Source organism: Notamacropus eugenii, chromosome 5 (genome assembly GCF_028372415.1).
Source record: "Notamacropus eugenii isolate mMacEug1 chromosome 5, mMacEug1.pri_v2, whole genome shotgun sequence".
NCBI classification, from domain to species: domain Eukaryota; kingdom Metazoa; phylum Chordata; class Mammalia; order Diprotodontia; family Macropodidae; genus Notamacropus; species Notamacropus eugenii.
The window spans coordinates 457,773,691-458,912,173 of record NC_092876.1 but is presented as its reverse complement, the minus strand read 5'-3'; the positions used below and the strand labels follow the sequence as shown (position 1 = coordinate 458,912,173).

Sequence of the window (1,138,483 nt, the reverse complement as noted above, 5' to 3'; positions counted from 1 at the left end):
TTACATAAGTATGTGTGTAAATATATGTGGATATGGTTGGTTATGTAAGGATGTGTGGATGTGTGCATGAATTTGTGTATATGTGTGTGAATGAGTACATGTGCTTTTGTGTGAATGTATAAGTGTATAACTGTGTATATGTGTTCTGTGGGTATGTATGTATACTGTGTACAAATGTATGCATGTGTGTGTGTATGATTGTATGTGTATGTATGCATATATATGTGTGTGATTGTGAATGGCAAACATATTTACCTCATTGATAGAAGATGTATCTTCTACTTAAAAGAAAACTCTTAAATATCTGCCCAGTTTCTTCTATTGGTGTATTTTCAACCTGGTGGTCACTTTTTCTGCACGTGACTACTACGGCTTTCTGGATTTTCCCCTATAACTTGGAAAGCTTCTGGGATCATACCTTTAGAAGGGGAAAGGGCCTTGGAAATCATCTAGCCCACCTTCCTCTTTACTCTTGATGAGGAAATTGAACTCTCAAGAAGTTAAATGACTTGACTAATGTTACATTCATAGTGAGAAGTGGCAGAGTTAGGATTTGGACCCAAATCAATCCTCAGAATTCTCATCCAATATTCTTTCCATTATTTAGTGGCTTATATGAGAACAAGACCAACACAAGAATAATTTTCTATGACTAAGCAAACTCTACAAAAAAATCAAAATTGACATGAGTATACAGGTACTAAACAGTCAAAATCACGTAGGGAGAAAATGGTTTTGCTCAGTAGAATTTTGTAATCAATGCACAAAGATCTTACCACAAGAATGAAAAAATGTTCCTTTTATTGCTTCTCCCTCCTACGATGTTCTCACCTTTTTCATCACTTACTATATCTAAGAGAAAGAACAATTCAGTGAATAAAACATTAAAAATATCCTAATGGTATTTGTAAGAGAGCTGCCACCTGGAGCTGCTTGAACTTTATGATCAACAACATTCCTCCCAGTACTAACCACCCATAATCTATGTGTCAAGACAATCCTTGACCCTTCTCCCTCTCTCCAGTGGCAGTTTAACACCAACAAATCTGGATTTAAGCAATCCAAACACTAATAATGGTCACCAAAAATTCAAGTAGCCCAACCCCAACTTAATGACATCATCAGAATGATGCTCACCATAAGCAACCTAAGAAATGCCAGCCAGGGAAGTGCATCACTTGTGCTCAGGCTTTTCCTTATTCACCAGTATTGGCTCTTGAGGGCCCTAGCCTTGTAAGCCTAGGCTCCGTGGCTGACTAACTAATCCCTTAAGGAGAATTGAGCAGATAAGTAAGGATACCCAAAATAGAATCAAAGTTTCATCCAATACTTTATGTAAAAGTTGTTGTCTATCTAATAATAATAATAGAAGCCTGATCCATTTTATATACCAATAATTACATATCTTAAATGGCATTCACTTAAAATCTGCCAAATAAAAGTATTCTTTCAGAGATTCAGGCTTCAAAAACAGTTAGCTGGCCTAGTACGTAGAGCATTGATATTGGAGTTAAGAAGGTCTAAGTTTGAATCCAGCCTCAGACACTTAACTAGTTGTGTGGCCATGGGCAAGACACTTGACCTTTCTCAGGCTATTTCCATGTCTAAAAAGTTGGGATCATAACAGTATCATACCAGGGTTGTTGTGAGAATGGAGAAAGACAAATTATATAAAGCTCTTGGAACACCTTAAATTTAGCTCTCCACAAATATTAACTATGATTATCATAAGAGGTTTTTACAACCTCTCTTACTCCCCTAGGGGATGGCTTGTCATCTCTCATGACTAATAAGTCAATTACAGGAAATTCTCAAAGCAAAAAGGGGCTGCAAGTTACAACTTCCTATCTCATGGCCGTGTAACTAAGGTTTTTTTTTTCCTGTTCAATTAAAATCAGGTTAGCAAACATGTATAAGACACCAATTGTCCTAGAAGGGCTAAGGAAGGAAAAAATAATATGGCTACAGCCTTTACTCTTAAGCAACTGACATTTTATTAGTAAAATGCTGTGAATAAAATTTTTGTCTAACTAATCTAACAAAGTCTACTTAATGCATACTGGTAGCTGAACAGGAATACTCAAGAGTACCAAAATACTAACTGAAAACTGACGAAAAAATGGTAGTTCTCCAGTAGGTGATTTTGGCCACCAGAATTAACAAACCTCTGGTTTTGGGGATACAAAGTTAGAAAGGATAGTATAGTGAAGACTCATATCAACTGTAGTTGAAGAACTTTTCTGGCTAGAGTAGACTAGGACAAGAGCGTCCTTTGGGGGTTCAAAGGTATGGATTGTCTTTGTTGAATATTTCTGAATTTGAGATTACTATGATTAGGTATTATTCTTTTCCAAACCTTAAAGAACGTCACTTTGAAAATATTCTCTAGGTTAGGCTGCTATCGATAAGAAGCTATTCCTCAAAAATAGGTTTTCATCTCAATGTTCCTTCAATAATTCTGCGTGGAAATAAATCAGTAAGAATAAAAATAAAGAGAAAAAACTCACCACTCTCACTAGTTAGAGACTCTTCTGTATTTTCTGGTATTGGGCTCAGTGTCAATTCCCTAGAACAGCAAAGGTAAAGAACTGCACCACACATAAAGCATATATGGGAAAGGAAACTGTGGAACATGTGTAAGAGTAAAAACAGAGCCGTTTTAATACAATGGCCTATATTTGGACAATAATTTACAGTTGTCAAAGTAATTTCCCAAATATTACATCATGGGATCCAAACAACAAACCCATAAAGTAGTCATGGTAGGTATTAGTATGCCAATTTGACAGGCAAGGAATTAGAGAAGTTAAAACCACTTGGGACATAGACAATCAACTGTGGAGGCAAAATGTGAAATCAGGGAAACTAATATTCACAGAGGTCAACTTTCCAAAGGCCGTGATGCACAGCTAGGATTAGAACCCACATCTTTTGACTTGGAGCAATGATCTCGTCAGAACATGCTAATTTTGAGGACCATTTACAGAATGCAGAATTAGATGGATGACAGTCACAAAAAAAGTAAACAGGACCCTCCATTTGAAAAGAGTAAGAAAAAGAGTAGGCAAGCATAAAGAAAAATGTAATGGAGTCCCATTAGTAATATTTGGGAACCAGAGTTCTCACCTTTGGAATAAAGATCCGTTTCTTCTCTGCATTCACCTCCTGAAGAGTTTTCCTTAAGAAAATAACATGTTAACAAACTCCAAAGCTGTCATTGTCCCAGAAGTGGTAGTTAAATAACCAAATATATCCACATCGCAGCTCTGCCCAACCTGAAATATGTTCTTTTAACCTCATTTTACATTGTCAGTGTGAATCTCAATATGTTCTTTGAAGTCCCTTAAGTTCAGAACAACCTTCTCATAACTGGAAAAATCATGGAAGTCCTTCCTTGGCCACTGCTGCCCCTTTTTCACTGATCTTCACATTTATTGTAGTCTATAATCGTGGTGAAATCATTTATGTGAAGGACTGCATGACTGAAATAAGAATAGTGCTATCTTAACTGCTTCCTTATAGGAAGGATTTAAGCCTTAAGATAAAAGAGTGAAGCTCTACGAGAGAAGTTTAAATATAAGCTGTGACTTCTGGTCATACATTCTCAGTCTCACCATAGCCAACATTGATGTGGTAGGTGGGAGAATTACTGGGCCTGAAAACAGGAAGACCTGAGTTCAAATCTAGCCTGAAGCTCTTTAGTTGTGTTACTCTGGAAAAGTCACTTGCCTCTGTTTGCCTCAGCTTTCTCAACTGTAAAATAGGGACAATAAGTTACTTATCTAACAGGATTGTTGTATTACATAAATTAATTTTTGAAAACTATAGCACACAGCAGCTACTATATAAATGCTTTTTCCTTTACAAGAATGTTTCAACTCAATCTTCCATTATGAATGTCCCAAGACCAAGACTCCCATTTGATTTTGCAAAATCATGTCAAAATAGAATTACCTAAGCCTCCCAAACAAACCTTTCTATTCTTAGTTTAAGTGCAGCGAAATTAAATTGAGATAATTTGTGGAAATTATCATGACATTACCTTGGACAACTGTAAAATAACTGAATTTTCATAAAAATGAGCCTGCAAAGTAGGAGTGTAGACCACTTCAAAACCTAGTTTTTCCCCTACTGCATACTCAGAAAAGAGTCATTCTGGCAACAGAACACCTTATCCCATATTCACCGGCCCACTCCCTGTCTTCTCTGTCTAACAATCCTTAAATGTTATCATCAAATACAACTCAAGAACAGAAACCTTGGCTAGGGAGGGGTGGGGCCAAGATGGTGGAGTAATAGCACAGACTTTCTAGAGCACTCCCCCCAAGACCAGTCAAATACCTGGAAAAAATGACTCCAAACAAATTCTAGAGCTGCAGAAGCCACAGAAGGATGGAGTGAAGCAAATCTCCAGCCCAAGACAACCTGAAAGGTCACTGGGAAGTGTCTATTGAGCTATGCTGGGAGCAGAGCGAAGTCCAGCATGGGCCATGAGTGCACAGAGGGGAAGTAAGTAGGCCTTGGAGGAACTGAATCTCCAACACCTACGATGGTTTCCAGACTTCGTGACCCCACAAATAAATTAGAAGGTCAGTGGGAAAAGCCTGTGAGACCAGTGCAGGAGAATGTAATGATTCAGCCCCAGCCCCAGGGCAGTAGAGGGGGGAGGGAACAGAGGAACCTGAGGCAGCCACAGCAGCAGCAGGGGGCAGGTACAACCACTGTTTCTGGAGCTCAAAGCTGAAAGATTGTGGGGGGATAGAGCAGCTGACAGGACACCCTCCACTCCACAGGAAGCAGAGAACTATCTTGACCAAGAGCTCAAAAGTCAAGTAAATGGCTGGGGAAATGAGCAAAAATCGGAAAAATGATGAGACTATAGAATCTTACTTTGGTGACAAGGAAGACCAAAGCATGCAAGCAGAAGAAAACAAAGTCAAAGATTCTCCATCCAAAGCCTCCAAGAAAAATATGAATTTGTCTCAGGCCATGGAAGAGCTCAAAAAGGATTTTGAAAATCAAGTAAGAGAAGTAGAGCAAAAATTGGGAAGAGAAATGAGAGCGATGCAAGAAAACCATGAAAAATGAGTCAAATGCTTGCTAAAGGAGACCCAAAAAAATGCTGAAGAAAATAACACTTTGAAAAATAGACTAACCCACACGGCAAAAGAGATCCAAAAAACCAGTGAGATAAAGAATGCCTTAAAAAGCAGAATTGGTCAAATGGAAAAGGAGGTCCAAAAGCTCACTGAAGAAAATGATTCCTTAAAGATTAGAATGGGGCAGATGGAAGCTAATGACTTTATGAAAAATCAAGAAATTATAAGATAAAACCAAAGGAATGAAAAAATAGCAGACAATGTAAAATATCTCATTAGAAAAACAACTGAACTGGAAAATAGATTCAGGAGAGACAATTTAAAAATTATGGGACTACCTGAAAGCCATGATCAAAAAAAAGAGCCTAGACATCATCTTTCATGAAATTATCAAGGAAAACTAACCCGATATTCTAGAACCAGGGGGAAAAATAAATATTGAAAGAATCCACCAATCACCTCCTGAAAGAGATTCAAAAAGAAAAACTCCTAGGAACATTGTGGCCAAATTCCAGAGTTCCCAGGCCAAGGGGAAAATATTGCAAGCAGCTAGAAAGAAACAATTCAAGTATTGTGGAAATACAATCAGGATAACACAAGATCTAGCAGCTTCTACATTAAGGGATGGAAGGGCATGGAATAGGATATTCCAGAAGTCAAAGGAACTAGGATTAAAACCAAGAATCACCTACCCAGCAAAACTGAGTATAATACTTCAGGGGAAAAAAATGGTCTTTCAATGAAATTGGGGACTTTCAAGCATTCTTGATGAAAAGACCAGAGCTGAAAAGAAAATTTGACTTTCAAACACAAGAATGAAGAGAAGCATGAAAAGGTGAACAGGAAAGAGCAATCATAAGGGACTTATTAAAGTTGAACTGTTTACATTCCTACATGGAAAGATAATTTTGTAACTCGAGACTTTTCTCAGTATTGGGGTAGTTGGTCTTTCACAACATGACTTTTATGGAAGTCTTTTGCGTAACCACATGTATAATCCATATTGAATTACTTGTCTTCTCAGTGGGGATGGGTGGGGAGGAAGCAAGGGAGAGAATTTGGAACTCAGAGTTTTAAAAAGGAATGCTAAAAATTGTTTTTACATGCAACTTGGAAATAAGAAATACAGGTAATAGGGTATAGAAATGTATCTTGCCCTACAAGAAAACAGAGGAGATGGGGATAAGAGAAGGGAAGAGTGTGATAGAAAAGAGGGTAGATTGGGGGAAGAGGTAATCAGAATCCATGATGTCTTGGAGAGGGGGAAGGGGTAGATGAGGAGAAAATTTGGATCTCAAAATCTTGTGGAAATGAATGATGAAAACTAAAAATAAATAAATATTTTTTAAAAAAGAAACCTTGGCTAGTCTAATTCTAGTGGTGTCTATGAGCTTTCTCAGTTAAGTAAGAAAGGGAAAAGTCACCAGTAGAAATGAAACAACTGAAAAAATAATCTATCTGTTTAGAAAAGTAGCATTCTTTCCTCCTGAGAGAAATAAATCATCACAAAACATATCTCAAGGAATGAGATTTGAGTTTTGAAGTATTGTGCTTCAAATAAAGGACCACCAAGTTTACACTGCAGACATCCTAGGGAGGTAGTTTTGCAGTACTAAGGGTACTAGGTTTTCAAAGAGCCTGGGTTTGAGTCCTAGTTCTAGGAATTATTGCCTATGCAAATTATTTGGGCAAATTACTCCCCCTCTCTGGATCTCACTTTCTTTATTGGTAAATTCCCAAGGGTTCGAAATTCCTTTAGAAGTCAGATTCTACATATGTGTACAATCCATATAAGACTGCATGCTGTCTTGGGGAGGCAGGGGAGAGGGAGAGGGAGAAAATTTAAAATTTATGGAAGTGATTGTTGAGAACTGAAAACAAATAAATTAATTTTTTTTAAAAAGCCAGATTCTATTTTCCTATTATCCAGTTAAGTCCTGGTCTGTCTTCAACTGAAGTTGTTTCAGTCATCTCTGTGGTTAGTTAGTATAAGGGAGATAGCTTTAGAAGCAGCCTTGCCTGCTGAGTTGCTCTGAAGACACACAAATAGCCTTGACTTGTAACTATACAAAACACAGAATGTCTGCATCAACTGTCTAGCATTTATGACCTTTCAAGATGCAAATTAATCAATTAATAAGTAGTTTATTAAGCATCTACTATGTGCCAGGTACTGAAGCAGTTCACACTACAATGGGGGAAAAAACATATTAGGTATGTATAAGATGTGTACATAGTGGATGGGAAGTAAAATGAGAAGGAAAGATATTAGCAGGTAAGGTAGCTGGGAAAGGCCCCTTGTAGAAGGGAGTGCTCAGATAGTCTTGAAGGAAGTCAGAAATTCTAGAAGACCAGGGTGAGAAGGAAGAGCGTTCCAGGGGTCAGAGAGTCATAGAGGCACAGACAGGAAATGGAGCAGTATGAGGAACAACAAGGAAACCAACAGGGCTTGATCATCGAGGGCTTGAAGGGGAGTAAATATGTAGAAGAATGGAAAGACAGGAAGGGGCCAGGCTATGAAGAGCTTTAAATATCAACCAGGAGCCACTGGAGTCTAGAAGTGGACAATAATGAGATCAGAACTGTGCTAATGAGAGGATAGGTTTGACAACTCAGTGGAGGATGGATTGAGTGGAGAGAGCTCCCAGTCAGAGGTGGATCAGGCCTCCAGGTTGTGGCTATGTGAGTGAAAATGAGGGCAGTTTGTGAAGGTAAAAGCATCAGGATTGGAAGGAGGACTGGACATGAGGGGTGAATGAGAGTGAAGACTAGCGGATGACACCAACACCGTGCATTTGGATGACTAGAAGGATTGTGGTGGTTCCCTTAAAAGTAATAGGAAAGAGTCTGGAAGAGGGCTGTGATCTGGGGAGAAAAGATGATGAATTGCCTTTTGGACATGCTGAGTTTTGGATGCTTACAGGCCATTCATTTCTAAATATCTAAAAGGCATTACTGATATAGAAGTAGAGTTTAGGAAGGAGACTCAGAGTTATCTATAGATCTGGGAAGAGTATGTATAGAGGTGATAGTTGAACCCAAGGAAACTGATGAGATCATCAAATGAGACCGTAAAGAGAAAAGAAAAAAAGGGTCCAGGACAGAGTCTTGGACATAAACAGTTAGGAGGAGTGGCATGGAGGAAGATCCTGAAAAATATACTGATGAGTAGTCAACCAAGGAAGAACAGGAAAGAAGAGGAAAACCCAGAGAAAGTATCCAGAAGGAGAACATGAGTAATCGGGTCAGATTTTACAAAAGGCTGAAAATGAATGAGGATGGAGAAAAGGTCATTTGGCAATTGAGAACAATGATTATTTTGGAGAAAGTGGTTTCATTTGAATGATGAGATTGGAAGTCAGATTAAAGAGGGTTTAAAAGAGAATAAGAGAGAAACAGATGCACAGAGGGCAAGATGACTTTTTAGAAGAATTTAGCTGAGAAGAAGAGCAGAGATTTAAGACAGTGGATGTGCCACAGTTAGAAATAACTACTGTATGGCCTAATAGGGAAGGTAGGAGCTAGAAAAGATTTTTTAAAAGTATGGGGGAGGGAGAGCATTCTGGAAAGAGGGAGGTCAGAAAATTCCAAGCTCTCAAGATTTTTCCCCACAAAAGAGTTAAAATAAGACTTTAAGGTGAACAAAGTGTGGGTGGAGATAAATAAGAATAGGGGCACAACCAGAGTCTTCCTGGAACAATTTGAAAAAGTCAGAAGAAAAATCCCAGGACCAGGTTTGGTTCCTGTGAAGAGTAAACACCTCTAGGCTAGGTTCCCTTTTAACAACAAGCTGCAAGCTTTAGGGTTAGTTGGTTTGAGAGGCTGCCTTGGCCCCAATCACAGAAAAAATTGATACAGGGGGATTACATGGGGAAGGAGGGCTGGTAGTTCTGGTAACCTTCTTTCATCAGGAATGGGTTTAAAAGGGAACAATACATACCTATTTAGAAGAGTATAAAAGTCTTGTAAATTTAGAAGAAGTAAAACAGTAGGGGCATAGGGAGGGGGAAGAGGATGAGGGAGGGATCTTTAGAGGGGGGAATGGAAGGATAGGGATGGGATCCTTGGAGGGGGTAGGCAAGTAATAGGAGGACAAGGTAGAGGGTAAAAGTAGAGGAGATAGGAGGGATGGGAAATGAGATATGCACAAAAGAGAAAAAATATCAGGAGTAGAATATGTCTGGGAAAGTGTATGTCTATGTATGCATGTGTGTGTATATATGTGTATATATATACATATATACACACACATCTATAGCTACAGAGAAACATATCCAAACTTTATTGCAGCCTTCTGAGAGCATGGGGGGAGGGGGGAAAAGAACAAAGTAACGAAGTGCACAGCAGTGAACAAAAGAAAACTCAGAAGGAAGCAAAGAAAAAATGGACAATTTGCAACATAACAAGTATTATTTAGCATACAGGCTTCCGTGAAATGAAAATTTATTGTCGCATAATTTGAATCCTCTCATGTTCTGCTATGTACATGCCACACTTTTTTTCTTTTTAGCTTTGTATGTAAGTTTCAGTATTTAAGTTTATGACACGTTTTTGGTTCTTTATTCCATATGTGTTCTGGCATTTGAGTCTAAAATAAAATTTAAAAATAAAACAAAAGTACGGGGAGATTCAAGCATGTTTGATGGCAGTAAAGCAGCCATTAGATAGGGAGAGACTAAAGGCCTGATAGGCTGATTAGCATGGAATAAGATGATCAAGAACACGTGTAGAATGCTTGGTTTTGGCGATGAGAAGGACCATATCTTCATTAGAAACTGAGTGAAGAAGACCTAGTGAGGGACACTGTCCCTGGAGCATGAGGAAAGAGAAGGGACAGAGAAGGAAGTTCTCAGTAAATGGTCTCAATATTTTTTGAAGAGGTTTGAAGACAACTGGGTGGGGGTGCTAGAGCAGGCTTGAAGAGAACTGTCTTAGAACAACTGCTGCGGTGAATGGAAGAGAGAATCAATAAGAGGAACAGAAGGATTGTCTTGTGAAGGTTTAGTTGAAATAACATAAATTTGTAGTGGACACCCAGTCAACGTTATTTTGTGACTTTCTCCCACTTCTTGAATAGGACTGAGGAGGTGGATGATGGAAGTGATCCAGGGTTGGGATCTGACAAGGTAAGAGTTACAATAAGGCAAAGGATAGGGGACAAGAGAACATGGGGTGGGGGAATGACACTTGAGAGTAAAATAGATTAGAGAAATGCTGAACACATTCACCAAGCGGTTGAGATGTGAAAAGGGTAGGAGTAATGGTCTGGAAAAATCCTGAAGAGTATAGGAACTGGAAGTCACAGTGAGTGCAAAAAGTGAAGTTATACGTTGAAATGCATAAGGAGAGACAGAATGATGAAAAGATTTTGATTAGATAAATGGAATTTTGGAATTCTTGAATTAGTAGAATCCTTATAGGTGAGGATCCAGGATATAATAATTTTTATTTGTACCTGAGATGCAGTGAATCACGGGAGATGAGTAGATTGAGGAAATAAAAAGCTAGAGTAGTATTGGAAGGAACATAAGACAAGTATATTGAAAACCTCTAGAGGATGAAACAGGAACTGATGTGGGGAGGGGCCTCTGAGTCAGTCACAATTCATTAAGAAAGGAAGAATAATGTCTCTGAGGGATGACAGATATGACCACTACGGATCCAGATTCAGGTGATAAATTTTAATAGTTTGAACCTTAAAGGAGAAGAAGTGCTGAGTGAATGGTTGGAGAAAGAGAATATGAAAGTGGCAATGGGGAGTCAGAAATATTCCAGGGGGTATGAGAGAAGGCAGAATCAGTCCTGTAAAGAATTGCCAAGGCAGTGCCATCTAGGGGAAGCCAGAGCTCCGTGAGTACCAGAAAATGGAAGGAGCAACACAGAAAATGATTTAAAATGAGAAGTGTGTTCATTTTTGAGTGGGAGTTTCAGAGGGCAGGATAGAAGGGACATTTCTGGAGTGGGATATCTAGGGCATAAAGCTTGGGTGGATGGGAATAAGGGCATATACAGCTAGCACTAGCACTGACACATGGTATTCCATCAACAACCTGCAGCTAACAAACTTGTAATGTTCCCTGGTCTGAGAAATCCAATGTGGTAACACAACTTATTCAAAAAAGTAAGTCATCAAAACAAACACCTGCCTTATGTTTCTCAGAGTCTTGGGGGAATGGGGGGAATAGAGGGATCATATTCTGTGAAGTCCAGCAACGACCAGATGATAGAAATAAGTAGAGGCCTTCTAAGAAATTTGGTTTGTAGGCTTCCAGTGAATGCTTGCTAATTATTATTACTTGTGAGACCTTGAACAAGTCACTTAACCTGTCTGCTCCAGTTTCCTCATCTATAAAATGGGGATAATGAGTAGAATCAATCTCCTCCAGAGTTGTGAGGATGAAATGAGGTGGTATTTGTAAAGTTCTCAGTACAGTGTCTGGCACATAGTAGGTGCCACATAAATGGCAGCTACTGTCATCAGAATCATTATGTGAATAAAGAAATTGGCACGATTGCTTCCCATTTCTCCTAGTTTGAATTCCCTAATATTGTTTCAGGTTTGTATAGCATTTACCCTGCTCCAAGCATACCCCCTCACCTCCTAAATGGCCCTTCTGCACTGCGTCCCTCTTTTCTGAATGTAAGTTTTATGACAGCAAGGACTGTCTCTTTTGTATTCGTATTTTCATTTCCTTAGCACAGTCCTTTTTTTCCTAATATTTTCTTAAAGTATAAGGAGCCACTTTTTGGGTCTAGAGCTCTGAAATCATTGGTGTAGGGATTTCCCCAGGGAGGAAACTCCTTCATCTAATGCATACAGGCAAGTATCCTGCAATTTATACACTATAGATTTCTATCTCTGCTATGGCACTGAGAGTGGAAGGGATATCCCTAGATTTTCACAGCATGTGTCAGAGGCTAGGTTGAACCTTTCTCGGAATCTACTATGCAACAATGATGCTTTGTATTAAAAATCTATCTCTCAAAGTTAATTATTGGCCTAAATTGTAGTAGACCCCGCTAACTTTCTCAGCCAAAGTCCCACAAATTTCCCTTTCTTAAGGATCAATGAAGGAGATGCTCTGGCCTAGCTGTGCAGGCTGAGCCTGAAGGGAACTGATGAGTGCAACAACTAGAATAGATAACTTACTCACTCTCTGTTCCTTCAAGTCTGGTACTTGGCTCTCCCTCATTTTGGCTCCCATTCTCAGACCCAAGAAAAAGTCTAGCACATTGATCCCTGGGGAACTCTGGTGACCCTGACCCCCTTTATCCCTTCTCTTGCCTTGGTTTCAAAGGGCATCTCATTGGTCGGAGCTTCAGGTATAACAGGAAACACTGTATTTCAGAGGTTTGTAAGATCCGAATCCCAGATTCACTTCTACCTTGTTACCATGGTAACTATGCATCAACCCTGAAGGGCAGGCTTAGTTCTGATGAGTAAACATCAGGGTTAAAGCACAAGAGAAAAAAATCATCCAGAAGAATGCCACTGTCTTCTCAAAGGTCTGTGCTCTGGTGATGAAGGAAAAGCTAGGTGTGTGTATCCTCAGACACTACCTGCAGCCATCTCTGTACAACAAGAAACCTGAAGTCATTATGACACCACAGAGCACCAGCTAATCATGGCCCAGAGTGGTAGCACCAGCCAGTGTAGGATGAACTCAGAAATGGTTCTGTCCTGGGCAGAGGAAAAGCCCTGACTCAGAAACACGTTGGTCCTTTCAGCCAAGGGCTTGAACCCTTGACCCTTTAACCCCAATCTTGCTTCTAATCTCTTTTAAGGGGATACTTGTAATCCAATTATTGATAAATAAAATTACTGAAGGGATCTGTGGAGCCTGTGTTTTTCTACTACATGGAAAAATGAACATGTATATGTGTTTCAAATGACATAATATACCTTACATGGCAGTTATGCAGATCAAAGGAGATCATAAAAATGAAAACATGTGGGAAACCATCTTATCTCCAGGCACAGGTCCCTCTCCAATGAATTTGAAAGTTTTCTGCCTAACTGTGGACTCCTTTATTCTTGCTTGTACTGTTACTTACTGGTATCAATTCTTATTTCCTCCATGAGGACACAAGCCCTTGTGAGGCAGGGATTATAACTTGTTCATCTTTGTATTCCTCTCAGTTCCCAATCAAATACTATACACATATAATTCTCAATAAGATTTGCATTAAATTAACTATTAATAGTACTATTAATAACATATAAAGGCTTTGTGCTGGCTAAAAATCCAGTACTAAGGCAATTGGTCTTTGCTCCTGACAAATACACATAATAAAGGTAAGAATGCTATTTACCTTTTAGTGTGGATCAAATTCATTTTCAAGCTAAATCAAAGAGGATCTTGAGAAAGTTCCACTCTACAGTTATCTGTAAGAGAAGGTTTTCATCTTGTCCCCAAACACAGGAGCTTACAACGAAAATTCTCGATTTTAGCCTTGGGGAAGTCTGTTTGGCTTTTTTATTGGTGAGCGTACATACGTTTGTCCTTCGTTGCCAAAGAACACCATGCCATCAGAGAAATAATGACATGACTTGCCCTTGACTTTGTTTTGAGTGGGGGAGGACTGTGCAGGTCATCAGCCTCACTTCTCCTCCAGAGCCATCTGAATCCAGTGACCAGATATTCATCAGGATGACTGGAGATGACCCAGGATGAGGCAACTGGGGTTAAGTGACTTGCCCAAGGTCACACAGCTAGTGAGCATCAAGTGTCTGAGGTGAGATTTGAACTCAAGTCCTCCTGATTTCTGCACTGGTGCTCTATCCACTGCACTACCTAGCTGCTCCCAAAATTATGGTAGCATTTGGGGGGAAACTAGGGGAAGGGGAAAATGGCAGGTTGGGCCATCAGGGTGAATTATAAAATGTTAACAGTGGAAAAAGGAAGGGGAAGCAGGTGCAGGATATTAATTTATAGAGGTTAGAACTGGATTCAAACTGAACCACAGCAAAAAAAAACCAAACAAACAAAAAAAAAAACAGAGGTCTCACAGCATAGACAGCTGCACTGTTGCCAACCCATTTAATGACACTTTTCCAGGCTCTGGAGGAAAATACCTTGAAGGAGAATAAATAGCTTAGAAGAAAAATGATAAACTTTGTCCAAGAAAAAGACTCAAAATCAGAAAAGAGGAAAGGAAAATCACTGACTCTACAAGCAATAAGAATTATATTAGAAAGGCCTCATTTCTAAAATGTATGGAGAACTGAGTCAAATGTACAAGAATACAAGGCATTCCTCAATTGATAAGTGGTCAAAAGATATGAACAGGTAGTTTTCTGAAGAAGAAATTAAAGCTATCTATAATCATACAAAAAAATGCTCCAAATCCTTATTGATTAGAGAGATGCAAATCAAAACAACTCTGAGGTACCACATCACACCTATCACATCGGCTAACATGACAAAACAGGAAGATGATAAATGTCGGAGAAGATTGTTAGTGGAGTTGTGAGATGATCCAGCTGTTCTGGAGAGCAATTTGGCGCTACTTGACTTTCAAACACAAGAATCAAGAGAAGCATGAAAAGGTAAACAGGAAAGAGAAATCGTAAAGGACTTTCTAAAGCTGAACTGTTTACATTCCTACATGGAAAGATAATGTGTGGGGGAACAGCCAGCATCCCCAAGTGGTTCAATGAAGTGGTAATGAAGAAAAGAACAAAGGGTCAGGTGGGGAAAGTAAAGGACAATTCCCATTTATTAACCGAGGTGAAGGGTTTATGTAGACCCTTACAAGTAAGCAAGCAAGGTGATTCCCATGAGAACACTTTTAGTTTACTTTTTAGACATCCCATTCCCAGGGTAGATATCTTCAGGAACTCCTATCTCTTCACTCAAGGTCCTTGTACTCTGCATGATCTCTGGGTACCCATGGATACAACAAAGCAAGAGCTCATGGAGAGCTGTAACAGATATTTGTGAGCACAGATTATAGAGCAAGCTTCAGAGAAACTCTGGCATGGACTTTACCTGCACTCCACCTTGGCCCTCAACAATAATATTTGTAACTCTTGAGACTTTTCTCAGTATTTGGGTAGGTGGAGGGATTATACACACACACACACACACACACACACACACACACACACACACACACACACACACACATAGACAGAGAGTACAGGTTGAGTTGAATCGGAAGAGATGATATCCATAAAAAAATTAAATTAAATTAAATTAAGGGGTGAGAGAGGAAAATACTGGGACAAGAAAGGGAGAAATGGAATGGTGCAGGCTGTCACTCTTAAAAGAGAAAAGAAAAATCTTGTTCAATGGTGGAGAAAAGAGAGGAGGTAAGAGGGGAAAAGTGAAACTTACTCTCTTCACATATGGCTTAAGGAGGGAATAACATGCTCACTAAATTTGGTATGAAAATCTGTCTTACACTACAGGAAAGTAGGGGAGAAGGGGACAAGTGGGGTGAGGGGGATGATAGAAGGAAGGGAAAAATGGGAGAAGGGAATAAGTAGAAGTAAACACTTTTGGGAAGGAACAAGGTCAAATGAGAGAATAAAAAAAAGGGGGGACAGGGAAGGATGGAAGGCAATATAGTTAGTCTTACACAACATGACTATTATGGAAGTCTTTTGCAAAACGACACATATATAACCTGTATGGAATTGCTTGCCTTCTCAGTGGGGATGGGGAGGGAGAGAGAGAAATTGGAATTCAAAGTATTAGAAACAAATGTTGAGAATTATTATTGTATATAACTGGGAAGTAAAAAAATGGAGTACAGAAATTTATCTTGCCCTACAGGAAAAGAGAGAAGATGGGGATGAGGAAAGGGTGGGGTGTGATAGAAGGGAGGGTACATTGAGGGAAGGGGTAATCAGAATGCAAGGTACTATGGGGTGGGGGAGGGGAGAGATGGGGAGAAAATTGGAACTCAAAATTTTGTGGAAATGCATGTTGAAATCTAAAAATAAATAAATAATTATAAAAAAGAAAGAAAAAGCTTTTTCTTGCCTCTTTTAGGAGAGACAATTTGCCCCATTCCATTTCTCCCTTTCTCTTCTCAATGTATTCCTCTCTTACCCCTTAATCTTATTTTTTTAGATATCATCCTTTCTCATTCATCTCACCCTGTGCTCTCTGCCTATATGTGTGTGTGTGTGTGTGTGTGTGTGTGTGTGTGTGCATGTATTTATAATCTCTCCAACTACTCAAATACTGGGAAAAGTCTCAAGAGTTACAAATATTATCTTTCCCTATAAGAATGTAAACAGTTCAATTTTAGAAAGTCCTTTAGGATTTCTCTTTCCTGTTTACCTTTTCATGCGTCTCTTGATTCTTGTGTTTGAAAGTCAAATTTTCTTTTCAGCTCTGGTCTTTTCATCAAGAATGCTTGAAAGTCCTCTATTTCATTAAATTATCATTTTTTTCCCTTGAAGCATTATACTCAGTTTTGCTGGGTAGGTGATTCTTGGTTTTAATCCTAGTTCCTTTGACTTCTGGAATATCATATTACAAGTCCTTCAATCCCTTAATGCAGAAGCTGCTAGATCTTGTGTTATCCTGATTGTATTTCCACAGTACTTGAATTGTTTGTTTCTGGCTGCTTGCAATATTTTCTCCTTGACCTGGGAACTCTAGGATTTGGTTATAATATTCCTAGGAGTTTCCCTTTTCAGATCTCTTTCAGGAGGTGATTGGTGGATTCTTGAAATATTTATTTTGCCCTCTGGTTCTAGAATATAAGGGCAGTTTTGATGCCTAGGTTCTTTTTTTTTATCATGGCTTTCAGGTAGTACCATAATTTTTAAATTGTCTCTCCTGGATCTATTTTCCAGGTCAGTTGTTTTTCCAGTGAGATATTTCACACTGTCTTCTATTTTTTAATTCTTTTGGTTTTGTTTTGTAACTTCTTGGTTTCTCATAAAGTCATTAGCTTTCATCTGCTCCATTCTGTTTTTAAAGAACTATTTTCTTCAGTGAACTCCTTTTCCATTTGGCTAATTCTGCTTTTTAAAGCATTCTTTTCCTCAATAGCTTTTTGGACTTCTTTTGCCAATTGAGTTAGCCTATTTTTAAAGGTGTTATTTTCTTCAGCATTTTTTTGGGGTCTCCTTTAGCAAGCATCCGACTAATTTTTCATGATTTTCTTGCATCACTCTCATTTCTTTTCCCAATTTTTCCTCTACCTCTCTTACTTGATTTTCAAAATCCTTTTTGAGCTCTTCCATGGTCTGAGAGTATTGCATATTTATTTTTGGAGGCCTCTGTTGATAAGCATTGTTCTTCCTCATCTGAAAGAATGGAAGAAAATACCTGTTCACCAAGAAAATATCCTTCTATAATCTTATTTTGTTTGCTTTTGGGGGCATTTTTCCAGTCAGTTACTTGACTTGATGTCAAGAGGAGAGTATACTCTGGGAACCTGTAAATTCTCAGTTCCTCCAAGGTGGCACAATCAAGGGTGAGGAATTTATTCCTCTCCTAGCCTGCGCATTGGTCTGGGAGCAACCAAAAACTTTTCTGCCTAGAACTGGGAGTAGAATTTCCTCATCACATTCACCTCCAGCTCCTCCACCACCTCCACTACATCAGAGCTCCTCCTCACCCCAGGGCTGGACTCAGGGCTGGGATTCAGATCAGCGGCTCAATTCCCTCAATGGCTCCAGGCAGAGAGCTTCAAAAATGGACACTGACACTGCAGTGGTCAGGGCCGGTGGTCAAGACTGTGCTCCCCTCTCCTGGGTGAAGGAGCCCTCCCACTGTCCTCTGAAGTTGTCTGTGGCATTTGTGGGTTGAGCAACCTGGCAACTGCTGCTGCTGGTAGCTCCCTGAAGCCCATTCCAGGTCCTGTCCCTGCCACACCACTCGGCCCACACTGGGCTGCACTCTGTTCCGCATCTGGTGCAATAGATCCCTCCTGTCAGTCTTCCAGGTTGTCTGGGGCTGGAAATCTCCCTTACTCTGTTTTGTGGCTTCTGCTGCTCTAGAATTTGTACAGTCATTTTTTACAGGTATTTTATGGGCTATGTGGGGGAACTTCTATAGGTCCATCTTTCTACTCTGCAGTCTTGGCTCCATCCCCAGCAGTGTCTAAATTTTATATTTGTGTCTCTAGCACTTAACTATCCTTGGAATTGAGTAACCAACAATTTTCTTCAAAATGTTTAAATGGATATAAAATAGACTTTTCCTTGAATTGATAAAAAGCATTTATCTAACAGCAAACCTTATTTGTAATGGGGATAAACCAGAAGTCTTCCCAGTAAGATCATGTGTGAAACAAGTATGCCCACTGTCACTAATATTATTCAATATTGTATTGGAAATTTTAGCAATAGGAAGAAAATGAAATAGAATGAATCAGACTAGGGAAAGAGGTAATAAAACTTTTTGCAAACAATATGATGATATACTTGGAAAATCTCGAAGACTCAACTAAAAAGTTAGTTGAAACAATTTTAACAAAGTAGCAGAATACAAAGTAAATACATATAAATCATCAGCATTCCTATATGTCACAAACAAAGTTCTGCAAGAAGAGATAGTAAAAAAAGAATACTCCATTAAAAATTACTCCAAACAGTATAAAATCCCTGGTGTACATCTGCCAAACAAACCTAGGAACTATATAAACAAAATTATTTTTTAAAAAACTTTTTATACAAATAAAATCAGATTTAAATAATTGGAGAAATAATTGTTCATGAATAGGCAGGGCCAGCATATTAAAAACTGCAATTTTACCCAAACTATTTTACAAATTTAATGCCAACTCAATTAAATTACCACAAATTTTTTAACCAAATTAAAAAATAATAATAATAAAATCCATGTGAAAAAAAACAGAAAGTCAAGAATATCAAAGGAAATGATGAAAAAAAGTACAAGATGGAGATTTAGGAGTACCAAATCTTAAACTATATTATAAGGCAGTAATTATCAAAATTATCTAGTACTGGCTCAGAAATAGAACAGTAGATCAATGGAACAGAGTAGACATACAATTTACTGCAGCCAACAAACATAATAACCTTACATTTAACAAGTGTAAAAGTTTAAGATTTTAGGATAAGAATTATTTGGTACAAATTATTGGGAAAACTGAAAAGCAGTATGGCAGAAACTGGGCGTAGACCAATATCTTACACCTTTTACCAAGATAAGGTCAAAATGAATACATGAATTAGATATAAAGAGTTTTACAAGAAAATCAGATGAACATGGAATATGTTACTTATCAGACTTATTGACAGGTGAATAATTTATGAATAAATATGAGATTGGAAGCAAAATTAGATGTAAAGTGAGTAATTTTGATTACATTAAATTAAAAAATGTTTGTACAAATAAAACAAATGTAGCTAAAATGAGAAGGAAAGAAGAAAATTGGGGAGGGGAGAATTTTACAGACAGTTTATCAGATAAAGGTCTCATATCTAAAATATATAAAGACCTTTGTCAAATATATAAAAATACAAGTCATTCCCCAATTGATAAATGGTCAAAGGATGTGAACAGGAAGTTTTACCATGAATAAATCAATACAATTTATAATCATGTGAAAAAATACTCTAAATCATTATTGATCAGAGAAATGCAAATTAAATACCTTTAAGATATCCCCCTAAAATGAGAAAGGGGGAAAGTGACAAATGTTGGAGGAGATGTGGAAAAACTGGGACATTAATTTATTGCTGGTAGAACTGCGAACTGATTCAACCATTATAGAGAGCAGTCTGGAGTTTTTAAACTACCTATACCCCCTTTAACTCAGCAATACCAATACTTGATCTACTATTTCCTAAGATAATTAGGGAAAAAGGAAAAGAGCCTAATTGTTCTAAAATATTTATAGCAGTTCTCTTTGTGGTGGCAAAGAACTGGAAATTATAGGGATACCCATCAACAGCAGATGGCCAAAAGAGTTGTGGTATATGATTACGATGGACTTCTATAAGAAACGATGAGCTCAATGATCTTAGAAAAACATTGAAAAACTTGAAATAATGAAGAATAAGATGAGCAGAACCAAGAGAACATTGTATACAGGAACAGCGATATTGCTTTAAGAATGACCTTGAGCAAGTGAGCTATTATGATTATTATAGATGTCCAAATTAACTACAATATATATGATATGAGTTAGGATGCTATCTGCATCCAGAGAAAAAACTGATAAATAGATGTATAGAATAATTTTACATACATGCATATACATACACACATAAACACACACACACCTGTTTGTGTCTAACAATAGCCATCTCTAAGGCAGGAGAGGGAAGAAAAATTTACTCAATAATTTTGTTGTGTGTTTGAAAGGGATAGCAAGTTGTGCATAGTAGGTGTGCCATTTCATGTACAATCATCTTTTTTACCATACTGTGCTATGGAAATGCTTATTTTATTCCATAAATTAAAAATAAATTTTTTAAAAATGTCTTTACATTCATGTTCCAACATGTTAGGTATATTTGTACCCTGTTAAGTCTAAGAAGTAATACAGAACAGCAGAAAAATGGCCTCTGAGAGAGGAAGATACTATTACCACTTCTAAGATATTTGACTCTGGGCAAGTCATTTGTGTGGTCAGCAACTAAGACTATACAAGTTGCAAGCAAGGTGCTAATCTGCATTGATAGAGGGAGTTTTCCTTATTCAGAGTTCTATTTATCACTGAAATCACAAATGAGGACTTTGGCAAGAGGTTCCCTTCTCCCCTCCTCCTTATATCACTCAAGATACCTCCCACTATCTCTCTACTTTATTGCACTATAAAGAGATGACCCCTCACTAAACACCCTTGACCCCATTCCCTACAGTGGATTGTCCTTCCCATATATCCCACTTTCTCCCTTCTCTTGTAATCTCTCCTTTTCCTTTTATCTACAAATATGAGTATCTGAATAGACCTTGGCCTAAAAGGGCCAAGGTTTCCCGTTGCATCCTGGGCCATCTCCAGTCATCTTGATGAATATCTGGTCACTGGATTCAGATGACTCTGGAAGAGAAGTGAGGCTGGTGACCTTGCACAGCCCTCCCTCACTCAAAACAAAGTCAAGTGAAAGTCATGCCATCCTTTCTCTGATGGCATGGTCTTCTTTGGCAATGAAGGATGAACACAACAATGTCCATGTCTCCTCTATCCTTCAATTCTATGAAGAATGGAATTGTGAACTGATTAGGGAGGTGAGTGATTGCCATGCTGGTGTGAGAGTCCAGGGGAGATTACGTAACATAAATTTGAGGTTAACTCAATCAGTATAGTTTCATAATTTCCTTCAGTTATGTTCATTAGAATGTGAACTTCAGAAGCAAGGAAGGCAGATGATGATAATAATGTGGATTGGGGTTTGGCAAAGCATGATAAGTGATAGAACAAAGGAGAAAGGGACTGAAAATAGAGGATAGCTTGGAGTTGTATCAGTTCACCAAGGAGTTGAGATAGGGTGTGGAGAAGTGTGTGGGACAGAATTGGAAGGTAGAGGAAAGAGGAGTCAGAGAGGACTATTTCATTTTTTTTTTTATCTTTTGATCTCTAGCATAGAAAAGATCCTTGTATATGAATGTTTGTTAGACTGGATTCTATTAAACTAGAGCAGAAAACAGTTCCTGAGAAATAAGCTCAACCCTATGTTCAAGACATCTGTTCTAATTTTTTTTAAGTCACCATTTGTTTGGTAACTATAAACATGTAAGAATCTTCAAAGCTGACATGAACCGGGTTTGATCTTGGGAGTATCTCAAGGGAACTCATTGATAGTTCAGCCCTGCACACGGGCTATCAGCTCATCCCCCTTTCTGCTGAGCTCAACCCCACCTGACTCTCTCAGAGTCATTTTCCCAGTCTCCTGATAGGGTTCCTCCATTGTTTGCCCCTCAGGTGGATTCCCACCGCACCAAACCCACACAACTAGATACACCTACCTGACTCCCTAAACTTAGAATCATGTCCTGTTAAAAGCCTGAGGGCCCATGATGCCCAAGAGAGGTCCTACCTCTCATCCCTCATAGGAAAAAAGCACTTCTAGTCCCACAGGTATATTCCTCCCCCTCCCAGAGATCAGGTGGACATTCACTACACTGTCATAGCTATCCCCCTCAGCAGAAAACATTCTTCCCTCCAGCATGTTCCTCCCTTTGGAAGATGGAAATATCTCTATCTACATCTTTATATAGAGAGAGAAAGAGACAGATGTGAATATATATATGTGTGTGTGTGTGTGTGTGTGTGTAAATGCACATATGCATATATACAGAGATAAATATACACAGAGAGAGCAATATTTAAGACACATATGCATATATGACCTCGATATAAATATGTTTTAAAGTTATATTCCTCTCAGTCATTTCTAATCACATCTCATTGTATAGTCACAGTCCCTAATACAATGTGTCCCAAAAATCTCAGAACAGTTTTAAGGCACTGAAGCTTAATAATATTTGCTGGAGAAATGTGAAATTTCTCTTTGCATCTTCATCTTGAGTGGTAGAGGTTCAATATAGATAGAACCCCCAATCCCAAAACCCACTGGCATGAGAGTTTTTCATTGTCGGTAGAGATCAGTGTCCTGAGCCTTCCTGAGGGTTGGGGTGGTGTTGGGGAGAGGGGAGAGAGGACAGCTCTTCAGTCTTTTTTGAGTTTTCTGCAAGTCATTTGCTTCCAGCTTCCAAAGAGAAGATGAGCGATACCAACCCCTCTTCAGGTTTCTGAAGGAAAAGACTCTAGAAAGAAGCTGTCATGAGAGGAGCTGGCCATATCCATCACATTCTGATCCCCAGCTTGCCACACTAGAGACTTTGTGAAATTTTCCTTTGGGTGAAATCTAGAATTCTCTCTCTTGGTTGAGCTATTACCTCGATCACAATGGAACATCTCCTTTACTATGTAATCTCTGATATATGTTCTCCTTTGTATATCTTCTCTGCTTTCTGTTTTGTTACCAATTTGGATAACTGGGTTTCTGATTAAGTGCCATGTGTGCTAATTGTGGAATCTGTATTGAGTGGGAAAGGGGTTAAGCTTTAGATATAAAGCTTGGGGTCCTGCTTCCCCCCAATTATGAACACTGAGCAAAAGTTAACTTGATCCCCAGTTGAAAAATTGAGATATGAACAGGAAGTTTTCAGAGGAAGAAATTAAAGCTATCTATAGTCATATGAAAAAATGCTCCAAATCACTATTGATTAGAGAGATGCAAATCAAAACAACTCTGAGGTACCACATCACACCTATCAGACTGGCTAACATGACAAAATAGGAAAATGATAAATGTGGGGAGAAGATGTGGGAAAGTTGGAACACTAATTCATTGCTGGTGGAGCTGTGAGTGGATCTAACCATTCAGGAGAGCAATTTGGAACCATGCCTAAAAGTCTTTAAAAATGTGCATACCCTTGGACCCAACAATACCTCTTCTAGGTCTGTATCCCAAAGAGATCATAAAAATGGAGAAAAGATCCACGTGTACAAAAATATTTTTGGCAGCTCTTTTTATGGTGGCTAAGAACTGGAAATTGAGGGGATGCCCATCAATTGGGGAATGGCTGAACAAGTTGTGGTATATGAATGGAATGGAATACTCCTGTGCTATAAGAAAGGATAAGCAGGTGGACTTCAGGAAAACCTGGAAAGACTTATATGAACTAATGCTGAGTGAAAGGAGCTGAACCAAGAGAACATTGTACACAGTGCGTGATGACTGACTTTGATCAACATAGCCCTTTTCAGCAATGCAAGGACCTAAAACTCTTCCAAAGGACTCGTGATGAAAAATGCCATCTACATCCCGAGAAAAAACTATAGAGTTGGAATACAGAGTGAAGCCGACTCTTTTTCTCTTGTTTTGTTTTGTTTTGTTTCTCATGGTTTCTCCCATCCATTATAATTCTTCTCTGCAACATGACTAATATGAAAATATGTTTAATAGGAATGTATGTGTAGAGCCCATATTGGACTGTATGGGTCTTGGAGAAGGAGAGGGAGAAATTTAAAACTTATGAAAGTGAATGTTGAAAACTGAAAGTAAATAAATGAAATATTTAAAAAAGGACACACACACACACACACACACACACACATACACACACAAAGAAGTTAGTTTGAACTTCAAAACTTCATCCCCTAGCCCAGGCCTTCTTAAATTTTTTCCATTCATGACCCCTTTAGCACTTCAGCACTGCCCTATACTAACAATGTCTTTAAGGGAGCAAACAGATACAATTCTATCCTGGTACTCCCTCTCTCTGAGAAGAACAGAGTGGCCTCCAGTCCCATTCCTGCTTCACTTCTTGGCAGGAATTAATGTCTCCTTCTGGAGAAAGATGGGGGGAGAAGAGGCTAGAAGTGTTCATTCTGTTTCCCCTCAAACCACTCAGATACTGCCAGGCTACATGTGGGAGATGGTCCCTCCCCATGTGGGAGAAGGGCTCACATGAGCTTACAAGTAAGTCTAGAAATAAAGTCCTAAGGGTTCCCCTTCTTCCTTCCCTGTGGTGTAGGCCACTTATTTATAGAAAATACTCCCTCAGAATGAGATATAATTCAGCTTACCTTTATCTGGAGATTGAATCCATTATAAATGTATATATAGCAATTAAACAAGATTAGAAAGGAATATGAAAAAGTCCAGAGTGAGTGATAAGAGTTCTGCAGACAGTAGCAAAGCACTGAAAAGACATGCAGTGGAGAGGTAATAAATTTGAAGGTACTAGTATGGTAGTAAATTCTGTCTAGGCAGATCACTACTTTAGCAGGGCATCACTATCAATACTCTCCCATATATTGCACTCCCCTACCCCTCGCCCTAGAAAGAAAAAAAAAAATGCTTTCCTTGAGCTTTAGAGCAGCTGAATGGTAGAAAGACAAGAGTGCCAGGTCTGGAGTCAGGAAAACTGGAGTTCAAATCCAGCCTCAGACATTACTAGCTATGTGACTCTAGGTAAGTCATTTAACTTCTGTTTACCTTAGTTTACTCAGGGCAGGTAGGTGGTGCAGTGGATAAGAGCACCAATGCAGAAGTCAGGAGGACTTGAGTTCAAATCTCACCTCAGACACTTGACACTCACTAGCTGTGTGACCTTGGGCAAGCCACTTAGCCCCAACTGCCTCATCCTGGGTCATCTCCAGTCATCCTGATGAATATCTAGTCACTGGATTCAGATCGCTCTGGAGGAGAAGTGAGGCTGGTGACCTGCACAGCCCTCCCTCACTCAAACAAAGTCAAGTGCAAGTCATGTCATCATTTCTCTGATGGCATGGTCTTCTTTGGCAACAAAAGATGAACACACACCTTAGTTTACTCAACTGTAAAATATGGATAATAATGGCACCTACCTCTTAGAGTTGTTATCAGGATTAACTAAGATGTTTATAAATTGCTCAGCACAGTGCCTGACATATAATAGATGCTTAACAAATGCTTAATCCTTTCTCATTCCCCTTCATTTCTAGATCATCTCACTGTTAATAGATAGAAAGCATGATTCATCATTGGTCTTCTGGTCTCTCCAGCATTCTCTGAATGTACCTTGCTTCAGAAGGAGCTATTCTAATCTAATATCTATTAAGCATTTTTAATAATTCACACGGATACAAATAATACTGACAGAAGGAATATAGAAACTGTTATGGACTACAGCAGGCTAGTTGCCTTCCCTGCTCCCCACAACCTCTCTAAAAGAGAAATTATGGAGCCTCAGTTTAAGGTGCTGTCTGACTGAGCCAGGCAGTTGGGAGACTTGGGGGCATTGGCAGGAGCCACCTCCCTCCTTCACCAGGGCTGCATGATGCCTCACGTAAAGACAGAAGATGAAGTGGACATGTTTAATAAAAGTACAAATGAAGTTTGGAACAGCTTCTGAAATACTCCATTCGATGAACACTACAGTCAAGTGGAGGGGCTGAGAGATACCTATAAAGATTCCACTGAAGCACTGACAGAAAGAGTATCCACAAAGATATAAGAAGAGATCAAAAGCCTGAGACTTTCCTGTAATTCAGAAATAGCATGTGATTGACATCTAAAATAACTCCCAAAATCCATGTCCAGAACATGCTTATTCAAGAAAAACAAGATAACTTCTCAAAACTGGTTGACAATATACAAGACAATGAATGGGAAATGGAAAAGCTGGCAAAATATACAGAATCTTAAGGAATCACTGGATAAGAAAAAAGAAATTATTTCCACTGCTAACAAAGCCAATAAGAAGTTGAAAATGCTGCATGATTTGTATAAATATCACCTTGGACTGGAAATTCGAAAAATTTTTGGTGGGAAACTTCAATTTACATTCTGAAGTACTGACCCTAAAGCTCCTGAGAAGCCGTTTACCTTTTCCCTGCACACAAATGAAGAAGAGGTTATGAAATATCAGATAGTGCTTCTCATCTGGAATGCTTGGCAGAATTTAAAGAGAAAATAAGGAAAATCAACAATTTTTCAACTTTCCTTGCCAATGTTAGGAGAGCTTTTATTGCTCTAGCCTGTAATGAATGTGTAAACAGCATATAAAAATCATATTTTCATTTTTCCTTACAATTTCCTTTAAAGCTTGAAAATTATGACCATTTTTTGTCTGACTCTTGTTTGTATTTCTGGTGGCATTTTAGCTTGGCAGGAATTAACAAAACTATATGGAATGCTTTTGAAAGCAAATTTTGTCTAATGTTCTGTCACTGAAGGGAATAAAAAAATGGAATGAAACAGAAAAAATAAATAAATAAAAGAAATTATGCAATCAAGATGAAGCAACTTCAGTAGATTTGAAAGTCTAGGCCACTCAGAATTCAGAGGTGAGGGGAAAAGAACCAGTACCAATGGGGCCACCTTTAAAAAGATCAAAACAAAGTAACTGAAGTAACATAATACTGTGATTACCGAAGAAGAGGGAACCTGAAATTGAAAATCTTCTGCGTAGATTAGATTAATGCATTTAGGATAGAAAGGGAAGTGTTCAAATAGGAAAAGCAATATCTTTGTATCAAATTTCTCTAAGATTTTAGTATCCAAGATACATAAAAGATTAGCAAATATATGTCGCATATATAATACTTATGTGTTTATGTGAATAAAAGTCATTCTGTAACAGATGAATAGTCAAAGGGAATGAACAATTTGCAAAAGACTTGCAAGGTATTGATAACCACATTAAAAAAATGCTCCAGATTACTGATAAGACAAATGCAAATCAAATAGCCCTGAGGTTTCACCTCATATCCTGCCAACTGTCAACATATGACCAAAAAGTGGCTAAAGTCAATGATGGAGGGGTTGTGGAAAGATAGGCACCTAATACACTTGAATAATAGGTGGAGCTGTGAAATGGTACAGCCATTTTGGAAAGCCATTTGGAATAACACAAATAAAGTGACTAAAATGTCCATATCTTTCAAACCAGAGACTGCTTTACTGAACATATACCCCAAGGAAGCCAATGACAGATGCTCATCAAGTAGAAAATGGCGAACCAAAATTGTGGTACATGAATGTAATGGAATACTAGTGTGCTAGAAGACATAATGTATATGGTGAATACAGAGAAGCATGCAAAAATCTATATGCACTGATACAAAGTGATGTAAGCAGAGCCAAGAAATCAACATACACAGGAACTACAATGTAAATGGAAAGAACAGTGACATACCAAAAAATCAGATGTAAGTATGACAAATTCACAAAGATCAAGCGGGCCTTAAATGAAGAGATGAAAAAAACCCTCAACTTCCCACTTCATGGAGATGGGAGGCCCACAGGTGTTACACATCACACATGCATTAGGACTTTTTCAACAGAGCAAGCAATTGTGTTGACTTTTTTCTCCTCTCCAAAAAAATACTACTTGTTACATGAAATGACTCTTTGAGAGGGAGATGCCACCAGGCGCCCAGAGGCCAGGGCGTCATCCGCACGGAGGGGACTTCTCGCCCCTGGTTCCCCACCACGTGACAAACCGAAAGTAACAATGACTAAACTTGACCTGTTTTTAAGTCATCTACGTTAAAGGAATCAGGAGTGTATGTATACTGGGGTAGTGCTGAATAAATTTTCCAGAGTGTTAATTTTCCTCGTTCATATCACTAATGCTTTGAAAAAAATAATAGCTGAAAAGGAAATAGCATTTTACATCCCTTTTACATCATGCTACACAGGTTTGTCTTGCTAAAACAGTGGCAATTTCATTTATTCTATTTTTTTTTTACACTTGGAGTTAAAAATTGTTGTTGTAGCAGATCAATTTAAAATTCAACTTTATTTTGAAGTAAACTAGTTATTTCTGATGATACTTTGGCAGGTATGTTTCTTTGGAGGAAGACAGCCCCCCCCCCATAGGTCAGTATTTAACTCTGATTTATATATATAATTACTTTAAATATGAGGAGTAAAGAGCCTAAGCTAAGAGTGAAGTTCTGCGTGTTTGAATATAACTTATGAAAAGTCTTTAATTTTTCATTGGTATTTCCAAAACTTCAAATTCATAGGTATACAGTTCTTAGATTTTGAGTTTTAGAATCCCCGATTGCTGTAAGTCCATTTAAGCTAGCATGAATGTAGGACCTCTTCATTTATGTTTTCTAGGGGATAGGGAGGAGACAATTGGAGTGAAGTGACTTGTCTAGGGTCACACAACTAGTAAGTATCATGGGTCTGAGACCGGATTTAAACTGAGGTTTTCCTGGACTCCAGGGCCAGTGTTCTATCTGCTGTACCAATCTCCATTTATCTTAACAGTTTCTGTATATTATTCATTTTAGAGACTCTCCTTTTAAGGCTTCATTAATAGAAAAGAAATGTGCATAACCCCCTCTAAACAGAGAGTGGGAAATATTCCTCTCTCCTTTTCTCTTTTCTTCTTCCAGCTTGTTGGCATACAGCCAGTCAATAATCTGAATTTTTAAACATAAGTTGAAGTTATCTGAATGCTAGAAAGAAGCGTTTCCCCTTGTAATATTACCTCTAAAGAACAAAGAGAATGGTTCTTAGGAAATACACCTGGCCGATGGTCTCCAATGCCTTTTACTAATTCTCAATATCTATGAAGTTTTCTCCATCAAATGTGGAAAAGTGAACTCTAGTCATTGCAGTTAAAATAAAGTGACCTCAATTTTGTCATCAGGATGATAAAGCTTTACTTGAAGTGACCAGTACCTGTTGTGTAGCAATAGTGTCATTTGAGAATTTCTTAAGGTATAACACAAACATCGTCCTCAATCAGGATGCACACTTCTGGACTGTGGTTTTATTTGATTGAAGCAATCCTGAAGAGATAAAAGGGGGAAAGAATTTCTCATCCGTTTCACAAGATTTAACAAACCTAATGACCCACACATCACACATCTACTTATTTGAATGACATTTTTTGGACTGGAGTACAGATGGCTCTGTGACTTCAGTAAACTACCAGTGAACAGTCTCATCTTCCAGTGTAGTTCTGGACCATCTCTGAAGCTCAGTCTTAGAACACTGAGAGGTTAAGTGACTTGTCTACCCTCTCATAACTCGAGTATGTATGAGAGTCAAAACTTGATCTTAGTATTTCCTGGCTCCAAGCCCAGCACACAGAGACAGGAGGTGAAGTGCCATGTGTGACGAAAGAGAGAAGACCAATTTGACTAAATCACATAGTGTGGGAGGTTAGGGAATGAGAATGGAAATTTAGATTGGAGGACTGATTATAAAAGGCCTTAACAGCTAAATGGAGGATTTTTTTTGCCCTTAAGAAGCATGGAAGGTCCCTGAAGTTGATTTAAGTCAGGGTGTAACATATATGGATTAGGAAAATTACTTTAGCAACAGTGTGTAGGATGGGCCAGAGTAATGAGAGATTTGTGGCAAAGAGTTCAAGAAAACTGCTGTAATCTAGGTGAGAAGTCATGAGACCTTGACCTAATGAGATAGTTGTGTTTATTGAGAGATGTGGAAGTAGACAATTTGGCAACCTCTTGAGTATTGAGGGTAAAGGAAAATGAGGAGATGAGGATAATTCCAAGATTACAAAACTGGGAGATTGGAAGATGATGGATGTTGGTGTTTCAGGACTAGGGCAGTTTGGAAGAAGAGGAAAGGTTTGAGGGCAAACCTAAGTTTCCAGAGTGGTTGTGGAATCATGCTCAGCCCTGCCAAGGAAGGGCTATACTGTTTTCACTTGACTCTACTCTGTAAGCATGCTTGTTTTTTTTATTTTGACGTGGAAATGATTTTATTAATAACAGTGTTGAAATGTGTATATACCAATTTAATTACAAAGCACTTTTAACCTCAGCAATCATTACCCTAAAATAGGACATTTGAAGATCTTATTCACAACTATAGTAATAGTTTACAAAGCTTTTAATTAATATTTCCTCTGTTCAGTTCTCCTATGCCTCCCATTGCATGGGTCACACCTCTCTGTCAGTTAAACTGACAACCCTGGACCCCTGCTCTCAAATTCTGAGACTGAAGTCTAACTCATCAGAGGCTTAGGTTGACTACTGCTAGTACCTGCAGAGGAGCTGGATAGAGGATCTTGGCTGGTAGAAGGAAGATCAAACTCATCAGATGTCTGAACGGTCTCTTCTTCCTGCTGGCTATTAATTTCTAGACTGGCTTCTGAATTAATTCCTTCAAATTCTTTCTCGACAAATACTTCATCATCACCTGTCCCTTTTTCTTCAGTCATGGATAAATTGCCAATGGATGTTGTCACCATTGGAAACTACCGAGATGTGTGCTCGGAAGCATCAGCAGTAGTACAGTCAATGGAGCTGCAACTTGTAGGGGAATAGTAGGAGCACTTTGGCCACCAGATTCTTCTTCATGTGCTAGGAAGAGGGGTGTTTCATACATAACTCTAAATCTCCTTGATATGCAAGCTGACCTAGATCTGAGTGGCCAGAACTTATTTGTGGAATATCTTCAGGAAGTCCAAACTGGAATCTAGGAACACCAGCTACTTGAGGTGAATGAATTGCTTCTACAAATCTATCTATACAGTGTGGTATACTCTTTAAGCTTCTGCCTATCAAGTCTAGGCCTTTTTGTACTGAGATACCATTCATAGTTATCTGCATATCAGAACTACACCTAATGGCACTTTTTATTAGTGTTTGCCTGGCATACATTGGCATGATTTCTTAACTCTCTTTGACCAGAATGCTGACTAAGAAATCTGAAGAATCCTTTAAAGCAGCTCATTGAGAATTTTGGTTGGGAAAACTCATAAAACTTCAAAAACCATCAGGAGGAATGTTGGTTCACCTGGGATCTCCATTTTGGACACTCTAGAATGACTGGATCCAACAAAGAAACATTCATCTTTTGCTTCTAGTCTGTGATTCATTGTGTGGATTTTCAAAAGGTTGTCCATACAGATTAGGTGTGCTGCTTTCAGACAAATTTTACATGGTTGTATGGTTAAGTCCAGATATCTGTTGTAATTCAGTGTATATTCTGAGTATTTAAGCACAAGTGGACAGATTATTGGTGAATCTTTTATAATTTTGTTGGCTAGTAATGTTGCACACAGAGCCACAAAGAACATTTAGATGGAGAACTGCAACCTTTAAGTGACTAGGAAACCAAGAATGTTCTCCTAAGTGTTCTAGGTATTCCAGGAAGTTGTGAAGCACCTGTTAAAAATAAAATGAGACTGGGAAATCCTATCTTCAGAAAGTTATCTGAAGGCATATACCACTCTACAATTCCTGTTATGATGCAGTTTGAGGACTATATGTGGCTTTTGGATTATGATTAAAACTGACAACTTGGCATTAAAAATGAATAAAATATAGACTAGAAAATACGTCTTGAACAGAGATGTAGTATTTAATAAAAGAGTCTTCTAATATTTTCTAAAATTACTTAAAATCTCATCATAGTTTTCTTAATGTTTTTAAGTATTTTTGGTAATTTCTAACTCTTTAAACTTATTTTTTAAATCTATTTCTTTTTTCTTTGGAATTTTAATATCTATTTCTCTTTTCCTTTTTGATGTTTTTGAAGCATCTAACTAGAATATTAGGAAAATTCATTTTATTTTTTCTATAGTTCAGATTTTATCTTGCATATTTCCCCTTATGCCATTTTATTTTTCTTATTATGTGAAGAAGTCCTGGATGATGCCCTTATCATTGTTGGGTTTTTTATAATTCTGACTTCATACTAAAATGACTGTTTCAGGTAAAATAACCTCAAAAAACAACCTGGCTACTAATTAGTGTTTCTGATCCTTTTTCATCCCTGTCACTCTTCAACCTCAGCATTTTTCCTGGACTATATCTTGCATACCAAAAGAAGTTTTTGGGGATGTACGGAAGTTTATAATACACTGTTATTTTTTTTCCTCATAGGTCCATCTTTGCTGACACCAACAATCTGATGTGTTCCTATGAAACACTGTTCTAGTGCAGGGGTGGGGAACCTGTGACCTCGAGTCCATATGCAGTCCTTTGACTGAATCTAAACTTCACAGAACAAATTTGTTTTGTAAAATTTAGACTCAGTCAAAAGGCCACACACAAGGACCTAGAAGGTCACAGGTTCCCCACCTTTGCTCTAGTGTAAAGTCTTAGTTCCTTAGAAACAGTTTGAGAGGATTTTCAAATCATTGCTCATTGGAAGGACAGATCATACATCTGACTCACTGTAGAGAAAGTAACCCTTTTAATTTCTTGCCAAAGTGCACAGCTTCTTTCAGTACAAGGGACTGAAAGTATATGAGAAAAAAATAAATTGATAAATAAAAGCTTTATGCATATGAAAAACAAATAGTGAGGAAATTTTTTAACATCTTGCACTTGGACAACTCTGATGGATCACCTAATGTCTGTTCTTCACTGAGCAGCACTCCCAACAGCTAATGTTATGTGGTGCTTACATCACAAAGCACCTGTTTTGCTTGATACCCATGGTAACAGAAGTGCTCCCAGTTCTCCCCTGGAGAATATTGGGACAGGATGTGTGATGATTGATTCTTGAAGTATTTGGAGTCTCAGATTGAGAAGGGGACATTTTCTTTAAATTTTCTTCCAGAACTCTTTCTGGAATTTTAGGTAGGTACTGATGTCACTAATTTACTGCTGATACTATAGACTTCTCAAACTTAATATTTCTAAACCTGAACTCATGATCCTTCCCCTCCTGAATCTTACCTTAATCCTGACTTCTAGTTTAGCCCCCTACTCAATCAAGCCAACTGGCTTTCTAATACCACCAGGAGAAAGTTTATAAATCTATTTGGCATTCAAAGCCCTTCATAATCTGATTCCCCATGACCACCATATCATCAGGTACACACAGATCTTTCCAGGCCAGAGAGCCATTTTATACTGAGATGATAACATTTAGAGACAGAGGAAATGTAGTCCAATTCTCTCCTTTTATCTCTTAGCAACCTGAGGCTTAGGAAAGTTAAGTAACTTAAGTAAGGGCACGCAATCTGCAACATTGCTGTATCCTTCCTTGGTTCCACATATAAGACTGTATTTGATTCATAAGAAGATTGTTAGAGTGCTGCTTTCTTCATGTTGGAGAAAATGTTGATTACTTCAGGCTTTAGTACTTGTTTAAAAGTTTGAGAACTTTCACCTGAATAATCCAACTTTCCGATTTTGGGGCTTTGTTTTGTTTTATTGTTTGCATGAAGTGAGTTCCAAAATATAGGAGTTGTTCTCAGGCCCATGCTCTCTGACACAGAAAAGTTCACAATGTCAGTAGTCATGGGATATTTCTTATGCACCTATTACAGGGCCAGACATTGTGCTAGGTGCTAAGTAAATAAATAGGAAAAATGATAGTCTCAACAAAGAGCTTACAATTGAATGATAAACATGAAAACATAAACTGAAAGCAACCATAGAGACAGAAAACATTAATATTGAACATACAGTACCTGAGGCTCACTTAAGTCTTGCATACTCTAATAGTCATTCCTTTACAATGAGGTCAGTATCATCTTCTAACACTGGATTATTATAGATCTCATCATTATTCACTTAATGTTCATTTTTTAGATTCTGGAAAATAATTTCTAACAAACTTTTAAAGTTCCTTTTTCATTTGCACTTTGATGTCTATTTCTCTTTTCCTTTCAATTTATCTATTTGTAATTCTCAATTTTGGGGGCATCTGAGTAAAACATATTAGGATAATTTACTTTATTCCACAGTTTTGAGGATTTTACACTGCTTCTTATACTATTTGGATTTTTTCATGTTACGGAAGGAAATCCTGATTTCCTTGTTTTGTTATTTGCTAACAACATAGTTCATAATAGGATTTATGTAGACTCCACCATTCTGTCTCTATGTTGGAGAAATGTTCTTTAGTTCAGGTTTTCATTCTTGTGTAAAAAGTTCATAGTCTCCACCTGGATATCCTCCTCTCTGGCATTATGGCCTTTTTTTCAGATTATTTTTATTGTATCCATTTGATTCAGTTTTAAAATGCAGAATTGCACTCATCCTCTCAGACATAGAAAAGAACGAGACCTTATCCTTCTTGACAGTCAATTAACGAACACTTCTTATGTTCCCTTTTAGATGTAGAAAAGAACGAAACCTTATCCTTGTTGAGTCAGTTAATGAACATTTCTCATGTTCCCTTTTTGTGCCAGAAACATTACTAAGTGCTAAGCATATAAAAAGGAGTAATAAAAGAGAAACATGGATCCCAAAGAGCTTCCCATCTAATAATGAGCATGGAAATCATAAGCTCAAGGGACTCGGAGAAGCAGAAACCACTTGAATATTAAACATGCAACAACTGTGGCATACTCTATCTTATTGCAACCTCTCATGCTTTAGACTGATGTTAAGCCTGCTCTAACATTGCATTAAGATTTTTCATCTTTGTTCTCTTAATATCAGTATCATTTTATTCTTCTGTGTTCTTCTATATCTATACCTTGACCGATTCTTTTGTTTCTTTTTACTAACTTAATACTAAAAATACCATTTCAGGTAGTATTTCTTCAGAATAGAAACAGTACAGTCTAACTTACATCTCACTTTCTATAACATAGGGAAAGCCTAGAACAGTGCGTCACATCTAAAACAAAATTTTTCTTAATCTAAGAAAAATATTTTTGTATTTTTTTGCTTTTAGCTGGTTATATGAGTACATATGTGTACACATGCATATATGCATATATCCTTATATACATATTCATGTGTTATGTATATATAATATAAATACATGTATGTACATGTCTCATAGTATGAAATTCATAGTTGTCTATATGTAGAACATTGTGTGACTGTATACACAGTCATTGTTTAGTATTATACACACAAAGCAATAGAAAGCTCTATATTTTGATTTTAAAACATCAGTAGCAAACAACAAATTTCCTGTTATTTCTTGATCTTGGAACCTCTTATATTTGCTCCCATTTTTCAAGTTATGTTTCTTGAGTTTTCACCAGTTTGTCCTCTTTTAAAATATGAATACTTAAAGATTCTGTTATCTCAATATTTGAGATTTCTTTATTGTTTTATTGTGGTTATATATATATATATATATATATATATATATATATATATATATATATATATATATATATATATATATATAAGATTTTTTTGGCTCTGTTTAATTCACCTTACATGAATTCACCTTGAGCTTTCCCTGGTTCTCTGTATTTCTCATATTAATCATTTCGTACATATTGTAATATTCTATTATATTCCTATTCCACAATAAATGGGATTCTATTTGTTAACAATTATTTATTATGGCAAAAACTGTTGGGAAAACTGGATAGTAGTGTGATGGAAACTGGGCATAGACCAATGCCTGACACCATACACAAAAATAAAGTCCAAATAGGTAGATGATCTAGGTATAAAGGCTGTTACTATAAACAAATTAGGGGAGCAAAGGATAGTGTATTTGTCAAGATTTATGGAGAATGGAGAAATTTATGACCAAGCTAGATATAAAGAACATTATGAAGTGCAAAATGGATAATTTTGATTACATTAAATTGAAGTTTTTGAACAAACCCAATGCAATCAAAATTAGGAGGGAAGCAGAAAACTGGGGAAGAATTTTTACAACTAGTGTCTGTGATAAAGGCCTCACATCTGAATATGTAGAGAAATGAGTCAAATTTACCATAATACAAGTCATTCCCCAATTGATAAATGGTCAAAGGATATGAGCAGGCAGTTTTCAAAGGAAGAAATTAAAGCTATCTAGAGTCATATGAAGAAATGCTCTAAATCACTATTGATTAGAGAGCTGCAAGTCCAGAAAACTCTGAGGTACCACATGACACCTATCGGATAGGCTAACGTGACAAAACAGGAAGATGATAAATGTGGGAAAAGATGTGGGAGAATTAGAACACTAATTCATTGTTGTTGGAGCTGTGAGCTGATCCAACCATTCTGGAAAGCAATTTGGAACTATGTCCAAAGGGTTATAACAGTGTTCATACCCTTTGATCCAGCAATATCACTTCTAGCACCGTATCCCAAAGAGATCATAAAAATGGGAAGAGGTCCCATATGTAGAAAAATATAGCAGTTCTTTTTGTGGTTGACTAGAACTGAAAATTGAGGGAATGCCCATCAATTGGGGAATGACTGAATAAGTTGTGGTATTTAAATATAATGGAATACTCTTGTGTATAAGAAATGATGAACAGTTGGACTTCAGAAAAGCCTGGAAAGACTTATATAAACTGAGGCTGAGCGAAATGAGCAGAAATGGGAGAACATTATATTCAGTAACAGCTACAGTGTGTGAGGACTCTTTCTGATAGACTTAGCCCTTCATAGAAATACAAGAACCTAAAACATTCCCAAAGAACTCTTGAGGCAAAATACCATCCACATGCAGAGAATTATGGAATTGGAATGCAGAATGAAGCAAACTGTTTTATCTTGTGTTATGTTTTGTTTTGTTTTTTCTCATGGTTACTCCCATTCATTTTAATTTTTCCATTCAACATGACTAATGTGAAAATGTTTAATAAGAATATATGTGTAGAACCCATATAAGATTGCATGCCATCTCAGGGAGGGAGGGGAGAGGATGGGGAAGAAAATTTAAGACTTATGAAAATGATTGTTGAGAACTGAGAACAAATTAATTAAATTTTTAAAAAACCAATTATTTACTGACAAAAAAAATACTGCTTTTTTATGTATTTAGGGGACTTATCAGCACCTTTCTTAGACTATAAGCCCGATCATATAACCTCAGTCAGTATGGATGTTTTAGGCACTCTATTTGCCAAATTTAGTTTTTTTCCTAAAACGATTGTGCTTGCTGATTGTACTAGCTTGAACTTCCAGCAACAGTGTACCAGTGTGCCTATGTTCCCACAAGCCCTCCAAAAATCCCTTTGTTCATCTTTGAACATCTCTGCCAATTCTCAGGTTATGAGATGAAAGGTTCCTTTTATTTGCACTTCTCCCATAAATAGTGATTTAAAGAATTCTTTCCTGGATAACAATTTTTCTGGACTTGGGGTTCAGGTCTCTGAAGTGTCCTTTTTCATTTCTAGGAAGAAGGACTAGAGGGTCCTTGGTTAGCAGGGTGCTCTAGCCATGGAGATCTTGGAGCTAGAATTCTAGCAGCTGGAATTCTAGCTGAATCCCAGATTATCAGGGATCCTTGAGAAGTCAGGAAACCAGCCAAGGGGAACTTTGGAGGTGGATCTTCCTGAAATTGGGCTATATAGAACTGAAGAAATCCTCATCCACTCCCCAGATACTGAGTAGTGGAATTAAGCTCGTGAGGTGTTGGGAGAGAATGTTTGCATATCTATTCTTGTTATACCTTTGAGATCAGTATTACTCTGTGTTAAACTCACCTAAGTAACTAAATGGAGCTGGGGTGCTTGGTGATCCCTAAAATGGAAGGAACATAATCAGTGGGGCTTAAGACAATGGTAGACACTAGATATCCTGAGCTCCATTCCTAGTCCCTGAATGATACAGGAATACCTTTGAGGCAGGGATGAAATGATACCTACTTTTGCTGGGTGTCAAGGGAGTGGTGGGAATGGAGGCTGCGCAGAAAATCATTATAAGGTGATACTTATAGAACACTTTTAAAATCAGCTTTAGATTTACTTATTAACTCTTAACTTCTTTTGTCTTCCAATTTCTTTATCTGTCTTGAACTTTTATGAGGAGGGTTACATGAATCTATGTGTTAGTATCTATGTTTCTCATGCCTTGGCCACTTAATCCTCTTTCTCATGACCTTAGGATATTATTTTTAACACAGATAATTCCAAGGACTTTATAGGTATCTTATCGTCGTTTTCTTTTATATAATTTTAAATGTTTTGTATGATTTGTTGTTTGAGTCACCTCTTGTTTAGCATTTCATGATGAAGCTTTCATTTTAACATTCTTTACTTGTACTCTTTGAAGTATTACTTTGATTGTATTAAGGTCTTTTAATCAGAATTCATGCTACCAATCATCATAAAATTTAGAAGGGAACTTAGATCCCACCAAGAACAATCCCTTAATTTTACAGAGGAGGCAACTAAAAAAGCCCAAGGTTGATACCTCATGTAATGTTATACAAGTGGTAAGTAAGAGACATAGGATTTGAACCCAGGTATACAAGTGGTAGACCTAGTATTGTTTCTGTCATGTGACATTCCTGTTATGTCCTTATTGAATTTTTACAAGAGAGACAGATTAAGAAAGGGATAGAGACATTTTTTATCACAATGCCATATTTCACCTGCAGTTCTGTTGGTTGAATCAGTAGTGGACAGAATAGTGTGGTTATCACCCGTACACACACACTCCTCTCTCCCTTCCCCATTTCCCCATTAGGGAGTTATTACTTGATTAAATTTCCTATTTACTCCCAAAAGCATTTTTTCATCATCTAGGTTAGAATTAGGTTGGTTGGGGACAACATCCTAAAATTCCTAAAAGAGAATAGGATTTTAGTTTTTGGGCTAAAGACAGAGAGGTTAAATGAGTTAGAACTTTTCATATAGGAGCAAGGTTTAACTTAGAAGTTGTTAGATTCTTAGAATGTCTGCTTTTTCAGGATTTGTGTGAAATAACTTGAAGGAAAAATTTATACACATTATTAGGATTATCACTTAGAGAAATAAGGGGAAAATGCTTTTTATACAAAGTTTCAACTTATGTCCAGCTTTGAGGAATAAGGTACTTTAGTGATGTAGAAGCACCAGACCCATGATCCTTTGGAACTTAAAGACATCTGAGCATATAAAGACAGCCACTTCCATCTAGAATGTACTTTGACTGTTATATATTGCCATAAAGTTGGATCCCCTTTACATTATAATTTTGAGAGCTCCTCTAGAAATTTTACTTTTAATTTTCAAAGTCTTAGATTTTCTTTCATATTTATTTCTGTGGTTTTGGTACTATCTGAATGTGACATTTTTCATAAGCAACTCTTCCCTAAGTTAGTCACTGGTACTGCAGTAAGCTTTGCGATAAACTGAATTAGTTTATTTAAAGATTTGTTTTCAGTTTTATAATCTGTTTTCTCACACTGATATTTCACTTTTAAATTTCAAAATTCCATGGTGCAAAATTGATAAGCTCAGATTATCTCACCATGTAGAGAAGAGGGTAAACTGTGTGTCTTCAGGTAGTGTTTCATTAGTGCTAATATTAACTATAGTTTTTAAATATCATCAAGGCACAGTTCTTTTCCATATTGTTTTGTTAAATAGTTGACTGTAATCCACAGCATGATGCTATTTGTTTTTTCATTAATATTTTTTTCAGAAATACAAAAATAAGTTTCCCTCACAGAAAAAAAATAAAATAAAATGAGATCCCCTCTTATATTACTAATATTCCTTGACAAGGAGAGCAGAATTCAAAAGATTGTTTATAGTATAGAAGTGTTCTATAGTATGATTTATGACTGAAAATCATAAAGTTATACCTGGAATGGTATATATTGAAGTTACATCTTGAACCAACCTAGTCTTAACAGACTCCAGTCTTAGGAACCTAATTTTGGTTAAAGAGAGCACCTTCCCTTACTATAAACATGTCCCTCTTTTTCTTTTTATGGCAAGTTTCCATAATCATGGTGATCACTAGAATTTTCAAATATTATATCAGTCACTAAAATATTCAGATATAACACTTATTCTCTTACAGGCCAATACTAGAACACTTCTAAATTACAATAGTAAACTGCAAGTATGTAAGACCTAAGTTATTCCTTCTCAAGTTATAGTCCTTTCTATATCCTAAGCAACTTAAGTTAAGGAGTGGTTGAGATTGTTATCGGCTTTCTAATAGTTATATATTCATGTGCAGGGCTAAGTCCTTAAAAAATGCTCTGAAATGCAAACACATCACACAAGAGTTGCCTTAAATATATTCCTATTATTTAGAGGGTGTTAAAAAGCAGTGATCAATGTGAGTGTAATATCTATTCCATTTGAACATAGCTAATAACTAAACATATTTTACTACAGACAGCTCACTTGCTATATACTCTTCTCTGTATAAAATTTGGAACTAATTACTTACTATCCCTTCTCAGGTTTTTGTTCCAATTGGGGTAAAATAATCATCTGTTAGGTAAATTCATTTGTATTGCACCTAGGCATAGAAGTCACCTACTTTAAAAGAACATTGCTCATCCTCCTTGGAAGAGAATTAACCTGAGGGCAGAATTAGTTGGAATGGAAAATGAGTGAAAATATTTGAGAAAGCAATAAGAATGGATAAATATATGTCAAATGCAAATTATTCTGAAGAGATATATAGGCTTTGAGCATGCTCTAATAACAAGTCCTAACAACTAGGTGCACAGCCTTACATATATAATTTGTTATTCACCCTCTGCACAAACCAGACACTTTAAAAGGGTTGGTTGGGTTCTGATTTTTCAGTTGTTATTTGAATTCCCTAAATATATCAAATTAACAATTTGCTAACTTACATCACTGGGCAGTTACAGATAATAAAACTGAAGGGTTTTTTTCCCTTTGTGGGGCTTAAATCCAAGATCTAGGATGAAATAAATGAATGTCAGTCTGAGAAAATTAAATGATACTGAAGTCAATGCCAATATTAAAAAGCACTCTTAACCTTAGTTTACATGCTTACTTTGAAAAATATTAAATCTTTAACCAGAAGTGTTCATTTTAAAAATCAGGTCCTAATAGATTTTTAGATTCTTCCTTCAACTTGTTGTTGGCAGCGTCTAAATCAAGTACAGAGTTTAGGTAAAGATGGAAACAGCAAGGGGTATAGAAAAATTCAAATTCTCTGGAGTATGGGTTTCTAATTTGATGTTCTTATATAGCTCTGTCATTAGTAAGATAAGAGCCATAAAGTTTGAACTAGTTTTCACCTTTTGAGCAAATTATTAGCAAAGTAAAATGTAAGTGTACTAAATTTTATTGAGATTTGTTTTGCAAAAGATTTTGACAGAAACATCTAAAAATCTCTATAGGTGACCTGAACCAGAAAAGCAGATCTGCTAGGAGAAGCTGCTCTGGAAATAAATCTTTTCCACAATGTCCAAGTGGAGAGGTTTCCAAAAACCAGAGGACATCATGAGACATCTGATCCCTAAGATATGATGCACTGATGAAATGAACATTGGGAATGAATTACTAAGAAAGAGACTGAATGTTCACTCTCCTCTCTCATTCCTTCCCCATTTGCTGCTATCTCTGTAAGTAAGGCCTGCTTACCAAAGACTTCTGCCCCCGACCTTCTCTGTCATTAAGTCAAACAAAATTCTCTCTCTCTCCCTCTTTCTCTCTCTCCCCTGTCTCTTCTGTCTCACACTATCTTTGTCATGGTAGAACATCTCGGCTTCAAAATTAACTGTCCTAAATGAAGTATTTAGTGCCTTCAGGTTTTTTTGTATCTGAGTGAGTCATTCCTGACAGGCATATATATGCCTTATTCTCAGTGACTCAGAGGGAGGAATGTGGGAGATAAAACTTAACAGTACCTCTGATTTCTACTGTATTTATCTCATAATGTAACTATCATTTATCCTACATTGATTTTTAGTATTATCAGTATCTGCCTGAACTCACCTCACTCAAAAATATGGTCTGTTCTAGACAGAATTGGCTTAAAGCATTTGTCAAAAAGTAGTGATGCTGTAGATCATGCTTCCAGACATTTGCTTCCTAACCAGTTTAGCCTGGAACACCTGCTTTGTTTACCTGAAAACAGAAACCAATTTAGGCTGAACCCAGCTCCAAGGGACAGTTCTCCCCTTGTCTCTCCTTATTAAAAAAATAGGAGTGGTTTGGTCTTTCCAGGGGGAAACCTGAGTAATTCTGACTGGGGTAGTTTTGATTTTCTAGTCAAGGTTACAAATTAAAACAACTCTGAAGCCCCACCTCACATTTATAAAAAAAAAAAAAATAACAAGTATTGAAGCCACGAGGGAAAGTAGGTGTACTAAAGAACTATTAGTGGAGTTGGGAATTTGTCCAACCATTCTGGACAACAGTTTGGAACTATGCCTAAAGTACTATCAAACTATGACCCAGTAATATCACTACTAACTGTGCATCACTAAGGAAAACGGAAAGGACCTATATGTACAAAAATATTTATACCAGCTCTTTTTGTGGTGACAAAGAACTGGAAATTGAGGGGATGGTCATCAGTTAGGGAATGGCTGAAAAGTCATGATATATGATTGTGAGGAAATACATTAAGGCATAATGAGCAGGCCAATTTCAGAAAAACCTGGAAAGACTTACATAAACTTATGCTGAGTGAAGTAAGCAGAACCAGAAGAACATTGTAGACAATAAAAGCATTATTGTCCAATGACCAACTTTGAGAGACTTAGCAATATTATAATGATGATCAGCTGTGAAATATTTTGCTATTCTGATGAAGACAGTGATCCAACACAGTTCCAAAGGACCCGTGATTAAAAAATCTACTTCCAAAAAGAGAACTGATTAAACTCTAGGTTCAAATTGAAGTATGATTTTCTTTATTTTTCTTGCTTTTTGGAAATATGTTTTGCATGATTTCACATATGTAATTGATATATTGCTTGCTTTCTCAGTGGGCAGAAGAAAGATTGGAGGAAGGAAGAGAAATTTAGAACTCAAAATTCTTTTTTTATTAAATTTATTTTCAGTTTTCAACATTCACTTCCACAAAATATTAAATTTCAAATTTTCTCTCCACCTCCCTCTTCCTCCACACCCCAGAACAGCATGTATTCTAATTAACCTTTCCTCCAGTCTTCTCTCCCTTCTATCATCATCCCCCTTATCCCCTTCCATTCTATTTTCCTGTATAGCAAGATAGATTTTTATACCCCATTGCCTATACATACACACACATATGTATATTTGCATATATATTATTTCCGAGTTACATGTAAAAACAATTTTAACAATTATTTTTAAAACTTTGAGTTCCACATTCTCTCCCTTCCTCCCTCCCCAACCACTCTCATTGAGAAGGCAAGCAATTCGATATAGGTTATGTGTGTGTGTGTGTGTGTGTGTGTGTGTATGTATGTATGTATATGTACATCATATATATGCGTTACTGGGTAATTCTGATTGGGGTGGTTTTGATTTTCTAGACAAGGGTATGCTAAAGAACTATTAGTGGAGTTGGGACTGGCCCAACCATTCTGGAGAACAATTTGAAGCTACTCCTAAAGAACTATCAAAGTATGACCCAGTAATATCACTACTAAGTGTATCCCAAAGGAAAAGGAAAATACATACATTCACATATATATGTGTGTGTGTGTGTGTATAGATATAGATAGAGATATCTACACACACACACTTCTATAACAGTCATGTTCAGGAAGACTAACTGTATTTCCCTCTATTCTGTCCCACCCTCCATTTATTCTGTCCTCTCCTTTGACCTGTCCCTCTACCAAAGTGTTTACTTCTGAAAACCCCTTCCCCCAATTGGCTGTCCCTTCAATTATCCCCCCTGTCTTATCACCTTCCCCCCTGCTTTCCTGTAGAGTAAGATAAACTTCCATACCCAATTGAGTGTATATGTTATTCCCTCCTGAAGCCAAATTCAATGAAAGTAGGATTCACTTGTACCCTCTCACCTACCCCCTCTTCCCCTGTATTGTAAAAGCTCTTTCTTGCCTCTTTTATGTGAGATGATTTACTACATTCTACCCCTCCCTTTCTCTTTCTCTTAATACATTCCTCTCAACATTTAATTTTATTTTTTTAGATCTTATCCCTTCATATTCAGCTCACCCTGTGCCCTCTGTCTCTGTTTCTTGCTCTCTCTCTTTCTCTATCTCTCTCTCCATACACACACACACACACACACACACACACACACACACACGTGCATGTGTATGTGTGTGTGTGTATGTATGTCTTCCCTCCAACTATCCTGAGAAAGGTCTCATTAGTTATAAATATCATCTTTCCAGGTAGGAATATAAACAGTTCAACTTAATAAGTCCCTTCTGATTTCTCTTTCCTGTTTACCTTTTCATGCTTCTCTTGATTCTTGTATTTGAAAGTCAGATTTTCTACTCATCTCTGATCTTTTCAACAAGATTCCTTACAAGTCCTCTATTTCATTGAATGTCTATTTTTCCCCTGAAGTAGTATACTCAGTTTTTCTGGGTAGGTGATTCTTCATTTTAATTCTAGCTCCTTAGACCTCTGAAATATCATATTCTAAGCCCTCTTATCCTTAGTGTAGAAGCTGCTAAATCTTATGTTATCCTGATTCTGTTTTTATAATATTTGAATTGCTTCCTTCTGCCTGCTTTAATATTTTCTCCTTAACCTGGAAACTCTGGAGTTTGGCCACAAAATTCCTAGGAGTTTCCTTTTGGTATCTCTTTCAGGATGTGATTGAGGAATTCTTTCCAATTCCATTTTACAGTCTTGCTCTAGAATATCAGGGCAGGTTTCTTTGATAATTTCTTGAACGATGATATCTAGGCTCTTTTTTTTATTATGGCTTTCAGGTAGTCCTATAATTTTTAAATTATCTCTCCTGGATCTATTTTCCAGATCAATTGTTTTTCCAAAGAGATACTTCACATTGTCTTCTTTTTCATTCTTTTTGGTTTTGTTTTATAATTTCTTGATTTTTCATAAAGTCATTAGCTTCCATCTTCTCCATTCTAAATTTCAAGGAATTATTTTCTTCAGTGAGCTTTTGGACCTCTTTTTCCATTTGGCGCATTGTGCTTTTTAAGGCATTCTTCTCCTCATTGGCTTTTTGGACCTCTTTTGCTATTTGTGTTAGTCTATTTTTAAAGGTGTTCTTTTCTTCAGGATTTTTTTGGTTTCTTTAGCAAGCTCTTGACTCGTTTTTCATGATTTTCTTGTGTCACTCTCATTTCTCTTCCCAATTTTTCCTTTACTTATCTTACTTGATTTTCAAAATCCTTTTTTGAGCTCTTCCGTGGCTTGAGACCAATTCATATTTTTTGTAGAGACTTTGGATGCACAAGCTTTGACTTTGTTGTTGTCTCCTGGTTGTATGTTTTGATGTCCCTCATTACCAATGACTTAAGAAAACCTTTTCACTAAGAAAGTAAGAATCTATAGTCTGTTCCTTTTTCCCCCATTTGCTCATTTCCCCAGCCAATTACTTGACTTTTGAACTCTTTGTTAAGTGGAGGGCTCCAGAAGCTGCTGCTTCTGCAGTAGCTGCCACAACCCTTGGGCTGGGACTGGGACTGGGACTGTGACTAGGACTGGAACACAATTCCCTCTCAACCAGGTGAGAGACCCTTCTTACTGACCTTCAAAACTGTCTTTGGCATTTGTGGGTTGAGAAGTCTGAAAACTGCAGCAGCTGCCAGCAATCCAGTCCCCTAAGGCCTGCTCCAATTCAGTCCACACAGGTATGGCCCATGCCAGACTGTACCCTGCTCCCAGCCCGGTGCTATAGACCCTTCCTATCAACCTTCCAGACTGTCTTAGGCTGGAAATTTGCTTCAGTCTGTCATTCTGTGTCTTCTTCTGCTTTAGAAGAGTTATTTTTACAGGTTTTTTGAGGGAGTTGTGGGGAGAGCTCTAGCAAGTCCCTGCTTCTACTGCTCCATCTTGGCTCTGCCCCCTCAAAATTATTTTAAATAATAAAAATAAATAGTACATTTGAAAAAATAAGAAATCAGACTGTAGAACATTAAAAAGACACATTTTAAAGACATCCTTCTCAAGGAGTTTAGTCCCAAAAGGGGAGAGAGACATGAAATGATAGTGAAGATGGATGAATCAAGTGAATGGTTTTTGAAGATGGGAGCAACAAGCATGTTTGTTAACCATAGAGAATCAGCCAGTAGTCAGGGAGAAATTGAAGATAAGTGAGAAGGAGAGGATGACTGAGGGGACAATTTGCTGCAAATGAAATTACTGCATAGAAATGTCATTGATTTTTATAGTTTGACTTAATAGCCTTAAATTTTACTTAAGCTACTTAAAGTACAAAACCAATCAGCAGTATTCTGTGACAATTTAACATAGCTACATAAAGCCTTTCACAGGAGTAGTATGGGTAAAGAAAGAAGAAATCAATTATTCAAGGGAGAAAACAGAAATATTTGGAATGCAATTGGCAGGATTTATTATTAGAAAAAGGAAACTTTTCTGTTCAAGGACAGAAAAGGAGAAATGAGCTAATAGTGTTACAACTGTTAAGACAATTTAGGACAACAGAGTTAAAGTACTGTTAGGAGAAAACTATAGTTGTCTCTTATCTAAAGACAACAGATAGTTTTACATTAGTAGATAAAATCATTTCTTCTAACATTTCTTTGTATCTTTTTATTTTTTTAGATATTTATCCTTCAAGAGAAAGACAAAAACCCATGTGAGGAACATGTGTAAAGTCATATATAGACAAAGATCCCTCATGCCTCTGGAAACTTTAGAGCTACTAATATTTCATGGTAATCTCATTATACTGTGTTCCTGCCTACTACTATATTCTCTTGTTATCAATCCTCCTGAGCACTAGTCTCTCCTGTTCCCTGCTGATTATGGATCATATAGTTTCCTGCTGCGATGATTCCCCACATTTTTTGTTCCAGAAACTTGTTTCTACAACAAAAAGCAAAAATATGTTGTGAACACAGTCTAATTTAATATATTGCTCATAACACTCTTTTAGATTTACTTATTAAGTGCTTACAGTAATTAGTGATAATTTTTGTTGCCAAAAGCCCCAAATTAAATTTTCATATATAAATTAAATTCAAATTGTATGAATATAAAATACAAGATTTTTCTGTCTATAGTTGTAAAATCTCTATATTATCAAAATCTAATCATATGATAATTAGAAACATTTTATGTGATTTAATTAAATGAAGTACTCCAACAAGACCTCATGTGCTTACTATGAAAGACTTCATATTACAATTTTTGTTTTATCAAATTTGTTGAATTTAAAAATATTTTGATAAATAAGTTAGAACTTAGAAGATTATTAACAATATAATAAAAATAAATTATTTCAATGTTGAACTTTTTATTTAAACAAATGTTTATAATATTTAGCTAAAAATCATACAAATTAGTCTTAACTCTGGTTCCATAGTGAGTTTATTTCTGTATTTTGATTTAAAGCAAGAATACAGTTTAAAGCAAAAACATTACCCTTCATACAAATTTATGGTGAAAAAAATGGCAACTTATTTTTATAAATTCCATTGCTGAAAAATGGAAATTCATTTTTAAAATGTTTAGCCAAAAATATAGATGTCTGTCATTTTTGAATAGTGTTTGTAGTTCAAAATCCATTTACATGTCAATTTAATTTTTCCATCCATTTTTAATTATATAAGAGAAGTTTCAAATAGGCCATGATTCCAATTTAATTTATTGTAAATATCGGGAAAATTTTCATTAAAAGACACTTTTATCTTTCTTCACAGCTTTATCCAAAGATAGTTCATTTTCTTAAAAGAAAGCATGTGATATGACAAAGCACTCAATACTGTTCTTAATTGTCTGGTTCCAAAATTTTAGTTTCTTATGCATGGTTCTTATTTTGTCTTGAACACTGAATATGTTTGTATTTGTACCATGTAATGATATGTTGAGTTCATTAATACTTGAAAAACTGTCTACTATTGCACATGTAAAACCTATATCAAATTGCTTGCCTTCTCAATAAGGAAGGAAGGGAAAGAGGAAAAGGGGTAAGAGAATTTGGAATTCAAAATTTTTAAAAATGAATGTTAAGAAATTTTACATGTAATTGGAAAACAATTAAATGTATATTTTTAAATGTCTTTTAAATATAGTAATCTTTGTATCTATGTCATATCACTTGTAAATGCAGAGGAAAAGGGTAGTTAATGGAAAAGACAATTAACTAAATTTTCTCTCAATTCCAATATCCAGTATTTGTATTTGTTAGAAGTATGTGTTCCCTACCAAGCTATATACTTAAAATGATCAATAATCAAGAGTTAATGAGTATTCATTTTATGAAATTAAATATTTTGACAGCATAATCTAACATAGGAATGAGTGCGTGGGACTATCTTCAAAAATCCTTATGGAGTTCATGAACCACTGTGATTCTTCCCTATTAAGAGGAGGAATGGCTTTTCCATTTATCTTTCACTTTAAAGCCTAATATCTCTTTTAGAAAAGAAGCCCTTAACACACCTTGTCAGCCAATCAGGGAAATATGGCTTTCCTTCAATAAGGAGGGGAGGAAGTCTGTAAATTCTCATAGTCTGAGCCTTCTGGAGGCATTTCTTTTGGAAACCAGGACAGTAGTTCAGCCAATAAGAACTGCAAGCATTAAATCTATCTCTCAATCTTCTTTCCGTTGGCAGCAGAACCAATATTGCTTTCAAGCCCCTATTTCTTAAGTATCCTGTAATTTGGCACCTTTTCTGATTGTCAGAATGTACCTGTCTCACATCATTTCATGTATTACCTTCATACTAGCCAAAAAGCAATATCTGAAGTTAAGGTATTTTAGTTTGCTCAGCTCTCCAATGCTGAGTAAGCATGAAAAGTTAACAAAAAGGTAGGGTCGTTGTATTCCATCTAGCCCATTTTCCTACCTTCATCTTGTCTAGTTGAGTAACAAAAAGATGTGAGCATGGATTTATCTATCCACATACATTCCCAGGCTTAGTGTATATAAATGCCCAATGGTCCCAGGAGGACTTTTCCAAATTGAGACCTGAACATCATACCTGAAATAATCTCTCAGGGAGGTCACATGGCTTCATGTAATTTTGAAACCTCAAACTTAGCAGTATTTGTGTGTTCTGATAAGTGCAAAATGTCAGAATAACTATTTTGGCCACTTTTATAGTTATGTAGATTTTAGGGAAACATGCAAAGGTTATCATCCTTAAAAAACACACCTTAATAACTATTAGAAACTTTTCAGCAGCTGTTGGTGTTGGGAATAGTAAATCATTTTGAGATCTGTTCAAGTCAACAATAAAACAGGATCTCATACAAAATGGCAAAGGAAGGTGAAGTTAAAAACAAAAACATGCACTTGCTAGAACTTGAAAAAAATGGTTGTTGCCAAGTAGTTTAGTCTCCAGAAAAGAGGCAAATTGTTAAATTTCTTTTTTCTAAAATGGAGATATTTAAGTATTCTATTTCCTCATCTGTTAATCTGGGTAACTTATATTTTTATAAGTAATCATCCATTTCACTTAGATTGTCAGATTTATCGGCATACAATTGGACAAACTAGATCCTAATTATTGCTTTAATTTCCTCTTCATTGGTGGTAAATTCACCCTTTTCATTTTTGATACTGGTAACTTGGTTTCCTTCTTTCTTTTTTTAAGTCAAAATAACCAAAGTTTTATCTATTTTATTTTTTTTAATATAACCAGCTTAGTTTTGTTTATCAATTCAATGGCTTTCTTAATTTCAATTTTATTAATCTCTCCTTTGATTTTCAGGATTTCCAATTTGGTATTTAGTTGGGAATTTTTGATTTGTTCTTCATCAAGCTTCTTTTAGTTGCATGTCCATTAATCAATTAATTAATTGATCTGCTCATTCTCTAATATACTGATGTAAGCATTAGAGATGTAATTTTTCCTCTAAGTATGACTTTGGATCATTATGGTCATTCTCTTTGATGAAAGTATTGATGTTTCTATGATTTGTTCTATCAACCACTTTTTCTATAGGATTAAATTATTTAGTGTCAATTAATTTTTAAACTATTTTTCCATTGCCCTTTATTGATGTAATGTTTACGGCAACATGATCTGAGAATGATATATTTAACATTTCTACCTTTCTGCATTTGATTGTGAGGTTTTTATGTCAGTACATGGTCAATTGTAATTTTAAGTTAATCATTAGCTTCCATTCTAATCTTTAAGGAATTATTTTCTTCAGTGAACTTTTGGACCTAATTTTCCATCTGGTCCATTCTTCTTTTTAGAGCATTCTCTCCTCATTGGCTTTTTGGACCTCTTTTGCCATTTGGGTTAGTCTATTTTTAAAGGTGTTATTTTCTTCAGCATTTTTTGGGTCTCCTTTAACAAGCAGTTGAGTCATTTTTCACGACTTTCTTGAATCACTCTCATTTTTCTTCCCAATTTTTCCTCTACTTCTCTTACTTGATTTTCAGAGTCCTTTTTGAGCTCTTCCATGGTCTGAGACCAATTCATATTTTTCTTGGAGTCTTTGGATGGAGGAGCTTTGACTTTGTTTTCTTCTGCTTCATGTTTGGGTCCTCCTTGTCACCAAAGTAAGATTCCATAATCTGATTCTTTTTCCGGTTTTTGCTCATTTCCCCATCCATTTACTTGACTTTTGAGCGCTTTGTCAAGGTAGTTCTCTGCTTTCAGTGGGGATGGAGTGTGTACTGTCAGCTGCTCAATCCCCCCACAATCTATAGAGCTCCAGAAATAATAGCTAGTGCTACTGCCCCTTCCCTTGCTGCTATAGGCTCCTTCTCTGCTAGCTCCTCCACCCCTTCCACCACCCTAGGGGTGGGGCCCAGCCACTCTACTGTCTCACACAGGTCCCACAGGTTTTTCCACTGATCTTCCAATTTGTCTTCAGCATTTTGGGGTCATGAAGTCTGGAAACTGCCACAGGTACCCAAGATTCAGTCCCCCCCAGGGCCCACTCAGGTCCCATCTGTGCCTACATGGCCCACACTGGACTGTGCTTTGCTCCCAACATGGTGTGATAGATGCTTCCCAGCAAACTTCCAGGCTGTCTTGGGCTAGAGATTTGCTTTAATCCATCATTCTGTGGGTTCTGCAGCTCCAGAATTTGTTGAGAGTCTTTTTTTACAGGTATTTGACTGGCATAGAGGGAGAGTGCTAGCAAGTCTGTGCTGTTACTCCGCCATCTTGGTTCCACCCCCCACTTATTCTGCTCCATCCTTTTACCCTTACTCTATGTGTGTCTCTCTGTTTCAAGTGTATTTCTTCCAATTGACATATTGTAGGAGTCTGGTTTTCAATCCATTCTGCTATCTGTTTCTGTTTTATAAGAGAGTCCATCCCATTCACATTCACAATTATACACTGTATGTTTCCTTCCATTCTATTTTCCCTTGTTTGTACTTTTCCCTCTCTCTCTCTTCACCCTGTCCTTCCTCACCAGTATTTTGCTTCTGATCAACACCTCTTTCCATCTACCCTCCCTTCCAACAACCCACCCTTTTCTTGCCCCCCTCCCCTCCCACTTCCCTATAGGATAAGATAAATGTTTAAACTAAATGAATGTGTATATTATTCCTTCTTTGAGTCAAACCTTATGAGAGTAAGGTTCAAATAATACTTACTTTCCTCCCTTTTTCTTTCTGTTGTAATAGGTCTTTCATATCTCTTTATGTGATATGATTTATCCCATTCTGCCTTTCCCTTCCCTCTTTTCTCAATGCAATCATCTTACCCCTAATATTTTTTATATTATCCCATCAAAGTCAACTTATACCGACACCCTGTGTCTATATATACTTCTTCTAATTGCCCTAATAGAAATATAGTTCTTAGATTTGTAAGTATCATTTTTCCATGTAAGGATGTAAACAGTTTAATCTTATTGAACACTGTGGAATTTTTTTTCTTTCCTGTTTACCTCAAATACTTGAGGCTTGTGTTTTAAAATCAAATTTTCTATTCATCTCTGGTCTTTTAATCAGGAAAGCTTGAAAAATCCCCTATTTCATTGCATATCCATCTTTTCTCCCTGAAAGATTATGCTCACTTTAGCTGGGTAGTTGATTCTTGATTGTAATTTAAACTCTTTTGCCTTCCAAAATGTCATTAATCAAACCATTGATCCTTTAATGTAGAAATTGCTAAATCCTGTGTAATCCTTACTGTGATTCCTTGATATTTTAATTGTTTCTTTCTGGATGCTTGCAGTATTTTCTCCTTTATCAGAGAGTTCTGAAATTTGGCTATAATATTTCTGGGGGTTTTCATTTTGGGATCTCTTTCAGGAGGTGATCAGTAGATCCTTTCTGTAACTATTTTACCCTCTGATTCTACCTTAGGGAAGTTTTCCTTGAAAATTTCTTTAAAATTCTGTCCAGGCTCTTTTTTTCAATTATGTCTTTCAAGTCCAATAATTCTTAAATTATTTCACCTGGATCTGTTTTCCAGGTCAGATGTTTTACATTGTCTTCTACTTTTTCATTCTTTGAATTTTGTTTGACTGATTCTTAATGCCTCGTGTAGACATTAGTTTCCACTTGCTCAATTCTTATTTTTAAAGAATTATTTTCTTCAGTTAGATTTTCCACCTCCCTTTCCATTTGTCCAATTCCACTTTCTCCCCAAAATTTATTAATTTATTTGTTTTCAGTTTTCAACAATCACTTCCAGAAGTTCCAAATTTTCTCCCCTTCCTTCACCCCACAAGACAACATGCAATCTTATATGGGTTCTATGCATACACTCCTTTTAAACACATTTTTACATTAGTTATATTGTATAGAAGAATTAAAATGAATGGGAGAAACCATGAGAAAACAAAACAAAGGAGAAAATAGTCTACTTCATTCTGCATTCCAGCTCCACAGTTCTTTCTCTGGATATGGATGGCATTTTGCATCATGAGTCCTTTGAAAATGTCTTAAGCCCTTGCATTGATGTGAAGAGTTAAGTCTATCAAAAACAGTCCTCACACACTGTGGCTGTTACTGTGTATAATGTTCTTCTGGCTCTGCTCACTTCACTCAGCATCAGTTCATATAAGTCTTTCCAAGTTTTTCTGAAGTCCACCTGCTTGTCATTTCTTATACACAGTAGTATTCCATTACATTCATATACCACAACTTGTTCAGCCATTCCTCAATTGATGGGCATCCCCTCGATTTCTGGTTCTTGACCACCACAAAAAGAGCTCCTATAAATACTTTTGTACATGTGGGTTCTTTTCCCATTTTTATGATCTCTTTGGGATACAGCCCTAGACGTGGTATCACTGAGCCAAGGGGTATACTCATTTTGTATAGCCTTTGGGGCATGGTTCCAAATTGCTCTCCAGAGTAGTTGGATCAGCTCATAGCTCCATCAACAACATAATACCACTTTTTCAGAAGTTGTTTTCTCCAGTAGATTTTTGCACCTCCTCTTCTATTTGGCCAATTCTACTTTTGGAGTTGTTTTCTTTTTTCCAAGCTGTTGACTCTTTTTATGATTCTCTTGCATCACTCTCATATTTTTCTCATTTTTTTATTCTACCTCCTTATTTGATTTTTAAAATCGTTTTTGGACTTTTTGGGCTTGAAATCATATGTCTCTTTGAAGTTTCACATGTAGTTACTTTGACATTGGTTTCTTCTGAGTTTGTGTTTTGATCATTCCTGTCACCATAATAGCTTTCTATGGTCACAAATTTTTTATTTTTGCTCATTTTCCCAGACTATTTTATCACTCTTAAAGTTGAACTCTGCTCCTGGGGTACAGGGGGAACTGTCTCAAGCTTCTTGCACCAGACACTAGGGGCCTAGTCACTAGCTTTCTGTGCTAGGGCCTCTGGAGATGGCAGCTCAATTTTTGCACTGGGGTCTAAGGGCTAATGTTTGGCCCACTGCACTGGGGTCACCTGGGCCAGCCTAGTCAACCAAGTTACAATAGTTGCACTGAACTGCTTCCCTGCTGCACTGGATCTGGAGGCCTCATAGCTGGCCCTCAGTTGCTGCCAGTCTGCTGAGTCAAGACCTCAGGGGCCTCTGTTTCTGATGTGTGCTGCATCTAGGAGCCTCTCTCTGGCTTGCCTGAATGCCACCTGTGCTAGGGTATGCTCCCCTTTTTAACCAAGTGGTTAAAACTTGGTTGTTTAACCAAGTCTTTTCCTGCAGTCCTTCTAAGTTATCCTTGGCCAGAAAATTGTTTCACCCTGTCCTTTTGTGGGTTCAGTCATTCCAGAATTCATTCTGAGACTTGATTTAAAGTTGTTTCAAGGGAAATTAGGGAGAACTCAGACAACCTCCTGCCTTTTCTTAGCCATCTTGGTTCCACCTCCCTTTCCTCATTTCTTACAATACTGTGGTGCTTGGATACATTAATATTCCACAACTTATTCAGCCATTCCTCAATTTGGGGGCATCTCATTTAGGTTTCAGGTTTTTCTACCACAGAAATAGTTGTGGGGATAAAAAACTTTTTAATTTCATACAATCAAGATTCTCCATTTAATCTTCTATGATTCTCTCTATTCATTGTTTGGCATAAATATTTCTCCTGTCCCTAGATCTGATTGGTAATTTTCTCCATGTTTCTCTATTTATGATGTGACATTTTAATGGATCACATGCCCATTTGGAATTTATCTTTGTATAAGATGTCATCCCCTTTTTAATTAACCTAGATTCCAAATCCCCTAGAGACAAAACTATAAAATTTCTTCCATTTTGTACCAATAACCTGGTATGTATATATATATTCCCTTAGGTCAGTTAGGAAGTCAAATTGTAACCTCAGTAGCTTTGTACTTTCTAAACCTATTGCATTTTCAGATTAAATAGCTAATAGTGAAAGGGTGGGATTGCATGAAAGTGGTAATAGTGGTGGGAAATTTGTGGTTGAGAACCAACAGGAAACCGAGTGTTTGTTAAAGATTTCAAGTCAGGATTGCTCATTTCTGTTGTAGCAATACTGCACATAGGACCCCATCTTTTATTTCTCCCCATACTCCATCCTATAAAGTTACTGAATCTCTCCAGATATGGGTGAGGTAACTTCAGCTACAAGTTGACAGAAAACAACTACAGCTTTGTGATGTCAGGGAAATTTCAGGTCTCTTACCTGGGATGAATAATCAAAAGCTTCAGTCCTGCTAAAGCTGTTAAAGGAAAGTACCTCAGTTTTCTCTGCATCCCAGTACACAATCCTCTCAGGAGAGAGTGTTATTTTCTCAACTCACTGGTTTTAAATTTAGCTTCTTTGATGGATGTTCAATATCTTCCTGGAGAAACTTTCAGGTAGTGAGATCACAAGCTGGAATTTAGTTGACTCTGGTTCCTGATCCTATTAGGAGTATTTGAAATACCATGTTTATTGATCTTCTTGAAGTTCTTACAGGTAAGCAACCCTGAGGTACCAGCATTGTGCAAGGAGGAAGAGGTCAAGGTCAGGGTCACCAGAAGTTCCCAGGTACACATGGGATAGATCTTCCTGGGGCTTGTGTGTGGTTTGTCCTTCATTTTTGAAGATGACTATGACATCAGAGAGATGATGCCATGACATGCAACTGAATTGGATTTGAGTGAGGGAGTGCTGTGCAAAGTCACCAGTCTCACTTTCTCCTCCAGAGTCATCTGGGTCCAGTGGTGGGATATAGACCAGGATGACTGGAGATGACCCAGGATGCACTGAGAGACCTTGGCCTTTTTAAGTTAAGGTCTTTTTAAGTTATTGCATTGAGTGAAGCAACAGCAATTCAGTGAATAAGCCTCTTTAAGAAGTGAGTCAAAGGGATAGTCCCTTTAATCAAAAAAACAAATCAAACTGGGAAGAGAAGACCCTCATGGTTGCTGTCCAAAAGAGAAACAGCTACTATTTATATTCACTCTAGGCCAGGAGGGTCCAAAAAATAATCATTCTTGGGGCAAAAAATGGAAAAAGGAAAAAGCCAGTGTCTGAAGGCTCAACAATGAGAAGGGGACAGTTAGCTCAGGGGCAGACCGCAGGTCCCATTATAGATACACACACACACACACACACACACACACACACACACACACACACACATACAACTCCCATTCTTAGTTTTTAAAACTTCAGTGTCATCCCTAATTCCTCACTGTCTTATTCTACATAGCCATTTAGTGGCCATAGCTTGTCATTTCTACCTCCACATCTCTCACATCTGTCAGCTCTTCTGACCACCAACCATGCTAGTTCAGGCCCTTAGTCACCTTTCACCTGGACTATCGCTAATGGTCTTCCTAACTTAAGGTTCCATCCTCTGCTCCATCCTCCATATAGTATCCAAAGTGATTTTCTAGAAGCACTGGCCTGACCATTTCTTAACTAACAAATGGCTCCCTTATTCAGGAGAAACTCGAGCAACTTCCCTAATACTGCTAGGATCAACCATATAGGCCTTTAAAGTCCTTCTCAATGTAGTCATGTCACATAAGTGCCACTTCCTTTTACATACACTAATGGAACTTCTTTCAAAATGTTCCTCATATGCTGTACTCTCCATCTCCCATCTCCATGCCTCACATTTGCTATTATCCCATGAGTGCATTCCCTCCTCACCTCACCCTCTTAGAATTCAGTGGTATGTTGATTAAGGTGTTGGACTTGGAGCCAAGAACACCTGGGTTCAGATCTGCCTCTGACACTTGCTAGCTGTGTAACCATGGATAAATCATTTTATCCCTCTGAGATCCTTTCCTCAATCTGCAAAGTGTGAGGTGGGACATGGATGGTCTAGGTCATTGCAGCTCTAAATCTATGGTCATGTGACCCAAGGCTGAGCTCAATCACTGCCTTCAAACGTGAGCACCTGGTCTTCTAGCCCTTAGTATCTCCTCTTTGCCCGCCCTCCAAATTGTCTTATATTTGCTTTGTATGTATTTTATGTTTTTATGTTGTCTTCTTCAGCTAGGTCATAAATCTGAGGACAGGGATAATTTCACTTCTTCTTTGCAGCCCCAGTGCTGCCTACACAGTACCACGTACACAATAAGTACTTTACAATGCTTTATTACTTAACTGATTGCTAACTACCTGGTCTAAACTCAGCCATATAGTCTAAATTACCTAGTCTAAAGTCTAACATTCCCAGTGTCATTTGTGGTATTCTCAAATGGCTTTTTCAGGGTAAACGATGTCTAAGAAATTATAAACATGGATTTTAAAAGCCATCTTTAAACTGGAACAATAGTTCCATTCAGTTAGAAGAGGTGAAGGGTTGGCATGCTGGGAGAGTGGATCACCCCAAACACTGAGGAAGCCTAACACTAAAATTTTGTTATCAGTTGTATTCTCAGATGCAGTTTACTGTAAGCTCTCCAGGGCACTGTTGTGACTTATAGTCTGAAGAGTAGAGAGAAATGGGCAAGTTAAATCATGCAAAGAGACACTGCCTGTCCTCACAGAGCTTCCATGTTCTATAAATGAGATCACAGGAATTAAACTCTGTGCTTCTTGAGAGAAATATCGAGTCTTATTGAAAGGACATGAACGGGGTCATCAAATGAATGAAGAGTTAAGAATGAACAGGAAATTCCATTTTCAATATAGTTAAATGTTCTCCTATTGTTGTCCTATTTACCATGGAAACCTGGCATATAGTATTACCTCTAAGGCCAGACACTAATGAACAGGTAATGCTTTGTGATGTCAGAGTGATATCAGATCACCTCTCTGGGTTGGGGCCACAGGATTCAGTCCTACTGAGTATTTTTAAAATTGATTGATTTTTTTTATGCATCCTTTTATACAGGAGAAACTATTTCACTGGAGAGACCTAATTATTATTTTCTTTCTATTTAGTTTAGTCTCCACTAAATTGAAAAGAAGCACCTGAGGCCACTGGGTATTTGACTGATCCAGTGCCCCTGACCCTGGGGTATAGGGTATGCTTAGGGAAGTGTGTGAGGCTGCTGATACCATTGCAGGGCTACTTTTCCACCTTTGGTGCTCACCTGCTCCATCTAACTCTCACCTGTGACTCCAAGAAGCTGGAGCATGCACAGCGGCCATAGCCCAGTAAACCATTTCAGCACATGGGCTAAACCAGGTTGAGGGTAACTGAGGGGTGTCAAACCCATTGGTGACTTAGGTGGTATGTCTACCCCAAGCACATGAAGACTTCCCTTGGTGAGAACAATTTGTTCTAATGGCCATGAAGACAGCTGAAGCAAGTGCTGTGGACTGCTTAGAGCTTGGTTAGACATCAAAGACACCGAGGTCATCCACTACCTCTAGATCCATTACTAATCATATTGATTCTGTCCTGCCAGTGGACTGTGATTCTGCCTCACTTAATCCAATTTACACATGAATCAAAAGACATTCCCCCACCCCATACCATTTTACCATTTTTGCCTACCTCAAAGTCCTGGGGTGACAGGCAAGTGACAAAGCAGCAGATGTGGATACACAGAGCTGTAGTCACAATCCTGAATACAGTATGGCGGTCCAGGCCATAGGGTCGTTTCCTCACTGTAGGCAGCAGTGGGATTTGGCATACCCTGGGTATCTGAGCAGCGTTTTAAGAACTGCACTGCTCAATTATCTCACATAAGAGGCAAGAAGGAGCTTTTATATGGAGGGGAAGAGCCGGGGGAGATGAAGGGAAATAAGTGAACCTTACGCTCATGGGATTTGGCTTAAGGAGAGAATAACACACACTCAATTGGATATGGAAATCTATTTTACCAGGAAGGCAAGGGCGAAGGGGATAAGAGAGGGAAGATAATAGAAGGGACAGCAAATTGGGGAAAGGGATAATCATAAACAAACATTGTGGGAAGACAGGTCAAGGGAGAGAATGGAATAAATGAAGGGCAGGATAAGAGAGAGGTAAATGTGGTTAGTCTTTTGCAACATAACTATTTTGGAAGTGTTTTGCATGGCTACACATGTATGCCTATATTGAATTGCTTGTTTTCTCAATGAGATTGGGTGAGAAGGGAGGAAGGGAGAGAATATGGAACTCAAAGCTTTAATAATGAATGTTAAAAATTGTTTTAGCACACAACTGGAAAATAAGATATACAGGCAATGGGGTATAGAAATTTATTTTTCCCTTCAGGGAAATAGAGGAGAGAAGGATGGAAGAAGGGAGGGTAATAGAAGGGAGGACAGACTGGAAGGAGGAGTGAATGGGGTGCATACTGTTGTGGGGTGGGAGTGAGGAGAGATGGGGAGAAAATTTTGAATTCAAATTCTGGTGGAAGTGAATGTTGAGAACTGAAAAATAAATTATTAAAAAAAAATTGCACTGCTCATCCCCTGGTGTGAGGAATGGTCTAGAAAAGATGGCCTAAAGTCTGCTTTCCCAACCCTGGTCTGATTACCCGAGGCAGATGGGGATCCCACCTTGTGGCCAAAGTGCACGCACGCACACACACACACACACACACACACACACACACACAATTGTTTTGCAGACAGTTCCACTCATCACTGGCACATGGAATGTGTGCACACTTAAGGACAACACAAAATCCAGTACACCTGAAAGAGAACAGCTCTTGAGAGAAAACTCAGCAGGTATTGCATCCAAATAGCAGCCCTGAGTGAAACAAGGCTGGCAAATGAAGGCCAGCTTACTAAAGTTGGAGCTGGATACATGTTTTTCTGAAGGAACCGCAGCGATGGGGCACCATGAAGCTGGTATAGATCTTGAAATCAAGATTAATCTAGCCAACAGACTTGTATGCCTCCCAAAAGGAGTGAATGATAGACTCGTGACAACATGGTTACTGCGTGCAGGAAGATGTTATGCCACATCAGGACCTCTGTCCCCACCAGGATGAACCTTGATGAGGTCAGAGAAGACCTGGAGACCCTTATCATCAGTGTGCCAAAAGAGGACAAGCTCATAATTCTGGGTAATTTTAATACTAGAACAGTCTCAGACTACCAGCCTTGGCAGGGAGTCCTAGGAAGGAATGGAATTGGAAACAGCAACAGCCACGGACACTTATTACTGAAGACTTGTGCATCTCATGACCTCATCACCAGCATTTGTCTTCCATTTACCTAAACACAACAAAACTTCATGGATGCACCCTTGCAGCAAGCATTTGCATTTTGTAAGGAGATAGAATGTGAGAGTAACATAGGCCATGTGTGGTGCAGAGTGCTGAACTGATCAGAGACATCCTCTCCAAGCTATTTGCATTTAACAAAAGCAGTGTCCCCAAGGCAAAATGAGTACAAGAAGAATTAATGACAACAAATTAGACCTCGTCTCTAAGCGTGAACAGTTTGTTGCTAACTTGGAGGGAAAGTGGAGCCAACACACAGTTGGCAACAGTGAAGCAGAAAAGGAGCGGGCAGCTTTCAGTGACCAAAATCAGTGCTCAACTGGGTCAGAACACTCACAAATATCAAGAGTGGTTTGAAGAAAGTGATGGAGAAATTCAGAAGTTGCTAAATGAAAAACAAGAACTCCACGGGGTTTACCAGCAGAAGAGTTCATGAATCACTAAGCCAGCATTTAATTCCATCAAAAGTACAAGCAAAGCATAGAGAGAAACATGATTCTTGGCTCAGTAAGAAGACAGATGAAATTCAGTTTAATGCTGATAGCAAAATTCCAAAGTGCTTTTATGATGCCCTGAAGGCTACTATGGGTCAAAGATCTATGGTACATCACAACTACTCAATGCTGATTAGTGATAAGGACATGATCATAGAGAGAGAGGCTGAAAACTTCCATAGAGTTTTCAGCAGGTTATCAGCAATCAATGCTGAGGCGGCTGACCGTGGTTGAAGTTAATTCCTCCCTAGCTGAAGTTCCAACTGAAGAAGAGATTTTAAGTGCCATTAGGCTCCTTTTTTGTGGCAAAGCACCTGGTGATGAGTCTATTCCAGCAGATATTTACATGATAGGAAGTCCATTACTCATACAAAAGCTGACTGAAATTTTCCAGGTTATATGTTAAGAGGAGGTAATCCCCCAGGAGTTCAAGAACACTTCCTTGACTGTCCATCTCTATAAAGATAAAGGAAATAGATCATCCTGTGACAATCACAGGGGGGTCTCTCTCTTAATCATTGCTGACAGAACCTTGCCAGAGTCCTCCTTAATAGACTGATCCTTCCCCTGGAAAATGGTTATATACCTGAGAGCAAGTGTGGCTTCAAAAAGGGCCAAGTAACAGTTGATATGGTTTTTGCTGCCCAACTACTCCAGGAGAAATGCCAAGAGCAGAACAGAGGTCTGTACACAACGTTTGTATTATCAAACCAAGGCCTTTGACACTGTTAATTGTGAGGGCTTATGGAAAACTATGTCAAAATTTGGCTGTCCAGAGAAATTCATTAGTATTGTAGGTCAATTTCAGATGGCATGCTTGCCCGGGTTCTGGGTAATGGACAAGGCTCTCATGTTTTCCCAATCACCAGTGGAGTGAAACAAGACTGTGTGCTTATTCTCATGCTTTTTAGCATGATGTTTTCAACCACATTGTCAATGCTTTCAATGAGGATGAACATGTAATCAAGGTCAGTTTACTGTGCTGATGGTAAATTCTTCAACTTGAAAGGCTAGAAGTCAAGACCAAAGTGGAGGGAATGTTGGTACATGATTTCTGTTTGCAGATGATTGTGCACTCAGTGCAGCCTCTGAAACTGAAATATGCAACAAAGTATGGATCGTTTTTCTGCTGCTTGTGCTAATTTTGGCCTAACAAAACCAAGAAAACACAGATGCTCCATCAGCCAGTGTCAAACTACTCATATGTGGAACCATTGTTACAGCACATGGAGAAGTGGATAAGTCCACTTACCTTGGCAGTGTACTTTCCAGGGATGTACACATTGACAATTGACAATGAGGTTGCCAGAGCTAGCTCACTGTCTGGGAGGCTGGTATTAAACTGACTCTCAAAGTGAAGGTCTACAGAGTCGCTGTGCTGACCTCATTGTATGCCTCTGAAACGGGCAGGATAAGATACCAAACACTGAGATTCTTTCTTGAACTAAACTGCCAAGCGTTCAGGTGCAGAGAGTACAACTCCAATGTGCTGGTCACTTGTTTAAATGCAAAACATCCACTTGACAAAAGGACTATTTTATGGAGAACTCGCATAAGGCAAGCCCTCAAATGATAGTCTGAAGAAGCAATACCAGGGCACTCTTAAGGTCTCTCTTAAGAACTTTGGAATTGATTGTGAGACGTGGGAGACACTGGCACAGGGCCCTTGGTTATGGCACACCCTCATCAGAGAAGGTGCTGTGCTCTATGAGCAAAGAAAAAGTGAAGTAACTCAAAGGAACACCAGATGTGCAAATTTAGAGATTACACCTCAAACGTGCACGTGGACTTTCTGTACCCAACCTGTAACAGAACATTCTGAGCTCGTATTGCTCTGATCAGCCAGTCAGACACAATGTCCCTTGATTCTAGTGTGGCGCTGTCACTTTGATCCTCTTTGGAAACAGACAACAACCAACCAAGCCCCTGACATTGGGACGTTTGACCTGCTTTGATTCCTACTCTTCTGACTTTTCCTAGTAGGAGAAACCTTTAGGGGGACTAAATGAACTGGTCTGAAAAGGAGAAGATCTCTACTGATTTAAACTTGTGCCTCTGGCTTAATTTGTTTCCAAATTTGGTTCCAGTTTCCTAAGGGGGTGTGTCTCCAAATTTTCTGCAATTTCATATAAAATTCATTTCATTGATTCATTTCATTCATTCATATTCTCCTTTGAGAATATAAAATTATACACTGAATACAAATTAGTTTGAAGGCAACATGGCTGGCATTTGAACCTATTGGCCTGTGGGACCTTTTTGTGAAAGTACTTTTAGATTTGGAGCAGGTCTTAGAAGCCAAGGGAAAAAATAAGTATTATGATCATGAAAGAGATATGAGACATGAGAAGTTACTTTCCCACTCTTCTTTGTACAAGGAAGGATCTATAAATGTAGAACAAAACATATCATGGCAGCCCTTTTCAAGAGGCAGTTAATTTGACAGAACAAGTTTTGGGGGTTGTTTAAGTCAATGTCCTGTTATAAGGGATGGCTCTCTGGGAGAGCAGGTAGAATGAGATATACACTGGGAAATGTGTGTGATGATAAAAGACAGTAGAGCTATCTTGTAAAAATAGAAACAGGTTATGGGGGAGGGGGGGAGAAACATCATAGAAATCACTGAATACTATTTAAAATTCTAGACCTAGAGCGTCATTTTTAAATTTAAGGCTAAAATGACCCAGGAAAGCCGGTTCTAATTTTTTTCTTCAGTTGTTTATATAACCATAAAATTAGTGTTGGAGTCCCACCAAAATATGTATTTGATAATCTTAAGGGGGAATGTGCATGATGAGGAAAGAGGTGGAGAATAGAAAAAAAGAAGACCCTGGACGTCAATGGCTAGCTCCCTTTATGCAAGCTATTGCACTTCAGGTATAGTATGTCTATAGTAACTATCATAATAGTGAAGTCTGTATAGCACCTACGTGCCAGGCACTCATTTTTATCCTCACGATCTAGGAGACGGGTACTATTATTATCTCAACTTTACAGTTAAAGAAACTGAGGCAGTGACTTTAAGTACCTTTACCTAGGGAACTACAACTAGTAAGTGTCTGAGTCTAGATTAGAACTCAGATCTTCTTGACTCCAGGCCTAGAGCTCTGTCCACTATGCCACCTAGCTGCCTCAAGTATCTATAAAGCTGTAACAGCTCTATGTCTATTATCTATGTCCTGGGGACAGCAAGAAGTTGGTTTAAAACAGAGATTCTTAACCTAGGGTTCACAAATCCCTAATAATTCCATACATAAATTTCAAGAGATCCATGAGCTTGACTGGAAAAACATTAGATCTACATTTTCACAAAACTTGGAAATTTAGTATCTTCTAGAAAAAAATAGTCATTCTGAAAAGGGTTCCTTAGACTTCACAGATTGCCCAAGGGGGCCATGACAAAAAAAAAAAAATTAAGAATCCTTGATTGGAAAACAAAGAGGTGTTCCAAAGCTGTGTTCCGTGAGGGGTTGTCATCTGGTAGTTGTCCCTGGAATCAGTTGTTTGCCACATTTAATTTTAATTGATTATATTTTCAAGGAAATTTTTCAGTGAACAAATGGGGAGAAGATTCAGGACATATTCCAAAGGTGAGAACTTTGGTATTTTAGTCATTTCAAATGGGACTCTATCCCATCTCTGTGAGTGTGTGTGTGTGTGTGTGCATGTGTGTGCGCGTGTATGTGTGTGTGTGTGCGCGCGCATGTTTCTTATCCACCTGAACCCAACCTTCTACTCCTCACTACCAATATGGGGCAATGGAAAGAGCACGTGAATCAAGAAACCAGCAAACCTGGGTTCGAGTCCTCTCTGCCACTTACTCATTACGTGTCCTTGGGCAAACCCCTTCATCAGCCTGTCTTAGTTTTCTGGATTCGAATTTCGACTCTTCCATTTAAATATTAACCATACCTGCTGAATTCACTGTGCCATTCTAAAAAGACATGTACATAAATACTTACACTATCTGCCTCACAGGTTGCTTCAGAAAAGGAATTTGTAAGTGTAAAAGTTATTAGGTAGCTAATATAATAATTATATAAAGAGAGCACTAGACTTGGAGTCAAAAAGACAAGTTCAGTTCAACTCCATTTATCTACATCAGTTTTCTCATCTGTAAAATGGATATAATAGTACCTACTCAAAGTTGTTGTGAGGACCAAATGAGATGCCACGCCAAGTGCTTTGCAAAGAAATTAAAGCATAATATTATTGCTCATAATATTATGCTTGAATCACAATATGATTGCTTGCTATTATTATATATGCATATGATATTAACTGTCAAAAGGGGATAATAATATTGATCTGCTGTGGGTGTTAAGGGTTTCTTGTGTGAATGTTATAAAACAATATAGGTGAAAGTACAGGAATGTAAGACATTACTGCTGTTAGATCTCTGCCCATCATCCCCTGTCCTCATTTCTGTTCCATAGTCATCATTCCCATTCTTGTGGCAGAATGGTATCTTGTGCTAGGTGGCACAGAGAAAAGAGTATAGGTCTGTAGTCAGGAAGACTTATTTTCATGAGTTCAAATCTGGCCTCAGTCAATTAGTAGCTGTGTGACCCTGGACATGCCACTTAACTCCATTTACCTCATTCTGTCTTCATCTATAAAATGAGCTGGAGAAGGAAATAGCAACCCATTTCAGTATCTCTGCCAAGAAAACCCCAAATGGGGTCACAAAAAGTCAGACATGACTGAGCAATAACAACCACAGTAATTATAATAATTAATTCCTTTTCATTATGTCTTCTTCAGCTTTATCCTTGGTTCAGGTCCTACCAAAAGCCCTTCCTGAAAAGACCCAACCAGTGCTAATACCATGCCCACCACATCGGATTGCACTGTTATCAAAACAAGACCACCAGTCCAAGGCTGAGAAGATGGTCTGCCTCCGACATCATTCCTCACACAAGGTCTCCCCTGTTTGCCCTAAGACTGAGCCCACAAGGAAGCACAATGGCAAGAATAAGGACAAATGTAAGCTGCCACCATCACACTCTGATCACCATGGAGCTCACATTGGACCAGACCTGAGACATAAGACCACAGCTTCAGCTTCAGGAGACTTATTCCAGTGGGGAAAGGAGGCAATGAGCCACAACCAAAAGCTCTCCTCAGCTGTTGTGCCAAGAGATCAGGCCAAGGCCAAACATGGTCCTCATCCCAAGGTCAAACATACATCGGATTCTAAACAGCAGACCAAACCCAAACATCCTACCCAGCACCATCCAAAAACTCAAGCCACATCTCTTCCTATCATTTCCCAACCTGGCAGGACTCCATCACACTGCCAATCTCCAACTAAATATCTACTGATAAATATACACCCTGGCCCAGAGTGCCAAACTGCACCTACTGCACCAAATCCTGACCCAGATGGTCAAACTGTACCTACTACTCTAAAGCTGATGAATATATACCCTAGCCCAGATGGTCAAACTGTACCTACTACACCAAAGTTGATGAGTACACACCATGGCCCAGATTGTCAAACTGCACCTACTACACCAAAGTTGATGAGTATACAACGTGGCCCAGATGGCCAAACTGCACCTACTACACCAAAGCTGATGAGTACACACCATGGCCCAGATGGCCAAACTGCACCTACTACACCAAAGCTGATGAGTACACACCGTGGCCCAGATGGCCAAACTGCACCTACTACACCAAAGCTGATGAGTACACACCGTGGCCCAGATGGCCAAACTGCACCTACTACACCAAAGCTGATGAGTACACACCGTGGCCAGGATGGCCAAACTGTACCTACTACACCAAAGCTGATGAGTATACAACGTGGCCCAGATGGCCAAACTGTACCTACTACACCAAAGCTGATGAGTACACAACATGGCCCAGATGGCCAAACTGCACCTACTACAACAAAGTTGGTAAATACACACCATGGCCCAGATTGTCAAACTACACCTACTATACCAAGGTATGAGCACCACTCAAAGGCTCTACCAGATCCTGATACCCAAGACATTTGTCCCCCTAGGATATACCACCAAGCCCAAATGCTACCATATAAGGATTCTGGCATATTCTCAATACTCCTGAGTAATCAGGCAAGAGATCCAATAAACCAGTACCACCAAAAGATGGATCCCCCTAGTCCCATACAACAAGTTGAGAGTCCAGTAGGTGATTACAATCAGGCTGAGGGTGCACCCAGTTCTGACCAGCCAGATGATTCTCAACCTGGGAACCAACACCAGACCCACACTGAGCAGAACAGAGATACTCCCATCGAGCCTTACACCACTGAGGGGGTAATAACTCTTACTACTCCAATTGTTGATAAAATCATCAGCTCCATTCCTGAGGAGAAAATAAAGAGAGATATCTATAATCAGGTTCATCTGTGGCAGAGGAGGGGATGTCCCAGGTCTACTCCTTGGCCTAGACAATATATGTCTGCTAGTTATACAATCTGTTTAATTTGTGCCTCATGGGTACCAGATGGCTGTCCCCATGTTCATGGAATGAAATGTTCTTCTCTGGCACAATTGCTGGCCATACCAACACCTTTACCTGATCCAGAGAAGAAGAGTGTGAGATTTTACCTTAAAGTACCCCAGCAAAAGCCAAATACCATTTCCACCATCACAGACTCCCTTTCCACTAAAGCCATGCCCTCCAACCCTTCACCAGCCTTTCCATCATGTCCCAAAGCAAACTCTGATCCCCTCGTGCTTCCCAAACCCACCTGGCTGGACTTCATACTTGCAAAACGTCACCAACCAAAGGAAGAAAAATCATGGTCAGGCCAAAAGCCATGGGAATCACCCTTGACAAGCGAGACAAGTATGGAAGAAGAAATGCCAGTGAGGAAAAGGGCACAATTTAAGTCTCTCTTGGAGAAATTTCTAAGTAGAAGAGGAAACTAAATTAAACTGTTTATTTTTGGTAGTTATGGAATCCTTGCGTGTCTTTCAAGCTCGTGTCTGAGTTGTGTCCCGCCTGTTATTTTAAGCAGTTAGGTAGTCACCAAGCATTCTTTTCTTTCAAATTCAAAATTGAAACCAGGTATTGACCTCTTGGTCAATAAGTATTTATTAAGCGGTTGCTAAGGTGACAGATGCTGCTATGTAATGAGCGTAAAATATTGTCCCTGGCCTCAATGGCATCATATTCTAATGGCAGAAACTACAGGTAAAATAAATAAACTGAGAAAGGAAGGAAAATAAGCTTCCCTCACTCTTCTCTTGTGTCTTTCAGTCTCACTAGCCTCTAGTCAGATAGATGCTATTGAGGTTAAATGGTTCCTAAAAGGAAAAAAGCATTTGAGGCCTTCCCAGACACTTTATAGAAATTCAGTTAGTGCCTCCTCCTTATAAGACTGTCTTGTAAAGACTTCCATTTTATCAAATAATCATTAATTCAAGATTCAGTTACCTCATTGCAGAAAAAGAATCATGCTATTTCTGTACTTTGACATTTCAAAATATCAGAAAGTACCAACTACTTTTTCTGAGCTTTCCTGGTTGGATACACTGTGAAAGGAAGGACCCCAACATACACAGGAGGGCTTGCTATCACAGGTTCTTAGATCTCCTTTTCTGAAAGGAAAGCAACTTTTGAGGGGTCAACAGTCACTTTAATCAAGCACATGTATCTTTCACTTAGTTCAGGAGGAAAAGTCAGCACCCTGAACTTCAGAGAAAATACAGAGAAATCCAAATCAACAGACATGGCTTCCAACTATCTGACATAAGCAATACATAGATCATAGATGAATGGACAGATCCAACTGTCTGACCATTACATACATACACATAGTTACCAGAGAGAGAAGCACCAACATCTGGGCTTTCAAAGCCGGGGGTGCTCCTTAGCAGCTGCCCAGCATCTCATCTGGCCAAACAAACACTTCCAAAAAGTAAGCCCAAAAGTAAAACCTGACCTCAGAGTCTTTATACCTTTTCAGAGCCAGAGGGCATCACAATCCTTGGGAACCAGTGCTTCATTAACAAAAGGTGTGAACCTTCCTACAAATCTTCCCAGGCCCATTAATGGGTGGAGAAGATTTTCTGTAATTACATTTTTTAATCAGAGGCACTTGATTATGCTAAAACATATAAAAAAAATGCGTTATCCATATGTATACACACTAAGTCCTTTTCCTTCAAGGCTAAGCTCTTTGGTCTTTTTTCTCTCTCCACTCACTTAGTGATCTCATTGGTTCTCATGGGTTTAACCATGTTGACCAAATTTATGTCATATATCCAGCCCTTCTCTCTCTCTCTCTCTCTCTCTCTCTCTCTCTCTCTCTCTCTCTCTCTCTCTCTCTCTCTCTCTCTCTCTCTCTCTCTCTCTCATCTCCAGGCCTATATCACTGCTGGACACATTTAGAGCTGGATATACCATAGGAGTCTCAAACTCAACATGTCCAAGACAACTCACTATCTTTTTCCTGAAACCCAACCCTCTCCCATACTTCCCTGTTGCTGTCAAAAACACCATCTTACTAGTCACCCAGGTACATAATGCTATCTCCAAATGCTTACTCTTATTCAACCCACATACGGAATTTGTTCTTGAATCTTATTGGGTTTTTTCCACAGCTTTCTCATATGTTTCACATAGTTTCCATTCACAGAGTTACCATCCTAATTCAGCCCCTCATCACCTCTCACTGGGACTCCATCATTAGCCTTCTAATTGGTCTCCCTGTCACAAGCATCTTCCTTACTCCAATCCATTCTCCACTCAGCTTCCAAAGTGATCATAAAGCACAGTGCTGGCCAATTCACATCCCTATTCAGTAAATTCCAGTGATTCTCTGTTAGCTAGAGGGTCAATTGCAAACTCCTCTTTGTCATTTCAAGTTTTTCCCAACCTGGCCCCTTCCTGGCTTTCCATTCTTCTTGTACATCATTCCTATCCAGACCTATTGGCTGTTTGCTCTTCCTCACAGCATTCTTAATTTTCCATCTCTGTGTCTTTGCACTGGCCTCACCCACATCTGGAATGCTTTTCTCCTTTACTTTTGCCCCTTAGGAGTCCTGCTGTCCTTGAAGACTCAATCTAAGTACCACCTTCTTTTGTAGTAGAACTTTCCTGCACAGAATAGCTGTTAGTGTCTTCTTGTAAGGTGGCTTTCCATCTTTACCGTATTTATCTTGTATACAGCTATTCAGATCAGATCATTTTGCCCTTTGGAATGTAAGATTCCTGAGATCAAGAACTATTTGGTCTTTTTTCTTTATATCTCCAGAACCGTGTCTGATATAAGAAATGTTCAATAAATATCTACGTATTAATAATATATAAATAATAACAAGTGCATAGTGAGCGCTTAATAAATGCTTGTGGATGGATTGATTTGCTAATGGATATTGAGACATATTGAAAAGCCACAAGATACTAAAATAAATGGAAAGTCCATAAAAGCTAGCTAGTTGGTAAGGCCAATTCTGCGTAGTTACAAGTTCAGGACTAGTTATGTGCCTGCAGAGCAACACAGTCTCCTGAAGTTCATGTTATACTAATCAAAAGTATGGTTGGGACAACTCTGACTGTTGGTAGACCATGGCTAACTGGATCGTAGCATAAGAGATTTTAAATTATAAAAGGCCCATGAGGTCATCCAATTGAACCCCTGGGAATTTGCTGATTAGGAAACTGATATCCAGGGGGAAGTATCTTGCTCAAGTAATTTATATTGGTAGTAAGTAAATTTGGCACCCTCAGCTCTACAATATTGCCTTATTATAATGTCTAAGGCAGAAGGGTAAACCAAGGTCCTCTAGAGGCAGAATTCAAGGTTTTTGACAGGAAATATAGAGAGAGTTCTATGATGAAGCAGTATTTTCAGGAAAAGAGAATGCTACTTTTCTAAACAGACTAATTTTTTTTTCAATTGTTTCTTATTTCCTGGAAACTGTTTTCCTCTCTTGTGAAATCTTCCCTAATCAGGGAATCTTATGGATACCCATTAGAATTAGAGCAGCTAGGGTTTCCCATCCTTGAGGTCCTTTTGGTGAGAGCACTTTCAGATGAGCACATAGAGAATGGAAGGAATTCAGTCACTAGGTTAGTGCAGTCTGTGTGACACCTCTCTGAGGACACCTTGGATTTTGAAGAGGTCGAAACTCAGGCTTCTCACATCTAGTTTTGTGACACATCTCATTGCTTTGCAGCAGTTGGAAGGAGTGCCAGAAAATTCTTTACAAATAATCTCAAAAATGAAATGCATCTCATTAAATTTAAACTAAAAATAAAATGGCACAGTTTGGGATTTGGGTGATCCTGATTGGGGAGATTTTGTAAAATCAAACAAAATGAGATTGAATGAATCTTGAGTAATTTGTGATAGCAGGCTGAGAAAAGACAACTTTGAGACTAAGAAAGTACCACCTAAAATCACGATCTGGTCTTTTAATTTTTTGCCTAGAGGAAATTCATTCTTTTAGCTTAAGGCTTCAATTCCTGCTAAAATGCTACAGGTAGGGTAGCAATACTCCCAGTCATGCACTCCTCCATGTAAATGAGTTTATAAGTTTTCTTCTATAGAGTAGACCATCATAAAGATGGGGACCAATAAAGACAAGGGCAGCAGAGGACAATTCCCTGATTCTTCTAATTGTGAGAAAGTTCCAAAGTAGAGAATTATCACACTACATGAATATACTGAGATTTACGCTGACAATGTAAAGTAATTTTGCAGGAAAATCTTTTAAGCTAGGCAAATGTTAAAGTATAAATACATTTTGTTATTTAACTACCACTTATGGGACAATAGTAACTCAAGTTCTTTGTTAACCTGGTATTTTCTCAAGGAAAAGGATTTATTTTCTCACTTTCAAGAGACGAATGGAGAGAAAACAGAAGCTTTTTCCAAATGGTGGGAAATTTGGTTTCAACCATACCAGATGGCCCCCATTACATCTTTTCCCAACCTTGCTCGTCACTCTCCTTGTGAATGCACGTTGACTCTTTTTTGTGACTCATTCATTTGATACTGAACCTGTCAATGGTTCTCAGAATCAGTATGATCTGTTGGAAAGTTTTTCACAACCTAAAAATGTTGATTCGAATCCTGCCTTTGTACCATGGCCCTGGAATCAGGCTGAACTTGTTCTCCCAATGAGAGTCAGTAAACATTTATTTAACACCTTCTATGTGCCAGATAATGTACTAAGCACTAGGGATATAAATAAAAGCAAAGACAGTCCCTACCCTCGAGGTGCTGATGTTTGTCATTAGTTTTAATGGGAGAAAACAACAAAGGGAAACTGAGAACCAAGAGGTGAAGGGGGAAGGTCGTCAATGCAAGGGCATGTTGGAGAATTACAAAGAAGGCCTAAAACAGTGCAGCTGGTGGGAAATGGAGAGAAAAACCATGATGCATCTTGGGAATGAACGTAGACTTGTTCTTTATAGGAAGGTCTTTATTCGTGAGGACTGGGCCATGGTACTTATGCCTGGGTCCAACTTTAGTGTCCTTCCAAATTAGAATTTCTTGCATAACTACATCCTTTGGATGGAGAGATGACATAATCATTGGCTTTTGATTAGTTTGGGGAAACTGCACAACTGTGGGTGGATATAGGTTGGTACGTCTTGGCCATCCGTGTTGATGTACGGTATTGCCTCAGCCCTGGAATCATGCTGAATTTGTTCCCACAATGATCTCACTACATTGGACACCTGAAAAAAAGTCTGGTTTTGAACATTTTAGGAAAGTCTTTTTGAGGGTTAAATTTAAATTCCTTTTTGAATAAGACTTATGTGTCTTCCAGTCCCATATCCACAAACTGGTGGGATTTCAGCCTGGCTATTCACATATGGCTGGTAACTGTGCTGCAAAATCTTCCAGAGGTGCCCAGGGCCTAAAAGAGATACTATTTGGGGCCCATGGTCAGGGAAACTTGTGAATGGATGTCACTGAAATTGCCATTGTCAACCAGTTGTTTCAAGATCCCCTTTGGATTGATAGATACCTGTGCTTAAACAAAATAAAACCTAGGTTTTTACCTCAATAATGTCTACGTTGTGATAGGTTATTTGGCAGCAGTAACCTACCACATGACCTCGGCAGGAGATATTTCTTCTGTTAACCATAGGGAATACAGGCATACCTTATTTTATTGTGCTTTGCAGATATTTTCGTGGATTTTTGTTTGTTTGTTTTTACAAATTGAAATGTGGCAGCCTTGTATCAGACAAGTCTACTGGTGCCATTTTTTCAACAGCATGAGCTTGCCTAATGATTTTTTGTCAATTTTGGTAATTTTTGCAATATTCCCAACATTTTAATTATCTATTATGGTGGTGTAAAATCAGTGATGTTTGATGTTACTTTGGGGGGCACCATGAACAGCTCTATGATATAAGATGACAAGCTTAATAAATGTTGTACGTGTTCTGCCTGCTCCACCAACCGGCCATTCCCTCATCTCTCTCCCTCTCCTCAGGCCTCCTTATGTCCTGAGACACAACAATATTGAAGAATATTACATAGCAAAGCAGCAGAGTTTGAGAGGATTAACTCTGATTTTGAAAGAAGTTCTGCTGTGGATAAAATGCTAGCAACTAGCATCACATTCTACAAAGAAACCTTTTGTGAAAGGAAGAGTCCGTGGGTGTGGCCAACTTCATGGCTGTCTTATTTTAAGAATTGCCACAGCCACCCTAACCTTCAGCAATCTTCACCCTGGCCAGTCAGCACCAGTCAAGGCAAGATCCTTCACCAACATAAAGGCTCAGATGATGGTGAGCATTTTTAGCAATAAAGTCTTTTTAGAATTAAGGTATGTACATTCTTTTTTTTTAGACAATACTATTGAACACTTAAGAGACTACAAAATAGTGTAAACATAACTTTTATATGCACTGAGAAGCTAAAAAATTCAAGTGGCTTGTTTTATTGTGATACCTTGTTGTGGTAGCCTGACAATGAACCACAAAAATTACAAACATAGCCTTCTGCACTGAGACACCTCTCCCAGGGGCCCCCTACTTCTGCTTTTTTACTTCGTATTAAACTTCATTTCATTCATCTCCTTTGCCCTCTGGAGGCAACAAAGAAAAATACAGAACTTTCTGTACAGGCATCCCACTTTTTCTCATTAGGTGGATATCTTTAAACACAAACAAATAACCACCAACCCAAGGATTATTTTACAATGTTAGAACTAAAAGACCTCCTGCATTGTATAGTACCATACTATTGTTTTCCTGATAAAGAGACTCAGGCCAAGACAGGTAAACATACTTCTATGTTTAATTGTTTAATATGTTTAATTAAGGATAATTGGCATTTTTCCCAAGAAGACCATAAAAGGAACACTGGCTACCATCATTCTTTCAAAACAAGCCATGTATTCTCCCTTCCTCTATATTTTCAATTACTTTCTAGTGAAAAAGGAATAAAACACCATGAGGGGGAGAAAGGAGGAAGCATAGCCCAGGAAAATTAACTAACTACTAATGGGTGAAAATCAGTCTCCCCTCAGAAACAAATGGAGGTAGCCCAGGCCCCCAAATGCAAGAGCAGGGCCCCCAAAAATACTCTCCCAGCATCCACAGCCCTCATTGAGAAGAAAAGCTATAGTAGAGAAAAGCTTCATCTTTCTCCTCATCATCAGCCCCAGCTACTGACCAGCTACCATCAGCTAGGAGACAGAGAGGCACGAGTCCTGGGAAAGGTCCGCAACATCTTGGCATGTTGCTGGAAGCAACTTTGGCAGAGATGCAGCCTGCCAACTGTAGCCACAGCTGCTGAAGATCCAGAAAAGAAAGTTCTTGTTACCAAAGGACTTCAAACTGTCAAATACCTCAACTTCAGAAACAGATATGTTTTTTATCAGTGGAAATGATATTAAAGAAGAGACATCACTATCTGCTTTGTATCCTATCCTAAAGTACCATAACAACCTTGATCTTACCTGGCTTCCCCCACCTACATCTGGAGCAGTACTTCTCCCTCTCCTCTCAAAGCCATGACCTATACTACCCAACCTCAGTTACACACAGAGATGTCCATCCTCTCCATCTTACCCTCCAAGTTCAGGAATTCTGTTTCCTTTATCTGATCAAAATCTGTTGTCATTTTACCACCATCTCTTGAAAACCTAAATCCTCTTCTTCATCTTGAGAGGTTAATTGACTTGCCCTTAGACTAGTTAGAGACAAGACTTGAACCCAGGTCTGATTCCACAGCTTTCATGCTATTTACTGCTCCCCACAGCCTTTCAAAAAGTCCATAGTGAAGTAAGGACATTGTATGTCTAAAGCAAAGGGCACCATTGGTGAAGGAGAGTGGAGAGAGAAAGGAGATATTGAGGGCTCCAGAGACAAACCTCACACTTCATAACTTTGGCTAAAGCTGGCTCTGCTTCTATCTACTGATATTAAGAATGGCAAATACAAAAATGACTCCACCATCTGTCCACATTAACCAATCCTAGCATTTCTGTCAACTTTGACCCTGTGAAACATTTGACTTAGTTGTCCAGTAAGAGCTGCCTATAAATTTAACATGATTTTATTTAACATGATTTTAAAAACTGACTTCAGGGTCTGCATGGCTTCACATTTACACCAATGGTGGGGGGTAGAGGGAAGAGGAATTAGAGCATTCATTTTGTAATCCTTGCCAGATACCACTATGAAAGCATTACACAACACTGCCATGGAGACACTACATTAAAGTTAATATTTGAGTGAGATTTCCTTTTTATATATTGAATCTGGCTTACTCTCATGTTCTTTTGGGCCAGCAGTACAGAGTATTTGATGGGGAACTCCTGTTCTTGGTTCATTTGGTGGCAATAGTGATCTAGTGTCTGTATAAATTGTTCTTTCAGAATAGGAATAACCTTATTACAACAGGGCTTAAACTCATCAAGATCTCATCAGATCTTGAATATAGAACTATGAAGTTTGTTATCACTTGGAATTTTAGGCTTGTAGGCCAGTCACATAGAAAAGCTGTTTAGTTCCTTTTAAAGGCACATGCAATTTGGTGAGCTGCTAACAGCTGAGTGGTGATGCTTTGGAAGGTGGCCACATGGATCAGGGTGCACAGTCCTATTTCTGGTTTACAAGGAGAAATTTGGAGAAAGGAAAAGAAAAGGTTAGACTGGAGCTGAAGACCTCAGATGGTGATTTGGAACCTGTGGAATGGTTAAAAAAATAAAGCCTTGAATTTAGGGAGAAGAAATTTGGGAGAATTTGAAGAGAAGTTGAAAGAAGAGAAGGAAAAGAGCTGAAGAAGGAAAATGATTCAAGGTGAGGAAGGAAGACTTAAACAGAGGAATACAAAGATACAAAGAGAAGGTAAGGGCAGAACAAAATATGAAGCACCTGGAGGAAAGGAGAAGCAGCCACAACAGCAAAGCACTTGAGCTAAAAGAGAAGGAATAGAGGAGAACTCAAGGAAGAGAATTTAGCTAGTGATGATTGATGATGATGATGATGACAACAACTAACATTTATATAGGGCTAGGAATTTGGTAAAACTATGTAATCCTTACAACACTATAAGTAGGTGCTAAGGTAAATTCAACAAAATTAACAGTTGGTGAGATTAGGGTGGGAAAAGAGAGGATCACCAGACTGTGAAAGAGTTAATGGAACTGTTGTTGTTTGTTCCTCCTCCTTGAAGAGGACCATGACATCAGGGAGGTGATGCCATGACATGTAAGCGAATTGGATTTAAGTGAGGGAGGGCTGTTCAAAGTCATTAGCTTCACTTTCTACTCCCAAGTCATCTGGGTCCAGTGGTAAGATATAGATCAGGATGACTGGTAACGGCCTTAGATGCAGCAGGAGACCTTGGTCTTTTTAAGCTAAGGTCTTTTCCAGGTCTCAGTCTCCCATTCAGTGATTAAGGCTAGGTAAGAAATGAGGTAACGAATGGCCTCTTTTACCTAGTCAAAATCAATCTAGGAGGGGAAGATTCTCAGGGTTTCTGGCTAAAACAGAAACAATTGCTATTTACATTCACTCTGAGCCAATTGGTGTCCAAATAAGGACCAAGTGCGGCTTGGTCTGGGACCTATAATTGGCCAGTCAATAAGAGTCAGAGTGATTTGAGTTTAAGGAATGATTCTTAAGAAAGAAATATAGCCAGTAAACCCCAACATATCTTGGGAGGTTTCAGTGATCAAAGCTTACACTCTTTTGAGCAGAGGACTCCCAAGAAAGGAAAGAAGGGGAGAAGGGAAGAAGGAAGGAAGAAAGAAAAAGAAGGAAGGAAGGGAGTGAGAGAGAGAATTGTGTTGCCCAACTGGCCAGTTCCAGTTGGGTTCCAAGTGGGGCAGCTCCTACTACTCATAGAGGTTGCTGTTTGTCCTTCATTCTCAAAGAGGAAGTTATATATGTATAATCATGTAAACATATTTCTGTATTAGTCATGTTGTGAGAGATGAAACAAACCAAAAGAAAAAACATAATAAAGATAAAATGAAAATAGTATGCTTCAATTTACATTCAGACCATATCAGTTCTTTCCCTCGATGTGAATAACATTTTCCATCATGAGTCCCTTGTAATTGTCTTGAATCATTGTGCTGCTGAGAAGAGCTCAGTTATTCATAATTGATTATCACACAATGTCACTGTCAGTGTGTACAATTCCCATGCCACAACTTCTTCAGTCATTCCTCAATTGATGGACATTCCCTTAATTTCCAATTCTTTGCCTCCACATAAAGAGCTGCTATTAATACTTTTGTTCATGTAGGTCCTTTTCCCATTTTTATGATCTCTTTGGGACACAGACCTATTAGTGGTATTGCTGGTGGGGTGATGGGTCCTGGATCCCAAGAGGCAAAGACCACATTTCTGAAAGCAAACCAATATCTCAGTGAACCCCTGTGAGAATATCTTTTCTTGGTGCAGGCACTGACCTGACCCTGTAATTCCTCAGATAAAAACTATCAGTGCAGGCACAGGATGCCTATCCAAGGACTCTCTGACACCTGGAACAGAACTATCTTATCCTTTTCCCCCCAATATCTGGTATCAACAGAGCTATCTCTGTTGACTCCCTGAATTTTCCCATACATCCCTCTCCCTGTCCCTTTTCCTACATAAGCTTTAGCATCACTCTAGTCAGTTTGTAGTTCCCTAAGAACTATGCCTGCTTCTATAAGTGTCACAATAAACTTTGCCATTTGACTAGAAGACAATTTGAGTTCATGAATTTATTCCAGGCAACACTGCCCTGTACCCTGATATTTTGGGATTCCCAGCACCTCTAAACTGCATCATATTGGTGGCCCATATGGGGACCTGCCTGACTCTCAAGCCCTCCTCCAGTCAAGATCAGAAAGTATGTAAGCCTCCTCTTTCTCTTTCTCATCCTCTAGTCAGCGTTGCCCTCCAAGCACCTAGGAAGGTGTGGAGGAGCTGTGGAGCCTGTCACTCTTAGGTTCCAGTAGGATCAGATGGTTCAAAGTCATCTCAGACACTGGGCAGAACTTCTGCTGCATAGGTAACACCCTATCTGGAAGCACATGCCCGATTCTCTCTCATTCTCTAGAATGCTAGAGAACTGGGTTGACTACAGGAGCTTTTGGGGTTTTCTGAGGCTTACAGGCAAAGAAATGGGCAACTTCCCCTCTCACCCTTTTCTTCTGGTTTCACAAAGGGACCCTGTATTTGTAAGGTGAGTTTATTTGCTTTTTAAGATACGAGTTCCCAGGATCCAAGGCCATAAACAATCTACAAGTTCCCAGGATTTCATATCATAAACAATCTCACCATGCTTGCACATCATATTATAATAGTAAGATAATGTAAAGATTTGTGCTTACATTGTAGGCACCGATTATGCCTGAACTATGCTAACTCATCATGATATTGCTAAAGTTAATGTAAACTTATGAGGCTGTTGCTGGAAAATTACTTTCTTTGTGTTCTTCTCTATAAATGAAGTGAGCACCGGTCAGTAAGTGAGGAATGCATAAGGTGAATGTAAAGGGTGACCATCCCCCTCAAGGCTTAGGAGCAATGCTGATGGGGGATGTGAATGCTATGTGTGTCTACAGGGGATCCTGTAGGAGTTGTACTCCTATAATTCTTGGCTGCCCTTTTGAGAAGAGTAATGAGGGGATGCTATAGGAGTTGGTGCTCCCATTATAAGCAACCCCCTTGAGGATAAAATAAAATAACCCCTTATCATGTCTCTGTTGCTTTCTTTCTTGGCTGCTTGGATGAAGAGTGAACCTGCCAGAGATCAGAGCCCAAAAGCTCCTGTGTCTCATGACAGACTCCCAGTAGTCTTGCCTAGGACTTGCCTGCCAGATCCCCCTTCTCTTCTGGCCTTGCAGTCAAACTCAGCTTCCCAACAGCCTCTACCTCCTAGTTTTCCCCTTACAAAGAGTGGGAATTCCCCAAGATTTTATCCTGTTATCTTTTACAGTACTAGAAAAAGCTCAGTCTCTATGACCTTGAAAAGGAATGTCATGTGTGGCCTCAATATGATCTAGAGGACAAAGAAAAATGGTCTGATTTGTGCAGAAGATTTCTGACAACCCTCTCTGTGGACTTTCCCCATCATTATTTGTATCTCTGTCATGTTAATTTGTTGGGATTGGAAGCTCAATTCCATGTGGACAGTCTCGGGCGGGTAAAGGTGGGAGCTTCTAAATCTTAGAGCTCTCACGAGACCCCCCCAGGAAACGGCAGGGGATCGAGGTGAACCGAGCTATCTCGAGTAATTGCGCCTCTTCCCGTGAGAAACGTGATGGGAGAGAGATCTCCCCACCCTCGAGATTGTCCCGGATCTGGGCACACCTAGTTACCTAACAGCATGGTATTCAGATGCAAACTATGCGGCTGAAGGTTAAGTAGGATTGAGGAAGCCTGAAAGCTCTCTTAGCCATGAGGAGCCAAGAGGACAGTAGGCTCCGCTTCTCTTCTTTCCTCTCTCCCCTCCCCCTCTCTCCCCGCTTGTACTTCTACTTCCAATCCCTTAAGATCCTAGCCTCCTTAGGAAATCTCCCCCTCTTCCTCCTAAGGAAGACCTCCCTGCACTTGTAACCGAGACCCTGAAATAAAGCTCAACCCTTGTTCGACTCTGGAACGTCCTTTCTCTCATATGAGCATCCAGTTTTGGCCAACCGAAGACCTCAGAGGTGAGGTAAGAAGACTCGGGTAGCCCACACAGGCCTCTAGGCCTGGCATTAATTAATCTGTTTTGTGTTTGTGTCTTTGTGTGGTGCAAGTGAGTGTGTGTGTGTGTATAATATGACACCTTGTAAGATTTAAAATGTAGTCAGAAAAGAAAGTTTGTAAGGGCTGTACTTGGACTGGAAAAGAAAAAGTTGTTGTTAAAAAATCCCTCTCTCTCTCTCTCTCTCTCTCTCTCTCTCTCTCTCTCTCTCTCTCTCTCTTTCTCCCCATCCTTGAACTCTGGCCAAGTTCTGAATGTGAAAGGACAGTCAAAGGAAAAAAGGGGTGGTGGCAGAACCTTTTCACCTCAGATCAAAGACAGGCAGGTTGACTAGCACTTAACCATTTCCTGCCTCACATAAAGAGAAAAGTTTTTGTGTAACATGATTCCTACTAGGCAGTCTCCTGTAAAATGGGAACAAATTCAACTTACAAGATCTTCAAAAGACACACCTAAAAGTGAAGTCTTGAGCTCTCCAGTACCATGGAAAAGGGACTGAGTGCCAACTGGATCTTTTCTCAAGGTCCCAACTGACCAGTCTGGCAGGTTCAGTGCCCCACTCTAAGTTTTTAAGGGGTGGACACAAAAGTAAGTTTATCTGAGTAAAAGTTCATAGGAAATTCCTAATATTCTTTTCCTTGGGGTCTCCGCTCTAACAAGGCTAAGCCTACATTGAAAAGTTAGAACTGCTAAAAACATCTCAACATATTCTGGAGGTTTTGATATTGATCATTAAGGAGTTTTGAAATACCTCTTTACAAACCCAGAATGCATCTCTCCCTTCCTCGATTTCCTTCCCGAGACAAGAGGGTGTCTGTCTCAGTGCAGGGACTGCAAACAGCCCCATTTTCCTGCTAACTCCTCTCTCCTTAAGAGAACTTGACTTGCTGAGAATTTGCAAATGTATGTCGATGATGTCTAATGATTGGCTTTTGCACCAGGACAAATTTAAATTTGAGATGTGAGCTCTAGTAAATTTTTATGGCTTATTACAACTCCATGAGTAAAAATAACTCTCTAGTCCTAAACCGTGACTAGTGAAACTTGTCATTTGAGGCAAAAACTCTTGGGACTGTAACTGATTTTATTTTGCGTCTGAATTCAGGCATAGCTGTCTGACGGACCATAATAGTCCATCAATAATCAATAGTCAATGATTTATGATTTGAGAGAAATGCCACAAGCTACTCAGACGAAATGTGATACAGGTGGAGATCTGCATCTGGAAAAGTTGATAGGTCAACCTTCACTTCAATATAGGGTGGGATTCTCCTGACTCAGTTTCCCCATTGTGTTCCTTTGAAAAGGGATGTTTCCCATCAGACTATTCCTGCCTCTGGCTATGAGGTAGAATTGATATTTCATGTTTGGAAAACTCTAACTCTTATCTGAATTCAAGCAGAGTTAAGGATGATTTATCCTGTCATACTTGGTATAATCCTGTCCCTACTTTTTCCTTTTATAGCAAATTTCTATAATCAGAGCAAGTGGTCAATAAAAGATATGGGCACAATGTAAGTATGTGAGATCTTGCTGTTTTGATCTGACTTTGTAGTCATTCAATGGCCTAACCAAGGGTTAAATTAGTGTTTGAAGTTATCATATGTATAAGATTCAATTTCTGAAGCATTTCATTCTTCCAGAGAGAATTTAATTAGAGGATGAACAAGCCTGTAAAACAAGGATGTGAATCTATTAAGTTGTGAGGTTAAAGTCAGGAACGTCTTCTGCTTTATTTAAGGAAGAGGATTTCAGTACAGTTATGCTTGTTAGTGAACTCATGAGCTATCTTGTGTTATGGCTGAAATGTAAAAGAAGTTGAGTGATGGATTCGAAAACTTTAGAAAGGTGAATAAAGGCTTCATAGCTTCAGACAGCATAAGCACATGGGGAAGGTGTGAGGGAGTTTGACTTTATTTTAAGAAGAAAGGTTGAGAATGAAAATTATGTAGCTTGATTTGAAAGTTAATAATTCAATCAATTTGAGATGGCCCTATCAGAAGGATACTGACCATTCTCATCCCACTTCTGGTCATTTTCCTCCTACTCCTTTTTCACCCTTGTTTGTTTGACTTCCTTGTCAGATTTGTCTCCTCTAGGCTCCAGATCACCCCTTGAGATGATCGCTCAGGCTGGGTACCCATCACCCACTGGAACTGGTGTCAGCCAGGTTCCAAAGCCCCTTGAATGGGACCCTGAGAGGCAGGGACAGCTCTATATACCCTTTGCCAGCAGAAAGCAGTTTCAGAAGCCAAGACCTTCACCCCTCGCCCCAAAATATGTTGGGTCCCATTTGTTTGAGGGAGGGAATTATGGGGTGATGGTATCTGGATCCTAAAAGGTAAAAACCACATCTCTGGAAGCAGCCCAGTATCTTAGTAAGTCCCTTTGAGAAAATTTTTTTCTTGGTGTAGACACATACTGACCTGACCCTGTAATTCCTCAGATAAAAGCTATCAGTACAGGCACAGGGTGCTTGCCCAAGGACTCTTTCTCTGGCACCTGGAACAGAACTATCTTGTCCTTTCTCCCCTAGTCTCTGGTATCAACAGAGCTAACTCTTCTCTACTCCAGCTGAGACTTACAAGGTAGGAGATCCATTACTCATACAAAAGCTGACTGAAATTTTCTAGATTACATGGCAAGAGGAGGTTATCTCCCAGGAGTTTAAGGATGCCTCCACTGTCCATCTCTATAAAAGTAAAGGAAATAGATTATCCTGTGACAATCAAAGGGGAGGGGGAAGTGACTCTCTCTCTCTAGTTTCTGCTGGCAAGATTCTTGCTAGAGTCTCCCTTTATTTAATAGGCTAGTCATTCACCTGGGGCATTATCATCTGCCTATTTTTTCCTAGATTTTATGCATTCGGTAATTTATAACCTTGTGTGCCAATAAACATGTAGGCAATTCTTTTTGCTTTGTAATATTATTATTTTTGTTACTAAAAATGCAATTAATAAATTAATTTTTAATTAATTTTTTAAATCTAATTAAATAATCAAATCAATTATTTAATAATAAATCTTAAAAATGAATAATAGTGGGATTAATAAAAAATATTATTTTTGATTTGAAAGCCTATTTTAGAATAGAAATTCTCAAACTTTTTGTATGGGGAACACTTCTGGCGATCTGAAAGTCAATGGGCTCTTTCTCAGAATAATGTTTTAAATGCATACAACAAAATACATAAGATTACAAGGAAACTAAATCTCTTGATACGCAGTTATCAAAATATTCAGTGGGGAAAAAGGTCCTGAAGCCCGGGTTAAACACCCCAGATGGATTTTTTATCATTATTTTGTCTAGTTTTAGAAGCACGGATTCTCAGCCTTACTCTGAGTTACAGGATCTGCACCTGTAAGTGCGCAGTGTGGACCCTTTCTCCATAACGTAAGTAAACCTTAGCTCAAAGGACTGCTCTCTCAGCGATGGAGACTGATCAGTCAGTGCCCCTCAGCGCATGAGGGAGAGCTGGGAGAGCCCGAGAGCGGAGGTCCCGGCTTCTAGGACTTCCAGCTTTAAAAACAAAGGCGCCATTCCAGCTTCTCTTCGGGTCTTTGGGAGAGAAAAGATCTTGGGAAGAAGCAACACGTGGGGCAGCTCCCCCCGCCCTCCCTAATTTGCGGTACCAGCCGCGTAAGGGACCCCTCCCCGATGAGATCCGACACTTTCTGGGTCACTCCCGAGGGACAGCTCCTGCACTCGGGCGGTCCGGGCGCCTTCTCCTACACGCGCTTCTCCCATCTGTTCGCTCTCTGGATCAATCAGGGTTTGGTTTCGCCGCTTATGTTACAAGCGGGACTGGTGTTGGGAGGGATCCGGTTTTTGTAACGATCCGTGGGAGTGTAACGGACACGCTAACACATGCAGCGGGGCGGGGCCTGGAGCGGGGTCTGGGGCCAGGGCAGCCAAGCACAGATCTAGCCCCGGACACCGGGCCCCCGCCTGCCTCAGTGTCCTCACCTGTGAAGTGAGCGGGAGAGGGAAATGGCGAAGCCCTCCAGGATCTGTGCCAAGGAAAGCCCAGGTGGGCTCACGGATGGCCGGGCACCAGAACCCACCCCTCTGACCGGAGCAGTAAACGCCCCGGCCCCGGCCTCCTGCCTCCTGCCCCCTGCCTCCTGGCCCCCTGCCGGGCAGGGACGTCAACAGCGCACCCCGCGGCCACACAGAACGCACAGCCCGGCAAAGGAAACCGCAAAGTAGGAACAATAAAGATCCGATTGCCCCTCCCCCATCCAAGGTCACAGACGCTCCGACATCCAAGCGCTGGAGTCCGCAGAGAGAAGCCAACATGAGGACAGCCTCCCTTACTGAAGAGGAGCCGGCTGAGCGAACGTCCCGGGGGCGTGGCTGTGGCCATGGGGGTGTGGCTGTGGCCATGGGGGCGTGACGAATGTCCCGAGGGGCGTGGCTGTGGCCATGGGGGCGGGACGAATGTCCCGGGGGCGTGGCTGTAAGGGGGCGTGACGAATGTCCTAGGGGGCGTGGCTGTGGCCATGGGGGTCGTGAAGAATGTCCCGGAGGGGGCGTGGCTGTTGTCCCGGGGGGCGTGGCTGTGGCCATGGGGGCGTGACGAATGTCCCGGGGGCGTGACGAATGTCCCGGGGGCGTGACTGTGGCCATGGGGGCGTGACGAATGTCCCGGGGGCGTGGCTGTGGCCATGGGGGCGTGACGAATGTCCCGGGGGCGTGGCTGTGGCCTTGGGGGTCGTGAAGAATGTCCCGGAGGGGGCGTGGCTGTTGCCCCGGAAGGGGCGTGGCTACTTCCGTAAATGACTTGGATTGCTCCGCGGCCTCGGCGGCTCAGCGTGGAAGCGCAGTGTCGTCACTTCCGCCGCCGTTCCTTCCTCTCCCTCCTCCCCTGTAGAAAAAGACGCTGCGTCTGCCGCGGGCTCTTGAAGGAGACTCCGGACGCGCTAGGGTCCCTTCCGGCTCCGTCCGCCGCCGGCCTGCCTGCCGCCTCTCAGCCGCCGCCGCTCCATGCGAAAGATGCTGGCCATCGTCTCCCGCGTGCTGACGGGCGCCTCCCAGAAGCCGGTGAGGAGTTCGGGGAAGGAGGGCTGGAGGAGCGGCCGAGGCCCTCCGGGGCTGCAGCCCCTCAGCGCCCGGGCCAGGGGGAAGGTTGTCCGGGCCTCACGCTCCCCCCGACTCCCACTCTCCGAGTTTAAAGGGCCCGGGCTTCTCTCTCCCTCCTCACCCCCGTTGTCTCCATCCTGGACGGGGCCGGAGCCCGGGAGGCCTCGGGAAGGAAGCGGGGCAACCAGAGGGCTTCCGGGAAGGTCAGAGGGGTCGTGACCCGTCCGCACCCGGAGGTCGAGGCGCTGCCCCCCCTCGGGGCCCGCTCCCGGGGCTGCTGGAGGAGGCGCGGGCTTCGGGGGTGGGAGCCCTGCCCGGGGTCGCCAGGAGACTGGGAGAGCTCAAGTGGCTCCCAGACCGCGAAGGTGCGAAGCAGCCGCGCGCACACGCACTGACACAGGCACCCATCACGCACACACACACACGCACATGCACACACTGGCATGCACCACTCACACACACACACACACTGACACAGACAGACACACGCACACCACTCACACACACACACTGACACTGACACACACCACTCACACACACTGACATGCACCACTCACACACACTGACATGCACCACTCACACTTACACAGACAGACACACGCACACCACACACACACAGACACGCACATGCACACACTGGCATGCACCACTCACACACACTCACACATACTGACACACACATCACACACACTCACACATACTGACACATGCACATCACACACACAACATGCAGACACACACCACACGCACCACTCACACACTCGCTGACACAGACACACACATCACACACACTGACGCACACATTGACAGACACACACACTGGCATATATATACACACACACATCACGCACGCACTGACACAGACACACATTGACGTACCACTCACACACTGACGCAGACAGACATCACACACGCACGCACTGACACATTGTACACACATGCACACACACACTGACACACTTATACACACCCTGACACATCACACACTGACACACACACTGACACACTGACACACACACGCGGGCACACACACACACACACAGAGTCCAGCATCTTCTGGAGGGTGGGAAAACCTTCCTCAGTTTGTCCACAGCCTGTTCTTTGCCTACATTAAATGGTACAGGGAAAGGGGGAGACAGACTACTGCAGACAATTCTACCCCTTACTCTCCTGGCTGCAGTCTGAGGACCTGGGCCGGATCCCACCCAGGGACTACCTGTACCCTGGGCAGTCACCTAGCCTACTTAGGCTTCGAATTCCTCCTGTGTAATAGGAGAGCTCTCTGAAGGTCTCTGAGGTCTCTTCCAGCCCTGGATCTGGGAGCCTGTGATAGTGTTACTTAGAGGAACTATAAATATGTTTACTGGGGGGCCTGGGAGGGTTACGTCTCCATCTTTGATTTAGGCTGGAATTGCATCAGTCCCTGATCAGCCACAACCTTTGATCTTTCAGGGTTTTAGGACTAAGGCCAGCTGTGCCCACTCCTAGGTAGTCTTTGGTCTTACCGTATTTATGGAGGAGTCAGTGTAGACATCCAGGAGGCTTGGTGTTGCTGCAGTTCACGACTCCTGAGCTGGTTCTCATCCACCCGCAGGCTCCCCAGCAACAAGGATTACTGGCATTACATTTACTCATCATATAGTACTTTTATTTCTGTTTTTAGAGTAGTATCTCCCAACCTTCTCAGTGGGCAGCTGGATGCTATAGCGGGTAGAGAACTGGGCCTGGAGTCAGACCTGAATTCACATACATCCTCAGACACATTAACAGGATTTTACTGAGAATTATGAATTATGACTGAGAATTCTAACCTGAGAATTATGAAGCAGCAGACAAGAGACAAAGTGTCTGATTAGATAACCATTTAATTAGTGTCATTATGAGGAACACATTTGCAGATCAGGAATTCTGAGCAGAATTCAGCCTTGTTGAAGTGAAGACAGAGATTATATACATAAATCACAAGTGGAAAGGGAGGGAGGAACATGGATTACAGAAGTCTCACAGTACGACAGTTCCGAAGTCAGGTCTCTGGGGGCTTGTGACCACATCCCCTAAAGTACGGAACCAGAGTCTGTGATAGGAACAAGTTCTACAGCCTTTGGTTCACTTCACGTGAGCAGGCAGAAAGATGCCAGTGACTGTGAGCCTTGTCAAGGTTTGATCGATCAGTTCAATCTGCATTGTGAGTGTGACTCACAAGCTGGAAAAGGCAGCTCTTGAGAAAACTAAATTATTAGTATATTCATTACATATCATATAGATTAATAGGAAAATTATTAATTCCTTTCTCAGACACTAGCTTTGTGACCTTGGGCAAGTCACTTAACCCTGTTTGCCTCAGTTTCCTCATCTGTAAAATGTGGAGAAGGAAATGGCAAACTACACCAGTATGTCTGCCAAGAAAATCCCAGATGGGGTTTGAGTCAGACATGACTGAAAACGACCCAACAACAACAGATAATATAGCTGCAACATTCTGAGGCTTAGTGACCTGAAGACTGTCAGGAATGAGGCTTCAAAAAATTATATTGCCCTTTCTTCCAATGTGAAACCTTTGAAATAAGAAGAAATGTCACAAAAAGTAATAAATACCTTTTTTTAAAGAAAGAAACCTAAGGCCCTGAGATGTTGAGATTTATATGCAGTAGAGTGGTAGGAAAACCTCAAGTGGGGTCAGGAAGAGACCAAGCACAACTGAATGACTTGATGAGGACCACAGAGTGGTGGGGGTGGCACTCTACCTTAAGTACCTAATCTGTGTTTGCTTAGATGTGTACTCATTGCATCTACCCCTCAGTAAATTGTAATCTTGAGAGCAGAGACTTCTTTTTGTGTTATACCCTCAACTGTGACACTGTGCCTTGCATTTAGGATTCACCTTATAAAGGCTGGCTGAATTGAATTAAAATCCAAAGCTATTTTTCATTGATACAAATTATATTTTAGGAGTGCTGACATACACAGTATGATGTATAGTAGATTTCTTTGTAGGTATATTAACACTTTCTATGCTGGAGAGAAGAACCTTTTGTTTGTTGTTTAGTCATTTCAGTCATGTCTGACTCCATGACCCTATTTGGGGTTGTCTTGGCAAAGATAAGGCAGTGGTTTCCCATTTCCTTTTACAGATGAGGAAACTGAGGCAAACAGGGTTAAGTGACTTGCCCAGGGTCACACAGCTTGGAAGTGCTTGGAGCCAGATTTGAGCTCTGAAAGAGTCCTTTCCCTCCCCCTCTTCCCCTTTCCTTCTGGGGTGCTCTACCCAGGGGAAGGATCACTTCCATGGCCAAAAGCTGCATTTTTTTAGTTTGGGTTTACTGGTTAGATTTCCCACTCAAAGACCAAGCCTTAAAGCCCACTTCACTCTGAAACTCACAGATTAGACAGACTGCCTAGCGCCAGTGAATGTTACTAAGTAGCAACTGTTTTTCTTTTACTCACTAGCAACAGTGAATGTTACTAAATAGCAATTGTTTCTCTTTTACTCACTGACCCAGAGGGTCTTCCCCTTGGGAAGACTTTTTTTTGAGTCGCTACTTAAGAGTCCTGTTTGTTGAATGGGTGTATCTCACTCACAGTGAGAATCTCATGGCACCTTAGCCTAAAATGGCCAAGGTCTCCCACTGGACTGGACCATCTCCAGTCGTCCTGATGAATATCAGACCGCTGGACCCAGATGGCTCTGGAGGAGAAAGTGAGGCTGGTGGCCTGCACAGCCTCCCTCACTCAAAGTCAAGCGCAAGTCATGTCATCGGACAAACACAGGAAGCGTTGCCTTGATGAAAGCAAAGCATGCAGTTAGTGATAGCGGCATGTGATATTGATTATTAGCTTTTATTGCTAATAATATTAACCATTAGGGAACATGTTATTAAAGCACTAACAGAATGGCGCCATGGTACCGAGGAGTACTTTATTGTTAGATTGATAAAATTTTTGGTGTTTCTTTTCACAGTGATAATTTTAAAGCTGGTTTTGCTAACTTTAATACTGGGGAAGACTACTGTATACCCTTTGTAGATTATATGGTTAATATAAGAAACTTGTACTACTTACTTTCTTGTACAGATAACATTTTGTAAAGTATTATGCACACACGAAATCCAAAATATGGTATACTTAATCAAAAGTGATCGCCATGGGTCATTTTCGTTCCTTTCAGTTTTGTTCTGTCTTGTTGTGTTTTTTTTTTTATCAGGTAAAATAATTAATTTTTAAATTCTTTTTTTCTCCAACTACTGCTACTTTAGGGAGCTGCTAGTGAGGTAAGATCAATTTTTATTTTTAAAAAAACTCTTTTGAAAGTGTAAGAAAGGATAAGGGAGGGATTCTATAAAAGGGGGCAGAAGAGGGAGATAGTGGTCAGAAGTAAATCAGACGTGTGAGGAGGTATAGGGTAAAAAGAGAGGATGCAAAGGATAGCAGAGAGATGAGACCATTTTTATTCCAGTTTTCTGTTTTCCTCCTAATCTTGGCTGCATTGGTTTTATTTGTACAAATGTAATGGAAATTATCCATTTTTCATTTCAACATTTTCTATCTCATGTTTATTCATAAATTCTTTTCCTGTCCATAAGTTTTATAGGTAATATGTTCCACGTTCTCCTAATTTTCTTACCTATCAGATTTATGGATAGGAAAACAATTTATGAACAAATTAAACCAATGTAGCCAAGATTAGAAGGAAAACAGAAAATTGGGAGAAAATTTTTCTTAACAGTTTTTCAGATAAAGATTTCATTATATAAAGAACTTTGTGAGCTTTAGAAGAATATAAGTCATTCCCTAATTGATAAATGGTGAAAAGATATGAACAGTTTTTTGTGGAAGAAATCAAAACTGTATGTAGTCATATAAAAAATGTTCCTAATCACTATTGATTAGAGAAATGCAAATTAAAACAGCTTTGAGGTATTATCTTATACCTATCGTGATAGAAGGGAGAGAAGAACGCAAGATTCTCTCTGCATCAGTTTCTTCAAACTTCAGAATGAGGCATTTTGATTAGATGGCCTCTGATACCTTCCAGTCCTAGCTTTGATCCTAAGGATCTCTTCTGTCCAATGTAGCCCATTCTGTTTTTTCATAGCAGTGATTTTAAGAAAATTGAGCTGAAATGGGCCTCCTTGAAGTTTCTACCTGTTTCTTCTGGGGCCAAGCGGACCAATTCTCTTTTTCTACATTCATACCTTCAGATATTTCAGGACAAGTGTCATTTCTCACCTCCCTCCTGTTTATCTTCTCTAAGCTAAACATCCTCAATTCTTTCAACTGTTCCCCATATATATGGCCTGGTTTCCAGTCCTCACTGTCCTAGTCGACTTCCTTTGGGTGCAGTGTAGCTTACTAATGCTGTTTCCAAAACGTGATGTTCAGAACTGCATAGTACTCGCTCTCTGGTCCAGCCAGAGCAGTTGTGGAAATATGTGCTTCCTACAGCCTAAAATAAAAGCTCTTTTGACATCTGCATTATGCTCTAACCATGTCTTTTCTGTCTTTACTGGTGTATAATCAAATGTAGGACTCTACTATGTTTATTTGCACTAAACTTCACTAACTAGAGACTAAAAATATTTAATTCAGCTCCATCAACATGATTTAATGTAAAATCCTACAGATAGGTTAGATAGCCAAATATACCGATTTAAATTTAATGTAAAGAAATATGAATTTAATGGAAGGTGGCCCCAAAGTCTTAGTGTAGTTTTAACTATGTAATAAATCGACTGTAGCACAGACTTTAACAAATTGCATTTACTCAAATGCCAACAATCATTCACCTGTATGCCATGATGAGGCCTGGAAACAGGACTTGAACGGATGATTTTATATAAGCTCATTATGTCAAAATCAGCTATTAGGTTCTTCAAGACATACATGATATTTTCCTAATGGAAAACAGTTTGAAAAAAAACAGCCTTTTTCCTGATACTTTGTCAGTATATTTTTTAAAAGCATTTATTTTAATGTGAAAAGTAGTGATTTCTAAATCCTGGCTTGATATATTACATTAGATACAGCAGTATACCTATATATGTGTGTGTGTGTGTGTGTGTGTGTGTGTGTGTGTGTGTATACACACATATATACATATATATCAAACATGTATATACACGTAATATATCAGTGATATATTCAATATATCAATACATCTAAATAGAAAGTTCTAGTTTAACTCTCTTTGATGTTTAGTTACTAATTTTACTAATTATTACTAAAAGTAATAATAGGGCAGGCAGTTGTCTTCAAATCTTTAAAGTGTAACCATTTCTATTTGGGTCAACTTGTGATTCCATATCCCCATTTTTACAGTGCTGCTGGCATTTTGGTATGGGAGGGGAAAGCCCCACTGGCCTGGCAAAGGTGTGCCTGGAAGCCAGTGGCATTTCAAGACTGCTCTTCCCACCCACTCACTGTGCCCAGCTTAGATCTTTCACTAGAACTGAATCACCTCTCTGTTGTAGAGCCTACAACAGATTTTTAGTAAATCTCAGCCTTTATCTTTGAGGAGTTTTGATCTTTTGCAAGGTTCTTGTCCAGTCTCAAGATTAAATTATACTCAAGTAAAATGGACTCATTTGCTTGACTGGTGCTGATTCATTATCGCTAGCACTGTATCTGTTCGTCATCTTGATTTAAACTCATAGCAAAAAAACTTACTTGCATGAGGTCTGACCTGTATTTGATTCTTTGTTAAGTACTCTAAAGTGGGATAAAGTTGGAGATCCATCATTAGGACTTTGAATTTTTAAAATAATTTTTCTTTTGTTACTTGAACCAGAGTGAATTTTTAAAATGTTTCATTTTGTAATTTATCGATGTCTCTTGTGTTTTGTGCCTATTTAAATAGAGAACTAAATGGCCAGAGTGCATTTGTTTTCAATAATTTGCTGGTCAGAGATAAATCCACACTGACTTGATTTGTAGCTTCTTATGTTAATTTAAGTACGACCCCCTTTTTTGAACTGTACAAGGGCTTACCTTGCACTTTGGAGATCCCTTAGAAACCATGACACAACAGGAAAACTTAAAATTAGATTTATAGTAAATATAATCTTTGACTTTCTTGTCTCTTCTGCATATTCATCATCATTTCCTAAATTAGAATGGAAAGTGAACTAATTTAGCAGGATTTCTTCCAATTTGTAGGCACTTTATAAGTATTCTAGAGAACTTGTTCTAAAAATGATAGGCAAACATAGCTAATTCTGACAGATTTGTCTAGTTCAACAAATAGAAAATATTTAGAGATGGAAGGAACGTAGAAGCATCTGATCGAATCTTAAACTCCATTCAGGAAGTCTTATATTCTTTAGCAGGATAAGTAGGGTACCCTCTGTGTGGTACTGACATGGAGGTCACAGAAGTTTTCAGGGCCTTGAAGGCCTAACCCTTTAAGATTCCTGAGGCCTTCCACAGAAACTTGAAAATTTGTGTGATTGTTCTAGAAATTCAGTTCACAACATAAAAATGTTATTGGCTTCATAGATGCTTTAGTAGCAGCCAAAAATAGCCAGTTGTCGAGTTTTACTGCTAATGTAGTATTGTTATTTTTTCCCCTGAGTTGAACTAAAGGTTTGGTTGTTTTCAGTATTCAGACTCATTTATATTTAATAACAATTCTCATTTCTGCAGTACTTTTCCTATAATAACGTTGTGATATAGGTGGTACAAATATTGTTTTTGTCTTAAGGATCCGAGTTTAAGTGGCTTGCCCATGGCCAAGTTAGAAAGCTGGAAAGTTTTCAGAGGAGGAATTCTAACCCAGCTGCCTTGACTCCGACGTTCTTCCTGCTGCATCACAGCCTTTTACACTTTCGGCATCTGCTGATTTAATTTTGTTTTCACCTGTTGCCAACATTAAAAAGATTAGTCCTGTATTATTGAGCAGTTAATGGCATGCCTTCGTGTCCATTGTGCATCTTTCTCTGGAGGGTCAAGTCAGACAGGATCAACCCAAGCTGAACACATTTTATTATCTCCTTGATCCAACTCTATAATTTTGGTGGCTTAAAATATCTTTTTGTCTAATTCTGTAACATAGAAAGACGAATCTGAATATGATAGGGATTGATGATTCTGGAAACAAAGCTCTAGCTATTAATTATCTGTCCTGTTCGGGCAGGGAAAGCATGAATAAGTAAAAAAAACAGCTCTTCCAAATTTGGTTGCTTCCTAAAAATTACATTTATTGAATTTGTTTGTTTTGAAGGCTGGAAGAGTGCTCCTGGCAGCCCGCAACTTTGCGAATGATGCTACGTTTGATATTAAGGTAAGGAAGATGTTTGGCTGTGTCTTCATACTGAATTTTTGAGACATTTTTTCACCTTATTGGTATGGTTATTTTTCACCATTATTTAACTAGTATGTGTGCCAGCCCTCCCTCACTTAAATCCAGTTCACTGGCATGTCATGGCATCACTTCCCTGGTGTCATGGGCCTCTTCAAGAACTAAGGACAGACAGCAGCAGCATGTGTACCTCACAGAGAAGGTACTTAATCAAAGGTGGGTCAGTGAACAAGTGAATGAATTCTAAGGTTATCATTTATTCTCCCTATTTCTAGGTAGGACACATGACACCTCTCAGTGACTAAATAGTAAGAATGAAATCGTAGTAGTCAGTGTCAGAATCTGATTTGGTGAAGAAAGTGATCAAGACATTTCTGTGACTGTTTCTTTGATAGTCAATGAACAACTCAGTTTTCTTCGGTAAAAGTTGTATTTGGCAGGTCACTTTTCTTTCTAAGAATTTAAATCATTTTCAAATGAGCTTTAGAAAAACAGGAGATGAGATGTACTATGAACCATTTTGGCTATTTATCGGATTGAGGTCAATGTTAGAACATGCTGGGAGCATTTACACTGAAATAAATGAAATTTCCAGAAATGTGACGTTCATCGGCTTGAGGATGAACCTCCCACCACAGCAGTTCTCACCAGAGAGGAAGGACTTAAGTACTATAAGATCATGCAGACTGTTCGTCGGATGGAATTGAAAGCAGACCAGCTGTATAAGCAAAAGATCATCCGTGGCTTCTGCCACTTGTACGATGGTCAGGTGAGTGGAAATGTGGTAAGAAGACAGTATTTGGGTTATGTTTGTAAAATTTAATTTTAACACCCGTTACTATTGAGTTTTAAAGGTTTGGGATCAGCATCTGTTAGCTTACAAATTCAGTGAGGTTCTTCACATTCACATGGAAGGGTCTTTTAGGCAAAGTAAATGAATCAGATGATCATTAGCAATTTAGCAGCATTAACTGTTGAAACAAAGACCTAACAAAAATATAGCTCAACTTAGAAGTCAACTAGTAGGTAATGCAACTGAACCAGAAACCAAATAGTGGGGAACTTATTAACCTAGTATAAAAAAGACTATCGGGAACATTTTTAAAGTATCTTTTTATGTAAGAAACATAAATCAGAATTCAGTATGTCTATTTAGTTATTTCTCAGGCTGTACCAAAATTTCCACAGCTCCTGCCCCCCCCCAAGGGATGTGTAGGAGTGTGGTCAAGGCTTGCCTTGTACATGCAGCTCTCTATCTGCCTTTGTTCCCCTTGTGTACACAATTATGTAACTTCTGTTAGGATAGGTGCATTAGCTGAATGTAGAACTGTCCTGAAATGTGTCTGTGCCTTGCAAGTTCTCTTTGAAGCTATGAATAATCTGATGGGGTTACCAAGTAAAGTTCTTAGATTTGAAGCAAGAGTGAAATAGAGGAGGGTTTTTTTTTTTTAAATCCTGTTTTATATGTGCTTAATTTAAAAAACTCTTGTCTTAAAGTGCTTGACTCCTCAATTCTGTTCTGTAGGTTTGAGAATTTGTTACTTATGGACGTTGTGGGGGTTTCACATGTTTTAAGAACTATGTTGAGTTTGGTTACATAGTTTTAGTGTCATGATCAGCTGTGTATTTTGAGGGAGAAAGCATTTTGGAGGGCAGTGCTTGGTTTATGGAAGAGAAATTTTGTTTTCTGCTATTAATTGAAGGGTTCCTGTATTCTGGATCTGATAGTCTTAGAGAGAGAGAACTAGATATTTTAAATATTGCTTAGTGACCTCTTTTTTCTTTAACACAGGAAGCTTGTTGTATGGGGCTTGAAGCTGGTATAAATCCTACAGATCATCTTATTACAGCCTATCGAGCACATGGCTTTACCTATACTCGTGGACTTCCCGTTCGAGAAATTCTGGCAGAGCTTACTGGTTGGTTTTTAATATGTTTATGAAAAAGATATATTTTGAAATAATTGTCATTAAGACCCAGCTTCTGTATTTTTCCCCAGTGAAATAATTGCTGCTACAAGAATTAATATCAGAAACTTTTTTTCTTTAAAAACAAAATAGTTTGTTACAAAGAAAGGTTCTCCAGGTTAGAGAGTAGGGAAGGATATATTTGCAAATATGAAAAAACAAAAGATATATATCATTTTATCTTGCCCTGCATTTTAATGCACTGAAGGCTTTGACAGAATGTCCTAATTTTATCGCAAAATGTGAATTGTGGACATAATGTCAAGCATGCTCAAACTTTCTTCAAGTATGAAAACAGACCTTTCCCTGTCAGGAGTTATCAGAAGTTAGTCGGGCCCAGATGTTTCTTCTGACGTTTACGTCTCTGTAATTTTTCTTTGTCTTGACATCTCCTTTTATTTAATGTCATAATTTAAACTGCTATTTTTTTACATATGTGATTATGTGCTATTTTATGATGGAAAAATAAGTAACATTTCATCTCTTTTTCATGTTCTCTACCACAGTACATGAAACTGAATTACTTCCTCATAATTGTACATCCCTGTTTTTGACTTCAAAACTGGCATTAAAGGATTGATCTTTGAAATGTATGCTCTGGATTTAGCCACACTAACCCTCAAGTTGTAATAATAAGATTTTAATAATTTTCATCCTCCAGTGCCACATTTTGGCAAATATATGAGGCCCTTGAAAGCTGTGCCTTGGCAAGCCTATCTGGCTAAGAAACCTCTGAGCCATGACCTGGCAAATGTTCTGGCCAGTGTGGCCTAGCCATCAGCTCTTAGCTCCTAGCCGTCAAGCTGTAAAAGGTTAGAATGCACATTAGGGCAGACAGTTTCTCAGTGTCATCAGTTCAGAGCTGGAAAAAGCCATGTCCAACCACCTCCTTTTCTAGATGTAGAATCTGAGAGGAGGGGACAGAGAGATCTTGAACAAGTAACTTGCACAAAGTCACACATGACCATGTAGAGCACAGTGGCTTTGAGCACGGGTCTTTGGATTATTATATATCACATGCTGTGCACTGTACCAACCTGATTTAGAGGTGACTTTGAGTATTAGGAATAGGTTCTAGATGTTTGATTTCAGGCAGCTTCCTCTACTAGTGCAGGTTAACCCCTTCACTGCAGCTTATAGAGAGAATCTCCCAGAGCACAGTCTTTGGGTTGACTGACTTTTTCTAGGATTACACAACCTGTGTATGTCAGAGGTGGGCCCTGAACCAGATCTTCCTGCCTTTGAGGCCAGCTTTCTGTCCACTCTACCATGTTGAGGCTAAATTATTTTATTTGTATTACCCTTTGGTAACTGACAAGATAAGGTAGAAAATGCTAGATCTTGTCTGCTTTGTAAAGAAGTGGTAAACCATTCCAGTATCTTTGCCAAGAAAATCTGTTGGACAGTGTTAAAATGTTATATGGCATTGGAAGATGAGCCCCTCCGCTTGAAAGAGTCTGGTGTGCTGTGGGTTACAAGGTTATGAAGTCAGACACCACTGAACAATGACAGAAATGTCTGCTTCGGTACATTGCAGGAGAAGGAAAGTTTCTCATTGTTTAAAAGTCTGAGTTAAAATTAATTCCCCTTAAGGGCTCATAAATACGCGTGGAAATCCTGCTTCTGTTCCATGTGTTTTTTTTTCCTTGTTACCCTGACTTTAAAGCAGAGTACGAACAAAGAGAAATAGGTGGTGTTTGGAACTGGTGTGAAGTCCTGGCAGTCTGGGCACCTTCTGAGGCAGAAGCTGAAAGCAGAGGAGAGGAGCTGGGAGAAGGTCCTTTTCTTACCAGGAAATTGATGCTGAGTAGTTGGATGGAAAATGAATTATGCATAGGTTTCTAAGGAATGGAATCCTGTAAAGACTTGTTTATGTCTTTCACTTCCAGGACGAAGAGGGGGATGTGCTAAAGGAAAGGGAGGATCTATGCACATGTATGCCAAGAACTTCTATGGTGGCAACGGCATTGTTGGAGCTCAGGTATCTGGGATGGACCAAAGGACAGAATCATAGACCTTCTTCCTTGGCCTAATCTGGACGTGACGCTTTTCAAAAAGAGATTTGCCTTTGAGATCTCCATAGGAGAGCCTCAGGGTCTTCTCTCAAGTGCTCGAGGACCAGGGTTTTTTTCACATGTCACATGCACGTGTAGAAATTGTCTGCTTTTTTGTCTCCTTGACTCAAGCCATTCCTTACATCATTTTGTCTTTCTCAGCTCTCATCTCATTATTTCCCTTTTAACCTCTGGAATCAAATATAAATTGTTTGGCATTTAGAGCTCTTTGCAGCCTGGTTCCCCTGAGCTTCCAGTCTCCTTACACTTGACTCCCCTTGTCACACTTGACTGCCTTACCTGTGGCCTGTTTGCTGTTCCATCCCCTTCTCTTTGCCCTCGCATCAGCTTAGAGCAAAGGAGCTAGAGTCAAAAAGACGCAAGTTCAAATCCAGCCTCAGGCACTTTCTAGATGTGTGACCCTAGGCAAGTCACTTGACCTCTGCACCTCAGTTTCCTTCCCTGTGAATTGGGGATGATAATTGCACCTGCCTTACAGGGTTATGTTGAGAATCAGATAAGATATTGTTATTTGCACAGTGCTCTGCACGTTGCCTGGTATACAGCACATGCTCAAAGACACTTCCTCCCTCCCATGTCTGAAGTGCGCCATCTCAGCACCATGTTCGGGGATCCTCCAGGGTACCCCCGCCCAACCCCGTCTTATTTATGTTCTGTGTGTGTTCTCTTCCCATCGTCACGTAAGCTCCTTGAGGGCATAGATCATTTCACTTTTTGTCTTTATATCCCTGCAGCTGAGCAGTTCCTGAATGCAGTAAATGAGCACTTCATGTGCTCTTTATCGATTGATTAATGTATTGGATTTGGAGTCAGGACTTGATTTGAATCTGGCAAGTGCCATTGGTGACTTTGGGCAAGTCACTTGAAACTCTCTGAGTCTCTGTTTTCTCACTTGCAGGATGAGGGGATCGGAGTTCGATGAATCTTATGATTCCTTAAGTGGCAAAGCCGTCAAGTCAGCTCTCGATTTAGATTTAGTTTATTATCTGCTTTGAGTTAGTCACAGTAACCTGAGATTCCTTCCTGGTGTTCAGAAGCTGCTTGATACGCCCAGATCAGGCAAGGAGGGAGGGAAGAGAAAAAGAAGCATTACAGATTTTGCCTGAATGATTGATGAGCTTATCTGCGTATATTTCCAGAAATCTGTAAATGAGTTTTGGACTTACCTTAGTATATTCAGTGCCCTCTTCTCATCAGTGGGTATAAATAATCAAGAGGTGACGGCTGATCATTCTTTGTTGTGCCTGCTAAGTGTTTATTATAATTTCTGTTAATATTCACAACTGAAATAATGTTTAAGGAGAAAACTAGCATTGCATTTACTTGTGTTAAGTTTCCTCTATTTTCTGAAAATTATTTTAATTGGGTCAGAAGGAAAGTCTTGTTGGAATATTACGACTCTGACTCCGAACTTTGTGTACAAAGTACATTTGAGATACTAATTCTTTCTCATGGTTTGCTGTGGCTCAGCTCTGTTCTTAATTTTAGGTACCTTTGGGAGCTGGTATTGCCCTAGCCTGTAAGTACAATGAGAAAAATGAGATCTGTTTGACTTTGTATGGAGATGGTGCTGCTAATCAGGTTAGTTATATTTTCTTAATGTTATAGTAACATAATTGAATTAATTAATTGGGGTTTTTAAAGAAATTATGTTTCCATTTATTACTGGTAGTCACTAGACAAAATCTGACGTGTTTGTTTTTAATATTACTGGTTTGTTTGTGGTATTTTTTATTTCTATGGTTAGGAAAGTTTGTCAGGGATCAGACTGCAGTCACAACCTTTGCAACATCACTTAAAGGAAATTCTGTCCTTGGGGATTTGAGACCCTGGTTGTCTGACAGAACGTTTCTTGGGCCAGCGTTGTCCTGGGAACCAGTAGAATTTGGAATAAAGCTCGAGCTTGAGGAACAGCTAAACTTTCGTCTTAGATTTATCTTTTCTGCGATGGGCTCTTTGCTACCTTATTTGTGTAGCAGTGAAAGTACAAACAGTTCTTCCTTTATGTACATTCACCTTAGGCAAAATCAGTTACTGCGTTACGGAGCAGTATGGTTTTTGTTTTGAAAACTTAATTTAAAATAGCTGGGTTTTAATAAAGAAGGACTTTTATCCTGCATAGAATAGCGACTCCTAAGAATGTTAGAGAGGTAGTGTGGTACAGTGGATAGAGTCAGAAGCCTTGGATTCAGTTCCGGGCGCAGGCATTTACCAGATGAGTGAATCAGCATCACTTAGCTTCAGTTTCTTCATCTATAAAATGGGAATAATCGCTTCCTTTCAGGGTTGTGAGCCTAAGCTGAGACCATGGAAAGTGTTCTGCTGACTTTTAAGTGGTTATGTAAATGGGAGCTGTGGGAAAATGCAAATGAGAATGTAATGATCATACTTTGAACCTGTGCAAATGTTTTTAGGGTCAGATATTTGAAACTTACAATATGGCAGCTTTGTGGAAATTGCCTTGTATTTTCATCTGTGAGAATAATCGATACGGAATGGGAACTTCAGTAGAGAGAGCAGCGGCCAGCACAGACTACTACAAAAGAGGAGACTTTATCCCAGGAATCAGGGTAACAGCATTAATTCCACCAAGATCTGGTTCCAACATGCTCTTTGTCAATAGACGTAATTCTTGTTATCTTAACACATTAGCCAAGAAATGTCAAATTATACTGGATTTGAGACTTTAATTGTGCCTTTTTATTAAATGTTTATAACAGGTAGATGGTATGGATGTTCTGTGTGTCCGTGAGGCAACAAAATTTGCAGCTGCCTACTGTAGGTCAGGAAAGGTAAGGCCCTTGGATTCTTCTCCTTTTGTCTCATTATAGGCAAAACTAAAATTCCACATTGTATTTGCCAGCCTTAGCACTGGAAAGTAACCCTGTTAGTCAGTCAACAAATTATGACAAACATTTATTAAACACCTACTGTGTGCCACTCACTATGCTAGGCATTGGGGTACGGTTGTGGAGAATAAAATAACCTTACCCAACATTGCGCTTTTTTAATCAAGTTCCTGCCTCTCACTACTTTACTGGTCCTTTAGAGTCCTGGTAGGATAGTTGAGAATTTAAGATAAGCTTCTGAAATAGATGTGGGATTTGGCTTTTTGTTCTAGGCTGGGGGGGGAGGGGGAGAACCTGCAAATTACATGGGTTCAGTAGATCTGCACTTGTCAAAATAAAGGGCTTATGATCTTGAACCAGGTCTTGTTGCCGTGGTCCTTAAAAAATTATTAGGAAGAAATTGGGGAAAGGATGATTGATTTAAGGATTTTGCACACCCTTCCATGTTTGACAGTGGGCCCAACCCTTGAGTAAAGATAATACATGGCAGGAGATGGATTGGCCTCAGAAATTCCTCAAGCGCTTTCAGATTCAGTCATTGTTTTCCAGCATGTTTTTTTTTTTTAACCCAGTGGCTTTGCTGTGGAGCTTTACATTTTCTTTTCCTTGCGTGTATATTTCTCATATGTTACTGTAATAATAGTTTTCATTAAGATGAAGCGCTTTGCACACATTATCTCATTTGCTAACACCGCTGTGAGGTGGGTATTCCACGTGTTTGCACAAAGAAAGGTAACTTGTTGTTGTGCAGAGTAGAAGCACTGGCTACTTTGTTGTTACTATTACTGTATCATCCCCAGCACTGTGGGCAGATCCTTTCCTGTGGGCCAGCAGTGGCCAGCAGTCGCCATCCATCCGATACTGAATGAGGAGAAAGGGCAGGTTTTTTCCATGAATTATGGGGTCAAGTCCTCAGCATAGAGGGTGAAGGGAAGGCAGAGGCTTAAGGTGAGAAGTAAAGATTTATAACAGATGCTGTGAAGATGAGGGTGGAGTATCAGTAAGGGAGGAGTACAGTGATGGCCTTGCTACTGAAAGGGCCCAGTTGAGATTAAATAACCTAAGTTGTAGTCGACCCTAAAACACACTTTTGTGATTTTCTTTAGCTGTGTTCATTAGCATGCAAATAAGAATGAAGGAGGTGAATGGTAGAACTAATCCAGGGTTGTAGGCAGCAAGCTGTAGTCAGCTGTAGGAGAGGACACTGGAGAATTGCTGCACCAAGAAGTTAAGCTCTAGGGGAGGGAGGAGAGTGTAGCCAGTACAGGGTGAGGGGTGGAAAAAACCAGTCACAGGACCCAGAACAGGTATGAGGATTGTAATGCAGAGGGTATAATGAAAGGTTGTATAAAGAAATTCTAGAGCTCATGAACATGGAAATGAAACACCGGTAGCATGCGTGTGTGTGTGTGTGTGTGTGTGTGTGTGTGTGTGTGTGTGTGTGTACATGTGTACATTTTCAGGTTAGGAAGTTGGGTACAGAGAGACTGAGCCAATTAAGGAAACAAGGATATCTGGGAGATGTTCTTAGGTAACAGCCCATGCTAGGTAGGTGCTAGAGGAGCTCCTGTCCTAGGGCAGGCCAGCAACAGAAAAGACCTTGGACACCACGGAGAAGTAGGTGGATATTGTCCCTGGCAAAACCCAGGGAGAATGCCCAAAAGTGAAAACTTCAGAGCTGGGAGATGCCATGAGCCTGAATTTGCTGCTGTGCAGCTCTGCCTAAGCATGGCTAACATTTACCTTCCTAAAACACTGGGATTTTCTTTTAGATATGTTTTATGTACAGTGTTTTAATACAGTAGAACTGAGGGATTTTCAGAATACTTTCAAAACTGCTGATCAGTTTCTGAAATAATTGGGAGAATCATCTTAGTGCAGTGAATGCAGGCCTTATCTAAGCTTTCATTCACATGAATGACTTTCATATTAATATATCTGTAATACCTAACTTCTCCCTCCCTTGTTCAAAACAAGCTATAGCTGTATGCTTAAGTTTCTTAAAATGAATTTTTTCTTAAAACAATAGAAATGAAGTGTTAGAATTTAGAGCAGTTCCCCTAAGAACAATCATTCAAACACAATGAAATGCTCCTTACCCCTCAAGTATCAGGGCCTTATAAGGTCAATAAGAGTCAGGACTCTGGTAAACTAACCCCCCTAAAATGGTCTAAAGCTACATTGAGGAAAGACATAGGATCCTAGAGTAGGGAGGATAGTCCCACTACACCTTGTCCTGGTCAGATCAGATTTGGAGGGCTGTTCTGGGCCCCCACATTTGAGTAAGAAACATCCAAATCAGCATAACCAGACTAGTGAAAGACCTCCACATACTGACATATGAAGACCAGTTGAAAGTACTAAGAGTGGAAAGAATTCTGAACTTGAGGCCACAGGAGCCAAGTTCAGATGCTGACGCTGCCACTTAGCTGTGTAAGTCACTTGACCTCCCTGGACCTTAGTTTCTTCATCTGTAAAATGAGGGGTTGGACTAAATGACCTTGAAGATCCATTCCAACTCTGGTCTGTGAGCCTATATTTAGCCCATAGAAAGAGATTAGGGAATTGGAAAGACTATAGTTTGTTTCATATATTTTAAGATACTCCAGGGAACAAAATTAGGACCATTGGGTGGAAGTTGCCAAGAAGCAAATTTTAGCCTTGAGCTAGGGGAAAACTTAACAGTTAGCCCTATCCTAAAGTGGAAGAGATTGATTAAACTGTCAGTGGTTTCCCCCTTACTAGAGGTCTTCAGGCAAAGTCTGGATGACTCCTTGTTAGGGGTGGTCAGAAGTTTTATTAAGGAGGTAGAGGTGACTTTGGAAAGCCTCAGATATCCTCAGCTCTCATGTTTCTGTGACCTATATGCAAAAAGGAGTTAAGGTTATGTATACTGAGTTTAGAGAGCCCTCAGGCTAGCAATAGAACCTCCTTTATAGGTGAGGACACCAAGGCCCAGGGAGGTTAATACATGACTTGCTCAAGGTCAATGTTCATTGACAGGGCTGATAAGATAAATCTCTTCTGCATTTGAACCAAGAGATACTTGTAACACATTTCCAGTTCTCTTATTTTAATTATGTTTTCTTCATCTTGTAGGGCCCCATGTTGATGGAACTACAGACATATCGTTATCATGGACACAGCATGAGCGACCCTGGTGTCAGGTATGAGAGGGACTCTTTAAAATAGAAATTTGAGTTTTCCTTAGGGTTTATATCCCCACATAAAGTTTATCACATAGAAAAGTGAAAACTTACCATTGGGCTTTCTGATCTACAGTGCCAGATAATCACTTGGGCCTTTTTTGCCCCATGGAATTGGTCAGATAAGTTGTATCTTAGGGGTCTGATATTAGCAAATGCAATGGCTAAAGCTGAAAGTATAAAGCAGACATTAAACTGATTTAGTTGCAATAAAAAATCAGTGCTATAAAAGTTATGTATATAAAGTAATGAAAAACCAAAATTCCCTTGTGGAGTTCTTAATTTTAAGCAAAATCTGAGAAGGAAAGTTACCTTTAGGAGAACCTTATGTATATTTTTTTAATTGAACCTGATTTCATTCTTACCTGAAATTTCCTCTGCCAGTGTAGATTGGCACCTACTGTGCATCCTACAGACTTGGAACACGGAAAGGTAACTGTGACATGCCCAAGGTCACGTAGAGGCAGAACTTGAACCCAGGCCCTCCTGATTTGGACTGCCTGTCTAATGTGTGTTCATTTGCTCTGCCACAGTTGCCTCTCAGGGTACCTGCTTGTATAATAAAGATGTCAAAATAGGGAAATGATAATCTCCCAAATGAGCAATCCTTCTGGATCTAGTTCTGCAGTTCATTCAGAACTGAGGAAAGCGAAGTGACCAAAGCTTTTTTGTTTGTAAAATGGAGTCTGCTGCGTAAGTTTGGGATGAGGTTAAGAGTTCAAAAGTAAACCTGTTTAACCTATTTAAATCTCTTTTCCAAACAACACATTTAAATAATGTTAGCCGTTGGTCAGTGCACAGTGTATAGAAGGCCAGGGTTTAGAGCTCGAAGGGACCTTAAAGGTTATCTCGTCCAAATCCCTCATGTTACAGATGAGGAAACTAAAGCCATCTTATTCCAGCCACTTTTTCTAGTCTTATCCAGCACCACTCCCTCATATCAAATACTCAGTCAAACTCAATTTTGTCCCCCATCGGTCTCGATCAGATCATCTCTGGAATGAACTCCCCTCCCTATCCAGTCTTAATCTGTTGAAATCCCTTCTTTCAAGGCTTCTCTCCCACACAGGTAAAAATGATTTCTCCCCCTGTTATCATAGTTCCTGCATACATTTCCCTCACTGCCACATCCACCTCCTTTTTGATTGTGCCCTTGAGACCAAGGACAAAATCAGTAGCTTTCCAAACTCCTGATTGTTTCTGGGAATAGTTTTTGCTGTTTCAGGGGAAGAAGAAAACATGCACTTTTCCCTGTTTGGGGGTGCTGTGTTGCCCTCAGGGGCACAGAAATAGACACTTGTTTTTCTGCTGTTATGAGACACGTTTACTAATGGATCCTTTCAGTGAGTTGGTTGTTCTTCCAAAAGCATAGCTCATTTTTAGCCTCTATTTTTATTCCCTATTTGAGTACAAATTAGTCAAAACAGTGGGGGCAGGGAGCATGGACCTCTACGGTTCCTCCTATGCCCATAAATTCAGAACCATAGCCCTCAGGAACACTGGAGCACATAGAGATGACTGGGGAAGACCAAGATAATTGTCAGAATACATGTAGTGGTGGTCATAATTTTTATCCTTTCCTCAATAATAATAATGCAGTGCTTAGCAAATGTCAGATTCTCTTTCAAGGAGTTACTGATTTTTTCTGACAAATCAAAATTTTGTTAGCAATTTGAATTGTAATTCTTGGTATTTTTTATAGAAGACAGCAATATTTCTGATAATTTTTTTTGCCTTAATATATTGAGGAAATGCTGCATGTGAATTGTATTTTACAAATATTACCTCCTACCCTGGAAGAGGGTACTTTTTTCATTAAAAAATAATCTTTGTTTTACAATACAGTTACCGTACTCGAGAAGAAATTCAGGAAGTGAGGAGTAAAAGTGACCCTATCATGCTTCTCAAGGATAGAATGGTGAACAGCAACCTTGCCAGTATTGAAGAATTAAAGGTAAGATTGTGTCGCAGTAGAGTGTTTGTGAACTCTTAAAAGGGGAAAAGAAAAAGGACTTCCTTGGGCCCAAAAGAAATCAGGAAGTGATCCACCATTTTCCTTTTTTTGTTTTTTTTGAAACTGAAACACCTCAGTTAAAGTGACTGCTGTTGCTTAAAAGACAGTAGAACTCACTATTAAGAAAACCGTGGTGACAGAGCAAACGTTCAGTATCTTAGATTCTTACCTAAAATCATAAGGATATTTCAGCTGACTGAGGCTACAAACCGTGTCATTGAACTAGCATTAGTACAGTCTGCTTCCAGAGTCTCTGTGGGAAAGTAAACAATGGGCCATTTTCAAAAATTATTTGACAGACTAAATCTAACTGAAAAAGCTTGCTGCCTCTAGTGCTTGGCATATGCTTAATACCTTTTTTTTAATTTGTAGGAATACCAGATGTAAGTACTATTCACCATCTTTAGAACTCATAGGTTTCTCAAAGTGGGTGATACCATCCCTGGGGAGCACTGGAACTTCCAAGGGGTGGTAGTCTCAGGTGCAGTTGCGGGGGGAGGACATTGAGTAAAAAATAAGGGGGTGGTCGAAGCATAAGGAAAGACAATTTGGAAAAACGTTTATGCTCGTTTCATCTGTTGGGTAACAGTTAAAGTAGTGACTACATAATTTTCCAAATAAACACACAAATGCAAGTTAAAGCTGATCAGTGCACAAGTCCACCAGCAGGTCTTAACGAGCAAATGTTGGCAGGCAGGCCTATCGTGCATTGTTACGGAGTTCCTCATGCATTGGCAAGAGTGTGTGTGTGCGCGTGCGTGCGTTTGTGTGTGTGTGTGTGTGCGTGCGTGTGTGTGAGTGTGTGTGCGTGTGTGTGTGAATGGTTGTTTACAGTATGATACCGTGCAGTTACATGAGGTAATGTTGCATCATCACAATTTCAGTACAAGAGAAAACCCACGAATTTACAATAAATTATTGAATTTAAGAAAAAAAATGACAAACTTTTTTTAAATCACTAAAGGGTTAAAGAAAGTCGATTTCCAGGAGAGAGCTGAGTAATTTTTTGGGGGGAAAGGGGGGGGGTCACAGTAGGCCAAATAACTGCGTACCTCTGCTTTACATAATCAATGAGCAAAGCGAATGGATAGCACTCTGTACATTGTAAATGCTCAGTGAATATTGGTGTGATTGAGAGTTCAACTCCTTGACTTTTAAAAGGAAATCGATGTGGAAGTACGGAAGGAGATCGAGGACGCTGCCCAGTTTGCTACCGCTGACCCAGAGCCACCTTTGGAAGAACTGGGCTATCACATCTACAGCAGAGAGCCACCTTTTGAAGTTCGAGGTGCAAATCAATGGATAAAGTACAAATCTGTCAGCTAAAAGGAAGCGTGTTGAAACTTTTATAAGGCTTTTAATGGAACTTTATCTTGTCAACTCTAAGAAACGAATTGTTACATTCAAGGAAGGGATGAAACCTCCAAAAATGCTAAATACATACGTTATTCAAGGGTAATTGGTCACATCCATATTATATTTATACATTATGTTAATTGTTCTATTAAAGGAACAGAACCAGTTAATTCGTTTGTGTGGTCATTCTACAATTTAGGCTTCCTTTTTTAAAGATGGAGATTAGAAAGTGGGGGGAGAACTTGTATTTTCTCACACAAAACCCTAATTTGCTTGGTTCCCCCAAAAAGCTGATAAAAAATAAAATAAAATAAAAGCTGAGGGAGAAAAAAAATGTTTTTTGTTTCAGCCTGATCAAGATAGTGATGTCACTGTTGGGTGTTGGTTCTTACTGCGTAATTTAGAAGATTACAGTGATACGTTAAATGTCACCGTCCCTCATTTTATTAGAACAATTGTATCAACCTTTGTTTTTGGAAAGATGAAGTGTTGACCTGCCGTTCCCAACCAAATCATGCTTTTAAAATTTAAAAATATAACAAGTGAAAAAAATCAAATCATTTACTTTGGGTTTGTGTGTGTGTGTTGAGTGTGTATACACATGTAACACAAGGCTGTTTTTCTCTTAAACTATACATTTGCATTTAAATTTCAGGTTTTTAAATACAATAGGAATTGCTAGTTACTAATTTTATGCCAATCTTTGTAAAAGCTGCATTACTAATAATTAATGGTTATTTTATTATACCTTCTCCTTTCACTGTGCTAGAAAGTGCTATAAAACATAAATGTACGTATTTCAGTTAGTAAATTTAAATTGTTCTTTCAAAAAAAGCAAGGATAGCTAAGCCAGGATTCCTTTAGCTGGATGTGACACAATTTTATGTATTGTGTCTACGTATTTATTTCAGTTTCATAAATGTATCATTATTACATACGTCCTGAATGACATGCATTTTTGTAAAATATCTGTTCAGAGTTAAACTCCTAAACTGTTGATTGAACAAATAAACAATTGAACAATGTTGGGTAAAAGCAGGATTTGTATACATATTTACACGGAGTCTAACAAAAGAACGGTGTGGAATGTTGAACTCGCTGTTTCCACGGTTATTTATTTTTCTTGGTTTGTGTTTGGGTTTTTTACTGTGATTAAGCCTGATGCTTGATTTGCGAGGGTTCACCAGTCTGTTGTCTGTGCTTTGAGACTGTGCTCCAGATTCTGCAGAGAAGACCACCACTGTAAGGATGAAAGAAAGTTCCCATTAAGTTCTTTGGAAGCAAATGGTTCTCTAGGTCTGTCTTAGTTTTGACAGCTCCTTCAAGGCTGGGACCCTCAGCGTAATGTTGTGTTCTAAAACGTGATCCCTAATGTAGATATTAGTTAACATGCTCACTTATTGTAAATGATTGATCATCTAAAAGACTCATACTTTCCTGTGGAGGTGTAATCAATTTTCCCCGACTCAACTGTGAGAAATATGTATTTTTAATGACATCTGTTTCCCTCCCACAGCCAGTTCTGCCCTTCCTCCCACATACAGGGGGGACTAATTTAAGATTACACAGTGAAAACAGTCTTGTCTTTTATTTTAAATAATATTTGTGTCCCTCTGAGGTCTTTTCTCCCTCTATCCCTAAAAGACATATTCAGTGATGATTAGACTGGGAGTTTTCTTTTAAGACCCTAACTTTCTAGTTGAACCATTAATTGCTTCACAAAGTAAATAAAGGGTATAAGTACTTAGTCTTATGAAGGAAAAGAAGTTGTTCCTTACCCACCCCCCACCCAGTAGCATGATTTTTTTAAAAGGAAACGTAAGGATCCAGGGAACTCTAGGCTTGATGCCTCTATGAAAACCAACTATTTGAACTCTTCCTCATCCTTTGTCATAGCACAAAGAACGTTCGGCTGTTTGCAGATGTCTCCCAGATTGATAGGTCCAGCCCTAATCCCTGGTGCCCCAATGCCACATTAACTGCCTGCTAGACTGAATTGTCTACTTTTTGAACTGGATGTCCTATAGCCCTCTTGAACTCAGTCCTACTAGAATTAATTATCTTACTGCCAAGATTAACCCCTCTTCTGAACTTCCCCATTTGTATCACTTCACAACCTTGCAGTCATCCTGGACTTCTAATTCACCCCATCTGTCCAGTCAGCTGCCAGATCTTTTCCGTCTACTCTCTCCTCACATAGCCACCACCCTAGTTCAGGGCATCCTACTGCCTAGAGGCCTTAAAAATAATTTGTTCTGTAATAATAATAATTTGTTCTGTAAACTTGAACTTACTCAAAAGGCAACACACCGAAGGAGCTAAAAGGCCACATTGGCCTCTGCCCAGACAACAATCACTTTGTAATTGGGTCTCCCAGCCTCAAGTCTCTCCCCTTGAAACTCCTCCACACAGCAGGTCGGTCCAAACTCCAGTGACTTCTTGAGCTTTTCTTAGCCTTTTTTTATTGCTCCAGTCTTTTTAGCCCATGTGGTATTCCTCCACGATACTCCACTTCCTGTGCCTGTCTCTGCACTGTCTCTCCATGCCTCCTCACACCACCACCTCTTCAAATCCTAGTCTTCCTTCAAGAATCACTCCAGAGCTAGCTTCTCCAGGCCTTTCCAGCTACCTGGTGTCTGCCCTCTGCCTCTTAAAGCCACCTTGTAGCTATCTTCTGTGTGCCTATGGAGGAAGTTGTTGTTTCTACCCATTAGCTTGTAATTCTCCTTAAAGGTGGGGAACTGCCCTCCTTCCCTTGTATCCTTAATACAGTGCCTGGCATATAGTGATCAGTTAATAAACGCTTGTTCGTTGATGTGGTATGACCCCTACAACATCAAATATAATATGTGTGCAGTAGAAATTTAAAAGACAGGATACCTAGCATTTATATAGCCTGAGATTTGCAAAGTGCTTTACGTATTAAAGTTAAAGCTCTTGAGCCTGACGACAATCCTGCAAGGTTTTTGTTTTATTGTCCCAATTTTATAGACTGGGAAATTGAGGCTGAGCGACATTTAAGTTCCTTGCTAAGGGTCACCCAGATAGATATCTCAGGCAGAATTTGAATACAGATCTCCCTAACCCCATTAACACTTCTACTCTGCAGCATTCCCAGCAAACCTTATTATATCCTTTTATTAAGGGGATTTATTCTGTGAAGTTTGGATTTAGTCAACGGGCCCCACTTGAGGACTGAGAGGGCCACATGTGGCCTCAAGGCTCTGCTAAAAACCATTCCTCACTCTTAATTTATACATATTGGCCGTAGCTTTGACCTTTCTTAGGTTAACTGGTTTTCTTCCAAATTTGGTTTGAGGATGTTCTTACCGAAGTCCAAGATATCGTAGGTCTTCTTTAGTGATATCATTAAGAATGTTATAAAGTGTGTAACCCTCTTCAACAATCTGAAAGAAAAACCAAATATATGAGAGGGAATCAGCTGGTAAAGCTAGAATTTCCGTCATTTTGTGGTTATTTTACCTTTCCAATCGTACTAGCATCAGCTCCTTGTAGTTTCAACCAGTCTGTGAGCTCACCGTCTGCCCTTTGTACCTGTGATTCAAGAGGTCGTACTGGAGTAACCAGATTTTCTGTAAAAGAGTTAAAAATGATTTTTATGTACAAAGTGGAGCTTTTTTGAAAGAGGCCACAACTGAATGGAGATATAAAATGGAAACCAACTAAAGCTCTAGATTTTGTTTGCCATAGTAGTTACAAATCTGAATGGCAGCTCAGCTCATCAGTTGCTGTTATTAAGAGCCAATGTAGTACAATGGAAAGACCGCTGACTCTGGAAGTCAGAGGAGCTGGATTCAAATTCCATTAGTATGGACTGTTTAGACAAATGCTGTATCTTTCTGCCAAGAAGTTTACTTAGGCTGCAGTGGCAACTTAGCAGCACTCTGCCACAATAAAGTGCAGCCAGATAATTGAGAAACAGGAAACTGGGGCAGGGCAGAGGTATGTGTGTGTATGTACGTATGTATATGTACAAGCCTGAAGGAGAGAACCCAGCACTTAGCTGGGGCCAGTTCTGTCCCCTCAGAAGTCACTTAGGGCAAAGAACAAGGCTGGTGAATCATAAAAGTGCCCACTGTGAGAGGAGACTGGATGGCTCTGTAGTCCAATCCCCAGCGAAAGGGAAGGAACCAGAAAGTGATCAATACAGGACTACTGGGAGGGAGGGGAGAGACTAAAATGACCAAAAATCCAAGAGAACATAAGAAAGTAAAGCAATAATTGAGTGAGCGCTAGGACAGAACTGACCTGGTGACCCCAACACTTTGGCCACTAGCCAGAGCTAAAGACTGGCCTCTGCTTCCCCCTCAAGTGTTGATCACCAATTAAATATTATGTATTCTCTAAGGTGCATGATAAGGCAGAAGTCCCCGTTCCTGGCCACTATCCCCCATTTCCTCATACCTTCTATGTCCCTATCCCTTCTACACCATCAATCGGTCAGCAAACACTTATGTAGCATTTATTAAATGTCAGGCTCTGAACCAAGTAAGCAGTGGGCACGAAAAGAAAGGCAAAAATGGGCTCTTCCCTCACAGAACTTAGACTCTGCCAGGGGAGACAACATGTAAATAAACGTGCTCTTCATTCATTGTGCCCTTCGGATCCCCTGTTCGGTTGTTAACAGGCTGCCCTTCGTATTAGACATCTGTAACATGGGGATAGCATACATGTCCCAGGGGCGTGAGGAGCAAGTGAGCTAATATTTATAAAATGTTTTACAAACCTTAATGTGTTATATAAATGCAGTTATTACTGTTGCTGTTATCAAGCATATGATAACTCCCCTGGAAGTTACATATCTTTTTAGTTTAACTTTCCCACATACACAAATGTACTTATACACACGTGTGTTTGTGTTTCCCCCAACCCCCAGCAGAATAAACACCCTTGAGGAAGGATTGGCTTATTTGTTTTGTCTTGCATCCCCAGCATCTGGCATAGGGCCTCATGAATAAATGACAGGTCCTTCATAAGTGCTGACGGAACTGAATGGAATGACTGATTCCACTGAAGAAAAGAGGGCAGGCCCTTCTTCCTTCCACGCCGTGATTTCCTCATTGCAGTTTCAACATATTGGGGGTCAGCATAAGAAATTAAAATGGGAATTTGGGGAGAGTTTTGTGGAAGTCACAGATGGCATGTGAAGTATGGCCTAGACATGGAGCCTCTGACCAAATACTTATTCCAGATTTTACAATAAGGGAATGTAAACACCTCAGAAGAAAAAGGAAAAATTCAGACCAGTAGTATGAAGAGAGGGCTAAAAAATTTTATGTGGATTTTCCAGGTAGTGGGGGGCTATCCCCCAACCCTTGTGATATGCAACTGTGGTCTAAGGTGTTAAAGGAAGACCTCCAGGCCCAAATAGCCACCTAAATAAAATGGTCCAGTTACAGATTACAAATACATTTATTGTCTGAGAAGGACTTGCAAGGAAACAGGGAGAGAGTTCTCAGCTACTCAGTGGGGAAAAGGGTGAGATAATACAGCTTCTAGAGGCTTTGGGACAGAGTGGGGGTTAAGGAGCAGACATCTGTAAGTCAGGGAGCAGGATGTTTAGAACGTCCTGAGCAAGGTCTTGAGTCTAGCTGCAGCTCGAACTTGCCCTTGAGTTAGTCAAGGCTGCTTTTGTGGTTTCTGGTAGCTACAGGCATCTCCAGGATTGGCTAGAGTTCTCTGGCAAAAGATCATTGATTGGTATGTCAAGCACTCCTGGGCTTCAGAAGTCCTTCTGAGTGGCTAGGCTTGTGATACCGCAGTGCCCTGGGAAGCCCTAACATATCGATAGTCATTACAAAGCCCATGTTCACAAAAGAGACAAGTGTGACTGCATATTAACTTATTATTAGACAGTGTGGCTGTTCAACAAGTGCCCAAGTTAAAAGGGCATGTCAAAGACATGGGAACAGGCAAATTGAAGACAGATATTGATCAGTAACGGAGGCAAAGCAAGGTCCCCGAAGAGCAGTGGAGACTCGAGATGAATTATAAATTGCAAATAAAGAGGACTTTTTATAGCTATGGTTGTAGACAAGAGGATTGTCAAGAAAGGGATGGGATCCCTGAGTGGACTGATGGGAAAGAGGTAAATGACTGACAGAAGAACAGGAAGGTAGAGCTAATCAGCTCCTGTTTTGTTTTCTGTCTTTAAGGAGAATAACCAATAAAAAAGTACAGGTTGAAAATGGTGAAAAGGTGGCAGTGCAGGAAGGGGCCTGTCTTCAGTGAGTTCAAGGCCCCTGTCTTCTCCAGCTTTCAGAAAGAGAAAAAATGAGGTGCATATTTCAATCAATAGGCCAATGAACTTGACATCATTCCTCATAATCAGGGATGGATTATTAAAGAAAATTTTTGAGAATACTTTAAAAAAAATGGACAAGATTTTGAAAGCTCCCTACAAGTCTGCCCCCTCTAGCTGTGTTCACCTCGAGAGTCCCCAGGCATTCCAGATGTGCATTCCTTTAGCTTACACTGAAGTCTCAGTAAGTAGAAAGTTATCTTACCATTGGATGTGGACCGTAACTGAAGAAGGTACAGTTCTTGCGTTTTCTGTTCCAGAGTCTGCCGTAGGAAATTCTGATACTCTTTCTCTTTTTGAACCAAGTGCTCCAGAAGCCTATTAAAAACATAAAAATAAAGTCATTAACCAGAAAGAGAAAGAAGAAGAATATACACTTTTCATCATGTAGAGAAAAATTAAGAATGGCCTGACAGTAATAGAGGACAAATTAAGAAGGCAATCGAAACCCACATCGTGAGCCCTGAAATTACCCATTTCTCTCTCGTTTCTTTCCCAGGGTACATGGGTAACCACTCTCCCACCAAACTTCCAAATACATGTATATCTAGTTCCATGTTGCCCCAACAACTCTTTGTTACTTTATGATAACTTTTCTTAAGATAACAGAATAACTTCTGCCATCATACTCTACATCCTGCTGTAGAATCTTAAGGCCTTAAACCTGAGCAAAACCATCCTGGGATGATCTTCACCCCAGAAGTGTCCCTAAACCGCATCACTGGCTGGTCTCTCAGCTGCTCCCTATAATGTTATCTGCCCTAAAGTCAGATTTCCTACTTAGCCACATTAGGTTGAACAGACTGGAACAATGAAAAGTGCAGATTTGCAGACAAAACACCTGGATCCAAATCACAACTCTTCTGCCACTTAGTGTGTTTGTAACTGGATGACTCGTTTCCCTTCTTTGGGCCTTGGTTTCCTTATCTGTAAAATGAAAGAACGTCTGGACTGGATGGCCCCAAAGGTCCCTTCCAGTTTATCTCTGATTCTGTGAACCCCTGTCAATATACCAGGCTCCTGAGATCTCCTCAGTGTGAGATACCTTGCGTGGGAACTCCTGCCACCAAAGCAGTTCAGACATAGCCTGGCTACATGACCATGGTCACAGAGTTAATGTCCTCCGTGAGTCCCTGATTCTAAGCACAGTGCTCCAGTCGTTAAATCCATGATACTTCTTAGGCATACCTATACTTGGTAGCCTTGTGATTTTATCAGTCTGTGTGTTCCCTTCAATAACAAACATCACAACTCATCCATGACTGCTCATCTGATGTCTCTCTTGACTGTGCCCTCCCAGAACTTGGCCCCAGGGAGTCCACTCTTTGTAACAGTGCAAAATAAAGTCATTACATTTCACTCTAACAAAGAGCAAAAAAACCTTTCCCAGTGCGAAAATATCATGCAGCCTGACGTACTCAGAAGTGGTGCAGCCCGTATGAGGAAAACAAGCATGTAAGCAGTGACCAGTAAAGCAGATCCAGTGCTCTGCCTCTGCTTCGCCATCAGAATGAGTCACAAAATTTCAGACTTTAGGGCCATCAAATTACCCATAAAGGCTTCCTAATCATAACATGTATACCATAGGGTCATCCTATCTCTGCGTGAAGACCTCCAAGGGTGGGAACCCACAGTCACCCAGGCATTACATTCCATTTTTAGACATTTCTAAGATTTTCCTAGTATCAAAACAAAATTGGCCTCGCAACTTGCACCCAGTGCTTCTTCTACTGTCCTCTTGGGACCATCTGACAGTCTGACAAACTTCAATTTTATTCTCTGTCACATCCTCCCAAGGCATCTCCATGCTAAACGTTCCCCTCAAATGACCCCTTTACGACACAAATCCAAAGCTTTTCACATTCCTGCCTGCCATTCTCTACATACTCTAGCTTAGCCATGTCTGTGGCTCCCTAAAGTGAAGACGATCTACATGTGCTATGAGTACAAATGGACTGTATCTCTTCCTTATTCTTGAAGCACTGCTTATCTTAATGCAACCCAAGATCATGTGAGCTTTTCAGACTGACGTTGCATTGTTGACTTATCAAACCAATCGTTTTTGGGCAAACAAAATATATTCCCCCATCCTATACTTAGGAAGTTGATTTTTTTTTTGTGCCCAAGACTAAAACTTTACATTTATCCCTACTTCTTCTTAATAGATCTAGCCCAATGCCCTAGTCTATCAAGATCTTTTTTATATCATCCTAACTCTAGTCATCCAATATGTTACAACTTGTCCCTCCCAACTTTGTATCATCTGCAAATTTGAAAAGCCTGTGGTGCTTTTATCCAAGCCATTGGTAAAATGTTCAGTTTTACACAAGGCCCAACACAATACCTGGGACATTCTACTGGTGACCTGCTAAGCTGATAATTGGTATTCCTAATCAAATGGTGTTTTCATTGGGTAGACATAACTTTTCATCAGTTTTAACTAAACTTGGAATCACAACCCAAATGAGGTCATTAAAGTTGGACACAACAACATAATGTTAATATGGGACTACCTGCTAATAAAAAAGGTGGAATGCCCACCTGGATGGCTTCAGAAACACCTAAGACCTCTACTCAAGGCCCTTTGTTTTAATTTGTGGGAGGAGGATATAATGGGTACCTGGATGAGTCCAAGAAATTCAGCAAGCATTTATTAAGCTATTTTTAGTAACGCACTATGCTAGGCAGTGAGGATACAAAGATGAGACAGAAGCCCTATTCTCAAGGAATTTATAAGCTAACGATGAGAGAGACTGTGGTGACACGGCCTAGAGAGCTGAACTGGAGCTAGAAAATCCAGGTTCAAACCCTGTCACTGACCCAGTGAACTCCGCGACTCTAGATCCTGCCCTAGACAGCTCTCTAAACAAGGCTCTTACCCTGTGTGTCATGGACCACTCCCCATCCCTTAGCAGTGCAGTGAAACCTATGACCTCAAAATAATGTTTTTAAGTGGATGCTGTTGAAAAAGTTATCAAAATATTTTTTAAAATAAGTTCATGGACCATAGACATAGAACTCCTAAGACTACACATTGCAAAGAAGGTGGCAACCTGCATTTGTAGATAGGATTGTAAAGCCAGAAAGAATGTTAGTCCAACCCTCTCCTGAAGGAAATGAGGTGGTTAAGTAACTTGTGCAAAATCACACAGTCAGTAAGCATCAAGAATGAGATTGAACCTTATGTCCAGGACATAATGGATGAGTCACTGAAAAAGTCCTCTGACCACAGAGCCAAGTCTCTTTCCAAGGGACTGTACTCAAATCTCTTATAATAGTGAAAGCAGTGTCCTTGTTCCTATCTTAGCCTATGGGCTTACAAATGAATAAATCAGACCTTGAAGGCCTATCCTTTCAAAAATAAGCATTTTATTGTTTCCTCGTATACATATGTATGTATATATGTATATATACACACATACACATGTATACACACATATATATAGACATGCACACACTCACATATATACCTATATCCTTTTAATTTCCCAGTGGCTCCCACCCCCACTGTCATAGACACCCCCCCAAAAACCTCAAAATTCAGCCCTATCCCCCAACCACTATTAGCACTGTAATCTAATGTGCCCATGTTGGTTCAGGCAATTCTTCCCCCGGGGTCATGGCAGCATCTTCCCTTTGGTTCCTCTTGTCCATGGGTGACGTTCATTACCTGGTGGTTTCTTGTCTGAGCTTGCTCAGCTGAAGGTTAAGTTTGTGATGCTGCTGAGACTCCAGGGTTAATACAGAGCCAGCCCTGCTCACTCCAGAAGCAACAATGGGTTCTTCACTTCCATTTGGATCTCCTGGCTGGCAATCCTCTTCTACCTCATCTGCATCCTTATCTACTCCTTCCATTTCAGAGGCTGGCTCAAAGTGTGCTCGAAGCTCTGGCCAGACCAAGGGAAAAAGAAAGGACCAATGATGCTTAGCGGGAAATGTGAATGAGGAAGGAGAGTAGTAGAGGGGTGACAGAGCCCTGGGCTTGAGAATCAGAAAAGCTGCCCCGGACATGAGATGTGCTATGCTGGTTAAGTCAATCTTTCTGAGCCTCTGTTTTTTCTTATGCAAAATGGGGATAGGAACGATAACAGTATGTACCTCCCAGGGTTGTTGTGAGGCTGCAGTAATGCAGCACACATGGGGATTGACATTGTCCTCGCTGTCATTATCATTCTATTGGACATGGAGACTTCCTGAATCTGGCCCCATCACACTATACACTAAAGTTCTATATGGACCACTTAGCCAGAAGTGAGATGAGGGGCATGTGTGACATATGACACACCTCCTCCAGAAGTGTGATTCTGTTAGTGTGGGGATTCCCTCCATCAATGGAAGTCGCAACCCTTCTTGCTTCTTAGGTTGCTGCGGCAACCTACTGTCACTCTGAGACCAACTTAGTGATAAGTTCCCCACCTACCTCCATCCTCACCCAAACATAACTCACAAAGGATATATAGATCACCACAAAGCCCAAACTTGAAAGTCTAACAGGTTGGTAGACGGTTCCTTAGACTTGTCAACCCAAGAGTCACCTCCAAGACACAATAGATGAGTCACTGAAACAGGCCCTTAGTAAAAGTATGTCCTTTACATTATAATTAATTCTTCCACTGATTGAACTAACTATAACTTATTCACATTAGCATGAGGGAGGGGTGGGAATGTAATTAATGTAAATGCAGATGCAGATGTAATGCAAATTAATGTAAAACAGCATTAATTAATTTGTTATATACTGACTGTGAATTTTTGGATTTCCACTGGAAAGATGTTCTAGGAATTCATAAAACTTCGAATAATTAAAGAAGGCTTTCCGGACCTGATTCAGGAGATCAACCCATTAGAAAATGTTTCCAACATGATTCCCAAATCCTTCCTTCCCTCCACACTCCATGCTGAGGACTTCTCAGTCTGGCAGAGAATACCAAAAGAAGCCAAGCCTCCGCTGCAAGCTTTCTGTGAAAGTCTAACTCACATATTCTTTGGGGAAGGCATTATGGGTTGGAAAGGTTCTCACTGAGCTGTTTGCTGTGCATTCAGGGTAGGAGTAAAGAGATTAGTGTCTTCAGCAAGGAGTATGGACTCAATAGAAGAGGAGAAAGTCATTTCAGCCAAATAAACTCTCCTCCTCACCCCCAACTCCATCACCACAGATTCATGACTTCAAAGTTCTACTTTAGGGGCCAATCTGCCACTAACATTTCAACAGTAGGGGTTTCCAGAAAAAAGCCTGCTAAGAGATTTGTATAACCATCATGTGTGAGAATACAACAAGGTTCATTTGTTCACATTAGCAATTATTAAGGGTTCTGGACCAATCTTGAAACACTTCCCTCCTTACAACAGAGGCATGAAACAGTGTTGCATAAACAGTCATCCATCATCATTTTGTCAGTTGGTATTAATGATCTATATTGCTTTGTTACTAAGGAAAATTTATCAGCAAAATGAGACTGGTGTAAAAAACAAAAGGTATCGCAACTTTCAAAAAGAGTGGCCAGCATTTCCTGAATGGTTGTAAGGCATCACTTAGATCCAGAAGGAATTCCTTAGAGGTCATTTGATCCGACCTCCTCCTATTAAAGATAGAATTGAGGCCCAAGAAAAGGAGCCAACATGTATAAAGACAGCAAAAAAGGACCAGAAGTGGGAGTTAAATCCAACTCCTCTGATGCCCTATAATCCAGCGCTTTCAGCGTTCCAGGATAATCAACATATGTTGGATATGAGAGAAACAGCCGTGATGGTCCCTGACTTTCGTTTCTCTAACTATGAAGTTGAGAGTGTTGATACCTGACTCTCCTTTTCTAGTCAGTCAAAGATTTATTAATAAGGCATTTATCAATACCTACTATGTGCCAGTTACTGTGCTAAATGACAGGCGTACAAAGGAAGGCAAAGACACTCCCTGCTCTCGAGGACCTCACAGTCTGAGGGAGACATCACGCAAACAACTACGCATACATACGCCATGTCCAGTATAAACTAGAGATAATCAACAGAGAAAAGGCACTAAAACTAAGAAAGATCAGGAAAGACTTCCTGCAGAAGATGGGATTTTAGCTGGGAGATGGAGGAGGGAGCAAACACCCAACCCGATTTTAGATGTGATCCTGGACTATTGTGATAAGGAGCTACTGCAGTTGACTGAATGGAATGCCTTACTATGATAGTACTTTGGTCGGTGCCCACTCTTTCCACAGATACCATATTTATAGGAAAAATGGGCCCCAGGTTTGTGGAAGGTCAGTTTTGTAACAAATAATCTTATGCCATTTTAGTCAATGTTTTTACTATGGTGATTGTGTCTCCTAGTATGACTGATAACGGGAAATGCCATTGTTAGTAGGGGCTTGTGGGCCTTTGTACTAGAAGTACAAACCCACAGAGGCACCCCAAGAACTCAAAGCAGCAGCTGCTCTATAGGGATCCAACCTGTATCAGTTACAAGACTGTCCAGAGGGTTTAAGAAAAGATGGTAAGAGGGAGTTTTTGTTTATTGTATTGATGCTTCTTCCTTAAAAATCACAAAACTTCTAGAGGGTGAAGCCTTATTTAACATGATCCATCCACCTATCATTTATATAGTTTTACAGTCTTCATGTAAACTTTATGAGGATGAGTTTAGTTTTAGACACGTAGTTTTAGGTGCTGGCAGGACATTGAGGTGGTGATATCCAACAGGTAGCTAGAAAGGGGGAATGGGACTGAAGTAAAGGTTGGGAATGATAAATTGGATTAAGGAATCACTGAAGGCAAGGGAGATAATAAAATTGTCCAAGGGGCAAATGACAGAGCAGAGGATTGGGAATTGTGTTGGAAGCGTTTTCTAATGGGTTGATCTCCTGATCAGGTCCTGAAAGCCTTCTTTAATTATTTGAAGTTTTATGAATTTCTAGAACATGCTTTCCAGTGGAAATTCAAAAATTCACAGTCGATATCATTATATAACAAGTTAATCAATGCTGTTTCACATTATCACTACCATTGCCCACCCCCCTCCCCCATTTAGGGCAGGCTTGCATTAGGGAGCAGGAGGAGTCATTTCTGTACTTGTCTTATTCCCCCAATCAAGACTTCCAGCTCCTTAAGGGTAAGGACCAGGTCACTGTTTTCCCATTTTTATATATTGGCAGTTCCTAGTATATAATGCCTGGCACATGTTTGTTTGTTTTTTTAATCAGACCTGTAATTTAATCTTTTTTGAAAGGACCTTATACCAGTGAAAAATTACCTCTCTTGATTCAGACCAGCACTTTTTATTTCCAATTTACAGTCTTAGAGAATTGCCTTGAGCACCGAGAGTCGAGTGACTTGGTGAGGACAGTGTCACCAGAATGAATGTGGGTGACAGGATTCAAACTGGGCTCTTCCTGACACCAAAGCTGTGCGCTTTCCCACACTCCCTCTTGCCTGGTATAATATAATCAATAAACATTTATTAAGTGGTTTCTATGCTTCGGCATTGTGCTAAGTACTGGGGATACAGAAGAAGTAAAGAAAGTCCCGCAAGGAGCCATAGCGGAGGTTTAATAAATGTTCCTTGAGCTTAATCCGATCTTATAAATAACTATGCTCGTGGCCAGGGTATGGAAGAAATAACAACCAAGATGGAAAAAAAAGAAAGAGAAAAAAAAAAGAACCTTCCCAAGCTGTAAGAACTTTTAGGAAGACCGTGAGCTCCCCATTCAATTGTCTTTTACCTCTTTGTATATCGCCAGCTCTTAGCCTGAAACATAATGCCGCATTTAATAAATGTCGATTGATTGACCTTTTATCAAGGTTTTCACCAGCAGGCCGAAGCTCTGACTTGAATTTGGGTCTGGCTTTACCTGGAATGAGAATGGTCACAGCGGCCTGCACTGCTCGACGTATGATGTTATCCATCGCAAACATCCAATGGGGCCTGATTAAATGATGCCGCAAGATTTTACTCACCTGAAAATAATTTTGGGGAAAAAAAAGCAGAGAAGGTTAAAACGACCTCAGCCCAGCCTGTTATCTGGGTGGGAGGGATGAACGAACAGAACAATGATCCTCCCTTCAAAACACAGCTTGTTAGGAAAGACCCATTGGCTGTCATGACTTTTCAGAGGCTATTATTTCCAATTACGTATAAGTCTCATATTCAGACTACGCAGAGACATTAAAAGAGTGTGCTTCTTATACTTGTCAAGTGACACAGAAATCCAAGAGTTTGGGAAAATACAAAAACAGGAAGAGACAGCTACCCTGCAGGGAGACCTGGAAAGCAGCTCATTAAGATTTTCATGATATGGTTATTAGCTAATTGGGCTAGCTCATTAAATTTCTATAATAGTGGGACTGAGACAGAAGACTTACAGCATCCTGAAATCCAAACAGAACCAAGTGAATCTGATTGATAGAAGTGCTGTCAAAGTCGAGATCAACTTTTAGCTTAGATATAGTGGATGCCATAACTCTGTGCTCAGGGGAGCGGATGAAGTCCCTCAAAATCCCAATTATCTGCTTAATGTGGTCCACCGAGAGATGCAGCTCTTCAGAACTCTGACAAAACAAAACCGAATTAACTGCACAACCATGTCCAAGAAGAAAGGAAAAACATTTCAAGTCCTAAAAAAGAACCTGCACTAAATTCAACAGTATATTGAATCAAAAATATTTATTGCTACAAATTTGCATGCCCCGAAACAAATGTGCAATCCGAAATTGCTCTAGTTTTGACTACATCCAATTATATTGAGAGAAGCCTTTGCAAACTACTTCATCTTTAGGTCTAATCCGATGCAAGCAGATCTCTGATCTAAATTCTGGACAAAAAGTAATTCTGATGGATCTTATGGATTTGAAGGCTCAAGCATACAGGAATGTAACATAGAGTCCTAAGGAGTCAAACTCGTTTTCTAAGGTCTCCGTAAGACTGATGAACATGTCAGAGGAAAGAAGGGAGAATATTTAGGAGATGCTGCAAAGATGCCTTGACAACAGATTGGATCTGGGGGAATTAGTCCAGGATTTATTCCTAGGTTGTGAGCCTGAGGGGCTTCTCTAGTAGCAGGAAACGCAAGAAGAGGAGAGAGGATGGACTGGGAGAGAAGTGAATGGTCAAGGGATTAGAAGTCACCAGATGGATGAATGAAGAGGGTTTTGTAAGGGAAGGCAGAGGGAGAAAAGAAAAGTCAATGGATTATGGTGAGAGAAGATTTCCAAATTCTTGAACATAGAGGTGGTACATTTGTGAGTAACGGTAAGACCGACTTCGTGTGTGGCTGAATAGCTCATGAGAGACTGAGGAGCTAGAGTATTTGAGGGAGAGTCAACATGTATGTTGTAGTCGTCTAGTATCAGGGCAGGAGTCAGAGAGGAGAGAAAAATTGTGAGAGAAAAATTGTATGGAACTTATTGAGAAAGGAAAGGGAATGACCTGGGGATCTATAAGTTTATCCTCTTCAGGAAGATGCAAAGCTTCCCAGAAGCATCCTCAGTATACTTCATTCTCATTCTATTATGGCGTCAGCATCATCATCATTTTATTAACGTCTCACCCCTGTATCGATTTTAAGGTTTGCACAATGCCCTGAGAGATAGTCAAATTCTGTCATTTTCTAAATTAGTTGTGAATTCTAAGGAATTTGGGAAATCCTGGATTCATGCTCCCCAGATGTGCTGGCCTGCGATACCCCTTACAAGTCAGAGCAGATTTAATTAAAGAACTCCGGTCTATATTTGAAGTTCCCTCAAGAGGGTGCCAGCTCACCACCACAAGAGCAGAGTTCTCCCATCACTGTACCTGGAGCCTTTGGCAAATGACCTTATCTAGGGAGGAGGAAAGAAAAGGAGCAGGATTTGGAAATGCCACTGGGTTTATGGCAAATGCAGGGATTCTGATGGATTAAGAGCAAGCGGGCTCTACCTCTGCTCCCTGACTGCCCATACCGGGAACTGAAATCTGAAGGGATGTCCTTGGAATACATTGTCTCCCCAAAAGGATCTCCCTAAACCATCTCACCTGGGCCACACACTCCTGCAGGTTCGAGGCTACCTTATCTTGTTCCTCTCTGAGGATCTTATACAGAATGGCCCGGCGTTCACTGTCCTTCCTCAGCAGAAAGAGCCCAGAGTCTCTGTCCTCCAGGGAGGGGGACATGCTACGATCTTCAGAGATAGAGTTTTCATCAGGAACGCTGGGGGTGAAACAAGGCACAATCTTGAGCTCAGGCCTCTATGAAAGGGGAACTGAGAAGAGGAAAGCAGTCATGCAAATTCAGCAATCCTCCATTTCCTTCCCAATTATCAGAAAGAAATAGACAATTCTATTGAGTCATTATAATAGTAGCTCGGATTTACATAAGGTTTCCAAACTGCTTTAGAAGCATCTTCCCCTACATCTCCACTTGATGTTTACAACAACTCAGTGAAGCAGGTATATCCTTCCCCCATTTTATGGATAAAGTAACCAAGGCTCATTCAGAGAATTTAAGTGACTTGTTCACGTGCTAGTCAGCAGAATTTGAATCTATGCAGCCTGGCACAGTGGAAAGAGCACTGGCTCCAGAATGGGATGACCTGGGTTCTAATCTCCTCTCAGATACTTTTAATCTGACTATGAGCAAGTCACTTAAACTTCCCTCAGTTTCATTATCTATAAATGAAGAGGCTTGACTAGGCTACCTCTAAAGTCTTTTAGTATTTTGAAATTTCAGTTTAGCTATAGTAGATGCAATAATTATGCCCAAGGAAGAGGGGAAAAGTCTCTCAAAACCCCAATCACCTGCATAATGTTAGCGACACTATTCATTTAAAATACTACCCCTCGTACTTTCCTTTCCTGGACAATGCTTTTCCTAAAAGACAGTTTTACCATGTCCCTCCTCTACTCAATAAACATGAATAGCTCCCTATTACTGCTAGGTAATCTATCTGTCATTTAGAACACTTTACAACCTGGGTTCAGCTTACCTTTCCAGAATTATACATTAGTCCCTTCTGTAATACTCTGCAGTTTAGATCCAATCAAACTGTACTACATTTACAGCAATCCATCTCCAATCTCTATGCCTTTGTATGAGCTGACCCCAATATCCAGAATATATATTTTTTTCCTGACTCTCCCGCTCTTAGTATCTCTAGTTTCTTTCCATTCTCAGTTTAGGCACTATTTTCTACATCAGAGGTGTCAAAAACACTTCCCTGGAGTGCAAAACTCCCAAGTGTGGCCAGAACCAGATTAAAATGTAACTGGGAAATGCTTAACAAAGAAGATAAAAATATGATACAACACTGGTAATGTTAATTTGTGGTTTTCCAAGTCAATGGGAAGCCAGAAGGAATCAGTTTCTATTTGAATGTGATAATAGTTGTCCTAAGTGAATACTCTCCCGACCTCCCCACCTCTTAGTGCCCCATCTCTATCATCCCACATCTATTTTGTAGATACCTGTACATGGATCTTCCTCATAGACTATAAGCTCCTTGAGGGCAGGAACATTTCTACTTTTATCTTTAGCCTCAGCGCCAACCTGACAAATGTTTGTTGGATAATCTATCTGTAAAATAAGCTGGAGAAGGAAATGGCAAACCACTCCAATATCTTTGCCAAGAAAATTCCAAATAGGGTCAACAAAGAGTTGGACACCAGTAAAAAAAAGAAATGACTGAACAACATGGCAAATCGTAATAGCTAGAATTTATATGGTGACTTGAGATTTGCAGAGCACTCCAGGTATATTCTCATTTGCCTCTCACAACAACCTTTTGAAGTAGGTGTTATAATTATTTTACAAATGAGGAAAATAAAGCTGCAAGTGGGTCCTCCAGGGTCACACAGATATTAAGTGATTTAGGCAGGATTCAAAATCATGTCTTCCTGATTCCATTTTGGGCAATCCATCTATCAAGTTGCCTCAGCATTTATGTCTCTCCTATTCATCATTCAGTAGAGGGTCTGTTTACACAGTATGCTCTCAAGACCTGGAACGTATATGTGTTCTGCTCATACTGCCACAAAGAAAGGGAAGAAAAACCACTTAAAGCAAGTTAAATTTAAATTCGGAACCATTTGATTCACAATGATTCCATGTGCATCTGTTTGTCCACTGGAAATGTGTGAAAATGTCTTTGTTTCAGGGCACACAGTTCCTGGAAAGTTCCTTCATGGGAGAACAGCAGCAATGGGGACATTCCTACCTTAGTAACTGGGAGAGGTGATGCTTAGTTTGCACTTCTGACACTGACCGCTTCGTCTTCTCAAAGAAGGCATGTTGCACATCCGAGTCTGGGGAGATGGAGCCATGTTCACTGCTGCTACTACCACCAGCTTGTTCCCCTTGGACAGGCAGAGGAAGGGATGCACTCCTAGTGTAATCTAAATAGCAAAGAAACAGAGAGAAGCAAAGGCTTATCAATTGGATATGAACTCAGGGAAATAATTTAATTCTCACCAATTCGATGAGAATCTATTTAGTATCTACTACATATGAAGCATTGCGCCCAGTGTTAGGGACACAGACTAAAATGAAACATTTACCATCCTCAGGAAGTTTACATTCTACTTGTAGGCTACAACATGCAAAAAGATAAGCAAAATACAAAGTTATAGGAAGTAACATAGAGAGAGACAGAGACAGACAGAGAGACAGAGAGAGATAGACAGAGAGACAGACAGAGAGACAGAGAGAAACAGTGAGACAGAGAGACAGACAGACAGACAGAGACAGAGAGAGAGAGAGACGGAGAGAGAGAGGCAGAGAGAGAGACAGAGAAAGAGACAGAGAGACAGAGAGAGACAGAGAGACAGAGAGAGACAGAGAGAGAGACAGAGAGAGACAGAGAGAGAGACAGAGAGACAGAGAGAGAGAGAGGCTAGTAATTGGAGGGAAATCGAAACGGTCTCATGGATGATAATTAAACCTATGGAAGCTGATGAAGTTAATCATGTGATGAAGTTAATACAGTGAGAAGGTGGCCCACGACAAGAGCCCTTCCTGACTGTCCTCATTAAAATGTTCACCAGCTTCAACGTCCTTCCTAGAATGTGGCACTTAAACTCAATTAAATACTCCAGATGTAGTATGACCAAGGCAGAGTTTAAAGGGACATTTTCTCCTCTGAAGACTCTACGCCTCTATTAATTCAATCTAAGATAAGGTTAGCTGTTTTCACTGCCATATTGTACTGTTGACTCTTATTGAACTAATGATCCACTAAAAGCCCTCAGGTCTTTTGCACTATTATCTACCCAAGTTTTTCACATTGTTTACTTGTGCCATTGATTTTTTGAAACCAAGTATAAGACTTTCCATTTATACTCATTAAATGTCATCTAACTCAGAAAAAAAAAGAAAAGCTTTATATATGAGGAGGCACCTGAGACATATTCTGAAGGACATTAGGATTCTAAGCGGTAGAAGTGAGGAAGGCAGGCATTTCAGAAATGGGAACCCTCCAAGCAAAGGCAAAAGACAGAATTTCATTTATAGGAAACAGCTAAAAGTCCAGTTTGACTGGAACAACAAAGCAGGATGATAAGAAATAAGACGAGAAAGGTACAAAAAGGCTGCTTTTATTTATATTCACAAACACAAACAGAGCTGGGCCTGGGAGAATGCTGCTGATCAACCAATCAATATTTATCAAGTACCTACTATGTGCCAGGCAAAGTGTTAAATGCTGGAGAAACAAAAAGGACCAGACAACCCCCACCCTCAGGGAGCTTACAGTGGGAGAGACAGCTTACAAACAAATATTATACAAAGCAAGCTGTATGCCTGATAAATAGGAAATAATGAACAGAAAAAAGGCACTAACATTGAGAGTGAGAAAGGGTTCCTGTAAAAAAAATGAGACTTACAGGGAAGTCAGTAGACAGAACATTCCAGGCATGGGCAGTCAGAAAAAAATGCCTGGAGCCAAAATGAGCAAAAAAAAAAAAAAAAAAATAGCCTGTTATGCAAATTAGAAATAGTCCACTTGATTGCCTCCCTTATAGTAATCACCAAGAACAAATGCAAAGACTGTATGTGGATATTAGATGTTGACAAATAGTCAAAAATCTTAGTATTGTGACTTTTGACCTCATTCCTCCAGATGCAAAAGGCCCAATGATTACTAGTTGGAGGGAACCAACTGGACCATTTCAGAAGCTATTTAGAAATGTGTGCTCTCGAGGCATGTGGTGGGTGCACCTGCAAGAGGAGGCAGCATCCTATGGATGCACTCAGTTGATTCTTCAATCTAGGTCTGGCTCAGCAGACAGCCCGGAGGCTAGCTAGCCTCAAATAGAAAATGCTAAATCCTGCATGTGTACAAGAACCAAAGCTGCCCCTTTTAACCCAACTGGGCCTGGCTTTGGGGTCACAAATGAAAATGGAGCATGTTAATAAGGTAGGTTCAATCATCTTTGTGTTCCAATTCTGCCCAAGGATGAATGCACTTCTCTGTTATTAATGTCAAACATTCATTTGTTTAGATATTCAATAAACCCCAAACATACTACCCCCGGAACTCCAGCACTCTAGCTCTGACACAAAAATGGAAGCATTATGTGAAGCTCTGCATTTAGGGGATGTTGTGCAGCCCAGCTCCAGCTCTTTTCTTGGCATGTCTTTGATTCTGAATAATAGAGTGGAGCCTGTGGGTGGCCTAATAATTCACACGATTTCTTTTTTTTTAACATAGCATTTAACTGATATTCCAACTTGCCTTAATAGATAGGCACAACTCACCTGAAGGTTTGAAAGCAATTCGGTTTTTCTTGCCCTTGTTTACCTGCTTCAAGAACACGTCCTTGAGCAGGTCAGAGGCTGTGACTCGTCTGTTCGGGTCAGGTTCAAAACAGAGTAAAATGAAAGCTCTGGCTTCTGCTGAGAGCGATTCTGGGATCTCTGGGTGTATCTTGAACATGCCCACCTAGATTGGGGAGAGAAGCAAAATATCTGTTTTAATAAGATCTCTGATGAATTTAAGACAACTAAACGCTCTGCTTCCAACCTCATCAGGGTACCACAATGGACATCCCCATTCCCAATACGTGCTACCAAACTGAAAAGTATCCATCCCCCTTAGGTGCCTAGGACATAATAGGCACTTAACAAATATTTGTTGATTGATAGTCTCCCAGTTACATTTTGATCTGGTTCTGATGACATTCTGCAATGTTGCAGGTCACAGGCAACTCTCGAAAACCGTAAAGTTGCAGTAGGACCCCTCTGCATTAGCTGAGAAAGCTCCCTTCAGGGCCCTATGAACAACAATAAACTCTGTTAACTAACAGATTATTAAAATAGAGAGTGCTAGGAAACCAGTACGACACAACCTCCATTAAAAATCCTGCTGAAGTGTCTAGAATCCTTAATAATGATTCTAGAGAAGTTAGAAGTAATTCCTCTTAATGAAGTTTTAATAGGCGTAACCCTAGGTGCGTGCTCAGGGCTCAGAAAGAAGGGAATTTTTTCTCCTTGTTCTGTATTCTTCTCCAGAACAACAAATGTTTGAGAAATAAGAAAATTTTGACAACCTTCCCCTCTTGGGATTCTTGAACTGGTCTGGGTTTGCTCTTTTAGACTTGGCTCTTTCTTTGAGTCTACATAAGCCAATGTACTCTGGGTAGTTTCCTGGTTGTCCCCCAGTGGTTGGAAAGCTCTGCCTTTTCACCCTCAACTTCATCCCCAACCTTTCCCTGGCTTCCTTCAAGTCCTAAATAAAACCCCATCTTCTGCAAGAAGCTTTTTCTAACAGCGCCTTCCTTCTGTGAATTATTTCCTGTTTATGCTGTATAGAGTTTATTGTCACGTACTTCTTAGTTCCCCTTGGTCTATTAAAAGGTTAAGTTCATGACAAAAATTTAAATATAATAAACAAATTTATCAATAGTAATTATAAATAATTAATAAACAAAATAATTGTACAGTAATTTGCACGGATCACACTGACAAAGGATATTAGTCAGTCAGTCTGCAGTCAACAGTTTGTTTGCCTAATCATTTTCAAAGTTCTACCATACTGATGAGCAACCTGGCCACATGAGGAAAGGGGTAAGAGCTCTCTGTTTATCCATAGCATTCTCCAGACTTCACCATGATGCTTTCAGGGGCTCCTCCCACTGGTGAGTCCTTCCCAGAGCCCACACTGGAAGAACAGGCCTGGATCGGCCTTGCATCACTCTTTGCCACAGGAATTCTCTAACCCTTCCCATCCACTTTTCAGTTCCTTTTGATGTATTTTCTTCCCCTACTAGAACATCTTTCTTCTTGCCTGCATGCGTATCCCCATTCCTCAGCAGCTCGGCTAAGGAAGTGCTTAATAAATGCTCGCTGACATTTATTGGCAGCAGAGGTGCAGATTATTCACCTTAGATGACAACCTCAGAGCTTTAAGCTGCAGATTCAAGGGAGGTTAAACAAATGCCTCCAAATCTAACCACACACCGGCAAGAAAATGCAATTAAAATTAAGAGAGTTCTGCACTGACCTCAGGAGCCCAGATGCTTCTCCTTGCATTTGACGTTGTCCTGTTGTCTATTAGAGCCTGTTTCATGTAAAACATGTCAATAGGGCAGATGTTCTCTTATTTTGAATTCCTGGTGCTATGGTAACCCAGGGATGTTACTCCTAATGGCCACTCTTTGATTCCAACACTGCACTTAATGTCTACAGTCTCTACAAGCCTTGCATTAGGACCATTTGGCATCCACAGAATACTTTTCAAGCTCACAGGACCACAAGATTTCTGAGCTGGAAGGAACCTGGACAACACTTTGGTCCAAGCCAGGCTCCAAAACCAATCCCCACTATAACATATCCCACAAATGGTCCCGGAGCCTTTGCTTAAAGACCTTCAGTGAGGGGGAAAGTACTACCTCTCAAGGCAGCTCATTCTTTCCAGATAGTTTGAAATGTTAGGAAATGTTTCCACATGTCAAATCTAAATTGTCCTCTTTGCAATTTCTACCCTGTTCCTGCCAGTTCTGCTCCTTGGGACCAAATCCAACCTCTCTTCTACCTTTCTCTCTCTCACACACCCTCCCCCTGAAGTCTTCTTTCTCCACATTCTTCCCACATCTCAGTCTTGTTTTCTCAGAGATTAGCAGAAAATATTATAGTGAGTGGTCTAGCCATTCTGGAAAGCAATTAGAAAGTATGCCCAAAAAGCTATTAAGCTCTATATACCCTCTGACTCAGTAATATCACTCTATATCCCCAAAGAGATCAAAGAAAGAGAAAAAAACCTATATATACAAAGATATTTGTAGTAGCTCTTTGAGTGGTGGCAAAGAATTTGGAACTCAGGTGGTATTCATCAGCTGGTGAGTGACTGAACAAACTGTGGTATGAGAATGTGATAGGATACTATTGTGGTATAAGAACTGATGGAAGAGGTCACCAAGAGAGCAAGGTGATGAGAAGCAGAACAGCTGAGTTCTCCTCCAAACAGATCTAAAAAATGCACCAGATCAAATCCAGAAAAAGTTACAGGGCGTCCTTTGTCTGGTGCAGACAGAAGTCAGTGGGTGCTTGGGATGAGGATGAGACAGGAGCGTCCAAGGCAGAGCACTCCAGTGCAGGGAGGAGCTGGACACCAGGGCAAGAAAAATACTGCTGTGCTGGGAGAAATTCTGGAGAGGATTTCAGAGAGGAAATGTATGAAATGATGCCAAATGAAGTGAACCGAACCAGGAGAATATTTACAATAATTATTATGATAATATATAATAATATATTATATATTATACTACAATATATATTATGTATGTAATAATCATAAGAGAATGATACAAATATGGCAAAGGCAAACAACTCTGAAAGAATTAGGAACTCCCCTCAGTGTCATGACCAACGCCAGTTCCAGAAGACTAACCATGAAATCTTACTTCCCTCCTGACAGAAAGATGAAGGATTCAGAATGTAAAACGAGATAAAAAAAAAAATCTGGCCAAGGTCAATGTGGAAATTCGTTTTGATTGACTACGTGTTTGTAAAAGGTTTTCTTCTGTTCTCACTGCAGGGCAAGGTGGAGAGGGGAGTCTGAGAAGGTGGATTTTGGCTGATTGAAACGTTTTCTTTAAATGATGAAAGGGATGGTTTCAGAAAACCCTGGGACGACTTGTATGAGCTGATGCAGAGGAAAGTAAGCAGAACTAGTAGGAGAAATTGTACAAAAACAACGCTATTGTAAAGACAAACAACTTTTAAAGACTTGGGAATATTGATCAATGCAATGACCGGAGGATTCATGATGAAACATGCTGCTCATTCTAGACAGAGCCAGGGGATAGTCTCAAACCACTGATCAAGACTTTTTTTGGACACGCCATTGGGGAAACTTGTTTTGCTCTACTATACATGTTGTAACATGAGTTTTATTTTTCTTGCCTTTTCAATGGCGGTAGAGGAGAAGCGAAGCAGGGAGGAGAGAAGACAGCTTTTCATTGGTTAAAAAATTAATTTTAAAGAAAGGCTCACAGTTCGATGTGGAATTCAACACTTTCCTGAAAACTGTACTGAGATAGGAGAGAGCTGCTGAGCACAACACGTCATGGGGCCAGTACTTTCTGCATGGGTCCGAGACTTGTTGGCCTGAGTAAAACAGTTCAGGAGCTACAGAGCCAGGGCCCAGAGAGCAGAAGGTTTAGAACTCTGTTAAGCAGGAGTGTTCCTATCTGGCAGGTTTTTCTATGTATCTAGTTTCCAGTGACTGCTGACATACAGACCAAGCCACAGGAGCTGGTGAAGTTGTAGGGGGTGAGAAGACAGCTAAGTGGGGACTGAGCGTTGTTAGCTCAAGGCAATGAAGAAGGAGCTTTTGCAATCACGTTATATAACTAACCTGTGGCCTCATTAACCACAATTTGGTTTGTAGAGATCCAAGTAAGTTGGCTTTTCATGAGTGGTGGAAATGGGGCCAACTGTCTTAACAGATCACAAGGGGCTAACACACCTTCAGCGACTTTTCCAAGTCTTAAAAAGACACAAAATTTGTGTGTGTGTGTGTGTGTGTGTGTAAGTTCAGTGGAAGGAAGTTATCTTTTTTCTCATTAACTTCAAGTTCTGACTCTGTGGAATAGGGAGAGAAATGAAGGTCTGACCTCAGAGGAATGGCTCACATTTACCCAGCAGTAAAGATTCTGCCTCCTCACCAGTAAACCACAACACATGTTGGTCTGCAAAGTGCTTTGTCTACTTGTGAAGGTGCTTTGCCCTTCCAGGCAACATCTGGTGAGCACACTTTTTTGAAGGTCTTTGAAAAAAGAAAGCCCAGTTACCAAAAAGGTCACCCAAGGTCACAGCTACAAAAACCAAAACAGGAAACCCCTCCTCAAGATACAAAGTACAGCTAGTCTCTGGAACATACAATTGGTCCTTAAGCAAATCAAACCAGTCTTACTTTAAACATAGCTGCTTGAGGTTCCCCGAGCTCATGAAATGGAGGTTTGCCTGTTGCCATTTCAATGATGGTACAGCCCAGGGACCAGATGTCAGCAGGGGCACCATATCCTCGAGGACCTTTATCAATGATCTCAGGTGCCATATATTGTAGAGTGCCTGGTTTAAGGGGAAAAAACAGTGAGGGAAGTCACACTTCTTTTCCATCACATTAATTCATTGAGTGGTCTTGACATAAAACAGGTATATTCCAATTTCACTCCCCAAATAATGCCGGTTGTGATGCCATCCCTGGGGCTTCAGAGCATATGTGATTCTATCTCTTCTTTGGTAGAAGGTCCCAACTGGGAATTCCTGCAATGCTGGTGCTTGTAAAAGTCAAGTACTCAGAACTACAGAGAGGAATCGAGAACAAAGACCAAGTCTAAAGTCCAGAAAAGCAAAACTATAGGAATATGGAAGTATAATAATAAGCCATACTGAGACCAGTTAGGAAGTATGCTAGAAAAAAAAGATGCTCAGGGTTCCTGGAAAAATTTTGTAATTGAAAGACAAATATTAAGGAGGAAGGTAGCACTGGAAAGAGGGGGAAGGGAGTCAGCCATAGTCTGGAACCTGTAGCTTTTATTCAAATTGAGACCACTTCTCAATCCCTTTAAAAATAAAGGCGGACTTGCAAAAAGGCATGGGAACACATTTCAAATGCTGTATTCTATCCTATGATGCAACCAACAAAACTTCTATTTTATTTCTCTGATTTTTTTGAAATCTAGTGGCTAGATGAGTATCTGGAAGACCTGGGTTCAAGTCCTGCCTCAGACACTCTACTTGTGTGACCATGGACAAAGTTATTTAACCCCTTATTTCTCCAAAGTTTGGAAAGGGAATTTTCACACTAGGATCTTAAAGGTCCAGACCACCTCTGCACCCATCTCCACCAAAAAAAAAAATTAGATCAGTGAGAACTCATAAAAAGTGAGCTTCCATATGCCCCCAATTTATCTTGTAATATACCTAATTTGTACGTAGAGGTTTGCATGTCTCCCTCTTTAGTCTGTGAGCTTCTTGAGGACAAGGACTATTTTTTTTTGCCTTTCTCCACATCCACAGCACTTAATCCAGTGTCTGACCCACAGGGGACACTTAATAAATGCTAGGAAAAAAATGCTGAGAGAGCATAGCAAGGAACTGTTTAATCAGTTGAAGTGTTGAGCAAGACATAGTCTCACAAGGTTCCCTGCATTATTAAGAAATCCATGAAACCTCAGGAAAGGGAACATAACTGTGACATAATATCCTCTGCAAGCTTAACAAAAGCCCCGGTAACAACGTGTGAAAAGGTTTGGCCTGGAACAAAATGCTCCCTCCAACTAATCCAAAATTAATTGATTAAAGACAGATTATACAGGGTTATGCAATAAATGTTAAAGTTCAGTTAAGCCAAACAGGAGGAACAAACTGACCATGTTTTGTTAAAAAACATCCCACCTTGGGGCACTTTCTTTTGCAATAATAACTATGGATGTGGATATTAATGTTCACGCCAGAAAGGTAGTTTAGACAGGCAGACAGAGGCAATCTGAAGGGATTTTAAGCAGAGCACCTGAGGGGAGGTGACGGCAAAGGGAAACAACAAAATGGAAGGAAGGAAGGAAGGAAGGAAGGAAGGAAGGAAGGAAGGAAGGAAGGAAGGAAGGAAGGAAGGAAGGAAGGAAGGAAGGAAGGAAGGAAGGAAGGAAGGAAGGAGGGAAGGAAGGAAGGAGGGAAGGAGGGAAGGAAGGAAGGAAGGAAGGAAAGAAGGAAGGAAGGAAGGAAGGAAGGAAGGAAGGAGGGAAGGAGGGAGGGAGGGAAGGAGGGAGGGAGGGAGGGAGGGAGGGAAGGAGGGAAGGAGGGAAGGAGGGAGGGAGGGAGGGAGGGAGGGAGGGAGGGAGGGAGGGAAGGAGGGAAGGAGGGAGGGAGGGAGGGAGGGTGGGAGGGAGGATTGGCTCTCCAAGGATCAAGCAGTATAACTAGAGAGGAGGTAAGACAACACTTCAAATGGAAGGGCAAACTCATAGAATGTTTGCATAGAAGTGAAAATGACAACTACTTTGCACCACAGGAGGCAGAGGAAGTAGGCAGCTGGGCGGCACAGTAGACAGAGCACTGGGTCCAGAGTCAGGAAGACTCGTCTTCCTGAGTTCAAATCCAGCCTCGGACACTTACTAGCTGTGTGACCCTGGGCAAGTCATTTAACCCTGTTTGCCTCAGTTTCCTCATCTGTCAAATGAGCTGGAGAAGGAAATGGCAAACCACTCCAGGATCTTTGCCAAGAAAACCCCAATGGGGTCACAGAGAGTCAGAGAGAACTGAAAAAACTAAACCACAAAAAAAGGGGGAATCTGGGGAGGGGAGGGAGGTGGGGAGAGAGGTGGGGAGAGGGGAGGCACCAAGTAACACACCTTAGCTATAGGACAATCTTGCATTCCTATTTTTTTCACAGGAAAATGGTTCACTCAGAGAAGTCAAAAAGTATTCATGAGGGTGGAAGGAAACACAGCTACCTGTCTATTTCTAATAAATAGGAAAAAGTGTCAATAGCAGGTTTAAATCTTTTCAGATATGCCTGGGATAAGCTGCGGGAGTTCTGGGTTAGCTTGCCTTCATCTAATGCAACAGTGCTGCCCTGCTGCCACACTGGAGAAGAGGCCATCCATCGAGCTTGCTCTGCTCTCTCTCCCTTCCAAAGCTTCACAGTCAAGGTCCGTGTGAGCTCCTTGAATCACATGCCTCTTCTTTTTAAAATGTTTCATTGATTTTTTTTACATAACTCTCGCTGCTCAGTGACTATTCCACCTACCAGGCCCAACAGAACCTCCTGGTAACATACAAGTTTGATTGTTGAGTTGTTTTAGTTACGTCCAACTCTTCGAGGCCCCATCAGAGGCACCATCAAGAAAAGTAAACCAACACATTGGCCGTATCTAAAAACATGCGCCTCATTTTCCACCTGTTCCCAACCATCTGTTTGGCAATAAACAGGAGATCTGGTTCACCATCCGTCATCCTTTGCCATCTACACTGGTCGCTGCATTGAGAGTCTGGGGGCTTTCACTGTTGTTCACTAAATTATGTTTCCCTTGTGTGGCTAAGGTATGGAAAAGGTATCGATTTGGTCGTTGCTGGGCTTTTATAACTTTTCACATAGCTGTTATGTAACTGGATTGAACAATAAATATTTAAGTTATGCACAGCAGAGTCAGAGGATCTGAGTTCAAATCCTGCCTCCACCGCTTACTTCCTCTGTTGCCTTCAGCAAGTTAACTCACATCCCAGTGCCTCAGTTCTGTCATTTGTCAAATGAGGAATTGAGATGATTTGTAAGGTTCCTTAAGGTTCTAGATCTGTGATCAAGTATTTGCCATCAGTCCCCACATTTCCCAAGTGCCTGTATCTCACATTATAGGGGAAAGTCAATGAGGAGATTGCAATCTAATAGATGTCCCAGGAAAGTGCATGAAAAAGGATGAATCAGGATGAGTTGTGCTATCTGTCTTCCAGCAGAGAGGAAATGGACTCCTGCTCTGCGTGTTTTTGTACACGGCCAATTGGAGGACTATCTGTATTGTTACAAGATTTGGCTTTTCTTTTTTTTCAGTGTGCAAAGTGGAAGTGAAAGAAAAGATTTCTTTTTTAAATAAAATTTAATTTAAAAAAAAACTTGGAAAGGTCATAATAACAAAGAAAACACAGTGAGATGATTATATCCATGGACCTTCCTGTTATAAAATTCTATGATCCTAAATACAAACCAGTTCAAATGATGTGAGCTCCATAACTGTGTTATTAGGCCAGGGGATGCCTCTAAAGCAGTCACATCACAGAAAGGTTCTATCACATGTTATATTGTCTGAACGCTGAATGAAAGCTTGTGAAGATCAGCTAATGTGGCACAGTGGATGAGAGCTGGATTTCAAGTCAGAAAGTCCTCAGTTCAAATATAGAATCATATACTTACTAAATGTGTGAGTCTAACTTCTCTGTGCCTCAGTTTCCCTATCTGTAAAATAGAGATAATAGTACCTACCTGGGAGGACAAAATGACATATTTACAAATCCCAAAGCCCCAGTCATTCATTATGCTAGTACTTATTTTTTATTATTTATAAATAACATTTCTAATAATACTTATTATTATTATCACTATAATTATTTAGAAAACAAGAAAGAAAAGTATTTCCTGTGCTTGGATGATGATGGCTGCTTTTCCACCTCCCCTTTTCTGGGCTTTATCAGCACAGAAGAAAATGCCTCTTCGGGCTCAGGTCTGTAAATAGGCTAGCGAGTGTTCCATCAGCCAATTGGGATTTCTTTGAAGAATTCTTCTGTTGCACAAAGAGTGAGCGAAAATTATCAGTGCGTAATAACAGCTAAAATGTATGGATCGTTTGCTTTGGATTACGTATCCTTTGGATAAAGGACTTGTCTCTGATGTGAAAGCTCAGTCACTGTACTGTAACAGCTATCTCAGGGAAACAAACTCTCTGTAATAGGATGGTGATGGTGATAAAAGCTAACATTTCTGTATAGTGCCTACTATGTGCTGAGCAAATTTATTATTTCATGTAATCTTCACAACCAAACTGGCAGTAAGTGCTATTGTGATTCCCATTTTACAGACAAGGAAACTGAGGCAAACAGAGGACTTGCCCATGGTCACATTTTGCTATTAAGTGTCCAAGGCCAAGTTTTGACTCATGTCTTCCCAACTCCAGACTGGGCATTCTATCTACTGCACCACTTAGCTGCCCCCAATATCCCAAATGATCTTTCCCATAATGACAGAAAAACAAAATGGATATATTATGGTGTAATGAACCTCTCAAAGAGGATTGGAGAAGACAGATTCTATCTCCCTTGAGAGACAAGCAATGGCCTGAACCCATGTAGCCTTCTGAGTTAGTTTTTGCTTATTTCTTAGACCAAGGACATACTTCATGATTTGGGGACCTGGAGAAACCTGAGAGAAAGAGACTAAGATATTAGCAAGCTACCTCTTTTGAATGAGAATTCAGGTCTAGCCCAGCACCTCTGGAGTCATGAGGTCTTCTACTCCAAAGCCAATGACAAGACATCCTGTCACCACTCTGTCCCAATCTGCAGTTGCTCAGCTAGAAACTGACTTCATTACTGATCAGAGAAATCCAAATTAATACAACCTTGAGATATCATTTTACATTATCAGACTGACTAAAAGGATTGAAGGGGAAGGGGACAAATATTGGAGAGGATGTGGAAAAATTGGGACATTAATTCACTGTTGGTGGAATTGTGAACTGATCCAATCATTTTGGAAAGCAATCTGGATTTGTGCCCAAAGAGTTATTGAACTGCCTATACCCTTTGACCCAGCAACATCACCATGTTCTAAAACATGTACAGCAATTCTCTGTGGTAGCAAAGAACTGGAAATTGCAGAGATGCCCTTCAATGGGGAAATGGCTGAACAAGTTGCAGGATTGATTATGATGGAATACTTTTATGTTATAAGAAATGATGAGCATGATGATCTTAGAAAAACATGGATAGACTTACACTAAATAATAAAAGAGGAAAATGAGCAAAACCAAGAGAACACTGTATACAGTAACAGCAATGCTGTTTTAAGAACAACTCTGAGTAAGTCATCAACTACTACAGATATCCAAATCAACTGGAAAGGACATATTAAAGAAGACTTTATCTGCACCCAGAGAAAGAACTGATAACTAGAAGTATGTATAGAATAATTTTACATATATGCACAAATTTGTGTCTAATAATAGTAGGGTGGAGAGGGGGAGGGAAGAAAAATGGGGGAAAGTATATTTAAGGGATAACTATTCTATATTTAAAAGAAATAGCAAATTGTACGTTATAGATCTGTAGTTTCGTGTGCAATCACCTTTTTTATCGTGTTGTTATGCGATGCTTGCTTTATTACATAAATTAAAAATAAACATTTTTTTTAAAAACCGACTTCTCAAAGTTCCATGTTTTGAACTAGAACCAAGCAGGGAATGCTCTGCATAACTTGCCAGGAAGGAAAATTTGAGCATGCTTTAAGGACAGGGTTCCCATTAAGGAGTTCCCCTATTATAATAGTCTAAACTAGGAAATAGCAGTGAACGGGGAACTAGTGTTGGCTTTATCACTAACTGGATGTAGACTGAGAGAAAGATTATTATTGGTCTAGGCCTTTAGATAGAGCATGGGACTTGGAACTAAAAACACTTGAATGCCTCAGATACTTACTAGCTGTGCGATTTTGGGCAAGTCATTTAAATGCTCTGTGCCTCAGTTTCCTTGTGTGTAAAATGAAGATAACACTGGAGAGGGTATTTCTGAAGATCAAATGTGATAGCACACGTTAAGCACTTTGCAAAGCTCAAGGTGTTATATAAATGCTAGCAATTATATATTTATTATTTTTCAACTTTTTAAATTATTTCTATTTTTTAATTTTTATTATTTCTATAATACTATTACTAAACGAGGAATTTGGACCAGCCACCCTTTAAGATCACTTCTGACCCCAACATTCTATAAGGTTTTGCTCCATATACCTCCTGTGTGTTTAGCAAAAGAAATGTTGATATGCTTTTAACTTTTTAGACAATTATTTTATGACCAGGAAAAATCTTTAGTTACAGACAGCATCGTTTTCAAAGGACCTGGATTCTTTAAATGTTATTGTTACGTTATTCTATATTGTTATTATATTTGTTGTAATTATGGCATCATTACAAAGCACTTCATATTTTTTTAAAAGCCTTAGATGTTTCATTAATTTTCCTTCATAGGGTAGAGGTCACCCTGGGTTTAAAACACTGCCAACTGAATACAACCTCCGACAGTTTGAACCAAGCTGGAAAGGCTTCAGGTTCAAGTCTGGCAGGGGATAGAATGTCTGCTGCCCAAAGACTGGCCTCACTCAGTTTGGACAGGCTTAGTACCAGAAGGATGCCCACCGGGGATGAAGCTTTTCAGCCACAGTCACTCACAGACAATCTCTGAAGACACAAGAGGGTCTGTGCTCTGCTTTGGAGCATCCACAACTGAGGGCATCATGAACGTCTAAAGTTCTAGAAAGTCTTCTCATTGTCTTGACTTGAGGTTATCTACTGAACCACTTGCTCTCAGTGCTTATCGTCTTCACTGCATGGAAGAGGAAATCCACTCTCTCAAAATACTCAGAATAGAACACATCTCACGAGGAGCTGACTCCTGGGGGTGCGGGGGGGAACGATCGTTACAAAACACCAGGGACTAGGAAAAATGATGGTAACATTAATCAGGCTTATTTTATGAGATTTTTTTTAGTTACAGAACAATAAAGCAGCTAATGATCTGGGGAACTGCTATGACTGAGTTAGCCACAAATTTGAATGATTTGTGGGGACTTGTTTTTTAATAACAGAATCTGAGGGCTCAGTGGGACTCTCAAGAGCCAGCAAGCTCTACTTGCTATACCTGGACAAGACTTTCTAATCATGATAATAACAACATAGCTAGCACTGGATAGCACTTATTATGTGCCAGGCACTGAGCTAAGTGCTTTAGAAATATTACCTCAAACTCAGATTCTTATAAAAAGGAATGCTAAAAATTGTCTTTATCTATAATTGGGTAAAAAAACCAAAATACTATTAAAAATAGTATCTCATTTGAGCCTCACAGCCTCCCTGGGAGGCAGACATCATTATCATGCTCATTTGTAAAATGTCAAATTTGTAAATTTGTAAAAAAAAAAAAAAAATTGAGGAAACTGAGGCAAACAGAAGTTAATTGACTTGCCTAGGATCACACAGTTATTGAGTGTCTGACACTGGATTTTAATTCAAGTCTTCTTTACCCCAGGCCTAGGATTCTATCCACTGCATCACCTGCTGTCTAATTATACCTAATCTGCATCACCCTTATCAAGGCATTATACAGTCTTTGCCTGACGGTGTCCCACCCATGGGAATCCACCCAGCTGGTTCTTCTCACTTCTGGAGAGCTCCAATGAGTAACTCTTAGAGAAGTTATTTGTTTGGTCGATGGACTATAATTTTGTTCATATAAAGAACTCCTGGATAGGAAACTCTCTCTTTATCAGTGTCTATGTACACATGTTCTGCAACTTACATTCTCAGAGAATTAAGTACTAGTGGTACTATTTAAGGGACCTGTTCAGGGTCACACAATCAGTATATGTCAATCAGAATTTGAACCCAAGACTGAGGTCAGTTCATGATGCCTGTGTAAGAAGTTTATAGAGGAAGACACTGGACCTGTGATTTCATTCATATAGGGAACACACAGGACCTTCTCTGAAGCGTCTAATCTTAGAGTTATCTAGACTCAAGTTAAGTCAACAAGCCTTTGTAAAGTCCCAGTGTACTTTCTGGGTATGTACATATTGGCAACAAGATTGATACACACGCATTACCAGAGCTAGCTCAGTGTTTGGGAGGCTCTGAAGAAAGGTTTGGGAGAGTATTAGACTGACTACCAAATTGAAGCTCAACAGAGCTGTTGTGCTGACCTCATTATTGTATGCCTGTGACACATGGACAGTCTACCAGCGCCATGCCAGGAAACTGAATCGCTTCCATTTGAACTGTTTTAGGAAGATTCTGAGGATCACCTGGAAGGATAAGGTGCCAGACACTGAGGTCCTTGCTTGAACTAAACTGCCAAGCATTCAAACTATGCTTCAGAGAGCACAACTCTGATGGGATGGCCACGACGTTCAAATGCAAAATGTACGCTTTCCAAAAAGACTATTTTATAGAGGACTGGCATGGGGCAGGCAATCACATGGTGGTCAGAAGAAGTGATACAAGGACACTCTCAAGGTGGATTTGATTGTGCAACATGGGAGACACTGGCACAGGACCGCTTAGCATGGCATGTCCACATCAGAAAGGGTGCAATGCTCTACGAGCAAAGCAGAATTGGGACAGCACAAAGGAAACATAGGATGCACAAATTTGGAGTATCCACCCCAAATGTTCTCGCGGACTGACTATCTGTACTCAATCTGTGGTAGAGCATTCTGAGCTCATACAGTTGGACACCTTGAAACTTGAGTTTATCATGATGTCATTTCAGTCCTCTTTGAGAACGAAAAGCAAAGACAGTCCCTGGCTGTAAGGAGCTTACAATCTAATGGGGAGAGACAAAATTCCAACAACTGTGCAAATAAGATGTGCAAAACGAACTGGAGGTCATCTCAGAAGGAAGGCACTAATATTAAGGAAGACCACAGAAGGCTTCCTTCAGAAGGTAGAATTTTAGCTGAGAACTGAAGGAAGCTGGAGCAATGAGAGGTAAAGCAACTTAGTAAGGTCACACAGCGAAGACGTGTAAGAGGCAGGATCTGAACTCACATCTTCCTAGATCCAAGGCCAATTGTTTAATCACTACACCAACGAGAAGCTTATGGGGACCACTATTTGCTTCACAGCATACATAATGCTGAAAGACTGAGAACACCCTCACAAGACCTCAGTGTCAACAAAACAAAGGCTCAAGTGGCTGAAAAGGATGAAAATCAGGCAATTTGCATGCAGCCAATGACCATGTGACAGACTTGAGTTACAAGGCAAAGAGAGAACAGGGCTTGCTTTATAAAACGAACCATCCACTTGCAACATCACTCCACCTACTCTTTTTCCAGAAGGCCTACCTACTTTCCATGCACAAAGAAGTTTCCAAACAGCGACGTCTGCTCATGTGACCTTCACATCCTTATCACAGATGAAACCAAGGTACTGGAATCTTCTAGAGAAACCTGATTTGAGTCTACTCACCTGTGAAGGTCTCTGTGCATGGATTCACTCCTGCAAGTCTTTTGGAGGTCCCAAAGTCAGAAATCTTCACCACTCCACTATAAGTATTTACTAGAACATTATCACCCTGAAAATAAGGAAGAAACAGACATTCGTAAGCCATCTCAGACCCACATGCCTCTTTCACAAGTTTCTGGGAAGATGGGAAATAAAATGGTGGGGACAGTTACTACAGTGGCAGAAGATGGGTGATGTATTGTTGGTGTGTGGATGACTATGAGTGTGTGTGGGTGTATTACATGCTCACAACCAGTATTCTTGTCAGTTCCTATTATTAGAGGATGAGGATAAAACTTTAATAACCCTAGGGAGGGGAGAGAAAAGCCAAAGTACCTTTATATCCCTATGAACTATCTGGTTTTCATGGAGATATTTAAGGCCCTCCAGTATCTGTTTGGTATAAAATTTTATTGTAGGCTCCTTCATTGGGCCCCACTTGGATCTCAGAAGGGCAGAAAGGCTTCCTGGAAGAGATGAAGTGCAGAAAACATTCAATTTGTGTGCTAAACACATTTAATATCCCCCTCCCTATCAGCAGCCAACTGGGGAAGTGAAGAAAGCATACTTTTTATCCAGATTAATTTCCCCTAGGCTGTTTTTATTTATCATTGGTAGCAATTCTGTAAGAGCAATTAATGAGCTGTGCACAGTGCCTAATAAAAATGTATTTGCCAAAAGCTAGCCCTAGATTAGCATGGATTCATTCATTTATTCATTCAATTAAAGAAATGTATTAAATGTTTATTCTCTGCTAGGTGCTGAGGAAGTTTAAATAAGACCAAGATGTTTATGTCAATTTGGCCACTGTCAAAAGGGAACTATTAGAACCAAGAAATATAGCAAATATTTAGAGCTGGAAGCCAAATATAGCCTGTATATAGAAGTCATGGGATATGAAGGGCATAGTTCAAAGATCTAGAGATGGAAGACAGAGGCCCTAGTGCAAGCTCTTCCTTTACAGAGGAGGTGCTACAGGCCAGTGATACCGACTTGCCTGAAGTCATAAAAGTACGAAGTGTCAGGGTCAGGATTTGAATTCAGGTCCTCTTCCTAATTCTGTACTTTTCCCCTCTACTAAACACTTTTCTTCTTCCCTTTCATTTTTTTCTTTCCTTTTTGTCATTCTTCAAGATCAGAAAAGTCAATGTTTTTCACATACAGAATTTTTCAGTCGTGTGGTATGATGCTCATTTGAATCTTAGCTCATCCCTTACTGCCTATGTGACAGGGCGAATTGCCTCCCCTCTTTGGGCCTCCCTTTCCTCATCTGTAAAATGGCAGGGTTGGACTAGTCAGTCAATGAACATTTATTAAAAACCTACTATGCGCTCAGCACTGTGATAAGTGCTGAAGATCCAAAGAAAGGAGCTCCGTCTAATGAGGAACTCATTAGCTGTAGTTCGGCAATTTCAGTCGTGGCTGACTCTTCGTGACCCCATTTGGCAAAGATACTGGAAGGATTTGCCATTTCCTTTTCCAGCTCATTTTATAGATGAGGAAACTGAGGCAAACAGGGCTGACTTGTCCAGGGTGACACCGCTAGCATGTGTCTGAGGTGGGATTGTCTTCCTGACTCCAGGTCCAGCACTCTATCCACTGTACCACGTACCTGCCCCCAAGGAACTTCCTAGATGATGTCTAAGATCCCTCCCAGCTCAGGATCTATGATTCTAAATATAGCTCATGATCACCATAGTCTGTAATGCTAATGACAGTAATAGCTGAGGTTTGTGCAGCATTTCAGGTTTATAAAGCGTACATCAATCCCATAATGTGGACAGTACAAAGGTTATCTTTACAGATAGTGAAGGCTCAGAGGTTAAATGACTTCCCCATTGGGATGTGGTTATTATTGCTAAAGGTAATTAATATTATTATGTGTGTGTGTGTGTGTATCAGCTAGGTTACACGGTAGAGTAAGTACCAGACCCAGAGTCAGGAAGACTCATTTTTGAGAGTTCAAATCCAGTCCCAGACTTTAGTATAACCTGGGCAAGTCCTTAACTTTGTTTGCCTCAATTTCCTCATCTGTAAAATGAGCTGGAGAAGGAAATGGCAAACCACTCCCTATATTTGCCAAGAAAATTCCAAACGGGGTCACCAAGAGTCAGACAGGACTGAAATGCTGAAACAACCAGGTTTGTTGTGATAAACAAATGAGATAATGGGAAGCACTTGGGACTTGGGACATAGGAAGCACTACATGAAGGTTAGCTATGAGCCACTATTCTGACACGTGGCTCCTTAAGGTGTGCAAAGCACTTTATTTTATCTGACTTGGTCTTCACAACAACCCTGGGAGGAAGGAGCTACTGTTATTCCCATTTTACAGGGGAGGCAGCTGTAGCAGTAAGCACCCTGGCACATACAGGAGGGCCTGCGGCACAGTTCTTAGATCTCCTTTCCTAAAAGGAAAGCAACTTCTGACTGGTCAACAATCACTTTAATGAAACACATATACGAACATGGAAATGCAGGCAGGACCAACAGACAGGGCTTCCAACTGCCTGACCTTAGACAATACATACAGCATTACCAGAGAGAGAAGCACCAGCATCAGGGGTTTCAGAGCTGGGGGGCTTCTCAACACACCTGCCTAGAGTCTCAACTGGCACACGAACCTGCTTCCAAAAACTAAGTCTCAAAACAAAACCTCACCTCAGAATATACTGCCAGAGGGCATTGTGGCCCTCTTGACCCAGAGCCTCGTTACCAATCGCCAAAAGGTGTGGGCCTTTATAGGAAACAAACCTCCTCTACTTAAGCCTCCCTCCGCAGGGATTTGTGCTTAACATTTGTGCTTCCTACCACATAAGATGACTGTGAGGAAATGTGTTCTATAAACTACAGTAATGCGAATTATAATTATTAAACCCACACACCAAGCATCAACCGAAACCTGAAAAATTCAGACATCTGACGGCCTGTGAAAGGTTTGTATTCTGTCAGCCAAAGAGCCAGATATTCAAGTGATGTTTTTAAAATGTATTCATCTATGCGTCTACCACTAAAATAGTTCTAGCTCCTGGTCCACCCAACTGGACAGAACTATCCTTCAACCTTAGGTTATTTTTTTAACCCTTTCAGAAAATATTCCTCCCAATGATCCCATGATCTACAAAAAAGCCGTACTACCGGTCTGCATAAACCTTGCATCTGAAGGAAAAATCATGAAGCAGAGAGGAGACACACATGTTTTATTCCACCTTTCAGAGCATTGGAACAGTAGTGCAAAGTCACAAACCTCCAGGCACCTGCTCCATAAAGATTTTAATGTAGCCATCTTCTGAAACAGAGCCGAGATACTGGACAATGTTGCGATGTTTCAGATACTTGTGCAAGGCTATCTCTTCGTGTAAAGGCTGAGAGTACCTAGGATGGTGACAATAACAGTGTTAATGGCATTTATACAGCACTTTAAGGTTCACAAAGCACTTTACAAATCCTTTTTCATTTTATCTTCACAGTCTAGGAGATAGGTGCTGTTTTCTTCCCCATTTTACAGATAAGGAAACTGAGGAAGGCAGAGGTTAAGTGACTTGCTCAGGGCCACACAGTGTATGAAGAAGGTTTGAACTTAGGTCTTCTGAATCCCGGTCAAATACTCAATCCACCAAAAACCCACTAGCCAATAGAAAAATCATTGACTCTTGAGAGCTGAAAGTTACTTTTTCTTACTTTGTTGAGACATTTCAGTCGTATCTGACTCTCCATAACCCATCTGAGGTTTCTTGGCAAAGATTTTGGAGTAGTTTATCATTTCCTTCTCCAGTTCATTTTATAAATGAGGAAACTGAGGCAAACAGGGTTAAGTGACTTGCCCAGGGTCACATGGCTAGTAAGTGTTTGAGGCCAGATTTGAACTCAGGAAGATGAGACTTCCTGAATGCAAACCAAGTGCTCCATCCACTGCAACATTTAGCTATCCCTGGAGGGACCTTGGAAATCATCTAATCTCTTCATCTCTAAAGCAGGAAAATTTGTACTTTTAGTGACTGGTAAATTCACTATGCTATTTCAAACCATCCCATTCTGTTATTGGACAGCTCTAATTATCTGAAATTTCATGACTACCTATCAAGGTAAAAATCAGCCTCTTGGAGATTTTTGCCTAATAATCTTAATTATGCCCTCTAGAATAATAATGAACGAAAACAAGCTGTCCATAGGACTTTCCTTTCTTATGATCTAAAGCTAGCTTTCATTCAACATCCCCAGCCTCACTGATAAGGGCTTGAGAGGTAGAGGGACGATAGAGGAACCCCTGCATGGGCCACCTGGAAAAGAATTGGTGGACTCAGGAATTCTCAAGGTCAGGGTAAAGATTTATTACATTTTTCAGCAAGCAAGAATTCTTAGGGAACCTGCGATTTGAATGGGGTACAGGTAAAGTTTATATAGTATATTCTATAGTAAGATTTGTGTCAAGTGTGGTCACTGATTTGGGGCAGGATTAGGGACTAATTAGGAAGGTAAGGAGTGGTTAGTTCTTAAAGGGACATGCACTTTTAGTCTCTACTGCACAGGTATTTTATCCAGAGTTCACTGGGAAAGAGCCCAAGGGGAGGATACATGGAGCTGTGGTTTTAGGCTTGAAATATCACTGAGTCAACTAATGATCAGGACAGACTAAGTAATACCAGGCTGTTCTCATCAATGTCTTGTTAGACAAGAGAAATGTAAGGGAGTATCTGTATGTCTAAGTCTAGAATACATATGATTGGTCATTGAGGAGTAATGTTGTTATGACCCAGTACACAGACCATTCAGCCAGTGTACAACTGGGTCAAATTAATAAATTCTGTAGGTGCAGCTGGCTGCTGCATCAGGAAGGGAGATAACAGTTGTTGCTGGGGCAGGCTGTGTCCTTGAGCTGGGGAGAAACTGCCTGGGACAGTGTTTTGAGGCTAGAGGGAAATGTGATTGATTTTAGAAGTGGGCCCCAGCTCTCCATCATCACCAGCATCTTTTTTCCTCTGAATTAAATGACCTCAGTTTCATCAATTGCTCCTCATGACACAGGTAGGGAATTGCTTGGATAGAGTGCTGGGCCTGAGACCTGAATTCAAATTTGACCTCAGACACATACCACCTATATAACTTTGGGCAAGTAATTTAGCCTCTGTTTACCTTGGTTTTCTCATCTGTAAAATGGGATTAAAATTAACACTTACCTCCCAGGATACTTGTGAGAATTAAAACAAGATATTTGTAAAGCACTTAGAGCCTGTACAGGTTAGCTGCTATATAAATACCAGTAATTATGATGATGAGGATGCATGGTTTACAAATGCCTCACCATCCTGATTGTCAATGACATGACATTCTTACAAAATCATGCCCATAACTTATATATTTGAACTGTGGTTCAATTTGCACAGAAAAGGGGATTGTCATGTGCCATGATCATGCTTCTGTTAACACCTACCTCCACACATGAAAGGGAGCATGTCATGGTGGTTGAAGAGCTCATCTCAGAGTAAAAAAGACCTAGGTTCAAGTCCTCCTCTTACACCTAGAGGCTTTTGGACTGCAGCAGGTCATTTAACTCCTTAGTGCCCTAGACAACTCTTCAAGACCATGAAGATATAATGCAGCTGCTGACCTGATCTGGGCGGTAGATCTGGTCAAAAATACACACACACACACACAGCTTTGGGACTTACATACTTCTTCAACAACGATTAATTTGAAAAGATAATCAGGAAAACCACTGATAGGAAACTAACCTCAAACAATAGGCATAAGTTAGGAGAAGAGAGGGAAAATATGATTATTATATTTTTATACTATTTATTTCTATGATATTCTAATGTATCTTAACACAATATTTGGCACATACTAAGTACTTAATCAATGCTTTTTCTTTCATTCATTCATAGTACTGAATTATATATGTATGCATGTATTCTACGTATGTAAATGTATATATTGCATATATGCATATATACATGCTCACATAATATTTCAGATATAAAAAGAGATTCATCTGAAAAATTGTATGGAGTTCCATTCTATTTCAGGGCATACTCCTTGTGAAATAATCTCATGCTTCTGAATTCACACTATTCCAAATTATAATTACATAAAATATAGCTGTTGACTCCAGTCCAATGGAAACATACAGTGCAAATTTGAATTGTATAGCCACTTCACAGGATTAATTATTTGCACTGATTGGGACTTGGCCTTAATAGAATCACTTTTTAAACAGGATAATTTGCCTTCTTTTTTGACCATCCCTATGATTTCATTAGTTATAAGGGGCTCCAAGGGAGGAAATCCCCTCTACTAATGCAGATCAATACCTCTGCAGCTAATGAATTCTCTCAGAGAGTTGACTGGAATGCTAAAGAACTGAGAGATTTGCACAAGCTCCCATTCTATCAACCTATCCACCATAGGACTCAAACCCAGGTCTTTGAGGCCAGTGTTCTATCCACTATGCCAGATTACTTCCAAATTTCTTAACTGTGAAATTTTACAAATCAAATGTCACTAAGATACCTTCCATCATTCCAATCTATTTGAATTACCCAGTAATTACCCCCAATAAAATTTTAGACAATATCCTTATTGGTAATAATTATTCCTTACCTGTCTGAGCCACCTAAACCAAACATTGTCTTGCAGATGCCATCCATCAGACGACTACATGTGACTCACTTACCTGCTGTCTCTTTCAGGGATCTCTTTGATAGCTATTCGAACTTGATTGCTAAGATCTCTCCCAGCATACACAATTCCATACGTGCCTTTCCCCAGGACTACTTTTTCACCATTCTCATCATAATCGTATTCATACTGGGGGGAAAAATCAGGGAGACAAAGAAAAACCATGCTTGGGGCAAAAACTTCTTTTAATACCAGAATATAAAAAAGATAATCAGCAATGGTGGCTTTTAAATTTATATTTCATATGTATATATATATATATACATATGTATATATGGAAAGACACACATAGAGAGCCTTATCTGAGCACAATACCACCAATTATGTCTTAGAAACTTAATTTTTAATTATATAATTATTCCAAAGGCATGGAATTTTTAAATTTTATTATTTTTATTATTTTATCATTATTAACACACACATCTATTACTTTATTCTGTAAGCGAACTTGTATTTTTACAGGTACGTTTTTTATCAACTTCAGGTCACTTTTGTACATTTAATTCAGTCAAGAAACATCTATTTAAAACTTACTATATGCAAAGCAAATTGTGAAAGGTATAAAGGTCTGACCTTGAAGTAAGGAAGACTTGGGGGTTCAAGGCTCACCTCTGACACATATTGTATGACTATGAGCAATTCACGTAACCTCTAAATATGAGCTGCTAATCAATATTGACAGAGGGAGTTTCCATACTCGGAACTCCCTACAGCAATGAACTCACCAGCTTAACTCCCAAAATTGGCTTTTTAATGTTTAAATATGCAAGACACTGGGCTAGGTGCTAAGGAGGAATGCAAAGAGATATGGCACAGACACAGAGTCAAGAAACTGCTGATCCAATGGCAGAGAGGGGTACAGAAGACAAATACACAAATAAATACGCTATGAGGGAGAAGACAAGTTGAAAATACATCTCAGAGAGATGACAGAGAGATAAATGATGGATAGATGGATGGATAGATAGAGGAGGGAAGGAAAGCAAGAAGGAGGGAGGGAGGAAGACAGGCAAGAAGGGGGGGCGGGGAGAGATGTTCCTATCACTGAGGCATGCAGCTAGTTGAGCTCTAATGAATTTGAAATCCAGAACTTTCTAAAGAGAGCTTCCATCTTATTAATTTCCTTATCTCTAACAGACCGTTTATTCATTTTTCTAGTATAGCTGAGTTCATTAAAAAAAAAAATGATTTAGCTGCTGGGGATATTCCCTCCTTGGGTACAGATCACAACCCCTCTAGCTGAAACAGTCAGTCTTTCTGAGTTGTGATAGCTAAAAAATTCATTGTCCGGCAGCTGCCCCCCTAATAAGTCCTTCCAAACTTAGAATCCCAAACCCCAAGTCCAAAAATGACTCCTGTTTGGAGTCTTTCTGGCTTGGCCCAGTATGCCAGACTTTGAACTTCAATCAATTTGGATTTAGAAAAATCAGGGTCACCTCCATGAGGCACTGAGAAGTGCTTCAGGGAAAGGCTTAATTAATATTTATCATTTAAAAACTTCTCCTAAAGCAACCCAGAGGTATAGCTTCAATATGACTTGAAAGCACAGTAAAACTTCATTAATTATAAATAATGCAGCTGGGAAGACTGGTCTAAATTACTGGCAAATCTGGTTAATTATACAATAGTTCCAAATACATACAGTAATGTGAAGAGCAGGCTGACTTAGCGTTGCCAAGGAAAGGTCTGCATTGGGCTGATCTCTCAATAGATAAAAACTCTTTGTATCTGGTAGCTAAAGATGATTTAAGAATGCTTGGAAAGAACTGCTTTAAATTGTCTAACCATCCCCCCTCCAAATCTTCCACTTTTAGCTTATCAAAGACTTTATTCCATTAAATTAAGAGCATGATGTTAGATGGAGGAAGAGATATAAAGATTTTTTGAAAGACCCAGACCACATTCTAATGCAGTTTATCATCTAGTTCTTAAAAATTATATATGTATAGACAAATTATTATATTTTCTAAGAGACTGGATAGTTTGTAGGATCACAGAGCCAGGGCTAGAAAGGACACCAGAGGCCTCTGAGTCCAAACCTATCACTTTAGAAATGAAGATTCTGACGCCTAGTGCAGTTAAGTAAGTTGCCCAAGGTCACACAGCTAACAAGTATCTGAGACAGGCCTTGACCCCAGGTCTTTCTGACTCAAATAAAGTTCTCAATCCATGATGCCACAGGGCCTTAAGATCCTTTCAACCTATTTTGGGGAAAAACTTGAGATGATATCCGATATAGCTTTCATTCCCTGTGTATATCTTGGTGGAGGGCAGTCTGGTTGGCCATAGAAGACACAAACCAGACTGGATGATGAGAGACCAGGGTAGGAATTACAGGTATTATTGTTTCGACTCATGGCCACAGCCTAGGAAGTTTAAAGGATTGTACACTAGTTCCTAGTTTGGGTCTTTAGACACTTGCCCTTGAATGTCAAGTGGAAGGGTTCCCCACTGGACATGAAGGACATTATAGAAAACATGAAGCTCTGGGGTTTTATCCAAACCTAATGTCTTGGAGCAACTCTTTTGCTCTGGTCATCTGCCTAGATTTCCCAAGATGTAAGCCTGGACTAGCCTATTCTTTCTAATTTCCCTTTCCTTTCAGTCTTTATTGTGAAGCTTTCTTTGTTAAGAAGATTATTCGTTTAATTCTGTTTGTAGTCTATGAAGAACTAAGGTAGGAGACTCTCTGTGTGTCCCACGGAGGGAAGCTTAAACTCAGTCCAGATTGTCCTATATTTGACTTCATGATATAGAGAACATACTTCATTGACACTGTGAGGAAAGATTATTCCTGATAACAATAGCTATATTATTGGTAATTGTTATAATCTTTAAAAAAATAAATTATAAACCATTTTATGTGAAAAGCAATAGTAAAATTCCTTGTATTCTTCATTATTCATCAAAAACAGTGAAGAACTTTACTGAAGTTCAATCAGAGGATGAAAATGGGAATTCTCAATTCTTGCTCCTCTCTAATGACACCAGACTTACCTCTAGCGTATCCCCATCGATCTCCCCTTCTAATTCCACTGTACAGCCCACCACATCCGTTATAATCTCTTTGACTAAAGAGCAAAACCTGGAAACAACAGATGCCATCAAAAATTCACCAATTTGTAACAACTGTATTCTGCCATCTTCACCTTCATACTTTTGATAAATTCATCACAGGTGAATGAGCATTCAGTGGGTGATGTTTGGAATTTGGGGGGGTGGGGGGAGGAAAAACCTCTTCTCTGAATGGCAAATGTTTGGAGTTTGGGGGTAACCAGCTAACCATACTTTTCACCTGAGAGTTTTAGTCTCACATAAATGACAGCACAAAGACTGGAGCACTAAAAAAAAAAAGGAACCAAAAAGTAAAGCTCGGACAGGAAAATAAGGAAAACAAATACATACTAATGCATGTACTAAGTAAACATAGAAATAATTATTTGTTAAATAGCCTTATTAACTATTCTTTATATAAATAATCATAACTCTCTGGCCAGAAGTCATTAGAGGAATAATTTTTGTGAGGAACAATTTTCACTTCCTTAAAGTTTGAGATTACCAGGGAAAAAGGGGGTGATAAGGGATATTTACAGTAAAGTCCCTAAACGAAGTTGGAGAAACACACCCCTGAAAATGGACTTCCACTGGGTTTTCAACTTTTTCTATATCGTGGACACCTTTAGCAGTATAGTGAAACTCTTCTCAAAAACGATAAAAAAGTGACCCCTTTTCAAAATGATATTTTTAAATGCATACAAGAAAACACATAGAATTGTAAAGGAAACTAATTATATCTAAATACAGTCAACGAAGAATTTTGTCTTTAATCTCATGAGGCAGGTTAAGAATTTCTGTGCTACAAAGATATGGCAGGAATTCAGAGAAACATGGTAAGACTTTAATGAACTGATATAAAGCAAAGATGTAGTAGCTAAGAGGTGCAGTGGATAGAGCACCAGGTTGGGAGTCAGGAAGACTTGAGTTCAAATCCGACCTCAGACACTTATTAGCTGTGTGACTCTGGGCAAGTCACTTAATCCTGTTTGCCTCAATTTCCTCATCTGTAAAATGAGCTGGAGAGAGAAAAGACAATCTACTCCAGATTCTTTGCCAAGAAAACCTCAAATAGGATCATGAAGAGTCTGACATAACTGAAACGACTCAATAATGACAATAAAAACAAAGCAAAGAGAACAGAGCCAGGAGAGCAACGTACATTGTGACTACAATAACACAAATGAAACGATAATTTGAAAAAACTGAACTCAAGATTAATTGCAATGACCCATCTGGACCCAGAGTAGAAGTGATAAAACAGATTTCTCTCTCCTCAGGAGAGAATTAAGGGACGATGGGAGGGGAGTGTTGCATGTGTTGTCAAGCTGGTCAGCTTTATTTAACTGTTATAGCTGCTAAAAGGGAGAAATCAGGAAACGCTTGTGATATAAAAACATCCAGAAAACGTTTTTTTTTAAAAAGAAAAGAATAAAAGGTATGGTAGCAATGATGAGTTTGATAATCTATCTGGTATTACTGCTTGGAGACCTGGAGAGCCCTGCTCTAGACCAGAAAACAAATCAAATTATAACTACATCCCAATTAATGCAAATAAAGAATTCCCTTAATTCCCTTAAGGTTGCCAGAAGTCTGACTCTTGGATAAGTAGATTATTATCATATTATGTTTGAAACATACGATTACAGATTCATTTATAACATTTTAAGAAAGCAAATTCAACAAATGCAATTTTCTTTTGGACCACAAGCTGTAACTCTTTGGGGGGCCCTTTAGACAAGTTCACCATACTTCAAGAAAATGAAGCAGAAATGGAATTAACTCACCTACTGCACTGATCTTCGGTCGAAAAGTAGATTTGAAAGTCATCAGAGTTATCATGGACATAAAGAAAACAACATCGTTCATCAAACTTGGATATGCTGGAAAATGTTCATTAAAAAGAAATATTACATATAACTTAGGGCATAGGGGTCTGAAATTTACTGGAGAATGAAATGACTACAAAACTGCTTCCATTTTAAAGACTTTGTTTCCCAAAATCAGTTTTTGATTTCCATATGAATAAAACTAAATAAACGAGAAATGTCTCCCTTGCCATTCTGAATCTGTGTTCACCAATTTAATTCAACATTGCTTAATTACATCTCCTATATAGAACTGGGCAAGATATTGTGAGGGAGACAAAGGGGCACGTGCAGAGAAAAATCACAAATAGAGCTTTTGTTTCCATTAAAAATGAAATGAAATGCACAAAACAGTAAATAGCTGTCATTTTTCATTCATACTGACCTTATTCCCCTAATGGAGGAGGCTGTAAAATTCCATTCATGAATTTGTTTCTGTAGGAACCAAAGACACAAGTCAAGAGTTCCATGTTTGACAGAAAAGCACAGCATAACAGGGTCATTCTAGTTTTCATTCAATATTCAATTACATGCTAGTTTTCTCAGCATAAGATACAATTTTACATTTTTAAAAAAAAATTTGTATTTTACTATAAAAATAAGCAACACAGAATAATGGAAATATGTTCCAGAAAATCACAAAAATTGAGTTAGATCTATTTTCCAGTTATAGCAGAAAGTCTCTATTTTGGTGTAATAGAAAACTCCTCTCCATGAAGTATATAATAACACCATTCATCTTCCAGCAACACGTCAGAAACAACAGAATAAGACCAGAATTTATTAATTTAACAAAGCAGTGGCAGCACAACAAATCTAGACTGATGATTGGAGGTCAGTGCTATGGGAAGCAAGCACAAAGCCCCAGAACTACACCCTATGATGAGAGGTCAGTCCTATGGAAAGTAAACACTATGCCCTAGAAAGCATTTTCCTTGAAAAGAATTCTTTTTCTTTTCCTCTTCTCTCTTATCCCTGATATGCCAAATAGAAGAAACAGGTAGAATGGAAGGGAGATCTAGGGCTAGGCTGCCAAAACGGGTCTTATTGCTTGGTAGGTCCAAGCAGGCTCCTATGAGACTTCAAGATTCACCTCACTTTTGGAGGCCTCAATTTTCTCAGCTACAAAATGAGGGTGTTCAACTGGAGGTCATCTAAGGTCTCTCTCAGCTCTAAATCTTAGACTCCCTTCCAAGGCATTAAAAAGGCTTTGTTTGGGAAGGCACTTTGTGAGCCTTGAATGCAAGTTGTGCCAGCTCTGTGTGTGTGAGCTCTAGGCAATGTGTTTCAGGCCATCTTGGATCAAGAGGGAGAGTCAAGAGTAAAATCAGCCCACTTTAAGAGAGACTGATTAAATTACAAGGAGGGAACTAAACTAGATCCAAACACAGAAGAGAAATGTTAGCACTAGGACGATTCTGAGAAAAGGAAGAATTAAAGCCTTATTCCACCTTTGGGGAGACAGCGTTTGATGGAATTGAGTCAACCCAAAGATTAGTGCAGGCTTATAGCGTACCTATAGAACTCAAATACAAGGCAATAATATGTACCTATTCTTCAGTATCCCCCAAAATTTTTTTGAAAATGTTGAGGGGAGGACCTATTTGCATAAAAATATTTATAGCAGCTCTTTCTGTGGTGGCAAAAAATTGGAAATTGAAGGGATGTCCATTAAATGGAGAATGGCTAAAGAAGTTGTGAGGTATGACTGTAATGTAATACTACTGAGCTACAAGTAATGATGAGCAGGATGCTCTCAGAAAAACCTAGAAAGATTTATATGGATTGATGCAGAGTGAAGGTAACAGAACCAGTTAAACATTGTATACAGACAGCAAAAGCAATATTGTACAATGAACAACTTCGAATGACTTAGCTGTTTTCAGCAACAGTTTCAAAGGACTCCTGATGAAAAATGCTATCCACCTCCAGAGGAAAAAATGGCCTGAATGTAGACTGGAACATACTATTTTTCACTTTCTTAATTTTTTATTTTATTTGAATGTTCTTCTACAAAAATGAATAATATAGAAATATGTTTTACATGATTTGACATGTATAACCTATGGGAGGGAGGGAGCAAGAAGATCTGAAACTGAAATTTTTTTAAATGAATGTTAAAAATTGTTTTATATTGGGAGAAAAAGAAAATATTTAAAAATACCTATTCTATTAAAAAAAAAAAAGCAAAAAACAAACAAAAATCAAGTCCTTGCCTTTGAGGGATTTACATTCTCCTGAAGGGATAACAACACTCATATGAGTAAGTAAATACAACAATGATAAGGGATGGAAAGAGAGAGAGAGAGAGACGACAGAGAGAGAGAGAGAAAGAGAGAGAGAGAGAGAGAGAGAGAAGGAGAGGGAGAGAGAGGGAGAGAGAGGGATAGGGAGAGAGAGACAGAGACAGAGAGAGAGACAGAGAGACAGAGAAAGAGACAGAGAGACAGAGAGAGAGACAGAGAGAGAGAGAGAAACACGGAACGCTAATAACTGAGGGGATCAGGGAAAGTCTCATGTAGGAGGTGGTCCCTGAACCTTGCCTTTAATGAAGGTGGGGATACTACCAGGTAATAGAGAGGAGGAAGATTCTTCTAGACACAGGGGATCACTTGTACAAAGGCATATGAAATGTCACAAAGGAGGATGTTACTAGGATAATAAAACAACATTACTCAATACAAATATATCACTCACTTTACAGTACTTAGGAAATGACCCAATTAGGGGTCAAACCCCCCAGCATGGGTAAACATTAGAGGTTAATCAATCACTGCAGAGGGATCAGGTATCTGGATTCTCTAAGAATAAAGTGGGAGAAAGAGGGACAACGTGGCTAATAATTCAGATCTCTACCCAAATGGCCCTGGGTGGTGAAAAGGGAGGAAAGGGATAGAGATCTTGGGATGCCCCGGGGTCATTTTGGTCAAGGCGGGGTGGGGGGAGATGATGTCAGGGGAGCTGACCTGGAACGCAGAAGAACTGGGGCAAGAGAAAAAGTGTATTATATGTAATAATAATATATATAATAATATATAAATAATATCTAATAAAAATGAATACTACTAAGCTAATAATACATAATATAATTAATAATAACTGTACGTTAATTACTCTTCATAGCCAGGTGCTAAGCTCAGTTGTCTCTCTCGTGGTGAAGGCATCCATAAGCTGCATATAAATTTCAGTGGCTTGGGGCAAAGTTTTGGTTGCCAGGACACGTCCTAGTTACAACTCTGGAGAAGCACATCCTGGGCAGGAACAATGTTATGAAAACAGAAATGTGTGCAGCATATTTGGAGAGCGCTAAAAAGCTTTGACTGGAGTGTGGCATTCATGTTGGGCTGTGACACAAGGGCCAGGCTATAGAGGCTCTTGCTGAATGTCAGGCTTCTTAGATTTTAACTTAGAGGCCAGTGGTGTCAAACATGTCTGTGAGCCTCATATTGATTTAGAAGATCAAAATTAACTTTATGTGTGTTTTACTGGGCACTAGGTGGTACAATGGATAGAGCACCAGGCTTGGAGTCAGGAAGACCTGAGTCCAAACACAGCCTCAGACACCAGCTGTGTGACTTTGGGTAAGTCACTTAACCCTGTTTGCCTCAGTTTCCTCATCTGTCAAATGATCTAGAGAAGAAAATGGCAAATCACTCCAATATCTTCCCAAGAAAACCCCAAATGGGGTCACCAAGAGTCAGACATGACTGAACATGTCAAACAAATGTTTTATTGCTATTTTTATTTGTTTTGTTAAACATTGTTCAATTACATTTGGCAAACTCAGGGTCAGTTTGCCATCTCTGCTGAGGTATTGGGTAGCTACCATCCATTTTTGAGCAAAACCACATGCACCAATTAACCCATGTGGCAGATTATTCTGGAGGGAAAGTTGGAATGGGGGTACACCCTCCTTGGAGCCCATCCAGAACAAAATTCTGGCTCTGAAATCCTCTCGCTTTGAACTGTACCACTGCAAAGGCATCATTTTAATCTTTTCAGATTCTCTCTAATTAGTACATTGACAGAGAAACACGTCCTTGCTTACAAAAGGCAAATTCTCTTGAAAAACTGGCAACCACACGTGAGCTTTTAAGAGTATGAACAGAAACGATGAAACTGAAGGAAAACATCTTTCCAGAAGGAAAAAAAGAACTATTGCGTTCTTCAGGGCTTACTCTAAAATATTGCCTCTGAGGAAAAGTCTGAAATGGTTCCTTTTCACCCCAGCCTTATCAAGAACAGCCTCCAGCATTCTCACAAAGAAATGGTCAGCTATTTTCTTTATCCATCCTTCCGATTCAAGGCAAGAGACAGCTAGAGAATTCAAATGATTGGGGCAGGTGGATAAAACAACTGCACAAAACCTGAAGTAGTTTGCTATGACTATTTTATTAGTAGGAGTTTTTGGGCAGACCCTTCTCAATAACTCACAACAGACGCTTAGCAGCTGTTTTGCAGTTCCACCAGAAATACCCAAAATAAAATGGCGATTTCAGTAATCACAATCATACCAGCATACATTATACCAAATGAGGCACCGGGTGGGTTTCCTCGCTGCTTACAAAACAAAAAGGACATAAAGTCCATTTGCTCCGTAAAAAAGGCACATCAAATAAAGGATGGTGACGAGCACTGTGTGCCCACTAAGGCATCCATCTACAATTTCTTCACTTCCTTTTTTAGAATGTCCAGTGCATTCAAAACAGAGAAAACTTGAATGACACAGCACTCATCATTATCAACGACTGTGCTGACTACATTCTGAACCATGAGAGATATCAAACATTGGGTAAAATTATTGTTCTACATTTGAGATGTTCATGACTCCATCTATTTCTGGGGAGATGTTTCTATTTTAGATTTGGGAATTTGTTTACTTGTCTTTATATGTGCTTTGTTTCTGAAGGAATTTGTTTATACCTGCCCTTGTTCTAAATCATGTTCAATTTGCATGCTTAAAAACTTTATGCCTTCCTCCCAAGTTCAGTAAGGAGAGCGGCTAACATATGGTTGCTTTTGGCTAGAGGACAAATACGTAGTAAAACGGAATCATTTTATAAAAGGAAAAAAAAGAATGAAACCTTTTTAGGTGCAAAGGGAAAATGTAAACCTGTTACCTCTAAAAACACACAAATTTGACATTCTTATACAAAATATGTATGACAGTCTACACAAAAGTTCTCTCCAGTCTATAGTTTTATTATTTCAGTAGTTAGCAGAATTCAGAAGTTATCCATTTTAATAACCAATCTCTGCTGCCCCTCACACCACACACTCCATCTCCCATTTCCAGTCATTTTCACTGGCTTTCTCCCATTCCTGGACCTCTCTCCCTCCTCATCTAGGAGGGCTGACTTTCCTGGGTTCCTTCAAGTCCCAGCTAAAGTCCTGGGGGTTGGAGATAGCCAAGGGGATGTGCCTTGCTCTTCTTGCTTTCCTGAGTACACCTAGTTAAAATGCGGATATTTGCTTAAAAAGCATTGAATGGTGTGAAAAATGGCTGTGATTTATTTTTCTTACCATTTCGGTGGGTGAGACATGCCACAAAGAGACAGTTCTCTCCTCTGCTTCCTTGTTTATGGAAACATAAGAAGGCTGGTAGACTTTGGTTGGCTCAATCACTAGAACCTGAAATAAAAACAAGTATTTGTAATCTATTGGAACATACAGCAACAGTCATTATACTTCTATAATTGTACATACATATAATATGTACTTATACATTATAGTAAAAGGCTTCAGAAGAATCTGTTGTTCTAAATGCAGAAAATAAGGCAGGAGCAATCACTGATTTTCAGGTATTAAGCAACTGCCCTTATGACACAAGCTAGATGCTAAGACTTATCCTACGTTGTTGTTTGGTCCTGTTTGACTCTTGGTGACCTTGTGAACTTCAGCACTCCGCTGCAGTCCATGGGGTTTTCTTAGCAAAGATATTGCAATGATCTGCCATTTCTTTCTCCAGTGAATTGTATAGATGAGAAAACTGAGGCAGAGTTAAGTGACTTGCCCAGGGTCACACAGCTAGGAAGTATCTGAGGCCACATTTGAACTCAGGAAGATAAGTCTACCCGAGTGCAGGCCCAACACTCTATCTGCTGCACCAGCTGGCTATTATTACTGAACCTCTTCAGGGCTCCGTCTCCTCATCTGTAAAATGAGGGGCTGTAATAGCAAGGACCCTGACATACAAAGGGCGAGGGGGGTCTGATATACAGGTTCTTCGATCTGCTTTCCTAAAAGGAAAACAGCTTTTGACAGGTCAACACTCACTTTAATCAAGCACGTAGATCATTCACTTAGTTCAGGGGAAAAGTCATCACCTTGAACTTCAGAGAAAATGCAGAGGAAATAAAGACCAACAGACAGGGCTTCCAGCTGCCTGACCATAAGCAATACATACATCACAGATCACCAGGCAGATCCAACGGTCCGACCATATACACATAGTTACCAGAGAGAAAAACACCAATATCTGGGCTTTCAAAGCTAGGGGGCTGCTTAGTGGCTGCCCAGAGTCTCACCTGGACAAACACTTCCAATGAGTAAGCCCCAAAACAAAACCTCACCTCAGAATATATATGCCCTTTTGAGAGACAGAGGGCAACACAACGCTTGAGAACCAGTGCCTCCTTAGAAATTAACAAAAGATGTGGGCCTTCCTACAAAACAAATCTCCCCTAATCAAACTTCCCTTAATGGGCAGGCCCAGTAATGGGTGGGAAAGATCTTTAACTCTCTTTAACATTACACGGGCTTAGACTAGATGACTTCTCTAGCACTTTCTGCCTCTAGATCTGTGATACTATGTTCTAGAGAACAACGTCAGTGAGGAATTCTGAATAAATGTACCCAAAGGCACAGGTAAAATCGGCAAGGTGCTGATGGATGTTCAATAACTGACCGAAAACACAGGATACAAGTTTAAGTTTTTATTAACATTTTCTTCATCTTATTAAGTCTAGACAATTAACAAAACAAGAAATCAAACCCTGATTTGTAACCTTTGCTGATTTCCAAGGTTGTAAGTACTCAAATCCTTCAGAAATCAGAATTCCATCTGACTCCAGGACACTTCTGGAAAACAATCAGTCTAGAAACACCGTGAGGACAGGGGGCTACCCCACCTTAGCAGCTAAAACAGATAGCTATAGTGTCATAGAAACTTATTCTTTTTTAAAGTTTGATGAAGAAGCTTTAACACTTTTCCTCATTATTTTAAAGCATATTCTTGAACACGTCTTTCAGAATTTTTCAAGTGGCAACCCCCTCTCCTCAATCCATGTGAAATGTCTTAAACCAATGGATTTTAGAATATCATACCGGAAATCTCAATCCATTTGTGATTTCCTTTGTCGCTTCAAAAATTATATCCAGCCAGAAGTTGAGCAGCTCCTGTCTGTGAGAGTGTTCAATGGTGAGTTTCTTAAAGCGCTGAATTAGTTGCAGATTCTGAACTAATGACCGCAGATACCTAGAGGAAGAGACACATAGGGGGATTAGACCCCTCAAGAAAAAGGATTTAATTCTACCTGAAATTTGATTTTTACTGAGTGGTGAGTCCATCTGAACAGTCAGCTTCCTGGTAAAAGTCTTATTTTTCAAGAGATTTCATAAGGATGATCTACGTGTCTTTCTTGGTGATAGGACCAAAAGGAAAAGCTAATTGTAAATTCTCTGACCTTTTAATGAAACTATGATCTGAGAATAAATATTCCCTAGGTAGATATCCTAACTGCCCTGTCCTGGTCGAGTATATAACCTACTTAAGTAATTCTTTGTCTCTTTACCTATGGAAAATGGATTTTTTATTTTTTTGCTAAAGGGAAGATGGTGGCAGTTGTTGTCATCCTTCATTCCTAAAGCGGGCCAATGATATCCCAAGGGTGATGTTTTAAGAGGGGGGGGTAGAGATTCAAGAAAGGAAAAATACTTTGAAAGGTCATTCTGGTCTAGAAAGGAACTCTGCAAGTTCTCAAAAGTTTGAAGAAGCTGGTTTGGCTCCAGAACCAAACTTTGGGACACTTAACCCTGCTTCTAGACTGGCCTGTCTTGTACAAGAGAGGTAGGGGAGGTTGCCTCATTTGTCTTAGTGTGTCTGTTTACCTTGTCACCTCTCTCTTCTCAAATGCCCTCTTCTGTTCTTAAGGCTCTTTACTTTCACAGGCCTGGTGAGTTTGGAAAGGCCAGTAGTTTAAGGGTCCAAAACTGAAAGCACAGAGGGCCCAAAAAGAGCAAATTCACACTTCCCCTTAACCCAGGGGTGGGGAGTCCACAGCCTCAAGGCCACGTGTGGCCCTACAGAACCTACAGGACCACATATGGCCTTAAGGTTGCAGATTCTCAACCCCCGCCAACCCTTTCCAAAGTAGATCTTAATAGAAAGACTGTCAGAATTGGTTACACTGGCTTCCATCTTCCTTTAACAAAGAACTCAGAATGCCATACCAAAGATGCAGCATCATTTCTCATGACTGAATCTTTCCAAATAATGATAATAATTAATAATAATAATAACTAAGGTTTACACAGGGTCACACAGCTAGGAAGTGTATGAGGCTAGAGGTGAACTCAGGTCTTCCTGATTCCAGGTCCAGCATCCTATACAAATCAGAACATCATGAACAAAGAGAGTTGTCTACAGGTCTATGGCACTCACCAGATGGGAGGCTTGAGTTTAAATAACTTCTCTGCTGCCTGCACCGCTTTCCCTATGTCATTGGCCAACATGCTCACGTTGAAAAACTGACCAACATCCCAGTAATTGTTCATTTTCTCCAAGCTTCCTTTTCTTCCCAGCAAACTATTCAGCCGGACACCTTAGAAGTGTGAATTTTAGTCAAGGTTAGTTCATATAAACAGACATCAAGTGAACAGAACACTGGGTTTTGAGTCAGCTCAGGGTTTCAGTTGGGATTCCACCTCTTAGTTGTTAACTCTGCGATCCAGGGCTAAGTCTCAGTTTCTCATCTGTAAAATGAGGACAATAATATTTCCCCTGTACAATGTTGTTGTAAGGATCAAACAAGATGATGAAGGTAAAAAATATCTTTATGGTAAACTGTCAGTATGAGTTACAGCTACTACAAAAGATAAGATAGGGATGGAACTAGTGATTTCACTGCTATAGGGAACTGCTAGGTGAAGAAACTCCCTCCCTGTCAGTGTTCAGGCTCTGGGTCATTTAATTCAATAAGCACTAAAGCACCTACTATGTGCAAAGTCCTGTCCTAAAGCATTCACTAAGTACCTACTGTGCACAATGCACCATGCTAAATGTTGGGGATGCAAACACAAAACTAAAATCATCCCTTCCTTTATAGAGGAGGAAGGACAGGGCAAATAAATACACATGCAAAAAAATAAATAAATACAAGATGATTTTAGGAGGAGAGAACCCTAACAATGGGTTTCTCATAGGAGAAGGCCCTGAAATTATACCTTTTAGAATTCTAAAAAGTCCATGCACTGGTGAGGAGGAAGTACATTCCAGTAGCAACCTGTACAAAGATCCAGAGGTGGTAGATGCAATTTCAGTCTCATGAAACAGTCCATGGGTTAATCTGACAGAAACTTTAAAAGCTTAAAGAGAAATAATGTGAAATAAGTCCGTAGAGGTAGGCTGGAGTCAGTTTACAAGGGGCTGTAAACATTAATTTGAAAAGTTTACATTTGTTCCTACAGAGAAGTAGAGAGCCACTGAAGGTTCTTGAGAGTGGCAGTGTCAGAGGCTGTGCCGTAGAAAGAATGGATTGTAGAAGGGTGAAACTAGAAACCGAGAGACTGAGTAAGAAGCTGTTTCTTAGTGAGAGGCGATGAGCAAATGAACTGGAGGGAGGTGAGTAGAAAGAAGGAAACGGATTTGAGAAATCTTGTGGAGGCAGACTTCGCACCTGATTTATGTGGAGGAGTGGGATGGGAAGACAGTGAAGAATGACTTTGAAGTGGACCTGGACAAATGAGATCTGAGTCACAGATCAGACTGCGGAAAAGCAGTTTTTAAACTGCAGGTGACTGTTTCTGCTGCGGGGATCGGTCTGTTGTTCAGTCATTTCAGTCTTGTCCATCTCTCCCTAAGCATCCTGGGTCATCTCCAGTCATCCTGAGGAATATCAGGTCTCTGGATCCAGATGGCTCTGGAGGAGAAGTGAGGCTGGTGACCTGCACAACCCTCCCTCACTCAAAACAAAGTGAAATGCAAGTCATGTCATCATGTCTCTGATGGCATGGTCTTCTTCAACAACGAAGAATAAACACAATCTCTTTATGACCCCATTTGGAGTTCTCTTGGCAGAGATACTGGAGTGGTTTGCCATTTCCTTCTCCAGCTCATTTTACAAACGAGGAAACTGAAGGAAACAAGGTTAAGTGACTTGCCCAGGGTCACACAGCTAGTAAGTGTTTGAGACCAGATTTTAACTCAGGAAGATGAGTCTATTTATTCTATCTACTGAGCCACTACTATTGGGTTACTAAAGAGCAAATGATACAACACTTTCTGTAATACACAACTGGCTATGGGTGAGTGATTTGTATTTTTTTTAACTTCAAAAACCGACTTACTAAAAAGCATACCACAATAAGACTCATAAAGAGCTTTACCGATTTTTCTCAGTTCCATAGAAGTTTCAAATTGTTGGCCAGCAACTATTAGCAGAACAGCCAAATTAATTCCAGAGTAAAGAGATGACTGGAGCTCAAATCCTTTCCGGTACCTGTTACAATAAGCACACCAGTATTAGCCACAGCATTTTCTCATACTTCACTACTGACTAGAAAAAGCTTAAGTAAAGATAAAGGTCAGTATCACTCGTCAAACATTTCCTCCAGCTCCTTCTTCATATTAGCCAAGTAACAAATCTATTAGTGTCAAACGCCTTTCATATCTTCAAAACTCTGGTAAACAAATATTCACAAGCAGCCACCAAAAATCATCCTCTTCAAAGTTAATTGGTTGGAGTTTTTTTGCATAAATGATGAACTCACCTATGCCATCAAGCCCAGCTGTCTACTACAACAATAAAATACAAAGCAGCTTCCCTTTTAACAACATGGACTTGTGTGGGGAAGGGAGGGTTTCCTCCACGTGTACAGAATACAATGGCTCAGTTGGACAGGATGTATATATCAGATTTTTTTTGTCTGGGTCTACTCTAAAGAAAGCAGTTAGGAGACACAGTGTATAGAGTACCTGGTCTAGAGTAATGAAGACTCATCTTTCTGAGTTCAAATCCAGCTTCAGGCATTTCCTAACTGTGTGACCCCAGACAAGTCACTTAACCCTGTTTGCCTTAGTTTCCTCATCTGTAAAATGAGCTGGAGAAGGAACAAACAACTGCAGTATCTTTGCCAAGAAAACCTCCAGTGGAGTCATGAAGAGTCAGAAACAACCGAACAACAAAAACTCGAAGTACTTGGAACTACTACGATTACATTTTCAAAATGCTTTCTCTTGTGATTATCATGGAGATAAAGCAGAAGGAGACCTAAGGGACCCATCTGGTCCATTTTACAGAGGAAAAAACTGAAGCTGGAAAGCTAATCATCCAGCAGGTAATAAGTGTCAGAGGGGAGCTTTAAAAGCAAAAGTTGGTGTTCTGAGTATCCAAGGCAACCCAAATGCTAGGAATAAGCATTCTCCAAATAACATTTTTTAAAATTTGATATAAGCAAGTCTGAGCAAGTCATGTAACTTCCCAGTTTTACCCCCAGACAACTAAGGATAAGCTGGAAGCATCTGAGGGAGTTTCCATGCCAGACAATCATTGATGACAACACAGGTCTGCACCCCACCCCACAAAACTAGAAGCACCTTATGGAGGGATGAAGAGAGAGGATTGTTCTGGAGATGCGTTTTTGAAGGTCATCTCCCCCCTGCCCCCACCACAGTATTCACATTATACACACTTCGGGAGCAGAGCTAGCAAAGGTCTTTTTTAAAAAGTCAGCCTAGACACAGAGAGAGTTGGGGAATCCAGTTTTCTTAGAGCCAAATTGGTGATAGCAGAGACTGTAGTGTTACTTTAAATACAGGCTTCTCTCAGGAGAGCTAAGGATCAGGCTTGGAAGTTTGATGCGGTGGTAAGAGAATTGGTTCTGTAGTCAAGTGGACCTGAATTCAAACCCCTCCCTTGCCGTCCACTGCTGTGCGATTTTTGGCAAGTCATTTAACCCTTCTGGGCCTTGGTTTCCTCATCTGCTAAAAGACAGGGTTGGCCTCTGAGTCCCCTTTGATCCAAGATCCCACAAGGGAATGAATAGATCAAAGGTTCTTAGATAAATTTCAGGGAGAGGGAATGGACTTGGCAGAGGGAAAAAATGACATCTTTATTTTCACTACCCTCTAATTTGAATTGAGCATTTCCTTCAATTATATTAAAATAGTACTTTGACAAAGGGTCCATTGGTTTTACCACGCTGCCAAAAGGGTCAGTGAGAAAAAAGAGCCGAGAAAACCCTAGAATAAATGGATAAATGCTAGGGCTTCCACAACCTGACCACCTGGGGGTGGAAGATGTGCAACCTGAATTCAAGTCATGTGTGATCTCCAATCCACTGCACTGAGGATCATAAGAGAGACAGGTATATATACCTGCTACCTCTGCTTTGCCTTGTATCTGTCTACCTCCCCAACTCCCAGCCTAGGCTCCTGCAACCCTGTGCACACACACACACACAGATACACACACACACACACACAAACACATATACACACATATATACACACACTTATACACAAACACACACATACACAAACACACACACACATATACACATATACAAACACACTCTGCCAAGGGGCCTATGAGAAAAGGAAGGAAAGAATATGAATCCTGAATCACCTGAATGGAAACTGGGGGCAAAAACCAGAGGGTGTATAGTGATCCTTTCCTTCCCACAGTACTTAGATGCAAAGACTCCAGTTTCTACTTCTGATAATGAGGGTTTTTTGAGGTAATGAGGTTAAGTGACTTGCCCAGGGTCACACAGGTAGTAGGTGTCTGAGGCCAGATCTGAACTCGGGTCCTCCTGAGTCCAGGGCTGCCCTATTCACTGTGTCACCTAGATGCCCCATTTTTGCACATGGTCAATGAAGGTTTTTATTACCCTTAACCATGCTTATTTGATACTGGGTTTTGAATCTTTTTTCCAGTGGAGGAGAAATGAGAGAAAAAAATGGATAATTAGAAAAAAATATATATATAAGTATTTAAAAAACAATCAATAAACTGCAAAAGTGGAAAGCAGGGGAAGAGGGAGGGATCACACGATTTCATTGCTGCAGATTCTCCCTCCATGCCTTAACAAGTTGACATGCATTATCATATGCACCCAAAAAAATGACCATCTGGTGGTCACTCTAGCCAAAACGAAGCTGCCCTGGCTTCTGGCCAGTGGTCTTTGGAGAGATCCTTCAGATCTCTTTCTCTTCAAGAACCAGGGTCCCCTCCACACCATTGGAGGGAATCAGAGTGCCCTCAGGTTTTACTGGAGAAGTACTGGTGAAGTAATAATTCTCCTTCACATCTACATGATGCTCTACATTTCTCAAAATATTTTCACATTTTCTTCTTTAGAGCAGGGGTTATCAACCTTTTCTGTGCCATGGACCCCTCGGGCAACGTGGTGAAGCCTCTGAATCCCTTCTCGGTATAATGTCTTCAAAGACACAAAATAAAACACATAGGAATACAGAGGAAATCAATTATATTGAAAAGTCATTTAATATCAAAATATTTAAAAAGCAAGTTCCCAGATTCTGTGGAGGTCCATGCACCCTAGATTAAGAACTCCTGCATTAGAGCTTTCCAATAGGACTTAATGAGCTCCACTGGGCAGGTGTCATTAAATTCCATTTGACAGATGGGGAGATGACACCACAATGAGTTTAAGTAACTTTCCCAAGGATGTGCACAGCTAGTTAGTGGTGAAATTGGCACTAAAATCCAGATCTTCTGACTCCTAATTAAAAGCTCTCAGTGACAAAACATAGTATGGAACTGAATGCTGTGAAATAATAATTTTTAATATAGTAATAGCTAGCAATTATACTATGCTTTAAGGTTTGCAAAGGGCTTTATAAACTATCTCATTTGATACTCACAATAACCCTGGGAGATAGGTACTATTATCTTTTCCCTTTTCAGATGAGGAAACTGAGGCATGAGGAGGTTAAGTAACCTGCTCAGGATAATTTAACAGCTAGTTAAGTATCTAAGGCTGAGATTGAACCCAGACCTTCCTAATTCCAGGCCCAGAACTCTTTCCACTTCACCACCTTCCTACAATGATCAAGTTTGGTCCTCCAAAAAAATAGAAGAAAACTTCTCCCTCTGGCTGCCTTGCAAAAGTTGAGGGGGTCAAGGAAAAAGGGAGAACTCATAACTGTGGAGTATTGTATATACAACATTTTATTTTTTTATATGTTGGGTAATTTTGTGGAACGTCTCTGTTCTTTATTATCAATCAGGGCTCTCTGGAGATAGGGTACAGATAGAGCAGGAAACATAGCAGATATAAAACACAAAAAGGACAAATAAAAAATTATTTTAAATTACACAAAGTGGAAGTTCATTTCATGTGTTATGTGGTATCATACTTAAGAACCTTAGATCACAAGCAGTCATTGCTGTTCATCATTTAAAAGTATGAGACTCAAGATACTACATAAAGGGAGATGAAGGATCTCACCTTTAGAAATTTATATCAGCTTGTTGTCATATAGAGCCATCTCTGCATATACATTTGTGCCTGCCTCTGCAGGATGCAGAGCTCTCTACATAAGGGGTCTTCTGCCACAACACAGACATCAGCAGAAAAGGAAGAAGGTGCTAATTGGTAAATGAGGGGCAGGCAGCCGCAGCAAGCTCCAGACCTCATCCAACATCATTCCCATGGCACTGATTTAAGGTTAGAGAAGTCTGATCACGCAGTAACTGTTCTAGAGGTCTCAGCTTTTATTACATAGCTAGGATGTATGACAAGACAGGAACCTCTCAAAGGACATAGATACATTGTCAGGGAGGACTCACCTTTAGGTCCAAATTGTAGTTATAGCCCTACTATTAACACCCGCAAAATAGAAGGGGGGAGGTGTCACTCTTTTGTGATTCAGTTTCCCCCAATGACAAAATGCCAATACCAGCACTAAGGTGCATTCCTTAAATTATTTGATCACCCAAATTATGATGATTGGAATTACTGGATTAAGTCACAAGAGAGTCAAGTTTAGTAGGGATATAAATGAGGAAGATTTTTTTCTTGTGGGTGTAATATCTCAGAGAGAGACAAAAATGTGGCATAGGGGATAAAGGGCTAACTTTGGATACCAAGGACTTGGGTACAAGTCTTGGCTACGACATATACCAATTAGATAACTGTAGGAATTCACTTATCTGCTCAGCACCCCCCCTCCAATCCTAAAACTATAAAGTATAGCTGCAGGGTGGATGGGGAAGGAGATATGCCTTTATTAAGCACCTACTAAGTTCCAGGCAGTGCAATAAGCATTTTACAAATATTATCTCACTTGATCCTTACAATGGTTCTAAGGAGTAAGTAATATCCCCCTTTAACAGCTGAGGAAACTGAGGCAGAGGATGTGACTTGCTCAGGGAGGTTACGCACTGAGGAAGTTTCTGAGGCCACATCTGAACTCAGGCACCTCTGATTCCAGGCTCGCATATAGCTGGAAGAATAAGATTCCTAAGACTGTGTTTGATTTCCAGCTTTGCTTTGTATTATATAGTCTGCGGGCAGGACACTTAAAGATGCTGAGCCTCAATTTCCTCATCTTCCCATAGAATTTTTGCAAAAGAGGATGTAAGAGAATCAAATACACAACTTTCTTGGAAGCCATGATGGACTGCATGAGCTGATAGGATCATAGATTTAAAGACAGAAAGCACCTGAGAGATCACCTAGGCCAGTGGGATTAAATTCAAAAAAGAACAGGGGTGACCCAATTGTACAGAAGGATCCCTGCTGGCCTCATATTGAGATACAAAACCACATATTAACACTATCTAGGTTCTACTATGTCTTTTATTTACTTTGTTAACTATTTCCCAATTACATTTTCACCTGGTTCCAGCAATACATGGGCTGCATTGTTTAATACCTTTGAGAAAACTGAGACAGAAGTGAAGTGACTTGCCTAGGGTCACACAGATAATAAAATTCAGAGCTGGATTTTGAAACTAGATCGTCTGTCTCCAGACCCCATCATTCTCTGAACCTTAAGCAGCTATGGACAATAAAACCCACAGATGTTGTCGTTTTTCAGTCGTGTTTGACTCTTCATTCTTGGCAAAGATGCTGGAGTGATTCACCATTTCCTTCTCCAGCTCATTTTACAGATAAGGAAGCTACAGTGGATTAAGTGACTTGCCCAGGGTCACAGGCTAATAAGTTCCTGAGGCCAGATTTGACCTCACAAATATGAGCATTCCTGACTCCAGGGCTGGCACTCAATCCACTGCACCGCCTAGTTGTCATACCTAGTTTTGGCGAATTTATGCAATTCTGTCACCTTACATGTAAAATAGAAATTGATTTGAAATAGAATTTAATCTCACCATTCAATGGCAGAGTCCCTGCTTTCCATGTCCTTGCAGTCTGAATCAAGGAACATATCCTTATAGATTCTCCCACACAAGCAGAACATATCTGGAGCAGGATGATCACATGTTTGTAGAACCTGAAGCATCACTTGGAGTGCCTTCCCTCGGTCCCCGGCATGATTTCTCCTGAAACACATTCATGTGTCCTTATGAGAGGCTGGTGGCAAACAAAGAGGCTATAAAACCATGCACATCCTTTGATCCAGCAATACCACTACTAGGTCTATACCTCAAAGACATAAAAAAGGAAAAAGAACCTATTTGTACAAAAATATTTTTGTGGTGGCTAAGAATTGGAGATGGAAGGGGTGCCCATCAGTTGGGGAGTGGCTGAGCAATCTGAGACACATGATTGTGATGGAATATTATTGTGCTATAAAAAATGAGAAGCAAGATGATTTCAGAAAAACCTAGAAAGCCAAAGACAGTAAGAGCAATATTGTGCGATGGTGAACTGTGCATGACTCAACTGTTCTCAGCAATCCAATCCCAAAAGACTAATGACAAAGCATACCACACGCCCCCAGGGAAGGAACGGATATTGTTTGAATACAGGCTGAAGCGGGCTATTTTTCCACTTTCTTATTTTATTTTTCTTTCATTCAAGACGTTTTGTACAAAATGACCAACATGTAAATGTTTTATGTGATTGTACATGTTTGACCTGTGTCTGATTGGGGGAGGGGAGAAAGGGGAGAGAGAAAAAGGATAGAATTTGGAATGAAAATCTTATTTAAAAATGTTAAAAACTGTTTTAACATGCAATTTGGGAAAAGATCAAACATGTTTTAAAAAATTCTGTCCTAGAACAACAGTTTTGGTCTTCTGCTTAAACAAACAAACAAACAGAGCAATAACCTGTTTTCCTTTAAAATATATCAAGTCCATGAAGACTGAGATACTTAATAAGCAGCTGTGTTACAGTGTACTCCACAATGGCGATCAAAGAAGAAAAATTCAAGCTTCTGTCTTCAAGGGACTTACATGCTAAAAGGAAAGAAATTTATACACACACATACATGTACACATATATAATTGTACATAAGGTGACTTTTGGTATTATTACTCAGAGTTCAGTTTCCCAGGATCCATGGCCATAACAATAAACAGTTCTCATGTATTAGATATGAGTTCCCACAATTATGGTTCAAAACATCTCCGTCATGCTTGCACATAGTTATATAATGGTAAGTAACATAAGCATCCGCTGCAGCTGCGCAGTGAGATGCAGGGATGAGGTGATGTAAACCTGTGAGGCTATTGCTAGCAATATGCCTTCTTTGTCTGTTGGTCTATAAAACAAGTGGTCACTAGACAGGGAATAGGGAACCCTTAGGGTTGAACGCATAAATGCTGTGTGTGCCTCAACTGGCCCCCCTTGAGGCTTGGGGATTCAGGAGATACACAAATTGTGACTGTCTCGATTGACCTCCATCAAGATGTAGGGGTAGTTGCCCCCCCTTCTCATTGACCCCTGTAAGAAGGGTGATTAGGGAATACGTAGGAGTTTGTGCTCTCGCTATCAGCAGCCTCTTCTGAGAAAACTAGACTAGAATCAAGTAAGATTATAACCCCTTTTTAGTGTCTTTCCTGTCTGACCAAATCAAGAGTGAACCTGTGCTAGCAGCCCTCCCATGTGCTGTGTTATCTGTCTTACAATAATATATAAAATGTTGTGGTTCAGTTGTTTCAGGAATGTCTGACTCTGCGTGGTCCTGTTTGGAGTTTTCTTGGCAAAGATGCTGAAGCAATTTGCCATTTCCTTCTACAGCTCATTTTACAGATGAGAAACCTGAGGCACACAGGGTTAAATGACTTACCCAGGATCTCACAGCTAGTAAGTGTCTGGGGCCAGATTTGAACTCACAGAGATGAGTCTTTCTGACTCCAGACCTGGTGCTTCATCCATGATGCCACCTCACTCCATATATGTGTGTGTGTATACATGTGGGTAGACACATATTTTTCCCAGAGTCACATAACTCATGGCTGAGGCAAAATTCCAACTTGAGTCTTCTTCCTGACTTGGTGGCTCTATCCATTGTGATACCTAACTGCTTCATTCTAATGAGATTATATGACCGCTGATTTTCTCCATACTCTTCATTTGGATACTTCCCAATGCACCTGACGCTTCCTTTCTCTATTAGTCTACAGATTGCTTCCCCTGATGAAGAGTCCGTTTTCTCTGTTCTCCCTGCTGTTCCTCCAGTACAGGAAGCTAACCCCACCCCCAGCTGAATCAGTTTTGCTAAACATTTTTAACAGATGACATTTATCCTCAAGCTAATCTCTGGATCCTATGGAGAAAAAAAATGAAAGAGATTAAACACTTAATGAGCTACAAAATTTCTATATCTGCTATGAGTCAATTTTATTTAAGGTGTTTAGTGTTCAGATTTATGAAAATCTGCGTTAACCTTCCTGAAACTCTTAGTTGTGAATGTGATTTTAAGCCTTCGGGGGCTAGTTACATCTAGATTTTTCCCACATTATTTCATAATTTGAAACTTTTTCTTTCCATTCCCAACAAAAGGTCATTTGAGGTTGGGCAAAAAAAAATGTACACACATACACACATACACATATCAGACATGTGCAAGGGAAAAAGCAAAGAGAACTTTTCAGTTAAAAGTCACTTTAAGGAGACTTACTAAATAGTCTAATCCCCTTAGAGACCAACAATCCTCTTTGCTTAACTGCTTATGATTTCCAGATCCCAAGGTATCCAAGAACAAGTATTTCAGAAATGTTGTGTTTAATCAGTCGCCCATGTGAGCAGTAGCTAGCTGCCTGCTTCTGGTAACATGAAAATTTTGTCAATTAATAGAGACTGATGAACTAAGTAAGGTCTACTCTATTGAAAAGTGGTTTACACAAGCTCCTGAGCCACCTCTTTTTCCCTCTAGCTTTCCCTCATTCACCACCCAACAAAATGCTTAATAAAAGTTACTGACCAACAGGAGGTAGGTGATTTGTATTCCGCTTATATGGGGAAAATGAGGGGGAAGACAGAGAGGAAACTAGAACTTTTCAAAGTTTGGTTTTATTGGGTGTCTTATAATAAATGGCCCAGGAGCCAAAAGACCTGAGTTTGAGTTCAGCTGTGTGACCCTGAGGCAAGTCATTTAAATTCTCTGAATTCCAGTTTCCCTATTTGTAAAATAAGATAACAAAGTCAGCCCTTTCCCTCTTCCATGGGGCTCTTAGAAAAATCAAATGAAACACTTGGAAGCACTTCATCAACGAGAGGCTATTTGTAAAATCCATGGAAGAAGAAAAGGAGAGAATATACCTTTTGTTTTTATTTTGCTTGCATTTTTTTTTGCAATATGGCTAATATGGAAATATGTTTTACATGACTTCACGTGCATGACTGATATATTGCTTGCTTTCTTAATTGATAGGAAGGGGCCAGAGGGAGGGAAAGAATTTGGAACTCAAAATTTTTAATAACAAATGTTAAAAATATATATATATAATATATTTTTTAAAAAACTAAAAAAAAGAAATGGATTCCGTAGATTTGGGGTCCAAATCCTACTACGACTACTTACTACCTGTGAGATCTTAGGAAAATCACCCATCTTCTAAAAGTGTCATTACCTGGAAAAATGAGAGAAGCTAGGTGGCACAGTGAATAGAGTACCAAGCCTGGAGTGAGGAAGACTCATCTTCATGAGTTCAAATCCAGTCTCAGACACTAACTGTGTGACCCTGGGCAAGTCACTTAATCTCTGCTTGCTTCAGTTTCTCACTTGTAAAATGAGCTAGAAAAGGAAACGGCAAACCATTCCAGCATCTTTGCCAAGAAAACTCCAAATGGGGTTATGCAGGTTGGACATGACTAAACAACAAAAATGAGGGGGTTAAACTCAATGCCTTCTAAGGCCCCTTTTAGCTTACAAGCCAGAAAACCATGAGGGATACTGTCTACAGGAATGAACAAATTCCCAGATGAAAATCCATGGTCATTCAACTCTTTTCCAAAATTATAAATTCCTAGAAGTCAGAGACCATGTCCCCTAGAAAGTCAAATACGATGTCCTTTAAATGTATTTGCAGTTGTCTCATTTGTCAGCTGATGGAGTGTTACGTTCAATTGCAGGTCTGTCGCAGGTGGTCATGCAGGCCTCCTGAATTCTGCTTATTTACAATACTTCAGATGATTTGTGTGGATATTTTAGCCTCTTGATCATCAAGTCTTGAGAGTAAAATCCATGCCTGATCCAACTTCAATGGAATGTGACCAAACTATTGCTCCAAACGCAGGTAAAAGATACCACCCAAAATCAAACTCCCCTTCACTCTTTAGAGAGCAAAGGAATGAGCTCTGGATGGTTTTTAGCAAATACTGTAAAAGGAGCTGGCTGTTAGAGGAGAAAATCACTTCCACTGCCTAAATCTACATATGGATAAGAATTTTATACTAATGTATTTGCAAGAGTCTAAGAAATCACCCAGTCACCCAAGGGAGACTCTTTCCCTACTCCACTAATGAGAGCTGGCTAAGACCACAGGATGCAAATATTAACAGAAAGTTCTGCTCATGACGTTTCAATTCCTAGAACTTCTTCAGCCTGAACTTAAATGCACGGCTGTTGTGGCCGAAACTGTCTTCTGGCTTTTTCAAGACTATTCACTACAAAGAGTGTATTACAGTATAAACATCTGCATTAGCATGTTGATCCCTCCAGGCACCCTTTGTGCCACGCTCTTCTAGGTCAGCTTGGTGGAACCATGGTGGATAGAGCTCCCTGGGCCTGGAGTCAGGAAGACTCCAGAGACATAATATCAGGCAAAGCTAGAAATCAAAACTCAGGCCTGACTTCCTGAAGTCAGGAAGACCTGAGTTCAAATCCTGACTCAGACATTTACTAGTTGTGTGACACTGAGCCAGTCACTTAACCTTTGTCTATCTCAAGTTCCTCAAACGTAAAATGGAGATAATAGCACCTATCCACATCCAGAGAAAGAACTACGGAGTCTCAATGCAGATCAAATCATACTATTTTCTTATTTTTTTATGGCTTTTCCCCTTTGTTCTGTTTCTTCTTTTACAACACGACTAACGTGGAAATAAGTTTAACAAGACTGTACATATATAACCTATATCAGACTGCTTGCCTTCTTGAGGATGGGGAAGTAGAGGAAGAGAGAGAGAAAAATTTGGAACTCAAAATCTTATGAAAAATGAATATTGAAAACTATCTTTTCATGTAACTGGAAAAATAAAATACTATTTACTTTTTTAAAAAAGAAAGAAAAGATAATTTTTAAAACACTAGTTCCCTGGGGAACTGAGGCATTAAATGACTTACTAGAATATATAGTCAGTATCTTATCAAAGATGGGATTTGAACTCACACCCTCCTGATTCCCAAACAGTTCTCTATCCACCTCATCAGTGGGGTCAAACTCAAAGGAAAACAGAACATTAAGGGTTACATATGTTGACTTAGAAAATCACAAATTATCATTGTCTGTGCTAGATTGTATTCTTAAATTTTATTTTATTAAACATTTTCCAATCATATTTTAATCTGATTCCAGCCCCAAGTGTTTTCTGGGCTGCATGGAGCCCAAGGGTCAAGAGTTTGACACCTCTGCATCCTACTCTTCATGGCCCTATTTGGGATTTTCTTGGTAAAAATACTGGAGAGGTTTGCCATTTCCTTCTCTAGCTCATTTTACTGATGAGGAAATGAGGCAAACAGAGTTAAGTGACTTGCCTAAGGTCACAAAACTAGTAAAGTGTGAGTCTGGATTTGAACTCAGGTCTTCCTGACTCCAGACATGGCACTCTATCCACTGTGCCACCTGTCTGACCCACTGAACCATATTATCTCCACTATGTATTCAATCTTTTGTAGTATTTTTGTAGTTCCAATTTATATTTTCCTACAACTGGAGGAGGAATTTACTGCTGGATGTCTATACTCCTGGCCAATGGTTCACTTTATCTAGCCTTTGAAAACAGACATATGAGGAGGAATTTTTAAAAATAGAACTTAGTGTAGTTTAATTGAGAATTTTAGTCTTTTGCCACCCTTCTTTAGTAAAATGTGTGTTAAACATAGTGAAGGAAACCAGATTATTTTTTTCTTTCGCATGATCCTAAAAATGGCTCAAATCACCTAACAATTTCCTTATGTAATCCAGTGCGATATCCTCTTATTTAAAAAAAAACTTCCATATGCAAAATGACACCATGAGGCATATTCTAGTTACATACCATAATCTAGGCATCGCGAATTTGCCATCCACTTGGTTTTTCTTTCAAATTATTTGCAATGTAAGTGAGAAAGCCTTTTAGCGTTCTCAGATTCAATGAAACTAGTAACATGCCATCTGCAAAAAGGAGAATTTAGAGAATCTCAACAATGACAGAGAATCCTTTCATCACTTGGTATCACCCAGAGCAAGACATTCTCTGTGACACTGATGAAAACTTAAGATGTGTTGATGGTTATACTCCGCAGGTCACTGAACAAAGCTATCCCTGCAGCCTCATCTGACAAAAGATCGCATGTGATTTTAACACAGGTACGTGAACGGCTCTGTTGGAGGAAGATTTTTACAGTAGGATTTTATTCTACTGGGTCAAACTTTTTTTTATTCTGCAAACAACGGACCCACAGGGATATTAAATTTTCTGTATCTAATCTCTCGGGCAATTTTGTGGTCTGCTGCAGAAAGGAGTCTGAAATACTGCGCGCTGGCTTGTTATCACCAAGAACACCCTCAACGTGTCCATGAACATTCCTCATAAAAACTTTCATACTAATGAGAAAGCAAGCATTTGGCTTAGTGGCAAATGATGTCCTCTCAGACGCCTACCCACCCTTTTGCTGTTGTAGAAATAGGAATCACAGCGCTAACTGGCTAGAGGCTGGAAGAGCCCATAATACCAATATTCTTCAATAACGCCTTTTTGGGGGAGGGTTCAGACCTATAATTTCATTGGCATTATAGGGACTCCTATTGAGAAACCCACCTCTTCCAATACAGGAAAAGGAAATTTTTTCATAATTATGGATGAGGGAAGACTTTCCAACCAAAGAAAACAAAGAAAGGAGATAAAACAGGTGTTTCTGATTACATAAGATTGAAAAGGTTTTTTGCACAAATAAATTGGTTTAGAAAGGAATCAGTGAACTAGTGAATAAGTCTTTGTCACAAATTTCTCTGATAAAGGTTTCACATATTAGGTGTCTAGAAAATTCATACACATATATAAGAACAAGAGGCATTCCCCAACAGATAAATGGTCCAAGGATAGGACAGGCAGCGCTCAAAAGAAATGCAGTCACATGAAAAAATGTTCTAATAATAACATAAGTAGAACTAAAAGTTTGCAATGCACTTTACATATTGTCTCATTTAATCCTCACAAAAACTCTGGTGTAGATACTATTATATCCCAATTATAGATCAGGAAACTGAGGCTAAAAGAGGGTAGGTGACTTGCTCAGGGATACACAGAGAGAGTTCAAATCACTCAAAGTAAGAGAAATGCACATCACAATAACTCCGAGATTCCGTGTAACAGCAAGGAGAGTGGGACTTGTTGGTTTGCAGTTGTTTTCCAGGCTCAGGCTAGATCGGGAGCACTTGAGGGTTCAGTCCCCTTCCAAGCCCTGATGGTCTGCAGCCGTGCTAAGTCATGAGGTTTCATGCCAGCTGACTGAGCCAATCAGGAGCTGCGTCTTCGTTATATATAGTGGGAGGCTAGTATTTGCTTTGGAGATTCCCTTAGGGGAAGGATCTTGTTGTTGCCTGGTTGAGACTCTGAGTGGCCACATGTTCAGACCCCTGTCCCTACTGCTCAGATACAAAGTCTCTCTCGATCTAGAGATGTATGTAAATTGTATGGGAATATTGCTTTGATTCAGGCAGTAAGAGCCCCGGCGGTCTTTATCTCTCTGCTTATATTTTTCTGCATGTTGAACTAATTAAGGGAGATGGTTAGCCCCTCAAAAGTTGCCCCTCCTTTTATAAATGCATCTTTAAGAACCTGTGATAGCAGGCCCCCCTGTGTATGCTGGGGTGATTACTGATACATTCTGCCTCACGCTTAGATTGGCAAAAATGAATGAAAAGGAAAATGACAATATTTGGAGAGGTTGGGGGAAGTCAGGCACACCAATAAGCTGGTGGTAAAGATGTGAACTGGTCTAACCATTCTGGAGAGCAATTCACCTCAATTCAACCCCAAATGCCACTAAAGTGTACATGCCCTTTGGCTTAGCAATACCATGACTAGACTTAAGCCAGAGATGAAAGACAGAGGAAAAGGACCCATATTAACAAAAATATTTGCAGCAAAACTTTTTCATAGCAAATAACTGGAAATAAAGTGGGCATCCATCAACTGGGAGATAACTGAATGAGCTGTGGTAGACAAAAGTAATGGGATATTGTTGTATTATATTGTACCTTAATGACAAAAGAGATGGATCCAGAGAAACTTGGCTAGAGTTGCACGAACTGATGAAGAGTGAAGTGGACAGAACTAGGAGAATTTGTACAATGACTACAACCCTGTAAAGGATAACTGCTCTGAAAAACTCAAGAAAGCTGATCAAAGCAATAGTCAATTATGATTCTAGAATGGAGAGTGTGTCCTGCCTCTTGGTAGAGAGGTGATGGCCTGTAACAGATACAGAATGTGACAGACGTTTTCAGACAAGATCAATTCAACATAAATTTGTTCATGATCGCCCATAAAAGAAGGCTTTTATGGGGAAGTGGGAGGGTGGAGGGGCTGGAATAGCATGGGCAGAAATGAGGGCTGGAATAGTAACCAAAAAGGATCAGAAAGAAGACAGCCTTGACAATTTATAAAAGAAGAGAAGGAAGTTCAAATGATAATACGGACAAGGAAGGTATTGTTGGCACAATCAAGTTGAATTTCTTATATATGTATATGTATGCCTATACATACATATACCTTTAAAATTCTTTCTTCATTGCATATGGAAATGTTCCTGTCTACTGATAGCCAGGTTTAAAATTTTTTTAATTAATTTTAAAATGCAACAGATGATCACTTTTTGGTATCATTCCCATTTTGATTTATTTTGAATATTTCTCCTTGAGGTGGCCTCCAGCACTGATTTCTTCTGAATGTATTTGGTCAGGTTCAGAAACCTTCTGAGGGGCCGTTTCCATTGATATAATATACTATTATCTATACTATAATATACTAAAGGCCAAGGTTTGTTGTTCCAACTGTCACTAATGATCAAAACCAGATGTTATAGAAATATTAGCAAATTTGTTCCTGTTTGCATTGACTTGTCCTCTTTTCAATTTCAAGGTGATCACCAAATTGAAATGTTCAATAAAGCAAATGAGGCCTCTAAAACCATGTTAGAGCCATGTAAAAATAAAAGTTTTTTTTCCTATCATCTACTTTAAATATCAGTGCAAAGTTTAGCTTAAGATAGTCAAAAGAAATTTTAAGTAAGAAATTATTTGAAGGGAGAATTTCAGAGCTGGAGGAGAACTTGTAGATAATCTTGTTCAGTCTCTTCATCTTACAGATAAACCCAGAGGAGTGAAATGAATAGTCGGGTTGCTTTTTTTAAAGAGTAAACATCTCTTAACTCAAAGAACTAATTTGAGAGTTTTGCCATATTTGTGCAAGCAGATTTCATGAACTGTCAAATTCTAGGAAAAGAAAGTAAAATCAATTCATTTGCACCAGCTATTGCAGTTGCATTTACCTACTCCAAAACTCCCTATATGACACTGAAATTTCTTTAAAGGCCCAGACTTAGTCGCATGGTTGGTTTAAATATGTATTCTCTACTCTTCCAATTCTCTCCATATCTCACATAGCCCATATTTTTTCATGAATACACCTTGGAAATAATCTCAATAAAATCATCATTCCTTCTATTCCTCTTCTTTTACTCACCCTAACGCAAGTTATGGATTTCCCAAAGGATTCAACCAAATATTTAGCTGTATCTGTATCCAGTTGACTAGTCATTCATTCAACAAGCATTTTTTTAAGGATCATGATAAATACAACACATTGTGACTAGCCTCTGGAAGAGACACTGCCATTCAACAAACATTTATTAACCACCCACTGTGTGCCAGGAACTATGGATGCTAGGGATACCAAGACAAGAGATGGATGGACAGACAGACAGATAGATAGATAGATAGATAGATAGATAGATAGATAGATAGATAGATAGATAGACAGACAGACATAGGTTGTTATTCTTTGTTCTCAAAGAGGACCAAAATGACATCACTGTGCTAGAGTCAAGTTTTAATGTGTCTGATTGTGACTGATCAGATCAATAAAAGCTCAGAATATTCTACCATAGGTCGGGCACAAATAGTTCATGTGAACATTTGGGGTGGATCCTCTAAACCTGTGTATCCTGCATTTCTTTTGTACTGTTTCGATTCTGCTTTGTTCATAGAGTACAGCACCCTTTCTGATGTGGGCATGCCATACTGAGCGGTCCTGTGCCAGTGTCTCCCATGTCACACAACAAATTCCAAAGTTCTTAAGAGAGACCTTGAGAGTGTCCTTGTATCACTTTTAACCATCATGTGAATGCTTGCCCTGTGTGAGTTCTCAATAAAACAGTCTTTTTGGCAAGAGTACATTTTGTATTCAAACAACATGGCCAGCCCATCAGAGTTGCACTCTCTGAAGCAGAGTTTGAATGCTTGGCCATTTAGTTCAAGTAAAGACCTAAGTGTCTGGTCCCTTATCCTGCCAGCTAATCTTCAGACTCTTCCTAAGACAATTAAATGGAAGTAATTCAGTTTCCTGGCATGGCACTAGTATACTACTCAGGTTTCACATGCATACAACAACGAGGTCAAAACCACGGCTCTCTAGACCTTCAGTCTGGTAGTCAGTCTAGTACCTTTTCTCTCCCATACTTTTCTTTAGAGCCTCCCAAACACTGAGCTAGCTCTAGCAATGTGTGCATCAACCTCATTATCAATGTGTACGCTACATGGGTAGTACACTACCAAGATAAGTGAACTTATCCACAGCATTCAAAACTTCTCTATCTACTGTAATTGATGTTTCCACATATGGATGGTGGTGGCTGATGGAGCACCTGTGTTTTCTCAGTGTTAACTATTAGGCCAAAATTAGCACAGGCAGCAGAGAATTGATCCATACTTTGTTGTATCTCAGCTTCACAGGCTGCACTGAGTGCACAATCATCTGCAAACAGAAAATCATGCACCAACACTCCCTCCACTTTGGTCTTGCCTTGTAGCCTTTTCAAGTTGAAGAATTTATCATCAGTGTGGTAACTGACCTTGATGCCATATTCATCCTCATAGAAAGCATTTGACAACATGGTTGAAAACATCACGCTAAAAAGCATGGGAGCAAGCACACAGCCCTGTTTCACTCCATTGGTGACTGGGAGGGCACAAGAGCTTTGTCCATTATCCAGAACCCGGGCAAACATGACATCATGAAATTGACATACAATATTGATGAACTTCTCTGGGCAACCAAATTTTGACATAATTTTCCATAAGCCCTCACGACTAACAGTGTCAAAGGCCTTGGTCAGATCCACAAATGTTGTGTACAGACCTCTGTTCTGCTCCTGGCATTTCTCCTGGAGTTGTTGGGCAGCAAACATCAAATCGACTGTTCCTTGGCCCTTTCTGAAGTCACACTGGCTCTCAGGTATTTGCCCATCTTCCAAGTGAAGGATCAGCCTATTAAGGAGAACTCTAGCCAGAATCTTGCCAGCAACGACTGAGAGAGAGATCTCCCCTATGATTGTTGCAGGACAATCTATTCCCTTTACCTTTATAGAGACGGACAATGGAGGCATCCTTGAGCTGCTGGGGGATAACCTCATCTTGCTATATAACCTGAAAAATTTCAGTCAGCTTTTGTATGAGCTATGGTCTCCCTACCTTATAAATCTCAGCTGGAATAGAATTAGCACCAGGTGCTTTGCCACATGACCCTCAAAACCTCTTCTTAAGTTGGAAGTTCAGCTAAGAAAGGACTGACTTCAACCTGAGATTAACCATCATTGGCCTCAGCACTGATGACAGTCTGTTCAGAATGCTATGGAAGTGTTTAGCCCATCTCTCTAGGATCATGTCCTTATCACTAATCGATGTGGCTCCATCAGCACTGAGTAGTAGTGATGCACCATAGGTCTTTGGTCCATATATAGCTTTCAGGACATCATAAAAGTGCTTTGGATTGTTACTATTAGCATAAAACTGAATTTTATCTACCTTCTTCCTGACTCAAGAATCCTGTATCTGTCTAAACTTTGCTTTTGATGGAGTTAAATCCTGCCTTCTTAGAGATGGATGACTATCCTGCTGGTAAACCCAGTGGAGTTCTCATTTTTCATTTAGCAGCTTCTGAATTTCCCCATCATTTTGATCAGAACCAGTCTTGGTGTTTGCAAGTGCTCTGACCCAGATGAGCAAATGCAGTGCTATACACCAAATCTCTGAACGCTGCCCACTCCCTTTCTGCTCCACTGTTGCCAACTGTGTGTTGACTCAACTTTCTCTCCAAGTTAGCAACAAACTCTTCCCACTCAGAGAATATCTCTGACATTAATTGTTGACATTAATTCTTCTGGTGGTCATTTTGCCTTGGTGGCAGCACTTTTGATGAATGTAAATATTTAGCTTGGAAAGGATAAGTCTATGATCAGTCCAGCACTCTGCACCACACATTGCCTTCGTCACTCTCACATCCTTTCTGTCCCTTTTCCTTACAGTCACATAGTCTATTAAATGCCAATGTTTGCTGCAAGGGTGTTTCAATGAAGTATTATTGTGTTTACCTAAACAGAAGAAAATGTTGGTGATGAGAAGGTCATGAGACTTGTGTACCTGAGACTTGTATACCTCACTTGATAGACAATGGATGAATGACTGGATAGACAGATAAATGGATGAATGGCTAGACAGATAAATGGATAAATAGCTGGATAGATGACTGGGTCGATAGATGATAGACAGACAGACAGACAGACAGATAGAAAGATAGATAGATAGAACAGTCCTAGTTCTCAAGGAGTGCACAATCACAAAAAAGGCAAGGTCCTTGGCTTCAAGGGATTTTTAATCCAGCTGGGGGTGACACAACATACACTGAGATCATAAAGACTGTTTATTCCAATCATCTCATTTTACAGATGTAGGAACTAAGGTCCAGAGTAATTAAGAAATTTTCCCAAGATCGATGGTTAGTGAGTCAAAGCCAGGAATGTTGTCTAGGTCCTGACTCCAAATCTAATATTCTTTCCATTTCTTCAATGGAACTGAGATTTCATCAAAGTGGGCAATCCTTCCACTAAGACAGATTCCAACCTATCCATGCCTTTTCATCCTTCCTCATATTCTCCCAAAGAGGCTTCATCCAACATGCTAGAGGTCTACCTGTAGGTCTTTTCATATTTTGTGGGTACCAATGTAGTCCTCTTCATGTGTTACCTCTTACATCCGCCAAACAGAAGCTCATAAAATATCAGGTAACAGACTTTTCGCCTTTTCCAAACAAACATATCCTCAATGGTATTCCTAAAACCACTTCTTTTTTTATTTCATTAAATATTTTTCAATTACATGTAAAAGGATTTTTAACAGTCATTTAAAAAATTTTTGAGTTCCAAATTCTTTCCCCTTCTTTGAGAAGGCAAGCCCTTTGATTTCAATTATACATGTGAGGTCAAGCCAAACATATTTCCCTATTAGCCATGTTGCAAAAGAAAACACAAACAAAATAAAATGAAAATAAAGAATGTTTTTAAAAGTATACTTCAATCTGCATTCAGAGTTCATTGATTCTCTCTCAGGAGATGGAGAGCATTTTTCATCAAGGGTCCTTTGGAACTGTCTTGGTCAGAGCAGCTGAGTCTTTCACACTTGATCATCCTTAAAAAATATTTCTGGTACTATACAGGATGTTCTTCTGTTCCTACTCATTTCACTTTGCATCATTTTCTATATGTCTTCCGAGGCCTAAAACCACTTCTCACTGGGTTATGATATATAGGATACTGAAACCTGCTCATGCTCACTATGGATTTCTCTATTGTCCTCACTCCTGCTTAGCCATTTGAATCTTAATAATGTAAAACATAACTCAAATTAGATTACAAAGTAGACATAAGAGTACAGAAGGCTGAAAGAACAGATAACAAAAATCACTTTCAGTGGAGAGTGGGTTGGGAAAGACTTCATGGAGGAATTAGAATTTTTACTAGATCTTGCAGGATGGGTAGGATGTCAACCTGGAGAGACGCAGGGGTTGTGGGAGAGGTTGGAGAGAACATGCCAGGACTAGGGCATAGAATGAGCCAAGGATACAATATAGGAAAGTGGTACATGGATTTGGCTCCATTCTAGAATTTCAGGGAGTTGAGTGCCCATCAAATAAATTATTAATTCCAAAAAAGAAAAATTCCTTCCCAACAATTGCCTTTTTACATTTTACTTATGAAATTTAGTCTGTCACCTGCCATGGTTAGGTAAAACCATGTCTAAATTCCTGCTGGACTGGAAAAGTGATTCTGCAACCAGGGACCTTTTCTTAGGAAGGCAGTAATGCTTATAGGAAATAAGTGCTTAGTGATAAGTAGTAACAGAGTACAATATTAAATCAGATAAGTGAAAACAGCCAATAATTACTTATTTTAAGAAGATTAGGGTGGGGAGGCAACTAGGTGGAGCAATAGATAGAGTACTAGCCACAGACTCTCAAAACTTACCACCTGTGTGATCCTGGGCAAGTCACTTAACTATGACTGAAGGAGAGGAGGAGAAGGAGGACTAGGGGCAAAAGGAGAAGGAGAGGAAGAGGAGGAGAAGAGGAAGGAGAAGAAGAAGAAGAAAGAGAAGAAGGAGAAAAAAGAGAAAAAAAGCAGAAGAAGAAGGAGGAGGAGGATCCTCAAATGAGGTTTTAGGGATTCTAGTTTACAAAGAGGAATGTAATTGGGGCGGGGGATTTTCAAATTTGATGATCTTATAGCAGATAGTTGTCTGGGATTGTGGTCTGCACATCAACACCTGAACATAATAGTTAAAAGAACAGTCCCGGCTTAGGAGCTTTCTCCTTTGTTGGCTTATCTGGCTAAAATATGGTATTTCCCAGCCTCTCCGGTGAATTTAAAGAAAGTCAGCCTGACTCTAGTCAAGGAGAGAGGTTTTCTAGCTATTACTCCTCAGAAGATGGGAGTACAGAGACCATCATATGGCCCTGAAAAACTGAAGCCCAGAAGAAAGCAGCAGAGATAGCTGAGGGTTAGAGACCAACAAGGACTGCCCGAATAGGTCAGCATATTATAACACATTACCTTGGATGCTGGAAGTCCTCAAGAATCAGGACCTTGAACCTCCACAGTCAAATGCTATATCCCTCCAAAAGTATATGACCTCACACATGGGCCCTGACACATTTCTGGTCTATGTCTCTTCCATATGTGTACCATGACCACAGAAACTCTTGATCTGAGTGTCCTGCACATGTGTGCCTCTCCATGCATGTTGTGGCAACCTAAGTAAGGATGTAACCCATGAGACAGGGGGGTAAGGATGGGGGGAGGTGCAGGGGGGAGGAATTTTTTTTTTGTCTTGTTATGCTATTTGAAGAAATGTCTTTTGTTTCAAAATAGTGCATCCTCTCGCTGCCTGGTCAAATTAAATACCTTAATGGAGGCTCTGAGTGTGTGCTGACCAATAGAATATCCTGAAGCCATAGTAGTTAGTCTGGAAACTCGAAGGATTAGCCACCAGCTGAGGAATATTTTAAACCTCCCTAAAACCACATGGAGGATTTGTGGTCTCCCTCTATACTACTTCACTTGGTAATCTCATCAGCTCCCAGGATTTAATTACCATCTCTATGCTGACAAGTCTCATATCTACCTATCCTGATTCAACCTCTCAGCAGACCTCTCTTTTTTTTAAGTAATAATCAGTTTTTTTAAAAAATTTAATTAATTGATTTATTTTTAGTTTAGAACATTCAGCTCCACAAGCGTTTGAGTTTTAAATTTTCTCCCCATCCCTTTCTGCCCCTCCCCAAGAGGGGGTGCAATCTGACTCCACATATACATTCATCAGAACTCCTTTCTTGCATCAAAATTGCCTGTTCGATATCTCAAAACTGGATGTCCAGTAGACATCTCACACTCAACATGTCTGAAAATGAACTCATTATTTTTCCCCCTAAACCATCTTTGAAACATTCCTATTACTGTTAAGGACATGACCATCCTCCCAGTCCCTCAGGCTCACAATGTAGGTATCATCCTAGGCTCCTCACAATCTCTCAACTCCCCCCCCCCCATATCCAATCTGACACAAAGTCCTCTTGATTTCACCTTTGCATCATCTCTTGATGCCACCTTTTCTCTCCTCTGACACTACCACCAGTCTGGTGCAGGCCCTGCTCACCTCATGCCTGGACCATTGATGGGTCTGCCTGCCTCGAGTTTCTCCCCTTTACAATCCATCCTCCATTCAGCTACTAAGGTGATTTTCCTAAAATACAGGTTACACCCATATTAGACACACACACACACACACACACACACACACACACACACATATGCGCCACCCCCACCCCACCCCCAATACACATACTCTATAAACTCCAGAGGCTCCCTGTCACCTCCTGGATCAAAGAGAAAATGCTGGTTGACATTGAAAGAACTTCATAACATAACCTAGCTCCCCCTTATTTCCCAGTCTTCCTACACCTTGCTCCTGCCATGGATCCAGTGACATTGGCCTCCTGGATCTTCTGCAAAACAAGACACTTTCTCTGGCTCTTCACTATGCCTGGTGCACTCCACCTCATCTCTGCCTGCTCAAATCCCACCTTTCACAAAAAAACCTTCCTCAATCCCCTCTTTATTCTAATTCCTTTCCTCTGTAAATTATTTCCTATTTAGCCTGTTTACCGACCACTTGTACAGCTACCCGCTTATTTTCTCTCCCATTACACTGTGAGCTCCGCAAAGTCAGAGCCTGTTTTTTACCTCCCTTTGTATCCCCAGTGCTTAGCAGTGCCTGGTACAGAGTAGGTGCTTAATAAATGCTCATTGACTGACTGACTGTAGTCACAAATACTTCAAATGACTTGATAGAAGTATTTTTCTTAACCTTTGAAACTTCCCTGACCTTTAGCTGCACCTTACCAATTATGGACAATAACGAGCTCACTGTACGAAGAGTCAGTAAAGATTACTCATACAGAGCCATCATACCACAAATCAAAGACGGACTTTACTGTGGCCGAGCACAGTGGAAATTTTAAGTAAATGGAAGGCAAAGTCAATCCAAGAAAATCTTATCTTTGAAAATTCTGCTAGAAGCAGCAGAGTGGACGTTAACAGTAAAAACCACACAGGACTGAACCAGTCCCTGCCACTAACACAAAATCACTGCCGTTCATGGGGCAGGCATCATTCATTACGAGTCACCTTTCCAAATTAATTCATGACTCTGTCTTGCTCCAGTTCACATGAGTTAAAGGTCAACAATAACTCATGAAAATTCCTCATTCATCTCCAGCTGAGTAACTGGATGGTCCCGTCTTTCTCTTTACAGAATACAAAGCAGAATACAAAGTCCCAGAATCTGAAGAGTGGGCAGGAAACTTAAGGGCCATGTCATTCAAAGCCCTACACCATTTCCATCCTCCACACCAGACTGCCAAATGGATATTCCTAAAATACAAGTCAGACCACATCATTCCCCCGCTCAAAAATCATTAAAGATTCGCTATTGCTTCCAGAATAAAATACAGGATCCTAACCTGGCTTCTGAGTTCCTCCATGGGTCTTTCTCCCACACCCCTTCCCCAAATTATTTCCACACTCTACATTCCAGTCAGATTGAATTACCAGCTGTTCCTGAAACTTCTCATTCATGCTCCTTCCCACAATCTGTCCCCACAATGCCCCCTTAATCCTACTGCCTTCCGTCCCTTAGTTACTTCCTATTTATCCTGTACATAACTTGTTTTGTGTTTACTTGTGCATTCTGTCTCCCCTTTGGATTGGAAGCCCCTCAAGGGCAGGGACTGTCTTTTGCCTCATTTTGGATGCCCAGGGCTTGGCCAAGTGCTGTGTTGATCGACGGGTACACACTGCCTCTGCACCTAGGCCTGTGAGGATCCCTAGCTTCCTTCAAGGCTCAGCAGCTACCTCCTAAGTGAAACCTTCCTTTATCTCAGCTGGCAATACCATCTGCTGCTGTTTGATTGTTACTGACTCTGTGACCTCCTTCGGGGTATTCTTGGCAAAGACGCTAGAGCCGTTCGCCATTTCCTTCTCCAGTTCATTTTATAAACGAGGAAACTGAGACAAACAGGATTAAGTGACTTGCCTAGGGTCACACAGCTAGTAAATGTCTGAGGCCAGATTTGAAGTCAGGTCTTCCCAACTCCAGTGCACCCCCAAGCTGCCCGTTAGAGCTCTCTGCCTCCTCAAATCACCTTGATTTGCTTATCTGTGTACATGTTGTATAGTCATAAGAGAATCGAAACTCCTTCAGGACAGCAACTGGTTTTTCTTTTCCTATAAACAAACTGCTCTTTCACAGCACTTACTTTGCACAATTCCTTTCACATAGGGGTACTTTGAAAAATGCTTCTTTAAAATAATTGAAAGAAAAACAAAATTCCTTCCACCTTTTGCACAAAGACAGATCCCTGAACCTGGTGTTCAAGGGTCTCTGAAATCTAGGTTCACCTTGTCTTTTTTCACATTACTTTCTTTTACTCATTATATTTCAACCCCAACTCAGCAAGCCATCTCCCATTTCCATGGATTTACAAAGACTCTAAAACATTCCTTCCTCAACTCTGCTTCTCTGAATTTCTTACCCACTGTGAGACTGAACAGGCTGCTTACCTAAGAAGCCTTCCCTCATCTCCTCCTCCCTCCTACTTATCAGGAACATACACATTCACAAAGAGGCTGACACACGTATTGCCAGAGCTAGCTCTGTTTGGAAGGCCTTATTGTTGTATGCCTGTGAAACCTGGATACTATACCAGTGTCATGCCAGGAAACTGAACAGCTTTCATTTGCATTGTCTTAGAAAGATTCTGAAGATCACCTGGAAGGATGAGATACCCGACACTGAGGTCCTTTCTGGAACTAAACTGCCAAGCATTCAAACTCTGCTTCAGAGAGCACAACTCTGATGGGCTGGCCATGTTGTTCGAATACAAAACATACACTTGCCAAAAAGACTTTTATGGAGAACTCACATAGGGCAAGTGCCCACATGGTGGTCAGAAGAAGTGATACAAGGACACTTGCTCAAAGTCTCTCTTAAGAACTTTGGAATCGATTGTGTAGCATGGGAGACACTGGCACAGAACTGCTCAGCATGGCATACTCTAATTAGAGAAGGTGCCATGTTCTATGAGCAAAACAGAATTGAAACAGATCAAAAGAAATAAAAGATGCACAAGTTTAGAGAATCCACCCCAAAAATTCCCATGGGCTGTTTGTGCCTGACCTATGCCCACACATTCTGAGCTCATATTAGTGTGCTCAGCCACAGTTGAACAGACTCTAACATTGTGATGTCATTTTGGTCCCCTTTGAGAATGAAGGACAACCTCCCTCCCCCCACTCTAGATCTCACTTCCCTGCTGTAAATGACTTCAACCCTTCACAACCTGATCCTTTCCTACCCTACACTTTTCTCCCCTCCATATGCTCTGTGACAAAGAAACACTAGCCTTCCAGCTTTTCCTTGAACATGACATTCCAAACTTTATCTCCATGCATCTTCTTCCTGGCATCTTCTCCCTCCTCACCACTACCTCTGAGCTTCCTTTAAAACAGCTCAAATCCCTGTAGGAAGTCTTTCCTGGTGGGTTACCAGCCTACTACCACCAATGGCTTTCCTCTCAAATTCCATACATTCATGCATTCACATGTATGTACTTAGAGATCTATATTTACATATGTTATATGTGTGTATACACACACATATGCAATTATTTACATTTCCTTTGATTCAAAAGTGTGTTTCCTGAAGACAAAATCTGCATTTCCACCTTTCTTTACATCCTGAGCTCAACACAGTGCCTGACACACAAAACGCTTAATCAATTGCTGTTGAATGACAATAGTTTTTCTCTGTGTACATATTATACCTTATTCATAGGATGCAAACTCCTTAGGAACAGGGATTGTTTCATGCTTGTCTTTGCTTCCCTATCTAGAACCTTGTCTGGCCCACATTAAGCACTTAATAAATGCTTATTGAATTCAATTGAAGCCCTTCTGTCATGAGAGTCAGTACATCTCTAGTGGAAGGAAGGAAATCTCTCTATATGTGTGTGTATGTGTGTTTAAATGCCTATTACATGTCAGGCACTGTGTTAAGTGTTTTACTAACATTATCTCATTTAATCCTCACAACAACCCTGAGGTAGGTGCTATCATTATCCCCATTTTACATTTGAGGCAACTGAGGCAAACAGAGATTAACAGGGTCACACAGCTTGTGAATGTCTGAGGCTACATTTGAACTTGGGCCTCACCCACTCCCAGTCCAGTGTTCTATCCAATGTACCACCTAACAGCCTTTGCAGCTTGGTGAAAAGTAGAGTTTGTGGTGTGCAGCCACTGCTCTGAGAGTCCAGTAGCATCCTCACTTGGTTCAAAAGCCGCCAAGTCAAAGAAAAACATGGTATCAAGTCCACAACTCAAGCTAACCCATATTTAATTTTGTCCTATCCCACTATGGGCTAAGAAAAACATTTTTCATTTGAGAAATCATTTCACCTCTTAATTCCTTGGGAAAAAAAAACAATTAAAGCATGTGATAGTAATTACCTAAATTTGCCACTTGAGGGGAACAAGCCCACAGATTATATTTTATAAACTTTCCTTATAAATGATCATTCTTACCTGTTTAGTGCAAAGGCGTAGTGGAACTTGATATTATGCTGATCGGCCAAATCACACGTAGGCAGCATCTCCAGGGTTTCCACCAGTTTTACCATGGCATCATAGTCCTATCACCCAATTGCCATAGTGCAGGAAAGGAAGATCGTCAGGTATTTTTATAAGGTACTGGTTTTTAAAGGTAGAGATTTTTTTTAGGTACAAAAGGACCTCAGTGAATCATTTTGGCATATGAGTAAGGAGGAAGCCAGAAAATTAATCCCAACTGGATATGCAAATCCAGAGAGAGGAACAAGCACTTATTCAGTATCTACTAGGTGCCAGGCACTGTGCTGAATGCTTTACAATTATTTTCTCATTTAATCTTCACAACCACCCTGGGATTTAGGTCCTCTTATTATCATCATTTTATACTTGAAAAAAATGAGGCAGACAGAGGATACCCAGCTAGTAAGTATCCGAGGCTGGATTGGAATTCAGATCTTCCTGACTCCAGATTCAGTGCTCTATCTACCGCACCACCTAAGCGCCAGCAATGAGGCAAAAATGGCAAGCCATTAAACATCAAATGAAGACAAAGGGAATGAAAACTCTCGTTCTCGGCCATACATAAAGCATGGATCAGAAGATGAAAGGAAGAGTATAAGAAAAACAGAGGAATTATTCAGCAGAAACATCGACGGGAACGCTTATGGCCCCTTCTCAAGCAAAGAACATAACTCAATTCTCCTCAATTTCATGGGACAAGTTAAGGACACAACTGGATGTCATGGAAGAAGAGTCAGTGAACTTTGAGTCACAGGACATGCGTTCAGATACTGGCTCTATTTTCCTTCTCCCACCTATGGCTTTGGGCAAGCAACATCCTCTGAGTCTCAGTTTCCTCATCTGAAAAGGAGGTGGACTAGCTGGCCTCAATGGTCTCTTTTAGCTCTAGGTCAATGATTTATAAGTTCCCTTTTCCATAAGTAGGTGAGGTACAAGTGTTACTGTGATTCTGTAGATTGAGTGGGCCACTGCTAAAAATCCCACCTGCTACTTTCACTTTCTCCCCCCTCTTAATTTCACCATACCTAGGGAGAAGCTAATATAGTCCTATAACTACTGGTTTTGCTGTAAACTAAAGGATTTCATAACAGTATTATGAAAAGAGGACAGATTATGTCACCCTGGGTGTGGGTGGCAGGGATGGAGAAGCCAGAGAAACAAAATAAAACAAAACAAAAACCTTGGTAGCAAAATGAAGGAAAAAAATTTAGGGAGAGATCACAGCACAATATTTTTCTTATCTGTTCAGATATTTCTTTACTAGTCAAAAGTTTTAAATGTTGTCCATTATTTAAAACTGGATGAGTATATCTCTTTTACTTCTGTGACTCATTTACCATTCTGATTGGGAATTCTCCAGTGTCTGGAAAAGGACACTATACACAACAGATTCTTCATTTATATTCAATTTAGTTAAAAATTTCACACCAACAAGGAAGTTGCTAAGAGCCTAACTGCCATGCCCTGGGAGGCTCAGTCTCAACTGTAGTCGTCCTGGGACCCATACTCTCCTGACTGGGTTAGTGCATGAACTCAAATTCACATGGTCCACCCTCTATAGCCAGCCAGACCTAGACATGCTTCACTTTCTGCCCTGCTTTGTTCTTGCTACTCTGTTTGCAGCTGGGCTTATATTCTTCTACTTCATTTTGCCTTGTTAGCGTAGTCTGTATAATACAGGTAGAAAGGTATTTATGCATCTGAATGCATTGCTACTATCCATCAATTTCGCTATGGCTTCACTCAATATCCCTGTGTTTTCCCAAACCAAAACACCCTTCCCTGGCTGCCACTCCCTTCCATCAGACACTAAGCCCTTTGAAGGAATTATCTTACCTTTGTATCTGTATTCCCAGCACTTAGCCAACTGTTTAGCATAGAGAGAAATGCTTCATTCATGCTGTCTATTGTGATTGAGGGAGATAAAAAATGTATACATGACATGGGACCACCCTGATGGAGCTTGTCATCTAGCAAAGAGATTCAGCACATATCCAAATAACTAGGATGCTTAAGAATACATTAGAGAGCAAAATGCTTTGTGAAGTCTGAGGAGGAAAAAGTACTTAATGATTGAGTGATCGTGGAAGGTCTTCATGAGGGAAGTTGCCTCTGAGTTGGACTTTACAGTATGAGGAATAATTCAATAGAGAGAGAAAAGGAGGGAAAGCCTTCTGGGCACAGGAAAAAGCATGAGCAAAGGCCCATAACGAGAAAAACATAGTACAAAGGAAATGAGCTTACAAGCACCATGGACAGAAGCATTCATAAAGCGTGAGCAGGATGTCTTACCTGGGTTCTACGTGTATCTATGACCACCAGGTTTATGGAATACTACACAGACACCCACCTGAGCTCCCAGATTGGGAGGCTAAAATTGTACAGTGTCACAGAATGTCATGGAATTTGATATCTTGAAAAAACCCTAAAGATCATCTAATTCAGGGTTTTTTTAATTTTTTCTGTGTCACGAACCCCTTCAGTGATTTGCCATAGGGCAATTCTCTCTTCTGAGAATTGTTTAAAAATTTAATTTGATCACTCTAGTTCTTTTCCCTACATCATATTGACTCATACCATGTGAAAAATGAATCATTCAGTAATATAAAACCATGCTATTGAAGAGTTCTTTTACCCTCCTGGCTCCAAGGCTTATGTCAGTTGTGGCCTCTTTACTGCTTACCCCAGAAAAATATCTGTGCAGTCCTAAGGTGAGCTATAGCCTCTTACTAACCCTAATTCTACCTCCCCTTTACATAAAAGAGGATTCCGATCAAAACAGAGAGTTCTGTGAGTTTAAAGGACCACACTCACACACACACACACACACACACACACACACACACGCACACACACACAAGACTTCTTGTCCCTCTCACCCAACTGCATCATCTCTTTCAAGGGACCTCCAAGAAAAGCAGCACACATCATCACATCTTATATGGGCCCCCTCCAAGGCTACCCTTGGTATGACAAGTCCCTTCCTAGAGCACTCTTTCTTTTATGACGTTACAACTGGCTCTCAACCCCTCTAAAGACCTAAATTTCTTCTTCTATAAAATGATTCCTTCATCTACAAAAACATATGATTGGCCAGCCCAATAAGGAGAGGATTTCACAAGTTATTTAATGCTGCATACTAGCTTACCATGTATGAGGGTCAATGATTACTAAGAGGTCAGTCTGTACCTGGATATCACGGTAGGATAACAGCAGATTAATGACAATGTCTGATGTCAGGACTTCAGTATTATCCATACGAAGTTTAATTCTGGCCAGTTCCTTTGCCAATTCATCACCCTGATATTTTTCTCTGGCTTTCCGAATGTCATTTAACAAGGTTTCCTTGTAATAAGCACTGGTGAAGGAAAAAAAGGAAAGCGATGTCATATTTAGCTTTATGAAGACTGTTTCTGTAGCAAGGCAAAGAAAGAGTCCTGTTTTGACAGGAATTTAATTTAGTCATTGAGCCGCTTACACCAGGAAAGAGTCTGACATAATTTGGAGACAGTGCAGCAGAAGGTGTGGGTTCAAATTCTACCTCAGACAAACACTGTATAACAGAAAGCAATCTCTCTGAGCCTCAGTTTTCTCAATTAGAGGAAAGGGATAAGAGCACTTGCAAGTAACTTTCCAGAATTGTTGAACAAACTTTAAAACACCCTATGAATACAAGCTAAAATTATATATTATAAAGGAGACAACCTGTTCATTATCAAATTATGAGTCACACAAGTACTTGGCACATAATAGGCACTTAATAAATGCTGGTTGATATGCCACAAGCAACAGATACTAAGAAACAAATCAAGGAAATTATGAGCAGTGCTTTACAGCCTTGAAAAGAATTTCAAAACAGTTCATTTTTCTTCAGGAAAACATGATTTCATATACAACTCAACCTGTCCCCATCAGCTTATAGACTAAAGGAGCAAGAAAAATGAGTGGCGCACCTGAATACTTCTTTTCCCACAAATAAGAGTAATACTGAGCCAATATACCTTCCCTAAGTCACAAGATTAAATCAGAACTTCTATTAAAAAAAACAACTAATTTCTATATTGTGGACCCCTCAGTGTGAAGTTCCACCAGGATAATCAAGGACCATATTCCCCGTAGTTCATTAGCTTCCCCAATGGCACCGTTATTTTTTTTTCAGATAAGGATCAACCAACCAACTAATTAACAAGTACTTACTGAGCACAAACTATGTGCCAGACAGAAATGCTAAGGATATAGAGACAAAAGCTAAACAGCTCTAGACCTCAAGGAACTTATATTCTGAAATGGAAAGACAGTAAGTACACAGAAAAGTTAGACCCCATGGCTGTCCAAAACCAAAAACCACCTCCTGTTTTCTCACCAGGGTTCTAGGCTGCTCCTCTTATCCTTTCCTGCCTCTTTGCCCAAGACCTGCTAAGACACAAGATCCACTGCCTCTTAGGCAGGCTTCTGGACTCACTGAGAGCCAGGGGACTATGAGGTCCAACATGTGCCAGGGATACAGGTCCCTTCCATTTGTGACTGCTGGGGGGCATTATATTCCCCAATGATGATCCTATTCCAGTGAAACTGATATCACACCTGCTGACGAACAAAATTTCCTCCCCAGCTGTCCACTCTCTCCTTCCTATCCACCTGGAACCTCCCACCACAGATCTCTTGCTCCTGCTCCACAACTGACTAAACTCCCTTTCATCTTACCCCCTTCCTCTTGCTTCTTCAACTTTCTGGCAGTCATCGAGACCCAATCCATTCTGGATGTCACTGTATCCCTGGCCATTCTTTTCACTCCTATCTTTCTCCACCCCACCCCCAGTCAGTGGTCAAGATAGGGAAATACTCCTTACTGCCCCCTGCTTCTTCCAGATTCTTCCTCTGTTGTCATCTTTTAGCAGCCTCTCCTGCTTTAGATTCATGCAGTGAAGATTTACTACCTAGTCCAGGTTCTGGGCGCCATTGCCTGCTGACCCCAAGGACATTTTCCATGACAGATGGTTCATTGCCAGGATCACAGTCTACCCCCTCTACCTTGTCTCATAATAGAGAACTTCAGAGTACATGGTAATATTTCCTCAAATATTCCCACTTCCTCCATCTGGTCAGTTCCCATGACCTAGTTTTCTACTTCATCTCAGCTACACACTGGATCCTCTTGATCTTGTAATCACCCACAAATGTTCTTCTGTGTTCTTTTTTTTTCAGATCATAACCTTTTGGCTTTCCATCTTACTTTTCCTAAACCTATACTTCATCTTCACCATAATCTGCAGTGCCTCCATGTACTTTGGAGTCCCTCAGTACTTTGCTAGGCCATCACCCATGCACTGGCTACACCACCTTCCCAGTTCAAGCATGGTGAACCAGTTCAGCTCCACACTGTCTTCTGCTCCTTGTTCCCTTGTCCTATCACTAACCACACCTTGTGAAACCCCGATTCATGATTAACCCTACTATCTCCCTCCTTTGCTTCTACTCACAAGTTGTAGAATGGAACCGAAGAAAATCACAGAACTATACTTACTAGGTCTACCACAAAAGTATGCTATTTCACTGCAGCAAGACAATCACCCACAATCCATACCCTATACCCTTCACCAGGGCTTTTCTAAATCACATTTCTCCTCAAGCCTCCCACATTCCTGCTTACCCTCTCAGCTGAGGTCTTCTCATACTTCACAGAAAAAAATGAGACCATTCACCAAGAGCTCCCTCTTCTCCCTTCATCCCACATCCCTCTGATATCATATCTCACTATATTTCCTCTTTCACTCCAGTCTCTAGTGAAGAGGTGGACTTTCTTCTTGCCAATACCTCAAAAGGCCCCCTTGGCCCTCTTTTCTTTCATCATCACAAGCACCCTCACTACTTCCCTAATCTTCAGTCTCTTCCTATCTATTGATTCCTTCCCTGCTCTCTCCCATCTCCCCATCCTTAAAAAAAACCTGCACTAAGATCCTACCATACCTGTTATCTATTGCCCTCCCTCTCTTTCCCCTCTCAGCTGTTGTGTTTGCCCTTCATTCTCTAAGAGGATCATGACATCAAGATGATGACATGACTTGCAGTTTACTTTGATTTGAGTGAGGGAGGGCTGTGCAAGGTCACCAGCCTCACTTTCTTCTCCTGAGCCATCTGGGTCCAGCAGCCAGATATTCATCGGGATGTCCTCCAGTTTCCCATCATCCCCTCTCAGCTAAGCTTGTTGAAAAGGCAGTCTACACTCCATCCCTCCGATTCCTTTTTAAGCCCTCTGCAATCTGATACCAACCTCATAGTTCAAATCAAACTGCTGTCTTCAAAATTATGAATAATAATCTCTCATCTGTCAAATATCATGTTCTTTCCTCAGTCTTTTTTTTCCCTGACTTTTTCTCAGTCAATAAGCATTTATTAAGTGCTTACCATGCATCAGGAAATGTGATCAGCACAAGAGACACAAAGAAGGGCACCACAGCATTTGACGCCACTCTTTCCTCTCTGAGTTTTCATTACTCTGCTTTTTCTTGGTTCTTCTCTTACCTGTCTGATAATTCCTCAGTCCCCTTCACTGAATCTTTAACTGTGTCATGCCCACTAAATGACCCCTCACAGCTATGTCTTAAGCCCTCTTCTCTCTTCTCTTTATATTCTTTAGATTAATGATCTCATAAACCTCCTTGGTTCAATGACCATCTCTACACATATAATGTCCAAATCTATACATCTCCAACCCTCTTCTCTCTCCTAAACTCTAGTCCTACATCACCAACTGTCTACTGGGTATTTTAAACAGTGTGTCTTGTATCTATTTCAAACTCAGTATATTCTAAAGAGAATATATTATCTTTACCCCTAAACCTTCCCCTCTTTTGAACTTCCCTGTTATTGTTGAGAGTACCACCATACTCCCAAACCATTGATATTTGAAACCTCATTGCCATCCTTGGTTTCTCACTATCACTTACCTCACATATTCAGCTAGTTATAAAATCTTATTTATTTCTTTGCAACATTTCCTTTATCCACTCACACATCCATGGTTCATAGATCACCTCCCACCTAAACCATTTCAATAAACTTCTAATTGAACTTCCTGCCTTAAGTCTATCCCCACTCCAATCAATCCACTTTTCCTAAGATGCCAATGTGATTTTCCTAAAGAGAAGATCTGACCATATCATTGCCCTTCCCCAATAAATTCTGGGGGCTCCATATTACCTGTAGGTTCAGCTACGAACTCGTTGACTTGATATTTAAAGCCTGTCACAACCTGGCCCTTCTTTTGTATTTTCTTTCTTTCATATTACTCCCCTCCACTTACTCTAAGGTCCAGTCATATTGGCCACCTTGTTCCACACACATACTGCCTCACTGGCTAACCTCCATGCCTGAAATATTCTCCTGTTTCCCCTTTGCCTCCTAGATTTCCTGACTTCTTTCAAGACTCAGCTCAAATGCTCCATTCTAGAGGAGTTCTTTCTCTTCCTCTCAGCTTCTAGTGCTTTCTTCTCTAAAGTTGCTATCCATATTTAATATATGCATATATATACATATACATACATATATACACACACGTGCATACTGTCCATAGCTGGCACTTAGCACAATATCTGACACTCAGTGATTGTTTCTTGTCCTTCATTTTCAAGAAGGACCAGCGACATTGCTGGTGATGTTCTCACTCATAGGTGAATAGGATTTAAGGGAGGCAGCCTCATTCTCTTTCTCAGAATCATCAAAGTCCAGCGGCAGGACAAAAGTCAGGACGACCAGAGATGGCCCGGGATGCGGTGAATGATCGTGACATCTTTGACCCAAGTTTTAAGTGCTCCACAGCACCTGCTTCAGCCACTTTCACAGCCATTGGAACAAACTGCCCATTCTAGAGTGGTTTGCCTTTTCCTTCTATCATCGTACAGATGAGGAAACTAAGGCAAACAGGGTTAAATGACTTTTCCAAGGTCACACAGCTAGTAAGTGTCTGAGAGAAGATTTGAACTCATAAAGATAAATTCTCCTGACCTCAATCCTGGCGCTCTAACCACTGTGCCACCCAGCTACCAACTTTTGTCTAGGGAATTGCTTAGTGAGGGCAAAGACAAGTGATTTGCCTAGGGTCAATCACCCAGTATTCCTCAGAGGCAGGACCAAAATTCAGGTGTTCACCTGAGTCTGTCACTTCTCTGTTGACCATAACCTAGCTGTCTCCTCCCAGGGAGCAAATGTGTTGATAACTACACATTATATAATGAAAAGATGACTGACCACAAGAACATTTGTGAGTCTTGTCATATTTGTGTAATAAAACACGACATCATAAAACTTTAAATACTTCATATACCTGCATTTTAGCTTCACGAACACATGAAAGGCAATTTTAAAGAAAATTGGGAATAGTGTGAAAATTAATATCCCTAAAACTCTGAGATGTAGCTGTGGTGGAATGTCTGGAAAGCTAACCTGAGTCAGAAAAACCGGAGTGCAAATTTCACCTATAACCTACACACTGTGTCTTCAGAGAACTCTCTAAGGTCAAGAGCTTCCTGCATTAGCAGAGCGGGATTTCTCACCCAGTGTGCCCTACCAATCAAACCACAGACCCAATTTTAAAAGGGGGGGAAAAAGAGAAAAATGATCTAACAATGTGACTCTTAAAAGTTGCCTGTGCTTCCCTATTTGCTCTACATATAAGATACAAACTCCGCGGCCTGGTATCGAAAAGTACTCCAACAACTCATTTTTCAGACTTATTCTCATCTAACTATCTTTCACGTGCCATGCATGTATCTCAGCCACACTGACCTATGAGGTGTTTGCTGAATTTGGGGTTCCGTCTCTTAGCTCTGTGCTTAGAATGCACTATCTCTTTCTCTCCCCTTCTCTCCCCTTCCCTTCTCTCTCCTTTTCCTCCTTCTGTTCTCTCTCCTCTCTCATTCTGCATTTTCTCTCCCTCTCTCTCTCCCCTCCCCCTTCTTTCCCCTTTCTTCTCTTTCTCTCTGTGTTCTTCCATTCTCCCCCACCTCTGCTTTTTCTTTTCCCTCTTTCTTTCCCCCTTCTTGCCCTTTCTTTCCTTTCCCCTCTCTGCTTTCTCCCCTATCTCTGCTTTCTCTCCTTCTTCCTCTTTTCCTTCTTCCTCCCTCTCTCTGCCTGCTTCCCTCAAACACATTCTCTCCCCCCCCCTTTCTCTGCCTCCAAAATAGTTACTTGTCAAATATTCCCTAGTGGAATGAAAACTCTGAGCACTGAAAATAGTTCATTTCTGTCTTTGCCTAGCACAGAGTTTTGCACTTAACAGAAACTTTAATAAATATTTACTGACTTGGTGGTTTCGTGGTCCCACATCAAACATCCAATGATCAAAACCTTTAAAGATGATATAATTCTTTCACTGCCATATTTGTAATTACAGTGGGTTGATTTAAGTATCTTGTCTATTTCGGAAAAATTACTTAGGGATACTTAGCATTTCTCAGATAAATAACACAGCCAATCTGGTAAGTAAATTAAAATAATGAAATTATTCAGGGCATCATTAGATCTGTTCATGGACTAGAGATATGATTATCTCCAGAGAAAGAGAATCAGAGGAATTGAGGTTCTTTGCCTGTAATACTATAAAACTATAGTAAATAAGTGCCTAACACAACCTAGGCACATTGGAGACCATTGAAAAATATTTTGGTGTTAAGTTTTTGTTTTGTTTTTACAAGATAATGTTTTCATTTTAAAGATTAACTTCTGATATTTTTGATCACCATTCATGAATTCACCAGCATGGATCATTCATCCACCAGTTTGGATAGGGATGCTTTCATGTCTTTTCACCCTAGGTGTGTGTCTAGTCCTGATTCCTCCATAAATCTACCAAGGAGGTTGTTTTGGTTTTTCGTTTGTTTGTCTGCTTGTTTGTTTCAAGTGGTAAAGAATTTGTTCTTTTGGTAGCTTCGGTGCACCCGTGGACCACTTGGACTGTCTGTCTGTCATCACTGATTGACAGGTCCAGCTCCTATACTCGTCCAATATCCTTGATGCTGTCATAGAGGGTGCTTCTAGCCTGCAAATGGACACTGAGAACATCCCTATTGACATCCACCACACGTCTATGGATTGTTGATAATTGCACAAATCATAGGACCATTCTATTAGAGATTTAATATTGGAAGGGATCTTATAGATCATCGAATTCAATCCTCTTCATTTGACTAAGGAGGAAACTGAGATACAGAGAGGTTAATCTCTTTGGCATCACCACAGCAGCTATGTAGTCCGGGACTTTAATGCCTTGTACAAACAGAAACAACTGAAAAAGGAAATCTCCTTTTTGTTTAGATCCCTTTCTATTGCATAATTATGTTAATACCTTGATTGATTCAACATTCAAGGAATCACTGAATAAAACAATTTCTTTAGTCAAGTTTCTAGTTTCAAGAAACTCACAGACTCTTGAATAACTTTGTTGCACAGGTAAGAGATGTCAGGGATCAATGAGCATATCAGCAGACTCTGTGTGGGCACTTGTCTTCCATCTACTAGGTGTTCAGAAGCATGACTGTTGTCCAAGTTTATAAATTATAAAAGCATTAAACATTATTTGAAAAGCCTGACAAAACTGTGGGTTTATTCTTTTGTTTTATATTATTATTTCCAAAGTAAATATATCCACAGCAAAAATTATCTCCATTAGAACCTTAGTCCATGGTATGCAGATGACTGTAGATTCTGTGAAATTCTAGCAGGGCTTAGAAGGTTAGAAGGACCTTGAGTTTTGACTTAATGGTGGACTGTTGCCCAAAGACCAGTCACATCAAGTTCACAAAGGCTCATCACCAAAGCAAAAAAAAGGAGTGAAAAATGAAAACAAATAATGATTTTTTAAAACATAGACAACTCGTGAAGATAATCTACCAAGGCCAAGAGCTGGTTGTGATCTGCATTAGTAACTGAATAATCATAGCGATGAAATAGTAAGCATGAAATCATTTTAATCTGATACATGTTTTAAATAAATGCGGTAGACCTCTGAAGAAAGGCTTATTTTTTTAATGACTGAAAAAAAAACAGCTCATCAACTTGGCCCATGAACTTGTTTTTTCAATATTTTGATAAATGTGTTTCAAAATAAGTGGTTTCCTTTGAAATCCTAAGTATTTTGTTTTATGCATTTAAAAGCATTATTCTGAAGAGGTTCTCAGACTTTATCAGACAAAGACTGGCAAATGGAAGTATCGCATACACACACTCACACACACACTCACGCGCACACACATGCACACATGCACGCACACATATTAAGAACCCCTCATCTACTTAACCTTAGGGTACTGTATCATATGCAGATATTTTCCCTGAAATAATATAGTAGTCAGGAAAAAAGGTAATAATGTTTTCCCTAAGATTTCACAAGTCAGCAGAAAAGCTCAGCCCCAAATGGCTATGCTGTATGTGGTGGAACACAGACATTATGAGATGATTTTGAAGGCACTCCATGGTCTCCTTTAGAGAGTCTCCTTTTCCAAATTTGTTCTCCCTTTAAAGGCAGCAGAAACTCTCGATACAGAATGGAAACTAAGCAACAAAAGAACTGAATTAGAGAGTTAATATGGCAAATGCACTAGGAGCACATTCTTCCAGTTTATTACAGGTTGAGGCTGCCAGCTTTTAGGATTTTCATTAGTGCTTAAGAAAACAGTACAAATCATTTTTCTTGTGACATAACTTACAGAGGCAAATCCTTCATAACTTAATTAGAGCCACAAATGTTGGAATCTGCTTTCTGCACCCTACTTTCATACTCCATAAGAGACAAATTGCAAGCAAAAGAACCTGATGTTAACAGGTATTTAGATGCTATTATTGTTGTTCAGTCTTGTCCAACTCTTGGTGACCCTGTTGGAGGTTTTCTTGGCAAAGATACTGGAGCAGTTCTCCATTTCCTTCCCCAGTTCATTTTACAGAAGAGGAAACTGAAGCAAATAGGGTTAAGTGACTTGCCCAGGGTCACACAGCTAGTGAGTCTCTGAGGCCAGATTTGAACTCAGGGATACAAGTCTTCCTGACTCCAGGCCCAACACTCTATCTACTGTGCCACCTAACTGCCCTTGATATTTAGTAAGATAAATTCAATTTAAAATAAATTTCAAGGGTATGGTTTGAAATCATGACCATTTCCATCCATTGTTTATACTTTCCAAAGTCATGGTACTATGTTCTCTCTCATTCAGAATGATAATCCTGTAGTCCTTCAAAATTCTCCACTCCCAAGGAGAGATTTAATCATATCCAATAGATTCTACTTAGCACCAAAAAATCTTAGGATTAAAAGGAATCTTAGACACCCTCTAGTCTAACACCTTAATTAGTGCTGAGGTGACTTGTCTAGGGTTATATCCAAATGGGGTCAGGAAGAGTTGGACAAAACTAATCAACTAAACAACAAAGATTAGACTGCAGATGTAGAGTCAGGTCCAAACTGATAGAATACAAATCATTTCTTCTCCAACGCTACTGCTAATATACCTGCATTACCTCACCCTTCTTGCTACCAAAGAACATTCTAGAATCTCAAAGGTCAGTGGTGATAAAAGAGGAGAATTACCATGAGGTAACGTGGATGTCCTTGAGAAGACTAATAAATCTGTCCATCAAGGGAACACACAGGGGGCCCAGGAGGTTGTCCCAATTGGGTTGCATATATTCTGAAGCTCTCCGCTGGGCATCACTTTCACAACAAAAGTAATCGGCACAAGGTGTGACAATGTATGGGATGAAATAATAATTCCCACTAGATGCCTAGAAGAAAGAAAAAAAATTTCAGAAAGTACCATCAATAAAAGTGGAGACATGACTCAAAGTGGTAATTGTGGGGAAAGAATTTCGAAAGCTGTGAATAGAACTTACTTCTTAGCAGTAACAATGAACGTAACGTTACTGAATTTCAAAGATTAAGTATAACACATAAGGACAACATACTATTTCACAGAATTTAGGCCATGAAAGCTTTAGATCAGTATATCTTTTTGTTTTAAAATGCTCAACCTGACAGTATGTGACGTAAGACTTCTCTATCAGTTTACTTTAGCATCTTCACATTTAAAAGTCACACTGTTTCAACAGTACATTTTTTAAAATGAAGTAAACTGAGCTAACTAATAAACAAAGGTTACCAAGTAAGCATCCTACTTAGGCTGATTTAACGAATAAGTAAATAAAACTCATTTGTAGTAAGCATACTGCCATACTATCAATGCAGGTGAGAAAACATTTATAATAATAAGTGCACTGCTATGATCACTGCTCAGTAGTAATCTTGGGGGGGGGTGTCCCCAAAGTTTTAGCACAATTTTAAGCTTTCAAAGCTTAAACTGCCTTAAGATTTTGGGGAACCCTGTATTTACGGGAAGCAGATCTAAGTGAGCATGACTAACTGTAGGGAAAGTTGAAATGATTACAAAAAAATCTATTTTAAAAATTTCTAGTGCATTACATCAGAAGCATCCAACACTCAGTCCATGCAAGGAATCAATTTATGTAATTGGGAAATATTAACAAAATAAATAAAAACACAATGAAACACAGATACTGTTACGTTTAAAAATGAAAGCAACGTTGTAGCCCCCAGGAATCCTCCCTCATATACGGGTACTCTGTTTCTATTTGAGTTTGAGATCACTGAATTATATGATTCTTAAATGCAGCAGTATATTTATTTTCACAACATAACATTAAGTATGAAATGGCAATTTTACGTGCATTAATTTTTAAAATTTTGAAGGATGTTTTGGGGGATGATTATACTTATCTCCCACCAGATTTAATGTATTACATTAAAACTAAAAATTAAATAAATAATTGAAACTAAAATTAAAAACTAAAATTTACAGGAATAAATGGAGTTTTCATTAAAGTGACAAGTAGTACCTATCTAAAACCATCAGCAAGCATTAACTGTAATGAGGATAATCTAGAAGCTTTCCTCATGAGATCGGGGGGATTGGTGGGGGAGAGGGAGGGAGAAACAAGGATGCCCATTATCACCATTATTATTCAATATTGTACTAGAAATGTTAGCTTTAACAATAAGAGAAGAAAAAGAAACTGAAGGAATTAGAATAGACAATGAGGAAATAAAACCATCACTCTTCACAGATGATATGATGGTATACTTAGAAAATCCTAGAGAATTAACTAAAAATCTACTTGAAATAATGAACAACTTTAGCAATGTTGAAGAACATAAAATAAAATCATATAAATCATTAGCATTTTGATATAGATATAGATAACAAAGCCCAGCAACAAGAGACAGAAAGAGAAATTCCACTTAAAATAACTATAGACAATAAAAAATATTTAGGAGTCTAACTGCCAAGACAAACCCAAGAAATATATCAACCCAATTACAAAAGATTTTTCACACAAATAAAGTTAGATCTAAACAATCGGAAAAATATCAATTGCTTGTGGGTTGGCCAAGTTAATATAATAAAAATAAAAATTCTGCTTAAATTAATTTACTTATTCAGTGCCATACCAATCAAACTACCAAAAAACTTTTCTAGAGTAAGAATAAATAGTAACAAATTTCATCTGGAAGGACAAAAGTTCAAGAATATCAAGAGAATTAATTTTAAAAATTGCAAAGGAAGGCAGCCTTACTGCACCAGACTTAAAATTATATTATAAAGTGGCAATCATCAAAACTATTTGGTACTGGCCAAGAAATAGAATGGTGGATCAGTGGAATAGGTTAAGGACACAAGACACAGTGTAAATGACTACAGTAATCTACTATTCTGAGATAAGAACTCACTACTTAACAAAAACTGCAGAAAAAACTGGAAAATAATAAAGTAGAAACTAGGCATAGACCAATATCTCACACCCTATACCAAGATAAGGTCAAAATGGGTACATGATTTAGACATAAGGGATGATACCATAAACAAATTAGGAGACCAAGGAACAGTTTACCTGTCAGATCTATGGAGAACAGAAGAACTTATGAGCAAGCAAGAGATAGAGAACATTGTCAAATGCAAAATGGATCATTTTGATTACATTACATTAAAAAGTTTTAGTACAAACAAAGCTAATGCAACTGAGATTAGAAGGAAAACAAAAACCTGGGAAACAATTTTTATAGCCAGTGTTTCTGATAAAGGCCTCATTTCTAAGATATGTAGAGAACTGAATTGAATTTATAAGAATACAAATCACTGCCCAATTAATAAATGATCAAAGGATATGAACAGGCAGTTTTCAGAGGAAGAAATTAAAGCTACCTATAGTCATATGAAAAAATGATGATATTTGTAACTCATAAGACCTTTCTCATTATTAGGGTAGTTAGAAGGAGTATATATAGAGAGAGGGCACAGGTGTGAGTTGAATATGAAGGGATAACATCTAAAAAATAAAATTAAGAGGTGAGAGAAGAATGTATTGTGAGAAAGAGAAAGGAAGAGGTAGAATGGGGTAAATTATGTCACATAAGAGAAGCAAGAAAAAGCTTTTACATTGATTCAGAGGGAATAACATACACACTCAATTGGGTATAGAAATCTATCTTACCCTGCAGGAAAGTAGGGGGGAAATAGATAAGAGGAGAGGGGTTGATAGAAGGGAGGACAAATTGGGGGATGGGATAGTCAGAAGCAAAACACTTTTGAGGAGGGATAGGGTGAAAGGAAAGAGAGAATAGAATAAATGAGGGGTGGGATAGGATGGAGAGAAATATAGTTAATCTTTTACAACATGACTATTGAAACACGCACAGTCTACCAGTGGCATGCCAGGAAATTGAATCGCTTCCATTTGAATGGTCTTGGGAAGATTCTGAGGATCACCTGGCAGGATAAGGTACCAGACACTGAAGTCTTTGCTCCAGCTGAACTGCCAAGTATTCAAACTATGCTTCAGAGAGTGCAACTCCGAGCTGGCCATGTTGTTCGATTGCCAAATGTACACTTGCCAAAAAGACTATTTTATGGAGAACTTGCATGGGGCAGGCTATCACACGGTGACCAGAAGAAACGATACAAGGACACTCTCAAGGTCTCTCTCAAGAACTTTGGATTTGACTGTGCAACATGGGAGACATGGCACAGGACTGCTCAGCATGGCGTGCCCACATCAGAAAGGGTGCTGTCCTCTTTGAGCAAAGCAGAATTGAGACAGCACAAAGCAGGATGCGCAAATTTGGGATAATCCACCCCAAATATTCACACAGACTATCTGTGCCCAAACTGTGGTAGAGCATTCCAAGCTCGTGTTGGTTTGATCAGCCACAGTCAGACACACTGAAATTTCACTTTACAGTGGTGATGTCACTTTGGTCCTCTTTGAAGGCAAAGGACAACAACCAACCAACCAAACAACCAATCATTAATGAAGTGTTTTGCATGACTACACATGTATAACCTATATCAAATTGCTTGCCTTCTCAATGGGAGGTGAGGGGTGAAAGGAAGGGAGAGAATTTGGAACTCAAAGTTTTAAAAATGAATGTTAAAATTGTTTCTACATGTAATTGGGGAAAAATAAAGTATTAAATAAAAATTTAAAATAATTTTCCTCATCTGTAAAATGGGGGTAATAATAAGCATCTACCTCCGAGGGTTGCTGTGAGGATAAGATGAAATATGTGTAAAGCATGCCACAAACTTTAAACTGCTAAATATAAATGAGAGTTATTATTATTATATTAATGAATATTTGCTGACAAATTTGGAAAAGCTCAGTCTAAATCAAGGATCTAGATAAAAGAATTTTTTAAAGTAATACAATCTAATTGCTTTCAAATATACCGTTACTACAACTAAATGATAAAGAACCCAAAGCAGAAATCCTTTTGGATCCTGCTTCAATAAATAAGTCAGGCTTTTTCTTATTTGAATAGAAATGCTACAGTACCAAAAACCACTGATTCTCTTAAATGGATTAAAAATTACCCCATAAATCTCTGATATGTTATGAATTTCCTCCACAAAACCATTCATGCTGGAAAGCACAAAGATAAACTTTTAGTCAAATTGTCACCAATTTCAAATGAGTAAACGTATGTAATAGACATACGAGCATACATGTGTAGGTGTGTGTGCATATATGTACACACATGTATGCTTTAAATATACACACATGACATGAGGTTATGTATTTGAATAGAAGGCTATATCCATACACATACCTGTCCAGACATATGCAGAGAGAAAGAGTGAGAGTGATAGAGAGAAACAGAGAGAGAGACACACAGAGAGACAGAAAGAGAGAGAATTAGGTAATTAGCTTCAAACTATTGGTATACTCCCAGGTACTGTTCTTGGTCGCCTTCTTTTTTCTCTTTGTAGTCTCTCAAATGATCGTATGATTTCATCACCTGCCACATGTTCAATTATTATCTCTGTGAATATGACTCCCAGATCTATATACCCAGCCCTAGTCTCTCTCCTGACCTTCAGTCCTGCATAACCTATTTCAAAACATTTTTGAATATTTCAAACTCAATGTGATATAGCCATTTAAAATTCAAAATGCTTGAATCAGGACTCATTATCATTCCCTCAAAACTCACTCCTTTTCTGTTATGCTTTTTTTTACTCTTTTTTATTTTATTTTATTATTATATTTTTATTTTATCTAATTGTTTTATTATAATTACTATATTATAATAATAAAATTATTATTTTATTATTTTTTGCATTTTACAATTTTATATTATCCAAATTCCAAACATCCTTCCAGTCAACCCACAACATCAGGGCCATCTTTAACTCCTCACTCACACTCACATGTCCAATTAATTGCCAAATTTTCTTATTGCTAACTCCATAATATCTCTTGAATATGTTCCCTCCTCTTCCCTCACAGGGCAGTCACCCTAGTTCAGGCTCTAATCACCTCTGAACTGGACTACCTCCACAGCCTTCTCACTGGTGTCCCTGCTTCAAGTCTTTTCCCACTCCAATCCATCCCACAAACAGTTACCAAAGTAGCTCTGACCATTTTACGCACAAGCACTCCCAATGGATAAATTCTAATAGACTTCCTATTACCTTTAGGTTCAAATATAAATTCCTGTATTTGGCCTTAAAGCATTTTCCACACTTTTCAGTGTTCTTATACACTACTCTCCTCCATGAATTTTAAGATCTATTTATATGGGCCTCCCTGCTCCTCCACTTTCCATACCACGGCACTGGTTGAATCCTACATCTGTAATATTCTCCCTCCTCACCTCTACCTCTTATCATCCTTTGCTTCCTTCAAGATTTCAACTCAAGCACTACCTGCCGCAGAAGACCGTCCCTGCTCCCCCTAGCCGCTGGTACCTTCCCCTATACGATTACCCTGTTTCTACTCTGCATAGTAGCATTCCAGCATAATTACAATTGCAGAATAAGCTCCTTGAAAGCAGGAAATAATTTTACTATTTCTTTACATACCCAGCTCTAGTGCATATTAAGCCCTTAATAAATGTCTTTACTGATTTATAGGTTGATAGACAGCAACACATGGAAATGATGGGTCAGGCAGAAAAAGTAGAGACTATATACTTAGGTGGAATATTCTACTATTAGATAAAACTGCCACATGAAAAAAGAAAGAAGAGGAATATGAAAAATCTAATATCATAAGACAAATTTTCTTTGGAAAGCACAACTTTCCATGGACCACCACAGGTTTTCAAGGTAGAAGATTTAGAACCTCATTACATCCACAAATCAGAGGATAGGTATTTGCTATCAAGAGTTACAAAGTAATGTTTTGGGAAATGAATTTTCCTTTGTTTCAACATATCCAAAACAAATTTTAGAAAGGAATACAGATAACGAGACATTTTGAGGTACTATTTTTAAACAGAAGAATAGCAATCATGAAGAAATACTTTAAGAAAAAGGAATGGATCCCAGAAGGGTTCTTTGGGCAGAGTGAAAAAAATAGAAACCATTCATAAATGACAACCTTGAAACTACAGAAATAAAGCAACACCATCTAGAAGATTAGGAAAGAATGGACTTTGATGAGTGGAGAAGGGAGAAAAATAATCTATAAAATTTTAAGGAGATATAAAAACAAACATCCTCAGATGAAAAATAATAGTAATCAAAAAATTAGAAAAAAATATACTTTCCAAATGAGAACGTTGCTATTCTAACCTAAAAGATATGAGAATAGCAAAAGCTTACGAAATTCTAAGAATCTTAAAATGATAGAATACACATTTAGATTTGGGGGATCAGGGGTTAAAGGTTAGAGCATATTTTTAAAGGTATCAGAATTCAGGTCAAGAATATATTACTCTAGTTAGACTACTTTTATACAGTGGTACATTGATCTAAAGAGGCATTTTAATTGTTTAAATATTTCAAGTATTTAGTCAGTTAAAACAAAGTTAATTTGATTCAGAAAAGGCAGGTTTGTGAATGAATCTAACTCTTATTACATTTATATAATACCAAAAATGGTCAGTTGCTGACTCAAAAGTTTACATATCCACAGCCATCTACACAATCACTCCATACTATGGGTGCTGATATGTTATCTCAGCGTTAAAAACCTAGCTAAGTTTTGAAGTATATGTTTTTGTTACTAGAAGAGGTGATGTAACTTCAGATCACAGTTAACTGTAACTCAGATTTCAAGAGCCCAAACCCTAAAATCAAAATGGCAGAGCTGGATATGATCAAATCTATCTTCAAAAGCAGATCATGAATGAAAAGTAAAAGTGTCATTTCTATGCATAAAAATTTGCCAAATGAAACATGATAGCATAGAGTTGTATAAATATTTCTTTCAGTGCTCTTTAATCCATAAAATGAATAGCAAATTAACGAGATCATCTACCTGAAATATCCCCTTCAATTTGGAATAAATTTCAACTAGCTGTTTCAGATCTCCCTATAAGACTGCCAAGGACCCAGTGACACCAAGATGGAAACACTGCTCAACAGGGCCAAGTGATATGACCTCTGACTTTTATTTACGGCTAGTGGCAGGTGGCAAAACATGGCAATGCAAACTCAAGGCTTATAACTGATTAGTTTGGGGTAAGTAAAATGTCCGTAAAAGGATTTATCTTAGCAATACCCTCAACTTGGTTTTCAGCTTGATGTTGTGAGACAGGTCAGGGGAAAAAGGAGAAGAAATTGATTTTAAAATTTTATTCAACATAACCTGTTTGAAAAGAAAAATGAGCACCTAGTGGATTCACAATCTATTTGAATATCAGCCCAGGATAAAATGATCATCATAAGTGAATTCATGAAGTATTGTGTTTCCTGTAAAAAATGTTGTAGTTTGGTGACACTTATAATGGAAAATAAACAGTATTCAATCTCCATAACAAATTGTACTAGACAAAATTCAGAAGCAGATCTTAAGGAGAGAATGAACAAAAATGGTGCGAAAACTGAAATAAATAAATCTCTGGCCAAGATAGTGATAAAAAATCAACCACTAAGCAAGGAAATACCTTTGGATATCCCAATAATTATTAGACTGTGTAAACCTGAAAAGCATAATTCTTTCTCTAGCTAATCAAACAATGAAGGGGGTTGACTGAGTATATAGTGATAGAGATGCAAAAAAGGGCATCAATACTTTAAAATATACAGAAGAAATTTTTAAATATATAGAAAAAACAACAAAGATCAGAAGGGGATATAAATTGGGCAATTTTGTCACTTCCATGTTAAATTTAACATACATTTTAAAATAAACCATATATATATTTAACGAAATTTCATATACAGCCTTTGGGGGTCTTTTCTGCACATCAAGATGTTTAAATTTAACCATACGTGTTAAGTTCATTATAAAACAGGTTTTTTTTAAAGTGAAGACATGATCTCACTAAGGCAACCCTTCAATAATCACTTAACTATTTTGAGACGTTATCATCTTGGTTAAAATGGCCATTACAGAAATCAGAATTTCTTGATGCTAAAAGAGCTCTTAAATGTCACGTGGTACAGTGATTCCTAATGATTTTGTCCCTCAAACCCCTTTCAACAACAAACAAAAAATAAAATGTGTTGTGAACTCCCAGGGTAATCTAACATATTGATTACCATGTCCTGTTAGATTTAGTTATCAAGTACTTGCAAAAACCAATGATAACTTGCCCCCCAAAATTCCAAATTAAAATGTATATTGCATAATTAAAATAACAAAATATGAAATTTTATTCCACTTAATAACTGTGAAAAGTCTAAATATAAAATTATGAAACAATAAAATAATTATGAATATTTCACATGGGGACATTCTGTAGGAATTCAAAGACGTCATCCATCAAGACATCATATGCTTACTATTTTATATTATAAGATTTCACATTAAATTGCTGCAGAAATAATAGTTCCAACATGCACATGCTTCAAACATGCTTGTTGTGGCGGAGAGAAAAGATGTTTCACATAGAGGGGCAATTATTTACTACTTAAGGCATCACAGAAGAATTTTTAGCATGAACCTCTTGGACCAAATCACTAAATGGGAATCTCTGATGTCATCCAACCCTCTCCTTTACAGGAAGGAGTATAAGGCTCTGAGGTAAAATGACTTGCCCAAAGTCACCCAGCTAGTTAGGCGCACTCAAACTACAACTGAGATCTCCTCACTTCCAGTCCAATGCTCTTTTCACTAGATAGCAAATACCATGATAATTCTAAAATACCTTTAAACTTTAATATGTTAGAGGATTTGCAGCAAACAAAAAAGCTGGCATCATGCAGTGTAATAAGTTTAAGCAATCAGCAGGAATAACTGGAATAAGAAATACATACTTTTCTTTTCATACTATCACTGTGGTACTCAGGAGGTACGGAGACAGGAAGAAAAATTTTGTTGTTGGCACCTTCAGCCTACTCCAAATTGAAAAAGAGCAAAAGAAAAATAAAGAAGCAAAACTACAAGGGTATACAAGTACAGACAGAAACATAGAGATGATTAAGATGGCAGAAATCCTAAAAAGCAAAAATACACAAAGCTACCATTTTTTTCTTGGAAGAGACTCCAACCCATCCAATGAATAATATATTATTTCTGCAATATGAATCAGTAGCATATGCAGCCATAGTATTTGAAATCCTTGCCCCCACTAATACAAATAATCATGGAATCTTGATTCAGCCTGGGTATGAAATAGAAATTCACCAATCCTTTCAAAAAACGGGAAGCAGATGTGTATTTTGCTCATCCTGGATTCTGTTCTGAAGTCCACCGTGAAAAAGATGAGATGACATAATGATAGAGAAAGAGATCTTCTACTTGGTGAAATCTTACCCATCCTTCAAAATCTAGCTCAAATGTGACCTCTTCCATGAAGCTTTTCCCGAGTCCCCTCCTCTGCCATGCCTCTTCTCCCCGGTGTTGTGTATAATATCTTACTTATTGGATCTCATCTGAGACTTAGCTTGCCTCTCTTCCACCCTTCTCATGCTCTACTTGTATAACAACCATGTGTTTGGACTACATATTTTGCCTAGGATTAAAAACTTCACATGAGCAGGGATCATCTTATTTAATCATAGTATCTCTCTCCTACTGCCTAGTGAAGTATTAAATGTAGGCAAGCACTTTACAAATACTGAATTTGTTGACTTGAGGGAATGCCAAGGATGGTGTCTACTGGTGTGAAATCAAACTCTAAACCAGAGGTTCTTAATTTAGGCTCCCAGGCCATGGATAGATTTCAGGAGATCCATGAACTTGGATGGGAAAAATATTTTGATAACTATTTCAATGGAATCAAGTTCTTTCGTAAATCTATGTGTTCTATTTTATATATTTAAAAACATTCTGAGAAGAGGTCCCTAGTATTTGCCAAAGGACTCCGTGACACACACAAAAGTTAAGAACTCTAAACATATTAGACCTAAAGTCTGCTTCCAGCTTAGATGCATCTACTGAAGTTTGTTTCCCAGAGGTGACCTCTTAGTTGCTATGGCCAATGGCCTTTTCCTCAATTCTTATCCTCTTTGACCTTTCTGCAGTATTCAACCATGTGGATCACCTTGACTTCCCTGATACTCTTGCTTTGGTTTTTGTGACAGGGCTCCCTCCTATTTCACTCTCTTCTCCCTCTCCTTGTCCCTCTCCCTCCCTCCCTCCATTTCCTGCCCCCCCATCTCTCCATCTCTCTCTCTTTCTCCTCCCTTTATGGTATTCATTCGTTTCGGTGATGTCTGACTCTTCGTGACCCCTTGTGCGGTTTTCTTGGCAAAGATACTAGAGTGGTTTGCCATTTCTCTCTCCAGTTCATTTTACAGATGGGAAAACTGAGGCAAACAGGATTAAGTGATTTTCCCAGAGTCACATAGCTAGTAAGCATCACAGGCCACATTTGAACTCAGAAAGATGAGTCTTCCTCATTGTAAGCCCAGTGCTCTATCCACTGAACTGCTTAACGTCCCACTCTCTCCCTTGGTGACCTTGTAAATACCAGCTAGTTCAGTTATGACTCCTAGCTAGTCACTGCCATAACTATAAACTTAATTGTCATCTCTCCCCTAAACTTCATTTGTTTAACTCCATTTAACTACTAGATGTCTACATCTGGATGTCCATCTCAAGCCCATCATCTTCCCTATTAAACCTGCCCTGCCTCACAAATTCCCTATTTCTACTGATGGTACCAACAACCTCTTGGATTCCTCCCTCTCCCTAATCTTTCATATCCAATGAGTTGCCAATTACTGTTAGTTTTTAATCTCCAAAACATCTCTTGCATCCTTTCTTCTCTCTTCCTTTTCCAGTCCATCTTTCACCCAGCTTCCATAATCACTAGTCTCCCCAGTGTAGAAGTCATGTCATGTCACTCAGTTCAAAACCCTTAAGGGGCTCCCTACAGTCAGTTTCATAAAATCCAAACTCCCTAAAATGGCAAGTAAAGGCTCCCTTTCATCCTTATTTCATATTATTCTCCTTCACAAGTACTGTATATGCCAGCCAAACATTACTATTAGCCGTTCCCCAGTCTTCTTCTGCCATCTTCCTCCTCGCCAACCTTACACATTTGCACAGATTATCTCCCACGTCTGGAATGCATTGTCAGATCACCTAAACCTGCCAGAATCTTTTACCTTCTAGACTCAGCTTAGGGATGGCATCTCTTCCATCCAATCTTTCCAGCTAGAAATGGTTTTTTTTCTTTCTCAAAGTACTTCCAAGTGTTCTTCCCTGAGCACTTGGCTTAGATCTTCCCTTAGTACCTCCATTATACTTAATTCTATATAGATCACATTCTACTCCCACCACATTGAATGTAAAATCCTTCAGGATGGGGTTGTCAATTTTTAAACTCTTGTTTCTCCAGTTTCTAGCCCAGTTTGCTCACATCTTGTGAGTGAACAAATGGGTAGATTTGGTAGGCATTGCTACAGTTAAAAAATAATAATAATAAATGCAAGCTTTCAAGGAAACATAGGGGGCTGAAATCAAGAAATCAGTTTTTATAAATCACCAGGTTAATAAGGAATCAATTTACAACAGAGAATCAGGTATATGGAATATCCACCGTGGAAACCACATTCTCTAACATCTAAGTGAAGGGCCTGAGAATTAGAAACCCAATTTAAAGGACAACAGTAATGACCTTTTAACCACATACCAAGTTGGCGCTAATCTGGAATTTCCTGACAATTCTCAGGCTTACAAAGTAAGTTTTTGCCTTGGCTTTAGAGAATGACATATGGAAACCGAGACCAAGCACAATTTTAATCACTAGCTCTTAAAGAGTCAGATAGGCTCTCTCATTTATCTGAAGATTTTTATCATGGACTATGAAACCCCCATCTGCACATTTCAGCCCAGGCATTGTTACAAAACCTGGGGCAGATGCTCCCTTTGTCAGGTTTACCTTGAAGGTGCTCGAGTACCAGGCTAAACTCCAATTTTACTCTACTTTGGGGGCCTACATAATTGGGGGCTCTATTCTTTGGCCCAGGAGAATTTACAATTAATGTCTTCCTTAGGAAAATACATTTACACAATATCAAACACATGAATATTTCCAGTGTTACACAGGCAAAGGATCCAAGGCTCTTCTATTTTGTTAAATGAATTTTTCTTTTGTGTGTGTGTGTCACGTCTACCCAATTTTTATCTAATTCTATGGATTGTATATAGTCTCTTTTTTCATTTTATAGTCTTAATTTTTCTAAAGTATTTTTAAATAGCATGAAAAGGAATGAAAATAAATTTAAAATAAACATTTTACATTTAAATATGTCTAAATGTGGACTTCTATTTATGAATTCAATTTAAACTAGTGGAATTATGTATCAAAATGCTGAATTACGACCCAAAACCACCAAGGAATATTTATGATATCTCAAAAAATATAAATAAATTGTGCCCCTTCAAACACATACATGTGTAAACATAGATACAATATATGTAAAGATTTTATGTATATGTGTGTGCATCTTTTTTCATAGCTTCAAGAATTATTAAACTTTCAGTGCTTTTATTAAGGATTGTAAATTGAAAATAGTGCCAAGTTAAAATGGCTCCATTTTGACAATTCTAACATTTTTGCCACAGTCTCAATAATCTTCCCCCATATTCCTACTCTGCTTTGTTCTGACATGATTGTGCAGGAATTGGGAGGGGGTGGAGGTGACAGTGGTCCTGGGTTCCTGTACACGATGTCCACAAGTCACAAGCTTTAACAGGCAAAGAGCTTTGAACAAAGGTTCAGTGACAGATTGTGTATCTATAACCAGCAGACCACATCAGAGTTTGAGAAGTTTATTGTTAGGAAACAGGTCACTAGGTAATGAATTATTTTGGCCACAGAAATTCATTCAATTATCTATTAAAGTGTAGGAAGGGCTAGGATCTGTGTTGGGGGAGGGAATGAAAAGAATTATTAATACCATTCTCAGCTGCCCTTGTGATTTTCCTAAAGTACATGACTCACCACATTGTTCCCTCCATCAGAAAACTTTGGTCTCCCTATGACCTCCAGGAGTAAATGTAAAATCCTTTTTTTGGCCTTTGAAGTCTTACACAACCCATCTCCTTCCTAGCTTTCCAGTCTCTTATACTTTACTGCCCTTCATCTACTTTACAATCCAGAGACTCTGGATTTATTTCTCACATAAAATAATCCATCTCCTGCCACCTGTATCACCAGCTGCCCTGGAAAATGAAGCAAGCAGGGCTAAGTGACTGGTTTTAGTGTCTGAGGTCAGATTTGAACTCAGGGCTTCCTGATGCCAGGCCTGGTGCTCCGTCCACTGCAGCACTCAACTCTCCTTCTGAGATTACTTTCCATTCACGGCATCAGGATCTTTTTGGTTTTTTTACATGTCGTCTCCCCTATTAGAATGTGAGCTCCCCGAGGACCAAGAGCACGGTTTCGTTTTTCTTTGCATCCTCAGAACTCAGCATAGTATCTGGCACATGTGCCAGCACTTAATAATAAGTATTTACTGACTTCATTCTACCTGTGGTTGTCTTGCCCAATCCCCTCACTTCATAGATGAGAAAAAGGAAGCCCACAGGGATGGAGTGACTTGCCCAAAGTCACACAGTTTGTAAGTTAGTTTCAGGATCTAAATGCAGGTCCTTAGACTCCTGAAACATTGTGGCCTCCCTCAATAATTATAATTGAAAATATCTATTTAACAGAAAAATAAGTATTTCAGCTATCTATTTTTGTTAGTGAAGAGGAAGAGTAGCTGGGATATAATTTTAAACCGAGTATTAAATATTTAAATTTTTTTCAGTTGTTGAAATATGTTTCAAGCCATTTGAGGAATGCATTTTTCCCCTACCCTGGCTATTACCCCATTAATTCCCTCATCTGTAAAACAGGGACAATGAATGGCACCGATCTTGCAAAACTGTGGGGATGAAATGAAATAATACTTGTAAAATGGTTTGCAAACTTTATAATGGCATATAAATGCTAACTTCATTATCACATCAGCATTATCAGGCATGACCAGTAGCGTTTCTCCAGGGAAGAGAGAAGAAATTTTTCTTTATTAGTCCTATTTATTTAAATAGTTTTGAATATACCCTCACAAAATACTAAATTAATGCTAATTTTAAAAATTAGCTATTTCTTCCGTGATGGGCAACAACCACAAAATGCTTTCACTCAAAGATTTCATTAAATTTATCACGTGTTGTTTAATAGCTGGAAAATCCATAATACAGAAAACTGGTTAAAAAATAACAGCCCTGAAGATAAGATCACCTATTACCTCAACATGTCACCTGGAAATTATTTCCTTTTTAATGCCACATAAAAGGGAAGTCACCATCATACGTGGTCTTTTATTTTTCAAAAAATTAGCTTTTAATTGTGTTTGTTATTTCTACAATCCTTTTGGTTTCCAGTTTATCTGTTCTACAATTTCTGAGGTTTCCTCTTCTGTGCATATTTTGGATTTTTCTTAAATGAATATCCAGCTTCTTCATCCTCTCCTTTTCTATTTTAATGTATGTTTTTAGAGATATAATTTTTCCCGAGAACAACGTCAGCTGCATTCTACAAATTTTAATGTTGTTTCATCATTAGCCTTGTCTTTCATTTAATTACTAATTCTATGACCTATTTTTGACTCATTATTTGTGGATTCATTATTAAATCTTCATCAAGGTCAGTATTTTTGTTTGGGCTCCCTGAAATTATTACGATTTTTTGTGTGTTTTGGTCTGGAAAGGATAAGTTTAATATTTTGGACTTTTTATATTCACATATAATTTCCCAGTGCCCTTCCACTTTATTTAAAAAAAATAAAAACAAAGTGCCCTTCCACTTTATTTAAAAAAAAAATAAAAACAAAAATTCCTCAGATATTTTGTGAAAATCATCTTTGAAAGCGAATGGACATTTTCAGTTCTGGAAAGGCATTAGGTATTTGCTTTGGTAGGCAGTAAAATAAAAATGTGCTTAAGCAGATACTAAAAATAAAAGGCCAAATAAGGCATATGAAGACATGCAAAGAGCAATATCACCGACAAACTAGTTAAGATAAAAGTGTGGCATTTCAAAGGCACAGCGAATACTTGGAACTACAAGGGACACAGTCCTACCTAAACCCCAGAAACCGGAGTGATGACAACTTGAAGGACCTTCTATTAATAAGGTGGTAACATCATAAATCTAGAGTTGGAAAGGACCTCAGCAGCCAACTAGCCTGACCATTTCCATTTACAACTAAGGAAATTACCGGCTTAGTGACTTGTCCAAGGTCACACAGCCAGTACCAATCCTCTAAGCAGAAACCTTCTGCCACTATCTCCTCCTTATTCCATATCTCACATGAAGAGGTAGCCAAGGAAAACCCCTCTGCATTCGCAAATAACCTCCATGCATCCCATCTCCTCCAGCAGATTTCCCCCTCTGCCATCCCCACTCTCTCACTCGTACTTAATCTCTCCCTGTCTATTGCCTACTTCTCTATAACCTACAAATATGCTATGTCTTCCCCATCTTCAAAAAAAAAAATCTCACTTGAGCCATCCATCTCTGCTAGCTATCATCCATCTTATCAGTCTTCTCCCTTTTGTGGCTAAATTCCTCAAGAAGTGCATTTCAATAAATGCCTCTACTTCCTTTCCTCTCACTCTTCTTTAATTCTCCAAAATCTGGCATCTGTCCTCATCACTCAATCTAAATCATTCTCTCCAAAGTTACCAGTGATGACACTTTCTTCTTTTTAGGTTTCCATGACACTTTTTCCTGGTTGTCCTCCTACATCGGACAGCTCCTTCTCAGCCTCTTTTGCTAGATCATTGTCCAGGTCGTGCCTGCTAAAGGTAGGTATCCCATGGGCTCTGTCCTGGACCTTTTTACTCTTCTCTTTCTATACTATTTTACTTGATGATCTCATCAGCTCTCATGATTTCCATCATCTCTCTGTGGATGATGCTCAGATCTACTTATTCAGCCCTAACTTCCATTCTCACATCTGCCACTGCTAATTACTCATCTCAAATTGGATGTCTGATGGACATCTTAAACTCAGCATGCCCCCAACTGAACTCATTAACTTTCCCCTCAAAAGTCCTCCACTCGCCCTCCAAATTTCCCTATTGCTGTTGAGGGGCCCATCACCCTTCTAGATAGCTAAGCTTACAACCTAGATGTCAACTTCAACTCCTCACCATCTCTCACCCTCCATATTCAATCTGTTGCCAAGGCCTGTTGATTTTACTTTCATAACATCTCTATCACATACCCCCTTCTCTCCTCCAATACTACCACCACCTTGGAACAGGCATTCATCATCTCATGCTTTGACTACTGAAATAGCCTGCTGTTGGTCTGCCTAAAGTCTCTTCCCACTCCAGTCCAGTCCATTCCCCCACCCAGCTGTCTGATTAATCTTCCTGACCACAGATCTGATCTAGCCTTTCCCATTCAGACAATTCCAATGTTCCCTATCACTTCCAGGATCAGATATAAAATTCTCTGTTCAAAGCCCTTCATAACCTGGTCCCTTCAACCTTTCCAGACCTCTTAGGCCTCTCTTCCCCTACCCCTCACCTTAACATATTATACGGTTACTGCTAAGAATTTTAAATGACTGCCCTTCTCCCCCAAATGAGAACATCTCCATTGTTTTTGAGTATACAGACCACTTCAGATAGATGACAGCTAATCTGTACACTTCACCTGATGCCTCTACCAGGGCACTTTTCAGCTCCAGAATTTTAACCCTAAAAGAGAGCTATCACTGATGCTGGGTTTACACCAAAGAGCTTTGTATACTTAGAAAACAGCATCTAAATTGACCCAAAAGTCATAAATTCATCACGCCAGGAGAATAGTTGGGAGATGATCTAATCCAGTTCTCTGTTGCTGTCTAGGTTAATCTAATTCAAATGAGACAGACAGCAGTCCATTACTTTCAAAAGGTCTAGGGGCTGGTTAAGAGTTCACAGGTCACCTTGACACTGTCTTCTAATGTTTAACCATCCTTCAAAGGAAGTTCCCTGGGTTTTTTTTGTTTGGGATCTGTTTTTGTTTTCTGGGGATAAGACCTTTGATTTTACTGGTACAGGGAACTCTCAGTACTGGGACTCTCTCAACAAATGCAGATTGGTACCTGCTCTGCAGCTTTTATCCTTAAAAGGGTTTCCTAAGGGCAATGAGACATAAAATGATTTACCAAGGCTGCATGGTTAACATATGAATCCAGGTCTCACAGACATTGAGGCTAATTCTCTATCCACTAGGCCAATGGTATCAAACTCAAATAGAAACAGAAGCCACTAACCATGCCCACTCCCCAGTTTGTACGTAAAGACCCCTGCAAAGCACATTGATTTAGTTTTTTAATGTATCGTTATTTATGTTTTATTCCATTTTTGTTTGTTTTGCTAAATAGTTCTCAATTATATTTTAATCCAGTTGGGCATGCTCTGGTATACAGAATATGGTGGAAAGCTGCCACATTAGACATCTCTCTTCTAGGTCATGTTGCCTTTTTCTTTGTATTAACTAACTTGAATCTCTCAGACACATTTTTAATTTGTCCTGTCCTAATGGAAATTGAAGAATAACTAGTGTCTACCTTACTTATAATCTCCCATGTACCTAAAAGCTGTCATTAAGCACCCTTCACTTGATCTTTTTAAACTTGTAAACCACAAAATCCATTACTCTGAAAATTTCCTCTTTGATCATCTTTTCCAACTTCATGATCATTTTTAATCCTTTAACTTTCTGAATAGTTTTTAGCCATCTTGACCCTTAGAAGTACATGGACAAAAGCTGGGGATACAACTCAGAGACAACACAAATCATCACCAAAGGATTACTTCACAATTCTTCCAAAATGTACTTCCCAAGAACTACATGGTATCTGCAAGGAGAAGGAGTCATTGTAAATGTAGAGGGAAAGAGGTCTGAGGAGAATCAGGCAACAGCCAGGCCACCCATAAGGCAAGAACTTCCAAAAGTTGAGATGTGCAGTAGTCAAAATTCAAAAACTTCCTTGGTGGTCTTTAGAGACCTTTAAAAATACTACCACTAAAAAAAAAGTTGTTTCTCACACTAATTTCCTCCTAAGTTCTACTTTTTCCTAGTACAATTCACTTAGAATTGTGGAGCTAAAAAGGGTCTTGGAGATCACTAAATACAATTCCTAGAGAGTATCAGTGATTCTTCCTAAATAACTCAACTAATTAATTAGTGGTAGTTCTGGAATTAGAACCCAAACATCCAATATTTTCTTTACTTCATTCAAGATAATGCTTCCCCCTCATCTAAGCATGTGAAGAGTTTTACTTCTGAAAACAAGAGTTAAATTATTGGGGGAGCAGGAGAAGCACCAGCAATTGGGTGAGACAATATGAAGACACACAGGACAATGGTTCTTCTCTTTAGAAGGTCCTGAAACCATCTTGAAACTTAAAAGAATAGATTTCCCTGTTAAAGCTGTAACATGAAGACAAAACTATCCAGTCTTTCCATCTCTCTGTAATGGGAGCAGGTGGAGGGTTGGCCAGTGAACCCAATCATTAGGAGCACACAAGAGGATGCTTTCCCCAAGTGGACTTAAAGAATAAGCAGAAATGCAATGATCAAAAACAATTCCAAATACTCATGATGGAAAATGCTTGGCCACACTTGAGGACCCAGAGGTCTATATGGGGCCTCCAGACCACAGCTTCCCCGTCCATGTGCTATCCACATCCAAAGAAAAAACTAGGGGGTGTGAATGCAGATCAAAGCGTATTATTTTCTCTTTTTTTGTCGTTTTTTTCTTTCTCCTGATTTTTCCCTTTTGTCCTGATTCTTCTTTCACAACATGACTAATTTGGAAATATGCTTAATATGATTGTACAGGTATAGCCTATATCAGATTGTTTGCCATTTAGGGGGGAGGGAAGGGAGGGAGAAAAATTTGGAACTCAAAATCTTATAAAAGTGAATGTTGAAAACTATCTTTACATGCAATTGGAAAAAATAAAATACGATTGAGTGAAAAATAAATAAATAAGTGAATAGACAGATAAATAAATAAAGAGATGAATGAATGAATGAGTAAAAGAATGAGTGGGTTTTTTTTTTCTCATCTGCTTACCACTTGAAGAAGAGAAGACTTTCTAATTTGCTGCTGAGTCAAAACTGAGAATGCTTACAAAAATGTTCCTTCCCAAGGGAAAACTGGTCAAATCTGTGACCAAGAGAAAAATGTGCTCCAAGGTGGGTACTTTCAGGAAGGGACAGTGACCTCAGACCTTAATCTCCTCTCTCAAGCCCACACACACCATGAATTTTGTCTTTTTATGATTGTTCCTTCTCTTAGGTGAAGACTGGGCTAACTGTGAGTTCTGAAAAGTTGAGAGATCAAGGTTCTGATCTGATTTTGTGGACAGCTGAAATTGGTGAGGAGCAAGGACTTGAGACCTGCCTGAATCAGCAGAGAAGCAGACAAAGCAACCAAGAGGGAGCAACTCCAGCTTCTACCTCAGCTAAGCCACATTCCAGGATGAACTTCATGTGGCAAATGCAGCCCCACTAACCCCAGGGACCAAGGTGGAATGGGAGGGAGTATGCTCCTGGATGATGAAGGGAAAAGTTTATATGTCTGTTCTTACTATATCTTCGGAGTAAATGTGCCTTTGTAAAAGCTAATTGATGGTAATTGGTTAGATTGGTTAAATACTGGGACACATAGCTGGAATGTATTAATGATATAAAGGAGATTCTGTCACTGGCAACTTATATCAGAGAAAATCAGGGTTTAACTGAGATTCAAGCCAATAGCATGAGAAAAAGACAATCCTTTGCTACTCGGGGATATCCATACCCTCTGGGTGAAGGGTCCCCTGAGCACTCAAAGTCATCAGTAAGAATGAGAGTTGGCCTAAGGAACTTCAGAACCTACAAAAACTACAAGCTTTCTCCTGATCCACAGGCTAGAGAACATATGTCCTCTATCATGGTCAAAGGAAAATAAAGAAATGCTTTAGCCAGTTAGTCACCTTTTGTAAGCATTCTCAGTTCTGGGTCAGCTGCCAATCTTTCTCACCGTGGTAAGCAGACCTGAAACAATACCTGTGCATGCTATGAAGTCCATGTGGGGACTGCTCATAAGAACTGTGACTATTGGCCAATCTCTCTCCCCCCAATCCCAATGCATCTCCAGAGAAAGATCCTACTTCCTTCATATCTGCATCTTCAAACATCAGGTAGCATTACATCAACAGACTTCAAAGTCCCACTAAGGCAGACCTAAAGAAAGTTTTGTAATGCGGATTTTATTTTACAATTGAAAATTCAGGCTAAAAGTCTAACGACTTAATACTTACTGTGTTTTTTTGAGTGACCATATCCTGAAAGAAATGAACACAAACAGGATAAAATTAAGACATGCTTCTGAAAAGTTAATTATAACGACAATTATGAGGGCAGCTGTTTACCTACCTGCAACAAGAATCAATAATGCAAACCTGCTTAAAAATTTAGAATATGACCCAGTAAATAATTTTTAGGTAGGATATTCTCATTCTTAACTGCATAGTTTTCGGACCAAATTGCTGGTTTAAGTCATTTAAGGGAGGTGAGAGGGAATGAGTAGCCTTATTCTCATCAGATTCAGATTAAGGAGGGAATAACATACACACTCAATTGAGGATCTTACCCTATAGGAAATAAGGGGAAAGGAGATAAGAAGAGGGGTGGGGATGATAGAAAGGAGGGCAGATTGGGGAAGGGGGTAGTCAGAAGCAAATACTTCTGAAAAGGGATAAGGTCAAAGTTGAAAATAAAATAAGTAGGGGATGGGATAGGATGGAGGGAAATATAGTTAGTCTTATACAGCATGACTATTATGGAAGTGTTTTGTGTCACTACACATGTATAACCTATATTAAATTGCTTGCCTTCTCAATGGGGGTGGGTGGGGAGGGAAGAAGGAAGAGAATTTGGAACTCAAAGTTTCAAAAACAAATGTTAAAAACTGCTTTCACAGGCAGCTGAGAATAAGATATATAGGTAATGGGGTATAAAAATCTATCTTGCCCTACAAGAAAGTAAGGGGGAAGAGGATAAAAGAGGGGTGATAAAAGGGAGGGCAGACTGGGGGAATCAGAATGCATGCAAAGAGGGGAGAGATGGGGAGAAAATCAGGAACTCAAAACCTTGTGGAAATGAAGGCTGAAAACTAAAAATAAATAAAGGAAAAAAATAAAGTCATTTAAAGTAATGGTAACTCCCCCACCCCTTTACCCCATTGTTTTTCCCCTCCAAGTTTTTGGGTCTCTGGCCTCATAACCTTTCCTCATAAAGTAGGGATATTTTGACGAAAGCTCAGCTTCTAGCATCTGATGGGAAGTCCTCCTCGAGAAGAACAGATTGGGGGTGGGGGGAAGGGAGAGAGGGGACAGGTTATTCCCCATTACAGTTCTAAGGGCTCTACCAGGATATACCTATTTTATCCAATTAATTAAGCAAAACGATTACATAGCACTTGAAACACATCATGTAAGCAGACGTGGAAACCAGCACTTACCTAGAGGGGAAAAAAAAGATGAATGGCCATTGTTCCCACACATTCCCTCCTAACCCTTTATGAAACATTATTCAAATGTCTTGAAATTTCTAGTCTCCAAAAGGAAGCTAGAAAGAAAGGACTAGAAGTAATTCCTGGCATCATAATTAACTACCCAAGCCCATTTCGTTAAAATGCACTCTTCTAGTTTTTATCCAGCTTATATAAATTTTCACTGAAATAGGGAATGAGAAATATTAAATTCACATCATTCCCTGTATTAAAAAACAGAAGAACAAAGAATGCTACCCTTGTATCTCCAGCTACTAAACTACAAATTTAAGAACCGTAAATGAAATCCAAATCTGTCTATATATTGGTGCCATTTGGACTAATTTGAATATGCTTCAGCTTCTTGGAAACCAACGTAGAATTGGAATTATAGAAATTAACTGGTTTCTTTGGTTACAATCATATGGATTACTTAATTGCTGAAAAGTTAACAGCATATTAATGTAGTTTGGACCTGGGACATGTCAACCTGGACATAAAATTTTTAAAGGAAAACTTTTTTTTTTTCAGTTTCTCTACAGATTTGTTTAAGTAAACAATGACATCTTGTGATCAGAAAGCAAGACAGAATCTTTAATTTCATGTTTTTTGAGAAGGGGAGGGTGGTATAGAAGAAAAACACCCTTTCCTAAAAGCCATTTGTCATTCTAAGTGAACATTAACACACTAAAAATGCTGAGATAAATCAATGGTGGCCCTGGATTAGTCTAAAAATTTGACACTGGCCAGCAGAAGCATCTAACAGGTGACCAGCTACCTGCACTCCTAAGAGTTCCTCCGAAGCCTCATCAAGGCAAAAACAAAAACCAAAAAACTAATTAGCCAATACAAAGCATGGCTGAAGATCAGAAGGGGAGAGGTCAGGCTCCTGCAGGGCAGTCTGGTGGGCCCCCAGGTCATCCTCCCAAGTTTGATACTGGTCATTTCCATCTCATTCCCCATTTGGGAGTCCTACACCTAAATTAAAAACTGTACTTACAACAAGGACTAGACATGGAATTCCAGGTTTTTTGGAATGACTGAATTATGGAAAATGAAAAAACGTGTTTACTTCAAACAGGTCCAACAAACTGAACAGGGGTCGTGCTAAGGGAGCGGGCTTTAAGAGCTCACTGGCTTCTCATCCATGGTGCTGAGTTGCTCTACAGCCACAGACATACAGGGAGGTTAAGACAGGAATTCACATGTTTCTCGGATCCCAGCTGCACCCACTCTGGCATCTGGTTTTGTTTGTGTTTGGTAAAGGCTTCCAAAACTAAACCCCAGGAACCCAGCAGGCCCAGACCCAGCTTGATTGTCACTTGTCCCAGGGTCACACTCAGCTGTCCAGAGTCTCACTTGTTTTGCTCAGACCAAGGACTTGAAATCCCGGCCTGCAGCTCATTCCTGGGCTGTGCTTCTCAGGACATACCTGATTGACTGTGTAGGCAAAGGCAGCAAAGCCCACTATGACAGACAGGCTGGCCAGAGTGCCTCCCAAGAGTCTGGGGTTGTGGTTGGCGGGCTGCAGGCCCAAGTAGCCGTGGCCAGCCACGGGCATGTGCTCGTTTAGATGCTGAAGCCCATTCTGACCATGGTGAGTGTTCTGGTCAAGGACTATCTATGGCAATGGGAGAGGCTGGGGTCGGCTACTGAGTTCATCTAGTGCCTCCTGTTTTTGTTTTATCTCCTCCACTTCTTCAGGAGACAGGTCACAAAATGCTTTGTCTTTTAAGTTAAATGCCAAGCTCTGTGAGGTAAGCTGTCTTTTTGTGTAGCCTGAAGTTTCTGTGCTGCCCAGTGTGGGGCCCTTCTCCACCATAAAGCTGAACAGAGCCATCAGAATTGTTGGGACTGACCAAGCTGGATTCCATGGGTCAGATGGAAATCAGTGTTTGAAAGACATAAGCTTGTATTACATTTAAATCTTCCATTGGGAGTTATAAATACTAGGAGCTTTAAAATATATAAATATATATATCCTAGGAGGTTTACAAGGAAATTCTCGGGGGAGAATTAGTTTTTCATGATAATAACCACCCTCATTAGGGGTCATCTCAGGTCCCTGGACAACGTAGCGCCATTCCAGAATGTTTGAAGGGAGGGGCTCAGCACACATGCAGGGCACTGGGTCTTTTTTTAATTCAAGGGTAGTCTTGTCTAAGGCTCTGGGCTGCTGTTATCGGGGCTCTCTTAATACCAGTGCTTCTCATCCAGGGCCAGGCCATGGGGACACTGCTGGAATGGGAGTGGGGAAGCCGGGCCCCACCTCAGGGTCAACAGTCATGTCATGTCTCCAACCATGGCAGGACTCATCTGCACAGCGGGAGAGGGCACGAGGGCCCCGACCCCCTGGGACCCCATCGATTGTCAAGTAAAAACATTCTGAAAGCTTACAACTATACTAGGTCACTGAGTAGGCAAAATATGATAAGAATATTTTAAAATCTTCACTAGTTTCTGAGTAGTGCACAAATTATCCACTTTATTGATAAAGCGTAGAATAAATCTAGCTTTTTTTCTAAACATGAGTATTGAACAGTGGTTTGGCAAATGGCAGAAGTGAGCATTTTCCACTTTCTTTTTTACAACTGCCTGTATCATTATCATCTAATTGGCTAATTTGTAGCTGGAGATATGGATGAAATCACATGCTAAAGAGATGATGCCATTTCAGGCGGCTGAGGCTCTGCTGTCAATTATTCACCTTAGTGAGGGCAGCATCAACGAGCGGAAGGTGTTGCCTCAAGCTCCATACCTTAGATCTCTAAACACTTCAGTCATTCAGTCAACATTTACTAAGTACCTACTCTGTGCTAGGCAAGGTGCTAAGTGCTGGAGACACAGAAAAGAGACAAGGCAGTCCCTGCTCTCAACCTAATGGGATACACAACATGTAAACATACATACAGGACAATAAGGAATACACTAGAATTAAAAGGGATTGGAGGAGGCTTGCTGTAGAAGGAGGGATTTTAGTTGGTACTTAAGGGAATCCAGGGAGGTCAGTAGTCAGAGTAGGGGTAAGAGAGCATTGGAAACAGTTTGGGGAACAGCCAGAAGCTGAGAGATGGAGTGTGCTACAACCAGGAGGCCACTTTCCATTGGCCTCCTTGGTTGTACTACATTTCCATTACATAGTTCCTAATGAGTCGACAAATCATAAATAATTTCCCTGAAGTTCATTTGCACTCAAGTGCTTTGAGTTTCATTGAAAGAACTTCACTCAGTGGCAATGAGAACGTGTTCCTCCCCAAATTTCTCACTATGAAGGCAAATTCTTTGTGCTAGGCACTGTGGGACTAAATTTCCATCTATATTTTTCCACATAGTCATTTTCCTTAACTACAAATGGATTCATCACAGTTCCCAGCAGAATCTCATCCACCTAAACTACGGTATACAGAAAGATCTGAAAACCATACATTACCTTGAGTGAGAGGGCAGTGTCTGCGTCAGTATCGTGGTAGAGGATAACGTTATTGGCCATGTCAAAGCTTTCCCGTACACCGAGATGATAGAAGAGCGATGGCTGTCTGGAAATGTCACTCATATCTACCACAGCGACATCTGAAATATTTGGGAATAAGGCAGGGAAAGAGAGGGAAGAACATAGGAAAGGTCATATAGCTTACTGACATAATCCAAATACATTTAAGAGCCACGTTCTGTAGGTACCTGCCTTCAGGAAGCTTGCTGTTGTCCAGTTGTGTTTGTCCATTTGTGTCCCTACTTGGGACTTTCTGTGCAAACATACTGGAATGTTTGCCATTTCCTTCTCCAGCTCCTTTTACAAATGAGGAACTGAGGCAAACAGGGTTAAGTGACTTGCCCAGGGTCACACAGCTAGTTAGTGCTTGAGGTTGGATTTGAACTCAGGAAGACGAATCTTCCTGATTCCAAGCCCAGCACTGTATTCACTGTGCCACCTGAAAGTTTATATTCTACTATTCTCTTTCTCAGTTTCTCACTGATTACAAAGAGTAATAAATTAAAATCTGTACTTTGGTTGTGAGCCACAATCTTGTAGAACTAAGGGATGAATTAGTTCAAATTTCAATATTAATTAGAATAGATAAATAGTAGTAAAACCATTTCTTAATAATAAAATTGTAGTAGCATTTTTGTGTGTGTTTGTTCTTCGTTGCTGAAGAAGACCATGCCATCAGAGAAATGATGACATGACTCGCACTTGGCTTTGTTTTGACTGAGGGAGGGCTGTGCAGGTCACCAGCCTCCCTTCTCCTCCAGAGCCATCTGAGTCCAGGGACCAGATATTCATCTGGATGACTGGAGATGACCCAGGATGAGGCAATTGGGGTTAAGTGACTTGCCCAAGGTCACACAGCTAGTGAGTGCCAAGTGCTTTAAAGTTTGCAAAGTGCTTTACACAGTACTTATCTCATTTGACCCTCTCAACAACTCAGGATAGGTTCTATTTTTATCCCCATTTCACAGATGGTGAAAGTGAAAAAGAATTTAAATGACTTACCCAGGGACATCTAGCTAGTAAATCTCTAAGGCTGGTATTGATCTCTAGTCTTCCTGGCTTAACTTCCTTTTTAGCATGCATCTAACCATGAAGAAGGCACTCAAAGATACAAATTAATTTTTGATGTTTACTTAGATGTAAGAATGAAAAATTGTCCTCTATTTTTTGGAATTCAATTAAATACTGGTTGCAATAAGTTTTAAGCCAATTGGAATGTATGCTCAAAATCTTGCCCTTACAAAAAAACTCAACGTTTACATGTCTACAAAAGAATCCAAGGTATCAACATAGAGCTTTAAGACCTAATCAAAATGTACTACTCTCCAGAAATCAGAGCTACCCCCTGGTTTTCTTCTCTGTTGATTCATATTCACCTTGAAGAGATATTAACATATTTTCAATTAAAACAGGATTTGAGATAATATTAAATTAATCCTATGAAACAGAGGGGTCAAATTCACAAATGCTGGGTTTGTTTAAAGAACTCTTAAAAGTTATTCATTAGCTTCTAGACTCCTTGATGGCAAGGACCATATTTACTAGAATGTGGGTAATATCCATTTTCATGGAGTCTGAATTTCTTACGATAAAATTAATAGCAATTAAAATAAAATCAACATTCTTTGCTATCAATCCTTTCCATCTTGTGTTAGCTATATGATGACCATGGAGAGATGAAATCTAAAGCAGAGAAATAGAGATGTCTTCTAAACATCTATAGTCTCTCCTATTTCAGAATGAAACCAAATTGATTTTGAAAATGATCATCAAGTAGTTTATGTATGGGGCAGGGGGAGAGGCACTACAGGAAGGAAGCAGTGTATTAGTCCTCAAAATTCGATACCTTAAGAGGTTTATGAAAGTCAATATCTAAAACTAAAAATTATGGATTTAGGATATATATATATATATAATACACACATATATGTGTATATATATATCAGACACAAAGTTTGTTGTTGTTGAGTAGTTTCAATCCTGTCTGCCTCTTCATGACCCTATTTGGGGTTTTCTTGACAAAGATACTGGAGTGGTTGGCCATTGACTCCCTAGCTCATTTTACAGATGAGGAAACTGAGGCAAACAGAATGAAGTGACTTGCCCAGGGTCCCACACAGCCAGGAAGTATCTAATGTCTAAGATGAACTCAAGTCTTCCTGACTCCAGGCCTAGCACTCTATCTCCCAAGCTACCTAGATGCCCTATACCAAACACATCATGATCTAAAGATATTAACTAAAATGAAAAATATATCGTTGTCTCATCATATGGCCTCACAAAACAAATAGCTGCCTACCAGAACGGCCTACCACTTTTAAACAGTTGGTTTTGAGTGGGGGGAAGAGAACAAGTGCTTTGAGTTTGGTTGTATAAACGCCACTGCAGAGAATAGAAATACATTCATTAGTGAGCTCCTTAAGGGCAGGACCCTGTTTCTGCATTTCTCTGTATCCTCCCAAGCTCAGCGCTATGCAGGGTGAGACTGTCATTGTTTTTGATTGACTGGTGCTCATGTAATTATCTGGTGTTATGCTTCATCAGTGATGCCTCAAAGACATTCAAAATTACAAACAAAATAGGGTGGCAGGAGGAGAAACGGAGGGGAGGGAGGAGATACAGAGAAGGAAGGGAGACTTTTTATGCCCTTTGCAATCCTGTGTATTTTATTCTACACATTTCAGATTTTTTTTTCCAGAAAGGGGGCATAGGTTTCAGCAGACTTCAAGAGGGACAAACAGCACAGAACAGTAAAGAACCCCTGATCTGGATGAGATGACCTCTAAGGTTAATTCTAGCTGTAAATTGATGAGAATGTACAAAATGCAAATATTGCCCCAGAGTACAGCTCCGAGCACTGCGCCCGGCACACAGTGAGCTCTATTTTGTTATTATTTTATTACCATCATCACTATTATTCAATGTTCAGGCCTTGATGTCAAGCTATTACCTTGCAAGGTCTAAAACAAAGCGTCACAACTTCAGCTACTCTGAACTGCTTTCACAAATAGTTAGAGAGTGGCAGGGACAGGGAAAGGAGGCCAGCAGCGGCCCCAAAGCCACTCGTTTGGGTCACCTTCTTAGGAAATTGTGGTTTGAAGGCAGCTCTAAGAGCGAGATACTATTTACTTTTTAAAAAAAAGGATGTAAGAGTCAGAAGACTTCGATCTCCACTGTGCCAGATACTAGTTCTGTGACCTTGGGCAAACAATTCCCCCTAAATCGCTGCAAATGTCCTGTTGCAAACATTTTACTAGAGAGGTCATCAAAGCTCAAGATACAACATTTCCTCAATGTGCCCTCATTCATGCATCATAATAGCCCTTTGGGGCTCAGACATTACCAAGGAGACCTATCATTTGCATGGACAGATGGAGAATGGAATTGGTACCCTAAAAGTAAAAAGACCTAGAGAAGGCTTCTAGCACATCGGATGACTCTCAGTGGAAGATTTATGGGAGATCATAGGACAAGAGTGGCATGAGATCAATAACATTATGTACAGTTTATATTAGGGAATCATGATTTTAGGGGCACCTAGGTGGCACATTGGATAGAGTGCTGGACATCTTCCTGAGTTCAAACCTAACATGATGCACTTATTAGCTGTGTGACCCTGGGCAAGTCACTTAACCCTGTTTGCCTTGGTTTCTTCATCTGTCAAAGGAGCCGGAGAAGGAAATGGCAAACCACATCAGTATTTTGCCAAGAAAACCTCCAAACAGGATCACTAAAAGTCAAACATGACTAAAAAAAGGATTGAGCTACAACAATTAAAGTTTTAGTTTCCTCATTTGTTAGAGGGTTCGGGGAGATGGGGTGGGGCCCTGCTAGAACTAGGATCTATGATTCTATGACCTCCTCATGGAATTATGATACACACATACACTACCCCCCTCCTATGATCATTATGAGCTACAGACTTCGAAAAACGCTGCAATAGCATAGTAAGAGCAAACTGAACTATTACTATTATAATGAGTCCAAAAGAAGATTCAGTTTTAACGTAACCAAAAGAGCTACTTCTTTTAAGTTGGATAATCATTGTAAAGCACTTGGCACAGTGCCTGCCACACACTAAGTGCTATAAAAATCTTCATTATTATGATCATTCCTTGACCTGCCTTTTTCAGACTTCTGAGTTATGACCTGTAACCTTGAAAAGGTGGGACAGATTCAATCAGCAGGAAGCTCGGAGGTCATCTATCCTATCCTCTCATTTTACAAAGGAAAAAACACGCCCAAGGTCCCAAAGAAAATAAATCTCAGAGGCAGAGTTTAATGCCAGGTCCTCTGAATCCAAGAACCAACATTCTTTCAGATCCTCTCCCTGACCTGTGCCCAACTAAAGCTCCATTTAGGGTAGGGATGAGAACTTTGAGGAATGAGATTGAGAAAGCCTGATACTTGATTATAGAATTGAGAAAATCCCAAGTAGTTCCTGCTATTGTCTTAAGATCTTTCATGTGAGGTCATGGGACAATAATCTAAGATTACAATTTAAAATTCAGCTTGAAGTTCCTCACAGCTAAAGCTTGTCCCCCCTTTCCTCAAAACAAAAGACCAAATTTAGCTTTGGCTGTTGGCAGCAAGAGCATCTTGCACCTTCTTTGGGGACCTCCCAAGAAGTCGATGTGGGAGCCAAAGCAACAGATTTGGAGTTGACAATTTATGTTAGAATGTTGAGCGGGCACCGATCCTGCACCAGCGCTCAGTTTCTTCATTTGCAGATAGAGGAGTACGGACCCCTTTGATTCTCAATTCTACTCCAATAATTTGGTATAAAACTTTAAGAGCTAAATAAAGTATCACATGACTATTAAGGTTCAGGATCCTTTCATAGAAGCCCATAATGACTATAAAACAACTAAGCAGCCAATGTAAAGCATATTTCCTTTCTGATTCACTTTTGTTAAAATAATCATAATAGGCTGCTGGAAAGCCACTAGAAGTCAAATTTATCAAAGATTGTTTTTAAAAAAAATCAGGATGATCTTTAAGCAGTTAGGAAACTGGTTTACACACCCATAAAACCTATACAGGAGAGATAAGAAGACCGTGTATGTAAATTGTACTTATACTCACTTAAAATCATATTGATAACCTTTAAAAGGAGACCGACTTATGCCTCTACATTTCAGAGAAAGATTCAGTGAATCTTCAATTCACCAAAGGCAGAAAAGTTGGCCACATGTGTAGACAGGACTCACTAGAAAAGACCCTGATGGTGGGAAAGATAGAAGGGAAAAGGAGAAGGGGATGGCAGAGGATAAAATAGACAGTGTCATGGAAGCAAATAACATGAGGTTGGACAGACTCTGAAAGACAAAAGAGAACAGAAGGACCCGGAACACTATGGTCCATGGGGTCACAAAGAGTCGGACATGACTGAACACTAACAAAGAAAAGCTTCTGAGAAACAGTCTTTTCTTCACCATCTTCACCTGCTGAGAAGCTTCCAACAACCTGATATTTTATTTTAATTATTTTTCTATTTGGAAAAATCTGCTTTCTCTCCTTCCCTCCTCTCCCTCATTGAGGAAAGGATAAGGGGAGGAGAAACAAGGGGAAAAAAAACTCTTTTTATTGATATGTATAGCCAAACAAAACAAATTTTTCATTAAATCTCCAAAAAAGTGTTTTTTGGAAGCAAGAATGTTGTGAAATATCATTTTACACCTGCTTTTCAGATGATAAGAAAGTGAAAACCTAACGGAATTAGTCAGGTTTGGTCAGTCAAGTACTGACTGAATGCCACACCAAGACCAGTCTGCCTGCAGGGTCCGCCCTCACCTCTCTGTCATTAGGTGGGTAGCTGGCTTCATCATCAGTCTTCTGGAGTCACTGTTGGTTGTTGCCAACCACTTGACTTTCTAAACTTCCTAAGAATCTGACTGGGAAAGGACAAAGTTCAACATTGGCACCTTTAGAGGGATTCTCTGTGTGGAAATACAGAACGCTGCAAGAGGTAAGTTGGACAGTTCTGCTACTTCCCACCACTCCAACCCACCCTTTCTCTCTTTTTTTCTTTTGTTGCCAAGGGTGACTTTATGGGAAACTGAGGACGGAGGGATATAGAGTGTGTCCCAAAAATCTTAGTGTAATTCTAAACTGGAAATAAAGGTGATGTTTAAAAAAAAAAAGTCAAGTTATCCATTAACAAAATGTACACTTTTTACTACTAACACTGTCCTTGTATCATAAACTCCAAGGATAGGTTGGGAATAATAAACTCCATTCTAGCTTGCAAAAATGCTGATGAAAGAGGTGCATCATCTTATTTCACCCCAGAGGTACTATATATAAATATTATTTTCCTTTGAACATCTCCCACATAAAATTATGCGTGCAACTTTTCCTCTTTCCATTTGTCAAATGATTATTGAGCTTCTAAAGCAATTAGGCAACTGAGGCGACTACGTGGTAGAGAATAACTTACCCTACTCTGAGACCATACTGGCTCACGCTAGTTTTTAAATATATTCAAGGCCATCTAGCGCCTTGCCTCATCCTCCAGCCTGTAATATATGCATTTACATTGACCTAATGGGAAGCAGTGCAAGGCACCGAAAAGTCATCCCAGACGTGGAGTCAGAGAATCCACCTTCAAATTCCACTTGGATGATGTTGAGGAAGCACTTAACTCTCTGAAACTCGGTTTACTGCAAAAGAGGGTTGCTACGAAGTTCAAACACACTTAACGTGCAATGAGAAGGTTAACTGTTGTTAGGGATCATTTGGTCCAACTTCCTAATTCTACAGATGAGTCAAGAGAGATTCAATAGCTAAGTGGCTCAGTGGATGGAGCACAGGGCATGGAGTCAAGAAGACCTGAATTCAAATCCAGCCTTGGACCCTGGGGAAGTCACTTAACCCTGTTTGACTTAATCCACTGGAAAAGAAAATGGCAAAGCATGCCAGTATCTTTACCAAGAAAACCCCATGGATAGGATGGCCCTCGGGGTGATGAAGAGTTGGACACAACTGAACAAGAATCATAACAACAAAACAGAGACCCCTTAAAGTTATGGGACTTGCTTCTTTTTTTGTATTTATTTAATATTTAATTTTTTCCCCAGTTACACCTAAAAACAATTTTTAACATTTGCTTTTAAAACTTTGAACTCTAAGTTCTCTCCTTTCCTCCCTCCCCACCCTCTTCACTGAGAAGGCAAACAATTCCATATAGGTTATACATGTGTAGTCATGCAGAACATATCCATAATAGTCACTTTGTGAAAGAAAACATAGAAAAAGAAAAACTCAAGAAAAATAAAGTGAAAAAAAGTGTTGCTTCAGTCTGCATTCAGACACCATCAGTTCTTTCTCTGGGGATGGATAGCATTTTTCATCGTAAGTCTTTCAGAGTAGTCATGGATCGTGGTAGGCTGATATCTGACAATATTGCTGTTACTTTATACACAGTACATTTCACCTTCCATCAGCTCATGTAAGTCTTTTTAGACTTTTCTGAGAGCATCCTGCTCACCATTTCCTATAGTACAATAGTATTCCATCATAATTCCATTCCACAGCTTATTTAACCATTCCCAATTGATGTGCATCCCCTCAACTTCTAATTCAGAAAAGAGCTGCCATAAATATTTTTGTACATATAGGTCCTTTTCCTTTTTGTTTTTTCTGTCTGTTTTGGGATACAAACCTAGAAGTGGCATTGCTATGTCAAAGGGGATGCATGGTTTTACAGTCCTTTGGGCACAGTTTCAAATTGCTCTATGGAATGGTTTAATCTATTCACAACTCCTGTCAACAGTACGTTAATGTCTCATTTTTCCCCACATCCCCACCAACATTTGTCATTTACCTTTCCTGTCCTGTTATCTAATCTAATAGGCATAAGGCAGTACCTCAGAATTGTTTTAACTTGCATTTCTCCCATCAATAGTGAGTTAGAATTGATTTTCATATGACTTTAGATAGCTTTAATTACTTCATCTGAAAACTGGTTATATCTTTTGATCACTTATCAGTTGGGGAATGGCTCTTATTTTTATAAATTTGACACAGTTCTCTACATGTTAGAGAAATGATACCTTTATCAAAGAAACTTGCCCTGTGCCATAGACCTTTTCTGTCAACCTTCCAGGTTGTCTTGGGTTGGAAATTTATCTCACTCTTTTTGTGGGTTCTGCGGCTCTAGATTTTGTTCAGTCATTTTTACAGGTATCTGTTAAGGTCAAGGGGAGAACTCAGGGAAGCCTCCACTCTTACTCTGCCTTCTTGCCCCCCCCCCCCCAAGGAACTTGCTTCTTAAATTGCTTCATGACATAAACAGTCAGGATTCAAACCTAGAGCTCCACCACCAAATCCATGGTTTCTGTGTCTACAAGCCGTGGACGTGAAAAAAAAAAAATGGTTTCCAATTCTTCCTCTCCTAATTAAGTTCTTATCTCCTTCCATTTGAGATCAGGTCAACAGGGCAAGAGAGTTGTTAAATGTCATTTTACAGTTGCTCGTCAAATTGTAAGGAGGGGAAACTTTAACAGAAATTAGCCAGGGTCAGTTGGTCAGTCAAGTACTGAGTGCCCCCTAGGGTGTCAAGGTCTGTGTTAGCTGCTTGGGATTCAGGGTTGGAGGTAGATCGTACTTTAGAAGCTGTTAGAAGTGCCCTTTCTCTGAAATCCTACTATCTGTTTTTGATGGGCAAGAGGAGAAAATACTAAGAACGAGGGAAGGCACAACTGGGTGTAGACAGAGGTAAGTCACTTCCTTGTTTTCAGGGCTAAATTTCAAAAATGCCCATGGGGAGGCAGTTAGAGAGGGAGGCAGCTAGAGAGGGAGGCAGCTCGGTGGCACGATAGATAGAGTACCAGCCCTGGAGTCAGGAGGACCGGAATTCAAATCAGGTTTCAGATACTTTCTAGCTGTGTGACCCAGGGCAAGTCACTTAACCCCAACTCTCTTCCCCCTCAAAAAAAATCCACATTGGATAGATGAAACTTAAGTCCTAAAAATTCAATTTTCTTTTAGAATAAGGCAGTAATATATTTAAAAGGCATTCAGAGATGTCAATTTTCCCCACATAATAAGATCAAAGAAAGTACATAGTGGATAGAGAGCTGGCCGCAGAACCAGGAAGACCTACGTTCCAGTTGCACTTCTGACACGTACTGGCTGCGTGATTCTAGTCAAAGGTGGGGAACCTGTGGCCTCAAGGCCACATGTGGCCATCTAGGTCCTCAAGTGCAGCCTTTTGACTGAGTCCAAGTTTTACAGAACAAATCCTTTTATTAAGGGGATTTGTTTTGCCAAGTTTGGATTCAGTGGTCTCCAGGTCAAAGGTTCCCCATCCCTGTCCAAGCTGACCTCTCAGTACTCTAGACCAGGAGTGTCACACAGTCCACAATACTCCTGAGTACCACTGGAGCCAGATTAAAATGTAATTGAGAAATATTTAACAAAATCAATAAAATACAGAAAAAATCTCATAACATTACATGTTAAAACTAAGTCAATATGCAGCCTGCCATAGGACCTGAAGTCAGGAGACCTGAGTCCAAATCTGGCTCCAGATGCTGATAGTGTGGGATCCTGTCTGCCTCGGTTTCCTCATCTGTAAAATGAGCTGGAGAAGGAAATGGCAAATCACTCCAGTATCTCTGCCAAGAAAACCTCAAATGGGGTCGTGAAGAAGACTGAAACAATTGAACAACAACAGTGGCTCCAATTCTATTTGAGTAACACCACCACTCTGGGAAATTCTCTAAGACTAAACTGCAGAGAAAGCTCCAGGCTGCACTGGAAGAACGTGTGTTCTCATCTGGGAGTTCCCTAATATCCTAACCAAGTTAACCAGGATGTGGAAGATCTGGAAAAGAATTTTGGTCTTTGGAGTGTTAGGTCACTGGTTGCAGCTGCTGGTGGAGCAGACAGAAGCATTGCTGAGCACAGGAAGCTTCCCAGGAGGTCAGGGCTAAGGCTTGGCTTTGGGGAAGACAGTACTCCAAGCTTAACCAGTGCCTGGAACCAGCGTGACGTGGTGGGGGAACCGAACTTAGTTAATATTAATTCAAATTCTGCCTTTGGTACGTAAGAGGCAACATGGTGCTATGGGAAATGGCTCTCACGTCCAAGCACTTTTCTGACATTATCTGTGCAATCTTGGATAAGTCACTTGGCTGCCTTGGGGATCAGTTTCATTATTTGTAAAATGAAGGGGTTGACTTTCTGCTTTCTGGGACTTTCTATAGCCACCTTGCTGAGATGTAATTACCACTGTCCCCCTCCCTCCTGGAACCACAATGACATCAGTTCTCAGATTATTGCTGGTGCTGAGTCTTCTCAGTCATGACCCCATTTGGGGTTTTCTTGGCAGAGATACTGGAATGATTTGCCATTTCCTTCTCCAGCTGATTTTACAGATGAGGAAACTGAGGCAGACGGGGCTAAGTGACTTGCCCATAGTGACACAGCTACTGAGGGTTTGAGGTCCAATTTAAACGCTAGTCTTCCTGACTCCAGGCCCAGAGCTCTACCCACTCAGCCACCTAGCTGCCCTTAGCTCTCAGAAGGGTATGTCAGTCCACTCCCCTATCGCCTTATTCCCCCGCAAAGCGCCTTGCCAGATACCACTCCTCAAAATTCTTCTCCCTCATTAGAACATAAGCCCTGTAAAGACAAGGACTGTCTTTGCTTTTGAATTAGGGTGGTCCTTGACCCATAAGTAAGCTGTTTTTTCATTCATTCACTCATTCATCCTCAGCTGCATAATCATGAGTCTGTCCAACCCTTATCTTAGTTGTCTCATCTGTGATTCTTTATGAGGAGAGAGAGGTTGGAGGCAGGAGTGGTGATTTCATTGTTAGGGGAAATTTCCAGTGAGGAAATGTCCACCCATGCAGATCTGCACCTGTGCTCTGCAACTCCCCGTCCTAGAAAGCTGCTTGGGGCATTGGGATGTTAAATGGTCTGCCCAGAGTCACATGGTGCATATATATGTCAGAGGCAGGACTCACTCAAGTCCAGCACTCTATGCTACAACGAGCTTCCTCCATCTGTAAACTAGGGATAACAAAACTTGTAATATTGACCTTAGAGAGCTACTGTGAAGATCAAATGAAATAATGTATGCCAGGTGCTTTGGTAACTTTACAGCACTATATCAAAGCTAGCCATTATTTTTATTAGGTCCTGGCATAGTACTATTCCAAAACCAAAGAGCATACTTCCCTGAGGGCATCCTCTCCCTGAAATTGAGGGAAGTAGAAAGGGAAGGGAAGGAAGAAGAAATAGAGGCAGAAGGAATTCATTCACATCTCAAATAGCCTATCGCTGTGGAATAATTCGGATAACAATATTTTTGAAAAAATGACAAAAGGCATAGTTTCAGGAAGCCTGGGAAGACCTACGTGAACTGATGCAGAGTGAGGTGAGCAGATCTGGGGGAACAATCTACACAAGGCCAACGACATTCTTTTAAAAATCTCTGGAAGACTTCAGAATCTAGGTCAAGGCAATCAGAGGACCATGATAAAAGTATGCTGCCTGTTTCCAGACAGATGGCAGATCCAAGACTCAGAACGTGACAGGTTTGGGGATACGACAATGCGCATGATCATGTATATCTGTTGCTGTTCTGTCATTTTTTCAGTCATGGCCAACCCTTTGAGACCCCATTTGGGCTTTTCTTGGCAAAGATACTGGAGTGGTTTGCTATTTCCTTCTCCAACTCATTTTCAGGTGAGGAAACTGAGGCAAACAGGGTTAAATGACTTGCCCAGGGTCACACAGCTAGTAAGTGTCTGAGGCCTAATTCTGACTCCAGGCCAGTGTTCTATCCACTGTGCCATCTCGCTGCCTCTTGCATATCTGTTACAAGAGTTCTTTTTTATTTTTCCTCATTATATTGGGGGCAGAAAGTGTGTATGTGGGGGCAAATGCTTGTTAATTTATTTTTTTAATTAATTAATTTATTTTTAGTTCTCAACATTCACTTCCACAAGATTTTGAGTTCCAAATTTTCTCCCCATCTCTCCCCTCCCCCTATCCCAAGACAGTATGCATTCTGACTACCCCTTCCCCCAGTCTGCCCTCCCTTCTATCACACCCCTCCTTTCTCTTATCCCCAGTCCCTCTGTTTTCTTGTAGGGCAAGATATATTTCTCTACCCCATCGTCTGTATGTCTTAGTTCCTAGTTGCATGTAAAAACAATTTTTAACATTCGTTTTTAAAATTTTGAGCTCCAACTCTTCTCCCTTCCTCCCCCCCTACTCATCCCCCTGAGAAGGCAAGCAATTCAGTATAGGTCATCTATGTGGGCTTATGTAAAACACTTCCATAACAAGCATATTGTGAAAGATTAACTGTATTTCCCTCCATCCTATCCTGGCCCCCATTAATCTATTCTCTCTTTTGACCCTATCCCTCCTCAAAATTGTTTACTTCTAAGTACTCCCACCTCCCATTTGCCCTCCCTTCTATCCTCCCCCACTCCACCCCCGCTTATCCTCTTCTCCCCTCCTTTCCTGTAGTATAAGATAGATTTTCATACCAAATTGAGTGTGAAATGCTTGTTAACTTAAAAACAAAATTCTAAAACTATTTCTCAAAATTGTCCTCTTTTTGGGGAGGAAGGGAGGAAACTAAGTCTCCCTATCTCATCTAGGTCGGAAGTACAGTAGCCCATCACAGGCTGATCCTGCGGATGATCTGTTCAGAAGCTTTAATCTGCCATTTTTACCTTTAACCTGGGCTGATTCACCTCTTTTTAGCCTGGGGGCTCAGCATATTAGTGCTATAGGTAACACAGACACTCAAATCACCTTTAGCCCTACTGGAGTTCAAAACTCCCAAACGCAAGGGATCCCTTAGTCTCAGCTTCTCCCAGTAGCAAGGATTACAAACATGAGCCACCACACCAAGCTTGAAAAAGGTCTTGATTTACGTTGACATTACTATACAAGTAGGTGCTGTTTTAGCTGTACCTCATCACGATTTACAACAATGCATTCTTGGGTTCAACCAGTGAAAATACAGGTGTATGTTCCCAAGAGAAAGAACCTCCTTAATTTATTGAGAAAGACTCTAGGGATGTCTGTCCAGATGTAGGGGCATTCGCAAGGCAGGTGCAGCCTACAGACTAAGGCTTCAACCACAAGATTCATGAGCGTAACTCCTTCCAGATCTCTTGACACTCTAGATGCAGCCAAGTAAAGTTATACACACGAGCCAACAATAAAGTATTCAAGTCCCCTAACTGGTGGAAATAGGGTCGTCATAATAATCTCTCAACATAAGGAAGTCCATCGGGGTTGGGAACAAGCAGAGATGTTTTTGTCTTAGAGAACAAAACAAGGTGGAATATTTATGTCACTCTTATACTGTCAAGGTAACAACACATTGGGTCAGAAATCAATACATTATTCAGCATAAAGTCAGGAAAAGATACTGAGCTTAAAAAGTTGGTAAAAGAAAGAAATGGAATATAGGAAAGCATTTCCCTTGTATATTGATGTTAGTCATCTGTTCCATGTCATATGAGTCGGCTGGGACCTTAGAGGTTAATAGACCCCTTCCCCCCACTTCAATGCTACCTAGATTATTATGGTACTTAATAAAGTATATGATTCTTAATAAAGGCATATAACCTTCACATATGGGGAGATACACTTCTAACCCACCTAAGAAAACCACATACTGTAGGCTATTTTTCTAGTAATATCAGTAGATTTGTATCGACCTATTCATCATTTCTTTTTTAGTATTTTTTGGAACCAAAGAGGTCCTTAAAGGGAAGAAGGATAAAAGGAGCAGCCAATGGCCCCTAAATAGGGCAAAGCTAATCTACTGACAGGTAGACCAACGTTGGGATTTTGGTCTTATCACTATAATACCTTACATGACTTACTGATTCACAACAATGGCTTCCCCATGGTGTGATTTCAACTTTTTTAATTATATCATCTAGATGAAGGAAAAAAATGAAGAGTAAAATTTTGCTTAGAAGAAAAGCCAGGGAAAGCCAAAACTCAATAGGTTTACAAGAAGGCAATTCATGCAGAAAAGTCCTAAGTAGCTATGCTGGATGGAAGGAACGGTTTTGTCATCTGGGCAGTTAATGAGTAACTTAAGTGGTTTGAGGCTTAGGGAAAAAGTTGGGGCCCCTCACTTAGATGACCATTAGCCAACTGGAAAAGTAAAGGAAACTGTAGGAAAAAGAACATCATTCATCATTCCTGTAGCTTCCTATCCAAGGTGAAAGGATCACACTTATTAGACATGCTCACTCTCAGTTTTGAAACACGATGCTAGCATGAGTCCACAGAGGGAAAGATTCTATCTCTAAGGTAACCAAGATCCAAATACATGGAAGGCTAACTGAAATCAGCACTTCACGGCCTTCGGAGGCAGAAAGACAACCAATACCAGTGAAAGGAGAGTTGATATAATATTACCAAAGGCTGCCAAAAAGAAAAAGGAAGAGGAAGAGAGGAGAGGGAGAGGACAGGGGAGAGGAGAGAGAAGGAGAGGAGAGGAGAGGAGAGGAGAGGAGAGGAGAGGAGAGGAGAGGAGAGGAGAGGAGAGGAGAGGAGAGGGAGAAAAGAAAAAAGAGAAAAGTCTGATTTTGTTTCCCCTGGAGTTGTGAGACAATCGAACCCACAGTAGAGTTCTAAAGGGCATGACGTGCTGCAGATGGTGAAGTCCACAATAACACTAATAATTCTCACTTACATAATGCTTTAAGGTCTAAAAATGCCTTCTTCACAACTCAGTGAGGTCATGAAGAGGCTGTGATTTTTCCATACAATAATTGTTATCAATCTAAATAAACAAAAAAGTGAAAAGAGCCCTGAGGGGGCTAATGAGCGTGCTACAGTGACCTCCAAAATCAAACCTGTATCTTAAATGAGAAGATCTCTGCCAGTAACGCTCGAGATTTGTAGAATTCAACTGAATCAGCTCCATGTCAACTCTTTGAACAGGAGCCTATCAGCTTTAACGAGCCTCAAACATCATCCAGGTACCATACATGTTATGAAACTTGGTAATGAAGCCAGATGTCCATTTTTCTTAAAGATATCTTATAGTGCCTTTAACACAAAGCAATACCAAGAAATACAAAACAAAAAAATGCATTGAAAATATAGTCTTGGTAAGCCAAAGTAACCAAGAAATGGAAAAGCTTATAGCATAAAAAACAAGAACAAATTGAGATAACTTCAGAGAATTCTCCTTTGACACTACAATGGAATCTATTTAACTTCCCTGAATCATTTTCCAGAGCTAAAGTAGCAAAGTGGCAGCTAGAGGGTGCTGTGGATAGAGCAGTTGGGTCTGGAGTCTGGAAGACCAGAGTTCAAATCCAGCCTTCAACACTTGCTAGCTAGGTGACCCTGGGCAAGTCACTTAATCTCTCTTTGCCTCAGTTTATTCATCTGTAAAATGAGCTGGAGAAGGAAATGGCAAACCACTCCCGTATCTTTGCCAAGAAAACACCAAAAGGGGCCATGAAAAGTTGGGTACAATTGAAATGACTTAACAACAAAGAAGCACAGCTGACATTGCCCGACTTCAAACCCTTCAATGAAGATGCCAATCATTAATGAAAAAGTCTTTACTCAAAAAAAAATAAGTCTTTGCTTTTTTGAGTTTTTAAAAGGCAGATATAGCCCAAGGCACTAGGCACTCTAGAAATGAGATATTCAGAACTGGCTCAAGCCTGTGTGTATTATAGATGCAAAAAAAGTATTTATTATACTGTCTTACTACATTTTGTTGGAGTTAAGTGTCAAAATGACAGTGCTTAGGGTGCAAAGAATTTGTAGATTCCTTGCAAAGTAACTCTGTGGACCATAGGCTGGAAATCCCAGAAGTAATCTAATCCTCTCACTCTACAAATGAGGAAACTGAGGCACAGAGAGGCTGTGTCTTCTGCAAGGAAAACTAAAAATTAAACTTATGTTTCTGACTACAAACCCAATACCTGTGAACACATATGCACATAAGTTCAAAAAATCCTAAAGTCTATAGAATATATGTGTATGTATGTATGTATGTATGTATATATATATATATATAAACACTATTATTTGCTGCCCAAAATACTTCATTTTTGTGTTTTTGTTTTCCTTGGCTTTCTTTTAATGACAGTCATTGCATTCTCTTGACTTGAGTAATTTGTTCCTTATTTCATCTTTCATATATATGTGTGTGTGTGTATGTATACATACACAACCATATACACAGAGACATATATACATATACATATATATGATAGGCTATGCATTACATATTATCATGTAGGAATTATAGAAATAGCATTTTGGCATTTAACACCAATAAAATGTAGCATGAATATGAACAAGCACTTGTGTGGAAGGAATGTCTCAAACAAACATCTTCCTATTTTTCATTTCATGTAGACACTGTATGACTAATGAAATACAATTCTGGTTAAAAGCATTCTGGCGAGTGTTTTTTCATCAACTATACATTTCCCATTAATAAAACAGTTACATAGCACTTTAAAATTTTCAAAGCATTTTACGAAAACTACATTAATTTGAGCCTCTCACACACGCACACACACACACACACACACATACACACACACACACACAACTTATGAGGGTGTTTTATCGAAATTTTGCAGATGAGGAATTAGGCTGAGACAGATTACGTGGCTTGTCCATGGTTACGTAGCTGGTAATTGCCGCAAAGTTATGATCAAACCCAGCCCTTCCTAACGCCAAGTCCAGCACTCTAGCCAGTATACTATATAATGATTCTACTTATTGAATACCAATCATACAACTGCTATGAAATTAGGGGACGTTAAACGGAGTTGTCCAACTCACAAAGGCTGAAAATCTCTGGACTAAAGGATCTCTAAGGCCCTTCAGTGATCCTGCTAACTACTACTAACTTACTATTTGAACTACTTAACTGAAATCTCCTCTGCAATGTCAACCAATGATCAAGTTTCCTTAGAGATAAAATTCAACTCATGTCATACATTCCAGAACAGGTGTAGAAATCCCTAACATCCCTAAAAGAGACTTAAAAACCTATTAGAAATAATATTGTCGATAATTTTTCATAAGGAAATTTAACTTGACACCTGGACATGTCCATGTAGTTTGGGACACTCAACCAAAATATCCATCTACGGATACATAAAAAAGAGGAAAACTGGAAAAAGTACAAATTTCCTTCCTTGAAACTCAAACTAGATGATAGCTTATTGTTGTTGTTTTTAATATTCATATAGGCAAAGGAACAAATCAAAATATTTTGCTGCACAGGGACAAGAAATAAGAGGCAATTAAAATGGAAGAAACAGAGCTACATACTTTAAAATGTTCTTTAACATGATTTGGACAAGGTCAATCCAAAGTCAATAAAAGGGGTAAATTCTCCATCTCCTGAAAGCCCGTATGAAGTTGACAATCCAAAAACATGGAATTCCAAACGCTTTGAATAATCAGGTGAAGAGCGAAGTAGCCAATCTCATGAGGCGGTGAGGTGGCTCACTAGATAGAATACTGAGCCTGGAGTCAGGCCACAGAGAAAAACCCCAAGACAATCCTCTCTGTTCTTCAAGATCCCTCATAGCACGCAATGAGCAGGATGGAGGGAACTGAGCTTTGTAGTATTTCATGAAAAAAGACTGTTTGCACATATAAAGCAAACTTTCTCTTTATCTCACACAGATGCACACAGGCACATACTCTTTCCACCAACAGGCAAAGCCTTCAGAGATTGCTGAAAGAGAGGCATTTGCCATCACAGAGATGCACTGCCTCAGAAATTAGGAGATGGATTACAGACCTGGTATTGTCACTAACTTGCTCTGTGAACAAAACTACACACGTTCTTTTCCCTCTGAGGATTTCAGTTTCTTCCTCAGCAGAACAAGTCAGAGTGAATCGAGAACATGTAAGCCCTCTGAGAATAAGATCCGTTTCATTTTTTGTCTCTATATCACCAGAGTCCATGTCTGACAGTGTCTGACACACAGTAGGTGATCAATAAAAGCTGACAGGTTGACTGATGAACAGGAAGATCATTAAGTTAGTCAACAAACAAGCACCTACTATGTGCTAGGGACTGTGTTAAATACTAGAGATCCCAATGGCAAAAATACAAACAAAATTCCACTCACTTCTTTCCTGGAGCTTGCAAGTCTAATGGGGATCAATTGGGGTGTGCCTTGAGGTACAACATGCAAACAACTGTACAAATAAATTATATACACCATAAATTGGAAATAACACACAGAGGAAAGGGACCAAGTATTAAGGAGAAGTCGCCAAAGCATTGTCATAAAAGGTGGAATTTTAGCTGGACCTTGAAAGAAGTCAGGGAGGCTAAGAAGCAGGGATGAGGAGAGAGAGAATTCCTGACCTGAGGACCAGCCTGTGAAAATGCTCCAAACCAGGAGATGGCGGGCCCTGGAAGGATTCTCTATCAGCTCAAACATTCAATGATTGTATGCCCACAGAGCCAGGACAGTCATCTGATAACCCACAAATAATCTGATGGTCTTTGTTTATACAAATACCTGAGATGAAACTAACTGAATTCAAGGAATCTGGAGAATTCTAGGGTTGCTTGGAGAATGGCTCCTCGACAGGGTTGGAGAGGATAAAGATTATGTTAAAGGGTTGTATTCCTAGGTCCAGACCTGTATTGTCAGGAGACTGAACCCAAGAGCCTAATCCAAGTTGTTTGAGAAGGCTTGGCCCTCTTCCTTTTCTGTAGAAAAGGCAGTCTCTGACAAAAATAGATCCAGTCCTTTCTGTTGGGCTCAGGATGTTTTTACATCGAGGTTGCATGGAATTTTGAGAGATGGGAAACTGATACATAGAAAACTCAGAGAACTGTAACTGCGAGAGTACCCCCTGACACTTGTTAGGGTGGTATCTCAGGAGCAACTGGATCCTTCCAAATCTCTGCTAAAAGAGGTTATAGTCTAACAGGGGAGACAACATGCAAACAACTGTGTACAAACAAGAAACATGCAAAATAAATTGGAGATCATTTTTGTTACAGTTGGACTCAGCTGGATGCCCACCACAGTGCTTCCATCTGTTCTCCTACTTCAGTAATGGGAGAGAATATGAAATCAATAACACACAACCACTCCCAATGAGAGAGAAGATGTTCACGTACACAGGTAACTGATACTTTGTGGGCTATGTTGGGAAAGAAGTTTATAAGAATACTTGTCGTAGAGAGACAGTATGATAGATAGCAAACAGGGCTCTAGGCATCTGTGATGTTTTGAGTAAAGTGTTGAATCTGTGGTCACCAAGAGTTCAAATCTGGCCTCTGATGCTGTTCGTATGAACAAGGCACTTAACCTCTGTTTGCCCAGTTTCCTCAACCATAAAATGAGATTAATAACAGCGCCTACCTCCCAGGACTGTTGTGAGGATCCAATAAGAAAATATTTGTAAAGCGCTTAGCACAGTCCCTGGCAAAATGTGGAATCATTTTTCAGTCATGTCTGACTCTTTGTCACCCCATTTGAGGTTTTCTTGGCAAAGACACTGGAGCAGTTTGCTATTTCCCTCTCCAGCTCATTTTGCAGATGAGGAAACTGAGACAGAATCAAGTGATTTGCTCAGGGTCACACAGCTAATGAGTATTTGAGGCCAGATTTGAACTCAGGTCTTCCTGACTCCAGTACTGGCCCTCTATCTACTCTGTCACCTAGCTACCCCTGTGACATAGTAAGCATCATATAAACATGTATTCCCTTCTCTTCCCTTCCCCTCCTAGATCCAATACTCTCACTAATTAGCTGTGTGATCTAGAATAAGTCACTTGATTTCTAGGAGGCTCTAGTTTTTATTTGGGAGAAAAAAGGGGGGGGGGTTATATCAGAGAATCTGCAAGATCCATTTCGGCCCTAACATGGCATGGTTGTCCAGGTAAGGACAAGGCATTCTTCTAATTATAAAGGGTGTGTGTGTGTGTGTGTGTGTGTGTGTGTGTGTATACACATGTATATGTATACATATATGTATGTATGTAATGTATGTTTATTGTATATATGTATCCATATGGAGAGAGAGAAGGGAGTGAAATGAGACATGCATTTGATCATGTATATATTAAGTGGAGGATGTTTCCATGTGTATTTAATATTTAAGAACATTAAATAAATGGGTATTAGTGGTACCAATTTCTTATCAATAAAAAGGAGATAATACCACCTTCCATATATTTTATAATGTAGTAAAGCGGGGCCATCTAATGTCATGCTGCTTCCTAAGACAACAGCAGAAATCACAGCTAACATTTATATTAACGCTTTCAAGTTTGCAAAGTGGTTACATCCGTTGGCCTGGGTTTGCCACTCAGTAACACTGGGCAAGTCGTATCTCAATAAACCTCCTTTGTAAAATGAGGGCATTTGACTGGACGATCTCTAAGGTCTCTTCCTGCTCTAAAAAGCATGCCTTTTCTCACAAGGCAACTTGAAGAGTAAACAAAATAATGAATACCAAGGCCCTTGGAAAACCATACAAGCTTTATCGAATAAAAAAATCCCTTAAATAGGAATCATGCATCTTATTCAAAATGATGTATGAGGCTTCCAAGCCTACAGTTATGGCAGGGAAGGAAGGCAGAGCTCTAAAGGCAAGAGAACCAGGACAGGTGTTGGGAAGGTTGAGAACGGCCTTGGAGTAGAACAGGAAATTGGTGTCAGGACCTAGATTAGAGTTCTGCTACTTCCTACCTGTGTGACCTAGTGAAGGGCACAGCCTCTCTGAGCCTCACTTTCCTCCTCGGTAAATGACGTGGCTGGATTATATAAGGGCACACTGGTGTCAGGGAAAGAGTAACCGATTTGCGGTGAAACGACCTTATTAAATCCTACCTTTGCTGCCTACCAGTTGCGATCTCGCGCAATGCCACTTCACCTCCTCAGGCCTCAGTTTCCTTATCTGTTAAATGCGGAGGTTGCACCAGAAGACCCATAGGATCCATTCCATCTCCAGAGCTCCCCACCTGCTTCTCACCTGCATCGTAGAAGGTGTCCAGCACCGCGGTTTCCCCGAAGTCCAGCTCCCCGAAGTTGACGGTGGCCAGGTGGGCCCCCTCCGCCTCGCATGCCCGCTGGAGGCATTGCAGCGCCCCGGCCTCGGGGCTGCCCCCCGCCCCGCCCTTGGGGCTGTCGTTCTGCACATAGACCGCCCGCAGGGAGCGCTGGCGGCCTCCAGACTGGCACCCACCGCTGCCCTCCCCTCCCTCGGGGGCCACCCCTGCCCCGTCCGGCCCGTTACCCCCCAGCTCCGCGGCATCCCCCCCGGGGTGAGGCTGCTGGGGGGGCTGCTGGGGCTGCTGAGGCTGCTCGGTCGCTGCCCCGAGGGGGGAAGCGCCGCTGCCCACTCCGCCGCTCTCCATGGGGGCTGCCCGGACCTCTCTGCCCCGCCGCCCTTACATGGACGTCCCTGGCAGGGCCGCCAGAACCCGGGCTGAGGACGGAAAGGAAGGAGGAGGGTGGCCCCGAGTGGAGACGGTGAGAAGGAGCGAGGAGGGTGGCCCCGGGCGTTAGGTGAGGAGCGCAAGAGAGAAAGAGGGAAGAGGAATTTTAGAGCGAGAGAGAGGGCGGCCGGACCGGACCGGGGGCAGAGAACCCGGCTGGCAGCGAAGCCCCGAGGCCACCACCAGCCGCTAACACTTGGAGCCCGACACCTGCCCCTCTCCCTCCCTTGGGCTGGGGCCAAACCGTGAGTGGGTGGAGAGTGTGCCCGGGGGCCGGGAGCTGCCAGCTGGGCTCTCCTCTGCTGTCCCTTCTGCTGTCCCCTCCCGCGGGGCCGGCCTCAAGGACTCGGGCGGCGGTCAGTCAGTCCGTCCTCCCGGCGGTCCAGCCGCCTGATTTCTACCAGTCCCAGCTGGCCGGGAGCAGGCGGGATTCCGGCGGGGGCCGCCCGCAGCTGGCAGCTGGTCCACGAACCTGACCCTGAGCCCGCGGGCAGTGCCCAAGCCTTCCCTGGCGAGTCAGCAGAGGGCGGTGCTGGCACATTCCGGGGCGCCCCTGGCCCGGCTCTGGGCCCCTAGGTACGCGGAGGTGCCCGAGGCTGGGGCTCGGGGCAGCCTTTAGGTGGGGGTCCGCGATCAGGAGCCCTGCAGTGCACAAAAGCCAGACCCTGCGGGGAAAGCGAGTCAGGGCCTTGGTCGTGTTCCCTTTCCCATCCCTGCTGCCAGCTGTTCTTTCCAGAACCACTTGGGACGTCGGGGAAGTTGCTGTTGGCGCATCCACGCTAGGAACTTATCAAGTCCCTGGGAAATCAACTTGACAGTTTCTCATGCAGACATTTTAAATTTTGAACACTGAGCCCAGATCTGGGTGATTAATGAAAAGACCTCTCTGATTTTAATATTCCCCCTCAGGCATGTGTCTGACTTTGACCACGACCTTGGACAGGACACTGGCCCTAAGCTTCCGAAGAAGGTCTTGCTCGTGCCTCGAACCCACTGAGACAGACCTTACTGCACAACCTCCTCCAGTCCCAGGAAACTAGAGTCATCTTTATAATGAACTTTTGTGCCGTGTGGTAGGAAGGATTTTAATTCAAATACTTAGAGATAGTATACTGGAAACACTCAGCTGACGCTCCTCTCGATAGTCCCATAGGAGCAGTACACAACTCTTTTTAATGAAAACGAACATTTCAGTTTTCCATTATGTTTTAATGATGACAAGCAAAGCGAAACTAGAAACCTAAGAAAAGCAATTTATGCCAAAATCAAACACCAGTGTGGAACTGACGGACATAATTCAGACAGAGGAGAAGTTGGGACTTTGTCTTTCCCAGCCAAAGTGTGTCCTTAAAGAGAAAACACGGATGTGTCCAATTAATTGAAAATGAATTGCGAAGGTTTAGTGTAAATTAATAAATAGAGGAAATGAGAAAATTGGAAAAGCTGGATGAACTTTAATAAGTTCTTTTTCCATATGTTATAGGACACAACATTTTTCTTTGCCATGTGTGCTCATGTTTTGCATAAGAACCTGTTCATTTCACTGTTATCTCAATGAGTGCTATGGATTTGAAAGGAAAAGAAAGCTTGTTCCAAAATGCTTTGTCATTAAGCCAAGAAGTGAAGCCTGGGTGCTTTTACCAGCACCCATTTCAGTCCTTTCTAACAGTTTTTCTTTTAATTCTCATCTTGAAACCTGCTGTCTAAGTATAATGAAACAGTACATTATGAAATTTTGCTTGAATAATTTCCTTCTCTTAAGACAAATCCTGCTGAGTAGAGAGATAAAACAGGACTTGGGCTCCTCATAAACGCTGTTCCCTCTACTTGTCTGTCACGTACAGTCCTTTCCTCTCTGATCTGCAGTCAGCAATTTGTACACCTGAAAGGTGTTACAACCCCACACAGCTGCTCCAGTTGATAGCAAAAATCTCACATATATTTAGCTGTTTAATTGGACTATTCATTATTCATTAGCATTATCAAGATCAAGTCCTATGGACTAAATTTGTTGTAATATAGATAGGAGCTGACCATCATAGGACTGCATGGCATGCAGGCAATAAGCATTTGTTAAACTCTGACTATGGACCAAGCCCTGGGGATAAAAAATACAAGGGGAGAGAGGAGGTAGACAGTCCCTGGCCTCAAGGACCTTACATTCTAACAGAGGAAGACAATAAATAGAAGGGGACTGAAAAGGGGGGCAGAGATAATAGGAAAATATCAGCGTTTGGGCTTGGTGGCAAAATCCAAGAGAGTCAAAAATCACAGCTGAGAAAAGAATGAAGCTTGGCCAGCCTGGCCCCATCTCCAGAATGGAGGCCTCCAGAAAGAACTCGCCAACAGGAGAAGGGAGCAGGGACCAACATGACAACATCTTCATTAAAAAATGATGAAGAAAAGTGTTTTTATGGTGATATAGTCATTTTTTTCTTCTCCCTCTACACTATTTCAATTATCAGTTCCTCTCTTTATACTGATGATTCCCAAATCTACATTTCCTGTCCCAATTTTTCTTCTGACCTCCAATCCCATGCCTCCAACCACCTTCAGATATCTCAAACTGGATGTCCAGTAGATATCCCCCTAAACCTATAGAAATGTTTACTATTATTATTGTTATTACTGCCTCATCAAACCAGGAGAAACAGTGAAAAGTGTGACCTGTGGACATACCTTTGGCTCACTCTTCAGACTGATTCATTCACCCAAACTGCTCATTCTGGTAGGTCTAGAATGACCACGGATGAGTATATCACATGGCTACAATTCAACTCTCAAGACCCTGGGGTAATCCTTGATGTGAGAAGTATATATTCCTACTACCTACCATTCTAGCCCTCACCGATGTGCCTCCTATTTGCACAAAATTAGTTACAATAACAATACCGACTCTTAAACATGAAACATTTACAAAATGAGGCAAAAGCAAGTGTTTTGATGGTTGGTTCATACTAGACCATGTAAAATGGCATCACCAATGTGGAAAATGTGGTCAACTTGATTCCAGGAGAATGGAAAACTGGCACATGTGTAGACATTCTGCATCAGGCTTCAGAGTGGATAAGAGTCGTCTTTTTCCATTGGCTACATTTCTGCATCTTCAAAACTGCCTAAGGGAGCACTATTGGGGCTTTTGTAGCATTTCTGTCTAAGAGTGCAGGAAATAAGGTGGAAAAACCCTAGGTCCTTTTTCTCCCCTGGTCCCTTTAGGTCATGTGACCCAAAGAAAAGGAATTTTGACTTTACTAGTTTGTTTTTTCTTTCCATTCTGGGTACAAGGAGTGGAGTCACTGAGCTAGCCTAGGATTTCTGATCAAGTTATAAGAATGCTGGAGTGCAAGAATCCAGGCTGGGTATTGCAGCTTGCCTAACAGAGATACCCTGAGGAATAAGGGTCAAGGATGCCAGCCCAGCTGAGCTTTGGAATTGACCTTGATTGGGATTAATACTATGTAAGAAGGAGCTAAATGGTGAGCCTAAACTCCCTCCCCTTCTGTTGTTCTTGAAGAGGAAAATGACATCAGGGAGGTGATGCCATGACATGTGAGAGAGCCTTCCTTATTAAGCTCAAGTTTTTAACAGGTCTCAGTTTAACAGAAGCAATACCCATTCAGTACACTCTACTTCCCTTTGATTGAGCAACCATAGGTCCCAGGCCCAGCCCCAACTTGGTCATTGGTTGTTCCATGATTAGCTCAGAGTGAATAGCAAGTGTTTCTGATTCGGGCAGAAAATCTGAGGGTCTTCCCCTCCCAGAGACTATAAGGAGAAAAGATTATTTCTATATTTATTCTTGCTATGTCTTTAAAGTAAATTTCTCTTTGTAAAAACTAACCTGATGTTAAGGGGTTAAATGGAATTGGAGTGCTAGTCACTGAACCTAATATGGAGGGAACACAGCCAGGAGGGGTTTACATTTATGGCAAAGAAAAGATACATTCCCCAACCACTTTAGGGCACCTGAGAACCCGAATAGGGATAAAATGTCACAGGTCTGGCCTTCAAACAGTAGGGTCAAATTCAAATATGCGAATAATCATTGACATTTAGTCAGTCAATAAGCATTTTAAGTGCTCAGTATTTGTTAGATACTGTGTTGAGCACTAGGGATACAAAGAAAAGCAGAAACACAGTCCCTACCCTCTAGGAGCTTATATTCTATTGGATAGGGTGACACAGAATATTAAAAAATTGTACATATAAGATATATAGAGTGTTGAAAGTAATTGAAAGTAATCTCGGAGGGAAGGTACCAGCAGTGTGATTTTTCTGTCTCTAGCATGTTCTATTGATCTCTCTGTTTTTAAAAATCAATGCCTCTAGACCAACATCTTATACCATATACCAAGACAAGGTCATAATGGTTACATGATTTAGAGATAAGGGGTGAGAGTATAAGCAAATTAGTAGAGCAAGGAATACTTTACCTGTCAGATCTATAGAGAATGGAAGAATTTATGATCAAACAAGAGATAGAGAACGTTATGAAATGCAAAATGGTTAATTTTGATTATTTTAAATTAAAAAGTTTTTCACAAATAAAGCCAATGCAACTGAGATTAGAAGTGAAGCAGAAAGCTGGGAAACAATTTTTACAGCCAGTGGCTTTAATAAAGGCCCTCATTGATAAAATATATGGAGGGTTGAATCAAATTTATAAGAATATAAGTCATTCCCCAATTGATAAATGGTCAAAGGATATGAACAGGCAGTTTCCAGATGAAGAAATTAAAGTTATCTCTAGGTATATGAAAAATGCTCTAAGTCACTATTGATTAGAGAAATACAAATTAAAACAACTCTGAGGTACCACCTCACATCTATCAGATTAGCTAACATGACAAAACTGGAAAATGATAAATGTTAGAGAAGATGTGGGAAAATTGGAACATTAATGCTTTGTTGGTAGAGTTGTGAACTGTTCCAACTATTCTGGAGGGCAATTTGGAACTATACCCAAAGGGCTATAAAACTGCACACCCTTTGACCCAGCAATACCACTTCGAGGTCTGTATCCCAAAGAGATCATAAAAATGGGGAAAGGACCCAGATGGACAAAAATATTTATTGTAGCTTTTTTTGTGGTGGCAAAGAATTGGAAATTGAGGGGATGCCCATCAATTGGGGAATGGCTGAACTAGTTGTGATAGATGAATATAATAGAATACTAGTTATTTAAGCTGTTTTTTATTTCTTTAAGAAGCATATTGTAATTGTATCTCTACAAGTACTTTTTGTGTTTTAGCAAATTGATCTCAAAATATTTTATGTATTTTATGGTTATTTTGAATAGTATTCCCCTTTCTGTAACCGCCTTTTGGATTTTGTTTTCACTATAAAGAAATGCTGTTGGTTTTTGTGGGTTTATTTTGTAGCCTACAACTTTGCTGAAGCTATTAGCTCAATTAATTATAATTTTCTAAGTAAACCATCATGCCTTCTATGGATAGTTTTCTACATCAATTATATCTTACAATGACAATGCTGACAAAGACACAGAACTTAAGACTGCACTGCATACATGGTTTATTGGCCTTTTTTTAAAGCTTTTTTATTTGGCAAGAGCAGCTAGATTGAGCAGTGGATAGAATGCCAGGTCCTGGATTTAGAAAGAGTCACTTTCTTGAGTTCAAAACTGGATTCAGACACTTGCTAGCTGGGTGACTCTGGGCAAATCACTTAATCCTGTTTGCCTCAGTTTCCTCATCTGTAAAATGAGCTGGAGAAGGAAATGGCAAACCACTCTAGTATCTTTGCCAAGAAAATCCCAGATGGGGTCACAAAGAGACAAAATTGAAAAATGACTATATAAAATTTGACAGAACAAAAATCTTTCAAGGGATCTTCCTAGATAATATGTTTCTACTAAAGACATTATAATTATATAAAATGATGACAGATGCAAATATGAAAATTATCAATAATTTGCTGGGGGTACTGAAAATTCAAGTGACTTATGTAGAATTATACAGCCAATATGTACTGGAGGCAGTTTTTGAACATGAATCTTCCTGACTCCAAAGCCAGCTTTCTATCCATTAAAACCACCCCCTCTTATAAGTCATATCATCCTATTTTTTAAAAAAGGAGTTAAAGTTATTCTGGTATGACCTTGTAATTGATGAGCCCATGCTAGGTTTTGGTGAACAATTCTTCCCTTTCTAAGTGTTCACAAACCATTCCCTTAAAAATATGATGTAGAATATTGCCAGAAACCAATCAAACTTCTGGTCTTTACCCACTTCCCTTTTGTGAAAAGTGTGACAACATTGATCCTTCTCCCTCTATATAGGCTTAGCTTAATTCTCCAAGATCTTTAAACCATGGACAGCAGCCCAGCAATCCCCTGCCAGCCCTTTCAGTTTCTTAGGGTATATTTGATCCATCAGTGGTGACTTGAACTCTTCCTTTATCTTGTGACTCCCTACTATTTTTTTTTCCTGTCCTTCCAGTTCAGTGATCATTCAGCCTGGAAGAGTAAACAGAAGCAAAATAAGAGTTAAGAAACTCATCAAATACAAGGTCATGCCAGAGTAACTTTAGTGTTGCAAAGGAGAAATCGACAGACTTTGACAACAGATTGGATATGGGGTGTGAGGGATAAGTCAAATGATAATAATGATAATAAAATAATTATTAATGAAAATAATAATAACTAGTTTTGTTGATCAGAATTGGGTACAGAAGACGAGGTGCCCTTGTATAACCTCCACCTTTTAAAGAATGAAATGGTCATTTATGTAAGTCATACATTTATTAGGCTCTACTTTTAGCAAAAGAAAACCAGGTGATATTTGGATAACTGAAGTCTCCTACCACTACAATAGCACTCTTTGTGCCTGGGTTTTGTTTTTCTATTTTCTTCATCTTTTTTATTCTTCAACTAATTCCTTCTTCTGACCAGGTAGTTTGTAGTACACCTCCATGATAATATCACTTCTGTATTTAATAAAACTAGTGGTCTCTATGATGGTTCTACCTTTCTTGGTGTGAGTATATCTTCTACTAAATATGGCATGCTACTGCCCCCCCCCCCATCCCTCACTGTTCTCTCTTATTCTTTGGAATAAGTTATATGTGCTTTGAGCACATAGTGGTGCAGTGCACAGTCTTAGCCTCTCACAACCTGAACATGGTGGCCATGGAATGCTGATGAAAGGTCCCTCTGGCGTCTGCACCTCCTCCACTGGGTTTATTCGCTGGTGGGGTATTCAGAGCACCAGGCCCAAACTCATGGTCTCCAGAGGATCCTCAGAGCCAGAGACGATCCTCACTGTACCAGTGAGGATGTTACTGGGCAAGAACGGACTCCTTCCTCAGGGTCTGTATGTGAACCCATCCTCAGAGAATTAGAAGCTGTTGAAGCTAACAGCCAGCTGTGTGGGAAGAGAGGCTGGCGAAGTTCTAGAAAAAGATAGGATAGATGAGAAGGAGGCTCCTAAAAAGCTGCCACCTGGGAACCAGAATAAAGAATGTCATTCTCTCAAACTCAACTCCCCAGAGATAGATTTTAATTCAGCCTTCACTGATTCTAAGAGTAAATCCTAAGGGATTACTACCACAAAAAGGCTACTGTAATTCTTCATCTTCCTCCTAATATCATCAAAAGCAATTAGCATCAGTTAGCCAGTTGATAATGCCTTGACTGTATTGATAATCAATTAATACAAATTAGCTTTTACAAAGGGATTTTTACTCCAATTTAGCAAGAGACTTGAAATACAAAAATCTCCGATTTGGAGCACATTCTCCTCTACCACTTCGGGCCCTAGGGCGAGTGGACTCATCTTAAAATAGTTGTTCCCAACATACCTCCAACCAAGTTCGCTTCTGGATACAGCATAGCCAATGGATGAATCACTCCCTTATTTCCAGGACACTGTGTCCTGGCTGCTGAGTTGATACATGGCTAGACCGGGTTCCACTGGCTCCTCAGCCAGTTGCTGCAGACTCTAGCAAACTCTATTATGGACTCTAGTTGCTAGACCTGTGATAGTTCTGCTGACTTTTCAAAGCTTACTAAATCAGGTGGGTTCGTATCCTTCATTTCCACTAGTCAGTCAATAGGAACAAGGAAAAATAAATACAACAGAGACAAAGATGTTCAAGGCCACATGGCAACCCATTTAGGGCGAGAAGGCGATAATTGCTGCTACCTCTTTCCTAAAGAGTGTTTTTTGTAATTTATTTATTATTAGTTTTTCAACATTCACTTCTATAAGATTTTGAGTTCTAAATTTTCTCCCCCTTTAAGTTGATGTGCAGTTTGATATGGGCTATTCATGTACAATCATATTAAATATATTTCCACATTAGTCATGTTGTAAAGAAGAATTAAAACCAAAGGGAAAAAAACAGGAGAAAGAAGAAATAAAAATAAAAGAGAGAGAGAGATAGTAAGCTTCCATCTGCATTCAAACTCTACAGTTCTTTCTCCGGGTGAGGATGGCATTTTAAATCATCAGTGTTTTGGAATCTACTTAGATCCCTAAGTCTATCACATTTTCCTAAGTCTCACCTTTCTTTTTCTTCTTTACTTGAGAGACACCAGAAAAAAGAGATTTTGTCTGCTTGTGTTTTTGTGCTCACTCGATTCTGGCTCAGCACCCAACACAAAGGCGTTTCGTTACCACACAGTTGTTCGTTCTTTGCTTTTGAAGAGACGGATGATATCACAGGGTGATGTCTGACTTGCAGATAAATTGGACATAAGTGAGGCAGAGTTGCACAATGTTATCAGCCTTACTCTCTTATCCAGAGTCATCAAAGTCCAGCGGCAGGAGAAAAGTCAATAATGATTGGTGACAGCTAGTTGCAGTGGATGACCTTGGTGTCTTTGATGTCTGACCGAGCTCTAAGTGCCCCACAGCACCTACTGTAGCCCCCTTCATGGCTATGGAACAAATTGTTATCATTCACGCATTCCCCTGGGGGACATCTTCACATGCTTTGGGTAGACATCCCCCTACTTCACTGAGATGTTTGAGGACTGTGGGTTACTCTCCACCTGGTTTAGCCCATCTGTCAAGACCAAAGAATTAATCGAGAGCATTCTCTGTAGCAGACTTAACAAACCTCCTTGAAATAGGCAGTAGGCAGAGAACCCTGTTCATGTTCCAAGAAGTGGCCAATCTTCTTTCTCTCCTCAAAATTACATTATTTATTATGTCTTCTAGTCACCCTGCCTCAAGCCTCCCCTCACTCCAGGCCATTTATTAGTTTGCTGCCAAACTAATTTCTCCTAAGCACAGATCTGACCATATGAGTGCCCTCCTTGATCAATTGCTATTGGCTTTAGGATCAAAAATAAACTCCTTTGTTTAGCTTTTTTTTAAGCCCTTTAAAATGTGTTCTCAACCTGTCTGTCTGATCTCTTTAGACGTGAATCCCCATTCTGGACTCTGCAGATCCAGCCAAATTAGCCTTCTCTCTGTTCCTCACAAACATCACTCAGTCTCTTGCCTCTGTATTTCAGTACCATCCATCCCACTTGCCTGGAATTCACTCCTTCCTTCACTCCTTCTGCCTCAAAGAGTCCTTCGTTTCTTCACAGTTTAAACATCATCTTCTACACAAATCATTTCCTAATTTTCCAATAGCTTGTGCCTTCCTTCCCAAACTCTTATTTGCTTTTATATTTATTTGCATTTATTCATTTCATATTTATGAATATATACTTACATATATACCTGTTATCTCCTTCATTAGAAGGGGGTTCTTTGTGAGTTGGAATTGTTATATTCCTTGTATTACTACCTTCAATATCTAATACAGTCCCTGGAAAACAATAGGTGCTTAACAAATGCTTGGTTTTAATAATAAATGAGGCAGGTAGGGGACATGGTGGATAGAGTGCTGGGCCTGGAATCAGGAAGACCTGAGTTCAAATCTGGTTTCAGATATTAGTTGTGTGGCTCTGGGCAAGTCACTTAATCTGTTTGCCTCAATTTACACATCTGTAAAATGGGAGATAATAATAGCACCTATCTCCCAGGGTTGTTGTGAGGATAAAATGAGATAATAATTGTAAAGCACTTAGCACAGTGACTAACACATAGTAGGTGCTATATAAGTGTTAACTATAATGATAACGATTTCCCTTCCCTCCCTTGTAGATTGATTGATTGTATTGGTAAAGGAGGCTCCCAAACTGAAGAAATCGCAAATCTTTCATATTTCACTTATTCTTTTTAACACATGTAAAGAATTCAAGGTTAAATCTGGGCAAGCCAGCCAATAGGCCACCATCATAAATCTCAGGAAAGGCAGATCTCTCAGGTAGGTCATCTCTCCTATGGGACTGTGACCCAGTACTGCCACCTGGTGACAACAGACCTAAAGTTTAGGAAGCATAATAGGGAGTGAGAAGATAAAGGTAGAACTGCTCTCAAGTGCTGCAACTGATATGGGGCAGCTAGGTGGTGCAGTGGATAGAGCATCAGTACAGGAGTCAGGAGCACCTGAGTTCAAATCTCACTTCACACACTTGACACTCACTAGCTGTGTAAACATGGACAAGTCACTTAGCTCCAGTTGCCTCATCCTGGGTCATCTCCAGCCATCCTGATGAATAGCTGGTCACTGGATCCAGATGGCTTTGGAGGAGAAGTGAGGCTGGTGACCTGCACAGCCCTTCCTTACTCAAAACAAAGTCGAGGGGGCGGAGCCAAGATGGCAAGCTAGAAAGACACACTTACATAGGGTCTCCCCCCACAGCCCATAAAATACCTGTAGAGAGAGACTCTCAGCAAATTTTGGAGCAGCAGAAGTGGAGAACAACAGAGTGGAGGAGATTTCCAGCCCACAGTGACCTGAAAGGCCCATGGAAATGTCAGGTGCGCCAGACGCAGAGCCAAGCACAGAGCCCAGCCCAGCCTTGGCCATGAGGCACGGCACTACAAGACTCTGGGAGGAAGACACCTGGGGGGGGGGGGGAGGGTGGAATCTCCAGTCGCAGCAACGGGTCCTCAGATCCCTCAACCCACAGGCGCCAAAGGTCAGTGATGGGGTTTTATCAGCTGGCCAGAAAGGGAGAAGGGTCTTCCCGTAGCTCTAGCAGAAGGCAGCAGCCACAGAGGCTGCACAGCAGCCCGTACAGACCACGCCATTGGTGGAGTGTAAAAATCCCTGGGGGCACTGAAGAGCTGAGTCTTACCTCAGCCCTGGGTGGAGGGTCTGGGAGAGCTGGCCTTTGTCTCACACTGAATGGCAGCCCTGCCCATTCAGCTTATCTGAAAATCAGTCCCCAGTACTGACTTGGCAGAACTGGAGGCCAGGTGGCTGTGGAGAAGTATCTGCTAAGATTCTGGACATAAAAATCCCTCTCTACACACAGACCAGTACACGCTTGATTGTGCCACCTTGCAGGAACTGAGATCTCACAGATTCCCAGAGTATATCCTACACTTGACAAAGGACCCAAAAGTCAAGTAACTAGTTGGGAAAATGCCCAAAAAAGGAAAAAAAAATAAGACCATAGAAGGTTACTTTCTTGGTGAACAGATATCTCCTCTCATCCTTTCAGATGAGGAAGAACAATGCTTACCATCAGGGAAAGACATAAAAGTCAAGGCTTCTGTATCCCAAACATCTAAAATAAATATTCAATGAGCTCAGGCCATGGAAGACCTCAAAAAAGATTTTGAAAATCAAGTTACAGAAGTGGAGGAAAATCTGGGAAGAGAAATGAGAGATGCAAGAAAAGCATGAAAAGCAGGTCAACACCTTACTAAAGGAGACCCAGAAAAATGCTGAAGAAAATAACACCTTGAAAAATAGGTTAACTCAATTGGCAAAAGAGGTTCAAAAAGCCAATGAGGAGAAGAATGCTTTCAAAAGCAGAATTAGCCAAATGGAAAAGGAGATTCAAAAGCTCACTGAAGGAAATAGTTCTTTCAAAATTAGAATAGAACAGATGGAGGCTAATGACTTTATGAGAAACCAAGAAATCACAAAACAAAACCAAAAGAATGAAAAAATGGAAGATAATGTGAAATATCTCATTGGAAAAACAACTGACCTGGAGAATAGATCCAGGAGAGACAATTTAAAAGTTGTGGGACTACCTGAAAGCCATGATCAAAAAAAGAGCCTAGACATCATCTTTCATGAAATTATCAAGGAAAACTGCCCTGAGATTCTAGAACCAGAGGGCAGAATAAATATTGAAAGAATCCACCAATCACCACCTGAAAGAGATCCAAAAAGAGAAACTCCTAGGAACATTGTAGCCAAATTCCGGAGTTCCTAGGTCAAGGAGAAAATATTACAAGCAGCTAGAAAGAAACAATTCAAGTATTGTGGAAATACAATCAGGATAACACAAGATCTAGCAGCTTCTACATTAAGGAATAGAAGGGCATGGAATGTGATATTCCAGAAGTCAAAGGAACTAGGACTAAAACCAAGAATCACCTACCCAGCAAAACTGAGTATAATACTTCTGGCGAAAAAATGGTCTTTCAATGAAATTGAGGACTTTCAAGCATTCTTGATGAAAAGACCAGAGCTGAAAAGAAAATTTGACTTTCAAACACAAGAATGAAAAGAAGCATGAAAAGGTAAACAACAAGGAGAAGTCATAAGGGACTTACTAAAGTTGAGCTATTTACATTCCTACATGGAAAGACAATATTTGTAACTCTTGAAACTTTTCAGTATCTAGGTAGTTGGTGGGATTACACACACACACACACACACACACACACACACACACACACACACACACACACAAAGAGAGACAGAGAGCACAGAGTGAATTGAATAGGATGGGATCATATCATAAAAAAATGAAATTAAGCGGTGAGAGAGAAATATATTGGGAGAAGAAAGGGAGAAATGGAATGGGGCAAATTATCTCTCATAAAAGAGGCAAGCAAAAGACTTTTTAGTGGAGGGAAAAAGAGGTGAAAGAAAAACATGAAGCTTACTCTCATCACGTTCAACTAAAGGAAGGAATAAAATGCACACTCATTTTGGTATGAAAACCTATCTTACAATACAGGAAAGTGGGGGAGAAGGGGATAAGCAGGTTGGGGGGATGATGGAAGGGAGGGCAGTGGGAGGAGGGAGCAATTTAAAATCAACACTCTTGGGGAGGTACAGGATCCAAAGAGAGAACAGAAGCAATGGGGGGCAGGATAGGATGGAGGGAAATATAGTTAGTCTTACACAATACGACTATTATGGAAGTCATTTGCAAAACTACACAGATATGGCCTATATTGAATTGCTTGCCCTCCCAAAGGGAACAGGGAGGGAGGGAGGGATGAAGAGAAGTTGGAAGTCAAAGTTTTAGGAACAACTGTTGACTATTGTTCTTGCTACTAAGAAATAAGAAATACAGGTAATGGAGTATAGAAAGCTATCTGGCCCTACAGGACAAAAGAGAAGATGGGGACAAGGGAAGGGAGGGATGTTAGAATATAGGGCAGATTGGTGATAGGGGCAATTAGAATGCTGTGTGTTTTGGGGTGGGGGGAGGGGACAAATGGGGAGAAAATTTGGAACCCAAAATTTTGTGAAAATGAATATTAAAAGTTAAATAAATAAATTTTTTTAAAAAGCAACAAACTCAAGTGCAAGTCATGTCATTGTTTCTCTGATGTCAGGGCCTTCTTCTGCGACGAAGGATGAACACACACACACAACTGACACAGCAACAACTTTGTGACAGATTCCATTAAAAACATTTTCTTTCAAAACATATCTCAAAAACTTTATTTCACTGGAATACTTGCACAAGAAGGCCAATATACTTACAGTTTTCCAGACTTTCCAAAAGATGCCCCAAATTGGAGAGACTAATCAACAAACTATTCTATTCAATTCAAAAACATTTACTAATTGCCTACAGTATGCAAGGCACTAATAGGTATGGGGGTGGGGAGTGATCCTAACAGGTCATTTCACTGGGGGAGGGAATTCCCAGTGAGGAAATCCCCTCTATCAGTGCAAATGGGCAAACTCTCTACAACTTAGAATCTTAAAAAGTTGCCATTATGAGGTTGACGTGCCCAGGGGCACACAGTGTAAGTCAGAGACAAGATCTAAACTCAGGCCTTTTCTAACCTCTGAGGTCAAGTCTCTATCCACTACAACCTGTTCCTTCTTGACGAAAGAGATACCAAGATGGCTCAATGGATAGAGTGCTGGGTCTGGTGGCAGGAAGACCTGAATTCAAATCTAGCTTCAGTCACTTACTTGCTATGTGGTCCTGGGCAAGTCACTTAACCTTTATGCTTCAACTTCCTCATCTGTAAAATGGAAATAATACTTGCACCTCAGGTTGCTGTGAGGACCAAAGAGATAAAGTGTTTAGCACAGTGCTCGGCACAGAGGAAGCACCATATAAACGTTAGCCATTAAACAGCTCCCTCATTTGCCTTCCTATCAGAGGGCCTGCAACCCATCCTTCACATGACAGTTAAAATAATTTCCCCAAAGTCTGACCCTAGAAGGAAGCGTGGAATAGTAGAAGGAAAGTTTGCCTGAGAGCCAAGAAAACCTCTCTGACACCCTGGCTGTGTGACTCTAAGCAAGGGACTTGACCTCTCAGTGCCCAAGGCTATTCTGAAGGCAAATGTTAGGTGCTTAATAAATGCTGATTGAATGATTAATTGATTCTCTTTTCCTTTCCCCATCCACATTTTGCCTAAATCCTGTCTATCTTTCAAGGTTCAGTTAAAATACTATCTCTTGTAAGCATTCTTCCCCAAATACTAATTACTGAGATGCATCACACAAACACATTATGATAAGGTCTAACTGGCTCAGCGATTTAAACATAATAACATTATTTACATATAAATAACAAATAAGATAGAAATAATATTAAACAAATAAGACAACGACATTTTTACATAACAACGACTACTGTTACCAATAATAACATACATATTTAAAACTATAAAGGGGAGAGAGATCTTTAAATTAATCAAAGATCCTTGGAGACAAAGTCAATGGCCCTGATTACACAAAGATACTAAAAAAATTTCTAAAAGCAAAAGGAGATTAAGAAGTTGGGAGAGTATAATTGCAATTTTAAAAGTATAGTATAAGAAGTAACTGAGGGTAGTTAGGTGGTGAAGTGGACAGAATCTGGGCCTGGAGTCAGGAAGAGGTAAATCCAAAATCTGGTCTCAGATCCTTACTAGCTGTGTGACTCTAGGCAAGTCACTTAGCCTCCATTGGCCTCAACTTCTTCATCGGCAAAATGGGGATCTAACAGCACCTATCTCCCAGGGTTGTTGTGACAAACAAATGAGATAATATTTTTAAAGCATTTTGCAAACTTTATAAATGTTGGCTATTTTTACCAGTTTCAGTAGAAATAAGTGAATTTATAAGAAACTGATACATATTTATAAAAGTAAACATCCCAATGGAGAATTGGCCAAATACCATGAACAATTTACGTGGGAAAAAACCTGGGTGAGGGAAAAAGGAGGAGGTGGTACTTATGAGCTGTGTGACCCTGGGCAAGTCACTTAATTCTGATTGCTTCCAAAAAACAAAGAAAACAACAACAAAAAAATCCCAGGGATATGGACTAGACTTGTGATTTCAGTATAGGGAACTTCTCGGCACAGAAACTCCATCTACTAAAGCATGTTGTCACCTTCTCCACCATTTGTAGTTTTAGAGAATTGCCCAGGACACTGAAAAAGTTCAATGACTTGCCCAAGGTCATACAGACAGTGTGTGTCAGAGGAACCTGAGTCTATCCCAGTAGCCCTTGGGTCATTTAAGCACTTTGCTTGTCTTATGAGAAAATACAGTCTGTAAATAACCAGAGGGAAAAATGGTTTGAAAGCCATCAGAGAAACGCAAATTAAGATGACATGGATATATTCCCTAGAAAGGCAAAAATAGAAACAAAAGATAAAATCCAACGTTAATGGCAGTATTGGCAAGGAGGCATTCCAATAACGTGTTTATTGGATGTAACCAGTGCAATTATTTTGCAGATTTATATGGCAGTATTCTGGGATATGCCAGAGCCAGCTGGTACCAGCTGGCAAGAGATGATGGTTAAATTTCCAGGGTGAGCATTCACAACTCAGAAATCTGCCAATGCTACAAATCAGGGCTTGATTTCCTCTACTGTAGATTACGTAGACTTAAGAAAGTTATAGAGAACATGTTGATCATGTAGATTAAACTTAAAAGTGTGTTATTCATACACTTTTTTTGGAGGCCTCATTTTTTAAACATTTACCAGCGCGGGCAACTGGCAATATGTAAATTGAATTCATCAAAAAAGCTGGAGGACCGTAACGGGACAAGGGTCAGAGGCAGAGTGTGGAGCAAAACCTACTGTGGGTGCTTTGGGCCGACTTTCTAGGAACCCTCCTAGCTCTAGGAACAATAGGTTCAGATTTCCCCCAAAGTTTATGGCTATTCATCCAACGAGTTGAGCACTGAGTGGGCACTTCGTGGACCGCTGGAAAAGGGGTGGCAGTGAGAAATGAAACCACTTCCTGAGACTCCTGGGTCCAGATTGTCTGAGGGAATCCTGGGGTCTGGAAATGGATGTTTGATTGTTTTATTAGGTACTCTTCATTTGCTTATACGTTGATTGTTAAGAGTAAACAGTGACAACAGTATCCAAGTACCTGACTTCTTAGTCTAGAGTTGAATTGAGTAGAAGTAGACTCTGGCTTACTTGGAATGGTTCAGAATTAAATGATAATTTGGTAGAACCCCAGCCTATCAGCCCCTTTGACAACATGTTGGAAAAGGCCATCCCGGACTCTTTGTAACCATAGAGAACATGGCTCTGAGCATTTCCACCCTCCTCGGGCATGTGCAAACCACCAGAGTGGGTGTTAGACGCCTGGGGAATGACTTTCCATGTGGCTATTTTTTAAAACATAAAGTGTATCAGAAAAGACCAGTGTGATGTGATGCGGAGTAAAGTCAGAGGAACCAGAACCACGTACACACGGAAGAAACCAGGCGGCACAGGAGATGGGAAACTGAACTTAGAGACCCGAGTTCAGATCCTGTCTCAGATACTATCTCACCTCAGTGAAGTCATGTAAACTCTCTGTGCCTCCATGTCCTTATCTGTAAAGTGAGGGGGCTGGATTTGATGGCCTCTAACATCCCTTCAGCTCTAAGGAATAACAGCTATCATTTCTGTTGCACGCACTTTAAGATTTGCGAAATACTTTACACATGTCAACCTATGATTTAGACAGAAGATCCCAAACTTAGCCTATGGCCTAAATCAACAACACATATCTATGAGGCTAAATCCAGGATCTGATGCCATGGAGGCCTGGCCCATGCACAGAATACCTCACAAGGCACATTGAGTCACAAGCACTTGGGGAAAGAGGACATCTCTCCACATGGAAGCATCTTCCAGGAGAATAGGAATGACACAGAAGGAAAGGAGAGAGTTGAAAAGACAGAACGCAGCATATGTAGGAATTCAGAAACTGGTTCTGATTGTCTTACCCCATGTTGAAGACGAAACTCTTTGACTGGCTGCAGAGGCCTTCAAAAATCCTGGTAGCTTCAGCTATTGATTCTGCCTGAGTGCTGGCAGGGAAGCTTAGCCCCTGGGGAGTGGAGTAGAGCTTACCACTTGGTAAATTGGGAAGGCCCAGAAGGCTCCTCTTCATCCAGCTCTTCCGGAGTTTGAGTTTGCAGCCAGAGCAGTCTAAGTGCCTTGGGTATAAATTGAGTAGAGCCTCTTCTGGCATACCATCTTTCTGGAGTCCATTAGACCGGGAGTATCATTGCCTAGAGGAGCAAGAGGCAAACTTTAGGATCTCAGCCTAACAGTAACTAAGGTACAGGCACATCTGGAAATCATGTTAATTGGTGGGACCAAAGCTATGGAGGAACTGAGATAAGTTTTGAGTCCATTTTCCCAGATACCAGAGTAGTACAGGGAAGAAATGTCTCTGCAGTGGAAAGGAAATACTTGTATGTTTGTTCTTGCCATAACTTTGAACTAAATATTTGTGAAAACCAAACAATGGTAAGTGATTATTCAATGGAACTGGGGTGCTGGTCACCAACGGGATGATACAGATGTTGTGACACAAGTCAAAGGTAGCAGAGAAATCACAGACGTCCATCCTGAGAACAAGAGGATCCTGAGGTGGTGGTGGTGGTGAGGAAATATGGCAGCCCATCCTCAGGGGATGGGTGCAGAGCACATGGGCTCAATGAGGATGTCCAAAAAATGAAAGCAGAACAAAAATGAAGGAAGGAAAGGAGAGAGAAAGGGGAGGGACCATCAGGCCTGAGACGTGCACAAACCCCAAGTACTTTTGCTATATGTTTTGTGAATTTATTTGGTTCTGTTTGGTTAAAGCCTAAGTGAAAAAATATACCTCATCTTCTATGTTCATTTGACTTATTATTGTTAAGTTTTTGTTCTAATAAATATTTTCAAAATAAAATTTTAAAATTAAAATGGGCCTTTGTGCCCCTTCTTTCTCTGGCTTCAGGGGCAGAGTGGAGAGAGGTAAAATCGGGCAACCCTTTGGCGTCCTCATGTGAGTCCCCTGTAATGTTAACTGTGGCTCTGAACCAAGTTTCTCTAGAAGCAGAATCCTCTCCTGGAACATCCACATTCGGACTTCTGCTGTCTTCTCTGTCTTGGAGCTGATGTCTTCAGACAGCTCAGACATTAGCCTGATGACAATCTCCACTACAATGACAGGCCTTTACATCTGCTTCTCTCGTCTTCCCAGGTTGGCCAAAATTTCTTTTCTGACGCCCTCTTCCACCTGTAGTATTTTGAGGATTTCTTTCGCCCTTGACTAGCTGATTTTTAAGCAGTTTTAATTTCTGAATTTAATGAACACCAAAAAAACAAAAAGAGCATTTCCATATAGAAAGCAGAACAGAAAAAAATTATATGTAAAATCATGAATTTCTATTTTGAATAATTTATTTTTTTATTTTTATAAAAAATTCAGTTACTTTCAAAACTCGTTTGTTTCTTTATGAACTTTTTTCTTTTGTCTTCTGTGCATTTTTAGAAATTTTTCGTCTCTCTTCTTCTTTGTTGGCATCCTTATTACTCTCCTTTCTTCCACCACCCCCGGTGAAAAATTTGAAAAACACAATCCCTATAACAAATAGGCATTTGACTCTAAGTTTTCATTTTCTTAGCATTCATCCCTTATACTCATTTCCCTCCTTTTAAATGTATCCCCCTTCAGTGTCATAAGATTAACTAAAATTGATTAAGATAATAATAATGATAATCATTAAGATTTATTACAGTTAAAGTTACCTTATCCCAGGGTAGCAACAACTTACATTTTATGGGTTCAAACCAGACTCTCCAGCCCCGTGATGTCCAAATGTACTTCTGGAGGCATCACCCATCTGGCATTAGTAAAATCTGAAGAGTTCCCAATCAGTGGGGAAAAAAAATGCTGGATTGTGTTTTAGTGGAGTATATCTTTCTGGATTAATATGTTCAGCCATTTTCTGCAGATTTTATTTTATTTGGATTCCTTTTGTTGATGCAAGTGGGCAAAAAACACAAGAGTCACAGAATTAGAAAAGTCATCAAGAAGACTGGCCAAGATGGCAGAATAGGAGGAAGCAAATACAACCCAACTACTCCTTCACAACTACTCCACAAAGATTTAGGAAATACATGACCATGAGTCCTCACTGGGAAACCCAAGAAAAAATTATAGTGAATCACTTTTCTGGTCCAGATTTGTAAAGGGAGGCAGAGTGGTCTTTAGCTACCTAAACATACAGATGCTTCCAACAACTAGGACCAAACAAGGGCCGATAGACAGACAGATAGATAGATAGATAGATAGATAGATAGATAGATAGATAGATAGATAGATAGAGAGAGAGAGAGAGAGAGAGAGAGAGAGAGAGAGAGAGAGATGATAGATTGATTGATAGATTAAAACAAGAAGAGATCTTAGATGCAGCTCAGGGTCCTGATACTGTGCAGGAAGTAGGAACAGGGGCCAAGTGGTAGCTCTGTAGCTCATACCCTACAGCTTGGTCATAGATCCATTGTGAACTAAGGAGGGAACTTGTACTTATGGGTGGTAGAACAGGGCAAGGAGAAGTTATGGGCCTGAGGTTGTATCTTGGGCATGGAGTCAGAAGAGAAGTAAGCCCCAGAAGTTGTTTGACTCTGACACCAATAGCAGAGCAAAGTCTCACATTTATCCTTCAGCCCAATCTGAAACTGGTTGTGGAAGAACCAGGGCAGGGCAAGAATCTTTAGCAATTTTGTTGGTATAAACTTGTAAAGCTTTCAAGATAGCTGATGTTAACCGAACCTAGCAGTAGCATACTGAAGCTCCAGTCAGGGGCAAGCCCACAGTCATGTTTTTCAAACCTAGGTCAGGAGCTGGTAGAGATCATGGCAGGTGGGAAGCAATCAGACTCTTCACGTTTGCACACACTGCTAGCTTGCAGGTAGCCAGTCTGAGCCATCTCTGAGATCCTTGAGTAACGTAACCCTGAATAGCTGAACTAAGCAGCAGCCAGACCTAAAAGGTCACAAAATTGGCCCAATACATCCTAGACATTCCATCCCAAATAATGCAGAACCTAGACCTAATATAAATTTTAAAGATAGAAGGTAAGGCTAGAATAATGAGCAAACAAAAAAAGAGGCGCACCATAAAGAGGGATTATGTTGATAGGAACACTCAAGACACAAACCCAGAAAAAGAGAATGGCGCCAAAATATCTCTAAGCAAAGTCTCTAAAGCAAACCACAAAAAACAAACGAAGGCTTGGGCACAACCTCAGCTAAAATTCCTGGAAGAGTTGAGCAAGTGCTTGTTTTTTTCTGAAGTAAAGCCATGGGTGCATATTTTTAATATATATTGAATGAATGAATGATTATATTCTAATAAATCCTCATGTTCAAGCCAAAACAAACTACCTATTATTTAAATTATGTCTTGTATTTTCCTGCTGGAAGTCTGAAAGACGTGAATATTGGAAAGATTTTTCGGGGCACCTCTATTTATTTACTTATTTTTCACATTAGCCATGTTGTAAAAAAGAATTAGAATGAATTGGGAGAAACCACAAGAAAGACAAAAACAAAAGAGACAGAGCCAGTAAATAGTATGCTTTGATCTGCATTCAGACTCTAGTTCTTTGTCGGGTCGTGGATAGCATTTTCCATCATGAGTCTTTCAGAGTTGTCTTAGATCCTCCCTTGCATTGTTGAGAAGAGCTAAGTCTATGAAAGTTAGTCATTGAACATTGTGGCTGTTACCGTGTACAATTTTCTTTGGTTTCTGTTCATTTCACTCAGCATCAATTCATGTCTTGCCAGATTTTTCTGAAGTCTGCTTACTCATCATTTCTTATACTACAACAGTATTCCATTACATTCATATACCACGACTTGTTCAGCCACTCACCAACTGATAGGTATCCCTTCAATTTCCAATTCTTGACCACCACTAAAATAGATACTGTAAATATTTTTGTATAAATGGGTCCTTTCCCCGTTTTTATTATCTCCTTGGGATTTAGTCCTAGAAGTAGAATTGCCGGGTGAAAGGGTAAGTGCATTTTATAGCCCTTGGGCATAGTTCCAAATTGCTCTCCAGAATATTTGAAACATGAGTTTGGAAAAAAACTTTAAAATTTTTTTTATAAATTAAATGAGAGCTCTAGAAGAGAAGAATGAGAGTCATAGAAGAAAACTGGAAAGAGAATCAACAACTTGAACAAGAGATACAAAACCCTAACCAAGCAGCAGACTCCTTGAAAATGAGAATGAACTAAATAGAAGTTATGAGTCCATGAGGCAACAAGAAAATTAAAACAAAGTCGAAAGTCTGAAAGAAAATATGCTACCTCAAAACAAAAACAACTAGCCTGGAAAAGACATCAAGGAGAAAAATCTTTAAATAATTTGAGTATTTATGGAGAGGGAAAGAAGAGAGAGAGAGAGAGAGAGAGAGAGAGAGAGAGAGAGAGAGAGAGAGAGAGAGAGAGAGAGAATATGAAAGTAGAGACATCATATTTCACGAAATACGAAATACTCATCTTTTGGAACCAGAAGACAAAGTGAAAATAGAAAGAACCGATCAGCTACTTTCTAAAAGAAACTTGAAAATAAAAACTAGCAGGAACATTATAGTTCATAAATAAGAATGTATTAAAAGGAAAGGTATAGAGGGGGGAGCAGGAGATATTTGTACCTCCCTTTCATCTGAACTGGTCAAAGAAGGCAAGAATATACACATAGAGTTGTGTAGGAAAACAGGAGGAAAAGAGGAGAAGAAGGGAGAGGAACCAAAGGGAAGGAAGGTTCAGGGAGGGATTAATCCTAAACAAGACAAATTCTCAGGTCAGAGGGGTCAAGAAGGGGATTTAAACAGAAAGGAAGAATGCAAAGCTGTGATTGGGCTCTGGGGCAAGGCTGGGGGGGAGGAGATGGGGAAGCTCAGCACACTCCTCCAGGCCCCTTCTTTAAACAGTGAGCAGCCATGATTCCTGAGGACTCTGAGTGAAGCATGCTGCTCATCTCCTGATAAAGGCTTAGGTATTCAGGATGCCTGTCACCACTTTTTTTTGGGAGGGGGGAATTTGAGAAAACTGAGGAAATTAGTTTTGCTTGACATGTTTGTTATAAAGACTTCTGTTTTTTCGCTCCCTTTCAATTGGGGTGAAGGGAGCTAATTTTTCGTTAGAAAAAATAAAGTTAAAACAAAGTGTGACAGAACAGGAAGATGACAAATGTTGGAGAGGATGTGGGAGAGTTGGAACACTCATTCATTGTTGGTGGAGCTGTGAGCTGATCCAACCATTCTGGAGAGCAATTTGGAACTATGCCCAAAGGGCTACAAAAATGTGCATACTTTTTGACCCAGCAATAGTGTGTCTAGGACTGTATCCCCAAGAGATCATAAAAATGGGAAAGGGTCCCACATGTACAAAAATATTTATAGCATCTCTTTGTGGTGGCCAAAAAGTGGAAATCAAGGGGATGTCCATCAATTGGGGAATGGCTGAATAAATTATGGTATATGAATGTAATGGAATACTATTGTGCTATAAGAAGTGATGAACAGGAAGACGTCAGAGAGGCCTGGAAGGCCTGAGTGCTGAGTGAAAGCAGCAGAACCAGGAGAACTTTGTGCACAGCAACGACCACAGTGTGCCAGAGTTTTTTTTGGTAGACTTGGAACTTCATTCCAATGCAAGGACTTAAAAAATTCCCAATGGTCTATTAAGGCAAAATGCCTTCCACATCCAGAGAAAGAACTATGGAATTCCATTGCAGAATGTAGCAGATCATTTTTTGTGTGTGTGCTTTACGTTTTGGTTTGTTATATGATTTCTCCCATTCATTTTAATTCTTCTACACATCACGACTATAGTGAAAATGTATTTAATAGGAATGTGTGTGTAGAACCTATATAAAATTGTATGCTGTCTTGGGGAGGGAGGAGGGAGAGAGGGGGAAAATCTAAGTTATATGGTAGTGTTTGTAGAACACTGAAAATTTTAAAAATTAATTAAAAAAATAAAAATGCAAAAAAAAGTTTTAAAAAAGTGTGTAGGTTAATGGCAGCTAAGATTAGATGGTAAAAACTGGTAAAAGAAAAACTGGTTAAAAAATATTTGCAACAAATTTCTCTGATAAAGGTCTCAGAGACCTTTCCCTCTGGACCTGGTTCAGGAACTATACAAGACTAATCCCCCTACTTCACAGTTTTTGACCAGAGGCAGTGTTCCTCAGTTTGACCAACCTGGAGATGATACTGAAGACTTTAAGCTAGTCTCAAAAATCCACTGCTTTCTAAAAGAATGCAGAGAACAGATGGGATCCCATTTGGGAAATTGCAGAGTACTTCAGGTGACCCCAGGCCACTTGTTTTCCTAAGAGTCCATATTCTCAACACCAGTATTCATCCAGGAATGCATCAGGGAAGAATGAATGACTTGACTACAAATCATGAAACTTCCTTATCTTTGAAGAATCAAAACTGCAGAAGACCCAAGGTAACAGAGAAATGTCTGGTGAGCCCTTTGTTTTCTAAGAAGACCAGTGACAACATGGTGTGGTACCTTGACTTGTAGATGCATTGGATTTAAGTGAGGTTGTGTTGCACAAAATCATCAGCCTCGTTCTTTCTTCCATTGTCATCCAAGTCCAGTGGCAGGACAGAAGTCAGAACGATTGTCAATGGCCCAGCATGAAGTGGATGCCCTTGGAGTCTCTAAGCACTTCGCAGCACCTGCTTCAGTCATCTTCATGTCCGTTTGGAACAAATTATTGTCATCCACCCATTCCCCTAGACGAAGCCTTCACAGGCTTGGGGTGGACATCCTCACTCATCAACCCATTTGAGACCTGTTGGTTACTAGCCTGTCCGCCAAAGTCGTTTTACTAGGATGTGGCCACTGTATATACTGTGCCTTCTTGAAGCTATGGGTGAAAATGTGGTGAAGGTGGAAACTAGAGGTTGATGAGCAACCCTGAAAAGGGCTCATCAAGCCCTTATACCAGAGGTACTAGTCTTCCTTGAACACTCCATATACCCTGGAAGATAATCACATGATGCATTCCAAAGCACAGTAGAAAAGATTTTTGTATTATGTATGGTTCTGGATTATCCCCATTACTGGGACCCCTCCATTATCAAATAAAATAGAGGATGTGGCTATTAGACTTATGGAATGTGAGAGTCAGAGGGGCATTAGAAACCACCAGCACCCTAACTAGCAACATTTGCATCCAGAGCAAGTAGCAGAAAAATGAGCCTGAAGAAAATGTCACCCAATTTCCTCTTCTCCCCTTTCCCCGATATTGCTAGGAAGGTGGAGAGAATAAAGGTGGGAGGGCTGGTAAAGAGGCAGGCTTAGGAAGAACTCACCTGGCCTGCAGCTACTGGTACATCAAGGGGCAGCTCCCTACTTTAATGAATTATTCTCACAACAAGGTGCTAAGCCCAGTTGTTTTTATAATGGAGAAAGCGTCGGTACTAATGGTCCCCTCTACATTTCAGCATCCTAGATCAATTTTCTAATTACCATGGCCTTGTTACAGCTCAGTTCATTGTCTACTCTAACCTCTCCATTTTGCAATCAAGGAATTTAAGACCCACCTAGATAAAGTGACTTGGCCAAAGTCACACAGAGAATTTTAACAGCACCTAGGACTCCTAAGTCGCAGGGCAATGTTCTTTGTATTAAGACCAAGCTGTGCCTCCTGATTATATCAACTGCACAATCAGCTAAAAAGTTCTCATAAACTACCAACTTGATTCCATGGATTAACAGTGGTTATTGTAGGTAGCAACCAGAGTAATTTTTATTTGATTTTGAAAGGCATTTTGTCCTTACGTTTAAATTTAAATGTTGTTGTTCAGACTAGTTGTGTCTGACTCTCCGGGACCCCATTTGGGGTTTTCTTGGCAAAGATGCTGGAGTGGTTTGGTCATTTCCTTCTCCAGCTTATTTTACCGATGAGGAAACTGAGGCAAACACAGTTAAGTGACTTGCCCAGGATCACACAGCTAGGAAGTGTCTGAAGTTGAATTTGAACTCTGGAAAATAAATCTTCCTGACTCCAGACTCAGCACTCCATTCACTACACCACCTAACTTCCCTTTTAAATTCCCTTTTAAATTTAAATCCCAATTTGATTCATATAGTCAGCATTTTTTAAAATTTGAAGACCTGGTTCAGAAGGAACTTCCCTGTCACCAATTCTTCCCTCTGTTCTTTGTGGCTATCTCCATTCTGGGCACAATGAATGTTGTTTCTCAGACTGATGCAGCTCCCCAGTCTATGTATGCAGAGCTACCCTCTTTCAATTTGCTGTCTGACTGGTTTACACTTTCTCCAAAGACAAGGTTCTTTACCTAACAGCTCACACTTCACAGGATTTTTCTGAGAGTTGAGCTGGCATGTAGGAAGAAAACTCAATTATCCTCTTTTCCAATTCATCTCTATTGGGGTGAGAATAAAGCAAGATTCTGCTAACCTCAATAAAGAAGTTAAATAAGTTGAGATAATGTTAAATAATCAAAGGCAGACTTTCTGAAGGCAAGCCACATACAGAGACTAATCATCTGAGAGTGCAGAGAACAGAATTTTTTTGTCAAGGAAATTACTCAGAGATGACACAGTTAGGTGAACATGAAATTATTAATTTGTCATTTATGTTTTTGCCTCTAGCGTAAAATATAAACTCTACGATTAGGTATTTAAAGTTCTTCCCATCTTGGCCCCTTCTTGCCTTTCAAGGCTTTACATACATTACTTCCCTCCACATATTCTACAGTTCAACCATAATGACCCACTTACTGTTGCACCTACAGGATTCTCCATCTCCTGGAACAAACTCTGCTCACCTTTGCCCCTTAGAAGCCCTGTTTTCGTTCAAGACTCAGTTCAAGCAGTACCTTTCCCCAAAAATTACCTTGTATTAATTTAAAATATATATTCTATATAGTATATGTATGTGTGTATACATATACATACATACACATACATATAGGTATGTATGTACATATCTTCCGTACCTATTTATCTGGTGTCCAGGGAGGACTAGTAGCTCCGGCATGAGGGGTTGCTGAGTCCCTCTCAGGAGTGTCCATCTTCACCCAACTCTTACCTGCGGCTCCAAGAAGCTGTAGCATATACCGCTTCTGTAAAACCACCTCTGCAGACAGGCTAAACCTGATTGAGGGTAACCAACAGGCCTCCAACCCATCGGTGAATTAGGAGCATGCTTATCCTGAGCATGTGAGGACTTCTCCTGGGGGAATGGGTGGATGACGATAATTTGTCCCAAATAGACGTGAAGACGACTGAAGCAGGTGCTGTGGAGTGCTTAGAGCTTGATCAGACATCCAAGACTCCAAGGTCCTCCACTTCATGGTGGGTCATTGCCAGCCATTCTGACTTTCGTCCTGCCATTGGACTTGGATGACTGTGGAAGGGAGAATGAGGCTGCCTCACTTAAATCCAATTCATCTGCAATTCCAGACACCACCCCATGATGGTGTCTTCAAAATGAAGGACGAGCGACAACGATGTAGGCATACGTTGTCTCTCCTGATAGAATGGAATCTCCTTGGGGAAAGTTTTATTTTTGTTCCTGTAACAACCTGGCTTAGCTCAGTGCCAGGTATACAGTAAGCACTTAATAAATGCTTGTCGTTTATATCTGTAGTTGCTCCTTGAATGCAACGAAGAAGCAGAAATCGTAGAGTGCTGAGCACAGGAAACCTGAATTTGAATTCTGCCTCAGTCACTAGCTAGCCGTGTGACCCTGGGCAAGTCATTTAACTTGTTTGCCTCGGTTTATAAAGTGGAGCCTCCACCTTGCAGAGTTGTTGTAAGAGTCACAGGTAGATGTAAAGTGCTTTGCAAACTTTCAAAGGTGCTGCATAAATGCTAGCTGTGGTTGCTGTCTTATTTTGTAGGATTTGCAACTGGAAGGATCTTGGATATCATTTCGTCTAAGCCCTTAATCCATGACGATTTTCCCCATCATGGTTTTGATACATAGCGGCAGCAGAAGAAATTAAATGGAAATTGGGGAGGAGTTGCAGAAGCCACAGAGGACACAGAAAAAGTTCAGAAACTCAGAAACGCATAAAATATAGGCATAGTATTGTGTAATATAGCCTATGACAAACCACCTAACCCAATTTTTACAACAAAGTATTGTAAACACCCTACAAAAGAAAAACAAAAAAATCACACTTCTCTGGTATGGAGGATGAAAATATTTTCCCAAGATTTTTCAGACTGCAGGGATACCATGCCCCTAACCCCATGATGTGAAAGGGTAACTGTATTTGGTAGGTGAGAAAATTGAGGAGTGGGGGGAGTTGAGGGACTTTCGAGGTTCTCCAACTCAAGATCCATCATTCTTTCCATTACATCCCATTGTCTATTTGAAGATGACGCCACGGATGGGGACAGTTGGCCGTCCCTCGTGCCAGGAATCCTTTATGCCTCCTCTGCTCCCTGGCTTCCTTGAAGTCTCCACTAAAACCCCACCTTCTACAGGAGCCTTCCCTAGCTCCTTCTGTTAACTTCTCCTGCTTGTCCTGTAGCTGGTTTGCTTTGCATGTTTGCATGTTGTACTCCCTACTAGATCACAAGCCCCTTGAGGACAGGGACTGTCCTCTGCCTCCTTTTGTAACCCAGGTGGTAGCACAGTGCCTGGCACATAGTAGGCGTTTTAATAACTGTTTGCTCATGGAGTCACCCAGGCACAGCTCCTCCTTTCTTCCCCAGGGCACCGTGTGATGATCATCCTTTTCTTGCCAAACATGACACTCTGAGCTTGCTGCTTTTCGTAACCTTAACTCTCAGATTCGGTCAATAGCTGCTAAAAATAGCCAGCGCACCAGCAGCTGCTGTTGGCCCAGCCAAGCTGTCTAATGACCACAAGAGACATTTTGGTTCAGCAGCCTTCCAAAACTGCAGAGAACGTTATTGCTGCCATTGGGTCATTTCAGTCGTGTCCGATTCTTCGTGACCCTATTCGGGTCTTGGCAAAAATACCTTTGCCATTTCCTTCTCCAGCTCCTTTTACAGATGAGGAAACTGAGGCAAACAGTGTTAAGTGACTGGCCCAGGGTCACACAGCTGGGAAGTGTCTCAGGTTGGATTTAAACTCAGGTTTCCCCAACTCCAGTCCTGGTTGGTGCTCTGTCAGGTGAGCTACCGAGCTACCCTAAATTGGATGCATAGCTTAGAATGATTGTAGGGTCAGACATCTAGAGCTGAAACGGACTTCAGAGGCCCTCTAATGTGGAAATGAAAGCAAAGGGAGGTTATTTGAGTCAGAGTAAGTATTAGTAAACATTAAAGACAAGGTTGGAACTCAGGGTCCTTTACTTCCAGTTTCACTGCACTGTGCTGAGTTGCTGTCAAAAGTATTATTATTGGTAATAATGATAATCAATAATACTCACTAGTATTAATAGCATCCACTGTTATTATTGGTAATCTGTTATCCTTCCTATAGGAACATCTATATTTATGCCTGTAGATGCAGATATAAACGTATCTATAGACAGTTGCATAAACATAGAGCTACACAGCTGTATATCAGTCTAACAAACATGAATGCCTCTGGTGCAAAGTACCGGCTTAGCTAAGGAAAACACAAAGTTTAGCTAAAACATCATCAATGCGTTGCCATCTTGGAGCTTATAGTCTAATAAATATTACACCATTAACTAATAACATTCATTATTACATGGTGAGTTTCATATGAAGTATGCAAAACAAAATATTTTGTGATGACTGTTGGGATCACAGTCATTACCGGCAGGAAGGAAGGATCGGGGAGGACTCATGAAGCCACATTTGATTTGGATTTTACAGGATACATAGGAATTCGATAGGTGAAGAGGAAAAGGAAGAACAGAGAGAATAACATGAGAAAGGACACAGAAGTGGGAAATTGCAAGGCGGGGTCAAGGGAAAGAGAGTGGTGTCTAGCTAGCATGTGAGTCGCATGATAGGAGATAATACGAAATGAGCCTGGAAGAGGAGGTGATGTCGAAAAGTGGAGGGTCTTGAATGCCGGACAAAGGAGCCCCCCTGTGGCAGGCTCCTGTGCTCTCCATGGTGGTGCAGCTTGGACGGGAGCCAGCCACACCCTCTTACCTGCCCCAGCTTTTTTTTCCTTTGCAACAAATAATAAATAATGATCACAATATTACCATTATTATTCATAGTAATTCATTGTTAAGTAAATGTTTGTTTAAATTATGTTTAATTTATTAAGTAATAATTAATTAATTTAATTAGGCATTGTTAATTACTTTTGTGGTTGATCATGATGTAATGTAGAATAGGGGTCAGCAAACTGCAGCTTGAGGGTCAAATATAGCCCTTTGTCCATTTTGTTTTTTAAAACTTAAATTCAGTGAAACTTTATTTTAAACTGTGTGAACCATCCTTAGCTTCCTGTCATACCAGACGGGTGGCCGTCTGGATCTGGCCTCCGGGCAGTCATTGGCCAATCCCCGACTTAGATTTCACTGAGGAGGAAATTCCCTTTACCAGCGCAGATCAGCAGAATCTGTGAGAGTTGTCTGAGAGGCTGTTACTCGTCCCGGGTCACACAGCCCATAGATGTCAGAAGCAGGACTTTCACTCAGGCCTCCTGAGGTGAGAGGCAACTTCCCTGTCTACTGTACCATGCTGCTTCTCAGTAATAATGGAAATGACGATGGCTGATATCATAAGGTACTTCAAAACTTCCAAAATGCTTTCCATGTGCTAGCTCATCGATTAAGAAGCAAAGATTTGCTCTTGTAGATCATCCCTCAGTTTGGAAGAGGACTGAGGACATCCCTGGGTGATTCTTGACTTGCGGATGAGTTGGATTTAAGTGAGGCGGAGTTGCACAACCTCACCAACCTCACTCTTTCTTCCAGAGACATTAAAGTCCCGTGGCAGGACAGAAGTCAGGATAACTAGAGATGGCCCAGAATATGGTGGATAACCTTGGAGTCTTTAACGTCTGACCAAACCCTACACCCTCCATGCTACCTGCTTCAGTCATCTTCATGGCCGCTGGAATAAATTGTTGTCATCTACTCATTTCCCCTACGGGAAGTCTGTACATGCTTGGGGCAGACATCCCCCAACTCCTCAGCTGGGTTTGAGGCCTGTTGGCTACCCCCAACCTGCTTTAACCTGTCTGCCACAGTGGATTTATGGGATATGGCCACTGCACATATTACACTTCTTGGAGCCACAGGTGAGAGTTAGGGGAAGGTGGACACCAAACATGGATGAGCAGCCCTGAAGAGTTTGGCAAGCCTTCACACCAGCAGAGCTAGGCCTCCCTGAGCACCCTATATATCCTGTATGTACCAGGCACTGTGCTAGGCATTGCAGGGTACCTAGACAGAAGCAAAAACAGGTCCCTGCCATTAAGGAAGGACAACACACACATATCGAATTTATGTGAAATATACGCAAGGTGGTTTTGAGGAAAAATCAAGAAAAGTTTCATGTAGAGGATGGCACTTATGTTTTAGAAAGGAACTAGACCTTCTCAGAGTCCTGGTTAATGAAGGATTGCATTCCAGGGATGAGGGACAGTCAGTGAAAAGCCCCGAAGGCAGGAGACCTCAGTAATATAACCTATATAGTAAACTTAGTGCCCAAATTAGTCATTAAATGATGCTGACTGAAACTTCATCCTATTTATTGTGTCATTCTTTACCTCTGGCCTGACACCCACATTAATGAAAATGCTACCACAATAAAGCAGAGCCCATTTATTCAGCACAGTCAGAGCATTCATAAGTAGATTTCTCAGGAAATTGAAGCTTGACCCTTTAAAAAAAATCTATCAAAAATCCTATCAAAACATTCTGCATTTAAATTTTTTTTCATCTCTTTCCTCTGCTTAAATGCTTGTGATTAGTTGACTGGTAGCTGTTGTCCTTTCTTGCTCAACCACCAGGTGGCAGGATTGTCTCTAAGCTGATCCTGTTCACTATCACAGCCAGGCAATGGGAAGTCCTATCCTCTCCCTGCTGGTTATGCATTCTACCCAATATTAGAGGGAGCTCCTGGGTGGGGGACAAACTCAACTATCCTCAGAAAAGCCACAATATCGCCTTTTTCTCAATTCTGCTTATTTCTCCATAGTCATATGGTTAACCTGAGAGGTATGGACATTATTTATCCAATCAGAATTGTTCTTGAATCTCTATCCACCAGGAAAACTCTTCTCTCCTCCCTGAGGCAACTGAGTTTCTCTGAGCTCTAGTCATAGGAATAGGGAGATCAGAGAAGAGTCTGCTTGCAAAGTAGTCAGTCAAGCATCACAACGGTGTAGAATCAGCAAGAATAATTAAATCATAACAAGTTCAACTACTGCCACACCTTTATCTTCAAACTTTCTTTAAGACCTTGGTTGTCTACAACCAGACTAGGCAGGCTCTAAGCTGGGGAAGGGGGTGGGTGAGAGGGGGTCCATGAACTTGTTCTAGTATTTTGATAACAATATTTCAATATAATTTGTTTCTTTTGTAATCCATCTAACCTTATTTTATGCATAAAATTATTCTGAGAATGGGTCCATAGGTTTCACCAGAATGCTAATGGGTTCATCACAGAAAAAAAAGTTGAGAACCCTCTGCTCTCAACCGAGGCGTTCAAGAAACAGTTTGGCTGTCTACTTCCCGCTGGGAGTGAGAGAGCACCCCAAATGTTAGATTTATCAAATATCCCCAGTGTGAGGATGAGCAACATTCTCCCATCTGTTTTTTCCCATCATGAATCCTCTGAATAGGCAAGGTCCAGTAGGATGAGGGCAAGGCAGGGGACCTGGGCTGCCTCTCAAGGCTGCTTTTCTCCTGTCTTGACATCCTCCAGCCCTGCCTTCCAGCTTTTCGTGGTGTCACTGTCTTAGCTGGGCTGTCTAGAAGTCTGATTCTTCCTGCCTGCTTGATGCCACTCTGAGCCTGGAGTCAGGAAGACCTCAGTTCAAGTCTGGCCTCAGACACTTCTTCGTGGGGAGTCAGTCACTTAACCTCTGGTTTTCTCAGTTTTCTCAGCTATTAAATGGAGATAATAGTATTTATCTCTCAGGGTTGGGTGAAGATCAGATGAGATGATATTTGTAAAGCACGAGGTACATAGTAAGTGCTACATTCATGTTAGCTATTATTATTGATATAACTATATTATTAATAACCACCATTGATTAAACAATAATTATTCATTTATACTTAATATTACTAAATGGCTAATTATTATTAGTGAAGTAGTAGTATAAACAGACTGATCCCTTTGCCTCACCCTTCTCTTCTGGGCCCTCCCCTTAACTCTGTGTGATTGATAACCCTAGGGTGTCCGCCCTCACATCTGACTGGCACAACCCTTCCCCCATCCCCTTGTTGCTGCTAAGTCCAGCTGCCTACCTTGTGAGGGAGGAGCCAAAGAATGAGAACTGTGCACTTCCCATTCCTGCCATAATTAATACAATTGCCTGATAGGGAAAGGGGTCCTGAGGGTAACCATATATCCCTGTTAGAGCAAGGCTTTGTCATGACAGAATAGGAAAATGATAAATGCTGGAGAGGATGTGGGAGAGTTGGAACACTCATTCATTGCTGGTGGAGCTGTGTGCTCATCCAACCATTCTGGAGAGCGGTTTGGAACTATGCCCAAAGGGCTACAAAAATGTGCATCCCCTTTGACCCAGCAATAGCGTGTCTAGGACTGTATCCCCAAGAGATCATAAAAATGGGAAAGGGTCCCACATGTACAAAAAATATTTATAGCAGCTCTCTTTGTGGTGGCTGAGAACTGGAAGTCAAGGGGATGTCCATCAATTGGGGAATGGCTGAATAAATTATGGTATATGAATGTAGTGGAATACTACTGTGCTATAAGAAATGATGAACAGGAAGACTTCAGAGAGGCCTGGAAGGACTTATGTGATCTGATGCTGAGCAAAAGGTGCAGAACCAGGAGAACTTTGTGCACAGCTACGACCACAGTGTGCCAGAGTGTTTTCTGGTGGACTTGGATCTTCATAGCAATGCAAGGACTTAAAAAAAAATTTCCAATGGTCTTCTAAGGCAAAATGCCTTCTACATCTAGAGAAAGAACTATGGAATTCAGTCGCAGAATGTAGCAGATCATGTTTGTGTGTGTGTGTGTGTGTGTGTGTGTGTGTGTATTATGTTTTGGTTTGTTATATGGTTTCTCCCATTTATTTGAGTTCTTCTACACAGCATGACTATAGTGAAAATGTATTCGATAGGAAAGTATATGTAGATCCTATATAGAATTGTATGCCATCTTGGGGAGGGAGGGAGCTGGTAGGGCATAGGGAGGGTGGTGGTGGTGGAAAGTAAGTAGGGGGGAAGAAGAAAATCTAAGTTTTATGGTAGGGATTGTAGAACACTAAAAATAAATAAAATGAATATATATATACATATATATATAGTAAAAGAAAGAAAAAGAACAGGGCTTTGTGATGACTTGGGACCTGCTGTCCCGACTGCTGAGTGCTTCACATAACTCACATTATAGTTGGGTTTTTTTTCACTTCTCAAATTAGGAAACAAATTCATAGTTTGTCATTTGCCTACACAGCTAGTAAATGGTAGAACGAGGACCAGAATCCAGATTTTCCAATTCCATATTCACAGCTCTTTCCACTGTACCCAAAAGGATCATATTCCTATATGATATTATAAAAATATTGGGGCTTTGTGCACACATAGAATGAATAACAAAATTACAGGTCTCTCAGGCAGTTTGTTATCGTAAATCATGCAGATTGCTGTCCTTAACGAGTTCAAGTTACCAGACTCAAACAAACTACATCCTAGTACTGAAACATGGAAAACGTGATAAATGTGAACCATTGTAAGGGATCTCTGAAAGGTGTTGAAGAGGAGAGATGTGGCATCATTGTGAAAAGCAAATAGTGTTCCCACTTTAAAAAAAAGCAGAGAGGGGAATCTGAGATAATTCTAGAATATATTATTAAGGGACTAGTTAGTGAATAGTCAGAAAAGGAAGTCACAATCACAAAGAATCAGCATGGCTTACCTCAAAGACAGGTCAGACCAGACTTCTTGTATCTCTTTCTGACAGGGTTCCTGGACTGGTGAAAGGCAGCACAGTGATGTGCAGAACCTGCTGTATCTGGTGTCAGGAAGACCTGGGTTCGAACATTGCTTCTGGCCCGTATGGGCTGTGTGACCATGGACAAGTCACTTAATATCTCTGAGACTCAAACAATTCTCTGAGGTCTCATTTGCAGGCAATCTGTGAGATCGACATTGAAAAGGAAGTTCCCTCACCAAAGAAATCATAAGTCTTGGGAGGACGTTGGAGATAGTTACCTGGATTAATTTAGCAAAGCTTTTAACTATAATGATGATGATGGTAGCTATCATTTATACAGTGCTTACTACATGCCAGTACTGTGCTAATCACTTGACAATGATCATCTCATTTGATTTTTACAACAACCTTGTTGATATCCCCACTTTCACAGATGAGAAAACTGAAGCAAACAGGAGTTGAATGACTTGCCCAGGACCACATAATGTCTGAGGCTGGCCCTGATCTCAGGTCTTCTTGACTCCAGATCTAGCATTCTGTCCATTGACCATCTAGTTGCCCCAACCAACAAACACTTTCCTGTTATTCTTAAGGACACAATGGAGAAATGTGAATTAGATGATTGGGTAATTATGTAGATTCAGAACAGATTTAAGACCTAAAGGACAGTCATTAATGACTTCATGTCAACTGGGAAAGATATATCCAGTGGAATGTCTTAGGATTCTGTGCTTGGCAAAACAAATCTATCAATGATTTGGATAAAGGCAGATGTGTCCAATTTATCAGATTTAAAGATGATTCAAAGCTGAAAAGTCTTAGCTAACACACTGTATGACTAGATGCCAAAGAATCCTGATGACCTGGAACAATAGGTGAAATCTAGATAAAACTTAATAGCAGCAAATGTAAAGTCTTACAGTTGGATTCCAAAAAATCAATTTCACTAGGACAAGATGAGGGAGGCACAGCTAAGAATAGTTTGTCTGAAAAAGATCTCAGGGGATTAATAGATTATAAGGTCAAGAGAGTCAAGAATGTGATGAAACTGTCAAGAAAGCCAATGCACTCTTAGAATGATAAAGAAAGGCAAAGTTTCCAGAAGCAGAGTGTGCTCGATCTGCCACACCCAATTTAGGGCATATAAATAGGAAGAAATTCTATTTTGTTGAACTCCTACCAGTGTAAGGACTAACCATGATTCCAGAAGACTAACGATGAAGCATGGTACCTACCTCCTGAGAGAGAGGTGAAGGACCAGGATGCAGAATGAGACAAAAAGATATTTTTTGACATGTCCAAAGTATGTTTTGATTAACTATATGCGTTTGTAATTGGTTTTACTTTTCTTGTGTTCTCAGTTGGTAGGGAGGTTGGGATTGAAAGGTAAGAAGGTAGATCTTGGCTAATTAAACCAAATACAATGTCTTTAACATTTAAAAACACCAACAAATCAACCCACAAAAATGGATTGGGCTTACTTTATCAGGCTCTCCTCTAAGGCAGAATGACACAATGGACAGAAGGCTGGCCTGGGAGACAAGAACACTTGCGTTTGAGTGCTGCATGATAACTACTCCGCCAGTCAGTCAGTTAACATTTATTAAGCACCTGTTATGCATTGGATGCTGTCCTAAGTACCAGCGCTAGAAAGAAAGGTAAGAAGCAGTTATTGGTCTCAGAGATCTCGCACTCTAATGACAGATGTTATGCCAATAACTACGTATGAACAAGCAACATATAGGACACATGAGTGGGATGGAAATAATCAAGGATTTAAGGAGATCAGCAAAAGCTTCCCATAGAACAGTAATGGAAATGGATCCCTGCAGCTGCAAACACTTAGAAAACCACAAATTAACATTGTTCTATTGCATTTTTATTTTGTTAAACATTTCCCAATTTTAATTTTGTTCAGATGAGCTCTGAAATTTTGCAGGTGAGTTGAACAGCTTTGCTGTATAAGGGTGCATTTTAGTTGGGACTTAAAGGAAGCCAGGAGATGGAAATGAGGAGGGAGACAATTCCAGGCAAGGTGGGGCATTGGAGGGTGAGGGGAGCAGCCAGTGATGGGAGCTGATGAGATCACCAAATGAAAAGACTAGAGGAAGAAAATAAGAGGCCCTATAGGACACCCAAAGGTAGTGGGTGTAAACTAGATGATGAACCAGCAAAGGAGACTGAGAACTGGTCAGATGGGTAGGCAGAGAAGCAGGAGAGAGTATCACCTAAAAAGCAGAGTTATCAGGGAAAGTCAAGGAGAAAGCACCAGTGTCCAGTGTCCAAGGCTGCAGAGAGGCCAAGGAGGATGAGGACTGAGAAAAGGTCATTAGCTCTGGAAATTACAAAATGGAGAGAGCAGTTTCATTTGAATGATGAGACTGGAAGACAGATTGTAGAGAGTTAAGAAGAGTTAGTGAAAAGTAAGTGAAGATCCGTCATAGGAGGGTTTCTCAAGGAGATTAGCCACAAAAGGGAGAAAAAGTGTGTGATGGTAGCTAGTGGGGATGATGGAACAAATGAGAGCTTTTTGAGAATGAGGGAGACATGGGTGTTGAGGTCAGATTCTGGAGAGTGATTCAGGTGTGAAAGAATTCACTTAGGTGATGCTCTTTTGGCCATTGGGAGCTTTTTTTTTTTTTTTTTTTTTTTTTTTTTAATGTGTAAGCAACATAGACCTCCTTAGCAAGAAAGCTGATGGAGACCCCGATACTTGAGGGAGTTGTCCTTATACAGAGGTTTCAGAATGATGATGTAGCTTTAGAGGTTTTTATGGAATTAAAGATTAAAGACAGGACAAGAAAGAATTTTATGACCTAGGATCAGGGAGACAAAGGGAATTCTTTATGGTTTAAAGATTTAAGGACAGGGCAAGGGGACACAGGTTTAAGATTACAGGACAGGGCGGACACAGGATAAGGGAGACAAAAGCAATTCTTTTGGTACAGGTTAAGAAGTTTTATGGTATTTCAAGATAAGAGGAGAAGGACTTTAGGACATCCTCAAGCTCAGAAAGGGGTCTCCCAAAGTACTGGGAAAGCAACCTTTAATATTCCTTTTAACCCTTAGGGTACCATTTGTATCCACATCATCGGGCATGTTTGTAGGTAGCAGGGAAGCACAAAGTAAACAGGGAGAGATTAAAGATGCGTGAGAGAGTAGGAATGATAGAGGTGGAAATCTGCAGGGGGGGATGGGATGGAATAGGATCACTTGTGCAGCTAGAGGGATTCTCCTTGACAAGGACAAGGGCCACCTCTTCCTGTGAGATGGGGGAAGGAGGAGATAGTGGAAGAGGTATTAGGGTGATGTGAAATGAAGAGGGAAAAAGAGGGAGCTCTTGGCAAATGATCTCAATTTTTTTCAGTAAAATATGAGGTCAGACTTTCAAGGTCATTTGTTATGTGACAATGGATAAATCACTTAACCCCTCATTGTTCCAGGTAACCCTAAGATTATAGAAAGGTATGGCAAGGCAAACTTTCTATGCCAATCTGCCAACCATATCACAGATTCAGACTAAAATCATTTTTCATCTGTTCCATAAATGTGGATTTCTGTATGTAGCAGGGGTGAGAGAGGGGAAATTGGCTCTTCCTTCCAGATAGTTCATTATAGAAAATAATGACAATAACACAGGCAATGAGGTGTTAATATGCTCACAAAATGCAGCTGTTCAGTAGGTGCAGTCAAGATGGCAGATAGGGGTAGCCACCCAGCTGAACTCTCCCAACATTCCTCTCCAAACAATATTAAAATAATACTTCTAATCAAATTTTGGAGTGGCAAAGCTGACAGAAGGTAGAGTTGAGACATTTTTCTGTCTTAAGAAAACTTAAAAGGTCAGCAGGAGAAATCTGTGCGGCGATACCCAAAGGCCTTTGAATTTGCAACCTAACAGCTATTTTTATACCAGTTATGACAATGCTCAGAATCAAATCTTGGAGGCTGTCAAGCCCAACCCCTCATTTTATAAATAAGGAACAGAAGAGAAGAGAGGTTAAATGACTTTACCTGAGTCATGCAGCTAGTATGGAGGAGGAGGATGATAATCTGTCATTTATACGGTGCTTACTATGTGCCAAGCATTGTGCAAAGCACTTTACACATATTATCTCACAGCAAATCCTAAGAGGCAGGTCCGATTATCACCCCATTTTATAGAGGAAGACCCTGAAGCAAATAGGTTGACTTCTACTTTCTTGTGGTTCAGTCACTTCAGTCACATACAACTCTTTGTGATCCCATTTGGGATTTTCTTGGCAAAGATACTGGAATGGTTTGCCATTTCCCTCTCCAGCTCATTTTACAGATGAGGAAACTTAGGCAAACAGGGTTAAGTGACTTGTCCAGGGTCATACAGCTAGTAAGTGTCTGAGGTCAGAGCTGATCTCAGGTCTTCCTGACTTCAGGTCTGGCACTATGAACTGCACTACCTAGCTGCCCCAATAGTATAAATATATATTATCATATCGTAATATGTAATGTATACCACACATACTTACATTAGTATATACTGCTGTTATTATTTAGAAGGTATCTGAGGTCATATTTGAAGGAAAGTCTGTCTGACTTCAAGCTTGGCACTCTATGCCCTCAGCCACCTAGTTGCCCTAGATGTTTCTGACTCCAAGTCCCACAGCCCATTCACTCTGCTATGTGGGTATTCTTCAAGATGGCAATGGGACTAGCCTATCTTGACATGACATGACATGACAATCTTCATGTTCCCCTGGGAGCCTATTACTGACCTTCCCATAGCAAGTGAAATAGGGAAGAGATCCAACTGTGGTAGCCTTGCTGGTGCCATGGATGTTAGGCAGGCTCTCTGGGCTCCAGGAAGGTTCTTGGACTATCAGCTGCTTCTCTGGAAAAACTGAGTTTGTCCTTGCTGAATTCCTGGTCCTCTGGTAAAGAGGAAAAAATAGAACCCTAGGAAGTTAGTTGAACTTCTAAAACAACCAGGGGCTGCCAAGGAAGGCCGCCTTATTGAGGACTAAGTTTCATTTGCACCTGCTGCAGCGACAGTGGCTAGTCTTGGGTGGCAAACACTGGGTCCTCAGCCAATCATCTCAGCGATATAAAGAAGAGAGCTGGCAAATGGCTAAAGCTGGGTGCCAGCACTTTGGAGTTAGTTCTGCCTAACTGTGCTCTTTAATTTTATCCAGGGCACACATCTCACCTGAAATTCCTTTCATATGCAATAAAACTTTTCAAGGAATGAAGCATATTCCAATATTTGGTATTATTCTTAGGCTAAAGAGCTATGGAAATGGAATACTGAATAAATTAACCAGTGGGTGAATCTATGCAATGTAGCTGAAAGACTTCAGGGTTGGGAAACAGGAGTTCTAGTCACAATCCAATTAATTTGCTGGGTGACCTTGAGCAAGTCCCTTTCCCTCTCTGAGTCTCAGCTACACAATTTATAGCATGAGGGGATGTGGACTAGATCTTTCCACCTCTTCCTACTCCAGGTCAACCAACCTTACTATTCCTGATGTGAGGCTTATCCCCCAATAGATAAATGTCTTTTCTAAATTCAGTCTTTCTCTGTGAATTCATGTACTTTCATACAAAACTCAACTTTTCCAGGAAGCCTTCCCTGATTAATCCTATAGGGCAAAAACCACTTCCTTCTTCCTATACAACTCTCTCCTTGCATGCAAAGTAGTCAATAAATCATACTCTGAAACTGAGTCCATGAGACACTATGTAAGCTGAAGAACGGAATACATTATATTTCTCGTTTGGTCTAAGTTATTAATTTGTTTTAAGAGCCAGACTTCTTCCACCTTTTTGTGGGTATCATAGACTCAGATCAGTAAATCTTATGGACCCCCTTCTCAGAATATGTTGTTGCCTCGTTCTTGGTTGAAGGAAAGCTAAGTTGATTCAGTTGAGGTTAATGAAAATAAAAATATTTTTTTTCCTATCCAAGTTCATGGTCCCCCTGAAATCTATCCATTGACCTTCTATGTGTGGGGCTCATGGACCCCACATTAAGAACCCCTGTTTTAGAGGAACATTATTAAAATGGTGGGATGGTTATTTTCTTGGTAGATTTATAATGTCTTTGATCAGTGGGTTAACTTTTTCACAATTCCATGAATGGGGACTTTGTTTTTGATTACTAGTAGTGAAAGTAAAACCCCATTAAGACCCTACTCAATGCTGCCTCATCATGGTTTTCAAAGGCTACTAGAGTGAAAACTCTGGCTGGTCTCACCAAGTTGAAAAAACTTAGTGTATAGGTTTGGTGAAGGATTCTATGTCTGTTGTCTAAGGACTATAAACTACATTTGCAAATAGGATAGCAACCTGAGAGAGACAGGTAATCCTGTAAGCACATCTTCTCTTCTTGGATCTAATGGTGGCCAAGAGATGGCAGTATCTCCTCTTTCAGTCTTACAGGTTGGTTTTTCCATCGTCATTGGACTCCATCCTGGCCTCAGACTTACCTGCTGTGTTACCTACAGAAGAAGCCATAAGTCCCTCCTTCACAAGATTAGCTGCTTTCTGCCAGGCCTCATTTGCACCCATTCGAATGGAAAGCTTCCCAGAGGGGAATCTTGATGCTGAAACAACTTGACTTTTAAATAAGTGTTAAAATGACTGGCCAGACCAAAGTGAATGTGAAAGCTATTGCAGTGATGCCAGAAGAGTGTGCCAAAGGCCTTTGAATCTGTAACCTAAGAGCTATTTTTGCACAAATTTTGACCACACTCAGAATCAAGTACACACTATGTGGTTTTCTCATAAAGAAGTTGGTTATGAAAAGAAACAAACAAAAGCCCACCCTTGGTGCCACGAGATGCAAATCCAGGGATCGAGATTGGCTGTCACTATAGAAAAAATAATCCCATATTCCAATGTACCTATTATTGGACTGTGTCTCAATGAAAGCAATTTTATATAATTCTTCAAAGAATATTTAATTATCACCACTTGACAAAGAATTCATGGCTCGTCTGCATTTTGTCTCTGAATATAAAAGTGAAAATTTCTAAAAATAGATTTTCATATCCGCAGATTTCAGTGAGTCACTTGAGTTCACAAGGAAGGACAGAGGGTAAGAGGGTGTGTGATTTCAGTAGTGTGTGCTTTCAAAATCATGTCCTATTAAAATAATAAAATGTAGAGTGAAGAGAAATAGCCTACATCAGGGGTGGGGGATCTATGGCCTCCAGGAAGGGCATCCTTTGACTGAATTAATTTGTTCTGTGAAGCTTGGATTCAATCAAAGGGCTGAATTTGAGGGCCCACAGGGCTACAAGGGGCTTCAAGGCTCCAGGCTCCCCACTAATGGTCTACATCCACCCCAAAAGCTTTCCTTCTGAACCATGAAAACTTGGAACAAAAATCATTTCACAAAATCTCATTTTAATAATCTTTACAAAGCACAATACTTAACACTCCTAAATACAATCTTATAAAATGAATTAAAAAAAAGTTCCATAGATGTCTGGTCAGTCCATGCTGAATGCAGAGAGATTTTTGCCCAAGTGACATTCCAAGCTTTTCCTTACATGTCAAATGAGGTTCGTTTTGTAAAGGATGAACATCAACTACTCAGCCATGTGTGGGTGCTACGCAGGATTCCAAAAGTATGTGAAGGAACATATATTTCAGTGAATCTTCCCCATCCCTTTCTCCCTCCTTTGACCAACATCTGCTTCTCAACCTCCTACACTCTGTTTCTATATAACAGTCAGCAAAAGCCTTTACAGAAATTAGCAGTTAGCTTAAAATTCTTTAAAAATCACATTCCTAGGGACCTAGGAGAGGGAGGGCTTTGGTCACTTCTCAGAGCTATTTAGACGATCCTGGAGATGGGCATACATGAAACTATATTAATGGGGACTTGGATGGGGGTGGAAGGCCAGGCATTTGCATGAAGCAAGATGTCAACATGGGTGAGCACCAATCAATAGCCACATGAAAGAAGGATGAAAGGAGAGACAAGAAGAAAAAAAAAGCAAGAAAAATCTACTTGTAATGATTTATATGATCGGTAATTAAATTATGGAGGTTTTGTAAAGTACTGTCCATTCTCACTCTTTGTGATTGTGCAAATCTATCAGTTTTTAGTAGTTTCCACATAAAACTCAGGAAAAAGACAAAGCAGCATTTAATTTCCAAGGCAATGGAGACCCCCCTCCCCAATACACACATACATATATGTATATACACATATATGGATGTCTGTATCTATAGATATTTCTTGCAATACAGACCCTTATTTTCAATCTTCATTAAGAAGGAGGAGACAGAGGCATCTTCTGGAGCCAGTTCATCCACTATACAGATAAAGCAGACAAGGAAACATTAGTTTCCTTTCAAAGGAAAAAAAACATCCCATAAAAGCTGGAAAGATCTAGCAGCTGCTACGATGTAATGACCCAAACCCCCCTCCCCTCTCCCCCCAATTTCATTCAGCCTATAAGCAGGATTTACAAGGGTGCAAAGGCAAGAGGCAATACATAAATGCAGTTTAAATGATGACACACCACAGAGAACCTTGTGCGTGAAAAAATACAACTTTTTTCCCCTTTTTTTATTTGCATTTTTCATTTTATTTGTTTTTGCTTTAGCAATGCATATTCTGTTCACTCAAAAGGTGCAAGGAAAGGAGGCAGGAGTTTAATTTGGCTAATGAAAAACAAGCAGAGATGAATTTTCTGGTTTCTTGAACAACCCAAACCCAGGACAGCTTAAAAAGACACAGCTGGTAAGACATAGCACTCTCAACCACATAGCCACCTCCAGGGACCTTTGGCTACTTTGAGAGGAGCTATCTATTAAGAGAAGGGCCTCTTGTGGACTTAAGTAATGGGTTATAATCATGGTAGTTGGATCAAAACAGCTCCAACCAAGAGGGTGGTGAAAAGAAGGCACAGATCATTACAAAGACCAGATTATCCTCTTTTTTTTTTAAATACAGTATTATACATAAGCTAAAATTTCTCTCCAAGGTGATAGTTTGTCTGGGGGCATAAAATTGCATATGTAAGAGAATCCTAAACTATAAGACAGAAATGAAAATTAGGCTGTTTTCTACCCAAGGAAAAAGAACAATAAACATTCATTCCTAACTATATGTAGTACAAACATTATAAGAATTTGTGACAAAAGACGATTAAAAAATCATAAAATTATAAAGCTTGTAAACCAATAATCTGAAATACATTTTATTTATGGAAAATATCATCAAAATAGTACCACTATGGACTAAACTGCCTGAGTTTTCATTTCACTTGTGGTCTTGAAGTAGAGAAGCTGTTAGCACAATCCACTCAGCTTTAAGTCACAACCACACCACAGGGGAGTCCTTCCTCTCGGATGGAATTTGTGCTGTGCTGTTCCAAACATCTTGTGCTAATCCTTCAACAGGGAAACGTCGAGGCAAACCTTACATCATTTGGCACAAAGTTATTTTGGCTGGGGCAGAAATCGGAGTCTCAGACTCATGATGAATAACGTAACATTTCATCTCTCAAGGGTTCACTTTGATTGAAGAACCTTCTTTATGTCATTAACTTCCATCTACAAAGAAAGGACCAGATTAATCGTGTGAAACTAAAAAGACCACCTGCTGCGAGAAGCCTTTTTCTAAAAAATAACAATATATGCTAATATAAGTATATATGGTATACGTTACATATTACTATATAATAATAAATATATGTTTATACCATTGGGGCAACTCGGTGGTATAGTTCATAGAACTACAGGAAGTCAGCAAGACCTGAGATCAAATCCAGCCTCAGACACTTAGTCGCCGTGTGGCCCTGGGCAATTCACTTAACCCTGTTTGCCTCAGTTTCCTCATCTGTAAAATGAGCTGGAGAAGGAAATGGAAAACCACTCCAGTATCTTTGCCAAGAAAACCCCTAATGGGAGCACAAAGTCAGACATGAGCGAAAGAACTGAACAGCAAACTTATACTATTAAATAAAAACGGTATGTACAATATCTTGGTGCATACATGTACACACACATATATAATACATGTATACATACGTAATCACATAATGTATAACATATTGGTACATCCATGCATATATGTAACAACATATGTATACACACATCATATATAATATACACTATGTGTACACATATAACGGTAATCACAATATACTTTAAGTTTGAAAAGCACTTTCCAAGGATGGTTTCCTTTGACCCTCGGAACAACCCTGGGACACAGGTGCTCATCTGACAGATGAGGGAATTGAGGCAGACAGCCTGACTTGCCAAGGGTCACAGAACTACTAAGCGGCTGAGGTCAGATTTGAACTTAGGTCTTCCCGGTTCCAGGTCTGGTGCTCAGTCTCCTGTGCCACCTTGCTGCCTTGTATGCTCTGACTGCCCCTTAATACTGGTATTTTCCCTCTGTCGATTATCTCCAATTTGTCCTATATCTGTGTAATCTGTAGTAGATGTCTGCCTATTGTCTTCCCTATTAGACTGTGAGCTCCCTGGGGGTAGAGATCCTTCCCCAGCTTTCACTGTATCCCCAGGATTTAGCCCAGTGCCTGGCACATAGCAGACATTATCCTGACTCCAGGCCTGGCACTATGGTGCCACTTAGTGGTCCACGTAGGATGTGCTGCAACATAATGCTGGACTTGAGTTGGTTCCAAAGGGTGTCAGCACCCCAGACATTTTGTCCACCAGTTTCCTCTTCATTTTTGGATTATCCTTGTTTCTAGCACTTACCAGAAACCCAATTTAAATCAAAGCTAATGAAGAGCTTGCATCCTTCCCTTAGAATTCCTCATGTTCTCTGTTAAACTTATTTTTTTATGATTTTCAGAGTTTACCAGGAGAGGGATTGAAGAAGTCTGGCCTAATACAGCAAACGTAAAAGAACTTCAAGCATGAAGGGACATATCCCTGGGGTCCCAAAGACCACTGTGACCAACACTACCAGGCTAGAACAGAGATTTCCCATTGTAATACTTTCCTGCCGTACCTATAAGAACATCACCTGAAATTGCACATTCTTTAAAAAAAAATTTTTTTTAGATTGGGTCTCACTATCTCATCCCAGTTTGTAAGTGCCAGGGCCACTCATGGGCCTAATCCTACTACTGACTGGCACAGGAGTTTTGGCCCACTCCATTTCCAACCCAGGGCAGCTCACCCTTCTCCTCAGACAGCCCAGGGACTGGGACCAGACATAGTGTGGACACACAATTGACCTTAGCCCACTCAAACAATCCACCAGCCATGGATTACAGGCTTATGTTTATACCACCATGCTTCACAACTGGGGAGACCTTTTACAGAACAGGCATCTAAAATGTCACTCGAAGGAACTGCAAATGAGGTACCAGAGTTTTGGGGGGTGTTTTGTTGCTTCTTCTAAGTCAGATTCTTCCAAGATTTATTCATTTCCAGAAAAGGAATTCTGTAATCTTACATTAATCTTAAAAAATTAATTGCCATCAGTAGAAGGAGACATTTTCTAGTTTAGAAAGAACAAACACCTTTTCAAATAAAAATTCTGGGGCTAGCCTTTGTCCAAATGCAAAGAACTTTTGGTCTGAGAAATCACCCAGTTTGACCCCCCCAGGCTGGAGGAAGGACACGCAGCAGCAGCCACGGTCAGAACCTGGACTGCCTGGCACCCGTCTTCACCCTCCCCAAGACGTCCCTCAAACCTCCCCCGCCAAGGCGTTGCCACACACCTGCAGTCGAAGGCGAATCTTCTTCTCTTCATCCAATTCAGACAATAACTGCTTAATTTCTCTTCTGAAAACGGAAAAGAAATGGGATTCTTAAAGAGTCTGGGCTGTTTAAACAGAAATATTTCTTTGCTCTGGAACATTTTAAATTCTCCCTAAATATTTTACAAAGAAACAACACATTTTCTTTTCCTTGGTTAAGTTTAAATGACATAGCCAAGAGTGACTTCCTATGCACCTTCGTAACGTACCTTTGACAACAACATATTTACCAAATTGTCGTTTAAATATTCATTTTAAAAGTATGTGTATTTGGAAAAGTACAGGTCTTTTCACAGCTACATCTTTTCCTCTCATCAATTTTTAACTTGAAAAAAGTTTTATTGGGGGCATTTCATTAATCATCACATAGTTCGTTATTAATATGTCAAAACAGAAGTATTTGTATGAGTGAGAGTATTGTTAGACTAAGTCATTCTCTAACTCGATGAGGCACCAAAGGACACAAATAGGCAATCTTTGGAAAAATAAATACAACTCTCCAAAAGCTCATAAAAATATTCTATATCTTTCATAATCACAAATAGTCATTAAAATCAGGCTGAGTTTCCACCCCCTTCAAGTTGTCAAAGATAACAAAGAGATGGCAAAATTCAATCCATGGGGGCGTACCACAAATATACTAAAACCAGCAGTATTTCCCAGTCTTTGAGGAGAGCAAGATGAAATTACACCATGAGAATGACAAAAGCGTGCCTGCTCTCTTACTCATTACCATCATTTTCACCGCTAGGACTATATTCAATGGCATTAAAACAGGGAGGGAGGGAATCCCCATCTGTGACATTGATATTCCTAGCAGGACTCTTGAGAAGAACAGAAAATCACGAATCCTGAGAAGAAGAGCCAGGTGACCCCGGAACACTCACTTTTGCTGGTCCTTCATCGTTTCAATGATGGTCCTCAGCTCTTTCACTTGTGTCCTAAGTTCTTCCACCGCTGACTGACCGTAGCTCAACGGCTCAGTTTTTGGCTTTCCTTCGACGCTGAACGGAGAAGGGGAGTTTGACCTGTGACTTGTTGTTCCCAAAGATGATGAATGAAGGGAAGAGGAGGAGGAGGAAGAGAGCGGTGTCTGTGTACTGCTCCCAACAGCAGCCATCCCCCCGGGCTTTGGAGGCAAGGAGGCTTTATTGTCGGAGACCTATCAGAAACCAAGAGAACAAGATCCAGTGATGAGATTCCACCCTGCTCAGGTGCACTCAAAAACAACCATCACTGCCATTTTCCACTGAATTGTCCTTTATTCCACCCTCTCACCTTTGCAGAGGTACACAGTAAAAGCATCCTATAGTTTTCTGATAAGAAAACTGGAAAGCCAACTGCACCACTAGATGTCACCAAAGGTATACTCAAAAGATCCAGAAGCGGCTCCCCCAGACAGGCTTACCTTGGTATAAATAAGCAGTAGAAAATTTGGTGGGATGAGGAAATTGAATTCTCTATTAGATTTATTACTTAAAGGAACCTTGAGATGGTATTTTGAATAAACTGCAAGCCTCCTCCTCTGTTTAACATGCAAATTTGCGATGTGTTCCATATTTTTCAGAAGTGCCTGGCAATCCAAGGACAGTCTGCTTCTTGCTTCCTCCATCTTTTGCTTCTGGGCATTTCCCCTGGCTGCACCCCCTACCCCCCAATGCCTGGAAGGTTCTCTCGCCCCATCTCTGCCTCCCAGCTTCCTAGGCTCCCTTCAAGTCCCATACAAAGTCCTATCTCCTGCAAGAAGCCTTTCCTAGGCTCTGGTAATCTTAGCACCTGCCCGCCTGTGTTGGCTCCAGCCTATCCTGACTATACCCAGTCTGGAGGATGTGTTCTCCCCATTAGCACGTGAACTCCTCAGAAGCAGGGAGCCATCTTTGCCCTCACGGTGTCCTCAGCACTGAGAAGAACACTTGGCACGCAGCAGTGATTAGTAAATGCTAACAGACCATTATTTTCATGATAGTGTATATTACATTAGATTGCAGCTGTTTCTAAAGATGCACATACCACAATCCTGGAAAATCCCTTAGAAATGTTCATTTCCTTTATATTCCTTTCCAAGATGCCTCAACATGCATGGTCATAATTAAATGTCTAATCCACTGAACAGAGAGCAACCTTTGGGTCCTGACTCTATTTTAATGAGTAAACATTTTACTTTTATCTGGTTCATCTTCCCAGGAATGCTGAAATGATTAGACCAGGTTCCCCTCTAGGTCCTCAAATGCAGCCCTCTGACGGAATCTAAACTTCACAGAACAAACCCCCTTAATAAAAGGATTTGTTCTGTAAAACTTGAACTCAGTCAAAAGGCTGCACTCAAGGACCTAGAAGGCCACATGTGGCCCGGAGGCTGCAGGTTCCCTAACCCTGCATGCTCTCCAGTCAGTCAGTCAGTCAGTCAGTCAGTATTTATTAAGAGCTTGCCATGTGCCAGGCCTACGCTAAGCACTGAGGACACAAAGAAAGGGAAAAGATGGCTCTCGAGGAGCTCATGGTATAATGGGGGGAGATAACAGGCAATATGCTATGTATAAACAAGTAATATACAGGATAAATGGGAAAAAATCAACAGAGGGAAGGACAACAATTAAGGAAGCCCAGGAGAGGCTGCCTGTGGAAGAATGGATTTAGTAGGAAACCAAGGAAGGTGAGGGGCCAAGATGAGGAGGGTGAGTATGGCAGGCATGAGAAATAGCCAGTTAAAATGCCCAGAGCCAAGATATGGAGTGTGTTGTCTAAGGAACAGTCAGGAGGTCAGCGTCTCTGGATCAGAGTAGGTGGCGCTATGGAGGGGGATGTGAGGTCGTTAGTCACACACATACCCTATTGGTTATTGGTCATTCACAGGGGCTACATCTGATTTCCCTTACTTCTCACAGATCAGTTGTTTTAAATAGCTCACACCATCTTAGCAAATGCCTATGTTACAGAAGGACCACTGAAATAAAAGGCTTAAAACCCACCCTAAACTATATCACTCTTTCCTGTCATGGGAATACTGGTTTTGTTTTCTTGTAACAGTCTGCCTTCTTTTTTTGCCCAGACCTGTGATTTTACTGATCAGAAATTGGAGTTAGTTACCTATAAGGAAACTCCCCCTACCAATGCAGATGAGCAAATGCTCTGAAATCTGCACGCGTAATATCTGAGGGCACTGAGTGGTTCCAGGCTAATTTCCCATGGTCACACAGTTAGTATGTACACAAGGCAAGCCCTGAACCATGGTATTCAGGACTGAGGTCAGCTCTATCCATCGGGAGTCCAAGCTGCCTCCCAGGAGAGCCCCTTACACTAATTTAAAAGCAGACCTTTCCAAAAACATCTCATGACCTGACACATATTTGCACACAAGACATTGTTTGGTCTCCTGGGAAAGAAACAAGAGGAAGGCACAGCATTTTATGTATTTATTCCAGGAGCTGCTAGATTGTAGTTTTTGAGGCTATGGAGGGCATTTAGAGGAAATCGTGTGGAAAACAAGTGACTGAGCTAAGCAATCTCAGGAATGCTGAACAGCTGGCACCTACTTATTATGAGTAAAGCTCCCAGGGGGTCAATAACATTGCACTGAGATGTTCTCTGCATTGATGAGTAAACCAATCGATGCTACTTGAGCATCTCCAAAATGCCTGCATTTCCTGTTCACCCCGATTTGTGTCTTTAGAGTCCTTGCACACACTCAAGGGTGAGGGAATGGGAACGCAAGGGCAGGTCACAGGTGCATGGACCCCTACCTGGGATATGGTAACAGTCTTGGCCGTCTTCTTGGACACGTCTATTCCTCGGTGTGCAAGGGAAGTGTGCTCCTCTTTATCTTCTTCTGGGCTTGGAGAGTCGAAGAAATCAGGACTTGAAAGGGAAGACTGGGTAAGGCACAGAGAACGTGAGGAAAGTCTTGTTAGAATCATGGATGCACCAGGTAAGGTCTGTCATGTGATGCTCACCATGTCCTCTGTGAGGCTAGGCAAGCAGGAGCATCCCCTTTTACCAGATGAGCAGAGGAAGACTTAGATCACATGGCAAAACCAGAACGATAACCCTAGTCTTCTATCCCCAAAATGTCTCTTATCTAAATTAGCTAAAGTATGTTGGTTTTGTGAATTATTCCAGTTTTACCTGTTATTTCTGATGCTTCGCTTTGAAATTTATCCTGTTTCTCTACCTTCTTAAGGTTCTGTAGTACCCCAGAGAGAACCATATAACACTTGGACATGTCACCTGAGGACAGAACCATGTCCTTGCTCTCTTCAACAGCATGAGAGAAAAGGATCTTTCTTATCATAATGGCAAACTCACATCTAATTGGATATACAGATTTAGAACTAGAAAGACCTCAGAAGCCATCTAGTCCAGCCATCTAATAAAAAAAATAAGGAGAACTGAGGCCCAGACAGACTAATGGATTTGCCCAAAGTCACACAGGTAGAAAGAATCAGAGGTGGTATTGGAACCGAGGTCCTCTGACTCTGGAGCTCTTTATATTGTACCGTACTCGCTCCCTAACCTTACATTTCTTTCAGTATTACTGATCTGGACATTTTGCCAATATAGATCGATCCATCATTTTGAATTTATTCATTAACAACATATTTATTTTATGTTTTAAGGTTTGCAAAGCACTTTTCTCATTTGATCCTCACAACAACCCTATGAGGTAAGTGCTACAGGTATTATTATCCCCATTTACAGTTAAGGAAACTGAGGCTTATCCAGAAATGACTAATTCAGAGTCCCATGGCTTATCTATGATGGCCCTAAGAGATCTAAATATGGACAGAGAGACAGAGAGAGAGAGGGAGAGAAACAAAGAGAGGGAGAGAGAGAGAGAGACAGAGAGAGAGATTCTAAGTTCAAATCCTAGCTCTTCCATTTCCTATCTATACCTTTCTTCAGAAAAGTCACTGTTTCCCTGAACCTCAGTTTCCTCATGTGTAAAATGAGAATTGTCCTAGATGATTTCTGAGAACTCTTCCAGTTCTAAAACTGTGATTCTATGAGCATATAGATATAGACATACATGCTTTCCAACTCAAAGCCACTCACCAATATAAGACATAAGTAATTGTCTTACACACTATCTATAGGTTTTCTCCCTAGGTATGAGTATATGGGCAATTTAGTGGTAGTAGGGTTCTAGAGGTTCTAGAACCATGATTCTCTAGGGCAAGCGTTCTTTACCTTTTTTATATCATGAACCCCCTTGGCAGTCTGGTTCTCAAAATAATGTTTTTAAATGCATGAATATGTAAGATTACTAAGGAAACCAATTACTGAAATTATTACTTGAAATTCAGTTACCAAAATTAAAAAAGAAAAAGGTTTCAGACCCCTAGGTCTGAAAAAAGGTCAGATCCTTGCCCTAGGCTTATGGCTGTAACCTCTCTGGGTCTCAGCTTCCTCACCAGTAAAACTAATGTTTATACCATCAGTAATGGTGGGGGTGGGTGTGCATGCACACACGTGTGTTAACTGCGTTTGGACAAGAGGGCCTCTAAGACTCTTTTAGCTCTAAATCTATAAGCCCCTTTTATTACTGATCACTTTTTTCATTCTGATGACATTCCTGTGAAGCGAACAGGGGAGTATGTGGCCTGGAAGAGGGCAGGCAGGAAAGGCGACTGTAGCATTTTTTCTTCATACAGATACACATAAAAAACCCAAAAATCATACACAGAAAAAGATCTGATTCAGCATGTTTCATTGCGCTTGTGCTTAGTTAACCCATTCTAATATGCTTCAGATAAGACCCTACCGCCCCAGTGAGAAGTCTTAGATCATCTCTTGTTTTCTAGGCAAAGAGGAGGGGCAGTTATGAAGAGGAGACACTTACAGATGTGAGAGACTGGGATGGAGGCCGTCTACCAGTGGCTTTGGGTCTGCTTGTCGTTGGATGACTGAGCTTCTCGGTAGAAGATACTACAGAGTCAAAACCTTCTAGGTCTAAAATAAAAGCAAAAGCAAAAACAAAACGTCTGTGACAGGGGAAAACCTTTAGAGAAAAAAGGAATCAGGGCACCTTCATGTGTCACAAAGAAACACATCTTCCCCCCATACAAAGGGAGCCCTGCTTGCTTCAGACTGACTCCTCATTCTCAGGACCTTCCCCACACCCATGGCGGCTGCCTTGCCCCTCCTGGCACAGGTACCTCTCTATCTCCATCTCACCTCTTTATGTGTTGTCTTCCCCATTAGAATATAAGCCCTTTTAAGGTAGAGAGGATCTGGCCTGCTTGTGTTTGTATTCCAGCGTTTAGCACGCCATCCACCACAGTCTAAGCACTTAAATGCTCTATCTGCTTATCTATCTACCTACTTACCCATAATTTATCTATCTAGGTATCCAGGCATTCACAAGGCCCTTGCAGCAAAAATATTACAGGGACAGAGTGAATTAATTTTCTCTCTCAGTTTAGCAAGCTATTGTGGGGAAAGGAAAGCACGGCATGAATTTTCCTTCAGCATGAAAGTAGCTGCTTCCATAAATCTTAGAATAGCTGTAGAAAAAAGTGGGGGCATCGCTCTTAGGAGCCTCTTTCTTTCACCACTAAAGGTAAAATTGAATAGATGAAGTGGTCTGGTTGCATCAATAGAAAAGGCAGCTACCAAAAGCTGTTACCATAGCAACGGGCATATTGATTACCAGTGATTGATTCCAGAGTACAAGAGGCATCCTCGTAGAAGGCCCAGGAAAGTCATCCGCTTGTGTTGTCATTAATGTCTCCCCAAGCCCATCACTCACTTGGTATTTTGTCCTACAATGTATTTTATTTTTATATAACTTTTCATGTATATGAGTCTGTTTTTATCTCCCCAACTAGACTATAAGTTCTTTGTAAACTGCGCAGATGGTAGGCACTCAATAATCTTGTGGACTGATGGAAGATGAGTGTGTGCGATCAAAGAATCAGATTCTTACTGAACATCTACTACGTGCCCAGCACAGACAGTCTGGACTAGATTCCCCTTCTGATTCCTAGAATTACGTCATCTTTCAAAACTAATTTGGGGTAAAGGCTTCAATGTAATTGAACTGACTTTTAAAAGTACCTACCACGCACTGTGCCAGACACTAGGGTTAAAATGATGACCAACGATGAAGATCCTGCCTCTCAAGAGCTTTCAGTTCATTGAGTGGTAGTAGTGAGACATAGCTAGCTAGCTAAAGACAGATAGACAGGTAGATAGATATAAACAAACAGCATACATTATACTGAGGAAAGGGGCATAGGAGAGGTGTAGAAGGCAAGGTGGATTGAGAAGGGAATGAGGGAATCAAGTCTCTGCATAGTTTCAGAGGGGAAAAAACCAACAGCAATGCCTGTGGATGCAGAAATGACTGGGAGAGAAGGGCCTAGAGGCACATTGTGCATCATGCCTGGGAACGCCATTTTGTTACCGGATGGGATATGGAATGCTCTAAGCTCAAATACGTTGATCAGACAAGGAAAAAGTTACTAAATAAATCTTTAACCCTCTTTTGTTGACAGTCCAAACAATTTGGCTTTGCCTATTAATGGGATACTCAGGTTGAACACCATGCTTGGACATCAGTTCCTGAGATGAGCCAAGTCGAGTCAGACATGATTCATTGGTTAACAGAAGCTGTAAATCAGAGACACCTGAACCTGATATTTGGTTAACATATTATTCTTGTACCTGGTAAGTGAATGATGAAATAATTAATTTATACAAACTTTTAAGGGCTTTGTGTAAAACTTAATATAGCCTCACCAACCCTTGGATGTGGAAAGAAGAGCAAACCTTGGATACTCTCAAATTCTTTCCAAGGCTGGTTCTCCCTTGAGGTGGAGAAGGTAAGTACCCAAGGAAGAGGTTCCACAAAGGCCTCCATGTTCTCCCCCCACCCCAACTCTCTCCTGCTGGTCCTACTAATATGCCTAAAACCTCTTATGCTACCCCCAACCCACTCTTTTGAATGAAATGTTTAAAATTCATCTGTAATACATTAACCTAGTATCAGAATCAACATTTGAAAATAAATGGATTTAACAGAAAAGTCAAGATAGTCACCTAACAGGGCCCTAAAGGAAAAAAACACGGAAAATGTGTTTTGATTGTTGGCTGTGATTATTAAGAAAGTCTAGATCTGGTTAGGCCATCACAAAAAGAGCCCCCAGGCAGTAAGAGAGCAGAATGAGGGGAAACGGAAGGGGGACAGGACACCGAGAGTAAGGAGGGGAGGCAAAGTTGGGACTGCAGGGGAGCTAGAGTGTGGCCCTCGTCCCAACTTTGCTGCTAAAGAGAACAGGAAACTTTGGAAAGCAGGATTCAAAGGTGAGGGACGGCTGACTTGATTTCTCTATCAAATTGTTCACAGCACTTTTTCAGGACTTTTCCATTTTCATTTATATTTTTATATCATAATTATCCTTGTACCTATCTTCCTCCAGGTCTCCATTCCTATCATAAGACTGTGAGTATCTTGAAAACAGGGCACATGATGGAGCTAACTACCTTTACCTCCTCTCTTCCCTCCCTCCTCTTCCTCTTTCTGTCCCTCCCTCCCTCCCTTCCCAACAGTGTTGGGTTCATAGTAGGCACGTGTTTGATTGAATTGAGCACCTCGTATATTCAAGGCACCAAGTTAGTTTGGAGGCCATTTGAGGCTTGAGTTGCCAAACAAGTAGAATCTACAAAGGTTGACTCAGAGGAATCTGGAACTTGGGTAGCAGTATAACAATTTAAGTAGCATCTTTTTTTTTTTCTAATTTGGGCACCTCTCATGTGAGTTCTTACTCCTCTCTCGAAGACTAGCAAGAATCCTTCTGTCCTGGATCTAGGGTGAGTTCCAACTGACACTTTTCCTACCTGCCCCATCCAATCTCCTCATTTCCCATCCAGCCTTATCTCCATTACGTTCTTTTGAGAGTTCAAGGACTTGTCATGGTTTGATGTGGCTCTTTACATAGGTTAAGCTTTTTAAAATTTTTCTTAAAGAAAAGGTATCTGCTACAATGTCAGTGTTTTTCTGCCTTGGTTGACTTCCATGAATGATGGCTTGGGTAGGTAAGACCTCAGAGCTGTAGCTTACTAATGATTCATCAAGTATGAATGTGACTAAAAAACTAGCTTGGAAAGTTCCTAGAGGTATAATCTATGATCCTCTCAATGAATTTTCAACATTCACACCACAATTTGTCTTCCTCATCTATCTTTCTAAATACAGAAGTCATGGACTTCCTATATATCCTGCATGGTTAGTTTGTAGAAAAGACTTTTTCAATATGGCTACTCTGTCTAGAGGACCCTTCTCCACTAAAGAGAAAAGAAGGGAGGGAGGGAAGAAGGAAGGAGAAGAAAGAAAAGAAAAAAGAAAAAGAAAATAAAAGAGAGGGGAAGGAGGAAGGAAGGGAGGGACAGAGAGAAGGAAGACAGGATGGAAGAAATGAAGGGAGGGAAGGAGAAGAAAGAGAAAAGGAAGGAGGAAGAGAGGGGGAGAGGGAGGAAGGAAAGAAGGAGGATAAAAGAAACAAAACTGGAGATGAGTAATTACAGAGCAGTCAGTGTGTGGGAGTGAGGAAAGTATTTGATTTTTGAGTCAGAGGATATCTGTCAGAATCCAGCACCGAATGTGGAGTCATACGACCCGAGTTCTAATGACAGCTTTGCCACTTAACATCAACGTAGCCTTGGACAAGTCATGTAGCCACTCTGCACCCCAGTTTCCTCATCTGTACCATGAGGAAGATGGCCCAGATAATATCTAAGATTCCTTTCAGCTCTCTGGGGCTTTGCTCTTTGTTACGTTGGGACCTTTGACAAGTCAATTCATCTCCGCCAGTCCCAGGGCCCTCATTCCTTCATTTGTAAAATGAGGGGGTTGGGCCAGATGATCTCCAAGGCATAGCTCTATGATCTATGATCTCATGATTGCATGATGGGGCATGGGCAAGCAGAAAAGGAGGCATTCCAAGGAAGGCAAGAGCACATGCAAACACTTGCAAGAGGGAAGCATATGGTATTACAAGAAGATATCCTTGGACAAAAGAATAGGTCCTGTTGTCCCTCCTGGCTAGTGTCAGTGTCTGTTATCTGACCTGCAGCTGAGGTCATCTCTCATCACCAATCCCCTCCAACCCTCCCTGAAAAAAGGAAAACCTTTTATCGTCACTGAATCAAATTATGTGAAGTGAGACTCACTCAGGGAGGGCCACTCCTGAATGCATAACTCATCCTTTCAGCATAACTTACTAGGGCTTTGGGTGCAAAAAACCCTTGCTTTATTTATGGCAGTTCAGCTTTGAACAGATGAAAGACTCATCAGGTGTAAGAACAAAATGCATTTGGGGTTATACTGGTATATTTCTATATACTACCAACTGCGATATATCCTCACTTCCTGAAATGCCGGAGGAGAAACAATCCCGTTGCACACCCAGACCCACATACACACATCTTTACATCACTAGAGCATAAATCACACTCCCCATGACTGGGTTATGGTAGCTCTAGTGAAGGCAGATTTTTCCATTACTAACCCTTTGTGGTGGAAGGGAAATGTTATACTTTTCATCGTGGTTTTGAAATGGATCAGGCTGAAATTTGATATGAAATTTTTTATCCCAGCTGGGAATTTTTCCTCTTAGTAAAAAAAAAAATGGTTTCAAAGCCTGTAAGCCATCCTGAAATTACTGAGATGCAGAACACTAGGGTGCTTTTTAAAGCTGGCTTCATCAGGATGAAAAGTCGTCAGATGAAACTTTTGTGACACTTGGGAGAAAAAAATTCTTGAAACACAGAAAATATAACTCATATTGAAAATGACAAAGTACGCTCAGAAGGGACCTTCCCACTCTGTGTCGTACGTTAAACTTGCTTGTTTTCCATAAGGTTGAAGTCTCGTTTACTTCAGCTGGAAAATCTGCCATCATTTTCCATGGACATCCCAGACCAGTCCCAATAACTACAATTACCACATGAAGCACAGATGGTAAAAACATGGAAAAGCGACTGTCACATGTCTGAATCAGGACAACCATCCTCAAAAGCTTTGTCCATGGAGCTCCTGGCTAGGGTTTTCTTCCCCCATCATACTCCCCATGGCTCATTTTTGTGGTCGAGCATCACAGGACCAGAAATGTTTAACTTAAGCAAGTCACAATTTTTCCTTATGCCTCAGTTTCTTCCTCTGCAAAGTGGATTAACACTTGTCTCTTTTCCTTCATAGGTTTTTCTTTAAAGGGGAAATAAGCTAATTTATGAGAATCTTTTGCAAAAGCACTCTTCACTAAACACTAGCAAAGCAGTATGCTAATCACTAGGGGAGATAGCAAGAAATATCAAGAAATTTTTCCCCCTCCAGTGCAGTAGAGTTCTTGGATATTAGTAGGAAAACCTAGAGAAGGGGATTGCTTACAAAATCTAACATGACAGTCAAGACTGCTTAAAACCTGAAGGATTCTCTGTTACACAATTAACCTCTTTTCCAATTTGTTGCTGTCAGTGTTCAGTTGTGTCTGACTCTTCAGTAATCCCATTTGGCGTTTTCTTGGCAATGATACTGAAGTGGTTTGCCATTTCTTTCTCCAGCTCATTTTACAGATGAGAAACTGAGGCAAACAGGGTGAAATGACTTTCCCAGGGTCACACAGCTAGTAAGTGTCTGAGGTCAGATTTGAACTCAGGGAGAGGAGCTTTACTGACTCCAGGTCCAGCGCTCTATTTACTGGCCCACTTAGCTGTCCCAAGTAGGGAAAAGGTTATTAAAGAAAACAGAAAGATTTTTATCTACGAGTGAACTGAATCCTACAAGGCTAACATCAGAAGAGATATCAGAGAACCAACCCTTTTAACAGCTGACTCCCAGTCCATTACACTATTCCACTGTATATATATCATAGTGTCTCTTTCAGGCGACAAACTATCCAACTTATGAAAACCCATCACAAGAGTACAGTACTACATCAAATGGGAATCACAGTGCTGGCCTTCTCAGTGGGTGGGCAGGGAGAATTAGAAACTCTAAATTTTAAAAAATGAATGCTAAAAATAAATTATTAAAAAAACAAAGTACGATGCTGAGCGCTCAGTAGGCATTAAAAAAACACTTGCTTATTTATCAAAAACAGATGGGGCCTGACTCATTGACTGAAAATTCTATTCCAGGAAATTATGAAGTTTCGAGGGCAAGTACATTCTGAACGCAGCAGGTTTATCACAGATTTAGAGCTGGAAGTCACCTTAGAAAACCCCGCCCGTGGCCCCCCCACCCCGGCTGTTTTACAGATGAAGAAACTGAGGCCCTGGGAGACAACGTGACATAGAAGATCACGAAGGGAGCCAGCAAGAAAGGTGGAATTTGAATCCAGGACCGCTCCCTTCAGATTCAGTGCTCTTTTCACTACAGCACAGTACTTCAATGAAGTTACGGACTGTGTGTTAAACTGTGGTCCATACATGGAGTTATCTGAGGAAGCCTCCGGAAAGGGGAGGAAACCATGGGAAATATCCTTCTACACTGCACTGCCCATTCTTTCACATCTGACCCAAGGAGTGTTTGACCCATCCCTGCTAAGACGGTACCAATGAGACCACATTTCCCCTCACAAGCTAGAAGCTCCATACAATTCAACGGTAAGCAAGGCAACGATCCATCTTGACTTCTCTCTGTAAGGATTACATTATGTCACACTTTAAACAATAGTATACAGTTTCTTCTACTCAAATATATTTTTAAAAATAGTTTTACTTTTAATAAGTCTAGCTATAAAGTCTGGTTATGTGTGTTTTTTAGGAAGCAATTTATTTTTACTTAAATTTTATATAATTACATATAAATTTCTATATTGTATTTTGTTTATAATTTACATATTATGATACATAATGTATATTACATAATTTTATATTAACTAGATTCTTTCCAATTTTAACATTATTTTTCCCCCAGTCACATGTCAAGAAAATTTTTAGCATTCATTCTTACAAGATTTTGAGTCCAAATCCTTGTCCCTCCCCGCCTCTATTCTGAAAATGGTGGGTAGAGTGATATAGTTTATATACGCGCTATCCTGTAAGAAATATTTTCACATGAGTCATAGTTGTGAAAGAAGAAACATAATAAAAAGCTGCAAGAAAGAATACAGTAAGTGGGAAAAAAATGCTTTGATCTGCATTTCGAGGCCAGGAGTTCTTTATCTGGACATGGAGAGCATTTCCTCTGAGTCCTTTGCACTTGTCTTGGATCACTGTGTTGCTGAGAAAGCTAAGTCATTCAAAATTGATTAAAAATTGTTTAACTTTTACAAATCATAACTTCTCACTGTATCTCAGACTAAATATTAGCTCCAAGTGAGGCAAAGCCACCAGCCTCACTCTAGAAGCAGGGTTTTCCTTGGACGTCTCCCATGCCTCGAATGCTCTCACTCCTCACCTCTGCCTCCTGGCTTCTCTGGCCTCCTTCAAGTGCCAAAAGAAGTCCCCTCTTCTGGGGGAAAAAAACCCTTTCCAGTCCTCCTTAATTGTAGTGCCTTCCCTTTGAGACTATTCCCAATTTATGGTGTATAAGTCTTTTTTGCACATAGTTTATACCAGACTGTGAGATCTTCCCAGGCAGCAGTTCATGGGTTGCTCCACGTCCTCTTCGTTGTATCCTCAAGGGCTTAGCCCAGTGAGTTGCAGTTAATAGGTGCTTAAGGAATGCTAGCTGACCTATTTTTGAAGAAAACTTTTAGCATATTAAATCTCATACCAAATGCAGTGAAACTGACCTAATAAGGAAGCCCTGGCAGCAGGAGTGGATTGACTTGCCAAAGATCTGCAGCACGAGTTCAGATGCCTGATGCAGGGAGTTCATCAATTACCCAGACCATCGATCATTTTCTCACTTTAGGATAATCACTCGCTGTTTGCAGCACACATTTCAAGAACAATGTATTTGTGAAAGAACAGACTATTAACAATAACAGATAGCTAGCACTTTAAGATTTGCAAAGTGCTTCACAAATTTTAACTTCACAACTCTGCTATCCCCATTTTACAGAAGGAGAACCTGAGGCACAGTGAGGTTAAGTAACTTGGCCAGGGTCTAACAACTACTAAGTGTTAGGGCCACATTTAAACTCAGGACTCCCTGACTCCAAATCCAAAGCTCTAACCACTGTGCAATCTACCGCATTTTACACAAAAGAGATAACCAAGTATTAGTTCAGAGTCCTCTTAGCAGGACTGAGATAAATAAGGGGGCAAGTCGGGAGAGCATTAACGAATATCCTCCCTTCCCCCCAACAGGTTCATTCGCAGCTAGGTGGAGAAGTAGAGAGAGAACTGAATTAGTCAGGAAGACCTGAGTTCTAATTTGACCTCAAAGACGTACTAGATGTGTGACCTTGGGCAAGTCACTTAACCTCTATCTGTCTCAGTTTCCCCATCTGCAAAAGGGTGTATATGGGGACTATAACAGCACCTATCGCCCAGGATTGTTGTGAGGATCAAATGAGATAATATTTTATGCTTTGCAAATCTTAAAGTTCCATATAAATGGTAGCTATCCTGATCAGCATATCAGAGCTTCTTTGACTATAAAATTCTGCCCAATCGGGCAGCACTTTCCACGTTTGGCTTTCTCCAGGGCCTGTGTCTCTCTCCCGTATTCTTCCTGGCTCTCTTCCCCCTGAACGGTAGGCTGGGGGTTCAACGATTTGCATGAGGTGACCCAGCTTCCTGTAGATCTAAATCAAGCTAGCCTCTTCCATTCCACCTTGACCTGAGCTGTCACCACTAGGTCCAATTACTCTCTGACGGACTGCACTGACCTTCTTTGCCCTGGTGCTTATTCCTTTCCTTCCTCATTTAACAAACCTAAAGGGAGTGGGTGGGAATATAGAGACAGAAGATTGCAGGCAGTCATTTTACAGGATGGAATGAGTCCTTGGCTAAATGGATGCAGGGACAGCACTTCCATGCCTATTGGAAAAACTGAGAAGAACTACAGAATTTCTTTCTCGAGAAGGCAAGCTTTGGTCAGAATACACACTCTTTCCCAAGGAAGTGGAGGATCCTTGCTGGAATGCTGAGTTATTTTTCTAGGTATTTTCTGGTAACTGTAACTTTATAGCAATGGCCTCCCTATGAGGGGAGATCATTGGTCACGCCTACTTGATGCTCTCAGCTGGAGGGGGTAAAGATGGCATTGCGAGCTACCTAAATGTCAGATGAAATCTGCATATACGTAAATCTCTCCCTTCGTGCTTCTATATGCAATTAGCAGGATAGAAGTCTTTAGTCAGTTTTGCTGATTATAACAGTAAAACCCTAAAAAAAGAGTTTTGTGGATTTTTAAAAAACATTTTAAATTCATCTTTTTCCCCAATATTTTTTACATGCTAAAAACATTCCAAGCATGTTTACATGATAAAGCAAAAGAAACTCAAACCTTTTTGATTTGGGGAATGCAAACACTCTTAGCCCATAAAATACTGAATAAGCTACTTGGTCTGCTTCATCTCTGGACCCAGCCTTTTGAGACACAGAACATGAAGAAAGAATTTGGTTCAAGGGACTTTGGCTAAAACATAAAGAAACCTTTCTCTCAGATGAAAGGGGATCACAGGCTAATGGAAAAAGAACATTAACCAGAGAGTACAACAGATGTTATCTGATTCCTGGAAGAGGCTCCCTTCATTGACTTCCTGACACCAAATTAATTATTTCTATGGCCAAACAAAGAAATGACTACATGTTCAAAAGCTTTCATTTTAATTACAGGTGATAAAAGTAAGGACATCTCTTCCAGAAAGACCTATACTTACACCTGCTTTATTTGTTAGTATTCGAGGCAGCTAGGTGGCCCAAGGGATAGAGTTACAGGTCTGAAGTCAGCCTCACACACATATCAGCTGTGTGATCCTGGCCAAGTCATTTAACCTTTGTTTGCCTCAGTTTCCTCATCTGTAAAATGGGGTAATAACAGCACCTACCTCCCAGCATTGCTGTGAGACTCTACATATTTTTGTAAATTTCTACTATATAGGGAAATTTATAAGGAGAACCAGAAGACTGTATAATTGATAAACTAAATCATTTCCATTTTCTTTCTTTTTTTTGTGAACAAAAAAAATGTAATGTTTGAAAAAAGGGACATGGATAAGTGACTGGCATAACTCTACAATTTTGTTTTCCCCCATTTGTGAAATGAAAATGACATGTTTCAAAGAGATCATACCAATGTCATCCATTGTGTTCAGTTGATACTCAAGTCTCTCTTAGGTACAATGGTATAGTAAACAGAGGGGTTGACCTTGGAGCTAGGAAGACCTGGACTCAAATCCTGCCTCTGGTACTTATCAACTGGATGACTATGGAAAAGCCCTTTAATCTCTCAGTATCCTCAAACCACTCTTTAAGACTTTCTGACAATCTGCACTAAAAAAAGGCATTTCCACGAAGAGAGTTTCCTACACTGATGAAATCATAATCCAGACCCAAAGAAAAATTTTCTTTACCTATACAGTTGTATTTACTGTGTACAATACTCTTTTAGATGTATTTTCTTCATATAGCTAGAAGCTGGTTTTATAAAAAAAAAAAACAACAACTAATAAACCACTGGTTAAATTGATTTTTTTAAAAAGAAAAAAAAACCAAATTATCAGTATCAAAAATGAAAAGGGAAATTGACAACCAATGAAGATGAAATTAAAGCCATTTTCCCCAACTACATGCCAATAAAACTGACAATCTAAATGAAACAGATGAATATTTACAAAAATATAAATTGCCCAAAATAACAGAAAAAGAAATAGAATGCTTAAATAATTCTATCTTAGAAAAAGATATGGAACGAGTCATAAATTAAGTCCGTAAGAAAAAACTCAGGACTAGATGGATTTACAATTTAATTCTACCTAATATTTAAAGAATAATAAATTCTAATACTATAGAAAATGTTTGAAAAAATAAGTGGAGACACAAATATGATTTTGATACCTAAACCAGAAAGAGCAAAAACAAAGAACAGAAAAAGAAAATCGTGGATCCATTTCCCTAACAAGTGCAACAATTTTGAATAAACCTATTAGCAAAGAGATTGTAGCAATACATACCAAAGACCATACACTACGACCAGGCTGCATTTACACTAGGAATGCAGTAGCAGATGTGGGGTTATTTTACTTGCATCAATCCATAGCCTTTCCTTTAATTCTTCATATTCATTACTCTTTGTCACAATAAAATTCCGTCATATCTATATGCGACAATTTACTCACCTACTACCCAATAAGGGGGCACATCATTCATTCTTAACTAGTTGTAGTCAGAAATAGAAATGCTACTGCTATTCATGAGTCATGCCTGACTCTTCATGACTCCATCTGGGGTTTTCTTACAAAAGATACGGGGGTGATTGACTATTTCCTTCTCGAGCACATTTTACAGATAGGGAAACCAAGGCAAACAGGGTTAAGTGACTTGCCCAGGGTCACACAGCTAGTAAGTGTCTGAGGCCAAATATGAACTCAGGTTTTCCTGATTCCTGCCCTGGCACTCTATCTAATGTGCCAGTTAACTGCCCAGGAAATACGAATAACACTCCTGTAAACATATTTTGTACAAATAAGTATTTACTTCAGTAGGCTCCTTAAGTTATACACTTAATAATGAGATGATGGGGTCAAAAGGTGAGCACAGTTTTGTACCTTCGTCTTATAGTGCGTTCCAAAATGGCCGGAGCAATTCAGAGCTCCACCAGAAATCTGTTAGCATGTCTGCTTTTCCAATTTCACTAACTTTGACTTTCTCCATCTTTTTCTATCTCTGTTAATTTGATGAGTATAAAGTGATACCTTAGAGCAGGAGTCAGAAAACTACAGCCAACCCCATGAGCTAAGAATATATTTTTACATTTTGAAATAAAGTTTCATTTTATTTAATAATATAAAAAACCTTCTTAGTTCCATCACTAGTTTGTGGACCCCCTGCTTCAGAGCAACAGTTCTCAAAGTGTGATCTGAGAACCCTCTTGGGAACCCAAGACCTTCCGAAGGGATCCAGCAAAGTCAAAACTAATCTTACAATCATACCATGAAATACTCTTTCCTTTTCCAGTTCCCGATCTGTGTGAGACCAGATTTTACGGTTAAAAGAAAAGCCAAAAATGTTTATTTACTACACGCTAAACCCTTTACCAATATTATCTCATTTGTCCTCACAACAATCCTGGGAGGTAATGCTATTATTATCCCCATTTTACAGATGAAGAAACTGAGGCAAATTGAGGTTAAGTGACTTGCCTAGGGTCACCATACACCAAATTAGTGTGTGAAGACAGATATGAACTCAGGTTTTCCCAACTCCTGGCTCAGGGTTTCATTCAATCAACAGACTGAATGCTGAAGTAGATATGAGAATCTAGCTGTCTACTATCTATTAAGCCAAACATTAAAGACATTTACAAAAATATGTAAAACAATGCCACTATTCTCACTAAATCTTTTATGCTTGGGAAAAGCTAGTTCATTGAAATATGTTGTATTAACACGTAACAGAGTTACATAAAATGAATTAATATTTTAGAAATCAGTTTTAATTTCAAGTAAAGTAAATATTCCACATAAACAAAAGCCCTCCAAAGTCCTTTAAGAGTGGAAAGGTGTCTGAGAGCTGCTGCCTCAGTTATTCAATTTTGTACTTCTCTGCTTATTATCAATTCTGAAGAATTTTTCATTTCTTTGCCTATAGCAGCTGTCAATTTCCTACTGATTTTGGAGTCCAGACTTTTGTTAGAGATGTCTAATGCAAAGATTTTTCCTAGGCTGTCATTTTTTCCTAATCTTGGCCACATTGCTATTTTTTAATGCAAAAGTTTTTATTTATCTCAAATAAATTTATAAGTATCATGCTTTGGATAAACATATGTATTAAAATAATCAATTTTGTCTTTAAATTTTCCTCTGTACTGTAACTGGTAAGAATTTTTATTCAGTCCATAGTTGTAAAAGATATCACCTTCCATTCTCCTCTAATTTCATATGGTATGACTTAGGATATTTTGAACTTTTATCCATTTTTCAGCCAAACTGCATCCAGATTTCCCAGGAGTTTTTATTTAATAATGGGTTCCTTCCTTGAGAATTTGTGCTCTTGAATTTCTTAAAAACTAGAGATCATCCTAAGCCAAGGGTTCTTAATCTGAGATCCACAGTCCCCCCCAATCTTCCCTTTCAAGAGGTCCATGGTTAGATTCAAGGGGATCCATGAACTTAGATAAGAAGAAATGTATCCTTGTGTTCATTAACCTCCAACTGCATCTTAGCATTTCTGTCAACTATGAATTAAAACAAAGTTGGGGGGTATCTATTGGTTTTGTCAGACTGTCCAAGGGATCCATATCCCAAAAAAGATTAAGAATTCCTGGGGTGGGCACTAGCTTCTAAGTCCAGCTTATTTAATCTATTAACCTCATGCACACTTTATTTAGTAACAGAAAGTTTTGATAATCTGATAATTAGATAATACTTTAATGTGAAACCTAGTTATGTCATGGCATTTTTTCTGTTTTTTATTGTTTCCCTTAACGTTCTTAATTTTCTTTTTCCATATGAATTTTATTATTTTTATTCTATAAAGTATTCCCTTAAAACTTTGTTAGTGTTAAATCTGTAGATTAATTTGGTTAGTACTGAAACATTTATTATAGTAACGATGCCCCAAAGCCCTGAAACAAGTTTCCAGTTATTTAAAACATCCTATATTCCCATAAACATTCCTTCTAAAGTCCTGTGTGATTACTCCTACACACATTGATTTCAAATGCTATTTAATCCTATCAACTTTTCTTGTTTTTTTTTACCAGCAATATATAGAAATGCTGCTGCTGATTTTTTGTGAACTTCTCTTGTATCTGTTGAAGCATCTATCTTAATTTTTTCTCAGTTTTCCTAGGTTTTCTAAGCTGTTTTGTGTCTCCTAAGCATTTTTTAGCCTAATTTTCTAGTCTTGTTATATATATATGTATATATAATTTTTTAAACATTATATTATATGTAAAGTATATCACAGTCATAGTAGACACCCTTGCTTCAACTTTGATTTTAGAGGACAAATGTCAGCATTTCTCTGTCGATCTCCTCTTTGCCCATTTCCAGTATGATTGATGTTCTAATGGGATTTCCTAAACAACTGCATTCACACTCTGTTTATTCACATATTTATGGGAAGTCAATAATCCTCATGCCTTTTACCAAGCTGTCTTTTAGCTCTGTTGTCGTCACTTTCTGGCATCACAATTTTCCTCCAGTTGTACTTAAAATTTTTTTCATAATATCTGTCTAGCTACCTCTTCATTTCTATCTTCCACTGGGTTCCGGAGGTTCCCCAGAGGATAGAGTCAGTGGTGTATGGATATCTTCACAAGTTACCAAGTCGTTGTTTCATTTTTTGGTCATCCATTTTAATTTAGATGCTCAGTTTTCTGGTTTCCCTCTTCCTAATTCTTAATGAGGTTATGAACCATTTGGAAGGCTCTCCCACAGACCCAGTGTGGCTTCTTGGGGGGAGGACCACCTTTCCTCACCTGTTCTTTCTTGCTGGAGATTGTTCCTCTTTATCCTTTAATCATAATTACTCCTTGCACTGGGGACTTTTTCTGGGTGTGGGCTTAGCTCATTTCTTCAGCTTTTCATTATTCTGAGGTTTTTGCTGTTCTTTTATTGTGAATATATACGTTACTACTTTGAGAGGACAAGAGAGAGCTAGGTTTGTGTTTACTTCTGCTGACCATGTTTCCTTGGGTTATTTTCTAGAAAAGTCTACAGAGTTTACAAGTCTCCACAAAAAAGTATTCTCAAAGATACTGTCAAAATCTCCCAGAAAAATCCCTCATGCATTCCATGACCCTCATAAAGGTGTTCAGCCAATCAGATGGCCAAGAAGACATTTGTTATACACCTACTATGTGCCAAACAGGGTTGAGTGCTGGGGATACAAGGAAAGGTAAAAGATAGGCCCTACTTCTCAAGGAGCTCTCAGTTTATCAACAATGGGAAGGCACTGGCATTCATGGGGACCAGAAACGGCTTCTCAAAGAATATAGGATTTTACGTGGCCATGAAGGAAGCCAAGAAGGTGGGAGGGAAAAGAAGGAAACAAGAACTTATTAATCACCTACTATGTGCCAAGAACTTCACAAATATTATCTAATACATTTGACTCTCCCAGTAACCCTCAGCGGTGGGTGCTGCTGCTCTGTTCATTTTATAGCTGAGAGCCTTGCCCAGGGTCACACAGCGAGTAAGCGTCTTCAGCTGCATTGGAGCTCAGGGTTTCTTGACCCCAGCTCCAGTGCTCTATCCACTATACCACCTGGCTGTCTTTTGGAGGAACAGATGAGAAGCCAGGGTATTCCAGGCATGGGGAACTACAGGTGAAAATGTCCAGAGGTGGAGTGCTTTGTTTGATGAACAACAAAGTTGAAGAGTGTGTGGTGGGGAGTAAAATAGGAAAACTGGAAAGGCTGGAATAGGTTACGTTGGGAAGGGCTTTGGAAGCCAACGGAGGATTTTATATTTGATCATGGAGGTCTCAGGGAGCTACTGGAGTTTACTGATTAGGGAAAGGAAACCAGGGAAAAGACATGACTAGATGTCTGAATTAGAATGACTAACATGACAGCTGAGGCAGGCAGACCCACCAGCAGGCTACTGTAATGGTTCAGGTTCAGGTGTGAGGTGATGAAAGCCTGCGCCAGGATGGTGGCAGTGTCGAGAGAGAAGGGCTATGTTCCTTCGCCTTCTGAAACGTTGCAGAAAAAGAGCAGTACTGATGAGAAAGAGAAGACTGAAGGCTGTACGGCTGTGTCATAGTAAATCAAATTTCATGTTACTAGTTACTATTTTGATTGTTTTTTATACATCTATATCTATCTATGTATTTGTTCTCATTTCTTTTTAGTCATGTTTAACTCCTCATGACCCTGTTTGGGGTTTTCTTGGCCATTTCCTTCTTGTATATTTCTTGCCATTTCCTTCTCCAGCTCATGATATGGATGAAGAAACTGAGGCAAATGGGGTTAAGTGACTCAGCCAGCAAACGTCTGAGGGCAGATTTGAACTCAAGAAGATGGATTTTTCTAATTCAGGTCTGGCATTCTATCCATTGTGTCATGTTATATTCTCTCTCTCTCCCCAGATACACACACACACACTTCCATAATATAGATACATATACACATAAACATATGAATACTTCCCTACCTATAATATATATACACACAAATACTTCTCTCTATATATAATATATACACACACATAAATACTTCTATATAATATACATATTTTCAAATACTTAAAATACTCTATATATGTATTTTAAAATATTTCCCAATTATATATAAAAACTTTTTTAATATTCTTCTTTTAAATTTTGAGTTCCAGATTTTCTCCCTCCCTCCCACCCTTCCCAGCCCTTGAGAAGGTAGGCAATTTGATATCATTATACATGTCAAGTCCCACAAAATACATTTCCATATTGATATATATTTTAAACATTGTACTGTACAGCAGATGGATATGTCATTTGTAGTTGGTTAAATATGGTATGTGTCATCATTTCTTTAAAAAGGATGGAAAATGATCATTGGTCATAAGCCTAAATCCAATCAAACAATTGTGTCTCCTGGAAAATCAGACTGGAATGACATCATTGCAACTTATACCTTTCCCAGGAATGGAAAGCATAGTAAAATGTGAGGACTGCTTGTAGTCAAAATTCCCTATCAATATTCTTTAGTAGAAGTTAAATATTTTAAATACATCAAAAGGGGCTTTTTGGTTATGGTTTTGTTTTTTGTTTTTTGTTTTTTTGCCAATTTGCCAATAAAGAAGCCAATTTTTAGTAGCTCTGAAATAATCTGTCAACCACATGTTTCAGTGGTCACTAAGCTGATAGAGAATTTTAAAAAATGGGGGAGCAATAGGGGAGGGAAAGTGGGGAACACAAAACAAAACTTCAGGAAATCTGATACCTTATCACATTTTTGCTACCCAAGTGGGCGTATAAGGGTGGAATGTTTCCTATTTACCTTATCTTTGACTTCCCACAAGAATCTCCAATGTCTCCCCCACTAAGGGCTTCTCTCTGACTGTCTACAAATAGCCTCAGTTTTACCAATGAGAAAAAGCTTCCCTTTCACCCTTCCACCCAAAGGCCCTAAGGGGCAGAGTTCTGCCCTCAGAATCCACACTGTCTCCCCATCTCAGCTGGTGGTGTAGTCTTTTTCCCTAATTATATTATAAACTCCCTGAGAGCAAAGATTATCTTTGCACGATACTTAGAATTCAGTAATCCCTTAATAACCTCTACCTTCTGAGTGTCCTACCTTCCTTCAAGACTCATCTGAAATCCCAACTTGTGCAGCAGGGAAGCCTTTCCTGGGGCCCCAACCCTATCCCTCAATTCCCATTCCAGAGTCTTCCCACCAAGATAATCTGAATTTATCCACACACAGCTGGTGTAGACAATTGTCTGCCCGTCCTTTCCCCCATTAGGATGTCAGCTCCTGCAGGGTAGGGACCGTGCTCCTGCCTTTCTTTGCATTCCTATGGACTAGCATGGTACCTGGCACACAGTAAGTGCTTGATAAAGGCTTGCTTACTGACTGGCTGACTGATCCCTGGGGCTGAAAAAGGAAAGTTGAGAAGAATTTTCGGTTTTTGAGGGAAGAAAAGGAGTTCATGAAAATGATTCAAATATATTTTCCCCCTGTGTTAGTAAGAAGCGACAAATTAGGGAACGATTCTGTGCTTCATAGAAAGTTTCTTCACTTTACAATAAGAATAATAAGAAATTTCTCACATATTTTAAATATAATTCAGATAGAGTGAAACATATCCTTTTATGGGTAGAGTTCAAAATCCATCTACTAACTAGGCCATCAAGGGTTTCTGGAAAACTAGTCCCCCGAGTTATTACATATATCTGCCCCCTCTTTGGTCCTCCAGTCTTTTTATAAATCCATGCCCAGAGGATTTTGTTCTTATAAGAGAGAGCTGCTGATGTGGCAATAGAGAATATTGAATTCCATTTTGTAGATCAGATTTAAATCTGAAGTTGGTACCTAATGTGCTTTTAACATACCTGAACTTGGCACATAATACAATATTCAGTCTATACAATCATGGATAACATTAACAGTAGAGGCAAGAACTCCTAACAAGAACATATGAAAATTTTATACCTTAAAATAGAACCAAATGACTGGAACCAGACAGAACACCCTAAAGCAAGGGATGGTCTATCTTGACTTAAGAAAACATGACTTCAAAAATTGAGATTTACTGAATGCATAAGTGAGAAAATTTGTATCACAAATAGCTCCATCACAGGTTAAAGATCACTTTTTCTCAGTGCAGTTAAAATATAAATCTGTCTATAAAAATTTGATTTTTATCCAGTCTTTCTCAAAAATACAAGAGTCTTATAAAGTGAGATTCACTGGTATTTCTAACCTTTTCCTTTCGAACTGATAAATTTTTTTTTAATCTTGGGGGCTTCAAATTCATTTACAAGTATTAATTTAACTAGCTCAGTCCTATTTCTACAAAACAGATCAAAGTGATTAAATCCCGTGGCACTAATGAGTAAACAGGCCCTAAGCCAGACACATTCCTTACAGAGCTGAAGTAGACATGGAGTTAGAAAGGAAAGCCATTTCACAGTGTAAATCCATTTATTTTCACAGCAGGTGATGTGTGGGTACCAAGACGGGTTATCTACATTTAAAGCATGGTAAGAAAAGACAGACTATTTTTGATAAGACTCAAAAAGAGATGGAATAAAAAATCCTTACCCTCATCTAGTGAAGAGGAGGAGTTACCCATGGTAAAGGGGTGGAGGTGAAGAGAGCTCGATGAGATGTGAATAGAAAGGAAAAGAAAGGCATCACTAAACACCAAGAAGTAAAGAAAAGTGGTGCAAGGTGAGGAGGAAAGAGTCATGGATTTTCTTGAATTTAATTTATTAAAATCAACCAAGATGCCATATTGGGAAAGCTACTTCTTCCCTGCTCATAAGAGAATAAGGAGCTCCATGAAGATGAGTTAGAACAATATGTAATAATTCTACGTAATAATCATTAAAAATTTAGGTATCATAAAAACAAATGTTACATTATTCAGCCCTACTCACTCCCATTCAGTCTGACCAAAGGTATTTCCTTTACCATGGGTAGCTAGGTAATTTAACATGCATTTCTACTCATTCACTAGCCCCACCAGAGACTTTGCTTGCTTTCTGTCCTGTCAAGTGAAATACAGCTTTACACCAAGAAACAGCAAACGTTTCAAGTAAGCTAAAAACTGTCAACTTAGTTTTGCACGAAGAGATTTTCCCCCTAACTAGAAGCTAGAATCCTTTTTTGGCTGCCTACACTTGGTCTGAAATAGCGATTTTCTACAATTTCACAAGGTAATTCTTTTAGAAGGATAGGTTAATTAAGAGAAGCAGTTTTATTTATCACAGACGATGGCGGTGTTAATGGGTTTTTTTTAAAGGGTGTATCATTACTCTAAGAGACGGTGGGTCACGAAGATGCAGCATGGTGTAGTTTAGATAGAGAGTCTGCCTACAAAGCAGGAAGATTCAAGACCTCCCTCTGATGCCTACTGTGTCACCCTGGGCAAGTCACTTAAACTAATGTGTTTTCTAGGCACCACTCTAAAAAACAAGAGGTACAGAGAAGGTGCTGACCTGCGCTGAATGAGAAGCGTTTCCTGAGTTGGTGGTTCCCTGGACCAGCTGAATCACAGGTGGAGATCTTATCCCTGTTAACAGTCACTCACTCCATCTGAACAGTTTCAGATGTCTAAATGACTTCTCACAATGTTATATTTTCCTAAATAAGGGAGTCATTGATGAGGAAAAGTCCCCCCTATACTACAAAATACTCATAGCAGCACTTTGGGGGATAAAGAATTGGAAACAATGTAGATACCCATCGATCAGAGAGTGTTTGTCCAAGGTGTGGTGCATTATGTGATGGAATATTACTATGCCATAAGATATGCTGGATACAGAGCATGAAAAATCTGCATGAGCTGACGCAAAGTGAAGTCGGGAGAGGCAAGAAGATAATACACATAATAACTACAAGAATATAAGTGATAATAATCACACACCAAGATATAAAGAATGCACGTGGCAAAACATGAAAAAGTCTGAGAAGACGCCCCGGTCCACACTTGTGGAGGGTGGAGGTCCAAACGTGGGCACACCTCCAAAAGTGGGCACACCGCACGGTGCTGAACTTCTTCAATGTACTGATGTGTCTTTTTTTTTTTTTTATCATTTGAAAATACTATTTGTTATATGGGATGGCTCTGTGGGAAGGAGTGGGGAAAAACTGAAATTGTGACGACACAAAACCCCCCAAAATGCATAAAAACTTATTTTGAAAAACCTAAATAAAATTGTAGTGAACTTTCCCTCAAATGATAACTTCCCCCAGGATCCAAAGCAACAACAACAAAAAAAATGCCACACAAGCATAAAATTGAAAAATAAAAGGGAAAATAGCGACCTTGGAGGTCTCCTCATTCTCCTTGGTTTCTTTGCTCTGTTTGACGCTGCTAATTCGATGCCTCCTTCTTGACCCTCCCACCTTCTTTAACCTACAAAGCATGGTTTTCCTACCTCTGACCCATCCTTTTCTGTCACCTTTTCTTTCTTCTATTCTCTAACGTGGAAGGAAACAAACATTTATTAAGCACCTACTATGTGCCAGGACCTGTGCTGAGAACTTTACAAACATTATCTCATTTGATGCTTACAACAACCCTGGGAGGTAGGTGCTATTATGATCTCCACTGCACAACTGAGGAAACTGAGGCAGAGAGAAGTTAAGAGATTTGTCCAGGGTCATGCAGCTAGTAAGTGTCTGCTTCCAGATTTGAACTCAGGTCTTCATGACTCCAGACCGGGCACTCCATCCACTGTGCCACCTAAATTGTTTAATTGTGTTACATACAATTAGCTGTTACAATAATTAATTCATTTTAAGGCTAGGGGGCAATACAACGGTCCTCAGCAGTTCACTTGGTTCCCTTCTCTTCAGCTTTCAGGATTTTGTTTTAAATGAAAAGTTCTGAATTTAGTCACAATAGTTCTGAACTCCAAGTTAGGAAAATTCCTAACCCCTAGGTAGAGGTCAGACTTACTGCCTAACCTAACATTCATCTCTACCTCTAGTCAATCCTTGGTTTCTGTTACTGAGGCAAAATTTAGTCTATTGGAAATGTCTGGGTAAGGAAACAATGGATTACATTACGGTGTCTGTGGACAGACAAGCATGTGAAGAGGAAGGTGGAGGAAAGAGTTGGTCTGTTCTTGGAACTTTCCTCAGCCTATGTCCTCTGCTCTGAGATGCCTGTAGAACCAGTGACTCCTCACTGTCTCCCTCCTGTAACCGCTCAGTCCTCTCTTTGATCCTCAAAGCTGCGCTAAAAATGTCATGCTTGCTTCGACCTCTGAAATCCAGGCCCTTTATTTCTGAAACTGCTTTTTCTTTTACTCAAATTCCTCAGGATAAAACCCCTTATTTCAAGGGGTATAGACCTTGTTCACACTGGGTTCGGACGGTCTGCTTCAATCAAAAAATGTTCTTTTGTAACAAAGAAAATTACTTATGCTGATGGGAAACCAATGGAACTGTCCTGCCCTCATATGAATAAGGCCTCATCTCTTCTTCGGATTTATTGTCTCTCAAGGATTCTATCCATTCTCCAGGTTTTAATTATCAGTGTTATGTAAATGACCACCCAATGTACATCTCCTACCCTGACTTCTTTTCCAAGTTCCCATTTCATGTTTTCAATCGCCAAATGGGCATTTTCTGTTATCCCTCACCACATCTCAAACTCTGGTTTAAAGCCAGATCTATCCCCTTTCCAAAACTAAGAAACAAACTGGTCACCTTCATTTCTTCTATATTTCCATCTAATCCAATCCAATAATTAATTCTCCATTATATATAGAGCACTGGAGATACAAAGATAAAACAAACAGACAAAAAGATTCAGGCCCTTAAGAAGCTGAAATTCCACTGGGACAAGTGGGAATAAAACAGGTGTGTATCTTTCTATCTATCTATCTATCCATCTGACGCTTAGTTTATAATCTGAGTACCTTTTCTCTAAAAGAAAAAAAAAAGGATATCTGATCAAGCACCGTATGCACTTCTGTAGCAGTTTGTGGAGCTGAAAAATGACATCTCAAGCCGAAGGATGGAGGCTGTGAAATGTAGCTGTTACAGAGCTGGCCTTGGAGTCAGGAAGCTCTTGGCTTAAGTACCACCTATGACAAATCCCAGCTGCATTACTTTGTGAGAGTCACTCTCAGGTCTCTTTGGCAACTTTCAAAACTGCAGGTTGCCAGTTTGAACTAGGAGAGGGAGTTTTCTGACTGGAAGTTCTCATACAACTGAAATCACAAGTCCAGGCCAAAAAAATGTTCAGGAAACCACGATTCTAGTCATTTCTAGAGGCAAAGAAAAGCCAAAGTTTCATGTTTCTGAAGAAAGAGAAAACTCCTGGAACAGTACATTGAAGATGAAAGGAAGCTACTCCATCAATTCCAAACCTCCTGCTTCTACTGACCACATGAGTGACCCATGGCACCCGCACGTCGACGTCTTCCTCCCTGCTTCTTTATTTATTTGAATGGATGATGACAGCAATGATCCTTAAGTATAAATATTATTAACCATAATATTAAATATTCATTATAGAATAGACATAATTAGGATTAATAATATTGCTAGCAATGATTAACGTGATCAACACCAATAGTAAGAGTTCACAACTATAAAGGACTTTAAGGTTTACAAGGCCCTTTCCTAACCAGTTGTGTAATTATTACTAACACTATTTTCTTTTAGTCTTATACAGTATTTTATTTTTTCCAATGACATGTAAAGACAATTTTCAACATTCATTTTTTTATAAGATTTTGAGTTCCAAATTTTTCTCCCTCCCTCTCCTCCCCCTTCTCCAAAACTGCAAACAATCTGGCACAGGGATGTATGTGCACTCATGTAAAACCATTTCCACATTAGTCATGTTGTGAAAGAAGAAACAGAACCAAAGGGAAAAAACATGAAAACAACTTTAAAAAGTGAAAACAGTACGCTTCCATCTGCATTCAGATTCCATGGATTCTTCCTCTGGACATGGATAGCATTTTCCACTGCAAGGCTTTTACTAACCCTATTTTCTAGATGAGAACATTGAGGCTCTGTGAGTCCATGTGACTTGCCCATGGGCCCCAGCTAGGACGGGTCAAAAGCAGGAAATAAACCTGAGCCTTACTCTAAGCCCTCTACATTACACTGTTTCTCTATTTCAACATGACAAATATATTAAAACTACAATGTTTTGACCAAAAGTCTATCAGGCTCTTCATTTACAATTCCTTTCCAACACAGCCCTTCCCCACAACACTATTAACCAGTTAAAATCCCACAGCAACCATTCTTCCTTACATGAAGGTAAAAGATTTAGTGCTGCTTAATGTTTTCCCTGTCAACTCAAGTCTATGCTTTGGCATTCAGCATCCCTCCAGATCAGCTCCAAAGCCTGTTACTTAACTGACAAAAAGGTGGGACTCTAGAAGGAAGCATACGAGAATAAGGGATGGTGAGGACGGAACATTTAGAGCACAGAATGCCTCCACCTCTTACAGAATCCACTTTGCTGCAAAATATGTGTTTCTATTACTGAGTGGGTGCAGCATGTGACCCTTGAAAGTTTCCATGTTAAATCAGTCTCTGAAACTAGGTTTCCTAAATGAGCTAAAACACAAGTCAGATCCTTCCACTTCTCAAATTTCCAGCAGCAGTACCACTCTCTCCTCCTCTTCCCATAATGTTTACTAGGTTTCAAACCTTTTCACTTAAAGAGATAAGATATGAACTACTTCCCTGTCAATCACATGATTTCTTGATTCCAAAATTAGAATAGACCCTGAATAATTTATTAATTCAAGCAGACTGGTATCTATCTACCTATGATGGTACCAAACTTGTGAATTCTGCATCACTCTCTAACACAAAATATGAACATTCATGCTGGTCTTCACCTTTTAAAAAAGGATTATCACCAACTTTCATTAGATCTAAAATCAAATTAATTCTAAATCAGAAAAGTAATGTTTTCCTTAAATATGAAAACCAGTCTCATTTCCCTCCTTCACAAAATTGGATAAAACCAATAAACACCATTAATCTTGGCCTATTATCTCCCATCTAACTGCTTGGAATAGCAGACCGCAGCAAAGCTAGTGCTCTAAAGTTATTTATAACTTTGCAAAACTATAAAATTGTCCTTACTTACCAATGTCATTGCTCCTGTCTGAGAGGTCCTTCTCTGAGGTGCTGGAGACCGTACTGACCACCAAGTCAATCTTTGTATTGTCACTCCTATATGAAAAAAAAAAAGTCCAGAGATTTAGTAACCTCGACTTATCTGATGGGTATCTCTGGCCATTTGTCACCTTTCTTGCACTGAACGCATGAATAGTGTGTTCGATGTGGGGTGGATGGAACTTTGTACTTCAATGAAATCACTGAGGATACGTAATCACTCATCAAAAGAAAGCTGCTGCCAACGAGTCTCATCGCTCCAAGGATTAGTTTTATCTTCATGCAGCCTGGTCGATGTACTGTACTCTTTCTCCCTGTGACACATAGTTCTGAAAGATGCCTATTTTGGGGACAAGTATTTACCAACGTACATAGCACTGTATCAGGAATGAAATTCTAAGCTAAAATAAATGGCACTCAACCATGAAAATCAAGTGAAATGTAATGGGACACGGACCAAAAATTTAATTGTCTTTACAAAATCAGAGAGATTGAACAGCAGCAGCTGAAAGGCCTCCATCCAGAAAACAAGCCTGGCTAGCCCTACTCATCAAAAGTTGGTCACTCTGAACTCTGAGTTAAGAAAAAAGTGTTGTTATCTCCTTGGATGGTTGGGTAGCCTGGGTCTGAAATATATTTTGACATGTTCACAGCTATATTATCTTGTGCTGATCTGACAGGCTACTAATCTGGCACCTAGTGGGAAAGGTTAGAATGCTCTTGGGGAAAAGTGGATGAGAATCCATGTGCCCATCATGTGGAGAAGTCATCTTCTGTCAGCTCTCGCCTCACAAGTAACACGTCAGTGCAGGGAAGGGCACACACAGCCAACTGCACTACATACTCACACTTCCACAAATGTCAAGTGTGGCACCTAAGTCTTTAGAGCCCCTAATCTGGAAGAAGCCAAAAGTTGGCTATGGAAACTAAAGGTTAAAAGATCCTCCTCTAATAAATTTAGAATCATAGAACTGAGAGGGAGCTTGGAGATGAGTTAGTCCTGTTTCTTTATAAATCATAAATCCCTCATACTCCTAAAGAGCCATCTTCCAAGCTCTTAATAAACCTGTCCTGTGAGGTGTCTGAGGGGCATGGAATACATCATGGATCCCAAACAGGCCAATCACAATCTATCAGATGATCTTAGAGCTGGTCGCTGCTGTTATGTCTCTCTTTCCTTGGTCCCTTGGTGCAAAGAGCAGAACGCATTAAAAAAAATCTTTTCAAAAGAAAGAAAAATATGCAATATTATTTTGCAAATGTCCCTTACAAATTCAAAGACATCTTAGTTTGGGAACATATGAATATATCTAAACTTGGTTTTGAAATGTGGAGTTTTGGCCCCAAAAGCTCAATACCTATATGAATTGGGGAATCTTTCTCCCCTCCTTTTTTTTTCCTTCAGAATGTTTAGGGAAGGAAAAATAGTCCTTGGGGTGGAGGTGGAAAGGGATTCCCTGCTGGGATATTTTGTTCTTTAACAAATATTTACATTTCTTTTCCTCATTCAAAGCACCTCAAAGATTGTATTTCCCAACCTATTGGGGGCTACGAATACTGGAGGTCTGGTAAAGAGAAGGATGGGTAAACAAGCAGAGGAAAATCCAGGACTGATATAAATGCCTGACTCAGCTAAGAAGCGTTGTGGTCAACATCATCAGAGAGTCCCAGGAGACCTCCCATGAGGAAGGGTCAAGAGGCATCTTGAAACTGTTGGTCTGCACTATGACCATCATTCCTTTTCCTACATTTGGCTCCACTGAAAGTCAGTTAGTCAATAAACCTTTATTAAGTGCTGGACACTAGGCTAAGCGCTGATGCTAACAAAGAAGGGAAAATTATAGTTCCTGCTCTCAGAGAGCTCAGTCCAATGGGAGAGACAAGATGCAAATGACTACGTACATGTGAGTTATACAGTGAGTCATCAGAAGCAATCACATAGGGAAGGAGCTAGAATGAAGGGCATTGGGAAAGGCCTCCAGCAGAAGGTGGGGTTTTAGCTGGGACATGAGGAAAAAGGAACTGAATTCTGAAGGAACAAAGATAATTACAAGCACAATGAGTTGAAAGCATGGGAAAGCTGAGCCATATCAGACTCCCAGCTCTTTTTAGTACGAATAATTATAATAACTGGGAAGCTAGATGGCTCAGTGGATAAAGTGCCAGACCTGAGGTCAGGAGACTCAAGTTCAAATCTGGCCTCAGACATTCACTAGCTCTGTGACTTTGGGTAAGTCACTTAACCCTGGTAACCTTAGTTTCTTCATCTGTGTGCTCATCCTTCATTGCCGAAGAAGACCATGCCATCAGAGAAATGATGACATGACTTGCACTTGACTTTGTTTTGAGTGAGGGAGGGCTGTGCAGGTCACCAGCCTCACTTCTCCTCCAGAGCCATCTGAATCCAGTGACCACATATTCATCAGGATGCCTGGAGATGAACCAGGATGAGGCAATTGGGGTTAAGTGACTTGCCCAAGGTCACACAGCTAGTGAGTGTCAGGTGTCTGAGGTGACATTTGAACTCAGGTCCTCCTGACTCCTGCACTGGTGCTCTATCCACTGCACCACCTAGCTTGCTTCTCTTTCTCTTTTTTTTCTTCATCTGTAAAAATGAGCTGGAGAAGGAAATAGCAAATCGCTCTAGTACCTCTGCCAAGAAAACCCCAAATGAGGTCATGAATAGTTGGATATAACTGAAAAATGACTAACCAACAACAGAAATTATAACGACTGGCATTTAAGGAGCACTCTAAAGTTTTCAAAGCCCTTTTCATACACCATGCCATCTGAAGCTCATAATCATCCTGGGATTTACTATTGTCATGTTACAGATGAGGAACCTGAACCTCAGAGAGGTTAACCATCCAACCTACGGTCACACAGCTAGTGTCAGAGGAAGATTTGAACTCAGTTCTTTCTGGCAGGGATGCCATAAACTGCCAGTGCCTTCTCTCTGAGACCATCTCCAACTGATCCTCTCTATAGTTTGTATGTAGTTGTTGAGCCACTGTCTCCCATTAGACTGTGAGCTGCTGGGTTTTTTTACCTTTCTCTGAATCCCCAGCCCTTAGCACAATCGCGGGCACATAAGAGGCACTTACATGCTTGTTGACGTGCTTGATTTGGGGACAAAGCTCCCTTCTGATTCAACTTAAGGCATTAAGCTTAACCCACGAATACTAAATTGTTTAGTCTTCAGTTACCTAATACGTACTCTAACGACGGCTAAGAACCACAGGGGAAGGGGAAGGAAGGAAGGAAAGAGTAAAAAAGAGGAAGGAAGGAAAGAAGAAAAGGGAAGGAAGCGAAGGAAAAGGTTTGTTTGTTTTGTTTAAAGGCTGGCCTTTTCTGAGATCCATTCATGGAAAAGGGTACCTCGTTGTGTTCAGATACTAGGGACTGACAGACTTCAGAGCGTGAGACAAACTCACTTGAGACAAACTCACTTCAAGGCTCTTCTTAAGATCTGGGCCAAAGAGTAAGCAATTGTTCGTTGTCTGTCTGTCTGTCTGTCTGTCTGTCTGTCTGTCTCTCTCTCTCTCTCTCTCTCTCTCTCTCTCTCACACACACACACACACACACACACACATCACAAAAAGAGGATGATTTCATATTTTCTGCATTTTAATTGCTGGGATGTGGTCATACAACAACAGTCATTGCAACAATCCAACTACTATCTACCATAGTAAGTGCTATTCTGGACCCTACATTTCTTTTTCTTTTTTTTTCTGAGTATGTCTTTATTCTTAAAATATATATTTTTTGTTAATAATTTATTTGTTTTCAGTTTCCAATAATCACTTCCATTAGTTTTATATTTTTCTGCCCCTCCCTTCCCACGAGGGCATGCAATCTTATGTGGGTTCCACACATACATTTGAATTAAACATATTTTCCTATTAGTCATGTTACACAGAAGAATTAAAATGAATGGGAGAAAACATGAGAAAAACCAAACATCACAGAAGAGAAAACAGTCTGCTTCATTCTGGGTTCCAGTTCTATTGTTCCTTCTCTGGATGTGGATGGCATTTTGGGTCGAGTCCTTTGGAAATTTTAGGCAAACTCTAGGTTTCTTAAAAGAGAATGGGGGAGGGGAAAGGAAGGAAGGAAGGAAGGCCTTCAATGTAGCCCTTAAAAATACATGGAAGGGGAGTTAGAGGGAAACACAAACAAGTGGGACAACTTTTCTGTGATGAAATTTTTTGTTGATTAGCTGTTTTCAGTCATGTGACTGTTTTCAACTCCATGACCCCAACTGGGGGCTTCTTGGCAAAGATACTGCAGTGGTTTGCTATTTTCTTCTCCAGTTCATTTTACAGATATAGAAACTGAGGCAAACAAGGTTAAGTGACTTGGCCAGGGTCACACAGCTAATAAGTACCTGAAGCTGGATTTGAAACCAGGAAGAAGAGTCTTCCTGACTCCAGGCCTGGCACTTTATCCACTGTGCCACCTGCCTGCCAGGATGCACTTAGTGTGCAATTACTATTTTTAAGAAAAAAAAAATCTCCAAACCAAGCTATATGCAATTTATGTCGTCATATACTTTTTCCTGCGTGAAAATGTTCAAGTTTATTGGTATTTGTCAAGTTCAAAAAATTTTTTTTTGAAAAAAAATTGCATTTTCTTTTAAGCAACTAATTTCCAAGCCAAAAGGCTAGAAATAATTCACTGAATATATTTTCTCAGTTCACTGATTTCCATTATGGCCTTATCACACACCAATTTGTACAACAGGTTTAGTCCTCCAAAGGAAATTTTTAGAAGGAACATTAATGAGAGAGAAAAACATTAATTTTTAATAAATTATCCCTTTTCTCCAGGGGTGCAGCTGCTTTTCCACTTTTATTAGTTTAGTACTGACTGAGCCTAAACAACTGGGTACTGTACATTCACAAAAGATATAATAGAATTTGCTTAAATTACATTTGTATGCAGGAAGTCTTATCTTTCTTTGAATACACTAAATACCAAAAGCTTATCCATAAGTAGAATTTATGTCTTGTCTAGACAGAACTATCCTAGGGTGCAGTGAATAGTGGGCAAGGCACCCTCAATCTGAGTTTTTGGTGTCCCCATGTTGGAAATCAGGCAGTGAAACAAGAAGGCAGAATAAACTGATATGTACTTAAAAGACAAAAAATAACTTGGGTCTTACATACACACATACATACTGTATAACCTACAATCACAGAGAGGCAGACTGGCAGACCCCTTTCTGAACCCCATCCTCCACCCCTGGGATCAACTTTCTGTGCTTTCCTTGTACCTTGAAGGTTTCCCTGGAGGTCCATTTTAACTGGATTTCACTTAGATAAAAAAGCATAAAGAGAAGCAAAATATGGGAACAGAGCTGGAACATGCCATTTGTAGACACCCCAGGCAAGGCCAGAAAGCTGTCTTTCATCTGAAGATGGTGTCTTCTCCCTCATGTTACTGCCCTCTTTTCTCCACCAGTGTGTAACACCCTGCTCCTGGCAGGCTGGGCGTTCTTTGAAGGACATCTCTGTGTGCAGGAAGATGTGCCTCCTGATGGCTGAGAGATCGCTGAGCATGGTATAAAGAAAAGGACAGAGAGGAGCGGGACTGGAAAGAGAGCAGGAGAGGCAAGGCACAAATCTTTGAATGGCAAATGGGAGCCCTGGAACTGCAGATGTGAAGAGAGCTGGTCCCCTCACATGTCCTGTAACTCCAGAGACTGCCAAGAGCCAACTTCTCTACCGAGATCATCCTCTTCTTAGCTGAGCTGAGATGTTATCTTGTTCAAGAGCCCATTGACTCTTGTATATTCTACTGTCTACCCTAACCTACATAACTCTCCTCATTTCTGACTTTATTGATGGTGTATATGTGGATATACACACATGTATGCATATATAACATGTATGTGCATATACATGCATATGCATGTGTGTATGTATGTGTGTATACAGACACATACATATACACACACATACGTGCATACATACTCACCATTCTTATTTCTTTTTTTGTAACAATCACTTGGCATAAGAGAGCGAAAAGCTGGCCAAGAGCCAGCTGTTGGCCTCCTGATCCAGGATGACGAGAGGACCAGGGAGAAAGCATTTATTCTGAAACCCAAGTGGAGCATCATCCCCCTAGAATACAAATATTCTAGTCTAATATGCCTCTGGGAGATAGAGTGGAAGAGGGAACATTGAGGAATCTCATCCCACTCAAGGGTAGAACTCAAAGTCTTCCTCCAAGATGTGAAATGGGGCATTCCAAATCCCAGATCAAACATTTGTCTGAAACATGGTCACCCCAAGTCCCTGCAGCCTGGATTTAAACACTTTTCAAGTTAAACAAATTTGACTTGACTTAGTGGAAAGAATGCTTGACTGGATGTTGAGTTTGAGACCCAAGTTACCACTTGGAAGCTGTGTGACTCTGAGCAAGTCACCTCATTCCTGAGTCTCTGATGACCTTATCTGTCAAAGCAGGGGCTGGACAAAGTGATAAGAAAAGCAACCCACATTTCTATAATCCTTTAAGATTTACAAAGTATTGTCTTCCCGGTAGTCCTGGGAGATAATTAATGCAAATAGTACGGTGGGTGAGGGAACCGAGGCTTTGAAAAGTTGAATGATTTGCACAATGTTACACAGAAAGTATCTGAGGCAGGATTCCAAGTCCTAAATCTATCGATTATACTATCCTGCCAGCTCTAATTCTAGGATTCTAAAATATCTACATGCCATGAAGAATGTCATTTTCTAGCATTAAAATATGCATTTACACAAAAAATATTAAAAAGTATCCCTTGCTGTATGTTGGTGGCCACCTTCATACTTTCCCTTGGTCTAAGTTCTGGGTGGGGCTAATGTATTTGGGATGTGATCCAAATTAGGACCAAACTCTCAGGAATGGTCTGTGCATAAGGTTTTATACCAAACCTAGATGTAATCCTCTAATGTTCCTATCCACAGGAGTTAGAATTGGACTCAGGGGTTAACTGGGCACTTACATGGCAAGCTTCACAGCACCCTGTCCTTTTCATGCCTTTAGATTGCTTGATGGCTTAGCCTCACGGGAATTTGTCTGTCCTGATTTTTGGAAGCAGTGTGACTTTGAAGCTAAGATAGGCATCTTAAGAATTGGAAACAAATTTCATTTTACCCAGTACAACTCTTCACAATGACCTAAACTGTTGACAATCAGAAAATGTGTGCTCCCCTTCACATTTTTCTAACTCTGCTGACTTATGATCCATTAAGGGAAGAGCCAGTCAGAAACTCTAGGCTGAAAAGATCTCCTACATGGGAGGCCAAAAGCAAACCTATTTTGAAAAATACTGTAGGTGTTTTAAAAAAGGTTCTGATCCTTCTAAGTAGGGCGACTACAGCTGGTGTTTTGACAATCATCAGACTGTAGGTGTGGAAGTGACTTTTTAAAATATCTATTTGCAAATTCCCTTTAATGTATTTATAGGATCTTACAACAATGCTAATGCATTCTTTTAAATAGAACTTCTGGATGTTTTTTTTCTGAAGCACATGTTTAGAGCTACTGACATTATCAATTAAGATGTAGTCCTTAAATAGTAGCCACAGACTCAGAGGCTGCCAAAACAAAATGCATTTCTGTTTACTAAATGGTATTACTGTTTGTGAAGGGGGAAAATGTAATTTAGGCCCTTTCTTGAGGGCAATTCGGAGGCAGCGGGTGGTAAACTGGAAAGAGGATCAAGTTTGGATTCAGAGGACTTGAGTCAAAGCCTTAAGCCTGTCTTACATATTTACCAGTGTGACATAAAAGTCATTTAATCTTTTTGTACCTTGGCCTCTTCCTCTGTAAAATGAGTAGCTTGCAAGATCCTTCCTGTGGGCAGCTAAGTAGTGTAGTGAACAGAGGTGCCAGGCCTGGAGTCAAGATCTCTTTCTGAGATCAAATCTGACCTAGCTGTGTGACCTTGGGCAAGACACTTAACTGTTTACCTCAGTTTCCTCATCTGTAAAATGAGCTGGAGAAGGAAATGGCAAACCACTCCAGTATCTTTGCCAAGAAAACCCCAAATGGAGTCAAGAAGAGTCAGACACAACCAAACAACAATAAAAAAGTCCTTTCTAGGAGTAACACTTATATGATTTATAAGTACTTTAAGGGCGTAAAAAAATTGAAGGGTTGACAAATAATATTTCTGTTGAAGCTTTTCAGTCAGGGAAGCTCCATGATGATTATAATTACTACTCTTGAAAAATGTTGTATGTTACAACATCGTCAAGGAAAATACCTTGAAAGACTCAAGAACTCGGGTCGATGCAATGACCAGTCATGATTCCAGAGGACGTGCGCAGTGGGATAAAGCATGCTGCTCACCTCCTGACAGCGAGGGGACATGTTCAAAGTGATGAACAAGACAGAATAAGATACATACACTTCTGGACATGGCCAGGGGTGGAATTTTGGTTTTATTATGCATATTTGTTACAAGGTCATTTCTTTTTTTTGCAATGGGGGAGATGGGACAAAGGCAAATGTTTGTTAACTGAACAAAATTTTTAAAATAATGTATAATTTTATGGAATTTTAATCTATAGAAGTAGGAAGTACATCCTGAAAACTATTTGATGATTTGGAGAGCTGAGACATAACATTCTCCTTTACAGGTAGGAAAAATGAGATGAAGGGCAGAGCAGGGACTAGCCCAGGACCACTCAAAAAGTCACTAAAAGAACCTGCAGTGGATTCTTAGTCTCCTAATTTCTAGTTTAGGGCTTAATACATAAAGTGACTACTCAAGGGCTGCAACAGGATGCTAGGGATACTCTGTAAATCAGGGTGCCAACATATCATATACATATGCATATATATACATACATACATATTTCTATCTGCATATATGGCATATATAATACATATATATAATATGCAGAGTGATATTATATCAAACTTATTACTTAATGAAAACCTACCCCATCCAGATGGTTCTGTTTCTCATAGTCAGAATTGATAAGTGATATGAGGTCCAAGGAGTATATACAGAGGCTAATGAGGAAGGTATAAAGTATTTGGAGACTTCGGGAACATATGCTGTAACAGCAGGGTCTCATCAAGCTTAAGTTAGCCCAAGCTTATGATATTTTATTGAGGTCCAAGGGGCAGCCCACAGCAAAGAGAATTCTGGAGATAAATGATTTAGCTTTCGTGGACATGGTTAGCTAGGTGATGGGGACATTGGATGAAGGACCCTATAATATGAACTCAATAACTCTTACAAAAATCAGAGCAGGCTTTCTATTGTGATGCTTCCATTAAATTCAATTAAATAACCACTAAAAAAAAAACACACACACACACACACACAAAAAACCCAAAACCCTAGCTCATTGGATCTGAAGTTAAAAAGAACCTTAGAAAGAGATGTCGACTAAGAGTGGCCTGGACAACTCCTGAGTGAGCCAGAACCAGATTAAAATGTAATTGGGAAATGTTTAACAAAACAAATAAGGATAAATACGTACAACATAGAAAATGTTAATTTGTGGTTTTCTAAGTCAATATGTGGGCCCTCAGGGATCAGTTTGGTACCACTGACCTTAGAGATCACCCCTAGTCTTACTCCATCATCTTAAAGCTAGAGAAACTAATCCCAGAGAGAAAAAGTGACCTATCCAGCATCCATTATCATGCCATCCCTTTAAAGAGAGGCCTGATATCAAGAAGACCATTTCTATTCAAAGTCCACCAAAAAGATGAGAAAAGCCCAGTAATAGTAAACTAGTGCCTTAAAGTTTGCCCAACACCTTACTTGTGTATCTCATTTTTGTGGAAGAAAAACAAACTCAAGTGCAAGTCATGTCATCGATTCTCAGATGGCATGGTCTTCTTGGCAATGAAGGACAAACACAGGAAAACCTCACAAAACCCTATGAAGCTGATTCCATGGAATTATTGTTCCCATTTTAAAGTGAGGGCACTGAACTCCAAAGAAGTTGAATGACTTCACTCGGCTAAAAAGATGCATAGGTTGGATCCGAATCCAGATCTTTCCAGATCCAATCTGGAAATGTACCTACCTGTTCCTCCACATGGCCTACTCTGCACAAGTCCGTGGGAGGACAAAGACAAAAGATGAAACCTTCTTGACCTTAAGGAGCTTACATTCTATTGGATGATGATTCTGTCCTTTTAGCATCTCCCCTTTTTAAGTGCTGGGCTGTTACTGCAGCCTGAATCTTCTCTCAGTTCTTATAGCTAAAAAAAAAGAGGTTTCTGTCCACAGCTAGCTATTCAGACGGAGTGACATGATACATCCTTCCCTCTTCATCTATTCCGGAGAAAAATTTTTATTTTTATTTCTTCTAATTTGATGGTATTTTTTTCAATTACACAAAAAAGATAGTTTTTAACATTCATTTTTGTAAAATTTTAAGTTCCAAATTTTTCTTCCTCTCTCCCTTCCCAAGACAACAAGAAATCTGATATAAGCCATACATGTACAATCACATCAAACATATTTCCATATTGTGGTTTTGTCCATAATTCTAGAAGAGAAAGGATCATGACATCAGGAAGATGATGCCATGACTTGCAAGTGAATTGGACTTAAGTGACAGAAGACTGTGCAAAGTCACATGCATCATTTTCTCCTGCTGAGCCATCTGGGTCTAATGGCCAGATATAGATTCAGATGACTGAAAATGGCCCAGCTATTTCCATATTAGTCATATTGTGAAAGAAAAATCAGAACAAAGGGGGAAAACCATGAGAAAGAAAAGACAAAAAAGATTTTTAAAAAAAAGTGAAATTCTGCATTCAGAACCCATAGTTTTTCCTCTAGATATGGTCAGTATTTTCCATCATGAGTGAAAGATTTTTTTTAAATCACATTCACAGAAGTGGTGAGAGGCGTCATTGCATAGTGGATAGAGAGATGGCCTTAAAAATTATCATGAAGACTGGTTTTCAAATCCAGATCTTGATACCTATGCTCTACATGACCCTGGGCAACTCTATGAAGATGCTGGCTTGCATTGTAGATGTAAGCTGAAAGAGACTTTTGAGGAAACTGAGTTCAACCTCCCTATTTTACAAATGAGGAAACAGCTACTGAGAGGTCAGGTGATCTACTCAGCATCACAAAGCCAAGTGTAGGGGATAAATTTTGAAACTAGATCTTCCAGACTCTAAATTGAGGGCCTCCACACCCAGGAGTTCCCTCTTCCAATAAAATCATAGGTCAGTCCTTATCCATATCTTCACGCAAGAAAGCATACAATGAAGAATTAGGGAGAAAAAAGTTAGAAGAATATGCCATTCTGCCTCCAATACTGAAATCTTATGCCAATTACGTCACTGCAAAAATCTAAAGTTACCAATATTTAGCTGCCAACTGCAACAGAGACCTTTAAGATGACCTCTGCCTCCAAAATATTCTAAAAGTTAGGCGCCTAAGGACGCTAGTAGTAAGATAAAGCCCGCAACTTCTAGTTTAGCAAACGTCTATCTACTCATTCATCAACCCTAAGGAGGCCTCAATTAAATTAACATTAGTCCAATGGCAGTGGAGGTAAATAGATTTTGCTCAAGGTCACTCAGTTGTATGACAAAGTCTGGACGAGAATCCACATTTCCTGATTCCCAGAGCTCTTCCTATCCTAATCGGAAGGACAGTAATAAAAGAATGTGAACATTTGTTTAAGGAAAACAAGCAGTTCTAAGCAGTGGCCTCTTCTCCATGATGGTGGCACGCATAAGCTTCTATCAGCTTACAGCTCCAACAAGCCCTCATCAGTCTTCTATGGCCATTAGGACAGGAGAGTATCAGAACTCACATGTGGCCAGCATTTTAAAATGCATAGAGGGCTTCTCTTATGACAAACAGATTGGTAGTGCAAATATCATTTTACAAATAAAGAAACTGAGGATTAGAGAGGCTAACTGACTTCCCAAATGTTACATATTTATATAGTAAGTAAGTAGAAAAGGCAGACTAGAATCCAGGATTTCTAATACTAAGGTCCCAGGTACCACTTATGCTGTCTCTTCTCTTAAATGGTTAACTAGAGGGCAAGGATCCACTTTTCCCCAAATATCCTCTATCTTAAAAATACAGAACTCCAGAAGTAGGGGTACTGCTAGCTTTTGCAGAGTTCCAGCACATCCACCTACCTGATAGCCAAAATAGTCCTAAGAAAATCACAGGTACTCTTTGATTCCCAGAAATCTCCTGATTAAATATTAAGACAGCATGAGCCATAGGCACAGGAAACAGGAACTAGGGTGATTTTTCTCAGGCAGCTGTTCTCTTTCGCTCTGTCCTTGCTTAGATATGCACAAACAAGTTTGGCTATTTATAGGTTAGTAGAGGAGATTTCCCAAAGAGCGAAGTCAAAAGATAACAGGACAATCCTCACTCAATTTGTCACCAAATTTCTCATTTCTAGGTCAGATCTGCAAAACTGCCAGAAAACACTCTGGGCCCTCTAGAACCAAGCTATAAACTAGCTGGAAATGTCAACATTTAATTTGGGTCCTGAGCCAGTAGGTTAAGTCCAGAGATGGTGAGATTTGCTTATCCTGCAAGTCATATTCACCCAGCATCTTAAGATACTAGAAGCCACTTTAAAATTATTGGGCTGAATTCTCCAACTACCTGGAAAGTTTGAAGGGGGAAGCAAAGAGAGAGAATGTTCTAATTCCAGTAGGTATCCATGGATGTGCTGGTAAATGTTTAACAACCAGCTCTCCGAAAAACTCTATGTACTTTTAAGTCTAATTTGTCGCATTAACATTTCCTCCATCACTTTAAGTTTAGACAATCAATAACACAAAATAAACAAAGCCCTGATTTACAGCATTTGCCAATTTCCCAGATAGAAATGCTCCCACAGAAATGTTAACAATTGGCTCATGAAAGCTGTAGCACACTCCCTGCTGTCTGTGCCCCTTTTGAAAAAGTCTATCAGGTGCCAACTTGAAAGACAATTCTGCCAAGGCATACATCTACGTGTGTATCCTAAAGTCCCACTTTCTGATTCTGGCTGTCAGCTGCATTTACAGGATCACAGAGTTAAAGGCAGAAGGAAACTGGGAGATTATCTAGTGCAGGAGTGGATTACCTGTGGTCTCAAGGGCACATGAGGCTCTCTAGGTCCTCAAAGAGTTCTGACCAAATCCAGACTTCACAGAACAAATCGATTTGTGAAGTTTGGATTCAGTCAAAGGGTGGTACTTGAGGACCTAGAGAGTCACATGTGGCCTCGGGGCCATAGGTAATCCACTCCTGATTTAATCCAATCCCCTTGTTTTACAGTTGAGAAAACTGAGGCCCAGAGAGGGTTAAGCTACTTATCCGAAGTTACCTGGGTAATAAGTAGATGGCACTGAGATTCAAATTTGATAATGTTTCCATTAAATGATACTGCAGTTTGTCATGGAATGAGGATCATTTTTAACATGGAGTTTTTATATCATGTATAAAACAAAATTCATCCTATTTATGGGTGAGGAATTAAAAAAAAAGTAGGCAAGACTTCACTGGAAACGACAGACAAAGTGAAGACAGATTCCACCCTTTTCCCTAAACCAGCTTAGAGTCTGAAAGAAACCAAGAAACCAGTCAGTATACAACATACTTCTAGAGACTGGGAAGTGAGCTCTCAAAAGCTTAAAAAGGGGAGGAGGAGAAGGAAATGGGGGTGTTTCTCACTTTATTATTTTATTCTTTAACCCCACTTAAATTCTCCCTGTAAAGGAAATTATGTCTTTTTTCTTCCTAATGTTGGAAAAATAAGGGATAGGTGAATATTAAAACTTTAGAATCTTTGAGTTGGAGAAGACATTAGAGCCCACCTGGTCCAACTGCAGTTTTATGGGTGGGAAAACCATGGGGATGACGTGATTTGCTCAAATTCTCAGGGCAGTAAATAGCCCCTGAATCTGTGTCTTTTGGCTTCTAGTTCAGTGTGGTTTCAGTGCAATAAAACTCAGGGTGTTCTTGAGGGCCTTCGAGAACATTAAGGTTAGCCAAAGCTGGGTATTTATCCCATCACTTGCGGAACATGTACAGGGGAAGCTGCTCTCCCTACAGGTCTATTTACTTCACAGTTTACAATGGGTAAAAAAATCCCTTTCTGAAAACTGTGCTTTGGGGGTAGAATTCTAGTTATACCACTGAGTTCTCTTAGCTTGAAGATGATCTTCTGCATATTTATGTACCAAATGGCTTAGACAATCTGATGTCTTTCCAAGTCTGGAGAAGGAAGATTAACTTCTCTGCAGGTAAGTTAGTCTCCAGAGAGACGTCCTCCCTTCTTCAATAACTCAGTTGACATCAGCACATTAACATTTCTCTAATCTTTGCCTTAAGCTAAAAGCATCACAAGAAGTTCAGACATTTATCTTTCTGTGTTGTTCTTTCAAAAACACATTACAATTCAGAGCATTTACCACACAGGGAAATAAGTGAAAATATTTGGAACATGAGGGGGTGTCCTCTAGTCCAAACCCCAGCGTCAAGATTTTTATCCAGTTCTTGATCTCTTGGGCAAAAACTGTTTAAGCAATTTACACACTAAACATAAGGAAAGCATTCCACTGTTCTAAAAAAAAAAAAAAGCCATCTCTGAAGGATTCTTCAACCTTTCAAAATAGAATTAGCACCTTATTCAGTCCTCTTTTTCTTAATCAACGTATTGGGACACTGCAGCACAGAAATGCTGTCCAGTTTTTTTGTTTGTTTCTTTTACAAAGAAGCCAAAAAAGCAAAGGTGAAAATGGTGGTAATCTGTTAAAAGTAGAGAGGAGTCCTGGTAGTTGTACGTGCATGACACTGTCCCATCACGAGACTCAGTTCATAGATTCAGTCTTTAGCATATTCAATGCCCACTCCACAGACACGAACCTATGGTGTGTGTACCTGACAGCAAGAACCTTGTTTCACACGGTCTCATGATCCAAACCACAAAGCATGTTTTCTCTAAGATCTGGTTCACAACCAAGAACTTTCTTTTTGGTTCTAAAATTTCAATTCTTTATAAAACAGTTAGCAAGGAATATTAATCAAAACTAAACTTAAATAACACTGCAAGTTCTAGAACTCAAATAAGACAGAAAAACTCAAAGGCTGATAGCATGATAGTGGACTCACTGCAGAAAATTTAAGAGAAGGCATGGAAAAGAGTCACTATAGATGAAAAGGGTTGCATGGGTTGCAAGTGAAGGACCCAGTGAACTAAGGAAGGAAGCTATTGATGGAGAACGAATGAATGAATGAGGTAATCCTGGAAAGGTAAACCTGAATCAAACTGCAAAAAAAAACAGGAAGGGTACAGAACAAGATGACCCCCACACATGAAAATCAGGCATTCCTTAAACTAGCTCCAGCAAATACAAGCAGCCAGCGATTTGGAAGGCCAGAATCACTTAGTCTCAAGCAAGCCTAGAGGAAGCAGCATTTTTCCCTAAATAAAAGATGCTATAAAAGGGAGTACGTAGCCGAAGCTTCTAGCTTTCTCAAACTGTTCCTCAGCCCTATTCGTTTCTGCCAATTATAGGCAGGCAACTTTCCAAGGGTCATTTATAGGAGGTGGGTGAGACTTTCTGGGACCTAACCTATCAAGGTCACTTAGAAATGCCAATAGGAAAGCTGAGATCCACAAAGTTCTCTCTCACTCATCAGTTCCCCAGCTGTTGGGAATGGGGTGGAAAGGGGAGGGTGCATATGCATTTTAGAAAACATCCATACTAGCTGCTATACCATTTCTGTTCATGCTGATTCTTTGCGCAGACTTTAAAAATATTCTTCATGGAACTTGGTTCTAACATACAACTGGGTATAGGGGAGGCTTTAAAAAAAACACCTCAACTCTGCTATGAATAAAAAGTGTGCAAACCTACGTTGTAGGAAAACACAACAGAGAAGAAAATAAGTAACTATCAGAGTTTATTAAATAATTCAGTGTTCAGAAATCCAGTTAATAGTTTGGAAACCAGGCCACATTAGGTGCTGAGAGATTGGTAGAATTCTGGAGGTCTCTATTCTCCCTTAGAACATATTATTAACAGTCTATCGGGGTGGGGGACCTGCACCTGTCTAGGCCACATGTGGCCATCTAGGTCTTCAAGGGTTGCCCTTTGATCGAATTCAAACTTTGCCACCCCTGTTTTCTAGATGATGAAATTAAATTAGCCTCTTTGTTCAATATGTCTAGTCAAAGTTGGCAGGTTTCCCTATGCTTTCACCATCCAACAAGGTCTAGGTGACCTCCTCTTCTTCATATTTTAGAAACTATTTGTACTTAGGAAAAATTCTTTTTCCCTCAAGCATTTTGCTTCACTAGGCACTCAAAAGATACCACCTTTGACTCATTTATATAAAAAGTCTTCCTGCCAAAGAACTCAATAGTGTTTGTATTATGAACAACGCAGATGCTTGTTGGGTTTTTTTAACTCAGTTTTCTGTCAGGTTTACTAAATACTCAAATAGGTGGATTAGTGATCTCATCATCTTGAAAGTTCTCTCTAACTATGGGGAACTTGTGTGCATCCTTCATTGCTGAAGAAGACCATGCCACCTGAGAAATGATAACATGACTTGTGCTTGACTTTGTTTTGAGTGAGGGAGGGCTGTGCAGGTCACCAGCCTCTCTTCTCCTCCAGAGCCATCTGGATCCAAGTCACCAGATATTCATCAGGATGACTGGAGATGACCCAGGATGCACTAGGAGACCTTGGGCCCTTTAGGCCAAGATCTTTGCAGGCACTCACTTAGGGTGAGGCAACGCCCATTCATTGAAGAGTCCTGTTTAAGAAGGAGCCAGGGCATGGCCCCTTTAATGGGGAAAAGAAAAGAAAGACCTCAGGCTGGGTGGGAAACAGCAACGGTTACTATAGATAATCACTCTCAAGCTTAGGAGGGTCCAGAGGAGGCCTTAGGCAGGGGCCCAATGGAGTCCCAGATTCAGAGTGTAGTAGGTTTAAGGTTTTGGAACAGGACAGGACAGGGGGAAGGGAAAGGGAGGGGAAGGGAAGGGGAAAGGAGTCAGTTAAGCCCAAGTCAACTGGGCCATCCAAATTTATCTTCCTTTGGAGAGGAGAAGGAAGGGGAGGGGGAGGTAGACAGGAGAGAAGGAGCTGAGTTACCCAGCTAGCTGGGTCCCCATCCAGCCAGCTGCATCTACTCACAGGATTGTGCTCATCTTTCCTTGCTGAAGAAGACCATGCCATCCGAGAAACAATGACATGACTTGCACTTGCCTTTGTTTTCAGTGAGGGAGTGCTGTGTAGGTCACCAGCCTTACTTCTCCTGAGCCATCTGGGTCCAGTGACCAGATATTCTAACTACGCATTCAACCACATTTACTAACTAGCTCTTGTCCACGTTCTCATGTAGTGAGCTGGAGGTCTTCCTTAATTTCTGTTAACATCATAAGGGTAGCTGTGGAACATGCTAGCTATCTACATGCCATCCTTAACCCTTGCCAGAAAAGTATCTGCCATATACATTAGGCCACTTTTTTCTTTAAAGGCAAGGAATCTGTCCTTGAGACTTGAATGATCCAGGAAGCTAAGGTTGAACTACTGATGTGGCTTGTTAGTTATGTAGAACATAAAAGGCTAGCCCACAAGGAGTCAGTGCCCTTCAGACAGATATCTCACACCCATGCTAGTCTCCCTACCAGATACACCCTGCTGACAAGATATACTTCTGCAAGAAGACAGGGGAGTGGCCTGCTATCTGAATCAATGGCGCATCATTGCTGAGTTATCTTTTCTATATTATGGCTAATTAAGTCTCTTGGCTTCCCTGCTATTCCTTGAACAAGACACTTCATATTCTGACTCCATGGGCTGTCCCCAATGCCTGAAGCTCTCTCCCTCCTTATCTCCACCTCTTTGGCTTCTTCAAATACCAGCTAAAGTCCCACCTTCTTCAAACAGCCTTTCCTAGTCCTTCATCGCAGTGCTTTTCCTCTGAAATTATCTCGAATACATCTTGCTTGTGCATAGTTTCTAGTATGTTGGCTCTCCCATTAGGTTGTGAGCTTCTTGAGAGCAGGGACTGTCTTTGATTTTCTTTACATCCCTAGTACCTGGCACACAGGAAGGCCTAAATCAGTGCTTCTTGACTTCACCTGTTAGACGGCCTATGAGCATTTCATTTTGTCCTAATACCAGACTGGCCTGAATCAGGTCCAGCCTTCATCACCAATTCATTTTAGCAAGAATGATGTCAAGATCTATAGGACTGACAGCTCTTCAAGCAATGTGTCCATCTCATGCCATTTGGCAACCACCTCACATTTAGAGTACCAACATTCATGCTAAAATTTGCTGACAGTGTATAAATGGTGTGATTCTTAGCACCCTCTGGTGTCTTCTCCTTCATTCTGCCTCCATTCCTACAGGGGAGGAATGGTGCCACAGAGGAATGAAGGTCATTTATTTTCTTTGTTTCATGAAATGCCATGGCCCAAAATATCAAGTGGTGAAACCATTAAAATGTATCTCTCTATACTTAGGTAAGTTGTTTTTCAGAAAAATGATCTGGTCCATTGGAGTAGCTATACTCAAAATCTTTTTTAGGATGGTAGAATCTATAAGAACTTTCATCCTACAGTCATGGTCTTCAAGCACTTGTGGCTGCCTACCTCCATGCCACTTCACTGGGTGGCTTTAGAAGGTTTTAGAGTAGGACTTTGTGGAAATTTCTGTCAGGTTTGCCGAAGTTTAAAAAAAATGGAAACATCATTCCTTATGTTAAAAAAAAAATCAGACAACACCTAGAAGCAATAAATGTCATCACTTATACGGTAATAATATTACATACAATATAATATCACATAAAAACTGTCATAAAGAGTTCTTATACTCTACTAATACCTATTAAACTAGCCTTGATATAATTCCTTGAAAATTAAATGCAAAACAGTAGCACGGGAGGTCCTTGAGGGTAGACACCATCGTGTTTTTGCTTGTCTATCTCTAGCACTTAGCTCAGAGCCTTACATTTCAAAAAGATTTCCTGAGTTATTGATATGTCCTGAACAGTTTGCCAAAGGAGAAATGCAACCCTATCAAGGACAATCTGAAAAAGTGGTTCAATTTCTTTTTAATAATCTGAGAAATATTAAAACAACTGACCCATCATCCAAATAGCAAAGATTGTAAAAGATAATAAAGTTTAATACTGAAGAGGCTGTGGGAAGGTGGACACAGTGATTCCCTACCAGTGGATTAGTCAGTTTGGAAAAACAAAATGGAATTAGGCAAGAAAAGTTCTTTCTACAATTCATGTCCTCTGGCTTAGCGATCCTACTACCGGATTTATAGCCTAAAGGAGGGAGTGACAGTCTAGGTTTTCACATATAAAAATATTCCTAATGGCCTTATTTATAACAACAAATAGCTTGAAATAAAATATGGCCTCAACCATCAAGGAACAGTTGAATCACGGCCTATAAATGTAATGGAATGTTACTGTGACAAATAAATGATGAAAATAAAAAATTCAGAGAAATGTTGGAAGACATACGTAAAGTGATAGAGCATGGAGGAAGCAAAGGCAAAAAAGACAAATAGAGACAATGAGTATAACATTATAAATAAAGACAGCACTAAAAATCAACCAAACTCATGTCACGTAGGCTATACCACACAATACTGACACATACAGTCTTCCTATCTTGATTAATAAATGCTTTATTGACCAAAGTGGCCAAGTGGCTTCTACCACCAGACACAGTCATGTAATTACACAGTTGTGTTTGTTTCCAGGGAAGGTACTTTTTAGGGCAGTTTGTGTAAAACTGACTATTGTGTCAAAACAAAAGAAATAGTTAAAGCAGGTGCTGTTCATGTAGGTTTAGCCAAGCTGACTCTGGTAACTTAGTTCTTGGCCCCCACAGGACATGTAAGGTCAGGAGAGGGTGTGTACCCAGGCTCATCCACTCCTCCATATGCTCCAAGTCTTCTTTTAACACCAACAAAACATCCAGTGCTCTGAAAGTTTGTGTCTATTTGGATGGCCTTGGCTGAATTTTTCCTGACCAAACTTTTGACTTGGAACTATCAAAAGTACTAAAATGTTGTGATAACGACGTTGGTTTATTTGGATAGGTTTGCAAAGTTTCACATGCTACTTTTCCACTTAAGGGAGAGAATGTCTGTTCTGCTTTGCATTCACTTTAACATCATAACTTGACAAGAAACTAGGTTGAAGAGGGAAATGTGGACAACTGACTACTTAGAAATTCTACGTGCACGTATATACATAGAGGATCGTAAATTTAGAGTGGGGAGGGACCTCGTGAGATCCATCGAGACCAAGGATTGGCAGACTAGGGCCTAGGAACTCAGTTAGCCCCAGGTCTGCTTCTGAACAGCCAGTGAGCTATACGGTGGAGCTTTTTCTTTCGCATTTTTAAATAAAGTTTAAAATGTGTCTAAAATATAAAATTTTTAAATATAGAATTTTTAAATGTTTTCTAAAAGTATTTGTAAGGTTAAAAAATGTGTTTAGAAACATAAAAAGCCATTTTTAGTTCTCAGAGATGGGCTGGATTTGGCCTTCCAGCTATAGGACCCTCCAAGCCCTGATCATTTGGACCATTACGTGGATCATCTAACCCCTCTCATTTTATAGATGTGCTAAACGAGACCCAGACCACAGTGGTAACTCTCCAAGGTCACAGAGGCAGTAAGTAGCATTTAGGGTTAGGGTCAGTGAGATCTGGACTCGGCCCCTCTGCCCCTAAATCCTGAATTCTTTCCACTATCTCGTAGTGCCTCCCTCTTTCTCTATTGCATATAAAGGAATACCTCATGTACAGTTGCCCCAACTAAAATCATTTTGCATTAGAATATTTTAATATATAACTAATCCTTAACATAAAGTGATAAAATCCCACTGGAACCCCTTCATTGCCTCTTTATGACATTTTTCCATGCTATTTATAACAGTATGCTGCTTCCTCAGTGATTGATATTGTCTGTCTGTCATCTGAGCACTGGTCCGGAGAAGTCAGCAAGAGGTTCATCACCAAAATTGGGGTCGCTAGGTCATTCCTACAGCAATTTGTGAACATCATCTACTGAGGAGCAGAGGGGCTGTGATTTGCGTTAGTAAAAGTTATGGTCACTAACGAAACACGTATCCTTGAACTATACAGGCAGCTCCCTCAAACTGTAAGCAAACACAATCCATGGTGCTAAGAGGAATCTTTCGTTGGGAGTTCCCAATACCAATAAAGTTATATGTGGATCTAGAAAAAAACAAAAAACTCAACCCACCATGTTAGGCACAGAGATACAGGGTGGAGCTGGTGGTCTTAAGAGTTCCAAAGAGTCTAGCCTTTAATACACACTGGTTATAAGACCCTGGGGGCAAACTGCTTAATCTTTCAGCATCCCAGAAAACTCTCTAAAACCATCAGGGGCAGAAGAGTTGCAGTTTTGCCTCAGCAAAAGGAATTTCTTCATGTACAGTTCCCTACCAGTGATATCGTAAGTGGAGAAAAGAGACAGAGGGAGAGAAGGAAAAGGAGAAGGAAAAGGAGAGTGAGAGAAAAAATACATTCCCTTCCTCACCTGTTCTGACCCTGCCAAATCCCTCTGAGGCCCTGTGACAGAGAGAGACAACTCACTTTAAGCTCTGCACTAGTGCGGATGATAACCCCATCTACAGAAATAGTCTGAATACCTGGTATGTGTCACAGGCACCACTGGTCTCTCTGGTCTTCTCGGGGGCAGGGCACCAGGTCGGCTGAGAGAATTTGTCTTGGGTGGTCGAGGTTTCTTTGGAGGGATGGCAGGAACAGAAGGCTTCTGTAAATCCGGTTTTTGCTCTCTCTCTGGTCTTTCTTTAAATCATTTTTAAAAATTCACAAAGAAAACACCTCTATTAGGAAGTGCACTTCTGAAGCCCTTAACAGTCATTTTTTTCTTTCCTTCCATGAGAACCTAGGCAAACAAGTGACTGCTCACATTCAAGGAGCTAAGATAAAGAACTGGATAATCCTCGTTTATTGTTACTGTTTTCCCTAGGCCCAGCCTTTACGCTACAGCAGCGGTATCATGGACCTTTTGGTCAATCTGGTAAAGCCCATGGACCCCTTCTTAGAATATCCCCAAATCCATAAAATGAAATACATAGGATTACAAAAGAAACCAATTATATTGAAATAACTATTTAAAAAATTTATGTTTTAAAGTTCATGGACCACAGGTTAAGAACTCTTGTACCAGAGGGAAATTTTCTCTATTAATGTTATGATAAATTTCACAGAGTGGTCAATGGGTAAAAGTACATCTTTCATAATAATGTCATTCCATAATCATATTACATGATCATATGATATATGAGGATGTTTCATTCACATTCAGGTGTGTGTGTGTGTGTGTGTGTGTGTGTGTGTGTGTGTGTGTGTGTATCAAAGACACAATCTGGTAGGTGATTTGTGCATTTTACCATCTGTCTTGTTTAAGCTATCAAGTTCTTTCCTTAATAATGGCTGACAAACTAGCCTAGAACAGAGAAGGTACTTATTGTGTAGGATTATTTGTTGAACAGAACTCATTGTACCAAGAGAGCAAAGTCATTGTCCCCGGGGTCAGCTACCTGGGGTAGATAACTTGTCATTTTCCCAAGGCAGAGCACTTAGAACACTGACCTGCAAAGAGTGGGCACCGAATATTTACTGATTGGTTGTTATTTTTTTTTAGCATAAGTTTTTACTTATGTAATTTTTCAAATTATCTCTAGTGTGATGGAACACGTACAATTTTATGAGATTTTATCCTTTCTATAAAATTTTTTGGCAGAGAGTATTTAATATTAAAATCATATTTAATTTAAATAGTATTTAATGTAAAAACCAACGTGAAGCATTAAGTTGAAATTTCACAAGAGTGATGGATAATTCTGGCTCTTTCACACGTCTTGTACTACGTCACATATATTGTTCTAACATATAACAAATTATTAGGTAGCGTATATGACATAATAGTATTTATAATTCTAGACTGTAGTTTTAGTGTAGAATTATAATTATGCAATTATATATACATAGTAGAATAGTATTATAACATAGTATACACATATTAACATATGTGAATATATGTCCACTTTTAAAAGTAAAATCCTTTTGAATTCACTTTTTGGAGTCTTAGCGTCCTCAGCTCCAAAACAGCGACAACAGCACCTGTCCTACTTTCTCATGGGATTATTGTGAGGTACCAATGAGGCAGTGTATGTGAGGGGAGCCTTTTGAAAAGCAAAGCTATTATTTGTCACAAGGGTTCTTTTCTTTTTCCACTGGAAACAGGTGATAAGTGAGAAAATATGTGTTTATTCATTGAAAAATAAAATTTAATTAAGAAAAGTAATGCTACATAAATTTGTCCTTGAGTAGAAATGGCATACGTAAGACCTGAACATGGGATTTCTGCCTCAACTTTTGAAGCTGAAGTTCTAAATTTCTGCAATCCATTCAAATGATCACCCATTCCAAATTTACTGAACACATTTTATACAAAAGTGGTAGAGTTAAGTAGTGTGTGGAGATACCAAATAGTGTAAGATAGGATCCCTTGCCCTCAAACAGTTTATAATCAAGAAATAACTAAAGCCCTCCTAGAGAACTCTTTGGTCCTAAGAAGTTCATGCTTAAAGGCCAATTACATAATTTTCTTCTATTTACCAAGACATGGTTGCTTACAAAGGTAAGCTGTCCGTCATAAACATTTATTAAGAAACTACTGTGTGCCAGTATCAGGGATATATAGAAAGGAAAAAGGGCAACCTTGCTCTCATGGAGCTCACAGTCTAATTAGAGGCAGGACCACATCCTCCAGGAAAAGCAAATTAACCCAGTACCTCTGAACAGATCAGGGACCACCTTTTCCCTTCCTCTACCACTCTAAGAACGGCCAACAGAGAATTAATTCCATACCTTTTTCTTCTGTCCTGTTTGGAAGAGTTTCTGGTCTTTCAGGAGGTATCTTTTTAATTTCATGCTTTCGTTCTGTTGTACCTATTGAAAAAATATTAACACTAACACATGCTCTGTTTATTAGACATACCAATATTTTAAGCCATTAGTAGTTACTCATGGCCTGGTCTGCATAACCCAACATGAAGTGTGATGTTTTCAGTTACCTCAAGAATCTGAGCTGTATAAAAATTACTTTGGGGTCAGTTTCCATCTGAAGAACTAAGAGAATACAAACACTTTCTGATATTTAAGCCCAACAGATCTCCTTCCAATCTGTATATATTTTAAATTCAGAACCAAATAATAAAGCACAATGATGCTATAACACCTAAGTATACAGATGACAGAATAGGTTCATACCATGAACCAATAGGTTCATACACTGTTAAACAGAAAATTCATATGGACTTAAATTCCATTTTTTAAGTCAGAAAACATACAGCGACTATATAGGAATTCTCCAAGTCATTCTGCCCTGAAAAACCAATTCTCAAGTATAGCAAGTAGTGCATTCAACCCTTAACTAAGTAGATTGTGACTGCTCCCTACAACTAAAGAGGGACATCAGTGCCTGCACCCTTTGTTTTAGTGGAAACTGCTGACTTCTGTGTCTCTACCTCTGATACACCAATTATCCAAAGAGGAGTAAAACATCAGGAGGGCCTACAGACTCCAGAGAATTTGGGGGGAAGGGGGAAGATGAAAGGTCATGGAATTTTGGGCTAACAGGAACATTAGGGGGCACCTAGTCCCACCACCTCATTTTATAGATCAAGAAACAAAAAGCAAAGGGAGGGAAAGGGACTTAACCAAAGTCACATGAGTTGTGAGTAGCAGAGGATAGCTTTTAATTTTGATACTGTGGCTCCAAATCCAGTACTCCTACCTTCACATCAAATTGCAAATTTAAAGCAGTTTTTTTTTCATTTAGCATACTTCATCTAAACACCCCTAGAAGAGTGGCAAGGATACTAGACTTGGATCTGAAGGCCTGCATTCAAGTCCCAGTTCCACCATTTACTAGTCATGTGAACTTAAATAGGCAAGTCATTTTACCCACCTAAGACTCAGTTTCCTCATCTTTGAAAGGTGGATAATGATGCCTATGAATAATAAACACCTCCCAGGGTTATACATGAGCAACAAAATTCCATCTCCATACTTCTGAAAAAGGGAATCATGAGACTAGGGTAGCAACTGTCCTTCTCTACTACCCAAAGCCTGAAAATCTTCCTGATGCCACAGAATTTAGCTTCCCCAATAATCTTGGTCACGAATAAAAATAAAGAGTTCAGCAAAGATGCTGAGGGAATCAGATACTAAGGGATGATCAGAAAGGGAATCTAAGCCTAAACTGAAAATGTAACAATATCCGAGACTTTGGATCAGCTGCACAGATCAACATCTCCCCTGTATATTCATTCATTATCTCCTTTGTCTCTGCCTTCCTCCTTCTCCTTTTCTCCTTTCTCCTCTCTGCGTCTCCCCGCCCCCCATGCCCATCATGTCCTCTGACTGTCTTTGCAAAAAAAATTAAATGGACTGGCATAATTTTAGCCCAATAAACTATTTACAATACAATAGCCACTAGGTGGCAAAGTTAAACTTCTTCATGCCAACAACGATGGCGACAAAAGAGGTCTAATTAGCACCACATTTCAGGACTTAATCTTTTTCATTATCAGCTGTGACCAAGGAAATGGGAAAAGGGTTTGGATTAAGTCAGAAGGTCTTCGGTATCATGCTGTCCAGTAGCACTCGGCCTCTAAAGAATGACTTTAAATTGCCTCTTAAAGCTTGACAAACACATAATCAGTGAGTGACTGAACGCTTCACCCTGAAAATTCTGGGCAAAACAAACTCAGGGTTCCTGTTTTTTCCGTTGCAAATATTTGTAGCATGCAGGATTCAACGATTTATTCAGAAATGAAGTATTCTCTATGGGGATGAGGGGTTGGTTTTTGTTTTTTTTTTTTAAATAAAAATGAATTCTATTGGGTCAAATAAACAGCATCATTTCTATGCATGAGAATTTACTGTGTATCAGAATGACAGCATCTTTAGCCAATCACACTGAGATGATCTCCAAGCTCCGAGGACTGGTGGTGCCAATCCTCCTCCCTATACATTAGGGACAAACAGTACTGACCTATTTGGGTCTAGTCGAAGCAACATCTACACTGGAGTCATTTCAAGATGAAGTGAGGGCACTAAGCCATTACTGCTAGAAGAATTGGGGAGAAAATGAAACTAAGTAGGGAGAGATTTTAAATCCATTCATTTTTCAGTGGGGAGATGGTAAGGTTTAGTGTCTGGGGTCAAGAAAATGGGCTTGGGGAAAGAAAAAGAAGGCAGGTTAAAAAAAGATAATTTGAGGTCAGCTTCTGACACATAATTTGGGAAAATTCCTTAATCTCTCAGTGCCCCAGGTAATAAACCAAATCGTAATTTATAGGTGTTTTGCATTCAGAAAGGGAGTTTTCTCAATGGAAGTTGCCTCCACCAATGAAATCACAGGTTTGAACAAAATTTTTCCCCCAGATACACGAGTCTCTCTATGACATATGGGCAGAACTGTTAACAAAATTAACTCACATTGTGTGAAAAAACAGGGCTCCTTTTTGCTAGGCAGAAGACAAGGGAATATGGAAGACCAGAGCCAAAAGGGACCTTGGAGATCATGGAGCCCAGCCCTCTCACTTTGATTTGTCCCATGTCTTGTACTTTTCCTGGCAGTGTGGTATTATGGAAAGACTATTTGGACTTTTTTGTCCAAAGAGACCTGGGCTCAGACTCTGCCTCTCACACTTTCATTGGGCAACCATGGGCAGGCACATCACTCCGTCTCTCTGGGCCTGGTACTTTTTCTGATAATAACTATAATACTTTACAAAGGTTACGGTGGAGATCAAGTGAACATGTAAATAAATCACTTTGCAAACATTCAAAAGCAACGTAAATTTCACCAATGCTGTTAATACTAGTATGGGATTGGCTGTCATGGGGGAAGAGGAGGTCTTGATGGACATTTTGCTCCAGAAGTTAAACATATGCCTACCAGAAATAACTGCTAATTTTTTTCTTTACTGTTACTTGAATCTGTAGCCTTTCTTGTAATCGCTCAGACTATCAAATCCAGTTCAATTCATCACTGCTTCCAAGGCTATTTGGAAGGCAAGGCAGGTGGAGGTATAGTGGACAGAACACTGGGTCTGGAGTCAATCAATCAATAACCATTTCTTAAGTGCCTACTATGTGCTAGCACTAAGCTAAAGCGCTGGAGTTGGGAAGACTTGAGTTCCAATCAATCTCAGACACTTATTAGCCGTGTTGTCCTGGGCAGGCTGCTTACGCCTCAGTTTCCTCAACTGCACAATGGAGAAAATAACAGCACCTACCTCGAAGGGTTATTGTGAAGATTAGATGAGATAATATTTGTAAACATGCCTGGCACATTACGGAGGTTCTCCATAAATGTTTCTTCCCATTCCCTATTTGACATTCCTTCATTTTGACAAAGAAACAGGCAAAAATTTTTACCTGTTTTAATAAATTTTAATAAATAATTTGTTAATAAATTTGAAAGGCACATTACCTGCCCCTTGTTTGATGACAGGAGCTGATGGAGGAGGTGGTTTCTTAGGTCTCTGAAAAAATTAATCAAAAACACAAAAGATGAGGCTGTTGGCAAATCTATTTACTCCTTTAAGAGCTACAGGCATTGTTCCCTTACTACAGTTTGGACAATACCAAAGAGCCACAAAAAAAATGGAGCATCCACTCTCTAGGGATGTGAGTCTTTGGCACCTCACACAAGCGCTAAAATAAATTCAGCCTGCAAAACAAAACTCCAGTTGACAAATGCAATACCGTTTCCCTATTTCTACATTTGCAGCAGTCTTCTGCAAAAGCCAGGCTCAGCAAAAATGGCGAAACCTACATGCACAAAGCACTCGGCCACCAAAATAGGATTTGCAATTAAGATTTAATCAGGTAAATAACAGAACCGTTGGAAAAGATTCCGAGGTACCCCTGGGGCTGAAATTCGCTTCTTTGGACTGTGGGTCTTCTCGAAAGGAAATGCTAGTGAGGGTGGGTGAGGGTGTGGGTGTGGGCGGGTGCTGAATTTCCATCCCAGTGTCTCCTGCCACCCTACAGCTGTCATCCCATTTGGGAGACTCATCCACCCAGCAGCTCTACCCCCTGTCACCCTCGATAAGACAAAATGGATTTTTCCACATCAGCTGTTATTTGGTTTTCTTTCATCTATTATCATTTTTTGGCAGACACAAAGGAAAGTAGTCATGCAGTCAGTAATAGCCTTCACTGAACCAGTTCCAAAGAAGAAGCATTCGCAGTAGGGGAAAATGGTCAGGCTGGCAAACCAGCAGGCAATTTGATGAACGGACAATTAACAATGGGCATCACTAAGTAATTACAGGACCCATCCAAAGGAGAAAAGATGACCAATGCAACCAGAAACCATTTAAAGACAAAAATCTTTAATGACTGATAGAAAAGCACTCTCTTAGGGATCTCATGTCCCTCTTGGGAATACCCCTACTTTTTACAGTAGCAGAGCAAGGCCTGGTGGTTTAGGACTGCCCTGTGGGATTTAGAAATCTGAAAAGGATCTTAGAGATCCTCTTGTCCAATTTCCTTATTTCAGAGATGAGGAAAGTGAGGTCCAGAGGAGTTAGGAACTTGCCTGGGGATCCACGGTCAATAAATGAGTAGCAGAGCTGGATTTAAACCTAGTCTCTTTGGCCAACAAGCCAGGGCTCCTCTTGGTTGGCTCCATTCTAATATGAGATTCCTATGTCACAACTGACAACCATGATTAACTGTGCTCTCTTCAGCTGGTCTATAACATAGTCTACTTGGCATAATGACTGAAGATAATCCAAGTCTATGAAACAGCTCAGATGGATAAGAGCTTTCCCCCATCTTCCACCATGATGGCAGATCTAAGATGGAGAGATTTAGAGCAACACTGTCAAACTCAAATAGAAACAGGGACCCCTGAACTGTACATAAGGATCTCTGTAGGAAGTGGGCCAACATAGAAAATGACAAATTAACATTATCTGTGCTCTTCTTTTTTTTCTTAATTGGGTTAAATATTTCCCAATTACCTCTGAGTCTGGTTCAGGCTATACTCAGAAGTCTTGGGAGTTGTGTTTCAGCCCTGCGTTTGATACCTCTGAGTTAGAAAACAAAACTTTAAGGCAATTGGGTTCATTTAGACTACAGAAAAGGATACTGAGGGGCAGCTTAAGGAATCTTCAAGTTTAAGAGGGTCTGCTACTATGACAATGGGGACCATCCATTTCCCATCTTAATAAAGACAGAACAAGACAATATAACACGAATGGTTTAGGATAGAAATAAGGAAGAACTTTCTAATATTGAGTAGTGTTTTATTCACTGGCTTGTTAGGAAAGGTTCCTTTCAGCAAATATTTACTAAGTGTGTGGAAAGCAATTGCACAAGGCTTTAGCCAAATCAAAAGAGACATGATCCCTGCTCCTACGGAACTTAGAGGTTGTAGAGGACACCTCAGGGACTTGTCAGATAAGGATGTGGGGGCACTGTCTTACCTAAAGGCAAGAATGTAGACTTAGATACAGTACTTACTTATTAAGTGCTTACTATATTCTAGATACTGTGACTTCTCCAAATCTCTTCCAGCTCCATAACTGCCAACCCTTCTATTACCAACCACTCAGTTCTCATTCTGCAAAATCATTGCGAGATTTTAAGTCCAGCACACTGGTGGGTACATAAAGTAGGTACTCAACAAATATCTATTATTCATTCATTGGATAGATGTTCACTAAGTACCTACAGCCTGTAGGGGAGAGATATGCTAGGTATGAAGATGGATACCAAGAGGATACTCTGCCCTCATGGAACCTGTTGATACAGGGAATGAAAGGCTTCCCATCAAGGATGAGGTTACAGGAAGAGACAAAAGAAAAAGAAAGAAAGGAAGGATGGAAGGAAGGAAGGAAGGAAGGAAGGAAGGAAGGAAGGAAGGAAGGAAGGAAGGAAGGAAGGAAGGAAGGGAGGGAGGGAGGGAGGGAGGGAGGAAGGGAGGGAGGGTAGGCAACTACTCACATAACAATTCTTCCTCATCAATGAAGAACTAGCACTCAAAAGGAATGGTGACATCTATGCCTTCTAAAATGTCCCATCCCTCTGCCTACAACCATCCCAATTTGATCAACTCTTCTTCCCCATCTGTCCCTTTCAACAAGAAAAACGAGAAACTAACTGGATGTCTTTTCTAGAGGTGGCTAGGTAGTACAGTGGACTCCAACTGGACCAGGAGTCAGGACGACCTGAGTTCAAATCCAGAATCAAGACACTTACTAGCTGGGTATGTGACTGGGCAAATCTCTGCCTGACTCAGTCTCCTTAACTATAAAATGGGGATAAAATAGCAGTTATCTCCCAGAGTTGTTGTGGAGATCAAATGAGATAATATTTGCAAAGAGTGAGTAGCACATTGCCTGCATCCATTAGGCACTATATGAGTGTTTTTTTCTCCTTCTCCCCTCCCCCATTCTTTTCTCATTTTCACTTATATCTCCTATATACACTTTGCCCTTTTGCTATCCCTCTTGCCTCTTTCCCCTTCTCTGGACTGATGTAGAGGTAGGTGCTGTTGGATGAAATGACATTGGATTTGGAATCAAAAGACTCAGATCTGTCACTTATTCCTCATCTGTAAAATGGAGGAAAATGCCACCCCTACTGCTTACCTCCCAGGGTTGTTCTGCAAATAAAGTGAGAGTACAGGATCACAGATATGAACCTACCTAAAGAGGAAACGTCTGAGGTCATCCAGCCCAACCCATTCCTTTTACAGATGAGGAAAGAGAGGCCTCAACTGACTTGGCCAAGGCCAATGGGTTAATAATTGTGAGAGAACCCAAACACAGTCCCAGATCCCCATTGCTCTGTGGGCTTCCCTCACTGGGCTTCAGAAAATGTAAAACATTCTGCAGAAATATCAGCTGCTCTTATTACCACTATAAATTAAAATGAGGATGTGTGTGTGTGTGTGTGTGTGTGTGTGTGTGTGTGCGCGCATGCTGATGGCTGCCAGCTACCTATATATGCAAAATGGGAGTTTTTATTTGCAGCTCAAGCTGTTGAAGACAAAGGTTGTGGTGAAGCAGCTGGAGTCAAGTCCTGAGAAGGCAGGAATCAGACTGTGGGTGAACTGTCTTGCCCCCATCACGCATGATTAATCTTTGGCCAGGTGCCTCATTTGCTTATTTGGATGGCTTGCAGTGTTTTCTTTTCTTCTAGAAGTCACACTTCAGTTTCTTTAGTTTATTCAAATTTAACAGTGTCCATAACATGAAGCCCTACCATCTTCAACATGCCTTTTGAACATAACATTTAGATTAGGGATATTTTGTTTTTTGTTTTTTTAACAAAAAGAAGTTATTTAAAAAACAAGCTCCCTATGCACAGACTTTCCTGATCCCCCTTAATTCCAGTGCCTTCCCCCCAGATTATCTCCATTTTATCATACATATATATTATAAATATGTGTGTGTATTATCTAGCCTGGATACAGCTGTTCACAGGCTGTTTCCCTTATTAGACTGTGAGTTTCTTAAGATTAGGGACAGTTGGTTTTGTTTGGGGGTTTTCTGGTCTTTTTACCCCTAGCACTTAACAAAGTGCCTGCATGTAGTTTAATAAACACTTGGTGACTTGACTTTTTGACTTGACTCATCTGTAGAACAGTCATTAAGACTTAACGAAGCATTGATCCAAGTAGTCATATACAAACCCTGCTATAACTAGAAATTAGAGCAGTAGGGACAAAAGATACAGAACAGAGAAACATTGCAGCAAGAACCTCCTGGAGGTATTCACATTCCTCAGATCAAAAAAACAAACAAACAGAATTTCTTAGAGCAGGTTGGTTTTTCCTGAAATTCTGAAATGTAACCTGATGGAGCAGTTGGGATGACAGCAGCTGGCTTACAACAGCACATGCCCATGATGACCCTGTTACAGATTGACAGTCATAAATTACCCAGTTTCTGAAGGTTTTCTGACAGTTTTAATCTTTTTTTTTTATTTAACTTTTAACATTTATTTTCACAAAATTTTGGGTTACAAATTTTCTCCCATTTATCCCCTCCCCACCCCAAACCCAAGCATTCTAATTGCCCCTGTGACCAATCTGCTCTCTCCTCTATCCTTCCTCCCTGCCCTTGTCTCCATCTTCTCTTTTGTCCTGTAGGGCCAGATAGCTTTCTTGACCCCTTAACCTGTATTTCTTATTTCCTAGTGGTAAGAACATTACAGTTGATCCTAACACTTTGAGTTCCAACTTCTTTAGCTCCCACCCTCTCCACCCCTTCCCCTTGGAAGGCAAGCAATTCAATATAGGCCAAATTTGTGTAGTTTTGCAAATGATTTCCATACTAGTTGTGTTGTATATGACTAATTATATTTCCCTCCATCCTATCCTGACCCCCATTACTTCTATTCTCTTATGATCCTTTCCCTCCTCATGAGTGTCGACCTCGGATTGCATTCTCCTCCCCATGCCCTCCCCTCTATCCTCCCCCCCACCCTGCTTGTGCCCCTGTCCCCCACTCTCCTGTATTATGAGATAGGTTTTCCTATCAAAATGAGTGTGCATTTTATTCTTTCCTTTAGTGGAATGTGATGAGAGTAGACCTCATGTTTTTCTCTTGCCTCCCCTCTTTATCCCTCCACTAATAAGTCTTTTGCTTGCCTCTTTTATGAGAGATAATTTGCCCCATTCAACTTCTCCCTTTCTCCTCCCAATATTTCTCTCTCACTGCTTGATTTCATTTTTTTTTAAGATATGATCCCATCCTCTTCAATTCACTCTGTGCACTCTGTCTCTATGTATGTGTGCGTGTGTGCATGTGTGTGTGTGTGTACTCCCACCCAGTACCCAGATACTGAAATGTTTCAAGAGTTACAAATATTGTCTTTCCATGTAGGAATGTAAACAGTTCAACTTTAGTAAGTCCCTTATGACTTCTCTTTGCTGTTCACCTTTTCATGGTTCTCTTCATTCTTGTGTTAGAAAGTCAAATTTTCTTTTCAGCTCTGGTCTTTTCATCAAGAAAATTTGAAAATCCTCTATTTCATTGGAAGACCATTTTTTCTCCTGAAGTATTATACTCAGTTTTGCTGGGTAGGTGATTCTTGGTTTTAGTCCTAGTTCCTTTGACTTCTGGAATATCCTATTCCATTCCCTTCGATCCCTTAATGTAGAGGGTGCTAGATCTTGTGTTATCCTGATTGTATTTCCACAATACTTGAATTGTTTCTTTCTAGCAGCTTGCAATATTTTCTCTTTCACCTGGGAGTTCTGGAATTTGGCCACAATGTTCCTAGGAGTTTCTCTTTTTGGATCTCTTTCAGGTGGTATTCTGTGGATTCCTTGAATATTTATTTTGCCCTCTGGTTCTAGAATCTCAGGGCAGTTTTCCTTGATAATTTCATGGAAGATGATGTCTAGGCTTTTCTTTTGATCATGGTTTTCAGGTAGTCCCAGAATTTTTACATTGTCTCTCCTGATTCTATTTTCCAGGTCAGTTGTTTTTCCAATGAGATATTTCACATTATCTTCCATTTTTCGAATCTTCACGCTATGTTCTGTGATATCTGTCTTTCTCATAAAGTCCTTAGCATCCATCTGTACCATTCCAGTTTTGAAAGATCTATTTTCTTCAGTGAGCTTTTGAATCTCCTTTTCCATTTGGCTAATTCTGCTTTTGAAAGCATTCTTCTCCTCATTGGCCTTTTGAACCTCTTTTGCCAATTGAGTTAGGCTAGTTTTCAAGGTGTTAATTTCTTCAACTTTTTTTGGTTCTCCTTTAGCAGGGAGCTGATCTGCTTTTCATGCTTCTCTTTCATCCCTCTCATTTCTCTTCCCAGTTTTTCCTCCACCTCTCTAACTTGATTTTCAAAATTCTTTTTGAGCTCTTCCATGGCCTGAGCCCATTGGGTGGGCTGGGACACAGAATCCTTGATTTCTGTGTCTTTGCCTGATGGTAAGCATTGTTCTTCCTCGTCAGAAAGGAAGGGAGGAAGTGTCTTTTCTCCGAGAAAGTACCCTTCAATAGTTTTATTTCTTTTCCCTTTTCTGGGCATTCTGCCCAGCCAGTGGCTTGACCTCTGAATATTCTCCTCACACCCACCTCGCCTCCTGGTCCTCCCAGCCAGCGTTTGGGGACTGAGATTCAAATGCTGCTTCCCGCCTTAGGGCTTTTGGCGGGGGCAGGGCTGCTATTCAGTGTGAGAATTAAGTTCAGATGGTCAGATCAGGGCAGGGCTGCCTCTCAGGCTCAGTTCCCTCTGGGGGTTTATGCACAGACCTTCCACAATGGATCCAGGCTCCCATCCGCTTTGGGAGTCCCTGTCTGCAGCCACCTCTCAGCTTCTATCTCCCAGGGGGGCCGAGCCATGGGGGCACCCCACTCCCCTCTCGACCTGCCAAAGAGACTCTCTCACCGACCCCAGTCACCTGTGGGTGGAGGGGCTTGTGCCGCCACTGGAGATCCCATCCCTAAAGCCTGCTCGGATCTGTACCTCTCAGAGCCGCGGCCGCCGCAGGTCTGGGTTGGGCTCCGCGTCTACAGCGCGACGGACCTTTTGCGAGAGGTTTGCAGGTCCCTCTGTGGGTGGAAGGACCCTCGTGGCCGCAGGATATCTCGTCCCCGTATCCTGCTCGGATCTTTTCCTCACGGTGTCTCGGCCGCTGCAGGGCTGCACTCAGCTCCCAGTCCTGGCGCCCAGTCCGCAGCGCGAAGGATCCCTCGCGAGAGGTTTGCAGGTCTCTCTGGAACAGAAATCTCCCTCGCTCCAATATTCCGTGGCCTCTGGGTGCAGAATTCACCGTGGGTTGGTCCCCTCTAGCCGTTCTGTGGGTTGTGGGTTCAGAGCTATGTGTATGTGCGTCTTTCTACTCCGCCATCTTGGCTCCACTCCCTGACAGTTTTAATCTTAAGCAAATTTTATAAATGATCTGCTTTTCCAGACAGACAGCACTTACTCTCCATTTAGTCAGTTTTTCCCTTTTTACTGTCAACTTTGATAATATGTAAAAAAGAAAACAGTACTGTGTTCAGCACAGCTAACTTCTACAGGTGCTACTTGTGGGCAGACAAAAATATAGAATGTCAAAATTGAAAAGGTCTTGGAGTTCACTGAATTCAACCCTTTAATTTTACAGGAGAGGGAACTGAGGCTCACATAAGGGAATGATAAACAGCATGGAAAGAATTCTGTATCTGCAGTCAGAGGACCTTTGTGGCCGTGGGACAAACTGCCCCCCAGCCCCTTAGAATGTGAACCTCCTGAGATCAGGGACTGTTTCTGCCATTCATATATACACTCATCCATGAAACATTTATTAAGGGCATACTGTGCACAGAGCTATGTGCTAGGCACAGGAGGACATATAAAGTCTGGGGAAGCAAGCTCCCTCCCTTACGGAATTTCCACAGTCTAGTACAGGAACAAGATACAGATTGAGGATGTCTCAAAAGTCTTAGTGTGGTTTTAAGCTTTATTAAAGCTTTAGTAAATCAATAAACAATCATTTAATAGTTTAAAACCACACTAAGACTTCTGGGACATGAAGTATGGCTAGGTATAATATACAGTATTACATAATATATAAATGCACAAAATGCATAAATAATGTACACTTGCATTACAGGGCTGCCAAACAAAGACTTATTTGAGGTCCAACATGAAAGGTCATTGTTGCCCAGGTGAAGCCAGGGAAGACTCCATGAGGGTGGTAGCACTGGAATTAGGCTTTAAGGGATGGCATAGAAATTAAAAAGGCAACGTGGGGGAAGAAAGTCATTGCAGACATGGGAAAAAGGAAAAGCAAAGACACAGTGAGCCAAAGAGCAGCGTACACATGGGGGTGACATCTCCCAGCAGCTAACAGCTAAGACTCTTTCCTCCTCCTTCTCCTTTCCACATCATAGTCTAAGGGGTGTAGAAAATAATGGCAAAAAGCTAGGCAAGGGAGGAAGAAGGTGAGATTCTAATCAACAAGAGTGACTTGGAATAATCTAGTGTTTTACAGTTTACTGTAACTCTGTGAGGCAGAGAGTGTTTTTATTATTATTTTTTAAATAGATGAGGAAAATATGTGGCTTACCCAAGATCACAAAGCTAAGAAACGGAAACTGACACTTGACCTAGGTTCTTTGGCTCCAAATTCAGTATTGTTTCCCACCATTTCATTATATATTAAGCAACCCTTATTTTTTTCCTTTAAAAATGCTTTTTTTCCAAAGAGCATTAATGCTACTTCCCACTAGTCTCAGCGACTCTCTCTGCCCAAGCAGAATCCTCTCTTGTAATGAAGACGCATAATTAAGCAAAATAAATTAACACCCCATTGGCCATGTCTGCCAACGTGTGCCTCATTCTTCTCGATGGCTCCTATCCGCTCTGCAGACAGGAGAAACTTGTGTTCACACCATTAATCCTCTGAAATTACTCCGTTTATCAAAGATCTGGTTTCTTTCCGGGCTAGTTTCTCTTATAAAAATGCTGCGGTCATTTTGTAAACGATCCTTCAGGCTTGGCTTATTTTGTTGTATCAGTTTGTACAGATCTTTCCAAGTGTCTCTGATTTCTTGATATGTGCCCTTTCTTACAATGCAGTGATATCCCATTACATTCATGTAACAGAACTTGTCCAGGGGCACTCAATTGGTTATCACAGAAAGTGCTACTCTAAGCATGCTGGTAGATACAGGATCTTTCACTTCCTTCATGAATACTCCTAGCTATGGTACTGTTGGACTAAGTGTATGTATCCTTTAGTCATCTTTCTAGTATAATTTCAAATTGTTTTCCAGAGAGATTGGATCAAATCTCAATTCCACCAATAATGAATCAGCAGAACATCTATTACATATTCACTTATTTGATAAATGCCTGTCATTTATCAAGTGCCACCCCATCAGAGGACGAGAGTAATATAGGGAAGCAATTAATTCCTTAAATAAAATGTCAACCCTGATTTTGAATACCTTACAAATCTAGTACTATGTGGCTAAGGCTGTGGAAGGCCCAGTATGGGATATAAGAAAAGAAGGGCATGGATGCTGCTGCCTTCAAGAAACCTGCAAACTAATAGGGCAGATAAAACCTACACACATAAAACAAAGCAGAAAACAATGAGATCATATATGACTACTGCTACTTAGCGTGACAGACCAAAACCTGGGGTTATAGTAGACTGTAGTGTCAAAATAACACAGCAGTGCAATATGGCAGCCAAGAATGGGTCGCAGAGCTCCTATTCTAGGTCTATCCTGCTCAGACAATATCTGGAATATTGCAGAGTTCTGGGTGCCTCATTTTAGGAAGAGTTCAGGTAAGCGAGTGAGTGTTCTGAGGACAACCAAGATGGTAGAGGGCCTTGAGATAAACCCTAGGAGATTCCTGAAGGAAAAGGGGATGCTTAGTCTGGAGAAGAAAAGACTGTACAGGGAGGCACATGAAAGCTAGTATTAGAAGGGACACAACCTTGACGAGGCATTAGATTTGTTCCCCATGGCCCCAGAAAGGAAGAACTGGGAGCAGTGGGTAGAGATTGCCAAGAGGCAGACTTAGGCTTGATATAACAGGAAAAGAAAAGAAATAATCTGATTATAATACTTAGTATTATTATTACTATTAATAATAAGACAGCACTTACAAGGTTTGCAAAGTGTTGCGCAAACACTATCATACCTTATCTTCATAACACAATCCTAGGGGGTAGGTGCTGCTATTGTCTTCATTTCATAGATGAGGAAACTAAGGGAAACAGAGGCCAAATCACAAGTGTCCTGGACACTTGTCCAGGATCATACGGTTAGTAAGTGTCTGAGGCTGGTTTTGAACTCAAGCCTTCCTGACTCCAGGTCTAGCGCTCTATCGATCTACTGCAGAACCAAGCTGCTGCGCATAATACTACTCGGGAGGTCATAGTTCCCTTCAAACAAAGGTGGGAAGACTGACCACGTATTGGGTATTTTTTAAAGGGGATTAATTACCGTTCATTTTATGGGTTAACCTCTGAGATCCCTTCCAAGTCTGTGATTCTGTGAAAGTGCTTACAAAAAGGCACACATCCAATTACAGCTCAAGCCATGCAACAGTCTACACTTAATGTTTACTCCCCTCTCTACCTAAGTTTCCCAAGTAATGAGCATTTGAGCATTAACCACTGCCCACCTATGAGATCAACATACATACAAATATACATACAAAATACATTATCTTCCAGGTGGGTTATTTTTTAGTTAATACTGCATCTTGTAGATAAGAGAGAAATATTTATTTTTGCACAAATGTGGAACACTAAGCATTTTAATCTTTCAAACTAGTTGGAAGATGGAGGGAAATTCAACCATTATCAAACTGTTCCAGCTTTAAAATCCTTCAGCCTGAGGGACACATGACCAGAAACACGTTCTCTCTTATTATCTAAGGCTTTTTTTTCTGCTCTGTTTCTCCACTCTGTCCTTCTGAGCAGGGTCTCAGGCTTCTCTGTATCTTTTGGAAATTACTTTCTCAAAAAAGCCTAAACCTTTCTTCCAGGATTCTTATTCTGAGAAAGAATGACTCTGGGAAACAGTTTCTTTTGGTTTTACATGAACCCAAATTCTACTTTGTTCTAATACAATTAGTATAGTCTATGAAAATTGCTTTGTGGCTGCTTTATCAAGCTTTCGGAGTATTCACTCTTTTGTCTCCAGCATCCCACGTTAATGTCAGGACCCAGGATAGATCCTCATAGAATCTGGTTTATAACATAAATAGCTAACAGAATCTAAAATGTGCAACAAGAGCTAAGTCACTGCTCTCCCAGCATTGATCATTTAGGCATAGACCCAAAGATATCTGGGCTCGAGAGAACCTGAAGATCACGTTCTTGGAAACGTAGCAGGGACTTCCATATGTTACTGAGTAAATGCTTGAATCCATGCCCTTGCATAAAATCACCAGAATTCACCAAAGAATTTTTGAGCAGTTATATCTGAGCTTAAGAACTGTCTTACTGAATGAATGCTGCTTCTTTCTCTCCCCCTAAATCATAAGAATGTCTCCTCCTTCCCCAGTGAGTGATTTAAACCACAGCCATTGGCAAGACAAGATGACATCTGTCTAAAACAGGTGGCCAACTGTTTCATATTCCCTCATCCACACAGTGACTACGTGTTAATGATTCTCATTATCATTACAACATCAACTTTTGGCAAATTACAGCATGGTCTCTAATCACTCAATCTTAAAATCTCCTATAAAATAAGGATGTGACAATAATGAGTTTTTAATAACAAGAAATATAAGGCTGGTTGGCTTTATAAACTAAGGAAAAAATTAGATGCAATAAACCAAGTGCTTGCCAAAACAAAATGTCATACTGGAAGTACTTTTGAAAATCTCTGACAGTCATTACATCTTTTCTTAAACCAATCAATCAATCGATCATTCATTCATTTATGCAACAGCCATTAAGCAACCGGCATATGCAAAACACTGTGCTAGGTAGGCCCCAGAGGATAAAAAAATAAAGATCATTAAGACATGGTCTCTGGCCTCATGGCATTTGCCATCCAATTTGCATAATTTAGATTATGTAAATTTAACAGTACCCTGCAAGCTAAGCTAAAATGTGTGAAAACAGGTGGTGACTGTTGATATTCAGGGTTAGCACACTCTTCTACAGCCCTGAAGTACACGCATGAGCCAAATAAAAAGAAAAATAAGGCACAGTATTGAGAACTAAGAGTCATTTTAGAGATCAGATATTCGAAATTCCTTCTTTTACAGGTGGCTCGATGCCTTCCTTCAAGTCCCAGCTGAAATGTCACCTTCTGAAAGAAGCCTTCCTTAGCCCTCCTTAAGTTTAGAGCCTTTCCTATAATACTACCACCCACTTTTCTTGTATATGTCTTGTATATGTATACTTGCTGGGGCAGCTAGGTGGTGCAGCAGATAGACTGCTGGCCCTAGGGTCAGGAGGACTAATGAGTTCAAATCGGACCTCACACATTTACTAGCTGCTGGATCCTGGGCAAGTCACTTAACCCTGCTTACCTCAGTTTCTTTATCCACAAAATGAGCTGGTGAAGGAAATAGCAAACACTCCAGTATCTTTGCCAAAAAAAACAAAACAACCCTGACGAGTCAGAGGCAACCGAAACAACTCAAAACCAACAACCATGTATATCTGTATATAATATATATACATGTGCATACCAATGCATTTGTTTGTATGTCGTTTCCCTCCTTATCCCGTGAGCTTCTTGAGAGCAGGGCCTGTTTTTTGCCTTTCTGTATCTCCAGAGCATAGCTCCATGGCTGGCACAGAATAGGAGCTTCATAAATACTTGCTAATAATAATGATGATGATAATTAATAATAAACGGTAAACTTGATTAGACTTCTTGTTCTTGGCCCCAGAGAATGGTACTAAGAATGATGGAAGGGAAAATGAGCTAACAAAGCTATATAAAAGTTAAAGGGGCTGCCTGTAAGGGTAAGCAAAGTGGGATTTTTTGTTATTTTCTGGAGTTCAGATTCTCAGGCTCAGGCTACATTGTAAACATCTGAAGGATTAATCTCCTTTGGACCCTGAAAATTCACAGCTGTGCTGAGTCACATAGGTTTCATGCCTTCTGTCCCTGAGCCAATCAGGGGCCGAGTCTTTGTTATACATTCTGGGAGGTTGGCATTTAGCTTTGGCGCTTGCTCATGAGAAGGACCTTTAATTCCCTAGACAGGACTCTAGGTAGTGGTTTGTTAGGAGCCCCTTGACTATTCAGACGTTAGTGCTCTCTTGATCTGGTGGTGTATGTTGCTGGTTGTATTACTTGTGTTCAGACAGCTGGAGCCCTGTTGAATCTCTACTAATTTCTCTGTATTTTCTACACTCACTTCTTTCTACTTAATGGTAATTAAAGTGAGATTGTTGACCCCTTTAAAGATGTCTTTCCTTTATAAAAGCAGATCAAAGAACCGGTGCTAGCAATTCACCCTGTGTGCTAGTGTGGTTGCTAACATACTACCTCTGGAGGCAGTGGACCTCCTCTCCCTGGAGGACCTCAAGCAAAGGCTGGGTTGACCACCTTTCAGGTATACTGTAGGAAGATTTCTTTCAGCGATGTGTTGGTTTAGATGATCTATGAGTGTTCCTCCAATACTGGGATTCCATGGTTTTGCCTCAGCCTTTGACAAAGTAAGACTCCATTCAGAGTCATGAAGAATGATAAAGACTGATGGTCTCTTATAAGTTCCTTTTTCTGGCTCTTACATATTGAGTTTCCATAATTGGGTCAACATGGCTGCTGAGATTCCTGGGCAAGGTGACGTAGGGGATGCTGTGAGGGAATGCTTCAGAAAATTTCTGTGTTCCTTTGAGAAGGAAGGCAATAAGGCTGAGCCTGGAAATGTGAGCTAGCTCATGATTCTGGTGGCTGGCAAGGTCCGATGCTAAAGACCTTCTGGAAATGTCTGCCACACAGCATGATGAATCAAGGTACACGTGGCGGCAATGTGTTCTATCAAACATTTATACTGCCACACAGTACACAGATAAGATCTAATATCATGGTAGTGTCTACCCTCTATCCATAGAAGAGCAATGGCCTCGTTCCTAATGGCCTCGTTCCTAACGGCTCTCTCTAGAAGAGAGTTTGGATTCCCAGAGAGAGGCTCATTAAGGTAACATTTCTTACATCTGCACCTTCCTCTCTGTTCAGTTCAGGTTCTCACCATCTCTTGCCTAGATGATAATAATGATAGCTAATAGCTAGAATGTATATAGCACTTCAGTAATTGCAAAGCACTTAAATTTTTTTTTAATTTTATCCTCACAACTATCCTGGGAGGAAGGTGCTATAATTATCCTTCTTTTACAGATAAAGAAACTGAGGCAGACAGAGGCTAAATGACTTGTCTAGGGTCACACAGGTAGTAAGAGTCTGAGGCCAGATTTGAATCCAGGTCTTCCTGGATTGACTCCAGGTCTAGTGCTCTATCCACTAGACCACCTTGCTGCCTATTGTAGACCATTGAAATAGCCTTCTAACGTTTTCCAGGATCTTCTTTCTTCAGTCTATGCTTCCCGTGGATTTGCGGCTGTTGTCATTCAGTTATTTTTCAGTTGTGTCTGACACTTCACGACACTACTTGGGATTTTCTTGGCAAAGTCTGGAGTGATTTACCATTTCCTTCTTCAGCTCATTTTACAGAAGAGAAAACTGAGGCAGACAGAGTTAAGGGACTTTCCCAGAGTCACACAAGTGTCAAAGGACAGACTTGAAGTCAGGGAGATGAGTCTTCCTGACTCCATGCCTGTCATGCTTTATCCACTGCACCATCTAGTTGCCCCTTCCCACAGCTACCAAACTGATATTTTTCTAAAACAAAGATCTGATAGTCACTCCATCCCCAATTCAAAAATATTTAAAGGTTCCCTATTGCTTTTAGGATAAAATACAAAATCCTCAGGCTGACATTTAAATCCCTCTACTCTCTATGTGGCTCCTACCTAGCCTGCCAGTAACATTTTATTTTAATCCCTTAAACACATCATATTCCAGTAAAAATAACCTACTAGGTGTTACCCACATGAAACATTTCCTCTTCCTCTTCTATGCCTTTGTGTTCTCCTACATCTACAATGCACTTGCTCCCTGCCTTTGCCTAATAAGTCCCCAGCTTCCTTCAAAGGATAACGCAGGTGTAACCTCCTATACAAGGCCAGCCCTTTCCCGCTCCCCCTCCAGCCCAGTTAACTGTACTCTTTCCCCCTTCATATTGCTTCATTTATTTTGTTGTGTACATCAATCAATAAACAGTTATTAAGCTTCTACCAAGTGCCAAGCACTGTGCCAAGATTTGGGGATACAAAAACAGGCAAAAGATAGTTCCTATCCTCAGAGAGCTTATAGTCTAATGTGAAAGACAGCACGCAAATACATACAGACAATTAGAATGTTCAACAGAACCAAACCACTAAAACTAAGAGGGGCTGAGGAAGTCTTCCAATAAAAAAAATTTTTTTAAAGATGTTAATTTGGTCTTCAAGGAATCTAGTGAGGCCAGTAGGCAGAGCAGAGGAGGGAGGGCATTCCAGGCATGGAACAGACTGCCTGTGCATGTACGTGTTTCCTAGTACCACCTTGGACACTGGGCAATGGGGTGGGGACTCTAGGGATTGAGACAGGGAAAGGGTGGTCCTGTGATTTTGCTCATATATAGGATTCCCAGTGAGGGAATTCCCTCTACCGATAAAAATCAGAGATTATTCAGTAATTTATTATCTTAGAGAATTGCGCCAGGGGCACTATCCAGTGTCACATAGCCAATATGTGTCAGAAGTGGGGCTTACTGCCTTTCACCTTGCATTTACCAGTGTTTAATAAAGGTTTATTAACTCAAAGGTAGTAAAGGAAGTGATGATTTAGTCTGTTGCCCATAAACTGATGACAACATATCAGGATCACCTCTTATCACTAAGAGAGGAACAGAGGCTGTGCCACAGATACAGATTTAAAGAATCAAAATCACACACTTGAAAGTCCACATGAGAATAAGTTTTGGGTACTGTGAGAAACTGGCCAAGTTTTATCAGCTATAGAAATCTGTCAGAGGGTCAAATTTATACCCCAGCGGCAGATGTACATTGGTCTGGGTCTCTTCCCAAAATGGAGGTCCTGAGACCAATGCATGTACTCATCTGTCTTCTACAGTAGAGGCTTCAAATACATGACCCCAAACAAGATTAAAATGCAATTGGGAAATATTTAACAAAATAAAAATATTTAAGTATTTAAATATTAAAAGATAAGAAATAAAAAAGATTAAAGATTTTTTAAAGAGATCAAAGATCCTGTGAAAACTTGAAATTGTTTTTAGATCAAAGTCAATCCTTTTTGGGTTTTTTGGCTCAGGTCTGTGACTTCCCTGGTCTGGAGAACTCCCACTAAGGAAATTTCTAAGGAAACTATCCAGGCAACAGGTCACATGCTTTGTAGCTTAATGGTCTTAGACTTGTCTGGGAAACTGAGAAATGACACATTTTGCCCAGTATCCCACAGCCTGTATATTTTAGAGGCAAGACTTGAACCCAGGTCTTCGGACTCCAAGACTGGTTCTCTATCCACTGTTATCATGGTGCTGATTTGCATTATTATTACGTAAACTTTAACAGGCTTAACACGATTTAGCAAGGGTAGAATATCGGCTTGGTTTTAATATCTTGAAAGTTGGGATTGATTGACCAGGGAGTAGGGGTGGAGGGGGGAATTTCTGTAGAAGCATCCACGTATCTTTATGTATGTGTAAATAGCACGTTTATACACAGACACACTTGTATATTTATTAATCTATTAAGGGTACACAAATACGAATGTATATACATGTAGTTGTCTTAGGAATATATAAGTGTACATATGCATATGTGAGTGTGTGTATTATTTCTCAGATCATATATTTCATATTTCAAGATTTTATATAAAGATCTCTATCTATAGATTTCCATCACTGTTCCCTCAAGTATTCAGCCTGTAAAAGTACACAAGAAAGGACTCCTAGGCCTGGCTGGCTTTATACTGACACACAAAGGAAACAGTCAGCAGCCAATAGGACATCAGTTGAGAAGGGCATTTAAAAATTTTCTTTATAGCCAGTCTCTCGGGCCCGATATTTTGCCACTAGAGAGTCACTCCTTCAAATAATGATAAAAAATTTCTATTCAAATGCAAATTATCCATGGAAATAGCTACACTTTAAGCTCGTGGCCCGCCGGTAATACCACACAACTCCTTTTCAATATGAGACATAGCTTAGTAACCAAACAGGGACAGGGAGAAGTATGAAGCAGGAAGGGATGGCCCCTATGAAGTTGTTGTGTTTAGCAGATAGGAGGTATCATAAGGATACTGGCCTACACAGGCTAGTAGGTAAGAGGGCCATAAAGTGGGAAGGAGGAAGGGACAGACATGGAACTTCCCCATCCTTCAAAGTCTTACTTCAGGCCAGCCCTTGGGAGAAGGATATGACCTCAGAACTCTACTGGGAAGTACATCTGTGCATGACTACCAAGCAAAGTTCTATGCAAGCTACGTCCTTTCACCACCGAACCGCTGCCTTGGTTCCTTCCATTAGTTAATTCTCTAAACTGATTTTAATTCACTCCCTCTGCTGTGCTCATTAAAGAAGGTGGAACTGGCTACTGCTTAGCAGAAGAGCTCTTTTTCTGGTTAATGACATGCTCTGCCTTGTTTTCTGAATTTATTGCCCTCCTCAAATATGGGCAGGATTTCAAAGGTGGGATGTGGCATTACCGTGACACTGTTCTATTTTGTCCTAGAGAGGTAGAATGGCAAAACAAAACAGACTTGGAGTCAAGAAGACTGGGATCAGGGCAGCTAAGTGGCACAGTGGATAGAGCAACGGCCCTGAAGTCAGGAGGACTTGAGTTCCAGTCTGGCCGCAGACATTATACTTACTAGCTGTGTGACCCTGGGCAAGTCACTTAACCCTGATTGCCTCACCAAAAAAAACCAAACCAAGACTGCGGCTCAAATCTCACTGCTAACACACAACTACATGAAAGTCAGCCAAGTGATAGAGTGGATAGAGCCCTGGGCCTAGAGTTAGGAAGACCTGAGTTCAAATTTGATTTCAGACACTAGCTGTGTGACCTTGATCAATCACTTAACCTCTGTTTACCTCAGTTTCCTTAACTATAAAATGTGATAATATTAGCACTTATCTCCCAGGGCTGTTGATAGGAACAAATGAGATAATATTTGGAAAGCTTTTTTTAGCACAGTGCCCAGCACAAAAAGAAGCTTAATAAATTGTTTTCTTCCGTTCTCTATGAGCCCTCATCAGCAATAATAAAAAGAGCTAGAATTCATGTAGGACTTTAAGGTTTACAAAGTATTTTACAAATACTATCTCGTTTGATCCTCTCGACCACCCAGGAAATAGGTGTTTTATCATCCCCACTTTACAGATGAGAAAAGGTTTGGAGAGGTCAGATGACTTGCTGAGAGTCATAAAGTTAGGCAGTATTTGAACCCAGGTCCTCTGGACTTCAAGTTCAACATTCTATCCGTTGCTCTTTCCAGCTGCCCCAGTAATAAGGAGAATAAGAGTAGCCCCTCATTCACTTGCATGTTAAGAGGAGGAAATGAGATAATCCATGCAAAGTACTTGGCAGACTCTGAAGCACAACTGAGAGTGTCAGCGACTGATAGGCATGCTCTAGGAAGGAGAACCGAGGCCCTTCTCCAAGATAAACATTCTGATGGCTAAGAGAAAGATGCAGACGAGAACGGCTAACTGATAAAGAACCGAGAGAAAAGGTGAGCGTGGACTCCAGCTCATCTGTCCTGGGTGGCCTTTTCATGACCGAGTGGCTTATTTTAATAACCACGTCCAAGTAATATCTGACATGATTGCCCATGTATAACCTAGAACTAACTTACACATTTCAGGGAGGGGATGGAATTTAGAATTCAAAACTTTTAAACAACAACAAATAAAAATAGTTTTTATATGTGATGGAGGAAAAATAAAATGTTATTAAAAATAACCATGTCCAAGTGCTGTGGATATATAAATTTTTACCTGCAGAAGTGATGCTAGATGATGAACCAAGTTCTTCCATTTATTGCTTACTGCATAAATCGACTGTCAGTGTAACCCCCATTGGGGGATACTTCTTTGTTAAGGAGAAGCGACACTGGCATGAAATGGGGCTTATTTCAATTCTCTCTATGTGTAGTTTGAGTTAGCAGTCTTCTCAGCTGTAATCTGAATTTGTGTGATAAATTTCAAGGTTTTTCCCCCCTTTTCTTTGTAACTTTTGCAAAAGGCTTTACCTTACTCCACGCTAAGATAATGGTAATTTCTTCCAAGATTGTTCCCAAAATAAATACTAGCACTTGAACAAATAAGTGCCTAGTAATCTGGTCAGCCCTTTTTACTTTTCCAGTTTTCTGACACCTTACCCCACTCTATGCAGTCTGTAACCCAGTGTCCCTGGCCTCTTTACTGTCCATCTCCTGGCTCCAGGCATTTTCACTGGCTCTCCCCCTTGCCCAGAATTTTCTCCCTCCTCATCCCCTTCCGGGCTTCTCTGGCTCACTTCCAGTTTCAACTAAAATCCCACCTTCTACAAGAAGCCTTTCTCAATCCCCCTTAAAGCTAGTGCCTTCCCTCTGAGATAATCTTAAACATATCCTATATCCATCTTGTGTGTGCACAGTTGTTTATTTGTCTCCTGTTAGACTAAGAGTTCTTTGCCTCTTAAGTGAAGGCTTAATAAATGCTTCTTGAGTTGACTAGGCAGACTGTATGCCTTGAGATAAATACAAGGCATGACATCCTTGGACTAATTATGGAAGCCTATCTATTATAGGTTCTTCCCAGGTAGTCACCACATGCATATGGCGTGCCGAGGTTCTTGAATGTTTGCCAAGGTTGAGTTGCCTGACAGACCAATCACAAGTTCAAAATGATCTGTCCACAAACTCAAGTCACATGTGCTGTAGGCAAGTAGCAATGGTAGATCTTCAAAGACAGTGAAAAATTACATCAAAAATGGCATTTTTTTCTGTGTAAATTAGTAAGACTGGTCAATTTCCATTGCCGTTGAAGACGTCCTCTTTCCCTCACACAGATGCTCGTATTTGCATCAGTATTCTGAAGACCTTATGGAGCACCAGGAACTTCATTCTTCATTTGGAAAGACCTGAGAGGGGCCTTGGCAGTTTTCACATGCCCTGTCCTCATACTAAGTTCAGCCAGGTCTAATATACTTTAATAAACTATGCTGAACTATAATGAGTTGTGTGTTAAGTTCTGCAGTTGCAGGGAGGTAGCCTTAACCAAATAACTGTCCATTTAGACAGTATACTCTGCAAAATGTTTGGGAATAACTAGAAAAATCTGATTGTCTTTCCAACAAATAATCCCCTGAAACTAGGACTGTCTGGCACACAGTAAGCACTTAATAAATGCTTGTGGACTGTCATTTGATTTTCAGTATTGGACACCAGGACAATCTAACAGCATACAGGATCTCTGTGTTAGCTGGCACAGACAAGAGCCAGCCTCTGGTCCTTACAAATGTTAAGAAGGAATCACTAGAACTACAGTTATGGTTGGAGGCCAGTTCACCAACACTGCATCTGTGCTCACTGCAAGGATGGTCAATACTGAAGGGTAGTTTGGAACAGAAACAGCTCCTCCATGGAGAGCTAAATATGGATAAGGATCCAACAGGGCAAGAAGAAGAAATGATTCACTGTTGAACTTGGCCAGTACGGTTGTTATCCTCATTATATCACCATCACCTCACACTTATAGAGACAGCAATTTTAACTTTTCAAAGTCTTTTCACATCTATTCTCTCCTTTCATGTTGAAAGCAGCTGCAGCAAAGACATTCACCCAGCGTTCAGCCTATCCAAGATTGGGCACCTCAATGGAACCAAACCGTCCTTCAACACAGAAATCAAAGAGGCAAAGATGAAAACAAAAATGGGGCCCACAAAGAAAGACTAGAACAGATTACATGGGAACTTGGTGCAGAGAGAGCAAGAAGACACGGAATGGTTTTCAGAGCCAACTGCACACATGGATGAGGTGCCAACCAGTACAAAGGACAAAGACATTACTAGGGAGCTTGCTAAGTGGGATTCCTAGAGAAGAAGAAGAAAAATCTCAACTCTTCAGAGCCTATAAACCGAAAAAAATAAAAAGAATACTTACATTCCCCTCCTTTTCAAAGTCAGGTGGAAGAAGCTTCACAAAGTTATCTGGAAACACTCCCCGTCTCCCATTCAGTTCTCCTTCCCACCAGCCTACATCGATGCAGTCCTAAGGCATATAAAGGTAGAAACAGAATTAGGAGACACATACTGAAAAGATTCCTATTTTCATATTCTTCTCTCTCTCTCTCTCTCTCTCTCTCTCTCTCTCTCTCTCTCTCTCTCTCTCTCTCTCTCTCTCTCTCTCTCTCTCTCACTGTGGATTAGGGAGATCAGGCATTCTAAATGGATCCTGAGGACAGCTGGTGAACCAACAATCATTTATTAAGAGACTACTATGTGCCAGGAACTGTGCCAAGTGCTAGAAATATAAAGAAAGGCAACAAAAAGAGTGCCTTCCCTCAAGGATCTCACAGTCTAATGCCAACAACTATATACAAACTAGATATAGGGCAAATTGGGGATAATCTCAAAGGCAAGACACTAAGATTAAGGGAAAGGCTTTTTATAGGAGGTGGGATTTTATCTGACATTTGAAGGAAGCCAAGGAAACCAGGCAGCTGAGATGGGGAGGAAAACAACACCAGGCCTCAGGGACAGCCAAGGGAAACACCCACAGTATTCAGTGCAAGGCGCAGCAAAGAGGTCAGCGCCCCTGGTGTGCAGAGCATAGAGGAACAGGCACAGGAAGACCAGGTAAAGGTTATTAGAAGGCAAATTTAGGCTCAAAATAGCTTTAAAAAGTCAGGACTATCCAAGGTGATGAGTTCCCAGCCCCTGAAAGTATCATCATAGTTTTCTAGCAAAGAGATCAAACACATAGCCCACAACGCTCTACAGAGTAACTTGTGCCAGATTAAAATATAACTAGGAAATAAAAATCCAATAAAACATAGATAATAGTACATTAAAAACCAAGTCAATCTGCAGCCTGCAGAGATTCTTGTGTATGGGTGAGGGGCCCTGGTTCTACCTGACTTTGACCCCACTGTTTCAGAGCATCAGAGGTTTGAGGCCAGGTCATCTCATCCAACCCCTACTTTTTAGAGATGAGAAAACTGAGCCCTGAAAGAAGTTTAGTGACTCTCCCCAACATCCCACTGAGTATGCAGAGGGATTCAAACTCAGGTCCTTAGACTCCAGATGTAGCATTCTTCTCTTTACGTTCTGTTTAAAGAGAAGCTGCCTAACTCCCTGCTAGCAACATCACAGAGAATAAACTTGAATTAGGTGAGGGGCTGGACTAGGGCAGTGGTATCCAGTTCAAGGAGAAAAGACAGGCATTAACCCACATGCAAAGATCCTGTCGGCAGCACACTGACTTGGAAAACCACATGGCGCCATTATCTACATTCGACTGTACTTTTATCATTTTTTTTATCTATTTCCCAATCACATCCACAGATGACGTATTTGATACCTAGGGACTAGATGACTGTGAAAACTTTCTCCTCTCTATTTTAAAGGTTGATTGAATCACTCGCTGCTCCTAGATTTAAAAATTTCATTTTCATTTATAGCTTCTGTTTTTACATTATCTTCATTTCCAAATACATTACTCTCCTTACTACCACCAGTTTCTTGCCCATACCCAGAAAGCCATCCCTTAATATAAAAGTTTTTTTTAAAAAAGGGCAGGAAAGTACTTCAGCAAACCAAATTTTTTAATGATGTTTAACCATATTTACAATAATATTCCATATCCACTGTCCCCTACTTCTGTAAAGAAGGGAGAAAGGTTCATTTTCTGAACACCCTTCCAAGGCCAAGCTTGGAACACAACCCTCTCTTCATTGTTATGACCAAGTATATGTATCCACTCAGTCATTACACCAATAAAATTCTGGCTTTCCAGTTCTTTTTTCTGTAAATGTAAATCAAGGAGACACACATGTACACACATATACAAACATGTATGTAAGCATGCGTAAACACATGTATACATATGTGTGTATGCATGTATATTTATAACTAAGTTTTGAATGCAATAATCAGAGGCAGGCAAGTGGCACAGCAGATGGAGCTCTGGGTTTAGAGTCAGGAAGCTCTGAGTTCGAATCCAGCTGCAGAAGCTTCCTAGCTGTTTGACCTTGGTTGGGCAAGTCACTTAATCTCTGTTTTACACTAGAGAAGGAAATGGAAAACCACTTCAGTATATTTGCCAAGAAAATCACATGGACAGAGATCTACAGGGTCACAAAGAGTCAAACACAATATAATTACCCAAGCAAGCAATCTCAGGAACCCAAACACCCTGTTGGGTACTGTGTGTGAGTAAAACAGTCCAGTTCATTCACCTTAGAGGTGAGAGAGTTGGAGCCAAGAGAGGTTAAGTACTTGTCCAAGGTCACAGATGTGGCAAGTAGAAGAACTAGGGTCTGAACTAAGGCTCTCTTAGTCCAAATCCAGAGCTTTTTCCTTAATACGAGGCTACCTCTGTCTATACTTGAGTTTTTTATCAGAAACCAAGTACTCAAGTTATCTGTTCCATTTAAAAGATTATTGGATGATATCCTGACTTCTTACATGGCACTCCTATAAATGTACCTTCTGCCTCATCTCTATGTAAATAATGCAGTCTCTGTCTGCTGTGGCAAGTAAAAGACTTGCCTCATGAGGTTGACCTATATGTTACAAGATAAACTGATCTCTTCTGTAGTAGAGGGGAGGACTTTTGGAAACTGAATCTGAATAGGATTCCTACTAGACAGCTGGTAGTGCACAGATAGATAGAGCACCGAGCCTGGAAGACTTGAATTCAAATCTAGCCTCAGACATTTACTAGCTGTGTGACCTTGGGCAAGTCACTTGTTCTCTGCCTCAGTAAAATGGGGATAATAATAGCATCTATTTTGCAAGATTATTGTAAGGATTAAACACAGTGCCTGGCACATAGCAGGTGTTATAAAAATGCTTATTCCCTTCCCCCTTCTTCCCTTTAACAACCTACTATAAACACTCTTACATTTGATCTTAGGAAATAAAAGTTCGCATCTAAGTTCAGAATTAACAACTAACAAGGACAAGATTTGCATCTATGCTCAGAATGAACTAGAGTGAGCACCACAAAATATGAATTTCAATAATGATGAAGGTGTGTATTCTTTGGGGGTAATTACAAGGGAAAAACTTTGAAATACTTTTTTCTCCATTTGTATTTGCATTACATTATCTCAGTTCCTCTGCCAGACGAATCTGATGCAGTCCTGGAGGATCCACAGTGTTAGCTGATGGTTTGATTTCTAATTAAGGGGAAGTTGGGGGCAGAATTTCTTTGTACAGGAGCCTAAAAAAATCTCATCCAGTTTCCCTTCCTTTATTTAGCCTCTGCTCCTGGACAGATTCTGACCACCTCCAATGTCTTCCCTGCTCCTCTAAGACAAGCACCTTCCCCTTTCACTCAAACGCTGGCTCTCATATCAGCTCCTACAGAAAGGTCTGCTAATATCACACAAAGGTTACTCCTTCTGTCTTCCGTTTGTACTTACATACTCACACTAACTTACTAGTACTGAAGACAGTGAGTTTTAACTGTTTTTCCATCACTTTGGTTGTGGGCAGTGGGCTAAAAGTCCTTCAGGGTCGAAGCACTGGCTTTATGCTCTTTTGTATGGGGTTGCCTCATAATTATTTATTATGATTATTTTTTGACATCTTTCTTTCTAGTTTTCTCAGTATTCATCAATGAGCAATTATGTTTCACTTAGATCCAACCCTAACGGTACAATAAAAATTATAATGATGCATCTGTTTTCCTTTTTATCATGAAATTAATTAAGTGATTTCCATCTAATAAATAACAGGCTGTGTAGCTGACTTCTAGAACTTATTTTCAAAAACACTACAAAATTTTGTGGGGTGGTTTTCTATTCAGTGTATTTTTTCTTTATAATGTAGGTTCCCAAATGATAGGGCAAGGACTGTGGACATAATTCAGTCATAATACATCTTATAATACATTTTGGTAGCACTTTTGGGTTTTCTAAGCACTTTCCTCAACACAGATCTGTGACATTAGCCCTATAATGTAGGCTGAATATTTTAAGATTTATCCTGGCTCCAGACCTTACTGGAAAACATGGCACGAGTTTATCTGTGACTCAATTTCCTAATCTGTAAAAGGGTCATAATGATACTTGTACCTAACTACCTCGTAGAATTGTTAAGAGGAAAACATACTGTAGACCTTGAAAGGATATGGATGTATGAGTTACCATGATCAAGGGAAGGGTAAAATACTGAGGAAAGAGACCAAGGAACACAAATGGCTGCTTATCCTGATTGTAGGAATAAATACAAGAATCACTTGGAAGAGAAATCCACGGAGCAGAAGCTGCCAGCATGACTGGCTTAAGAAAGCTAAAAAATGAAGCCTGTTGAAAGAGCAAAGGGAGATGGTAATTAGGATCAGGATATCTGACAAGAGACGGCAGTCTACAGAAAACTTGAGAAATCTTTTCACCAACAACTCAGAGGCTAATTTAAGGCAAAATCAGAAGAATTATTTTGTCTCCAAAATGAGAAGTGAAAATGATGATGAAGTTTTCTCGTACAAAACCCCAAACTGAAACATACAAGCAGTTAAGAGGATGGTGAACAGGAAGCTATCCAGCAGAGAGATGGGAGAGCTAGAAGAACCCAATGCTCCTACATTTTGTAGCAGGCACTCATAAGGAATAAAAAATATAAATTAAAGTATTGAGAGGAAAGTGGATAAGAAAAGGAAACACACACTTAGACCCTAATTTTTCTCCTAAAGTCAAGAATATGGAGATAAACTTTTGGCTACTTAATTAATCACACAAAGACCAATTCCAGAGCTAGGGTCTTTATTCTTTCAAAATTAAATTTTAAGAGGGACCAAGAAATAGTCTTTATGCCACACCACGGGGTGGGTACTCAGAGTGAAACATTTAGGGCTTTATAAAACGTAAATGTTGCTTTTCTTAAAGAGTAAGAGTGAGTAACAAAACCAGAGACCCTCTGGAATCCAAGGAAGCTACGACTAACATCTTCTGGCATCCCAGAACAGGGGAGAGCAGGACCTCTAACACTTTCTAATGATGAGTGATCAGCCTCTGTGGAGTATACCCAGGTGAGAGCTACACCCAGGACACAGGGGAATGACTGATTTCCTACCACCGACTTCTGAGCAAGTCATCTGGCAATTAAGTTCTGTTAATTTCAGAAGCATCCTGGGAAAAGAGGAATTAGAAGAGCAGGGAGCTGGGGTATTGGCCCTCGTTGCAATACCACACCTACCTAGCATGCCACAGGAGCCCTAGACAAACCAGACAAAGATATTCAGAGAGAAGGTATTATGATGGAATGGGGGAAAGATACCTGAATGAGAAGGAGAATAGTTGGGTTTTAGTTATGGCTCCGACATTAACAAGTTATGTGTCACCTTGTCAAGGTCACATCATCTTTTTAGGTCTTGCTTCTCTGATTCCCAATAAGAACAGTAATGATAGTTCACATTTCTATAGGGCTCAAAGACTTAAAAAAACTTTCCTCATGACTGAGGGATCAGCTATAGTACAATGGAAGAAGTACTAGATCTGCAGTCAGAAGTCCTGGGTTTGAATTCTGTCCAACTGCTCTGAGGGTAGTGGATACTCTTCTAATCCCCTCTTTCAGTTAGTAAATACTGAAGGGCCAGAGGAGAAAGGGAAGCAGCTGGAAAAATCTGGATATGTTTCTTGCTCTGTTGCTGCCTCTAAAGAGAATTCCTTTCCTAACTTTTCAGAGACAAGAGACTTCAGGAATTTAGTATAAGAAGGAAAAGAAAGTCACCATCACCCTGTGTGACCTTCAGCAAGTCAAGTGACCTCTGTGGGTTTTACTTCACTCATCTGTAAAGTGAAAGGACTGAAGATTTAAGACCACTTCCGATTCTAAATCTATGATCCTATGACCCGCTGGCTTCAATCCTCTGAGCCTCAGTTTCCTCTCCTGTAAAATGAAGGTGTAAGACTAGATGATCTCTAGGTCCCTTCCACCTCTGACTTTCTATGGTTCTTTCTCAACCTCAGTTCTTCCTATGCAATACTGTAGGAAACAAACCTTGAAAATCAAAAAGCGCCTTCGAGATGCCCTTGGACGAAGCCTCGGGACTTTTCAGAACCTGCAAGTCGTCTATCACCCCACCCCCACCTTGGCTCACTCATTTCCAAGCATTATCAAGTGAACTAGAAATTACGAACTCCCTTCTTTGTCTCAACACAACTAAAATAAAGGCCCACATTTTAATTTTTTCCTCTGCCTTGTTAAAAAAAAAGTCCAAGCATCGGCCAAAGCAACATTGCATAAGGGGAACTGTATGCGTGATATAACAGTTTGGAAGAACTTCAGGCCCTAAGCTTGTTAAAAGGGAAGTCCCGGTTTCCTCAGAAAACACTAGACCTTATTTGAGTGGAGATGAGCACTCCACAAAACTGAAATATTCCCATTTCCAACCCACGGGGGAAGAATTAGTTTAACACCTGGCCCAAGTCAGAGTTTGGTACCGTTTTGCCCCCTCGTTTCTCCTTTGGTGGTTAGCTCTCACAGCTGTTGGTAAATGATTTCTAAGTTACCAAAAGCTCTCAGGTTTGAGGAGGCTGTTTGTGCAGAGGCGTAAATGGGGAAACTGAATCCCATATAGGTTGCTGGAGTGGAATGTGAATAAGCTGCTAAGTGAGCCCCAAATCCCTCAAGTTTCCCCACTCCACAGCACTCCACCCATGTTAAAAGGAAGCATCTTTCAATATTTTTTTAATAAAATTTTCTGCTGAACACCTCAAAGGACTGTAGGGAGACAGCTCCATTTCTATAAGAACCCACTAGCTCTCAGGATTTGGCTTGTTATCACTTCCCCACTCCCTCCCCCCAATTCCTCAGGAGATGTAATTATTCTGTGCAGCTGGGATATCAGCTCAAGTTTTCTCAACATTCCCATAAGCTGGTTACTAAAGTGAACTCATCAACATTATAGTTTGAAAGGCAACAGGAAAAAAGAAGTATTAGCATAGCCTTGGTTAGCGGAAGTTCATTGGGGAAATACAAAGCCTTGGTGAATGGTCAACTCTAAAATACATCGTAATAGTGACTCCCCAAATTAAAATCAACTCCCTCATCTCCTTTCCACCAGGATGTTAGACTCTAAATCTGGCACTACCCTGGACTCTGAAAGGTGAGCCTCCTGATTAGAACCAGGACTTGGACTTCGCTTCCCAAACTTTTCCAAATCACATCTCCATAACATACCAGTCCTCTTCCCATTATTTTCTTGGTCCCCTTACATATTGTCTGCCTGCATGAGAATGCAATGCAGGGACTAAGGACAGGGATTGTCTTGCTTTCTTTCATTTGTATCCTCGGCTAAGCACAGGACCTGGAAACTTGGAAACACTTAAATCTTTTATTATCCATTCATCCATCCATCCATCCATCCATCCAGGGTTCTTCTCTGCACTAATGCCCTTGCTAATAATGATTTATTTAGGCATCCACTCCTCTGTTCAAAACCCTCCAATAGTAAAGAGTACTTGATTAAGAGTCACAAAATACTGATTTCTGAGGCCTCACCTCATAACTTGCAAATTTACAAGGATAAAAAAAGATGGGAATAGTCAATGTTGGAGAGTTTCTAGGAAGGTAGACATACTAATATAAGGGTAAGCAAATTAGCCTACCTACAGCCTGTCTTGTACAGCTTGAGAGAAAAGAATGGTTTTTACATTTTAAAATAAAAACTGTATTTAAAAATGGAAAAACTATACAAAAGCCCTTCGAATTTGGCCTTTGGGCCCTAGGTACTCTAGTGCATTGCTGGTGGAGCTCTGAATTAATATAAGTATTTTGGAAAGCAATTTGAAATTATGAAGGTAAAGTGATGAAAATGTCCAAATCCTTTGACTCAGACTTATTAGTAGACATATCCCAAGGAGGCTACTGATAAGGAGAAATTCTTGATCTGCACTAAATATTTATAGCATCACTTTTTGTGATAGCAAAGAATCAGAAACAAAGGAGATGCCTCTTGATGGGGAAATAGCTAAATGAATGTAATGGAAATGTTCTATGTCTAAGAAGGAAGGAATATGATGAGTACAGAGAAGCATGAAAAGATCTACATGAACTGATACAGAATGAAGTAAGCAAAGCCAAGAAAATAACGTACACAATGATTGCAATAACGTAAATGGAAGGAAGGACAAAAAAGTGCAAAGTGAACATTGCACGATTACAAAGAACAAGCAGGACTCAAAAGATGGGTATGTAAAGTCACTCCTGACACATTCCTTTGCAGAGCTGGAGAGATCTACAACCACAGTACACTGCACACAATTTCAGACATTTTCATTGTATTAATTAATTTTGCTAGTTTCCCCTTTTTCTTTTGTCTTTAAAAATATTATTTGTTCTATATTTGCTTTCTGGAAGAAAGAGGGGGAAGCGCACCGAGGGGAATTATGGGGACATGAAAACACAAAAGATTTCAATGAAAACTGATTTTGAGTAAAAGAAGAATGGATGTGAATACTGCTTCTGACCCTCAACTGTATAAACTCCTGGAGGGCAAAAACTTATTGTGTCCTTGTCTTTGTATCCCCAGAGTGAGGAGAAGCCAGCACACAGTAGGCATTTAACACTTATTGGAAGCTCCTTTATTCTAAGCCTCAGTTTGTTTTGGTTTTTTCCAAATCTGGGTAATAGGGCTAATGGTATTTATGGTGCGGCTGCATTGCCGTGATGAGGACAGTGCTTAGAAAACCTGAGTGTTACAGAAATGTATTATAAAATGTATTATGACCAAATTAAGTCTGGACTCCTTGGACTACCACTCAAGGTCTACCTTACCTCTCAAGTCTTATCCTTCATGCCTAACTGGACTATTCTATGTACATATACGATGTTTTCCTTAGTTCATAATATTGGTGCGTTACAAACTTCGATCCATCTTACAGGGTAGGGACTCAAATAAGCATTAAACGCTTACTCTGTGCCAGGCTCTGTGCTGTGTTTGACAAATATCTCACTTGATCCTCACTATCACCCTAGGAGGCAGGTACTACTATGAACCTCATTTTACAGCTGAAGAAACTGAGGCACATTTCTCAAATATATAGGGAATGGAGTTGGATTCATAAAAATAAGAGCCATTCCCCAATTGATAAATAGTCAAGGATCTGAAGAGGCAATTTTCAGAAGAAATTAAAGTTATCTATACTCATAAGAAAAAATGCTCTAAATATTGCTTATTAAAACAACATTTTTCATGCAAAATGGATAATTTTGATTACATTAAACTAAAAAGTTTTTGCACAAACAAACCCAGTGCAATCAAGATTAGGAGGAAAGCAGAAAACTGGGAAAGAATGTTTGCAACTAGTGTCTGTGATAAAGGCCTCATTTCTAAAATATATAGAGAAAAGAGTCAAATTTACAAGAATACAAGTCATTTCCCAATTGATAAATGGTCAAAGGATATGAATAGGCAGTTTTCAGAGGAAGAAATTAAAGCTATCTATAGTCATGTGAAAAAATGCTCTAAACCACTATTGATTAGAGAGATGCAAATCAAAACAGCTCTGAGGTACCACATTGCACGTATCAGATTGGCTAACATGACAAAACAGGATGATCAATGCTGGAGAAGATGTGGGAGAGTTGGAAAACTACCTCATTGTGGGTGGAGCTGTGAGCTGATCCAACCATTCTGGAGAGCAATTTGGAACTATGCCCAAAGGGCTACAAAAATGTGCATACCCTTTGACCCAGCAATATCGCTACTAGGACTATATCCCCAAGAGATCATAAAAATGAGAAAGGGTCCCACATGTACAAAAATATTTATAGCAGCTCTCTTTGTAGTGACCAAGAACTAGAAATCAAAGGGATGCTCATCAATTGGGGAATGGCTGAACAAATTATGGTATATGAATGTAAAGGAATACTATTGTGTTATGAGAAACGATCAACAGGAAGACTTCAGAGAAGCCTGGAAGGACTTATATGAACTGATGCTGAGGGAAAGGAGCAGAACCAGGAGAACTTTATACAGAGCAATAACCACAGTGTGCAAGGAATTTTTCTGGTAGACTTAGTCCTTCACAGAAATGCAAGGACCTAAAAAATTTGCAATGGACTCTTGAAGCAAAATGCCTTCCACATCCAGTGAAAGAACTATGGAACTGGATCGCAGAACGAAGCAGACCATTTTCTCTTGTGTTATGTTTTGTTTTATGGTTTCTCCCATTCATTTTAATTCTTCTGTGCAACATGACTACAGTGAATATATGTATAGAACCTATATAAGATTGCATGTCATCTTGCGGAGGGAGTGGGGAGAGGGGGAAGGAGGGGGAAAAAATCTAAGATATGTGGAAGTGATTGTAAAAAACTGAAAACAAATAAAATAATTTTCTAAAAAATAAATAAAACACTTCAACACCTATCAGATTAGCTAACATGACAGAAAAGAAAAATGATAAATGTTGGAAGGGATGTGGAGAACTAGGGACACTAATGCACTGTTGGTGGAGTTGTGAACTGGTCTAACAATTCCAGAGAACAATGCCTCAAAACTGCGCATACCTTGCAAAATTACTACTAGGTCTGTATCCTATAGAAATCAGAAAAAACACTCATTTAAAAATATTTATAGCAGACATTTTTTGTGGTGACAAAGAATTGGAAATTGTGGGGAAGTCCATCAATTGGGAATGGCTAAACAAGCGATGGTATACGATTGTGATGGAATACTAATGTGTTATAAGAGATGATGAGTAGGATGCTTTCAGAAAAGCCTGATGCAAAGTGAAGTGAACAGAACCAGGAGAACACTGTACACAGTAACAGTAACATTGTAATGATGATCAACTGTCAAAGATGTAGCCACTCAGTCCAATACAATTCCAAAGGGCTCATGACAAAAACTCCTATCTACCTCCAGAGAGAAAAGTGATGAACTCTGAGTGCACTGAAAATGAAGTATAATTTATTTTCACTTTTAAAATACTTTTCTTGCTCTTTTTTTGCAACATGGTTAATATGGAAATGTGTTTTACATGATTTCACATACATAATTAATATATTACTTGCCTTTTCAATGGGCAGGGAAGGGACTGGAATAAGGGAGAGAATTCGGAACTCAAAAACAATTCTAAAAAAAATTAGCAAGTGAAATAAAAAGAATAAATAAATGAATGAAAAATAAAAAGCACATAAAATGATAAAAATAAAAAGGCAGCTGGTTACCATCCTACGCTGTTTTATATTGGATGAAGAAGGTTCTAACAGCTTCCCAAATGAATTTCATCTGAATGTCACTTTAAGTAACTTAAAATGAGATTCGCTGGATAATATGGCTGCAATGACATTGATTACAGACTTTATACTTTGAAAACTGTAAAGCTAAAAGTAGATAAAACATTTCAGAAAGTTGTAAAAAATGTTTTTATAAGAAGAAGAAACTGACATAGACATAGTGTCTGAGGACAGTCTGGAGCCCAGTTTTCCTCCCTCCAGGTCCAGTATTCTATCCAGTGCACCACACCTAGCTGCCTCTAACTCACAGCTCAAACAATGCCCCTCCCATGAAGTCCTCCCGCAAACTCCTGCATCAGAAAGGATCTTTCCTTCCTTAGAACTTGGGTACATTTTCCATCTGTCTTATACACAATTCTGCATTCTACTTATTGTACCTTTGTGTATGTGCAATAAATAATTTCCCCCAGCTAGACCATAAGTTCCATGCTGGACAGAGACCATGCTCTAGTTATATTTCTCAGTGTCTATGTAGCTGTTGCTTTGCACCTTAGTAAACTGTCAATTAATGGTTGGGGAAATGAATGGAAAGAGTAAATTCACTTACTCTTTCTGGGATGGAAATGGTTTTGGACACTAGAGCAAAAATTTGAAAGAAGCAATGTTAGGATGTTAAGGTACTGATTTATTATTGTATAATAATGCATGCATTTTGCAGTATTATCTTCTAATATTTCAATAGATTCAGTCCCTGAGACCACTCTCTCCCTCCTATTGGAGATGGTAGACATTGGAGAGATCCTCCCAAGATCCTCCACTTAAGGAAGGTGCCCGGGTCAGCCATCTCAACATTTTTTCACCTGCGACTCCTATGGACTTTGTCATGTCCCCACAGCATATCCATTGAACCGCTGTGCCAGGCACACTCCTGCTCTCTGTTTAGCTTCTTTTTATGTTTTCTTCCCCCAATAGCTTCATGAGAACAAGAACAGTTTTTCCCCCCTTTCTATGTATCCTCAGCTCCTAGCAAGGTACCAAGCACTATGTGCTAAAGTATAACTGGTGCTTAATAAATGTTTATTGCCTGTAAACACTATATTTTTTGACAAATGATAACAGAATATTCAACAAATGACACACAGATTACAGTTAAATTGTCCTTAAATCTTTAATGGACCAGCTATAAGATATGTCATAAAACTGTAAAGGCAAGTTTGGCACCCAACACAAATTACATCATGACAGCTTTGAAACATGTAAAGTGAAATCCTTGAAAAGAACTTCCTGTAGGGACATTGCTTGGGCCACACCTGACTAAGGTTTGTGCTTCCTCTAATATGATATGTCATTTTGGCTTTCTCTGAGTTAAGTCAATTCTGTCAGGATAAATGGTGATTTTTATCCACACCATTACCATAAAGAACCATCAGTAAGAGAAGCTTTTAGGGAAGACGTTTCTGGTGATACCAAATACCATCATACGTATCTAGCTTATTCTAGCAATAAATTTTTACTAAATTTAAATGTTTTTTATAAATGATTAATAAAGCACCGATTTTACTCTCTCACTTGCCAGTGAAAGCCATAAATCATGAGTTCTAAAACTAGATTTACTATCTTCCAGGCAAATGGCTGTTCATGATGGATTTATACAAAATTATCTGGTTTTGTTTTCAAAGAAAGCCTTTTTAACATGCAATACAAAACAAAATCCAAAAGATATATACATAGTACAAACCACAAGTACCAGACTTACTGTGTTTTCACCCTAATTAGAATGGTAAGTGTAAGGAAATTAAGAATGTGTTTCAAGAAGAATATGAAAACAATTGCATTGTGAGAATTAAGATGCTAGAAACAGAATTCTCAAGTTCATAAAAATGTTGAATGTTCTAGTAATATACTGTGGTTTCATCACTACACTGTCTTTAAAGATTCATTACCTTATGAAAGAAATTCTTATAACAAGACTGTTTTAATATCTGTACCTCTGATTTCAGAATTATGGGAAAGTCCCGGAGCAAAAACTCCTAACCAAAGCAGATCAGTCAATAAACATTTATTAAGCACCTACTGTGTACCTACTGGACACTGTACTAGGAGTACAAGATACAATAAAAGGCAAAAAACCAGAGCCTGACCTCTAGGAGCTCACAATGTAATCAGACGGTTTCTTACAGTGTTAAGAGAGTTGCTAGAAGTACTTTGAGGACAAGGGACTTGACTGAGGTCACACTTTGGCAATGAGCGACAGTCAAGACAGGGGTGATGATGGACAATGGATTAAATCCTTATTGATTGCCTACCGATGCTTTGATCTCTACCCACACAACCTCACACCGTAGAGTAAGTAACATTATGTCGTTGTTTGAGGATATATGTTTTAGTATTCATTTCTAAGGTCACGCCCAGGGCCACAGCTAATGTCGAAAGTCAAATTCAGACTCAGGTTTCACTACAATCAATGCAATCAATTAAGTGTTTATTAAGCACCTATTAAAAGCCATTCAGTGTGCTAAGCCTTGAGGATCCCCCCCCCACCCAAAAAAAGGCAAAGGACAGTCCCTGCTCTCAATGAACTCACAGCGGGAGACAACAGGTAATCCATCAGGTACAAACAAACTATATACAGGATAAATTGGAAATATGTGGGTTCATCCTTTGTTGTCAAAGAAGACCATGCCATCAGAGAAATACTGACATGACTTGCACTTGACTTTGTTTTGAGTGAGGGAGGGCTGTGCAGGTCACCAGCCTCACTTCTCCTCCAGAGCCATCTGAATCCAGTGACCAGATATTCATCAGGATGACTGGAGATGACCCAGGCTGAGGCAGTTGGGGTTAAGTGACTTGCCCAAGGTCACACAGCTAGTGAGTGTCAAGTGTGTGAAGTGAGATTTGAACTCAGGTCCTCCTGACTCCTGCACTGATGCTCTATCCACTGCACCAGCTAGCTGCCCCAAACAGGAAATAATCAACAAGGGGAAGGCACTAGAATTAAAGGGCACCAGGTAATGCTTCCTATACAAGGTAAGATTTTAGCTGGCACTTGAAGGGAAACCAGAAGAGAGAGCATTTGGGCACTTGGGGACAGCTAGTGACAAGGCCCAGAGGTGAGAACGGGAGTCTTATGTGTGAGGAAAGGCAAAGATACCAGTGTCATTGAATCACAGAGTATGTGAGGGGTTTAAGAAGACTTGGGTGGGGATGGCAAGCTATGAAGGGCTTTGAATGCCAACCAAAAGATTTTATATTTGATCAGAGAGGTGATAAGGCATCACTGGAGTTTATTAAATAGGGATGGTGGTGACATGATCAGACCGGTGAATCAGGAAGATCACTTTGAAAGCTGAGTCAAGGACAGATGGAGTGAGGAGAGCTGTGTGGCAGAGAGATGAACCGCAAAGCCACTGCAATCATCCAGGTGTGAAGTGATGAGGGCCTGCTCTGGAGTGGCAGCACAGAGAGAGGAGAAAGGGGGGGCATATACAAGGAATGTGAAGACAATGAAATTAGCAAGCCTTGGCAACAGACTGGGAAGGTGGAGGGATGAGACACTTGGGCACCTGTGCTCGGATCCCAATTTCAAAATCACATTTTTCCCTAAAAGGTTCTCCCTGGCCCAGGAACACTACGCCTAGCTATTACTTAAGGGTAGGCCCCAGCCAAGTGCTTATCTCTCTCCCTGGTACACTAACAAGTTGCACTTGCAAGAATTCCACCGAATTATCTATACCACCTCCCTACCTTGTTACATACATTCTACACTCCTCGTTATGTATACCTTAGGCTTTAGACGTATGCATACTTCCTACATCTATCTTGTCAAACGAGACATGGATGGATGGCAGACTGGGCATTTGCAGGCCTAAAAAACCACACCTCCCTCCCACTCCCTTGGGCTTCTCCTGGTGAACTCTGGGTAAAACACCTGTGCAGTTGATATAAAGTGTGTCCTGTCCCGTACTCAGTGTTTGAGAGGTCCCTGAACCCCCCCTCAAACCATATCAGGAGAGAGAGTGAAAAGTCCAGGATGACACCAAGGTCATGAACCTTGATGACTAGGAGGATGATGGCACCCTCCAACAGTAATAGGGAAGTGAGGAAGAGGGGAGTTAGGGGGAAAAGAGATAATGTGTTCAATTTTGGACATGTTAGGTTTAACATGTTTACAGGACGTGCAATTTGGGATATTCCATAGACATCTAGAGATGCAAGACGTCAGAACAGAAGCAAGGGCTGGACAAGCAGATTTGAGAATCATGAGCACAGAGATGATAATTGAATCCATGGAAGTTGGAAATCAGCAAGTAAAACAGTATAGAAGGAGAAGAGAAGGGGGCCAGACAGAGCCCTGGGGGGCTACCCACAGTTAGAGAGTATAGCCTTTTTAGCACCTGAAATAATAATTATTGATAGTATTTTTATTACTGACTTATTACTAAAGGCGTATGAAATACATAGAATTAATTCTGCATTTACGAAGAAAGTACAAAACCCAAGATATCATGTTATATGGGGGGAAAGCCATTGGCTGTAAGAGTCAGAGAACCTGGTTTTGAATACCAGTCCTGCTCTCTTTCACCTGTGTGACCTTGGATAAGTCACTCAACCGGAGTCCCAGCTTCATTGTCTGTAGAAGGAAGGCGATGGACTTGATGATACTGAGCATTCCTCTTGGCTCTAAATCCAGTGATCCTATACGTTGTCTTGAAAAGTCTAGTGTGTCTGTTTTCAGTATAAAGCAACATGTGTTCAGAAAAGAAACACCTCTGAATTGGAAGATAAAAATGAGGTTTTTTAATTGCAAAAGAGATTTCTTTACTGTTCGTATAACCTTCACAATTAGACAGGGTATTCCTCAAGGTAAACTCAAATCATTGTTCAACACCTCTACACAGAAAAACTATGATTAAATACATTCCACAGGTAACCTGGGAGACTGCATCTCACAAGCCAGTTACAAATTAAGGGAGGCTTAAATCAGAATCTCATTGCTCAGAAACCCAGTAAATCCTTGGGTTTGTATCAAGGAATCAAGGGCAGTTAAGTTGGTTAATGTGTAGGAAAAATCAACGGTGTAATTTTTAACATGCCATTGACACCAAAGTCACATAAGGAAACCCTGCAAGAATAAGCGAGAAGCCTGCCATCTAATTAATTGTGGGCATCATTAGAGGAACATGCCATGGGAGACTAAGCAGTGAAGTGGAGTTAGGAGGCCTGGTCCAAGTCCTGACTCAAGGCCCTAGCTCACGTGGGAACGCTGGGAACACTCGCCCCCAGCACTGTCTCCTCATTTCCAGAATAAGTGATAATAAGGCTAGCACTACACTTGGGGTTGTTCAGAAAAAGCTAAGCACTGTATAAATAGGAAGTATACACATTATATACATATGTATATGTATATATTTTATACACATACACATACATATATAGTTAGGTATACAGCTAAACAATTTGATATTATCTGTATGTGTGTATGTATAAAAAATATGTGTATATGAGTATATGTGTGTGCATGGGTGCATATGTATGTAGACACACACACACACACTTTTATCTTGTGTTTATATATTATGTTGGGGCAACGAGGTAATGAAGCAGACAGAGTACCAGGTTTGGAAGCAAAAAGAACTTAGTTCAAATCTAGCCCTAATTCAAATCATTCCCTTTGGTCCTCCCACCTCTCCTTCCTACTAGCTCCTCCTAAACCTGTTCTTTGTCTCCATCACCACCACTTCTAATACTTCTATCCCTCCCTCCTTTCCCAGTCCATTATCCCTCCTCTGGCCTCCTTTTTCTCTTTTCAAAATCTTCAGAGTTCCACTTGACACTGCCCTCTCCCCACTGCCTGCCTTCCTGAAATCCAACGCTGCCACGCACCTTCACCCTACTCCTACTCACATACTGTGGAACCCTTCCAGAGGAAGCCATACACCTGAGCTGAAAGGGGCCTTTTACAGTATAGTGTCTAGTCTCAACCAACTTCTCAGTACTTCATGCAGTTTTTTTTTACTCAATTACACATAAACAAAATTTTTTAACATTTTTTCTAAATTCTGAGTTCCATATTCTTTCCTTTCCTCTCGCCTCTCCCCTCCTTGAGAAGGCAGATTATACACGTGCAGTTATGCAAAACATTCTCAGTGCCGCGCTGCAAAACTTTTAATCTTCTCTTATTGATGATCTAATTCTCTACTGCAACTGTTCCTCAATCTCTTTTCTCTGCAAACAGAGAATCTGATTTGCCCAGAAAATACAGGCCATCCGCCCCAAATCCCTGCTCCCCAGTTCTAAATGTCGGTCTCCTCAGGGTCACACTCCTCCGCCCAATTTTTGTTTCTTTACTCTAGTTGCAGAGAAACTACCCCTGCCTAGGGCAGCCCTGATATCCGTGCCTCAATCCCATCTCAGGAGGTGGGTGGTACATCAGATGGGACATCTCTACTAGGGTTGTTTCCCTGGGCCAGGGCATCAGAGACCAAGACTTCAAGGGCAATAGGGAAAGGCAGAGGAGAGAGGAGAGAGAAATCTCCTCCTCATGCCCACCCCCTCCAGGGTCTCCTGCACAGCTCTACCAGACGCTAATCTTCTTTGGAACTTCCATAATAACTTCTGGGACCAAAGGTGAAAGTGTGGCATAATTTATCAGCTGTCAGCTGAAGTAACATTATCTTAACCTCTACTAAGTAGTGCTATAAACATACATTATATATATAGATATCTAGACCTAGATTTATACTAGACCTGGATATATATCTATATATCTATATATATGTCTATATATAAACACATACAAAATCTGGAAACTCATCCAGCAGTTTCTGATCCCATGGAATGCCATCTACCACTTCTAGTGCAGGGAGGCACATAGTACACTGAGACCAGGGCTTTCTTACAGCTTTCCTGACTTTCCTGACATGGTTTTTCCACTCTCCCATCCCCAGGCAACCTGACTGACTTCAGTTTCCCTAATGCAATTTCCTAGGTTGGGGGCACAAAAGGTCCCAGCCTCCTACAGTCTGCATCGCTCAGACTTGGTAGGTGCTTGAAACAATTCCGGTCACCATGCCCCTGATGATTGACTGACCAGACATTTCAAGATGGAGATGAAGGTGTGGGGGCACATCCTAAGAGGGGAAGGGCCACTGTATATTTCATCCCAACACTGATCAGGTTATTACTGGCTAATTACCATAGCCAGTGCCTCAGACACTTATTAGTAAATAATTTTACCCTGTTTGCCTCAGTTTCCTCATCTGTCAAATGAGCTAAAGAAGGAAATGGCAAATCACTCCAGAATCTTTGTCAAAAGAAAAGAAAGCCAAACACAATCCATATGGAGTCACAAAGAGTTGGACACAACTGAACCACCACCAACATCACAACTACCATTGTGGCTGTCTATAACAATGCCATTAAAAGTCTGCAATTGACATCAATCCCAGGTAACGGTGAGAAGCAGGTAAAAGTTGTATTCAGAGCCTCCACCTCTCCATGTTTTGCCTTTTACTACCTTAAGCCCACAACTTGTCTTTTTAGAAAACCCTCCCACTAGAAAAGAGCAAACATTAGTCCATTCCATTCACATGACCATCATACTAAATCAAGCCCTTACTATCTCATGCTCAGTATTGTTACAGGAGAAATATTCTCCTCTCTGAATTCATGTGTTGACTGTTGTCAAATACATACAAGACAGAAATCACAGAAGTAAAAATATGTTTTATTATCGTGCCTAAATATAAGTTCAAGGCTCAAAGAAAACCTGAACTATCACTGGGATCCTAACAAGTTTTCTTATAGGAAGAATTATGTCAGAATGACAAGAGAAATAATTCATTTACAAACTGAAATCTTATACACTCCTGTTAGGTCATAAAAATTAGAGAAGTTAGAGCCATCATCGTAGTCTTCCTTCAAAGTCATAAAAGCTTAACAAACTTAGTTAAATAGAGTCATAATCACCCAAGGAAACAAACCTCATCAGACAACAAGTAAACTAAACCTGGTTTTGGATTAAACTACCTTTAGGTGATTCACAATAGGCTGATTGAGGAGGACTGACTTGTCACCAAGGAGTCAGATACGGACAACTGAGATTTGTCCTCTGTCTCTTATCTAAGGAATACTCAAGATTCTTAAGTAAGTGTCTATATCCCAGGGGACAACTTTTGTTCAGATGAGGATAATATTTAAAAAGACTCTTAGTTAACCAAAAAAAGAAGGAAAAATATACACAAAAAGGAAAGAAAAATAATTCTCCAAATAGTATTTTAGTAATTCTTTAAAAGGCTCACAGTCATCACCTTTCCCTCTCCAGTCCATCTTGCACACCGCTACTTACAAGAACTTTGGACTATTAGAACCCTATGACCGCCAACCTACTCAAGAAGCTTTAGGAGTATCTTGCAACCTATAGGATCAAGTTCAAACTCCTTAAAGCCATTCAAATTCTTCCTCAATCTGCACACAAGTTGACTTTTCACCCATGTCTCCCACCACTCATCTCAAGCTTTGCACTTCACACAAACTTAGTTATTCACTGTCCTCAAACACCTCTAGGATTTTCTTACCTCTTGACTTTTACTTACTTTCTTTCAATCACTTCTCTTCATTCAAATCCTACCCATCCTTCAAGTCTCCATTAAAATTTCTCTTCAAAAATGGCTTCCCTGATCATCTCTGCCTGCAGTGACATCTTCTTGGAAACTCTTAATGCCCCATGTGATTTCTTTGTTGGCCATATGTGATTTATTTGGCAACTAATGGTGACACATTATCTCAAATTACTATTTAAGCTGTTGTAAGATGGAGCCTCTTGCACTCTATCTTATCGTTTCCCCCTAGTAGCAGCAGACCAAGCTCACAGATCATTGGTACGTCAATGCATGGTATTTTCACTTACATTCACATGTATGCATTGGCTACAACTATACATCTAGCAGATGACTTCCTTTAGTTAAAAGGACGGTGGACATATTTTGCCTTGATCATAAAAATGATTACTATTTACACAGCCTTTTGTTGGGTTTTAAAGGAAGCTTCTATGCCTCTTTGAGGAGTTTTGGAGATTTTTGTTAATAAATACAAGAAAAAGTGTTATCTTCCTTTCACAGACAAGGAGTAGAAAGGAGAGGACTAGGCGGTGCTGGCCAAAGCGTGGCCAATGGCGCTGTCCTTCAGCAGACACATCTGGGTGTCTAACAGGGAACCTCTTCGTCGGGAAAATTCACTTGTTCAATTCACTTCAAGTCATTTAGTTCTTCTACTAGACCCAAAAATCTGTCTTCCTGGTTATAAAACTGTGGTCTAATCTGGTTTCCTGTCTTATCATTTTCCCTCTGCTAGCAGCAGACCCAGATCATACTTTATTGGCATTTCAACGCATGATATTTTCATTTATGTTCATGCTTATGTATTGGCTACATCTGTGCATCGAGCAAATGGCTTCCTTTGGTTAAAGGGAGGGTGAAGTTTAGTTTGCCGTGATGTAAAAACTACTAGTATTTACGTATCATTTTGCTGGGTTTTAAAGGACACTTACAAGGCAAGTCATTTAAACTCTTGATGCCTAAATTTCCTCATTTGTAAAATGAGGGGATCGGGCTCTGTGGTTTCTAAGATAGGTTCCAGTTTTAAATCTATTGTCTTCCCATTTAACCTGGAAGTGATGGAAGAAGAAAGAAAGCTCAGCCTAGAAATAATGGTTAACATACGATGCTCATATTAAAGCTGAGAAAGACTGGCTTTTTGTTTTCTTAAGGTAATAATAGATATTGCTGGTGCATTTTTGAGGTATGGAAATATGCACCAAGAATATCCATCATGAAAATTTTAAATAATGTAAAAATTGAGATTATCCTGTACCGACAGTCCTCAGCTTACAAACATCCAATCTAATATATGCTTCTTACTTAGAAATGTCTACGTAAGAATATCCAACAGGCATAGGAATTTTCCTTTTCCATAGCTATAACAACTATAATTCAAAACAATTCAGCAAGTATTTAAGTGACTACTCTACAAAATATTGTTGGGGATAAAAAATATGATGATGAGATGGCCTGACCTGAAGGAGCTTTTATTTAATATCACACGTACACAGATAAGTAAATTTTCTAGTAACAACTAGAGAGGATCAGGAAAGGCTGGACCTGAGCTGAGCCTTGAAGGAAGCCAAGTTCTCCAAGAGATAGAAGGTAAGGGGAAGATCAATTCAGACATGGAGGACAACCTATGAAAAAGGCATTGCGGTAGGAGATAGAAAGTCATGAAAAGGGAAGAGCAAGTAGTCCAGTTTGGCCAAAGTACAGAGACAAAGAGCACTAACCATGAAGCATTGCACCTGGAGAATAAGACCTGAGTTCAAATTCTTGTTGGGTCATTTACCACCTTTGTGAAACTGAGAAAGCCATGCTTTGTATCTGAGCTTCCTAATCTGTATAATGAAGGAGTTAGACTTGGGGGGAGGGGAGGGACAGCTCTAAGTCCACTTCCAACTCTGATCTACGACACTCCGAATAATGTGAACTTAGCTTGGAAAGAAAAGATGGAGCCAGGGTGCAACTGGCTTTCCACCCCCACTGCTCTAGGGTATTTCTTTCCTTTCATCCTTATTGCTCTCTATCCCATTAAGCCTCTGCCTGGGATCACTTCCTGGCTTCACTCTCCAAGCCTGATTATCACATCAGTCAAGACTGGGTGTTCCAGAGATGACCAATCAGTGGCATAGGGGAAGAAGATGGAGGTGGGACTTGTTTGGATCAAAGGACTGCCACCGGAATTCTATATCTTCTCAACGAAATCACTAACATATAGAAGTTTAGCTCATTTTACAAAAACACAGATATGGTTAAAAGCTTTGGTAACTTGCTAAGTGTGCATACTTTTAATATAAAAGTGTGCCTTGTTCATAAAACCATAAGATTTAAAGCTGGCAGGGACTTTAGGGATCCATCAAATCCAACCTCCTCATTTTACAGATAAGGAAATTAGGCCCAAAGGGTTAAGTGATTTGTACAAGACTAAACATTTGCTAATATACTAGGACTCCCATGCTTTGCTGCTTATTTTCTAAGTTCCCCAGGTATTTATATGTATTTTAGTCTTGTCTTGTCTTGGCATGGTGGTTCAGTTTCTATAGAATAGGATTTAAATGGATTTATATGGGGTTTCCTGGGGATCTAAATATCACTTATAATATTATTATTACTTTGGGAAAAATGCATTCCCTTTTCCAGACAAATGACCAAGCAAAGGAACTTGCTGGCCAAAAGAGTTTCATAAATTGGGCATCTGATTGTAGTTTCAAACTCATTTCTGTTCAAACTTCTCATCAGAGCACAAATAGACAAGAAAACTATTTTGGGGTTTCCCCATATATATACACACAGAGCTCAGAAAGAGTGACAGGATGTGAAGTCTTGTTAAAGTCCTGAGAAGAGCAGATCCAAGCTGGTTTAATCAGCAAGGTTCTCTGAAGAGGAGGATGGAAGCAACATATTCCAGGCAAGTCAAACCACCACCACAACGACAACTCAGTCCTTGAAAAGCAGGGTTCTGAATCCAATAACATTGAGAATATGATTATTCCTCAAAACACCAGACCTATTTCCAGCTCAGTCCCTGCAGCCATCACTGAGGGGAAGAAATCATCGTAGAGAAGGGGCCCACCTTCCTCATCAGTGCTAGCATCAAGCACTGCCAACTGCCACCAACTGATCAATAGGGACAAGTGATCTGGGAGTGGCAGCATTCCCTAGACCACATGTATGAAGAAGGGGACAGTCACCTCCACTAAATTCCACACTCAAAGGAGGCATGCAGGCCTAGCGGAACCAGCAAGGTACCCAAGGGACAGACAGAAAGCATCGTGTCAGACGAGCAACCACCACCCCCATTCCCACACGCCTGTATCTCTGTGGAAACACCCATCACAGTAAAAGCTCAGCAAATGCTTTACTTATTTGTTCATACCAAAAATAAGGTACGATGGATTTGTTTTTGGACCAAAGTTGTAAATTCGTTTGTGGAGGGCAATGGTTCTCCAAGTACGGTAGCACACCTGAACGTCCCCAAGACCCTTTCAGGGAATGATAAGGTAAAAAGTATATTCATAACAATACTAAGCCTTTACTTGCTATTAGAATTCTCTTTTCTTTTCCAGTGGCCCATCTGTGTGAGGCTTACTTGTCTCCCTATAGTTTGGCCAAAACAACCTATCTCAACAGATTGCATAGAAGCAGGCATGAGAATCCATGTTTCCCATTAAGCAAGAGATTTGTAGAAATATAAAAATAGTAACACTTCTCACTAATTTATTGTAGTGTCAGAAAATAGTTATATAACTATTAACATGCAATATGTTGTTTAAATTATTATTATTATTATTTTTTAAAATGAATTAACTATTTTAAAAATGTATCTGTCTTAATCTCTAATCCAATGACCATCAACAGATATAACCCAAAAAATAAAAGTTCTTTGGGGTCCCCAATAATTTTTAAGAGCATAAAGGGGTCCTGAAACCTCTAGAAACCTATTGTTTTAGAAATTGTTTGTGGGACTAAAAGGTTTTGTGACTTATCCAGGGATCACACAAGTGTATGTGAGAGGTAGGACTTGATTCTAGGTATTTCTAACTTCAAGGCTTGCTCTCTATCTATTAGGCTACACTATCCCTCACTTCTTTGCTTAGGTGGCTAGATTGATACGTGTGTGTGTGTGTGTGTGTGTGTGTGTGTGTGTGTGTATCTAAGTGGCTCATTCCTTAGTGAAGCCTGATTAATTCCTGTAAGAATTTTAGATAACCGCCACCATCTATAGCTTTGTTGTTATTCAGTCATTTTCAGTTGTTTCAGACTCTTCAAACCCCCCCTTTGGCATTTTCTTGGCAAAGACACTAGAGTGGTCTGCCATCTCCTTCTCCATATGAACAGCAGGGCTGATTTATTTTTGGGACTCATCAGGGGGCACATTTTCTGCCAAATCAAAACTTCAAAATAAATTATACACTTTAATTAATACATACATACATATATACCTAACACATACATATATGAAAAAAGAATACCTAGGAGAGCATGTAAGGTCCATGGTGTCCCTTTTGCGGCAGGACAGAAATCACCATAGATCTCTTCTGGTCATAGACAAACGAACAAACAAACAGAAAACACACAAGACCCAGAACACTAGATCTGAATCCAAAGGACCTGGGTTCTTGGGAAAGCCATTTCTCTGCCTAGACTTCCGAATTCTCCTCTGTAAAAGGAGTGAGCTGGAGCGGGAGATGTTGCCTTGAAGTTGTAAACTGAAGAAGCATCCTTTGAGAATCTGACCCAAAATGATTTTAAATTGAGATGGCACTTTCAGAAATATAAAGCTGGTGTGTAAGCAAAGAGGACCCATTCCCTCATCGATTTATTCTCATTGTGCAACTGCTCAGCTCCTCCATTTAGACAGAAATTATTTCACAAAGACACAACATTCTTCCATATCAATACAGCCATTCTGTAAAAAACAAAAACCAAAACCCAACAAAACCCACAACTTTCCCTTACAGCCTTGAAAATCTCTATGGTCAAAGGGCCATAAATTATTCATTCATCCATCTTCAGACATGACCTTAAAGTATCCTTGGCAGTTAAACTCAGCTAACCTTATCTCCAAAAATCTCATTGGAGAGATACAGCAGGACTATATTTTAATAACCTCCTCAAAAATCTAAACTCCTTGCTGTCAAGAAGTTTTCCCTTACATCTCACCTAAATCTACTTAAAATCTACCTCCTCTCAACAAAAGACTATCTTTAAACACTTGTCCTATTTCTCCCTGATACATTTTCTTCCTCAGGCTGAATAACTGCCATTTGTTTTAGCTGCACATTTTCCAACCTTACATTCATTTTTATGATTGTTCTCTGGACTTCCAGTTCCCTTCACTCCTGGATCCCAGAACTGAACCCAATGTTAGGGGCATTAATAGTTCTTAAGCATAACGCTATCTGTATAACCCAGCATCCTATCACTGTAAAAATACGACACATATCGCTAATGGATAGTCATGTCAGGGCTTACAAATGTACACCTGCAACCCTCAGTTCTATATGAATGTCAGTCAGTTGTTACAATTATTCTTTCAGTTCTTTTATCTCATTTACTTCTTCATATTCCCCAGGCACTTAATGCTTTTGGTGAGTTATCCACAAAGAAATCTGACTGTCATTTTCACTTTAAAGTTTGGAGTCCATGGAAATCATTCTTATTGAAACCTGATTAATTCCTCTACGCATTTCAGAAAACCGCCACCAGGTGAGAAACAGGGCTGATCTATTGACAGGCCCGACTCTGGAGTGCATGAATATGTTTTCTACAAAACCAAAACCTCACAATAATAAAAACGTGTTTTAAGTAATGCTCATAGCAGCGTATGCTAGTAAGGCAAACCTCAAAATAAGAGAAAGACCACCCAGCTCAAATACTCTCAAGTCTATTTATCTCATCTGTTAATGTGCTCTCCCCAGGAGCTTTTCTCAGGATTTTCTCACCACTTGGTCAGAGCTTGCTTGCTATCGGAGGCAAACTGCATCCCTTGCAATTTTGAAGGTGTCTTATGAATGTTAACGATTTTTTAAAATACTCTTAAAAATTTTGGTCTTTCCTGGGCCCCTGGTCTTTTAAGTTCTCTCAGCCTTAGGTGGAAGAATGTGTGTTTGTGTATGTGTGGGTGTACACACGCATATTAACTATGTGTAATACAGACCTGTATATGTAATACATACATATGTGTATATGTTAAATATATACACACACAAATCTGTGGTAAGAATTCCCTAGCGACTGAGAAGGTCTACTTCCACTTTACAAACTTACAAGTTACACAAAGGGTAGGCTTCTTTCTGCACCCTCCTCACTCATTTCTCTGAACTTTAAGGCAAAATAGTTAAAAGCTAGAACAGAATCCCTTTATAGCAGTGATGCTTTTTAATTCGGTTGGGCTTCTCCTTTGCCACTTGGTCAAATTTGGTAAAGCCCCTCCGAGGTTCCCCGATGCGTCTACCCATCCCTATGTTATTTATCCTTACTCAGATTCCTGTTATCAGCTCCCTTCTGAGCCAGAGTGAATGTGACCACAGCAGGGCCTTGTAAAGACCCAGAGCTCGCTGTCTAGGAATTCTCCAGTCCAGTTTATTGAATATCCATGCATCCCAACTGATGTAGCTGGAAATCCTTCCTGGAGGCAGAAGAATGAGCTCCAACAAGAAATTCTGATGTCTCTCATAATTATCCTCTAACTGTCTTCAGTTCTGACCACTAAACGCTGTGGACAGTTTCCAGCAGAGGCAAAGGGGAAAGAAGTTTCCCTTATAAGAGGAAAAGTTAGTTCTCAGCTCCCGGGGAGCAGAAAAAGGGATGTCTCAGCATATTGTAGCTGTGTGTCTTGAGGTTTTAACTGAGCCATTAATTAACCAGACCAGGCCCTGGAACCTAAATTGAGGAAGTCTAAGAAGCTGCAACTGGAGGAGGAATGATACTTAACTCACACCAGGAAAGAAATAAGTTTTTAATTAAATTGGGTAACACCCCTCAAACCTGCATGGCCCTGCTCCTTTTCTAATTAAGAGAAGCCAATTTTCAGGCCATCAAGAGACTCAGAGGCTTTTTAATCTTCTTTTGGCTCCAGACTCCAAGGAGGATGGACAAAATATAAGCAGGGAACAAGACCCTTTGGGTTTATGCACCAGAAGATGAAAATGGGATGGGGTTGGGGGAGTGGGTGAAGAGGGCAAGATCAGCAGAGGAAAAAAAGGCTATTTGTAAAGTAATTCTGAAAACTTTCTCAATAGTTTCTCAAAACCCTCTATAACTGATCTCACTGAAATATTTCCCTTGTTTTGAGTATCTGTCCTGTCCCCTCTAGCCTATTTCCTTTTCGTAGCTGGGAAGATGGAAAGGAAAGACAAATTCACCTTCTTAGCAATGCTTTAAAGGAGGTTCCGTCTTCTTCCTTCGAGTCTCCAAGATGGGTTATCCATGTTAATGCATGTGTGCTATCTCAAAGGACTGTGTTTGACTTACATTGGATCTAACCATTAAATAGCAGGAACACCTGTTCTCTTTTCTTAAACCTGAACATCTAAACCCAAACGAGTCTCACCACATAAAGTTATCACTATGGGAAGTTGTAGTCCTTCACAATGCTAATTTCAGAGAGATTGAGAACAGCCTCATTTCTGGGCCAATTTATAAGTCATATAAGAACAGAGGTTTGTTATTTAGCCCCAAAGGTATCCTCATTTTATTCCTTGACTTATTAGGCTGCAGTTTGATATGCCTGGGTATATAATATTATACATTCTCTCTCTTCCACTGCATTCACTGAATACAATTTTGATTATAGTAATAATATTAAGAAAATTCCTCAGGACCAAAGAATTTTAGAATTAGAATGGATCTTTAAGATGATCTGGTCCAACTCCCACATTTTACAGATAAGGAATTCATGCTGACCAAACATTTCCTTTATATACTGATTGTCTCCTCCAGCCATTTCTGGAAATGTCTTCATTTGTGCATGATTATTGTCTAATCTGTGAGACCTTCAGTGGGAAACAGGAAGCCTTTTCTGTTTCTGGGCTAGTTCTGACAGCTTCTCCCCAGGAAAGGCTCGTCTTTCTGCAGATTTACTCAATTTTCTCAGTTATTAGGAAGCATTGTCTTTGTGAGCCTCCCCAGAAGGCCTGGAATGTAAGAATACTTGCCTAATGGAGAGCAGAACCTAGCAGCTTCTTTGGATCCCACTACAGTGGGACACTGATAGACTGACCGCTATAGGAGGAAAAGAAGGAGAAGAGGAGGGAACGGAAGAGAAGAAGAGATATACCAGAGTCACAGATGGTAGAGTCTGAAGGGAGCTTTAAAACTGGCTACTGGGGTGGAGAACCTGTGGCCTCGAAGCCACATGTGGCCCTCTAGGTCCTCAAGTGCAGACCTCTGACTGAATCCAAACTTAATAAAAGGATTGTTCTCTAAAACTTGGACCCATTCAAAGCTGCACCCAAGGACCTAGAAGGTCACACGTGGCCTCAAGGCCGCCGGTTCCCCACCCCTGGTAGTCAGTCTCCTTCATGCTAGTGGTGAGGAAACTGAGGTTTGCAGAGGAGAGTCACTTCCCAGGGTTACTGGGAAGGTAAGGTACTGATACAATGCAGTTTTTCCCCCTACACTCTTAAGTAAAACAAGAAGGATCTCAGAACAAGACCACATGTTGCCTATAAGGGATTTTTTGAAAAGGGCAGGAATCCATCTTATTGAAAAGGGTCATTATTCTTCAGTACAGAACTAAGTTTGAAAAAATATTTTTAAAAATGCTTTCCCTTTCTTTAAAAAAAGTCAATTTCCATATCGCCAGTCAGCGCTCAAATTGTAAAATATGATTATGAATATAAAAGAGCTTTCAGATATTCAGAAGAATGAGGTTAGATAAATACAATTAATTGAGAGAAGTCAAGCTGAAAACAGTTAGAATTAGCAGGAAGTAGGGATGACCTCAAATGAGAGGAGAGAACAGTATGGCGGCAAACAAGCCGAGAAAGTCTGAAACTTCTTGGTACAAACACAAAGAACACAGAAGAATGGGGGAAAGTCAACATCTCAAGTTTCTAAGTAACTACATCGTCTTCTCTAACATTAGAAAAAGGTCCTCAGTCCACTCCACCGAAGAGAGTGTCACTGGACTACAAAAATCATTTCCATGGCCACCAAAGTGGAGATATTTCTTGGCTTGGGATCAAGAGAAAGGGCTACAGGAAGCCCTTGAAAATTATGACTGAACTCAGAAAAAGATGAAGTCAAGAGATAAAACTGGCAGACCCACGTGCATTAACCAACTATTAGCAATGGAAAAATTTCCAGCAGAGAAGAGCCAAATGGCCAGAAGGAATTTCTGACTTTATCAGTAAATGAAAAAATAATTTTTTTCCACATACCAATCCTTAATACTTCAGCCCATTACAAAACTTAGTGTTCTGACAGCAAATATGTCCAAAAGGAGAATGATCTTCAAGAAAACCTGCATTTAAAAACTATCTTCATTATTTCCATCTGCCACCATTTCTTGGTTGCCTGCTGACAAGGAGCTAACTCAGTCTCAAGTGTCATTCTCTTAGCTTCGTGATGTTTTGAGGAATGACTATGTTGTGACTTCTGTCCACGGGTGACATTATGTCAGTAAGGGCACAAGATGACAGGCCACAGTGTGATATCCTGTGACACAAATGACTCGCTCATTCATTACACTGTAAAATTTTTAGAATGTGTAAAAAAAAAAGTCATGCTCCTAAAACTATATTTAACCTTTTTATTCAGTCAGAAAAACTTGCCTTTCCACTGGGTCTGTCAGCATGGTAACTTTTTCCAGTGACACGTGCTAATTTTCTCCTTACCTCTGAAATGACATTTTTAACCCTTATGGAATTTTAGCTTTTCTAAAAGCTTTGGAAACAAAAGAGGAGAGGGAATTCATTCCCACTTTATTGCATGACTAGAGCATGAAGGAATCTTAAGGTAAGCATCAATCTTACCCCTGGGGCAACTCAGCCCCATCCCACAAGAGTAAGTCTTTTCCTAAGTAGTAACCTTACTACCCTATGGGACATGAGGCAATAGAGTGTGAAAATGGTGTACGCTCCTGGAGAGGCTGCTTAGGGCCAGGTCAGGAGTCTTCTACCTACCCCAAAGGACCTTCTCATGTGCCAGATGTCTTCCTAGCCAGTCTCCTCAAGTGAGGTCACTGCGTGCTAGCAACTGATACCTTCCACCTCATGCACAGCTTGCTTTGTATATTTTTTGTGTGTGTTTTCTCCCCCATTAGATTATAAACTCCTAAAGGGCAGGAACTCAGCCTCTTTTTTTTCATCCCCAGAGCTTAGTACAGTGCCAGGCACATAGTAAGTGATTAATAAATCTTTATTGATTGATTGATAAGAAATCACTACATGATGTAAGTAGATGAATCAGTTTCTTCCCCATCTTCTTTATTTCTTCTTATAGGGGAAAAGTTTGTAGGACCTTAGATTTTGGGAGGATAGACTTTGGAGGCCATTAATTCAATGGAGAGATGAGGAAATTGCATCTCAGAGAAATTAAGTGACTTGTTCAAGAGCTAGTTAGTGCCAGACTGGGATTCAAGGAAGGCTCTCTGACTCTAAATCCAGGGCTATTTCCTCTACAAGAAGGAGGTAGCGAAAGGCAGCAATGAAGACAAAAAGGAAACCTAAATGGAAATGAGAAAAAAGAAGGGGCAGGAAAACCTAAGAAAGAATGGCACTGAGATGGAAATGGGAAAAAACAAAACAAAACCCAAGGACTCACACAGGGCTGAGCCATCTGGTTATTTTACCTGGCATTTGCTTTTTCAGAAGCTGCCAGGCATCTAAACAGCAAACTATAAATTGATGCTGCAGAAACCAAGTATTGGGGTACCCTAATCCAGCTCCTCAGGGGACTCTACAGACTGCAGGTTACATTGAAAAGAAAAAATGACGATGGCTGATGCAGAAATGAAAAAATGCCAAAATTATCTGCTCCAATGGAGCAGGCATATTGATTCTTAAGGTCACCAATTCCCAATACAACAACAATCAGTAATCTTTGGAATGCAAGCCATAACAATATCCTAAATTGCATGAGAGAGTTGAAATCGGATTCCAGGCCTCTGACTCCAAATTTGGCGCTCTTTCCACTGCACCACACTGATCGATCTGTGTATTTTTCCAACTTTAATGTAAGATGCCAAGCAGTATGAAAGGTCCTAGAGAATTTAGGAGTTATTTGTACCTGCCTATAGGGGGTGGATTCATTTCAACTTTAAAAGGTACCTAGTGTTCACTATGTATTAGTGCTGAGGTAGGTTCATGGAGGATAAAAAAGATGTATATGATATTGCAAATAGGACATATTCTTCACCCTTGAGGGAGTATATACAAGGCAACATGGCGGATACATAGGCACAGTGTCAAGTTTCAAGAGGCAATATGGTAGCACTGAGGGTAGAAGGCTGGCTTCAGAATCAGGATAATAAAGATAATGTGAGTTCAAGGACCTCTTGATACATATTGAGTCTGGGACCCTGTGAAAAGTGAGTGTGTTCGTTTTTTGTTGCCGAAGAAGACCATGCCATCAGAGAAAGGATGACATGATTTGCACTTGACTTTGTTTTGAATGAGGGAGGCTGTGCAGGTCACCAGCATCACTTCTCCTCCAGAGCCGTCTGAATCCAGTGACCAGATATTCATCAGGAAGGCTGGAGATGACCCAGGATGAGGCAACTGGGGTTAAGCGACTTGCCCAAGGTCACACAGCTAGTGAGTGTCAAGCGTCTGAGGTGAGATTTGAACTCAGGTCCTCCTGACTCCTTCACTGATGCTCTATCCACTGCACCACTTAGCTGCTCCTCCCTGGGAAAAGTCATTTAACCTATAAAGACCCCAAGCAGCTCTTTAAGACTATAACGCTCATAAAAGTTGCCAATCTGCATTGGTAGAATAAATTATCTTCCCAGAAATCTCTATGTGCAAATGAAATCACAAGCCTATACCCCCGCAAAAATTATCCACCAGGAGTTTATCATCCAAATCAATTTGAGGAGCTCATTCCCAGCATGTAGACACCAATGAGGAGGGCAGGATAAAGACCGAAAATTCAATCTCAGAATCCTCCTTATCCAAGATATAAAGAAGAAGAAGTTTAAAAAAGGTTGAAAATTTGATGCTTTATTCAGGCACTCTTCCCTTTTCTCCCCTGTAAAGCTTTCCAACTTGATAGCCAGACAAGGCAAAAAATAGCTTCTGGGTTTCATGTCCCTTTTCAGATATAATCTGAACTTAAGTCAAGATTTCAGGGGAAGTAGGTGGCAACAACCCAGAAAGCATAAAAGTATTTTGAGTAAACTTGAAATAATAGCTGAAAACAGGTGTGCTGTGCATGGGAGGGAAATTTCCAGAATTCACAACAGCTTTTGTACAAATATATAAAAGAAGAATTTCTCTTAATTACCACATTGAATTCTGGTTTCCAGGAGAGATACGAATATGTTAGAGCTTTTCATGTACTTTCTTCAGGCACTGGAATATTTTCTTATGCATCAATTTAAGTTGTTTGACTCATTTTCTTGAAAACTACATGAAAATGACAAATTGTGGATTTTAAAAAAAAGTGACTGCCATTGCTATCAGCCTTTTCACTGCCTGAAAAAGTAAAGTTGAGGGAAAGAGGATGATGCTAACGAGATGAAAACATACAGGACTCAAGGTAAGTAATAAAACGCAATAGTGGTTAAAGTTAGGGAAAAGGAATTCCAGGCTTCTTGCACAACTCATCCAGAAATGCTGTAATGTGCAGTCACACCAGAACCTACATTTATTATATTTTGCAAGAGTCACTGAAAAAGATGATCTAAATGGATTTGAAGATGAATCCAAAGATCACTCCCCAGCCTTTCAATCATTCGCTAAACAATGACTGAACACTTCTTATGGAAAAGCATTATGTTAAATGTAATGATCGGAGCTTTAATGACAAAAAAAGACAAGCATTTTCTGTAACATTAACAATACTTTCCCGTCATCAGAGGCAAATAATCCAAGGCAACTTTTGCTTTTACATTGTAAACACCATCTAAATTTACTTAATTCCACCACAATCATCGTCTCTGCCATTATTACCATATAGCCTAAAGTTCTAGCATAACCTTTTAAAGTAAGTTTAAAAAAAAGTCCAAATCTCAAACACTGTATTTACCTCTTCTCCCTTTAAATGGCGTGGATGTGGGGGAGGGGTGAAGTAAGTTTATTAAGAAGGTAGACAAGTAACAATCAAAATTCAGAATAATCTCTGTAGATGAGAGGATGCGCTCTGAAACAACAAAGTGAGAAATAATACAGACAAATATCAAGTTCTTCACTAGGGGCAGTCAGCAGGGGTGGGGAACCTGCAGGCTTGAGGCCACATGGGGCCTTCTAGGTCCTTGGGTGGCCTTCTGACAGAGTCTAAGTTGTACAGAACAAATCCTTTTATTAAAGGGATTTGTTCTGCGCAGTTTGGATTTAGTCCAAGGCTGCACTTGAGAAGCTGGGGGGCCACGTGGGGCCTTGAGGCTGCAGGTTCCCCACTCCTAGGATAAAGTGTCAGTCCTGAAGGCAGGGAGACCTAAGTATAAATCTGGCCTCAGACACTTACTAGTTGTGCGGCCTTGGGCAAGTCACTTAACCCCTATTTGCCTCAGTTCTTAATCTATAAAATGGGGACATACTTGTAATGTTTAGGGAATCTGAAGATCTTCCCTGCCCCTTATGACCTGCTTTGAGCTTTGGCCCAGCCTACAGCTTGAGTCACATGGAGCCCATGGAACTGGCAGAGCAGGATGAGAGAAAGGCAGAGCAGCTAGTGGGAGGGAGAGAAGGAGGAATTTTGCCTAAGGGAGTTTGTTTGTGGGGAGGCCTAATGGAGGAAAGGCTTGGGGATGTCAGTGATTGGTGATATGTACAAACTTGTGACTATGGCAGATTTGACCTTCTGGTATCTGAATAAATAGCTGTCTTGTCTTCGAGGAAGAGAGTTACTTATATTTTGTGAATTTACCCTGGAAATACTCATGCATATTCCGAGCAGCTGCTATGGGTATCCCAACACTGGAGAAGGGAATGGGAAACCACTCCAATATATTTGCCAAGAAAACTGTCCATGAAGTCATGCCGAGTTGGTTCTGAAAGACTGACCAGAATCTGCACTGAGTTTCACAAACTCAACTGTAAAAATATCTGAATGAGGGAGACCTAGCCATATGTCTAAAAAAAAAAAAAAAAGATCACCGTCTAGACAGGCTAGTTTGCTAGACAGGGAGTCAGAGTCTCTGTCAGGAAGACTTGCGTATGACACATCCTAGCCTCGTGACACTCCAGTGCCATTTAAACACTCAATGTCCCTAGGAGACTATGGCAATGACCCAGGTGTGAGGTGACAGGGTCAGAACATGAGGAGTTACCAGTAGGAATAGAAAGGAACTGAAGAGTAAAAGAGAGGCATTTTTTTTTAAAAAAAGGGAAGCAAAAGTATTTGGTGCATGATTAGATATGAGGGGCTAAAGAGAAGGAAGAGTCAGATGGTTAAAGGTTCTGACCCTAGGGGGTAGAGAACAGGAAGCTGGGGGAAAGATTAGGGTGATGAGTTAAATTTTAGACCTGCTGAATTCGACTTATCATTTAATTAGAAATCATGGAATTTAGATTTAGTTCAGATCAAGGGCTGAAAGAGAACTCAGAGAATATGTAGTTCAATTTTCCTCATTTCACAGATTAAGTGACTTGCCCAAGGTCATACAAGTAGTAAGTACCACAGGTGGGCTTGGAACTCATCACTGAACTTTACAGCCAATGTTTGTACTATGCTACTTCCATCACCTTTAAAGCAAACAAGAAAGTCTTATTAAAAAGAATGTTTTAAGCTTTACAAATATTGATAATGAATGTGCTGGAAAAACAAAAGCTATGAATGAAAAGATAATTTTGGGAAAGAAACCCTACTCACAACGAGTCATCATTTTCTGTTTACTGGATAGAGATGTCATTCTTTGTAACTAAAAAGCTGAGATGTTTTGAAAAGAATAAGTTTTAGATGAAAAGTAGACCTAAGAGCAAAGATTGGACTTTCACCTCTACAAGGAAGTGTCCTTTCTCATTATCTCTGTAATTAAGAGCAAAAGAATATAATCTATATAACTTCCATGCTTCATCCACACCTAATAACTTTCTGAGTTATTCTATCTCCCCATTAAAGGTTATCTAAATTAAACAGACAATAAGGGCTTTATAGGTTATAGCAGTTATACGAACGCTAAAAGTTCTCATCTGAAGAAGTGTTAGAATAAGGGGTTATACAACCAAAGGAGGAAAATCCCCTTACTTACACTGAAGAATTATAAGCAAACAAAATTTCCCTCTCCCTTTTTTACCCTGAGCAACAAGGGGATAATATTAAAAACAAAAAACAAAAAACAAAACCAGTTGAAACAATAAAGGTTGTAGGGTACAGCAGAAGAAAACCATAACTGGAGTAAAGACTACTTGGATTGATTCCCAGCTCTACCATTGTGTGATAGTAAAGGAATCCCCTCCTCCACCTAAGCTTCAGCTTCCGATACTGGAAAATGAGGATAATAGCTCTAGTCTTGTGCCTTCTCGTGGATCCAGTGAAATAACGTATGTAGAAAGCGTTCTGAAAATGGCAGAGTGCTCTGGGAATCTGTCAAATGTCCTAGTCATTTGGGAGGGGAAGACTATAGTATTACTTCACAAAAGTACTTTACCACACTGGAGTTGTTAAAGAAATCAGCATTTGCTCAGAATGAACCATACAGGTCATTCAAATTTGTGTGGGTACCTTAAATTCAAGATGTAGTAAATCCAACGACAATGGTAAATCCACAGAATATACCTAAACTGCTCCCAGAGGTCTGGCTGACCTGTGCAGATCCAATTAGGCCAATATTGGTGACTTCAGGGACTAAAGTTATTCTTCCTCACCCTTTCCTAATTGCATTCAGAACCCTTCCTTCATCTGTGGTTGACCCCACCATCTGCTAGGCAAATTCTAAGGTAATCAAATTCTTATTTCCTTCCCCTTTCTCCATTCACCTTGAAAAATTATATGTGTTCAAATAAAACCCATCTATCTATTCCACTATGATCTCCTTCCCTGATGTTCCCTCTCCCAGGATGAGAAAGTGAGCTTCCTGAGATGAGGGACTGCCACGCTCTTCTATCTGTAACACCGTGTTCAGCACTGGTTCTCTGTGCACGGTAAAATGTTTCCTAAGCACCTTTTCATTCATGTATTTTTATTCATTTGTTCGATACTAGGAGACTGTAAGTAGTTTACTGACAGTATCTTCTTAAAACACATTTTACTTATTTTTTTATTCAGGTACATTTACAGTATTAGTTCTGCAATAACAGTTAATTCTTCTTTCTTTCCTAGTCCAAAGAGCAAAAATACACTTCTCTCGGGCCTAAATGACACATGACATCTTGGTTCTCCCTTTTTAAACAATTTTTGTTTTCATGTTTTTAATGAAAATATAAACCTTTTGTCAAATTGTTCTTTCAAGTCTTATGTTTAAAGAAAGCACGTTTGGGAGCATGAAAAGTCTTTCTGCCTCTGTGGCTAGAGAGCTAATATACTGAGGACAGCTCCTGGCTTGTCACAGCTGAAAACAGGATGATTCCACCGGATTGTGAAAATCTGGAAATGGCACTAAAACAAGGCACGTCTATTCAGTGGATCAGAAATGACTTTACCTGGAGCTACTGGACTTTCTAAATCAATCAGTAATAATCAATAAACATTTATTAACCATGTGCATTAACCATGTCACACTGTGCTAAATGCTGAGGATACAAAGAGTCATAAGATCATCCCTGCTTTCGAGGAGTTTTCAATCTAATGAGAAAGACAACATATAAACAAACATACAGCAATCCAGCAAACATATATGATATAGTGAGCTTTATCCAGGATAAATGGGAAATAATTAGTGGAGAGAAAGCACTAGAATTAAAGGGGAAGAATCAGGAAGGAAAAGGTGGAAAACCTCAAGGGACACTTAAACTTTAATTGCTAGCTAAGAAACCTGTGTGAGAATTAAAACCAAATAATTTCACGTGTCCAATACCAATCAAGAAATTAGCCTCATGGACGGACACAACACATCTGTATCAGAAGAGGAAATGCTCCAGTTACCTTACTGACAAGGGTGACTATGTCGCCTTCTCTGATTGTCAGCTCATCCTCGTTCTGCGCTTCATAGGGGAATATGACTTTGCAATAATCCTTGCCTGTTAAAAAAAAAGGCACATGTTTTTTATAGAGTTATAACCAATTAGTTATCTTATAACATAATATTTTCATCCATAGGCCTAGGAAAAAACAATACCTAGAACATGGAACTAATGCATGAAAATAGAGTAATGTTATGTAATAAAGTATAAACAGATAATACCTAAGATTTCCCCCCTCTTCAAGTACAACCTGAAATTCAGAAGTGTTACTAATTGCTTTAACTTTATAGAACAGTGAAGCAGGAAAACAACTCTAGGGATCAATGAAATTTTTTAAACTAATATTAGTAGTCCATACTTTGCTAGTAACAATGAGTTTAAACAATTTCCTTCACCAGGTTTTTCCATATATCATCAGATCAACAAGGAGTCTTGTGCCCAAACATTTCCAAAGTTCACATGTTGCATAGGAGAACCAGTCATATGAACTGATAAGATTAGTGTGCATTCTGGGAAGAAAACTCAACAGTTTCCTTTAAGTACATTATACTAGGCTGAAATATGTGCATGGACATATATAAATTTTGTTTATGTAAATTAGGAGACTGGAAACCGTCAGTGATATTGGCTAGATAGTCTATAATATGTACATCTATTTGCCAGAATACACCAATATAGGCAGCGAGGTAGTACAGCCGATAGATCAATGAGCCTAAATTCAGGAAGACCTGAGATCAATTCCTGCCTCAAACACTTACTAGCTGGGTACCCTGGGCAAGTCACTTAACCCAAATGCCTAACAAAAAAAAAAGAATATACTTATATACACACATAGCATACTGATATGCATGCGTATTATGGCTCACATGCAAAAACCCACCAATTTCTGGATACAATTGCCTATCTTCACCTTGGCCATGCCTCAATGACAAAAAACATTACCAATTCAAAAATATTCAAAACTTGAATTATGGATGAAAATACAGTTATTTGCACTTTTCATGGGTACAAAAGTTGCAGACAATGAAATGCATTAGAAGGTATTTAGGCTTTGAGGAGGTAGGAAGACAGATGATCACTAAAATGGTCACTTAAGGGAGGTTTTGTTTAGGACATATAAAAATTAACAATCTTAAAATTTTCAAATGGCTCTAAACTTTTCCATATACATGGGCTAGTCTCTGTATACGGACTGTAGCACACTTATCTATTAGTAAGTCAATGACCACACGCTCTAACTTCAATATAATATATACGCGTAACTGTCCGTCAGTCACTCTTGAGGATAACAATAAATTCTTCAGCAAGTAAACAGTAAATTCTTCAGCAAGGCTAAGATACTATACATATCTATAATTAGTGTGTTTACTGGAATGAAAGGTTCATTAAAAATCATCTAGTTAGTTAAATGCATAGACATTTCTGATATTTTGGTTTAAAAGTATTAGTTAAATGGATAAATGATTAGAGTGTAAAACCTCAAGCTTCACAAGACATACAGTGCATCAATCACCGATAGTCTACATTTAAGGCAATTCGGTGATTATCCATGAGCACCAACTGTGCCAAGCACTGTAGGAAACAGAAATCTTTCCAAGACAGAGCTCCTTTCCTCATGATTATAGTTTAGCTGGGGAGACAAGGTCAATATCCAGAATGACTCCAAGACCCTACAGAAATATGAACACTAAGTCAAAGGACAGCAAATGCAATGTATGTGTCATTTTCTATAGGAACGAGTAGCATTTATAGATCACTTCAAGGCTTGCAAAACGCTTTACAAGGTTAATTCATTTGGTCCTGTGATGTAGGTGCGATGATTATCTCTGTTTTACAGACAAGAAAACTGAACCCAAGAGACATGAAGTGAATTGTCCAGAGTCACAGTTAGTAAGTGTCAGAAGGGCCTGAATGCGGGTCTTCCTGACCACAAGTTCAGCATGCTGTTCGCAGTAACACCTTCATAAACCCTTCATGACAGCAATAACTAGTATTTAGACAGCATGTACCAGGCATTGTACTAATCACTTTACAAATACTATCTCATTGGATCCTCAAAAGAGCCCAGGGAGGTAGGCGCCATTACTATCACCATTTTACAGTTAAGGAAATAAGGCAAATAGAGGCTACGTGACTTGCCCAAGGTCACACACAAGATCTGGGGATGGATCTAAATTCAAGTCTTCCTGACTACAGGCCCAGTGTCCTATCCTCTGTACCACCTAGCTGCATTATTATCATCATTATCTCAAAATCCTCAAATATTCCCTGGTATGTATGTTGCTAAATAAAGCCCAATTTAAAATGTTATTATACATTCATTTTCCTTGTTATTAATATTAAACATTATCACTTCTGAGTCATCCAAATGTTCCAACTCAAAAAAGTTTTGAAAAACTAAAAACCATGTAATGAAAACTTTCCAATGGAGAAAGAAAATTTGCTCATTCATCCATTCATTCATTCATACAGTCACTATTTCCCTACAGATCACAATGGTGGTTTATGACCAACAACCAGGAAGGAATATAAACTATTACTAAAGGAACATTGTTCTACAGAGCCCTGGAAAGCCATTATCTGTAAGGAAGTGTGCTCCATGGCTTCTAAATAATTCTTACTTTATAAGTCAACGGGATGCCCTGAATAAGACTATGCAGTTGTGTGGTCACTTTAGAACACTGATAGATCAATGCCAAAAAATACTGGGAACTCCCCGGGTCCTGTTCTCCTTCTCAGCAGTTAAATAAGTTAATAAAGGAGGTCTTCTGCTAGCCTGCCTGAAGAACTATTAAACCAACCAAGTGATACATATTATCACCAACTGATCTCTGTTGTTATTCAGTCATTTTCCGTCATGTCCAGCTCTCCATGATCCACCTGGGGTTTTCTTGGCAGAGAGACGGGAGTAGTTTGCCATTTACTTCTCTATCTCATTTTACAGAGAAGGAAACTGAAGCAAATAGGGTGAAGTGACTTGCCCTGGGTCACGTAGCTAGTAAATGTTGGAAGTTGGGTTTGAACTCCTGAAGTTGAGTCTTCCTGACTTCAGGGCCAGCACTCTATCCACTGAGCCACCTAGACGCCTCGACCGATCTGTACAGTGGTTTGTATTTTTATTAAAATACTTTTCTTCCCATTATCACATCATATATTTACAACAAGTGTGTGGAACAGGCAAGATAGGTAGACAATGACTATTCCCCTTCATAGATAAAGAAGGAGGACAGGGCGACAGACTGGAACAATGACTTCATTTTTAAAGGGACCCTTCCAGGAGAGGAAACTCCCTCTCTCTTTCATTGCTGACCAGCAACTCTTCCACAACTTATCATCCTGGCGAGTTACCTGGAGCATCAAAAGGTTAAGTCACTTGCCTAGGATCACATGGCCAGTCTGTGTCTGGGGCAGGATGTGAACCCAGGTCTTCTGACTCCAAGACCAGTTCTCCATCCCTTACCCCATGCAGCCTCTCCAAAGGAAACATCCATAGGTGAAATGACTTGCTCCAAGTGAGAGAATTAGTGACAGAGCAAGGACTGAAGTCCCCTAGCTCCTGGTCCAGCAGAATCCCCTATGACAGCATATCATATTTTGTCTGTAGGATTTTCTTCTAAGCAAATTTCTAGACAAGCGATGGCCTAGGAAGGACACTAATGAGTCTTCAGTCATCAGTCTCTACTAATGAGGAGCCTGGTACTTCACCTAATGTGTGTATGTGTGCATGTATCCCAAAGGAATCAGAAATTTAGGGCTAGAAGGAACTTTAGACATCTTCTAATCTAATTCCTTCATCTTGGATGAGGAAAGTACAAAGGCTCAAAAAAATTAAATATCTCGCTCAATATCATACAACAAGTATGCAGCGAAGTTGGGATATGCTATATTACATAAGAGAATGCTATGCAATACGTAGCTACATGTACATACAACCATGCCCATATATCTCACAATTTCTAATTGCTTGTCATTGGACAATCTCAGAGTACTCCACAAAAGCATCCCTTCCAAAGGTTGTCTGGCACCAGCTCCCTCATTTTCCCTCCTCTTCACCTCAAAATGTTCTCTGGAGACACATTCTCAGTGCCTTCAAATGTTCCTAAATCTTCATGTATATTTTTATTCGTTCTTTTTTTCTTCCTTCTTCCTTTCCCAAAGCTGACCACTCTGAATTACACTTTTTCTCACAAAACCTTGCTCAAATCTCTCTGATCTTAACAACAGCTTAGCTTGAGTCCTACATCCTCCTTAAGCTACTGTCCTCTCACATCAGCTAAATTTCTTAAGAGAATCATTTCGGTAAGGTCATAGATGTAAATCTGGAAGGAGCAGTGGAAGCTGCCTAATAGAACCCCTTTCTTTTTCAGATGTGACAACTGAGGCCGGCCAGGACAAAGGTCAAATAGGCTGGTTGGTTGGTTATTGTCCTTCATTTGTGGAAGAGGATAGAACTGATATCACTACGTTGGAGTCAAGGTACAGAGTGTCTGACTGGCTGATCAGATCAATACAAGTTTGGAAGCTTCTACCACAGGTCAACCACAAATAGTCCGTGTGAACATTTGGAGTGGAGATATCTTTCAATTTGCACATCTCAAGCTTCTTTTGATCTACTGCAGTTCTGCTTTGCACAGTGCCTTCTTTGATTTGGCACACCATGAGGGGTAGTCCTGTGCCAGTATCTTCCAAGTCTCCCAAACAATTCCAAAGTTCTTCAGAAAGACCTTGAGAGTGTCCCTAAATCACTTCTTCTGACCACCATGTGAGCCCTTGCTTTGTGTGAATTCTCCATAAGATAGTCTTTTAGGCATACATACATTTGGCATTCAAATAATATGTTCAGCCCAAAGGAATTATGTTCTCTGCAGCAGAGTTTGAATGCTTGGCAGTTCAGTCTGAGAAAGGACTTCCAGTACCTTATCTTGTCAGGTAATCTTCAGGATTTTCATAAGACAATTTGGATAGAAGCAATTCAGTTTCCTGGCATGGCACTGGTATATTGTCCAGATATCACAGGCATATAACAATGAGGTCAGCACAATGTCTGTAGACCTTCAGGTTAGTAGGCAGTCTGATATCTCTTACTCCACACTTTCCTTCAGAGCCTCTCAAACACTGAGCTAACTCTGGCAATGCTTGCATCAACCTCATCATGTACTCGAACGTCCCTGAAAAGTATATTGCCAAGGTAAGTGAACTTAGCCGTAGCATTCAAAATTTCTCCATTTTCTATTTCACATATGGATGGTGTGATACTGGCTGGTGGTGAATCTGTTTTCTTGGATTAGCACAAGTAGCAGAGAATTGATCCATATTCTGTTGCATCTCAGCCTCGGAGGCTGCACTGAGTGCACAATCATCTGCAAACAAAAAGTCATACACCAACTCTCTCTCCACTTCAGTCTTGACTCACAGCCTTTTCAAGTTAAATAATTTACCATCAGAGTGGTAACTGACCTTGATGCCATTTTCATCCTCACTGATGGTATCCAACAGCACTGAAAGCATCATGATAAAAAGTATGAGAGTAAGTACACAGCCCCACTTTACTCCACTGACTACTGGGAAAGCTTGAGAGCATCATCCATTATCCAGAACCTGTACAAGCATGCCACCATGAAACTAATGCAGAACACTGAGGAACTGCTGAACAACCAAATTTCACCATAACCTTCTACAAGCCCTCACAACTTACAGTATCAAAGGCCTTGGTCAGATAGGCAAACATCATGTACAGATCTCTATTTTGCTCCTGGCATCTCTCCTAGAGTTGTTGGGCAGCAAACACCATATCAACTGTTCCTTGTTCATTTCTGAAGTCACACTGGCCCTTGGGGAGCTGACCATCTTCCAGGTGAAGGATGAGCCTATTAACGAGGAATCAATAACTAAAAGAAAGGACCCCTCCCCACCTCGTGATTGTCACAGGACAACCTATTTCCTTTTCCTTTATAGAAATGGACAATGGAGGCATCCTTGAACTCCTGAAGGATAACCTCTTGTCACATAACCCAGGAGATTCCAATCAGCATTTATATAAGCAGTGGACCCCTTGCCTTGGAAATCTCAGTTGGAATAGAACAAGCACCAGGTGCTCTGCCATTCAAGAGGAGCTGAATGACATTCAAAACCTTTTCTTCTGTTGGAAGTTCAGCTACAGAGGGACTGACTTCCATCTGAGATACACAGTTAATGGCTTCAGCACTGGTTCATGACAGTCTACAGAGAACACTATGGGAGTATTCAGTCCATTTCTCCAGGATCATGTCTTTATCACCAATCAATGTGATTCCATTAGCACCGAGTAGTTGAAATGCACCATAGGTCTTTGGTTCATAAACAGCTTTCAGAGCATCATAAAAGTGCTTTGGATTTTTACCATCAGTGTAAAACTGAATTTCATGTGCCTTCCTGCTGAGCCAGGAATCCTGCATCTAAGCTTTGCTTGCACTTTACTTTTGATGGAGTTAAATGCTGTCTTCTTAGAGACAGATGAATTATCCTGCTGATAAACCCTGTGGAGTTCTCATTTTTCATTTAGCAGCTTCTGAATTTTTCCATTATTTTCATCAAACCAATCTTGATGTTTTTGAGTGTCCTGGTCCCGGATGAGCAAATGCAGTGCTGTACACAAAATCTCTGAAAGCTGCCCCACATCTTTTCTGCTCCACTGTTGCCAACAGTGTGTTGACTCAACTTTAACTCCAAGTTAGCAACAAACTGTTCAGGCTCAGAGAAGTGGTCTTTTGGTAGTCACCTTGCCTTGGAGGCCACTGTTTTGATTGAATGCAAATATTAAGCTTGAAGAGGATGAGTCTCTGATCAGTCCAGCACTTTGCACCACACTTTGCATTCGTTATTCTCACATTCTCTCTCTTCTCCTTATGATTATATAATCTATTAAATGCTAGTGTTTGCTGTGAGGGAGCATCCATGAAGTTTAATTGCATTTGAATAAATAGATGCCAGTGTTGATGATGAGAAGGTCATGAGATACACAAGTCTTCAGTAAAAGACTGTTGCTCTTTCCAATCCCACTTCTCCCAAGGACTCCTTGCCATGTCTCATAATCTGTGCCTCCTCTGACCTTAAAGTAACCCTGAATTACACGCTTGTCCACTTTTGGCAAATTGATGATGATGATCCAGGTCTTTGTAAAATTTTTCTTTGACCTCATTAGGGTTCATCATGGTGGGAGCATACACACTGACAATGGTGGCCTGGCACTTTCCTTTAAGTAGAAATTACATTGTCATGACACTGTCCTTCACTTCTTTTGGGAGACGTACAAGTCTGTTGACCAGGTTTGATTAAGAAACCTATACCCACTTCATAGTGCTCCCTATGACTGTAGCCACTCCAGAAAAATATGTATCCAGCTCTGACTTCTGTAAGCGGGCCTCTCTATCTGTCATCCTTGTTTCACTCAGGCAGGGCCATTTGGATGTGATACTTTCTGGGTTCTCTCAAGAGCTGCTCATTTTTAAGGTCTCCTGGATTTTGTGTTGTCTATATGCATGGCCACATTCCACTTACTAATGATGAATGGAATCATCTTTGCAATCATTTTTGTACTCTTTTTGTGTTTGAACTGCAGGCCACAGTTAGGTGAAACAGACAATTTTTAGGGCACCTTTTCTAGTCCCTTCCTCACACCAGAAGGTAAACTGTGTGGTCCTTTAAGAAGGCTGTTCAGATACTTGAAGAGCTGCTGAATCCCAACATTGCTTCAGTTCAATAAAAAAAAATGACCCTGTGGCTTGGGCTGCCTGTATGCAGTGTTGTAACTACAGCTCCCAGTATATCCTCACTTGCTGCTTTGTCCCCTTGCTCATTACCAGAGGATTTTAAGGTAGGTAAAAATAGTAAAATGGTATGGGTGATATCTTTTGATTAGCACATAAACTGGATTTAAGTGAGGCAGAGTTGCCCAGTCATCAGCCTCACTCTCTTTTCCAGAGTAATCAAGGTCTAGTGGAAAGACAAAAGTCAAGATGACTGGCAATGGCTTGGGATGCAGTGGATGACCTTGGCATCTTTGATGTCTAACCAGACTCTAAGTGTCCACAGCACCTGCTTCCACCACCTTTGTAGCCCATTGGAACAAGCTATTCACATCTGCCCACTCTGTCAGGGGATGGATGTGTTCACATGCTTGGGCAGACATCCCCCACCAACTCACTGATGGGCTTGAGATCCATCATTCACCCTGAACCTGGATTACCCATCTGCTGAAATAGTTTACCAGAGTATGGTCATTGTGCATGCTACAGCTTCTCGGAGTCATAGGTGAGAGCTGGGCAACTGGTTAGACACCAAAGGTGGAAAGCAGACTTAAAAAGGGCTCTGCAGGTCTCACACCAGAGATACTGGTCTTTCTAGAACATCTGTACACTCCAATACATAAGCAGTAGAGACAGCATTTGAATGTGAAACTGAAGTACTGGTCTCCTTGCACTTCCTAGGACAAGACACTCCATTTCCCAACTCTGGGCATTTTCACCAGCTGTCCCCCATGCCTCGATTTCTCTCCCTCCTTGCCTCTGCTTTCTGACTTCCTACAGGTCCCCGCCAAAATTCCACCTACTACCTGAAGCCTTTCCCATTCCCCCTTAATGCTAAAGTCTTCCTCTGTTGACCAGTTCTAATTTCTCCTCCATGTATCTTCTTCATTCAATACTTGCTTACATGTTACCTCCCCCATTAGACTCTGAGCTCCTTGATGCTAAGGATTGTTTTTTTGCCTTTCTTTGTATCCCCACCACTTTGTACAGTGCCTGGAAGACACTGTGCTTTATAAATGCTTGTTCCCTACTGCCCACAAACACTCACCACCTCCACTTAGACACCACCAACTCAGATTCCTTGAAACCTTCTCTTCTTCTGGCTCCACATGGTCCCAGTTTTCTTCTCCCCCCTTGGGCTATTCCTGGTAATCTTCCTTCCCCCCAACTCCACAACAGACCTTAGTTTAGTTCTCTGCCCGGCCCACTCTGCTCTTGTTTCATACTCTCTGCTCTGGAATTCTTCTACATTCTTTGTTAATAGGGATGACTCTCTGGTAGGATCTGGTAGGAGGAGGGATGAGACATACCAAGATATACATGGGATGTAGAAAAAAAGAGAGCTATAAAAAATGTAATAGGACATCTTTAGTTTTCCAAGGAAATGTCTAAACCCTTCTTAATTTATAATAAATTCCAAGCAGATAAGTAGGCCTTCTTAGAAGTAAAATAACTAAATCAAAATAATGCATAGTGTGGAAATATATTTTGCATATCTTCGTATGTGTAACAGGCATCATATTTTGTACCTTCTCAATGAGTGGGGGAGGTTTGGAGGGAAAGAAGAGAATGAAGAACTGAAAATACAATTACAGAAATAAATTAAATTTTTAAAAAATGCATAATAGAGTCGAGCAATTAAAAAATAAACGAATAGCATACAACTCCTCATAACAAAATCCATTATCCACACTCCCCAAAAGGTCACGATGATAACAACTGACATGTATATATAAAACCCATTAAACTTGGCAAAGTTCTTTATCTCATCTAAGCTTCCTGACAACCCTGTGGCATTGAGAGTACAGGAATTCTTCTGTGCATTTTAGATGTGAAGAAAATGAGCTTGAGAAAGGGAAAGTGATTAAACACCCAAAGGAGGATGTGCACCCCACTCTTCCTGCTTTCTCTCTACCATAACAAGCTGCCTCCCAAACGCTAACTATGACATTTAGCATCAGAGCACAGAAGTGATCACAGAAAGGTGCTCTAAATAAAGGAGCTCAGGCTTTTCTGATGCTTCACCATCAGTTCACAAACAAAATCTTCATCCTTTCATTTTAAAAACCTATTTCTAGATATTCCACAATACAGAAGACCAATAATAACAGCATTAAGGTAAAGAAAAAATCTCCATCAGTGGGTCTCTTTTTGTCTTTTTTCTTAACAGTACATTTTCCCCAATTACATGTAAAGATAATTTTCAACATGCACTTTTGTAAAATTTTGAGTTCCAAATTTTTCTCTCTCTCCCCTCTCTCCTCAATACAACAATCTGAAAAAAGTCCATCATGTGCAATCATGCTAAACATATTTCCACATCAGTCATGTTGTGAAAGAAGAATCAGAACAAAAAGAAAAAAACCAAGAGAAAGAAAAAAACAGAAAAAGGGAAAATGGTATGCTTCAAACAGCATTCCGATTCTAAAGTTTTTTCTCTTGATGTGGTTAGCATTTTCCATCACAATTCTTTTGTAACTGTCTTGGATCATCATATTGCCGAGAAGAGTCTATCTTGTTGATCATTGCACCACGTTGCCATTACTGTGTACAGTGTTCTCCTGGTTCTGCTCACTTCACTCAGCATCAGTTCATACAAGTCTTTCCAGGTTTTTCTGAAATCTGCCTGCTCATCATTCCTTATAGCACAGTAGTATTCCATTATATTCATATACCACAACTTTCTCAGCCATTCCCCAATGGATGGGCATCCCCTCAATTTCCAATTCTTTGCCAGGTTCCACTTTTTTAGCCTAAACAGCTGAACCCCACATGTCATGAACAACTCTGAAAAAAGAATCCTTCCTGAGCTTAAGCTGAGATGGGAGAATTTTCTTCCCTCTACACTAGCAGAGATCATTTTGCATTAGCAGCATCGAGTCCAGGAGAATGGCTTGAATATCAGAGTACTTGGTTCAGGTCCTTGTTCAACTGTTCACTATGTGACTTTAAGCAGGTCATTTACTTTTTTTTTTAATTAACTTCATTTTCCCTATCTGTGAGAGGATAAATTTATTTGCCCCATTTATCTCACAAGGTTGCTTGGAGGATCAAGTGAAAAATAACACACTTTCCTTCAAGAAAACATCAAGTGCTATTCAAAAAGAAAATTTTATTTGATCATAGGAAGTTTGTTTTGGAAGACTCCCTGTTGTATATGCCTTAAGTCCCCAGAACAGGAAGATGTGCCTCAGTGACATTTATTTTCACCGAGACACTTGAAACCAACTAATTACATGGGAACTGCTTCTAAAGCCATTCAATCATCCATCGGATCTTACATGTGTCTATGTATGTAAGGCAATGTGCTAAGAATTGAGAGGGGTAAAAAGATGAAATCATGTCTTGCATTAAACAGGAGACAAGCATGGAAATAATTAAAATGCAAGGCAATATGTGATAAGTTCCCTAAGAGACAGTCAGAGCACTATGGAAGTTCAGAGGAGAAAAGAGATTGCTTTCTAGGCAGATGTGGGATCAGGGACATATTTAGGAAAAGCTTTGTGTGCAGGACTAAGCAAGTAAATTAAGCCTTGAAGGATAGAAAGCTTTGACAGGAAAGATGCTGGGAGGAGAACTCTATGAACAAAGAGTATGGCAGTTACTGCTGAAAAACAAAGCACAAATTTAGGGGAAGTTTGGACAGGCCAATTTGGCTGAACATAGGGCACCAAGTAAGGGGAAAGAAGATTAGCTTACGGGGGTAGATATGTTGGGGGCAGATGGGAAAAGGCCTCAGAGCAAGAGGTGAGATGCAAAACACAAATTGTACTAGACTTCAAATAGAAAAATTAAAAAAAGCTGTCCCTGTCACATTTAACATCTGCAATGGCATTCCTTTTTTCCTTTTGTTTTAAATCAATGATGATAATCAAGGGTTCTTAGCCTTATTCTATATTGTAAATATGGCTTTTTTCATTCTTTCTAAAATGTGCATTGTAAGCTGACAGACACTCATGTTTTAAAAATACAAATTTTCATAAAGAAAGAAAAACGACAGAAGCAATGCATCCATTCTCTCAGTTTTCCAGTTTCATTTTTCAAGGTGACTCTTCTTCATTCGACTTCTCTATTTTATACAGAACATCCTGTACCGACTGAGTGAAAACCCAGAAGAGTCAGGAACTGCTGTGAAATCGACAGTAAGATACAGAAAATAGTCTTTCTGGTGGAAACAGTCATTGATTTGAGAGTCAAAGACCCTAGGTGCAAGTTATGGTTCTGTTAATATGTCCTATTAGGCAATTCACTTAACTTCTTACTCGTGGAAGTTTCCTTATCTGTAAAGTGAGAAGGACTGGACAAGATAATTATCACTAAGGTGTATTCTACCTCTAAATCCTATGATATCAAGATATCACGGCTGTCTATCTTCCTCATCACCCTGCCCTGAGGAAGAGCCTGGGCTTTGGGCTAGGTGATGAAAGTGACAGAAAGCGACCATGAGGTACTGCTCAAGACTGAAAAGCAAAGGACACCAGAACCTCCAATAGTGGCAGCAGGTTTCTCCTTGCTTGATTTGGTTTATTGAATCTAGTGGTCCTGGAACATTCCTGATAGAATGACAGCCAACACCAAAAACAGGGAATTTCAGTCTTCTTCCAAATCCACCTGACTCCATCCTGATGCCCTGATATCCAAGTCCTGAGTTCCCCTAAAATTCTAGGTTATCTAAAAACTGTTCCTGCTGGACTCATGAGTCAAGATCAAATAGACGTTCAACTGATCAGTCAGGGAGCAGCAGTGGGGAACTAAATAAACTCAAACTAGGCATTTCCTAAAATTCCTGGATTCACTTTCTAGTCTGAAAGAGATTTCTGCACTGCAGCATCCTCAAAAGTCAGACATACAGTAGCTTCAATCCTGTGCCGTATCCATCATTTTTCTTGTCTCAGAGGAAACTGAGGGCTGCAAACAGTTTAGTGATTTGTCTAGGGTGATAAAGCTTTATGTATCTGAGACAGGATTAATCAATGGACTCAAATTGTGAAGCCGGGCAAGGGTAACAGAGAGTAAAGGAACACGTCAAAAATGTGACACCTATCAGTTTCCACATGAATGGACTAGAGGAAAGAGAGGCTATCCAGAAGTACAGTCATAGGATCACATATTGAGAGTTTGCAGCAATCTTAAAAGCCATGAAGTACTATCCCCTCATTTTACAGATTAGGAAAGAGAAGCACACAGAGGTTAAATGACTTGCCCAGGGTCATTTGTAAAAGTTTGAGATAGGACTTGCCACACTTTTCAGCTCCAAGTCCAATGCTCTAACCATTACACCATGCTGTTTCTTTTTAGCTGAAGAAAAAAAACATGATAGAACTGATCAACTTTTCTCCTTCCAATTTGCTCCCCCACACTCCCCAGGTGGAGGGGCGATCATTTCACTTTGCTTCTGTTCTTTCTGCAGGAATCAGAAGTAAATCTGGAGATGATTTCCAGGAAAATAAAAAATAAAAACAAAAACAGACCAAGAGCCTGCCACACTGATCTCTTGTAGGAACAAAATGTGTCTGACATTTGAAAACTTATCTGACTGCTTAGAGATGGAACACATACAAAAACCCACTGGAGAACAATGATAAAGATACATAAGAACTGATGAAAGGTAATACTGTATAAACTGAACAGTAAAGTGCTAAGGGCACCGAGGAGCAAGGCAACACTTGGACACAACAGTCATAAGTGATTTGGGAGGCCTGAGACACAAAATGTGAGCATATTTCTTCTAAATCACATGCTTGGCTGGCTCGCTGATTCTGAAAGACTAAAATATGAGTTCGGAAAGATGCTCATTGAGTTTTCTCTTCAAGCTTTTGTTCCTTCCAAGTAACTACAGGAATCTGCATCAACTGCAACAAAATGAAGAAAATTCCAGATGTGGAAAGTCAGGAAGAATCCTCAGGGGCGCTTCATGGTGAAGACTTAGACAATTCTCTTGTTACACAGTTTGCAGCAATCTGTTCATAAGCACGCATTCCAGATGAATTTCATTATTACAAGGGATTGGGATGGAAGAGGGGACAATGTAGGACTTCTGAATAAATCCTGATCAGACAAGTTTCACTTTCCCTGGGATGCACTAACTCATATCAACAGCTTTTAAATCATAACTCTAGTTCGAAAGAGATTTCTGCACTGCAGCACCCTCAAAAGTCAGACACACAGTAGCTTCAATCCTGTGTCGTGTCCATCAGTCTTCTTGTATCAGATTTCCAATTAGTGGGCCTTGGGAGAGGTTATTTATTGCTGTCATGTTGGTGACTTCCTGTATCCCTGTGGCACAGAATGACAGCTAGCATTTGGACAGGGCTTAAAAGATTTGCAAAGCCTTTTACACGAGTCAGTTTCCTGTAATCCTCACATCCACCCCTGGAGGCAGGTGCCATTACTATTCCCATTTTACAGAAGAAGAAACTGAGGGGTAGTGGCAGTTCAGTGACTAGTCCAGAGACATAAAGCTTTAAGTGTCTAAGATCGGATTAGAACTCAGGTCTTCCTGACTGCAAGGCCCAAACTCTATTATGATACCTAGCTGCCTAAACATCTTTTTAGCAAAATACATACCTTTATAATAAAACAATAGTATTTTATACTTTTCAAAGGGCTTTCACATCCATTATTTTAGTGATCTTTGTTGTAAACAACCTGATGAGGTTGGGGTATGGGGTAGGGGTAAAGAGGAGAGGGAGAAGAGAAAGGAGAACAGGGAGAAAGAGACCAAGGTATACAGAACCACGGTTCTTAAGTAGCTATGTTGGTCAAGGAGAAGCTCTTGGTGGTTTTGGGATTCCCTGTGGTGCAAATATGAACTTGGTACCAGGAGGAGGGGGACATCTCAAAATATGATTGCATATATTACAAGACTAGAGAAGGTTGAGAGGGTGTGAAGATGGGGCCGAGACAGAGCAGACAGCTAATACATGTCTGTCAGTTTTGTTGAAGGGTAAAAATTACCATCTCTACCCTCACCCCTCTACCTCCAGCCCATCCAAGCATTTCCCCAACAAGTGCAAACTACTTTCCTGACCGACTTCACCTCTTAAAAACATAATCTAGAAGCTGGGTATTTGTTCATTCTCTAATTCATGAGTTCCAAACATGGGGTCCAAAGGCTCTCAAGGTATCCAATGAGTAAAAAAAAAAAAACAAACAACCCAACATGTCTTTATTTTCTCTAATTGAAATTATAGCTAGTTCTTCAATTATGAATTCTGAGAAGTGGTCAATAGGGTTCAACAGCCAGGCAAAGGGGGCTATGATAACAGAAAGGTTAAGAATCTCTCCTCTAATTGTTTCATGTGTATAAATGTCACTTTGATGAGACCATAAGAGTTCCTTCAAAATGGGGGTTTCACTCCAAGTCTCAGTGCTTCTAAAACTGAATCAGTGTCAGAGATGGGGAAGAGCCCTTAGACATCATCTAGAGCAACAACTTCATTTTTTTTAAAGGTGAGGAAATAACAGATTTTTCACACATGTACAAGGTGCCTTGTCTCCTTCAGCAGAATAAAAGCTCTTAGAAGACAGAACTATTTCACTATTATCTTCGTATCTCAGTGCCTGGCAAAGAAAAGGCTCTTAAGAAATGCCTGCTATTTGATTAGCATCCCCAATTTCACATCATTAGTTAGTGGCTAAGACAAGATAGATGATACAGAGAAAAGAGCATTGCCTCTAGAGTCAGAGGGCCCAGGCTCACATCCCAAGGCTGACAGCTCTGGGCAACTCATCTATCTTCTTGCATCTCAGTCCTTCTCCTCACTCTCCCTGCTACCCCCAGACACATGGAGTACTCCTCCATGTCAGGGTCACAGTAGACATTTAATAAATTTTAGTTGTTTTTCAGTCATGTCCAAGTCTCCATGAGCCCATCTGGGGTTTTCTTGGCAAAAATACTACAGGAGATTCTTATTTCTTACTCGAGCTCATTTTACAAATGAGGAAACTGAGGCAAACTAGGTTAAGTGACTTGCCCAGGATCACACAGCTAGTAAGTGTCTGAGATCAGATTTGAACTCAGAAAGATGAATTTTCTTGTCTCCAGGCTCAGCAACCTTATTCACTTTGCCACCAAAGCACACCATTTAATAAATATTTGTAGAATTGAATGGAAACTTCCTGATGATGAATGGGAATAGTGGAAAGGCGTTCCCATAGGTTAAAGGATTTAGGATTGTGGATCTGACTGTGCTTCAGGTCCCAGGAGGCCCAACAGCGAAAACACTGGGCTCTCTGGGATAGATAAAGCTATTGGCTTACATTCCTTCACAAACCATTTGTTTGTAGGTGTCAAACGATACAGAAGGAAAGAAGAAGGTATGTGTATTGGTGAATTGTCAAATTATGAGGCTGAGGACTCAGACTTAATGACTTGATTACCAATATGATCCTTATCCTCAAAGCACTACATTGAGTAATCCTTGTTAACCAAGTTTGACTGGCCCAAATACTTTTAATTCCATTTACTTTAGGTACGTATTCTCACAGTCCTGCAATATTTCCAAGCATCCTTTCCAAAAGTGCTCACATTTTAACACTGTATTTGTATGTCATGTAATGAATGAAGGACAAACAGGTGAACTCTACTTTTTAATAATGTAATTCATTTTCAGTTTTCAACATTTACTTCCACAAGATTTTGAATTCCAAATTTTCTCCCCATCTCTCCCCATTCCCCACCCCAGGACAGCATGCACCCCAACCACCCCTTTCCCCAATCTCCCCTCCCTTCTATCATCTCCCCTTCTCCCATCCCCCTCCCCTTGCCCTCAAGGGCAAGATAGATTTCTATACCCCATTGCCTGTACAACTTATTTCCCAGGTGCATGCAAAAACAATTTTTGATGTTCATTTTTAAAGCAATGAGTTCCACATTCTCTCCCTTCCTTCCCACCCATCCTCACCAAGAAAACAAGTAATTTGATATAGGTCATACTTGTGTAGCCATGCAAAACACTTCCCACGATGCAAAACGCTATCCTGTCCTGCCCTCCATTTATTCCATTCTCTCCCTTGACCTGTCCCCCCACAATAGGATTTTCTTCTGATTACCCCTTCCTTCAATCCATCATCCCTTCTATTATCCTCTCTGTCCTATCCCCCTTCCTCTCTGCCTATAGATTTCCATACTCAATTGAATGTGTCATATTCCCTCCTTAAGCCAAATCCAATGAGAGTAAGGCTCACTTATTCCCTCTCACCTCCCCCCTCTTCCCCTCCATTGTAAAAGCTCTTTCTTGTCTCTCTTTTGTGAGATGATTTACTATATTCTACCTCTCCTTTCTCTTTGACCCAGAACATTCCTCTCAACACTTAATATTATTTTTCAGGTATCTTCCCTTTATATTCAGTTCACTCTGTGCCCTCTGTCTATATAAATATGTATGTGTATGTGTATATACACACACACATATACATATATATATAATATACACACATATATATGTATGTATGTATATCCCTTCTAACAACTCTAATACAGAGATAGATCTCATGAGTTACAAATATCATCTTTCTATGTAGGAATGTAAACAGTTCAATTTTAATGAATCCCTGATGGCTTCTCTTTCCTGTTTACCTTTTCAGGGTTGTCTTGATTCTTGTATTTGAAAGTCAAATTTTCTATTCAACTCTAGTCTTTTCAACAAGAATGCTTGGAAGTCCTCTATTTGATTGAAATGCCATTTTTTCCTTAAAGTATTATATTCACTTTTGCAGGGTAGGTGATTCGTGGTTTTAATCCTAGTTCCTTTGTCCTCTGGAATATTGTATTCCAAGTCCTCCAGTCCCTTAATGTAAAAGCTGCTAAATCTTGTGCAATCCTGATTGTGTTTCCGCAATACTTGAATTGTTTCTTTCTAGTTGCTTGCATTACTTCCTCCTTGATCTGGGAACTCTGGAATTTGGCTACAATATTCCTAGGAGTTTTCCTTTCGGGATCTCTTTCAGGAGGTGATCAGTGGATTTTTTTCCATTTCTATTTTGCCCTCTGATTCTAGAATATCAGGGCAGTTATCCTTAACAATTTCTTGAAAGATGATGTCTAGGTTCTTATGGCTTTCAAGTAGTACAATAATTTGTAAATTTTCTCTTCTGGATCTATTTTCCAGGTCAGTGGTTTTTCCAATGAAATATTTCAAATTGTCTCCTATTTTTTCTCTCTTTTGGTTTTGTTTTATAATTTCTTGGTTTCTTATAAAGTCATTAGTTTCCATTGACTCCATGCTAATTTTGAAAGAATTATTTTCTTCAGTGAGCTTTTGGACCTCCTTTTCCATTTGGTCAATTCTACTTTTTAAGGCATTCTTCTCCTCATTAGCTTTTGGACCTCTTTTGCCATTTGGGTTAGTCTATTTTTAAAGGTGTTATTTTCTTCAGCATTTTGTGGGTCTCCTTTAGCAAGCTGTTGACTTGTTTTTCATGACTGTCTTGCATCACTCTCATTTCTCTTCCTAATTTTTCCTCTACTTCTCTTACTTGATTTTCAAAATCCTGTTTGAGCTCTACCATGGTCTGAGATCATTACATATTTTTCTTGGAGGCTTTGGATGTAGGAGTCTTGACCTTGGTGTCTTCTTCCAGTTGTGTGCTTTGATCTTTTTCGTAAGAAAATACCTTTTCATCAAGAAAATAACCTTCTATAGTCTTATTTTTTTCCCTTTTTGGTCATTTTCCCAGTCCATTACTTGACTTGTAAGCTTTTTGTTAAGTGGAGGGTGTACTTTCCCAAGTTTCAAGGGTTTTGTGCAGCTGTTTTCAGAGATATCTCTAAAGACCTGTAAATTCTCAGGTTCTCCAAAGTGGTATGATCAAAGGAGAGGTGTTTACTCCTCTCCTGACCTGCATCTGGTCTGTGAGCAATTACAAGCACTCTTTCCTACCCTGGAACTGTGAGTAAGATTCCTTCTCCATAGCGGCCACGTCAGCGCACCTCCTCACCCCAGGTCCACACAATCCAGGACTGCATCCCAGATGAGTGGCTCAATTCTGTAGGCTGAGAACTCCAGAAGCAGTCATTGCTCTAGCAGTGGCTGCTGCTGCCCTAGGGCTGAGGATAGAGCTGGACCCCATTCTTTTCTCACCCAGGTGAAAGAGCTTTCCCAATGACCTTTGAAGCTTTCTTTAGTGTTTGTGGGTTAAGAAGTCTGGAAACCAACGCAGCTGCTAATGATTCAACACCCTGTGGCCTGCTCCAGTCCCGTATGTGCCTGTGCAGCTCATGGTGGGCTGCACTCCACTCTGACCTCCATGTAATAGACCCTCCTGTTGGCCTCCCAGATTGTCTTGGGCTGGAAATCTGTTTTACTCCATCATTTTGTGGCTTCTGCTGTTCTAGAATTTGTTCAGTCATTTTTTACAGGTATTTTGAAGGGTTTGAACCAAGAACTCTATCAGATCCCTGCTTCTACTCTACAAATAAATTGTTTTTATTTTAAAATTGTATTTTATTTAATGTTTTCACATTAAAAGCAGTCTTGTTTTTTACTTGCACTCTGACCCATTTTCAAAGTCTTTCATGAATCTTTACTCCTGTGATGTTGAAAATAGGTCTCACAAAGAAGTCATGAGCTACTGACCAAAGTCATGACCATCTACTACTTCGAGGAATCAATGCTACTCATTGTCTGCTACCCACCTCCTAACAGGTAATGGGAAGACTTTTTGAATACGGTAAAGAAGTAAGTTTGTTTCAAGGCTTGTGTTTCTTTCTCTCTCTCTCTCTCTCTCTCTCTCTCTCTCTCTCTCTCTCTCTCTCTCTCTCTCTCCCCCTCTCTTAACCCCTCCCTCTCTCTCTTTCTCTCTCTGATATAATCAGAACACAGAATTCAGTATCTGAACCTGTTCTTACGTCTTGCTTTGTTTTTGATGTCCCTGGAAATAATTTTTAGGACTGTCAATTTGGCCAAAATAACTACTTAACATAGACTCTAAAACAACGGTAATGTGATCAACAAAGAGGTTGATGGTGTAGGCTAAGGTAAGAGTTCACTTAATTCTTGACATATATCAGCTGAATTTCCTAAAAGACTCTGACATGGAGATAAAGTTCTGAAACTAACTTCTGCCCACGCAGCCTGGTTTCCTACTGGCTGGGCTCTACTGAGGTCTTTTGTGGGCTCTTTGATACTGTTTCTCAAACCTGAAAATGTCATCAAGAGAAAGCAATTCAAACCATTCAAAGAGGTCTAGCGGCTTTAAAGTGCAAAAGGGCTATATCTGGACACTTACTCTTTGTCCTGCTGTCCATTTCTATTTTGGCTGACTCCTGAGTTGCTGCTGTTGGAGGTAACTTCTTCCCAACCGCCTGAAACAAACCGAAAAATTTTATTTAGCAAGATTAACTCAATGAATCCAGGGTGCTGAAACTAGGATTATAAATTAAATAAAAATGATAAAAATACCTACTTTTTACATTAAACTTTAAAATTACTGCCTGATATTTATTATATACAAATTTCTGAATTATAATGATACCCAACTGGACAAGGATCCGAATTTAAAATATATTTATCTTATTTTGGTTTTAGGCATTATTTATTCCTTTTCTTCTTCAACATACTTTATTAATGTTAATTATCCATCTAAATAAACCACTTGAGAAGAAATAGGTATGGTTTTCATATTTTAGATTAAAGATCAATTTTTAAAATTTAGATTAATTAAGCTGGTATTAAATTACCAATTCATAAATAGTTTCTTTGATTCCGTGTCACTATCTTTTTTTTAAACCAGATTTTTGATTCTGACATTCTAAGACTAGGGTCAAACTGAAATTGAAACAGATGCCTCCAGGTGCATATTGAAAAGCGATCAAACATCTAAGATACATGGAAGTGATTGTAGCACACGGATAACAAATAAAATAATTCAAAAAAGAAAAAAATAATAAAAATAGGAAAAAAAGAAAAGCAACCAACCAATAAAGACTTAATAAGTACCTATTGTGTTCAACAAGAAGCTAGGTGACCCCATGGATAGAACACAGAATCTGGAGTCAGGAAGATCTGATGTGGCCTTAGACACTAGTGGTATGACCCTGGGCAAGTCACTTAACTCTGTTTGCCTCAATTTCCTAATCTGTAGAATGATCTGGAGAAGGAAATGGCAAATTACTCCAGTATCTTTGACGAGAAAATCCCAAATGGGGTCATTAAGAATCTGACAAGACTGAAATGACACTATGTTGTATTGTATTTTTATTTGTTAAACATTTCCCAATTACATTTTAATCTGGTTCAGGCTGTTTAAGGGACTCCCAGTGAGGAAACTCCCTCTACCAATGCAAATTGATGTTTATTCATCAACATATTATAGTAAGAAGTTACCTGAGGCACTGAGAAATTAAATGATTTGCCCAGTCTGTAGCGACAGAGACAGTACTTGAATACAGGTCTTTCTGACTGAGGCCTGCTCTCTATCTACTAAGTCCTGGAGTCTCTTCACATCTTCAGCTACTAAATTATATTAAAATATGTTCACTTACTATGAGTTAATTTTCCTTTTTTAAACTTAAAGCTAATTCTATTAACACCAACTATTACTGAATCAACCACAAGGAGTGCTAAATAGTGTTTTGTCTAAGGATGCTACTATGCAAACAGGCATTTCTTAGAGCTCATTTTATTCATAAAAGTGAAGGCAGAAAAGGTAAGGCCCTTTTTCTTTGGCTATCAACTTTTTACTGATTCTTACTTAATTTCCAATCATAGTTTCTATGGATACAAGGGAGATAGTATAATAAACCTCACAGCCGACACCCAAAGCTCAGCCAGCAAGTCATAAATCTAATTAGCTGTATAAAAATCTCTCTGAACAAAGAAAACCCATGAATGAAAGAGAGGAAACAAAATTAATGTGTCACTTGTGAAACTAGGACCAGAGGAGTTTTCCTTTAAATGATAATGATTTATAACCCCATTTTAAATCAGAAAAATGTCCTCGTACTCCAAGGGTAAAAATGGACATTAAATCTGAATAAATCATGGAAAGTAGGTAATTCAAATTTTCAACCTCTCATGAATTTTTAAAAATACTTTGCCAAATATCCCATACATTTTACATGGTGACATTTTGATTTGGTGCTATGAGGCTTTCTGAGTTTGACTTTAAAAAAAAATGAAACACTCAAAGTAATATTCAACCCTTAATTACTACTGAACATGCATATAAAAATCCTTTTCAAATTCTGGGATGGCAAGAGAAGAAAGACTTTGATCTAAGTTTGTCATAGGGTCAAACCTAGAAAAAGGCTGGCCGCCTTAGGGTCATCTTTTAAAATATTATCTGCAAAGGAATTTCGAAAAGTTCCACTTAACAATCCATTTGGTTCTAACAGCAGAAGAAGCTTCTTGTCTCTTTTTAAAATTTCTATTTCTAATCCATCAAGCAGAGCAAAAACAAAGGCAAAAATTTAAAGGAAATGTTACCAGCCATTATTTGGTCATCAAGGAATGATTTTTTTTCATCATTCTATAAAAATTTAAACATCCAATGCTTTATGCTCTTATGTGCTGGCTGATCTAAAACAATCAATTCTCAGCTTATACTTTTTTGGGTGATTTTTCTGAAATTTAATTCAGAAATATAAAACAACTATTTATTAAGAAACTACTATGGTTGGTGTCCCAAAAAGATGAAATAAAAGAGAAAATGACCTATTTATACAAAGATATTTATAGCAGTTCTTGTGGTTGCAAAGAACTGAAAACTGAGGGGATGCCTGTCAACTGGGGAATGGATGAACAAGTTATAAAATATGATTGTGATGGGATACTATTGTGCTATATGAAATGAGCAGTGGCTTCAGAAAAATTTTGGAAGACCTGTATGAACTGATACAAAGTAAAGTAAGCAGAATCAGATCAGGATACATAGTAACAACAATATTGTAATGATGATCAACTGTAACAGACTTAGCTGCTCTGCCCAATACAATTATCCAAGACAATCATGAAGAACTCATGATGAAAAATGATATCCACCTCCAGAGAAAGAATGGATGAACTCTGAGGACAAACTGAAGTATAATTTTCTCCCTTTTTTCTTGCTTTTTTTTCAACATGACTAACATGGAAATATGCTTTACATTATTTCATATGTATAAATGACACCACATTGCATACTGTCTCAGTGACTGGGGCAGGGTCTAGACAAAGGGGGATGATTTGGAACTCAAAACTTTTTAAAAAGTTAAAAATAAACAAATAATCATTAAAAATAAAAGAACTTACTATAGTCAATGTACTGTGCTGGGGTTGGGTGGAGACAAAGGTAAGATAAACAAGGTACTATTTTGTCCTAGAAGAGCCTTTTCTATTTCTATGGTAACAAAGTGAGCTCCTTTACATTACTGACATCCCAGTTCATTAGTCTAACAGAATAAGAGACCATTAAGATATGTCTACCATGTTCACATACTTCTCCTGAGAAAGACATAAAAGCACAGGCTTTAATCTGTTGCTTCATATCCTACTTCACCTTGTGTGTGAGGGCACAGACATCTCCACCTGAACAACTTTAGCCTCTCCTTCTTTAATGACTCCCTTCCATCTGCCCACAGACTGAGCGCTCCACCCCCAGCACACACAGACAACTAAAAGAGCCTTCCCTTTGCTTCATCCACACACTGTCATATCTCCCCACTTCTTTTTTAGGGGAGGTGATACATCTACAACAGTTTCCACTTTCCCATCATTTATTTTCTCAACTTCGGCCAAATCAGAAACCTTTCACTATCTGTTTCCTAAAAGCACTTTTTTAGAAAATCATTGGTGAATTTTTAATTATCAAATTCAATTGTCTTTTCAATTCTTAGAAGCTGACATTGTGAATCCTCTTTTCCTTTTTGTGGATAATCTTCCTCTTTGACTTCAAAGACACCAATCACTTCTATCTCTCTGATTCTTTTTCTCTATCACTGACTCTCCACCCTCTTCTTAAACCTTTGAAGTGGCTTCCCCTCCCTGCTCAGGTTATGTCCCCTCCTCCTTCTCTTCTCCCCTCTCTAGAAAATTTAATCTGGCAATCTCATTCATCACCAAGACTTTAATACAGTTGGCTGCCAAATCCCTATCTCCAGCCCTTGGCTGCTCCCACAAGTTCTAGACTTGTTCCAAGTGTCCACAGGACACCACCTCTAACTGTACTTCCTACCAATTTCCCAACAAAGTGGGATTTTTTGTGGTTTTCTTTTTGGAGTTCAGTTCCCCAGGCCCAGGCTAAATTGTGAGCATTTGAAGGCACAATCTTGGAACCCTGATAATTCACAGCTATGCTGAGTCAGGTAGGTTTCGTGCCTACTGACTCTGAGCCAATCAGAAGCCAAGTCTTTGTTATATATAGTGGGAGGCTGGCGTTTTGCTTGGGGGGCTGGTTCACTTATGAGAAGGATCTTTTGATTCCCTAGCCGAGAAGTTGAGTGGTCATAGGTTCAGATCCCACCCCCTTCCTGCCCCTGCCCCGATTGCTCAGATATATGTAAAGGCTCTCTCATTCTAGGGATGTATGTAAAGTGTGTAGCAATACTGCTTTGTTATTTCTCTGCTTATATTTTATCTTTATTTTCTCTGTTTGTATTTTCTGAATGTAACTAAAAAGGACAGCTGACCCCTTAAGCAGCTCTTTCCTAGTAAAGCAGAACCAAGAACCTGTGCTGGGAGCCATCCTGGGTATGCCAGTGTGGCTGCCTTTATACCTCCCCAAACCTGCTTTCTCTGACATCCCCAAAGCTCTTCATCCCAGTTCCTGTATTTGTCATCTATTCCATGTCAGGTTCACAACTTTGTATTATCTGTGGCTCTTCTGGCTTCCTCACAACTAAAATCAGTATGCAATCCTACCAGTTCTTCCTCCATAACCTTCATCCCCCCTCCCTCTCTGTTTTCATTCCCACCACCCTAATACAAGCCTGGACTTGATAATGGCCTCTTAGAAGATCATCCCACTTCCACTCTCCCCCTACCCAGCATCATACTTTTACAAATCCCAGCCAGAGGTGGCCATGCCCACTCCTCTGCTCAAACTCTTAACTCATATTTACATGGCACATGAAGGCCTACAAAGGGTTGACCTTATAAGTAAGTACTACAAGTGCCATTACCTCCAAAGATACAAAGAAGAAAAGTGAAATTCTGGGAGATGAAATTATGTCACACAAGCAAGAAGCAGCAGAACAGGCCCCAGTTCGGGTTTTACTATCTCAAAATCTATTTCTCAGGTAAAATTCAAATTACTCTGCCTAGCACTTAGGATACTTCAGAGTCTGGCATCACTCCACACTTGGAGCCTTATCTAATACTTGCCATACCTGCATACATCTGATGCACTTCCCTGCAGAACCAAACTGGACCATTGGGCATTAGGATAAAGTAAAGCACTTTCCTTTCCCAACACATTTGTTGAACAATTATCAGTGTCTGAAGTGCTACCGGGGTTATGGCAAAGACAGGTGATGTATCTCATTTAAATTTCCAAGTTTAATGTCTATGGAGGGACAGAAATGTCCTCATATTGATGGATTCCTAACAGAGCTGCCCCAGCCCCAATAGTCTAACTTCATTACAAGCCACTGTACCTACCTACCTGCCCCCCCCCATCTTCACTTCTTTAAAGTTGCCCCGATGCTCACTAGAACAACTGGTACATCCCCGAAACTCAAATTTCCCACAGAAACAGCAAGTGCATCCATGCGCTCACCCACAGTCACATCCGTCTAGTCCTAGCCAGGACCACAGTACTCAGTCAGTCAGCAGCAGCACCAGCATGCCCAAGCAGGATGTGGACCCCAAAACAATAGAAGGGATTTTCTCTAAGTAGGTACCTATTTAGTAATAGTAACAGTAAACAGTAAATGTATGCAGGAATAGTGAAAAAAACTGACCTAGAGTGAACTTATGACATAGAGAAGCTTATTATAATATCATTATGACATATATATCCCTTTAAATATGGGTTTCTCTATGTATTGTGGGTACTTCCATGTGCAGTTTCTCTGTGGCTGGGACCCCTCCTCCACTACCTAATCCCTTAAACTCCTCCTGCCTTTTTAATATTAATCATATTCCTATATTCTTTGTAAATTTCTGTCATATAACTGCATCTTTATCCTATAAAAATCCATCGTGCTTTCTCTGAAGGTTCTCGCTCCTCTTGGAACTCAGCCTTCATGCTTCATGAGAGGCGACAATCTCAGTAAATGCCTGTGCTTGGATTAGAGGTGGTCTGACTGACTTCTCTGAGACTGTTCCACCACATCATGAAACCCCAAAAGTTTTTGGTGTCCCTGGGTCTAAACCTCAACAATATTATAGTGCTAATAAGTGGTTGTCATACTTCTACTTGAATACCCTGAAAGAGGGAGAACTCACTACCACTGAGGCGTTCTACTTATTTATGCGGCTCACATTGTTCAGTAGGCAGAGAATGACCTCCCCTTCATCCTCACCCCTTTTACTGTTTAGTTGTATGTGGTCACATCCAACCCGACCTGATGCCAAGGACATTATCCATGGAGTTTTCTTGGCAAAGATACTGGAACGGGTTAGCCATTTCTTTCTTCAGCTCATTTTACAAATGAAAAAACTGAGACACACCGGGTTAAGTGACTTGCCCAGGTTCACACAACTAGTAAGTGTCTCAGGCCAGATTTGAACAAAGGAAGACAAGTCTTCCTAACTCTCAGCCTGGTGCTCTACCCACTGCACCACCTAGCTGCCCATTACCTCCACAGCACAACTCAAATGCTACATACATCCTCTAGGAAGCCTTTACTAACTTGCCCCAATTGGTTATGGCCTTGCCCTTCTTAGATCCCAGCTAGCATTTGTTTGCATCAGTTATGTACTTGTATGTTGCATTATTTTCACATGCGTATCTGTGTGTGTGTGTGTGTGTGTGCGTGCATGCGTGTTTAACCTTCCCTTACTGGACTATGAGCTCTATGAGAGCAAAGACTGTATTTTAGATAAACTTCTGATCTTCCCTACCCCTTTGCCCCCTACATATCTCACAAATGTGAGCAGTGAAGCTATTCCTAATGTGTCATGCAGCAAACATTATTAAGGGAGCTGTGACCTTCAGCTCTGGAGTCTTATCTGCCTTTTCTCATCCAAAGGGCCATCGTGCCAAAAGATTCAGGAGGGCCAGGAGAGCCATCTTCAAGTATGGGGGGTTTTCACGTGAAAGGACGTCAGCCTTACTCTGTTTGGCCTCAAAGGACAGAACAAGAAGCAAAGAGGCAAATTGAGGCTGGAAATCAGGAAAATCTTCTTAATAGGTAAGAGCTACATAAATGAAATGGGTTATCTCAATGATGGTGAGTTCCCTCCCATTCAGCAATCACTTACCAAGACATTACTTAATCATGTTATACACAAGATTCCTTCTGGGCACAGGTGAGACCCGCTGACCACTGTGGTCCCAGTTCTAAAATTGGTATTTCTGTAATGGTTCCACACTTCTGTCCCTCCACAGATGTAAAACACAAACTTTGAAAAGCAACATATACCTATCTTCTGCCATAACCCTGTTCAATAACTGTCCAACAGTGAATAAATCTGAACCCAAAAAATCCTGGGGAAGAAGGGCCTTGGCTAAAACCACTTGCCCACAGTTATAATAACAGCCAACATTCATGGTTTTAATGACAGTCGCTACAACTGCTAACATTAGCACCTACTATGTTCTAGGCACTGTGCCCTTTATAAGGCTTATCTCTTCTGATTCTCACAACAGCCCTGTGAGGCAAGGGCTTTTATTATCCTGATTTTACAGATGAGGAAACTGAAGGAAACAGAGGATAAGTGACTGATCTAGGGTCACACAGCAAAGTTTACAGAGGACTTTCTTCACAGTAACTCTTTGAAGTAGGTATTTAGAAGCAGCACACGGGATGGTAGATTAAAAAAAACTGGCCTTGGAATTAGGAAAATCTACGTCTAGCTCTGCCAGTGACACATTCTGGCTGTACGACCCTGGGCAAGTAGCCTCCATGACCCCCAGGCAGCTACCTCTCTAAGACAATACAAGCTGCAGACTGAGTACAGATCTACATCAGTGGGGGAGTTTCCTCACTGCGAGTTTCAGTAATTTTTGAAATGTAAAATTTGGGAAATAAATGAATGAATAAAATAAATTTATCCCATTTTACAAATTACCTGGAAACTGAGCCTCGGAAAGATTAAGTCATTTCCCCACGATCACAAAGTCAGCCAGTGCCTGAGCTAGGATCTGAATCAAAGTCTTCTGAGTCTAAATTCAATGCTTTTTGTCCCATTTCCATGTTTCCAGGGTCTACCAGACCTTTATCCACGACACCATTCTGCCTGTCAGCTATTCTTCACTGGCAACGATTTTGCTGTGTGCTGGGAATTAACAATGAAGGAGGGAAAACTCGAAACTACCAGTGTCTCATACCATGCTGCCTCTCCTCTCCATCCCTTTCTATCAATCAATCAAGATTACTGAGGTAAACATTTAGTAAGCGCCTACTACATGCCAGGCACTCTGCTGACCACAAGGCTGAACTGCCTGCAGGCCGTCTGTCAGAGCTGCCAAGGACAGCAGAGTACAATAGCACTGTTCCCCTCTTCTATCCCATCTAAAAGTTAAAAAAAAAAAGTGGGGCTCATTCCACAGAGCACTAAATAAATTCATAAATGTCTTCAAAGACAGTCCAAGCCTCTCCCTCTCCCAGTATTCGGAATAAAAACAATATGGAGAAACTTTGACTTACCTTCCCCTAGTCCTTTACTGGCCCAAGGCTGGTTTCACTTGACTCAGGTGGAACTGAATATTAATTTTAAAGGGAGGAGTTAGAGGTATAATGCCACCCTAGCAACTCACAGACAGCAGCGTGTAGGAAAATGGTAGACCTTCAGGGAAAATAAGCTGAGAAACAGGCCTGGGTAGCCCTGACGTAGACCACATAGCTCTAACTCTCTGCTGGCAAAGCAGAATGGGGGAAGGGGGCTCCTGTATATTTCCCTTTCATCCAAAGGTCCCTTGACGTGAAAAGATGACATACAAATAAGCATTTTATGAGAAGTCTCTCAGAAAACCTCCTTTCTCACCTTCCAGGAAACTCCCAAAGGAATGAGTCCAGCTAGAGTCACCTAGCTGCAAGGGAAGGAACAGCATGCCTTAACCACACTCTTCTCCTCCTCCACGTATGCCAAGTAAAAGCCTCACTGAACGCTTGCTTACATCTGTCTTTGCCGTCTACAGACCAAATGACAAACTATTGCTTGACTTGGCAAGGAAGGGAGAGAGAATAAACTGACAGGTATACAAATGGACTGTCACTCTTGATTACTCCTATGACACACATTAATCACCAGGCTGGAATACAACCTACTTATTACTCAACAAGGCTCTGCCCTAGTTTCAAGTTATTCCCTTCCTTTATTTTTAATCCCTATGAGTCCTTTAAAAAAGGAAGGATGGAAGGAAGGAAGGAAGGAAGGAAGGAGGGAGGGAAGCAAGGAAGGAGGGAAGGAGGGAAGGAGGGAAGGAAGGAAGGAAGGAAGGAAGGAAGGAAGGAAGGAAGGAAGGAAGGAAGAAAGGAGGGAAGGAGGGAAGCAAGGAAGGAGTGAAAGTAGCTTACAAGCACTTACCATGTACCAGGTACTTTGTTGGAGACATAGTCATAAACCAACAAGACAGCCCTGACCTCCAGGAGCTTACACACGAATGAGAGAAGACAAGAGGGAAGTAGAAAGGGGGGAAGGAAGTACATGTAGAATAGCACTGGAAAGACAGGATGAAAGTGTGAGCAATGACAGTCCAAGGTCCAAGCAGGGAGGATTCTGAGGTCTAGAGGGAGGGAAACTAGAAAGATGGCTTGGGGGCAAGGTCTCTGGAACAGAGTCTGAGTTCTGATGCGGGGGTAGGACAGGGTGGACAGGAAGATGGTCAGAGTGCAGTGGACATGATTTCAATCTGGTTAAGAAGAATACAGGCTAAGCAGCACAACACTGAGCCAGAAGAACCTGGATTCAAGGTTTATACCTGCACATACTAGCTATGACTTTGGGCAAGTCACTCAACCTCCTGGTGCCCCAGGCAACTCTCCTAGACTGTAAGTTGACAGATGAATTTCTGACTGGCATCGGTGGAAAGAATTCCCACACTACAGAGTTCTCTACACTGATAAAATCACAGGTCTAGACCAAAACCAACCAACCAAAAATAACTCAAAACCACCCAAAGTGATGCACAATTATATTATTTAATCATCTCTGAGAAAGGAGAAGATATAAGAAATATTATTCAAATAATAAACCTGTCTTTTCCTTCAGCGTTCTTCTCAGATGTATTTAAAAAAAAAAAACAAGTTTGCATGTTGTTTTAACTGAGTAAGTTTCTTCTTTGAATTCAATTTTCTAGCTAGTAATATCTCTATCAGGACAGATAACCATCACATGATTTCAATAAGTACCAGAAATAATGCTTGCTTTTTATACTGAAATAAAGAAGTTGCTACTTGCAGGGCAGAAAAGTCAGTGCACGAAAACCCTAACCCTTTCAAATGTAATGAATTCCTGCTCCAAGAGACCAGTGGATGAGTTTTAATTTTGGCTACTGGTTCTGCATTTTTATGAGACCAGGATGCTGACAAAGTCAGGTCAAATCTATGTGATCACAAGCTACTCTCAACAGTAAGAGCACCCTTGACAGAACATTTCCAAGGAGGAGCAAATTTATATCATGCTTGCAATTCAAAAAGAAAATTAAAATATCACATATACAGGAAGAAGACAAATCCACAGAGAAGAAAAAAAGATCCAGAATCCTGGAAGCTCATATCACAGTTGCCAGTAGGCCAATCTCACTTAAATACAGATTTTAAACAAATGTTACAGCCTGTAGGCTATTTGTAGATACTAGAAATGAGCTTTCCACAGCAAAATAAAGGACACTGATGGGCCTTTAAGATGGGCCATAACAGTGTTTGACAACACATCTACGGTATTTGTACAATAAGCTGCGTGTTCCATCTTTCAGAAACACAATCCAACACCCACCACTTTTCTTATTCTAGCCTACCACGACTGTTTTTAAAAGTGAAGAAGTTGCACAGTTATATTCTCAATAGACACCCTATGATTAAATACCATGCCAACAGTATTTATTTGTAATACTTCTACCAGTCTACTCTGCCACTATCAGAAAGAGGGTCAGGTCAATACAAGGTACAACTTGGCAATCAAGGTCTACAAGAGAGACCACTAGAGAAAATTAGAAGGAGAAACAACAGAAAACCATTGGTGTGCTAGACAGAACTTCAAGTAAGGAGTCAAGGTCAACACTAGAACCAAATTAACATTTCCTGAATGACCTTGTATATATGGTACAATGAGTGCTTTAAAACTCCCGCAGATGTTGATCTCAGGATGATGATTTCACAAATGGGCCATCTTCTCATGTAAGAAGCAAACTATAAGGACTCGCTTCCTGCTACCACCCTGACCCTAACTGTCCCCTTCGGATACCTTTTTCTGTGAAAGAAACAGCAAGGAGTACTCATAGCTATTAGAGCTTTACAACTACATGAAGAATCTGAGGGCACTGTGTATACAGATGGCATGTGTGTGATTTCCACTATAAAATAAAGGACACTGATGGACCTTTAAGATGTGTGTGACACACACACACACACAGCCTACTCCCTTCACCAACACAGATGGGGCTCTCTCCCTACTTTGCCATCCCCATGGACTTTTCCTATAAATTTTCTCTATAGAATCTACCCAATAACATTGTTCTTTTAATATCTGGGGCAAACCTGTGTCTGTGTCTTTGTATGTGCAAATGCATGTGTGCATGCATGTATATGTGGATACACATGTGTGGACATATATGTAAAGAGAGTCTGTATTTGTGATTTTACCGTTAATAAAGAATTTCCCTCAAAAATTATTCTCACCAATTTTATCTCAATTACTAACTCTGAAAGTGATATATTTTACATCTAGAATCAATATGGACTACTATTAAAATCTGTTGCTAGAGATCATAGGATTAGCGATAGAAAGGCCATTGGGTCCAACTCCTTCATTTTACTGACATGAAAACCGAGGCCTGGATGGGATGAATGACTTGCCAAGATAGCAAATGGAAGAGTTAGGAGGGAAACTTTCTGAATTTATTTTAAAGAATTTTATTGCTATCTTTTATTTTCATATCAGGTAGTAGGGCATCATCCTAACTCTCCCATTTACTATCGTGGCAAGTGTGTGTGTGTACACTCACATATATACACATACATGTAGATGGAGAGATAGATATACACACAGACACATTCATACACGTTATATATGATATTTATAGATAGATACAGATAATCATTCCTCTCCCTCCCACAGACCTATCCCTTAAAACAAGGAAATTTTTAAAAAGAAAATAATTTTTTCAACAAAATCAGCAAATACATCAACCCAGTCTGACATATTCCCCAACAACTGACCTCCCATTTCTGCATCATCATATGTCTTTTTTGGGGTAAAACTTGATCTACACTTATTTTTACTAAAAAAGAGAAATCCTCAGTGAATGCATACATACGCTGCAGTTACTGTGAGGAGCTCTTAAATGACTGAAGAGGCAGGTGAAAGAAGTAGACACCCTCCAAGGGAGGAGACTGAACAAATAGAAAAAGCAGGAACAAGTTTCTGCTCCATGGAACGTTCTGTTATTTAAATGAAAGGATGTCTTTGACTGACTCTGAAGCTGACCTTAGAAATCATGTATTTATTGCCCTCGATCTGGACCTTCCAAATTAATACCAGTAGAGGCTGACTAAAGCACCTCTAAAGTCACTTTCAATGCTAGAATTTCATAATGCTACCATCCAATCAATGATCTTCTAAAATAAGAGTCGATTTCCATCTTTTAAAATAAAATTCATTACCCTGTAAAAGACAAATGCATTTGTAAGAATGCAGTATAGAATAAAAATGACCTCAAAACCTGATTAGCAACATTTCTGTTATTTCCTATTTAAGCACTAAAAAGTTAAACTGAAGTATAATTCTGATCTCAATAACAGCAAAAATAAGTTTAAGCTTAAAAATTAATTTTCAGAATATTACATAATATTCAAGGCTTGCAATCATTCAAAATGCCCATTTCCCTGATATCCAAAATATCTCAGAAAAATACACTGTATTAAATTCTACTCTTCTTTTGTTACTGTACTATGACAGCTCCCTTCTCCTTATATAAGCCAAATGCCTGAATGCATTGTCTGTTTCTGCTGCCTTCATTTTTTTTTTTTTTTTTTTTTTTTTTTGCTTTTACTGCTTCCCAGAAGTAGTTAAGGAGTTCCTAGATGGCTCAGTGGTTAGACTGCTGGACCTGGAGTCAGGAAGGCCTGAGTTCAAATTTGGCCTCAGACACATAGCAGTGTGATACTGGCCAAGTCACTTAACCTCTGTTTGCCTCAACTAGAGAAGGAAATAACAAACCACTCCAATATCTTTACTAAGAAAAACCAATGAACACTAAGGTCCACAGGGTCACAAAGGCATGCTGGGAATATCAGCTCTTAGGGTCCAATGATTATGTAGTGTGTGACCACAGAATGCTATTAATTTGGAGGAAGGTGAATGGTAGGGAAGAGAAAGTTAAGGGTACTAAGGGGGTAGTCTGAGTTTTATTCATTTAAGGTTTTCATAAAACCATCATGAAAAATTTGATGAAAAACTAAGAAAACCTGTATCACTCAGCTGCCATCAGACTGCCAAAGGCCCATGACCCCAAGAAATCTTATCTCTAAAATCACCCCTAGCTCTAAAATTAAATGTTCTACAGAACTTGACATGTTCCCTTGCCCTATGATATCATCCTTTTTTCTTCACAACTGAATCTTACTTATTCTTAACACTCACCTCCTCCATAAAGCCCTTCCCTAAGTTCTACAGCTCATCTCCTCCTATTCTTAATTTCTGTGGCTCATACCATATATTAGTCAATAAAAGACAATGTGTGGCACAGGGGAAAGACTGATGGATTTGGAGACAAAGATGCAAATTATGACATCACTACATACTAACTGGGCGATCCTGGAACAAGTCACACCATCTCTCTTGTCTTCATTTCCTCATGTGTACCATGAAGAATGTGGTCTACAGCAAGGATTTTTCATTGTGTGTGTGTGTGTGTGTGTGTGTGTGTGTGTGTGTGTGTGTGTGTGTGTGTGTGTGTGTGGTCTTTGGCAGTTTGGCGAAACCCTACAGACTCTTTCTTAGGGTATAAGAAAAAATAAATACGTAGGATTAGCAAGGAAACCAGTTTTACTGAAACAGTTATTAAAATACTTGTTTTTAAAAACAAATGCAGATACCCCAGACTAAGAACTTCTGGATTAGAGAAGACCACCATGATCAGTTGGTACTAAACACATACTGCTTTGTGTTGCTGGCTCTATTTTTATGTGTCTGTGTATAGTCTCCCCAAAGAGATGACAAGATCTTTGAAAAATAATAACAGCTAATATTTAGAGAGTTTTTAAGATTCGCAAAGTACTTTACAAACATTATTTCATTCTGTACTCAAAACAGCTCTGAGAGGTCTATGTTATTATCATTTCCATTTTACAGATGAAGAAACTGAAACAGAAAGAGGTTAAGTGACTTGCCTAGGATCACACAACTGGGGCTAGATTTGAATTCACATTCTCCTGATTCCAGATCCAACACATTATCCCATGGGTAGCATGCCTTTTTCCCTCTTTCCTTTAAATAAAGCCATTACCAAGGACATCCCCCCACATGCTTTTCCATTTTGTATGTTGCCTTCAACCATTAGATTATAAGTTCCTTGAAGGCAGAGGCTGTCTTTCTTTTTCCTGTCGCTATCCCCAGTACTTAGCATAGTACCTAGTATACAGCAGGCACTTAATAAATGTTTATTAACTATGACTATGACTGACTGAAAAGAGAGATATAAGAAAGGATGACTTCAGGGAAAACCAGTGTTAATTTATATTAGTTGAAAAAACATTAATCACTGAAAGAGAGATGATAGAAATAAGCACCATGAAATACCACTACATTTACCCAAGGCAGTGATTGTGTGTGTACGTAATATATATGTGTGCATACACACACACACACACGTATATACATATATATACACACACATTTGCATACATATGTATATGTACATATATGTGTATGTATATAATTTTAAAAATACAAACCACATACAAGATAACTTTGGGAGAAGGCCCTAACATCTGGGGTGACTAGGATATCCCTCACGTAGAAAAAAAAAAGCTAGTGCTAGCGTTGAGTCTTGAAGGAAACCAGGAATTTCAGGTGGCAGAGGTGGGGACAGAGCACACTCCAGCATGGCGGATCATCAGTGAAAAGGCCTAGAAATGGGAAATGGTCTGCCCTATATAAAGAAAAGAGAAAAGGCCAGTTTGGCTGGAGAGAAATGATTTTTGGGTAAAAACATCAGGAGTTCTATTTTGTATGTACATACTGCACTTCAGATGCCAATGCTCCCCCACTATGAAATGTCCAATAGAGCGTTCATGATGTAAGAACTAAGACTGGGAGAGAGACTGTGGCTGAACAGGGTGACGGAACAAAGGACCGATAAGGTAGCCCTCTAGTCCTAAAATCTTAGGATGGTTATGAATGGTTCCACATTAAGAATCCATGCCACAAAGGATCTTTTTTCAGCAACATAGGAGAACTCTGGTGGTAGTAATTTTTTTCTACCATGAGCAATTCACTTTACTTCCCTGTATTGTTAATGTACTTTTTTTATTTGAAGATTTTTCCCACCCATTAATAGGTCCATGTAACCTGCTTAAATCATATGGGAGCCTAAGTCACATGTGGAGGGAGTAGTTTGCTGAAGAGGTAGAACAGCAAAGGGTGCAACAGTAAGAGGCAGAGCTGGAGCAGAGATGAGAGAAAGTTGGTCAGACTAGTCAGAGCTGGAAAGGACAGAGAAGCAGGCAGCTAGGATTGTGAGTGTTTATGGGAAGGCTCGATAATATATACAGACTTTTTGGTTACTATCATGGATTTCTTTGTTACTATGATGGATTTGGCTTTCTGGTGTTTGAATAAACATTTTGGTTCTGTCTTCCACATGGAGAGTCTATGGTATTTTGGGATTCAGAACCGTACTGGTATATTCATGGCTGCTGTAGGCACTATGAATATCACATTGGTGCTACACTTTTTTGGCCTCAGATTCCTCAACTAAAGAGAGAGAGGGAAGGGTGAAGGGAGAAGTAGAGAGAGAATGTGTGTGTGTGTGTGTGTGTGTGTGTGTGTGTGTGTGTGTGTGTGTGTGTGTATGTACGTGTGTCTGTTGGGGGTAAGGTGGGGTAGAAGGGACTTGATTGCTACTTCTTCCAACTCTAGATCTACGATCCTATGAGGTCTTAGAGTCATCCGAAATTTCCGATTTTGTTTTTTTGCTGCTGAAAGTAGATCACAAATGAAATTATAATTTCAACTGAAAAAAAAAGTAGCATCCCTTAAAGCAATTGTGGAAGAAAAATTCCGCATTCTGCATTTTGTGTATAAGCCTGCTAGAGACATGTTTATTAACTAAATAATTCCAATTCTAAGCATCTCTGCTGAGAGAGGAAGATATCCAAAAGGCGCAGATTTCCCTCTGTGAATTTCTCTACAGGAGCCATTTTCGAGATATCATTTATAGGGTTAAAAAAAAAAAAAAAGAAACTTGCCTTAATCCAGTTTACACAGTGGGAAAAAGTCTAGGCAAAAGTTCTACTTCGACCAGCAAGATGCTAAACTCTGGGGAAGCCCGGAAAATTATTTTTTCCCAAACCATTCAATCCCTCTTCCACAGTTCCCTCTAAGGAGCCTTCTTTCAGTATGGCCAAAGGGCAACTCAGGAGATATTTCTATTAATTAAAGTTACCAAAAACTTCTTCCTTCCATTAGTCTGATCATTACCTTAGTGGCTTGAGGAAGAGGTACTTACAGAACTGATCAGATAGCTTTTAAAAAACTGGGTAGGTCTTTAGTAAAGGTAATATAAAAAGTCAATAGAGGTGACATAGAAAGATTTTGGTGTAAGACATTAGAAAAACTGATGACTGTCTCATTCAAGGACCTGTGACTTAAATACTGCCCTAATATTATTCTATAATATGTAACCTAAAGAACAAAATGAAAAGGGGGGGTGGAGGGGTGTAACTTACTAAGAGGTAGTAGCATAGTCTACTGAATGTAGAGCCACAAAGACCTGAGTTTGAATTCCAGTTCTACAACCATTAAGAAAGTCATCTCATTCTCTGGGCCTCAGAATCCTCAACTATGGAACTGCCTTTGGGATGGAGATATTTAGCAGAGACGATGCCTTTGACATCCTAAGTCTCTAAGCACTCTAACCTCACTGGCTCTCCTGGAAGAAAAAAAAAGAATGGATGGAAAGACTCTTCCACTACTTAAATCTGCAAAATAAGAGTTACACTGTGTGTTTACTAAGGTACCTTCCAACTCCAAGCCTACTGTCTCTCCTTCTTACACTCAAATGACTATTTAAAAGTTAACTTTTAAGCCTCTCAGTGCACAGGAAAGGAACATATAGCTCCTTGGTACACTGACAATCTGGAATACTTAATATTTGAGATATTCTACTCCCTCAAATAATGGGGGTGGGGCAGATAACGCTTGATGGTGAGAATTATGAAATAAATCTACCTTATCAGTATATCTCAACATATCAGTAATTTTTTTCACCTAATTCACATCTGAAGCATCCTTCCTTTTCCAATAACAGGGAATCCTTCTATTAGAAAGCCTTTAAACATGCCTACTGTTTGAAAAGCCAGGGTTCACCTACTGTAGATATAATTTTTTCCCCTCATTTTACCATTAGATTCCTGAAGAATATGATTTTACTTGTATTCAAGGTAAGCATTCTCAGAAAGTAACAGCTGGTACTTACAGGGGTGGGATCTGAATCCCCAAAAGGAAAAGACCACGTCTTTGGGATCTGGACTCCCCAAAGGAAAAAACCCTGGACTTTCAAGGGAGGACAAGGCACTTAGGGTTTGCCTGGGGAAAGAAGACCTTCTCAGTTAATTAATTGCCCTTTCATTGTCTGCACCCCACCCCAGTCTAGACCACCATTCCCTTAATTCCATCTAGACTCCTCCATTCCTCACAGTCTTCAGTATAAAAGATCCATCTTTCCTCCGTTAAAGTGTTCAGATTCAATCCGGCCCACTTATCAGTGCAAGCATCACAAATGCTCAGATTCCTAATGGATATAGCCAATGTTTAGATTCCTTAAGAGTCTGGTCAATATGGCGGATTTTTAGAATCACATCCACCCTCCACTGGTGTTCTAACAAGCTTTGTCTTTGACTGAAAAAAGGCTTGGGTTGAATTCATTCTAGGCAGGACCCACACGTCGCTATTCCAAGGTCCTAGTACACCTAAACCTCAACAGGACAACTTGAAATTCAACTTGTTCATGCTAAAAGTTTGCATTTGTACAGTGATTTAAGGTTAACAAAGCACTTTCCTCACAACTCTGTGAGTTATGTTATGAAGCCAACCTTATAAATAAGGGAGCAGAGACCCAGAGAAGTTAAGTGACTTGCCTGTGGTCACACAGTTAGTAAGTCACAGACAAGATCTTGAGTCTAAGTTTCTTGATTCCTCATCCAAATTCAGTGTTTATTCCAGGGAGCTGGACAGAAAGACATGAGCTCAAAGTCAACTAAAATACATGTGTGACCTTGGGCAAGTCATTTAGCTGCTTTCAGCCTCAGTTTTCCCATATGTAAAATGGGGATTACAGGATTGTTGCTATGATCGAGAGATAATACATGTAAAGCATTTTAAAGAGCTACATGTGTACTAATTATCATTGTTATAAAAATTATACAACCAAGTCTATCAGGCAGTAAAGAATTCCTAAGTCCCCCCCCCACACATCATCACAAACAGACAGTCAAGTAACTGATACTTAGCAAAACGTTCTGACACATAAGATGTGTGATGTACGCTATTAAAAGGTCATTGCTTCTAATGCATCGGTGACAATTTTCATTACTTTAAGGCACAACTCAGTAACTTCAGCTAAAGTAAACAAAATGTGGCATAGTAGGATGTAGGGGCAGCTAGGTGAAAGAGCAGATACAGTGCATGGCCTGGAGTCAAGAAGACTCATCTTCCTGAGTTCAAATCCAGCCTCAGACACTTACTAGCTGTGTGACCCTGAGCAAGTCACCTAACCCTATTAGCCTCAGTTCCTCATCTGTAAGATGAGCTGGAGAAGGAAATGGCAAACCACTCCTGTACTTCTGCCAAGAAAACCCCAAATGGGGCCAAAAAACTGAAAGGACAGAACAACAACAGAGTTTCTGAGAGAGGTCAGTTCTTGATGAATTGAGAATTAACATATTTATAGTTTGAATGCAAATTAGGGTTTCTAAAGTTCTTAGAAGCCTGGAATAATTTTTTCCCATTTCCCTTAGTGGTAGACAATAGACAGTATGCCTTTCAAAACTGCATCTATATTAATTTAATTGACTGGTTTAAAAAAAACTACATTTATTTCAGTGAGTATGACACCAACATAACCATGTCTCTGTATTTATCAAATTTCTGAATTAGTGCAAGTTTTCCACTCCTAAATTCAGGAAGTTTTCATGTCTTTTCACTGAAGTGTGACTATGAACAAGTCCCTTAACCTCTACTGACCCCAGGCAACCCTCTGAGGTTTTTAGCCCGATTCCCATGAACCTGCTTTTTATTAATTCCCTAGATATTCTGGACCTTTGTTCTTCCGACGAATTCTGTCATTTTTTTCTAGCTCTATAAAATCTTTTGGGGAGTTTGATTGGTATGGCACTGAATAAGTAAATGAATTTAGATAGAATAGTCATTTTTACTATATTAGCTCAGCCTACCCACTAACAAGTGATATGTCTACAATTTAGATCTGACTTTATTGGTGTGAAAATGTTTTGTAATTGTGTTCATAGAGTTCCAGGGTTAGTCTTGGCAGACTGAACTGGCTTTTCTAAAACATGTTTTGATAACTATTTCTGGGGCCGGTAGGTGGTGCAGTGAATAGGGTGCCAGCCTGCAGCTGCAGCTCCTGTTTGCCTCATTTTCCTCATTTGTAATATTGTTAATAGGACCACCCACCTGCCAGGGTTACTGTGAGAATCAAGTGAGGTAATCGTTGTAAAATGCTTCGCACAACGTCCAGCGCACAGTAAGCCCCAGATAGAGGCCGGTTACTACTATTACTGCAATCCCATATATCTTCAATATAATTTATAATCTTTGCATTTTATTTTTTGCATCCTAAAAACATTACTCTGAAATAGTCAGTCAGTCACCAGACCCCCCCAAAGCAGCCCACGAGGCAAAAAAACTGGTTTAAATGCCTTCCTCTAAAACAAAAGGCATGACAGTTGCTGCTCAGCATTGATGGAGTTTGCTGACAGACAAATCACGGATCCAGACCAAAACAAAAGCCGGTTTTCAGGCACACTCTTCTCAGTTGAATCTCACATTTCCATATAAAGAAAGTTTGGTTCTCAATAATGTTAGATTCTATTAATACCTTCGGATGCCCCCCAAAGTTGCTTAACTCTGAACCTAGCTATTGATCTCATTTACTCAAGGTGCTGTGACCAATAAAAAACCCAAGAAGCAGAGTTTGTGGTTAATTAACAACCAATTTATTAATTAGGCTACCTGATAATAAATTCGTGTTGGGTGGTTTCTTTCAGTAACCAGACAAAAGATATGGAGAAACTGAAAGTTTGACATCAGGCCTGCACAAGAATTTCCTGTGGCCCAAGAAAAATGTAGAGGACGTAGAAGAAAGCAAAGATGTAAGGAGCGCTCTGTCCATGCCCTAGTCCCTACTGTGTGTAACTTGGTGGGAGGATTGCCACTATGCATTTTTTCCTGTCACATGACTGGTGGCATCATCAGTCTGTCTCTAGTCTGAGAGGAGCCAGACTCACATCTTCTCACTGTGCTGTTGTCACTGAATAGAAACAGCAAGAAAACCCGGAAAAGGTATTAAAACTTGTACCACTCGGCAAAGTAATTTTTAATATTCATGTGATTTCATGATAAAAATCTTAGTAACACAGGTAATTAAGTGATACTAATTGAAATTTCCCTTTTAAAAATATGGCTTATTTGCAAAATAGTTTAATCATTAATTATACCTTTACTTGTGAAGTGAGTCACTAAAAACCTATCTGCTGCCTGAAGAAGTTTAGTCTACTTTAATTTTGGCCCCTACCTACCACCAAGCTGTACAGGTCTGCTTTCAATAATCCTTGAAAGGGAATTCCCTTAACAACTGAAAATCAACCCTAATTGGTGGACATTTAATAAGGAGGTGGGCTAGAAGTCTTCAGTTCCTCCTCCTGAGAACATGACTTGATCCTAAATCTCAGCCCCCTTGAGCAATCTGGTCAGGAGAATTCATCTCCATCCAGACCACTCTGGTTAGTTTTCTCCTTCATGAACTGGGTGATCCTACACCCTACGGAGGGGTACGAGGTGGGGGGAGGGTGCTCATTTCTTCTGGGTTAGAACTAGTCAGGACTGGATTCTGTTACACTTGGAACAGAAGGTCACCCAGTCAGGTGAGGTCTCACCCAAGTTTGTACCTTGACGGCTAAGACAGTCTCATCGATCAGCCCAGTCCTTCACAGATTGATTTTTTTATAGGGACTGGGTCTGAAATGAGATATAAAGCAGGGAAGTCTGGATCCCAAATTAATAACTGGTTATTAATATAATAGTAAAATAACTTCTGTTAATGAAAAGATAATTGAACAACACAAAATATCTACATAGTGTTTTTGTTAGAAAGAGGTGATATAGACTTTGATTTCTATACTCAAAGTATAGAAAAATATATAATTACAAGCTCTGTGGTTTCATCAGGGCAGATACTTCATCTACCAATAGACTGAAATCTCTCTTAAGACTTCTTAGAATGTATTCCTATATTGCTATAATCAAAAAATGCAGAAGTCTATGCCCAATGTAATAACGATGAACCTGGAAAGTTCACTCGGTGCTTATTAGAAGCGGGTTAGAATTAGAATCTTAGTTAAGCACTGCCAGAGACATGTTCTAATGTCACAGTCTGAAAACCCAGGACCCTTTCAATGTTACAGTGAAAAAATAAGATAATAAAGCCACACCACACATTTATTTAAAGAAAAATACAAGATTCAAACTGCTAAGCATTTATCTCCAAGGAGGTCAAAGACAGGAAGAAAAATCTAATACAAAGCAAAATTTATACCAGTATTTTTTTTTTAGTAGTAAGTAACTGGAAAGAAAAAGGTGACCACTAACTAGAAACTGGCTGAATAAACTCTGGTATGGGTATGTAATGGAACGTAACTGCGGTAACAAATAACAATCATGGAGAACACAGAAAGGTAGGGGAGAACTAACCAAGGGAGGCCACGTGCTATTAGGCAAAACCAGAAAAATAATATGTAAAATGTAAAGTGGAAAGAAAAAGAAAAAATAAAAACTGAATATCATGTGACTATCACAACCAGGGCTGCCCCCAAAGAAGAGAGAGGAATGTCCTGCCTTCTGGCCTTTACAGAAATGAGGGACACTTCAAAGACTGTGGCCTTGGCAGCCAGCGTGCGTTTTGTTGGTGAGGGGTGCTCATGATCTGCTTTGCTGATTCCTGGCCTCAGCAGACCTGCCAAAGGGGTTCATGACACAGAAAAAAAAGGAAGACCAGCTGTTCCAAAACCCTCCTCCCAACCCCCTTTTCATTCTTTGTTATAAGGAATTACTTTCCAGGAGGGGGGAGGGGCAACATATTTTGGGAAATATATGCAATATTTTAAACAGATATCAATACAAATATCCCCCCATAAAAAGCAATAGCCCAGATATAACCTATCAACAGAACACACGCAAGTTAAATTTCCCATAGTTCCTAAACCTACATTTGGCATAGAATGACAAATAATTCAAGCTTCTGAATCCTCCTGCAAAGATCCATTAAACTCACTGTCATCCACTTCTTTTTTCTCCTCCTATGACTTACCATACTGAGGATTTCGCTGATTCTGGTTACAAATTCTAATTTGTAGTAAGGAATATATTTATGATGACATATTTATCTGGCATACCGCTGCATTCCATTTTTTACTTCTGCACTAACACCTTAGCAGTAGCAGTCTAGATCTTTCTCCACTTTGTCTTTCTTCAGTTGAGGGATCAAAACCACACTGACCTCACAGAAGGAACTGGGCAGCTTAAGAAGAAGCACTGACTCAGGAGTTAGGGGGGTTGTGTTCAAATCCCACCTTTGATACTTAGGGCCAGTGTGTGACCTTGGGCAAGCTTCCCAAAAGGAGGAAGTGGGTCCCACACCACCCTCTACTTCTATGGAATGGTCTGTAGCATACGGAAGTGACTTTCTCTTTAACAGCTTGTTAGAATTAACTTGTAAATCCATCTTTCTGTAGGGCACTCATTAATAGCTCGATTCCTCCTTCTGAGATTTCTTATCCACTTCTAGTTTTGTTAAATCTGGTTGTTTTGTAATGCTGTAGATAATCATATATATACATATATATGTAATAAAATACATGTTACATCTACGAATTATAGTATAGATCATAAAATATGTTACAATATATTATACATTAACAAAGTATCTATTATGTGTAACATAGAGAACCTAGTGAATTCTCAAGGGCAAAAAAAACCAAAACAAAACCTGTCCATTATCCCCTGGTCTTCCCCGCCTTGCTCCATGGCCAGTGCTTTTGGGCAAAGCTTAAAAGATGGACTTTATTAAAATATCTAAATATATATACATAATATTAATATAGTATATGTGTGTGTGTGTATATATATGCATGTATATGTATAGCACATTATGTGTTAGTTCACCAGATAGCATGCTATAATATTGACATGTAGTATACAGCACACTACATATTGGTATTTGTCATTTTGTCACGCCTTGGTCCTTTCTGTCATATTTGACTCTTTGGGGGTTTCCTAGCAAAGAACTGGAGCGGTTTGTGATTTCCTCCTCTGGCAGATTAAAACAAATATAGATTCCATGACTTGCCCAGGGTCAAACAGCTAGTATGTGTCTGAGGCTAGATTTGAACTCATGAAGAGGAGTCTTCCAGATTCCAGGCCTGGCACTCTATCACAACTGTCTCTATACTGATTTATACTATAGTATTCTACCATAATACACTACATAATAGTATATACGGCATACTGTGTGTATATTTATATAGATACCTACATAGTTAGAGATAAACAGATACGTTTTAGTGGAGCATTTCTTAAACAGTGGATCATGACGCCACATGGGGTCACAAAAAGTCTGGTAGCAGTAAAAGGTTTCTGAACGCACAACAACCAAAAATTAATTAAAAATCAAATGTGGAATCCAAGGTGTTTCTGGCAGTGCACTCATGCTGTGTGGCACTTTACTGCAGCCTTGGTTCTGAACACATGCCTTCACACCACACAACGCCAACAAAAGGCGTAGCAAGCAGAGAAAGTTTAAGAAGCCCTGTTGTAGTCTAACCCATTTTTAAAGCTCTGCTCAAACCACTGGCCGTGGAACTGGGGGGGGGGGGGGGGAAGGAGGGAGGCGGTGATAATTTAATATCGGACAGTTTTCCTCCCTCCCCTACTTCTTTAGGAGTTTCACTGGGCTCTGTATGTGCTTTAACCTTGACCTGGGAACAGACTACTCACTGCCACCGAACGAGTTCTTGGAAAAGAGCTGAGCAGGTTGGGAAAGGAAGGCAAGTGTAATGGAGTAGAAACCCAGGGAAAGTATCTGTGAGATGATACTGGGAATAGCTCCTACAAGATAAGTCTTGAGGGACTGCTGAAAGACCAGGACAGATCCAGTTCTAGAAAAAGAAAGTGTTTGAGAGCCAGAATGTCTGGGCAGGGCCCACTTCCCCTCCCTAGATCCTGGGGCCCCTTTCATCTTGTAGCAAAGCTGACTGCACTTCTTCCCGTCATGAGTCAAAGAAGTGAGTCAGGCAAGTTTATTTGTTCCTATTGGTTCCTCTGAATTTATAGTTATCCCTTCCACTTCAAGGGGGCTACAGGCACAGAGCCCCGGGAAGTTGGAAAATTCATGTCAAAATTTTTAGCAGTCCCTTTGCGACAGAAAAGACATCTGAATTATTATGGTATTCAAAGATAGAATAGGTCCATATTACATAAGACTATACACATATTTTATGAATTTCTGCATTTCTAAACTTTCTGAGTTTCTAAACTGGCCTTCACATGTCGGTGGCTTCTCCAAAATTTCCCCCAAAATTCCCATTTAATTTCTTATGAAAACCCGCAATATATCAAAACTGCAGTGTGGAAGAGTTAAATGCATATTTTATTAATCCAGCAATTTTAAGCTGTTTTATATTTATTTAGGGGCTCATGAATCCAGATAAGGGAAACAGATCATTTAGCCTGTTAGTAATGATGGTTATACCTTAGGTCAAAGTCATTATTAAGGCAAAAAGTGGAGATCAGCATTAAACTGTTTTAAGTCTGGCAAAGAACTGAAAAATCTATACCCCTAAACAGAATATGTGAGCTGATGACAACAGTTCCAGACTGCAAGTGAACCAGGAAGGCATTTTTCTTTGCCCTTTGCTTAGAGACAGCCATTTGACAACACTGGATTTGAAAAGAAATTCACCTCCTCTCCCCCATGAGGAAGGGTAGTAAGCAGGTTCAGGAAGGGAAAGCCATGATCCTGAAGGAGCTTGAGCAGACAACTCAAGTTCCACCAGTGAGTTCTATAAACATGTTCAGAGGCATCTTCTGATTCAGGAGATGACTGACAACCTGGCCAGCCTTGCTAACCAATGCCACCATGTAGTTTATGTTAGATTTTCATTTTATCAACATGGTAACAATTTTCTTGATTTCTTTTACCCTTAAGCTCTCACTTTTTTCAGTCCTAATTTTATTAATTTGAGTTTGCTGGCTTTATTTTTTGATTGGAACACTTGTTATCTTAAAACAATTATCAGTTTCACATGGGATTATCATTTAAATTATTTTATTTTTTTCAATTTTACTGCTCTCTACTTTGATCCTGACTATTTCATTTTTCCCTTTCTGAAAGTCTGTTGCTTTATTCCTCCCATTTTTTAAAAAGTAAACTCAATTCATTGATTCTTCTCTCACTGATACAGGCATTCAGCAGAATGTACTTGACTCTGAACATGGATAATATGCAGTTTAAAAAACTTGGGTAATTGGAGAAATGATGGGATGGTGCCTTCCACAGAAATAGGAAAAAATTTTATATCAAATGTCTCAGATAAGGGGTTAGTATCCAAAATAAACAAACAACTGACAGAAATATATGGCCAAAAGTCATTCCCCTAGTATGTAAGTGATCAAAAGACAGGAACAAATCATTCTCAAAAAAAAATTGCAAACTATTAAAAACTTTATGAAAGAAGATACCAAGAGAAACAAATCAAAGATGCTGAGGTTTCACTTCACAGGTGGCTGGTATGAAAAAAGACTAGTCCATGTTGGAGGGATTGTGGAAAAATTGTTATTTTGATGCATTGGTGGGGAAACTTTGAATCAGTGTAACCACTTAGAAAAGCAATTTGGAATTATGCACAGAAAGAGGATAAAACATCCAGCCCCTTGACAGAGGTTAAACTGCTAGGAAAATACATCAAGGATGTCAACGATAAAAATAAATGCTCCTTATATAACAAAATACTTTTTGTGGAAGCAAAATAAACTGGAAACAAGGAAGGCACTTATCAATTGGGGAATGGCTAAACAAACGACAGCACATGAATGTAACAGAATACCGAAGTACAGAAAAGCAGGGAAATTCTTTCATGAACTGATGCCATATGAAGTAAACACGGGAGAAAAACAAATCAGTACTCAGGACATCTACAATGTAAATGGGAACTACCACAAAACACCTGGCAATGAAGGGTACAAGATTACATCGGACAACATCAAAGAAGAGATATGAGAAGACACAGTTACCCTACTCCTTTACAGAGCTTCGTTGGTGTAGAATATTGCATATACTGGCAAAATTTTTGCATGATATATTTATCAATTTTACTGATTTTTTTATATTTTCCTTTTTTATTAAAAAAAACTATTATGAGATGATTCTCTGGGAAAGGAAGTGAGGAAGAGATACAGGGGGAAATTTAGGCTATGTAGAAAACAAGATAACCATAAAATCCATTTGAAATTATTTTAAAATACAGCAAAGCTCAGGAGAAGGGTAGGTTTCTAGGGAAAGACGACAGGTTCGGTTTTGTACATGTCGAATCTGGGGTGCCTATGGGACAATCAGTTTGAAATGTTTACTCGATACATCTAAGGGCCAGAGCTCATGAGAGGGACTATCTCTGAGAGTCATCCAAATAGAGATAAAAACAAATTTAACCTATGGTAGCTAACGAAGTCATCAAATAAGGATGCAGAGAGGAAGAGAGAAAGATGGTCTGGACAGAGCCGTGGGGCGAACTCAGAATGAGAGGTTAGGGCACGGATGGCGGTCCAGCAGATAGACTAAGGAAGACATTATCACAAAGAGCTTGTATCTTTTTTTTTTTTTTACCGTATCATTCTTTATTGATAATGTTATTGCATTAGGACCAATACAGGTAGCGTATGGAAATTCTGCTTCTGTGTCTTTAGCCTACTTTGAGTCCCAGCCCAGTATTAATTTCTGTATAAGTGCTGCATGTACTCTCTACCAAAAGATATGAATTTGCTTTGGTTCCTCATTGTTATCTCCATATATTTATGAGATCAGATTTACTTAATATTCTATTTTGCTGGATATTTTTCTTTTTTTGGTTGGGCTAATTATATTCAGATAGGGATAGGATCAAAGATTTAAACAGGACCTATGATTTCATTGTTTTAGGGAAATCCCAGGTAAGGAAACTCCCTCTAAAAAATGAGGCAACTAGATGGTGAGGTAGATAGAGTACTGCACCAGAAGTCAGGAAGACCCGAGTTCAGATCAGACGTCAGACATCAGACTGTGCAGTTCTGGGCAAGTCACTTAACTTCCATTTGCCACAGTTTTCTCATGTGTAAAATGAAGATAACAGTGCCCACCTTCCAGTGTTGTTGTGAGAATCAAATGAGATAATGGATTTATTTATATAAAGCACTTGGCAAAGTGCTTGGCATAGAGTAGGTGTTATATAAATGTTTCAAAGTATTTTGAAAAATGGGTAAACCATGCAACCACTCAATCTGATAACAGAGCATCAAAATCTCCAAAATTACTGATTTTTAGCTGCTGCTCTTGCAATCCTATGTGATTTTCCTATATGAGTTTTACTGAAGAGCTGTCAGATGCATTTACATATGTATATACACATACACATTCACAGTTGCCATAGTCTCATTTTGTAAAGAACCTTTTAGCATATGCCCCTTTTGTCTCAATGACTTTTAGCTGAAATTCAACTTCGTCTTATATATCACTAATTCTTCTCTGGCTTCTTGTGATTTAGCAAAAGCATGATAAATTAGAGAGCAAATTATCTCACTTCAAATATATTTAAATTTTCAATTGATTAAATGTGTTTCTTGTAAAGAGATTATTATTGGATTCTCGGGTTGTTTGTTTAAAATGCACTCTGGGACCTTTTTTGCTTTACTGGAGGGTTTACTCATTTATATTTAGCATCACAACTGTTACCTTTGTTTTGTTTTAAACCATGGCTGTTATCTGTTTCCTATGTTAGGAAACATATCTAATTATGTAAAAAAATTTGCAAAAAAAAAAAAAAAAGCTGAAACCAGAAGTGTTTTCAGTTGGTACTTATTTAAAAATCATCTGAATGATTCTGTAAATTCAAGTTTTACTGCCTTAACACCCTTAAGTTTAAAAAACAACAGGACTGTGCTTGGTTCTTCTTGTTTTGAGCTTTCATTTTATGTACACAGAAAAATGAAAAGATTTTTTCCCCCATAAAGAGAGCTATGCACCAGAGAGAGGCTGAGGGGAAACAGACCATGATCCAAAAAAGAGGCAGAAGGAAAGGCAACAAACAAAGCACTCTGCCACAAAATCCTGGGTAGGAAGACAGAGCACACTAAAGAAGAGAATGGTGGGGAACAGATCATCCCACAGAAAGAGCACCATCCCACACGGAAGGTGCTGCCTGCTGGACCCAAACTGCTCCCTACCACAGCGATGCCCAATTTCATTTCCTCAGCGAGGCAATGACCAACTTGAGTTACATGGGATGTAATCACTTTGTCTCTAGACATGTCTCCATAGACCCTGTTTTCCCCAAATAAGAAATGTGGTTTGAAAAGCTGGTTGTTGTCAGGGAAGCAAATGCCTCATAGTTTTGATCCCAAGGAACAAACACAAAAACCATAAAGCAGCCACAGCCACCTTTGACAAAACTCAGCATTCATACATCAGCTGAAGGAGACAACCCAAATTTTTTTTCATGGCTGCAATGGTAACTGTAATAAGAAGAGAGGTGGGCTGAAACCTTCAATTCACTTCGAATAGATCTGCAAAGTGACTTCGAGGTGAGCACTGTCAAAATGGAATATTTTGAAGTAAATGCATCATACTGAAAGACTTTATTCATAACCTAGTACCTGTACAAACCCAGGGTGCCAAAAGTCATCTTTAAAGGCTCCTTTCTGTATTCACAAGTCAGTGTGAAAGGGAATGCCTTCCATACACTAGATGTAGTCAGTTCATTTCCACAAATATTCATGGAATGCCCACTACGATGCCAGGCACTATGTAGTATATGAACCAAACCAAACATTCTTCTCCTCCACGCTAGTAAGAACTCTCCTTTCCGTGCCCTTAGCCACAACAGAACAATTCTAAGAACAGCCACCTGCATTTCAATAGCACATAACCACCTCACAGAAGCATGAATATCCCCATTTTACAGAGTGAGAATCTAAGGCAGAGTCCCTAAATGACTTTCTTCCTATTAGATGCGAGAGTCAGGATCTGAACCCAAGGCCTTCCTGATTATATGTTGGAGCAGCCTCCTTGAATGAAGGAATTAATCAGTCAATCAATGAAAAAGCATTTACTGTTTTCCGTGTGCCAGGAACTGGGCTAAGTATGGAGGGGAAAAGAGAAAAAATGAGAAAGTTCTCAGAAATATTTGGTTTGGTTCATGTACTAGGCAGAGCTCAGCTCCAGGACAGAGAGAAAGACCCAGAGGTCCCTAGAGGACATCAGCAAATCCGATGGTAGTATTCAGTAGTCTAGAGACTCTCATTCCAAGATAGATGGTAAGACCCAAAGGGTTTTAGGCTATAGTGACAAAGAACTAAGTAAAGCCCTGCTCACCCCTGCCACACAGGAAGGCTTGGCAGGCGACTCCAGCTGATCAGACTCTGATGTGGCCACCTCTGGGACCCCTCCTGTCCAGCTGCTCTGATGGGCACCTATGCAAAGCTATTATTTATTTATTGTTGAGGGCCAGGGTGGAGAGCTGTTGACAAGATCAGGAAAGACCTTCGGGGAAAACTGTTCTTTGAGACCGTGCTTGTTATCCTCTGGAATGGCTCTCCATGCCCTCCAGATGTTGCTGTCTCAGTGACACAAACATGAGAATTACAGAAAACAAGGGATATGTAAAATAGATGTCCTCTAGGCTCACAGTCTTTAAAGACAATAAGACTGGCCTAATCACTGGGACTAGAGACGAGCAGAATGTCATGTAGGCTTGCAGTTTCTGTCTATAAATACCTTGACCCTCAGATCAATAAACAGAATTGGTCTACCTTTTCCCGCCTCCCGTGTCTCTTTTCTTCACCACTTCACTGGGCCATCCACCACGGTTTATGACAGTGCAGAGGACCTCCACCACCTAGACCTGACGCAGGCCAATGACCCTGTTCTTCACAATGGTGAAAGGGAAGGCATTCTTTGCTTCATATTCTCCTGTGTTTACCCAACACAGGAGCTATAATGCTTGATAACTGAATTGTGATGTGTCACATTCGAGGGCTAGATCCCCTAGCACTAAGGCCACTTTGATATATTTGTGCCCACTCATACGGCTTATTGCCTGAAAAGATCATCCCCATGTTCACCTGTCTGCCCAAAAAAAAAATAACCTAATTTGATCTATTTGTAGCGAGGGCAAGGGCAGGTTTCTTGGCTCACCTCTGATAAATGAGAAATATACAGGCCCAAATGAGAAACTATTCCTCTATAACATGAATTCTCAACCTGGAGCCTGCGAACTTGCTTTTTAAAAATACTGTGATAATCATATTCCAACATAATTGTTTTACTTTGCAATTATATGTATTTTATTTTATGCAGTTAAGTAGCACAGTGGATAGAGCACTGGAGTCAGGAAGACTTCCAGCCCCAGATCCCTTCCTAGCTACGTGATCCAGAGCCAATCACTTAAACCCTGTCCACTATAAAAAGAGATAATAAAAACCTCTACCTCCCAGGGCTGTTGCAAGGATCCAATGAGTTAACACATGAAATCAATCACTTTGCAAAACTTAAGGCACTAAACAAGCTATCTAGCTGGTGGCGGTAGTAGTAGTGGTGGTGGTGGTGGTGGTGGTGGTGGTGGTGGTGGTGGTGGTGGTGGTGGTGATACTGGCAGCGGTAGCAGTAGTGGTAGCAGTGGTAGTGGCAGCAGTACTCACTTTAAAAAAATGATTCTGAGAAGGGTTCCCCAGGCTTCATTGGACAGTCCAAGGGGTCCATTATACAGAATAGATTAAGAACTGGGATAACAGCATCTGCTCTGAGATAATGTAGACTAATATCATTAATAATGCACAAATGAACTGAATTTCTCATTCCATCGGCCTCTCTTCCCTTTCATTTTTATGTTGGTGCTCTTTTTAATTAAGTTTAATTTTTTTCAACCAACAAAAATCCATCTTCTCTCTTTCCCACCTCACCCCTAAGCATCATCTGCATCCTGACTTTTACAAGCAACACTTCCCGATTGAGTAGCCCATGCAGAGTTCATTAATCTGACATTAAACTTCCTCTTCCAAGCTGTGAACAAAGCTATTTTTTACTTATAAGACTGATCAAAGATGGGCCCTGGCTGAAACTCACTAAAAAGCACTGGCCCCACATAGGACAAAGAGCATCATTTACTTAAGGGTGTTCATTAGTTCATATTCCAGATGACTGGATAAGGATGCAAATTTAAGCCCTTTTCAATTATTTAAATCAAATATTTATTTTAATGACGTTTTATTTTTACTCATAAAATTACATGTAAAAACAATTTTAGTAATCTTTTCTAAAAAAAATTTGAGTTCCAAATTTTCTCTCTCCCTCCCATCTCTCCTCCAGAAGACAGTAAGCACTTTGTAAATCAAATATTCAGAAACATTTTATCAAAGTCCAAGACTAGATCATTTGGCTATTGCTGTTCCTACCACAAAGACAACTACAAAGTTTTATGAAAATGCACATCAAATACCATCTGGCTTCTCACTGCTCATGAGAAATGGCTTAACCCCAGACTCTCTATCTCCCTCTGTTACATGAAATAAAAATTTAAGATTCTACAGGAAGAGAATCTTAACCAAGTCATGAAAAATGAGAAAGTAGCAACCCTCATATATGATTAAAATTCCTCTCTAAGTATCATTTTTTATTCACCTGTTCAGCAATTAGATTTCTAGTTGCCTGATTCCTCCATTCTTTATAATTTTCAATTAAAAATAAAAGAGTATTAGCTAGCATTTATGAAGGGCTCCAAGATTTCTGAAGTGGTATTATCTCCTTTTATCCTCATATGCAGTCTGGGAGGGAGGTACAGTTACTATCCCTGTGGCCATCCCCATTTTACAAATGAGGAAACATTTTTTTCTTCTACGATTAGATTAAAACTTTATACCTAAGAGTTTTGTTAATAATAATCAATAAATGTTTATCATATGAGTATGTGCCAGGACCTGTGCTAAATGTTCAATATACAAAGACCACATTCTCTCAACCTCCAGGAGCTTATTTACCTGGATTGTAAAACACAGAGGACAAAGGGTACATTATTTAGACAGTCTTAGGCTCCAACGTTAGCTAACATGTTACATAATATTGTCTGAAAATATCTTAGTGTTCTACATATAACTGAATGCCAAAGCCCCTTCCAGTTGTAAAACACAACGGCAATTGTGATTACTAATATAACCTGCTTTATGCACCCTCTCCCCAGGTTTTTGTCCCCATTCTCTCTTCCTCTGGACTAGGTGGCTTCAAATTCTGTTTCTATACAGAGAAAACGTAAGGCAAACTTTTATAGTTTTGCATACAGGGTGTCCTAAAAGTCTTAGTTCAGTTTAAAACCATTAAGTCTTAATATCTGTAAGTATGTTAAGTATCTAAGCTTAAAAATTGCGCTAAGGATTTTGGGGCACCCAATATTTATGACAAATATTTTTCATGGGGATTTCTTTAATTTTTAATATTCCATCTTGCTGTGTGCTTGGGAGAAGAATACACTGCTCCGGATGTTTGTGTATTATTAAATCTTTTATTCACTTCTTCTTTGTGAATCTGTTTCAATACTGTCCATTTAGAATGAAAATTTCTGAGAGTATTTCTGAGCATGACCTTACTTTTCACAAATATCTAAAAAAAACCCTGCTGCTCAGCTTAATGCCACGGACACTATCCTAGCCAACGAGGCTTATCTAAGGCCGAATTAGAGGTAAAAGACAATGCAGAGGGAAACAAACATCTAGACTTCTTTTTGTACAAAGAGAATGGAGATGCATTTTGCTTGAGTATACTCGTAATGGGGGTTTTGTTTTACTTCCTTTTTCAGCTCTGGGTGAGAAGAAGGCTGAGAGGGGGAAAAGGTGGATTTTTTTCTGATTCAAAAAAAATACAATTTAATTTAGAAAAACTGCTGCTGCTGATAGAAATGATGATGATAGATGACGTTAATGAAAAAAAAGATGCCTCAGGCTCATTCAGTCTGTCCCTCTACCTTGGCCTATCAGCAACCTTTACGTAACCATGTACAAAAAGTTATCCAGGTCATTCTTCTTGGGGATTTTCAGGAAGAGTTTCCACATCTTCCCTATTGGCACATCCTGGTATTTTTCAACCTTCAACATCAGGAAGTCTGTCTCTGTTGAGACACAGATATGCTGCAGGTTAAGCCTTACTCCTTTTCATCCCCAGAGGAAGTGAAGAACAGCTGGCCCTTTATTTTCCATATAAGAATCCTTCATATCCTGGGGAGAGTTACGTTGAATGCACACATACGAAAATACTCATAGAAGCAGCACTGATACTAACAAAAACTGGAGACAAAACATGTGCCCAGCGGTTGGGATGTGGCAGAACAAACAGAATTGTACTATGCCATAAGGAAGGGCGCACATGAAGAGCTCAGGGAACCACGGGAGACCATTTCAGAAGGTGCGGAGCGAAGAAAAAGAAACAATCATTATATATAACTATGGCAATTAAGTTTGCAAACAAAACTCAGGCCAGACCCATCAGGCAAAGATGGCACCGTACTTTCAAAGCACAGGATTATCCTTCTTACAAGTCAGTAAACTATCAAAGTAGAAGAGAACATGCATGATCAGTTATAATGCCATGTTCCATGAGAACGTGTCTGGTTGTTTGGGTGCTTGATATGTGGTGTGTGCGTGTGTGCGTGCATGCGTGCATGTGTGTGTGTGAGAGAGAAGTGTGTTGTGTCCAAATAATGGAAATATGACAAAATATGGAGAAATTCAGTGCTGGTAGGTATATGAGGAGACATGCATGTTAATTTGTTGTCAGAGTTGTGAAAGTCAACAATTGTTGGAATTATGCAAAAACAGTTACAAAATTTTTCAAGCAAGTCTCTTTCTTCCTTTAAGACAAAGTTCAGGCACCATCTTCACCATTTCTCATTCCTCACCTTTCTACCCCCAAATGCTAACACCCTCCTTCTCAAACTACCTTATATTTCACAATTGTGCGTCTATGTCTGAACCCACTATGAGATTTAGACCCTAAAAAAGATTAAGGACAGGAAGAAAAGTATTATCTGCCCCAAAACAAGCAACACTATAACAGTCAAAAGTTGGAAACAAAATCTATGTGCCTAACAATTGAAGAATGGTTGAAAAACTAGTAAGGCATGGCAAAAATGAGCTACCGTTTTTCCATGAGGAATTGACAAAGGTGAAGAATTCAACTTGGAAAGATGTGTACATCACACAGAATAAAGAAAGCCAATCCAGAAGGGCAATATAGGCCACACTACCAAGCCACAAAACTCAGTTCAAAGACAATGGAGTCTTTAATCTTGTTAAATTTAAAGCTCACAGTCTTCCATTACGTCCCCAAATCATCCATTGGTGTCGTCTTTCTCAACTGTACAAGGAAGAAATATTTGGGGGCCCGTTTGTGTTTATCTGCGCTGCTAAAAAATAATTTGTCAATTAAAATTTTTTAAGTTGAACCTGAACTCCCCTTTCCCACCATGCTAAATGACTTCTGGTTTCTGCAACTTTCCCTTCATCGTTTTTGTTTTCTATTCCTTTAATAATATTCATTCAAGGTACTTGAATGACTGTTTCTCAGGATATCCCAACTTATTAACCACTCACAGTCATTTTAATATCTATTTTCAGTGTTCAGTCCATGTCAGAAAAGTAGACTATTGTACTGTACACATGCTTAATGATTCCATTAGCTACAAAACCATTTTCATGACCTGGAAACAGAGGACTACCTCCCCACCACACGAGATTCCTGTTGACAGTTCATTTAATCGCAAAAATCCATTTTAGATTCTTACCTAGAAGTTCTTCCTCCCCTCTTTGTCATCAGTCAAAAAACTCAACATAGGATCTAGGGTTTTATATATTCTTAGATAATTTCTGCATTGATTATATGGAAAACTGAAGAGATCCTAGGATCCTAATCTGAGAAGTGGGATCTATGTCCTGCTTATTCACTGAAAAATATACTCTAGGCCAGGATTTCTTCACATGGGATCCATGAATTATTATTTCTTCTTAAATTGGTAGCTATTTTAATATAATTGTTTTTTTCTAATCCTCTATATTTTATTTTATACAATTAAAAACATTATTCTGGGAAGAGGTCCATAAGCGTTACCAGACTTTCAAAAGGGTCCATGACATAACAAAAGGTTAAGAGCCCTTGCCCCAGTATATTATAAACAAACAACACTATACAGATATTCTGTAGTTATCTATTTGCCGTATAAAACTGTCACCTATATATTGCCTTTCAAGATTTGAGCCCATGCGATACTCCTTAAAAAAAAAGGTGCTAGCTTACAAATACTACAATTATCTCTATTTCCACAAATGCCAGAGAATGCAAAAGTGACAACTGTCAGATTGCACTGAAGACCTGGAGCTATGATGTAATCCAAAATCTTAAGACTGTCTGTTAGGAATTCTTCCATGATCCATTTTGCTAATTTTACAAATGCCCCCTAAGGGATTTCAGAGAAATCTGAGAGCATGCTGAAAGAGAGAAAAAACAGACAATGACAAAGAGAAAGTATAAGAGAGGGGAGGACTAGAGGGGAGAGGAAGAAAGTCAAAGGGGGAGGGAGGGAGGGGAGGGAGGAAGACACCGAGTCTCACATCGAAAGCTAAAATCATCAGGGCAGACCAAGCAGATGCTCCAGAAACAAATGGAGCAAAAAGCATTAAAATCATTGATGGGTGAAAATGCTTACCAGATCAAAAGAGAATGAAGAATTAAATCAGTTTTCTATAGTTCTAAACCTGCCTCACCAAAACTAGGTGAAACACAAGTAGTTTAAATCATAATTCCCCAAATCTCTTCTCCAACCATGACCTGCCCACTACCTAATAGAAAAATGGGGGGTGACTCTGATAAGTATTCCCAGGGGTCACATGTCAGCAGTAACATGCCTCTGAGAGTTTACAAAGCATTTTTCTCACAGTCACCTGGGGAGCACAGCAGAGTATTCCTTATTTTACATACAAAGGAACTGAAGCTCACGGTTAGGTGACTTGCTCATGATCACAAGTTTAGATTCCAATCCTGATTCCATGGCTAATTAAACTACGTCAGTTGTCGAGTCATGAATGGGCTGTCAGTCACAGAAGCCAAGGACATTATCTTGTGGAAGGCTTCTGTAAGAGTTTATCTTCACTCGGGTTGATTACATGAAATGAAATGAAATGAAATGACCTGATGGTCTTTTTAATGAAGAATAAATTTATAATACCACTGTTATGGATCCTCTCACTTAAAATCATTTATTTTCCCCAAAAAACATTGTTGATTTTCTACATTTTGATACACCACAGACATGTCCCAACATACTGACACTCCATTCTCCACTCCAACCTCAGCCACTGAATCCCCCTCGTAACAAAGAGGGGGAAAAGGAGTTGAGCAAAAGAAGGATGAGAGTGAAGGGGACATAGTCTCTGGAGGTGTGTATGTATGGATAGGTGGCCCAGTGGGAAGAGTGCTGGACATGGAGTTACGAAGATCCGAATTCAAATCCAGCCTCAGACACCGTGTGACTCTGGGCAAATCATTTCACCTGTTTGACTCAAATATAAATGGAGACAATGACAATGCCCACGTCACAGAAGACAAAGAGATAATAATGCATACAAGAGGTTTTGCCAGTCTTGGAGAGCTCTACAAACGCTAGCTGCTACTACTTAAAGTGTCATCATTATCATTACCATAATTTAGGGTACAATAATGAAGTACTAGAGTGGGGCAGAGATGAGGAATCTGTGGCCTCGAGGCCCATGTGGCCGTCCAGGTCCTGGGGTGCGGCCTTTGATTGAGTGTGAGTTTTACAGAACAAATCCTTTTATTTGTTCCATGAAGTTTGAATTCAGTCCAAGGGCCATTTGAGAACTTGAAGGGCCACCTCTGGAATAGGGTAATGATGAAGGTTCATAACTCAGATCTGTGCAAGTACTTTGCAAACTGATATATAGATCCAGATATAGATCTATAATCAGCTACACAACAACCCTACAAAAACAGATCATCACTGTTTCATTGATGAGGAATGTGGGTATCTAGCATCTCTAGCGCAAGTAACAGTTAAAACACACACACAATTTTTAAAAGTAAGCAAAAACAGTTCCCAACAAAGAGAAGGGTTTTAAGATTCAGAAGTTGAATCCATTTTCTTGATATGGTTAACTTAAATTTTCTCTTTTTGAATCATTCTATATTTAATCTCATTGAGTCTACAATATCTTTGAGGAGCTGATGGTGATCAACACAAAGAATTAGGCTCAGTTTATTTCAATCATTCCTTTCCTTAAACGAACTATCTTTGGTGTTTAACATTACAGTCTATTTCTTAACTGTCCATTCATTGCCATCTCTCTGCAGGAGCGGGGTTGTGTCTGGAATAACATAGCACAGGTGGGAAACCTGTAGCCTTGAGGTCACATTGTTTGGTAAAATTTGGATTCGGTCAAATGGTTGCACTTAAGGATCTAGAAGGCCACACGTGGCCTGAAGGCCCCAGGTTCCCTACCCTTGACATATACCCTTTCCTTGGACAACTCTAATTTCTTAAGAGTGAGTTGATAAAGAAGCAGCATTTTCCCTTACATACTTTGTATAAGGTCAAGAGGAGAAGAATCTTCCCTTTCTCCTTAGTAATATACTTTAAATTCATCTTCCAAGGGAAAGCAACCCAGAGACTTTAATTTAAACTTGAGTCTATTATTAATAACAGAAACTTACTTTCAAAGGTCTTTACATACCTATTTTCTCTCATTTTGTCTTCATACAACTCTGTGAGTTACATAGTGCAAGTAAATGTTGTCGCAAAGACTAAAGACAGGCTAAGTGACTTGTCCAGGGCATCACAATTAATGTCAGTAATACAGCCTTGGACTCCACATGGAATACCGTTGCCAAACCAAACCACACTACCTCAGTCTTTGAGGAGTCAAGCAGCATCTTTTTTTTCTTTCTTTATGGCTCATAAGAAAGAAATGGGGGGGGGGACTCCAAAGAGGGAAAGAAGTTTGTTTTTTTAATCTCTGATAGCTTAAAAGCAATGCTAACATTAACAAGAGCAGTCACCCTAACGTCTTACAAATTAGAAGAGAATGCATGGTGCACACAAATCTCCCCTAGCTCCTCCTTTTAAATTGCTGATTTCTTTAAAGCCTAAGGCTTTCCAATGGCTACACTGGTGATGGATGGATGGAATCTGAGGCTGTTTGTTTGGTTGTGTCAGCCCTAGCTGAGGCAAAATAAAGCAGGGAGACCAACACACTAAGTTTTTCCACATTTCACTGACATCACAGAATCATCCTTTTACCACTCATTTTCCAAATGACCATTCGCCACACTCATTTTGCCTATATATATCTCTCTATTTCTAGTTTCTACTTTTCGAAACTTAGAGCAAGTAAAACCTGGCAATGAGGTAAGGAAGATGGGAATTTCTTTACATATAATACCATTAACATGGCAGAGTAAAACTGGCTTTCAATGACTGATTTCAAATTAATATTCTTTATCCTTAGTTACCTCCTAAAACTTACAGGACATAACTTGCTTCTACCCTTTGCACTACGCACTTCCCATGTCCAGGTAGCAGCAATTTTCAATTCACCAGAAAACTTTTAAGTTCTTCTGCTGGTAACAGGTATATTAAAATAAAATTTATTTAGGTTTCCTTATGCTATAATAATAAATTATGAAAATACTAATAATCATAAAAAAATAAAATATTTTCAAGAAACTTCACTTAGGTTGGCTCTGTTCCCATCCTATTCCACTCATTTTTTTTAAAATAGGAGACAGGAACAAGGAAGACACATGACATATTGTAAAAGTTAACTCTGTGGTCAATTCAAGGCATTTTGTTTCATGTTTAAAATGACAGACTTCTGCTTTTAGGCATAAAAATTTTCAAAAATTCACAGAGATGGGGAAAACTCTATGTTAGTAACTAATAATAATAATAGTAATGGGGAAAGAGCTTACCAAACAGATTTATCATCTCTTATTTGTATACATTCATGTGAAGAAAGTGCTAAGGTCTGGGAAGTGAACGTTCTCTTGCTTTCAGTACCTCTGGGACAAGTCGCTGTTCATCAGGCGTTTCTCCAAGCACACTGAACATGCCAATCATCTGTGTCCCCCCAAACAAAAAGCTACAGATCCTTTTCTTTTCAATAGACAAGAACTTCTGTCTTGGGCTAACCTGAAAATCAAGCTCTGAATTTCTGTCTGCTAAGCAAACATCTGTAATTGCTAAACATCTCTGAAACATGGTGTAACAGTTATTCCTTATACAAACTGCAAATCTAAATTACTCCCTACAATATGAAAACCAAGACACAGAAATTGGAAACATCTGGGAAAGTTAATGACCAAACTGACCAAAGTGGGGGGAGGGAAAAGGGAATCTAAAGAGCTAAACAGTTCCAGGACAGTATCTGCCTTCAGAAAATAATTCCAGTTTCTCCTTAGCAGATACAGGCATCTCCTGACTGGGATCCTAAAATAACACATGTATCATTTTAACCTCCTGATGCAAACACATGAAAAGTTTTGCCACAAAATGACACATATGATCCATTATAATCCTGCGTTAAATCTTTAGCTAAAGGCAAAAAAAATGAGAAATACCTCCTCTCCCATCGTGAAGTGAGCTGTGCCTTCTTACAGTTTCAAAAGGTCCCAGAAGGGCCCCGGATTCCTCTCACTTCCTTCCAAAAGCCAAAGGCACAGAGCCTAAAAGACCAAACCTAATACTGAGTCACACTTGGGACCAAATGAGCAAGGAGGAAAACAAAGCCAGGATTTGGTTATTAACTCAGGAAGCCCGGAACTACTCAGAGTTGGAGCTGCTTCCGAGGCTCCCCTCCCTTCTCCCACTGCCAGGGAGGTACCAAAGGTTGGTTGGCTCTTTGTTTCAGGTGCGAACTCCCGAATAAGTCCTCATCTGAGCACTTGTCAGGAGCCCAGAAGCCAAAAAGCCAAGTGGAAAACATTATATTTTGGCAAACACCGTAAGCAAATTAAAAGGGGGAAGAGGGAGGGAGGGACCCAGCATGGCATGTGAAGGAAATTCTAAAACTTGAATATATTTATATACAATTTTGAGGGACTAAAATTAGCTTTCATGACTCAAAACAGTTCCTAAATAAAAAGGACTATGGGAGAACAAAGTTTAATGATCAGAGGAGAAAGAAGGGAAGACTTCCTAACTCCAAGACTGTCTATTCTCTTTTTCTCAGTGTTTCTTACGGGGAGGGGGAGGAAGGGGAAGAGGGGGAAGAGGGGGAGAGAAGCTTCAATAAATCTTCCATTCAATCTGCCATTATTAATATAGATATTTGTTAGGTACCTACTATGTGCCAGGCACTGTACTAGGTACTGCGGACGTAAGTACAAAGAATGAAACTATCCCAGCTCCTAAAGAGCCTCCATTATTTAAATATATACAGCACCCCTACTGGGCGGCTAAGTGGCACAGCGGATAGAGTGATGGGCCTGGAATCAGGAAGACTAAACTTCCTGAGTGACCCTGAGCAAGTCATTAACCCTGTTTGCCTCAGTTTCCTCATCTGTAAAATGAGCTGGAGAAGGAAATGGCAAACCAGTCCAGCATCTTTGCCAAGAAAACCCCAAATGGGGTCACCAAGGGTCGGACACAACTGAAAAACAACTGAACGAAAGCATGCTTATCACATGAATAAATAAAAATAAATTACAAAGCAGGTAACTACAAGACAGTCTGAGATGGAGAACACCAGCAGTTGGATCCTAACATACTGATGTTGAATACTTAACAGCTTTACAGAGAAACATGTTTTTGATCACCATTTTTCCAGACTTAGGTCACATCTCCTACAAGACCTGGAGGCGCACAGATTCTCAGGTCATGTCTAGGTAAGGGTGATCTTTATTATTGTTTCTTACACAGCTAATTTACAATGTTCTGTTTTGGGGATGCTTAATGGTTAATTGTCACGTTTCGGACAGCTTCTCCCCGCTGCCTGGCAAATTCTCTGATTTAATTCCCTACTACCCAAGCTACAGAGTATTCATTTATTGGAAGAGTATTGGACTGCCTACCATGTTCCTGACTTGAATCAAATCCAAACTCTTTAAGCTAGACACATTCAAGGCCCTCAACAATCTGAATCCAACCAATCTTTCCAGCCCTAATTCTGACCATACAGCGACAGCCTGGTTTGGTGTGAAAACAACAGACTTAGAATCAGAAGGTCTTGGATTTTCAAATATGACCAACACCGATCCCGCTGCTTGCTCCCTCCCTCCTTCCAATGTTCTACAACCTTCCCTTGCTGCTTCAAACTGCTCTCATTCTCCCAGATACTGCTCAGATGAAAACTTTTCCATGAAACTTTTCCTGATTTCCATAATCAGAAGCAAGCTCTCTCTCCTCTTTCCCTCTCTGTCTCTACCTCCCTCAATGTTTTTTCTCTCTCCCTCTCCCCCCTTCTCCAAACATCTCAGAGCACTTTAGGATGGAATGTAAGACATCTGAGGTACCTTCCACAATTCTGAGATTAGGTGCTCAACAAATGCTTTTTGAATTAAATTAAATTAAATGGTTTGGAAGATAAGTCTGCTAATGGGGAGAGAGGGGGGCGCGCACAGGAAATAACACAACCCAAAGTAAAGACTGCTTTGGTTATCTATTCTTTTAGATGGAAACCTAAGTTCTTTAACAAAGCTAATTGGGAACTCACAAAATCTTGGGTGATTCCCAGGAAGGTCCTGAAAGACAAACCAGCGAGCTGTGGTTTGCTTTCCAAATCACCCAATGGCAGTTCTCAAAGAGCACATAGAACAAATCTCTACTATCCCACCCATGAAGCCGGGAAATTCTTGATAGCCACAAGATTAGCTAATTTCCCAATAGTTTTAGAGAGAATACATGCCCCCAACCAGGACCACACACCACATTACCATTTAGATTGAAAAAAAATAGAAGTTTTTGTGTGGGAGTTTTTAATTCAGAAGAATTTAGCTGACCGTTCCACGGTTATTGTTTCTAAAGTGTGTGATACGGAATCAGAGGTCCTAGGTTCCATTTGTGAGACCCTGGGCAAATAACTGAATGACTGCCTGCCTCAGTTTCCTCAATCATAAAATGGGGGTAATAGAAGCATCTAAATGATCAGACCAGGTAAATCCATAAAGCACCATGCATTGCATACAGTAGGTACTTAATAAGTACTTATTACCCTTCTGCCTCTCCCAATGGGGGGATATTAGCACACCACACAAACAATTAAAAAGTTGAACATCAAGTAATCATCTTTTCTCCCATTCCTAACGTCTTCTTCACAGAGATGCCACAGGCAAGCACACCACCCAAAACGAGGTCCGAAAGAGGCAAAAAAACTCCTCCCAGAAACCAGACAACTCATCGGCCTGGAAATTTCCTACCCTGTGTTTACGGAGAGGCTGGAGGATATGGTCATAGAAAACCACGGGACTTTCAAACAGCTCCCGGCTCTGTCATCCCAAACAAAGGACAACCCCCATGTCCAGGGTCTATCACCAGGACAGCAACTCTCAGCAATACCTAGCACATGTGACAGAGAGAACCCTCACTCACTCACACAAGGAAGATGCCGGTCCCAGTCCTGCAGAGCTCACAAAGATAAGGATGATGAGGATGGTAACAGCTGGCGTTTACAGAGCACTTTCAAGTGAGGCATAAAAGTCTGAGGGAGTTGGGAGAGTGTTTGGAACAAGGTTCTAGAACCAGGTTAGGCAGCTGCGTGGCACAGTGGATAAAGTGCCAGGCCTGGAGTCAGGAAAACTCATCCTTATGAGTTCAAATCTGGCTTCAGACACTTATTAGCTGTATGACCCTGGGCAAGTAACTTAGCTCTGTTTGCCTCAGTTTCTTCATCTGTAAAGTAAGCTGGAGAAGGAAATAGCAAACCACTCCAGTATCTCTGTCAAGAAAATCCCTAATGGGGAGGTAAAGACTCTGATATGACTGAATAATGTTGAAAACAAGATTCTAATGTAGTCCTACTTCATCAGGCAAACAAAATATACTGATTAATTTTAATTTCCAGAGGATGAGAGACATATACACTTCTATTAAAAAAAAAAAAGGTGGGGGGACCTATTCTCTGTAATTATTCCATGGATGGATATTTTTCTTCACAATTTCTCTGACAATCTTAACATTTATACTGCTATATGTGAACATTTCTTTCATGCAAATATGATAAATCTAATCAGGTGAGTGTGGTAAAGAATGTTTATAATCTCCACCATTGGGGAGGTCAAAACTGACAGATCTCCTGAGGTCTTATGTTCTGAGAGGTCAAAGGCCTAACAGTGATCTGGTGTCCTCTCTAAGTCTGGAGGAGAGGAAGGCATGAGGTGGACATAAGGCTGCCTGAGGAAGGGCAAGCTAGCCCACGGTGGAAACAGAGTCAGAAGACATTTTAGAGTCAGAGACAGAAGTCATTTTAAAAATATATGATGGACTTCCTAAATTATGAAAGAATTCAGACCAAATGATAGAGAAACCTTATAGATATTAGTGAAAAATGTGCGTTTTTGAGAATATTTATTTTGTAAGGAACCAGAAATTGACTGAGAAATTAAAATAATGAAGGGGTGGGGGAACACTGGCAACAGATGAGCTAGAAACTTGGAAGAGGCATTAGGGACATGACCCTGGACAAAGAGCTGAGAGATGTGGGTTTGAGCTACAAATCTACCGCTCAAAGGTACGACCATGGGCAGTTGATTTAACTTCTTTAACTTTCCTAGGATTCTGCTTTCTCTGTTCTATGATAAAAGATTTGGTTGGATGATCCCTTAATTTCTAGAATTCTAAGACTGTTTGACTCTATGATCTGGAACAAAAATATGTCTCTTGGTTTCAAGGACAGCAGAGTTAGAGAATTCACCTAGCAACAGCAGAAGGAGAGAAGGGCTAAAATAATTTCAAGAGAGTTGGCAGAGAGGAACCACTTGCAGAAAGAGACTTAGACAGAATAACAGTGAACATAAGCACTGAAGGAGACACAGAAGATCAAGAAACCAGGTCAAGGAATCAGAATGCTTTGAAGACAAAGACCATTTGGAATCAGGGCTATAGTGGGAGCCCAGGGTGCTACCCTACCCCCTCACCCCTCAAAAAAACACAAAAAACTTGCCTGCATTAAGGATTGGAAGCTGAGAATGAGGACCCTCCAACCTGGAAGTAAAATGGGTTGCTACTGAAATGCAAGATTTACTGTAGCTAAACCATGCCAAGCTGGAATCGGTGACTAAGTCAAATACCTGTGATTTATATGACTATAAATAATTCATGCTTTGAGATTCAGTCATACCATGGGGAAGTCATTTTATGCCCTAAGTGGTCTTTCAAGCATCATGATTTGGATGATTCATTATGTAATTCCATTAAATTTAACAAACATTTATTAAAGGCTATGTACAGTGCACTACAAAGGAATGGTATTATACAGGAATGTGAAAATAGGATGGGATCACAGAAAGCTATCTAAAGAGGATTCCATCCCCCTGCCCCCCAATGGGTGGCAGCAGTCACTACCATGGGCTCAACAAAAACAAATCATAACAGATTAGCTAATTAACATTTGACAAGGTTACCAGACCAGATCAAAGGAATTCTGTGGACCTATAATGTGCATATTTCAGCACAGCATGTGACAAAGGCTCTCAAAAAACCACTGTGGATAAGAAAGAGAAGCATGAATTTGATGATAATACAGTTAGGTCCAACTATCCAACTGGCACAGTGGATAGAGTGCCTGGTCTGGAGTCAGGATGATCTGAATTCAAAGTTGGCTTCAGACACTTACAAGCTATATGACTCTGAGAACGTCACTTATTTTTGTCCGCCTCTGTTTCCTCATCTGTAAAATGAGCTAGACAAGGAAACGCCAAACCACTCCGGTATCTCTGCCAAGAAAATCCCAAATGGGGTCATGAAGATTTGGATGTGACTAAAAAATGACTGACCAACCGAATTTTAAAAAGTATTAACTAAATCAAGGTCAATTTGACTGAAGCACTGTTGGTAGAGTTGTGAACTGATCCAACCATTCTGGAGAGCAATCTGGAACTATGCCTAAAGGGCTATAAAACTGTGAAGAAACTATTTATTTGTGGTGGCTAAGAATTGGACATCAAAAGTATGGTCATCAGCTGGGGAATGGCTAAATAAGCTGTGACATGTGATTGTAATGGAGTATTACTCTGCTACAAGAAATCACAAGCAGAATGATCTCAGAAAAACCTGGAAAGACTTAGATGAACTGAATGAAGCAAAGTGAACAGAGCCAGGAGAATGCTGTCACAGGAACAACTCAGCTCTTCTCAGCCATACAGTGATCCAAGACAATCCCAGAGGACTAAGGTGGAAGCAGACTATCCGCCTCCAGAGAGAGAACTGACACTGACTGAATACAGACTGAAGCTGCTGTTTTTCACTTTCTTTCTTTCATTCATTTTCTTTTATTCAAGTCTTCTTGTATAAAATGCCTAATACAGAAATATTGTACATGATTGCATATGTATAACCTATATCTAATTACTTACCGTCTCAGGGAGGGGAGAAAGTGAGGGAGGGACAGAATGTGGGTCTCAAAACTGTTTTTAAAATGTTAAAAAAAAAAATTGTTTCAGCATAATTGGGAGAAAAAATACATCACACACACGTATATATGTGGGGAGGGGGGGCTATTTGGAGCGTGTGCCCCAGTGGACTGTCCTATGTACCCATACCTAACATTTTTATCAGCGACTTGAACACTACCATGAATTCAATTCAATCAAAGCTGAGTAGCGATGGCCAGGCTTATCGATGGTCCCAAACACTAAGAGTTGGGAGAAAACATCTAACAAGTTATGGGAGGCCTAGGATAAATATTAACAGGCTAGAACAATGGGCTGAGCCAAACCAAATGAAATTGAATTGGGAAAACTATAAAGTTCTATACTTTGATTACAAGCATCAAGTGCACAGGTACAAGATGGGGGAGGCGCAGTCCCTGTAGGGGAACAGTTCACATGGAGAAAGATTTGAGGACTGTGGAAAATTATAGATTCATTATGATCTGATAGTGTGCTATGATGCAAGGAAGAAAGCTAACACAAGCATAGGTTCCACCAACAGTAGCGTCCAGAGTGAGGTCAGTGTCTTATTTCATTCTGCACGACCCCCTCTGGAGGATCCTATTCAGGGAACAGTACAGTATGGAAGGGGTGACGACAAACTTCATTGTGGTCGTTCTGGATGGAAAACGGTGTTCACGTTCATTCAATCAGTGCTCCTCTGATTTCATTTCAATTTAGTAGAATTTCAACCACTATCTTGGCATAAAATACATAGGTAAACAGTCATAAGGAACACATTCTGCAAAACACTTTTTCTACAACCATTCTGTAAGGGAGGTAGTCAAAGTATTATAATGTCCATTTTACACACAAGGAAACTGAGGCTCCAAGAGCCTTGCCCTTGATCACACAGCTAGTTAGTGTTTAATGTAGGATGAGGATCCAGGTCTCCTGAATCCAAGCCTAGTGCTTTATCCACCAATATTACAGGGCTAATGAAGTGGTGTGAGGCCAATAAAGATTGTACATCAAAAGGTGTACTCGTATTCTATAAGCAGCACATGGATCTGTTTATGACGACTGTGTCAGGTGGGGCATGGGGCAGGATGGTAAAAATGGAAGAGACAAAGCATTTCGGTTCCTCTCCTTCGGCATCATTCTCTTTTCAGAGAAAACAAAGTGGAAAGAGGCAAAACATGACAGTATTCAAACATTCTTCTTCAAACTCATTGCAATTCTGGTGGTAGAAAATTCTCCCAAGACACGGCTAATGTGGGAACTGGTTTTGCACCATTATACATATTTGTAATGGGTTTGGTTTTCCTTCACTTCTCCGTGGGGGGTGGGGGGTGAGGTGAAGGGAGAGAATTTGGAAGTGGAAAAATATATATGAGAGGCAGAGACAGAGACAGAGATGGGGGGAGGGGGAGGGAGAAGGAGAGAGGGGAGGGATGTTCTCCCAAGATATTAACAACTCAGCGAAATTCTTCACTCTCATCGAGAATATAGAAGATTATGTCAACTGGAAAACAAAACACTATTTGGCCAATCTGCTTTTGAATCTGGGTACAAGTGACCTTTAAGATCTTTTCTATCACTAACATTCAGTGGTTATACTTCAAGGGAGAAGGTAATCAAATCAAGCCCTAATGTCCACTGTTTTAGTGCCTGATGTGTTTCCTGTCACTTCATCACAAACAAATGTTTTCGAATTATTTGAAATATCTAAATAGGGGCATTTTTCTGTCAGTAATTATTGAGTTCTGACAGTTTGCCCCCATTTCTCTGAAGCGCTTGGTAAATATCCCATTGTTAAGCTATGAAAATGGATCAACAAGATTTTCAGAGAATATTTTTGGTGGTTCAATATTCTTTAATGATCCATGATTCTCCTGCAGCAGGGCTTTGAGGGTAAAACTGTGAGTGTTAGAGTTAGAAGAGAATGGAAGGAGGAATTCAAAACCTTCATTCCTGGGGAGACAAAAATCCAAAATGGTGAAGACCGTTCTTCAAGGTCAAAACCGTTAGTAAGCAGGAGAGGCGTGAATCTCTTGGTAAGAACGTATGTCATGAAAATAACACACCAGGCTTCCATTGAACAGTATTAATGACTATTTCCTTATTTATAACTTACAACACACTTTCATATACATACATATATACACTCATTTATTCAGTCCTGTAAATGTCCTCAAGTCTTATCGTCTTGATTGTCCACTAAGGTACTGCCTACTTTTTCTCTGAAATGTCCCCATCCCTAGTATGGTACTTTGCATGTGTCAGGTACTTAACGAATGCTGTTTATTAAAGCTCCAATAGCGTAATGTAAATAAGTACCTGGATGAGGAAAATTAATTGGGAGGAGGAGGGGGAGGGAGCATTTTTAGAAGCAAAAAAAAAAAAAGTCCTAAATAGCTTTTTAAAATATAGACATTTCATGCATCATCCATTCAAATATGAGTATTTGGCACTAAAGGCATTGTGCAATACAAATAATCTATGTGTATTATTCATGCATATTTTCTGCCAATACAGAAACTGTCTAGAAAAGTCCTATTCCCAGGCCTCATCTGTGAGGGAAGGTGGCCCTGGGCTTTACGCCAGTGAGGAGCAAGTTCTGGTCTGAGCAGGATTAAAAAGACCCAGGTAGAAACTTAGCAGTGGCTATTATCCAAAGACTGGCCTAGCCACCTCCAGAGACTGCCGGTCAGAAAGTTGTCCTGATCTCATCAGCTCATTAAACATTTAACAAAAGTCCAAAGGGACTGTGATCAGTGGTGATGGTGGAGGGTGTCTCACCACATGAAATCCAGTGGAACTTGAAATACTGAAGTTTAAAATCAGAAACATGCATTTGGGAGCCCTGTTACAGGTAATCTCCTTAAATACTATGGGGCACCTTCAATTGGGAAACGGCTAAACAGAGCATGATACGTTAATGTAAATGGAATATTATGAAACTGTCAGAAATGGTGAATATGGAGAATACATGGAAAGCAGAAGAAGACTTACATGAAATGATGCAAAATAAGGTAAACAAACAAACAAAAAATGCTCCGTTACAGCAACGACATAAGTGAGAAGAACTAGAACAAAATCAGCCCTGAATGCTGGGTAGTTACAAGTGAGCTGGGCCTGAAGAAGGGATGGAAGAAGGCACCTCCCTCTTCTCTTTGCAGAGGTGGGAGAGTAAGGCTGTGGACCAAATACAATGTCAGCTACTGTGTTAGCCAGCTTTGCCAAACTATTCTTACTGGTTTTCTAAGAGACGGCTCTGCGGATGAGGAAGTAACAGATCAGGAAATGAAAGCAATATAAAAACAAAACGTGTTTAAAAAGTTTTAAATACATATGAAGTCTCATAAAAGCTTTTACCAACCTACAAAATGTGGCTCAGCCTCACCCAAGGACTGACACCCAAGTCCTTATCTATAGACACTTTCCACCTTTCAGTGCCACTCATCTTTCTGCAATACGAGGATACAACAAATATAACCAGGTTTTCTTGCCCACAGGCTCAAAGCTTGAGAGCCAGAGAGGGAACAGAAAGTAGAGGTGGATTATATTCCATTTCTCTTTGGTAAGACTCCCCGTCCTCCTACACAATCAAGCTGGAAGGGTAGCGCAGGGGACAAGGTATCCTGACATGTCCCCAAACAAGGAAAAAGACAACCAAAGACTCATATTCCAAAGGAACTACCAGAGATTAAACCACCAAAAGCCAGTATGCCCACACCCAGAGATAATTAAATACCTGACTAGGTCTATATTCTCATCATTAATACGACACTCCCTCCAGGGGTATAGATCACTATTCATTAACACCTGTATGTTAGGACTGTAGGACTCTTGTCCATGTACTAACATAAATCCTCCACCAGGGCTCCACCCCTTTTTGAGGAGGGGAAGGAAAGGAAGAGAATAAGCATTTATTTAGCACCTACTAGGTACGAGTCAGTCACTACACTAAGCACTTTACAAGTATTATCTTGTTTTGCCCTCACAACAGCCCTGACAAGTAGCTACTGGTATTTCCTTTTTACAGGTGAAGAAACTAAGGCAGAGGCAGGTCATAGGGCTAGAAAATGTTTGAGGCTGGTTTTGAAGTCGGGATTCCCAAACTGCAGGCCCAGTGCTTTATCCATTTCAGTCCCTTGGGGCTTTCCTCCATGTCTTTCAACACTACAGAAATACCAGTGCAAAATGTGATCTGTCCATCTGTCCTAGCTCTTTCTACACAACTGGCCCCCACCTCTTTTCCTGGTCATATAGACAAAACACAAAGATATTATCTTTTTTACTGTATTTTGTACATTTGTTATTAGATCACATAAAGTGCATAGAGGAGATTAAGGTCTAAGAAGACTGGGAAGGTAGGAAGGGGCCAAGTAATGAAGAATTTTAAAAACCAAATAGAGGACTGTCATATTTGAACCTGGAAGCAATAGGGAGTTTATTCACGTGGCAGTTAAGAAAGTCAGACCTACACTTTGGGAAGATGACCCTGATACCTCAGTGAGAATGGATTTCAGGACAGAGATACCTGAGTTTGGAGAGAGCACCCAGGAGACTACTGGGCTAGTCCAGGTGTGAGGTACTGAAGGCTGGCATGAGGTTAGCAGGAGTGATGGAGGAGAGAAGGGGGGATATAAGAGAGAGGATGTGAATGGACAATCTACAGCACTTGACAATTGTTTGGATACATGGATAAAGAATGAGTAGCTGAGGAAGACACCTTCCTCAGGAAGGTGGCCAGGAGGATGACAGTATCCTCCACAGCAACTAGGAAGCAAGGAATAAGAGAGGGTTTAGTTGGGGAGTGGGGAGAGATAAGTGAGTTCTGTTCTGGACATGTTGAGTTCAGACGTCCACAAGATGTCCCATTAGAAATGCCCAACAAGCAGTTGGAGATAGGTTAGGGCTGGGTAAGTAGATCTGAGAATCATCTGCATAGAAATGACATCTGAATCCATGGAAGCCAGTGAGATCACCAAGAAAAATAGTACAGAGGAAGAAGAAAAGAGAACCCAAGACAGAGCCTTGGTGGATACACAAGTTGGCAGGCATGACCTGGATGAAGAGCCAGGAAAGGACACTGAGGAGTGGTCGGACAAGGAGGAGGCCATGAGGGAGAACGGTCGTAGAAACCTAGAGAGAAGAGGATCTAAGGGAAGAGAGGGAAAACAACAGTGTCAAAGGCTGTAGAGTTAGCACCAAAGGAGAGACTAGAACCTGATTATTAGTCAACAAGCATTTATTAAGCACTTACTGTGTGCCTGGCACTGGGCTAAGGATAGAAAAGCAAATATAGTTCCTGCTCAAGAAGTATGCATTCTAACTTTTTCCTGAAGTTGTAACTGTCTTTTCTGTCCCATAGATTACAAGTTATTTTGTGATCATTGTACCGGTAAGCCTTTAATTGATTTTCCCCTTTGTCTATTCCCCCCATTCTCCCTGCTCCCTCAAAAAAAACCTCCCATCATTTGTTCCATAGTCTGAATATTAAGATGCTGTGGCCCTTGCCATAGAAAGGATACTTATAAGAATTCTATCTTGAAAACTCTTGAAAGTAATTGCTTGTCTTTATGTGGTTCTTTTTAAGTGATTAGACACGATGTGGAAACATCGTTTGTGTGGTAGCTCATGACTGTGTATCTGTTTTAAAATGTGCAGGTGGTGGGAAAATCTGCCCATGAATATGAGGTACCCGAAAGATCAAGAAGGTAAATCTACAGCTGGCACATAGTAATCCACCCATATTTTTGAGAGGTGGTATCCTCTACAATACTGCATTTCTTGGGGTTGGGCTGTTACCAGTAGAATTTTCTTAAATCAAGTTCATGTCCTGTGCAAGTGTCTTCTACAACCTGAGTAACCGGTACTTTGTAAAACTTGCTTACACTTCAACTGTACATAGTGTTTATATGCACTCGGTATAGACAGTGCTTTTATTTAGGTACCTCCAAACTTGAATTCCACTCTGTGTGATACGTTATAAAACAATACATTTCTCTTGTGAGGACCGTTACAGTTGTACAAAGGTTTTCACTGCTTCTAGTTTTCTTCTGTTACAGAAATTCATGCAACACTGACTTTATCCTACACAGAGTTGGTATTTCAAATAAACAGACTGTACAGAAAAAAAAGAAGCATACATTCTGATGGGCGGACAACATTCCTAGGTCCATATAAAATATATAGGGAATAAATGGAAAGTGAGAAGAAAAAGGGAGGCACTGGAAGCTGGAGAGAAGGGATTGACTGACACAGTTCTGATTCCCACCAGGACATCACTTTCTGTCAAGCTATTGAAACTTGGCCTCTCTTGGGGACCATGGGGCCATGGTGGGGGATGGTGTCACCAGCTGTTTCAAACCAGAGATTCCTGATCCCAGGACACAGGACAAGAAGTTAAGAAGAGGCAGAATTCTTTTGTCCTTTCAAGTATGTGCTGACAGTAGGATCACTACCACATTCCCCACCAGCCCTTCACTCCCAGCAGGTAAAGTTTAAGCAGCCGGGAAGGCAAAACTTCAAGGGAAAGAAACATCTGGGGAATTCACTTCTAGTCCTGAGCAAGCATTTCTGGGATCCCTGAAATGCTCACCCTTCTCCCCTAATAGTGGGACACCATCCGTACAATGAAGAAACAAAAGTCCTAAGGAAGGGAAGTGACTTGCCCAATGTCCCCATGATTGTAAATGGGACACTTGTGAATCTCTATCAATGCGCTGCTGCCTCCCTCTCCATTCACTGTGCTAATTTCAGTCAAATGCCTTTGTGAAACCGACTATGAATGAATGTACCAAAAACTTTTTTTTGAGGGGGGGGTTCCACAGGAATTTAGGGAGCAGTTCCCTTGAGACGACTAACCTTTGAAAATTGAGGTGTTTCTGATCTCTTCGATTTCATAGTTTCAAATTAGTCCTTCCACCCAACCCAGGAGACTCACACAAGGAGAGTGTGACAAACCTGAAAGGGGAAGGAAATGGTCCCAGGCTAGGGGAGATAGAGATGCCCCTAGTAAGACAAGCCCCCATAGTGTTTCCCTTTCCACTCCCACTTGTCACCACTTTATTACAGGCACTAGGTCAGAGTTGGGGACTTGTAAGCTCAGCCTTTGTATGAAGAACACAGCTCGGCGGCCACCTCCGTCTCCTGCCTTGTAAAGAGGTTTGCCCCACCATTGCTTCACATCCCTTAGGCCACCACCACAGACCCTTTCCTTATTTCTTATATTCTAAGGTTCTAAAGGTCAACAGAACAGGCATGGATAGAGCAAAACAACGCCTGGACTGTTGATCTTTAGATTTGCATGCCGAGTAATTTCCTTGCTACTGGGTAATTCGCCTTCCCTGGGAGACAAAGCCAAGGTTAGCCTCACATATTCTAGGTATGGCTCTGACAAAGCCTGTCCCTACTACATGTTATGCCATCGCCCCTGCAGTCCATCCCCACAGGTTTCCACAGTTTATCTTAATAGACTCATCCACATTACATATTCTGGCCTTCAGCTAAGTGAGGATTCATTTAACCACATGGCTGATGGAATCCAGTCATATGAATAGATCTGCATAGAGGTATACTACCGAAGCTTCTCATTTCATGAAAGCTGGCCATCATTTCCATTTTCAATTCTGAACTCTCTCCCTCCCACTCCCTCTCTCCCAGCCAATGAAAAGTCAAGGAAAACAATACTTAGCACAACAAACCCATGCAGTCGAGTGAAACAAATTCCCCTGGGAGTCATGTCCAGAACCACTGTTCTCAAACCTAGCACCACAGACAGAGTAGCATATCCAAGCTGCAGGTATTTCACACGTATAAAAGGAATGACAAGGGCTTGCTTCCACAGACAGACACAATGCAAGACACAGAACACCTTCCCTTTATCCCTCCAGCCTCCAGTGCATGTGGTAAAGGAATCTGGCCCAAATTCTCACTGCTTTCAAACAGGCTGACAGACTAGAACTCCATATCCAGCACCATTACTGATGTTCATAATCATTAAGTGAATTTATCTTTCTGTTGGTACTTCTCATGAATGCATCATTAATTTAGAGATTAATGAGGATTAAGAGGTCACATCTAAACCATGGGCACTGAGGTCTCTCATGGGATGTTCCTCGCTCCCCTTCCCCAACTATAACTTAGGTTCAGTCAGAAGAAGGAAACCAGTATCCTTTCCATAACGTCATGAATGAAAATGCAAACAGTATTTTGGATCACTTAACCTATGGAAGAGTCAGGATGATTAAAGTTTCAAGTTTTGCAGTCTGCTAGGCTTCACCTCCATCAGTCCGGTGCTTACACACCCCAGAATTTTCCTCTTCAACTGGGGAAATCTGACCCTGGAATATCCCTCAGTCAAGTCAGCCGTCCTTCTCCCACTGGTAAACTCCTGAGGGGCCTCCATTCTGGGGACAGGCCCAGGGTAACCATGCGTCATTCCTCTCCCGCTGCTTCTGACTCTCCTGGACTTTGTCAGTACCTTCATTCCCCAGTTCACCTCCCACCCTTCTATTCATCTTTCCTTTGTATATTGTCTTCCTTCCCTCCCTCCATCAGCACCTAAGTTCTTTGAGAGCAAGAACTGTCTTTTTTTTTGTTTGCATTTACATCCTCATCACTAAGTGCCTGGCACACAGTATGCACTTAATAAATACACACGTGTTGTCTGTTGTAGAATCATTCCAGATATGCATTGAAAGAGGGAATTTCCTTACACTATTTCCACTGAACTGTGTGTGTGTTTGCCCTTTGTTGCCAAAGAAGACCATGCCATCAGAGAAGTAATGATATTACTTGCACTTGACTTTGTTCTGAGTGAGGGAGGGCTGTGCAGGTCACCAACCAGCCTCACTTCTCCTCCAGAGCCATCTGAATCCAGTGACCAGACATTCATCAGGAGACTGGAGATGACCCAGGATGAGGCAATTGGGATTAAGTGACTTGCTCAAGGTCACACAGCTAGTGAGTGTCAAGTGCGTGAGATGAGATTTCAACTCAGGTCCTCCTGACTCCTGCACTGCTGCTCTATCCACTGCACCACTAGCTGCCCCACTGCTCTGTAGAATATTCAGATCAATAAAATCACAGAACTTTTAAAGTAGGAAATGTAAAGGAATATGGGGAGCAGAAAGGTTGCTACTATGGACATCCCGGGTCTCCTGCAGAATGAGCCTGGCTTGGCAACTCCCCCCATCAGTCTCTTTTGGTGAAACCTGTAGGAAAAGTTTTCCCGTTCCTTGACGTCTTCTTGGCTGATGGAAAGTTTCAGGGAGTTCCATACACCAGTGATATGACAAATCTGGACTAACTTTAAAATAAACAAAACATGTAATAAAACAAAGTAAAATAACCCAAACCCACATTCACGCCGATGGCTGGGGCTTCTTTTTCTGATGGAAAGGGGCGAGACTATGTCATTTCCACAAGGTTAGTTATAATACGTTTAACATGAAGTACCTTAATTATCGACACACACCTTATCTGATTACAGTTAGCCTTAGAGTTAAGACCTACAAAGACTGGAACAATAAATCCTCTATTATAAGCAAATTATCCGCTGGCTCAGGAGTGTGGACGTGGACTTCCCCAAACCTTGACAGGAAATGACATTTGCAGCTTTGAATGATTATCCGGGCTACATTTTTCATAGCAAGTTATCAGATCAGTATTACAAGGAAGCCAAGGCTTTCACCCTTGAAGGTGATGTGTTTATGACTAATTTAAGAAATGCTGTCAAACCGTGATTCATTTTATTCTTCTACAAAATAAAAATAATGAGCGTCATTCTCAAAGGCAATGTCTCTTACTTCAGACAGAATCTTACGTGCAAAAACACCTCCCCAAATGTATTGGGGAAAATGTAAAAAACTTGAACAAAAATAACTGTCAGTGAAGCAGCAGAGTGGACAGAGTGCCAGGGTTGGAGTCAGGAAGACCTGAGTTCAAATTCAGCCTCAGACACATATTGGCTGTGTGACCTGGGGAGGTCACTTAACCCTGTTTGTCTCAGTTTTCTCAAATGTAAAATGAACTGGAGAAGGAAATGGCAAACCACTCCAGTATCTCTGCCAAGAAAACCCCAAATGGGGTCTTGAAGAGTCAGGTATGACTGAAATGACTAAACAGAAAAGAGCAAATGAGTGAATGAATAAATACTGGCTCTAAAAATCTACTCCACCACTCATGGCATAAATAGAGTGAACGAGACACAGGTCATTTCAAAAACTTTCCCATAGGCTTCGCCAAAAGTGATGGTTTGGGGGAGTTGTGAGGTCAGGTTCATCCAACAAGAGACCTGGGATGCCCACAGCAGCAACCTTTCTGCTCCCCATGTTGCTTGATACTTCACGCTTCAAAAAGTTTGTGATTTCATCAGTCTGAATATTTTATGACAGCAGTGGAAAGAGCATTCATCTTATAATCACCTGACCTGAGTTCAAATACTGACTACTTGTGTGACCTTGGGCAAGTCACACAGTCTCATTCATAAAGTCAACAGTTATCAAGCATCTACAATATTGCCAGGCATTATGCTAAGCAATGGGGATATTTTAAAAAAGGCAGAAAACAAAACAAATAGGTTAGACTAGATGTACTCTTACAAAACTGGATCAACGATTTGACCTCTGTCTCTCTTATCTTGGTCTCTCTGATATCTCAGTCTCTGTCCGTCTGTCTGTCTCTGCATCTCTCATGCAGATCCCAATTACATACACTATAATAGATGGTCTGGATAAAAACAGTCTTCATCAAGGAATCAACCTTTGGGCTTTCTGCATCTGGTTCTTCAGTAACAACATAATCCATTTGTAAGAGAGACCCTCCTTCCTCCTTGAAGGTCTGCAATGTGTTACCTCCATTCTAAAATTCTAAAAGCAATTAAAAACCGAAGCAACCATAGAAAGTTGCACGGAACACCTGACAGTAATTACATCCCGTCCATTAGACTCTCAATACAAAGGGCATTTGTAAAAAGCTGTAAGTTTGGTGCCCATGGGCTCATAAATTTAAAGCAGATTTAGAGCTGGAAGGCCATCTAGTACAACCCTCTCATTTTACAGGTGAAGATATGAGACCTACGGAAGCTTAAGTCTGTCCAAGGTCCTACAGATAATGAATGACAAGAAGGAAAATTTGAACCCACATCTTTGAGCTCCAGAGCTAGTACTCTTTCCACTATACCACATTGTTTCCAAATCTCAGGAAAGCCTGGAAGAAAATAAGTCATAGTTACAACAAGAAAATAAGCTACTTTTAAAAACTTAACTCTGAACCTATTCATTAATTTAAAAAATTACTATTTTCCTTCTTCTCAATCTCAGTGAAAGTCTTGGGGTGTTTGAGATATTTTTAAAAATTCAGACTAATATTTAAATCAGGCATTTCTTACTTTGAGCAATATGGTAAAATCTATAGTCTCTATTTCAGAATGTTTTTAAGTAAATAAAACAAAATATAGAGGATTATAAGTAAATTAATTATATTAAAACCCACTATTGAATTTTGTTTTTTAGGTTCACAGTCCCAGGGTTAAGAACCCCTGATCCAAACAGGGCTTCTTAGAGTACTTGACGGAGACATGATTTCTAAAATCTTACTGTGTTTTTAAGAAAGAATTCTATGATAGAGGTGACCATTATGAGAAGCATATGTGAGAGGCATTATGCTGCAGTAAACTGAACGCCAGCCTTGGAATCCAGAAAGCCAACGTTCAATTTCTGACACATAAATTTGATGTAGGACCCTCGATGCCCCAAGGAACTCTGTAACTATAAGGTGCCACAGTGCCCATTCATACTGATACAGGGCGTTTCCTCACCGGGAAATCAGATTTGAAATCACTGATCTGATTGTAAAAATACAGAACTAGGTAGGGTCAACAGGTAATATCATCAGGAAAAATGCGCTCATGGGCTCTAGAGTTCTAGAGAAAATGAACATAATTAAACATTTTCTGACTGTCTTATCAGCTATCTTCAGTCACTTGAAATAAATATATAGCTATAAATATAGACATTAGTATCTAGTCCCAAATTGGCTAGAATCTCATTTTGTAAATATTAATACAACTGGAGAGCCTGAATTTGACTGTAGCTAGTGTGGAATTTCAGACACATGTAAGCTGAACCAAAATGAGCTTATAAACATAATAGGACAAAGGGGGGAAAATATTGCACTCAGAGTCCCCTAGTTAAAAGTGACCTCAGACACTGTATAGTCCAGCAGGACCTTGAATAACAGCGTCCTCTACAGCATGCCTGACAAACGGCCATCCAGCATCCCTTAAAGATTTAAAAGTGAGGAAGGAGATTCACTACCTCCTATGGCAACCAACTCCACTTTTAGAGAACTCCTATTTTTTTAGGAGGTTCTTCCTTTTACTAAAGGATATAAAATTTTGTCACTGCAGACCTTCTAACTATTGCTCCAAATTTTGACCTCTGAGGCTAAACAAGTCTAATCCTTCTTTCACGGGGCAGCCTGTCAAATATTCAAAGACAGCTCTCTTATCCCATCCCATCCCTCCCAAATTTTTCTCTTTTTTAGGCCAAATATGACCAAGTCCTTCAACCAATCCTCAAGTGGGCATCGCTTCCAGAATCTTTTCCTTTTTTTCCTTTTATTTTTAATTTATGGAATAAACCAAGAATTTCCATAACATAGCATATTAAAAAAAGATGACTGCACATGAAACTACAAATTTACTGTACAACTTGCTATTACTTTTAAATATATAAAGTTACGTAAATTTCTTATTTTCCCTCCTACCCTGGGTCCTAGGAGGGCTACCATTAGGCACACACATAATAATAAACACACACACATTTATTTAAAATTATTCCATACATGCTTCCATTTCTCAGTTCTTTTTCTGGATGCAGATAGCATTTTTCTTCACGTCTTGGATAGTTAATTTGGGTAATTATAATAGTCAAAATGACATATTCGCTCCAACTTGTTCTTAAAATAATGTCGCTGTTACTGTATACAGTGTTTTCTTTGTCCTGCTCATTTCACTCTTCCTTATTTCACGCAAGCCTTTCTGTGTTTTTCTAAGATCATCAAGCTCATCATTTCTTATTATCTAGACAGTATTCCATCACAATCACATACCACAACTTGTCTAGCCATTCCCCAATGGATGGCCATCCCTGCAATTTCCAATTCTTTGCCACCACAAAGAGAATTGCTTGTGAACATTTTAGAACATAGAGGCTATTTTCCTTTTTCTCTAATCATCTTTGGAAACAGACCTAATAGAGGTAGTGCTAGGTCAAAGGATGTAAGCAGTTTAAGAACTCCAGATTGCTCTCCAAGATCTTTTCCAACCTGGTCCCCCTCCTCAGGACTCTCCAGGTCAGCAATGTACTAAAGTATGAAACCTAGAACTGAACCCCAACCTCTGAATGGATCATATTGATATAGACACTGCATACGTATCACCTCCATCATCCTATACATTGTTTTCTTAAAACATCCCTTTAAACTCATATCAGTTTCTTTTGACTCTATCACTTTGCTAACACATCTGGAACCCTTGGTCCACTCAAACTCCTAAATCTTTTACAGATGAACAACTATCTACACATCTTACCAAAGGAAGTAATATATCAGTACATTACAATCTAACACAAGGATTTTTTCATTCTGACTACTAAAAATAAAACTGAACTTATTCTGAAATTCAGGTTTTTCTCTTATTTGTCTCAAAAGCTGACATATGTAAATCAATGGTATATTTTACCAAAGAGTGCCACTCTAAGATTTTAATTCTAATGTATAAAATACCATAAAAGGCAGCAGCTTGGCACAGTAGAAATGGGTCTGGAGTCAGGAAGACCTGAGTCCAAATCTGGCCTCAAACACTTACAACTAGTTGCATCATCTTGGGCAAGTCACAACTTTTGTTTGCCAGCATTTCCTCATTTGTGAACTCCAAATAATAATAGCATTTACCTCCTAGGTTTGTTGTATCAGATCAGATAATGTTTGTCAAGTGTTTTGTAAAGCTTAAAGCACTTGTTATAAGTGCTAGCTATTCTAACAGTGCAAATGCAAATTCCACAGCACAAGTGGAAGATGTCAGAACTTTTTTTTCCACAGACAAACAAAAACAAATCTTCAGATTAACTCCCATAATATGAAATTTTGCCAGCTAGCCTTCCCATCCACCTCCCTTCCTCAAAGTATAAATTTGAGATCTAAAACTACTTAAGAAGTACTCCAGTGGGCATGCAGCGTGTGAATCTATTTTATTCCTATCTGGAAAATATCACAATGCTGGCCAAAGAGCTGAAAAGTAAAACATTTAAAGGTGCGCCCCAGTAAAAGTGGCAGACAGCAACAGAGAGGAGTTATTAGCCAAGGTCCGTCGTCATGGCAATCACACTGCTCACAGGCAACATCACTCATGCCCACCTCTTGTCCAATCAAGAATTACAGATGGAAGAAAACAGCCAGCATCCTCATGCCAAATCACAGACCATATCAATAATTTGTACACCTGGGAGACTTTCTTTCCAGCAGATTTTAGCTAATCAAGCTTATAAATTACAAGATGAGAGCTATACAGTTCCTTCCTCTAGCCCTCGCTCCTCTTTCACTCCCCTGTCTGAAGGCTGGGTCACAAAGAGGGAGGTCGCTTTGCTCCCAAAAGGAATCAACTTTAAAACAATAGAGAAAATGATAGTAAATTCTGCTTAACTATTCCCTGATGTGAGAAGGATAGGAAAGAAAAGGCTAGGAGGCACGAGCGAGGTTTAACCAGAACACTGTCCTCACTTGGCCATGCAGCGCCATGAAAAGCTTCCCAAAACCATAAACTGAAAAAACAATGTGAGGTGAGAGCCAAGCAGTACAGAAACACTGAGGTTCTCCAGGGAAGTCTGGCTTAGAAAACACCAGGGGAAGCAAAGGCAGACAACACTGTTGTGAGGGTGTGAATCAGCTACCCAAAGAGGCATTTTAAGCTGTGTTCAGAAACCTCAGATAGGGTATCTCTGGAGGGTTCTGAAATGCTATCAAATAAAGCTAAAACCTGTATTACTTACCTTTTCCACGGGTATAAAGTCATTTTCTACTTCTATGGACCTTGGTCTTAGCTTGATAGGTTTATCTTTGAAAATATCTCCAAAACCAACGCCTCGAACCTTCTTGGGTTGGATTGCTGCTGCTGCTGCGACCATCCCATTGGCACCTTCTGACTTGGTACTACTTGAGTCACCACCATCACTTTCTGAACCTGTAGTCTCCCTCAGACCTGCCAAGACAAAGGGGAAGGGCAAAGAGATCTTAGAAGGTGGCGGCTACAAACGTCATAACCAGCACGGGACCCACTCGAGAGGGTCAGTATAGGATCATGCTCCACAAAACAATGTGGATGGGGGGTTGTGATTTGAGCATACTGAGTTTGGGGGGTGCTTGGTTTTGTTGGAGAACAACTTGTAACCCAAATCCATTTCACGGCAGGCTGGACCAAACAATATTTCGACTTCTCAATCAGTGCTGACATACTGTACCTTTAATCCGTATGACTCATGTCAACTCAATTATGCAATGAGAGTCCAAAGCAACGTTTCCTAAAGGGAAACTGTAAAGCTAAAAGCTATTTAAGCAAATTGGCAATTAAAGAAACCACATAAAATTATGACTGCCAAAGAATCAAATCTGTTTGGATAGCTTCACAAGGAAGAAATGCATACAAACATGTTTCTCTATGAATGTATTAAACCGGACTCGATATTAAGATAGTTTAGCTACCTTCACTAATCAGGTCATCATGTCTGTCATATCTAGAGAGCAAGCTCTTATTCACCCTTTGAGGATTATACCATCCTTTACCTTCTTCCACCTACTTCCTTTCCCCCAAGGCTGAATTCTATTTCACAGCATAAGGCCATGATAATTCACATTCCTCTTATCTCTAACAAGCTGGCTATTCATATTTAAAATCATAAAACACAATGTCATCAATGAGAAGATATGAACGTGCATTTCACCAATCTGAAACATTTTGGTTTTGAATTACTCTCTCCAATGAGGAAGTCTCTTCTCATTAAAATTCTCCATGAAGAAGAAGTCTATTTCTGCCTGGTAATCAAAATATGTTAGTTTTAAAAATCCAGAAAACTAATACTCTTACTCGAAGAAGGGCACAAGTTAAGTCACAAGTTGTTAAGTCTAAAATCTTCTTTTAATACTCTTCAAGCTTGTAGACATTTAGATAAGGACCTTGAACTCAGGAAGAAGTCAATGAATATCAACTGGAGAATGAACTCTTAGGGCAGAGTCAAACCACCAAACTATAATCCACACTAATAAGAGATTAGCATGCAAGTATACAACAACGATGCACCAATTATTTGGCTATATTGTACTTAGAAAAAAATTGTTGAGATTTGAAAAGTCAAAGTAAAGAAGTTCTAAAGAAGGAAAAAGTTGTTTATTGCAAATGAACAGTAAAGCACAAAATGATCACCATAAATAACTGTCAGTTTTAAGAAAATTCTTCCGAGATGTTTTTCAATCAAATGTCTTTTACTAGCTGAGCTGAAAGGTGAGGGAAGAGAAACCATCATGAAAAACCTACTGCTTAATTCAATCCAATAAACATTTATTCAATATCTACTATGTATAAGGAACCTAGAGTAAGGCTTTTTACTATTAAAGAACCACAATTGTGATAGCGGATATCAAGATGAATAAAAATACGGCAAGTGCATTTATGCACAACAAATATACCTTCTGTCCTTTGTAGTGTATATGAATTTGCAAGTACAGAAAGAATCCTCTAAAATAGCCACCCATTCATTTGTGTATTTGTGTATTCCTTCCAGAAATGTCCCTATGGAAGATGTTGTTTGGAAGTTTTTTTTGTCATTTCCCTTTAACACACTCACTTTCTACAACATGGCTTCTTCCTCTTAGATTAATGACCCTGAATTCTTCCTTGACTGGGAAGAAAAAAATCAACAAGTGCGGGGAAAAAAAAGGATCACTGTAACTGTTGTTCATTTTTACCAGAGAAGATAGAGGACAGATCACAACTTGTCTAGTCCTGCTTAAAGGAATGCGAAGAGTTCTCCCATTCTATAAAACAGGATTAGAATGAGGTGCATATAATTGACCTTATCACCATGGACTTTCTACCCTTTGGGTTTATCTCTACATGCCTACACTCATAATTAAGAGAAGCACATGAGTCACACTATATTTCATCAAAGCAGGTGTACGGTCCATTCCTTTGTGGACAATCTTCATGACCATCAGCAGAAAGGAAAATCCACCACTCAGTGGGCAACCTTCTGCTGAACACAGTCCTCCCAAACACAGTTAGGGTGAGAGCTCATTGCCAAAGTCCTACTCAAAGTCCTTCTAGCTTGGTAGAATCTCCCAGGGTTTGCTTCCCCATACTGCAGACTTCAAGGATTTCCTGCCACCATGAGCCATTGGAACAAGGTTATAGTGGAAGACCCACCTGCCTATCTACTTTGAAATGCTGTATTTTTAAACTGTTCACATTAATCAGGTAAATATTTCTAACTCCTTTTTGAATGTCAGTTGATGTTAATGATCATGCCTATATATCTTTTTTTTTTCCAATATTCATAAAAGGAATACTTTTTAAGTTGAAAAATCAACAAAAACTTGACAAGCTCTTCTCAGGTTTATTAATGCTAGTGATCAATTTGTTCATTTTGCTGCGATTTAATAAAGGTCTTCCACGATATTATTTCAAAATGGGTTCAAGCTTATTATTTCTATAAATCATGTGGCAGTTTCCTTGATGTATATAAAGGCAACACTTTACACAAAATGGAAAGTTAGAATCGTGTCTGCTAAAGAATGATGTATGCCATGAGTGGATTAATGGCTGAGTAAGCCAAATATAGCATCTTTGTGATCATTTAACACCATAACAGTAATAACGATAGCTAACATTCCTCCAGTGCTCACTATGTGCCAGGTGCAGTGCTACGTATTACCTCATCTGACCCTCACAAAAACCCGGGCAGGTAGGGGCTGTTATTATGTGTATTTCACAGATGAGGAAAGGGAAGCAAACAGTTTAGGTGACTTGCCCAGGGTTACACAGCTTGTTAACTATCTGAGGCTGAATTTGAACTTAGGTCTTCTTGATACCGGCTGCAGAATTCTATTCAGGGACATCTTACCCCTTTGATAAAGTAACTCTAAACCACAATAAATGGTTCCCAAGAGACATTCCATAAAAGCAATGTCACCATTTAGCGATATCTTTGGCAGGGTACCACAGAAAATATCTTCAAACTTCCTTTAACTGAAAACACTAAGAAATTAATATCTCTCAAGCCCAAAGTTGTGTCCAGACAGACATTCAAAGGAAGGAAAGTTTATTGGTACTTATACTATTCAGGAAATAATGTGCCTGCACCAAAATCATTTCTGCTCCCTTTCTTTTAGACCGTAACTCTTTTTTTTTTCTTTTAGGGAATTGTGTAAAAGGCCAAGAACAAAAGATATGACTAGGAAAATAAAGGGTGGTAATGATATAAAACAAGAAAAAGTTGAAATCATTACCTGCCCCCTTCCCCAGAAAGGATCATAGTAAAAACACATAAAGTTCTTTGATTACTTCAGGTTACCTATGAGGAGGGCCATTAAGGAGGAGGGTCAAAGAGGAATCCAGCAGTTTTAGGGGAATGATTCTCTAGGGAGACATGCTGAAAAGGTTAAGAGACTCTTGCCCTGTTTTATGAAGTAAAATCAGTTATACTTTAGCATTGTAAAATTTTCCCATGTTCAAGAATCCTACAGAGGTGACTTTGAAAATGTCATATACCAGAGAAACATGTCTAAGGGCATATGTGGATTCTGTCAGTTTGGACATGCAGAACAATTCTTGAATTAGAATGATGATAAACCAACAGAAAGGTTTTTTAGCAGGCATGTGCCAACAATGCAAAGTACAGTATCCATATTTATTTCTTCTACGGTACCCAGGATATTTTGTCCCACACAGACTCTGGGACAACGGTAGGCCACCTCGTGGTATACAATATTTCCTTCTCTACAAACACTGTTCATGCACACATACATATACTATAAGGAGAAGAGAGCAGATATAGCAAAGAGAAAAGCTGATGGGGAGAAGAACATTCCTTTGCTGCACACCAAGGAGGTAGAAATATCACTTCAGCCAAAAAGGAGCAGGGTCTGGGATGAGAAGCCCAAGCAGGCACATTCCACATAAGCACCAGCGTGGAGGGAGAGCGCAGCAGCTAGATCAAAATCACAAGTACCAGGATCTTATCTTTAAAACTGTCTCTCGACAGTTTCAGTTCACTCACTGTTATAGCGTCTGTAGCTGTCAATCTTTCCCGACGCCACTCTGTACAGAATTGTCCCTTCAAAGGCAGTCTTTCCTGACAGTGAATGAGAGAGGAGAAGGGAGGAGGAAAAAGACGAGAGGGGAGAGGGAGAGCAAATGATGGTAAAAAGAAGGGAGAGGAAGAATCTTTAACTGAACTTTCTTGCAATGACCAGTACTGTAAGAGCTTTTTACAGAAAAATAAATTGAAATTGTTATACACAAAAAAAAAAGCATGACTGTACAGTGAGCCAAAAGTCCCAACACTAAAAATGCTTAATGGAATTCACCTTTGTCTCTGATAATGAGACGACAAACACAGATGTGTGGCCACAAGAACAGGAAAGTCATGTTCAACATTTAAATACAGTAAAACCTCAGTTAATGAGAATCCAGCTAATCAGAAATATTTATTTCTTTTCTTGATTTCCACTTCTATGGTAGAAAAAAAGACTGATTACAAGAGAAGAAGCTCACATCAAAGACAGCGTTCATAGGTTTTGTTTGATTTCCTCTGAGACGTGTAGAGACTGGAGTCGATTCAGCCCCAATCTCTTATGCCTTCCATATTATATTCTGGCACACAGAAAATTCATACCAATGGCCCAGAGATACTGGAAAAATCTGAGTCATCATCCTTAGTGCATTCTATTTAGAAAGGCAGGAAAAAAATACACTAAAAAAGTTTAACAAAGGGAGTTTTCTGCTTAACACTGAGTTAACCAGACAATCCCATTCCTTGAGCATTCTGGGAAATTACGGTTTGCCTGTGTACAAAGTCAATCTCTATCGAACTACAAGGACATAGAATTTAACCTGAATAGGTTTTTGTACTACAGGTAGGTGTGGTAAGTACTATATGACTGGACACATAGCTAAAATACAAAACAAACAAACAACCACAAAAACTCCCAAGTACCCCTGGATTGCTGAGTAAGTATACTGAGCACACTCTGCCTGATTTTAGCACACACATCCTGCGTACAGGGATCCTGCAGTAATGAAATGGTTTGCTGACAAGTACATTTAAGTAATAAGCAATCATTAAAATGTATTATTAAATTATCGAAACAAAATAGCCCTACTGCTGTATCTAATTAAAATACTGGGCTGGATATTACACATCTTTATTAAAAAAATAATAATGTATAGAAAGGCAAACTGAATAACGATTTATAATATGAAGGGCAGTGTCCTCGTGGCTTTGGCCCTTCGCTAACTTCATCTTCATGTCACTCTGCTCTAAGACTCATCACTATGTAAAAAAATACACAGTTATTCATGAGTCTGGGGAATTCTTCCCTTTGGCCCTTTCAGGCTCTGCTTGGACAAATTAGCGCTGACTTCTCTAAATCAATGACAAGCCGAATCCTAGAAGCTCAGAGTCGGAAGGGATCTTAGAAGCTACCTATTCAAAACCAGCCTCTCCCTCCCACTCCTGCAGAACTATTATTATTTAGACAGTCCCAGGTCTGCAGTGCCATGCCCCAGGTGGTTCTGCCAGCATTCCCATAAACATATACAGGCCTCTGGCACTCCTGACCAAACTGATGTGACTGCTTCATCCCTGGCTGGGCTGGGTGGGCCAAGAAGACCTTAAAAGCAGAAAAAGCCTCAGAAACTAGTTCCTAGCTGGGAAATGATTTGTTTATTCTGCTTAGCTGAATTCATACTCGAGACTCCTAAGAAGGTCAAAAGATCACAGACTTTGACCTTCCAGAAGGCCCATTTAGCTTTCTGCAGAAAGGCACTTTGGGGCATGGGCCAAATACATATGCTTACATTATAAATTCACAAATTGTATGTATACATGTTTGACTCCATAGTATTCCAGCTGAAGATCACTCAACAGGGAAGAGTCCCTAGCAAACTCCTAAATGGAGGGCATGCCCACCATCTTTTGTGATGGCCAATAATTTAGCAGGTTAACAATGATATACATACATAGGTTTAACTGCCAACTCAAACACAACCATTTGCTTAAGATAATGAATGATTTCAGTGCTTATATCTCACTCAACACAGGTGGTTAGTTTTGACAACAGAACCATGAAGAAGGTTCTAGTCAGTGAATTTGCTGACTGTTCTTTCCTAATAATACGATGGTCAGTGGTCACACATTTATATACATATTGCAGCACATAATATCAAACAATTATCTGAAGCACCTCAAGAATGACAGGGGTTTTAAAAACTCAATTTTCATTTCTGCTGGAAGGCAGAGCTCAAGGATAACAGTCTCTCATCAGCCAATGAAGCTTCTTCCCGCTCATAAAGCAAAGATTGATCATTTTATTAAAGATCGTCCCCACATGCTTCGTAGTATTAATCTTTCATAATTTTAAAATGTTCTCTCTTCAACATGATCTCAGCCTCAAGAATAATTACAGGCCCAAGACCTGAAAACAAGCTGGGCCTAAAATAAACAAAATTCTTACTTGTTAGGAACTTTATTTAAAATGGAAGTCACAGTTATTAATACTTATGCTCGTAAAATGTCCCACAATTTTTAACACCCCAAAAGTGTGGGAACAAACAGGAATAGAGTGTAACCGAGGAATCGGCAGAGCTGCACCATTAGTTTCATAACAGTTACTTGCTCACCGTCTCCAAATAAAACTTACTGGATGCAGCAAATTTCCTAGTTCTTACGTGCTTTGATGAGCACTGACAGCACCACTCTTTCCACTCTAACAGGTGCCTGATTTTGAACAGCTCTAAGTACTTCTCGGATACAAAGTCAGGGGCACGTGAGAGACAGGGAGGAGGAATAAAACTAGAAATTGCTATTTGTCTAATTGTTTCTCGTTAGATAAAGGAAGACTGACCAATATAATGATTACAGACCAATGGATTTAAGCAGTCGGCGTTCAAGTGAAAATAGTATTGAACCAGGAATTAGGAGACAGATAGTGGCTCTAGTAGTCCCAGGCTTGGCACACATTATCAAGACATTGGAACTTCTAATGATCTCAATTTCTTGTTGCTGTGTTTGTCCTTTGTTGCCGAAGAAGACCATGGTATCAGAGAAATGATGACGTGACTTGAACTTGACCTCGTTTTGAGTGAGGGAGGGCTGTGCAGTGGCCTTTTTGAGAGAGAAAGAGAGGGAGGGAGACAGAGAGAAAGAGAGAAAAAAAAGAGAGAGGAAGGGAGGGAGGGAGAGGGAGAGAGAGAGAGGAGAGAGAGAGGAAGAGAGGAGAGAGAAAGAGAGAGGAGGAAGACAGAGAGAGAGGAAGAGAGGAGGGAGAGAGAGAGGGAGGGAGAGAGAAAGAGGAGAGAGAGGAAGAGAGGAGAGAGAAAGAGAGAGAGGAGGGAGAGAGAGAGGGAGAGAGAAAGAGAGAGAGGAGGGAGAGAGAGAGGAAGAGAGGAGAGAGAAAGAGAGAGAGGGGAGATAGAGAGAAAAAAAGAGAGAGGAAGGGAGGGAGGGGGAGGGAGAGAGAGAGGAGAGAGAAAGAGAGAGAGGAGGGAGAGAGAGAAGAAGAGAGGAGAGAGAAAGAGAGAGGAGGAAGACAGAGAGAGAGCAAGAGAGGAGGGAGAGAGAAAGAGAAAGAGGAGAGAGAAAGAGAGAGAGAGGAGGTAGAGATAGAGAGACTCGAGATCGAGAAGAGAGGAACTCCCCCTGGGGGCTTCCTTCTTCCTTTCCTGGTTTTGGGTCGCTTGTTTCCTCCTCAATTTCTTCACCTTTATGTTAAAAGAGTTGGACTCTCGGAAAGTCTTACTGGCTCTAAAAACTGTATGAGCACTGGAACAGCGAGACAGTAACAACAACCTTCATAACGATAGAGAGCTAGCTGGCCTTGGCAGTCAGCAGATGTACTCAAGACCTATCCAGCAACGGCTCTATAATGGAAGTGTGTTCAAATCATGACTCAAATGCTTACTGGATGTGACTTTGGGCAAGTCATTTCTCTGCCCTGGGCCTCAGTTTACTCATCTGTAAAATAGGGGAGGGGGAGAGATAGGCTTTTGAGGTGGAGGAAGGCTAACAGGTAAAGACAACTATGGGTCAGTATCTGTCCATAAGATTAATTCTTCTGAGAGAGTAAATTTGATTTAACATATTATGTCTCTCGAATCAAGATATACCCTCTAAAACCACAAATTCATCAGCTCCTGATCTGAACCGGTAGAACATTTCCTTAATTCTGATATCCTGCTCCCTTTGTTTACAGATGAGAAGACTGAGGGCTAGAGAGATTAAGTCATTTGCCCAGGGTCACACAGCAAAGTGGCAGAATCAGACTTAGAACGCCAGCCATATGTTCAGCATTCTTTCCAATGTACATCATGCTGGCCCCAGAACACTTAGGGCTCTGCTGTCTTGGTCATTAAAATAATCCATTTGTTACACACACGTGCACGCATGCGCACACACACTTACACACACACACACGATCTCAGCCCCTCAATTTACTTTTCCCTTGCCAATACAGTTACATGGTGACCTGTTTCAAACAGATCTCTTAGGAAGTCTTATTTCATTAAACAAGACTTGTGATTTGAATCATTTTCAAAATGTAAAAGGAAGGATAAGGAGAAATCGAAAGTGCTGCATATGCTGCAAAAAAGCTGACTACAGCTCCATGACAGGACTCTAAAGCTCCTCACCTTCAATAGATAGGGATGTCCAGATTCTTTAAACCTAAATGTCATTGATCAAGGCTGGGAAGAACTATTTCCTCGACACACTGAGTCACCCAAAATAAGAGTCTAAGCTATTCCACTGATGCTCCCAACTCTGTTATAGGGCCCAGAAAAAGCGAACAAAACACACTCTATTTGTACCTGTCACTCACAGATTAAAAACACTGTTTCTCTGAATGCAAAGCCATTGTTTCTTGACACCTCTGTCCACAAAAACTAGATAATGTAAATTCCTAAATATTCCTATAACCATTTCCACATTTTGCTTCTTAGTTTTCTCTAATAAGGAGCCCCCAACCACCAACGCTGGCCACTGGGCTTTCCAGCCTTTTAACTTTCTCTCAATAATTCTGGTAGAGGAATCACATAGCCTAGAGGTCTACTGGGCTTTTCTTTGTTCCATAGCATCAGACAGAGTAAAACAGACTAGAGACACAGAACAAAGTCACAGGCCTTGGGCCTTTGTTAATGCAGTTACCACTTGGCAAAACACCATTCAGGACAACATTAGGCCAAATCAACAATGTCACTAGAATTTTCTCTGAGTCCCTAATGATATAAGACCATTATTTGTGTGTCATATCAATCACCCTGCAGAATGTAAACTCCTTGAAGACAAGAAAGGTTCTTTATCTTGCCTGTAATCCTAGAGCCCCACATAGGGTTGTTTAACGCAGCACACACCACTTTTAGAGTGCTTGCTGGACTAGAACTATGAATGGATGCTCCACAAATGTTGTCACCTGAGACCCACCACCCTAAGGCACATTTCAACAAGCCCCTTGCATCAAAAACTCAAGGGAGAGAAGTGGAAATCTTAGATGCTCTTACACAAGACTCTGAGCTCCCTTAGGTCAGAAATTATTATAACACTTAATTTCTTTTCTAACCTCCACCTGAGACAGTGAATAAGTTGTTTGTTTAAATTAGTGGATCACCAGGTGACTACAAGGGGACCTTAGAAATCAATATGGAGAATCCTAAATATCTCCCATATTATTGTCAGATAAATAATTATGTTGTTGCTTTGAAAAGCTGAGGGCCCTATGCAGTAAGTGGTCATCATTATTATTGCTTGGGGATGAGCCATAGACCCCCAGAGACCTCATTATCCCAGGAGTCACTTCCTTAAGAAAACGTAAGTCTCATCGGGCCAACGACCAGCAAGCATGTCCATTCTTGAGATGTTGATCTCTGATCATCATTTTCTGAAGAAATGACTTAAATCAATCCCATTGACAAACACCTGGCTTCAAAATCTCACAAGACCTAAAAGAAATCATGTCCTGCAAGAGAACTTAATACAATTAAACTCAACATTACAGCATTCCATTGAATCAAACATGAAAAATGATGATTTACAGCATTCGTTCTATTCACTACTCTACGTCATAACTTCGCATTGACTTTGGCAAGAAAAATCAGAGCTGGCAGAAGAATGTTTGAGGCAAAAGTTTTTGTGAATCAAAAGTCTTCTTTGTATAGATAATCACAGATCTCAAAATGCCTATGATCCCAGACTGAAGGCTAGAAGAGACCCTAGAGACTATCTAATCCAATCATCTCATTTTACAGATAAAGAAATTGGGGCTCAGGGAGACTGAGGGACTTGTGGAATGCCAGAGAGAGTCGGCATCAAACTCAGGTCACCTGACTCCACAGCCGGCTCTTTCTGCTGTCCCCAGTGCTTCACCCAAAAATGGAATGAGTAAATTTGGGTGTGGTAAGTCCTGTTATAATAAGAGAAAACAGTTTGTTTTGTTTGTCTCTTTAGGTAATATCCAAACATTTTCTACCAATTCCTCTGAGATTTTTATTTCAGTTTCAGGAAACGTTAGAATTCACTTAAAGGAGGCCACATTTGAGAAGCAACATAGTCTGGCAGAAAGAGCACTTGGATGGGGACTCAGAAAAGCTGTCTCACTTGGGGGATTTGGGGTAAGTTATTTAATCTCTGCTTCTCAGTTTCCTCTATCTCTATAAAGTAAAAGTTCTAGAAGATTATGCATATGGTCCCTTCCAGTTCTGAAGTTCTATGACTGAGACAGAATCTCTCTATACACTTCTCTTTCGTATCAGCCTACAGATTGTCCTTTCATATTTTAACCATAACTGTACAAAGATTTCATTTATTTCTGTAAACTTTCACACCAATTAGAAAAACCCTATACTGTGGCACCACATCAAACAAGAGATTTACTTGCCCCCAAATTATTTAAGCCCCTATAAAAAACAGCTGTTGAATTAAGCATTTGGATGTGGACTGGTCTAGGACAAAGACCTTAAACAACATTTCAGTCCATTTCACCGAGAAAAGCTCAAGGCATTCCAATGCATTAGCCACAATTATCGCCTTCGATCTTTGGGGCAAACAGAAAACACAGCCAGACTGGCAAATCCAAACATACAGGGGAAGGGGAGAATGGGCTAAAAGCAAAGATTTCCACTAAAATAAGCCCAACCAACTATATTTAACTTCTGCCCTTCATCACACTCATTTACATATATTTCAACAGTCCTATACTAAAAGTCAAGTCAGAGTGGGAAATTGTTATTGAAAAAGAAATACCTGTCAAGGCTCTGAAAGACGGAATTTTAATTTCAGAGGCAACAGTAGTACCCCAGGGTGATGTTTAAAATGTATTTCTTCTACTTCCACTTAACCCTCTAAATAGAAGGGTTAGAAGGGTTGCCAAAGTCTTATCAGAATTCCATAAGAATCATGGGAAAACATCCTCTTTTTTTACAACACTTTATCACCCAGTCATGGTAAATTGGTCTATCAAGAGAGAGCAAGGACCTATGTAACCTATCACAATAGCTGGAACCAGATATTTCAAGACTAGTTGTCCCTGTCTTGTCCTGGAATAAAGGGAGTCTGGGCACATGGACAGGATTGACCCTCTTGTCGTCCCAAAGGTGGCCTGACACCAAAGATAAATGCCTTGCCTGGCAGGGGATTCTCCAAGCAGAAGCAGCCTTCTCTGTAAGACTGACTGGAAAGAGCAACTACTGTGGACAACATCCCAAACCTTATTATTTCCCCTACACCTACTTCCACCCCTTCTCCCAGGCTATCTATCTCTATCTCTATGGCCAAACATTGCTAGCTGTGCCTGTTGTAGGGTGGGGAGGAAGGAATTAAGTCTTTTAGAAGGCCTCAGGGATGCCAGTGGTCATGAGATAACTTGGAAGGGCCCTCATTTTTACAGATGAGGGAACTGAGGATGAAGAAACATTTAATACCTTCCACTTGGTTAAAAATATCTTAAAGGTCATGGAAATGGAAATTTTGGGAATTATTTGGGGAGATTTTCTTCAACCTGAAAAGAGAGAAGAATTCTCTCAGTAGGACTGAGGTATTTTCCTTCTTTAGCCAAAGAAAATTCCCCAGTGCTAAGAAGCCCTTTGCAACTATAATACACACAACAAACCCTTCACAACATTTACAATCATAATCTTTGCTCAAGACAGGCAACAATCACAAAAAGGAAAAGAAAAGAAAAAAAATCACATAGGGATCTGGGTCAGTGGCTGGGGAAGGACATAGACTCCCGGTCCTGACCTTTTGCTCCATGAACCGCCAAGGGCAGCAGAGTGGACGCAGTAATATACTCAGCCCCTGGAGAGAGAAAGATCTACAATTCGTTCTCACAGTTTCAAGGAAGCACACCCACCAGGCCTAGCAGCCTCAGTTCTGTGATGCTTGAGAAAGGTGCACATGGGGTACCTCACATCCACAGCTTTTTCAATGGTTTGCCACCAATTATTTCCAAGAGTAATGAGATGCTACATTTTGTTTCATTTACTTCTACAATATATCTGTTTCATGGGACATATGATCAGAGAGGGGTAGATGGGAATCTAACATTATTGGTGCATCAGTTCCAAAAAGACAAGCAATCACGTATCTAAAGGGAAATCAGAGGTTCACGAGATTCACAGCTAAAAGCCACATATCTGAGGTATTAAGGCACTGAGATTTGGGTGGCATCACTTTAACACCAAGAAGAACTGAGGGTTGAAAAAGAACAGCCAGTCACTTCCTATCGTTTCTTGCCAACTTGACTGGGTTAGCTTCCTTACTTGGCTTTATAAGTTGTTCCTCTTGGGCAATTCCCAGATCATCAGATTCTCCAGACAATTCCTTGATGAAATTGGAAGGAAACATGCCGGTCTTTCCATTGAGAACGCCTTCCCACCATCCCTCCTCCACCTGCACAAAAAAAGGATGAGAAACAAATATGCATTTAAATGGAGTAATTTTCATTTTATTTTTACTCTGTGTAGCACACACAATGGACCCTTCCAGAGGAAAGAAAGGTGCAGGCTTGTGTCTGATTTTCATTTTCCCCCAAAAGACTGAACTAAAATGAATAGGACTAAGCCCTTTGAGTGTTTCTTAGCGTCAAAGAAAATCTAATGCGTGATTGTGAACTTGTCCAGCTCTCTCCTGCATTAAAGCTTTTCAAGCAGACCACACAATTAAAACAAAGCTTCATCATGGGATGATGTCTAAAAGTCAAACCTATTATGGAAGCCTGTGCATCCTGGTCAGGCAAATTTAAACCCCAATTTTCTTATTATTTCTCAAATATTGGAAGATGACAATAGGTTTACGGTACAATGCCCCTTTAAAAGTCTTCTCCTAAGGAGTAGTTTGGTCACTAAAAAGATGGAAAAATCATTTTGGGATACAGGGGAAAATTATATGGTTAACTGTCATTAAAACTGTGAGATGACATTAGCTATTGCTTACTGAAAAAGAGGAATATTTTGATAACGAGTTGAAAAAGAACTTCATTTTCTGTACCACACTGCCCAAATCCTGTCTGAAACCAGATTCAGATATATGAAACCTGTTTCACATATATGTTGGCCACATATGTTAAAACAATCAGAGACATAAATATAGACTTAAAATTCTTTATCAACAAGGTAGAAGAATGATGCTTCACCTGTGAGGCACTGTTTAATGGTATGTATGGTGTTAATATAGTTAATGACTTAAAGAGGCAAAGAAAGATCTTTTATACACGAAAACTAGAGAAATGAGTGTAAAGAAACATAAACTGAAGATATAGGAGGGGGACGGAAAAGCAGCTCTGTGCCAGAGCAATTAGAAGCAGTCAACCAACAGAAGGCTTCAGCTAAGTGATTTCTGACTGGTCGAAGGGCAAACTAATTTCATTGTCCAAGAGCCCCAAGACACCTATTACAGTTCAGCACCACCAAGAACAGGAGAAAGGTGAGGCTTCTCCTTAGAGCCTAATGCTCTCTGTTGCCACCTATGGATTGAACAGGGAAAGCAGAGGAGGCTTTGCAGCTGTGTGGATACCCAGGTGAGCCTATTTAAAGAATCAGCCTGAACTGTGCTACTGTGACCTCTGTCCTGGTTGGAGACAGCATCTGGATAAGTGAATAAAAACTGGGCTGGTATGTATCGCTAAGAAATAGCCGGTTTGATGAGCTCCGTGTTTTCTCGGTGAGAAAACAGTAGCTTTTCCCATTAAGAACTAACATTTCTAAATGCCCTTTCCAGGGAGATAGTTAATCGAAAAAGCTTTTAAATGCCAGTCCTGGGAGAGATGAGGATCTCAATAAATGAAGAGAAATAGCTAATGAAATGAGTAGAGAAGTAGTTTTGTGTGGTGTGGATATTTGTGAGGTTCCGAGTTCTAAGTTACGCTAAGCACACATAAATTTTCTTTCCTCATACGCTTCCTTGCCAGGTTCTTGCCAACGTATGCTTGCCCTTTATCACAGAGATGGAATGCACTGGTGGGGGAGAGTGATCTGGCTTTACAGGCATACTGTGACATATATTATTACTTACGCATTTGCTTTAATATATTAGTATGTATAATGTTGGATGGTGAGGTGGAGCAGGCACTTGCTAGCTGTGTGACCCTGGGCAAGTCACTTAACCCTCTTTACCTCAATTTTCTCATCTGCAAAATGAGCTGGAGAAGGAAATGGAAAACCACTCTAGTATCTTTGCCAAGAAAACCCCAAACGGGGTCACAAAGAGCCAGACACAACTGAAAAACGACTGAACGACAAACAACCATCCATAATGTTATTTCTTTTGCCTTCTCGTTAAAGAAATGGTTATATTTTAAGTTCTAAAAGTGCTATTGTTGTGCTGTAAAAATATCATGTGCTGTGAGGATGTGTTATATTGAGATGGGCTGGTTGTATAAAAGGAAGATGTGTTGGAGACAGAAGATGGAGTCAGGGAAGTGATGTTTCCCTTTAGCAGAGAATTCCAAGGAGATTCTGAAGGTAACCTTGGGGTTTGGGTCTCTCTCTGAGAACCTTTGATTTGCTAGCATGAGAGAAGATGGGAGTGAACAAGTCAGCCTCTGGAAGAATACATGAGGGGTAATATAGACAAACAGAGGGAGGGGGATGTTCTGATACTGGTGGCTGGATGTCACCACATCAGGTCCTACATCTTAATGCCACAATCTCTGCTCTGTTTTAGGGACCATAGTAATTGTTTTCTAGGCCCCAACTTTTAACATGTGCCTTGTTACAGAAGTAATAGGGGACCGTACACGTTAAGAACCTCTCCAATACAGATACTCAAAGAGCAGCTGTCATTTTTAAGGCTTCAGGAACTGTTAAATCTAAAGAGATTTTAAGACTTATTTAAAATTCAATTAAATAGATATTTATTAAATGTCTACATTGTATTAAATGCAAGAGATGAAGGCAAAATAAGACCTATTTCCTACCCTTCAAAGGCATAACCTTACCTTCTCTTCTGAACCCTCCCCCTCCAAAAAAAAGAGCCAATTTGGAGTGAAAAGATTTAGCTACAAATTGGGCTCGCCACGGATCAGCTTCCAATCTTGGGTAAATCCTTTAATCTGGCACAGCATAAATTTGCTCATCTATTAAATAAAGGTACTAGCCATCATACAAGAACTGCTTAGTTCATAGGATTATTGTGAAGATCAAATGAGAATAAATGAAAAATGCTTTGTAAACTGTAAAATGTTTATTACTTCTGTGGTTATTGTTATTCCATTAAAGTCCTACTCTGATGTCTCACTGAGACACAGAAGGGAGACGGGGTTCTTAGTGTTAATCATTAATCCTTAAAGGAAAGAAGCACCTATTAAGTGCCTACTATGTGCCAGGTACTGCACTAAATATTTTCAGACATTATCTCATTTGACCCTCACAATAACCCTGGGAGGTTAGTGCTATTATTTTAATGTTATATGCAACAGTTGAGGAAACTGAGTCAGGCTTCTTCCATTATCACTACCACTCTGAAGCTCCAATCAGGGACGGCGATATAAGCAAAACTCTAAAGGAGACAAAGTCTTTCTTGACTCTTTCTCCTCTCTCCCACTCTTCAGTCACAGTCCAGGATCCCATGTCTGTGTTCTTGGAGCTCTATGGTTTTCCTGTATCCAATCTTTTACCTAGGAAAGGGTAAATAATGCTAAATTACAAATAATTAATAATAGCTAATAATGATGGAGGACTTTCATGTTTTCAAAGCCCTTTACATGCTATCTCATTTTCTCATTTGAACCTCACAAACCAACCCCAGGATGTAGGTGCTATCACACTCGTCATTTGACAGATGAGAAAATGAAGGCTGAGAGAGGTCAAGTAATTTGCCCATGTATTCAGTTAAGAAGCATTAATTAAGCATTTACCCCCATGCCAGCCACTGGGCTCAGCAATGTGGATTACAAAGAGAGTCGCAAACAGCTCCTGGCCTAAGAGGGTTACATTCTAATAGGAAAGGCAGCATGTAAATAAATAAACGAGGTATACACAAGATATCCACAGACTATATGGAAGGTCAGCCCAGTGGAGAGAGCACTACCAGTTGGAGGCCCCAGAAATGCTGTCTCAGAAGACGGAGATTGATCTGAGGTTGGAGGGAAACCGAAGACATTGAAAACTAGAGTTTAGAGAGGAGAGCAGTGCAGGTACTAGGGACAACCACTGCTAAAGATAATGACAAAGAAATGGGAGACGGAATGTTATATGCAACTGTAAGTTGGCCCTGTTAGTAGAGTGGGAGGAGAAGGGGAAAGAGTGAGGGAATAACATAAGAATATTGCAAAGGAAGGAAGGAGCTTTAAATGCCCCAAGAGTTTATATGGGATCCTGGAGGTAATAGGGAGCCAATGGAGCTCATGGAAAGGAAGAGTAACCTGGTTAGACCTATGATCTAGAAAAACCACTTTGGCAGCTGAGTGGAGGATGTTTTGGAGTAAGAGGAGACATAAGGCCATCAGACCAGTTAGAAGCCTACTGCAATCATACAGGCAAAAAGGGATGAGGTCTGAACAAGAGTGGTAACTATGTGTGGATGGAGAGAAGGGAATAGGTACAAGAAATAATCATGAAGGTAGAAAGAAGATATGGCAATACACTGGATATGTGGGGTGAGAGGAGTTGAGGATGTTTATCTGGGGGATCAAATAGGGTGACAGTGTGCCCTCAATAGTAAGGGGGGGCAGGATTTGCGATGGGGGAGAAGATTAACATGGGTCTGAGCAACATTGAGTTTAAGATCCAGCTTGAAATATGCCAAAGGCAGCTGGCGAGGCACAGCTGCATTTCAGGAAAAAGGCCAGGGTTGGGCACATAGATCTGAACACCATTTCTGAAGGGAAGGTCTGAGGTAAGATTCCTGCCTACAGATCCTGCAGCTTTCCTTTCTTCCACGTCACTATCCTATTAAGATGAAAAATCTGCCTTCTCCCAAGGTAGGTGCCACACACTCTGCAAACCCAGCCTCTCTGCTCAAACATGATGCTGCACTGCCTGTTTCCCTGCTTTCACACTGGCTGTCCCCCACACCCCTCTGCACTTCCCAGGTCTTGGTTATTCTCCTTCCTTTTCTCTGCCTCACTTCCCTTGTTTCCTTCAAGTTTTGGCCCAAATCCTCCCTTCTACAGGAGGCCTTTCCCACTTCTCCCAGGGACTGCTTACTGTCTCCCCCTTTGGCTTTATCTTTCATCTATTCTTTACATGTGTACACATACATATATTTTCACGCTATGTATATTTACATATGTACATATGTGTATATATATAAGTACAGTCAGTTCTGCTGTAACACTTGTTTTAAAAATGTGAAATTGTTCCAATATAATTGACATGTAAGGGAATAATTTGTTGTTGTGTTCATCCTTCGCTGCTCAAGAAGACCATGCCCTCAGAGAAATAATGACATGACTTGCACTTGACTCTGTTTTGAGGGAGGGACGGCTGTGCAAGGTCACCAGCCTCACTTCTCCTCCAGAGCCATCTGAATCCAGTGACCAGATATTCATCAGAATGACTGGAGATGACCCAGGATGCACTGGGAGATCTTGGCCCTTTAGGCCTGAAAAGGGAAACATTAAGGGAACACAGAAAGCGACGTCACTTTACAACAACTGATAAGCTACAACCCTTCTAATGCACACTTCCACAAACACATTTCAGGTCTTTTTCAAGCATTGTATTTATTGCATAACTTCTAGTGCGATAGGAGCTGTGGAGGGGTGGTCTACCTCCGCCTGCAACACCCTCTGCCATGGCTCGGGCCTAGAGCTGTGGACCATGGAGAATTCTCTCTCCCTGGAAGCAATTCAACTTTGTCAGTCTTGGCCGTGTGGAAACCTGAGGATGTAGGCACTGCCACTACTTACAGTAGTACACTTAACATGTATAAAACTGTGCTGCCATGTCTACCATGCTCCTGTTGTTTTTAATTCATCACTGATGACATTTTTGAGTGTTGTGCCCTCTCCCATTTTCCCCACAAGCCCTGCACAATTTGGGGCAGTATGGTGATTTTTAGGCATTCACATGTGCCATTATGGCAGAACCAATTGCATCTCATTATTTACATTTTACCAAAGAAATATGAGCAGGGACTGATTTTGCCTTTCATTATTATGTCTTCAGGTCACAGAAAAATGTCTGTCACATGGTAAAAGCTGATTGTCTCTCGCTGTGAAATTTAAGGTGTCGTCCAGCCTAGGAGAGGCATGTGGGGGACGGAGGAACGGGGCAGGAAACAGGACATCAAGGAGACTTTAAACATATGTTAATAACACAATGATGTGGCTGTGGAGAAAGTTCTTTGTAAAGCTTAAAACTCTGTAGAGCAGGCCTACGCAACATATGACCTGTGTGAAAAAAAGTACAGGATATAAAACAAGTCTGTATAACACCCTGTCTGAGGCCATTCTGGAAGGCCACAAGTGGTCCATGGGCCATATGTTGTGTAGGCCTGCTGCAGTGCAAGCTTACTACCAGATATCACATAGGAAGTCCACTTAACATAAGACCAATCTCTGTCACCAATGGCCAATAGGGATATTACTGATATTAGATATTTAAGAATAAGAAAAACTTAAACCTAATGTGGCAAAATAGTATTGATTTTTTACTCTGTTCTGTGTATTGGTTACTCTTCTATCTGTAGAGATAATAGGATATCTCTATTTTTATAGATAGATACACTTGGCACGTAGTAGGCATTCAACAAATGTTTAATTAATTGGTTGACTGTACCACATTTTTTAGAGAAGATTTTAAACAATCTCAACTAGGAGTTTGAAGAACTGTCTTATGACAAATTTAGACAACGCTAAACCGTAGTTTTAAATACTGCCACATGTCTAGGTCAACCCCACTGAGATATATTATTCATTAGAGCTGCCTATTTTAGGATGAAAGGAGCCGGTAAAATCAGTTACAAACCTAATAGCAAAATTCTTAGGGGATTTGCGTGGAGGGGTCCTTTTTCCTAGTCCTAGATAAATGAACCATAAAATTACCTTCCATTTCTCCCAAATCACAGCCACAGTAGAAAAGAATTAAGGATTTCCCATAGACAACAACCAAGGAAGGCTCTGAAAGAATCCCCTAATGCTCTCACAATACTGTGTAGACCAAGACGGTTCTGCTAATATGCCTGCAAAAGATCTCTTTGCACCCCCACCCGCGTCTCCCTACCTCCACGTGACCAGTAATAAGCAGTTCAAGTCAGAAATACCTCAGGGAAGTATTCTTGCTATACTGGCTCTGTGGGCTGCCTACTGGGAAAACAAACTCTATCTTCACTTAAGCAACCCCTCAAGCTGTCAATACAGCTGTGACACCACAGTCTGTGCACAGTGCCAAACGGGAAAATGATGAGAGATATATTATTACCCCCACTGGATGCGCTAAGAGGAGATTAAACCATACAGCCAAATACACATTGCACATGGGGTGAGATACACAGCCTCCGGCATCATAAGCTTAATGGGCATGACACTAACCGCCTTTTGAGTTATGCCGACTGTGCCAGAAAGTTCTGGCCAGAACATTGTATTATAGAAGCGATGTCAGGGCTGCCCATCCTGCCTCTTCCATGTCATTACTTATGATTCAAGTAAGAGGAGTTTTGAGATAAATTATCCTTAATCTCATACTCTTCTTCAGATAAAAAGAATCATACCACTTAGGAATGTGAACCGTAGAGGAGAACTAAGGAATTATCTAGTTCACTATACTAACATAATAGATGAGGGAAACTGATTCTAAAGAAGTTAAGAGATTTCCTGAGATCTCACAGCTCAAACAGATAGGAGTATAGCCTAGTTTGCTAACATCCAGGACACTTAGTGACTATTATTTTATTGGATATGGCAGAATTTTATGGTGGATTGGGCACTGGACTTGGAGTAAGACTAGGTCAGGTCCAAACCCTGCCTTAGATCCTTTCTTGCTACATCACTTACTCTCTCTGTACTTCAGAGTTATTATCTAGGAAACAAAGTGGCTGTACTAGGTGGTCTTTAGGAGCCCTTCCAGTTCTAAATATGTGATCCTATGAGTTTCTCAACTATGATAAATTCCTTCCAACTAGAGATATACCTTCACAGAGAGAAGGACCAATCAGATATATAAAATTCCTGCAAAATAAATGGTAAGGACACTCAGTTCAAATATATAGGGTGTTCTAAAAGTTGTAGTGGCTAAACCTTCCTAAGACTTTTGGGACACCCTGGGAAAAAATAGATAGGATATGATCAAAGAGGTTCATATGGATGAGATTCTAGAAAACCTAAACTTCCAAAAACTAAGAATATCCATATTACACACACACTACATAAAAAACTGCTTACCTCTCCTACCACCTCTATGATGTCACCAACTTTCAGCTCCAATTCATCATCATTCTGGGGCAGGTAACTAAAGGCTACCTGACATCTTCTCCTTCGATTGCGTTCTAGACAGGGGGAAAAACAAAGAATATTTAGATAAGGCCTTTGCAAAAATAAATACACAAACTTTTGAAAAAAATTTTTTATTAATTAATTTTATTTATTTTCAGTGTTCTACAATAACTACCATATAATTTAGATTATTATTTTCTCTTCCCTCACCGCTACCTCCCCCCTCCCTTCCCGAGACGACATACAATTTTGTATAGGTCCTACACATACATTCCTATTAAAAGCATTTTCACTATAGTCATGCTGTGTTGAAGAATTAAAATGAGTGGGAAAAATCATCTAACAAACCAAAGCACAATACACACACACAGATCTGCTACAATCTGTGATTGAATTCCATAGTTCTTTCTCTGGATGTGGAAGGCATTTTGCCTTAGAAGACCATTGGGAATTTTTTTTAAGTCCTTGCATAGCAACGAAGTTCCAAGTCTACCAGAAAAAACTCTTGCACACTGTGGTTGTTGCTGTGCACAGAGTTCTCCTGGTTCTGCTCCTTTCACTCAGCATCAGATCATATAAGTCTTTCCAGGCCTCTCTGAAGTATTCTTGTTCATCATTTCTTATAGCACAATGGTATTCAATTTTTGAAAAATTAAAAAACCTAAATAAATAAAGGTTCCCAAGCACATAGATGGATTAACCTTGCAAATCTTGCTTATGATCTTAGAAAAATGGCTAGGCATGCACCAGCATTGATCTTTAGGAATGAACAAGGCCATGTGTCATTTAAAAAAAAAATTTTAATTAAAAAATGTTTTAACAAAAGCTGCTGAGTCAGGTAGAAATGAATATGAAGACCTTATCGACTGTAGGAGAAGCGAAAACCCCAGATCCTAGACACTATGGAGACTTGGTGCTGCCATTTCTACTTTACAAAGTATTTTTAAACTGATATAACATGGCATTAGAAGTAGGAATGGTCTGATTCATAGAATAGGAAAAGGATAAAAGTTGTATTAGATGTGGGAAAATTGGGATACTAATGCATAGTTGATGGAGTTGTGAACTGATCCAACTATTCTGGAGAGGAATTTGGAACATTGCCCCAAGGGCTGCAATAAAAGTGTGCATACTCTTTGATCCAGTAATACTACTACCAGATCTGTACCCTAAAGGTATCATCAAAAAAGGGGAAATGACCTACATGAACAGAAACATTTAGAGCAGCTCTGTTTGTGGGTGCCAAAGAATAAGAAATGCCCATCAATTGGGAAATGGCTTAAACAAGTGGTGGCATATGAATGTAATGGAATACTGTCGTTCTAAAAGAAATGTTAAAACAGGCAGATTTCAGAAAAACCTGGAAAGACCTAAATGAATTGATGTTGGGTGAGGGGAGAAGAACCAGAAGAGCATCATACACAGTAATAGCAACATGGTATCATGAAGAACCATGAATGACTTAGCTACTATTTTCAGCATTGCGATTCCAAAAAACTCACAATGGAAAACGCTATCCACATCCAAAGAAAGAACTATGAAGTCATAATGGAGATCGAAGCGTATCATTTTCACTTTTTTTTGTTGTTTTTGTTTTTTTCTTTCTCATGATTTTTCCCTTTTGCTCTGATTCTTCTTTCACAGTCTAACGTGGAAACATGTTTAACATGACTGCGCATGGATAACCTATATCAGATTGTTAGCTGTCTTGAGGAGGAGGGAGAAGGGGGAAGGAGGGAGAAAAATTTGGGACTCAAAATCTTATAAAAAAAGGAATGTTGGAAACTATGTTTACATGTAATTGGAAAAATAACTATAAAAAAGAAGAAAAATATTTTTTTTAAAAAAGGATAGTTCAATTCAAATGTTAGAGATTGGACAGTGTGAATTTCACAAGACAAAAGGAAAAACTGACCTGCATTTGGGTCAGGGACAGAAGTGCATGGGGACTAACCCATTAGAACTGTGGCCAGCGTATTTTTTTAAACCACATTTGTCATACAAATCAATTATTCTTGGCTACCCTCAGAATCATGAGTCTAATCAAGGTAAAAACAAAACAGAACCAAATCCAGTCTACACCTCAGTAAAGCAGTAACAGAACATAAAACTAACCACAGGACAATTTACGTTCCCTACCACTGAAATTCTCCTTACCTTTAAGACTCAGTTCACAGCCCTTTCAATAACCCAAATAATAAAAACCCACAAATAAGAGTCGTGATAATAGATACTTGGTGCAAGGCAGCATGGTATAATAGATAATGTGCTGAACATTGAATCTAAAATCTTAGGTTCAGATCCTGCCTCTGACATTTAAGAGCTAGGTCACTTTGGGCAACGTCTCTAATATACCTCAGTTTCTTCATGTCTTAAAAAAAAATTAGTTTGGCGCAGATATCCTCAAGTCCCTTCCAATTCCAAATCTATGATTCAGTGATGCTTTTTTTATACTATTTATACCTGTCTATAAGATCGTAGACTGACAGCTGGAAATGACCTTGGAGATCAATAAGTCCAATACAGAGGTAATGATATCTATAGTATAAGGATTCCTAATCTGGAACCTATGAATCTGGGTTTTTTAAAAAAATATTTTGACAGCTGTAATTTAATATAATTGCTTTCTTTTGCAATTCTATGTATAATGTTTTATGCATTTAAAAACATGATTCTGAGAAGGGCTCCACAGGTTTTATCAGACTGCCAAAGGAAGGTTAAACACCCTCCCTATAGTACCTCCTTACAGAATTCTTATGAGGATCCAGAAAAGGAAAGAGAGATTGGAAGTACATGACTTAACTTCCTGCTAAACTATAAGCCTCTGGAGGGCAGGGGACTTCCATTTCTTGTCTATCTATCCCCAGCATCACACACAAGCACACACACACGCACGCACACACACACACACATGCGCACACACATACACACACACACACACACACACACACACACACACACACACACAAGTGCAAACTCCTGGTCTTGGAATCAACCCAAAGGAAGATCTGACATGCTGCAGAAAGCTGAGCAGAGACAAAGGCAACCAGGGAGCAGCCGCAGCCACGGGGGCCACCGCAGTGCGGATCTGTGTCATGGCTGAAAGAACATGTATGTCTCAGTGTGCATGCAGATGGCTACACAAAAAGCATTTAAGAACCACAGTGCCGAGTTAAGCTAGGCAGAGGGGAATACATGTCTGGAGGACTTGTGATTTTATTTTTCTGATTAACAGGAGACAAAAGCACGGAGCCAAGAGGGAGAGGAAGAAGTCATTTCTGAGAAGTTGATGTCATGGCAGCGAGTCACCCTAACCCCATCCCTCTCCATTACGGGTCCATTACAGTCCTGTTGACTCAAAGTGATGAGACAACAGAAACATTCAAAACAGTGTTAACAATATGTGCACTGCCTGTAGGAAACACACTGGGGGCGTGTGGAGGGGATTGCCCTAAGGAAAGGAAATTCATGTTCAGCAGTAATAACAGCTCCCTGCTGAGTACATTATGGTCTGCAAACAGCATGGCACCAGGAAGGGAAAAGGCCAATCTATTCTATCACTGCCAGGCTGATCAATATTCCTCAAAAGTCTCTACGGACGATATTCTGTTGGCAGCCTAATTCTCTCCTTTCCATTTTCCTTTGTCTGAATCTCCCTTCTAAAGAGAAGCATTCGATATCAGATGGGGGGTGGGGGTTGGGGGAAGCATAAATAAATTATTTATAATCAATAAACATTTATTAAGTACCTACTATGTGCCAGGCACTGTGCTGAGCACCGAGCATGCAAAAAGAGGCAAAGGACAGTCCTTGCTCCCACAGGCTCACAATCTAACACAGGAGACAACACAGAAACACATACAAAGCAAGCTATGCAGGATAAATGGGAAAAGATTAAATAGAGGGAAAGCATTAGAATTAAGAGAGGATGAGGAAGGCTTCCAGGAGAAAACAGGATTTTAGTTGGGACTTAAAGGAAGCCAGGGAGGTCAGTGGTCAGAGTGGAAGAGGAAGAGCATTCCAGGCATGGGGGACAGCAAGGGAGAATGCTCAGAGCCGAGAGATGAAGGGTTTTTGGAGTGTCTTGTTCCTGGGACAGCCCTGGAGGTCAGAGTCACTGGATCAAAGAGCAGAAGGTGAAAGAAGATGGGAAAGGTAGAAAGGGGCTAGTTTCGGAAGAGCTTTGAATGCCAAATAGAGCATTTTGTATTTGCTCCTAGAGGCAATAGGAAACCATTGGAGTTTATTGAGTAGGGGAGTGACATGATCAAATCTGTGCTTTACTGGCTGAATGGAGGAAGAGGAGACTTGAGGCAGACTGACCCATCAGTAGGCTTTGTGTATATCTGGAGATATCAGGAAGAGCCTGGGACTTAGACCCAGAAGACCTAGGTCTGAATCCCAGCCCAGCTAGTTGTATGACCCTGAATAAGTCACTAAACTTTTCTGGGGCTGTTTTCCTCATTTATATAGCTAAAGGTTGAATTACATGACGTCTCACAGTTCCTTTCTGCTCTGACATTTGGTGATTTTCTCCTGACACTGAGATTCAATATTTCAGTTTCTTTGTCCCTAAGAAGCCAAGACACCAGAAACATCCAACAGACAATTCTGAAGATGCTTTCCTGCCAACAGCGCCAATGGTAACGACATCAATGAGGACACAAATGTGTCTGCAGCAGATGACGCACCACTGCCTGCTTTCTGTCCAAAGTGAAAAGTCAGAGGCAGTGATAATCCCCAAATTTCACAGCATCATAAGCCCCATTACATCCAGGTAATCCAAGATCAAATATAAAATCCTCCATTTGGCATTGAATGCTCTCCATAATGTGACATTTTAAAAGTTTGAGAGACACAGTTTCTGGCCAGCAGGTTATTCATAAAACAATGGTCATTGGCTGCCTCTTTTAGACCAAAGACCCCTAATGGTGGTGGGGTCACAGATGATATGGCCTTCAAGGAGGAAGTGTTTCTGAGGGGTGTCTACTCAACTCTGATTGGTTAATCAAATGGGAGGTGGGCTAATCTTGGGGTACTTGACTTAGGTCACTCAAATCTTGGTCAAAGAGACTTCAATCTCCATATCTCCTATCTTGATTATAGGAAGAATCAACCTTTTTCCCAGGAACAGAGCAAATACACTGACCAGGAATACATTCAGGAATACAACTTAGAATTTCATTTACTGTCTGATTAGATTTTGGCCTTGGCAGATCTCAAAGAGAAATTTCCCACACTGGTTGATTTCTGGATGAGGAAGTAGAAAAGGGGAAAACTGTCGTCCTGATATAATACTTAATTATTCAGTACAATATTCATTTCTCACAATAACTTGGCTCCTTCTTATCTTTCCAGTCTTGCAACATTTCTTCTCCTACTTTACTCTTTTCCACATTTTATAGTCCAGCAACATCGACCTTCAAAAAATCCACTTCATCTCCCAACACCTTGACTTTTTACTGGCAGTCACTCATGCCTGGAATGTTCTTACCCTTCACCTCCGCCTCCAAATTTCCCTCAAGTTGTCTCAAACCCACCCCTTCTCTGGCTCCACACACTACCTGTGTCTCCTCTCTGAGATGACTTTCCATTTTCACTGTATATTTCTTTTACGTACACATATTTGAACATTATTTCCCCCATTACAATATCACAATATCAGTTTTTTGAGAGCAGGAATTATATTTTTGCCTTTCTTTGTATGCCTAGAAAATAGCCACAGTGCCTGGCATATAATAAGCATTTAATAAAAACTTATTTAATCTAATTGCTTAGAAGCCATGGCTTCTAACTGCCCTATTTAATAAAGAACTAAGGCCTAGTAAAGCCAGAAGTGATTTACCCAAGGTCACACAGACAGTAAGACAAGTTTCTAACCAAGGTCCTCTGACTTAAAAGCTGGCACTCAGCACCATGCCTGGCTGCCACCTCTTCTGAAGGATACCTCCTTGCTACTATATAATTCAATTATATTGTGGGTCAAGTCACTTCCTTCAAGTACACTATCCACTGATACATCACATGTGTCTTATCATAACAAGGAAAAAGGATATCCTAAGAATTATCCTAGTTCCCCCACCAAGCACACCCCAACATTATATAACAAAAGTCTACTATTTTTATTAAGGAAGTTATTATTTGCCATATTCTAATGTAAAAGCAAGCACCCCGACATACACGGGGGGGGGCCTGCTATCACAGGCTCTTAGATCTGCATTTATAAAAATAAAAGGCAACTTTAGAGGGGTCAACAGTCCCTTTAATCAAGCACATGTATCATTCACTTGGTTCAGAGAAAATACAGAGAAATCAAAGTCAACAGACAGGCTTCCAAATGTCTGACATACACAACACACACATCATAGATCAACAGACAGATCCGACCATCTGACCATAGTCACCAGAGAGGGAAGCACCAACATCTGAGTTTTCAATGCCAGGGGCTCCTCAGCGGCTCCCTAGAGTCTCCTCTGGCCAAACAAACACTTCCAGTCAGTAAGCCCCAAAGTAAAACCTCACCCCGAGAGTATTTAAACATTTTTTAGAGCCAGAGGGCATCGCAACCCTAGAGAGCCACTGCCTCATTAACAACAGGTGTAGGCCTTTCTACAAATCTTCCCAGGCCCATTAATGGGTGGGAAAGATCTTTAATCACATTATTCAATCAAAGGCACTTGATTATACTAAAACAAAAAATGCATTATCAATACACCTCACTAGATACCAAATTTCTTAAAATCAGAAAAAAGAGCACAAAAGGGAAAGGCCTGCAGGAGTCTACATATATGAGAGGACCATCCACAGAAAACTAGATACCCTCAAGAGGAGGCAGAATGTCCTGGAAAGACCAGTGTGCTAGGGGGCCAACTTCCATCTCTGCTCCTCCATAAGCTAAGTGACCTTTGGCAAATCATTTATTCTCCCTGACACTCAGTTTCCTTAGCTGTGAAATGAGAGGACTGGAGTAAGATCACTAAATACTCTTCGAGCTCTAAGAATAATTAATAATAATAGGTAACATTTCTGTAGTCCGCATCATGTGCCAGGCACTGTGCTAAATACTTTACAAGTATCGTCACATACCTCACCACGACCCAGGGAGGCAGATGCTATTATCAGCCTCATTTTACAGAGGAGGAAACTGAGGCAAACAAAGGTTAAGTGACATGCCCTTGGCCACACAATTAGGGTCTCAGGCCTCACACTCTACCCACTATGGGTCACCAGCTGTTCATAACAGAAAAGCTTTGATGTCATCATTTGACCTAAATAACTTTAATGTCAAGATCTACCTGGACAGCGGCTGCCAAAAGCAATAAAAGTTGCAACCGACGGCAAACCTGCCTCTTACCACCCTGACCAAGACCATAGCCAAAACCAAGACTTCACAAACGTCCAAGTGAAAGGGATGCCCGACTCCTAGAGAAGTGGGTGAAAGCAGTTTGGGGACCGAGCAACACAGCAACAACACAGCTCACACACCAGATCTCCGTGTTGGAGAAGGACCTGAAAACACACCAAGGACTTGAGGAAGACTTAAGGTCACCAGGCAGTTTTCTAGCCTCAGCTTTCCTTGAGGGACCAGGAAAATGGAAACTTATACATGAGCAGAAAGGGAAACATATAGAAAACATTTTCTGGCCCTGAACCGGATCAGATTGTAATGAGATGAACAAACAAACACACACAGCTTTAATCCCTTACTTTGACTTTTAATTACAGTTGACTGGAAGAAGAAAGCAAAGAGCGCCAAATCTGGAGATGACCACAAATCAAATCCACAGTCTGCCATTTTCAATTCAATCCCATAAACATTTCTATGTGCTAGATAGCGCACTGTACTGGGGACACAAAAAGAGGTGAAAGATTCCCCTCCAGAAACTCACTCGCTAACATCTTTGAATACCTCTTTGACTTTGGACAAATTAATTTTTGGAGGCTTCTGTTTTCTCCTCTGTAAAGTGAAAGGATTAGACTAGTTCATAGGTTCTCCATCTTTCTTAGGTCATGAATCCCTTTGGCAAAGTGATAAAGCTTACAGACCCTTTCTTTCAAATGTCTAAAATCAAATACAGAGTCTTCCATTCCAAATTATTATTTATTTTTGGTAGCTTTTATTTCTTTCTAAATTTTGAGTTCCAAATTCTCTCCCTCCTATCCCTCCCCCACCTACTGTGAAGACAAACAGTTATAACATCAATCACGCATGTGAAATCATGCAAAACATATTTCCATATTAGGCATATTTCAAAAAAAGCAAGAAAAATAAAGTGAGAAAAGTATACTTCAATTTGCACTCAGAGTCCATCAGTTCTCTCTTTGGAAGAGTTGAGCATGTTTTCATCATGAGTCCTTGGAAATCATCTTGGACCATTGTGATACAGTAATACATAGGAAGCCAATTATATTGAAATACAACTGTTTTTTTAACCGAGCTCAAACATCTCAGGTTAAGAACCCTGGGGCTTCAAGGCCTTGACCTGCTGCTTATCCTGACAGACTCCAACTTCTTGATAATGTGGATTTAGTTAATGCTTACAATCATCAAACATAGAGCTGGAAGGAACCTTAGAGACCATGGAGTCAAAACTCCCTAATTCTGCAGATGAAGCAACTTGACCAGGATTAAGCAAAATCCCCCATCAACATTATCACCTGACTCCATGCAATTCAATTCAACAATGTAGGGTTCCTATTGGGGAAAAAAACCCTAAAATATAGTAATAAGTGAAAAGTCATAAAAACTTAAATTCTGTGAAAGGTGGAAGCCCAAACATGGCAACCTGTTTAGAATCATAACTTAGATACCAAACTAGTTTAGACACTGAGTCATAACTTAAGATACTATGACCTATGAAAGCCAAAACAAGAATATCGTGACCTATATGTGACTGGTAGAGGACTGATTCCCAAACTTATGTTTGGGTATAACACTGTCTTAATACCCAAGCTCGTGGCTAAGCAGGAAACCAAAGCTATTGGCCAATCAGGAACGATGCACTTTCTAGCCCTTGGTCTGTTTTCCACAATTACCACAGTGATTTTGGGGGTTCTTAGTGGGGATTCACTGATTGGTCTGGCCACCATCCCAGACCGAGGATGATTAATATCTTGGCTGGGATACATCATACTGCCCCAAATGTAAGTAACCCAAATTGATTAAACTACCACCCATAATCAATCTGGAACTCTGCGGCTTCTTGAATAGGTCTTTGGTATGTTGAATATTGCTTTGGTATAAAAGAATACCCTACAGTTATAGGGGAGGTACAGGGTTCCCTAGGTGAGGAAATTCCAGACCTCACAAACAAGTTGATGCTGAATTTGGGAGAAATCTTAGGGGAATTCACAGAATGACAGAATTAGGTGTCTAAGAAGTCTATTGTTACTCGAATAGGAATCCTTCTCAAGTGATAATCTGATCATCCAAATTTTATCTTCAGACCAGAAAGAGGCCCAAAGAGGGAAGAGGCAGGGATGGGCAGTCCACTCTCTCTCAAGGCAGCCCAGTACACTTTTGGGTAGCTGCAAGTCACCACCCAATTCTCCCAAACAGTTAGGAAAATGAAATAATATCCCTTGCCAGTTATCATTTCTGTCCCACATCTTAGAGCACTAAACCAATGTTTACAAATTAATTTTGACCCAGCCAACAGATCAGCAAATACCTCTACAGAGCAGTTAATTCATTGTTTATAAATATTAATTGACTTGGCTAAGGACACAGAATTAGAATATCTGAGTTACCTAAAAATGTTCAGATTTGAGGAAGATCATTAAACTTGAGTTTTACAACATTATGGCAAGATTTTCCTGCTGAAGAGAACGAGTTTTCAATGAAAAACTACCTTGCTTTAAAACAGCCAATTTTATGTTCTCCTGGCTGGCAATAGGAAAGCACACACTAAAGTAACTAGTCAGGGAAGGGCACTAGAAACATTTCTTCCACCTGGGGGTGGCACAGTCTGCAGTTGCTGCCACCATCAAGCACCAGGCTAAATAGTCTCTTCAGTTTGCAGCTGCCCAGCTACTAGGCCCCTAACTCCCTGCTCAAGTCCTGTAGTTTTTCAGACCCCATTTGGGGTTTCCTTGGCAGAGAAAATGCAGTAATTTGCCATTTCCTTCTCCAGTTCATTTTACAGATGAGGACATTGAGGCAAACACGGTTAAACAGTCACACAGCTGGTAAGGCCAGATTTGAACTCAGGAAGATGAGTCTTCCTGAATCCAGGCCCAGCACTCTATCCATCATGCCACCTAGCTGCCTGTGGGGCTACAGAGAAAATGTATACACACTGAGAGAACAGTAAAAAGATTACTGAACTCTGGCTGTAAAGACCCTGATTCCAGTCTCATGGAAGTCAAGTGCTTCATGTCTTTGAGATTCTAATACCCTATCTGCAAAATGGGGATGAAAATATCTGACCACCTACTTCAAAAAGTGCTTTAAAGTGAAGAAAGTACTTTGAAGAATAATCTAAAGAATGAATAAAAACTTCCGTGTCATAGAGTGTCTCGTGGGTAAACACTGGGGGATGGGTTAAGTGGGTCCTCTCTCCCTTGGAGTGTAGCCCCTCACAAGGAATCTTTATGTATTTCTTTCTATCTACCTGAATACATATCCAAGAAATATGTAGGTGTGTATATGCACAAATTCATAGATAGTTATATGCATACACATGTACACATGCTCATGTGTACATGTGTACACATGTATGTGCAAGTATATGTGTGTGTGCTTAGTACCTGCCAGAATGTTGAAACCTACTTCCTACTTACAAACAGTTCACAATATAACAGAACAAAATGTTATTAAAAAGGAGGAAAATAAAATGGAATTCCTTGAGTGAGCAACCATCTGTCAATCTTCATCCTTCTGGAAGCCTCAGCAGCCTTCTGTTTTTGTGACCCTCCTCTGTCCTGGATCTCTCCCCTGGCCACTCCTTCTCAGTCCCCTTGGATAGATCTTCCCCTGGGACAAGCCCGCTAACTGGGGGCACCTCCAGGGGTCTGGCCCAGGCCCTCTTCTCTTCCCTCTGTTGCTTTTGGTGATCTCATCATTGCCCATGGGTTCAGTTATCCTTCCTACGCAGACGGTTGTCTCATCTATTCATCTAGTCTCAAACTATCTATTGAGTTCCAGTCTTGCATCACTAACTGCCTCTTGGACATCTCAAACTGGATGTTGTACAGACATCTCTAATTCAGCATGTCCAAAGCAGAAGTTACTAACTTTCTCCCCAAATTCTCCTCTCTCTTCTGAACTTCTCCATAACAGTCCACACCAGCACCATCATCACAGTTCACAGGTTCACAGCTTCTACATCATGCTTGACTTGCATTCACCCCTACAAATCCAATCTGTTGCCAAGTCTGGTTATTTCTACCATCACAGACATCCCCTGCTCTCCACTCACCAACCACCACCCGGAGCAGACCTTCCTCACTGTCCCAGACTTCTGCAATACTTGGTGTCTCTGCCTCAAATCCATCCCCACTCTAATCCATCAGCCACTCTGTTGCCAAAGTGAATTTCCTAAAGAGCTGGCCATGCCATCTTTCCTACTCAATAAACTCCAGGGGCTCCCTATGATCTCCCAGATCACATATCAAATCTTTTTTTTCAGCTTCTAAAGCCCTTCACAGCCTGGTCCTTTCCTTTCTTTCCAACCTTCTCACTCCTTACCTTCCTTCACACACACTATGGTCCAGTGACTCTGGGACTTGTTTCCTACACAGCACCTATCTCCCACTTACACACCTTTTCTTTTTCTTTTAAATAGTCTTTTATTTTCTCTAAATACATGTCAAGACAATTTTTAATACTCATTTTTATAAGATTTTGAGTTCCAAATTTTTCTCCCTCTTCCATAAGATGGTAAACAATTTGGTATATGTTATATATGTGCAATCATGTCAGACATATTTCCATATTTGCTATGTTGTAAAAGCACAAAAGGAAAAAAATTACAAAAACAATAACGTGAAAATGGTATGCCTCAGTCTGCATTCACACTCTGTCTATCAGCTGTCTCTGGATGAACTCCATGCCTTCTCACTGGCGGGTCAGTCTGTCCTCAAAATGGCAGCTGCAAGAGAAACTCACCAATGGAAGTCTAGAAAATGAATGATTCAGAGGATATTATATTTGATTCTGGAGGTAATGGAACAGGGGTGCTGACATGATGAAACCTATGTTTTTGGAAAATCACTTTTTACCAGTGAGTAAGGAACGCACTGGAATGGGGAGCGTGACGCAGGAGTGGCTGGATGGTAAAGTAGATCTAACCCTGGATGTGGTTTCAGGAAGTTCAAATCTGGTCTCAGACATTCATGAGCTGTGGGACCCTTGTTTGCCTCACTTTCCTCATCGTAAAATGAGCTAGAGAAGGAAACGGTAAACCACGCCAGTGTCTTTGCTAAGAAAGCCCCAGATGGAGTCACCAAGAGTCAGAGATGATCTAAATGCCTGAACAGCAGCAAAAACATGATCCAAACAGAATTAAATGAAAAATTAGGGAAAGAAATCCCATTTCCATCTAGAATATTCTGTGGTCTCTGGGTAGCTTTGGTAAAGGAAGTCAAGCTATGCTGACTCTTGCTAACCTAAGCTCTATGCCCATAATTGGTAGAATCTCCACTCATCTTTGCATTTTAATGTATTGTAATGCAGAGGAAGCATGAGAACTCGGGAGGCTGCCAGCCACTCCAAATAAGGCAAGGGCTGGTTTCTTCTAAACAAAAACCCCTTGCTGAGGCTGGGCATGAGCGGCTGCAACCTTACCCTTTGCCATTAACAAGTGCTGTTCAGTTGCTCCAAAAAAAAAAAAAAAGTTGGTTTGACTCACAAGGGAGCATGAGAAAATAGCATATTTGCAAGGGAAACAGGAAACCATTTATTTACTACCTCAAAGTCAGAAATTATCTGGGGGCGAACAACAAGCAGAGGGAAGGCTGGGAGGGGCCCAGCTGTGCCAATGTTGACTTTCTCTCTGGATCTAGGAAAGGAGATCAACAAGAGGTGGTAGGGGATGGTAGTATGGGGAGAAAGTAAGCCAGACCTATGGAGGATCACTACCCCCAAAGATAATATTTATTAAGACCTACAAAAATAAAAACAACCAGATTTTGGTGGTCTTTTTAGAAGATATCAAAAGCACTTAATGTATTCCACTCATTTATTTTAAAAACTACGAATAGGAATCATAAAACTATTTAACTAGTCAACCAACCAAATGTACCAAGACATACATTCAGGTTGGAGCCTCAGAGAAAGTACAAAGGGAAAAAAGTCTCTGTCCTCCAGCTGTTTATGGGAACGTAAGTGTTTCAGGTAAACAAATTCACATAAAAAGACCTGTAGCATGAAAGGGTATAAAATATCAGACAAGTGGCATAGGTAATGAGCGGCCATGTCAAAGTGGAGGTCAGAGTGACGAGGTTCCCCTCTCTCAAGCTGTTTGATGAAAAGAGACAGTTCTTACTTAACATGGGGTCCACAGTACATTTAAGGGGATCTGATGGAATAGATGGAAAATGGAATTGGATGGAGAAAAATGACTTATTTCAATATAAATGGTTTCCTATGTATTTTATTTCATGCACTTAAAAATGTATTCTGAGAAGGGATCCATGGTTAGCCAGCCAAAGAGGTTCACGGTGAACGAAAAGGTTCATAATACCTGCTCTAAAAGCTCTGCAACAATTTGTACCTGGTTCCAGAAAGGAAGAGAAGGAGACAGAGAAAACTGTGAAGTAGATGGCATTTGTCTGGCACCCCTCCCCCTTTATCCTTCTTGGGCCTTTACCACCTGTGCCGGCACTCCCTTCTTCCCCACCTGCAGGTACTCAGTGCATTCACCAGAACCACCTTACTACAGTCAATGCCTTAGGTTCCAGACTGAACACCAATGGAAAAGTGGTCTCTGCTTAGAAACAGACTTGTGTTTAAACTAATTCTTGTTTAATTCCTGCCTCTAAACTTATATTAACTCCATCAAAACCCACATCCAAAATGGAAAGATGATCTCTGGTTAGAAAAAGACTTGTTTAAACTAATTTTTTTAATTCTTTGCTTCCAGATATAGACACTAACCCCATCAAAACCCACATCCAAATTGGAAAGGTGGTTTCTGCTTAGAAAATGACTTTGTTTAACCTAATTCACACTAAAGTATGAATGGCTAATAACACAGAGCCTTTTTACTCCTGAAGTGGGGTAAGTAAGGAGGAAGGGAGGGGATAACATAAAAGAATCTTTGATGGGTAGAGGGTTACAAAGTATAACTGAGGAAATAATTTCAAGCAGAGAAGAGTCATAGCAAAGTTTAATGGAAAGCCAAGGAGGCTGAGAAGCTGACTAAAGCTGACTGCAGCTTCAGACAAATCACGTCACACTGAGGGCTTCATTGTGTTTCCTCAGAGAGCTGGATTAAATGACCTCAGAGCGTCCTCCCTATTCTAACATTCCACTGTTCCTGGCTCTAACAGTACTCTAATGATGTTTCACCCTGGAAGTAGAGTGGTCCAGTTACCTGAAAGCCCAACTGGACAGTCTCCAAAGAGTCTCCTCAATCACCCACCTCCCATCTTACCAGCTGCCCAGAGAAATCATCTCCTGAAGCCAGCCAGACCTAGCTAACATTGAGAGCTGCCTCCCATGCAGCAGAAGGAACAGGTAGGCTCACCCCTGCTTAGAACCCAAAAAGTCTTCTGAGCTTTGGAATCAGCCCTTCCTTTAACCTGCTGTGCCTTTTATAGAAACACTGCTTTGGCTGTGAATAGTTGAATAGCTCTGCAAGCTGTTTTCTGGAAGTTCTGCCTCTGGCCTTTCTCTGTTTTGAAAACTTGATGCTAATATTCTCCTCAATAAGATTCTGACATACTCTTTGCCTCTGGTCCTTTATAAAGTCCATCAATTTTTCCTGCTGTATTTCCAACTACACTCCCCTAAGTGGTCTCTGTTCAGCCACTCCTATTGTCCTGAGTGCCACAATACCTCAGCTGGCGACATGGAACTCATACTCTGGATAGGATCAGGTTTTTAAAAAGCCCAACTTTGGTGGGCTTGGGGCTGTGCCTGGGTGCCTGGAGCCCAGTCTGGCTTCACAGGCTTCTCAAGGTGGAGCAAGAACTTTCTTTGGGTTCTAACCTTGGGAAGGCCATGGAAAATTCACTGGATTCAGATTCAACAGATCTGGGTTTGAATTCTAGCTAGTTTACTTATAACCTAAAAGACCTAAGGTAAGACAAATTCTGGGCCTCAATTCTTTCACCCATAAAACCAGGGGATTTATACCAAAAGTCCATCCTAGCTTTAACTTCTATGACCCCCAACATTGGGCGAGTCCTGTCAGACCAGGAGGGTGAAGCCAAATAAATAAACATTATAGATTAAGGACTATACTAAGCACTGGGTACATCCTAATGGGCATCCTAAAAAGGGCCTGGAAAGGAGGCAGAAGAGAGGTACCCACCTGAAGCATGTTGGCAAAGCCCAGAGAATGAAGGATCTCTGGCCTGGGCCATCCCTCAAAATGGAGTTAACTAGAGGAATTCACCAAAGGGAAAAGCAGGGAGCAAAGGCAGAGGCAGGAGTCAGTCGAAGCATGACAGCAAAGTCCAAAGGCTGGAAGCGTGTTTTGTCTGATGCCCTTTCTCAAAAATGGGGATTCCAGGAGGAAATCACCAGTGACAGAGGAGTCTCTCTTGAAAGATGATACAGAATCACAGAGGTAGTGATGCACATGTACATTCAACTAATACCCTGGTTCCTCAAGCCATCCCTGCTGTAAAGCTCCATTCTGCTCCTGGTTAGCCTGGATCTCTGTGTATCCAGTCAGCCCTCTGCCTCTTCATTAAAGCCTTCCAGTGCCACGAGGTTTCACCTTAAACCATTCCCTCAATAAATGACGTTCAAGTGTCTTCTACTGCAGGTCACTGCTTTGGCTAAGAAGGTCAATGAAACATGCTCTTATCTTTATACAAAAGTTAGCAGCCTCACCAAATAAAAATATCAATTATTTTCAGTGCTGTGATACAGTGATCCCTTCAGGGATCTTTAAGGGCTATGGGGCTCTTTGATCCTACAAAAAAAGTTAACAGTTCAAGAAACATTCACCAAGAGCTTCCTAGGAGCAAAGCTGAAAGGCACTAGCCATGGTACTTAGAGACCTGGACTTGCGAGCCCTGGAGACCCATCTCTGGCTTTTACTGCTACGTGACCACCTACAAGTCACTGAATACCTCTGAGCCTCAGGCAACTTCCAAAACGTATCTGCTAAACTACAGACACAGAGACATCTGCAGCAAGCCTCCATCCTCTTCCTTAGCCAGTTACTCAGACTCCATCTTGGCACCCACTCCCTACACATTCATTCATTCAAAAAATATTGACTGAGTGGTCTCTCTCTCTCATGTGCTTGTGCGTGGGCACACACACACACACACACACACACACACACACACGGAGATCATTTTCCAGACCCAGTGCGTGAGAATGGGAGCCATAACTACAAAGTAAGAAAGCTAGAAAATGGCGCCTTCCAGCCCTTATTCTGCCTTCTAAGTTTCAATATCCTAGATCCTTGAATTGTGTTCCTTAAAAAGAAAAACACAGAAATCTGCTAACATACTGACTTCTGAGTGGAATGCAATACAAAGAGAAGGGCATACTATTTGATGAACACATTCTGAATCGAAATGCCAGCTATAAGGTTTATTAATAATACTATTAATAACAACTGACAATACAGCACTTTAAAGTGTGCAAAAACATTTTACCCATGGTATCTCATCTGAGCCTCACAACAAATCTGTGAGGCAGATACCAGAGATGGTATTATTATAATTAACCGATGAGGAAACAGGTTCAGGGAAGTTCAGGTGATTCACCCCTGGCAACACAGATTTTCATGATGTGAGCCCAACCCTTTGTGGCTCCCACATCCAATATTCTAATAATGCCGCTTGGCATTTACCTAGCAGTCACATATGTAATCCCAGTGGAATATATTCATGTTTCCCCCAAATCCATCATCTCTCTGGTCTGCCTTTTTACCAAAATGTTCTTTATAATAAAGAAAATGAATTAATTATTTTAAAAACATACAAATACTCCCCACAGTGAAGATACCTCATAACAGTACCTCATGCTGGCTACTTCAAGGGACTGTTGGAAAGAAAATGCTATTTTATTATAATTATTAAGATAGAAGTATGCAAAAGGAAAATCAGCCACGTTCATCTTATTAGAAAGGAAGCAGAAAAAAAAACAAAAAACAGTGGGGTCAGTAATTCCAACCACCACAAACATACATTGAAACAACCTTGGTTACAGACATCTTAATGTTCTGTCTCAGTTTTCTCATTTACAAAACTGGGATACATACTGAACTGTCTTACAAGACTGCGTTCTTGTATAGTCCAGGGAATTCTATATTCATTAATCAGTGAATGAAGCTTTTTAAATTATTAAAACCAGCTCATACAATTTTCTTTTCACTATCCTGGCCCTCTGCCCACCAGAGATTATAACAATAGTGCCTTAAGGTTAAAACAAAGACAATGTTCATTTCTGCCCCTCTGGTGCAGAGGTGTATTTTCCCCACAACAGCCTCCAGTATCTGTTCCTGCTTTCCACTGCATCCCCAGCTACATATGGACAGCCATCCAGCACTCTAAGACCCTGTCATTCTCTAGCTCCTCTGTTTCCAAAGGTCAGTTGCATGCCAAAATCAAGGGCAGAATAGGAGAAATTCAAGATCTGATGGAGAAAGGAGGAGGACAAAGAGACAAACAAAACCATTTTATACTTTTTCCCTGCCAGACTGCATCTGGCCAAATGTCAAAGAGAACGTAATATATTTATAGCGTTTTTCCCAATCTCATTCTTAAATGCCCCATGCAGAGTTATCCAACACACAGCACCACAGACTTTCAAAGGAACAGCTGAATGGGAGAATCTAAATAAATTTAGGTAGTTGAATATAAACAAGATTTCCCTCTCTCCAAAACCTGATCCTTCTGGAGCATTTATTTTTCAAAATGTGTTCTTAAATTCACAGTACAGAGGCTGACAAACTTTTACATTTCGACAGAGGTAGAAATTAGAGTGTATTTTAGAAAATATATCATAGATCTGGGAAGATACTTAGATAATATGAAAACCAGTCCCATCTACTGCTAAAGGATCTTAAAGGAAAATACCCGCAATAAATGAATCCACTATCTTTCAATTTCTACAAATAGTGGCAAACGCAAACATAATCCTTGTGCACAAGGAATATTAAGGAATACTTTATACCACCTTTTCCTCATAAACTCAGGTGCAAATTTTAAAAATTAAATTCACTTAAAATAATCAAAGGGTATTTTTTAACGTAAGGTAAGGAAGTAACCCTTTGGGCTTCTAAATTTTTTTCATGCAAATGATCATTTGTGTGCTTGTGGATTCTTCTTGAGTTTCCGAAAGGCTAAAATCCTTAAATTTGCATAAGGTGAACATGGTTTCTAAGGAGACCTCAAGATGCAGGCAGAAAAGGAAATAATCAGCAATCACAACGTTTTGACTCCCTCATCTGACTGTTTCCTAGACTTTGGAGAAGAACAGGAAGACAAATGAGGCAAATTATGCAACTTAACAAGATGTGATCCCCAAATACCCACGTGGCGTGCTGCTAATGAGAATGTCTGATGCCTGCCCTCCTATTACATGGGTCAATGGTTCCTAATAGTCCTGTTTTCTCCACTTGGGCTTCAGCTCAGCTGAACTGAATGCCCTTCCTCGCCTCTGCAAATGCCAGCATAGCCACTCTGCAGGCTGCCAGATCAGAAAGCAACACAAGGCCAGATGCCAGCAGAATGTGTCTCTCACTGTGCGAGCTGGTACATCTCTAGAAAACTACAGGACATCGTCTGCCTCCGCAGGGGATGTGGACAATACTCCAAGTAAGGTCTGTGCCAATGAACAAATGCAGAGCACTCTTCTGGCCATCCCCGATGAGCATTCCCCCCAGAACCATGCAGCTAACAGGGGCTCTAACAGGTCAGCCACGCTAGCGGCAAGAGGTGGCACAGGCATAGAAGATCTTCAGGAAATGAAGGTGAATTAGGAGGACAGGCAGCAATGTTAGGCTACGTCACCAGATAAAACCAGGATTAGGTTGTGACCTGAGGTGAGGTTTGGTTTTGTTTTTAATCGTTAAAAGCTAGTTTTCTGTGTAAGATAGAAGCTGATGAGCATCACTGCCTCCTGTATACCCTTCATAGACAATGGACATGACTTTACTACTCAGGATCTTCCAATCAGATTTCACAACCTTCACCAAGCAAATTAAATCTGAAAAGGAGAATATTAGCCTAGTGACTGACAGCAGACTACAACAGAAGCACCTGCTTTCAAGTTATGACAGGAACTATTCCCTAAGGACACTGACGATTTTTCTAAGACAAATAAAACTGTTCTACCTTTCTTCATATCGATGGATGCAGGAGCTTGATCTTTAACGATGCAGATATTCTCTCCACCAGGGCAAATGACAACCCATCCACAAAATGTTCTCTCGTCTGCAGTATTTATTTGTTCGTATGATATTCCCCAATTCCCAAATGAGGGGAAGGAGAAAGGCAGATTGAATGAATGAAAAGCCTAATTTACATGAACATCATACAGCCAACAACTGAAATGACAGAACGTATGGTGGAGAGAAGTAGGAGAACAGATTGGATTCATACTGACCTCTCTTGACCTTCAATTGTCTAAAGCACACATCTCTTTTCTATCCACTACGGAGCTTTTCTGAGGGGAGGTAATTAATAGTATTGGCTTCTTGGGTATCCTCCAAATCCTTGCCCAGTGCTGAGTCTGGAGAATCTGTTCAATAAAGATGAACTGAACGGACTTATCGAGACCTTCTGTAGAATTTAGCCTCATTTAAAGGCAGCAGTCAAAGATGGCAAGCCAGTTAGCTAGACATCAACCTGGCTAAGCTGTCTGAGATACAAGCATATAGTCTGTAAGAGAATGTTTTCCTTAACCAAAATATAAGATGTAATGGTTCACTAGCTTGTAAATTCAGAATCTTTGCAAACAGTAACCAGAACTTTCAAAGAACATTTTATTTTACCTTGTTTCCTTCTCCTGAGTTTCCAGATTAATAGGATGATTCCTAAACTATCCTTTCCCAAAGCAAAATAAAGAATAAGTAAGCACTACATTTTAAAAAACTAACTTTAACAGACTCTTTATGTAGCAAGAACCTTTTAGAGGTTAGCAAATACTTAATACAAGAAGCAACAGTAAGTCTTAATAAGGGAAGGTCCACTAAACTGAGAATTCACACAGAAGAATAACACCCATCATGGAATAAACATGTCAGGCTTGAGATCACAGAAGACACACAATCCTAGAAAAAGGAAAAGAGCCTCTATGTTCTAAAACGTTCATAGATCTCTCTTTGTAGTGGCAAAGAACTAAGAACTGCAGGGATGCCCATCAGCTGGAGAGGGGCAAACAAACTGTGGGGTATGGTTGTGAGGAAATACGACTAAGCTACGAGAACGATGAGCAGGTTGATTTTAGAAAAACATGGAAAGCCCTCCATGAAAAAATCAAGAGTGAAACGAGCAGAGCCAAGGGAACATCGTCACAACAACGTTGTTTTAAGAACCACTCTGCGCGGATTATAGGGACCCAAATTAACTGTAAAGGACTTAGGAAAAAAGACACTATCTGCATCCAGGAAAAGAAGTGGGAGGAAGAAGTATGTACAGAATAATATATGTGAATACATCTGTGTATATATGTATGTATACACACACTTATTGGTGTCTAATGGTAGCCATCTCTAGGGTGAAGGGGGGAGGGAAGAAGAAAGGAAAAAAACGTACATGATATAACTGTTATATATTTGAAAGGAATGGTAAGTTGTCCCTAACAGATCTGCAGCTTCATGTGCAATCATCTTTTCTTATTATATTGGGTTTTAGAAATGCTAGTTTTACTCCATAAATTAAAAATAATTTTTTAAAAGGACATATAGTCTTGGGATCTTGCCATGGAGGTGCTAGTATTAAAGCCTTTAAGGCATAAAATAGAAAGATGTTTATACATTTTTTAAAGGCAGAGGAGATGAGTGAATTTTTGTCCCCTATAACCAGCTAATCCCCCAGTCTTTTCCTAAAACTGAGCTATTTAAAAAATATTTTTATTTTATTTAAAAAATATATTTAAAATATAGTTAGATATATAATATATTTTAAAATATATATGGTAAAGAGAAACTGACAATGAAATTATTGTTCAGGACAAAATAGGCAGACATAATATAAGATGAAAAGGGTAAAGAATGGTATGATAGAAGTTGGCTGGGAAATGGATGTGCATAAGTCTTAGAGGTCTACTAATCAATTATGATCAAACTTCAAGAGAACCTTGCAGTGTGAGAAAGTGTACATATAAAAATACCAATATATGCATGTATATGTATATGAAATTTGAGTTTATCTCAATACGTTTATTTGTTTATACAGGGGTGGGGAACCTCTGGCCAAAGGGGTCCATGACACACATCAAAGTGTTAAGCACCCCTGCACTAAGAGTACTAGAAGAAAATAAGTATGGCTCAGATACCAGGTATGTGAAGAGGCTGCATACTGTTTTGTGGTACATGTAGGACAAAGGCATTATTGGTACGATGGCGTCAGCACTGCTCTGGGAGTCAGGAAACCTGAGTTCTTCTGGTCCCTCTCAAACAAAATTAGCTACATAACCTTGAGTCTGCTATTTAAAGCAACTAGTAGAATTCTATGCCCAAAAGGGAGCCTAGAGATCAAGGGGTCCGCTTCTCCTTTTATAGATGAGGAAAATGAGACCCCAAGAAATTACCTTGGGCAAGTCATTTAACCTAGGCTGACCTCAATTCTCTTCATCTGCAAGGCAAGGAAGATGAACAGCCTCCAAGTTCCTTTCTAGAATACCATGTTCTTCGCATCAGGTTAGTTATATGGTGTTTCTCTAATATAAGTCTAGAGCCAAATGGGTAAAAAGGTTTCCTGAGGGAAACGCATATTAATTTCCTAAGGATAGTAAAGGATATTTTCCCTACATTTTCCTCCCTAGAATGTTGACTCTGTTTGAATACAGACTCTAAAAATAAAATGAAGCAATAGGGGAGAAAAATGCCCTATTGCATATAAGCTTTTCATTCAAATCAAAATCTACCCAAAAAAAGATCTTTATTCCTTTAAAAAGAACACATATACATGTGAAATTTTACTCACCCAGAGACAAATGGCTCTCTCTGCACCATTAACACAGAGAAAGGAAGCTGCTGTACAGTCACAGTAGCAATTATTAGAAAAAGCCTTCCTCTGAAATTGGGTGTAGAGGGGGTAGCTGCAGGTCACTCTATTGGGAACGATTCTATGCCACTTCCACTAGGGAAATGAATATGTTAGGGGATATTAAAAAGCTGTTAAAGAGAAGCCTGAGGTGCTGGTTACGGATGTCTTCCCCACCCATTTCCCTAAATTGAGTCATGGGGGAAATTCCGAAGGGCACTGAGTAGAATGCAAAGGCTCACTCACTGCAGGCTGCCAGGCGAAGCCTTCTGAACGCCCACTTGACTCACTTGTCATCAAGGAGCTAAAGGGGTGATGGCAGCCTGCACGGCCACAGATCAGGAAGGGAATGCAGAACTGCTGTTTGGACTTCATTAGATGGATGAAATCACCACGGAGCTTCCTCAGGAAAGACAAAGAATTTCTGTGGAGCTCTCCAGGAGCTTCTGGGAGCTTCATTCATTCGACATACACATATATGTTCATATGCCTATGCATACACATGAATCTACATAAGTACACATTTACAATATGTCATCTGTACGTATAACTATACGTGTGTGTGCATGCGCACGTGTGTACATTTGTGTATATGTGTGTCAATTTCAGGTGATTAAATTCAGTCAGTCATCCTAACCATAAAGATATTCTTGAATCTTGACAATGTCACTGAAACGTAAGCTGTCCCACTTAACATTTTGTCAATGGTTCTTGTGATAAGCAGGAAATGTGTACTCTTATCCAACTCATTTAAGTGTTAAATATCACAGTGCCAAAGGGATATCTCTAGGGAATTCTACTCAAGTCCATCCTTCACATCAATATGAAGCCATTAATAAATATTGTTTCAATCTAGCCAAATATTTTTAATCAACCTAACTGTCCTGTTGTCTAGCCTGCGTCTTTCTTATCTTGTAGAAAAGGACGGCATCTGAGACTCTGTCAAAAGTTCTTCTAAAATTAAACTATAGTTACAGGAGTCCCTTGACTTATCACCCTATAAACCTGTCAAGACAGGAAATAAGGTTAATCTGTCATGATCCAACCATTCTGGATTTCTTCAAAACTTTTTTTTTATTTTTGTTATTCTGAACTCGACAAAGATGTGTATATTTCCAAATACTAAGAAAAAAGAGGAAAAAAAAGGATTGTATATAAAACCATGAATCTCTATTACATTCAACTTACTTTTTATTTTATAAAGTAATATAGCGTATTAGTTGCAAAATAGTCCAACTTATCTTTGTTTCTTCCGAACTTCCTTTCTGTTCTCTTTTGTGCACTGTTGTTAAACTCTTCATGGTTCCTCTTTTCCTTCTCATTTTTTGGCATTGTTGTCACTAGGTCACCCTCCTTCCTATCTCTCTCCTATTCCCCCCACAAAAAACCCTCTGTCTCGTAGCAAGACGGCATTGGTCAAGTCACACAGAACCACACGTGGCCGTGTCCAAAAATGTATATCTCATTCTGCCCCTTCAGTCCATCACCTCTGTCATCATTAGTCCCCAGAAATCATGATTCATGTCCTGCTACCTTTATTGAAGTTACTGTTTCAATTAATTAGCAGTTCACTCTTTGGGGCTCTCTAAATAAACCATCACATTGTTTGCAAAAAGCAGTACTTATCTGCTTTTTTATTCCTCCAATTTTGTTTTACTTTCTTATTACTAATGATAGAATTTCTATAACTATATAAAATAATCCTGGTGCCACTAGAACATCTTTGCTTTATTCCTGATCTTACTGGAAAAGCATGCTCTATTTTTTATAATACTAACACATAATTTTAGACAGCTACTATGCATCATATGAAGGGTCCATTAATTTCGATGCTTTTAATTTAATGTTTTTAACATAAAAGGATACTATATCTTTTCTAAAACTCTTCCCTTATATGTTGATGTAACTATATAACTTTGTTTTTATTAACATGGTCTAATATTGTTTATGGTTTTTCCTAAAATTGAATCAAGCTTGCACGACTGGTTAAAAAAAAAAAACATCCACATAATCATAATCATACGATCATAATGTAAATTATTTTTAAAATATATTACTGTCACCACTTTGTTAGCATTGTATTTAAACTTTCTGCATCAATGCTAATTAAAAATACTGGTCTATAATTCTCTTTATTTCTTCCTGGTTCAGGCATCATGACCATGTTTGCATCATAAAAGGAATTTGGTAAGATCGCTTCTTTTTTTTTCAATTTTCGCAAATAGTTTACAATCCATGCTGTTGGGATTCATTGTTCTTTGGATATCTAATAGAATTTGCTTATAAATATATCTGAGAATCAAATCATACGCTTTGTACACAAATGGCATAAACCTGACTAAAACATGCACCATACTCTGTGAATTAAAGGGAAAGGAGGAAGAAAAGACAAAGAATTTGCACATGTTCCACAGAAAGAGGAAGAAGGAAGAAAGGGAATTGTGGGGAAGGAGGGCTAAACAGATAGCTGCCCACCCCAGTCCCATAGGCTGGGCCCATAAAAACCACCACTGCTCTCTTTCAAGTGGATGTCAGGGGGAGGAGGTGGCGAACAACTCCTTACTTACTCAAAGAAAATGTTTGAAAATGGGCCTCACAGCTCAAAAAGCTTAAAAACAAAATGAAAGAGTAGGAAAATAGATTTTCCCAAATGATTGGGAAGGTATCATCAAGGTACATCATAAATACCTAATAATCTGTCATGTTACCCAATCAAAACAAACAGAAACTGTTAAATAAATTATTCATTCACTAGCACTTAATCCCTACATCTCATTCCCCAAATATTTTTCCTAGCAGTAAATGCTTTTCCCCTACCACCCTTTCCAGTCTAGACAGATAGTACTACCTGTTACTGCACAGACAACAAAATGAAAGAGACTAACATTCTTTACTGTCTACTATAAATTCTTACCAGCTCTGGTATAGCAACTACCTTTAAAACACAACAGATATGTAGGCATTGATTAGATGGTCTTTGCCATTGGCCTTAGACATTCTGAGAACAGAAACCCAAGGGGGGAAAAAGCAGTATGTCCAATAAAATCCTCAGATCTATGCACATAGTTATGTTTTAAGTATATCTTTAAATTCATAAGCCTTCTGCTCTTGGGTCACCTAGATTTTGTCTATTTTCTCCTCTGGGTATCCCAGTTATGGGGAATATCACCCTGTTCCTCTCCCTTTTCCTTCTGTCCCTCTTTATACCCTCTTGGTGACAAAAGAGAGGTCTCAAGAAAAATTTAAAACATTCTTTTAATGACTAAGAGGAGGCTGCTCAGATAAAAACCCAAGGAGATTTTGAAACTCACAGGAATCAGTGTAGTTTGATCACAAGCTCAGAAATCCCTCATTTAAACAGTCTATTGTGACTCATATTTCTTTCCTCACTAAGAAATTTGAAAAGATGGCATGTTTTAACAAAACAAATCCCAGCTCTCCTCTATTTCAAACAGTCAACGACTAGAAAGAAAAAGCAGATAATATTTTCTTTGTTCTCATGGTCAATTTTTTCATTATTTAACACAGTGTCACATCAAACAAAAGCAAACAGCCCCACCACAACCACAGGCATAAAATCCATCCATGAAATCCTTTAGAAAAACATTCTAACAGGAGAATAAGAGCAGGAAAAAAAAAAAACACCAAACCCAAAGTCTGCGCCCAGCTCACATGGACAACAAACCTTTACTGTTAGTAAAGACAAAATCCACACAACAGAATAAGGTTGTCATGATACCTAATACATACTTAGTGAAATGAGCTCTCAGAAACATTTTCCCATGCCAGAGAGGTAACAAAGCCACTGTAAAAGGAAAGACTAAAGAGTGTGAGGTAGAGAGCTGGACTTGGAGTCAGTAAGACTGCACAGATAAAAATCACACAGGAGCATAAGACACGAAGAAGTCGCAATTTGCTCAGTGGAGAGAATATTATGTTTAAAAATGAGTCCTTTGGGGAAAATGCAAATACTATATATCTAAATAAATTATTTAAAACAATACTTGATCTGTTAATGCAGGATCCATTTTAACATTTTGTGTATATTATGGCCAGATATCATTTGGGTGAGTTGTTAGGCCTTTCTGTAATTATCCCATCACTTTTTCTTGATGTATTCTGCTTGTGTTTCTCATAACATGTGTGTTTACTAAATCACAATCTCCCTTACTCTGAACCCAAAGGATATTTCAAGACATCTTCACCTCCTCCTCTTCCTTCTTTCTGTCTCTTTTTATCTCCCTTCCTCCCTCTCAGGAAAAGTGCAAGCAAAATTAAAGCAAGAAAAAAAAAAGGTAGTTGAGAGGTGACACTTTCTGTCACTAGCCTTACTAGATATTTGTGTGGTTCTGGGCAAGTCTCTCCATCTGTAGCAGTAAGCAGCCTGGCATACCCAGCATGACCTGCTAGCACAGCTTCTCAGATCTACTTTTCCCAAAGGAAAGCAACTTTACAGGGGTCAAAAAATCACTTTAATTAAACATATATATCACTCACTTAGTTCAGAGAAAAAGTCAACCCCCTGAACTTCAGACAAAATACAAACTGAAAATAGCATGAAGACCAACAGACAGGGCTTCTAATTGTCTGACCATAAGCAATACATACATCACTGATCAACAGACAGATCCAACTGTCTGACCATTACATACATACATAGTTACCCCAGAGAGAAGCACCAGCATCTGGGTTTTCAAAGCTGGGGGGAGCTCCTTCATGGCTACCCAGAGTCTCCTCTGGTCAAATCACAGGAACGCTCTTCCAATGAGTGAGTCCTGAAGCAAAATGCTAACCTCAGAACATAGAGAGAGCCAAAAGGCATCACAACATACATGATTCAGTGCCTAATTACCAAAAGGTGTGCCAGCCTTCAAGCAAGCAAACTTCCCTTACGGGGCTCCACTGTGAGGCAGGAAGATCTTCAGCTCCCAATAACATTACACCACCCCAGTTTCTTCAGCTATAAAATGGGGTAATAACGCACCTCCTCTTTTGAGTTAGTACATGGACCAAATGATCCAATATTTGCACAATGCTATATAAAAGTGAGTTATTAATAATAGCCTTACTAGCTTTGATGCTACAAGAAAAAAGACAACTTTGAGACAAAGCTCTCCTGACATCTTCCCAAAAAGTGAATTACTTTACAAGGTTAATTAAACACATATGCTGGGCCTATACTAGGTGTTGGGGCTACAAAGGTAAAGAATAAAACAATCCCTACACACAAGGAACTTCCGTGCTAAGATGAGGGAGACAGCAAGTCCTGTGATGAAAACAGAAGAAATCTGTTGTTCAGTCACTTATTAGTTGTGTCGGACTCTTCATGACCCCACTGGGTAAAGATACTGGAGTTTTCCATTTTCTTCTCCAGCTCATTTTACAGATGAGGAAACTGAGGCAAACAGTGTTAAGTGACTTGTCCAGGGTCACACAGCTAATAATAAGTGTCTGAGGTGAGATTTGAACTCAGGGAGAATGAGTCTTCCTGACTGCAGGCTCAGCACTCAAACAGGATTAAGTGACTTACCCAAGGTCACACAGCTAGTAAGTGTCTGAGGCCAGATTTGAACTCAGGAAGATGAGTCTTCCTGACTTCATACCTGGCACTCTATTCACCTCACCAGCTAGCTGCCCTAAAGAGTAAACATAAATAAGCGGCAAAGTAGCTAAATACAAAACAGCATGGGAAAAGAGGTCCTCAGCGTTTGGAAGGACTGAGGAAAGCTTCCCGTCAGAGGCAAGGCATAAGCTGAGTCTTAAAGGAAGTGAGGGATTCTGACTCAATGACTCAGAGATGAGGTACGAGTGAATTCCAGGCACAAGGGATGGAGGGAGTTCGAGAAAACCCAGTCTGACTGAATCACAGAGTGCAGCAAGGGGTAACAAGGTTCAGTAAGGCTGGAAAGAGGTTGGGATAAGGTTTAAAAAGGTAAATGGAGTTACTAAATCAGGCAGCATTTATTAATCACCAAGTGTGTGTCAATCACTGCTGAGCACTTCAGACAGACATAGAAATACAAATCCTTATGGAATCTCACGAGCGAGATCACATGAAAACAACCACATATGATCAAGACAGATACAGAGTAAATTACAGAAGGAATCTCAGAGGGAAATCACTCTCGTTAAGGGAGATGGGAAAAGCTTCTCAAAGAAGGTGAATTTTAGCTGAGACCTGAAGGAAAACAGGCAAGGAAGGAGGTGGAGACAAGGGAGCATTCTAATCCTGAAGATGGATGGGTGAAAATACAGAGGGCTGGGAAACAGAGGTCTTGTTCAAGGAACAATAAGGAAGCCAGAGTCACTGATCACCAAGTACCACATGTGGGGGGAGGAAGGCAGAAGAATGGAAATGGTGGATGGCAAAAAAAGGAAGTTTATGAAGAGTCCTAAATACTAGTGTATTTTATATTTTATCTCAAGGTAATAGAGAGCCAGGGGAGTATATAAAATGGGAGGTAGGGAGGAGCAGCTGTGTTACACAGTTAGACCTACACTTTGGAAAGGTCACTTTGACAGCTGATTGGAGAATGAACAAGAGTCAGAAGAGACTGGAAGGAGGGAAATCCACTAGCAGGCTATTACAGTATTATGAGTATGAATTGATGAGAGCCTGGACCATGGTGGGAGCCAGTGTTAGAGGAGAAAAGGGTGTTTTGAAGGTAGATTCTATAGCAACAGATGGATATGGAGAGTGAAAGAGAGACAGAGAGACAGAGAGACAGAGAGAGAGAGAGGAATTAAGGTTGGGAGCCTGGTCAGTCCACCAACTGGAATTTATTAAGCATCTACCACAATGTGCAGGACCCATGCTAAGCACCCTTGAGATAGCAAAGTTAGGAAAGGGGAAGGTTTGGCGGGAAAGATTATACAGTTTAGTTATTACACTTAATGCAGATGAGATTCTGCTTTAACCTAGAGACAATAGGAGTGACCAGAATTGATTGGGCAGAGGACTGACATGGTCAGAGCTATGATTAAGGAATATCTTCTCAGCATCAGAGCATAGGATGGACTGAAGAAGCAGGGAGACTCATTAGAACGCTATTACAATAATCTAATGGAGAGGTGATGAAATGAACGAAGGTGGCAGCTGTGTGAAGTGTAGGAAGGGATCGGATGCGAGAGATGGAATAAGGTAGAAACTGCGATCTTTGGCAATTGATTAGATATGTGAGGTGAGAGTGAGTGAGGACTTCAGAATCATTCTGAGGTTACAATCCTGGGAGACCAGAAGAGTGGTGATGCTTTTTAACAGAAGTAGGTGAATCCAGGTCTTCCCACAGTAGAGCAAGTATTTTTTTTCCCATTATACCATGGAGTGAAATAAGAAAGGGAAGGTTATATACACATACACATACACATACATATATAAAACAGATATACTCTTTTTACTCCAATCAATACCCAAGAAACTACACCCCATACCTTCTTAAAGTCTGAATTCTGCCTCAGATACTTACTAGTTATGTGATCACAGAGGTCATTTAACCTCAAGATGCTTCAGTTTCTTTAATCTTCAAAATCTGTAAAGTATCTCCTTCCCAGGAACATCGTAAGGATCAAATATTTTTTTAATGATAAGGTTTGCTATAAAATCTAGCTATTACTATAGCTTCAGTATATGGACAACAGACTTCAGTATCCCGCCCCTGTCTTAAGTGATCATAGGGTCATTGATTTAGCTCAAGAAGTGATTCCAGGAAGATGTAGCCCAGTGAGGATCAGTGGCTTACCTAAGGTCATAGAAGCCAGCCTCAGAGGCAGAATTTAAACCAAAAATTAAATTTGACTTCAAAAAGAGAACCTTGAGGACTTCACCATCTTTTTAGTCACTCACATGTGAAATCTTGGGAGTCACTTCTGAAGCTCCTCTCTTCCTTTTCCTCACCCCCCCCCCAAGGAGCAATCAGTGGCTCAGCTCTACATCCACAAAATCATTAGCATGGTTCCCTTCTCTCCACTCTCCCTCTCATCTGGACAATTATAATCAGTTCCTCCATCTAGAGTCTCTCTCCAATCCATTCTCATGCAGCTGTCAAACCCAGATCTGATCTTGTCACACCCCTACTCAAAACCATCACTGTTATTAACCTCTAGGATAAAAGACAAACCCTTTAGTTGCTCGGCATGTAAGACCCCCACCCCCTTCCATGGAGTACCAATCTACCTTACTTTACATTACTCCTATTCATGGATACTACATACACACCAAACTTGATTTCGGTTTCCAAAACTCAATGTGCTAACTCCCACCTTCGAGCAAATATACAGACCATCCTCCAGACCTGAATCGCACTCTCCTCATTTCAGACGTTCAAATGCCTCGTCTTCCTTTACAATTCAGCCTATATGTCACCTCCCCTCTTTATACTTCTCTAGATAATAATGTCCTATTCTTCCTCAAATTTCACTAGAATATTCTGTTAGCTTTCTCCTTTGCCCCATCACCTTGACAGCAGAGCACAGGATGAGCCATCACCCTGTATCACACTTATCTGTGGCTTCTCCTGGCCCCTTACTGACTATTTACTTACCCTGATAGACTGTTTTTTGTGTGAGATGAGAAGCGTTTAGTCCTTTGTATCCTATCGTAATGCCAACCTTTCAATAGGTATAATAACAAGATACATGTTTCTTAAGTTTATCTAACCATTAAATCAATGCCTTGCCTGGATGATATGGAAAAAGCATGCAATTTTATTCAACATACGTTTATTTATTTTATTATTACTAATAAAATCACCATTACTATGAATGAATTAGCCATCTAAAAATGAAGTCTCGAGTTAACAGATCACCATCTATTATAAATATGATAATATTATAAATACTATATTAAAAGCAAGCAGCTGTTCTTATAAGGATCCCTAAAAGGAAGTTTAGGCTGGTACACAGCAGGGGCACAATGATTCTTAAATAACAATAATAAAAGCTGATTATCTACCCATAGAAAACAGTAAGGTAGGAGAATAGCCAATAAAATGACCTCAAAACATTTTATATCAAAGAGTACACAATCACAATAATAATTAATGCAAAGAACAAAATGGGCAAAATACAAGAAAGACTTACCAAACACTGAATTCATGATAAACTAAAAATAAAAACAAGGAAATATAAAACCAACAAGAAACTCAAGCAGTGGCTTCACATTCACGATGATTGAAGAAAACAAGAGCCATCCCACGAGCCGTCATAGAAGAAAAAAACAAGAAAAAAGGTGTTCTTTTTTAAGTGACACCAAAGTAAAAACCAAAGGGAAAAAAGAAGAAGAAACATCATCACTCAAAATATAGGGGGTAGAAGGAGGCACAGGACGCCTTTTCAACATAAAATATATGGTTACAGATCCAAAAATCAACAGGTAAAAAGAAATTAGATGCCTGAAACAAAACCTTGTCCTTGACACAGACCAGTGAGTATCAACTACAACCTTAGATATTTAACTTCTCACATCAGTAATGTTACTAGTGAAATTGAAACTCTTCAGCTTAGACCAGGGTGCAAGTCAGGACAAACTGAAGTCTTAGAGAAGACAATAACAATTTTTAATTTAGATTGTGTGGAGTAGGCAGCTTAGTATCAGATTAGGTTCTGCTTAAGTCCTCAGTACTTCCTTTCAAGAAGAGTAAAACAAAATGTCAGGAGACGGGTTGTATTCAATTGTTAAGACATTTGCTTTTTCACTATTAACTCTATTTACATTTCTTTTTTTTAACTTCTTTTCTTTTTTTTTGACATTTTTTGAGATCCAAATTTGCTTCCCTCCCCTAGCCTTTTTCCCCATGAATTAAGAAGGCAAGCAATATGCTACTCATTCATATGGAAAGTCATGCAAAACATTTTTATATTAACCATGTTTCAGAAAAAGGCAAGAAAAATAAAGAAAGCGAAAAATGATGCTTCCATGTGCACTCAGAGTTCATTGGTGCTCTCTCTGGAGGTAGACAGCACTTCCCATCATGGGTCTGTTGGTCTTGGATCATTGTATTGAGCAGAGGAGCTAAGTCTTCCACAGTGGATTATCTTTATAGTACTGCTACTACCTTCTACAGTGTTCTCCTGGTTCTGCTCACTTCATTCTGCATCAGTGCATATAAATCCTCCCAAGTTTTTCTGAAACCATTCCCCTTATCATTCTTATAGCAAATACTATTCCCTCACAATAAAACACTACAACTTGTTCAGCCATTCCCCAACTGATGGGCATCCCAGCAATTACCAACTCTTTGCCACCACAAAAAGAGCTGCTATAAACATTTTTGTACACATAGGTCCTTTTCCTTTGACATAGTTGGCATACAGACCTAGTAGTGGTATTGCTTGGTCAAAGGGTATACAGAGCTTTGTGGTCCTTTGGGCTGATACTTACATTCTTAATCTAAACAAATGTTTAGAAATCAAACAGTGACTTTCTAAACAAACATGTGCAAAGTATGTCATCTAAGATTTAACTACTTTAAAAGAACTGGAAACAAACTAGATGGCCATCTGTTCAGGAATAGTTAACCAAACTGCAGTCTGTGAATACAATGGAGTATTACTGTGCTACAAAAAATGATGGATACAGAGAAGCACAGGAAGACTTAATCGAACAGACAAAAAGCAAAGTTAGCAAAAGTAGGAAGCATACTGCCAACGATCACGATGCAAACAGACAGACAAAACAGGGTGATCCAAAGTGAATGCTGTGAAATTACAGTGAAGGCCAGCCTCAAAGAAGAGACATGACAAAGCCCCTCCTCCTCTACATTTCTTCAGAGGTGGAAGACTACGGTTGTAGAACACCGCACATAACGTCAGACTTCTTTGATATGTTGGAAGTTTTAGTGATCAATTTTTATTTTCCTCTTTTTAAAATTTTTGTTTTAAGGAATGTGTCTCTGGGAAAGGAGAGGAGAGAGGTATGGTGATATAAAAATAAAAGATATAAAGGTATTCTTTAAAAATCTAACTGTGGTAAGACTAGATTTTAAAAGTTTTATTCTTAAACAGAATATTTTCAATTGAAAATAAAAAAGGAAATACTACATGCACACTTGACATATTGGTTTATAAATAGAAGAACTAAGTGAAAATATTATTAAATATATACATTAGCCTTCAGAATACACTTTGTCAGCATCGGTTAACTGAATCTATTTGGAGGAAAGAAAACATATACAAAAACGTGCTTCCCCGGATATCCATTTTCCTAGATTGAAATGATCATCATTTTCTTTTATTGGTTTACAAGCAGGGAAAAAGGAAAATAAATCTTCCTCAGAAGTAAGAGAAAATGCGTCACAGCCTGATGAATAAGGATGACATTTGGCTCTACTTAAGGATCTGTGTAATATTATGAGAGAGTCCAGATTTTCTGGCTTGGATTTGTTACATATTTAAGTTTAGAATAACCTTCTGGAATATGGTGGCTATCGTACAAAACCAAAATGGAAAAAAAAAATCAAGTTTTATTCCTTAGAAAAAAGGTTTATTTTCAGCAAGATGCTCTCTCCCTCCCTGTGATCCACATCATGGCACTAGAAATGATCCAGGTGTTTGCACAGACTGAACAGCTCCCCCCTCCCCACCCTGCCCCAGGATATAAAATTCATGTCTGCTTAGCCAACTGTGGATACTTGCTTACTAGCCATCTCAATGTAGCCTCGGATCTAAACTCTTCTGGTTTAAATCTACTCTTAAAAACAAATACTGAAGAAATTTGCATTGTGTTAAAACAGAAAGCTGAAACTAATCTGATGCCAAAGCTATTTTTTTTATTACAATGTTGGGCATTCACTCAAACTTCCTTTATTTTTAACAACCACAAAATACGGCAACTCCAGGATATCTGTAGGTCTTATATCTATCTGTAGTTGAGGAGGGCTATCATCTTCCAAGTACAAAAGTTATGTTTTGTTTTGTCATGGCAAAAAAATACTGCACAATATTGCAGTACCGGGACAGTACCGGGAAGTGATGCTAGCTATCCCTAACTCAAATTCTGGAGATCTTTTGCTCCACAAGAGAGGCAACTGAGTGAAAGCATTTGGACTAAGGGTAGAAGCTGATTTCGATTTCTCTTTGCTAAACATAATACAAGTGTTCAGTCAAAGTGACAGAGCCACGTTGACTATAACATTCTACTTTTTTTGATAAATATGAGGAATTGGGATTTTTGCCAACTCCATTCAATTCCAGTAGACTTCATAGCTCATCTGGATGATGGAGCAAATGAAAATGAAATTTTGAATGCTGGGCTAAATCCCAAATTTGTAAATCTAAATAGGCTAATGAGAATGCACATAGATTTTACTGGTGAAGTCTCCAAAAGCCATTTCTCCCACAACTGCTATAAAAAAACAAAAACAAAAAAAAAACCCAAACACCCATCCTAAGGATAAATCTCTGGGGGAAAAAAAATCTATCAAGAATAAACAGTTTCTGATTCCTCTATTACAGGAAAAATATTAAGGATAAAAGAGTTCATTAGTTACTAGAGAAATCCCACCAGTTTAGCCTCTAACCCTACTGGGGGTAGGGGTAGGAAGAATTGAGGGTAAGGGAAATGCTTTTTCATTGATTTGGGTGGGAAAATGTAGCTTTTGACTTCAACACAATGATCTATTTATCTGGTCTGACAAGGCCAATCAATCTACTTCCTTGGATTTATTATCAGTAGCGCTAGAAAACTGCTAGTCTTGAGTTAGTGGGGGTAGGGGCAAAATCTAGTCATTGGTCCCTTCCACACAATGCTTCACTTCAGCCCTAACTGTCTCCAAACAACTGGAGATTTATGTCTGGCCCAGGTGACACAGTGAGTCAGTGATGAGCCCTGGAACAAAACAGAGATTGTCTTTTAATTGTTTCATATTTACAGATGGTCCACCATGTGCTTGGTCTCTGGAATACTGGTGCGCTGTTATTTGTCTCCATTAAATCCAGGGTCCAAAACAAATTCGGACGGTCTTACTATGCATCAGGCTGAGTTAGGCCCTAAACAAAAGTAGGCATTGAGGAAAACAAAATCTAGTACATTCTTCTTCCCATCTCGTTGTTGTTGTTTGGATGAGAATCTTTATAAAGGGAGGGAAGCCATTTTTAGTTCATAGATTCATAAGATTATAAACTTAGAGCTGGAAGGGACCTTCATAACCGAGTCTAGCCCTCTTATTTTACAGACAAGTAAACCGAGGCCTAGAGAGGTTACATAGAAAGTTGTACTAAGTTTCTGGGGAGGTATCTGAGCCCAGCTTTTCCTGATTCAAGGCTCAATTCTTGATCCATCACTCTAAATGCCTTTCCTTTACAGATCATAGTAGAAAATAGAAATAATCACGAGAAAAAGTACTTCCACTTTCCAGTACTTGATACTAAGTGTGATGACACAAATCTGGTTCCAACCTATCTTTCGAGGCTACAATGGAATCTTTGTAATCATTATTCCTGTTCAAGTTTCTATGGCTTAGGAAAGGAGAAAGGGAAGCCCTTACTATAGCATTTACTATGTTCAAGGCACTCTGCTAAGTGCTTTACAAATATGATTTCATTTGATGTAGCCTAGGGGTTCTTAACTTTTTGTGTGTCAAGGACCCTTTGGGCAGACTGATGAAGCCAGTGGAGCCCTTCTCAAAATAACATTTGTAAATGCATAAAATGAAATGCAGAGGATTACAAAGAAAAACAATCATATTGGATTAGTCATAAAAATATTTTTTAAAAACAAGTTCACAAATCCCACATTAAGAACCCTTGCTCGAGGTGCTTTCCTTCTAGATCTAAACCCTATGATTTTGTGATTCTGTAAGTTAGGAGTTAAGTACCGGGAGTAGTTTGTACAAGATGTCATAGTCGTTGGACTGGATGTCTAGGAGTAAAATTATGAAAGAAATCAATTATAGTGAAATACAATGATCAAAATAGGCTAAAAAAGAACAATAAAACCCAATTCTTAGACCCCAGATTAACAAGCCTTGGTTTGGCCAAATGGAATCATTAACAATGTCCTGATCTCTTCACACCCCTCCCTGTCCCTGTATATCCGCATGTTTGTCCTCTATTCAGGGACCATCTCCCCCATTCTACCATCTATGGAACCTTTTCCCTTCCTTCAAGGCCCACCACACGCACTATCACCTTCTCCACAAGCCTTCCTAGTTCCTCAGAGCTAGAAATGATCTCTCCTTCCTTCAATCTCTTAGGCCTTTCCACCTGACCTCCCTCATGAGATCACCTTCCCCAAAGGGGGCATTTATTTCAAAACCACCTTCATTTTGCAGATGAGAAAACTGAGGCACTGGGAGGTGAAGGGACTTGCTCAGTCACACAATGGCAATCATTGGACTCCAAACCCATTCTCTATTCTGCATCATGTCCCTTGCTTTGCAAATCACATATTTAACTATTTGTATAGGCTTCATCTCTCCCATCAGAATATAAGCTCATGGATGTTAGGAACTGGGCAAGTTTTTCTTCTAGGTCAAGGGTTCTTCACGTGAGATGTATGGATCTACAAGACCATGGACAGACTGCTGGAGGTGGGAAGGAGAGGGGAGGAGGTCTGTGACCTTGCATGAAAAAAAAAGACATCTTTATTTCACTATGATTGATTGCCTTTGTAATCAGTCAGTAAACATTTATTAAGCCCCTCCAATGTGTCAGGTGCTGCCCTTAGCACTAAGGACACAATAAGATGCAGAGACAGTCCGTGCCTCCAAGAAGCTCACAATTAAAGAGAGGAGACAACATATAGACAAATACGTACAAGTAAGTGATGTCCAGGCTAAACAGGAACTGACTAAGAGGGAAGGCAGTAGAATGAAGAAGGCTCAGGAACCGCCTCCTGTAGAAGACAGGATTTTAGTTGGGATGTCAGGGCAGCCACCAGGGAGGTGAGCAGGCAGGGATGAGAGGGGAGGATATTCCAGGCGTAGGGGACAGACTGGAGTGTCATGTCTGTGGAACAACCACAAGTGTCCCTGGAGTACACACCAGGGTTTAAGGTGTAAGAAGAGTGGAGAGGCAGGAGGGGGCTGGGCTATAAATGCTGCGAATGACAGAGGATTTTCTATTTTATATTATTACTTTTATATTTGATCTTGGAAGCCACTGGAGTCAGATCTGTGCTTTAGGAAAGTCACTCTAGCAGCTGAATGGAGGATGGACTTGAGGCTGGCAGACCCACCAGCAGGCTGGTACAATCATTAAGATGGGAGGTGATCAGACGTTGCACCAGCGTGGTGGCAGTGACAGAGGAGAGAAGGAGATCTATCTGAGAGATATCGCCAAGGTTGAAATCAGTGGGCCTTGGCCACAAATCAGCTCTGTCCTTCATTCTATGGAGTTAAAAACATTATTCTGAGAAGAGGTTCTCAGGCTTCACCAGACTGCCAGAGGAATCCACAACACGTCAAAGGTTAACAATTTTTGGAATAGGGAAGGAAATAAGCATTATGCAGCATCTCCTATCACATGATCCTGTGTGCCTCAGTTTCCTCCTCTGTAAAATGGGCTGGAGAAGGAATGCAGTCATGAAGAGCCAAACACAAAAAGCACCTATTGTGGGCCAGGCACTTAACAAAGAGCATCTCATTTCATTCTCACAACAACCCGGTGACGCAGGTGTCGTTACTATCCTTGTTCTACAGCTGAGGAAACTGAGGCAGAGAGCGGTTGAATGACTTGTCTAAGGTCACACAGCTAGTTAAATGTCTGAGGCTGGATTAGAATCTGAGCCTTGCTGACTCCAGACTTGGGGTCTGCATCCACTGCACCACCCAGCAAAGAAAACGATTCCCTGCTGCCACTTTCAACTTAAACTGATTTAGATTTAATTGCACTTAGCAGGTACTTACTAAATGTTTGGTTGGTTTGAATGCAAATGTCCAGGCCTCACAGCATGAGTGTACTTTTGGGTAGATATCCACGTTTCCTCAGCCTACTAACATGAGAATCGGTTTAAAAAAAACCTCCAATGTAGGAGGATCTCAAAAGGGGAAGGGCACCCTGGGAACTGTGAGGGGGTGCCAAATTAAATTTATAGACCTGAATCCGATTTTTTTTCAAGGCTTTAGAATTGTGAAACCAGTTCTCAAGACTGGATTGAGTCACGCTTTTCTGCAGGTCTGTGGTTTCCATTTACAGTACAATACTAGTTCTTACAACCAGAAGACTCCTACTCTGCAGCATGAAACTTTTAAATGCAAAATATAAATACAATGGCTCCTAGCAGCTAGGGAGCTCTGCAAATATGCCTTCTGAACATGTCTGCTAATCAAGACAGCTGGAGGCAGGGCGGGGTGTGAAGGGAGTGGAGAAAGGGACCAGGCTGTAAAAGGGAGTAGGGATGGGAAGGGAGGGAAAGCAGGAAAAGAGACCCAGAGATACAACCCGAATATCTAGAACAGTACACAAAAAAGAGCCTGACACTCAGCCGCGGACTGCAGAGAATCTTCTGCTGTCTAAATTTTGTGAAGAATTAGCTGTTACTCCCCATTCACTATGTAAACTGGACCTTCTTCTTCTATATCAGGGATTAACTGTTTTTGTGTTTGCAGCTATATATGGATTCCTCCTCATCGCAATGTTCTTAATTGCTTGAAATAAAAAAAATAGGAAATATAAAAGCAATCCATTATATTAAAATAAAGATGTAAAATGTTTCCCCATCCAAGTTCACAGTTCTCTTGAACCCAGCTTCAAAATCCCTGTTGCTTCTCAGTGTGAGACTTCTGAGACATTTCACTGTTCTCTGCTTCCTTTGTAACTACTCCCAGACCACAGAGCAGTGCTCTCTACCCGATGGAAACTGGGTTTATGTTGCCAAAGACTGAAAGGGAAAACATTTGAGGGCACACACATGCAGATCGCTGCAGTATAACATATTAGAAATAGGCAGCATATACTGAATGATCTCGTATCTTTCTGTCACAGAAACAAAGCCGGTCAAATAAAGATACGTGCATACACATATATGTACACCAAACAGAAACTTAGCTACAGCATGTTTGTAACGGAAAACTTTGCAAAAATAAAGAGGTTGCAAAAGACCTCACAGGCCATAGGGTTCAACCCTTAACCCAAATGGAGAACAGCCATCTACCCACATTCCCAACAAATGTTCGTCCAACTTCTGCTGGAAGATCCCTAGAGATGGAAAGCTCATCGCCAGGAACTGCTAATGAATGTTAGACAATGTATTGTGTACTAAGTATATCCACTCGCATGCTGCCTCAGTGCCCAGAAGAATAACATTCAGAAGGACAAAGCCAGCACAATGCTAATAGGTCCGTTGACTGTGGTATGAATGTGTTTAGCACATAAAATTCTGGCACCAATACTATAAAATAATCATTATTTTAAGTAGCATTCATAGGCTTAGTATTTTATAAAGCACTTTGTCGCATTTGATACTGCATCCAACTAAATTTGTATCCTCACTCAGCTGAAAGTTAATCCATCTGTCCAAATGGTTTTTCATAGATATGGCAAAAAATTCCAAAGCTTTTGGAAAAAAAAAAAGGAATGCTCTTTTCATCCCTCTTCCCTCCCCACTGCCAGAAAGTTCTCTGAACATTCTCTCCAGATCAGAATTAGTTTAGATGGATTCTTCTGGGGTTGATTTTTTCTCTATTATGATGGAAAGATTTTTGCAAGTGCATTTTATTTAATTTTTGGCAATCAAAAATTCAATAATCTGATTGAGAGGATAGGGTTAATTGAGTGATTCACAATATGCAACAACCCTCTTTTACCTCTTCTGTTGGTTCGTATAATCGTGTCAGAAGACAGCAAAGAGCTTCCATTGGACACTTCCTGAACGGGCTTCTCGGGAGGCTTGCTGGAAAGGGTTTCTTTCTTCATCTCCTTCTTTATCTCCTATGGGGATTTAAAAAAAAGATGACTTTGAAATTTTAGGATGCCTCAGAGTATATTAAGCTGCTTCTTCTTTCCAAAAACAAACATTAGACTTTTGAACTACAATAACCCTAACTTTCAAGATGTGAGGCCAACACATGTTCTTTCCAATGTCCCCCCTCCCCGAAGCTGTTTTATCTACCTGAAAGAGGGCCTTATGAAATAAAAAACTGTCAATTGTAAGGATATGATCAATATGTGACCCAGGGCTGTAAGATCTTAGATCTTGGGCTAGAAAGGACCATCTGCTAAGGCTGTGCTTTACAAATAAATACACCAGTCCAATTCCATTCATTCAGTGGTCAATACCATATATTTTTGCTTTTTTAAAGATGGAAAGCCTGGGACCAGTATGAGTCATGCTGAAAGTGACTGTCAACGCTTTAAAACCTCCCACTGAGTACACACCATTTACTGAAGTCATAAGGTGCCCACATGGGATTAAAGAAGAATGCTCTAAATCATTAGCATTGTGTATAACATGCTAACCATAGAATCATGATGAAATAATTCTCAATTATAATTTACATATAGTTAGAAAAAGCAAAGAGCTTGGTTACTTCTAATTTTTGAATTCTTTTTTGGGGGAAGGGTGGAAGAAATTGCAGTGTGGAAGCTTCCTCTAGTGATGCAAACAGGCAACCTGTCTGCAAGGGAGTTCTCTGACAGGTTGACTGAGATCAGGTGACCTGCCCAAAGTCACAGAGCCAGTGTGTGCCATAAGAGCAGAGGAAGGACTTGAACCCAATGCCAGTCTGCTAGTCATTACGCCATACTACCTCTCAGTACTTAATTCCAAATAAGATGAGAAAAAAATTTTAAGGAAGCAAAAAATGTTGACTATCCTGATGACTATGCTGGCTTCATTCAAGGTAGCTAGGTTGCACGGTTTAAGGGGTGCCAGACCTGGAGTCAGAAAACCTTGGGTTCCAACCTGGCCTAAGATACTAGCCATGGAAAACTGGGCGAGTCCCTTACATCTACTTGCTTTCTAAACGATATTCATAATATGTTCCTTCATTACTGCAGACTCACTGGTCATTTGTAGACTAACACTCCTCCTTTCAGACCCTCATTTAGAAAACCTCACTTTCAACATTTACTATAATATTATGTTAAGTGCAAGGAAGAGGGTGAGAAGGGGGACTTCCTGTCTCTCCCCTATTTAGGTGTTGTAGGCATGGGATTTCATCACGAGTGATGAGGTTTTAACATGGTACCAATGTGTTAAACGACCTGTAAAATTATGGCTATGCCTTTATGAGATACGAACAAGTCTTCTGAACAAATCAAAAGGGGCAACGTGTGACCTGCAAAGGAGAAAACCAGAGGTGCCTCCAAGGGCTGAGCTTCTAGCCCTGTGTGCATCTGTGGGAGAATGCACTGCAAGTTTTACAGCTACTATTTTCAAAATGTCATCCTAGTAAATCTATTTGCTATGACCTAATGATGATTACTGACTGATGGTTAAAGGGAAGCACACAAGGAATTTGTATTGAGTGAAACCCCAGTAGGTTGACCCTAGAATTCTTGGTGATGACCATCACTGACAAATCCATCATTCCACTGGTTTGAGTTTATGCTTGAAGGAGTACCCTGGAGGGTATGGTACATGAATAAATATACGTGAATAAATACAGAGTAACAATTAAAGGTCCCAAACAGCACTGGTTTACAAACCAATGTGCATTTCAAACTCAATGTGTCCAAAACGGAAACGATTACATTTCCCACCCAAAACTTTCCCTCTTCTAAACCTCTCTGTTTCTGTCAACAGTACCACTTTGCTCCCAGTCACCTAACCACACAACCTCGTGGTGATCCACCACTCCCCACTCAACCCACATATCCAATCTATTGCCAAACACTGTTGGCTCTACTTTCACGATGTTATTTGTATATATTCCTCCTCTCTACTCATACCTCCACCACCCCAGTTCAGGCCCTCATCACCTCTTGGAGGGATTATGGCAACAGCCTTCTATCTGATCTCCCTGACTCAACTCCTTCCATCCTTGAATCGCTTCTTCACTGAAGTTGTCAAGGTGATTTTTCCAAAGTATAAGTTGGACCAAATCGTTCTTCTGCTCAGTAAGCTGCAGTGGCTCTCTATTACTTCCATGATCCAAAACAAAATTCTCTGCTTGATAATTAAAGCTGTTTATAATCCGGCTCATTCTTATACCTTAACCTTTCCATGGACTCTAAAATGCAGCTACAAAGGTCTATTTATAACTCAACCAACATGACATTCCATCTGCTATCTCTTCGCCTTTGGACTGACCCATGCCTGCAATACTCTGCCTCTTTACTTCCATCTTTTAATTTCCTTGGCTTCTTTCAAGACGGGTCAAATTGCAACTTTCTGCTGGGAGGTCTTTCCTGGTCCCTTGTGGTGGCTCATGCCTTCCCCTTTCAGTTTACCTCAAGCCTCTCTATCTATTTTCTATTACCTCATTTATTTGCATGCTGTCTCTTCCATTATCAGTGTGAGATCTTGAGAGTGGGGCCTTTTTTGTTTGGGTTTTCTGCCTTTCCTTGTATACCCAGTGCTTAGCAGAGTGCCCGGCACATAAGTGCTCTACTAACTAAATAACTAACAAACTGTGAAACTGCGCAGCAGTTTTGAGGACAAATAATGCATCTCTTTTAAACAGCTTCTGTCACAATGAGAAAAAGTCCTTCTGCTCTTCCCCCAGCGTTGTAGCTCATGGTAATTCTGTACCTAGTCATCCTCTTGGGAAAATAAGGGCCACAAATGAAGTGGATAATGAATTTCTTTGAAGAAAATAAAGTAGGAGATGAGAAATCAGGACATGTTGAATTCCTGAATTTTATACTAAGATGGTAAAGTAGTGCAAGGAGTCCCAGAAAGGTTGAGCTGGAGAGCCAGGAAAACAACATACACAAGGATTATAACAACACAGATGGAAAACAACAACTACCACAAATCAACTGAAAGTGAATGTTGCAAAATTACAAAGAACAAGCCTGGCACGAAAATAAAGGTTTAAGGAAACGTTTCCTTCTGCTCGCTGCAGACGGAGAGGTCCACAGGTGTGGAAAACTCACAAACTGTCAGATTGTAGCCAATGCACTGATTGATTTTCCTGATTTTTCCCCCTTTCTCCTCTTTTTCTTTTCCCTTTGTTATAGGAGATGACTTTCTGGAAGGGAAAGAGAGAAGGGAGAAGGGATACAGTGGGAAACTTGGGTGACATGAAGACAAAAGGTGCCAATACAGATTTAAAATTAGAAAGAAACAGCTAAAAGGAGCCCTACAGATCATCTAGTCAGACTCCCTCATTTTATAGGAGAGGAAAATAAGGTTCAGGGAGAAGTGGCTTGACAAATATCACTATACACTTTCTAAAAAGTTATCCTTACCACTATTTTCAGTTACCAAAGCCATCATCCTAAAGAGCAGATCTGACCACATTACCCTCTAATCAATAAACTCCAGTGGCTACCTATTACCTTCAGAATCAAATATAAAATCCTCAGCTTGGCTTTAAAAATTCTTCATAAACTGGTGCTTTCTGCCTTTCCAGCCTTTTTCTACTTTGCTTCCTTCCATGGAACTCTAGGATCCAGCAACACTACCCTTGCTGCCCCTCCCATAAGACACTCCAACTCCAGACTCCACACATTTGCACTGGCTGTCCTACATCATGGGAATGCTCTCCCTCCTCACTTCTGACTCCTGGTTTCCATCTAGACTTAGCTCAGATCCCACCTTCTGCAGCAAACCCTTTCATTTCCTTCTACCACTACCACCAATCCCTCTGAGATTACTTCCCATTTACACTAAATATATCTTTTACGTTTACCTAGTTGTTTCTATGTTGTTGTCCCCTTTAGAATGTGAGCTCCTGGAGGTCAGGGACCGTGTTTTCAACCCTCTGTATCTCCAGTGCTCACCACAATGCCTGGCATCCAGTAAAGGCATAATAAATGCTTGTGTAGTGACTCACTGGCTGTTCTCCATTCTCACAACTTCAACAGACTAATCATATTTGTAGACTCTTAGTTTTCAAATCTTCCTATACTAAATAACTTCACAATCATTTCACATTACTTTATATAACTCCACTGTTCTATATGACAATAAATGACCCAGTCGGCTAGTGACAAAGACTAAGTAGGGTCTCTCCAGTCCCCACCTGGTACTTATATCCCACAATACCTTCATACATCAAGCCAAATAGTAAACTCAGATTCTAAAAGGGGATGGAGATCTAGATATGCAGCACAGATCAGAAGAAGCTAATGTTTGAAAAGAGAACTACTTCATACTGATTTCATACACAATGCAAGGTGTTAGAAGCATTTCTAAATCTATGGTCATTGGATCTATTTAAAACAGTCTCATCATTTTCCACTTTGACCACTAGTGAAATTAGCCAACAGTTGGCTCATTCTGGCTCTGAAGCTACAGGTTCCTGCAGTCTAAATAGCCTCCTTTCGATCAGAGACAAATAAATCTGGGCCATCTTCAGGTATCACAGTGTTTTATTTGTGTGTGGACAGTTCTAGAGTTGTAGCACCTGCCCTCCAGAGCAATAGTTCAGGGTAGGACCTGTTCCCTCCCTGGCAGATGACGGCAGGAGAAGCTATTTTTAAAATACCAGCTTTACATGGAGATAAGGTTTATTGCTATGGCAAGCAGTCTATTATCTACCTAGCAGTGGAGCCGAATACCAGCTGGGTTTCCATTCTTTTTGCAGGTTGAATTTTTGGACAAGAACCAAAAAATACAGCTTGTCTTTTTATGGTCAAACGTACTGCAATTCACATAGATGCACTCTATCGTGTAGCCCTGTAGCAGGTGTCAGAAGACCTGGATGCTAATCCTGGCTCTTTCCATTTATTATCTGTGTGACCATGGACAAATTCCTTGAGCACAGAGTCAATGACCACAGACAGTGCAAGCAGCAGAAGCAATAATTTCTCAGGATAATTCGGCAGCCAGCTGAAGGAGATGGACAGAGAATGCCATTGACAAGTAACAAGTTTGGAATGAGTGTTCAATGGATAAGTAGGTGGCTCGAGGGACAAAACAAGCGCCAAACATAAGGGATCCTCAGAAACATTTCTCCTGGGTCCGTTAAATCCCAACACACTGTCATTGTTTCCTGTCTCTCCTAACCAGTCTCACTTTCCGCAAGAAGAGCCCTCCCCAGATCTCTTCATCTCAGTGCCTTCCGAGAGTGGCCCCAATTGGTCCTGTAGTCATCTTGTCTGTACACAAGCATTTATACACCATGTCTCCCTTAGAAGACTGTGAGCTCCTTGAGGTTGTATCCCAGCACTTACATGGTGGTCTCTTAATAAATTCTGGCTACCTGACTAAGGGAGAGACCTCAATTACTGATTTTTCTTAAAGCTGCTAGTGGCTAAAAAGAGGTTTTGAAAGACCAAGGGAATGGTTCGTTTTAGTGGACAGCTGAAAGACGGAGCGGACAAACACTTTACTTTGTTTCAAACCTTGAGATGATTCTTCTTGAAGAAAGTTTCTATCGTATCATTCTTAAAAATATAATGCATACTAGGAAAATTTATTACTAGTTGACAAGTGAAAATGAAGGTGCTGAAAGCCAATTCCCAGAAGAACATCCCATCCAGGGTGATTACCCCTGGTGAGCTCATCAGTTCCCATATATTCAATTCTGTCTATTCCGATGATTCTCAGATCTACTTCCCCAGCCCTCAACTCTAAGCTGACCTCCAGACTTGCACCTTCCACTGCCTACCGGACATCTTGAACTGGGTGTCCCATAGACATCTTCAATTCAACAGGTAATCCATTGTAAGCTTCTCTACAGCAGTAACTATTTTTTTTCTTTCTTTTTTTACAAGGCAGCTAGTGACATAGTGGAGACAGCACTTCATTCTAGGAACAGTATTCTTATCTACTTCACCAGCTGCCTCTATTTTACGCATTTAAAGACATTCTTTTGTGAAAAGGTCCAAGGGCTTCTCTAAACTGCCATAGGGTCCAAGACACTAAAAACGTTACTAGCCCCTGCTCCTCATGTATGAATTAATATAAACTTAAATTTTTTTAATTTGTTGGAATTTAGAGGATTTTTGATGGTATACCTATCTACATAGTTGTGAGAAAACTTTGGAATAGCATGAAATCTACCTGAAAAGAAAATAAAACCCTGGAACTAGAGTGAATACTCAGCCATGTACTTACAGGAATCCCCAGGAGATCTCAAACCAGAGATGCACAGGAACCCAGATAGACAACAGCCTTCTAGTTTTAACTCTTAAACCTGAAGCCTCAAGAACTCTTAATATCTTTAGCCATCAACCCAAGTTCCTGTCCCAAAAGTAGGAGACACAGCTCTGGGTCAAAAATTTCATTTGCAAATAGAATATTTGACAATATTTAGCAATTGAATAGATTTAATTCAAAATACCAAAAACATGATCTGCTCCAATAAAACATATCCCTGTCATATCAAATTTGAATAAGATTCTATGACATACCTAGTTAAAAGGTCATGGGGAGGCCCAGCACTTCCATATGAATCTTAGCAAATAAATATCTGAAAACAACCACAGAAAGACCAATGATAAAAACCAGAAAGAAAAATAAGATCATCTACTCAGTCTACACCTACATAAAACAAAGGCCAGAACCCAAGAGACGTAAGTCAAGGGGTCTCACTAGGAAAGCCAGCAAGAGTAGAGGAAAGTAAACTTGTTACCATACAAGCTTGGGTAAGTCACAAACTCCTGAGACCCTGGAATGAGGGGGCTGAACTAAATGACCTTTAAGAAGTTTATGATAACTGGATGGCCCAGTGGATAGAGTACTAGTCCTGGAGTGAGGAAACATCAGTTCAAACCTGAACTCAAGACACTTAATAGCTGCGTGACCCTAGGCAAGCCACTTAACCTATGTTGGCTCATTTCCTCGACTATAAAATGGGGGTGAGAATAATAGCACCTACCTCCCAGGGTTGTGATAAGGATGAAATAATAATTATAAAGCATTGAGCACACTGCCTGCACATAGGAGCCACTTAATGAGTGCTTTTCTCCTTCCCTTTCCTCCCTTCCTTTATCTCTAAATCCATGATCCTATGACTTCCTTATATTTGGGATGTGCTAATATAATAAAAATGACAGTACTAGGTGAATTCGCCGATTCGGTACCACATTACTTTATAAAACTAGAAAAAAAAATTTTATGGATTTATCTAGAAGAATAAAAGGTCAAAAATCTCAAAGCAGATCCTGAAAAAGTGGGAAAGATGGCAGTCCACTAGCACCAGGTCTCAAACTATGCTCTAAAGCAATAATCATCAAAAGTATTGTGGCATTGGTTTAAAAAAAACGTAGAGAAGTTGCTGATCAGGCCCACAAAAGGCCCAGGATAAATCGAACACAGTACCAATATCCCATCTGACTCACTAGATGACAGACAGACTGCTGGTAAAACTAGGAAACTGCCTGGAAGAAATTAAGTTCAGATCATAATTTTCTGCCACATATGACAATAAGCTCCCAATGGATAAAGTAAAAGTTCATGTCACAAACGAATTAGAGAAGGGAAGGAGATCCCTTTTACAACTATGGATAAGGGGAAAATTCTTGATCAAACAAGGAACAGAGAAATCAGAGAAGACAAAATGGAAAATTTTAGTCACAAGAAATTTTTTTTTTGCACAAATACAATCATTGCAACTAGAATTAGAGAGGAAATCATTCACTAAGGAAAAAACCTTGCAGCAATTTTGTGACAAAAGTATAAGATATATGAGCCATCAAAACAAATATATAAGAAGAAAGGAGATTCTCCAATAGATAAATGATGAAAGGCCACGAATAAGCAGTTCTCCAAAGAGCCAAGACAACAAGCAATCAACACCCTAATGAAAAACGTTCACTGCTAATTGGAGAGAGGCAAATTAAAACAATTCTGAGATTCCAACTCACACCTATAAACGTTGCAAAGAGGACAAAAAAAGGAAAATAAGAACTTCTGCAGGGATTATGAGAAGACAGGTACATTAATGCACCATTAGTGGAGTTGTGAAGTGGTCCGAGCATTTTCAAAAGAAATGTGGAAGCATATACCCAAAGTCACTAAACTCTGTGTATCTGTGTATATAGATACACACATATGTAGGTATATACACATGTGGGTATATACATATGTATATAAGCATGCATGTGCCCTATACTGTCACTATGGTGAGTGGTATACACATACATGGCTACATACATATATACATGGATGTATACTATGTGTATATACTCTGTCACTATGGTTGGGCTGTGTATGTATACACACACATACACATACACACACACCATTTACTAAGTCACTACAGTGTGTGCCTGTGTGTATCATATACTAAAGTCACTCAACTCTGTGTGTGTATATGTACACACACATATATGCATATACAAATATATGTGTACACACATATATTTAGTGGTTTTGGATATATTGATTCCATGTGGGTACATATGCACACACAGAGAGAAATATACACACACACACACATACACATACACACACACTCCAAGGAGATCAAAGACAAAGGTGTAGAATTCATACGTGCAGAAGTATTTACAGCAGTACCCTTTGTCATGTTAAAGTGTTGGAAATAAAATGGGTGGCTATCAGCTGGGGAATGACTGAACAAATTACGGTACACGATGTAATGCAATGTTAATGAACATTAGAATGATGAAAAAGACTGGTTAGAGAAACCTGGAAAGACTTCCATGAACTCACAAGGAGTAAAGTGATAAGAACCTGGAAAACAATTTCTATAATGACTACCACACCGTATAGAAAAACAACTGAGAAAGACTTAAAAACCCTAAACAAAACAAAAGCAGACAATGACTCCAGAAGATCGCAGTGGAGCCTGCTGTCCTACTTTTGGCAGAGACAAAATGAGACATTTTCATACACATTATGTGGGTTTGTGTGGTGTAACTACACTTGTTGTAAGGCTTTTCTTTTTCTTCATGGGGGATGGTATTGGAGTAGGTGGTGGAAGGATAAATAAGTCAGAAAAGAAATGCAAGAACATCACTAAACCATCCCAAAGAGAAGGTAGCAGAAATAAGTTTAACAGGGAACACAGACAAGCATGGCAATGCTGTGATACCATGTTTAATTTGAATTGTTAAAAAAAAAAGGCATATGGAGTGGGAAAAAAACTTTACATAACAGTTCAGTTTCACATATAATCCCCTTTTTGTTTGATTATTTATTCAAATATTCATACGGGGCAGCTAGGTGGCACAATGGATAGAGCATCAGCCCTGAAATCAGAGGAACTGAGTTCAAATTCAGACTCAGAAAGTTGCTAGCTGTGTGACCCTAGGCAAGTCACTTAATCCTGACTACCTCCCTCCCAAAATAAAATAAAATGTTCATAATTTAAAAGAATTTTTTAAAGATTCTTTAAAAGATGTAACAAGAGAGGTAACTTTGATAATCCTATTATTAATAATATCAAACAGATCATAAAACTGAAAGATCAACGCTCACCAAAAGAGTTTATGAACATAATGGAGAATTTCTAAGGCAGAATCCAAATGGAAGAGGGATGTCCTCTAGGTAATGGGGTCTCTAGATTCTCAGTATCTACAAAAGACAAAGTGTTGCTTTTTAATCTAACCTGAGCTGCAGTTTTTCCTAAATGACAGCAATAATTATGGAAAAGATTTTGACATAACTATTCACACAAGCAAAACTGTGTGTGTGTACACACACACACACACACACACACACACACGCACACACACACACACACACACACATACACACATACACACACACACACACACACACACACACACACACACACCCCCCTAGACTGTGATATGCAGTTGGCTGGACAACCCATAGATTTTAGATAAATATTTTAGATAACTATTAAAGAGAAACCAATGAGTTGGGTTAAGAACTGAGTCAGAGGTAAAACTCCAGGCTAGATTGCCTTTGGGAAACAGCACTGGACTACTAATGACCCCAAGCCTTCCCTTGAAAGAAAGGCCTTTCTCTTTAATATCAGAATTTTTCAGGCAATGACATGACTTCAAGTGATAGAATAACACAGATTCTAAGAATTAAATTCTCAGGTCACCCAAAGGAGCACAGTGAGTTTGAATATGATAATTACCAAAGAATTGAGGAGAAATAGGGTCAAAGATGCCACCAGCGAAAGACATGACTAGGAAAGGAGATAAACTGATAATGTGGCAAAAGACAGAGATGGAAGCCAGACAACGTGTGTGCTGTTGCTCCATGGGCATTCATGAACTGCCAAGCACAAAGGTGACCTTTCTGTGTCAAGGAATCCTCTGGCAGTCTAGTGAATCCTATGGAGTCCCTTTTAGGATAAGGTTTTTAATAATAAAATACATCAGATTACAAAGAAAGCCAATCATATTGAAATAAAGTTAAAAAATATTTTAAGCAAGTTCATAGATCCCAAGTTGAAACCCCCTAATGTGAAAGAAGGTCATTTTTAAAGGATTTATGGAAGGAAAGGGACAAGATCACAAAAGATGAGAAGGCATGGATAGGTTGTGATCAGTCCTTTGAAGGACATATCCCTATCCATCAATGTATCTATAAGAAAAATTACATGTAAAGTTTTTTCTTCCCTAAATCTGCATAACATTAAGGATTATTCTATGTCTTTTAAGGTAAAAAACACATATAGATATTTATTAATCTTTACAAGATCAAGAACTGAAATGTTTTCTGGGTTCAACTTCCATTCTAATGAATGCCAAGATAATATTTTTGAAAGCATGATAGAAAAATGGGCTGTTACTGTTTTTAAAATATCAGAATTCAAAAGCTTTATTTAATTGGCATAATCCAATAGACAGGTTTCCTTACCCAACATAATTCACCCCAGTCACTTTCCTTATATCTTCTTGTCTTTTTCTCATGCATCAAAGCCCCAGGGTATAACAGTTCCTTCCTCCCTACACCACCCCCTCCCAAACAAAACAAAACAAACCAGTGCAGTGGGGCTAGGCTCCCCTGACAATGGAAACAAACCAGTGGCCACTTGGTTGGATTAGCTTACTCCATCAACTGCATTATATTAAGATCCATTCTACTCTGTGTCAGAGAGACGAAATGAGGCTGCAAAAATAAATAGGACTGAATACAAAATGCTGGCTTGGAAAAAATGATTTTCACACATATAAACAGAATAAGTTGGAACCATTTCCCTCTGTCTCCTGAGCCAAGAGAGGGGAATGAAGGAAGCTCCCTCTATCACCAAACCTAGACCTGTGACCAATGGTTGTAGCCCATGGAGTAAATGAGAAACAGGCAGGGCTCCAAAGCAAGAAAGTCACAAAAATCATTTTTATAATTCCATTTGCAAAAGAAAATGGCACCATGGGGACCTTTACCCTTGGGCACAACTGTGCCCTTTGGAAATCTGCTGTCATAAATGTATTTCTGCTATTTCCCTGATCTAATGCATAGAAGAAACTCATCTTTATTTCCCTGCAGGAAAAAAACAGGGATTCACCAAAGTCAGTTCTTCTATAGATGAAGTTCTGAATTAGATCCTAGAAATAGCACTTCTCCCCCACACACATCCACATCTTGCTGCTTTTCTGCCACCTACACAAATGGCAAAACCTCAGAAACAACCACCCTGGCAGAACTTTCTGTCACAAATAGCATTTTGCTCATCAGCCAGTTCTAGTTATTCTCCAAACACCTGCAAATGCATAGTATGTCTCTTAAAAAGCCACAACACCAAATCGTACATAACAAGGTCTCACCCTAGGAAGAAATGGTTGCATTTGTATAATATGTTATCTGCCCACCCTCTATCTACCCAGTATCCTGTAAAAGTACTGTCAGAATCTAAAATAAATTAAAGATGGCTTTTTTAAAAAATCAGAGGATTACAGGATTTAGAACTAGAAGGGACCCTGGAATCCAGCAGGCAAAGGGTATTTCCTCTAGGCTTCCGAGTTCACACATTTTGCAATCTATCTCCCAAGAATCACTGCAGCAGCTAGCGCACACAGAACGCTCCACCCTCAAGAACAGTATTCATCCTTTTTTTCCTCCTGTTGCTAGGGAATAAAATTCTGGGCAGAAAAAACTAGAAGTGTGGTGTATATATTAGGACAGAGAAAAGCAATGTGAGGTTTGGGTCCCACTGTCTCTTGGCGAAGGCTGTATGCTTTGTCTAGAGGCAGGGACATCTTTTTCCTATGTGTCACACATTTCAGAGGATACATTCCTGACCTAAAATAATACGTCAATTTAGCCATTAGCCATACAGAATGAGAAAAGTATTAGAATGTTTAATAAAGGCTCTCTAATAACAAGAGTGACACTTTTCTGTACAGTCCACAGTTTCCACAACACAAAAAAAAAATTGTTATTGTGCATATATGAGCAAAGCCCATCCATTAAATGTTAACTTTACCCTTCACTTTGTGAAGACACAGATTTATGAGGCAGCACAGGGGACTCTAGCCATTGAATCCGTTTTGTTGCACCTAAATCCAAGAGTTGACAATTCCTGTAGGATCACTCTTCCCTGCATGACTGACGACTGCAGGTTTGCTCAGTTTCACCCCTTGACTGTGTTAGCTGTATTTTTTTCCCACAAACTATTTTTAGATATCGCCCACGGTGGAAGTCTCTGCAGTTTACAAGCAACAGCATAAAGCTTAAGATGGATGCAAGGGGTAGGGCTGGTTTTCTTTTTTTTTTTCTTTTTTTGGTATTGTACGTTACAAGTGCCTGGCATAGTACCTGGCACAGAGTGAGCATTTAATGAATCTTCTTTGAATTAAACTGAACTGAAGCCCTTCAGACTACAGTTTTCCTTTGCAAGAAGAGAGAAGATGGGAAAAACCAGAATTTGGCGAGACAACTGACACATAATAGAGATGCCAGAATTTGGAGGTTGAATATATCTCATATTAATTAAGACTCAAAATTGTTTTCCAACTACTGAAAGAATACAAACAGAGCTTACAACATGCCAGTCTGCAAAATAACAAAATACATGCTAAGAATTTTAATTTAATTCAGTAAATATGGATTATCACTCCTGTGTGCATAATACTATGCTGGGAAATGAACGAATTTAGATTAAGACATGGTATCTACCTTCATGGAAGTTACCATCCAGTAGGGGAATTCGACAAACTCACAAATACTTGTTAACATAAAAAAATAGGTGCATTGTACTTAAAGTGTTTGGAATCTTCAATAAGAGACTGTCCAGGGGTGGGGGAACTTGCGACCTCAAGGCCACATGTGGCCCTCTAGGTCCTCAAGTGCAGCCCTTTGCCTGAATCCAATTTGTTCTGTGAGGTAGGCTCCCCACCCCTGGATACCTAAAGCACTTCAAAGTTTTACATAAAAGTCAGTTACGTAAGTGTCACCACTGAGGAAGAACTGAGAAGGCAGAGAAAGCAATAGGTCATTTTTTGTCATCCTAATAAAATTAGCATGCTCTTTTGGTAACAGACCAATATTTTTGGTGATATAAAAGTTTATAGAATCATCCGAAAACATTTTTAAAAAATATTTTGTGTCTGAAGGTTTTTGTTGCTAGTTACAAAGTTAAAAATAAAATTTGTTAATGTATGCAAAAACAATAGGTAGAAGTTGCTAAGGGCTGTGCAGGGGTCCTCTGAACTTATTTTTTCTGAATTGTCATATCTTCCAGAAATACCAGCCCCAGAGCACGCAGGAGGCCCTGAATATCTCAAGAATAAATCTCCCTGAGCTGACAAAGTTTGCTCCCCAAGCTGGACTCCCTGTGAATCCTTGGGAGGCAAACCAGGTGCCACTCAGTCTGTGCCAGGCTGGTAATGCTTGTCCAGATAAGCAGACCCTCCTACCTTCGTAGTCTAACAACTGCCAAGAGAAAAGAACAAGACTTTTGACATCACTTTGCTCTTCTCCATGGGAGCGGTGTTGGCTTTTTTCCCACCTTTGTTGCACCATCTCCTCTCCCTCTCTCATGTCATGCCCCTACTTGGCCTACCTTCCTTCTTTTGTCCTGCTATTATAAAAATGTAAACTGTATGGACTGTGAATGCTTTGCTCTGGCTTTGACTTCCACATGCATGTTCATTCCTCTTGTAAAAATCTAGTTTTCACATAAGCTTCGTGAAGGTAAAAGCTTCATGAAGGTGCGATTTCCTGTTGACAAAGTCAACATGCTCTGCAACAGGAAACAGGAGGACTCTGAAAGCACTCATCATGGAAGGAAAATCATAAACAGCGCAGCTGGACTGAATCCATGTAGGAGGAGAACCTTATGAGAAAAGGCTGGAATGGAGAGTGGGAGCAGATCTTAGAGAACTCTGTACCAACTAGACAAAAAGAGTCTTTGACTTTGACTCAGCAGGCCAACTGGGAGCCATTTGAGAGCTTGGAGCAGAGGAGTAGCAGCATTATCCCATCTCTAATTAGGGACTCCATGCATCTCGTCCACACGTGAATAGGAACTGCGTCTATGACATTCTAACTCAGTCTGAAGACCTCCAGGAGGGACTCACTACCTCCTAAGCCCATTTCACTTCGAGGCGGCTCTAATCATTACCAAGTTTCTTCCTCTCTGTGACTTTCATTTGCCATAGGCCAGGTTAAGGATGGCTCTTAATTCCATATTCTGGGGCAATCTAGCCCCCATTCTACATGACAGCCCTTTAAATTCTGGGAAGCAGCTATCTTATTCTCCTATCTGCTGTCTGTTAGCAATAAGAATGCAGTTTTTAAGCGTCGTCAGATTGTCACGTCTCAATGCTGACTTAGACTGAACCCCCCAGGCCTTTTTCATGCAAATGAGCGTTTCCTCAGTTTCCCTATCCTGCAGCTGTGTGCCTGATATTCTGAACCAAAGTGCAGAGGGCTACATTTATCCAAATTATATTTCATATTACTTGGTCCATCATGTGTGCCTTTGGAGATCTTTTATGGATCATAATCCTGTTACCCAGAGCGTGAGGGATCCATCCCTGTTTACGGCAATTCAAGTCAAGCCAATAAGCATTAGTTAAATACTTTCTACATTTTAGGTACTGTGCTAAACACTGGGGGTGCAAAAAACCAACCAACCAAAAAAAAAAAAACAGTCCCTCCTCCCAAAGACCTTCTAGTTTATGGAGGGGACCACATGCAAATGACTGCGTACAATCAAGCTGTACACAGGAAAAGTTGGAGAGAATCTCCAAGACACGCACTCAGAAATGTCATCTATCCAGGGGCAGGGAAAGCTGCAGCCTTGAGGCCACATGTCGCCTCAGGTACAGCCCTTTGAGTGAATTCAAACTTTGGAATCCAAATTCTTGATAAAAATGTTCAACAGAACAGGGCCAAGAACACATCCCTGGGACATTTCACTGCAGATTCAGGTCAACATCTCTTCACTAATCTTTGAGGAAGTCATTCAGTCAGTTTTAAATCATCCTAATTTAACTATCAGGTATCTAGGTGGCTTAGTAGATAGAATGCTGGTCCTGGGGTCAAAAGCAATTGAGTTCAGTCCTTCCTCAGGTACTTACCAGCTGTGTAACCCTGAGCAGGTCACTTACCCTCTGCTTCCTCATCTGTAAAATGGGGATTAAAGACAGCACCTCTCCCCAGCCGGGTTGTGAAGAGAATGTCATTACAAGCCTTAAACTGTTATGCAAATGATGACTCTCCTAATCATCCTGCCTGACGTTATCTTCACCACCTCCTAGGCCTTGTACAGTTAGTATGGCACGGTCAAGCTCACAGCTCTATGACTGAAAGAAAGGCTTCTCTTCACTTTCATGAAAATCAGTCCCACAGCAACTCTGCACTTCTCCAGGACTGTTCAAATGGCTAAGGAATAGTGTGTGCTAAGCACTGCGGATGCAAAGAATGACCAAAAAACACAATCCCGACTGCCAAAGAGCTCATGGTCATGCGAAGTACTATCTACAGTCAAGCTGGACGTAGGAAACGCAATCATCTCGTAGCATCGCATCTATCGGATCTTTTGATATCTGGAGATGGAGTTCATCCAGGCCTACTAGAGGCAGCTAGGTGGTACAAGGAGCACAACAGTGCTCAGCTTGGAGCCAGGAAGACCTGAGTTCAAATCCAGCCTCAGACAATTACTGGCTGTGTGATCATCGGCCAGTCACTTAACCCATCGGTCTTGATTTCCTCAACTATAGACCAGGGATAATAATGGTACCTACGTCCCAGAGTGTTTGCTAGCACATTGCCTGGAAGATGGTAAGCTCTTAACAAGTACCTTGTTAAGGTACTTGTACCTCTTCCCCTTCCCTATTGACTTCAGTTTATTGAGAATAGCTAGGTACTCTCTTAGGATTAAGGAGGCTAGGTGCCTCCTTTATATTGGGTTTCAATACTCTAATTTATATGAATTCTTCTCACAGAGGAAAATTATATATTTATATATTGACCACATCCATATATATGGAAGATTAGTATGGAACTAGGCTGAGTGATGGATTATGGAACAGAGTGCCTTTCCTTTGAGATTACTGTCAGTTTATCCTGTTTCTATCTTGTTTGTATATAGTTGCCTGCAGGTTATCTCTCCATTAGACTCAGAGTTCCTTGGAAGCAGGGACTGTGGGGATTTTTTTGCCTTTCCTTTATCCCCAGCATTGGGTGCATAGGAGACGCTTAACAATATGACACTTGTTACTGATTTAAGGAAACAGAGGCACACAGGCTATTGGAAGAAACCATTAAAACATGGAAGATTTGTATGAACGGAGGCAGAGCAGAAAAAAGCGAAAGCAAGAGAACAATGTACATGAATCAGAGAGAAGGCCAGGAGAAAACGAAATCTGCACAAGTAGAATAGCCAGTCCTGGCTCTGGAGGACAGGCGAGGTTTATCTCCCTGTTCTGGGCAGTGAGGTAAAGGACGACAGACAGGGAATGCTGTGCTTATTGTCAGAGGGGGCCTTGGGCCAGTTCTTTCCTGAATTGTTTTTCCTTTTTTTAAAAGAGAGCTCAAACTGATAAAAAAAAAAAAGAGAGAGAGAGAGAGCTCATTGGACAAAGGGAAATATATTTTTAAAAGCATCAATATATATATACACACCCCCACAAACACACACATACTGAAAGGGAAAAATACCATTTCAGGTATTTTACCATCGCTTACCTGCAGGTTAGATTTCACATGTCTGCGCTCCATGGAACCTAACAATGCCAGGCCCATAGCAAACACTTAGAAACTACTTTTTAAATCGCTATCAAGGCCTGTGAGTGGCTGGTTTTACTCCCCAAAAGTTCACTGATTTCTTAGTCTGAAATGGAGATCACTAAAGTTAAGGAGTTAGACTTTAACAGAGAGACACAGCAGGTGGAAGTCAGTCTATTGGTCATTCAACATGCATTTGTAAGCCAGGCACAATGCAAAGTGTGGGAGAAAAAGAGGCCAGCCCTCTGAATTGAAGGAGCTTACATTCTAATAAGGAATTTGTTATTTTTAAGTCATTTTTCAGTGAGGATGACTCTTCAGTTTGCCAGTTCCCTCTCCAATTCATTTTACATATGAAGAAATTAAGATGCACAGGGTTAAGTGACTTCCCTAGGGTCACACAGCTAGGAAGTATCTGAGGCCAGTTCTGAACTCAGAGAGAACTCCAAGTCTAACACACTATCCACTGTGCCGTCTAGTTGCTCCTCTAACAGGGAAAGACAACACATAAAAGGAAGCTGAAAAGTGTGAAGGGGGAGGGGTAAAGAAGTTATTAGATGGGAGAGGAGTCTGGGACTGCAGCCTGGTGAGACATGAAGAGATGACTGGCCTGGAGCCAGCCTCTGAATCAGAAAGGCTGCTAAGTCACCCTGGCTGTGGGAACTTAGAGCACCCCCAGGCAACTCTTCAAGGCAGTTAAGTTGCAGGGTAAGTGATGACCTGCATGGATAGAGAACATTTCTTCTGGGAGAATTCCTTAAACAAATTAAATCACATGTCAAGTCTAAGAGAAAATTTTAAAGCATGAGAATTTTTTCCTATATCAATCAATCAGTCTCAATATAGCACCTGTTCAGGGGTGAGTAGTGCTTTCATTAAACGTATCAGTGAACTACAGCTGAGGAAGACTAACTACGAACAAAAAGAAAAAACTTTCTGTTGCCAGGAACAGAATGGGGCTGTTGCCATTTCTACATTACTAAAAAAAAGGGTCACACTCCTGTATCAAACTTACGGTGTGGTTTTTCGGTGCAACTGACTAGGGGACTAATTCAAAGCTGTAACTAGCCAGAGCCACAGGGTATTATTTCCTGAGTGAGAACCTTAAAAGACATAGAAAGTCAGAGAGTGTAAAATTTGAATATCCGTACTCCTTTAGCAGAGCAGATGGTGGTCAAGAGAGCTACAGTTCAGATGCTGGCTAGGGAGCAGGAAGGAGCAAGCCTGAGGTACAGGTGGTTTGGGGCATAGTAGACTATAATAAGCCTATCCATTCTCTCCCTCTTTCCCTTCCATTCCAAGAAGAAATCCCTAACATGCCTCAATCTCACCACTTCCCCAAGGTTTCTCCATTCTTCCCATCTTTGAGGCAGAACAGTCTGTCTCTCACTCTCAAGCAGGGATGCTTTCCCTCGCTGGGATAATAATCCTGCCCAAGTCTCTCTGAGTGGCAGAGAAAGCCCATTGGACATCAAAACCTATGGGTTAGATCAGATGATCATGGAGGTCCTTCCCAGCTCTTAGATTGTGTTCCCCCAAAACACTGTAGTACCTAATTTACCCTCCCACTCAACGGAATTTGTCTTAATTACTTCTTGCAAAATTTTCACACCATGAATTACAAAGCTGACTTGAGGGCTCATTTTGTGCAGCTTGCCAGCTGGGCTGCCCCCACAAATGTCTGTCTAGGGCAACAAAATTCTTATGTACAGGTCTGGGCCAGTCCATATGCAAGCAGAGGCCTTCTTTCCTTACCACTAAATACAAGCGAGGGCTAGCTCTAACTCAATTTTAACCCCCTACTGTCACCGCAGGTTCTAAGATGAATGGTCTGATAGAAAAATAACTACATTACAGAGCATCAGATAGTAACAAAAATACTGCAAACTGAAATTGCACACCTCTCAGCCTGCCTGTCTCTGTCAAAAAGATATGTGAACATTCAGAGCTCTGCAACAGCCAAGCTCTGAAAAATTCAACTATTAATAAAGGAGGGGGAAATCAATGCAAGTACATAATAGGCTTTAAAAAATCATTTTGTAAATAAATAGTTCAAATGCCAAAGTTAGGAAAAGATGATCAAAGAATTTTACCAATGGAACACACTTCTAAATAAGTTCTTGAAAATCTGTCAGTACAAATTTCCACACAGAGCATCTCGGCTACAGTAAGTAAATTATTCTAAGACCAGTGACAAAAGCCACGCAACATCATGCTCATTTCATGACTCAAGGTGGTAGACAACAGGGCATTTTAACTTCTCAAAGCTGCAGGAAGCTATGTAAATTTTCGTGGAACTCTAAAGGAGACCATTTGGCAAAGAAAAGCCAAAGTTTTATACTGTTTCTGTACAGAAGGTTAATTCGATTAACCTCTGCATGGCCATGAGACTTCTTCATATACACCCAAATAAAATAAACCATAAAATCAGTAGCAAGTTCACAAGTAATGAGTTATTTTAAAACACAGGAAGGAAGAGAAGAAAAAGATAACAATTTTATATTGCTTGAAGTCAAATACTACAGAATAATAATAACCATACCGAGCTCATAGGAACGGTGTCCAAGGTACTATAATTATAAAGCAATGGAGGACAACTATAAATTCTATGCTGTGATAGTGCTTAGACTCTACCTGCCTTAGGTTCCCATTACAATTACTCTTATTAAGGCTTCATTTTGGGATCAGGAAGTATTTCTAAGGATCTCAGACCTGATAATTTGAAGAAAACATGTACCTGTGGCAGAGGGGAAGGAAGAATTTTCCTTTGTACCTTGGAAATTTCTTTCTTCCTCATTAGATGTTATATATGGTTCAGTCACCACCAAAACTGGATTGCCCTCTTAAAAATCCAACATCTACTACCCCCACTCTCAAGAAAGCTCTAGAACATGGCAAGAGAAGCAAAAGCTCCTTCTGACTTTGACCTTCTAACTTCACTAGTCTAGAAGATCCTTCTTCCATTGGCTGGTTTCTCCTGACAAAGAAAGGCAGGAAAACTGAGCACCCAACTCAAGAACACTGTTCTTTTCCCTTGAGGTCATTAAAATAGAGGTGGTGGATTTTATGAAGTCCATCTGCCATCTAACTCAAGAGCATTTGGGAGATGAGAGAGATAAGCCACAGTACTGCAAATCAGTGGTTCTCAAGAGCTTTGGTCTCAGGATCCCTTTCATTCTCTTTAAGATTACTGAGGACCCCAGTTATATCTATACAGATTTCCCATATCAGAAATTAAAACTAATAAACTTTTTAAATGTTTATTAATCCATTAAGTTATAATCACAATTCATTACATGTTAATATAAATATTCTTATGAAAAAATAACTATACTTTCTAAAACAAAAGAATAATGAAAAGATGGCATTGTTTTAAATATTTTGCAAATATCCTTAATGTCTGTCTTTCTACCTTCAATCTGTTGCTCTATATAACTGAAGTTAAAATACAAGGTTAAAGTATATGAAGGAAATCTGGCCTCACACAGATGTATAGGTGGAAATGAGGAGTATTTTAATAAAACAAATTACATCTTAATACTATAATAAAAAGATTTGACTTGGAGGGTTGAAAGGGTTTTGGGGGTTTTGAGAACCACTGTTGAAGGTGGTCCTTAAAGGATTGTTTTTAACATTCCGGTTTCCACAACAGCTCCAAAAACCTTATGACTGTCCCCAGAAACTGTTTTCATAGCAATTGTGAGACTGATTCTCTATATCATTATTATTATTATTTTAAAACAGTAACTTCTTTTCCCAGAGAACTATTTTTAGATGGAAAGGAAAGGGGTCAATTTTTTACATGTTCTCAAAAGTTATAAATAAATCTGCTGAGAACTGAACCAAGGCTCTTCTAAACTGACATTCCACTCAGCCCATAGGACAGACTGACAGAAGACTCTTCTGAATGTCAAATGCTGACCTCTAGCTCTGTGCTCTCTTCAGTTTGTTTTCAGAGGTAGCGTTAGTGTGACTGTTTTGAGATGAACTCAAAATGAAGAAACACTATCTTAGCTATAACTGGAGTAGTTCTTACTTAGAGGCATTCTGCGAAATTATAATGAAGAACTGGTTGGCATAAGTGCTCATGTTTCCGGGGCCATCTGCCAGTTAACATTTAGCCCAGGCCAAGAGTCTTTTCACATCAGGGAAGACTGAAGTATTTTCTCAATCAGTGTTCACTGAGTCATCCTGGGCTGAAATCTCAGCACTAAAAATTCTTCCAAAGACTAGAAGGCTCAGACTCTGTGAATGCTTTCAAGTCACACATACAACAGCAGATAATATTGGCGATCGAGGCCTAGCAATTATTTTCTAATCCATTTACCATCCAAGGCAGGGTACATGAATGTCCTCTGTGGACATTATTAACATGGATTTTAACTTGCAACACGAAATCTCTTTGGTTACTTAAGTCACCAAGATTATCATGTTGTATTGTCCTTTGACAGTCACCATGGAGGCTCTTTAGCTTAACAGGTTTTACCTATGGGTGAAAAACAGAGATTGGAGAAAGGGCACCTAGCCATGTGTGGTGTATGACAGAGAACTGACCTCCTTTGTCTCACTGCCATGATTTAAAGAATCTAACGAAAAAGATGGGATGGCAGTCACTCACAGGATTAAAAATTTAGACCTGAAAGGAGCCTTCAGAGGTTATTTACTCCAACACTCTCATTTTGCAGAAGAGGAAACTGAGGCCCAGGGAGGCTAAGTGTTTTGCCCAAGGATTTCATTTCAACATGTTTTGATTTTCATGACTGAACTTGATAAAATTGGTACAAATTTTAACGACAGTGCAGCAGGTCAATCAAAATTAATAGACTCATTATTCACATACCATCCAGCTCCATGAATCAAAGTTCAGAATTGAATAGGATTGTAAATCTAAACAATGGCACGAAATGAGGTGAAAACCTACCTTCTGCACCATTTTTATGGTGCAGCAATTCTATCCAATTCTATGACCAACAGATCCTAATTACATACATGCACACTCCAAAACAGCACATCAGGAGTGGGCTTGAAGGGAACTACCCGACAGGTATGGCATCTATGGAGTGCTTAGCACAAGGGCAAGTCACACAGTAGGTGCTTAATAAATGTTTATGTGACTATTGTGCTTTAGAAACTAGCCAGAGGGTTACCTGCATTTTCAGTACCAAACACAGAAGACTCTCCCTTCTTTGCAGTTAAACATAAAACAGACAGATAGAAGCCATGGTCTCTGGTACCTGCTTTTAAGTAAAAGGACAAATGTAGAGTTTTAAATATAAAGCAGCTGAAATATCAGTATTCCTATTTACTTTTTGAGTTTTTTAAGTGAAAACAAAGGAATGAGGGGTATTAAAATGAGTGCTAGTGACCAGCTAGAGTTTATCCCTGGTTCTTCCAGAAGAATGATTTCATAATTTCAACTATTCATTAAACAGAAATGCCCATTATTTTGGGCATTAGCACATCATGAGTAAACAATATTTATCTCTAATTAAAGACTTGAATGTTTAAAAAGAGAACATTAAGCTTCACATCTCACTCATAGTTCATCACTCTCCTGTTCTGAGTTCTTGGCACATATATAAAAACATAAGCAGACCTGTCATACTTTTGCCAAATGCAACACATCCATTCATAAATCTTCCTTTTCATGAACTTAGCAATCATTAACAAACATGAATATTTCCAAATTCAAAGAGTAAAAAAGAACCTTATATGTGAATCTGGGAACTCCTGTTAATTTAGGTTGTCTCCTCAATTTCTTTGTTTTCTTTTGTATACTTTTAAAATATTTTTCTAATGCTCTTTCCCTCTATATCTCCAAGACTATTCTTCTAATAGAAGTTCTCCCTTATTTAAAAAAAAATCTACAAACAAAACAAACATATTGGTCTTCTGTGAAAATCTGTTAATATGTGACTTTTACAGTTGGGGAAATTCTCTGCTAAAATATAAATGCTTTTAAATTCTGTTTATAAATTTCTAATGGAACAAGGTTATTTTAAAGCCACTGTTACCATTATTTTCTTCCGCTAAAATCCTACCCTGCTGCCACCTCATCATCACATAGAGGGGACCCTAGGTTTAAAAGGCCATATCACCAAAGTGGAAAGGCTTCGAGTGCAGGCCCCACAAGAGGCTGTTGTTTAAAGACCAGCTTTGCATAAGCCCTGAGAAGAGCATTTGGCCAGAAGGCTGGCCAGTGATTTTTTTTAACCACAACTCAGAAAAAACTGTCTCCTGAGACCTAAATAGGTTATCATCTGCAGCTCCATAGGGAGTACCTATCCCCATGGCCACAAATCCCTGAGGTTCTAAAATAATATCTTCTATACTTCCATGTGGCAAACATTTGCGACAGCCAGAAGGTGCTGTGGCTAGCCCAATCTGGAGACCCAAATTAAATTTCGGCCTCAGACATTAGCTGTGTGACCCTGAGCAAGTCACTTTCACCCTGGTTACCTCAGTTTCCTCATCTGTAAAACAAGCTAGAAAAGGAAATGGCAAACCACTCCAATATTTTTGCCAAGAAAATCCCAAATGGGCTCACAAAGAGTCAGACAAGACTGAACAACAAAAAGCCGACATTTATCACATTTGGTCCTTAGAAGAACCCTGGGAAATAGGTGTTATTCTTCTCTCCACTTTTCAGATGAGGAAATTAAGTCTGAAAGAAGTTAAGTGACTTGGACAGGATCACACAGCTATGAAGTATCTGAGGCTGGACTTGAACTCCAGTTTTCCCAAATACAGGTCCTTCACTCTAACCACTGAACCACCTAGCTGCCTCAGTGCATTTTCACTACAAATAGTCATCCTATGTTCACTTTCATTCTTTTCAAATAGAAAAATTATGATTCTGGCATGGCTTTGCCCATATACATATACATGTATATACATATGTGTGTAGATACATATGCCCAAATACATTTAAAAGTCTTTTGGCTTTCCACCAGCTTACTTACCCAGCAAAACTGAACTATTGGTAAAGTTGGTTTGACAGGAAAAATTCAAATGTGAAAATGGACATGTTGACGTTTAATGCTTTCTCTCTAGTGCAAGATACTAAAGAGCTATGCTACCATAATGAGTTAGAAGACCTAGAACTCTTACGCTGTCCCATGTCTTATTTACAACAACATAAAGGGCTAACGTGTACTGTCAGTAAGGTGAATGTAGTGCAAAGGACGAATTTCTAGACGTTTGGGGTTTGGGCTCAACTACTACTTACTCCACAGCCTTATCAAGTCACACAACTTCTCTGACCCTCAGTCTGTTCATATGTAGAATGAGAGAGAGAAATGTTTGTGCTGGGACGGATATCCCTGGTGAGCAGGATAGCCACAGCGTGGTCTGCAGTCACAGACTGGTGCATCAAGACATTTTCTTGATGCTGGAAATCCTAGTAGGACACGCCAGGAGTGAAGGAGAGCAGAAGCATGAATGGGAGAGAGAGAATGCCATGTCAAATAATCACTGAGTGTGTAGAGGATGGTATGGAGGAAGGAGGACTGAATAGAGACTCCAAGAGTTGAGTTTGCTCAGAGTTGATAAATTATCTCTTGAGTTGACAACACGTGGCGGATTTAATTCTATTGGAAAACAAAAGCAGGCATCTCCACCTCTCCTTCCTTGTCGCTGGCTGAGGAGCTGGTGGGCACTGGGCTATAAAGCTAGAACTGCGGAAACAGAGAAGAGACTTCCGGGGAGTATGATGACAAAGCTTTAGGCAAATATAAATATACGAAAGGCACCGTTCTGAGCTTCCTGCAGTCACAGGAAAAGGGAAGGCTCAAGGGGAAGTCCTCAAACCCAGAATATAAGCCTATGCCTAATTATTGAAAAGGGGTAAAGGCTTTAGGAGCATGCAGCAGGGAGTGATCAGCTCACACTATGTACCTTCCAAGGTTGTGAAGACTGAAAGTGCAAATGGATGCTTTATTTTTCATGCTACACAGAAACATTCAAACAGCAGCACACATTAGTGAAATCTGGTCATAAGCCCAAGTTTTAGTTTGTTATTAGCTTCAACCCCACTCAACTAAACATTATGTACAAGTTTAAAATGACTATTTAAAATAAATATAATACACACAAAGATGAAAGCAAAATGTACCTACTCACAAAACACTAGTGCTAGATGAGATCTCACTGGTCGTCTAAATTCAACCCTTTTATTTTGCAGATAAGGAGCCTGAAAACCCACACGGGTGACATGTCTGCCCAAGACGGCGCAGATTTTGTTGTTTAATCGTATCTGACTGTCTGTGGCCCCATGAACCATAGCACACCAGGCCCTTCTATCCTCCACTATCTCTCATGTCTCACTATCTTCATGTTCACTGTTTCTGTGTCACTATCTGTTCATCTCACCCTCTGCCATCTCCTTTTCCTTTTGCCTTCAATCTTTCCCAACATTAGAGTCTTTTCCAATGAGCTCCATCTTCTCATTATTGTGGTACTTAAGCCTCCCCTTCATTATTTGACCTTTCTGTGAATAGCTTGAATTAATTCCTTTAAGTACTGACTGATTTGCCCTCCTTGCTATCCAAAGGACTCTAAAACCACAGATAGCAAGGAGTAAAACTGGAATTTGAACCTAGACTCTTTGGCTACAAACCCAGTTCCCTGTACTAATTTGCAGTGTACATTAGTGAGCCGTCTTCTGTCGGTTTCTAACAGCTCTTCTTTTCAAGACCCTAATCCTATATTCCTAAGGATTAGTCATGCGTCTAACCTTAGGGTCACCTGCTGCCTGTCTTCAGAGCTTTGACTACTCCATCACTGAAGGAAACAGGACCCATTCTCTGGCCCAAGACCAAACCCTCCAAGTACCAGATGAGGATTATTTCTCACCTCAGCTGAAGAGAGATCATTAATCATGGAATGTGCCTTCCTAAAGAACTGTAAAATGATTAACCCATAGTCACAGATCTTGCAAGTGGCAGGGCCAGGACTTGAACCCAGATCTTCTGACTTCAAATCTAAAACACTTTTTTGTCTATACCCCACTTGCTTAAAACACTATTTTATTCCTCACACTCTCTGTGTGCTCTATGAATATAAAATGTTGTCCATTTCCTTCCTTATCCATTTGTTCATGTTTTAAAAAATTATATTTATCCAATAATCCAATCCAATAAACATATTAAATGCCTACTATGTGTCAGGCATTGTGTTACATGTATATATAACTCTAACTATAGTGTCCAAAACAGTAGTGAATCCCATAAGGAGTTCATGACTAAACAGTCTTAAGTCCTCTTTCCTCTTATTACCATTTTTTACAGAAAATTACATTCTTTGGTCATACAAATGTCAATGCAAAAATGTACAGAGATGCACTGTAGTGAAGCGGATAGAAAAGAGGGACAGCTCTAGAGACAGAAATAAAAGTAGCTGGCATTTACACAAGGTTTTAATGTTTATAAGAAGCTTTACACGCATTATCTTATCTGAAAACTGGGTTCAAAGTTGTGCTTCTGACAAAGACTACTTGTGTGACCACTAACACAACACTGAATCTCACAGTACTCAAAGCAATTATCGGAGGTTTCAACTGGGGAAAGAAACGGCAAAGACTCCAGTATCTTTGACAAGAAAACCCTAAATGGGATCATGAGGAGTCGAACATGACTGAAAATGACTCAATGATAACAAACAAGGAAACAAGGTTTCCAGCAAAATAAAAAATGTATCACGGAAGAAGTTTCCACATCTAAAGCCCCACAGAGAAGACGTCAGAAATTCAGACCAAAATTTTTAAAAAGTAAAAATGCAGATCCATGATCTATGGAAGAAAATGGGCAAATCACTGAAACAAATTCAGATGTAGCGATCAGGTGAAAATCAACGCCTTCCAACTGGTATTTGAAAGTGTTGCTCATGTTCGTTACTGTAACCTTTTCATTTCTTTTATCAGTTACATAATCTTGGCCACAGTCTACATGTTCAATATAACTTGCTACTGTATCTCTTCTAACACTTAAAATTCAACTCAACATTTATTAAGCACCTACTATGTGCACAGCCCCATAATCTTAAAAGAATACAAAACACTGCTCACAATGGAAATGCCAGCAACATAACCCACATACTGTGACTGGTGGAATCCTTTACAAATTCAGAATTTGAACAAGACGGAAAACTTTCTGCTTCTAAATGAAGAACAAAGAGCACACCAACAGAGGAAGTCATGGGTACTATGAATAATTTTGAAACAATTCTGGAGTGTCCGGGGGAGGAAAGGGTCACTCACACCAAGACTTATTACATGCCTGTTCCCTAAGACACATGGTGCTAGGCACCAGGGATAGCGAGACAAAGGAGTCTCTGCCTTCAAAGAGTTTACATTTTATGGGAGGAGACATCTTAGATGTAGATAAATGTGTAAAAGATATGGCAAAATACATATAAAGTAATTTGCTGAAGAGAAAGTACCAGAGGCTGGGGAGGTCAGGAAAGATTTCACTTCTAAGAGATGGTGCTTCAACCAAGTTTTGAAGGAATTAAGAGTTTGAAATGATACAGCAGAGGAGGGAATGCTGTAGGAAATGATGAAGATGAGGATGATGACAACAGCAACCTGGGCTTTGTGATCGAAGTAGATCATGCAAGGAAAAGACAAACTGATGCATCACGGCAACCTGTAAAAATTTAGCACCTAATGAATACCTAGCAAAACATGACCTAGTGGCCACCATTTTCAATTAGAAGCTCATCTTCTACATACACACCTCAAAAGAGAGGTAAAAATGGCCTAGAGGTAAACAAAAAAAAAGCCTAGAAAACTTATTCAATAAAGTGCCCTGGAACTAGACCACTGCAGAGCGAACCACTGCTCACAACCATCCAAACACCTACCAACCCCTTAAAAAAACTCAAGAGTGGCGTTTTTAATAGACGTCATCATACCAAATTCTGACTCTACCAAGCTACATGGAACAAAAAGTTTTCAAAACATGAAGCACTGAAAATAAAAATATTGTGAGAGCGGGACGAGATCGAAATTATCCACATCTTTCTCTTTGCTTCCAAAGTCATCCTAAAGATACCTCAGGTAAACTCACAGAATATAAGCTTAAATCCAAATATTTTCATTCAGTTACAAAAGGCAGTTAATTTTATCCATTTGTACAACTGTCTGCTGAGCTTTAAACATAAAAAGCACAACTGTGGGACAGCCATTTATTTTAGGACCATTCACATGTGAACTCCATGTTTAAAACACAGCAATGATAAGATGATTGTTAATCACCATCATTGTGATCATGAAAGTGTCAGAGCTATCCTTGGAAGGGGGAGAGAAAGAGGTCAGGATCTAGTTTAGTTAATAAACAGGGAGCTGATGGAATAAACAAAAGATGTAGGAGATCCTTCTCCAGTAAACCGAGCCAACAACACTCCATCCTTTCTCATGTCCCTCTGCTATGTATGACAAAGACCACTGGATGGAAAAACAAAAGGGAAGAATCAAAAGGAGGCCAGGGAGGAATATTTTCTGCAAAAGAAATAGAGAAAGCAATCATAATTCTAGGAATACCCCCATGGAGACAGAGAGCAAGCAATAAAAAAAATGAGAAATGTGGGGGAGGTTTATCGGAGAGGAAGGATGTGCTAGAGCAGCACGCAAATTCAGGATTAAACAGGAATCCAAAATGTCTAGTTCTCCTTTCCACCCGCCTGTTGCAAGTGTCACATGATCATTATGAAATCTATTCAAGATGTGTTTCTTTGGGACTTGCCTTATTTCTTATCTCATTATAGTGTTTTCCCACTAGTCAAATACCAGGTTTGGAGTTAGGCTAAGCATGGCAAGAGTTCCTGATGCAACTCATTCACTCTAGCAAAGATGCTTTGCTGGGCCTTAGTGTTTCTGTCACAGCCACGAAAACACTGAAAAGCCTTCTAATTGATAGGGAAAGGTCAAAAATTAGTGATAACCCCACCCCCACCCCAACATCCTTAGTCCAATGCAAAGCAGTTAACTGGTGGCTTTTTTATGTCCCAGATTATTACCTACTCTTTAGTAATCTATTCCTCAACTCATCTTACCCAAAATGAGAAAAAAAAATATTTCAAAAATTTTCTGTAAATATGAAAGCCACATGTTCCATTCTCCTTGTGGTTTATTTTTGAGTCATAATGAACCCTTGGCATTGACTGGTCTCTCTTTTTTTCCTCTCACAGATATAAGCATGTATCTCAACTCCCATGTAAATTATCTAGAGCCAACTACCAGGGGGGGAAAAACGCTACTATCCAATCTAAACTATACCTAAACAGAAATCCCCTTCTATAACATGTAGTTTCATATTTATAGAAAATTTTGAAAACATGTCTTGAGGGGTAATGAAGTGGAATTCCCCTCCCCACAGAATTAATGGTTGTCAGCTCAGAAATACACAGTAATTTCAAATGCTCTTGCCCACATGTCCCAAGAGGTGAATTCCTGGACCCTAGAGACCTACTAACTATCTCCCCAACTCTTATCCCAAGACAGCACAGCAACTGAGGCAGAGATTCAAGGCAGGGACATGACAGAGACAAGATAAGGGCTTGCCTATGTAACCAAAGAGTGGATGGCATCTGGATAGTGTTGAGTTCCTGGCCCCAGACTTACAGAGGCAGAGGCCAAATCATCATAAGACAGCCATGAAGAAGGGACCCATGTAAGTTCTTAAAAGTGGTCTTTCTAGCAATAAAGAGTCCTAGAATCCACATCTGTAACCAGAGAAAGGGGACTCTTATACAGTGGAACCTTGGAATCCAGTCTCCTCATCGGAGAAAATTCCTGGGTATAACTAGACTTGGGGTTTGTATCACTAGAAAACCATATTTCAAAGTTCAGGGATCCCACCTTCTTAGTAAGAGAAGGAGAATTTCCCAAGTGGTGTGTCTCCCAGAAGAAGAAAATTCCAAGTTACCCTTGATTCTGGAAAGGACTCAGTACTGGAAAAATGGAGTATAGCACTCCAGTTATAGCAAATTATATGAACTGTGTGAGTTCAAAAGAAAGAAAGGGGCTTTCCCTATCTAGAAGCCCCAACCACAGAATAGGACAATTAGTCTAGAGAGGTTTAGGAACTTGGGGATTTAGTGTAGGAAGGGCAGAAGAGGGACTTACTTCATCTCTAAAATGGGGTTAACAGCACCGACCTCTTAGGGATTTTTGTGCAGCTTGTGGCAAACCTTAAAGCCTTTTATATATGCGAGCCACCGCATCATCGCTTATTATTACTACTATTACTGTTGCTGCTAACGACCACTCCTGGAGTGGAAAGAAAATTCTATCACTTGTTTAGGGGCTTGTCTGAGTCATGTGTGTGTTCTACATGTTCTTTGTTGTTGTTCAGTCATTTCAGTCATGTCTGACTCTTCAAGACCCCATTTGGGGTTTTCTTGATACAGATACTGGGGTGGTTTGTCATCTTCTTCTCCAGCTCATTTTACAGATGAGGACACTGTGTGTTTGAGGCCACATCTGAACTCAGGTCTTCCTGACTCCTGACCAGGCATTTGATCCACTGAGCCACCACTGCCTACTCTACATTTTCTACAGAATGAAATTAAAGCTGGGGGGAAGAAAAGGTGAGGGAAAGAGAAGAACAGATTTAATTCCTTCCAATAACTGGTGCTTATAAGCAGGAATAAACTTTGAGAACTTGTGAAACCACTAACCTTTTCTTCTGTTACTGTTACCTCCCACCCAATTACATGTTTCCATCATAGTATCCTGCAGTTAAATCCTGTTTGAAACACTTAAGAGATTAGAATGGTATCAAGGAAACAAAAGGAAGGGGATGAGAAGGGAAGGAAAAATCCTGTGGCCTTCCTCCTATGGATATCTTGATGTTAGGAAACACAAGAAAGCAAGGGGGAAGTGAGAGCAGCTAAAACGCAGAAGGGAACACCAATCTGTTGGGTTTCTGGGTGCCTGGCACAAAAGGAAAACCACTCAATGAGGCACGGATGATGGGAAGAGGAGAGATGAGGTGACTATTTCCCAGATCCAGGGCTCTTGGGACTACAAGTGCTACGATGAAATGACATAACAGATCTCAGTTTATGTAGAGAGTGGGTCTTTCAGATGACTTCTTCACTCCTATTTGGGGTTCTAAACTCTAGTTTCCAGACATTACGCTTCTTTGGGATACACTAGATCCCAGGGTTCCTATTTTGCAGTTGGACTTGGGTTCCCAGTTTTTCTCCTTTATAATAACATGGGCTCTCTTAGGGAACAGTTCACATGCTGAAAACACATTGTCACCCAGTGTTTCATAAAGGTGATCTACTAGCTGTTACCAAGAAATTACAGCATGAAACATGATGTGAGATCACCTGTTTCCAGAAAGTCGGTGAGTGCCTCAGCCAAACAGACCTGACTTCCTGCAGTCTCTGCATCATCACTGGCTTCACAAAATGTGAAATATTTGAACTGAGTTGGACCTTTGTGGCCATCCAGACCCCTGCATTTTACAGCCTGAAGTACAGGGAAATTAAATGACTGGCTTAAAGGATCAAAGAGTGATGGAGATTGGACTACAACGAGGGTCCCTTCATCACCAGTTCAATACTATACCACTACATATGAAAAGTATCCCAAACCTCATCTCCTGGCACAGAAGCATATTCAGATGGAATGGCACATAAAGAACACTGGAGTCAGTGACCTAGGTAGAAATCTATCCTCCAACTTCCTGGCTGTAAGTCACTTAAAACACTCACCTCTGTTTCCTTCTGTATAAAACAGGGACAATGCTATGTCTAGTATCTATCTCAGAGGCTTGTTGTAAGGATCAAATGAGACAATGCGAATTTTGCAAATTTTAAAGTAAATCATACAATATTCAAATTCTATAATTCATGTCCCATACTGTACTTTTATTTTTACCATACATTTAAAAATTACGGTGTCAATACAGAAAAAGTACAGTTTAGTATATTTTCCTCTTCAAAAATGGTTACAAATCAGTAACTGCTAACCTTTTCAAACAGGACTAATTTTTAAGGTTAAAAAGAACCCTTTTGGTGGCACACACAGTGTCACTGACTGAGAAGATTCAGGATGACCAAAAAACAACAGCTGGGAATTCAGTTACAATTTTAGGTGATATTAGATCTTATTAATCATAAAGAATGGTCCCATTTTCAATTAACTTGATGCTAATTGCATGAAGCCTTAGAACACTGCAGAGCCTCCTGGAAGAATCTGTTGCCACTCAAAGCAGTTTGGCTTAACCATCCACACAAGAAAGCCTAAGTGGATAAAATATATATATTGCCAATATTGCAACATAGATTTGTATTTATCCATTGACATGTGTGTGGATATGTACATAAATGTGCACAAAAACATACATATATACACGCATGTGTACGCATGTGTATCTAAGACTGAATAACAACCAAGAGCCCAACAATTCTTTGGAATTACTATTCAAAATAATACATGACAAGGGTATTAGAAAAATATAAAACCAAGTATTATAAGAAACTTGAAGAGGAAACTGATCTGTTGCTAGGGCAAGGGAGAGAATGCCTGCAATCCAAATGTCTTACACCCTCCACAGAAATACAAAGGACTCCTCTCTACCTCCTCTTCCTAGAAATATCACACAGTACCATTCAAAGCTTCTGAAAACCTTCTAATAAGCTGACATTAGGGAAAATTTCTCAGCCTGATCACCACCAGGATTCCAACCTGTAAACTTCCTTACAGGTTCTCCCAAGTGCCATGAGAAAATACTAAAGATCAATGTCCCCAAACTCATAGATTATTCAAGTAGGCAACAGAATTTGGAGGGGGGAGGCTTTTGCTGCGTGTTCCAAAACCCACAAATGCATCATGAAAGTAAAGGATGAGACCAGACCACTGTTAGATTTCTTTCTCATTTCATTCATTCCTGAATGTATGATCTATGACTGAGTTGACTTGATTTTCTCCTTTTTAACTAGTTTTGTCCAAGCCTGTTGACTTTCCTGGAAGGTTTCATTTCATGCCCTTACATTGGCGACTTGGACAAGCGCATCATTTCACATGATTCTGCCATCATGCCTGAAATTGTGAGTCCTCCTTATTACAGATTATTCAAAACTGGGAAATTAATAGACAAAGCATTAAATCTAGATGCCAGAAAGAGTTTTGCCTAAGAGTTTACTGCAGTCCAACTCTAACCCTTATGAATGTGGCCATTCAAAATATTTCCAGCATATTAGCTCTTGCTCTGTTATAGTCAGTCAGCAAGTAATCATTCAGCACCTACTGTGTTCTAGGCACTGTGTTATGCACAGTGTGACAAGGACATTATACCATTCTGAGGCAATGGCTACTTTACTTGGCATTTATTAATTTTTTCAGGACCTTACCCCTTCATTTGTGATTTCCAATGACTATAAACTCTACAGATGGTGCTCTAATGACAATCTTATTAAAAAAAATAACTTCCATTATTATGCATTTTGGAAAATGTGTCTGAAGTTGTGCTTTCACCAAACACCCTTAATATCATAATATGTGCAAGCTTCATATTTGTTATCTTCTGGGGATATTTAATAATTTTACTCACATTGTAATTCCAAAGGCCACTTATAAATATGGCATCATTATCCCTCAGGCTATCCACAGGAATGATGAAGTATGTGGAGGTACCAAAAGAACATCTCAGTGGAAACCTAAACGTACCTCCCAAATTCAAAGCATGGATTTACTTGCTTATATTGTCTCAAGAAGAAATAAAGGCTTTGGAAAACTAGCACTTACTTTCTGTAAGTTGTATTAGTAAAGTAATATACCTAGCTCTCTCTAAAAATCATCTAGAAAAATTTGCACAACTACTGAAGACTCTTCAGACCATTTCCTTTAAAGTGTTATTATTTAGAGGAGGAAGAAATTATAAGAAAGGAGATTTCTTCATCCAGTTGGAAGTTAGAGAAGATGACCATGAAATGTCCAACTCTAAAATTCTGGGTTTGTTTTTTGTTTGTTTCCAATGCCATGGGCCAGAAGATTCACCCTAAGAGATAAAGAAGGGTTGAGTTAGGGAAGAAGGAAAACACAAATTAGTATCCTCAAGAATACAGATCAAGAGAAACATACGAAGATGAAATCATCTTGTTTTTTGGCTAAATTTTCTATCTTTCCCACACCAAGCAGAAGAGGTTCTTAACATGCGACAGGTAGAGGTGAGCAGAGAAGGAGGGAATGAGGGAGAGCCACAAGCCATAAGACTGGCAGTATAAGGCCAGATGCCCATTGTACACAATGACAAGCAAACTGGACCAATAAAATTAACTGGAAATTTTATTTTAATTTTTGATGGATTTTTTTTTTATTTTAAAAAAACTTTTTTTGTTTCTTTTTTTCTTTTTCAAAGTTTAATGAATACCTTTTCTTTTTTTGCAACATAATCACCCACCATAGAACTCTCCTTTCAAAGAACAATCAATCAAAACCACTGGTTTGCCCTCCAATGTCCCTTTTTAGCTTTCAGAAGAGCACAGTAGCTCTCTCAAGTTTTAAAATGAAATTCTGATTTTTCAATACACCCACTTGCCTGTCACTCCAATTAGAATTTCAGAAAGAGAGACCTCTCTCTCATTTGGGAAAGGCCAATTAACTCAGCACCATTAAAAATGAAACTTTCCAGGTTTGGTTGCCAAGATGGTTGCCTGAACAAAAGGAAGACTGCCTGGCTCCCACATAACAACGCCAAACAAAACCCTAACCTTATACCAGTCCAAACAATGACCAAGAACAAGTTATTTATCCTACTCTAGAACTGGAAGAAGGAAAAAATACTTCATACTTCACACTCATACCTTCCCCACTTAAGAAAGGAACTACCTGAAAACTTCTGAACACACCAAACAAAAATTAATGGCTCCATGAAAGAGAAAAAATATTTGAACAAAAGACTGAAAAAAATAAAAGAAAATGCAAAATAGTTTACATTTTAAAATAACCATACAGACCAAAGAGAAATAATTTAAAAATCACTGGAGTCCCTGAAATCCAGGACTACAAAAAAAATCCAGGATATTCAATTTCAAGAACTCGTAACTCAAAACTACACAGTTAATACAGCTAAGAAAGCAGAGAAAGTAACAAGAGAATTCGCTGATCACCTCCTGAAAAGTACTCTGAAAAGAAAATTCCCAAGAATGTCAAAAGTAAAATGCAGGTCTTCCATGTCAAATAAAAAAATACTCCAAGCATTCAGAAGAAGAAAAAAAAAGTTGTTCCAGCATAAAAGAACTACAGTCAGGATCACACAAGACCTGGCAACTTCTACAAAAGACAAGAAGAGACATTAGAATATAATGTTCTAAAAAGCAAAAGATACAGGTTTACAAACAACAATAACTTATCCTGCAAAACTAAGTATAATCCTGGATGTAGGGGAAAGGGAAAAAATTGACCTTTCATGGAATGGAGAACTTTCAAGAATTTCTGATGAAAAAGACCAAAGCAGAGTAAGAACTTTTAAATACAAACACAGGAGATCAGAGAAACTTAGAAAGATAAATTTATTTGAATAGTTAGAAAGGGCTGTGTGATGATGAAGTGCTAACAATCTGACAGGGGAGAAAGAACAACAGAATCTTTATGGTGTATTGGAAGAGCACGGAGGTAAATGAATAATAATTAAATAGCTTACATTTATACAATGCTTACTATGTGCCAGGCACTGTGCCATGTGCTTTAAGTTACTATCTCATTTAAGCCTCCCAAGAACCCTCGGAGGTTGGTGCTATTATTATCATCCCCATCTTACAGAAGAAGAAGTTGAGGCAATCAGAATTTAAGTGATCTGAATCCTGCAACTAGTAATACAATCCAGGGCTGGATTTGAATTCACATCATCCTGACTCTCGGTCCAGCACTTCTATCCACTATTCCTCCCACCTGACTAAGAAAAGCAGAGGTCTGTGGTTTGGACTGGTTCTTTTCTGATGGTTTTAAGAGGAGAAAGGAGGAAGGGTAAAAGGAATACTGATGTAGAAACAAAGGAGGGTTGTGGCTCTTGCTGTTTCTCATAAATGAGATGGGGAAGAAGAATACATAAATATGAAAGGGGGGGTAAGACATCAGAGGAACCATTCCTCCTGAGATAGAGAAAAGATTACACCATACACACACATTCTCCCTCCTTCCCTCTCTCCCTGCCGTCCCTCTTTCTCTCTCCCTCCCTCTCTCTGTCTCTCTCCCCTCCGCCCATTTTGTTGTTCAGTTGTGCCCAACTCTTCGTGACCCCATAGATCATAACAAGTCAGGCCCTTCTGTCCTCTGTTATCTTCCAACATCTTTCCAATGTTCATTGCTTCTGCGACACTACCATCCATTTTATCCTCCGTCATCCCCTTCTCCTTTGCTTTCAATCTTTCCCAATATCAGGTATTTTCCAATAAATTCTGTCTTCTCATTATGTGACCAAAATATTTAAGCTTCAGCTTCCAAAGAGCAGACAATATAGCTTGGTATAAAACACATCAAATTCTACAGGCAAGATGCAGGGATAAGCAAGATGTGAAGTGAAATATAATAAGAAAACTGCATAAGCAAAAGAAACTTCCTAATCATGAAGGTGGGATATAAAGGAGAACAAGAAAAAAAAGAATTAGAATCAGGGAATGTCTTAGATCGCATCTTAGACAAATGTGATATGCAGATACGTAAGGGAATATTACTGCGTCAAAAGAAAAGATAAAAGAGTTTATTTCAGTGAATACTGGATAGTATGAATGACAGAGTGAAGTGGAGGAAGGAGGGAACAATTTCTGTACAGACTGAAGGGAAATAACTTTGAAAGATAAAAATTCTGATGAATGAAATGATAAAAGATATCTCCAGAAGACCCATGATAAAGCATGTCACCCATTCTCCTGACAGAAAAGTAATGGGCACAAGGGGCAGTAACATACATTTCTTGACAAAGTCCCATGGAGATTCATTTAACTGACTATGCTTGTTTCAAAGGTTTTTTTCCTTCTCTTCCTTTCTTAAAGTTTTTGATGGGGGGGTGGGGGGAGGTGTGAGGGTCAGTGGCTTAACAAAAAAAAAAAAGGCTATTACAACTTTTTTAAAAATTCACAGAAGAACCCACATTACAAAAATACTTATAGCAACTCTTTTTGCAGCAACAAAGAAAACTAGGGATGCCCATTAATTGAGAAATGGATGAACAAGCTGTGATATCCAATTGTGATAGAATACTGCTGTACAAGAGAAAATGATGAAGGGGATGGTTTCTGGAGAAACTCACATGAACCAATACAGAGTGAAGTGAGCAGAATTAGGAGAACATTTTATACAATAAATAAATATTGCAATGACAATCAACTGCGAAAGACTTAGCATCAATGCAATGAGCATGGCAATTCCTGAGGACTCGTGATGAAAAATGCTGTCCACCTCCAGACAGATTACCGATGGGTTGGGCTCAGAGAGGAGGATGAAGCACATTTTTATAATCTTTATTTTTTGTTTTTTTCAGAATATAGCTAACATAGAAATATGTTTTCTATGACTTCATCTGTAAAATAGGTATCATATTTCTTGGCTTCTCAATTGGTCAGGTAGAGGGAGGGAAAGAATTTGGAACGGCAAATAAAAATAATTTTTAAAAAAGAAAGTTTACTCTTAAAAATAGATCTTAAAAAATAAACAGAAGAAAACAGATAAGCAGAACAGTTTTGAAAATAAAGTACAGAATTTACCATATGCTTTTCTTTGAAAAAGTTGTATTAAGTGGAAAGTCACAGTTTCATACAGAATCTTCTTTTAGATTCTTCTGCGTATATGGAAACACTCTTTTTATTGTCTTAAGTTTAGAATTTTTTTAAACTTTTCCCAAAAAAGGGATGAAATGATAGTAAGATTTCCTTATTTTAAAAAAAGAAAGGAAGAATGAAAAGAAAAAAGAAAAAACACAGTTAGAAAAGGAAAAATAATCCCACAGTGGATTAAATTAATAATGAGATCTGAGATACAGCAATTTACGCCCATTCCATTAATTTCACTATTTAGTCAAGTGGCTGAGGGAGAGAAAAAATATTGAGTATAAAAATTAGATAGAAAATCCCTAAACAAATGCTGCACAACAGATACAAAAACACCTCCATACAAAAGACATATACCTCTAAGCTAAGCTAACAACTCAGCAGAGGAGAGAGGATTCACTAGTTTACTCTTGAGGAAGGCAACTTCCCTTCAAATGTCAAGGAGAGGGGTGCAGGCCAATCCAAAGAACTGTCAAGGAAAATGAACTTGAGAGCACCAACACAGTGAGGCCAAAGAAATAAGCAATTAAAACCTGTCTCAGTCACTTAAGAAAAAGCAGTGATATTTACTAGGTTCCTTTTAATATAAAGCAGCTTTACCATTAGTGTGCCTTTAGGAAAATCACTTAACCTCTTTGAGTCCTGGTATCTTCATCTCTAAAATGAGGGAGTTAGACTAGAAAGGGTCTTTTATTATTCTAAAATCTATGATATTCATATGACTATGAATTGTTTTGATTTCTACATTGGAAAACTGTCTGTTCATATCCTTTGACCATTTATCAATCATCCAGAGAAAGAAATGATAAATAGAAGTTTGTATAGAATAATTTTACATATATGTGTGTGTGGTATGTGTTGTGTGTATGTGTGTGTATGTGTGCGTCTATTTGCATCTAATGGTAACCAACTTGGAGGGTGTGGGAGGAAAGGGGAAAAAAGAAATTTACATGATAACTTTATCACAGACTTAAAAGGAATTGCACGTTGTACACAACTGATTTGCAGTTTCATGTGCAAGAATATTTTTATTATATTGTTCTGGAAATGCTTGTTTTATTCCAGAAATTAAAAATAAAATAAATGAATGTGAAAAACAAATAAAATAAATTCTACTGTCCTTTATGATAGATTCAATTTGGGTCTTTCAGAGACTTATTTTCTAAAATACATTGGAATTCAGGGAATAAAGACCTATATAATAGATGGCTCCAGCTCTTCTGAGTTCATGTATCAACTCTATAAAGATGACTCTCAGATTCATACATATGTGTGTTTGCATAGACAGATACAGATATTAATATAGATACAGATATATCTCCAGCCCCTGAGCTCCCATTCTACATCACCAGCTGGCTACTGGAAATTTCAAACTGGTTGTGCTACTGACAACTCAAACTCAATATGTCACAAACAGAACTCAATACCTTCCATAAAAAAACTCATTTTTCTAAATATTCCTATTTCTATTAAGGATAGTAGGTGTCACCATGGATAGAGCACTCAACACGGAGTCAGAAAGAGTGAAATTCAAATCCTACCTCAGACATTTGGCCTCTGATTACCTTAGTTTCTTAATCTGTAAAATACCTGGAAAATACTAACTTCTACCTCCCAGGGTTGTCATGAGGATAAAGTAAGGCAGTATTTATAAAGTACTTTGCAAACCTTAAAGTGCTACGTAAACATCCTTATTGTTGTCGTTTACCATCCTTCAAGTCACCGAGCTTTCTAATCTTGGAGTCACTGACTTCACCATCTCTCCCTCTCACCATCAAAATCATCCTTCTTTTCCATTCATATGGCCACCACCCTAGTTCAGGCCCTGATTATCTCTCACTCAGACTAATGCCTCAGGTGCCTCTCCACATCTTTCCTTCACACCCACCAAAATGATATCCCAAAAATGACTATTTCAATCCTTTGCTCAGTCAATTCCAGGGGCTCCTTACAAGCACTATAACTAAATACAAACACATATGTCTGGAATGTCAATCCATTTACAACCTGGTTCTAACCTACCTTTTCAGACTTATTATGGTCACACAGTCATAGGTGACAGAGGCAGATAATTTTTCCTACCTCCAAGTCATCACTATCCACTATGGTCACGCTGCCTTGAGGAATTAATACAAGTAATTAAACTTTAGGATGTGGTGACTGTGGGGCAAGGAGGGAGCAGAAGGCAAAAGAGGAAGAAAAACCAGCTGAATTAAAGGGAGCCAAAAGTGATCCAGCCGATAGGGAGAGAGGCTAGAAATGGAAGCCACCTCAGTATAATTATGGAGAGGGATCGTAACTCTGGAAATGAAAGGTAATGAGAAGCAGGCAAAAAAAATCAAAAGTCTAACTGGCATTTAGAATAAGAGAAGGAGGAGCCCACTGTATGCAAAACTCAAAGAAAATTCCAGTCATTCAGATCTTTGGTAAAAAACTGTCCTCAATAATCAAAGAATCCCATACTCTGTTTAGAGTTCAAAAGGACCTTAAGGTTGGTCAGGACCCAGAATCTCCTTGCAGTTAATGTTCTTCCCCTTTCACCTCCACCTGTCGATGACACATACCTTCATGTCTCACTGCCTTTACAGAGTCCAGGTTTGCCTAAACAGCTGTTCCAGAACTGGTTGCCCATAAAGGGAGAAGAAAGAGACCTCTTCCAGATGCCAACATGCAGAGACACCAAAGGGTTCAGCAGTTACAAATCTGTGTCAGGTTGGTCCTTGAAACTATATTTTAAACCACTCCTTCTCAAGGTCACATCTCTCTGTGACAGAGATGAAAAGACCTCAAGAGCGGTCTAGCTCAAGGTAGCCTGATCTGGGGTCCAGGGAGAGAGGCCAATAACCTCATCAGAACTATTAGCAAGAAAGGGCTGCCTTTCCACTCCCACAGTTCAACTGCCCTGCCTTCCTGATCAAGGAAACACTTGCTGCAGAAACCTAAACCTGAGAACTGATCAAAAGCACCTTCTTAGAGTCTTTTTTATGCTTTGTACGATCTCATTTGTGGCCAAAAGAATGACCCCAGAGTTTCCAGAAACTCACTCTACCGAAATGTGGGGGGATACTTGCATCAGTATTATTATCTTAGTGAAATTCTTCAGCCGAAGGCTACCACCTATTTAAAGTCTGGCCAAGAAGACAGGTAAACATTTTAGATGTCTCACAGCTTCCTGTGCTTGAAGAATAGGGTGAAAAAGGCTATCAGGTGCTTGATTAGATTTCAACCTGACTTTAATCCCACTGGAGATGCTCATGGGGAAGACCAACTGGCTTGTCCAACGGAGCTCAAGGAATCATAGGTTATTAGCTTGTGAGAGGGTTAAGTCAAATCAACCATAGTGATGGAGACAGATTTTTTTTAATACATACACATAAAAGAAATAGTTTATAGAAGCTACGTCATGTTTTTTCACGATGGGATCATTTTAGAAACACCTAGTGACAGTCTAAGGAACATCAATTAATGAAAAGGGCATTTGAGAGAATAATGCTCCTCTCTCTGCCATTATCTTGTCACTGCTTTGACAGGTCTACTTGCTTTTCATCAGTCATGGTGCTTCAGGGGCCTTCATCATAATATGAGGCTGTTTCGACCAGACCCACTCCCCTTTTTCATAATTATTTTCAGAAATACAATATGCTCACCAGCACACGGCGAAAATCAGAGCAAATCAATGAAGCATTTCTCTACTTCATTTCAAAAACAGGCAATTAAAGACTCATTATTCCTGGAGAGAGTCACTGCCTCATTTTGTTGTGCAAAAACTGTGGGTTTATTTTTTTAAGGGGAAAGATGGTTTTCTATGAATAACACTGACAACTAATCCTGCCTTGAAACATTCAAGAAGATCTTCATTTTTTAAAGAAAAAGTTTTATTGAAGTTCTTTGTCTTTGTTTCTACACCAAAGTCATTCCCCAGATACCCAAATACATCGAATCAGAATAGTGCAAGTTGGGGGATAGATTTCAAGTCAGAGGACCTGGTTTCCATCACAACTCAATGGCTTACCTCCTGAATGACCAGAAGCAAGTCACTTAATCTCAGTGGGTCTTGGTTTTCTTAGCTGTAAAACACAGTGGTTGGATCTTGTATCTGTAAAGCCCCTTTTAATTCTAAGTCTATGATCTCATGAACCCTCCTAGATAACAAAGGAAAAAGTTCAGCAAAACCACAACAAAGTCATCTGACACTACATAGCAGACCCTTTTGGTCTGGAACAGTTCTCTAAAAATAGAAAATATGTCTTAGAGTGGTTTTCCTTTAGTTATTGCCACATTCAATACCTGGAGACTCAATATGCTGTATTTGTAACACAAAATAAAAGGATATCTACTTTTTTAAGCACAGTTTACTCTGAGACTGGGAGGGTTAAGCTGTGGGTGAAATAATAAGTCCATAGCTCCTACTGTAGATATTCTAAAATGTTTGGGAGTCTACCTGCCAAAAACAAACCCAGGAACTATATGAACACAATTGCAAAACACTTTTCACACAAATGAAGTCAGACCTATTGGAAAAACATCATTTGCTCATGGGTAGGTTGAGCTAATATAATAAAAATGATAATTCTACCTAAATTAATTTACTTATTCAGTGCCATACCAATCAAACTATCAAAAAAGTATTTTAATAGAGCTAGAAAAAATAATAACAAAATATGAAGAGAATTAATGAAAAGAAATAGTAGGGAAGGCGGCCGAGCCAGACCAGACTTTAAATTGTATTATAAAGCAGCAAGCATCCAAACTGCTTCATACTGGATGGATCAGTGGAATAGACTAGGCACACAAGACACAGAGCTCAATACTGTTTGATAAACCCAAAGACTTCAGAACTCACTATCTGACTAAAACTGCTGGGAAAACTAGAAAAAAGTATGGCAGAAATTGGGCATAGACCAGTACCTTACGCTGGACACCAAAATAAAGTCCAAATGGGTACACAATTTGGATATAAAGACTGATACTATAGGAAAACTAGGAGAGCAAGGAATAGTTTACCTGTCAGATTTATGCAGAACAGAAGAATCTGTGACCAAACAAGGGACAGAGAACATTATGAAATGCAAAACAGATAATTTTGGTTATATTAAATTGAAAAGTTTTTGCACAAACAAAACCAATGCAACCAAGATTAGGAGGGAAGCAGAAAACCGGGAAAGAATTTTTACAGCCAGTATCTCTGATGAAGGCTCATTTCTAAAATATATAGAGAACTGAGACAAATTTGTAAGAATACAAGTCATTCCTCAACTGATAAATGGTCAATGGATATGAAAAGGTAGTTTTCAGAGGAAAAAATTAAAGCTATCTATAGTCATGTGAAAAAATGCTCTATTCACTATGCCAATCAAAACAACTCTGAGGTACCACATCACACCTATCAGATTGGCTAACATGGCAAAACAGGAAAATGATAAATGATGGAGAAGATGTGGGAGAGTTGGAACTCTAATACACTGTTGGTAGAGTTGCGAGCTGATCCAACCATTCTGGAAAGCAATTCGGAACTATGCTCAAAGGGCTATAAAAATGTGCATTCCCTTTGACCCAGCAATACCACTTCTAGGGCTGTACTCCAAAGAGATTATAAAAATGGGAAAAAGACCCATATGTATAAAAATATTTATAGCAGCTCTCTTTGTGGTGGCCAAGAATTAGACATTGAGGGGATGTCCATCACCTGGGGAATGGCTGAACAAGCTGTGGTATATGAATGTAACGGAATACTATTGTGCTATAAGAAATGAGGAGCAGGTGGAATTCAGAAATACCTGGGAAGATTTATAGGAACTGATGCTGAGTGAGGTGGGCAGAATCAGGAGAACATTGTACACATTGACAGCCAAACTGTATGATAACCAACTCTGACAGACTTAGCTCTTCTCAAGAACGCAAGGCTCTATGACAACTCCAAAAGGCTCAAGATGGAAAATGCTGCCGCATCCAGGGAAAGAGCTACGGAGTCTGAACGCAGACTGAAGTGCACTACTGCTCTCCTTTTCCCTTGTTGTTTTCTTTTGTTTCTTCTTTCTCATGGTTCATTCCATTGGTTATAATTCTTTACCACGTGAGTAATGTGAAAATATTTAATATGAATGTTTATATAGAGCCTATATCAGATTACAGTCTTGGGAAGGGGAGAAAATTTAAAACTCAAAAACTTGTAGAACTGAATGTTGAAAACTAAAAATAAATAAATTTTAAAAATAAAAAGAAGGTCATAGCTCAATATACCGAATGAGTTGTATCCTTAGCTTTTATTTCCTACACTTCCAAATTGGCAATGAAGTTGTCATCTGCTTTCAGAAAGATTTAAAACTGTCTTGCTAAGAGGTCAGCCTGGCATAGTGGACGATAGAGTTGGCCCCAAAACCAGGAGGAGACCAGGAAGACCCAGGTTCAGGTCCCACTGACACATAAAGGCTGTGTGACCCCGGACAAAGTCGTTCATCATTTCAGGGCTTTAAGAAAGACTCAGGATGCAAAACTGCAGAGGATGCTGATCTGCCTTGGTGGAATTCTAGGAGAACACCAAGGAGTCAGTTCTTCCAAGTTGAACCTATCCAAGACTGACCTCCATAACATCCCCAACAAGCCATAATCTAGATTCCCCTGGAAGATGTCCAATAAACAGGAATCTATGACTTCCTGAGGCAACCCATTACACTTTTACAAGATACTTTCAACATGAAAAAATTATATCAAGCTGAAATTTACTTTTCAGCAACTTTTACTTAGTGGTACTGGTTATGCCCTTTAAAGTCAAGAAGAACAAGTCTGCTCTCTTTTCCAAATAGTAGACCTTCAGAAACTTGAAGGCAGCTTTTATATTCCTCCCTATCCCAACTGTGCTTTTCATCCAGGCTTCAAAGGATTCTTTTAAGTCAGAGATTCCAGTCTTCTCACCATTCTAATTGTTTTCCTCTGTGCAAACTCATTTGTCAACATCCTTTTGAATTTGTGGCATCAAAACTGAACACAAGACTCTAAGGCAGGATCTGACATGAGAAGCCAATATAAATATTGTTGCCTCATCCTTGAGGCTAAATATCTACTAATGAAGACTAATTTTAATTGATTTTATCTTGACAAGAAATAACTGGTCATTGATTTGAGGAGTCATTTCCAAAACAGCCATCTGTGTGCAATTCAAATTATCAACTTATTATGCAGCAAAGATAAAAACCAATACCAAATTAGAAGAAAATGATGAAAAAAGTTGAAGTACAATTAAAACAACATCAACCTCATGTGTTAGTGACCATTGTAAAAAAAAGAGAGAAACAGAACAAAGGAAAGATATTGATGTTAACTCCATTTCCTTATGGAAGTTTAACCAATCATAACAAGGAGGCCCAAAAACCTAGAAATCACCTAAGACAGAAAACCATTGGTCTCCTTCCTAGGCGGAGGCACATGGCCTCTAAGGGTAACACTGATTTGGAATAAAAATCCCATTTACCAAACCTAATATGAAAAGATGGCAGAAGATTATGAGTAGCATCACTCTCAAAAAAGTGACGAATTGTAGAAGGAAAAGGGTCCAGTGAAAGATCAAATTAACTCAAATCATATTAAGACCATTTAAAGATGAAAGTTGGAGTATAACAAACATGAAAAATGGAAAAGCTCTCTCAAGATTTTTACAACAATTTTTTCTTTCCATCAAAGAAAATGGAGCCACCACACTTGGGCTCTACTATCACTTCTAGTACATGAAGAAGTAAGCGTAACAGGTGGACTCGAATAGTATACATGCCTGCTGGAGTCAATACAATTCTGAGAGCACTAAATGATCAATTCTCAAGTTCTCTGAAAGGAGGGAGATTAGAAAATGCCTAGAAAAAAATTACAGGCATTATTTTAAGGCAATTTTAAAAATAGCAACAACCACCAACCCATATGCTTACTTTTCCATCTCAAAAAAACTTTGTGAGAAAAATCTAGACATATTAAGGACAACCTTGATGATGAAATCGAAAAGGAAAATTGGGATTGGAAGATGCCACACTGCCTCTCTCACATCTATGCCATATTTACGTCTATCCACAAGAGTATAAAAATGCATTGACAGAATTCATGAAAAATAATTAAACATAATAATAAATGAGATCATAATAACATTTACTTTTATACTTTTCATTTTTCAGAGCAATTTCATAGATACTATTTCACGAAAATATCACCTCTCAACGGCATGTCTTTTTTTCCCTTCCACCCTTCTTGGTGAAGGGAAGACAGAAAGACAGATCAGGAGGGAGGGAGGGAGGGAGAGAAATAATATCTTTTTAAAAATCTTTTGGGTTCAGAGAAAGAGATTGTGGTTTAGTAGCAAAAAATCTACAAAATGTTATGAGAAATGCAGGCAGAATAAATCAGCAAAAGTAGGTTAATGAAACAAAGGTTTAAAAACTTACCCAAATGATACCTAGACCTGAGATGACCATATTACCTTTATGTTCACAAAATGACACAACAGGTCTTGCATTAACACATCAAGTATTGTTTTAGATGAGAGCTCTGGGTCTGGAGTCAGGAAGTACACTTACTAGCTAGGTGACCCTGAGTAAGTCATTTCACCTCTCTTTGCCTCAGTTTCCTCATTTTTTGTGAGGATCAAAGGAGACAGTAGTAGTAAAGCACACAGAAGGGGCTGAACAAATACTTCCCATTCCTCTTCCCCTTCCCCATTTTATACAGACCGACATGGTATCTGAGCTTTCATCAAAAGACTCACTTTTAAGTAAAGTATTCTCTCCACTCATACAGATTGCAGCTCTTCGATACCTTATCCTATGTGACAGTTTTCAATTGACAAAATATTCTCAAAGACAAAAATAAATGGCAACCAACAGAAATAATATCTTTCAAAAATGTACAAATAAATATCATTCTTAATCATCTGCAGGGGGCGGTACACAACTAATTTTCACAGTAAAGAATAAACTGTTGAACTCAAACAATAAAGGTATTCAATATGGCTATACTGACCTAGTGAAAACCATACACAACCACTTTCCAAATACAAAATGCTTTATTTCTGATAAACTTCAATGGAGCACCAGTATAAAATCATCTTCCATTTCTGGGATTATTTTTCCAACTACAAATTAATCTCTAGTCTTTCATTCTAGAGTTAAAACTATAAAAAAAAAAATGGTGTTAGTTTGTAAAAGCATGAGATAAAATCAATGGCTTATCAATGTATCAAGGTAATAAATGCATCTCAGGTGTTACCCTTCTTTCCACTGGAACTAAAATTTCATCAGTATATGGAGCTTCTTGAGAAGAACTTCCTCTATCAAGACAAGTTAATAATAATAATAGCTAGTATTTAGATAGCACTCACTGCGTGCTAGGCACTGTGTTAAGGGCCATCTCATTTGATCCTTACAATAACCCTAGGAGGTAGATGCTATTATTAGCCCCATTTGAAAGATGAGGAAACTGAGGCAAAGGGTAAGTGACTCGCCAAGGATCATCAGCTAGTATGTGTCTGAGGTCGCATTTGAACTCAGGACATCTTACCTTCAGGCCCAGCATTCTTTCCAATGCATAATGTAGCTGCTTACAATTAAAGGGTTGGCACCTCCTGGCAACTGCTAGTCTTAAGAGAGTTGAGCTTTAAAAGGTTTAGTGTCTTGCTTAGTTACAAAGCCAGTATACAACAGGTGCCAAATTAAACCCAAGTCTTCCTAACTTCAAGGTCAGCCCTCTATCCAACATGTATTTCTGCCTTCATCTGTTGCATAAGATTTCTCTAACCAACTTTCAGTAGCCATTGGATGTGTCCACACACCATCAATCTGAAAGTGATGTTAAAACAGCTGACAAGAAAAAGCGCTGTAATCATCTAATTAAAGGCATCTCCACTCATCTGAGGAGTTCTTTGGGATGCTTGCTTACTCCAGACCACCACAATTAACTCCCACTCACAAAAGTGTGCGTTAAAAAAACTGGCACCCCATTTCTGAGAGGCTGCCAATCCCTGTCCTCAGGTTTTAAATTCTGTTTTCATTTGATGAGGGGGTCACAGATCAAGGTCCAATGAAATCATGAAACCAACTTCTATTTTTATAAGAAACTTAAAAAATTGTGTTGCCCCCTAACAATTCCAAAGCAACTATTTAAAAAATGAAAAATTCAGATTAGTAATTTAGTAGCACAACAGATTTGAATAGGACTTCCTAAAAGATTGTATTTTTGTAACAATAGATTCAAATTGATATCATGTAGACATGCTCAAATCTACTAAAAGCTGATTAGTAAATTCTCATGCTACAGGGGAAAGCAAAAATATCTGCTTTCAAACATATAAGCACGGTCTTCTGTATATTACACAAGGCAATAAAGAAAATCACGTCAACTTAAGATTCTCTCTGCCTGTAACAGTTGTATTATATTATAGAACACATTTTCTATAGTACCTGGCTTTGATTTGAGAGACAGGTAGATCAATGTCTTTTTTCATGTTCCTCATATATTATATGCCACATAGATCAATATCAATTCAAAAAGCATGTGCCAATAATACCTTTATTTGGAAATTCCCCACTTGTCCTTCACCCATTCCCAGTCCAATCTCTCCCTCAAGGCTCCACTCAAGTCCTGTCCTCCCCATCGACCTTTTCCTCACTCTACCAGCCCAAGGGATGTTTTTCTTCTCCGAGCTTCCACACTTTGTCTATAATAGATGATAGAGCATCTCTTATTATTCTTTATTACTTCTAAAAGTTTCATGCTTATGTCTCATGTCCCTGAATAAATGATAAATAGAGTAAATGAAGGTGTAGCATGGGCACTGCATACCGTTTGTATTCCTGACAAATCCTAAACAAAAGTATCACTCATAATGTGTACACATTGGATGTGAAAGAATGCCTAAGAAATATGTATTACTGAATCAGACGATTCTCTTCTCATCCCCATCCTGTGGTCTTCTAGATCTTATCAGAGAAGGACTCTAATGATTTTTGTTTCAAGTACAATAATAAAATTATAAGTGAGCTCTGTTCTTGTACAGCAAATGTCAGACTCCAGCAAATATGTCTTGTTGGCATGCAACGTGCCATGTCTGCGGAACAGGAAGCATCATGACATTTAGAAAGTATTTGATATCTCAATTCACAAGCATAAAATGATATTTCACTGTCATCTGGGTCTAGGATGTAGCCAATACACGCCAAAGTCACATGCTATCTCCCTAGTAGTGTGAATGAAGCCCCAGAAGAGACTGTCCATTAGATTCTGAGCTCTTCTCTTTGTAACCCCAGAGCTTGGCTCATGGTGCTTGCTTAATAAATGCTTACTGACATGCTGGTTGTATTCAAATTGTACTATTAAAAGTTACATCATCATGGGAGATTCTATACCAATGGAAAGACTTCCCAGTAGAAATGCAGACATTTCAGGGGACTCACTGTTCTAATAAGGACCTGGCTACAGAACAATAGGAACAAGAAGGGGGGGGGGGGGGTTGTCTTTCAGCATCCCTTTTACCGTACGAAATTGCACAGGGATTCCACATCCCACCCACCCAATAAATTTCATAGGGTCTGTAAACTTGGATAGGAATATATTTATATATCTTTATTTCAATATAATTCATTGGCTTTGTAAAGCTATATATTTTATTTCATGCATTTTAAAACATTATTCTAAGAAGCAGCTCATAGCTTCCCCAGATTGTCCAAGGGGTACATGACACAAAAAAAGCTCCCCCTCAAAAAAAAAGTATGTTAAAGAAAGTTGCTCTCTCCAACTAACATTCAATATAATGAAAGCTAATTCAGACTTCATTACACACAACATAATTACTGGAACACATTTCCAATTCCACCCCAACCACCATTCTTTCACCAAAACGACGGTGGGCCTTGGACATGAAAAGAAAGTGGCCATAAGTGGCAAAAACTGATGCTATTAAAAAAAAAAACAAAACCTCACATCCATGGTTTCTGATTTAGTCAGTATAAGTCAAGGAAGCAGGGTAGAAATCCATAGATCCAATAGCCAAAAAAATGCACTTGGCCAGTTAGTAAGCTTGTAACAGAACAACTTCTGGAGAGTCACTCTAGATCTTTTAATATCAGGAATTCAATTCAGTTCAGAGCTAGACAGGCTCCGAGAAACTTGGAAGGGCTGATTCTAAAAATGTTCCTTCAAGTTTGATGACACTCTCAGGGAAACCTCAAGTGCACCCCAGATTACTATCATTCAGACCCCTGATCAACCTAGAACAGGCAGTAAGGAGCAGGTCAAGGTCACAGAATCACAAACTCTTTTGCTCTGTCTCATCAAATGTTTTGTCAACAAGCAACAAACACAGTGGGATCTTGTATTTATTGTACTTTTTGTCACGTGGATTATAAAGATCTGATCTATTGCAGGAAAATGTTTTATGAGAACCTGTCTATCTCAAAGATGTCCTTCATATCACTGCAGCCTGTTCCCATACTTCAGAGATGAGCATATAGGCATATGGAGTGGGAGTCACTGACGTTTTCTTGTTGAGGTTTTCTTTGGGGGGTTAGGAAATAGAAACGATGGAAATTAAAGGGAGCCAAATTTCAGTTGTTGTTGTTTTTTTCCCAAAGAAAAGATTTTCTTATAACTAGAACTGTCCAAGGTTTCCAAGGTTAGTCAACTAACTGGTTTTCTTCATTAATCATTCCTTCTCTTTTTCCATTGGTTCCGTATACCAACAAAAGGAGGAGGAGGAGGAGGAGTGGTGGTGGTTGGTGGTGGTGGTAGTGGTGTAGGTGCTGCTGCTGCTGCTGCTGCTGCTGCTGCTGCTGCTGCTGCTGCTAAGACGAGGAGGAGGAGGCAGCATGGTGGGAGTGGGTGGTAGTAGTGACGGTAATAGCTAACATGCACATGATCTCCATGGGATTATTCTGTGCTTAAATTAAAACATGATTACTTCGTGTTTCTTCACCTGAAAACTCCCTCTTCATGCCCTTTGACCACTTATCCACTGGAGAAGGTCTCTTACGAATCTGGGCCAGTTTCTTCTACATTTTTATGGATGTGAAATTGTCATCAGAAATGTCTTATGTCAGTTCTACCGAGGAAGATATTTAAAGGAGAATATCAACAAGGAAAAGAGAGAAGAAACAAAAAAACAGTGTCCACACCCAGGACACAACTGTGTGTTGTTACCATTTAGAGTCAGAAGGGACTTGGAGACCATCAGGTTCAACTCCCTAAGACCCTGAGAAGTTAAATGAGCCAATGTGCCTCCAAATCCACTGGTTTTTTCCCTCTATCATGAGGCCTCCTTAATATACACAGACAAGGCTAAATAAGATTATAAAATCAACGTTGATATGGGTACAGTTAATCAATAAATCAATAAACATTTATTAAATGATGGCACATGCAGGCCCGGCAATGTGCAAAAGACTGAGGATACACACAAAAAAATAAAACATAGAATATGCTAAAATAAATACACATCTCTTTTATTTGGGGCTAGCTAACAAATACCTGAAGTTCGTAGACACATGCATGATCAGTTAGCATCTCTTGGGGGTTTTATGTTGGTTTTTTGTTTTTATTTGTGTGTCTAAATGTATACTTGTCAATGGAAATTAAAATTTATATACATGGGTTATAACCTAAATAATATTCTCCTGTTCTTAGATATTTAAGCCAATTTTCAGTCATCCTGGAGATAGGAAATGGGCTTAACTAAGTATTTCCCTCTTCTTAAATGTCTTCCTCTCCCTCTCTCAATAAGCTCCTATCAGATACCTGAATGGTTATAAGTCACTCATGTCCTTTATGAGTTTCAGGTTATTCCAAGTCAGTAATCTCAGTTTCCTGAAGTTTTCCTCCTGGTCTGCTTAGCATTCTAGTCATCTCTATCCTTTTCCTATCTTGTACTTTTTCCTCTACAACAGTACTCCTCCTGACTTGGAAGTGACCCTCGAATGCCAAAAGTTCTGCCAATGAGAAGCAAGCTCAGGTAGGTCTGAACTGCTTGCTGAAAAGGCTTCAGGCACTGGCTCAGAAAGGAAGTTAGGCAGTGAGGTGGATAGAATGATGGATCCAAGAGATTTCTCCCGAGGACACCATGACCCTGATAACCCGAGAGTTCCAAACCCCTTACAGGCCTGGAGTCCAGAAGAAGACCTGAGTTCAAATGTGGCCTCTGACAGAAAACTGATAATACCAAATGTAATATTACTCTTAAAGATCCTAGCAACGTCAGAATTTCAGTAATGTCCTTACATTCCTACTCTTCCAATATTCAGTCTCCACTAGGTGGACCTGAACCACACCCTAAGTCCCCGGACCCTGAGATTTTACCTTGTAAAGGAATCTAGCTTAAGCTGGATCTCAGCTCCTCATGTCCTTGCCCCTTCCCTTGGGGTTCATGGCATGAAGGGCAAACAACTAGAATAAAGTGGTCCAGGTCTTGCTACCATATACTACTTCCTCCCCATTTTCTCAAAATATAAGAACTTTTTTCTTCAGTATTCAGGTCTGGCAGTTTTGCTATCCTGTTATCTCAATTAAAGACATTTAATTCCTCCATTCATGACTGATTTATTACAGGACTAGACACCTCTGAAACTCACTAGCTGAGTAAATCTGGGCAAGCCATTTACCTTCAGTTTGCCTCAGTTTCCTCAACTGTGTGATGGGGGAAATATTTCACGGGGCTGTAGTGAGGATGAATGAGATCATATACTCAATGACTTTGTAAATCTTAAAGTACTATCATCATCAATTATCATTATGTTCTCAAATGCTCCTATCTTAGCTTCATCTACAGATTTTGTGTATATGCTTCCCATTTTATCACTGAAAAAAATCTAGTTCCAGGGCTAAAACTAGCCCCAAGAGAAAATTACTTTAATGTGTTCTTCCCAAGATGAAAACAAATCACTAATAATGGAATATGTTCTCCTAATCATGCATCATCTAATAGCTGATTCAAAACCATTATTTTCCCAGTTTGTTCAAGGACTCACTCACATGGGACAGAATTAAAAAACCTAATTAAACTTAAATTCCCCGGAGATGATGAGTTCCCTGTCCCTCTGGGGCATTTTAAACAAAGACCCTTTGTCAGACATGTGGAAGAGAATTTTGGTTTAGGAGTGGTTGAGGTGATGGCTACCGAATTCCCTTCAAACACTGAGATTCTGTGACTCTATTTCTGAGTTTCCTCTGAGAGACAGCTTCATTGTAGTTTAAAAGACAGTTTGAACCAAATCAATGAAGCTTAATTACTTAGCACTCAATGTAAATAAAGTACTTAAAATATTAATTAATTCCCTAAATCTCTTTTAGTCTTAGACTCATCCCATTAGAACAGAAATTTGCCAAGTCAGTACATCAAGATAATCACTTAGAAGACAGGAGCAAAATCCCCAAAATGAAAACTAGTGAAGTTTCTTTTAGCACGTCCATTCTTTCCCTGTCAAAAAAATAAAATACATTCTTGAATGCAGTATTGTGAACCCATGTTGTCTACAAGACACAACTCCCAAAGCGGTTGGTTTTCTTTTATGTGAAAATTCATTAGATTTTAAAGACACGGGTCTCTCTATCTCTGTTTTTTCTTTTTAAGGGCTAGTTCCCCTTCCTTCCTCCTCCACCCATTTCAGTAAAACTCTCTTAATCGCTATCACCATAAATTCATACGCTAGAACATTCTCATAGGGGTATTTTCAGATAATGAATGATTTGAGCCTCACCCTTCCTTCTCCTTCTCTTTGTTCATATTTTTATCAAGCACAGACTAACTGGAAAGCTTTCTATTTCAATTCTCCTTTGGAACCTGCATCTGAAGACTTTGACAAAACGCCATCTTTCCACCCTTTCCCCACTTGTTAGGTCTGAAAAATTAATCTGACCCCTGTAACTAGCAACAGAGAATTCTAGAACAGCACCTTAATAAGGAGTAAAACCACCCAACTTCAGTAGCTCTTCTAAAAGCATATTGCTCCCATTCAGGTCTTTGAGGAGTTTTATTAATATGGGGGAGGGGGGAAGAGATGGGAATGAAAAGGAGTCCAAACCTCTGCTTTTATCAGCATGTGAAATTCCCAGTATGGAAACTCCTTCCGCTAATAAAGACTAGCCACTTGTCTATAAGCAACTTAAAGCCTTCCAACTGAGGCAACTGGGGCACTGAGGAGACTAAGTGACATCACATCCCAGCAGATACTTTTCAGAGACAGGACTTGAGCCAGTATCTATGGCCAGACCTTTCTCTATAACACCATGCTGCCTCTTAAGTTAAGAATATAATAAAGAACTGAAAAAGGTTTGCTTTCTCTGCATATTACTATCCCAATAAAAAGGTGCTTACATTAAACAGTCCTCTACATAAAGCTATAAAGGTTTATTTGGCACCCCTGGGAGCAAATCCTATTTATTGAGTCTTAATGGCTAGAGTATGAATACCTTATAGATAATAGTGATGGTTTTCTAAAAAAAGAAGAAAAAGAGCCTCCATGAAGCATTTAAAAATACACAGAAAACGGTAGAAAGCTCCTACCTGGGCACACAGGAAGGGCAGTCAGTACTGCCATGTCAAACTCGATGTCTAATTTTTAAAAAATAAGCAGCACATGGCAGGTTCATCGTTTGCTACGGAGTCTTCTTCTTTCTTTCCCTGACTATGGACCTGCTGATTTTTGTTGATGACTGAAGTTCATAACAAAAAAAATTTTTTTTTAAAAGATACAATATTGGCAAAATCGGGAATGTGAATCTGAGGCCAATATTGGGACAGCTTTCAGGAGGGGAACTTATTACACAAGAAGGTAGAACTCCGAAAGTTACTCCCCTGTGTCCATGATGGGGCCCTATTTAAGCACTAAATCCTGCCAACAGCGGCACAGCCAAACGCTGCTGCCCCTGAACGCTTACTTGCTAATGACTCACAGAGACTTGGATTCTGACTGAAGGGGAAAATAGTATCCAAGATAAGAGGGCTTTCCCATTATTCTTGGCAGGAAGAAAGAATTGCAAAGACAGGTCTCAGTAATGAAATAAAGCATTTGTGTGAAACAAATCAATTGGAAGGCAGGAGGTTTTCATTTTGAGGGGGAAAACTATGGATAAAACACTTTAAGGATTACTCATATTTTAACCCTAAGTTTTCCATGAGTACAGCGACCAGAAAATGTGAGATTCAGGCCATAAGGGAAAGAGAGCTGTACCATTAAAAGTATTCCAAGGGCAATACTAGGGATGGATTCAATAGGAAGGTTAGTCCAAGAGTGACTGAATGGAGAATCCTTTTAAAACAATGCTTCCATACTGGTTTATTATTTTGTATTATTTCAAAAATAGTTTTTAAAAAATTTCCAAATTGTACATATGGGATGACTTGTTGTTACTGGTTAATGATCCCTCTGTCACTGTAAACACTTTAAAGGTAGTTCATTATATTAATTGTCTAACATTCTCTTTAAATTTTTTTAAAGCTGGTAAAGTGAAAGGTTAATGATAAGGTACAGTATAATGTTTGATTACCCAGATGACATTAAGTAAAATCACAAATTATCAGAATTATGAATATACTACGAGTTACTAGACTTGGTTAATATATATTTCTCAGGTGGAGAGTAAGTACAGACATTTAAAGGGAAGTGAAACACACAGCACGGGGAGGAAGGCTCGATGCAGGAATAAAAGTCTAAGAACTGGGCACACAGAACAGGTTTCCTCAAATGTTTGCTGACTTGACTTGATTTATAAGGAAATGGTAGTAAAACCCATTCAAGTTAAAGCTAATCTCAGCTATGGGAAGCATGCTGAGAAGCAGATTAATGACACACACCAATTATTCCAATTTTTAAGAATAGGGCAGCCATGAAAGCTACTCTCTATGGAAGGGTGCAAATGTCTGTCTGCCTTTCTTTCATGAAGGAGTTAACTGAAACAAATGGATGGAAAGTCACCATGACAGCCTCTTATGTCATTTCCCTACTTCTCAACCACAAGTTAGATGAATTACTAAGATGATTTTCATCAAAGCTCATCTTATGGTCTCTACTCATTCACTCAGGATGAATGTCGACATGTTTTTATACACATGGCTCTAGTGCTCTTAATAGAGCTGGCCTTCTTAGATGACCTAAGCATAGCACACACTTTTGGTACATGTTCTCACACCTCCAAACATGGATCCCTTGGGTATCCATCTTTGACTTAAAAACCCATCATTTATGACACGATCACACATAAATCACTCCAAAAATACACTTCAAGTTGTCCTTGTTTTCTTTTTCTCAGTCATTTTTACAACAAACCAGCCACATTTTCTTATTAATCTCCATTATAACTGAACAACATGATTTTGTAAGTCAGTTGGCCAAGACTGTGTGTGTGTGTGTGTGTGTGTGTGTGTGTGTGTGCGCGTGTGTGGCTCAGAAGTGGGAAGGTGGGGAGGGTAACAGTTCACACCAGTGGAATGGAGCAAGTTAATTTTGACCCACAAAAGGACCTACGGGATCTCAGAATTGAAAGGAATCAAAGATTATCTTGGAACTGGAATCCCCATTACCTGATATCCCTGAAAAGTGAGCATCCAGCTTCTGTTCCAAGACCTCCAGGGGTAGAAAATTCCTGAAGTACTGAGCCTATTCCACAGCTCATATTCTCAACAAAGCTTTCCATAAATGGAGTCAAAATTGACCTCTCCATAATTTTAAAGGACATCCATGGGAGGTGAGATGACGTTCTAGGCTTAAGGCAGAGCATATGTATAACAGTACTAAAGGGGAAAAGTAGAAGATATGTTTCAGGGCAACCGATTCCTTCAGTCTGGCTGAACCACAGAATGCATGGAAAGGATAATACAAGATAAGACTAAAAATGCTGGGGGGCATCAAGCTGTAAAGGGACTTGGATGCCATTCAAAGGAGTTGTGGAGGATACTTGGGAAGACACGTAATGAGACCCAATTTATTTACATTAAGAATGATTAGTCTGACTATAATATGAAGGACAGACTGAATAAGGCAGAACTCAGTGAGAGAGAATGAAAACGTTACCATAAACAAGCTGCTGACGGGGAAAGAAGCGGGTAGGTCTAACATTCTACGGAGTAGACAGTCTCCATCTTGTAGCCAATTAATGCACAGTTAAGCCCAAGTGAGTTACTTGTCCCAACAAGGTATATGAATCTTCAAATTCAGATCCTGAGGTTTGAGGATCTGCCATTTGGGAAAGATACTGAACAGAAACAGAGGCTTGGACTGGAGAGAGCAGCACTAGTAGAATTCACACACACAAAATCCAAGCGATGTATGTCTCACATACAAGTATAAACAACTGAGATGAATGGAGGACAATTCATCACAAACAAGACTGTATTTGGAAAAGGAGGCCAAGTCAATCTGCTAACAATTCTTCTCCCTCTATGTACAATACCCAAAGTCTGGCCTACATGCCTAGATTTTAACACCTGCACATTATGTTAACCAAAGTGCCTCTCAGTATTTCTTGAACAGTCAGTGTGCCCAGATATTATCTGTGGGAAAAGGTTCACAGCAAGTTTCACCATGGTTTGGAAGACAGCCACTGCAGGTGTACAGTTAAACAGAGTGCTAATTGTGGAGTGAGTGAATATAATTATTCACACAACAAAGAAAAAGGTATATCTTCAGAGAATTTTCTGGGGGGGAGGAGGGGTTAAAAAAGGCAGTCTGAGTTTTCAGCTCTCTAAATAAGCCAGCGGTGGAATTCACTTCTCTTTTACTTAATTCCACAATACAATGTTTTTAAAGAGATGTAAAAACTGATTACTGAGGATCCCAACATTCAAAACCTCTTCACTGATTGTTTGGTGTTGGTTTTTGCTGTTGGACTAGCTTTACCAGTTCCTGGATCCTTCAACAGAAGCCAAACTGAGGTGCTATGGTTACTACCACACAGTGCCTTGCTTCAGAAGAGGCCCTTAATAAAAACTGAAGTTGAATCTCACCTCCCACTTTCTTCCCATTCATTTTCACTACTTTGAAGTATTTTACTGGGTCACCAATTCCTAAATCCACCTATTACCTCTGAAATATTATGAACTCATCTAACTGGTAATTTTGGACCACCATACTCACTGGTTTTACACAGTCACACATTTCAATGACACATACAACCATTTGCAGTGTATTCTCAGAAAAAAGAAAAGGGAAAAAAAACCTTTCTATACCAATGGACAAAAGATAAAAACTGCATACAAGCTAGATAAATGTTTTAGAAACTCTTTTCATAATTGTTAATGGAAAAACTGGAAGGAGTTTGATAAAAACTAGTTATGTACTGACACTTTATACTATATACCAAAATAAACTCCAAATGGGGACAAAACTGAAACATAAAGAAAGATACATACAAATACAGATATGTATGTATATATATACACACACACACACAAATTAGAGGAGGGAGGAAGAAATTACATATTAGGTCTATGGATAGAAGAATTCATGACCACAAGCCATGGAAAGGATCACAGAAGATAAAAATGGACCATTTTGTTACATGAAATTAAAAGAGTTTTTAATGAAAATTATTATAAACCTTGCTGCAGAATTAACAGAAGAATAGTTTTTAATCACTTCAGAATTATAATCTGGGCTATTGAGTTAAAAAAAAAACAACTTTGTTCCCTCAACAAATGGGAAAGCAGTGCCTTAGACCAGAATAAAAGAGGGGTTAATCATCACCCCTGAAAGAATTATTTTTAAACCAACTTAGTAATAGAATCACTTTGCTCTCAGTACACACCGAACGTCAGCAAGCTATCCAGTCATCACACAAGAGAAGATTGAGATATAACAAAAGTTAAAATGTATAGCCTACTTACAATTTCAGATAAATCAGCTATACTAGGGCTTTGACAGATGAAAAGAACGTTTACTTAAATATGAAATAAGTAGCTCAAATGAACTCATCTTGAAAGTTACTATGAATAAAAAGGGGGAAGCATCTTACTTCTGAACAAAGTCTCTGATTCATTGGTTAGAATAATTATTCTACCATCCTGTACAACAGCACGCACACCACATGATTCCCACTGATAAATACATATAGATTCACTCTGATTTCTGCACATCTTTGTCTTTAACTAAATGGAGTGAATTTTTTTCCCAAAAAAACAAAAGCACTCTGACAGTTAAGAGTTTGGGGCATTTCTGACTGCAATAAAAAGAGGAAGAGTACAGTCTAATATGGAGAAGTTATAATTAGCATCAGAGGAAAAGACAGTTGGAGAACAGCAGACTCTGTGGTAAGAGCAAGATGGGGATTATTTCAGACAGCTGAAATGCTCTACACAATTCCTGCCTGCCCCGCCACCCCCCCCCCCCAGAATAATGTATGCACATGATCTGCACAGAGTTACAAAAAAAATGGGGCATATGGTGCTTGCTGACTCCAATACATGTTTTCTCCAATAAAAGTTGCACCAGCAAACACCCCACTCATACTGTGGTATGTAGATAACTTGCATGTGTACAAATTTCACCCAAATTACAGTCTAAAATATCGCTCTTGATCGAAGAAACTCCTTAGCAGAAGCCAACTGCCTTTTTTCTTTGTTTTTACATATTTCAAGCAAGACCTCATGAAGTTGTACCAACCAAGGGAAATGTCCACCTGAATTAGTGAAGGGTAAATTAAAGAATATTCTTAAAGAAATACAGTTTTAGTCATTTCAAGTTCACGAAGTAACCAAAGATGGAATCGTAAAAGGCTTTGAGAACTGGTGACCACGTCAAACACTTGAGAGAATTGAAAATAAATGGGAACAAGGTGGGAGGTGAGATTCAACCTACCAAGGGCTTCTTATGAACCAATGCTTAGAGTTTGCAGAAAGATCATCTAGTTCAAACATGTTACAGACAGCCCACAGCAGCTCTAAGAATACTAAGTATTAGAATGTTTGCTAGTCAGACAGATTCCAATACCAAGGAGACAATGGGCAGTGAATATCTCTGTACACTATCACTTAAATATCCTGCTACATTTTCTCTAAAACTGGGTCAAAATCGACCCAATTACAAATGGGCTTGGGGGAAGGGAAAAAGGAAGAGAACGACCAGCTAGCTTGCTGAAATCCTATGGGAGCAAAGCAATTCAATTCCTAATTTGGTTTGAGCATCCAGGGGGAATGACTGACACTTTTCATACTAGTCTAAAGCATAGCTTTCCCATTAGTGGAGGGAGCAAAGTTTGTGCACAAATCCATTAATGCTAAGTATGCTTCTCAGCTTTTTTACACTATGAATCTGCCCAGCAAACCCTTGCTTTAGAGTTAGTTACCTTACAAAGGTAAAATTCAGTTCAATTCCCATCCAAATAATCACAGTTTCAGAATTAAGAGTCTGAAAATGAGATTTTAAACAAAAATTTGACATTCCGATCAGCTTTAAGACTACTAAGTATTTCAAAGAATGCTTGTATTCAGAAGAGTCACTAGTCAGGCAGATACATTTGGCAGTGAACATTTTTGAAAGTCACTTAAACATTTTGCTGTTTTCTCTCAAAATTACTAGGGGAGGGAAAAGAGGAAGAAAAAAAGGTTAAGGCTCTGCCTTAGGGCTTCTAGGTCCTTGGGAGCAACTTTCTGATTGAGTCCAAGTTTTACAGAACAAATCCTTTCATTAAGGGGATTCATTCTGTGAAGTTTAGATTCAGTCAAAGGGCTTCACTTGAGGACCTAGAGGGCCACACGTGCCCTTGAGGCCGCAGATTCCCCACCCCTGGGGAAAGACATTATATAATTCAAAGTGGCACTCCCAAGTCAAAATAATTCTCCCCTCTTTTAATATCTAATAGCACTTTGCTGGGATCTAATAGATATTTGCTGGGACCACTCCTTTTCATTTGTCTTACTCCCTCTCCTCTTAGTTATTGGTGTACATATTTTTCCCATATTACACTCTAAACTCTTCAAGAGCAAGGTTTGTCTTGTATATATATTTATAACCCATAACCTAACACAGCGGCTTATATACAGTAGGCACTTAAAATGTTTGAATGAGCAAATAAAAATGAGTAAAAATCATTTACATTTGCCTTTGAAAAGCAGAAAGACACATAATTTCATACAAACACTCAGACATTTATATAACCATTCAGATTCTTCCTTGATCCCAATCCTCTCTCAAGCTGGGGGAGAGCATTACACTAGGCCTAGGAAATGGGCCCAGGAAGTAGTCCAGACACGGGGGAAAGAAGCCCACTGATCGACAGTGATAGACCTCAAATTCAAAGGGAAGCTTGCTGTAGGAAGCAGAAAGATTCCTTAGGATTCTGGCTCCTTTCTGAACCTGGGTAATCTCTCAGTTTCCCCAAGAATGCTCTAAAACTCTAAATTGTAGAGTCTTTGCATACGATCACTGATAGAAGAAATTTCGTCACCAGAAACTGCCTAGAACACTGAAATTCACAGCACCAAAAAAAAAGAAAAAGGAAAAATCCTCAAAGCAAACAATTCATTCACAGATAAGTGACTGGTGAGTATCAGAACTTACTGTACTACAAAATTACAAATTTAATTAAGGATTTATTTGTACAGTCCCCTCAACCCAAGTGGAATGGTACAGTGCTGGATTTTTGGAGTTAAAAGACTTGAGTTCCAATCCCAGATTTGCTCCTTGCCACTTCAGTGACTTTGGTGAAGTCACTCCATCTCTCCTGGTTTCAGTGTCCTATTTGTTGAATGAGGGAATTCAACATTGAATAAACTCTTGCTTCCAGCTCTAAATCCTAGGTGGTAATTGGAAATTCTGTGAGTCAGTTCGACAAGCATTATTCAATTCTCCACCTTACATCAGTAGCTCTTCCTAGTTCCTACTCCACAGAACAAGACGCCCTCCCCTGTCCAGCTTCCTTTCGTGTATCATCTTCCCCCATTGGATTATAAGCTCCTCCAGGACAAAGACTTTCTTTCTGTTATCTGCATCCCCAGTGCTTATGTGCCTGGCACATAGTATGCACTTAATAAATGTTTACTGAATTATAAGTACCCACCACATGAAAGGCATTGTACTATGCGCTATGGATACAGAGACAAAAGGGGAAAATAAATAAGTTGGTGAGGATAGTCACTGAGGATGTGAACAGGACAGATCTTCCTGCACCCCAGGTCCCTCTAACATCCATCTTCAATTAGGGAAGTAGGAAGTGGAATGACCTAAAGCTCACATCAGCTAAGGAAAGAAAAGCTACAAGAGACGAAAGAATGGGAAGCACTTATTTTTAGAAGAAAGCTGATGAAGGGAAGAAAGAACGGCCAAACACATTGAACGAAGGGTAAAAGCAATGAAGGTCAGCCTCCAGCTAGCACATTATCTTCCTGCTTTTCATCCAAGGAGAAAGAACAATAAGGTTAAAGAAACCTTTTTTTTTTTAATTTTCAGAGAAGAAAAAAACAACAGCTGAGTTCCCCTAAACACACATCTTATCATTTTTCTCCCTTCCCGACCACCAAAATCATGGTTCAACACAAACTGGATTTCTCAAAGCTCACACATACCCTGGCTTCCATTTTCTCTCCAAAACAAACCATAAAAACTATGAATGTAAGAGCATATGGAAAGAGCTCTCCAACCTCAAAATCATTAAGACTATTTTCCATACTTATGCTACAACTTTCTTGGAAGTGCTGGAGAAAGCTCCAACAGACATTATCTAATGCTGGGCAAGTCAATGAACTAGCCATGCATTCTTGCTCTCCTTTGTTCCCTCCCTTCTTCCCCATAAAACCTTTCAATTCTCTAAGTCACTCGAGATAAAATCATAAGGAACAGACCAAACTTCTTAGCTGAGTTAGCCTGGCTGCTAAGATTTCTACAGTACAGTGAGGCAGCACCCTGTGATGTCTAGGGACATCAGAAGGCACATCCTAAACGCTTAAATCTGAGCCCATGATAAATGGAAATGTAGCTGTATCTCAAAAGGCTTGCCAAAATCCAAATCCCACTCACTCTCAAAAACTATTGACAAACCTTTCTATATTATTAACAATATCCAAATACCAATAATAATGGCAACACTCAAAAACAACATGGTTAAGATAAAAAAATAAAGGAGACAATCCAAAATTAGACCAAGTCTTGCAGATCTTTTTAAATAAAGGACTGAACTATGTGCCGATGACAAAATTAGTTTACTTAGAAAACCCTAGAGAATCAGCAGAGACTGATCAACAGGATTAATAACTTCAATAAAGTAGCAGGAAGTCATGATCCAAAGTGAAATTGTCTTAGTATTTTAATGTGACTGATAAGTGGCTGGTGACTATCAGAATTTACTGTACTATAAAATTACAAATTATAATTAAGGATTTATTTGGACACTCCTCTCAACCCAAGTGGAATGATACAGTGTGAACGAAGTGAACAGTAAAAGTACCTCATGGATCTAGCAATACTTTGTTACTCCTAACAACATGTAATTCAATATTATCCTGGTTAATATCTTTAAACAGATTCATAAAATGCATAAATATAGAAAACACAAAATCAGTACCACAAAATATCCAGTACTGATCATTGCATAGTTTGTCTTTCATTCTCAAAGAGGACCATGACATCAAAAAGGTGACACCCTAACTTGCAAGTGAATTGGATAACAGTGAGGGAGGGCTGTGCAAAGTCACCAGCCTCACTTTGTCCTTGACAGCCATCTGGGTCCAGTGTCCAGAGATAGATCAGGATGACTGGAGATGGCCCAGGAGCAATAACTCCCCATGATATCACTTGAGAGAGTAGGGAACATATGAAACATATTCAACAAATACTTGGTTTACATGAGGATGACGGGACTACAATGTCCACTGGTAGATGGAAAACCCACATTGATAAAATCACAGCTTCAGAGTTCCTGACCTAGCTGGACTCTGTTTCATAACAAACTCATTTACATAGTACTCAGCTTATGAAGCACTCTTCTCATGACAGCCATTTGATGTGACGTAAATACTACAAGGATTTTACAGATGAGGAATTAGAGACTCAGAGACAAAAAACTAGCCAAGGTCACATGACTAATGACAGACATGAACTTGTCTTTCTCACTTTAAGTTCAGTGCAAATGACTATACAAAGGAAGAAAGTTTTGGATTCAATAAGAATCAGTGGAGGAGTATATTGGAGATGAGTTTTTCTTCCAGAATAGGGAAGATGAAAAATAAATATATATGGTGAGTATATAAATAAATATACATACATACATGCATGCACTTATGTTTTTTTAATTTGATTTTCAGTTCTGAATTCTTTCCCTCTTTCCTCCTTCTCCCTCATCTGCTTAGAAAGCAAGAAAAACCATATGTACTCATACAAAACAGCCCCACATTAGTTATACTGTAGAGAAGAGAAGGGAGGAGAGGGAAGGGGGGGAGAAGTAAGAACAGGTAATAATAGCACCTGCTTCACAGGATTGCCATAAAGGTCAAGAGAGAGAAAGTATTTAAAGAATTTCCCAACTTCTAAAATTACATATACACATATATATGTATATACACACATAAGCACATGTGTATATATAGCATTTTACATATAGTATATATGTATACACACATATATATGAGTAATTCATGTGATTATTACTTAAAGAAAAAGTTGTCTGAAATACTAAATGGCCAAACAGCGAGGTGCTAACAGTATTTTCTGGCTAGGTCAATGACAGATAAACACAGCTTTTAGTTTAATTAACAAAAATAATTTTGTAAGGGAACCTTAAACATTATTGAAAATATTTAGAGAATAATACTTTTCATATACTTAAAAGGCATTCGCTAATTATTTTATTTCTCTAATTAAATTCAGTTCCTTAAATAAAATTGTTGAGAGGAAGCTTGGTGTGTGTGTAAAGGATGGGGAGACAGCCTTTAAGCCAAGGAGCTATGAACAAGTACTAGCTTCTAACCCAAAGTGACTACGTGACCCTAGAAAAGTAGCCTAACCTTTCTCAGTGCCTCAGGAACTCTCTGCAAAAGAATTACTTGTCCTCTGAAGGCCCTTGTGCCTAACTGAAGAAATAAGATATCTATGCATAAAATACAGATGACTTCATAGTGATGCCAAGTAGTTTAAAATTAAACACTAAAACAAATGGGAAAACAAAATAAATTCTGTGTGACTTCTTTGAATGGGGGAGACCAATGAGAACGAAAAAAAGCCTCCATGAAGTGGATCAAGCCTCAACCAAGGGATCAGGTACAGGCATCAGCCTACCTGGAGCAAAGAGGTAAAACAGGAATTAGTACCAGCTCCAAGCTGGAAAGGCAGGTCTGGCCGTTATCCTTCAGGTAACGGGGGGAAACTTCCTGAGCAGGCCAGTGGCATGATAAATGTGGTGTCTGAAGAGTAATCTGGCAGCACTGCCTCGGACAGATTGCACTGGAGAGCGACTGGAGAAAGGGAGATAGACCTGCAGCTATAATTCAGAAAGGAGGTGATGAGCATGTGAATCAGGAAGGTGCCAGTGAGAAGGAAGAGGCAGCAATGGATGTAAATGTATCTTTCGTTGAAACGTTTTTGGTAAACTGGGGGTGGGGATGGGAATGCGGGAAGGGGGACCTTTTACTTGAGGTTTTATGAACACATTAAATAAATTTCTTCCACTATTTTACTCCATGCCAAAATGAAATAACTGATACTGAAGCTTTCCACAAATGACTAATTGCCACTCTGCATTTCTATAACCCTTCTTACCCAACAGAACACTTTCTTGTCCAAAGTATTATCTCATCTGCAAAGATCCCTCTGATGCAAAGTGAGAGAGAATTGTTACAGCATCTTTACAACTGAGGAAACGTCATGGTCACACAACTACTTATTGACAGAACCAGAGCTAGAACCCAAGAGGCCTAACCTTCCCTCTGTGGCTCCTTTCAAAAGACCACTCTAACACCAGACCACAGCGCCAAACAGCCATCAGCTCTTCATCTACCAACCCACACCTGACCGCAAAAGATGAAACAATTCAGGGCATCTCCAGAGGGTAAAACGCATTAATAAAATGAATGAGAAGTATGAACAAGAAAGCAATCCTTAAATGAAAAATACCTAATACAACCAAAATGCCAAGAACAGTTCATCAAAATATTTATTTCAAAAATAGTTTCTCTCAAGAATATAACTCTTAAAAAAAACTCTACAAAATGTAGTAAAAATCAACTTTGTGACTCAAATATTTTAATCATTCCTTACAGAAACAGGAATTTCAAAATCAGAAAAATTTAGACAAGCTCTAGAAGGTCTCTTTCATTCCTAAATCTTACAAGCCTATTATAGCAATAAAGCTTTTACCTGCGAGGGGCAGTTATGATCCTTTCAAAATTCCCTGTTTTAATGCCAACGATCAAAAGTATGTGTACTTAGTTCCTCTTATTTAATATTTTACAAAGGTCACATCCTTCATTAAATATCAAGCAGAACTTCCGGAAGCTGCAGCTTTAGAGACTGTCTTTGGAAAGCAGTCACGCTGTCATTTTTATAAAACACCATGAATTTCAATCTCCCTCCCCACCCCAACTCCCTAAAGGAAAACAAAACAAAATAGTGAAAAAAAATCAATGCCACAAATACTCAACAATTTATTTTGAGATCTAAGCATATGAAAATAAAATACATGTGATAAATGTAATTTTTCTTGCCCCAATAATAACAATCTGAGAATTACAAAAACATACACAATAATTAAATAGGATAAGGGGAGGAAGTCAGAGAGAATAGTTTCCTAGAATACAACGAATTATACAACATTTACTATCTGATACCTCCAATGAATGAATTCTCCCTCCTAACATTCATTATTTATTATAATTAGTAATTACATGTAAATGAACAACAATAATAGCTTGGTGAAACTATTTGATCTTTCCTTTTTAATTCAAATCACTTGCTGTCTGACATAATATTAAATACATTATGCTCTATAAAAAATTAAACATTCCAACATTTGAGATTATCTATAAAAGGCCATATTCATTTCCATTTAACCTGACAAATATTTATTTAATATCTACTATGTGTCTAGAATATAATACCATACCAAACCCAGAGACATCTAATCTTCTATGGACCTCAACTGCCATATCAATTTGCTGCCAAATGATGGATACTCAGATTCACAAATGAATGTGTGATCTAATCGACTTGGGAGTTCCATGTTACAATCTATCCATGCCTGACTGTCCTGTGTGTCTCTCATCCATGTCCTCCCAAAACTCAATATATAATGGGCTCACCTTGCTAGAGGCCTCCCTTGATTTCTAGAGGGTAACCGTGGATCACTCTGCCTATCAACCTCTCATCGAAGTCTCTGACCAGACCATCTTTTCTTTCTGTCATATAATTCTCTGATGATATCCTTTGGAGTTCCTCATTGGTTAGATGTTGCAGACTGCTCACACGTACCATAACCCTTCCTCTTACCCTCTGTGTCATGTTCATCTTTGGTTCTTCAGAGGAAGTGGTGTTTCAGGTCTCACTGCCACACAGCAACACTGGTACAGTGCTTTGTATTGAAAAGAGGGGCCTCTGTTGTTATGGGAAGCACCAGAGCTTGGTGAAAGTGCTTTGCAGTTCCCCAAAAGGAACCCGTCCTTCTTCTTTTCAACAATGAACTCAACTCACTATCCATCTGTACTGCTAGTCCCATATGTAAGGACTGTTTTTTGCGTATACTTCTCGTTCATTTTTTTATTAATACACCAGACAACCAGGTCTGTAGGGTTTGTGTTGCAATCTAGACAATAGTCATCTTTTTCCATCTGGCTTTTCTTATGGAGATGGATGGACCAAATTTCTTGGCGTGATTACAAAACTCTTCTTAGTGTCTTGGTGTCTTTGTTGCAATCAACAAAATGTCATCTGCAAATGGTAACATCTGGAGGACCTCAGCATCCTCAGGGAATGTCTCCTCAACATGGATTCTGTACTGTTAGCTCCTCCATTATAACAACACTATTTTGGTAAGCATACCTCTCTCTTTCTTTAGCCTCACCTGGTAGTTATTATTAGAGCATTATTTGTGGTTGAATTGCTTTTCAGTTGTGTCTGATACCTCATGACCCCATTTTCTTGGCAAGATATTGCGATTTCCTTCTTCAGCTCATTTTATAGATGAAGAAACCCAGGCAAACAAGGTCATGCAGCTAGTAAGTGTCGGCGGCCAGATCTGAACTCAGGAAAAGAGCGTTCCTGACTCCAGGCCCAGGACTTTATCCACTGAGCTACTTAGCTGCCTCATTAGAGGACCATACAACAAAATCATTTCTGTTGTTACATCTTTCAAGGAATTGTGAACGATGTTGAGATATAGATGGGAGACACCTTGTGATCAAAGAGCCTTATATATTTTGATGTTTCCTCTGCATTTTTCAGTCAATTATGGAACGGTAAGGACGTGAACCACTGTCAAATACTGCTCTAAATGCCTGTTTGCTCCTTCCTTGTGTCCTGACCTAGGGATGCCTTGGTGTATTGAAAGCCCTCATAAAGATTTTAGATGAAGGAGAAGAAATACAGGTTGATAAGTTGTGGATGTTTTCTTGGTCACCTTTTTATAGAGTCAATAAGATCCAAGATTTTTTCCACATTTTTAGAATCTGCCCTCCATTTAGGTACTTGCTCAATGCTCTCACAATTTTATCACCTGTTGCCTAGAACTCTCTCTCTCTCTCTCTCTCTCTCTCACACACACACACACACACACACACACACACACACACACACACACACACACACACGCCTGATACAATCTGACTGCTTTTCCCACACTGATAGCAACCAGTACAAATTTATGTTCCATAACCTCAACTGGTTCCTTACTGCAGCAAAGTAATTCTTCTACAACTCCCTAATGAATTCACCATTCTGCTCATCACAGCTCTTCCAACCCTTTTCATTCTTCTTCAAACTTCCCAAGGCTCCTCCTCCTTCCACCCTCTCAGCTAAGAACTTTGCTTCATATTTTACCAAAAAAAAAAAAAAAAAAGAGGTCATTTGCTAAGAGCTCCCTCTTCTTTCTTCCCTTCCACATCTCACATCACCCAGATGCCTTCTGTCACTATCTCCTCCTCCACGCCTGTCTTACAAAAAGAGAAGGCTCTTCTGCTGGCCAAGACAAACCCCTCTACCTGAAGAAGTGATTCCATTGCATCCTGCCCTCACCCACGGATTGCCTCTTCTATCATCCCCATTTTTTCATTTATCTTCTATCTCTCCTTGCCTACTGCCTGTTTCCCTAAAGCTTACAATTATCCCCATGTCTCCTCCATCATCACAAAATCCTCACCTCATCCATCCATCCCTGCATATCTTCCCATCTCTCTCCTCCCTTTTATAGGTAAACTCCTTGAGAAGGCCACCTACAACAGGTGCTTCTACCTTCTTTCTTCTCACTCTCTTATTAACTCTCTCCATCTGGATTCTGACTCATCATTCAGCTGACAGTCACTTCCTTGTCAAACCTAATGACCTTTTCTCAGTCTCAGATTCTTCACAGCCTTTAACACTGCTCATCCCCTCTTCTCGCTGAGTCTCTTCTTGCTAGGTCTTGTGAATTCACTCTCCTGGTTCTCCTCTTACCCATTGGACTGCTCCTTCTCAGTCTTTTGCTGCCCCTTCATCCAGATCATGCCTGCTAACCACTGATGTCCCACAGAGCCTTGTCCTAGACCTTCTTCTCTTCTCCCTCCTTCCTCTTTCACTTGGTGATCTCTTTAGGTTCAATGGATTCAGCCATCATCTCAATGCTGATGATTCTCAAGTCTGCTTATCCAGCCCTAACCTCTCTGCTCACTTCCATTCTCACATCTCCAACTAACCATTGGACATCCCAAACTGTAGGCATCTTAAACTCAACATGTCCAAAACAGAACTCATTGTCTTTTTCATCAAACCTTCCCTCCTTCCAAATACCACCACCATCTACCCGGTCACTCAGCAACTCAACTCAGATCTCATCCTTAACTGCTGACCCTCACACCCCATACCCAGTCTGACAAGGCTGTGATGTTAACGCAAGCTCTCATCTTCTTAATCCTAGACCATTGAATAGATTGGCCTCCCGACCACAAGTCTTTCCCCATTCTAAGCCATTATCCACTCAGCTATCAAACCGATCTTCCTGAGTTTCAGAAAAACCCAAAAAGACACATGAACTGATGCTGAGTGAAGTGAGCAGACCTAGGAGAACACTGGACACAGTAACAGCAAGTATGCAATGACCAACTCTGATGGACTCAGCTCTTCTCAGCAACGCAACGATCCAAGACAACTCCAAAAGACTCATGATAGACAATGCTATCCACATCCACAGAAAGAACTATGGAATCTGAATGCATATCGAAGCACACTATCTTGTCTTTTTTGTTTGTTTTTATCTCTTTCTCATGGCTTTTCCCTTCTGTTCTGATTCTTCTTTCACAACATGACTAATGTGGAAATATGTTGCATATGATTATACATGTATAGCCTATATCAAATTGCATGCTGTCTTGGGGAAGGCAGAGGGGAGGGGAGGGAATTTAGAACTCAAAATCTTATCAAAGTAAATGTTGGAAACTAAAAATTAATTGATCTAAAAAAAATAACATAAAATGTTATAACGTAGAGAAACCATTTCTGTGTTGGTTCTAGTTTCTATGATATAAACTGTATTAAAATTGTAGAGATAACAGAAAAAAGTGATCTTCTTGAAGCTCGGTCTTTCTGTGATAATTTTCCCAGCCGCCTTACCCCCAACACTTACAGGCACTTAATAAACTGCAATGGTTCCCTATGACCCCCAGGATCAAATACAGCATCTTCTGTTTGGCATTCAAAGCCCTTCCTCACCTAGCCTCTTCGTGCACCTTACATTCCATTCCCCCACATACTCTGCAATCCAATGATAACCATCTTGATTTTCCTCAAACCCCCCAAATCCAGGGATCTTCACTCCTGGAATATTCTCCCTCCCATCTTTGCCTCGTGTCTTCTCTGGTTTCCTTCAAGCTCCAGCTAAAATTTCTCCTCATGTAGGAAGCCTTTTTTGAACCCCTTAATTCTAGTGCTTTCCTCTGCTGGTTATTTCTAATTTAGCCTGTAAATAACTGCTCTGTCTGTAGTTCTTTACATGTTGTCTCCCCCTTTAGACTCTGAGAAGGGCCTGTCTTTTACCCTTCTTTGTATACCCAGCACTTAGCACAGTGACAGTCACATTGTAGACACTCGATAAATGTTTAATGAATGACTGATTGTTCTGTAAGCAACTCAGACGCTGTGATATCAGAGTCTAACTGCAGTGGTTCCATTAACCCTCATGGATAAAATAATTTGTTATAACAACTTCTGCAGTTTTTTTCCATTTTGGGGGGTTGCAGTCCTTTTTCAGTTTTCATCTTTCATCATCTTTTGTATGACTTTGCTTAGTTAGATTTCTTTCCATTGGTTTATCCTGCACTGCTACTCTCTGCTTTATGAGATGAACATCCTTCTTCATAAAATCTTACAAATGGATTTCTTTTCTGCCCCGTTGTTGCCCGTGGTGGCCATTTTTCTCTATTTTGCAAGTCAAATATTTGCTGACTTTGGTGTTTCTTGGCTCTTTGGGTCTTCTTACGGTAATTAGTTTATACTGGCTGAACTTCTAGAAGAAGTTACAGTCTGTTGAAATTGACGTCTATTGTCCATTTCCCAGTTTAAAAATGTACAACAGCTTACTTAAATGATTCAAGGGGAAATCTAAATTGTAGGTCATATGTTTAAGCAATTATTCTTCTTTCTTCTTTGTTTATAACACATATTGGCCTTTCTCATTTATTTTTCCTGAATCATATTTTCCTGTACATTTTTCCCATTTCCACCTTTTCCCTGAAGTCACCAGTTATCAGAATATACGTATCCATATATATATGCATATATAATATTGATTTGATTTGGAGGATGGTAATAAGTTCTTCATAAAATTACTACTTCACCCTCAGCAACCAATATTAATACAGAGCTGCAACTACTTACTAGGTAGTCGTGCAAATACTTATCATTAAGATTGCACTATGTGATGACCAAATATACCATAAAATAATGCTTCTTGTAGCTCATACTACAATTCCTTTCTTTGTCTGTGAACTAACCTACTGAAGCACCACTTCCTCCTGTCTTCTGATTTAACTTATAGCAAGAATGACAAGATCCATCCAATTTAGTTCCTCTCACAACACATCCACTCATTGGTCACTGGACAAGAATCTTCATACTCAGAGAACTGAAGATCAAAGTTAATTAATGTTCTAAAAACTGTGGGATCCTTAGCAGTCTCTGCCTCTTTTACTCCCATTTTGCCACTGTCATTGCAGAAAAGCAGAAGGTGGCCACAGAGGAATGAAAAACATTTAAAAATTTTTCCGTTTCATGGGTTGCTGCTGCCAAGAAAAGTTTCATCACCAGATGGTCAGCCTAATGGTGACATATCTCTCAGTGATCAGCAAAGTTTGGCTTTGAAAAATAGATCCTGTCTGTTCCTGGGGATGTATTCAAAGCTTTTCTTGTATGAAAGAAGAGGCTATTCAATGAACATGACATGACTCCTGGCATTTTCTCTGGCTGTACCCCATGCCTAGAATGCTCTCCCTCCTCTGTTCCACCTCCCTGCCTTCCTTTAAGTTCCAGCTAAAATCCCATCTTTTAATGAAAGCCTTCCTCAACCCCTCCTAATTCTAATTATCTTCCTTCTTCTAATTATTTCTTATTATCTTGCATATAGCTTACTTTGCATATATGTGTTTGCATGTTGTCTCTCCAGTTACACTGTAAGCTCTTTGAGGGCAGGGATCATCTTTTGCCTCTTTGCATCCCAGGGACTTAGTACAGTGCCTGTCGCAAAGGAGGTGTTTAATAAATGTTTGTTGATTAGTCGATTTCCAGAATAGTAGAACATGTTCAAGTTTGGACTCTCCTACAAAGCTAGTAGAAGGAGCAGAGGTTCAGTGCAGTCAACTCCATGTCACAATGTGATATGTAGAAAGGACTTTTGCGGAAGAAATGAGAGATGATACAGTTGTATGTTACACAAATATTGTATTATAAGCCTATACTATGTAATATGGTCTATGTAGTATTTTATAAATATAAACAGGCTCCTAAAGAGCAAAACTGGATTACAGACCAACTGGGGGGCCCAATTTTAAAGCTGAGGAAATGAAAGTCCGGAGGGCTGCAATTTACTTAAAATCACACTCCTGGGAAGTGGCATGGCCCAGACCTTCATATACCATTTCTATGATAACCAATAACCCAAAAGGCTACCAGAAATTATTTCTGAGTATCTTGCCTCTCTTAAAAGAAAGATTCTATTTAGGTACCAGGAGTTTTTGCTTAGTGTTCATATTTACTCCATGCTAAGACCTCCCAACAGCTCCTCCTTCCAACTAAAAACCTGAAGGGGAACGGATCTACTGCCTCCATCTCAAAGATGCGCAGAGGAACAGTACAGACTTGCACAAGTGTAAATGTCTCCCACACTCACTGTTTGAATTTAGAACATGCATTTTTCAATAAAACCACAGGGACAGATATGGATGCTACTTTTTTGCTTATAAATTCCAGCTATGTTGATAACATTTTTGTTTTCTCCATCCATTTTTAGATCCTAGACCATTTCTTCTGTTTCAATTAATTTATTTAACAAATAGTAGGGTGAGAGGACAGTTGTAGCATAACTAGTAGTAAAATAATCCTTGTTTCCTTCCTGTAAACAAGCACAGCAAGTCTTATTGGTGTTGATAAAATATTTATTTCAGATTGATTTTATTCTGCTTATTTCATAGAAATGTAAAGAGAACTTTAAAAATCAAGTCCATGTTAGCAAATATTATGTAAACCCACCTATGTCCTCGAAAAGACATTCATTTCATTCCGTTATCCTCACCTTCTCTGAATTTTTTGAAAATCATTGGCTAAATCTTACTCACTAGCAGAGAGATAATAGGATTTCTCCCTCTTTTACTTCAACTGAGGCTCAGGAAAATTCCATCACCTCAAACCCATTTTTGAGCCAGAAAACTAAAAAGAAAGAAAATATGCTTCCTATGTTGCAATCCATGAATTCAGAAAAATTGTCTGTGTTCATGCAGATAATGCTGAAAGGGATAAACTAAAACACTACAGACAAACTGTACTTTAATAATTAAATTGTACTTTAATTAACAATTTGCAATCAATAATAACAACTAGCACTTAGTGTTTTAAAGTTTCCAAAGCACTTTACAAATATTCTCTCCTTTGGTCCTTACAACAACCTTGTGAGTTAGGTGCTGTTATCCCCATTTTACAAATGAGGAAACTGAGACTGAGAGAGGTGAAGTGGCTTGCCCAGAGTCACATGACTAGTAACTGATGGAGGTAACTCTATTACCTAGCTGCCTACTAATATACAACAAATGTAACCATGATTTTCCTCCAGTACAAACTCTAAAGAAAAAAAGTGACATATTTTATTATTTCTTTGACAGATTTTAAAAATCCATTCTACCCATCACTCCTAATACTGGAAAATATCTAGTGAATGCAAGTAATTGAGTAAAGTAAAGTTTACCACATTTACGATCTAAACAGTTTCCTGGATTCTAAGATGTAGTCCTGGAAAGCACCTTACCGCCTCCTCAACAAGTCCATAAAGGTGAAGTGACTTGCCCGTGACCACACAGGGTAGTAAGGTCCAACCTAGCTTATCCCTCTGTATCCTTCTCTATACACTGGGGCTGACTAAAGTGAAAATCCAGACAGCAACCTTAACTCCTTGGCATATGAAACACTTCAACCAATGAGTTGAGCTCCGCTTCTTATCCCAAAGAGCCATCATTGATTCCACTTCATTACAAAATCTCCAAGACGTCATATGCTCCTCTAAGGCCTCCTCTATTCAACAAAATTCATCCACAGCATAGTGTTTATTCTGTGCTGCAAACTTGGAAAGAACCATTTCCTGTTATTGGAGACACTGCATTTTCTCCCATGCAAAAATACATCAGCCTGAATGAACTATACACTTGGCATGTGTTTTTTGGATTGAAATACTTACAATGTGGTTAAAACTCTCCAAAAGCCCCACTCAGATGAATAATCTTACAGAACTTTACAGCCTAAAAAAAAGGAAAGGAGGAGGCTGGAAGCCTTGGGGAGGAGGGGTTTGTTTTAGTAACCAATTATAGCCATTTTCATCTACTTGACCATATTGGGAAGTAATAATCCCCAAAAGAGGTCATCTGAAAGAAAACCTGTTGGTTGAGGAAAAAAGGGAAGAAAGAAAAAAAGAAGGAAGGAAGGAAGGAAGGAAGGAAGGAAGGAAGGAAGGAAGGAAGGAAGGAAGGAAAGAAGGAAAGAAGGAAGGAAGAATTTATGGAACTGGCACCACAATTCAGTCCTACCTGGTAAACATCCTGACTTTATATACTGAGTTGTTGGTATAAATACCTTCAAATAGACCAGTTTAATGTAAAAGCCAATCTCCCTGCTACTACTACTTGCCACTGTAGCTTATTCCCTGGTTGGCATCAATCAACTGACACATATATTAACAGCCTACTATGTGCTAAATGCTGGGTTTACAAATACAAATAAAACAATTCTTACTTTCAACAAAACAATCCTTATTTGCATTGTATTGAGAAAAGTCTGTAGGAAAAAACCCAAAAGTATTACAATGGCTTGAGGAATCCTCAGGTCAGTGGGTCATGGCATCTACAGTTGAAAGGGATATGTCATCTTATCCAATCTACTCATTTTACAGATGAGGAAACTGAAGCCAGAGAGGTTGCTCAACTTACTCAAGGTCACACAGAAAGAAAGGGGTAGAGCTGGAATGAGGTACTAAGGAAAGAACCTATGCAAAGATCACTAAAAAACTACATAAAGGGTGCTTTCAAACTGACCCCATATTGGGAGACAGAATTCACCAACAGCAAAGAACCATAATATTTTTTTTTAAAGTCTTAATTTATACATGTATTCAATGCCACAGAACTAAACATGTTTACATCTTTTAAAATGTATTTGTTTGCCAATCAGATTTCTTGCATACGGTGCATTTAAAATTCATAACGATAATACTTTTGTCCTTTATCTTTTTCTGAAGGAACACACAAGAATCTCTGAAGTATTCAAATTAGTATTAAGTTGAAATCGGAGGCAATCGCCAATCCTGTGTCAGACTGAAAGACAGTAAGAATATATCACCAAACTAGTGCAACAACATGAAAATACTGCGTTCAAATGTCATCAGCCTGGTAATCTTTTTAACATACACAGTGATGCTCATTTTTCATTGTTTTCCTTTGGATTTTTGACCTACTAAAATCAGAGGGCAAAAATCTATATGGTTTTTTTTTCAGACCTACAATTTACACACTTTATTAAATGAAAATAAAATGCAAACATAGATCCCAAGATCCCATTATTTTAAATTATCAATATCAAAAACAGTTAACAATAATAATAACAATAACTTAGTATTAATAATGAGTAATCTAGGTCATAACTGTCTCTCCCTGAGTCATCAGCCTTGCACCACATCCTGTAACTGACTATCAACAGTTTCATTGTTAAGTGAATCCATTATAGAGGATGCTGACACTCACCAGATAGGAGTTTGCCTTTAATTACTCCAGTTCTCCTTACTTATAACATTTCCGAGACTGAGACATATCACTCTTAGAGGAGTAAGAAGGTCGAGCTTCTATTTTTATAGAATTTATTCCTAATTTAGCTGCCTGAGTTCTTAGGGGAAAAAAACGTTTCTTTTTTTCTTTTTCTAAATGAATTGAGTGTGTAATTTCCTGTGGCCATTACTAGTTTTGTATTCAATAAGAAAATACAACCTGGACACCTCACCCCACCCCTCTTGTTTCATCTTTAGGGTATTTTAATTCAAGGGAAATAACTTTTATTAAAGTCCTACCTATTGCACACACAGCATTGTAGTGGACTTCCAGGAAAATACAAAATTTAGCCAAGACATCTATTAACCAAGACATCTATCCCTGCCCCCCATCGACTTTAGCAATGGAAGCTCATGATGGAATGAAGCAGAATGGGACAAGAGACTCAAAGAAGGGAAAACCACAGTTAGATTCAAGCATATAATTCTACCCCCCCCCCCCAACATTTCTCCTGCATAGTGTAAAATATGGGAAGTGTTGTACATCTTGGCCCCAAAAGAAAGTGATATCACAATCAGAAATTTTATATTTTATAAGCCCCTGCTGCCAAAGATGAGGTCAAAGAAACGTGTGGCAACAGCCAGCACGCTGGACCTACAATAAGGAAGATCTGAGGTCAAATCCTGCCTCAGACAACCCGGGTAGATTAGCCAACTTTCACCTGAGTTTCTTCAGCTGTAAAATATGGACAGCAGTAATCTCACAAGGTTGTTGTAATTAATATTAATGAATTAATATATTTAATTAATGAATTAATACATTTCAAGTGCTTTGCAATCACAATATAAATGCTAGCTAGCATTTTATAACTCCCAAGTTACAGATACAAAACTGATGAACTGTTCACAATGGTAAATGATTTTTCCCATTCCTACCTCGCCACCCACAATATATTTTTGAGACACACCAAAGTAGTATCATTGATTTCCTTGATAAAATTCCACTGAACACAGAAGACTAGGATCTTGGCCAAACTCTGTCACTGCAAAATAATCCTGGGCAAACCACCTCAACCCAGAGGGTCTCAGCAAACTCTTCTGTAAACTGAGGACAGTGGAATAGATCTGAAGGGGTTTTTTCTATTTTATTTTACTTTCAGTTCTGAATTCTCTTCCTCCCACCCACCCCCAATCCATTTGGAAGGCAAGAAAAACAAAACCCATCACAAATATGAAGAGTCAAGCAAAACAAATTCCCACATTAGCCATGCTCCAAAAATAAAGAAGAGAAGAGGGGAGAGGATGGGAGGGGACGGAAGGGAAGACGGCAGAAGCTTTAGTCTGCGCAGTCTGTCTGAAGGTGGGCAGTATATTTCATCATGAGTCCTTCAGCTTTGTGGCTTGTTGTCATGTTTTAGACCAGATGATCTTAACCTTGGATCCAAAAGCTTGGTTTTCTTATGTTTTGGTAATTATCTCAATATAATTGGGTTTCCTTTATAATCTTATTTTTATTTTATTCATTTAAAAACCCATTTTGAGAAAGCTTCACCAGAGTGCCAGACATGTCATCCATGACACACAAAATAAAAGCAACAGGCTACATAATTTCTGAGGTACCTTCCAGATGTGTGGTTATGAGTCTAAGGAGGTATCTAGTACCAAAACCCTTATAAAAGAGCACCTACTAAGCTCCAAGAATTCATACACATCAGAAATTAAGGCTCTGGATAACAAAATCATATTCATAGTCATCATTAAGCTATAGAAAGGAATCCTCAACTCTAGGTGAGCTCTAAGGCCCCTTCTAAGTTCTAAAATTTATCCTAATTTACCAAAAAATGATTTATGGGGTATCTAGGCACACAGTGGATAGAGCACTGGACCTAGAGTCTAGGAGACTCCTGTTCCTGGGTTCAAATCTGGCATCAGAGACTTACTAGCTGTGTGACCCTGGGCAAGTCACTTCACTGTGTTTGCCTCAGTTTCCTCATCTGTAAAAGGAGCTGCAGAAGGAAATGGCAAACCACTCTAGTATCTTTGCCAAGAAAACTCCAAATAGGGTCACAGAATGTTGGACATGACTAAAAAATAACTGAACACCTGAGGCTGAGTCCCTACCCAAATGCCAAGAGGGCAACTGCCCTTTGATCCCCCCATTCCCCAAATGATTAAGCTTATAGAGCCCTAGATTTTGAAAGTTACAAAAGACCTTGCTTGGTTCCATATATACCAAGCCCTTCCTTTTATAGATAAGTAAACTGAGGCTCAGAGAAGTGAAATGACTTTACCTGCTTGCTTCCTCCACATGCATTTCCCATAGGCATATCAAACTGTACATGTCCAAAACAAAATTCATCATTGTTCTCCTTAAACTCACCTCTCCTCCGAACTTCAATCTCCCAGAATCACAGCCTAAGAATCACTCTGGGTTCTTTACTTTCACTCATTCCAATGCTAATCAGCTGCTAAGTCTTGGCTGGCCACATTTCTTACACCTGTCCCCTTCTCTCTGCTAACCACAATCACCCCATTCAGGCCATCCCTCTTGCCTACAGCACTACAAGAGCCTACCAATGTATCTTGTTAACCTCTTGCTTGTATCTAGTCGGATGCTGTCGTCCTCACCAGACTGTGAGCTCCTTCTTTTTATCCCCCAATTTTTAGTGTAGTGCCTGGCATTTAACAGGAAAATAATATTTACTGACTGACTCAATACTTAGACCCCCTGTGTCCAGTCTCTCTCCTCCATTCCATCCTTCATGCACCTCCCACATTGATATTTCTAAAACACAGGTTTGGCCGTGTCACTCCTTTGCTCAAGAAGACTCCCACTGCCCACTAGGATCAAATACAAACTCTTCCACAACCTGGCTCCAGCCTACCTTCTAGGCCAGTCATGGCTTATTTCCCTTAATTCACTCTATCCTCCAGCCAGACTCATCTATTTGCTGTCCCACATAGGCTGCCTCTTAAACCCCAGGTCAGTTCAGGTGACACCTCATTCATCATCAATGGCCCCACTGGACAATGAAATTACTTTATATTATTTTATTTTTTTGCATCCTGTATTTACTTATATGTGAATACATTTTATCCACCCAAGAGAATACAAACTTCTTCCTTGAGGACAGAGACTGTCTTGCTTTTGTGCTGGCACCCTAGATGAGGGCACAGTGCTGGGCATCCCCATGGCACATTATAAATGATGACTTATTTAGTTCTCATAATTACCTCGTGAGAGAGGCATTGCAAATATTATCCCCTTTTAAGGAGATGAGGAAGCTGAAGTTCAGAGCGATTGTGATATACTCAAAGTCATGGAACTACCAAGTGTAGGAACTTGGATTAGTGGCACAATGGAAAGAGTCCTGTACTTGGAGACAGGGGACTTGAGTTCAGAGGTTGGTTCTGTGTGAGGTGGGACAGGTTGCAACCTCTCTGGGCTTCAGTTTCCTCATTTGGAGAATGCAGGGGTTGCACGAGATGACTTCTAGTCCAATTGTGACCATGTGCCTGTTGTGTTTGGGTGCACATGGGGAGGGGGGCAGGGGGACCATGAGTGATGAAAGCACGGGTCTCTCCTGACTCCAAGCCAGTGACTCCAAGTCAGTCAACTTCTGCTTCACCAGGGAAGTCTCAAAGTTGGGTGTCCTGATTCCCAACCCAAGACTATACCAAATATACCAAGTTCATGCAGATGAAGGGACACAGGCACTGGGCCAGGAGTTTCTAATCTCATCCTAATTCAGTTCCTGCCACCTAATACCAAAATGTCCTACTATTGTTCTAGCCTCTTGCATTGAAACTAAGAATGCATTTTTTTCCGTCGTTATAAATAATGTTATAAATGTTATTTAAATCTAGTTAAAATAGTACTCTTAGTAATAAAATTTCAGATACATTTGTTGGAGAGCACATTTTGAGAAATAGAAAATGTATTTAAAAGTAATAATAGCTTACATTGGCTCATAGTGCTTCACATGCATCGTTTCATTTGACCTTTGCAAGATGCCTATGAGGCATATTGCATATTATTACCACTTTTCATGTGAGGAAACCAAGATTCATGAAAATTAAGGACCTTACCTGAAGTCATATGCCTAGGCTGAGAATGTTTGCCCACACCTGGAATCCTACTACCAGAGAGGTCAAGATTGTGGGTCATTTGAGCCTGAGAGTTCTAAGCTGAACCAATGGGTATCCATACTAAATCCATTACCACTAGGGTTGAACTTCCTAAGGAGGGGAGAACCATCCCAGGTAAGAAAGGGATAAATAAAACTTCTGAGCTGAGCATTTGTGGCAATGGGCCCAGAAGTGGTGACTGCATTTCCAGGCCTGAGTAGGGTAGGGATACCTATTCCCCCCCACACATAAAATGTCACATATCTAGCAAAAGGTGGGAATAGGTTTTGTACATGAAGGTCTCCTATATCTAAGGCATATCAAAAGGGGAAACGGAAGCAGACATACTAAAACAAAAATAGGCTTATTCGCATTTAAACAAAATCACAATACATGCATTTCTAACACACTGGAATATACAGTAGGCAGAAATTATTGCCCCAAATTGAAACTAAACACAAATTCATTCGCTGGCCTCTCTAATTATTCATTTTTCTATTACTAGTACAGTCTGCCTGAAGTAAAACCTTGACTTCCCAAAGAATTTTATTCTAATAAGAACTTTTTTAAAAAACAAAATATATTTCTTTTACATACTGAAGAAAATGCACATTACAAAATTTCTTTAGTGCCTCAAGAGACCGATAACAGAAGCTCTGAGGAAGCTGGTATTTGCAAGCGTGCCATAGGTAGCTACACGTTTATAAGTATACATTAAACCCAAGGCAAACTTTTGTGGACAAAATCATCTTTAATCCATTTTAAAATATTTATGTATTAAAAAAATTCATTTTATCTCTTTGAAAATACACATTTCCTAAAGAGTCAATTCACAGAATTACTGCCTCCATAGATTAAAATTTTTTCAGGACAAAAGCAAGTGGTAATTAAAAAGGCAGCAAGAAAGACGTTTCATGCTGAGTCCATTACAAACCCCACCCTATCTTAGCATTAAAGCCCAGGCTTTCAGTAGGCAAAGCTCACTTCGCAGGGAAAGTGGAAGGAGAGGTAACAATTCTTACCATAAGTAGTCTCACAAATATGCAAAATGGTGAACCTTCTCTCCCCTGAACTGTACTTTACAGAACTCAGACTCAGACTTTCCTTCTTTGAAGGTGGCACCAAGATATGCAAATGAGCTGCCCAACTTACCCCACCCTCCCCAAAAAGCGGCAGCAACAAAGCCAACGTGGTCCTCCAGAAGGGCAAAATTACATTGCAGTTGGATCTGATTTAACAAAGTATAGATTTACTTTAAAAACCTACATTGATTTTTAATGAAAATGTACTTGTGCTCATGTGTGTCGATAAGCAGGCAGAAGGTTAGTATTCTCTCACACACGCTCAAGTACAACCAAAAAAGTCCACATATTTTTTTTACCCTCACCACAGCTTCCTGCCTTCTACATCTCCATCTGTGAGATGAAAAATAGAAAAGGTTCCAGCTCCTCCTGTATCTTCAAGTACAGTGAAAAGAAAAAATCATTCTGGTTTCTACCACCTGACCTCCCACATTTCCTTGTTTTAAAATGTAAGAGCATAGAGCCCTTACGAGTCATGCACTTCAGTTCAACTTATGGTGTTGTCAAAGGAATATGTGCGTGCATATCTATGGATGTTTAAGTGGTTGGCTAAATGATCTAATAATTCTGAGTCAGGGAATTTAGAGAGGTTTTGTTCAGTGAAGAAAAGTCACCAAGGATGAGGAAGGTAAGCCTTTTCTAGGCTCTCTCACATCTACCATGACTTGCCCCTACTTTCTGCTATAGCCACATGTCACTGCCCTGTTTCCTGCAGTGGTAGTGAGGTGTGCCCTGACTACCAGGGCAGAACTGCCCACATTCCAGTATCTCCCATGTCTGAAAGAGAGTCTTCCCAGTGATACACAGAAAAGGACAGGCACACGCCATGATGGCCAGTATATGGGATATGCCAAGTTCATTCCCATGCCATTCATGAAAAAGCAAAGCTTCTTCTTACTTCATGGTCTTCTATGGAGTATGGAAGGAAGAATTCATACATGTATAAAAATGGGACACATATGATGCCAACACATGGTTGTGTTTTTGTTATATGTTTATATTTGTAAGAGGAAGAAACAACAGAGTAGAAAGAAGGTTGGAGATGGAGTCCAAGTCTGGTTCCCACATTTACTGTCTGTGTAGCCTTAGGCAAATTACTTGTCTCAGTTTCCTCATGTGTAAAATGAGGACGGTGAATCAGATGGCCTTATAGGTCCTTTTCAATTCTAAATCAATAATCCTATAATATTCAAGCACTTATTAATTATCTACCTTGAACAAGACATTATGCTAAGCCCTGGAGATTCCTGCCTTCAAGGAGCTTACATTGTAATGGAGGAGACAAGGTACACTTAAAGATACCCATAACACACTCAAAATGAATATGAGGTAGTTTGGGGAGGGCATGCACTAGCCACAGGGAGGATCAGGGAAGGTTTCGTGTATCAGGTGGTAACTTGAGTGGAGTTTTGAAGCAAATCAGGGATTCTGAGATATGGAGGTAGAGGGGAAATAGGATGGCATGAGGGACAGCCAAAGCTAGGAGATGGAAAATAGTATCTTGTGTGTATAACAGACAATAGACCACGCTGTCTATCCAAGAATAGAAAAGCCAGTCGGATCAACAACTTTTCAGGGTTAAGCTTCTATTTTTATTACACTCTTTACAACCAACTCTACCCAGCGTATTGTCAACCAGAAGTCCTGGTTAAATTCTGCACCACTACAGTAAAGTGATAATATTTCACCATGATGACCTTGAGGCATTAGGGCACGATGAGGATTTGGGGAAGGGAAGGGAAGGTCAGGGAAAAATTAAATGGCATTCATTTATTATTTCAGGGACATCTGTACAGGAATGAAAGCCACAATATCTACTATCCTTTGAATTTTCACACAGACTAAATTAGGATAAATATGAACATATTGATTTGAAAGGGAGAAGGAAATGGGGAACCAATCAGTTGTGTGTGTGTGTTGTGGTTTGGTGAGTAATACTGAGCAGAGCTACGCATCAGCAGTATTACTCAGGCATCAGTGTGAAGGATGGATCAAAAATGAGGATAAGTAGAAGAGAAAATGACCAGGTCAGCAGTATTCTGGAGGAGAATAGGTCACCACACAAGTGGTAGAAGAACAAATAGAAAGAAAGGATGCAACAAACACAGCTGAGAGAGAACTGCACAGGACCTGACAAGTGACTAGATATGAAGAGTGAGGAAGCTGAGTTATTAGACTCAAAAATCCGCTAAGTGCTTCCTACAGTCGGGCCTTGTGCTAAGCACTTACGGATGCAAAGAAAGGCAAAAAAAAAAAAGAGGAAAATCTCTCAAGGACCTTGCATTCCAGTAGGAGAGAGAATATGTAAATTATGAAGTTAACTGTTAGCAACCATACAATAATATCTAACTCAATTAACCTGCTATTTTTTCTATATTTATTCCCAAGGAGAATATTCTGCAAAAAAGTACAATTTTTATAAACTGAACAATTATTTCTAAAAAACCAAACAAACAAAAAAAAACCCTAACCTAAATTTAAGGCTAAATAGTACTTTGCTGCCTTCATAGGCAAAGTGTGTGTGTGGAGGGGGAGAAACAGTAAATGAAAATCGAATATCTGAAATATCTCAGACCAAAAGTTATATGAACACAGTGGAAGAAAAAAACAGAAATATAAAAGCTTTTATTTTTATATCACCTTATAGGGGGCTAGTAAAGATACATTTTAACATATTTTAAATATAGGGGAATAATCATATGCCTAAAAGGTAAAATTCTTGAAACTATCATAAGGCAAAAATACATCCTGATACATTTTATATTTTCTGACATTCGCTAAGAAATAATATATGCAAGGGGGATTACAGAGCTATCATGAATTTAAATATATTTTTAAAATATGGTTTGGTCTCATAAGCATTTCAAAAACAAATAAAAATGGTGCCATTGTATATTATGGAAACTAGGAATAAGTACTATGTACTCAGACACAGCAATGATACTACCTGGTGATGAATACGTTACAGTTAAGGATATCTATGAAAAATGAAAACTCCACTTAGTTAAATGACAGTTGCGGTTGCAAATCATCCTTAGTATAAAAGGGGCAATTCAAAACAGGTGGAACAGAAATCGTGAGCACAACTGTCCATTCTGACTATCAGAAATAATACCCAATTACCAAGTAACCTTTTTAGCCATCAAGGCATACTTAAACAGCATAATGAGACTAATCTTCAAATTAGACAATTGTGTTCTGTAAGCAACAAACACGGTCACAATCAGTTTTAAGCAAATTGGACACAGAAAACACAAAAACAGTTTCACTTTGTACTCACTCTTACAAAGTTGTCAGGGAACAAACCTCTTCTGCCTTTGACCTGTCCTTCCCACCAGCCGCCATCTTCCTTTTTTATGTTGGTGATGATATCACCCACGCTGATTGTCAGCTCGTCATCATGCTGAGCTTTATAGTCAAACTCCACTATCGCCTCCACTGGAACGAAAGCGGAACATGGGCATAGGAGTTAGTTAACGTTGATATCTATTACCAGAGATACCTTGATGTCAAAATTAAATGTACGATCCATCTATGGCTGTCATGGTGGCAGATTTTGGCTAACTCCAAAGTGATACAACAAGGGAGCCACATAAAAATGCTAATGGTAAGACACAAATGGCGACCTCTTTTACAGCTGGTACGTGGGCAACATGTATGCAAAATGGATAAGAAGATGGAAAATCCACACCTTCAGTGGATTAGCACTAGAGCTCTGTCACCATAAGACTTCAGTACCCCAACTATGACTTCAGCCCTGTAAGGAGGACAGAGGTCACTTTCAGCCCTTAGAAAAAGGGGAGAGAGGTAATAAATGTTTTTAGTCCTCTGATGTAGGCAGCCTGGTAGCAACCAAAATATGCCAAACTACTCTGGAAATCCTTTGAAGAGAATATCTTCCCCCTCCCTTCTTCCATCATCTTCAGAAGAAGCAGAACAGCCTCATCTTGCCATGATCAAGAGAAGTCCCACAACTTCTATTCATGGTTCTCAAACTTTTATTTAGTTCATGGTGCAGCATCATTCTCATCACAACAAAAATTACAATAATACATAACAACTAGCACATACGTAGCACTCTGAGGTCTGCCAAAAGCTGTGCAGATATTGTGCCATGTGATCTTTACAATAACCCAGGGGGAGAGATGCTATTATTATCCTCAGAACTGAGGCGGGTGAAGACATCTAGTTCTCATCGGAGGCAGGATCTGAATGCATGTAGGCTAGTACTCTTCTGTAATACCAGGAACATCCAACTCAAGAAGAAACAAGGGCACTGTTCACTACATAAGGATCCCTGTAGACCACATATTGACTTGGTTTTAAAATGTAATATTATCTATGTTCATTGTAGTTTCATTTCTTGTCCTAAATATTTTCCAATTGCATTTTAATCTGGTTATCCATATTCTGCAGTGTTGTAGGCCACAGATGTGAGATACTTCTGCATCGTAGCCCCTAACTGCCTACGATTAGTCTTTGCCAAAAGGAACAAAGGTGCCCTGAATGCTTAAATTAGTGTCAAAAAAAAAAAAAGTCCAATGCAGCTGGGGCTCCAGGTTCATTCTCCCAAGCTTTGTAAATTCTCCACCTTCCCTCTTTTGCTCTGCTGCCACTAAGTCATAAAAGGGAGAGGCAAGTTACTACTGTGACTTGTCCAACACCAAGCGAGGAAGAGCTGGCAGCAAAGAGCAGCACCTTTTCTCTGCCCCTAACCCATCTCACTTTCCTACATCCAGTTCCCAGTCCCTCCAAGTCCCCTGGAGATCCACTCATGTCGTGGAAGAAACAGTAACCAAAGGTAGAAAGGATAGATATTTGAGTGGTCTGAAGTACGTCTGGAGTTGAGTAACACTGATGTAGTTCAATCCTTAGAAGGAAGAGGAAGAAGGGAAGGGAAAAGGAGAGGAAAATAGGAAAGGGGAGGGACAGTGAGGAAGGGGAGAGGAAGGAAGAGGAAAAGGACAGTGGCAAGGAGAAGGAGAGGGAAAGAAGGAGGGAGACAGAGAGAGGGGATAGAAAAACAACCGAAAGTAGAAATAGAAATGATACTACATGGTGATGAGGCAATGGAAGGACATCTCCAATGCTGTTTACTGCCTGTGCATGTCACAAGAATAGTGTTTTATACAATTTACACAAGAGAGTGTATGTATATAAAACAAAGAAATATAATCAAAATGAACACTAGCTTAGAATTCAGGAGCTCCAGATTTTAGCCCTAACTGGACACTAACTTGCCCTGTAACCTAGGAGGACCGTGGGCCACTCATTTTAAATTTTCTCATCTGCAAAATGCACTAGAAGGATCTTTAAGGGCCTCCCACCTCTAAAATTCTATGATTCATTGTGGATGATTGAGAATCTTGTACTTTTCTACAAATCGCCATCACAACAGAGCCAAATATGGTCGTATTTATTTCTACAGGGGATTGTCAAATCCAATCCAATCTAACAACCACGAAGCTAAGGCGATTCAAAAACAGAAATAAAACATCTATCCCCTCCCCTCAGGAGTCTACACCCTACAGAGACAAATTGCTTCACTATAAATTAAACACAAGATTTCCTTTCTGAGGAAAGCTCCATTTACTTCCATCATTCCAAGTGAGATCACAATTCACTGGAATCACCTGTGGATGATTCAGGGGCATATTATCCAATCTGTAACCAATCCATCACCTGGTGTCCCTACAGACCCCAGGCCCCACCAATGGATCGGTCTCTCCGATACCGCATTACTTATCACTCTCCACCAGAGGGAATAGAAGACAGAGAAAGCTAGGTAGAATTCAACACCGTATTCACAGTTCTGGTATAACTGTATTTATTGAGGAAAGAAGAAGTCTGCTGGCTAAAAGGAGTTCTGGAATTATCCTAAGAGTAAGCTATACATGAGATAATACTGTGCTCTATGACCATGTACTCTGGCCTGTTTGGAATTCCTTGAACACAACACTCCATCTTTAATCTCTGTACTTTTTACACAGGTTGTACCAGACACTGAGGTCCTTACTCGAGCTGAACTGCTAAGCATTCAAACTATGCTTCAGAGAGTGCAGCTCAGATGGGCTGACCACACGGTTTGAATGCAAAATGTACGTTTGCAAAAAAGACTATTTTATGGAGAACTCACATAGGGCAAGTGTCCACATGGTGGTCAGAAGAAGCGATACAAGGACATTCTCAAGGTGTCTCTCAAGAACTTTGGGATTGATTGTGTGACATGGGAGACACTGGCCCAGGACCAGTCAGCATGGTGTGCCCACATCAGAAAGGGCGCTGTGCTCTATGAGCAAAGCAGAATTGAAACAGCACAACGGAAACATAGGATGTGCAAATTTGTGCAAACATAGACTATTTGTACCCGATCTGTAGTAGAGCATTCTGAGCTCCTGCTGGTCTGATTAGCCACAGTCTGCCACATTGAAACTTCACTTTATCATGGTGATGTCATTTTGGTCCCCTTTGAGAACCAAGGACAACAACCCACCAACCAACCTCTTGGTGTTCCTGGCTTTGTTCAAGACTCAGCTCAAAGCTCATCTTCTTCAGGAAGCTTTATATTATATTATATTATATTATATTACATTACATTACATTGTCATATTATATGTATTATATCTGTTATATTATATTTATTATAACATGTTACATTATATTACAGTAATGTATATATGTATACCTGTATCTATAAACATGTTACATTTTATACGTACACATATTATCCTCTTGCAGGATACTTGGTAATGTACTCTGTTATATCTATAACTTATACAGATAGCAAATAACTAAGTTCCTATACGATACCTTGCTATGTGTGTATGTATGAAATGTAATATGTTTACATATTATGTATAAACATGTAAATAACTAGGTACCTGCAAGATAGCTTGTCTATACATCAAATATGGGACACATGTATGTAAACGTGCAAATAACTAGACACACGCAAGACATCTCGATCCATTTGGATTCCGTATGTGTGTAAATCCGGCAGCTAAGAGGCGCAGTGGATAGTCCTGGGCACTTACTATCTGCGTGAACCTGGGCAAGTCACTTATGCTTCAGTTTCCTCAGCTACAGAATGAGCTGGAGAAGGAAACAGCGAACCACTGAAGAGAGTGAACAACAAATGTGTATAAATAATATACAGTTAACTAGGCACATACAAGACAGATTGTCTCCCCACGTCAGAATGTGAACTCCTTTCAGGCAGGGACTTTGTGCCTGTCTTTGTATCCTACGAGCTACGTTTAACCAATGTTTGTTGACTGACGATACAGTACTTCAGTTTGAAAAAACATTCTTTGAGAACCTACTAATGTGCTAAGTCCTGGGCCAATCACCTGAAAAAATGTAAAGGTCAGATAAGACAGGTCCTTGTCCTAATGGACTTCACAATCTAAGCAGGGGTTTATTGAACCTGTAATAATAACTGTAACTTACAATGATCTTTACCTATAGTAAATAATAAGTCAGTAGTTCTCAGACTTTTTGGTCTCAGAACCCTTTTACATTCTTAAAAATTACTGCAGACCCCGAAGAGTATTTTTGCTTATGTGGGTTATATCTATCAGTATTTGCTACATTAGAAATTAAAACCTCTTCGTATTATTATGAAAATAGTTTTAAACTCACAGTCCCTGTGAAAGGGTCCTTGAGGTCTCTTAGGGATTCCTGGACCACAGTTGAAGAGATGCTGTAATAAGATGTCTTAAAAAGGGAAAGATACAAATGGTAGAAAAAATATTGGACTGACTTAATATTAAAAATGATATCCCATGAGTATCAATAACTACGGACCCATATGCCTACTTTCAGTCAGTCAACAAGCATTTACTAAGTGCCTACTATGGGCCAAGTGATTTCCCATTTAAACCAAAAAAAAAAATCTTTTTTTCAAGAATTTTCACACTGATTAAGGGATTCCCTGAGGACAGTATAACAAAAGATCAGCCAAACCCTATAGCAGCACACATGTTCACAGTCACAGAAAGGGGTGGGGAGCAGTAGATCCCACTAGGCTCACTGCTTGTCAAATATAAATATGCGCTGGACTTTTTTTGTTTGCCTTTGTCTCCCTAGCAATAGTATTTAATACAATATAGATGCTTAGAAAATATGTGCTGTTTATCTGAATCAAGCCTCTCCTCTAACGTACATCTGACTTCATGATTCCCATCAGCAGAACCACCATTCATTCACCCATTTCCCCACAATACTTTTTTTTATCTTTGAGTCTATCTCTCTCTCATATTATCTCCACACATTCCTTCCTTGTATTCACATGGTTACCACCCCAACATGGGTCACCATCACCACAAAGTCTGTTGTTAACTGTTTTTATTCTGCTTCCCATCCTCACCAATTCATCTTTTCTACCTACGCTGCCAGATTATTAATCTTCCTCCTGGACAAATCTCCTCATGTCACTTCTCTGCTCAAAAGTACTCAGTGGCTCCCAATTGCCTAAAGCATAACTTAAAGTCCAAGCCTTTTGCCTGATGTTCGAGATCCTCAACATTCCAGAGACAAACTACCTTTCGAGCCATATCTCATTACTCCCCTTCACTGACTATGATCAAGCTACACCTGGAAGATCAAGGGCATTCTTCCACTTTGGTGCCTTTGATCGTCTCTGTCCTGGTCACTCTACCTTTGTGCCTACTGAAAAACTACTGCTACTACTACTACAAAAAAAACATTCCTTTATTAATTATTTCAAGTTCTGTCCACTATGTATGAGAGTAGAGAAGTACTTGAAATCAACAGATGGGTGAAGTTGAAGGCAGAAGGATCATTACTGACTAGGAACCAGTGAATACTTAGGGAAGGAAGTAGCATTTGAGCTTGGCCTTAAAAGATGGATAGAAGAATCTGAACACTTACGGAATTTTCGGGGAGGGGGATGGAGTGATGGAGGCAAAGACAATGTAGAAAAAAGAAATTATATGAGCCAAAACACAAACGTCAGAGAATATAGGATATGTGTAGAAGAGAGAGAACCAAACTGGGGAAGGCCTTGAATGTCAGGACAAAGAGTTAGAACATTATTCAATAAACAGTAGGAGCTCTGTTGTACAGAGAAGAATATTATCAGATCTCTGCATAAGGAGAATTAACCTGTAAGGAGTATATAGAATAGACAGGAGATAAAATAGAGGTATGAAAACTAGTTAGTTGTAACAGACCAAGTGGGTGGTAATGAGGACCTCTTTTAGGTTGTTGTGGACCTATTACAACTAAAAGCAGGATTTAATTGTTGAACACAGATTTCAAACAAAGCACTGTAACTGGAACCAACAACCAAGTATTTCAAAACATCAGGTTTTGTTCCAAAAACAAATTACTCAATTCCTCTGAGGCCCCATGCCTCAAATCTTGGTTCCAAGACTTTCCAAACCACAACCAAAGCTTACACACATTTAACTCATTTTGGTCACAAAATCTTTATGTATTATCTCACTGGATCCTAACACCATAGGAAACACCAAAAGAGACCAAAGTTTCTTCACCAATTCACATTAAATATGGCAGTGGCCATCAGTAAATATCGTTCACACCATTCACTAGGTATCCAGTGTACGCTGTCAGGACTACCAACAGTTAGACCTAAGCAAATCTATAGAAGGCATCAAGTCATATTTGATTTAGCCAAAACAACCTAAAAGTCCCAAATCAAGTTCCATCTCTTGTTGGGGCTTCTTTCCTCCTTGACCAATAGCATCTTGCCACATACCATGGCCCAGGTAACCTATTTACCCCTTCCCAGTGGTCTGAAAGCTCTTCTAACCAGTCACAGTGTAAGCCAGGGCTGGGGGCCATAAAGGACGGGAATGCTAATTCCTGGCCCTGCTTCCATCACACCTCCCATTTCTTGACTCTTACTGTTGGCCAATCCCACCCCAAGGGTATAAATGATGAGAAATCAAAGTACTGCATCTCAAGGAACCACAGAATCATAGAATTTTAAACACAGAAGGTTCCTAAAGAGTTCATCTAAGTTCAACCCCTTAATTTTAAAGTTGGGAAAACTAAGGCACAGGAAGGGGAAAATAACTTGCACAGGGTCCTATAACTAGTCAGCAACAGAGCCAGAATTGGAACCCAGCTCTCTTGGTTTCTAGGACAGTTGATCTAAAAGGAGACAACAGGACAGATACCTACTGCAGATAAGCAAATGCACAGAAACATGTCATGAACACATACCAAACCAACAGTGCTACAGAGCGATTTATTTGTGCTGCACTGTGTGCATGGATCTGGGATCTTGGTGATGTATGGATCTGCTGCAATAGTGTAAATCGCATCCCCTTGTCCACATCCTCCCACAAAACCCCAAAAGGGATCTACCCAACGTGTTGATGGCCTTCCTCTAGGCCAATGGTGTCAAACTCAGATAGAAACTGGGACCATTAAGCTGTAAGTAAGCATCCCCACAGGCAGTATATTAACTTAGAAAATCAGATATTAATATTATCTGTTTTATTGTAATCTTACTTTGTTAAATATTCCCAATTACATTTTAATCTGGTTCAGGCCACACTCAGGAGTGTTGTGAGTCACATGCCAATTTCGGGCCATATGGATGCCACCTCTTTTCTAGACCAGGGCTTCTTAAACTTTTTCCACTCCTGACCCCTTTTTGCGTTTCGGCAGCACTGAGGCCGGGCACAGTGCAAAGTGCACCTGCTTTGTGTTCAGAATCACTCCTGCACTGAAGTTGTTCCATGCAACATGGGTAAGCACTACCAGAAACACCTTGGACTCATTACACATTTGATTTTTAATGAATTTTTGGTCATTGGCGTGTTCAGAAACCTTTTACTACTGTCAAATTTTTTGTGACCTCATATCCCAGTTTAAGAAGCACTGCTCTAAAGAAGAGGAATGCCCATCTTATATCCTTCAGGCTTGTCATACAGCTGGCTGAACTCCCTTTCTGGTCATGCATCTTTTGGATGATATTTTGTATAGCATGCCACTCTTACAGGACATTATTAGTTCAGGTTTGTAAACTGCAGCCAATTTGCACCCTCCTTATATCACCTGGTTATCCTTTGGGTCACCCAAAATTGTGATTATTCAGAAGTAAATCATGAATACCACAATCACAGAATATGCCAAGAAGAACATCAGAGTTTTTTAAAGTACTGTGAAAAGTCTCAAACACAATCCGACCTTGTTTCTCATTCAGATATAATTCTGGGACTAGTTCATTTTTCATCTTCACAGACTCTCCAGGATATATAAAGACTGATTGTCCAGATCAATCTGTTTATCATCGTCTAAGCAACTGGAAATCTTATCCACTTGATGTTTCCTGTATGGATTATTAAGCTGAATTCTTAAATGTTTGTGAATGCCATTTAGCAGGCTTGGAGGCATTCTAGGGAATGACAACTAGCGTTTACATAGTGTCTACACTATGTGCCAACTGCTGTGTGAAGCATTTTCATCATTTCATGAAGTCCTCACAACAATCCTATGAGTTAGGGCTTATTATTACATTTTACAGTCAAGGAAACTGAGGCATAGTGAGGATAAGTGACTTGTCCAAAGTTGCATAGCTAGTAGGTGAGGCTGGATCTGAATTTAAGTCTCCCTGACTCTAGAACAATAATCCAAACCCCCTGTACCACCTAGCTGCCTAATTAGTGTTATTATTTAGAGCCTGACATAAAGAGTTATTTAGACCTTAGAAGTCATAGGGTCCAATACAGAGATTATGTAATTTGCCCAAGATTACACAAATAACAAAAGCAAGATTTGAACTCGTTTCCTCTGGTTCTAAATAATGCTCTTGGCTAAATAATCATGATGCAGGTAAGGTTATGGGGAAAGAAAGGAGGAAAGAGCAGTAAGAAGTTGGATTAGATAGATAACTGAGTGTCAGACGACTGAGAACACAAGTCAAGCCAATGTCGTCATAAGCTGTTCAACCTTGAATAAGTCACAACCTTTCTGAAACTTGTTTCTTATTTCACATAAAATAGAATTTTAGACCAGATGATCTCTAAGGTTCTTTCTAGCTTTAGAATTCTAAGATTCTGCAACTTCAAATTTTTGATCAAAGAAAATAGATATGATTTAAACTGATTTAATATGATTTAATGGATATGTAGGGATATTATATGGGGATAGGGACAGAAAACAGATTTTAAGGGAAAAGATTAGGTCACAGATAATGGCCCAGGAGAAAGTGGGAGCAGCTGGAAAATCATGGACTCCTTCCTATAATCCAACTGCAGTAATTAAAAAACACACACACAAACAACCGGCGGCTTCACTTTCTGAGTCCATTGAGACCCCCTGGAGTCTTCTGGCACTGAAAGGTCTCCTAAGTTCTCCCAGCTCCCTCCAGATGGGGTATTCTTTGAGGAGCTTTGAGCAGGACAGATGGAAATCTTTCCCAGGGGTAGGTATGTATGTAATGAGGGTGGAAGAATAAAGATAGACATTCTTGTGTTAAAAAAAAATGTTAAAGCATGCACCAGGGCTTGAAGGGTGAAAAGATAGCATGAAGAGTCATGGCCAAAGAAACAAAAAATTATATCTGGGTCACTTGGGTTGAGAATGGCAGAGACAAACTTTCCCCCACATCAATGGTGTCAGAGTCAAACAGAAACTGGCCACAGACCAGTACATAAGCATCTCCAAAGGCCACACATTACATTTTTAAATGTAATATCATCTGTATTTTACTACATTCTTCTATCTTTCATTAAATACTTCTCAATTACATTTTAATCTGGCTCAACATTGGCTACCTCTGCCCCACATCACAGTTCTGTCTCTGACTCTTCCTTCTAGTGAATCAGCATCTAAGCCAGGGCTGACTCCAAGACTTCTGAAAATGAATGGACTTCCTGGACTTGGTCTTCCTTCTCCTTCCTAAAGTAGGAAAAACAGGAAGGGGGTCGGGGGTGAGGGTGCCTAGACAAAATGAATAACTCACTTTTCCTGCTGTAGATGGAATGGCACGTCTTTTTCTTTAAAAAAAAAAGGACTCCAATTTTAATTAGTAGTCTGTGGGATTATGGACAAATCACTTCAGCTCTTCGAGTTTACACTTCTATAAAGCTGTATTAGGACGATAAGTTCTATGAATCAGAATACGGATATAGAGATTTTAGAGATCCTCTCATCCAAACCTAGAGGGAAGCTAGGTGGTGCCATAGAACATACCGTGCTTTGCCTGTGGTTATAAGACTCATCTCTCCGAGTTCAAATCCTGCCTCAGACACTTTCTAGTTATGTGATCCTGGGAAAGTCACTTAACCCTGTTTGCCTCAATTTCCTCAGCTATAAAATGAGCTGGAGAAGGAAATGGCAAACCACTCCAGTGTCTTTACCAAGAAAATCCCAACTGTGGTCACAGAGTCAGAAACAACAGCCAACCTTTATTTCAGGTGAAGCCTTAAAACGTTCTGCCCACAGTCACACAAGGAATTAAGTGGCAAAGCAGGATTTGAACTCAGGTCCTGTGATTCTAAGTTCACTCTTTACACTGCACCAAGACTGGAGAACTTCTGAAAAACTCTGTCTGCTATCAGTCCTTTAACAGTCCTTTCTTGAATTCCTTTCGCTTTACTTCACCAAAGATCTGAGGTTTTCTGTCATGGTGCAAGGAAAGAAGATCCGGAGTCAGAAGAACTGGTTCCAATAACATTTCTGCTATTTAGAGTCTGTGTCACCTTGGGCGAGTCACAACTTCTCTGGGACTCAGCTTCCTCAGCCATAAAATGAGATATGTGCTAGATGGTCTCCAAGCTCCCTTCTAGCTTGATCAGATCAAAGATTTCGAGCTACGACCTGTAATCACAATGGCTGTGAGAACTGGCCCATGGCGAGGCCCAAGCTGCCAGCACTGACACCATGTCTGACTGATCTGCCTTTTACCAGAAAACTCCTACATACCCAATTACTGGTTCTGTCAGCTTCAGTTACGCAAGGAATGCAAAGCTCTCCGGATGGTAATCAGTTTAGCAAACTCCACCTAATCCCCGGTATGCAAAGTTAGCAAGCTTTCCTAATCACAAAGCCTTTGTGATCTACGGGGAAGGAGGGGGATGGTGTTACAACATGGGCCACTCAGCGACGGGTCCCCACTTGGTCCCTGTGAATCTGCTCAACAAAATTTTATTAAGTATCCATCATGTGCCAGACAGTGTGATAAGGGCTTTATAGATATTATCTCATTTAATCCCCACAATAACTTTGAGGCAGAGGCGCTATTATTGTCTTTATTTTACAGATGAGGAAATGGAGGCAGACAGAATTAAGTGGCTTGCTCAGGGTCACCCAGCTAGTGTCTGAGGCTAGATTTGAACTCAAGTCTTCCTGACTCCAGGCACAGCACTCCATTCACTGAGCCACCTAGCTGCCTCTAGGCAGAGAACCGTATTACATATGTATGTGTGTGTTTGTATAAATGTATATGTGTGCATACATGTACATGTGTGCATTATATATACACATATTTGTACATGCATATGTATGTATATATGTGACTAACAAACTGCCTGACTTCTGAGTGCCTGTGTTCCTTCTTGGCACCTCACCCAAACAGCAGTTAGGGGGGTAGTAAACAGCATCATGGATAAAGAAGACCATCACCTATAAACCCCTGCAGCATCTTCCTGTCAGGAAAAGGCCCCCTCATGGACCTACTATGCAGAAGGCAACATTACAGCTACCCCTGGGGGAAGAGCAGCAGACAACCTGGCTACCCCAGGTAAAAAGAGAGAAAAAAACTCACTACTTCGCACATCCACTTCTTAATGAAATTAGAAAGCAACACTAATTAACTTAGAAGGAAGGGGCAAAGTAGATGTTAGCCAATAAAAAGCAGTCGATGAGTATTGGGTCTATGGGCCAGGCACTGTGCCAAAACCCTGGGGATACAAAGAAGGGCAAATGACAGCCCCAGCCCTCAAGGAGGTCCCACTGATGGATGTGAAGCGCCCCCTCCAAGAAACCGCCAGACCAGACCAGCAGAAAATCAAAACCAAGCCAAAGTTTAGGTAAAATAGTAACAGCCCAAGTCACCAGGTAACCTTCCCCTAAAGAGCAGAATCCTCTCACCACAGGAGGTGAAATGGGCATTCTGAAGCCGTCCTAAGCTGACCCAACATAGCAGGACCGGACATAGGAACAGGCACGGAGCATTCCAAAGCAGAAAGACTCCCTCACCTAAAAAGGTGACAGAGTCACTGGTCATAAGCCAGAACATGAGATCCAGAGCTAGCAGGGACTTCAGACACTGTCTGGATAAGATAACTTTCTCATTTCATAAAGGAAGAACCTCGCCCAGCTAAGAAGTGGCAGGGCTGGAATTCGAACCTAGGTCTTCAGACTCTCCAAATCAGAGCTCTTTCCTCCACTACACCTGGAACCTCCTCATCTTCGCGATGGCCCAAAAATATAAACTATTTTGTCTTATGAGGATGTACACTTAGCATCCAAATCAGGACTAAAATCCAAGTTTTCCAAGTTATTTCTACTACACCAACAGAAGGGCAGGGTCTAAGAAATGGCTAAGAAATGGGTAAAAGGCCCAGAATTGAGAGAATAGATAGATAGATTTCATCTCATTTCCTCTGAATTTTTAAATAACCAAATTCCCAAAGCAGTCATAATAACTGCCCTAAACAAGAGGAAAAGAAAAATCTGGACAGTAAACACTTATAACAACTTCTAAGCCCAATAAAATTTCTGAAACAAAATGTCTCCTTCTCCTGTCCTGCCACACACACTGCACACAATCCTCAGCATCCCTTTTCACTTCCTTGTCAAGGTAGGTGGCCAAGCATGAGGCTTCCTAACAGGGATGGGATCTTAGAAGCACTTCACTGCAGGATACAGTACTGCTCACCAAGATTTTCTTAACCATTAATGTGTCCCAAACTAATTAGTGATTTTAGGCTTTGAAAATACCTGCGGGAAACTGAGACAGCTTAGTGAACTAAAGTAACCTCAGACTTCGGGACCCATATAGCAGCTCTTTTTGTGACAGCAAAGAATTAGAAACTGAAGGAGTACCCCTCAATTAGGGAGTGGCTAAACAAGTTACGGTATATGAAAGTCATGGAATATACTGCGCTATAAGAAATGGTAAAGGAGTGGCTTCAGAAAAACCTGCAAAGACCTGTTTGAACGGATGTAAAGAGAAGTGAGCGGGAGAACCATTTGTATAACAATAATGTTGTAAAGATAATCAGCTCTGAAGGACTGAGGAATTCCGATCTATGCGATGAACATGCACAGTTCCAAAGGACACAGACGAAACATGCGAGCCAGTGGACGGACTGAGGGCAGAATAAAGCACCTTCTCCTTTCTCTTCTTTTTTTTTTTGACATGGTTCATTTAGGAATTTGTTTTACTTAACTCTACATTTTTGTAAGGGGTTTTGTTTTTCTTACCTTTCTCAATGGCTGAGGGTGGAAGAAGGAAGAGGGAGAGAATTTGGAACTGAAAATAAAATAAAATGAATTTAAAAAATAACCAAGGATAATGCTTACTTGTTTAAGACAGTCCAGAAGATAAAAGAGGAAAAGGAGAAATAGGAATAAAGGGAGAGGAAAAGAAAGGAATTAGGAGGAAAAGGAGATAGAAAAACGAGAAGCTATCAGTGAGAGGAAAGAAAACAGACCAGAAATTGGGGAGTGATGTGACCAAGAAATGCTGTGAGGGTCACCTGCCTCTGTCCTAGCTCTTGGAACCATCTGAAGTTCCCTGAGATACAATGCATTTTCATCCAATCCACTCAACCAGTTTAATAATAATAGCTTACAATTCATACCATCACAGAATTTTAGAAATCACTGTGGATCATAGAGAGGAAAGAGGAATTAGAAATCCAATACAACCACTTGATTTTACAAAGAAGGGAACTGAGGCCCCAAGAAGTAGAGTGATTTGTATAATCCCTACCTGGAGTACCTCTTTGTCCAACATCTCTAACAACTGGTCTTTCAGTCTCTGCTCTGAGACCTCCAGGGACAGAAAATCCACTCTCACAAGGCCAGCTCATTCCATTTGTAGACACGCTCCCTGTTAGGAAGTTCTTCCTTACTTTATGTTGAAATCTGTCTTCCTGTAACTTTCATCTGTTGATCCTATCTCTTTCCTCTGAAACCATGCAGGTTTAAGTCTAATTTCTTCCACAGCAATCCCTAAAATAACTGAAAAAGAACAATAATAGTACCTCTCATTCCTCATGGCTTCTCTCTCTCTCATGCTAAAAATCACCATTTCCTTTAACTGGTCACCATGGGACACGTTGTCTGGCCCCACTCACCATCACAGCATCTTCTGCATAGATGTGTCAGCTTGTCAATGTCGCTCATAAAACATGGTGCCCAGAAGAGAAGATCACTGCGCAGGGGTGGTCTAACCAGAGCAGAGCGCCATTGAACTCTCTGCCTCCTGGTTTCCTTCAAGTCCCACCTAAAATCTGCCCTTCTACAGGGAGCCTTTCCCAGTTCCCCTTAGTTCTACAGCTGCATCCCACTACTTGTTACTTCCAGTTTATCCTGTGTATGTCTAGTAGGTACACAGCTGTTTGTATGTTGTCTCCCCCTTGAACTGTGAGTTCCTTGAGAGCAGGGGCTGTCTTTTGTCTTTCTTTGTACATTCACAGCTCTTAACACAGTGCCTGGCACACAGTAGGCACTCAATAAATGTTTACTGTTGTCTCTTGAGCACTTCTTTTAAAGCACACTATTTATGTACTATTAGGGAGAGCCAGAAGAAAAACTTGTTGGAAATAACATCTCACTTTGATGAAGTGCAGCACCAAATATCATTAAAGTTGTTTTGACCTAAAAACCACAGGTATTCCAAGGTCAACGTGATCAATTCTTTCTAATATTGGCACAACCCATTAACCCAATCACACAGTTCAAAAAAGTAAGCCAGGCAATAGCACACAAGAAGCCTAATTGCCTGCTCTAACTCAAAGCCAGGCCTATCATGGCGACATTCCACACAATACCATAATATTTATTTCCAACACTTGAGTACCGTGCAGAGACAAGTACGCCTGATTACGTTCCTCCCTGAACAGAAAAGATCCTTGCTTCAAGCCTGTCTTTTTCCTTCTCTGGATTTCCACTGTGCCCAGGATAATGCCCTGCACAGAGTAGGAAGAAACATGAAAAAAATGTAGACTAACTAAAATAAACCACGCTAAAACTGGCCCGTGGCACTACAATTTCATCAGCCAAGTAAACTGTGCTGAAAATAATTAAGCAACAGAAATATGGAGATTCACATGGTTTCAAATAGAGTCCTCCTTTTTGTATTCTGCTGTGTCTATGGAAATGCTCTCTTTTTTGGTGTTTCAGTTTACAATTAAAAATTTTAAATTAAAAACAATTATACAACAGAGACACTTTTTTTAAATGGAAGGGTATAAAGGAAAACATGTTTTTGAATGTCAGTAAAGATAAAAAAAGTTTTTGTAGTTTGTAAGAACCTGTAGAAGCACTGAGAAACATCATGGTAGTAAAAACAGAGATGAACTTGAAGTCATGAGATCTGAGTTCAAATCCCAATTTGGTCATAATTACCTATACAACTTTTACCAAGTCATTTTGCCTTCTGAGGCCTCAGTTTCTCCTCAAATTTGGATGCTGGACTTTGGAGACCCTTCCAACAATACATGTAAGAATCTATGATCTTATAAGTGATTCTCTGTATCCAAAAATAATAAAGAAAAACAGAGTCCCATTATGGAAAGGAAAAAGATTAAATATAGACTGCCACACAGATACATATACACACAAGAGTAAGACCAAATTAGATGACTGGTCATTTAGGTAAAAAAAAGTACTAAGCATGAATGAAACAAGTTAATAAAACCAACCTATCATTCAAAATATGGGGTCAGACCAAGCCTAATTCCAAAGTATCAGTGACGAAGACTGTTCCCTCACTCTTGAAAGAGAGGATTTAATATGCAGAATACAACATGCATTTTGGACAAAGAGAATATAAAAATTTATTTTGACTATGAATATTTGTGTTTTTAAAAAAAATTTTGTTTAATATTATTTTTCCCTGATTACACATAAAAGCAATTTTTAACATTTGTTTTTAAAACTCTGAATACCAAATTCTCTCCTGTTCTCCTTCCCCATCTCCCTCATGGAGAAGGAGAGCAATTCAATATAGGTTGTCCATGTGCAGTCATGCAAAACATATTTCTGTGGTAGTCATGTTATGAAAGAAAAGAAAAAAAATCTCAAGGAAAATAAAGTGAAAAAGCACGCCTCGAGCTACATCCAGACACCGCTGGTTCTGATGATGATACTTGTTACAGACTTTGGGGGGAGCGAGAGGTGGGCAGGAGAGAAAATAAATGCTTAATCTTTAGAAAACATTTAAGTAAGATGTGACTGGATTGGAAAAGACGTCAGATATCATCTGATCTCTGCAGAAACTAAAAGATTCGGGAGCAAACTGGCCAAAATTATAGGAGTAAAGCAGTGGAACCAAAATCTGTACTGGGCTCCTCTGGCACCAGTTCTAGTGATTCTTCCGAATTTTAGATGTAGAAGAGACCTGAGGGAGATCCCCAATCTGACCTCATGTTATAGATCTGGTGTCAAAAGATATGCATGTAATGCTATTTATCATCCAGAAAGAATTCATTGTTGACATTTGGCAGAAATGGTGGAAAAAAGAACTGGGAGATGAGAAATGAAGCTTGTAGTATTTTTTTTTAAGGTTATTGATATGAAGGTATATCCTTTAAAAACTATGACAGGAAGGTGGAGACCATGGAAGGGAGAAATCTGGGACAAAGATATATAACTGAATGAGTCAATGGGCCAAAAAGAAAACAGCTAAGTAAAAAAGATTCACAATATGTATCACTGCGGGATTCTAAACTACCACAAAAATCTTATGTTCCTCCACACAACTCAGACACAGACAATACTTTAAAGTAAACACAACCTCTGACCTTTAAACTATGTGGTATGCCATAATCTGAAACTGATTTTTGTTCAGTTGGTTCAGTCCTGTCTGAAGCTTCATGATTCCCCTTGGGGTTTTCTTGGCAAATATACTGGAGCGGTTTGCCATTTCCTTCTCCAGCTCATTTTACAGATGGGGAAACTGAGGCAAACAGGGTCAAGTAACTTGCCCAGGGTCACACAGCTAATAAGTGTCCAAGGCTAGATTTGAACTCAGATTTTCCTGACTCCAGACCTGCTACACTATCCACTTGCTGCCCATCCTTGAGGGTAGGAACCTCATTTTTGCCTTGATGTCTTTTGTCTACATACACACATATCATACACACTCGTACAAATATTTGTACTTGCTGTCCACGTTATTAGACAGTCCTAGTCTCACTTAACCTGCTTGTTTCAGCTTCCTCAGCCGTAAAATGGGGATAATCGCAGCACCTACCTTGAATGGCTGAAGTGAGGCTCAGACGGGATGTTTGCAAAAGTTCTTAGCAGACTGTCCAGTGCTCTGTTTGGGTTATGTTTTTGCTGTTCAGTCATTTTTCAGTCCAGTCCAACTCTGTGACCCCATTTGGGATTTTCTTGGCAGACGCTGGAGTGGTTTGCCATTTCCTTCTCTGGCTCATTTTACAGATGGGGAAATTGAGGCAAACAAGATTAAGTGACTTGCTCAGGGTCACAATATTCAGGAAGATTAGCCTTCCTGATTCCAGGTCCAGTGCTCTACCCACTATGCCACCTAATACCATCTAGCGCCACCTAGTGCCACCAAGCTGTCCTATTCTAACTAAAACATACTTTTGGTAAACTGTCCTGTTACGTAGAAGTTACAGGTCTCTGCCAGGGCTTCAGGTATAAATGGAATTTACAAGGCATTTGAAGGGCTTTACTTAGTTTTTACTAATTACACAAACAATAGAAACTGGATGGCAAATTAGGGCAGGAATGAAAACATGCTGCCTTTTGTCTGGGGCTGGCACTAGGTTAAGTAGCCTTAAGCTAGAATTTATCCAGTCAGAGGATAGCACAGTACATGGAGAGCTAAGCTGCTCATGAAGACCTTAGTTCGAATCCAGCCTCCGGCAATTACAAACTGTGTAACTTTGAGCAGCTTACTTAACTGACCTCTGTTTGCCCCAGCTCCCTCAACTATGAAATGGGGATAATACTCTTACCTATATTGACGGGCTGTTGTGAGAATGAAATGAGGTAATATTTGTAAAAAGTGTTCACCACAGTGCCTGGCACATAGTAGGTACTAACTAAAAGCTTATTCCCCTCCCTTCTACCCACACCCTACAAAGAGGAGCAGTTGCTGATTCAGACTGACCAGGAAAGGAAAGACAAGAGCCAAGGAAGGTTAGGCAAGAGAAGGGAAGGCAAGCAGGCAGTATGCGTGGCTGCACTGGGACTGAAACCCATCTGAGGCCAGGCTTGCCACACCAGAGGCTACTCAGGGCAGGAACACAGGCATGAGAACGCTGACAACTTATAGCCTGGCTTCAAGTAGGTAAGGGGAAAGAGTCAGAAAGTAATGGGAAAATACAAAACAAAAACTGAGTGTAATGCCAAAGAAAAAAACAACAAAAGCCCAGAACAAGTCGATAAACCAACAGAGAAAATCCTAAAACCCAAAGGAAGAATAAGTAACACATCCTCAAAGGGACCAGAAGGCTCTCTTTTTACAGACACCATAAGGCAAAGGAAAATAAACCGACATCTGATGAAATCCTATGGACTCCCAAGAGAATATCAAACACCACCAAGAAATTGTTGAATGATTCAAAAGAAAAATAAAATCCACAATATGAGAAATTATGGGTGAATATAGGTCAGAATTTAAAGCTCTCAATGTGGAATTTTTAAACCCAATTAGCAAATTTTTAAAAAAATGAATACTCAATGGAGAATTGCTCTAACAGAACAGAAGAAAAGATAACAGATTAGATAACAGAAATACTGAAGCGGAGGGAAATCGGACAGAGAAGCAGACGTGTACAACACTAAACGAGCACAAGATCTCTGTATAAGCCAAAATATTAGACCTCAAAGACAAGATTTACAGCTTACGAATCATGTCTCCCAGAAGAACATCATATGCAAGGAAATATAAGAAAATAGTCTAAAGCTCCCAAACACGGAAAGCAAAGCAACGATGAAAGGCATGGATTGGGAGCCTCCCCCGTCCCAAACCTTACATTTCAGACTCTAATGGCTAAATTTAACAACTGTAATGACAAACAACAAATTCTGCAAGAAGACAAGACAAAGATGTTCAAATATAATAAAGGAAAGGAAATTTGAGTAACTCAAGATGATTCCGTACGCACAAGAAGTTATGGAAGGAAACAGAATAACGTTCTAAAGAGCCAAGGGCATAAGTCACAAAAGGCAAACTTGTGCTTCATCGTCAGCATAAGATGAACATTCAACAACAATAAAAAAAATTTTAGGTCCTATATTCCTTTAAAAAAAATGTGAGTAGAATATTCAACTTGCAAATGCTTCCAAATAACAGAAACACGAGAAAGGCAAATAAGTACAACTGCCACGGAAACGTAAGTAAGTAAAGGGAGAAACAGGGTGAAATAAAACTTGATAATCGAGCACCTACTTGGTGAGGGTTTTTGTTAAACTTTGGTTAAGTTACCAGAAAACCATTTACTAAGCAGGACACCGTAAAAAAAAAAAAAGCTTTAGAAACGACAAACATTCCCTGTAATCCTGTCAACCACTGCCCTAGGACTATTTAGCCCAGACTTCCGTAGAGCAGATAAGCTCCTTCTAAAAGAGAAAACGTGGGTTCAGATACCCACGATTCAGATACACCATAGAGGGCAAAAGACTGATCTGGAGTGTTCCAACACTGCCCACTTTGTACTGGTAGACACTGCAGTTGGCTCTCCACTCCTATTAACATTCTCTCTTGCATTCAATCACTTGAAGGGGGCTTCCAAATTATACCAAAACGCCTGCTCAAGCTATCCTGAGTATTCACACAAACTTTCCAGTCACTTCCTCCTTTCTCTCACCAAGTCCTCAATACAAGGAAGGAACTCCCAAGTTTCTAACTTGGAAGAACCAGCTCTCCTACTCTTCCACCATGTGCACTTTAATCATATGTGAACACGTCCCCACATTCCACACGGATTCTCCTCCCTTACTCATAGGACAATCTCCAGAACTAATAACTGACATAACCAACCACCCCTTAGACTACTTTAGGAACTAAGTTTCTGAAATTGCTGCTTCTTTCAAGAGCACCTCTAACAACACCAAATAAATATTTTGTGATGAGATGTACCCGACGTCTCCTGTATCCCCTTCCATTTCTGCATCATCCTGAGCTCTTGATATTGTCCAGTCCAAAGCTGAACAAAAGCTGTGACACCAAGTTTAAAGGAAAAAACTAAAAAGGCCAAACTCACATAAGGAGGCAACCAAAGGATCACTCTAAGAAAAAGGGAACCAGACCTGTGATTTCATTGATACTGAGATGTCCCACGTGAGAACAGCACCTTCTCTGAAATTTACAGTCGTATCAAAAAGTCATTGAAGGCACTAAAGAGGCTAAGTGAGTGGTCCCTGGACATACGGCTAGTACCCACCAGGCCTTCCTGAATCCAAGGCTAGTTCTATGTCCACTAAGCTACATAGCTTCTCTAACACAGGGTGCCTTTCTTAGGAAATAAAGTTGCAAACAGTGTACTCTGCACTGTCAGAAATCCCCAAACATGTTAAGAAAAGAGTCTCTGAGCCACAGAATGAATTCTCACTGCACTTTTTCTCCTACAAAATGTTTAATTTAAGGGTTCTGCCTCTTCCCTTCTCCTGAGTGACCAAATTTAATGCTTTCTTAACCAAAGACTTGATTATTTCCCTGACAGGAATACAATGGAGAAACAAATTATCCAACAGTATTACCTTAAAAAGGAGACAACACACCAGCACATATGCTAGCTGACTGCCTTTACTTTGATTTGTGTATGTGTGTGACATCAAGAGAATCTAAAAAAGGAAAAAAATTCTTATGGATGAGCACCCCATCTCTTGTACCCTTCTCATTTGACGCGTCCCAAAATCTTTGGCAATCAACACCATAATCATATGGTTCTTATCAGTCAGCTAGTCTTTGCAAGAGGCTGCAATAATATCTCTCCTACTTTCAGCTAAATTCAAGATAACATGAAGCACGATTCCTTGTTAGCTCTCAGAATCCATTTTATCTCACCACAGACTCTTTTACTGCCTCTTGTAAAAAGTCAGGAATGCAGGATACACTTTCAAAGACGAATCTAAGGAGCTTCATTGTCCCATGGTGACTCACGGGGATAATACGAGCATTACCCAGTACCACTGCCATCCAATGGCTACACCTTTCACCACAGACCTTAGCTTCACAATGCACAATAGCAGCGTTAGGTAAAGGTCCTTCATTCTAAACTCCAAACCCCTTCATCTCTTAACCAGCACTCTAGTTCTTCCTTATTTTGTAACTTCTCTTCCAGAGAGTCCACCTGCATTTGCAAACAGCCAGTCATCAGTCCTTAGAACATGACTATGTTCCTATCAAGGTCTGATGGTGGATGGGCGGTGAAAGGGGAAGTCTCAGCTTTCTCTTATCAGTTTTAACCCTTGACTACCTAATAGTCACCTTCTAAATCTACAGATCTTTTTTTTACTGCTATTTGTAAATTGCTGGGTAGTCAATGCTGGAACCTTTTTACCTTGTTCAAAAACTGGATGGTGGCCCTCTGAGAAAAACTCTAACTAAAGGACTACAGACTGCTTTGAGAGGTTACTGGTTCCCCATCACTGAAGGCCTCCAAAAAAAAAAAAAGGCCAGATGACTCCCTTGTCTGATATGCTACAGAATAGATCCTCAGTCAGGTATGGGGTGTACAAGACCGCCTCTGTAGCTCCTTTCAATAGTGAGATTCTGTGACTTGGAAAATGTATATTCTCCCTTCCACTCAGCCTCTCTGCCTAAGGCACAGCTGGCAAATAGCAAGGATAACAACCTGTTGATTTAAATAACTCCATCTCATTGAAAGAAAAAATGAAAAAAAAAAAGCATTAATTAAGCACCTACTATTTACTCAGCACAATGTTAAGTACTGGGGATAAAAATGGAAAAGCTAAAACAGCTCCAGTCCTAAAGGGAGTAATTGGGGGAGATAATGTAGAATATATCTACATATATATATTTACACACACACACACACACACACACACACACACACACACACACACACACACACACACACACACACACACACACACACACACACACACACAAACAAGCGTTCAGTGACCTGGGTGATGGCCAGGGTTTATGATCCTGAGAATGCAATGGGCCAGGTCAGATGCATGCTGTCTGCCCTAAACTGGAAACAGAACAACCTAAAGGTACAAACTTGAAGCAGCAGCTTTAATGGGCCTAAAAGAGATTTCTGAGTATTTGAGGAGATAACAAGGATGCTTTTCCTAATCCTTAAAAAGTGCTCCCTCAGGTAGGAGTCACTTCTCCCAGGTGTTAGGGGAAAAGTACATAAGACTTTAAAATCACAGTTCTGGAACCTAGAGCTGGTACAAAGGGACTCTTTTAAAGTCAAAGACCTCAAGCTCCTACTCCCTGTGAGAGCTCATATGAGGCTTTGTAGGGGCAGGAAAGGTGGCAAACAGTAGCTTCATGGAAAGGCTGTCCATGGGAAGGCTATCCGTGGAAAGGCTGCCCCTTACTCTGGTCCAGAATCCTGAGGACTATCATGTAAGTGGGACTGCAGATCCTGACAGACAAGGAAAACTCTAGAGATTACCCTCTAAGGTGGCAAAGATCACACCCAAATTTTTAAAAATTTTTTATTTCATTTTAGTTCTCCACATTCACTTTTACAAGATTTTGGGTTTTAAACTTTTCCCCTTCCCCAAGACAGTGAGCAGTCTGATATAGGCTACACGTGTACAATCACATTAAATATATCAGAACAAGAGGAAGAAACCATGAGAGAAAAAGAGAGAGAAAATCACGTGCTTCCATCTGCATTCAGGCTCCACAGTTCTTTCTCTGGATGTGATTAGCATTTTCCAACATGTCTTTTGGAATTGTCTTAGCTCACACAATCCAAGTTTTAAAAAGAAATGTACATGTGACTTTGCCTGAACAGTAATACCTGTGGCTTCACACTGGGAATCAGAAGAACTACCGGAGGAGCCAAAAAGCAGATGGAGAAGATACAATGGAGTTGTGATTGGGATGATATAAAGCTGCCTGAGGATCACAGAGAGAATGAACCACTTGTCTTTCTCATGCCTCATATCCTGCCTCCTGTGGGAAAGGGAAGGGCACCATTCCCACGCACCTCCAACCTGACCGGCTACTTGGGAGGAAGAGATTAACATCATTTATTCAATGACAAGTCCTTGCTGCTACCTCTCCCTGGAAGTGCCTAAGATCTTGAAAGTACTTCATTCATCCTGTAGACATTGAAAGTCTATCTAAAATCTTCCCTTCATGATTAACAAACTTCCCTCTGGTTATACCCTCCCCAGTCTAGTGATTCTGAACCCCCAGCAGCCAACCCCCACTGCCTGATACCTTATTCCCATTCCCTATAACCCACCCACCCTTCAATGGCCCACTCTAACGCTTCCTACCCCTTCCACTGTGCTCTCTGGATCACCTGTTCCAAAGGCAACAAACTTGCTTTTGACTTAAATCTTTTCCTTTCTAACTCCTAACTCCTACCATCTCTACATGCACCATCTCCCTCCCACCTTCTCCAGCAGAATGTCCTCTTAGTCATTCCCCCTCCCTCACTATCTTTAATTTCTCCTCCCATCTACTAGCTACTCCCCCACTGACTACAAACAGACCTATCTCTCCCCCATCCTCAAGAAAACTCCCTCCATCTCCTCTAATCATCATCCCATATCTCTCCTCCTCCCTTCTGTGGCCAAACTCCTTGAGATAGCCATCTACAGTAGGTACCTCCATTTCCTTTCCTCTTATTCTCCTCAATTCCCTATAGTCTGACTTACAACTTCCTCATTCAACTGAAACTGCTTTCTCCTAAATTATTAATAATTACCAATTCTTATGGCTTTTCCTCAGTCCTCATGCTTCTTGACTTCTCTATGGCCTCCAACACTGTCAATCACCCTCTTCTCCTAGAGACTCTTCTCTCCTAGCCTTCAGTACACCCCTCTCTCCTGGTCCTCCTCCTGCCCATCTGACAGCTCCTTCTCGGTCTCCTTTACTGCCTCATCATACAGACCATGCCTGCTAACCATGGGTGTCCTCCAGAGCTCTGTCCTGGGCCCCTTTTTTTCTTCTCCCTCTATTTCACTCAGTGATCTCATCAGCTCCCATAAATTCAATTATCATGTCCATGCTAATGATTCTCAAACCTAGTCTCAAAATCAAATTCTCAAATTCGGTTCTAATCTCTAAGCTGACCTCCAGTTTTGCATCTCCAGCTGTCTGTTGGACATTTTTAACTGGATGTCCCATAGACCTATTAAACTCAGGTATTCAGATTGCGAGCTCCTTGAGAGTAGGGAGTGTCTTCCATCTTTTTCTTTTTTTGAGGTGTCTGGTGGTGCACTAGAGTACTGAGCTTGGATTCAGTAAGACCTGAGTTCAAATCTGGCTTCAGACACTCACTGGGTGACCCTGGACAAGTCCTTTAACTCTCTTTGCCTCAGTTTCCTCAACTGTAAAATCGGGATAACAACAGCACTTCCCTCCAAGGGTTATCGTGAGGATTGAATGAGATCTATTTTAAACCCTTTCAGCGCAGTGCCTGGCCTTCCCTTTCCTTCCCCCATTTTTTGTACCCCCAGGGTCCGGCACAGAGTAGGTGCCCAATAAATCTTTACTGCCGGACGACATCCCTGAATACGAAGTGACTGAGACGTTGGATTACTCATTGGAGGCAGCGTCTTTTCCTAGGGTTGCTGTGTGTTCTATTTCATTTTTATTCAATCATTCAATAAAATGCTCCCTATTTAACTTTGTGAGTTTCCTGTTTAAAGAGATTCACTCCTTTTTCTAGGTACAAACTAAGAAACCAAAGTGAGAAACGTGACAAGGTCAGCTTGGGCCCTTCCTCTTGTGACAGCCTGTGATGACAGGGCTACCAACCCACCACTACTTCCAACATTTTTTTTTATAGACCCCTACAATTTTTATACAAATAGTGAGTAGATTCTTCAGTAAATAACTCACCAATTTGTTAAGTAATCATGGTTTCTTTAACTAGGAACTGTTCCCATATTTGACGACTGTTTTCCAGGAGTTTTCTAATCTATGCTTAGTTATTTTTTCAAATTTCCTACAAAGTCTTCCACATTTCCTTACAAGGTCCACAAGTTATAGAGTGAGGCAGGGTGTGTTTACTGGCTTTTCCTTTTTTTAAATTAAATCTCTGGTTGAAAAATCAATTCATCCACTTGACAACTTTCAACTTGACTTACTAAACTATCTGGAGGCCTAAATACTCTTCCCCCTTTGTCTTATTTTATCTTTTTCTTGTTTTGACCACTTCCTTCCTCATGATGGAAGTCAACAATTCCTATTTAGTGTTCACGCTTGGCATTTCTAGAGCAGCTTTCCCTTGGCCTAATTAATCTAAAAAAACATCTGGGGAGCGAAGAATTGCTCTACCCCCTTCCTGATTCCAGCGGCTATTATTCCTGAAAGTCTTTGTTTTCTTGGCTATTTTTTGTGTCAGAAAACTTCACTTTATGTCCTGAGAAGACAATTTGAACAGTGCTCACTTTTTAAGATCCTTACAAAAACAACGAATCATATTCACGATGGAAAGAGGAGCACTTAAGGCACAAGACTAACACTCTAAAATACTAGAAAAGTGCAGAGATAAACGTGATGGAGATTTCAGGCACGAGACGTGGATATTAGTTTCCAATGGAACGATCTTTAAAAGGCACCTTAAAAATGAATGAACAATTGAAATCAGAATTCAAACCATTCATCTATGTTAAATGATACAATAATATTAAGGTCCTGGTGTAAAAATGAGCTATTATTAACAGTGAGAGGTACTTCTGTCAGCAACTGTTGAGGAAATGAGTGGAAGTCTGGAAGACAGAAAAATGTCGGAGGGTGGAGGGAGGGGGAGAGGATGTGGAGGCTCAGGGGGTACAACAGGGAAGCAAACACAGAAGATATTTTCTTTAGCATACAGATATATGCGATATAAAAGGGATACTCCCTAGTCACAATTTCCAATAGTTGCAGGATGGCCCATCAACTAACAAGATGTGAGGGGTGAAGGAAGGAACGTGGAGGACGTTTGAAAGAAATTCCATTTAGGCCTACATTCAACTCTTCAGTCTAAACAGCACGAAAGGAGGGAGAAATGCCATTCTATTCTCCAGGGATAACCAGGACCACAACTTCCTTTGTAGGACACAAGAAGACAGTACAAGGCATTTGAAAAGATTGGTTTGTAACCACGACACACAAGCTTTCTTCCGCTAGACTTAATCGGAAGATGTTTAAAGCATTTGACAGGGCAGCTGGGTGGTGCAGTACACAGAGGGACAGGCCTCAAGTCAGGAACTCATCTTCTTGGGTTCAAATCTGGCCTCAGATACTTAGTGGCTGTGTGACTCTGGACCCTGCTTGCCTCAGTTTCCTCATCTGTAAAACGAGCTGGAGAAGGAAACTGCCAACCACTCCAGTGTCTGTGCCAAGAAAACCCCACGTGGGGCCACAAAGAGTCAGGCATGAGTAACAGAACTGGACAACAAAAAAAAGCCCTTCAAAAAAAATGGTTTAAGGGAAAATGTTTGTAATATTTTGTGAAGGATGCAAAGGCTTGCATTGCACTGTGCGTCTAGTTCAAGGGAAGAAGGGATTTCCTACACAACAAGGGTTTATGATTTCAGGGGCCCCAGGAACCTGGATCAGAAGAAAGTACATCTTTAATCCCACATCATTTGTTTCCTTTGTGATTTTATGTATTTTACTTCATACATTTAAAAACATTGCTCAAATACGGGGGCCAAAGGCTTTACCAAACTTCTGGTGAGGTCCATGACAAAAAAATATTCAAGAATCCCTGCTCTCAATGATGAGGTGCTCCGAATCTCTGGTTTATGGATGACACTGTGCCGATGACAACAAAACCCAGAACCGAGAGCATTGCAGCACCTCCAAAATAATGTACAAAAATCACAAAAAAATGTGACCTAATTCACAGAAAAAACCAAAGAGATAAAGAATGCCTGTCACCCAGACCATGACATCTGGTCTGTTGGATCACCTACAGATCTCAACCACAGACATGGACCTCTTATACAGACGCTGCAAACTAACAATGAGTGGGCCCCAGAATGGAAAAGGAGTAAGAAAGGGGACTGGATTACTTCTGGAAAACTGTATCGTTCTGGACCCTAAGCTTCTCACTGCAACAAAAGTCCATGTTTTTAACACCATCATTCTTCCAGCGACATACGGCAATGAGTCATGAAACTAGTCTGTAGTCAAACTGCTAATAGCCCAAAGGCAAAGAGGCAAGAAGAGACTGAAACACTTCACAATGGACATCAAGGAAATTTTGAGTGAAAAAGACAGGATGACGTGATGAAAGTTATACAGGAGAACTGATGGATAGCTCCTACGTTCCACTGATATTATCAGAATGTCAGGAGGAAAGATGAATCCCTGAGACAAACTCTGAAGGGAGCGAGAGCTGCAGCGGATGGGAAGGCATGGAGGGAATGCAGTCTGTATCATGGGAGGGCATAGCCATCCACATCACTGAGAATGCAGAGCCATATGATTCTGGAGCAAAGTTGATATTCCTTCTTAGATATCCTGATTCTGGGGAATCAGTGTATCTGTCCCTTTGCTCAAAGGAGATGATCATTTGGTTTACTTAACTATTGAGGTGGGAAATTGCCATGGTGTAGGGATCAAAGGACAGTGTTCTACGACAGTATATTGTCCCTTACCTCAAATAACAGCTCTGCTCAACAGTATAATAATATACCTAGAATTCCTAGAGTTATGAAACAGGTTACCTGGATTTGTGATCCTACTAGGGCACCTAGGTGGCACAATGGGTAGAGTTCTGGGCCTGAAGTCAGGAAGACTGATCTTCCTAAGGTTCAAATCTGGCCTCAGACATTTACTGTGTGACCCTAGGCAAGCCACTTAATCTTGTTTGCCTCAGTTTCCTCATCTGTAAAATGAGCTGGAGCAGGAAATGGCAAACTATTCCAGTATCTTTGCCAAGAAAATCCCAAATGGAGTCACGAGGAGTGGACATAACTGAATAACAACAATTCTACGAATATCAAGGAGTCTAAAAGCATTTTTCTTCATTTCGATTTTCAGACAGTGTGTTCAGATCCACTCTTCAGCCAGCTCTCCTACAATCTGGTCCCAGCCCACATTTCCACACTTAATCACCATAACTTCCCAAAATTAACTTGCCACTCCATGTAACCTGGTCTATCTACTTCTAACTACATAATACATATTCCCCTCAACATATAATGCCTTCCTTCTTTTTCATGTGAATCCTCCCCGCACAGTATAACCCAGCTCAGTTTGTACCTTCTCCCTGGTATTTTTTCCTAACCACTCCAGACCACATGAATTTCTCTGTCTTCAAAATTTCTACTGAATAGTCTCCCTGGATCACTCGTTTCATAGTTATCATACACTGCCCTGAATTATATAAACGCTTTGTAAACCTGAAAGTACAATAAAAATATTAGCTAAGATTACGGTCACATCTTCCTTCCTTTGTTTTTACATTTTTTTAATTTATTCTGTCTTGATTTAACTCTCGCATTGCTATATGCACGTTACAAGTTTCTCAAAGAAAGGGGTTATCGTTAATCTGTGCCCTTCCCAGCAAAGCATTCAAAGATCTTTTGAACGAAATGTTGGCTGAAATATTATAAAATACACAACTCTGCAAGACTTAACTCTGACCAATGCAATGACTAACTGTACCGATGGTGACAAATGTTAGCCACTTCTTGACAAACTCCGAGAAGCGCATTTTATGGCATGTCCAGTGGGGAATTTGTTTTACTTAACTAGATATATTTGTTATAAGGGTTTTCTTTTTCCTTTTTCAGTGGGGGAGAGAATTGTAGGAAGAATCTTGGAGGGAGAGAAAATAAATGCTTGTTAATTGAAAAAATAAATTTTAATTAAAAAATCAATAGTGGTTGAAGGATTATGCCACATACCGTAATTATTTTTTTTTGGAGAAGTAAATTTATGTCCTGACAGAATACTCATTAATCTCCAACAGCAACTATAGTCAATTTTATTAGACTTCTTGCAGTAAAATACTTTAAAGAACTTTCTTGGCACACTTTCTCCAGATTTATTTTTTCCTTCTAATCTTTTTCTCAGATGGTCTAATACATTCCAGCCGCTACTTATAAGACTAACACATTCCAAAAGCTCCAGAAGAAATGGGGATTATTTATCCATAGAAATCATATGCAGTAATAGACTCAGAATATTAGAGCTAAGAAGGACCTTTAAGTCAACCTCCACGCACACACACCATCCCCAGCCCCTACTTATTTTAAACATGAAGGAACAGAAGTTCTGAGAAGTGAACAGATTTGAACAAAGCCAAATGAAAGTAATGCTACTGAAACTCAAACCCAAGTCTTCCTGATTCTCATTCCAATGACCTTGCTTTTTAGTACTAGAAAAGAAAGGAATGTACAATCAAGAAGTATTGATAAATTCCTCACTACATGCCAGGCACTGTATTAGGCACTGAGGATAAAAGTACAAAAAAAAGATGCTATCTCAATTCATAAGAAGTGTACTTCTTAATGGGAGGATACGAGGAGTAAGTACATAGGTTAAAATATACATCAATAAAAAGTAAAGAAGTACAAATATATGCCAAGTATTACAAGGCAGTCTTGGGGGGGAGGGGAGCATTAGTTGTTGAAGGCAACAGGAAAGGTTTCCTGCAAAATCTAACATTTCTGCTGTGTCTTCAAGGAAGAAAGAGGCTTCCTGGAAAACAAAAGGGATGTCCTCAGTGAAAGATCCCTATGGGATCACTGAAATTATTTAGAATGGGTTAAAAATTCCTGTCATAATTCCAACATTCTAAGTGCTCAGCCAATAAAGTCCATAGCAGATGAGAAGCTAAATGTCCAAACAGAGATTAAACCAGCACCAAAACAAGTCTTCTTTTTAAGTGATACCCTTGATCAAAGTAGGAGGAAAAGGAGCGGGATGGACCAATTCTCAAAGGCCTTCTAAGACCACATGAAGTTGAAGAACAAAGAGGACTGGAACAGAGAACCTGTAGAGAGGGAAATAACTGGTCCAGCCCTTTATTTTTTTTTTAAATATCTCCCGGGATATAGTTTCCATAGTGTCTCTCAATAATCTATTCTGACGTTGAATCATCCTTCAATTTTTTAAGAATAACTGAATTCTCTCCACACAACTGAGGCCCATTCCTCCTGCAAAGGGCCTCACTGGAGGACCTAGAGAGCCACATGAGACCTCGAGGCTGCAGGTTCCCCACCCCCGATGGAGCATATCCCTTGTAGTGATGTGACCTGCCTACTTGGAAGTAAACATGGTTCGGTGCTGAGGAGTTTCTATAGCTTTGGAAAGGTATAGCAAATCTTGGGTGCCCTCTCCCACCGACAGCTTCATGGCTTCAACGGGATGGGGCTACGGGGAGGGTTTGTCTGCATCAGAAGGGAATGACCACGGAGACAAGAGAAGTGGCCCACCCAGTCAAGCTTTTCTTTTCTTTTTAGGTTATACATGTGTAATCATGTTAAACATCCTTTCACATTAGTCATGTTTTGAAAGAAGAATCAGAACAAAAGGGGAAAACCACAAGAAAGAAAAAAACAAAAAACTGAAAATAGCAAGCTTCCATCTGCATTCAGACTCCACAGTTCTCTCTCTGGATGTAGACAGCATTTGCCATTGTGAGTCTTTCAGAGTTGTCCTGTATCATTAAATAACCATCACACAGCGTTGCTGCTGATATGTGCCGTGTTCTCCTGGTTCTGCTCACTCCACTCAGCATCAGTTCATGTAGCTTCAGGTTTTTCTGAAATCTGCTTGCCCCTCGTTTCTTATAGCACAATAGCGTTCCATTACATTCACATATCACAGCTTCTTCAGCCATTCCCCAGTGGATGGGCATCCCCTCGATTGCCAATTCTTTGCCATCAAAAAGAGATTGCTATAAATATTTTTGTACATGTGCCACCCAGGAAATCTTAAAAGGAACAACTCTCTCACCTGGTGTGTCAAGATTCCTTGGCCATTCCTAAGAGGGAGTGGGAGAGGAAATCCCAGCACTTCTCCACCCTCCCACTACCACCCCTCCCCCTCACAGACACACACCTTGTCCAAATGGTGGCTATGAGTATATAGCAGAGATTCGGCTAGCTGAGCTAGGCCTGGGCCTTGGTTCTCTGGCCGCATTTTTGTCTTTGGGTATCTTTTGTAAAGTAGCCCTATGAGTTATAGAGGTCAAATCCCCTGAGTCTCTCAGTCAGAACTTACTGGCAGTGGGAAGAGTTTCTTAGTCAGAGAGAATGACTACTTGTAGCAGGAATATGAGTCCAATCCTTGGCCTCGTTTGCCAGGAGACACGGACTTTTGAAAGAGACTGTGCAGAGCCAAGTCAAAAGAGGAAAGTCAATTCAGCAATCCTGTAAAATGCCACAAAGTTAGATGGCCTTAAATCTCACCCTCCTGGAGGACTATAGTCGTGGTTACAAATTACTGATTCATATTGAAAAGTCTCTGTCAACGTACACTTGTGAATCTTGTGTTCCCTATCCTATCCTATAGCTATCCTATTCCTAATATACACTATCCATTAAGTATCTTTCTACTCTCCCAGATGTGAGCAGGACCTAAGATATGTGATATTCCAAAAGGGTGAGAATGTTAAGGATGTGAGGGGGAAAAAGATCTAGATCTTCCTCTGTAGGGACCAGGATTTCCCCCAAGCTGAATTTGGTCCATGTTTACTCATCCAAATTTCAGTGGGAACCCTTAATGGAAAGCAAAAGTACTCTAGCCCCTCTGGGGTTCACAGCAGCTCTTACTACTGCATGTAAAATGGAGAAAAGTATGCCTGCACTACCCACCTCACAGAGATTCTCTTACAAATAAAAATAAGATTTTGCAAAGTGCTTTGTAAAAATAAATCATCACATAACGCTGGACCTGTTTCCAGTCTTCTGATTATTACAGTATTTTTCCCTCAAGGTTTAAGGTTGAATGTTAACAAGAACAGAAATGAAAATCCTTCTTCTTCTTTGGGAAACAATAACGCTGTTTCCTCCTACTTTTCAACCTTCTGTGTTCCCTCGGTGAGCAACAGTCTTATCTAGACTAGCGCCTAACGCAGAGTAAGGAGAGTAAGGGCAAAGGCAGAGAAATGGTGAGAATGTCTACATCAAACCTTTCTGCCTCCTAGGATTCTACAGGGGATTCAGAGTGTTAGAAGGGACCTCGACCCAGTCCAATCCACATTAGAGCAGCAAAAGCTCCTACAGAGTTTCCAGCCAGTGCTCATCCAGTCTGTGCTAAAAGACCTTCAGAAACAGGAAACTACCAACCTCCGTCCAACAGCAGTTCACTTTACTTTTGGGTTCCTCTCAACTAAGAGAAAGTTTTTCCTTATATTCAGTCAAAATTTGTCTCTTTTAATGATGAACTTGATGGTCTTAGCAAAACATGGATAGACTTGATTGAAATAATGCAAAGCAAAATGAGCAAAACCGAGAGAATGTTGTCTATAGTAACAGCAAGATTGTTTTAAGAACAACTTTGAGTGACTAAGTCATTTTGGTTATCACAAAGACCCAAATGAACTACAAAGGGCATACAGAAGGAAAACACTATCTGTATCCAGAAAGAACTGATAAATAGAAGAACGTATAGAATGGTGTTACATACACACGCACACACACACACACACACACACACACACACACACACACACACACATACATACATATTTGTGTCTAATAGTAGCCATCTCTAAAGCACAGAGGCGGAGTAAGGAAGGAAGAAAAGGGAAAAAAATTTACATGATAACTTTATTGTATATTTAAAAGAAATAGCAAGTTGTACATAATAGATTTGTAATTTCATGTACAATCATCTGTGTTTATTATACTATGATATGGAAATTATTCTATCAATTAAAAATAATTTTTTTTTAGATCTGCTTCTTTGCTACCTTCCACCATCTACTTCTAGCTATACCTTCCGGGGGGACATGAAACAAGTTTAATTTCTCTTCCTCATTAAGACTCATCAGACCCTGGAAGACAGTTGCCATGTACCCATTAAGTCTTTTCTTCTTCAAACTAAGCATCCAGTTTCTTGACCCAATCCTCACATGGCATAGTTTTACATATGCCTTCACCCTCCTGGTCACCCTTCTCTGGCCTTGCTCCAGCTTGTTAACATCCATCCTAAAGGGCGGCCAGAACAGAACAAGGTACTTGAGATGTGGGCTGGGCTGGCCAGGGCAGGGTACAACAGAACTGTAACCTCCCTTGTACGATGTTGACATTGACTAAATTTGCATTAGGTTTTGAGGAGTCTCTGTAATACTGTTGAATTTCCATTTTAATAAAATCACAGAATGTTTTTCCCATGAACTATAGTGAGTTTTTACAACATTCTGTACTTCTGCAGCTGGTTTTTAAAAACCAAATCTAGAGCTCCAACTTTAATCCTGATGAAATTTCATCTTTTATATTCCAAGATGAATTGACTCAAGTCTACATGGAGATTGGTACTGGAGGTAACACAATTCTGAGGACACTGAGGAAATGATTCACAAGTATTTCAAGGAAGACAGCAAAGACACCGAAAAAAAAAATACCACATCTTACTTAATCCCCACCAAAAGGCAACTGAGAGAAAATCACCTAGTAGAGGAAAGGAAGGGAACAGTATATAAAGCTTTTATATGTATAAAGCATCAACCATATGCCAGGTACTTTTTTTTTAACAAATATTATATCCTTTGATCATCACAACAACCCTGGAAGGTAGGTGCTGTTATTATGCTCATTTTAAAGTTCAGGAAACTGAAACAGAGGTTAGGTGCTCCATCCAGAGTCATACAGCTAGAAAGCATCAGAGGTTGTATCTGAATTCAGGTCTTACTGACTCCAAGCCCAGCACACCAACCACCGTGCCATCCACTGCCTCTATATCACCTTATATGCCTACTTTCCAATGCATGTAAAATGATCGTGAGAATCACTGAGACCATCCTTACAGAGGATTAATGGTAGAGAAGAAGCAGACTCTTGAAAGCAATATTCCATAGCAGGCCACATAATTACTATCACACAAGTGACTGAGGCATGGAAAGAACATGAACCCACTGTCATTGTAGTTTGCTGATTATAAAAAAGCTCTGGACTCATTAAAGAAGAAAGCTCTCTTCCAACAAGGGGTCTCTCAACCATACACAAAATTCCTCAGAATTTCTTGAAATATACTGCAGAGGTAACTTTGCTCAATGACTCTCTCATCATTAGGAGGAGGCAAGGCATGTATTCTTGCCAAGGTGTTCTCCACTATCACGGAGAAGATCAGAGCAGAATATACATGGAACCTCTCCATATTGGTGACAATACGACAGATACTGCAGAGCTACCTGGGAGAGATCTCGAGCTACTCAAAAACAGTTGCTACCTGTTGTCAGGAAGGCTCATCTTCCTGAGTTCAAATCTACCTTCAGATGCTTCCTAGATGTGTGGCTCTTTGCATAGTCCAGAGAACAGTGACAAGAACCCTTGGACCAGTACAACGCCCAACCACAATTCCAAAGGACTAATACAGAAGTGTGAGACCAACCTCCTACAGGAAGAGGGATGGACTCAAGAAGCAGAATTAGATGTGTGTTTTTGGGCATCACAAAGGGATGGTCTCATTTTGTTTTACTGAGTTTACAAGAGACACACAAGCGTGTGCGTGTGTGGGTGTGTGTGTGTGTTCAATTTGGAGGGAAAGTAATTTGATGGAGAGGGAAAGTTGGAGCGGGGGGGGCGGTGGCAGAAAATAAAGAGGCTGCTCCTGATTGGGAAATGGAAAACTACTCCCAGAATCTCCATCTAAGGAGGATACCCAGGGCAGCCATCTCTTCTTCTCCCACCTAGCTACACTCTTCTGGATTTCCATCAAGCCCCCATGCCAGATATCTTCCTTCCTCCCTGCCCCCATCAGCTTCCTTCTATGTGCTGTCTTCTCCTATTAAAATGTAAACTCCTGGAGGGTGGGGACTATGCTTGGCCTTTCTTTGTATGTTGCTCGGTCCTTTCAGTCATGTCTGACTCTTCGTGACCCCATGTGGGATTTTCTTGGCAAAGATACTGGAGTGGTTTTCTTCTCCAATTCATTTCACAGAGGAAAAAACTAAGGCAAATGAAGTTAAGTGACGTGACCAGGGTCACACAGTTAGTAAGGATATGAGGCTGGAGACCGAGTCTTCCTGACTTCAGGCCAGGCCCTTTTTCCACTGTGCCACTTCGCTGCCCTAACAGGCACTTAATAAATGGCTACTGACTGAATAAGGAATTTTTTAAATGCACTACAGAGAACTGAAGGAAAGTCAGAAATAAATGTGACAAGCAGGACTTGAATCTCCTGCAGGCTTGAAGAAAAAGAGCCTCACAGGGGTCAAGGGCACAGCACTCCTGCTCCCCTTGCTGGTGATCTAGAAAATCCAGGTACAATTTTTTGACCCTCTCTTCATCAGAGAAGTCTGAATTTATTTTTCTTTTATGGTACCTCACTGTAAAATGCAGGTTAAGTATTTGGTCACAGGCTTTGTGTGATCTGTGGGTTCCACAAAACTCCCCAAAACTTCCCATTTAATTTCTTATGCCAACCTGACACTTATCGAAACCTCAATGGGGAAAGTCATGATGTGGAAGGGATGACTGTAATGGACCACATCTTCATTAAAAACTAACTGCTCATCACTCTCTCCTAGGATTTCAGAGGGACTGTGAAAAAGCAAACACGCCAGCAGGTAGTGACAAAAATAGTTACAGTCCCATGTGTCACACACCCTCTAATGAAGTTGGACTCCAATGCCCTGGAGGGTTGACAAAGTGTCTGACCGTGGACTATTGAAGGATATGTTGGGGGAGTTATGAGCTTTGACAGGTCCTCCCAAGTCAGGAAGGCTTCCAGTGCGGACCCAGAGACAAGCAGAGCTCCCGTATCCAAGGACTTAGCCTCCCCAAGTACAGAAAGGCTCACTGCTAAGAAGAGGATGATTCAATGATCAAACTCTTTAGCCACCAATTCATGAAGTTCATTTACTAGGGCGCAGAGGAGTTTTAACATGAGTGTAGAAGGAGTACCCACAGAGATGAAAGCACAGTTCAGTGAAAATACTTAAGTTAATAAAGATATCACACGCAGAACCAGGAGCAGTTACACAGTCAGTCACTCACCAAGCACTTATTCAGCACTGACTCCATGCCAGGCACTGCGCTACACTACAGGAATACAAATACAAGCAGAAAGAAAGCAAGTCCCTGCCTTCAAGGACCTTACATTCTCATGATGTCGTCCAGGTGTGTCCAACTCCTTGTGACCCCTTTTGGGATTTTCTTGGCAAAATACTGGGGCCCAGTTATCTCCTTTTTAAAAAGAGGAGATTGGTCTCAACGAACTCCAATGTCCTTTCTAACCCTATTGATCGGAGGATCATAAAGAGATACGTGCAGTAAGGATCCTACCATTATCTTTAATTGAACTGACTGAATGAATGAATGAATGAAGCATTTACTAAGTGCTGACTAGGTACAAATCTGTGCTAATCATGGGATATGTAGAAAAGTAAGGCAAACCTTGCATTCCAGAAGCTCACATTCTTAATGGCGGAAACAACAGAAGTACAAGTTTTAACTGCAAGTCCGGGAGAAAGTCCCATGATCCTAGAAGTTCCATGGTCCTTCGGCTGTGGCAACAAAGGAGGCCTTTTCTTTAATGCCAATGAATGTCCCTCAGTTTCCTCAACTGTAAAATAAGGATAACAGCGGCATCCACATCACAGGGTTGTTGAGGGAATCAAACATACTTAATACAGTGCCTGGCGTGTAATGATTTACTATCATTTCCACTGACAAAACCACACCAATTTCTGATGTTAAACCATTTGACAGGACCAAAGACTTTTGGGGACAAAGGCTTTTGTCTCTGGGTCTTCAACAGACACGGCTGTAGCACCTGAGAGAGCAGCAACCAGGCTACAACTTCAACAGGGGTTGATTCTCAAAATGTGGCAAGGATTCCTCTCAACTTCTCACACACACACCTGCCACATCCAAGTTGTTACCACCATCGGTTAACTTTTCTTTTGTAGTATCTTGAATAGGCCCCCTTCTCTCTTCTGACACTGTTACCACTGTAGTGCAGCCCTTATCCCCTCACGCCCGGACCAGCAAAAGTCTGCTGTGGCTGGGTCTGCCTAGCCCAAGTCTGTCCTCTCCATTCGGCCACTAAGGTGATTCTTCTAAAGCGTAGCTAGCCTCTTTCTTAACACAAACTGTGGCTCCCGATTGCCTGTGGGATCAAATACAAAATCCTCTGTTTGTCCTTCAAAGCCCTTTTTCACCTCATCCCCTCCTACCTTTCCAGGCTTCTTCCATCTCACTCCCCCCAACACTGGACTCCTCAGTCCAGTGACTCTGACCTCCATCTCTCAGCCCCAGGCACTTTCTTTGTTTCCCAATTATGAAACGTTCTCTTCTTTTTCCCCTCTGACCACTGCCCTCCCTCGGCTTCTTTTAAATTCCAAAACATTTTCTTAATAACAATCCTGAGATTTTTGGTGTTGTTCAGTCATGTCTGACTCTCCATGACCCCATTTTGTGTTTTCTTGGCAAAGATGGTGGAGTGGTTTGCCACTTCCTTCTCCAGCTCATTTTACAGATGAGGAAACTGAGGCAAACAGGATGAAGTGACTTGCCCAGGGTCACACAATCTGAGGCCAGATTTGAATTTAAGAAGATGACTCTTCCTGACTCCAGGTCTGGTGCTCTATCCACTGCCACTTAGCTGCCACCTACCCCAGCAATTAGCACAGTGCTTTGCACACAGTAAGCACTTAATAAATGCTTTATTCATTCATTCCTGTTGGGCCTCCACAACTGCTTCAAGCCCAAACATCTTCTTAGTTCATTTTTCCAGAACTTTTAATTACTTATTAATGGTAGGGGTTATGGTTTGCACTGACAAACATTCACACTTCCCTTTGTGATTAATAGTTAACAAAAAGTTACCCAACACCTCCAGCATCCTTCCCCTTCTCTGTGCTTACACTACAACTTTGCCCATCCAGGCCTTTACCAGTTCTCTCCCAGAACACTGGAACACTTTCCCAATGGTTCTCCTCATATCTGGTCTCTCCTCTTTCCAACTCATCTTCCACACACTGATGACACGCCTCAAGTACAGGTCTGACAACGTTACTCCTCTGCCCAAGAAGCTTGAGTCACTTTCCCGGGCTCTTTTTTGCTTGGATCTCAAAACCCCTTGACATCTGGCTCCAGTCTGCCTTTGTGGGCAATTAAACGTGACTGACTCATATTCTCTACACTGCAGACAAACTAGTCTACTTGCTGTTTCCCAAATTCATGCTGTCCCCCATGCCTGGAATGTTCTCCCTCATCACTTTGCTCTCTTGGAGACCCTGCTGACAATCAATCAATCAACAAAGCACCCACTTTGTGCCAGGCCAGGCAACTAGACGGTTCAGTGGATAAAGCTCTGGACATGGAGTCAGAAAGACCTGAATTTAAATCTGGTCTTAGATACTTCTGAGCTGTGTGAACCTGGGCAAGTCACTTAATCTCTGTCTTAATCCACTGGACAAAGAAATAGTAAACCATTCCACTGTCTTTACTAAGAAAGCTCTATGGACAAGACCGACATGCTATGGTCCACAGGGTCACAAAGAGCTGGACACAGCTGAAAGCCTCAAGAACAACAATGCTAAGAGTTAGAGATACAGAAAAGAGGCAAAAGATGGTACCTTTCTGCAAGGACTTTATAATCCACTGCTCTGTCTGTGTTCGTCCTTCGTTTTTGAGGGAGACCATGACATCAGAGAAATGACGTGACTTGCACTTGACTTTGTCCTGAGGGATGGAGGGCTGTGCAGGTCACCAGCCTCACTTCTCTTCCTGAGCCACCTGGGTCCAGTGACCAGATGTTCATCAGGATGACTGGAGACGGCCCTCAGGGGGCTGCTCAAGCACCATCTCCTCCAAGAGGCCTTTCTTTTCTCTTCCTCATTTGGTGCTGCCCCTTAATCACCATTTATTTAATTAGCATAATGTGTAAATGTGTGTATCTGTGTGTGTATATATATATATATATATATATATATATATATATATATATATGTATATATATATATATATATATATATATATATATATATATATATATATATACACGTGTTTGTGTGTGTATAAAATACATATGCACTTAATTGTAAGCATGCTTATACTCCCTGGAAGAATGCACATGATGAAAAGTACATGAGGCAAGGGGCTCTCTCAATTTTGTAACTGTGTTATTTACGCTAGGTCCCCCCATTTCCTCTCCTTTCACTTTTATAGACCCTCTGCAATGGATCTCCTGATACCAGGATTCAACTGACCTGTTCTTTCCATAGTTACCAATGATTATTTAACTGCCAATCTAGTGACCTCTTCTCAGTCCTCATCCTTTTCTTGACCTCCTTTGAACCTTTGACACTGTCAATCAATTGACAAGCACTTATTAGGCACCTACTATGTGCCAGGCACTGTGTTAAGGGCTGGGAACAATCCTTAATAGCAGTAAACTTACATTCTAATGGAGAGATAAGTATATATAAAAATACCAATATCATAAAAATGCCCACCATAAATATAAATTTAATTTAAACATGTATATATGTATTACATATGCACAGACATGGTATGTGTATTATGTTTGTACATGTACATATATGTTGTCTTTACTTATACTGTATTACATTTATAATTTTATTATGATCTTTACATACATTCAAAGCAGTTAAATATAACATAGTTTGGGAGGGAGGTTAGAGGTTAGAAATAACCTTGCTGGGTTATCTCCAAGGATTTCCAAAAAGCTTTCTGGTGAATTTTAGTTTAAGATATGACTTTATTTTTTGTTTGTCTGTTTGGTTTTTCATGATGTAAAGTGAATGCAAGAGCTGACCTGATCTGTACTTAGTAGAAACACTGAAGTGAAAGGGCAACTTGCTTCTGGGGAAATCAGGAAAGGTTTCACATAGAAGGTGGTGCATGAAATGTCTTAAGGGAAGACAGATTCTGCAAGGCAAAAGTAAGGACTGAGTACATACCAAAAATGGAGGATGACTAGCAGATGGAGATGACAGACACAGCGATTTTAGTGGGGACTTGCTAGAAGGACGGCTAGTTTAACTGGATCACAGCTGAGAAGAGAAATGTCCAGTAAGGTTGGAATGGTAGCTTTGGATCAGTTCTGTAGGGCTTTATAAACTAAACGGAAAACCATACGTTTTATTTTAGAAGTAACAGGAAGCCACTAAAGTTGGTTGAGTAGGTGAGTCACATAGACAGATACGCCCTTAAAGAAAGTTAATTTGGCAGTATTATGTAGATGGACCACGTGGTGAGAGACTTGAGGCAAAAGACCAATTAGGAGGCTACTACAGTAACCGAGGCCTCTTCTCCTGCTTGGCAAGGAATAAGCACTTAATAAATGCAGGATGACTGACCGCTAGGCCAGCACTTGGCATACAGAAGTCAATTAATAAATGCTTGTTGATTAATTGACTGAAAGCATTCAATTGCACCAGAGTTGGTCCATATTAGGGTAAAATCTGAACAGAGGTTGTCCAACTGGATAATCAAACCTATGGCCTTTGCCTTCATCAGCTACAGGCTCTTACCAATGGAGCTATAGGCCCCCAACTACAATAATTTGTGATATCCATTTTCAGATATTACAGTTAATCAGGGAAGGAGAGACAGGGACAGTCAGGAAGAGAAGGAAATTCAGGATCAGAAGCCTAGTAGAGGATTCACTCCTTTGATTACCCTCATTTTCCAGTTTCTAGGAGGGTAGAACTTTGGTCTCTCCTGGTAAATATTTCAAAGACTTATAAGGATGTCTAAACTTGGGAAGAAAGAACCAGGAGCTTTCATGAAAAATCCCAAACTCAGGGAATTGACTTCCAGGAGCCAAGATGGTGGAGTAAGCAGGAAATCGTTGTAACTCTCTCATATTCAACTCCAAGTAACCATAAAATAGAGCCCAAGACAAATCCTGGAACAACAGAACCAGCAAAAAGACAGGGTGAAACAATCTTTTAGCCCAAGAAACTTGGAAGATCAGCAAGAAAGGTTCTTCTCACTCAGATGAAAGGGGAGGGCAGCCCAGGACTAGAAGGATCCCAGGAAGCCAGCAGCAAGCCCCACCTCAGCAAACCAGTGGCAAATCCTGAGCCCAGGTGTGGTGGAGCAGGTGAACCTCAACACCAGGAATTGCCTTAGTGGAGCCAAGGGAACAGGCAGATTCCAGCTCTGAGAACCAACACATGCTTCAGCTCAGCCCCAGGCAAACAGGTAAACATCAGTCAGCAGCAGTACCTATACTCTTCAGCATAGCCTCAGGCAAACACAGCCTCCAGAGGTCAGACCTCTATGTGCTTCAGTGCAGCCATGGAAAAATGCAAAAGCACCCCACCAAACCTCAGCACATGCCAGATGCCACTACTAGGACCCCAACTCAGCACCAGGTAAGCGGCCAGATGCCTATGGCCTCTAGCAGTGGCAATCACTCCCACATCACAGCAGAAAACACGAGGGTTCCCCTGTGGTCCTCAGGGCAACATCAGTGCAGCACCAGGTAAACAGCCAGGACCTGTAGCCACTAGCCCAAGAAGCCAGAGACAGTGACCCTTGCACCCTGGAAGCAGAGCTCAAATTTAAAAGGAAGTAAAAAGGCCAAAAAAAAAAAAAAAGACCAAAACAAATAACAACAAAAGACTGGTCATAGAAAGTTATTATGGTGACAGGGAAAGACCAAGACACAAATGCAGAAATGGACAAAAACACCTATAGGCAAAACCCCAGAGAAAAATGGGAAGTGATCTTAAGCCCAGAAAGAACTCATGGAGGAGTTCAAAAAGGAGCTTAAAAATCATATTAAAAAAGTAGGAAAAAAACTGGGAAAAGAAATGAGAGTGATGCAAGAGAATGATGCAAAAAAGTCAACAGCCTGGAAAACTGCTTAGAAAAGAAGAATTGGCCAAATGGAAAAGGAGATACAAAAATCCACTGGAAAAAAAATAACTCTTCAAAGAGCACAACTGTCCAACCGAAAAAGAAAGTGCAAAGGCTAACGGAGGAATACAATACCTTAAAAGATAGAATTGGGCAAGTGGAAGCTAATGACTCTAAGAGACATCATCAATCAAACAAACAAATTCAAAAGAATGAAAAAATGGAAGAAAATGTAAAGTACCTCATGGGACAAATAACTGACCTGGAAAATAGATCCAGGAAAGATAGTATCAGAATCATTAGACTACTTGAAAGCTAAAGGAGTACCTGGATAGCATCTTTCAAGAAATTATCAAGGAAAAATGCCCTGATGTCTTGGAACCAGAGGGCAAAATACGTATTAAAGGAATCTGCCAACCACCTCAGGAAAGAGATCCCACAATAAAAACCCCAAGTAACATTCTAACAAAATTTCAGAACTATCAGGTCAAGGAAAAATGCTCCAAGTGGCCAGAAAGAAATAATTCAAATATTGGGAAGTCACAATCAGGATCACATAGGACTTGGCAGATGCAATACTAAAGAATCAGAGGTGGTGGAACATGATATTCCAGAAGGCAAAGGAGCTAGGACTACAATCAAGAATCACTTACCCAGAAAAATTAAGCATAATACCTCAAGGGAAAAGATGGGGATTCAATGAATCAGAAAGATTTCAAGACTTCACAAGGAGAAAACTGGAACTAAACCAAATATCTGACCTCCAATATCAAGACCCAAAAGGAGCATAAACAGGAAAAAAGGGAAAAGAAAACATAAGGAATTCAACAGAGCTAAACTATTCATATCTCTGCACAGGAGGATGATACTTGTAACTCTTAAAAAGTGTACCTAGACAGAGGGCACAGGTATAAGATGAATTTGAGGAAGTGACACAAAGAAGTTAATGGGATGAAAAGAGGAATACAAAGTGTGCAGGAGGAAGGGAAAGGTAGAATAGGGTAAATTATCTCACATGAAGAGGCGAGAAAGACCTATTACATCAGAGTAGAAGATGAGAGGTTGGGCCATGGGCATTGCTTGAAACTTAGTCTCATCAGTATTGGTTCAAAGAGGGAATAACATACACAATCACTGGAATATAGAAATCTGTCTTACCTGACAGGGAAGTAGGAGGGCAGGAGATGAAGTAAAGAGGGTAGAGGTGGGGACTGACAAAAGGGAGGACAGATCAGGGGAGGTGGTAGACAGAAGAAAAACACTGGTGAGGTGGGGAAAGATGAAAGGAGAGAGAGGATAAGCAAGAGCAAGAAGAGGATAGAGGGAAATACACAGGTAGTAATCATAACTGTGAAATGTGAATGGGATGAACTCTCCCAAAAAATGGATGCAGATAGCAGAGTGCATCAAAAACCAAAATCCTATAATATGTTGCGTACAAGAAACTCACACACAGAGTAAAAGTAAGTGCCTGGAGCAGAATCTACTATGCTTCAAGTGAAGTAAAAAAACAGGGGTAGCAATCCTGATCTTAGACACAGTAAAAATAGATCTAATTAAAAGAGATGAGGAAGGAAACTACATCTTGCTAAAAGGTACCATAGACAATGCAGTAATCAAATTAGAAGAGCAAGGAATAGTCTACCTGTCAGACCTATGGGGAGCGGAAGAATTCATGACCAAACAAGAGATAGAGAGTTAAACAAAATGTGTTGAGGGCTAGGATGGAGTGCTGTTGACAAGTTCAGGATAGACCATCGGGGAACCTGTTCTTTGAGACTGTGCTCATTATCATCCAGAATGGCTCTCCAGCCCCCCACACCCCCCATGTTGCTATCTCTGTGAGATAAACAAGAGAACTACAGGATACAAGGGATATGTAAAATAGACATCCTCTAGGCTAACACTCTTAAAGACAATAAGACTGGCCAAATTACTAGGATGAGAGATGAGTAATTGTCACGTAGACTTGCAGTTTCTGTCCTTAAATACCCTGACCGTCGGATCAATAAATGGAGTTGCCCTATCTTCTCCCGCCTGCCTGCGTGTCTTCCTTTTTCACCACTGTCACTGAGCCACGTGGGGACACAGACCATCTGCCACACAAAATGTAGAATAGATAATTGTGATCATGTTAAGTTGAGAAGCTTTCATATGAACAAAACCAATGCAATCAAGATTAGAAAGAAAGCAGAAAGCTAGGAAACAATCTTTACAGCAAGAGTCTCTGATCACAGCCTCATTTCTCAAATACATAGAGAACTGAGTCAGATTTATGAAAATACAAGTCATTCCCCAATTGATTAGTGGTCAAAGGATATGAGCAGGAAGTTTTCTGATGAAGAAATCAAAGCTATCTATAGGCATCTGAAGAAGTGCTCTAAATCACTTTTGACTAGAGAAATGCACACTAAAACAACTCTGAAATAATACCTCATACCAGTCAGATTGGTTAATGTGACAAGAAAGGAAAATGGTCAGTCTTGGAGAAGATGTGCCAAATTTGGACACTAATGCACTGCTGGTAGAGTTGTGAACTGATCCAACCATTCTGGAGAGCAATATGGAACTACATCCAAAGGGCAACCAAACTGTGCATACCCTTTGACCCAACAATACTACCAGGTCTGTATCCCAAAGAAATCATAAAAAAGGGAAAAGGACCTACATGTACAAAAATATTTCTAGCAGCCCTATTTGTGGTGGCAAAATACTGGAAACTCAGGGGATGCCCATCAATTAGGGAATGGCTGAACAAACTGTGGCATATGAATGTAATGGAATACTATTGTGCAATGAGAAATGATGAACAGGCAGATTTCAGAAAAACCTAGAAAGACTCGTACAAACTGATGCAAAGTAAAGTGAGGAAAACATTGTACATTGTATCAGCAACACTGTGTAATGATCAACTATGAATCACTGAGCTCTCCTCAGCGATGCCATGATCCAAGACAAGTGCAGAGGAGTCATGAAGGAACATGCTCTCCATATGTGGATAAACACCTGATGGACTCCAAATGCAGATGGAAGCACATCCTTTTCATTTACTTTATTCATTCCCATGTGTTTTTTCCTTTTAATCTGCATCTTTTTCCACAACTATGATGAATATGGAAATTTGTTTCACATGATAGCACATGTATGAACTATATCAAACTATCATTTTGGAAGAGGGGAGAGGAGGGAGGGAAAGAGGAAAATTGGAACTCAAAATCCTGTAAAAATGCTAAAAATTTTCTTGATATGTAATTGAGGGGGAAAATACTATTTAAAGCAAAAAAATTTAATAAAATTAATCAGTATAATGTCTAGAATATTTCATATTTTTCACCTCAGGCAGGTTTCCAACATCTAAATCTACAATGACCTTCTGGGGTTATTTCTAAGGATTTCTTAAAAGACTTTTTTGGTGTGTTGATTTGGGGTCTGATTTGTTGTTGGCTGCTTGGTTTGGTTTCTTTTCCCCTGTGATCTGAAGGGAATACATGAGCGGACCTCAGTGTGAAAGGGAAGAATACTGTTTTCTATAGCTCCTTCCCATGAGGCTAGAAGGATTCTAATGTATACCTAAAATAAAAACTATCAAAACAGTGTTGAGGAACACACAATGCCAAGTGACTAAGGAGGGCCAAATTAAAGAGGTTAATGGCTGAAGGGCATGAATGTGAAAGAAAGAGATAATCAAACCAGTCTCCTTATGCTCAAGTAGGAGTAAATATAAACCCTCGCTTTTTTCGCTTTTTTTCGACTATTTTCTATTTTTGTCCGAGACAATAGCAGCCTCACCATTCACCTTCTTTTACTTCCTCCCCAAAAGGCTGACTAGGTCCTTCCTAAAGCCAACCCCTGTCCTCTTCACAGTCTTTATTAACCTGGGTATTATCCTCACTTTCCCTGTTTTGGTCAGCAAAGTTAGGAAATGATCAGCAAGTAACTCTCTAACCACATTTCTGAAGACCTTAACTGCCTACCAGTTCTCCCTTAAGTAACTCTCCTTGACTTCCTCAAACTCTGAAAAGATCATTAGCGTCTCAGATGCTGAAAGTATAACTGAAGGTCAGTTCGGTCATTTCTGAGTTCTGTCTGACTCTTTGTGATCCCATTTAGGGTTTTCTTAGCAAAGATCCTGCACTGATTCGCCATTCCCTTCTCTAGTTCATTTTACAGATAAGGAAATGGAGGCAAGCAGAGACACACAGCTAGTAAGCTCTGAGGCTGGATTTGAACTCATGAAGATGAATCTTCCTGATTCCAAGCCCAGTGCTCTATCCCACTTGGCCTATAACTGAAAGTACCATAGCCTTCCTCTTGTGTGGTTTGCTAGAATCGGGGAAACAAACTATACATGAACTAAACAAACTAAACACGAAATTATCTAAAGTTACTTCAATTCAAGCTTCCATCTCTTCAGAAAGGCAAGATTCATTATATTCTAAGCAATGATTACTATGACCATCTGAAGACTATCAGGAAAATTCACCAGATAAGTGCATGTTAACAAGAACAACTAAACCATATACTCTACTCCAAGTACACCTAGGATTCTGAACAGGTAGGCTTTATGTGAATCAGTCCCCAGTAAGGGTTTCCACTATAGTTATTGCTAAAGACAATGGCTCCAAGCCATAGAAAATTACAACGACCCATGTCATGGCACAGTCTATGAAAGCCCAAGCAAATACCCACACAACTTTTTTTTTTTAATGTGCTTGACACATCTGTAAGATGGAAAACCCACTCAGAGCTATTTTTACAACAGAAAGTAGGCAAGTAAGAGATAGATAGATTAAGATGAGGCTATTCCTTGTGGAGGTAGAGTGCTGGTCTGATTTATTTTTGATTTCTCTATTTACTGTCTAAGTTTGTGACTAAGTGAGGTGATCATTTCTATTCAGAGCCTCCTAATTCAGAGCAGCTCACACATCCTACATGCAAGCTCCATAAAGTCTTCAGTTTGGTTTCAAGCTCTACAGCGTCTTGCAGTGACCACACAATTGCAATCTACAGCCTTCTATTTTATTCGGATTCTGTTTTGCCTTAAAAAATATTAACTTTTGAAAGAAAACAATGTCAATACGCAAAAGGTTTATAACTCATCAATTACTACTTTTTCTTTTAGGTTTGGTTTTGGGGTTTTATCTTGTCTGTCACTATACTGGGATATTTACTTTTTACTTTCCTATAGCCAAGATCAACACAGATACTAGTCTACTTTCTTCCTTCAAATTATTTCATCTTTCCAACTTTCTTATGTTCTTTATCCACCTTAAATGCATTATAATTCTAATAATTACTGTAATAACTGCCACAATTTCCCTCACATTATTTATTCAGTCATTACTTATCTTTTGATATTTATGTAGCATTTTGCGCACAGTAGGTACTTCACAAATGCTTTTGCATTGTATTATGTTTATGATACCAACATCCAAAGTTAAATTGCAAGCTACCAGGAAGCAGGTACATCTAAGCAGCTAGGTGGGGCAATGGACCGATTTTAACTCCAACCACAGACGCTTACTACTTGTGTGGTCCTGGGCAAGTCACTCAACTGCTGTCTGCCTCACTTTCCTCAACTGTAAAATGTGGAATAAACCAACCTGTTTTCCAGAGTTGCTGAGGATCAAGCGAGATAACATTTATAAAGCACTTAGCACAGTGCTTGGCACAGAGTAGGCACTATATCCATGCTTATTCCCTTTTCTTTAACTTATGTCATTTCTAATTAAAACCCAATATGAAAATCATATAAATAATCTTTAATAGCATGAAGAGGTAGATAGGGGAAAGGTGGTGTTTAATTTTACTATGAGCTGCTTAAACACTTTTTAGAATGACAGGCTAGGAAAGCCAAAAATACATTAGCAGCCAAACAGTTTTAAAAACTGTCTGACTCCACTTGGTACAAGCTTGCCAATGGGCAGGGAAATGATGACTGGGAGGGGAAAAAAATTCCCCCATTCCAGGTAAAAGGAGAGTAACGTCATTTAAACCCTATTCTTGCCAACCTGTCCTAAGACGTGGGGTACCTGGAGAAGTACGGTTCCCTGAAGTCTATTAAAATGACCCCTGACAAAACCAACTGATCCCTGTCCGTGGTCCCACAGACTGGCAGGCACATACAGAGCACAATCAAGGCTCCTACTAAGCTAATAAAGCAGCCTGACCTAGCACTATAATTCTTCAATCGCTCAATCAATATCTAATAAGTGCCTGCTATATGCCAGGTACCCTGCTAAACACTAGGGATACCCCTCCCCCCAGAAAGGCAAAAGACAGTCCTCTAACAGTCCTTCAACAGCAATGGTGAAATGTATTAACGAAAACAACAGAAGTGGGCAGCTAGGAAGGATTGCCACCACCAACTTATAAAACTGAAGAACTTGAATTTTTGATAGGAGGTCATTTTTCCGGGTGACTGTGCTCTAGCGAAAAGAGAGAAAAAGTGAATCCAAGCACTAAAAACTGACTCTTGCTGAAGCTACAGTTTAAGAGAAAATCAAGAAAAAAAAACAAAACATTTCACGTTGCAGGATGCAAAGAGGCCCAGTGACACTTCCCTAAAATGCAGGATGAGAATATTGCAGAAAAGAACTCTGCCCACCCTTATCAGAAATCTACTTTGAGCAAAAGAGAAGTGTGACTAACGAACCCACTGATGCTACACCAGGAGGAAGTGCGGTAAGTTTCTCAACTTACCAGGAAGCAAGAAGGATGAAGTAGACCAATTTTCTTCCATGATAATGGGCTTATCAACAGGGAAATCTAGAAACTTTGCAGCTAACTGCACATCTTGTTCTACTGCCTAAAAGTCCAAGTGAAAAACCAGAGATCATGGGCCTTTTTCCCTAATACCAGATCATTACCTAAACTATTCTAGGTAACAACCCATCAAAACTGTAGGAAGGAGAGTTCATGGGAAGAGGAGAAAAGAAAGCTACCAAGTTCTTTAATTCTTTAAAAAAAAACAAAAAAAACACCATTTAGAATTTGACTACATACATCCAAATCTTCCAAGAATATTTCTCTTAAAATGTGGAATTACAGTTGCTTCTTTATACAATAAAATTTGGATTTAGATCATTTTTAGGTGTTATTTACCTACAACAGTTATTGAGAAAAGAGTATTTTGTTGAAGGGTATAATTTAAATAGAAGGCAGGAGGATAGAAAAGATCTCAGAGATTGTCAAATTCAGGGCCAGGGAACCTGCTGCCTCGAGGCCACAAGTGGACCTCTAGGTCCTCAAGTGTAACAACCCTTTGACTAAATGCAAATTTCACAGAACAAATCCCCTTAATAATAGGATTTGTTCTGTAAAATTTGGACTCAGTCAAAAGGCCACACCCAAGGACCTACAGGGCCACATGTGGCTTCAAGGTCACAGGTTCCCCACCTCTGGTAACCCAACCATCTACGCTAGAAGAAAGTGAAAGGGCAAGTGAATTATCAAAGGTCACACAGGTAGGTGATTGGAAAAGCTAGAATTTAAGCCTCAGATCTCTGACTGAAAAACTAACATTAAGAATAAGACTTCAATAGTGCCTGTTAAAAACTCCATCTGTGGACCTTTCTTTCTCACCGACTGATGACTTTTTTTTCTTTTTTTGAGGGGTGGGCAGAAGGAGGAAGGAGGACAGGAGGAGGATCTGCAACTGCAAAGCCAATTCCACGTGTTTACGCACCCCAGGCTGAGTAACAGGAAGTGAGGGGTGGGAAAGGCACAAGTGAAGGCCCCCATATTCAAAAGTCTTTCACACATTCTTCAGGGGGAAGTCATGCCATTTGGTAGTCTCCGATTTTAACTAATTGTTGTTAAGTGGGTGCCAAGCCCAGTTGCTTCTTCTGCCGGCTAAAGGAGTCCGCACACCACCAAAGGCCTCTAAATTCTGACATTTGTTTACTCACAATGGTTATAGCTCTAAAACAAGAAGGAGGGAAGAAGGAAGAAAAGAAGTAAAGAAGGAAGAGAAAGGAGGAAGGAAAAAGAGAGAAGGAAGAAAGATGAGAAAGAAAAAGGAAAGAGGAAAAGAAGGAAGGATTATTTTATTAAGTGTCTACTATACGCCAGGCACTAAACTAGGTGCTAAAAATGATCTCATTTGATCCTTACAAGAATCCTGAGAGGCAGGTGCTATTATTATCCCCATTTTACAGATGAGGAAATTGAGGCAAACAGACATTAAGTGACTTGCTTAGGGTCACACAGCTAGTGTCTGAGACCAGTGGAATGGGGTGGAATGGGGAGAGGGAAGGAACTATATTCAGACTAATGATATCAATGGGGAAATATGACTATCCTGTGTTACAACTTCAAAAGTTGAAGATGTGCCCTTCCCCAAAGAAACATTCTAGGCTCCCTGAATGACTCATTATGTATCTGACTTTGAATTTATCTCAATTCTTTCTTAACTCCGCTACATTTTCAGTCTGCACCAGCTCTTGGAGGGTGTTATTTACTTTACAACAGCTGTTGTGAAGAGGCTGATTTTTTTTAAGGGTATACATGAAAGAGAAGCCAGGAGGAGTACAAAAGAATAAGAAACCACCTTCTGGATACAAGTTAAGGGTTCTAGGAAGGTCCTGCTGCCCCAAAATATTTCACCCACCACTCGGTTTAGAGCCTGAAATTCTAGCATTAGACATTCACTCCTTTGAATCACCTTCCACTTCTCCTCTCCCCACATGGACGTCCAATCTGTTGCCAGATCTTGTAGTTTCTACATTTCTGTCTCGGTTGTGCCCCCCTTATTTCTCTTTACTCAGACATCATCCTATTTTAGCCCTTCATTGCCTATCAACAGGACCAATTCAGGGACTTCTAACCAATCCCCCTGATTCAGGGCTCTCCCTGCCCTAATCCATGCACCACACAATAGTCAAGATAATTTTCCCAAAGTGCTAACTACCATACCTTATCAGTCATCAGTCAGTCAAAAAACATTTATTAAGCACCTACTATTTGCCAGGCTCTATACTAAGTTCTAGGGATACAAAGAAAGGAAGAGGCAGTCTTGGCTCTTTGAGAGTTCACAAATCTAAAAGATTTAGATTCAACCAACAGCTAGTTGACAACAAAGTCCTTGGCAGCTAAGTGGTAGCAAGCAGATAGGGCTCCAGGCCTAGAGTCTGGAAGACTCATCTTCCTGAGTTCAAATCTGGCCTCAGATAACTTACTAGCTGTGTGATCCTGGTCAAGTCTCTTAACTCTTTGCCTCAGTTTCCTCATCTGTAAAATAAGCTAGAGAGGGAAATGGCAAACCACTCCAGTATCTCTGCCAAGACAACCCCAAGTGGAGTCACTGAAGAACAACATACTACCTCAATTCTATTCAATAAGCATTAAGTGCCTCTAGTGCAAGACACTACAGAAAGTGCTAAGGATTCAAGAACAAATACTAAACAGTCCCTGCCTTCAAAGAGTTTATACTCTATTAGAGGAATATACAAACACAGATAAGTATCATAAATGTGTGTGTGTCTCTGTGTGTATGTATGTGTGTCTGTGTGTGCCTGTGTGTATGTCTGTGTCTATGTGTGTCTATCTGTGTCTATGTGTGTATGTCTGTGTGTATGTCTGTGTATGTCTGTGTGTATGTGTTTCTGTGTGTGCCTGTGTGTATGTCTGTGTCTATGTGTGTCTATCTGTGTCTATGTGTGTATGTCTGTGTGTATGTGTGTGTATGTCTGTGTCTATGTGTGCGCACAACGGAGGATGAAAGCTCTCATGAGTAGATTCTTCATATTCTAAGCTAGGAATTCTAAGTGGAAGTGAGAAGAGAGAGCATTGCCAGCATGGGGGAAGGCAAGTCAGGGCCAAGCTGTGGAAGAGGGCAACAGGATGCTGTATACAAGGAGCACTGAGTTGGCCAGACTGGCTAATACAAGGGTAGGAGCAAGAGGAACCCATCTCAGGAAGGCCAGCTGGAGCCAGACCACGGAGAGCTTTACACGCCAAACAGAGGAGTTTTCAGTTTATCCTAGAGACCATAGGGAGTTTTCAAGGAGGAACCTGACATGGATAGGTGTTTTAGGAATATCTATTCAGCAGTTTGTATGGAAGAGGACTGGAGGGAAGCAAAAGAGGTCAGCAGCAGGGAGCCCAATTAGGAGGTGACTGCAAGAACCCAGACCAGAAGTGATTAGGGGCTTGAACCAAGGGGGCAGCTCTGTAGAGAGACAGGGACAGACACGAGAAATGTTGGGAACACAGAATCCACAAGACCTGGTGACTTATTGGTGTAAGAAAGAGGAATGAGTCAAAGATGACTCAGAGGTTGCATACCTACATGACAGCAAAGATGGCTGTACATTCAATGGAAATAGGGATGTCAGGAAGAGGGATACGCTTAGTCAACCGATAATGAGTTCTGGAGACGCACTGCATGCTAGATGCGGAGGGAACCACAACGTGCCCATATTTTCTGTATTCTCATTGTCCTCTGCACGTATGGTTGTTGTTCACTTGTTTTGGTCAGGTTTGACTCTTTGTGACCCTTCTGGGGTTTTCCTGGCAAAGAGTGCTTTGCCAATTCCTTCTCCAATTCATTTTACAGATGAGGGTGACTTGCCCAGTCACGCAGCTAGTAAGTGTCTGAGATTTGAACTGAGGAAGGTCTCTCTCTCTCTCTCTCTCTCTCTCTCTCTCTCTCTCTCTCTCTCTCTCTCTCCCTCCCTCCCTCCCTCCCTCCCTCCCTCCCTCCCTCCCTCTCTAATGGGACAGTTACTCATTTTAAAAAAAATTCAATTCAATTGTCAAATTGGTCAGAGTGAAGTTCAGATAAGCTAGACCATAAATGTTTCCCCTTGAAATCCTTCATGAAACATGTACACTCTAAGGTAATGGGGCAAACAGGAGATGGATGTAAGAAATGTTTACATAACAAAAGCAACATTAGAAGAGAAGATGTTTTATAAACACAATAGCAAACACATACTTGGACTGCAAAAATCTCAAAACAAAACCAAAATAGCTTTTTACCATTCAGCTCATTATCATTTCCACATCTTTGGGTATCTGCACTTTCCAGCTGGCTCCCCACCTCACTCCCATACACAATGGTTTCTTCACTACCACCCTTCTAGTCTCCCAAAGTGAGAATCTCGGTACTGCCTGTGAATACTCAATGCCCCTTCATCCCACTTATCCAATCAATCAGTTGCCCAAGTCTATCCTACCTACCTCTACATCTTGCTGGAGGCCTGTTTCCCACCACTCACCAATCACCCCTCACCTACACCATTAGTGCAGCTCCTAATTGATCTCCTAATTGATCCCATGTCTTACCCCACTACAAATCCATCCCCAAAGTCATTTGCCTTAAGCATAGTTCTGACCATGATCAGGCTCCAATGGCTCTATATTGCTTCTAGGATCAAATGTGAATTCCTATTTGATTTTTAAAGCCATTCACAATCTGGCCCCAACCTACCTTCACAACCTCATTACATCACTCCCCTTCTTCCAAGAAATAGTCTAGTCAAACTGGCTCTGGCTGGTTCTGATACCTGACATTTCCCACCTCTATACTTTTGCACTGACTGTTCATTATACCGAAAATGCATGCTACACTTCCTCCTATGTTGCGGAATCTCCTACTTTCTCCAAGAATCAGCTCAATGATTTTTTTCTCCTCTCCTTGTTCTGTCTTTAAAATACCATCTATTATATGAGATGGCTTTCTGGAAGGGAGAGAGATACTGAGGGAAGTTATGGTGATACAAAAAACACCAAAAGAGATCAATTTTAAAATTATGTAAAATTGTTTAAAAAGATGGTTCAAACTCTACCTTCTACACAAAGTCTTTACTGATCCTCCCAGTTGCTAGTTCCCTATTTCGTATTTATTCTAAACATATCTATATATAGGCAGTTAGGTAGCATAACAGATAGACTGTTGTGTTTCAGAGCCAGGAAGATCTGAGTTCAAATTCCACCTCAGATGGAAATTAGCTGCATAATTTTGGATAAGTCATTTAACTCTGTTTCCCATTTTCCTAATCCATAAAATGAGAGATTGGGCCTTTGGTAAGGTCCTTTCCAGTTCTAAATCTATAACTCTATTATATATTCACCTGTGGTCTCCCTGACTATATGGTAAGTTCCTTGAGAACATGAACTGGTCCTGTTTATCTTTGCATCCCCATTTTTAATCTTTGTATCACCAGCACCTAGCACAGTGAGTATTTGGTACATATGGCCTCTTAATAAGTGTTTGTGGACGGACTGTTGATTCAGGAAATTATCCTAGTCTACCTTTAACTGTGTGAACCTCGCCAGCACATTTGACTTCTCTAGGTCTCAAGTTTTCATCTATAAAATAATGGGCTTAGGGGTGGGGAACCTTCAACCTTGATGCCACATGTGGTCTTCTAGGTCCTTGGGTGCAGCTTTTCAACTGAGTCCAAGTTTTACAAAACAAATCCTTTTATTCAGGGGATTTGTTCCATGAAGTTTGGATTCAGTCAAAGGGTTGTATTTGAGGACCTGCAGGGTCATATGTGGCCTTGAGGCTACAGGTTCCCCACCAGTAGATGGGGCCTTAAAACACAAGGACCCTTAAAACAAATATTCAATGATCCTATCATTCCCAGTAAACAAAAGGAAAATTCCCTATTTTAGCTTCCACATAGAAGTCTCAGGGTGTCAGTTATTGCTTAGGAACCCCCGCTTTGAGGAAGGGTCAAGGCCAGCCATGGAGCCACCCACTGTCCAGACCCTGCCACCATGTCCCCACTTGGGAACCTTCCAGATCCTTTTATGGGCTGTGTTCTCCCTTTAGAATGTAAGCTGCTCCTCCAGAGCTTGGACGGTCATTTTTTCTGCTTGTTTTTGCATTCCCAGTACTTAGCACGGTGCCTGGGTCATAGGAAGCGCTTAAGAAATGCCTGCTGACTTGTTGACTAGGAACAATAACTTGGTCATCTCTAGAGAACTTTAGGAGAGCAAAAATTCATTTTAAAGGAAAGTTCTTTACAAGTATGGCTCAATGACTACACACGTATAACATATCAAATTGCCTGTCTTCTCAGTAAAGGGGGTAGAGAGAGAGGGAGAGAATTTGGAACTCAAATTCTGTTAAAAACAATGTTAAAAATTGTTTTTATATGCAATTGGGGAAAAAACAAAATACAAAATAATTTTTTTTAAAAAAAGTATGGCCCAGATATTTGGACCTACAAAATGACTATTTGAAATAAATACAGAAATCTTTTCTAGTAATTTTTTATGTTCAGTTTCCATCCCTATTAAAAACAAACAGAAAGGATTCCTGAATACCTTCAAATAGATATATTAAAGGTTCAAAAGTCTAGACCAGGTTACTATAGAACATTCCATGTGGCTATTTAGTGTTCTCTGACAATGAACAAGTCCTGGTTCCTATACAATAACTGTCACACTATAAAGGAGAACAACTTTGAAAAGCTGATCAGTAAGGGGACTCCCAATTTATCCTGTGCATATGTATGTGTGTGTGCGCACATATACAAATATGTGTATATATGTATATAGATACATAAGTGTACACATATATGTATATACACCTTGTGCTGTGTATTGTGCATGTATACATATATACATAGTTTTCAGACTGTTGTTTTCATGTGGTTCCCCAACTAAACCATGACCTCTTGGAAGACAGGAACCATTTTCTACCTTTCTTTGCTTCTTCAGAACTTAGTGTAGTCACTAAAAAAAAAACTTCTTGGTGCTTTTTTGCTTGTCCAGAGTAAGAAGTAAGAAGAAGAAAATCTGATTGTCCAAGCTTGGGTCCTGCTGCTGGCAACGTAATTAAAAGTGCCAAGAAGACCAGACGTGCGTACTTGGACATGCATGCACTTGCTCCTTGGCAACACCAAAATAAAGAGAGGAACCATCCAGCATGGCGGATCCTGCTTTAAAAACAGTAGCTGGTGATGTGGGGACCTCCAATGCCACTTGTGCAGTCACAGCCAAATCTGTCATCAGAAGACTGAAGGAATGGAAGACTAGGAGAGACTTTATCTTAACCGATATCTATAGCCCACAGTCTAACAAAAAATGGGTTAATTTACGGAAATTTTCAAAGCTGCAGAGCAAGCACTCCAACACAGCTAGGTCCTTCATCTTTACATATTTCCTCTTGCCAGGACACCTGGCTACCACAAACAGCATGAACAAAAAAAGAAACAGCCACCTTCAAATCAAAATTGGAAAGAATTAAATTATATTTATTGTTCCCTTTTCTTTCACTTAACGTACTTTTTTCCCCTTTCTTTTACTAACTGGAATCTTAATCTCGACTCTTGGGCTTTCTGTCACACATGTCCCATAGTATACCCTAAATTAATAAAAATGGGTGAATAGGTTTAATCTCATGATTGAAAACTAAGGAGGCAACAGGATGTAGTGGACAGAGAGACCAAAGTTTAGCTTGTGGTTCTGCCACTAACTACCTCAGTTTCTTCATCTATTAAATAAGACTGGTCAAACAGCCCTTCTGAGATCTAAGATTTCATGATTTCATAAATCATTATACCTTTTGGGACCAGGATAGGGGGATGGAGCCAAGAGTAGAGGCCCAAAGGATAGTCCAGGGAAGAAAAGTCTCTAGGAGAGCCAAACACTGCAGACAATAAGGATGAACCCCACTGAGGACTTCTATCACTCAGAGCCTCCACCCTGCCTCTAAGGTTTACCACTCAGGTATCTAGGGATGAAGTAACAAAAGATGAGGTCACTACTTTAAGAACAGGAAAGAAAATAGTCATAAGTACCAAGCTTAAATAGGTTGATTCTTCTTTCAATAGTTGAGAGGACAGCTCCATTACAGGAATCATTATGCTGAAGAGCTAGTTTGTTGTTTTAAGATTTGGTTGTTGTCCTTCATTCTAGAACACCCAAATGACATCACTCTGCTAGATTCAAGTTTCAGTGTCTCTGACTGTGACTGAGCAGACCAATATAAGCTTGGGAATATTCTATCACAAGATGGGCTCCAATAGTCCAGGTGAATTTGGGGTAGATTCTCTAAATCTGTGCATCTCAAGTTCCTTTTGAGCTACTTCAATTCTGCTTTGCTCATAAAGCCCAGCACCCTTTCTGATGTGGGCACACCATGCTGACTGGTCCAGTGCCAGTGTCTCCCACATCACACAATCATTTCCAAAGTTCTTAAGAGAGACCTTGAGAATATCCTCGTATGGCTTCTTCTGACCACATGTGAACACTTGCCCTGTGTGAGTTCTCCATAAAATAGTCTTTTTGGCAAGCATACATTTTGCATTTGAACAACACGGTCAGCCCATTGGAGCTGCACTTTCTGAAGCAGAGTTTGAATGCTTGGAAGTTGGATTAAGAAGTCTCAGTGCGTGTTCTGAAATCTTGTGTGTCCTCTGAGGACAATTAGACACATGTGGCCTCCTCTTCCTCATCAGCTTATCTTTATTGACTAGTGTAGACACCACAGGTTTTCCCCAGACCTGTTCCCGGCAATCTGCCAAGTGGGTTTCACAAACACTCTGGCAGGCTACAATGGACAAGCAGACAGCATCTTTCCAAGGAAGAGAGAGCCTGAGTGCTGGTACCGTGCCACCCACAATCAGCTTCTGTGACTAAGACCAATTACACCATGATGGGACCAAGCATGTATCATCATCATGAACAAATACTTACTATGTATTCATGTGTATGTTGTAAGCCCGGATAATGGGACAAGACTTAGAGAGGAAGGGAGAAGATAAAACCACATTCTAACCATAGTTCAAAGAGTTGTTCCAGCTGAGATTGGCTAACAGATTCCAAATCCAAAATCCAAATTCTTTCTACTACTTGAACAGAAGAGAGGAAAATGAGTTCATGGTTCAAATGCTGTTAAAGTTGCTTGAGGGGAAATTATCTGATTAAACATAAAGGAAGTGAGATAATGGACTTTAAAAAGGCAGGGTTTTGGCAGGATGAAGTTGAGAGCCAATTAGGTCATCTGAAACCAAAGACTTATTTATCAGACATCACAAAAAGTACCAAAGGACTATTTAAATTCATCTTCTCTGGAATTTGGTCCTATCTAGTGAGTGAATCATAAACTGCAGTCAGCAATTCTTTTTTCTTTATACAGAGATTTCTGGGTGTAATGGTATCTCTCTAGAGGATAGGACCAGTGCTGAACAGTATAAATATTCATTCAGAAAACCCAAAGGGCACATTTTCTGAAACTAAGTAACAGGTCACTTCATTAAGGACCAATTTCATTGAAAGATATAGGACCTGGCACTATCAGATCAAGATGTTTTATGTAAGCTTTACTGTCTGCTCCATTAACAGAAAACCATTCTGTATATATTTATGTAAGAAATATAAGTTCTAAACCAATAGATTATATATTTGTAGATAATGAAGCTCTGAGTCTTCTATACCAACACTTATCTTTTGTTTGTTTTGCTTTTCAGAAAAAGGGCCAAAAGCTTCTATATGTCCAGCTATATGCTGAATAAACTGCAAAAGCTTATTAAAATAAAAAACATCCATTTCATCAAATATGCTGCTACTCGTGTTTAATAAAATAGCAGGCTGTCTTCAATAAGACACTGTTCTTACCATCTTAATACATACATACATACGTATTAATTAAATTAGATATTCACACTGAACCTCTTGGCTCTGAAGACTCACACCTCATAATCTCAAATTCCTGAAAAGAGTTTTCTAAGGGAAAAACAAATACTGCCCTTGTTGACAGTCATATTGATGAAGATTCAACTGGAGTGACTGAAAACTAGAAGTGCTGGGGCTCAGACTCTGGGAACCTCCTGGAACCCCTTGAATCTTCCTACTTAATCTGGCCTTTCATATTCAAATCTGTCGCCCTTGGCCTAGCCAGGCCTTCCATCGTCTGTTACCTCGGGATTGCCCCACCTGCTTCCCACCCAAACCCTCCATAGTCCGTATATCTCCGGATTGCCTCCAGCTGTTTCCAATCCTTGAGCAGTCACCCCCTCCTTGGACTTCTCCTCAAGACCCTCCCTAAACCCCTCCTCCCATCACCCTAGACTACCAGGCCACCCCAGATCCCTCCTACAGTCTTTTCTGTATTTAAGTTCCATCTTGCCTCTATGAAGATGCTCAGATTCAATCCAGCTCACACTCTGTCTAGCTGAGATTCTATCTGGCCCGTTTGTGAATATGCTTAGGCTCCTTAAGAGTCAACCCAATATGGCTGAATCTTTAATAAACTTCATTTTTCTTTCATTTAAAGAAGTCTTGAGTTGAATTCATTCAAGCAGGACCCCAGGTGTCAGTATTTTGGAGTCCCCAGCACCCCCGAACCTCAACAGAAATACTCTCCAATTTTCTTAGGGATACAAGGAAAACACTCAGGTGACACATGAATGAAGGTAAGTTTGACTTTTTTGATTTTCAAGACTCTTTTCCATTTGTGGTATGCACAACAGCTTTTGCATACAGCCTGCCAAAAAAGAAGTTGTTTGCAGTGTTCTTGCCCACAAGGAAAAGTAATGTCTTAATCTATTAAAAATACTACCTGTAGTGTTTTGGACAAAATTACACTTATGATCATGACCCAAGCCAACATGGCATGGACCACCCAAAAAACAATTGAATGTCTATGCTGCACTGTTCTAATTTCCAAAATCTGATAAATCTTATTTGTGAAACAAAGTTATTTACTACCATTTTATAAATTGACAGGCCCATAACTTTAGCATAAAAGTCAAGAGAGTTTAAGGCTGAATCTAGCAAAGAAATGGTTTTTATTGAAAGATTCTTCCTTCTTCTGAGTTAACATTTCCTCATGTAAACAAGTTTATAACATTTAACCTTTAACATAGCAGAACCTAGAAATAACAAATGCTATCTTTAGATCTCAGAAATAAACACATACCATACACAAGAGCTTCTCAAAATTCAGATCCACTTGTTTTAATACCTCTCCACATAAACACACAGCAGTAAGGACCACTTTAGTTTTCTCACATTCGATGTAATTTAATGAACATTTATTAATCACCTACTAAATGCAAAGCATTAAGGAAACATACACAAAAATGAAATAAGAGGGAGAAAGGGGAGAAGTAGAGCTGTACCCACAAATACACATATATACATATGTACACACATACACACCTAAACATATATACACACATATTCATATTTTTTTTTATGTATATGTATATAGATAGTATATGGAAAATTTGATCAGGAAAGAGCATTCATGGCAGAAAGCATGCAGCAAGGAAGGCTTCCTGGAAGAGGTTGTACCTGAGCTGAATGTTGAAGACGCAAGGATTCCAAAAGTTCAGAGGATGAGGGGAGTGGCAAAAGGAACAATCTGAGTGAATGCCTGGTCACTTCTAAATCCATCCTCACCTTCTGTATCCCCATCCCAATGGAACTTCGGCTCTGTCCCTCGGATACCAGGCTCTGGGAGGCCCCTATTTTGGCAAGAACCAGGCCTCCATCTCACTTCCTGGCCATTTCCAAACCCTCTTTTCAGCAATTCTTTATGTGTTATTTTCCCCAGTTAGAATGCAAGCTCTTTGGGTAGTGTCAATCTTATTTACTTGCACTTGGATCACCATTGTTTAACACGTTATTTAGCATATAGTAAGTCAGTATCTGACTCATAGTAAACTCTCCATGTTTTATCATTCATTCATTCATTCAAAGAGATAAAAGATAGGATCTTGAGTTGAGCAGGTAACTCAGTTTACCTAGAATGTATAATGTGTCAAAGAGAACAGAATTAGATAAGGCCAGGGTAAAAGGAGGGTCTTAAATTCCAGGCTAAAGAATTTGAATTTTTATCACATGGGCAGTGGAGAGCCATTGAAGTTTTTTGAGCAGGGTAGTGACTCAACCAGACCCATGCCTTTTGCCAGTTGTGTAAAAGATAGATGAGGAAAAGGACTGAAAATGGGGAGAAATAGGGACATCAGAAGTCTACTAAAATAGTTCAGGGAAACAGTAACAAAGATTCAACAGATGTCAGAGAGAGTCAACAAGCTTTGGCAAGTGGATGGATATGGGAAGGGGTGAAGCAGAAGAAATCAAGGAAAACTCTAAAGATAAAAATCCTGGGTTATAAAGGATGAAAAACAAGAAGTCAAGAGGAAAGATTTAAGAAGGAAGATAAGTTGTATTTTAGATACATGGAACTTGAGAGGCTTAAGGAAAATTCAGAGGGAAATACCATCAGCCAATAGCATTTATTAAGCCCCTTACTATTTACCTTGAATTGTGTTAAGCACTGGAAATACAAAAAGAGCCAAAAACACTCATGGAGCTCACGTTCCAATGGGAGACAATAAGCAAAGATTTAAGTACAATTTCTAGAAAACAGAGTAGATGGGAAGGAAGGCCCTAGCTGTGGGGAGGACTGGGAAAGTGGGATTTGGGCTGAGTCTTGATAGAAGGCGGTAGGCTGAGGCAAGGAAAGGGTGCATTCCAGCCATGGGACACAGACACTGAGATGGAGTATTTGAATGCAAAGGATAGAAGGCAGATGTTGCTGAACAGGAAAGTACAGGGAAAAGACGACAGTATAAGAAACATGGAAAGATAAGAAGGGGCAGGATTGTGAATGCCTTTTAAGTACCAAACAGAACATTTTATATTGGATCCTGAAGGCAATGGGGAACCACAGATGCCAGGATCTGTGACCTGTAAAAGAAGTTCTTAACCCGGACATCCAAATCAGTGAACCTCGATGTGAAAAACTACCTCTTTATTTCACTAGAAATGCTTTCCTTCCTCCTTTGTGTCCAACTTCTTATGACCACATTTGCGGTTTTCTTGGCAAAGACACTGGAGTGATTTCTATCTCCTTTTACAGATGAGAAAACTGAGGCAAACACGGTTAAGTGACTTACCCAGGGTCACTCAACTAAGTGTCTGAGGTCAGATTTGAACTCAGGAAAATGAGTTTTCCTGACTTCAGGCGCAATGCTCTACCCCTGAGCTGCCCTTAAGCTTCATAGGACAACACACATACAAAGAAAAAGATTAAGAATCCCTAGAAGGTCATCAAGTCCAAGCTTCTTCCCCTCTTTTTGACAGATGAAGAAACTGAGGCCCAGAGAGTTTCAGTGACTTATCCAAAATTCACAAAATAAGCAACCCGAGGCAGAATTTGAATCCATGCCCTCTGCCTCCAGAACCAGTGCTCCTTCTACTCTACCACACTGCCTCCTCTATGCAGTCAGATGATGATATGTGATTGGAGTTCAGGACTGGACATATGGATGTATGTGACATGTGGGTGGTCAATTGTATCGAAAGCTGTATCATTCTCATTTCCTTCTGTTTAATTTCTATTAAGCAACTTGTAGCTTAGTGAATGACATTTCATACAAGCCAAATCAGAGTATGATACATATTTTCTGAAGCATTACATCTTGATATTTTAGAATAATGTTTCTCTTATTGTACCAACTACCCAAGAGACCTTTCACAGTAGGATAAGACTTTAGTGGTCATCAATGCAATGTCACAACTAGTAGGATTACATAAACAATTGTCATCTAGCTTCTGTCGAAATACTTCTAGCAACTTAGTAACTCTTAAAGACAGTCCACTTAATCTTTAGACAATTCTATTTTTTTTGGCAACTTTGTTGCCAAAATGATCTTTAAGTTTGTTTCCTTGTAACTTTCACTAATCAGTTTCTAGGACTCTCCAGGGTCATACAGAATTGTCTAATCATTCTCCTAGATGAAGACAGTTATCATAAACCTGATCTTTTTTTAGCTAAAAATTCATTCATCCATTTCCCAGGTGACAATTTCCAGATTTCCCTTACCAATCCTCATTTTCCTCCTTTACCTCCAGTTTGTCAATGTCTCCCTCAAAATCTAGGGCCTGGAATTCTACATGTGCTCTAAGAAAAAGTAAAGTAGGATTAGTGACCTCTGGTTCTAGACAGTATACTTCTGGTAACACAAAAAAGTATTAACTACCGTACTTTTAAAACTGGCTTTTTAAAAATAACCTAACTGTGGGAACACTGCATTTATTATTCCTATGTATAAGCATGCAAGACTTGGTCTCATCTTACAACCTAAGAACTCTTCAACTCTTGACTGTGTCATGCAATGGCCATGTTATGGTTTCCTTGTTGTTGTTTTTAATTTGCCTCCAGACTTAGCGTTCCTTCAATGTTTACATCTAAGTCACTGTCCAAAATGCTCAATGCACCAAGGTCAAGCAGAGTTCTCAGGCATGACAATAGAGACATCCTTCAAAGTGGATGCTCTCTGAGTGTTCAACTAGTCCCAAACCCACCAAAAAGCACTATAACATGTCCTTCAGAATAACTTGGACACCTGTCAAATTCCTAGTTAAAAAGTAGATATGTAACATCTACACAATTTCCCTACTCTAACAATTAAGCAGCTTTTTTTTTTTAAAGAAACAAGCTTAGTTTGATATCACTTCTTAGTGAACCCATATTAGTTTCTGGTAATCACAATCTCCCTTTCTAATTAATCACAAACCAATCAACACTTCTATTCTTAAAAAGGATATGACAACCAACTATTCTATAACTCCACTTATCATCCTTGTCACTTTCCTAATAAAAAGTCTCCCTGGTTACTACTCCACTATATATGTTGATTCCCCCATCAGAATATAAGCTCCTTGAGGGACTGTCATGCTTTTTATATTTGTACCCTAGCCCTTAACTAAGTGCTTAATAAATGTTTTTAATTCATTCATATTCATCCATCTGCCCTAGAATAATCCATCTAGAATTTTGCTAGGCAACAATGTCAGGTTCAGTGATTTCTATATACCTCTTTTCCCCCTTCTTAAAGATCCTAGGATCTGTGATCTGGAAAAATTCAAAAGTGCCTCTTCTAGTCTCCAAAATCACTTTTGTGTGATCCTGGATGCAGTTTATTTGGGCTTAGTGTTATTTTATTATCTCTTTATCTAGTTCCAAACTTCAATATGATTTTAACTATACTTGTTCTATCCTTTCAAATCAGAAGGTTAAGAGAAAAATTAAGTAAAATAGGGGTTAAATGATTCGGTTTTCTCCTTGTCTCCTGCTAACATTAAACCATCTGCCCCAAGGGGTGGGGGTATCCTTTCCTTGTCTTCATCTTTGAAACATAACTTTAGGAAACAATAAAATGATAATAATTTATATTGTCCTTTTGCCTTCCTGAAGCTTCTCTTACCTTCTCTAAAATATACAGAATTCGTGTCCCTCAAGTTTGATCTTCAGCTCATAGGCCCCACTTTGTCATAACCTGCAACCTAATTCAGACGTTTAAATGAGATTAGCATGTAACCTAAGATAACTTAAACTCAAACTACCAGGGAAGAAAGGAAAAGCTAACCGTCATCAAGAGCAAGGCATTGAAGGCTGGGCCGGGAGTCAGGAAGACCAGAATTCAAATCTGGACTCAAACTGTGAGACTCAGGGCAAGTCATTTAACTCTTGTTTGCCTCAGTTTCCCCATCTGTAAAATGGGGACAATAATGACATCTACCTCCCATGGTTGTTGTGAGGATCAAATGAAATAATAACTTGTAAAGCGTCTAACTCACAGTGAGTCCAATACAGACGTTAGTTATTATTACTGGGGCAGCTAGGTAGTGAAGTGGACGGAGTGTTGGGCCTGGAATCAGTAAGGCTCACCTTCCTGAGGTCAAATCTGGCCTCAAATTTACTAGCTGTGTGACCCTGGCCAAATCACTTCACCTGGTTTGCCTCAGTTTCCTTATCTGCAAAATGACGTGGAGATGAAGAAGGCAAACCATTCCCAGAATCTGTGCCAAGAAAACCCCAAATGGGGTCAAGAAGTTTGAGCAGACTGAAGAACCAAAAAAAAAAAAAAAAATAGGCCTATCTCAGCAAACACAGTCTCAGCCAACATAATCTCAGTCAACCAGCTATACAAGTACCATCTCTAGCAAGAGTTTTTCTACTTCACTCTGAGATACCAAACTGGGCTGAAAATTTCAGTACCAAAAGGGCAAACTATTTGCTTAAATGTTTTGTTGCTACCATGAAAAACAGTCTTTACTGTATACACTGAAAACAAATAAACCTGTTTCAACATTCAATCTACAAAAATGGGAGGTTGGGGGACGGAAGTATCCTACAAACTTGCCTTTCAAAATAAGGCGAGAGGAGATTGCCACGTTTGGAGAAATAGAATCTGAGGTTGGCCTCAGTTTTGCCTGCTATCAAATGAGGTGAGTTGGATTAGATGTTCTCTAAGGCTCCCAGCTCTAAAATTCCTTTTTTGCGACATAGTGGCTTCAGCAACAGAGAAAGAGAGAACACAGACGCCTTGACTGTACACAAAGAGATGCCGTTGCACAGACATATGCTACATCAGATCCCAGACTGGCCCAACAGGAGCTGGCAGCCTGTGGGTACACTTTGGAGCAGTCAGCGATGCCACTGTCAAACACAGCTCCCTCCCCCAACAACCCCGTGCCCTCTGTGTAGTCATTCATTCATTCGATCCTTCTCTGGGGGATCGGGTGCAAACAGGAGGCTCTCCCAGAGCTGTCCTTTTCTGAAAGCTGCCGCAGGCTCCCGGGGTGGAAGCAGCCAACCAGCGTGGGGTTTAAATGGCCAACAACATGCTGAGGCTTAGCTTCCTGGCTATTTAAGCCGGCTCCATCACCAGCAAGCCGGGGAAAGGTTCCAAGGCAGGAAAAGAGGGGGAGGAGGAGGAGGGATGGGGAAAACTCTCCCCGCCCATTCCAAAAAAAAGTGAACCACACCCCCCTCACCCTCCCTGAAATGCATCTTCTTTCAGTTCCCCGGGGTCCTCCTGGCGAAAGGAGAACTGCAAAGCATTCCCCGCCCTCTTTCCTCAGACACGTCTAACCGGAGAAGGAAACTGAGGACCCTGGACACCTTTGGGAATTCAGAGTTGTCAGTTTCAGCTCCCCATGCTTCCTAAATGGGGTCGTCAAAGGGTGCTTCCTTGGCTGACCCAGGAGGTGTGCAGACCACCTTCGAGGAGAGACCTCCTCACTCCCTCACCTCTCACCACTTAGCAAGCAGGGGCAGGCTGTGCAGCCCCCTTCCTCCCCATCACAACTGTCCGCTCCACACCCCCTTCGGTTCAGAGATGCCAAACCCCACCTACGCCCACTCGGATTTCCTGTCTGCACAGCGACTGATGGACCGTACGCAGTATGTGTGTGACCATGAACGTGTTCGGACCCCCTTCCCAAGCAACGAGGCAAAAAACGCTGCCTGGGTGTAATTGCTCAAGTGCGTGTCTTTCCGACGGCCAGGCTGGATCCTGAGTGGCCACGCTCGGGTGTACGTTTTAGTCTTGAGCACTAAAGCGCTGCCCTAGATTTGCGCATCACCCCACTCAGTGACAAGCCCTGGGAAGGGAACCAAGTGGCAACCTTGGATAAACTGCACAGCTCGGGGGGCTCCTATGTCTGTCTGTCTCTCCGTCTCTCTCTCTAACTTGTGCATCTCCCGAATTCGCCAGCAGTGGAGATAACGAAGGTGGGCAAGAGCTCACCCACCCCCGGAACAAAAACCCCATGGCCCAACAGGGGACAGACCTGAACCCGGCCGGCAACCGGGGGGCAGAAAGTTGCCCGGGTGGAAGAGGCATAGCCAGAAGAGACTCCCCTCTTCCCCTCTCTTTCCCTTCCCAGCGTGTCTGGGGGTGGGCGGCGAGGCTCCTCTCTCCCCGATCTCCGGGACACCCCTCTAGCCGGTACCCCTCCCCCTCCGGCACTCACCCATTGGTGTAAAGCCAGGCTGGGCAGCAAGAACAGCGTGAAAGTTTGCGGAGGCGGAGAGCAAGGCGTGGAGAGACCTGGGGGGCAGGGGATCCCCGGCGCCGGGTGGGGGCCCAGGAGGTGGGGAGCACCGGGGCAGGGCTCTGGGGTGGGTGCAGACGGGAGCTCGCCCCTCTCTGCTCGCGTCCTGCTCCTCAGGGCCTCCCGGCGCGGCGGCTGCTGCTGCTGCTACCCCGGGGCGGCTGCTGCTGCTGCTGCTGCTGCTGCTGCCGCCGCTGCTGCTGCTGCATCGTGGCTGGCTCCGCTCCGCTGCGCCGTGCTTCCTGCTCCCTTCAAATGGAAATTGCAAAAAAAAAAAAAAAAAAGAAGAAGCGGCGGCGGCGGCGGCACCAGCCTCGGCCCCTCCAAGCCGCAGCTCCGCCTGCCGGGGAGGCTCCGCGCTGCCGGGCTCCGGCCCGCCGGGGCTGGGCTCCGATCCGGAGGGGGAGGGCAGGGGCGGAGGCAGGGGGAGGCAGACGTCAAGTCAGCCCCGGGGCTCCGGGGGCCGGGGCAGGGCTGCGGAGGCCGCCCCCGCGCGTGCACGTGGAGGCACGCCCTCGAGGCTCCGCGCGCCCTCGAGGCTCCTGCAGCTGGTCCAGCCGCCGCTGCAGCGGCTCCAGCCCGACCCAGGCGCGGGTCCCCTCGGCGGGAAGCTGTCGCGAGATTCGGCGAGACTGGAGATGGGGGGATGAAGGATGAGGACCTAGCCCATCCTTGGCAGGGTGGGAGGGGGATGAGGGAGAGGAGGACCTGCGAAAGCGAGGTTTGGGGGGATGGGGAGAGGCGCTCCCAAGGGACCCCCTTTATGGCTACGAGGGAGTCGGCCAATGACACAAACAGGAATCCAAGAGAACAGAAAACTGGGTGCCTGGGCTGAGAGGGGAGAATGCGGTGTGCCCTGCCCCCACCCCCCACCCCGCGAGGGGGAGACGGAATAGCACAGAAGCAGACAAGGTGACAGGTGATACTGTGCAAGGCAGTGGGATGGGAAAAGAGGCAGGGGAAGGAGAAACAGAACATGAATTCATAAAAAGAATCATGGGATCTTAACGAGTTTGAAGGGACCTTAGAGGTCATGTCATACAACCTCTACACGATGCAGGAATTGCTTTCTTGATGGTGCCCCTGACAAAGAAGCTGTCACATCATTATCTATTAATTGATGGGAAGAAACAAGTACTTAGTCCTCGCTCTGCTTTTACAAACAGTATCTATGACTTGATCCTCGAAACAACCCAGGGAATTAGGGATTGTTATTAACCCCACTTTACAGTCGAGGTAGACTGCTTAAGTGACTTGCCCTGAGTCACACAGGTAGTTAGCGCAGTAAGCTAATACGATCAGATCTGAAGTCTGGTCTTCTGGATCTATCTATTGTACCTCCTGGCTGCCTGATGGATAGATTACAATTAGACGACAACTCATATTGTTAAGCAGCCATTATTTATGGTGAACTCAAATCTTCAGTCTTGTCAATTCCACCCAATGGTCTTAGTTCTCTAGAATAACACAGACTAAATCCAACCCTTCTCTCATGTAACAGAATCAAATCAAATCATGTTAGAGCTAAAGGCAACCTCTAAACTAACTCAATAATTTCAGGATTGTGAAAAATGAGACCCAGAATGGTAAAAGTAACTTGCCCAAGGTTACCAAGGTAGTGAATAACGGGACTGAGATTTGAAACCAGGTCTTCTGACTCAGAGTGCTTCAATTCTGAGGTGCCCAGAACACTGTCTAAAAGATGTTATAGTGATCATCAGCCTTTCAAATATTTGAAAACATTTCTGTCTTCTCTAGGCTTCCTAAACACACTGCCCTTCTTCATATGGCATGGTTTTAAGACTCCCCTCATCATCTTCGACACACTTCATTTTGTCAGTCTTTCTCTTAAAAAGAGGCTCCTATTTATTGAAATTTGTGCTGAGTCAGTCGAATGACCCCATTGTTTCCAGTCTTGTTTGTTTTCCAGGTACATATCAGTGGGGAGAAGTATCCACCACAGATGGAAGAGGAGGCATGTACCTTGGTCCAATCCCCTTCTTTTTATTGCCTGCTAGACAGCAGATAAGCCACATGCCCCCTTATCTCTAATCTCATTTCCCTATGATATGGCTAAGGGGGAAGATCTGAGATTGAATGGCCCATCCCTTTTTGGAAATGTGTACCTGTCAAGTTGTCTTTCTCTTATTATAAAAAGTTGTCTATAAAAGCAGCAGGTCAGTTTGAAATCGTTGCCTGGACACATTCAACACTTTTGCCTTGGGTGCTATAGCAAATTGATAATTTTCTCTAACTTAGTTGGCTTTGTTATTGAGGGCAAAGGCCTGAACAAAGATTTTCTTCTAACACATTACTGAACACGATACCACAAATGAGACCTAACAAGCACAGAGTGTAAAAACTGGCTGGAAGCTTAACATCAAAAAAACTAAGCTCTTGGCAGCTGGTTCCCTCACTTCCTGGCAAATAGAGGGAGAGAAGAAATGGAAGCAGGGTCAGAGCTTATATTCTTGGGCTCAAAAATCATTACAGACAGCTACTGCAGCCATGACATTAAAAGACTCTCCTTGGAAGGTAATCTATAGCAAATTTGTATAGCACACTAAAAAGCAGAGACATCACCTTGCCAACAAAATCCACAGTCAAAGCTATGGTTTTTCCAGTAGCAGTGCATGACTGTGAGAGCTGGACTATAAGGAAGGCTGATCCCTGAAAAATCAGTGCTTCCAAACTGTGATGCTGGTGAAGATTTCTGAGAGTCTGGACAGCAAGATCAAATCAGTCAAGACGTAAAGAAAGAAATTCAGGCTAATCACTGAAAGGCCAAATACTGAAGTAAATTCTTGGCCATATAATGAGAAGACAGGACTCACTGGAAAAGATCCTGATGCTGGGAAAGATTGAAGGCAAAAGGAAAAGAGGACAGACATAGGGATAACTTCAAAAATAGATGGATAGTGTCATGGAAACAAGGAACATGAACTTCAACGGACTTTGAGAGATAGTGGAGGATAGAAGTGATGGGGTGATGGGATCTGGATCCCTAAAAGGAAAATACCATATCTTTAAAAGCAACCCAATCCCTTTATTTTCCCATCCATTTCAGCAGCCCAGATCTTGAAGGCATCTTGCCCAAGGCATCTGGTCCACTCCAGACCACTTAATACTCCTTTCACTATTGTACCTGGCCCACTCCAGACTATTTACCACTCTTTAATCCCATTCAGATCTTTTCACTGTTCTTTTTTTGGTATATAAATATCAGTCTCACCCCCCCTTAAGTTGCAGATTCACTAAGAATTCTGCCCCTTCTATCGGCATTACAATACACCTTGCCACTTTGACTGGAAGGTTTGAGTGCGTGAATTCTTTCCAGGCAAACACCACTAAGACCCTAACATTTTGGGGTTCCCAGCAAACACCAAACCTTATCAGAAGGGCATTATGTACAATGGTTCATGGGGTCATGTATTGTTGGACACAACTGAACAACCACAACAAAATAGTGGGACCTCTCTGGTTCGGAACGGTACTTCTGTTACTGTAGACTATGATCATGTTAGGTTTTAGTTCTGTTTTTGTTTTGGCAGTCAGGTAAATGTTTTGACTCAGTATGCAGTCAAATAAAAAATCTCAGGTCTTTTTCACATGAAGGGACACTAGGTCAGATCTCCATCTTCACTTGTGCAATATTTTGAACACGTATTAGATTATTATTTTTGTTGCTATTGTATGCTGACAGTTTTGATCTATCATTCTAGTCTATAGAGGTCTTTTTGAATTTTGCTTTCTAGTCCTTAGCTACCTTTAGTTAGTTAACCCTTAGTTACCCTTAGTTAGTTAACCCTTAGTTGCCCTTAGTAACTAACCCTTAGCATGTTAGAATGAGACCTTCATCTAAATCACTAGCAAAAATACTGAACTGGACAGAGCCTTTAACACACTTTTAGAGACTTCCCTTCTAACATCAACTAATAACTAGCCATTGGGTCCATTTGTTTAATCCACTGAGCATATTTTGTTTATCCCAATTAGGATTTCAAACATGACATTCAACTCTTACTGCCTAAAAGCACAGTCCGGTATTGAACCACCCCACTATCCTACCTACTGTCCATTCTTCTACTTTTGATAAAAGTTCTGTAGAACTTTCTCATCTCTTCCTTAGTTTTCTAGATATCACTATATGGGGTTGCTGGGTTCATTGCATTTCAACAAAGGATAAAATTAGTAGGGGCAAAAAGACAGACATTGAAATATAAAGAGGAAGGCTTTCAGGTGCAGTGATGATTTTCCATCCCTCAGAAAGCATCTTAGGGTTAACTAGCTCAGGTGCACATGAAGAAGCCAGTGAAACAATGAACTTTCTCTAAGGCATATATACCTCTTCATTACCTTTGTACCCATACACTCATACACATTAGACCTGAGTCTGAGAAAGGTAACTTGGCAGATGTTCTTAAGTATAGGTGGAGTCAAAAACTAAGGGAAACCACATCTGACCCAGATAAAATTGACACACTAGAGAGGGCTGCATCTCTCCCTGCTTCTTCCTAGAAGTGATGAACCTCAGAGCTAAAACTGAGGAAATGTAAAAAAGGAGAGGCTTCTGCCACTCCCAGAATAAGGACTGTTTGCCCTAGCTGAAAGTGCACAGTAGCACTCCAACTGAACACTGTGACACTCTAGTCTAACCACATGTGGCCTTGAAGTCATGGTTTCCCCACCCCTGCTCCGTAACATGGCTGCCTAAAATAGAGCAAGCCTTGAAAACACAGCTCATTGATCCATCCAGCCAAGATGCCCCACTCCCTGTGAAAAGCCCAGCAAATGAGCCACCTGCCCAGTCCAGATGGAGCAGCAGCCACCTAGTGGCAGAATGCGGCTGCACAGCATTGCAGCAGCTGCTCAGGGGTGATCAATCGGCCCCATCTAGGCAAAACACCAGCTGAGCACAATTAGGATCTAGCTCAGCAGCCAAGTGACCTGTTTGAACTAGCCCAGCAGTGGACTAACCCACCCAGCTGAGAAACTGTGCCCTATAAGAACCCTAGCCTGTCCAAGAGAGACACCTTGCCCTTCAAGGGGCTCACCCCACTGAGCATTAGGACAGTTCATTCATCACTGATCCTATGGCCTAAAGCAAACTTCATTTGTTCTGTTTGGGTGTGCTTCACTACAACTGTACTTTAAATTCATGTACATTTTTTCGTTCTGTGAACTGTATATTTGTGAGAGAACGTGACCTAGGTTTGGTGGACAATGCTTTCTGAGTCCACTGACTGAGAGAAATGATTACTAATGACTAATAATTTTGGGAGATCTAGAGTTTTCCCCTTCTTCTAAAGTTCTGATTTTAAAAGTTCCATCCCTTGAAGGAAATTGGTGATGATACTGGACTAGGATCCCACCCTGGCAAGGAAGCCTTTGTGTTCTGCTCAAGTTTGTGTGGAAACAGATTCTTTGGTCCAGATAGCTCAAGGCTGGACATGGGGTATAAAGGGAAAACCCTTTGTCCAAGGGTGACATGATGTCCCTCTCAGACCTTCATTTTAATATAGCCTGTCTCCAATTGTGTTAGCCAATCCAAGCTGATTGCCATTGCTCTTCTAAAACAACATATAAGCCCTGAGCCAATGGCCAAGATTGTCTTTGGTCAAAGAGAGATGACCAAATGACCATCCTCATATTAATAATGTGCTGGCCTTATTAATAAAATGATTAAATTATACAGAAACTATGTCTCTCATACGTTTTCAATTACTATATGGCTAACTGTTCCAGGGCAAAACATGTGATACGTTGGGAATATGGCCACCCTCAGGGTTACCACTAGAACCTAGGGAGAAGTAACAGCTGCCACCTGGAGACCCAACCAGCCAGTGCCAGGGCAGATTGGGAGAGTGAATTCAAAGGGAAAAGCTACATCACTTAGGCCCAGAGGAGGATCAGTCTCTTCAAAAAGAGTTCACGGGTATTGGTGGTACCATTTACTAATGCTAAATAATGTACAAATAAGTGTAGATCATAATGAAATATAATTTTGTTCCCATTTTTGAAATTCACAAGCTTAAGATTAGATGGCCTGATTTTAGCACATTTTAAAATATGACTGGAGTCCCTGCTATACTATTCATAACCTGCAAAACCTGTGACAATCCATGAAGGAGGTGGATTCAATAACTCCCTCATCTCCACTCTAAATCATATCTACTATCCTAAGTAATAATAAATATTTGTTTTCAATATATTTGTCCTACCATTTCCATCATCTGGTGGTAAAGATGACAAGGAGTACAAAGCCCAAAAGCCATAATACCAAGTCAGGAAAAGAGAAAATGCCAGCTTGATTGGTGAGCCCTGAAAAATGGATTTCGTTACAGGATGAGTAACAAAGAAAAGTCACTTTTGCCTGCTCCTGCTATCGCCCTGCTTTGTTTTTGTCAGATGACTCGCTAGCTTGGTGGCTTTATGTCCTCTCACCTCCACCACAAAGCTTTCTTTTATGGAAATTAAAGCGAGACAAGACCCCAAATAATGGTTCCAGTGCTATAAGTGCTTGTTTTGTAGATAACGTATTTTGTAAATTGATGGACTGTAAGCTAACGCCTCAGGCTGGTGACTGTGTCATCTATGTTTAAATCACCCCCAGGATTAAGCACCTGGTTTCTTAAATGTAGTAAACCATTCATCTGTGTTCACTAAATGAAAGAACGAATGAATGTTCTCTAGAAACAGAATTAAAATAGCTAGTCTTGAAAGCAAAGCACAAGAGTAGGCACTTGCAAATTAGTACTAGATGAATGTTTGCTGAACACTGAACATGCTTTTCTACCCATAAAACCCTCAGGATTCGTATCTTAAAGTCAGTTGACTTTTTAGTCATGTTTAACTCTCCATGGCCCCATTTTGGGTTTTCTTGGCAGAGATACGGGAGTGGTTTGTCCTTTCCTTCTACAGCTCATTTTTTCTTTTTTTACAGATGAGAAACTAAGGCAAACAGGGTTAAGTGACTTACCCAAGGTCACACAGCTAGTAAGTATCTGAGGCCAGATTGGAATTTAGGAAGGTGAGTCTTACTGACTTCAAGCCCAATGCTCCATCTACTTTGCTACATTGGCCTAAGGGAAACAGGAAGAAAAAGAATCATAGAAAGAAAAGCAGAGGATAGAAGTCAAGCGCTCTCCCAGTTTGATAAAAAGTGACGTCATTTTAAGATTGCAACATTCTTTCTTTAGAAGGTATATAATGATTAAGAAACTACAGAGTTTCAGGACAGAGATAATATCTTAATTATAAGTACAGCAGCACACAGGTATGGGCATATTCCTGAAATGTCTCAGGGTATATATTTTATGATCCAATCAGGGCTATAACTGCCACTTTATGGAACCTCCTCTGAAAAAGTATACTTTCCAAGTACACTTGAAAAGTCACTCCAAGATGGGTCAGAAGAACTATCACCATGCCAATTCTCGATTCAACATTTATAGATCCAAAAGCTGGTTTGGATCCAACCCAAACCTAACCTTGATTCAGCCTCCAGGAGGAGTCCCTAATCTCCTTTGGATTGGTAATATCTCAGTTTAATCCCTAATAAATACCATTCTTCAAGAAAGACTGAAATTGGATCAGCTTCCATGTCAAAGGGCAATCAAACTGTGCATATGCTTTCATCCGCTACTAGGTCTGTATCCTAAAGAGATCATAAAAAAGGACCCACATGTACAAAAAATATTTATAGCAGCTCTTTTTGTGGTGGCAAAGAATTCATCATTTGGGGAATGACTGACCAAGTTGTGGTATATGAAGGTAATGGAATACTATTGTGCTTTAAGAAATGGTGAACAGGCAGATTTCAGAAAAACCTGCAAAGACTTGTACAATGACGCCAAGTGGAATGAGCAGAACCAGGAAAACACTGTATCGGCAACATTGTGTAATGATCAATTATGAATCACTCAGCTCTCCTCAGCAATACCATGATCCAAGACAAGTACAAAGGAATCATGAAGGAAAATGCTATCCATATGCAGATAAAGAACTCAAAGACTCCAAATGCAGATCGAAGCATACCAGTTTTCCTTGGAGGTTTTTTGGTGTGTTTTTTTTCTCCTTTTGTTCTGTTTCTTCTTTTGCAACATGACTAATGTGGAAATATATTTAAGGCAAGGTGAAAAAAACTGGATCAGCTTCCAAAGGAAACAATGTGAATTAAGCAGTTTCACCTGTGTTCCATATTGTACAATATATTGGAATCAACTGAATTGGCTACAGGGTGAAAATCAGGAGTGCATTTAGGGTAAGTTGTTTTCTCTAGAGGTACAAAGTTATCAGTTTTCTGGGAAAGATTATTACAAGGATTTTATATCTGTTTCAAGTTTTGGAGTTTTGCCCCAGTTTGAACAACTATCCCAGACTACACAGTGGCAATTGTACTTACTTATAGTTATGGCCTTCCGGAATTTTCTTTGTTTTTGTCAGGACCTTTGATTTCAGCAGCAACAGTAAGTGGAAACTCTCTGTAATCTCTCTGGAGATTTGGATCTTTTCTTGAACAACTACACAGTGTGCTGAGAAGTTATGGCCACATAGCTAGTAAGTACCTAAGGCGGAATGTGACCTGAGGTCCTCCCCAAGTGCAGTCCACCCATCTATTCACTGTGCCTCCTTAGCTGCCTGTATCCTTCTTAGAGATAATAGGAGACAACAGCTATAGTTTGCACCAGATCACTTGTAGAAATGAGTTTCCATACATATAGAAAGTAAAAGGAATAATCCACTGGAATCCTGGAGAGATGGCCCTCTTTACTGCATAGTAAAGTGCTAGACTTAGCTAGTATGGTTTTGATACTTCCTGTGTGACCATGGACAAATCTTTATATGAACTCCATTTTCCTCATTTGTAAAATGAGGACGATACTGACTCAAGGGGTGGTACCTATCTTACAATATGAAACTCAAATAATATAATACATGTAAAGTGCCTTATAAACCTTAAAGTGCTATATGAATGTCAGTCATTTTTTGCTATTATTTCAAAGCCAATTAACAATTATAGAAAGCGTCCCAAAAGTCTTAGTGCAGTTTTAAGCTTTAATAACCAGGAGTATAACTGCTACAGACTTAATGTAAACAATCACCTGAAAGTTTACTTACGTGAATTTCTTGTTTAGTGTGGAAGTTATTTCTTAGTGTGAATTTTGAATAATAAATTTCCCACTTTAATAAGATGGGACACCCTCTCGTGCACTGCATGTGTGACAGTTTCTGGATGACACTTCCTCAGACTGATGGATCATGGTTAAAGGAGGTCCTCTTGCTTGGTCACTCTGGTCACATGATCTATTCCCAAAGGCTTTTTCTTATGGATGGTATGACATCAAATCTATCATGTATGCATTAACAATTCATTTTTTGGATGATCTTAAGGCCAGGATTACAAATGTAATTCCTTCAGTCATGGAGCAGCATCTGATCAAAGTTTGAAATCAGCAAGAGGGATACATAACATACGATGGCGGTTACATTGAATTTTGGTAACAATTAAATCACGGTTTTAAAAATTCAAATAACCTTTCAAATATCTTTTTGTAAGCATGCAGCATTTATACTTCTGAAGTTATTAAAGTTTACAACTGTATTAAGACTTGACAAATCACTATATAGATACACGTGCACGCACACGCATGCACACACATGCACCCAAAGTCCAAGTTGGTTCCCCTGCTTAAGGAGAATGAAGTATTCCTTAAAAGACAAGATGAAATGCTTTAAGAGAAAAAATGAGGGGAGGGAGGAGAAAAAACTGAGTATTTAATGAGACAGAGGAAAATCCCAATCTGTGTTAGGAAAAGACAGGGTAGAAGAAAATAACAAAAAGAAAAGGAGAGGACCCCTAAATTATTAGGGCTCCTTCATAGGTTTGAAATTCTTCCAACAGACTTTCTAAGGACCAAGCAGTCACTTCAGGGGATAACGACCAGAGCTGTGCTTATTATAGTTGGGGTTTGACCTTTGCTTTCAAAGAGGACCAGTGACATCATGTGATATCGTAACTTGTTTGTGAATTGGATTTACATGAGGCAAAGTTGCACAAAACCATCAGATTCTGTTCCAGTCATTGAAGTCTAGCAGCAAGACAAAAGTCAATGGGCTGGGCTGCAGTAGATGACCGTGGTGTCTTCAGTGTCTGACCATGCTCTCGGCACCCACGCCACCTGCTTCAGCTGTCCTCATGGCCACTGGAACAAACTGTTCTCATACGCCCTTTCTGTCAGGGGAAGTCTTCCTATGCTTAGGGTAGCCACCCTCTAACTCACCAACGGTCTAAGGCCCACTGCTTACCCTCAGGGTGGTTTACCCCATCTACTCAGATGATTTTACCAGAGTATGACCTCTGGACATGCAATAGTTTCTTGGAGCAGAATGGTGAGAGTTGAGTACAAAGAGACATCAAAGGGGGGTGAACAGCCCTGAAAAGGGCTGAGCAAGCCCTTATATCAGAGGTGCTAATCTTCCCTGTACACTCCCATAGCCGTTGACATGTAAATGCAAGTTTAATATTTACAAAGCACTTAGCATAAACTATCTCATTTGGTTTTTTCCTTAATAGTATTCCCCCCACAATTACATGTAAAGATAGTTTTGAACATTCATTTTTATAAAATTTTGATTCCAATTTTTTCTCCCTCCCTGCTCCCCAAGACAGCAAACAATCTGATATGGGTTATACACATACAATCATGTGAAACATATTTCACACTAGGCATGTTGTGAAGGAAGAAACAAAAACCAAAGTGAAAGTCGTCTGCTTCCATCTGCACTCAGACTCTCTGATTCTTTCTCTGGATGTGGCTAGCGTTTTCCATCATGAGTCTTCTGGAAGTGTCTTGGATCATGACACTACTGAGAGGAGCTAAGTCTGTCACAGTTAACCATCACACAATGCTGCTCTCACTGTGTACAATGTTCTCTGCTTCTGCTCATTTCACTGTTCATCAGTTCATGTAAATCTTTCCAGGTTTTTCTGAAATCATCCTGCTTGTCATTTCTTATAGGATAATAATAGTTCATCACATTCATGTACCACAACTTGTTCGGCCATTCTCCAATGGATGGGCACCTCCTCAGTTTCCAATTCTTGAGCACCACCAAAAGAGGTGCTATAAGTATTTTTGTACGTGTGGGTCCTTTTCCCTTTTATATGATCTCTTTGAGAAACTCTCTCATTTGCTAATGCAGTCCAGCATAGAATCTAAATGGAAGAGTGGGTGCCTATAAGATGATGAGATGGCCTATAAGATGATATGGTCCAGACTCTCCTGCTTGCAGATGACATTATGCTGACTGCACAAAGCTGTAGAATTTGATGAAGTCCTTAAGGAGATTCATACTTTTTCACAAGAGCTTGACCTAACTATCTACACAGGAAAACCCAAATGGATGAATAAGACCTACTGTCCAGATTATGATATGTGCTAGGATAGACACCCCACATCATCATGTATTTCTACTTGAGATAGATACTGCTAAAAGCCAATAAGTTGGGCCCAGTATTGAACAGGACGAGGCTGGCAGGCTGGTTTATCATTGGAAAATTAAAAGTTCTCCAAAAGACGTTCAGCTTCTTCCTGAAACAAAGGCACATCTTTTTAATACCTTTCCTGCTATTTTGTACTCACTGAAATCTGGATTCACCCAGAAGCTATTATGTCCCTAATTACCCTATCCAGCACTGGCTGCATTATTTCTTTTGCTCTACAACATGCCCTCCTGGAGGGAAAGTCATCATACTCCTTGCTCCACCTGGTAAGCTGATGAGAGGATGTGAAGGCTTCTACCAATGAAACCAGATGCTATGTGGCCTGATGAACCTAGAGGGATAGTTTACCTCTGAAGTGGCTGTAGTGAAAAGAACAGTCTTTTCTTGCCTTGTCTTAGAGGTACAAGGAGAAAGCGAGGGGTAAAAAACACTTACAGGATATAAGCCTGAGTCATAGCACGAGTCAGGGCTAGATCTGCACAGAGGCAACCTGTCAATCAGTCAGTCAACAGGCATTTATTCAGTACCTTCTACGTGCCAGGCACTATACTAAATGCTGAATGCTGAAGATACAAAGAAAGACAAAAAAAGAAAAAAAGTCCTCTTCAAGGAGCTCACAGTCTACTGGGGGAGGCTACATGCAAACAAATACATACAAGCAAGATATATACAGGACAACATCAGGACAGTCTCTGTAAAGGCACAAAGATTAAGAAGGACTGGGAAAGGCTTCTAATAGAGATGGTGGAGCTTTGGCTGAGACTTAAACAAAGCCAGGGGAGAATGAGGTAGTGATGAGGAGGGAGTGAGCTCCAGGTGAAGCCAGTGGGAAGCCTCAGGGTCACCAGAGGGAGTGCTGTGTGTGAGAAATAGCACGGAGGCCAATGTCACTGGATCACAGAGGACAGAGAGTGTAGAGAGTGGTAAGAAGCCTGGAAAGATGGTCAGCGGCCAGGTTGTGGAGGGTTTTAAAAGCCAAGCAAAGGACTGAGTTTATATCTGACCCCAGAAGTCATGAGGAGCCACTAGAGTTTATTGAAGAGAGGAGAGGGAGAGAACATAGTTAGACCTGCATTTTAGGAAGATCAATTTAACAGCTGAGTGGAGGAGAGACAGGTAATAGCACACACACTGAGGAGAAAAAGTCAGGGCAGCATCTAGAAAGCAAAGCTGCTAGGGTCTGATAGAAGGCCCTATCAGCACAAACAAAACCTCTTTAGAGTCTCTCTGGCTTGCAGCAAGGGATGGAACCAAGTATGGATACAGGACTTTTGTGGAAAAAGAGAGAGAAAAACCTAGACCAAAAGCTAAGTAGAGCCACCACGACTAAGCCAAAATCCAGAAATTACTTCTGTAATAAGATGGTACCTGGTCTTAGTCTTCATATCTAGGAAAAAAGAGGGAAATGCTCACAGTCCCCAAGAGTACAGGAGCGGGCAGAGTCTAACCTAAGCACAAAGGACTAACTCAGAAATGGAAGCCAGACATAGGAGTAACAGAAGAAAATGTCTAACCCAAAGAGGAGATACGATGAGGTAAACCTAGAAGAGTAAATGCACTAGTCCAAACAGAGCCTCAGAGAAAAGAATGATTTAGCAAGTTCTATCAAGAGCTTCAAGTTAAAGAAAAAATACTGAACACCAGTAAAAAATCAGAGTTCAAGTACCAAAGAGTCAGTCAGGATCAGCCTCCACATAGGAAAGGAAAGATTGACTATGAGACAACAAAAGAAAAATAACAAAGGTTCATAAGAAGAATAACCTGTCTGGCAAAACTATTCCCACAGGAGTAAAAGGGAATTTTTAATGAAATAAAGGACTTAAAAGCATTTCTGGTATTAAAATAAAAAGTCAGAACTGGGTAAAACTTTGGAAATTCAAGAGTTAAGTGATAGAGAAAGAAAAGTCAATACATCCGATCTTTGGAGGACACTGAGCAATAATGAATTTTTTTACGTTATAAGTGAGGGAGAAGAAGTAGGCATTCCTTTAGAACCCTTGGTGTCTACAAGGTTCACAAAGAAAATTCAGTAAGACAGACAATGGGACTGGGGTGGTTTTGTTCTATTTTGGTGGCTTTAGGAGAAGAAATGAGAGAGAACAGTGAGCATGCTGTGGAGGAAAGAAGAAATAAGGGGGAGGGAATTTACATAACAGGAATACATGAGATGAAGCGTATGCAAATATGGAAGAATGGGTAGGGTAGGGGAAACAGTCATCCCATGAACTTTACTTTCACCCGAACTGAACAAAGGCTGAACACACACACACACACACACACACACACACACACACACACACACACACACACACACAGAATCTAGTGTAGAAACATAGAAAACTCAAAAGAGATATAGATCATGATAGGCTCAGTATAAAAGCAGTCATGGGCAAAATGAACCACACAGGAGTATGGAACATGAAGGGGAATTTAATAAGAAGATTCTTAATTCACTAGAGTCACACAAACTCCTACTTAATCGTCTTCTTTGTAAAGTGGGGGGTAGCAAAAGAGAAAAGTACATGGACAAGACAAAGAGAAATACACAATTAATAGCTATAACGGTGAATGTGAACAAGATGGATTACAAAGCAGAATCCAGTAATATGTCATACACAAGAAACACATTTGCAACACAGAGATTCTCATGCAGTTGGAAAGGTCTAGAGCAAAATCCATTATTTCTTTTTTTTAAATCTTTTTAAAATTCGATTTTATTTTATTTTCAGTTCCAAATTCGCTCCCTCATCCTAGCAATCCCTGATCTAAACTATACTACAAAGCCATCATCATCAAAAACCACTGAGTACTGAGTAAGAAACAGAGAAGCTGATACTGGAACAGAAGAGGCACACAGCAGATAGAGGCAAATGAAACCAACAACCCAGTATGTGATAAACTCTAAGATTTCAGTTATTAGAACAATTAGGACGATTGTACATGTTCTTAGCACCAAATTGTTTTGATGATTACAGATTTGAGATCAGGCACTGCTAGTCCCTTGTGTCCCTTATTTCCCACTTTTTTCCCCATTAATTCCCTTGATATCCTTGACCTTTTGTTTCTACAGATAAATTTTATTATTATTTTATCTGGCTCTATTAAATAATCCTCTGGTAGTCTGTTGTGGCACTAAATAAGTAAATTAATTTAGAGAGTACTGTAATTTTCATTAACTTGGCCTACCACGAAAAATTAATATTTCTTCAATAACTTAGATCTGTATTTGTGTACAGATTACTTTATAATTACGATCATACAGTTCCTGTGTGTTTCTTGGCAGGTAAATCTCAAGTATTTTAAACTATCTTCAGTTATTTTAAATAGAATTTCTTTCTATCTTTTTCCTCTGCGTTTGGTTAGTAATATACCAAGATGCTGATGGTTTGTGGGGTTTTATTTTCTATCCTGGAACTTTTCTGGGGTTTTTGGATATTTTAGGGAGTTTTTAGTTAACTTTCTAGGGTTCCCATGTCTATTCCTTCAATTTCTTTTTAGTGTCTTGTTGCCAATTGTTCAGGTTTTAATAGGTCAGAGAGAGTGTGAATACAAATTATTTCTATTCTGGCCAGAAACTGAGGGTCTTCACCTCCCAGATTGCTTTTTTGAAGGCAAACTAGGCCATCTTTTGCCTTCATTCTTACCTAGATTTTAATTACTGAATGGATGTTGCCTCAGACAAACTGAGACCTGGGAAGATCTCCCACTGAATCCAGGGCCATCGCCATTGTCCTGACAGTGTTTTGCCACTAGACTCCGATGATTCTGAAGGAGAGAGTGAGGCTGATGACTTTGCACAGCCCTGCCTCACTTAAATCCAATTCATCTGAAACTCAAGACATCACTCTCCTGATGTCACTGTTCCTCTTTTAGAACAAAGGCTGGACAACAAGAAGTGTCTCATTGCCACAGGTAGCATTGTATCACAACATTGAATAATAATGACAATAATGGAATCCTTGCTTTCCCCCTAATACTTTTTTATAAAGTCCTCTAGCTTACCTATTACACGTAATTCTTGCTCTTAGTTTTAGATGTTGTTTTTCAGTCTGACTCTTTGTGACCCTATTTGGAATTTTCTTGGCAAAGATACTGGAGTTTGCCATTTCCTTCTGCAGTACATTTTACAGATGATGAAATTCAAGCAAATAGGTTAAGTGACTTGCCCAGGGTCACACAGCTAGTAACCATCTGAGGCTGAATTTGAACTCAGGATGAGTCTTCCTAGCTCCAGGCCCAGTATTCTTACCTACTTCACCACCTACTAATCCTTCTAAGGAAAGCACCATTTATTCCTGTGCTATTTAATGTTTTTAACAAGAATGACTGTTGTATTTGGTCAAAAGCTTCTACATGCTTTTGATACAAACATGCTTTTTGTTGTTTCTGTTGCTACTGTGGTCAATTATGTTTATAGTTTTCCTAATATTGAAGCAGTTCTATATCCAGTCTGCTCAGAGTGTAGGATCTTTGCAGTATGTTGCTGTAGTCAGCCTAATCTCCCAGGAGGACCCCTAGAAACCTGACGAGTAGAGGTAGCCTTCCTCAGCTGGGAAGAGCGAAAACAAAGCTTGTCCTGCACTGACACGTCAGCCCCATTAGAAAGTAGGAACTGTGAGAGTGGAGATTATTTTGTCACCTTTCTTTGAACTTAGCACAGTGCTTGTCACCTATTAAGAACTTAATAAACATGTGTTCACTGACAGGACAATGCCAGTGTAGCTTAAATATAAAATGGCTAATTAGGCAGCCAGGTAGAGCAGTGCTGGACTTTGAGTCAGAAAGAGCAGAACTCAAACCCTAGCTACGTGACCCTGGGCAAGTCACTTAAGTGCTCTCAGCCTCAGTTTCCTCATCTGTAAAACAGACAATTACAGCACATAACTTATAGAGCTGTTGTGAGGATCAAATGACACAACGATGTAAAGAGCTTTGAAGACCTTAAAAAAGCATTCTTTAAGTGCTAGCTAATATTATTGTTATCAGCCATAATACTAACTAGCAGCAGCCTTGCAAGCATGGTCTACGGAGGCCTATGAAGGAATAAATTAAGTTACTGAATAATTGTCTGTAATGTGCACTGCTATCACTGTGATCTCCGTGGCTATCACTGTTTCTGAGTGGAAATAAAAGGAATGGGGGGATTCTGGAGGTACCCTAGACTAGAACCAAAGGTGAATTTGCTCCTTAAGAATCTGAGATGGGAGAAAATGAAGCACTGGGGAGCTTAATATTTTTTTCTTTGGTTTGTATTTCCAGTGCTTAGCACAACGTCTAGCACATAATAGGTGCTTAACAAATGCTCGTTGACTGACTATTGAGAAGTCAGGCAACCCTAGAATAAATCATACTGATAGGTAAAGGACAGGAAAGGCAAATTACCCTCAAATGAATGGTACTCACCTAGCAAGTGTCCCAGAAGTATAAAAAGGGAGGCTTCAGTGGACAGATCCAGAAATGAACATATAAAAACAAAAAGCATTAATAAAACTATTAATTGAATAAACAAAATTTGTCAAAAATAGGAGACATGATATCCCCATTTGTCCGTCAGATGGTGCCAGAAATCCTTAGGAGTTTGTAACTGGCTGCTGAAGAAGGCAAATTGTACAGAGTATATAAAACTAGAATGAATCAGAGTAAGGAAGCAATCTCATTTGCAAATGAGCAGGATTAAAATCTTCTCATCCAAGAGAAGTCTAGAACACCTGGGGAGGCTATAAGGATGTGCCTTGGTATTTCACAATCTATTGTCATAAAGTTTTCCCTAATACCTTATAAATCTCTCCTGTTGAAATGTAAGCTGATTTTCTTTTGTTCAAAATTCAACGGAACTAAGGAACCTCACCTTCCACATATTTTCATATGCTTTTCATATTTTGAATTGTTGTTCAAAATACTCCAGTATTATTTCTCTAGAAAAAGTAAATAATCATTATAATTCAACAAACATTAAGCATCTATGCTTTCCTCTCTTGTTCCATAATATTGGAGAAAATCATGAAACCATGCCAAGTATGTCCAGGGCAAATTCATGTTAACTCACCCCAACTGGGTCCTCACTATTCCAAAAATGAATGTTATAAATAAATGAGCGAATAAGTAAGTGAATGAACAAATAAATAAATGGATGATGAATTTGGCGGCATTATAGATATCCTCTAAAAAATGACTAGGACCAGTAGTAATATAGAAAGAATAAGGGATGGACTGACCACATGTTGCACTGGCACTCTCAGAATGAAAAATAGTCTAAGGGAAGGCCACTAACATGTTGGCTGAATCCCAATGGGAGTTGTTTAGATAAGATTCACTCACACAGGGTGCCTAGGCATGGGTGGGATGATCTATAGAAGCAATACTCATATTCATGGCTCTTTTTTCTTTTTTCCTGGAGTTGTAATTTCATTGGTATTGAGAGCTCTCAGTAAAGAACTCCCTGCACCAACACAGATCTTCATCTCTGCAACTTATAGTCTTAAGAGAGATGCCTGATGCCCTGAGAAGTGAAATGATTTGCCCAGTCACACAGTCAGTCTGCATTAGAAGCTGGATTAGAACTTAAGTCTTGATGGCAAGGCCGTTTCCATTCATCCATGTTGCTTCCCATTCTGCAGTACAGGGGTAATGTTAACACTGTCAGCTACAAAATGATTGTACAGTAAGAGGACTTAAAACTTGTAACAGAACTTACACATCCAAGTCAATGTTGTTTTTCAAAATAATTACCTTGGGAAAATGCACACCCATGCCAATGAAAACACTGGTCAAGGCAAGGTAATTCCAGAAATTCCTCTCTTAGAATCGCTCTTGGAATCAGTCTGGTGAAAAAAAAGCTACATTACTTAATAGTCCCTGCAGTTTTGGACTAAAACTGATAGACCCCAGCTTGATCACATACTTTATTAGCTTTGGCTCCTAATGACTTCTAATTTTAAAGAAATAATCGAAACCAGGATGCCAGGAAAAATGAACTGCTGTTACTGAGACTATTTGGTAATTATGTTAAAATAAGAGGTTCCAAAAATGCTTTGAGCATGGCAGTGAGTACGGTGAGCCTTCCCTGGGAACAGCACTAATGTGGCTATTATTCATGTTTGTTTCAAAGGTAATGGTCTCATGACTTATATTCTCACCTGACACAGTGTCTGAATCGATCTTTTCCCAAAAGAGTTCCTACTTTAGTAAATAGATTAATTCCTTCATTCAACAGGCAGAAAGACATTTCTAAGCTAACAGTAGACCTGAATTTCAGTTTGGTTTTGCTGCTTACTGGCATGTGATGGCAAGGTTCTTGAACTCTGTAGATTTTAGTTTCTTCCTCTGTCATGTGGCAATACCTTCCTGGCCTCCTGCGCTGTGAAGATTTATTTGCCATTTTCATAGTTTTGTATAAGTAAGAGGTGTTAAATCATGTAAGTGGGGGTATTAACCTAAAAAAATCAATGTTTTACGAAGCGTGACTTGGTAGACAGAGGAAAGAAGAGACCTTCTTGGAGCCTGATTTCGATTTGGTTCTTTAAAGTCAAAAATATAAAGGGATAAGCAGTAGTTAGACACTGAGCATGTGGAGGAAAGGACAGAGCGCAGATGTTCTCGAGGATTAATGAACACCAGATGGCAGCAGAGTAATGTGGAACCAAGGGAACAAGCCAGCATGGTCAGATTCGTCTTTGAAGTCTGGACAGCAAGAATATTGGGGCCTTTAACAGAAGGATGTTCAGTTGGGGAACTTATCAGGGTAGGAAGAGAAATTCAATTTTGAACAGGTTAGAACTGAGGATTTGTCAGAGCCGCCAAGTAGAGATTTCTAAGGGCATCTTGAAATACAAGATTAGAACTCTGGTGAGCTGTGACAACTTTCATTTGGACTGGACAAAGAGATTTGAGAGACATTAACACAGAAATAATTCATGATCCAGGATCAATTTACTAAGGGAAAGAGAATATGAAGAGAAGGTCAATGTTGTCCCTGAAGTCTGAAATATCAAAGCACCAGCGTAAGCAGTACTGTCCTATTTTGTCTCTACCAAAATTCAGACTGATGCATTTCTCTCGATCTTTGTCCTGAAGCATGCTGGACAAGCTAGACTTGAATGCTTTCTGTCACTCTGTCACCTGGACAGCCTGACTCATTTTTTGGTACCTCTAATAAAGTCTATCTTCAATGTCTCATAACTGTGTGTGTGTGTGGAGAGGAAAGGGGAGGGGTGACCCTAGATCCTCATCAGTGATTCTAAGGGGCCCAAGTCTAATTATGTTAATTGTATCACCTGAAACCTTGGCCATTAGGTGATTAAAGTTTTTTTTAAGCCCATGGCAACTCATGAAACCATTTACTAAAGTATGGAAAGGTTGTGACTGTATCACTTGAAATACTGTAGAATTATATATTCTCATACTCAGAAACAAGTATAGTATAGATCAGTAGCATCAAACTCAAATAAAGGATAAAAAGGGCCCAGTACATAAGGATCCCTGGGGGAAGCATATTGACTCGGGAAACGGAACATCTTTATATATATTTCTTTTTATTGAACCACCAACACGTTAAAACTGGATGGGACCTTCATATTAATCTGGTTTGAGCCATATTCAAGAGAGGGGTGCAGCCTATGGGATGCATGTTTGACACCTCTGGTACAGGGGATAGAGTACCAGGCTTGGGAATACAGAACACCTGAGTTCAAACACCAGTTATGGAACCTCAGGGCAAGTCATTTAACTTCTGAGCTTTGGTTTCCTCATCTGGAAAATAGAGGTGAATGCACAAACAGTAGGTAAAGATAATGACAACAGGCACCTACCTCACAGGCTTCTGCAAACTTTCAAGCACTATAAATGTTGAAGAGGATGATGATCATTCTCAGGTCCTTCAAAAATATTCTCAACCACAACATTTATTTTTTAAATTGAATTTTATTTTCAGATCTGTATTCTTTCCTTCTCCCTCCTCTCCAATCCACCCCCAAAAGAGGAAGCAAAAAAAAGAAAACTCCTATTACAAACATGTACAGTCAAACAAAATAAGTTCCTGCATCCACCATTTCCAAAAACAAAGTCTCAAGCGGCATTCTAAATCTATCAGTTTTCTCTCAAGGGACTTCTGGAATTGTGTCAGCCATAACCTTTCAAAGATAGAAGTGATCTCAAAATCATCCTCATAAAGAACCAGAAACGGGGGGTTCAATACTAACAGTGTACTTTTCCCATGACACCCACCACCACCAATTAATTTTGCACTTATGGTCAACATCAGTATTTTTATACTGATCTTTCCCCATAATTGCTATCTAAAACTATCTTCTGAAACAAAATAGAATCTCATTAATTGGGGAATAGCTATACAAGTTATGGCATACGAACATAATGAAATGACTATATTGTGAAGAACTGATCAATCTGATGAATACAGAGAAGCATGGGAAGACATGAAATGATGCAGAGAGAAGCAGGAAGAATTAAGAAAACAAGATATACAGTGACCACAACATAGATGGAATGAACAGAACAACTGAAATGAAATGCTATGAAATTATCATGACCAAGCTTAGCCCCAAAGAAATGAGGAAACCCTTCTGTCCACTTCCTCCTAGAGAGATATGTTGGATTTCACCACACGTAATGTCAGACTTCTTCAATATGTCAGCTATTATTGCTATCCTTTCAACTTCTTCGTTATTCTTTATTATAAGGGGTGGCTCTTTGGAAGAGGATGATGGCGGCACATAGCAGGAAACGTGAGTGTCCAGTTGTTTCAGTTGTGTCCAACTCTTCATGACCTCCTTTGGGATTTTCTTGACAAAGATACTAGAGTGATTTGCCATTTCCTTTTCCAGCTCATTTTACAGATGAGGAAACTAAGGCAAACAGGGTTAAGTGACTTGCCCAGGGTCACACAGCTAGGGTCTGAGATCAGATTTGAACTCAGGGAAATGAATTCTAGTTCTCCCGTGGGAAATGTAAGTTATAAAATATATACATATGTATATATATATCAACAAAATTTTTATTTTTTAAAAAGTCTGATTTTCCTTATCTTATGACGATGTATTTGATTTTTAAAATTTACACTAATCAGATAATCAACTTCACTTATTTTAACTGTGCCTCTGGCTGGCTCTATCCTTAGTGAGAACACATTTTTAGATTAAATAAAATATTCCTTGATGATGTAGGAACAAATGGAACGGATCACAACTGTTTTATCTTTAAAATGAGAAGTTTGGACAGAATAATTGTGAAGATCCCTTCCAGTTCTAAATCCTATGATTTTCTGATCACAGACTGGAAATTTTCTAAGAGGGTTGTATATTTTCTCCACTGAACATGAATTTCCAGTAAGAGATAGTATAAGAGATCTCCCTCAGAAAACATGATTTGAAAAGGAGTTGGACAAGAATATAGAGAAATCAAAGGTTAACAGAGAGCCCATCCAGACTGCTCAAGGAAGGTCTGTAATCCTTATAAAGGATTTCTGGCACATGAACAAGAATAAAGGCAAATGGATGCAATGAGTCTATTATTTAAATGGCACATTTCATTAGTTTTTCCACTTTATCTTAGGGTATTTTTCCCAATCAGTAAAAATCTGCCTTTTCCCCTTCTCTCTTAACAACTGACCTCCCGTAAGGTAGGTTTTCCCATGAGAACCGAGGAAAAACAAAAGACTTGTTACAAACATGTATTGTCAAAGAAAATTAATTTCTACATTGTCCATGCTAAGAAAAAAAAATACATCTAGTTCTGTCCTCTCAGTCCTTCCCCTCTCTCTTCGGGAGGTGGCTTCTATGTTTCACCATTAGTCCTTTGGAATCATGACTGGTCTTTGCACTCAACAGTTACCTGTTTCAAAGTTACTTGTCTTTACCATACTGTTGTCTTTGTAAAAATTGTACTACTTCGCTTCACTCTTCATAAATTCATGTCTTCTCAGATTTCTCTGAAATTATCCCCTTCAACATTTCTCATAACACAGTAGTATTCTGTCACATTTAAATACGGTAACTTGTTCAGTCATTGGCATCCCCTCAGATTTTTCTACTTTGCTACCTCAAAAAAAGAGCTATATTTTTGTACTTTCATATCATCAGGGTTTGTTTTGCTTAATCTAACCTTCTAATTCTCCCTTCTCTTTTCTCCCCTTTCCTTCCATTTTCACTGTTGAATGAAATGTACTTCTGTACGGGGCAGGGGGGGGGGGGGAGGAGAGAGAAGAGTGTATGTGTTTATTCTTTCCTTTTTTGACCAGGTCAGATGAGATTCAAATGTCACTCACTCCTCCCCCACCCCTACCTCTTCTTTGTTTGTAGAGCTGTCTACTTACCTACTTATGTCTGATATATTTCCTTAATTTTTTCCTTGCCACCAACAAATTCCTCTTCCCTTCTCTTTCCTTTCTTCTTTTATGATCATCAAGACATAGCAGAATCAGTCTCAGGCCTTCATCTACTTCCACTATCTCCATGTCCTCTGATGATAATAGGGTTCATATATATTATCTCCCCATATTAGAATGTAAGCACTTTGTCCTTCTTTGTTTTTCATTATTTATTTGTTTACGTTTTTATGATTCCTTTAACTTGTGTTTGAACTTCAAAGTTTCTATACAGCTCTGGTCTTTTCAGCAGAAATGCTTGGAAATTCTCTATTTCATTAAAAATCTATATATATTTTTTGCCCATATGGCTATATATCCAATTTTGCTGGGTCAGAATTCATGGTTATAAGCCTATATATCCTCTGGATTATGGAATATCATATTACAAGAATCCTAAAGCTCTTTTGGTGGCTGCTAAATTATGCGTGGTCCTGACCGTGGTTCCTCACTCACCACTTGCATTCTGTCTGACCACTTGCAGTATTTTTTCTTTGATCTGGATGCTCTATATTTTGACTAGAATTTTCCTGGGAGTTTTCATTTTGGAGTTTCTTTTGAGAGATGAATGATGGATTCCTTATTTCCACTTTGCCCTCTAGTTCTAAGAGAACTGCTATTATTATCAGCTCTGAAATTTCCTTCTTCTGATCACAATCTATTGTCATTTCACCTCTCCTTCTGCCTTGCAATCCCAAAACTTGATCTATATCTATGACCCCTAGACTCTCTACCCCTCAGTTCTTTCCCAGGATCTCTTTAAATATCCCAGGACTTTCTTTAAATAGCTTTAATATCTCCGTCTACTGCCTGTTTCCCTACTGCCTCATATCCTATACTCAAAAAACCATCCTTTGATTCATTCATCTCCTCTATCATTCCATATCTTTCTTTCCTTTTGTGGCTAACCTCCTTGAGAAAGCTGTCCACAATAAGTGACTCCACTTTCTTCTCACTCTCTTAACTTTCTATAGTCTGGCTTTTAACCCCCTCATTCAACAAAAATTGCTCTCTCCAAAGTTATTAATGATCTCTTAATTATCTAATCTAATGGCCTTTTAAAAATCCTCCTCCTTCTTGACCTCTTCAGTCTTTACAGCGTTGATGACCCTCTTCTCTTTGACAGTCTCTTCTCTCTAGGTTTTCGGGACACTATTCTCTCCTGCTTCTCCTACTTACCTGACCTACCCCTCCATTTCCTTTGCCGTATCTTCATCCAGATTATGCCCACTAACTGGTGGTGCCCCACAGGGCTCTGTCCTGGGCCCTCTTCTCCCTCTCCCACTTCACTTAGTGTTGTCATTAGCTCCCATAGATTCAATTCTCATTTCTATGGTGATGATTCTTGCATCTGCTTACCTAGCCCTAACCTCTCTGCTGACCTCCAATTTCACTGCCTACAGACATCTTGAACTGTATGTCCCATCGATAATACCTTGAACTTAACATGTCTAAAACTGAACTCCATCTTTCCCCCAAACTGTCCCCTCTAACTTCTGTATTATTGTTGAGTATACCACCCTCTTTCTAGGCACCTAGGCTCACAAGCTAGGTCATCATCCTCAACTCCAAACCTTCTCTCACCACCAATCCCACATCCAATCTGGTGCCAAGGTCTGGTAATTCTAGCTTTGTTAATAATCTTTACATTTGCCCTCTTATCTCTTCCGATATTGCCACTTCTCAGGTGCAGACCTGCATCATTTCAGACCTAGTATATTGCAATAATCTGAGGGTTGGCCATAAGTTTCTCTCTATTCCAGTACATCTTCTACTCAGCCATCAAAATGATCTTCCTAAAATCCAAGTCTAACCATATCAACCTCCCCAGTCCCCCACTCAAACTCTAATGACTCCTTATTAATGCCAAGAACAAACATACAATCCTGTTTGGTGTACAAGACCCTTCATGAAGGTTTCCTCCTCCCCCCCCCCCCCCCCCCCCCGCCCCTTATCTTCGCAGTCTTCCTAAGCCTTACACTCCACCAAATGCTCTTAGAGCCAGACACTGGCTTCTTTGATGTTCTCCAAACAAAATGCTCCATCTCCCAACTCTAGGCATTTGTCCCTAATGTGTTGAATGCTCTCTCTTCTCATTTTCACCTCTTGGTTTTCCTAGCTTCCTTCAAATCCCAACTAAAGTTTCACCTTCTGCTGGAAGATGTTCCTAATCTCCCTTAATTCTGATGACTTCCATTTGTTATTTCCAATTTATCTATCACTTGTACATAGCAGTTGTTGGTATCTCTTCCATCAGACTGAATTCCCTGACAATACAGACTTTTTCCTTTCTTTGTATCCCGAGCACTTAGCTCAGTACTTACCTGGCACATACTAGGTGCTGATAATAAATGTTGTTTGTCTGATTACAAAATAAAACTATACTAGCCTTTAAGACCCTCCAGAATTTGCCTCCCATCCCCTTTCCAGCATTCTCCTTTGCACACATTCTAATTGATTCAAACCACTACCTGTTGTCCTACTGAATGTCAATATCCATGCCTGGAAAAGCCACCTCCTTCTACTCACATCCCTCCTTAGTTTCAAAGTCCAGTGGAAGCATGATGACTTTTGTTCCAGAGGGTCACTTTTTAGATTCTGCTTCCCATTTTTCTTGCTTCTGATGTGCTGATTTTACTCATGCAATTTGTCTTTTCTGAAATATCCTCTTTCCTTCTTCTTTAATCCATACCCATCAATTCTTTCAAAATTCAGTAAAAAAAAAACTAACTCCAAACTACACTGATCGATTTAGGGTAGTTCAGGGTATCTAATTGTTTCATATATCTTACTGCCCCAAAGAAGTTTTTTGGTCAACCAAAAGTTTAATTTTCTACTCCCTTTTAACCCTCAATTCAATCAGTAGTGCTAAACAAATAAAACGAAAAAAGTGGACATTAAAAATATTTGGAAACATTATTAATCTACTTAAAGTTGAATAAATGCAATTGTTTGTACAGCATCCATTTCAGGACACCTAAAACATTTCATCAGTCTTATATGCTGAAGAGAAATTTTTAAAAATCAAGACATTTTATGACAACATATATGATGATTTTGGAGGAAAAGGAGGCAATGACACTTTGTTTTCAATCTCTAGTCCTCCTCCCCTCCTTCCCATGATCTCGCTCTTTTTTCAGCTTCCAGACCAGAGTACCTCTAGGGGTGTGATGGGGAGTGGCTTGGGGAACTCTCCTTCCTCCCACAGACTAACATGGTGACCTGGAGGTACACACAGCAATTAGCCTGTGCTTGCCCAGAAAAGAGTTACTGGACCTCCAGTTGCCTGCTGTATTCTGCCTTTGCCTTTTCTGAGCAGGGATCAGAGACAAGTGATCTCTGCAAATGCATGTTTCCAGTCTTGGAGATGAGCTATTTGTTAATCTGGAGATGAAAGGTTCCCAAGTTTCAGAGTGGGGCTCCCCGAAGGAGTCAGATTTCCTTATCATGCTTCTAAGAGGAGGAAAGCAGGATTCTCCAGAGAAGGGCCTTGGTCAGTCTAGAGTGTAAGATAAATAGGAAAGATTTGTTTAGAGATTCCACACAGTCCTTCTCCTCTGAAGAACGGTCTAGCGAATTTAACAGGATATCTGGGTGTCCTGTTACTATATTTGTTCATAGGTATCTGTGAATCTTTTAAGTCTCATGACTTAAAGTCATATCTAATCATGATTCAGATTTTCCTCAAGTTTCTGGGTGGGGAGAATAATCTAGAGACACAAACGGACTTCTTTAGATCAGCCCCCAGGATCACACTAAGGTCTGTGTGATCCCAGAGTCTTTTGGTGGATCCAGGGCTTCAAAGCCTCTTCACTCCCAGTTCTGTCCTCTTGCACAACACAATCTGTCAAATACTTGAAAACATCTCTCATGGCTCTTTTGAGTTTTCTCTTCTCTAGGCTTGATGAAATATCAATTCTTTCAACAAATCCTCATGTGACCCAGGCTTTTGTTAACCCTCATCCTAGTTGCTATCTTTTGCTAACTTTTTTAGGTTATTGCCCTTCCTGAAATCTGGTGTCCAGATCTGAATACAATACTGCAGATGTAGTTCAGACCAGAACAGAGTAGAGGGACTTGTTCAGTCATTTCGGTTGTGTCCGACTGACTGTGCAACCCGACTTGAGGTTTTCTTGGCAAAGATACAGGAGTGATTTGCCATTTTCTCCCTCAGCTCATTTTACTAATGAGGAACTGAGGCAAACAGGCCTGTGACTTGCCCAGGATCATGCAGTTAGTAAGTATCTGAGGCCAGATTTGAACTCAGGAGATTGTCTTACTGACGGAACCCAGTACTCTATCCATACACAGTGACAGCCATTTACTTCTTTTCTAAATGAAGCAGCATAAGATCACAATAGCTTCTGGAGCTGTTTTATACACAGGGCGACTCACAGAGAACTTGTAGCCCACCAAAAACTCCCAAAACTTTTCTCTGCAAACTGCAGTCTAACCATGTCCCCGTTGTCTGGTATTCTTTAAGTTGAGTCTTTGGAATCAGCAATTACTATAATTAGGAAAATTTCACAGATCACAGACTTTGAGCTGGAAATAGTCTTCCATGTCATGAAGTCACTCTCCAAATTTCACAGGTGTACAGAGGCCCAGGGAGATCAAGTCAGTCAAGCTAAGGTCACAGATTGCATCTGTACCCGGGCCTCCTGACTCCAAATTTAGACCTCTCACTATACGAGGATCAGAGATTTAAAGCTGGAAGGGAATGTAAGAGGGGATCTACCCTAATCTAATCATTTTACAGATGAGGAAACTGAGGTCAAGGGAAAGGAAGTGACTTGCTCAAGGCCATGCTGGGGTGTTCAGCTGCACAGCCTGTTATGAATTCACACTGCAAGTTCAGTTCTCACATCACTTTTCAACCAAACCATCGTGGTAGCTTCCAGGTGGATCTGTCTGCCCCAGGCCCAAATAATTTTCCTAAAGCACAAATCTGATTACATTACTCCGCCATCCAATAAATGCCACAGATTCCCTCCAGAATAAAATATGAAATCCTGTATCTGGCATCTCAAATTTCACAACTTTGTCCTTTCCTGTCTTTGCTGTCTTCTTACATTTTATCCACATGCACATATTTTACAATCCAGCAAGTTTTCCTGCTTTCCCTTAAACAATGTCCCATGTCTGGTTGTTCTGTCCCATGTCTGGAATGTTCTGCTGCCACCAAGTTTCCCTAATGTTCTTCAAGACTCAGTTCAAATCCCATTTCCTGTAGGCTTTTCCCAGTCTTCCCCTGGCACACTAGTGCTTTCCTTCCTCTCTGCACTTATCTTGTATGTTACAGCTGTTTGCACGTTTTCTCCCTCATTACTACGTCAGCTCTTTGAGGACAGAAACTGCTGCTTGCCATTCTGTGCCTACCAGGGTCTGGCATGTATGAAGCACTTCATGCAAAGACTGGCTTCAACTCAAAAGTATTCGTTAAGTCTGCTAAACTTAGTTGTAAAAAGAGACACAGCTGGAAAGACATAACTACTGAGAGCCTCTCAACATACAGTGTATCTCCTGTTCCAAACCATCTCTCATACAGCCATGAAGATTCCTCCAGTACAGGTCCCATGCTGCCACACCCTAGTTCAAGGTACTATGGTTCTTTCTTGCATCCTTTGCTCAGATTTTAAACCCTATGGAGGCTTCATATATGACATTCAATTTCCCCTCTTCATGTCTTTTCAGAGGCCATCAATCTCCCAGTCTTTGAATACCCTCCATCACCTCCTCCCATGTAGAATCCCCACCTTTCTTGAAAGCTCAAGAGTCACCTCCCTCAGAAGTCTGTCCTGATTCTCCCCCTCATTCCAGAGATTACTTTTTCATGTATTTTTAATTATTTATGGATACATTTAATTCAATAGAATATAAACTTCTAAAAGCAGGCACCGCTTCATTTTTATCTTTTTATCCTCAAAGTCTAGAAAAGACCATGGCATGTAAGAAGTACTGAACTACCTGCTGGACGCCCATATGAGAGCGGCGGCGAATGGCAGCTGGCTTTTATGTATTCCTTTAAAGGTTACAAAGGGTTTCAGCACAATCACGAATGGCAGGTGTAAGCACTGTTCCCATTTTACATAAGAACTTCAGAGAGGCTGACTTGCTTACACACAGCTCCTGTCAGAAGCAGGCTTTGAACCCAGGTCTATGGAACTTAAGACCAGTACCCTCTTCATGACTCCATATTGTTTCTCCAGAGGCAGGAAGGATAGAGCAGGAAATAAAGCATTATCCAAACCATTTAGCATAGAGCCTTGCATGTAAGTAGGCACTCAGGCACTCTTATCTGCTGAAGTGAATTATCAGAGTAGTTGAAAAGAAATTCCCTATAGCTTAAAAAAAAAATTAAGCAATCTACTTCTGGAGCTTGGGAAACCATTAAGCACATTTGCAAAAGATGCTAAAGGAAGTTGTACTAATAAGGGGCTACTTCAGATAGGTTCCTTTTCCTTCTCCTCCTCCTTCCTTTCTCTACAGCATATGGAATTAATTTGCTCCCAAGTTTTATATTCTATGGAATGTTTTCCCTTTATTAATATTCTCAGTGTTAATCTTTTATTGAACTTCCATACACACATTCCACCTAAACCTACATCGGTAAACAAACACTAAAGTGTTTACTGCGTTGTCAGGCATGGGGAAAATAATTAAAGGGAGAAAACATGATTCCTGCCCTCAAAGAACTCACCTTCTGATACAACAATGTTACATACAAGATGGAGCAGATGGAAGATAATTTCAGAAGGAAAACACGAGTAGTTTGGAGACACAGAAAAAAGTCTTCTGTAGAGGTTAGGATCTGAACTGAGTCTTGAAAGAAGAATCCAGGGAAATGAACAGGTGGGAATGGCAGAACATTCCAAGGATGGGGGGTGGCCAAAGCAAAAGCATGGAGACGGGAGATGAGAATGTCATGGCAAAAGGATGGCAGGTTGGCTGCTGTAGCACAAACAGAGTGTGTAGAGAAGAAAGTGTAAGACAGGAAAAGTAGGAAGGGGCCAACTTACAAAGAGCTTTTGATGCCAAAGATATTTAAGAAAATCAAGTAAACTTTAGATTTTAGAGTATCAAGGCCCTCTGAAGATGAACCCTAACCATTAATTTGCATTTTATAACAATGCATTACAATACCTTGAGATGGTGACATTGTATCCAACCAACATTTCTAAGCAATATCTTCTTATCAATATGTAGTCTATTGTCTTACCTATTACATAGGACAATTAGAACAAAATAAGAGGAGTTTTCAGAAATTGGTGGAAAAAAAAAACAAACCCAAACCTGATCAATCATGCATTTCCACATTTAATATGCAAGGCTATTAATAATCTCTTAAGTATCTGGCAAGTGTCTGAGACTCTTCTTGACATATATAAAATAGGAGACTTCATTAAACGCGGTTTAGAAATCAATGATAAAAAATCCTTTAAAATCCCAATATTGTCAAATTAATTTCCTGTAAACATCCTCAATTGTTGATTCCTGCATCATAACACGCAAAGGAGCTAAGTGGTACAGAGGATAAAACGCTGGGCCTGGTGTCAAAAGTCCCAAGCTCAAATTCAGACATTTACTATGTGGGTGTGATCATTTAACCTGTGTGATTCAGGCTCTATAATTCTAATATGGGAATGATAATAACACCAACATACCAGTTGTGAGAATTGAGAGATATCTGTAAAGTGCTTAGAACAGGGCTTAGAACACAGTAGGAACCGGATAAATGCATGTTTCCTCCCTAACTGGATAGGAGATAGTATAAGAAAGAATAACATACTTTTATTTATTATCTAACATAAGAGCTCTCATCTAGGAATGAAGGACTCAAGTAATCAAGTCAGTTGCACTTTTCAAAGTATGTTAAAAGTGAAATATTGTTATATATAACTCAGTCATGAAAACTTAAATGTCACATTTATAAAAAGAATCAAGGTATTTGCCCTATTGTCTTCAATGAAGGAAAAAAATAGAAATTATTAAACATTTACCTTTATATGCTCATGGTACTCTATTTCTTAAACACAATGCATGTTTGGTTCTTTTATCTTAAACGCATTGCTTTGGGTTTAAAAGCAAATGAAAATGTATTCCTGTATCTTTAATGAAGAAACAGCAATAAAATCTTTAATTCAAATACAAATCTTAATTTGGTAAAGAATTGACTCTAGAATCAAACAGCTATGAAAACTTAAAATAACAGAGGAGGCATGGCATAACGAAGAAAGACGACCCTATGGAATCAGGGGGGGTTCAAGTCCTGTCTCTCTTTGACTGTGTGATCCTGGGCAGGTCATTTGAACTATCAATGCCCCAGGAAATTCTCTAAAATTATAAATTTAAAAGAGAATGCCACTTTGCATTGACAGCAGATTATCTCAGGGGAACAATTTACCACTGATGAAATCACTGATCCAGTCAAAAATGAAGCAAAACAAAAATCATGAAATAATGGTGCTGAGATATAAGCTTTGTTTGCAACTGAGCTGACATCTTACACTGGCAGAACATTAGTTTTTTATTTTTTTGTGATTTTTCATTCACCATCACATCAACTAAAAATAAACCTGCTTGTAAAATTTAATAAAGACTACAAATTAAAATGTACCTGATTATAAAACAAACCTCACAAAAAACACACCCCACCTAACATAAACTTTACAAATTGTTTTGCCAGTGATGTTAAAATCTGAAAAGAGCAAGTATTAGTGAGAAACACTCCCCAAACCACCTAATACACAAATGTGAATGTTTTTAGTGTAGATAAAACTCCTACAGTGAAGATCTGAAATGGTTTTCTAGCTTTCTTGTAGCATTTACAATGTGGGATGTGTGAACTGTAAAAATCAAAATTCTCAAGACACCTAAGAAAATCTGAAGTAACAAGGTAAGCCACTACAGAGAAAGAAAAATAAGCCTAACAAATTTCAACGCCTTTAAGCCAGTGCTCAAGACTTAACAGGTACAAACCCCAATAAAATTCAAAAACACTTCAAGGTTTTCTGTAGGTTTTTTTTTTTATTACATAAGCAATAAACTTTCAACATATAAACTTTTAGATATAACAACGCAATAAGTTCTATCCATAAACTCATGCTCAGAGAGAATGTTATCAATAAATAAATTTCCTTCGAGTGATTTCTTGAGGCTTTTTCAAGAGAACCAGTTACAACTTTCAAACTGAATGCTGTAATTCAAAAGCAATTGTTAATTGTAAAAAAGTGGCAGCATTCCACTACTGAAAAATAAAGTTATTTATCAAGAAAGTTACAGTATTAGTTCCAATTCTCTATTACTCCTGACAAAGAGACGTTGCCAAGCAGAAATCCTCTTATAATGTTCATTCCTAGCTGTTAAAATCGCAGGTTAGATTTCAGTAGCGATGTCCACATACTCCTATTGAGAGAAAACACACACAAAAAAAGCTAGTAGTCAAAACCAGAGCCAAATACAAGCTAATAATTAACCAGCACCCTTGTTTATGCCATAAATCTTCATGATGAACCTTGCAAAAACACAGGGGACACCAAAGAGGAAAAACACCAATTAATAAACAAAATAAAAATATATGAGAGTCTGGCAAGACTGAGAAAATACTAGGGTCTCTAACTAGATTGTATTAACTAGTTAATAAAACAAGGACTCTGCTACATGGGTCTCATGATCAACCCCATCACCAAGAGTCCAACTGAAGTTGCTGAGGCTTGGAAATATCCCTGACATATAGGAATTGCTTCCCGAATCCTATTCTTATATTTCAAGTAAGAAACCCAAATGGCACTTTTCCATCCCACTACTGGCACCTATTGCAGAAACTCTGTCTTATTCCCAGGAACATACAGCCAGAGCACTAATAGTTTTTTCTCCTTAATAACATCATTTTTACTGTAGCTCCACACTGGAACAACATGACTGGGCAAGCTGCTCACCTCTTATGCCAGTTTCATGATGCTCTAGGAATTAATGTACTAGTACTAATAAAAAGACCGTGGCTCTGAGTGATGGGCATATGCACACGTTTGTGTCTCACTGATGCTCCTGTGGCCTGGCAGTCCCATCACAGTGTCTGCAATCCTTTAAAAATCAGTGGCCAAAGTTCCGACAAATTTCTCTTTGATAGGTAGGGGTTAGGGGTGAAAGGAGGTAAGGAATGAGTGATGACCTCTGACAAAAGTCCCATATAATAGGAGGCACAGGACAGCTGGCTCTGACAAGAGGTGATAAGGCAAGTGAGGCTGCCATGGGTTGCAAAAGCCTTAGCAACAGATGTCCAGGATTGGATGAATTATGGTACAGGAAGGATTGCCATCAGTGAAGTCTTCTCATTACTATCCCACTAATTAGAAAACATGTATCAATTTGGTTATATTTGCCATGTTGTCTTTCTCCTCTCCCAACCCTGAAGTTTTATACTGGACTGTTCTTGATCAACTGTTTCAATATTCTCCGTGGCTTTGTGTAGTACAATCATTTTTCTCATTTGAAAGTCTAAAAACCTCATGGAGCCTCTAACCTGGCTGATGGCAAAGAAGAAGCTACTAAGGGAACACATTTTAAACATTCATTAACAATATATTGTGTGTACTTGCATTATAATACAAAAGAAGTAAGTTTTCAGTAAGAAAGATGTTAGTTAACAGAGCAGAATGACACAAACAAGGCCATGATCCAAGTTTAATGAATACGAAAGTCTACAATGTAACAAAAGCTGAAATACTAAACTGCTAACACAAGGTGGAGACAAGGCCATGCAACTTAAAACAAGTGGAAAAAGTGGAATGGCACACTTTTCAGGGACACTTAAAAATTAAGAACTCATATCCTTACCTGTATTACTAGCACCTTACATAATTAAAACTGAAAGAAATTTAAAAGTTCATTTATTTTTTTTTTTTTTGCCATTTACCTGTCTGCAAATTTTACATTTCAAATACAGTGATGGTGGTTATTACCTCATTTTTATCATTTCTATGAGCTAAAGGCATTTTCAGATTTTACATCTGTGTAGTAGACATTGTCCAATTTATCCTTCTAAATAAGTGTGGTTTTAATGTCATAGGACATCGCATCTGATTTATTTATTGGTTACAAAAAATGAAATTCAAGCATTTTGCTTTGGAAAACAAAGTCTCAATTTTTTTCACTCTTAAGTCATTTAAAAAGTGAATTCTAAAAAAGATACCTTCAAAAAATTAGTTGAATTAGTCCTTCATGTATATAGCTATGCTTCTACTGTTAACTCTGTCACACTGCCCTTTGCAACATGTAACTCACCACATGATCTCTACCTATGTGTACACATACATATGGATATATATGTAACGTATTTACATTCTTTCTTAGCAATACCTAAGATTCATTCCGTTCCCTCCACTCATTCATGAAACTCTTACCTCATCACTGATTGGTCACAACCCCACTGTTACCACTTCTCCCTGTATTAATTCACATCATTCCATGCCTCAATTATGGTGACTGCCTTCTACGTCTGGCTGTTCCTTCTAGTGCACACACCACCCCCTGTACCGCCCCCCCCCCCCATCTTCCCCAGGTTAATACAATTAAAACATTACTTGCCCTGCTTAAGGCTGCTCACTCCCTAATGAATTAAGCCCAAATTCCTCAAATGGCTTTCCAGATCCTGGATAAACAGGCCCTACTGTAGCAAACCTTATTACTGCCTAACATGGAAACTTGGCTCCCAAACTCTCTACCTTTCCCAATCTCCAAAGTTCAGTTTACTTTTCATCTCCCCACTATCTCCTATAGTGAATCCTTCACTAATGGCTACAGGCTACTAGGATTTCTCCCTTCTCTGTATTGCAAAATTTAGAAATTCATTATAGTCTTGTTGACTGTTACACACATCTGTTATACTGAAGCACAGCATATTGTAGTGAAAATAAAGTTGGACTTAAGAGTCGAGAAACTTAGGTTTGAATTTAATTCATGTACTACTGAGATCATAGGCAAATCACAACTTTCTAGCCTCAGCCTAAACTGCAGAATTGGGATAATAATATCTGCAGTATCTGCCTCGAAAGGTTGTCCACCTCAAAGCATATTATGTAGACTGCTGTCATCATCACCTTCAGGTACAAAGTTACCAAATGTCCTTAGGATAACAGGAGCAAACTTTCAGAACAGATAGTGTATCAGAATGGAAGCTGAAGCTGGCTTTCCCAGGTCTTCTCTACATAGATTCAGCCCTTAACTGACCTCTCACGTTCCTCCTCTGAAGGAGGGATATAAAATTCACTCACCCCCTAACTGTCTTTCTGACAGTTCACAAACAGGTGGAACGGACATCTCATATTATTTTTTATCTCTTTTATATGTCTTTTGCACATCATATTAAATTTAGCCTAGCTCTAGGTTCAAATTCAACTTTAACTATGCCTTTCAGAAACAAACAGTCACATGTTTTAAATGAAACAAATACATGTCTGGGCAAAACAGCATTCAGTCAGCGGCCATTCTCAATTTCTCCAGGCTGTGTGGGCATTCACACAGTTAGAATGAAATTCTTACCATACGATTCCACCATTACATTCTTACCAAATCCATTTTCTACAAAAGTGGCAAGTGGGTAATTATACAGAGCTACGTACATCTGATAGAAGGAATGGCAGAAAGCACAAAAAAATACCCTAAAAATAAAATGTTTTAGGATAAATTAAACACCATAGGTATCTTTTTTTCAATTTAAAGATTGTTTTCTTAACTTTGTATCTTCTTTTAGTTTAAAACAGTACCCTCAGGGTAAAGGTGAGACCTATTATCAGATGTCAAAATAAACCAAAATCTCACACTAATTTCATAAAATAATTTTAAAAACAATTCAAGCTTTTTTTTTAAATATCGAAAGGCCTTGGTGCATGCCTCATTTCATGTCTAGTTCTCATTACTTTCTAGCCCTGCTTGTACTCAATTTACAATGGTGGCTTGTTTTCTGTTTTGCAATACTTATAAGAACTAGATCAAGGTCAAGTAATGGTTCGATTCGTCATTCTGATGATAGCTCATATCATTAATGACTATTGATGAGAAATATATTTACCAGCTCCACCGTTTCCTGGTCAAGTTTTTCTAAAACAAAATTCATGTCTGACTAAAGGACTCCTATCAGTCATATCACTATGTCACAGTAACAGAATTTTTACAGAAATAAAAGCATGACAGACTATACAGTGCTATCATTTATGAGTCACTTTTTTATTTACATTAGATGATTTTATAGAAGAAAATTTCACTGTCCTAAAAGTCAAGAATACAAGTAAAACAAAGAAAATAACATAAAGATGATAAAATATCGTGTTATTTATGACCACAGAATAAGTGATTCCATTTTAGGGAAAAATAAAAAGATTTAAAAACTTAGCCTCTACTGAGTGAGAATTTGGCTGATTAATATAAAATTTACTCTGCTGAATGAGAGAAGATACGAGCTGGAGAAGGAAATGGCAAATCATTCTAGTATCTCTGTCAAGAAAATATCAAATGGGGTCACAGAGTTGGATATGACTGAAAAGTGACTGCAATGAAGAACATAAACTTTTTATATCTGTTTTGTTCTTATGCCAAGAACTGGCAAATGAACTCCTAATTTTTTCACTACTTCATAGTCTTGCCTTTTCAATCCATATTCTGATATTGCTATTGTGTCTGTGATGCACTGCTATAAAGTACCGTACAAAAAAATCAGTCATCAGAAAGAGCAAATGTATTGTTGAGCACAATAAATATTCTCATTTGCCAAGTCTTTGTGCTCTGAATCTATCACAGCTCAGCAAGATGGTAGGGAGTATCTTTCATCAAGAATCCTCTAGAATTGTGGTTGGTCTTTGCACTGATGACATGTTTTTTTATACAGTAATCAATAACACATAACAACATTAGTATACTGAAATGGGCTATTTGGAATTATTAAGCAATCAGCCCATATTGGGTAAAAAACGCACTTTTCCACACATTTTTCTCATAAATATCACCCTGTTCTAAGTCCTAGGCACACACACTTTTGTGAACAGTGCATTACCTATAGTGATTTCAAATGTATGTAAAAGCATCTATTTCATATTATGATCAACAAGATGCTCAATATTTGTGAAAAATTACCATGTGCCAACTTTGTTTTTGACCTGGCCTTGGGATTCATCAGTATAGGGAACCCCTACTATGGAAACTCTCTCCTCCCATACACATTAGAAGCTCCTCTATAACTTAAAAGGTCCGTAGAAAGTTGTATGGATAACTAAGAAATCAAATGATTTGTCCATAGTTAGAATGTACATGTTAGAGACAATTCCTGAATACAAAAGACTTCATGACATGCTCTGCAACCTAATATAAACATAACTGCCTCTCACCATCTTTCATACACACAGAAATAGCAGGGCAATATCTGAGTATGGTGAATAAAATGTTATTTGAGATTCTCAAGGAAAAAACTTCAAGCTCAAAAACCTTGAAGGAGTACATTGGCAGAGTAGCAGTAAAGAAGAATAGGAGGTGCCAAAATTCACCTTTTATCTCTTCCATAAACATAAATTTGACAGATAGCACACTAGATGTGAGATCCTTGTCCAATGGCTAACAAGTAAACTTTCTGCTAGAAAATCTGAACTGTATAAATCTTGAAATTCCTCTATAAAAAGAATAAGCAGAAAATTGCAGCTAAATGGAATGACTCATTGCTAACTCACTGGTACTTCTCAGGGGAAAAAAAGTATTGACAGTTTATCTCATATGTGCAAAGACGGCAAGAAAATAGATTTTTAAAATCAATTTCATTTTATTTTCAGTTCCCAATTATCTCCCTTCTTCCACACTCTGCAGCAACCACTGAGAAGACAAGAAATAAAATACTCATTACATATATGAAACCATACAAAACATATCTCCACATTAGTCATGTTGTGGAAAACAAAAAGAAACAGAAAAAAAGTTTCCATCTGCACTAAGTCTATCAGTTCTCAATCTGGAGGTCAGTAGCATTTTTCATCAGGGGTCCTCTGGAATTGTGGGGGGTCATCCTATTGCTCAGTTTCTAAGTTTTTCAGCATGTTGCTGTTATTTTAAAAATGATTCACCTGGTTCTGGTCACTTTACTTTGCAGCTAATCGTGTAAGTGTGCCGAGGTTTCTCTGAAACCATCTCCATCACCATTTCCTATAGCACAATAGCATTTTACTCAGGTTTACCTTTTTATACTTGAGTGTTGCACTTAAAACATCAAGTTTTCTATTCAGCTCTGATTTTTTTCATTGTCAATGCTTCAAAATCTTCCATTACATTTTCCCCCCAATAAGATCCCACTCTGTTTTACTGGCAAGATTATAAGCCTAGCTCTTGTTTCCCAGAATATATTACACACCCTGATTCTTTATCATGGTAGGAATGGGTACTGTATTTTGTCAAAAGCCTTTCTGTATCTAATTAGGATGATTATATAATTTTTGTTGTTTATATTACTGATATAGTCAACATGTTTATAATAACTTTATGCTTCAAGTTTACCTCCTACTGAATCAGCTCTGCATTCTTGGTATAAATTCCAAGTGGTCACAGTATACAATCTTTGTAATATGTTGTTGTAACCTTGCTGCTAGAATCTTAAAATTAATTTTAGTTTTCAACAGTGACACTTTCATAAGATTTTGAGTTTTGAATTTTCTCCCCATCCCTCCTCTCCCCTACCCTAGAAGAGCATGCAATCTGATATAGACTCTATGTATACATTCATATTAAACTTATTTTCACGTTATTCACGCTGTAAAGAAGAATTAGAACCAATGGGAGAAACCATAAGAAAAAAACAACAAAAAGGAGAACAAACAGTATGCTTCAATTTGCATGTAGACTGCACGGTTCTTTCTCTGGAGGCAGACAGCACTTTCTATCATGAGTCATTTGGAGTTGTCTCAGATCCTTGCGTCGCTAAGCAGAGACAAGTCGATCAAAGTCAGTCTTCACACAATGTTGCTGTTACTGTGTAAAAGGTTCTTCTGGCTTTGCTCACTTTAAGTCCAGGTTTTTCTGAGGTCCACGGGCTCATTACTTCTTATGGAACCATAGCATTTCATTACATTCATATACCATCTACTGACAATCATATGACTTCTGTTAGTGGTGTTGTTGATGTGGCCAATAATGCTGATAGTTTTCCTAATACTGAGCCAAACCTGCATTCTTGGTAGAAATCCTATCTGGTCATAGCGTATTATCCTCACGTTAAGTTGCTGTAATCGTTTTTCTAATATTTTATTTAAAAATGTATGCATCTATGTTTTTCTTTATCTTGCCTCTTCCTGGTTTAGGTAATAGCACCATATTTATACCGTAGAAGGAATTCAGTAGGACCCCTTCTTAGTCCATTTTCTGAAATAGTTTATATAGCACTGGAATTGTTATTTAAATGTTTGACAGAATTTGCCTGTAAATCAATCTGGCCCTGGAGATTTTTTTCTTAGGGAGTTCATTGATGGCTTATTCAATTTCTTTTTCTAAAATAGGGTTAAGTATTTCAGTTCCTCTTCTCTTAATCTGGGCAATTTATATGTTTGTGAATATTCATTTCACTAAGATTATCAAATTTATTGGTATACAGTTGAGTAAAATAGACCCTAATTGTTTTCACTTCCTCTTCATTAGCGGTGAATTCCCCCTTTCATTTTTGATGCTGGTAATTTGGTTTTCTTATTTTTGTTAAATCAGATTAACCAAAGATTTATATATTTTATCGTGTTTTTTTTTTTTTTTCACAAAATAGCTCTTAGTTTTATTTATTAGTTCAACATTTTTCTTAATTTCAATCTTGTTAATCTGTCCTTTGGTTTTCAGAATTTCTAATCTGGTAATTTAATTGAGGATGTTTAATTTATACTTTTTCTACCTTTTTTAATTGTATGCCCAATTCATTGATTTCCTCTTTCTCTTTTTTATTTACGTAAGCATTTAGAGCTACGACTTCCCCTAAGAACCACTGCTGCATCTCATAAGTTTTGGTATATTGTCTCATTATTGTCATTCTCTTGGATAAAGTTACTGGTTGTTTCTATGACTCGTTGACCCATTTATTCTTTAGGATTAGATTATTTAGTTTCCAATTAACGTTTAGTCTATCTTTCCATGGGCCTTTGTTACATGTAATTTTTATTGCAACATGATCTGAAAAGGATGCATTTAACATTTTTGCCTTTCTGAATTGGATTGTAAGATTTTTATGGCACAACACATGGTCAATTTTTGTGTAAGTGACACACACCGAGAAAAAGATATATTCCTTTCTATCCTCATCCAATTTTCTGCAGATATCCACAATATCTAACTTTCCAAAAATTTCTATTCACCTCTTTGTTTATTTTTTGGTTAGACTTATCTATTTCGGAGAGGGGGAGGTTGAGGTCCCCCACTATTATAGTTTTGGTGTCTATTTCTTCCCGTAACTCCTTTAACTTCTCCTCTAAGAATCTGGATGCTATACCACTTGGTGTATATATGTTTAGTAATGAAATTACCTCATTGTCTATGGCACCTTTTACCAGTATGTATTTCCTTCCTTATCTCTTTTTAATTAGATCTACCTCTGCTTTTGTATTTTTTTTTTTTTACTTTAGCTGAAGCATATATTCTACTCCAGCCTTTTACCTTCACTCTGTATATATCTCTGCTTCAAATGTGTTTCTTGTAAATATATTGTAGGATTGTGGTTTTGGGGAGTTCACACCATTCACATCGACAGCTATGATTACTCTCTCTGTGTTTCTCTCCATCTTATCCTGCCCCCCCCCTTTACGTTTTTCTCTTTCTCCCTTTCCCTCCTTACTAGAGTTGTGCTTAGGACCACTGCACATCCCTCAATTTGCCCTCTCTTCTTTCAGCCCCCTTTTCCCCTCCAATATCCTGTAGGGTAAGTTAGATTTCTATACCTGACTATGTCTGGGCCTCTTTGGGCCAAATCTGATGTGAGCGTTTCAAACAACTTTATCTCCCTCCATTCTTTCCCTCCATGGTAAAAGGTCTTCGCACCTCTTCATGTGATGTAATTTACCCCTTTTTGCCTCTTCCTTTCCTCTTCTCCCATTATAATCCCTTTTCACCACTTAGATTTCTTATCACATGAAAATTTAAACCAATGCCCACTGTCTATATATGTGTGTGTGTGTGTATGTATATCCCTTTTGAATGTCATAATAAAGATATGGTTCTGAAGTCCCAAGTATCATCATCCCATCTAGGGATGTAAACAGTTTGACCTTATTGAATAACATCTTTTTTCTTTCCTGTTTATCTTTTCATATCTCTCAAGACCTTTATTTGAAGATCAAATTTTTCACCGAGCTCTTGTCTTTTCATCAGGAAGGTTTGGAAGTCCCTATTTCACTGAATGTCCATCTCCTCCCCTGAAAAATTATGCTCAGTTTTGCTTGGTGGTGGATAGATGATTGTAATCCAAGCTCCTATGCCTTGCAGAACATTATGCACCAAGCCCTCTGACCTTCTAATGTAGAAGCTGGAAGGCCCTGTGTAATCCTGACTGTGGTTCCATGATACTTAAATTGTTTCTTTTCTGGCTGCTTGCACTATCTTCTCCTCGACCTCATAATTGTGAAATTTGGCTACAATATTCCTTGGTGTTTTCAATTGGGGATCTTCCTGAAAGTCATCAGTAGATTCTTAGGATGAATAACTTACCTTCTGTTTCTAGGACTTCATGGCAGATTTTCCTGAATGATTTCATGAAAGATGCTGTCCTAGCTCTTTTCTTGATCGTAGCTTTCAGGCAGACCAACAGTTCTCAAATTATCTCTCCTGGATCTATTTTTTCAGGTCAATTGTTTTTCCAGTGAGGTACTTTACATTTGCTTCTATTTTTTTCATTCTTTGTATTTTGTTTGATTCTTGATGTCTCAGAGTCATTAGCTTTCACTTGCCCAATTCTAATTTTTAATGAATTGTTTTCTTCAGTTAGCTTTTGTACCTCTTTTTCCATTTTACCAATTGTATTTTAGTTTGATTTTTAGTTTTCAACATTCATTTCCACAAGATTTTGAGTTCCAAATTTTCTCTCCCTCTCCTCCCACTTCAAGATGGCATGTACTCTGATTACCCCTTCCCCCAGTTTGCCCTCCCTTCTATCAGCCCCTCAACCTCTTCATCTTTATTTTCTTGTAGGATAAGATAGATTTCTATACCCCACTGCCTGTATATCTTATTTCCCAGCTGTATGTAAAAACAATTTTTAGCATTTGTTTTTAAAACAAATTTGAGTTCCAAATTTTCTCCCTTCTTCCCTCTCCACCCACACTCATTGAGAAGGGAAGAGATTCAATATAGGTTATACATGTGTAGTTATGTTATGAAAGACTATATTTACCACCATCCTATTGCCCCCCCCCATTACTCTACTTTCTCTTTTGACATTCTTCAAAAGTATTTCCTTCTGAGTACCACCTTCCCCAATCTGTCCTCCCTTCTATCATTCCCCACTCTGGTCCCCCTTCCCCCTTACTGTCCCATAGGGTAAGACACCCAATTGAGTGTGTATGTTATTCCCTCCTTAAGCCAAATCCAATGAGAGTAAGATTCACGAATTCCCTCTCTCCTCCCCTTCTACTTTTCTTGCCTCTTTTATGTGAGTGATGATTTACCCCATTTTACCTCTTCCTTTCCTATTTCTCTCTTACCCCTTTTATTTTTAGATATCATCCCTTCATATTCAACTCATCCTGTGCCATCTATCCATCCATCCATCTGTATATCTATCTACCTCCTCCCACTAGCCTAATACTGAGAAAGGTCTCACAAGCTATAGATATCATCTTTCTATGTAGGAATGTAAACAGTTCAATTTTAGTAAGTCCTTTATGATTTCCCTTTCCTGTTTAGACCTTTTCATGCTTATCCTGATTCCTATATTTGAAAGTTAGATTTTCTACTCAGCGTTGGTCTTTTCATCAAGAATGCTTTAAAGTCCTCCATTTCATTGAATATCCATTTTTTCCCTTGAACGATTATACTCAGTTTTGCTGGGGAACTGATTCTTGGTTTTATTCCTAGCTCCTCTGACCTCTGGAATATCATATTTCAAGCCCTATGATCCTTTAATGTAGAAGCTACTAGATCTTGTGTTGTCCTGATTGTATTTCCACAATACTTGAACTGTTAGTTTCTGGCTGCTTGCAATATTTTCTCCTTGACACTTGGGAATTCTGGAATTTGGCTACAATATTCCTAGTTTTCCTTTTGGGATCTCTTTAAGGAAGTGATCAGTGGATTGTTTCAATATTTACTTTACCCTCTGGTTCTAGAATATCATTCTCCTTGATAATTTCATGGAAGATGATGTGTAGGCTCTTTTTTTGATCATGTCTTTCAGGCAGTCCAATATTTTTGACTTCTCTCTCTTGGATCTATTTTCCAGGTCAGTGGTTTTTCCAATGAGATATTTCACATTTTCTATTTTCTCATTCCTTTGGTTCTGTTTTATAATTTCTTGAATTCTCATACAGTCATTAGGGTCCATTTGCTTCATTCTCATTTTCAAGGAATTATTTTCTTCAGTGCTTTGGACCACCTTTTCATTTGGCCAATCCTGTTTCTTTAAGGCATTCTTTTCTTCACTGGCTTTTTGGACTTATTTTGCCATTTGGGTTAGTCTATCATTTAAGGTGTTATTTTCTTAGATATTTGGGGGGGGGGGGTGTCTCCTTTAACATGATTTTCATATAGCTCATTTCTCTTCCCCATGTTTGCTCTACTTCTCTTACTTGATTTTCAAAATCCTTTGGGAGCTCTTCCATGGCCTGTGACCAATTCATATGTTTCTTGGAGGCTTTCAATGGAGGAGCTTTGGCTCTCTTGTCTTCTGGTTATACCTTTGTCACCAGAGTAATATTCTATTATCTGAGTTGGCTATTTTTTTTACACTGTTTACTAATCTTCCCAGCCAAATACTTGACTTTCTGACTCTCTTGTCAAGGTAAGACTCTGCTTCCAGTGGGGATGGGGGTAGCTGCACTGTCCCAGGCTTCAGGGTTTTTGCATCAGCTGCTTGATCCCCTGCTGTCTGTGGGCCCAGAGCTCTGGCAGCAGCCACCCTGCCCCTGCTGCCACAGCTGCCTCCATTGCCCTGGAGGCTGAGGCCTGACCACACCACTGTACAACAGAGCTTTCCACTGACCTCCTTTTCTATCTTTGGTGCTTGTGCGCTGAGAAGCTTGGAAACTGTCACAGCTGCCAGTGATTCAGTCCCCTGAGGCCTGTTCCAGCCCTGTGTCAGCGCAGTCCATGCCAGATGGTACTCTCCTTCCAGTCTACTGCAATATACCCTTCCTGTTAAACTTCCAGGCTGTCTTGGGGTAGAGATTTGTTTCCACTCTGTCATTTTGTGGGTTCTGCAGCTCTAAGATTTATTTAGAATCATTTTTTACAGGTATTTGGAGGAATCTGGGAGAGAGGGAAGTCCCTGCTTTTACTCCCTCTTGGTTCTGCTCCCTCGCCAATTATATTTTTAAAGGAACTGTTTTCTACAATTTTTGTCCTTCCTTTTCCAAGGTGTTAACTCTTTCTTGTTTACCAAGCTCATTTCTTTTCCCAACTTTTCTTCTACCTCTCTTATTTGACTTTTAAAATCCTTCTTGAGTTCTTCCAAGAAGGCTTTTTGGGCTTGAGACAAGTTAATATTCCCCTTTGAGGTTTTGGATGTGGACAGAATGACAATGTTGTTCTCTTCTGAATTTTTGTTTGGATCTTTCCTATCACCATAATAATTCCTTATGGTCAGTGTTTTTCTTTGCTCATGGTGTTTATGTTTTTTTCATGGCTTTCAAGTTGATCTCTATTTAGGGGGGGGAGGCCTGTGGCCATAGTGTCCTAAGCTTCTTGTGCTTTTTACATAAGTTATCATTAGAGAAACTAGCCTATTGTTTTCTTTCAGTTTTTGCTCTTCATACTTTAAGTATCAAGGCCATACTGGTATCGTTAAGAATTTGGCAGACTTATTTTTTCAAATAGTTCATACAGTATTGGAATTAGTTATTCTTTAAATAGCAGGATTGGCTTGTGAATTCAAATGGTCCTAGGTTTTTTGTTCCACCCTTAGGGAGCGCATTTGTTACTGTTTAAATTTATATTTTCTAAGATAAGGTCCAAGTGTCCCATGTTCTCTTCTGCTAATCTGGGAAATATCTATTTCTGTAATTATCCATTTCAGTTAGCGTCAATTTTAGTGGCATATAATTGGGCAAAATAGCTAATGACTTTTTTGAATGCTGGTAATTCGGGTTTCAAATTATCCGATGATTTATTTGGTCGATTTTTTAAAAAATAAAACCAGATTTGTGTTATTCAGTAGTTCATTTTTTATTGCTTTCAATTTTATTAATCTCCTCTTTAATTTTCCATTTTGATGTTTATTGGGAATTTCTATTTTGATGTTGAATTGGAAATAATCTGTTGTTCTCCTAGTCTTTTTAGCTATACACCCAATTCCTTGATCTGCGCTTTCTCTTCTTTACTGATGGATAAACTCACCTCTGAACACTGCTTGGGCTGCACCCCACACGCTACCTCATGGTCTTTATCTTTAATAAGCTTAATAACCCTAATTGTTTTCATGAATTTCCATCTGCTCAGTTGTTTTTCCAGCTGTTAATCTAAGCCAGTTCAGACTGAGAGCAAGGTTCAAGAGCTGGCCATTTCCCACACTCAAGTTCTCTATTGCTTAACTTCCTTGCAGCCTCATTTATGAAATAATTTCCTCCCTTCTCTCGGTGCATGCCCTTTCAGTCTTCTTTTGAGATTCCAACATAACAGACTCCAAATCCACTCCCTCTAAGTGTTGTTGTTCAGTTGTTTCAGTCATGTCTGACTTTTTGTGACCCCACTGTGGGAGGTTGTCTTGGCAAAAATACTGGAATGGTCTGCCACTCCTTTCCCCAGCTCATTTAATTGATAAAAATTTGATGAAAAAAAAAAAAAAGAGGAGTCTTCCTGATTCTTAGCCCTGGGCTCTATCCACTGCACCACTACCTCGTTGTCCCTTTAAGCAGACTTTCTCTAGCTGCCCCAGTGATGCTAAGTTCTTAGGGGGTTACATGTATCATCTTCTCATATAGGAATGTAAAAAGTTTAACTATTTCTTTATGATTTTTTACTTGAGTTTACCTTTTTTCTCAATTGCTGTACTTGAATGGCAAAATTTTTTATTTAGCTCTGTGGTCTTTTAATTAGGAATTCTTCAAAATCCCCCAATTCATTAAACATCAATTTTTGCCCCTGTAGGATGACACTCAAGTTTTTCTGTGTAGCTTATTTTTACTTGCAATCTTACCTCTTTAGCCTCTCAGAGTATCATATTCCAAGCCCTTCACTTCTTTATCATGGAAGCTGTTAAATTTTATGTGACCCTTACTACAACTCCACAGTATCTGAATTTTTTCTTTCTAGCTATCTGCAATATTTTTTTCTTGCAAGGATTTTGGCTATAATATTCTGGGGAGTTCTCATTTTGGAATTTCTTTCAGGAATTGACTAATGGATTCTTCCAAATTCTACTCTGCCCTCTCGTTTTAAAGTATCAGGGCAGTTTTCCTTTATAGTTTCTTGAAATTTAAAGTCTAAATTATTTATTTTTGTTCAAGACTTCCAGGTAATTTAATAATTCTTAAATTATCTCTCTTTAATGTGTTTTCCAGGTCAGTATCTTCCTGATTTCTTATTTTTAAAATTCTTTTACCTTTGTTTTATTGTTTCTTGATTTTTGGAGTCATGAGCTTGACCCAATTATAATTTTTTAGGAGTTATTTTCTTGAGTAAAGGTTTTTATGTCTTTCACCAAGCTGCTCATTCTTTCCTTAATATTCTTGCATTGCAGCCATTACTTTTTTTTAGCTCTTTAAGGAATTCTTGTTGGGCTTGTATTCAAAATTGTGTTTTTCTTTGAGGCTTTCCTTGTAAAAGCTTTCAAGTCATTATCCTCTTCTAAGTTTCTGTCTTGAGCTTCCCTCTCTTTACAGTAGCTTTTTATAGTCAGGTGCATTTTTTTTATTATTCACTCATTTAACCAGCCAATTTCTTGACTGTACTTTACTATAGCAGAGTTAGTTTGGACTCTGCTCACTAGGGGCGAGGGGATGTCTGGTCTGTACTTCTGTATTTTATGTCTTTCTATTCCTTCCATAGATCAGTGGGGGCTTTTAAGTTTTCAGTGCTTCCAACATGGTGTGATTCAGAAGGTTTCTTCGTTGCTTCCTTACATAGATAGGACCCCTGCTCACTCATGATCACAACCACCCTTCTCTGCCCTGGAACTATGACCCTAAACTGTGTCTACAGACCTCTCAGTATCTTCCTATAGTGCTGTGGGCTGGAAAAATTACTCAATGTGATTTTTTTCCTTGAGTTTTATTCTGAAATGTTTTCTAGGTCATTGCTGAAGAGCTTTTAAGGAACACAAAGTTGCTACTTATCCCATCTTGACTCCACTGTAAGAAAATATTTTTGTGGGATATTTGGTCATCATCTATTGCAGTAAGACCACTATGAAAAAACACATGTACCAATATTGGTTGCTAAGGATGAAGAGATAAAGAAATTACAGCAAGAACTTCATAATCAACTCTTCAAGTTAAATCCATATATATTCTGCTATACAGTGACCTCAATGCAAAGGTGGGAATACAAAAAGATTGCAAGAATGTATGAGGAAATGCTGTTTAGGAAATGGGAATGACAGAGGCCAAGAGACTAACTCACACCTTTATATCAAAGACAATTTCTTCCAGGAAAGAATGAGTAGGTGTCAAATTTGCTACATATCAAATAAATTAGATTGTAATGTACAAGAATAACCATGTTATTTATGTGAAAGTTGACTGAATCATCTAAATACAGTCAAAGCAACTGTCAACACAAAGATGAGAATTACTAAGGGAAAAAAAATGAGGAAAAGATGTTGAAAATGGAACCAACTCAATTCTGAACTATTAAAATTCATAATTAGCAATGAAAAATGATAAATGGGCAATAGAAGTGATATTGACACCACTGATAATAAACCTGTACAGAAGTTTAACTACTACAAATCCACTGCCACTACAAGAAGAACTAAAGAGCACAGAAAGTACATATAAAACATTTGTTAGAATCAGTCAGAAAACATTTGACTTGTGGAGAAGCAGAGATAGATGGAGAACACAGGTAAGACCAGCTATAAACTCATATATAAAATCTTGAAGGTGATAACTATGAATAGTATTATTTCACAAAGCAGAAAGGAGTGGAGGGTAAAACCTGCCTTAAAAAAAAAAGTCTAGCAAGGGATCCAACTAAGTAAAATCACTGCAAAGCCATTTAAGCATAAAAATGCAGAATAAATTAAAGTAGAAACTGAAAAGATATGTAAAGATTACTACTGAAACTGGTTTCCCCTCAGTGGAAACATTACAGGTGGACCCTTGTATCACAGTCCTGAATGTGCTTATAAGAGGTAAAAATGGCACACACCAAAGACAAGAAAAGTAGCTGAATTGATTCAAATATGCGTAGAGAAGTTACCTTATGAGAGAGCAGCCATAACTGTGAGAGCATTAAGAACCTAATATGTAAGTTACCTGAAAGATAGAAAGATACCAAAGAAATATAAACAATCTTGGACCTTATAAAAAATAACAAAAAAGGTTACCAAGATACGACCACCAACTACTTGCCTATTTACTTATACAATATCACCTATACACAAATTGAACACATTTTCACTGATACTGCCAGTTTGCATGCAATGCTCAAAAGTGGATGACATCTTTACCATATAGCAACTGAAGAAAGATGTGCTGAACTCTATGAACCATTGTGTTTAGCATTATAAAGTAAAACATCACCTTAAAGGCTCTTTTGCAATAAGTTGTTTACCATTCACCTATAAAAATAATTTAAGTTTCTTTGAAAGACATAACAGATATAAACATGTTCTATTAATAACCCTCTGGTCATAAAATCAGGTGAAGTATTGCTCAATGTGTCATCCAACGCAATGCAGAAAAGCCAGAAAAGGTCAAAGATGAAGAAGTATTCTCTTTGGATGGTGAGGTCCTCCCGGATATTTCTGCTTGAGAATGACACTGAAAAACTGCATCAAGATTTGGAACAGGAAAGTCTCCTAGCAGAGATTTGTAATCATTTTAAAAGAATTTAGTTTGACCGTTCACTGAGAAAAGACAAAGTAAACAGATGAAGCATGTCTATGGCCTATATTACAACATGTATCTGTATGAACAAAGGACATTCAGTAAAGATGGAGAATGACCTGGGCTTAGAAAGGAGAGTCAATAAACAATTAAGAACCTTCTAAGTGATAGGCCACTGTGCTAAAGGATAAGAAAAAGACAGTTCCTTAGTTTACCTGTCACATCTATGGAGAAGGTAAGAATTTATGACCAAACAAGAGATAGAGAACATTATGAAATACAAAATGGATCATTTTGATTACACTAAACTGAAAAGTTTCTGCACAAACAAAAGCCAATGCAACCAAGATTAAAAGTGAAGCAGAAAGTTGGGAAACAATTTTTACAACCAGTGTCTCTGATAAAAGCTTCATTTCTAAAATACATAGGGAACTGAGTCAAATTTATAAGAATATAAGTCATTTCCCAACTGATAAGTGTTCAAGAACATGAACACTCAATTTTCAGAGGAAGAAATTAAAGTCATATGAAAAAATGCTCTAAAGCACTATTGATTAGAGAAATGCAAATCAAAGTACTACATCACACTTATCAGTTTGGCTAACATGAAAAATCAGGAAAATTATAAATGCTGGAGAAGATGTGGGAAAATTGAAACACTAATGCATTGCTGTTGGAGTTGTGAACTGATCCAACCATTCAGGAGGACAATTTGGGAACTATGCCCAAAGGGCTATAAAATTGTGCACAGTCAGCAATACTATGTCTAGGTCTGCATCCCAACGAGATCATAAAAACGATACAAAGACCTACACGTACAAAAATATTTATAGCAGCTCTTTCCGTGATGGTAAAGAATTGGAAATTAAGGAGATGTCTATCAACTGGGGAATGACTGAACAAACTGTTACATAAATGTAATGGCATACTATTGTGCTATTAAGAAATGCTGACTAGGTGGACTTCAGAAAAACCTAGAAAGACTTATATGAACCGATGCTGAGTGAGGGGAGCAGAACAAGCAGAACATTGTACACAGTTACAGCCACACTGTGCAACAACTGACTTTGATAAGACTTAGCTCTGCTGAGAAAGGCAAGGATCTAGGATAACTCCAAAAGACTCATAATAGAAAATGTTATCCACATCCAGAGAAAGAACTTGGGATTCTGAATACAGATGAAAATTACTACTTGCTCTTCTTTTCTTTTGTTGTTTTGTTTTTTCTTCTTTCTTGTGATTCCTCCCACTAGTTCCAAATCTCCTTTACATCATGACTAATGTGAAAATATGTTTAATATGAATGTATAAATAGAGCCTATATCAGACTGCATGCTACATCGTGTGGAAGGGGGAGAAGTAGAGGGTGCGGGAAAAATTCAAAACTCAAAATCTTATGGAAATGAATGCTGAAAACTGAAAATTAATTAATTATATGAAGAAAGAAAGAAAGAAAGAAAGAAAGAAAGAAAGAAAGAAAGGAAGGAAGGAAGGAAGGAAGGAAGGAAGGAAGGAAGGAAGGAAGGAAGGAAGGAAGGAAGGAAGGAAGGAAGGAAGGAAGGAATTGTATCTGTACGGTCAGTGCTCAAGTATCTGTAATATTTTGAATAAAATGTATGTTAACCTAAAAAAAAAAGGCAGTTCCTGAACTCATGGAACTTACAATCTAATACGGGAAGACAACACACAAAAGGAAACTGAAAAGGTGGGCAAACCTAGGTATTTGGGGGTGGGGAGGATGGAGAACTTTGTGTAGTCAAAACCAAGCAAAACAGCTAGTGGGAAATAAAGAATTGGAAAATCTGACTGCTCTATAAAGGGAAGGCTTTTGGAGGAAAGTTTTGTTCCCTCACCCACACCACAGCTGGAGCAATCCTCATGATCATGGCATTTCTGATGATGAGCTTAGTGGAGTTGGAGAAATCAAGCAGAATAGCTGGGAGGAAATGGATAGGAGGAGAGCAGGCTAGAACAACTTGGGAAAACTGGCTTTTTTCATGGATCCCTTCCTAAGCTTTCCATGGAAACAAATGCCCATCTTTTTTTAAAGCAACATTCTACTATTATTATTTCAACAGTCTACAAAGGACCAAAACTTAAACATCATGCAGAAAGTGATAAAACATACCAACAGTGAAGAGGAGTCACTATTACCATCAAGGAAAAACACTGCAGAAAAAAAAGATGGGCTGCTCATATGGGGAGGGATGAGAGAAAGCCAGAGTGATCCTCTGTCATTCTCAGGAGATCAAGAAAAAAGCAACCAAAGCCTCCACTAAATTGGGTGGACCCACTATCAACTCCAACAGGAAGCTCTAAACAAAGAACCGCCTAGGACTTATGGCACTGCTTCATTCCAGGCCCCACTGACCAGTAGACACAAGAATCTAGCTCTAGGATGTAACTCATTTATACTGATGTAGTAAGTGCTGAAGTATCCTAAGTTACATGGGTCTCAGTCCCTAAAAACACAGGGCATATAATGAAGAAAACTATTTTTATTACCCACTATGTAGGAATTGCCCTCCACAAGGATGGGAAGTTCAATCATCAGGCACATGTGGCTATAATCTAAAGGACGAACCTGGAAAGATTCTGGAACGGATGTTGGTTCAAAATCTCCACTTTTAAAAAATGAACAAAGCATTAAGTTATCAGTGAGGAAAATGGAGGTCCATGATGGGCCTCTTGTTTGTACTTTAATCTATCAAGAAATCATCTATTCCTCCAATGCCCTGATGGTTTCTGAGGCAATAAGCGATAGGGCAACTGATATTTCACTTGAAGCATGATGTCAGTCTACTGTTCGGCAGGACCACAGATAGAGTAGAGCAAAGACACAGAACAGTAACCTAGAAATGGGAGAGCCAAGGCAAAGACACAGAACAGTAACCTAGACCTGGGAGAGCCAAGGCAAAGGCTGCACATGGCATCAGAACCAAGGAGCAGGAGCAAAGCAGACCCAAAAGAATACACGGCAGCTGCAGTGAGACGTAAATGCAGCAGTCAGGCAAGTAGAAGCCAAGTCAAAACAGATTCTAAACCAGGCAGGGATAAGAGAAAATAACAGCAAATAGAAGTGGAGTTTAAGAGGAATCACAAATCAAAAGCAGCCAATCAATGAGTCAAACCCCGGAAGACAGTGAGGACAGAAGAAGTTCACAGAGCTATGAGACACATGAGGACCCTGAAACTCCACTAAAGCCTGCTTCAGATAAGGAACCTCTAGTATTGATTTGGCAAGAGCAGTCATTCTTAACTGGCTTCCTTTGACATGGCCATCCTCCCTGTGGTTGAAAAACTGCCCACAATTCTCTCAAAGCACAGGGCTTGTAGGCTAAAGGCTGCTACAGTCCAAACTGCTTCAAGTAGTAAGGATGAGAAACATCTTCCTCTAAGCTCTGGCGGATCAGGGCAGTAACAGGGTAAAGTAGAAAGAAAATATTAAATTCACAAGTCATTAAAAAATATTCTTAAATCCCTACTATGTACTACACGCCAGGTACTGAACGAAGCACTGGAGAGTCAAAGAAAGGTGAAAGACCCTGCCCTCAACAAGTTCACAGTCTAATGGGGGAAAGATAACATTAAAAAAAAAAAACTGGGTGGAGTGCATGATGAAGACCTGCAAGTGACTGGGTTTCCAAGAATTCTTAATGTTTTGAAAATACAATAATGGCCTAATAGAATTAAAGGTGAATAAAACTACATTTTAAATGCTATTTAGTGTTTATCCACACTTTATACAATTTAATTTGCAATCATAATAGATACCAGAAGATCTAAGGTAGGTTATTCTATATGTCATTAACATAAGCTAGAGCTAAAATTATTTTATGAGTAAATATTCTTATTTTTAATTACTCTATACATTTACTCTATGCCATGAGAAAAGCTGCTATATTCAGAAATTTTAATTAAAAGCAATCAATTCTTCAAGATAAATTCTAATAAACTGAGAACTTTAGAATCACTTAAAATTTTTAAATATGACTTTAATCAAACTAACCTTTTCTTTCCTTAGAAATTCTTCTCTGAATTTATTAGTGGTAAATCCCCTTGAACCAGTAAAACGTAAGCGCTGGTACTTAGCTTGAACATACAAACCCTTCAGTACTAGGCCTGATTTATAATGGGGCTGGAATCTGCCATCTATCAAATTGTTCTGTAAAGAAAAAAGATAAAATCAGTTTTAAACTATTACATCCCTAAGCATACTTTATTGACACAATGATGAAATTATCATTTTCAATGTGAGGCATGCAATATTTTAAAATATTTAACACACAAGTTTTATCTTTTTCAATAATACCTCCACTTCATCTTTAAAATAATATTTTCAGACATTATGTTGACACAGCATGTTACAGTTAAAGTGGTGATTTCAGAAAAATCCATTACAGAATAACTCTGGACGTTAAGTACTTCAGATATTCAAAGAATGACATAATAAGGTGATGCTGAGTGCATTAAAGTTAATTAAAAACAACTTGCAAGTTCTGTGCAAATAAGCTACTACTTCATTGGAAAGGCTATCCAAATTTCAACTATGAATTTTTTTAAAAAATAACTGGCTCACTAGATGACATGCCTTACGGTATGTCAAAAGTCATCATTTTATATCCCTATTATTATATCTGTACCTGGTTAAGCTCAAAAATAAACATTTAGCTTTTGATCTCTAAAAAAGAATGGCTTAAAAAATCCAACAGACCTTTCTATATTAATGCTTAATATTATACAGTGACTTTTCTCCCAAAAAAATCCTAACTACTGACATCTAAATATTTCATAAAAATTTTAAATAAAACACTCATTTGAAAAAGATTATTGTTAGGAAAGACAACATAACCGTGCCATCTCATGAGCCGTGATCACACTGCCAATCCAGTGTATCTCATAGAATGAACTTCTTCCTCATTTCTGTCTCACAGAAAAACCCTCTTCCTGTAAGATGCAACTCAAGTATTTACCTTCTACAGGATGTAGAAGGATGGCATCTCTACGAAGGATTTAATAGAATGTAGGCTCCCTCTGAGGGCAGCAAGGGCCTCATTTTTATATTCCCATCACCTAACACAATGTCTTTTCCATAGAAGGTAATTATAGATGTAGACTCAATTTAATTTATGGGAAAATATGATTAAAAAGAATTACAAAGAATGAGAGGACATGGAGAAGTTTTTTGTATGCTCAGATAAATTAAATAGTCTTCATATGTAATTCTTCCAATACCAGTGTCAAACTCAAACAGAAATGGGGCCATTGAACAGTACATGTGGATCTCTGCAGACCACACACTTACTAGAAAACCACACATTCATGCATTTCTTTTTATTATTTACACATCAACACATGAAAATCAGAGAGGAACTACATTCCAGGCTGGCTGCATCTGGGAACGTTGTGGACCACAAGCCTGACATCTCTGCCTTACAATGTTCATATGAAGTATCGCTCCTAGTTTTCAGAAAAGCGAACTGAGATGAGGTTAACATACTTGTTTAGGGTGACACAGCAAATAAATATGAAACAGCCAGGATCGGGACTTAATTCTCAAAAGCCATCCAAAATATTTAATATCTAAACACTGGGCATACTTCCAAAGGTACAAGCCATTCCAAAATAATGGAGAAGGTAGAGACAGAAGGTGATTCTCCTCCCCACACCGTCTATCAAACACCACTCGCTACTTCTGTTCCTGTTTCTTGTATCATAGATCACCTGTCTGTCACTGCCTTCGGATTCATTACAAGAATGAAAGAATAAACACATAAAATGACAGTATACCTCTCTATTCCTTTGCACGCTTCTGAAAAACAAAAAACTGGGTATTTTAAACAGAAGAAAAATACAGGCATAGCTTATTTTATAGAATTTTTGAATTCCAAATTTTATTGAAAAGTGAATTTTTGTAAAATGACTTTAGTTCTTGTTGGTTTCCATGATAAATAAGACTGTGAAGCCACAGGAACAAACTCTCCAATAGACTGCTGGCCAGGAACAAAGCTGAGGCAACGACTCATCAAAGCACACTCGGGGCCGGAGAAAAGTTCTGAACAACTTGAAAGGGACAAAACCAAAGGGTCACCCAAAGCAAACACTGCTACAGTCAGCATGCCTGCCCAAAACTACCAACAAGAATCCCTGGTAAGGAATATTTTTCAATTCCATCTCTAAACTAGGGAGAATAATGTTCTACTTAAAAAATACCAAAGACAGCAGTAACAAAACAGTCAACACATACGAGCTTGTTGGCACGGCAAGGCCTAGGAGACGGAATCTCGTTCTCTACTCTTTCAATACTCCACAAGAATTACAGTGATGTTTGGGAGTTATATCAATAATCATATATCAAACACGAAGTGCTAGTGCTAGCATTACAAAGAAAAGCAAAGGACAGTTTCTACACTCAAGAGCTCAAACAATATGCAGGCAATCGTGCACAAACAAGATAAAGGAAGACACCAGAAATAAGGGAGTTTGGCCAAAGCCTCCTACAGAACATGGGATTTCAGCTGAGATTTTAAGGAAGCCAGAAGATGGAAATAAGGAAAATAAGGGCTTCTGCGAGGAAAAATGCCCAGAGGCAAGAGATAAGAGTGTGTGGCTGAAGGAACAGCAAGGAGGCCAATGCTACTCCATCATAAGGCAGCATGTGGTAGAGTAAAAGTTAGAAGAAGGCTAGAGTGAGTGAGAGTTGGGGGGATAGGGAGCTGGTGATCAATGCCAAACAGAGGATTCTGAAGTGACAGGGAGCCACTGAAATTTACTGAGTAGGGAGGAGACAGGGTATGACCTGCGCTTTAGCAAAATGACCTTGATGGCTAAGTGGAGGATGGACTCAGTTGGGGAGAGACTTGTACCAGGCAGACCAACCAGTGGGTTATTACAATAGTCCAGGTGTGAAGTGTAACGAGGGCTCGTGCCAGCAGCATGACAGTATTTTACTGTGGCCTATTTTACAAAGGTAAATCAACACGCCTTGGCAACAGATTGGAAGAAGTTTGGAAGCGAGGGGAGGCACGGTTTTAGGGGATAAAAATATTAAGTTCAGCTTTGGACATGTTGGCTTTAACATATCTATAGAACATCGAGTTCTAGATGTCCAGCAGGCAGTTAGAGATGCAAGACTGGGTCAGCAGAACTCAGGGCTGAATAAGCAGGTGAGAATCATTAGCATAACCAAGATAACTCAATCTACAGGAACTGATGAGATCACCAACTGAAACTATATGGAGAGAGGAAAAAAAGGGCCCAGGGTAAAGTTTTGTAGACCACGCAAAGTTTGCAAGTGTGACATGGATGAAAATCCAGCAAAGGAGACTGAGGGGTAAGTTGAAATCCTGCAAAGAAGTGTAAAACTTCAAGCACCTAAACAGTGTCAGGCATGGTCCTGCTGTAGCATCTTTGGAAAGGGTTTTTCCAAGGACAACTACAGAGATGATTAATGTAAAAGCTTGGGTTGAGTATGCTGTGGAGTGGGCTGCAAAGGATCTATATGGCTTCTTTAACTGCAGAGATTTTGGTTCCCTCCACCTTTTCTAGCAAGTGCAGTACTGTTTTGGAAATGAGCAAAGATGATTGAGGCCAGGGCAAAGGAGCAGAAGAAGAAAGAGACATCAAGAAAACATGGTAAAAGCCAAACGACAAAAGAAAGATTGAGAGAAAAATTAGGTTAAGAAGAAAACCCTTCTTGAAAAATCATTCCAAATTATGCAGTTCTTGAAGAAACACTGGGATGCTTTTGTTGTATTTTGTAACAGTGCTATCTTATCCCAGCTGTGCATGTGAGAAAATTAAAACTCTAACCTCAATGCTCTAACTAGTGATTTTTCAGCTTGGGGAGAAGAGCATGCAAAAGCAAATCATGAACTAGTTAGTAAGAGTTCTGACTTCAGCGCAGTTAACGTTGATTTGGAAGATACTGGCAACATAACTGTAAGACATTTGGTATTTAATTAATTTAGATACACTATAGAATTTTCTCATGTTTTCTTTTTGACTGCATAGCATGTTATACGTTGCACAAATAGAATTATGTACAATTATCAAGACTGCTACCCCACTGTGTGGAATCACCAGCAGAGAAGAATTTAGGAATGCTGTAAACATGCCAGACTTAGAAGGATCCAGCTTGTTCATGTTCGTATCGTATATCAGAATGAAATGGTTAAAAAAAGTCTTGTCAGATGGCTCTTCAAATACACACTTTTTGATCCATTACTTCATTCTAACCTATGTGGTAGCAGTCAGGTAACTCTATGTTAGGGGTCAGTTTCTTAGAAACAAGTCCCAATTTTTTAGCTTTCTGATTGAAACTTAGAAACAAAAAGCCTGTTTTCATTTCAATTTAATTTGCATACTTTGTTGACTTTCCATCCCATCACAGCACAAGAAAAACGGTGGGTTTTTTTGTCTTTGGGACTTGTTACTTGATCAAGATTTGCTTTTACTCTCAGAAATGATTCCATATCAAAAAACAAACGTGAACAAGACCTATAGGAGAGCATTCACAGTGCAGTTCTCCGATTTTTGTCTTTTGGTTAAATCTATTTCAGCTTTAACTTTGTCTGAGATCATGATTACTAGCCCCCTCCCTTACATAATAAAATCTCACTCCCGTCATTTATTTCATCTTCGTGTGCACCTTTCACTTTTATTGTGTTTCCGAAGAGCAATGTATTACTGAATTCAAATCTTTAATCTGCCATCCATTTTCCAATTTTATGGGTAAATTCATCCCATTCACAGTTTAAGCTACAATTGTGCATTTTCCTCCTCCCTATTTTTCGTTCCTACCCTTCTTGCCCTATTTACCCTATCCCTCCTCCTTATTCCTCTAAGTTACTTCTACCTACTACCTTCCCTCTAATTCCTTAACCTACCCACCCCCTCTAAAAGTCTTTCCCTTATCCTCTCCCCCTGCCTTAAAATTTCTTTCTGAATTTAGAAGACTTTTATACCCTTCTAGATATGTGTGTGTGTACGTGTGTGCGTATGTACGTATGTACTGCTCCCTCTTTAACCTATTTCCAGTGTGGGAAAGGTTCCAGCACTACCTGCCCTCCTCCCTACCAGCTTCTTAGATCTTACATAACCCTTACTGTAGCTCCATGATATTTAAATTGTATTTTTCTTGTGGCTTCCAATATTTTCTCCTTAACCTCAGAGCTCTGAACATTGCCTATGATGATCCTGTTCAATTTTCCTGCTCGGATCTCTCTCAGGTGGTGATCGGTGGGTTTGTTCTACTTTGGCCTTGCCCTCTTGTTGTAAAACCTCACGGCAGTTTTCCTTGATGATTTCTTACAATAATGCATCAAGATCCTTTTCTTTTTTAACCCTAACTCTTCTTAGATTATTTCCCCTCAATCTGTTCTCCAGATGTTATTTTTCTGATGAGATCTTTCACATTATCTTCTACTTTTTCAAAATTTTGTTTTATTATTTCTTGGTGTCTTAGAACATCATGAGCTTCCCCGTGCCCAAATCTACTTTTCAAGGAGGTAATTTCTTCAGTTTTTGATTCTCTATTCCTAGTTGGTTAACTTTTCATAATGTTTCTTGGATTTCTCTTATTTTTCACCTAATTTCCCTTCATTTCAGTATCACATCAGATTTGGAAGGTGCTTTTCTCCAAGAACCCTTTCTGTGACTGGGACCATCTGAAAAGAGAGCAGTTTTCTCTGCTCCCAGAGCTTCCTCTGACTTGATCTTCCCTATTCCTGGTTGGATTCTTTCTCCTTTTCTTGCTCATCATTTTTATTTTTTGTTTTATTTTGTTTTCAGCAGCTATTGGTATGACCAAGTTCTAAACCCAAGATTGGGGAATGATGCCCCAAGCTTCAGGTCCTCCTTACTTCTATTTTCTCCTCTCTACTCCTAAGCCATGCCATACTACAAATGCTCTTGGCTCCCTGAGGTTCTCTCTGGTGGCTGCCCACTACGGCTGTTCTCTCTATCCTGGAACTGAAACCAGGGACTCTGCTCTCCGGCAAGTTCCCACAGCCAGCAGGGTCCCTGCCCCTCTGCTACTGTACTCACCAGCTTCTCCCCGCAGCCCCACCCAAGATCTGTTTGGCCAGCACAGCCTGGACAACCTTCTTCAATTCAGCCTTCTGACCCCCAAGCTGTTCATGAGGTGAAAACTCCAGAGGCTGAGGCTAAGGCTGCCTCCCAACCCAGATGACCCCAGGATTTGTTGTTTGTAAATTCGGTAGAGTGACCTGGAGGTATTTACATGTCACTCAGGCCTCTCCCTGCTGCAGATTAGATCTTTCCAGGGGACTTCTAAGATTTTCGTAAGAGGACAACTGCTTTACACTGACTTTTGTTTATTTCTGTGGTTCTACACTGGCTCTGAGGCAATAGTTATTTTTGGAGGGGTGGAGGTGGAAGAAATTTGGAGAGCCGAAAGTTTTCTGACCTACTCTGCCATCTTCCCAGAATCCTCTCTAGTTTCTTAATTTTTGGAAAAAATCTTTCAAGATCTCTCCATAGAGAGGAAGAGGAACCACTAATATCCTTGAATAAACCTAAGAAAGGTTGTGTTCGTCCTACATTTTCAAAGAGGACCATGACATCAGAGAAACGAAGACATGACTTGCACTTGACTTTGTTTTGAGTGAGGGAGGGACGCGCAAGGTCACAAGTCTCATTTTCTCCTCCTCAGCCATCAGGATCCAGTGAACAGATATTCATCAGGAAGACTGGAAATGGCCCAGGATGCAATGGGAGACCATGGTCTTTTAGGTTAAGGCTTTTTAAGGTACTCACTTAGAGTGAGGTCATGTGCATTCAGTGAATGGGCCTCTTTAAGAAGTAGTCAGAGGATGGCCCGTTCAAACAGAAAAGAAAAATCAATCAATCAATCAAGTTGGGAGGGGCAGGAGCCTCAGGACCCTCAGGGTTGTAGTTTCAAAGAGAAAAAGTTACTACTGACATTGGTTATAAGCCAGGAGGGTCCAAAAGACAGTCACTGAGTGAAGCCTGGGCAGGGACCCATTGTGGTTCAATCTATGGGCTTCAGAGTGGGAGGGAGAGAAGGAAGGATGAGGAGGAAGGAGGCAGGGAGGGAGGAAGGAAGGTTTCCAAGAAAGAAATCTAACCAGTAAACCCCAAGTTAACTGGGCAGCTTCTGGCCATCAAAATTTACCTTCTTTTGGAGAGGAGAAGGAAGGGGAGAGGGAAAGACTGAGAGAGAGGATGAACTGAGGGCTGGGGCCCCATTCAGGCAGCTCAGTCTACTCACAGGGTTGTCTTTGTCCTTCATTTTAAAAGAGAACTATGACATCAGAGAAATGATGACTTTGTTCTGAGGGAAGGAGTGCTGTGCAGATCACCAGCCTCACCTTCTCCTCCTGAGCCATCTCCAGTCACCCTAATGACTATTCGGTCACTGGATCCAGATGGCTCTGGAGGAGAAAGTGGGGCTAGGCTGATAACTTTGCATAGCTCTCTCTCACTCTAGGCTGGTCTTTGGACCCTCCTGGCTTACAGTGAATGTCAACAGTGACTGTTTCTCTTTGAAACAGCAACCCTGAGGGTCTTGATTTATTTGTTTTTCTTTTCTATTTAAAGGGGTCATTCCCCTGACTACTTGTTAAAGGGGCATTCACTGAATGGGCATTACAATACCCTAGGTGAGTGCCTGAAAAGGCCTTAGCCTAAAAAGCCAAGGTTTCCCATTGCATCCTAGGTTGTCTCTAGTCATCCTCATAAATACCTGGTCACTGGAAGCCTAAAAAAACACTCTAGTGAATGACTAAGAAATATACATTCTTGTGAACAGCTCCAAAAATCAGCATGGATCACAAATCCCCATTAATACTGTACTTGGAAGCTAAGAGCAATGATCATCCCCAGCAAGATCACCCCTATCATCCAGATGGCCAGATCTGTCCTAACATAAGACTTTCAGACAGCTTCTTTCCATTCTTGTCTGCTCCCTTCCAATGTTCCAACTGTCCTTCCATTTCCAACTATGAAAAACTCTGGATGGCAACTTAACCAAGGAAGAGATAAGATACACACAATACTAAAAATTATAAAAATAGGGAAATTAAAAAAAATTGGGAAATGGAATGTTCTGGTTAATTAAGAATGTGAAATTCTCAGAACTGTGAATTCATCAGTGTACAGTAAATATTCCTTTCAATAAAGCAGATTACAATATCCTCTGCAACTTGGAAGTGGTGTGCATAAATTCCTATAGCTGAAAAAACTCATTACTTGCTGCCCAACATTCAGGTGATGCCATTTCTCTATCCTCAGCCAGTTTCATTCTTGGAATATAAATAGGTTGGTAAAACCATCCAGTGCAAGTGCTTGCTACAGGTTTTGTCTATGAGAATCCAGAATAATCTCTGAATCATGTAAGAACAATTTTAATGGTAACCAAAATAATTTGGTTAAAGGCAAGGTACTATCAAAATTACTTTCAAATAAGTCTAATAAAATATCTTTAATACGTATTGCACTAGTATGCTGCATTTGGCAATTTTTTTATCAGTACCTCAATGTCATCTTAAGAAAATTTACTAAATAATACATATTGAAGAATTCAGGACATCATACAAACCATTTTTCATGCATTATCATGGGAAATAAACACATCTTCAGAAAAGCATACCTACAGAATCATTTTACAGCCAAAACTCAAACTCAATAAACATATGAGCAATACCTTAAAAGGTCTTCTAAAGGTTCTTGGATTCTGAAGATTGTCTCTAATTCCAAATGGTCTGTCACTAGTGACGTCTTTTCTTCTGGAGGTATAATATGCATTCTGAACAGAAAAGAAAAGTAAAAGTATTTTGCTATGCTTTTTTTTAAGTTCATTTTGACCACAAATTATCTAATACCCACATATTTATGGTTTTAGGAACAAAAGAATACACATACACACATACCATCTACCATCATGGCTATCATGCACTAGATTATCTTCCAATGGTAACAGGTGAGCTAATAAATTGAGCACAGTTCAGAGATGCAATACAAATTAAGCATAAAATCCCACCGAACAGCTACAAAACCCTGTGACCAATGACTGGATACAGCTCTCATTTTTCTAGAAGCCAACCCTCCAGACTATTAAGAAAGGATGGCATAAAACTCAGGCAGTCAAATGTCCCAAACCTTTTGTAACATCAATAACAAGATGACAATGGTGGAATATGAGAGGTAGAAAGCACTTCTTGTGACCATCTAGGATAGCAGTGGGGAACCTGTGGCCTTGAGACCACATGTGGCCATCTGGTTTCTCACGTGTGGCCCTCTCACTGAACCCAAACTTCACAGAACAAATCTCCTTAATAAAAAGGCCTTAAGGTCAAGGTTCCTCACCCCTGATCCAGTCCATTCACATAATAGAAGCTCTTATTTTATGATGACTTTTTAAAATTAAAAACTGCTTTTCTCAAAGCAACCCAGTAAAGTAGTCTACTAAGAGGGTGCTTATCCATTGGCAAATGGCTACCAAATCAAGGCAATTAAACAGAAGTAATGACTGTTGCGCAGCAAGAAGTGATGAAAAGGACTGCTTCACAGAAATCTGTGAAGACTTATATGCGTTTATGTGGAGGGGAATGAACATAACTAGGAAAAAAACTAACACTATCAAGTAAAACAGCTCGGGAACAATCCAGAACTCTTTCCACCGTTGCAGAGGATCAACAGTGAAGCGCATTAATACCTGCCTTCTCACCGATAACTGACAAATTCAAAAGGTAGGATGAGATGTGTTTTTGGACACAACTAATGTGGGAATCTGTTTTGCTTGTTAATGATATGCACCCTTAGGAGAGTTCTGCAATTCTTTTATTTTCACTTGGGAATCCGGAGGGCAAGCAAGAAAGGGCATAGGATGGCGTTTTAGGAAAAAAAAGAAAAGAAATGCATGAATAACTAATTTTATTTGGTGTCCATTAATTTCTGAATTTATTTAAGGCTCCCAAAAAGTAAAGTAGGCAGTACAAATAATATACTCATTTATGGGGAAGAAAGAATCAGGGAGGTTAAGTGAATAATCCAGACATATAATTATATAATTAACTCAAACCTAGTGCTTTTTCTACACATAGCACTGCTTCTTCACTCACAAAATGAGAAATAGTTAATTTGAAATGACTATTGCTACGTAGCATACCAATTAATTTACCATTTCTGTTACAAAATAACCAGTACCCCCCCAAATAGAGGCAATTTTGTTTAGTATAAAAAAACTCATAACTGTGCTCTATGCTCCTCATACAATAACTATTCCCACACAAACTCCCCAATAGGGAATCTTAACTAGATCTTTCAATTCAAGTCATTCCAATTATAATACTGATGTTGCTTATTCTCAGGTTTATTTTCCCTTCACTTCTCTGTTGGAATAGGGTGGGTCAGACAATAGTCTAAAGTAATAACAAATTGCTTAATTACAATTAATTATAATAAATGTTAGTTTACTGACTGAAGTATCATTAAGGTGGCTTGACAGCCAATCACTGTTTTCTAACAGTGATATTAAAACGGATTCAATGGCTGGAAGAGGAGTCGGCAACCTCTTTCGCCTACGATGCCAACAGTAGTTAACAGCCCTGTGCAGTCAAAAAGAGGGAAAATGAGAATGAGAAGTAAACAAATGAAGGAGGGAGGGAAGGAAGGAAGAGAAAAAAAGAAAGATGTCACTGAGATTTCTTTTTCTCCTAATAGGAAAGCTTAGGAGGGGAAGGACAGGCACTGTATGCTTCTACTGTGTTTTAAGAAGCCTAAGGATGTACAATCCACACATCTAAAATTGAGAGTACACAGAAACTTGGGAATCATCGGCACAGATCACGAAACCCATGAGACCAAAGACACAGTACAGGGGGCTGTTTACTGTTCTTTCTTTTCTGAGGGCAGCTCACTCTACCCACCCCACAACTTGCCCCAATCAGTTCCTCTAGCTGTCTCGGCCAGATTCTCTCACTTGTCCCTTTCCTGGTCTCTACTCTACATTTCTCTTGATGCCTCCTCATTTCTTTTTATGGGTTATTTTCCTCCATGAGAAGGCAGGGTGGCGGTGGCAGTAGCAGTAGTGGCAGAGGCTGCTTCTGCAGCTCTGGGCCCACAGATGGTTGGGGTTCAAGCAGCTGATACAATATCTCTGAAGCCTGAGAGAGCACACACACCCCCATCCCCACCACAAGCAGAGTTCTACCTTTACAAAGAGCTGAAAGTCAAGTGTGTGGCTGGGAAGATGAGTAAACATGAGACTATAGAATCTTATTTTGGTGACAAGGAAGATCAAGGCATATAGCCAGAGGAAGAGAGTGGAGTCAAAGCCTCCACATCAAAAGCTTCCAAAAGGAATATGAATTGGTCACAGGTCACGGAGGAGCTCAAAAAGGATTTTGAAAATCAAGTTAAGAGAAGTAGAGAAAAAATTGGGAAGAGAAACAAGAGTGATGCAAGAAAATCATAAAAATAGAGTCAATAGCTTGTTAAAGGAGACCCCCAAAATACCTAACAAAATAATAATAATCTGCCCACCAAACCCAACCAAATACCTGTAAAAAATGGCTCTAAACTAATTCTGGAGCTGCAGAACCCACAGAAGGACGGAGTGAAGCAAACCTCCAGTCCAAGACAGCCTGGAAGGTCAGCAGAAAGTGTCTATCGTGCCATGCTAGGAGCAGAGCGCAGTCCACCATGGGTCACGCATGCACAGAGGGGACGGGAGCAGGTCTTGGGGAGACAATGTCTCCCACCTGTGGTGGTTTCCAGACTTCATGATCCCCAAATGCTGAGATAAATTGGAAGGTCAGTGGGAAAAGCCTGTGGGACCAGTGCAGGAGAGTGGAGTGGTCCCACCCTAGCCCCAAGGAGGCAGAGTGGGAAGGGGGTGGAGGAACCCCTAGCCACCACAGCAGCAGCAGGGGCAGCTGCAGCCACTGTTTCTGGAGCTTTAAGTTCAAAGATTGTGGGGGGAATTAAGCAGGCTGACAGCACACCCTCCACCCCCCCCATGGAAGTAGAGAACTACCTTGACAAAGAGGGAAAAGTCAAGTAAATGGCTGAGGAAATGAGCAAAACTAGAAAAAGAATCAGACTATAGAATCTTACTTTGGTGACAAGGAAGACGAAAGCGTGCATACAGAAGAAAACAAAGTCAAAGCTCCTCCATCCAAAGCCTCCAAGAAAAATATGAATTGGTCACAGGTCACGGAGGAGCTCCCAAAGGATTTTGAAAATCAAGTAAGAGACGCAGAGCAAAAACTGGGAAGAGAAATGAGAGTGATGCAAGAAAATCATGAAAAGCAAGTCAACTGCTTGCTAAAGAAGACTCCCCAGAAATGCTGAAGAAAACGAGACTTTAAAAAACAGACTAACTCAAGTGACAAGGGCCAAAAAGCCAATGAGGAGAAGAATGCCCTTTAGCAGAACTGGCCAGATGGAAAAGGAGGTCCACAAGCTCACTGAAGAAAATGATTCCTTAAAGATTAGAATGGAGCAGATGGAAGCTAATGACTTCATAAAAAATCAAGAAATTATAAAACAAAACCAAAGGAATGAAAACATGCAAGACTGTGAAATATCTCATTGGAAAAACAACTGACCTGGAAAATAGATCCAGGAGAGACAATTTAAAAATGATAGGACTACTGAAAGCCATGATCAAAAAAAGAGCCCAGACATCATCTTTCAAGAAATTCTCAAGGAAAACTGCCCTGATATTCCAGAACTGGGGGACAAAATAAATATTGAAAGAATCCACCAATCACCTCCTGAAAGACATCCAAAAAAGAGAAACTCCTAGGAACATTGTAGCCAAATTCCAGAGTTCCCAGGTCAAGGAGAAAATATTGCAAGCAGCCAGAAAGAAACAATTTGAGTACTGTGGAAATACATTCAGGATAACACAAGATCCAGCAGCTTCTACATTAAGGGATCAAAGAGCTTGGAATATGATATTCCAGAAGTCAAAGGAACTAGGATTAAAACCAAGAATCACCCACCCAGCAAAACTGAGTATAATACTTCAGGGGAAAAAAATGACATTCAATGAAATAAAGGACTTTCAAGCATATTTTATTAAAGACCAGAGCTGAATAGAAAATTTGACTTTCAAATATCACAATCAGGAGAAGCATGAAAAGGTAAACAGGAAAGAGATATCATAAGAGACTTATTAAAGTTGAACTGTTTACATTCCTACATGGGAAGATGATATTTGTAACTCATGAGACCTTTATCAGTAGTGGGTAGTGGGAGGCGGTAGATAGGTAGATAGGTAGATAGGTAGGTAGGTAGGTAGGTAGGTAGGTAGGTAGGTAGGTAGGTAGATAGATAGATAGATAGATAGATAGATAGATAGATAGATAGATAGACAGACAGACAGACAGACAGACAGATAGACAGACAGATAGATAGATAGAGATAGATAAAGAGAAAGAGACAGACAGATAGAAGGCACAGGGATAATACCTAAAAAAATAAAATTAAGGGGTGAGAGAAGAATATATTGGGAGAAAAGGAGATAGAATGGGATAAATAGTCTCACATAAAAGAGGCAAGAAAAAGGTTTTGCAATAGAGGAGAAGGAGGAGATGAGAAAGAACAAATGAACCTTATTCTCATCAAATCTGGCTTAAGAAGGGAATAATATTCATACTCAATTGGGTATCTAACCCTACAAGAAAGAAGAGGGAAAAGGGATAAGGGGAGTGGGATGATACAAGGAAAGGCAGATTGGGGAATGGTGTAGTCAGAAACAAACACTGTCGAAAAGGGACAGGATCAATGTTGAAAATAGAATAATTGGGGGGTGGGACAGAATGGAGGGAAATATAGTCAGTCTTTCACAACATGAGTACTATGGAGGTGTTCTGCATAACTACTACACGTGTATAACCTATACTGAATTGCTTGACTTCTCAATGGGAGTTGGTGGGGAAGAAGGGAGAGAATTTGAAACTCAAAGCTTTAAAAACAAATGTTAAAAAATGTTTTTACACAAAACTCAGAAATAAACTATACAGGCAATGGGGTATATACAAATCTATCTTGCCCTTCAAGAAAGTAAAGGGGAAGGGGATGGGGGTGGGGGGTGGGCATGATTAAAGCAGAAAAAGAAGTGGGAAAGGGGATAAAGGGAGTGGGATGATACAAGGGAAGGCATACTGGGGGAAGGTGTAATCAGAATGCATGCCATCTTGAGGTGGGGGACAGGGAAAGATAGGGAGAGAATTTGGAACTCAAAATCTTGTGGAAATGAATGCTGAAAACTAAAAATGAATTTAAATCTTAAAAAAAGAAAAAATATGGATGTATGAAAATTCACACAGTTACATCAAACTTGAAACAGTAACAGATCCCTTGCTGGCTGCATAATGACTTGGAAAACCACAAATTAACATTACCTATGTAGTACTGTATTTTATTTTGTTGAACATTTTCCGATTACCTTTTAATATGATTCAGGCCCAATTAGGGGCTCTGAATAGCAAATTTGATACCTCTGATCCAGAAAGACCAAGAAACTGAATACCACAAAAATCTGAAGAAAAACGTATGTAAATAAACTTCATCCTGTCGAGGACTACAATATAGAAAGCGGTAGACAAAGGAAAGGGGCAATGCTAGACAATACCAGAGCCAGTAAAAATGCAGATACGGAGAGGAGAAGCCCTACCCTAGCATCCTGACCAAGAAAAACAGGAGGATAAGAAAGGGGAATATATCAGGCCTGCACCAACACCCTGTGAAAAATGGAAAAGAAAAGGTGGCCCACAGCTGACACAGGCTTAGGAGAGATGATAACCCAGCATCCTTATTATGGAAGATTTAAGGAAAACGTAAGACAATGTGATGGAATCCTAATAAAGCTGCCCTCAACCCCAATATTCTAACTTCTTTCTAGGCCCCTACCTAACTCCCTGCCACACTGACTCCATATCCTAATTTCTTCATATATGCCTCATTGCTCTCTATAACAGGTATGTCACAGACTCATATTTCTCAAAGAAACAGCAGGCACATCCATGTGATGGGACCCCAGGTACTGCCCTGAGACCCATTCCTCATATTTCCAGTGTCTAGGTAGGGGTAGTGGGTTTACTGTTCAGTAAGACCTATAAGGAAATTAGAGTATTGGGTCTAGGGGCAACTTTGTTAGGATTCCATCCCATGGGAAGGTCCTTATCAGGGATACTCACATAGAGAACTCTGATCAGGGACACCAAAGCTTGCCTAGGCTATGCTCTGGGAATAGCTACACCAAAGGAAGGTGAAGTCAGCAGCAGGAACCCAGGAAATCTAGTTTGGGTTAAAGCAGGTTATGACCAACCCATCTAAAAGTACACAAGAAGGCAGAGTTTGACTATGGCACAAACACCTCTAAAGATGGTAATATGTATAAAGAGAAAGTACTACAAGTAAGCACTATGGAGAAATAGTATGGATCAAGAACTGCCCAAGAGGAAAACCCATTAAAAGAGCATTATCCACAATTTTAAGATCACCTAGATAGCACAAGAAATGGGGTTTTTTTAAATGAAAAATTCAATAGGAAAAATCTGGAAAGAGAACAGTTCAAAATAGAAGACAGAAACCTCACCCAAGTGGCTAATAATACCTTGAAAATCAGGATAAAAAAGAACTCAATAACTATATGAGACAAAAAATATTCAAATAAAACTCAAAAGAGTAAAAAAAAAGACAATATCAGGTGTTTACTATAAAAAATTGACCTAGAAAACAGGCCACAATTTAAGAGTCACAGAACTCCTAGAAAACTCAACACCTCCCCTGCACCTCCAGCTACCCCCCGCAAGACACATGGCAAGAAAAGGGCACTGAAATCCACCACAGGATAAATGAAAAGAGAAAGATCTAGTTACCTCCTGGAAAGAACCTCCCATATGAAATTCTCTACAGATGCTTTAGTGAAAAAACAAAGCTTCCACATAAGAAGAAAAACACTGCAAGGAGCCACAGACAAGGAGTACAAAGTACAAAGAAGACACAAGTTATAATCACCTAGAACGCAGAAGCTATCAATAAGAGAGGAAGGGAGAGAATATTTATTAAGTGTTTATGTGTTGAAATTAAAAGAATTACAACAAAGAAAAGTATTGCACACAGCTTTGACTAACAACAGTCTAAAAAAATTAATGGTAATTTAAATAAAATAGATGAACATATAATAAATATACAAAACACAGAGTACCCAAATTATTAAAATAACAGTGAATTTAAATTAACCAATAAAAAAGAGAAATCGACTAAGGCATAAATGTACTCCAAAAGGGAAAAAGAAATAATCCAGGACCAGATATATTTATAAGTGAATTTCATTAACATATTCAAAGAATTAATTCTGTGATTACGTAAGTTTGCAGAAACTGAAAAATTAGGGATGCTGCCAACTTCTTTTCATGAAACAGAAAGGACAGTACAAACCCTAACAAATATCACTGCAAAGATACTGAATACAATATTAGAAAAAAATGCTATGGTAATATGCTAAAAATATCTTATGTAGCCATCAAATGGGATTTATAACAGAAAGGCACTACTGGGTCACTAAGGAAAACTACTATTATTATATTTACAATTAAACATATATTTTTGAAAAAAACAACCCCAATGCTGGGGGAGTGGAGGAGAGCAAAAAGCATAAAAACAAATGGATCCTTCCTTAATATGAGAAAAAGGATTGTGTTTAATGCAGAAATATTTGAAGTTTGTCCAGTTCTCACCAAGCGTGAAGCAAAGCCACGATGGCCCTTATCACACTCCTATTTTATACATTTCTAGAAACGAATACTACAGCAAAAAGATGTTAAAGAAAAGAACAGACTGAGGGAAAACAAAATTACCTATTTTTGGTAGATTATATGATGGTCCATTCTAGAGAGTCACATCAAATTAATTAAAATGATAAATAATGTTAGCAACATAAGAGTTTATCAAACACACACACAAATCATCGGGCCTTTTGTGGATTACTAATAAAACCTACCAGCAAGAGATTCTAGTCAAAATAACTGCAGCACATTCAAATTAATTATAGTGCATCTAAAATATGTAGAAGCCCACGTATAAAGACACGGGAATTTCATGACAACTGGCAAACACTCTTGCAGGATTAATTCAAGTCTAAATACCTGTAGAGATAATAAGTGTTCATGGTTGCATGACTCCGTATAATAAAAATGGCAATGACTTGAATTTGCTCATCTATTTAGGGTCATAGGCCTCCAACTACAAAGGAGTTTCATTATAGAACTAGAAAAAATAACAAAAGTCATCTAGAGATGCAAATCTTACAAATATCAAGGAAAGTGACGAAAGAAACTGGGACCCCAAAGTACACTATGAGCAGAATCATTCAAACTATTTGATACTGGGTAAAAAAGAGGAAAACTGATCAGTGGGACAGACTACCAACACAAATTCCAGAATCAAGGGAACATAACTATGGTCGAATAAACCCTAAAATTCCAACTATTGGAGAAAAGACTGCTAGGAAAATTAGAAAGCAACCTGACAGAAATCAAGTTTGGATTAATATCTCATAGAAAGAGAATGTGAGTGAGTGAGAGTGAGTGAGAGAGAGAGAGAGAGAGAGAGAGAGAGAGAGAGAGAGAGAGAGAGAGAGAGAGAGAGAGTGTGTGTGTGTGTGTATGTGTGTGTGAAAAGAGACACTAAGCTCCAAACAGACATATGACCTACTGTACATTTCAAAGGCTACATCATAAACAAATTAGAGGAGCAAAAGAGGAGATCCTTTCATAATTTTGGATAAAAGATTTTGGCCTAATCAAGCGATTAAGAGGATCAATAGGAGATTAAATGGTCATTCTTGACATAAAATTGAAAGGAGTTACATTAGAAATAAGTGAGGAAAAAAATCTTTGCCTCAAGTGAAAGTCTGATATCTAAATTACACAGGGAAGCACTCACTATTTTACAAAAACTGCTGGGTAAACTGTGTTGGGGTGTAAGCTCAGTTTTCATGTGGACAGTCTCGGGCAGGTAAAAGTGAGGACCTCTAAACCTCAGAGTTCTCACGAGGCCCCCCAGGGAACAGCTGGGGATTAGAGGCATGAAACACGGGCTATCTTGTGCATTTCCACCTCTTCTCAGTGGGAAACTTGCTGGGGAGAGCATCCCACCCTTGAGATTGGCCCGCGGTCTGAGCACACCTGTTGTTGATTAGCTACGGGCTGAGAGCACGCACGGTATTTACGTGCAAACTATGCAGTGGGAGAGCTTAAGTAGGGAAAGGAAAGCCTGAAGGAGCTCTTCTGGCTGTGGGGTCCCCTTTGGGGGTCCCTCCCCGCTCTTCTTGCTGCGGGGCCCTTGGAGGGAAGAGGGTCCCTCCCTTCTTCCACTCCCATTCTCTTGCTGTATGATCCTTGCCCCTTGGGAGGAGGAGGATTCCCTTCTCCTGAGGAGGAATTCACCTTGCATATGGATATGTAACTAAGACCCAGTAATAAAGCCTAACCCTTGTTTGACTCTGGAAAGTCTCTTCTCTCAATACCTTTTTCGGGTTGGCCTCCGAAGACCAGTGAAAAGGTGAGTAGACTCGGGTAGCTCATAGGCCTCTAGGCCGAACAAAACTGGAAAGCAGTTTGGCTGGGACGTAAGTGAACACCAATAATATTCAACTATGAAAATCTTAGGACCACACAAATGACCAAGCACGATTCCAAGGGGCTCAGAAAGAAACATATTCACCCCTCAAAAGGAAAGTGACAGACTTAAAGAGTGCAGATCAAAACACATATTCTTTCCTTCCTTCCTTCTCTCTTTTTTTTTTTTGGACACAGCTAATGTGGGAATATGCTTTGTGACTATACATGTTTGTAATGGGGTTTATTTTTCTTGCCTTCTCAAGGGTGGGGGAAGAGGTGAAGGGGAAAAAGAGAATTAAGAACGGAAAAAACTTACTTTTTAAAAATAAAGGCACAGCATTACTGTTGGTGGGACTGTAAATTAGTCAAATCATTCTAGATAATAATTTGCAAACATAAGAGGAAAGTGACCAAAATGTTCATACTCTGACCCAGAAGTTCCACTAACAGGCATATACTCCAAGTAGTTCATTAATAAAAAAATAAGATTCTATATTCACTGAAATATCTGTGACAGCTACTTTCTTTGTAGTAGCAAAGAACTGCAAAACAAGACAGATTCCTATGAACTGGAAAATGGCTGAAAAAGTAGCCTGTAAATGAAAAGGAATGTGATTTACTTCTATTATAAAAAATGGTACATAAACTGATGTGAAGCAATGTAAACGGAAGGAACAACAAACTCAAAACCGAATGCTGCTAAGTCACATGACCAAGTCAGGCCCCAAATTAACAAAGAAAAGGCAGTTCCCACTCTTCACTGAAAGGATGGGGAAGAGTGAAAAGAGGCAGACAGGTATGAGAATGAAATAGCATTGTGCTGGTTAGTTTTGCTGAATTGTTTTTCACTCTTTTTTATTCTTTCTTATAGGGGATAAAATTTTTTTTAAAGACTTTTTTGAAAAAAAAAATCACCAACCACTATGATCCAATTTTTAAATTTAGCATAAAATAAAAATTTGCAGCATTTATTTGCTGTCCAAGAGGAAGAGACAGCAGCAATTCTCATACTGTCTACCAACACAATTAAGCCTTGCCGTGTGAAGCAGGAAAAGAAAAATATTAACAATAAAGATGTTGCTTTTTGTTTTCTTACCTTGTAAGATTTTCTAATAAATTTCCTGAAGTATGGTTTAATAAATCTTAAAGGCTTTTGGAATCCACCTGTATGAACATTCTGCAGTTTTGAATAGTTGGAGTTGTGAACATTCCTGGTCAAATGAAAGAAAGAAAAAATGTTTAACTCATTTCAAAACAATTTTACTCTTATGTCAAGATAATCTTATCCCAAACCAAAAGTAGGCTGCACTGGAGATGCCCACAAGAAATACCTTTCTTCTCTGACAAAACGGAAGGTGCTTAATAAACATGTGATCAATGAACTAATGAAAGTGAACTTTTAGAAATTAAAATTTACTATTTCAAACACTAAGTTCTTAATGTTAGCCATTTTTGATGAAAATCTTCCTAAAACATTCCTAAAACTTTCCTAACTTCTTAACATGCTGAACAAAAATGCAAAGTCCCTCTTTTTTGAGGGCTTAGCTGTTTTTCTTACGGTCTCAGCCACTGCACTTCACTGAAACAGTGACCAAAAGCCCTCTCAGGAGCTACTGAGGTTGTTTATAACTAAATCAAGTGTCTCAAGACAGCTGAAATGTTAGTTTTCTTTCCTCACGTCAGGCTGTCAAATACTGCTTCAGAGGGTCAGTAGGATTCCAACTACTAGCAGGCCCCCATCTACCCACCCCAATTTCTTAGGATTTTGTTCAAATTAAAGTAAATAAGCTCAGCCTGAGAACATGAAGTGTTCTGAGGAAAACACACAAGCTTGAGGGTGTCAATTTTCATATCTTTATATAGGGTTCTGAAAGCCCTTTTTGGTTCTCCATGATTCCACAATAGCTGAAGTTGCAAGAAAAACGACATCGGGATAAATTTAAGCTAAGTATTACAATAATTGACAATAATGTGCCAAATTGAGATTGGACACAAACTTTCAATTTGATAGATCCTTTACTGATCAAGTAGAAAATGCCTGATGGTAGTATTTACAGAAAATACAACTATGAAGCAAAAATTATTGAAATGATGAGTCAAATCCTACAGGATTAATATACTACCTTAAATATATGCTCACACAGCTACCTCTACTAAATCCTGATTTAAAGTATTCTATTTATATTTCTAATACCAAAGTAAATCATAAAATTAGCAACTGCCCTTCAGTCTTAAAATGTAAGAGCTAAAACTAAAAATTTTTTAAATCCTGAATTATAAACAATAAAACTCCCTCATACCTTTAAATTCACTATTAAGCTTGCAAATCTTGATCTTATCAGATGGTGTCCCATAACCCAAATTTTCATCCTACGGAAAATCCTTATAATTCAACTGAGACGTTAGCAATAGAAACAAATAATCATCATAATTTTTATTCATTTAACTCAAGAATGAATTTACTTTTTACAGTATTTTGAATTAAAATTTATGAATTTAAGATTAATGTTATGAGAGTTCCAAATATGGACCCATTACGTGTCACCTATTACTGTACTAAGCCCCTTATTATCTCTCTTGATCTAGACAACAACCTTTATAAGGTAAGTGCTATTATGATTACCATTTTACAGCTGAGAAAACTGTGGCACAACTAGCAAATGACAGGTACGTATCTGAACAAGTCTCTCTGACTCCAAGTTCAGTGCTCTATCTACTGCAACACAGAGCTGCATCTGATTCTTCAGACTGTTAGAGCACCTGAATGTGCCTTTACAACTCATTTCTATATTTCTGACAGCGGATGGCACCAAGGAACATTTTGTGGGAGAATCTGAGAGTAGCATTTACAGCATCATTCAAGATTAACTCATATCCCAATGTTTCTAAATTGCCTTAATAATGTTATGGATCTAACACTGATGAATATATCTAAACCATTCTTGAATCCATTTATACGTAACAGTGAATGCCAGCTCTTGGGGAGTTCTCTGATTATGAAGTGTAAATCAGGCATGTTATAGAATACGCTAGACTACTACTATAGCATATGCTTGGGTTGCAGAGACCTAGGATCACAGACTTTGGATACTGATGATTTACCATTAATGGGATCACAGAACCAAAGGATGTTTGTCCTAAAGGATAGAAAATCATTCAGACGAAGACTGCTCATAGGCATTAAGACCACAATGTTCTCAAAAAAAAATCTGAATTATATTTTGATGTTTCAGAAGGCTTAGAAGAGTACTTTCTCCCAAAATGCAAGGCAACAAAGGAAGCAAAAGATGAGAGTAAGATTAGAAGAAAAAAAACAAGAAGATGAACTGATGAGAATATAGACGTAAGGCAGACGAATGGACTGTGGCAAAGACTACCCTAAAGGGCAGCTGGCGGGCTCCAAATCCACTCAACTGCTCCTTTTCCTGCTTTCCCAGGACGCTGAGCCTTCTATATACTGTTAAAAGTGTCTGTTTTGTATTACTTAGAACGGATCAGTCACTAGCAGTGACTTTGTTTCCTAAGTGTTACAGAATATTTAAGTGGTGAGACACCCTCACAGATGTCTGACCACCAAGGGCATCTGCTGCCCAGAGCACATTCTGGCTGCTCAAGCCAACTCTGGTCTTATTAGGGATGTATGTCTCTAGGACTGTCACTGCCAAGCCATCTATAATCTCCTGACTCTACCCCACTTCCTACCTAGGGCTGTCTTCAAAACAGGAAAAGTCATCCTTGCCTCCCAGCTGGACTCTTCTACCTCTGCCCCACTGTGACGTGGGTTTTCTTTGATCAGGACACAATATGTGCCAGGAGACTGAACCTTAAGGAGGACTTTAGGGAATATAATCTCAATAATTCATAATAAACCCTAACAATTAATGTTTCATCTGGACTCACTGCTAAATGGATAGCATAGCTTAATCTTCTTATACTCAACATATCTGACTGATAAAGCCCCAGCTGCTGATGTAGAAATTTCATTCCCTATTATGGAATAGTGACTTCCTCACACATTACACCTCAACCCTATAACCCAGTGTCTCACTGTAGATCAGCGTCCTCCCTGAACTGTACATTCTACTGAATGCCTATTCCAGAATAAACTTTTTGTCTTAAGCCTCTTTCTCATTTCTTCCATCTTCGGACTTTCATTGATATATGGCTCCTCAACAACACTATTTCCCTCTTGAACCTTTTCAGCACTGGCTACATTCTGTTTCATACCCAACTCACTCACTCAATATGGGAGGGGAATTGGAATACTTCATTGCTCCTAGCTGCCAATTTCAGAAACTCAACTGACCCCTTCATTAAACAACCTCTTCTCTCCAATGTTACCTGAATTTATCATTCAATTCAGTTTTTGGTATCTATTATTTATCCCTATAATTTAAATTATTAAATCTATTAAATTTATTATTCATTATTAAATCTATTATTTCTATTAAATTATTCCTATTCTATTAAAATATTCCTATTAAATCTATTACTTATCCCTAACCCCAGGACGTTCTCCTTCTTTCTTCCATAATCTCGGTGCCTGACTCCATCCTTCCTTCCATTCCATTTCCTGCCCTTCTACTAGGGAATCTGAACATAGATACTGACACTCCTTCAAATACTCTTAACTTCCCAGTTCCTCAATCAACTCAATTTCTGTGACCATTCCTCAACTCTTCAGCAGTACCAAGAAATGTCCTTGACTTTGCCATCATCCACAAATGTTTCACCTCCTTGTTCTTAAACTCTAAAATTCCCTTATCTAATCATAATCTTTTATCATTCTATCTTTCCACATGCCTCACAAATCCTCATTATAACCTTCCTCTCTCAGCTCTTTCCTGCACCATCACCCCTACACACTGCCTATTGTCCTCCTTTCCCTCTCTGTCTCTCTTCACTATCCTCCCTCCCTATCTCTCCTGCACTCTGCTTTATCAGTAACCATGCCATTACCAAGTCTTAACCCTAAATGACTCCACGAGCCTCCTATGCTCCTATTCATGTCTTGCTAAATGGGGCTGAAGGAAATCATGAAACCATACAGAATAAGCTTCCTACAAATTTATGTTATGTAACCTCAACTGGGTACTCAATGCTGTAAGGTAAAAAAATTGTATTTCTCCCAAAATGGTTATTAAATATGTAGTCCTAATCTCTCTCCTGAACCACACTAAAGCATCTCCAACTGCTTCTTAGAAATTGAACTCCTATATAAAAGAGAGTTTATTTTCTTTCCCCCAGAACTCTTCCCTCCTGAACATCCCTTTTTTAATATGAAGGGAATTACCATCCTCTCCCACTCATGATCACAACCTAAACGTCAATCAATTCTTCACTCTCACTCAACCCACAAATCCAATCTATTGCCAAATCTTCTCATATTTACATTCCCTTTTTTCTTCCTTTTTACTAATTTATTTTTAGTTTTCTAGATTTTGAATTCCAAATTTTCTGCCCATCTCCCCCTCCCCCCACCCCAAGACAGTGTGCAATCTGATTAACCTTCCCCCAATTGGCCTCCATTCTATCACCTCCCCTTCTATTTTCCTGTAGGGCAAGATAGGTTTCTGTACCCCATTACCTGTATATCTGACTTCCCAGATGCATGTAAAAACAATTTTTAACATTTCTTTTCAAAACTTTGAGCTCCACATTCTCTCCCTTTGTCCCCACCCACCCTCATGAGAAGACAAGCAATTTGATGTAGGTTATATATCTGTAATCACACAAAACACTGCCCTAACAGTCCTATTGTGAAAGACTCTATTTCCCTCCATCCTATCCTACCCTCTCTGACCCTGTCCCTCCTCAAAGGTGTTTATTTCTAATTACCCTCTCCCCCAGTGTGCCCTCCCTTCTCTCATACCCCTTTCTTTTATCCCCTTCCCTCTACTTTCCTATAGGGTAAGACAGATTTTCATACCCAACTGAGTATGTATGTTATTCCCTCCTTAAGCAAAATCTGGTCAGAGTAAGGTTCACTCACTCCCTCTCAACTCCCCCTTCTTCCCCTCCACATTGTGAAAGCTTTTTCTTGCCTCTTTTATGTGAAATGATTTACCCCATTCTATCTCTCCCATTCTCCTCTCAGTACATACCTCTCTCTCACCCTTTAATTTTATTTTTTAGATATCATCCCTTCATGTTCAATTCACACTGTGCTCTCTCGCTCCATATATATACATACACACACACATTTCCTCCAACTACCCCAACACCAAGAAAGGTCTCACGAATTACAAATATCATCTTTCCATGTAGGAATATAAACAATTCAACTTTAATAAATCCCTTTCCTATTTACCTTTTCATGCTTCTCCATTCAGCTCTGGTTTTCATCAAGAATGCTTGGAAGTCACTGAATGACCATGTTTTCCCTTCAAGTATTATACTCAGTTTTGCTCGGGAGGTGATTATCGGTTTTAATCCTAGCTCCTTTGACTTCTGGAATATCATATTCCAAGCCCTGCGATTTTTTTTTTTATTTTGTAATGTTTAACAATCACTGCCATACAATTGTGATTTTATCCCCCCCACCTACCCCCCACTCCCCCCCTCCCCACGACTGCATACAATTCTGTATAGATTCTACATATACTTTCCTATTGAGTATATTTTCACTATAGTCATGCTATGTAGTCAGACTAAGATAAATGAAAGAAATTGTATAACAAATCAGAACACGATACACAAACACATACACATACACAAACATGATCTGCTACAATATGTGAGTGACTTCCATATTTCTCTCTCTGAGTGTGGCAGGCATTTTGCCTTGAGATCCTCCATTGGGATTTTTTTTTTTTTTGGGTAAGAAGTTCTTGTGTTATCACACAAATCTAAGTCTACCAGAAAAAACTCTCACACACTGTGGTTGTTGCTGTGCATAAAGTTCTCCTGGTTCTGCTCCTTTCACTCAGCATCAGGTCATATAAGTCCTTCCAGGCCTCTCTGAAGTCTTCTTGTTCATCATTTCTTATGGCACAATAGTACTCCATTACATTCATATACCATAATTTATTCAGCCATTCCCCAATTGATGGACATCCCCTTGACTTCCAGTTTTTGGCAACTACATAGAGTGCTGCTATAAATATTTTTGTACATGTGGGAACCTTTCCCATTTTTATGATCTCTTGGGGATATAGACCTAGTAGCGATATTGCTGGGTCAAAGGGTATGCACATTTTTGTAGCCCTTTGGGCATAGTTCCAAATTGCTCTCCAGAATGGTTGGATGCGCTCACAGCTCCACCAACAATGAATTAGTGTTCCAACTCTCCCACATCCTCTCCAGCATTTATCATTTTCTTGTTCTGTCATGTTTGCCAATCTTATAGGTGTGATGTGGTACCTCAGAGTTGTTTTGATTTGCATCTCTCTAACCAATAGTGATTTAGAGCATTTTTTCATATGATTATAGATAGCTTTAATTTCTTCCTCTGAAAATTGCCTGTTCATATCCTTTGACCATTTATCAATTGAGGAGCCCTGCGATTTTAATGCAAAAAGCTGCTAAACCCTGTGTTATCCTGATTGTGTTTCCACAATACTCAAATTGTTCCTTTCCAGTTGCTTGCAATATTTTCTCCCTGACCTGGGAACTCTGGAATTTGACTACAATATTCCTAGGACTTTTCCTTTGGGGATCTCTTTCAGGAGGTGATCAATAGATTCTTTCCATTTCTATTTTACCCCCTGGTTCTAGAATCTCAGGGCAGTTTTCCTTGATAATTTCTTGAAAGATGATGCCTAGGCACTTTTTTTGACCATGGCTTTCAAGTACTACAATAATTTTTGAAATTACCTCTTCTGGATCTATTTTCCAAGGCACTAGTTTTTCCAATGAGATATTTTATGTTGTCTTCTATTTTTTCATTCTTTTCGTTTTGTTTTATAATTTCTTGATGTCTCACATAGTCATTAGCTTCCATTTGCTCCATTCTAATTTTTGAGGAATTATTTTCTTCGGTGAGCTTTTGGACATCCTTTTCCATGCGGCCAATTCTGCTTTTTAAAGCATTTTTCTCGTCAGCTTTTCTAGATCTCTTTTGCCACTTGGGTAAGTATTTCTTAAGGTGTTCTTTTCTTCAGTGTTTTTGGGGCATCCTCTAAGCAAGTTACTGACTCAGTTTTCATGATGTTCTTGCATCGCTCTCATTTCTCTTACCAATTTTTCCTCTACTTCCCTTACTTCATTTTCAAAATCTTTTTGAGCTCTTCCCTGGCCTGAGACTTGGCTCTGTTAATCTGCATCAGCTCCAAAAGTCTTCCCATGGCTTTCTAATTTCTTAGTATTCATTGTTTCTTATGGTGTCGCAATATCCCACTGCATTCTTGCACCATAATTTGCCAGCCATTTCCCTATCAATGAACATCTACCTTGTTTCCAGGTTTGTGCTACCTACTCTAAACACTGGTGTGCATATAATAACTTTCTAACTTCTTGGTAAATGACTAGGAAAGCAATCTCTAAGTCAAAGGTTACAAATTCATTAATTTCTTAGTAATTCTAAATTGTGAACAGCCATTCTGAAGTCAGAGATGGTACTTGCTTTCAATTTATAAAGGATTAAAAACGTGAATTTTGCACTCAAGCAAACCTAGAGGACACAATCGTTTTTTAAAATCACCATGTGATGCAGTACAAAATATTAACATTAGATTTTCTACCACATAAAAAGAAAATTCTGGACGATCTGTCCAAATATTAAACTCATTGCTTATGATATCTGCTAGTAATAAACTGAGTGACCTGAAGATGGCCAGTATTTTCTATATAATTCTGAAAGTCAATAATAAGGATTCTTCCCTGCTTGAACACCCAACCTATACTTTCAAAAAATTAATGCTTTTTGTTTATATCAGTCATTTACGACTATCCACCTTCTCCCAGTGAGTCCTCCTTAGTAATTAACACGAAGACTTTCTTGTCTGACAACACAGACCACATTCTCTATCCCACTTTACCTTCAGTGAGGGAGGAGAGGTAAATTTCCTGTCTTCTCCACAGTCATGCTGAGTCATTCTGTAAGTACATGCAACCAGCTTTCCTTTTATTGTTAGTTATTAGACATAGTACAGCGTTTACTTGGTTCTGCTTATTTCACTCTAAATTCATACAAGTCCTTCCATGTCATTTCTGAATTCCTCATATTTGTGACTTCTTACGAGGTAATGGTACTCCATTATGCCAACCACTTGTTGAGTCCTCCCAGAACTGACAGGTACCTTTTTTGTCACTACATGAAGTACTGCTACACACATTTTAGTATACTGGGACCTTTCAGTCCTTGACTTTCATGGATTATATGCCTAGTAAAAGATCTCAGAATCACATGGACTGGATAGGACCTCTAAGGCAGGCAAGCAAAAAGCACATATTAAGCAATTAGGAAACAAACATAAGCAAAAAGAAAGACGTCCTTGCCTTCGAGAAGCTTACATTCTAAAGGAGGGGAAGAATCACAGAAAAAGGAGCTTAAAGAAGGGGTTGGGTGTGGAAGAATGAGGGTACAGTACAAGTCTAGAGAGTCAGAAGCAGAGCCAGGAAGAGAATGAAAGAAGGGGCATGTGACCTCCACAAAATGAGAAAATCTCACCAATGGCAAGAAGGGGGTGGAGAGACATAAGATGTTCTAGGATGAGAGGGCCCCAAGCAGTGGAACTCTTCCCACAATAGAGGTTCCTTTCCAGACCTTATGACATTAAATCACATTTTTGCGAAACTCCAGACTGTTTTCTACAAAAGTTAGACCAATTCAGAGCTGCTGTATACCACTGCGCCTATCTTTCCACAGACCTTCCAACACTATTATTTGTCCTTTGATATGGTTAGCCATTTGTTGTATGTGAAGCAAAACTTCAGAATTGTTTGAATTTGCATTTCTTAAAAGTGTGTTGGAACAAACTATTATATCTTCATTAAGAGAAGTAGGAAGAATGATGGACATAAAAGGTAGCATGTATAAGAGAAAGAACTCACGAACTGGAACTAGAGGAGATGTGACTCTGAATGCTGTTTCTGACACTTACCAGCTATATATATGAACATAAGCAAGGTATTTGACTTTTCTGAGATTAGTTTCTTCAGCTCCAAAATGGACAGAATACTACCCATAGGACCCATATAACAGTGTTACTGTAAGGGTCATAAGAGGTAATGTTTGTTAAGCTTTTTGCAATCCAAAAAGTACAATAAAAATACTACCTATCGTAATTAAAAATTTTTCTAATTACAGAGTGGAAGTAATATTGCTAGGCATTGAGAAAATATAAATACGAATAAAAGACAGTCTCGATCTTCAAAATATTTACAATCTACTAGGTAAATAGACAAGCACACAAATTCTACGAAAGGTCCAAGGAGAGATCACTTCCAGCTGGGAAAAACAGCAGATGTTTCCTACAGAAGGAAAGATTGGAGCTCACACTTAAAGAATTACAGAATTTTATAAACTTGTATTATAAAGCAACTTAATTGTACAACACTTCAAGGTCACATTCCCAAAATAGTGAAAATTATCACCACAAAAATCTTCAACATGACTCCATTGTAAAATCTATTTTTTCATCTAAAAGAAAATTAATTACCTTCCTATAGTTCCTATGTGAAAAGTCCTTTCATCTCCACTCTGTAATCGTTCTTTTCTCCTTCTCTCAATGTCATGTCGGAGATCATTGGGATCTTCTATCACTCTGAGCAAGGCCTGGGAAATGATGATTACGAATTATGACTACATTACTATTTCTTTTGGAAAGGAAGCCACAGCTAATATCAAAAGTGCTTTGTAAAATCTCAAGTAAAAAAGTTATCTAGCAAAAATAAGCCACCTAAAGGACTGAACATTAAGCTTAATAACTTCATGACTTCAAAATTTTGTTTAGATTCCCTTCAGAAATGTAGCAGTAACTAAGCTATCTAATTCCTTATTCTCAGAAAACTAGAAAAGCTGGCTCCCTCATGACCCAAGTTTAATTCACTGTTCTCTTCTACAAGGAGAAAAATATATAGCAAGAATCTTGTCAGTCCCTGGCTAGTCAATTTTTTTTTAAATGTTTAAATTAAGATCTGTGTGCTTGGTTTTTAGATTACAAATATCCCAGATCACTCACACTCTGTGAGAGGCCATGACAAGGTCAAACCTATAAGTGAAACCAGTATCACCCTAACTGCCTCTTTCATATGTATAGCACCCATGTACATACTTTTCTATTTTAACAGAAATCTACTTTCTCTCCCTCTCATACTCCACCCCATTAGGGGAAAAATTCTTGTAACAAACATGATGTTGAACCAAACTCCCTTAATGGTGTAAAAATAATACGTATTTATATATGTTTCATTCTGCACCCTAATATATCACCTATGCGTAACGGATAGTACGTTTCATTATCAGTAGTCTAGAATTACAAATGGTCTTTGTAATGATCTCTGATCTTACAAGATGCTTGTTTTCTCCAGTGTTGTCATTATATTTATACTGTTCTCCTGGTTGGGCTCATTTCATTCTTCAGTTTATAAAATTTCTCAAAATTCTTCATTTTTACAACACCATTATAATATAAATTGTTCTGGTTCTGCTTATTTCGATTCTCAGTTCATTTAAATCTTTTGATTGCTTTTCAAATGATCTATTTCCTCATTTCACCTAACACAACGGCACTTCTTCAGTCATTTCTCCACTGATGGACATCCACTGAAGTTTCTAGTTTTTTGCCATAACAAAAAGACATATTAATAAAAGTACCAATATTTATGTTCCTCAACTGATAAATGGTCAAAGGACATAAAGAGACAGTTTTCAGAGGAAAAAATTAAAGACATCTATAGTCATATGAAAAAATGCTCTAAATCAGTACTGATTAGAGAGATGCCAATCAAAACAACTCTTAGGGACCACATCACACCTGTCACGTTGGCTAACATGACAAAACAGGAAAATTACAAAGGCTGCAGAAGATGCGGGAAAATTGGAACACTAATGCATTGCTGGGGGAGTTGTAAACTGATCCAATCATTTTGGAGAGCAATTTGGAACTATGCCCAAAAGGCTATAAAAAATGTGCATGCCCTTTGTCCCAGCAAGACCATTTATAGGACTGTATCCCAAAGAGATTACAAAAATGGGAAGAGGAACCACATGCACAAAAATCTTTATAGCAGCTCTTTTTGTGGTAGCCAAGAACTGGAAATGGAGGGGATGCCCATCAACTGGGGAATGGCTGAACAAGTGGTGGTATATGAATGTAATGAAATATTACTGCGCTATAAGAAACGATGAGCTGGAGGACTTCAGAAAAACTTGGGAAGACTTCTAGGAACTGATGCTGAGTGAGGGGAGCAGAACCAGGAGAACACTGTATGCAATTACAGCCACACTGGGAGATGACTTGGCTCTTCTCATTCTGAAACAACTCCAAAAAGCAGAGGATGGGAAATGTTATCCACCCCCGGAAAAAGAATAACACTCTGTTCTCTCTTTTCTGTTTCTTCTTTCTTGTGGTTCATTCTGTTGGCTATAATTCTTCTTTACAACATGATTAATGTGGAAATATGTTTAATATGAATGTATATAGAGAGTCTATATCAGACTGTGTGCTATCTTGGGGAGGAGGATGGGAGAGGGAAAAAAACTTAAAACTCAAAACCTTGTGAAACTGAATGCTATAAACTGAAAATAAATTTTTAAAAAAATAAATATTCATGCATATTTTCCTCTTTTCTTTGATCTTTTTTGAGCATAGGCATAATAGTGGTATAGCTGGGTCAAAGAGCATGCATTATTTAATAGTGCTTGGTGTGTAATTCCAAATTGTTTTCCCAAATAAATGTGCCCATTCATAAGTTCAACAAAAGTGCATCCATCTGCCCATTTTCCCACTAACAGCTAATAGCCCCTTCAGCTATTAGCATTTTCCTTTTTTGTCATCTCTAGCACTTTGAGTATGAGACAGAATCTCAGAACTGTTTTAATTTCCATTTCTCTAATTAGTAGAGATTTGGGGCATTTTTTCATACGGCTAGAGACAACCTGGATTTTGTCTCTCTGTTTAAATCTGAAAGATCATTTGTCATGTGGAGAATGGCACTTTTTCCAAATGTATTTGAATCACTTCCTTACATATCTTGGAACGAGATCTTTTATCAGAGAAAACTGCTGCAAAGATTTTTCCCTAGTTAACTGTTCCACTTTCCATCTTAGCTTTTAGATTTGTATGAGTAAAAAAAAAAAATTTTCAATTTGATATAATCAAAATCACCCATTTAATCTTCAGTGACCATCTATTCTTTTGTTTAGTTGTGAACTTTTATCTATAGATATGATAAGTAAAATTACTTTCTCCAACAGAAAAGAAGTGGCAAAGATTCTGCATTACATAAAATATGGATACGAAGATGATGAACCATAAAAGGTTCAGGAGTCAAAAAAGGTTAATTTTGATTTTCATGTCAAACAACAGGAATTTAGAATAATAGAAGTAATAGCTAGAAGATGCAGGCTGATTAAGTCACTACCTTTCACCTCTCACCCCTTCTCCAAGATTATAAAGGGTGGGTATTTGGACATTGGTGGAAATAGCTAGAAAGAATGAATGTATAAATTTAGTCCTAACAACAAAGGAATGCTACATACCCTATGTTAACCTTATCTGGACTATTCATGATTGTGGAGTACACGTGGGAATAGGGAGGAGGGGTGGGAAAGGGAAGGAGGCATTTTTAAGTGGTTCCAGCTCCTTCTGTTTTCCTACCTAGTCTGACCACCTCAAGATAGGCAGAACCAACCTGCAGTTCTGGGTATAAGTGATTTGCTGGGACTATCACCCACACGGCTTTATCTCCTAGATCTGAAACACTTACACTCACAAGTATTTGAGGGAGGCTAGACACATGTACACTTTTCTCATTTTGAGTTTTTAACCACAAGTCAATCCTATACATAATCCCCACAGTCAGATTAAGTGAGTATGGAGCTCTCAAAAATCTCCTGACAAACAACATCAATAATAAATCCTATTATTTTTCCCTAATTAAGAATTATATCCACCTACCTGTCCTGGTTCACACTTCACAGTCCGTTCATTCTGCAGTTCTGCTAAAGACATATCAATTCTTCTGAAACAAAGATATGACAATAATTAATAACTATAAATCACACAATGAAACGTTTTTCTAACACTGCACGACCAAATTTAGAATAAAGTTGGTCTATTTCAGATCTCATCCAAGTACATACAAGGACTCTGCTATGAGACGTTCTCATGGCGTGGCCGTGCTTTGGCAGGGAGCTCCAGGACAGCAGTACAGTGAGGCAACGATGCACTAGCCATACTAATAACTCCTCACAGTTTAAATCTCAGCTTCTGCGGTGATTCCAGTAGCGTTCCAACCCTGAAGTAACTTGGTCACGTTGAGTATTTGATCTGGCAAGCGCTGGCAGACACAGACTTGTCTGCCTTCAGTACAGCTGCTATTCCTATCTAAAGCACTACGTCTTCAACTATATTCTGAACTCCTCACTAATGACTTCAATGGGCAAATAATGCAGAGAAATAAACAGAGAAAGAAGGCCTTCTAAAGGGAATGAAAAATTCTTTGATACCAGGTCAAAAGTTTCAGAAACAAAGCCATTCCACCTGAACAGATTAGTTCTGAGATTCCTGAGGTATAGATTATTGATGTATAATGTACACCCTTTCAAACTAGCTGATAACTAAGAATACCGTCTGCCTGCTTCTTCAGCGCTGGAACCCTTCTAACAAAAGGAGAAGGAGAAGGCCAGAGCCAAGATGAAGCATAAATGCCAAAGGGCTTGCCACGAGAACAATGGGGGTGACCACAAGTCTACAGTACTCTCTGCCCTTTGGTGCCGCCAGGGACAGGGACAAAGCCCAGCACTGACGAATTCTCACAACCAAACACAAGAAGGCACACGAAGCTCTATTCTCCTCCTGTCAAAGGAAATGTAAACGAAGTACAAAGCCCCAGAGTTAACAACAACAGGGGGAGGATGCTCAGCAGCACCTTCTCTGGGGTTTTTTCTTGGCATTTATTCCCATGAGTTAAATGGGAATAGTAATATTAAGTTATTTACCTGTGAATTTCTGGATCTGAATTCATTTTTATTTCATTTATATCAGGAACTTGTGTATCTTGCATTTTTGAGAAACGTTCATGTAGAGTAAGATCAGAAGATGGAAAATAATTTGCTGGAAAAAGATAAGTAGTTTTATCTTACTATACAACTGACTGCACTTAAAGATTAAATACAAACACACAAAAACAGGGCTCTGAAAATAACAAAGAAATGTCTGCTTCTTCTTGAGCTTACGAGATCTAAAACCTATCCGTGTCTAGAACAGAGGAAGTGCTTCATTAACTGCTTGATGAGCACTTCGCAACGTACTGGCAGCGTCAATGTGCTCCCTAAATTCCAATCCAAACAAAATAAATTGTGCCCTTCTCATCATCCCACAGCTTTGTGATACATGGAGATTACTATGGTACACCTGAAGACTACCAAAGACTAGAGAGTTAGCTGTCCCAAGAGAATCTGATTGCTTTCCTTTGGCATAAAGACTATCCAAATCTAGGAGATAAAGACAAACCTAACTCTCTTTTCTGTCTTTAGGAAGCTTTTGTTATACGAAACTTTTTATTTATTCCCAAAATTTAAATCCTAATGACAAAATTAAATCTTCAAATGGATGTCTAAAAATGAGGCATACAAATAACAATATCTTAAAATAAATTAGTACAGCATATAGATTTTAAATAACATCTACAGAATAAGAGGGAGCTTTAGATTGACAAAGATCATTTGTGTACGTTGCCCAAAACAAAGGGAGCTAGGGAGCTAGGCGGTGAGGTGGAGAGCGCTCAAGTCTGCCCTCAGGACACTTACTAGCTGGGCGACCACGGGCAAGTCACTTAACTCCATTTGCCTCAGTTTCCTCACCTGTAAAATGAGCTGGAGAAGGAAATGGCAAACCACTTTGCCAAGAAAGCCCCAAATGGGGCCACAAAGAGTCAAACTGAAAAATGACTGAGCAAAAAGTCCACAACGAGTTAAATGAACAATTGTTACAATTTTAGACATAATTGAAGTTCACGTACTAATGCTATTGTGTCTTCTAAGAACTTCTCTTGAAAATAAAGCCTATCTCTTTAACTTAAAGAGAAAAGAAACCTTCCCTAAACACTAGTAACCTAACGCTGCTTCAGCAAATTTTCCCATACCTCAGACTCTCAACTCTGGGCCCACTGCCCCAACATCACTACTATCATCCCAAGATCTAACCTCCACATTCTGTCTGGGGAGGGGGGTGACAACGTAAAGAAGCCTGTCTGTCACTATCTATCAATGTGAGTCAAGAGGCCTGTCTGAACCATCACTCTTATCTTACAACACAAACACATAGACTATGTACTGGCTCAACACCAGGTAAAAAGGATTAACTCTATTTTTAAAGATCAACTGAAACAACTACTTTTTTCATTTATGCAAAATTGGTGGAGAATGAGCTTTGTTGCAATTAATCAATTTTCCAAATAACTGAAATACAACACCAGAAAGACTACAGTTTAACAAAACTTCTTAGAACCAAGCTGCATCAATTGACACAGTGCAGGTTTTTAACCAAAGAAAATGGTACTAGGGTGCAATTTAATTTGGGGGGGGGGGGGGGGGGGTGAGGCAATGAGGGTTAAGTGACTTGCCCAGGGTCACACAGCTAGTAGGTGTCAAGTGTTGGTGGTTGGTCCTCCTGACTCCAAGGCTACTGTTCTATCCACTCTGCCACCCAGCTGCCCCTGATAATTTTTCTTTTAAAGTCAAACTAAAATACAATTTTTGCTACAACTGATGTGCCTCATCTAGTGTTTAAGATTAGTTTGTGTGCATGACTGATGGAAGTCTGATCAAAATGAACAACACATCTCTCCGCCTTTCTTTTTAAAGATATTTTTCGTCCCAAGACATGTGATTTCAATAATATAGGAAATTCTGGGTGAGACAGCTCCCTCAACCAATGCTTCTTAGCAGCTCTGCCCAGAAATATGCGAGGGGTAAGACAAGGATCAATCAATAACTTATTCATCCAGGTCTTCCTGAGTCTCTTTCACAATGCTCCCATCATTTCCCTTCTTTTTAACAGAGAATTAACATAATTTAACCTATTTTTGGTAACTCAGGACCATCACTGAAAAGATAAGACTTGGAATTAGGAGAGACTTAGGTTACCAAGGCATCACGATACAATAAAGAAAACTGGCTGCAGTCAGAGACTTGGCTTCAAACCCCATCTCTGATATGGCCCTTGGCCTCAGTTTCCTCTTCCATAAAATGAAGAGAGGGAGGCTGGAAAACCTCTAAGTTTCCTACTAGCCCTATATCTATTATCCCATGATCATTGATCCTGCCTCTGACCCTTACTGTGTGTGACCAAAAGCAAATCTTTCATTAACTACAGCCATCTACATCTATTTGTACTCACTGCCTTGACTTTACCTCCCACTTCTGTCAACCCCTTCTAACCTGGCTTCTGAACTCAGAATTTGAAACCGTTCTTTCCCGGATTATCAAAGACCTAATTAATAAAACTGATCAATTTTATCTTTCTCAACCTCTACATAGCCTTGGACAATTCTCGACCCCACTGAGCTACCACACACTCACTCCCTTTGGTGTCTGTGATATTACTCACCTGGTTCTACTTGTTCAGTCTTTACTGCATCATCACACCAACCACCTCCCATGTCTCTCAAATCTGTCCTGAGTGCTATAGATTCCCATGTGGATGCACCAAAACTATCTCTAACTCAGCACATCCCAAGAGTCCTCAATATCTACTGCCACAAACCCAACTGCTCCCTAACTTCCTTTATTTTGATGAGGTCACCATCATCCTTGCAGTCTACATTAGCAATCTCAGAATCATCTTAAATTCTTGTCTCCCCAACCTTCGCCAGCTGCTGCATCTTTTCAGTTCTGTCTCTGCAACAGCTCAGACCCGCCTCCCACTCTCCATTTCTCATACAACACCTTCTCACCTCAACTATCAGAAGAGCTTACAAACTTAACTGTTATTCTGGCTTCCAGTTTCCCACCTCTCTAATTCAGCTGCTACAAAGCTCCTTTCTATTGTCTGAGATTAAATACTGACTCCTCATCTTGGCACTCCAAGTCCTTTCATCTACTATGCCCTCTTCCTTAACATACTTATCTATTGCTCCGGCCAACCTGCTGCTTGTTCACATTTGGCATCTTACCTTCTCTCTTCCTGAAATGTAATCCTCCTACACCTTAACTCTTTCAGCTTCCTTTAAGGCCTCATATCAGGTAGCTCTTCCATGGGAAAACTATATATTAATTTCCCAACTGCTAGTGAACTTCCCTTTCTAAAATTCTATTTTATTTACTTACCTGTATAAATGTATCCTTCCAGGAATCAAGGTAATCTCCTTGAGGACAGGGGCTGTTTTTTTTCATTTTGTCTGAATCCCTAGCATCATGCCTTGAACAAACTAGGCACTTACTAAATGTTCACTGAATGAACAGCTTCGACTTGATGTTATCAAATGAAAATAATACCTGTATTATCCAGCTCACATGGTTATGATGATGAAACAACACATGCAAAAGCTGCTGTCTTCACTATCAACAAAAACGTACTTATAAAGTGTATTCTACACATCAGGTACACGTGAGAACAACAGGAGAGCTCCTGCCCACGGTTACACTCTGCGAGGATGCTGTGCAGCAGAGGCAGCGCTTGTTTGGCTTGGAACGGCTAAGAGTCTCATGCAAGTCTGGGCCTATCAAAGTCACGTAGCCTGGGACAGAGAGCAACTTCCAGTGGGAACAGGATTATAAATAACAAGTATTTTTTGTACTGTCATATACTTGGAGCCAGACTTCTATATCTTTACAATTTCCCCCATCTTCCATCACTATCTGAATGTCTCTCAGCTGTTAATTCTTGCTTATTTTGTGTGCCCATCTCCATCATCCCTGCCCTCCCAAACCATTCTAAATTTCCAAGTTTTCATCTGCTTTGAGACAGAAAATCAGATAACCAGTCTTGCTAAAATCATACGTAAAACATGAAAAGTCAGTTTCTGTAGGAGGACCTGAGGAACTTGCCCTTTGAACAAAATATATAATTAAAGCACACGAATTTGGCAATATCTCCATCAGTTAAAGGCTTTTTATTCCTTCCTTTCTGGTTAAGTTGTATTCTAGGTTACTGGCTGGGTGGTCCCCAGAAAAGTGAGGCCACTCTACAAAAAGTTACATGCACACACTAAATACATTCATGTCTTTAAAAATGTTACTTTCCAAGAATGTGCGTTGTGGGAGCTCTGTGATATGCGGCAATTGCTTACCGTCTCTATCTCATACTTGGTTTTCATGCAGTTAGAATAACGGAGAATATAACAATGGTAAGCGATATGAAGACTCACTGGCTTGAGTGAACATGCCAGGCTGCATAAAGCCAACAAAGCATAACACACACTAACCTTTGACTTGATGGATTATGGTGATGATTTCCTGAGTAAATTCTCCTGATGGTTTGTTTTCAACATTTTGTGCTGTGGAGTCAAGATGTTCAAATACTGGATGGAAGTTTTCCTTTTTCCTGCCAACAGAAACCAAATCAAGTGACATCTGTTTCTTGGTGGAAAGGCTAAAAGCAGACCTACAATAACTTGCATATATATTTACCTAAATTTGAATTAAGTTTTCTGATCAAAGAACTTGTGTAAAAAACTAAGCAAAAAGCTTCTGTTCTAACAAAAAGATCTTCCCTTACAATAAAGATCGGTCACTGTAATAAAGTAAAGATGAAGAATAGGGGAAACAGGCTACAGAAAATCTTACTTGATACAGCTAAGCTCGGGGATAAAGGCCTCATTTCTAGAATATATAGAGAACTGACCCAAATGTATAATCGTACAAGTCATTCCCCAATTGATAAATGGTCAAAGGATATGAACAGGCAATTTTCAGAGGAAGAAATTAAAGCTATCTATAATCATATGAAAAAATGCTCTAAATCACTATTGGTTAGAGAGATGCAAATCAAAACAACTCTGAGGTACCACATCACACCTATAAGATTGGCAAACATGACAGAACAAGAAAATGATAAATGCTGGAGAGGATGTGGGAGAGTTGGAACACTAATTCATTGTTGGTGGAGCTGTGAGCGCATCCAACCATTCTGGAGAGCAATTTGGAACTATGCCCAAAGGGCTACAAAAATGTGCATACCCTTTGACCCAGCAATATCGCTACTAGGTCTATATCCCCAAGAGATCATAAAAATGGGAAAGGTTCCCACATGTACAAAAATATTTATAGCAGCACTCTATGTAGTTGCCAAAAACTGGAAGTCAAGGGGATGTCCATCAATTGGGGAATGGCTGAATAAATTATGGTATATGAATGTAATGGAGTACTATTGTGCCATAAGAAATGATGAACAAGAAGACTTCAGAGAGGCCTAGAAGGACTTATATGACCTGATGCTGAGTGAAAGGAGCAGAACCAGGAGAACTTTATGCACAGCAACAACCACAGTGTGTGAGAGTTTTTTCTGGTAGACTTAGATTTTTGTAATAACACAAGAACTTCTGAAAAAAAAAAAAAATCCCAATGGTGGACCTCAAGGCAAAATGCCTTCCACACTCAGAGAGAGAAATATGGAAGTCACTCACATAATGTAGCAGATCATGTTTGTGTATGTGTATCTGTTTGTGTATCATGTTCTGATTTGTTATACGGATTCTTTCATTTATCTTAGTCTGACTACATAGCATGACTATAGTGAAAATATACTCAATAGGAAAGTATATGTAGAATCTATACAGAATTGTATGCAGTCGTGGGGAGGGAGGGAGGTAGTGGGGGGTGGGTGGGGAGGGATAAAATCGCAATTGTATGGCAGTGATTGTTAAACATTAAAAAAATAAAAAAATTAAAAAAAAAAAAAAAAAGAAAATCTTACTTGAATTCTTTCTTTAAGGAGACATCGCCAATACTTTCTACTTATAAGGAGACATCTCATTAAATAAGCTTTATTGCCAAATAAAAAATCACAGTAAGTTATTAAGATATTCAACTACAAATTTTAGTTTGGAGTTTCAAATTCTGGCTCAATTTCAGTCACTCTGTATTATATCTTGAAAAGAACGAACCATTTAATTCACTAGGCTTTCTTTTCCCAGTAGGCTTTTATAAAGTGCCTATTATGGGCCAGATGTTGGGGACATAAAGAAAAAAAACAGCTCCAGCCCAATTATCCAGCAAGGTACTGAGAATAAAACACAGGTACTCTTCTAAGTAAATACCAAACACAGAGAAGTCAGTCTGAAGTAACAAGTGGAGGAAGGCAGAATGCTAACAAGAGGACCTACCACTTGAGCTTTAACCTCCAAATATCAAATGAGGAAGGTTAGCTCTCAAGGGGTGGGGCATGGCATTCAGGCAAAAATGGCTAGTTACCGGGAGTACATCAGAGTCGAGTGATATGAAATCAGTCAGGAAAGCTAAGATCATTGTACTGGAAAGCCAAACTATGAAGGGCTTTGAATACCAAAGAGAACAATTTGTATTTTATCCCAGAAGCAATAGGATACACCTGAAGCTTCTTCCTAAGGAGAATGACCCAGTCACACCTGGGCTTTAAGAATTTCAATTTGGCAGCTTAGAGTGGGCAAAGATGAGAGGCAGGGAGGCCAATTGGAAGACTACTGCAACAATCCAGGCAAAGTCTAGACGTAAGCCTCCACTACCACAGAGTACGAATGAAGAGAAAAGAGAAAGGAGCGGATGTACAAAATGTCTTGAAGCAGAATCAACAAGACTTGTCAACTAACATGATGTAAGAAATGGTAGCAAGTGAAGACACCTTGGTGGCTACACAGATGGAAGTACTCTCCAAGAAAACTGTGAAGAGGAATGGAATGAGGGGGAAAGAGAAGTCTGTTTTGGATATACAGAGCTTGAGAAATCCATGACTTCAGGAGATATGTGACTACACACATTTTTTTTTAAAGTGACATTCCTCATGTTATTTCTTTAACAAAGTTCTTAAAAAATCTGCACAATCCTCTTCAGAACTGGAGGAATTATAGCCATGTAAGTTAGATTCCATGAGAATTTAATTTACTCCTGAAAATTTTCAAGAATATTCTATTGTTTCTGGAAGTTCCAAGATTTTTATAAAATATCTACTGATCAAAAATTTTCCTCAACCTAAAAATTAGTTAATTTAAAAAACAGCAACAAGTGAATCATCTCAGTTGCTATCAAGATGGAAACTTTACTCTTCCTGATAGCTGATGACAACTGTAAAAATTCTACTTGGTAACTAAGTGATGTTTACAATCACCTCGCAGACTTGAGTTTCAAACTGTAATAATTTATTCATTGGTATCTACAAAAATAAAAAAAAAAGTCTGGGGAAATCACCCCCCAAAATAGAAGGAAATTGTGACCATACAGTATTCATGAAGTTGCTTGTGTTTTCCTATGTGTGTGGTTTTAAGGTAGGATACCACCAAATAAGCAGTCAAGTAGAAGCTTCTTTACACATGACAACCGTATCTTCTGAATCAAAAACCTATGTGGCTGAAACAAACATTTTTTTTTTTTTTTGCAAAACTTCATTGGAAAGCATATTATATTCTCTTAAAACTGGAACTGTCCTAAGAAATTTGGGATGTTACGTTATCTGCATGATGATGGCATCCTCATCTCAATGCGGTACCAAAGGTGTTGTTAGTTAAGTAAAAGAAAACAAGCTTTACTACTTAATGTGTTTTACATCTCTATTAAAGAATACAAAATGTGAAAAATTAAATACAAACACCTAGTTGGGTAACTAATCCTTTATTGTCTTAAAATCATTGTTTAATCCTACTCTAGTTTCCTCATTATTAGCCAAAGGCCTAGAGTTTACCCCAAAAGAAGATATTCACACCAATGTGCTACAGTCTCTAAAACTAATTCCAAAAGAGGGATTCAAAAAATGTGTTACAGCATTGCTAGAATAAATTTCAAAGTAGTGTTGCTGATGTGAGTACTTTGAAGAGGATGACAATCATTTGAATGTATAAATTCAGGCAAGGTTTTAAGTCGTTATTTAATAATATCAGGTCAGCAAGAATCAGTATGGAGTAAAGCAAAATGTCTGATTGGGGACTACATGAAACGTTCTGAAAATCTGGACTCAAATTTCTAGGCAAACAAGCTTATTTTCTGTCTGGTATGAATCATCAGTTATATTTATTTGCCTTTTGCCTGGTAAAAAAGCACTAAAGATGAACTACGTATTATTTGATAAATGCAGAGATTTCACAACACAGACACTAGGCTTATACCCACTAACCCCCAAAAAAGAAATTATTTGATGGTTCTCAAATAAAAACTGATATTGCAAAAAAAAAAAAATACTACTGTCAAGATCAGGACTAAGGCTTGGGTGCAGCTCAGTATCAAAAACTCCTACAATATTTCTTCAAATACAGGATTTACTTTATTTTGCAAAACAGCTTTATCTAGCTTTGTTAAGGCAAGAAAAGAAACAAACGGGTTGAGAAATAGGGAGCTGAAAACGGAAAGGGAGCCTTTTTCCTAAAGTTCTAATACAGAATTTATTTCCCTTTTAAAGTTTTATAACTTGCAACTTAACTTCAAGAGAAAGGTTCCCTTCCCTTTTATCAAGGTCTTTATTTCTCAGTCTCAGCTTCTTCTCCTGATTTGTGGATAAACAGAAAAAGATCACACATCAGCATAAACGAAGACCTGCAGTTCTCATTTTTCCACTTAATTCAATCTAAGTCTCAGCCTGCAATTTTTTTTCTGTCCATTAGACATTTAGTCATGACTTTCATAGAAAATAAAAGTTGCAAAGGACAAACATCATCTAGTCCATGAAAGGGACAGTTTCAGAGAAGCCTGATAAGAACTGGGATGAAGTCAGATGAACACGGTGAAATGAGCAGAACTAGGAGACTAATTTATTCAGTAACAACTTTCTAAAGACATTCTGAAAGACTTCAGAACTCTGATAAATACAACTAACCAGTCTTCCAGAGAAATGAGGAAGAATACCACCCCCCACCTCCTGACGGAAAATGGACTGAGAGTACAGGCACACAAGGATTTTAGGAAACGGCCACCGCAGGAATTTTTGTTTGTTTTTTTGATACATATTTGTTTCAAGGGTTTTTTGTTTTGTTTTTCCCCAGAGGGAAGAAGTGAGAAAATAGATATTTGTTCATTGAAAATCTAGTCTAAACAATCCCCTTATCCTGAAAGGCAAAGTCACTTGTCTGAAGTCACATGACTGATTACTGACAGAGTCAAGTTTCAAACCTAAGCCCTGGATTTAAAGCCAGAAGATCTGGCTACCATCCCAATTCTAGAAGTTACTAGTTTTGTGATCTTGAACAAGTCCATAAAAGCTATCTCTTTGGCCCGGGTGGATTTCCTTACCCAGTATTATCAATGAACCTCAGAACCCATAATAACTCAATTAAGAATCCTCCATAAAACTCCCCTCCTATCAAACAAATGGTTTATTCTGCCTTGTCTTAAAGACCTCTATCACCCACAGCAACTGTGGACAGCTCTAATACAATTAATCAATTCAACAAATATTAATGTTAAATACCTGTTAGTTGATTTGCTAGTCCCTGCAACTGTAAACCTATGATCCCACAATTCAAAAGCCAAGCTTTTCCCACCAAGCCATTAGGCATCTAATTGTCTCTCAGCAACCATAACTACAGTTATTTTAGTGAATTTACAATTTGTTCTCCATATCAAAGTCAAAAAAAAAAACCAACCAATCTTAACTTTTAGAAACATTTCAATACAAAATAGGGTTTTAAACAAAATTTAGTCATTTCTTATAAAGGCCAAGCTCCTTGTCAAGAAGCCAAAAACTGCCTCAATCTCCATTCACATAAAACCCAAGAGTAACTGTTCTGTGAAAAATTCAAAGGTTATCCTAATGATTTGTTAAAAATAACCAAACCTTTTGCTACTCTCAAAAGAAAAGAGTACTGTGATCCAATACTGCATTCAACAATTAAAAATTCATTTTTAAAATAGGAAATTCAAATAAACTTATTTTAGAAATCTTGTGACTATCAGATTTTGAATAAGAAAAACAAATGTAATACTCTTGCTAGACGATGATCTATTTTTTCAGAAATAAGATATAAGAAAAATACACATTGAGGCTGCCACGGTAAAAGCAACCTGGAGCCCTTCCAAAATAAAGGTTATCCTTCAGCACAACCTACTCTTTTTTAATCTAATGTTTATAAAAACTCTTAGAGGAAGTAAGTTAGTAAACAAAAATACAGCCCTAATGAAATCTGACCTGTATACAATTTTCATCTGCTTTTATTATCCATAACAAATAACATTATGTTGAGGCGGCCTAGGCCAGAGGAGCACCCTTTGCCAGCCTAAGAGGCGCTGTGGTATATCTCTCACTTGATTCTGTCAGACCCAAAGAGGACCCGAGATCTGCTCATCTACTCTGGCCAAAAGCCCACAGCCTTTCTTAGCCAGGGAACAACAGCTCCTAGGAGACTGGTACACATTCCTGTTCACCTTCTACTCTCCAATACTTCTCTCTGCTCTGCTTCTCCCACTACTGCCGGTCACCGAGGAGCAAATTAACCCCAATCCCTACCTCCCACTATCTCATTTTACTCTACACAATACCCAAGAGGCATCCAACCCACCCAGAGTGCATCAACATCCCCTCGTCCCAGAGATTTCTCTCCCACTTTTGTTTCTCCTCCTGGTTTCCTCTGTGGTCATGTAAAGACTAGTGATCTGCTTCACTGACTATCTCCCTTCACTCCCATGCCACACCTTCTATGGGAAGTCTCCTGACCATCAGAACTAATGCTCTCCTCTCTGCCTTGTGTTTATTCCTATTTATTCTCTTACATGGGGGGGTGTATCTGTGTGTGACACACCCGTCGTTCCCTATTTGAATGTAAGCTCCTTGAGAGCAGGATGGTTTCATCCTTTGTATTTACATTTCCAGCACCTAGCAAAGTGCCTGAAACACAGTAGGTGATCATTAAATGTTGAGGTTGTAACTCATCTGAACAGACTGCCCAAAGTTGCCCTCTATAAAACAAGAAACAGTATGAGCTAGAAATGGCATTCTTTTTAAGTACATACCTGCAGGTTTTTTTTCCTTTCCAAGATCATATTTTAGAGAGTTTTAGCATGTATGAGGGTGTCTTATTCTTACTAAATGAAGTATACATTATGATTGGCATCCTCTCTACTCTAAATTAGAAGATGTAGATACTTACTAGAATTAAAAGGAAAATCCAAAATAAACATTCACACAAAATAACAAAAAATTGCTCATTTCAGGATTGCATAATTAGTATTCAACCAAGAGAAACAAGTGTCTCAAAGACTGAAATACGGTCAAAAGCACTGGTTCTAATATAAGCCTACCAGTGACCACCTCTACTCTACATCCCCACCCCTTAACTGAAATTAGATTTTTTCACTCATGTACTTTCTAGGATATAAAAAAATAGTCTGAATAATAAGTAAACAAAATATTAATACTATACTTAAGTTCATCTGATATTTAGTTAGTACCAAAAAGAATTAGGCTAGGCACCACTACTACATGTGTATATTCCGTATCTGTTGGGAATTCACGTTCCAATAAAGCACAAGGATAGTATGAAATTTTTCTTTTCATTATTTTCCTTTTTATAAGAAAAAATTTTTTAATGGAAACAGGGAGAAACGAACTCATGTTAAGGGTGTTAAAAATCAATTCAAATGCTTTTAATAGCTGGCCATTTTTCTATCTCTCAATCACAAGAGAATGCCAGGAGATATTTTACATACTGACATTTAATTACACAAAAGAATGTGACAATTCATGCAAATTAGGGGAGGGTTTCAAGGATAGGCAAATGAAAAAGGGAAGAACTGATATAAGATCTAGAAACCTGAAAAATGAATGACATCTCCATTAAAGATTTGTCTGGAAAAGGATTCTTTAAAATAAACTCAACCATACCCTGTTTTTTAAAAGACAAATTCACAAATAACAGAACAAAGCTGCCAATAAGATGCATAAAACAGTATTTTTCTCCTCTCCTCTTCTCTTCCCCTCACTCCCCTTTGTATTGGTTTTTATTCATTTAAAGGTGAACAGGACTATCCCTTACCCTTGGATGCATTTTAGAGCAGTGTTCTGTATTTTAGCCCTTCACAGAATGAGGGTTCCTTCCTTCCCTAATTCAAGCCTGTAATAAATACTCTCAGAGTTGATTTTCCAATACTGCAAAAATCTTGTGTCAGTCACTTGATGTGTGATTGAGTCTACATGTTATCCCAATTAACATCATCATTTTACACCTTTTATATCTAATTGATCAAGAAAGCACAAACGAATCAAAGACCAAATCCATTTCTAAAATTTGTTGGCATTCTTTGAGCAGTTAGGCCTTGATATTTAATTCCATTAAAATCTCTTCTGACTTAAGGCTGGATCTGAAAGTCAACCTAATTTAGTTCCTTCTGGCTAAAGAGGAGTAAGCGGAAGTCTAAAGGAATAACTTGTGGAGAGAATTTTTTTTTGGTTTTAACGTTTGTTGTTGTTGTTCTTGTTGTTTTGAGTTTTTTGGGGGGGGGGGGGTGACAACAGGGAAGCCAATCTAGCCCCACTTAAGCCCTCAAAAGACCTATTCCTTGGCACTTTCTGGGTAAAAAGGGCAGAGTCCATCATGCCAGCTTTTTTCAAGATGCACAAAATTTCAGGCCCACTCCAGAACACCTTTCAACTAACTTCTGCCCTTCTCTGAGCAAAAGGTCACCTGCCTCTCCAGTACCCACAATCTCGACTTAACTCTTTCTCTCTCCCTACTCCACTAACTCAGATAGAAATCAATTTCATAGATACTTGACATAATTATAAAACGTTTGTTATTTTTATGCGAATACAGAAAGGAATCTCGTGACTCCTTTAACATTTTAACCTGCAATTAAGAAGGCTCTAAGGAAGGATACAAGGGGTTGAGGTATCAGCAAAATTCACACTGTTTTTATAAACTGACATTTACTTGTCACTGACAAGCCACCACCATTACAGGACTTTCATCTACTTTGATATGTTTCTAGATTTTCGTAGGTCAAACATAAAGACCAAGCAGCAAACCTCAGAGAAAAGCAGGGTTTTCCATACCTGTACTTCTCTGTTTTCCTCTTCATGTCCACTTTAACTGTAAGCACCTTCTTCTTCAGACCGACACTCGAAGACTTCCTCTCTGGAGGTCTGTGTGCGCCACGCTGGCTGCTGGAGGAATCCTGCTCTTTCTTCAAATCCATCTCTTTCTCTGCTCTTTCCTTCAGTTTGCTGTTAAAGAGTCTCATGTCAGTGTCGTTTTTATAAGGACTGGCACAGGCACCGCAGGCCTTCTTCGGGTATGTTAGAGGATCACTGTTCCCCTCCTCAGTCTCTCTCACTCTGGAGCTAAAACAATCCAACTCTCTACTCAGAGAACCCCTTGGAGAACTGTATTTTCTGTCTTCATCCTTGGAATACTTCTGTGTTCTTCCATTAGAAAAGGACTGTTCCTCATCTGAGTGCTTATAATGTCTGTGCCGATAGCTATAGGATACCTCTGCTAACGAAGTATCCTCCAGGTACTCCCTTTCTGCAGATCGATAGATTTGGGGTTCAAAACTCCTCTGTCCTTTCTTCTCTTGGTAAGACGGGAAGGAGTGTTCTGGCTTCCATTTAGGATTCCTGGATGGCTCTCTGTTTTCATATCTTTCCACGTCTTTAGTTCTTTTTGACGTATGTCCATATTCTCTGAAATCACCATCCTCAGGATACCTGTGTTGACATAAAGCAGTTTAAACTTGCACTAGAGAGAAGAAAGTGAGAATTTATATGTGCAGAATGTTGTACAGAATGACCTTAAAAGCAGAATGCAGAAGTTAACCTATAATCCACAAGCCTGTGCGGAGAGGCACAAAATAAAGAAAAATAATCATCCTTTTTAAAAAGTATTCTAGCCATCAACATGATTTACCTTAAAGATCAATACTTCAGCACTCCCAAAAGCCCATAACAAAATGACAATTCTAAAAAATGTTCTAGACAAAAGCCTTTCAAGGCGGTTCTCTTCCACTACATGTAAAAAGCTGCTTCTCGCTGGAAGCTTTACACTACATTACCCAGGTTTCACGTTTCCTGTACCTCTTCTGCAAAGAGCTCCTTGTCACAAGCTCTCCGGGACCTCTGCGAGGTGACAGAGCACACTGGTCTTCCTGAATCCGCTGGTACCTCAGCTCATCCTCATGCCACTTTCCTTCCAATTTAAAAGAGTCTGCTGATCTATGAAAAGGCTTCACTTCTTTTCCAATTCCAGTGAATCGGATATCATCAGGCACGTACCTTCCTTGTATTTTTTGTGAAGAATAATGCCATTCATGTTCTTTGTAGGGTGGTGCATCTGAGTATTTGGAAAAATAATGAAATTTTCGACTACTATCACCCCTTTCTGGTGAATATCCCCGGTGAGGCTTGTAACTGTAAGTATCTTCTAAAGAATTCCTCCTTACGCTTGGGGATGGTGATCTGTGCTCATAAATTCTGTGAGAGGAGATCCTGGCATCATTTTGTTCATATTTCTCACTGTCCATTCTCCAAGGCATGGTCCTTTTGGGATCCTTCCTGAACCCCTTGTATTCATAGTCATAACTGCCATGGGGATATCGCTGTCTGTAGTGTTCAGGATTCCTAAATTCTGGTGATAAAGATCTGTATTTATAAACAAAAGCAAAAAAGATGATTCTATTTTAAGAGAATTAGAACAAAGTCTCACGTTTTTAACTCTTTTAAATGCCATTTGAAATGAACCCTGTGAATTTAAACTACTGTAGACAATCTCATACCTGCTCCAATTCCATAAAAATATACATATACACACAAGGACCTTTTGCCAGTGGTAATTATGCCAAAATTTTAGAGAAGCAAACACTGAGCATTCCTACTCCTACACACACACACAGATATTTTTGTGTTTCTTCAGGTTATACCCAACATAAGGCCACTCTTCTAAGTAGACCAGTGCAGTCAAAAAGACAAGTGAGGGGTTTTTTTGTGTGCTGATTTTTAAGAAGCCTCTATATGAAGGCAAAGCCTTCCCATAAAGTATCTCTTATTTCCTTTTTCTCAAATGTTCATGACTCTATACCACAAAACTTTATTTTGATAAATTTATGTTCTATTTTTAAATATCTGCCTTCAACTGCTAGTCCTTATTGCCAATGTGCTAATTACTGAATACTCTGAGAATGTTAGGATCAAATAGGAAGTGAAACTGATTTTAAAATACTTAAGATAACAAGATTAGAGCCAACAAAGGGAGCGTATTCACAGAATCAACTTGAAAAAGGTATCCATAAATTTCCATGGTCAGGGTAAGAAAAGAGCTGAATAATGGATGGCCTAACTATACCAATAACTATGAAGCAGGGATTCTCGCACTGAGCGGAAGATTGGACAGGACCATTTCTCAGAATACTTCCTATTTTGTAAGCTGTACGTTGTTCCAAAGATGGATCCATTTATTTCTTTTTTGGACATGGCTAACGCAGAAAACTGTTTTTCTTGACTGCGTATTTGTTACAGAGGATTTTTCATCTCTCCATTCACTCCCTCCCACATTAGGGACAGGAATTTATTTTCTGTTAAATGAAAAAAATTAAGTTTTAAAAAATTATTAATATTTAGTAGGCACTACAAATTTTTCCCGAGAAGGCAGCAGGGGCACAATGGAAAGAGTACTGGGTTCATGTTTCAGCTTTCACCCCAATAGTGCCTACTGCAAAGCCAATAGATTACCGAGTCTGATTTCTAAACTACACAATGAAGGTGTGGGACAAGACGATGGCTCTAACACTGCTGGGCATCCTTTCTTTTACTGGTGCTCCCTGAACTACAAAACAAGAACTGTTTTATCTGACATCAGCAGTTCATACTCCATGTCATGCAGAGAAAAGTGGCTGATGTGGCTATTAATTAAATGAAAATTCTTAGCTTCTGTCCTTTTGATCCTTCCACATTCATTCAAGTATAAAAAGGGCTCTTATTTAAAGGAAGTATTCTGTATAGTAAAGTTAACTATTTCCCATCAGATAGTTCACAGTAATGGTGCTCTCTTGACCTAGTCATGAAATTTCTACATATACTGTTTACAAAAATCCTTTCACTTCAATGTTTCTGGTGATCTTCTCAAGCACAGGTCATTCCTTGGCCCCTCAGTAAACTCCATCCTTATTACCTCCACAATCAAATATAAAATCATGTTTCGCTTTTTAAGCCCTTCAGAAGCAGGCTTATCTTTCCAATTTCATCCCCTTCTATCCAGCAACACTTCCTGATGCAATTCTCACAAGACACTCCAGGCTTTGGGGCCTTTTTACCATGTCCCATGTACAGAATGCTCTCCTCCTCATCTGCTTCCTGTTTCCCTCAAGTCTCAGCCCAAATCCCACCTTCCACAAGAGGCTATTCCCAGGACCTCTCAATACTATTGCCTTCCTTTTGAGATTGCCTCTGATTAATACTCTATTATCAATCTTGGGTCTACGTATTTGTTTGCATCTTGTTGCTCTCATTAAAGGAGCCAGCCCCCCAGAGATGGAAATCAGAACTGAAAAGAGTGAGCTGTCCAAGTTCACATGGTGATTAAGGTGGTAAAGTCAGAATTTAGACCTCTGGTTCCACATGCAGTGCCCTTTCACTCTTTACCATTTCAAAATTCCCAATCGGTATGTTGCTGTTTTGTAAATAAAGTAAGCAAAGGATTTTAAAAAACTCCAGGATTTTAAACCATTCACCAAAACAGGCCAATAAGACACACCACACATTTCCCCCGCTTTCCCCCACTACGTTCATGACACTTTTCACTTCTTAATTCAATACTAAAAGGCTATCACACCTAAATTTCATCTCCCACAGGCCAGAAATGATATTAAACAGGTAACTCACTATTATTAGCAAAGTCCATTACAATAATCTGTACATTTATTCAAACAGGTTTTTACCAGTACCAGCCTACTCAAGCTATAACGCATCTCAACTACAACAATACTAACACTGAATTTCAAAAAGAAGGAAACATTTACCTCTGTTTCCACCGAGGTGATCTGGACCGTGATCTTGCCATCTTTTGACATGTGTACCATGATCCACTTTTTAAACTGCAAAGAAAATTATTGGTAAGATCCACAGACAATAATGCATATGATAAAAACAAGATAGCTGCCGATAACTCCTCAGATCCTCTAGCCCAATGCCTTCTCTGTGCACATGAGGAAAATAAAAGTCCCCAGATAAGAGACTTCCCCAAGGACACAGAGGTGTTAAGTATCCAGCATCACAAAATTTCAAAGTTAGAAGAGACTTTCAAATCCAAAAGTTCTTGCCCTGGGATTTTGTGTGCTTTTCACTCTAGTTCAGCATAACTGATTTCCTTTCATTATTTTGTTTTATGCACTTAAAAATATTATTGAAAAGGAGTCCACAGGTGACACATGGCTACAAAAGGGGTCCATGACACAAACAAGGTCAAGAATTCCTAATCTAGTCCTATTTATACATGAATAGCAATAGTTAATTCTTTCTCCTCATTTTTACTTTCTTGGGGGAATGGGGATTTCTGTGGAAAATGAATAACATTAATCAGTAATATAGAATTAAAATATGATGCTCTGTGTATTGTTTTGATTACTGAAAAAAAAATCCATTTAAAACACAAAATAAGTTCTAAAACTGGTAAATTAGGATTCCAGCTTCTATACACAAAGCCTTCCTTTCCTATTCCTACACTGATTCATTTCAAAATGCAAAAAACTCAAACAAAAAACCCCACAATTTTTCACCAATGTGCTTCAAATTAGGAGTATAAAATTTTTATCATTATGCTTATTAAAAAAATTGCACATTTCACCGTAAACCAAAACATTGTCCAAGGTAAAGCTGATATTTTTCCCTACCAAAAGAGTTGCATTTCCGATTTAATAAGCTAGAGTATTCTCAGAATTCATTCTTCTACTGCCTGTGAAGAGTTCAAAAGCTAGATTAAAGAAAAACAACCTCTATGAGACAAGCAAATAACTAACTATAGTACTTAGAGAAAACCAGAGGTGAGAAAGCATTACTTCCCCTACCTCCCAAAAAGGAATCCCTTCTACAATACCAGACCTCAAACTAAGCTACAAAGCAAAAATCATGAAAAAGATTTGGTACTAGTTATAAAAAGGAGAAATCAAAACCAACCTAGGAGAGAGTAGCAGAGCTAAAGTCCCACAACGACTCCAAAAAGCACCAAACCAAGTCCCAATAAGGAAATTCAGGGGAAAAGAATCATAACATGCTACTCTTCAAGCCCGAACTGACACAGAGATGGACACTGAGGTCTGAGGACATGAAGGACGGGGTCCAGTGAGCAGTGCACTACGCAGAGCCTTTCAATGACAGCTATACAGCCAGGTAAGATTCCGATCTGGCAGAGGGACCTGGTCTGGGTAGGGAGCAAGATGAGGTGCCAAGTGACAATTACCAACCACTCCCAACTACCAGATCATGTATCCCACACACGCTACAGAAGGGACACCAACAAGGTGTGGTGATGCAGGGCAAGGAAAACAGGCCAGATGCAGGCTACGTAATGAGTAAGAAGAAAGTACAGTCAGTTCTGCTACATGCAAATTTGTTCCAACATGACTGACATATTGGGGAAAATTTTAAGTCAAACATGAATTTTGCATCTTCATTTGCGATTTTATCAGGGAGAAACAAAAACTACACTAGCCAAACTGAGTACATATGCATGCACATGTGTGCTCACATGTCAAACATCCCAAGAGCTATCTCAGTAGCTGGGTAACACCACTTCACAAAAAAGTCACAAGCAGCAACCATTACCATGCCTACCTCCACAACTAAACATCAGATCTTTTTCAAGGTCAAGTGACAAATTCCCTGTTTATCCTCTGGTGCAGCAGAAGCTGTGGAATCAGGCTGGCCCACATTCAGAGTCCACATATCCACCTTCTGCCACAAGCTCCCCCCCTTCTTAGGGTTGCTGCTCACCATGGCTTTATCCTCTGGCCCCAAACTGAGAACAGGTCAAACAGCCACCCTAGGCTGGAGACACAGCCAACCATAGCAGAATTCATGTGTTTTTTAAACATTTAACAATCCTAAACGGTGCTGTTTTAATACGCTTCCCATCTTTTTTTGATGCATCACTGACATATTTTTAGTGCTACACCCTTAACCCCATTTTCCCCATAAGCCATGAAGTTTTAATAAAGTGATTTTGCGTCCTGCAGTGATTTTTAGAATAGCAGATATCATATTACTGACTGTAGTAAAGTTCAGCAGCAGCTGCATGACTCAGACACTGTGAAAAGGGCAGGGTCACAGAACCAGCCCCCAAGCAGAAACCTACTCTTAAAGCAGAAAAATCAGGGCAGAAAGCCCCAGACCAAGAGGGAATCTACACTTCTGTCACTCTCAATCTACAGAGCTTCCCACCTGGCTAACAGCAGCTAGGCTGAACAGGAATCTATGGAGCTCCCACCAGAAACAAGCCCACAGTTGTGTTTCTAGGACACAAGAGCAAGAGAGAAACTTAGCTGATTTCTGGAACAGACTGTGAAGCTCTGAAATCTTGAAGATTCCTCAATCCGACCTGGGGAAAGCTGCAGCAGAACCCAACAGGTGACACAACAAGCTCCAGAATGGCTCAGACACTGCCTGCCTAAATGTGTGACTAGCCCTATCACAAAGGAAGACTGAAGAATAAGCAAAAAATAAAGATCCACCAGAAAGAACTAGTATGGTGACATAGGTCTCCAAGAAATTAACTTAGAAGAAGAAAATGTCTCCAAAATATCTACAAACAAAAACTAATTTGGGCATAAGCTCAAACAGAATCTCTAGGAGAGGAAGAGTATAAAAACCAAGCCAAAATGATTTTATAAATGAGAGCACTGAGGAAACAATCGAAAAATAAATGAGAGCTATACAGAAAGAAGTGACAAGAGAATGAAGACTGGCATGGGAGGGACAAAGCCTTACTCAAGCAACAGACTTTTTGAAAATCAGAATGAGCCAAACAGAAGTAACTCTATGAAACAAGAAATATTAAAATAAAGTCCAAAATCTATAAAGAATAGAAGCGTAAGACATCTCATGTAAAAAAACACCTGACCAAGAAATCAAGAAGGAATTTGAGAGTCACTGGACTACACCTAAAAGACATGACCAAAATAAGAGCATAGATGCATTTCAAGAAACCATAAAATTACCTAGATCTCTTAGAACCAGGAAACAACATTAAAACGGAAAGAACCCACTGGTCACCTCCTGAAAGAAAACCCAAAATAAAAAATCCCAGATGCAATATGGTCCAGACACAACACAAGTTAAGATCTAGCGGCCACTACACCACAAGGAGGCAGAGGAAAACATTACAGAGAGCAAAAGATAGAAGGCTTGTAACCAAGAAAACCTTACCTAGCAAAACTGAGTATAACCCTCCAGGGGAAAAAAAAGACCCTTCAGTGAAACAGAGGACTTCTAAGCATGATGAAAAGATCAGAGCTGCTTTGAAATCCTTTGAAATAAAACACAAAGGTCAAAAGCAACATTAAAAAAGACAACTCCAAGCAAATTATCATAAGGGATTAAACAAGGATAAAGTATTTCTGTTGTGTTCGTCCTTCATTGCTGAAGAAGACCATGCCATCAGATAAGTGATGACTTGGTTTTGAGGGAGGGAGGGCTGTGCAGGTCACCAGCCTCACTTCTCCTCCACAGACATCTGGATCCAGTGACCAGATATTCCTCAGGAGGACTGGAGATGACCCAGGATGCACTGCAAGACCTTGGGCCCTTTAGGTCAAGGTCTATGCAGGTACTCAATGGATTTAATTCCAAGAAATTCTTGGATGAAGCAACTGATTACAGAACTGATCCATTCTGTGTATCTACATTTTACATACACTACCATGTTAATACTAGCTAGAAGTGGTACTACCCATGAGAGAATGTTTAGTATTCTTCAATCCTAAAATAAATACATACATCTTAAATCCCAAACCACTAAATGTTTACATAAATCTTAAATCCTGAAGAAGAAATGGTAGAACAGAAGCAAAGAATTTTTAACCATAGTGGGAGATAAGCCAGTTTTCATGTCTCCTGATGAGTGTAATGGTTCCTTATCATCTTTGGTGAAGCTCCTTAATGTTCTCCTCTCACTGCGATTCAATAAGCTTTTATTAAGCATCTATGATGTGCTTAGCTAGGTCGATATTTGAAATGTTCTAAAAGAATGATGAGAAGTAAGACTAATAAGCTGCCCTACCAAACTGAAGGTCTACCAAGCCTTGTGCTGACCTCACGTTCTATGCTACCAGTGCCATGCCAAAAAAACTCAATCACTTCCATTTTAATGATTTTAGGAAGATTCTGAACACCATCTGGCAAGATATGATACAGCACACTGAGGTCCTTTCTCAAGCTGGACTCCCAAGGATTCCAATTCTCCTGCATACAGTGCAACTTCAATGAGCTGGCTGCGTTATTCAAATATCAAAGGTATGTCTGGAGAACTCTTACAAGGCAGATCTTGACATGGAAGTCAGAAGATGCAATACAAGGACACTCTCAAGGTCTCTCTGAAGAACTCTGGAATCAGTTGTGAGATATGGGAGACAGCGGCACAGGACAGGTCTGTCATGGTGCGCCCACATCAAAGAAGGCACTGTGCTCTATGATCAAAGCTGAACTGCAGTAGCTCAGAGACATCTCCAGAGGCGACAGAGCTCATAATGGTCTGATCAACCACAGTCAGACACAGACGTCTACCATGGTGATGTCATTTTGGTCATCTTCTAGCACAAGGATATCGACTATGTGCTGAGAATGCCAGAAGTCAGAAAGACTCATCTTCCTGAGTTTAAAACTGGCCTAAGACACTTAACTAGTATCTTTGCCAAGAAAACCCCAAATGGGGTCAATGTGGTCATATGACATGAATGAAAAGACTGAACAACAACAATGGGCTGGCAATACAAATGTAAAGAAATAAAATGGCACTCGGTATTTAAGAACAGAAAATATGCTTTTTAGAAGGATGACGTTTAGACAAAGAATACTGGGAAAATTTGCATTCAATATATATTATATAAATATTTAAACAAGAATATTAACATATAATAAGTTCCAAATGAATATAAGACCTGAGCATAGTTACATCCTTAAAAATATAAGGGCATGCCAAAATTGCAGAAGGATTCCCAACTAAACAGGCCAAGAATATAACATAAAAGATCAAACAGATCATTTCGACTCCATGAAACTAGAAGAGATTTTACAATAAAAATCAATGCACCGAGGACAAGAAGGGAATTTGCTGTTTATGGGGAATAAACACACTCTTTGAATCCAGTAACTCTGATGAACATCTCCTATTAAGACACATAAGGAATTAGCACAAATAGGTAAGACCAAAGGGCATTCCCCAAGACATGAAAGAATCAAAAACTATGAAAAGTTCTCAAATGAAATGCAAAGTATTTACAACCAAATTAAAGACTAATCCCAATCACTAAGAGAAATGTAAGTCAAACAACTCTTAACGTTTTACCTCCCAGCAAAACGCCAAAAATGTCAAGAGATGTAACTAGTGAATGTTGCAGAGGGCTGTGGGAAAACAAATACATCAGTACACTGCTGGGGCAGCTCTAAATTAGCCCAAACACTCAGAAAAACAATTGGATGCAGGTCTGAAGCCAAGATGGTGGAGTAGAAGGACTGACCTGCTCTAGCTTTATCCCCATAGTCTATAAAATACCTGTAAAAAATGACTCTAAACAAATTCTAGAGCAGCAGAAGCCACAAAAACAACACAATGAAAGAGATTTCCAGCCCAAGACAGCCTGGAAGGCCAACAGGAAAGGTCTATTGCACAGGGCTCAGAGCAGAGTGCAGCCCAGCCTTGGCCGCGTGGCATGGACAGGACTAGAGCAGGTTTTGGGGTGCAGAATCACGGGTAGCAGCTGTGGTTCTCAGATTTCTCAACCCGTAAATGCCAAAGACAGCTTCAAAGGTCACTGAGAGAGCTTTCACCTGAGTGAGAAGGGAGCAGGGTCTGGCCCTGGCCTCAGGGCGACAGCAGTGTCCATTTTTGGAGCTCTCAGCCTAAAGACCCTGGGGAATCCAGAAACAATATGGGTCTCAGCTCTGAGTGGTGATCCTGGGGAGAGGAGGAGCACTGACCTGGTAAAGCCAGTGGTGGTTGTGGAGAGGGAATCCTACCTGCAGATGCCTCTCCCTTGATTGTGCCACCTTGGAGGAACTGATAACTTACAGGTCCCCAGAATATACCCCTCCACTTGACAAAGAACTCAAAAGCCAAATAACTGGCTAGGAAAATGCCCAAAAAAGGGGGAAAAAAAGACAAGAGAAGGGCAATTTCTTGGTGAAAAGGTGTTTTCTTCCACCCTTTCGGGTGAGGAGGAACAAAGCATACCATCAGAGGAAGACAAAAAAGGTAAGGTTTCTACAACAAAAATCTCCAAAATAAATATGCAATGGTCTCTGGGCATGCAAGAATGCAAAAAGAATTTTGAAAATCAAGTAAGAGAGATGGAGGAAAAATTGAGAAATGAGAGCAATGCAAGAAAATCACAAAAAGCGAGTCAACAGCTTGCTAAAGGAGACCTCAAAAACGCTGCATAACAGGGGCAGAGCCAAGATCTTCCCCCACAGCCCATAAAATACCTGTAAAAAATGACTCTCAACAAATTCTAGTGCAGCAGAAGCCACAGAACAACAGAGCGAAAGAAGTTTCCAGCCAAGCGTAACCTGGAAGGGTGAAAGGAAAAGCTTATCGCACGGGACATGGAACAGAGCAGAGCCCAGCCTTGGCCACGGCAACAGGAGGAACAGGACTGGAACAAGTCTCCGGGGCCACAATCTCCAGAAGCAGTGGAGGATCTCAGATCCTGCAACCACAAACACCAAAGACAGCTTCAAAGTTCAGTGAAAGGGCTTTCCCAATGGACTAGAGGGGAGCAGGGTCCCTGCTAGCACTAGCCTCAGGAGTCGGTGGCAGTAGTGGTGGTGGCGGCAGCAGTAGTATTAGCAGCTGAAGTGTCCATTTGTGAAGCACTCCGCCTAAAGTCCCTGAAGGAACTGAGCAGCTGATCTGAACCTCAGCCCTGAGCTCAGTGCTGGGGTGAGGAGGAGCACCAGGACCCTCCTCTTGAGAAAGGATTCAGAAGTCAAGTAACTGGCTGGGAAAATGCCTAAAAAAGGGAAAAAAAAAATAAGACCACAGAAGGTTACTTTCTTGGTGAACAGGTATCTCCTTCCATCCTTTCGGATGAGGAAGAACAATGCACACTGTGAGGGGAAGTCAAGGCTTCTGCATCTAGTACCTCCAAAATAAATATGACATGGACTCAGGCCATGGAAGAGCTTGAAAAGCGAGCCAACAGTTTGCAAAGAGACAAAAAAATGCGGAAGAAAATAACACCTTTAAAAATAGGCTAACAAATGAAAAAAGAGGTCCAAAAAGTCAATGAGGAGAAGACTTTAAAAAGCAGAATTAGACAAACAGAAAAGGAGGTACAAAAGCTCACTGAAGAAAATACTTCTTTAAAAATGAAAGTGGAGCAGACAGAAGCTAATGACTTTATGAGAAACCAAGAAATTACAAAACAAAACCAAAAGAATAAAAAAAAGAAGATAATATGAAATATCTCATTGGAAAAACAACTGACCTGGAAAACAATCCAGGATACACAATTTAAAAATTATGGGACTCCCTGAAAGCCATGATCAAAAAAAGAGCCTAGACATCATCTTTCATGAAATTATCAAGAAAAACTGCCCTGATATTCTAGAACCAAAGGGCAAAATAAATATTGAAAGAATTCACTGATCACCTCCTGAAAGAGATCCAAAAAGAGAAACTCCTAGGAATATTGTAGCCAAATTCCAGAGTTCCCAGGTCAAGGAAAAAACACTGCAAGCAGCTAGAAAGAAACAATTCAGTATTGAGGAAATACAATCAGGATAACACAGGATCTTGCAGCTTCTACATTAAGGGATCACAGGGGTTGGAACAGGATATTCCAGAAGTCAAAGGAACTGGGATTAACACCAAAAATCACCTACCCAGTAAAACTGAGTATAATACTTCAGGGGAAAAAATGGTCATTCAATGATATAGAGAATTTTCAAGGATTCTTGATGAAAAGACCAGAGCTGGATAGAAAATATGACTTTCAAACCCAAGAATCAAGAGAAGCATGAAAAGGTAAACAAGAAAGAGAAATCATATGGGACTTGCTAAAGCTGAACTGTTTACATTCCTACATGGAAAGATAATATTTGTAACTCTTGAGACTTTTCTCAGTATTTGGGTAAATGGAGGGATTACACACACACACACACACACACACACACACACACACACACACACACACACACACACACACACACACACACACACACACACACAGCACAGGTCAAGTTGAATCAGAAGGGATGACATCTATAACAAATAAAATTAAGGGATGAGAGAGGAATATATTGGGAGGAGAAAAGGAGAAATGGAATGGGGCAAACTATCACTCATAAAAGAGATAAGAAAAATCTTTTTCAATGGAGGAGGAAAAGGGAAAAGTGAAGCTTACTCATCACATCTGGCGTAAGGAGGGAACAACATGCTCATTCAATTTGGTATGAAAATCTATCTTACACACAGGAAAGTAGGGGACAAGGGGAGTGGGGAGTGATAGAAGGGAGGGCAAATGGGAGGAGGGAGTAATTAGAAGTAAACACTTTTGGGGAGGGACAAGGTCAAATGAAAGAAAGAACACTGAGGGACAGTTAGTCTTACACAACATGACTATTATGGAAGTATTTCTATTTTATTATGAAGAGATGACACATGTACATCAGAACCCTATCATCATCAAGAGTCATGGAAACAAAGAGTCTGGAAAGTTTTGGGTTTTTTAATGCTTCATGATCTTACAATAATAATAATGATAACAATAGGTGACATGTATAGATCACTTACTATATGCCAGGCACTGTGCTAAGCATTTTATTATTACTATCTCCAAAGATCCTTAGAACAACCCTGTTCTAAGTAGGAAGTAGGGGCTACATTATCCCCACTGTACAGATGAGGAAACTTGCCCAGAGTCTTCCAGCTAGAAAGTGTGTGAGTCTGGTTTTGAACTCAGGTGTTCCTGACTCCAGGCCTAAGAATCTATCAACTGTGCCAGGAAAACGGGAATATGCCAGAAGGAAAGGAAGGGCAGAGGGAAATTCTCACATAACTGAGGTAAACACGGAGACCACAATACTCACCTTCATCTGAAGTACAAAAAAAGAGGGAAGAATACATACGTACATATATACATACATACATACACACACAAAGTTGTGTGCACAGAAATACATTCCACTCAACAGGGAAATGAAGGGGAGAAGCAGTAGGGGAGAATATAAGAAAGAGCAGATTAAGGAAAAGATTAGATCTTAACAAAATAAACACTACCAAGTGGGAAAGAAAAGAGGAGCAGAGAACAGAGAGAGTGTCCCATTTCGAGCATGGGTACCAAGGACACTCTTCTTTCATAAGGGAAAATGAGAGCGGGGAGAAACACAAGTAAGGGGAAGGCAAAATTCTGACTAATTACTCCAGAGCACTCAGGAGACAGCTTGCTACCCACCACCTGACACAGGTGATGGACTCAAAGTGCAAACGGAGGCAAGTTTTTGAATGTGGTCAGCGCAGAAATTCGTTTTGCTTGACTATTAATATTGTTGTTGTGAGGGGTTTGTTATTTTTCAATGAAAAGGATGAGGAAGGAGGAAAAGGCAGATGTGAAACACTAGAATGGATCAGGTATACAATATACAGAAACAACTGAACAAGAAGTAGCGTCATGTGCAATAAACCCCAAGAACCCATATCATGAGTAAGTAAATACTGACTATCTGACAAAATTTATGGCAAAAATGTTAAGCAGTCTAGCAGAAATTAGGTTCAGACCAACACTTTACACTATATTCCATAATACGTTCTCAATGGATGTGACCTAAATATTAAAATATCAAAAAATCAAAAATGAAGCAAATCATATACTTCTCACACCTACGGTTATACTCATTCTTAACTAAACAAGGGATAGAAGCAATTACAAAAGAAAAAACTGATAGATTACTTGAGACTGAAAAGCTTCTGCACAGAATAAATTAATGCACCTAGATAAGGGATGCATTCATATGAGAAAAATCAAATGTCTTTGATAAAGAATAAAGATTTGGCATCATACACACACACGCACTACATGAGCAATCACCATAGCCCAATAGGTAAGGTAATAGGTCAAAGGATGTGAAAAAAGTAATCTCAAAAAGTTTTGCAAATTATTAACAACATGAAAAAAGGCCCCAAATCTCTAAGAGAAATACAAAACACCCCTAAGGTGTCAATCACAACCTACCAATTAACAAAAGACGGAAAGAGTCAATACTGGAGGGCTCTGAGGAAACATAGATGCACTAGTACATTATTGGTGGAGCTGTAAACCACTGCAACCATTTTGGAAAGCAACCTGGAATCATGTAAATAAAGTGACCAAAATGTACATGGCATCTATGTGGTACAACAGAGCGCTGGGCTTGGCTGTATAAGGGCAAGCAAAGTAGAATCTTTTACTGTTTTTGTTTTAGTATAATCAAGTGCCTCAGAGTGAATCTTGCCTTTATCAACCAAGAGTATTTACTAGAAGTAAAGTACAGAAAGAAGAGTTTCTTTAACTAGAAATAGTGTATGTACTTGTGTTGTTAATGTGATTAAAGATCGTCCTCACTCATTAATGGGCCTGTCCATTAAAGGGAGTGTGATTAGAGAAGATTTGAAGGAAGGCTCATACCTTTTGTTAAAGAGGCACTGGTTCTCAAGTCAAGGGTTGGGATACCCTCTGACTCTAAAAAAGTTATAAAAATTGAGGGTGAAGTTTTACTTTGGGGGCTTAGTTTTTAGAAGAAGCTTTGTGTTCCAGATGAGATTCTGGGAAGCTGCTAAGGAGCCCCCCGGCTTTGAAAACCCAGATGTTGGTGCTTCCCTCTCTGGTAGCTATGGTCAGACGGTTGGACCTGTCTGTGAATTTGTGATATATGTACTGCTTTTGTCAGACACTGTGGAAGCACTATCGGCTGATTTCCTACACTAAATGAATGCTATATGTGCTTGATTAAAGGAGATTGTTAACTCTCAAAAGTTGTCTTTTCTCTTAGAAAAGCAGATCAAAGAACCTGTGATAGCAGGCCCCCCTGTATATGTCAGAGTACCTGAGTTCAAATCTGGCCCCTGGGCAAGCCATTTAACCCTATTTACCTTAGTTCCTCATCTATAAAAATGAGCTAGAGAAGGAAATGGTAAACTACTCCAGTACCTTTGCCAAGAAAACCCCAAAATGGAGTCATAAAGAATGGGATATAACTAAAATGACCAATCAAAAGATGCCCATTGCCTTTGAAACAGAGAATGCATAACTGGGGAGCCAAGATGGCAGAGTGATCAGTAACTGCTATCTCCCTGTCCTTGTTGACCTTGACCAGTCCAGAGATTATCTCCCCAGAAAAAACCCTGGAACAGCGGGAGCAGCAGAAGGGGTAAACAAACTCAACCTATGAGGCTAGAAAAATCGCTAAGGAGGGTTCCTCTTGCTGTGGCCAAAGCTGACCAATGCAGGATCAGAGCTGTCCCAGACAGTCCTACCTCAACAACCCGGGAGAAGATCCTGAACCCCAAGGGTTTGAAGCCAGCCACTGACAGCACCAGGACATCAGGGATGCCTCAGCACCCCAGTAGAATCGGGAAGACACTAGCGTAGAGAGCTGAGCTTGCCTATGCTGTAGCTCAGCAGAGGAGCCTCTGGCGTCCAGACCATCCCTCCCCCACATTTAACAGGCTACCTCCAAGGTAACTGCAGGGAAAACCCAAAAAAGACCTAACCAGCCTCTGCTTTCAAATACCAGCCAGCTCAGCACCAGGGAAGCTGCAGCACTTAATTTCTAGCTGAAAGAACCAGAGGCCACAACACACAAAGCCTCAACTTTTAAGCACAAGAACTGTGGGACAGAGCTCCCTGTGCCACAGACACAGAGACGTAACTTAAAAGCCAGGAAAAGGGTTATTATCATGAGTAAAAAGCAAAGCAGAAAAGAAAAGACCACAGAATCTTCCTATGGGGACAAGGACCAAACCACAAATACCAAACAGGGCAGCACTGAGACTGTACTGCCATCTGAAACTTCAGAAGGGAATGTGAACTTGTCGGGAGCACAAAGAGCCTTCTTGGAAGAGCTCTGGAAAGATATTAAAATCCAAATCAGAGAAACAGAAGAAAAATTGGCCAATGATTTTAAAAATATGAAAAAAAGAACAGCTCCTTAAGAAGGAAAATTGGACAAATGGAAAAGGAAGTACAAAACCTAACTGGTGAAAATAATTCTTTAAAAGGAACAATTGGACATAATGAGAAGGAGATGCGAAAGTTAACTGAAGAAAACAATTTGATAAAAAATAGAATTGGGTAAGTAGAAGCTAATGAATGTATGAGACATCAAGAATCAAACAGAATCTAAAGAATGAAAAGATAGAAGAAAATGTAAAATATCTAATTGGAAAAACAACTGACCTGGAAAATAGATCCAGAAGAGAAAAATCTAAGGATTATTAGTCTACCAGAAAGCCATGATGAAAAAAAGAGCCTGGACAACATCATCCAAGAAATCATCAAGAAAAATTGCCCAGAAGTCCTAGATCCACAGCACAAAACAGTCATCGAAAGGATCCACTGTTCACCTCCTGAAAGGGACCCCAATTAAAAACACCAAGGAACATCAGAGAATGCATAACTGGGTTTATGTTCCAAGGAAGCTGTAAGAAGCAAATCACCGTAATACAAGAAAAGATCTATAACAGCACTTTCTGTGACAGCACAGAACTGGAAGCAGATCTCTATCGACTGGGGAATGGCTAAACAAACTGCAGCAAATGAACATAACAGAACACTGCTGTACAGTGATATAAGTGATGACGACAGAGGAGCATGGAAAGATCTACACGAAGGGACTCAGACAAAACTACCACACTGGAAATGGAAAGAACAATCCCACACCCAAAAAATCAAGAGAATATAACCAAGTTCTAAAGATTGGGCGTGACTTGAAGAGATACGAAAGTTCATTCCAACACAAAGAGGTTCAACGCTGACAGGTGTTACATGCATAGCATGTTTTAGGACTTTTCCAATATATCTTATCAGTTACACTTTTTTTCTTATAAATATTATCTGTTATATATGTAGCATGTGTCTGTGGGAGGGGGGAAGAGAAAGATACTGGGGATAAATATGATGATTTAAGAAACAAGATATCAATAAGAGTTTATTTAAAAAAAAAAACTTGAGGTTTCATGTTATATCCTACAAATCAGCCAAGTTGACAAAAACGAGAATCCTCAATGTGGTAAGGAAGGGCTGGAAGAAGACCGGCACACTGCTTCAGTGTTGGTGGAGCTGTTAAGTGATCCAACCCTACTAGACAGCCATCAAAATTAGGCAAGATAGTATTAAAAATGGTCAAAGGATGTGAATAGGCAGTCTTCAAAGGAAGAAATGTAAGTAATTCATAACCATAAGAAAAAATGCTTAAAATATTAAAAATTAGAGAAATAAACACATATCAACTCTGAGGTTCTCTTCACACATGTTAATCACACTGACAAAAAGGGAAAATAACTGTTGGAATGGATGAAATTTCTAGAAATCAATCTGGAAGCACACCCACAAGTTACTAACCTGTACATATGCTTGGGAAAGCTCTTCTCAGTTATCAATTATGATCCTATAAACTGATGCAGAGGAAATAACCAGAACTGAAAGAAAACTTTTCCCACTAACTACAAGAGTGTAAATGAAAAGACCAAAATCAAGATTAACTTTCAAGTAACTGAGAAATCACTGTCTTGGAAAAGAGATAATCAAAGTATGCCTTCTGCCAGGGCAGAACAACAGTGAGCAGCACGAGGGTGACTGTATCTATACTCACTGTAAAGGTAGCTCTACCTAGTGTTTCATCTACAGTTTGCAGTGGGAGCTGAGGGGAGATCTTTTTTCCAGAAATAACTGAAATGGAAATATAAAAGGCATCAATGAAATGTGCTTTTTCAAAAGAGTATTGAAGACTACATTTTTCTTCATTTTTTTGGTGCCAAAAGCCCATCAGATACACACTAAATAAAAATTAAAACAAAGAACTTTATAGCAATCCAAAAATGGAATGGCTTTAGGTCAGTGAGCTTTATGTCACTAGATGTATTCAGAGACCAAATGATCATGTATTAGAAATATTACAGAAAGGATTAATGAATTACCTCCAAAAAAAGTCCTTTCCAAGTCTGTAACCCGATGATTCTACCGACTGAAGCAAACATAATCTCAACAATGTTTCAAATAAGTGTGTTTATTTGGCATATAAAAAAATTTCTGGAAGCAACTTACTTGATTCACTTCTAAAGCACTTCTAAATAAGAACTGCTTTAGAACTTCTTTTTAAAGTCAGTAAGGTAATTGAATCATTCAAGACATATACATCATTGAATTTTTGCAAATACTTTAAGCATTCTACTATATTTATATGAATAATAAAATAAAATGGGCATTTTTTACTCTTCATAAAATACAGTGTTGCAATGGACTAAAACGATTGTCTTGACTGGTTACTTGTAAATATGACACCAACCACCTATTTCTCCATAAGCAAACACAAAAATAAAAAAGAGAGTAAATTTCCCCTAAAGACATTTTCACTAATTATAACTGAAACCCAAAATTATTTCAGCATGGTGGCAACAATAATAATTTTATCATTCCTTACAAATAAATTCCATCTTATCAATGATTACCCATGGCCAATACATTACAGTTTTGATTACAGGCCCTTTTATTGATCTCCTGCCACCTTCTTTTCAAAAGGAATTCCCATCATGGAGCACACTGGGCAGGGAAGGAGGTAGGATTCTGGCATCTAAATAAGAGAATAACTTGCTAAAGCTTCCTGAAATGGAAGAACAGGGAACATCTCAGAAACAGAGAGGCGTACAGAGGGCCAGACTAAGCTGCGGACTGTAAATGATTCATCCAAAGTTAACTGGAAGAGACATCTTTTGTACATCCATAGCACAAACGTACGACTGTGCCCAAACCATCTGACAGCTAACCCTAAATTCCTTCACCTTCACAGACTTATCTTCCCCTCCGCAGGCTACTTTGCTGACCTTGTCGCCCAGTGACAATTTTTCAAAATCCTAATGGATGCCAGACTACTCTCCGTAGTGTTTTTAAAGGTTTCCTACTCCTATAAGACACATTTTCAGACTCAATCAATGTGGTGGTTTATTTTGTTTTGACTTCACGTGTCTTTTAGGGGCTCATTTTCAGTGACAGGGGCTAAGGGCCGGTAGTGATAGGGTTGCTCCCCTTCCCAAGAAAGAAAAACAAGGAATGAAAGAAGGAAGGGAAGAAGCATGGTTTTGATGAACAAAAGGAAGATCCGAAGGAATCACAGGCAGGAGAGTTTTGAAAGCAACATGTTGAATTTATGTTCTTAAAATGAAGTTAGTTAAGTATTTGTGGGGTTAGACAAGCTATTCATAAAATAAATCTGAGATTTTACATAAAAATCAAAATGAAATCTTCCTGCTTTCTGTAGCCTCACTTCCAGAAACTCAATTAAGTATTATTAGTGTCTCCTCTGGTTCAAAGTTCCCAGAAGTAACTGAATAAGCATACACATAAAATTTCTCAAACCTGTTTTATATAGAATTTTTTCTATTTTTTTCTTTGATTCATAATACGATTTATCATTCTTGCTTCAGAGTAATTTTTCACATAAGACTTTGAAATAACAAAAGAAAAAAGAGCCATGACCAAAAGTTCACCCACAGATTGTTGGTGCTGCTTTTCCATGCTCCCCCCAAAAAATCCCCATCCTTCCTACTCCCAGAAGCAAAAGACTTAGCAGAGCTAGCACCTTCTATCATTTGAAAGGGTGAGGATATACTCATTTTATAGACATTTCTTCAAGTACAATAAAACAAAAACTGAAAACCAAGAGTTCTCAGTAAGAAGAAAGCTGTGACCCAACAGAGGCCACATCTGGTACCAGCCTAGGAGGCACTGCAGAAAACACAGCACTACCATCAGATCTGACCTGTCCCCACCAGAATTTATTTTCCTTCAGGATCACGTGGGCAGATGCTAAATACACAATGAAATAACAGTCTTGGGAGTTCAGAACTGAGGTAGACGTTCTGAAAAATACAAACAGGTAAGATGACGATTTTGTGAACAAATCCTCACATGAAATTTTTAGTCATATGCACCAAGAAGTAAAAACAGATACAGAAAAAACTCATAAAAAGCTTGAGAGCTAAGTTTTATTTTGCTTAAAAGTGGTTCATATTCTCTAATTTACCTAGGCCAATTTTAAAATTTACTTGCATTCCGTAACAGAAAGGTGGTGGTTAAAGGGCATGATAAGAATGAAAGGAAGACTGGCAGACAAAAAAAAAAAAAAAGGAACTACTAGAGTCTGTTACAGCACAAGTCAGAGAAGAAATAAAAGTGGAAGAAGGAAATCCGTTTAAAACTCATGGCTTCATTTTTTATTCTCATGGGCTAAGCAGACTGGTGCCTCTGTTTCCAGTCACCTGCCCAAGGGCCAAGGACAGAGTGTCTGCCTGTGGTCTTCATCCACAACGTGAGAGGACAAAGAGCAACAGAATCCAGAATTCTGGGAAAGGTCATGCTCAGTGAGTAGAATGAGCACAGACATCAACTGAAAAGAATAACGTAGGTTACTGCAAGGGGCGGCTAGCCAGGTGTTTAGGGAAGGCCAACAACTGGCATTTGGATTTATCCACGTATTTTATGCAGCTTAATTGAGATAGAATGAGATTGTTTTGTAAATAAAAAGGAGCTACATTTTAATAACAATAGTATCCATGAATTATGTTAATATGATCATCCTTCCTTCAGCTGAAAGCAAATGTAAGGAAAGGACTACAGCACTCGTAAAAAATGAATCCCCAAAATATTTTCATTACTTTGTGTTAAATTTTGCTTCAAAACTTTTCACTTTTTCTTGTTGTAAAGAAATAATTAACTACTGAGCCACTAAAACTTACAATGTTATTGGTCTCTATCCTATCATATGAAGATAATTAAAGAATAAAACATTATGATACGTTCTTACGTATCTTTCACGTCTTTGATGTTCACGTGATTAGAGCATTTTCCCTGTAGGATTGTGGTGCAGCTGCCATGACAGCTCACCAAATTCTACACTCCCCACTCTTCGTGAGTACTACTACACAAGAAATGGAGACAAATTACTCTTTTTTTTGGTTAAATAGTACTTTTTTTAAAATATGCAGCTCCCATGGGTTACACAAATCAAACATAAAAGATTACATATTAGAATTGGATTCTGAAAGGGGCTACAAGAAAACATACAGAGGCTACTAAAGGAAAAGAACTTTGTATAAAAAGCACCAAAAGGGATGGATGAAAGCTTCATTTAGCCTTAAAAGACTTTCAACCAGGTTCTTCCTCCTAGTTCTGAAGGAGCAACAAAGAATCCCCATAAGAATTGTAAAAAATAATGCCTCCTCTCTATCTGTCACGGGTTTCCTAGACAAAGTACATTCTAAAACCCTGGACATGGCTTACGTGCATAGATAACAAAGCTAAGAAATGCTATATACAATAAGAGTTTGTCTCCATTATAAGAGAAAGGGAGCCCCCTTGCTAAGAAAGCGAGCCAAGATGGAGGAATAAAGGCAGGGACCTGCCTGAGCTCTTCCAAATTAAAATAATGCCTCAAAACAAACTTTGGAGCAGCCGAAGCAACAAAAGCATAGGGTAGAACACTCTTTCAGCCCAAGACCACTTAGAAGGTTGGCAGGAAAGCTCTGTCTCATTGGGGCGAGAGTGGAGCCACGGTCCAGCACAAGCCCCACCTGGGCAAGACAGCAGCAGGCCTGGGGGGTTACTGAATGGGCAGCACAGTCCACAGATAGTGAGGGGATTGGACAGCCAGTCAGAGAGAGATTACAGGTGACCCTTCACTGCACCCTGACTGCAGCATTCTGTTGTGTTGCCCACATTCAGCTCCAGGTCACAATCCCAGGGTGAGGAGAAGCACTAGCATGAGTGGAAATCCTGGTGACAGTTCCAGGGTGGAAGAGAGAATTTGTGGTTGTTCACAGGCCAGGGGAGAAGTGACCACACCTCGAAGAAGTGGAAACGTAGAGGCACCCAGAACTAGCTCTGAAAAAAGGCAGTATGAAAAACCTGAGGCTTGGGACAGTGCCTTCTCCACCCAGGGAAGCAGGGCCTAACTTTAATGCAAAGTAGAAGTCAAGAAAGGCTGGAAAAATGAGCAAACAAAAAGGAACCTGACCACAGAAAGTTACTATGGCCACAGGGAACACCAAAACACAAACTTAGAAAAAAATATCAAGACAGTTACAATCAAAACCTCAAAGAAAAATACTGATTGCTTTCAGGCCCTCGAAGAGCTCAAAAAGGATTTTAAAAATCAAGTTTAAAAAGTAGAGAAAAACCGGGGAAAGGAAGGAGGGTGACGTACAAAAATCACAAAACAAACTCAATAGCTTGGTAAAGAAGGCACAAAAAATAAATACCACCTTATGTATGGCTACTGGTAAGAGAGGCACAAAAATCCACTGAGGAGAAAGAACTCCTTAAAAAGCAGAATTGGCCACATGGAAAAAGATGCATAAAAATGCACTGAAGTACGGGCCTCCTTCCAAAGTAGAACTGGCCAAATAGAAAAGGAGGTACAAAAGCTAACAGAAGAAAATAATTAAAAATTAGAACTGAGCAAATGGAAGCTAACAATTAAATAAAATCCAAAAGAATGGAAAAATGGAAAAAATGTGAAGTATTCCATTGGAAAAATAACTGACCTGGAAATGTGATCCAGGAGAGATAAATCTAGCAATTATTGAATTACTTAAAAGGCATGATTAAAAAAAAAAAGCTTACACATCAGATATCAAGAAATTATCAAGAAAAACTGCCCTAACACCCTAGAACCAGAAATTGAAAGAATTCACTGATCACTTCCCAAAAGGAAAATTCCTAGCAATATGATAGCCAAATGTCAATACTCCCAGGTCAAGAAAAAATGCTGCAAACAACCAGAAAGAAAAAATTCAAATATCTGAAACTTCAGTCATAACAACACAAAATTTAGAAAGCTTCTACATTGAAGAATTGAGGGCCTAAAATATGATATTCCAGAAACCAAAGGAGATAGGATTACAACCAACAATCACCTACCCAGCAACACTGAGTATACTACTATCTTCAGGGGAAAAAATGGTTATTTAATGAAAGAGGACTTTCAAGCATTACTGATAAAAGATGAATAGAAATACAAGGACCACAGAGAAGCATAAAAAGGTAAACTGAAATGAGAAATCATAAGGAATTCAGCAAGGTTAAATTCTACATGGAAATACTTGTAATTTGTAACTCCTTGAAACTTTATCATTAGGGCAGTTAGAAGGAGGAAACATAGAGGGATGACATCCAAAAAAATTAAATTAAGGCGTGAGAAAGAGGGACGCACCAGGGGAAGGGAGGAGAGGCACAAGAGGGCAAATTATCTCACATAACAGGCACGAAAGATTTTAAAGTGGAGGATGAGAGTTAGGGTTATATGTCAGTAAAACTGATAATCTAAGGGAAATGGATGAAGACTTACAAAAAATATAAATTGCCCAGATTAACAGAAGGGAAAGAGAATATTTAAATAACTGTATCTCTGAAAAAGAAATTGAACAAGTCATCAGTGAGTTCCCTAAGAAAAAAAATCATTGAGACCATATGGATTCACAGATGAATTCTAACAACATTCAAAGAACAATTTAACTCCAATACCACATAAACTATATGGAAAAAAAAGCAAAAAAGGAGTCCTAACACATTCCTTTTATAATGTAAAGATGGCGCTGATACCTAAGGGAGGGAGAACAAAAACAAGGAAAGAAAAGTAAAGGTCAGTTTTCCTAATGAATGCTGAAGCAAATATTGTAAATAAACTATTAGCAGGGCAATCGCAGCATTCCGCCACAAAGATCATGTGCAGTGACCAGGTGGGATCTACACGAGGAATGCAGGAAAACTACCAGCACAGGAGAGCACACCAGTAACAAAACAGAAATCAACAGATGTAGAAAAAGCTTGTGACAAAACAGAACACGTTCCTCTTAAAACCCTCAGGAGGCATAAAAGTAAAAGCATTTAGGACATCAGGCATCACACATCACGCTAGAAACGCTGGCTACAACAAGAGAGGAAAACGAAACTGAAGTGATGAGAATGGGCGACGGAGAAACGAAACCATCTCTGCAGACATTATGATGGCATGCTTGGAAAATGCTTGAGAATGGAGTGGAAATAATGGACTTGACAAAGGGCTGGGATATAAAATAAACCCATATAAATCATCAGTATTTCTAAATATTATCCACAAATCCCACGGGTAGAGAGAGAAATAGAAATTCCACTTAAATGACTACAGACAACATAAAATACTTGGGAGTCGGTCCACCTGTCGAGACAAACCCAGAACTATATGAACGCAATTACAAAACACTTTTCACACAAATAACGTCAGTTCTAAATAAATGGAAAAATATTAATTGCTCATGGATAGGACAAGCCAACATAATAAAAATGATAATTCTGCCTTGATCAATTTACTTACTCAACACCATACCCATCAAAATACCAAAAGAAAATTATTTACAGAACGAGAAAAAACAATACAATTCATCTGGAAGAACAAAAGGTCAAGAATATCACAGGAATCAATGAACAAAAACGTGAAGGAAGGCGGTCCAGCAGCGCCAGGTCTCAGACTGCATCACAAAGTGGAAACCATCTAAACAATCTAGCTCCTGGCAGATCAATGGAATAGATGAGACACACAACACAAGGCAGTAAATGACCATGGTAAATCTATTTTTGATAAACCCAAAGATCCAAGCTTTCGAGAAAAGAATTCACTATTAAACAAAAAACTTCTTTATTTTCCTTGGGTCTTTTGGGGGTTTTTTGGTTTTCTTTTTGATGTGTTCTTTCACAACATACCTAATATGGAAATGCACATGTAAAATTTGTATCAAATTACTTGCCTCTTCAACAAGGGGGGGAGGAAAGGGGAGAATTTGGAACTCAAAAAAATTTTTTAAATGTTAAAAAGCTTCTACATATAATTAGAAAATTTTTTTAAAAAAAAAGAATAAAAGATACATGGATCCTACACAATTCAGCAGGCAGGATAAGGTCGCGGGGAAAAAGCAACACTCCTCTTAGTCACCAACAATACTCTATTTCTATACTGCTGCAGTAGGAGTATTCACAATCAAACAAGGTGAGAGTCCCATGGGGCAGACGGAATAAAGGGGAGCGTGAAGGCTGGACCCTTTGGCAGCTTCCAGGTGACAACTTTCCAGCTGCTTGATGGTGGCCCCTATTCCTCTTGAACTACTACAAGGTAGAATTTCAAGTGATATCTAGCTTGAGGGACTCTGAAAAACGGTACTAAACAAGCACACAATTCCCAAGACTGGAGAGAGCTGTGCATAATTCTCCACAACGAATCCGAACGATGCGACCATGTTGACAAGTTTCAGATGTCCTGCCAACCGGATCAGATTTTATTCATTCATTTTCACCAGAAATCACCAAAATTTCATTTTCAGATTTCCCGGAAAGGATATCAAGGGTAACTTCAACGACTGTCCATTCATTCAACTGGATTTACTGGAAAGACTACTAGGCTTACACTAAGAGAGCACAATAGGAAAAGCACCAGCTCAAGAGTTAGGGGATGTGAGTTCGAATCCCAGCTGTCATCATCTTGTGATCCTAGGCACGTCACTTAACTTCTCCTAAGTTCAATTCTTCTTAATGTGAGTGGGCTAGGCTGGATAACCTCCAAATATCCCTTCTAGTTCTAACTCTACATGATTCTACTACTCGTTGCAGACCAAGTCACTTAACCTCTCAACCTGTTCTGGATAAACGGTCACTGTGACAATTAAATGAAGTAAGATTACCATGTGGTCTAGTGCAGAATACTAACGTGCAGTCAAAGGATTCTCTCTGAACAGCTATACCACACTGGAAAGATTGTTAGCACAGTCCCAGTAACGAACTGTATCTGCTTTCCAAAGACCAGCCCAACTAAACATGAAAAAGGTTTTTACCAGAAGACTGGCCACCTGAGGACGAACTGGCTGCCTGTGCCAACCCAAGAGATATTTGCAATAATTGCCAATTTGTGTCCTACTCTCCCGTCTCTCCCCACTGCAATTCACCCTCCATACATATAATAATGTACTTTTCTGAAAGTACAGGTTTGAACATGTCACTCCCCCCAGTAAACTCTAGGCACTTCCTACTGACTCTAGGATCAAATATCATTTTACCTTTATCGTCTACTTTTAAAAAAAAATCACTTTGAATACATTTTATAATTCACACACTTATTAGTACAGTACTACATACTGAATTTGTACTGAAGTAAATATATACATATTGAAATGGGGGTCACACTTGAAAATTCTTAATTAATAGGGTGCATAATGAAAAAAGTTTAGAGACTGCTAGGATGGTGGATAGAGAGCTAGGTTCAAAGTCAATAAGATCTGGAGTCAAACCTTGCCTACGAGAATGGGATAAGACCTTAGCCTGAAAGGGCCCGGGTCTCCCATTGCATCCTGGGCCATCTCCAGTCGTCCTGGTGAGTATCAGGCCGCTGGACCCAGATGGCTCAGAAGAAAGCGAGGCTGGTGACCTTGCAGAGTGCTCCCTCACTCAAGTCAAATGCAAGTCATGTCATCATCTTGAGGTCACGGTCCTCTTCAAGAACGAAGGACAAACCAAACAACATAATGATATATATACATCTATATAGATATGTTATGTATCTATATACATACACACTGTATCCCAGTCAATCCTCTAAGATTAAAGCTTACTAAACCGGAGTTAAACTACATTAAGAGGGATCTTTCACTAATGCAATCCAAGTGCCATTTTAAAAATGCTAGAACACGGGCAACAGACAGAGGAGCTGATGTAGATATTGATCTTAACAACTTGATACAGAAGTTTAACCTATGTCAATTAACTGCCTTAAAGAGGATACCGAGCGAGCATAAAATCCGCCCTTTCCAACAAAGCTTTGATTCCCTTGCCTAGGAAATACGAAAGGCAAAACAAGGCAAAAGAGGGAAAGGACACTGGGGCAGGGCAAGCGCACTAGCACTTCTGACCAGTCTGCGCATTTAGCCCAACCGTTCTGGAAAGGAAATGACAACAACAATAGCATTTACGCCGTGCTTTAAAGCTTGGGAAGCCTTTTATTTGTGTTCTCAGTTCCTGGGGATTAATAAAAATTGAGAGAACAAATTACTGTTCTGCAGATGATAATTTACGTTGAAGACCCTAAAGAGTCAACCAAAAAAAAAACTGAAGCAATTAAAAAATTCAGAACTTACAGGATGTAAAATTCACACAAATCATCAACCTCAGACTAACAAAACTCAGGAGGGAGAGCTAGAAAGAGAAATTCCATTCAAAATATTGGTAGAAAGCACAAAATATCTGGGAGCACATTTGCAGAGACAAAGACAGATCTAAATAAGCGTAAAAATACTCACTGCTCATCGGCAGGTAGAGTAAATATGAGAAAAATGACAGCATGCCCAAAATAATTGACTTCTTCAACGCCAGACCAATCAAAGCAGCAAAGCATTACTCTACAGAGCTACAGAAAGTAACGAAACCCACAGAGGAATTATGAAGAGGTAATTATGAAAAAAGGAGAAAGGCCAAGAGCTTACCAGCAGCAGATCTCCAAACACACTATCAAATAGCAAGTCACTACACAAGTTAGTATTAATTAAAAAGCAGGAGAGACCAGCGGAACAAAGGAGGCGCAGAGCATAGAAAAGGACAGGAGCCTAGCTCGTGCTAACCCCGAAGGCCAGCTACTGGAATAAGCACTCGATATCGCTCTCTGAAAAACACTACTAGGAATACTGGAAAGTAGTCTGTGAGCTAATATAGATCAATTCCCAAATTTTTTACCCAAGGTAAGTTCCAAATAGATACATGACTTACACATGAAAGATGCCATCATATGCAAACCAGAGGAACAAGGAAATTACCTTTTACATCTATGGATGGGGGCGGGGAGCTAAATACCAAAGGAACAGGCTCACAGAAGATAAAATGGACAATTCTAAGTACATGAAATAAAAGTTTTTGCACAAACAAATCTAATGTGGTTAAAATTAGAGGGGACACGGATAAAACGGGGGAAAATGTTCAAGATATATAAGGAACTAACTAAAATAACTAAAAGGCTCCGAACCCACAATTTTCAAAGGAAAAAAAATGTAAGCTATTAAAAACCTTATGAAAAAAGGTCTAAATCATTAATACAGAAATCCAAATTAACAGGTTATATCTCACATCTGTAATTGGCAAAACAACAACAGCTACGGTCTGTTAAGGACCTCACACTTTGTGAGTAGATACATGTAAACAAATATACGCATAAAATAAATATAAGACAATTTTTTTTCAAGGTAGACACTAGCGGCTGAAGGTGAGAGGGGAAGGTGTGAAGTCAGGAATTCCTGGGACTAAAAAAAAAAAAAAGGGATGACCAGGATCTAAGCATCTATCTGAAGAGCTCAGATACGCAGAAATACCTACTAAAAGAGGACAAAGGTGTGGCAGGTCACTCCCCAATGCTTTCCTCCCTCCTATTACTGCAGTTCACACCCCAAGGAGGCAGCAGGATACACTGGAAAGGACATTTTGACTCAAAAGACCCAAATTCAAATGTTGGCTCTGGAACTTATTATCTTTGTGTAACTTTGGATAACATATCCCTCATTTTTTAAATGAAGGGGTTGCAAGCTGTGATATATATGAACGTCCTGAAATATTACTTTGCTATCCAAAACAATGACTATGAATAATACAGAGAAGCATGAAAAGCATTACGATCCGATGCATGAAGTAAGCAGAACCAGGGAATTATACAGGACTACTCACGGAAAGACAAGAACATCGATAATAAAAAACTAAACTCATTACAATGATCACATTTCATTCTGAGAAAGAAAAAAAAATGTACCTCCTCTATTCTCCACAGAGGTCTGAGGCCTGGGTGTGGAACAGTGAATATCTGTCAAATTTGGCTCGTCTTACTTTGGCAGACTTGCCCTTTCTCCTCGTGCATTTTTTTCACTGTTAAAAAAGCTCTCTGGGGAAGAATTTTGGGGGATCTATCTAGAAATGACGATGTGAAAACAAAACCTATCAATAAAATTTTCCAAACAGTAGGTTGGAGTAGATGACTTAATTCTTTGAAGTCCTTTCTCTAGCTCTAAATGGATGAACTTTATTATGGCAGGGCTAAATATTTTCTGACTTGCACTTTTAAATCGACCTTTTTCTACACATGAACAACCGGCTAAACACTGGAAAATAAAACTATGCCTGGTGGGCATCTGTCTTTCCAGTGAAGCGCAATGGAGTTTAGAAAACCGCTAAACTAAACTAAAACACGTATTTACTATACCTTTGACAGTGTAACCTCGTTAATGACTCCCTCAAAGAGTCCCCTAATAACCAAACCAAGTGGGGAATCTATCCATCTGTACAAAAAGCTGGAGCATGATACAGAGTTCAGCTCACACGCCACTCTGCCCCATTAGGTTTTCCTGAGTCACCTTGGGCAGAATTCTAGGTGACCAATTATTTACTAACCACCCGCTGCATGCCAGGGACAAAGAAGCTGATATAAAACAGTCCAGAAGTCCCTTCTGTGAATTCTCAAATCCCTACTGTGTGGGATGGCTCAGGTCCCTACATAAATCAATTACTCAGAGGCCTCTCAAAGTGATGACAGAAAAGAGATTTATTCGATTCTCGAGAAGCGGGGCCAACCTGTAGGAGTAGGAAAGCCGAAGACAAAGAACAGGACAGTGATTTATATAGACCCTAAGGCAAGTCCCTCCTCCCCCACTGACCATTATCCTCATTAGCTGAGAATATGGTCTTCCATTCTAGACACGAAATCTAACCAATCCCTTTTGAAAGGAAGACACTGAAGAATTAGGTAAACTTTATCCAATCATTGAGATCCTAATGCACTACACAGTTTTATATCCTTATATGGAATTTTTCTGTTGAGCCTCTCAGTCTTACCTCACCCCTGGGAGAAGAACTCCAATCTGAGAAGTCTTCATTAAACCTGTCCCACTCACTAGGTTTATCTTTTTCATGCAGTTATGTTCTTTACTATGAGTTCTGTCCACATTTTCTCTCACCTGCTCGGTAAGCCCCTTGAAAATCGGGACGTGTTACTTATTTTTCTAACAACAGGTCTACACGTGTGTTGGGTACATACAACGGCCCAGATGTGAAAACTGCCTGTCACAGAAATACAGACGGCAGAGCTGGGAGATTGAAGCCCAAGTCTTCTGACTCCAAATCTAATGCTCCATAAACCATAAAATGCAACCTAAGTGAGATGTAACAGGTGAAAACGTACCTATCATTCCATAAACTCCAGTACTAGAAAAATTATAAATATGATATTAACATATTATCTTATCATCAAGGACCTCATTAAGAGTAATTAAGCAGAACCAAAGACTCTCAGAATTGCCCTTAATAGTCACCTGGCCTTGTCAGAACCCATGCACTGGACCTCCTTCGACAATGATCCTGAGAAGTGGTCACTGGCTCTTCTGGAAGGTCTCTAGTGATGGAACCCACCACTCCCTTGGGACAACTCCAATTAACCACTTTTTCCTTGTAATAAACTAAATCTTCCACCCTCTGTTTTAGGTTTCCATGGTCTGGCAGGATAAATTTAATTTCTTCCAAACGTCAACTTTTCCAAACCTGTAAGACAGCTACCCTCTCACCTAGATCTACTTTTTTTCAAACACTACTCTTGCCCTCCTCTGGAGATACTCTAATTTGCCTGAGTCCTTCCTAACGAAGGATGCCCACAATAACACAAAACTTCTCAAGAGCTACGATCAGAATCCTGCGGGTTTATTATCTCCCCCATGACAAACACTCTGGCCATCCTGATGCAGCCTAAGCTTACACCCCACTTGACTTACACCAAATGCCACTGAAACTCTCCCATCTTTTTCACAGAAACAGCAATCCAATGAAGACCGCTATCTGTACCAATATTTCTTAAACAGAGTGGAAGGACCAACTCTACTCTAACATAACTCAGTTTACTAAGGACAAAAAAAATGCTTTGTAGGAACAAGTTCAGCGATGGTAGTTTCTTTGAGAGAGAAGGCAAACATGCTAAAGCTGAACAAAAACCTTTTGAAACCTGCTTTCCTACAATGTGAAATTCAGATTTAACTGTATCGGATTTTCATTTCTTTTCCTCCCAGATGCCAGAGAGAGGGTGGCTGCCCTACCATAAACCAACTCATATTTTCAAATTCAGTTCGTCTTAGTAGACCAATGGGGGCCATCCAGAGGATGGCTTGTTTAATTATCAAGGTTCAGAGATCCAATCACTTCATTTCACAGATAAGAAAACTAAAGCTGAAGAAAAGGAACAGATCTGCCTAAGGTAATTTAAGGAAACAAGCATTTATTAAGCATCTATTATGTACCAAGTCTTATGCTAAACGCTTTACAAGTATCTCACAGGAACCTGAAAACAACCCTGGGAGGCAGACTCTATTTTACAGTTGAGGAAAGTGAGGCCGAGGTTCAGTGACTTGACCAGGGACACACAGTAAAAGTCTGAATTCAGATATAACCCTGGGCCCACCATTCTGGTCTACTGTGCCTCTAGCAGAGAAGGTATTCCAATTTAGCCCTCCTAATGCTTTATAAAGTCAGCGCTCTCCCACACCTAGATTTCTCTAAACACATGTCACAGACTTTTAACGACAGTCTCTCCGTCAAGATTATTGGTCTGGAACTTGGGAGAATCCAGCCAATTCCCCCTTTATGAAGATCAGACAGTTGTTTCACTCCCATCTTCTGGCCTATCTCCAAGTTTCCTCCTTTTCCGTCTCCCAGAGCCATGGTGGCGGCCTTTCTCGGAGTTCACAAAGCTCTCAGCAAGGTAGAGAAAAGCCACACAGCAGGATCAAGTGAGCAGCCCTTCTGACGGAATCCCACCCCCTGGAAGATCACGCCACCCCTGGATGACCACTGTCATGGCAGGCAGCCTTCGCCCCTACAGCCTCCCCATCTAACTACCTGGTTCCTCCATGTTTTCCTTCCTCTCCAGACCACAGCTCTGACTTTCTCCACAAAGCCCCTCCTTCTTCCTCCTTCAGCTCCCCTTCCAGGTTGTCTTCCTTGATTCCAATGTTTTTTTCTTTCTACTTGTTCTGTATTCCTAGCATTTAGCACAATACCTGGCACACGTTTACTGATGAGTTTATCAACAACAAGGGAGGTAATATTTGCAAGGTACTTCAGCACCTGGGGATGCACACACTTGGGGTTTGACTAACTTAAGGCAACTAAACGTTTTCTCACTATCTCACCCACTTTTGAGCTCTAATCCCCTCCTATGTGCACTGTTTATTCTCCAGTCTGGGGACCCATTCTCCTGGTTGAAGAGGAAAGGAGAAAGTGCTGAGTGGTTCTAACAGGGATTACCTATTATCATGTCCTGAGGCCAAACAGCCAACGTCTTCACTCTGCAGTTGGGTTTTGTGCCAAACAGATTTAAAAGCATCCATTTTTGTCTGGAGGATGGTGCTCAGTAACTCAGACGTTAGGCAGAAACCACCAAGTCTCTATGAGCTTCAGTTCCTATCCGTACAGCGGAAATAGCATCTAGACTACCTAACTCATGAAGCTGAAAAGACCAACGTGAAACAAGCTCTTAACGTTACATCCAGGTCATTTATTACAATCATTATTAGTACAAGTCTCAGCTCATTAAAGGCTCAAGCCCCGGCACACTATTACTGGGAACACAATTACAAGAGGGAGATCATCCCTGCCTTGAAGATCTTAGAAACAAATGGGAAGAAATACCACATTTAAGAGAGGAGGGACCCAGAGGGGGCAGAAGCACTGGTTTGTAAAGTCAAAGGGAGGTGAGAGATACAGTCCTAACAGCAAAAGGCTGTACCATTTGATTAGGGTTCTAGATTGGAAAAAGGGAGGTGAGGGTGTTTGGAGAGATCAGGGGAGGAGGGAGGGAGGGAGGGAAGGAGGGAGGGAAGGAGGGAGGGAAGGAGGGAGGGAGGGAAGGAGGGAGGGAGGAAGGAAGGGAGGGAGGGAAGGAGGGAGGGAAGGAGGGAGGGAGGAAGGAAGGGAGGGAGGAAGGAGGGAGGGAAGGAGGGAGGAAGGAGGGAGGGAGGGAGGAGGGAGGGAGGGAGGGAGGAAGGGAGGGAGGGAGGAAGGATGGAGGGAGGAAGGGAGGGAGGAAGGATGGAGGGAGGGAGGGAGGAGGGAGGGGGGAGGGAGGAAGGGAGGGAGGGAGGGAGGAAGGATCAAGAGCTACTATGTGCCCAAAGCCTGCTTGGCCTTCCACATGTTAGCTGCTGCTTCTTACAACCACCCTGGGAGGCAGATGCTATTATCATCCCCACTTCATAGCTGTGAAATCTTGTCCGGGGTCACAGAGCTAGCGTCAGGCCACATCTGAACTCCAGGCCAGCGCTCTATCCACCCTACCACCTGGCTCACTAGGTACCTGAGGGGTGTCACTGCCAGGTAGGACAGAAAGAACAGAGCCAGGAAGCATGGCTGACGCTGGCTAGGTGGCGTCAATCATGTGACACTTGTTGCCGCCAACAAGGCCCCTGAGGAGCCTGAATGATAATTCCAGCTTTAGAGGCTGTCACTCCCAAGGAGGTCATTTTAAAAAAACCACTTTTAAAGCCAAAGATGAGATGTTCCTGAGTAATTAAGACCATCCTGGTCTTTGCAGCTTACCATTTTAATCTCTAGAGCACTCTGCCTGGAGACAGGAGGACCCCAGGCGTGGCACCTAACCTGTTTGCTTCAGAGGTCATTTCCGAACGACCCCCCAGGGCGGCTGTGAGGCTCCAACGGAGGTTCGTAAGCACTTTGTGTGGCACCTGGCACACACTGGCGCTCAGTTCCTTTCCTTAGCATCTTCCATCTCCGTGTCCGGCCTGTACTTTCCCAAAATCTCAGATATAAACCCAACTATACATGCCACATGCATCTTTTCCCAGCTGGTACAAATCTCAAGATGACAGTCACTTTTCCCACTAACTAATATTAATGCCACAGAACTGTTCTTTCTAGATGCCCAGGATTAAATCCAAAATTCCCTCAGCAAAGAGAATAAAAATTCAACAGATGTTTTCTTTTTAGAGAAATGGAACTTGCAGCAGATGTCTCAAGAATTTAATTCCACTGCCAAAAGGGACAACTTCACGGATCTTGTGATCTATTCAGAAAATATCCACATATTCATAAACTGGTGGGAACCAAAAATGAAGATTAAATTGACATAAAATCAGTACAGCAGAGGCACCGTGGGCAGGGGTCATAACGCCCTTATCTGTCTAAAAAAGAGAGAAGGCGCCACTCCAAAAGGCAGGCCGGTCTGCACCCTGTCACCCGCGGGCACCCAGGGTAGGGCCAGGCCGGGCAGCGCCTTCTCCACGAGAGCCTGGAGCCCTAACCCCAGCTGGACGGACATTCCGCAGGCTTGGCTTCCCTTGTAACCCGCTCTGGTCCTTGGGGGGTCGGCGGGGTGCCCGGGAGCCCCCTAGGGTGAGGCTGGGCAGGCGTCCTCAGGGAGCGGCCGGCCTGGCACACCCCCGGGCACGGCCGCAGGGCACCCATGTGCCTCCTTCGGAGGGCAGGCCGGGTCTGGAGAGGAGGAGCTCCCGGGGCACCAGACCCTCCCCCTGCGGGGCCCCCCCACCCGACAAGGCCCAGGGGAGACCCCAGGGGGCGCACGGCCCCACCCCCACCGCACAGGCGGCTCACGGGGCACTCTCCAGCCCGCCTCCGCACCGCACCTCACGCAGGGCAGGCCGCCAGGCTCTCCGTCCCCCGGCCCGCTTCCCTGGTCGGGGTCAGGGGTCAGCGGTCGGCTGCGGCCCCTCCGTGTGCGTGCCCGCCCCCGCCCCCCTGCCCACCACTTACTCCGCAGGCTCGATGCAGGCCAGCTCCTCCAGGAACAAGGACATGCTGCCCAGCCCGGCCGGGCCGTGGGCGCTGCCAGCGCTGCCGGGCACGATCTGCGCGGGCCTCGGGCACCCCGGGCTGCGGAGGAGAAGGAACAGCGCTGGGCACTCCCCGATGCCCCCCAGGAGCCAGCGGCGGCGGGGGTCACGAGGGTGGCACGGACCTGCGGGGTTACGGGGCGCTCGGGGGCTGCCTCGCCCGGGGAGGCGGGCATCTGTGGCACACACGGGCACGCGGGTCGCGCGGCCACACGAGGATGGTGTACCATGCACATGCAGGTGTGGGGTGTGTACAGTTAGGCACAGGCATGCGCGTCTGGACGTGCAGGTGGACAGAGGCTCACAGCGGGACACACAGACACAGGCGCGCACGGACATCCAGGTGCGCAGCGCGCACGCACGAGCTACGGCCCGCGCAGGTGTGCAGGCAGGCACGCAGGTGAGCGGACCGGCCAGGCACACGCGCGGAGGCAGGCTCTGAACCCGCGCTCACCGCGCCGCCGCCACCTGCAAGGGCCCGAATCCGTCTCCAAGAAACTTGCCCCAACTCCCCCCACCCCGGGAAAAGAAGGACGCGGGTGCGGGGTCCGTGGGGGGAGGGGAAACACCGCACGTCCCCGCGTCAGCGTGACACGCGCGTACACACATACACATTCCACACGCGCACACACGCACGCGCCCGCCGCCCCCCAGCTGCGCCCCCTCCCTCCCTGGCGGGGGTCCCGGCCAGCCCCGCGCGGGCGGCTCACCGTGGCGTCCCGCAGAGCCGGGCGGGGCAGTCCCGGGAGGCCGCGGCCGCCTCCAGCTCCGCTCCGCGGCGTCCGCCCCTGGGCCGCCGCCGCCGCCTCCGCCCGCTCCCCAGGCCGCCGGGGCTGCAGCTGCAAGCCGGAGCCGCGGGGACCCGGAACCACTTCCGCCCCGAGCCGCCTCTTCCTCCGCCTCGCCTCCGCGGACGCCGGGCGGCCTCTCGGTCCCCGTCCCTGCCGCGGCGGCCCGTCGCTCCCGCCTCCCTCCGGCCTCCTTCCCCGGGGCACGCACACTCACCTGGCGCTTGGCGGGGGGCGGGGAGGGTCACGTGCGCATGCGCTCCCTCCGCGTTCAGCCCGGCGCGGGTCACGGGAGGCGGGCCCGCTGGAAGGGGTCGCACGCTTATCCCCGCCCCCCCAATGAAAAAGGAGCTACCCGGAAGTGAAGGATAACGGAGGCCGAGGGGTCGTGGCCGGGGCACGGCCTTCCCGGCGCGGGGCCTGGCCCCGGAGCGGGCGCGCCATTTGACGCCTTCCCTGCCCCTCCCCCGAGAACTCGGGCTCCGGGAGATAAGGCCCCCCCACTGGGGTTATTATTGTCTAGATACCCCGCTGTGCAGGCCGAGCTAAGCTGGGCCTCCAGCCCCGACCTTTCCTAGAAGGAGGGCGGGCAGCCGCTGCCAGTCTGGGCCAGGCCCCCCGGCTCTCGGCCCCCCGCCTGCCTTCAGGCGCACTCGGGCGCGAGCGCCCGCCCTCCAGGTGACCCCGAAGCGCTGCACGAGCGCCGGCCGCAGTCCCGGGCTCCGCAGCGGGGCCTTGGCGTACCAACAATGCCTTGCGGGGACCGTAGGCCCTCCCGCCGCTGGAGAGCCCTCCCTGGCCGGGGTCTCCTCAGAATGCCCGCTTCGGGGGACGCCCCCGCACACGGCGGGGCTTTCTTTCCCGCTCCACGAAAGCCTTGTTTCACAGGTGCCCCCTCCCCTTTGGGGTGCTGCCCGGGCATCTCCAGGGGCGGCCTCGGTCTGCCAACCTTGCGGCCCCCTCCCCCCTCCCGATGGCCTTTGTAAACTTCGGTTTCAATCTGGGCCCCCAGTGGTGCCAGAGCGAGGGCCGGGCCTGCCAGCGGGGCGAGGTGCGGGCCCGTGCCCGCCGTCTGTGCCCGCTCAGCCACGGCCGGCTCCTCTTGGCCCCTTTGGGGTTACCTGGGCAGAGACCCGAGTCCTTTCCAGCCCATCTTCCATGGACGCACGAGGGAGCTCGGACCAGCAGGGCTTGTGCCCGGGGTCACGTGTCCGAGCTGACAGCTGGGCACTGCCCACTGCACCACGTGGCGGACCCAGCGGGCATTTGCCTGGTGCTTTACTGGAGGTGTTATCCCCGAGCCCGCTCGTGGGGTGGGGGGAGGGAACATCCCTAGAGGTTTTGTAAGCAGAGCTCATCACTCTAGTATAAGTTAGAGCAGGTGAGCTCTGGGAAAGCCCCCTCCCGCTCTGATTAGCACAGGAGACGCTCCTCAGCACTCCTGCCATCTGGCTGCCTGCTTTGTACCAAGAACCTCCATGGTGGCATGAAAAGGGAGGGTGCCTTGTTCATCTCCTTGATCCTACGTTGCAGCCCCCTTGAGTCTAACGTGGCCCCTCCATTCTCCTCTGGGTGATATTCATTTTTAAGTCTTCAGAGACTTACATACTGTTCCCGTTGCCATATAGCTAACACTGGCACAGGTGGGCATTACAGTTGTGGGCCGTTACTGAAGAGTTATGAAAAGAACTTCTTAGTGTCCTGGAGGTGTCCAGCCCACACCTCCTCTTGGGAGACACTGGGCGCAACTCTCCCATGTACAAGTGTGCGCGCGGCGCACACACACACTCACACACTCTGATGGCCAAGGGCTGTAGGGTGTCTGTTCAAATGTATTTTGAAATCTGGCAACATTCTTCAATGCACTTGGTCTTTCTTATGTACCTGATTAGAAGAACTTCCCCGAGGGACTACAGATTTCTTCCTGGAAATCTGCTTTGTTCTAGAGCTTGATTCAATCAGCATGATGCTATTTGCAAACATCCAGAAGACCTCACCCTCCACAGAGGACAATCATTCTTTGACCTGAGCTGGTTCTTGTCTATGGCAGCAGTAAACATCTTTGGCAACCATACATCTCCCTGTTTTATGCCTGATATTCATTTTCAAAGGGTTTTTGAACAAGGTTATTTCCAACCAAGGTTATATGTTCCAACCAATCTAGAATTATTCTGATATAGAGATAGGAGACATCTTGTTATAAAAGAGCCTTGAAGACAGTGTTCCACCAAATCAAAAAGAGATACATAATCAATAAACAGTAAGCACAGTGGCATCTTTTATTCTCTGCGGGGAGGTCTAGCACCTTTACTGTGAGGGGTTGCTGAACAGTTTTCAGGGCTGCTTATTCACCTTTGGTGTCCACTTTCACCCAACTCAGTGGCTCCAAGAAGCCATAGTATGTGCAGCAGCCACACCCCAGTGAAACCTTGACAGATGTTTTAAACCAGGTTGAGGGGAATGGAGGGGTTTCAAACCCATTAGTAAGTTAGGGGGATGTTTACCCCAAGCATGTGAAGACTTCCCCTGGCAGTGCGATAAGAACTATTTGTCTCACCACTCATGAAGGCAGCAGAAGAAGGTGCTGTGGAGCTCTTACAGCTTGGTCAGACATGGAAGATGCCAAGGTCATCACGGCATCCCCTGACTTTTGTCCCACCACTGGATTCTCTGACTTTGGAAGACAATGAGGCTGATGACTTTATGCAACTCTGCCTCACTGAAATCCAGTTCTTGAGAAAGTCAAGACATTAACCTGTGATGTCCTCTTTGAAAATAAAGCATGAACAACAATTATGAAATGATAAATATATGATCCATGGCTGAATGTTGCTTGGGAAAGCCTGCCTCTTTCCTACTAAGATTCTTGTCAAGGATTCCCAACAGAAAGCTTTTCCCAATCTCTTTTAATTTTAATACTTTCCCTCTATTATTTCCAATGTATCCTGTCTGTATCTTGTTTGTACACAGTTGTTTACATGTTCTCTCTTCCTTTAGCTTTTTGGATCCTTGGGGGCAAAGATTGTCTTTTGCTCTACTTTACATTCCCAGCACTTAGCAGTCACTGATACAATGCAGATGCTTAATAAATGTATATTGACTGAGATGAATCTTGTACAGCTTTTTTATAAATGGAAAACTAAGTTATTGTCATTCTCCTAGTTGCTTTTTTTCTGTATTAGTAAGGTCTGAGATTTTTTTTCTCTTGCTTTTAGTATCTTCCCTGCCTTCAGATATTTTATCTATACTCGTTCCTCAATGCCTTCACAAATTTGTCTAATGAAGTATGTATCTCATGTGTATAAACTTGGTCCAATCTGTGGACTTTTCCCATCTTTGTTCTCTTTAGTGACATTTTTACCTCCTCTATAAGAATATCTGGTGCGTTGGTTTTACTGTCCTTAAAAGAAGAGTGTTACAATGATTTTTGCAAAATGTTTTCCATTTTCCTTTTATTTGTAATCCTTCCATTTTTATCCTTAAATACCTTTGGGATGAGTTTACTTGATAGAATTGCTTTAATATCCACCCTCTAATCTGTTCCAACTCTAGAGATTTTTCCCACTATTTTCTACCTTCTCCCTTCCTGCTTTGAAGCAACAAAACATATTCAATTCATCAATCAGCATGAATTAAATTTCTGCTACATGCCAGACATTGGTGCTGGTGCTGGAAATACAAAGACGGAAGTGTTAACATTGTATCAGGAGACTTTCTTCCGGAGTTGTAACTTCTCCTGCTTCTTCTGCTTAATGAGATGATGCTGCTCATCAATGTCCATCAGCCATCTTTTAAAGATCTTATAAATGATTTTAGTTCCTAACTCAGTGTTGCCATTTGGCAAGAAATCAGGTGTTAGCTGAATAAAGTGTTCTCTGGGCTTTTTTGGTCTCCTTGTAGAAATTAATTTATATTGGCTAAATTTCTGGATAAAATTGTTATAGTTGGTATTGCTGTCATGTAATTTTCAGTTTTTTTATATAATTCAAACTGAAGATATTTCAGTTGCATGCCATAAATTTTTCTGATTATTATTGTTTCCTCATGGTTTTGTTTTTTTAACTAACAGGATGGCAACCCATATTCTAGACTATAGGATAAAATATATGTCTTAAATGGCATTGCATTTGGCACCCTCCATAATTTAGCTCCAATCTACTTTTCCAGTCTTATTTCACACTCCTTCTTCATGAATTCTATATGCCAGCCAAGCTAGACTGTGGTTACCTTTCTCCCAAGCTTTACAGGACATACCCTGCTTTTTGAGCAGGCTGCCCCTCCCTTAGGTGCATGCTCCTTTTCTGCCTTTCAGAGCCTTTCTCTTCCATCATAACTTAGATGGAAGGAAGACACTACTTTCTGCAAGGAACTTTTCCTGATTGTTTCAGTTAAAATTATTTTCTCCCATCTCAGTTTCCTGCAAGTCCCTTGTCTATATCTCTCTTTTGCCCTGTAACATCCTACTTTACTATATGTATATATACTTACTAGTGTATATGTCATGTCCCTGAAGTGAAATATAAGTTCTCCAAAAGAAAGAAACATTTTGTCTTTGCATCCTAACAGTGTGAACGCTTTATAATTGTTGAGTTTAATTTTCCTCTCACAATTCTCCCCCAAATACTGTCTCCCTTAAGCTCCTCTATCACTCCGGTTTTTTCAGGTCCTTCACCCTTTTAACTTTATCTCCGACCCTTCACAGTCTAGATCCTAAAAATCAGTTATTTCCATGATACAATCACCATCAATCCAGTAAGATTATAAAGCAGGCAAAGGCCCATTATGATTTTACTCTTTTCAGACTTTAAGTGGTATTATTTGCACCTGGAAAGGCCAGCAATTCACTAAGTAACTAGTGGAGATAATCACTTTTTGGGGGGAATCTTACCACTTGAGGAAACCTGACACAGAGGTTTTCCTTTTAGTAAGCAATAAATTCCCAGCCTCAGCTGAGTCCTTAGAATAAAAGAAGGATCTTGCTAGCAAGTTTGTATTCTCCTTCCTGGCATGGGACTAGGTCTGCTTAGTGAGGAAGAGTGACTGACCACTATACTTCATAAATTTGTAGGCCAAGCCATTACCCAGGAAGTAGTTATTTTTCTCCAAAACCACTAAATAGCACTGGGTGTTCAGGGACACACGCAGCACAGAAACAAAATTTGTAAGGGAAGGCATAGTCAAGAGGGATAATCACAATCCAAAAAGCCCTTCAACTTTAGAAGACAAATCAGAAAGGGAGTATTAACTGAAATTATTGTTGCTTCGTGAAGAGGACCAATGATGTCAGGAAGGTGATGACTTGCGAGTGAAGTGGATTTAAGTGAGGCAGGGCTGTGCAAAGTCACCAGCCTCACTCTCTCCTCCAGTCATCAGGGTCCAGTGGCAAGACTGGAGATGGCTCCATAGGCAATGGGACTCCTTGGCCTTTTTTAAGATAAAGCCTTTTCCAGGTCTCAGTTTTTCCGAGGCAACACCCATTCAGTAATTTAAAACTAGGTAAGCAAAGAAAGAAATTGAAAGAACCAGTGATCAGGGTCTAGTCAAAGAAGAAGGGGTGTAGAGTAGACATATCGCTTGAATTTCAGATCCTTTGAAGCTGACCACTTTCCTTCTCTTATGTCACCCTCTTCTATGCAAAGACGGACAAAAAGAGAAAAAGAAAAAAAGTGCAAGAGGTAAATACACAATTAGCAAATTGCTTTATTTGGCCTCTTGGGTTGGGTCACTAAAGGAGTTACTTAGATTCACAGTTACTGGACATTGATCCTCCCATGTGCTTTATTATATGGGACAGCAAGCAGGCAAAAAAAACCCACCAACCCAGCAACAACACAAAAAACCATACACATACCATACAGTGATATAGACAAACAAGTTCAGTCTTACCGATGTGAAGTCACCAAGTGCGGAGGGGAAGACAGAAGTATACAGGTGGGCGGAGAAGTTCAGAGTGGGAGCCTGAGCTGGGAAATTTTATAACTCTAAAAATGGGCTTGGTTGAGAACAAGTAATCAATTCCAGATGTGGGAGGGGACAATCCTAATCAGACCCAGATGTGGTGGGGGAATTCATGGGTCTGATGAGGTTCAGACTCTGGGAGCCTCCTTGAGCTCTCCTTGAATCTTCCCACTTAATCTGGCCTTTCTTACCCAAATCTAATCTTCCCATTTGTTCCGGCAGTCTCAGGAAGCCCATTGGCTTTTCATTATCATTTCAGGTCTCTTTTGCACTCCCCACCCTTGATCCCATCAACCCCATACCCATACTGCCCCTATCAAGATCTCTGGATTGCCCCCACCTGCTTCCCACCCAAACCCTCCCTAGTCTATCTCCTGATAGCCTCCAGCTGTTTCCAGCCTTTGACCCTCCTTGGACTTCTCCTCAGGACCCTTCCTAAATCCCTCCTCCCATCACCCTGGACTACCAGACCACCCCCCCAGATCCCTCCTATACTCTTTTCCGTATTTAAGTCCCACCTTGCCTCCATGAAGGCGCTCAGATTGAATCCAGCTCAGACTCCATCTAGCTGAGATTCTATCTGGCCCGTTTGTGGTTACTAGCATCACAAATGCTTAGGCTCCTCAAGAGGCAACCCAATTAGGCGAATCCTTAATAAACTTTGTTTTCTTTGGCTTTAAGAAGGCTTGAGTCAAATTCATTCGAGCACGACCCGGACCGTCGCTATTTTGGGGTTCCCGATCACCCCTAAACCTCATCAGGTCCACTTATTTATGCCAGGCTCAAAGGAGGGGTGGTTCCTTTATGGGGACCAGAAATTGGGTGAGGGTTTGAGTTGACTGAGAGTGCAACAAAGGAATGGCTCACAAGATAGTGCAGTCCATCAGAAATCGTATCTGGTCAGAGTCTATGATTATTTTCTGCTTGACACAGGGTCAGAATGGATCAGGACAGTGGAGAAGTATAAGCTATCTATGATTGTTTATATGTTTTATAGGTATTAGGACCATTCAGCATAAGTAAATGGAGTCTTATTATAACTATGTCAAACAATATATTTTTAAAAATCGTAATTATCACACAAATATAACTGTGAATGTGAATAAATGAACTTATTCATAAAAAAATAGTAAAATGTATTTGGAAATGGAATCTGACAGTATGTATTTTATAAGAAACACACCTGAAACACTGAGTCATATAAAGGTAAAATGAAGGGCCAGAGAAGAATTTATTGTACCTTCAGGTAAAATTTTAAAAAGCAGAAGTAATAATCATGGTTAAACAAGCTAAGCAGGTGCAATAGTTTGCTAAGCTGATACAATCTCTCCATGGAGGGGACACTGGGGAGATGACTTCTGGAAGAATAGATGAATGTAAGGAAAAGTCCTTGAAGAGACTATGTAGACATCCCATAACTGGTACCAGTCAGCTAATCATATGGGCAAGTTACTGCCCTTTGCTGCAGTAGGGTCTGAGTGGATTCTTTGACTCTTTCTCACCCAGTGTCCAGTGAGGAAGCAAGCGAAAGAGACTTAAAGCCTTCTCTTCTGTGAGGCCATATGCCTCCTGAAAAATAGGCCTTGGTCCTTCTTTTTTTCATTAGTTCATTTTTCCATTCTGGGTTATAAGAATGGAGTTTCTGAACTTGGTAGGGAGAGCAAGTCACGAGAAACTGATTGTTGGACTGAAAGCTGAGTTTGAAGCCAGTGCAGAATCAGCAGCTGGCAGGGACTTAAGCTGGTTACAGTAGAAAAGAAGAGCTACCCATTCAGGATATGCTAGAATGCTAAAGAAAAGAGATGTCACCTCCTTGGGACTGAGAGTACAGAAAGAACCTACATGCTCCATAGGGAAATGGCATTATTCTTAAAAGCACCATCTCCAAAGAAATAACATTAATATCGAAATATGCTGAAAGGCATAGAATCTCCAAAAAAGTTAATTGAGCTTTAGGGAGAAATAGCAAAACTCTAATAGTTGGGATGAACAAAAAAGAGCATTTCAGGGATAGATAACACTATGGAACTAGACAGTGTGAAAATTAGTAAGGTGTAATAAGGACAGAAAGTTTATGAATGAGGGACCAGGTTGGGAAGAGCCTTAAATGACAGTTTATAGCTGATCTTGAAAGTAATAGGGAGTCACTAGAGTTTATTGAGGAGGGGAGTAACAGGGAAAATCAATCTGGCAGTTGTACAGAGGAGAAATTCAAATGGGAAAAAGCAGAGAGACCAAGAAAGAAGTTACTACAATTGTCCAGGTGAAGGGTGATGACATTTAAGTAGTGTGATGGCTGTTTGACTGGTGAGAAGACCTCAACATGTGAGGTATGTTGTTGAGGTGGTCATGACAAGCAGTTGGATTTATGGGGTGATAGAAAGTGAAGAATTAAGGATGATTCTAATGTGTCAAAAGTAAGTGACTAGTGCCATAGTGGCACTTTTAACAGGTAGAGGCAAGTTTTAAAGATGGGTGGGTTTGGGGGAGAAAGGTAATGAATTTTGTTTTAGATGTATTGAAAATGTCTAATAGGCAATTGGTGATGTAGAACTGGCTCTCAGGAGAGAGACTAGGATAGACATATAGATCGGAGATTTGTCTCCATAGAGAAGATAATTAAACTCATGGCAGCTAGTTGATACAGTAGATAGAAAACACTGGACCTTGAATCAGGAAGACCTGAGTTCAAAGCCAGAGACAAACACCTACTGGCCAGGGCAAGTCACTTAATCTCTATCTGTTTCAGTTTCCTCCATTGATAGTAGCACTTACCTCCCAGCATTATTGTGGGAATCAAATGAGATCATATTAGTAAAGTGCTTAAGAGGTTGCTGAACACAGGGTAGGGACTTAATAAATGCTTGTTCCTTCCTTGTTTCCCATGCCAGCAGGTAAAGTGACCAAGGGAGAGAATGCAGAAAAAGAAGAAAAGGGGGCCAAAGTCTTGGACTGCATTCTTAATTAAGAGATGATGTGGATTATGATCTAGCAAGGAGACTGAAAAGGAGAGAGAGAGAGAGAGAGAGAGAGAGAGAGAGAGAGAGAGAGAGAGAGAGAGAGAGAGAGAGAGAGAGAGAGAGAGAGAGAGAGAGAGAGAGAGAGAGGCAATAAGATATAGGATGATAATGTGAAACCTATGACTCCCTCTCACTAGGCATGAGGAAGAAAAATGTCTATAAAGCTTGGACTATGGAGATGGAGAGCAAAGCAATGGGTACAGCAGAGGATGTCAGCTGTTTCTACAGCTTCATTAAATTTTGAAAGCCCCATATTAACAAAATAAGTCCTTTTCTTAATATAAAGGAGCATGAGGATAGCATTATCATAGTCACACCTACTGGTCACACCCTTATAGGCATAAACTTCATATAGATAAGCTTAGCTGGCCCCAAGGCTTCAGCTGAGCTCCAACCCCTCCCCATAGACATAGTTATACCCTCTAATATGCTTATAAAAAACCCATGGCTTCATCAACTGGTTAGGCAGCCTATGCCAGAGGAGACCAGCCATCTTGGTCATGAAGGCTGGCTCACTAGCAGCTCACTAGCTGACTCACCAGGAAGCTGGCTCAGCTCTGCCCAAGGAGAGCCATGACCCAGCCTTGCTCATAGCCTTGACAGGATGATCCTATATCCTTGCTGGCAACTTGAGGGCACCTTTCCATACCCCTACAAGTGCAGAAAGCTCTGAGAAGTCTTGCTTAAATCTGGTATTAGGTATTTACATCTGCCTTTACAATAAATATCATGTGTTGAGTACCATTCTTGACTGGAGCTGAGTCACTTGCATCACCAGCATGTCCCATTTGACAATAACTGGAGGAAATTGTGGGTTTTTAGTAAAGTTGTATTTTGTTTTGTTTTGTTAAGGATGAGAGAAATTTGAGCATATTCGTAGTTAGAGAAAAGGTGGTAGATAGGGTGAGATCAAAGATTAAAGACTGAAAGGATGATTGTGAGAGACAATCTTCTTGAGAAGACAGAGATGGGATGAGGTCAAGGGTCTATATATAAAACAATGGTTCTTGGAAAAGGGAAGGACTACCTCATCATCTGGGACTGGAGGAAAGGAGAGAGAGTGGGGGATGATGTCAAAGGATTTTGAGATGCAAAGAAAGGAAGAGGAGACAGCTCGTGTTAAATAGCTTTAATTTTCTTTGTAAATTATGACTCAAGGGCTTTAGATGAGAGGGTGGCAATAGAGTTGGCATAGGAGGTTTGAAGAGAGAAGGTTTGGAAGAGCCTCTGGGCAGGATAGAGGATCAATTAGGGAAGAATAAAAAGATGACCTCAGTTGCAGAGGAGATTAAATAACCTAAATTTGTAGTGAACCCAGTTAGCTCATTTGTTCAACTTCCTCTAACACTGATGTTCAACATAGTATGATTTGGAGCAGAGGAGACAGAAGATGAGAGTAATCCAGTAGAGGTTCCTGGCAAATTAGGACAAGGGAGCAAAGGATTCTGGATTGAGGATAGAGTAAAACTGAACTGGTTAACTAAAGGGTTGAGATTAGAAAGGGAGAGAAGTGAAACCAGAGCAAAGGTCATAGCCTGGGAATATACTGAGGGCTGAAGAGAATAGAGGTCATAGAGAATGAAAACTAAGTTTAAGAGGATTAAATCATAGGGAAAGATGAAATGATAAGAGGTTTCAGAGTTCTTGAATCATGTGAGTAGGTGTTGCTAACATCATGAGTGTAACCCTCCCTTGTGTGACTGAGGTAGAATGAAGCAGTAGGCTGAGGCGGTTAAGTTGATGAAGTAGAAAGGGTAAGGTAATTGAAGACGCTTCAACATACATGTTAAACACTGCTTGCTCATGGGGCTTGGCATATAGGAGGTGCTTAATAAATGCTTCTTGACTGACTGACTGACTGAGTATAAAGGAAGGAATTCTGATGGAGAAGATTATGAGTTAGGTGTTCAATTCCTTGTGCAGCTAGGTAGTACAGGAGATATGATGAGGTTCAGGGGTGATGGGGACCCCAAAATACCGACAGTCCGGGTCGTGCTCGAATGAATTCGACTCAAGCCTTCTTGAAGCCAAAGAAAACAAAGTTTATTAAAGATTCACCATCTTGGGTTGCCTCTTAAGGAACCTAAGCATTTGTAACGCTTATATTCTCAAGCGGGCCAGATAGAATCCCAGCTAGACAGAGTCTGGTCTGGATGGCATCTGAGCGCCTTCATGGAGGCAGGATGGAACTTAAATACAGAAAAGAATATAGGAGGGTTCTGGGGGGTGGTCTGGTAGTCCAGGGTGATGGGAGGAGGGGTTTAGGAAGGGTCTTGAGGAGAAGTCCAAGGAGGGAATCCAAGGAGGGTCAAAGGCTGGAAACAGCTGGAGGCTATCAGGAGATATGAGACTAGGGGGCACCTAGGTGGGAAGCAGGTGGGGCAACCAAGAGGTAACAGATAATGGCCACAGATTTGAGTATGAAAAGCCAGGTTCTGTGGGGAGATACCAGAAGAGCTCAATTTGAGTATGAAAAGTCAGGTTAAGTGAGGAGATTCCAGGGGAGCTCCAGGAAGTTCCCAGAGTCTGAATCCCATCAGATAGAGGATTAAGTTTAGAATCAGGAAAACTCATCTTCATAAGTTCATATCCAGCCTCAGATACTTAACAAGCTATGTGACCCTGGGCAAGTCACTTAACCCTGTTTGCCTCAGTTCCGCATCTATAAAATGAGGCAAAGAAAATGGCAAACCATTCCAGTATTTCCGCCAAGAAAACCCCAAATGGGGTCACAAAGAGTAGGATATGACTAAACTCCTTGAGAAAGGAGGGAGAATGTAATGAGGGCTAGGAAATAAATTCCATAAGAATCTAGATTGGGCAAGACATTTGAATAGTCTCCATACAGGCTCCCAAAGTGGGTAATACCACCCTGAGGGGGGGAGGGCGCTGGAATCCAGGGGGGAGGTAGTAACTTTGGGTGCAATTGGGGGATATTGAATAAAGGCAGTAATGGAAGTATAAAGAAGGAAGAAAATTTTGAACAACCATTTGTACATATTTTTCCGTTGTATAACAGAGTTAAAGTCGTAATGATTATATTATTTTCCAAATAAACACACAAAATGCAAGTTATAACCCATCAGTGGTCAAGTCCACCAACAAGTAATAATAAGCAAGTGTTGGCAGGCAAGCATGTGGGCACAGTCAGGAAGTCCAGCATGCTTTGGCTGGAATACATGCCTGTAATGACTTGTTTACAATATGATGCTCTATGGTTACATGATGCAATATAAATTTCAATGCAGGAAAAAACCCCACAAATATATAATAAATTATTAAACTTAAAATGCATCATTTCAAAAAAATTTAGGTTTTTTGAAATGATGAAAATTTCAAAAAAAAACTTTAAAAGGTTAAAGAAAGTAGATGTCCAGTGGGGCACTGAGTAATTTTTTTAAAGGGGGGGTGGTAGTCCAAATACGTTTGGGAACCTCTGGGATGGAGTACATGTCAAAGGAAGAGATGTTGCTCAGAGATGGTGGCTAAGAAACCTTCAAATTCCCCCTTCAGTACCAGAGTATTGAGGGGTATGAAAGAAGGTCATGTCCACGATGGAAAGTGGATGCTGTGTCATCCTGAGGAGGCAGGTCTCTATGAGGGTCATAAGACGCAAGGAGCTCAAGAGGAAGTGTGCTAATTATGGAGCAGGTATTGTAAAAGGCACAGCTGAAGGCATCGGCTGATAGGAGCCAGGACATTAAAGGGGTAGGGTGGATAGGAGGAGACTAGGAGGGTGGGATGCAGGGAATTGAAGTTGGAAGGTGGGCCATTTAGTCTTGGGCTTTGAGGGACTCAGTATTACTGGGACTGGAAGGATAAGAGAGGTTGGAGGAAGTAAATCATGAATCTGCTAAATTCACTGTCTAATCTCAACTGAGACTTCGCTGCTGCAGAGTAATCCTTTCAGTCACCTCATAGGGACCTCTTCATTTTCCACAGCTACTATTCAAGTTCTCTTTTTCAAATTCTCAACTCCAAATCTTACTTCATCTGCATCACTTGAAGGCCTTACCTCCCCTTCCTCTCTTGTGAGAAAGTGAGTCAGCGTGATTGCCCTCAACTGCCTTCCTCTACTCAAAATTTGTTTTCTCTCAGCATCTCTTCTTTCCCCCCAGTCTCACAGGGATGTGTATCTGTGTTCTTGAACCTATCCCCATTTGTCTCCAGAAGCTTATTCCAACCATAATCTCTCCCAATACTCTCTCCTCTCCTCGCTATTCTTTCTCCTTTACTCATTGGTCAGATCTCCCCATTTAAAAAAAAAAACAACAAACCCAACTTACCCTTTACCTGCTTCTGCTTTCTAGCTGTCATCTTGTTCTTATTCTGAAGATTAGATGAGAAAACATACGAAATTACTTTGAAAACCATGAAATGCTATGATGATAGAAGATATTGTTAATTGTCACATTTCTTAGTCTGATAGACAACATTTGTTGGTGTTTATACTGATTATAAGCTTGACCCTCCCTACACGTGGTTGCTTGTCCTTTACTCTTGAAGAGGGCCATGACATCATGTAGGTGAATTGAACTGGATTTCAATAAAGTGGTTGTGCAGCATTACCAGCCTCACTCTCTCCTCCTGAGCCATCTGGACCCAGTGGCAAGATATAAATTCGTACAACTGGAGATGGCCCAGATGCAGTGGGCGGCCCTGGACTTTGTAAGCTAAGGCCTTTAACAGGTCTCAGTTTGACTGAGGCAATGCCCATTCAGTGATTAATGCTAGGTAAGAAGTGAGGCAAAGAATGGCCTCTTTACCTAATTAAAAAAATAATCTGGGAGGTGAAGATCTCTAGGGTTTCTGGTCAAAACAGAAACAATTGCTATTTCCATTAGCTCTGAGCCACTCAGGGCCCAAACAATGACCAAGTAGGGTTTGCCTGGGACCCATTATTGGCCAATCAATGAAAGCCACCCTGAGGGTTTTCCTCTCCCCTAATCGTTACTGAAATTTCAAAAACAGCTCATATAATCACTTCTAGAAATGATTACATAAATTAATAATCAATTATTTAATTAGAAAAGATTTGACTATATCCTTGACTGTACCCCAATGAACCAGTGCTCTACTTTAGATATTTCTTATGAATGAGAACAACTGAATCAACTCTCAGGTAAGTCAATCAACTAGAAAGTATTTATTAAACCCTACTATGTGTCAGGCACTGTACTAGGTACTGGGGGTACGATAAAGAATAAAGTAACCTATACTCCCAAGGAGGTGAAGATTCTGATCTGTTGACTTTGGGAGTACTAACCTGGATTGTGTAGCTTGATGGTCTTCAGATTTTTTTGATTACGCATTCCTATTAGTAAAACCTCAGTATATGTATATTTATTTTAGATAAATAATATGTATAGTAAAAGTGTATACATTATAAAATTTGCAAAAAAGAAACTGAAATATGAAATAATTAAATAAGCAATATTTTTAAATAATTATTTTATTTATTAACTACAAAAGTAGTTCTTGCTCTCACTAAAATTGTTTCATGTTATTTAATAATTATGCATTCAATAATAATACATTATTAATTATATTTTAGTGAGAACAATGTGATTTCTTGTGTTTTACTATTTTTTACAATGTTGGTTTGAACTTTGTGATGCAGCCATTTGAAGGTCTAGTTCTAAGTTTAGTTTATTTTGATTTTTGACTTTAACGTCTGTCTAGCTGAAAAAGGTACCTCAGAGACATGTAGACTTGAATAGAAATATATTATTAATTGTGATTTCTAAATTGTTATTCATTTTTCATAATGTACCAATTAGATACAAGTTTTTAGTAATATTTATCTAGTTAATTTCCACCTTTCCTGATATCAATTAATTATACTTATAAATGAATTGGAAGGTGGTTCATTTTAATATATTTATCAAGTAGGTCCAAAACCCATGGAAACTTTATTTCAAGATTTTTTAACAGTCTGTAAAATTTTATTTTCAAGTGTCCACTGTATGCAGACACAAAAGTTTTTATAGTTGACAGATATTATTTTTGGAAGCAGAAGTTTAGCTTTCAAAAGTCTTGTTAATCATGATGGTAAGATTTCAAGGCAAAATATACACTTAGGTCAAGGTTCATCATTAACAATAGTAAATGTAAATCCATATTTATTTTCTGTTTTAATACATTTAAATGTTTTTTGTTATTCTGAGGTTGATGAATATGAATGTTTCCATATACAAAGAAAAACAGGAAAAGAGATTTCATGAAAATGTAATCTCTGTTACACACAGCTTAATCTCTATTACACATACATATGTACACACATATATGTCACTTTAGTTTCAAAGCTGTCCTACATATCCATGATTTCCTCACACCTCTTTCTGTTTTCTTCTGTCTTTCTAAATGAGATCTACAGACAATCAAATTACATCAGTGTAGCAATCCACGCAGGAAAAATCAAATGGATGAAAAATGTATATTGACCAGATAATGGCATGTATTCTGTCCAAATGTGTGTTCTGATTGTCCATCACAATGAAATGTCCATCCAATTGCTTATTATAGTCAGCAATAGTCATTTTCATCTAATTGGTCTTTTTCTGCATAAACTTTTAAGCCAAACTTTTTGGGGAATAATTATCAACCTCATTTAGTGAGATCTCTAGTATTCTAGGACTTGAAATGAGCACATCATCTATCTGTCAAGAGCTGAAGAAGAAGAGCACAGGATAGATTGCTTCTGGGAAATTATACATTTTTTAGTAATTCCAAGCTTTTCTTCTGAAAGAAAACTCCACATTTTTAGGGCTAATATTTTTCTGGTGAGGCAGCTACATGATGCATGTTGGAGGTAGCGTCTGGAAGACTTGAATTCAAATCCAGCCTCTGTGATCCTGGACAAGTAACTTAACCTCTGTCTGCCTCAGGATCCTCATCTGTAATAAAATGGGAGATAATACCTACCTACCTGGATTGTAAGGATGAAATGAGATCATACTTCTAAAGTGCTTTGCAAATTTTAAAGTGTTATACAAACACTAGTTATTATTATCATTAATGGTAAACATATATGAATTATGAAATACCACACTCCCTGAAGCATCAAAAATTGCAGTCAATCCATGAGATAAAGAGGAGACACAGGAAAGGCAAAAGTAAGTGCCATATATCATCAACAACTTCTGGGCAAGAAGTATAAAAGACATAACCTAGGAGATTTATGTCAGTACACATACAAGGCTCACAGAATGTGGATTGGCTGTGATTTGCATTGTTGTAGTGAGCCCTCACATTTATGAGACCACAGAACCACTGAAGTTTTGAAGTACAATATCCACTATTGCATATACCTTGTACAGGCTCTGCCTATGGACAATATGCTGTACCCAGGACTGAATAAAAGGGAGAGAACGTGCTGGATTACAAACAGGAAACTGCAGAATGAAGTATATGTTGTATATATTGTCAGATCTAACAAATTAGTTTGTTTTGTTTACTTCTTCATTACAAGGGATGGTTTTACTTTGAGTAGACATATGAGAGAGAAGTGACCAAACTGCTTTTAAAAAATAATCAAAATAATAATTAGCAAATAGTTTATTAATAAATTAATAAAAAAGGAAAGAAACTGTACAGTGTTTCCATGGTCCCAAACGCCTCTCTGTCACCAAAGCCCATTTTTTTAACATTGATTCTTAACCTGAGGTCTGTGAACTATTTTTCCCAATATTTGGGTTAACTATAATTCAAGATAATTGGTTTCCATTGTAATCCTATGTATTCTGTTGTTTGTATTTAAAGGCCACATTCTGAGGAAGGGTTCACAGTGTTCATCAGACTTCCAAAAGGGTCTGTGACACAAAAGTTTAAGAATCCCAGCTTTAGATTACTCAATGTAACTGGGGGTTATAGAAAACCAAAATGTGGGGCAATGAAGAGAGCTTTATGAGGTTAAGTAGGCTGCAGCAGATTATCACTGGTGAACTTCATGCAACAAATGGCATAAAAGACACCACCTGACGATAGCCTTAGAGGAAGAAGGGCTCTTAGAGGTGATCTTGGTCAACTTTCCCATTTTACAGATGAGCTAAGCGAGGACAGAAATATGATGTCACTTGCCTAAGGTCACACAGGAAGAGATGGAATTTGTATTCAGATCCTCTGACTTCAAATTCAGCATTCTTTCCTCTTTCATCAACCAGAAAATGTATGACAAAAAGCAAGTTGGGCCAGTCTTGTTGCAAGAATGACAGCGAACCAATGAGTATCCTTCTTACTCCATCAGGATTCACCAAATGTTACCAGACCAAGAGGAAGGCCTCAGCATAGTAAATATATTGGGGATTCATGGGAGTATGTGGAAAAGCATCCCACAGGATGACAGGGTGTGAGTGGGTTGTTAAGATAATGCCCACATGAGAGCCAGGAAAGTAGTTACTAGGGGGACTTTCCTAGGACACATCATGTTCAGTACCAGTCACACTTTACATATTATATAATAAAACATTAAGGGTAAATTATACCATTGGAGGGGAGGAGAGAGTAGATGCCAAGATGCAAAGTTTTGTTTAGGAATCTGCATTTCAGCAGAAAAATGAGCGAGAATGAAGAAAGAAGAAACAGCCACGTAAGAGGTGTCCTTCCAGTCAAGATAAATCCTTCCTGGCTGCCCTCCACTATCAGCAAATCCATTAAAAAGCAAATGATGGAAAAAGGTCACCCGCCACAGAGAATGCATGTCCTACGGGAGAGAAGAAAGGGCAAGCCAAGCATCATGCATCAGTTTTCATGAACTAATTTTGGATCCTGCACTAAGGTCCTATCATTAGCGGAAAAATGTTCACCTTGTTTGACAGCCCTGAGCAGCACTATCAAATCTATCATAAGGCAAGGGTTAAAGGATACCAGCAGGCCTAAGCCAACACAGCATAACATGCATATACATGTGTATATATGTATGTATGTACATATGTATGAAAACTCGTAAAAAATCTGGGACGATAGCATTAAGATAATTCCTCTTGAAGCACTTGAAAACTATTTGTCCTACTTCCTTTGTGTTTCTCTTTGTCCTCACATAAGTATTAAAAACTAGCACACAGAGTTCAGAGTGCAGCTTGAGATAAATGCCTGCAGAAGGATTACCTTTCCTCATTAGCAGTACTGCTGACTTCCAGTTAATAAGAGTACTAAGGAAGATTGCTTAACTAACTAGTGCCCATGCCATGTCCTGTGATCTTCAAATTATTTTAGCAAAGGTCCAAGGAGATAATAATCTGGGAAATGGAGAGAATGCCATGCTGTACCTTCTTATCTTCACATTATTCACCCCAGGGTGTAGAGGGATGATGATTTGTGGAGGAGAGACATCCACCATGGTTTCCCTGCCAATTAGTTTTAGAGGAACACAAACTCGTGGCAGACAAGAAGCTACATGAGAAGTGTTAGAAAGGTTGCCCTCTGGAACAGGAAGCCAGTAGAAGGAAGGGAGAATATCTCTCTTTCCTCTCTCTTAGAGATTTTTGTTCTTCCATACGGCATTCAAGAAGCAGAAAGCTGTTGTAGATGGACCAAGGCTGCCTCACATATATGCAGACCACCATCCATCAACTATCACAGTCATTATGATCCATATTTTTTGTGCCAATGGTTGAAACCAGATGAGGAGCAACTCATCACATGTACTAGAGCCCCCAAATCCAGGATGTTCTGGAACAGATGACAGGGATCATTAGTGAAGTGAGCCAAACGCAGACCCTGAGAGCAGCACAAGGAAATGAGATGCTGAGCTAGTGAGGTGCTAGGCTCCAGAGAAGATGAAAATGACTCACCTAGATGGACTACCCCTTTTCTTGTTACTCTCTTGCTTACAGAGTTGATGCCTTAGTGAAGTCCCAGACAGTCAATCTCCTTTCCCTTCACCTATGGGGCCAGGTGTGGGTGGAATGAGAGTGAGGAGAAGAAGTGTCACAACCCAAGTCTTACAATCCAACAATGAAGGGATCCCTCCAAGAAGGAACAGGAGGTTCCTCGTCTGCAGCCACATCTCACAGTAGCTCCTCAGAGAGAATCCATTGGGAGAAAGCAGAGGTCGATAGGAGAACCTCATGACCCCTTCTGGATGAAGGGATAGGGGGTGGACTAACTCTTATCCATGCCATCTTAGGTTTCATTAATGAACATAACATCACCTCAAACTTACTGAAGCTACTTTAGGGATCCCTCCTTTATATAATATTTTTCTAGTTTTACTCCCATGTCAAGAGCTTTTTTGGAGCTTATACAGACCAAAAGCAATTAGTGGGACCTAGGGGCCATTACACTGGGGTCTAGTCAGCCTTCCCTTTAGCACACAATGTCAAGATGTGACCTCAATTACGTGAGGAACCCATTGCAAGTGGCTTCTATGCTCCCCTAATTTATGAGTCAGTTTGCAAGCAACTGCTGCTGCCCTTTTGCAACCTTCCTTCTTATTACTCTTACCTTATAATGGCTACTTATATGCTTACTTACTATACCACTGGGTGAGGAATGGTGGGGGAACCAGAACAAGGCACAATTTTCAATACAAAGCACTTCATAATTATTCCTCTTGCATCCTTAATGGAAACTAAATGGCAAGGGGGAAGAGGCTTTGACAGACATTTGGGAAGCTCATGTAACGCCAATGCGATATTCACGGTGAGTGGGATAGACTTAGTGAAGACTCCTCAGATTGTAATTTTTCTCCCAGGGGTGAGGTAAGGCCTAAAGGCTCAAGGTTACAATATTTTTAGAATAGAATAGTTCCATATAACGATATAAAACTGTGTAGTGTATTAGGGTCTAAGTGATTGGACAAAACTTACATAATTCCTCGATGTCTTCATTTCAAAAGGGATTGGTTAGATTTCGTGTCTAGAATGGAAGATCATATTCTCAGCTAATGAGGATAATGGTCAGTGGGGGAGGAGGGACTTGCCTTAGGGTCTATATAAATCACTGCCCTTTTCTTTGTCTTCGGCTTTCCTACTCCTACAGGTTGGCCCCGCTTCTCGAGAATCGAATAAATCACTTTTCTGTCATCACTTTGAGAGGCCTCTGAGTAATTGATTTATGTAGGGACCTGAGCCATCCCACACAACGGCAACCGCAGCTGCCATGGATATCACTATGCAATTCAGAATTGCGAAATACCACAGACTCTCCCCATGGAAGGCAAAACCAAAACATTTATTCAGACCCAAATCCATCACAGCAACAACAATCTATACACAATAACAATGCAGAGGACAGCACCATCCCCAAGCCTTCCTTCTGCTAACCTTCCCACAAACCATTACACTCATCACAAGCAGGCTCTCTTTAACAAAATCACAAACGATCGCACAATCTCTCACACTACCCAGGAGCCTGCATCCTTTCTAGCCTGACTGCTCTCAAGACTAACTTCCTCTCAGCTCTGCTCTAGCTTGGCCTCTTCCTGCTCCCCCCATTTATCAAACTCCTCCCAGCACAGGTTTCATGTGCCTTAAAGGGCCTATTAATGAATAGAAAAGATTTTCCAATTCAAATTACCACTATATTCAGCCCCGCAATCTTTCATTTTCATATTCATTACATAGGTGGGTAGAGCAACTGGTGTCAACAGAACTTTACAATATAACAGGGATCACACAAAATGAACACATAAAACAGCATCTCAGGGTGGGGTTTCAGCACCAGCACCCCATTGAACAAATTAGGCCCAAAATCTTGGGGAGGGGGAAGGCATCTTCTTCCATAGCTACTTCCTGCTGAGACTGGATGTAGAGCTGTCCCTGCCCCAACAGGTCCCATTTGAGAGATCAGATCTTTAGCTGGCACCTGGAGTTTGGTCACCTTCAGGCTGTGTGGGATGGCTCAGGTCCCTACATAAATCAATTACTCAGAGGCCTCTCAAAGTGATGACAGAAAAGAGATTTATTCGATTCTCGAGAAGCGGGGCTAACCTGTAGGAGTAGGAAAGCCGAAGACAAAGAAAAGGGCAGTGATTTATATAGACCCTAAGGCAAGTCCCTCCTCCCCCACTGACCATTATCCTCATTAGCTGAGAATATGGTCTTCCATTCTAGACTCGAAATCTAACCAATCCCTTTTGAAATGAAGACATCAAGGAATTATGTAAGTTTTGTCCAATCACTTAGACCCTAATACACTACACAGTTTTATATCCTTATATGGAACTATTCTATTCTAAAAATATTGTAACCTTGAGCCTTTAGGCCTTACCTCATCCCTGGGAGAAAAATTACAATCTGAGGAGTCTTCACTAAGTCTACGCCACTCAAGGTCCAGAGATGACACAGCACAGTCATGGATAAGGGGTGCCATCCAGCTAAAGTGATCAGGCATCGGCAGGTGGAGGGTATTAACCTTGCAGACAACAAATCTGACAAACAAGGTGAACAGGCAAAAATCCAAAAAGAAACAAGTGGACAAATCACCAGAAGCAGGGTAGATATAGGGTCAGCCATGCTTCTGGAGTCCATGAACCCAATATCGTAGCCCCATTCACTGTTGTTTACTGTTTTCCAATTTGTAGTGGCAGGGTCATCCTTCTGGCTAGAGGTACACCCTCTGTAATCTGAGCTGGGGCCTGGCCAACTGCCCATTCTCCCTGCAGGTGTGATACACCTGGATACAATGTTTCAGAATGATCTTCAGGGGCTGCTTCCACCTCCCTGCTCAAACCAAGCCTCTTTCCTCCATGCATTTTAGAGAGTTCATTAGATGGAATGCCTTCTATTCTTCCAAAATCTACCCCTGCTCTCAACAGAGCAGTAAACAACTCTTTTCTTGACAATCCACTCTTGCCCTGAATCCTCTGGCTATTCATTCTTCTCTCGAGGAAACCTATCTTTTTCACTAATTCTCACCATGCAAGGTACCAGTGATTCTCCCATCCTTTGAGTGAATCAACTCAAAACATCTGTGGCCTCCTAATGAGCAAAATCCTCAGTTACCTCCCCTAGCACTGGGGGACCCCCGATTCCACTGCTTCCTTCTCAGCCCTGGCCAAACCTCAGCCTCCTCCCTTACCTCCTCCTGGCCTGTGTTTAGGCCCCAATCAAGCCCAGCCTGTGCAAGGGCTGCACTCACTTTCCTATTGTTAACTTTTGGCCTTCTGTGAGACAAACCAACCGCAGCCCTCTCTTCCACCACCCGAAACTCTCCCGCTTCGTCTCCCAAAGGACACCAGAACACTGCAGGACAAAAAAGCCTCTCCTGCAAACCAGCCAATTCCTTTTTCATCTGAGCCTTCCCCTCCAGGGGCCTGTCTCTGCATTTACATACAATTTGAGGCAAAAATGGCATTTTCCTTTCAGGGTCTCTCTGGTCCTCACTGCGCCTGGGTCACAAGGCTCCAGCAGTCTTCTGGAGTGTGAATCCTTCCTCCATCCAGAGCTTCCAAGGCCCAGCCTCCCTACACAGCCCTTCCATTTCTTTCCCTGGTTCCATTGCTATTCCTAAGTCTCTGGGTTCTCCCTTCTGTAGCCTCAGTTCCCAGTTTTCACAAAGCCCTGGGCCTTTAGCTCATTCTCTTTCTAGGAAAGAACAAAAATCCTCCCATCCTGGGACGTTCATTTCTTCCTCTGTCTCCTCAGCCTTTCTGTCTCCAAACAGAGGTCTGATAGTTCATGGTCCCATCCTCGTCGCCATTTGTAGCACCAATGCAATATCCATGGCACCCACGGCAGCCATGAGTATCACTATGCAATTCAGAATCGCGAAATATCACAGACGCCACATGGAAGGCAATCAAAACATTTATTCAGACCCAATCCATCACAGCAAAAAAATCTATGCACAATAACAATGCAGAGGACAACACCATCCCCAAACCTTCCCCCTGCTAGGCTTCCCACAAACCAGGTCCACTACACCCATCACAAGCAGGCTGTCTTAACAAAATCACAAACGATCACACAATCTCTCACACTACCCAGGAGTCTGCATCCTTCCTAGCTCGGACTATTCTCAAGATTAACTTCCTCTCAGCTCTGTTCTAGCTTGGCCTCTTCCTGCTCCCCCCATTCAGCCAACTCCTCCCACCCCAGGCTCCATGTGACTTAGTGGGTCCATTAATGAATGAGGAAAGATTTTCCAGTTCAAATGACCATTACAGATCGCTCCAGGAAAGAGTACTTAATTTTCCTTACATTTTGTGTTATTTATGAATAATAGCATGTTATTATTATTAACACAATAATAACATGTTAAGATTTGTGTTACTGAAACTATTACAACAAGATGATTTTCCTGTTTCCTTTGAATGGTGTGGTTAATTTGGTTAGAAAGTTCACAGACATGACAGGGGAGAACTAGATCTAGAGGCTTTACATTTCTTATATTTTGAGTGATAATCCATTTCATTCAGAGATAATTCAGAATCTGGGCGGTGTGATTGTTTCCTCCAGATCAGCCATGCTACATTGCTTAGGGAAGGAGAGAAAGGAAAGAACTGTGTCTGTTTTGTTGTCTATTCTCAAAGAGGACCATGATATCAGGGGGGACCATGCAATTGAAGTGGATTTGAGTGAGGGAAGTGTTACGCAAAGTCACTATCCTCACTTTCTCTTCTAGCGCCTTCTGGGTCCAGTGGCCAGATGTGGATCAAGACAACTGGAGATGGCCCAGGATATAGTGGGAGACCTTGGCTTTTTTAAGTTAAGCTAAGAAAGGAAGGAATGTGAGGAATGGTCTTAAGAAGACCTCTGCTTTTCAGCCTTGAGTATAGTGTCACCTGGTGGGCAAATCATATCTTACATTCTTTCACTGATTTATTAATGTACAACTTTGGCTTCCTGTAGGCTTAAAGAAGGAGACATGAGAGGTGCTATGGATTGCTCATTTTATTGCAATGTCCCAAGTGTCATGTAGGACCCCCACCAAGTAGGAGAGCATTCAGCCAATATCTGTCACACTTACGTTTATCATTTCATGGTTGATTCGTTATGTATTATATATGTCATAATATATATATTATGTAATATTATATACTATTATGTATTAATTCATTTGATCCTTAAACCAACCCCGTGAAATAGATTACATAAATATTAATACACTCACAAAGAAAACAGTCTCAGAGAGGTTCATAACTTACCAAAGGTATCAGTTATTAAGTGACTCTTCTAGACTGGGCCGAATTCAAACTGAGAGGTTGGGGATCAGTAATGAAACAAAATGAGACATTCAGAAACCATATATTTGTTAACCAAAGCAATGCCCTCAACATCGGATAGAAAAGATATTTAGCTAGGGTGTATCACTGATTGAGTTAAATGCTCCCCTCACCTCCCAGTTCCCCATAGCTATATGCCCTGTTAGGATGGTGCATTGTCTTACATGGCAGTGGGGAGTCCCACAAGCCTGAGGGGCCTAGACTACTTCTACACTGAGCTTTCATGCCTCAGACCACCAGGAAATTAAATCAGCAGTTAAAATCTTAAGTTATTAGACTAATGAATCTTAAGGATGGTTTCATTGACTTTTAAGGAAAAGCCATCCTTTCTAGTCTTTGTGCTTCCTAATGAAGACTAGAGTATGAGCTTGAATTTCTTTTTTTTTAGTTGGTAAACAACTTTCAATAGGTACAGTAAAAGAAATGACAAGATTTTCAGAAATTTTATGATTAAGAATTGCTTTAGCTACAATAACAAAGCATTTTTACCTTTTAAAAAATATTTACTAAAGGGCATATTCTATATTTCCTGCACAAGACAAAAGGCAACATTTTACTAGAAATATTTAATAGCCCCCTCCCATCCTTTTCAGGCCCTCCCTGTCATGTTGCACTCCATTAGTGTGAACATTAAATTAACTATAAGGCTTATTGTCTGGAGACATTAAAGACTTTGTATGCTTCTGTACAATGCATAGATTTTTACATGGATTTTCAACCGGAGGATTATAATTTTTTTTCAAAATGCAGGTCTTGATAAAATGAGACAAAGCTTTACAGAAAGACATTAAAGTATCACCATAAGACTTAGTAAAATCCAACAAAATGAATGGTTGTGTAAATTCTGATATTCTAGTGCAACTGTGCACGATGTACCATATAGGCCCTATCGTCAATATTGACATGACTGTTACACTGACATGTTCAGGTTACTGTCTGTAGTTCCCAGGATGTTAACTCTGTATGATACTGAAATCATTGTGCTGGGTAATTTGTCACCTCATCTCTCTAAATTTCATATTTGCTGATAAGACTGGTGTTGGGAAAATAGATATGAACAAGATTTGTAACTCAATACTGCAGGATTTTAGGAAAGTTCAATTGATACAAATGACAAATAGGAAGTTCCAAAGGCTGACCAGCAAGAATCTTTTACTAAGTGTCCACACAGGTTTGTTAGTAACCCAAGCGTATAACCTATAAAATTGCTTTAAAATATTCGTATGGAAGCTTCGTTAGACTTGTTCATCAAGCCTATATGTTGGCTGGTTATGTTTGTAATTTGCCTCAGGTCCTGCCTCTAATTTCTGCTTCCAAGGCAGTAACAGAGGCAGTTCAGCGTTACTGAATGCACCAGGTGCTTCTGTGACCGTTTGAGCCTCATTTTAAGACAATGCTTCTCCAAGTAAAGAAGCTGCTGCTGTTAAAGACTCCACAACGTTTTGTCTTATGAATTGAGTTGTATCTTCATACTTCATTCTTCCTTCAGTTAGTGCAAGGGTAACTAGCACTGGAGCTCTCCCAAGACCTGCAACGCAGTGCACGGCAAAGCAGCGACCAGGTTCTGGACGATATTTAGGTTTAACCAGTCATCAGCCATCTGGTTGGATGGTGGTGCTCCGTCGTCAAAAGGCCAGTCCAGAACCTGGAGGCCTTCCTTCTCCACGAGGCTGGGTCATAATGAGTTTTCACATTCTCCTACAATTGTGGTAACTCCGTACTTCTTAAGTTCCTCTATAAATCTGTTGAAAGTTGAATTGGTTGGATTGTGCCTAATAAGGAGCTTCACCTTCTTGTAGGTGATTTCCACAGGAGCTGGGTGGTTCATTCAAGCCAAGTCAATTTATTTGAAAAGCGCTCATTGAAGGTTGGGGCCTAATCATCCAGTGGGTCCCCACGGAGCACAAAAGGGGGCAGTGGTGGTCGTGGTGGGGCAGCAGCGGCGGCGGGGAAGGGTGGGCACACTGGCACTGGGACTCTACCACACAGGGAGTGGCTCCAGAGAGAGCACAGCGCCTAGGGAGCTGTGAGTTTCTAGTTGCAAACAGAACATAATGTCATAGTTGCTAGCCACATTAATAGGGGAGGTCACTCCTACCACAGAGACAGGGTAGTGGACTTAAACTAAGGTTTTGCTGATTCCAGGTCATTAAAGCTTCTGTATCCATACATGCAGGGTTCTTTCCATCATGCTCTGCTGATGGTACCATGGATTAGGTAATTTAGGACAAAGATGTTTCAAGACCAGAATTCTGTATTTCACAACACTGCCAGTACAAAGATTTCAAAACTACTCACCTGCTCTAAATCAAATGCTAACAACCTTAATTACTGTTTTATAGGAACCATGGGTTTAGAAATGCGACAGACCTCAAGGGCATTTAGTCCAGGCCCTTTGTATTATAGTAAATAGCTTAAAATGGCAGTAATAGTGGTTAATGTGTGCCAGGCACTGTGCTAACTGCTTTACAGCAACCCTGGGAGGTGGGTGCTATTATAATCCCTATTTTACAGATGAGGAAATTGAGGTAGACAGAGGTTCTTTTTTTATAGATTAATTTATTTTTAGTTTTCAATATTTACTTTCATAAGTTTTAAACTTTTTCCACCTCCCTCGCCTCCCCCTCTCCAAGATGGTGTGCAATTCAATATAGGCTCTACATATACCTTCTTATTAAACATTTTCACATTAGTCATGTTGTATAGAAGAATTAAAATGAATGGGAGGAACCATGAGAAAGAAAAAACTAAATAAAAAAAGAGAGCACATAGTATGCTTTGATCTGCATTCAGACACCATATTTCTTTCTCTGGATATGGATGGCATTTTCCACCATGAGTCTTTTGGAATTGTTTTAGGTCCTTGCATTGCTGAGAAGAGCTAAGTCTATCAAAGTCAGTCATCTCACAATGTGGCTGTTACTATGTACAATGGTAAACAGAGGCTAAATGCCTTGCCCACGGTTACACAGCTTTTATGTTTGAGTCCAGATTTGAACTCAGGCCTTCTTCACTCTAGGCCCAGTGCTTTATCCACTGCACCACCTACTTACCCCAACAGGTGAGGAAAATGAGGTCCAGAGGATTTAAATTACTTGTCCAAGGTCACACAGATGGTAGAAGCAGGATTTTTAAAAATTATTTTTTCCAAGTATTTATTATCTCTCTCTCTCTCTCTCCTATTGTCCCCCCTCTCTCACCACTAAAGAAAAAAATAACCTTCTAACAAATGTATATATTCCAGCAAAACAAATTCCCACATTAGCCATGACCAGCAATATAGCATTTAAGTCTGTCACTTCCTCTGGAATGGTGATTTAACCTTACATTGATAATAGTTCTGAAGTGTTTCAAAATTGTTCTTCTGTATTATGTTCTACTGTCATTTAAAATATTCCCCTCCTTCTGCTCATATCACTCTGCCTCAGTTTATAGAGGTCTTCCCAGTTTCCTATGAAATCATCCATTTTGTCGTGTGTTATGGATCAATAATAGCCCATTACATTCATATACCATGTGTTTGGCCATTCCCTGATAGCTGGGCATCCCTTTCGTTTTCAGTTTGGGGCTGCTACATAAAAAACTACTATGAATGTCTTTGTACACATAGCCCTTTTGTATACATAGGTTCTTTTTCTCTCTATAGGCCTAGTAGAAGGAGAGCTGATTCAAAGAATATGCAGAGTTTAGTTCAATAAACATTTTGGGCAAAGTTATAAACTACTTTCTAGATGGCTAGATCAATTCATGAACTTACCATTCATGAATCTTTCCATATAGTTATTGACAGTTTAGATTTCTTCCTTTGAAAATTGTCTGTTTGTATCCTTTGACCATTTATCTATTGTGGAGTAGTCTTATAAATTTCAATCAGTTCCTTATGTATCTTGGACATGAACATATATTTTTAAAGAAAGTGCTGAAAAGAGTTTTTTCTTCAGGTACCTATTCCTCTTCTAATTTTAACTGTATTAAATTTGTGCAAAAACTTTAATTTTATAAATTTTATAGCTTGTTTAATCATGAACTTTTCCTGAATACGCTGTTGCTTGTCTTTCATTCTTGAAAAGGACCATGACATCAGGAAGGGGATGCCATGACTTGCAAGTGAATTAGATTTAAGTGAGGTAGGGCTGTGCAAAGTCACCAGTCTCATTCCCTCCTCCAGAGCCATCTGGGTCCACTGGCAAGACATAGATTGGGACAACTGGAAATGGCCCCTGGCAAATACATAGATATGAAAGGCAATTTTCCCTTTCTCCTCTGATTTGCTTAGGATGCCACCCTTTATATTTAAGTCATGCATCTGTTTGCAATTTATCTTCACATGCAGCATAAGAAATTGGTCTGCCAAATAGATTGCCAACTTCCCCAGAAATTTTTGGTCAGATAGTGAATTCTTCCCTCACTAACTGGAATCTTTGGGTTTATTGAACTGTGCTACTGTGTTCTTTTGTGAGAATCAGAATTTGAACCCAGAACTTCTGACTCCAGAGATAGTGCTCTTTTCACTATAGCACACTATCTCATTCAATGTATTTTCTAAAAATACTTTGATAAATAATCCACACAATAACCTTTTAAAGAAACTTATTGTGACTTCTTCCTATTATAGATGAAGATACTGGAGCTAGGAGTGGGAAAGTGACTTACCAGAGTTCAGCAAGAGAGCAATTCTAATGAAGGTGGCATTGGGGATTCCTAATTCCCAGTCCTATGTGAAGGTCATATGCCAAGCCTTCCTGGAACAAAAAAGAAGATGTAATCTCCTTCCGAGCAAGTGCAAAGAAGAATTTGATACCACTTGAAAACAAAGTTTTTACTGGGATGGAAAAGAGATAGAAGACATGAGTAAAGTAAAAGTCCCTAGACACTAAGGCAGGGGCAGGGCTAGGTGATGGAAAACAGACAAGAAAGAAGCAGAGCATGCCAACAGAGGTAACCTAAATCCAAATAAAATAGGAAAATGGCAGTATCCTTGGTTGGGATGACCACAGGACAGTCTGTAATTTACATTTTAAATTTCCTTGACATTTCTTGTGGTTGACTACTATTTCCACAACCTCTAAATGATTTCACCACTTTCTGATTCCCAATTTAGTACTGAAAACTGAGCTAAAGAATTCTAATAGACTGGCAACTCTATGCCATCCCCACTGAATGTTACAAATTTTAGGCAGAATCAGAATGAAAGGGGAAGACAGAGTTAAAAGTTCCCCGGGTTTACCTAGAATTTGAATGAAAAGATAATTTATAATACTAAAAAGGAAAAATTTTAAAATATTTTTTCACTTGATAGTGTTCCAAATAAAAAGCTGACTTAAGTGATTTCAAAGTTGCAAGAAAAAAGAAAAACCCAAAATTTGGTTGAAAAAAAGAAAAGAAATTGATTGCTACTTAGAGAACACAATATGAAAAGCTTTATGGTACAATGGGGGAGAAAAAAACAATGCTACATTTGGAGCCAGAAGACCTGGGTTTGGATCCTGGCTCTGTTACTACCTATATGACCTTGGACAAGTTACTTTTGATCTCTGGGCCTCAGTTTCCTCATCTGTAAAATGGAGGCATTGGACTCAACTCTAAGTCTATTATTCTATCTATGTTTTTCTCTTTTTAGTAAAATACATGTTACTTAGGGAGTCTACAACTTAATAGTTAAATGGAGAAAGAAAGATTTTTAGAATTAACTATCTTACAGGGCAATTACCCCAACATATTGGCAAGGATGTAGAAAGGTCTACCTCTTCTCTTTCTTTGTCATTATTGACCAGTCTGAAATTTTATATTAATTCATTTCATATTAATTTTAAGAATCTCTTCTGTGAATAAAACTTCATGTGGAAAAAAAAATATTGCTGAATACATAGTTTTTGTTCCCTGTACTTCCTCCCAATCTCTTCATGTTGTGCTGAAAAATGAATAGTTCCCTAAAATATGGAGCTTATTGACCTACAAGAGATGGATCAGATTTCCATAGTGACCATCCTTTTGGATCTAATTACCTGATTAGTCCATGAGATCAATATCCCGTGCCTTCTACTTATCTAGAGATCATGAGTCATAGGATCTGCTGCCTTAGTTTTCCATACTTGTGGACCAGCTAAGTAACTAAGTGTGTATTAAAAAGCTTTTGTAAAGATCAAGATGGCATCCTTTATTGGTCCCACTTCTCAAATAATTAACCTATAGGTTTGTTTTATTACTATTTGGCTAGGAAATTCTTTCACAAATCTTCACTAGTTTCCTAGTCTCTCTCTCTCTCTCTCTCTGTCTCTCTCTCTCTCTCTCTTTTTCTACCATACACATATGTATATATAATCTGAAATGCAAGGTATGAAGTTTGTTATCTAACCAAAAGATCTATAATGGAAAGTCCCACTTTGCTATTTCAATTTATGATATTTTAAAGCTGAACTTTCAGGTATTAGTCTCTTAGGTAAGTAGTAGGGTAAAGAAAGAAAGAAAATTTAAAGAAATGAAAAGCTGAGAGAATATCCCTCCAACCTAACCAGTACTATTTTGGATTCAGGCTATTCCCAGAAAGTCTATATTGGCCCAGTCTAGGCCATCCCAATCCAATTCAACAAAAATTTATTGAAAACTTACTGTGTGAAAAAAAATTGTGCTAGACCACTTCTAAAACTTTCCTGGAATGTAATCCTTTTTCCCCTAAGCCCTAGGTAGAATAGATTCTTACTCCCAGATTTATCCTGGGACAAATAAGGATTTTCACTAAATATCAGACAACAAATACACAATTTGTCACCTTAGCCATACTAAAAGGCCTGTAGGACCTGAAAGAGCTTGTGTGCAATTGATGTAACTTTTCAGGACCCAAATGAGATCACCTCCAAGCTGTAGTAAAACATCATAGTAGTACTTTAGGGCATGTCCCCAAAGTATGATGAATTTAGCATATATTTTTAATAGGGTAGAAAAATGCTGATGGTGAGAAGAATGTCTCAGGGATAAGTCCAATCAATTTCTAATTTCCATGTATCATATGCCTTAATCTATGGTACAAAAATGTTATGCCACAGGTTTGTAAAAAGCAGTTACAAACTTTCAATGGTTAGAAGAGTTGAGATTGTTTCAAAAACCCAAATCATTTTCTTTTTCAATAGAAGAAGCTAATAAAAGGATTGAAGCTGCTTTTTCAGTTAAGATGATAGTGAGAAGTTTTAAGGATCCCAAGTCTCCTATATGCCCCTTGAAAAACAATAAAGAAAAACTATACAGAAAAGAAAAATGGCTTTAAAAACCACCCAAGAAAATAGAAACCAAATCAACTATAAAGTGAGCAAAGTGAAGAGGGCTGGTGAAGTTTTTTAAAAATCCAACATCAACTGAAAAAAACAAAAATCAGTAGCAAATCAGAAAGAAAAAGAAACAGGAAGAGACATCCTTGGAGACATCCTCAAATGGATAAAGAATAGATTGAGAAGAACGTGGATCCACGATCTGCCTTGCAGTTACAAAGAGTTCGGTTCAAATCATGCCCCTGACGCATATTTACTGGCTGTGTGACTAGGGGGCAAGAGTTTTGGGAGCCATAAAGCCATTCCCTAAGACTGAATTATTTCTCTTTTACCCAGGAACCCTAAGGGTCTTCTTCTCCCAGTCTGATTTTTTTTTTTATTAAAGAGACCATCCCTTGAGCAACTACTTAAAGAAGCTTATTCATTGAATGGGTGTCTCTCTCAAAGTGAGAATGCTATAAGACCTTAGCCTGAAAGGGCCAGGATCTCCCACTGCATCCTGGGCCATCTCCAGTTGTCCTGATGGATATCAGGCCAATGCACCCAGATGGCTCAGGAGAAGAAAGTGAGGCTGGTGACCTTGCACAGCTCTTCCTCACTCAAATCAAAGTCAACTACAAGCATGTCATCATCTTGAGGTCATGGTCCTCTTTGAGAGTGAAGGACAAACACAACAAGTTGCAAATGAATGACTGATTTGGATCAATGGAGGAAATTTCCCATAGCAATGAAATCTTAGGTCAAGATTTTTAAAAAACCAAGTAACATTGACAAGGAAATCTTATGAGAAGCAGTTTGGCATAAGGGAGAGAGAGAGCTGGCCTTAGTATTAGGGAGACATGGATTCAAGTCTTGTCTCTGACATACACTGTCTTTATGACCCAGTCAAGTTGCTTAATTTTCTCAGTCCCACAAGCACTTTTCGTAGACTAAGTTGCAAAAAAGTTTCACCTCACCAGGAGTTCCTTATACCAGAGAAACCATAAGTCTATATCAAAAAAAGAAAATCAAAAAACCAAATAATGTAAAAGTTTGAAGAAAGCAAAAAATCATAGCAGGAAGCAAAACTAGAATTAAAAGATGCTTTTTAAAATGACTGGGAAGCAATATGAAAGACAATGACCAACAAGGAGAATATAATAGAAATCCTTGAAATTTGAAGCAACCAACACCAGACTTACTCAAGTAGAAAATGAAACTGCATAAAATGCAGAATAAGTAGAATTTTAAGCTTCAAGAAAAATAGAATTAGCCAAACTACTAGAAAATATGAGGGTTCATGTGATAGCTATAGGATAGAGGATGTAATGATATAGTAATTTCAGTATTACTGACAATCCGGAAAATTTAGACAAAACAAAATAATGCGAACACTACATTCTAAAAAATTATCAAACTAGAGAAAAATGACAATACAAATAAGATGCATGGAATTGTGAAATGGAAAAGCTCAAGAGTCAATATGCTTGGACACATTATAATTGAACTCCACCCTTACAATGATAATGAAAGTAGATTTCCTTTTTTAAAAAGTAATTTTTTATTTTTATTTTCAGTTCTGAATTTTCTCCCTTCCTCCACTCTTTTCTCCATCCAATGAGAAGTCAAGGAATATGATGTCCATTATACATAAGATATCAGTCAAAACGTATTTCCACATTAGCCATGTTGCAAAGGAAAAAAAAGAAAGAGAAGAAAAGGTTTAAATCTGCCCTCAGAGTCTATCAGTCCTCTGTCTGGAGGTGGAGGGCAAGAAAATATACTTCCAATTTCAATACAGATAGATATAAATCATTTTATCAAGAAACAAATATTAGTACAATGAACTTCTCAAGGTTAAAATAGGATAATCAGAACAATTGAAATACTGCATATATGAAATTAAGAGGAGTAGGCCGTTGACCCAGGATCATTTGTCTAGCATAAAAACATACCTAGTATGCTTTTTGAAGACAGAGGGACATTGGAGAAGCACTCAGACTTTGAAAAGTTTGCAGACAGATGCACTTCAATATTAATCAAAACTCTTAAAGTACTTAAAACAATTCATATTTCTCAGTGTAATGTAATATTGCTAAGAAAATGTGAAGCTCCTCAGAGTATTAAGCTGGCTAAAATATGAAATGATTCAGAAAGGTATTTCATTGAAACAGAGAGAAAAAAAATGAGAGGGTCAAGAGGGCTATAAGGGAAAGGGGACAGGGTAATTGCTCATCAATTTTATTGATAAGGGGGAAGACCAAATTTTTTTTTAAGTTGCATAAATTATTAATGTAAGATAGGAAATTGGTTCAGAGTAGCTTCATTAAATCTGGGTAAGTCACAGAAACAATAAGAATAAGAAAACATGATTTATTCCAATTGAATGAAGAAAAAGGCAAGCCTATCAACTATAACGTTAAATGTGAGTTTAGTAATTGTCCAATGAAGTGAAAAAAGAGTCACAGACTAGATTAAGAATAGACTCTACCAATTTCCTATTTGCAGGAAACACAGTTAATCCAGAAATATTTAACTAGATTCAGAATGAAAGTATAAATTATGTATATATATTATATATTCATAACATAAATTATGAAAGTATTAATTTTACTACATAGTCACCAAATCATGAAAAGTTTGAATTGAATTGAATTGATGATATTAAAGTTGAATTAAATCTGCAAAACAGTAAAAGAGATTAAAGATGACATTATACTAGGCTAAAAGCAATTCAACAAAATGAGAGATATCAGTTTTTAATATAGATGAATCCTAATAATCTTGCAGTAAAAATAAATTGCAAAAAATTATAATCTGTATTTCATTAGTGCAAAGAATTTTCAGATTGACAATTATTCTGTAATATACGGTCTGAGAAAGTTTCACAGAACTCTGGAGGGGTTAAGTGACTTGCCGAGAGTCACGCATCAATATAGCCAGTATGTTTCAGAGGCAAGATGTGATACCAGGTCTTCATGGCAGTGAGAATGGAGGCTAATCCTCTGTCCACTATACCACACTACATCTCAAAAAAAAAAAAAATAGTAACTCTGAGAAAATTAAAGTTATATCATCTTGCCACTGTTGCTACAAAAGCAGACTAGATGTATATTGAACTTGACTATTATCAATTTTTTATGTTTCATAGGTTAAGATGGCCAAAAATTTTATAACTTAGTGACCAGTCTTCTGCACAAGTAAAGTCTTGGCAATGGAATGCTGACCAAGAACCAGTGTAACTAAATACAAGGAAGTGAGAATTTTAATACCCTACTATTAGAATATGATAAATCCAACAAAAAGTTGTAAAATTGAACAAAGTATTAAACAATACATAGAACACTGATGGTGTTTTGGCACACCATATAGCAATGTGCAATGTGAATTACAATAATGATCATATCCTTTGACCCAGAAATTCCACTGCTAGGATTTTATAATAAAAATTCCATTAAAAGAAAAGGGGGATCACTATTTGTACAAAGACATTCTTAGATGATCTGTTTATGATGGCAAAAGTCTAGAAGCAATTTACATATCCAGTGATTGGGAGGATGACTAAAAATGATAAATACTAAGAATATAAGACTATTCAGAGGAAAAATAATGTAAAACAAGATCAGCAGAACTAGAGCTAACCACAAACTCACTGAAACACTATACGTAAAAAGATAGAACAATGCTGAAGATAAAAGAGCTTCAGAGAAACTTGAGATGCACGGAGTAAAGGTCTTATTTTTTTGTTGTTTGTAGTCTATCAATTTGGTTATCTCTATTATGTTAAACATTAAAGATTTTATGTAAGATTTTGTTATTTATCACAAAGATTTGATTTTTTTTTATAATGGCTATTCAGTCTATAATAAAAAATCTAAATAGAAAATTCTAGTTAATTAATGGCCTGAGAAGGGAGGGTGAGACATTTCATCTCTTGAGAGTAAAAAAGGATAACAGGCAATCCTGGTAGAAATTTTCCCTGCCTCAAGCTGTAGATGGTCCTAGGAAGCAGAACAGCCTTTGCCCAGCTAGCTTTTCAAACAGAAGACAATTCTGCTTTCTCCATTCAGCTCCCAGAATCAAAGCTCTCCTCTAGTCAGATCAGCTCCCTAAATCAACTAGAGAGGCTTTTTCTCTCTAGTCATCTGGTCTCATCTAAACATTGCTTTGTCTCTGCCCAACTTCTCTTCTGTTCGGTCTTTCAGGCCTACTCATCTTTATCTTTTGTTTGCACCTTCTGACGCTACCTTCTACCTTCTATTTACCTGGCTTCTCTATCTCTCCTGAGTATAAGTAGTATAAGATTAAACAAGAAAGGGAGAAACAAGCTGTACTTGGAGCAGATTTTTGGACACATATGCAGTCTTCTTTTCTTGTTTTGCTTTGTGCATGGAAATGCTTTTTAAAAATTTGGAGTTTGTTAAATTCAATTTTTAAAAAGTGAAACATTTTTTAAAAAGGGTTAAACCATAAGTAAGCACTCTTGAATTATCAGTCTCAACTGAGCTATCTGGTGGGAATCTAGATCTAAGGCTCTAACAAGGGATTCTTAATTTAGAGCCTATTAATTTGTTTTTTAAAAGTATTTCAAAGAGAAATTCCCATTTGAAAGAATTGTAAATAGTATAAAATATTTGTGAGTCTACAGGACACATGAACTATATGAAATTGTGTTATTCCTGCCTACGTTTGTAAATTTTTCTTGCATACCTCAGTTATGATAAATGGCAAGCTCCCATCCCTTCTTCCTCCTTTCTAAATGAGTGTGTTCCTTTCTCCCTCCCTTCTTTTTCCCCTCTCCAAACCTTCAAGATCTCTTTTTCTTATTTAGTTCCCTTAATACCCTTTGAAGTCATTAAAATTACAAAGGGACATTTGCCTTTTCTGTTCCATTAGACTGTTATTGTTACATCTTCACATAGCAAGGAATATACATTCTATTAGATGGTGACGAAATATACATAGAACATTAAATATAAAATGCGTAGAATAACTTCCAGGGGGAGTACGTTTTTAATAGTAAGGGCAGTTTGTTGACAATAGAATAGGAATTTCAGAGGACATCATAGAGGAGTAGAGAATAATGAGATAGGGTCCCTGGAGGGATAGGCCTGACCCATGAGAGAGGGAGGGAGCTTCTTCCTAGGCAGTGATGGAATCCAAAGGGCATTGATACCACTCCACTTTGCCTGCGACTCTGCCTGCTTCAGCTCCAAGGAACAAGATGCTCCTTCCAGGATAAGTTCATTACTTCTAAGATTCATCTTCCTGAGTTCAAATCTAGCCTCAGACACTTCCTAGCTGTGTGACCCTGGGCAAATCACTCCACCCTGTTCGCCTCAGTTTTCTCATCTGTAAAATGAGCTGGAGAAGGAAATGGTAAACCACTCCAGTATCTCTGCCAAGAAAGCCTCAAATATGGTCGTAAGGAGTCAGACATGAAAGAAATGTCTGAAGAACAAACTTTGGTTAAAGGCTAGCTGATCTCTCCACCCTGGCTCCTCCACTAAGGGACTCTGCTTGAGTCCTTCCAGGATCCACAGGTGGTTCCCTGTGTCTGTCCTTGAGTTGGTGTAGTTGGCATTCTAGATCTGCTTCTCTTGAGCAGACACTAAATGCTACTGTGAAGCAAACCTCTGCCTGTCCAGTGGGATAGTTGAATACTATTCAATACAGCAAACATGCGTTGGTGATACTTGTTCAGTCAAGGTATGAGCATCACCCAAAGGGAAAATTCTCAGGCCCCTCTCCACCAACCCCCAAATCAACAGTAGACTAGCCTGTTTATCCAGGATCATACCACAGCTACAAATCCATCCCCCATTAGTCTCAGAACTTCTGCCGCCAACCTCTGCTACCCAATAAGGGTCTCTTTGCTCCTTGAATGACCTCCCTTGGCTACAACCCTGTCCTAGTTTGAACTATCATTACAAACCCCAGACATCTTCCCACCGTACTCGGTAGGCTCACTTACACCTGTCTGTTTTTCAGAGGCCCTGCAGTGGCACCAGCTGGCTGAATTCTGTCTAGCTAGTGTGTTGATTCCTTATGGTATAGGGAAGCGTTGAAGGCAGATTAGTTTGGCAGCTGTACAGGCTTGCTTTTCTGGAGAAAGAAACTGGTGACAGGTGTAGTAGTGTGCGCAGCTGGCCTAACAATTCTGTATCTGAGGGAGTAGGACTAGCTGGTTCATAAAAACCAAGTCTATTTACTTCACAAATAAGCTGTCTACATACCTATTTCCTAATGTCTACCCAGATGCTCTCGATGGTTCTTTGAATATTTACCCCTTAGGTATTGGCTGACTTCACTTTGACCTTATGATTCCACACCAGACTCTTGGGAACTGTTCTGTTGGTAATCACATGATGGTTTTCATTCTGTTCTCTCATCTGCTCTACATTTATCTCCATATTCACTTAGACTTGGAACATTTAAGTCTCTGCTTTTCTTTCTATGCTTTTTTTCAAAAGTGTTCTTGGAAGAACATGTCCATCTACCATTCTGATCTCTAAGGCAATCTACCCTAACATACTTAGAGTGGTAGGAAGGCAAGAGAAAAATACTGTTTCAGCAATCTAGGTGTGAGGGGATAAAATCCTGGATTATTTCAGTAGTAATATGAAAGGAAAGAAAAGGATGACTCAGAAATATTTTAAAGGAAAAAAATTGTTGTCATTTCGTCAAGTGTCTGACATTTCATGACCCTATTTGAGGCTTTCTTGGGAAAGATTCTGAAGTGGTTTGCCATTTCCTTCTCCAGCTGATTTTACAGATGAGGAAACTAAGGGCAAACAGGGTTAAGTTACTTGCCTAGTAGGTAGGTGAGGCTGCATTTGAACTTAGGAAAATGAATCTTTCCAGGCCTGAAGCTCTGTCCACTGTATCACCCTGTTGCCCCAGGGATTTTGTAAAAAAAAACAAAAAACAACCTAACATTTTGGATATGGAAAATGTATCCTTGTATAATACAAGTATAATGGGTATGGCAAGGGCTATTTGTCAGTCATCCTGACCTACGTCTTGTCACTGGGCTCCATGACTCTGGAGGATACAGTGAGGCTGATGACTGTGCCCAGCCCTGCCTCACTTAAGTCCAATTCTCTTGTGAGTCAAGACATCACCGTGCTGAGGTCACTGGACTTCTTTTAGGAGGAAGGACAAACATTAACAATTATGATAAGTATGGCTGGGGAAAAAAACCACTTCCCCTCAAAAAAATTCCCCAGAACTTCATTTCCCAAGATGTTTAAAGAGACAATATCATTGATTGGGAGAAATTTCCTGGACTACATTTCCCAGAAGACTCTATGTCTGGCTATACAAAGTGGGGTGGTCATCAAGCAAGGACTTTGACAAGTAGAGAATATTTTGTAGAATTCCAGTTTTAAAAGCAGAGCTACTAAATAGAGTGACAGGAGTGAGCAGAATGGAGAGGCAAGCTGTGTGCCATTGTCTGACTTTGAGTCTAGCCATTGAACCATTTAAGGGCTGCTGGGCAGCGCCCGTAGAGATGGAGTGCTGTGCCTGAAGTCAGGAAGACTCATCTCCTTGAGTTCAAATCAGGCCTCAGACACTTACTAGCTGTGTGACCCTGGGCAAGTCACTTCATTCTGCTTGCCTCAGTTTCCTCATCTGTAAAAATCAACTGGAAAAGGAAATGGCAAATCACTACAGTGTCTTTCCTAAGAAAACCCCAAATAAAGAGCTGGGTGGTCATGACTAAGAGCAACAATGATTCAACCCACTATCAAGGCTGCATCTCTCTTATCTTTGCCAAAATAGCTAGAATCCATATTAGTGCATTTTATTAGCCTAAAGGGAATGAGTGAAAAAGATGACATCTGACAAGGCTGTATGTCGGCAACAAAAGTCTTCTGCTGAACAAAGAACCTAAATGAACTCACCTGTTTTCCCCCCCAAATGACGGATTTCCCAACTTGCAAACAAATGTTGGAGTACGATGATAAATAGCACATAGGGCATGTGACATTAAACAGAAGGCATCTGCTCAAAAGACAGACCTCTCAATTAACATATTTGTAGGAAACAGCTGGCTATTTTATCTGACGGGAGCAATCTGCAGAACACCTTCATCAGAAAGAAAGCCTGAGCAGATAAACCTTTGCCTTTCCTCTTTATTCTTTAAACACAGTTGATGAAAGCCAACCAGCTGACAAGTCACACTCTCTGTTCATACTCTTTTGAATGAGACAGCTAAGTGAGGGCATCATTGATAATGGCATTTCATTAGCTCTGAATGCCCAGAGCCAATCACTCATGCTGCTGCTTTGGTTCGGCTGTGATTGATTTTCCTGACCCCATTTGGGGTTCTTGTGGTAGAGATCGTCTTTGAAAGGACAACTTGTTCACACATACCTCGTTCAGTCATATCTGACTTTACATGACCCCATTTAGGGTTTTCTTGACAAAGATACTAGAGTGCTTTACCATTTCCTTCTTCAGATCATTTTACAGATGAGGAAACTGAGGCAAACAGGGGTAAGTGACTTGCTCAGGGTCACACAGCTAGTAAGTGTCTGAGGCCAGAGTTAAACTCAGGAACAGGAGTCTTCTCAACTCTAGACTTGGTACTCTATCCACTGTGCCACTTAGCATAACTCATACCAGATCCCAAGTTTTCTATGAAATAAAAAACTGGACTGGGCGAGTGGGTGGAGGTAGCCATGGAAAGCGGGGCAAATGATCCTGAGAAAGACATTATCTCTGGCCTTCTCTCTGCTAAATAGAAAATAATGGTAATGATAATAATAACACCAATACTAGCATTTATAAACAAGTCAAGTGCAAGTCATGTCATCATTTCTCTGATGTCATGGTCCTCTTTGAAAACGAAGGGCGAACACAACAATGGTTGGCCAAGCACCGTCCATGTTCCTCACAACAATCCTGGGAGGTAGGTGCTATTATTATCCCTATTTCACAGATAAGGAAATGGAGGTATAGAGAGGTTAAGTGCACACAGCCGGTGTCTGAGGCAGGAGGCAGACTCAAGTCTTCCTGACTGCACGTCTCATACGCTACTCACTGTACCATCCAGTTGCCTGTGGAAGATATTAAACTTTTGCCTGTTTACTAAGTTCCTTACCTAAAAAAGCTTCTTAATTCATCAGTTCAAAGGCAAACTATTCTTGAGATTGCCAGTAGGTCTCACACCACTAACTTCAGACTGTTGAATGAAAAATTTGTGTCTTAATGAAATTCATGACCTAAGAAACTTTGCACTCAAAATGCCATTGAGCCCAAATAGAAGCCACGTGCACTAATGAGAAAGCCGCGTTCCACGTCGCCCCAGCCCACATAACCCAGTAATACAACGGGTTACTTCTCAAAGTAATGAACACATTATTTGTGCTTTCTAGAGCATCAGCAACTTCACATAATTGGGGCAGGCGAGAATGGGAAAATTATCCTGAGGGTTAGTGAGAGGAAAGGGCTGATTTTAAAAAGAGCATGTGGGCTGCTGGAGACTTCCTTAATGATAGGTGGCAGCTCTCAAGGCCTGACCCACTGGAGAGAGGGGAAAAGCTTAGCTTGGGGCCTTTACCTAACGATGGAGCACGAGTGGTGGAAAAAGGCTGGCATTAGCATGGAGCTGAAAGTAACCTTTTTACTTTAGAATTTAAGCAGGAATCCTAACCATGAAATGAAAGATGCTGTTTAACATGGCTCCTAGATCATTTCTAGTTCTACGTTCACGTCAGGGCAGGGCTGGGCCAGTCTAAGGGATTGGAATCCTTATCAATCAACAGGCATTTAATCAGTAATTATTTATTTATTAAGTACCTACTGTGTACTAGGCACTATGCTAAGTGCTGGGAATATAAAGACATAAATTAAACAGTCCCTGATCTCAAAGAACTTATATCAGGGGAGACAATATGTATATAACTATACACAGAGAGAGAGAGAGAGAGAGACAGAGAAGAGAGAGAGAGAGAGAGAGAGAGAGAGAGAGAGAGAGAGAGAGAGAGAGAGAGGAAGAGGGTGAGGGAGAAGGAGAGGGAGAGATAGAGAAAGAAATACGGTTTCATTGGCATAAGAAATTCTCAGATGAGGAAGCTTCCTCTGTCCATACAGGTTGGCATCTTCTCTGCAATTTATAGTTTCAGAGAGCTGCCTAGTGCACTGAGAAGTTATATGACTTGCCCAGGGTCACACAGTCATTAGACAGAAAGCCCAGGCAGATCAATCTTTGCCTTTTCCCTCTATTCTAAACATGATGGGCAAAGTCAGACCACTGAGAAGGTAAATTTTCTCTTTATAGTCGTTTGAAAAAGAAAGATCAGAAAGAAGTGACTACTCCATTAACGACATTTCATTAACTCTGAATTCATAGAACCAATAGCTCAGACAGGATCTGAACCCATCTTTCTGGCTGTAAGGCTGGTTCTCTACCCACTAGGCCATGTTGTATGTGTGCATGTAAGTAAAATACATTTAAGTATTAAGAAGTATGCACTTACAATACGAGGCTCTAGTAGTTAAGTATGTGTGTGTACACAATTCAACAATCATTTATTGTGCGGGGTACTGGGGGTACAAATACAAAAATGAAATAATTTCGTCATGTAAAGGGACTTTAAATTCTTCCAGGGGAAAACAGTGTGGTTATTAGGCTAGAAAACCCTTTCTCTTGGGAAACAAAAAATGTTCTCATATTTCCGTTTCTTTTATTTCATTGGCTAAGTCAGGGGTGGGGAACCTGTGGTTCTCAAGGCCACATATGGCCTTCTAGGTCCTCAAGTGCGGCCCTTTGACTGAATCCAAACTTCACACAACAAATCCCCTTAATAAAAGGATTTGTTCTGTAAAACTTGGACTCAGTCAAAAGACCATAACCGAGCACCTGGAAGGCCACGTGTGGCCTTGAAACCACAGGTTCCCTACTGCTGGGCTAGGCTTTGAAATCTCCCAACCTTAAATGGTCTTGGAGGCAGACAATTAGGAGCCTTAAAGTGTGCTCACCTTGGGGTTAACCCATAGTAGCTCTAATCTCCTTCTGGAATTTTAGAGTTGGAAGGAATTTAGAACTCATTTAATTCAAACTTATTTTAAAGATGAGTAAACTGAGGTCCACATACATATAACTAGACTTGTTTGGACTGCCATATCATACTGCTGTGTTGATAGGATTTATTAAGCACCTACTATTTACTAGGCACTGTGCTAAGCACTGGGGATACAAAAATATGGCAGAGAGAGGATAAGGATCCAGATTTTTAAAAAATCTCTAGTCCAGTGTTTTTCCTGCTACCTCATACCTATTGCGATTTTTCATTTCAAAACTTTGGCAAATCCTATAGTTTAGTGCTTGGGTTTGTATCCTTTATGTCATGACCCCTTCTCAGAATAATTGTTTTCAACGCATAAAACAAAATGCGTAGGATCCCAAGGGAAACTAATTATATGGAACTATAGTTATAAAAATATGTATCTTTTAAAAAACCAGGTTCATGGATGCCAGATTAAGAAACTCGATCTACAAGAAATCCTCCCTTGACTTGAACCATAGATACCACATAATGAAGGCCTTTGTACCCTCCACAAAATGCAGCAGATTTCCTACCATTTAAATCTCTTCTCTTCAGGGCTTTTGGTTCTTCAAGCAGAAGCCTGTCGAAGGTGTTCATTTCTTTTGAGCACCTCATAGCTTTGGATTGTTTTCTTGAAGGAGGCTGTAGCAGTAAAGTCCTTAGCAGAGTGCCTAGCACTTCCTTCCCTCCACCCTAAAGCAGATAAGCACCTGCTCAGTAACTAACAGTCTAGGACCTTGAAAGGGTGATTTGACTATGGCCGCAAACCTAGTCAGAGGTGAGATTTGGATCCAGATTTTCCTAACTCCAGTACCAGCTCCTGGGCATTTTATGTTCTGATAAATACTTTTTATCTTATGTGGATTCCCTAGTAATGGGGAATCATCATACCTGCCTCTTCTCTGGCACGGCAGGGCCAGTCTTACTGCTAGAAAAATACAAGGATGAGAATTTAGATGTGCATGACTGAAATCTCTGGATTTTCTAGCTCAGTCATCTGACCTTTCTAGGCAGCGACATTAGCCGAAGGAGGAAGGCACCTTATGGCTGCTTTGTAAATATGACATTATTTCCTATCTAGTAGAGTGTAAGCTACTTGAGGATAAATGTATATGCTATATGTATAACTATATGTATATGTATAACTGACATCGCTATATGTATAACTGACATCAAGAATTACCTGACATACTTGGCCTCTAATAAATGCTTGTTTTATTAGATTAAATTTAATCTTTAGCAAAATCTCTTGCAGAAATTTCTGACAATTCCTCAAGATGGTCATTTAAAAGCTAAAAAATCTGGCCAAGGACTTACGAATCCGTGAGTGAATTTACTAATGTGAATACTCTTCTCTTTCCACTCCTATGGGAAAGAGTCTACCAACTCCTTTACAGTATCTTAGAGGGAATTGTGTGATTTGTCCAAAGTCCTACATACTAGTGGTGGCTGTGTGATTTTGAACAAGTCTCAACTTCTAAGTAACTGTTTAGAAATTCCTTAACTTAGAAATCTTAAGATCCGCTCAGAGAGCAATCCCTCCCATCAAGGTCCGTTGGATTGGAGGTCAATAAATCAAGAAGGAAAGGTAGAAGATTAAAAGTTTAGTTAGCATCAGCTGATGGGGCATTGCCAAATAGATGGTAACCTCCCCAACAAAGAGAGGTACACACATCTTTGCACATGGTTTTATACCATCCTAACAATACGTTCCAAGGCAAAGGGAAAATTCAATTGGCTTATCGGATGAGGTTGCTTGACCACTTTCCTTATTTGGGAAGTTGAGGAATAGGGATTGGATGTTAGACACTTTTGGGTAGAATGTGTTAACCTTGGAGTCTTACCAGTTGCCTAAGAGCAGGTCCATTCCACTGAGATTAAGTTTTCTCTGTAGCATTATAAGAATGTCATGTTTGGGCAATGAAGTTCCACGCCAATGGAGGTCTTCCTTCAGCACCATGTCAGTTCAGGCTCATCCTGTCCTTACCAGCCTGAAGGCTTCCATTTATGCCAAATCTGTTTCTCTGGCCTCTAAGCGTACTTTTTCTGGGGTGATGTTTTCTCCCAAATTATAGTATCTAAGGTTTTTTTTCCCTGCTTCTCCCACTAGTGAATGTCCTTCATAAAAAGACCACACAGTTCATTTAGCATAAGTCATAAGCATAAACAACTCTCCTGTCTCTTTCCAGAGTGGGAGTTACTCACCCTCGGTACGCCCAAGTAAAATTGAACACAGGATGGCAAAGATGGGGAAAAGAGTGGCAATCCTCAAAAAGCCAAACGGATTCTGGTCCTTTAGTCTCTTTCCTTAGATAAGACTTTAATAGTAAAGCTATATACCCCGTGGATGTGAAGCAGGTGTGGGAGCACCATGGAGCTGAGTAAGAAGCTGGAAAGCAAAGCTAAGCAAGAGCTGGCTAACCCAACAGTCTGAGTCGTGATGAGGTAGGAGCAGGCAAGGGAGACCATCAGGGAGGGGGGAAGTGTCCAGGACCACCAGCACCTGAGCAAGCTAGAGATTTGTGCCTTCTGCTTCCTATAGCATCTAGAGCTAGATGGGTTGGCTTTGAAGAGTGAACTAGGTTTCCTTGAGGTCTCTAGTTAGGGCTTAGCAGCCATGAAAGGCAATTGGGCCTGCTTTAGAGAAGACCTTAAGGAGAAAAAGGAATGAGCATTTATTGAGGGCCTACTGCGTGCCAGAAACAATTTACATTGAATTTTCTGATAAGCTGTTTCTGGCACATAGTAGACTCTTAATAAATGCTTGTTCCCAGAAACTTTGAGGGTTTTCCCCTCCCAGATCGATTCTTTGGTAAAGGCAAACCAGGCCATCTTTTGGTTCAGTTTTTACCTGGCCTTTAATCACTGAATGGGTGTTGCCTCAGACCAACTGAGACCTGGGAAAGACCTTAGCTAAAAAGGTCAAGGTCCCCCACTGCTTACCGGGCCATCTCCAGCCGTCCTGACCTGTGCCTTGCCACTGGACTCTGATGTCTCCGGAGGAGAGATTGTGACTAGTGACTTTGCACAGTCCTGACTCACTTAAATCCAATTCACTTACAAATGAAGACAGCACCCTCCTGGTATCATTGTCTTCTTCAAAAACAAAGGAACCTGTGATATTTTACGGATGTTATCTCATTGGATCCCTGGGAGGTTGGCGCTATTATTATCCCAATTTTCAGCAGAGGAAACTGAATCAGACTTAGAAGTTAAGTGACCTGCCCAGGGTGATACAGCTAGCATGTGTCATTTAGTATCTCTAAACTGGCACTCAGGTCTTCCCTGAGACAACAGGGTGGGACTGCACCATCTAGCTGCCTATGGGAGCTCTCTTAAAGACTGGGGTGGTGGTAGAGTAGGGGCTTGATGGAAGGGGCAGGGCGATTTTTTCCCAGTGGGGACATTGCTATGTAAGGAGGACCTGACAAAAACATATTAACCCTAGAGTACAAAAATGGGTCCCACAAGCTAGGCAGGGTGGAGCCAAAAGGCATGTCACTGAAGATACAATGGAGCTTAAGAAAGCCCTCAGAAACTATGGCTGCACTTTCATTGACTTTTGGAGCCCAGGGAAGTACTTTCTGCCAGCACAGCCCATATACCCTAGTTCAAGGGTGGGGACCCTGTGGCCTCTAGGCTACATGTGGCCCTCAAGGACTGTACTTGAGGACCTAGAGAGACACATGTGGCCATTTCCTACCCCTACCCTGGTTCTTACTACTGAAGGGACTCAAGCAGTGCCCACAGCATCTCCTGTGGACACTGAAGGAATTCATCCTTTTTTTCTTTCTGGAAGAACTAATCTGATGCAATTCATTTAAATCCAGTCATGTGTTGTTGCTGCTGCTGCTGCTTCTGGGCAGCTAGGTGGCCAGTCTGGAGTCGGGAAGATTCATCTTCCTGGGTTCAAATCTGGTCTCAGACACAATAGGTGTGTGATCCTGGGCAAGTCACTTACCCCTGTTTGCCTCAGTTTCATTATCTGTAAAATGAACTGGAGAAGGAAATGGTAAGCCACTCCAGTATCTTTGCCAAGAAAACCCTAAATGGGGTCATGTAAAGTCAGATATGAATGAACAAAGTATGAGTTGTGCGTTCAGAGATGATCCTACATTTCCCATTCACAAGCTGATGCAAGGAGAACATATCTAAATAATGGCCCCCAGCTGTTATGCTAACAACAACTGATTTTATGTAAAATCTCAATCCCTCTGGATGCTAATACTAACAGTTTGCAAGTGCTTTGTTATCATTTTTCTTAAGTGCAGAAAGTTAATAGCTCTGATCAGTTCTCTACAAATTTATAAAGGCACAAGTACCTCTCCGAGGACATTTTCTTTTCTGTACTAGTTGAAAAGATTGAGCTTTTAAATTTCCTAACTTCAGCACAAAAATATCCACCACCAATTACTGTTCCTGAATGCAGGATTACATTATGGAAGGAGAATTAATTTTTCAGGCAAGCCTCTGGCTCCCTTTGCCTTTACTGGCAATTGGTAGGAAGAATGAGGGACTTTATGTACATACCCATCATACTTTTCTGCAGGTCTGTGTGATTCTGGGCTGTGACTTAAAGCTAAGAGTTAAAAAAACCAGGAAGTAAGGGAAAATTCCTTCCTCCTCTCAAAATTATTTTAACCTAGTTTACATTGTTGTTTTGACTTGCTACCCGGGAGGTACTTGAAGAGACAATACAGGTGACCTATAGAATCAAAGCATCTTTGAGTTGGTGACCGTTAGATGTGACAAATTTGTATTTGAATTGGAATCTTCTTACAGATAACTGGTCCATGCAGGTGCTCTGCCCAAAAGCATGTAAATTTTTATCCCTGGAACCTTTTTATTTTCTTAAGGACTACCACTCCTTAAACCCAAATCACTCTGGCTTTCATTGATTGGCCAACAATTGGTCGAAGACCAAACCCTCCTTGACCATTGATTGGGCCTTGAATGGCTCAGTGTGAATGGAAATAGCACTGTTTCTGTTCTGGCCAGAAACCCAGAAGATCTTCCCCTCCCAGAGCAATTTTTCTTTTTTTTGAGTAGGTAAAAAGAGGCTATTTCTTGCTTCATTTCTTACCTACCCTGAGTCACTGAATGAGTGTTACCTCAGTTAAACTGAGGCCTGTTAAAGACCTTAGCTTAAAAAGGCCATGGTCTCTCACTGCATCCAAGGCCATCCCCAGTCATCCTGGTCTGTATCCTGCCACTGGGTCCAGATGGCTCAGAAAGAGAAAATGAGGCTGGTGACTCTGCACAGCCCTCCCTCACTCAAATCCAATTCACTTGCATGTCATGGCATCACCTCCCTGATGTCATGGTCCTCTGTGAACGAAGGACAAACAGCGTAGTAACCGGTCACCTAATCTCTGCCTGGAAATTTCTGGCTTTCACAAAAGCCCACCTCCCAGGGCATCTCATTCCATTTTTGGACAGCAATTATCATCAAGTTTTTTCCCTTACACAGTCAACAAGCATTTATCAGTGTGTCAGGAACCGTGGGACACAAAGAAAAGACAAAAACAAGACAGTCCCTACACTAAAGTATTGGGAGCAAACATTCTAAATGCTTGTTAATTAATGGAGTCAAAATAAGTGTCCCTTTAACTCGGGCTTTCTAGGGCTGAGCAGACAGAACGAGTCAGCTGTGAATACATCACCCCAAGTCTTTCCTTCCCCGGCCCTGGCCCAAGAGCCTGCTTCTTCCACCAAATCTTCCTATGACGTTGCTTTGCGTTGCCTCCCCATGGCCCTACCCTGTCAACATCCTCCCTGAAACTGTGTCTAGAGTTGCATGCAATGCTCCAGACAGAGTGTGAATGGGGCAGAGTAGAAGAGTATCAGCTTGTTTTTTTGTTTGTTTGCTATTTTGTCTTATCTAGGACCTAACTAACACTACTTAATATGTCCTAATATCGTATTAGCCATTTTGGCAGCCTCAGCATTACTCTATCATGTTCTGCCCAGTAAACCGTAGTTGGTCATCATTAAGGACACATCATTCCTCCTTAAATGGGTCCACAGCAAGTCCACATTGTGGGGTGAGGTGGGACACACAGGCATGATCTGAGTCCAGAGCCTCTGCTCCCCTGGGCCAAACATTGACCAAAGTACCACATCAGGTGAAGAGGCATACGGAGTTTGTAGCCACACCCTTGTGGTGCTTTTGACCTGACATACTCCAAGCTTACCTTCTTTAAATTCTCATTGTCCAATGACCCAGGACAGCGTCTGGACTGTATTCTTGTGTGGACCTGTCTGCTGCGGATCTCAAAATCTATTTACCAATCATTGGTTCAAATTCTGTTTGTGAACCCTCATTTCTGTTTCCCATTAAAAAACCCAAACTTGCTGTCTCAATCTTTGGCTCTGGCCTGTAGCTTTCTGTTGGGTTTGCATCATGGAATAACTCTAGCACTTGGCACAGTGACTGGCAAATGGCAGGTACCTAGCAAATGCTACTTGTTTGATGACTATGGTTCATATACTCTACACACCCAGCTTCTGTTCCTGAATCCTCCCATCCTGTACTGCTCTGATGCTACCTATGATACCAAGCTGAAGACCTATGCACTGGAAAGAATCCTGATTTTAAAGTTAGGAGCTGGGTTCTGATCCCAGCTCTGCCTCATGACCTCAGGGCAAGTCTGTTTCCTCTTCAGTAAAATGAAGGAGTTAGTCTGTCTCTATGGTCTTGTCCAGACCTAAAATTGATGATCCCAAGATACTATTACTATTTTTATATAGTGATAGAAGGTTTAGCCGAACACCCGTAATACTAATTTAAACTTCGTAACCATCCTATGAAGTATTTCAGGTATTTCAGTTTTTATAAATGAGATAACCAAGGCACAGAGAGGTTAAATGTCTTGGTTGTGGTCACATGGGTAGTTAAGTGTTAAGTTTTCCTGACTCCATAAATCCATCATTCTATTGAGTATGTTCCACTGACTCTCAACCATATATACAAATTAAGGTGCTACTAAATTGGTTTTAAAAGTGCTTGAGAAAAAAATCCGCTTTATTCAAAAGATTCTCCTTTCTGACCTTGTTCACAATATTAATTTGCTTAACGAACATGCTACTCCTAATTCAAATTCTTCATTAGTGGATTCTGAATTTATGAGAATGTATGAGGCAGATAAGGGGTATAGGTGACATTGGACTTGGGACTGGGAAATGTGAGTTTAAATTCTGCCTCAGACATTAGCTGCATGATCTCCAGCAAGTCCTTCAACACTCTCAGCCTTGGCTTTCCCATCTACAAAATCAGTGGGATAACAGCACCTACCTCACAGAATTGTTGTGAATATCCAATGAGATGTGTGTGTGTGTGTGTGTATGTGTATGTGTGTATCTCACTTTCCAAATTTTAAAGTGCTTTACCAGTGCTAGCTATTAGCTTTTATTACTTATGGGCTCATTACTGTCAGTAGAGAGCTCACCATCAAATTCATTTACCTGCCCAACTCATTCTTCTAACACTGATGATAAAAAGTTTTAAATGTTTAAGTATGACAGGGAAATGAATCGTTCCTTCTGTGATAAAGTGAAGAAATAACGAGCCTACACCATTGGGGTAAAAAAAAGTAGGAGCTATTTCCTGTAAGCAACACAGAACAAAACACTAGCAAGCAGATTAAGACTCATCCAATGAAAATGTATTTCACTGTTATAACATGCTACATACATCATGCAAAAGTAGACTCTCCACAGTATACAGTAGAACTGCCCAAGTCAAACAACTTCAGTGGCATCTCTCAAACACAATATATCACAGCAAAATAAACAATGAGGAAAGGATGGGAAAGTCTCCTTCAGGAGACAAGTACCATCTTCCTTATCGGGACCTGTTCATTCACTGGAAAAGGGACTCTTCTGACATACACCAAGATAAATGGAACTATATCTGGGTAGGCAGGTATTTTATTTAATATACTTACTGTACATCTATATGTACATACAGACACATACGCACAGAATAATAGTTAGCTATTTAATTCTTAAACAATTGCTGGTTTTTAAAGCATAAGGACAAGGTCACTACTGAGACCACGGCATTCCATCGACTTCCTTACATTATTAATGCTTCCCCTTTTTGTTAATATCTGCCAATAGTTTTGGTCTCCCTTGTCCCTTAAAGTACTAAGTTAACAAGGCCTCAAAGAAGAAAGGAATATATAATGTGAGGATTACTTTCCACCGAAAGAAAATGAACCAAAGTGCATGTCGTACGGCACAAACTGTTTATAAATGACAAGGTCCCACGGGAACTATCCCATAGAGGTGTTCCAACATATGACAGAGGTGGATGTCATTAAAGCAAGTGAAAATGCTGTGGCCCTTTGGGACCCACCAGTGTCTCCAAGTAGTAGTCTTCACTGAAATGTTTAGATTTAATTTTTACCAAAGGTGGATAGAGAGACAATAACCCAAGATAAGAAAAACGAGCCAAAACAAATAAAAAACTGCCACATTACCATCACCAGAAACAACTGCATATACTACCTGTTTGAGGAATACATTATTTAGACAAACCCACATAAAACGTCAATTGTAATCTGGAGAACGGAGGTCAGAAACAGAAACCATTGGACAACGTGAAAGTGAACTTGCTACAATCAGCTGCAAAGGCAGATGGAAGGAATGGTGAGAAGGTAGGAAGTTTCTTCTCACTTTTATTTTAAGAAAGCAAAAAAAGAGAAAAATCCTAACAATAATTTTTTCAATTGGCTAGGGGGGTTCTCAGTTATAGCAGTTATAGAGTAAAGCATGCTATGTTTCCACAATGAAAACTCATTTCAAAGTCTTCCATGAAAGAAAGCGGGATTGAAGGGGGAGAGAGGGGAGAGAGAATATGGTAGGAAGTAATCCCTTAAATGCCTTCCCCTTTTAGACAAGGACAGGCATGCTGTTCAAGTCCAGGATATTTTAGGTGACCTTCAGGTAAATGTGATAAATGTTAAGTGTATTTACAAGAAAAGATATTTAGATATTTATGTGATCCGACTTATGAAGAATGATCATTAAAGTGAACTGACAAGCTGAAGTCTTCAATGTTCTTCAGATAATGTGTAGGATATTAGCTCAAGTACTTGATCAGTAGTCAAAGCTTTAATACACAGCACATTGAAGCTTCCCTGAAAACAGTCAAGGGATAAGAATCGAGTTTTGTATTTTTCTTTTTTTTTTTAAAGCCTGTTTGGGGGCATATATACCCCTGAGAGGACACTATTACATTCAGCTCTGATTATTGGAATCCAGTGGTCAAGGATTGCAGAAGCTTCTCTAGATGATAAAGTCATATTTCACTGCCAGCAGCATCGCAGGTCTGTATTTCCTCCATGATATACTACCTCTGTCAATCAAAAATGAAAAAAATAAATTTCAAAATAATGTCAACCAAATGAAATGTCATTAGTTCTAAGTTTATGACTCAGAATCACCTTTCCCTCCATCTCTCTTTCAAATGACTACATAATGTCAGTGCTTTCCTGCCTTCCTCAGAAGTGGTGCTCTTACTTGGCAGTGAAATGAATTATAAGAATTTGAAAACAGGTTAATTCTTCAGTGAAAGAATATGAACCGAGGGAAAATCATTTCATGACATTATTACTGATATATTTTCCTCTACAGGCACTACTTTGCAAGATTTCTGCTCGGGGAGGCAGTGTGGTCTATCGGATAGCACATTACATTTGGAGTCAGAAGTCTGGTTCCTAATCCCCAGTTCTATCTCCTGCTTGCATGAACTTGGCTAAATCACTTAACCTTTTAAGACCTGGTTCTTTACTTGTAAAATAAGGAGGTGGGAATAGATGATCTCTAAGGTATTTTTCCAGCTCTGAACCAAACTATGCAGAATTGAAAGCATAAAAACATTTTCTTAATTTAAGTGGCACATCTGGTAGCCTTTCCCCTCCCTTAAAGTTTTATACTTTAACATTTTTGTTTTATATATTTTTATATTTATGTATTTATATTTAAATTCTGGTTTATATTATATTTTATAGGGTTTTTGTTTTAGTTATTTCACCTTGAATTCTCCCTTCTCCCACTGAACCAACAAACATCTAAGCGAAGTCAATCCACCTACTGATCAGGTCTGACAGCATATGTTCATGCTGAATTCCATCGCTCTAATGCCCCACACTGCCCCAACCCCACTAAGAAGAGAGTATGTATGTCTGTATGCCTATGTATGCATATATATATACGTACAGGGGCAATTAGATAGCACAGTGGATAGAGCACTGACTTGGAGTTAGGAAGATCTAAGTTCAAATCGAGCCTTGGACACTTACTACCTGTGTAAGTAACCCTGGGCAAGTTCAGTTCATGCTGGAGAAGGAGATGGCAAAACACTCCGTTATCTTTGCCAAGAAAACCCCATGGATAAGTCAGACATGACTGAACAATAATACATACATGCACACATATGTAAATATGTGTGTGTGCATGCATGTTTACACATAATGTGTGTATACACATAGTTTGGGTTTTTTTTGAACTGACAAAGGCACTAAACAACAAAGAGTTTCTGAAAGGGAAGCTCATAAAGTAGAAATTTTATGTTATGACCAAGTTGAACAGAAATCCCCTAAAATAGTTGAAACATACTGTTTAGGTAAATATTCTTCTTTTGGATACCAAGGAAAATATTTAATCTTAAAATGGCCTGTCACATGAGAAACTAAAAGTGTTTCTCCTTCTTGTGTGAGATGACCATGTGTAGTTGTTCCAGTTTCAACTTAACATGCTAAAGGAAAGCAAATTCTAAAATGTGTTTTCTAAATGGGATCACTATGGTTTTGGAGAAATAAGATGACAGTTTACGAAGGAGAGACCAGCTTGGTTTAGTATGTTGACACATGCTCTGGTGCCTATTGAGAAAAGAGTAGACAGTAATGCACTATGACAAAAGAGGGGAAAAGTGTTCTCTAAAAGGAGTGAAGTCAGTTTTTACCTGGTAATGATCATTCACGTTCAAGATTATTTTCTACTTAGCCTAGGATGCCGTATACTATTTTCTTGCTCTACCGTTTTCAGAGAAACTTTGGAATCTCACCTCAGTCCAGCATTTCTGATAATTCTTGCTATTTCCATCTGACATGCTGGAGTGCGATGGTATTCCAAAGCTCGGGAGGAGAATGAAGAGACAATGACATTGACTATAAAAGTCACTTAGCATTTCTCAGTCTTTTAACTGAATTTTCGAAGTCAAAACTCTCTAGGGAATCTCAACAACTGGCAACAAAGTACTGAAAACCCTTAATCAAGAGATTCTTTTTGAGTTGCTTCTTTTAAACAAAAGACTATTTGATTAAACTGACTGACTTAATATGAGAAAGTTTCAACTTTTATTTTGAAAAGAAAAATTAAAGGTACATATGAACCAATTGTAAAATGAGATACCATTAACCCACATTTATTACACTATATTAAATTAGTTACTTATCCCTAATTCAGTACTTAATAGAGGAAAAGTCCCCTTTCCTCTCTCCTGAGAGAAGTTTTTGTAAGTTGCCTATCATCTTTTCAGAGTTTCTAAATGTAAAGAAGTACTTTTAGAAGGACTAAAGGAAATACTTTTGATCCAGACAAATTTTCCAAAGCCTGGAACAACGCATTAATTGCATGGTTAATTAACACAAGTCACATTAATAGAGACTTTCGTGTGATCGCTATCTCCTAATGGTTATACATCTTTATGATCCAGATGAGTGAAATACTTATCATTTATAATTTCTGACATTCCAGATAGAAGTGCTTCATACATAAACACACAATATATTCATGTGTGTATGTCCCCTTTATAAGATGCACATATTCATGAAATTTCAGTAAGTTGTGCTTTAAAAATAAGCAAAATCCTAAAGCATCCCAGAGGTAATATGGTATGAGGAAGCAGAGCATTAGATCTGGGAATCCAGACACTTGGGATCTGGTCTCAGCTTGGCCTCTTGCCTTGAGCAGGAGTTGAACTAGACCAGAGATGTCAAAATCAAGGCCAGATTACAAGGGGCTGAGTGTCTATTGAACCAAATTAAAATGTAATGGGTAAATGTTTAACAAAATAAATAAAACTACACAGCACAGACAATATGAACTTGTGGTTTTCTAAGTCGATATGTAGCCTGCAGGGATCTATCTCTACCTGAGTTTGACAACGGTGGTTTAGGTGACCTGCTATACTGTGAGCTATTATGACTTATCATTAGTTTCGGTTCAGAACAGGAGTAGGATCAGGCCTGGGAACAGCTTCTATGTTTGCAGCCTGGGTGAATACGGGAAGGAGGGAAAGAAGGAAGGAAGGAGGGAGGGAGAAAAGGAAAGAGGGAGGGAGAAAAGGAAAAAAGAAGGAAGGAAAGGAAAGAGAGAAAAGGAAAAGAAAAAGAAGAAAAAAATGGTTCCATCACAGACAGTCATTAAAGTACTGTACCTTTACATTATAGTATATTGTATCCATCAACATATTGTATTGAGTGTATTTTCTGGTCCTGGACTGTTAAATCCTTCAATCAAGTTTTTGTTACAGTCATCCATAGTAAGGGTTTCGCTGGATCTCTTGGGATAAGTTGGGGGGCCTGTGAAATCTAAGAGCTCTTCAATGGCTTTAGCATTACTGGTTCCATTCTGTTCCAAAGAAACACTGGGAATGATGTCATTCACTGGTGAAAATTCTGGGATGGAGATAAGTTCCTCTTTTGAAACCGGACTGGAAAAAAAAAAGATTTTTTTTCACTGCTCAAATCTTTCTTTTTTTCATTTCTAATTTTATTCTTACACATTTTGCTTATTTTCTCTTACAGAAGGTGGGTTTAGAGGCAAGGTGCATATAGAAGGATCTGTAGAGGACGCAATCAGAAAACAAGTGAGGTTAGTTAAAATTATAGGGCATCGATAAGCATGAGGTCCCTTGTATGAAAACAAGCAACATGGATTAGGAGGGGTTGCGTGAAGGCATAGCACAACTCTGGGTAAAGCTTTCTTACTTTTGCACACATTTCCATGCAGCTTGAGAAGCACAGAGAGCAGGCACACTTACTCTATGATGAGGCAAGTCATTTCAAGTGGACCAACCTACAGACTGGAAAGCCAAAACAGAAAGCAAAACCAAAAAACTAAAGCTAAAGAGAGCTTCACGAAGGAGGCTGATATCTGTGCACAAGTGATCATCATGCCCACTGCCTTGGCACATAATATCCCCCCATCTAGAGGGCTGGGATGGGCATTGGTGAGTTTGACATGGTGCCAAGACCACTGGAGGTCCATCCTACCTACATGTTATTTGTAACATGCACCAGCAATGCTAGCTGCAGAGTGAATACTTATTTCCCTATTTGGCTCCCTGTGGAAAACGGAAATCTTACAGTACAACTTTATTTATCTGGTTCTTGCCCAAAGGAATTCTCTGCTTTATATGGACCAAACTGATCTGCCCAGCATTCAAGGATCTCCATACTTCCCTTTTCCAACCTTATCTCCGCTTCTCTCCTACCCCTCCCTGCCTTTCACTCTATATTTTAGTCAAACTGGAAGACTCTCTATTCTCTGTGCTTATATGAATCTGTGCCCTTATTCTCCCTATTACATGTGCACGTCATACCCTTTTTCATACAGTTTGCCTATTGCATTACTACTCAGTTTTTAAAGGTTGTCAAATACCACCCTCCTCCAGAAAGTCATCCCTGACAATAGCCTCTATCTTTCCTCCCCCTTCATGGCTATACTCCTTGAGAAAGCCTTCTACTTTACTCTCTTTCAAACTCTCTCAATCTGGTCTCTTAACTCATTGAAACCACTCCCCACAAAGTTATCAATAATCCCTTAATTGCCAGTTCTAAAGGCCCTAATTTTCCTTCGCCTCTCTGTACACCTTGACACAGTTGGTCATCTTTCTTACCAGGATTTTCTCTCCTCTCTAGGTTTTTTTGGATACTGTACTTTTCTGGCTCTCCTCTTATTTCTCTAAGCACACCGTGGTAGCCTCCTTTGCTCCATATTCCTCCTTAGCATTCCCACTAACTGTGGGGTGTCCCCAAAGTCTCTGTCCTGGGTCCCTTCTCACCGGCTCCCAGGTTCAATGGTCATCTCTATGCAGGTGATTTTCGTATAGATATATCCAGTCCTAGTTTCTATACTGAGCTGCAGTCATGAATTTCCTACTGCCTTTTGGACATTTCATGCTGAATGTACAATAGTGCAATAGGTGTGTTAAATTTAACATGTCCAAACAGAATTCATTTATCTTCCCCAAACCTACCCCCTTCCAAAAGTCTTATGAATGTCCAATCAGCCAGGCCCACAACCTTGGTGTCTTCCGAGTCCTCACCCTCACTCACCTTGTATATTTAATCTGCTGCCAGATCATGAAGTCCCTACCTTCTCTCCACTCAACATGGTCACAATGTTGAGTTCAGGCCTTCATCATCTCTCCCCTGGACTAGGCTGTCTCCCTGCCTACAGTGTCTTCCCACTCTAGCCCATCCTCCGCTCAGCTGCCAATGTGATAAAAAAAAAAGTATAGTGCCTTGTCTTCTCTCTCTCTCTCTCTCTCTCTCTCTCTCTCTCTCTCTCTCTCTCTCTCTCTCTCTCTCTCTCTCTCTCTCTCTCTCTCTCACACACACACACACACACACACACATACACACACACACACAGCACACTGGCCCATACCTAGTGAACTCCAGTGGACTGCTACCTTCAGAATCAAATATAAAGGCCTCTGTTTGACATTTAAAATTTTTCATAACCTGGCTCCTTTCATAACCTGGCTCCTTCTCACCACTCCTACCTTTCTTACACTTTGTGCCTCACTACACATTCTGCAATCTAGGAACACTGGGTTACTTGTGATTCTTCAGCCATCACCCTCCGTCTCTCATGTCAATGCCCTTGCACCAACTGTCCCCCCTGCGTGGGATGATCTCCCTCCTTACATCCACCTCTTGGAATCCCTGGTTTCCTTCCAGACTTGGCCCAAATCTCTCCTTTTACAAGACTCCCCCAGCTGCCAATACCTCCCCTCTTAGCTCGTCTGCATCCACTCTGTGTATATCTTGTATCTAACAATTGTTTGCATTATGTGTCCTCCACGAAGGGATGGCTTTTCCTTCCTTCCTTCTCTCCCTCCTTTCTTTCCCTTTCTCTTCCCTCCTTCCTTTCTCTTCTCTTTCTTTTTTCCTTCCTCCCTCCCTCCTTCCCCCAATGCTCCCCACTGTGCCTGGCACATACTACGTATATAATAAGTGTTTGCTGACTGACTTGATCCCTTCCCTGTCATTAACAGCTTCACTCCAGAATTCTTCTAACCCTCTGTAATTACCCAGCTTGTCTGTGTCAGTACCTTAGTCTTTGATTAGACTGTAGTAAGCTCCATGGGAGTGGGGCCCGTGTCTTGTCTGAACCTGGTGCCTCCCTCAGCACCTTCTACGGTGTTCTGCAAACACAACATGCTGAAGTAATGCTCGTTCTCTTCCTAACTTCTCTCCTTGGGGAAACAACGTGAATACAGTAGGAAGAATTCTGCTCTGGAGTCACAGATTGTACAGTCATTTTTCAACCTCTTTATGACCTCATTTAGGGTTGTTTGCTGTTTCCTTCTCCAGTTCATTAACTGAGGCTAACAAGATTAAGTGACTTGCCCAGGGTCACACAGCTAGTAAATGTCTGAGGCTAGATTTGAACTTAGGAAGATGAGCCCTCCTGACTCCAGGCGCAGCGTTTTCTGCACTATGCTGGCCCTGGCTGGCTACATTAAAGTCCCACCACTGATGCTCATTAACCTGTGGAATCATAGACAAGTCACTTAAATTTCTTCGGGCTCCATTTCCTCATTTGTAAAATTATCTTTGAAGTCCCTTCTGGCTCTAAATCTATGACTCCTACTAGAGAGAGACATTCCTATGGAAGCCAGGTTGGAGAACACTGCTTGTTGTTAGTGGGGGGGGGGGGGGGGGGGGGGCTGGATGACTTCAGGCATCAGTTACGCTGGCCCTAACCTTAAGATCCTACCCCCTCATAGAATCTTTTAAGAAGTAAAACCGCAACTTCCCTGCTTTCCTGTCCTTATCACCCAAAGCCAGTTTTGAAAAAGCAAGTCGTACATTAACAACATCCTTCTTATGCCTACTGAATTTTATAAAAAGCGCTGCTCGGAATAGTTATCTCACTAAGGGAGGCCGCCCCACACAGTCCTTACTACAAATCTCATCAAATCTGTACTCCCTGTCAACTCTTGTAGTACTGAGGAAAGCGAAAGGTCGAGGAGAGTAACTAAGGAAGTCAGGCTTTAGGGGGTTTCTTCCTCTGACTAGAAATAGTTTTTTGTTGTTGTTAAGAAAACCGCTGACACAAGGTCACAGAGAGGCAGAAAATCTAGTCTCCCTCAAACAACATTTTCTTACCCCTCTCAACTCTTTCTTAAAGCCTGACAGCAGGTTTCCTCTATCTCCTCTGCCCCAACTGTTAAGAGCCTTTTGAAAGGGGGCACAGGAGTGGGTTGGAACAGTGTTGGGGTGCCCTGGATAACCCCTCATATGTCTTAGGGATTTTCTCCTGGGGTACAGGGGAAGGATAATGTTGCTGCGAAGAAGGATCCAAACAGGTCCTGATACTTCAGCTTTTTCTTTTTTAATTGAATCTGTGACTTCATGGCATAGGAACTCAGGAAAAAATGTCTTCTGCAATGCATATTGGTATCTTCTCTGTATCCTCTGGCTTTAAATAGTTGCCCAGGCCATTGAGAAGCTCAGTGACTTGCTGAGGTTACACAGCCAGTATGTGTTGAAGGCAAGGCTTGATTACACTTCTTGTTCTTGGCCACAGGGAATGATACTAAGAATGATGGAAGGGAAAACGAACTAACAAAGCTATGTAAAAGTAAAAGGGGCCGCCTGTAAGGGTAAGCAAAGTGGGATTTTTTGTTGTTATTTTCTGGAGTCCAGATTCCCAGGCTCAGGCTACATGCTATTATCAAACATTTCTTAAGTTTAGGGCTTATAGTCTTAAAAAAACATACACAACCAGTGTCTTATTTTGTGAAAGTCTAATAAAACTCCCTAGTGCAAAATATGGGAAACCAGTATTAGCCTGCGACCACAAATTTTGTCATGTCATCCAAAGTTACTTTAACTTGTTCCTCTGGTCCTTGCATCAGAGTAGAATAAGGAGATCAACCCAAGAGAAATCCGTTAACATTTTGGGGGAGACGAGTATTAACTGTGAAAGAAACACATGTACCTGACATCCATAGACTGAACCTCATCTGTAGAATCATCCAGACTGTTCAACTTCCCATCTAGGGCATCCAGATGGATAAGTCCTACCATTGGCTTAACACCATTAGAGAAGACATCCTGGGAGATAATTTCAGGAGCAGAGGGTCCCATACCATTAGTTTCTTGGTAGGTGGTCAATCCATTGATTTCTAATTTGGAACACAACAGTCATTAAAAACAGAATGCCTCAGGTTAATCATAAAATAACCAAAACAAAGCAACTTGAGGGGAAATGCACATTTATTGGATCACCTGGTTCAATCCTCCAATACAATGACAAGTTTTCTTGGAATAAAAGCAGAGTAGGATTCTATCTGATTTTCCACAGATTAAATGAGGAAGACAGATCAGGTAACAAATTCTAGTATGCAAAGACAGCTTAAGGCACACCAAGGAGGCTTCATGTGAAATACTGAGCAGCTTTCCCATTTGCACTCATTGTAACATATAGATAAAGGTTGAAAAATGATTTTCAAATGGGTACGTCCACTTAGATGTGGCATAGTTCGGTGGCAAGAAGGCATGATATGAAAGCCATAGGACCTGTGTTTAAATGCTAGTTCTGCAACTTCTTTGTTGTATGGCTTTGGGCAAATCACTTCACCTATCTGGCTCCAGGAGAATGGACTAAATCAGAGGTGTCAGACATGTGACCAGTGGCTCACAACACTCCCAAATACCCCCTGAGCTAGATTAAAATGTAACCAGAAAATATTTAACAAAATAAATAAAAATTGCAATAAAACATAATGTTAACATGTGTTTTTCTAAGTCAATATGCAACCTCCAAGGATCTTATGTGAGATTTATGACTTCATTTCTATTTGAATTGGATGCTACTCTACTAGATGACCTGGAAGGGTCCTTTGATGTAAGTCTACGGTCTTAGGTTGCCTATCACTGGTATGGAGCACCAAAAACCTACCAGGAATTTTCTTAAAGGAAGGAACAGGAGGAAAAGACAAAGTAAGTTTCCTCTCTGTAAAAGAGCAATCAGTTCCTAAATGAGACGCGGTCATTATGAACGGATGGGCGTCACGTAAATGCCGAAGGGATAAGCACCTAGAGGTTGGACGTCTGGCTTTATTAGTTACTAAAGACATCCATGACTTTCCTGTAAGGAGTACTTTGTAACTGAATCTATTTGTCTTCTGTGTGCTTTGGAAGATCGATCCATCAATCCCCACATATTTTATCAATTTGTAGTTATTTGGAATGGGATTTCCCTATTATTGCTTCTTGGATTTTGTTATTGTTATATAGAAATGCTAATTATAGAGAAACGTCCAATTTTTTCTTTTTTTCCTATCTTCACTGCAAAACATTTCCATATTAGACGTTGTTGAGGGGTGGGAGGTGTGGGCAAAGCAAGAAAAATGAAGTGAAAAAAAATGCTTCATGATGCACTCCGAGTAGAGAAGTTTTCATTACTCATCCTTTGGAATTGTAATGAGTCATGTATTGGTGCAGCTGATTTTTTGAGGGTTTATTTTGTAGCCTACAATTTTGCTGAAGCTATTGTCTCAATCAGTATCTTTGCTGATTCCCTAGGAAATAATTACCCAAGGAATGAATTACCCAAGTATACTATCAATATATATGTTCCAAATATAATACCATATGATCAGCAAATAGGAATAGTTTTATCTCCTCTTTACCTATTTTTATGCCTTTAATTTCATTCTCTTGTCCTATTTCTTTTGCTAGAATTTCTAAAACTATATCCAACAATAGCGGGGTAGTATTCATCTTTACTTTACTCTCACATCTATTGGGAAAAATTCTGGTGGATTCCCACTGCACATCATGCTTGCTTTGGGTTGTGGATAAATGCCTATCGCTGTTAAGGTTTTTTAACATAAATGTGGTGGCTTCAGTGATTTGCCAGATGAAGCTCACAGTTTCTGACACGATGATTGGGGAGAGAAAAATCTTTTACACGCTGGGTTGGACAAGATGATTGAAAGCCCTTCCCAACACTAAAAAAATCTATAGTCAATGTATGATTATTAGTTGTGCAGGATACCAAACATTAACCCATTCCTATACTCACCTACTTTACTCTGCACAACAGGCTTTGATGTATTATTTTCTACATTCAAAATTGACTGAGTCTTCTGCTTGGGTTGAGTCTCTAATGCAGGCTCTTCCTTCTGCCACAAACAAAATATATGAAAGATTAACTTGAAGCACAGAGAGAAATAACTTTAAAAAGTTTAGAAAATCTTTAGTTTTTGGCTGGGTCATCTATCTACCAATTGATTAAATTCAACATTTATTAGAGGTCTTTAGCATGTGCCAAGGATGAGAGACACTCATATCAAAAATGAAAAGTCCTTTTCCTCAAAGAAGAGGACATCTACTGGGAGGATACAACACATAAAATGAATATAGGGAATAAATTAAAGGAATACAATGTAATTTCAAGAGGGAAGAAAGTACAAAAACTGCAGGGATCCATAAAGGCTTTATATAGTAAGTGAGAAAACTTGATGGAAGCTATGGCCTTAGTAAGACAGACGATGAGGCAGAGCAGTCCAAGTATGGGGGACCGCTGTGCAATGGGATTCATCAGGCAAGTTAGTCTAACCCAAATGGAAATGAAACCCAACTGGAAAGGTAGAAGGAGGTCGGTGAATAGGGGGCCTTAAATGCAGAGCTGAGGCTGATGGAGGCAAGCATCTTAACCTTCTCTCTTCTCCTTACTTATTTTTTCTGCCTTGATGTGAATGACATATTTTTCCCTTGGTTGTTCGACCCATTGAGAAGCTCCTTCTACATAAAGCAAACTTTCTCAGCCTTGTCTTTCCCTGCCTTTGTCCCTTTCTGAACTTATCATTTCTTGGCATCAGTTCCAATTCCCTAAAATTCCAAGATGATGGAAGACTCAAAGGCTCATTGGCTAGTACTCTTCCCTCCCACCTACAAATCCTTTGACTTTCTCATTTTTTCCGTTGTCCTGCTTGGAACCCCAGGCCTGTGTGTTATGTCCCCTCCGCACAATGCTTCCGATGACTTCGGTCAGCATCCTTGCTTTCCTTCCACAGCAACCTTGGATTCTGCCTCTGGGAAGCTGGTCTTTAATAAGGGAATTCTTGCTTTATCTGTTGTGCTTCTAAACATGTCCATAGCAAGGTGCTGAAGGCTTATCCCCTCCCCCCTTCCCTCTTCCTCTTTATGTTTTCCCCCCATTAGAATATAAACTCTTTGAGGAAAGAGATTGCCATACTGGCTGTATTTGTATCTCTAGTGCTCAGTTACAGTGCCTGGCACACAGTAAGCGCTTAATAAATGCTTTCTCTATCTCTGTATCTCTGCTTCCTTTGTGATCTCCACGCCAAAACAAAAACCTCTTAGCCAAGTCAATACTGTATAAAAATAACCCTGTGAATCTCTCACCTTCACCTCTGTTGAAACATCACTTTTCCTTGTCCTCTTCATGATTTCATCTATTCTCTGGAAAACAAAGGAATCGAATAAGAGACCACCATCAGAAAAGTATGAGCAATGAGGAAAGGTTGCGACCTGACATGATTCAGAGGATAGACGTTTTCAGAGTCCATGGGGGAGAGGCGGCTCTCAGGTCCCACTGGGAATCTTTTAACCCTATATTTAATAGGAAAAGAGCCAAACGTTTTAAAGCTCATCCATTTGTATAGCATTCAATTTCTTTTTCATTTTATTTTATTTTTCATTCTGAACTTAACAAACACCAAATAAAAGTAAGCATTTCATAAACACCGTAGAACAGAGAGAGAGAACTGTACATGAAACTGGGAACTTCTTAGATAAAACTCGCTTTATCTGCTTAAGTTGCATGGCATTTTCTTCACAACAAACCCTGTGAGAAAAGGAGGGCAAATATTATGTAAGTCTATGTTATCTGCTTGCTAAGAAACTGAGTCTCTCAGAAAAGTATAGTGCAGGGATGGGGAACCTGCGGCCTCGAGGCCACATGTGGCCCTCTAGGTCCTCAAGTGTGACCTTCTGACTGAGTCCAAGTTTTACAGAACAAATTCTTCTATTAAGGGGATTTGTTCTGTGACGTTTGGATTCAAATGACCACTCCTGAGGACCTAAAGGGCCACATATGGCCTCGAGGCCGCAGGTTCTTCACACTGGTAAAGTGACTTGTTCACCACCACAGTTACTAATTGCCACAGCCAGAAATTGAACTTATATCTTCTGACTAAATCCAAAGTTCCAAGTCCAGATGTTCTGGCTATGAGACCTGTCTACACCATCTCCTAAACATTAACATCTGAGAAACAGGCTACCACCATCCCTAGTGTCATAGACTTACCCTTTATGACCAACCATTTTTTTTTAAAAAACAAAACCCTCTTTAGCCTGGTGAGTATCCACTAATCACAGCCAGTCCACTGAGGCAGGACATACCCTTACAAGCAGGGGAGTGGGCACAGGCACTTGGAAACAGGTAAAAAGACCAGGAATCCCCAGCTCCTGGACAGAGGCTGGTCTAGGACCTGAGAAAGCTCCTCAAGAGAGAACCTGTGCTCTTTAGAAAGCTAGCCTGCTTTCCCATGCTTTTCTTCTGTCATGTGACTCACCTGGTCCATCCCCATTCCTTGACCTTACCTTCTTTCTCACGAGTCTTTCCTGCTCTATCTGCAGCATAATTTGTTCTCGTTCTAGACGCAGCTGGTGAGCTGCTTCGCGTGCCTTGGCTTCTGCCTCCTCTTTCTAATAAAAAGATGTGGGATAGGACAAGTTATCTGTCAGGAGTTCCCAGAGCTTTCATGTTTTCCCTTTCTTATGGCCATGGTGACCCAAACTGGACACAACTACAAATGTGGCAAGTGAAAGCCAAAATGTCTGGACTTTGGTTTTACGTCACATCTTAGGGACCTCATCTTATTTATCTATCAGTCCAAGCACAGGGCTTTGCATACAGAAGAAGCTTAAAATATTGGTTGAATGAATGATATTGTGTGAAACATTTAATGTTTAACCCATGAAGTAACACACACTTCAGGGTAAGACATCTGGAAATGTACAATTATAATTTCTGTTTGCAATCTAACGTTAATATCCCTGTTCTGATAGTTTTGGTCTTGTTTGTTGATAAACTATTTTTGACCAATCATTTTTTATAGGTTACACATGATGTGCTCCACCATGGTCAGACCACATTGTGGCAGGGGTGGCAGGGTGGTGGCAGTCCTTCAGTTCCATAGATCATGTTTTAAGAGGGTTATAAAAAAGCTAAAGCATGTTCGGGGGGAGCTTGGTGAGAAGGCAAAACTGTTTAATACGAGAAATATCTGAAGCTTGGAGAAGAAAAGTGATGGTGAAGAAAGTGGGACCGTCTCCATGTTCAAATATCACACTGCATTCAAATATCTAAAGGACTGTTATGATGAAGAATTCATTTTCTGCCTGGTCTGGAGTGTAAAACTAGGACTGATGGATGGAAGGTGTAGACAGGGAAAATTAAGTGCATGTTAAGAAAAAACTGACAATTACAACTGCTTAAAAAAATGGTGCTTTGGTACACAGTGAGTCCCCTCTCATGGAGAGGTTCTAGAAAAGCCTCGACTGACCATTTGTGAGGGGGTCCTGTAAAAGGGATTCATGCATTGGAACAGTGTAGAGTAAATGAACAGAAAGTTTCCTTCTGACTCTCAGAGTCTGTGATTCTATTACTTAACTTATATTATGTTTCTTGGAAAAATGGACTATGTTCAACAGTTCCGTGACAGTTCCTAGCTGTGCCACCTGCCCTGGGCTAGTCACCTAACCAACCTCTGTCTGTCTCAGTTTACTTAACTATAAATTGGGGGTCATAATTGCACTTACCACCCAGGGCTGCTGTGGGATCAAGTGAGATTATATTTGTTAAAAAAAAAAAGATACTTAGCATAGTAACTGACATATTACTCAGTCATGGGCAACTCTCTGGGATCCCATTTGGGGTTTTCTTGACAAAGACAACTCGAGCGGTTTGCCATTTTCTTTTCCAGCTTATTTTACAGATGAGGAAACTGAGACAAACAGGGTTAAGTGACTTGCCCAGGGTCACATAGCTAGTATCTGAGATTAGATTTGAACTCAGAAAGAGTTCAAGGCCCAGCATGCTATCTATTATACCACCTAACTGCCACCACCTGGCACACAGTAGGTGCTTAATAAATGCGTGTTCCCTCCCTTCCCCTTCTCTGCCACAGAGGACATATATTGTACCTCCTTTTCAATTCTGGCTCTTTCCTGCTGTTCTCTCTCGTGCTTTTCCTTTTCTTGCTGCTCTCTTAGAAGTTGTTCTTCTCTAGCTTTCCTCTGGGCTTCTTCCTTTTCTCTCCTCTTCTCCTCCTCTTGTCTTTGCTTTCTTTCTTCTTCCCTCTTACGCTCTTCTTGTTCTTGGAGAATCCTCTCTTGTTCTGCCTTTCTTTCTAGCTCTTCCCTCTGTAGCCTTTATAAAAAACATGACACCTTCAAAAGCTGTAAGCAGTCCTAATGAACAGTGTCCACAGAGTAGTGATATGAAATCATAACAGCTAATATTCATAAGATGCTTGTGTGCCAGGTTCTCTGCTAAGCACTTTGCAAATATTATCATTTGACCTTCACAAAAACTCTGGGAGTCAAGCGCTAGTTTTATCTCCATTTTACAAATGAGGAAACTGAGGCAAAAAGGTTAAGTGCTTTGCCTAGAGTCATAAGCCAGTAAGTATCTGAGGGTGGATCTGAATTCAGCTCTTTCTGCATCTAGGTCTGGCAATTTATCTGCTTTACTCACAAAGACAACCTGCTCCCAAACGTATGCATTTTATATCCATAACTATTAACACAGATTTGTGACTTGGGCTTAAAAGTTAAAACAATTAGTTCTAAGTTCTGAATTACTTGAATTTCCAAAAAACCCAAACACATTAAACAAAAGTGATTTTTAATTCAGTTACATGCACAGTAATGATGATACAATGGCTCATCAAATTACAGGATATAAAATGTCGGTGCCCTAAGTGATAGCAGCTAAAAAGAAGAGTCTATCGCTCTCGTCTAATGACAAGTCTCAACAACAGGGAGAATAAAAAAAAGATTAGAGGGAACAAGTACGTCAGTGGCCACAACGATGCCACTCGATGACTTCAGAGCAATGAGGAGTCTATTCAGGCATGCTTTGGTCGGAATTGAAACTTCAAAGACAGAGGACAAATGGAAGGAAACTTCAAAGGACCCTTTTGGAATTAATTATTTAAAAATCAGTAGTACTGATTTTCAATTTAATATTTAATACCGTTAAAAATAATCATTTTGACTTTTATCCTACACCGATGAAACAGTTTGTAGCAATAACTAGGCATCTCCTCTCCACAAATAAAGTAGTGGTGAAAGGGGAGAGAAAGGAGGAGGAGAAGGAGAAACTTTGTACTTAAAGGGGACCTTCTTAGTTGGTGAAGTTACAAGGAACAAAGGATCTAAAATCAGATGGCCTGAATCAGAAGTCACTGGCACAGTGTCAGGCACACAGGAAGCACTTCATAAATGTTGACCATGTCCTACCATTATCCCCTTCTTATTAGCTAGCATAACTCTGGGCAATTCACTAACTCTTACTGTATCTATTTAATTATCTGTAAAAATAAAGGTTAAAAAAAGGTAAAAAATATTGGCAAATGACAGTTGCCTCCTTTCAAGGAGGGCAAAGGTGGGGAGGGAAGCATTTTGTGAAATAAAAGTGTTATATACTTGCAAGCTATTATCAATATAGAGGGTTTCCCAACAGTTTTAGTGTACTTAAAACTTAAAATTGCACTAAAGACTTTTGGAACATCCTGTATTTTGGATGAACAATTTGTATTTATTATTAAGTTTTAATAGCTTAAAACTGCATTGAGACTTTTGAGATACCCTGTATTTCTAATTGATTTCTATTTGAAGACAAAGGTGATTCAAAATGTATGACAGAAAAAGCTACAAAACCCCTCCAAATCCTCCTAATATTACCTATAAATATGTTTTCTCTGTTTCTCTCTTTTCCCCTCCTCTCTCACTTCTCTCTTTCTCTCCCCTGTTCTTCCTCCCTTCTCCATCTTTCTATCCTCTGCACCTTTCTTTATGAGCAAAGCTCATGTCCAAAAATTGGGTACAGCCATTCCAATATTTATGCTTCCCATCTAATAAACTCAGGTCACTCTTGAGGTGGCCTGAGAGCCTGGGTTAGCCACCAAACCTATGTGGCCAAGTCACCTGAGCTCTGTGTGCCTCACTTTCCTCCAGTGGACAGAATGGGGATTACTGCTTATGTCTGGAAGGGCCATTGGGAGGGAAAGGTGCTTCGCACACTTAAAAGTGTCCGAGAAATGTGAGCAATCCCCCTCTATTCAAAATATCACCCAGAAAAGAAGGGTTGGAGCCCTCTGTCTGGCTCAGTCCTGCAGAGTGGGCAGTGCCCGCCCTTGGAGGGGCTGGATAGAATACCTCTCTTGCTTTTCCCTCTCCAGCCTTTCTTCTTCTTCTTGTTCTTTCTGCAGACGAATCTGCCTCCTCTTCTCTGCCAGGATTTTGGCGGCTTCTTCCGCATCAGTTGTTCCTGCGGTGAACTTCCCTGATGGTGCATGAAAGGGTTAGAAAATGAAAGAGGGCAGGGGCAGGCAAACTGGCACAATAACCCCAATGATGCACACCGGCACAATATTCAAGGCATCCTTCTCACAACAACGCCGAGAGGTGCTGAGAAATATGCTCTACAACCTGACAGCATTTCACTGGGGAAGAGGCAAGCGTGTTGGATTTAGTCTGAAGCGGAGCGCTATGTAGCACAGTGGATGGAACGCTGCAGTCAGGAGGATCTGAGTTCCAATTTGGCCTTAGACACTCGATATTGACAAGTCATGTGACCCGGGGCAAGTCATTTAACCCCACTGTCTCACCAATTAAAAAAGGAAAGGTTCTTCCTAAAGACCTGTTTCATCTCGCCTCAGACAGTAGCTAACTGTGCATGCCTCTGGATAAAGCTGCTTACACCTCTCGGCCCCGCCCTCTCCACTCATTTGTAGAACAGGGATAACTGCACCTACCTCATCAGAATCAAATGAGAGAGCATCTAAAACACTTGGTAAACCTTAGAGCTCTACATAAATTCTAGCTAATATTAATACTGGCTCCAAGCTGGGTTGATGCAGTGGATAGAATGCCCCTGGACCTCGAGTCAGGAAGATTCATCTTCCCGAGTTCAAATCTGGTCTCAGACACTTACTGCTGGGAGACCCTGGGTAAATCACTTAACTCCTTCTGCCTCACTTTACTCCTCTGTAAAATGAGCCAGAGAAGGAAATGGCAAACCACTCCAGTATCTTTGCCAAGAAAACTGCAAATGAGGTCATGAAGAGTCTGACACAACTAATTAACACAACAGTTATGAATGTTATTATTAAAAAAAAACAAGCCTCAAAAGTGATCCCTGCTCATCTTATTTAAGGAACAGAGGCTGAGGATTAAGGTGCAACCTTTTTTTTGGCTGAGAATTACACATTGGCCATGTCCAGCCTATCTTGCTCAGCACGTCTCGGAACTTTTCCAAAGCCAGGAGCTGAGTCAGTCATTCGTTCTTTACCTCTGGCCATTCCCCTTGGGGAGATGAGTAAGACAATTTGATAGAGAAACTAAATGGTTTGAAAAGTGATATTAGAAAAGTCATTCAGCCCCAAGACGCCTCCTCCTCCCTTACCTCCCTTTCCTCACAGCAGAAGCCAGCGCTTTCAGTCAAGCAGGCTGATTACATGGTCAAATGGAGACCTCTCTTCTCACCCCCAAGCCCACCCCCTCCAAGACCAAACACCTCTGTGCTGGCTGTACTAAGGAGGCTTACCTTCACCAACTTCGGTCTTTCCTGACCCAGGGCTGTGTTTCTCTGCAAGGTGCTTCTCACCTTGATCCCCATGAGCTCCATGTGCTTTCTGACTCAAAGCCCCTTCCTTCTCCTTGTTTGCTTTTTCTTTGTCCGCTTTCTTCTTTGGAGTCTCTTGGTTGGGAAATTGGGGGCTTCGGTATTTGACAGGTGATCCTTGGTATGGCTTGGTATTCTTTGGAGATTGTGGGTATGTTTTTGAAGGTGTTCTACAAAACAAAAACATGGGAGCGGATTTCTGGGTCTCAGTGGACAGACTGTGTTCTCTCTCTCTCCCCAAACCCTTCAGACCTCAATAGACTCTCAAGATAAGAATTTCAAGTTCAAATTGGCATTTTTGAAGAGAAAACTTAAATGTCTACCATAAGCTTTAAAGTGAAGAATAATATTCAGAAAAAGATATTGGCATCTTTTGGGAGTCAGAATGACACAGTAGGAAGGACAGTGGAGTCAGGACCTGGGTTCTAATCTCACCTCTGAGGCTCCATGGACAAGTGGCTGACCTGGCTTGAATTTATATACTACCTTTTTCTAGTCTCACCTGTGTGGTGAGGTGTGTGTGCACCAAATGGTTCCTCCATGGAGACACTGTGTTCTAGTGGAAAAGGTGCTAGGATAGGAATCAGAAGAGCTGAGTTCAAATTCAGGGTTTTGACATTACTACTTGTGTAACCTTGGACAAATGAGTTACCTCTTCGGGCCACAGTTTCTTCATCTATGAAATGAGACTGGGGGTGGTGGTGGTGGTGGATGAGATGGACCATGAAGTCCCTTTCAATTCAATATCCATGGGCCTAGGATCCCTTGATTCTTTTCCCTAAACCCTAGAAGAACCTGGCCAATTATATGATTAAAGATTAATGGAGTGTAGTGATATGAACACTGTATTTAGACTCAAAGGACTCAAGCTCTCATCGATGCTTTGTTACTTACTAAGTTCATGCAATGACTTCTTTGAGTCTCAGCTTCCTCATCATCAAGGGAAAGGATGAACTAGATAACTTCTAAGGTCTATTTTAGTAACAAAGCCTTTGCTCTCATGAGTATTTATTATAAATTTTATTGCTGTCTTTTGTTCTTATATAACTTCAATTTCCCCTGCATCTTTTCTTCCTCTCCCCTTTTCCAAGAAAGCCATCCCATTTAACACAGAATTGGTGTTTTTACTTTCCAATTATGCTTATGTCCATTATCTCATTTGTTTCTTAAAACAAAATCTTACAACAAAGCTAGGGCAGATAGTGTTCCCATTTTATAGAAAAGGAAGCTGGGGACCAGAAAAGCTAAGTGGCTTGTTCAAAGACACAGTGAATTGCACAGAAAGGTCTAGACCGGGGGTGGGGAATCTACAGCCTTGAGGTCACACGTGGCCCTCCCGGTCTTCAAGCATGGCCCTTCACTTCGAGGCTCTAGGTTCTCCATCCCAGTCTAGAGTCTGAGGCTTGATTGCCAGTGTTTTTCCATATGGCCACATTATTCCATTCCCCTCTCTCTACCTTCAGGAAACAAATAAATAAATGAAAATTTAAGGATAACTAATTAAATGAATGGATTGACGCATGAATGAATAAATAAATGACTAAGGCGTCTATATATGATGAAAACTATAAGGAAGGGACAGAGAGAGGTGGCAACAAGCATTCATTAAGCACCTACTATGTGCCTGGCTTTGTGCTAAGCACTTGACAAATATTTTTGAATTTGAACCTCACAAGTATACCTTGGAAGATAGGTGCTATTCTATTATTATCCCCATTTTACAGTTGAGGAAATTGAGGCAGGCAGACATGAAGAAGTGACTTGCCCAGAGTCAAACAGTAAGCATCTGAGACCATATCTGAACTCAGGTCTTCCTGACTCTAAGCCCAGAGCTCCATCCACTGTGGCACATAGCTTGCCAAGGGCATGAATTAAGGGGAAAGGGAAAGCATGGTCTTGTGCTCCTGGAGCATTGGTTACTGGTAAGCAGAGCTACAAAAGACTTTTTTCTCTATGGTTTTGAAAGCCAAGAAAGCTTCAAGCCTTTTTCTGAAGCTGTCCAACATTAGCTACTGTTACTATTGCACAATGGCTAGACGAGATTAATCAAGAGTATGAATCAGGACCCGTCTTTCCAGGGTTGTTTCGAACACATCTTTCACATTTCTCATGAGGCTAGAAAACGAAATAGGATTCTATCTTTTTTCACATACACTACCCACATAGTGTATACTGATGTGAGATGATGAAAAAAAAGCATTGCTGTGGTACAGGTACACAACAAAGAGCCCAGAAGTCAGAAGGACTTCTCTTCCTGAGTTCAAATCTGGCCTCAAATACTTATTGGTTGTGTGACCCTGGGCAAGTCACTTAGCCCTGTTTACCTTGGTTTCCTCATATATAAAATGAGCCAAAGAAAGAAATAGCAAACCACTCTAGGGTCTGTGCCAAGAAAACCCCAAATGGGATTACAAAGAGTCAAACATGGCTGAACAACAACCCTCAGTAAGGTCAGGTACAACCCATTAATTCAGATAGCGAAGCAAGCAGGCTAGAATGAATCTCCTTGGGTTGCTGTCTGGAGGGCATCTTTATGTGGGCGTATAATTGGGCAGGAACAGGAGATACAGCCACTCTCCTTTTATGTGCACAATCACTCTTTTTTCCAAGATAAGTTTCTGATAAAGAGTATTTATATTAAATCCAATTTTAGATGACAGTGGGGAAGACAATACTCAATTATCTGCAGTGGCACCTCAGGAATTATCTATTTATTATAGATGCCAGACTGGGACAAAGGTGTGACAACCTGGAAGGCTATCACAAAGGAATACCATTATGATCTCTAGTCACCTAGAGATTGGTCTATAGGAGTTCTTAACCTGTGGTCGGTGAACTTAAATATGTGTAGGTATGTATATGTGTGTATATACACACATATACATGTATATGTACATATATCTGATATATACATAAAACTGTACTTCAATATGATTGATTTCCTTGGTGATCCTATGTATTTAATTTTATGCTTTTAAAAAATTGTTTTTCTGAGAAGGGAAGCATAGGTTTTGTCTGACTGTTGAAGGAGTTCATAACTCAAAAAAAGCTTAAGAATCCCTAATCTTAAAGGAACCCAGCATGATTCAGCCACTCAGAATGAGTCGCAGATGGCTCCCTGAGCCGATTCCTTCCATGATGCAAAACACATCTGAACCCTGGAGGAGAATTCAGTTTTCTTTCTTCTCCTTATTGGATTTCTGTTTCATTTTCAATGTACTTTAAAAGGCAGCGTTCACCCAGATTCCTAAATAAAAACGTCCAAGTCAGCTACATGAGGGATACCTGGGAATACTTACACAAGAAACATTAGCTGACTTTTTGATCGCCATTTTAAAAAAAAAGCATCGGACTATTTCACATGGAGGGCTGTAGGGTCCTATAAAGACTCAGGGGCAAAGGGAGTGTTGATAGAATTATTTATGGATATGAATGTATGTATCTTCAGTCTGGGATATGGGCTATATAGCTAGGTATCTGATCCCTGGTTTGAGGTAGGCTTCTGAAACTGTTTACCGGAAACCTAGATGACATCTGACAAGAGACATACAACCAAGAGTGACTACTTTATGGAAAAATATTCTTAGGAAGCTCAGTGTCCAAAGAACAGCTTCCTGATATTAAGGGCAGGAAAGAGAATAATAAACTTACAGGTTTTTGAGACCCAGTGAGAGCAAATTATTAATTACATAAGGCCTATTTCAACTTTTCTGCTGCTAGCCCATAGAATTCTAGATCTAAATTTGGAACAGCCTTGAAAGGGAAATCTAATCCAACACTCTCATTTCACAGATGAGGAAATGGAGGCCCAGAAAAGTTAAGTGACTTGCCCAAGGTCACACAGGTACACTTGTCAGAGGTGGGATTTAAACTCAGGTTCTCTGATTCTGGAACCACCTGTTTCTGTTCTCCCAGACTACTGGACCCTTTACTCAGGCTCTCTTTTAATCTTCATTTTTTGCCCTTCAAAAGGCTTATTGATACTTTCATTTTTACATCAGTCATTTCTGGGTATACCTTGTCATTAAACTCTCCTTTGTGACAAAGAAACACATTTAAGCAAAATCAACCAATACTGACCATATTTGACACTGGAGACACTGTTCCATATCCATAGTCCCCAGCCTCTACCGAAAGGAGAAAAACGTGCTTCTCTCATTTCTTTTCTGGGGTCAAAGCTGGTTATTAGAATTAGGTGGCATTCAATTTCTTAATGTCTCACTGGTTCCATTCTATCTTTATAGGCTTTTTGAGAGGAAAAATAAGCATTTACTAGGTACCTACTATGTACCAAGTACTGTGCACTTTACAAATATCATCTCATTGGATCCATTTTGTCATCTTTGCCAATTTGATGGTAATTTGAATCTGTGTTACTAGTCATTTAGAACGACCTTTTATGCTGCTTTTGATGGTTTTTCTGCCTCTGTCCAAAAGCACACAACTGCCCATGCTTTAGAATCAGGCATTTTATTTTTGCAGCCTTTCCAATGGAGGGAGTAGTCAGCCTGTTTTATGATTTGCTATCTGACTTGGCAGCTCATTTGATCATTTCCACCAAAGCCCCAGTACTCCAGTGTTTCATTGTGACATGGCCTGGGGACCAGTTTAACTACATAGAAAAGCTTGTTATTATCAAGTTGGTGTGAGGGTGATGAATTTGTACCCAGGCTTAAGTGAGTCACCATCCCTTGAAATGAATATGCAGACAGTTCCCAACTTACAGGAACATATCCCTTACATATGTGTCTAGTGAGACAGAGCTAATTTTTATGAGTTCTTCAAAACTGTCTGGAGTATCTTAGCAAGCAACCATTTACAGTTCTACAGAAATGAAATAGATGTCTCTCCTCTTGGCAGAGAAGTGATGGACAATGGAAACAGAATGTCACTTGTGGGTTGTTATCATTCAGTTGTCTGAGTCATGTCTTTGTGACCCCATTTGGGGTGTTCTTAGCAAAGATACTGGAATGGTTTGCCATTTCCTTCTCCAGCTCATTTTACAGATGAGGAAACTGAACCAAACTGGGTTGAGTGACTTGCCCAGGGTCACCCTGCTGTAATCATCTGAGGACTGATTTGAACTCAGGAAGATGAGTCTACCTGACTCCAGGTCCAGGGCCACCTAGCTGTCCCTGATTATGGGTATAGAACCTGAAAGACACGGCTGATGTGTTGCTTTGCTTTTAACTCCTCTTTTTCTTTAAATTGAGATCCGTTTAAGAGGAGTGAGGGAATATAAGGCTATAGCTTGTTGCCAAGTGACAGCTGAGAGAAAAACCAGCACGGACGTATTAATAAAGCATTAAAAAAATGACGTGGAACAAAATGTGATTGGGGGATGTGCTAAGTACATAATTCTTGGTGAGGCAATGCCAAGTACTTCATGAAACGGAGGGTACTAATCGCAAGGCTTCCAAGTTTATATCAATAAATAATAACAAGGCAGCTAGCACTGATATAATGCTTTGAAGCTTGCCAACACTTTGCAGCCATGATCTCATCTGATCCCCCTTCAACAGCCCTGGGAGGCTGGTGAGACGATTAGCCTCATTTTACAGATGAGGAAACAGAGGCAGTGGTTAAATGACTTGCTCTGGATCACACACCTAGAACATGTCTGAGGCAGGAATGGGACAGAGGAGTCAGTTTAAATGAAAAGAAAATTGTTGGATCCAGGCAAGACAAACAACATAAGATGAACAGATTGAGCCATTTAAAATAGGAATACCACACCATCAAAATAAAGAGTAGAAAATGAACAAGGCAGAATCATCGAAGCGTCGGACAGGAGAGCTGGTGTAATAAAACATTGATAAGGGAGGGAGGGGGAGCTGAGAGGAGCAGACACTGGACTTGGGGCCATCAATCTTCCTCTCTAACAGCAGTTAAAACACTAAATGCTCACTTAACATAGGAACAAGAAACATTTAAAGAGGTAGAAAGATGAATGCCACAATGAAATGAGCATTTGGATGCACAGAAAAGATACAAATAGATTTTAAAAGAAATACACTTACTGCAATAATTTTAAAATGTGGAGTAGTAGAAAGAGCTGAAACTTTAGGAGTCAGAAGCCCAGGTTCTTTTATTTTCTGCTGTGTTGAAACTGCATCTTGCTCTGGTCCCTCTGACCTCCCCCCTCCCCAGCACAGTTAGTGTAGTAGGTTTATAAGTAGCTAGTATAAGGTAAAATATTATGAAGTAAGACTGCAAAGGGGAGCCTAGAGTCATTTGCAAACTGTCCCCATAAATCAAGGCAGCCTAAATTACTTACAAACAGTCTCATAAATTAGAGGAGCACAAGAGCCACTGGGAACAGCCTCCTAAATTCACTAAAGCCACATCCTAAGACTATGTGCTAAATTAGGGGAAGTCATCTAGGCCTTAATGTAACAGCTCCTTGGTCCTGTTCACTGCCTTTGGTCTGTATACACTCGGGAAGACCAGCAAAACGCCAGCATAGCATTATACTACTGAACTAACCCTAAGGTATGGCTGATAACCTTGAGACGATGTGGATTTGTTAATAATTAACCTTAAAGTGGCAAAGATAAAAGTCATCCCCCCCAAAACCCTATAAAAATGGGACTCCAAACTTCTGTGCCCCAGCATTCCTTCACCATGCTGAGGGAGCGCTCTCCACTCTGATCTTCAGCTAAGAGATTCTCTGTGCCTCTCCCCTTCACCATTCTTTTCCCCAAAGCTACCTTTCCCCCACCCCACTCTGTAATCCTCTAATCTCTGTGTCTCATTAAAGGACTATGTCCCACTCACTGCCATCATGGTTTTTCTTGGTGAGTATCCAAAGAACAGGGTGTTCCTGCCCCCCACCCCAGTGGTCCCACTTTGTCAGTCATAAACTGAGAGCACCAGGAGGACCAAGCACCAAGGAGGACCCTTCTACAGCTGCCCCTACTGTGAATAACTATGGTACAGTGAACCACATGTGTCCCTTCCTAGGAGACTTCTCCCCTTATCTGGGTCTCAGTAAATCAATTAATAATTCCATAAATTAATTAACAATTCACTTGCTCTAGCACTTATTAGTTGTGTGACCTTGGGGGCGAGTTATTTGAAATCTTTCTAAGCTGTCAATTTTTCAACTGTAAAATGGATATGCTAACGCTTGTGAGGACCTCACAGGCGCGCTACAAGTAATTAAACAAAGCGTTCTGAACAAGGTGTCCTGCTTTAAGAATTCAGAAACATGGCATTTTAGAGAGCTGATCAATATTATATACAGATGCAGCTTACAAGAGGGCAAGATGTGTAAAACAAGCAATAGTCAAGCCAAATTTTAAAGTAGAAACTAATTAACTAGCAGTGAGCTAGAGTGACTAGGCTTGTTACCTGAACACACAAACAAAAATTGCCATGTTCCTTTCACTTTTTTTCCCCACTAGAGACTGATATTTTAGGCTTTTGCTGATGTTCAGCTGTTTCAATCGTGTCCAACTCTTAGGAACCCCTTTTGAGGTTTTCGTGGCAAAGACACTAGACTGGTTTGCCGTTTCCTTCTCCAGCTCATTTTATAAATGTGGCAACTGAGGCAAACAGAGTTAAGTGATTTGTTCAGGGTCACACAACTAGTAAGAGTCTGAGGTCAGATCTGAACTTAGGGCTTCCTGAATCCAGGCCTGGTAATCTATCCACTGCACCATCCAGCTGCCCAAATCTTATGGTTACATCATCCCAAAATCTTCCATGACCACATTTGTCATAACTGCTTGCTGAGGATGTATTGTTAATGTATTTTTGCTTAATTTGAAGATCTTTCCCACCCATTAATATCCCATGTGGTCTTAAATCACATGGAAACCTAAGTCACATGTGGTGGGAGGAGTGGGGTGGAACAGAGAAAGAATAGAGCAAAGCTGGGAGGAAGTTGGTGAGAGCAGTCAGAGCAGAGAGAGAGGACATAGGCAGGCACAGCCAGTCTTGTGAGCGTCTGCTTGTGGGAAGGCCCTGGTGCGGGGGAGGCTTGGGAATGGCATTGTCCCCTGCATATTGACTTCTTAGTTATAGTGACTATGATGGATTCGGCTTTCTGGTGTTGGGATTTGGCTTTCTGGTGTCTGAATAAATGTTTTTCTTCTGCCTTCTATATGGGGAGTTTGTTGTACTTTGTGATTCAGAACCACACTGGCATATTTATAGTCACCTTTGGTGCTGTGAATACTGCCTTGGCGATGCAGAGGTACAGAGAAAACAATGTAATGGACTTTGCCACAAAGGAAGGAAATAAGGAAGAAAGGATAGTGGAAGAGGAGCAATGGACAAGCATCCTAATGGAATTCTTAATGGAAAAACAATGCAAATAAGGGATTTTTAAAAAAAAGCATTTGCATGGCATCCCAGGGACAGATCAATTCAACCTTATAAATAAGAACCTCATTTTTATCAGCTGGTAAACATCTTTTACTAGTTCATTTTCTGCATCAGTCATCAAATAAATATCTTCACTCTGTCTCCTTGGTTATTGTCTCAGTGAAAGTGGACACTTAACCTTTCCTTCACTCTCACAGCTCCCAACCAGCCTAGTTTGCTCACATCACCTCAGCTGGACCAATACAAAAGCCTTCTAAGTGGGCTCCCTGCCGCAAGCCTTTCCTCCATTCAGCTGCCAAAGTCATTTACTACAATGAAAGTTTGGTCATGTCACACATCACCCTACCCCCATACCTGCCCAATGAACTCCACTGGCTCCCTATTATTTCCAGGATCCAATAAAAAAAATAATCAATTTCACATTTAGAGCCCTCTCTGACCTTCCCTCTTCCTACCTTTCTTATATTTCACTCCCCTCCATGTTATACTGACATATTTAGTTCCTTTTCACCCAAATATTTTGTCTCCCAATTCCATGCATTTGCACTAACCTTTACCTCTTAGCTTCCCCAACTTTAAGACTCAGTTCAAAGCTTACTTTTCTGCAGGAGGCCTTTCCTGATCCTTCCCACCCACTGGCGACTTAGAGACTGCCTCCCATTTACACTGATTACGTCTGGTATGTATGCAGTTATTTGTATATCGTCCAGCTCTAGACTGTGAATTCTTTGAGAGCAGAGATTCCTTTTTTGCCTTTCTTTGTATCCCTAGAACTTAGCACATAGTAGGTACTTAATCAAAGCTTGCTGACTGACCACCTGAAATCACAGCTTTCCTACCAACAAGGATGGATGAGAAAAGGGAAAAGATTCTTACTTAGATATGGCAGGAGAGGAATGTCTCTTGGTTGCTGGAGAATCCGTTTTTCTTAATGGAGATCCAAGGGCAGTCGTGGAAACAGCTGCTGGAGGCCGCTTCTCTTTCCTTACTTTCTCAGTCTACAGAGGGAGGAAAGAACATGAAAGTAGAAGGACGGTGAGATGTCTCATTTTAGCTGCTTTTTAAATATTGTAACTACAACACTTCTAAAGTTGACTTTCAAAGAGACCATTTCATAAGCTTCATAGATTTCCAAACTGTAAGCGGTGGCTAAATTCAGGCCATTATACAGGGATGGCACAGTGCTCCAAAACAGGAAGAAGAAAATAACTGTTTTATGTAAAACTTCAGAGCAAATTCATTCCCCATAGGTACTCTGTAAATTTAAGAATATCGTTATTCTTCCTTCTTCTGCAGGGCACAATGTAGTGAGTGGTAGCAGAGAAAGAACACTGGATTTGAATCTTCACGCTTGGGTTCATAGTTCATAGGTCTGGGTTAAAGTCCCATTTATTAGCTTGTAACCTTAACCAAAACCATGGTTCCTCACAATCATGGTATTTACAGCTGAAAGGTGTAAAGGGGCAGGGTTTGTGCATTTCTATCTCTTTTTTAACAGATAAGGAAACCAAGGCACTGACTAGCCAAAAGTCACATAAGGCTGGGACTTGAACTTAGGTCTTCTGGTTCCAAATTTGGTACTCCTGTTCACTGTAATAAGCTGCCTTTGTGTGGTATAACTGTTATATATTCATAGATAAATCATATTTATGATCATAATCATATTTTTCCCTCACAAAGAGAATTCTGAATCGAGGAGACACTTGTTTAATCATCCAAAAATTATCTATCTCTCCGTGAAAAGATTTCTCCATCCCCTGGCAGAGAAGATCAAAGGCCTAACTGAAGTGCCAATTCAGTATCAAAGCACCATTTTCAGGAAGACTGATCGTAGGTAGAGTACAAAGATATAAAAAATCACCAGGACAAAATTATGGGTGGATAAAATTGCTGTGAATGTAACCTCCAAGAAAGCCATCCATAAATTCTTCCATAAAATACATACTAGAATGATATGGGAGCATTACTGTTCCCTTGCTCCATAACTACCCACTTGTTAGCCCTTAAAAACGGCCCACATTCCCCCCCCCAAAGATAGCTGGACCTACCAAGCACCTCCATGTCTTCTCAGCTTTTCGCCAATCTCCCTCACCAATCTCTCTTTTTCCCCCTTTTCTCATACACACAACACACAGAGAGCGCATGCACACACACACACACACAGACACACACACACACACACACACAAACACATACCACCATCAACCTCCAATCCTCCCACTGCCATCCCCACCTTACTATTCAAATCTACATAGAAGGAAATCTAGAAATTTCACGTCTAGTTGGAGAAACTAAAGAAGGTATGCTAGCCTAGGGCAATGAGAAATAACACTGGGCTACAGTACCTCTGCTACCTGCTGGCTATATGACTTCTCTGAGCCTCAGTTTCCTCATCTGTAAAATGAGGGAATTGGACTAGGTGCTATTTTTTAAGGCTTGGTCAGTATAATTGTGATGTTGTGGGGTTTTTGTGGGTTTTTTTCACTTACATTCTTACCATATTATGTGTATTGCTTTCCTGATTCTGTTTATTTCATTCCATTTATGTCCCCTAAACTTCCCCCTGCATTCCTCCCCTATCCCAAAGAGCCATTCCTTACAATAAAGAAATTTTTGTAAAAAATAAAAGAGGAAGAAAAATCATCAAAGACGATCGGCACATTGAAAACCAATCTGTCTGTATGTACAGCGTTTCATGTATGTGAATCCCCGTTGCCAGGAGCTGGGGAGGCGTCTTTGATATCCAAGCTTATTCTTTGTAATTGTGCAACACTCACTTCAACTGGCTTGTAGTCCTTGTTCTTTCCATTTACATGTTATCATTCTGTATGTATTGTATGTATGCATATGTGTGTACATATACATACACATGCATATATACATGCATATAAACATATAGGAACAGCCAGGTGGCACAGTGGAGAGAGCACCATCAGGAGAATCCAGCCTCAAACGCTTCCTAGCTGTGTGACCCTGGGCAAGTCATGTAACCCTGTTTGCCTCAGTTCCTTATCTGTAAAATAAGCAGGAGAAGGAAATGGCAAACCACTCCAATTATCTTTGCCAAGAAAACCCCATCATGAAGTCAGACATGACTGAAAAAATGAATGAATAACATACACACACAATGTATATGTGTGTATGTGCGTACATGTATATACACATATACATATATACATGCATGCATGCATGCATAAAAATGTCGATGTGTATATTTAAAACCTCCTTTCCAACTTTCACATTCTACCTGTCTGGGTCACTACTAAGTTGAGGAGTTAGAACAAGGGACTAACCCTGTGAAACTCCCAGATAAGCAAACTGCCCCTTTCCTAATACTGGTCGTTGCCTAGGGGACTGAGAGATGAAGTGACTTTCCCAGGATCTCACAGACCAAGGATGGGGAATCTGTGGGCTCAAGGCCACATGTGGCCCTCTAGATCTATTCCTAACCCAAACCCTAAATGCGCTCTAGATCTAGAGGGCCACATGTGGCCTTGAGCCCACAGGTTCCCCACTCTGGTCACAGACAGTATCATTAGGAATAGGACTTGAACCCAGGTCTTCTTGGCTTTGAGGTGGGCTCTCCGTCCAACATGCCATGATTTGTGTTAGGCTGAAAATAACTGTGATTTTGAAAAATGAGTAGTTTTGAAAGAAATAGGGAGTCTAAGAAAGAAATATGGAGTCTGAATGCAAATTGGACCATACTATTTGCTGTCTTTTTTTGTTTAGTTTAGTGTTTCCTTTCTCATGATTCCTCCCATTTGTTCTAATTCTTCTATACAACATGACTAATGTGAAAATATGTTTAATAAGAATGTATATGTAGAACCTATATCAGATGGCATGCCATCCTGGGGAGCAGGGAGTGGAAGGTGGCAGAGAAAATTTAAAATTTATGGAAGTGAATGCTGAAAACTAAAAATAAATAATTTATTTTAAAAAATGACTGGTTTCAAAGTTATGCTAAGGAAGCCCCCATTACATTTGTGAAACAACCACACCAAGCTATGAAATAGGAAAAAGAAAACAACAGTTTTCTAATTTGGGAGCAAATTCACTGCCCACAGAGACCCTGCAAATGAAGGATGCAAGATGATTACAATGCAGGGAACTGAAACAGAATGAAACATCAGAACACAGAAGTCATTAAAAACCTGAGGCAAAGGAAAGGAAAAGCAAGGTTAGGAGAGTACCATGTCACACCTATCAGACTGGCTAATATGATAAAACAGAAAAATGAAAAACATTGGACAAGATGTGGGAAAATTGGAACACTAATGCATTGTTGGTGGAGTTGTAAACTGATCCAACCATTCTGTGCAGCAATTTGGAATTATGACCAAAAGGTTATAAAACTGCATACCCTTTGACCCAGCAATATCGTTTCTAGGACTGTATCCCAAAGAGATCATAAAAATGGGAAAAGGACCTACATGTACAAAAATATTTATAGCAGCTCTTTTTGTGGTAGCCAAGAATTAGAAATTGAGGGGATGTCCATCCATTGGGGAATGGCTGAACAAGTTGTGGTATATAAGAAGGTAATGGAATACTATTGTTATAAGAAATGATGAGCAGGTAGGTTTCAGAAAAACCTGGAAAGACTTGCATGAATGGATGCTGAATGAAGTAAGCAGAACCAGAACACCGTACATAGTAATGACTACACTGTATGATGACCAACATGGATAGGCTTAGCTATTCTCAGCAACGCAATGAACTAAATCAGTTCCCAAAGACTCATACTGAAAAACACTATCCACATCCAGAGAAAGAACTATGGCGCCTGAATGCTGATCAAAGAATACTATTTCCTCTCTTTTGTTCTTTGATTTTTTCTTTCTCATGGTTTTCCCCTTTGGTTCTAATTCTTCTTTACAATATGACTCATGTGGACATAGGTTTACTATGATTTTGCATGCATTGCCTACATCAGATTGCATGCCGTCTTGGTGAGGGGAAGAGAAAGGAGGGGGAGAAAATTTAAAACCCAAAATCTTGTACACGTGAATGTTGAAAACTAAAAAAATATTAAAACAAAAACAAACAGAAAAGAAAGGTTAGGAGATAACGCTCTTGAAAGGGGCAACTAGCAACAGAGGAAGAAGGAAAGGAGCTCAGGCTGAGACGGGGGTAGAAGAGGCAGATATGAAAACACTGAGAATATACTTGAGGTCATTAAGTGTTCACAAGATGTTCTCAATAGGAACATCAGAGATAGGGAGCTTATGTGGAGTGAGAAAAAGGAACAAGTTTGGGAAGAAGGGCAGCCAAGGCCAAGACAGGAAAGGATTTAGAAAAGCATTATGGGCAGATGGAAGGTGTAGCCAATGAATCAAGTGGGACATGACCAGCAAGTTAAGCCTTTGGCTTTAACAAATTGACAAGAATTAAGCAGCTGGAGAGTCAGGAAAACCCAAAGAAGAAAGAGGAGTCAAAAATCATCAGCTGTGGATACCTAGAGTTTGCTTAAAAACAAAAAGGCATGAAGAAAAGTCTCAGGGGAGAAGAGGACAGACGAGCCCATTGTGCTGCCGTAAGGGACTGGACAGAAATTCTAATTTCACTGCACTGCAGCGGTAGTTCTGCAGTAACTAAATAATAATTAACAATAATTACAGTCACTATAAAACAATACCTTACATTTATCCAGTTCTGTAAAGTGTACAAAAGCACTTTAGCACAGTTATCTCACTTCAGTCTCACAACCTGGTGAGGGAGGCATTAGAGGCGATATTATCTCAGTTTTACAGATGAGGAAGCTGGGGTTCTGAGAGATTAAGTGGCTTTGCCCATTGTCACAGAGCTGTTATGTGACGGGAGAGATGTGAACCCAGGCCTTCTGTGGCATAATTGCGAGATGAAAGCCAACTCTGTTTTGATTCCCCATCGTTTCATGCATGTGTATCTTCTGTTTCCAGCTAGAGCACGTCCTCAAATTATCATCTCCAACTGTTGCTGAGTCACGTCCGCCTCGTTGTGACCCCATGGATGAGTTCATGGAGTTTTCTTAGCAAAGATGGTTTGCCATTTCATTCTCCAGCAGGTAATCATTTAACATATGAGGAATTGGGGCAAACTGGGGTTAAATGGCATGTTAGAATCACATAGCTAACAAGTGTTTAGAGGCTAGATATGAACTCAGATCTTCCTGACTCTAGGTCCACTGCTCTATCCACGGCACCACCCAGCTACCTGCATCATCCAATAACATCTACCAAAAAGCAATGCACATTGTAGGCAGCCAATAAATGCCCTATGGGTCAAGAAAAATGGTAGGGCAGAATCTTTGATCCTCATTTTCAGCACATGGGAACTTTTTTGTGGCTTTAGTTCTTCAAATACTCAGTTTACTTTTCACCTGAGGGTACACATCCTTCCCTAATTTTTCATTATAAATTTATTGTTTAGAGCCTGGAGCTTATAAAATATAATATAGCTCTGGATTTCTAGTGCTACAAGCCTGCTGAGAATGCTCGAAAAAGAGCCACAGAATTACTTACAAAATATTTATCAGAAATATATATATGTATATATACATATATGTATGTGTGTATATATACACATATATGCATGTATATATACATATATATCACATATACATACACACATGATGATAATGATAAATATAGCACTTTAAAGTTTTACCAAGTGCTTCACCAATATTATCTCATTTGATCCTCACAACAACTCTCTGAACTGGTATTAATATTATCTTCATTTTACAGAAGAGAAATGGCTGAAAAGAAGTTACACACAGTAAGTCAGAGGTACAGTGTGCCTGAACTCCATGACTCCAAGCCCAGCGTTCTATAGTCACTATGTCACTGACCTGCCTCTGAGATAGATGGAAAATTAAAGGGTCAGCTTGCACCTTTGTGCAGGGGAAGAATGCTATATCTGAAGGCACAACACCTGGGTTCTAATCCTCAGTCTGTTACTAATTCACTTAATCTCTCTGGGCCTTGGTTGATTCATCTGTAAAATGAGAAGGCTGGACTAGATAGGAAGTGTCAAACCCACAGTCCACAGGCTCCCCAAACTCCTCCAGACTCAAATCTAATTGGGAAAAGTTTCACAAAATAGAGAAAAATACAATACAACACAGATGTTGGTAGGTTTTTTTTCTAAGTTAATATGCCGCGCAGCACTGTATTTCTATTTCAGTTGAACATCATTGGACTAGAAGAATTTCTGGGTCTCTTCCACCTTCAGAAACTTTGTGCAAGTAAGGCTCTGTTGCCCATAATTCCTAAAGACTGACCACCCAACCTTGTGAAGCAGCCTAGGGAAAAAATTCTGCTTCAGCACATGCCTGTGGACTACTGATTTACTCAGATACCGCATAGGTCATCCCTAGGAAGTTTTAAAGTCTCTGAACATCCATAAGACATACCAAAGTCACACCGTTGGTAAGTCACATTCACAAAGATCTTCTTAACTCCAAATCTGGCAGTGGATAGAGTGCTTCTGTGTGCCTCAGAGATAAACAGAAGACTGTAGGAAGTCAACTGATACCTTGGTTCAGTAATAGTTACAACAGCAGTTAGCATCTACAGAATGTTGTACTTTAAAGGTTTGCAAAGCGCTTTTATAAATATGATCTCATCTGATCCTCCCAACCCTAGCAGAAGGTGCTACTATTATCCCCATGTCACAGATGAGAAAACTGAGGCAGACAGAGAGACTTGCTTTGGCATCCCACAGCTATTAAGTGTATGACTTAGGACGAACTCAGTTCTTTCTAACTCCAGGTCCAGCACTTTATCCACTGTATCATCTATCTGCCTCAACAGAAAGAATATTCTCCATAGAGACGATATTTGGTTATTAATGAGTACAATTACAGTTGGCTGGGGCAGCCAGGTGGTACTCTAGTGGGTAGAGTACCAGCCCTAAAGTCAGGAGGATCTATGTCCAAATCCAGCCTCAAGACACTTACAAGTTGTATGATCCTGGCCAAGTCACTTAACTCCAACTGCTTCCCCGCAAATCAAAACCAAAACCAAACAGTTACAGTTGATCCAGAACTAAAAAACAAACTTGAAAGGATCTAGAGAAGACTGCAATGCTGCTCACCCTGGCACCAGCTTTGACATCATTTCACAAAACTCCCATTAAAAATGCTGTTCCAAATAAAAAGGTGTATTTTTCTTAAATGCAGGAAGAGATTTTAAATTGTTTTAATGTCACACAGATCAAAAACCTTACTGAAAGTGACCAAGGCTTGCTCTAAAACCTACCTGTTCAGACGAAACTGCTCCTTTTGGAGCATCCCCGGCACCACAGGACATCATCTTCTTTCTCTCTGGGATTCTGGCAGGAGATGCCTTGTAGGGAGATTTATAAGGACTCCCTGTGGCTAAACGAGGACAGATAGGGAAGACTGTAGAGTTATATAGTCCAATAGTTAAAGCAATAGGAAGAACGGACAGAAGAAGAAGAGGGAAGGAAAAATGGCACAACATTATAATTGGGCACATGGCAAATAGTCTCACAGGTTAGCTAATGGTCTCTCATACTCCAAGGGACCTCTCACCCTATAATAGCAGCAGCTTATATGGAATCACCATCATTCCACTTGTAATAGATATACGGATAAGAAATAAAATCTTTTGGAGGTTCTTGTTTTTAAAAAAAATTCCCATTTGAACTTCTTCATGAAAACAATATGAAATTATTTTTGGAGGCAACAGTGTTTTGAAAGTGAGAAGGATATATGGAGATAGGTCTTACATGATTGAACATACATAACCTGTATCAGATTGCTTACCATCTTAGAAAGGAGGGTAGGGTAGGAAGGAGGGAGAAAATTTGGAACTCAAAATTAAAAAAAAAAGAAAATGAGAAGGATGCTGCTTGAAATCTTAGCCTGGCCACTTGCTAGTACTAGGGAGGTCCTGGGCAAATGACTTGACTTCACTGGGCCTCAGTTTCCTTATTTGTAAAATGAAGAGGAGTTGGATTAGATGGCCTCTGGAGTCACCTTCCAGCTTAAACTCTATGATCCTAAAAAGTGTTGGATTTCTTCACCTCATACTCAGAAGCCTCCTTTAAGGAAACATGGACGTACTTTACTAAATGTTCAAAGGAACTAGATTTTAAAAAATTGAAGTAAAATTTGGTTGTGGGACCCAATAGCTAACCTTCAGAGAGGATAAAATGACTTTTTTTGCTGTTTTGTTAGTCATTCAGTCCTATCTGATTCTATGTAACAGAGCAATGAAACCAGATTCTAAGCCACAATAACCAAAGGGCTTAAGACAACCTATCTCCATGACTGCATTAACTAGCAAGGTTACTTATGCACAGTGACATCTGACCTTTCCATTCTACCCAGACAGGCAACTCTGCTATCGTAGCCTCATCAATAACTATACGTGTCTTAAATAATTTTAGTGAGATGATGTTTAAAAAAAACTGCAGCTTTTTTAAGAAGCTGAGAAAAGAAAGTCCCCCAATTCACCTTCTTCTCCATCAAGCATTCAGAACAAACAGAACAACCTCCTCTGAGCTTTCAGAAGGTTAACCCAGACATCAATGGAATCAATTCGATTCTGTACTTATACATATTCTATATGATATACAAATCAATTCTGTACTTCTTGCTGGCTGATCTTTTTTCCCCAATGCATAAAAATTTTAAATGCTACGTAATGATATTCTCATGACCTTACCAATTATTTATTTATCTATGGCCAATAGCATGTTTACCTACAGGATCAAAAGTTTTAGTAACTTCACTTTCAGTTTTTCTTTCAATATAAATTCTTTTTAATAAAATGGTATAATATACTAGCAATCTGTAGGACAGTTTGATTTTTTACATCTAATTGGGAAGTTGAAGGAAGGCTAATGCCACATAAGTGGCAAATATTGAACTCTGGGGTAAATGGATTCAGGCTTGTGCAGGGATGATTTCGTTAGGGACAGTTTGGAACAGGGGCTGGGTTTCCATCTCATCCCCTTGTATCTCTACCATTTGGTCCAGTAGGTGCTTAATAAATGCTTAGTGATTAATTAGGTGTCCATAAGTTTAAAAGGTATAAGTTTACTTGGAATATTTAATACAGAAAGGAATGCATTTAGGAGGGAAATATAGGTTTATTTTAATTTACTTTAGTCGTTCTAAAGAAATGTGGTTCAACAAAAGTTGGTATGAAAAGAAAATATTGAAATTAGCAGCTTAAGACACTGCACAAAACTAGGAAATGGGGAGGAAAAAAGGAAAAATTCACCATTAAGTGAAACACTTCAATCCCCTTTTAGCATTTTCCACAGCTTCCAGTTGCCAGTTTTACACCTAAATAGGCAGCACCCTTCAGCCTGTTTTACCTGAATCAATGGACTGCTCAGAGAGAATGAGCATGCTTCGGTTTCGCGCTAGGGAGGACTGTGTGGGAGTCAACAGTCTCATAACAATGAAGTTTTCCACTGGACTAAGATGCATGCGGTGGGCTGGAGGATGGAAGCAAATGAATGAAAAAATAAAAATATACACACATGCATATATGCAAAACTAAATCAAAGAAAATAAAGGGATGTTGAAAAACACGTGAACTGGGCAAAGGGATGTTCCTGGAAACACGAAACAATTTGACAAAGCAATTTAGAGCTCCTGAGAATCAGGCATTTAGTGGACTTCTTGATATGAAGCAGCCCTGGGGAGATAACTGAGAGTTGACAGTGTATGGTAAAGCATGGACACATTCACATATTAATTCACACTAAGGAAAACATGGATTTTCCTGTAATACCAAGTGGATTTTAGCAAACACACAGACTAGAATTTATAACACAACAGCCATGCACTCTACATGCTTCATAAATGCTTTCACATCAATGTCTTTAATAATTCCATTTTCAGGTGCCTCGTGAGAACTGAGCTACCAACCAGCAGTACTGTGTCCTACTCAATACCTCTAACACAAAAGGCCTGCCAGCCTTTAAGGTGCAAGCTTAATTGTAAATTCACTGATAAGAAGCATTAGGGAAAGAGCATTTCCGGCAAGAAGTTATTTGTCCTTTAAAGGGCACAAGTCTTTTCCTTATTCCCCTCCAAGGCAACTTGCATGCTAAATATTCCATCGGAAATGCAACGCACAGCAGATCACACCCTTGGAGAGGATGGCTTTTTTAAGCATCACCATCACACAACATGGCAGGGTTTATCTCTCTCCTGCCTTATCCTTTAACCTTCAAAGCCTGAGTGAGTGGTTTTTGGGCTGTTTTAGTGATTTATCTGAACCCCCAAGAGAGAGCTGCCCAATAACCCGAATGAGACAGAAAGCCGGTCCCTTAAATCTTTAATTCAAAGAATATCTAAAAATGGCACCAAAGTTTTTGTCATCCACATCCCAGTAACTAAATTCACCTGCTGCCAACAGCTAGTTAGAGCACCTGGAAATGCTGCCTTCTTTTAAGTAGTTTTTTCTTACTTGGTCACATGGTTTCTCTTCCTATTGAATAGAGAGCCTTGGTCTATTATCATGGGAAATTACAGTGACCCATTTTGTTAGAAGACTATGTTATCTACCGAACTCTAAGTAACATCAACCTCATTGATTCGAGCACTTCAGATGCCTAAGGCACATCAGGTAGGAAAATCCTTGTCATTTATTTAAGTTATTCTGTCACATTCCACTTGCTTTTAAGTTAATTTCTAGAAATAAGTGAAGCAGAGATTCTGTATCTGGAAGAACAGGTCAATTCCCATTCCCTAGAAGTAAAAACTAGCTGCCCATTTCCAAATCAGCTCCTTTCTTCCCACGGATTAGAGGGTTTGACTATGCTATATTATAACAGAGTTATTTGCAAAGGGCAGAGAGGTTGGTGTGTTGGGGGAGAGGGGATAGCGGGAGGAGTGACTCATGAAAGGGACAGTTCTAGAAAGGTTTATAACCATCCAAGAGAATATTTAAATGTAGAAAGAGAAGAGGACTGCAGAGAGCCCAAAAGGACATAGTCACTTGCCTTTGTCAGGGGAATATGTAATTGTTGCGGTGGAGGAAGACAGACGCTTACTGATGGGTGGCTCCACTTGCTTTGGAAGATTCATTGTAGAAGCTGAAAGTTTGTCACATGCTGTAGAGAGATGCATGAAAAAAACAAGTTTATATTCATACTACAGAGCAGAAAATCAATAAATTATTTTCTTCCCTACTTCATCTGTGGACCTTTGTTAATAAAAGCTCTGAAATAGCAAACTATGTATTTATTACCCTAAAAATCTAATTGTCCTAATTTCAAATGTCCAGCCTCTTCAACAATTAACTATTATAGTGGAGGATTTTCTTTTTGCCATCTCAACATTTCCATTTTACAAAAACTAAAACTATAGTAAATCCTCATGGCAGATGATCTTCTTAAGAAAAGCAGTGGGGTAAAAGTAGCTAAAGCTGGCCTTGGAATTAGAGACACCTAGATTCAAGCTCCTATCTCCATACATAAAAACTGTGTGACCTTGGGCAAGTCACTTAACCTTTCAGTCCCCCAAGCAATGCTCTGAGACTATAATTTGCTGAAGAGTTGACAATCTATATTGGTAGAGGGAGTTTCCTCACCAGGAGTTCCCTACACCAGTCAAATCACAAGTTCCAACTTCCCAAAAGAGATCAAAAAGCCTGTTTCATGGTGTATTTGGAAACAAACAAAAACCCCATATGGACCAATTACACTTCTGTTCTAAATTTAACTGCCACTGGAACAAAAAAATCTGTAAAATAAAATGAGCTTCACTCAGCCCAGGAAATGAAAACACTACCTTATCTGACAATTCTCAAGGTTGGGAAATTTACGTTGCCTTCTGCTGTGCTAAGGATACTTGTTTAAAGATCAAAGAAATCCTTCAGGAGCAGGCTTCAGACAGTCACCAAATGAATAATCCAGAGTGATTCTTTTAAACGTATGGACCTTGAGTCTTAGTGGTTAAGATTTCCAGGATCTTAAAACTTAAAACCATTAAAACTCAGTGGAAACCAAAACTGCAGTTTTGGTGGTCTCCCAGTGGGGAGTTGTGCATCTCTCCCTGCTATCCTAAGACTAAGGGGAGAAGTACAGGTGCTGTAAAATTAACCCTGCCCATCTAAGTAGGCTCTTAAGTCCACCTAGGCAACAAGACTGTGATGATTCTGTTTAAGGAGGAGGCAGAGAACTCAAAACTTCTATTTCTGTTCATGTAATATGACCATCCGCATTACTGGTTAATTACTGCACCCATTTCTTTTTTTTAAAGCCCTTTTTGTCAGCAGCAAGTATACTTCCATTTCTAAAGATGCACTTTAAATGGAAAGAAGTAAAGGTGTGCTAGCTCTCGTTCCTGTTCTAGATAAGGCAGTCTGTTAGCCCTTTATTTAAAACAAAATGCCTACCAGACAGGACAGGCAAGGACAAACCCAGAATATGAATTTGTAAGCTTCCAAAAGTATTTCTGTTGATAAGGCTCCCTTGCCATCCCCTTTCTGACAGACCTACGGCCAAAATCTATCCCAGTGACACAGACAGAGAGCTCAGGCATCCCCCCTCCCATGAAGCATGTTATAAAAATGGAATGATCTTTAAATGGAAATAATGACATGTAGGGTCAACCTAGGCATTTTCTGTAGAGGCTACCCCAAAAATGTGCCTAGGACAGGCTCAAACAACATCCACACCAAGTCAACAAATTTACTGAGCTGTTTGAGTCTGGAGTGAGTGGGAGCCAAGTATGAGATGCATTCACTTCACCCAAGGAAGATGTAGGCATGCACTGACATCACTATGATGAAACAATAGAAGGCAACATACGTGTGGGTCATAGTGCTATTAAAACAAAGTTACACAGCATCAGATGGAGATGTATATTAAAAGGGATGTTTAAAACAGACAAGGTTAGTGGATGAATTAAAGTGACTGGAAACAGTTATCACAAAACATCGTAGTACTGTGATGCTCTGAAGTACCATTGGAGTCATCAGCAGCAGAGGCAGAGGTCACGGGGTCTGCAGGAAGGGTGCTGGCCGATAAACCTAGAAGAGGGGGTGGGGTATTTTCTGATTCACCTACACAGCAGAAAATCAGAGCAAAGAGAGGTGACAAGTAACCTGATACTTTTATTTTATCACTGTTGGCTCTTAAAAAAAAGTTTACTAGAGCTATTAGAAAAAGTAAGTGGAAAAGGTAGCTCTTTTTAATTTAAAAAAATAGATTTTTTTTTCCCTATTGGAGTATAACACAAAAAACAGCATAGCTCAGACAATGTACTGTCAACAGTTAAACATGCCCACTCCAGAAAGATCTATACAATGCATTTATAGCTTATTCATTAAAAGAATGGTAATCTTATTATTCAAAGAGACAAGTATTTTAAAACGCAGTCATGTTTCATTTATCAGATTTAAAAAAGTCACCTTTCAAGACGACCAGCTTTATAAAGAAATTAAGCTGACCTGGAAACTTGAAAGCTGACACAAACTGAATAATCACGTAAACCATTTAGCTTTGAAAGAAAACTAAAAGCAACAAAAATTAAGGACAAGGGAGAAATAAATGGCAAACACTGTTCTGCATTTTTAATAGCACAGTGTCTGGCACATAGTAGGCACTTAAAAACATTTTTTTGTTGCCTGATGAACTAGACCCTAACCATGAAAAATATCCACAGCCTCATGTTTACTAGTCCAAATTGATTTCTTGTGCTTGTAAAATCAGTTACTTAAAAAATTCTCTTCTCCCTTTTAACAACAATTATCTGTGATCTCTGGTGTCTGAGCCATATTAAAAAAACCCAAACCCTTAAGAACGGGTGCCCCAAATTGCCATGAATTCATCTCAACGGCAATTCTGGCAAGTTTAATAACTGCAAAGCTTCCACAATTCCAAGTGGGCCCACCAGTGGAAAGTACCCCAGCAACCACGCTGCTTAGGCTGCTGCTCTCGGGGTGGTTCCGTTCTGCAGGATCTGCAATGCAGACAAGACAGCCGGCTTCACTCACCATCCTTGTCGGAAGAGCCCGAGCTGGAAGCCAGCGCTCCTCCCCAGGACCACCGCTTCTGCTTCTGCTCCAGCTGCTGTGCCCGCTCCAGGGACCGCCGCATCATGGCTTCTAGGCGTTGCTGAGAAGTTGATGTGATAATATATTAGTCAAGGTGTGCGTGCGTGCGTGCGTGCGTGCATGTGAGTGAGTGTGTGTGTGTGTGTGTGTGTGTGTCTGTGTCTGTGTCTGTGTGCAGAGAAGATGGAAAACAAAACACCTCTCCTCTGGCTAGCTGTTCTTAATGCTTAAGGACGGAGAAGCATGGTCTTTTCTTGGTTCACGCAGATGGATACCCTGGACAGCGACATCAAAGGGAGTCTGTGGTAAAGAACCGACTCTGAGAAACAACTCATGGTATTAGAACTACCTACCTCCAAAGAGAGCCCTTTCTTTTGTCTGCAGAACCTGAGGTCAAGAGAAAGGCCCAAGTAATAACCCAGAGCTCCTATCGCTGCTGAACATCCAGTCCCTCTGGGGGGCACTGCCACTGAGCTGCTCTGGCCTTAATTTGTTTAAGAATAATGCTTGACAAGCATTAACTCCTTCTTGCCTATGCCAAACCATTCCCATGCACCGGAGCAGCCCATAGCTGAGGGTGGGTGGGTGAGGATGTCTCTGATGCACTCAGAGACAAGAGAGTTGAATTCTAGAACACCAATCAAGGGCTAGTTCCAGAAAAAAACACCACCATTCTATTTTGATTTAGAGGATGATAAAGACAAGAACATTGCTCCCCCAAATTCCTACCACATAGGGAGCTTTTATGACCTTGATAAGAACTTTTATGAGACAAAGAGAGTGAATCCATTCTGTAAAGGAGAAACCTGCTTTGCCAAAGATCAAAGTGGAAAATGCCTACTTTCTACTCCATTCTGCACGCCCTGCTTCATGTTTACTTGTCAGGGGTTAATGTTTTACGTTTAAAACTTAGCAGACCCATCATCTCTAAGCCCTACCTCCAGCATCTAGAACAAAGCCCCCAAAAGATAGCCATCCTATTTTTACACAGTGCAGCTGACAAATTCCATACAAAGCCAAACTGCCCACCTGTGCAGACAAGAGAAAATCAACAGACGGTTCAGAAATTAAAATAAGAGAATAAACCTTTTTTTTTACTCTCATAAAAAATATAGCCATCATGCAGCAGAAAAGGATCCCATCCCACTGTTACCTTGGGAAAGCCAAGGAAGAGGAGAGCTCAGGAGCTGGAAGCATTTCCCTGTGTGGCTCACAAAAGCTACTGTCCTAATTATACTAGCCAGCCCTGCCTCCTTCCACAAATGACACTGCAAATACTCAGTTCTCTTCCGGTGCCAGGTTTGGGACTGGGGCAAGAGAAAAGGTAACTTTAGCTGCTCCGCCATCCCAGATGCACGTTAAACCAAAGCCTGGGGCTTTCCAGGAACCATGCACAATGGGTAAATCAAGCATGACTCCAAAAGTCAGAGTAGAAAGATGATATTTCTGTTTTCTTAACTGGAGAGGGGAAAAAAAGCCAACAAAATCCTCAAATTATCCTTACTTTAGCTAGGTGGTTCGGTGCACATGGCAGCTAGGTGGTGCAGTGCCGGACCTGGTGTCAGGAAAACTCCTCTTCCTTTGTTCAAGTCTGGCCTCAGATACTTACTGACTAACTGTATGACCCTGGGCAAGTCACTTAACTCTGTTTGCTTTGGTTTTCTCGTCAGTAAAATGAGCTGGAGAAGGAAATGGCAAACCACTCCAGTATCTTTGCCCAGAAAACCCCCTACGGGGTCACAAAGAGTTAGACACAACTGAAACAAATGACCAAACAATGATCAGTGAACAGTCAGTAAGACACGAGTTTGAATTCTGCCTCACATACTTATTATCTAACCGTGGGCCAGTCACCTAATCTCTATCTGTTTTAGTTTCTCCAACTATAAAATGAGGGTAAAAATAGCACTTACCTCCCAGGGCTGTTGTGAGGATCAAATGAGATAGCATTTGTAAACCCTTTAGCACCATATAAATACTTGTGTTATCATTCAGTTATGTGTGACTCTGTGATCTCTTCTGGGGTTTTCATGGCAAAGATCTGGAGTGGTTTGTCATATCCTTCTCCAGCTCGTTTTACAGATGAGGAAACGGAGGCAAACAGGGTGAAGTGACTTGCCCAGGGTCACATAGCTAGGAGGTGTCTGAGGTCAGATTTGAACTCAGGTCTTCCTGACTCCAGGCCCAGCCCTACATCCCCTGAGCCACCTAGCTGCCTCTGTACACGTGCCAGCTATTGTAAACATTCTACGCAGTCAAAGGAGTAGAACACCTTAGAATTACAGACACAGGGCTGGAGAGCATAGAGTTGTATTTCCTTTATCCTTATTAGCTTTCAAGATGCTTTTTAAAATCACAGTGATAGAATCATAAAATATCAAAGCTGGAAAGGACATTGGGGATTATTTAGTCCAGGGATTCTTAACCTTTTCTGTGTCATGGATCCTTTGGAGAGTCTGATGAGGGCTATGGACCTTTCCTCAGAATAATCTTTTTAAATAATTGAAGAAAATGCTCAAATTCAGTAAGAGATTAGTGAAAATAAAAATGCATTTTCCCCCGAGAGATGTATTTTTCATCTAAGTTCACATACCCTTGATATCTATCCCTGTATCCCCAAAGTCCATGGACTCCAGCTTAAGAATCCTGAGTTAGTTCAACCATTCTCATTTTTACAGAGGAAACAACTGAAGCCCATTCATGGATGTTTGGATTTCATCTTTTTTAGCTGATAGCTAATGGAAAGAAAGGGCAGCTGGGTGGCACAGTGAACAGAGTGCCTAGCCTGGAGTCTGGAAGACTTACCAGCTGTGTGACTCTAGCTAACTCAATTAACCCTGTTTGCCTCAGTTTCCTCATCTGTAAAATGAGTTGAAGAAGGAAATGGCAAAACACTGCAGTATCTTTGCCAAGAAAACTCCAAGTGGGGTCATGAAGGGTTCATGGACATAACTGACTAAATGAATAAACGACAACGGAGAGAAATACGCATTCTGTACGTCTCCAGCTCTTTCAATGCTGCTTCTTCCTGAAAGACTGAATGTCTGCCTCATGGGACAGGAGATTAAAAAACAAAAAACAAAAAAACAACCAAGGAGCGATGTCTTTTCTTTTAGTTCTCTGGTCTGAGTACAGTGTTACACCCTATTAACTCCTTCACCAGCGTTTGGTTTGGGAAGTTAATATTTGGAGATTTCATGAGAAAGAATTGGCAGCCAGAGACTCATTTCCCATGGGGTGGTAACAATAAAACATGGACTGGAAACCACCTGACTGAGAGAGTCTCAGTAAAAACATTCAGGCTTTAGGTTGAACTAAGAAACTTCCCTTTCCTTACCATTTTACCCCTGAGATATCATCCTTATACACCAGAACTAGTGGGTGCAGGCAAAGCACTGTGGGAAGTCTGCCCTACTGCATGGTGGTGATTGAAGCCTGTAACACTTGCGAACAGGGATAAAGAAAGAAGAAGGTGCAGAAGGACCTTTTCCCAGGATTTCAACCATAATATTTATGATAATCCCTGTCAAAAACTCTGGGAGAAAAGAATCCTTGGAATCCCAGGCTGGCTGCTGAGTATGGTTTAGACTCTTTACTCTAGAGCAAGGAGAGGCAACCTGTGGCATTATCATCAGCACAGGGGATGATTTTGAATGATGTGGCCAGGACAGCCCTGGCAGCTAACTGGAGGAGGAAAGGGGCAAAGAGAAGCAGCAGAAGAAAAACCAGAAAAGGTTTCATGTGGGGAAGGTGACATTTGAGCTTTGAAAGAAGCTAGGCTATTGTTCCATAAGAAATGATGAACTATTGTGCTACAAGAAATGATGAACAGTCAGACTTCAGAAAAACCTGGAAAGACTTATATGAACTGAAGCTGAGTGAAATGAGCAGAACCAGGAGAACATTGTACACAGTAACAGCCAGTGTGTGAGGACTGTTTCTGATAGACTTAACCCTTCACAGCAATGCAAGGACCTAAAACATTCCCAAAGGACTCAAGGCAAAATGCCATCCACACCCAGAGAAAGAACTATGGAATTGGAAGGCGGAATGAAGCAGACTGTTTTCTCTTGTGTTATGTTTTGGTTTGTTTTTTCTCATGGTTTCTCCCATTCGTTTTAATTCTTCTATTCAACATGACCAATGTAAAAATGTGTTTAATAAGACTGTAAGTGTAGAACACATATAAGATTGCATGTCTTCTCAGGGAAGGAGGGGAGACGGAGGGGGAGAAAATTAAAAACTTATGGAAGTGATTGTTGAAAACTGAAAACAAATAAATAAATTTTTTTAAAAAAGAAAGAAATTAGGAATCCTAAAAGGCAGAAACAAGGAATGAATGAATTTCAAGGATGAGGAACAGTCTGTGCAAAAGGAAATGGAGATAGGAGATGGAATATCTTCTATGTGTTGGGGACATTAAGACCAGTCTGGCTGGATCAAGCAATCAATCAACATTTATTAAGCACCTACTATGTACCAGACACTGTGCTAAGCTCTAGGTCAAAAACTCATGCAAGGAAATAATTATGTAATAAGGCTGGAAGGTAGGTTAGAGTCAGGTTGTGAAGGACTTTAAATGCTAGGAGTTTGCATTTGATCCTAGAGGTAATAGAGAGACACTAGAGCTTCTTGAGCATGGGATTGACATGGTCAAACCTGTGTTTTAGCAATACCACTTTGGCATTTGTGTGGAAGAGAGATTGGAAGGTAACGACCTTGATGCAGGGAGACCAATTGCTAGACTATGATCCAGGCAAGAGGAAGAGGGGGCCCTGGACTAGGGGGGTAGTCTGTGGTAGAGAGGAGGGGGCAGATTCAAGAGATACATGGTGGTAGTATCAACAAAACTTGGCAAACGATTGGATCTGGGGAATGAGGCAGAAAGAAGAGTCAGAGATGACTCAAATGTTGTGAATGGGGTGACTAAAAGTATGGTGGTGCCCAGAAAAAACACAGGTTAGTATGGAAAAGGGATGGAGTTTAGGAAAAAGATAAAGTTGTGTTTGGGACATTCTGAGTTTGAGTCCTAAGGCTGAAGAATCAGAAGAATTTTATTAGATGTATAGGCCATCTGGTCTAAGCCCCTGATTTTATAGATAAGAAAACTGAGGGTGAGGTGAATGATTTGAACAAGGTAACAGATATAATAGATGGGAAAGCTGGGATTCAAGAGTTCTCCAAATTCAGATCTAGTAAAGGTAATGAGATAGTGAAGTGATAGAGTGCTAGGTCTGGAGCCAGAAAATCCTGAGTTCAAATCTGATTTTACTAGCTGGGCAAGTCACTTGGCTTCTGTTTGCCTCACTTGTAAAATGGGGATAATAACAGCACCCCCCTCCCAGGGTTGTTGTAAGGATCAAAGAAGATGATATTTGTAAAGTGCTTAGCGTGGCGCCTGGCACCTAGGAGGAGCTATATAAATGTTAGCTATTATTTATTTATGATCATTACCACTGCACTTTCCTTCAGTGTTAGCAAACTCCCTTCTTCAGTAAAGGCACCCAAGTAGCTATCCCGTGTCCCATTTTTGTGTTCAACATAAAAAGGTTGTATGTGGGAATAGGAAAAGAAATAGTCTCAAAAGAACTGAATTCAAGTTCTTGGCTCTGAGACTTATCAATTTACCGCAATGGGCAGGCAGGTCATTTTATCTTTCCTCGGTTTACTCATCTGTCTATATCAGGTAAGGTAACTTAAAGCCTGAGTAGATATCTAGAAAAGCAACTTCAGGTTCGAGGTATTCTGTCAGTGTATACCAGTTAAAAACCATAGCTCATGAGTTTCCACAGGTGTGTTTTATTTTTACAGCTCAGCCAGGTGGCACAACTACTTCAAAGCAAAGGCCTTCAATGTTCTTGACTTTTAACAAACAGTTGCATGTACCTCCATTTGTTATCACTCTTAATTGTTGTTTCCCTTAATTGTTTTCAGGAAGCATGTTTTGTAAGTTTATGTTTACTGTGTTAAATCAAAATGTAATTGTGTAGAATGTAAACAAGGTCAACTTTTACCCAAAAAAAGAAAATGCATGAGTAAAGTAGCAATAGAACATTTTTCACCATAAATATAGACTTAGCTTGTCACCCTGGCCCACTGTACAAATGTGCAAAAGAATCTTGTTAATGTACATTTACACAAAGATAGTAAGAGTGATCCTGGCCGTAAGGACTCCTTAATCCTCTAGCAAGGCTTTGCTTGCTTCTGAACTTTATGTTTGTGTCTTGACCTAATCCAAATGTTAGATTCATTTCTGAGTCTATTGCTTGGAAACACTGGAAATCACAAATTGTCAGTGCTTTAAAGGTCTTACACAACATCCTTCCCAATGCATCAATCTAGTCAATAATATCCATGAAAGCAGTCCTGGTTTGTGCTTCTTCCTGTCCTGCCTTCTGCTTTCTACTCTTCCTTTTTAAAAGAATGCCTCAATGACCTTTTCTTTTTCTAGCTCTTTTTCTATTTTTGACTGCCTGACCTCCTCCCCTTCCACTGGAAAAAAATAAAAAATAAATAAAAACTAAGTCCTTGCAACAAACATATGTTAGTCACAGCTAAAATTTTTAGAAACGTCTTCATCATATGAAGCTAAACTCTACCTTCTGTTTTAACCTTCCCATAACTTCTGCCAAATGATCTGAGCTTTTCCCTCTGGAGTTAAATAGATTAAGTCTAATCCTTCTTCCATATGACAATCATTTAAACATTTGAAGAGGTATAGATCACTAAAGTCCCTACATCTTTTTTACTACACATGAACTATCCTTTGATCTTTTAGAAAAATTAACATTTTATTGATTTCTTCTGCTTGTAAGATGTAGGCATTTCTGGATACAGCCCACTCCTTTCAGTGAGTCCTCCTTTGTTAACAAAGAAAAACAGTCAAGCAAAATGAACCAAAATGGGGAGGGACCACATCAAACAGTGCATGTAACCCACTGCACCCACAATCTTCCACCTCTCCAAGGAAAGGAGAGAGAAGGAGGTCCATTGCTTCATCAGTGGCCAAGAACGGCCAATCCAAATACATAGCACTGGTTTCAGCTTTGTGTTCGTTTCACTATCGTATATCAAGAGATATTATACCATAGAGTCATAGATTTAGAACTAACATTATCTACTCCAACCCCCTTTGTTGGGACATTCTGAGTTTGAGAGTTTCTCAGGAGAGAAAACTGAGGCCTTAGGTTAAAGAAACTTCCTCAAGGTCATACAGGCAGTAAATAGTTGAACCAGCATTTGAACTCAAGTCCTTGGATGCCAAATCAGTACTACTTCCAGAGTACCACTATTTTCATAATTCTGTATTCATCTTCATTTTTTTTTGTGAGTTCCTGATATTCACCATTTCTTACTGCACAACAATACTCAATTATATTCACACACTAAAATTTGTTCAGCCATTCTCAACAGATATTACTCCAATTTATTTCCAGGTTTTTGTTGTTGTTGTTGTTTTTTGCTACCACAATAAAAGTACTGCTATTAATTCTTTGAGATATATATATATATAAGATCTGTGTTACTGTCTTTAAACTCCTTCAGGTATGTGCCCTGCAATGGCATCTCTGGTTCAAAGGGTAGGAACAACTTAGTGACTTTTCTCACAAAACTTTAAATTGCTTCCAGAATGGCTGGACCAGTTACTCCAGGCTCCACTAACAGTGCTATTAAGTGCCTGTCTTCCTATAACCCTTCCAAAATTTACCATTGTTGTCCTTTGTTATCTTTGCCACTTTACAGGGTGTGAGGTGAAACCTCAGGGTTTTTTTTAATCTGTATTTCTCTTACTATAAATGATTTTTGAGTAATCTTTCAAATAGTCATTGAAAGTTCACAATCTTTATTTTGAAAACTGTGGACTTAACAATTATTGGGGAAAATTCCCCTTGATCCTATATAGTTGTGTTAGGTGACTGTATTTCTTAGATCTCAGACTTTTATCAGAGATATGTGATACAGACTTTTAAAAAAATAAACGGTTGATTTCTTTTCTTGTCCTAGCTTTGATGATTTGTGCAAAAGCTTTTTAATTTTGTGTAGTCAAAATTGTCTACTTTTGCTTTTACGATGACACAAGTTATTTTTTGGATACCAGTTTCTGCCACTTGATGCATTAACTATTCCTTTTGTCTTCAGGCAAATCATTGATAGAAATTCTCAAGAGAACAGAGCAGAATCTAGGAGAAATAATTTAAAAATTATTGGACTACCTGTAAGTCATGATCAAAAAAAAAAAGAGCCTGGATATCATCTTTCAAGAAATTATGAAAGAAAACTGCCCTGATATTCTAGAATCAGAGGGTAAAATAGAAATGGAAAGAATTTACTGATCATCTCTTGAAATAGATCCCAAAAGGAAAACTCCTAGGAATATTGTAGCCAAATTCCAGAGTTCCCAGATCAAGGAGAAAATATTGCAAGCAGCCAGAAAGAAACAATTCCAGTATTATGGAAATAAAATTAGATTAACACAAGATCTAGCAGCTTCTACATTAAGGGATCAAAGGGCTTGGAATATGATATTCTGGAGGTCAGAGGAGCTAGGATTAAAACCAAGAATCATCTACCCAGCAAAACTGAGTATAATACTTCAGGGGAAAAAATGGAATTTTAATGAAATAGAGGATTTTCAAGCATTCTTGCTGAAAAGACCAGAGCTGAATAGAAAAATTGACTTTCAGATACAAGAATCAAGAGAAGTATAAAAAGGTAAACAGGAAAGAGAAATCATAAGGGACTTATTAAAGTTGAACTGTTTACATTCTTATATGGAGATGATATTTGTAACTTATGAGACCTTACTTAGTATTAGGGTAATTGGAGGAAAGATAGATAGATAGATAGATAGATAGATAGATAGATAGATAGATAGATAGATAGATAGATAGATAGATGGTACAGGGTGAGTTGCATATGAAGGGATGATACCTAAAAAATAAAATTAAGGGATGAAAGAGGAATATATTAGGAGAAGGAGAAAGGAAGAGAGAGAATGGGGTAAATTATCTCACATAAAAAAGTCAAGAAAAAGATTTCACAATGGAGGGGAAGAGGGGGGAGGTGAGAGGGAATGAATGAACCTTACTCTCATTGGATTTGGTTTGAGGAAGGAATAACATATACACTCAATTAGGTATCTTACCCTACAAGAAAGGGGGAAAAGGATAAGGGGAGGGGGGTGATAGAACAGAAGGCAGATTGAGGAAGGAGGATAGTCAGAAGCAAACACTTTTGAAAAGGGATAGGGTCAAAGTTGAAAATAGAATGAGTGGAGGGCAGAATAGGATGGAGGGAAATATAGTTAGCTTTTCACAACATAACTATTATAGAAGTGTTTTGCATAACTACACATGTATAACCTATATTGAATGGCTTGCCTTCTCAATGAGGGTAAATGGAGAGGGAATAAGGAAGAGAATTTGGAACTCAAAAATTTTAAAAACAAATGATAAAAATTTTTTTTACATGCAACTGGGAAATGAGATATATAGGCAATGGGGTATAGAAATCTATAATGCCCAATAAAAAAGTAAAGGGGAAGAAGATAAGATGGGGTGATAAAAGAGAGGGCAGACTGGGGGAGGGGGTAATTGGAATGTATGCCATATGGGGTGGCAGGGCAGGGAGAGATGGGGAGAAAATTTAGAACTCAAAATCTTGTGGAAATGAATATTGAGAACTAAAAATAAATAAAGTAAAGAATTTTTAAAAAGAGAGAGAACAGGGCAGAATAGGTTCATATCCCAAAGATATGCACAAAAAGGTAAAAAGGATCTATTTGTACAAAAATATTTATAGCAGCTCTTTTTGTGGTGGCAAAGAATTGGAAATCAAAGGGATGCCCATTAACTGGGGAATGGCTAAATAAGCTGTGGTATATGATTGTAATGGATTGTTATTGTGCTGTAGGAAATGACAAGCAGGAGAATTTCAGAAAAACCTGGAAATACTTACATGAACTGATGCAGAGGAAAGTGAGCAGAACCAGAAGAATATTGGACGCAGTAACAGTAATATTGTGTGATGAAGAATTGTGAATGACTTAGCTATTCTCAGCAATACAATGTTCTAAGACAGTCCCAAATGACTAATGATGCAGCATGTTATCCTTCTTCACAGAAAGAAATGATATTGTTTGAATACAGACTGAAGCAGGCTATTTTTCACTTTCTTATTTTATTTTTCTTTTATGCAAGACTTTTTGTACAAAATGATCAATATGTAAATGTTTTACACGATTGCACACATTTGATATCTGATTGCTTACTGTCTCAGGGAGGGAGAGAAGGATAGAATGTAGAACTCAAAACTTTTTTTAAAAAAGTTTTAAAAAATTGCTGTAACATGTAATTAGGGAAAAATAAAATGTATTTAAAGAAAGGAAAAAAGAAAATTACATATTCACTAGAGACAGAGAGAGAAAGAGAGAGAAAAAGAGAGAGAGGGAGAGAGAGAGAGACAGAGAGACAGAGAGAGAGAGACAGAGAGAGAGAGAACAGAGCAAAAGACAGAGCTAACAAGGGTTGTGCTGGTAAATGTTTAACAATTGCCTCTCCAAAAAGGGAGTAACCATTTTAATGCTTAATCTGTATTATCAACATTTTCTCCACCACTTTTTAAATTCTAGACAATCAGCAGAACAATACATCAAGCTCTGAGTTGTAGCTTTTGCCAGTTTCCAAGGTGTAAATGGTTACACTGAAAATTTAACAACTTGGCTTTCAGAAATAAGTAGCAGCTTCTCCAGCACACCCCTGGGACCAGCACTCTTACATGTTACTAGAGAATCTCCACTTCAGATTGATGTCTACCTGTTAAACACCATTTTGGGGGCTCATTCCATTCATGTAGATAGTTATTGATATAATAAAAGTACTAATATCTACCTCACACATGTATCCATGGGAACTGAGAGAAATTGAAAGGTCTTCCTGAAATTCTGATATAACTTTGTCTACAGCATTTTTTTTAACCTACCAGTCTAGAAGCTTTGTCAAAGGCTCATTCTTAGTGAACTCGTGATGGTTCCTAGTGATCACTGCTTTCCTTCCTAAGAGCTTCCAGAACCATCCATTTAATAATGTGTCAAGGCATTTTTTTCCTCTTTCTTTTCAAAATTCTTTGTAACAATGAATGGGTAGGGTAGGGCAGGGTGGGGTTGTATTTGGAAATGATGATGTAAAAATAAAAGGTATATTATATATTATATAAAGGTATATATTATATACTACATGTATTATATATTATTATATGTTATGGAAATTTGCCAGTAATAAACATCAAGCTCATTAGTTTTTAATTTACAAAGTCCATCTTTCTTCCTTTAGACTTTGAGGTCCCTGAGAGTGAAGACTATCTTTTGCCTTTCTTTGTATCCTCAGTGCTTAGCACAGATCTTGACATATAGTAGGTATTTAATAAATGCAGGTACTTAATAAATGCCTTCAGACTTGCTGACTTTTAAAGAACTGGGCCATTATCTTATGTTCAGTCTTTTATCACCTCTCCCATGATACCCCAGAGATCACTTTTGGTGGTTTAGAAATCACATTTACAGATCTGTCTCTCTCTCTCTGTCTGTCTGTGTCTCTGTGTCTCTCTGTCTCTGTCTCTCTCACACACACACGTGTTTAAATGTGTTTGCTAGTAGCTTTACAATTATCTCACTACATCCTCATAACAACCCTGGGAGGTAGGTGCTATTATTATCCCCATTTTGCAGATGAGGGAACTGAGGCACACAGAGGGTAAGTGACTTGCCTAGTGTCATCCAGCTGATAAGTGCCTGAGGCCGAATTTGAACTCGGGTCTTCTTGACTCCAAGCCAGAATCCTACCTACCATATCATCGAGCCTTGTTTCCTTCCCTTCACCATCTTAACCCTGTATTGAATCAGTTGAACAAAGCACTGAGCGCTCTCCTCGGATTCCTTGCCTCCAATACGTGTTCACATTCCGCTAATCCTCAAACCCCCTTAGGTCACTCCCACATCTGCTATCTCTGCTCCTGCAGATGAACTGCTGAATGCTATTAACATAAGTGAAACAATTAATGCAGAACTGGTCCCAGCACAGATCCACTTATCTAACCTCCACTGGGCCCTGACTGCTAATGAAGCAATCCTTTCATCCTTCAGCTGGTCTCATCCTGCTGCTGGTCTCTCATCCTTAATTGATCCTTCTCGTAGCTACCAGAATAAGTGACCACATCACTCTCCTGAACAAAGTGCCTTCTCACTGCCTGAAAGATAAAATACAAGTTCCTTAGTCTGGCCCCCCATACTCTGAGTCCAACCTACCTCTTCCATCTCCTCTTCATCTGGTTGTCAGTGGTTCTATGTTCCGAGTCAGAGGACTACCAGGTGTTCATGACATGCCACATCCCTCTGCCATACATAAGTTCTAGACGTCCTTCATGCCTGGAATGCATGCCCTGGTCCTCATCTCTGCCTTCTGGGTGCCTCATCTTTCTAGTCTCAGCAGAGATTCCTATGTATCCTTGCCTCACCCCTAAGTCAGAGGACTCCCACATCACTACCCTTGGGAACCTAGTGAAGTACTGCTCTCTTCTCAAAATTATATTTTAAATGAATAAATATACAGAAGATTGCAAAGGAAATTAATTATATTGTAGTGCAGTTATCAAAATATTAAGAAAAAAGGTCATCTAAAAAAAGTTCATTTGAGTTCAGAATGTGTTTCGCTATGCCCCAAAGTTCAAAAACTGTGCATACATTTTGACCCAGCGATCCCACTGCTAGGTCTGTACGCAGAACAGATCAAAGAAAAAGGAGAAGGACTCGCATGTACAAAAATATTTATAGCAGCTCTTTTTGTGGTGGCAAAGAACTGGAAATTGAGGGATGCCCATCAAATGGGGAATGGCCAAACAAATTGTGGTATATGGTTGTAATGGAATACTATTGGGTGAGAACAGATGGAGGTGGGCAGACATCAGGAATAAGGAAAGAGCAGAAATCAGAATTAACCCTCATCAAATCTGAATTCACCAGACACTTTATTTTTTAATCTTAGCCCCAAATTTGTCACACCATATCCTCAGAATGGGTTGATATTAAAAATCACAAGATTGTGTTTCAGTCAACTAATCAATCAATAGGCATTTATTAAGCCCCTACTGTGTGCCAGGGCTATGGTCATGTCTGTCCATTTTGATTGAAAGTGATCCCAGATGCCTTTCTAGGCAGGTAAAATTTCCTCATGACATTTTACCAACCTAACCCATTAGTTTGATACTACGCATATGGCACTGGAGACACTAAGACAAAAATTAAATAATCCCTGCCCACAGGGAATTTATATTCTATATAGAGAACTGGTACACATATAAGCTTTATAATTATTGAATTCAATGTACTTCTACTAAGTCTTACTGTGTGGAGAGCACCGTGCTACACCCTGAGGAAGATTGTTAAATAAAACCCCATCCGTCCCCACATATAATTTACAGTGTAGTAGGGGAATAAGGGCAGTTAGGTGGCAAAGTGGATAGAGTGCCCAGCCTGGAGTCAGGAAGACTCATCTTCTTGAGTTCAAATCCTGGGCAAGTCAGTTTACCTCAGTTTCCTCATCTATCAAATGAGCTGGAGAACAAAATGGCAAACCACTAGTCCCTTTGCCAAGAAAACCCCAAATGGGGCCATGAAGAGTCAGACTCAAGTGAATAAGGGGGATTAAGATCCTAACAAAGACTGTTACTATATAATTAGATTATGCATTTTGTACATATAAGGATGTATGCAGTATACAATGTTACATGGAAAATGCATTAAAGTAATATGAAACAAAGTGCTAGGTGAAGTCTAAGAGGTAAGCGTCATACCCATGGATGCGAGTGCGGGGAGAGTCAGCGAGCCGTAAGGAAGAAGGCCCCTTTCGAGCAGAACATGAAGGGAAGGCATCACATTCTAGGCACAGACAACAGTGTTAGCAAGCAGAACACTTGGGAGACTGAGAGTAATCCGGTTTGGCTGGAGCACAGAAAGCACGGAGGGGGAAATACAAGGTAAGGTTGGCGTACCCATAATTAGACCCTTAAAATACGTGCTTTTATGATAAACAGCCACTTGTGAGCAAAGGGACAGTCATGTTCTTCCTCAACATGCAGAGGGCCGGGCTGGGCAGAGTAGCATGGCACCTTGTGCACTCATCACCCCTGACAAGAGCCTACTCTCAGATGTGTGGCTCCCGTTTGACGGAAATAGCGCATTTCAGAGAAGTGGTGTACTGCATCCCAGGAGGAATGACGGTTCCAAGTCATGCCTTTTTTTTTGGAGGAGAGTTGGGTGGGGTGTTGAGGATGTGGGAGAGCTCTGTAATTTCAAGGGTACAGGGGACATCCAGGGAAGACACACCCTCTATCAGCATAGACCTGTAACCACTCTGCTGCTTAGTATCTTATAAAGTTGTTTAGGGGTACTGAGAACTACAGTGACTTGTCTAGGGTCACATGGCTACTATGTATCAAAGGTGGTACTTAGAATCTGTTTTTCTTACTATGAGGACTTTTTTAGGGATGAAGCATGGTGATGGTGCAATGGAAAGAGCACTAGTTCTGCAATCCAAGGATCTGACTTCATATCCTACCTCTGACACTCCCTGCATGACCTTGGGCAAAGCCTTTACCCTCTCTGCCCTCGATTTCCTTATCAGTAAAACGGAGCTTGGGCAGCTAGATGACTCAGTGGATAGAGTGCTGGGCTTGGAGTCTGGAAGATCTGAGTTCAAATCTGACCTCAGACACAAGTCACTTAACCCTGTTTGCCTCAGTTTCCCCTTCTGTAAAATGAGTGGGAGAAGAATATGGCAAAGCACTTCAGTAATATTACCAAGAAAACCCCAAAGGGAGTCGTGAAGAGTCAGGCACAACTGAAGTGACTGAATTACGATAAAATGAGGGTACTAGAATGTACCAAGGGCGAGATCTAAAACCAGGCCTTTCTGATTGTGAGCACCATCTTTAATTCTCTAGGTTACACCACCTTTCACACCAGGTTATAGTTACTTCACATTCGGTGGCAGGCATCAGGTGTGATCAGCTAGGAACCTCTGATATCATTTTTGAGAGTTATATTTGCCTCTCAAAGCAGTGTCTCCTGAGAATATTCTTAAAAAGGAACCTCATGGGAAGAATGGAGGCCAGCCCTCCAGAACACCCATTCTCCACGGCAGCTTCACAGGAACCCTTCCTCCAGTCCCCTGGGCACAGGATTAGCTCACCACATTGTGCTGTAAACTTCTACGCAGGCTGAGCAATGAAGGCTGTCCATATTGGTGGGATCTTTTTAAGATTAGCTCCTATTTCCTTCCTTCCTTCCTTCATTCCTTCCTTCCTTGTCATTCCCCAAACCTTAAATCCAGTGCACTATGAAGCCCATAGACTGGACAGCAGACGATCCCTGCCCAAGCTCCACTTCACGACTGGCTTGCAGTGATTATCCATAGTAACAGTTTCTGTTCCCTCCCAGGGTGATTTAGTTTTTTCTGCCTTTTGTTCATTAAAAGGGCCATTCCCTGACTACTTCTTAAAGAGGCCTCTTCACTCAGTGGGCTTTATCTCCCTCTAAGTGAGTACCTGGAAAGGCCAGCCCAAGAAAGCCAAGGTCTCCCATTGCATCCTGGGCTATTTACAGTCATCCTGATGAATATCTGGTCACTGGACCCAGATGGCTCTGAAGGAGAAGTGAGGCTGGTGGCCTGCACAGCCCTCCCTCACTCGAAACAAAGTCAAGTGCAAGTCATGTCATCATTTCTCTGGTGTCATGGTCTTTGAAAACAAAGGATGAACGTGACAGTAACCTCCTCTCTGACACTACGACAAATGAGCTTAGTGAAACATTGAGAGGACCTTGCCGCCAAAAAAGTAAAACTGGGGTCACGTCTAATCCTAAAGTTGGACTCAGGCTCTCCTCACCACAGCTTTGAAAAGACCACCCTCAGCCTCCAGACCTCTAATAGCTAAGTGAGTAATATAACCAAAAGAGGTCAGTGACAGAAAGGAAGTTCCCATGGATACCAGAATACTCCCAAAGCATTTGTACGTTTTAGTGGCAAAACAAACTGGTGCCCGTCAATTTGGAAGTGGCTAAACAAATGATGGTATTTGCATGTAAGGGAATGATGAAAGTGAGGAATTCAAAGAAACATAGGAAAACTTGTGCGATCAGATGCAGAATGGAGAAAGCAGAACCAGAGGGTGGATGTGCACATGTAATAGAATAATGCCAATCAAACCAAGACTGATTGGCATCAGAGAGCAGATTAAGTGCAACAGTGAAGCCTGGTTCCAGAAGGCTGATCAGGAAACTCTTCCTCCTTTTCGTAGAAAAGTAGAGGACTAGGGAGACAGAATGTGTGCATGCACTGTCAGAGGTGGTCTCAGTATCCAGGTGGTTCTTGTTAACTATTTTTTCTTTCTAAGAGGGAAGGGATCTCTGAGAATTTACATTGAAAGACCCAAGTTCTAGTTCAGGGATTCTGAATCTAAGGCTCTTCAATTTGTTTTTAAAATATTTTGATAACTGTATTTCAATATATAAAGTTTCCTCTGTAATCATTTTTTCTTATATGAACTGAGGCTGACTGAAGTGAGCAGAACCAGGAGACTGTGTTCATCCTTTGTTGCTGAAGAAGACCACGTCATCAGAGAAATGATGACATGACTTGTACTTGACTTTGTTTTGAGTGAGGGAGGGCTGTGCAGGTCACCAGCCTCACTTCTCCTCCAGAGTCATCTGAATCCAATGACCAGATATTCATCAGGAGACTGGAGATGACCCAGGATGAGGCAATTGGGGTTAAGTGACTTGCCCAAGGTCACACAGCTAGTGAGTGTCAAGTGTCTGAGGTGAGATTTGAAATCAGGTCCTCCTGACTCCTGCACTGGTGCTCTATCCACTGCACCACCAGGAGAACATAATACACAGTAAAAACCACAGTGTGCGATAACTGTGTTCTTTGAGTTCTTCTTGGCAATGCAAGGATCTAAGACAACTCCAAAAGACCCATGATGGAAAATGCTGCCGCATCCAGAAAAAGCACTATGCAGTCTGAATGCAATCGAAGTGTATTACTTGCTCTCTTTCTTTCTCTTTGTTTCTTCTTTCTCATAGTTTTTCCCATTGATTCTAATTCTTCTTTACAACATGATTAATGTGAAAATAGGTTTAATATGAATGTCTATGTGGAGTCTATATCAAGTCACATGCTGTCTTAGGGTGGGGGAGGGGAAAGGAGAGAAAATCTGGAACTCAAAATCTAATGGAAGTGAATTTTTAAAACTAAAAATAATTTTTTTAAAAAATCATATTTTTAAAAAATTTTATACATTTGAAAATATTATTCTGAGAAGGGGTCCATGGGTTTCACCAAACAGTCACACACAAAAACGTGAAGAACCCCCAGTATGGAAACTAAAAAGTAAGAGTGAAACTTTAAATGAAAATCAATTGTTGAGAATCTTTGGTATAAAAACTAAGAAATTGCAATAAAGATGTCAGAACAGACGCCACGAAGGGATTATGAAAGTTTTCCAAAGGTCCCTCTCTGAGGTGTGAAGGACTTGGGGTGCCTGAAGGGGAGGCCAAGAAGAGGCTCACCCATCAGATTAGCTGGTGGCCCAGTGGATAACCCTCTGGGCCTGGAGTCAGGAAGACCTGGGTTCAAATCTGACCCTGGGCAAGTCATATAAGCCTTTTTGCCTCAATTTTTCCTCTGTAAAATGACCTAATGAAAGAAACAGCAAACCCCTCCAGTCTCTTTGCCAAGAAAACCTCCCATGGGGTCACAAAGAGTTGGACGAGACTTCAAGGACTGAACAGTAACAAAAGCCGATCACGTGATTATCACCGTATCACAAATCCAGTCCAAAAGGGTTTACATGTTTGAAGGCAAAATGAAGAGCTGTGATCCAGGTGACTCCTCTCTGCACAAACTCTCTCTCCACTGCAAAAGCCAAAGCCACAGAAGAGGGTATAAATCAAAGGACCCGTAAATCGGATGCCAGAAAGGGAGAGTAACTGCAGTGCTAGAGAACCACAGAGCACTCCACCCTGCTAAGGAGAGAACTGCAGCCCCACTCCTCTACCTGCATGGCCACTGGCAGTGTCAGTGATGCTGGCACAGCGTCAGGAGGCCCTAAAGAGGTGATGCTATATCTTTCCATTCTAATTCAATTTATAGAATAAAAAATGGCGCAAGGTCCAATACAGGAAGGGTTAACTCACCAGCAAAGAGCGTGGAAAATACTGCAGGCACATACCTGCCTCTCCAGAGATTCTGGGAATCGGAGCAGGTGGCACAGAGGGGCTGGCTCTTCATTTGGTTGCTATGCAACCAGAAAAGCCATGTTCTCAAACTCTCCTCTGCAGGCAGTATATAAAGAAGAAGGGGTGAAAACACTTCCCAGGCTTCTGTTTTATTTGTATTCATACCTACAAACAAACTGTCAAGCAGGTTAATGCTTTCCTACCTTAGTGGAAGAGAGTTGGGAACAAGTCCTAGATTCACCTCAGAGACCATCTATTCCCAACCACAAATCCTATCCATGTCCCCAACGACACGCTTACTTAATACATTGCTTGAAGACCTCCAGTTGAGGAGAGCCCCAAACCTACAAACAGCATCTATTCTATTCCATCTCTGGACAGTTCCAATTGTAAGTTTTTCCTTAGAACACACCTGCAATTAGTTCTGTATCTTCCAATCTGCTTCTCCTAACAGATGGCTAGGTAGTGAAATGGATAGAAGGATGGGTCTGGGGACAAGTTCTAATCTTGCATCAGAAGCTTATTAGCTGTGTGACCCTAGGTAAGTCACTTAATCTCTGTTTGCCTCAAATATAAAATAACGTTTGATAATAGCACTTCAGTCCCAGGAAGATTGTGAAGATCAAATGAGATAATAGTTGGTAGATAATAGATGAGAGATCAAGAAATAATTAACTAAAATATGAATAATAAACAATAGAAAAGAAAGTAAAATATCTTATAAGAAAACAATAGATCTGGGGAATCAATCAAGAAGAGAAAATATAAAAATAATTGAACTAACTGAAAGTTATGATAAAAAAAGAATCTTGATAAAATAATACAAGAAATAATTGAAGAAAATTGTCTTGAAGCATTAGAATGGGGTGGATGGGGGGGAAGAAGAAATAGAAAAAATCCATTGATCACCACTTAAAAGAGAGCCTATCAGGAAAACTCACAGGAATATCACAGTCAAATTCTAAAACCCCCAGCTCATGGATAAAATATTAAAAGCATCAAGATTAAAACAATTTAAATATGGGGGTGCCACAATTAGACTCACACAAGATTTAGCAGCAGAGACATTAAAGGACTGCAGGTCTTGGAACACAATATATAGAAGAGTGAAAGAACTGAGGTTCTGGCTGAAAATACCATACTCTGCAAAGTTAAGGATTATCCTGAATGAAAAAAATGAACATTTGATTAAACCCTCAGACTTTTAAGATTTTGTTAAAAAAAAAATCCTGAACTTAATAGAAGATTTGACATATGAGAACCAAGAGTAATATAAAGTACATACCAAAGACTGATTATAAGGAATTCATAAGGACAGACTGTTTACTATCTATCTATATATGTATATATGTATGTATATGTATATGAATGTATATGTATACACATATATATACGCACATATATAATGTAAAAGGTATGTCTAAGATTCTTATTAATAATTGGGTAGCTTATAAGAAAGATTGGGGTAAACCTGAGTATGACTTGAATTTAAAAAATAGAACCATTTAGGAACAGCTAAAAAGAGTAATTATTTTGTACATATGAGGTGCAAGAGGAAGAATCCATACAGAGGAATTAGATAGAGGAGGAGGGCTGTAGTTCTGGTAACCTACTTTCATCGGGAATGCATTTAAGAAAAGTCTTCTCAATTCAGAAGAAATAAAACAGTAGGAGCATAGGGAGGGAGGAAAGGACAAGGGAAGGATCTTTATGGGGGAGAATGAGGGAACAGGTAAAAGTGGGGCATAGAAGGGTGTTTATTTATGGGCACGGAAGCATGGGGAGGGATCCTTGGAGGAAGGTAAGCAAGCAATAGGAAGGCAAGGTAGTGGATAGAAGTAAAGTAGAGGAGGCAAGAGGTATAATAAACAAGAGATACGACAAAGATCAGACGTAGAGTATGTTTGCAAAAGTACATCTATATATGTATGTATGTATATGTACATGCACATATCTACAACTGTAGAGAAACATATCTAAACTTTATTGTAGCCTTCTTGGGGGTGGGAGGAGGGAAAACAGGTAAAAAGTGCCCAGCAGAGAACCAAAGAAAACTCACAAGGAAGCAAAGAAGAGATGGCCAGATTTCAACCCGAGTATTATTTATCATACAGCCTTTCTTGAAATGAAAACTTGTTGTTCCCTATTCTGAATCGTCTCTTAGGTTCTGCTATGCATGCGACATGCTTTTTTCTTTCTTTCGAAGTTTGTATTTAAGTTTATGATACGTTTTTCCTTTCTATTCTGTATTTGTGTTCTGGCGTTGGAGTCTAAAATTAGAAAAAGATAATAGCTGCAGAGCATTTAGTACTGAGCATTTTCAGTCGTATCCAATTCTTCATGACCCCATTTGGGGTTTTCTTGGCAAAGATACCGGAGTGATTTGTTGCCCTTTCCTTCTCCAGCTCATTTTACAGATGAGGAAACTGAGGTAAATATGGTGAAGTGACTTGCCCAGGGTCACACAGCTAGTAAGTGTCTGAGGCCAGATTTGAACTTAAAGATCAGTCTTTCTGACTCCAGGCCAGGAATTCTATCCACTTTACTATCTACTTGCCCTTGCCCAGCATATAGTAGGTATTTAATGGGAAGGAAGGAATAAACACTCATAAATCACTTTACTATGTGCCAGGCACTGTGCTATGTGCTTTACAAGTATCTCATTTAATCCTCACAGCAATCCTGGGAAGTGGGTGCTGTTACTAAACCCATTTTACAACTGAGGAAACTAAAGCAGACAGAGGTTAAGTGAAGTGCCCAGAGTCACATAACAAATCCTTGTTTCCTTCCTGCTCTCAAACCAGCATGACTTTTCTCCCCCTTGTAATGCTAGTTTTAAATAGACTTTTCTTCTCCAGGGCAAGAATTACAATTCCACTTGTTGACAGCACTGATAAAGTGTGCTGCAGTTCACTTCTCTCCCTCTGCATGCTTTCAAGTATCCACAAATGCCTAGAATTCACCCAAAGCTCAAATGTGACTTTTAACTGCTACTGCACCCAGTCTTGGCTACAAATTTAAGTCTTTCCACTTGGTGCGATGCGGTTATAGATCTTCTCCAATTCTTTTTCCCGTGATGCTCAAATCCTTCCTTCTCACAGCAGGCTGGCTGTTATTGAGCTGGTCGATTGTTTCATTACGTTTGTCAAGGACTTTCTGTGTGTCTCGCTCACCCATTTCACCTTAGAGTTCCTCCATTAGAGCCTTAATATGGAAAGTGTAAGGTTCAAGTGAGTTCTTGGAAGGGACATCTCCCTGCTTCTCGACATCAGCCTCCAATTTCTGGGACCATGTGTTCAGTGTAGTTGTTGTTAATATTGGCAATCTAATTCTCTTTATCTGTGGCCTTCTCCACAGGTGATATTATCTGCATCAGTGTCAAAGGTCACTCCAATCCGAGGACCTCTCTGGAGCAGAGAGGATACCTGTGAGCTCAAGGTCTGCATCTGCTTCATGAGCACAGTGGTATTTCATTTAATTACTAATGTCTAACTCCACCAGCAGTTTCAACAATGAGGAAAAGGGGAGCGAGACCCAATAGCTGCAAGTATGGAACATTCTCAGATTTCTCCTGGACAAGAGGGTAGCTTGAACAGCTGTACCATAAAGGAACATCGTTAGGATTGACATTTTTGCCACTGAAGAAATCCAGAAGACATTTTTGAATCCTAGGGATGCACATGGAACGAGCCACCAAAACAGTGTTATCTACCTGGTTCAGGCTGTTCTCCAGTGGAATTTGAGAATGGGGTTACATGAGGAATCTCTTACAGCAGGGTTTGATAAACTACAACCCAGGTTGGATCTACGTTGTTTCTGTTTGGCCTTTCCATGTAAGGACGGTTTTTACATTTTAAAACCAAGTGTTACCGTACTTTAAAATATAAAATCTTTTCTTAGCTGGGGCCTGAGTTTTCCATGGGGTCCAGTATGTTACTGAACAGGTCCCATTCACAGGCCTTCATTAAGTGTCTACTACGTGGCAGGCACAGTGCCAAGCTCTGGGGATTCAACGAAAGGCAAAAAGCCAGTTCCTGGCTCTCGAGGAGCTCACGGTCCAATGGGGAAGACAGCGCGGAAAAACTCTGTATAAACGAGATATTTCTATGATTGACGTTGAGTTGTTTTCAGTCATGTCCAACTTTTTGTGACTCTCCCTCCCATTGGGTTTTTCTTGGCAAAGATAATGGAGTGGTTTACCATTTCCTTCTCCAGCTCATTTTACAGATGAGGAAACTGAGGCAAACAGGGTGATGTGACTTGCCCAGGGTCACAGATTACTGTCTGAGGCCAGATTTGAATTCTGGAAGATGAGTCCAGGCCCAATGCTCTACCTATTGTGCCACCCAGCTGCCCAAATTATATATATATACCAAATAAACTGGAGGTGATCTCAAAGGGATTAAGGAAAATTGGGAAAGGTTTCTAGCAGAAGAAGTATGGAGTTTAACTGAAACTTGAAGAAAGCTAGGAGACAGAGATGAGGAGGGAGAAAGTTCCCAGCATGGTGGACAGCCAGTGAAAATGCTGGGAGTTTTAGGGAACGTGATGTCTTATGTGAGGAACAGCAAGGTCAGTGTCCATGGATTGGTGTGGAAGGATAAGAAATTATGAACACTTAAAAGGCAGGAAGGGGCCAGGTTAAAAAGCCAAACAGAGGATTTTCTATTTGAACCTGGAAATAACAGGGAGACACTGGAGATTATTAAGGGGAGGAGGCAGTCATAGTCAGAAGTGAGCTGTAGGAAGATCACAATGACGGCTGAGTGAGGGCTAAAATGGAGTGGGGCAGGCTATTGCAATAGTCCAAGCATGGGGCCATGAGGGCCTATAGCAGCATGGTAGCAGTGCTGGTCATCCTTCATTCTCAAAGAGAACCAGAATGACATCACTATGTGAGGAGAGAAGAGGGGATATACGAGGGAGTTTATGAAGGTAGAAATGACAGGACTTTGTAACTGATTGTTTATGGGAGTGAGCCGCTGAGGATGATACCTAAGTTGTAAGCCTGGGTAACTGGGACGGTATTGGTTCACTCAATGGTGATAGGAAAGGGCTGAGGGGGCAGGGGGCAGATGGGGTGGAAGAGATAATGAGTAGTGTTAGACATGTTTGAGATGTGTATGGGACATCCTGTTGGAGCTATCTAATAGGTAGCTGGAGATTCAAGACTGGAGGTAGAGAGCGGTAAGGGCTAGAAAAAGAGGTGAGCATCATTCAAATGGAGATCCCACATCCCCAGCTGTAGACTTGATTTCAATGACTCCTTTTCTTCAGTGGTAAGGACTGTTGTTTGTCCTTCATTCTCAAAGAGAACCATAACATCAGAAAGGTGATGCCATGACTTGCAAGTGAATTGGATTTAAGTAAGGCAGGGCTGTGCAAAGTCACCAGCCTCACTTTCTCCTCTGGAGCCATCTGTGTCCAGTGGTGAGATATAGATCAGGATGACTAGAGATGCCTGGTGAAGGCTGTGGACATTAGAAGGGTGACCTACCAGGTCAAAGATCATCACATTACTTTCTGCACCAAATGTTTTTCCCAATTGAAAAGCAGCAGTTGGCTCACTGATAATTTGGACCAGACATGGTTTCCTTTATCTTTAGAGTTGGAAGTCAATGAATTAAGGTGGCATTGTGACCACAGAGTTCCTAATAGTATTCCTAATATAAGCTTCAGCTCTTCTATCTACGTCAAGTGTGAAGAAGATATTTCCTCTGGAAAGCTTTTGGTGTCCCCTCTGTACAAACTCAGATCTGCCTATGTTATTCACTGGCACCAAAGGCCAATGTTTCACCTCTGACTATGTCACTGCATCAGAAGCCATATCGACATGGTTCACTACAGTGTGATTCTTTGAACTCTCACTGATCAAACGTTCTGTTTTGGGGAAAGGGATGGAGCTTGGGGGTGTCTAGTTTCTTCAGTCATTAGCCATGATCTTCACTTTCCCATATTGGAAGACTCTCCTCCACTCCCATTCCTGAGCGGGGCCAAAATAAGACCAACTTTGTCCTTCAATGTGCTTGGTGGGATATCTGAGTTACTGCTGACTAACTAAGAGTCAAAAGAGCTTCTGCTACTCTGGATGAGAGAATCTTTCAATTATCTGAAGAGAGCGATTGTGTGCCACCAAATCTTCTTTCTCTAGGTTAAATATTCCTTGTATGGAATGGTGTTTAATCCTCTTTCTACACTTAGAGGCAGCTAGATGGTTTGGAGTTAACTTTAGTCTTGTCTTGGACTCTCCTCTGTGCCTCAGTTTCCTCATTTATAAAACGGGGATAATAACAGTATCTACCTCTCAAAGTTGTGGTGGATTCAATGAATTAACATGTAAAGCACACTGCAAATTTTAAAGCACCATATGCTGGTTGTGTTATTATGATTTCTATCTCCTTCCACTGGACATGCTCCAGTTTGTCAATGTGTCTCCTAAAATGTGATGGGCCAACTTGCACACAATACTTCAGATGCGTTCTGGGCTGGGCAGAGCACAGGGATAAATGGGGATTCTTCATCAGAATACTTAAGAAAATTAAGTAGAAGCCACCAAACCTCTCAAAATGCAGCTAGGGCTAGAAGGATTCTTTAATTATTAAGTCAAGCACAGACACACACAAAAAGCCACAAACAAAAAGCTATTCAGAAATCAGACTCCGATGGCTAACATTTCCAGAGTATATAATGCTACATTAGCATCTTGGAAACATCTAAACTGACTCTACAGTGACCCTTCCTAAAAGAATCATTTTTTCTGTACTAGGAGTCAATATGTGGAGAATGGAAAAGCAATAATAAAATGTATGAATGCTTTAGATGACTAAGTAATTGTTGGTGTTTTTGCAATTCTGATGAAACGAAACCTCGTTTTTCGGATGAGGTGGAGTGCATTGCCTAAGGAAAATTCATGGCTGTTAGCACAGCAGAGAAGGCAATCCAGCTTGACTATTGAAGGTAGAGAGCAAGTATACCACTTGAGGGGAGAGGGGGAGGTAAGTATCCCAGGTCCTGACTGGGATTGGTCAGAATATTCAGACACCAGAGGACAAATGGGACAGTTGCCAGTGTTCATCTGTTCAAGCCCTTCTAACTCTGTGGACACAGAATAGTCTAGTATGAGGAGAAAGAGAGGAAGGGAACTGGGTAAGATCTTCGCTGCAGTGATACAGCATAGTTGCAATGGTCTCCAGGCCTCAGGTGTGCTCTCTCCAGTGCCTGTCCTGCTTCTCTCTCACAGGAAGCTCATCAGAAAGACTCATGTATTTCCCTAGAAGCATCTCACGTATGTGCTTGTGGCCATGACATTCACTTTAAAGTCCAGGCACACGTAGCATCACTAGGGAGTTAACCCATGAAGATTTCATCTCTCAGGCTTAGTGGAAGGTATAAGCCTACGAGTACCTTCCTAGCATTTCTTCCCTTTCCTACAGGCAGGGAGGGACCAGAACTCACCCCCCCCTCACTTACCTTCCTTCTCCCCCACCCCCCAGATCAGGAATCATTGACAGACCCAGGAGTAGTGGCTTGTTGAGTCATTTCAGTCAGTCCCATTCTTCCTGATATCTTCTGGGTTTTTCTTGGCAAAGATACTGGAGTGGTTGCCATTTCCCTCTCCAGCTCATTTTACAAATGAGGAAACTGAGGCAAATAGGGGTAAGTGATTTACCCAGGGCCACAAAGCTAGGAAATGTCTGAGGTTGGATTTGAACTCATGAAGATGAGTCTTTCTGACTCCTTTCCTGGCACTCTATCCACTGCCATACCTAGCAAGAGTCCAATGTTCTTGGTACCCTATCACCCTGCTTCACCAAAGGAAGGGCACAGAGAAAGAAGTAGAAGAAGGCAAATTGCTCTGATATCGCCCAGAAACTTGTACTCAGACGGGAAATCCTGAATTATGCTTGTTTTCCCCCAAGTCTTGCCATGCTGTCTATTTACCGATGGGGACATTCCCTAGTACACATTTCACACCCAAGGTGAGGAGAAACACTTGGTCCAAAGCATCATTACTAAGATAGTAACTCAGATCTGCTTCTCATATCTTAGGAAGAATTTTTGAAATTTTCAGTTGCCAAAGGTCACTGTTTCTAGAGCACAGTATATTCTTGTGTTTCGTTGTGGATATCGTTGTTTTAAAGAAAGGGCAAAAGTAGACTGTCAAACTATATTCAGAGATCTTAAATACTACTGAATTCATGAAGGCTTCTTTGCCTGCTATAAAGCTGACTGTCATACATTATTCACACTAAAAAATGATGACTCTTTATACATTATGCATAAAGAAAGATTATCACCCAACTGTAAGCCTATGAGGACATCCTTGGCATACTCTTGTTAAATAAATACACAGCTTAAGTAAGCTTTCTAAACATATTTTCAAACTTCAGTAATAAGCTTTCTCTAATGGAGCCCTCTGTTACTAAACTCTGAAAATATAAAATTATTCATATAAAAAAATTTAAAACTGGTTTTAAAGGTAATTGGAGAACAGATAATGATGAGACACAGTACTATAATAAAATTTAAGTATATGCAATTTCAAATGCGAAATTCTATTTTTTCACCAGGGCTCCTATTCAATCTCATAAAATTATCCACTAATTAAGAAGTCCTGTCACATGACACTCCACATCTCAGGACTACTGGCCATTTTCACTTACTGTCCCCCATGCTGGGAATCCCCTTCCTTCTTGTCTCTACCTCCTAACATTCCTGGCTTCCTTCAAGTCCCACCTTCTCCAAAAGACCTCTGCCAGGGCCCCTTATTGCCAGTGCTTCCTCTCTAAAATTACCTCCAACTTATCCTTACATTTCTTATTTGTACACACTTGTTTGCCTGTTGTCTCCCCCTTTAGACTGTAAGCTCCTTCAGGACAGGGACTGTTTGTTTTGTCTCCCTTTGTATCTCCAAGCATTTAAACACAATTCTTGGTAAAGAGTAGGCATTAAATAAATGAATTTTTGACCTATCTCCCTATTTCTCTATCTACGATCCATGGGAGACATAAGACAAACCAAGGAATTCTAGCTATGAGGTGGAAGAATTGGGAGTATCAGGCCAAGCACCGCCCGGCATCCCCGCTGGGTCCTTGGGTCGATCTTACCTCCTCCTCCCGGAGCTTCTGCTTTCTTTTCTCTTCCACAGCAGCTCTCTTCTGATCCTCCCTCTGCCTCTGCTCCTCCAGCTTTCTCCAGCGCTCTTCAATTTGCTTTTCATACTGGAGCTTCGCTCTTCTCTCTTTCTCCAGGATTTGTTGCTCTCTGGCAGCTTAGGAAAAACAACACCAACAGAAAAGCAAAACCACAAACAGCGTTAGGTCTCACTAGATTCCTACACAAAGGCAGGGACAAACAACATGTGTGTGATGTGGCCAACAGAATATAGACTCTAGGAGGATATTTTCATGATTCAGTAACCTACGGTCTTACTTTCTTCCTAATTCCCTTACTGTGGATCTTGGTGTTTTTTTCACATCTTACTTACCTCCTACGCCTTTCCTTTCCTATAAGCATTTCCCTCTCTGATTCACTCTTTCTGCCCCTGCCTCGTCATAAAAAATTTCTACATCTATGTAGAGGATCCCCCAAATGCTTGTAGTGACAAGTTCCTCTCCATCGAAAGTGGAGAACTATTTTTTCCCCCAAAAGGGGCTGTAGAGTAACAAAAAAATTGTGTGACCCATATATAAAAAATCATTTTAACTTAGGTTAATTTGAGGGGAAAGGACTATGAATGGCCTCATTTGCAATATTAAGAACAGGGAAGATAAAATAGGCAATAATTATAATAAATAATTTTAAACATATGCTTCAGTAATGCTCCTTTAAAAGTTATAACTGGTTAGGAGAGAAAAGGGAAAGTGAAGAGGGGAGAAATGAGAGTAAAAGGGAGAGTCCTACATATGAGGATCTGAAGCCTGGGGAGGTTAAGGAATATGTTTAAGGTGATAGTACTAGCAGAACCTTGTGGTCTATTAGGATACTAGCACTAGACACTTTTAAAGTTGTGGTATTTTTGCAACCATAGGCCTCAGTCCGGATATTTCCTTGTGGAACTCTTCTATGGACATGAGGAAATTAAATTTCAGGCTAAAAGTCCTCTACCTCTATCTATCCTCATTTATTTGAGTTTGTCCCATAGAATGATGTGGCTACATTTTGAACTTCATCACCACCAAAAATTCCTTAGACTCAGTATTTCCTAATCAAATCTAGAGCAGATGTGGACAACCCGTGGCCAGGAGGCCACATGTGGCCCTCTAGGTCCAAGTTTGGCCCTTTGATTGAATCCAAACTTCACAAAACAAATCCCCTTAATAAAAGGATTTGTTCTATAAAACTTGGACTCAGTCAAAAAGCTCCACCCAAGGACCTAGAGGGCACCATGTTGTCTCAAGGCCACAGGTTCCCCACCCTTGATCTAGACCCTCAAATCTAAACTTCCTCTTCTGCCTCTTTCTCCCCAGAACCTACCAGGTGTGACTGTGATCTCAGGATCTTTCGAATCATTCTTATTGAATTGTAGAGGTACAAGGATTCACCTTTCCCTCCTCCCACACACGGTACATAAGCACACCATATCAACACACTCTCCTCCATTTCGCACAGGACTACCTTTCCTTTCTGGCCTGTGATACTATTATTTCTAACTCCTTTCCATGGGCAAGGGAACCGTGAAAACCTAGATCATAACCCTTCACCTCACCCCCAGCCGCTTTTCATTTAAGGAATATTTGTATGATTGAATTGGATTTTTCCCATCCAGGACATATGTGCCAAAGTCAAGAAAGAAACACCAAGTCCCACTACAAATTCCCTCTCTCCCCTTCCACTGAGCTCCGTGTGCCAGGAACCACACTTCTCTCTTAGACTTACCACAAGACAATTCTTCTATTTATTATTCTGGATTCCCTATCTTTTCCTCTTTATAATTCTCTTAAGAAATGTTTGAAAATAACTGGTCCAAACCATACATGGGTTTTTTATTCCTTTCTTTCTCAATGGGGAGGAGGGAAGGTAAAAAGAAGACGGAAAGAATGGGCAGATTTTCATTGATTGGAAAAAAAAGTAATTAAAAAGAAAAAGAGAAAGAAATTTTCTGCGTTGTTTCTTTTTCAGTCTTTCCCTCCGTAACCATCTGTCATTCTCTGTTGTGAAAAATCTCTCGTATGAACAGAATGTGCTCAAGTATGCCCCGACAAAGCTGAATATCTCAAAAACCCTTGTATTTTGTGTCACATTTTCAAAGACTGTATTTTTAAATAATGCTTCGTTAGTCTGCTGATGAGCTTTCCTCCTTCAGAGCACCAATTCGGCCACTTACTCAGCAGATATTATCCTTTCTAACAGCCACGTCCTCCCTCTTTCTTCTGATTTGTTTATCTCTCCTCTGGCTCTCTTCCTGTTGCCTTTGGACACACAGCTTTCCTCCATTCCCACAGAAAACATCTCTGGGTTCCTATTCTCCATAACAGGAGAAAGGCATGATACTGCCCACTAAGATACAAAACAAGCCAAAAAAAAGGCTCCCGGCCCCATAGGAATTCACCTCTAGCACCAGCTGAGGGCTCTCTCTGATCCTTTCAGTTTCTCATCTAGGCTCACTCTCTCTCCTCCTTCCAGCCCAAAGAGCCTAAATACAACTTACCAAGGGACTTCTCTCGTTCCTCTCTCCTTTCCTTGGCTAATCTTTGTCTCTCATTGGTTTTCAAAAATCCATCCATACCTAGAAGATATAATACAATTAAACACAACAAGAGACAAGGTGAAAGAAGATCATTTCATGAGACTCCATCCCAGCAAAACTTGGAATGAGAGATACCACAAACCAACCCCCTAAACACCAACTTCACCTCACACAAGTTGACACACAAATAATGGGGAATCTTCAAATCATCATAAGACTCTTACTTTATGGTAAGGCTACTCATGATGCCAAGATAAAAGAATTTATTTTTTTTAATAGAGGAAGAGGAAATTCTAAAGCAGGTTATTGCAGGAAAATAAAAATTAGCGCAAGAGCCCAATAAATGCAGGGAGGGGGTGCTTCATACTCAGTGTGCAAAGGAAGAGAAAGGAAATTGAAACCAAGTGTCTCAACCAAACAAGTTTCAAGGAAACTCTGGGGACCTATACCTACTCATAAGAAAACTTAAGAAGGAGGGACATGTTCACCATTTCCAAAGTGTTTAATGTCAAAATAGCCATTACTTTAAAGATAAGTCAATGCTGTGTGTCTAGAACACACAAAAGTAGCTTCAATAGTCTTCATAATACTATAAAGAGCTCTGGACATTGACATACTATTTAAAAAATTATTGAAAAATTTACATGCAATGATTGACTTAATTCCTACTAATGAATCACTTATGTACGGACTGTTGAAAAATGTTGGGTGGCCTTCAACACAAAAGAATCCCGGGGTTCCACCCAAAGCACTTTTGAGCATCTGGAATTACTATGGAGTGAATACTTTCCTGGAAAAGGAATCAGGCTAGGGCTATTCCAGGAAAGCCAACAGTTTAATAAGAACAACTCCATTAAACACACATGAATACATTTCTATATGTATATATACATGCATACATACACATGTTCATACAGACATCCTGAATGTTTAAAATAACTGCATTGGCCAATGAACAAGAAATAGGAAATGCAACTTTAAACCTGATAACTGAACACATTTGAAGGTCATTTTAGATCCGGAATGTAATCGCCAACTAAGACTGCTATTTATGAGGAACTGTTCCAAAAAAATATTCAGGGACAACACCCAATCCCAAATGATAAATAAACAAAATGGTCAAAGGACATGAGCAACCTACAAAAGAGAAAGGACAACAAAGCCCAATTTGGAAAACTTAGGAACTATGTAGAAAGATGCAAACTAAGCCAAAGCTGAGATGAAGCTGGAAAAAGTCATTAAAATAACAAATCTCAGTGGTCACGAGGCTGCGGAGAAGCAATTCATGTCTGGTAGAATTTCAAACTGGCATAATATCTTTTGGAAAGCAGTCTGTCAGCATTCAACAAAAGTTACCAAAAAATGCCATACTCTCTAAATTGGTGATACCACTGTTGAAAACATGTTGTTCAGTCATTTCTGACTCTTCATGATCCCATTTCTCATAAGGAAACGGAGGCAAAGAGGGTTAAGTGACTTGCCCAGGGTCACACACACAGCCAGTAAATGTCTGAGGCTGGATTTAAACTCAAGAAGATAAGTCTTTCTGATTCTGAGTCAAGTGTTCTAGCCATTGCACCACCTGGCTTCCTCCTGACTATTACTTGGTGTAATATTTTTTACCTATTCTGAGGTAGCTAGGTGGTGAAGTGGATACAGTTCCAGTCCTGGGGTCAGGAAAACTCATCTTCATGAGTTTAAATCCAGCCTCAGACATTTTTTAGCTATATGACCCTGAGCAAGTTATTTATGTCTCTTGGTTTGCCTCAGTTTCCTCATCTGTAAAATGAGTTGGAGAAGGAAATGGTAAACCACTCTAGGACCTTTGCCAGGAAAACCCCAGATGGGGCCATGAAGTGTCGGACACACCTGAACAACATCAGTCTATAGTCAACATTCTGTATTTCTCCTTTCTTCAGGCAAACTCCTAAAAAAAAAATCTGTGTACATTTATTGCCTCTACTGCCTTTCCGAGTGCTCCTCAACATTTTTCATTCTGGTTTCTAACTTTCTCATTTGACTAAAACTGCTCTCTCCATAATGACCAACCATCTTACTGTCATCCTCATAGCTAGCATTTATGGAGCGCTTCAAGGTTTGCAACCCTGGGAAGTAGAAGCTTCCCCATCTACCAGATGGGGAAACTGAGGCAGAAAAAGTTTATTGTTTTTCAAGTTATTTATCCAAGGTCATATAACTATTAAGTGTGCATGGTGGGATTCGATCTCAGGTCTTCCTAACTCTTGGCCCAGAGCTCTATCCACTTGGCCACTTTTCTCAGTTTTCATCCTTCTTGACCTATAGACTACCTTTGACTATGGACTTCTGTCTTCTCCTGGATATTTTCTCTTCTCTGGATTTTCTTGACTTTTCTCTCCTTTTTCTCCTCCGATGTGTCTGATTAATCTTTCTCAATTTTTTTTTTTTTTGCTGGATCATCATCCATATCATACCACTTAAATTTGTGTGTTTGTCCAAAGCTTTGTCTGTCCTGGTGCTTCTTCTCTCTCCCCCTACCCCTTTCTCTCCCTCTCCCTCTATCTTGTGTCTGTCTCTCCCCCACCCTCCCTCTCTCTCTCTGGGTCTGTCTGTCTCTCATACACACAACTGCACACACATACACAGACACCGGCTTTTTTTCTTTTCTTTATCTTATGTATCACTTGTATTTTTTAATTTTAATTTTTATTATTTTTATGTACCATTCCCAACCATCTAAGTAGCCAACCCTATTCTCTCTTGAATTTCAATACCACATGCTTATTGAGAATTTCAAACTGGATATCCTGGAGACATCTCAAACTCAACATGTCCAAAACTGAATTCAAAAACCTTCCCCCTCCAAACCCATCCCTCCTCTAAACTTTCCATTTTTGTAGAAGGCAGCAGAATCCTGTTAGTCTCCCAAGTTCATAACTTCAGCATTATTCGCCACTTTTTACTCACCCTTCACCCCACACGTCCGATAAGTTGCCAAAACCACAATTTCCATGACAACCTCTCTCTCATGCTACCCTTTTCTCTCTCTTGTTTGTACAGCTTCCACCTTGGTTCACGTCTACACTGTTTTTCATCTTTCCAGCTCACTGCTTTAACCTCCTCACTGGTCCCCCTGCCTCCAGAACACACAGCGTTACTCCAATCCATCCTCTACATTGCTGCCAAAACAACTTTCCTTTAGCACAGACCTGACAACAAAATTCCCCAAAACTATAAATTCTAGTGGCTCTGTATTGTTCGTAGGATAAAATATAAACTGCTCTGCTTGGCTTTTCAAGTCCTTGACAACCTGGTCCCATCCTCTCTTTCCAGACTCATTATATATTACTTCTCTTTCCGCATTCTACAGTCCAGATTAATGGACCTTCTTTCTTTCTTTTTAAAATTTTTATTCATTTTGAACTTAAATACAAAAGGACAAAAAAATAACATTTCTATATGTGCAGTGCAATATATAAAACCACAAATTTCCATTTCCCACTGTTTACTTTATTTGGAAAATCTATGTAACAAATAGTACACATTGTAAAGCTAACCTATGTTTCCCTCTAATTGTCTGCAGCATGCTGGGACAGATAAAAAGTGCAAGAGACATTGTTTCTGGGTAATTCATCATTTTATTAATAATGCTAGTATATTATTAATAAAAGAATGGTCATCCAGAAAAGAACTATGGAGTTGGAACGCAGAATGAAGCAGAGCATGTTCTCCTTTGTTATGTTTTGTTTTCCTCATGGTTTCTCCCTTTTGCTTTAATTCTTCTATGCAACATGACTAATGTGAAGATGTTTAATAGCAACGCATGTATAGAGCCCGTATAAGGACTTGGGGAGTCTTGGGGAGGGAAGGGGGAAGAAAGAGGAGAAAATTTGGAACTTATGGAAGTGATTGTTGAAAATTGAAAACAAATTAATAAATTGGGGGGAAAATAGAAAGAAGAAAAATATTGGATCAGAAGCACAAAAAGGATGGCCATTTGGCTGTCTCTCTGAGACCAAAGACCCCTCATGGAACTCACTTAACCCTTATGTGCCCTTGGGAGAGTGGGTGCTCCTGAGGGTGGAAATCTACTCTGATTGGTTAAGTAAGGAGAAGAAGGAATATTATGGAGGGGGGGGCTTATTCTAATTATTCTTTTTTTTTTTTTATTTTGTAATGTTTAACAGTCACTGCCATACAATTGTGATTTTATCCCCCCCACCTACCCCTCACTCCCCCCCTCCCTCCCCACGACTGCATACAATTCTGTATAGATTCTACATATACTTTCCTATTGAGTATATTTTCACTATAGTCATGCTATGTAGTCAGACTAAGATAGATGAAAGAAATCGTATAACAAATCAGAACATGATACACAAACACATACACATACACAAACATGATCTGCTACAATATGTGAGTGACTTCCATATTTCTCTCTCTGAGTGTGGCAGGCATTTTGCCTTGAGATCCTCCATTGGGATTTTTTTTTTTTTTTTTTTGGTAAGAAGTTCTTGTGTTATTACAAAAATCTAAGTCTACCAGAAAAAACTCTCACACACTGTGGTTGTTGTTGTGCATAAAGTTCTCCTGGTTCTGCTCCTTTCACTCAGCATCAGGTCATATAAGTCCTTCCAGGCCTCTCTGAAGTCTTCTTGTTCATCATTTCTTATGGCACAATAGTACTCCATTACATTCATATACCATAATTTATTCAGCCATTCCCCAATTGATGGACATCCCCTTGACTTCCAGTTTTTGGCAACTACATAGAGTGCTGCTATAAATATTTTTGTACATGTGGGACCCTTTCCCATTTTTATGATCTCTTGGGGATATAGTCCTAGTAGCGATATTGCTGGGTCAAAGGGTATGCACATTTTTGTAGCCCTTTGGGCATAGTTCCAAATTGCTCTCCAGAATGGTTGGATGCGCTCGCAGCACCACCAACAATGAATTAGTGTTCCAACTTTCCCACACCCTCTCCAGCATTTATCATTTTCTTGTTCTGTCATGTTTGCCAATCTTATAGGTGTGATGTGGTACCTCAGAGTTGTTTTGATTTGCATCTCTCTAACCAATAGTGATTTAGAGCATTTTTTCATATGATTATAGATAGCTTTAATTTCTTCCTCTGAAAATTGCCTGTTCATATCCTTTGACCATTTATCAATTGGGGAATGACTTGTATGATTGTACATTTGGATCAGTTATCTATAAATTCTAGAAATGAGGCCTTTATCCCCGAGCTTAGCTGTAAAAATTCTTTCCCAATTTACTACATCCCTCCGGATTTTGGTTGCATTGGGTTTGGTTGTGCAAAAACTTCTCAGTTTAATGTACTCAAAGTTATCCATTTTGCATTTCATAATGCATTCTATCTCTCCTTTAGTAAAGAATTCTTCCCTTCTCCATAGATCTGATAAATACACTATTCCTTGCTTCTCCAGTTTATTCATGGTATCAATCTTTATACCTAAATCATGTACCCCTTTGGACTTTATTCTTGTGTACGGTGTCAGGTATGGGTCTATGCCTAATTTCCGCCACACTGTTATCCAGTTTTCCCAGCAATTTTTGTCAAACAATGAGTTCTTATCCCAGAAGCTGGGGTCCTTGGGTTTATCAAACAGAAGGTTGCTATATTCCTTGCCTACTGCATCTTGAGTGCCAAGTCTATTCCACTTGTCTACCTCTCTGTTTCTTAGCCAATACCAAGTGGTTTTGATAATTGCTGCTTTATAGTAGAGTTTGAGGTCTGGTAGCGCTAGGCCACCTTCCCAAGCATTTCTTTTCATTAGTCCCTTTGATATTCTGGACCTTTTGTTTTTCCAAATGAATTTTGATATTATTTTGTCCAGCTCTAGAAAGTAATTGTCTGATAGTTTAATTGGTATGGCACTAAATAAGTATATTAATTTGGGTAGAATTGTCATTTTTATTATATTAGCCCGGCCTACCCATGAGCAACTAATGTTTTTCCACTTACTTAAATCTGACTTTATTTGTGCAAAAAGTGTCTTGTAATTGTGTTCATATAATCCCTGGGTTTGTTTTGGCAGGTAGACTCCTAAGTATTTTATACTGTCTACCCTAACTTTAAATGGGATTTCTCTTTCTATCTCTTGCTGTTGGACTTTGTTGCTAATATATAGGAACGCAGAAGATTTGTGTGGGTTTATTTTGTACCCTGCAACTTTGCCAAAGTTGTTTATTAATTCTAGTAATTTTTTACTTGAATCTCTGGGATTCTCTAGGTAAATCATCATATCATCTGCAAAGAGTGATAACTTAGTTTCTTCTTTGGCTATTTTAATTCCTTGGATATCTTTATCTTGTCTAATTGCTACAGCTAACATTTCTAGTACCATATTAAATAATAGTGGTGATAATGGACAACCTTGTTTCACCCCTGATCTTATTGGGAATGCATCTAGCTTATCCCCATTGCATATAATGCTTGCTGAAGGTTTTAGATAGATACTGCTTATTATTTTATGGAAAGTTCCCTTTATTCCTACATTCTCCAATGTTTTTAGTAGGAATGGATGTTGTATTTTGTCAAAAGCTTTTTCTGCATCTATTGAGATAATCATGTGGTTTTTGTTAGCTTTGTTGTTGATGTGATCGATAATGCTAATAGTTTTCCTAATATTGAACCAGCCCTGTAGTCCTGGTATGAATCCTACCTGATCATAATGTATTAATCTCGTGATAAGATGCTGTATTCGTTTTGCTAGAATCTTATTTAAAATTTTTGCATCTATATTCATTAGGGAAATTGGTCTATAATTTTCTTTCTCTGTTTTGTCTCTTCCTGGTTTGGGTATCAAAACCATATTGGTATCATAGAAAGAATTTGGGAGGACTCCTTCTTCCCCAATTTTCAAGAATAGTGTATGTAGTATTGGAATTAACTGTTCTTTAAATGTTTGATAGAATTCACTTGTGAATCCATCTGGCCCTGGAGATTTTTTCCTAGGGAGTTCATTGATGGCTTGTTCAATTTCTTTTTCTGAGATGGGGTTGTTTAAGTAATCAACTTCCTCTTCTGTTAATCTGGGCAATTTGTATTTTTTAAAATATTCATCCATCTCATTTAGATTATCGAATTTGTGGGCATAAAGTTGGGCAAAGTAGTTTCTAATTATTGTTTTAATTTCCTCCTCATTGGAGGTGAGTTCACCCCTTTCATTTTTAATATTAGTAATTTGGTTTTCTTCTTTCTTTTTTTTAATCAGATTGACCAAAGGTTTATCAATTTTATTAGTTTTTTCATAAAACCAACTATTGGTTTTATTTATTAATTCAATAGTTTTCTTAATTTCAATTTTATTAATCTCTCCTTTGGTTTTCAGTATTTCTAATTTGGTATTTACTTGGGGATTTTCAATTTGTTCTTTTTCTAGCTTTTTCAACTGCAAGCCTAAGTCATTGATCTCCTCTTTCTCTATTTTATTTATGTAAGCATTCAGAGATATAAAACTTCCCCTAATAACTGCTTTTGCAGTATCCCATAAGTTTTGGCATGTTGTCTCACTATTGTCATTCTTTTGAATGAAATTGTTGATTGTTTCTATGATTTCTTCTTTAACCCAACCCTTCTTTAGAATTAGATTATTTAATTTTCAATTGATTTTTGGTTTCTCTTTCCATGGCCTTTTATTACATGTAATTTTTAATGCATTATGATCTGAAAAGGATGCATTGATTATCTCTACCTTTCTGCACTGGATTGTGAGATTTTTATGTCCTAGTACATGGTCAATTTTTGTAAATGTTCCATGTACCACTAAGAAAAAAGTATATTCCTTTCTATTCCCATTTAATTTTCTCCAAAGATCTATCATATCTACCTTATCCAGAGTTTTATTTACCTCCTTAACCTCTTTCTTGTTTATTTTGAGGTTGGATTTATCGAGTTCAGAGAGGGGGAGGTTGAGGTCCCCCACTAGTATAGTTTTGCTATCAATTTCTTCCTTCAACTCCCCCAACCTCTCCTCTAAGAATCTGGATGCTATACCACTTGGAGCATACATGTTTAGTTATGATATTGCTTCATTGTCTATGGTGCCTTTTAGCAGGATATAGTTTCCATCCTTATCCCTTTTGATTAGATCTATTTCTGCTTTTGCTTTGTCTGAGATTAGGATTGCTACTCCTGCCTTTCTTACATGAGCTGAGGCACAATATATTATGCTCCATCCTTTGACCTTTATCCTATGTATATCCCCCCATTTCAAATGTGTTTCTTGTAAGCAGCATATTGTTGGATTATGGCTTTTAATCCGTTCTGCTATCCGTCTCCGTTTTATGGGAGAGTTCATCCCATTCACATTCACAGTTATGATTACAATCTGTGTATTTCCCTCCAACCTCTTTCCCACCATTTGTGCTTTTAACTCTCCCGTCTCCCTTCCCCTCCTCAATAGTATTCACTTTTCTCCCCCTCCTCCTGCAGTCTTCCCCTCCTTCTTTTAGCCCCCCTCCCTTTTACTCCCCTTTACTCTTATTGCTTCTTTCCTCCCTTTTAGCCACCCTCCCCTTTCTTCCCCTTCCCCTCCTACTACCTATAGAGCTAGTTAGGATTATCTGCTTAAGGTTATTGTTCCCTCCTTTGAACAAATCAGATGAGAGTACCTCTCAAACAATGCTCATCTCCCTCCCCTCCTTCCCTCTACTATAGTTTTGTACTTCTTCCTGTGATATAATTTGCCATTTTCTGCTTCCCCCTTTCCACACCTCCTATTACATTCCCTTCTCATACTTAAATCATATTTTTGACATGACATCATTTACTTTATGCCCGTTCCCTCTACATATATCCCTTTTATCATAATAGCTGCACAGTTCTCAAGATTAACAGGTATCATCTTCCCTTATAGGGAGGTAAACAGTTTGCCCTAATTGAGTAGCAAGTTTTTGTTTTTGTTTTTTCCCCTCTGTTTACCTTTTTATGATTCTCTGGAGACCTGCATTTGAAGATCAAATTGTCTATTGAGTTCTGGTGCTTTGGTCAGGAAGCTCTGGAAATCCCTTATTTCATTGAATGACTTTCTCCTTGCCTGAAATGTTATGCTGAACTTTGCTGGGTAGTTGATCCTTGGTTGAAGTCCCAACTCCTTTGCCTTACGGAATATTGGGTTCCAATTCTTTCGATCTTTTAATGTAGAAGCTGCAAGGTCCTGTGTGATCCTGACTGTGTGCCCTTGATATTTGAATTGTTTCTTTCTGGCTGCTTGTAGTATTTTCTCCTTCACTTGATAGCTCTGGAATTTGGCAACTATATTTCTTGGGGTTTTGAGTTTGGGATCCCTTTCGGGAGGGGAACGGTGGATTCTTTCGATGACTATTTTGCCCTCTGAGTCTAGTACTTCTGGGCAGTTTTCCTTGATGATTTCCTGGAAGATATTGTCCAGACTCTTTTCTTCATCATGGGTTTCTGGCAGGCCAATAATTCTTAGATTTTCTCTCCTGGATGTGTTTTCCAGGTCAGTTGTTTTTCCAACTAAATATTTTACATTTTCTTCTATCTTTTCATTCTTTAGATTTTGTTTGACTGATTCTTGTTGCCTCATTGAGTCATTAGTTTCTACTTGCCCAATTCTAATCTTCATCGTAGTGTTTTCTTCAGTTAGCTTTTCCATCTCCTTTTCCATCTGACCAATTTTTCCCTTTAAGGAGCTATTTTCTCCATTTAATTTTTGTACTTCTTTTTCCAATCGACCAATTTTCCCAGTTAGGTTTTGGGTTTCCTTTTCCATCTGATCAATTTTCCCAATTAGGTTTTGGGTTTCCTTTTCCATTTGATTAGCTCTTCCTTTTAGGGAATTATTCTCTCCAGTTAATTTTTGAACTTCCTTTTCCATTTCTTCAATTTTCTTTTTCAGGGTGATGTTCTCATCAGTGAATTCTTTTTTTATAGTTTTAAAATCATTGGCCAGTTTTTCTTTTATATCCTTCTTCAGACGTTCCAGGTAATCTAGTTGTGCTTGCGAGAAATTCATAGTCCCATCTGAGGTTTCAGATGGAAGTACAGTCTCAGCTCTAACCTCTTTGGTGTTTGTGTTTTGGTCCTTATCCCCATAGAAAGATTCTATGGTTTTTTCACTTTTCGTCTGCTTTTTCCGATTCATGATGTTGGCTGAGTGTTGTAGCTTTTGGTTATTTCAGTCAGAAGGTACAGATCTTTAAGTTGAGCTGATGTGTGTCTAGGCTAAAAGCAGGCTTTTGTTTTTTGTTTCCCCGATCAACCCTGTTAGGTGTGTGGGAGGTGTGGTCTGGTCTCAGGCTATCTCCTCAGCTGACTTGAGGCAAAGGCACGGTCAGGGGATGGTAATCCCAGCTTCCCTATTGTCTTCCCTTTTCCCCTGGAGGGCTGGGGCACGCCTAGAAGCTAACGCGTGTTCCCGCCCCTCCTGGGGCTCGTCTCCTGGGCTGAGGCTTGCCTGGGTCTCAGTGCGAATTTTCTCTGCCCTGGGTCGTCTGTCCCTCCAGATAGCCTCCACCACAGTAGGAAGAATCCCCCTTTGCCACTTTTCCAGCCTCTGGTGTTATGAGACCACCCGCCCCCTTCTGCTGTTCCCGCTGATCCAGGATTAATCTGGGGAAGAATTTTATGGTTCCCTCAGGGTCATCAGGGGGGAGGAGAGAGCACTTACTGATCACTCTGCCATCCCAGTTCCTGGAAGTTCAAGTAGTGACCCACTGAAGTCCGTCTTCAGGCTGAAGATTTCAAGGGCTGCTGCGCTGATGTCTGGCACTCAGCGGCTCTCACCGGCTCGGCCTGGCTTATCTCCTGCTCCGCTGGTCTCGCCCGCCACTCTCGGGCTGTCCCCTCCGCCCTGCCGCGCTGACCGCGCTGCACTGTGCGCCGGGGTCTTACCCCCGCGGAACAGATCCCTCCCGTGGACCCGCCGGTCCAGCCTGGGCTCCGAATCCGTCAAAGTCCGTCACCCACTGGATTTTACACCTCCAAAGTCTGGTCAGACTCTCCCCCCAGATATATCCAGAGGAGTTTTTCCAGGAGATTAGGTGAGTCGTTGCTTTCACTCCGCCATCTTGGCTCCGCCCCCCTCTAATTATTCTAATGAGGGGCTGGAGGACGTGACTGGGATCACTCAGTTTTGCTCCAAGAGAATTATCCGTATCACCTGTCTGACAAAATGGAGATCCACATTTTCCCAGACCTGTCTGAGAGAAACACAATGGACCAGAATCCATCCATTCACCTAGATAAGATGGTCTAGGTGAGGTAAATGTTTGAGTGAGGTCAGTAGTGTCCTTCGAAGGCTAGGCTTCAAATGAGGAAATGGGACACGGAAAAAGTCTGAATCTCCCCCATAATTGGTTATGAATAATCATCTCTCAGCACTTTAAACGAGACTTTCTGAGCCTGATATGCTACAGCATCTCCTGACTTTGTGCTGGTCATCCCTCCTTTCTGCTATCCACTCCCTTCTGAACTCCACCTCACCAAATACCTCTCTTTCTTCAAGAGCCAGTTGCTGCACCTTCTCCACAAAGCTCTTGTTTATGTTCCCTCCAGTTCCTAGTAACCTTCCCTTCCCCAACTACCTTCCATTTAATTATCTTGTATGTATTTTGCATTTATTCTTGTAGCAGGGATTAGATTGGAGTATATCCCACAGAACATCTACCTTGACTGCTTCTAGATGTCCAGTGGTGCCTAGCTCAGTACTGAAGGGCTTGAGTGCTTTGGGATAATGAAGCAATCTTCTTATTGATCTCATGGTCCTTTGATGGTGGCAAGAACTGTCTGCATTAGGGATCAGCCACTAAAACAGACTGGATCCCCTAGAGACCTTAAAAGGAGTAATCTCACCCTGGAGCACCTCACCCTCTTTTCTTCCTGTATGTCAATAATGTCATGCTCTTTTAAGCCTCCTAGGAGGGGTAGAGGAGAAGCTAGACTGAAGAATGTGTCTGGACAGTGCAGAGATGAGTAAAGGGGAACTTCTCCTTTCAGGTTTTTGCTCACACAGTTTTCTCCACCTGGTGTGTTATCCAATTTCTTTTCTATCAAACTCCTACCCATTCTTCAAGACCCAGCTTAAATCATACCTCTTCCATGAATGGTTCCCAGACTTACCAGCTCTAACTGGTAATTAATGTGTGTGTGTGCTTTCCCAGTATACATCAACCCATAAACACTAATGAAATACCTGACACAGGCATCATGCTAGATTCTGGGAATACCAAGACAAACTTTACCCTCCTCAAGGAAGTTATCAGGAGAGAAAAACATGTATGTTAAAAAGTATATGCAAATTAGATACAAGGTAATTGGGATGGGGTACTTGGAGACAGGGAGATCAGGAAAGGCTTTCTGTAGAAGGTGTCTGGTAAGCAAATTTTTGAAGGAAACAAGGGATTCTAAGGCAGGGGTGAGGTAGGAGTGCATTCAGGGTAGGAGGCCAGCCATAGATGGTCAAAAAAAAGTCACAGAGATGGAGTGTTGGGTGTTGTGGTTTGACCTTTGTTCTAGAAGAGGACCAGTGACATTAGGAAGGGGATGTCATGACTTGCAAGCGAATTGGATGGAAGTGGGGGAGGCTGTGCAAAGTGGCCTTGGCTCACTTTCTCCTCTGGAGCTGTCTGGATCCAGAGGCACAATGTAGTTCAGGATGACTGGAGATGGCCCTGGATGCAGTGGGAAACCTTGGCCATATTAAATCTCCCTTCTCAGTTAGCCCCCTGTAGGTCTGAACTTTGGGAACTTTAATTTGTAACAGTCTTTTTGACTAGAGATCTGTGTGACTTTTATGTTGTTATCGCTCAGTTGTGCCCTACTCTTTGGGGCATTTGGGGTTCACTTGGTAGAGATACTGGAGCAGTTGGCCATCTCCTTCTGATGAGAAAACTAAGGCAAACAGAGGTAAGTGACTCCCAGGGTCACACAGTTAGCAAGTATCAGAGACTGAACTTGAACTCAGGTCTTTCTGATTCCCAGCTTGGTGCTTTGCTCTTGTGCCACCTAGCTGTCCCTATGTACAAGTTTGCTTTAGGTTAAAAATGACTTCTTTATGTCCTGGATGCAATTTTACTCTGTAGATGTTTTGTCAGAACTCCAGCTGGCATTCAGTGTTATTTCTCTGAGCCCTAAATCTGTGTTTAAGCATTAAAAAAACCCCCATAGGTTTTAACCTCTAGAATCTCTGCATTGTGATAATTATTCACTACCAGTTATCCCTCACATGAACTCAGTGAGAATACTTATCCCATAACACTTCTATTTCAAATGACAGTGTGGAAGGGTGTGGAGAAGCCCAGCTCTTCCACGTACACTGAAATAAAGAGCTGATCACAGACGAGATAATAAGCCAACAAAAAGTCCATGTACTCTAAAGTTTGGGGGGGTGGGGGACAGTGAGGAGCCAGCAGCATTTAGGAGAGATACTGCATAAACCCTGGTACAGAGACCTGAAGTCTGAAAGCTTTGGGAAAGGGGCTGCAGGAGGGAAAATCAGAATAAACCAAAAAAAACACAAGAAGAGGCACAAGGAAAGAAATGCTAAGGACTGAGAGAAACCCAGGAGGTAAATGTGGACAGAGAATACCACAGCACAAGAAATACTGGGAGAGCCAGAGAGAGGGAAATGGCTTGGCCACAAGCACTGCAAGAATGGTTGGATTAAAAAAGAAATTAGAATTGAAGTAAAAGCTCCGGAGGAAATAAAATGGAAGGTAGAAAACCTTACCTAAATAATAGACCAATTAAAAAAAATCGTACTACTATCATGAGTCATTGACTTCATGAGAAAAGAAGAGATGTGAATAAATTGAGTAAAAAATTGAAAACACTGAAGAAAAATATAAGGCATCAACTATTTTAAAAAAATTAGTTGAATAACAGATCCAGGCTAGATAAATTAAGAATGATCAGACTTCCTGAAAACCATGATCAAACCAAAAACCTATATACTATATTTTGAGAAATTATAAAAAAACCCCAACCTATCAAGATCTATTATAACCAAAGAACAAAGTGAAAATAGGCTGAATCCACTGCTCACCTCCTGAAAGAAATCCAGAACTGGAAATATTCATGAATCTCATTGTCAAAATCCAGAGCTTCCAAATACTGTGAGCATTCAGAAGCAAATGGTTCAAGTCCCAAGGAACCAGAATCGGGATTACACCAAACTTTGAGGAAACTTCTATAAAGGGGATATAATCACAGAGTGCAATACCCCAAAAGGCAAATGAGAAACACGACCAAGAACTGCTTTCTCCGCGTGTCTAAGTATAATACTACACAGGGAAAAATGGACCTGAAATACCACAGGTGACTTCTAAGCATTCAGGATGAAAAGATCGCAAAAGACAATAAACGAGTCAAAAGAAACCCAGAAAAAGGAAACGGAGGGGGCTAAACGACCACAAGGTAGTTACCCTCTAATGAGGGAAAAAAGACATGTCCCTTCTGAATTCCACTGTCACCGAGGATCACAGAGGGAGTTAAGAAACATACAAATAGGAAACAGTTGACAATACTATTGTGTCTGTGGGCATGTAGGTATCTAAGGGGAAGATGGGAAAAGAGCTGAATTTTATTTGGAAATTCCCTCAGGCTGGGGCTAACCCTAACCCTTGATAGCCCTCCCTTATCTGTCACAGAATAGTCTTTCCTTTGATCCTCAAAGATGTACTGGTTATACCATGTTTGCTCCAATCTCTGGAATCCAGAAGTTCAGAATCCTAGAATTCTCAGATCAAATAGCTTCTTCCTGTTATGCAAATTGCTTAGAGGTAATCTGCTCTCCAAGGGCAGTTGGGTAGTGCAGTGGATAGTCACTGAGCTTGGAATCAAGGAACACTCATCTTCATCAGTTCAAATTCACCCTCAGACCCTTTTTACTAGCTGTGTGACTCTGGGCAAGTCTTTTAACCCGGTTTGCCTCCACTTCCTCATCTGTCAAAAGAGCTGGAGAAGGAAATGACAAGCCACTCCTGTATCTTTGCCAAGAAAACCCTAAATGGAATCACAAAGAATAAGGCATGACTGAAGAGTCACACAATAACGACTGAAAACTCAGAAATCTAATGCAGAATAGATTAGAATAAGGGCATAAGGAAAGAAAGGATGATTTGAGATCAGAAGGAGGAAAGGACATTAAAAAATGACAGCACAGGCTCTCCTTGAGGTGAAGGACTAGTCTTTATGATCCTTTTAGCTGCCATCACATGTCTGGCAGTGCCATGAATATACTAGGCAGTATTCCAACAGATGCTGTTTTTATACAATTCCTTTTCCCCCTGGCCTTCTTTGTACATGGAAAGTTCATGTTTATTGATGATTTTCTAGTTCATAATAAAAAAAATGAAGTGATTTTTCAAGCAGTTTTTGATAGAACAAAATTTACAATAAAAAACCAAAATAAAATTTTGATACAACAAAATGTCATGTTTTTCTACCAGCTCACCGTTCAGAGCACACGCAGGGTCTTCTTCATACAGCTGCTTTTTCTTCTGAGTCTATGCTTTGCCACCTCACTTCATACACTCTCCCAGGGCCTGGAGCTGTTGCTTAATGGAGGACCACAGGGACTGAGCAGGTAACTTAACGCAGAGCAATCAGGCATGACTTGCCTTTTTTTGGTTTTTGAAAAAAAGTCACTGGAAGGATCCAAGAGGTAGAATTCACAGACAATGAAGCAAAGAGTCTTACATGTTGTGCAGAAAGACTTGATCACAGGTACCAGCCCCTTCTGAGACACATAGAGAGCAAAGGGTTATCCTCCCACAGGAGGAAGATTATTGCTTTTAGAGCCAAAAGATCTGAGTTTTGGTCTCAGTTCTGCTGATTAGTAGTGTGACCTTGGGTAAGTCACTTAAACCTGATGAGCCTCCATTGTGGCTGGGTAGATACAATGGGGTACTGACTCACAGGAAGATCTGAGTGCGAATCTATTTTCTGATTCTTGGTGTCTGATCATGGTAAATCACTTCACCTCTGAGTATGAGTTTCCTCATTTCCAAATGTGATAATATATGTAAAACCCTTTGCAAACCTGAAAATGCTATGTAAATGCTAGCTATGATGGCTATTTTGTTGTTGTTAGACTCATATGGGATATGTATATGTAGTCAGTCACTAGAAAGCAGCCCAGACTCCTAGCATATTCTCTACTTGAGCATTTGGGAACCTTGTTCAACCCCTGGGAAAGACAGTCACCATTTCCCCTAGTCCTGAAGGAGGGAAAGAGCAGAAATCTTGTGAGAAGAGGGAAGGAAAGTATTTAGAGAGAGCATGTATCTATTCCAAAACTTAGTTTCATCAAAACCTATTTTACATTTTTTAACCCTAACCCTAAATTTTTTTCTACTTAGTCTCAAAAGGCCATTTTAAGATAAGGTTAGGGTAAACTAAAGCATTACTATTATATATGTATTGTCATTTGCTCAAAAGCAGTTGAGAGGAAAGTTATGATAGAACATATAGAAAGGAAATAGGTTGGTAGATGGATGATAGATAGATAGATAGATAGATAGATAGATAGATAGATAGATAGATAGATAGATAGACAGACAGACAGACCGAGTGGATGGATAGATGGATGGGGTGGATTGATGGATGGATAGATAAAGTAGGTGGATGGACACATGGGAGTGGAGAGATGGATAGATACATAGATGGGTGGATGGCTAGAAAGATGAGTTAGACAGATGGATGGGGAGATGGGGTTCATCGATGTGGGATAGAGAGATAGAGGAATCATGTATTTAAATGCTTACCATTTGCCTGACACTGTGCTAACCAGAGTACAAATAATAAGGAGATAGTTCTGGTCTCTGAGCAGCTTACATTCTAGTGGGAACAACCACCACACAGAAGGAGCTTGGAAAGTGGAAGGAGGAATGGAGACAGATATGCACAGGGTCACAGTGAGGAAACTGGCAGGAGCAGAAAAGATTAGGTAAAAGCTCCCAGAAAAGAGCTAGGGGAGTCCATCTGGGGTTACCAGTTGAGAATTCAAGAGAAACCGGAGATTTTGTTCCATACTTATTATTTTAGGTCCCCCAAGGCAAGGAAGAGACTAAATTAATCTGGACCACATATAGATACAAAGCAAGCCCAAAAGGTCCTTTGCAGAGAGAAGCGTTTGAGGGGTAGAAGACTGAAGACCAGAGTTGCTTTCCTAAGAAGTGACGGCTTCAGGAAATATTCCTTCCTGAGGTTTGACTCTTACTGGCTGTTCAAGGAAAGATTTCCACCTGCCTTCCTCCCTACAATAGAGGTCAGTGACTAGAAAGAGTCAGGCATAAAAGGGAAGAGCTGGGAAAGGATAGCCCTGCCCATAAAAGGGTGGGCAGGGCAGAGAGAGGAGTTTAGCCAGAGAGCCTCTTCAGCTAAAAGAATCGCTCTTTGCTAAGATACCTGGCAAGTTTCAAAAAAGCTATGTCATTTATTGCTATTCCTCAGCACATCTGTAAAGCTGACCTGGCACTATTTTGCCCTTCGACATCTATGAAAGCTCTTTGTAAGATCTGAGACCTCTGATCAATGCAATGACCAACCACAGTCCCAGAGAACCCAGGATGAAGCGTGCCACCAAGCTCCTGACAAAGCGGTGACGGACTCCAGATGAAGCATGAGTCATATTTTTGGATGTGGTCAATTTGGGAATTTGCTTTTCTTGACTACACATATTGATTATAAGGATTTTCTTTCTTTTCAATAGAGGGAGGTGAGTGGGTGAGAGAGAAAAATGCTTGTTAAATGAAAAAATTGAATGAAAAAATGCTCTGTAAAGTGTGAGGTACCATGAAAATAAAAGGGATTATTATTGTCACTTTCATATAAAAATGCAAACAAACAGTGCATTTATTGGGGCAGGCGAGACTATAATACAGCCCCCAAGGCTTTTATGCCCAAGAAAAACCAACAGATAAAGCCAATGAAGTTGCTCCGGCACCAGAAGGGACTTCTGGGAGGGGTGCATTCTAGGAGTCAAGGAGCAAGCTGTACCACCCTATATATAGGATGACCTCCAGCTTGGTCTGGGTCTCTAGAGGCTGTCCATTCTGCCTGTTTGCCTTCCAAAGAACTAGCTGGCTATTGGGTGCTACAAGATTCCTTTGGCAAAAGGTCCTTTAAATCCCAACTGCACTAGACCAAGGGGTAGGGGTTATGTTCCTGCTTAAAATACGAGAGTGGTGAGGGGAGGTTGGGCAGGGAGGGTAGAAGGTGGCTCACAGCAACCTGACCTGTTCCCATGATGCTCTTGTAATCTGAAAACCTCCCTTGACCTTGGCCTTTTGCTCTTGGGAGTCCTTTCACTCCAGGTTTGGATCTCTTGAGTATGATTTCCTATCTTTGGCTTAACTCTATACGTAAACTTGGTATTCCTGACTGAATGAGGAGCTGGCTTAAGCAGCTGGTGGAGTTGGTGCAGGAGGCTGGCTGAGTTGTCGCTGTGCTGGTGGAGAGGAGGAGGGAGCTGCTCCCTTACTGAAGTCATGGCTTTCTCTCATTCTGACTTCAAGGGTGGGGCTTTCTTTTAAAGACCCCAATACATCCCCCCCCCCAAAAAGGCTGCCAGTGGTTTAAAAGTGAAAATGATGACCCACGTTTTCCCAGCCTGCAGCCCAGGTCTCCTTATCAGTTTCAATCTCAGGAAGAATCTGGCCCCAAACATTATTTTCTTTCCTCTTCTAATCCTCTTACGTGGCTCAAACCCCTAGCTATTTTGCAATAGCAAATCCAAGCTGAGTTTATGAAACCTCAATATTTTACATCTGCTTCCCTTCTGAGTTTGCTCTCACTCCCTTCTCAGTCTCATTGCTAGCATTCAAGTAAGCAGAATGAGCACAGATTCAGCGAGCCATCTGGATTTTAATACACAGTCATACACGCACTGAGAAAACACTTAGAACAATACCATTTCAGAAACAGCAATTTTTTAGTGTCCACAGTACGTCACTGCAAGAGGGGAGGGATGGCAAGGGATAGTATGGACGGTTTCCCTTCCATTCAGCTTTCTGTTAGGGCAGAAAACTTGCAGTCACAAAACACAGATCCTCGGGTGCGGCCTTTTGACTCAGTTCAAGTCTTACAGAACAAATCCTTTTATTAAGAGGATTTGTTCTGTGAGGTTTGGATTCAGCCAAAGAGCCTCACTTGAGGACCTAGAGGACCACACGTGGCCTTGAGGCTGCAGGTTCCTCACCCCTGTGTCTGGGAAATGGTAAAAGAAGGGAGCAAAAATAAGTTTGAAAACACGGGAATGGACCTTAGCCCCTTGGGAGGCAAAGAGGGAAGTCTTCAGGGCAGGTTTCATCCACACCTCCATTCCAGAATTTCTAATAATTGTTGGCAAGATCTGGCATCTCTGTCCAGGGCTGCCACTATAACCCAGGACCAGCACATGACAGAACTCATCTCAACCCCAATGGCAATCCAGCTCCTAGATTCCAGCTGGGATGCTGCTCAGCTTCCAGCCTCTGCCATACTCTTCCGATCTGCCAGGGCCATCGTGTCCGATCTTTGACTCTCACTGGGCTTGGTGTCCCCCCTTCCTTGTGTGTAGAAGCCCTTTTCCCAAGGTTAAGGTTAGAGGGACTTTAGGCACCTTGCCCTTTGAGGTCCTCCATCACCTAGTCCCCTCCTGCCTTTCCACTCTTCTTACTCCTTACTTCTGCCAGGCATTCTTCAACCCAGTGAAACCAGTCTCCTTGCTGTTGCGCGAACAAGACATTATTTCTCAGCTTCTGGCATTTCTCTTGACTCTTCTCCATGCCAGGAATGCTCTCCCTCCTCATCTCCATCTCTTGCTTCCCTGGCTTCTTTGAAGTCTCACCTCCCCCTGGAAGCCTTTTCCAGCTCCTCTTAATGCCTCCCCTCAGTTAATCATTTCCTTTTTATTCTGAATAGAGCTTGTATGTACGTTTGTTTACTTGCTGTCTACTCTACAAGACTGTGAGCTTCTTGAGGGTAAGGATTGTCTTTTGCCTCTTTTTGTATCCCTAGCAATTAACACAGTGCCTGACACACACATGGGAGGCGCTTAATAAATTAATATTTAAATTTACTTAAGTAAAATTAATAATAAATTAAATAAATATTAATAAATCTCTGTTGACTGGCTGACTGACTGCCCTCAGATCAAGTCCAAAATCACTTTGGAGCTTAGGTGAGACTAGGAAGAAAACTATTTGATCAGCAGTCAGTCTTTATCACAACTCCCAATTTTAAGCCTTTGCACTGGGCTCCAAATGTTAGGTTAAGAATGAATGAATGAATAAAAGAGGATTAAGTGCTTCCTTTCTGCTAGGTACTCTAAATGCAAAGTAAACAAATACAAAAAGAGATACAATTCTTGCTCTCAAGAAGACAACATAATTGGGCAAATGGTTGCCAAGGAAAAGTTTTGATCTGAACAGTCATAGGGAAAGGGAACTGATAGACACTCAAATAACATGTCCTTTCCAAAAGCAATGGGATCATTGATTTGATTACTGGTGTCTAAAACAAGAAGTTCAAATGGTGGGAGGGAGATGAATGAAGAATGATGAAGATGAAGATGAAGATGAAGATGAAGATGAAGATGAAGATGAAGAATGATCTGGTGTCTAGCACCAGCTAGTAGATGTGGTGTACCATGTGGGCTAGTTTGTAGCAAGCCCTAGGGTGGGCACTCCAAAGATGAGTAGGTTTATCTCTCCAGAGAGGGAGGGGTCAGTGGTTCTGGAGGCCCAGGTTTGATGTGGCAGATGCTGGTCTAGGTGGGAAGAAATAGGGCGGAGGTGGCAGGTAGTTGAGGACATGGCCTGGCTGCCATGTTGATGAAATGTGAAAGTGAAATACAGACTACTTCCTGAATGAACCCAAAACAGTTCTCACCACTTTTCACTTCTTCCTTCATACCTCCCATGGTTTCCTAGGATCACAGATTTAGAGTTAGAAGTAATCTCAGAAGTCATTTAGTCCCCACCCACTAATTTTACCAATGAAGCCCAGAGAAGGCTACATGTCCAATGTTGTACTGGCAGTTGGTGGTAGAGCTAGGATTTAAACCCAAGTCTTTCTCCAAATCTAGCACTCCTTCCACTGCACTGTATGTGCTGACAGATGTGTATGGCTTGCTTTCATGCATTATGAGGTATACTATGAGCACTGTATGGTGGAAAGAACACTGGACACTTAGAATCAGGAAGTCTGGGTTCAAACCCCAGCTTTGATGCTCACCAGCTGTGCAACCACTGGAAAGTCACTTAACCTTCCATGTGTCAGTCTCTTCTAGAAAATCGAGATATTTGCACTAACTAATTCACAAGACATATTGTAAAGAAAGTGCTTTGTAAACCTAAAAATGCTATGCAAATATGAATTACTATTATTATTATATATTATGTACTATTATTATTATTATATACTATATGAATACTAATGAACATAGAAGGCTTTCCTGGGCGCAGGTAGGTCAACCTTGGCCTCCTCTATCAGGATAGTTCACTCTGCTAGAACCAGTTCCTGAGTTTTTGCCATCCTCTAGTGAATACCTGCTTCATGACCCTCCCTTGGAACTCAAGTTAGGTGCTAGAAGCAATCCTAAGGATAAGATTTATAACTATAGCACTTTGTTGACCTGTATACATTGTTTGGCAGCTAGGTGGCACCACAGTGCATAGAGTGCCAGGCCTGGAGTCAGGAAGACTCATTTTCCTGAGTTCAAATCTAGCCTCAGACACTTCCAAGGTGTGTGACCCTGGGCAAATCATTTAACTCTGTTTGCCTCAGTTTCCTTATCTATAAAACGAGCTGGAAAAGGAAATGGCAAAGCACTCCAGTATCTCTGCCAAGAAAACTCCAAATGGGGTCACAAAGAGTCAGACACAACTGGAAATGAATGAACAATGAATACACTGCTTGGACCAACAGTTACAGCTGTTCATAAGGCTGCTCAGTGGTACATTGGATAAGAACATTGGACTTGGAATCAGAAATACTTGAATTCAAGTATGACCTCCAATATTTAACAGCTGTGTGACCCTGGGAAAGTCACTTAACTGCTAACTGCCTCAGTTTCCTCATCTATAAAATGGGAATAAAACCATCTCCCTCTCCCAGGATTGTTGTAAGGATAAAATAAGTCTTGTAAATTGCTTTGCAAGCCTTAAAGTGCTTTATAAATGCTATTTATTATTATCACCCGTTCCAATGGAACCATCTAGTACTAGAGGGTCAGCAGACATTTGAATCCCTGAGATTTACATGCCCTACCTTACTGTATAATAAACCATGTATTAAGAACAGTAACTACATACAAACTACAGGAGTTTCAGCCTTAGTTCTAAATATTCTGGTGGGTAACATGTCCAAGTGGCTGATGTGTTAATCAGAACATCCCTTAGAGGACCATGAGAGCGGCAGCATAGGAGGGTGGAAATTATACTGGGTCTTCTTTGTTGAGTGGCAAAGAACTGGGAATGAGGAGTGTCAATCAATTGGAAGATACCTGAACAAACTACGTCAGTCAATCAGTGAATAAGCAATTATTAGACACCTCCGGTATGCCACATGCACTAGGTTAAACACTGGGGATATGAAGAAAGGCACAGTTTAACGTGGAAGGCAAAATGCAAACAACCATGGACAAACAAGCTCTTGTGGCTTTTGTTCAGTCATTTCAGTTGTGTCCTGACTCTTTGTGACCCCATTTGGGGTTTTCTTGGCAGAGATACTGGAGTGGTTTGTCATTTCCTCCTCCAGCTCATTTCACAGATGAGGAAACTGAGGCAAACAGGGTTAAGTGACTTGCCCAGTATCACGCAGCTACTAAGTATCTGAAGCTGAATTTTGAACTTGGATCCTCGTGACTCCAGGCCTGGCACTCTATCCACTGTAACACCTCACTACTCACAAACAAAACTAGATAAAGGATAAAATGCAGATAATCAACAGAGGGAAAATACTAGAATTAAGGGAGATTAGGAAGCTTCCCATGGAAGGTGGGATTTTAGCTGAGATTTGAAGGCACTGAGGAGGCAGAGATGAGGAGAGAGAGCATTCCAAGAATAGGTAATAGGGTACAAATTCAATGGAATATTATCAGGCCATAAAAAAATGAAGGGGAGGGTGGAGCCAAGATGGTGGAGTAATAGCATGGACTTTCTAGAGCACTCTTGCCAAGCCCAGACAAATACCTGTAAAAAATGGCTCTAAACATCAGAACCCACAGATGATGGAATGAAGCAAATCTCCAGCCCAAGACGGCTGGGAAGGCTACCTGGAAGTGTCTATCACACCACAGTGGGGATAGGGCACAGTCCAGTGCCAGCACAGACAGGACCTGAGCAGGCCTTGGGGAGACCGAATCTCTCACACCTGTGGTGGTTTCCAGATTTCATGAATTTCGAGATTTCCAGGTTTCCAGATTTCCAAAACACTGAGGATAAATTGGAAGGTCAGTGGAAAGCTGTGGGACCTGTGCAGGAGAGTGGACTGGTCTGGCCCCAGCCACAGGGCGGTAGAGGGGGAAGGGGGCGGAGGAACCCCCAGCAGCAGCAGGAGCAGCTGCAGCCAGTGTTTCTGGAGCTCTAGGCTTACAGATTGTGGGAGGATCATGAGGCTGAGAGTACACTCTCCACCCCCACTAGTGAAAGCAGAGATCTACTTTGACAAAGAGTTCAAAAGTCAAGTAATTCGTTGGGAAAATGAGCAAAAATCAAAAAAAGGATCAGACTACAGAATCTTACTTTGGTGACAAGGAAGATCAAAACATGCAAACAGAAGAAAACAAAGTCAAAGCTCCTCCACCCAAAGCCTCCAAGAAAAATATGAATTGGTCTCATGCCATGAAAGAGCTCAAAGAGGATTTTGTAAATCAAGTAAGAGGAGAGCAAAAACTGAGAAGAGAAATGAGAGCGATGCAACAAAATGATGAAAAATGAGTCAACTGCTTGCTAAAGGAAACCCCACCAAAAATGCTGAAGAAAACAACACTGTAAAAAATGGATTAACCCAAAAGACAAAAGAGAGCCAAAAAGCCAATGAGGAGAAGAATGCCTTAAAAAGCAGAATTGACCAGATGGAAAAGGAGGTCCAAAAGCTCACTGAAGAAAATAATTCCTTAAAGATTAGCACAGAGAAGATGGAAGCTAATCACTTTATGAAAAATCAAGAAATTATAAAACAAAACCAAAAGAATGAAAAAATGACAGGCAATGTGAAATATCTCATTGGAAAAACAACTGACCTGGAAAATGTAGCCAGGAGAGACAATTCTAAAATTATGGGACTACCTGAAAGCCTGGATCAATAACAGAACTTAGACATCATCTCTCATAAAATTATCAAGGAAAACTGCCCTGATATTCTAGAGCCAGAGGGTAAAATAAATATTGAAAGAATCCACTGATCACCTCCTGAAAGAAATCCAAAAAGAAAAACTCTTAGGAATATTGTAGCCAAATTCCAGAGTTCCCAGGTCAAGGAGAAAATATTGCAAGCAAGTATTGTGGAAATACAATTAGGATAAAACAAGATCTAGCAGCTTCTACAGGAAGGGATCAAAAAGCTTGGAATATGATATTCCAGAAGTCAAAGGAACTAGGACTGAAACCAAGAATCACCTACCCAGCAAAACTGAGTATAATACTTTAATGGTCATTCAATGAAGTAAAAGACTTTCAAGTTTTCTTGATGAAAAGACCAGAACTAAATAGAAAATCTGATTTTCAAACACAAGAGTTAAGAGAAGCATGAAAAGGTAAACAGGAAAGAGAAATCATAAGGGACTTACTAAAGTTGAACTGTTAATATTCCTACATAGAAAGATAATATTTATAATTCTTGAGACTTTTCTCAGCACCAGGGTAGTTGAAGGGATTTTATATATATAGACAGAGGGCACAGTGTGAGTTGAATAGGAAGGAAGGATATCTAAAAAATAAAATAAAATAAAATTAAGGGGTAAGAGGAATATATTGTGAGGAGAAAGGGAAAAAGAGAATGGGGCAAATTATCTCTCACATAAAAGAAGCAAGAAAAAACTTTTTCAATGGAAGAGAAGAAGAGGGGAGGTGAGACAAACAAAGTAAACCTTAGTCTTATCAAATTTGACTTAAGGAGGGAATAACATGCATACTTAATTTGCTATGAAACTCTATCTTACACTATAGGAAAGTAGGGGAGAAGAGGATAAGTGGTAGGGGGATGATAGAAGGGAGGGCAAATGGGAGGAGGGGTAATTAGAAATAAATACTTTTGAGGAGGGATACGGTCAAAAGAGAGAATGGAATAAATGGGGGGCAGAATAGGATGGAGGGAAATATAGTTAGTCTTCCACAACATGACTTTTATGGAAGTCTTTAGCATAACTACACATGTATAATCTATATTGAATCACTTGCCTTCTTAGTGGGCATGGGTGAGGAGGAAGGAAGGGAGAGAAGTTGGAACTCAAAGTTTTAAAAACAAATGTTAAAAATTGTTTTTACATGCAATTGAGAAATAAGAAATACAGGTAATGGAGTATAAAAATCTATCTTGCACTACAAGAAAAGAGAGGAGATGGGGATAAGGGAAGGGAGGGATGTAATAGAAGGGAGGGCAGATTGGGAGAAGGGGTAATCAGAATGCACAGTGTCTTGGGGTGGGGGGAGGGGAGAGGTGGGGAGAAAATTTGGAACTCAAAATCCTGTGGAAATGAATGTTGAAAACTAAAAATAAATAAATATTTTTTAAAAACAAAGGGGACAATTTCAGAGATACCTGGGAATATGAACTGAGGCAGAGTAAAGAGAGCAGAAGTGAAGGAATAATTTATATAATAACAACAACATTGTGAAGGCAACTTTGAAAGACTTGGGAACATTAATGAGCAACAATGACCAACCATGATTCCAGAGGACTCATGAAACATGCTGCTTACCTCCTGACAGAGGGAGGTGATGAACTCAAGAGTGAAGTATAATAAGATTTTTTTGGACATAGCCAATTCAGAGATTTGTGTTGTCTGATGATACATGCTTGTAATTAGGGTGTCAGAGTTTTTGCCTCTCTTCCAGTTGGAGGAGGGGGAAATGGGGAAGAGGGAGAAGGCAAATTCTCATTGATTAAAAAATATTGATTAAAAAAATTGGACCTAAAATTACAAGTGCCTTGACTCCTACTAAGATCAGCCTTAGAGAAATCATCTTCCCTCTCTCAGCCCATGCTTCCTCACCTCTAAAATGAGGAAAAGCTAAACAGCATGCTCTTGAAGGTCTCTAACGGTGTAAAGACCTGGGACTTCTCAGATTCCATGACTGACTGCATTATCCTCAAATATTCCAGTTAACCTACTTCCCTTTGATTTAGGAGTTTGCAAAGTAAATGTGCCAATTACTGGCCTGAAGTGAAACAGCAAAAGACCAAAAAAAAAACCTGCAGGTACTTATTGACTTCCTTTCATTGATCTTTCAGGAGAAACCAGGTAAAGTAGCACAGAGAATAACTTTAAAAAGAAATGCACTTACCTCAGTGATGCTGTGCCTTAGCTAACGGATCTTTCATTCTTATGCTATCACAGTAGATCTAGTTCTTTAAACTTGGCTATTAACTTGGTGACTCCATAGATGCTTACGAATAACCCTCAAAAGGGGGACTGTAATCATTGAAAATAGCAGGGTTTTTCTTCCCTAACCTGGACATAGCTGACAGAAGCAACCTTAATATTTTGCATTCTTCCTCTTAGATTTGGGAGAAGGGATTATACAGTCTTTCCATCTTCTTACACCCCAGATACCTAGCGAATTGACGCACACAGTAGATACCTAACATTTACTTAAGTGAATTTACGTACAGAGTTCTTTTAAGGTTTGAAAACTATATATATATATGTATGTATATATATATGTATGTATATGTATACATATACATACATATATATATACATACATACATATATATATATATATATATATATATATATATATATATATATATATATATATATATATATATATATATATATATATATATATATATATATATATATAGGAACCCCAGGCTCACAAATAGAAAATGACTTGTCTAAGATCACACAATTAGTAAGCTTTACAGCTAGAATTCAAATCCAGGTCTTTCCTGACTATGAGTGCTATGTTCAGCTATATTAGGCTACCTTCTCTTTCCCTTCTGAAAGGAACCAGTAAGTCTTGGAATATGGAAGATAATCTAACTCATTTCAACGATGCAGAGTCAAATTCATTAGAATAGTGTTTAGCACAATTCCTGGCACATATTAGGCACTTAATAAATGTTTACCGATTGACTAAAATGTCAAAGATCCTTTGTGGTTCATGAAGAGAGATGCCATGGCATAGTGAATAGAAAGCTAGCGTTGACATAAGGAAGACCTAGTATAAGACCTGCCTTTGTCACATATTGACTGTGTGAGCCTAGGTGAATCACTCCAACACTCAACGCCTCCAAAAAACCCTCTTAAGAATAAGCTGTAGAATAGGGACAAACTGGCACCAAAAAAGGGCACTCCAGGGCCAGTGCTCTATACTAGTTTCCCTATATGAGGGAAATCACAGTTCTTGTCCAAAATATATATATATATTGATGAAGATAATAAAAACCAACACTTATATAATGCTAGCCAAAGCATTCATTTCAACATTTATTAATCACCACCATGAACAAGACACTGTGATAGGTGATTTAGGTCCTTGCCCTCAGGGAGATGGTAATCTACTGGGGATAAGATATACACAGTGATGATGATAATGCTAATACTTCACATGGGTTTAATGGGTAATGTGGCAAGTTCCATAAGAAAGGCACAATCAGAAAAGAATGGCTAAATCTGGACTCTAATTATCAGAGGTTAGACATTCAGGCTAGGGCTTCAGGTTCCATTCCAAGTAGATGGAAAAGCATGAAAGTATTTAAGAAGAAAAGGGTTTCCTATTTTAGCCAAATCCTGAAGGTGGGGGTTTTATGAATACATGGCAGCATTTCCAATCAGAAACACTAGCTATGCTATAGTAAAAGGTAAGAGCCATCTCCAAGTGTCCAGTTAAAGAGTTTTAATGGTAAATCTTTAACTATACTGTTGCTTTCTGAAAGCCTTTTTAAAAAATCACTCTGGCGGTCACAAATATGTGTTTCTTTTCAAGTTGTTTGACTGGTCTGGAAAGGCTAAGATGGGTGGAACATCTGAGGAAATCTGACCTCTCATCAAAGAGGTTGTAGAAGGAGGTATGCTTTGGACAAAAGTTGGTCTACATGGTCTATGAGATTCCTTCCAACTCTTTAACTGTATAGTTACCACAGACCAGGGTCTCTGAGCTCCACCAAAGGAGATGACCTGTAATTCAATCAGTCTTTAGCACATGATTTTGAACATAAGGCAATTGGAACTCAACCATTTTTATGCCATAATCAATCAGAGATGAATAAGTTTATTAAAAAATTCCTAGAATTTCTTCCATTGGATCCTAATTATAGCAGTGAGCAGAAGGCATTCAGTACCCATATGGGTGAGATACTATAACAGTGAACTATCATGTAGTATTTGAACCATTACTGAGAACAGCAGGTTTTTGGCTCGTAGGGGCTAGAGGGAGAGGGGTGAAATGGTGGTCATGTCTCACACATTTTCTATTCCCAATACCAAATAGAAACTAGAGCTCTGGCACTCTCTAAGGGCAGGATGGGAAGGAAGAAGGTGATTAGTCTTTTTTCTTTTTTGTGGGGGAGACCACTGGGGTTAAGTCACTTGCCCAAGGTAAGTATGTCTGAGGCCAGATGTGAACTCAGGTCCTCCTGACTCCAGGGCCAATGCTTTATGCATTTCATTTCACCACTCACCTTCCCCAAGGTGATTAGTCTTGATGGTTAAACTGGAAGGGATGGCTGTGACAATCCACCCCGCATTCATTCATTTATTCAAAGAACAGTGGTTATTGTTGCTTTTCAGTTGTGTCTGATTCTTCATGACCCCAATTTGGGGTTTTCTTGGCAAAGACCCTGGAATGGTTTGCCAGTTCCTTCTTCAGCTCGTTTGACAGATGAGGAAACCAAACAGAATTCAATGACTTGCCCAGGGTCACAGAGCTAGTATGTGTCTGAGGCTGGATTTGAACTCAGGTTTTCCTGATTCCAGGCTTGGAGCTCTATCCACTGAGCCACCTAACTGCTATTCAGTGGACAGTTATTAAATGCCAAACGTGTGAGATAGATACAAAGATAGAGATGACAGTGTACCTGCCTTCAAAGAATTTAAGTTCATAGAAGTGCTTAATCCTAGTCATCCTTATTCATTCACCAAACATTAATGACCAACTGTATATGTCTCTATGGATTTCTGTATGTACGTGTGTGTATGTGTGTCTATATAAACATATACATATGTTATTTGTCCTTCATTTTCAAATAAGATCAGTGACATCACAGATGATATCCTAACTTGCCCACGAATTGAATTTAAGTGAGGCATTGCTGCATGGTCATCAGCTTTGCTATCTCTTCCTGTCATCACAGTCCAGTGACAGGACACAAGTCCGGATGACCTTGGTGTCCTTGACGTCTCACCAAGACACTTTGACGTCTAAGTGCTCCACAGTACCTACTTCAGCCAACTTCACAGTCACTGCAACAAACTGTTCTCATCCAATCATTCCCATCAAGGAAGTTTGTGGTAGACACTCCTCTAATTCACCTATGAGTTTGAAACCCCTCAGCTGCCTTCAACTTTGTTTAGTTTGTCTGCTAAGATGGTTTTATTGGGGTGTAGTCGCTGTACATGCTACAGCTTCTTGGAGTCACAGGTGAGAGTTGGGGGACAGGTGGACATCAAAGGTGGATGAGCAGCCCTGAAAAGAGCTCAGCACGCCCTCACACCAGAAGTGCTAGTCTTCCCTGAACACTCTATGAACCGTGTGTGTGTGTGTGTGTGTGCGCATTATATAGGGTGTACCAAAGTTTTAGTGCAGTTTAAAGCTATTAAAGCTTAAAACTAAATTACTGTACCTACTAAATACATATAAGCTAAGGACTCCACTAAGCTAGGATGAGGACAAGAATTATCTATGGTTCTATAATCACCTGAACTGGGCAACTAATTCTAATGTAAAGGAAGAGAAAAATATCTGGTCTCAGGCACTTCTCAACTGTGTGACCCTTGGCAAGTCACTTAACTTCTATTTGCCTCTTTCCTCAACTGCAAAATGAGGATAATAATAGCACCTAACTTTCAGGGTTGTTGTGAGGAACAAATGAGACATATCTGTAGAAAGCTCTTAGCACTGAGGTAGGCAGTACCATGGACAGAGTACTGGGCCTGGAGTTAGAAAGACTCATTGTGCGTTCAAACCAGGCCTGGAACACTTACTAGCTGTGTGACCCTGGGCAAGTCACTTACTCCTCTTGCCTCAGTTTCCTCATCTGCAAAATGCGCTGGAGAAGAAAATGACAAACCATGGCAGTGGCTTTGCCAAGAAGGGTCACGAAGATTCAGACACAAGCAACTGAACAAGAACAACAGTGTTTGTAGAAAGTGCCAAACTCGTAGAAGGTGCCACGTAAATGCTTATTTCTTGCCCTTTATAAAAACGAGGTTGCTGGGCTAGATGACCTCTGAGGTTCAACTCTAAATCTCTGACATTATAAGCCAATGACAAAGAAGAGGATTTGTCAATTAAAGGATTGATTGATGGATAGATGGTAGTCTTTGAAAGAGAGAGAAGAGTTTCAACAGAATTCAGCCAGATGGAAAGGTATAGTGGGCTGTCTCTGCAGATGTATGCTGACTGTACCAAGCCGTCAATCAAGCTGATTGACTTTCTTTCTTGGGTTCTGGAGGCTGAGCCAAGGAACATGCCAGCAGGGAACACTCACTTGTTAATGGTGGTTTTATTAAGTCAAAGTGCATTTATAGGAACAAATACCCATAACCACTCCTGGGGTTCCAGCACTCCAAAAAACTAAGCACAGATGTTACTGCAGTTTACACCAAAGGCCATGCTACCCAGGGGAACCACAGCTAAGGACTAATCTGAGCTTTAGATCCATCAGAACACCACAGGGTGCCCTAAGTAGAATCAAGGACCTTAATGCAGATGGAAATTAAGGCTTGAACAATCACACCCACACTGTGTAATTAACCCTAAGGATTTGACAATAACAGTATCTGACATTAACATGTTATAAGGTTTGCAAAGTGTGTTCCATGGATTGTCTCATTTGAGCCCTACAAGAACCCTTTCAATGTAGGTGTTACTGTCCCCCTATCACATATGAAATAACAGAGGCTCAAAGAGGTTAAGTGACTTGTCCAAGGTCACACATCAAAGAACTGCCTGAGATGGAATTTGAAGTCATCTTTGTGGCTACAAGTTGAGTCCTTTATCCACTACACCAGGCTAACTCTATAATATTAGCAGTTGTTGCTCAGCTGTGTCTGATTCTTCATGACCCTATACTGGGTTTTCTTGGCAAAGATACTGGAATGGTTGGTCATTTTCTTCTCTAGTTCATTTTACAGATGAGGAAACTGAGGCATAGAAGGTTAAGACATGCCCAGGGTTACACAGCTAGTAAAATCAGATGGATCCAAGATGGATCTGATTGCCATGAAACCCTCACATGGGATCAGGAAGAGACAGACAAAAATGAAATGAATGAACAACAATGCCTTAAATAAGCCTATTTCATATTTGGATAATGTCTAAATGTTCACAGGAGACCCAATGATCCTTTGAAGCCAGATTCTGAGGTCCCCTGAGTAGGCATGAAAGTCGAGGTGATTCTTCTGAGACTGAAAAGCCCTAAATGGAGGCGAGGGCAGGACTCACTCTGATTACTTTGCATAAACAAAGTCTTATTTAGGAAGATAAAGGTTAAAAAATGAAAGGTCCTTATCAGAGGCAGCTAAAGCGTATGTAGAGCACTGGAGATGGAGTCAAGAAGACCTGAGGTTCAAATCCAGCTCTAGACACTCACTAGCAGTATGATCCTGTGCAAGTTACTGAATATCTGTCTGCCTCAGTTTCCTCAAATGTAAAATGGGGATCATAATGGCACCTGCCTTCCAAGGGTGTTGTGAGACTAAAATGAGAATAGTATTTGTAAAGTCCTTTGCAAGCCATGAAGTTACATAAATGCTAGTTATTTTGTTTTCCTGTTTATGGTTTCATTTTTTAATAATATTTTATTTTTCCCCAATTACATGTAAAGATAATTTTTATAATTCATTTTTTATTAATTAATTTTATTCATTTTCAGTGTTCTACAATAACTACCATATAACTTAGATTATTATTTTCCCCTCCCTCCCCCCTCCTTCCCTGAGATGGTGTACAGTTTTGTATAGGTTCTACACATACATTCCTATTAAATACATTTTCACTATAGTCATGTTGTGTTGAAGAATTAAAATGAGTGGGAGAAATCATCTAACAAACTAAAACACAATACACACACACACATGCACACAAACACACACACACACAATGATCTGCTACATTCTGCGATTGAATTCCATAGTTCTTTCTCTGGATGTGGAAGGCATTTTGCCTTAGAAGACCATTGGGAATTTTTTTTAAGTCCTTGCATTGCAATCAAGTTCCAAGTCTACCAGAAAAAACTCTCACACACTGTGGTCATTGCTGTGCACAGAGTTCTCTTGGTTCTGCTCCTTTTGCTCAGCATCAGATCATATAAGTCCTTCCAGGCCTCTCTGAAGTCTTCCTGTTCATCACTTCTTGTAGCACAATAGTACTCCATTACATTCATATACCATAATTTGTTCAGCCATTCCCCACTGATGGGCATCCATCAATTTCCAGTCTTGGCCACCACAAAGAGAGCTGCTATAAATATTTTTGTACATGTGGGATCCTTTCTCATTCTTATGATCTCTTGGGGATACAGTCCTAGTAGCGGTATTGCTGAGTCAAAGGGTATGCACATTTTTGTAGCCCTTTGGGCATAGTTCCAAATTGCTCTCCAGAATGGCTGGGTCAGCTCACAGCTCCACCAACAGTGTATTAGTGTTCCAACTCTCCCATATCCTTGCCAACATTTATCATTTTCCTGTTCTGTCATGTTTGCCAATCTAATTGGTATGATGTGGTACCTCAGAGTTGTTTTGATTTGCATCTCTCTAATCAAAAGTGATTTAGAGCATTTTTTCATATGACTATAGATATATTTAATTTCTTCCTCTGAAAACTGCCTGTTCATATTCTCTGACCATTTATCAATTGGGGAATGACTTGTATTGTTGTACATTTGACTCAGTTCACTGTATATTCTAGAAATGAAACCTTTATCACTGACATTAGCTGTAAAAATTCTTTCCCAGTTTTCTACATTCCTCCGAATTTTGGTTGCATTGGCTTTGGTTGTGCAAAATCTTTTCAGTTTAATGTAATCAAAATTATCCATCTTGCACTTCATAATGCTTTCTATCTCTTCTTTAGTCAACAATTCTTCCCTTCTCCGTAAATCTGATAAATACACTATTCCTTGCTCCACCAATTTGTCCATAGTATCAATCTTTATACCTAGATTGTGTACCCATATGGATTTTATTCTTGTGTACGGTGTCAGGCATGGGTCTATGCCTAGTTTCTGCCACACTTTTATCTAGAATTCATTTTTAAAAATTTTGAGTTCCAAATATTCTCTCCCCTTCCTTCTTCCTCCTCTCCTGATGCTGAGATGGTAAGCACTTTGATATAGGTTATACAAGTGTAATCATGCAAAACATATTTTCATATTAGTCATGTTGTGAAAGAAAGTACAAACACAACCCCCCTCCACAAAAATAAAGTGAAAATAGTTATCATTATTAAAAAGAAAATAATACCATCCAGCTGCCACCTTGGCAACCTAATATAATATTCTGTTACAATAATGAGCTCATTTTAGCCCTGGGGGCATTATAATGGCCCATGTGTCCATTGGATTCCCTTCTTTTCAGCTTTAGAAGTTTATTCTAGAAGAAAAGTTTGGAGAACAGTCATAATTGTTTCAAGTATCCAGTTAGGAAAATCTGTCACATGAAGGCAGAAGAGGGGCTCTCCGTCTAATCCAACATTTTTATCTGTTTCTAGTTTATATGTCTTTTTGCAGCAGAGGCAAAATTCAGTTTATCAAAAACACTTGAGAATGAAACAGCAGATCATATTACAGTGCCTAGGAATAGACAGTAATCAAGAGGGGAAACTGAGGAAAGCTAATGTTTTATTGGGTCTTCCCTCAGCCTGGGCCCTCTGCTCTGAGAGTCCTGTAGATCCAATGACTGCTGGATAGCTCCCTTCCCTGCCAAAGTTGTCTTCCCCCTATTCCTCAAAGGTGTGCTGGAAAGGCTGTTCCAAAACTCTTGAATTCAGACCCTCAGAATCTCTCTTTATTAAGAGAGCTTCTTTTTATAAAAGTGCGCAGGGTGGGACCCAGTGTCTCAGTCAATGGCTTCGATTGATTCAAAGTGTGCAGGCCTGGTTCAGAACTCAGTTCTGACTGACTCGATCAAAAAGTGTTTTTATTTTGATAAGGTATCAATGCTATAAGGCAGGGGGTGTCAATCCTATCCTTCCACTACTATTATTTCCAATAGTATTATTATAGTAGAATTTGTAGAATTCAACCTCACACCTCAGTGGAGAGGCTTTTTATCAAGTCCAAAAATACCTCATCTGCCAGGCCAGAATCCATTCTTAATTCAAGACTCGTCCATCTTTATTGTACGTTATACTTTGGCTATTAATGAGCCCATCCATTTCATTTGCCCTCCCACTCCAATTAGGTTCCTCAGGGGCTCTAGCTAATGTTGGCAAGGACAAAAATTTTCTGGAATGTGTGTAATAAATTGGTTTGGGAAGGGATGAACCATGAAAAGCTTGCCAGGGCTTCCAATAACATATATTAGTAAGCATTATTTCATTGTGTGAGCCTGATCTGCCCCCTTGTGGCCACAAATCAACTGAATCTTCAATTTCATTCTGCAATTTTTCCAATACGGGTTCTGGTGAGGGTCATCTCCAATCATCCTGATCTGTACCTCACCACTGGGCCCAGATGGCTCTGGAGGAGAAAGTGAGGCTGATGATTTTACACAGCCCTCCCTCATTTAAATCCAATTCATTTGCATGTCATGGCATCACCTCTCTGCTTCACGGTCCTCTTCAAGAACGAAGGACAAATAATCTGCATAGAAAGAGGGGATGCCCCACTGGGCATCCAACTGTAACTGGACAGTTGGGTAACACAGTTCTTTTCTTTTCTCTGCCCGCACAGGGTATCATACCCTCACTTGCAGGTGCTCTGCCCGAAAGAATGTCAATTCTGATCTCTGAAACTTCTTTTTCCCCTGAGGACCATGCTAGAGCTCGTTGACTGGCCAACAAAAGGTCCTAGACCAAGTCCCTCCTGGTCACTGTTTGGCCTCTGATTGGCTCAGACTGAATGTAAAGAGTAATTATTTCCATTTTGGCCAGAAACTCAAGGGTTTTCCCCTCCCAGACTGATTTTTTTCTTTATTTGACCACCTAAAGAGGCCGTTCTCTGCTTTCTTTCTTTGCTACTCTTAATCACTGAATGGGTTCTGCCTCTGTCAGACTGATGGAGTGTTTGGGTGCTTGTCCAAGATCACATTTCTACCCAGCTTCAAAACACTATCCCTGACAGTTTTCTCCCCAGCCCCTGGACACTACGCCTAGCAATAACTCATAAGAGAACATCAGTAAAACAAACTATCTTTCCTCATCACAAGAACAAGTTAACCTCTGAAGGAATTCTCTTGTAAAAACAGGACTATCTTGTAACCACAGAATTATCATGTATTGATTTCCAGAGTTATCATATTCAATCCAGAGGTCAAGCTATAGACATCAGCTCTCAAAGTTATCTCACTATAGACATAACAGACCAAAAATACACCCCTGAGAAACCCCTTCCTTCCTCTGGTTTCCAGAAGCAGATGATGCCTGTGACCAAGCTTGTAAGTTATCACCTAAATAGCATATCTCTGTCAGACAGTCCATTACGTTTCCTATACAAGCTTTAGCATCATTCCTGTTAAGTTGCAAGTTCCCTAAGGAGCTCTGCCTGCTGTAATAGCATTATCATAAACCTTTGCCACCTTGCCTTGAAGAATGCTTGAGTCCATGAATTCATTCCAGATGACCCTCTCCTGTACTTCAGTCCTTGAGAGGTCCCTGAACCTCTCAACCTGCATCAAAAGTGAGATCTTAAGAAGACCAAGGTCTCCCACTGCATCCAAGACCACTTCCAGTCATCCTGATCTATATCTTGCCACTGGACCCAGATGGCTCAGGAGGAGAGAGTGAGACCCCTCACTTAAATCCAATTCACTTGCACGTCATGGCATCACCTTCTTGATGTCATGGTACTCTTCAAGAATGAAAGACAAATAACAGTTCTTGTGAACCCAAAATAAAGGATTTCCCTAAGGCACACAAGTGAAACCAGTGTTTATAGGGAACAACTCTGATTCTTATTACAGGAACCATCAATCATACCTTAAAGGCAGAGACAGGAAGCCCTATTTCAACCCCTTATATGATCTCATCACTTACAATCTACTAGAGTCTGTCCCTTCAATCATTTCCTCTTTCTAATATGCAGTGTCTTTCCCTGCATCCTTTCCTGTTGTTTACAAACATGTTCAGGTTTCTCCCATCCTTAAAGAAAAATTTCAAATAACAGTGCCATTCTCTCACACTATCATCTTATTCTCCTTCCCCTTTCTTAGCCAAACTACTTTGAAAAAAAAAAGTATATACTCATTGCCTCCACTCCCTCACCTCCCACTCACTTCTCTACCTCTTGTAATCTGCCTCCAGACATCACCACTCCAACTTAAACTGTTTTCACCAAGATGGGATGACTAATTGCTAAATCCAATCACCTTTTCTCAGACATCCTTCTTGACCTCTTTGTGGAATCTGGCCCCATCTGACCACCCGAAATACTCTTCACATTTTCCTACCTGCATGATGGCACCTTCATAGTTTCCTTTAGAGCATCATTATCCAAGTCCTACCCTCTGTCTGTGGATAATGCTTTCAGGGCTCTGTCCCTCCCTAACTCTCTGGGCTCCACTTCCAAACTACCAATTGCCTGCTAGACATCTTCACCTACATATCCCATCGGTGTCTCAAACCCAAAGCCAAAAGGAAAATGATCATCCTCCCCCTTCCCAAAGCCAGCTGTCTCTAATTTCCCTATTTCTCTTAATTATTTGTTATATTATTATTTTATTAGTCACCCAGGTTTGCAACTTTTTAATTTTTTACCATCATCATTCTTTATTTTCACTCCTCTCCCACCTCCCCCACACACAATTTTCAAGTCTCATCAATTGCAACTCCACAGCTTCTCTTCCATCCATGCCCTTCTCACCACTCATATAGCCACCATTCTGATGGAGGTCACCATCACCTCTCTACCTAGATTACTGCATTAGGGTCCTAACTGGTCTTTCTGCTTCCCTCCAATCTATCCAAACTGATACAATTGAAAGCAAATGTCTGGCCATGTCAACCCCCCCCTTTTTTAAAAAAGCTTTACTGTTTCCTCCAGAATAAAGTACAAATTCCTCTATTTGGCATTTAGAGCCCTTTCACAATCTGGCTCTAAACTAGCTTCTTGGATTTGTTTTCCTCATGCATTCTACCTGTGTTCCAACCAAAATGACCCATTTGCTTGTCTTTGTCAGTGACATGGCATCCCCGGCCTATGGAGCTTGGTACAAGTTTTCCCCCAGGCCTGGATTAGGATCCCTGGTTTCCTTCAAACTCCAGCTCAAGGGCCACTTTCCATGGGAGGCCTTTCTTGATTCTCCTGACTGTTAATCTTCACCCAATCCTACCCCAATAAGACCAACAAAATGTGTTTAATCTGTCCACAACATGGGTTGTTGCCTCAGTAGAACATACACCTACTGGGGTCTAGAGTCTCCTTTCTGGGAAGGGATGCCTCTGGGTCACTGGTAACAAATGAAATTCCTCAAAGGTAAGGACTGTTTCATTTTTGACTGAACCTGAATTCCCTAAACTTTCTGCTCACCTGTTCTCTTAACACCTCTATTATCTGTTTTACACTAAGACACCCCCCTCCTTCCAAGAGCCTTCCTCAAATTTCTGGACCTCCCAGTGTCTAGGGCTGCTCCCAGCTACTCTGTTGAACACTGCTCCCTCTCCCCTCTCAATTTTCCTGACCACCAATGTTTGGCTCAGCTTCCTGGGGTGGGAAGGGATCCCCTTTGCTTCCCCCACATGTGCCTTTTCTGTTTTCTTTTATGGGAAGCAAATGGGGTTAAATGATTTGCCCGGGGTCAAAAAGTTGGTAAGTACCTAAGGCTGAATTTGAACTCAGGTCCTCCTAACTCCAGAGCTAGTGCTCTACTGAGGGTGCCATCTAGCTGCCCACCTCCAGTCTTACAAACTCTTCCCAATGGCTCAGAGTCTACTCAAGTGCTACCAATCCTCTTGCCTCTTGCTCCCCCAGGAACTTATATCTCATGCACAGTGTTGTTCACATTGACTCCATAAAATTGTTTTACATAAAGTCCCATTTTCATGGAATGAATCATTTCACTAGAGCAGGGGTGGGGAATGCAAGGTATGCCTATTCCTCAATGGGGCAGCGAGGGGGACAACAGGCCAAGACTCAGAACTCTGACTCCCAACAGGGCATTCTCTCAGGAGATCACCCAGGTTCCCCCTCCTGCTCTATGGCTGGTGAAGAGAATGGATAACAGAGAGGAAACACAAGCCAGACCTCAACTAACTGTTACGGTCAATGAAGACAATCCATTATTTCTTCCTCTATCACTCCAGCCATCACTGGTTGAAACCAGTGTGGATTGATTGACATATGGCTTTTTTCCCGAAATGCTGAGGATAAGAAAGATTAAAAACCCCTACTGCCTTGCCTCTTATTGACCAGACACAAACATACTTAAATTCCCAAGGCTTTGATCCCCCCTAAAAAGAAGGCTTCTTTCTGCATCTTAGTGGAAAAAGAATACCTTCTTGTCACAAACACAAGGGCTTAGCCATCTTTTCCCATCTCTGTTACTAAATCACTGTCGAGAGGAAGGAGCAGGATAGGAGCAGTCATCTTTAGCCAAACCCTCCGCAGTTATAAATGCCCATCCCTACAGGCACCTTCTTATTCTTCTGTCCATTTTCCCTGATCAAAAAAGCTGGTATTTAAAGGGGCAGTGATGTTGCCATGGTGTCAACTTCTGAGGGATAGGCGGGGTTCAAGGTTTCAGGTTGCAGCTAAATCCTGGAAGAGTTGTGAACACCATCAACAGTCCTTTGAGCCTTGTACTCCCCTACCCTGAATCAAATGATCAAGCAATTATTAAGCACCTACTATATGACCATCACTGTGCTATATTCAGAGGATACAAAAAAATGAGACATTTCTTACCTTCAAAGAAGCTGAAACCAAATTTGGGGTAAAGTCAGGCACAAGGACCCCATTTCAGTGGGGTACAAGTGGAGAGAGCTGTGAGGTAGATGCGGACAAGGAGCAACTTTCTAGGCCTGTTTTCCTCATCCACACAACTAGGGGCTTAGATTAGATGATCTCTAACAGTCGGTCAATAAGCATTTATTAAGCACCTACTATGTACCAGGTGCTATAACAGTCTGTGACTAAACCTTTAGAATAAAGGTTGTTTTGGTTTGTAACCTTGACCTTAGGAAGACACTCTGCTAACATTCCTAGGGTGACATTTTGGTACAGAACCAGTATCATGACCACATGAACTCTTTCCTATACTGCATATGCTATTGGAGACAGACTTTTTCCCTCTCTGTGATTATAGGTTACCAAATATGGAGCATATGTGAAGAGAAAAGTGATGGTCACTATGCCTGTTAAGAGTTCATTTAAGATACTACCATGTCATGCCAACCGGGCAACCCCCAGATGTTCATATTTAAAATCCGGAAAGTATCTTGTCCATCAGCCTTGAGTTAGGTCCAGGATTTCCCTCATTCATCTTCTTCAAGTTGCACTTCTATGGCCAGCATAAGGAATGGACTGATGTGTAAAGACAGCTGAAAACTAAGTGGAGGGACTTTCTGCCAGGATGGTCATGTGAACAAGAGACAGGCTGCCCAGCTCCCCCACATCAAATCCAGAGAAACCAAAGTTCACACCAGACCCGGTAATGATAAAAAAAAAAAAAAATCCAGAGAAAACCTATAGCTACTTTTTCACCCCAGCACTATCCAAAAAAGTCAGTCAGAAGCCCCCAGGCAGTAGGAAAGCCCCCCCTCCCCACATGCCCACTCATCCCAAGTAAAACAAACATCCTTGAGGCCAGAGCCAGGGCACAGTCCTTGAAGATTCTGTGTTCAGAAATAGCAAGAACGGACAGCTCCTCTAAAGTAAATGCCCCAAGGTAGATGGAAAGCACCAATGGAGGGACTTTGGAAGTCCTGGGGACTGGCACTGACCAACAAACAGGGTGCTACTAACGACAGGGTAGCCCAGGGAAGGGCCATGAGATCCAGAACTCTAAAACTCCTGGAGACAGAGGTTAGTACAAGAAAGCCTTATAGGAAGCCGTTTCCAACCCTCCTTAATTCTAGTGCCTTCCCTGTATTAGTTATCGGCTATTTGCTAGGTGGTACAGTGGATAGAGCACCAGTGCAGGAGTCAGGAGGACCTGAGTTCAAATCTCACCTCAGACACTTGATACTCACTAGCTCTGTGACCTTGGGCAAGTCACTTAACCCCAATTGCCTCATTCTGGACCATCTCCAGTCATCCTGATGAATATCTGGTCGCTGGATTCAGATGGCTCTGGAGGAGAAGTGAGGCTGGTGACCTGCACAGCCCTCCCTCACTCAAAACAAAGACAAGTGCAAGTCATGTCATTATTTCTCTGATGGTGTAGTCTTCTTTGGCAATGAAGGACAAACACATATTTGCTATTTATACTATATACAACTTGCTTCGATGCTATCTCCCTCATTCGATTGTGGGCAGAAATTCCTTTGCCTCTTTTTGTATCACATACTAGGCACTTAATAAATGTTTATTTAGATTGATTGAAAGAAGCCAGTATTCTAAGGGCAAGACAAAGCAGGACCCACCACCTCACCAAAATGTTCAGCAGAAGGTGGAGGAAGCTAGTGTTGGCACAAAATCACCACTCAGGAACAAAAGCTGGAGCAATAAGTAAATTAAAGAAATCATGGTCCCTATAAAAAATTATTGCAAATCTAGAGATTGCCCCCAAAGGAAAGAGTAATGCTGAAACAACTACATGAAGTGGCTCGAAGGAAAAAAAAAAGATTTTCCACAAGGATCACATTCACACCTAGAAGAATAAAGTTAGAGATAAAAATGAAATGAAAGCTCTAAGGAAATGACTGGAAGAAGAATAAGTAGCTTAGAAGAAAAAGTGGTAAACCTTACTCAAGACGTGGACTCCCTGACAACTAGAATAGATCAAGCAGAAATCAGTAATTCCATGAGATGAGAAACAGGATCAAATGATTGGAATCCTCTCCCATAAGTATATCCAGTACCAGCAGGAAGAGGCGTACAAGTATAGAAAACATGTGGCTAGGGCACACACTTGGCGACGTCAAGCAAAAACAGCTCTCATCTCTCATTCTATGAAGCTACAAATGTCTTCCTCCATCTTCAATGACCTTGGTCTTATACCCTTCAGCCAGATGCCGCTGTCAACCAGCTCCAGCTTGTGGCTTAAATGTCATGCTTAGCTAGCAAGCTGTTGTGCTATTTTAGAAAAAGCAGACCCTAGAACCACTCACCCTACTCCCCCACCCCAATTTTACTTCCTCAGTGAATTCCTGGCCTTTTCATACGAATATGAAGACACTCAAAGTGTACTAAGCTTTGATTCCAGAGTTACAACTAACTGCAATCTCAGTAAGATAATGCCCAGAAACCCAGTGGAATGGAGCAGGAAACATTAGGAAAGCTCTCTGTAGAAGAACTCCTGAACCTGAATTATCTTGGAAGATATTCTCAAAGTTGATATTCTCCTATAAATCTCCTTATTTTACAAGATTCCAGGATTGTGCTATCTGGGTAATCTGGAATCCCTCCTTCTCACTCAAATGTTTTCAGTTCAGAAAGCAACATACTGTTATCCCTTCCACATTGAGACTTTCCCCATTGTGGTTTCGATATATCATGGGCTGACATAAGGAAGGAGGATGAGAATTTAGGGGAGTTTTGTGGAAGCTGCAGAGGACATATGCAGACAACACAGAAGAAGTTTAGAAACTCAGAAACGCATAAAATATATTGTATAATTGTATTGTATAATATCAACTTAAATTTTACAATAAGGTACTGTGAACACCCCATAAAAGAAAAAGAAAAAATCCTGACTTCTCTAGAATGAAGGGAAGGCCAAAAAATTTTACCCATATTTTCCAGAACATGGGGGTGCAGCACCCCTGACATCTGTGATGTGGAGGAGATAACTGTACTTGAATTTCTTCTCCTGCTACACACAAGCTCACGTATCCTGTGGCTATGTGCTTCTGTTTCAAGTTGTCATTACTACTTCTAATTGGCAGGGAAGAAATCCCACCCTACTGCTACCTAAGAATCCCAAGAATCCTAAATCCCAAACAATTAAGAGCAAGTAGTCAAGCAAGAGAAGGGGGCATCTAGGTGGTGCATTGATAGAGTGCCAGGTGTAAAGTCAGGAAAATCCATCTTCCTGATTTCAAATGTAGCCCCAGATACTTTCTAGCTGTCTGAGTCTGGCCAAGTCACTTAACCCTGATTGCCTCAGTTTCCTCATCTATAATATGAGCTGGAGAAGGAAATGGCAGACCATTCCATTTTTGTCAAGAAAACCCCAAAAGGGCCAAGATGGCGGAGTAGAAAGATGCACATACACATAGATCCAAACCCACAAACCACAGAACGGCTACAGGGGAGTAACTTACGGCGAATTCTGCACCCAGAGGCCACGGAATATTGGAGCGAGGGAGATTTCTGTTCCGGAGGGACCTGCAGACCTCTCGCGGGGGGTCCTTCGCGCTGCAGACTGGGTGCCGGGACTGGGAGCTGAGTGCAGCCCTGCCGCGGCCGCGGCACCGAGAGGAAAAGATCCGAGTGGGCTTCGGGGACGGGATCTCCAGCGGCCGCACAAGTCCCTCCACCCACAGGTGACGGGGGTCAGTGAGAGAGTCTCCTTGGCGGGTCGAGAGGGGAGTGGGGTGCCCCCATGATTCGGGCCCCCCCGGGACGTAGAAGCTGAGAGGCGGCTGCAGACCGGGGCTCCCCAAGGGGGCAGGAGCCTGGATCCATTGTGGAAGGTCTGTGCATAAACCCCCTGAGGGAACTGAGCCTGAGAGGCAGCCCTGCCCCAATCTCAGCACCTGAATTTAATTTCACACTGAATAGCAGTCCTGCCCCCGCCCAAAGCCCTGAGGCTGGAAGCAGCATTTGAATCTCAGACCCCAAACGCTGGCTGGGAGGATCAGGAGGTGAGGTGGGTGTGAGGAGAATATTCAGAGGTCAAGTCACTGGCTGGGAAAATGCCCAGAAAAGGGAAAAGAAATAAGACTATTGAAGGCTACTTTCTTGGAGAACAGGCATTTCCTCCCTTCCTTTGTGATGAGGAAGAACAATGCTTACCATCAGGCAAAGACACAGAAATCAAGGCTTCTGTGTCCCAGCCAACCCAATGGGCTCAGGCCATGGAAGAGCTCAAAAAGAATTTTGAAAACCAAGTTAGAGAGGTGGAGGAAAAACTGGGAAGAGAAATGAGAGAGATGAAAGAAAAGCATGAAAAGCAGATCAGCTCCCTGCTAAAGGAGACCCAAAAAAATGTTGAAGAAATTAACACCTTGAAAACTAGCCTAACTCAATTGGCAAAAGAGGCTCAAAAAGCCAATGAGGAGAAGAATGCTTTCAAAAGCAGAATTAGCCAAATGGAAAAGGAGATTCAAAAGCTCACTGAAGAAAATAGTTCTTTCAAAACTAGAATGGCACAGATGGAGGCTAAGGACTTTGCGAGAAAGCATGATATCACAGAACAAAGAGAGAAGAATGGAAAAATGGAAGATAATGTGAAATATCTCATTGGAAAAACAACTGACCTGGAAAATAGATTCAGGAGAGACAATTTAAAAATTTTGGGACTACCTGAAAGTCATGATCAAAAGAAGAGCCTAGACATCATCTTCCATGAAATTATCAAGGAAAACTGCCCTGAGATTCTAGAACCAGAGGGCAAAATAAATATTCAAGGAATCCACAGAATACCACCTGAAAGAGATCCAAAAAGAGAAACTCCTAGGAACATTGTGGCCAAATTCCAGAGTTCCCAGGTCAAGGAGAAAATATTGCAAGCAGCTAGAAACAAACAATTCAAGTATTGTGGAAATACAATCAGGATAACACAAGATCTAGCAGCCTCTACATTAAGGGATCGAAGGGCATGGAACAGGATATTTCAGAAGTCAAAGGAACTAGGACTAAAACCAAGAATCACCTACCCAGCAAAACTGAGTATAATACTTCAAGGGAAAAAATGGTCTTTCAATGAAATAGATGATTTTCAAGCATTCTTGATGAAAAGACCAGAGCTGAAAAGAAAATTTGACTTTCAAACACAAGAATGAAGAGAACCATGAAAAGGTGAACAGCAAAGAGAAGTCATAAGGGACTTACTAAAGTTGAACTGTTTACATTCCTACATGGAAAGACAATGTTTGTAACTCTTGAAACATTTCAGTATCTGGGTACTGGGTGGGAGTACACACACACACATGCACACACGCACACATACATAGAGACAGAGTGCACAGAGTGAATTGAAGAGGATGGGATCATATCTTAAAAAAAAAATGAAATCAAGCAGTGAGAGAGAAATATATTGGGAGGAGAAAGGGAGAAGTTGAATGGGGCAAATTATCTCTCATAAAAGAGGCAAGCAAAAGACTCATTAGTGGAGAGATAAAGAGGGGAGATGAGAGAAAAACATGAAGTCTACTCTCATCACATTCCACTAAAGGAAAGAATAAAATGCACACTCATTTTGGTAGGAAAACCTATCTCACAATACAGGAAAGAAGGGGACAAGGGGACAAGCAGGGTGGGGGGGATGACAGAAGGGAGGGCATAGGGAGGAGAATGCAATCCGAGGTCGACACTCATGGGGAGGGAGAGGATCAAAAGAGAATAGAAGTAATGGGGGACAGGATAGGATGGAGGGAAATATAGTTAGTCCTATACAACACAACTATTATGGAAGTCATTTGCAAAACTACACAGATTTGGCCTATATTGAATTGCTTGCCTTCCAAAGGGAAGGAGTGGAGAGAGAGGGAGGTAAAGAAGTTGGAACTCAAAGTGTTAGGATCAACTGTAATGTTCTTACCACTAGGAAATAAGAATTACAGGTAAAGGGGTTTAGAAAGCTATCTGGCCCTACAGGACAAAAGAGAAGACGGTGACAAGGGCAGAGAGGGATGATAGAAGAGAGAGTAGATTGGTCACAGGGGCAATTAGAATGCTTGCTGTTTGGGGGGGGAGGGGATAAAAGGGGAGAAAATTTGTAACCCAAAATTTTGTGAAAATGAATGTTAAAAGTTAAATAAAAAAAAAAAAAAAGAAAGAAAACCCCAAAAGGAATCATGAAGAGTTGGACACCACTGGAAACAACCCAAGCAGAATATGGCTAGATAGTTTTTCATATATTCCAAGGGGAATGCTTGAGCCTAAGCCAGCCAATCACTATAAGTTGCCTGTGTCCCATTGCCTTCATCGAATGGCCAAGAGTTTATAATCTCATCCAGTAGAGAGAAAAATTTCTTTAGTTTGGACAGCAGTGATGGTTCGCACCCTATTATGTTACCAGCTGTTCAGGAAATTCCTTGATTTGATTAGGGACATTCTGATCTCTCTACTTTTTAGCTATAAGTTAATGCAGAAAACTGTTTAACTGGGAACACCTGTATTGATGTTCAATCATTTTAGTCATGTCCAATGCTTCTCAAAAGCATCTGGGTTTTCCTGCCAAAGATACTGGAATGGTTTGCCATTTCCTTTTCTAGCTCATTGTACAGGTGAGGAAACTGAGGCAAACCAGGTAGAGTGACTTGCCCAAGGTCACACAGCCAGTAAGTGTCCCAGGCCAGATTTGAACTCAAGAAGATGAGTCTTCCTGACTCAAGGCTCAGTGCTCTTATCTACTGCACCCCCTGGCTACCCTCATCCATATGTACACATGAGATAAAAACCAGAAAGCTGAGGCAGGTGCTTTTGCAATTTCAAAAGGATCAATGAAAAACCTCATATACAACAGGAATATTATAGAGTGAAGTAAAAAGTACTGCTGCCTAAAAGTCATCATATGCACCAATAAGGAAAGGAAGATAATAAGCATGTGTTAAGTGCCTGCTATGGGCCAGGCACCATGCTAAGCATTTACAGATATCTCATTGATCCTTACAACATCCCTGTGAAGTAGGTGCTATTATCACTCCCATTTTACAGGTGAGGAAACTGAGGCATAGCCTTCCAGAATCCCAAATCACCACCATATCAAATGTAAGTATTGGAATAGCAGGGTTACAGCTTATTCATTTAACTGAGGTTAAGTGACTTGCCCAGGGTCACACAAGTAGGCAGCGTCTGAGGCTTAATTTCACCTTAGACCTTCCTGACTCCAGGCCCAGTGATCTATCTACTGAGAAAGAATATTTGATTTGTAGTCAAAAGACCCGAGTTCAAGTCCTGGATTGTTGGGATATTTAACTCACTGCCTGATTTTTCCCAAGTCAAACATTCTGGAACCTCAGTTTCCTTATCTGTAAAACAGAAATACTGCCATTCACCCTATCCATGTCCTGGGGAGGTCCACCTGCTGATGAAATAACTCACATGGGATACCATGTCATACCATGCTCTAAAAATAAGCATTACTGTTATCCATATCTGAGGGCTAATCAGATCTCAGATACTGAGAACATCCTGAATTATGATTCGTTCCACATCGCAGTGCTGTGAAAGAAGGAAGCAGCTTAGAAAGGTGTGGGCAAGGGTTAAGTGTCTTGATATGAGTCTAATGACGAGCACACAAGACTATCTGCAGGGGTCGAAGGTTATGAGGAATTCAAAACGGCAGAAGGAAACACCCGACTGACCATGAGATTCTCCTCCCTCACATTTTCACCTTCACAAAACTCAGCTGAAGTCTGAGCTAAATCCTCATTCAGTGATGGTGTAGATGCTGCAGCTAATAAATTTATTTCCCAACAAAAGGTAATGAATAGATAAAGATGATGAAAAGGAATGAGAAAAAGATTTAAATTGATGCCATTTTCTACCTGACTAAAAAAGAAAACCAAGACAGTAAACAGATTATGAAGTACTAATTCTGCTTGTCCAAATGTGAAATAATTGGACAATGGACAATATGGGAAATGAGATCATTTTTAGCTTTTCCTTAAAGGAAATAAGTATGGAACAATTACATTTCATGGCCAGGCTAATCCCTCTCATATTGATCAAATATCATAAAATCTCATGCCACATTTACTCTTTTCTATCAAAGAAATAGGAATTATTTCCCACTGTCCATTGGCTGAAGCAATACATTAAAAAACACGTAATTGCATTACTTGGAAGTACATGCTTAATAATATATTAATGAAACAACACTCAATTATTCATGCTATTGCTAAGAATCGTTACTGAAATGTGCCAGAACTTTTTGGGGGAGGAGGGGCAGGCAGGAGGAGAAGAATTATGCTTATCTAATTGATTTATTAAAATGTCTGCTACTAACATGAGACTGCAAAGACACTTGGAATTCAGGAGACAACCACAGCTGAATGGCTCACTAGGTATCCAGTAAAAGACAATGATGATCATGAGATAGGAGCCCATCTGCCCATGGGTGGAAATGGACCCAAACATTTATTAAGTGCCTCAAATCAGCAGCAAACTTTGCTGGGGGTGGGGGAGAGAGAAAGAAAAAGTGTTTCTCTGTCTCTGTATGTATGTATATGTGTGCATGTATGCGTGTGTATGTGAGAGAGAGAGAACAGGGGGAGAGAGAGACAGAGACATGGAGAGAGAGAAAGCGAGAGAGAGGGAGGGAGAAAGATGGAGGGAGAGAGAGAATGTACATGGTAGCTCAAAAGACTTAGTACAATTTTATTAGCTAATAATAATAATACTGAGAGCTAACAGTTCCATGGCACCTACTAGGTTCCAGGTGCTGTAATAAGCTCTTTATGATAATTTTATTTGATCCTCATAATCAAGAAGGTAGGTGCTATTATTGGCCCCAATGTACAGATAAGGAAACTGAGGCAAACAGAGGTTAAGTGACTTTTCTAGGATCACACAACTAGTAAGTCTCCGAGGCCAGATACATGTCTTTCGGACTCCAGGTCTGGCACTTAATACGTGTATGTACATACATGTATATACATATTACCTATATGTATACATATACATACACATACATACCCCTGCCCACCCCTGCCCTAGCATCTACAGCTATATTTGGTTAATTGTTCTGTCTTTATGAATATGAACTGCCTCCTTCACTGTACTGAAGGCTTCATGAGGACAGGGCCTGTGTCTTCTAGATCACCGTATCCTTATAGCACCTCGTACATCTTGCAAATTCTAGGCACTCCAGCCACAGCTGGGGATCAGTTTGATAGCTATTTTCTCACAGAACATGAGAATGGTCTCTATTTATCCAGATATCTATAAAATCAGTCCCCAAACCTTTGCTGACTGCTTATTATCTGCAAGACATTGTGCCTGGTGTCATAAGCACACAATGACCTACAAGACACAGGTTTATCTTCAAGGAACAAATGTCAATCCAGTCAAGCAAGACATTCCCACTCATAAAGACAGGACAAAACGGAGCCAAGAGGGATAGAGATATTAAATGCTACAGACGTTCACAGGAAGCAGGAACCTTCATGGGCTGGTGGGAGAGGCAGGGAAAGTTTCATGGAAGACGTGGTGTCTTTAAGGAGAAGACTCAGATAATTGGAAAAAAGGAGGGAGGGCATTCCCAGTGGGATATGTGAGCAAATGTTTGGAAACTGGGAGAAAAAAATCTAACTGTATGAAACTGGCCTCAACTTTCACACTGAATATAAGATCTGTCTCGTCTAGTAAAATGATGTTGTTCTTCCCATCTTTAAGATGTGCAGTGTTTCCATTCAGAAACTATTACATTGATCTGACATACTTATTTCAAAGGAAATCTAAGAACCAATTAAAATCAGGTGGGGTCACTAAACTTTCAGTTTAAATTGCCTTTAGGATAGTGATGAGTCTGTTTCCAGTGTTTTCGGCCAACATCCACCCAAACCTTAAGGGGATTGCTTAAATGCACTAGAGTGTGATAAGACCAAAAAATAATCATTAAAACACCAACAGTGGCAGACTACTTTTGTCTAGCAATATGGCTTTTCTTCTAAGTGAGATACATCACTGCCAAAGTCTCTCCAAGACCATGATGAATAAACCATGAACTCTGAAAAATGCAAGACTTCATCTTGCGACAAATGAAAATACTAGCATTAGCACAGTCATTACATAAACGAGCCCCAGCTGGACAGCGCCAGTGGTCGCTGTTGTTGACCCTGCATTCCCGAAGAGGACCATGACATCAGGGAGGTGATGCCGCGAGATGCAAGTGAATTGGATTTAAGTGAGGGAGGGCTGTGCAAAGTCACCACCAGCCTCAGCCTCTCCTCCAGACTGGAGCCTATTAAAATCAGATTGTCCTCTCCTCATCCTTTCAAATATATTTATATGGAAGACACATATAAGTCAGAACGAATTTCTGAGTTAGATGTTGAATTTATTATATGCTTTGAAAGAAAGGCAAACTACACATAATGGAGATTTGCAATTTCATGGATGGGCTGCTAGGGGGCTTAGGGGATAAAGTACTGGGCTTGGAAGTGGGAAAACTCACTTTCCTAAATTCAAATTTGGCTTTAGACACATCCTGGGCAAGTGCTTTAACCTTGTTTGCCTCAGTTCCTAATTTATAAGACCAGTCTAGTACCTTTGCCAAAAGAACCCCAAAATTTGGTTAAAAAGAGTCAGATCCGACTGAAATGACTCAAAAACAATAAATATTTCATGCAGAATCCTCTTTTTCCGTACTACTATGTGTATGCAAATGCTCCAGCTGAACGCAATCATAAATGGTTGGAGATTTGTCTGGGCTCACTGACGAGCTTCCAGAGTGATTTCAGAATTGGCTGCTGCACAGAGACTAGGGGAATTTATCCCCTTTTCCTGCTTCCTCTAAGGAGCCTCAGTTTTACCACACCTGGTGACTTGGCAGCACTTCCCCTTAAATCTTGTTAATTTGCTGACTGTGCTTTTATAGTCTTAAGATAAGCTTTTATTTTTTATTGTTTTCTGAATATTTACTTTAAAGGAGTGGACCATAGTATGGGTAAGGACAAAGGGGAATCTCTAGACAAAGAGCCCTAGATATGAGCTTATGTTCAAGTTTCTCCTTCTCTGCCTCTCTCTACCCCACCGCACTCCCCTAAAAAAGGCTTCACAGCAAAGGGGAGAAAATTTAGAATTTAACAATGTCCATTACTAGTTAGGCATTAGCCATGGCTACAGAATTGTAGAATTAAGGGATTTCAGAGCTCATGTAGGTCAAACATTGCTTGAGTCCCTTCAAAACACTCAAGAGATTGGAGGGATGCGGGAAAGGGAGGGGTTACTGTTTGAGGCATTTGGATAGCTTTACTCCTTAGGAAATTTTCCCTTACAATGAACCCAAATTTACCTCCTTTTTACTTCCACCCAATGATCTTACAGGGTCAAGCAGAACAAGCTAATATGGCATATGGCAGAAAACCCCACAGAACTGCAGTCTGGGTACCGGGTTTGAGTCCTGCTAGCTGGGTGACCATGGGCAAATGCGTTCTAAACCTTAGTTTCCTCATCTGAAAAATGGAAATAGCATGTGTGCCTTCTACTGCACAGGAACACTGTGCGGAAAGAACTTTGTACACCTTGAAGGACTACATAAATATGCATTATTGTAATTGTATCTAAGTTCCTTTCCCTGTGAGACTTCCCCAAATACTTGAAAACAAAGTTCCCATTTCTTCAAGTCCCTCTCATATCTTCCTTTGAGGGAGAGAGCCTAGGACAGCCACCTCATCATTTCTACTCAGCTGTTTTTCTCAGGACTTCATTGTGGGCTTCAGAATCCATCATTCTGTAAGTCACATCAACTCCTGACCCTCCCCTGGGAACCCTCTCTCCCTCTGGTTGGAGAGTTTGGAGGATACACAGTGGAGAGCTCTACCTAGATCCTACATGGAGGGATTGTCCCCATGGTAGTCATCTCATCACTTCCCATACTGCTGTCTTCCTCTGGATATGGCATGATGAAATGCCCCAAACTGGGTACTCTTTCCTCTCATCACAACTTTTGTCTTTTTGATGTTTACTTAGATTTTTATTTTTTTTTAATTTAATTAATTTATTTGGTTTCAGTTTTCAACAATTATTTCCATAAGTCTTAAATTTTCGCCCCCTCCCTCCCGAGATGGCTTGCAATCTTATATGGGTTCTACACAAACATTCTTATTAAACATATTTTCACATGAGTCACGTTACACAGAAGAATTCAAATGAATGGGAGAAACCATGAGAAAAATCCAAACAAAACATAAGCCAAGAGAAAATAGCCTGCTTCATTCTGCGTTCCAATTCCATAGTTCTTTCTCTGGGTGTGGATGGCATTTTGTCTCGAGTCCTTTGGGAATGTTTTAGGTCCTTGCATTGCTGTGAAGGGCTTAGTCTATCAGAAACAATCCTCACACACTGTGGCTGTTACCGTGTACAACGTTCTCCTGGCTCTGCCCATTTCACTCAGCAGCAGTTCTTTCCCAGGAATAAAAACAGTGACCTGTAGGTGAAGCCTATGGGAAAAGAACATGTTTTTGCCAAGGGGAGCCTGCCCGAAAGGACAGTGTCCTCCGGTTCCTAGCTGACTTCCTTCACTTTTCAGGTTCCTTTTCTGAATACAAGTCAGAAATCAGAATCTGGGAACCAACCCATCAACAAGCCTGTATTCAGCACATATTATGTTCTAGTTCTATGCACACATAGAATGAATGCTTCTGGCCTTAGGGCACCTTGTGGGTAGTCAGTCAGTCAATAAGTATCTGTTAGGCACCTACTGTTTGCCAGGCTCTATAGTAAGCACTGGGGATACAAAGAAAGGTAAAAGAGAGTGCTTGCCCTCAAGGCGATCACAATCTAATTTTGTTTGGAATGGGGGACCAAGCAAACAAATACGTACAAACAATATACATGCAGGAAATAATTAAAAGAGGGAAAAAACTAGATTTAAAAGGGATCCAAAGGGGCTTGCTGTAGAAGGTAAGATTTTAGATAAGGCCTGAAGGAAGCCAGGAGGTAGAGATGAAGAAGGAATGCATTCTAGACATTGGGGACAGCCAAAGAAAATGCCTGCAGCCCAGAGATGGAGCATCTTGTCCCTAGAATGCCAAGGAGGCCATTGTCACCAGATCAAAGAATATGTAAGAAGACTGGAAAGGTAGGAAGGAGGGAACTAGGTTCTGAAGGGCTCTGAACACTAAACAGAGGATATACTGTAGTTGAAGCTGGAGGTGAGCCCCTGGAGTTTACTGAGTAGGGGGCAGAGGGGTGATAAGGTTGGACTTGCGGTAATTCTGGGTAATCCTGAGTATAATAAGAGTTGTGAGGGTTAAATGTGATAACATGTGTAAATCACTTTGTAAGCCTTTAAGCGTTATATAAATGCCAGCTACCATTTTATTTATGTTGGGATGTATAACAGTAAACTCCCCGATATACATAGTAGGGCCTGCTATCACAGGTTCTTTGATCTAGTTTTCTAAAAGGAAAGCAACTTTTGAGGGGTCAGTCCTCACTTTAATCAAGCACATGTATCGTTCACTGAGTTCAGGGGAAAAAGTCAACACCCTGAACTTCAGAGAAAATACAGAGAAATAATAACCAACACACAGGGCTCCAGCTACTTGATCTTAAGCAATATATATATATTACAGATCAACAGATAGACCCAACTGTCTGATCATACATACATAGTTACCAGAGAGAGAAGTACCCACATCTGGGTTTTCAAAGCTGGGGGACTCCTTATCAGCTGCTCAGAGTCTTATCTGGTCAAACAAACACTTCCGATAAGTAAGCTCCAAAGTAAAACCTCACCTCAGAGTCTTCACACACTTTTTAGAGCCAGAGGGCACCAACCTTTGAGAACCAGTGCCTCATTAGAAAGTTAGCAAAAGGTGTGGGCCTTCTTACAAATATTCCCAGGCCCATTAATGGGTGGGGAAGATCTTCCCATTAAGAAGCAAAATTATATTAACAATCAGCAAAAACGGCATTATCAATACATGATGGAAGAAATAAATAGCTATCCTATATCCAAAAAAGAGAAAAGTTGGGCATCAGCCTCCTGGAGAGAAAGGATTTCCCTAATAGCACACTTTTAGAGAGGAAGACTGTCTTCCACAGAGCATCAGCCTGAGCTGAAGAAATAAAACCATTCCATAAAGGACTAGGAGCTCTGGACTTGGCCAACCCTCCATGATTCTTCTGTCAAGTTGCCTGGACACTGCAGCTGGAAGGGGAATGGGAAACATTTATTCACCAAGCCCCCAAAGTGTATTTATCTCCTGGGGAAAGTCTAATGGGCGATTTGAGTGCTTTATGTTTCTACATTTGCTTATGGGCTCCTGGGAGTCTTTTGTGTCTCCTGAATTTTCTGTAGAAGGTGAATTAAAGTCTGTCTGATGCTGAATATTCATTATAGCGTATTGTACATTTAGTACCTTTGCAGGATTTGGGGACCCTTCGACAGGAGACATAAGCTTAGCCATACCTAAACTTTATTCCAGAGATTTCCCGAGTTGAAGAATGAGCTAAGGAGAGAAAATGACTTTCGTGCAGTCAGCCCCTGAGACTTCACCCCATCCAGATGAGGTCAGGCCTTTGGGGAGTCGTAGGCCACACACAGATGACAATCATATTTGTTAAGCTGACAGCATAAGACAGCAAAGGGGCTGGAGAGCATGTCATACAAAGAGAAAGCTGGGGCCTTTCCATGAGCCCATCAGCTTTACTCTTTCATAGATGTTTTCTCCCTCAAATTAGAATGCAAATTCCTGGAGAGCAGGGATAGTCTCGGCTGTTTTCTATGCGTGTCTCCAGGACTTAGTACACTATAAGGATTTAATAATAGCATTGTCATTCATTCATAGAATTAGGGGTGTTTATACCGGAGAAGAGAGAGCTCATGAGGTTTATGAAACCCATCTTCAGGTATCTGAAGGGCTATTAATGAGGAAGGAGGATTAGACTGTATATAATTTCCCCCAAAGGGACAGCTAGGTAGTGCAGCGGATGGAGTACTGAGCTTGGAATCAGGAAGACTCATTTTCCTGAGTTCAAATCTGGCCTCAGACACGTAATAGCTGTGTGACCCTGGGCAAGTCACTTAACCCTGTTTGCCTCGGTTTCCTTGTTGGTTAAAAAAAATGAGCTGGGGAAGGAAATGACAAACCAGTGTAGTTATCTTTGCCAAGAAAACCTCAAATGGGGTCATGAAGAGTTGGAAAGGACTCAACAACCTCTTTCTAGTCCACAAGATTCCCAACCTGTCTTCAATCCTCACTCTCACAGGCCCCACACACCCAATCAGTTGCCAAATCTTGTCATTTCTACCTCTGCAGCATCCTTCACATCTACCCTCTTCTCTCCATCATGCAGGCTGGGCTACTACAGTGGCCTCTTGATCAGTCTCCCTTCCTTGGGTCCCTGTGCTCTCCAATGTCCCTCAGCTGTTGAAGTGACTTTCCTGAGGCACATGTCTGATTACATAACTCCCCTACTCATAAAACACCAGTGACTCCCTAACGATTCTAGGTTCAAATATTGTTTGGTCCTTATCTCATCATTTAGAAATTTCGATTTTATATGTTTCATAATGTGTATATAGTTATTTCTATAGGAGTCTGGATATAAAACCAGTAAACAGGTAAATATGTTTATTAACCTATGTGTCAGACTTTTATGCTCAAAATTACTTACTGGTACAAAGGTTCAATTAAAAAACTTGGATGAAGGCAAAAAGAAACCAATCTAGGGGTGTGTGTGTGTGTGTGTGTGTGTGTGTGTATATGTGTGTGTGCATGTATGTGTATGTGTGTTTTAACAAGATGCATCAGGAGGCAGTATATGGGATGGGGAAGAGACAGGAGGTGAAAACCTGTTCAAAGCTTATTATAGACACCCAAGAATGAGGTAACTGGATTAGGATGGCTGTACCGGACATGGAAAGAAAGTGAATGAAGCAGAATATTTTCTCTTGTGCTGTTTTGTTTTGGTTTTTCTCATGATTTCTGCCATTCATTTTCATTCTTCTACACAACATGACTCACGTGAAAATGTGGTTAATAAGAATGTATGTGTAGACCCCATACAAGATTGCATGCCATCTCTAGGAGAGAGTGGGGAGAAAGGGAGAGAAAATCTAAGACTTATGGAAGTGATTGTAGGAAACTGAAAAAAAATTAATTTCAAAAAAAGGAAAGAAAGAAAGTGACAGGAATAGGAAATAACAAGGAGAATGAAGGGAAGGCTCATGTAATCACAGATATAGAGATGGAAAGGACCTCCGAAACCATCGAGCCCAAGAAGCTGGGACCCAGAGAGGTGGTAACCTGCCCAAAGTCGAGCAGGTAGCAGGAAGAGGCAAAGGCAGGATTTAAACTCAGGTCCCCTGACTCCAGATGTAGCGCACTTGGGGTGAAGGTTTTTGTTTTCCACCGGAAAAATGCCATTTTTCCCTCTCAACATAACTAAGCCAATCTTAACTCAATCTGATATTTGGAGGGAAAAAAAATCCAGTATTAGTTTCCACATGAACCTACTCTTTTAACATATGACCTAATGTTGACTAATTGGTGTGAAGGAATACAGATGGATAAGATGGAATAGTTATGCATAACTTTAAAAAAACCTGGTATAATAGTTTATTTGTTATGGCTACTGCCTAGAACTCAGGAAGCATTTTCACATATTAATTTAATATTTCAAAATCTGTGATTTCGTGGGTTCAAGGACTTCCTTTACCATTCAATCAATCAATCAAACAACATTTATGAAGCATCTCTTATGTACCAGGTAGGCACTGCGCTATGTGCTGGAACACCATCAACATCTCTAACCCCTCTATAACTTAATAACAGGTCTTCAAGAACTCTGGTGCCTGAATAATTCATCATCTTATGCCCAATTTGGCAATGAGCCTCTCGCAACAAAGAAATGTTCATCACCAAACTCTTACCAAAGTCAATTTGTACTTAACAGTTGAAACAGCCTTTGAAAACCCAGGGTTACGTTCTCCTCACAATCATAGTAGGTTTTCAGTGGAGCTTTCACATAGAAACTTAGAAGCAACACTGGGTAGTGGACAGAGTTGCTGACCTTGAAGTCAGAAACACTTGATTTCAAATCCTACAATCAATGCTTAATAGCTGTAGGACCTTGGACAAATCATTTAGCCTCTCTGCTCCTAAGCTTCCCTATCTGTAAAATGAATTTAATAATACCACCTACTTCCAAGACTTGTTATGAGGCTCAAGTGAGATAATACATAAAGCGTTTCAACATACCTCTCAATTAAGCTCAGAGATCCCACCTCCATTCATTATATATTATTTGATAAACATAAGAAACTTCCTTTCTCTTAAGAGTTGCTCATATTTCCCAAAATATTGAAAGCCTAATCTAGAATTAAATATCAAAGTTACTGAATATACAATTTATTGAGAATGGATTAAAAAAAAGACACCATTATTTAAAATATTTTAGTTGTGAGAAAAAAGTCATAAAACTTCAAGTAATGTAATGGCAGATGACTTCTCTTTACTTCTGAAAAGTACAGCCCTATACTGTTTAGTCCATTGGGGATATTAAATAAAGTCTCTTCATGGGAAGGGAAGGGGAAAGGAATAAGCATTACTGAGTGCCTATTCTGTGCATGGTTGTTTTGTTAAGTGCTTTATAAATATTATCACATTTAATCCTCACAACAACCCTGGGAGGTATTTTCTATTACTTTTTTTATTTTACAGTTGAGAAAACTTTGACCAACAGAGGTAAAGTGACTTGTCCAGGGTCACATGGCTAGTAAATGAGTGAGGGTAGAGTTAAACTCAGGTTTCATCATCTATGCAACATAAAAGTTAGAAAGGTCCTTCCATCTTCTTCCTCTCTGTATTCTCCATCCACGACAGGGAAACTCTAGCTCTTTTAAGCCATCACTTTTAATAGCTTCCATCCATACTAACTTCTCATGAAATTCTCTTTGCTTCTTCACTATCAGTTAAGACAGTTCTCTCCAAGAAAGCTTTTCCTTATTCTCTGCTTTCTTCAGTTTTCTCAAACCATTTCTAATAAACCTCTTTTCTCAGTTTCTCAAAAACTGCAAGCCTCAACTGTTAAATCCTAAACATTCCATTTGGCTCTTAAAGCTACAGTAAGTGTAAGTGTATCTTCTGAGTCTTTTGAAGCAAGTGTCACACAAGTATTTGTGGGCCAACATAGGAACCTAAGAGTAACATCACAGAGACAGTGGATTGCAATGGAAAGAGATGTTGAGTGACTATTTTTTTAAAAGAAAGAATTCATCGTTTTATGTCTACATATTCTTTTACAATACCTTTCAAAATGTGTAACCGCATCCCTACTTTTTCAAGTAGCTTTCCTCACCTGTAAAATGTGTTAGAATCCTGGCTCTACCATTTTCTACCTGCTCATTCCAGGCAAGTCACTTAAACTATCTGGATCTCAGTTTCCTCATCTGTAAAATGGGATTTAGATTAGTTGCTAGCTCTAGAAGTATGATCCTATGATGAGAACACTTCACCCTCTCCATCTTGCCAAGCCACTAAATTGTCGTAATGCCAACAGTGACAAAAAAATACTTTCCCTAGAATTCACCAAGCAATGTGAGAAGGAATCCTCCTCCTCCTGCTATATTTGGTATGGCATTCCTCCACCCCCCATGAGTAATAGGAAATTCCCTTTTTCATGGCCCTTCTACTCTTCCATGGCAAAAGGATCTGCTGCTTATTAAGAGGAAACTCCCATCTTCATGTTTTCCTGAAATTAGAGGGATGCTTCTTCTCCTCCCCCTTTATCCCTATGGCCCTGGACAGAGGAAGCAACTGTCCCTTGAGACAGAAAGGTCTTCTTGGAAGTAGCAGGCAGATTCTTCAGGGCTGATTAAAATGGGGACTTCTCATTGCACAGTCCATCTGTATATAAGGAATATTTGTAAGTCAGGCATCTTAAAGTCATTCATTCAATTATGAAATATTGTAAAAAGTAATTTTCCAATTTACAAATGTTGTGGTTTTAGAAAAAGAATTCATTAAAAACCAGACTATGTATTTGGAGTTTTTATGAAACACAGATTGTGATACAATCGTGTGCCAAAAAGCAATGAGCCTGAACGTAGCTTAATGTAGCCTGATTTTCAAAAATGCTTTGATTTTAAAAATTCTAGTAGGTTTGGCAGGGTGGTGTTCCTCAAGGGCTTATTTACACACAAGCCTTGATGGTAGGCATTGCTGAAGCAAAGATAAAAGGAAATGATACACTTTGTTTCCCCAAAATAACGCATGACATATAGTAGGTATTTAATAAACTTTGTTAAATCATTTTAATGGTATCTTTGTCCTTGAGTAACTTACATTTTACAGGTAAGGGAAAGGAAAGGTAGAATACACACACACACACACACACACACACACACACACACACACACACACACAAGGTACAATGTGATTAAGGTAAAGAAGATATCCAAAGTTCTCTAGGACAATCTGATGAAAGAAAACCTAAATTTCCTACAGCACGTTAGCTTTCAAATGGATTTGGATTTCAACCGAAGGAATAAGAGAAGACTTCGCAGGAGAGTTTGAGCACCTGAAGTGAGTCTTAAAGGGAAGACTTCTGAGAAGTAGAAATGGTGCTGCAGGAGCCGCTCTAGGTTATTCTCATTTAGGGCTGGATCTCCCCAAAGGTGGCTGCTACCTGAAACTCTAGTGATAACCCTATGGAGCTATACTTCTAATACTATCGTTTATGAGCCCCCACTAGTGTGTAAAAAGGTTTTGTTAAAAAAAAAGTTTATAAAAACATTCCCCTAATAAAATTGGAGTGTATTCTCCCAGAAATACACACAGCATCTATGGGAAGAATGAATTCAAAGGTAGAGCACAATGGTAGTGAGGCATGTGGCAAAGGCAGCTCGTAACTCCCAGGGAGGCAGGGCCTGGAAGCACTTTCTCTCTCTGTAGTCTTCACACAGCTCTCCTTTAATACTCTGCTGGGTAGGCTGCCTCAGCTAGGTTTCCAGGGTCTGCTCATCTCCATAGCACCATTTGCATCTGCCAAAGCTCTAGCTCCTTGAGGCTCATTCCTCCGTTGAGTGACTGTCCCTCTGTCTCTATGTCTTCTGTAGTATGTGTCTCTGCTATCTTGTGGATACAGCATCTTCTGCTAGTCCAGTAAATTCCTCTTCAAAACTACATGTCCAATGCAAGGAGTGAGAAGAAAGATATTCCCTCTTATCCCCGCATACCTCCATCCCCAACAAGGGTATATTTCGGGGTAGTTCCCAGCTTGCCAACTTACCCACACCTGAACTGTTGAATTCATCCAGGGCTTAGCTATCTAACATCCTCAATAGCATGGCTGATGCATTTGCTCAGGAGAAAATACAAAGGGAGAAGGACAAAGATGGATCTTTTACAGTTAGCTCCACACCTTATGCATGACTCATGGTTACATTCTGGGCCTTCCTTGACTAGTCTAAGTGCAGTGCAGTGGAGATGGGGGTTCTCCTCCTGGCCCTGACACTACCCAGACACACGTCACTGTCTGCCCCATTTAGAGATGGCTGTTGGCTTAGTAAACACTCCCCTATATCTCACAGGAAACTGGAAGATAAAACAAATCACCACAAAAAGACATGCACGTATCACACCCTCTATTCCCATCCTAACCCTTTACTTGGCTCTGCTACCAAGACCACGTTTATTCTCTTGATTCTCAGACTGATCTTGGTCAGCCCCTACATCTAACCTGGACACTGCTTTTTACAATCATAGATGGTTAAAGCTCGAAGGAACCTTGAAACTCACCAGCACAATGCGCCTCTCATTTTACTGAGGAAACTTAAGGCCTAGAAAAGTTAAGTCCCTAACCTAATGTCTCACCTGATTTCCTAGTCCAGAGCTCCTTCTACCTAATCTGAGCTCTCAGATCAACACCCTGGATCCTGTGGCAACTGATTTTGATACAGCTCGACCGCCTGTTCCCTGAGATTTGGACCCTTTTGACCGGCATCTTTGTCACCAGCCTAGGAGTCACCAGCCTTTGACATGCAAGGAGGTCCTTAATACCATGAATGGTAGATCCCTAGCCTTGCCCTTGGACAGAGCTGGCCAAATGATTTCATTATCCCTAGGCAAGTCACTTCAGCTCTTTGGGCTTCAGTTTCCAAAGCTGCAAAATATGGGGGGAAGCCTTCCATGATCTCTAAGTCCTTTCCAGAACTAAATCTGTGATTCTAATTGTTTCTAAGCTCATGTTTCTGTTACGGTTACTAACGTTATATAACAAGAGGCCCCATAATAAAAATGGTGGTTCAAGTTTATACAGCGTTTGAAGGCTTCCAAAGCACTTTCCTCTCAACAATCCTACGTCACCAACTATCCCTCTGTGCCATTCTCAGAATGCTGGTTGTATTCGGCAGTTCTAGGGGTTCACGGTCCTCAAGTCTTTCCAAGGTCCCAGCGAACCCTATGGCCACCATTGGAGAAAAGCTGGGCAGCGGAACAAATGCCATCTCACTCCTGGGAGGAAATGTGTCAGTGTCAGAAAAGAATTTCATCAAACTAGATAGAATATTGTTAACTGGCCCACCTTGTCCTGAGGCAAAAACCCCAAATGGGATCTACATTTTTACTAGCAGCCTGGAATAATCCTGTTACACAGAGTGGGTGAAGGTTTACTGAAGCTTAAGAAACAACCCCCAAACTCCAAGGTGGCTCCTGAGATAAGCCTCTCCTTTCATCTTCGCAGAATTCTAGCGAGACACAGCACATGTTTATCCACTAAACTGAAAACCACTTGAGGTAAAAGAAAATCACATTCCATCTCCAACTTATCATGCCTTTCCCTATTCATGTCTGTCTTCAAAGCTTAGCATCAGTGAGACCGCCAGGGAGATTTCTGTTGTGATCCTCCAAGGTGTCGGCACTTATCTCAGCCCCCAACCCCACCCCATCATTCCATTTCTGGTTCACTTGTTTCAATTGTGTCTGACATTCTGTAATTCCCACTTGAGGTTTTCTGGGTGGTTTGCCATTAACTTTTCCAGTTCATTTTATAGATGAGGAAACTGAGGCAAATGGGGTTAAGTAACTTGCCCAGGGTCACAAAGCTAGTAAGTATCTGAGGTCATATTGGAAGTCCAGCACCACCTAGTCAATATTTTGCATTTATTTTTTCAGTATTTTGGACTCTCTCATCTGTAAGTGTTACCTTTGCATTCTCTCTCCTCCCCTCCCTCTGACCAGCCCCTGGAGGGCCCAGAAACTTCCCTTTTTGTCTTTGTTACCTCAGCACAGCGCCTGGGACAAAACGAATAAATTCTTGTTGGGAAGAAATTGACTGGAATCAGATTCTGCAGAGACTACAGGATTAGAGTCTCCTAATGACAAATAACCCAATTTTAAAAACCATATGATATCTGCAAGGTTATTTTGAGACCATGATGCACAAGGAGCCTACTGATGCAAACAGTTTAAAAAATTAAGCCAGAACAAGATTTCCCTCCAAACTACATCAAGAGAGTGGAGACAGCCTTGTCAAAAAAAAAGCGCACAACAAAATTAATCTGGTCATTATCTCGATTAGATAAACCCTCTTCTGAGATTTCCTTTATCCATGGGATCAGATTTCCTGCTAAACTCTACAGAAAATGTTTTTAAAACACAACTGTGGAGAAACAAAAAGGGAGATGATCTTGGCCCACTGTCAGGTCTTAAAAGTACCGCCTGTGACAGAGCTCTAATGTTACGTAAGATGAGAAGTCAGTGGATTTAAAAAGTACAGCTACCATTTTATGTCACACTTTTGAGGCTTTCAAAGCATTTTACAAATATTTCATTTAATCCTCAGGACAACCTGGGAGGTAAGGTACTATTATAAACCCCATTTTACAGGCAGGGATTTTACTCCTGAGGCAGGCAGGAGTCAGGTGACTTGCCCAGGGTCATACAGCTAGTAAGGCTATAAGGCTGGATTTGAACTCAGGTCTTTTTTCCTGACTCTACACTGACCCAGCTGTTTCCAGTTTCTGGGATTTCTAGGAAACATGGGCAAGAATAATAGTAAAAACAATAACTTACATTCACACAAGTGCTTCAAGGCTCGCAAAATCATTCCCAGAGATTATGTCATTTGAGTCTCACAACCACCCCATGTTCAGGAAACACAGCATCCCAAAAGTCTTAGTGCAGTTTGAATCTATTAAAGTTTAAATAAAATTAAAATTAAGGATTTAAAACAGCTTAAAGACTTTGGGGACACTCTATTTCATCCCAGATCTTCTACATAAGCAAACCAGTTCAAAGGGGTCAAGTGTGGGAAAAAGTACCAGTCAACACGGCCTTGAAATGGTTAAGACCCAAATTTTCTTTTAATCTTGTGAAGTCCAATCCAATCCAGTAAACACCCTGGAGGGCACCAAGGTTAAGGCTGGCACAGGAGCCTGCTGGCTCTGACAAATAGCTCCAGTGTCACCGTGTTCTTGCTCACCGTAGGAAAATAAAAACTGATGTGAGGATTTAAAAAGGGATCATGTGTTTGGCCTGAATTTTAACTTTTTTAAAAAAGGTATCTTTCATGAGTAAAAAGCCTTTATAATTGAGGGGTATGCACACTCCCGATAATCCTATCACTGATGTGATTTACCAGGGACTGCAGTGATTATTTCTTGTTACTAAAGGACCTGCGTTGCAGTACTCAAATAGACTACCCATAGCTCTAAGGCAGCAAGGTGGCTAGAGTGCTGGGCTGGGACTCAGGAAGATTCACCTTCGTGAGTTCAAATCTAGCCATAGACCTGCTTAGCCACGTGAGCAAGTCACTTCACTCTGTTTGTCCCTGTTTCCTCATCTGTTAAAAAAATGACCCAGAGAAAGAGGAAGAGAGAGAGACAGAGAGAGAGATGAGAGAGAGAGAGGGAGAGAGAGAAAGAGAGAGAGAGATGAGAGAAGGGAGAGGAGAGAAAGAGAGAGACATAGAGAGAGAGAAAGAGAGAAGGAGAGAGAGAGAGAGAAGGACAGAGAGAGAGACTAAGAGAGAGGGAGACAGAGAGAGAGAGACAGAGACAGAGAGAGAGGGAGACAGAGAGAGATGAGAGAGAGAGAAAGAGAGAGAGGGAGGGAGAGAGAAAGAGAGAGACAGAGAAAGAGAGAGAGAGGGAGGGAGAGAGAGAATTGTATGGGCCAAAGTGGGATGCTCAGAAGCCAGTCAGCTAATAAAACATTCATTTTTTAAATTACTTTTTTGATATAAAATTTTTTAAAATTTATTTTTAGTTTTCAACATTCGCCTCCATAAGATTTTGAGTTCTAAACTCTTCCTGCTCTCTCCCCTCCCTCCAAGATGGCATGCACTGTGATATAGGATATACATATAGAATCCTATTAAACATATTTCTATACTAGTCATGTTGTGAAAGAAGAGTCAGAACAAAAAGGAAAAACCCCAGCAAACATTTATTAAACCCAAAAAAACTCCATGATTCACTCCGGGCAAAGAGCAGGGGGCACACAGAGAGACAAAAGAGAAGAACTCACAACTTAATGAGGGAGAAAAACAAACAAAAATTATGTCCAAATATGCTATATAAATGATAAATAGGAAATAATTTCGAGGGAAGGCTCCAAATGAGGAGCTACTCAGAGGCTATGGGGTTAATTCATATCAAACCCACACATCCTCCATCTGGATATCCAGCGGTTACCTCTGTGGGGGATCCCAGAGAAAATGAAAAATAAAAGGTTGCACTTTCTCAAGCCTGGGAGACCAGATGCCTCTTACTGGATGAACACATAAAGGCCCTATCCATTTGTGGCAATTAAAGTAATAAAAGCCACAACCCAGCTTTGGGCACTTCCGTCCTCGCCACTGAAGCCTCTTTGAAAATCATCTACAGGAAGAAGGCCGCCTCCCAGCAGCTCTAAGAGTTCCTTTTAATAGTAACAAGGATGAAATCCCAGTCAACCCGAGATCTCACTAACTTCTGAAATCAATATGGAGCCAACTAACTTCATTGCAGAAGATGATTTCTCAAACAACTATGCTTTGGATTCATCTGAAAGAATGCACGAGTTATCATCTGACCAAAACGTTATCATAGGGCAGCTCCAGGGGTACAGGGGATAGAGCAATCTGCCTTGGAGAGTTAGGAGGACCTGAGTTCAAATACAGCCTCAGATTCCTACGAGCTGTGTGACCCCGGGCAAGTCACTTCACCCTGATAGCCTCGGAGGAAAGAAAGGAAAAAAGAAACAAACTTGACTAGACGGATGTAAAATTTTGAAAATACACTGTCTTCTGGTGGAAGTTAAGATACTTTGAACTCAGTTGTTCTTCATAAGGAAAAATTAAGGCTGTGGTTCCTTCCCCAGGTTGGTTTCTTTCTTGCTCCCCTTCTCCCCTGACGTGTGAGTTCTCGTAATCTCTAGCTTTTTCTCCAGCTCCTCAGGCTTCACTTGAATTCAGGATTCAAAGGAGACTGGGAGGAAGAAACACTCTCAGAGGTTCATAAGACTTAGGGCTTGAGTTAGAGGGTTCAGGAGGACATGGTAGTGTTTGAGGCTCAAGGCTAAAACAATACTATTTTAGCCATATTATGGTTAAATGGGCTTTTTATGGCTGGCTTGATAACCTAACCATCGTTTATATGGTATCTTTGTTTCTATGGGGAAATGTGCTCCATGTGCCAAACCATTCACTAACAGATGAACTCCTGGAACACAAGGCACTCTTATAATAGAATCTGCCCACAAATCCAATAATTCAATTCTATAAACATTTTATTTTGTAAAGGGTATGACCAGGAGTAGTCTGGTCAAACCTATAAAGGTGATATCTCTCAATGGAACGTAGAGACATCACTAATGACCAAATGTTTGGGTCCTTGGTTTTGTTCCTTGGTCATGTCCAACTCTCTGTGACCCCACTAGGGTTTTATTGGCAGAGATACTGGAATGGTTTGCCATTTCATACTCCAGCTCACTTGACAGATGAGGAAACCAAGGCAAACAAGATTAAGTGACTTGCTCAGGGTCACAAAGCTGGTAGGTATCTGAGGCTGCATTTGAACTCTGGAAGGTGAGGCCTCTTATCCAATTCCCCATCTAACTACCCCTGGGCCTTTGGTCAAGTCCCCTTAAATTTAAGAGGATGGGAAACCTCAATACATACTTGAAGGCCTCCTGACATCAAGATGAAAATGACTGATGATAGATTTTAACCATACTCTCGGATCAAAACCCTCCTTTAAAAAAAAAAGAGGTAGAGCTGAGAACCCCAGCTAAAAGATGTGTGTGTGTGTGTGTGTGTGTGTGTGTGTGTGTGTGTGTGTGTGTGTGTGTGTGTATGTCCCTAGGAAGGGTGATAAATGTGTCAGCTGAAATGGCTTGGGACAAAACCTGGTAACCCTATAGAAGGAACCACAGGGCCTGTATATAGGACCCAGAGAAGGCTGCCATGAAGCTGCAGCAGCAGTTCAATGAAGGAGTTCCGGATTTAGCCTCCTAAAGAAGTTTCTTTCAAGTTCTTGAACCAGAGCATGAGAAGCAACAAAGAATGAGGCTTGAAGGACAGGCGCTAACTCCATCCCTTACCATTGGGAGTCTTTGTGTATAGATCACAATGCAGGACTCTAGCAGCCCTGAGTATATTTCCCTTTGACAAATCTCCAAACAGAAGGTGGTGCTGTCGATCTGGAGGACTGCATAGGTTCCTAGAGAAATAAGTATCTTGATTGTTTATGGGATTTAGTCTGGGGTGTGAATTCTCTGTGTTTTTCATTTTAGTACTCTAAAATAATATTTGGTACATATTGTTAGCCTGCATGCTTGCGTGGGCTCTATAGTCACCTAGTCTTGTGCTAAATTCTGAGGTTCCCAAAGGAAATCCTGGGTATGGACAGCAACCAAAGAGACCAGATTCTCATCACCTACCAACATATGGGCCACGTGGGCCTCTTGTGTTACGTCTTTTGGTTTGTGGGATTGTGTTTCCATTTTCATAATATCGTGTTTAAGAGCTTATGAAAGAGCTAACTGGTAAAGGTAGCATCAGCAAGTATTAAAAAGGGAAATCATGAAGGGTAGTTTATTCATCACTGAGCATTCATTTACCTTACAGGTTTATCAAAACTTAAGGCAATGAAATTAAACTGTTACCATGAAAATGGAAAGAAACCAATCATTAGCAAGAAATCATTGTTGAACTCTGTGAAATTGGTAATACGGTTATTATTATCCCTATTTTACAGATGAGTGAACTGAGGTAGGCAAAGGTTAAGTGACTTGCCCAGAGTCATACAGTCAGTAAGTGTTAGAGCCCAGGTCTTCCTAAATGTAGGCAGGTGTGGAACGCATCTGTCTTTGGTCGAGATAGCATTCTCCTTGACAGCAGAAACTGTTTTTAAAATAACTTTTTAATTTTAATGCAATTATTTAATTAAATAAATTTAATGCAACAAGGTGTCTATAAGCAGACCAGAAATCTACCCATCAGGCCCCATGGCGTATCACTTCCTAATGTCCATCTGAAAACTCCTATTGAACAAAGGGTTAAAAAACCCCAGTCCCAAACATTTTAGAAATGCCCAACACAAGTATTTTGCTTTGCTGGACTATGAACATTTGTTATGAGACTTTTTTTTGTGGTTCCTGTTCAGTGGTGACTGGGAGAGGATGGGGGAGAGAGAGAAAACACATGCGTATTAATTTCAACAGCTTCTGACATCAAGGAGAATTCTGCTTCGGCCAAGATGACTCATGCAGACGCATTCCAGTCTACCTGCTTGGCTTCTCAGCATGGCCACGCTAAGACTAGAAATAACAGCTTTTGGATCTTGGTTATTCTGAAAGAAAGGCATTCAGGGGCACTGAACTATGCAGTCAAAGAACCTGTGTTCAAATCCTGCCTCTGCTACGGCGTGGCTGCGGACAAAGTCATTAACTTCTCCAGGCTTTGAGATGTTCTCCTGTAAAATAAAGGGCCTAGATGGCCTCTGATGGCCTTCCAGCCCTACAGCAATGTTCCTAACCATGGCAATACTTCAGTGTACCACACATGTCCCTGTACCTCTAATGAGCTATGAGGTGTCCGTAAGCAGACCAGAAAGGCTAGTCATGAAGGCACCCCGTGCCTGGAGTGTGGTTAGATCTGAGAGAAGGGTTCCCATTCCAAATGAGACAGGCTCTTTCTGATTTCTGGCACAGAAAGCTCTGAATTCAGTTGGTACACACATATTTTCCCACCCCTACTACGAGGACGAGGTGGGGAGCAAGCCCACAGCATCACTGACTTTGCCATTGGGGCATCTACCATGTGGAAGCTGACAAGACGACAGAGTGGACTCTCCTAAGGGTGGCCAGATGCAAAAGGGCAGGAAGCAGAAATCCTGGAAGCCATTCAAGCATTTCATCAGCAGCCTGATCTGACTACCTCCCCACTGTTTCCTTTCCTTTCCTACCTTTCCCCATCCCCTGTGGGCTACAAACCCAGGCAACCATGCCTCTCCTGTTTCTCTGTCATCTGCATGCATTCTGTGGCTCTCCTCTTTGTGAACAGACAACAGACAAAGACCTTGGTGCTCTTACTGCCTGAGACTTAGGGGCTGTGATCGAAATCTAGGCCAGTGGTGTCAAACTCAAACAGAAACAGAAGTCACTGAACTGTGTCCATAAAGAGATTCTGACTTAGAAAACCACATATTAACATTAGCTATGTTCTACTGTATTCTTATCTATTTTGTTAAATATCTCCCAGTTACATCTTAATCTGATCAAGGACATGAATAAGCTCTTTGCCATCACGTAGTGCATTATAGTTTTCTGTGATCCAAATAATACTGAAGAATAGGAAAAATATTTAAATTCTTTGTTGCAGTCTTGTTAAGGAACATTAATGCTTGTTCATTTCTCTTGTAATAAACCTAGTTTTTACTCAGGTTTCATGAGGTTGGGATTGCCTGATGACAGACTACTCCACCCTGTATAACTTCAAATTAGTGGCTCCCCATGGAGGTGAGGACTGGGAGAAGCAGGAACAGAAAAAGAAGGTAGAGAAGACTTCACCAAAAAAAATGTTTTATAAGTTCTCAGAAATAAGGACCTTTGGTAATAAAAGTAAAAACTTGCTGTGACTGGTCCATGGATTGGTAATTGGAAAAACTGGTTTAGAATGTCTATGCCTGGCATCCCGGCATTTAGAGTATGGCAAAGTACAATTCAGTTGAATCCCTCTTATGTGAGTGGGTAAGGCTAGATTTAGAATTTAGTATTAAGGAGTAGATTTTCCAAAAGAAGCTATTTTGCCATATTTGCTCATTTGTGGTAAGCTAGAATTTCTGACATAAGCTGCTTGTCTTCCAACTTCATGTGGGTTCCTCACTTATATATGGACATATGTGTATATATGTATACATATAGATTACCTTGTCTTTTATAGAAATTTATGTATGAATAATTTATTAGAGGGAAACATGTCTATTTGGAGATGCATGATGAGCCTGGACAAGCCAAGGGCATACAAGCTCTTTGGTGGGGTTCTGTGAACATTATTAGTACTCGTTCATGTTTTTTTAAATTCCTTAAAATTCAAGCAATAAACAGGCCTTGCCTTAATGTGTTAAACAGTACTTATCAAAAACCAAGAGCCACTATCACTTATTTATAATGAAGAGATACCAGAAACCTCTCCCCAGTAAGACTGGGGTAAACGAAAGGGGTAAATTAAGGTAAATTAATATTTTTGCATAGCTGTCACACTTATTATTTGATATCAGTCTGGAAATGCTAGCTCTCAAAACACAAGAAAATAAGCAGAAGGAAAGAAAAAGCAAAATTGTCTCTGCTGACAATAAAATGGTTTGCTTCTCCTAGAGATGGAGGAAAAAATTAAAATAATTCTTTTTTTCAATAATTCTAAGAAGGCAGCAGGATGTGAAATAGACCCACAAATCATCAGCCTTTCCGTACATTACTGACAAAATCGAGCAAAGGAGGTGGAACAGGAAGAAAATCCATTCAAAGTAACTACAACATACGTAAAATACTCGGGCGTTAACCTATGCAGACGTGCATTTTTGGCATTCTTGTCAAGTCCCAACAATCCTTTCCGAGGAACCCAACCCTCCTTTATAACAACAACAACAAAAAGGTAGAGTTTAGCAAAATAAACCAACACACGCTGGCCATGTCTGATAACGTCTAAGCTCGGAGGTTTTCTCATTCTCCATTTCCAATCCAAGAAGAGGGCAGGAGGTTTCATCATCCAGTCCCTGAAGTCAAGACTGGCCATTTCATTCACCAGGATGCTGATGTTTTCCTTTATCTTACTGCGGTCATTGCTTAAATTGTTCCTCCAGTTGTCCTTACTTGGGTTGCCTCCTTCCATGGACAGACCCACTTTGTTTCCAGTCTCTTGTTAATATAACAAAAAGTTATGCCATAAAATAGTTTTGTATAACTGTAGCTTTTCCCACTGTCTTGGATGTTCTTGGGGCTCTATCTTTTATTTCATCCTCATCCCGCATCCCTCATCCCTGCTTCAAGGCCAAGAAGAACTGTTAACCCACTGAAGCACAAGGGAGATATGAAAAGAACCATGCCACACAAATAAATAGCCCAAGTACATACAGAGAAGAGATTCAGCAGCAAAGGGGAAAAAAATAACTAAAGGCACACAAGACAGAAATGGGGACTTTGTATGGAAAACACATGAACTGGAAAACGGTGGGGCAGAGGAGAAGCAGAGGAGAATTTTTCCATCTGGCCAAGCATCCTTTTCTCTCGGGTGCATCCGTGTGGATGTTCACTAAGTGACCCATCTACAAGAGTCAAATACCCCTAAACCAAGCTGGCCAAGAAGCCGAATGCGATACCGTGCATAAGACTGCACAGACATTAGGGAACTTAAGAGTCCACAACAGATAGCAGACACTCATGGAAAACACACTGGATTTGGAGTCCAGAGGACCTGAGTTCAAATCCTGACTGCTGCTACTTACACAGTGTAACCTCAAGCACTTAACTTTACCTCTCTGGGATTCTGTTTCTTCTGTAAAATGAGGGGGTTGAGCTAGAGGATCTCTAGCGCCTTTTCCAGCTCTAAATCCTATGATCCTATGACCCCTACACGTTGGAGATAAACATAAGTGCAAATAATGTGAGCAGGTATATTCCCTTCTGTAACATCTCTACCATATAGTTACACATGTAGAGAGCGTGTAGGGGACTTAATCTACTTAACGTTGGGACTTCTGCACCTAGCCCACTCTATTTATCCAGCTCCAGACCAAATCATATTTCCCCTCCCCTCCATTCATCTACTCAGCCCAAGGGGCAACTAGGTGGTGAAGTGGATAGAGTACCAGTGCAGGAGTCAGAAGGACCTGAGTTCAAATCTCACCTCAGACACTTGACACTCACTAGCTGTGTGACCTTGGGCAAGTCACTTAACCCCAATTGCCTCATCCTGGGTCATCTCCAGTCATCCTGATGAATATCTGGTCACTGGGTTCAGATGGCTCTGGAGGAGAAGTGAGACTGGTGGCCTGCACAGCCCTCCCTCACTCTAAACAAAGTCAAGTGCCAGTCATGTCATCATTTCCCTGATGGCATGGTCTTCTTCGGCAATGAAGGCCAAACACACTCAGGCCATCTTGCCACCTAATCTGCTATTATGTCAGGAAAGGGTGTGCCAGTTGACCAACCTACGACTCTGCTCCATTCCTGTGACTCCCCAATCATCACTCTCCTACTTGGACCATCTCATCTTACGAGAATGCAAGGTCCTTGAGGACAGGGACCATCTTTGTCTTTTTTTTTGTGTCCCTAAAGCTTAGCTCAAAACCTGGCACATAGTAGGAGCTTAATCAATGTTTATTGATCGATCTGCTCTTATGAGAATGAGTAAAGAGCAAGGATTAACTCACTTTTGTTTTTGAACCCTCAATGTCTACCATAGCACTTGGTACACAGTAAACTTATTTTAAAATGTTGTTAAAGTTTTAAAATTATTTCAAAATGTATTTTTAAATAAATTTTTGTTTAAAAAACAAATTTTAAAAAATAACTTTTAAAATAATTAAAATAATTTTAAATTTTATTAAAATTTCTTATTCATGCATTCATCCCAGCACATGTACTTGTCAGTACCTATAACGTCGCTATGTGCATATATGAATATTTGAGGACCTCCCAAAGTAGCAGCTCTATCTCCATGACTTAGTCTGCAGTCTAAGGAAGTCTCTTGAAGGACAAAAAGGTTAAGTGACCTGACTAGAGTCACACCGCTGGGGAGGGTCAGAGATGGATTTGAGCAAGGCCAGCCCTCTAGCTATGTGAATGAAGAAATACAAAAGCATTTATTAAACACTTGGCAGCTAGATGGCAGAATGATGAGAATGCTTCACCTGGAGTCAGGAAGACCTTAGTTCCAATCCTGCCTCAGATACTTCCCAGCCCTGTGACCCCTGGTGGGGGCTGGGGTTTCCTCATCAGTAAAACGGGGTAATAATTATAGTACCTACCTCCTAGGGTTGTTGAGAGCATACGATGAGGTGATATTTGTAATGGAAACTTAAAGTGCTATGTAAGCGCTATTTATATTATTAATATATTACGTTGCCGAGCACGTGCTAAGGACTAGGATACAATCCCATATAATTTAGGTATAAATATTTTTGACACTTTAATTTTGGCCCTCCCGTCCCCTTTCTCTCCATCACCACTACTTTGTAATGTCCCACCTTTTCGCTGGGCCTCTCCTGCACCGAGTGACAACACAACCCACTTTGTCCTGCGGAGTTCAGGAGAAAGAACCAGCCACATAATTCACTGAGTTTTGGATGTGAACAGGCAGCCCAGGTGTTCCAGCATGGGCCAGAAACTGTTCATTCCCAAGGAACGACAACACAGCTGTTCCCATTGTGGTGGAATTCAGCTTCACTATGCCCCTTCCCTGGGCCCTACTAACTGTAACTTCTGGGAGACACTCAAAGCATGGAGAATTTTGTACTAAAAATCCGGGTACTTTAGCAACATGAAATGAATTACTGATGAAATAATTCTGAGCAAACCATTCTAAATGTTTTGGTTTCTTATCCAGACTAAGACTATATCTGAGAAGAAAAATCCCAAGCTGATAGTAACGCAGGTCTCTCTCCACTCTGCAGAAAAGTGGAGGGCTTCAAAGGGTAAAGAATGAGAGACACGTTATCAGAGAGGGTGAATGTGTTGACTTGTTTTGCTAAACTGGATATCTTTGTTACAACGGGACAATTCAAAAGGGAGTCAGGAGTAGGGGTAGCTAGGGAAATGATGGTGATGTAAAAAAAAATCAATTAAAATTCTTAAAGGAAAAAAGGATGGGGGGTGGGAGAACCCTCCCCCAAAGTTTTGAACTGTGTATAGTTATTCCTTTTTGAAAAACAAAGCTATGGTGGCATAGAAGCTGTTTATTAGAGCAATGGATAGATTTCAAGTGGGGCTTGGAGTCAGGAAACCCTGAGTTCCAATTCTGCCTCTGAAACGTACTAGCTGTGTGACCCTAGATAAGTCTCTGTGCCTCAGTTTTCTCATCTGCAAAATAGGGATAATGATGAACCTTCCTCACATGGCAGGTTCAAATAAGATGCCATACGTGAAGCTCTTTGCAAAACTCAAAATGCTGTATAAATGCTAGCTATTATATCAAGGTAGGCTTTTTAATGAATCAACCATTTTCAAAAACATGCAGCAGGAACTTCCAAGAATACCCAGCTCCCCTGAACCACCAAAGCCACCCCTCTGGCATTCCAGGTGGCCTGTGTTCAATTGCGTGACTCCGGAAAACTATTGGAACTGGTCCCTCCCAGGCAAAGGGGGATCAGAATGGAGGGAGTTTTCTGTTTTCAAATTTTAAAAAACCCCTCATCAAAAATCAGGACTTTTTACAGTTATGTGTTTAGACATCTACAACGTAAAATGAGTAGATCTTATTCTAACAGACTCACTACTTTACTATCTTATAAGGCTGAAAAATATGGACGGGCCTGTTCATACCTGTCATAACCAACTCAGTGCTCAAGATTTAATCTAATACGTACACACACGGACATAAACACAATACTGATAGCACAAAAAATTAGAATATTCATCACTTAGGGCAGGGGTGGAGCACTTGAGGCCTTGAATTTTCCCATAAAGATTTTGAAATCTGGCAAATCTTAGATTCACAGCAGTGACTTAGGCTCAGGCCTTGGATGTACAACAAGGCCGTCCCTAAGATCACCTGTTGTAATACAACTATAAGCAGAAAGCTAGAACATAAATGCGTTCACTACTTTTCTCTTTCTCCTGTAATTATTATGTAGCACTCACACATAGACCGATCATGAAATTATCTCAGATCATATGGGGGGGCTGGGAGGAGAGAGTACCTGAATTAAAAGGGGGCATCGAGGTGGCAAAGTGGATAGAGCACTGGGCCAGAAGTCAGAAAGACCTGAGCTCAAATCTAGCCTCAGACGTTTATCAGATGTATGAACCTGGACAAGTCACTTAACCTGTTTGCCTCAGTTTCCTCATCTCTAAAACGGAGATAACAAGAGATCTACTTTCCAGGGTTGTTGTGAGGGTCAAAGGAGGTGATATTCATAAAGCACTTAGCAGAGTGTCTAACATACAATAGGTGCAACATAAATACTAGTTAACAGACTATTGGTAACCCGTAATGCTTTCCTTTGGTCTGGCCCCTGAGCATGGTGTCCTCTCAAGATTCCCAGGTTTCCAGTGTTCACTCTGGCAAATATCCTACCACCCATGACAGCGAATACACGAATCTGGACCAAGGAGCATCACGGTACATTGGGAACACATGATTTTCTATTACTTACCATTAACAACAACTGATTATTACAGGACCTTCTGCAAGTCACTGAATTTCAGTTTCCTCATCCGTAAAATGGGGCTACTATGACTTCTACTCCCTACTTTACAGGGTTGTTATGAGAATCAAATGAGACAATGTGTGACAAGCACTTTGTAACACCACATAATAATCATTTATCACTCACTATTTCATATCTCCTCTCAGAAAAGACAGGCTGGTCTTAGATTCAAATAAACGTTATTGGTAATTTGTTGAAAGACATTTCCTAGGGTCAGGCAGTTGCTGATCAGATCTTACCTCTTGTACTTTCTATCTCCATACTCGGTGGGTGACCCTGGGCAAGTCCCCAACTGTCTAAGACCACATATTGTAGAAAAGTTGCCAATCTATTTTAGTGGAGAGAATTTTCTCAAAGAAGCCCCCCACTACCCAACAAATCTCAGGTCCTGACCCGAGGAGAAAGAGAGAGAGAGAGAGAGAGAGACAGACAGACAGACAGACAGACAGAAAGGGAGAAATGACAATAATAAAGAATACAAAGAAACGTAAAGACATGGATGCCGTGATACACAGGAAAGAAAGCAGAATCAGAAATCACGCTCACTAACGAGGGTGTAAAAGAAACAGTAATTACAACAGCACAAAAGGAAATGAAGCCAGAAGGGGCCGTGGAAACAAACCATTGCTGTCTGTCCAGTGCACAACAGAAAAAACCCCAATCTTTTTGTTAAATGGATTGTTAAATAAAGGAACTGTTGGGGTTCTGTAAAATCATTCAATTACTTTAATCTTTTTGGCATTTGATTTTTTTGGGTGACATTTACAATTTAAAAGGGAAGCAGGCATATTGATAAGACTTACTAACCCAAAGCCCAAATGACCCAAACATTTCCTGTACATCTTAAAATACAAATCCTTCACAGTCATTTTTCCCACAGTCGTTTTAATAAACATGTCACATTATCCTGCAACAAATAAGTAATATCATGATTTTCACTGCATCGTTTTCAAAGGGTAATAAGAATCCTTATTCACTTTGTATCCTTCGTGGTACCTAGCGTTACCCCTGGCACATAGTAGGTACTCAAAAAATATTTGTGGAATGACTGCTTAAGTAACTTCTTCAATATATTTTTCATCCATCATTAATACGTGCCACCTTTCCAGCCTGCACTTGTCATTAAGAGAGTAAGTAAACCCCAGAGGAATTGTGAAACGGCGTGTGATTTCATATTTTTGTTCAATTGTTTCAGTTGTGCCTGACTTTTCTGCGACCCCATTTGGGCTTTTCTAGGCAAGGATACTGGAGTGGTTTGCCATTGCCTTCTCCAGTTCATTTTACAGATGAGGAAACTGAGGCAAACAGGGTGAAGTGACTTGTCCAGGGCCACAAGCTAGTAAGTGTCTGAGGCCAGATTTGAACTCAGGAAGAGGAGTCTTCCTGACTTCAAGCCTGGCACTCTGTCATTATACCACCTAGCTGCCCTGATGCCATAATATAAAGTGAGGATGATGCCTCTAGCAATGCAGCTAGGTGACACAGGGCCACTTACAGCCTTAGAGATATTAAATAACGTGTCCAGGGTCACACTGCTAAGTGTAGGTGTCAGCCACAGGATACGAACTCAAGTCTTCCTGACTTCAAGGCCAGCTCTCCTGGCATGACACCTGACTGCCTCTCTTGTAAAAATAAGGTTCACATCTTGAAAAATCTTGTGAACAGGTGTGAAGCCAGTAGTAATCTGCTCTCAGGGTGCAGTGGATAAAGTGCCAGCCCTGGAGTCCCGAAGACATGAGTTCAAATTTTACCTCAGACAATAGCAGTGTGAGTCTGGGCAAGTCACTTAATCCCTTTGGCTTCAGTTTCCTCATCTGTAAAATGAGCTGGAGAAGAAAATGGCAAATCAGTATCTTCACCAAGAAAACCCCTAAATAGAGTCAGGAAGAGCCTGACGCAAACCCTACCGGGTGGGCAGCTCAGTTTGTAGATTTGGTGTGGATCAACGCCAGCTCAGTTGTCATCTTCCTCATTTCTCCAGGACAATGACATCTCCTAAGTAACACTGGTCTCCCCGACCTCTCTGTAATTCTCTCATGACACACATAACCTTCTCAATTGCTTTACTGTTCTCTGAGTGCACATTAATGAGAAACACAAATTCAAATCTTTAGCCTGATATTTCAGTTCCCAGTGTTTTAGCACAGTGCTTGGTACACAGTAGATGCTTAATAAATGTTGATTGATTCCTTCCACGATTTTCTGGTCTTATGTTACTCTGCACCGCAGATAGACTGGACCTCTTGCTGTCCCCAAACACATCCCAAACTTTTCTACCTGAATGCCCTTCCCTAAAAACGGAAATGCCCCTTCCCACTCAACTCCAACCATGTTCACCTACTGAAATGTTACCCAAGCCTTCAAGGCTCAAAGGTCATCTCCTCCAGGAAGCCTTCCCAATCCTCAAGGCCAGACTTTATCTCTCCCTCCCATGAACTCAGCCACCCCCCAAACCTCTCCTGTACTCTCCATGTTCTATTCCATGGAATTATTGCTTATGCTTACATATCTTATCTTCCTTAATCATGGGTTGCTTAAGGCGCAGACCATATCATTCATCTTTACAGTTCCCTCAGCTCCCTGACACCTTGCTCTGTGTACACACTTACTTCTGTGTACCTACAACAAACGCCTACAATATATGTCTTATCTCTCCTAGTAGATCAGGGGTTATTACCTGGGGAACATGAACTTTAAGAACGTGTGTGTGTCTATGTATAGATACACCCACCCACATATACACACCCATCTATAATTTTGAAAACTCTACATTTCAACATAGTTTCTTTTGTAATCCTGTATATCTTATGCTTTTAAAAATATTGTTCTCAGAAGGGATCCATAGATTTTACCAGACTGTCAAAGGGGTCAACCACACAAAAATGCTAAGACCTGTTCTGCTATGTCCAAAGGGATATAAAACTGTGCAAACCTTTTGATTCAGAAATACATGTCTTAGGAGGTCTGTGTCCCAAAGAGATCAGAGAAAAAAAGGAAGGACTTATATGTACAAAAATATTTAGAGCAGCTCTTTTTTTGGAGGCAAAGAACTGAAAGTTAGGGGATTCCCATCAGTTAGAGAAGGAAGAGCTGTGGCACATAACTGTGATGAAACAGTGTTGTGCTATAAGAAGTGATGAGGGGGATGGTTTCAGAAAAACCTGAGAAGACTTGGATCAACTGATGCAAAGGGAAGGGAGCACCACACACAGTTAACAGCAATGTTGTACCAGGACCAACAGTGTGAACAACGTAGCTTCTCTGAACAATACATGGAACCACAGCAATCCCAAAGGATTCATGAGGAAAAATGCTTTCCACCTCCTGAGAGAACCGATAGATTCTAAGAGCAGACTGAAGCATTTTTTTCACTGTATTTTTCTTGCCTCTTTTCTTTCTGCACCATGGCTAATATGGAAATACTTCACATGTATAACAGGCATCACACTGCTGGCCTTCTCAATGGGGAGGGGAGGGGACAAGAACAAAAGCACCTGCTCTAGATTGTGAGTTTCCCAAAGGAGAACGTCAGCTTTGGGCATTTTCGTGTCCCCTCTCCACCACAGTGCCTTAAACATAGCAAACACTCAATAAGTCATAGAATGTTACAACCGGAGAAGGACCTTACAGGCCACCTAGTAGAACTCTCTCATTTTGCAATGGCTTATGGTGTATGAACCAGGATCTAAAGTGCTCTTTCTACTCGTCTGTGCCAAAGGCAGCAAAGGAAGGGAGGGGCACGGGAGGGTCTTCTCAGCCTTTCACGTTTGAAAGGGAGATGCAGTATCAATGAGGCCCAGATAGAAGAGAACTGGCCTTGTGTCAGAAGCAGCCACAAAGCCATCTCTACTGCAAATAATGGAAAGACTGCAGATACACAAAGGAAAAAGATAAACCCAGTATCTATGAAATACACATGAACGGCATAGAGTGGCGGAGCTTTTGTTACTTAGCTTACATGGGGCTGGGGCTGGTGACTTAGGAAGCGAACCCAGGAAGCCAGGAAGTGTTTATTTAGTCTCTATGAAAAGCCCACTCTAAAAAGGAGTGAAGATTCCTTGACATGTTTGGAAGGGCAACCAGTAGCTGGATTGAGCTCATTCCTGGGGCCTGAGGAGCTAAACCAAACATCAATCACTGGGAAACTAGCATTGTCAATTCAATTCAACTTAATTCAAAATATTTATTAATCTCACAACTGGGCATCTAAGTGGTGCAGCGGGAAGTGGACCGGGGCTCAAGTCAGAAAGATTCATTTTACCGAGCTGAAACCTGGCCTCAGCTATTTACTGTCTGTGTGACTCTGAGCAAGTCACTTAACCTTTTTTGCCTCAGTTTCCCCATCTGTAAAAGAAACTGCAGAAGGAAATGGCAAGCCACTCCACTATGTTTGCCGAGAAAACCCCAAATGGGGTCACAACAAGTGACATGACCGAAATGACTGAACAACCACAATAAAGGTTAGATACAAAATTTGGATGCCACGTTGTGCCCGCCTGCATGGAATTTATTTAGTAGACAGTTATGTCAGATGCATGAATTACTATAATGCAGAAGAGTATAGAGACAGTAAGTACGAAGGAGAGTGCAAAGACAGTGTCATGTAAAACTCATTATTCAAAGCAGGGGAAGATAAAAGTTGGCACTCAAAGTGTTGGGCAATATTCAACCTGTCCAAATGAACTGTTTGGGAGGGGGAGAAGGGGTGAGTGTTGGTGATTCAAAAGAAAAGAAAAGAAAAGAAAGAAAAAGTGGTCATTTAAACATTATTTTAAAAACTCAGAAAAGAACAGAAGGAAGTTCAGAATAGCCTTAGAATTAACACGCTGAATTCGTCAAACACCATTTTAAAATGAGAAGTTGTTTGCAACAGGAATATAAAATACATACATCTGTATTCCTTTTCTCTGTACGTAATACATGAAAGCATTTGTTTTAACTGAGATCTGTCAGGCTCAGGATGACAAAAAGCAAAAATTATTTTTAAAAACTGAACTATTTCCATTTTCGTATTTGTATCTTCCAGTGCCTGGTACATAGGAGGTACTTAAGAAACCGTCAGCTGAGTTTGATTCTCAATTCAAGGACAAGCATTATTGACAGTACAGGGGAGAGGAGATAAATTAGCAATGGTAAAGTGAAGGAGATAATCTTGTCTGCTTTGCAATTATCTCACAAGTTCTATGGGGGATTTGTGGGCTTTGACCCATTTGTGTGGTTAATTTTTTTTTTTATTAAAACAAAGACTCTTAGCTAAAATATGTCAGGTATCAGGAGATCTTTTCCAAGTTTCAGATGAAACAGGCTGAATAGGATTGCTAAAAATGACAGGTTTCTCATTAGAAAGGCTCCCTGGGCTGTGTGCTCCCTGAAACATCTGCTCAGGGTAACCGAGGACTCCACTTCTTGTCTGGAATTTAGCAGGGTGGGCACATTGGAAGAATTACAGGGTTTAGAAAATACTGAGAACGTAACAATTACTCTGGTACTTTTAACGTGAAGCTCAGCTCTAAAAGTGTGCTACGAAGCCTCTGACTGTCTTTAAATGCTTCTACTTTTCCTGCAATGACAATTCTTATCACGCACCGTACTTACACAAAAAACATGGAGGAAGGTGTGGTGAATAAATGGAAAACTGCAGTGTTTACATGTAATATGTTTCTCAACTGCAAAACAGTAGAATCCTAATTGAGATTAATTCATCCAGCAGCCAAGAAGGTGGTTCTGGATTGTGTTCTTTTGTCCAGGTGTTTTGAGCTACCCCTTACAGCTCAGAGGTCTATATACAAGTCATTTGTAAGGTGAAAACCTGCTTCTTTAATCATAAGAAATGATTGTAACTAACCACCTCACCACAGTAGAGGAAACAAGCTATGAAGATGTAACTACAGGTTTAATTTAATTTTTTCAATTCAATTTTATTTTCAGGACCAAATTTTCTCCTTCCCTTCTTTTCTGCCATTCTCTGTCTATTAAGAAGGCAAGAAAAAACATGTACAGTTATGCAAAATAAATTTCTGCATAAGTCATGGCTAAAAAAAGAAAAGAAAGAAAAGAAAACGTGCTTCACTTTGCTCTCTGAGTTCTTCTGGAGGTGGGTCAATGTTCCTGAGTTCTTTGGAGTTGTGGCTGGTGAGTCTGTCTAGGAATGGCACAAGGGCAGAGCACCTCTGATGTCATCTCCCCACGGGAGATCCTGGGGAGCACACAGACACTGCATAACTGGTTCCAGTAAGCTAATTAATTGGTGAATGGGAGGCTCTTTAATTGACATCTATAAATGCCTGAGTCAACCTGGCCCACTGTCTTTGCTGCTCTGCTTATAGCTGATTGATCTCCTTTGCTGACAGCATTTGGTGAGACACAATTCGATAAGGGTCTGAAAGGCATTAGGCCCTCCCTATTAAGACCAGCATATGACCCCATGGGGGAAAAGGGCCTCAGTCCTTAGTCTCTGTATTTATTCCTGTCTATCTCAGGTGAAAGAACGGGAGAGCGGGCACCCCATTTTTCCAGATTCCTAATGCTAGAATTTCGTAGTCAGTTTGATATCAATGCCCTGAAGAGCAAAAAATTACCTCTAGGAGTGACCTTTGCGGCTCAACCAAGTGGCAGCTGAAACATCTGGCAGTCACACTATAGCTAGATATGAACTTGGTGGAACCAGTATTAAGTAGAAATTGAACTAAGTTTGATCCCCATGGACCAAGGCAGAATAAGAGAAATTGTGTTCCTATGGCACTGGGGAGAAATCTCTGTACTTCTGTTTTATTATAGCTTTTAAGTAAACATCCCTGGGTAAAAGCTAAAATTGGTCAAGTGATTAAATAAAACTGGGGCATTACTCACTGGCACACTCTCAGGGGCAAAAACCCAGTCAAGGGAGGTTCACAGCAGATAAGGCCCTGTTGTGTATCAAATGTTCTCTGGCCTAATCTCGCAGAGGCAAGTCAGCTACATCTGTCGCCCTAGGGTTCTCAAGGCACCCTGAGATGTCTGGGGGGTGATGCATTGTCTCTAATGCCACTGGCTTGAGCTCCCATCAATTGTGTTCCCCTATTATCAGGAAGTAGAATCCCAGTTCCATTGAACCACTTAGCCTCAATTAGCTTTTACAGGGGGTTATTCACTTTAAAGAGGTAACAAAAATCAAAGCTCAGGTTATTTCCCCCCCAATACCTCAGGGACACAACTCTCCTCCCCCACACCTCTCCTGCTCTCAGGCTCAAACCTAGCTCAGTGGGGAGCTAAGGATCTGATCTGGTCCCAATCTTATTAGGAGTTCATAGGTTCATAATCAATCCAAGAGTATTTATAAGAGCCTACTATGTGCTAGATATTATGCTAGGCACTGGAGATACAAAACCAAAATAGAAACAATCTCTGACGTCAAGGAGATTACCTTCTATCAGGAAAACGAACATGCACAATTATAAGTAGAGATCAAAAAAATATAAAAAAGAAATAAGGTGATTTGGGGGTGGGGGAGGGGAACAGAAGAAGAAAAGCTTAACATAAAATGTGGTATTTGAGCTAAGATCTAAAGGAAAATCGGGATTCTAAGAGGAGTAAGCACAGGAAAGGAAGAGCCCATTCCAGGGATGGGGGTCGGCCTGTTCGAAGAATTTAGAGCTGAAAGGGCCCTTAGAGGCCACCTAGTTCAACAGCCTCATTTTTTTTCAGACATGGAAACTGAGGCCCAAAGAGTCATACAGGATTAAGTAGTAAATGTGAACTCAAGTTTGTTTTTCTTCCAAATCATAGCTCTTCCACTCCACTGTGCTGTTCTATAAGGATGTTAAAAAAGAAACTCTTGTATATTAGACTAGCTCCAGTAGAGTGAGCATTTTGGTTGGATTTATTTCATATTTTCAGCTCTCGCTTATATATATATGCAGATAAAGACTTTCTGTCTGCTAAATGTCCACAATTATAAAATAATTCTTGGAAACTTTAAGGTTAAAAAAAGTGACAATACTCCCAACATTACCCATCCTGTACGTTCAGGTTTGTCAAACACTTTTGGACTAGGACGACTTGTGGCTGCTTAAAGAATATGAAATGCATAAACAAAGCCCTTGTGTACGTGAAAACACACCCAACACCAACAGCAGCAGCAACAAGAACCACTTAATTGCTCAAGGGTCAACGATAAATCAAGAGAATGCTACAGGGTGCATTAAGTGACTTGCCTGCTGTCCCAGAGCTAATGGATGTGTGAGGCAGAATTTGAACTCGGGTCTTTCTGAGTTGGCCAGGTCCAGTACTCACTATACTCTGTTACCTACCTGCATTTTCTCTCCTCAGACACCTGTAAGAAAAAGCCATCACCAAACATCCCAGAAATCTCAGCTGCAGTAACACCACCACCCCCCGAAGTCCGGTGTTAAAATCACAACTAAGATCTAACTTATTATTAATCACATGACCATGGCACTTGACTTTCTTAAAAGCAAAGAAAATGATTTTATCATGTTCTTTTATGGTGTCTTTCTGATATTTTTTTTCTTCCAACTGCTATTTTGCAGTATCAAACTAAAAGTAACTTAATTTGAAGTATGTTTTAAGAGCAAAGTATAATATTATAAGGCTGACGGCTGTCTTTAGGTGTGAAATATTCAATCTTCTTAATGACTCAGTGTGTTAAAGAATTCCCCCACCCCACTTAGGAAAGATGTGAAACTTTTAAAGCCTGTTCTATAAAACCATTAAAAAAATCCAAATATAACCGGACACGCATCTTTCACATCACAGTGCTGGTGATTGCAGTGTTAGTGCAAATTCTGGTATTTGGATAGCTATGTGTACTTTGGTGCTGCTAATGTAGAATTAGATTCTAAAACATTGGAGCCTGTTGCTTAGTCATATGACTGACACACGGATCTCTAATATAGTTTCTACATAGTTGCTATTTCTTAAATAGTGGGTATGTTGTGAAGTGGACGTTATTCCCCCCCACCCCGGAGTTCCGGGTTGAGAAATGTCTGTTGAGTTTCTAGGCAGGATTGGGCCCCCCTTTGCCTAGCAGCGTCTAGCAGCCACTCTCTGTTGTGCCCCCTTGCCTAGCTGTCCCTGTCAAAACTGTTCTGTGAAAAATGTTTGTGGTTGAAACCTCAAGGCTGTACTGGGAAGTGCTGAGATGCTTAAAAGGCATACACACCTTAGTTCGGCGCTGCCTCCTCTGGGTTTTCCCATGAGACAGCCGCCGGCCCGGCTAATAAAGATGCTCTCAAAATTCAAAATTGACTCTTGCCTGTGTTTTTTCTCGGTCCATCCATTTCATATTGTTAGCTCTGAAGAAAAGTTATTGCAAAATAGTAGAAAGACAACTGAGTTGCCTATAAGACACAAAAAGCTAGAAACCAAGAAAATATACTGGATAATCCCTGTGAAAGGAATGTTCAGTTCTGCTGAAGTTCAGTCCGCTGACCAAAGGACTAGTATATTTTGACATTTTCTAACTAAATAAAAGATGAAAATTGTAATGATTTAAAAAAAGATGGCAGGTTGATAAGTACTAGGTCAAGTAATCTCTCAAAGTCCTCTTCAGCCCTATATACCATTGCTGGAAGGAGTCCTGAAAGGTGCCAATTATTTCACCAAAATCACTTCTTCAGTGGCTGCCTTCCCTTTGCCATTATCAAGATAATGGGATAGGGAAGGGGAGGATGAAAGGGAAATATAATGATATAATAGGTAACACTTCATAAAGGGCTTTTAGGGTTTAAAAAGCATTTTACATTCATGATGCCTCATATCTACCTTGTAGGGTAGGTACTACAGGTCTAATTGTCTCCAGTTGACAGATGGAGAGCTGAGGTTCTTAAAGTTAATGCTTGAAGTTAATGAAGCTTTGCTCATCAATGGTCACAAAGCTCATTAAGACTCAGAAGCACGATCTGAACCCACATTTTAGTTGGGTAAAAACCCAGTGATCTTTCTGCTAACCATGCTGCCTCAGAGAGTATGATGAGAACTCCCCCAGCAAAGATTCAAGGTCTGAATCTAGTCATCATTAATATGTCATCTTTACAAATCACCCTTGAAAAGATCCAAGATTCCACCAGCAATTTTTCTGAAAATGTGTATTCTTCCAATGCCTATATATTGGCCCAAATACAACATTACAAACATAAAAATCACACTGCTCTTTAATTCAGGGCAAAAAACTGCCATCATTTTAGCCTATTTTGTTTGAGAGTGAGTCTAAGAGCCCATTTTGGCAGGGTCATATAGATTTAAGACTGGAAGGAATATAGGATATAGGGCCAGACAGAAGGTTCCTCAGAGGCAGGATTATATAGATCCACATTCCTCTGATTCAAAACCTGCTTCTCTCCCCACTGTACCTTGTTACTGCAGAGCAGCGATGCTATGGGGACTACTCTTTTTCTAGCCCAGTAACAGAGGCAGTTAAAAGCAGATCTCCCATCAAGGTGAGCTTTTCTTAGGTACTTACCCTAGGCAAGTCACTTCTGAACCTCAGTTTCCTTATCCATAAAATGGGGATAACAATAATAATTCCACCCATACTTCACAGAGTTGTTATAAAGATCAAGTGAGATATTCACCTTATTCAAAGCCATTTTACCACTTTTGGTGTAAAGCAGGCACTTAGCAAATGCTTACTTACTGACCCTAGAAAGTGCTTAATGAATGCTTCTGGATTGATTAATATATAAATGTGAGCTTTAATTAATGGAAGTTCACAAGCTTATTGTAGTAAATAAAAGATTCCTAAGTATCAGACCAGCCCAATTTTACATTCTAATAGCAAGAGAATTTTCCATGAGCCCAACATGACAAGAATTCACTCTGCCAGAGTCACATACAGACCACTGCCCTCAAAAACTGGCTTTTGCTGAGTCAGGACTCACGCTTTGCCCTTGAAAGGTAAAGAATGCAACCCTGACACCTAGCAGCTTTAGTGACAGTGGATAAACACCAAGGAAACTTGTAACAAAGAATGATCCAGAACATCAGGATGATTCCAAAGGCAAGGATTATCCAGTCAGCCCTTTGTTCACACTGATCCTGTTCTCCCTGTTTTATCACCTTACCATAATTCCCAGAAGCATCATATCATAGATTTAAAGTAGGAAAGGAATGATAGGACCCTGGACTTGGAGCTGGAAGGGAGCTCAAAGGTCATTGAGTCCAACCAACTTGTTTTACAGATGAGGAAACTGAGGCTGAGAAATAATGTGCCCAAGGTCACAAACTCAGGTCCTCCTACTCCAGATTCAGGTTATAAGTTCCACAGTAGCCAATATGTGGGAAACTGACTTCAGTTTGGGCTTTCACTTACTGCAGCTCTATGTAGAGCAGCTTCTGCTTGCTTCCAACGCAACAAAAACACCCTTTGAGATAACAAATGTATGATTTACTCAACATCTGTCATTCCTTGTCAATCATTAACCATTCAGATCTGATTATTTCTGATCCAGGGGCATAATCCAAGACAGAATATAACTTCCCTCAGTTTCATTAGGTTACCCCATTGGGTCCCAAAACACACTCCATGTGAATAACTCAACAGCATTTTTTCCTCTCATTTACATGGAGAGTGAAGTCATTTTTCAACCAACGCCCTTAATAAGAGTTCAGACATGAATTTCCCAGTAGGGAACTGGGAAAACCTTGAGAAATACACCGGGTGTGAGAAGAAACTGGGTTGTTCACAGTTTTCATGACGATGAACACATAGATTTGGGTGACTGAAAATTTCACAAGCTGACTGTAGTCATCAAGTTTAATTCGTATCTTCAGTATTTCTTCCTTACTGTGGTAGAGCTGTCCAAAAGAGAAATGCCTCCTTGGCGCAGGAGGTTTTAACCTTTTTTTGTGTTCTGGTGAAGCCTATAGACTCTTTTTTGGAATAATGTGGGGCTTTTTAGTAAGTTAATTTATTTATTTTTAGTTTTCAACATTCACTTCCATAAGTTTTAAATTTTCTCCCTTTCTTTTCCCTCCTCCCACTCAAGATGGCATGCAATCTGATATAGGTCCTACATATGCATGGAATAATGTTTTTAAATAAAATAGGATACACAATAAATAAGAAACATAAGACTACAAAAGAAACAAATCATAATAAAACACAGGAATCATTTTTTTAAGTTTGCAGACTCCTCCCTTCAAGTTAAGAATCCCTTCCCTCCAGATTATCCATGTCCAGAAATCCAAATATCTGCTCCATCCCAGAGTATCAAGAGAGCATAGCATATGACTCCCATAATTATGGACTCCCAGGGTACGTGCTCATCTCCTGCTCACAAGCTACAGATACCACCATCTCTGCCTCCCACTCTGGCTTGCCTATGGGCCATGGAATCTCCTGTATCAAAACCTAGACTTACGGGATCTGCAAAGTACCTCAGATATCATCAATCCATCTTCCTCCTTTTACATAAAAGGAAGCTAAGGCTGTGGTTCAGTCAATGTTCACTAAGAGTTTATGACCTGAAAGGCACGGAGCTGGGAATTCAGAGACAAAAACCAAACACTACCTTCATCATTCTAAAGGTACTTCCATTCTAAGTTGCAGCAGGGTTTGGGGAGTGGGAGAAAGAATAAGGGATGTGCACAAAGAAATAAATAAAAGGTGATTTTCTCTGGCTGTCCCCCCTTGCCTGGAATGCTCTCCTTCCTCTGCTCTGACCACTGACCTTCCTGGATTCCTTTAAGTCCCAACCAAAATCCCACCTTCTAGAGGAAGCCTTTTCCAATCCTCTTAATTCCAGTGCCTTCTCTCTGTTACTTATTTCCTATTTATTCTGTATATATTGTGTGCATGGTGTTTCCTCCACTAGATTGTAAGCTCTTAAGGCAAGGACTATCTTTTGTCTCTTTACATCACATCTTCAGTGTTTGACACAGTGCCTAGCTAGGTCTTTAATAAATGTTTATTGAATGAATGGGGAGAGGGAATATGAACTGTGGGTGAGTGGGAGGGAGTCAAAGAAGGCTTCAAATAAGAGGTGAGAACATAACTGAGCCTTGAAGAAACGTAGGGATTCTGAAAAAAAAAAAAAGACATGAGCATAGCAGACCCATCGGGCACAAAATCAAACCATCACTCAATCAACAAACATTTATTAAGGCTTACTATTTATCCAGCATGGCAACCAGGTGGACAGTACATATGGTGCCAGGCTTGGAGTCAGAAAGATTCATTTTCTTGAGTTCAAATCCAGTCTCAGACACTTACAGGCTGAGTGACCCTGGGCAACTCACTTAACCCTGTTTGCCTCAGTTTCCTCATTTATAAAGTGAGCTGGAGAAGAAAATGGCAAAACACTCCAGTATCTTTGACAAGAAAAACTCCAAATGGGGTCACAAAAAGTGGCACACAACTGAAATAACTGAACAATAAAAAATATATGTGGCAGGCACTGTATTACATTCTTGGGATACAATGGAAAAAGCCCTCAAGATGCCTCCATTCTAATGAGAGAGACAACATGTGGATAACTAGGTACATATAAGATGGTTGTGTTTGTCTTTCGTTTTCGAAGGGGATTGTGACTTCAGAGAAATGATGGGACATATAATATACGGAGAAGACAGAATTCAGGTCCTTTCCACCTCTAGCTCTTATTAATAACCATGTAATAACTAAATAGTAATTGTTTCTCTTTTACCCAGGAGCCCTGAGGGTCTTCCCCTTCCAGTTTGATTTTTTTTTTTATTAAAGGGGCATCCCTTGAGTCACTTAAAGAAGCCTATTCATTGCATGGGTGTCTCTCACTCAAAGTAAGACTGTGATAAGCCTGAAAGGGCCAGGGTCTCCCATTGCATCCTGGGCCATCTCCAGTCATCCTGATGAACATCAGGCCACTGGACCCAGATGGCTCAGGAGAAGGTGAGGTTGGCGACCTTGCGGAGCCCTCAAATCAAAGCCAATGGCAAGTCATGCCATCTTGATGTCATGGTCCTCTACAAGAATGAAAGACAAACACAACAACAACCTCTAGCTCTGGAAACAACCATCAAATCAAATCTGTTCCTAGAAAGTGCTAGCAATCCATTTCCTTTTGCCTTCACTTAGCATCCCGTAACTTCCCAGGTCAAATCACCCTGTCCAAAGCACCAAAGCCTCAGGTGTGTTGTCTTCTCCTTTTGGAGCGTAAACTCCTTGAGATGTGTATGTGCTTCCTCCAGGCTTGGCACAATGCCTGGCACATAGTAAGTGCTTCCTAAAAACATTTTTTCATTGGTATGCTGATTTATTCGTTCAGTTTACAATGCCTTAATAGGCAGTCCAGAATGGGAGCCTGGATCTCAGTAGAGAGACTAGGGCTAGATACATAGATAATCACAGTACATTTATATAGAGCTTCAAGATTTGCAGAGTACTTTGCCTGTTATCTCATTTGCATAGAGATGACAACCAACCAATGATAGGATCACCAAGTGGGTAAGTACAGAAGCACAGACAAAGCCTGGTAGGACACCCTTCGTTAATAGGTGTGACATGACTGAAGATACAGCAAAGGAAAATGACAGAGAAAAATGAGGCTGATAGCAGATGAACCAAGGGAGAACAGTGTCCTCGGAGTCTCAGAGCATTTCTGGGGGGAGGATCTAGGAGTCAACAGTGACAAAAGCTGCAGAGAGGTCAATAAGGACAGAGATTGAGAAAAGTCCATTAGACTGGGCACTTAAGAGACCATCAGGAACTCTGGAGAGGAAGGTTTCAGGTAAATGACGAGGGCAGACACCAGAAGCTGTCTAGAGCTGAGGGACTTACACTGCAAAATGAGACACAGATTTTTGGAAATTGCCAGTGTGGGAATTTATTTAGCCCAACTACGCAAACTTGCTGAGAGATTTATTTCTCATTTGATCCACTGAGAGTAGTTGAGAAGATAAATGCTTGTAAAAAGTTCAAAATTTTTTAATTAAATATTTGGTTTTATATAATACAGGTTTAAATGGAAGATAATTTTAGGTTGTGTCATATTGTGCTAGATGGTGAAATCTCCTGGTAAAACATCATAACCTAACCTGGCTCTTTGACTACATTATCCACTTCTAAGCAAAAAGATAGGAGCCTACTTCAAATGAGAAAATCAAGTGAAATAAATGAAATTGTATCTGTAAAGTGCTTAGCACAGTGTGAGGTACACAGTAAGTGCTTAATAAATGCTTATCTTTCCTCCTTTTCATCTATTTTTGGGATAAAATTTATATAAGAATTATTATTTGTTGAATATATTAAAATCAAGCAAAGTGGCACCCAAAATGTCGGCCTTCTCCTCTAAGTGGAAGGGAGCAAGCATTTATTAAGCACCCAGAAGCTTTAGATGCTTCATAAATTTTGTCTTATTATTGTATTAAACAACCCCAGAAAGTATGTGCTATTATTATCCCCACTTTACAGATGAGGAAACTGAGGCAGACAGAAGTTAAGAGACTTGCCCAGGATCACTCGGTTAGTAAGGATCTCAAGCTGGATTTGAACTTGGGTCTTCCTGACTTTAGGTACAGCATCCTATCCATTTCATCATTTAGCTGCCAGTGGAGTATTAAAGAAAAAATGACTCAAATAAGGGATTAAACTTTGGCTCAACTCTGCAAAGCAAGGGCAGGAGCAAAAGGGACCCTAGCAGGGGTGGAGAACCTGTGGCCTCGAGGATACACGTGACCTTCTAAGTCCTTGGGTTCGGCCTTTCCACTGAGTCCAAGTATTACAGAACAAATCCTTTTATTAAGGGGATTTTTTCTGTAAAGTTTGCATTCAGTCCAAGGGCTGAAGGCTCCCCACCCCTATTAAGGCCCTCCCTGGAATAAAGTCCAGGCTGCTCTGTTTTGTCAGCCACTCTGCATACCTATTAAGGATCAAAAATGTCTAATCACTTTTACTCTTGATGAGCTGCTATTTGCCAGTTCCTTGAAGTTCATCTGACATCTGCAGCATGCATTCATCTGAAACTAGGGTCCTTAATCTGACATCTGAAAACTTAAAAAACCCCAATAACTGTATTTCAGTATATTTGGTTTCCTTGGTAATCCTCTATATTTATTTGACACATTGAAAAACATTATTCTGAGAAGGGGTCCATATGTTTCACCAGACCGACAGAGAGGTCCACACAAGGATGGCTGAGGTCAGCTTGAAACAGCAGCCACTTGCTAAAATTCCAATGTGAGGATTTAAATCTTGGAAATCAGCAGATTTGGTCTTGATGTACTGTCTTGCTGACTGTCTAGACTTAAGAAAGTAACAGAGAAAATGTTAATAATGAAAATTAAATTTTAAAATGTAAGTACCTCCACACACACAAGCAGGTTGTTAAACATTTACCAGTATCCACTGAGTCCATGACACACAAAAAAGGTTAAGAACCCCTGATCTAAAAAGGAAAAACAACAAAAAAACCAACTTCAATATTCCTGAGACGAACACGAGAACCTAAGAATGGAAGCTTGTAAAAGCTCTTTCACCATTTAGGGTTACAGATTAAGCCAAAAGGGCCCTTTCTTAGAGGCCGTCTGGTCCAACCAGTGATGTGCTGGTAAATGTTTAACAACTGGGGAAAAAAGCATGGCCACAATACACTTTTAAGTTTTATCCACACAATTCGCTTCTTCTCCATCACTTTCTTAAGTGTAGACAATAATTAAAACAATAAATCAAGCCCCAATCTACAGCCTCTGTTGATGTACAAGGCATAAAGGCTCACACTGAAAATTTAACCACCAGCTCCTGACAGCCCGCTGGAGCTGGCTCCCACACAACCCTGTGATTTCACAGATGTGCACACAAATGAGAAAACTAAACCAAGGAGGTTAAAAGACTTGCCAAGGCTAAAAAGCAGTAAAAGCATCACAACCATCTCTGACGGCAGAGCCAAGAAGGGTTGCCGGTGGACAACGCTGCCCCTTCCCAAGGTCACACATCCAATAAGGTGCAGAACCAGGATCTGAACACGGGTCCCCAAACTGCAAAACTATTTCATTGCCGTGAACTCCTCTGTATCTGTCACAGCTGATAGAATCCAAGTTGAACAACTTTCCATATAAGACATGAGACTTTCCTTTGTTCTGCTAAATCTACTTTTAGCCTGCTTTTAAAAAAACGTACTCATTCGAAGATCTTCACTACATTCAGGGGCAATAAAGATGCTTGGTAAAAATAGGAAAGATAAAATAATGTACTAAGTGGATTGAATACTTCTCACAAGAAGGTGCAGAGTCCTCGGGCACCACTAAATAGTATTAAAAGAAATTAAAACAATGGAGAGAGGAAGAAAACTCTAATTCCATTTCTTAGTGGCTCAAAAAAAAAAAAAAAGATTAACATCCTGAGCATGGGGAATTAGGGATATGCAGGAATTAATAGACCATGATAAGAGACAATTATTTTTTAGAGATATGTTTCCTAACAGTTAAAGTTTTGGACTAAAAGACAAACGAAGTAGAAACTGAAGATACTGAGAAAAGGAATAAAACTTTCTTCACAGTAAGAAAATTAGTAGTACAATGAACCACTTGAAAGTGAACCTTCTGTGCCCTAAATTTGGCTCAGAGAAATCAGCTGCACTGTTAATGGAAAGGGGAAGGGAATAAGCATTTATATAATACCTACTATCAAGCGTCATCTCATTTGCTTTGGTTTTCACAACAACCCTATGACACGGCAGCTGTTATCCTCATTTTAACACTTGAGGAAACTGAGGTAAATGGAAGTTTCATGACTTGCTCAGTGTCACGTACCTAGAGTCTAAGGCCAGATTTGAAATCAGTCTTCCTGACTCTAGGCCCATAGCTCTACCCACTGCACCACTTAGGTGCCTGGCTGGCAGAAGCGATCCCTGTTCAGTTCTGCTTGGTAATATATATGATTCCAAGCTGAGAAAACTACCCATCTGTAAGAAAAAGTCCTGGTGAAGAGTCAACAATATTTCATCATCAGTCTTCATCGCAAACTCAAGTTAAAGGGCACAGAAAACACAAAGCCAACAAAATACAAAAGGGCACAAGCTAATAAACAGGCACTGGGGTGCCACAAAACTTGTGAATTGTGTGCATAGTATGTTCTCTCTCTCTCTCTTTCTCTCCCTCCCTCTCTGGTGATTACACTTCCAAGATTTTCTCAGGGATGGAGATCCCAGCACCCCATAGCTTTTGCGAGGTCGTCATGAGTTGCAGCGGCTAAAATCATTCCATGGTAGCCAACATTCTGGGAATGAGCCCCTCCATGAGTTAGGCCAGTCTTGATGTGGACCAAGAAAGGGCACTTGGGGGTCTTTCCAACATGGTAGAACTTGAACTCTCAGAAGCAGCCTTTGAGAAACCGTGGTCTCTACCACACCACACTGAGGCGTTCAGGGAAGATTTCAGAGGAGCGGCTGTATGGATAATGAGGAGACCCAGATTTTTTTTCAAGGCATAGAAATAGGTTGGAGCCACAACTACCCAAACGATGAGATGTAAAAAAGGTAAGTTAAGTAAATAAATAGCAAATAAAAACGCAAGTAAAATAAATAGGTCGCCCACGCAGGTGGCCCTGTTACTTTGGACGATATGCAAAGCACGTTGTATCTGCACTATGTGCCACTATATAAAGGAATCGTATTGGGAATGCTTTTTTTTTTAAAGAAAAAGTCAGCTACTCTTGGATGACTGTTGTGTGAATGTGTGTGTGTGTGTGTGTGCGCGCGTGCGTGTGTTTAAAGTAAGGCAAACTTCCTTGTTTCTGGCACACAGTAGGTGATCAGTAAATCCTTACTGACTTGACTTTACTAGGGATCCACATGTACACGGAGCTGGTTTACAACCACCTTCACACAATCCTTGCCAAGAACCTGCCTGTGACATGTTACCAAGAGTATCTACAGAATTTAACATACAAAGATAAAAAAATCTCTGAGGCTGTGCCGCTTCATGTGTGCCTTGGGAATGCCATCTCATAATTTTATTCCTGCCAGCCCTGTCCTCTCTAGCCAGGGCAGACCTCCCTTCTCCTCTGTAAAAGGGGGCAGCTGGGCTCGATCACTTTTAAGGTCCTTTCCTGCCTTGACTCTATGGCACCATATCTACATATCAACAGGCATTTACGTGCTGGCTTTATTTACTTATCCATATTATTCTATTTATTATCAACAGGCACTGATACGCAAAAATACTGTCTCTGCCCTCAAGGAGCTCATGATCCAATCAACTGCAAACAGCTATGTGCATACAAATATACAGTGTCCACAGGAGGCAATCGGAAATATACTGACGCTGACACTTTCTGAGGAACTGAAGTCTCAGGGTATCAACAGCCAGCGTTGACGTAGCATGTTTTTGTCTTTGGCTGTGTCTGCATTTGGGCTTTTCTTGTCAAAGACACCCGAGTGGTTGGCCTTTTCCTTCTCCAGCTCATTTTACCGGTGAGAAAACCAAGGCAAATAGGGTCACGTGACTTGCCCAGGGTCACTCAGCTAGATGTATCTGAGGCTGGATTTGAATGCAGGCCCTCCTGACTCCAGGCCCCGCCACGTAGGTTTCCCATGGGTTTCAAATATGCAAAATTTCTCCAAGGACTTCATAATAATAAAAACCCCACTACAAAAGCCCAAAGCCTTATCTGATAATCATTTCCTTACTGTCAGGCCTACTCCATCTGTGGATCGTAGAGGTCTATGAAGGGGTAAAGGCAGGAGAAAATAATCAGAATCTCCTCTAACTTTCCTTGAAAGATCTCAGATATCAGGAACCTTATCCCCCCAACCCTAGTGATCTGAATTAAGATTCTGGAAAAAGGAAATGATGTTACTTCCACACAAAAAAAGTTGAGAATTACAAGAAAAATGTCAAATTTCCAAACAATCTGAGAAATATGAATCAACAACATTAAGATACCACCTCATACCCCCCAGAATGGCACAATTATCCAAAAATGATTAATGTCCAATGTTTGCAAGGCGGCAGGGAAACAGAAACGCCATGACGTTGTTGGGACGAAACTCTTGGGGACCACGCAATGAACAAAGTCAAAAGCTGGTCATGCCCTTCACGCTCAGAGATTCCATTAATATGACTTGTAGCCACAAAACATCATTTAAAGAAAAAGGGGGTCCTATTATCACAAAAATATTTAGGGCTGCTCTAATTAGAAAAAGAAAGGAAATGTGCCAGTGGGCAAAGGATGCTGGACTTGGAGCCAAGGAGTCATTCTGATGTACTGAGGTAACACAATGGGAAGACCACTGGGCTTGGAGTCAGGAAGACTGAGTTCAGAACCAGCCTTAGATAATAACTAGCTGTAGGAACCTGGGCAAGACACTTAACCTCTATCTGCCTCAGTTTCCTCAACTGTAAAGTACTTATCCTTGTTGCAGGATTGTTGTGAGGATCCAATGAGACTATATTTGCTAAAGTCCTTAGTACAGGGCCTGACACATGGTAAGCACCTTCTCTTCTCCCAAAGGACTTGGAAACAAATCCTGGTTTTTCCACTATGTGGCCGGGCTGTTTACTTCCCTGAATCTCAGTTTTCTCAGCTGAAAAATAAGGAGACTAAACTGTATGGCCTCTAAGAGGTCCCTTCAAACACTAAATCTATGGTCCTTTCATCTAGCAATTAGGGAACAGTTGACTAGACTGTCATATATTAATGTAATAAAACAGAATGTTAGCAGTTTTCAGTCTGACTCAGTGGAAAAAAAGGAGCCAAACAAATTGCCCAAGGAGATGAGGAGAGATGATTAACAAACCAGAGTGGTGCAGGAAGAGTAAAAAAGCTGGGCTAATGATGGCGGAACTTCTGGGAGGTCTGGAAGGTAGAGAGGAAATCTTTTGTTTCTTTCAAAATAATTTGGCACTGGGTCACATATAACAAATCAATATTATCATCAATAAACATTTTATTAAGCACTTAATATGTGCAAGGTGTTGAGTGAAGTCAGCTTAAACTCAAGTCAACAAATACAGTAACGTGTGCAATGCATTGTGCTAAAAGCTAAAGAGAAAGGTGTGAGAGAGATACCGCCCATGCTCGGGCCTTACTCTCCCAGGCACCTTTAGCAATGACATATTAGGTCTTCAAAGTGGCTGCTGCATCTCCCCTCAGGGTTCTAGAGTAGCTTTGAGGGGCTGGGACAAGATCTAGTGATGTAGTTCACAAGCCACAAACGGTATGATCCTCTCTACGCTCCACCATGGCTAATGGTTGATTTCAACTAGCCGGCCAAACTTAACCAGCTTTTAGAAAGGGGTAATTTTACTATGAGCAGCTAGGTGGTGAAGTACCAGGCATGGAGTCAAGGAAGATTCATCTTCCTGAGTTCAAATCTGACCTCAGACATCTCCTAGCTGTGTGACCCTGGGCAAGTCACTTAACCCTGCTTGCCTCAGTTTCCTCATCTGTAAAATGAGATGGAGAATGAAATACCAACAAACCACGTCAGTATCTTTGACAAGAAAACCCCAAATGGGGACATGAAGAGTTAGATACGATTGAGTAACAATAATTTTACTCCAGTAATTTAGCATACAGTTGATATTCCCCAAAGAAGTCCTTGGGAAAGAGAAAAGGCATTCATATAGCGCCTACTGTGTGTAGGCTTTTACAAATATTATTTTGTTCGATCCTCACCAACCTCATCTAACCCAAGATCGATGCTATTATTTTATAGTTGAGGAAACTGAGGCAAACAGAAGTCAGATGACTTGCTAGTAAACAAATGGATTTGAACTCAGGGCCAGCACTCTATCCACTCCACTATCTACCTATAGATACATATATGATACATTCTCCCACCAGTCCTTAGAGAGTCCAGGGGAAGTTAGCTCAAGCTCAGGTGGCAAAGATGCTAGGAATCTTTTCTTCCCCTTTATGTAGTACTTATCAAGCTCCTCTTAGGTATAATGATGTATCTTTTCAACCCCTTAGAAAGCTTTGAATCAGCCTTTCTCGTTCTCTTCTCAATTCTGATTTGAACACTGATGCTAGCCAGAGCTAGGACGTCTATGAAAAAGCCTAAATGCTCTGACTGGAAAGTTCCAAAGGTCCTCATCCAGTCAAAGGAGACCAGGGCTAAACCTGAAGAGCTTTCCAGAAGCCCTCTCCCTCAACACCTGCTCCACCCTTCCCAAACAATTATTTCTCAGGGGCTTGGCTGAAGATTTGAATCACTAAATTGCTGGTAGCTCAGTTCCCCATTCCCAACAGGTTTCATGGATTAATAACAATCTACCGATCCGAACATCTGTCCTTTGCAGCATGGCTCCAGTTCATCCAGCGGCTTTCAGAGAGACGCATCAATCATTTTTCTGACACTCAGACTAAAGTCTACAATTAATGGATTCCACAGAGAAATGTCCTCACTTGTTTAAACATCTTGACACCTTCTTTAAGTGGGGTAGAGGGACTGAATGACTCAGCTGACCTCCCCCCTTACCTTTGTACACAGCTCCCGCCTCCAGAGACTTAAAGTATAAGCACTGTATCAAAATCAAATAACGAACAAAAGCCTTTTCTTCCCTGGGTTGCTGACACACTAAGTTCTGCCTTTTAAAAAGCTAAGAGTGTGGGATAAGATTTTGATCTTTTTTGTATTAATTAGTTAATGATCATTAAAATTGACAACAAAAGAAAAAATGTAAAAGGTTGGCTAATCTTATTATAAGCAGACTATTTTGTAATTTCTCCAGTACTTCTGGTAACTAAGTATGGGGTACAAAATACTAATTATGCCCCTTAATATGTGACAGAATACAAAACAACGAAATTGGCGATTGTCTGTAGCATTAAGGAGCCCTCGAGTCTGTGGGAACTATGGAAACTGAAAGGCTTACAAACATTTTTTAATAAAAAAAAAATGTTGTATTTACTCATCTGTTATACTCTCATGACTTGAGGTTTGACTTCTTTTGATTTGTTTTCCATGTAACTCTACCTCTACGCTATCGCCCCAACGTGTGATGACCTTCAAAGGCAGCTGCTACCTTGGGTTTAGGGGTAACTCTTTGGGTCCATACTCTATATGATGTATATATATGTAAATATATATATACTACAACTGTACTAACACTATAACTCACTAACGCTTCCGATGAATAATCAGCCAGTAAACACAATTCTTAGGAAATCCCTTTACTCAAGTGATATATACAGCAAGGTCAGTATCTGCAAAAACCATTGCGCAGTCACTCACCCACTTACAATATTGGAACTTTGTAAAGGCTTCTATGTCCGAGAGCCGCCTTAGAATGTTTTACCTAACGTCTTGTCTCCAAAGAACCAGCCAGCCAATCGGTTGGTCAATAAACACTTAGTAAGCGCCTACTACATGCCAGGCACCGTGATAAGAGCTGGGGATGCCAGGAAAAAAAGGCAAAGACATGTTCTGCCCTGGAGGAGCTCATCATCTATTGAGGGAGACAACATGCAAATAACGACGTACAGAGTAGCTATCTGCAGGATAAATTGGAGATAATCAACAGAGTGAGGGCATTAGAAAGGAAGGCTTGAGAAAAGCTTGGCGTAGAAGGTGGAATTGTGACTGGGTCTTGAAGAAAACAAGAGGACAGAGATGAAAAGAGAGAAGATTCTATGAACCAGGAGCAGTTGATGGAAATGTCCAGAGCTCAGGGATGGAGCGTCTCATGGGAAAAACAGAAGGGGGTCACCACCACTGGATTGCAGAATGGGGTATGGGAGGTGGGGCTGGTAACAACTGCTGGAAGGGGTGAGAAGACTGGAAAGGTGGGGGATCGTAGGTTATGAAAGGCTCTGAAGGCCAAACAAATGATTTCTAGGGAGCCAACTCTACTCAGTAGAGGGGTGACATGACTGGATCTCTTCTCTAGGAAAATTACTTTGGTCTCTAGGGTGGGGCAGGCAGGCAGGAAAACCAAACAGAAGGCTATTGCCACAGTCTGGGTACAAGGTGGAAAAGACTTGCACCAGGGTGGCGGCAGTATCACAACTGAGCTACTCGATGACAGGCCCTGGGATATTCAGAAAACTGAGTATTTGTCTGTCTGAAAATGAGCAAATAGCATCATGAAGAAACCGGAATATCTGACTTTGTCAAGCAAATAGTATATTTTTTAAATGTGATATTCTTCTTAATTTTGAGTATCCCTCCCTAGTTCTTCTATCTTTGAAAGAAAAAAGGCAAAGGCAAAGAAAGAAGGAAAAGGTGAAGCTATCAGGGGTGAGGCAGGTAATTGGAAGGGCTGGGACAGGAGGAAGATAGACTAACACAGCCAGAGCCTTCTCACACCCCGATGTTTTCCTAGGCCTTTTGAAGCCCCACCCCATCACGATATTCACTGCCAGGCACCAGAGAATGGCGGTACCAGCCCTAAGGACTTCTGTTGCTCCATCCCTGCTCCCAGCCACCACCCCACATCTTCCTCTCGTCACAACACCCCAATGCTGCCGGCGGAGCCATTGGGAAAGGTAAGGAAAATGAAGAATGTTTAGGGGAGGTAATGGATTGCAAGAGGTCATCACACCCCACAAGGTCTGTTCATACAAAAACCTCATAAAATAATTTCTGCCTAGCTTTCCTTTGTATTCAAAGTGGAGACTGATGTTGTCACTGAATTTATAAGTACATTCAAGAAAACTGACCGCCTGGGTGATTTAGGGAGATCATTTTATTTTTAAAAATACTACATAATAAAAATCTATATGATAAACCATATAATGAATCATAAATTTTTACTATATTCAGTTTGCTTCCTTTTCGAAAGGCATGAGGGAAAATCCAGCAATTTCAAAGCCGTCCTGCTTTTCTGATTCTCCCTCTGAACCTCCATCTGTTCTCTTCTGTGCGTTCTTTTAATGTTTCATCGATGCTTTTTTCTTTCTTATTCTCTTTTTGTCATCACTATCACAATTCCTCCTCTCCCTCCAATTCCTCTCTTCTTAACCTAAATTTTGAAATCCTCCCTTGTTGGCATAATCAAAACAAATCCACACGTTATCCGTGTCCCAAAATATATCTCAATTGCAAATTGATTCAATATTTAAATTAATTCAGACTTTTCACTGGAAGGTCAAATACTAACCCAGAAGCTTAAATACTTTGGTCACAGACTGAGAAAACAAGACTCACCAGAAAAGACCTTGGTTGGGAAAGACTGAAGACAAAAGGAAAGGGGGATGGCAGAGGAGAAGATGAAGAGATAGTGCCATGGAAACCATGAACATGAACTTGGACAGATTTCAAGAGACAGTGGAGGACAGAAGGGCCTGGTGTGTCTATGGGGTCAGGAAGTCAGACACAAATGAATGACTGAATAACCACAATTATACCTCTTTTCCATCACTTCTCTTCATCCTTGGTCCTCTTGAATTGGGATTGGTCACTCCATTAATCAAAGCTCTTCAGAATTTCAAGCTACTTTTCTTTACAATATTGTAGTCATTGTGTGACTTGTTCTCCTGGTTCTGCTCCCCTCACTCTATATCAGGTTATACAATCTTCCTATGCTTCTCTGAATCTGTGCCTTCGTTATTTCTTATGGTGCAGTGATACTGTTATATTTGTAAATCATAATTTCTTCAACCATTTCCCTAATTGATGGGTACTCCCATCTTAGATTTATTTTTTTTGCTATAACAAAATGAGTTGTTATATATATATATATATATATATATATATATATATATATATATATATATATATATATATATATATATATATGTATATATCAATCCTTTTAGGAGGATAATTCCAAAGGTAGAGGTAGACATGATTGTAAAAGATAAAACAAAACATTGATGACATATGAAAGTTTTTGCAGGAATGCCTAACCACCATGGTCATCCTATGGAGAAGCAAGCCCTGTGGAGAAGAGGGCCTTCCATCTCCCTAACGCCAGCACCAAATGTTGACCAGCTGGCGCCATGTCACTATCAGACAAGTTACGACCAAGAGCCCCGAACCCAGACCGCTGGTTCTGCTTGTGACGTGCTCCCAGGAAGCAACCTTTGTGGGACTTCACCACTAATTCTAAAAGTGCTACACACTCTACCTCCTCAGTAGTTACAGCTCTTGAAAACCTAGAAAACCCATTTCTTCACATTAAAATCCTTGGCCCCACTGGATGGTTCAACATCAGAAACTCCATGAAAATGACATTCAAGAAGACAAACTACCATCTGCCTGCTGTAGCTATACCCTAAGAACCAATGGGCCTTTCCACCTGACTTATGGCTGAAACTTCCCCATGTATGTTGGCTTCCTCTCCTAGAATTTGAACTCCCTGAAAGCAGAGACTGAGCCTCCTTTTCTATGTGTGCTGCCAGTGATTCATACAGTGTTTTACTGAGCATATGTCCCAAGGAGGCCATTGAAAGATGGGTCCCATATATAACAAAATATTCACAGAAGGTCTCTTTATAATGTTATGTGACTATAGGCAAGTGTCATTTAACATTGTCAGTGATGTAGGCAACTTTCTAAGACTCTTAAGTTACAAGTGGGTTGCCATTCTGTGCAGAGGTAGAAGTTTCCACATCAGGGATTCTCCCCCTTGGAGACATCACAGAAGCAAACTAAGGCAACAAAAGCAAACGAACCAACCAACCCCGAACCAAAGTGAATTCCCATTGACCTGGGAATGGTTGAACAAATTTCAGTCTATGAATGCAATGAAACATTTTGATGCTCTAAGAAACCACGTACTTGGGAAGACTCCTACAACCTGGTGCTGAAAGAAGAAAGGAAAATCAAGGAGAACATGCCTAAAACAATGCAAAGGAAAGCAACTGAAAGACATCAGAGCTCCACTAAAGAAGTGAACAGTCTTGACATGAGAGGACTGGTGATGAAACTGTTTTCTCCTCTCGGTAGATTACGGATGTGGAATAAGGGGTAGTATAGTTGTTTTGCTTATTAACAATGCTTCAAAGTGACAGCAATATAATGCAAAATCATCAGTAAGTTTTGGAGGTTTTTTAAGGAAAAAAATGGCACCTAGGACCAAAGTGCTAACAATACAAAGCAGTATGGCAATCTTGTGGGGTTTTCTGCATCATAAAGGTTTGGTTGCTAAAAACTTTTGTTTTTGTTCAGTCATGTCTGATTCTTTGTGATGCTGTTTGGGGTTTTCTTGGCAGAGATGCTGGAGAGGTTTGCCATTTCCTTCTCCAGGTCATCTTACAGATGAGGAAACTGAGGCAAACAAGGTTAAGTGACTTGCCGAGGGTCAAACAGCTAGGAAATGTCTGAGACAAAATTTTAACTCAGGAAGATGTTTTCCACTGTGCCACCTACCTGCCTCAACCGGATGGGGACATTAAATATAAAGTATGGCCTGAGATGGAGCCACATGAGTTAGAAGGCTAGAGGTCTAGTCATTTTTGACACTGGAATTGCTTTGCTGTGGCCTCTTTAAAGGATTTGCAACTTTTCTATGTTTTTATTGTTTTATTTGTAAAATGGAGACCACTACCTACTCCAGGTACCACGACATCTCCCCCAATTTTTTTGAGGAAGCTATGGAAAAAAGTCTTGGATTCTAGGGTTGAATCTCAAGCCATACTTTCTGCAGACTCATTTTCCCTTTCACCATTCCCTTTACTGTTTTCATTCATTCATTCAGTAAGCATTTATTGAGCACCTCCTGTGTGCCAGATACTGGGTTAAGTGCTGATATATAAAAAAAAGCACAGTCTCTGCCCTTAAGTTGACAATCTAATGTTTTGTGAGTCGGTGATGGTTTGGAATCCCATCCTCTAGAGCAGTAACATTCTGCCAACAGTTTATATTCTAATCTGCTATGGTCACACTTTGCTCCTCTGAGCAAGGAGATCAAGTGTCTGCTGGCAAAGGCAGATATGGGGACCTTCTGCCCTTCTTACTGTGGCAGCGAGATATAGCTAAGCCATATGGTTACAGTGCTATGAAGTATGGCATAGACGTATGGCATTGTTAACTAAAAAAACTTTGGAAGTTAATGATTACTAATTATTAATCACTAATAAACACTCATTAATAAGTTCATGATTTGGAAGTTAGTGACAGCTACACAGTGTCTTACAGTTGGCTTCCATTATCTCATCTGATTCTCATAACTACCCTGGGAGTTATGTCGGATAAGTGTTATTACATAACCTCATTTTACAGATTTAGAAACCAAGTCAGAGCATTTAAATGACTCACTTCACAGAGCTAGCAAGCAGCTGAGAAAGAGTCAGAGCTGAGGGACTCCCTCAAACCCACATTTTTTGACTCCAGTATGAAAGCTCTCCCTCCCCTCCCTACCTCTCCCACATTGCTTCTCCAATACTGTACACTGGACAAGAAAAAGATTTTCTCTTTGCCAGAGGTCTCAGCCTTGAAGGATGGTTCTGTTTTCCCACTCTTTTATTAGTCATTGCTTGGGGCTGAGTAGCCATTCGGATACCCAAATATCTCTTTCCTTGTCATATTTTGATAAAGGCTATAACTTGTTTTCTGCCTTAGAATTTCTTTCCTGTTGTATTCAGAAATACGTTTTAAAGACCAGGGAATATAGATGAGTGCCAGTTGTGATTTAAGGGGAAGACAAGCAATACATCACAAGGTGTTTTACATAATTGCTGGCTCCAGTTATACCAAATGCTGGGGGGTTGCTGGGATGCCTTCATTTGCCCCTAGAGCAGAGGTGGGAGCCTGCGGCCTCGAGCCCACAGGTGGCCTTCTAGTGCCTTGGGTATGGCCCCTTTAATAAAAGGCATTTCTTCTGTGAAGTTTGGATTCAGCTGCACTTGAGGACCTAGAGGGCCACATGCGACCTTGAGGCCTCAGGTTCCCCATCCCTACTAGAGTGTACCCTGTCTGGAATTGCGGTTGGGTTATTATTAATAATAGTATAACATTTTAAGGTTTGGAAAGTGCTTTAGAAATACCTCATTAGGTCCTCTAAGCAATCCAAGAAGACAGTGCTCTTATTACCCTCATTTTACAAATGGGGAAGTGAGGCAGAGGGTAAATGACTTGGTCAAAGTCACACAACTGGTAAAGGTCTGAGATGGGATGTGAACTCCAGTGTTTCTGCCTCCGGGTCTGGCACCCTGGCTGCCCAGCTGCCTCTCAATTCAGTGTTCAAGAATTCTGGCATTCTTTCTTTCTCTGTATGTATTAAGCAACCTATGTATATATTAAGTACTATATGGAATATATGTATGTATCATGGGTTTTTTGTATACACACACACACACACTCACACACACACTCACACATTCACACACACACACACACATACACACACACACACTCACACACTCACACATACACACACACACTCACACACACACACACACTCACACATACACACACACACACACACACTCACACACTCACACATACACACACACACTCACACACTCACACACACACACACACACTCACACACACTCACACATACACACACTCACACACACTCACACATACACACACACACACACACTCACACATACACACACACACACTCACACACACACACACACTCACACATACACACACTCACACATACACACTCACACACACTCACACACACTCACACATACACACACACACACACACACTCACACATACACACTCACACACACTCACACATACACACACACACACTCACACACTCACACATACACACACACACTCACACACACACTCACACACTCACACACACACTCACACACTCACACATACACACACACACACTCACACACACACTCACACATACACACACACACACACACACTCACACACTCACACATACACACACACACACTCACACATACACACACACACACTCACACACACTCAGACATACACACACTATGTGCCAGGCACTTTACAATTATTATCTCATGTGATCCTCACTACAACTCCTCAAGGTAGATACTGCTCTTTTCTCCATTTTACAGAGGAGGAAACTGAGGCAGACAGAGATTAAGTGACTTCCCCAGGGTCACATAGCTAATAAGGTTCTGAGGCCATACTAGACTCAGGTCTTCTTGACTTGAGGCTAAAGTATTTGTCTGGTTCCCTTTTGATCTGCAGGGTTAGTACTATCAAGTCAGCAATATGTCTGAGGTGAGGAGAGGAAGCTAGGAAGCAGGTATAAGAGCATTCTTTTGGTTTTCGTTTTCGAGGCAATGGAGGTTAAGTGACTTGCCCAGGGTCACACAGCTAGTGTCTGAGGCTGGATTTTGAACTCAGATCCTCCTGACTCCAGGGTCAGCACTCTATCCACTATGCCAACTAGTTGCCTCACTATAATAGTATTTTTTGCTTAAAAAGACAATTGCTTCTCGCAATCTTGGGCCCAAAGAGGGAGTGCAGTTATTGCCATGGTATGGGAGACTGATCCTTTACATCCTACAAACAGAGGGCGCTACAAGGTAGGAGTCAGTGTGGCTCTTGGAAGCCCAGGTATCTTCCCCTACTCAGAGTGGGTTAAGAGGCTCAGCTGGTGTGCTAATGCTCAGGGCTAAGTTAGCCAGAAGGAGAACAGACAGGAAATGTATCCATGCTCAGTGTTGTATCTGTGAGAGGACTGGCCTGGGGATGTGGAGGCCAAGCACAGTTCCTGCGGTCCAGCAGTACCTTCTGATGATTCTGCCTTTTGGCTTACTTAGCAGAAGCTGCTGACTACCAGCTAAACCTACCTAAGGCCTACGGCCACTTGGTAGCAATTTCTTTGACTACAGTGAAACTGTAACACTCAAGTACAATTCAACCAGAAAGTAGGCAGTGGCAAACAAAGAAAGGACCATCTATGACATTTAATATCCCTGGGCCTCAGTATCATCGTTTATAAAGTAAGAGAATTGAATCAAAGGATTGGTAAGGATGCTGCCTTTATCTCTACTTCAGTGACCTTGGGCACTGAATCAATCCATCTCTGCGAGCCTCAGTTTCCCCATCTGTAAATGAGAGAGTTAGACTAGATGACCTCTAAGGTTCCTTCTGGTGCAACTAGGTGAAGGCTGGTCTGAAGTCAGAAAGATCTGAGTTCAAATCAGACCTCAGACACTAGTTGCGTGACCCAGGGCAAGTCACCGTACCCTGTTTGCCTCAGTTTCCTCATCTGTAAAATGAGCTGAAGAATGAAATGGCAAACCACTTCAATATCTCTGCCAAGAAAACCCCAAATGGGGGCACGAAGAATCAGGTAGGATTAAAAAAAATAACTCACTGACAAAAACAATGGCCTGGGGCAACAGGCTTGGGGAAGGGGCAGTGCCAAAAGTAAATGCCATCTCCTGACCTCGAACTGACACATAGCTCTGGATCTCCCCCCATGGCTTCTCTTGGAGAAAAGGTCTTTTTTTAACTATCCAACTGATTATCACAAATGACACCAACTAGAGATACTATCACCATATCTTGACGGAATATTCAGTGGAGGAAAAGATGAGTAACTTTCTTTGATGATATTCATGCATGAATGAAAAAGCATTTATTAAGCTCTTACTGTGTACCAGGCATCTTACTGGCCTTATTTGGGATCTTACAGATCCCTAAAGTAAGATAGCCTCTGACCTTAATTGCAGATTTTAGGACTTTAAGGGAAGGAAACAAGCATTTATTACAAATATTATTTTCTCATTTGATCCCAGAAGCTCTGGAAGACAGGTGCTGGTCTTATCTCCGTTTTACACACGAGGCAGGCAGTGGTTCACTGATTTAATGTCCAAGGTTAAGTGTCTGAGGCTGGATTGGAACTCCCCCTGATTCCAGGCCAGGGGAGGTGGTGGAGAGAGGGAGGAGTACTTTCTCCAATGTGTCACGCAGTTGCCTTACAGGTTCACCTCAACAGAGACTTCATTCTAGATCCAGCCTGGCTAAGAACATTTCACCAACTCTTACCACCATGTGAAGGCCCAAGTGAAACAAAGCCTCCAATGTCACTGATTTAGAACTGGAAGAAACATTAGAGAGCTCAGTGGAAGTCCCTTCATTTGATAGATGAGGGTACTGAAGTTCAGACAGAAGTTTTTTGCCCAAGGTCACACCAAGTTACAAACATTTATTAAGCACCTACTGCATTCAGAGCACTGAATCAGAAGTAGAGCACTGATCTACTGAATCCAAATCCAGGGCTCTCTCCCCCAAAATCCTCCCCAGAGTAATCAGACTGCTTTTCCACAAAGGCTAATATTTTTTATAAGACTCCAACAAAAAAAGAAAAAGCATTACTAGGCTTGCTACTGGACTACTCGACACTCTTAAGGTGAAGCTTCCAATATTACTCCTTGCTTTTCCTACAAGCTCCTAGAATTTAAATTTCTAGGCATCCCTTTGAAAATTCATGACACATTTTCTTTCCAGCTTTACACTTCAAAAGAGGGAAAATAGCTTTGAGATAATCCTTATGTTACCACAAAACATTAAAATATTTGGCAATAAAATTGACAGTTACACAATTATGGTGAAAGATTAAGATATTCTGCCTCTGACAGGTTATGTTAACAAAACATATCCTGGAAAACTCCATCTTAGCTCCTCAGGAAAAATCTGGAGGTAACAAACTAAATATCCCAGTGGAAAGAGAAGTCTGGAAGACCTCAGTTCAAACCCAGCCTCAGACACTTACTAGCTGTGTGACCCTGGACAAGTCACTTAATTCTGTTTGCCTCACTTTCCTCATTTGCAGAGTGGAGATAATACTAGCGCAGACTTCCTGGGGTGGTTCAAACGTTTTTATAAAATACCTGGACTTGTCTGTCCTTCATTCTCCAAGAGGATCATGACATCAGGAAGGTGATGCCATGACTAGCAAGTGAATCGGATGCAAGTGAGGGAGGCTGTGCAAAGTCACCACCAGCCTCACTCTCTCCTCCGGAGCCATCTGGGTCCAGCTGCAAGATTCAGATCGGGACAACTGGAGATGGCCCCTGCAGCTGGACTTAGCAGGTAATTTATAGTAAAGGACAGGACCGGAAATGTGCATTAAAAGGACTTTTTACATATCATATAGTACTAGAACTGTTTTTAACTGCTACACTTGAAAAATACAGAATTAAAAAATAAGAACATGGAAATGAGATTATGGATCATAGAGCTGGAAAGGGCCCTTCAGGATCATTTAATGAGGAACGCACACTTGTTCCCCAACAGAGCCATACAATTGATTAACGAATATCCCCCTAGGTTGCTTTCCTTCCTGTACTTATAGTAGTGACAATATAAAAATTCGTAACTAATTTATTTTATAAAAATAATCTTATATTATTGATTTATATTTCATAAAAAATAATCACCCCAAACAGTGTGAAATGATTCCCTACCGCTTATCCTCCAAGAAATTGTGTGGCCACTTCAAAGGGTCAGCGGAGCTAACATTCTAATCCAAAATTCCGCATATTTCCAATTCGATTCTCTCTCTCTCCAGCGAGTGTGGAGGTCAGAACAAGTTTCCAGCCACCGCAGTGTGGGGCTGGAAAACTTTGTAGGTGCAGCTCTGCACCAGCCCAAGCGGGGCAGGTCTAAACACCTGAACGTTGCCTCCCGGCAAATAGCTTCGGTCTCATAAAACCGGATTCTTTTCTAAGCAAACAGAAGGACTTTGTAAAGGCAAACCTGCGGGTGAGTAACCGAGCGCACAGCACGCCTCCTTCCTGCTCAAGTCTAGGCGCATTTCCTCCCATCCGCTCTCTGCTCGGGAGCTGGGGGTTTGTACCAAAACTACGCTTGGCCCCCCGGGGGCTGCGAGCCACGTAATGGGCGCCAGCTTCTGGCTGGAGGGAGCCCCGACGTTCACACATCAGGGCCCATCCTGGCACACCATGTTTACATATGTGTGCCAATAAGCGCACATGCCTGGGTCATATCACACCCACCCATCTCCAGGCTGGCGGTGGGCCCTCCGGGGGCACAGCTGGCACTGAGCAAGGCTTCGGATCCCACAGCGAGGTTCGCTTTCCTTCTCCCCACTATCGCGAGCAACCCAAACCTTCTCCTCCTCCCCCCGATCCCTTCTCAGCTTCACCCCGGGAGGTGGCCACACCGTTTCAATCACCAAGCACTTATCTGCGCCCTAGGTAAGACCCTTCCCCAAACACACACACACACACACACACACACACACACACACACACCATGTTGGGGACACCCTACCCTACCCTACCCCCGTTTTTTAGAGCTACTTTTCCAGCACACGAACCCACACGTATACACACAGGCACCTACACTGGCCCTTGCAGCTAGGTCTGCAACAGGAGGGCGTCCGAGCAGCACCCCCTCCGCCTGCTCACCCCTGGGACTGGGATGGTCGGTGATTGGCAAAGAAAGGGGAAGGGGGGGGGAGGTGTTGAAAAGCCCAATTTTCGGAAATAAGCGGGAATCAGGCGTGAATCCGAAATATCCTCAACCCTTGCTCCCCAGCATCCGTCCCTCTGTTCACGCGCACGATGCGGTACCAGCAAAAGCAAAGGCATCTCAAGTCTCCCGGGTGGATGTTCTAGGCTATCTCCATCCCCCTCCAGCACCGGCCCCCGAGCTCAGATACGCCCCCCCCCTTACAGCGTAGGTGGAGAATTGGGGGGTGGGGGAGGATGGATGAAGCGTGGCCTTTCTCTCCCGCTAGGGAGCCCCCACCCGCTTCTTTTTCTCCTCTTTCCCTCCCTCTGCCAAGGATCAATGCCGGTGGGCATGGCCACCGGCCCGGCCCCCCAGCGCCTGCTCCTGCCCTGCACGGAGGTGGGTCCGGGCCGCGGGGACCGCGACAAGCGCACCCCGGGCACTGACACCTTTGTCCTACAGAGGAGGAGGGCGGCGCAGACCCCCTCCGGCAACCCCTAGGACTGAAGGAGCCCCCGCAGACCACCCTGCCCTGCCCCCACCCCGCGTCCGTGAGCGCGCACACACACAAGCACGCACACACACGAACATTCACACGCACACACATACACACACACAAGCACACACACGAACACACACACACAAGCACACAGCATCTCCCTCCCTGTGTGCCCCGCTGCTGTGCCCCGCGGGCACAATGTGCATGGCGAAGTCAGAAGGGTGAGGGCACACGCCGGGCACGGCCGCGCGCCCTTTACCTGCTGCCCGCTGGTGGGACGGAGAGGCCCGCGCCACTCCGGACTCGGCCATGTTCCAGAAGGAATCAGCGCCCCGCAATCACGTCCTGCCTCCGCGCTCGTGCCTTCGCCGTCTGCGCCGTCTTTGCAGCCCGAGCCGTCTCGGCCTCCCGCTCCGCTGGGCCCGGCGGGCCGCCGCACAGGCGCATTCACCAGCAGCCTCGGCACCTGATCCACATCCACACACCACGCAAACACACAAGGCAGGCACATTGTAAACACACACCGCGGAGGGGGCGGGGGTGATGGAGGGAAGGTGGCGTGCCCCGGGGAAACAATACGCACACAGATGCCGCCGGCTACATCAGTGAAACGGTGACGGGACAATCCGGGGCGGGCGTGTGTGCCAGCTGGGCAGGGTGGATGGAGAAGCGGCCAAGGACCCCGCTTTGAATGCCAGCTCTGCTGCTGCCTCCCCGAGGGACCCCTCTGGACCCCTAAAATGAGCGGTTGGGTTGGATAACTCCCCCCAGTTAGATTTTACTCGGGTGTCTCTCTCTGGCTCGGTGAATTAGCCTTGTGTAAGTCAGAGAGACCTGTGGGAAGAAGGCAGAACAGCCAGTGGCTGGCACCAGGGGCCGCGGGGAGCCCAGAGGCTCCCTACTACCTGCAGGACGCGGGGGCAGAGGAGAGACAGCCTGCCACATTTTGCCACCTCTGCCCGGCCATCCGTCCTGCTGCCAAATAACCAGAGCTATTGAGCTGGGAAGCTGCGGTGAGCTGGTTTACAGGCTGGCCCACAGGGTGGGGGAAAAGGGCCTTCGCTTCGGAATCGCTACAATTCTTGTTCTGCTTTTTATTTCCTACCTGGGTGACTTTGGGCAAATCATTTCACCTCTCTGGGCCTCCAGTTTCCTCTGGCGTAATATGAGGCCCTTGAACAGGAATCTCTGCGGGTCTCTTCCAGCTGTAAACCCTACGGTCCTAATGCACTGGCTTTTCCCTCTGCCAGTCGGTTCGAGGTAAGCGTTTCCTCTGATCTTTTCCAGGGGAAGCCTGGGGGCACCTCGTGTTTGTCCTTGGGCTGGGAATTTCCAAGTTGTTCTCCCCACCTCCAGATGTGGAAGATTCAGAAGGTACATAGAAATCTATAGGCATCCGCCCAGATGTCATCATCTAGATTCTTTTCTATAAGCTTGGAAACATCCTTCCGAGTTCCAAAAATATCCGGTGAGTGAGTTCCTGGCACACCTAGAAAGGTATGAAGGATGCACTCTCTAGGGGTGCGGTGAAAAAAGGTAGAAGGTGGGATTAAGATACAGGTACTTTTTAGAGTAGGCAGGTTAGGGCAAGAGTCATGAATCTAATCCAAAGGTACTCTACCAGCTGCCATGATGCCCAGATTGAAGTTAATAAACAGCTAGTAAACTGTTTTCTAAAAGGCACGGTAGCTCAGCCACTTCATAACCTCCCCAGCCAGGGGTCCCTGCCTAGTCAGCATCCAACACTAAGAGAATCCAGAAGCTTTCCTTACAGGACCCCTAAAATGAATGTACATTGTGATTCAGTCTTTTCTTAAAACAAAGACAGACTTTGAGGTGGAATCAATGATTATAAATCAAACCCATTTAAGCAATTAATGAAAGGGCATACGTGTATAAAGGCAGGCGATTGTGGTGAAATGAGTCTAATTCAGATCGCTAAATTAGTGAAAAGGACCATTGGTGACAAGAACATCAAGACAGCCGGCTTCTGATCTGGCTTTAGGCTTAACCTTTAACCTCAGCACTTAACCTTTCTAAATCTAAATTTCTTTACCTCTAAAATAGGGATTTGATTGTGCTCTGGGCTGCCTACACCTCCACACAGTTTCCTTTTCCTCATCCCCTCTCAAAGATGGGGTCTTTATTCCCTTCTCCAGCTGTGAACACAGCCTAACCCCCGGGACATCATCCATGATGACTATCTGACGTCATTCCTCAATGATTAACGTAATCCCTCTGCCCCCTTCCTACCTTCCTTGTCCTAGTGAACCTGAACCTGTGGTGGTGCAAACACAGTTCCCCACTGATTACCCCTTTCTCCTCAATCCTCTTAGATACAGCCTCTCCCTCCTCAGCTTCCCACTCTACAGCTACCTCCTTCCACTGTCATCCCTGGAATGTCTGCTCCTTAGGTAACCAATTTGCTTTCATCTTAAACCTTTTCCTTTCTCCTTCTTTCCATTTCCTTGCTCTCACTGAGAACGGAGTTCCTGATAGCACAACTTCCCAGGCACTTTTTCCAGGCCTGGTTGCATTTTTTACTCATGCACCCCCAACTCCCTGTGATTGGGAAGCTATATTACCCCTTATTCTTCACTGCCACTGCCAGGTTCTCCCTCTGCCCCATCACTCAGTAATCTCTCCTCCTTCGAGGCTGAATCCACATTTCTCACCCAAACAAAACCTACTCGCCTCTAGGCCCCTTCTTCCTTAATATATTCAGTGACTGACTCTTTCCATCCTCCCCAATTCTTGTCCTCATGCTAGAGGAACTCAACATACATACTGATGCTTCTTTAAACACTCCTAGTTCCTCAGTTGACTCATTTCCCATGACCTTTACGAACAACAGAGACCTTACCCTCAATCTTGCCATCCTCCTACAAATGTTCCACTCCCATCTTCACAAATTTGAAATTTCTTTATTGGACCATTCGACCTTGACATGTGGCCTTGAGGCCACAGGCTTCCCACCTCTGCATCTCACCCCAGACTTTGTTCTTTGTTCTCAATTCCTCCCAGTTACTCGAATATTCAGTTCTTTTGCCAGGCTCTCACCCTTCACCCCTCCTCTTGGCCCCTTGGTAGACTAGCTGAACTCTATGCTGTCTTCTGCTCCCTTATCCCATAGTCAGTCTTGCCCTGCTAATCCTCAGTTTTGGGATTGTGGTCCTCACCATCTGCCACCTTTGTTCTCTCTCACACGCTATGAGTCACGAAACCCTACGGACGACTAGTTTACATGACATAATGTCAACTAGACCCTTCTTTCGGTAAAATAATCCTTTTAAACTTTCCTAATCAATTCCCTGTCCCACCTATTGCAGGAAGTTCTCCAAATCTTTTAGCTCTCCTCAAACTTCCTATTGTTTCCTCTTCCCAGACCTAATTAGCCAAGAACTTTGCCTTGCTTAGATATATTTCACAAAAAAAATTTAGGATATTCTCCAGGAGCTCCTTTCTATCCCCCCTTAATCTCACATCATTCAGATGCCTTCCACCATTATCATCACCTTCATTCCAATCCCAAATGAAGAAGTGGCCCTTATCTTTACCAAGGCAAACCCCTCTACATACAAAAATAATTCCATTCCCCCATCTTGTCTAGCAAATTGTCCCCTCCATCATCTTCTCTCCTTTCTCACTTATCTTTTTTTCCTCCAAGTTTATTTGTTTTCAATTTTCAATAATCAGTTCCATAAGTTTTAAATTTTCTCCCCCTCCCTCCCTGGGACAGCATGCAATCTTATATGGGCTCTACAATATGTCCCTATTAAACACATTTTCACATTAGTCATGCTGCACAGAAGAATTAAGATGAGTGGGAGAAAACATGAATAGAACCAAAATAAAACCAAACATAACACAAGAGAAAACAGCCTGCTTCCTTCTGTGTTCTGGCTCTGTAGTACTCTCTCTGGATATGGATGGCATTTTGCTGGCCCACGGCAACTGCTGCTCATCTTTAATCTCTCCCATTCTACTAGGTGATTCTCTGCTGTCTACAAGCATGGCCATCCATCCCCCATCCTCAAAAAGAAAATGCTAACTTGGTCCATCTCCTTGTGCTGGCCAGCATCCTTTATCTCTGCTATCTTTAGTGGCTAAACTTGAGAAGACCCTCAGGGAATGCTTCTACTCCTTCCTTCTCACTCTCCTTAACTCTCTGCACTCTAGTTTCCAACCTCTTTGAACTGAAACAGCTATCTCCAGAGTTACCAATGACCTCTTAATTGCCAAATCCAATGGCCTTTTCCCAGACATCCTTTTTGACCTCTGCAGTCTTTGAACACTACCTCTTCATCTTGACAGTCTTTTCTCTTGTAGGTTTTCATAACAAGTGATCATAGATGATTTTGTAACCACAGCGGCTGGAATACGTAGCCCGGTTAAACACTTTTCTGATATCAATTAAACCATCATCATCTACAAAGCCAGTGAGAATCTAGAATTATAAAGGACATGACTTCCATTGATCAGAAAGACAATGCTAAGGTAAAGGATAAAGCCAAGAGAAGAAACTGCTTAGATGTTGTTTCCTAGTCACGGTTATGCAGATAGAATAAAAAAATTGCAGAAAGATAGAATAAGTTACAAAATGGTATTCTTTAAATGATGTAAACTGAGACATGACTTGGAATTATCCAGTGATTCTTCACTGTCCCTCTTCTCTTGTGCCTCCTTTTCCAGCTCCTTCACTGGCTCTTCCTCCTCTAGTCCCTCTCTTTGGCCTCTACCTCTGTCCAGCTCTTCTCTCTTCCCCAGTGGTCTTATTTATGGCCAGAACTTCAATCATACCGACAATGTGGATGACTATAACCACTAAATCTGTCCCTCCGGATTTCACCCATCTCTTGTCCTTTCTATTGGGAGTCTCAACCTGATGTTCAGCATGCATCTCAGACTCAATTTATCCAAAACGAAACTGGTCATTTTCTGCCTGAGCTTTCCAGAGTAGTTCTTAGGGACAGAGTGATAGTGGGGAAGGCTAGCAGAGTGTCTCTGGAGACAGAGGACCTTGATTCAGATGCTGTCTCTGGTGCTACATCTGTGATCATCTGTGGTGCTGTTGTTTAAACTCCCTTGGAGCTTATTTCCTCACCTGTAAAATGGGAGAATTGAACTCGATAAACTCTGCCTTTCCTTTTAGCTCTATAACTATAAGCTTCGAATGCTTTTGTTTTGCAGATGATGCCAACATCCTCCCAGGTACCCAACCTCAAATTCTGGAAGCCATTTTTAAAAACTCTTTCTCTTTTCCTTACCCCTATTTTTCAGCTGGGGGGGCGGGCATAGCTATTATTGTTATTAGTAGATAGGGGACGTCTTTTAAGATTTCTCTACAAATTTACAAGCCAGTTGTAATTTTCTTCAGTGGAAAGTTTAAGAACTTTGTATGTTAGGACATACAACAAATCACAGCTAGTAAGTGTACTGATGGAGTGTAAGAGGATTCAGGCAGTCTAGACACTTCTGCTGAGGAACACCACTGGCCACATGATGGCTACCTGAGTCCCAAGTCATTTATGGAAGCCTACAAAAGACGTTATCTCCACAGCCCCTTCCGGCTCTAACATTCTGTAATCTCACTGTGATTTTCTGCTATTGTATATATAACCTTGGACAAATTAAATAAACCTGTAACTAGGAGACGACAGCACTTACACCTCTTTATTTGGAGAAAAACACTTTGTAAAGAAAGTGCCCTAATGTACATTACAGCATTCATACACACACACACACACACACATATGTATATAGAGCTTTAAAGTTTGCAAAGCACTTACAAATATTATCTTACTTTGTCCTCCCAAGAAGCCTGGGACATAGGTACTATTATTATTATCCCCATTTCACAGATGTGGAAACTGAGGTAGACAGAAGTTAAATGATATATCTGGAGGCTATACAGCTAATAAGTGTTTGAAATGGAATTTGAACTCAGGGTTTTCTGATTCCAAGTCTGGCCCCCTATCCATTGTTATATCGACTTCTGACATTCAAATCTCTTCATAATTTGGTCTTTCCATGCCTTTCCAGTCTTCTTACAATCTAACTGCTCCTCTTAGAACTCTATGAACAAGCTACAACAGTCTCCTTGCAGTTCCTTAGTTTGACATAACACTTCATCTCCAGCTCATTTGACAGATGAGGACACTGAAGCAAATACAGTTAAGTGATTTGCCCAGGGTCACATTAGCTCGTATGTGTCTGAGGCCAGATTTGAACTCATGACGATGAGTCTTCCTGATTTCAAGCCTAGTGCTCTATTCCCTGTGCTACCCTATTTCATTTATGTACCTAGTTATATTGTCTTATATTCTCTCCAATTAGAATGTATGGTCCTTGAAGGCAGGGACTTCTTTGTTTATTTTGCCTTTCTCTGTATCCCCAGCACTTATCACAATATCTGGCACACAGTAAGTGCTAAATAAATGCTTGTTGACTGACTGGCTGCCTAGCTGGTGATACCCTAAACAGAAATAGGGATGTTGAGAAGGAAGGTGAATTTTGGGGAAAAGATAGTAAGTTCTGTTTGGGACGTGTTGAAAAGAAAACACCCATTTTCATTGAAAGGAGATATTCTTAAAATGCAATATTAAAACAAAAAAGGTCACACCAATTGATGCCTAACCATGGAAAACAGCATAATATATGTCTAGGCTGCTGCTTCGATTAGATATGAATAAATAGGCATTGACAAAACACCAGAGAGCCATATGATTGAGAGCCCATTTACAATGAATTAATGGCTTCAGGGGAGCTTTGTTGAGGCCCCACAGGAGAGCCATCATGGTAAATACAAGCCAACTTGTTTGGTGAGCCCAAAACATAAAAGCCAATGCTTGTAGCTTACTCACTTTTGGGACTTATCCAAAGACCTTTTGTGCACTTATTGGTTGGAAATAATTGTTAGACATAACTTTGTGAAGCACAGAAGTGTTTCAGAGGTCGTAAAAATGTGCATTATTATTAAAATTGGTATTTTCTAGTTCGAATTTTCAGGTTTTAAGATTTAGTCAATTTTTTTCATTATTTGTATACTTAATGAAAATGTTACTCAGTATCTCACATGATGAGTATAATAAAGAATTTTGTAAAAATGTTTGTTGAATGAACATCATTAAAGCTGACATTTCTACGGTGTCTACAGTATACTGTGCTAAGCACTTTACAAACATTATCTCATTTAGTTTCTCTCACCAACTCTATGAAGTAGGTGCTACTATTATTCCCATTTTACAGTTGAGGAAACTGAGGCACACAGAGTTTACCCAGGTGGTATCTGAGGTCAAACGACCTCAGATCTCCTGGACTCCAGGCCTGGCATGCAATCTCCTGTGCTACCTACCTGATGAATTTGTCTTCCCTAACTATATTTTAGCATTATGGTTACCTTTTCTTCTTAACTATAGGAAAGGTAGCATGGTGTAGTGAAAAGAGGTCGAGATCTGGAGTCAAAGGACCTGGGTTCTTTTCCCAGGTACATATTAGCTGTGAGACTCTTGGGCCAATTATCTAACCCTTTCTTTCTTTTTTTTCCAGAGAGCTTGTTGCTAAACATGTATCAGAAACCTATCAAAGGACAAAGTGTTGCTGGGTGTCCCTCCCAACTGTCCTCCTTAATAAGCTTGTTAATGATATTTTAATCACCTCCTATGTATTGTAAGTACTTACTATGTATTCAAGACATTACTGCTGGGCAGGTAGGTGGTAAAGTGGATAGAGCCCCAGGCCTGGAGACAGGAAGACTAATCTTCCTGAGTTCAAATCTAGACTAAGACACTTACTAGCTAGTGTGAACCCTAGGCAAGTTACTTAATCCTGTTTGCCTCAGTTTCCTCATGTGTAAAATGAGAAGGAAATGGTAAACTCCTCCAGTATCTTTGCTAAGAAAACCTCAGATGGGTCACAGAGAGTTGGACAACTGAACAGCAAAAACAACCTCCCTCCACCTCGGTTTCTTCATATATTCAAGGGGAATAACAGTAGCCCCTAGCTCCCAGAGTTGTTGTGAGCATAAAATAAAAGTAATGCCTTTGTAAAACTTAAATACAGAAATACTAGCTATTATTGTTATTACTACTACTATCATTATTCCTTCCCATATAATAGGTACAAATGTCTGAATTGGATTGAATTTTTTTTTAGCATGGAAGGTTTTCCTCTCACAATTTTATTTAACTTTTAAGAACATTTTTGTGTTTTTTTAAAAAATTTGTCCATTACCTTGTGATTTAGAGTATTTTTTCATATGATTATTAAGAGCTTTGATTTTTTCTTCTGAAAACTGCCTGTTCATATCTTTTGATCATTTATTCATTGGGGAACGATTCTTATTTTTATAAATTTGGCTTGGTTCCTGATATATCTGACAAGTGAAGTCTTTCTTCAAAAATTGCTACAAAAATTCCCCTTGTTTCCTCTTCTAATTTTGGCTTCATTGGTTCTGATTGTAAAGATCCTTTGTAATTTCATGTAATCAAAGCAATCCCTTCTACCTCCTGTCATCCTCTCCTTCACTTGCTTGGTCGTAAGTTTCCCTTATCCAGAGACCTGTCAGTTTATTTATCCCATGCTTTCCCAATTGGCTTACGATGTCACCTTTTATGTCTAAATCATGTATCCATTTTTACTTTATCTTGGTATATGATGTGAGATGTTGACCTACGCCTAGTTTCTGCCAGACTGCTTTATAGCTTTCCTAGCAGTTTTTGTCAGAGTTCTTGCCCCCAAAACTTGGCTCTTTGGGTTTTTCAAACACCATATTACTGTGGTCCATTTACCTCTGTGTATTGTGTGCCTAATCTGTTCCACTAATCAACTACTCTACTTTTTTAGCCAGTGCCAGATTGTTTTGATGATTACTGCTTTGTAATATGGTCTGAAATCTGGTAGTGCTATACTGCCTTCTTTCACATTTTTTTTCATTGATCCCCTTGATAATCTTGACTTTTTGTTCTTCCAAATGTTATTATTTTTTCTACTTCTAGAAAACAATTATTTGGTAGTTTGATTTGTATGGCACTGAATTAGCAAACTGATTTAGGTAGTATTGTCATTTTAATTATATTGGCTCAGCCTAACCATGAACAATTAACATTTCTCCAATTGTTTTCATTTGTCTTTTTTTGTGTAACAAGTGTTATGTAATTGTGTTCATATAATTCCTGGGAATGCCTTTGCAGGTAGTATCCCAGTATCTTATATTGTCTGCTCTGCTATTTAAATGGAATTTCTTTTTCTATCTCTTCCTGCTTGATTGCTGATAATTTATGTGGGTTGTTGACCTGAAAACTTACCAAGAAAAGGCAACATGGCTAAATGCATACATTTTATGATTTAATTAATTAATCAATTCCCTATTAAAGAAAACAGTAACATAATGCATTATGGAGCCAGAAATGTTCTGGCTCCCCAGTGCAGAAATCTTCTGGCTTATATACATTTTGCCGTGAGAAAGGAACTCTCCTAGTTGAACAAATCATAAATTTAGTAAGACAAGACAATTAACAAAGTAATGTTGGTCAGGCCTTGGGATTCCAAGCTGGGTAAACATATGTCTCGGAAATCCCACCACTAGTAAGTGGTAGGCTTCCTGCCCTAAACAGATAACTGACATAGGAAAGGGTAAACAAAGTTCAATAGAAATTACGATCTAAGATGTCTGTGTTTTCTTTACCATTAACATGCCATAACATAGTGTAGGTCTACAAATATTAAGATATGGAAAACATCCCATTATTCAAGATAGTGTCTTAGGTTAAAGGTCTCCTTAAGGAATGTAGAGTCAGCCTTGGCTGGCTTTTGCTGACATAGGAAGAGGCACTCTCTGAGTTTGCTTCAGAGAGAACAAAGAGATTATTTCAAAATTTTATATTAAACATTATCAGGGTTTATTTTATATCCTGAAACTATGCTAAAATTGTTAGTTTCAACTAGTTTTTTAATTGATTCTCTAGGGTTATCTAAGTATGTCATTTCATTTGCTGAGAGTAACAGTTTTGTTTCCTGGTTGTCTATTCTTATTCCTTTAATTTGTTTTTCTTGTCTTATTGTTACAGCTAGCATTTCTAGTACAATACTGAATAATAGTGGTGATAATGGACATCTTTGCTTCACCCTCTGACAGAGATAATGGACTCAAGGTGCAGAAGGAGACATACTTTTTCAGAGAGGGCCAATGTAAGAATTTGTTTTGTGTGACTTTGTGTTTGTTACAAGGGAAAGAGAGGGAGGCTGGAAAGGGGTTCCCCTCAAATAATAAGAGAACAGAAGGAAGATCTGAATGAATTACAGATGAGCAGAACAGCTTGGAAAGTTATATGGTTAATTTATAATATACTTAAAAAGAAAAATAACATCTACATAAGCAAGATTTGCAGTTTCATGTATAATCTCCTTTTGTTCTACCATTTATGTGGAAATGCTCCTTTATTTGTGTTTTCTAAGTTTGGAATTTAAAAAAAATAGCTTAAAGGAGAAAAAAAATTAAGGGCAGAGTTATATTCAGTCCTGTTATCCCTTCATGAGGTATAAAGATGCTCCCCCTATTAAATTGTAAGGGCAGTATGTAGTTGACTGACTGAAAGATTAATTATGTCACTAGTGACCTTTAAAAACTCCTGGCCAGACCTGCAAAGTCAAGACACATCAGAGGCAGGAAGCAATTAACGGAATGTAACCCCTGCACTTCTACCAGAGGGTAGCAGAGAAGAGGGGATTTCTCTGTCCTTTGCTCTTTATCCTGATGGAACATTCAGTCTTGTGGTAGAGTTATAGGGACCAAATACACACATACATGCATAGTGTACACATACATGTACAAACATGTACATATATAATTTATGCAATAACAAAACCGTAAAGAAAAACAACTTTGAAAGGCTTAAGACTTCCGATCAGTAATGTAACGAGCATCCATGCTTCCAGAGTGCTGATGATAAACACGCTACCCACGACCTGTGTGTGCTCATCCTTCGTGCCATCAGAGAAATGACATGACTTGCACTTGACTTTGTTTTCTGTGAGGGAGGGCTGTGAAGGTCACCAGCCTCACTTCTCCTCCAGAGCCAATGACCAGATATTCATCAGGAGACTGGAGATGACCCAGGATGAGGCAGTTGGGATTAAGTGACTTGCCCAAGGTCACACAGCTAGTGAGTGTCAAGTGTCTGAGGGGAGATCTGAACTCAGGTCCTCCTGACTCCTGCACTGGTGGTCTACCCACTGAACCACCTAGCTGCCCCAACCTAACAGAGAGATGGAGATATGTGCGTATGTATATCTATCTATACACACATATTACACACATACATACACACACACAAGACAAAGTGCTTTGCAAATCTTAAATGGCTACACAAATGTTAATATTTATTATTATATGTTTAATAGAGGATATTCATCCAGCAGGAAGCAACTTCAAGGAGTGTGACCCATGGTAGAAGAGAAGAGAGCTGATGCGGATTCAAGGTACAAAACAACCTTAGGAACTGGGAATCAACTTGAAGAGAGGAGCACTCCTGAGAGTCTTTTCAGAGATGCCATGCCCAGTTGGGAGGATCATGAAGACACCAGAAAAAGAAAAAGAACATGGGGCCCTGAAGCTCTAGAAGCATGAGTTGTCTCAGTCACCTTTCCCTTACATGAGTGTCTTCCTACCAGTGTATTTGAAGGTTTTGCCTGCTCTTCTTACTTGTGGTATATCTGTGGTGGACATGCTTAACATTTATGGGAGGTACATATAGCTTATACCTACTATTCTTACTGTGCTAGTTTGTAAATTCCTTTGCTTTGAGCTAATTATGGTTACTGACTGGCCATAAAAGGATAGGGATTGTGAACTATAGTTTTCAGAGTATGGGCCCACAAGAAACCTTTGGAATCTAGAGTACTACTACTGTTACTGCTACTGCTGCTGCTGCTGCTGCTGCTGCTACTACTACTACTAGTACTACTACCATTATCAATGCCAAGGTGGCTTCAGCTTTGTGTTCAGTAACATAGGGGAAAAAATACAAAATGTGAATACCAATGCATTTAATCAAAGATAAATCAGATCTACCACCTTACAGATATTAGAATGGCAAAAATAAGAAATAAAGGCTAATACTCAGTGTGGGCATTGAGGAAACGGGTCACTCTAAAACTGATCGTATCACTGAAGCAAAGTGAAGTGTGCAGAACCGGAATAGCAGTATTATAACAGTTATCAACCATGATGATCAAGATGATGATCCAAAGGACTCTCCACCTCCAGAGAAAGAACTGATAAATTCTGAGTGCAAATTGAACCATACTTTTTCCCACTTTATTTTTCTTGGTTTTTATTTTTTGCAACATGGATAATATGGAAATATTCACATTACTTCACATGTACAGTTGACATATTGCTTGCCTTCTCAAAGGGTAGGGGAATGATGGGAGAATTTGGAACTGAAAAATTTTTTAAAATGTTAAAAATAAAAGAGCAAAACAATTAAAATTAACATATCTTTTGGCCAAATTGGGATCCTGGTAATCGAACTGTTCACATAGCTAGCATGAAAGAACTATGAGGAATGGTTGGACAAAAGCTTCATTTATATTAAATCCTTGGAGGTAGCCGTGGTTCTGGATAAGTTCTGGATAAGAGCCTGGAGACAAAAGGGCTGGGCAATGGAAGAATTTTGCTGCCCACCACTATAATCACCATATGTGGGGCATGTTAGCATCCATCAGATATCATATACTCTCTGCTAAACAGCCAGGTTGAAGCTATTATGAGGATGGCAAATGCTGGAAACTGGGTACCTCAATAATAGAGGTCACATTCTTTGCTAGGTGAGGGACTCTGTGATCTAAGGATGAGGCAGCTATTTCTCCTCTTTATGTGAGAGTGCCCAGCTAAGTCATGTGGACCTCAACTTGTTCTCAAATGGCACCTAGATTTCTTACCCATCTCAGGGCAAAAAGTCTGTTTGTGCTAACAAACCACTTCATCTTCATTCCCCTGAATGCCAAAGTTGCTGTCCTTGTGCCCCCTTCCAGAAGCCACGTCCATGGCTAATCAATGTCAATATAGGAAGATAGAGGGCTCTGTTGTCTGATGGTTTCTTGGGGATAGTCTCCAAGACAGTTTACCCCCAATGAGGATAGACTGGAGTTTTTCTGTTTGTTTTTAATAGGCAGCTAGGTAGTGCAGTGCGTAGAGCACTGGACCTGAACTCAGGAAAACCTGATTTCAAATCCAGCTTTAGATACTTACTAGTTATGTGACCCTTGGCAAGTAACTTAAGCTTTGTTTGCCTCCTGTGTAGTTTTTCCATTTGTAAAATGGGGATAATAATAGCACCTACTTCTCAGGGTTGCTGTGAGGATCAAATGAGATAGTACGGTTATCCCTTGATGTTTGTGGGTTTTACATCTGAGGTTCTAATCATCCATAATTAAATGGAAATTTTTGGAGATTTGCATTGTGTCGTGGAAAACTGCAGATAATACATGTATCTAAAGAAAACTTAAACAAATGATTTAGTAAATCATAAATATTATACATTATTATTCTGCATTTACTGCCGTAAGTATAAATGCATAAATTTGTTAAAAATAGTTAAGTTTCACTGCACTAAAGAACTATGGGCTACGCATTCTCTTTGGGAATGCCTCTTCTTTGTCCCTCTACCATTCACACTCAGCTATGTGATTTTCTCCTGCAGTGATTATCTTTTTTTTTTCCTCAGAAGGAAATCCATGAAGCAGGTGCTGCAGCTCCCTGTGAAGACTCTGCATAGCGTGTGAGATACTAATCTCACGAAGAAACTGCAATGTTTTTATTGGTGCAGTGCATTCTTTAACTTCTATTAGCTCAGTAATGGCATATCAAAGTCAAGGATATTTCAGTCACTTTATTCCACATTGCTTTCCAAAATGGTTATACCAATTCACAACTTCACCAACAAGGCACCATGGTACCTATATTCCCACATCTCTTCCAACGTTAACTTTTGCCAGCTTTTGTCACCTTTGTAGGGTGGCGGAAAGGGGGTGGACAAAACCTCAGAATTGTTTTAATATGCATTTGTCTTATTATTGGTAATGTGGAGCATTCTTTCATATGGTTATGAATACTCTGTTATTCTGTTTGTATGCTTTGACCACTTTATCTATTAGGGAATAGCTACTGGCCTTAAATCTGTTACCTGTTTTGATTAATTTTTAATCCTTTATTCAATGGCTCTTTAACTGAACATAATTTTTACATTTTGTTCAGTAAAGGATGTTTAATTTTCTGCTTTCCTGAATTTTTGGTGAGGTTTTTAAGCCCTATTAGGTGGTCAATCTTTGTAAAGTGCCTTGCTCAGATGACAAGTATGTAAAATCCTTTTTGGTCCCATTCAATTAGTGCCTTCTCTAGTGGATTAAGGCGAACAGAGGTTAAGTGACACTCGTCCATGATCAAACAGGTAGGAAGTGTCTGAGGCTAGATTTGAACTCAGCTCTTCCTGACTTCAGGCCCAGCACTGCATGCACTGAGCTACCTAGTTGCTTGCCACAAAGTCCGTTCAAATCAAACATATGTGTACCTTTCTATGATTCTCTTGCCCTATGTTTTCAGTTCAAAAGTTTTACTCAGTCCTACTCTTTCCATCAGGAATCCTTGGAAATCCTCTATTTTTGTGGCTTTATAGGATTTACTGTTATCCTTTGATGTCTTCATCTTTTGCCTCTTGATAGAGTTTAAGCTCTCCTCCCTTTAAAAAGTGGTAATTGCTAAGTTTTGTGTGATGCTGACTGTGGCTCCTTGATGCTGGAATTCTTTTTGGCTGTTTACATTTTTGTGATTTTTTTGGATCTGGAAACTGGATATTGGCTGTGACTAGGAGTTTTTGAGATTTCTTTCAGGAGGTGACCAGTGGATTCTGTTTTCACTCTGCCCTGGATTATACAATAGCTAGAAGTTTTCATTTATGATTTTATAAAATAAGGTATGAGTTTGTTTTTGACCATGATTTTCAGGTAATCTGATAATTCTTAATTATATCTTTTTAACCTGTTTCCCAGATCAGTTGTTTTTATTCAGTTATTTCTTTTTTTTTTCGGGTTGTTTCCCCCAGTCTTTTAATTTTAATGTTTGTTTCACCTATTCTGGTTTCCTGAGAGTTCAATCTTGGGCCAAGTTTATCATTATGTATTCAAAGGTATGACTTTTCCTTGCCATTCATTCCTTCTTAGATATTCTATCTTGTTTTATTTCTTCCATGTACTCTTGCAGTCTTTGTGTTCAGGAAATCTTTTTCTCTGAGGCTCTACTTTGGTTTGTCAAGTTACTCCCTTCTTCTGGGTTTACCCCTTGGAGGGTCTCTCAGTACAAAGTATTTCTTCATCGTTTGGCATTTTCTTCTGTGTACGCATTACCTTTAGCCTCAGTTTCTTGATTGGAAGCTTGTGTTTGGGACAGCCTCTACTGACTCTTTTGCTCACAGATGATGAGGGCAGGTTGGTCCTGGGTATGGTAGCTGATATAAGCCTCACCTTCTGCAGGGATTGTCCAGCCCTATTCCTTGCGATGATTCAGGCTCAGGCTATCTCGGCACAGCTTTGGCCCTGTCTCTTCTTGCCTTTAGTACTGCCTTGAGCTGGGCATTGCTTGGGGCGGGTCTCTTGACAGGAGGTTGGGGCTGACCTGCATTGTGTGATACTTAGGACATGCCTGCCTCCTGCTGGGACTCCAGGGATAAACTGTACTGGGCACTGCTTCAGGCCTGTATTCTGTTGTAGCCAGGACTTGGTTGCCCTTTATTGGGTGCTGGTTAGTTCTGTCTCCTTCCTGGTCTGGAGCAGGTGTGGTCGGGTCACTATTTCAGGCCTGTCTCTTGTGGGACTGCTTTGCACTGTACCTTCCATTTACTCTGACATCTCCAAACAGTGTTTCTGCAAGTTTCTGACAGTCTTTGTGTGCACTCATGGATGGGATATAGGTAATTATAGATCCTTTTTGATCGTTGTTCCTTCTGATATTCATTCAGAACTTTATTGGAATGTTCGTTGTAGAACTGGATAGTAACACACCGCCATCTGCCCACTGTCTCTGCACTGTATCCTTGAGGCTACTTTCTTCACTATGGCTAAGTAAGTTTGCTGTTGTGGTTCATGGTTAATTGGACAAGTCTCATATTTTATTCCAATATCAGACCTAAACTCCAGGGTCCTGGTTTAAGTCATGTCCAGTTCGCTACAGACACCTAACACCGATAATCGGGGTTTTACATAGAAACTGTTGTTTTAAGGGTCCATTCCAGTTTTTAGCAATGCTAACTGCCTGAGGGTGGTATGAAGAATGAAAAGTCCTGCAAATGTATTGGCCCCAATTTTGTTCTACCTTTGCAGTAAAATGGGTTTCGTGCAGGGATCCCTTTAAGAAATAAGGATACGTTCTAAAACAGCTCTGATAATGGCTCCATGGACATGTAATGCCATATCCTGAGTAAATTTAAACTGCACGCAATAAGGGCAAACTTCTTGCTGAGAAGGGAGAAGGGGAAAGAGAGCCAATTCAATCAATCTGCCATTTGAAGGAAGGTCAAGAACAATGTGGGATCACATCGAACTGATCTTTTCAAAGGTGCATCAATTTACTGATACAGGGAAAAAGAAAAGAAATAGTTGACTTATCATTAGTTATGGAGACCACATGGTCTTATGCCCAGTGCCACAAAGCACTATGGTTATCATGTCCAGACTGACGGATCAAGTACCTAAATTGTATTTTTGTAAAGGCATCAACCTTCTTCAGCTCAATAAACGGCCTCTGATGGGCACTATCGTATACTCACAAAAAGGAGACAAAGTTTCTTCACCATTCCTGACAGCAAAACAAAAAAACCTTTGGTTCTCCAGTTGTGTTGTCTCCAAGCCCTAGAAAACCACTTGACTGAACTATGTCTACTGCCTAGAAATCAGTATATATGACAATCAAGCTTTTCTAAAACCTGTTCGTCAAGAACAAAGCAAAATTAACTTTTACAGCCTCCTTCTGTCAAACTTCAACATGTCCGGTTAATCCAACAGGTCAGTAAGGACCTATCCTCCTTGTCTCACTGAGAGATCTCCTGATATTTGACTAGATAGGCTACAGTCAGAGGATACCATGTCTGGTCACAACCAGAGCCACCTGAGGCTCCCTTTCTTACATGTAGTTTTTAATCTATTTCAACCATGCAATTAATCACAAAATCATTTCAATCAAATTCTAAAGATTAATAACCCAATGTTCTGGGCCAGGCCTAGGGTTAGGCCAGTCTGGAAATTTAGCTTATCAAAATACAACGAAAAAACCTCTGTGGATGATAAAATTCAACAAAATAATTATTTACTCACAATGAAAGGATATGATTGCCTACAAAGAGGAAGCAGAATTCTACCAAACCTTAACTATCAAACAACAACTGTTCCTCACACAGCTTGTCATGTTTTAAAAAACACAACCAAAGTAGTGAAAAAAAATTGAAGAAACGCTTGCCTGTGTAGAGTGAATTCAATTAAAACAATTACCAAAGCTCTTGTTTTCTAATTTATCCTAAGAAATTGTTTTTCTCTAATTTCCATTCAAGTTAAGTATAAGCCAGGGTTTATTCAGTGTTTATACTTATGGCTGACTAGTCAGAAGGGCACTCACTCTTTAGCAGCTGAAGATTAAACACATCAACATACCACTTTTGAAAAAGTACTTAAATTAGATTTGAAGTCCTCTGCTGTCATGGAAGAAGCGTCTACCAAAGTAGGATGGCACCATTCTTATTCTTTATGCAAAGTACTCGGGACTCCAAGCTTGTGGGTGGGGGTAAGAAAAGGTGGAAAAGGTTTTTTTTTAAAGTGCTTCATAGCAAAGCTAATTTAAAATAGCGTATAAATTACCTCATGGTGAGAACAAGATTAGCCACGGAACAGAGTCTGGCTGCGGAAGTTAACACATTCACATATCTTGTGGGCTTCTACTTTCATACAGCTGACACTTTTTAACCAACTTAGGCATCTAGTAAAAACACAACACCAAAGCCAGAGCTCTGGCTTTCTCTTTTTAAACTGTTATTATTCAGTTTAATCATCACAAGTTCACACTTAATAAAAGTTAACAACAAATTTAAGGTGCACAGGCAGTATGATGGAGTGGATTGAGAACAGGCCTCGTAAATTAAGTAGATCCCAAGAATCAAGTGATGACTTGATACTATAGGCTCCATGACTGGGTTAGATTCCTTCACTTTTCGATGACTTGGGCAGTTCTCTGTAAATTGCAAAGCAGCAGGAAATTTGCAGAAGTGTTAAGATCCCTAAACTTACGAAATAAAAAAATTAACATTTTTTTGCCCACTCCATCTGGCAGTATGTTTAGAAAACTTCATTTCTGTAACAATTTATAACCAGATTGTAGTGACCTTTGGATGTCAGAAATAAAACAAAACTACACAACTACTGAACAGTGTTATTTATTATTCACTTTCTGAAAGGAAACAAAGACTACACTGCTGGGCTGGAGTCTTAATAAAAATTCAAAAAGCAGCATTCAACAATGCAATTTTATTCAATCAACCTTTATTAAGCAGCTACTATGTGCCACAGGCACGGTGCAAGGCACTGGGGATACATACATGAAAAATGACAGTTCTGTCAAGGAGCTTACAATCTTAATACACAGAATCTGCATTTGGTATTTTGGGGAAAAAAGATAGAATCTAGCCTGTTCCCAAATCCTTCAGGTAATTCTATATGAACTATCTTCTCTACTAGTTTGCTAACTAAAGTAGGAGTAAGGTAAAGTCCAGAAAGAATTGTTATGTTTTCTCTACTGAAGTTTTTGTCAATGTCTACATAGTATATGTGTATACTATACATGAACTGAGCAAACTCTTAATTTCTTGCAGCTCTCGTATTATGAGGTTCTACTCTACATTATAGTTATTAGGGTATGCAATCACTTTTAGAACTAGATTGAAGCCCCATGCCTTTGTTTCTGCCCCAGCACCTGGTAACCCTATTTCATATAGTTAAGTTGAATGTTTGCTGAATTTAAATTTGTAACTCTTCTCCACTGCATGTTAACTACATACAATATTCAAATGCACGCTGAACTACAAATAAAGACAACTGTAAACTCGGTAACAGGTATAATGGATAAAGAGGTGGTCTGAATCAGGAAGACCTGGGTTCAAGTCTTCTAGCTGCAATGACCTTGATTCTAATCTGATCTCTCAGTGCTTCTAGGCAATTCTTTGTATATCAGATTGCAGGTGCTAATCTGTTTCTAAGAATTTATCACTTCTCTACACCAAAGAGACTCTTAAGCTTAGACAAAACAAAACAATTGTCCAAGAGCTCACATATTAATATGTTAGTTTCCCTTAATGGTGGGAGGAAACTTATTCGGATTCTATTGTTGGAAGAAAGATCTAAAAGCATACTTTTAAAAATCTAACCTTGAGCACAAAACCTGGCACAGAGTAGGTGATTAATATATGTTTAACCAGCAGTCAGGAAAAATGAGTTCTACTCCCGACTCTGTCCCCATCTAGTCCTTGAAGTAACCCTGGGCTTCGGTTTCCCCATTTGTAAAAAAGGGAAACAAGTTTACATGATCTCTAAGGTCCCATCATATACTTCGTTCTCTTCCAGCCCCCCCCCCCCCCCCCAATACCTTCCGTGAGCAATGCTTTATTTACTGGTTTCAATCAATACTCACAATTACACACAACATCAGCTAAAACGGATTGTGTCACAGGGTAAAAGCTATAAACGAGATGTTCAGGGTTACGCTTACACTTTTTGAGGCCCAACGTAAAACGCTTATATTGGCAGCACACTGTCTGGGGTTTATTTGTAGTGGCCTGTTTTTTCCCTTCATTTTGTATCTTCAGAACACCAGGGGAAAAAGAAAGATTCCATTAAGTTCCAGAATGGGACAGCAGCAAAATCTGTCATATCCAATTCTTAGCACAATTCATTAACAGTGCCTACATAAGTACTACTACTACATTACCACCACTTAACGTATCATATTAAGTCCATCAAGATGCAAAGAGAAAGTTCTGCCCTCAAGGAATTAATTCCAGGTGAGGGGCATCATTAACTTCAACATAACTGGCTTGAACTTATGCTCTTCATTTTATGCATTTAAAAACATTCTAAGAAGGGGTCCATGACATGAAAAAGGCTGAGAAACTTCTGCCTTAGATAATATTTCCCCCCTCATTCAAATTATTATTTTTTTTCAGGACTGATGGTGGGCCTTTTAGTATTTAAACATGAATACTACCACTTTAAATTTCCACTTTCAAAATACCAGCATATTTCTGTAGGAAGTAAAGCACAGATCATTATTTGTTTATTAACTTTTGTCAAATTTAATGGAAGGTTGTGAAGTTTGTAGGCTAGGCATGAAATAAAAAATGGTTATTCCATCAGAAAAAAGATCTTAACACACTCTGGGACATGTTTTAACTCAAGAGACTAGGCAAGAATCAGAAAATCTTAGAGCGTATATATTACTAACTTTAAGAAAGCTGGCAAAGGAAATCATCTAAAGGAAACAATTTAGGTTTGATCAAAAGATGTTTTTCTTAAAACATATGAAGCTTTATTTCATTTAAAGATTGAAAAACTGAATTTTAATCAATAGGTCAGATTAGAAACTAGTTAAATTTATACACAACATAAGCTAGTTTGATACTGCAGCCAACATGAAACTTTATGCTTGGAAGTGGGCACAAAAATGAAAGCATTCCTGTCCTTGGGTGCTAACACTCCATGAAGGGGATTAAGACTTTATTACAGGCAGCTATAGAACAAAACAATTCAATCCCAACAAATCTGACGTCTTGAAGGGCAAAATGCTGAGATATATAATGATGGGGGCAGAGTGGGGGAAGGAAACACACTTCTATCCTCAGGGAACCTAAAAATTGAATATATAGCATACATGTATACTAAGAGATAAAATGTGATCAAGTGAAAAAGGAGTTCCAGACAAAATGTGCCACTAAAGCGTGAGAAAGGTAACTCTCAGCTGAAGTGCAGAGGGGTTGTTGAGAGGAAACTGAACCTAAACTGAGTTTTCAACAGAGAGATTTCTACAGAGAGGAATGACCTATCAATCGGCTGGATGGGTGACCTGCATGAATGTGTAAATAAATACGTACATTATGAATATTTATGTAAAATGTGTAATGGAGTGGAATGAGCTAGAAAGTTAAGAACTCAACTGTTGAAGGCCTTAAATACCCAGGTAAGAATCCGTACTTTACTTTACAGGTAATAGTCAGGAATGTTGTGAGGCGTAGGGGGCAGATGTACAAAATGGATTAGGGAGAAAGAACATCAGTACTAGGTTAATTTCTTACTGATAAGAAAGAGGTAACAAGGCATTTCACTAGCATGGCAAGTTTGAGGAGGAAATGTCAGAATTTATTAAGCGCCTACTATGTGCCAGGTTCTGAGTTAAGTGCTTTACAGTTCTCATTGATCCTCACAAAATGCTGGAGGGAGACGTTAGGTGCTATTTTATGACTCCCATTTTACAGCTGAGGAAACTGGCAGATGGCAGTTAGTAATTTGCCTAGGGTAACATAGATTAGTGTCTGAGGCCACATTTGAACTCAGGTCTCCCTGATTTTCATCTCAATCAATAAATGGTCAAAAGATATGAATAGGCAGTTTTCAAAAGAAAAAGTCATCAATAGCCATATGAAAAATGCTCTAAATCCTTAACATGGAAATGAAAATTAAAACAACTCCAAGGTACCGTCACATAATCATCAGGTTGATAAAACTGACAAAAAAGAAAATGACAAATGTTGGAGGGCTGTAGGAAAGTAGGTACATTAATGCACTGCTGGTAGAACCATGAATTGATTCAGCCATTCTGGAAAGGATTTTGGAAGTAGGCCACAAAACCTATTAAAATGTGCATAACTCCTTTTGATCCAATGGTATTGCTACCGTCTGTACCCCAAAGAGATGATTAAAAGAAGGGAAAAGATCTACACATACAGAAAGAGAATTCTTTTCATGGTTACAAAGAATTGGAAACTGAAGGGGAATGGCTGAACAAGCTTCTACATATACAAGTGATGGTGAAGGGAAAAAGACAATAAGCATTTACATAGTGCCTACTATATGCTAAGACTGTGCTAAATGCTTTTTTTTACAAATATTATCTGATCCTCACAATAACCCCAGGAGGTAGGTGCTATTACTTATCCCCATTTTTCACAGGTGAGAAAACCGCTTGCAGAGGTCAAGTGATTTGGTCAAGATCACACAGTTACTCAGATTTAAACTCAGGTCTTCTTGACTCCATCCAAGCCCCGCAGTCTATCCACTGGGTCACCAGCTGCCTCTGGGACAGAACATTACTCTTTGTTAAGAAATGATGAAGGGGACAGTTTCCAAGAAACCTGGAAAAACTCATACGAACGGAAGCAAAGTGAACACAACCAGAACAACTTATACAATAGCAGTACATAGAGACACCAACTTTGAAAGATCATACAATGACCAACCATAATACCAGAGGACTCTGATGAAACATGCAACCCACATTCAGAGCACAAACGGAGGTGTGTGCATATACATGTACATATTTTATCATGGGGAATGTTTTGCTTGAGTATACATGTGTGTAATGGATTATTTTTCCTGCCTTCTCAATAAGTGGAGGGAGGAAATCTGGAGATGAAAATTGAATTAAAAAAAAAAAACAACTAAACAATAGCAAGGTCAAAGGCTTTTAAAAAGGACAGGGGAGACTTGATTGTGTTTGTGAGCACAGAGGAAGGTGTTAGCAAAGAGGGAGAGGTTGGAGATAAGTGAGTCAGGAACAACTGGGCTAAGTAGAGTGGTGAGCCTTGAGTTTTTAAGTGAATGGCAAAGATGGAGGAGTACTAGCCCAAGTCTCAGTCACAAGTATTTTAAAAATGCACAGAACAGCAAGTTCAGAAGGAAATATAGACAAGCAGAACAGGTTTGAAATTAACATATACTTTAAAATATTTAATACAGTTAATTATAGTTTTACATAAAATCTTGTCAAGTTCTACTTGGTATGGGCAAATGTTCATTTTGGAAGGTGTCTGTGAAGTTCAGAATAAAGAACCATTTAAAAAGACTAACAATGATCTCAGTCTTCACAGTAAAGCAAGTCAAGATCACCTGGTGAGAAAAGAGCACAGAGATAGTTATAGAAGTCAATCGTAGAATTAAACTCATATATAATAAAGAGAAAAGCAAAGGAAAGCTCTGAAGAAAGACCTTTTACATGGTGGAAGGAGAGCTGAGGGAAGGCTTAACAGACCCGTCCAACCTTGGGCAAGTCACAAACTCCCTGAGCCTCAGTTCCTCCACCACAAAATGAAAGGGGAAGGGGTCCACCAATGATCTCTAAAAGTCCCTTCCAACTCTGAAATTACATGAGGTAGCACATGAATTGGATCTTTTTATGTTCATACTTGGAAAAGTAGTCATTAAAACAGCATGTTTAAAATGAACAAGTTAGATGGAATAATGGCAGCTCAGTGTAAAGTGCTTTGGACTGATTAGGGATTAGGAGAATCAATCTCTAAGTCATGTAACTGATTTTTCAATTACAAACTAGGTGCTGAACTAAATCTCTTATGTTAATTTCTGACATACTCTTGATACTGAACTTATTTCTTCAAGTAACTAAATTGAGCAAGATAAAATAGAGCAAGTAGTTTAAGGTAATCCATTAATTCAAAATTTAAAGGACTCCAACAAGTATAAATTAAACATAAACTTACCTTTACTAAACAGGTTAAAGATAAAACAATATTTTTTAGCATAAATGAAGTTTCTTTCAATCTCCATGGCAATCACATATAATGTAAGAAATATATAAAACTTTAATCTTCAATACATGTTACTCAATAATCAACACTGAAGGCTATACACTACTCTATGAATTTGGTGGCCTCCTTTGTGGTATACCATAGTAATAATCAGGATGGCTCTCTGTAAAGCCTACATCATATAGAACAACCCTTCTGAGTAGTTCATTTTGCACAAAAGAAAATCCTAGAAAATAAGTATTTCATCTTTCAAAATTAATTAGATGCTATTTAAAACTTCTCAAGTACATAAAAAAAAGAACTAATTAACCGCACATCATTTGTGTACTTAGAAAAAAACCTAGGTGTTTCCTTCAAAGCTTGGAATTACCACTCTAATAGGGTTGCTGTAAATCAGCATCTCCAGCTTGTATTTATTGATGTTACTCAACATCATATAACGTAATATTTTTGTGCAATACAGTGATATTAAGTTAAACTACCAATCACAAATAATTATTTTAAAAGCAAGTATATTTATAGCCACAATGCCAGAGATTTGGTGGCAGGTGAACCAAAGGCAATTCATTACTAAAGTACAAGTATTTCTAAACATGCAGCGTTTACAGGTTCCATAAATGAGTTGATCTCTTCAGAGAGAGTCAGTAAGATTTCATAGCATTTTTAACAGTCAAAGAATTAAATGTTGGCACAGTTTTTACATATAAATTTTTCCAATTTGGCCATCCAGTCACTTTAGTGATATAGTATATCTACACTCTTAATGGGAAGTAAGGGAGATGGATCAATAGTGCAAAAAAAGTGCATGTAAAGATGCACTCCAATCAAATGCATCGTCAATAACAAAGACAATTTGACCACTTCTCAAATTCATCAGCACCATACTGCCAAAAATCTTCGATTTTTAAATGTTCTCTATCCATACCATAATATCTATGTATACAGTGTTGCAGGAATCAATGTGATAGTGAATTCTTCTGAACCCTTCCCTCCCATTTCTTATAAAAAAAGTTAATCAGAAAAGCTCCCCTTATGAAAATCCCATAATGAATCCAGTTTTCTAACATGAGATGCTTATCAACCAAATCCTAAACCCAAATCACTTCAATCCTAGATCAAACAGATTCAACCCTAGAACCAGGATATCGATATCTTACTGTGCACTGACAACATTAAAACTAAGTGTCCGTATTCATGGACATTAGCCTGGGCATAGCAAGTAGCTTTACGTATTTGTTATGCATGGAAAATTCCACTGGAAAATTCCTAAGTCAGGGTCTCATTTAGAGTCTATTAATCTTTTACAGAATCTATGCCTTCCTTGTAGGAAGTGGCAGAAAAATGCATTAATAAATGTGTAAAATGAAGAGAATTTCAGAATACCTGATGAAACTCATAGGTATTAATGTCATTCACATAAAGGTGCTTTTTGGAAGTTCTAAGGTAAACAACGATTAAATTTTAAACCTAATGAACATATCTGCTATTTATACTTCCCTATCAAGAGGATATATATCTGTCTACATCTATACACGTTACACCTGACAGCAACTCATCTCATGATTCGGATAAAATTCTCCACAGCAGTATGTCTACCATGGGAAGGTCCTATCACACAAGTTAAAAGATCATCACAAAAAGAGCCTTTAGCACCATTTCCTACAAGTATTAGTAAGCAAACCAAAAGTCCCTTCCCCCACATGCCCAACCAATTACCTGCCTCAGGTTCACTCACCTATTAACTAGTGATACTTAAGTATATGTGATTAAAGGAAAAACTAAATTGTGCCTATGCTCTAAGTCTCCTTTTCTAGCTACAAATGAAGAAAATTAGGTTTTATTATTATACCTCTTTACCTCACAGATTTCTTATTACCAAGATTTGGTGTTTAACAAAGGAAATAACAGTATAGTTGATGTGGAGTATTTTGGTCTGTTTAAAAAAAAGCTTTCCCTCCATTTTCATTGTATTTCTCATTTTTAAGATCACAGGGGACCAAAATAGATGTAAATTTCTCAAAAACTACACATCTGATTTTCCTCCTTAGAATTGCATAGGATAAGAATGTGGCTTATTGTATCCTCATATAGTCCAGCCCTTAACATGACTTCATGACTATTAATTGAGAGGCAGCATGGTGTGGAAAGAACACTGGACGTGGAGTAAAGAGAACTTAGCTAGCTTTATGACCTTGGCAAAACTGAAAACTCTACGCAGTGGGGAGAACAGCTGCACTACCTACGCCTCACAGAACCGCTGAGGAAAGCACTCTGAAAATCTTGAAGTACTATATGAACATGGCCCATCATCGACAATGATGAAAAAAAAGCATGTTGGAGAAACAAAGACCTATACACTCTGAGCTAGAGGCAGTGGTATTCTGGAGAGAATGTCAGTCTTGACATCAGGAAGACTTGGGTGCAAATTCCTCCTCTAACAGAGGTCAGGTCACTTCACTTCTCAGCGTCCCAGACAACTCTCCAAGACTGTAACGTGTGTAACAGCTGTCCATCTGTGATGGGAGAGGAAGTCTCATACACCAACTGCATCAAAGGTGCAGATCAAAAAATAAAAATAAAATGAATTCCAGTACGGTACAAAAACATGTATGCATAACAAAACACTTCCTAAAACACAAATCAAAGCTAAAATATGTTAATCTCCACATAACGATTTAGTCTTTATTAGACTTCTCAGGGGTAGCTCTTCAATTCAGAAACTGGAGACTTTCTATTGTTTCTTCCACCCCTTCAGGTTAATTTTGGACAAAAACTGAATTTTTAGAAGTTGACATCAAATTTTCATTTATACATCATAATTTAAGTGTACATAAACTATCCAAAATTTTATCTTGCAAGGTACATGACTTTTGAAGGTTAAGACAAAATGACATTTAAAACATAACCCCTTTGTACTGTAAAAATATTGTCACCTTCAAAAGATAATTAATCATTTATTTTTCTGTTTGGGAAACTCTCTTGGCATGTTTAATCCAAAAAAAATTGCAACCAATCGATGCCTCTATCTTTTGTTTTAGGTAATTGGGTGCCACCCAGTGTTCAATTTCTGCAACTACTGATTTTACAAACAGTTTAACACCTGCATTTCTGAACGCTTCTTTTTAGATTTGACTTCTTTATGGTAGCAACAGATGAGATTACTGTAATGTGTGTAATATCAAAATCAGTATAAAAATAGCCACAAGCGACTAATATATGAAAAACAGACCCATGCATTATGACTTTAAATGCAGATTTCTGCCTCCCTTAAATTTTATCAAAAACTCAAGTGAAATTATAAGCAACTAGAATATACAGAAAGACTCTGTACAGTGAAAAGACACAAATTCAAACTAGGGATTTAATTATAATCCATGATAATCATAGGGCAAACAATTTATTCAAAACATCAATTTACTGGAAGGTGGTCAAAATAAGAAAGGCAGTAATGCATTTAAAAAAAAATCCGACCAAATAGATGTTACGGTTCTTTACCCAAATACTGAAGATCTAATTCACCAAAGAGACAAAATGGGCTTAACATTTCACTTAAGGTAATTCAGCATTATCAGTTTTTAAAGAAATATAAATATTGTCAAACAAACATCGAAAATAAATCAGTCTGGTTTAACAAGCTGCACTCATGCTTATGAAGTTTCATTCTTCTTAACAGGATGGGACTTGGCCAAAAATCCAAATGAAAATATCAAAGTAGAACAATCCTCTGAAAAATCGGAATGTAAATGTCGAGTTCAATTTAGATCTGTAAATAAGAAGAAAATCAGAAACAAGAGGATTCCATTTTTAACAAAACCATGATCGTTATTTTATCTTCTAACATAAAATGTATTATTTGATTGGTTACCAACCCACACAAATATTTATTCAACTAATTTTGTTGCAATGCAAAAGCTTGTCTAACAAATATTTCCTTAAGTCCTGCAAGCTTGAGAAGTAAACATTTTATTATAATATCTATGTATAGTTATTAGACCCAGACCTGAATATTGTACACATTTGAAGGTTTTGATAAAGTATCTATGTATGCATCCATCTATCTATCCATCCATCCATCCATCCATCCATGTACCTATTTATCATCATTTGTTAGGATGCTTCCCTCTGCTCTAACAGAGTTCTCCTCAGACATAATCCTGAGGCCAATCAGCAACAAAGATTAGGTACAGACCTGTCTAGACTTTGGAAGGTCTGCAACTCTTCAGATGGCAAGAGTTTCCATTTTTTATGTATCTAATGTTTCATAGCTATGTCTCCCCCTGCTAAATTCTAAGTATTATCTTTTGTCATACCTTTCACTACCTGCCCAGTTACACAGCTGGGATATTTAATAAAGTATTTATTCAACGAACTTACAATTACAAGGCTATGGGGGTGTTAAAGGAAAGGGTACAGTGCATTTTCTCCAACACCCCAAATCCTTATCCATTTCCTCATTGTTTTTTCCCCACCATCTGCCTACTCTTTCTAAAAGAACTGATGAAACAAAATCTGTAAGTACCCTTGACCTGTTTTGCAGACTTTGCTATTTCAGACTCTAAGCACAGTGTCTGGCGATGTGTAGACATGAAAACAGTCTTACTTACTGAATTTTTCTAATGGGCCAGACTTGGTTAGAAAAGGAACTTAAGAAATAAGGTATGGATGGGTGTTGATGACAAGGCAGAAAAGTATAGCTTCTTTTATTCCATCTACCAGTTACAAAACAGCTGCTTCTGGCTAATGAAAGGGGAAAAACCCCTAGACTACAGAGAAGTCCTTAGCTCTTAGGTTCTTTTCTCTAAATCTGCAAAGTAATTCACTCTCATGGCATCAACAATCATTACTATTCTGACAGTTCATGAATGTTGGACCTGTCTCCTCTCCACGTGCACCTCAAACCCAATATAACCCAAATCACGCTCTCCTGATCATCTTAACCCTGCAAACCAGTCCCTTCTCCAAAAGCTCTTGTCTTATTATGGTTCCAGGCTCAGCTTGGGAATCATCTGTTAACTCAATTTCCCTAAATATAATTACCAAGTCCTTTCTATTTTCTCTTTATATAATGTCTCTTATACCAATCTAGCTGAACTGAAAAAACTCATCACTGGGATAAACTTCTCAGCCACAGTTACTCTCAGAGATCCCCTCCCTACTAGGATGTTAGCATGTTTATGAACGATGACAGTATAGGGAGAGCCCTCATTGATGAACTCAGATTCAAGTACTGAACATTTCCTGAAACAGTCTTTGCCTGCACATTTAATTTGCTACCATCCTAATCCAAGTTAGGAGTACTCCAGAAGTTTACTACCTGGGGTTCTTGACCATAGTCTTTTCCAACTCACCCTAAAATTGATGCCACATTTAATTTTCCTAATATACTGATTTGTATGCCACTTCTTGCTCAAGAATCTTAAATGACTGTCAGCCTGACCTACAGGTTCCCAACCCCCGGACTACTGCAATCAATCTTGTACCTATCTTTCCAAAACTGCTTGTTATTATTCCCCAACACCAATCTTCCAACCTCATCAAATCACTCTCTCCACTCAAACACAGAAAGGTTATTCTTGCTTTCACATTTTAGCTCCTGCTTGGAGTAAAAATATACTTTGTCCCTGGTTGCAAGTGGCTTCCTAATTCCTTTTCAATCTAAAATTCTACTATTCCTTCAAGGTCAAATTAACTACTTCCTCCATAAAAGCTTTTCCCCAACACTCCAACCCCCTACTTACCACAGTAAGCAAACTTTATCAATTCTTCCCAAGCACACAAAAAAGAACTTTTTAACATTACTAAATTTGGCCTTTTTTTTGAAAAACAAAAAACACACCTAAATCTTATTAAGAAAATCTCAAGATTTCATTCAAACACAGCAACAGGAGAAAGGTAATGAAGTATTTTTTTCTCGGGCACAATATGGCATTAAAATGCACCACTACCACCTCATCTCCAAACTACTAATCTATTAAGCTTTGCAAATACAGTGTACAGCTTTAAAACCAAAAAAAAAACCAAACTTATGCGGTTTGGTAATTGTGTCAACATTTTTCCATTGTAACAAGTTTTGTGTCCACTTTCATATATGAGAGGACAAGGAAGAAGCCTATTCAGAATAAAATCAACTAGCTATTAACCTAGTAGATATTAGCATATTCTGTGAAATAGAATATACAAACAGAATGGAATATTAGTGCAGCATTTATATGAAACATATTAGTATAAAATTATCTAGTAAATATATATTAGATGTTGATGCTTAAAAGGGAGTTCTCTGTGGAAATCACATTATACTTCACAAAGAGGGGAGTTAAAAAAATGAGTGAACTAGCTCCTTATATTTTTATTCTAGGTGAATATACTGATTGTATTAACAAATTATTACAAAAGACTTGTTAGAGAAGGGGTATGGTGAAATATAAGAATAAGGAATTTGGAAGCAAGGACTGTGAAGTTGTCATTTACTACTGGACAATCTATTTAACTTCTCTGAGCTCCAGTTTCCTTATCTGGAAGGGGCAATGATGACCTCTGAGACTATTTCTTTCAGAGTTCTTATGAGACTCCAAACAAACATGAGGGATTAGAGCATGGAATCGTTACTAACTGTCTGGCACTTGAATTGCCAAAAAAGAAAACTTCCAGGTTAAATGTCTGATGGACATTCAACACCCCCACTGATATGGTATTTGAATAAGTTGATATTTGAATTCCTCTCTTAGTATCTTAAAATAGTATTAGAGCAGTACTATTGGAAATCTTGGAACATATTTAGATGAAATGATATGAAGATCGAGAGTTTCTTTTGAGAGAACATTTGAACACGTACATCATCAATGTCTTCATCATCATCCCCGATATCATCAAACTGGATTTCATCATCATCTCCAGGACCAAATGTGTCTGTTTCATTGATTTTGGCTATAAAGAGAAAAATAGAAACAAATTCATATTACACATCATTAAAAAGGAATTCCCATCAAAAGCATTATCTCTTATAAACCATTTAATAGCTTAAATACGTAATATATTTACAAGACAAATAACTTCAACCAAAACATAAACCTCTCTAGCCAGCTATATTTACCACTGCCATACAAGAATAATCATTTCCTGTGAAGTTTATGGCAATGGTATCCATATGTAATATGGTATCACAAAGGAACAATTTTTCTTAGTTTGGAAAAAAAAGGTATTAAAAAACTGAAACAAAAATCCTACTGGATTTCACTTTATTAGGATAATGTAGGGACTAAAAACACTGATTATCCTATAAAAACTCAATGCCAACATTAAGTTCTCTCATGTTCTTGCTTGGCTTAGCTTAGATACACACTAATTCTCTATCGCTTCCCCAAATTAAGTGCTTTTAGCAACACTGTCCTAAAGGTCAGAGATAACATATGGGAACAGATGTCCCACTAATAATTACCACCAGTAGTATTCTAGGAACAAATGCTTCTGTTTTGCAATACCTGTCAGTATACGATGTACAATTAAATTCCACAGGTAATTCTAAATATGCCAAAATGACAATTCTTCTGATTTATTTTTGACCCAAATGATAGAAAGAACAAGCAGCTAGAGAAAAGATTTATAGGTATTGTTTTCCTACCGTGCTCTGGAAGTTCCCCGTATGCTTTTAAGCTTCTTGCTTCATCTGCATTGTATTTCAGTATAACATCGGCTTTGTTATCCTTTAAAACACACACAAAACACACTCAAAATTGGTATCACCAATAGTTTTATAAATGTCTTCAAACTGAACGCTAAAAGTGTAAGACCAAAGGTAAACTCATTCCTTTCATCCTGTGGTGCCATCTCTCCCCTTTTAAAACTTCCAGCTTAACTCCTTTACCCCCCTTCTTTCTACATATTCCTAAATGTGTTTATCAAACAGCAGGAAGGTGTCTAATGTACACAGCTGAGAAACATTAGCACCCTAATAAACAATCTTGGTTCTAGAGCACAGAAAAAGTAAAGGACTATGGCTACAAAGTGTCCTACAGACTGTGAACTGGAGTGGACTATACTGGAAACGACGTGTACTTTAAAAAAAAAAAGCTATCAAAAGAATTTGAAAAATACCAACTGCATGAAAATATGTTTAGAGACTAATCTGATAAATATAATTGAGCATCAGCTGTCTTGGACTTACTGAAAAAAGGAATTTTCTGGTCTATCATTCCTGATTCCAATTCCTAGCGCCTCCTCATGCGTTTGATTGTACTTGTTTTCTCTGTATGTATACTACACAACTTTATCCATTCACTTACTTCCTTGTAAGAAGCTTACTGAGAATAGATGTTGTTTCATGCTTTGCATCTGAATCCTCAGGGCCTAGCTGAATGCCTGCTGATAAATATACTACTGACTTCTAAAGAAAACTGTATCTTCACTTGAAAAATAAAACTGTATCAAGGAATAATTTTTTCATAATTGTAGCTAATTATCTGTTTACAAAAAGCAACTACCCTACAGATCAATCAAAGTGATGAAGTGAGTTCCATAAGAGTAAACAAAAGTATACAGATCCTTGAGACTGGAAAGATAAAGAATGAAGGGCAATAGGACAAAATCATACCATAACAGCAAAGGCATGGCTAAGATGAACATGTGTTTATTCATACCATTCTGAGACATTATGAGAGTCAGTTAGAGGAGCTTTATGATCAAGAAATAAAAGCACTGCTTTAGAGTGCAGTCAACCCACAGAGAAAAATGTATCACAAGGTCACTATCGTAGAGAATTCAGGGCTTTCTAGATCATTCATCTGATTAAGAAGATGTCTCTTAAGTCCTTGGTTTCTCCAAAAAGTTGTTAGTAAACAAATGAAATTAACAGTAAATATTCACCTGGTAGTCTCGGAGACCAACCAATATAATGTCCGATGTATTTATCCAAACCTATAAAAGGTAAAGAAAGAGTTTATTATATTCACAAACTCTAAACTCAAGACAATTAAAGGAACAAAACCAAGTTTAAACGTGGAATATTTCCACCAAATCATAAGTCTACATAACAGTTAAGTACAAAAAACTTCTAAAATTCGTCTGAAAAGAAACACAAAAAAAGCAATATTAGCATCTACTCAACTCAAATTTTCTGACTGTCCTGAGAGAGACACAGGCTGAAGCTACTACAGTTCCTTAAGGCAAAGATTATCAGCTGTGCAAGGTGTTCAAATACATTTGATGAAAACTGAAGAAATTTGGTAAAAATTTTGAAATGATCATCTTGGTTTTTGAGGGTGACACAGCTATTATATTGAATTATGGCAAAATATAAGGTAATAATAATGTATTCCTCCTCCATTAGTGTAAAAAAACTGTGCTGTTTCCTAAGGCAGAAAATCTGGGACAAAGATTTCATAACAGGGGAAAATATTCTTCATATTCCTAAGCACAGACTATTCCCATGCAGAGCAAAAACCTACTTTTTCTATATAAGGAAAGGAGAAAAAAATCCAGTTACTTAAAGAAAGTGTCACAAAATTTTAAATTTGTTTTAAAAAATAGTTCTCATGTGGATCTCAGCTAAAATGTTCCATACCAACAACAGGTCTCACCAACACTTGGTGGCAGCATACTCTAGTTTTAGGTTGAATCCTTTGAAATGTTATACCTCTTGATTTTAAATATACTAAATTATTAAACACTACATATTCCTGCTGAAATTTCAGTTGTAGAGAAAGATATGTGCAAGAGGGAAAATAGGGAGAAGAGGATGAGAACTGCAAAATTTCTATCTTAGAACCTGGTCTGCTTGGAATTTTAGAAATGCTTCCTTTTACAGTATGACAGTAATATTTATATACCTATAAATTAATTTGGGAGAAGTCTTTACTCATTTAGGATTAGAAAAAGAACTGTAATTTAGAAAAAAATAAGACCTACATTTTTTACATTTTCTATAACATACAAACAAGCTGTGTATTAATGTTTTAAAAACTGAAGGATTCCACAAAAATCATAGTAATGCTTGTAGGCTCATAATACTTGCAAGTAGACAAGACTTGAAGAGGTCATCTCATTCAATACTCTCATTTTACAAATGACTCCCAGAAAGCACAATGATTTATGAAACATACCAGAGACAGTAAACTGGCAGAACTGAAAGTTGAATGTAGGACCCTACTCCAAATCCAATGCTTTTTTACAACTTGGCTGCCTCAAAGCTAACAGTCTCTTACCTTCTAAATATCCATAAAATATTTGTACCAGTGTTCAAATACCTAACATTCAAATAGAATTTTAAAAACCAGGTCAAAAACCTGGTTATTCCTATGTTGATACCTTTGCCTGACGTTTGCTTAATTGATTACTGCTACTTTGAGACATAAAACATTAAAACTGTGAGTCCAAGCAAAATAACCCATCATACTTGTATTTTATTCTTCTCCTCTCAAGGCCACTTAAAATAAAATTTTATTTTTAAAAATATCAACATGTGAACCATGATGATTGCTAAACCTTATCCTAGTGCAAAAGGTTCTTTAACCTGGGGTCCATGAATTTGATAACTGTATTTAAATACAATTGACCTCTTTTTTAAGATCTATGTATTTTATGCATTTTAAAACATTATTTTCAGAAAGGTTCTTCACCAGGTCGTTTGGCCAAGTGACTTGCTTTATAAAGATCATACTGGTCCAACTAGTCTGGGCAATACAAAAGGGCAACACTGTGCATACCCTTTGATTCAGCAACACCACTGCTGTGTCTGTATCCCAAAGAGATCCAAGAAAAAGAAAAATGACCTATGTGTAAAAATATTTATAGCAGTTCTTTTTTTTGGAGGCAAAGAACTGAAAATTGGGGGAGATGTCTATCAATTGGGCAATGACTGAAAAAATTGTGGCATATGACTGTAATGGAATATTATCATGAAATAAGTTGGGAGAGAGGAGGGGGAGATTCAGAAAAACCTGAAAGACTTCTACAAATTGATGCAAAGTGAACAGAATTGGAACACTGCACAAAGTAACAGCAATATCAACAGTAACGTTGATTAACTGTGAAAGATTCAGCTACTCTGATCAATGCAATGATCCACAGTATACAGTACCTCCAAAAGATCTATGATAAAAAATGCTCTCCACCTCCAGGGAAAGAACTGATGAACTCTGAACACAGACAAGCATATTTAAAAAAATTTTTCTACCTTCTCCCCTCACAATGTGGCTAATGTGAAAATGTTTTGCATGATTTCACGTGTATAAAGATTATATTTCTTGCCTTCTCAATGGAGGTAGAGAATTTATTTTTGTAATGGGAAAAAAAAAAAGATTGTACTGATAGTAAGTCGCCAGGATTTGAATCACTTTTCCCTGCAATTAAAACTATAATTAGTCATATTATAAAAGAAATACCCAGTGCATTCCTTCCCCCACATATACCTTTTTTCTTAATTTCCCTCTGATGTGACATAACCTCTTCACACCATCAAAACACATTGCTTCTAATCGTCCATTTCCCAACATTTTGATCACCTGGGCATATTCTGAAAACAAAGAATGGAAGAGAAAAAAACATAAAAGAAATGTCTCCAAAGATCTCTTATTAAAAGTACATTCCTATCGCTAAGGTTTATGTCAAAACGATCCCGCCTGCTGGATGATTACACACAGCCACACAATTGCAGGAAGTACACTTAAGGAAGTGCACTTATTTTACCCAGGACTTTAAAGTCGTTCCAAAGAAATAATCTGTTTGATAAAAGCTTCAGTACATACTACAACTTTCTTCTTCCCGTGCTGTCCCTATCTCACACAAGCTGGAAGTACAGGAGCTGCTCAAAGGCCTGAACCCACTACTAATCTGTATGGCAGCTTTGGCCTGCTGTTTCCAGCCTGGTGGCTTGTCATGCTGATGGTGGGTTTAATGTGTACATTCAATTGGCCTACACCACTGCAGCTCCCTCAGCCTCCCTGAGGCAAAGACTATAGCCGTGTGCCACATCATTGTTTTTACATATTCACATTTTTTAAAAAAATAACGTAAGCATTAAAAGATACTGTTCTGAACTTTTATATGAAAAATGATATAGTAACTTAAAAATCCTTTTAATTTATATATTAAATCATGCTCACAAAACTATTTGCATACTTCTACTTTGCTAAATTTTATTTGATTTGTTATGTGTACCTAAAAATCATAAAACTAGAATCTTATAAAAAGTTCTTACCATTCCAGCTTTTCACTAAAAATTGGGCTTCTCTCCCAATGAGCTCAAATAATAAGGTTTTATTACATTTCATTCATAAAGCAGAATATGAAGTTACTTTTCAAATATATAACATCTATCAGTCCAATCTCTTGTGTTGCTTTTCCTTTAATAAACAGTGAGTCCTCTAAGCACAGAAAACCTTCAGAAGTTTCAGAGGTGTGTGTGTGTGAATGTGTGTATGTAATTTATGTACATGTGTATGTGTGTGTATGTTTATCCATACATACATAAAAACTTTTTTTACAAGTGGAGGAAATTTTAGGAATTATGTAGCACAGAGGTGTCAAACACGCAGTCCACAGGCAGCTCAGCCAAAACCAAATTTAAATGTGGAAACAAACAAACAAACAAAAAACCAATAAAAAAATATTCCTCTGTAGTTTTCTAAGTCAAAATGGGGCCCAGGGATCCTTCTAGATATTTAGTGGCCCCATTTTTATTTGAGTTTGACACTGCTGATAGAGCCCATACCACTTCTTTCAGAAGCGAGGAAAGTGAAACCCAAGGTTAAACGACTTGACTGCCTAAGGTGCTAAAGTTATACTTGCTGATAATTATATTTTCTAATTTGGTAATTCACAGTCAAAATTTCATTAACTTGAACTCTGTGGCTATCTAATAATACCTAGTCAGATTATCTAATTACTTAGTTAGAGATTTTAAAATGAAAATATTTCTGTGTTTCGCTATCAATTTCTACTTTAATTCAGATTTCTGAGATCCACGTTATGGCTTTTGGGAGGGTGCTACAGCCAGCTGGCCAAGGAAAGGTGAACAATAAAGCCAGAACAACATAACTAGCTATCACTGAAAGAAATCACCACCTGACACTGAGCACTGACTACTGAAGTCGGTGCACTCTTTCTCTTTGCCTTCTTTGGTTAAATTTGTTTTCCCTATAAGAAAAATGCAACAGAATTTCAACCATACATTTTTCAACTTCTAAGACAAAGGAAACTAGTTTAACAGGTGTCCTCTAACACCTCCTAAACATAGCCTACATATCAGAAAGTTGTTAAATTAGTTAGAAAAGTAGCACACTTACCCTGTCCATCTTCCTTGAAGACCAATTCTCGTTTTTCAGATTCATTTTCATTCTTTCCTCTACGCCTATTTTTACCTCCCTTACCTAAGGATTAAAAAGAAACTATAAAAACTTGTATGCAACATACAAAGTAACCATAGCTAAAAGAAGGCTAATAAATCTTAAAAAACAAAACCAATGTTATTTCAGATATATCTTTGACATTCTTCACGTCCTAGAGAAAAGGTATGACTACAGGTGCTCCAAGAAACAGGTAACAGGACTTTTCTGGTTAATATGGAGGGGTTAAAAGTGGTAGAGCAATGCAGTTCTCCAATATACATTCCAACGTGTGTGTGTGTGTGTGTGTGCGCGCGCATTCATCCTTCGTTGCTGAAGAAGACCATGCCATCAGAGAAATGATGACATGACTTGCACTTGACTGTTTTGGGTGAGGGAGGGCTGTGCAGGTCACCAGTCTCACTTCTCCTCCAGAGCCATCTGAATCCAGTGAAAAGATATTCATCAGGATGACTGGAGATGACCCAGGATGAGGCAATAGGGGTTAAGTGACTTGCCCAAGGTAACACAGCTAGTGAGTGTCAAGTGTCTGAGGTGAAATTTGAATTCAGGTCCTCCTGACTCCTGTACTAGTGCTCTATCTACTGCACCACCTCGCTGCCCTAATACATTCCAATAGAAATCTAGCAAAGGAAGCCCATAACCTTCAAACTGGGAAGCACCAAGGGGAGAGGGAAGGTCTGGCATACTCCAACCTCAGACAATCTACAAAGATCTTTCATTCAAGAAGGAGGGAGTAAAGCCTGGTCTTGGCACAAAGTCCCAAATCAGGAATTCAGACTGAAGACAGGAGTGAAGAGAAGACACCAAACACTATGAATAAATATTATGGGCTGAGAAATGCCCAACAGGATAATTCAGTATAGACTAATTGCAAGCAAAGCCTCAGAGAAAAAAAATGGCCTGGTCACAAGGACAATAATTCTAGAAGAGATGAAGCAAGAAATAAAAAATCTTATTACAAGTGAAATGAGAGTTTCTGAGAGAAAAAATTGTAAGGAGAATAACTTAGAATAAAAGGTAAAAAAAATCCACCTTCACCAAGTAATGAAGTCCTTAAAAATTAAAAAAGAGCAAAATGACTGATTCCATGAAACAAAAAGTAATATCAGGAAAGTGAAACGTTAAAAAAAACCCCTTCAATATCATATTCAAGAAACCATTAAGGAAAACTGCCCAGAACCAGATGACAAAGTGAAAACAGAAAAGAATTTAAAAATCATCTCCTGAAATCTACAAAATGAAAATTACCAGGAATGTCACCCAAAATTCTGCAGCTTTCAGCTCCAAGGAAAAAAAAGTGAAAGTAGCCCACAGTTCAAGTACTAAGAAATTATAGTCAGGAATTCACAGTATTAAGAAGAAAGCATTATAAAGGAAGGAAAATCTTGGAGTATGGTATCCTAAAAGGAAAAAGATAAAGGCTTACAACTTACCCTAAAGTGCTAGATATAATCCTATAGAGAAAAAATTGATCTTGAATGAAGAGATAACTCCTAAGCACTTCTGTTGAAAAAAATTAAAGATGATTTCTGCTATTACTACTAATAGCTAGCGATTGAAGGTTTGAGAAATGCTTTTTTTGGAATGCTGTATCATTTCATCTTCACAACAATCCTGTAAAGCAGGTGTGTTATTCTCATGTCCCAGATGAAGCAACTGAGGTAGATAAAGGTTAAGTGTCTTGCTCACAATTACACAGCAAGCTAAATGTCTTAATGGATTCATCTGGCTCTCCCTGACTCCAGGTCAGGCTCCATCAAGTAAAAGTTAACATTATCTGAGTAAGTGAAAAGGACTACACCAAGATGAAGTGCTAATTCTAACAAAGGAAGAGACCAATCAATGTCTCTTCAGAACCCATATGTCTTTCAGGGGGCTTTGGGGGTTGTTTGTACTAATGATAAAATTAAGGAGGAAAGGAAAGGGAGGTGAAAAATATAGTTAAGGAAGAAATAAGCAAGAGGGTGGGACTCATTTCCAATACTGAGTATGTGAGAACATAAAAAACATGGAGGAAGAAGTAGGAGGAACAGTTTATCTCATGAACCTTACTTTTATCTGAACCAGAAAATGTACACATGAATGCATGCGTAACAATACGTTAAACCCATCAAGGCAGCAGGTGGGTATAGGGAGAGGGAAAAAAGGAGTTCAAAGTCAAAGTAAAGCAAATTTCAACTTCAAAAGGCAGATATTACAGAAAAGGAATCTCCCTTTTTTTAATGCAATGGACCCCTTTGGCAATCATGGTGAAGCCTACTGACCCCTTTCTCAGAAGAATGCTTTCAAATAACTGAAGAAAGTACTAAATTTCAATTAGAGGTTGGTGAAAATATCTAGTTTTCTTTTCCTATCCAAATTCACAGATTCTTTGAAGTCTACTCATGTCCCCTGGAGGTCTCTAGACTCCACACTTTAATCCCTAGTATGCTGCACTGTAAAAAATGAACAATTCTGATGAAAGACAAGAACATGATCCATTCAAAGTTTTATCATAATTCCTGAAGATAAATGAATGCCACCCACCTCTTGACAGAGAAGTTATGGACTAATATGCAAAACGAGATACTAATTTTTGAATAGTCAATGTGGAAATTTCTATTCCTTCACTACATTTATTATAAAGATTTTTTTCCTTCCTTTGTGCCAGTTTGGCTGGGTGGAGGGAAGGGAAGAATGACCAAGAAAAGCAGAAATATGTGTAGGTGATAATATAAATGCTTGGTAAGTGGAAAAAAAAAAAACAACCTGACATAAAAAGGGTAAGAACCAGTGATCAGCAAATGGATGTTATGCACCACTCAGACCCACATAATGCTGAAAGCTCTGCTCTCCAAAATGAAACACAGAGAACAGGAGAGTCTGCTGACTCCAATCATACACAACATCCTCATTCATCAGTGAACAACTGGGAGAAGAATGACATCACAGGATGGCATCATTGTTAGTGTCTAAACAGTTATTAAAATCCCAACTAGCTCTGTATGTAATTTCAAAATAACATCATTTAGCTTTTTTTAAATGAAATCAAGACAGGATGAACAGTAAGAGGAAACTGGGGACAGAAGTCTATGTCAGTCGAATGTCAATACACTCTAGTGTTACATCAGGGGAGGGAAGGAGAGATAAGTGTATCAAAATCAGAACACTGGAGCAAAAGAATTTTCTCTTAAGCTTCCATGCATTGAACTAAGTACGGATGAGGGAACCACCATTTATTCTTCCAATATTTGTTAAATATCTTGCATTTGTCCTTCATTTTTGAAGAGGACCATGACATCAGGGAAATTATGACTTGCAGTTGACTTTGACTGAGGGAGGGCTGTGCAAGATTACCAGCCTAGCCTCACTTTCTCCTTCAGAGCCATCTGGATCCAGTGACCAGATATTCATCAGGATGACTGGAGATGACCCAGGATGCAGTGGGAGACCCTGGTCCTTTTAGGCTAAGGTCTTTTCAGGTACTCACTTGAAAAGTGAGGCATGCTGGCACTGCCTTTCAGGGGAGGTAATGCCCACTCAGAGAATGGGCCTCTGTAAGAAGTGAATCAAGGGATGGTCCCTTTAATTAGAAAAAAAAAAACCAAGCTGGGAGGGGAAGACCCCCAGGATTGCTGTTCCAAAGAGAAACAGTTACCACTGACATGCACTCTAAACCAGGAGGACCCAAAAGAAGTCGTTAAGATGCCAAGCATCTACTGTGCACAGCAGAGAACTGTGTTAGGTATTGTGGAAGACACAGCAGGCAGTCTAAGAGAAAGATAAGAAAAACAGATAATACACAATATTATAAGATGAATGCACCAAAGTTGTTCCTACAAGTCTTATGTGAGGCCTGAGGGGGAGGCTATTAGAGACAAGGGGAGTGAAAGAAAGGTCCATGTAGAAAGTGGTTTTTCACGATTTTCTTGAATTACTCTCATTTCTCTTCCCAATTTTCCTCTTCTTCTCTTGATTTTCAAAATCCTTTTTAAGCTCTTCTATGACTAGAGGCCAATTTTTTCTTGGAAGCTTTGACTTTGTTGCCTTCTGAGCGTCAGTTTTGATCTTTCTTGCTGCTGTGAGAAGACGACCATGACATCAAGACGATGACATGACTTGCATTGGCTTTGATTTGAGTTTACGTCCAACACTCTAGTATGTCATGCTGATTCTCTAGCAAAGCAAAATACAAAGGAGCCATCAAAAGGTTTCCAACAGAGAGATGACATGGTCAGATCTTCTGCCAGAAGTGGACTAGATGAATCCCAGCTTCTGATAAGATTGAAAAGAAATAAAGACAGGAAAATACGTTAAGGGTGGAAATGAGGAATGGTGTACTAGGGTGCAAGAGGCATGGGGATGAAGTTGTGGATTGAGAAATACTTCAGGTGGCCTGAAGTTTAAACCTGTCTTCTCTTGTCTTATTTTCATGAAGCTGGTGGATGAATTATTGGGCCTGGACTCAGGAAATTCAAAATCTGGCTTCAGGCACTAGTGGTGTGATCCTGGGAAAATTATTTAACCCCTGCTTACCTCAGTTTCTTCAACTATAATATGGAGATGATAATGGCACTTCCCCTTGCAGGTCTGTTGTGAAGATCAAATGAACTAAGATTTGTAAAAAAAGCACAGTGCCTGGCACAAAGTATGTTTCATAATACTTGATAAATACTTTAATAATACTTAATAAAGGCTCATTTTCTCCCTCCTTCCCAAAATATTATAGTGTAACAGCTGCTCATTATCACATATATAATGGCTCTCCATATAGTGGGGTAGAGAGTTAAGATCTTTGCCTTTCAAATTTCTTCTAAGTTAAAAAGTCACTTGTAGATGAGCAACAATTCTAATAATCTGGCAAATCAACATCAAACTTCGGGGGAATCTCATTTAATTCGAAACATACTTACTTACTAACCATGTAATACAAAGCAGAGATACAGCAACCAGCATCTGAGTTCCAGCTTCTACATCATATAACAGGTAAATCACTTCATGCCCTAATTTGTGAAATGGGTAACATCTCGCTATCTACAGGATTGCTGTACAGAACTACAATAGCACAACCCAAACCCAAAACAAATATGCAAGGCACTCATGTCGACAACCCTTAGTTCCCTCACTTTTAACTTTAAAAATTATGAACTTAAATATCAACTAACATGAACATCTCGCTATACAAAGAAAATAGGATTGTAGGGGGAATTTTCTGTTACATACCATTTTAAATGTATTATTAAATTTGGTACAATACTAACAAAACTCTCCTGCTAATTTGTGTAATAATATCATAACAAATTCATATACCATGATTTGGTCCAGTCATTGCACAACTCTCATGGACACCCACTGTTTCCCTTGCTACAACAAAAAGTGTTCCTATAAATATTTTTGTACACAATTTCGTTTACTCTGTCTTGGACCTCTTTGGAGTATACTTCTACTAGTCTATAGGTCAAAGGGTATGCACAATTTAGTGACTTTCTGGACAAAGTTTCATTGCTTTTCACAACAGATGGACCACTTTACAGCTCCACCAAACAATGCAGGTCTATACAACATGTGATCCAACAAAGGATTTTGGGTGGCCTGAGAAAAATGTAGAGGATGTAAAAAGAAAGTAAAGATGTAAGAGTGCTTTGTCCCTGCCCTGCTTAACCTGCCTTCCACTAGTCACTACTGTGCCCTTCATGTAACTTGGTGGGTGAGCTGCCACTGCACATTCTCTCCTGTTTGTCACGAGACCCTTGGCAACCAACCAACCATCATCAGTCTGTCTCTAGTCTGAGAAGGGTGAGAATCGTATCCTTTTGCTGTATTTTCCATCATTACTGAGTTGAACAGGGACAAAGTCAGTGCAGCCATACCAATGCATCCATGAGAAACAAAAAAGGAATTTTGTTTCCACAGGGTTAAAACTCCTCCTAGCTTTGCGACAGCAGTTAATCAGAGTTGTGACCTAACAAGGTCAGGTAAACGGTCAGAAACTTGTGCGCAGGCTTGCCGAATTGTTTGAAGGAAAGCCTATCAGAGATGAGAACATGAAGTCTTGTGGTCAGGAGGCTTCACCTGGCCAATAGATGTCATGGCAGAAGTACAAACTTGGAACAGTATAAACGGTTTACATTGGTCAAAAAAAGTTGTAGTCTTCCTGTGGCTTTCCTTGGGAGCTCCCCATTCTTGAATGTAAAAATCAATGAAAATGGCTTTCCTGATTTCACAAGTATTGTTTCTTGTTTAAGGTGAGCACATCTCTCATGGTAGAGAACGTGCTCTCTTCTTGCAAGGAGATAAGAGATTCTTCTTTCACTTTGGACTCTAGTTTTGTTATCGGGTTGGGTGTGAGCCTTATTCTAGATGGGCAAGAGTGCAAGGGGGGGGAGGAGCCTGTTTATAACACACCTGCCACGTGCCATGAGATGAGCAGAAACAACACGAGGGTTTCTTTCCCTCCCTCACTGCATGGCCACCCACCCTCCAAGTTACATGAGTGTCTGGTTCTCTCTCCAAGGTCAGACTCTCAGTTCAGTATTGCTTTGTATGTGAGCAACTGCTGTGGAAATTTGTGGATTCTAACAATCAAGTTTTGGGGGTGACTTTGTAAAATGGGTGATAAAAAGAAATGGAAGATCAAATCAGAACATAAAGTATTTAATCTGGAGTGGACAAATATATACTTGCTTACTTTCATGAGAGACAAAATATTGTGTATTGTCTGCTGATGAGTAATAGTTTTTCAGAAGGAATACAATCTTTGTTTCCATTTCAAATCAAAACAACCTGACTTGAGCAAATTGGATACCAATGAAAAACAAATTAAAGCGTCCAAATGGTTGAAAAATCTCAGTGGGGAACAACAGTTTTTCAAGAAAGTAAACTCAGAAAATGAGCCAGCTACTAAGAATAGTTTTCAGATTTCTAAAGAAATTGATTTCAAACATGATTCTAGAATACAATAAACTGATTGCTGACAAGAAGTGTAATATGTCCCATTAACTAAATGTAAACAGTAAGAAAACCTGAAAAACATACTAAAAGCTGTACCACTTAGCAAAGTAATTTTTTAAACATCAACGTGATTTCATGATAAAAACCTTAAGTAATAAGTAATTAATTGATATTAATTGAAACTTTTTAAAAAAAATGTTTTACTTGCAAAATAATTTAATCATTAATTATACCTTTACTTGGAAAGTGAGCTGCTAAAAATCTCTGTGGTTCAAACAAGTTAAGACTATTTAATTTATGCCCCTACTCACTGCCACGTAGTGTAGATCTAGATTAGTGTATCTATCCTACCATTCCCTTTTCAATTCAATCTGATGAGTGATGAGACAGAACCTCAGAATTATCTTAATTTGTATTTCTTTTAATATTAGTGATGGGAGTATTTTTCATATGGTTGATACTGTGTGCCTCTCCTCTGAACAACTGCCTGTGCATAGCCTTTTCATCTGTCTACTGAAAAAGGGCTCTTATTCTTACACATTTGAATCAGTGCCCTATCTTGGCTATCAGACCTTTATTTGAAATTTGTAGCCAAGATCTTCCTCCAGTTAACTGTTTCACTTATAACCCTATCAATCACTTAGACAGCAACAAGTACCTGCTATTTCTAGGTTCTATGCTAGGAATTAGGGTTACAAAAATAAAAATGAAAGTCTCTCCTCTCAAGCTTAACTTCTATGGAGAGAAGAATACATACACATGCAAGTACTATAAAATATATACCAAGTAAGTATTTGGCAATGGGAGAGATATGAAGAGGCATTAGCAGTGATTACTCCCTTGCTGTGGCTTCACAGGACTTTCCCACTTTAGAAAAGTGTCAGCAATTTCAATGCCGTCTATTCCAGCAGCTCACACTTTTATTTGGGAGCCTAGTATTTTCATCACAATTTAACTACAAAGCACAAATGTAAAGTACTTCATTCTTCCAGTCCTTCTGGTGTGCAAACTAGGAATCATTCTCAACTCCTCACTATCTCTACCCCGCCCCATCGGATCTGTTGCTTAGGTCTGTCAATTTCATCCCTCAACTTTCTCCTACATATAAGCCTCTACTCTGACACTGCCACCACTCTAGTGCAGCCCTCATCACCTCAGGCCTGGATTACTGCAATAGCCTCTGGTGTACAGGTGCTAGCTGGCCTCAAATTTCCTCTCCAAGTCCTTTCTCCTTCCTCCATTTAGCTGATTAAGTGATTTCCTAAAAAAGGGAAGGTCAGATTATGCAGCCCTTGCCCTCCCCTCTTAACTTCAATAACTTCCTATTGCCTTCAAGACCAAATATGAATTGCTGGTTGGCATTCAAAGCCCTCCATAACCTAGCCCCCTCCAACCTTTCCAGTATTCTTATACTTTACTTCCTAAGACACACTCCCATCCAGTGTCACGGGTCTCCTGGTTGTTCCATGAACAAGACACTTCATCTCTCAGCTCCAGGCATTCTATCTGATTGTTTCCTGTTCCTGGAAGGCTCTCCCTCCCTGCTCTAACTACCAACCTCCCTAGCTTCCTTTAAGTCCTAACTAAAATGTCATGTTTTACAGAAGTCTTTCCTAACTCCTCTTAATTATATTATCTTCCCTATTTACCCTGTAGATGGCTGGTTTTGCATATATTTGTTTTCATGTTGTCTCTCCCACTTCAGTTTGCCTCTTTCTGTATCCCTAGCAATTAGTACAATCTCTGGAACACAGAAGGAGCTTAATGAATGCTTACTGATTGATTTTTGCTCAAAAACATCGCTTAGTATCAGCCTCAGAGATCTGGTTTCGAACTCTATTTCCTTCAAGTACAAACGCTCTATGTCTACTTTGTACATGGCCAGGATACACCGTGGCCTTGATGATCCTTTGCAATGCCCTTTGTGCAGCCCCACCCCCACTGTTTGGGTTTTGACTCTACAGGAACCAATGCCCCATGCAGTCTTTTTTTCTCTTTTTGTTTCAATGAGAGGGGGAAAATTCATTGATAAAACAAATCTATAATACTACGGCCCTCACGTTATCAAGACACCTTTTAATCTCTATCACAGACTCTCCTGTGTGAAAGTTCTGGTTTTTGTCCTCCTAAACTGAGTGTGAGAGAATAGGAAAGTTAAAGTTAATGGTATTCTTGAGCTACTTGATCTATTATGCCTCACTGTCAATTTTCTTTCCTCTCCCATTCTTTGCCTTATTTTTTACTAGCCTTAATCACTGAAAGGGTATTACACCTCAGTCAAACTGAGACCTAGGAATGACCACAGCTTAAAGAGGCCAACGTTCCCACTGCATCTGGGGTCATCTCCAGTCGTCCTGATCTATATCTTGCCACTGGGACCAGGTGGCTGTGGAGGAGAGAGTAAGGCTGGTGACTGCACAGCCTCCCTTATTTTAAATCCAATTCACTTGCAAGTCATGGCACCACCTTCCTGATGTCCTCTTCAAGAAAGAAGGATAAAGAATAACAGCAACTACCTTTCAATTTCTAAACATTTATATCCCACCCTCAGTCCTCCAAGAATTCCTCCTTTACTGAAGCTGAATTTTTCATCTGGGGTTTTTTATTCCCTTTTCCTAATCTTGTGGGGCTTGGGCCAAAAATTACTTTCATAAATCAACCCCATATTTATTTCCTCTCCAAAGCAAGCTATTTAGTGTCTATACTACACAAGGCACATAGGAAACAATAGTAACATAAAGGACTTTAGTTATCTTGACGAGGAAGATTAAAATATAAAAGAAAAAAAAAGAGACAGTAGTAAGTGCTAAATTAATGACTGCTTTAGGAATGCAAAGGAGAGAGAGACCACTAAAAGCTGCACAAAGAAAGTGGTATTCACGTTTAGGGTTGAGATAAATCAGCAAGGAGCAAGGACTGGGGATGAGAAGTGAGAATATCTTATTAGGTTGTAAATATAGGGGTTCTGTAAGCAAAGCAGAATCACTGAAGGTCTTTAAGGCTTTTAGGAAACGCTACTGATCAAGGGGATCTGATCAAGGGGATCTTCAGGAAGATTAGCTGGAGGTGCTCAGCCAGACAGACTTTGGGGGTATCAGAGGCTTCCCTCCTGCCGCCTTTACTCCTAATTTCAAAGGGAGCAGTAAGTCCCAATTTAAAACAAAGCGTAAACTTCATTTATCCTGATGCTCCTTTTAGCTGAAAGAGATCTCTACCTGCTGCCTCCACTTTATTTTTACTTACCACATTTCCTCCTTAAGACCTTTATAATCTAGCTCCTGCCCACTATATCCCATTACCTCAAAGGCAGTCACCAATTTCCATTTAAACTCACCCCCCGCCCCCCATACAGTAGGCTCTTCTCAGTCTTTAATCTTGATTTTATCATTAAGAGAGTAGTGACTGACAATAGTGGCTGGCAGTTGCCTCCATCTTGAGATGATCCTTACTAATAACCTGAGATACAGTACAACCCCTGCTCTTTTCTGCCTGCTTTTTCTGTGCCCCACTGGCTCTCCTAATCATACTCCCTTAACTGTAAATAATCCTCAAGGTACAACCCTCTAATCACCTCTTGGCCTTTTCTGTTGTCACCCAAACTTTCAGTTTACAGTACTTCACAGGTCATTTTCATTTAGGACCACCATTATTACTTTGAATTCAGTATCTCAACTTCCCTCAGAAAACTGGCTTCCCCACCCCCCAATTTCTTCATTTTTATCCATAGTCTGCATTGAACCCCTTTCTTGTATCATATCGTGAGTCAGGAGATCTGGTTTTTTGGCCTGGCTGTACCACCTCAAGCGTGGCCCTAAGTCACCTTAAGTTTGGCTAAAGTTTCCCTGTTTTTAAAATGAGGACAAGCTGATGATCTCCACAGTCCCTTCTATTTCTTTGATTCTACAATGTTTAACACCAATAAAGACAGTACTTTCCTTCAAGGTGATTACAAACTGTCAGAAAATGAAAACCATACGCAAATCTCTCCTTCGGGTCCCTCCCCTCCCCACACAATTCTATAGGCTGTTCATGTCCATCAAATGGCATGTCATAATCTGGGTAACCAGAATCTTGTAGTTGAGATCTGTTAGAACCACTGAGAGTCTGGCCTCTTCATCTGCTCAGGCTGATCCTGAATCTATAACCTTAACGATTCTTTGACTCTGGACTTAAAGAATTATAGAACGAATGAATTATACAAATTGGATGAACAGAACGAATCTACGACCTTATAGATTTCTTTTGGAAAGCTCTGAATATGAACACAAAAAAAGGATATCACAAAGTCTAATGGAGAGAGGCATGGTAGGGGTGAGCAGGTCACAACATATAATAAGGAACCTCACAGAAAAATAAGAGTAAAGAATGTCAACCAGGGAAATATATGATAAAAAAGAAATTAGGCCAGTAATATGGAAAAGGTGAGAGTCAAGACGTAAACAGCCCAAGTGGCTCTACTGCTGTATCTCTCAGCATCAGAGGAAAATGAAAAAAGCATTCAGAAAGGTAGCTGAGGATCCTGTGGTGAATTTATGGGAGGACAAGGATGAACAAAAAGGGACAGTTACAATCTACGTTATTCGAGAGAATATACCAATAGATGAATCATCAATGGGTTGAAAGTAAATGACAGTAAAAAGGCAGAACTGCTTAATATACTCATTTTGTTTGCAAAGAAAAATTAACTTGACACTAGAAATGATGGAACTAAAAAGTGATTGACAGTTGATATTGCTCTTGATGCATACTAATCACCTGGACCATCTGTACTACTTCCACTGATCCACTATTGGTAGGATCTGAAAGATTATGAAAAAATGGCAGAGGTGCTACTAAATTGGATAAGGGCAAATGTCCTAATTTCCAAAAAAAAAAAAAAAAAAAAAGGAAAGGAAACAGAGCCTGCAAACCACAGGCCAGTGAGCTCGGCTATGATTCCTGAGAAAAATTCTAGAACAGATTATTACAAAGGTAGTCTGGTGAATCAGAAAGGAAACTGATGACAATTACAAATGTCATGATGTTTTATAACAAAGAGCTGACACAGTTTCATCAAGACCAGGTCACACCAAAATAACCTCATCATCAAAGTACTATTTGAGAAGAATGATGTAAATATAATTTACCCGGGCTTCATCCAAGCTTCTGGTTAAAGCATCTCTTACTACTCTTACTGAGAAGATGGACTTGATTCTAATACACTCAGCACTGGGCAGAAGGACATATTCAAAGAGGAGTTATTCATACTTCAATGTTGATAAAGCAGAAGTCCCTAGGAGAATGACCCAGAGATATGGCTTGGCCCCATGCTACTTAACACTATCAATAACTTGGATAAAGGCATAGGTGATATGCTAATCACATGTGTAGATTACACCAAATTGGGAGGGATAGCTAACACATAGGACAGGATCCAAAATGACCTGGGACATGCTAGAATACTGGGCTGAATCTAATAAAATGAAATTCAGCAAAAATAAGCACAAAGTCTTGCACTTGGGCACACACACACACACACAAATCAACTTCACAACCATAAATAAGATAGTGGAGGCATGGATATACTACTGAAAAATCTAGGTGTTTTAGTGGACTATATGTAAGCTTAGTGAGTGAGCCATGTAGTAACAGCAGCCAACAATGCTTATTAAAATTTGTTTTACATTAATAGACCCATGACTTCAGGAACAGGGGAAGTGACTGTGTTACTGCCCTCCTCATACCTCAGTTCTGCTCACTGTGGTTTAAGCAAGGCTTTGATAAGCTGGAGAGTATCCAGGTGAGGGCAACATAAACAGTTAATGAAGGATATTGAGTCTATGACATATTTAAGTTCATTTAAAAGAATGGGGCATGTTTAACCTGAAAAAGACTCAGGGGAAGATGACAGCTTTTTCAAATATTTGAAAGGCTGTGATTTACAGGAAAGATCTGAGCTGTCGTGTCTGGATGCAAGAGGGCAGAACTAGAAGCACTGAATGGAAGTTACAAAAAAGGACAATTTTGGTTTGAATTAAAACTGTTCAAAAATGGAATGGGCTGCCTCAAGATGTATTGCACTCTCCTTTCTTGAAGGTCTTAAAGAGGCAGAAAGACCATTCATTGGATGTGTTATAATGGGTAATTCTTTTGTACATGTGCACACCTAATTATTTCATCTCAATTCCATACTCTAAGTGAAACTTTTATTAACTACCCACTATGCAGGGAGCAGTGCATTGGGAAAGACACAAAACTTGAGTAAGACAATGCTCCTACCCTCACGGAGCTTAGTCTAGGACAGTGAATGACATATGTACATGCACAGATAATTATAATGTAATGTAACACCTAAACTCATTCCAAATTATCGGACCTATTTCCAACTGCCTGCTGGACATCTCTCCCTGGATGTCCCATAACCATCCCTAAATACATCCAAGACATAACTCCCATTTCCCCAATTCCATTCCTTCTTCAAGTCTCTTTAGATTCAGGGCATAATCTTCTACCAAAAAACCCAAATATTCAGCTTTAGAGAACTCAGGGAATTGGTATGATGTAGTGAGAAGAGTACTTGCTCTAAAGGCAGAGGACCTAGGTACAAATCCTGCTTAAGTTATGATCTTGGGAAATCACTACACCTCCTCAGGCCTCAGTTTCCTTATCTGTAAAATGAGGAGGTTGAATTACATAACTTCTGAAGTCCCTTCCAACCCTCAATCTACCATCCCAAGTCATCCTTGACTTTCTCATCCTCATATCTGGACAGCTGCCAAATCTTCTTGATTCTCTTTCCACAACTGCTTTTCTACTGGCATCTTTTCTCCTCATGGACATAGCTTCTATCCTAGTCTAGTTAGGTATAACTGCTCACCAAGAATATTGTAAATAGCTGCCTCCGTCTCTTCTTCAGAAATGTAAACAGATAGGACCAGACTAAAAATTCTTCTATCCCTCCTGATTGCCTGAACATAGCATTTAACTACAGCTGAAACCTGCCCCCCCCCTTTTTCTATCTTACCACCTTTCTATGCCTTATCAAGCTAATCTTTACATACAACATTCTATGTCTTTTCATGGGCAGCCTTAATATACACTCCCTTCTTACCATCCCTATTTTCCTTCACAGCACAATTCATAAGAAACCTTTCCTACTCTCTCTGTGACCCCATATCTAAACTGTTGCCATGTCCGGTTGCTTTATCTTTTAACATCTCTTGCATATGCTTCTTTCTCTCCGGGAGCAGCACCACTTTGGGTGCAGGCCTTTGCTCTCTCACATATGCATTATTGGAATAGCCAGTTGAGTGATCTATTTACCATAAGTCTCTCCCCAGAGAAGTCCACCCTCCACTCAGCTGTCAGTGGTCTTCCTCAAACACAGATCTGACCGTGTCGCTCTCCTAACTCAACAAACTCCATTGTCTCAAATATAAAAATCCTGTTTGGTGTTGAAAGGTCATCATAACTTATCTTCTCCTATCATCACCTTTCCGGTGGTTTTACATTTTACTCACTCATATGTACTCTGCAATCCACTGACACTAACCTTAATGTTCCTTGAATAAAGCACTGCATCTCCTGACTTGACATGTTTGTTGGCTGTATCTAATATCTGGAATGGTCTATCTCCTAGTTTCCCAGGTTCCCTTCAAGTCCCAAGAAAAATCCCACTTTCTAAGCCTTTCCTGATCCCCAGACTCCTTTAATGCTAGTTAAAGCATTCCCTCTAAGATTCTCTTTAGTATATCCAGTACATACATATTTTGTGTGTTCACTGTGGTTTGCCTGTGGTCTCCCCCATTAGATTGTGAGCTCCTTGAGAGCAGGGGCTATTTTTTGCCTTTGTATCCCCAGTACTTAGCAAAAAGTAGGCACTGAAAATGTCTGACTGGCTGAAATTTACTTCTGTGTTCATGTTTTTATCTATTTGCATCCCTCCTCCTCCAATATAAGCTCCAGAAAAGCTTCGCACCCAAAGTACCTAGCACACTAGCCAAAGAGGTTACTAGCAGTAGTTCTCAACCTTTGAATTCAAGGATGCTTTTACAAGGTGAAAGAATTTCAAGGCTCTTCATTAATATCCACTGATTAAGAAAATACATCAACAGAAAACTTCTGAATTCAGTTATTTAAATTTCTGCAAGCACGAAGCTATGCTGGCACCCTAGAACTAGGAGGAACAAGAGGAACAAAGTGGGTTAAGGCAACTGAATGAAAGTTCTGGATCCCATTGGGTTGGAAAACATTAGTCAGGCCAGGTGTTCTTAACTTGGGCTCCATGGACTTGGATGTGAAAAATATTACATCTTTATTTTTATTAACCTCCAACTAAAATTTATCATTTCCCTCATTATTTAAGAACATTATTATGAAGAGGTCCAAAGGCTCCACCAAACTGTCAAAGAGAACCATGGTGCAAAAAAAGGTTAAGAACTCCTGCTCTAGACCTATCATCCACAACAAGTTATTGTGAAGTTTTAGTTACAAATCTATAATTACAAAGTAAAAACTAAAACCAAGAGTTTCAGAAAGGAACCAAGGGTGGTCTATATAAAGTTCGTGGCCTCAAAGTTTTCAAATATTCAAGATAGGTATAGTCCCAAACTTCCAAATTCTTCCCTGACATCAGACTGGCAAGCAACAGACTTGCACAGCTGGGTAACAAAGTTACCAAGTGAAGTTTCAGTGTCTTCTAGTATCCACCTCAAAATCCAGCAGCAGCTGGAACCCAAAGGGAGGAATAGTACATGTGGTGCACAAGTAAGGGGCTTCCTCAGTTCACTGGAAGGGGTGGACAGCAGGCATTAAAGAGATCCTCTCAGATCACCTACAACTTAAAGAGGGAGCCCAAGGAATCCCCCTCATCCTTTCCCACACGGCTGCACTTCTTCTCGACCTCATTCCACACGATGAAGTAGGTCAGTGCTGAAGTTCCCCCCAAGCTGAGAGTTCTCAGTAGCCTGCACCCCTCGGCTCTGGCACGTGTGGTGTCTTCCCCACTCAGACTGTGAACTCCTGGAGGGCAGAAACCATTTCAAACCCTGGTGTCACCGGGGCTTAGCACGGTGCCTGGCAGGTGAGTGCTTCCTACACGTTTGATCCTGACTCAACTGACTGTATGTTTCCATTACCCAACCAAAGCTCCCCTACCACTCCTTATCTCGGACTCACATTCGCCAAGTTCAGTACCAAGAAAACTACATTCACAAAGCTTTGGGACTTTAGATTAAATAAAAACAAAGCGTCCTCTGCGTGGGGGGACCGAGTCCTGAGTAACCTCTTCTCAAAGGCACCTTGGGATGAGACAAACCAGCGACCCCCTTAGGAAGACCCCCCGTGCCTGGCTCACCCTCTCGTCACTTTACTGCCATACAGACAAATGCCCACGGGCAGACAGAGCTTGGCACAGCTCCGAGGACCCAAGGGTGGCACACCCAGGACGCGGCAGCGCGCGTGGACGGGAGCCCGGCTAGGAGGAGGGACGCCCACGCCGACGAGGGGCAGGTCTGCTCAACCCCGTCACGAGCGCCTCCCTCCCCGCCTCCAGCCGAAGCCCCTAAAACAACCGGGCCCTGGGAACGATCCCTCCGCTCCCCCCGACCCGGGCCGGGGCCCTCACGTTGGCACGCTGTCTGCCCCACGGTCTGGGAGCTCCTCGGAGGCAGGCCTTGGCCCACGTCCGGCCGCCCGGACGGTCCGCCTCTCGTGGTCACGCCCTCCCCCCAGACGCACCGATCGCTGCCCCGAGAAGCCAACGGGTCTGGTTTTGGGGGGATTAGAGGAGGTGACCGGGCGATCCCCTCCAAGACCAGCACCCGGTCCCGAGCCCTCCCCCGCCGGCCGCTCCTCCGCGGGCCTCGGTCTCCCCTCCAGGCGGGCAGCGGCCGGGGAGAGCCCACGTCTGCGCCCCGCAGGCCCGACCAACATGGCGCCGGCACGGCGCCCGACCTCGGAGGGAGCCCCGACTTCCTCCCCCCCTCCTCCGGACACCTGAGGGCCGCAGGTAGGCCCCGCGGGAGGGCCTAGGCCGCGGCCCGGCGCCACCAGGCCGCGGGCCGGGGGCGTTACCTTTATTCTTGGGCATGGCTGCGGCGGCCTCGGCGGGGTCTCCGTGTCCCTCTCGGGCGGCGGCTCTTCCGAAGGACGCGCGGCGGGCGCTGGGCCGGAGCGGGGAGCGGGAGGGCGCGGAGAACGCGGGGGCCGCGCGGGGCAGAGGTCGCGTGCGCAGGAAAGCCCCGGCCGCCCGCTAGGGGGGAGTCCCTCTCGCGCGACCTCCCTCGTCCCACGCTGCGAAACCAGCAAATGGCGTCGCGGGGAGCGTGCGTCCCTTCCCTCCGCCTCCGCCGACGGCTCCGCCCCCCTCGGGCGCGCAGGCGCGGCCAACGGAAACCCCGCCTCCGAACGTCCGGGACCCAGAATCCTTTGCGTCCCGGCGCGTGGAGTGTGTCGTGTGCGGGGGGCGGGGCCAGAGGCTCCGCCCCTGAGCGCCTCCCCTCCCCCACTTGTTCTGTGCCGGCTCCGCGTTTTCGCAGCCCGGCTTTCAGATCTGGCGGCGCCAGGCTCGGAGTCTCCTAGCTTAGTTCTATTATGTTATCATTCATTTACTTGGGAGGGAATCCTCAGTTAAAAAGCAAACAGCGCCCCGAGCGTCTGCTGACCGCAGGATGCCCAGCGCCTTCTGCACCCCGTCTGCTGACCGTTCCCCCCCTGTGCCCGGTGCCCTGTGCCCGGCCCCCTGTGCCCGGTCCCCGATGCCCGGTGCCCAGTCCCCTGTGCCCGATCCCCGATGCCCGGCCCCCTGTGCCCGGCCCCCTGTGCCCGGTCCCCTGTGCCCGGCCCCCTGTGCCCGGTCCCCGATGCCCGGTGCCCAGTCCCCTGTGCCCGGTCCCCGATGCCCGGTGCCCTGTGCCCGGCCCCCTGTGCCCGGTGCCCTGTGCCCGGCCCCCTGTGCCCGGTCCCCGATGCCCGGTGCCCAGTCCCCTGTGCCCGGTCCCCTGTGCCCGGCCCCCTGTGCCCGGTCCCCGATGCCCGGTGCCCAGTCCCCTGTGCCCGGTCCCCGATGCCCGGTCCCCTGTGCCCGGCCCCCTGTGCCCGGTCCCCGATGCCCGGTGCCCAGTCCCCTGTGCCCGGTCCCCGATGCCCGGTCCCCTGTGCCCGGTCCCCGATGCCCGCCCTGTGCCCGGCCCCCTGTGCCCGGTCCCCGATGCCCGGTGCCCAGTCCCCTGTGCCCGGTCCCCTGTGCCCGGTCCCCTGTGCCCGGTCCCCGATCCCCGATGCCCAGTCCCCTGTGCCCGGTCCCCTGTGCCCGGTCCCCAATGCCCGGCCCTCAATCCCCAGATGCACAACTTGCTTCCGCCCCAGGGGGTCGGGGGTGCCCCTGCCCTTGGCTCCACTGGCACCTTAGCAGACGGGGGTCTGTTTCTTCACTCTCAAGGAGCCCCCCAGTCCCCTAAAGTCTTCGCTTCTTAGTTAATACAGAGAGAAGGCCAAATACACACAATTTTTTTCAAGGCCACATCTCAAGGGCCCTCCACCAACACACATAATCACGAGACATTTTGGGGGGGCCCCTGAAAACCACTGGGAAGTGAGGCGGACACAACTTTCTCTAGTGGAGATTCTGTAGTTCAAAGAAAAAAAACCAACCATTTTGAAGTAAAAGATATGGCTACAATTTTAAAAAATATCTGAGGAAAATCATGTTTATTTTTTTAAGAGGTAAAGACAAATATAGCCTTCCTTCCCCTCCCCCCAGTAAATTACATACCTTGAAAAGTTATGATATCTACATAAAAGTCTGACAAAGGGATTCGGAAATAATCCGATACCACATGGATAATCAATAGTTTGCAGAGGAATATTGAAATGCTTCTAGCAGTTATGACACAAACCCCACTGGGGGACTGTAAAGGATGATTCAAAAAATTAGGTGGAAATTGAATAAAATATTTATATAATGTTTTTGATTATTCACAACACCTAATACAGTTTGTTTCAGTTGTAGTAAGTGTTAGAAACACTCTTGATACTAAAAAGGTATCAAGGAAAATTTATTACCTCAGAGTTCAAAGGAACTTGGCCAAAGCCAGTCCCCACCCTCTTTTCAGGAGAAGGGAGCACTGAATGCAGAAGGGAGATGAGTCATACACCATTGCTTCAACACAGATCCTCCCACTAGGAGACAGACTGGGCCATTCTCCATTAGATCACCATCTTCTCTTACTGAACTTAGAGCTGGATACACGTTTTTCTGGAGTGGCTGCAATGAAGGGGAGTGACATGAAGCTGGTGTGAGTTTTGCAATCAAAACTAATCTAGTCAGCAAGCTGGTATGCCTGCCAAAAGGAGTGAATGACAGACTCATCACAATGTGATCACCACTTCCAGGGAAGTGCCATGTCACCATCATCAGTGCCTGTGCTCCCACCATTACGAGCCCTGATGAGGTCAAGGAAAAATTTTATGAAGACCTAGAGACCCTTATCATCAATATGCCAAAAGAGGGCAAGCTTATCATTCTGGGTGACTTTAATGCCAGAGTAGGCTCAGACTACCAGACTTGACACAGAGTCCTAGGGAGGAATGGAGTTAGAAACAGCAACAGCAATGGTCATTTACTGCTGAAGACTTGTGCATCACATGACCTTCTCATCACCAATACTGTCTTCCATTTACCTAAATGCAATAAAACTTCATGGATGCACCCTCACAGCAAACACTGGCATCTAACAGACTATGTGATTGTAAGGAGAAGAGACAGACAAGATGTGGGAGTGACAAAGGCAGTGTGTGGGGTAGAGTGCTGGACTGATCACATACTTATCCTTTCCAAGCTACACATTCGCATTCATCAAAAGTGCCACCCCCCAAGACAAAATGACTACCAGAAGAATTAATGTTAACAAATTAGAGCTCTTCTCTGAGTGTGAACACTTTGTTGCTAACTTGGAGGGAAAGTTGAGCCAACACACAGTTGGTAACAGTGGAGCAGAAAAGGAGGGGGCAGCTCTCAGAAATCTGGTGTACAGCACTGCATTTGCTCTTCTGGGTCAGAACCACACACAGACACCAAGACTGGTTATGTGAAAATGATAGGAAAATCTAGAAGCTGCTAAATGAAAAACGAGAACTCTGTAGGATTTACCAGCAGTGTAGTTCTTCCACCTCTAAGAAGGCAGCATTTAATTCCATCAAAAGCAAAGTACAAGCAAAGCTTAGAGAGATGCAGGATTCCTGGCTCAGTAAGAAGGCAGATGAAATTCAGTTTTACGCTGACAGTAACAATCCAAAGCGCTTTTATGATTCCCTGAAAGCTATTTATGGACCAAAAACCTATGGTGCATCACAACTACTCAGGGCTGATGGAGCCACATTGATTAGTGATAAGGACATAATCCTAGAGAGATGGGGCTGAACACTTCCATAGTGTTCTCAACAGACTATCATCAATCAATGCTGAGGCCATTGACGGTTTACCTCAGGTTGAAATCAATCTCTCCTTAGCTAAACTTCTAAACTTCTAAGACCAGGTTTTGAGGGCCATTAGGCTCCTTTCTTGTGGCAAAGCACTTGGTGCTGATTCCGTTCCAGCTGAGATTTACAAGGTAGGGGAACCATTCCTCACACAAAAGCTGACTGAAATTTTCCAGGTTACGTGGCAAGAGGAGGTTATCCCCCAGGAGATCAAGGATACCTCCATTTTTCCTTCTCTATAAAGGTAAAGGGAATAGATTACTCTCTCTTACTAGTTGCTGGCAAGATTCTTGCTAAAGTCCTCCTTAATAGGCTGGTCCTTCACCTGGAAGATGGTCATATACCTGAGAGCCAGTGTGGCTTCAGAAAGGGCCGAGGAACAGTTGATATAGTGTTTGCTGCCCAACAATGCCAGGGGAAATGCCAGGAGCAGAAGAGAGGTCTGTACACAATGTTTGCAGATCTGACCAAAGCCTTTGACACTGTTGTGAGGGCTTATGGAAAATTATGTCAAAATTTGGTTGCCTGGAAAAGTTCATCAATATTGTACATCAATTTCATGATGGCATGTTTGCCCGGGTTTTGGATAATGGACAAAGCTCTTTTGCCTTCCTAGTCACCAATGGAGTGAAACAGGGCTGTGTGTTTGCTCCCATGCTTTTTAGCATGATGTTTTCAGCCATGTTGACAAATGCTTTCAAAGAGGATGAACACGGCATCAAGGTCAACTACCTTACTGATGGTAAGTTCTTCGATTTGAAAAGGCTACAAACCAAGACCAAAGTGGAGGGAGTGTTGGTGCATGATTTTCTGTCTGCAGATGATTGTGCACTCAATGCAGCCTCTGAAGCTGAGATGCAACAAAGTATGGATCCATTCTCTGCTGCCTGTGCTAATTTTGGTGTAATAATTAACACCAAGAAAACACAGGTGCTCCATCAGGCACCACCACATCATCCATATGTGGAACCATTGGTTACAACAAATGGAGAAGTTTTGAATGCTATGGATAAGTTCACTTACCTTGGTAGTGTACTTTCCAGGGATGCACACATTGGCAATGAGGTTGATGCATGCATTGCCAGAGCTAGCTCAGTGTTTGGGAGGCTCCGAAGAAAAGTTTGGGAAAGAAGAGGTATTAGACTGACTACCAAACTGAAGGTGTACAGAGCTGTGGTGCTGACCTCATTGTTAGTGCCATGCCAGGAAACTGAATGGCTTCCATTTGAACTGTCTTAGGAAGATTTTGAGGATCACCTGGCAGGATAAAGTACCAGAAGTCCTTGCTCAAGCTGACCTGCCAAGTATTCAAACTATGCTTCAGAGAGCGCAACTCCAATAGGCTGGCCACATAGTTCGAATGCAAAATGTACACTTGCCAAAAAGACTGTTTTATGGAGAACTCACATGGGGCAGGTGATCACATGGTGGCCAGAAGAAATGATACAAGGATACTCTCAAGGTCTCTCCAAGAACTTTGGATTTGACTGTGCAACATGGGAGACACTGGCACAGGACCTTTCAGCATGGTGTGCCCACATCAGAAAGGGTGCTGTGCTCTGTGAATGAAGCAGAATTGAGACAGCACAAAGTAAATGCAGAATGCGCCAATTTGGGATATTCACCTCAAATATTCTCAAGGATTTTCTGTGCCCAACCTGTGGTAGAGCATTCCGAGTACGTATAGGTCTGATCAGCCACAGTTGGACACAATGAATTTTCACTTGATCATGGTGATGTTATTTTGGCCCTCTTCGAAGACAAAGGACAACAACCATTGTTGTTACTATGTATATTGTGCTCTGCTTAATTCATTGTGTCAGTTCATGTAGATCTTTCCATGCTTCTCTGTGCATCATTTCTTTTAGCACAGTAATATTCAATTACATTCATGTACCAAACTTTGTTTAGCCATTCCTCAATTGATGGGCATCTACTTTGTTTCCAGTTCTTTGCTACCAAAAAAAGTACTGCTATAAATACTTTGGTGTTATCAGGATCCCCATGCCAAGACCACCCCTCTCTTTTTACTATTAGAAGACATCCTGTTTTCCAGAGCTAAGGCCCAGCAAACAAGCTGTGCTCTGAGCTTGGCATAACTAACAACACCCTCTGGATGATCTCAGTCACGGCAAAATCCCAGAATTGTTTCACGTCAACACCAGGTGTTGTTCTCTGAGCGTGGACAAGCACCTGCAGTACCCACGCTGTGACCATGAAGTCCTGCTATGAATCAAATTTGTCTCATTGCTCTTAGCCCTCATTGTTTGGGTTACAACTGACCATGTAGAACATTGATGAAAGCATCGAGATCTGCTGGCACTAAAGCAGGTCTCCTCCTGGGGTGGGAGGCACATGCATCTAGTTTCCCTCATCCAATGGAATAAAGAAAACATTTGCTTATAACCACTGTTAGCAATTTTATTTTATTTTTAGAGTTAGCTGTGGTTTGGATAACCTATGTGAGCTGTTTTTTTTTTTTTTTTTTTAAGAGTTAACAACAGTTGCCAAGCTGCTGTGACTTTTGGTCGTTTGGTCAGGATTGACAGTGTAGATGGGGACTTAAGCATAATTCTAATTTGTTTTCCAAAATGGTTGTACCAATTCACAGCTCTACCAACAATTCATTAGTATTCCTTTCATCTCACAACCTTTTCAACATTGACTATTGTCAATTTTTGTTATCTTTGCCAGTTTTCACGATGTGAAGTCTCTGGATCTTTTTTAGACAAACAAGTATCTAATTAGGCTTCCCCCATCTTGTGTATGGGTTGAAAAATTAAACTTCACAAGTGCAAGACTTTACATTTTTCCACATTAAAGCTCATTTTTTTAGACTCCAAAGTGTCCCAATGCCTATAAAAATCTTTTTAGCTCACAAGGCTGTTATTTATCAGGTTAATTTATTTCCATCGTTATGTCACCTATAAATTTGATAGATGTCAAACCCTGCCTCTAAGCAAATCATGTATAAACATATTAAACAATAGTCAATAGATATTTGTTAACTACCTACTATGTGCCAGGCACTACGCTAAGTGCTGGAGACACAAAGAAAGGCAAAAGACAGCCCTTGCTCTGAAGGAGCTCACAGTCTAATGGGGGAGACTACATGAAACAAACAAGATATACAGGATAAATTCAAGATCGTCTTAGAGGGAAGGCACTAGCATTAAAAAGAGCAGGTGGAATTGCAGAAGGGATTTGAAGGTGAGGTGCCTGAAGGACTGGAAGCAGATTATGAGTCTTCCAATGCCGAAAGGGCCAAGTACAGACCCTGGGGATTCCCCTGGAGAACTCCTTTCAAGGTGATATCAGAGCATTTTCCCTCGGAGTCTGGTCATTCTGCTAGTTTCTAATTAATCTGGTTGTACTAGTATCTTTCCCTCAGCTCTTGTTCTTTTCCAGAGTGATAACATGAGAGATTTTCAAACACTTTGCTAAAATTTAGTTGCCAGCGTTCCCCTGATCTACCTATTTTTGTTCTTTCTTTTCCAGATGTTCACCAGCCATCTCTTCAGTTAATAAGCATGTATTCAACACCTATGTGCCATGCATTTACAAAGAAGTGAGACAGTTACTGTCCCCAGGAAGCTTACAATCTGCTAGGGGAATACAGCACGTTCTTCAATATGTAAAAGCAGGATATACAAAACATCATGTGGAGAGAGCTTTAACAATGGGGGAATCACGAAAAGGGGAATTGAATGAAGTGGCATTTTAGTGGAAGCTGAAAGGGAGCTGAGGTCTAAGAAGTGAGAGAAGGGAGAGAAATTCTAGGCATGGGAGAGAGACTTCATGTGCAAGGGAGCAGAGCTGGAAGATGGAAACAGTAAAAAGGCCAGTTTGGCTGGAACATTAAGTACATGAAGAGAAGTCATGTGTTCCTTCTGCAGAGATAGGCTGGCACCAGATTATGAAGGATTTTAGGTTCCAAATAGAGAAATTCGTATTTTATGCTGGAAGAAATGCATAGACACTGAAGCTTTTTGTTTAGGGGAGTGCTATGGTTAGGTCTGTGCTTTATCAGTTTGGTAGCTATGTGGAGGATGTTTGTGCTATGAAAAGTGGGGTGGAGGGTAAAGTACCCAGCATGGAGGCATGGATGAGAAGTCTATATAATCTTATGGCTCCAGAGGGATCTATCAGTTACCAATACTTACTTCAAAAGAGCAGTGCTGCTGTAATATGAGACTACCTGCAGAAAGATTCCCTCAGTGGGTGAGAATATGGAGGTATGATCGAAGACATACAAGACTATTATCATTGTAGAAGAAAACAGGACAGAACTTTATGAAACATGGGCAAAAACGTGTGCCAGTACCTTCGGGAGAAAAGCCATGGCTTGTAATGTAGTCAATGCTAAACACATGTCCAAATTAATTTAAAGTGTTCTTGTCTGGGAAACGAAGGGGAAAAAATCCAACTGAGTGACCATAAGTCACTAACTTGGTAGGA

At 40.1% G+C, this 1,138,483-nt stretch overlaps 7 protein-coding genes, 1 long non-coding RNA gene and 4 pseudogenes across 45 annotated transcripts; 5 read left to right on the top strand and 7 right to left on the bottom strand.

Annotated features, from left to right (window-relative positions):
• The first annotated feature begins 25,867 nt into the window (after positions 1–25,867).
• On the top strand, positions 25,868–26,598 carry LOC140503140 (kinetochore protein Spc25 pseudogene; annotated as a pseudogene).
• A 6,271-nt stretch (positions 26,599–32,869) lies between these two features.
• Positions 32,870–67,636, top strand: LOC140507254 (uncharacterized). Of its 5 annotated transcripts, XM_072615344.1 has the most exons (4): positions 32,870–33,116; positions 41,506–41,730; positions 46,838–46,950; positions 65,468–67,636. In XM_072615344.1, the coding sequence occupies exons 2-4, from the start codon at positions 41,648–41,650 to the stop codon at positions 67,606–67,608; spliced, it is 2,337 nt and encodes a 778-aa protein (XP_072471445.1). In that variant the 5' UTR covers positions 32,870–33,116; positions 41,506–41,647; the 3' UTR covers positions 67,609–67,636. The 5 variants fall into 5 exon arrangements, with proteins under 5 accessions (XP_072471445.1, XP_072471446.1, XP_072471449.1 ...); XM_072615345.1 differs by lacking the exon at positions 41,506–41,730; XM_072615346.1 differs by lacking the exons at positions 32,870–33,116; positions 41,506–41,730; positions 46,838–46,950 and adding exons at positions 58,008–63,580; positions 64,244–64,293.
• Positions 67,637–84,599: 16,963 nt separating this feature from the next.
• On the top strand, positions 84,600–106,862 carry PDHA1 (pyruvate dehydrogenase E1 subunit alpha 1). Of its 2 annotated transcripts, XM_072615342.1 has the most exons (12): positions 84,689–84,893; positions 89,186–89,200; positions 93,148–93,207; positions 93,821–93,994; positions 95,018–95,144; positions 97,082–97,173; positions 98,756–98,848; positions 99,682–99,837; positions 99,988–100,059; positions 103,216–103,283; positions 105,168–105,276; positions 106,498–106,862. In XM_072615342.1, the coding sequence occupies exons 1-12, from the start codon at positions 84,837–84,839 to the stop codon at positions 106,660–106,662; spliced, it is 1,188 nt and encodes a 395-aa protein (XP_072471443.1). In that variant the 5' UTR covers positions 84,689–84,836; the 3' UTR covers positions 106,663–106,862. The 2 variants fall into 2 exon arrangements, with proteins under 2 accessions (XP_072471444.1, XP_072471443.1); XM_072615343.1 differs by lacking the exon at positions 89,186–89,200 and having other exon boundaries at positions 84,600–84,893.
• Positions 105,890–251,591, bottom strand: MAP3K15 (mitogen-activated protein kinase kinase kinase 15). Of its 3 annotated transcripts, XM_072615338.1 has the most exons (29): positions 250,419–251,591; positions 229,365–229,504; positions 224,703–224,726; positions 204,013–204,206; positions 194,625–194,793; positions 191,391–191,497; positions 170,413–170,583; positions 164,438–164,550; positions 162,495–162,654; positions 161,159–161,309; positions 159,356–159,463; positions 154,218–154,267; positions 153,752–153,847; positions 151,908–151,995; positions 148,906–149,039; positions 145,480–145,607; positions 142,569–142,699; positions 142,197–142,302; positions 132,380–132,537; positions 127,723–127,906; positions 125,186–125,363; positions 123,009–123,183; positions 121,361–121,546; positions 120,850–120,955; positions 116,685–116,901; positions 113,220–113,332; positions 110,176–110,285; positions 110,023–110,099; positions 105,890–107,932 (listed from the first exon to the last, which is right to left on the bottom strand). In XM_072615338.1, exons 1-29 carry the CDS (start codon positions 250,801–250,803, stop codon positions 107,845–107,847), a joined length of 4,047 nt encoding a protein of 1,348 aa, XP_072471439.1. In that variant the 5' UTR covers positions 250,804–251,591; the 3' UTR covers positions 105,890–107,844. The 3 variants fall into 3 exon arrangements, with proteins under 3 accessions (XP_072471439.1, XP_072471440.1, XP_072471442.1); XM_072615339.1 differs by lacking the exons at positions 224,703–224,726; positions 229,365–229,504; positions 250,419–251,591 and adding an exon at positions 213,203–214,496; XM_072615341.1 differs by lacking the exons at positions 204,013–204,206; positions 224,703–224,726; positions 229,365–229,504; positions 250,419–251,591 and adding an exon at positions 196,373–196,547.
• On the bottom strand, positions 225,640–229,358 carry LOC140507253 (ubiquitin-conjugating enzyme E2 J2 pseudogene; annotated as a pseudogene).
• A 41,237-nt stretch (positions 251,592–292,828) lies between the features above and the next one.
• SH3KBP1 (SH3 domain containing kinase binding protein 1) lies at positions 292,829–708,826 on the bottom strand. Of its 7 annotated transcripts, none has more exons than XM_072615333.1 (18): positions 708,229–708,826; positions 641,447–641,604; positions 556,179–556,302; positions 516,043–516,146; positions 507,983–508,112; positions 494,952–495,160; positions 433,477–433,552; positions 413,424–413,518; positions 376,373–376,480; positions 355,135–355,186; positions 351,498–351,578; positions 349,247–349,406; positions 327,542–327,627; positions 303,034–303,143; positions 300,938–301,066; positions 298,085–298,359; positions 297,159–297,222; positions 292,829–295,011 (listed from the first exon to the last, which is right to left on the bottom strand). In XM_072615333.1, the coding sequence occupies exons 1-18, from the start codon at positions 708,230–708,232 to the stop codon at positions 294,970–294,972; spliced, it is 2,007 nt and encodes a 668-aa protein (XP_072471434.1). In that variant the 5' UTR covers positions 708,233–708,826; the 3' UTR covers positions 292,829–294,969. The 7 variants fall into 7 exon arrangements, with proteins under 7 accessions (XP_072471434.1, XP_072471433.1, XP_072471432.1 ...); XM_072615332.1 differs by lacking the exon at positions 708,229–708,826 and adding an exon at positions 678,052–678,220; XM_072615331.1 differs by lacking the exon at positions 708,229–708,826 and adding an exon at positions 655,106–655,340.
• On the bottom strand, positions 641,526–844,656 carry BCLAF3 (BCLAF1 and THRAP3 family member 3). Of its 14 annotated transcripts, none has more exons than XR_011968266.1 (15): positions 844,582–844,655; positions 843,497–843,616; positions 812,240–812,314; positions 809,304–809,867; positions 808,284–808,937; positions 799,546–799,664; positions 795,119–795,233; positions 794,076–794,139; positions 790,614–790,729; positions 781,109–781,223; positions 770,079–770,180; positions 761,400–761,555; positions 726,545–726,636; positions 725,219–725,251; positions 717,353–719,903 (listed from the first exon to the last, which is right to left on the bottom strand). XR_011968266.1 is itself a non-coding variant. In XM_072615330.1 (13 exons), the coding sequence occupies exons 2-13, from the start codon at positions 843,538–843,540 to the stop codon at positions 740,568–740,570; spliced, it is 2,154 nt and encodes a 717-aa protein (XP_072471431.1). In that variant the 5' UTR covers positions 843,541–843,616; positions 844,582–844,656; the 3' UTR covers positions 740,200–740,567. The 14 variants fall into 14 exon arrangements, 9 of the variants coding, with proteins under 9 accessions (XP_072471429.1, XP_072471423.1, XP_072471431.1 ...); XR_011968265.1 differs by lacking the exon at positions 844,582–844,655 and adding an exon at positions 844,287–844,411; XR_011968263.1 differs by lacking the exon at positions 844,582–844,655 and having other exon boundaries at positions 794,076–794,136; positions 843,497–844,197.
• Positions 764,767–765,055, top strand: LOC140507250 (small integral membrane protein 15-like; annotated as a pseudogene).
• Positions 844,657–869,849: 25,193 nt separating the features above from the next.
• On the bottom strand, positions 869,850–870,339 carry LOC140503138 (protein tyrosine phosphatase type IVA 1-like; annotated as a pseudogene).
• Positions 870,340–894,448: 24,109 nt separating this feature from the next.
• Positions 894,449–1,076,926, bottom strand: MAP7D2 (MAP7 domain containing 2). 8 transcript variants are annotated; one of them, XM_072615305.1, is made up of 17 exons: positions 1,076,711–1,076,920; positions 967,307–967,384; positions 964,764–964,927; positions 937,308–937,428; positions 934,309–934,419; positions 932,671–932,793; positions 930,579–930,721; positions 923,209–923,330; positions 913,924–914,171; positions 912,534–912,660; positions 910,296–910,521; positions 908,691–908,795; positions 907,491–907,547; positions 906,145–906,244; positions 904,054–904,240; positions 899,252–899,527; positions 894,449–896,167 (listed from the first exon to the last, which is right to left on the bottom strand). In XM_072615305.1, exons 1-16 carry the CDS (start codon positions 1,076,760–1,076,762, stop codon positions 899,278–899,280), a joined length of 2,214 nt encoding a protein of 737 aa, XP_072471406.1. In that variant the 5' UTR covers positions 1,076,763–1,076,920; the 3' UTR covers positions 894,449–896,167; positions 899,252–899,277. The 8 variants fall into 8 exon arrangements, 7 of the variants coding, with proteins under 7 accessions (XP_072471406.1, XP_072471407.1, XP_072471408.1 ...); XM_072615306.1 differs by having other exon boundaries at positions 930,579–930,697; positions 1,076,711–1,076,919; XM_072615307.1 differs by lacking the exon at positions 1,076,711–1,076,920 and adding an exon at positions 1,074,941–1,075,283.
• Positions 1,076,927–1,077,029: 103 nt separating this feature from the next.
• Positions 1,077,030–1,094,138, top strand: LOC140507246 (uncharacterized). Of its 5 annotated transcripts, XR_011968258.1 has the most exons (7): positions 1,077,047–1,077,464; positions 1,077,739–1,077,919; positions 1,080,781–1,080,948; positions 1,084,000–1,084,119; positions 1,086,519–1,086,639; positions 1,087,852–1,088,194; positions 1,090,179–1,094,138. It is a non-coding gene; the product is annotated as an uncharacterized lncRNA (long non-coding RNA). The 5 variants fall into 5 exon arrangements; XR_011968257.1 differs by lacking the exon at positions 1,090,179–1,094,138 and having other exon boundaries at positions 1,077,030–1,077,464; positions 1,087,852–1,088,945; XR_011968260.1 differs by lacking the exons at positions 1,084,000–1,084,119; positions 1,090,179–1,094,138 and having other exon boundaries at positions 1,077,030–1,077,464; positions 1,087,852–1,088,945.
• A 9,506-nt stretch (positions 1,094,139–1,103,644) lies between these two features.
• EIF1AX (eukaryotic translation initiation factor 1A X-linked) lies at positions 1,103,645–1,130,978 on the bottom strand. Its single transcript, XM_072615319.1, has 7 exons — positions 1,130,621–1,130,978; positions 1,113,575–1,113,658; positions 1,111,700–1,111,803; positions 1,109,157–1,109,207; positions 1,107,916–1,107,997; positions 1,107,130–1,107,221; positions 1,103,645–1,104,060 (listed from the first exon to the last, which is right to left on the bottom strand). Exons 1-7 carry the CDS (start codon positions 1,130,634–1,130,636, stop codon positions 1,104,055–1,104,057), a joined length of 435 nt encoding a protein of 144 aa, XP_072471420.1. The 5' UTR covers positions 1,130,637–1,130,978; the 3' UTR covers positions 1,103,645–1,104,054.
• Between the last annotated feature and the right edge of the window lie 7,505 nt (positions 1,130,979–1,138,483).

Bases quoted from the DNA above. Each gene is read 5' to 3' on its own strand.
- PDHA1 (XM_072615342.1), top strand. From the start codon at position 84,837: ATGCGAAAGATGCTGGCCATCGTCTCCCGCGTGCTGACGGGCGCCTCC. The intron at 97,174-98,755 runs GTATCTGGGATG...TCTTAATTTTAG, and splicing joins ACGGCATTGTTGGAGCTCAG to GTACCTTTGGGAGCTGGTAT. The intron at 100,060-103,215 runs GTAAGGCCCTTG...TTCATCTTGTAG, and splicing joins CCTACTGTAGGTCAGGAAAG to GGCCCCATGTTGATGGAACT.
- LOC140507254 (XM_072615344.1), top strand. From the start codon at position 41,648: ATGAACATTGGGAATGAATTACTAAGAAAGAGACTGAATGTTCACTCT. The intron at 41,731-46,837 runs GTAAGTAAGGCC...TTATTTTTTTAG, and splicing joins CCCCATTTGCTGCTATCTCT to ATATTTATCCTTCAAGAGAA. The intron at 46,951-65,467 runs GTAATCTCATTA...TGTCTTCTTCAG, and splicing joins AGAGCTACTAATATTTCATG to CTTTATCCTTGGTTCAGGTC.
- MAP7D2 (XM_072615305.1), bottom strand. From the start codon at position 1,076,762: ATGGCCGAGTCCGGAGTGGCGCGGGCCTCTCCGTCCCACCAGCGGGCA. The intron at 937,429-964,763 runs GTAAGATCGACC...TCAACTTCTCAG, and splicing joins AGAAGCTCCGGGAGGAGGAG to CAACGCCTAGAAGCCATGAT. The intron at 906,245-907,490 runs GTGAGAGATTCA...TGTTTGTGGCAG, and splicing joins ATGTTTCAACAGAGGTGAAG to AAGGAAGAGCCTGCATTAGA.
- EIF1AX (XM_072615319.1), bottom strand. The intron at 1,109,208-1,111,699 runs GTATATGTGGGG...TACCTTTTATAG, and splicing joins GAGGGAAATTAAGAAAAAAG to GTTTGGATAAATACATCGGA. The intron at 1,107,222-1,107,915 runs GTAGGAAAACAA...TTCTCTTTATAG, and splicing joins CGGGGAACTTCCAGAGCACG to CCAAAATCAATGAAACAGAC.
- MAP3K15 (XM_072615338.1), bottom strand. From the start codon at position 250,803: ATGGAGAGCGGCGGAGTGGGCAGCGGCGCTTCCCCCCTCGGGGCAGCG. The intron at 194,794-204,012 runs GTAATTCTCCTC...TTCCTTCACCAG, and splicing joins GACATCCACGTTACCTCATG to TGCTTATTACAAGGAAACCT. The intron at 162,655-164,437 runs GTAAAGCTCTTT...CACACTTCTAAG, and splicing joins TATGGAACTGAGAAAAATCG to GTGTCCGGCTGAATAGTTTG.
- BCLAF3 (XM_072615322.1), bottom strand. From the start codon at position 843,915: ATGTCCGTGCGCGCCTGTGTCTGTGTGTCCCGCTGTGAGCCTCTGTCC. The intron at 809,868-812,239 runs GTAAATGTTTCC...TTATAAATACAG, and splicing joins TCACCTCGGTGGAAACAGAG to ATCTTTATCACCAGAATTTA. The intron at 761,556-770,078 runs GTATTGCTCATA...TTTTCTTTACAG, and splicing joins CCTTTAGAAGACCTTTTAAG to AACAATTTGATAGATGGCAG.
- SH3KBP1 (XM_072615331.1), bottom strand. From the start codon at position 655,205: ATGAGCTGGCCTTGTGAGAGTGGATTTTCTGTCCCTGGAGGTCTCAGA. The intron at 495,161-507,982 runs GTAAGGAAGCTA...TTGTCTTGGCAG, and splicing joins GGAACAACTTATAAAGCCAA to GTCTGAGGGAGACTACAGGT. The intron at 433,553-494,951 runs GTAAGTAATACA...GGTTTGTTTCAG, and splicing joins ACTTTATACCCGTGGAAAAG to GCGGTTGGGAAGAAGTTACC.